Source organism: Phyllostomus hastatus, unplaced genomic scaffold (genome assembly GCF_019186645.2).
Source record: "Phyllostomus hastatus isolate PE091 unplaced genomic scaffold, TTU_PhHast_1.1 phas_contig_148, whole genome shotgun sequence".
Taxonomy (NCBI): domain Eukaryota; kingdom Metazoa; phylum Chordata; class Mammalia; order Chiroptera; family Phyllostomidae; genus Phyllostomus; species Phyllostomus hastatus.
In genome coordinates, this window is record NW_025333607.1 from 10,891,427 (window position 1) to 11,987,207 (window position 1,095,781).

The following is a 1,095,781-nucleotide window of genomic DNA, read 5'->3' on the forward strand; positions in this document are numbered from 1 at the left end:
CCGCAGGAACCCTCCTTCCCGCACCCGGACTGTTCTCTAGCTGCAAAGGGAGGAATCTCCAAGGTCCTCAGTAAAACACCCGAAACGTCTAAAGAAGGGTAAATTGGGAGTGCTTGCGTCTTCTTAACACTGACGGGAGCACGAGTAGGTCCTGAGGGCGTCTGAACCCCAACCAGGTCAGCTCAGCACACCTTCACCAGGCATACCCCTCTGCGGGGAAGAGGCGGTGAGTGGTAACTCATGTTTATGGAGCCCTTTCCACTCCGCGAGGTGCCTTCATGCTCATTACTGGCTTTGATCTTCAGCTCCGCCCCGCTGAGGTCAGTCTTAGCTCACAGCCTTGGACGAGGACCAGTCGGAACGTGAGAGGGAAGGGGAGAAGGGGCTGGAAAAAAAACAGGAAGGGCGATTTGGTGGCTGCCTCATTCGTGCTTCACTGCGCAAACATTTACTGGTTACCACGCCGGGGCAGGCGCACTAGAGGCCGGGCGACGACAGTCGTCCAAACCCTTGTGGGGCTTTGAGTCTAGCAAACACGTCACCGATGCGCGCCCCTGCAAGACGCGGCTGGCCCAGTCCAAGCGCATGCCAGCCCAGCCAACGGGAGGCCTCCCAGTCTGGACATATGCCCTCCTGCACGCCTCCCTGTCATCACTGTCACAGTCACGACCACTCGCCCTTACGTGGTCACTGCCTGTTGTGTTGTCATTCTCCCCCTGTTGGCCTGAGAACTCCCCAAGGACAGCATCTTATCCTCCACCCAGCCCAGCAGAGCGCTGGGCCCCCAGTCTTAATGCACGTTCACCTACTGATGACCTACTATGAGCCAGGCAAGGTGTCAGGAGCTGAGGCTACAGAAAGGAAAGAAATTCAGGCCCTCTGTGCCAGAGATCTGGAGGTTTCTGGAGAGAAAGATACATGAAGAAGCAATTATTGTGACATGGCATGTTTCCCCCAAAATGAACAGGCAGCGGTGCAGCACAAAGGAAGACCAGGAAGGAGGAGCAGGGAGTCTCCGGGAGCACTGGGGGGTGGGGGGAGGGACGGGACTGCCGGGAGCTTGGCCAGGCCGGAGGGGAGGAGGCCGGCAGCAGGGACGCGAGGCTGGATGCTCTGTTCAACAGCTCGGGCTGGCAAGCACGGGGCACGTGGTCGGCAAGGGCACTCGGCACTGGTGGCGGGACTGCACTGCTTTTGCCCTTGGATCTCCTGGTAGAAAATTGCAGAATCCCAGAATGCCCGTGTTGGAAGCCAGCTCCGAGGTGATTTACTGAGTCCAGTTGTCCGTGGATGCGGAGGGGATTTCTTCAAGGTCACAAAGCTTAGGGTCCGGATAGGACACAAGAAGTCACCTGTCCTGTTCTCCACATCACACACCCCCGGCAACGCCTGCACTTGCATCTTCTCAGGCAGAGCTTTCCATAATCTCCTGTGTTTCTAAGATGCTAATCTCTCCAACTCAGGATCTTTGCCTCCCTTACAGAAAAATCTCAGGGACCTTCTAGCATGCCCGCAACTTACTCTCAAATAGTTCAGGGGGAGAAAAAAAGTTTTTGTCCTGTATTTGGAATGTTTCTGGAATTTTGAGACTGTTTTAAAAAAATCCTAGTAGGAGTAAGGTTCATGTATTAATCTGCTAGGGAGGCAGTAACACAGCCCTGCAGCAGACTGGCGGCTTGAAAAGCAGAAATGTATTTCCTCACCGTCCGGGAAGCTGGAAGTCCAGGTTCAGGGTGTCGCAGGGCTGGCTTCCTCTGAGGCCTGTCTCTTTGGCCTGCGGACGGCTGCCTTCTCGATGCCTCTTCAAACGGTCTTTCCTCTCTGCACACATGTCCCTGGTGTTTCTTTCAGTGTCTAAATTTCCTCTTTTTATAAGTGTACCAGTCAGATTGCATTAGGGTCCACCCTGACGGCCTCATTGTAACTGAGCTACCTCTATAAAGTATTATTTCCAAATACAGCCACATTCCAAGGTACTGGAGTGAATTTGGGAGGGAGGACACAATTCAGCCCATACCGTTCATTTCTTCATTCTCCCATCTCCTCTCTGCTGCCAGGCCACACCGTCTGCCTTCCGGAGATCAGCAACAGGGAGTGTCTAGGGGGCCCACCCCTTGTCTTGAGCACCAGGGGTCGGGTCCTGCCGACTGATCACACACCACTGCTCCGCATGCTCAAATGAGTCTTCACTGTTAGACAGTAAGTTCTTGACTGCGCCCAGCAGTGCCCGCTTCCTCCAGCACGCAGCACAGGGCCTTGCAGAGAACAGATACACGTAGTTTCAATGGGTGAATGGGTTCGACGGCCACATAGCAGAGAACCTGAAGTCTCTAGAGAAGGCCAGCACAGCAAAGAAGTGGGTACTACTCAGTCCTTCAGAGGAGTCAGAAATGTGCACGCTACACAGAGGAAGCACAAACACACAAAGGGAGCCCAGGGCACTGTTTGCACGTGGCCTTGCAGTGAACATGGCCCCGCATCTCGTGAGCATCCAGCCACCGTCCAGTATTCGGTGCATGAAAAACTACCCGAGTCCTGGGCTGGCGCAGGTCGGCGGCGCGCGGAGGTCGGGGAAAATCTGGCACGAAATCGGCGCGACAGCCATCCGGGGCGCAAGAACGCAGCGGTGATCCCTGAGTACGCAAGCTGCGGCTGCCGGACCCAGTGGGGCAGCAATTGTGGACCAGGGCGGAGCTCGCAGCCCAGGGTCCCAGAGAAGGGTCTGAGCCCAGGAGAACGGAACTACTGCCATTGTTCCCTCCGGTCTCCGCTCCCGCCCCCGCCCCCACATATAACGTCACAATCTAGCGACTGGGGTGCCCAGCCCCGGTGAACACCTAAGGCTCCGCCCCCCACCGTAACAAGAGCGACCAGACTGGGAAAAAAAAAAAAGGAGAGGCAGGGAAAGACATAAGATACGTTTCCAACAGAACAGATCAGTCCCCCAGGACTCATCCTTTTGAGCGACTAAGAAATAGCCAATCTATCAGATGCACAGTTCAAAACACTGGTGATCAGAAAGCTCACGGAATTGGTTGATTTTGGGTGCAATTTAGATGAAAGGATGCAGGTTACCATAAAAGAGATGCAGGAAGATACGCGGAGGAGAGCCAATAGTGAAAGGAAGGAATCTGAGTCTCAAAACAATACAGTGGACCAGAAGGAAGATAGAATCAACCAAGCAGGAAAGAATGGAGAAATAAGAATTCAAAAAATCAAGGAAAAGCTTAAGAGCATCCAGGACACCTTTAAACGTTCCAACATCCGAATTATAGGGGTACCAGAATGGGAAGGGGAAAAGCAACAAATTGAGCATGTATTTGAACAAATAATAAAGGAGAACTTCCCCACTCTGGCAAAGGGAACAGTCTTTCAAGAAATTCAAGAAGCTCAGAGAGCCCCAAAGAAGTTGGACCCAAGAAGAAACACACCAAGGCACATCATAATTACATTAGCCAAGGTAAAAACGAAGGAGAGAATCCTAGAAGCAGCAAGAGATAAGGGGACAGTAACCTACAAAGGAGTTCCCATCAGACTGTCAGCTGATTTCTCCAAAGAGACCTTACAGGCAAGAAGGGGCTGGAAAGAAATATTCCAAGTCATGAAAGACAAGGACCTACATCCCAGATTGCTCTATCCAGCAAAGCTCTCATTTAGAATGGAAGGGCAGATAAAGTGCTTTTCAGATAAGGTCAAGTTAAAGGAGTTCATCATCACCAAGCCCTTATTTTATGAAATGCTAAAGGGACTTATGTAAGAAAAGAAGATAAAGAAAAGACATGTATAATAAAAGGACAGCAAACTCATGATTATTAACAACCACACCTAAAGCAAAACCAAAAGAAACTAAGTAAACAACTAGAACAGGAACAGAACCACAGAAATGGAGGGCACATGGAGGGCTAGCAGCAGGGGAGTGGGAGGAGGGGAGGGGGGAAAAGGTATAGAGAATAAGTAGCATAGAATGTAGGTTGAAAATAGATAGGGGGAGGGCAAGAATAGTACGGGCAATGTAGAAGCTAAAGAACTCATAAGTATGACACATGGACATGAACTAAAGGGGGGGGAATGTGGGTGGGAGAGGGTGTACAGGGTGGAGGGGAGAGAAGGGGGGAAATGGGACAACTGTAATAGCATAATCAATAAAATATATTAAAAAAACAAAACAAAAAAAAACTACCCGAGTCCCCGGGGGATGTTTGTGGACAGGACACGGTCAGTTTTCCCACCCGATTCTCGTTCCTGCTTCGCATTCAGGACTGGGAATGCACATCCGGCCACGTGAACATCGCTGTCAGTGTCTGTTTCTAGAGCAGATCCTCAGAAGGCGGGCCGCCGCCGACCTGCCTTGCCAGCCAGCACCTCACCAACTCAGCACACTGCTCTGCGCAGGCGCGGAAATGCAAACCCTCAAATCTCTCGGGAAGCAAAGCGTTCTAGGGGGGAGGCTCGTTGCTGCACAGGCTGCGCTCACTAATCACCCGGCCAGACCTCCTCAGACTCTTATCACACGAGGGGCCCTGGTCTCTCACAGCTGAGAAGTAAAATGCCTACAGGAGAAATGAGACAATCCGAGCGGCTGATTCTTTGGGGGAAAAAACAAAGAAAGAAAAAGTAATTCCAATTCACTCATGGCGGGTCATGTCTTAACTCGGCGACAGGGAAACCCCATCCGGGCAGAAATGACCCCGTGTTCATTACTCCGCAGTCCAGGGGTGTCTGTGGCGGTGCGAGCGCTCGTTTTCACGAAAGAAGAACAGAGCATGTGTCTCAGTAACACAATCCTCTTGGTCCTGCTGAAATGCGACATTAGTAACTGTATTTGAGTGCAGTGTAACCCGGGGGCGGGGTGGGGGGAGGGTGCCCAGGCCCCCTGCTGCGCTGTTAAAGACCGTTATTAATGTAGACCCCTTCAAGGGCTGTAATTTGGGACTCGATTTGCCATAAAATTGTCCTGAGTGTCACCTTAGTCATCAGAGATCATGTGACCCATGATATACACTGAGCTAAAAGATGGCACCTCTTAGAAATTAACGTCAAATTGTCCCCAATAGTACAGAGGACCTGGTCACTGCATCTGAAATGAATTTCTTTGTGCCCCTGAGACAATGGGGGTTAAACAGGATGCGGGCACCCCACCCAGCCGCCTCCAGCTAGGCCTGCGGGGTCCCAGAGCAAAGCCTACCCCACCCCCACCCGCCGCCCCCGCCCCGGACTTAATGTCCTGGGTCTCTCTGCTCACCGGTCAACCCAGCACAACCTCACGGGCTGATTTTAAGGGCGCTTTTCTTTTTAACCCCGAATGTGCCCCAGCAAAGAGTTTTCACTGTGATCCCAGATAGGAAAGGCGGTTTAGATGTCAAGTCTGCTCAAACAGAAGGCAGTCGGGGGCTAATCGTTAGGAGAACACACACCAAGGCCACCAGGAGACAGCACCTCACACCGGCCAGACGGCCGTCACCACAAAGTCAACAAGGAACACGTGCAGGCGAGGATGAGGAGGAAGGGACCCTGGGGCACTGCTGGTGGGCACGGCCCCGGTGCGGCCTCCGTGCAAACCAGTACGGAGGGAGGCTCCTCGGAAAACTAAGAGTAGAACCACCACACGACCATTCCGGGCTCTTCTCGCCTCCGAATGAACCTGGGGGGAAGCAGGCTGCTGCTGCGGTTGGTCTGACTGACCCCAGGGCCAAACTGTCGCCACACTATGTGAAGAAGGAGGACCCTATCTGAGCCCAGGGGAGCCTCTGGGGTGCATCTTAGCAGTTCTTCGTCCAGTTTTAACGGAAGACTGAAGTGACCCAAAAAGGCAGGGACACTAGGGACTCGCACAGTTCAAGATGGAAACTGGCCTCATTCCGCCAGGTGAAGAACCTTCACGGGGCACGGTGCTGGCTAGAGGCCAGAGGACCACAGACCAGCTGCAGGAGAATGAATTTTTACATAGCAACTCGACTCACAATTTGTTGGGAATCAAGAACCGCGGGGAAGGTCGGCCGTGCTTAACCTCACAACCGGACCCTCGTTCACCATGGAGCAGAGTTCTTACAGAAGGTTCTGAAAATGTGATCCAACAGAACACAGGGCGACAAATTAAAACAAAGTAAAAAAAACGGCAAACCAAGATATTAAATTTTGCACAGCGAAAATTTCCCCATTATATAAAAAAACTAAAGATCAAGAAAAAAATCTAAAAAACCTGACAGAAAAATACACAAATGACATGTAAAGATAATTCAGAAAAGATAAACAAAAACACTTCTAATATTTGAAGACATCCAACTTCACTAATAAGAAAGAACAATGCAAATTTGAACTACATTGAGATACTGTGCCTCATCATTGATTAGCTTAGCAAAAAACTCAGAAGCCGACAACCCAGTCCGCTGGCACGTGGCGGAGAGGCCTCGCCACACGTTGTGCCTCCCGGTGCGCCTGGCGACACCGATGAATTATGTGGGCTTCCACCCTCTGACTCAGCAGGTCCGCTGCCGGGGAACGACCCCAAAGGTGCATCTCCAGCAACGCCAAACACACACCCCAGAAAACCCATGCACAGTGCCATTATCTGTAACAGCAAAATGTATGTTGATATTTGCATAGCGGCACACATCGACAACGGGGCAAGCTCCACAGCTGAGAACAAAAAGAAACAAACAGACCTAACGGGACATTACATGGATGACATGGAGTCACAGAGAAGAGAATCACACAGGTGACTTTTGTACCGAGGCTGTATTCAGCCTCGGTAGCCTAACAGCAGAGGGCGCTGGGAAAAAGTCTCAGGCTTTACTGGGTAGTAAGCAGGCTTGCCCTCGGCAGTGGGCGTGGCAGTGACTCCAGAACGATATGCGTGTCTGGGGGACGCGCCACCGAGGAAGCAGGAGGACGAACAGTGTGGACGCTGCGTTCTCACTGGTGGTGTTCGTGTGAACTCGTGATTTCAAAAAGGCCTGGAAAGCAGTGACGGCCCAGTGGCAACCCGCAGACATGCCCAGTGCAGGGCCCCTTGACGATGGCTGTTCCGGGTGCGAGGTGCCCCAGCGGGAACCGTGTTTCCAAAACAACAAGAATGCACACAGGGCCACCGTGAACAAAGCAAGGAGCTGATGGAGGAGGCATGGACCGGGCGATTGGGGGCAGGGACAAGGGGAGGGGGGCTGGTCCAGCCACAGTGGAAGCCCCGGCCAGGCATCAGCAGAGGGTAAGATTCCGCAGTTCGGACCACCAGCGCCGGTCTGAAGACTGAACTTGGAGCAGCGCAGCGATGGGGCGCCGCTGCAAGTTTCTGAGCGGGGAGCTCTAGGAGGCGCAATGGTGGATTGGGCATTCTGGGGACTGACCGGCAGCTGGGGGGAAGGAGAGGAAGACGGGGCAGCAGGCGGGATCAGTGAGAGGTCTTCCCAGTGGCTGAGGAATGAGGAGCGGGGGGCCTGCAACGGGCCTGGGCCTGGAGAAGGAGTGGAAACACGGCTGGCATCTTGAAAGCACCTTGGAGGATGGACAGCCAGAGCGCGTTCCTCTGACCGCGGAGAAAGGGAGAGCCCGTGGCTGCGTCTCTGGGCTGCAGAGCGGCAGGGCGGGGCGAGCGCCCCAGGAAGGGCCGGGCACTGGTCTCACGCACCAACGTGGGCAGCTGACGCCTCCAGATCTCACGAAGGTGAGGGGGCATCTCCCTTTGGGGTGCCGTTGCTGGTCCATCTCAACCACCTTGAGCCTCAGGCAAAAGGAGGGCTCCGTGGTTTTCCTGGAGCTTCCACCCGTGATCGAGAGCCATAAGATGGTGCGACGTCCCACACTCCGTGCCTGGAACCTTCTCCCTGTGGAACCCCAGGGGGCCGGCTCCGAGTGAGGGTGACGTCACTTCCTGATGGGGCAGGAAAGGTTTTCAGGGCCTGACTCAGGAGTGGGCTCCCAGGGGAGGAGCGTCTCCTTCAGTTGCCTGGCAGCGAAGCTTGGGGGCGGGGCCTCTGGGTGGGGCCGCCTGGCTGGCTCCACGCCGCCCTCTCTGCCTGGCTGGGGGAGCCCGTGCCGTGGGGAGCAGGCCCCCCCCCCCGCCCCCCGCAGCCTTCCTCCCCAGCCCTGTTAGCACGCGTGTGGCATAGCCATAAATTATGCCCGGCGTGTTCATTTTCAGCTTAAATGTGTTCTCATCCCAGAGGAGCCACTAATGGCGTCAGGTTGCTGATGTGAACAGAGCCCGCGCTACAGTGACTCTGGATTAATGAAACGGCAGCCACAGAGGCTGGGGCGGCAATAAATCCTCAGCCACTGGTGACAGGCATCTGAAATGAGGCCCTCCGCCCACTTCCCTCCGAAAGGATTCTGCCGTGAAGGCGCTCAGTAAATGTTTACCATTGCTTCGGTGTTTGCTTTCCGTGAAAAGTAGATGCAGGCAAGTCCCCTTTCTGGTAGCGGGCCGGTCCTCAGAAAACGGGAAGCTGGCTGAGAGGGATTAAGAGCCTATCATGCTTTCTCTGGGAGGCGTGAAGGCAAATCCCTTAATCCAGGCTCATCGGTGACTGATAAATTTCATTCAGAAAATTGGCAAACGCAGGGTTCTCTCGGTGGACTCTGCTCCTTTGGCATGTGAGACGGCCCCCGCCTTCTGTTATGGCTTTTCCTAATGAATTTTAAATGAGGAACCCAGAACTCATACAACTCAACACCAGGAAGACAAACAACCCAATTAAAAAATGGGCAACAGACCTGAACAGACACTTCTCCAAGGAGGACATACAGAGGGCCCAGAGACACAGGACAGGATGCTCAGCATCACTGGCCATCAGAGAGATGCAGGTTAAAACCACAGTGAGATACCACTTCACACTGGTCAGAATGGCCATCATTAACAAATCAACAAACAACAGGTGCTGGAAAGGGTGTGGGAAAAAGGGGACCCTAGTGCACTGGTGGGGGGAATGCAGACGGGTGCAGCCACTGTTGCAAAACAGCATGGGGTTTCCTCAAAAAATTAAAAATGGAACTGCCTTTTGACCCAACGATTCCACTGCATGGAAAATACCCTAAGAATCTTGAAAGACAAATTCAAAAGAACTTATGCACCTTATGTCCACAGCAGCATTATTTACAATAGCCAAGATCTGGAAGCAGCCTAAGTGCCCAGCAGTACATGAGTGGACTAAAAACGGTGGTACATTTACACAATGGAATGCCGTGCAGCAGAAGGAAAGGGTTCTTACCTTTTGCAACACAATGGCTGGAACTGGAGACTATTATGCTGAGTGAAATAAGCTAGTCTGCGAAAGAAAAATACCGTATGATCTCACTTAGAAGAAGAATCTAATGAACAAAATAAACTACCAATCAAAATAGAGCCAGAAGCAAGGAAACATGGAACAGACCGACAGCGGCCAGGGGGGAGGCGGGAGGGAGATAGCGGTGGAAAGAAGGGGCAGGGGTCAAAGAACATGTGTGAATGGTCCGCAGACATGGGCAACAGGGTGGGGCTTGACTGCGGGAGCGGGAGGTGGGCCGGGTGGAGGACAGAGGGGGAAATATTGGAACGACTGTTAATAAACAATAAAAGGTAATAAACAACAACAAAAAGTACCATCAGGTTACATAAAGGAGGAAAGAAAATAAATGAGAAACCTAAACAACTCCCACCAGTGTTTCCGAAAGGCAGCAAGTCTTATTTCGCTGGAAGGACCCCAGGGAGTCCGCGGGTGGGCTACAGGGAGCCCAGGAATCCCTGCTCCTGAAAGCATTGGTCACATGCAGACATTTTTCTAGAAAAAAGGTCTAAGGATCTCATCAAGTTCACTAAATGTTCCGGACACCACATTGGCGTAAGGGCCGCTGTGGTAAACTGCTCAGGTGGCCACAGTTTCTCCCCCCGGCACACCACGGCCTTGCGGCGGGACCTGGCAAAGGCACGGCTGGGTAGAGCCTGGGCCACTCCAGGACTCTCCAGCCCCAAGCGTGGATGTGCCGAATCAGGAACAAAACCCACTCGAGATACTGTGGTGTCTTTGTTACGCATTCAAAGCTACCTGGCACAGACGCTACGCCAGACAGTGTGCGTTGTGAGGACCAGGGGCAGGGCTTATCCAGTCTTCGATTCCCCTTTTCCAAAAAACGCAGTAACCATTCAACGTGTATTTGTAGAATTGGGTAGAACTGGCCTCTCAAAAAAGGCTGAGATTAAGGCACATGGTCAAGGTCACTTGGAAAGTCAGGAGGGGTCCCAGAGCCCCTGGCTCCAGGCCTCAGCTTCCTTACTGATACAACCCACCTTGTCGCAGTGCTGTGGTTATTAGAGACACTGTGAGTCTTAATGACGAGCTCGATACCCAATAGACGGCAGCTCACGCAGAAGCGGCAAGGTCAGGGAAAGGCCGCAGAACTCATCAGCTGCAGGAGACGGCTCACGTCTCAGCGCTGGAAGTCACCAGCAGGTGCTCAGCCAGCAGACTGCAGTTCCCACTGCTCAGTGTTCTCAGCTGCAGACCGAGGCTGGCTCCTTCTGGTCGACCAGACGTCCATGTGCCTTTCTGCCAGTGCAGGCTGCCAGTGCAGCCACATGGCCGGAGGACTGGCCACACCCCCTGTGAGGGCGGGGAGCGACCCAGAGTAGCCGCTCCGGATTCTGCCATCAGCCCTGTGCTCCTTTCCTTCCATGAAAAGTCAGGTGTGGATGGCGGGAGGCTCTCTACGAATCTTTCTGCTGCAGGAAGCCAACTGAGCAGGAGGGACCAAACTGCTCGTGCGATCACTGAGCCAGAGAAGAATTTACCTTTTTTTCCTGCTGGAGGAGAATAAAAGGTTTTCTGTATTTGTCTACAGAAGACAGGTGGAAAAGCAGGCCACAGAGTTAAGGAACAGCAGAGAGGGAAGAGGAAAGAGGGCCAGCCCGATCTGAACCAGAACGCTAGGACCTGCTCCGCGCTATGCAGATCACGTGACCTGTGCGAACCACAGACCTAGGGAACTAGAGGAAAAAAATCAAGGAAAAAAAAAAGGCATGACATACACAAAGGCTTATAAAATGCTAAGGATAAGGGAGTTACAAAATAGCCATGAGACATTTGAAAAAAACATTCACAGCTAAAATGACTTCTTTCCAGGATGCAGGACGAAACCTCCTGTGCGGGAGACGTATCTGGACGGGAATAGTGAACACAGACACCGTTTAACACAAACAGGGAAGGCGACGTCTGAAGATCCGGCTTCTTGCCCACACGGACAGAGCCTGGAGGGAAACAAACGTGGAAACATTGGTTTTTATGCCATTATTCCTGCATGTGTCCAAGGAGAATGTTCATACTCACTCCGTCATGATTGTAATATGATTTTCTATCTTTAATGTTTGAGATTTTAAGCGTTACAATTACCAATGAGTAAGCAGAGAAAATGATTGCCAGATGGCATTTTCAACCAAATGTTTAATATTTATTATCATCGTGCTTCTCTACAACTGATGGTTCTCGTGGTTTGCAGACCAAATGTCTGCCTTGTGCACCCGAACCCAGAGTTGCCCGTCCAGCGGGGGAGGGCCCCACGGCAGACAACGCACAGGGCCTGTGGCCGCAGTGAGGCGTTCGATCAGGGTACGGGCCATCCTCCCCCGGCCAGGCTCCCTTAGGAGGCTCTGATGTTGGCGTCACATTCTTCTAAGAGCAGAATCAGGTCTTCAATCAGCTTGTGCTCTCTGCCGTGTGTCACTCTCATAATATCAAATGCCTAGGGGGAAAGAAAGAGGACAGATGAGGTCCCAGAGCAGGAGGGCCCCTGCCCACTCCTCTTCTTCTCCCCGAGAGTGCAGGCCCAGCGTGGGAGTGGCTTTGTGGCTCTCCAAGCCGGAATACGCAGGGAGCGGGGCGACTGCTCTGCTGTGGGGTTTGGAAAGCAGACTCACTCACGAGCCACGCTGGGGCTGGCTATCCAAGAACGACCTTCAGGGATTTGTCAGCGCCCAGGTTTGGAGGGCGGCTACAGAGGTTTGAGAAGTAACATTAAGGATGAAATACCATGCTCCTACCACCTTAAAATAAATTGTCGTTTCTGCATGCTGCATGGGACTCTCATCTACATGCACTGTGGTGATGATGTACACACAGTTTCTTGTATTCTTTTTGTGACCTATGATGCGTAGCACTGGTATCTTAACAACCCCTTCCGTGACTCTCCGAGTTCGGTCTATCACTAAATCTCCTACCAATCCTGCAAGACCTTCCTGAAATCTGTGTGGGCTTGTAACCGCTTCGGTAGTAGAGTACAGTGGAAGCGATGCAAAGGAGTTCCAAGGCAAGGTCACAAAGGCCACGCAGCCTCCGCCTGGAACCACGAGCCACTGTGCCGTGAGGAAGCCCGCGCCGCAGGGACAGGCCGTGCGCAGGCGTCTGGTGCCTGTCCCCGCCGGGCCCTTCTGCCAAGGCCGCCTTGCCTGAAGCAGCCCCAGATGGTTCCCGCCAGCGGTCAGGAGACAGCCAGGCCCCAGTCTGCCCAACTGCAATCCTCAGGTCCCAACCCAAATCACCTGTGAGCGTCAGTGGTGCTGGCCGCACTCCGAGAAGCTTTGGGGTGGTTTGTTACAAAGCAATAAAGGACCAGAACACCCTCAAAGCTGTTTCTGCAGCAAGTAAACCACAGACAGACAGCACTGTCCTGTGCTGACCCAAAGGGGGGCTAAGGGACAGGGATGGGACCCCAGATTCATGGTGCTCCATGCAAACGTGCCTTCGGGAGACACATAAAGGGCTCACCCCGGTGGCTACTGGGCCCCCGAGAAGCACCTGGCCCACAGTACCACGGCCGCAGCCTTGGCTGTATGGCGGCACTGACCGGGCAGTGGCCGAAGAGACACCAAGGCTCAGACCTGACTCACGATCCTGGGGTGGAACCCGGGTTCCGGGGATTCCAACGTGCCCTCAGGGCTGAGCACAACAGATCAAGTAGGCTCTCGACACGTAACAGCAACTGTTTATCATTCAGTGTTAATTTGCAGCCAGCACAATTACCATCGTCATGGCCGTCACGCCTAATTCCAGCATGTTCACAGACCATCCTTCACTCAGCCACTCCTGGGAATTAGATGACTTCCAACTTTTCCTATGATGTGACTGATGTAGGCCTTCCAGTGCGTGACTCTTTGCCTGTGCTCCTATCTGCTGAAGATGCGTTCCTAGAGGTAGAATTCTGGGGGTGCACATTTTCAGAGCCACAGAGACTTCCACGCTGGGGGCCCCTGGCAGTCAGGAGCCAGAGCCCCCTCTGTGCTACAGAGGAGAAACCTGCAGCTCCTTGGCCTCTGAAAGTGTTCCATTTAGGTTGGGATCAAGGCCGTCAGAGGGGATCTAGATTTAGCTCTGACCAGTGGGGGGAGGGAGGGAGGGAGGGAGAGAGAGAGAGAGAGAGGGAACAAGCGAGAAGAGCAGAGAGAAGAGAGAAAGAGAGGACAGCACCTCAGGTGTCCTGGTCCCCCAGCCGGGAAAAGAGCTCTCCCTGCTCATGGAATTGGCCTGTAATCCTTTCAGGATGATCTGGCCCATCAGTCCCCCACCCCCTCCTACACCCCAGCTGGGAAACCCAGAGGTAGCTGGGACTGAGATTCTGGGTGGTGGGCTATCTGTGAGTCCCTTGGGTGTGCCTGCCCTGTGGGTATACAGTATCTGTGGCCACCCGGTGGGGTGTCTGGAAATGGAGAGGAGGAGTCTGGAGCAGCCCCACTTTGCAGGCAGCCCAGCTCTGTGAGGTCCCTCTGGGCTGAAGACCCATGACTGTTTGGGGAGCAAACGTCTTATGCATCATTCTTCCCCCACTCTCACCCCTGAGGCACTGCCCAGGGTCCTCCCTTGGCCTGGACAGCTAAGGTCTGAGGCAGAGACCTGCATGAGGGCAGGACTGTAAAGAGAGATCAGAGAGCTCTAGCCCATGTGGCTAATTTGGTTGGAGTAGCATCCATAAACTGTAAGGTCATGGGTTCAATTCCCAGTCAGGGCACATGCTTAGGTTGCAGGTTGGGTCCTTGGTCAGGGCGTGTGCAAGAGGCAACCAATCGATGTTTCCCTCTCACACTGGTGTTTCTCTCCCTCTCTCTCCCTCCATTCCCCTCTCTCCCTCCATTCCCCTCTCTCTACCATCCATAAGTATGTCCTCAGGTGAGGATAAAAAAAGAGATCAGAGAAATTCTTCATGGGAAATTCTCTACTTAAAAGCTGTCTTACATGTTCTCCTCCCTTCTGCTCAACAGAGGCCAGAGGGGCTTGTGATGTGGCAGAGACAGATGAACAGGCCACAGGCACTGCCCGAAATGCTCTCTGCAGAAAGCCTTAACCGTCCCCCCCGCCCCACTCACAGGCCTCCGGAGAAAGGCCAGGCCCTCCCTGCGGGGCGTCCCGACCCCGAAAGGAAGGAAGGCCTGGCCTTGTTTCTCAGGAGAACTCCAGACTAGCTGCTCTCCACACTCCTGGTTCTGCTTCCGCAAGTTCCTTACCTGGAGGATGCTCTGTGCTTCTCAGTGGCTTGACCCAAAGGCTAAGTGACAGTTGTCTTCATGTCACTGGGACAAGATGAGGCTGATCTGCACGTCTCCAATATTATCTTCCTCCAAATCACATGTTTCCCTCCCTCCCAGGACGAGAGCCTGCGTGTTAGCAGGAGGCGTCCAGCTCTGCAGCCATTTGGAACTGCAGAGCCACCAGCAGCAGGGGGACACTGCCTGGCCCTCCCAGGCCTCACTTCCCACCTCCGAGCCCACTGCCCTATGGGAGGGCCATGATGACCCTCTGGCCCAGCGTCCTCAAGTTCGCCCTGAGAGGCCGACCCAGTGTTCGCCCATGACTGCAGGGCGCAGCCTCCACCTTCAAACAGTCCTCAGTGACAAGGTGAGAGGGGCTGGAGGGTCTGCTAGGTGGGACTTCTGAGACACACTGAGGGACCACGGGCCCTCCCAGTGAAGGTGCTGCTGCAGGTGTCCTTTCCGCTATTAGCTGGTGGCAAGTGCGGCACTGGAAGCAAAGATGGGGCAGGAGACGGCCCCTGGATGTGCACGCGCAGGACGTGAGACACTGAGACTGGAAACGGGCAGGAAATGAGTAGGGCTGGGGCGGAGGACTGAAAAAAAACACACCTTTATCATTCTTCTGGAAGGTAAGACTAAACACAGATAGGATTAGCAAATAAACACCGTCATTTTCCCGAGTGATGGGCGGGATAGGAGAGAAAAGGAGAGGAAGACGAGAAGAAAGGAGGAGGGTTTAGTAATGCGAACAACTTGTCAGTGACTGTCTTCTGGGTCTGCCAAGGACACGTTATGCTGAGTACACAGAAAGTTGCAACTCAGACCTACTGATGGAGGACATCTGTCCCTGGCCTGGACGCCACCCAGGCCTGGACGCCAGTGGGACAGCCGTTCACAGCGCTGTAAGAAGGGAGCTCCATGTGGTCGTGGGCCCAGGCTGGCTTTCCATGAAGGGAAAATGAGGAGGGCTTAACTCCCCCCCAAAAGAAAGAGGCTTACAGTAAATCTGTCTCCCTTCTCGCAGACCCTCCCCGCTGCTCCTGTGTGCACGTCAGAGCGGATAATTTTGGTTTAATTTCCTGCAGCAGTATATAAAACAGATTAAGGAAATATAAAACCGGAGCCGGCTTGTGCTGGGAAAAGCTTATCTCTTTCCATTAAATTTTATTTTTGTAATGGTGGCATTTAAAAAGCGCCTGCACGTAATCGTCCACAGAGGACCCACCGGGAGCCTCCGAGGGGGCGGCCGCTCCCGGGCGCTGACGCTAAATGTCACACGAGGAATGGCAGCGCAGACTGTCTGCCACGCGACAGGCACGGTTCACTCAGGAATAGATGGCGTCCCAGACCGATTGCAATCTCATCACACGTCCTTTTTTTTTTAAGTAATTTTAGAACTGTGGTTGTATATTAAATAAAATGAACTAAATCAAATTATGATTTAAAGTCACAAACAATGTAGCTTTCTTATTAATTTTTAATACAAACATATTAAGCTTATTGAGGATCTCATGTGCTCTCTACCATGAGCCTGAGGGGATCCCGTGAATGACTTCCTCAAGCACAATTTAAATACCAACATAAAATCAGAGGGAAAAACGCAAGCCAGTTGCCTTCTCCCGCCCGTCTCAGGATGAGAGTGGGGTGGAGCAGCAGTGGGGGATGCACAGGGCACCCAGAAAAGGAAATGTGACCAGCCAGACCCCCAAGGCAGTGAGTGGCCCCAGGGCCAGTGTGTCCCCCGGGAAGGCAGAACGGCCTTGTCACTGGACCTTGTCCGAGCAGCTACCATGCGGGAGATTTGGCCTCACCGGGAAGAGCTCTGGGACAGCCAGGAGACAGTCACCACAGGACTGTGTGTGACAAAGGGAGAGGGAGGTGCTGGGGTGTCCAGAGGCAGGAGGGGGGGACCGGAGCAGCCCAGGGGACCTCAGAAGGGGTCACAGACCTGGGGAGCTCAGGTCTGCGCCTCCTCCCAGTGGGCGTGGCTATCCCAGCAAAAGAGCAGACAGCCAGGTTGCTGTTTAACTCCTCAGTGGGTCCCATGGATATTTATTGAGCGCCTGAGGGGCCCTGGAGAAGTCACGTCTCCTCCCCAAGACTCAGTTTCCTCAACTGAATCATGAGGGACTGGCCCTGGTAAACTCTGGGGGCCAATCAAATCCCAGACCCAGAGCTGGGAGGTGTCCACTTGAATTAGTTTCCAACACACTGCGTTACTGATGTCTAGTTGAATGTGACTGTGCTCATAAAATTTGCTTTCTATGACTTGAATTCTTTTACATTTATTGAGACTTGTTTTATGACCCAGAATATGATGTATCTTGGTCTTGCTCTCCAGGTACTTTAAAAAAAAAATGCATGTGCTGCTCTCGTTGGATGGAGTGTTTCATAAACGCCAGTCAGGGCCTGGTGGTGGGTGGTGGTGGAAAGTTCTTCCACGTTCCTGCCGATTTCTGTTCTAGTTGTTCTGTCTGCTGCTGACAGAGGGGTGTTGATGGCCCAGCTATAGTCGTATCTACCAGTTCACTGTCTAATTCCCCTTCCAGTTCTGTATTTTCCCCCTACAGTTTGCAACTGTTTGGGGGATACACATTTAAGAGTGCTGTGTATCCTCGGTACAGACTGACCCTTTTTTCATTACACAGTGTCCCTCTCTGTCCGTAGTAAAATTTTCTTTGTTCCGAAGTCTATGTTATCTGATATTAATAAAGCCACTCCAGCTTTCTTTTGATTACATTTTATAACCCTCTCCAGGGATTAAATGTCACTGATTTCAGAGATAGGGAGGAAGGGGGATTGAGAGAGACAAAACATCGATGTGAAAGAGAAACAGATCAGCTGTCTCCTATTTGCCTTCAACTGGGTACTGAACCTGCGACCCCGGCGAGTGCCCTGACCAGGAATCGAACCTGTTACCCGCCCCTTTGCAGAACAAATGTCCAACCAACTGAGCCACACCAGTCAGGGCTCCACCACGTACATGTAAAACCACTTCAGAGAGTGTTATAGTTTTTGCTTCATCTAACAATCTAGAAAACTCAAGAGAAGTCTGTTTTACTCACCCATATTTTTGTATACCATGTTCTTCCTTCCTAATGTTCCAAGATTCCCTCTTTTTTTTTAAGAAAGTATTTTATTTTATTTTTTAAGATTTTATTTATTTGTTTTTAGAGAGGGGAAGGGAGGGAGAAAGAGAGAGAGAGAGAGAAACATCAATGTGTGGTTGCCTCTCACGTGGCCCCCACTGGGGACGTGGCCTGCAACACAGGCATGTGCCCTGACTGGGAATCGAACCTGCGATGCTTTGGTTCGCAGCCCGTGCTCAATCCACTGAGCTAAGCCAGCCAGGGCTCAAGATTCCTTCTTTAATTATTTCAGTTCTGTTTAGAGAATTCTTTTAGCCCTCCTTTTACAGTAGGTTGACTGGTTGCAAGTTCTCTCAGTGTTCCTTCATCAATGTCTTGACTTTCCCTTCATTCCTGAAGGGTATTTTTGCTGAATGTAGGTTTTCGGGTTAACAGTTCCTTTCATTTTTTTTTTCATTTTTATTTTAACTGTTGTTCAAGTATCTTTCTTTCATTTTTTAAGTTGTGTCACTTTTGTCTGGTCTCCATGGTTTCTGATAGAAAACCACTGTAATTTAAATTGTTTTCCCCCTACAAGCAAGATATTATATTTCTCTTGATGCTTTTAAGACATTTTCCCTGTCTTTACCATTCATAAGTTTGACTATGATGTGTTTCAGTGCAGATTCTTTGGATTTTTCTTGTTTGGGACTCATCCAACTTCTTCAATCTGCAGTTTGTCTTTTGTGAGAGTTTGAGAGTTTTGTACCAGTATTCCTTTTATAAAAATGTTTTATTGAGACCTGGCTGGCATAGCTCAGTGGATTGAGCACAGGCTGCAAACCAAAGTGTCGCAGGTTCAATTCCCAGTCAGGGCACATGCCTGGGTTGTAGGCCACGGCCCCCAGCAACCGCACATTGATGTTTCTCTCTCTCTCTCTCTTTCTCCCTCCCTTCCCTCTCTAAAAATAAATAAAATCTTTAAAAAATATTTTATTGTAGTAAAATATACACTATCCATAACCAGAACTTTTGCATCATCCCAAACTGAAACTGTGTACTCACTAAACAATAGTGCCTCTGACCCCTCTCCCTCCAGCCCTGATAGCCACTATGCTACTTTCTGTCTGTATGTTCTTTACCATGTACATCACGCGTAATTGGAATCTTTCAAAATTTGTCCTTTTGTGTCTGGCTTATTTCACTTAGCACATGTTCACCCATGTTGTAGCATGTTATCAGGATTTCTTTCCTTTTTAAGGCTGAATAAACATTATTCAGCCTTAATAAATATAAATACACACAGACGCAAACCATATTTTGTTGACCCATTCATTCATATGTGGACATTTGAGCTGTCTCCACCTTTTGTTAATTGTGAATAGGGCCTTGTCAAAAATGATCCCACCGTATGTGAGAGGTTTATTTCTGGGCTCTCCATTCTACTTCATTACTCTCTACGGCTGTCTTTATGTTACCACCACACTGCTTTGATTGCTGGAGATCTGTAGTAAATTTTGAGATCAAGAAGCCAGAGTCTTTCAAAATTTTTCTTCTTTTTTGAGATTTGTTTTGGCTGTGGGGATCCCTTGAGGTTCCACATAAATTTTATTATGGGTTTTTCTGTTTCTGAAAAAAAAAATCATTGGGATTTTCATAGAGATTGCACACGAGCTGTCGATTGCTGCGGGTGGGGCTGACGTCTTGACACCGTGAAGTCTTCCAAACATGAACACGGATGTTATTCTCTTTATTTCTGTCTCCTTTAATTTTTTTCAGCATTTTATAGTTGTTGGTCTACAGTTCTTTCATTTCCTTGGTGAAGTCAATTTTATGTATTTTATTCTGTTAGACACTATTGTAAATTGAAACAGTTCCCTTAATTTCCTTCCTGATTGTTCACTGTCAGCAGATAGAAATGCAACGGACTTTTCACACATTGATTTTATATCCTACTACTTTGCAGGATTTGTTTATTAGTTTTAATTGTGTGTGTGTGTGTGCGTGTGTGTGTGTGTGTGTGTGTGTGTGTGTGTGAGAGTGAGATCTTTAGGTGTTTCTACAGAGAAAATTATACCATCTGGGAACAGAGGTCATTCCACTTCTTCCTTTCCAATTCGGATGCCTCCATTGTAATTCCTCCGAATTCTTTTTCTACCCCATCCTGTTTCTCTTCTTCTGGGACTCCAGTGTTACCTCTTCTGTTATTGGTCCTAAAACTCTGTTCAGTTTTGTCCTTCTGTAGTCATTTTCTGTTTTGTCATTAGGCAGTTTCCATTCCTCTATCTTCAAGTTCATGAGGCATTCTTCTGTTTTCTCTATTCTGTTTTTAAGCTCCTGTTTGTTTATTTTGGTAATTATATTTACCAATTGTTAAATTTCTATTTGTTTCTTCTGTCTTCTATTTCTTTGCTGAGGCTTTTTTCCTTTGTTTTGAGGGTGTTTGTACTTGCTCATTAAAACATTTTTATGATGGCTGCTTTAGAATCTTATCAGATAATTCCAATGTCTCTGTTAATTGGTATATATTGGTGCTTTTCTTTCCCTTTAAAATTGAGCTCTTCCTGGTTCATAATTGAGTGACTTTCACGAACATTCTCAGTGAGTACTCCATTGAGATTCTGAATTTTATTCAGACCTTCAGTTTTAGTTGGCTCCCTCTGCTGTTGCTCCAGCAGGAGAACGGGGGGTGGTACCGTGTTTCTGCCAGGTGAAAGGTGTCTGTCTGGGTTCCCCGCCTGGCTCCTAGTCACTGCTGGGCTTACACTTACTGTTGGTAAATTCCTGCTTGTTTCTTTTACTGTCACTTAGTCACTTTCATTTTACTGATCTCTCTCTTACGTATATTCTCTTTCTCTCTTTTGTTTTTAGTTCAGAGACATTCCCTTGAAATGAATATTCTCTAATCTGGGGGTCAGTAGGGAACATCCGTAAGTGTCAGAGCCAGGGACTTCGGAACAATGCTCCGAAGGCATTGTTCGGGACTTCGGAACAATGCTCTGAAGGCGTTAGTGACAATACGACACCTCACTTCTGCCTGCCCTTCCGCCTGACCCCTAAGGTGATGCTGCACATCGAGGGGAGGGCTCTGGAACCTGGGGGCTGTGGGCACTTAAGGGTCCAGGGAGGGGCCTCAGGTGGTCCTCGAGCCCCCTTCCCTACCACCAAATACACATTTTTCTCTGGTGAGTCAGTGGTTTTCATCCGAATCCTAAACAACAACATGACCAAAGAGGTTAGGAGCCACTGTAGCAGATTAAGAAATGGGAACGGCAAAACTGCTGCTCTAAACCAGCCTCTCGAGGGGCCGGAATTCGGGGTGCAGGCTGGAGTCCACAGAGACCGGCGGGGCTACACTCTGAGACTGCCCTGAGGGTGTGGGGTTAGCTACTAACTGTGCCAAAAGGTGGAGTGTGGTGTCCCAAACCGTGGCCTGTGCTCCTGTTTGGGCCCAGGAAAAACAAAAAAGATCCTCAACACGTAAAATGCTTCCACAACACGCAAAGAAGACGAAACAGCCATGACAGTGCGCTCTAAGAAACTCACGAATGGTCATCAGAGGGCAAGAAGCCGGACTTTTTCCAACCAACGTCAGCTGACAAAACCACGAGCCTGGTGCGGAGCGAGGGCGGCGCAGCGGGCAGGGCTCACAGAGCAGCAACGGGCTCCCTAATGGGCAGCCCTGCCGCGGACACTCGCCCTCGGGGGCCAAGGAGTCAAATGAGCGCCTAGCAAAATTCCCTGAGAACAGACGGAAAGAAAGGAAAGTGGATTGGAGAGGGAGGAAGCGGCAGGAAGGCACTGGGAAGGGACCCCGGGGCAGTCCTGGGGCAGCGGTCGCAAGGGTGTCAGCCGAGCGCAGCGGAGGGGGAGCCCCAGACCGAGTCAGAGCCGGGCTGAGTGGACTCCCCTCCGGGGGGAGGCTGGGGCCCAACTGAATGGGTGACCAGTGTCTGATCCTGGAGCTTCTCTGATCTCCGTTCCAGACTCGGCCTTTGAAGCCCTCATTCAGCTGTTTCATCCCATTATTTCCAGAGTTTCTGAGACAAGAAAGAACATCTCGGGTTGCCAGTCTAAAGAGAACATTCGTTTCAAAAGGCATGGAATGCATCTTCCCTTCCTCCTCTCCGGTCACCGGAGCGCCAAGAAACCGCGGGCAGGGAGGCTTCCCCCAGAGGCAAACCGGGCGCTTCCAGACCCACAGGCCCCATGAGCTCGTGAGGAGGCGGGCGTGCTTGGGCCGCACCTCTGCCAGCCGGTGGTCAGCAAAGGTCCTGAGGAGATCCGGCCCATTAACTACGTACGGCGGGAAAAGTCTCGGCCAAGGCGGGGCTTTCAGAGTCCTCTATGCATTAAAGTCCATTCACTCAAGGATAGCTTTGCTAGAACCCGCCGCATCCGGGGCGGGTCTGTGTCCGGTGGCCCCAGGAGAAACCCAATGTACGCAAGCGAGGGTCCCTCGAGGGTTCCCACTCACCTTGGAGTGGTTGCATAGCCTAATCGCTCGGAAGGGGGGCCGCAGCAGAACCCCAACCCACACCCAGTGCTCAAGGAACCAGGCGGGTGGGAGTGATTGTGACAAGGGTCCCTGTGAGACAGTAACCCTGTAGAGTCCCCAGACGGTTGGGACTTGGGAAAATACACACCCACAGCCTCACATACTGCTTAAAACAGCCCTGTGGAGTAGGGACTCTTCCCATTTTTAAAGTAAGAAAACGACACCCAAAGGGATTAAAAGACGCCTCAGCTCACGAAACCAGTAGATCTGAGCGCTCTTCCCATCACGCAGCACTGCCGGAGACAGGCACTTGCACTCGGGTCGATCCCCAGGGCCAAGCAAGGGAGACTTCTCCAGAGCCGAACAGAAGTCCGGGGCCGGGCCATGCCTTAACCCCGGTCCTCACGGCAGACTTCCTGATGATGCCGCTCCAAGACCTCCCGTCTGGCAGCTACCAGGGCCCACGTCTGGGCGTATCTGTGGTACCAGGGGGAGGAGATGCTACGACGACGACCACGAGATGCTTCTGGAGGAGGCGAGGCAGCCCCACAAGAAGGACGGAAGAAGTGAGCGGGAGTGGAGTGTACGCGAAGGGCTGGTGCCGGCGAGCACTGCCCGCCCGCCCACGATCTCCCGTAAGGAGAGTCTAGCTGTTTGTCTGGGCCCTGCAGGTGCGCCTCTGCCGCTGTGGGTGTTGGGTGCCCCCTTCAAGAGCTGCATACAGCGGCTGCACTAACGCCTCACATGGGGAACCCAAGAAGTTCAGATCTCCTCCGATCCCTCCTCTGCGTTGGCATCAGGAGCTCAGGAGGCCAGAAGGGCCTTCTGCACACGGAGGCTCACCAGGGCCCCGTCCATTTAACTGGGCCAGCCTGGAGGGAGAGAACAGAGCTGGGACTCCAGCCTGGATCTAGTGGCGTGGGCGCAGGCCTGTCTCCCCCACTAACTGTACGGCCAGCACGGGGTCTTACTCAGAAGCATTTAAATCCATACATGTGGAGTCAAGTGGGACCAGCCAGGCCCGGCTCTGCCCCAGTCTGACGGCAGATGAGCTCTTCCGCGTCTCCAGGCCTCAGCCCCTTCAATTTCCAGATGGGATGGAAATGCCCGGCCCTCGGACCTCAGCGGCTGAACTCTGTCCTGGGTGCCGGGTCAGATCACGTGTGGGCAAGCGCTAATATACCGTATCTTTCGGACTATAAGACCGCCCCTCCAATTTGGGAAGAATAATGGTTGTTAATGCTGCTGGGGAGTTCTGTTTACATTTACTTTGGTGAAATATGTTATTTATGTTATTAAACATTTTAACACATTTTTTGCTTCAATTTCCCCCCCATTTTCCTCCTCTAATACCTAGGTGCATCTTATGATCCAAAAATACCAGTACTTTCCAGGCCCGCAGGAACAGGAGGGGTGAGTGTGGGCCGCGACGGGCATGTTTATATCACAGACACCAGCAAACATCACAAATCAGCTGTTTTCAGAGCCGGTTATTAAATGTTTACGGGCACACATATGCACACGAGTGTGCACGTGCATGCAGACACACGTACGTGGAGTTGCTAAACACCACAAGGAAGGGGCCCGGCCACAGTCGGGGAGGGGTATCCCGGGCAGGACGACGCAAGGGCGGCCCACTCACCAGTCTCAGGTTCTTCATCGCCTGGGGGAACATGCCTTGGTGCAACTGTAACTTGCCGACCTTCATCACCTGCACACCTCTGACCGGGTGGCTTCCGGGGAAGAAGATCCTGGAAGAAATCGAATGGCAGATGGCGTCAGTGGCTCCGTCCTTCGCAGCCAGCCTTTCGCCGGGAGACCGAGGGGGTCGGAGGTCACACGGGCTGTGCCCGCGAATGAGCTCTGGAGAGGAAGTCTGCGATCCTGAGCGGGCAGGCTCAGGGCCCGTCTCCTGCTCCCAGCATGCCTTTGCATTCGGGAAAACCGACTGTAGGGAACGCCCCTCTAACGCACACCAGAGGGGGAGACACCAGTCTGGACTCTGCATTTACACTGGGGAGGCGGGCACGACCGGGGGCTAATCTCATCCTCCGGGCTCTCCCTGAAGCTCCAGCACCCAGGGCAGCCGCGGACAGAGGGGCCTCTCTGCACACACCTGAGGAGTAAGGGCACGGGAGCTTTCACGGGCCCCTTCCAGACCCGTGCCCACCCCCCTTCCAACAGAAAGCCCTCGAATAGCAGCTGTGGAGCTACCCACCGTCCACCTTCCCCACGGGCCCTCCGGTGTTCATTTTATCACCCCACTGGGCTACAGTTTCTGTGTTTGCCACGATGACCTGCATGTGGGAGGGTGGCAAGACACATGTGAGCTCTTTCCCAGGTGACAGGATCGAGGAGGGTGCTGCAGTGGACCGAAGAATGACCGTGTGGGGCTGTGGTTCAGACCCGACGTTACTGCAGTTTGATTCAACGAGGATTCGCTGTGTCAGACTCGACAGAAGTGTGCAGTGCGGCCTCCTGTGTCCCACGTCCGCTGTTCGCAGCGAGTACTGGTGGGCCCCTGCTCTGTACGCAAAACCGTTCACAGAGCTGGGGACACACCACAGTGTGTGGGGGTGTGTTTTCCTTCAGGCCCCATAATTCCATTAGACGCAAGGCAAACACACATACTATGGTTTAAAAATGCTACAAAGCAGAGCACTGACTTGGTGCCCACCAGAGGCCTCCCTTGGTGCAGGGGGATGCTGGGTCCGGTGCACGGAACCGAACCGAGAGAATGACACCGGCGTTATGAAGGGAGAGAGGTGAGGGACGGTTGGTTGGACCAGCGAGCGCCTCCTGCAGGAGGGACACAGGCCTTGGGCTGGCGCCCGAGGGTCGGGGACAGCCTGGCTGAGTGGGGAGAGGGCCGGGCCTCCCAACTGCCTGCACAAGCAGGGGCGCGCTCCACAGGGGACTGCACGTGCCTGCCCGTGGACAGAGCAACAACACCCCGGAGTCACGGCCCAGGGAGGGCCCACACACTCCTCGCACAGGTTTTCCTGCACGAACTCTCGGGCCCGCGCTGCCCAACAGAGACGAGGCCGAGGAGACACGGCGTTCTCTGGCGAGTGCGCACGTGTCTGCAAACCGTTTCCTCTCCCTGCGCCTCGACCCTCCCCCTGTGAAACGTGATACAGAAACGTTTCGTCCGTGCTCCTTTAAGAGGTGGAAAGCAGAATGTGAGAAGGAGATATTTCAATCAATGGAGCCTGGGCCATTCTTCTTTTAAAGAACTGGGAAGGGACGGGGTAACAAAGGAGACACCTGGATCCTGGAATTCTCCCTCCCGCTGCGTCTGCCGGGAGATCAGTCAGTCCAGCCCGGCCCTCCCAGACGGACAGCGTTACCCACTTGCGTGGAAAAGATCTGGAGATCCCCAGACAAAAGGCCTAAGTGCAGGACGCCGTTGTTGGGAGGTAATTGCCCCCGACATTTCCTTGAAAAGCACACCTGGGTTTGGGATTTGATTGTATTGCTATAAATGTGGCATAATTAAACGTAAAGGCCAAAAGTAACTTTACGCTGATAATCACCCCACTGAGTGGAGGTCCGCCCTGTCGGCCAGCAGCCGGTTCTGGGACGGCAGAGCGGGGCGCATAACTGTGCGGTGACAGTCCCGCTGCAGCTGCTTCAAGGCAGGAAAAACTGAAGAGACCGTTGCTCAGGAGAGGATGAGGAGGGAGGGCCTGTGGGCAGCTCTCCACGGGATCTGTGCAGAGCGGTCTCTGAGCCCCGGCGGGGTGCGGACTGTGTGTCTGTCTGGGTTGGGTCTGGCGCGTCCCGGCTGACGTGTGGGGTAAGCACTGCGATCCCTTGCTGGAACAGCAGCCCGAGGACAACTGGAGAAGCTCACCCTGCTGGGGGAAGGTCCCCACCTAGGGTGGGGCGCTCATCACCTTGACCGTGTGAGACAGTGACGAAGAGGCAGGAGGGACTTCCAGTCGTCCTCAATCACACGACTATACAACATCAAGGCCAGCCAAGAGCCTGAACCAGGCGAGGCGTCGAGGGTGTGTGAGGATGGTGAGGATGGCGAGGACTAGCACAGGGGGCGGGATGAGAAAGGTGAGGGGACGGCGTACCTCCGGGATGACAGGTTCTGTGCCCACTGCTGGAAGGGACTCGGAGCAGTCAGGGTGAGCCCCTGCCCCTCGTGAGCAGACGGTCTCGCTGCAGACACGAGGCAAGTTAAAGCGAGACACGGAGAGGCGTGATCCAGAGAGCTGCCGGACGTGGCGCCCACGGCAGGTGCCCCAGGAGCAGGGAGGGGCGCCGTGAGAGGCGCGGTTTCGTAGAGTGGCAGAGCTGGCTCAGCCTGGAAGGGGCAAGGGCTGCCTGGACACGTGAGCGGAGCATGGGAAGGGACCGGAGGCTGAACACAAAGCGCGCTGGCCAGGTGGGCAGAGGAGGGGAGCGGAGAGGAGATGAGTTTGAGGCCCAGTGGCACAGAGACAGGAATGTGAAGCTAGGGAGCTTGAACTTCGGCTCGTAGGCAGCTGGGCAGCACTGAAGGGCACCGGGAGTGTTTCATCAGCACAGAAAACAAAGAAGATTGGAAAGAGACCCTGCGGCAGGATGGTGGTAACAGGAACAGAAAGCAAGGGTCTGATGCTGATTCAGTGGCGCCTGGAGGCCGGCTGGGGTGGAGCAGAGTCAGGGCCGACTCCGAGGCAGAAGCTGAACCGCTGCCACAGAGAGCACAGGTGACCCAGGTAACACCCAGCTCAGCGGACGAGGCGCTCTCCCTGTGGGGGTGTGGCATCATCGTCCCCTCACAGGCTCAGAGCCCAAGACCGCATGCTCCCCGGTGCTGGGCCCCGTGGGAAGCTGGCCTTCGGTGTCGCTGTGAACCAGCACACGGAAGGGATGTGTTTACTAAACCAGCAGAGAACGGCGGCACACGCACTCAGACCCAGGAGCACCGAGCTCTCGCTGCCCTCCTTTGCAAGGAGGCAGAGTCAGGGAACTGGAATGTCTCCAGTCCAAAGGGTGCAGAGAAGGAATCACTGGATGGCAGGACACAGGCTGTTGGCCTCCCTGAGGTGTCCTACATGACGCAATTACCGATCACACTGCTTCATTACAGAGAGCAGGTTGGGCCTTCACTGGGTAGGAAAACCATGTATTGTTTGGGACAGGGCTGTCAAACTCATTCTCACCGGGGACCACATCAGCCTCACGGTTGCCTTCGAAGGGCTGAAATAATTTTTGGACTGTGGAAATGTAACTCCCCCTTAACTGCTAAGGGGCTGAAATTACATTTGGCCCTTTGAAGGCAACCACGGGGCTGACGTGGCCCCCGGTGAAAAGGAGTGTGACAGCCCTGGTTTAGGACTTTTTTTTTTGAACCGATATTAAAAAAATTCTAAATTTAAAAGCAGGACTTAAGTTGCCTATAGAAACTGTGTATCAGAGTAAGCAAACAGCTCTAGTTTATGAATATTAACCGACAAATGTGAGATGGTGACTGAATTAGAAGAATAATTTTGCAACTGCTGAAAAAATAATTGATCCAGGAACAAAGCATCACTGGATAAAACCAGCAGACGCAAGAATGCTGCACAAGTTTACAATAGAGGGATTAGGTTGTTACCATCTGAACCCAACGATCCGTCCCGGCACCGCTGAGGTGGGACAGCCAGGCAGTACCTGACACCGGATATGCCGCAACAGGGATCATTTGGCGCTACCTAGGAAGCATGTTTGGGACAAAGGAAGAGGAGGGAAGGGTGGGAGGGAGGGAAGGATGGGAGAGAGAGGAGGGGGAGGGACAAACGGAATTTAATGAAGCCCATAAAGTTAAATTCCACTTCCTAGGAATAACAAATGGTAGAGAAACAAATAAAAGCAGCCGGCTAAATCTGAGATACGGGAGGTTCAGCAGGACCTTGACCCTGGATCTTCGAAAGGTCAACGGTGTGAAAAGGAAACGACAGCAATGGAAGAGGCTCTCTAGATTAAAAAGAGACTTGAGAGATACAACAACTAAATGTATAGACCTTGCTCATCTTCATTCAAGCAAAACAAATATAAACGATACTTCTGAAATAATCTAGGAAATCTGAACGTGAAGTTGCGTTGCGACTACCCAAGAAAGTGCCCACAATTTTTCTGAGGTACAAACTGAAGTGTGCGTGGATAAAATAATGTAATGCTCGGATTTGACTTAAACTTATTCAGCAGAATTTCTCCTGCCAGTAATGGTGAGTTAGCTTGTTTCAGACCAAACAAGAAAAGTTAGGTGAAAAACAAAATTTTTTTTCTGCTTGAGGGTGTCAAAGGCCCACTGAGGCAAGGGGACTCGAAGAGGCATGATCACAGAAAACGCAGAAACTCAGGAAGGTGACCTCTGCGTCTGTTGCCACTGTCCCCTCTGCTGGTTGGAAAGGCAAGGCGGTGGGCTAAGCGCTGAGCAGGTGTGGGCAGCCTCACAGACACGGGGACGCAGACACTCAGACATGAGGCTCAGGGCCCACCCGGCATGAGAGGGAGCCACAGCAAACACCCCTGGCTTTCATTTGGGACCCCAAAGGGCTACAATCTAGGAAGAGGGGGAAGCCAGAAGCAGACCAGCCGTCACAAAGACGGAGCTGTTCGATCCAGCCCGGACAGATGAAGGGGGTATGTCTCTACCCCGACGACTAAGAGCAAAAAGTAGATTCTCCCTAAAGGAAAATAATATCATCCTGAACCTCATATTATCTCCTCAGGTTCTCTATCCAAGGTCCTGCGCTCCATAAAATTATACGCAGGAACGCAAGAAGACAAGGACTGTCTGAAAACTGAGAGGAAAATACCACGCAACAGACCCGCGGTGCTAAGGTATTAAGGTTCTCAGACAGAGACTTAAAAATGACTGGGATGAGTACGTCTGAGACTTACATAACAAAAAAGAATTTCAGTAGGAAGTTGAAGATTATACTAGAAATAACCAATGAAAATTCTAGAACTGAGAAATAGAAAACTGAAACGAAGCACTAACAGTTTAACATCACGTGTGGCACAGCCAAGGAAAGGCCGGGCGAACTCGAGGGCAGGTCGAGAGAATGATCGATTGTAAGACACGAGGCGGCGAGGAAATGGAAAGCACAGAGGGACACGGGTGTTATGTATGTTAACTGGGATCTCAAATGACACAGGGGCAGACTGGGACGGAAGTCATGTATGAAGCTGTACTGACGGCAGATTTTCAAAGGTGACGGAAGACAGCAAGTAACAGATTCAGAAACGCTGAGAAGTGCACACAAGAATAAGGCCGTTGAACAAAGAAAGGAGGAGTGGGAGCTAGGAGACAAAATCAATGTTGTGAAATCGTGATAATTAGCGAAGCTGGGTGACAGATTTCTGAAGGTTCATTACAGCATTCTCTCCATTTGGGGGGATGTCTGAAATGTTTCATAATTACAAACGTTGGAGACTGGATTTTACACTTGCACCTTCGGAAATCGAGGACGGCGGCAATTAACTGCCACAAGTTTTGGAAGTGTGTGGAGTTGTACTGAGCTCCGAGCCCTGCAGAGAAGCGCAGTGACAGACGCGGTGAGTGGCATCAGAGACTCGTGGGCGCGGCAGCGACAACAACAGCAGATGCCGCGGAAGTGCACGCTCAGCGGCGGGAGGCTGCTTCCGTCTGAAGTCAAGTGCCGACACGTGGTGTGGGCGCCCGAGACGGAGAAGCGCAAGAAGGCAGAGAGGGTCATCCGAGGTTCCTCGGCGTCTGCTTAAGTTACAGCACCTGTGAGAGGGCGGCTTGTTATGCTTTTGTGGTAGGGCGGCTTGATTTGGAATATGATACATTTTTTAGTTGTTCTTAGTTAAAAAAAAAAAAAAGATCCTAATACTGGGAAACAACACCAAAGAAAGGAAAGACAGACCACACTGGCTCAGAACCCACTTCGGAACAGGGTCTGCCTCTTATCGTGACCCTGAAGGATTCTCACCGTCAGTCACCGACGGTAAGGAAAGCCACAGTAAGGAAAGAGACGAACGAACATTTGGAAATGCACAGAAGTACATACAGACACAAACTGGTATTATTACCTTTCCATGGCTAGGAAATGCATGGTAAGCAGTCTCAACGCACTGTTACATCCATACTGAGATAAACAATGGAAAGAAAATTACCTGATCTTTTTTGCAAAGTTAAAAAAAAATACCCTAATGCCATCAACATAGGTCTTTCTAAGACCCACAAGGCCCACGTGTATCTCTTGGATGCTTGCATTTCTTTTTAGATGCAGTGGAGTGTGTACCTGCACAGCGGGGAGCCTGGGGGACTGGGTGGCTGAGAAGATTCTGGATGAGCGGCCTGGAGCTGCTGCCGTAGGAAAGGTTTTTGGTGCAGGCAGGGTGAGGTATCCTGTTTGGAAGCTAAAAGTTACTGTCACTCACACTGGACTTGCAAATTTCATCGCCGCCTTGCCAGACCTGCTGTTGTCCCGCCTGGCCCTCGGGCAGTTTGGGAGCCGCAGGGACCTCGGGGGCTGTCCACTCAGGCAGTCCTGCACGTACTCCAGTGGCTAAGAGCTGGCTGGGGTCTCCCAGCCGTCAGGACAATCCTCCCCTGTGCGCCCACAGCTTCCTTTTCATTGGTGACGGGGCTGCCCCTTGTGTGGCTTTCGCCTGTTTCGTATCTCACGGCACTTTTTTTTTAGGGTGGAACTACTTAATAATATTTTTAAAGATTTAAAAAAGGCCACCCAGCTTGACTGAATTCTACTATGACTACAATTTAGTTATTAAGTCCTTGAGAAAAATTGGCAGTAAGATGTTCATTCCAAAAGTCGCACTTGCCTTACATAAGGTGCACTTATTTATCCCCTTACATTGGCAATAAAAGACACCTTGAAATTCCGGGTATATGCGCTAAAGCTCCTAAATATCTAAATATACACATAGTCACGCCATTCTGGATCATTCCCGAGAAGAAACATTGAATAGAAATGTTAAAATTTGTTTTCATAAACTGTTTTATTTGTTTGAGCTGGTTTGTTCAAATTCATGAAAACTGATTCGTTTCCTGTTCCTCATAATACGAAAGGCTGGATTCTCTCACGGAAGACAATGTAGAATGCTAGATAGAATATTTTAAAAGTAATAAGACTCTGGCAAGAGAGTAAAGAATTGTCAGGCCAAATCTACGTGAAAAGAAGGCCTGAGACGTAGGCAGGATGGTGAGACTTCTGGGACCTGGTAGGCTGGAGCCGCTGGCTTCACCGGCTTTTTGGAGCGTGGGGGGGACGGAGCACACCCAGAGTCTGCCGGACACTGCGATACTGCGGAGCCTAATGGGGACTCCACCCTTCTGGCCAGTTACTGGAGACCGATAACATTCAAAGAGTCACAGCAAGGCCGAGAGTGGAAGCAGGAGCCGGTAGGACAACACCACATTTAATGCGCCCAGGAAAAAAGAATTCCCAGCACAGTCCTCCGCGTCCTCAAACACTTCTTTGAAGAGCCCTGGCTGGTGTGGTTCAGTGGTTGAGCTCCAGCCTGCGAACCAAAGGGTAGCTGGTTCGATTCCCAGTCAGGGCCCATGCCTGGGTTGTAGGCCAGGTCCCCCAAAAGGGGCACAGGAGACACAACCACACATTGATGTTTCTCTCCCTCTCTTTCTCCCTCCCTCCCCCTCTCTAAAATAAATAAATAAGATCTTAAAAAAAAACTTATTTGAAGAGTTGGGCTGGTAACTAACTGGAGGGTCAGGGCTACTTTTCTGGCTGATGAAAATGTTAAAAAATGGACTGTGGTGATGGCTGCATATAGCTTTGAATATACAACCCCCCCAAAACTGTACGCTTTAAATGGGTAAACTGAATGGCATGTGAATTATATCTCAATAACACTGTTTAAGAAACTGAGATTATCAGCACCTCCCAAAAGGAAATAAAAATACTTAAGTATAAATCTAACAAGATATGTACAAGATCTACGTAAGAAAAACTACAAAACTGTGATGAATGAAATCAAGAAGAACAAAATAAGTGGAAAAATGTCCATGTTCATGGATAGGAAGACTCAATATCGTTAAGATGTCGGTTCTTCCCAACTCGATCTACAGGTTCAATGCCAGCCCAGTCAGAACCCCAGCAGGTCAGCTTGTGGCCGTCAGCACACTGATCCTGAAGCATAGACGCTGGGTCAAAAGACCAGAACAGCCAACACAAAGCTGGAGGCCGGCCATTGCCCAAGTCCAGGACTCCCTGTGAGGCCACAGTAATCAAGACATCGTGGTACTTGGTGAAAGAACAGACAAAGAGATGGATGAAACAAAGTGGAGAATTCTGAAAGACCCACATAAACACAGCCAACTGATCACTGACAAAGGGGCAAAGGCAATACACTGCGGCAAAGATAGTTCTTTCAACAAGTGGTGCCGGGACGACTGGACACCCAACAAACGAGAGCACAGACCTAGTAACAGATCTTATACCCTCCAAAAATATGAACTAAAAAGGGGTCACAGACCTAAATGCAAAGTGAAACTATAAAGCACCCAGAAGGTAACAGGAGAAAACCTAGGGGACCTTAGGTATGCTGGTACCGCTTAGATCCAACCTCAAAGATGTGATCCGTGAAAGAAAAAAGCGATAAGCTGGACTTCATTAAAACTAAAAGCTCCTGCCCTGCAAAAGACAATGCTAAGTGAATGAGTAGATATGCCACAGACTAGGAGAAAACATTTGCAGAAGACGCATCTATAAAAGATTGTTATCCTACATATACAAAAAGAACTCTTCAAACTAAACAGTAAGAAAAAATAACCCATTTTTTTTAAATGGGCCAAAAACCTGGACATCTCACCAGAAAAAAATACACAAATGGCAAACAAGCATATGAAAAGATCCTCCCCGTTATATGTCATCAGGGAAACACAAATTTAAAACAACGAGACACCACTACACACCCATCAGAACGGCCAAACTCCAGGACACTGACAACACCAAACGCTGGTGAGGGTGGGGAACAAGGGGAATTCTCATTCACTGCTGGTGGGAACGCAAAATGGTGCAGCCATTTGGAAAACAGTTTGGTGATTTCTTACAGCAACGAACATACTAAACAAACTAAACCATAGGATCCAGGAATCGTGCTCCTTGGTAAGGTCCACACAACAACCTACACACAGAAGGTATTTATAGCAGCTTTCCCCATCACTGCCACAACTTGGAAGCGACCAAGATGTCCCTTTAGCAGGTGAACTGGTAAATAATAAACCGTGGTGCATCCACACAACGGAAAATTATCCAGTGCTAAAAAATAATGACCTATCAAGCCATAAAAAGACAAGGAGGAAATTTAAATTCATATTACTAAGTGAAAGAAGCCAATTTGAACAGGCTACGCTCCAACTCGATGGCATTCTAGAAAAGGCGAAAGCATGGAGACAATAGAAAGATCAGTGGTCGCCAGGGGAGACGGGGCGGGGGAGGGAGGAAAGGCAGAGCACAGTCCTGGGCACTGGAAACACTCCGTACGATACCGTAGTGGGGGATACACGTCACTGTACATTTGTCCAAACCTGCGAATTTTACACCACCAAGGGCCAGCTCCTAATGTGGACTATGGACTTTGGGTTACTACGATGTGCTGGTGTGGCTTCATCAATAGTAACAAATCTGCCGTCTGGTGGGGAGCACTGATAATGGGGGGCCCCGTGCATGAATGGGGGAGCGGATGGGAACTCTCTGCACCTGACACTTAATTTTGCTGTGAACCCAAAACTGCTCTAAGAAAAATCAAGTCTTCAATAAAAAAAAGAAAGAATGAGGATAAAATGAAGACAACTTTATATAAAGAAAAACCAAGGATTTGTCACCAGCAGGTCTGAACAAAAGGAGTTTGTACAGGACGGGCTTCCGGGAGAAGATCGGTGAACCGAGGAGGGGGTGTGCGGGGAAGACAGCGTGGAGAGCAAAGAGAATGCTTCATACGGGAAATCCACGGATACTGGCCAATACAACAATACTGTTAGGTTAAAATAGGGTAAGAAAATACAATCATCATAGCATATATGTCACTAGGGAAGAAGACATAATTCAAATCTATATTTAGGAAGAACATAAGGTGGTTACGTGCATATTTACCTTATCATTCTTTAAACAGTTCATGTGTGATTTATGCACCCCACGGAATGCATGAGGTACTTAGTAGTAAAATAGTCCTAAAAGCTGATCGAATGTTCTGTGTTAATTTCTAGGTACAGAGCCATTGTGTGAAGAACAATTAGGTTAATAGACAATTTAGGGATTTAATGACTTCAAAAGACTGAGTGTTAAATCAACACTGTGATTTACAAAATGTACCTACTTTCCATCACTTGGAAGGAAAAACAATGAGATTTGCAGAAATCAAGAACTAACAAAGAGCTGCAACACCCAGTGTTAAATAGAAGATGGAATGTCTCAACCACTAATGAGCTTCCGAAGGTGTGTGTCTGGACCTACAGTGAAGTGTGTCAGTGTCTACCAACACTGTGAGTGCCGTTGGTGACCTGTATTCCAGAAGGGTGACTGGTACTTTTACTGAAATTAGCCGATACAGATGCTAAGTGCTCAAGAACCCAGCGGCCTCAGAGAAGTCTTGGGCTCCCAGAGCAAGGTGTCGGCAGGTGCCGGAACGTGCAGGTGCAGGGAAGCAGAGATGTTCTCTTCCTCGGTGATTCCCAAAGACGGACACAGCCCGTCGGGGCAGCGCACCTGGCGCTGCTTGGACAGAGCGTCGTGAGGAAGTGAGTCTGAAGCAGGGGCTGGCAAACCACAGCTCCAGGGCCGAACCCACCTCGGCGTGTTTCATACATAGTTCCATGGGCATTCGGGCGCCCCTACTCCTTCACAGAGTGTCTACAGGTGCGCTCACGCCACGCCAGCAGAGTTGAGACATTAGCTGTGTGGCCCCCAAAGCCTGAAATATGTGTTCACTACCTGGCCCTTTACAGAAGAAGCTTGCCGACACCTGGTCTATAGTGAAGGAGTTTCTAGAAGAAAGAGGCTGGAGAAAGAAGCACACAGAACAATCAGTGCATTCTAGAAAACTCTGTACCAGAAATGTGACCGGCTGTTTCACAGAGGAAACTGGGTGCCCAGCATCCAACTGAACAGCGGAAGGCTGTTGCCACCAGCTGTGTTTCCATTTCCGACACCATTTGTGAAAAATATTTATCAGTCTTCCATTTTCTCTGTGCAAAATCACAGAAAACTGAGAAGTGCCAAGTTACGTTGTCTTAAAAAACCCTGTCACAGAGTAACTCAGTCTCATGAGCTCTTCCTCGAAGACATCACTGATGTTCTACCAAGGTGACCAAGTAACAGAGTTTGCTCGCAGGACAAAAGGGCTGGCGAACAGAACTGTGTTCCTTACGGCGCTATCCGCACAGTGACTTATTCTGTTTCCGTTACTTTTCAAGCTATCACGTCATGTCACAGGACAGAATGGTCCCCTTACCATGCGCTGGGTGTTGCAGTATTTTTACACTTGGAAGTGTATTTTTAACACTTCTACAAATTACAGCTGTGCTTGCTACAAAGGGCTCATTTATGCTGCTGGGGAACAGTCTCTCTCTGAAGGTGAGCGTGGCCTTTGTTTACGTGAGTCCTTCTGGCAGATGCCTGAGGTCCCGTGGGGCCGACTCTTCTGCAATCAGTTCATCAAGCCCGGCCCTAGGGCTGGGCCAGCTCGCAGCGAAGTTCTGAAGGAAGGACCATTTGCCTTCACTCTCCTCTCACCTGTCCTACTCCCCAGACACTTCTGTCTCACCCTGGCTGAAGAACTCGCCGATGGTTTCCCAGCGGCGCCTCACAAACACTGCCTCCCCGGTGCCGGCCCCCGAAGGACCCTGTTTCATCCAATCAAAATGCCTGACCACGTCGAGGTTTAAGAGAAAGCAATCTTGTGAGATTACGTGATCGCTGTGAGTGACTGATTAATTCCATAAAGGGGTTTGCATTTTGAAGGGGAAGTTCTCGTTCATTCAAAAGAATTTCTAATGGATAGAATTCAAAACAACGTAACTAAGGGATGAATTTTCACGAGTGGCCAGGAGAACCTGGCACGAGCACCCCCCAGGTTCTCAGAAGACAAGGGGGCCGCGCTTCGGTGTGCGGAAGCCGCCAACCAAGCTGGTACAGTCACGAGAGAGATGTGCTTGCCGGTCACGCCCCGAGCCTTGCTCTGAAACGTCCGCTCTAGTGCTCAGGCCTGGGACGCAAAGGCCCGATGCCTGGAGGGGCTGGAAACCACCCGACCTGATTCCACCAGAGCGTACAGCAAGGGGGCAGGGTGTCCCGGGCACCCTTTAGGTGCTGCTTCTACTTCCTAAGCAGTTGGTGTTTGAAAAGATTTAATACCGTGAGCTCTGCTGTCTGAGTTCCTATCCTCGTACCAACCTTCTACACAACCGAGATGGCCAGATGACATCTTTGGTACACGCCTGTTAGAGCAGAGGCGTGGAAGTTCTGTGCTTGCCATTATGAAGACAGACTGTTCAGAGCAGAGGGGATCACAGGTCGCCTCCTTCAACCTGTTCAGTTTGCAGACGACACGTGTTGTAGCCTGGAAAAGTTGCTCTAGGTCCACCGACTTGCTCTACATCACGTGGCGTGATCCTGTGCCACCTTTTGGGAGCGGAATGCCTGTTGAAATCCAGCTCCTTCTAGAGATGTTGTCACAGGCGGCTCCCTGATGAGCAAATGCCCCCGTCACGCCGACTTGTGAGTGGAGAGCTGCTGCTGCACGGAGGGGCGAGGGCCTTTCCAGCCAAACGGGCGGGGCGGCAGCGCCCTGGAGCCCGGCACAAGCGTGCACAGAAGTGGGGCTGTTAGTGGTGTGCAACACTGCGAGACGTGGGCGGACAAGAATGCCGATGAAAAATAACGTTGGCGCCAATGAAAAAGCTGCGATCCATATTTGATTATTGAATTCGAAGGAGAGAGAACAGGGACCGGGGTCATATAAGCAAGGAATGAACCAAGATCCTTTACGGTGGCCATAGAATAGGACTTTAATTTACATGAGAGTAGAACTGCATGGCCTGTGTTCTGGAAATGTCCTTCAACCTGTGGACTGGCACTCGCCAAGTGAGGCCTAAAGAGAATCTCCTGAGCTCTGCATTTTACCTGTTTCCACCACTTTCCAAACCCACTACTCAGCATGGACAGCTGACTCTCTCAGCTGCTCTCAAAACACTGCTGGCCCAGGGACTGTCAATGGGTTAACGGATCTCCCTGCCCAGGGGTCCAATCTTTCTGGCTGGGAAGCAAAGTTCCCTATATATTGTAACCAAAGAACAATCCCCATCTTTGATGTGATGTTCACCCTTGGGGGAGACACATGAGGAGAATGCACTTACCAACTAATTTTTTCATTCATCCATTCATCCATCTATCCGCCCACCCATGTACACATTCAACATTTACTGAGCTCCTATGATGTGCCAGGCACTATAGAGATAACGTGAGGGAAAAAGCAGACAGTGGTTGCTGTCATCAGGAAGCTTACGTCACTGTGGAAGGGCCAGACACCAGAAAGTATTAACAAGTTTGGGGCGTACTGGGTAGGCTTCTATAGGGGTTCATGGGGGCCTACAGCAGGGGGACCAACTCTAAACCGCAGCATCAGGTCAGGAAAACTGTCCCAGAAGAGGAGACATTTTAGTTGGGGTGGAGACATGAGTCAAAATTAGACTGATGAAGAACAACCTGGGCAGAGGGAACAGTAGGTGCGAAGGACAGAGGGCACGGAACAACACGAAGTATCCAAGGAATGGATACAAAGACCAGAGAGCCCTGAGCACGGAATGAGGGTTCCACAGGTGACACTGATTTGCAGCGAGGAAGGAAAGGCACACTGCCCGGCCCTCCAGATCAGCCCAACCATCCCTGGAGACAAGCGGGGTGACACAAGACTGATCCACACACATGTCAGGTGCAAGCCGGGAGAGCCACCAGGGTCAGAGTCAGGGTGGCAAACCTCTTGAAGGGCAAGGCCCAGGACTTGGGCAAGGTCACACCTTCCACACCCATTTCCACACCACGGCAGCACCTGATGCGTGCAAGTGCTTTCAAAAAGGGGGCCAGAGCTGCAAGCACATAATTAGAGACAGCCACTTCAGGCAGATTGGCAGCCAAATGTCTGAAGCAGGAACTGTCACAGACAAGCCACGATGAAAGACGAGGGTGCCCGTGACTTGAATCGTTCGCACTGACAAGGCTTATTTTGGGACAGACAGCTGAACATCTTTATGGATCGATCCAAATTTAAAACTCAGCGACAGGGCTGAATTCAAATCCAAGACTCCGATGGCTCTCTGCTCCATCTAACCATCGGACCCATTCACTTCCTCTAAGATACACTGATTTTTCCCCCTTCACTCCCTCTATATTCCTGGGTAAACTATATATTTCTGTTGAAAAAGTATCACATCCAGAAGCCAGGGAAAAGAAAAGTGGATGATACAAATAAACCCTTCCTGTTATGATGGACGTGACCTTGGTCTCTGTCATGAGCAATGACGCCTGGGAGCTGGGGTGAAAGAAGGAGCTGATGGACTGGACTCTGAGCCACGACAAAGCAGTGTCCCTGTCATGCAGGCCATTCCCCACCTGCATCTAAGGGCTCATCGTCTCCTCACACCGGCCACTTGCTTCGGCATCCACGCGGGATGTCTTCATTGAACCGCTTAGAGCATTTCTCGGGGAATGAACTCAGCTGGGAACACGAGAGCCCGTGACGTTACCTAGGCAAAGAGGTCTGCGAGCGCAGCAGGAGGCTCTCCAAATCCCTCTCAGGCACCAACGTGCTACTTGCAACACTTATTAATGCAACGGACCAGTTTAGCTGCTAGCTCCACGGCACCGCGAATAGCACATGGAAACGGCAGGAGTCCCCAACTCGGGGCATCGCAGCACTGCGTGTCTGTCGGTACCCGAGGTTTATGCGCCGACTGTCTGGGTTTTTCGTGAGCGGGGCTGTGGAGCAGGGCTCTGCCAGACGGATTATCACGTTCTACAGTTAATGAGTTTATCTTTTAGGAAAGAAATAGAAAAGGGGAGCGGGAGGGAAACAGAATGCACGCATGGCTCACGCCAGCATCAGTGGGCTTTTGCCCTGTAGAAATGCAATTCATGAAGCAGAGACTCAGGTCTGTTTTGGCCTCCAGCCAGACTGCTCCTGGCACCCAGAGGTCACAGCAGCCTGAAAGCCACGGACGAAGTGACACTGAGCAGCTTCTGCAGGACAGCCAGCAGCCTCCCCCTTCCCTCGGTCGCCACCCCCCTCCTGGCCCTGCTCTTCGCCTCATTTCTCTCAAGACGTAGACAGACGATGGAATTATCTGGAATTTGGCATTATGTCCAATCAGCAAAGATTCTGTCATGCCAACATTTTATTAAAAAGTAAGACCTTTTGTTGGGACTAATTGGGATGGTGAAATGTCTTATTTAATGGAAATTTGAAATTCTGGATCCTTTTAGTAAAACAGAGATTTATTTTAGGCCTGTGCAATAACACTGAGTAATAGCTTACAGAACACTGACAAACAGAGGTTCTGCCAGGACCTACCATAACAAACAGTGGAGTTATCTGTGATTAATAATGTTTATTTGGGATAGCATGCTGTAAAGGCACCCTGAACAGGCCAGTCTTTCCCCTCTAATTTCCTACATATTCAACATTTGCTTAGGAAACATTTTTTCCCCTTCTGTGGACGCTGGAAATGTAAATATCAGCCCAAGCCCTCTCTAAGCCACCGTAAATTCAGATCCAGCGCGGCCAGATGAGTGGGATTTGCGAAGCACAGAATTCTTGCGTGTGAATTCAGAAGGGAGGGCAGAGCAGTCATCACGCTTCATCCCCGGCCACAGTCTCGCGTGCGTGGGGCGCTCCCGGCCCCACGGAGGGCACCGCTCCCTTCTCGCGGTTTCCCACAGGAGGTGAGCATCTGGGGAAGGGAGGAGTTGCAGTGGCTGCTCCTCGCTCTCTCTCTCTCACCCTCTGCCTGGAAGGCTTCGCTCTCCCGCCCCATCTGTCACAAATGAAAGCCCACGATCCAGGGCGCAAAGTCCCTAACAAGTACCGGTGACTTGGGAAGGACAGGAGGACGCAGCCGCTGTGCCCAAGGGCTCAGACGAGGGAGGGACATGCTTCTTGGTGGTATGAACGAAAGGCTTTCAACACAATCACCACAGGGAACTTTCTAGTTAAAGGACTGAACCGCAGGAGAGAGAAAATGGGGGGATTCGGCCCGTGCTTTCCTTCAAATGGCTGTTAGTAAAGGAAAGGGCCAACTCCAGAGATTTCAGGTTCGCTGCCAATGCCCCCTACTGGCAGGTTTTCAAAACCGTGCCCACGCTTGCTCCCCCATTGCTTCTGGGTTCCAAAAGACAGCTGGGCCGGGAGGTCATCAAGCCTCATTTCAAGCCTCACCCTATGTGTTCTAGGGGTTCCGTTTTCAAAAGCTGTGAGGCTTTTGCTGACAGGATGCTCAGTATCTGAGATTAGTAGGGTGGAGGGGGGCAGAAACCGGCTGAAGATCAGGCACAAATGTCCACTGGCTCCCCATGTGAATGAGTCACAGTCCAGAAACCAGAAACACTCCTCCTTTCTAAAAAATACACAACTCTCGCCTGTTATGGGCTATTCTAAATTCCAGGAACCTCCAAAGGATCTTCCCATCATGCGGTCACAGGTGAGCAGGGCAGCCCCCGCTCCCCTATCCCTGCCCACCACCCAGCAGGCCAGTTGCATCCGGCTTGAGCCCTTGTCACGCTTGGTGACATTCATCGTGGGGGTGGACCACGCAGGGCCCTGCTATCCCAGCACGGCGGCCGCAGGGCTGACAGGGGCAGCACCCACCGGCCCTGGAGGAAGTTCTCAGTGCCGTCTGCTCGTGACCCAGCCGGGGTCCCTGCAGCCTCTCCAGCCTGGGGAGGTACCTGGCACCTCAGGCCTCAGAGCAGGGACTCTCGCCAACTGTGCCAGCAGTTGGCATCTGTCACCTCCCAGACACCTCAGGGTGACATCTGCACTTCATGAAAAACACCTCAAGAGACCTCCCAGGCAGCAGGTGGCGCTAGGCACGTGCCCACCTCACCATGTGGGGCCTCTGGTCCCATCCCCCCTTCCCTTTTCCCTGGCCCCGAGGTACACTGGCCCCTGCACAGGCTCTAGAACACCCCGCCCTGCCTGCCGCCTCCTGCCCCCTGCGCCTGCGGGCGAGCTCTGCCCGAGGCCGGCCCGGCCCCATGGCTGATGCGCATCACCTCCTCAGAGCAGCACGCGGCTCCCTTCCCGAACCCCCGCCCTCTCCACCCCAGACCGCGCGAGTCCTTTCATCTGAAGCTCTCCTAACGGTGCGTCTTTCCTGCGTGGCTCTTGAGTCACAGTGCGTGACTGTGTGCTGTGTTCGTACAGTTATATCATTAAGGTGCGCCATGCACCGTGCGGTGTGGTGGACCTGGAGACAGGATTCCCATATGTTTAAAAAAAAAAAAAAACAATATTGTGTCCAACAGTGGTCAGCACACGGGAGACACTGATGAGTACTGAACCATCTGAGAAGTCAGCGAGGGGTAGTAAGAATGCAGACCCCACAGAGCACACCGCCCCGTCATGCAGACGTGACAAAGGAAACAAGCACGGAGCTTCAGTGGAGGACACGGGCTGAGAAAATGAAATCTACGGACAAGAGCTGATGAAAACTGCGTTCTTAGAGACTGTATCTGTACAAGAGCGTAAGGCCGGGACTCTCTTGTAATTAGTGGCCAGGGTCCTAAATAAGCAATGGGCAACCCCGCACCACGGATGGGAAAATGAGAGACACCGGGGCAGGGGACCGGGACCTGGCCGAAGGATCCGGGATGGCTGGTGACAGAGCCCCCTTTCTTGGACACGGTGGCTGGCGCTCAGCACTAGCTGCCCGGTGGGGCGGAACCAGGCACTGATACAGCTGGTACGGCAGGACATTCTGTGGGGGATGAATTTCACGTGGCTCTCAGTATAGGACCTGGGGCTTAGCAGTCCTCTCATCACATAAAATCCTGAGGCAGAGAAGCCCTCTTCCTACCATTGGGGAGGGGGGCCAGGGTTCACTGGGTCCCACTTGGCTTTTAAGCTCTGGTGCACAAACCAAAGAAATGGTCCCACTTCGAGAATTCAATCTTCAGGAAGTTTATTTTTGCCTGGGTGCACTACATATTTTACCAAGACCAATTACAAATGTTTAAATTAGCTTAACTTTTAAAAATGTGTTTGATGCTTTTATACGTAAAAGCATTTTTCAGAAACAATAATAATGTCAGTAAACAAAGTATCGGGTTTGACGAGTAGTTGGAAACTGTTCCCAGAGGAAGTCTCCCGGCTGCCTGCGGGCACTGCTCGCCGGCCGTCCCGGCCTGGGCTTACTCAGCACTGCCAGCCAGGGACTGGATGACGGCATTCAGGACATGTTTATCGAACCTCCAGCTGCCACGAAGCTCAGACGAAGGGATAACAGCTCTACGATCTTGGCCACGCTCAACGATCCACTAGACTCTGTGTCTCCTCATCTATAAGATGGGGACAATGTCCCCGTCTTACAGGGTTATTGTAAGGTGAAGAAGGAAGGAGCTAAAAGTACGGAAAGGGAGCCCAGTCAAGTTAGACATCCTCTTTCATACGGAGTGATGGAATCAGGATTTAAAAAGGCTGAAGTTGGAAAAATGGAGCTGAAACAAACAATTATTACACTGAAGCAAAAAGGAAATCCAATATTTAGTAAAAAAAAAAAGGAAGGAAGGAAAAAACTACAAGACTCTAGAAAAAGAATCTACACAAAAACAATGACACATGAAGGAAACAAATTAGTGGCAAACGCAAGAACAAAACAAAACAAAAAAACACTTGGAATAATGTCACCAAATCATGGTCTTGCAAAATATAATGTCATTTGCAGAATCCTGATTAAGGCTCTGCCATACCGGTCAATCAATCGATCCTATCGGGTAAAGGAACGTTGCATGTTTTGTAACTTCAGTGTGATGATTCCTGGTAAACTGACTTCGGGAAGGTATAAATATCACTGCACATGTCCTCTGCTGTGTCGTATCTTAAAATTATTTGATGTATTGAAAATAACTGGATTTACTCTCAGGACGGAAGCGTGGACGGTGCTCCTGAGACAGGGTTCTGGGCGTGTTCACTGGCCACCAGCCCGGGAGGGTCCGCTGCCACCAGCAGCCGGCAGCGGGCGCTCGCCCCTGGGGTCAGGGACCTGAATGCGAACCTCCCTTCCCCCTCAAATCACAAGGTCATTCCTCGTCTTCTTTTATTGCAAAGTATGAAAACAGCTACTTGATATTAAAATCAAAACGAATTTTATTTACTTAATTTGTTGAAAACTGATTAGTTGTTGTTTTTAAGGGTCCTTCCTTCCTTCCTTCCTTCCCTTCTTTTTCTTTTGTGACTTCTTATGCCTCCCCAGAGCTGAAGGCTGCCAGCCTACAGGTGGGATTCAATCACGCTGCAGCGCCCCCGGGTCAGCGGCCTCAGGGAAGCCTGAGGTCCGGGGCCTGGCTCTGGGCTCTGCGGATCTGACTCCTACAGTGTTCCGAGACTCCCTCTTGGGTCTATCTGTGACCTAACATTCCGGGATTTCTTTGAAAACAATGAAAGCCCAGCTACAAAGGGGACAGGGAAGGAACCCGACCCCTGGCTGCGGAAGGCGAGCTCTGCCCTCTGGAGCGATGGGACGAGAGGTGAAGACGGGCCCAGGGAATGGCAGCCCTGAGCCCTGTCCCTGTCATGACTCCGGACAAAGGTCGGAGTTCAGGGCAAACTCGGCAATCTCGCCCATCTTGCCCGTAATGGGAGGGGCTGCAGCTGGATCATCTGTAAGGTCATCTCTGGCTCAGCAACTCTATCATCTGCTGACTTCCTTGGAACACAGGGAGACTGGCCTCCCGGGGATGTGTGGACCCTCTGGCTCCCCACCCCTCCTGATAGTGGCAGAAATGAGTTACAAAGCACTAAGGACCCCGACCGGTGTGACTCAGTTGGTTGGGTCTCCAGTCTGACTCCCAGCCAGGACACGTGCCTGGGCTGCAGATGAAGTTCCTGGTCAGGGCACGTGTGGGAGGCAGCTGAGGGATGTTTCTCGCTCGCATTGATGTTTTTTCCCCTCTTCCTCCCTCCCTTCCTCTCTCTAAAAATAAAATAAAAAAAAAAAACCATGAATGATCAAGACTCACAGGGCTGGCAGGGCAGCTCTACAGCTTATAAAAATGTCTCTTCTCTGTCCTCATTATTTGACTCAGAGAACCTAATTTAATGGTGAAATTCCGGAACGGCATGCCAGAACCTCCAACTGTGACATGAAAGATGGTCATTTTGGGCACGGGCTCAGTTACGAATGACTTGCCATATGCTCGAGCACTCTGTCATTCGCCTCCAGCTGTTTATGCAGCATGCAGAGGCCCGGAAGGCGTGCCAGTAATAAAGGAGAGGCCAGGCGCAAACCGTTGACAGCGAAACACTACCCACTTATGCAAGGTTTGCAGGACGCAACAGCGGGGGCTGCTGCAGATCCGGTTCCATTCCAAACCTGAGGCTGAGGCTGCCCATGTAAAGTTGCCAGTTTCAAAGATCAAAAATGGTTGACTATCCTTCGTGTCCTACGGTGAAGTCTACACAGAGATCCCTGATGGCCGGGGGACGTGGGGACCTACAGGTCTTCCTCCGAGTGCGGTGACAAGATGAAGAAGAGAGATGGCAATCCAAACCCAAAGCCTGCACATGTGGAGGCTCAATGGTTCTTATGTCACCCATGGACAGTTACGGAGGAGCTTCTGGAAGTGCTAGAACTTGGTGAGGATTCTTGGGGAACAGGAGGAGTCCCTTTTTTTTGAGTTAACAAAGATTGATGGAAAGATGACAAACTCACATAAACTCATCGTAGAGTTGTACAAGTTTCTAAAAATTTGATGTGCCTGATGTGGAACCGACACAAGAGGCAGGTGAAGAGATGGAGGTAGACAATGTCCTGTTGTGTCCTTTGGGCCCTGGATCCAGCTATGCCTGCAGCCAGAGCCAGAACTCCTGGACTCCACAGTTTCATGAGCCAGTATAGTTCTTCCTATTAAAACACATACACACACGATGACAATTTTGATATACATAAAAGCTTATGATGCTAGACCAAACTGTCTTGAAACGTTAATTGAATCATGAGAGGCAGGACCCATTTCATACTAAAAACTCAAAACCGCTTACACTTCTGGTCTGATTCACAGATCCATTGGGGGTTGAGGTGCCGGTAGCTAGGGAGATGAACTGTTCATCTAAGATTCTGGGGAAAAGGAAAAGGAATGTGTTTCCTGCCCGAAGAGGAGAATGAAAGAGTCGCTCTGTCCAGTCCGTTCCTGTCCAGTGCAGAGCTGAAGGGAGGCTATTTCAGGATCCAACCTCCAGGACACGAGACAGAGGCGAGCTCACTGTGCCCCGCCACAGGCCAGGAGCTGCAGGGTCGGTGAACTATGTAAAATCGCACAAGCCAAGAGCTAAGACGGAATTAAAATGATCCAAGTGTTATTGGGCTGCAATTATCAGACTAGTCCCATATTATTTTAATAACGAAAACATGAGACTAGTGCTCAATGTTTCAAATCTGTCTCGTCTGCTTTCCGAGCTGGAGCTGGTCGAACCTGTGCTGAGGTGCGAAGCATAAAGGAATGGCCACCTGCTCGTCTGGGTCCTAAGTTCCCCCGGCTTTGTCCTGCTCTTATAATTTATCTGATTTGGGCGAATAAAGACCGATTTTAATGTACTGTCAACAGCTGTGACGTGGGCAAAGGAGACGTCGAGACCACAGTCTATCAGCCACCATCGGGAAGTCGATGTTCAGTGTTCGCCCCACGTGTGGCTCCCAACGACCGAAGGAACACCGTGTGCCGTGCCCAGTTTGGAGTCGTGATGCATCGAGCCGCTATCCCGTGAGTTAGGATGAGAGTCAGTAGCTGCCGGCTTGCCTGACAGACAGGCCTTCAGAACCCAGGCTCGGGCACAGCGCTTGAAGAAGCCCCCGCTAGGACCTGAACGTAATTTATGCTCCCGTGTCCCTCACTCCCGCTTCTCTGTACGCAGCCAGGACCTGACACGGAAGCACAGAGAAACCGGAACGGTTCTCTTCGTTCCCACCCCGTCCTCTGGCTAGTTCTGGACATTCCTTCCACCCCTGTAGCCATCTGGGAGACACCCGAGTGCCTACGAGGCACCCTGGAACAGGTCAGCTTCTGGGAAGATGGTGCAAGTGGTTCAATTTCCTTGCAATTCATAGAAAAGATTAAAAAAAAAAGGGGAATGCGAAGAGGAAGAATTCTACTCTGGAGCGGTGTTAGGAAGTATTCTAAAGTTATTCCAAGAGGGGACATAAAATTAAAATCTACCAAAAAAAGAGGCTCTACCCCAACGATCAATAATACGAACATCAGCAGCTAATGTGGGTGAGTGCTTCTTTTGTGCCATGCGTCCTGCTAAGACTTATCTCCTTTGATCCTTATTACAACCCTACGAGGCAAGTCCTGTTAATCAACCCACTTTAGAGACGGGAAAACCGAAGCTCAGGGAAGTCAACAATCTCATGTCTAAAACCGGAGACCTCAGAGCAACAGAGCTGCGGCAGAGACCTGTTCGACTCCCACACCCGAACTCTCCCTCGCTGTGCTGTATTGCGCTCACACAGTCCTGAGCTCACACCCTGCCAGTTCAGGACGTGTGGTATTTCTCTGGATGAATTTTCAAAATGGGTTATAAAAGAAAAGGTAAAAAACGAAGGCAAAAGTTAGCAATGGATCTGACTGATAGCAGGGCCTCTGCTACCCTCCAAGAGTGAGGTGTGGTCAGGCCGCTGCAGCCAGAGTCACGTCCCCTCCCACCGGGTACCCGAGGGCCTCCTGGCGCAGGCGCAGGGCTGCTGGAAGTGGGATGCTCTCACCTCTGCTTCTGGCCAGGGTCATTCAGAGCACAGAGACTCAGGAGCTGACCAGCTATCTGGGGCCACTGGCCTCAGATCAAAAGTCAAGAAACGGCTTACTTGCACAGCCCTGAAATGCAAAGACATTTTACCAAGAAAGAAAGAAAGGTAGGAGAGAAAGAGAGAGAGGGAAAACATTTGGCAAAGGCTAGGAAGGGTCGACCAATTAGGCCTCCCGATTTCCAGCCAAATGCTGATGCCTTGTTCACTGGTGACAACTCAGGAATGCACCCTAACTTGCACAAGGGCACTCGAGGGCAGCGAGCCGGCGGCAGCAGAGATATAATTACGGGCCCACATTAGAGCAACTACAGCCGACTCAGAAATGGCCTCTTGCTCGTGGACTGGTGGTTATTTTCCGGTCTCTAAGAAACCAAATAAAATTAGAATGCACCATTAATAACAAAATAATACTTCACAATCCCCTCTTCCCTCTCCGGGGCCCATCAGTAACCGCATCTGATCAAAGCTGAATTATTAAATGTCTATAGATTAATTCTGTAACTCTCAGGGGCCTGGGATTTGTAATTTGCCTGCAAAAAAAAAACAGACACGATCTACACCGTGAAAAATTTAATTGCACTTTAATTACCAGTTAGGCTGAATAGCATGAGATATGGGTGCCTTCAATTTTTAATAGTCATTATGAGTCCAAGAGAATTTTGAAGGGAAATAATTGAATCTCTTGGGAGTCTTCTTGTCCTCCACCAATGCCAAAATCAAATTGAGAACGGAGCAAAATGTAGAGGGTGATTCAAATTCTTCCAGACCATAACCGGGGCCGGCCCCCCAGCCATAACCCACTGGCCGTCCCCGGCAGCCGCGCGGCACGTTTTCCTGACACGCTGACACACACACAGGGTTCCTGCAGTGGAGTTCTGCTCCATTAAACAGACAAAGGCTCTTGGCTGGGGTGTTGCTTTCCTTCTTAGAATCAGATCCAAAGATGCCATGCTTGTTCCTTTGTTTCTCAGAGCTGGGCACCGATGTAGACGTGCCTCCCTCCCCACCCCCAAACACACATGCACACCCACTCACATGTGCCCAGACACACAGACACACCCCGCCCCACCTGTTTCCAGGATGTTTCAGAAACATCGCTGCAGAGGGAACAGGGAACGAGGTAGCGCAGTCACGCAAGGGGTCAGCGAGGGTGGAAACCAGGAGGTTTCTCTTGGTGAGAATTGGAAAGGATTTGGTAAACTTAGCCCTCAAACCCCTTCACCCCTTCTCGGGGGAGAACCCACCGAGGTAGGAAACAGCATCCTGACAGGGCTGGGGCAGAAGGGGGTGGGGAGGGAGGCGGGGCCAGCACTTCCCTCCCTTCCTTCAAGTGCATGTTGGCCTCCTAAGCTTCCTGAGGTTCCTGAGGGGTTTTGGGGGGTGGGGTGAGATAGGGAGGATCCACCAAGCCTTAGCCTCTCCTTGAGAACACTGCCCCACCCCAGTATGGAACTTTTTATATAGAAAGCAGTCAGCCTGTGCTTTTACAAAGTCAGGCTTGACTCAAAACGAGACTTCTCATGGCGTGTGCAAACCGCGGAGAGCTCTGTGCTGGCCCTGGCAGTGGCTGCTCGCTGCCACCAGACCCGCCCCAGGGTGGCCCCTGGGTCTGAGCGATTGCTTCGTAGCTGCGTCATGTGATTTCCTCCGTCAGGCAAACAGGAGAAGGGCGAAGCCCTGTGCAGAAGTGTCTGCCGCTTCTCTCCTCTCTTTCCTTCCTCCAACCCTCCATGTCAAGCCTGCACCCACCCAGCGCCGCTCTGGGCCCCTGGGAGATTTGCACCTGTGTCTCTCAGGGACCCGATGGCTGGGTTGGGCAGCTCCCGTCCCAGCCACATGGGACCCAACCCATGGAGGAAGCAGCATGGGCCCTGTCCCCCTGAGCCCATGGGTGCAGAGCTCTTCTACTCTGGGCACCAGTCCTCAGAGGTGCCCCCTCTTGGGGTGCCCGCTGTTGACTTCCTTGGGGTGGCAGCTAGTCCCACAGACACAAAATACTCAGGCTACGCAGAAAGAGGGGGACCCAGTAGGACGCCACCCTCTGGATTACTGGGTGGAGACCACACGCTGGTGGAGGTTAGGAAGCGGGACACAGCAGATGTCCAGGCTCAGGCAGACCCGACCGTCGGGCAGCAGCGACGCTGAGAAGAGGGCCCAGGCCAGCCCAGCCAGAGGCTGTTCCAGGGCCACACAGCTCAGGGGCGACCTCTCCAGGGAGGGACCTGGGGACGGCGAGCCCGAGCTCCTCCATGCCCCCGATGACTTACGAGCCCTCACCACAGATGCACTGAGCGCTCTTCACAGATTCTCTCTCTCTGCCACCTTCACAAAGCCCCAAGATAAAGAACTTCTCCAGGGAGAACTCTGGAGGCCAGATTGGGGACTCAAGGGCACGAACCTAGGGGAGCACCCTTCTCAGGCCTGCCCACCTCACCAGCAGAAGCTGATTTCGCCCAGTTCACCAGCTCTCCCCGATGCCCGGGCCGGAGGCAGCTTCGCCTCCCTGAGTCGTGGCCCCTATGGGTTTCTGCCGGCGCCAGCGCCCCCTCCCTTGCTGGCTACCAAGCAGCGGCCTCTTCCTCTACAGGCTGGGAGAGGCTGCCCGGGCTTGTACTCAGAGAACACGGCACTGACCGCTGAGAACCCCCTCTGGAGTTGCAAAGGGCCCTGTACAGATAGGACTGGGACAGACAAGACTGGTCTCGGAGTGGTCAGGAAGCCCAAGTCCACAGGGCTCCCTCCCTGGTATTCGCCAAAGCTCTCTCCTCCTCAGCCACCCCTTCTAGGCCGGTGGGCCGATTCCAGAGCTGGTGGATCCCCGCCAGGCTGTGCTACGGGTGGCCAGCCGTCTCTAGGAGCACTGAGGGATGCACGTGGGTGGACCTTAGCTGCAGTGCAGGATGGAGGGGGCTGGGAGAGGGACCACTGTCACCGCTCACCTACCTGGCCTATATAAACCCTGGGACCGGTATGGCAAGGCTGCTGCCTGAATGACTGAACTGAACCGGGCACTGCAAAAACGACCAGTCTCCAAAGAATTCCTCAGTGGATAACTGAACTAGAAGGGCAGGGTGCTGCTGTGAAAGCCATGTGACCCGGGAGACTGAGAAAAGGCAGGTGCCATATTGAGGCAGCATTAAAAACAACAAGAAAAACAAAAACCTGGGGAAGGTATTTTAGCAGAGATCAAGGCTGTCACGTATCCGGGCCAAAGGCCAGCGCTCATTGCCCTTCCGGGATTATTTCTCCCCTCCCTCAGGCCCACTGGTGCGCCTTCCAGTTCGACAGGGCCTCCCGTCCCCGGAGAGAGAAGCGGCCCCTCTCAGAATCCGGAAGAGTGAGGGCCGCGCGTCAGCTGTCACATTCAGACACATCACCGATGCTCACTCCTAGGGCCCGTCCAGGTTCCTGGTGGGATGCAAATGAACACCGTGCGGCAGGTAAACAGGGCGCCGAAGTGCAAACACAGCTCTTATTTATAGATCAAACACCTGCCATCAATTTAAACAGTAGTTATCCAACTTGAAAGTTGAGCAAGAGACTGAATGCCCCCTTGAAGCAAGTAATTTTGAAGCAGAAGTTCATGCAGACAGATGTGTTTAAAGCCTACTTTAGAATGCTGTAATTATCATCAAAAAGACAGATTCCATTAAGTATCGGTTATGCTGTGAGTATCTGTCCTCTCAGACAGATTCGCAACGTTGAAAGTCTTGGGTTTCTTAACACTATACTTTCAACATCGTTTCCTTAAAGGACCGGGGCTTAGGATCTTCAGAATTTGGAAAACCAACTGAGCAGAGGTTTTTAAGAGAGTTAATGATGCAATCTGGCTGTTGTGTCATTTTTGCCTTTTCCACCATCACTCTGTTCGCAGCCCCTCTCCCTACAATGTACGTAACAAACACTGTTTGGAGAGAGCTGTCTTCCTGAGCAGTGAAGAGCGAACCCACTCCAATTACAGCGACTAATACCTTCCCTTCTCGAGTGTGAAGGGCCAGGCGACCCACGGGACAGGTGCTCTCTGGGCACGGCTGCACCGATGCCTCTGATGAGCTCTCATCTTCGCTTTCAAGGTGATGAACAGTGAGAGGTTGAGTGCTCCACCTGAGGTCACCCAGCCAGTAAATGGAAGGATCTGGAACACGGCTCCAAAGCCCTTGTTCTCTCCACTACATTTTATTGGGGTAGAAAATGCCCCTTCCTTGCATAGGTTGTTTCGAAACCGATTTTCCGTTTACAGGGACATGGAGTGTCATTCTGGAAGAAGGTGGTAACTATTTCTGGTGGCTGGAGATGGGCGTGGCCTCTGGGACAGGAGTCAGCCCTGTGGCTGCAGGCCACCTCGGTCAAACGCACGTGTGGTTAAGTCACGTGACCTCAGTGGCTTTCTTCTCCTCCAGAAAATTCTAAGAACGGGTTAGAGGGCTTCTGCAAGTTCCTTTTAATTCCAAACGCCTCCACATCCCTGAGTCTGCGGCTGCTTCCCCCGCGGCCATGATGAGGGCAGGCTTGTGCTCCGGAAGGCCAGTGCCGTCTCGGGTCCCCAGAAATGCCGACCCTCCGGGTCTGTGACGCCCACCCGCTCCACCAGCGCCTCGTGGCTGTGTGATGAGTGGGTGACGCAGAGCGAACACAGACCTGCCGAGCTTCCACGGCCCCCTATGACCTACCTACCGCTGTCGACAAAAACGGGGGTCCTGTGGAAAGTGACCTCACAGTGAGGGGGTTCTGATCATGGATTCCTAACTGGGCAGGTCCTGGTGGGTAGTCCCACCCCTTCCTGAGTGAAAGGCTCATCTTCGATGTTAGCAAGCCCGTCGTCCTTTCTTTCTGCGCATCTAGGTTCACACACCCTGGACATGCCTTTTCCAGACCCTTCCTACAGCGTGACATAATCTTCACTACCCCGGACCCCACCGCGCTTTCTCCCACCTGCACGTAATCTTCCGGGCCCCCTCCCTCAGTTCCGAACGCATAAAAGAAGCTGCAGACTGTCACTCCCTGGAAGCGTTTTATCTCAATCTGTTGAGATCTCACTTCCAGGCATATCCTCTATTTGGCTCAAATAAATTGTTACAGAAATTCTCTACCGGTTTGGAGGTTCCCATGGCGACAGCACCTACATCCCCGTTCAGCCCTGGGGGAGGGCAGTGTGCGGTCTAGGAGAAGCTGCCTGGGGTCAGGTCTGCGGAGCCCTGCTCACTCCCACTCGTCTGACGTGAATGAGAAACGCCCCGCGGGCGGGCGGGCGGAGGGGAAGAGGAGGAGATGCTCGCCCACAGGGGCGGGGGAGGGGGGAGCACTGTAACCACTCGGAAACTTCATTTCTTTAAAGTGACCTTTTTCACTCTCTTCTTAGACTCAAAATGGCCTCATCCAGCACCAGCCTCGCCTGCCTCCTTCTCCCCTGCAGACCGCTCCCTGCATCATGAGGCCCTCGGGACAATGAGGTTCTGATCCGCACCCAAGGATCTTAAGAACAAGGCCTCAGGTCTGTGGACCCCAGAGACAGAGGCTCGGTCGCACTAGAGAGGACACCCAGGCCTCAGTTTTGCTTCAGCTCCAGGCCCAGGAAAGCAGACGAGGCGGGGCTGAGGCTGAGATCAGAACCGGGCACACTGATCAGCTACCCAGACCAGTCAGCAGAGACCGTGACCCTGACCACGACCCTAACTCCCTCAGTCACCGGATCAGTGACCTTCCCCGTGTAACCCGTCCTGTGGCCGCCCGCAGGGGACCCGGGCCTTGAGCATTAGCTCACCGGTGACTCTGGGCCTGGACCACGTCCTGAAGGTAGACCCTTCCTTCCTTTGCCCCAAGCTCCTTTTCCTGTCCTCTTGGCCTTTGGTGCGTGCAGGCAAAGGGACCCCTGCGGCCTGGGGACAGCATCACCTCACTTACCAGGATACAATTAGCACCTTTCTCTTTTTTGGTAAAACCACCACGAGTGACTCTCATTCAGTAGGCCAGCCAGAGTTTGATTGGAGCCCGGAATGGAGACATGAGGGGGAAGAGGAAGGTGCGGAGGGTGATGGTCGTAAGACTGCCTTTTTCCTTTGACGAGGGTCCCCCCAACCCGCACACACCCTGAGAGGCACACCCGCCCCTCCAGGCGGAAGCCCGGCAGCCAGCCTCCGGAGGTAAAGAGGCTGAATGAGGGGGCGGCCGGGGCAGAAGAACCACACCTTGTGGAGAGCAAGGCAGGAAGCGATGGCCTAGTCTAGGGGTCGTCGGGAAGAAGTACCCAGACAGTAATGATCAGAAAAGAGACAAGAGACCAAGATCCAAGCCCAAGGCTAATAAATCAGAGGCCGGGTGGGCGACGGCCCTGCCTATTGAAGAGTTTACTGTGGCATCTAGAAGCTCCGAAGGACCCCGGATAAGGCCAGGAAGCTGGGGGAAGGCTCTGCAAACCCCCCAGAAGTGGGGCCAGTGGAGACGCTGTCCTCCGCTCAAGGCAAAATCCGGAGCTGCCATCTGATTAAGCACCTAGATTGCTCTTTTACCTGGGTTACTTTTTGGAGCCTTATCTGGGCGTAGATGAATCACCGGTGGGAAGTGAGCTAAAATATTAATGACTGTCGTCGTTTTTAGGCAACGGGGCTGTTTGTGGGTTTTCACATTGCTTCACTTGCACATTTTTTTAAAAGCTGTGTAACTACACTCCTTTTATAGTCAGAAAAAAGGGAAAACAAACAGAAGGCTAATTGCTGTCCTCACCCATTGTAGGCGCCACAAAAAAGGGACCTAGGCCAGGGTCAGCGCACTCACTGACGCTGAAACTTGACTGCGGAACAAAGGACTCAGCGCAGTTTGAACCGCCGCTCCGAGGGGGAGAACTGGCGTTTCTGGTACCCTCCTGTGCGGGCTGAAACAGTGTGATAACACCGTTTACAGCTCTGGCCCATTAGCCAAGCCATTGCCTCCATAGAAATGTTGGAAAATGAAAGTGAGACAAATTTGGGGGCAACAGCAAGTGCAAGGATCCAGTTCAGCTTTTTAAAAGAAGATTCCTGTTTCCTTGATCCTCTTGTTCAGTGGGGGGTAAAAAGAACTGTTACAGCTCTTGTTACTAGTTTTAAAGCCGCGTCCTTCTAGAACTGCGTGCCGGCGGCCCAGGGACCAGGAGGGGGCGCTGCAGGGTGTTGTCCGGGCCGTGCCTGGTCTCCTGCGGCTGCGGCTTCGCTGAGGACCCGCCCTTCCAAGGGGCCTGAGGCCCCTAGGATTGTGCCGAGCATGCCGGGAGCTCCCGTGAGGAAGACTTGGAACCGGTCACCTGGCGGAATGTTGGCATTCCCGGCAGGTGTGTTTCCTCAGCGTGCAGGGCTGCGCGACAGAGCCTGAGCTGCGGATTCCACCCCACACACTGTCCACTGAGGCCCGAGACCTCAGGAAAGGGCCCCGGTCAGTGCTGAGATGAACGAGGGGCAAGCTGAGCTCACAGGAGTCAGCAGCGGAAGGAGACCAGAGCGGGACCTCGGTCTCAGTCCCTCCTGCGTTTCCAGGTACAGTCCCCAAGGAGAATGACTTTAAGGCCAGCCAGACAACTGCTGTATCGAACAGTGGGCTCTTCAGTCTAAGAAACAGAAGACGCTCTTACATCTGTGACCCCCACCGCACCCCCAGGGCCCCTCCGAGCTGCACAGGGACGCACCCTCTGTGCGCGGCTAAGCGTTGCCATCGACTCGCCAGGTGTCCGAGCTCGGGTGTGGGATGTGCTCCAGCCCCCACTCTCACGGTAGAAACAGACTCAAAACTCAGCACCAGAAATCCAGGAGCCCGGCGCGGCGTCTTACCCACAACCTCAAGCAGCCAACATCCCGACCAGAAAAAAAGCAAGAACACACATAGAACGCTACTGTCAACAGATGGGACCTCCTGGAGGCCGAGCCGGAGAGCAGCCAATGGACTCTGCAGGAAGCACCCACTCCCCGCCTCCGGGGCACGTGCTACTGTCTTCCGCTCCTACCCCACGCACCTGACCTCCAGGGCCCCCCAGGCCCGGCAGTGCACTCCGATTCTTCTCCAAGTGCAGCTCAGGGGCAACTTGCCTCACAAGACTCGGGGAGCGAATCACACACAGACGCCAGACCAGCCAAGGAGGTCTCAGGGGTGGGACCGAGGGCGTCTGCGTGTCACCCCAGGAGATCCCGGTGCATAGTAAAGGCTGAGCGAGCATCAGCGCCCAAGGACATGCCCAGGTCCCGCTGTCAACCTGATGGCTGGTGGCATGAGCTACTCTGTCCCTGCAGCACCTCCTCTGTGCAGTGGCTGTCTTGCCTGATGGCAGTAGAATGCCCGTCACAGATTAGCCTGGTGACAAAAGGTCATTCCTCTAGCACGGTACAGGCTTGTGGCCTGGGAGCCACAGGGTATACCAGGGGTGTCAAACTCATTGGCACCAGGGGCCACATCAGCCTCACGGTTGCCTTCAAAGGGCTGAATGCAATTTTACAAATGCTACTACTCCTTAACAGTTAAGCGAGAGCTCAGCACTGCCGTCAGGTAGAAACAAGGTGCCAGGCGGGATAAAACAAGGTGGAGGGCCGGAGTCGGCCCTCGGGCCTTGTGTCTGCCCCTGTGCTCTATGCCCTCTGGATAACTCTCCACTTCCCCTCCCCCAGCTCTTGACGACTAGCACTCGACCTTCTGCTTCCGCCAGCTGGACTACTTCGGATGCCTCATTTAAGTGGAACCATGCAGCTTTCGCCTGTTTGTGGCTGTCTTATTTCACTTAGCATACTGTTCTCAAGGTTCATCCAAAGCACAGCATGTGCCAGGATTTCCTTCCTTTTCAAGGCTGAGTAATATTCCAGTGCGTGCTACTTGACTTTTAAAAATGCCCTATTTCATCGAGTTGCTTCCCTAAAACCTCCTCTTTAACTTCTGCTTCACTCGCAAAACAGCTTCAAGAACAGGACAAGCACCGCCGCCACCTGTTGAGCCCTCAGCCTGTGCCAATCGACCCTCTCACCGTGTCCTCATGGTGACCCTGAAGGTCATTACTGTGATCTGCAGATGAGAAAACTAAGGCCCATGAAGGTTAAATAGCACAGTCAAGGTCATGCAGCTTCAAAACGTGGCGATCTGGACCTCTGATCCCCTCCCGGGCCCCTCCGACGCTAAGCCCGCTGCCCGCCGTTAACCTGTACCTCCTCCAGGGAGCCACAGAACAGAGGGAGACAGGGAGGATGGGCACATGAGGCCACGCCTGAGCACACACTGCCCGTTAGCTGCAGAGGTGGGGGCGGGGGGGCTGAACTCACGATTCCCAGCCCGGGGCTCTCGGCCCTGCTCGCCTGCCTTCCGTCTCACCAGGCCACTCCCAGTCTGGGCCCCCTGTGCGTGTGACTTCTCATTCAGTCCAACTCCACGCGTCCCCCAAGGGCCAGATCCAGACTCACTGCTTCCCGATCAGTTAGATGCTCCCTCTGACACTCCCGGTACTTCATTCTTTGCTTTGCACGGCTGAATCCAGGTGGATACACACTCTCACAGGCAGGTGATACAGGACCCTGCAAGGAGGGCTGCCCTTCCCACCACAACACCTGCCCGCGTCCTGGGGACGTGGCCAGCACTTGGTAACGCTTTTTGACCGGACACAATGCAGAACTCTGCAATCGAAGAGCTGGACGGGCCCTGAGGAAGCACACACCCGAACACTCTCATTGTCCGGATGAGACCCTGGGGCCCCGGGGTGTGCAGTGACCCGTCTGGTTGCAGAGCTCACTGGAGAAGGTCAGGCTGGGAGCCCGCCGTCCCGTCTCCTGGCTGGGCCTCTCCCGCTGCAGGGGGTGCTGGGCCCCATCTGGCCAGGAGGCTTTAGGACTGCCGGAGGCAGGCAGACATGGGACCGACCGGTCAAACCCTGCATTCAGTCGTTTTAAGGGGATAGCAAAGTACCACTTTTTTATTTCTACAGGGGGAAAAAAAAAGATGAAAAGGCATACCGAACAGAGAGAAATGAATAAAGAGCAGTGCCGATCCCAGCTGCCGTCCAGATATTAAAGAGCAGAAGGACAAGCTGGTCCCGGGTCCCCCCTCCTCCGCCCCTCCCACCCCGACATCGCCCGCTCTCCAGGAAGGCCGGTGGTGGGGGCACAATTCTCTTTGGGGTACAGTGTGGAAATTGAGAGAGGAGCATTAACATTCATGACCTGGAGATTCTTTCATAAATTAACTTTATTAAAGGATCGCTGGTTCTTAAGTACCTTGAAAATGAAATCGCACCTTCCGGAAAAAATATATTCACCTGACTTGCTGGTTTGCTGCACTGTCACCGCCACCTACTTGTCTCCTTGCACTACAGAGAAAGGAAACCACACATCTCTGTAGCATTTTACAGTTTATAACGTACTTTATTTAACACATTATTTTTTAAAAAATCCTGGGAGATTATATAATGGAGTTATCATTCACTCAATGCAATGTTTATTGAGGCCCTACTGTGTGCTGGGCACTATTCTAGGCCCTGGGGACGCCAGATTAAACTCAGCAGAAGTTGTTCCTGCTCTCCTGAGTTTACGTTCCAATTAGCTCCCCTTTCATGACGGGACAACGGAGCCTTTCCTTAGGGGTTAAGTGATTTGCCCAAGGCTGCCTGGTTAGTGAGCAAGAGGGCTGGGACCCAGACCAGGGCGTAAGATGCCAGCTCCAGCGCCTTCTGCTCCAGCACAGTCCTGGTGAGCCGGTGCTCACTTTCTCTGGAGTCGAGAGCTTCTGTCCTCTCTGACGCCCGTCCCTTAGCTGCGGGGTACACAGCTGCGCGGAGCGGTTGGCCCCTGAGCAACTCAGAGTGTCCAGAAAAGGACTCTGTGTTTTTCTCCCCTCAGCGATGATGGATAAGAACTGGATACCCACAGGAAGGAGGGCTGGACCCCTACCTCATTCCATACATAAAAATTAACTCAAGATGGACTAATGACCTAAATGTAAGAGCAAAAACTATAAAACTCACAGAAGAAAAGAGAGGCATAAGTCTTCATGGCTCTGTACTAGGCAGTGGTTTCTTAGAAGACATACACAGCACAAGCAACAAAACACGTACATAAATTGGACACCTTTCAAATTAGAAATTGTTGTGCTGCAAAAAAAAAAAAAAGAGAAAAGATAACCCGTAGGATGAGAGAAATACTAATCATATCTGTGGTAAGAGACCTGTCTCTAGATTATATAAAGAACTATGACAACGCAATGATTTAAAGAAAAATAACTCCATTAAAATATGGGCAAAGGATCCGAACAGACATTTCTCTAGAGGAGAAATCCAAACAGCAATAAGGCAAATCGAACCCTCAGGGAGACCCCACCACACGCTCACGGGGACGACCAGAACCAGGCAACACGAGGAGGTGCGGACATGGAGAAATCGGAACTCTCCTCCCATCGCTGGAGGAAATGCAACATGACGTGCCCACATTGGAAAACAGTCTGGCGGTTCCCCAACGCGTTAGACACGGAGTTCCCACATGACCTAGCAACGCCATTCCTAGGTATACACTTGAGAGAAACTGAAACACGTTTGTACACGAGTGCACACACATGCTCACAGCAGTATCATTCTTAGACAAACAGTGGAAAGAGTTCCCATGTCCATCAACTGATGAGTGGATGAATAAGGTTCAGTATATCCTTAAAATGGCATATTGTTTGTCAATGAAAAGAAATGTAGTGCTAAGCCATGCTACAACCTGGTGAGCCTTGAAAGTGTGCTAAGTGAAGGAAGCCGGTCAAAAAGGCCACACATTGTACGTTCCATGTACAGAACAGGCAAAGCGAGAAAGACGGGAAGCAGATTACTAGTTGCCCAGGGATGGGGCTGAGGCTGGTGGGGTGTGACTGGTAAGGGGTAAGGGGATTCTTTCAGGGTGATGAAAATGTTCTAAAATGTATTGCATTCAAAGGTGGTTGCATAAGTCTCCAAATATACTGAAAGCTATTGAGCTGTACGCTTTAGATGGGTAAACTGCATAGTGTGTGAATTACATCTCAGGAAAACTGTTAGAAAAAAAAAGGAGGCGATGACGCATACCCTCCTGTGAAGAGGAGGAAGGCACACTGACATATCTGTGTGTGCAAGGGAGCGGGCACTTGCCCTGGGCACCAGCCTGCCTTTCGCCCCCTGTAAAACCTTAGCGAGTGCTCCCCCGGGGAACCTGCTGGTGCAGACGGTTGGTGACAGAGCACCATCAGCAAGTCCTGCCCCGACTGCCACAGACAGTGGGAAGATCACAGATGACCGCCACTCCTGGCAACGTCCCGCCCCCGGTCAGGCTCCCAGCTCACAGTAGTGGCCCCGCCACGTGCGGGTTCCTTCGTCCTGCATCCTGAGTTTGAAGGGGGTGACGCCTGCCTTCGAACCGGAAGAGACAGAGAGGTCTTTCTTCCTCCTCTCCCCCGCCCTCTCAACGTCTGCAAGCAGTTTCAGAATTGGCATGTAGAGTCAAGATGTCGGTTCTCGGTGGGTGGCCTCTCGGCGCGCCCCCTGCCGCACTGCCCACTCCCGTCACAGGCCTGGGCCTGGCTTCTCTCACCACGGAAAACAGGATCCACCACCCCCTCCGAAACCCACGCTCTTCCCGACCGAACTTGAGCTAATCCCATGTAAACAGCACTTGAGCTTCAGAAGTCTGGGTCCCCACGTGTGTGTGCACGACACACTTTTCAATATTGTAGCCGGGGCCGCCCCCGGTCACTGTGTTCCTGCAGTGACAGTCCCCTGCCTGACTGAGCTGACGAATGACTGTCCTTCACAACGGAGCGGCCCCAAGGACCGCAGATGACGAAGCAGCTCAAGGGGCGCGCTGGGACCATGGCAGACACACAGCAGGAAACCCGGAGCTTTCCTCCCCTTCGCCGGGGCGAAAAGGCGCACTTGGGCGAGACATCCATCTTGCAAGTGGCCTGGGTCCTCTCAGACCCTCCATTCGGGGCTCTTCTGGGGCAGAGCAGGAGCCCGGGTAACCTTCCCTCTCGTGGGTCATTCCACCACGGCAGGGGTTGACTCTGCCCTGGCAGACGTCCCCCAGAGGGGCCATTACCGTTAAACTCGAAGCCTCCATCCACGGGAACATGCCTGTGCGTGACGCCCCGGGCGCTCTACTGCATCCCTCACGCAACGGTTGCCAACGTTTGGACAGAGTATTTTTCATTTGGATCAAGTTTTTTTTCAATGTTTTCTTGTTCTCCAGTGATGGAAGGTCAAGTCTGGGGCAAGGGACTGTATTAATAAAGCCCTTGTGAGGGGGATGGCTGAAGTGACACTTTAATCCATCACTGACCAGAAAACACTGCCCAGCGAGGCGGGGTGGGCAACCGCCTTCATCACACCGGCCCTCGGCACAAGGGTGCCGGCCCTGGGGACGGCCAGTGTCCACAGCAGCGCACGCGTGTCCGGGAAGGAGTTGGCCCTTGGCTCACCATGAGGGGGTTGAACTGGAAATCTTGCCAGATGTCTTCCCCGAGTGATGAAGGTGAATGGCTTAGAGCTCTGAGGGAGGGAGGGAAGGCTTCTGCCAGCCGCGGACACCACCGCCGTCTCGGGCTGCTTCTCGAGGGGATGGGCAGCTCCGGGCACCCCCTCCCCCGCACAGAGCCACTGGAAAGGAGCTGCACGTGGCACGAGTAGCCCAGTGCCGGCTCAACACCCAGCCGGGAGGCGGGCTGCCCGCTTTAAGGTGCGTGACGTGGACAGCGCTTCCAGGTTCGGGAACCCGCGATACCGTGTGTGTGTGTAGTGCACCCCCCCCAAGACTTAATCCTGGGTGGGCCAAAAAGTCCGTTTAATTTTCCTCCATAAACTGAAAAACACATTTGTCATTTTTGCTAATGACTTCATTGATCTGGATATCTTGAGTGTGTCGGCTCTCTCCCGCTATAGGCAGCTCGTGGGCCGAGGCCAGGGTACTGCCAAACATCTTCAAATGCATCAGACAGCCCCGCAGCAAAGAGTTATTTCGCCAAAATGTCCATAGCGCCAACAAGCTCCACAAACCACTTCTGACACGTTCCATCAGTCACGGCACCTTCTCCATACGCTGCATAAATCTTATTTTGCATTTCAGTCGTGTTTTTACCTTTCTCGAAATAATAACGCATAATACATCAAAATGTTATGTATTTGCTTCCATCTTCAATATTAAAATGGCTGCATGAAATTTCACCAATTTTGATAATTTTTTTAAAAAATGCACCTTGATATGACAAGCTGTCACAATACAATCTAACAAAACTGTTTTGAATGACATTAAAGACAACTAAGTACTAACTACTAGAGCCAACACACGGAAAAAAACGAACGAACTTTTTGGCCGACCCGACAGCTACAACGCTGACGGCCTTCACACTGAGCACTCGTCCAACACCGCACGGACGGGCAGTCAGTGGGGCAGAGGGCTTCCACCCACCCACCCACCCATGTGCGCCCACCAGGGACCCAGGGGTCCAGGGCAGTTAAGTTTGGGAAAACATCCCACATGGCTTTCTTCTGGGATTCTGACATGTCAGCAAGTGCAGGCTCCCCGTTGATGCAGCAACAGTGTTGGGAGGAGATGGGGAGAAACAGCTGATGACAAGCACTCGGTTTGGTTTTTAACTGATGAGAGCCCACGCCCACCTACACGGGCACTGGAGACGGTTTACTTTAGAATCTCAGCCACGGTCTGTGTATCCCCCTCTGCCTTGGAGATCTGTGTCTTCTGCGTTACTTCCTGGCCTCTGGAAGTTATGTTTGCTCTCACAGTTAAAAGTTGCCTTTTATAAACTTTTCGTCAGTTGCCTTTAATAAACCCTGGCACCTTTAGGATAAACAACAAAATTTCCAATCCTGTAAAGGAATATTGGAACTTCATGCGCCTTTTCTCTAATTGAAATAATTCATTTCTTTCACTGAGTAAACATGTCACCGAAGGCATCAGCGCGGCCGAGGCTGTCAGCGGGAGGATTTGGCGAGATGCCTGGAGCTGGAGTGAGGGGCCTCGAGATGGAAGGGCCGTGGTTCTGAGCACGGCCTTGCCCTCCTCCCTGCGGCTTCTGGGGTCCGCTCCCAGAAAGAACTTCAGCGATTTCTCCCACCTGTAGCAACACTGCCCGGGATGGGGCAGGAAATCTGCTTCTACAATCTGCTACGTCGTGACGATCTTTTCTTCTCAGACACACGTTCTACTTGGGGATCATTTGAGATTTATAGAAGGGGGGAGAAGGTCATACGGGGGGTTCCCAGCAACCCCTCTCCAGTTCCCCCCGGTTGTTAAGCTCGTTACCAAGGAATGTTGGTCAAGACTAAGAAACCGGTGCTGGCATACTGCTATTAGGGAAACTCCAGAAACTGGTGCTGGCATATTGCTATTAATGAAACTCCGGACTGTCTTAGGATTTTACCAGCGTTTCCACCAATGTTTTCTTGGTGACCCAGACTCCAGTTCAGGGCCGACAGTGCACTCCGTTTTCACGCCGCCCCTGCCGCCTCTGGTCTCTGGTTTCTCCGTCCTTTCTTGACGGCCTGAAGGAGCAGTGGTCTAGCGGTCTGTAAAACACACTCCCGTCTGGGCTTCCTGCCTGGTGTGCGTGTCTGACTGAACGGGGCTCGTAGGTTTTGTGACGACGTCCGAGGGGACAGGCCGGGCCCGTGATGCTCCTGATGACGCTAACCTGGCTGCTTGGCTAAGGGTGTTGGTTGGTCGTCAGCTTTCTCCACTATGACTGATCATCCTTTCTTCTTTCCTGTTTTTTTTTAGCTAATCTTTTAGAAGCCACGCTAAGGAATGGTGAAAGGAACGAAATGGCACCTCGGTGGGCCGTCTAGTCTAAGACCCCGCCCGAGGGGCCGTGAGATGAACAGGTGTGTACGAAGACTGCCCGAGTCCCTGCCTCTTACGCAGACGGGGACCACCTCGGCATGCCCACAGCCTCTGCCCGGTGCCCGGCAGGTTCATCCAGAACAGGGCGGGGGGGAGGGTGAGGCAAGGGAGGCTCTGGGCGCACTCAGTTTCGGGGTCCTGCCCGCGGGACCCTCAGAGGGAAGGCCTCCTTAAACCGGGTACATTCCACGCCGCGCCCTGGTCTCAGACTTGCTTCTGACACTGATTCTGACACTTTAATTTGAAAAACCCTAAAACCTAAAAGGATGCGCTCTTTATTTTAGAATGCAGGGTACTGCCAAGGCGCTGGGGTGTCCTGCAGAACCTTATCGAACCCACTGTCTCGAGTTAATTCGGTCACAGAGCCCGCTTTCTCAGAAGAGCCCTGTCTGCGCCTAAACTTGTTTACACTGTTTGCGGAAATGAGAGCAGAGGGGAGGAAGGCAGCAGCGTGGGTCCAGCCAATCGGTTCTGGACCTGACTCTGCCTCCAGCCCCAGCTGACCGACCACGGCCAAGTTTCCTCACACAGGGATGCTCTGAGGAGCCTCTGGCAGCCTTGGCCACATTTCAGATGCATCGAAATGGATTTCTCTGACCTCCCACACTCCCCAGGGACGGCTGTGCGTGCACTTCTGTGAGCTGCGAGCGACTGACCCTTGTCACCACACCCGGGAGCATCAACTACCTAGGCAGGCAGCCAAGCACTCGGACACTGACCCCTGCTGGCGTCACAGCAGAACTGCCCACTGGACCACACGGCAGGCGGACAGGCTGCGGCCCCGCCCTGCGCCGCGCCCAGTCCCCGCGGCCCTCTGCCCTCCGGCTGCCAGGACTCAGGCGCAGCCCTAGCCGAATGCACTTCTGCTCTCCGGCACCGGATCGTCGCCGTCCTCTGAAGAGCACCGCACCGGCAGGCTGGCACGCTGCAAATTCAGGAAGTGAGCCGTGGTGGACACCCCGGCGGGCCTCACGTCTCAGTTTCCAGGCTCCTCGCTGCAGCAGTGTTCCGGGTCAGGAGGTCACAGTGACCTGCCGAGTCATCACCACTTCGGCCCAGAAGCAGGAGACCGAAGGGGCACAGCCGAAGGCCGCTCAGACCCAGGCTCCGTCTTGGCCACCGACAGGGCCTTTCCGGACTCAGAACCGGGGCTGCATTTCTTCCTGCTAAGTGACTGCGGCGTGGGGCGGGCCGCCTGCACGGGCGGGCGCAGAGGGGCCACTCACCAAAGGGGCAGCCCGCCCCCTGGGGAGACACTGGGGGAGTCCCACCTCACAGGAACGGGGGCCTGCTCCACCACGTGACAAGGTGGACTCAGGGACCAATGAGGACAGCGATCGGCGCTATTTTAAAAACCTTCATCTTTTATCAAAAGAAGGAGGGCACAGAGCAGGTGGGTCTGGGGCTCCCACCCTGGCCCTGGGGCGAGTTTCTGAATTCTTGGAGCTTCGCTGTCTCATCAGTAAAACGGGGGTAACAGCACCTTTGTTTTAGAATGTGTTTTTCAGTCACAGGTGATGTACAACATTACAGTGGTGTCGGGTGTGGTGACTGGCCACTCACATCCCTTACGGGGTGACGGCCCCGACCAGCTTCGCGCCCATGACGACGGGACTCCCTTTCCCTGCAGACTCTTCCGTGGCTGCCACCGCATGGCGTGGCCTCCATCCTGCACAGTGTGGTGCTCTGACACCGGAGCCTCGAGCGCCACTTGGAGAGGCACGGGCAGCAGTCTCCTGCCTGTCTGACATCATCGGAACAAACAGACATGGCAGTGCCCTGGAGCCAGTCCACCTGAACCACCCAGTGTCACCCAGGACGCTCAGGCGGCTCCTTCTCTCTCAACATTACCAGAGCGGCTGGCCTTCCTCCCTCCTCGCCCTGTTTTCTCTCTGCCCACGCGGCTCGTCAGCATTTCCATTGCTGGCGGGCAGGAACTGAGGGGGCAGCTGAGGCTTGCTTGGCCCTTGTGGTCCAGCCTGAGGGCTTGGGAGGAAAGAGAAGGCAGACCCGGGTGAGGTGCAGACGCAAGCGGGTGGATTGACATGCACGGATTTCAAGGTCTTCGAGGGGCCCTGGATCACTGTCCTGGCTGGGCCTGGTGACCACACTGACCATCAGGGCGGCACCAGTCCAGCTGAAGGCTTCGATTCCTGTTGAGATGCAGGTGTCCACGGGAAAGCCCGCTTGCCAGTCAAGGGACCCCAGTGGGATGCAAAGATCTAAGAGTGGGTTTGGAAGGCTACAGGGAGGTCGGGGCAAGACCTTGGCCCCTGAGGGGTCAGAGAAGCCCCTGCTGGAGGGAGGCAGGTGCGAGAGGAATGGGGCGGAGTGAGCGGGAGGAGACGCCACAGAGCCAGCTTGTGCCACAGACTCGCCCCGCACCAGGCTCAGTGACACTATTCCCAAACCACCCCCCCACCCCAGGGGAAGCAACAGCCTGCCTCCTGTCCCGTTCTCCTCTTCTCGACCACAGGTATGAGTGGGCTCCTGTCAGGCAATTCTAAATACTGCACTGGCCAAGGGACAAGGGTGATGCTATCTGGGTGGGGTATTAACAAAAGCAGGAGATTGAAGAGGTCGAGGTGCGATCAGTCCAGGGGGGCCTGGCCTGAGCTGGGTGGAGGGCAGACTGAGGCGGACTCTGCATCCCCAGTGCGCCCTGACCCCGGTCTGGCCCTGCACTGGCCACGCGCACGCTGCGGCATGCAGGGCCGGCCACAGGGAACAATATTCTTTTCTCGCAGGACATCTCGAGAGAGGAGTCTGTGTTTACAAAGGTTAATTCCAGGCTCGACCAACTGCCACTTAAGGCGCGAACGCTCTGAGTCAGCGGGCTTTACACGTTCCATCTGCCGCAGAGCACCTCGCAGCGGAGTGTGCTTTCAGCCAGCGGACGGCCCTAAACACTCGAGGCTGTTGACGGATGAGGGCTGGCCTCGCCGTGACATACATTCTTCGGTCCGTGCACATGTGCTTATAAGGAAGTGGGGCTCCGCGAGCCTTCGCTCCCTCGCAGCAGCGGTGGGGTGCGGTGGGGTGGGGTGGGGTGGGGGCGTGCTGTGCTCCCGAGGACGGCCCAGCGTGGCCTCAGGGACGGCTCTGCCGCTTCCCTTTGTGTCTCTGCTGTCACCATGTTGATGGAACCTCACAAAGCAGAGCCAGAAGGCAGGCGAGCCCTGAGAGGAGCCCTAGAATTCCACCTTGAAAGGGACGGTTTTGCTTCTGACTGGCCAAGGACCTGGGGCGACCCGCAGGACCCTACTGTCCATCTCCACTCCCCCGAGGGATCAGATTCTGTTAGGAGTAAGTGTGACTTTTCAAAATATTTAATAGCCTGCCGCATAGCATAGTCACAGAGCGATCCGAGGAGATGCCGGACGCGGGAACGGTGCAGCGTCCCGGGAGTGTCTGCACGAGCCACCCTTTCTGGTTCCCGGTGGGGGCAAGTCCTGGGCGAGGAGCCCGGGCGGCTGGCAGCGGGGCGGGGCCAGTGGCGGTCTACCAGCCAGGAGGAGAGCATTCAGTGCAATAAAGAGCAGCTGTCGGCCCCGGGTCTGGGTCATGACCCTCAGGCCTGCTGGGGGTCGGGGCGAAGGGGTGGGCACTGTGGGAGGAAGCACCGGAGAGCAGCCTCTGTTACCTTGGCCTTTGTGATCAGACCATGTTAACACCCAAGAGAGTCTGGACCCCAGATACGGCTACCGCACCGATAACTTCCGAGTAAAGAAGTCCGGCAAGAACAAAACCCCTCCCCGAGCCCAGCTCCACACGCGCGCGCCTGGGGGTGGGCAGGCCCTGGGAGCCTCAGGCCTGAGACACGGGGAGAGGTCCGGGCCACCTCGGGCGAACGTGGCGCAACCCTCCGACCACAGACGGAGACCGTCTCCTCCAGGCACCGCCGGCTCAGACTGCCACTCAAAACACACACGCTTGCGGCGGGGGCAAGGCCAGCACGAAACACGCTTCACCGAGAAGCTGAAAAGCACGGAGGGCGAGTTCATCTCAAGGAGGAAAGCCGGTCGGCAGCACAGCGCAGTGAAACGCGGGCAGGGTTCACCTCTGCGCGGCCGACACTGATTTTCCCACCTGGGAGAGCCACCACATTAGTTGGCCCTTGAAAACGAGATCGACTTCTTTTTTTCTTCCCCCTCAGGTCTCACATTGTAAGACCATAAAACAACGTGAGATTAAAAGTCTCACTCAGAAACAGAAGCAGAAAGGAGGGTTCAGTGGTATTTCTCTTCGTTCAGAGAAAATACTTCCCAAAGGTATTTCATAACTGAAACGTAAATGCCTAGGTGGGGGAGGGGATGTCGCGTGCCTTGCTGGGTTTGGGCTGGACACAGAGGCAGCCCATGAACTTGGTGGGGGACAGAAGCCTCCGGTTTCTGGTCATCCCGAGAGCCACTGTGGGCCCAGCTCCCGAGGACACACAGCTGCAGAACACCCAGGTCCTGCCCTGCTCCCATGGCTGGTGTCCTGGGCGCGGGCCTCCGTCAGAAGCCGGAAGTCACAGCACCCTTTGGGGGGAGGGGAGGACAAGTGGTGGGAGGAATCATTCAGGTGTGACACGTCCCGTCCCTTAGTCGCGTGGTCTTAGGCCGGGCCACCGCTCCCAAGCCACAGGTCCTCTAGCTCTAAATCGAGGCTGACACCGCTGCTGTCCTGCAGTGGGGCGACCTACGTGCAGGCCTTCTGAGGCCTGACATATGGAAACATAACCTGGCAGGCCTTCTTTAAGGGAAGAAAAAGTTGATAGATTCAGACTCGGGAGCAAGGTTCTGGAAGGGTCTTATGCAAGCAGAGGGTCGGACAGGTTAGGCCTCGTCAGCTCCAGAGTAAACCCACTTTCTCGCACCTGCCTACAGCAAATGAGATGAGAGATATGTGCACGCAAGTGCTTTGCAGGTTGTAAGGCATCATATAAGTGCACGATGCGGAATCGCATACACACGTAACACCCACTGTGTGCCCCGAACTTCCCCAGGTGCAGCTGTGAGCGAGAGAGACGTGTTCTCCGCCCGAGAAAACCTGAGCGGGAGGCTCTCCAGTCACCGCCCACAGCGGAAGGCCCCCTGAACCCTGAATAAACAGGAAGCCAAGCTCATCAATGGGACGGGCAGGACAACAGCCCCGCCCAGGGCTCTCCAAGGTCCTCACTCTCAGCCCTGGCCTTCTGGGACTTGAGAGTGCTGTTTGGTCTCCACCTCCCCCTGTGCTCCTTCCCAGCCACTGTCCCCTCACTAACTTCCATCCAAAGTCCCCCAAGGGACAAGGAAGCCTTTGTAACCCCTGATTTTCAAGTACGCATGGAGAATGGTTGCCTAGGGCAAAGGGTGGTGGGGGTAGATGGAAGGATCAGAGGGTGAGAGCTAAGGGAGATGATAAAGGTGCTCTAATATTAATTGCAGTGACAGTTGTACAGGACACATTTGTGAATATACAAAAAGCTACTGAACTGTCAACTTTAAAAGGGTAAATTATGTGGGATGGGAATTGTATCTCAATAAAGTTGTTAGACAATACGGACAACCAGAAAGCATCTAAATGTCAAGAAAAGTTTACAGTAAGAAAAAAAGCCAGAATAAATAAAACAGGAAAAAATGAACCTGAAGAAAATCCTTGAGCATTCCAAAAGTGGAAGAGAGCTTTTAAAAAGACCAATTATCCTTAGAGAGATCTGAGAAGGTGTTGCACCCAAAAAGTACGAATAAGAAGCTAGAAAACCGGCATCATTCAAGAACAAGTTCTTGTAATTAAAAAAAACAAAAATTTGCTGAGATGTAAAAATTCTGTTAAAGGTCTAGAAAAGAAAGTCAAGGCTAACTCTCACAACGTAGAGCAAAAGGCCCGAAACACTGGAAACATCTGAGTACCAGAACTTTCGGAACGAACATCTGACTACCAGAACTTTCAGAACTAGAGAACAGAGAAAATAGAGGAAGTGAAAATAAAAAGGGGAAAATAAAGAAAAGTTTCTCCAGAGATAAAAGCAAACAAGAGCCTTGATAATGAAAGAGTCTGGCACGAACAAAAATCACCCACGTCCAGACCCATCAGCATGAACTTCCGGGATATCAGAGAGGAACCCCGGGCCGAAGAGCTCACAGAAAGACAAAATGGGGGGTCCACAAAGAAACCCAAACCCCACTGGCATCAGACGCAATAGGTCTTAGGAGACAGTATAACAGCTTTTAGAGTCATCGCTGAAAATAATCTTGAATTGAGAACTTTATACCCTAATTCCCAATGAAGAATGAGAGAACTAAATATCCATCGAACACAGAGAGAAATCAACTGCCTGAAGTTGGTGGAGGAAAAAATAAAAATTTCAGTATACTGTTTGAAGTTTCACAGGCACCCATTCAAAGAATTAAATAATCACTATTGTTTTTAATGGAAAGAGAGATGATGGATAGACAAAAAAGGATAAATGAGCTAAAATTTTTTAAGACCTTTTCGTTAGGTGATATGTAAGCAACATTCAGGGGTATAGAAAATAACTACTGGAAGTACTGAAAACAGAAATGTTTTTACCAAGTCGCTGGTACGCAGCAGGTCTGAAAGTGGTAAGGGAGCCTTTTATTTTGAGAATGAGATACAGATTTTCAAATAATTTAAAATGTAATTACTGGAACTTCTGCATACGCAGCACCGAAAAGAGCTCTGCTCTTGACGCCCCAGTAACTGCTCCCAAAGCGAACTAACTCCTTGGTTCATGGCATTTCGTGACTAGGGGAATGTCATCCTATTCTGGTGTCTCCTTTGCAGATTCAAAATGTGCATTCATTTACTGAGAAGTTTGGCAGAAAAAAAACCAGTTTAACGTCATGTGTAAGCAAGTCAATTCACTGAAAGGTCAATTTGATAAATTATTTGCTGATTTTCATAAATGTAGCGCCATTTTTTTTCCTTCAAGACTTATTACGTGTAATGGAAATGTTTCCAAAGCTCTGACAGGAGTGTGCAATGGCAAAAAAATATTAAATGTGCAAAAAGCCAGTGAGCCATAAATTAAGTGGATAATTTTCCACATGTGAGATTGTTTAGGCTTCTTTTGAATGTTTCCGAATGTTCTTTTTAAACTTCATTTAAAACATCAAGCACTTTAAGTTTTCTTTCCACAGCTCCTCCACTGGCCTATCAGCATTAATTTAGGATTTCTAGCAATTACACAGTTAAATTAAATATAAATTCAAAAGCATCTTAAAAATATCAAAATTTAAAATGTCTAATTTAAATTCTAAATGGAGAAGTATACGAAATTAAGGCTAACAAGCTACTTAGGAATTAGTGAAAGAACATTAAAAATGCTTCAATAAAAAATGATATTTCAAAAGCACAGAAGGAAAGTCAAATACAGCGGAAACAATCATGTCACATAGGAAATGTCAAACCTTTAGACAGAAAAACTGCATTTCAGATAACACCCAGTTCTGTTTCACCAGCCTTCCAGAATTTTTAGAATTTTTAAAAACTGTATCTCAGGAAGCATGTCAATATTAGTTAATATTCAGGAAACCATCTTTCAGTGCCAGTGATCCAGGCTGAACATTTCTGAAAAGGCTACGAAACCACATTGGCACAGTTGGCCTAGCTAGTAAATGGGTCTTTCGGAGAATCGGGGCTGGTGAACCGGCCTTTCACGAACTGGCTGCAGTAACTGATCTTCAGCAAACTGACCTGCAGGCATGTCATGGAGCCTTGCTGTTCCCGAGCTCAGTTAGCCAGGACCCTTCTCTCACACCAGGTCGGTGGGACTGCTGTCCCCAGTGAGTGTGCCTGGGGACGCACGACTCACAGGGAGCGGAGCCCGGGGCCTGCACCAAAGATTCTGGGGAGGAGCAGACCTGGGCCACGTCAGCTGGAGAATGGTAACAGGGAAACCAGCGAGAAAAGGTAGTTACCTTCCACCCAAATGTGACATATCGATAAATCTGCAGATCCCATGTTCCATTCCTCCAGCCCTAACAGGGAATAATTCCACATTTTATAGTATCGTATAAAAGTAAAACGTCACATTTTCATAAAAAAGTCACGGGTGAGAATGACGTGTTGGCCGTCTTTCTCTCCCTCCCACGTCGCTGGGTCGGAGATGCAGAGTGCCCCCATCTCACTGCTGTTCCCCCACACACGGCCGGCCCGCGGAGCCCTAGCCAGGGGGCAAAAGCAGCGCTCGGGTGGAGATCGAACCCTCACAAGCCTGAGGGACAGGGAGGAAGCGGGCGCGTGAAGCAGGCCTGGTGGGGGAGTCGGTGGGGCGGGGGGCGGGGACCCTGGCAGACAGGGGGTGGAGGGGGGGTGGGGGGGCGGAGCACCAGCTGGGGCTGGCACAGCCGCTGCCGCCCGGCCCCGCTGCTGCTGCTGCTGCTGCTGCTGCTCTGGGAACACTGTCCGTGTCGCCAGGGCTTGTGCTCGCCCAGGCAAGGCCAGAAATCCAGACTTTCCAAAAATGGGCAAATCTCCCTTCTACAGGTTAGCAACTCTCTGAACTAAAAAACAACAAAAAATGCTACACAACTCATTATAAATACACGTGTTTCAAATACACAGTTGGCCCTTGAACAACCAGGGCTGGACTGTGTGGGCCCACTCACACACAGCACTTTTTCAGTAAATGCGTCCAGTGCTGTGAGTGTGTCTTCTCTTATGATTGTCTCAGCAACATTTTGTTTTCTCCAGCTTACTGTAAGAATGCAGTATATAAAACATATGACATAGAAAATATATGTTAATTGACGTTATCGGCAAGGCTTCCGGTCAACAATAGGCTATCAATAGTTACATTTGGGGGGGATCAAAAGTTGTGTGTGGATTTCCAACTGCGTAGGTCACCCCCGACCTCTGCATTGTTCAAGGGTCAAGTATATGTGAATGCGTGTGTTTATGTGTAACTGAGATCACTTTGTGGTGTGTGTGCGTTATGTGTGTATACACCATAGATTTAAAGCCCAAGACATATGTCACCTTACTCCACTGCCCGCTGAGTTATAGACACCCCCCCAGGAGCCATCAAAGCTGTGCTCACCCTGAGGACCAGGCGGAGGAAGAAAAGGGACACGTCACCCACAATCTGACAGTAACGGGGGCAACAGAGAAGTAGGGTGGGGTGGGTTCGTTTTTGCGCTTTATTTGTGACTGAAATCGAAGAAGTTTTAGAGGTTTGGAAACTCAGAACCTCGGCCAGGAGGGACATTAAACCTCCCTGAGACAATCCTCGCACCCCCCGGGAAGAATTATGTTGATATAAAATCTAATAAACGGTCCCATGCTGTGGAAACACTTCCGAAGATGAGGAACCCCCTGCCCTCCAGAGCTGCACGGTCCCTGACGGGGCACCTGCAAGGACTGTGTCGCCCCTCCCACCCCGAGTCGTTCGTTCTCCTGAGCCCCCCTCCGCCAGCCGCGAGCGGGCGTCCGCTCCCCGCCGGCACTGCAGCACTCCGAGGGTTAGAGAACCTGTCACGGCCGGTCTCCTTTCCCTCCACTGAGTCTGTCCCACCGTCACCAGCCGTTTCTCCTATAACGGGGCTACAAACAAGGCTGCTCCCCTCTGGGCCACTCTCAGCGAGAAGCTCTCTAGGTGTAGCACGGTGTATCCAAGCTGCTGGTGTTGACGCTGCCCTTAGAACAATGCAGCCCAAGGTCACGTCAGCTTTCCTGGCCACTGCACGAGTCCCCCTCCACCCCCCACACATCTTGGTTAGGATTCTTTATGTCGTATGAAGCAAGAAACCCAACTGTAATTGGCTGACAAAGTATGAAATTTATCAGCCCACGTGTCTGTGTAACTCCACAGTACAGGGGGAAACTGGGAGTCAGGCAACGCTCGAACTCGACCAGAATCTCTCTCCATTCCTCTCCTCTGCCTTCTGGGTTTGGTCTCTGTCCTCGCTCTCCGTGGTCTCAAGAGACCTAACAGCCTCAGTCGCAAGCAGTAGGAAAGGGAAGGTCTGCTTTCTTCATGTCTCAAGTAAAAGGCCAAGAATGGCCATCATTGGCTCTGTCTTGTCTGACTTGGGTCAGATGACCAGGAAAACGCAATCCTCTCGCTTCGGTTAGTCACCGACTACCCCGGTGGCCAATCACATACAAGCTGCACGGCCGGGGCGTTTGAGGTTCTAGTGAGAAAGAGAATGGAGGAATTAACACTGATGGAGCTCCCCAAAAGTAATCCACCACAAAATGCTAGAAAAACCCTCCAGCCTATTATTGAATTTTTAATCACACATGCAGACTTTTGCACGGATCCCTATTTAAGTTCATCTTGTTCATATCAACCAAATGTTTCTAATTAAGGAGATAATTTCATAGTTTGATTTAGTCCCCCGAAGTATTAGCTGTTCTTCTCAGCTGTGCCCCCTCCCCTGGAAATGTGACATGCACCACCTCTATGCATTCATCTCCTTAAGTCTGATAAAAATGTTGACTCAGAACTCAAAAAAGGGAGCTCTGAGGCACATCCATCCATTCCGTATCTCCCCAGAGGAGTCTATCAACCCGTTAACAGCCACGGTCAGGAACAGCTGTTTAAAAGGTGTCAATGAACCTCACCAGCCCATGTTTTTCCCTCCACAGGAGAAGTACCAGGAGACACTGTCGAATACCTTGCTGAAACCAAGCACCCTCTTTCTGAGGCCTCACCTCCAAAGTGCACGCCGTCCCCTGGCTGCGTGCCTTGTGCCGGCAGCGGCGAACAGGCAAGGCACACTGGGATGAAGAACCCTGCGGAATGTGCAGCGCACCGCGATCCGGGACCCCGGGTCCTCGCACCACGCCGCCTCTGGCAGGCCCGACCAGCCCAACCAGCCTCGAGGCCCCTCTCCCTCCACCAGATATCCTCCTCAACAGCTAGCTTGTGTTCTGGCGGGAGTGGGTCCTGCTGCCCCTTTGACGCTTCAGAAACCCGCCCTTGCAGAGTTTACTCCTAAGGCCTCGCTCTGGTGGTGCAGAGCCGCTCACACCTTCTCTCCTGTGTCGCGGTCTTTTATTGTCAATCAGCCTGCAGACTCTGCCGGCTTGCCCAGCATCCACCCCCCCCCCCCGCCCCATCCCCCAAGCTCCTGTCCTGTTTCAAACCTGTGTTTCTGGTGGGGCTGCCCAACGCTCTCTCCCCTGGTCCAGGCAGGAGCGGACGTGAGATTCAAAGAAACCTAAGAGAGCCGTCTGAAGTGCACATTCTTGGGGGGGTGTGGTGGGGGGGGCAGCTGGAGGGAACAGACCCCCCTCTTTTGTCACAGAGCCGGAGAACTGTGGACGAGGTGGGGGGGGTGCTGCAGGACGGCATCCTCTCTGCCCCGTGGTGGGGAAGGGGCAGACTGTGCGCGTGGGAGAGGGCGGCCACCGTGTACAGGAATGAGCAGGTCCAGGGAGAGGAGGACAGACTGACAGAGAGAGAGGGAGAGACGGACACCCACCGGGTGACCCGGACAGTGCCCCTGCGTTCTGCCCCACCTGATCTGCCCCAGCCGTGCAGTTACGTGGGCAGCCAACTCCCTGTGTGGTCGGAGCTGGACTTCCGTGGCGTGTAACAAAAGGAACCGAGGTGGATTCACGTGGCCGGAAGGCAGGGCGGTGTGGCTGCAACGAGCACTCAGCCCCCCTGTGTGGCTACCATCCCAGGGGTGCCCGACCCACGGCCCCCAGGCCGCATGCGGCCCAGGACGGCTGTGAATGCGGCCCAACACAAAATCACCTATGACTTAAAACATGATGAGATTTTTTTGTGACTACGTGTTGCCATGTATTTAATACGTGGCCCAGAGATGCCAAAAGGTCAGACACCCCTGACTCTAGACCTTTATAACCAAGTAAAGCTAACACAGGATGTCTTTTTTTTTTATTACAATAAAATATCAGTGAACCCGAGGCTTGAGTTTGAGCCCTCACTCTACCACAGAGGGGGCGAGACGTGAGTCTCGTTCTCAGCGCCGCCCCCCATGGAGACAGGACACGCCAGCTCCCTCCTCGCTGTGGCACTGTGGCCGCGCGGGTGAGAAGGGCGAGTGAGTTGCGGGCCCACCGGAGGCTCTTAGCAAACGACAGCGACTGCTCCCCAGCCTATGGCAGCTGAGAGGCGGCGGAGAGTCCTTCCGGTCCCTTCACCCATTCCTCTGGAGGGACGACGCTCACAAGGAGCCGGCAGGTGCCAGGTACTTTCGCAACCGCTGAACCCGATTTGTCGCACTCTGGGGAGCCACGACGGTGCTGTCTCCCATCACCGGGGAGAGCGGATCCGCTCCTCTTTCACTCAGCAGGGCAGGCGGCGGGATGTACCATGGGTGCCCCTCGCGCAGTAAGAGCGACCCCCATGGCCCACTGGCTCTGCGGGTGGGCACTGCCTCCGCTCCCACCCCCGCTCCCCACCCCCGCTCCCAGGGCCCCTGTCCAAGGGCGGGGCCCCTGCACCTCAGCTTCCTGGCACCCGGCCGGGCCACTTCTCTCAAACACACCCACGTGTTACACACTTTTCCCAGCCAGCGCACGCTCATGAGCTCGGGAGCTTTGGACTACCCAGCCCGAAGGACTTTTTTTTTTTTTTGCACTTTAAAACTGGGGACGATCCTTTTGGGGGCCATTTACGCCCCATCTTTCACTTCCTTCAAGGACCTCTTACTGTTCCTCACGAAAGCTATCCCCACTCTCTGTAAGTGATCACATTTATGAGATTTGGCAAATCAGCGTTATTTGTGCAATGTAATTGAAGGTCCCTTCATCTGCCCTTGGAGAAGTGCCGAAAACTCAGTATAGAATTCACTCAAAATACACAGGTAAATGCACGTTAAGCGTGCCGATCATGTTTTTTTCAAATCATAAAAGGTGTGATTTATAAAATTAAACTTTATAAACAATTAAAATTGGTTCTAATCAGTCCTTTTTGAGCCTTTCAAGGTCACACCCATCATTCCTCAGGTCTGTCTGATTTTCTGTTAGCTCTCTCCAGGGGAAAAATGTGTTTTTTGGGTGTGTGTTTTTTTTTCTATTTTCTCTCCCTCGAGCTGAGAAAAAGCAAAAGAGATAGCAGTTATGCAGCTGCAGGGGCAGCCAAGCAAGAGATTGATTCAACAGGAGGAATGTAATGCGTCCCAGAAGATTCCCCGGGATTTGCTATCCAGCTGCTTAGGGCACAATTTGTTGTAATAAGAAACTGAAGGTTTCCTGTCAGGAATGTCAAAGTGCTCGGAGATGGCTTGTGAAAGTTAACAGAAAAAAAATGAACCACAGCGGGAAATGCTTATATTCTGGAAATGCCTGCACAACATGGGAAGACTAAAGACCATTTCTCAGAGTGTATACATCGCTCGTATACACTGGTGAATGCAGAAGACTAAACGTTTTCCTGTGCAGCTGACCTAGCCCCAGGGGTGGAGTATGGCTTTCATCTCGCTCACAGGGAGGTTGTTTAAAGAAAGTCAGCAAATGCAGGACAGAAAAGATATTTCATTTCCGGAAGCCTGGCCTGGCGTCTCAAGAGCTAAGGTGTAGGGGTCGGGGTTGCAATGAATGGGGTTGGTGCACGGCTGTGGGATTTGGGGGCCAACGGGTACTGACACCCTTGTTCCAGGTAAGGATGGGAAACGGGGGGTGTGCACCGGGCAGGGAGAACTAAAGCAGCCAGAACGACAGACTGCCAAGCCCCAGACAGGAGGGCAAGTGGAATGTGGAGGCAGAGCCTGCCATCAGCACCAGAAACCTCAGCGGGAGGAAAGGGAAGCCCGTCATGGGGCATGGGCGTCTGAGGGCTGGGTAAAGGCTGCAGATGGAGAAAAACCAACCAGGGAGCTATCGGAAGGTGGGGGCGGGCTCCAGGGGCTTTGCCTCTGGTCTAAGCCTTTTCCGGTAGACTAAGCACGGCCACGGGGAGGCCGGCACCTCTCACAGGACGAGGTCCTGGACCGGAAGCTTGCACGGGGAAGCAGGGGCCGGGAGGGCGAGAAGGGGCAGGCTCTAGTGACGGAAACACAGAGAAAAGTAATGTCAGACGGAGAGTTCGCTCACTGGCTTGAAATGAAGGTCTGAGGCCGCCCACAGACCGTGAAGGGGCTCAGTCGTGGATCCTCCCACTCCCAGCAAGAGGCCGAGATGGACAGCATGGCCACGGGCAATGGAGCCGGTCTGGGAGCTCCTCGTGGGACCCTAGGCCTACGTTTGCCCAGGTACTTCCTGCTAGCAAGTAAACAGGGATCTGGAGGGGCCTTTAAAAATGCTGTTCTAAACAGAAACTGCAGGAGGTGGCCACAGCTGGCCGCTGGGTGGCTAGACAGTGCATGGAGGCAGAATGCATTTTTTTCTGGTCAAACAAGCTGGATGGAAGTGATGTGGACAGGGCATTCCTGCAGCGATGTTACCACCAGAGTGAAACAGGGTGCAGCCCAGAGGTGGGTGGGGGGGGCCCCACATAGGGATTTGGAATGGGGTCCAGAACTCAAGGTGTCCAGGAAATATTAGAAAGATATATAGGATGTCCTCACCCCTTCCCCCCACAGGTGTGAGTTGGGGGAAGGCACACATGCAGCAGGAACATGCAGAGCTCTTTTGTACAGCATCAGCTTTGCAGCTAACCTCTGGCATGCTCATTTAACATATCTATAACCTTTAACTGGCTGCATAGATATGTTAAATAGCTGTGCCCATGCTTTGAGCCAGGGAGTTGGAAGTGACTTCCACCCAAGATATAACTGGGAGGCAACTCCCCCCTGGGTACAGCACCTGCATGAGAACTTGGAGATGACTGACTCCACACCATGGGGCCACACCTGCCCAGACTTACTATGGCAGGCCAGTAAACTTGGAATACAGGAATGCTGGCAGGTGTAACTGATTGTAGGAGGAGTCAGAAATGGGGCTGCAGGGGAAGATTGGTGCAGGGATTTAAACCCAGATGCAGCAGCCATTAAGGGGAGAACCACGAGGTCTCGGCAGAGTGGAAACCCTCTCATAGCTTTGCAGAGAACCACACGGCTTGATCTTGGCTGACGACACAGCTGATGGTGTTGGGAGCCTGAATCTACTTCTTTCCCTGAGATACGGTACCCCAAATTAGGGCAGAGGGAGAAGGAAGCACTGTGTGCATCTGTGGGTATCCTAAAGCACTTTGATATTTTAATGAAGACATTAGGTCACTACTTTAAGTCTGTATAGCTTTAAATAAACATTTCCTTTCCTTTTCACAAATCTCTGGCATTGAGAGACGTCTTTCCTCTGGCGGTAGGCACAGCAAACCTAGTGGGGGGGGGGTCCTTTTGGTAACAGTATATTGTACCTCTCCTTGTGTTCTATAAGTTTTTGGCAACCCAGATGGGACAATAATTGCCCCCGCTCCCAGCCTGTTCTGGAACAGTTCTTGGCATCCAACATGGGGCCAATAATTGTCCGTGGCAGACCGACCCCCTCAGGTGCGAGAGAGTGAGACTTTGGAGTTTTCCCAGTCTCTGAGAATTTCTCTGCACTCCTCCTGAGGGCATCGGCTGCCTAATCATGCCCAGGTGAAGGAAAGGTGAAAAGGAAATGAAATGGGGAACAGAGCAGAGAAATGAAATGGTTTGGTTGAAAACTTGTTTCTGAACACCGTTTGGGAATAATGGAGCTGTGGATAATGGTTGGTTAGTGTGCTGCTCCCAGGTGGCCCCTGTTTGCTCACTTACAATTTCGGTGAGCCCAGGTGGCACTAAGGGAACCTGTCTCAGGTGTGGGGAGGAAGCAAACCCCTAGGCTCTGTAGGCCGAGCCTGCATGTATGTTGGGGATTGGACAGCAAACCATGTGGGTGCACCGCCATTTGGGGTAAAATGGAGGATAAGCCACAAGAGTGCCCCACCTTGGAGGGTGGGTCCTGCATGGGTGTCACCATCTTGGATGATGGGTCACCTGAGAGTCCCACCATCTTGGAACTGGGCAGGGTGGTGGGCCAAGGGTTCTCTTCAGATTACGGGCTGTGTGTGGCTGCTGTTGTGTGGGCAATGCACCAGTCAGCTTCTCTGTGCAACTGGTTCTGATGGGGATGGCTCTGGTTCTGAAGGTCATGAACTAGGGCCCAAGGGTGAGCATCTGATATATAGGGTGTTCGCAAGGTCTAAGCTTCAGAAAGCTGCAGGATGTCCCTGCGAATCTAGGGACTTTCAGTGGAAGGTACCTGTAGTGGTAGGGACCTTTGGCTGCCAGATACTGAGTTTAAGTACCAGATACTGAGTTTAAGTAATGAGTTTTAAGTATAGTCCTTCCTAATGTGGGAAAGGAACAGGGATTAAAAGTGAATGGTTAAATCTGGAATGAGTAAAAATATGTATAAAGGATGTGGAAGTTTTAAATCTGGAAGAAAGGAAACCTCAATTACTTGTTTTCTGGTTTCGTGGGAAAGGAGCAAGTTTCTCCCATTGGTTTGTTTCTGATCAGAAACCCTCTGTACTGTAAGACCTAGGAAAGGTCACCTGTAACCAGTTTGGGAGAATGCCTTTGCCACTCAGGACCCAGGAAGGGTCACTCAGGGGTGATGAATGCTTCAGTCTGAGGCAAAAGAGCAGGTCTCTGCCAAGAGACCGGATCTAAAAGGAGCAACTCTCTGCCATTGGTTTTGTTTCTGATCAGAAATTCTCTGTATCTAAAGACCTGGTTAAGGTCACCTGTAACAGGTTGGGGAGAATGTGTTTGCCACTCAGGACTCAGGAAGGGTCATTTAGAGGTGATGAGTATCTGAAGACCTAGTTAAGGTCACCTGAAGACCTAATTAAGGTTGCCTGTAACCAGTTGGGAAGAATGCCTTTGCCATTCGACACCCAGGAAGGGTCACTCAGGGCTGATGAGTGCTTTAGTCTGAGGCAAAGGAGCAGGTCTCTGCCATGAGACCAGATCTGAAAAGAGTATATCTCTGCAAGGCACCAGTGGACACACTGATGCAAGAGAATGCCTCTCTGGAACTCGGTGTTTTGGATTTTGCTCTGTATCTGCTCTGAAAAGGAAATTGAAGATTCCAGAAAAGGTTGAAACTTCATACTCTGTAGGAAAGTGAACAAGGAAAAAAGACTCTCCTTCATGCTTTGTATTTTTCTCCCTACCTGATCCCTCCAGAATTTGGCATTCTGAAGGAGTGAGTGATGACATAACGTTTCCTTGGATAAATCCAGTAAGACCAGTCATTAATAGTTGTTTTGTTAACTGAGATTTTGGCTGGAATGTCACGCCTGAAGGAGGCATGTCTGGGTTCTGGTCATCACCAGAAAGCCCTGAGGAACTGGGATTGACTTGCAAAGCTATCGTAAAGCCCATGAGAAAAGCCTGGTACTCTGGTTGGCTGTACAGTTCATGGCAGTCTTTCCAGGGAAGGAACAAAAGATGCTTTCCTGAAAGATGGCTAAAAAGGAACCTGTAGTCACAATGAAAGCCTCAAGGATTTGAGTGAAACAACTGGTACAGGCGAAGCCAGATGGCAGATGTGTGGCTCTGCTTCTGTGCCCCGAGGGGTAGACTAAGAAGTCAATCTGAAGGTTCACTATGTGAGTTTCAGCAAAGCGGACTTAAAGATTGTAAGTGATCCATGTTGCTCTTGGTGTGTTTATGCAAATGAACAGTCAAAATTAAAAGCAGGACCCAAAGTAGTCCCTTTAATAATAGTGAGGGTGATCTTAAGGAGACAAATTGTGGTTCAAGGAAAATCACAATGCTCAGTATTGGACATCAGAATGGCACAGCTGTCTTGAAAGTTTGTTTTCCTTTGAAAGTTGAAACTGAGTCTGTAATATCACCAAAGATGTACAATTTACAGGTGCAAAAGACCTGTCAAATTGCCATTGTTAAATGTCATTGTAGGAAGGACCTTGCAACTGAATGTCTTCCCAAAAGACAGTCTCACAGGCACAGACTGGTTCGGGGATTGTTGTGTGAATTAACCTGTGAGTTCTTCTGTTTTCATAGGATGTATGCCTATGACTTCATTACCTGAGTGACTGGTTGTAATATAGGCCTCACTTAAGGAGCCCATCTTCATCATCACCCCCTGAGACTCAACGGTTTGGCTGAACTAAGTGGTTGGGTTGGTGAAGGGTTCGGGCGGTCTGTGGGCTTCATTTTAGAACTGATTTTCCCTTTTCTGTCTTGATGGCTTGGACAGAAAGGGCCCAGATATCTGAAAGGAGGGAAGTCCTAATGTATTCCCCTCAGCCTGAGTGAAGTATAGTGGGCCACAGGAGTTTTGGATAGGTGTAGCATGCCTTGTACACCTTCCTCCAGAGAAGCCATTCTTAAGTCTCTATCTTTGCCATTTAGTGGTTACGATTTAATTGTGCCTTCCAACTCTTTCCAAATCTGTCACCTCCAGAATATGACCAGGATGCCAACGGTCCAGTAATGCCAGCCTTTGGACACCAAGCCTGTGACTTCCTGGTGACAGCCAACTGACCGGGATTCTGTAAGGTCCTTCCCCTTACAGGAAGGACTCTGTCCGTGCTGCATGCCCCCTTTCAGGGTACCCCTGACCCAAGGGTAGGTAGGACAACGTCCATGTCCAGCCAGAAGTAGTTACAAAAAGATGAAACCTTTGTCTGTTGTCCTTTATATGATTATAAAGTGGTTGTATATCTGAAAGGAGGGATTGTAACAGGGTGCAGCCAAGAGGGGGGCCCCACATAGGGATTTGGAATGGGGTCCAGAACTCAAGGTGTCCAGGAAATATTAGAAAGATATATAGGATGTCCTCACCCCTTCCCCCAACAGGTGTGCGTTGGGGGAAGGCACACATGCAGCAGGAACATGCAGAGCTGTTTTGCATAGCAACAGCTTTGCAGCTAACCTCTGGCATGCTCATTTAACATATCTATAGCCTTTAACTGGCTGCATAGATATGTTAAATAGCTGTGCCCATGCTTTGAGCCAGGGAGTTGGAAGTGACTTCCACCCAAGACATAACTGGGAGGCAACTCCCCCTGGGTACAGCACCTGGGTGAGAGCTTGGAGATGACTGACTCCACACCATGGGGCCACACCTGCCCAGACTTACTATGGCAGGCCAGTAAACTTAGAATACAGAAATGCTGGCAGGTGTAGCTGATTGTGGGAGGAGTCGGAAATGGGGCTGCAGAGGAAGATTGGTGCAGGGATTTAAACCCAGATGCAGCAGCCATTAAGGGGAGAACCACGAGGTCTCGGCAGAGTGGAAACCCTCTCACAGCTTTGCAGAGGAGAACCACACGGCTTGATCTTGGCTGACGACACAGCTGATGGTGTTGGGAGCCTGAAACTACTACTTTTCCTGAGATGCGGTACCCCAGACTGGGCAAAGGGGGAAGGAAGGACTGTGTGTGTCTGTGGGTGTTTTAAGGGACTTGGGATTTTAATGAAGACATTAGGTCACTACTTTAAGTCTGTATAGCTTTAAATAAACACTTCCTTTCCTTTTCACAAATCTCTGGCATTGAGAGACATGTTTCCTCTGGTGGCGGACAAGTGAACCCAGTGGGGGGGTCCTTTTGGTAACAGTATATTGTACCCCCCCTTGTGTTCTGTAACAACAGGACAGTATCATTTAGGGGGGAGGGTGACCGGGTCCCGTGAAATGTGCCATGGGGATACCTCGGGGCTTAGGGCCCCGGAGCTGGCGTGCTAGCCCTGAGAGCAAAAAATTCCAAGCCAGACAGTTGGCTTCCACTCCAAGTTCATCAAAAGCGAGTGCAGGGGAATGATCCCTGGGCCTGGGATTCTCTAGGTGTGAAGCACCAGGACGCAGCTGGGCTGGGCAGGGCCACTGTCACGGGCTACACTGTGTCCCTCTAAAATCCATGTGATACAGCCTTGACCCTCGATACCCAGAACATGACTGTAGTTAGGGATGGCCTTTAAGGAAGCAATTAAGTTAAATGAAGTCCTCAGGATGGGCCCTGATGAGTATGACTGGTGTCCTTATGAGGAGGAGAAACGTGGACACACAGAGCTGCGTGTGCATGAAGGAGTCGCCGTGTGAGGGCCCAGAAGGGTGGCAGCGGCCGTGCGCAGGCCAAGCTGGGAGGTCTCGGAAGAAACCCAAGGTGCTGGCTCCTGGGCCACGGGTTCCCAGCCCCCAGCACTGCGAGGAAACCGGTTACAGTCTGAGTGTGGCACGGTCCGAGTGTGGGCACGGTCCGAGTGTGGCTCACTGGGCGGTTTAGCCTCAGGGGCGCTGTGGGGAGGAAGAACTCCAGGAGGCCAGGGACAGCGACTCCTCTGCGTGAGGTGTGAAGGCAGCAGCAGGAGAAGTGAAACCTTGAAATCGGTCAGTGAACCTCAGGGGCTATCAGTACCTGACCCAGTGAAGGGCCACCTGCTCCAGCACCACTAAGGCCTGTTCGTCACCGGCCAGGGCTGTGGTGGCCCAAGGGTTCCTCCAGGGGTTCCGAATGCCTGGTTTTCTGCAGAGACCCAGAGGTCACGCTGAGCCACCATCGGGACCTGCCCAACAGCAGCGCTGGGGCTCCATTTTTGTCCTCCCTGTTTTGTTCACCAACATTTATTTACCACTGTCCACACAGGGGGCCCAATAAACACTCCTGTTGGAAAAGTAAGTGCCTGAACTAGAAGCTTGAGATGGTCCCGTGCCCAGGACCCTGTGCCTGCAGGAGGCCACGCAGAGAGCCGCCCGCCCAGTGTGGAGGACACGGGGGCCAGCGCTGTGCGGGTGGTATCCGGGCCCACCTCCCACGAGCCGGAGCCTCCGAAAGGGCTGCCGTCTGCTTCTCGGACACGGACGAGACCGAGGTTCGCGCAGCCATCTGATTCCCTAAAGCCCCATTTCCCGTCACAGGCTGTCCTCGGTGTCTCTGCCAGAGCCAAGGCCCCACGTCTGGGTCGTTCTCATGCAGCCCCGGGGGGGTGGGGGCTGCAACCGCCCAGCACAGCCGGCCAGCGACCCCGTCTCCACCCAAACGCACGGGTGGCATCTCGAGGAAGGGTATGCGGGACAGAGGGAAGAGGAGCGGACCCCTGGGGGTAGGGATTTCCATCTCTGTGTTTCCCCCCAGAAAGTGCAGTCAGAGAAACGGCTCGTGAAAATCCCGTAAAGCACACCGGGGGAGGCAGATGGCCAGCAAGGCAAGTGAGCTGAGCACGGGAGGTCCCCTCCTGGGTAGAAAAGCCCGGATGTCTTCCCCGGGTCCGACTCTTGGAGCCTGGCTGCGGCAAGTTCTGCACCGGGGACACGAGCCAGGGAGCCTGACTTCCAGGACAGAGCATCCCTGACAGGTGTGCCGACATGAACTGGCACGTGTGTGACCCGGAGCAGGGAGGGGACAGAGAAGACAGGCCCGGGGCGGGGGGGGGGGTGCTGGGTGGGTGCGGCGCCCATCACTCCCCCGACGCCACCCCCCCCCGCCCCCGCCCCCGCCCCCATGGTGATGCGCACCTGCGGGCTCTGCGGGCCCCCGCCCCGGACCGTCACGTTGACAGATGACAGACCGCACAGCAGAGTGACTGTGCGTCTTCAGGAGAAAAGCCGGCTTGGACACAGTCGTGGGAAAGTACTGCGGTGATGAAACCTTACATTTTATCAACTCATCTGCCAGAGCTCCTGAGGGAAGAGCTTAAAAATTACTGGAAGAATGAAAACTGACGTGGCGTCTGTGTCATCACCGGCCGCCTCGGAGCTGCAAGCACCTGACTGGTAAACATGTCAGGTGCACAAGCCGCCCGCCGTGTGTCCCTTCGCCTCTTGCACCATTTTTTTCCCGACAACAAAGCACAGGAAACGGAGCCGAAACCTCCCTCTTTCCAGCTTCCCCCCCTCAAGGGGGTTTCACAGCCCTCTCCCTCTCCATCATCGCCGCGTCGGCAGCCGGGCTGGTTCAGTCCCCTTCACCGACCTCATTCTTCCTCCTCGTCCCCAGGAGACTCGAGGAGACGCCGTCCCCCGTTACAAACCTATGGCCTGTGGATCACGCAGTCAATACCGGGAAATCTCCCTCCACAGGGCGGGCTGCGGTCAAGGAAAAGGAGGAGGCCCTTACTATTCTGAAATGAATTTACATTGGACATCGTAAACATCAGGTCATCCAGTCTCAATTCTCTGGGCAAAACAGGGACATCTCGGTGGATGGGCCACACAATTTGGGGACAGTTATTTGCATTTAAAATGAACATAACTTCTGATGCGGGCAAGTCAGCATTCAGAAACTTATCGTATGGTTTTACCCTACACAGTCAGCCCATCAGCACACAAACACAGGTGTGTGCCTGTGAGTCGTAACACTGTTTGACATTGTAAACACACATGGTAACAACAGAGCCTGGTCCACACACTGGGGTATGTTCATGAGACCAGAAACTGCGCCTCTCTCACACAGAATAAGGTAGGTATTCAGGAGTGGATTTGGACAGATGTCCACACCTCGTTGTCAGATGAAAAATGCAATCGGTGCACAGGAGACACAAAGGGATCCTATTTTTTCTCTCTGATCATGAAGGACAGGTCTTAGCCTCTCCTTCTCTCTGTCCTCTTCCCACCCACCACCTCCCTGGGCATACGGAACAGATGGAGACTGGAACTGAGTGTCTCCGCAGGGCAGGCAGGAAGAGGGGAGGCGAGAGAGAAGTACAGAGAGGAGCAAACAGGGGAAGGGCCCACGAGAAGAGTGTGGAGCAGACGGAGGAGAGAGCGAGGGAAAAGCGGTCTTCGGGGGGGTGAGGACGGCTGGGGACGCGGAGAGTGGGGAAGAAGGGAGGCCTCCCAGGGTCGGGGACGCGTGCTGTGAGCGGAGTGTGCGTACACACACGGACGTTCTCGGGGAGGAGACTTTCCTCGGTTATCCGCGGGGAATGGGACAAGTTTTACCTTTGTGTTCTTTGCAAAAATGTCCCATTTTAGAAGTATATACTAGTCTTATAACAATAATTAAGTTAATAGACAGGTATGGATACAATGAAAGTCCCCCTTCAAAGCTCTAAAAAGCCTCTGTGTTTCTGTTTTCACTCTCTGGTCCCTGAAGAAAATCAAGTTTAATTTGTATCTGACATAACTTACAGCAATTTTAAAGCTATGTTCAGTTGGACGCACGTCTCTTCTCCTTTTTCAAATGCGGAGCGCGCACCCGCAAGGTGAGGGTGGTCGCCCAGCCCCGGCACAGCCCGGAACACCTCCCCCCGAGGAAGATGCTCCCCTGGGTCAAACGACCACCCGGCCAACTGACTTCTGGAACCCAATTCAGCTTACGGTTGAGATTTGGCTGAATTAGATTTTTAAACAAAATTTATACAATACCTTGAAATTACTTTCCTTCTGCCTGATGTTTACGCGGCGAAGGGACAGAGACCACGCATGTGTAACCACGGATGTACACCCAGATGCTCTCAGAAGAAACCCCGTGAGCCAGAGTGACAAATCCTGTCGTGCGTGCGTGAGTTATTTGCAACGCGCCTTAGGAAACACCAAGAACTTAATGTTGTATTGTCTGCTCGTCCTAAGGAGAACTTGAGTAAAAGCATTAAATAATTGAGGAGAAAGAAAGGAGCTGAAGGCAACACGGGGATCTGGGCAAAAATGGAACACGGACACTCTGTCCTCGAAGGCCAGGAGGGACAGAACCACCACGCGACTCCTGACCTCCATCTGGCTGTTGACAACAGTGGACTAACCCTGCAAAACTGTTAGGGCGGGTAGCAGTCCGGTCAGCCCTCGATGACTCACGCCTAACTAGCTGCCCACGTCCTTGGTTAAAGGACACTGCTCCTCCTCTCTCTACACTCCGTCGGTTCTGGATTAAAGTGGTTTCCTTTCCTCCACTGCACCTTTGCAAGCAAACAACTCAGGTGCCACCTGTTTGAAGCGGATTGATGCAGACCGGGTTTCCTGAAACAGAGAACACCGCAGAGCACCTTCCCAACAAGCTCCGGGGGTGAGAAACAAGGGAGGCTTGGAGACCTGTCAGCAAGTGTCAGAAGAGGGGGTTCAGACACAGAGAGTGTGACCTGCCAACTACGGGGTTTGACTCGAGGTTGTCAGTAAAGCATCCATTTAATTAAGGGATAAGTGAGTTCTTCAAAGAAGCCTTCCTTGCTAGGTGTGGGGGAAAGAGGATTCGAAAGTATGTGCAGACGCAGCGCCCTCGAAGGTGTGCGGCCCTCCCTGTGAAGCGGTGGGCCAGCATGAAACTTCTGCACTCAGAGGCAGCCCGGGCGTTAGAGGGAGGGGAGGATGGGGCAGGCAGGGTTGGTGCTGCTGGCTGCTGGGGCACCCAGAGACGGGAGCATCTTCTCAGTCTGCATCTCCTGGCTGGAATTCATCCCCCACCCGGCAGGCAGCCCACAGTCTGGCTTCCTGGGACCAAGCCCCGGAGTTCAGAGAGGGAACACCAACCGTCCCCCACCTGCCTCTCGTTGCAACACAAAGGCTTGGGGCATGAAGCCTTATCTCTTTGCATTCAGTTCATATTTTCTGCAAAGCCACAACATTCACCATGTGGAACACACTTCAGGATCATGGGAAAGTCTGCAGTCTTGGCCCTCGAGGCCATCTCTTACAAATTTGATGGAAGCTGACTCACAGTCTAGATTCCAAAGCTGTTCAACCACAAGGCAGCGGAAGAAGCCACCTACAGAAGTTCTGCAAACACCCTCAGGGCTGCCCGGGGCCACGGCTGGGCTGCCAACCCCCTGCCATACCCCTGGTGGGCCGGGTCTCCGGCAGCACGCTCCGGGGCCCTGTCCTGGCTTCCTGACCACTCTGCCTGGACTAGATAACATCCCAGACTCCACACGCGTTTCTGTCCTTATCGTGTTCATCTTGGTCACCTCTCCTGTTAGTCGTCTTCTGAGGCTATTCCTCAAGCGGGGACAGGCAGGAGGCTGAGCTCTGCATCCTCTCCCCACCCTCAAACTCACGCCCCTGCCTGCTGCCCCACGCTGCACAGACCTAGGCCTGGGTTCTCCCACTGCCGAGCCCCTTGCAGCTGCCATCCTGCTTGCATGGTCTTCAGAGCTACCCAGAAGGGGTCCCCAGCTCTCTGGGGACCTCCCCCCAACTCCCTGGATCCCAGATACTTTGGGGTACCTTCTGAGCAGTGAATGACCTCGTTCTGTGCTGGAGATGGTTATTACGTGTGTTTCTGCACCCCCTCCCTTGGACTGATCTGCCTCGACTTCCAAACCCGTTCTTGCTTACTGCACACCAGGGTCCCACACCCACCAGCACCAGACTCTCAGCACCAGGCCCCTGCACTTCCAGAGCAGCTCTGAGTCCACAGAACAGCCAGGGACAAAACGCCCGCTGGTCTGAAGGACTGAGGCCAGACGAGAGACAGGGAATAGCCAACAGTTCCTCCATCTGACTCAATGCTGCATTGCATTGTGTCTCCCTGCTCTCTGCTTGGGTCTAAGGCGGCCACGAGGTGAAAGTATTCGAGTGAAGACACCCGGGAACTCGCAAAGCCCTGACAAGTGGAGGACACCATCATTACTGTGTACCAGACCGAGGACCCCACACCGGGCCGCCTCCCTCCCCTCGATCCGCTGAGGCTGATGACACAGCCTCCCCGAGTGGGGTCTGCACGTGCGTGCCTCTCCGGCACCCCCAGGGCACTATGCTCGCCTCTGCCACCGTGAACAGTGCACCCCAGTGTGAGTACCACCCCCACATCCAGACGGCATCTCACCGTTTCTGCTGACCCACAGAAGCAACTGGACCAATGATGGACAAATGCATAAACGAAGGCACGAAGGAGTGACCAGAACCAGGTTTGGTTTTGCGAACTGAGGAGCCGACGGGACACGCACTAGAAAGGCGCATAATCGGAACGACTTCACGACGTCCGTCCTTGGCCCCGAGTCAAGGCACGGCGGCCCCCGCTGAGCCCTCCCCCGTGGACGCACCTGTACGGCTCCATGGTCCGGAGGCCGTAGAGCAGCGCCTCCTCCAGCAGCCCCAGGTGGATGCAGGCGTCCATGGCGCAGTCCAGCACCTTCAGCTGGTAGATGTTGATGTCGGGGAGCCGTTCGGCGTTGCGGCTCAGGACCGCCTGGCACAGGGCCAGAACCTGCTCCCACTCTGTTGTTAGCCTTCGTTAAGGGTTCACGGTCCTCGCCGAGAAATACACACACGTGAGCGGAGATTCTCCGGGAGGCGGACACGCTCCCAGGCAGAGCAGGGAAGGCGGACGCACGGTGCCGTGCAGACGCACTGCCCGGAAACACACCCGAGACCACCACGCGAACGTGGCGCCCCGGGGAGGGGAACTCTGTCTGCGCCCATGGAGCAGCCTCCAGCCGAGCTGCAGCTCCGTGGGGCCAGGTTTCCAAAGAACCATTCCTTCTCCACGTTCCTAGATGCATTATTCTCTCTAAACCTCAGCATGAGCGGGGGGCAACGAGGCCTCAAAAAGGGTGGAGAGGAAACCCCGTACCCAGTCCTGAACAACGCTGACTTTCTGGTTAGCCAGAACTTAACTCTCATGACCCTTGCGGTGAGGTGACCTCACTTTCTAGGAAGGCTGTAACTTGTCCTCTTACAGACACAGGCAGGGGACTGAGGACATGGTGTATGGATGGGGCCTGCCTTGAACCCCCCGAGACGAATTAACCCGCAAGCAGAGTCGAATTGAGACTGCCGGCATCCGAGGACTAGTGTGGTTTCTTTCCTGCACGTTGTCAGGGGAGCGGGAGGCCAAGGAGGATGCTGGGAGGGGGCCGGCCGTCCTCCCGCCCCTCTCCCACCTTCAATCTCTGTTGCTGCAAAGTCGTCTGCATTCAGGTGCTGGAATTCCTCTAAGGTGAAAGGTTCGCCGATTCCAGACGTCGCAGAAATGGCAGAGCCTTGGACTGTAGGTAAAGCTGGATTTAAACCCAAGCTGGTTTCCCCATTTGCCCAATTTGAGGTTCCGAGCAAGCCCTCTTGAGCACTCCGAGGTAGGCCAGAAATGAAAATGCCTAATGTCACAGCAAAGAGCACATAAACTGTGTGTAAAATTAAAAATACCCTTTATGTGTTCCACTGTGAGCCGGGCAAGGCTCGGGAGCCGGAACACAGTGGGAAGAGAGTGTGACGCACAGGATACACGCCACACCGAAATGAGGGCCCCTCCCCGTCCCTGACGCGCCTCTCAGTGTGACGGGGCCTAAGGACAAAGGTTCGGCCGGCTGAGTTTGATCAAATTTCATCCATCCACCCACGCCCCTCCCCACGTCCACGCAATCCAGTCCCTTCACTGTCCAGTGCTCTCTGTCCCCCAGCCCCCGTCCCAGGGCCTCTCCATCCGGCCCTAACACAACCTTGAACAGAGGGCGCTCTGACGCTCCTCCGTCTGGCTCCAGCAAAGTCTACCCCCCCAGAACCCCGACTCTTGGGGCGCTGCTTGCCAAAGCATCAGCAAACACTTCCAATATACTGATCGGGCCACGTGCGTGGGCGGGACTGATGTCTCCGCTAACCCCCAGAGGAAATCTATTTTCCTCTCCATGGCGGGGGGGGGGGGGGTTGGGGGGGGGCTCCTGGAGACGTGACGCCTGACATGTGTCAGGCATGCTTCCTCAGCCCCCGCTGCACACGGCTGCAGGCCGTTGTGTCCCGTTTCTCGTGCACCACGCTGATTTTACGGTGACTCGTGACTGGGGGACGTTGACCCTGGCCTCAGGAAAGGTGCACGTACTGAAGAAAAGTGAACTGGTGACTTTCTTCTGTGCTCATCTGCCACGTACGTTTCAAGTTTCAAGTGCGCTGAACAAACCTCCCAGAGGCTGGGGGGAGCGGTGTCGGAGGCGACGTACCCACTTTGTGACAGATCGCTGGGCTGACCTCCGTGGCTTTTCATTCCAGTTTCATGCCAGCAGCGCACACCTGACGCACTGTCGGGGGAGGCGACCGCCTCTCGCACAGGGCCAGCCGCGTCTGTGGCGAGGCTCTGCCTCCCACTGGAAGTCGTGTTGTTTGACCCCCGTCCGTACTCACCCGTCCACTCGTCCGAGCTCCAGCTCACGGGAAAGGGGTCCGAGGCTGATGAGCCTCGGGAGCAGGAGCCAGAGGAGCCGCGCTGCATCCCCCGACAGAAACACATCTGCCTCACCCCCCGGCAAGCTGGAAGGGGCCGCGCGCCAGCTTCCCCGCGCAGCGCTGGCACCCATCTCCTGGCAGACGGGGCCGGCCTTCCCTGCAAAACGCCCCAGTGAGCCAAAAAACAGACTGATTTTAACTAAGAGGCTTTTCCCCCAAGCCAGTGCCGGCGTGTGTTTGCTCAAAAATTCAGTCGCTGGCATTGGCTCGGTGTTTACTTTGACTCATTCCGCTGGGCGGGGAGGGGAGCGCGGACCTCCCCGCAGGGTGGGCGAGCCCGCCCCGGAGAGAACGGACAGAGGAGCAGCGGACAGGACAGACACCGTTTCTCCTGAAAACCTGTCAACGACCAGAAGAGGATCCGGGGCAAAGAGAGAGGGGGCCAGAGTGAATTCACTTGGGAATTAATTAGCACCTTGGGACAAAGCCTGTCAGACCACAGGGCTTTCACACACCTAATCACCTCATGCCATGGCCTCAACACCCTCCCACAGTCCCCTTTCGCCTACAAAGTCAAGTGCATGGCACGGAAGGCCTGGCCATTCCCCGCCTCTCAGACTGAATGACTGGCACTTTCTCGACAACGTGCTTCTGCACATTACGTCATGTCGTCTGCACGGGTAACGTCCTCAGGCTCACCTCCCTCACCGAGCCGCCCGGTGAGCTCTGGGCAGTCCTCCCAGCCACAGCTCGGGGGCTGCCTCCTCCGTGAGACGCTCTTTACCCTCCCCCAGCCGACCACCGTTGCCTCTGATGGCCCTCGAGTGCGTGCAGGCAGACCTCGCCGAGATCGAGGGTCTGGTTCCGGACCACCGCAACCGGGGGAGTCGTGCTCTTTGCTGGCGGGAGGTCTTGCCTTCAGTTTGTGAAACCCGCAACATCAGTGACGCGTAATTGAGTGAAGTGCCGTAAAGTGAGCTGTGCCTGCACTTGACCGGAATATGTATTCATTTACGTGCTTCCTAACTGGCCAGGCCCCTGGCTCAGAGTCGGCGCTCAGCGAAGCCTTGTCCGGTCGAGAGTCAACGTTGCTGGGCCACCCATGGGCCCCAATTCCGCCGCCGGGACCCCGCAGGACACGTCTATGCATTCCTCTGCCGTGGGACAGCTCGTTGGGCCCAAGGACGCTCTCTTGCTCCCAGGTTTGGCCCTTGTCCAAATAGCCGCAATCCTGTCGCTAGACAGGATGTCAAATTCCATCTGGATTCTGGTCCCGCTCCTCTGGACTTATTTCAGTTTTTGTCTATTCCTCTTAGTGTGTCTTACCCAAAACTGAGTAAAAGATTCCAGACATGGAAACACTATTACCTTCCTCATTCTCTGCCCTCTATTTCTAGTAATGTAGCCCAAGACCACAGAGGTCTTTTGGCGGGGGCGGGGGGTGTTACATTATACTCTGAAATTTGACTAGAATTTGCTGTTTACTGAAACCCTAAAATTCTTTCCTCTGTTCTGCAGCTAATCTTTGTGTATATTTATACAGTTGAGCTTTTTCACCCCCAAAGAAGATTTTCTACACACTCTTGTGGAATTTCTTGTGGAATTTTGGACTCAGGAGTATTTCAAGCCTGCAGGGAGCTTCTGAGCTCTCGATTCCGCCGTCCGCCGTCCGGAGGGTCCCGCCGTCCTCCCCACTGAAACGCATCTGGGGATCTGAGCAGCCTGTGCTCTGGGTCCTCATTCGGGTGCGGGATCCACGGTGGAAGGGGACTGGGGTGGGGACAAAGCGCTCAGAGTGACAGTCACCCAGTCAGCATCGGTTTCTCAGGGCCGCCATTCAACCATGTAGTGAGACGTCTGGTCGTGCCAGCCTCTGGCAGAAACGTCTTGCCTTGTTTTCTTCCTTTTCAAAACTCCTTCTGCAAACGACAAACTTCCCCCAAGGAAGCTGCGATTCCACAGACTCACGTGCAGGCACCCACGCGGCACCCTGGCGGTCTCAGCTTCCTATTGCATGCCTTTAGTAAAACCAATGCCAGCCACACACACCCCCGAAACGCCCCAAAACTTCACCGGGCTACAGATTTCAGGAATTACTTATTCGTCTGACTCTCTCTCCTCTCCTCTACGGCTCTTTGAAGAACCTTGTCGACAGACTGGAAACCTCGCCTGCAGATCTCCGTGCCCGGGGTGCCACTTACCCAAGGCATCCGAGTGACCTTCTGTGACCTCTGCCGTCAGCCTTGGTCTCTTTCTTCTTACCTTGTGGTTCCCCTTTGTCACATTGTTGCTCAGCAAACTTCTCCACGGGAAGTGAGCCCCGTCTCAGCCTCTGCCTACAGAAATCCCGTCCCCGATTTGGGAATCTCCTGTGCAACCTGACCTCCATCCTGAGTGATCTGTGCTTACACGGAGCTCTGACCCGCTCGCTCATGGTCCTTACTGCTCATGCTGAGAAATCTGTAGCGCCCAGCAGCTCCCGTTGCCATTGTAGTCGTGGATGGTGTAATATGAAGCTGCTGGATCTGAGGGCCAATGACACTGAAATGTACGGATTCTAAGCTATTCCTTCCTAGAGATGTGGGTTACGGGAGAAAGGGAGCCCAGAAATCTGTTACCTTTCACATAGAAAAAGACTACGACTCACTGACCTCCTATTACTGGACCAAGGACCAGAATGGAGCCCCCTGGAGAGACCAGACCCTGGCCTTGGCCTCGCTGACACCGGGCTTCCACCAATGAGGAAGCAGTCCCGACAGTCCAACCCAGTCCATGGGTGGAAAGGATACTCCAATGTGCCTTCAGCTCTTCGATTTTTTTCAAGGATTCTTGAACTTCCTTCCACACTTGCTCATCTCCAGTTAGCATATCAGCATCCTGCCCAGGTGAGATCAAAAGAACAGAAAAGAAGACAAATTACTCAACTAAAAAAAGGGCTTAGGAGCTAAACAGACACTTCCCCAAAGAAAACAGACAAACAGCCAGCAAGCCTACGAAAAGATTCTCGCGTGATCAGCCACTAGGGAACAGCACATCAAAACCACAATGCGCATCAGTTGGCACCCACCCCTAGGACGGCCGTAATCAAAGAGGCAGATGACAACAAGTGTTGACCAGGGCATGGACACACTGGAACTCTCTCACACTACTGAAGGGAATGAAAACGGCGCCACCGCTTTGGAGAACAGGCTGGCAGTTTCTCCGAAGATTAAGCACAGACCTACCGTATCCTTTAACAATTCCGCCCCTTAGACGTACGCCCAAGAGAAATGAAATACATGTTCACGCACTAACTTGTGCATGAATGTCCATGGCAGCACTGTTGAGAATGGCAAAAAAGGGGGTACTTCCCAAACGTCCACCAGCTGACGAGTGGGTAAAACGTGACGTAACCATACAGTGACACAGCAGCTGGCAGTAAGAGGAAGTGAAGTACTGACGCACGGCTAAACCTTGGAAACACGCTGCTGTGAAAGACGCCGGTCCCACAGACCGACGTATTATCGATTCCACGTACATAAAACGCTCACCGTAGGCAAAGCCCCAGAGACCGAAAGCAGAGTGGTAGGCGGCTAAGGCTGGTGGGGAGAGGCTGGAGAGAAGTGGGGAGTAACCGCTAATGAGTACGGGGTTTCCCTTTGGGGTGAGGGAACGTTCCAGAATCGACTGTGACCGTGGTTCCACGACTCTGTGATTGCACTCTGAGCTATGAAATTGTACACTGCAATGCTGGAGTCGTATGGTGTGTGAACTGTATCTCAGTCAAGCTGACTCAGAGATATAAACGTATCTCCATCGCTGTGTCCACAAGGCGGGAAGCGGGGAAGAGAAGAGTCATTTGTTAGGGGAGACCTTCAGATAACACTTTACTCAATAAGGAGTCATCCATCAAAATGAGGCTCGGAAAAGGGAGACAATTACACCCATGTATGTGAACCAGTTCTGACTTCTACAAAAAACTAAAAACAAATCGATAAATAAAAACTCAATTTAAAAGGCAGTACCATTTATTAAAGGCCTGTCGGCCCGTCTAGCAAGCAGGCCCCCCATTTCCCCCGCATGTCTACACTTCGAGAGTCTCGGCGCCGTGCGGACTGGTGCAGGCTGTCTGCGTCTCCCTGGAGAGTCCTGCGCGCCAACAGGGGAGATTTACAGAACGACCCCTGTGAGAACCACATCCCTCAAGTAGGAAAAAACATGGGGACCACGCAGAAGCACAGAAGAAATGAGGATCCCAAGGACAGTGAGAGGCCGTGGGCATGCGTATAAGAAAACATGTATGCTCTTTCCACTATCTTCGTGTTTAATTTGAATTCGTTTTTCTCCTAGCCTTGCTTGAAGGTGAGACTCGTGTCTGTGAGATAGTAAGTTCAAATATCTTTAACCCCCCCCCACCCCGTTTGACAACACTCCTAGCTCCAGCACCTGGAAAGGGCAGTGAATTCCTCCAGCGTGGAACTCACACGGGGGTCTTGAATCCTTCCACCACGCAGGGTGAGGCCGTGGGTCCAGCCAGAGCAGCTGACTTCCAGTTATACCCACAACTACATCCCCACCAGAATCTGATTAGCAGTTCTTTGGGTTGAGCCAAAGACTCTATTTACTTATCAAAAGAGCAGGCAAGCTGGGAAACTGCTCCCAATCGTTCAGAAACAATAGCTCTTGAAAGCACTTTGTTTTAGAGCTAGACAAAGCTGCCTTCACTAAGTGCTATCAGCTCCTCGGAGGGTTCTGTCATGGCGACAGTCACCCTCTCAGGTCCCTCACCCCCATCTCCTGACCCTCCCCGTTTCACCCTGGGTCTTCTCCTGCGGCTGTCCCTACGGGTGTCTCTCTCCCCTCCCCACACCAGGTAAGAGGAGAACATCGTGTGGGGTGTGTGTAAAGAAAACTAACATGTTATACACATATGTATTCCTATATAAACAGGACATATGTACCTAAACAGAAACTACTTAGGGAAGCATAATCTAAACCTACTTTTTTAGTTTACAAATGTAAGAGTAAACTAGTGTGTTCTTTCTCAGAGTCCCTGAGGTATGAAATCAGAACAATATGTCTTTATTGCATTATTTCTTATCCAAACAAATCAAAGACACTTGCTATCCTTCAAGACAAAGATATTTAGGAAAAAAGTCCCCTTCTGAACTTCGGCTTGGCTATGTAAAAGGAGCTTAAGTGGCTAAGTCCTGGAATTTGTTCTCAGTAGGTGAAAAACACTAGTTTTGTACATACATAGTTTTCAAAAATAGAATGTACTGTCGCTGAATGTCCTACAGGTGGTGGAAATAGTTCAAGCTACACGCAGAAGGACCCCTGAGAACGCTCCCGCTGCCGGGCGGTGACGAGGAGAGGGAAGAACACGTGTCCTGGCACCAGCAGCACCGGGACTTGACCAACTGTCTGTCCCCAGGCGAGCCTGCCTCTCCCAGGGCCTCGGCTTCTGGGGGACACTGACGCTCTGTCACCTGACCGTGCCAGAGGGCGGTGGCGCAGAGGCGGTGTGGCCACCCTGATGCGCAGCTCCAGAGAAGTCCTCAGAGAGCCTGTCTTCACCTCCAACAGGAAGACTGTGCAGATCACTCTCGAGAAGACCCGTGCCGGCCGTTCTCAGGGCCCCGGGCACCAGTGAGTCTCCCGAGTGCCTCCCCCTCTCTCCCAGGCTCTCAAGCTCTGCCACTACCACCGCTCCCATCAGCAGGGCCTGGCACGAACTGTCCACTGGTTACGTCAGCTCCCTCACTAGCCGGTTCCTTGTTGGGCACCCACATCCCCTCCTCTCACAGCCCCCGCCCCAACCTGGCCCGCCCCCGGCTCTCTCCTGCGGTCACTACGCCGACCCTTCCAACTGGAACCCTTCCCCTCCGATTCCACCAGGATCTGGACTGCGGTCTCCTGCCCCTTCCCAGGGGCACCACTTGTGTTCACTTCGTTGGCTTCCTGCCCACTTGTCCCTTCAGGACCCAGCCTCAAATGTCCTCTATTGGGAAATCTTTTCTGGTTCTGCGCCCTGCATCAGCCTAGCCCTCCCGAGCCACCACAGCCACCCTGCCCACCCGTCTTGTAGCACCAAGGGTCATTAATGACCACTTGGCCAGCATCTCCCGGCCAGCGTCCCAACGCCCTGAGGGACGATGGCCTAATCACATCACTGTTCCCAGGGCCAGCAGGGTAGGCTGTGCGGCAAACACTCGTGACAGAGAGAATGAATGGAGAGAGAGGAGTGCTCTTCCACGGTCCCCGGGAGCAGTACTACAAGAATAAAATACCTTAGTTCCACAAGGAGGAGAAGTTCGACCACAGAAACAGAGGGTTGTTCTTCTCACACTACACTTGTATCTGGATTTGTTCCTCCCACTACCACACCGTGGATGTGTTGGAAGAGGATGCACTCCCACTGTCGCTGTCAGGATGGCGAGCGCCCAGACACTGGTGTGGAGCCTGCGACCTCCCCCCCAGGGATAAGAAATCCCGCGCTGGCTTGGGACCCGCGCCGACAGCAGCAGGTTTGGGAGCCGGCTCTGCTGGCCCTCCTGGCTGCGACCTCCAACATCCCCCCGAGCCTCCTGGTGCTCACCTGGCCCACATGTCCCTGCCCCCATCCACCCCCGGATGAATCAGTGAGCCGTCCACACGCCTGCACACACAGGTGATAAATCAATACTCCAGCATCATTCCCTTGACTGTAAAAAATAGGTACCAGATGATATGAGATAATCTCCGCACGACATAAAAGGGTACCACTCAACACAATTACATTCAATTGGCCAGAAATGCTTCCTTTGGGTCTCGGGGTAGGAAGCATCCCTGCCAGGTGGCAGTGGTTACTGGGAACTGGAAATCTGAGTTTCTTCAACAGGGGAAGGTTGGAATCCAGCAAGACGGGCTGAGCACATCTTGGGGAAGGGACCGCCGGCCCCGCCGGGTTCAAACATCAGAGGCAGCCATCCGGACCCAAGCTGCATCTGGAACACTCCAACAGATGTGTTCGCTCGGCTCACGAGTGTTTGATGTTGAAACCCTTGCACTGGGCTAATGTCAGGTGGTTCGCATTAGGGGGAAAAGGAGAACGGCGATCCGCTCTGCAGAACTTCCTGTTATCGAATCCTCACGCAGACTCTAATCAGGTTGGACTGGAGAGAGGTGCGTCTAGGACGGGAGATAAAATTACGGAACACTCAAACTTTTCCAGTAGTTTAATAATTCTAGTGTTTTAAAAAGACGGGTTTTTTTTTTTGTTTTGTTTTCAAAGCAGAATGAGGCCCAAATACAGTGTGTGCACTTAGAAGAGAGACTGGAGATTTCTGAAATTCAAAATCATGAGGGAAACCAAGTTTAAGTGTAGTGCCTTTGACGGAGGTGCTCTGGTTCATGGATAATATGCTGGGACTAATAGATTAAAATACAACAGCACTCGAAATCTTTAGATTCACAGGAAACATCTCTGCTGGAACCAATTTCCACCTCCTCTGGCAAAAACAACTGAAAGCAGCTCAGATTTAACTTGAGCGGAAAAGAGACTCTTTCGCACAGTGGAAAAATGGTTAAAAATAGAGCGCGCACTGCTGTATCCACCACGAGCCAGTCCGTGGGCATTACAGACTAGGGAAACCAGGGAAAAGAAGGAAAGTTCTCAACTTCAAGCAGCTCAACTTGTAGAATGTTCTAATTAGCAGAATGTTCTAATTAGTAGTTAGAACTAATTCGTGTCCACTGAACTACTGGACACAATAATTAGAACACAGAGAAAGAGTTATAAAGTGTGAATTTGAATTCTTGCTTCCTAGCTGTGTGGCCTTGGCAAGAAATGAAAGCCCCCCTGAAGCTAAGTGTCTTCAGTGATAATGGTTCTGAGTAGCTATGCCTTCTAACCCTTTCGTTTGTACCTTCTAGAAGCACTCAGGTCATAAACGGCATGGTGGCCTGAGTATTCAACCTCTCCCCTGCAGAACAGGGGCCACCAGGGCCTGGACTGGAGTCTTTGGTGGAAGAGAAAGAGAGGGAGAGACTCTCGCCCTACTGGAGGGGAGCGCAGAGGACAGTGTGATCGAGAACAAGCCCCACCCTGCCCCCATCTGGCTCCTCCTCCCCTTGGTCCTCATATGAACTCCTCTCCATCCACTAAGAAGCAGGCCAAATGGCTCAGTGGCCACAGGCACAGTCCCCCTTGTGCACTTGCCAATGGGACCCATGATGACTGTAGCGATGACTGTAACTGTGATGCAGACGAGGAGGACGGCACCCAGGTGCTGTCGCCAGTCCCCAGGTGACCTTTGTCAGGGAAGTTCACCTGCTCTACTTCACAACGCGGCATGGTCTCAGTGCCCACGAGTGATGTGCACAGCAGGATGCAGCAGGGCACTAAACCCTATGTCCTCTCAAGAAGCTCCAGCGTCCTCCCCTTCATCTGCTCTCTCAAAGTGGCTGACCCCAGAAGAGATGCCCCCTTCTCAGGGCGGCAAGCCTTCTCCAGCCAGCCGGTCACGTCAACGCCTTGAGTCCAGCTGGGGAGCATTGGGGCAACTCGGAGCACAACGCCCGTCCAAACAAATGCTGACGTTGAAGAGAAGGACAGATGAAACAGCCCGTGCCTCTAGCAGGGCCATTCTGTTTAATCACCATTGAATTTGGTTCTCTCTCCATAGCTGCCAGCACTTGCCAATGCCCACAAGCTGTACTTCCCAGGCAAAAGCAGGACTCTACAGCAACGACAAATTTCCACAAGGCCACATACTGGAACCAACTGCAGGTTCAAGGTTAAATCCCAGGCACACAGACTTGCCCAAATGAGGGGGAATGGCCTCTTCACTGCTTCTAGGAAAGGGACAACAGCCTCGAGCGTGTGAACTTGGGACACCTAGAACTACGAAAGGCCTCTTCCAGCTACAACGTCAACTCCTCCCCTCCCTCTGTGCCGGGCATTCCTAGTCCAGTGACCGGCTTCCCAGAGAAATAAGCTTGTTCACTTACATCAAATCAGGTCATTCACACACCTGGGGCCGTTGAGAAACTACCCGTGTCGGGGTGCACGCCAAGACTCTGCCTTTAGTGCAACATTTTGGGGAACACCAGCAGGACTGGCTGACAGACAAAAGGCAGCTAAACATGACATGACATTTAAGGAGGAGACACTTCCTCGCACCCTGCGCCCATACTATGAAGATGTGTTCCCCAGGGTCCGAGATGGGGGTTGTATGTATGGAGCTGAAGGCTGCTGACTCCACTTGTGAAAGAGCACTGGAGTCCGTTCTGTTCACACTGTACACGGACTAGGGCTGGGGTGGCCGGACACGGTAACCCCACCTCCTCGCAGAGTCCTGACAATCTCACTGTGGAAACACCACAAGGTGGGAGGTTTGAGACTAGGAAAATGCGAAGATTCCTCAAGAAGAACTTCTCCTGGCAACCATCATTAAGATAAATCAATCCCCCCTGCCAATTTCAGGGCGGCTTTTGACCCTCGGCTCCCTCCGACCCACATACCCCCCGCATCTCGCATTTCCTTCTTTGGGAGCTGCTGCTGCTGCTTTCCGTCTCCTCTGCAAACAGAGCGGAAGATGCTCTCCCGGGCACAACAGGTCACTTTGTGACTAAGGGGCGACGCTCGCTGTGTTTGCGAAGGTTTGCATAAATAACGTAGGTGTGGTTTCTCCGGAGACATGTACAAAACAGGGAGAACAGCAGCACGATCGAGGCCCCGTGCTCCTGGCGCGTAGGAGTGTGTGAAGGCAGCACCATGAAGGTGGAAGTCGGGGGGAGGGTGGGGGGCTGGAGCCCCAGTCCCGCTCTGCCAGCAGCCAGCTGTGACACCCGCAAGCTAACCGTGCCTCCGGGCCCAGCTTCCCCAGGTGAGAACTTAAGATCGCCATGGAGACAGAACTAATCGTTCCGCACCAACAGTCACCTGCGTACACGGTGTCTGTTGCATACAAAGAGGAGCCTGAAATTCTGACGGGAGAGACTTTGAGATGTGTGGTGGTGCAACTACCTGCAAACACCTCCATCCCGTTTTAAGCCGAGTTTTCTCAAGTACGAAACACGCCAGTCCGAGCACAGAGAGCACGCAGAGGATGGCGCCCAACCCGGCACGGCACCCTGCCAACCCAAGGGCTCGACAGCGGCTACTTAGTTCACGCATTCCCTCCAACGTGTGCATGGGTCATGAGTACATCGGGCAACGTTCCACACTCGGGGAACGTGATGGGCACCTGTTTATCTGCTGAAGCATGCGCATCTGCTAATTTAATCCGTGGTCGCAGGCCAGCGGGACGGTTTCATTGGAGTCCACAGACACTCTCCGATCACGAATCCTGGGACCATGTCTAGACATGCTTCCCCAAGGGCAATCATTAGGGAAACCAGGGGAGTTACTTAGGTGACTCCAGAATCTGTCCCCTCCCCTGCCTCTCAGGGCCGACCATCACCAAGTCACCAGTCCAACCGAATGCCTTGTAAAGCAGCCCTGACGTGCTTGGGCCTCATGCCAAACAAGCAGCAAGTTCAAAAGCATGTGTCCTGGTCTGAGGAGAAGAATGATTTTTAATAGTTCAGTCATATTTTCAAAAAGACAGGGCCCGGAATTGCAGTGGAGAGACGCCAGGGTTCTTCCAGTTATTCTAAAGCACGTCTGTAGTCTGTGATTAACCCACACGGAGCTCTGTTCCTGGAAGCTGGGGGGAGGGGTGGCGGGGGGGGGGCACGTCATTGCAGAGTGCAATCAGTCACAGGCTGAGGGCCAGGCTGGGAGGCCTCTCCTTCCATGGCCTGGGCCCTGGGAGGGGGTTGGGGCAGGAGGAAAGTGTCCAAATGGTTCGGCTCTTGCTGCCCCACCCCACACCCACGAGGGACCCTGCACAGGAGCAGCAGGACTGTGATGCTGTCCCAGAAACTCTGCCCCCGTGGAAGTGAGTGCTGGCTGGTCACCCACACGCCGAGCTTCCCTGGGCGCCCCACGGACAGAGAGCACAAGTCTGCGTTTCACATTCCAGTAAACGCCGGCCTGGCCCGCAGCCAGGGGACCTCTTTATAGTATCAGATAAAAGGCCTGGCCATGTGCGACGCCCCGCACCCCCCTCATTGCTGTGTAACCATCTCATAAACCAAGTATGCATTACTGTTCGCAGGGCCTTCCAAGCAAAGGTCTGGCGGGGCCTCGTAAACTTGACCAGATGATCGGAGGGGTCCCCGCTTTGCAGGAGGGGGAGGCAAGGGAGGGGCAGGAGACTTCACAGACAGCATGCGGGGCATCACGGGAGAGCTGGGAACGTCCGCCCAGGTGCCCAGGTACAGACTCCGGTGCTCCCACTCCAAGCGCCGGCTCTCGAGCCGCCTGGGCCGCTCGTGGGCATCTCGCACCAGGACCTGGCACGGGGGCCGCACCAGACCCCGGCGAGTCCCAGATCTGCCCCAGACAGCGCGGGTGCCAACCCACCTTGTGTGCGGGTGTCTGGCGAGGTGCTTAGCGAATTTTGGGTGTCACAGACGGCATTCAGGGTGTACACAACGGCACGTTTCTCTCTCTCTGCGTACTTCTGGCCCCAGGAAGTGCCTGACGCCAGCCAGGGAGGGCGTACCGCATCATCACCCTCTCACCCGGGTCTGTTTTCTGCGTCGCGTTCAGTGGTGAAGAGCACACCGCCCCAGAGGTTTTCCTCCACCCTTGCTGTACTGTCTGACTTTCTCCATCACTCAAAAGCAAGATGCCAGTATTAGTAAAGGTTCATCATCAATTAAAATAGGCAAGGATTTTTTTTTTCTGGAAGTAAGCAAATATGAAAGTCTGTCTTACTCTGTACAGCAGTACACAGGACTTCAGAGAGTTTACCTGACATAAGAAAAAACCTGTTTCTATCACCAATGGGAGCTGACCTAGTCGGGACAGGCCAATGTTTTCAGTATCTCACACAGGCTTTCATTCACTCTAGGAGCGCACAGAGAGCTGACCTCCTCTCCCACCTACCAATAACGCACCCCAGACACGCCCACACTGCTCCCCCCACCCACACCCCACACACCACACCAGGAAAGTGCTTCTAGGGATACCACAGTGTCCAACTCCCCTCCAAACTCAGACCCCCTGTTCCTCCAGCTCGGTTTCTCCTCTCTGCGGGCAGGGTCTCTCACAGTGAGTGTGTAAATACACAGTCACCTGGAGAGTGTTCAAAAATACAGAGGCCAGGCCCCGCCGAGGACAGCGACGGCAGAATGAGTCTCTCGGAGGCGAGCAGGTACCTGTGCTTTCATAAGCACCACAGGTTACTCCGAGGCACAGTCAGGACCACAGACCTGCAGCCCCGTCTCTGCTGACTCAGTCTCCACTTCTAATCCCTGGGATCATACTATCACTTTCTGTGCCAGCACCATTGAGACGTGCTGCAAGTTCTTAGTAGTTCAGGCTTTTCTCTCTTGTCTGCTTAGTCTGCAGGGGCATCTCCCATGTCCTCTGCTTTCAATTTATGATAGACACAAAAAGGGAGCATGTCCAACAGTCTCCAAGCATGCACAAGAGCTAGTGGGCACTGGAGCCCCCAAGACGGAGATGAGACACGGCCCCAGCCTTGAGGGGCATGGAGCCCAGGGGTTGGCCGAACTACACAAACCTGCTGAGACAGAGGGAGAAGCCCTGTGCCTGCAGCAGTGCAGACGCAGGCCCTGTGCCCCCCTGGGGTTCAGGAAAGGGCCGCGGAAAAGGTGAGGCCGGAGCTCGGAGGCCATGGAAGGCTCAGCGGGAGCAGAGAAGCAGGAGGCCCAGCACAAGGAAACGGAGGGGCACAGGCAGCACAGGGCACGGGAGGAGACCCCTGGTTCAGGGTGGTGACTGTGGGGGGAGGCACCCCACAGTCCTCTACGGCCGCCTGTGCCTGCAGTCACTTGCTGCTTGGAGGCTGGGTTTCTGTCTCCTATTTAGAGGCCCTTTTTGTCAGATGTGGGGGTGTCTAATCTGGGGACCCACTTCAGCACATGCCCACAGACGGAAAACCAAAGGCTGGATGGAACAGCCAATGGAGGCAAAGGGGAGGAAAAAGGCTTCGATATGAGGCCAGAACCCAGATAAAGGGGTGGATTTGATCCTGTGTGAGCGATATGGGGAGGACATGGAGGGATTCTGAGTATAACCATGTATCGTTCAAATATCTACGTGGAAAATACACAGACGGGTGGAGGGACCGAAGGCAGGAAGTCCAGGAAGAAGAGAAGACACGAACCTGAATGAGGCAATCCCTTAGGGGCAGAGGCAGAGAGGAAGGGGCCCATTTAAGGGAGGTCAAGAAAGGGATGACTTGGGAGTGAGGGGCCGGTGGAGGAGGACACTGTCGAGCGTCTGACGTCAGTGACTCGGCACATACAGAGTTTAACACGGTGCTAGACAAACAACGTTATTCATTAACTCACTCATTCATGCAACACAAATCTGTTACCTGCTGCAATAATTACATAAGTACCATATTGGGCACCGGAGACACAACAGAAAACAAGACTGATACGGTCATTCCTAGTTCCTTAACAAGTAAGCCAGCAGGCAAACACAATAATAGGCAATGATGGCTGGTGCGGTCACGGAGATAAAGAGGGAAGAGAAAGGACAAGGAGAGGGTGCCTGACTCTCACAGGGCAGTCAAGGATGTCCCTCGGGGGAGGTGAGCTGGAGGCTGACTGCTGATAAAGAGCCGGTCAGCATGAACCTATGGGGAGACTAGCTCAGGCAGAGGGGAGCCCAGAGCGAAGGTCTCCAGACAGGAGAGACCCTGGCATGTTCCAGCCAGGAGACTGAACTGAGGCTGGAGGGGTGAGCAGGAGCCACGCTGCACAGTGGCTGTGGGCCTTGTTCGTGGACCCGGCTCTCCCTTTCCGAGCGAGTGGGCAGGTGCTCAGAGGTCCCCTCTGTGTGAACCCAGACCCCAGAGCAGCGGGGCAGAAACGGCAGACCACCGAGAATGCTCCTGCAGCCATCCAGGCAGGAGAGCATGGCGCTGCAGAAACACTCACAGAATTTACCGTTTTACTGGAGGAAAGAAAGAAGCGACAGCAGTCTGGTGTCAGCCATGGAGTCTTGACCTAACCTCCTTCTGTCTGGCAGGCTGGCTGGCCAACACCGGTGTGGCTTACTGACCTAGCCTCTCCCGCCCCAAACAGGTGCTCCAAACCTGCCCAGGTGTCCAGCAACAAGAATCCCTGTACATCTTATGTGTTCTCAACTCTTGGCCATCAAACCTTCCTCTCAGCTGAAACAGAGCCCACCCACACCTTGAATTACTACAATAAGCTAAAAAGAAATGTGTAATTTTTGGTGATAGTTTCATGGGTGTGTTCTTATCTGAGTTGTACACATTAAATACACATAGGTTTTTGTATGTCAAACATGCCTATCAATCATACCATAGGTAGACGAGGGGGAAATGTAGAGATGAAAAAAGAGAACAAGGTTTGGTAAATACACAATGAGATTTCTGAGTCAACAAGTTAGTGACTTAAATAAATAAATGCACGAGAGTCCCCTTAGGTCCCAGCTTGTTTTGTTACACATCTGGTTGGCATGAGAATGAGGAAGTTAATGACTTTTCTATGACACGTATGTGTTTTGTGAGACTCCACGCTGCACAAGTTAATAATGCTTTACCTTCTGCTGACACACAACATTTACACTAATAAAAATCTAAATGGTACATCTCCTAGTGAGGCAGCAGAGTGAGGAGCTAGGACAATTCCTTGGCAAGTAGAATGGGGAAACTGAGACAGGTGGCTGATTCAAACTAGCGCATCTGGTACCCTGACTCACCTGGCCCCTTCTCCCTTGCACAGACATTCATTCCCTTAATTTAAGCATTAAGCCCTCGGGACAGTGAGGTTCTGACCCACATCGATCAATCTCAGGAACAAAGTCCTGACCACAGAGACAGTATTGGTGAAACTAGAGATAATGTCTAGACTTCAGTGGTGCTTCAGATCCAGGTCCAGCAAAACAGCAAAACCAGACAAAGTGACCACGGCTGGCATCAGGACCAGATGCAATGACCAATGACCCTTTACCTGAGTGCCGACCAATTAGTGGAGACCGAGGCCCTGACCCTACACACTCATGTTGATGAGTCAGCATATTAAAGGGCACACCTGGAAAGCTGATGAATATTCTGTTGAGATCCTCCCTGAACCTCCCCTAAAATCCCTGCCTTTAGAAAATGGATAAAAACCCTTAAGGCAAAGGACCCAGTGTGCACACTCTCTCTCTCTAGAGCATGCCTACACCTTCTTCCTTTGCATTCTTTCTTCTAAGAGTCTCCATGAGGCTTACAACCAGGGGAGCAGCAGGCAGCAGCAGCTCCTCCCAGGCTAACCCCTCACACTGTCTCCCAGGGACCTTCTTCTGCCTCTGTAACCTATTTCCCGAGTCTGCACAGCCCAGCTGGCTCACTTCTGCCTCTGGGCAGAAGGCCTTTCTACCTACAAGGCCAAGGCAGCTCTCTGAGCAGCCCAGGGGAACCCTCTCTCCGAGTGCACTTTCACTTCGCATGCTAAATAAACTTCCTCTTGTGCTGCAGTAGTTGGCCGTGAATTCTTTCTTTGCCAAACTCAACAACCAGGAGTCAATATCGCCAGTAACAATAACAAAGCACACTTCATTGAAAAGCTCCACAACAGGAACGGTCCTCTTCCAGGATAAAAACTACTGAGATGAGCTGACGGCGGCATGAGCAGCTCAGTCAATGAAGGAGCAAACCGATTTTCGAGAGAACATACTGCACGGGAAGGGGGGGCTGCGTGTCTCCCACTGCTAACACGGCAGCACTGTGGTTGCTGGGGAGAGGGACTTCTATCCAGTCATCGCCTGTCACTGACAGTATTAGCGATCTTACACTTGAAGCTGTCTGTTCAATCCTTATGGCCTGAAATGACAAACGCAAAAAGGGTATAAACAATCCCTTGAAGCTCTGCTGTTTATATTTATTAATTTTATATTAATAAATATAAAATTTTATATTTAATTTTATATTAATAAATCTAAAATTAAATTTAATATTATTAAATATTATATATTAATAATATAATTAATAATATTTAATAATATATCATTAATATAATATATTAATATTGTTATTTATTATTAATAATGTCAAATTTATATTAATAAATATAAAATTAAATTGTATTTAATTTTAATATAAATATTAAAAACACTTCTGCTCTTTACTTGCTCACTAGACACTAAACCAAGAACATTATGGAAATCATTTATTTTTCCCAAACTACAGAGTGGTACTCAGTTACCTCGGAAAAACCCAGATAGCATGTAAATAAAGCAGGGTCTCGGCACTAAGGTTGAGGGGCACACTAAATAAACTTGATGGGAGTGCCCTGTTCAAGCCTTGAAACCACCCACAGAAGAGTCTGAAACCCAGGACATCCTGTAATAACTTTGCTATTTTCCACTTATTTGGGGGTGAAGAACTAAACAGTCTACCACCTTTCTTGCATTTTTAAACTCTTCCTTCCGAGGCCCCTTGCCATTTGGTTGTTTAAAAAAAGTAATACAAAACCAAAACAAACAGAAATATTGGAACTACAGTCCCGAAGTAAACTATTTCCTAGATAATAATGTGTTCCTTTTTGGGGTGCTGAGCTGAAGGACCTGGGGGGAGAGAAGTCTTACCTCTTTCTGACCATTCGACACGCCCCGGCCCCACCGCCCCAACGCTGCCTCCCTCACGGCGGGGGGCGGCACCAGAAGCGTGACACGCCCTGCAGACAGCCCAGCGCTGCAAGAGCTGCAGCACAGACCTGGTGGGCTTGGCCCTCTTCTCACTTCTGCCTATTTCTGGTTTGCTCTTCAGGGAGCTTCCATCAACAGGGGCTTTTCTAGGCCTCGGCGTACACAGCGGATATTCAGCAAACGTCTCTCACGGGAATCAACAAATAAAGGTAAAAATGGCTCCAACCCAGAGTGGGTGATTTTTTTTTAAATATAATTTTATAGGATAAAAGGTTTTTGTTTTCTTTTGTGGCAAACTGTGTGGATTTCTTGTAATCCCAAAGTATCTAACTTAATCCAAGAATCGACCCAGAGCTGGAGGACAGAGCACAAGGACGCTTCCTGGGAATGCAGAGCTCAGACAGACGGGAAAGGCTTTGTTCGCCGAAGACCCCCACCGAGGAAACGCCACCAAGCCTTTACAAGAAAAAGCCCCGAAGGCCAGTGCCTCCAGTCCACACGCCTGCGGCTGAAGTCCAGGCACCCTGGGTCAGTGAGGATAACAAGGGCGGCCGGCCACCCTGCCTGGAGGCAGCACCCCGTCCCCTTCCGGTCTAAGGTCCCCGCTCCCCTCGCTTTCCCTGCTTCTGAGTCTCATTATTCCGCGTGCTTCTCCGAGTACAGGAGAGGTGCTCCTCGCCCCTTTTGAAGTCACGGGGCCGCTGGACATTCTGAACTACAGCTTCCGAACAGACGCTCAGGGCGAACACTGCTCTGCGTCTTTGCTGAGCCGAAAGGCAATGAATGATATTAAATTAAGGAGGTTAGTATTCATGAATTTTCACAATTATTTTAATTGGCCGCATTCATAACAGGAAGCAGTTATAAAAAGTAGAGATTCATTGATACGATGCCAAACTCAGGTAATTTTTCTCATCTTCTGAGGCTGTGTGTGTTACTCCCACGGAGGAACTCCCCCGTGTTGAATGCCGCCTAATTGTTTAGAAATAATTAACATGTTCTTATTTCAGCTGTAGAAAACATAATTTATTAATTGGCTGCTACTTTATGTGTTCCATTTTAAGATGCACGATAAATAAAGAAATTAGCATGAGAAGATTGACTAAATTCTGAAACTAGCAAGACGATTCTAAATTGAGGGTAAGTAAATTCATCGCATGGAGGGGTTTAATGACAAATGCAGAGACAACTCTTTATGGGCCTTCAGCTGCAGCTTTTAAATTTTAATTTTATAGGCAGGAAAGCATTATCGATGCTTTAATAATTCCAGGATTCCAATCCACACACCAAAACCAGAGACAGAGGAAGCCCACTCCACTCACTACTTTCTAGAGTTCTCGGGGTGTGAGAACGACGTGGCAGTAAAGTGGGAAGAAAAGAAGGCGGAAGCGTTGCTGACGCCTGCGAAGGAAGCAGCACCGGCTTCTAATTACCGAGCAGCGTGGTTAGTTCAGAGAACGTTCACACCCTCGCCTCGGCAAGGGACACTCGGTGCAAACGGTAAACATTCTAATCTTTAACTGAAGCACCCAGAAACCTTCGGTAAGCAGATGAGTATTTGAAACGAACCATATGCCGTATCCCCAGGTACTAATTGGCCCCGATTGCGGCTCCTTCAAAGTGGAGGCGGGGAAAAGGCTGCCATCACAGACACGCACGGGCAGCTCTCAAGGTGCAATGAGGACCGTGCGAATGCCCCAGCTCGTTCTGGAATTTTCGATTCTCCTTCTTTGTGGGATAGGTTCTGACTTTACGTTCTGCGCATGCCACTTGATCTCTCTGGCTGGTGCTGGTCAAAGGCTGACCCTCACCTTTTCAGGGGCTACCCGCCCTCCGTGATAAAAACCCAAACTCTTTGCCTGGCAGGCCTCACCCCCTCCCCGGTCACCAGCCTGGCCAGCCTCTGTCCTCCGGGAACGCAGAACTATTTCCAGCACACACAGTGCCCAGTACCCTGTAGCCTCCAAAGCTCAGGGACCTTTCACAGGGTGTGGCCCCAGCCTGAGCTGCTTCTTCTGAACCTATCCCACTGAAAACTCCAACGCAGATGGCCTTTACAGCTCAGGTCAGATGCCACCTCCTCCGTGAGGTCTTCCCTAACTGACTAGGGAGACACTTTTCCTCCTCTGCTCCCACGGCATTTCCAACAGGCTTCCACGAGGATAACCGTCACACTGAACTGGACTGTGTCTCTGGTGTCCGCGTCCACACTCACATCTAAGTAAGCCATTTGCTCGAAGGGGCAACCTCTTCCTCTTAGGATTCCCATAGTTGAACTATTGAAGCCTCAACTCACGGAATACTTGAGGAAGGGAGGGAGGGACAAGAAAGGAAGAAGGAAGGAGATGTTCCAGCAGGACTGCTGAAGGACTGCAGGTCCATGGGAACCAGGGATGAGTAACACGCAAAAAGGAAAGTGAGGTCCCCGTCAGTGCTGGGCGCCGGTGGGAGCCAGCTCTCTGGGGTCAGAGGGACCGCTTGGATCGCAGTGCTCGCTGGGGGCAACGCGGGGCTCCGGGGGCCACAGCAGCTCCTACACTGACCTCGTCTCACCCCTGGGTGGAAACAGATGTTAGCCCAGGGTCTTGAATAAACATTGTAATTAAATTATCCAATAGTAAAACCAGTCTAAAGTAGATATACGTTTTCTGGTTTTATTTCTGTAGTTCTCTTATCCAAAGGAATTGAGAGATTGGATACTCTATTAAGCCCTTGAATATAAGGAATAAACAAATAAAAGTGATCTTTAAGGACAAACAGTCAAAGAGGGAACTTCTAGAACAAGTTTCTCTTCTGCCTTGACCTCTTCTCTTTGCCTCCACACCCAGGTGCCTCGTCTAAAGATCACTGCCCGGAATTTGCACACCTGGATTTTCAGGTCCCGACACTCCAATGCGAGCGAGTGGACAAGCCGTTCGTCTTCTCTGTGAAGTGAAGGATAGACCCAGATGCCTGATGTTCCTTCGGCCTATTCAAACCCCACGGGCCCCTCCCAACCTACACTGAGCCCCTGTGACACCTGTTTATGGATCTAAGACAGAAGTTTGCCCTCGTGGGTCCACATCAACACCACCAGGGAGAGCCCCACCTGACCATCCTTTCCGCAGGTTTTGGGGAAAGCGTGGAGAAATGCAGGTGATCACCCGCCGTATTTTCCTTGTGCCCAGAAGCTACTGTTCAGAGCAGAGGACTAGCAACGCGGAACCACACTGGGGGGAGTACCCTCCCCCACCCAGCCACAGAGCTGCATTATGTACCCTCTTGGCCCCCACCAACAGCCCCGTCCCCCAGCTTCACCCCTGCCAGGAGGCAACGCCACTCACTGCAGGGGGCCGACTACAGCTGGACCCCCAACCGGTGGCATGAAATCCACTGTTTGGCTCGCATCTTCCCGTATTCCAACAGTGAGGTGCTAGAGGGGGTTTGTGGGGCACCCCAAGTTTTGTGAAGTCCTGCATGTCCTATTTTAAGGCTTTGGGGCAAGTACTGGAGAACGAAAGTGTCAGTTTTCGAGTTCACTGTTGACCCCAGCAAACAGATAAGGGGGAATGTATTTTGCAACTAAAATAAATGACAGTTATTTCTGAATGGCACCATATGCCCTTAATTTCTAGACAGAGTCAGATAATTAAAGGATTGGAACATCCCGTCTTCCCACCCCTGACTTCTGGGACATCCTCCCTGTTGTCACCGCAGGGCCGGCCGCAGGCCTTGGGCGAGCCCTCCACTGCACCCTCCCACTGTGGGGGGCGTGGGTCTCCACCCAGCGCGGAGCCCCAAAGCGGCCGTGACCACTGCAGAGGCCTGTGTTCAGACTCAGGGCTGAGGGAGTGCGGGTGGCCCTCCCTGCGCCATGCGGGGCAAGGAGTAAATGGTTAGGGAAGCCTTGTCGGGCCTCTGTCCCAGGCTGTTTCCTTCCTTCCATTTCACAGGGAGCCAAAGGTTCCAAGTGCGGTCCCGCTCACCGAGTGTGAACAGTTCCCGTATGTGGCAAACCCTGAAAGAGGCAGCACCTCATTCGGGAGGGAACCTGAGAAAGACTCCAGGACGGCGCCTCCTCTGGCTGGCTGGGGACCTCGGGGGATACGGGACAGACGACCCGGCACACACTGGGCAGGGCGCCCCTGGGCAGTGCCACACGCGCTGCCTTTACTGTCTTACCAGCCTGAGGCCCTTCCCCACCACACCCCACCCCACACCCCCCCACATCCCCATGTAGAGCCCGCCCCCACACACACCCCCCAGTGTGAGCAGTGTCGGGCACTGCAGGAGTGGACAGCACAGCATGAACAGAGACGATGGGCTGTCACGTACCCCCACGGTCTGGACAAAGGCCAGCCCACGTCTCAGGAGGCCGGGCTGGGGAGGGAGCGTGCCAAGGAGAAAGTGAGAGTGGAACGCTCCGACCACCCTGACACAGGGACCACCGAGCACAGAGACGGCGTGAGGACAGACACGGGGAGGGCAGCGGCAATCACAGAAAGGTGGAGCAGGGGGACTTAAAAGCTGTCGAGATTACGTGAGCGACTCAGGGACCCCGGTCAGCAGACGACGGGAACCGAGGCTGCTGTAACCCCTGGAGCCCTCCACGCAGGTCATTTCCACAGGTCACTCAGTAACAGCAGCGGCTCACTGAGTGTCTGCCACCTCCCAAGGTATCCCACACTGTCTAACTGACCCTCAAAGCAGTGCTGCCAGGTATAGGTGATTCTCATCGCACGAAAGAGAAAGCTCAGACTAAGCAGGGAAGCGTGCCGATGTGAAGTGGCTGGCAGCAGCAGGACCAGGACTATCGGACCCCACGCTGTGCTCTCTCCCCCACCCGTATCAGTGCCTGTCACCCACCACTGGGAGTCGATCTCTCTGGCCAGAGGCGCCGGTGTTACCAAGGATGCTCCGGGACAAGAACCCAACTCCCATATGCAGCTCTGCGCTCTTCCGACAACAGCCCACGGCCCTCGGTAAGACGCTGACTGAACGAATGGTCCCAGGAGAACGGGGACACTTACATGCCAACAATGAACCTCGCACCATATGCAAAAATCTCAAAATAGATCAATGATCTCAATGTAAAACCCAAAACTCTAAAACTTCGGATAGAAAACGGAGAACAAAAGTCTTTATTCTCTTGGATTTGGCAACGATTTCTTAGACATGGTATCAAAACCCTGACCCATCCAACCCAGCAACCCTCCTCCTCCCAGGTTCTTACCCAAATGAAATGAGAGTGTACATTCACACCAAAACCTGTGTGTAGGCGCCTACAGTGGCTTTCCTGACAACCACCCAAAACTGGGAAAGAACGTGAAAATCCTTCAGTTGGTGAGTGGATAAACAAACTGGGGGTAGAAACGTAATGGGATATTGCTTGGCGACACGAAAGAACCAAACCCTGAGATCATACATTTATAAGCGTCCGTAACAAGGGCACGGCCGAACATCTAATGCACTATGCCGAGCGAAGGACGACATATCACACGGCTCTTTGGAGCAACTTGCAGGACGTCCTGGAAAAGCTAAAAAAGCTCTAGTGACAGAAGGCAGATCGGGCTGGCAGGGGCTGGAAGTGGGGGCAGGACTTGACTACAAAGCAGCAGGAGGGAATTTGGGGGCTGATGGGACTGTTCTATGTCTTGGTGGTGGCACTGGTGGTGGACTGCATGCATTTGTCAAAACTTGTAGAACTGTACACTAACTAAAAATGGTAAACTTTGCTGAATGCAAACTCTACTCCAACATTTAAGTGATGAGGTAGGGAAAGCGTATCCGTTGTTTGTAAGATTATAGAGAGACAGCGCAGTGGAGTAGTTCAGATGCTGAAAGCCCCAGTGACCGCATCTGCCCCATGGGGATGCGAGCCACCAGCGCCCTCACAGGGTCGTGGACGTGAAGTGAGACGAGGTGTGTGCGTCCCTCGGCAGAGCACCCAGCACAGTCAGTGGCCCCGGAGCTCCAGCAGGTGCTGTGGCTTCTCATCCCCCTTGAGGGAGAGCCCCTCTGTCTATGACCCTTTCTGAGCGCTGTGCGCCACGCGCTGAGCTCGGTACTGCGCCCGGCACACGGCAGACAACCGAGCCCGACTCCGAGTCCCTGCGTCCCAGGACCTGCCGTACCGATGCTGCTCCCTGAGCCAGAGCCGCCTGTAGACCAAAAGCCAGAAGAAACAATTCGGGGGCAAGAACGGGAAAGGCTGTGAGATGGAATTCGTGTCACCACACCTTGCGGAGAGACCCTCCTCTTACCCCTGGGGTGGACTTTGGGACAAAGCAGAGCCACCGGGAGAGGAGTGGGGCGCAGGGCCACCTGCTCCCCGGGGAGAAGGCCGTGCGAGGGCTGGGACAGGGTGAGCAGCAGATGCCAGCTCGAACACAATAGCTGCATTGTTCACTTCCCGGCCGACTTTGTGGCCCATGGTGCCATGCCCAGAAGCCTATCCCAGCACTTAATGGTAACACTGCGGACGGGATTATGTGGTTATGAAGTCAGGAAATTCCTCTCCTCACTTCAACACTCATGACAGCCAGCGCTGCCTTCTCTCCAGGGAAACCATCCTCCTGGTTGTTTGGAGAAGCAAGACACAGGTAACACGCAGCCATGTTCGCTTTCGACTGCCTGAAAACTCATCTCACACACACGCGTGCATGCACACACATGCATGGACACGCACACACACACACTTTTTCCATCCCCTGCCAAATCTCCCTAATCTTCCTGAAGATAAGGTGATTCGGTTATGATGAAACCTCCAGAAACAGGAAACGCATTCTGCAAGATCATTCCAACCTGACATGTAGAACAGTTCAGAGCTGGCTGGGCTCACCATCCCACTGCGAGGCATCTCTGCTTACAATTAATTTAACGAAACAGAGGAAGGAGGCAGGGAAAAAATCTTGGTTTACTAATGACCTTTACGGAATTGCTCGTATTGAGTCAAATAGACTCAAGTTACCATAAAAACTTTTTCCTGGGCAGAGAATGCTCATGCCTTTGACTGCAGCTTTAACTCAAATGTTCTTTTATTTCTTCTTCAGACAATCATTATTTTTTCCTTCAGCTGAGTCCTGCCTCCTGCGCCCCCAGTGCACGGCCGAGCAGGACCAGCCTGACCGGAGGCGCAGCACGTGCAGGGGCTGAGGCGGTTCTCACACGGCGCTGGCCCCAGTCCCTTCTCTGCCGGGCGTGGGGCTGCCTCCAGGCTCCCTGGCTCACAGGTGCTGTGGAGGGTCTCAGGAGGGATCCAAGAAAGGGAATTCCGTGTTACAAAAGAGGATCTCGGAAAAGCAACTGAAATAATTACAAAGACAATAACTGACTGCTTTGTTTCAGCAGCAGCAGAGAGAACGAAGTGGACTCAGAACTGGAGCACCAGGGACTGAGAAGCTGGTTAGGGCTTCCCCCCTCCCCCACCCCTGCACCGCCACTCATGAAACCGTGCTCTCAGTGACTCCACACAACTGTCTCCTTAGAAGGCCCTGTGATAACAGAAGATGCACGTCCCTGCGCCAGCGACAGGCAGGTCCTGGGAAGAAGGGGCACGCGTGCCTGCAAGTGCTGGGAGGATGAGATCACTGTCTGTGCTCACATTTTCCTTGGCCTCCAAAGGCCTGCATTCTTACCTGTGCGCTCGGCAAGCACACTGCAGACTTCCAGTCAGGACGCTGCCAGTTCAGACGTTGAGGTGCTCCCCTCCACTCCAAACCCGGAGCAATGGTAAGTAAAAGATTAAAGGAGAAACCAAAAATAGCTTTACGAGGTCAAAAACCAGGATAAACATCTCCCTGGACCAAAAATAGAACAGAAATGCAGAGTGGAACGAGGGCCTCAGGTCTGGAAGCAGGCACAAAACTCGGCTTCAGCAACTGGAAGGGAATAAAAATGCTCCACACGAGAGAGGTGAGTAGAGTCGGCTTTACAACTTAAAGCTGGAGGAAGGTGAGGCTCCCTCTTATTCTTTAAAAAGCTAAAGATAAAGGGCTCATGGCCTGTTCCCTTGGGCTAAAGGTTACTAGGGAGCTGGGGTCCTGGAAAGGCTAGAAGACAGAGCCGGGGCCAAGACACCCGTTGCCTACGTCACGGGCTCTGAAACAGCCTCCACATCACCGCAATGCAACAGCTCCAGAGGCCGTTTCGGAACTGGGGGCTGAGGGGCCTGGTGGAGCACACTGAGGGGGAAAGAAACAAAACCAAAATGTGCTAAAAAAAATGAGCCTGCTCTTCCAAAGTCTAAAACATGTAAGCGAAACGCAATGCGAAGGAAGATAACCAAAAAAATCGACTATCGGAACATGACCTTGATCCGGTCACACAAACGGACGGACCGAGACTTAAAACGAGCGAAGTTAGGATGCTGGAAAAATGCACACACCACCGAGAGGCATGCGTTCGCAGTGAAGACGATGCTATGAACCAGAAATGGGCAGAAATAAAACATAAGCTCAGAGACGTGGGGGAAAAGCGAACTGGAAATCCAGGAAATAAAAAAATACTCACGAAACTGACGCCATAGCAAAAGTCTTCCCTAGGGCACGATTTCAGGGGGTCGGTTTGTGGGAAACACGGAATAAACGTGGAGCCGGACGGGGGAGCGGGACGCGGGCAGAAGCAGAAGGGACGTGTGCTCATTAGTTTTCCACTGGGTTCCAGACCTTCGACTTTTCAAACTGTAGACATGGACCTCCTTCACAAAAATTATAGTAAAAAATGTAAAGACTGCGGGAAATAACATGAGTGACAGATAACAAAGGACAGGCAGTCCTCACTTTCTTCTGTGTAGTCTAGGTTTTATTCTTTTTTTTTAATTTAGTTTTATTTTAATCTCTCCCATTTCCACCCCCCCTAGTTTTTGTCCATGTGTCCTTTATCCTTGTTCCTGTAAACCCTTCCCCTTTTCCCCTGAAATTCCCTCCCCCCTCCACTCTGGTCACTTACAACAAAGCAAACCATCAGAGTGATAAGAATCTTGATTACATATTTTTACCCTTTTAATTACTTCTTTCGTAAAGTTATAATTTGAAAATATGTCAAGCAGCCATATTGAAGGATTATAAAAGTTATAAAAATCAGCTACGTGAACTGCTGCGGAGCTGACAGGAATGCTGGCCGGGCTGTCTCGGCGGGTCCCGGGTGAGGGCCTGGGCCTCGGCGCAGGACCAGCTGCGCTCTGCCGGCCAACCACACACACAGACTTTGACGTGAGTCCTGCAGCTTGGGCTGCTGGGAAATTTAGAGCATATGTTTTCTTCCCTTCTTGTACATAAAGGCACGTGGCATGCATTCTGGGTACTAACCTGCTTTCATCGTATTTCTTGGCACTCTCATTTCACAAATCATTATAAAATGTATTGCTGTTGTATTATGTGGGTGTGGCAAAAGTAGGTTTACAGTGAGTATGCGAAAGGTTTTTCTTTTTTTATTTAACTACTGCATTACTGATTTGTAGTATTTGTCTTATTATTATTGTTGTCATTACTTTGTACCCTCACTTACAATTTAACTTTTAGGTAATGTCTTTTTCCCATATGGACGGCTGCAAACCTCCTTCTGACCACCCCGTGCATACGTGAGAATGCATGCGCAGGTGTGGCCATAGCCGCCCCAGTATCTTTTGGGTGGGGAAAAGGGTATAATTAGGTAAAACACACTGAAAAATAAGAGACAAGTGAAGAGGAGAAAAGAAAAACAACAAAAGAGAACAGAAACAAAGGTACTGAACAGTTAGATCATGGGTGATCACTTCGCAAGACACTGACTGCCAAGGAAAGAGCGTGAAGTTCATCCTGGAGACTGAAGATAATGCCAAACACTTTCAAACTTCTGCCGCAGAAACAGTGTACTTAAGAAAACACTAAAAAACAGTGTGCAAGATGTGGGAAACGGCAGAAACTGAAGGCCAGGCGACCGACTAGGGGCTATTTCCACCTGGGAGTGCGGCGACAGAGCTGTGAGTGCACCGGTGGACACTATCTTACAAGAAGGATCCAATGTAACAGGCTTTAGAAAAGAAAAAATGCCACGGCAAGTAAACATGCCTTTTCTTTTTTAAAAAACAGCAAAATGTGGGACACCTGAGGCAGCGTGCTAGGTCCTGCCCACAACTTACAGAAACAGTCGATTCCGTGTGGTCTGTTCTGCTTCCACTGCCTTGGATTCTGACCTGGGCAGGCCACGGCAGGCAGCCGAATCATTCCAAAACCTCCTTAGAAGAAAAATTTTATTTCTTCCCCAAATTAAGCTGCTGCTGATTACAAATGACAACTAATTCCACACATGCAAATGATGCCCACTAGTAAAAGTGAAACGTGACCCCGTGCCCAGGGACTGGCCACATGGGCACATAATCAATAGTGTGTGACGTAGGAGCCTATTAAGGTGGAGCTTCTAGGTTCCAAGAAAAGCAAAAAAAATAAGCCTGAGAACTCAAAATGCAGGAACTGAAGTAAATTTATTTTTGACTGAACTAAGTTGGAATATATGATCTTTTTGGGAATGCACTAAGCTGAATTTACTTATTTTTTTTCCAAAGCAAATCAATAGCGTAGAGATATCAGAAGGGATAGTTATATCGCTAAACAGAATAAAACTGTCATATAAATAGAGCCCTGAGAACATAACTGATGAACTCATTGAAACCAGGTTTACATTCTCATCAAAATGCACAAGCTGCTCACTTCTTCCAGGATCCATTTCAGAGAAGCATGAGATCACCGCGCTGGAGGGGACCTTAAGGCCGCCCCGCCCGAGTCTCCCGCACCACGTACCGCATTTGTCTCTCTCCGACTCACTTCACTTAGCATAATGCCCTTGAGGTCCACCCACGTCGTGGCAAACGGCAGGCTGCCCTTGTTTTTTATGGCTGAACGTATTACATATACACACACACGCGCGCGCGCGCACACTATACACAGTGAGTCAACAGGGCTGCAAACACCCCCCCCCCCACACACACACACCCCTGTTAGCTCTCTTCCTCTGTGGCGTCCTAACAGAACGTCAAACAGACTGTGAGCTCAAAGGGGAAAGAGATGGTCTCGGGGGACTTGGAGATGCTGCAGACCGGCCGACCGAAAGCCACTCACCACCTTGTCCTGCCCTGTCTTCCTCTCGCACAACGGGCGAGAGGAACACGCACTCTCCTCCCCTCTCTCACAGCTAGGAGTCACCGTGGGAGCCGGTGCTGAACAGTGAGATGCAGGTGGAAATCCCTCGGGGGGCTTCCCTTTGCCCCCTGCTGGAATACAAAGGTGTGACACACGTTGAATGCCCACATTCCCTCCAGACGCTAAGCTCCATGGATCCTCCCCTGAGATCAAACCTCTCATTGCTTGGTCGGTGATGAAAGTTCTAGTAAATAAAATAAATGCAGCACTATGCATTGTTTCATTTACTTCTGCTACCTACTACGCGCCGAGGGTCATGTACTTTTGGATCAATGACATAAAAGCGGAGTTCTCAGAAAGACCACCGGAAAGTTACTTTCAAGCTGGTTCCCCACAACTCACCTTGTCCCGGGTCTGGCATCGGCCACAGCCGCAGTCAAAGCAGTACTGAGCCCTCAGATGCTTCCGGCGCTCCTCGCTGGTCATCAGCAGGTCCAGGTAGCAGATGGTGAGCTGTGGAGGCCAGAGAGAAAAGGGGCCGCAGGGCTGTTGTGGTCACTGTCTTTAACAAGTACTTATTATTGCTAATTATTCAAGTAAAACCTACTTTTATCACACACCCAAAAGTGACAATGAGAAGATACTACTCATAGTGTCTCCAGCTGAAGAATCACACGTAAAATTTTTCTTGCAATACTTTCCAACCCGTTGCATGGTGAGCACATGTATTTATTTTAAACAACTGGGCTCATGAATTCAAGACACTTTACACCTTACTTTTTTTATTCACTGGACACTGAAGTGTCAAAAGCTGTTATACGCTCAGTATTACTTAGGTGTCATTGAATTCCTTCATCACTGGTAATCAGAGATGCCAACATGATCTCAGTGACCCGATGGGCGGCAGGTGACATGGCCAGGCTGCTCCTACATGCTAATCAGTTCTAGAGCCGCCTCGTGGGGTTCACGGTCAACCAGATCTGGTCTCTTTGCAATTAGCAGACTGTTGTCTTACTTGTGACCAGATGGAAAAACAAAGTGGAAAAATTCCCAAATAGGGAGAATTTAACGTCAGGATGCAATTACTGATGGAAGCTCTTCAATGACTTCCTTGGACCCTTTCAAGTACAGTAACCACGGTATCTGGCTTGGATGGTGAGAGGTCATAGGTGAGAAGGTGCACTTCAGGGACATCTCAGGGTCCCTCGAGCCCCAAGAGCCCACTCCAAGGTACCGGTCTTCAGCTGACATCATGGTGATCCCACATTTCTCATGTGACTAGGTCCCCTAGGTGCTGAAAGTCTGATTCAAAAACACACAAAATCGAACTCCTGATTTCCCCCCAGCCTGCTGCATCTCAGTTGGAGCCTGCCAGTCTCAGGGGACAGCAATTCATCTTCATCCTCCATCCAATCCACCAGGGAATTCTGGGGGCTCAACCTAAAAATACTTCCGGGACCAACCACTCCTGCCCTTTCCAACGCTACCGGCCTGGGCGGAGCCGCCACCACCGGCTCGCTGCCCGTGAAACGCAAGTCTCACCGCGGGTCTCCCTGCTTCTCCCCGGGTCCCTGCACCCCATCTTCCGAGGGCTGCTCTGAAAACCGAAGTTGGGGCACATCTTTCCTCTGCTCAAGCGCTCCAACGGCTCCCCCTCTGCTTCGAGGCCAATCCCCTCAATGAAACCCCAAAGCTCAACAGTGCTTCCCGGCCAACTGCAGGTCCGTGACGTCACGAGTCTACCGTGGCATGAGTAAAGAAATGCCAAGTGAACATTTACAAACTCTGTCCAGCAATTGGGTAGGAGAAACTTTCTGTGCTTCTCATAATAAAACATGAGGCTTTTATGTTCTGTGTTTTTTAAAATTTCATTTTTTCAGTAATTCATTTTCATCAAACTTTACAAGAACATTAGACTGCAACGAATTGAGGGGGAACCTGTCCTTCCTAACAGGTAGTGAGGGGAGCAGAAGCCTCTCAAAGTCCAGCTTGTTCCAGCTCTGAGCCCCTCTCCCCTCCCCGCTCCAGCCCCCTGGCCTCCGCCTGTCCTCACGCGCCACCCCGAGGCCCGTGTGCCAGCCGGGCCTATGCCCACCGCCCCACCTTCTACCATGGGGGTCTCCCTCGTCTCTGAGTTTCAGCCACCTCTCCCTTTCTCACTGCGGTCTAACCTGACCACCCCATTTAAAATAACCGCCCAGTTCCCGCCCCACCCCGGGCCTCCTAACTCCCTCACCCTGCCCTAGTTTTCCCTGTTCTGCAACGTACATCAGCTCGTGACATATGGCATAAATTAATTCCTTATGTGCTTTTACATGGGGAACGTAATTATGGGGCCTACGTGGCGGGGGGAGATGGGGGTACTGCAGGCGAGCAGGAGGGTGGGATTAGCCACTGCGGGAGACGACAGCAACTCCCCAGGGCAACAAACTCCACGTGTGGTTCTTCCCAGGTGGGGGGAAGGCACCTCAGGGCCACGACGCACGATGGTGCGCGTCTGAGCGCGTGGCCTGGCAGGACGGCCATCCTCTCGGACAGTGAACACAGCTTCGGAGGGCCTCCCACGGCAGCCGGCGGGGAAGCAGACGTGGCCTGGCCGGCCAGAGCTGTCAGGTCCTCCACGGCCTCATCTGGCTGGCTGGCTCTCCCTAGCTTCTCGCGCATTCAGCACCTATAACAGGCTGCTCCACACGCAGAAGCAAGGGTTCCTGCCCTTCGGAAATGCAGACGGGGCGTTGCTGAGCCTCTGCGAGGGGCCAGGCGCCCACCTGGACAGGCAAGGCAGCACAGGACAGGGCAGGCCAGCAACGGGCTTGGACACACCCGGGGTTAGCGCCCACATCTCTGACTCGAGCCTGCTACTCTTCTTACAGTGACACAGCTGCTGCCCGTGCTTCTGGGGGCTGGGGTGGCGGGGGGAGGCATGGGGGGCCGCTTCTTCAGGAGCCGCCCCAGCGCTGTGGCACCTAAAACACTCGAGCCCATGCTAAGCAGCGTCTGTGACAACTGGGCTCCCTCCACCCAGACCACGACCGCTTGCTAATTCCCTAAATCTTTTTCTCTTGCTTCGTGCTCTGAGGCCAGGGCTGCCTCCAGGGTGCGAAGGCCTGTCAGGCAAGCGCCTCCTATTCACAGAGAACACTGTGTCCCAAATTCCAAACAACCCACTTCTGAGCCCACTTTCAAAAACAGCCCCTTAATAAGTTTGGGGCGGTATCCACACCTTTCCTCTTTCGTCAGGGTCTCCCGTCCTCGGTTCCTTCCATGCAGCGAGATGGAAAGGGAGCCGATCCGTCCTCCCTCCTGGGCTAACTCTAGGACACTACTTCTCAGTCCAGCCCAGCGGCCCTTCGGCGGCGGCCCCTGCTGCCAGATCCAATCAACTGGCAGCAGTTGTTGGGCGATGACAATGTGCCCGGTGTGAGGACAACTAATCTGAGACACGCCACACCAGAGAAACACGCTCGACTCACCCAACACTGCATCACAAGGGCCAAAACTCACGCACGACTGTGCCGGGCAGCGGGTGGGCAGCAGGAGCCCAGGTATTCGTTTGAGCCCAATGGACAGACTCTCATGGCCTCCCTCGCCATCTGGGGCTGCTTGGGGCCAGCACCAGGACTGTGGGGCAGGCAGCTAAGTGCCCCCCCACCCCCACCGCCTGCAGTCTCCCTTTATCTTCTAGGTGGCTTTGGGAGAGATCATCTTAAAGCCCAAATCCGACCACGTCCTCCTCCACAGGCAGATTTCTGGGGGTTTCTTGCTGCCTGTGGGACAAGGGCCCCCAAGGGCCTCCCAGCTCATGTTCTGCCTGCCTTACTGGGTCCAGCACTTCTCCACGCACCCTGCAGTCTGTACCAGTGAGCTACGCTGCTGCGTTTCCGAAACAACGCCGCAATGCCAGGGTGCACCACACTGCAGGCTTGACTCAAATACACCAAATTTACTTCCTCAGCCAACTTAACTAAAGGAAATATTTGCACAACAAGAAGGAAGTACGCCTCTTAATCAATCTCCTAATGCCTTTTCTCATGGTTCTCCTTTTCCCCTACCTCTGCCCCAAGGGAGCAGTTAGAAACGTGCAGGATGGGTTTTAGGTGTTGGGGGTGGCTACGGCACGGACTGAGCGGGGGACCCCAATCCAATGGGGCAACAGACCCACACCATCAACAGGTGCTCCACCGGAAGGAAGGCCGACACTGCCCCCAACGAGAGGCGCTGCTGGTGTCTCTGGTACACTCTGTGGAACAGAGAGTCAAGTCATCAAGGGGTGCCTGATGACTCCTGGGGACAAGGCGCAGTGCTCAGTATGAAAGGACACACAGAAGTGAGACACCCACTACCTGTCCCCATGAAGCTTGTGGCTGAACAGAGATGTCATGGAAAGGGCCAGAATGAGTGCCAAGAAATAGTAACAACCCCCAGACGTCAGAGGGAAAGGGCTCTCTTTAACTCGGGCAACTGGGAAAAGCTTTTTGGAAGAGACGTGTCTGAGAGGGCTTGAAGGGAACCCTCAGGCAGAGACGGCGGGCACCAGGCGCGGAGACGGCGTCATGCACCGAGACACACGGTGGTATGGGAAACATCCCCTGAACCAGCTGGTCTACGAAGGGCTCGGGGGGAGCCCTCTCTTTGTCGAGAAGGTGCTTTGACAAGAACCGCGGGGGGAAACAGTGGCGGCTGCAGAGCGTGGCGCCGGGCAGAACCAGTTTGTGTCAGGCGAGAGGAAGGGTTCGCCAGGCGCTCCAGAGGGGGAAAGAGAAGGGCGTGAAGAAGTGAAACAAGCACCAGAAGACAAGGCGAGTTTGCAACTAAATGAAAAACCGACTGGGGAGGGTGGCTGGCAGCCACGCCTAGAAAACTAGGCGTCAGAAAATTTCTTTGCTGTTTCTGAAAATTCCAATCATGTCTAGTAAGTTTTCTGTTTGCTTATCAAGTAACCTGTGCTTTTATAGCATTTCCCGAAACAACGCCATCATCCTCATCACATCGTAATCACGATCACCCACAGCAGCACCACCTCTCAGCTCCGAAACCAACGTGCCGGAAGTGGGTAGCAGTCCCCTTTCTTACCTGCCCCGAACCGCTTCACGTATGGCCCAGAACAAAAACCTCAGTTCCCCAGACTGTTGACAGATAGCCCACGTACCCAGTCCCAAAGGCGGAAATTCAGTAAGCAGCTGTATAAGCGACAGCTTATCCCGTTGAAAATCGGTTTGGAGGCAGTCTTATCACAGCCAAACCCTTGTCTACATAAAATATGGCACCTCTGAGTTTAGGCTTTATTGGCTGAGTGCCGCCTAAATGCAATAAAATCTTATGATACTGTTTCCCTTGCAATAAATATCCACTTCAGTACATTGGAAGGCAGAAGGAAACTGGGTTCTATGAAGCATAAGCATACATAACCCAGAATTCGGGGTAGTGACCGTGCAAACCCTGTGCAGGTTCAGGTGGGCAGCCCATCTGCAGACCTTGGACTTCTGAGAAAGTTGCTCATCAAAGAGGCTGGCCTGACAGTCCGCAGAACTGCAAGGGTCAAGGCCAATGCACCGCAGGGGGTTGTGTCCCGTCCCACCTCTGCTTGAACAAGTGCACAGATACGCTGGTAAATTTATGAGGGCCCGATGACACCCAAAAGCTTGTTTGCTTTCTTAATGAAAGGGTAAAAACGGGTCGCCATCAAAATGTGCTCAGTGGCCTCAGGCGTTAGTAAGCCACTGACTCTCGTCCCAGGGGAGGATGACAACCAGCTGCAGAAATGTGAGAGGTCACTGAACTGTCATGTGTGCAAAACACACACGCTGTCCCACACACACACGAATATAGTAGGGACTGTCAGCATCCAGGAAGATGGTGCTTTTAAAAAAAAGTTGGCCTATCTGTAATCTAGAAGTAACAATGGGTTTAGTTGGTTGCAGGGTTGAGGTCACATGGTTTCTGCCTGGAAGGAGGACAATGAGAAGCTGTCCCTCAGCTTTTCACTGGTTTCAGGGACGGGTCACACTGAGAGGGTCTCTGATGGGAAAGGAGGGGGACCGTGGGTTCCTTACCTCCTCTCTGGCCTCGATGTCTCGGATGGCGCGCAGTAAGAGGTGGGGCCCGTTGAACACAACCGAACAGTTGGGGTCACAGCTGTGATTGAGCAAAGACATACTGGAGGGAATAAAAAGAAAAAAAAATAAAGAGGGAGACCGTCACGGCTCAGCACAGAGTCAAACATCTCAGTTTCATGAATACAACAGGGGAGAGACACTTCGGCCTGGGGGCAGGGGACAGGTAAGGCTCACAGTGCACCGGAGACCGAGTCCTCGGGGCGTCCACAGACGCGTCACAAGCCCGCCTCACAGGATCTGAAACACTCCCCAAACTGGAGGCTAACTGGGGAGGTCTGTGAATAAAAACATGTTTGATTCCTTCTTAGGGGTGCGGTGGGGAGGAGGTAGTTGTGCCATTAGACACCAGGAACTAAGACAGCCCGGTAAGACAACAGGAAAGAAACCGACCTGAGAAGAGAGAATCTGTGGGAGGTCATGGGACGCAGCGGTCATCACTGCAGGCAACACATCCCTGGCCTTGCCCACGGGGCCCCTCATTTGTCCGGCACCTCTGGAGGGGCGCCCGCCTCTGCTGGGACACCCACAGCTATGATGAAGAACCACTAGGAGAACTTGCTCTTAAACGTAAAGCCAAGGCTGTCTGCTGACCAGATCCTGGTGCCTTCCAGGTCGTGGCCCAGTGATCGCATCACCTCCAGGGGCATTTGTCACCATCTGGGAGAGGGGGTGGATTTAAGCTGCCTCCATATTTGACAATGATTAGAGCAGCTGGAAGTGAGCATTTACTGTGTGGAAGGCACTTCTTAGCAGCTGGGCATGTGTATCAAATGTAATCATCATGACAATCTTATGAGGACCATTTACTGATGAAGAAACTGGTAACATGGAAGTTAAATGATGTGCCCACAGACACACAACCAGTACTGGTGACTGAACTTGAACCGGGTGGTCTGAAGTGCTGGAACATTCCACGTTACTGCCTTTTGAGGACCAGCAATGATGGGCCTGTGGTTTAGGGCATTTCTGAGGCATAAGAGAAGAGGAGGAATTCTCAGACTCACAGTTGATTATAAAAAGACTGTATTTGTATTTGGCCCCTAACGACGTGAAAACAAAATGCGGCTGGGAGTGACTGGAGAGCCTGCGGAAGGACAGTCCAGTAGCTCGGTGGCAAAGGTCACTGCAGCCACAGGCGGTGTTCTGGCCTCCCGCAGCAACAGGGCTCGAGGGTGCTAAGTCACAAGACAAAACGGACCGCAGTGTCGCGGCCCGGTGGGTCTGGTGGGATGACCGAGCGCTTCGGCCTGGGAGGTTGGGGTAAGATCAGGGCCGAGGGGAGAGCAGCGACCAAGTCTCATCGTGGCAGTGTCTTAGCACCCACAAGCCCCAACTTCTCACCCAAAGTTCCCGAGAACAAGAATCTAGGTCTGAAGTCTGCCTCTGCGTGAGTACCCCAGCACGGCGATTTTCAACTTTTTTACTGCATGACACACGTGAGCTAATTGCGAAAATTCTGCAGCACACCAGAAAATATATTTTTTGCTGATCTGACTGAAAAAATAGGTATAATTTTGATTGTTTATACCAGATGGCTATTGTTGTGTTGGCTGTTGTCATTTTTTTATACGACAGTCTAAGGGAGAAGAGGTCAGAGCCCCGAGAGTCAGGTATGGCGTGTTTTAAACATAATCTTGAGGCGCACCAGTTGAAAATCACTGCCCTAGCAGACAACGTGGGGCAATACAGTTGTTTCCTTGTCGTTTATAATCAGCTTCCAAGACTGGCTCTTGAACTAGCTGCTGCAACAGACTTTCTCACCACCTCCAAAAGGCTGGAGGGCTGGGTGGGAATGAAAGTTGTTTCTTCCAGTAAACGAAACACCATCCACATACCTAGGATACAGGCCAACACCAACTCCCTGCATCTCCGCATCACAGATGGTGAAAGCATTGCAGAGTACCTGTAAAAAAGAAAAAACAAAAACAAAGAGGGATGATCAGGATTACCAGAGTCACCTGAGACACTTCGCTGGCAAGAGAACAACATTTTCAAAACAAATTTTAGGGGCGTATTAGTAGCAGCTTTGGAAGAGATAAGATCAAGCCAAACCTGGATGCTCTTTCACTCACAGAAGAACATGCCCAGGACGCACTTTCTGTGTGAACGCGGGTGGTTAAGTACAGCGATACCAACACCCTGTAAAAAGCATCAGCCTTACATAGCACCGGGCCTCCGTATTTCGGTCTGTTCCTCTGACATCAAGTTACGTGGCTACACAACATGTTGAAAATTCAGAACCCAGATCATCTATTGTTTGAGAAGGGGACCCTTCCATGCCAGCTTTTCTTGCTGGAGCTGCCTGCGGTTTCCAAATGCTGCTGTGTATGGGACAGGGAACAAACAGCAGCCTGTCTTTAAGTCCCGGAAAGGGGGAAGTGCACCCCGAGTCTGCACTCAAGTGATGAGAGACCACAGCGAGCACTGGAAGTCACCCAGTCCAGCCGAGGCAGTTACGAGGCCCAGGGAACCCCTCACTGAGCATGTGGCGAGGTCCTCTGCCCTGGAGGGCAGGGGGAGGGCGGCAAAAGAAATACAAGATGCTAGCTCTCACTGCGCTTAAGGAACTTAAAACCCATGGAAGGCCACACAGACTCACGGAAACAGCACTGGACTTGGAACAAGAAAATGCAGGTCCTGGCCACATGTCCATGCCTCAGGCCAGTGTTGGGGACAGAGCAGTGAAACAAACAAAAAAAAAACACCCTGCCTTAATGGAGTTTAAGTTCTAGTGGGGGAGACAGATAAAACTCAGTGACAGAAACATGTCACATGCGGATCAATGCTAAGGAAGAAACAGGTAAAGGGACAGAGGACAGTGCTCAGGAAAGCTCTTAGGAGAAGGTGACATTTCAGCAGAGACCTGAAAGGGACATGTGCTTGTCTGGGTGACAGAAGTCCATGGCAGGAGGAGGAGCAAGGGCAAAGGCCCTGGGGGGGGGGGGGGATGTTCTTGGGGCAGGAGTGACAGCAGGAAGGTGAGCGCGGCCCAAGCAGAGGAGGTAAGAAGAGGGGCAGGAGAGGAGACCAGAGAGGCCGCTGGGTCACACGGGAGCTTAGGGCCACGTTTGGATTTTATGCTGAAAAGCAGAAAGCCCCGGGTTGGTTCTGAGCCAAGGGGAGAATGGATCTGACTTCCATTGTGAAAGGATCACTCTGGCCATGGTGCAGAGAATGGACTACAGGGAGACAAGGGTGGCGGCAGAGGGAATGGTTAGGGGGCCAGGGTAACAGTCCAGCAAGAGATGATGGTGGCTTGGATCCTGGTGGCAGTCCAAGTGGGGTGAAGTGGGTGGTAGCCAACAGACTTGCCGATGGGCTGCTTAAGGGGAATGGAAAGAGTCAAGGTTCAAGTTTAAGGCCTGAGCAAGAAGACTGCAGTTGCCATTTACAGAAGAGCTTTGTGCAATTCTCAGAGAAAGAGAAGCAACAGCACCCTGGTCTGTGGCTGCGGAGGGAAAATCCCAGGTCCGTGTCACAAGGCAGGACAGCGACGCCGCAGGAGGCTGGGCCACTTCTGAGCACTGCTGCCAGTTCGACGGATCCAGAGCGGAGTTCAGGCCACACAACCGGACAAGACACAGGACGGCGGGTCTCGGGTCAAAACCTGGAGCTGATGTCCTACACCAAGGCTGGACAGGGTCCTTGGCCACCACTCCTGGTGCCCACGGCACAGACAGCAACCCCGAGCCAGAAAACACACCGCTGGCACCCTGTGTCTTCCTGGCCTTTGCCAAAGGAGGTTCTTTATTAAGCCTGGGTACACATTTTTAAAAAGAAATGGCCAAAAAGAACAGGTTGGTTGCAGGGAGTTAGGAGGAGGTCCTACAGTTTTGTTTCCAAGTTACATGAAATTTGAAATGGCCCATTAGACATCCAGGCCAAGCCCGAGAAAGGGCAACTGGACTCCGGGGGGCAGAGAGGGCTGGAGACAGAAGCCCAGGACAAAACAGAGCAAAGCGCATTGGAGGAGACTGGGAGAGGCCACTGCAGACCTGAGGTGAGCCCATGGTGTACATGGGTGCGACTTGTTGTAAAGTCCCTGTAAGGAGGAAAGCAGCAACAACGAACTTCCCTAAATCAGGTTTATGTGAAAGAACTTAAAGTATAAAAAGGCCCGGAGTCCTCCAAGACTTCCCCCGCTCCAGAGAGCTCTCCTGTGAAATCTAGTGCAACCCATCAGGAGTTGGCACTGTTCCCCCGAAGTCTGATAAAACTGCAGCTTCAAACCGGGACCTAAATTGGTGCACACACACATATTTTAGACACACGCCAGTTAAACTGCTTTCAGGGGTTCTGTTTCACATTAAGTTGAAACAGTGCACTGCCCACATGTATTTGTGTGTTAAATGGATGGTAAAAATGCAGAACAAAAAAATCCTGTGTTTTCTTTTTGTAACTTTAAACTTTTAAAATGGGTATGAGTGGGGGGGCATATAAATTTTAATACATATTTTCAAAGTATAATCAGGAATTTACCTGAAGCAATCCACCAATGAAAAACCAGGTCCAAGAGATCTCAATTGCTAACTTTCAAGTCAAATGAAAATTGAAAAAAAAATTTTTTGAAGTGTGAAGCAAATTAAAGGTTTTTACCAAATGAGCTTATTCTGAAGGAAGTTTTAAAAAGGAAGCGCTGACCAGGGAAATGTCCACGTGGCTTTCTCTTCCTCCGGGAAACTCCACCCAGCCCCCAGACTTCGCTGCCTTTTACCTCTCTGTGGCAGCATTTATTATCGCCCGGGATCCTTGTTGCCCGTTTACGCGACACCGCACACAGCCAGACTGTGCAACACTCAGGAGGCGAAGACTGTTTCGGTTAGCACGGTATTTCCGTGTCCACCACAGTCGGGCGCAGGGACAGGACTAATAAACGTCTATTTCTTACAGATGGATGGTTGCGTGGGTGTGGTCCTCGGTGAGCCCTGAGGGTCATTCTCCAGAACAGGATCAGAGAAGATGCTAGAAACGAAACCCAGGTGCTGTGTAGGTGTGGAAGAGGGGAGGTGGGGCGGTGTGGCGGTGCCAGGGAGAGCAGTGAGTAGAAGTTGATCTTCCATCTCTCCGCTCCTCAGGCATCTGGTCTCTGTGAGTCCCTGCTCGTGCCTGTCCCTCCTTTCTCTCTGTTCCAGTCCAGCTTTTGTTTCACCCGCTCTCCCACCAGTCCAGTGGGCGGGATGACAATGTTACCCATCAGAAGAGCAAAAAGACTAGTTTGGTTCTCTGTTTAAAATCCCCAGAGTCTCACACATGGGGCACAAGAGAAATATCTGCAAATGAATGAGTGAATTGATATGGCCCCTTCCTGTCATTCCTCTTGCATCGTCTCCTTTTATTCCTCCCCTTCTCACCTGCTTTTTCTTTTCCTATCTTCATTATTATCAACTTGTCACCCCTCTGCTCTCCTTCCGCCCCTCTCCACAATAGAAGCGGGATGTTTTAAAGTTCTAGTTCACGAACCCCTCATTTGTTACGATTCTGAGAGGAGTGATGTGCTAGTGCTTCTGAGCCAGTGAATCAAAATTTGACTTTTTGCCTACTCCCACTTTCACTAAAAGTATTGGTTCCACTCAGCATTGCCTGAATTCAGAAAACTACCGCAGGAAATACTTGTGACATACAGAGCTGATGGCGATGGTGGATATGAGGTAGCTCTTTTTTTATTAAATGAAGGAACAGGATATAATAGTCTATAGATGCTGAAATGAATACGTGAAAAGAGTTGCTCTTTATACCAAAAAATAAAAGAATGTAAATACAACCCAGAAAAAAAAGCTTAAATATTTTTCATACTACTGTCTCTGTATAAACAATTTCTTAGGAAACTGCACAAACTGAACAGTTAGTGAGTGAATACATCACACAGAGATGGACGGAAAAGCTTATTAATGGCACTACAGCATCCTCCTTGCCCATGGTTTTGCTTTTCATGGTTTCAGTCACCTGTGGCCAACTACAACCCAAAACCATCCAATGGAGAATCCCAGAACTAAACAACCCACATGCTAAATCTTGCACCCCCCTCCCCTCCCGCTGCATCCAGCCCAGGACATGAACCCTCTCTTCACCCAGTGTCTCCGTCCTGCATGCACCGCCCACCCGCCTACCCACTGGCCACCGGGTAGCTGTCTCTGCTGTCATGTGGACTGTTTGGGCTTCTCGGTGCTCGAGTTTGGTCGCCCTTATTTCACTTCCTAACAGCCCCAAAGCACAAATGTGGTGAGGATGGCCATTCGGACACGCCACAGACAAGTCATGAAGTGCTCCTTCTAAGGGAAGAGGTGAAAGTTCTCAACTGAACAAGGATGGGGGGAAATTGCATGCTGTAGTTACTAAGACCCACAGTTAAGACCGATTCCTCTATCCATTACATTGTGAAAGGATAAGCAAACCCACGCAAGTTGTGCAGCTGCACCTCAGACTGCAAGAGTTGTGACCACGGTGTGTGGTAAGCTCTTTGCTAAGATGGAAAAGGCATTAAACGTTGTCATCGTTATGTTTGTATCAGGAAAACAGGGTGTAATAGGCTTTGGTACTGTCCGTGGTTTCGGGCATCCACTGGGGGTCTTGGAACCTACCCCCGCAGATAATGGGGGACTGCTGTATTTCAGTAAAAAAGCAATGCTTTCTAAATACTAACCTTGAGTATTACTTTTTAAATATTTCCCATGATATGATATTAAAAAGTTATGTCGACTCTTCATAATTTTTATTATGAGATGGCCAAAAACCTTTATATAACACTATAAAACTTCCCAGATGATAAAAATTTGGTGAGCTAGTACAAGGAGTCACTGAACTGCTATATTTTGTGAAAACAACTAAAGTGAAATTTAAAGTATTCTATGAACCAAGTTCTTAGGAACTGTTAGGGATTTGGTTCAGGTTCTAGGTCCAGAACCTGATACTTGGGTTCCGAGGTTAAATATTCTCCTGTAGTAATTAACACAATACACAAAGGGAATCCCTCAGAGAGTTACTTTATATTCGTGTTTAAATTTCACATTTTTTCCTCAAACTTTCTAAACTGGAAGTCTTTTATTGTAGCAGTAGATATATTGAGCCACAAGGGAAAAATCACCTCCATACTTTACCTTTTAATGGGCAAGTTGAACAGCCAAAAGAAATACAACCCGTTCAGAACAGAAGTCTACCCAATCACAGAAGAAGCCATCCACTTCCCGGCCCCTCCCCTAGTCGCTGATTTTTACAAAGTGGTCGGTCTGTGTGCAAAGAGCTTTTGCTGGCCTCTAGCCTACTTCAAAGGATGCTTTTTATTTCATATATATATGTATATGTATGTGTGTGTGTGTGTATATACATATATGTATATATATATTTGCCTATGCACACACACAAATAAAAGGGAACTCAAGTTTCTGAACATAAATACAGCGTTTCTTCAAGGACCATCTGCAACTCCTTTCTAATTTCTCTGTTTAAAGCACCAGTAGAATGTTCAGGAAACAGAACTCTGGACATTCAGGGCTCGTTAATTAGAGACACAAAAGGTAAATTTCCAAAGGGCACTCACTGCATCTAGTTCAAGCTCTGTGGACAGAAGGAAAGAAGGAGGAAGACTTGGTCAGGCATGGAAACCCAAAGGAGAGGTTTTCATACAAAATAATTGCCCCTCCCCATTTATTCCTAGAACTGATAATCCCCTATCCATCCACCTTTCGTGACTCAGATCAGCCCCCGCCCCCCCGACACCCGTTCCTCCTCTGCTCACTCACCCGCCGTCTTCCCTGGCCCCGAAGACCGAGGCTTTGCACTCTCCAACCTGGACAACCACAGAGGGAGGCCAGCTCAGGAGGGAAAAGGTGGCGTTTCCCAAATGACAAAATCACAAATCCCAGGATGCTCACAAGTGTTTCTAGAGAGCTCACAACAGTAAGGATCTGTTTCCACTTCAGTGTTTTAAAAAACCAATAAATGAAATGATTCCCACAATGTATTTTCCCTTGTCAGGAGGTATCTGGAGAGCCTGGGTGTCGTGTCAGCGAGCGGGCTTGCAGGACGAGGTGGCAAGTGACTGAGGTCCCATGGCGGCCTTGCTCAGGTGGCATTATCTGGACTTTTCCAGGGTAACTCAGTCAGAGGCTACCTCATTTGCAAACCAGTGGTTAACAATAGCAAGCAAGGATGTTGGAGGAGGAACATAAAAATGAGAACTCAATGAATTTGACTCAAGATGCTCCATACAATAACTTTTACCTGCCTGAAATTCTTACATAGCACCTCAAAACATTTCTAGTATTTAGAAAATGTTAACAAGAGAATATATGACTATATAATCTTATTTTTAGCAGATGGCATGACAATTATTAATGTCTCCACGGTGTTATTTGAAATGTACCTGCACCTAGCCAGCTAAAACCTTCTCTCTTAGCTCGTCACTTAGAAGCAGAACAAAAAATCACAACATCTAATTAGCCTGCTTCTCCCAGAGTAAATTATAAGAATGGTAAACATCACATCATGAAAGCCAGTTGCTCTCTGAGGTCCAGGCCAAAAATATTCATTTGAAAATGATGCTTTTTTTTTTTTTTGGTACAAAACTAATTCAAAGCAAACTAAACTAACTTGTTAAATGGGAAAATTAAAAATCTCTCTTTATAAACTATGAATATTATTTAAGATTTTGCAATGTATTTTACAATACAAACTAAGTAAGAAAAAAGTAATCTTACAGGAGAACAGCTCTTTATCCATCCCACTTAACAATATACGTGGAAGTGCGTTCTCTGGACCTGGCACACCAGGTACCGTCTCCAGAACGGCAACGGTGTTGGTCATGTTTCAACCGTGGCCACAAACAGTGCATGCTAGACACACAAAGTGCTCGACAATGACCTGCTGAAGCTAAAATCAATGATCAAGGCCAATATCACCAGTGAGGGAATAGCAATCACAAAATTGTGGTTCTTTTTTACATCTTTCCCAAGGTCAAACGACCAGATGTTGTTAGCAAATGAGGACTCACAGAATGAAGCCTTTTTAGACCACATGCCTGCTTTCTAAAACCTACCCACATTCTCATTTTTCCAAGGGCTTTCTTTACTCATAGCTGAACTTATTGTATATTAAACAATCACCCTTGAGAACAGAGAGCAAAACAGGAAGGACAGTGACAAATCCGCCCATTGTTCTTTCCCTGAGGATGTCACCTGGCATCTCACCTCCTTGTACGCTGACGAACAAGCCCTTACTACAGGTGTCTGTCGAACACGCACAAAGTGTGAAGCTCTGCACCGTGGTTTCCATTGTTGAGTTTTCCTCCCACACCCCATCCCGAGGCTCAGAATGACTGTGATATTCCTCAATAATTCATTACAGGATATTGTTGCAGGTTTCCCTGGAGCTGCCAGAAGCCTTTAATTTCATCTCATTACACTCCTCCCCACAAAGCTTATTATCACAATGAACTTAACTTTCGCCCACAGGTCACACTTAAAGATTCTTCTGTTTGGCCTGAATCTCTGAGAATGTTCTCTTCGTGATAATGGAGTTTCATTATTCTCTTCCCATGAAACTGGAGCCGACCCACCCCCGGGCAGCGCCAGGACGCTCTGCTGCAGTCTCCCTCAGCTCCAGCACTCGGTCCCTAACTGCAGTTTGCGGGCGGTGGGCATCCCCTGACCCAGGCTGACGTGGACACGGCGGGCTCCAGTCCTCTGGGTTTTTCCATCCGGTTAATGCAGAAAAGAATACCACGGAAAAACATTCCACATGAAAGACAAAACTGAACACTAACCAACTGCTTGATGTAATCCCCACACGAAAGAGAAATTCAAGTGTGAGCTGAGGTTGCCCTCGCTACACAGAAATTCAGGTGACTGGTCCTTCCGGGAGAAATTTTGGCAGGAGAGCGTTTGTCATCCTGATCACACGTGACATCCCGGGGAGTGAAATCCCAGAAGCCTAGATTCCACATCCTAGTAGGTCAGGCGTGCACGCCTCCCCCACACGCTGCCTGGGCCGGCACGAGTGTGTTCCGGGGACTCGCACTGGGGCTGTCCCTAGCGGGCAGTGGCAGGAGATGAGGGAGTCCTCTTGGGTCAGTCCTTCCGTGGTTGCTCCTGCCTGCCCCACCCCTGGGCACTGCCCGAGGACCCACGCAGGCAGCAGCCAAAGGAGGAAGAACACCGGCCAAAGTAGAGGGAATGACAACTCTCACTATACAGCCCAGAGGCTGCAAGAAATGAGGCTCTGGGGTTGGGTAGTCCCTCTTGTGATCTGTCAGCGTGCATTCCTTCCTTTTCGGAGACAGGGCAGGAAGCGAGAGAGAAAAGGGATCACCACCTCAAGGCTCCATCCCCACCCCACCCAGCCCTCTCTAGGACACTCACAATCAGCCCTTCCCCGCTTGCTCAGCCGCTCTCACATACGGCAGACAGCCAGGTATGCAAAGCAGACTGCTGGGACGTCCGTGCAAGGACACAGGTGAGTCATCTGTCCTCTCTTCTGGCACCATTTAAATTCATCATCACGGGGACTGTATCAATGGTTGCTATTCCCAGCCCCTGTCCTGACCAGAATCCTGAGTTGGAGACTACATAGAACTCCAGCACACTACAGAGGTTCGTGAGGGAGGCCCCTCGGCCTGCTCAGAGTTCATCATATGTGAACAGAGGAGGACATCTGTAACAACAGATTAAACACATCCTTTATTTTGGAATCTGCCCTGCTGACAGTACACTCTGACCAGCTCTTCCTGGGACTCCTGAATAAGGAAGCAATGCAGAGGCATGGTCTTTAAAGAGACAGCCAAGCGCTGGCCTGTAGGGAGAGGCTGGTGGCTGAGAGTGGACCTGGTCCCAACCGAGTCTTCCAGTCTCTTCTCCAGCGCCTGCCCTCTCGTGCTGCCCTCTGAGGTGTCCACTGTCCACAGCTCCCTGTCTCTGCAGGGTGGGCCAGTCCTCTGCCGAGACTGCCCCTCCCTTTTCATCTACTGAGCTCCCACTCGTCTCCCACGGGGGCCCTTGGACTTGCCCCGCGGGGGGGCGGGAGACTCTCCGGCTGGTGGCACTGTAGTGCCTGTCCACACACCCGCTCCCACATCCGGGTACTCCTTCCTGTCTGAGTTCCGAGAGGGCAAAAACTCTCCTCTTTTCCCCCCATGGCTCCGACTGGTCTGACACACTGAGTGCGCTCGGAAAATGCTTGCAGAACGAGTGACTGTGGACTGAGTGTATTTAATATCGGTGACTTTGTTAGCCTTGGGACTTCTACATAGAACTGTTAATTAACAAAGGCAATTGTCGTTATGAAGCAATCATGAATAAATAAATAAAAGTTCTCTTGATGATCTTCTCTCTCTCCCTCCGTTCTCTCTCCCCCCTCTCCGTTCCTTCCTGCAACACACACACACTCACTCAGAACCCTGCCGACCAGGGTGTGGAGCCAGACAAGGGTCACGGGGAGAACCCCACCCTCGGCAACCCGGAGACCAGCACGCACTCGAGCTGTCCGGGTGGCCAGCAGGGGGTCGTTAGCTCGGCGGGGGTGGGTCAGGGAAGGCCCCTGAAGAGACCCCACTTCCCGCCAAAGGAGGAACCTGGAACCTGGAATCCCAAGTTTAGCTCAAACTTATTCTGTATGTGAAGTGTGAGAAGATACTGACTTAATTATAGATTCCAACAATGTTCCTCCTTAGACTGAAGGAAACTGGCATCGGCTTAATACCTGGACAGACCACACTGACTGTCACAGTTGACGGTGGTGACCTCTGACAACAGCGGACACTGCAGACTGAGCACTGGGAATTTAAAGGAGCTGGGACACAGGGTCGCACCACAGCACGTGGAACAAAACACCCACTGCGTTCCTTCCTCGGTTTAAAGAGACTTACGAACCTCGGACATGCGTCCCGTTCTCTTCCATGTCGTTGGGCGTGGAGAAGAGGAAGACTGCACAGCAGTATTCGAGACTAAAGGGCCACGGTTTAATTTTTCTCCAAAGAACCAGAAAGGAGATACGAGAAGGGTCAAATGCAAGTGATGGTGACCCTGAAGAGGGGCCGCCCGAGAAGTGGTGGCCTCCAGACGCTGTGAGTGATGCAGACACCGGCCCGCGGTGTCCACGTCATTCTGGAGGAAATGAGACATTCACACGGACTACCACGTCTGGTGGAGGAAAAGGGACAGCATGGCTTTTCTCTCAAGGGGAGCAAAAGCCTTGGCCCTTGCCGTGACCAGCGTTTATTGGGTTTCTCAGCACATGACATGGGCGTGGGTCCTGTGCATCTCTGAGTGGGAGCTGGGCCCATGCCACGCAGAACGGTCTCCTACGTGGGAGCCCACCTGCCCAGGCCACCTGGAAAAGGCCACACCGTGAAACTCGCTGTCTTCTACAAAGCACAGCCCTCACGAAACTCAAATGTACCTCCTGAGAGGAACACCTGACATGTCTATGGGCGACATTTTGAAGCACTTTTCACTCTTTTACCTTCCGGTCCTCCACCCCCCACAAGGGAGCCACGAGTACAGTGTTGTTACTTTAAGGACGAGGAAGGGAAGGCCAGGAGACATCAACACATGATCCTAAGGCGACATGTCCACCTGCTCTCCCACGTCACCACAACTCGGCTTGTCACAATGGCCTTCTCGGTAGACAACTCGGTTCTCAAGGACCGAGACATAGGACAGACTGGGCAAGGGGGTTCAGGTGAAAGGCAAGGTCAGAAACACCGCGACACGCTCCAGGGCCTTCGGAAACAGAGACCCAGCCATTCGTTTATGGAGGGCCTATTATATACAAGGCGCAGGGCTAAACACTAGGAAGGAAGGAGGAAAAACTGACCTTTTTATTTTGCCTAGCGACCTAAATGAGATAGAGTATAAAAGATGTCATGTTTCCCTCTAATTCTGATAAATGTTAGCCTCCTTTGGCCCAAGATGATTTTTCCTTTGGGCTGTATTTCTCTGTAAGTCACTCTGTCAAGACCCGGGTTGCGATAATGCAGGGCGGCACCCCAATCCGTCAGATCAGCTTGGAAACTCCCGAGTCTGCCGCGCTGCCACGGCTCTGGGAGGTGCACTGGCCCCCGAACCCTCTGAACAGTCGCTCGGAGGATGGCGGGGGGTTGCGGAGGACCAGCTAGGAGGTGTGAACGCCTTTGAACTTCCCACTCACTCCTCGTCCAGCCGCAGTCAGCCGCCATTCCCAAACTGGGGCCGCCCCAGTGTGGGCTGGAAGGTTCCATCGGCTACAGAAGAGCCAGTGGCTAAAGGGAGAGGGAGAGAATGAAGTCGTGACACCTTGTCGTGGGACTGTCGCAGCCCTTGTGGGGACTCGTACACGGAACCATCAAAGACAGAACTGGAAAGAACCCTCCCACCCCAGCCCCCCAAAATAAAGTGATGGTTTCCCTGGTTCTGTGGATGCCTTCTGCGTTCCCACTGGGTCACATCTGAAAACATCAGGGGACCAGCATTTTTATGTGAGGCGAAATGGGCTCAGTTATGGATGTGCCTCCATTTCTACACTGTACGCCAATTAGTTGTGATTAGGAAGACCCCCAGAAACAAAGGACCAGAACTGACCGGAAAGCTGTAAACCGTCCAAATTGTGAATATTTAATGATACTACATGCGGCCTTGGAATGGCTGCTGGCACACAGGGAGCTTAATCAACAGCCGTAAAATCACTATTACGACCACAGTTCATCCAGTGTCGGGCACACTCGGGAAGCAGGAGATGCACCGTCATGTCACGTACCAACGGGAGCACCATGAGCAAACTACATCAGGACATCGGTTGCACGACAGCTCCCAACGTCAGAGACGTAAAACTGTGGACAAACACGCACCTGGAAGTCAATGCAATACAGTATCGCTATGGTTACCTGCAGGCTCCTGGAAGAACGTCTGTCGTGAGCTACGTGCCATGTGTCTGAGTTCAAAATGTTGTGTCGCCAGGGCCACATTAGGCCCCGAGCTTCAGACCACCCACCTCCCCCTGCCCCCCGTCTCTTAGAACCTCTTCTGCTAAACAGATTGGGCCGCTCCCCCAGACTCTGGGCATTCGCTACCACCCGAAGGTCTTTGTTTCCACCAGGCTCTGCAGCCGCTGTCAGAAGAACAGACCGTCGTAAGTCACTCGAAACCCCAACTGCAGCCCTGGCTGGATGAGAGGTGTGCTGCCTGTGCCAAGCCCACGGCCTTGCCAAGTTCGGCTATCCTCTGGAGGTGACTTAATGCGCAGAAATGTTCCCAACATCTTCTTTCAATAGTGAGTTAAGCAGTGTAATTTCCCTTGGAATGGAATTTAAATTACTTTAAAACCCAAGCTCACATGGTTTTTTTCCCCACCTACCACATGGCCCAGTGAAAGCACTGGTGAGGAGAGTGTGGGGAGAAAGGCTGCGAGTACAATTCAAACTCATTTACTGTCAGCGTGACGCGCCTCAGAGGGCTATGTCTCATCGAGAGCATGGGCTACAGACCACCGAACACAGAAGGGAGCTAGAGGGAGAGATTAGAGACACGTGCAGAAACTATGCAGGCACTGGAGAAAAGCAGTCACGCTGTTTCTGCATTGCACTCCAAAGACGGGGCGATCTTCTGAACCCCAGCCGGAGCTCAGTGGCCAAGAGCCCACTGTGTTCCTCGTTTATGCAAATTCCTGGTAGGGCATTATCCACACAATGGTCATCTGATAGGGACGCACACGAGCTATTTTTCTCAGCTGTAGACAAGTCCTAACAGTGACAAGTCAGAGTCTGCTGCGCGTGGTCTGGCCATTCCAACCCACTGCTTCCTGGCACTGCCCTTCCTGACGGCCACTCTCACTAACGTCTCCCCGAAAAAGGAACACCCGAACCCTTCCTGATTTGTGCGAGTCCACAGCCACCCCACTGCTCACTACCACACACAGTCAAGCTTTGCTTCTCGTGGGTTACACACTTGTTATTTCGAGTAAAAAAATGAAATTCCAAATGATTCTCTTTGCCTCCAGCCTGATTTTGCTCATCCTCTGTCCTCATTTCCTACAACATCTAAATGCAAAACAGAACATACTCGCTACAGGAATCAGACTTTGATAATTACAGCAAGCATAACCGAATTTGCATATGTGAGGTTTCCAATTTTAAGTTCAGGGACAATAAAAAGCACAACAGTCCAAATAAGAATTCATCTGCTGTTTCTGAAAACAAAAGTGTACATTATCAATGGAATGTTGGTTTCACAGACAATAACACAGAAACGCCCCTAAATAAAGATGACTATTGTAAAGCCTACTTGAAAGGGAAGAGCAAACCAAAGCATTGTCAATAAAAGATCTCCCTACAACACTGACACATGGGTAACTTTGGGAAACGGAGCAGGAATCAAAGAGAAAAAACGAGGCATAAAAAGCCAAGGTTACGGGAACAATGAGTTGACAACAAAAATGTTACAAAGCCCCACGAGGAACAGAAGTTTGAGAATCACTGACTGTCACTAGGTATGTGGATTGCTGTGAAGGACAAGAAAAGAGGGACAAGAGCAGGAAAACATGCAATGGCTTTGCATGGCTGCCCGATGACGGTTCCGGCCAGCGCATCACAAAGGCGACCTTCAGAGGCAGAGGGCGGGACGGGGTGAGTGGGGAGAGCGCTGGCTCCTGGGCCCCACGGTCCCCGTTGCTCTAAGCAGTCTAACTGGGGAAGGTTGCACTGCCAGCTCTCCAGGTGCTCCCGTTGATGGCCAGTGAAAGGCACCCCTCTTCCACCCACTGCAAGCTGACACGCCACGCTTCACCGCATGGTGCAGACAGACCCAGGCTCTGCTGAGCTCAAGGCAGGTAGGAGCGGGCCACGCGCTGCAGCGGAGAGATGTGACAGCGCCTTCCAGGACAATGAGCCTGAACTTCCCAGATGCCCTCGACTGCGTGCAGGGTGTCGTGCCCCAACAAAAGCCTCAGGATGCATCCAGCCACCTGCACTTACTCAGGCCAGGGTCAGAGTGAAGACTAAGCAGCTTCAGCTTTAGGAACACGCGGGGTTGCTCCCACACAGGCGGTCATCAGCCGTAGCAGGTAGCAATTAGAGGTTAAGCAGGAGGCCGTAGGAATCTAAAACAAAGGAGCTCGGTAGGCATGGAATCACGAGATCCCCGAACATCCCAGAAAGTGATCGAACAAACACCCGTGGGTAAGGTGGTGTGGCTTCCTCACAGAGGAATTCAAGATAACTACACATCTTCCATCATAACAAACTATTACCAATATATCAGGGGGAAAAAAGCAAACTGAGATTCTGTCTTTTTTCTTCCATAATTAAGTTTACCTCGTTAGGAAACCTGCCTGCACATTGGCACACTGGACTCCAACACACAGAAATCTTTAAATTAACTAAAAATATTTTTCAGGATATTACTCTGAAGAGAGAAGGTAAGGAAAGCAAATCTCAAGAGGAAAAAAAAACCCCACAAGCTTACAATTTGGGTTCAAGTTTTCTAACATGGACAGAAACAGGAACGCCCTGCTTACACTTCCCGAAGCCATTCGCCGATTAGTCCGGCCTGCTCCCCCAGCGCTGCGCCTCACGAACTCGGCCTGCGAGTCCGACACCCAGGAAGGAGCAAACCTTTAGTGACGCGTCCTTACTGAAGCATAACAGAACTTCAGAGAGGTCTTCAACACTGATTTTTGTCGAAACGATAAACGGATTTTCTGTTCAACTTTTCGGAACATGATAATCCTCTTTACCCTGAATAACTAAAAATAAAATAGCTAATAGATGTAATATTTTAAGGAAAAAGAAACCGACATGTAGTAATCAGGTACTTTTACATGTTAGCTCACTGATGCAATCAAGTCGCAGATAAGTGGTCCATGTCCTGATAAATGAACACTTGAATTAGAAAAAGTATGTTTCTCCTTAGTCTTTATATAGTATGCCCTGGTATAAATGTTTGTAGAGGTCAAAGTGTTTGTAGGGTGTTTGTAGTGTTTGTAGTGTTTGTACTCCTTCCCAGAGAAGTGTTTTAGAGATGCTAGCTAACATGCAGTTGGTAACTCCTGTGCTGAGTTGCTTACTGCATGGTAATAATCAATCAAAGATGCTTGTCAAGATGAGACCGATGCAGGAGTCCACGTAGAACCCAGGCAAAAAGGGAAGCTACATAAAGGGGCAGATCATCCCCAATTCCATCACCCATCAGGCCCCATCTCTGTGTCACCCCTGACATTCACCCCTTTCTCTCCGTTTCCACCGCTGCTCCCTGAGCCCTTCATGATCTGCCCCGCCCCCGCCGCCCTCCCCATCTCTCTCCAACCCGGTCTTCAAACTGCCATCAGACAGAGAGAAATATGAGGTCCACCCAGTGGCTGCTAAAGACAAAATTCTTCCACCTGACAGTAAAGAGTGTCTACCCTCGGCCCCGAACGGGTGGCTCAGTTGGTTGCAGCGCCACCCCTGCCCCCAGAAGTGGCAGGTCCCATCTTTGGTCAGAGCACACACCTAGTGGGGGGCATTCGGGAGGCCACCCATCGATGTCTCTCTCTCTCTCAAATCAATGAACTATCCTCAGCGAGGGCTTTTTAAAAAGAGAATGTCTACCCTCACCCTGCCCTTCCGCGGCACCACACACCCCCGTACACGTCACTTCCCCCGCCTCCCCGCCGCTCCTCAGGCACGCCCTCGGCTCGTGGGGTCTCCGCTCTCTGCTCACAGCGCTCCCTCTTAAAAAGACACTCCGATCGCTACCCACGTTCCTTACAGTTGTATTCACCCTTCCATATCCAGCCATAATGACGCCCCTTTCAAGAAGCTCTTCTATTCATCTTGCTTCTATAAACTCTCATAGTGCTTCATTCATACCTAATATACCCACATTCTACTTGGAATTGAGGCTAATTATATAAAAATCAATCTCTGCCACGAGACTGGAACAACTGAACATCACTGACTCACATGTCCTGAGCACTTCTGACATTTATATGCTTACAGGTCATTTGTTTTTCAAAAATCCACAAAGCCCCTGAGGTCATGATCCATATCTTGCTTTTAAAATGTTTAAGAAATTAACTATACATTTATAATATAAATATAATACTTAATGTATATTGTACATGATAATATTCATAGTGTGTGTCAAGGCTCCATTTACCTACCATCCACCAAATAAACAGAAATCACGTGCCCCTTTGAGTACCAGTCAAACAATACAATACACACTGTGCTCCCTCCCCTCCCATCCGCTCTCCATCTTGCTGGGGTGACTACTATCTTCATTTTGTGTTTCTTATTCCCTCGTTCTTATGATAGTCTTATCCCAGATGCATGTATTCCTAAACAACATATTGTTTAGTTCTGAATGCCTCTGGTTTCTTACAAATGGAATCAAACTATATTTACTATTGCAAATCGTTCGTGTTTATTTTTGTTCTTCCTTTCTGGCTTGACAATATGTCCCTAAGATGCACATGTGCTGAGGCTCGTCGCTGCAGTTCACTCGTTTTTCACTACCCGAGAGAACCTCCTGCAAACGAGCTCCGGGAGGCAGGCGGGAGGAGAGCGTGCACAGTGACCTTGTTTGTAAATAAACGGAAGAAACTGCGAATGACCCGAAACGTTCATTACCAGCTGGCTACTGATCAAACCATGGTATTTTCTGTGTTTGTACCTACTACTGTATCTGACACGTAGTAGGCCCACCATACATATTTTTTTGGATAAATGGACTTCAGGAAAAAAGTGTAGGTGATTCATCACTGCCCCCCCCACCCCCCAGCCCAGCATGTGCACAGATGCTCGGCCAATATCTGGGACATTTACTCACAAAGCCACGCGAGCCCCTAAGGCTGGCAGCGGACCGACACTCAGGTGAACTGGCAACTCAGATCGTCTGAGTCGAGACAAGTGAGGGAACCAACCACGACTGTGATGCGGGGGTATCTCCCACCAGCTAGGCCGGCAGAGCGCTATCTCTGACGGCATCAATTCTACCTCCTTCCTTCTGAGTGCCTGTAAACCACTTCAGTTCACAAGAATCCACCCTCTCTCTGCCTGTACCCCTCTCCCTCCCCCTCCTCTCCTCCTCCACCTTCCGTGTTACCCCCACTCTTCTCGATGTGAGTCTGCCCGGGACACCTGGGAAGGCTCCCCGGTCAGTGGTAGGAAGTGACAGTTTGATCCCCTTCTCTGCCTACCCATCTCCACCCTGGCCAGTGACGCCGGCATTCTGCAGAGCAGCGCGTGTATCCCACTGTGTCCGCGCTTTGAACCCTGCACACCCATCTTCAGGCAGCAGAGCCACCCTGCTCACCGCCTTTTTAACACACGGGATGTCAGCTCCTCAGCAGAACCAAGTCCCCGGGACGCGGATCAGCCTCCCGGCGTGCTATCAGTCGATTTCCCATCTTCCAGAAATAGAAACGAGTCCGCAAGATAACGCTGTGGGTGAGGATGTGGGGGAAGACGAATCGCACCAAGCCAGATGAGTGCGTGTTTATCTGCAGGGCCGGCCAATTACTTTCAAAACAATTTGTATAGAAAATAATCAAAAGGAATTAAAGTCGAAGGTAAAGAAAAGGCCGTCATGATTCACAAGTCTTTCCACGAAATGGAGTATTACTCACAGAAGCTCATCTCACTTGGACTTGACATCATCATTTTACCGCAGTCGTAATTTAGACCAAACTACTTAGCGCGTGCACAGCCCTCCATGGAAGGGAGGGAGGGAGGGAGGGAGGGAGGGAGGGGTGAATTATTGTGACACATTAGACATAACAGATACACAAATAAGGCCTACATATCACCCTTCCCTTCATTTCCATTTCCGCAATTACATCCTCCTCTTCCTTTCCATGGCTCCAGTGGACTCCTCTTTCTCTTCTACCTTCTTCTTCTCCTCGCCTCTCTCCGAAAAGACCCTTGGAAGGGATCCAGGAGTGGCCAGTCCTCTCTAACTCCACTTGCCTCTGGACATACCTTTTCTGGTCTAATTTGAGCTACGGTTTCACCACAAATAATTCAACCCTTTGACACTCTGTGTCTTTCCTGGGCTGCCCTACTCCTTCCATGTGCTTTAGCTCACATGCACTGGGCAGGCGCTCCAGACATATTGCTGCTACATTTGCGCAGGCTCAAAAATCCCTCTTCAAACAAAATATCTGTCATATCGACACTATCTCCCCCACATAGTTCAGTCAAATCCGATAGCTCCCCTGGTCTTTTTGTCTTTCTCTGCCAGGGACCGTCAGCATCTAACTCTCTCAGCGTGCTAAACGCAGGATATCTGGAAAACTCGTAACTTACCTTCCTAATTACTTTTTCTCTCAAGCATAGGAGGTAATGAGGAAAATCTTTACTTTGGCCTTAATTCACTCCAAAGTGTAGCCTTGTGTGGTTAGGTACAAATGATAGGCTCCTTGCAAGAAAAAGTCAGGAGAATGTTAGAGTTCGTGGCAGCCAAGGCAGGGACTTAGGACGTAATCATCACAGAGACTTTAGGAAAAGAAGGGAAACCAACATTTTTAATAGCTACAGTGAGCCAGGAGCTATCCGTAGTGCTTTCAGATGTTCTTCGACCTCTGCCAAAGCTGGAAGAAGTTACCGTCACTCTCATTTACAGACGAGGAGACTGGGACTCAGGGAAGCCTAATAGTGGTGTCGTATCCTCAGACTCCGAAGCAGGACAAGCTACATCAGAAGGCGCCTTAGGTAGGATGAAAGCCGTAAACTACTCCTTGGACAACTCAGCCACACACGACGCAGACAGCTCCTCGAGGAAGGCCCTGGAGCCTGCTTGCACATTCTTCCCCGCCCTGCGCTCCTAACACTTGCCCTAACCTCCCTCTCTCCAGACGCCCAGAGCATCGCACTGTCCTCCAAAGCTGTGCTGGCGAATGAATCTGCTTCTTTCTATGGGCTCTTCCCTTTGTCTGAAAAGCCCCTTTCCCTCGCTTCATCGATCCAGCTCCTCGTCCGAAATTCAGCTCCTTCAGGTAGCTCTCCTTCAGGAACTTTGTCCTCACCTTGCAGTCTACTTTAGATTCTTCTCCTCCAGAGCAAAACACACACCCTCTGCAGTACTTGTCCTGCTGGACCATAACTGCTCATTTGCCCATATTTTGCCATGTACAATGAGCACTTTTTTGCCTAAATTTTTAAGGGAAAAATAAGGATGCACATTATACATGAGTACAATGATTACATGCCATGGGTATAATAATCCCATGTATGATGTGTACAAAAACGTGGTGTGTGTTATATATGGCAAAGATGGTATTTGTTGGTCCCCCTACTAAGCTATGAAGTCACTCCCGGAAGGGAGGACCCATGTGTTAGTTCATCTTGTATCTCTAGCGTACAGGACATCATCACCAGTGGCAAAAACCGGGACAAATGGACGGAAATCCCAGGGGAGTGTACCCGGGATCCCCAGGACAGAAAGTCCTTAAAATCTGAAGCCGTCTCTCTCACAAACCAGTGTTCAGGCAGAAGCTAGGTAACGACCCAGCGGGAGTGGCGAAGAACCCCTCACACAAAGTGAGGGGTGATGCCAGACGAGCCCCCACGTGCACTCCAGCCCCGATCTCCCAGCGCCCCAGACTGCTCCCGGTCACGGCTTTCCGATGAAGATGGGCCGGCCTCGCCAAAGCTAGTACGACTCAGTAAGAAGAACACAGGTCAAGCAGTCGGGAAACCTGGGTCCGGGTGCCGACTCCAGCGTGTGACTAGGGAGAGAAGTCGCATCATGTTTCCCCATTTGTAAAATGAACGGGGAAGAGAGTCGGCCTCTGCGATGCCTCACCGCTCCGAGGCTAGGAAAGGCTTCCTGTCTGTCTTCCCGTCGTCTTCTAGGTTCTCATCCAGCACCCCGGCACCCAAAGTCCCCTGCTTGTTATCCATCTTGTACCAACACTTTCTGCTCTGTCCGATGGCTCCTTTCTCTGAACAGTCATAAGTGCGGAAAAAAGACTGAGTAAAATCTACGTATCTGAGTGCACTGGACGGGATTAACTTTTGAGAAAAAATGAAAACAAACGAATTCAGGTAAAAGCTGAGTCCGAAGGGGAATCGGTACTGACTTAAACAAAGTTCAGCCAGCAGCACCACAGTAGACACACGGACCTGACACTGGCGTGTCTGCCCACGCTTGACGGCAGAGGCAGGGATGTGCAGTCACTCGTGATTTGATTGAGAAAGACACATGCATCCTCCTTGTTGCAAGGTCGATGTCCACAGGGAAGGGCCCATTAAGTAATGACTGTGACTCACGGGCGTTGGTATTCTCGGTGCTCGGCAATGAGATCAGTAACGTGGGTAAAGTGGCAAAAATCTTTTGCAAATGGTCCTGGCGTGAAAGCCAACGAACAGTTCCAGTGAAAGATGTACATCAGTCAGTCTAGAGCCTCGTCAGAAATCAGCTTTGTAAACGACTTTGATCTTGAATTTATGGAATCATTACAAATCTGGATGACTTCACTTCTGCAAATACACTTTACATTTCTCGGGGACAGAAAAAGGAGTAATTACACGTTGTACAGCATTTTTAGATCTGGAAATTTCTAACTGCCTTGGGACATATTCCGCACAAAGCCAAAGACCCCCATGTGTGGTATTCAACCCTTTAAAATGGCAACATAAAAAAAAAAATCTAACTCTCTCCCCCAAATCAACTCACAATTAGTTGAAATTCTATGACACTGAAAATCACTGAGGAATGGCAGAGTCAGATAAGGTTTAAGTGCGGGCATCTGAAAAGAACGGAAGATAATTACAAAATAGGCTGTCTCTCAAACCTCCCCCAGGCACGACAATGAGGCTGCTTCTCTCGTCGCCCCTCTCAGCAGAGCTGTGCCTGCTCATCCTGATGTAAACTGAGTCCACCCTTACCCAGGAGCACAATTTTCAACCAAACGATTTCCTAAAGTTTTCCACTTTCTCCACATTCACTGGCTAAGAGAAGATATCTGGGTTATCACCTTTTTTTTTTTAAGGGAAATGAGTCTTTAGACAGCGCATTTTATCTTGTCAGCATTTTGGATCTAAATTTCCTTCTCACCCTTTCACTAAAGTATCGGCTTGCATAAGACGCAAAATAAGACACACAGCTGCAAGCAGTCAAGTCTCTAATTAGCTCCCAAGCCGGACCCTCAAACGCAGGAATTCTCCTACTCCCCTACCTGGTATTTCTGGAAGAGTTTATGTCAGCAATGGAAAATTTCAGCGCTCCCATGAAATTCCAATTTTTCCCCCTCCAGCTCAGAACAGTGTCCGGACGTTAAGACACGTGGCCTATGGCAGTGGTTTACATGGTGCCCGCAGAACTCTGGAACCAAGGAGAGTGAGGAAGTACCATTCGGAGAGGTCCCATGTCCTAAACCCACTGTGCAACACTTTTTATGGGACTGTAAGCTCCACGAAAGCGAGGGCGCCCGTCACATCCACCGATATAACCCCGTGTGCAAAGCAGGGCCTAGGGCATGGTGAGGTGGTTCAGAAAAGCTTTCCGTACGACCCAAGGAAAGAAACGGTGAGTGGTGTGTTTACTAGAGCTGGGTATTGTTCCAGCTGCCCTTTCCGGCAGTCCTCTGTGCGAGGAACAACGGTTATCCTCACGTTACAGACGATGCCACCGGGCAGCCTGGCTTCTGAGTCTCACTCCGAAACACCACACCCCGCTACGCAGCCTCCCACCCCACCCACAGGGGCCAGCGGCTTTTCGTCATCTGCTTTACAGATGAGCTTGCCCAGCACTGGGCTCAAGAAAGGGTTGGTGGTAGAAAAAGAACATGTTTGAAAACCACCGGCTCCATGGTGAGACCCAGCTAACGAATCTCACTTCCTGCCCTGGGTTGACCCCAGGCCCTTGGCACTCCAGGCAAGTGGCCGGATCTCTCCCTGCGTCAGGCTCTTCGCCTCGCTTCGCCAGTCATCTTGCGAGACGACTGGACGTGACGCGATCAGAGAACCCCGATGCTGTCAGAGACCATCTTGCTGACGCTGACTTCAGAACTGCGGAAGGAGGGGAAGGGCTGGGTGATGGCTGCACTCCTCAAGTTCAGCGCCCCTGTGATGATGGGCAGGCCTTGCGCAGGGCTGTGCACGTGGTTATTTTATTCCAGAGCATCCCTGTCCACTGCACAAGCCATATGGTGTTCAGCTCAGTTGCCAGACAGCCTGGCCAAGCTCCTATCAACATGTCAAGCAGACGAGGTGGAGGGGAAGGAGAAGCAGAACCTGCACGTCGGCCGGGCTGCCGAACGGTGAAGGGGAAACAGGGACACGGAATCACGGGCCAAGGCTCAGCCTCACCAGCTGCAAAATTAATCATCTCCGTGTCTCACTGTTTCCAGAAACATCCATAGCAGGGAAAATCACAGTAGCCCTTAATACATGATAATGTCTCTCACGGGCTTACTGCTGATATTATATTTAAAATATGCTCCAGTTTCCAATCTTGTCAGAAATCGGGATTTTACCTGAACAATGAAAGAGTCAAGGGAGTTTATCAGGTAAGACCCGAGGTCCTTCCTTCGTAAGTTCTCACGGACCTAGAAGCCCCTGGCTGCCACGCGGATTCTGCTGCTAGCATTGTGTTTGGAAACATGACAATGCCCGGAGCCCTGTTTCACAAACAGGGTTAGACCCCCAGTTTCCAGTCCAGCGTGGAAGAAGTTCAGGAGCTGGCACTCTATCCTACCAACAAGTAAAAAGCGGAGCCAGCTGGAAAACCAACAATGCTCAGGACCTTTGGAGAGGTGGGGTCTCGGGGCCGACTGCTGCCCCCTGCTGGGGAGGGGTCCACAGACCTCCTGCTCACAGCAGCAGAAACTCCTGCAGGGACCCACTGGGGACGGGGCAGACTAGGTGTGGATGAGGCTGAGAGTTAACGTCTCCAGGGGACCTGGTCGTACGTAGGAGACCCCACACTTCCGTGAGCTTTACCTCCAAGAGCCGTCCCTGGCCCTCACAGTAAGCACTGGAGAAAAGTCCTCTCAGGCTTCCCGGCGAAGGGAGGGCAAACAGGGACCAAGTCCAGAAACACCACAAAACCTACAAGGCCCAGGCCCAGGAGACCCTGGTTCACCAGAGCCTACACTGCTGGGGTTCTACCAGAGCCCAATGTCCTGGGGAGGGAAACACCCAACAGCAGCCCACGATAGCCACCTTGTCCCCAGGAGCAGAGGAGAAAACGGGGAAGCACTGGGGAGGCCCGCAGCCCAGGGCATGTGCTCGCCAGCAGATGGAGGCCCGACGCCGGGCTGCGGGATGCCCTCTAGCCCCGCAGACCACAGACTGAGTCCCGCAGGCCAAGCACGGTGTCACTGAGGCCTGCGGACAACGGCTCCTTTCATCCCCCGCCTCGCGTCCGCCTTCCACAGATAGCTGCCAGCCATACCGAGAGGCAAAAGACGCAGTTCGAACAGCCCGGACCCACTTCAGAGCCAGAGTCGGATACGGCAGCGATGTCGGAATGCTCGGGCAAGGAATTTAAAAATGCCGATGAACGCACTAAGGGCTGCAGTGGAAAAAGACAGACAACACGCGAGAACAGATGTACAGGGTCCGGCAGAAGTAAGGCCTGCTTGAGTGTGGCTGCTGGGGTAACGACATGGGTGTAGTAATTTATAGTTTCAGTTTGAACATTTCACCTGAAATGCCCTATGGTGTGCTTGAGTGTGATATCCTTATGTTACAGAATGACATACTTCCGATTTTGTAATAAAGATTCTGTAAAAGGGGGGCGTTATTTGTGCCAGACCCTGTGTAAGCAGAGAGATAAAAATCCTAAGAAAGAATCAAACAGAAATGCTAGGGGTATTTTTTAAAAATGTAACAGAAATGAAGAATGTCTTTGATGCATTCTGAGGCTCATTAGCAGACTGGGCACAGATGCAGGAAAAAAGTATCTCTGACCCCGAGGGATATGACAACTGAAACAAAATGGAAAAGCAAAGAGGAAAAAGACTGGGGGAAAAAAAAACCAGGACAGAATATCCAGGAACTGTGGGACAACTATAAAAGGTACCTGTAATTGGAAAACCAGAGGGGGAAGAGAGAAAGAAACAGAAGCAATATTTGAAGTAACAACGACCGAGTATTTCCCCCAAATTAATCTCAGACACCAAACTACAGCTCCGGAAAACTCAGGGAACACTAAGCAGGACCAATGCAAAAATAAATAAATAAATAAATACCCACAAAAAACTCCGACCTATACCTAGACATATCAGATTTAAATTTCAGAAAATCAAAGATAAATGACAAATCTTGAACAGAGCCAGGGAAATGAGGGGAACCTCTCTTACCTTAAAGCAAAGGTAAGTATTACATCCAATTTCTCATAAACCGTGCAAGCAGGGAGAGAGCATAGTAAAACACTTCAACACTGAGAGGAAAAAAAAATTTACCAATCTAGAATTTTATAGCCTGTAAAATTGCCCTTCAAAAATGAAAGACAGCCCTGGCTGGTGTGGCTCAGTGGACTGAGCCTGGGCCTGTGAACCAAAGGGTCACTGGTTCGATTCCCAGTCAGGACACATGCCTGGGTTATGGGCCAGGTCCCTGGTAAGAAGTTGCAAAAGGCAACTACACACAGATGTTTCTCTCCCACTCTTTCTCCTTCCCTTCTCCTCTAACAAGAAATAAAATCTTTTTAAAAAATGAAAGAGAAACAAAGATTTTCTCAAACAAAAAATGAGGGAACTTGTTGCCAGGAGACCTATTAAATGAAGTTGTTTAGAGAAAAGGAAAATGATAAGGTCAGAAACTTGGATCAACATGAAGAAAGAAAGAGCATCAGAGAAGGAACAAGTAAAGGTGAAAAGAAAACTTTAATTTGTCTTACCTTATTTCCTCTAACAGACAAAAGTAGCAACAAAGTATTCAATGATGCATGCTCAGATATAAGTGAAATTAAGGAGCAATTATACAGGATGGATGGAGAAATCAGGAATATTTTGTTACTGTCAAGTACACTATTAATGAAGTGGTACAGAATTATTTGAAAGTGGACTTGAATTAGTTATAAATGTGTACTGGAACATTTGGTGTGCCCACCAAAACAAGAGTTAAAAAAGAAGTATCATTAATATGCTGAGAAAACAGGATCACATAAAATGCATCTTTGCGTATGTAACTGCCCAAACCCGGGCGTGACCAAGATGTCCCTCAGCAGGCGAACGGCCAAATAAGCTGTGGTCCCTGCAGACAATGAAGCACTACTCGGTGCTGAAAGGAAATGAGCTGGTATCGAGCCACGAACAGACACAGAGGAAGCTTGAACACGTACTCTTTACTAAGTGAAGAAGCCGATGGGCAAAGGCTACCCACTGCATGATTCCAACAGGATGACGTTCCAGAAAAGGCAAAATGACGGGGTCCGCAAAAGCACCAGTGGTTGCGAGGGGTTAGCAGGGAGGGAAGGATGAACAGGCAGGGCAGAGAGGAGGTTCAGGGGCAGTGAGGCTGCTCCGTCTGGGGAAAGTCACTAACTAGCACAAGGGCATTGCCCCTGAAAATCTGCCGCACTGGGAACTTGTTCCAGTCGGAGAAGCAAGGAAGGCAGGCCCGCGACCACGTCTGCCGTCTCTACCTGGTGTGCTGCGCACTGGGCCGTGAGGAACCATGCATCTGTACCGCAGACCTAGTTCACCCGCAGGGCTCCCGCGGGCCTGCCTGGGGTGGGACACAGATTTCCTGGGGCCCTCAGATCGGGAGCAGGCACGACCCAAAAATTTCCTCTTAATTAAAGCAACAGAGATCAAAGACCTAAACCGAGGGGTAATGGCAGAGCATTAAATTCAAAGTAAATGCATCATTCCTTGAATAATTCCATTTGTGACTAATTTTCCCAAATAGCCACAGAAGAAACCAGGTTTCGGCGGAATGGCTGGTATAAAGCAACAGGCAGGAGTGGCATGAATTATACGTTTGCATATTTCCACTGCTTGCTCACCACTTCTAGGGGATATTTAAGTTTTGAGCACTGACTTTGTAGCCTCAGGGTCTTCCTTAACCTCCCCAAACCTCGCATCCTTGCCCAGGACGGTGCAGCCTTTACTCACAGCTCTGAGGGATACCTGTGACAAAGCCAATGGATCCCAAATCAGACAAATGGAAGTCCAGATTTCTCTCGCTCCCAGAGAGCGTACACGATGACGTCACTGGTCCCTCAGTGTACCTCAACACTACTTCAATCCCCACGCTGCCGTCAGGACGACCTCAGAGCACAGCTCCGAGCACTTTGGTGCTCCCTTCAGCAACCGCCCCCGGGGGGCTCACCAGCTCCTGGCCCGGGCTTTCAGTCTGGTCCAGATAAAACCCCCCTCACCTGCCGCACCCCTCAGGCCTGCTCAGATCGAGGGACGCTTTGCTCCCTGACTGAGCTGCCAGGGTCTCACCTGTGGGGCTCTGCCCAGGCTGTGCCTCCACCCGACAGGCCTTGGTCGGACAGTGGGGCGGCACTCACCCTGCACGGCCCAAACTCCTTCTCAGAGGAGGAGTGATTAGAACGTTTCAACAATTGGCACCGCACTGAAAAAGGACACCATCCAAAGTAGGGAGGTGAAGAAGTTCAAAGCCCGATAAACTCTGTTTCCGAGATAAAGCCCTGGGAGTCCAGAGCAGAGGGCGGGGGCTTTGACGTGGGGGTGGGGGCACATCCTGGCTGTGCCCTCTTTCAGTCTTGTGACCTTGTCCGAGTCAACATGAGTTTGCTCCTCCGGAACACCGACACAAGGATACCTGGGTCACAGCGTAGATGGCAGGCACAAAACACACATTGAGTGACCTATACTCAATGAATTCTACACTCCGTTAGTGATTCGGTGCTGCCCGTGTCCTTCCTGCGTTACCAGTGTTGGCCCCTCAGCTCTGTCTCTCTCTCTTGCTACTCACGACTGGAGGTGGGAGATGCCCCACAGACCGACCGGCGAGGAAACGCCCCCTCTGCCTGCCCCTGAGCACGAGAAGCCGACGGTATTCCGCATCGTAAAACTGTGACTTCCTGACTTCAGGACTGGTACTGTGTCCCGTGAAAGCGACCTCTAAAATGTGTATGATCCCAATTCTTTTCTCAGTTAATAATGTGTTACCCTGATAAAACTACTGAAACTGATCTATTTTCTCAAAAAGTTGAGTACTTGGGAATTCTCTTTGTGAAGTCAGCAGAGGAGGAAAAATAAAAATCACTCTGCTAGATTACTTAAACTAAGAAATTGATGAATTTCTTAGATGAATGAAAATTAACATAGGGTCACTAGGAGACTTAATCACAATAATTAATCAATGACTACCCGATGGATGAAACATCACGAAACAGGATCGTCATTGACAATTACGATGACCACAGCCACTTCTTCCAGCCACGGCGATGGAGGTGACTTCTGCCAGGGCACACATCACTAAACACACTTTCCAGGCTGGGCCAGGCTCCCTCTGCTGGGGGGGCGGGGGGAAGCCGCTGCGCCAGAGCCTCCCCCCACTCCGTCTGAGTCAGCGGGGCCTCCCCGCCGGGGTCTTCGCCGGACCCCACCCTCCGTGCTGAGGGTGCCATCCCGTCGTCAATCAGTCAGCACGCACCCCGAAACACACGTGTTCATTTACTGAGCAGCACGCAGGCCTGCAGAGGGCAAAGGCTCTGAGGAAATGCAGCCTGGCTGAGAAGGGAAAAGAGCCAGGACTGTGGGTTGCTCTGCTGGAGAGAAGTGCTGGCGTCGAGTGCACACAGACGGCCCCGAGTCAACACCTGCAGCACCGCCCTGTGTGGTCTGAAAATGCGGGCTGCATTGCGTCACACCGCTAGGTCTCCTCTCCTTGGGAACGCTGTTAGCAATCACGGGAGACTTTAGGACCTCTCCAAGTGTGTGTAAAAATCAAGTGTCTCTAAAAAAGCATCATTTGGTTGACATTTATCATAACACAACATATAAAAATGCCAGGGTTCCATCTGAATACCGAGCCACACCCAAACCGTCTGTCGCACGATCTCAGTTTGTACCATCCGGGAACGGCGCACACACTCCAGGTGGACCAGGCTGCGTCCTCCTTCCTGAGCGGGAACCTCGCGCCACGTTGTGGGGGGCCCCTGTTGTATGATCACGACTACGGCTAACAATGCTCTGCAGCAGGTTTAAGGAACCTCGCTCTACAGCTGGGATATCGCAAGCTTAGGAAGATTCAGAAATTTAGCCAGGGAGCACAGCTGGTCAGTGGTTAAAAGGGACTCGAGCTCCACAGGCCCAGCTGCAGGAAAGTCTGGTGGGAGCACTGGGTCATCTTCGTAAGGGTAGCCACCTGCAACCTGTGATTGCCCCCCGATCCTCAATCCCCAATCCCCTCCCCCGTGACTGCTGACCTTGCCACGCCTCCAGGCACCATGGGCCCCTCGCCCTGTCTGTGCCAAGTGAGCGGGGGCACAGGTCTGAATGTGTCCTGACCCAGCATGCCCTTGACTGTTTTAATCAGACACCTGATACCAGACCATGTTCTTGTCCTCACCCCGTCTCCTGAGAGTAGAGGTCGGGGAACTCAGGCTGATTTGTCAGGATTACGCTGTACTGTCATTCCAACACTAAGGCATGAAAACGCTTCAGCCGGTTAGGTAAGTCTGGTGGTTAGAGACAAGCTTCTGACGCCACAAGCACGTTACCGCACATGAAGATCCACTACGGCCCCCGAAGGGTCCAGGAACATTCCCTGTGAAGATGGGGGCAGAGACGCATCCAGAAGCCGGAAACACTGAGCATGGCCAGCTGTCCCCGGCAACAAGAGAGAGGATGGGACAGACCATCCCTGGGAACGCTCAGGAGGTACTAACTCTGTAGACGCCCTGGTTTCAGAGTTCTCTTCTCCAGAACTGGGAAGGAATAAATCTGTTTTCAGCCACCCATTTGGGGGTACTGTGTGACGGCCACCCTAGGAAACTAACACAGTGTCCAAATTCAGGGTTCTAAACCACCCTCGCAGGCCGAACGACACATCTGGGACCGGGTCCAGGCCCTGGCAGCGGACCTGCCTCCGAGGCAGTGTGTACTGCGCAGGGCACGGTCACGTTTTTGTCTCAAAGCAAAAATGCTGTTACAAAACTATTCTTAATTTTTGATAAAAAAAAATCAACTTCCCAGATGTCACACATCAGCACACATCCTCATAAAGAGCAGAATTATGTACCAGAGCCTGGCGGTCAGAAGACATGTTCTGCAGCAAGACTCTCTGGGCTTGCTCGCCCTGCACTCATCAGCTGTAGGGCTCGAGTGCTCACACTGCACCCACCAGCTGCGGGGTTTGCGTGCTTACCCTGCACTCGTCAGCTGCGGGGTTTGCATGCTCACCCTGCACTCGTTAGCTGTGGGGTTCGAGTGCTCACCCTGCACCCGTCAGCTGTGGGGCTCGAGTGCTCGCCCTGCACCCGTCAGCTGTGGGGTGTGGGCTCTCTGGGCCTCAGTCTGCACAACTGAAATGGGATGGGAATGTATCTTGGCCTCTCAGGTGCGTACACACGGCACGCTGGGAAGCCTCCTGCATTACACAGAGGAAGAAGGGCTCGGCCATGCAGGCAACAAGGTCTCTGTCACAGACTGCGTCCTTTGACTGCATGTGACTGTGTGTCATTTTCCGTTTGCTCTACTGTGAACCGAACCCCTGCAGGCCAGGGCCTGGGCCGTGGTCATTCTCACCTTATCGCAGGTTTGAGATGGGCAGTTCACACACAGCTGGGGGAGGTGGGCAGGAATTTACTTCATGTATCTGGCTCCTGTGACTGAGCCCTGGGGACAAAACCCTGAGGACAAAACCCAAGTCCCACGTCACCCACAGTGTCCGGCATGAGCTAAAAGGTCACACAGGGTAAATGGAAGTCTCTCTGCTGTGGGGACTTTACCGCTTGGCTGATCCACTCGACCGAGCTGGACGGGCAGCAGGAGTGAACCGCGCCTCACCGGGGTTCAGGGTTTGGGCCTGAGTCTGCCTGCTTCCTTTCTGCTTAGCACCCACACACGGCATGTGGAACCAATCAGGGCCACACTTCCTCGCTGAGGGCTCTGGGAAAACCTGTTGGACCCAAGGCAGAGAAAACAGTTCCAAGAACAGGACAAACGCAGCAGCCCACAATTGTACACTAACCAGTGAACGCTGAGAAAGGCACTCACTATTTACAGCTACCTGGCGAGGGCTGGACAGACGCCTTGCAGGCTGGAGAACAGGGTCCTAGTCCAGACCGTGGGGTAGGGACGCTGCCCCCACAGGACCTCTGGCATTATCGACTCATCAGCCACCTGTTTTGTAAATAAAGTTTTATTGATCCTCAGCCCTGCCCATTCAATTGCATATGGTCTACGGCTGCTTTTGTGCTCAAGGGCAGAGTAGGGTAGTTACAACAAAGCCCGGAAAGCCCAGAAAGCCTGAAACGCTTCCCATCTGGTCCTGTACAGGAAAGTCAGCCAACCCCTAACTGGAACCAGCCCGCTGTGATCACACTAAAATTTAAGCTCTAAGTGGACAAAAGTCCTGTCTAGTCGGCTCAGACCTCGCTCTCTGATACTTAGGGTACCTGGTGGATAGCAAGTGTTCCAGAAACCTGAGTCCAGAATGACTAGTAGCCAAATAAATGTTGAGACCCTGTGACGGGCGGTACCGACAGCCCACATGACAGCCCTGGTGGGGTGGCCACTGGGACAGGCCGCTGTCCAGAAGCTCTGCCCCCTCTGAGAGGCCAATCCATGAAGACCTTTCTGCTGCCATGAGACATCCCTTAGTTAACTGATGGCCCAGGGGCCCTCTGGATAAACAACCGGGACATAATTGCTGCAAGAACTCAGTAATGCTGGGCTGTCAGGGCTGATTAGACCTAACCAAGAAGAACCTTCCAAAATCCCTTTTCAATACATGTACATCTCCACTAGAAAGGTTTTAAGGGAACAAATACGCGCAGTGATGTTGCCACTGAAGGGTTCCCTTGCACAGCTGAACCCAGAGCAGCCGCCAGGAGCCAAATGTCCATAAACACAAAAGCTCACGGTACTAAGCGAAAAAAGATGTTCAGATTGCAAAGAAAAGCCAGTCCGCGCTGCCACGACTAAAGCAAAGAAACAGAAAAGCCAGACGTTTCTGAGGAAGATCCTTCAGCGTTGATATTAAAAGCATGTGCAAAGTCTGGCTCCAATACAGTTGTTTATGGTTAGACTGAAAGTAAGAAAGGGCCCTTTAACTTGGAAAATGATCACATAGGACTTGGTGCATGAAGAAAGAATTCGACATTCGTTCTCCTTCTGTTTTTTCTTTTTGGTCAGAGGATGATTGCTTCCACGCATGTCTTATGGGGTGGGTTTGGCAGAAGCCCCTCGGGCACTCGCTCCAGCCTGGCTTTGGGCACAGCCGCGGCCACTGCGACCCTGAGCCCCGCGGGGTCGTGACTCCCCCACACAACCCAGGCACATGGCTCCTTACCATCTGGGGGGACACACCAAAATGCCACCTTTAAAGGCAGTGGTGGTTTTAACTACAGTCATGATAAGATCACATTTAGATTTAAATAAAAGTCGCATTTACTGTCTCAGGTTCTGATCAAATACAAAACAATCAACATGTCCGTCTGAAGGCTGATCTGACATAACAAGGAAAGGATGACTTGTAAGTTACATACAGTACCAAAAACCCCTCATTATAACAAGTTTTAAAAAAGTAATTCCCTCCTCATGCCACTTAATTCATATTTCATTCCTATCCCCAGAAAGAAAGAAAGAAAGAAAGAAAGAAAGAAAGAAAGAAAGAAAGAAAGAAAGAAAGAAAGAAAAAAAGAAAGAAAGAAAGAAAGAAGGAAGGAAGGAAGGAAAGATCCAGGTACTGCAGAAGAATGCGCATGGCACGTAAAAACTGCTTCCACATATCAAGAACATTTATTGCAAAGGATGAGCACAAACCCAGACGAGGACGGACCCACTGGGTTGCCTCTGAGGAGAGCTACAGAATTCGCAGGGAGGCTTTTCCTATCGCTTTTGTGGCCACACCGTGAGAGAGGGAGTCAAGCACTTCCCCGAAGCATCCTGACAGCGCTGGGGCCCTGCAGGATGGCCGCTGCCCCAGCATGACCTCGCCCCCCCACCTTGAGCGGAGAGCCCCGGACACTGAAGGCCTAACACACACGTGGTGGGCCCCCGTCCCCTGCCTCATCTCACTCTGCCACAGCCTGCAGGAGCGAGTTCCGCCGTAAGTTTTTGACTCTTCCACCCTGGGGGGACTGAGTGCCTCTACTACACTGTACATGCATTGTCATCGAAAGGAAAGAAAATTCATGGCTAGTTACAGCAGATTCACTCTTTTTCTGTAGGAACCAGACAAGCCCAAATGCTGCTCCTCCCTCACGGTGCCTCACCACAGTGTCGCCATCAAGTGAAGTGACAACCCCCTTCACGACCAGCTAAGAAACGCAGCTGAGGAGATCGAAAGTTCAGCAGAAGTGGGCCCCTGGGACCCCTGAGCAGATGCCTGCGGCAGATTTTTGAATTGTTTAATGTTTATTCTTGAACTACGCGTGCTGCTTTTCCCGTGCTCGCTCCAAACCTTCTGTGGGGGCGTGTTGGTAAAATAGCATCCGTACATCTCTCAGACTGGTGTGGCGAGCCCTTGCTCTCGTTTTCCTTTGTTCTGGTTCCGAATGATCTCAGCAACCTCCCCAAGGTACCCGGCGGCGAAGACAACGACGCAAGAGCCCACTGAGAACACAAACCGAAAGCCAAAGCATCTGATGACTGAGGAGGGGACAGTTCGGGGTCAAAGCAATCAGAAACCAGTAACGTCGGAGAACAGCTTGCTCCTGGTGAGAAGGAGTTGGGAGAGAAAGAGACTGCAATGAGAGAGAGAACGAAGGGGCATTTCTGTTAAAACCAATCAAATTCTAGCTCCACTAGAAGGCAACACTTCCACAACTGAACTGTGTATCACGTTTGCATGGACTCAGCTGCTCCTGCTCCTCGCCCGGGATCTGTCAGGAGGCGCCCGGCTTCCTGCTTCTAAACGACAAGTGATGCAATCAGGAGCAACTGTCGTCAACTGCAGGGCCGTCCGCCATGACACTATGTGCACCTGACCCCTGCAGAAGTGCCCTCCCCCGCCCTGCCCTGTGCCAGGTGCCTGCGCCCACCTGCACTCCCTGCGGAACTGGAGCTCCCCAACTGCAGTGGGCGTGGGGGTCACATGGAGGGCCTGTGAAAACCCAGCCTGCTGGGCCCCAAACCGGAGTTTCGGATTCCACAGATTGGAGGTGAGGGCTAGTGACTTCCTTTTCTAACAAATTCCCGGTGGCGTTTCTACTGCAGGGCCCAGACCACTGTTCTAGGACATTCTACGTTGACTTCCCCTCTTATTCCAGATTTTTCTGCCTCTCCCTCCATATGGCTTCCTTCCCTACGCCTACAAGCACATTCAAATTTCCCCTAAAAACACAAACAAAAACCCCTCTGAGAACAGGCGTAGTGTATTTCTCTCTCCTCCCTTACACATCCAAACTCCTACGACGACGTTCTCCATACACGATTTCCTTCCTTCCCACTTGCTCCTCGCTGCTCTCAACCTGACACCCGCCCACTCGGGCCCGCAGAACCACCCCCCGCTGGCCCTGCACGAACTGGGGCCTCTAGGCCAGTGGACACACGCGTCCGTCTTCACCTCCCCGCTGTGTCCAGCACCGCTCACCCGCCCCAGCAGGCCGCTGTGTCCCTCCTCCCTCGGGCTCCGCCACATCGCTCTGTCCCGGCCTCCGACCAGCTCTCTCGCTGTCCTTCTCTGGTCTTCTCCTCCTATTACCCGCTTACCACCGCCCCGGCAGCATTGGTAGCCCTTGGGGCCCTGCTCTTGGCCCGCCTCTCTACACATTTTGCCTGAAAATTCTCACCTATCCCTACATTTCAACTAGCACCTCCATCCCGATGACTCCCAAATCTAGAGCTCTCTCTCAGGCTTCAAATATTAAATAGTCACCAACTAGGTAATTATTCCTCTTTGTCCAACAGGCACCTCGAAGACATCAACGCCTAAAAGTGACCCGCGACCTTGCATCTCATACCCGTCCCCTCTCCTTCATTTCCTAACAAAATGACTCCCCCCGGTTCCCCGGGCGTGCAAACCAGCCCTTGAGTCCTTCTGTCTCCCAAGGCCCAGTGCCCCCAAGCCCAATGGACCCCCCGGGCCTATCTCACACCTGCCCCTTTGTTCCCTTCTCCGTGGCCGAGGTCCCAACTTAAGTCAACAGCATCTTACCTGGACCAACGGGACGTCCACCATTCAGGTCTCCTCCCCTCAAGCTCCCCCTCTTGTCGCCACACGGCAGGTAGACAGCCATCTCTCAGGCACACCTGATAACCCTCTCTGCAAAACTACTCAACGGCTCTCATCACCACTGACAGAGACACTCGGCTCGCCGTCAGCCCTTTCCACACCTGACTCTGTCCTACCTGTCAAACTTCCTTTCTCGTTGCTCCCTCTTACTCAAAGCTCTAGCAATAGTGAACCACTGGATTACATCTTTAACACGGCATGTTCCCTCAGCGTCTGAAAACCTTCGTGTATTCCATGCCCCCTGCCCAGAAGGCTAGCCCGGAAGCCCCCACACCTGCAGCCTCTTCTTTCTAACCAACCCCCTCCCCCCCCACGCCTCTGCATTTAGCGCCCTTTCCTGCTTCCACCCCCCGTGGAACCGGCCTCCTCTACAGCAGTTATCTGTCCTTGAGCGCATCACGGTGCTAGCCCGCGAGGTTCTCAGGAATCAGTCTCTGAATCTCTAACCCTGAGAGTAACACCTGGCTCAAAGTGTGAGCCCCACTATGAATAATTTTTAAATAACGTGTCAGTAACCCTAAAAGCAAGGGGGCACACTCCGCTGGCAGGGCTACCTGCCATGGTGACCCTTAGGCAGCCAACATTATATATTTATTTCACCTCAATTTGAACATGTCAAATCTCTTGTTTACTTCTTCAAGGAACGAGTGAGGAGACACTGAACTTGCGTTGGGGGATGGCAAGGAGTCTTTTAAAGATGCTTTGAAGAAACTTTGGCATTACAATAGTTTTTCCCCCTCCAGTGATTAGGAGAATGAGGGGGTCTAAGGCAAGCTGGTACTTGGCAATTTTCCATTTTCTGGGAGTACCCGAGTTTGTTTTCTGCCATTTTAATCAAAGATAAACACCTCGAAATACATTTCTGCTGTGTGAACTGGTACTGTTATTCCGGAAGCCGGGCCACGTTTTACAGACCACTGCCACGGCCCCTTGGTGAGCCCAGCCACTCCTACACCGTCGTGACGCCACACACAAGGTTACATGAAATGTCAGGGCCAGTAGTAAACACCTCTGCTAGCAGACTGAAATGGCTACAGTCTGGGCATGTTCACAGTCTTCGGTGAAAGCTTGCAGCCCCTGAGCAGCCCACCCTGTACACCGTCAAAGGCAAACAGAAACCCTGCATTTCCCCACCACATCTTCAGTGTGAAGGCGACCCACCCACACCCGACAGCAAGGCTGGCAGCAAAGCGGCTCCGTCACAAAGGACGCGCTGAGTGCCTGCAGCAGGCCCTGCACTGCCTCCCTCCATCGGGCTTGATTCCAATGGTCTCGCCTCACTTTGCAGAGAACTGGTTCCGCTGGACACAGCAGACACACAGGTACTTGGGGACCTTCACATGAAGCAGACAGACCGAGCGAACACATCTGCACCTCCTTTCCAAGGAGCCCGAGCTCGGGGCCGCCTCGGAAGACGCTGACGGATCCGTGCCAGAGAGAAACGGAGCGTCGCAGCCGTGGAATCCACCCACTGCTCCGATGAACCCAGCCTCCAAACACAGGTGAGGCCTGCGGCCAAGTGGAAGGAGGTCCAAAACCACCTCGGAGAATCCAGATGTTCCCGCACGCCCCCGCCGACACATTTCCCAAGAGAAGAGAACTTTCGACACGACGGGGAGATTCCAGGATGTTTAACACCCGGAGAATGTCGGCAGGCAGGGAGACTTCGCCCTCGGGCCCCTGGAGGCCACCGTCCCACCATCTGCTCATGTGGCCAGGCTCCTCGAGTTTTGTGCTAACAAACACCCTCCTGCCCCCCTAGGGGAGCACATTTTCAGAGAAAAGTTAGAACACACCAAAAATCAGGGAAAAAAGACAGGGACCTAGAGAACACATTATTAAAAACAGCTGAAGGAACCAGGGGAGCTTAGCAATTACTAATAACGAGTAACAGCCTCGGAATCCCTGCTGCGAGCCCGCACCGCACTACGGATGCCACCTGTGTTTCCTTAACTTACTCCTCACCGCAGTTTTTTCAGACGTTGGTCGTATTATCATTCCCCCTTTATAAATAAGGGCACTAAGCCTTAGACTCATTAAGAACCTTGACCAAGGTACATACTCAGGGTCCGGCAGAAGGCAGGCTTGAATGTGGTTGGTAGGGTAACAATACGGGCGCAGTGATGTATAGATTTAACTTGAACGTTTCTCCTAAAGTGTCCTATAGTGTGCTTGCGTGTGACAGTGTTATGTGACAGAATTACATGCGTAGGATTTTGTAGTAAAAACGGGCGTTATTTGTGCCGGACCCTGTATTTACATGATCACTAACAACGCAGAGGGGATAAGCACCGCCCAAGAGCCTAGCACAGAAAACCAGCAAGGGAGACGCCACCAGAGTCCTACGCAGGGGAGGCCTGGGAACACGTGAGCGAGAAGAGACTGGTCACGGTCCAGCGCAGGGGCTCTCAGACCCTCTGTGCCGGGGAATCGCCTCTGGAACGTGCACGGTGATACAACGCAAAAGGAGCTCAATCTCCCCCCCGCCCCGCCCCCCACCCTGCTCGGTCATTTTCCGGGCGCACAGCCTCGGTGCAGCCACTTTGTCTCTGAGTCTCTGTTTCCTCCAGTGGAACTGGCAAAGGGTTACTCACCTCAAAAACGCTTCAGAGTCGGAGACAATGAAGTCGAGTCCGAGCACCGTGGCCGGCGTGAGGCAGGCAGGTGGGTGCGCAGTGATGAGGATGCGCCCACGCTCCCCACTGGAAACCACGCCCCAGGCTTCGGCCAGCGCGTGGGATGGGCCGCCATGGCAGCATCCTGCCCCCGGTTTCCACCGTCACCCCCCCCCCCCCGGGACTGGCCCCGCGCATGAGGCATCGCCTTCAGGCCCCAAGGCAGTAATGGGCCTGACGGGTGGAGTCCAAACGACCCTCACCTGGCCCCTGCCACAGGGATAGGCAATAAGGGGAACCCAGGCCAACGGGTGCGCGGTGCTCCTCCGGCCACGGAGGCGGACGGGACAGGGAGGCCGGGTGAGTGTCTGGGACTGAGACAACCAGGATGAGCCCTAAGACTTCTGTCGGAGCCTTGGACTTAGAGACGCGGAAGGAAAACATCACCTTAGCCTCCTGGGTGTCCTGTCTTGTGCCTCGAAAACATCACAAGGAAACACACCGTCCATCAGGCACAGCTGATTTCCAATTACGAGTGGTCCCCCCGCCCCCACCCCAGAGGCTTATGGGTCAATTTAGAACTGCATGTTTAAAAATTGTTAAAATGGAAAATATTATGTTATGTATATTTTACCACAATAAAAAAACAGACGTGAAATTCAGTAGCTGATAGCCCATCCAGAGACTCACTCAAAATGAAAAATCCCACGTATTTAATCACTTTGGATACTTAGAAAGTTGAGTGCTATGTCGGGGAAAGGAATCCGAAAGGACTCGCCTGTTCTGGTTGTCTGTTTCTGTCTTCTCCGGGCTGCTCTTCTCGTTACAAAACATAAAAAATACCAGAACTGTTTCTTCACACTTTTATCTCCCGAGTCACGTGGGCAGCAATTCCGAGGTGGCCAGGCCATCCAGTCCTCACCCCGGAAACACCTGCCCACGCGACTGAGGGTGGCGGCACCCAGGCTGCCAGGACTGCTCCAGGACGGCTGTTATCTGCCCCCCCATCCCCCCCCCCCCAGGTCTCCTGTCCATCTCAGAGACGGGCCCAATCAAGTGCAAGCAGCGGAGTCAGCTGAGAGGGAGCCGGGGCGCTGGGGCACAGGTGCACACGGGTGAACGGGCGGGCCCTGGCCGGTGGACCCAGCTGACTAGAGGGGGTTGGGGGGGGGGGGGTTACACACGGCCAGGGCCAGTTCTCTCCCTGGCCTGGTCCTCTGGAACTGCCGCTTTTCTCCTGGTCCTCGTGGAGCCAGGGGCTCGTGCCCAGGGCTCTGGCTCCTTCCTCACCACCGCGATCACATGCGCATCTGGAGCGGGAGTCGCACTTCCACGCGGCGTTTCTGGCCTCGTTTCAGAAACCAGGACAGCCCCAGGCGGAAAACGAGGCATCAGGCCCTTAGTTAGACACACGTGCTGTTGAGTTCACCAACCACTTCCCTTCACCCAAAAGCGGATCACACTTGGCAACTTGGCAACACGGAGTGAGATAGAGAAAGAAAAGATGCAGGATTTTTTTTAAAGAAAGAAAAAGATACTGTAAAAAGGACAAGGGTAAACCTACCCTTCTTGAAAAAAAATTAACTTCTTTTAAAATACAAATAAATACAGCAGTCACCGTATTTCCCTGGCTGTCTCTAATGCTCAGTGACTCGACAAGCCGTCGGCCTGTTCATGCAACACGTCAGAGATGGCGTCATGAAGCCCAGGCCGGACCTGAGAACCCCACTGCGAAGGGGCGAAGACATAAGGTCCAGACCCCTAATCTACCCTGAAGTCAGGCATTGTCTGTGTGACCCTCTCACACGACACATCTCCAACCTCAGCCTGTGTATGCACCTGGAAAAATGGAGAGAACGGCGACAGTCCCAGGGCTGTGGTGAGAATTTAGTGCTTTGTGCCAGTACGTGTGTCAGTATGCACAGGTTACAGCAGTATAAACGGTGGGGCTGGCTGAGACTCTGAGACGTGAACTGCTATTCTTCTCTTCGCATTTCCTGGTTTTCCCCCCCGTCGGGCAGACTCTGCTCAGTGCCTCGGGGGTTCCGGAGGAGCAGGGGCCTGGGCCCCGAATCTTCGTGGCCTTGCTACCTGGAGGTACAACTTCCCAGAGGTTCCCTGGAGGTACCACTTCTGCATGTGGTCTGCAGAGCCACATGCAACTTCACAGGAAGCCCCCAGGTCCTGAGTGTGGCAAGGAAACACGGGGGAGCCGCCAGACCTGCGGAGAGGGCTGGCCGAGACCCCGAGGCCCAAACAGCGTGGCCCCGAGGCTGACCTCAGAGCCTCGAGAGGAAGGTCAAGTTTCTGCCACGCCGGTGGAAAGAGGAGCCAGCGCCAGAAACTGGGCGGCTTTACAGAATACATTTTAGTGTTATTTCTTGCACGCTATAGTTTTTGGACTGAGATTTGTGCCTATTACAATATCTGACTTTCCAACACCTAATATCTTTCTGGCAGCTAACAATGCTTCATGCCGCGAATGTTTAGTAAACTTTCTTGCTTGACTTTACGAATACATCCACGTAAGCCATCTTTTCAGGCCTTAAAGAACACACGCATTGTGCTGCTCTGACAAAAAGCACTGGCAGGTCTCCTTCCAGAGTGGTTTCCTCCACGCCACGGGACGTGGGGAGGATGCTTGGTGAAAACCCGTCAGCTGATCAATGACAGCGCCTTCAGAGCAGCTCCCAACTTCCCCAGACCCTGGCGACCACCGGGCCGCCCCTGCCAGCCAGTTGGCTGGGGTTGGGGTGCAGTGCGTGCTGATGAATGAACTGTTTCCTCCGCACAATGCTGAAAGGCTGGCAGAGAACAGAACTTCACGATATGGGCATCACTTTCAACACTGATCTAACCATTGGAGAATAGAACGGATAGTTCCAGGGCCCTGGCTGCCTCGCGCTAGGTGCATAGTAGGGCTTCAATAAACACCTGAGAAATGTGGTCACCGACCCAAGTACGAGTACAAAGAAGGGGGAGTTTCAACCAATAAGCCCAGGATTCAAGAGCCCAACCCACTCAAGGACAGCACGCAGACCTAGGGCTGGCAGGCCTTCCCGTGTCCCCATCCAAACCGAGGACACCTCCAGAGACACCGAAAGCTCAAAGCCTGCGGGAGGGGGGCAGAGAGGAGAGGAAGGAGCAGTTCCTGGGCCCCAGGTTTGCACTTCGGCCCACTCCTTCCCATTGTTTAGTGAGATGCCCCTGACTTTGGAGGAGGGCGTCTGCCCCAGGCTCTGACGCCCTGGCATGACCGACGCCCCTGCGACGTTCTGCTTACGAATCGGCACCGAGACCACGTCAGCGTCTGCCTCTGGGGGCGGGGTGCATGGAATGTGTCTCCACAGGCGTGACACCGTCAACAATGGCTCTCTGGACTCAGTTCAGCACACGGACTCGAATCCAAGAAATGACACACTGCCTCCACCTGATAAGACGCTCAGCGAACTGATTTAGCAATGCCGAATATGGAGAAGCAAAAGGAGCAGAGAGGGGAAGAAAGGCTGATTGTTCGAAGACATCTCAGAGCGACTGAGTCACCTGCGTGTTAATGGCAACTGGGAATGTCCCTTGGGGAGGGGCCCCTGGGGGACCAGCTCGTTGCAAAATCAGGAGCGTCAGCATCTCTGTCTCGAATGGAATTTATTGAGCTTCCAAGCCTGGGCACACCTGGTGCCGTGAGACACAGAGGACCCCTCCCCTCTGCAAGGATCTTTGGATAGACCATAACGACCAACATGTCTAGTTAGCCACGCACGCCCCTCTCACGTGCTCTCGCTTACTCTGGGCTGGGATCGGCAGGGACCGGGATCACTCTCCCTGAGAAAACAGCGCTGCCTGGCGCGGGCATGCTGTGCGGTGAAGGATGCCGTCCAGGTCGCTCGGCCACGCAAGTGGCGCCCCTGGAACATGGGCTGCACGAGGGCTGCGACGCACGGTCTGGGTTCCCAGCCCTGCCCCGACCTCAGAGCACCCGGCAGCACCAGGGAAACGAGACCGACTCCAGGCAGCTGGGAGCATGTGAGGACAGAGGAGGAAGTGCAAGGTCAGGGGTGGGGTGGAGGCCTGGCAAGTTGGGGAGTGATCAGAACTGCTGGGCGCCGCACCAGCCCCTGTCGGGTGCATCTGCAGGCCCTCGGCTGTGCCGGAGGGAGAACAGCTCTCTCTGGCAGGCGCTCCGACTGGAGGTCATGTGTAGGCAACTTGGCGGCAGTGCCCAGACGCACCAGCCTCTCTCTGATCCCGGCTGAGAGGTCTGACAATGACACAGTGTGCAGACAAGGAAATGCAGAGTGTGGCGTTCCTCCAGGGAAAGCGCTGCGCTGGACCCGGGCCAGCGCTGCCGGCACCTGTGAGAAGTGGATTCCAAGCCGTGCCGTCACGGGCCGGCTGCTCCGAGGCCCGGCTCACGGCGTTTCACCGGCAGGGCAGCGAAGGTGAGGAGCTTCGTCCGCGCTCACGGCCCACGCCGCTGGCGTCCCACCCGTCTCCTAGTTGCCTCTCTGGAGGGCACGGAGACCATTAATTTTCGGTAAAAAATACAGTGAAACTTCATTTTCTGAGCTCTCAGGGTTTTGAAACCTGAGAGCAACTATCTAGACAGGATTCTTGTTGAATAAACAATTCTAAGTCAGGAATCTGAGTACAAACTCACATCCGAAATAGCTTGATGTCTCATTACAAGTTTGTTTCATGTCACTGAATAGCTGTATTTCCAGCATGACACTCTGTGGCAACCACGACGACACACCACTTCATATCCGTCAGGACGGCTATTAGCAAAAAAGTGGAAGACGGCAATCATAGGAGAGAGAACGTGGGGAACCCGGAACCCTGACACACGGCTGGGGAGAACGCGGCGTCCCTGCTGCAGAACACCGCACGGCGGGTCCTCAAAGAGCTGAGCACGGAACTACCCCGCGAACCAACGACCCCACTTCTAGGTAAACACCTAAAGGGATTAAAGTCAGGACCGAGAACACATGCTTACACAGATGGGTACTCGGCACAAACAGATACGTGTACCGGCGTCCACAGTGGCACTATTCACAGTAGCCAAGCGGCGGCAACAACCGGAATGGCCAGGGAAACATGACCAGGAAAACAGACTGTGATGTCTACGTACGACGGCCTGTGACTCAGCCATAAAAGGGAACGGGGCTCTGACACATGTGCGACACGGAAGAACCTGGAGGACACAGCGCTGAAGAAACCAGACACAAAAGATCACTCGTATGGTTCCACCTCCGTGACAGAGGCACGTGCAGTAGTTGCGTTCACAGAGACGGAGGGGCATCATCAGAGGCCGCCAGGGGCCGGAGGAGAGGGGCACAGGGCACCAGGGCGCAGCGGGGTGGTTCTGTTGGGCGCAGCGGAACGTTTCGGAAATAAATAGTGGGGACGGTTGCACGACATTTAGGAATGTAATTAATGCCACTGAACTGTACATTTAAAAACGGCTGCCATGGTGAAGTTCATGTTACATGGACCGTTTGCTGCGGTGAGGACAAATAAACCTACCACCAAACGTGAAGCCAAACAAAACAACTGGGGGAAACAATATGAAAAATGTAAAAGTAACAACAGCAAGCTGGCTCCAGAGGTCTGAAAGCAGAGACGGCGGCAGTGGCACACTCTGCTGTCGTCAAGACTTCCAGAGGTCGAGAAGCGCAGGACGAGGACCATGTTCACGGTGGCGAATTACTGCCTGCGTGCACCCGGCACTCACTTCACACCAGGAGCTGTGCTCAGTGCTGTACACGCGTTAACTCACATGCTCTTCGCAATGACCCTGTGATGCTGGTTCTAGTACTACCCCCCCTTTTCTCAGTTAATGATTCTGAGACACCCGGGGGTCAAATAACTTGCCCAAGGTCACACGGCTCATGAGTGGCAGAGCTGGGTTTAAACTCAGGAAGTCTGCACCCAGAATCCGTACTTTTAACAACTAAGCCACTTGCCACTATGAAAGGCACATGGGTGAGTTTTAGAAGAAGGAGCTTAGGGGCGGGGTGTATAAATAACTACGGGAAGAGACGTGATGGCTAATGAAACCGACACCTTCCTCTCCTTTCAAAATCAGCAACTGATGGACACACAGCAGAGGACCCCACTGGTCTCTGAGGGTCATCCAAGCCCCTTGCAGGAAGACCAGGAACAAGGAAGCAGAGGGAGCGCCGGACTTGAGGTCACAAAACTGGGTTTCGAGCCCCGGCTCTCTTGCATACTTTCCCTGCTGATTCACGTAGCAAGGGTTTACCCACAATCTGCTAGGCAGGCACCAGGCAGTGTGGCTGGTTCACCTAACTGTTTTGAATCCTGCTATAAAATGGAAGTAACCATTCCTACCTTACCAGGCTGTTACGAAAGTTAGTAAGATTAGCTATGACTCCTATTTACACTCCATCAGGGACTGAAGATGTTTTCTCTTGCTTAATTCCTCAGAACAAAGATCCTTGATAAGGATCAGCCCCTGAATCTCGGTAGGTGCTGGTTTTGTAATGGAGGCCTTGTGCCCGCCAGGCTGCAGACAGACACACACACACACACAAACAGCCACCTTGTTCCTCCTGCCCCTCCCTGGTTCCAACCCTCGGGCCAGCCAGCTGGGACACAAGGGGGAACACTGATAAGTGTCAGTTCTTTTCTATTCTTCCCAGAAGAGGTGGGGACGAGAGAGGAGGAAGAAGAGGAGGAGGAACAAGGATGTGAAGCTAGAGGTGAGATAGCACTTCTCTCCCCTCCCTGCCTGTGGGGCAGGAGGGGCCCTGGTCTGTGGGGGTTCCCATTCCTTCTAGAATGTCCCGGAGTGTCAACCACACTCAGAAACTAAGGATGACAGGGAACTTCTCAGGACCCTCAAAACCCACCAGGCTGGGGTCCAAAGGAGCCCTCACTGTTTCTCCTCCAGGGCCACCGCCAGACACACACTCAAATCACAGCCCTTCAGGCTGCAGCGTGGCCACACAGTGGTTAAGGAGTTTCACTTCTAGAGCATTCGCTCATCAAGATAACAAAGCCTTATTATCTCACACTGATCAGCACTCACACTATCGCTGGGTGTGTCTGGTCCAGGCAACCGTGAGATGCTGAAGGCAGAGAACCCGTCAGATGTGGCAACATCAGTGACCATTAGCTAATTGCCTCCTTGGCTTCCACAGTGTTGGAAAACAAAAAGATTACATTCCTTTGAAAAAACATTTACACATGCTGAAAGTCTGGAAAACTTACGCACAGACTAATGTATCTCACCTGAGTAGGATTTTACTTAACTTCTGAAGTCTTGTGGTGGCAAGGCGAAGCCCGCCCATAACTAGCACACAGGGTCTGGCGGGAGGAAGGCCTGCGTGCGTGTGGTCGGTAGGGTAGTACTATGGCTGCAGTAACTTACAGTTTTAATTCGAACACTTTCACCTAAAATGTCCTACGGTGTGCTTGAGGGTGATATTGTCTATGTTACAGAATTACATGCTTCTCATTTTGTAAAGAGAGAGTTTGTAGTACAAAAGGGGGCGTTATTTGTGCCGGACCGGGGGCTGACACCACTGCACTGCGTCGGGTGAAGTGGGTCCCTGTCCCGCACCTTTGACGGGGGCGGGGGGGGGGGGGAGAGGGTACTGTGGCGGGTGGAAGCACATGAGTCTCCTGAGCTCGCCAGACGGAATCGTCTTTAAGATCACACTTGGCCAGTTCGAAACATCGCCTTCCAACCTGCTCACCTGACCTCGCCGTCAAGTGCCCGTGTGACTGAATGACATCCCGTGAAGTGTTCGTTCTGACTGGCGAGGGAGTTTTATCTCAACAGACGGCGAACCTCACCAAAGAGAAAAACACGACGGGCGAGCCCAGACACGTCTGCCCGCCTGCGAGGTTGATTCCCACGAGCACCTCCGCCTCCTGCCGGCCCCCTTCAGCCTCACGGGGACAGAGTTCTGAAAGTTCGCACTTGCTCTAGGTACGAGGACAGGCCCGTGTCGGGCTTCATCCTAGAAACGACAGGGAATGAGGGGTGCTGCACGGTCTGAAGTTGGGGAGCTTTCACACCAGCCACCCGAGAGACAGGCCTGAGGTTTGAGACACGGTTTGAAGACGGAAACAATGTGCGATAATCCCACACAGCCATGACGAATGCTTTATGGGAAAGGCTGAGAATATTTTAAATGTTTTTCATGATCTCCGTTTGAACTACAAATGACAGTCGGACACAAGTCACGTCTCTGAACCGCTAATCTTCAAACCTGCAGGCCCCACAACACATAGCACTCGCAGACGCTTCCTCTCTGCGTCCACAGCCCTCCGTCCCGGGAGCTGGCAGCCTCCCAGGGCAGAGCGCTCACCCGCGGGGAGCAGGCTGGGTCCTGGGCCTCTCGGTTGCCCGCCCCACCCCCAACCCGAGGGATCCGGACAAAGGCTCTGGCAGTTCCCTTCCAGCTCTGGCTCTGGATGATGTCCAAGAAGGTCGAGGTCCTTGGTCCGCTTCCACCCTCCACACCCGAGTCCCTGTGTTTCCGGCTGCATTTGCCAGAACCAAACTCATCCCTGTTGAGGAAGCGCCCAGTTGACCCTGGAGAGGAGCAGCACCCAATTGACCCTGGAGAGGAGCAGCACCCAATTGACCCTGGAGAGGAGCAGCACCCAATTGACCCTGGAGAGGAGCAGCACCCAATTGACCCTGGAGAGGAGCAGCACCCAATTGACCCTGGAGAGGAGCAGCACCCAATTGACCCTGGAGAGGAGCAGCACCCAACTGACCCTGGAGAGGAGCAGCAAGGTGAGCCGCCGCGGAGAGCGCGCCGGGAGCGAGGGAAGACTCCGGTCTAACAGGCAGCATGGCCCCCTCCTTGCAAAGCGGCCCCCTAGTTGGTCCCATCGCACGGCTCAATCAGAAACATCTGTTTACCGCTGCGCAATGTAAGCGTGTTGTACGCCCACTGAAGAGAAGCGGTGTGTAAAGAGGGAAGGAGAGAAGAGTGGAGTCACAGGTAGGGAGGGCTGGCGGGCAGGCCTCAGGAAAACCTGTGCTGGATGGAAGAACACAGGGAAAGACGGTAAAGGGGCAAAGGAACACCAAGCGAGGATATGTGGACACAGAGAACTGGTACCAGAACCAGAAATGTGAAAAAATTTTGTAACTCTCTGGGGCTCTCATACACACTTCACGAGGACCTGGGGTATATCCCCACAGTTCTCTGCTTCTCCAACCCAGGTGGGGCATCAGGCATATCCGTGCTACCACAGCGCCATCTAGTGGAGTGGTGGGACCTGCCGTGGCCTATCCAGTATTGCCCAGGGCTAAATCCATATTGAAAATATGCCAGACAATAAATACAGGTGACAGAACATACTGCTAAGAAATACATACAATGTAAATTCACACAGCCTTATTTCCTACAGGTTACCCCCTCTCAGAGCAAGCGGAGCACAGCTTCAAATTCCACATTCCGGAAGACCTACTCCCCTGCCACTTTTTAAATCTCCCCAGCTATCAACAAAATTTCTAGTCTAAAAAGTTGCCCTTTAAAGGATGTACCTTTCCTAGCAATATAAAACTAACGCTTCTATTTTTCTGATGATATTTTAAGCATCTCTTAACATCAGATAGAAAGATGTCGTGAAACATGTGTTTGTTACAGCATATAACATAAATATCACACGTACAGTCATTGAATGCTGATGCACATTTTTGCTGCTGTTCTTTCTCCACAGTTTCCCCATGACACTCCTTCAGGAACAGATATGATGGTGTGAATCTCAGTGACTTCCTGGGAAACTGGTCACCCTGGGGTGTCAGGGCCCAGACTGGGGGGACCCAGCAGTAGGACAGTGTGTCCTGTGGCCTTGGGTGCCAGTTCTGGGAGGCAACACAGGGTGCGGCCAAAGCACAGGCTTTGGTTCACATCTCCGATGACATTGAGGTACTACCTACCACCTACTGGGTGACCTTGAACTTACTGAATCTCTCTAGCCTGCCTCATTCCTGCCTGTAAAACGGGACTGCTCATGTTAACGACCCAGGCTTGCTGGGTGGTTTCGATGAGAGCGAGCAGTAGGCAGAACGGCCAGCATGGGGCTAACATCTAGCAAGTGCGAGTGTGTGGCGGTTCCTTGCTGCTGCCCTTCTCCCGAGACCCCGCGGAGGAAGAGCGATTCCCATTTCCAGCTGAGCCTCCATAACCCGGCTCCTCCTCTCTGATTTACTCTATAAAGATGCAAAGATGAGAAAGAAGAAAAGCCTCCCAAGGCTGCGATACCCCCACCCCAGTTTCCAGCTGAAAGTCCACCCGCTAATGAGCCCTGGGGTGAGGGGGCGCTCGGCCGGGCACGGTACCTGGGAGAGTTCACGAGACACTTGACTTTAATTCATCTGCACCATAATCCCGCGGGTTAAGGGGCCATAAAAGCTGTTCTGGTTTTTCTTATACTTCAAAGGAAGCAATTGAATGGCCATGAATTATAGCCCCTGATTACACTGTAACTATGAGACACAACTGTTCAGTAGGATTTCCAGCCTGGCTCCTCCACCAAAGGAACTTCAAGGGAAGAATTTAAACAAAGTAACCTTTCCAGGCTTTCATCCAGCTTCCTCGCGCAGGAGGCTCCATCCTCACGGGCCCAAGAACACACGTGCACGCAAAGGGTTGCGTGGGGCCGGGGCCTGGACCAGGGTGTGGACCACAGAGTTGAGTAGGGTGGGGGAAACCCATCAAATGAGGACCTCTAAGTACACACTATTCTCTGGGGAGACCTATGGGATGACCGATGTTACCAGGAATTTTTAAAAAATAATTAAAACATTTAAATGGAGGAGAGACACACACATTAAGTATGTGAGAAAAGAAAAGCTTCACAAATGTGGGCTCTTCCTGTCTTGTTGCCATTTCTAAATTAACCCAAGGGGGCAGGCCTAGTGAATCCCCATTGCTCTAGGACTTCGCCGTCCAAGCAGCCGTCTTTCTCACAGCGGCAACACCAATGCGCACTGCTGGGAAGCAGTCCCATCTGGTGGAGAGGACAGTACACTTGGACTTGGGATTAAACCGGTTTCTCAACCCGCGAGCTGCTGACCTCGAGCAGCTTCCCTGCACTTCGGTTTGCTCCCCTGCACCGGGGGCGGCCGCCCTTCCTTGTGAGGGGCGGTGTGACACTGAAATGAGAAGCGGTGGGGACAAGGGGCCCCAGTCCTCCTCGCGCGGGATGCAGCGGGGCCTGGGCAGCAGGTCCAGTGTGCTGCAAGGAGTCCGTCTGGCCGTGGTTTAAGGACCAGAGAGGCCCCTTTAAAACATCACAAAGGTATATACTGACGACAGAATTCTTCCACAGAGAATCCCATTAAAACGTCAAAGACGGGAAGAGGCGGTGCCTAGTCCCTCGAACATCCAGTCAGTGTCGTCCTTGAACCTGGGGTCTCTGGTAGAAGCCGCGCACAAGGAGGCAGCCTTGGTCAGGGGCCAGAGGCACGTGTCTGGGCACTTAAAGATGTTTCTCTTCGGTCCACCTGCATGCGCAGCGGGCCTCCCTGCTATATGTGGCGATTGAGACCGGACTGTCCCCGAGCTCTGCGTTAGGGTTCGTATCCTCGAAAAACGACTAAATATTTAGAGGGTGAGGGAAAAAGAGAAGAGTGGATGTTGAATGTACATCTGGGAGCCAATTCTACTAAAATGTTTTAAGACTGGTTTAAAAATATAAAACTTGTGCTTTTGACGTTTGCATAGAAAGCACAAACACGCTGTGATTGCCAGAAGTCTGACTATATACGCAATGGCCCCAAGGTAATGTTTAAAGTTGCTGGAGTAAAAATATACCTTGCAGGGAAAGCAAGCCTTGCCATTCTCCTTCTGACTGACGGGGTGAGGTTGGGGTGGGGGCAGTGGAGAAAGGGGGGCGGGGCGAGGTTGGGGTGGGGGCAGTGGAGAAAGTGGGGAGGAGCTCTCATTAAGGTTCGAAAAAGGGGAATTAAACTTGGTAGCAGTAAATACCCGAATAAATAAGTACAGCCCCTAAGGAACTGAAGCTCCTTAATACACCAGATTCATGTGTCTAGCAATTTAGGTTTACAGGGGGCGATGTGGAAGGGTGAGGGGAAGAAAAGGAGGTAAGAATGAAACATTCCAATTGTGGGTATTTATCCGAAAAAAAAACTGAAATCAGAATCTGGGAGAGATACCAGCACACCCCCGTTCTCTGTGGCATCGTTCACAGCAGCCAAGACGCGGGAACAGTCCAGACGTCCGCCGAAGGAGGAAGGCATTAAAAACATGGTGCGCACACACCATGGAATGTTCCTCGGCTTTAAAAAAGCAGCAGATCCTGCAAAGCGCAACAACGTGGGTGGGCCGTGGGGACATCGTGCTAAGTGAAATCAGCAGGCCCAGAGGACACACACTGCACGACTCCACCTCCATGAAGTATCTGGACTGGTCAAAGCCATAAAAGCAAAGAACAGAAGGTGGGTGCCAGGGGCTGGGGGAAACGGCGCCTGCTAAGCAATAGACACAAAACTCTGGTTTCGGAAGAGGAGTAAGTTCGAGAGCTCTGCTGCGGAGCCATGTGCCCGCACATGACTATCCCGCACTGCGACGCGAAAATCTGCTGAAGGGCGGATCTCGTGGCAAATGTTCTTCCCGCAGTAACTGGTTTTGTTTTTGTTCTTAAAGAGAAGAATGGAAGAAAAGGCACAGGGGTAAGACCAGAAATCCAGTGCAGCAGCCTCTGTATTCAGAGATGAGAAGCAGGATTAAATTCATCAGAAAAGAACCAAACTGAAATTTTGAAAAACAACACAGTAATCAGTCAATGAACAAACAAGTTATTCCCCATGTACAAGGGGGTCCTCTTATACAAAAAAAAAAAAAAAAAGCATAAGCCACGGTCTCCCCCACGACGTGTAACAACGTGGTGACGGGGTCATGGCATCGTGGTCGGAGGAGACACAGGAAGTGCCGCCCGAGGTCGCAGGTCCCAGTGGCACTGCGGCTGTGACAGTGATGGAGCCCCGCCACTGCTCTCAGCCTCACCTCGTGCATGACCAGGCCGAGCGAGGAAGGTTGCAGTGCTCTGAGCTCCCGCCCGCCCGGGGCTGGTAATGCAAACCACAGGCTCTGCCTGGCAGCCCGTCTGCGTGAGTCTCACAGAAAGAGTGGAAGTCGTCCCTCACCCCCACACGCCGGGCCTCACCCCCACACGCCGGGCCGGGGGCTGGGGAAGCATCAGTCGCCTCTCGCTGGCCTGCTGTCTGAGGCCTCTCACTGCATCCTCCGCTCTCCATAAATAAGAAATGAGGGTGGGCCTCGGTGGGCGCCCGCGCTCCGTTGAGCGGAGGGCCGGCTTGGCCTGCGTTTCTGGGAAGGAGGCCGCCCTCTGGCCTCCCCGTCCCTCGGCCCATTAACATTTCGGTGCTTGGGAGTCTTCTGGGATCCTGAAGGGTGAAGGGGCTCTGTGAATGCCGCCACGATTTCTCAGATTTTGAGAAGGAAACACCAGCAGCGCTGGCAGCAACGGGGCTCTGGGAGTCGCCGCACCTCTGCAGCGTTCCGGTCCTTTCTGCAGCACCAGGCACACACGGGGAGGGAGCTGTTTAATGAGGAGCTGCACCCGGGAACAAAGCAGCAGTGTTCGCGCACACAGCAAGGGGCTGCCAACTTTCTAGGGTTCTTGTCTGGTGAATGCCAAAGTCATTTGTTTGGAAAGTAGGTGCCTCTCCTTTGCCCTCAGCATCCCGTTCAGAAACGAAACCGCAGGACTGGTTCTGTTGAGGCCTGCAGAGTGTGGGTAAGTCCCCGGAGACGCCTCCGCGCCTTTCCCAGCTCAGATGGTAGAGCACAGGGAGGACGAGGTTAGACTCTGGAGTCAGGGAGACCCAAGTTCAAGGACCGGCCAAGCCACTTGCTGGCAGAGTCATTTAGCCCCAGTTTCTTCTCCTCGCTGAAAACTGAGGGTTGCTGTGACGGGCCTGCTGCCTATATGTCGACACCCAGTAAATGCTCCCTGTGTAAAACAACGGCAAACTAGTAAGAACCTCGGGCTGTGTGTGGCTTGTGCTCAGAGCCCTGTAACAAGGCATCTGACATGACACTCACGATGCCGCAGACCAGACAGGCCGCGTGACCAGTGCTCCAGGGACCCCTGTGACGAGGGCGATTCCCACACACCAGAAGTCGAGGGTTCCCGTGGGCACAGAACCACCCACAGCCAGAGGACTTCATTAAGCTGCTCGGAAGTGACCTTTCCATTTCTTGGAAGATTCTGAGATCCTAACTTTAAAGCACTCACATCCAAACTTGGAGTTGTCACGCTTTTTGAAGTCCTGTAAGTATTTATGAGTACGTATTTCTACTTGGGACCTTGATAACTCTGTGCGTAACACGTACGTGTGTACCCACGTACATACATGAAAGGGTGACAAAGCAGAAGACAACACGGGTGTGTATAACAACATGGAGGAGAACATGTTGGGTCAGGAGTCTCTACCTCTCTGGCCAGGCCTTGGCATTTTCATTATTTAAAAAAGGAAAGAAACATTAAAAATACCTTCAGGATACTGTCATCACCCCAAGAAGAATAACTAGAACGACATGAAACAAGCTGTTGAGAGGTGATACTGCCTCGTGTAAGGGGTGTATGTTATCAAGTGTGTTACAAAGCTCCCTGGGTAGAATCCCCAGTAAAAATAAGAGCCTGAAATAACCATGAGAAGAATCGTACAACTGACAGCGGAAGCGGTATTTGTGGGTGTTATAAGGTTCTTCTCTCCTCTTCTGGACTCCTGACGGGCAAGACGATACAGAATCGTGTCTTCCGTTTGGAGCAACAACTCGGGTGTGGCAAAAACGCATAAAATAGATCGAAACTGGACTTTTCAAAAGCTGACCTCTCCTCTGTTCTTTCCCAGCACCAGTTTCATGTGTAACAACTCACCTACAAATCACTTAACTGTCCAATAACAATGGGTAACTTCCAGTCCCTAACTCACTGATACGTCACGGAACCAAAACTAACTCTCCCCAGGAACAACCTCTTGTAAATGGAGATGTCACTACTGTGTTGCTGAGGCTCTGACGCAAAGGTTGAGAATGACAAACTGGAGAATCTGTCTTTTACCAATCGGTGGCATCCCCGGGTTCTGCAGACGGGCAGGCTGGATGAAGGCAGTACTGTCCCAGTTCGTGACCTACTCTGGGCCCCGCCCCCCTCACCAGTTTACTGCGGGACCTCACACCAGTGATGAAGCTCCTCCCTGCACAGACAGGAGGACCTGAAACTCCAGCGCTGGGCTCAGCTTTTCTCCCTGGAAGGAAATGCCCCCAAAAGCAAGCGACCACATCCACAGAGCCCAGTGATGTCAGGGAGAGCCGCCTGGACATGGTTCCATAAACTCCCTCTCTGTTTCCTCCATTTCCTATTATTTTGATTTGCCTAGAAATGAGTTCTTGCCCTGGCCCGTGTGGCTCAGAGGGTTGCAGCATTGTCCCATAACCAAAAGGCTGCAGGTTCGATTCCTGGTCTGGGCACAGCTGGGAGGCAACCCATCACTGCTTCTCTCTCACACTGATGTTCCTCTCTCTCCCTTCCCCTCTCTCTAGAAGCAATGAAAAAAAAATGTCCTCGGGTAAGGATTAAAAAATAGTAATTCTTGCAGGAGAAATCTGAGTTCTCTGACAATCGGGTAACTGATTTATCTTTGCTGACGCACAGCATGGACAGTGATGATGAAGAAATCCAACCAGGAGAGAGAAAAGGAGGCAAAGGAGAGGTAATGTCCCCATCTTCAAATATCCATCACAAACTTTTCCGAGATTAAAGAACAATCTTACCCATGCTAAGGTCTGGAGATCTAAGATAACTGCTCCAAAGCCCAGGCGTTAGAAGGCATCGCATGTTAACTACGACGTGTTCTTTATGGAGACAAACTTGGTGTCGTCTGTTTCAGCGTTACACACTGGAGATCAAAAACTGAAGGTGAAGAGGGTTAAGGAAGATGGTGCTTCCCCGAGGAAAGCTGTTTTGTCTTAGCTTACAGGTGAGTCTCCTGGGAAAACTCTGGACACTTTCTGTCATGGAAAGAGCACGTAACTTTCCCCAGAATCACGAGACTCGGAGAGGACTGGAGAGGAGCCGCGTCACCTCCTGTGAGCCGGGGGAAGATAGTCTAGCAAGGCCTTTGGGCTAGAAACCTGCATTTTAAGTAGGAGTATACACTTAGACAGGCAATGGTGTATCAGCAAGATAAATTCCAAGTAAGTACACATAATTCGAGGTCCGGGAAGCTTCAAAACCTTCTGATCTCATCCGGCCTGAACTCCCAACTTTCTAGCTGGGGAAATCGAGGCCCCAAGATCGCCTGCACTTGCCCGAGGTTGAGAGCCGGCCCCCAGACGTCCTCTGCCCGCTCCTTCACACAGTGTCACTTCCCGCTGTGTCCACGCTGCCCTTCGCTGCTCTGCCTCCGCTCTGGCCTTCCTGAACTTACACGCCGATATGAGCACCACTGGTCGGTGTCCATCCTCGAAAAGACAACTTACAGTCTTACTGGCAGTGGTTTAGCAGGGTCAGAAAGCCGGCACCAGGGGTTTGGCCCAGGAGTCAGGGAAATTCAGGAAAGAGATGGAGGGAAGGGGACAGAAGCCCCCCAGGCCACTGGCTGCGCTCGGGGAGAAAAGCCCGACGTGCCACGGCCCCCGGGCAAGCCCCTGCGAACTTAGAATGCTGGGACATGGCCTAAAGACGCAGCCTCAAAGACTGGAACCCAACAGTGCTGTGCCCTCCAGCTGACCTTGTGCAGCGTTCTGACATAGCTCTCTGTTTCTAGACATGGAGTTCTTCGACGATGAAGGCCACGGAGTTACACACGGCGACTCACACAGGGGGCACTGGTCTCTGCCGTCGAGGTGGTCTGGTCTCTCACAAGGCTCACCAAAACCTCCCTGATCACATACCAGCTGCTGGAAATCCCTCCTCCTGCCAAGTTCACGTTTGCTCACCTACGTAAACTCAGCACCAGCTCCCTCTGCCCCCACGGCTCTCCTTCGCTCCCGGCAGAAGGACCGAACACCCAGTAACAGGGCTGCTCAGCCTGACACCCAGAGGGGCCCACGTGTGGACGGCAGTAGGAGCCACTGCTCCTGGCCACCACCAAGTGTGAGCGAACTGCTGGCTGACGACAGAACGCGACAGGGACAGCAGCGCGTCTCAGACACTTTCCTACCTACGCACCCAGCACGAACGGCTGTAAGGAAGAGGAATTCCTCTGGCTACGCCAAGAAACGCGGGTAGACACTTTACAACCAAGGAAGGAGCCGATGCCCAAGGTGCTGGAGCTTCCCGGGGAGGGGAAGCGGGAAGAACTCTCGGGGTACACCTCCTCCTGGCATACGCGCCTGCCTGCGTTCGTGCGACAGAACTCGAAGCTGACTGCCACGTCTCCACGTTCCCCGGCAGGAAACCTTTGCAGTCTGTCATTCCACCTTCCAGGACGCATGAGCAGTTTTGGTGATCACCTCTAGCAAAGACAGGTGCCTGCGTCCCCGTGTGGCGAATGCAGACACGAGGAGGGAAGTGAATCTGTGTAAAGGCAGTCTCACCAACAACCAACGCTGCTCCTCACACAACCGCCCACGCACAGGCGCTCACTCCTTCAGGGGGCAGCACAGCAAGGGAAACGCAGATGGCAAAGAGGCTCCGTCACAGGCGCTCTGATCTTTGATGACTACACTATACACAAGGAGGGGCATATCTGCCCCCCCACCCCAGCACATGTGGGAGAAAAGGGCACCAGCACAGGGCTCATTTGGGGCGCACTCTGGGTCAGTGACTGGGAAATCTTGGACCTGAGAAGTCCGTCATGTTTTCTAATCCACACGGAGACAAGACCCTCCACCGTCCACTTTTCTGCAAGCACCATCTTCGCTCTTCCGCACCAACAGAGCGTGTTTAATATCTGGAAGAAACGGAGAGCCTCAGGAATTACATTTCCACAAGGAAAACACTGGATTCAGGGCTGTTTCACACGTGCCAAGAAGACAGATTACATTTCACGGGCGTTTTTTGTGTGTGCTTGAAATCCAAGAAAATTGCCATGTCAAGAATCTTTCATTCAATGCCCAACGCTCAATGTTTTATTCACGTACATAATTTTATTATGTAGCAGCAGATACCGTAAGGCTTCTAAACTATAATATAACAGTTATTGGTTTGGTAGTAAATTTATTTAATTTTGAATTTGTGGAATTTTTTTTTAAACGAGGACAATTTAACAATGAAATCTTACCGAGGCAGCAAGGCTGGGATCACAATGACTAATGGCCAAGTCACACACCAAGAGGGCCTCGCGAGGCAGGAGATGGTATGGCGTGTTTAGCTGCAGAAGTACCGAAAAATATGTGGTGTGACGGTGCACGGGAGAGTGTGAGGGCACCGCGCTGGAAGTCACAGGTTGTGCTACAAAGAAACGATGCGTGTCCCTGGACTGTCTCTGGGGTAGCACATCGGAGGTCCACGCGCTGGCTCTCTACAAACCGAGAGATGGAAACTCTACCCAAGAGGCCTTCTGGTGTACAATCTGTTTATAATATCTTATTAATATTGTGTCATGATAAAAAAGAAATGCACAAAAAATCAAAATATATTACCTAGAATGCAGAGACACTGGAGAAACTGGCTTTCGTTAGCAACTTGACAGGAAAGGGAAGGTAAGCGTCCGAGGCCTCGGACCGGGGAGCGCAGTCCCTGCAGCTTCCTGGTGATCGGGAAGCACCGCGTGCGTGCTCTCTGCGGGCAGTGGGGTTTCGTGAAACGGCATGAACTTGAAACCAAGAGACGTGGGCTTCATCCTGATGCCACCACTTACTGGCTGGTGAACCTGGTCACATTACTAACCTCCTGGAACCCCACTTTCGTAGTGTGTTCAATGCACATGTAACAGACCCTTTGTAAGGCTGCTGTGAAGATCTGAAGAGGACTATTTGTTTACAGTGGGTGTTTACTAAAAGCTGGTTTCAGGCCCCATGGCCTTCCGAAGGTATTGTCTACTCTCCAAAGATCCCATGAGTTCCCTGTGGGCGTAGCACTGACGAACGAGTGTTCCAGCTTCCAACACCGGGCCAGCATTCTGCAACAGGGCCTCCGGGAGCCCAAGCAACCAGCCATCCCTCTAACCGGAGAGTGGGTGTCCTAGGCTCCTCATGGCCAGGCTGGCCCTGTCTGTCTATTCGCAGACACAGATGAGAAACTGAAAAGCACTAACACAGGGTTCACACAGTGCAGGGGAAAGGGCGCCTACTGCCAAAGTCACAGAATAAAACCACACAGGTGGAGGGTGTTCTGACACAGGAAATGGGAGACATCCTGTCCTGGGAGAGACGCAAGCAGGTGGAGCCTCCGCAGAAGAAAGGCGGGGACCAGCTGAGACGAGGCTGGAGGGAGGGAGCTCCGAGAGCTGGCTAAGGCCAAAGGAAAACAAACACAAGGACACTGGAATTACCTTCGTGGACATAAACTATATCCTGAAAAGAAATCACAGGAGAACACCTCAGCCAGTGAGTGGCCATTCAGGGCCATCCCGCCTTGAAGGGCACGTCCAGTCTTTTCATATTTTTGTAAACAGTTGAAAACCCACTCTACGCACCATTTTTAATACGACTTCTCCACTTAACAATACAAGTATGTTTCCAACTTTTTTCTCTGTTTATACGATAGAATACCAGGTATTAGTCAGGATATGAACATTTTAAAGGCTTTTGAGCTATATCTTGAACTTGCTATCCAAAGGGTGTATTGGCAACGTATAAGGCTACCAGCACTTCCATCACTGTTTATTCATTTTTATTTTCAAAGAATCTCAAACCTAAAGAAGAATTGCCAGAGTTGCAAGAACTGTACAATTTATCTTTTTCTGAACCATTCAAGGGTGAGGTGCCCCAGATCCTCTCCAGATTGTATATTTCCTGTACGCCATGACACTGCCCACCTACAACAGGACTATGAAAATTAGGAAATTAAGACGGACACATCATGGCCGTCTCATCCTCAGGGTCTATGTGAGGTTTGCCAATCTCTTCATAATGACTTTCACAGCCAACGCATCCAGTCCAAAGCTTGTATTTCCTTACCGTTCATGACGGTGACACTTTTGAAGATCAGAGGCTAACGGTTATTTTGTGTAACGTCCCACAGTTTGGGCTTGCTGGCTGTTTCCTCGTAATTAGATCCGGGTTACGCATCTTTGGCAGAAACACTGCAGTAATGAGGCTGTGTTCTCATTACATCCTATCAGGTGGTGCAGAACTCCGATCAGTCTTATTACGATCAGTCGATGGGCATGAACTGTGGTCACTCGGCAAAGGTGGCGCGCCAGCCTCCTCCACTGTGAAATGACTCGTTTTCCCTTTGCCATTAATGAGTCCTTGGAGGTGCAGGGAGTTACTTTGAGACTAGGCAAATCCTCCACTCCTCAGGAAATTTAGACTTTACATGGTGACTTACTCAGATCAGTATGGACTCATGAATTTCTATTTTACTCAATGAGTTACAAGTTGGCTCCTACATCTTTTTGCTAAAACCCATCATTCTTGGAGCACTTCATTTATTTATGGAACAACAGACATATCTACCAGGTTCATCTAGGGCTGGCCCAGCCCTAGAATTGGCCATTTCTCCAAGAAGCACTTCTAAGAGAAGAGAGCATTTCGAAACCAAGATGTAGCACTAGGTTTGCACGAGGTGTCCCTGCTCCCAGACTCTCTCAGAGGACAGAGCCAGGAAATGCATGTACGCATAACCCATGTGCCCAAATCCCGACGTCTGCATTGACACATCTCCCTCTGGGAACGTCATGAGTCCGCACCAGCACCTCCAATGGACAGAGTTGGTTCTAGCCTCCTCCCTGGCCCAGACGAGCCATGTCTCTGCTGCTCGCCCCCGACCCACTCCAGGACGAACTGAGGGCTCTCCTCCCTTGCCCTGAGCTCTGACCCCCACTCTGGGCCACTGAGGCACCCCCTCTCTCCCAGAACCCCTTCCCAACCAAGGCACCTCATGGCCCGGCCTTGTCTAATGACTTCTGGACGGAACTGTGGAAAAGCAGTAAGAACAAGAGGCATCATCGATTTTATATATGAGTTTGAACATTTCAAGTTTGCCGTTATACTTCTGTGCAAAAATTGTGTTTCGTGTGCTTTGCCTATTTATCTACAGGTATCTTTGTCGATTTCTTATTGGTTAGTTAACAATCTTTATATGATTATGGCATTGATACTGTGGCTTAAGTGCTGCAAATAATTTCCCAATGCCTTTTTTTGGCTCTGAATTTCTTGTATTTTTTAATAGAAACTTTCATTTTCTTGCTTTAAAGCCGTGAACCCCTCACTGATTCCCTGCCACCGCCAAGCCTTGCTCTTTCCAGGCTGCAAGCATTTCTCTGGCGTCCCTACTCCGTGCGCTTGACGGGGTAGGCTCGCCGCAGCAGACATCTGGAGATGTCCAGAGCCGTTCTGACTGCTATGACTGGCACCCAGTAGGTAGACGCCTACTGGCTGCTGACTATCCTACAATGCACAGGACAGTCCCCACAACAAAAGGAGTTTGTCAACAATACCAAGGTGACAAACCCAGCTCTATACTCTCTCTCTGCTTTATAGTTAGTCTTTTGATTCCTTCCAAAGTAGATATTGGAGTAGAAAGACTAAAAAGAAAGTACATTTAATGTAGATGATGGCTTTTTCCAAATGCTAGGTGTGATTTACAAATATTGCTCATAGAATCTTCCACAATCCAAGGAAGGAAGGGAGGGAGGGAGGGAGGGAGGGGCCTTTTTTATTTTCACAAAAGATTCTCTTAACTGATGTCTTGACATAAAGACACCCATTTCATCAAGCCTTGCATCTGTGTTTATTATGCTGTCAAGAATCCACATCGAGATTATCTGGGTACATTTGCTGTATCTAAATGCCAATGGAAAAAAGGCAATGAATAGTTTAATTTTTGAAGTTCTATAATGTCAGGACCAAGGGACTGAATAAAATCTATATATATACTAGTAATAGACCAAGGTACTGATTTAAATATACATACTAGTACTAATAATTTTAGTATATATATTAGTACTAAAATACTAATAAATATGTATTTAAAAATAAAGAACAGTATTAAAATAAAATATGTGCCTTCTTGGAATTCAGATCTTTGAAACAAGATATTTATATAGCAGCACCATATGAATAAATAGAACCAGAGTCAATTATACCTCAGTGAAGTTGGAGGGAAAATAAATTTAAAAAGATATATTAGAAAGAAAAAAGGTTTAAAAACACTTTTCACACACACAGCATGCATCTTCTTGCTTATAGAATCGTTACTGGCCTGCCAGAATGGTTTACTATCATTTTCACAAATACTCAGTACTCAGAACCAGGGGATTTCGCGAGCTCCTCGGCCCAATCAGAGCCACGTCTCCGTCCCAGGCCCACCTGAACACAATCCCGCACCGCTGACAGCTGCGACGTGCACCGCCCGCCACCGTGCGCAGGAATACAGCGGAGCCCCGAATCCAGTGAGACGTATCTGCAGGCTAGCAGCCCCAAAAAGGTCTCTGCCGGCTCCCTTTTCTTCAGCATAATGCCCTCGAAAAAGCACCATCGGTAAAAAATAGTCTCAGCATCTGTGATTTTCAGTGAGAAACTGCTAAACTCGTCAGGGAGGCTTCTTGCGGTCTTGATTCCCTGAGGGGTTTTGGGAATGTGCACGAGGAAGAGACCTGTTCTTGGGCTACTTGGGTGTCAAAAGCCCACACACTCTGTAAATTCTGCTTTCCTTCAGGCACTAACCCTAGCTTCGTGTTCAAGTTTCTGACCACTCTCTTTTAAATGCTCTTGTACAAGAAAGCAGGCTGACAAAGTAATAATTATTAAATGGTAGCAACATTTATAGAATAAGAACAATCATGACAGCAGCTAACATTTACTGAGCTGAGGCCTTATTGATGCTAGGTATTATTCTAAATGTTTTATGTGAGTTTACTCTATTCCATGACAACCTACAAAGTAGATACTGCTATGACAACTATAATTTTATTATACTCTATTATAATTTATTATAAATATTATAATAATTACCAATGTAATCGGTCCCGTTTCACAGACAAGTAAACTGAGGCCCAGGGTTTTGAATAACTTTATCTAGGTCAAAACCTGTATGAAATAAAAAAGCCTGATTATAAAACCCATGGTCCTAACCATTTTTCTGCCTCCTTATTCCCACCCTCCTCAAAGCATAGTTTCTTTTTCAGGTTCTTTAAGTTGTGTGCTAAAAGAAATGTGACTTTTTAATGGGGGTGGGAGGACTTTCTACAACTTTTATATTTGATTGAATCAAATGTCAACAGTCATTTCAGTATGAAACCCAGGATCCCTTTTCACAAGGCCTAACTCATGAGCACGGACCGGACTCACGTTAATCGTTGTCAGTACAAGTCTTTACAGGTCTGTCTAGGTCCACAGCAAATTCGATTGCAAGAAGAAAAGCTGGAGAGAACATCATTTGCTTTGTGAAGATGATGGGCAACTATCCTCAATGCCAATGGCAGAAACGTGTGACTATCACAAGGTGGTCACCAAATTATCTGAGAAAAAGAAAAACGGAGGCTCTCCATCACCTCCTCTCGTCACCTCGACCGAAGATCAGGAAGACCTTCCTGCTGTCCTCACTGCCTCCAGCAGAAGGAGCTTCCAAAGGAGGCCAAAGGAGCTCCCAAGCCTCATGACATGGGGGCAGAATTCCACCGTCTTTCTCTGATGAGCAGTGCCAACTTCATCTTCTCCGGTGCGGATGGCATATTCTGGTGCCTGGTCCACCCGCACTGCCCCACAGGGCAGTCTGGGGTCAGGGATGGGAGAGCGTGAGACCGTTCACACTCGGGACCGAAGCCCACGGGTATGGGTTCCTAACGCCGCAAAGACACCCACCTGCCTGGCCAACTAGCCCCCGGCCCAGCCTAAGGAACTGCCGTGTAGGTACAAGGGAAGAAAGAGGCAGAGGAGATGCTTCCTGGGAGACAGGAAATTCACTCATCAATCATTACATTATCGATCAGCCTCCACACACTCTGATGCTGCAATTAATCACTCTATTGATGAAAAGCTGTCTCAGCTCCACAATTCTGTTGCTTTCTCAGCAGCACAGGTGAAAGTTTCACAGGGCGCTTTTTTTTGTTGGCGTATTTTTTATTCACTTAGCAACTCTAAACCCATTCAAATGGAAAATGTAAAAATGAAACGCCACCTTTTAGCGTGACAACAGCGCCTCGGTCTGTAAGTGCCAGGTTACTTGCAGAATCTATTTGTGGCCTCTCGGAGGTCTGACTGCGGGAGGGCACCCAAAACTGTTACCTAATTAGGGTTCCCTCTCCTAGGCCCTGAATGACCCTGAGAGTCGAAAGCACGGACTCCGGCACCAAGTGAGCGCAAGCGCTGCTGAACACAGCCCAAGACTGGCAGTCTTCCGTTAAATAAGCGGAAGCCTCATACAATGACAAAAGAAAAGGTGCAGGAGTTAAGGAAAAAATGATGTCATAGACGCAGACAACAGAAGGAAAGCGGGCGGGGGAGGTAGGAGAGGGCGAAGGAGGGTCAATGGTGGTGGAAGGGGACGTGACTGGGGTGGTGAACATGCAGTGTACAGATGACTTATTATAGCACTGCACACCTGAAACCTAGATAATCTCGCTAGCTTATGTCACCCCAATAAGTTTAATAAAAAATAAAAAAATTTAAATGAGGAAAGCAATGGAAAGTCATTGTCGTCATCGAGATGGTACGCTGCCGTGCCCAGGGCATCAGCCCCTCTTGCGGACAGGCCGTACCCTCTTCAAATGAGTCAAGGCAAACCAAAATTGTTCTTAATAAATAGGTTGGCTCTCAACTATTAAAAGGTGCATATCGAAGTGAGTTATTCTCATAAGCAGCTGTGCGCAAAGATGTCATTATAGAAATATCTGTTACAGTGAAAAAGGAGAAGCCAGTGTGCGTTAGTCGGGAGTCGGTTACACAGATGGCAGGGCACCCGAGGGTTCTGGTGCCGCGTGGCCTTGGTGTAAGTCCCGGGTCTGCTACACACCACTATGTGACCTTGGGCAAGTTGCTTAACCTCTCTGACCCTCGGTTTCCTCATAAGTAGTAAAGGTTCAGTACGATGCCTGACACAAAAAGCTTCTTCAAAGTTCCATTGCTGCCGCATTGAAGATCAAAAATACTATACAAACCACCCACAGATTATGTGTCATTTACTACATTATCACTGACAAAGCCTTAAGAAATCTTATTAAGCATCTCATTTATATTTTTCAAACCCCTTTTTTGCAGTAGAATCCTTATATCAAACAATACATGTTACAGAAATCCCAAAATACAGAATCCCCGAGTAAAAGTGACCTGATGTGACGCAGCAAGCCGTGTGCCTGTGTTCTGGGGGGGACATGCGAGAGCATGCCTGCGTCTGTGAGGCGGGGTGGGGCCGCCCCCCAGAACGGTGCTGGGGAATCACTGGCTCAGTGTGAGCTTCTCGTTCCCAGACAAAACTAAACGGGGGGTCAGCCGCCAGGCGCGGAACTTCTCATACATCACGTGTGGGGTTTGGACGGGCTATTTTTCCCATATGCTTCTAGCAATATTTTATGAGTCTATTATTCGGGTCTCCATATAAGGTCACATATATATGGGGTCACCTGAACAAAGAAAGGACAACTGATATAATATCACTATATAATAGATCATACTAGCAATCCAGGTAGCAAATTATCCATCTGCCAAGTAGAGAGAGAGCTTAATCAGACCAACTTCGAGAAGCTTACTTATTATGCATTTATTACATATTAAATACTGAGATCAGAAACTGAGTGAAATGTTAACTGGAAAAATTCGTTACTCTCATAGAAAAATAATAACGACCTCTGGAAATAGACATGATTTCAGGTTAAAAAGATGTTAAGTTATGGAAAAAGCTGATTTCAAAAGCTCTACTGCTAGGAGCATAAAATTAGGTCATTTTCATTCAAGCTTTATCACAGTCTGCAGGGACGACACCAAAATCAGCCACAATATCAGAAACAATATTTAGGCTGCAAAAAGCAGCGATGACCACCCGCCTCTGTTTAAAATCCCTGAAACAGGAGGGGTAGTCCCCGTAATGGCGTGCATTACACAGCCTGTGAAGTCATGGGGAACAGGCCCTTTCACTCTGGCAGCGATGTGCAATTTGGTGGCTGCAATTTTCTCAAACTGCTTATAAAAGCTTCTCCTTTTTGTTGGGAGGGAAAAAAATGCAAAAAGCCAATGGCTCCATATTAGACATCCAAGTAGCATCACTCCCCTTATCAGGACGTGAAGTATCGATAATTAACCGTCGGTCCGGCACGCTGAAGGAGCACTCGGCTCCCAAAGGACAGGTGCCTGTCAAGGTGTCACCCAGAAGTAACCCTTCAGATTACAGGAGGAGGCTGCTCTTCCCGCAGTGCATCTAATGATCATCAACACCCTCAGAGTTGCAGGACCTTGTGCGGTCTTATCACCCAACCCCTGGGACTGGCTCACCATCTGCACCACCCCCCAACCTTGCCCACAAACTCAGCCATAACTGATACGATCTGACTTTCTCAGGATCGCCAGTCACCAGCTGCCTGCCCCAGCGCCGAAGGCCGTCCAAACTGAAAGACAAATGACAACCAGACGGAAGAGGGAAGGACCGCTATGTCCCTCCAAGTCCTGGCTGTCCCCAGGATTCACTGGGCAAGCGGTTCCAGCCCTTCGATCTCTCAGCAAAAATGGGATCACAAAACTCACTGCCTTTGCATGAAAATGCCAGGAGCCTTAATTTGATCGTGTCTATAGTGGGCTCCAGTGCCCTCTGTACAATGTTTGATTTTTGCTCTTTGAGATAAAACCACATACAGTAGTAGATGGCCATGAAATCAGTGCATTTTTAGTGACCCCCCCAGGCCGTGAAAACAGCAACCTCTGTTTCCCACCCCCAACACCGTTACGGGGAGGGCTGCACACTGCATTAGCATCCTTGACCGGGGAAGGCATGAATTTGGGGCGGCAGACGGAACTGAGCTCAAGCACAGCTCTGTTCCTTACTAGATATATAATCTTGGGCAAGTCCACTAACTACTCGGAGCTTCGACGTCCTCACCTAATAAATAATAATAATAATAATAATAATAATAATAATACTTTAGATCGCTGCAAGCTGCACGCCAAATGTGCAGCCGCCACACAGCCCAACAACAGCACTCCTAGAGATGAAAATGTACACTCCCACAAAAACCAGTACACGGGTGTTCACAGCAACTTCATATGTAATGGCCCCAAACTGGAAACCACCCAGATGCCTGTCAATGGGTGAAGAATGGTACTTGGCAGTAAGCAAGGAAAAACCCATTGGTACACACAGCAACCACCTGGATGAATACCCAGAGAATCACGCAAAGTCTTTGCATTGCAAACAGTCAATGCAAAAGGTGACATACTGTATGTCTCTGTTTATACAATGCCCGTGGAATGACAGGAATGGAATACAGATGAGCAGCTGTACGGGCTCAGGAGGCGGTGGCGTGGGAAGGGAGTGGGTGTGGCTGCGAGCGGGCAACCTGAGGGCTTCCTGGGGTGGGAAAGCTCGGATTCTCGCCTGGGTCAGTGTCAATGGTCGGGTCATGACACTGTGCTATACGGGGCGGGCAAACGCAGGCTTGCAGGTGAAATACGAATGAAAAACCCATTGATTAATGAGTAATTACACAAGACTGGACTCTGTGTTTTGCACACTCACAACCCTAAACCTACTTTACCCGCCGCTGTCTCCCACCGCTGTGAGCTGTCACACTGGAGGGAAGTGGGTAACGGGTGCAGATGGGGACTTCGGTATCGTTTGTTCCAACTGCACGTGAACCTACAGGCATCTCAAACTAAAGTGTTTAGAGAAATTCAAAATAATAACATTTCAGAAGATCACTACAAGGATTAAATAATTTACGGAACTGAGCAATAATTAAATAATTATCAAATATTATGTAGAAGACCACCTGGCACAGCCAGTCCTTGGCAGTGACAGAGGCTCACTGAATGTTCTCTCCTCTGAGAAGCTGTGCGTACACAGAATGTGTGCCAGTGGATTTGCGTCTGTGGATCGAGCGAAAATGCAACTCCATAGAAAGGGTCTGAGGACGATACAATCACTGCTTGGCTACTTTACATTTTTTCCATAAATCTGAATTTTGGGGGAAATTAGGAATATTTCATGTTAAACAGCATCATAAGTCCAAACCGTGCAATTCAGACACCACGACACTTCTTCATCAAAACTGTGAATAGCGGGGCAGGGGGTAGAGTGAACTGTGATTCAGTTAGCCAATAGCCATAGTTAAAAGAGAAAAATCACAGCCAAAAAATGAATCACTATGTTCTGTTCCAGACGCTGAAGAAAGAAAATGGAAAGGATATACCCCGATGTCGGGGACCCAGGAGTTCACACTTAGTTGAGAAAGAAAACAACCTCGTATATTAAGAGTCAGAGAACAAATAAGTGAGAGCAGATTACCAGTGCAACAGACCTGAGAAAAGGAACAGGCGAGCATGCGCTGGGGATCCGGGCATGTGGCAGGGAGAGGGTGGGGCACATCGAAGCAGATGCTGACTCCACACACTCCCACAGGCCCGTTGGCACGTGACCTTGACCTGGAGGACTGCAGCACTCCTCAGTGCGGAGCTGATGCTGCAGAGAACCTCTTACCTTTCCCAGAAGTCTCTGTCCCCTGCTGCCTGGTTCTGGCTGCACCAATTAGCTTGTATGACGCTCCTGGTTATGATACCAGCAAGGGAAGAGAAAATACACGTGCACACGCACATACAAGCACACGCATGCGCAAAGGATGAAGCCTCATAGTGTTCTGGCCTCGAAAATAAAACTAGGTGAGCACTACCACCCCCTTCCTCCCGGTCCTGTCTCAGGGTGTATAATTACCAGGTGGCTCTGTTTAAACTCTATAATCATAAATTAGGGTCCACACGCCGTCCAAATTGTTTTCATGCAAGAATTAAGAGGGTCCATGTATCTTTATTTCCCTGGTCAGGACCTGGCAGCTGGCCACGTTAAACCCCGACTTCACAGCCACGGGCCTGAGGAACAGGTGCCCCCAGAATGGCATTTACATGCATCTTGTTACAAGCCTTCCGGCTCGGACAGGTCCCTGTGAGCTGCGTCCCTTGAGCCGAAGTAAATGAAAGGAGGGGAGCCACGGCCCCACAGCTACGTTCCAGGATGACCCCTGAGCCGCTCACGGAGTCAGCCTCCTGACGGACTCCCACGCAGGACAGCGCTGCCGCTTCCAGAGGTGAGCTATTGGCAGACAGACGTGTTTGATTCCCGGTAACTGGAGCCTCTTGTCACAAGGCAGCAGCGTTTCCACCTCTCCGTGGATGCTTATGCGCTGCCCATGGTATCTGGCAGGTGTAAGACACGCCTCTGATTGCCTGTGTTCCCAATCTGCTCTCACTGCCCATGTTCACACCGCAAAGCAATTACAGGGGGAAATCAGTTTGTAACATGCGCTCATCCATATGCAGTTCTTCCTACTGCAGGCAACTGTTGCCCAGAAAAATGAAAGGAAACAGATTTGAGAAATCCAGACTTGTTCGTATGTTTTTCTCCTCTGATTATGCAATTATTTACCTGTTGATAATCCAGAACTGGCTCCATTATCAAAATAAATATTCAAAAGACACGGCTCCAAGCAGCTGAAGTGTGCCTCTATCTCCAGTGAACAGGAGAGAGGATGCAGGCCTAGGGAGTTTCTGCATTATCAGGCCGACAGACGGGGCAGGCTGCAGAGCTGAAAACCCAACTATAGAGACGTTTTAAACAGAAGGTGGTGTTGATTTCAGTATGTTACGGAGAACAAAGGTCTAAGAGGCAGTCCCTGGGACCCATGCTAACGGACCAAGGTTGGTCCCAGAAGTCTCTGTCCCCTGCTGCCTGGTTCTGGCTGCACAAATTAGCTTGTATGACATTCCTGGTTATGATACCAGCAAGGGAAGAGAAAATATACGTGCGGGCTGAAGGGCAGACAGAGCTTCCTCACTGAAGGCTCCGCCCATCGTCCTCTCGGAGCTTGTTAGGGAAATTCTCAGAAGTCACCACTCAGGGGCGAGAATTCTGAGATTCTCCTAACTGAACGTTCAGATGAAGGCTATCTGTTTGTGACCACAACTAACCGGGCGGTCATAAACAGACAGGATTAAAACTCCTCGGCACTTCCAGCCCACCCACAGGAACTAGGGTTTGGAATGGCTTGGGCACGATGCTTTGCTTCTCTCAGAGGGAACTGCCCTCTGAACATGGCCTTCTGATAGGAATTTGCCAAATTAATTCAAAAAGCAGCCCGCGGAGATAAAAACAATCTGTTTAGCCACCCTGGGAAAAACGAACCCCCAACCCCACCCTCCACAGGGTGCCGAGGTTCTCAGCTGGAATGGTCTGAAAGCAGCGCTTACCAACTCTGCTGCCCAGACCCTCCCCAGGCCCAGCAGGCCGGGGGGTGGGGGGGCAATCAAGGAAGAGGCGCCCCACTCGGGGGCTCCTCAACCCCCTCTCCTCCGCAAATATCTACACACTCGTATCAAAATGGTTTGGTGGGCTCCTGCATCTTTTCTCACTTGGAAAAAGGGTCTTGCGCTAAAATATTGTGACAACTTCTCGACTAGCTGATTCCTAAATGTCCACAGAGCGCTAACATTTTGTGGTCTGATTCTAGCACATCTTGATATTTGCTGCTGAGAATTTTGTCTGAAAATCATGTTAGATACTGCACAAATGGCAATTAGCTGGAAGGCAGACGGTTGTGCTTTTCCCATCTCTGCCATGTAATTGCCAGGAACGGCCTTATGATCAAGACACACCTTTCATCCCGAGGATGAAAAGATTCAGTGTTCCTCACCCTCTCCCCCGGTGTGAATTTCAAAATAGAAACAACACTAGACATCCAGAGACGAAATGTGGTATGTGCCCAAATTATCATGTTTCTAGGGTTTCTAATTGTAAATTTCTGGTTAACTTGTGCAGAGCTGAATTTCTTATGTGAAAGGAATGTGCGGTGTGAGCATACTTCCATGCTGCCAGGGGCCCGGGCGTGAACAGAAGAAGCCAAAAATCTGCCAGGTGGGTAATTCAGCAGTAATTATACTCTATACGAAAGCAACCTTAAAGGCAGAGAGAGCAAGACATGCGTAGCTAGAGCAACCAAGCGCACTGAATATATCAGAAAAACCGTAATTTCTGGTTCTGGAAGACAATTAGAGGTGTCATAATATCTTTTTCAATTGATGCATATGGAGTTAAAAACCTAGCTCAATTTAGATGCTTTAAATTTTTGTTAGAAGAAGAAAGGTATTGGCCGAAGTCATACACTTTAATGAGTATTTGTATTCGTAGATAAAACCGCCAGTAAGAACAGGTACCACATCTTAAGCCCTTGTGAGGTATGTTGTAGCCTGCCTCTAACACCCTCCCCCACCAAGTTCAGTGTAGTTGGTGTTCACAGCTGAGGACACTGAGGATCGAGAAGACGAAGGGAGGTGTCCCAGATCATATGACTGACACGAAGTTGTACAGGGGTGACCCCAGGCACACCTGATTCCAATGCCCATGTTCCTCCACCCACAATAAGCTTCTGGGAGAGATTACCCATACGTTCCGGAATGCACAGCTAAAAGACAACAGGCAGCCAGCTGCTCCCCCCCAACTCTATCCTTCTGCAGATCGCCCTGTGAACTTCTGATATTCTTCAGTGTTGAGTAATAGTCACTGGTGTTGCTCTGGATGCACAACATCCGGTACATATTGTGAAAGTAGAGAAAAATTAAGATTAGAAGAAAATCAGTATGGTCAGAAAATACTGGGGCATTCATGAGCTGTTTATAGAAAAATAATCATAATTCAAGAGGCATATTTTCAAATCGTCTCTAAATTCCTGAATGCGGTTGAGCAACAGGGAGAAGCAACAGCAGCTTCAAGTAGTTCACGCTGCAAACAGCAGAACATTCAAGGGCAACTGTTTGCTTTTTATGGGTATTTTTATCACTTCGTCTTAAAGGACTCAACCGGATTAATGACTCAATTCCTAAGCAGGCGCCTGGTATGCCCTCTTAAGCTCCAAGGTTTCTGTCCTGTCCCCCAAGAGAAATCAGAGCTGTACCCTTCACTCATTCGGGTTGCTGCTTCCGTTGCCTGGAGCCCTCTTCCTCCCATTTCCAGCAAGTTCCTTCCCCTCTCAACCTTCAAGACTAAGCCCAAGGCTCACTACTTGAAAGCCTGCTGGAGCTCCACTCCAGTACGGATGCCCTGTTCTGCCCCCTGTCTGGAACCCTCATTAACCTCTCCCAGGGCCTTGGCCACACACGCCCCCGTTATCTCTTCTGTTGGACCGAGCTCTTTCGGGTGACTCCAGGGCTCTGTAAGGTGCCAGCTCTTACACAACAGACGCCTAATAAGTGTGTCCTGAGGGGTAAAGAAGAGATCGAATGGCCTGGATAGCCTAAAACAATTTCCAGAACACAGTGGAAATTTTTTTCTCACTCCCTTTTCAGCCATCCTCACTACTTCTTTATCCTCGCTCTTACCTACATGCAGATAAATACATGCCAACACATATGCATAAGTAGAGAGACATGCAGACCAACAAACACATCATCATCACCATCATCACCATCCACACACATCATCATCAGCATCATCATCATTGTCATCCTTTCTGTCTTTTCCATGGACTAACACTGCCTCACCCATACCGCTAATACCAAAAATACAACAGACAAAGAAGAATCAAGATATCTAAGAATATATGATAATACACACAAAATTACATGATCAACCAAAGTCCCACCATGCATTGCTGCATTCAATTAAACAAATATCCATTGGGCACCTATTGCTACGCAAAGCACTAAGAGCAAATCAATGAAGATACTCACATATTATGAACACAAAATGCTTGAACAATATCACATCCAGAAAAGCCAGATGAACTAGTGCACATAATTAAAACATATCTTGGGGTAAGACTAACAAAACAAGATGATTATTTTAACATGGGGGATGGCCTGAAACCCAGGGACCAACTCCACGGGCCATGGTGTGGCTCACAGCCTTCGGGCAGACAACAGGACCAGAAGTAAACACACATGTTCGTCTGCAGGGCGTAGGTCTGTGGTGAAAAGTCGGTGCTGACTCGGAGTGGAATACCAGATGATAATCTGATAAACACTGTTTACCTTCAAAATGTGGTGAAATGGCATTTATAACAAACATGCTTAAAAGTGATGAATAATGTATCACATGCGCAGTTAGGAATAACATAAAATAATTGTTGGAGGGGGTAGTTTTTCCCAAAGCCGTTACAGTGTGTTTTCCCCTTTCTCAGAAACGCTGGGATTCGGGCTCTGCCAGGCAGACGTCCTGGGCACAGCAGACTGAATGATGATTCTTGCCAGCGGCTTCCAGGGTCTCCAGTAAAGGGAAACCTGTCGGAACGCTCAACTTAGGAATACTCGTGGCTACCACCAGTTGCTGGGCTGTCCCCAGGCAGCTCCTGGAGACACAGGGCGGACTCTCTTCCTGAGGCTCACCCCACCAGATCTCAACGACGTCTTCTTGCGGCCTCTTCCGTCTCAGACTTGTATTTAAAAAATAAAAACAAATCACTGCGCAAAATGATATGCACTCTAACTTTCTTCTAATCCAAGAGTTTTGTAAGTAATTAAACACAGATCTAACCTGAACTGATTCACAGTGTAGTTTTCTACAATAGGGGGAAGTTCATTGTGCAAGGATACATTTAACAAAACATATAAGACCTATATAAAGAAATATAAATAAGGAATACAACTTCATATTAGCCTGAGAGCAAGCACTGAATGTATTAATACAACCAATGGGCAGCGTTATGCAAACTGCGTGGAGATTAGGTCCATGAACTACAAGCCAATGCTCTTGTCCCCTCCGAATAAAAGATTAGAGGTTCACTGTAGGCCCTCACTACACCCACTGCTATTTCTAGAATTTTTATGCCTTTCTCCAATTACAAGGATCATCAAAAAGCCCTGGTTCCATGCCGGTCTCCAGCCAGTTAAGGTAGACCTAGTCCAACACAAAAAAATTTCATAGACGTAACCTTAGCCAATTTGAATTCAAAGAGCCTCAATGTACAATATAATTGCTAAGTGAAGGCTTCCAGATAAACTTAAGAGGAGGGTGGTGTACGCAGCCCTCCTAAGCAAACAGTGAGGGTCTCAAGGCCAGGCCAGACTGGACATCTAGAACCACCAGAGGTGCTCTAGCTGGAGGAGCAGTCTTCCTGGTGAGGTGGGAAGCAAAAGCACATACGTGAAGAAGTGGTTTTGAGGGTCACGTCCAATGTACACACTGATGTCCTCAAAAGCAAAAGGAATTCCTAGGCCAGAGATGAGGAAGGAGACCAGAAATTGACAGGTATGGAGAAAAGAAGTGGGGTGTTTGTACGAGCAGTTCAGAACGCAAACTGGGAAAGGATGCTGAGAGGCTGCCAGAGGGTTTCTGCTCTATCGCGCTAGTTGCATGGAACATCCGTGTGATCACGCGGGCCCACAAATGTATGCTCCTGAGCTGGGGGAGAGGGCAGAGGTATGGGATTCACGGCTTAAAGACATCAGACGAGGTGAATGTTCCAACTGAATATTAACTGTCAAATTATACTTTAATTTGTGCCTTACTGAATAACAATTCGGTATTGCTAGGGACCAACCACAGTTAAACTAACAAATTATCCAGATAGGGAAAAGCTATGAATGATATTAGGATCACATGATTAGAGCTGGAAGGACGAGCAAATTCAAGGCCACAGATACACCTGGATTTAGAATACAGTTTATATTCTAAAAGTATATAATTGTGAAGACATCCCAAGTACAATTCTTTGGAAAGATGAGAATTTCTTAAACACCCCTTAATATTAATTTTCTTTAAATAAGACAGACTAGGGAGTCACACAGAAACTGGTCATCACATACATCTAAGACAACTGAGAATACAAATACTCCCAAATCTTTATGTAAAAATTATGTCACTAAGGCAAACATGAGTCGCTTTCCTTTTTCAAATCAGCTTCTAGCTTAAATACTTCTCCTTGACTCTGGAAAAAATTAGCAGTTAAGTTGAAAACCATAAAACTAATTTCTTCTCCAGTACAAAAAGCACGGCAAGAAGAATGTAATTTCATCTCCCTTCGACCTAGATGGTGCCAGTTACTTCAGACGTTTTATTTCCCACATGCGCCAGGATGTTCAAATGATACACAGGCTTCCGGAAAGACTATGCATTATTCCCAAGTGGCACGCCCTCCGAAATGACACACTTTACTTGCTGATCACTCTGAAAACTATATGCGCACAAAAAAAAAAGTGAGCGGAATTGGGAGCAACAACTTTTCAAAAATAAATGAGCAACTAAATCAGATCGGCAGATTGGACATTTTTTTTCATCAGGGACAGCCGGCATGATCACACAAATTAAAGAGACCCAGATGAGTCTCCAAAATCTAACTCATCATCTTTTTTTTTTTAATAAGAAGCCCAGCTCTAATGAAGTCCATAATGATCTGGATAAAATATACTTAATTAGATTATAAACTGCAACATAAAACAGCTGCACCATGTCTTTCAATATTTTCCTCTCTGAAGATCAGAGGATTGAAGAGGGGTTATAAAACAGCCCGTTCGTCTTTCTTGTCTTTTAAAAGGAGGAAGAAAAAACCATTAGGAACAACTGAAGTTCCAGAAAACTTTTATCAAGTGAAACCCAAGTCTGCTGTATTCTGGGACCTCACATGCCAGCTATGATCATGGTGACAGGCGGCCCACAGACACAAATCAACGGGATGGCGCACAATGAGACAGCTTTGGGGAATTCTTAGGACTTCCTGTGTGATACCGACAGCACGAGACTGGTTTCCTGCTTGATGGTATCTAGATGAGATCAACAGGAGAGAAGAAAACCCAAGTCAATTAAAGTGCATTTCGGAAAGAATCCTGACGTGACCTCCTAATGACAGCCCAGTCCACTGTGAGTCGGAGAGGGTGGGCCAAAGATCTCTGTCCATCCACGGAAATATCTATCCACTCACAGAGTTTATACATTTTCAGCTGCAGGAGACAGGAGGCAGGCAACAGTCGCGCAACAATTGCTAAAACTTCTTTAAATAAATGTCTGCGCCTCCCAAAGGAACGTCTTGACCAGCAGCAACTAAGAGCACAGTCCCCGGGGTCAGCAGACCCCAGTCTAACACTCGTGGCTCTGTGACTCTGGGCGGGTGACTTGCCCGTCAGTTGCCCTCACCCACCGAACACGGGCAGAGCAGTGCAGGCCGCACAGGGCGCCTACGGGGGCTCGGTGTAAAGCACTGTATACTTTGCCTGGCCCGCAGTGGGTGTTCATTGCATTAAATCACAATCGGAAGAGGAAAGCACATTCGAGAGAAATTAAAGAAGACCACTGAATCAATGAAGGGATATGGCATGTTCGTAGATTGGAAAATCCACGATTAAGATGTCAAATCTCCCCCAAATGATCTATATTTAATATCATCATCATTAAAATAGCAGCAGGCTCTTTAAAAAAATCTAACAAACTGATTCAAAAATGTGTATGCAAAGGTAAACCACCTAGAATAGCCAAACCAATTTTTAAAGAAGAAAGAAACACAAAAGTTAGAGGGCATCCACTACCTGATTTCAAGACTAACTGAAAAGCTATACTAATCAAGATAGTGTGGCCTGGCAGAAAAGACAGAACAGAGAACGTAGAAACAGAGTCATACCAGTGTGATCGATTGCTTTTCAACAAAGACAACAAGGTAATTCAGGGGGCAAAGGAAAATGTCTTCAACAAATGATGTTACAACGACTGGCTATCTGTATGGAAAATGGACAACTTTTATCTTACACCACATGCAAAAAGTGATGAAAATGGATTATAAATCTAAATTAAAAGCTGAATTACAAAACTTCTAGAAGAAAATCTTTGGAACTTCCCATATGCAAAGATTTCTTAAATCACACACACACACACACACACACACACACAAATGAAACATAAAAAATTGATGAATATAATTTCATGCAAACTAGAAAAACTCTGCTCTTTAAAAGGTACCTAAACAGAAAAGCAAATCACAGAGACAAAATGCAATGTATATCTGACAAAGGACTTATACCTATGCTTCACAAAGAACTCTTACAATTCAATAATATGAAGACAAATATATAAAATATGTAAAAGATACGAGCAAATACTTAAAAGAAAATATACAAATGGCAAATAAAAACCCTCATGAAAGATCAACATCGTTAGTTAGTCAAGAGAAATACAAACTAAACTACAGCGAGATACCTTGCTAATGCACTACTGTTTTTCAAACAGAATTTTCGCATTAAACCTGCATTACGGAAACAATGAACGATAAAAGCACACCTCGATCAGGAACCTAAAGTGGCACATTATCTTGTGAAGGAATAATCAATTAATTTCTGTTTGGCAGAACTGGATCTCTTCCCTGCCTTTCTCTTTCTAGGGAAATATAAATTTTATCTCTTCTCAAATAGTTGGAAGGTTCCTTTTGAAAAGCCAGTGTGAGGAGGCTCGAGAAAGACTTTTTTATAGCCAAGAATAACAGCTGTTTGTCTGAAAGGGTCATGTAAAAACATTTGCTGTTCTATACAACTTCAACTGTAGCAGCTCACAAAAGCAAAACCATTTTTATTGAGGGACACAATAAAACACTGTTGGACATTTTCAAAAATCGTATGGTATAGAAAAGAACTTTAAGCGCAGTAAAAATAACACGTAGATAATGTTATTACCATTAACAAAGGTACCCATGTGGCCGCTCAAGCCCACAGCTCGAATGGACTCCAAGTCCACCAGTGGCAAAAGCAAAGACAATAGAACAGACCCTTTGAGTATGATGTCCCGTCCACGTCAGGTGGCACGGGGCTGCTAGGTGTCCAAACTGGCAGCGCTGGGGAAAATAAGACAGTCACTCTTGGGGGAAAAGAGACTAAATGGTAATAGGAAAAAAATACAATAATTAAAAAAAAACATGTTCAAAAAAATAAAATAATTGTAAATATTCTGCCACAATAAAAGTAAATCTGTTGTTAAAACTACACGACTCACTGGAGGTGTTTCCTATGGCTCCCCCGGCATGAGGGTCTTTTCGCTCCTGTTTTGTTAGCAGCGGTGTTGAGCTGACCTTTGCCATTGCCTAGTTTTGAGAACCCAAACTAGAAGCAGTATCTTTCAGAAGTTATAAAAAGCAATTTTATACTTGAAGCCAAGGGATAAATGGATTTAAGAAAAAAAAATGTTTCCTTCCTTTTAAGAGGACTTAAATTTTTATAACAAGCTTCAAGAAAGAGGCAAATAAGACACTTATTGTGTGGCATAATATTTCATTTTCTATAACTCAATTAGGAGAACTAATGAAGAAGAAATGTGTCCCCTGCTTGCAAAACCCAGCTTAAACTGATAAGACCCTAATTACCGGCAGTATTTGTTAAGCAAAACCCATTTATGCTGAACTGGAAGGCATTTAAAAGCATCAATAGGAAAGTTAAAATAAAAAAGGCAGTACAGAATATTTAAGCTATAATTTCAAATTTGGCAGTGTTAACAGAGCTATTTCAGAGATCGCTAAATATATTGCTTTTAAAAACAAAAGGTTTTTTAAACACCGTATATCTGACATGATCTGCCAAATATAAATGTCTCATGTGAACAGCTGATTTGAGTTCTTTACATTTTCTTTGTGGAGGGAAAAAAGGTCACAACACTAGAATGTAAGAGTCTGAATGAGGACAGTGAGCTGATTTTTTCATCTCTTTGATAAGCCGGCTGACACGGCTGCCATTTCTTCAGGATCTCAGCCCCCGCAAGCCGAAGCCCCTCCCGGCCGTCCAGCGCGGTGACCGGCCCCCTGCAAGGGGAACGGGAGCTGCTCGCCGGGACCGGGGGTCGGGAAAGGCTCCGGGTCCATCGCCACGCGTTTCACACCGCTGGCCCAGGGGTGACGTTCATTTTCCACAATCGGGGGAAAAACCATCTGAAGAGTATTTCCCTGAGACAGTCAAGAGGGTGGTCACTGATGTAGGGGTCCTTTTAGTTCGTCCATTGGGGGTGAGCTGACCTCTCTTCAAGAAAAAAATATCAAAATACCCCTCAGGAGGAGCTTGAAAGCACTGTGCTGAATTTAAGGCGTCTCCCCAAGGTGCCCACCACCACCGGACTCCCAGCCCAGTGGACAGACTCTGGAGTCTTGGTTTTAAATACAATATTGTTACATCGGAAAAGGGAAAAAGACTGCCCAGGTCGTGATGAACTTGACAGGTGGCATGTCCGTTTTGAATTAAGCACAATTTCCCTACTTTCATATACTAGTCCTCTTGCCCATGAACTAACACAGGAACACTTAGGGTATTACTTTTCTCAATGACGAAAATATGGAAATACTAAAAATTTTCATTTGTGAATGCTATTTTATTTTTCAAAGGCAAATGGCTTATGTCCCCAGTGGAATGACCTCTTTGAACACTGACCTGTGTTCCTAAGCATCACTAAGGCCTGGAAAAGGTTTAACCAGTTCCAAATATTCTATAAGGTTTTTAACAAGTATTTGTCGAATAAACTAATAGAGTATATTGAAAAAATTGGATTTTCCTGTTAATTTGGAAATAGGTAACATATAGTCAATAACTAAGTGCTTATTCAAGATAGTTCTAATAAAGCAATACAAGAACTAAGCTGCAAGTCGCACAGCGTAACTTGCCTCTGCCCCAGACCTGCTTCCTCTTCGTCTCTGCGTGGGGGGGACCACTGCGTCCACAGACGCCTGTGTCAGGAGGAGGCCCAGGCCACCCCGGTTCTGATGACTCACAGAAAGGATTCACTGCACTCAGCATTCGGTCATACTCAAGGCTGTCTGTGGTTAATGACGGTGAAATGACACCCAGCAAAACCGGCACAGGGAAAGACGCACGGGGGAGTTGGGGGAAGCCAGCCAAGGTCAAGTTATCCACAATCCTCTCCCAGTGGAGTCAGGCAGGGCTGCAGAATTCCTCCTGCATGGAGTTACGATACCCTGTGTGAAATGCCACTGACCAGGGGAGCTCCCAGAGACCTGGTGCCCAGGGTTGTCCCTGCGGGCTGGTCACACCGCAGCCAGTGCCCGACTGCAGCCTCCGAGGGGACAGCAGGTGCAGAGCACAAACCCCAGTGTTCGCACCAACAGCGAGGACGCAGTGAGCCACTCCTGCCGGGGCAGGGAAAACCCTCCTAACTTCCCGGAGGTCAGGCGAGGCCCGACCCGGTCAGCAGGCCCTTCCAGGGACCGGTCAGGCCTGCACCGTGACCCGGACAAGAACCACCACGCCCTCCCTGCCCGTCATCTATCCAAGACCAAACCTGTCACTCTGTTCCTTGTAACTCTTGCTCTGTCCCCTCCTCCCCACACCACCACTGCCTTTGTCCGGGCCTCTGTCATCTGCTACTCAAATCCCTACAGTGAGTGACACCTGTCTGGCCTCCGGCCTCACTCCACTGGCTCTCCAGGGGCCCTTCCCTTGACTAAAGCCTTAATGTCTCCAGCCCGTCACTCGGTCTCCTGAGCCCAACATCTGACAGACTCTCACCCAGTGCCCATGTCACCTCTCTGTCGCTTCTCCTGCACAGCCCCCAGTCCAGTCACAGGGGGCTGTCACACACGGCTCTCCTACAGCCTCACACTGCCCTTCTTCACCACGCTGCACGGCGTCCTTGCCCTCTGCAGCACTGTCTACGCTGGCCGCTGGCTGGAACTGAGGAGCCCACATCCTTCAGGACGCAGCTGAGGCAGTGACACCTGCAGAAACCCTCGGATGTGCTCCTTCCCCCTCTGCACCAAGTGCCAAGACTCCTGCGCCAGGCCCCTCCGTACATCCACGGCCCCTGCACCCCCACTGCTCCGCCTGTGTCACGGATTTCACCCCACACACGAACTGCGGACTCCTTTCAGGCCTGGTCCGCGCATCCCCTGTGCGCGCCTGGTACCCGACAAACCGTGCAAGTTCAGTAAATACCTGTCGGCTGGATGACTGAATGTCACAATTAAAGCAGGGGTTTCCGGAGGTCAGACCCCTCCCCTGGCCCCCAGGAGAGGCCTGAACTTAGTTCTGTCACAGACACTGGGTGTGTCACATCATTCACGTCACCCGCTTGGCCTTGGCTTTGACCGAAAGCTAACAGAGAAGGGGGTCTGCGTCTCGTGACGGCGCAGGTCCTCTCGCCAGGAATTTATGGACTGATCCCATTCCTGATTTCCGCGTGTTTTCCTTAACCTCTCGTCCTGATTATTTCCTTTACATTTTTTTCACCTTGTTTTGCTTTAACTTAAATTCTTTCTGGAACAAGGAAGAAGGAACAAATATGCAGATGCAGAAATAAGGAGACACTGCACCATTTTTCTCCAGAGAAGGTCAACGCTCAGTGTTCCTCGCCGACCAGTCCTGGCTGAGTCCGAAGTGCCACAAAGCACAGTTCACAGAGGAGACAGTCTCTGTCCAGTTCTCCAGCTCAACTTCGCGCAGTCCCGTCAGTCTAACGAAAAGCACACGTGTGCGTGTGTGTCCTGCCCCACAGAGCAGAGGGCCGAAGTTCAGAGAGCAGGGCCCAGATGCCTGCCGTGCTTTACCCAGCAATGTGCTGGGAAATGCGGTATGTGAGATGAGTTGGGTCCCCACAATCAAAATGTAAGTTTACTTGAGACCTTGCTCAGTACTTACAGGAATGCTATGTCAAATCAGTGATGTAATCTGGAGGTGAAGGGGTACTCAGCCCCAAATTTATCTACTTGGTGACCCCATATTTGTACACTGAGGCTATTCCAGTGTGCTGCTAGAAAACCCTTCTCAGAGTCTCCTATGTGTACAAACACACAACCCTCTTCCTTTGTTTCATCGCCGTTACGTAACTCCAGTTCAGAACCAGCCAGAACCATCAGATCAACAATCAAATACTGAGACGCTGTTGCCACCTCATCCACACCAGAAATTATCAGCACCTCAAACGTTAGAACCTTCTCCTAAGCCCTGTTCATTCCCCGCCCCCCACTTTTGACCAACATTCCTGGACAACACCCTAAGTAAAACATGCTATGTGTCAAGAGGGACGCCCTGTAATTAAAGTACGGTTCCCACACTCAAGGAACTTAGCGCCTAATTAACAAACAACCTCACTCTCTTCCTCTTCCATTTGGTCATTATTACAAAAATACCTATACTGGCAGCCTTTTCTTTCTTCTTCAGTCCAAGCTTTATTTTATTTTTTCCTCCTTTATATCTGTGTTTGTTTTATAAACTCCTGTAAAGGAGATGATTTTCACTGATTTGCTTTATAAGATTCCTAACAAATAAGCTCAAAGAAAAGGGAACATAAGGGAGAAGCATGCAGAGATGTAAAAAATGCTAAAGAAGATTTAAAGCTCATCGTGACGTAAATATCTGAATTTAACAGTAAAGATTACTAATTTGAATTTCTAGGTGGAAACTGAATTAATTAAAGGTGTGAATGTTTAAAGCAATTCAATTTAATTTATCTCAACAAAGACAGTGAGGCAAACTGGGCTAATAATCAATGGTTGCTTAGTAAAAACCCTGGGAGACTTAATTTTAATGAAGTGGTAGATGTGTAATTCACTTCTCAACAATTCGAATAGAAACAAGACATTTTAGAAAGTGTCTGCAAACTTCTTTCCCGTAGGTTAAGTAAGAATCAGTCACGCAATATTTTTTAGATTACTGGTTTTTTTTCCAAATCGTTTTTTACAAACAGTGGAAAGGTAACATTTTAGCCAATTTAAGCCCAAAACTATCACAACCTCTAGGTAAGTAGGATCAGATTGAAACTATGTAGTGAATGATTCAGACAAGGAGCCACAGCTCAGAGGGAAAAGGAGACAGCCTTGCGTAAGCTGCTCTGTAACACTGGAGGTGATCTGTAACTTTACAAGGAAATGTTTTCTAGAACACCTAATGGGTCAGTGTTTTAAAACCCTTGTTAATTGTTTAAAGTTTTCCTGACGCTGTTATCTGCCACACTGCAGGTATTTAACCTCCTCACAGGTATTATGCAAATTAATTAGCTCCCACAGGGTGGGCGGGGCAGGCTTTATCATCCTCCAGCACTGCCACGTGGCTTCCCGGGTCAGAGACAAATCAATCTTTTAGTTTAATTGCATGTTGGTTTATGGGCTGCTGTCTCCCCGCTGGGAAAAACGTTAAAATATTTAAGGTTCACTATCTAGTGTGATAGCGGTTTTATAATTAAAGTCTGGGGTGAGAGGGCAGAATGGCAGGATTTTGTGCTTTTCTTTAGTAGGAATAATCCTTCTTTGAATTAGTGAACTTTGGCAGGGGGGTGGTGGGAAGGAATATAAAGTAAAAGTTCTGGTGAGCTTTTGACATCACTACAGCAGCCATCAGGAGACAGCACAGGCCAACCAAGTCAAAGGTGGGAGAATGGGGGACTATGTGTGTACGCCACACAACCACGATGTTGTCAGTGCTCAAACACAGTAAGCTCCTATGTAGCAACCGTTTTGCCTAACTCCCTGTTTGTCTACATACCAGCCAGCCAGTGGGGGAGAAGAGTTTCGTTCTTAATTAGCACACTGTTTTGAACTGGCACTATCTTGACTGGCAAGTAAGCCAAGCATTCCCTCACCCCGTCCCTCCCTCATTCTCCTTCCCTGGCTCCTGGACAACAAGAGAAAAATCGAGTGGGTGTGGGGGCTCCGGAGAACATCTGGGCTTTATCACCTGGCATGTCAGGGTTTGAAATGCTTCTGCAGATTCTAACTCTTAAACATTGTTCTGCAGACTTGTGCCTCCTGGTACAACTAGTAGCTACTCCCGCGCTCACTGCTGACGCCCTCCCCGGGCCCACAGCCTCGCGGCTGTCGGAAGAAATCAGAGTCCAACAGCATAATGAAGGATAAATGATAAATTGCCCCTGGACGTGAATCTAAGCAAAAGACATTATTTTCATTAAATACATAATTTTACAAATCACTTGATTTAAACCTATTCTCTTATCTCGTTTGGGTGGAAAGCACATTCACAGAACAGCCCAGAGGAGAAGCTGGAGATTTTAGATCCACGATGCGGTGTGTGTGCCGTGCCCAAGAGAGACCTCGCCTGGTCAGCACCGCGTGTGCAGGAAAAGCACAGCTGGTTACAAAGGCCACACTGTCCGGTGCCGGCTGAGCTGCTGCTGCTGCTGGGAAAGGAGCTTATGGTCCTTAGCAAGACCTCCTGGGGCGGGGTGGGGGGCAAGGGACTGCGTGGAGGGTCTGCAGGAATGAATCTGTGGTTTGCAACTGGCCAGTCAATTTTCAGCCTAAGTGAATTCAGTATGGGTGACTGTTTAGCAAACCAATTAAGGACAGTTAAATCTTTCTTGGTGAATGAAAGGATTTTCATCTGGAGGTGTGGGTGGAGGACAGAGCCTCCTGGAAACTGGGATCACAAACAAGTCCTCAGTCTTCCAGATGACTTTGTTTCTGTGTTTTGCATTTTAAACCCAGACTATTAAGCCTGGACACTGGAAATTCAACTGCATGTCAGCAAAAAGAACCACCAAGCAATAAAAAGCTGCCATGTGATCTTGCCTTTATTAAAGGGATGCGATTTGCCCCCTTCAAATCTGTTTTGTAACTCCTTTTGCAAACAAAGAAATCTATTCTGATGGCACAACTGAAAAAGAAAAACTCAAGAGTGAAAATACAACAACACTAAACAGGTGCTGACCAGTGAACGCCCAGGAGGAGGACATGACTGGAAAGGAGGCTTGGAGGGAGGTGGACAAGCAGACATAAGAGACACGTCCCGGCCTGCCAGCTACGTGCTCCCTGAGTGCCCTCCGGCCAATCGAATCCCAGACCACAGTTTCCTCATCTCTACCAGGACTGCAACAATGAACATAAGTATACTGCCAACAGTAAGGAACTACACAAGCATTTGTCACTGTTATACTAATAAAAACACAACAATAAATACCACACTTAGTAACAAGTCAAGGAAATTCTCATACGGAATCGCTGTAAATGGCTCCTGGCAGGGGACAGCATAAAGCCACGCATTTGCAAAGCCGCCCAGCCGGCACGCCACACAGGGCTCCCACTGGGAAGGGCTGAGGCCTTGCAGGAGTGGGTGCTCCCGCCATCTCTGACTAAGAAGTGAATGGAAAGGTGATCTCCCTGTCGGAAATAAACCCACCCAAACCAAAGTGGGAAGCAGAGGAATCACTGACTAGGGTACATTTGAACAAAAGCAAGGTAGTTCCCATCTGAAAATAAAACGGCGGTCATCAACGGCACAGAACCCCACTTGGGTTGTCATCTCCATTGACTGGACACTGTCATCGACACCCAGAGATGACAATTAACTGGCCCAAAGTCACACAGCAAGTCAGTCTGGCTCTGGAGCCTGTATTCCTAACGCTGACATTGTAGCTGCTTCATCTTGTTCTGCCACAAAGAGAAAAGTTTTGAAACAGAAACATCTAAATGAAGATGTTTTCATTTGTAATAAAAGACAATAAACTAAGGATTTGCTAGGGCTGTGAAAATTCTCTTCTGTTTAAGGAAGTCTTCATGACAAATACCTTCAACTCAACATTAAAATCTACCCCCTTCCACATAAAACAAAAGAATATCTTCACGGTAATTATGCTCCTAAAATTAGATAAAACCCCTGACAGCAGGTGTGTCTGCAGACATTAATCTGCTCACCTACCAGGATAGTTTGTTTTTGCAAACAAACCACGCAAACCCTTTAAGAAGAAAAATGTTGCCAGAAATTACATATAAGACAAGTCCCTGAATGCATGTATTATTTTCATAAGTATTTTAATGACAATAAGCCAAACAAACACAATCTCAAATCAAGAAACAAAGCCAACATAAAAGCAAAAGATGGCATTTTTAATCCCAGAAGACAACACCTCGTGCTTTCATCGCGCTGCTTTCCAACTCATCTCTGTCCAAGGCCGAGTGTATGCAGCCTCGTTGCTTCCTGCGAGCCAGCATCAGCACCCTCTGCAGACCGGGGCCTGACTCGGACGCAGCAGCACTCTCTCACCACGCCAGCCGCTCGGAAGGCTGAGTTCCACTGGGCGGGAACGGATCTAATCCTCACCATGGTGCTGCCGCAGACATGGTGAGTCCTCGCTGTGTGAGGCCTCCATCCTGGAGAGAAGGCGACCACAACATCCGCCCCCCTCTCCTCCCATGAAGTATGACCACTGGTGTGGCCCCCCTTCTCAGGCCTCAATCTGTGCTCGGAGGGAGGACCCACGCTTTGAGAGGGGCTCGCCCTGTGCTTCCTGCTCCACACCCAAGGCGGAGAGGCAGTCGGGACTCAGAGAGGCATACAAACAACCAGAGGGGAACAGAACACTAGCAAGGTGCGAACTGGCGATTCCTAAGTCCAGGCACAGAGTGTATCTCTCTCTCTGGTCTTCCTCCTTCCTCCCCTTCTAGCCCGAGGGCTGGACTGATGACGTTCACTCACCTCTTTGCTTGAGGTGAGAAAAGATGCTGAAGTGAGTTTAATTCTTAGAAGAAAGAGAAAGCAGTATTTAGTATTATTGGGTCCAATTATACTTTCGTGGTGTTTAACCAGAAATACATCTGGGCATTTCCATCTCCTTTAGTAACAGCAAGAGAGACTATTAATGTATCCACTTTGAAATAATGGGCTTTAAGTTCTCAAATACACCCTTTATCCGTTCCCGTTTTATCTTTTGAAATGGCATCCAAAATGACAAAAAGCTTCAGGCTACCAGAGCACCAGAGGAGACAGTCCCCACAGTCCCCTTCCCAAAGTACCCAGGGATCGGCTCCGAGAGGGACCGCTCCTCACCAAGAGGTAACCTCCTCACCCAGGGGTCCGTCAGACGCTGATCAGACAGGAAGAGAACCAAGGGAAGCAGTGGGGGAAAGGGTAAGGCCACGAGAGTGTTTAAATTTATAAAGGCAGGCTCCTAACTAGTGACAAATCTGATTGTGGAATTATTTTAATGGCATATACCTTTTACTGCCTTCCAATGAATATTTGAAGCAGAACAAGCTACTATATGAAATAATGAAAAATAAATACAAATTTATGTGTAATTGGTACATTTTAAACTAGTGTTTAAAAGCTATTTATCTCTTAGTTAGGAAAAATGTTCTCTTAAATCATTAATGGCAGACATAAATTTTAATTCTATTCTTGGCCTAATTATCACAAATGTCAAGTAAGTAGGCTCCCAAACGACAGGGCTTTGCCGCTTAAATTAAGAACATTAGTTGAAAGGTTTCCTAGGAGATTGCCACGGGGTAAATGAACTGTACCTGCAGAAACGACTGGAGCGCAGAATACCCAGTGTGGTGGACCCGCGTGCAATAAACATGGAAGGACATCCAAGGCACGTTAGTGAGGAAACATGAAGATGGTCTGGGCATACACTCAACGCGAGGCCGCAAAAACGAGAAACGGCCATGACGACGCAGCCTGACGTCACTGGTCTGACGACAGGGCCAGGAGCCCAGACCTGCCAGCCACCTCTCAGAGCTGGAGAATCAGCGAGCAGCCCGGCCCTGGAGCCTCTGGAAGGGCACGGCGCTGCCAGGGACACCTTGACTTTGGCCTCCCGAGGCTAACTGTGGGCTGTGACTTCCAGAGCTGGAAGATAAAAAATTCTCGCCACGTAGCCCTGGCTAGTGTAGTGGCTCAGTGGGGTGGGCATCGTTGCACAAAGTAAAAGGTCTCTGGTCCAATTCCTGCGCAGGGCACAGGCCTGGGCTGCAGGTTCGGTCCCCGGTCTGGGTGCCTGCGAGAGGCCACTAATTGGTGTTTCTCTCCCCCTCTCTCTAAAAACAAACAAATAAATAAAATCCTTTTTAAAACTCATCCTCTGTGTGCCACTGAGTTTGCAGTCATCTGGTACAGCAACGACAGAAAACTAAAACTCAAATGTGCCGAGAAGGGGAGAAGCTCGTCAGCCCGTGACTCAAGATGCACCAGAAACATCCCACAGGAACGCAGCAAAGGAAGGACCCCCTGGCGTGGAAGACGACCGAGCGAGCTGGTGGCCAGCAGACCTGCGCGCGGGAAGCAGTGAAGGGGGGTCTTCGGGCCGGAGAACACCGACGCCAGTGGGAGACTGGGGACTTCCTGAGACAGCGGAGGCCACTGGGGTTGGTCACGGTGTGGGTGACATAAAAGACTTTTTTCTCCGTGGCATTTCCTCAAAGTACAGGAGTATTTAAAGAAAAAAGTAAAACCCCGCACACTGAGACTTTTTCAGTATGTGAACGTAATACACGTGATAGATACATAAAGACGAAGCGGGCATTTACACTTTACATGAGATGGTGAAACATTAACTCCCAGGGGACTGTAAAAATGTAAGTATGTGTACTGTGCTCCCTAACACACACACACACACACACACACACAATACAAAGAGGTATAGCCAGGGAGCCAAAAGATAATATCCGATAATTTTTTTCCAATTAACCCAAAGAAGGCAAGAAAGGAGAAACATGGAACAGAGCACCAGACAGGACACACAGAAAACAAACAGTAAAATGATGGACCTGAAAATTGAAAGAGCCGCAGCACAGAGAGCAGCATTTCCCGAAGTCAGTTGCTATGGACTCAGCGCTGTGTCTCCACGAAATTCACAAGCCGAAGCCCAGCCCACAGCGCGATGCTGTTTGTGAGTGAGGCGTCGGGGAGGTGACTAGGTCGTGAGGGCGGAGGCTTCGTGAGGGGCATCGGTGACTTTGTAGGAAGAGACCCCCGAGGAGATCGGGGTGGTACGGCCACAGAGGAGAGGGAAGGGGGGTAAGGGGACAGCGAAGGGTGACGGGGGCCAAAGATAATATGGCCACAGAAGGAGGCCTGACTTTGGGCGGTGGGCACACAGTGCAGAATACTGATCATGTATCACAGAACCGCACACTTGACACCTATATATTCTTATTAACCAAGCCACCCCCGACAAATTTAAGTAAAAAATAAAAATAGAGAAAGAAGAAACACCAAAGAAATTATCTCTTTTTCTGCCATGTGAGGAGGACCCAGGAAGTGGGCCCTCAGCAGACACTGAGTTTATTAGCACCTAGGTTTGGGACCTCTCAGCCTCCAGAGCTACGAAAGATAGTAAGTATTTGTTGCTTCAGCCTCCCAGTCCAGGGTCATTCATTACAGTAGCCCCAGTGGACTGAGGCGTAAGCCTTGTTTGAAACCCATGATCTGCAACTGCATGAGTTTCAGAAACACTGGGATACAGTTAGACAAGTGTTTACAGCAGACCTTCTCGTCCTGCGATAACCAAAGGCACACTGGGTCTCTCCGGAGGTTGAACTGTACGGCACCTCCCCACCGCTGCACCTTGACGCCATGGCTCAGCCTTAGTTCCTCATGGAAAACACTTCTGGAAGTGCTGTTACAGCGTCTCAGCCAGCAATTACCTTGTCTCTTCCTTGCCAATAGGCTCATTTGCATGAGAAATAGTATGAGATACTGCTGGCAGATTTCAACAGTACACAAACACAGAAGTCAATTACACTGCTTTAGTTTTCTGCCCTTCCTTCAATTAAAGAAGAATGAAAGCACTGGGGGAAACAAAGACACCAAAAGACAACATAAATAAATAAGTAAATAAATAAATAAATAAAGCCGGTCCCTTTACAGCGTGGTCTTCTGCTGCACCCACAAACCCCAGCGGGGAGAGAAAACACGGCAGCAGAGAGAAGAACAGCAGCGCTGGGACTTCGTCTCCCACCCACGAATCTAATTTGATGGAATTCTCTGGGATTTGAAAGGTAAGAATGTTCTACTGAGCTGCATGGCTGACTAATGCATAAACTAATGATTTAAGAACACTAACGGTGCTGGCCAAACTATTAAAAAGTCAGTCAAAGCTGTGCCAGTCACCAGCCCTTTCTGGCTCGTGTGTCTGAACTGCGCCCACCAGCCAGCCTCCCGTGATTTTTGCCACAGTCAAGGCGGGGAAATTATTCAACTGTCTTCCCTTTGGTTGAGGTAAAAAACAAAAATGACAAAAATGCTTTGCTGCATAATAACTGTATTTATTGCAACATAGTACTCACTGAAAGACCATTATTTGGTAGGTATAGATGAATATCAAGATGAATAAAATAGCTCTTAACCTTTAAGACTAAATATGTGTAAGCTATTTCGAAAATAGATTCAAAGCAGGTTAACTGCTGGAGGGAAGCAGAAAGGAAGAAACATTTTTTCCCAGCTGGGGAGTCAGGAGGAGCTGGTCTTTGGAGGCAAGAGGTGAGCAGGGAACCAAATCAGAAATAGGAGACAGGGAAGAGCCGCACATTAGGGGGAATGGTGTATGGCCCAGCCCGGCGCGGCGGGAACCCGTAGGTAACGCAGGTGGGAGCTGCGACAGGGATTCTGACTACGCGCTTTTGGGCCCTGAGGCCAAGCTAACGAGCTCGGACCCTACCTGACAGGCAGTGAGGTTCGCTGAAGATTTTTTAAACTCGGATGAACACGCTTCATCATCTGCCAACGATATTGTTTGTGAATCTATTACATGCCCAAAACTGTGCTAACAAGTAGGAATACAAAACTGAGCCCCACAAAGTACCCCCTCACGGAGACTCTGGTCTAGTGTGGGAGTTACACATGTAGAGATAAACAGTTTCCCAAGCAGCGGTGTGGAGGGAAGATGGCATGGTGGCTCTGTCTCGCGAACATGCAAAACTGGACCGGCTTGCCAAATTCAGCCCCTCCGGTATACACGTGACACCCACACGAAGGAATAAACAAGTCAAAATAAAAAAGGGAGAAAGGAGAGACTGGAGGAATCAATTTTCGCTGTAATCAGGATGCCCATCGTCTAGTATAAGGTCATAAAACACCACAGAAGAACACCACTAGCCTGAGGGAAGAAAGAGGCAGTTTTTTTGCAGAAAAAATGAATGCAGAACTTCCTTTGTATATGCTCTAGCATCCCCTTCCTGTTCTGGTGATATTCTCATTTTTAAAAAAATAATGATTTTTCAAATGAAAAAAAAAACTATTATCTTCCTTAAATCTTCAAAATTAGCTAAAATAAAATGCACTACAGACCACGTTCAATAAAAGTACATCTCGGCCAGCCTGTTTTAGAGTGTCTGCCATGAAACGAGCCGAAGATACCCACACGAACACACACATTCATGTCTTTAAGCTTTGAGATGCTGGAAGCTTTCTTACTGTAAAATATCGGAACAGCATTTATCTGAGTCAGTCAAACATTTCGCCCCCAAAACTACTGCTTACTGAATGACTGTCATCCCATTTTTGTTCTTCAAAGACGTGAGGTTAAAACGAATGGAGTCCCTCGGTGACTCAGGGATCACGCAGGACCCAGACGCCCTTGACCTCCAGGGTTCCCCCAGCAGTCAGGGCCCACGTCTCAGAGCAGCAGCAAGGAAATGAACTCTGCCCTAGCTGGGCCCTGCTGCCCTGCCTGCGCCCATGATGCTCTCTTGCCTCTACGAATGTTCAGTTCACTCGAGCCTTGAGAGAAGGGGAAATCCATCCGTATTTCAAGGTCACAGGCAAGCCCCACTGAATCAGCCCTTCACTCACTGATTGCACAAATACACTGTACGTCAGACCTAGGTTAGTTCCTAGAGTTATAAAAAATTCACGACACAGTTCTTGGCCTTGAAGAGGTAACAAAATACCAGAGAGGGCAGATGAGTAAAGAGGCAATTTGAATACCACGGGGTAGGTACCCTAACTGTAGGGAGAGAGAACTAGGACCCTGGAGAGGCACGGGAGGTGAAGGTGTAGAGATAAGGTACCCAGACTGGAGTGTCCCGAGAGCTTTGTAGAAAAGATACAGCCCTGAGAGCAGGGGGTGGAGTGAAGGGAGGTGACTCAGACCTGAAGGGTGAGTTACAGGAATTATAGCACCACCTCCTTATCCACGGTTTTGCTTTTCACAGTTTCAGTTCTTTGTGGTCAACCATGGTTCAAAAATATTAAATAAAAATTCCAGAAATAAATAATTCATAAGCTTCTCAGGATTTTATTTACTTATTTATTTTTAGAGAGAGAGGAAGGGAGGGAGAGAGGGAAACACTGACGTGTGAGAGAGAAATCCAGGTGTGAGAGATACATCAATCAGTTGCCTCTCACTCGTCCCCAACCAGGAAACTGGCCCAGAACCCAGGCCTGTGCCCTGACAGGGAATCAAGCCAGTGACCTCTTGGCCAGCACTCAATCCACTGAGCCACACCAGCCAGTGCAGGACTCCTGGATTTTTGAAGGCTTCCCTTCACATAAAAAAAGCTCCAAACCAATAACACAGCTGGACTGACTTACCTTCCAGATACATCAAAACTATTAGCCCCTTCCCTCACTGAATCTCGGGTCCTATTCCTTGATCTGGAAACACACACACAACATGTACAAAGGTCACAATTTGGTATCTACTTAAACATTATATAGCTCAATAAAAACAAAACCAAACTAAACAAAAACCTTTGTTAGGAAAATTTATGAGGAACTTGGAAATAAGTCAGAAGGCTAACTCTATGTCCTTTCACTATTGGGCTGGATTACTGTCCAACCCAAGGATTATTTAACAGTTTAGGGTAATGTTTACCTTACTATTTATCAGGGTCCAGACTGTTAAATTGCTTGTCAACTTGTGGATTTCTATTCCTACAGATGCATGACTTTTCTGTGGTAGAAGGATAACCCTAAAGATTACAGGTTTTTTTGGTCCTAGAATATGCCACCCAATTGACTCATCTCACAAATTCAGTCTCGTACCACGTAAGTTAAGTGTCCATATATACTTCATCTCTGGGGTCTGGGGGAGTCGGCTTTCCCGTCCTGTGGGTTTCGACACTGATTAGGCAAATGCATGTATCACGTGCTCGCTTTGCATTTGTGTGAGAATCACATAGTCATATATATATATATATATATATATATATATATATATATATATATAGTTTGATATCTTGAAGTTTTGATGTGTTTTCCCCTTAGATGCCTACAGAATACAGGAAAGGTAAATTGTTATTGTTTTATTAGTTGCAAGAAAAGAATGTTAATCAACTGCATTATTCATTCTTCAGCTGGCTGGTTATTGATCCCACAGTGCTACTGTTGAATTATTTACCTTAAAAATCGAGCAAATAATTACAGATTATCAGTGGCTTTCTGTATTCTTTAGAGCACACTATTTTACCCCTAAAGATGCACATTCATATTGGATGATGAGAGTACCCAGGATAATACATAAAAGAGGATTCAAATTGTTGCTAAATGCTGCATCCACCTGTGCTTTACTTTTACTGCAGCTTTAAACGTGTACCTAGTAAAGAATACTGCATTTCTCTCTTTAAAAGAACACTGGATTTTATCTTCCAGCACAGGCATTGTTGTACTATGCATAGTAACTTTTAAGCACTTCAATGCAGAATTATTATAGGTAACTTATATTGAGTTCCAATGCACATCCCAATGGCATTGGTTAATACTTCAAGTACCCTAATGAGGAACTGTTCCAGAAATGGTTAGCCATTACCTGACATTTTCTAATCCTTGCCACAAAGCTGGAAACAGCTGCAAAAAGGCTTCAAATATTTTTGTCTCTGGTCAATCTGAAAAGGCTTGTTAATTTGCATTGTGGATGACAGAAACGATTTTTCCCTGGTGAGACAATGGTTGTTTAAGACATGGGATTTTAAAAGTGTGGTGGCATCTCTGCTTCGCATGAGCAGGGTCTGAGGATCCAGCACACCCCAACTTCCCCAGTACGGCCCCATTTTACGGCACTTATCCCGGCATAATTATGAATAGCTCCCCCTCTTGTTCTCAGAAGGATTCTTGTTTGAATAGTAAACTACGTGGATACACTACAGGAGCATACTGTTCCGAAAGGCCCGCTGTATTTAAGTATGACGGAACTCTTACGGATTTTTGTCGACCAGCTGCAACTAGGTTACAGATGAATTCTGAAGCTAGAATACCGCTCGCCTGCGTCAAGGGAATGGCTGCTTACGGGGTGCTTGTGAGAGCGCCTAACAAGGCAGGGGGCAGGGCCTTCAGAAAGCTTCCAGAACAGGTCATGTGACAGTTCTGGTGCCTTCTTGATGACAAACGTTCGTATTTGCCCACGGTCCAGTCTGAGACGCGCTTCCGTGACAACCCACTGCCCGGCACTGCACGTGCGGGCGGCCAGACCTGCACTTCTCACTCACCCCCAACTGCTGGAGGCCACAGACTTCCAACACTCGGTAACAAGTTTGCGCAGGCCAGTCTGCGACATGAAGGTCGGCGCTCGGCTCAGAACATCGGCAAGGCCTGCAAACAAAGCTGAGTGGCAGAGGGAATGACCGTGTGTTTACAGCGAAGTGCAGTAAGGAAGGCAGCGAGACACCTCCGTCAGAGTAGATGGGGTGGATGGAGCATTCCACACTCCTCACAGAGACACGACTCTGTGAGGAGGGCGAACAAAACGAATGAAACACCTTGAAAACTCCAGCTCTGGGGATCAGAGCCGCGGCCGGGCTGGACACCTTCAGCTGGACAACCAGAGGCGCAGGAGGAGCCTGAGTGAGGCGCAGCGGAACTGCCAGGATGTCCAGGAAAGCTCGCCGAAGGAAACGCAGTTCCTTTGCCCACAAGGGCGCTGCGAGGCTTCCCGCCCTTGCTCCCGCGGCCAGAGAACGTGCCAAGGGCAGGGCCAGGAGCGCTCCGGCTCCCGCCCTTTTTGCTTTGTTGGTGTTGCCCGCGGGCACGAGGCCGGAGGCACGGATGCGCTTTCCAGGGAGAGGCGATTCGGGACTTTCACGTCTTTGAAGCACTACGAGGAAAACCCAAAATTCCTCAGTTTTCATCAACTTCTAATCATATTTTGTCACGACAGGCACTTGAATCTGTGTTTTTTTTTAATCTGTGTGTTGACACAAGGTCAATGTTATATAAATAAGCACGAATGTGTGTATATAGAATCAGTATGAATATTGCAGAATCCAAAAAGAGGAATAATATCAATGTGGCTTACTTCAAACAATGAAAGTCATCACAGATGTGGCCTCAGAGGCATTATCATTGATTTTCTTTCAAGCAGATTTCAACCTATGGGAACAACTAAATACAACAGAACATTCCTTCTGATGCACCAATCTCTAGAGCTGAGCTTTGGAGGACTCTATGAGTGGCCCGGGCAACACTGACAAGTTCTGACAGGCAAGGACAAGCTTTTCCCGGTCAGGACCCCACGCAGAGCCTGCCAGAGCTGCGTGCCAGCTGCCGCCAGAAGCTGGTAGCGGCAGCCGGGGGCTGGGGGCGCTGGGCACACCCAGACAAGACTAATGGATCCCATGGGGCTGAAACTAAAGGCTAATAGTGTTAGGGCATGGATAAGATCCTCGAGGGCACAATATTTCCTATACATCCTCATATTTGAAAAGAAAAATTGAACATTTGTCAGCTCTCTCATAGGAATACCTGTTCACCATAAAATGCACAACTTAGCCTAATACAAGTCATAGAAAATACCTCATGTGTCTTCACAATATGTAGAGGGAGAGAGAGACCAAGAAAAAGTGTTGGAAGAAGGAAAAATTTATTGAGCATGTACTGTTATTAAGTGTCTTTAAAATGTCTTCTTTCATTTAATCTTATTTTAAATTAGCTAGTTTTTAAAGATTGTATTTATTTTTAGTGAGAAGGGAAGGGAGGGAGAAAGAGGGGGAAACATCAATGTGTGGTTGCCTCTCACGCGTGCCCCACGGGGGACCTGGCCCACAACCCAGGCATGTGCCCTGACTGGGAATTGAACCAGCAACCCTTTGGTTCGCAGGCCAGTGCTCAATCTACTGAGCCACACTAGCAAGGGCAAAATTAGCTAGTTTTGTAACTTCTTTCTCAGACAAATAACATTATCTCCAGCTTCCAAAGAAGGAATCATTAGCTAATATTTCTTATATTTTTTTAACAGCTAGTCTTTCTAGATTACACTCAATATCAACTTTTAACCATTTTTGCCAACTAACTTGATCATGTAAGCTCTTGAAAAGCTCTCATGATAAAAATGTTTTTAACAAAGAAATAAGTATTCTGCAAACTTGCCAGAATGACATGGTAACGGATGAGAATGGAGAGGTCCTCAATAGCAGTGCCCTCCTGGGATAACCAAAGAGAAAAAATGTCTTAGGACACCTGCCGTCGGTCCCTCTGCCTCACACCAGACTGCTGATTGAAATCAGGGGGAATCACATGACCGAGAAGCTCCCACCACCCCATGGACACTGCTCGCAACTGGCCCTGTATGTTGTCTTTCCATTGCAGCGTCCGCATTCTCCGATGGCTGTCTCGGGTCTTCCCAACTCTCCTCCCATCCAGATCCCCCATTTACCCTGGTGTTCCCGTGCCTCAGAGCGAACTCAGCTTTGGGCCCGACGTGCCCTCGTCCTCAAACCTACAAGCCCATGTGCCTATTTCCAAATCCTTCCACCCTTGTTATAAGAGGAAAAGCACCACTGGCTACTTTTTATTACTGGTCTAGTATCTTTCCTCCAACACTAGCCTGTAAGCTCCATGAAGTCAGGAACACTAGCTGTCTTCATCACCTTCCCACCCCTGGTTTCCAGCCCACTTGGCACATATCAGTTAGCCAGTGAGCATTTGTTGAATAAGTAAATGAAGATTTCCTGCTTTCTCCTTGGACTTCAATTGTTGCTTTCCTGCTCTTGAAAATAATGGGGAAAATAATCTCAGGAATAGTGATTTTTATAAAAGCTGTAGGTAAGGAAGGTTAGCTTGCTCACTCTTTTCCGTGGCAACCGTAATACACGCCAGCATAGGAACTCTACCCACAAATATGACATGACTGAATTTGCTTGTCAATCTTGATTTTAACTCTTAACACATTTAAAAAAAAAACACCTCCTTTTGGCAAAGGGTTCCAGCATCGCCACACTTACAAGGTAAGAGAAAGCACCAGTGACAAGGCCCGCCCTAGATTCCACATGAAGATCTAAATGTGGGCCCGTTCTCCAAATGCCCATCAAAACCGCCTCCCAACTCTGACTAGACCTAACAGAAAGTAAATGTTTAAATTTAAACTTAGAAAAGAAAGTATCATTTTGAAGCTATTTGGTACTCTGACTTTCTAACTAAGCTTTCGTTGAACCAAAAAATTAAATGAATAAATTTAGAACCACCACTGGTTCAGAACGACAAATGCTGGGCCCTTGTCGCTCGGCAGGCCCCTCTGGCACGTGAGTTGACAACTTCTGAAACTTCAGTTCAGACCATCCCTACCCTAAGGGTGGGCGTGCATTTTTCAGCAGGAAATCCACATCTAATGAGGTCCAGAACAGCCACAGAAAAGGAGCCCGTGTGAAGGCGTGCAAAGAAAGACACACACGTGTGCACTCACGCTCTGCAGGAGTTCTCAATCTCTTGCTCCTTCCAGCCGAAGAGCTGAGCGCACAGACAGCGGTCCCACGAAGCAGTCGAACTAGGACCCTGTTTGCCCCAAGGGAAGTCAGAGGAGGCTGGTAACAGCCCATACTGTCTTCAGTACAACATCCCAGGGTGCTTTGAAAAACCAGCTTTGTTTAGGCCACAATACGCGTCCTGCATTGCATCCCGTTTGAGTAATTTCAGAAAAGCTCATAATTCCTATGGGAAGGAGTCACATGTTTACTGATTTTACGAAATGTATTTGTGTGTGCACACACACATGTGCGCTATATCCAGAAGGGTTTTGGCCACGCTGCTAGTTTCGGAGGCTCTGAATCCTTTCACTGTTGTGTGAGGAGTTACTTGGCCTTATTTGAAATTCCAGTGCATGAAGATTACTTTTCCCATAGCTAGAATATTAGGCATCAGAAGTCAGTGCATTCTCCATGTCTATAAATAGTACTTTATGAGACCATATCTCCTAATATCTAATATTTCCATTATAAATTTAAGGTGCAGAAAATTATTATTTTAGAAAGATGTGTATCCAACTCATCCATATTTCTAGCCAGAATCAAATGGCCCCAGATCACTGAAGCTGTGCCTTCAAGACCTCCAGAAAGGAACATTTCCAATCTTCATAAAACCTTCAGCTGCATTTGTTCAAGTTATCACCTTCCAAAAACACTATCATTTCACCTGGCCATGGTTTCCACCTTATGTACCATTCATACACCCAGGAAAACAGGGGTCTGACTCTCTGACCAAAGCCTCTGGGAGAGACCGCCCTCATCGGTTAGTGGTCTGGGGAACAGAGGAGAAGAACAGACACCACGACAGGCCTTCACCACCTGCTCCCTGCCAGTGCCAGCCGAGCGTGCGTGCGCACACACACATACACACACACACCCTGCTGCCCGTCCTCCAACTGCTCAGCGTCCCCAGTGTTGTCATCTCTGGGATGAGCACCCTTTTATGGGGAGAGGGTGTCTATACAGGGGAGACTGGAGGAATTGTGGGTAGGGAGGAAATGTCCATCCAATTCCCAATGGCTGAGACTTGAAAAATCAAGTCAGTTTTTCCCCTACTTTTTTCTGCCCTTGGACCTGTAGCGGTTGACTTCAGAGAGTCCATTTTGCAATCTACTATCACTGGATAAATTATCTTCCCATCAAAGAAAAGGTGAGATTTCCTCAAACCCAGACCTAAACTGCAGGTTTATGAAACATTAAAGTAGAAAAATTCCACAAAGTAGAAAAATTCATATCCATCTTTGGGAGATGGGTATGAATGGCAAAACTGACCGACACGCAAGCTTGTGCGTGAGCATTCAATGTTTTTTTAAAAGGGAGGAAAACCAGCTCTAAAACATTGTTACTAGAACCACATTGGAGAGCCCTGCTCCCCTGGCGCCGCGGCTGCAGCAGCGTGAGGTCAGTCACTGAGCGGGCCCTGGGGAAGCAGCGAGAGTGGCGCATGCGCTCTCTGAACAAAACCCGACCTCAGCCGAGAGCCGGAACCAGTGCTGGGCTCGCGCTGGGGAATGTGCTCCACATTGGCCGCGGCTGTCCTCCCCCGTGGTCAGGGAGAATATGCACTGATTTGTGCTCTGCCATTTCCATTGCACGCTGACAGGCAGCTTCTAAAACGCACACTTGAGTGGTTTACACCAAGTTCTGTGTGTGACCGTGGCTTCACTGGAAATCCTGACAGTTCCGGGAAAAGCGTGCGCACACTGAGTTAAATACAGGGCCAGCAGCCACGAGTGATTAGCGCGGTGCTAACTCGGCCTCAGGAGTATTAATTTGGTGCTTTAAATGTTACTTTCATCTTTCATCTCAAAGGATATTTATATAAACTTTAACCTGCATGATACCTGTACCCTTTCTATCAGGCATGGAAGACAAAGCAGGAAAGAAAAGGGTTGTCTTAAACAAGTTATCACCATTCATCAACCCGCAAAGTTGGCCATAATCACAGAAGCAGAGAAATCTAAGTACTTTCTCTAATGATTTGATTTTTAAAAACTTTTAAAGCACACGTCGCTTTCACTTACCTGTGGGATAGAAAATTCTGCCCTGATTATGCATGTCATTCAATTCAAGTCTTACTTCAAGCATAAATTTAGACTACAGGCCATGCCTGTGGCATCACACTAAGCATAAAATGTGATTAATTGAAATGTATAACTGTGAGGTTAAGCTTACTTTTCCGGGGTTCAGGTCATTTCCAATGTTTATGTTTCCTGCCCAAAAGAAAATGCTGAAATAGCTTCAAAATTCCTGCATGGAACACTGCAAAGTTAAACGGCTGTTTAAATTCACCTAAGACCAATCAGCTCAGAGGAAAACGAAACTGGAGAACCAGGAATAAACATATTTCCACTCCCTGAAAAATAATCCTGTACACTAAGAATCTGAAGTTTCTAACACAAGAAAACAGCATCATTGAGCAGTCATTTTCCAGTTTATTTTTCAAATACCAACAAGAACTGTATTAGCACAAAGATAAAGTTCTAAAATGGAATCGAAGGACTCTGGCATTACTTGGGGACAGTAAAAATGGAAACAAACCCCATGTGTCGGCATGTCCCTGGGGACGGGACAAAACACCAAGACCACTGCACCGTTAGGAAGGGAGGTTCCAACACGACGGTTCGCCCAGGGGAGCAGCTGCACTCCCGCTGCAGAGCCATCCCTGGTCACTCTCATAGGGCGATGGCATGGGAGACACCAACGGGATTATTCGGTGGTTTTCATATGCGTGTTAATTCTGGCCACAGGAAAAATACTGTCTGTTGCCCTTCTCCACCATGGGCTTGCTGGTGGCTAGCACGAACATGACCCATAGTCTGTCCTCAACGGGAAGACAACAAAAGCAAAAGCACGGGTGTGAGAACGTCCAGAGGGAGGCAGGACCCCGTCGCCACTCAGTATCTCTCACTCTTCCTTAGGCATTAGCTATTTGACAGTTCTTTCAGCAAATGTGTTGAACCTACGCCGGATACTCTGCCAGGTACCAGACAGATAGCGATGGTGAAGACACAGAGGCATACGATGTGGTCCAGGGTCAGACGGGATGAGGGGAGCCCCAGGTCCTCTGAGAACAGCCCCTGGGACCACGCATCCTGCCTGGAGGATCGGAGAGGGCTGCACGGAGCCTGGATGCTGGACTGACGCCGCCTGCGCCGGCAGGAGTTCACCAGCAGGAGACGCGGGGGGAGGGGGAAGGCAGCCCCGGACACCAAAGCCACCAGTCTCATGGATCGAGCCAATGACGAAGCCCCGATGGCCCAGCTCTGAAGGAGACATGACCTGAAACAACCACTTCGATCCCATTACCCATGATCCCTTTCATACGTCTAGACCATCACGAACACTCCTTTTCAGTAAGCTATTACTACGAAGATACCTTCCACCAGACCATAACTGTAGCAGCGTTTCCCTAAGCTTAGTGGAAATTATATAAAATATTTTCCCTATGAATATGGAAAGCCAATTCTGTGAGGATTAAGTGAGTAAAACTTATGGATATCCAACACCACCTCCCCTACAGTTGAGAGTAAGCAGAAGCATCTTTTGTTTAATAAACACACAAAAAAAAATTGTTAAGGAGGAATGTAGAATGCTTGCCGCCGAGCATCTATACACATGCACACATGCTTATGCCTCTTAGTTCACGTGTCTGGAGCTCGCTTGCTTCGGTCAGCAAACCCACAGCGAGCAGGAGAGACAATGAGCAACACTGACCCTTTCACCGCCCTTCTCAGGGATCCGCAGACGCTCTACACAGACGGTCCCTCACTGCCCCTTGTCCAGGCCGTTTTTCTGGCAAACGGCAGCAGTGAAGACACAAAGAGACAAAATCCGCAATGCCTCAGCACTTAAAACATTACACCAGAGGGAAAAATGATGACCTGAGGTTGAAATCCATTAAAAGCAATAACCTTTGCTCCACATAAGAAACCTGGAAACTCTCTCTACTGAATTTAGGGGAACATTCTTTAGAGACTTTGATTAATACTTTAATGAACACTCTGGAGCAGGACCACAGAGACCCAGCTAGAACGCCCTGCAGTGCTGAGCCTCAGTCTCCCAATGAGTTAGAAAGAGGGGACTGGCTTAAGAAAACAATGCACATAAAAAAGATAGGAGAACCTATCTTTTGTTGAACAAAAGGTTTCATGGCTCTTGCCATTGTTTATCATCTTAATTGTACTTCCGATTGTATGGCAACAAGTGACATTTATGAGGAGACACTTGCAGTAAGCGCCGAATGATCTGCCATCTTACCAAAGGCAAGAAAACACTGCTCTCAGCTGGAGCGTGGACACTGTTGGGCCAAGTCCTCGATTTGTGTGGGTTTGGTCCATGTTCTCACACACGACCCAGGAATCTGAGGGATTTCAAAACTGCTAGCCAGAGACATACAATTTACAGTTGCCCCAAGGGCCAGTTAAATGTTCTTCCGTGACAAAGGATGCATTTCTTGAGTTCTTAAATATTTGGGAAGTAAATAAAGTATGTGAAAAAGATAGTATTTCAAATAAACAAACGTCACTTCAGATTTCCTTATGTTTTCTCCCCAGGAACAGGACTAATTCACTTCAGTCCCTTCCCTTTAAATTTACTGTTTTCCTAATTTGTGTCAAGCACTGAGCAGAAGTAGGGTCTGGGGGGGCTATAAACCACGTTGGGTCCTCACACTGGGTGAGCCCAACCCTCCCGCTGGAGGGACAGCAAAGGCAGGGGGCGCAAGGCAAGCAGCAGGCTGCCCGGACGGTTCTAAGCCACCTCCCCTGGGCCCCCAGCGGTCCTCCCCTGCCCAGACCATGGTTCGCTCCATGTCATAGAAGCTCCTACTGATTCTCCGGGTTGCCGACGTGCAGGTGCAAACTACATGAGCCTGGCCAGTTAACGGGAAAAGCAACAGGTGAACAGGCATGCCCCCCAAACCCTCGTTCCTTTGTTCCCACCTTTAAGTCTAGCTCCGTACCTCCACCCCAACCACCCCAGTTCCCAACCGTCACCTCCCACTGGGAGGGCTCTGCAAGTCTTACTAGGACGTGTCCCTCCCACCTCCTACCCAAATCAGACTTGAGCTCACACCTGCTGACCTCCACGCCAATATGATATGGGGCAGAGTGTGTGGTGTCCGAGATCTAGGTCACCTTGTCAGGTGCCTACGTTGACTGTGGTTTCCTGGGTGGTTTCCTTCAAGAACTGAAGCCTAAGCCTAAGTTAGGTGGTTTTCTTCAAGGATTGACTTTTTTCTAAGCATCCATCTGGACTGAAATTAGGTGGAGTCGGACATATAGTTTCCATTACTATACGTTACGGCAGGTCACAGCGCTCCAGGGCTCACGGAGACTGCCCCGCCTCCACCTGGCTGGCAGCCCTGCAGTAACCATGGTGGCACCGAGTGTATGCTTATCAAAGCGGCGGATAAACTGTTTTTCAAACTTGTTGATTGGAAAAAGAATCCATATGAACCATCCATTGCTTTGTCAAGGGTCTTGAAAAAGTGTTGACCATGTCTTAAATTGTGCATTGAGGTCCACACAAGTACTCAAGACTTCAACAAGGAGTTCTTACATATCCCATATCCTTGGACCTAATCTTGCCTCAAAATAATATTCAGTTTGATACTTGCTTTGACACAATTGTTCTGTCCCATGCCTGGCTGTGGGAGGTGTATGTGGGGGGGACAACAGCTTTCTCTAAGTTGTTAGTAAAGGGACAGCAAGATTCGACCAAGTGCTCGCCCCTTCTGCTTCTCTGCAGCAACAGCCGGATTCCCGAGCAACAAATGACTACGGCCGTCTGTTCTGAAGGAACGGAACCACGCCTTCAAGAGCCGAGAGGGCAGTTACCGAAACTGGGCACTAAGCCCATCATCAACATCCAGAACCATAAAGGTTTAAACTCAAAACGGTGTCAAGAACATCTAAAACTGATCCCAGGTCGGCCTCAGGAGGGCTAAGAAAAACCGCTGTCCATTATATGCTGATCGGCTGACAACTGGAGGAAAAAAGATAAATCCCAGCAATGATGATACTCATACTAATTTCATCTGCGGCAACGTTCAGGAAGGTGATTAGATGATCCTGATGGGTGATTTAAAGTGAAAGGGAAAAACACCCTTAGCATAATTTAATAAGATCTTCAGGCTGAAGCATATTCACGAATTTCATGAAAGACCTTCTCATGGCCTTTTAATAGCTCTTTCCAATTCCAATTAACTTGTTCAATGCCAAGTCTCATTACCTCATCAGAAATCTGAAGCCAGCCCTTCCTGATTGAATCATTAAATAACTGTTAACAGCACAGTGCTTCGCGAGTATTTCTGGACAGTCCAGCATAGATAAGCAGCCGGCAACTCTCCATGCCAGCAGAAAAGAAAAACTGGAGCAGGTGATTAAAAATAATAGTAAGTTCTATTCATCTGTGGGATGCATTAGGTCACGTGTACCTAACACATCACCCTTCCTAATGGTTGGACGGGGGTTAATATTTAGATTAGCAGAACCTCAGTAGACAGTGCAGAAATGTTGATTGGGAGATTTCATTTAACACGGAAAAGCCAGACTGCTACTGAAAAAACCCAGGAAGCACATGTCAGCTGTGAGCTTCCTCTGCCACCAGTGTGACCAGTCAGGTGACCCCCTTCAGAAGTGACTGAGATGTCTGTGGCCTTTGCGCAGCCTGCACCACGAGAACACGCACCGCCTAGCTGTCCCTGCTATCAACACCCACTGTCTTCACAGACCCCCGCCCCGCAACCTCCGCTTCCCCACGCCCCGGAACGTTGGCTGCCCTGAGGACGGGACATGCCCAGCTCAGGAGACCTGCAGCATCCCTAGGGGTCTGGTTCACAGTTCAAGGGTGCCCCCACCCTCCCATGACAAAGGAAGAGGACTCCCACCCTCTGGGTTACGCACAGGGGAGCCATGCCACTTCCTGTCCTTGGGTGTTATTGCTGGAATGTGCGTGCATCCTCGGGCAGTGACTTTCTCAGAAAGTGAATGGGAACTCCTCGGGGGAAAACCCCCAACACGCCCAGGACCTCCTTTGCTTACAATGTTATGCGGACTCCTGTGGGCATTTCTAGATTCCATGAACCTTTTTTTTTCATGCAGGTATTATCCTGTAGAGAAACAAGCTTTGAGGACAGAAAACAAAATAAAACAAGATAAAAAAACTGCCATCTAACTTACACTATGTCATTACGCTGAAGCAAAGAAATTAAAAAGTGCCAGTCCCTTCCAGGAACCAGATAAATGAAGCTTATGGCGTGTGAAGTTCCGTCGGCTATTTCCTGAGATGCGAGGGATGGTTGTAATTTTAGAATTATACCTCTAATGACAGGTAGCCAAATAAAATATTCAACGGTGAGACAAAAATAACTGCACTGCCAGTACAACTCTATCTTCCAGTTAAACTCTAAAGCCAGCCGCCAGGAACAAACGCAGCAGCACCCCACTCCCAGTGAAGACGGGCATCGGCCTTGGAAAACTCGGAGAGGCTGCCACGCTGTCAGTCAGTCCCCGCCCCCCCACCCCACCCCCCCAGCCCGCACAGCACCGGCACTGACCGTGCTCCCTACATCTCCGCCGACGCCCCTCCGCTGGGCCTTCCACGGCAAGGACTTCCCTGACCCAACACTCCTCACAGTACTTTTACCTTCCCCTAAATCATCGCAGTACCTCCCGTCTCGGTTTATAACTGTGTTTTTCACTTAAAAAACAAGGACTTGTGTGCAATTTTTAAAGATTATTTAATTGTACGTCTAAAATGGCATTTTCTGTGTAAATTATGTTACCATCTTGTTCCTGTTCTCAAATTACTTCATGTTTACATTTTTAAAAAGTTCCTTCAACTAAACATTTCAAGGAAAGATGAAGTTCCCCTTTCTCTCCTTTGGTATCTTCACACTCGGCCTCCCAGGGAAGCAAAGATAAACACCAACCGGCCAGTCTCACTGAACTGACTTCCTTGGTCTTTTGAGGTCGGTTCCCTAACTCGAGCCCCTACTTCCCGTCTTCTGGGGTTGTCCGTGCATTGTAACCGCGGGAGGAAACAGGGCGGAACTGTGTGAAACTGCCCCAGCTCGGCCTGCGCCAACCCCTCCACCACCAGTCTAAGCTGTCCAGTCCACGTGCTGACGGCTCCCCACCGTCCCCTCCGTCCCCTCCGGCATCAGCTCCCCCCAGTCCTCTGCCCATGAACACCTAACTACCTGCCTGCTAAACATTCCCCAGGGCCTTGGTGGCGTCTGAGGCTGGGGTCCCCGCCCTGTCCCCCGCGTGGCTGCCCCAGGCTCTGAGGCATAGCAGTGCCCCCGTGGGGAAGCCGCTCCAGCCCAAACCTGCGTCATCTCACACGCCTTCCCTCCCGTACCTTCTGACCCGACTCCAGCTCTACGCCCTGTCCACTTTCCTCCTGATTATCTCCAGTACTGACTTAGTCTACCCTGACAGTGCTCACCCAGGTCAGCGCCCTGTCGTTTCTCTGCGGGAACACTGCGGGGTCTCCCTGCCAGGGCAGAACTCCCACCTGCCCCCATGCAGCTCGGTGCCCGGCAAAATCTACCCAAACCTACGTTTGCTGGGTTCACCCCGCGACTTAAATCTTCCCAAGGTCCTTCCTCACCCAGCCAGGAAGTCTCACAAGTAACACCGGGCCTTCTGGAATCTGGCCCCAGCTTGCTTTTCCCTCTAACCTCCGCACTCCCCCCTTCTTGGAAGGTCTCTCTTATTTCTTCTTATTTAACAGGAACTCATCCCTTAAAACTACTCTCAGAACTCCTCTCCCCAATGCCTGTCCTGGCCTCACAGTCTTCTTCGAGAGCTGAGCCACCGCCCCCCTGAGCCCACCCACCCAGAGCCATCGCTGTGTCCAGTCCCCGGACCCAGCCTGCGGGCTGCTGACTGCGGGCGGGGCCTCTGCCCCCTGCTCACGGCCCAGTGCTTCTCCCCGTGGTCAAGCCTTCGATAAACACTGAAGAATGAGTGAATGTGCGGAGTTCGACGGTGAGAGCTGAAGACACACGTGATCAAATAAGGCAAAGGCCCCAGCTGCTACAGCAAACGAAAATAAAGGCCCCCACGCATTTCCTGGGCAAGTTTACGTTTTCTGTGGTCCTCACGTTCCATTTTTACACGGAATGTGTTTCTCGCATTCCTGAAATAACTTCAATTATTTTGAAAATACCAAGGCCACTGAAATTGGTCCTTCTCTTCTCTGTCCTCTTTGATGTAAAAATGACTGGTGTCTTCACCCAGGGGACAGCGTGCCCCTCTGGGATTCGGTCTGCCCACGCGAACGCGCTCCTGCCCTCCGGAAGCCGCTCGCACGCTCTCGCTCTCTCTCTGTCTCGCTCTCTCTCTGTCTCTCTCTCTCTCTGTCTCTGCCTCTCTCTCTGTCTCGATCTCTGTCTCTCTCTCTCTCTCTCTCTCTCTCTCTCTCTCTCTGTCTCTCTCTCTCTGTCTCTCTCTCTCTCTCTCTCTCTCTGAGGCTCACTCACGCCTTCCCCCCCCTCAGCAACAGGCAACGCTCCTCAGGGTTCCTGCCGCCTCCAAACTGCCCGAGCCAGGTCTTCGTCATCTCTGGTGGAAACTATTTTAACAATCTCTCTCCTTCTACACTTTCTTCTTAATAATCCACTCTCGATACTACCTGAGCGCTAGCCACAAATCTGACCATGCCTTAAAATCCTCTCCTGTGACAAGAAGTGGTTCGGCCTTCTTAGCCCGAGATTCAAAGCCCCATCCGACCTTCCTGACCTCGCCCTCCTCGGTGCGTTCCAGAACTACCCCAGTCAGTGCTGACGACGGATCGCCTGTGGTCAAGCCGGGGTCTGCTGCCAGCTCCAGTTTTGCCCACGCTCTTCCTTTGACGCTGTCCGCTTGTCAGCTTGAAAAATCCCTCCTCATCCTTCAAGGAGAACCGGACCAAGTACGTGTCTCCTCTACGAAGCCGTTCAACCTGCCCAATTACTAATCATGATTATTTTCAAGCTTTCCACAACATTTGGTTTATATACCTGGTCTGGCACACACACAAAAAAAATCTCCTCTGTAAAATAGGAACTCCTTGAAAAAAGTCTATAAATTATACATCTTTGAATGTTCACTGTGAAAGATACAGCCTAAGGCAAAATGAGTGCTCAAAAAAAAAAATGTTTGCTGGACTAAGCTGTCTTCACACGTGACAAACTCTCAAAGGCAGAAAGCACACCTCGTCCATGGCTGCAGTTTCTGAAGCACAAAGCACAGCTCCAAGATCAAGACACATCCGTGGAGTGAAAGAACGACCCACCGTGGGGGCAAATGTGCAGGAAAGGCAAATGGACTAACGGGAAAAGTTGTGAGAACACACGTATTTCCACAGTGACGTGACCGCCTTCTCTATGCGTTACTTCTGGCACACGAAGACTAACGCGGGCCACTCAGAGTGTGCCGCGGACCAGGAACTCCGTGGGGGCCCCGGGGAGACAAGAGCTGAAACAAGGAAGAGAACTTGGAAACCTGACAAGGGTCAGACATCCCAGAGCACCAGCAAGGGGCTCGTCTCTCTGGAAGAGACCACCGGCCGGCTGGGGTCTTGGGACAAGCGGCAGGTGCGGCCAGCGCTTCAGGCTGGTTGTGGAGCAACAGGATCACGTATCAGCCCGTGACGACTTGGAAATGAAAAGGGAAAACAACTGTCTCTCACCAGAGACGGTCTGGAAAACACTAGTAAAGAGAATAATAAAACTTCCACATACACAACCAGTTTCTCCACACGTACCTGCCCTAGGTGCTTGCGGTGTCCTTCCCCAGGACCTAAAGCATCACAGACCCAGCTGAAGCCACCTGTGTCCTCCCACGCTCCCTGTGACCCCCTTCCCTCCGCAGAGACGGCCTCCAGCGCGACCACGGACATAGGCCATTAAGTCCTGCTGGGCAGGGAGGAAGGGTCCTGCTGAGGTTGCGGGCAAGGCTTCCTTTCACCAAAGACATGAATAGTTAACCGTGATAAATCTGATGCTATTTTGAAGTCTCTCGTCTATTTAATATTATGTGAAAACCTGCATTGTGTCCCATGTCTGTGACCTTTCAGCCATGATGGACAGACCTGAGTTCCAAGTAAAGGGACATCTGCTACCTCCACCGTTAGAAGAAAAAAAAGCCCTTCTTAAAGGTTCTCAAGCCCACCACTTGAACACAAAAACTGAAGAGCACGTTGTAAGGGCGTACAGAGGAGAAGATTTCCAACAACGCCCACTAACCACCAGGCTTCCCAAGAACACTGGGCTGAGGGGACGTAACCAGTAACTAGAGAAGAGGCGCATTCCAACGCCAGAGGCCACCGGGAGGAGCCGCCCGAGAGAGAAGGCATGCCTGCAGTGGCAGCGGAAGGCAGGCGGGTGGGCACCCCGCAGCTAGCAGAACGGGCAGCACCATGCCAGTGCCTCCTGGAACCCGGAGCTCCGACTGCTGCACGGCTGCCAGCTCATTTCCAAAGCGCCCACTGCTCATCAAACTTGTCTGGCTGCCTCCCTATCGAAACCTGACCAAACTTTAATTTCAGCCTCATGAGCCCTGCCGCTGCAAATTAACTGAATAAAATTTACAAGCGTTAGGCCATGAGATACAGCACTTTCGGAGTCTTTCCCCCGTTCGGTCGGCTAAGCCGCCTGGCGCGGCGGTTCTGCCTGACGTGAGCGCGGAGCCCCTGGAAACCTCCCTAATCCACCTCTCTGGGCCTTGCGCCTGCTCCTGGAACCATGCGAACGCATATCCGAAAACCGCTAAACCGCAGGTGGGTCTGGGCACTCAGCAATGCTCCTGATACTTCTTGCCATTCGTTTTGTTTGGGCATCCTCTGCAGCAGGAGAATCCTCCTCAAAAGGCCAGAGCGACAGCGGATAAAATCCCTGAGGTTATTAGCATGCAACAATGTATCTCATTTAAGACTGGTATGGTCTAAAGCCAAAGCCAGGAATGAAATCTGTTGAAGGTGAAATCACTTATGCTTTGGTTTAATACAGATAATCCCCGAACTGTGTTCTGAACTCACCCATTTCACAGTGAGAGAGCAAACATGACCGAGATTTGGGAACCGCGAGGGAAGCAGACCTGACTGCTCCCGTGCCTGCCAGCGGAACCGAGCGCGCCAGCTCACCAGAGGCTGTGTGGGCCTCCATCACACTGACAGAGAGAAGACAAAAGACTATTAATTTCTCAATATGAGAAGTCCTAAGGCACAGAGGTGACATAATTCATTTATGATTTCCATGGTTACCAGGAAGAGCTGAAACGCCCCCTCTGTGGCTGGTTTTCATAGCAGAATTATCACCCCTCCCACTGAGGTCAAGTCCGTGGGCTCCCGTGTTCGTCAGTTCTATCAGCATGCGGGTGCCTGCGGCCTGGCGGGAGCTGCGGGGGCAGAGGCTCGACTCGGAAGACCTGGCTTTGAAACCACCTCTGATGCCGAATGCTAAGGGGGCCCCGTGGGGTTCTCAGCCTCCCTGGAACACTGTTCTCCACGGCCAGGTTCGGAGAGCGACCGCGCCCCAGCAGAAAGTAAGCAAGCGCTGGGCACAGAACAGCCTCTCAGTCACAAAGCCTCTGAAAAGCAAATACTGTATCTATCTTTCCCTTGTTTAGAAAATGAACCAAAACAGAGCCAACATATTCCACTGCCTCTTGCTCTTTAAACATATGGCCTTACACCCAAACCAAGCAAGTTCACGAAGAGTCTTCATCATGATTTAATCTCAGAAAAGGCCAGCGTATCGGGTGTTTGATGGCCACCACAGTGGCCTTCCCCGCTGTGTCCCTGCCTCCCCACAAGCGAGAGATGCACAGAGTAAGACCTTACAATAAACGCTCATCTCTTCCCTCCGTAATTCTGGACAGGACAGTGGGAAAATTAGCTAATTCAAACCAAGTCCGTTAAATAAATAAAATCCCAACACTTGTCTCTTTAGACAAAAAGCAGATGGAAACAACACAGAAGACTGTTAATGCCTTGGCAAACTGATCGTTCTCACAAACGCCATCTACTAGAGCCCGCCAGACCTCCAGCTGTGGCCGCGCCACAGGGGGGCCCACTATGGCAGTTGGCGGTGTATTTAACTCAAGGCCAGGAACCTAAGAGTATTTTTTTTAATCTCCCAAATAAATAAATCTAGGAAGGAATTACTGTTTACATCACAGAGCCATAGGTTCAAAGAGCCACAGTTAAAGAACAAAAAGAAAATGTATGTGTGTACATCCACCTCCCTGTGTAACCTCTAAACAATGAAAACTCTTTGAAGTTGTCACCAGGGACACAGTCAAATCCAAGCTCGGGCAGTTTCTGGAAAATGGAAGTCCAGAGAAGCTGGTGATGCAGTGGAGATTAGAACGGACTTTCAGAACTAGCTAGTTTTGCTTCTGATAAGAGACAAAAATCTTCTTGGGCAAAGGAATAAGAGAGAAAATCCTTATACACGGGCCCATCCCAGGATTCGCTAAGCACCTGCTATAAACCAAACCCTGTGCCAGGTGCCAGAAAAACAACAACAGAGGAAACTAGCCCTTGACCTCAAGCAGCGCTCGAGTCCAGGGGAGTGACTGACGATCACAATTCAGCCAGAGTGGGACGCGGGCTAGCTGCGAACCCAGGAGTCCCAGGAAATAACCCTAGTTACAGCCTCAAAAGAGGGATCATGCCCTCCCATAATTAAAGCCGTCTAAAGTCGACCCTCTTGTAAAACCCTTGCTTTACTGAGTTCCAGACCTACCTCTAAAGTGTCGTCCCAATGGATTCTGCCATCATGGTCACAGCCCGCGTTTTAACCCTGACCCTAACCCTACACCTTCGATTAAAAATGCTGCCCACTCTGCTCCCCCATTTCCAGGGTCCACCCCCTCCCTTCATTAGTTACCACTTAGCTACTCAAACATCTTTGACACACAAGGATCTGATTTCACTCCCTTTGTCAAAGACCTGCACTAGTTCCTGCTGGGTACACGGTGAAGCGAACTACCCACCCAGCACAGCTCAGCGCAGCCAGCAAAGCTAATGCTAGTTGCATCCCCCCACCCCACCCCCACCAAGCTGTGCCACTGAGCTCAGTGCTAGTGGCCGCCCCGGGCTCTCTCCAGCATCCGCTGCTTTGCAGATGCCCTTTCGCCCTCCCTTAGAAGGCCCTTTGCTCTGCGCCTTGCCAGGGCAGTCCTTTCTGGTTCTTCCCCTGCACTGTCTTCTGGGCAGCCTCCTCCGGCTCCCGGCAGATTTACAGCTGGGCCCTGTGCCGCTGGAACATTCTGCAGGTCATAAAAACTGTATTCAGTCCTTTGGTGTAATTTTACTTGTCATTTCTCTTCCTAGAAAAGGACCATTTCTTAATCATCGGCCAGAACCCAGCACAGGGCATGACACAAAAGAATGTAATTGATAAAAATGCGATGAATGAACTGGGAGAATTACTAATCCATCCTAAATATGAGCATAATAAGGGAAATTATTGCCTACGAGGCTGGTACTGTACCACACTACAAAGATAAAATTACTCTGAGCCTGGAGAAGAAATACTGTTGCAGTCCTAGACGCAGCTTGTGTGGAGGGGTATTTATAAATGGATTCCTTACCACTCAGCTGCACCGCCCGCCCCAGCTGGCCCCACAGGGGGCTGCCTGCAGTTGCAATTCATTCGAGGTTGGGAGTCAGCTCAAGGGAGCAGAAGATTAGTATCTGACAAACTTACTTTTAACCTTAAGTCAGGTTTTATTAGGCAAAAAATAAATTCAATATGTCCTAAGAATCAGAGTGTTTTTGTTTTTTTAATCTCTCTCTACAGCTGAAACCTCTGTATGGTCAAGAGATCCTTAATGGCCTGTGTGCTTCCAGGAAAGCATTAACCGGCAGGCTCCACCGACAGCCTCAGAGTCCAGCACCTCAGAAAAGGAACGGAGGCCTCCAGGTTCTCACTTACCACCACACAGCTGATTCTGGATCTCCCGGTCTCCAAGTTTGTTCATTTGTCTAAACTAAACTCCTCCAGAGGCTGCCAGAGCATGCCAGGTGGCTGCTCTGGTGGGAAGCAGGGGCCCAGCCTCACTGAGGACCCCACTTGCTGTCTGGAGGCCTAGCCTTTAGGAAGAAGCAAGGGCTCAGGCGTAAGCACTCTGCTTGCAGGCTCCCTGGGCGCCCAGCCCCTCACGTCAGGAGGGTAGAATGCTTAGCGTGAAGAGGAGGAGCTGGCTGCCAGTGGAGCTCAAGCTGCAGCCACAAGAGGCCACATCCAGGCTACTTTTCATTCAGCGATGTTCACCGCTCCAGGGCAGATGAACGCTTGGAAGTGGCGGCACACCCCGGCAAACTAGCGCATAGAAACTGCCAATCATGTGCCAGTGAGGGAGGGTCCTGGGGCTACAAACGATCAAGTCAATTTCTGTCCTGGCTTGGTCTCTGGCTAGATGTGTGGCCTTGGGCACACCAGCAAACCATCTGGGGACTCAACCTCTTCGTCTGTAAGCTAAGGGCCCCCTCAGATAATCTCTTGGGTCCCTTCCAGTACTAAACTACCATTATTCCATGTTAAGGTTGTGAATTGTGAAAATTAAAATGCTAGCACTTCAGATACTTTTCAAATACAGACTTCAGAACCCTTCATTAGGATGTTTCCATTTTCATTTCCCATGAAATAAGTCGCTAAAGCCTCTCACAAGGGGAAACAAACATAAAATGCAACGTAAATGACATGAAGCCTTAACGAAGACCCCACTGCCCACAGAGTCTGGGCAGAGCATGGTTGTTGTGTCAGTGCCCAGGGCTTTCATACCTCCCCCACAGCTCTAGAAGTCTCACCCTCAAAAGCAGACAGGTCACATCCTTACGTCTGTCTCAGTGGAGAGAATCCAGGCAGAGCACCAGGATGCTCCGTAAGGGAGCCCACAGTGCCCAGTTCTCTCGCTCCAAGGTCCACAAAGTTCAGTCCCTCCTGTGCTGACTGAGGATCAAGTGCTGTTGAAGGCAACCCACGTGAGCCCAAGTGGCTGAAGAAAGCCACACGGACACGCAAGGGTGCTTGCTTCCCCTGCCACACAGCCGGGAAATGCCCGAGGGGACGGAACTCAGCACAGCCTGAAGAACCGTTTGCTTTGCCTGAGCCCTCTTCTTCTGGATATCTTTGCTCAAAGGAAGTCTGGTCGAGGTGCGCAGCTGTCACCCCCGTCTGCAGGCTCCTCTGCATTGAGAGGACTGACTGCACTCACGTCGTAATGTCTCCACAGAGCTCGTGACTAAGCTGTACCACATTTACTTCCGGGCTCCTCTCGACAAGGGCGAGTGCCCAGTGTCCACCGGAAGAGTGGACATCTCTCTGCACCCCGGCGAGCCTGTGCAATGTCACAGTCACTGTCTGCTGGGACCAATGACCAATGACAGTTCTCCTTCCCGAGTCACCATGGGTTGTGGCAGCATAGTTAGCAACAGGCCTGCTCAGTCTCTGGTTAACCCATGAACCTGCTTAGGGCAGACCTCCGAGAGCTGTTAATGGTCAATTAACTTACACAAAGCTCACAGAAATTAGTTCTGGAGAAGTACTACTCGCATCACAGTAGGCTTAACCTTGCAAAGGACTCTGCTGTTTTACCCTGGGTTGAGTGGGCTGTGTTCTCTCCATACGTTTACAACTGCTAACTGCCTAGTCATTCTGGGACTGAGGCTGCACTGTATCAGCATCACACTTACGACTTAATTCCTCAAAAGATAAGATAAATCACCAGGCAGAAAGAGGAGTCAACCCCTATTTTCTTGTTGTTGCCAATATTTGAGCTATTTCCCCTAGGATTTCTACTGAATGGTGTAAAAAAAAGAAAAATGTTCAATATTTGTCCAATTTGGAAAAAAATGTAAAGTGGCCAAATGTTCTAACAAATTTATGTTAAATGTTTGGTTCTATTATGATTATGTTTGGATTACTCTGATTTCCCCAAACCAATTCTTTACCAGAGTCTCCTAAATTAGTTTAGTAGTTAGGTTTCTTTAAGGGAAGGAAATGACAATGCACACTGATTGTTACCAAAAATGGGGTCAGATCGAGAGGGGTAGTTTTTCTCCCTTCACATGCTGCGTAAGACAAGACAACTGAAAAAAATTCTCCTTGTGAATTACGTGTGCTTCAAACTCTCATGCTTTGGGAAGTAATATTTTGTTTCTTTTGGCATCAAAAGACAAAACAAAGAAAATTAAAAGATGGATATACTAATGTGCTTTTGCAAATATACCCACAAAAGAAACTATTTCATTTAATGCTATCTTGGAGAATAGCAAGGCTTTGGTAATACATTTTTACAGAAATAATTCTGCTTCTTAAAGCACAGGGAAAAGCACTAATGAAGACCAAACTTTTTCACAGCCTTATCGTAGAAAAAAATTGAATGAAAAAGAAACAATCCTATTTTTCATTAGAACTGTTGCTAAAGGAACTACCTATCTTACAATTTGAGGCTGAGAATTGCTTTCCACATGTTAAACACAATAAAACCCACCATCAATCTGAAAAATGATATAAACAAACAGCAAATTCTATTTAGGTGGCTACAAACTAGATAAATTCATAAATAGTGTCTCTTGGGAGATAAAGTCGGTCTCGGTAAAAAGGAATGCTTGAAGTATTTTTCTTTCACTCTTTGAGGGTTTGTTGATAGATGATAAAATACGTAACTTCGTTTCACCGAGAGATGCAAAATGCACAGAGGCACCAGACGGTGTTGTTCTGCTTGCATTAAGATGGTACAGGAGTGGAGGAGAGCGTCTCTGGCTCCTAGACGTCTTCAGACAGAAGCCACAGCGTGTTACGTGTAATCGTGGTTTCCCGCTGCACGGACAGTGAGTGCCCTGAGGACAAGGGGCCGCTGCTTCTCCCTCAGCCTGTGCCCTCGGCATCCTCGGGGTCACGAGTGGCACACACAGAGACCTGAAGCGCAGCAACTTACGACCTCAGACCAGAACCTTTTTAAAAGGAGGGCGTGGGGACAGACCTGTCGGCTTAGAAGCGCACACCTCATCCGGCTCTTTTTCGGACTGCGCGCCCTGTGTAGAGTCCCCACCAGCAGGCACGGACGGAGCCACCCCTTCCCTCTCTCCCTGCACACCTATGAGGACCCACAAAGGAGAAGTCCGCCAGGCAGCACAGTGATGGCTTTTCTTGGGGACACTGGGCAGTTTTTCATAGTGGGACCTACAACTTAAACTCACACTGCTAATGGCAGAACTCCGATGACAAAAGGGGGGAAGCCACTCAGGTCACAAAGGCTCTGACAGGGGTGGCTCATGAATGCAGAAAGAGACACTTTAGCTCCAGCCAAGATGGAGTAATAGGGATCAGATTTAGCCTTACACTTACAGCAACCAAAAACCTGGACAAAACATATGAAAAAATGCTTTTCGTGCCACCAAACATCAGAAAACAAAGCCCGGTGGTCACTGGGATATGGAAAAAGAACAAGAAGACTGCCCCAGTTGAATGAGGTAGAAGGGTTTCCAGAGCACGCACCAGGAGCGGAAAGACAGGTGAAGCCTGGTGGCTTCCATGAAGTTGAGAGAACTGGGGGACCAAGAGGGCAGAGTACGTGGTTAGAAGCCCAGAGAGCAAAGAATGCACAGAGAGGGGACTCTCAAAATCTGCCACTGGCCACCCTTACGCACTCAACAGAGGACCTCATCAGCGCATGCTCCTGAGGGCAGGACCCACTGAAGGGTCTGAAGTCACAGTACCGGATGCTCAGACAAGGACAGAACAGTCCCTGTTCCCATCGGCCAGAGCAGAAGACCTCACAGGGCTTTGAATGGAGGACTCAGAGAGTCTCGCTGCAGTACTTTACGCGAGACTAAGTACCGCTCTGGTCCCACCTAGCAAATCTGAAAAGCAAGACTCCCCCAAATCAAACTGTTTCTAAGGAACTTAACTATGTTTCAGAAAAAAAAAAGCTCAAGAATAATTTTAGGGAACCAGAAAATATCCAGAACCCCAAAATGATAAAATAACACTGTCTAGTATTCAACCCAGCATCACTGGGCATAAACAGAAGTGGAAAAATATAGTCCCTGAGAGAAAATTCAGTCAGTTGGAACTGACCCAGAACTGACGCAGTTGCTGGAATGAATGAACAAGAAAGTTAAGAGTTGTTATCATTGCATTCCCCACGTTCAACAAGTCAAAGACATGAAAGATATAAAAAAGAGCCAAACCAAACTTGCAGAGATGAAAACCACAAAGCTGAGATGGAAAGTGCTATGGATGGGATTCGTGGCAGATAAGATGGTGCAGAAGAAAGATCAGTGAACTTGAAGGCACAGCCATGGAAAATACCGGAAAGAAAACAGGCAGGAAAAAATAATTTTATATAAAGGGGAAAGAGTATCAGCATCAGAGTATCAACTTCGAGAAGGAAGACACACCTGAGGAGAAGGAGCAGTATGGTTTGGGCACATCTTCACGGGACAGCTGTCCCATAATGTGCCCAGGAAGGAGGCTGCGGTCCTAGACGACAGCGGAGGTCACTGTTTCTGGATGAAGCCACACCTGTGACTGCTGCACAATTAGCAGGTACCAGATAGCACCTACCGCACGGGAGAGGGTGAAAAGGCCTGTAAAGGCAGGCGGACCGGACGAGCCTCTGTGGGCTGTGAGTGAGAGCAGTACACCGTGATCCTTCGTGGAAAGCACCTTCAGACTGCCGCACACCCATGCACACACCCACACACATAACCCCACCCCCAAACGCTTTCCGCTAAACCCGAGGCCACGCCGTGTACATCCTTCCATGAGAGTGCAGCTAACGCTTACCGTCTCACTTTGTAAATCACACTGAGGCCCTTTATTTCGCTGCTTCTCTTATGAAGCGGGGCTATAACAAAGAAGTCAAGAGGTTAAATTTGACTCGATATAAAACAGCACACGTAACGGGTTCGGACCAGGACTGCCGCTTCATCGCCGGTTCCCTTGCTGAGGAAGGTGTCGTATAACTTGACGACGCTTCTCTCCACTTGTAAACCAGTGAAAGGAAGCGCTAGCTGCCTGCTATGCACCGAACACTGTCCTCTGTCTTAAACGCGGAGCCCAGAAAAGCACCACACTGGCTTCCAGAGAGAAGCCCCTGGCTGTGCTGCTTCACTGTCCTTAATCACAGAGAGAGAACCAGAGACCACTGATGAGACGCAGAACAGATGTCACGTACAGCAGACGAGACGAGTCGGCCGGGCCGATCTAGGCCAGCCTCTGCAGCCAGGTGACACTGCTTTGGTTAGTGAGGTAACGCATTCTCAGAGGTCAAGGGCAGAGAACCGACCAGCCTGCTAGGACGCCATTCCTTTCAATGAACAGTGAGGGGAAAAAATTAAACGGGCAATATTTTAAAAATCAAACAACAAAACTCAGACCACTAACCGACTCTAAAACCAAAATTCGGTCAAAAGGCCTTAATAGCCCTTTGTTTCAATGAGAGAGGAAATGATTTTCCTTAGAAACTCGAACTCCGATGGGTAAACATACTGAAATAAACAGCGCACGCCCGCTGCAGCATCTGGTTTTCCGTAAACACTGGCCTCACCGAAAGCTGCACCGCATTAAGTAACCCACTCCACATTTGCTGCTCAGATCTTAGGAGGACAACGCAACCCACAAGTATTACAATTCAGCATCTTGGCAACATCTGGAAAACTAAGCTAAAACTGACAAGTAGAAATCCAAATCACGTTATTTTAATTTTTTCTAGTGATTCTTCAGTTTAAATACATAAAAGATACTGTTTTCAATTTTCATTTCCTTTTAATATATTTAGATTGTACAACCGCTTCCATCAGAAGGAAACAAGCCAGGATGTTGGCTTTCCAACCGGCTTCTCTGCTGCCCCCTTCTGCTTAAAAAGGGCATAGGAAGCAGGTTCCTTTGATGTCAAAAATAATCTCAAAACCAGGTTCGGAATGCAAAATCCAGATTGGCATTGAGACTTCATTGTCTCGTTTTTTAAAAGCAGTTTTGCACGTGGCCACAGAAACCTTTTCATGCACATCCTGCAACCCGATCCAGGTGTCAGGCTGTGCAAACCCAGTGATGACCAGGGAAGTCTCCGCTTACTCTGCTGAGCAGGGAGCAACTCAGAAATCCATTGTGTCGTGCATGCAGCCACAGGTCATTCACGTTTATAGTAAAAACATTGCTGCTTTAAAAACCGGGCTCCTTTGCTCTAAGCCTCTGCAAGCCAATAGTGATAATGTGATGATCACAGATGTATTCATCTAGCTCACTGCCCTCCCAGTGTAGCATAGACACGATAAATCCCTAGAGCAGAATCACAGTAGCTGTGACCCTGATAATGAACTTTTGCAGAACAGGGAGTACAAGAACAGTATAATATCAGTAACCAAGTACATAAGCCCAAAGCACTACAAAATTCTGCAAACAATCACTGGCAATATACAATAGGGGAAAATTTTAAGGGAACGAAGCAGCTGAGCTGAACTCTGCCTTCTAGTTTATTTTTCCAAAAGGCAAACATTAGACAAAAAGAAAAAGAAAAAAGACACTGTCAGTGAGTGGCACCTTGAAGGCCAAAGAGCAAAACTTATCTTAAAAGCAGATGATGGGCTTCCCCCCCCGCCCCAAGTAGAGGGTCCTCCAAAAAATTAAGTCACAGGAGCTCCATTCAACTCCATCCTGCATCTCCAACGCGCTGGAGGCTCGAGACACCCAGGAAGCCTGCATTAAATCCCATCGGGGAGTTATTCAGGCAGGGATCATGTGCTATCAGGTGGTATCACGTGGGATCATGTGGGATATGGCCCACCTTCACCCCATGACCAAGCCAGGCTAGCTGCGCCTATCACTTACACCTACTGAAGACGGTCAGGGATGGGAAACACTAAACAAAGAAACAAAATGCAGCCGGCTTCTGTTAATTTCATGCTGGTTTCAAACCCACCCTCTCCCACCCCCTGCAGATTCTCCATCCTCTCTGCCAGGGAAATCTTGTAAATCCAAATCTAATGACATTTCTCCAGGTGACAGAGAACACCTGTCCTCCTGTTTTTTCCTCGGGAAGACACCTTTACTTTTTAAAAAGTGTATGATAAACAGAAGTCTTGTGTGAAACTTCCGGGGAGCCTACATACAGGCCTGAGGTCTGCGTCCTCTTTGGCTTTTCTACTTTTCTCCCTTCGTCCTCAACTCGGAAATGAGGGCTGACGCTCCGACAGCCACGGTGAACCATGCGGTTCCTTAATGATAAAAGCCAGGCTCAGCGCAGCAAGCAGACAAAGTGAGCAAAACCTCCGCGGTGTTCACAGCTGCTAGTCCAGCCCTGGAACACTTACCCCCAGGCTTCCTTTACGTGGAAGTGTAAGCTCCTGGGTGTGCGCCTGTGTGGCTGGCGCTCTGTTTCTCGCTGCTGAACCTGGGTTCTACGTGATGCACTCACCCCGGGCCGACTCTGCATCACCCATCGGATGCCTCAAACCCTGCTTGCCTTTCCGGTCTCGCCTCCTGTCACACACTGTGCCCCTTCTCCTGAGAACGCTATTTCCCACCATGGCCCACAATTGCATAGATCAGGGCCCTCTGTCTGAAACCAGACCTCGACCCTCCCACTACCGGCTCTCTGAACTCCTAGTCCCTTGTCCCAAACTCAAGGGCATTCCGTGTGGTCTTCGCAGGCCCTCTCTTCCCCAAGTGGGGGTCTTCTCTCCCTCTCCCCCCACTAGCAATCCCGTTCACGGCTCTACTTACTGGATTCCAACCATCTGTCTTGTGCAAATCCCTGCTCTTGAGAGCCCGTCTCTATTTCCTTAGCATTTGTCTTAGTGCCTGGCTCATGTCCTGAACTGAAGGGCCAATATTCTGATTTATAAATGATGGGTCACAGGCCAGCAGCCTGAATGCGGCTTGTCCCGTGAAATCACCCCCTTCAACCCAACCTCCCCGTCCCTCGCGCCTCCACAACACCGTGCACCCCACAGACCGGTGCGCAGAGGCTGGCTGCTTCCTCCACACTCGCCTCTCCTGCCGGCCTGGGGTCCAGAAGGGCGGATGGCCTTGGATTCTGAAACCCCTCCCACTGTGCCAAGGACAACTGCTTTCCTCATTATCGCTCAGGTTAAGTGTAATCTTTCAGAAATGAAACAGCACAAAATTCATTTAAGTACCCCTGTCAAAATAAATAGAGGTTGACCTTAATACCATGCACTTTTTGGTCTCAGTATTCAATTTTCAGTTTATTCCAAGACAAATAACACTGTTGACTATTTTTTCTTTCACGTCTTAAAATTAATAGCAGCTAATACCAGACTCTCTTGATGCAGGACAGAGACTTGCCCCATAGGACAGCAACGACAGGATGACTGTGGCAGGAAGTGAGGGACTGTGTTCTGCTCCGGAAACGGCCCTAAAACGAGTGATCAGTGATGTCATTCCGGGACAGAGAACACGGTGTCAGCGATGGTATCCGGGGCCAGCACCCATGACAGGAGCGCCACGACACACAACAAAGGGACCGACCGCCAGATTCCTAATGAAACAAAACACTACGCGCTCATTAAGAGTTTCCGTGCTGAGAATAATGCCCCAGTTAATACAAGACCCAATGTCCTCTCTTACAGTAAAGTATCCTCCTTACAATGCACCACGGTGCTATTTCCGATTTCCAGTGAAAAATCCCCTTTTATTCTCTCAATTTTTAAAAATAAACCTGCTTTGTAGAATGCTTGGGGAGGAAAGACAAACACCGCAGAAAGAAAGAAAGGAAAAGAGTTTTCAGTGTTTTATGGAGTCAGGTAGACACAGTATCAAGACTGTTAATGAATACGTGTTCGTCACAGCCGCACGGGTCCCCACGCCTAGGAAAGGGTATTCTTATGTGACGGTACCAGGGACTTCACCCCTTGCTGCCAAATGATAATTGGCTAAGGCTCCAAACTCCTCTCCCATATTTCAAAAACAGTTCACTAAATATTAATCCTATTACATGTTAATGAAACATCCCCAGTTGCCAAGTAATTTTCAAAAATGCACCAACTCACTAAAGAAAAAAATCATGTACTTGACTAAAACACCATGTTTCCTTTAACTGTCAGCTGAACTTTCTGCTGAACTCCAGGGGGTTACTCTCACAACCTCACAGCGCGGCTGGGGCTGGGGCAGTGCGCGTGGTGGCGAGGCCACACTCCGCCGACGTCCCGACCAAGGGAGTCAGACACACACGCCCCCATGCTATGCAGGGCCATTTTCACATCTGCACCGAAAACCAGTGTGGAGTACAGCGATTATTCACTTCAGGCGGACCCTGAGGTTCCCAAAGGAAGTCTCATTTTAAATCTACAGATCATGGAATTTATTCACAAGAAGTTTCTATGAAGGGAAAACTCGCTTTGAGTTTTTTGACTTTCACTCTGATTTCCGAGGAACATCATCTCTCTGACACTCGGGGACGTACAACGAGAGGGAAAGTTAAGGGGGACACAAGGACTGTCCTTTACAATGAATTCCCCGCCTGTTCGCTCACCCAAGACTGGGCAACGCCAGGCGGCGATGGCGTTCCAAGCCACAGCAGTCTGCAGTTTAGGAGGAGCGGGACACCGGTCAGATGGCAGCTGGAGCTGACTGTTCAAAGCAACCCAGAACTAAAGAGGACTCCCGGACGCAGGCGCCCGAGGGCCGAGACAGAGGAGGGGCCACCAGAGGGGACAGCCGAAGTCGTTCTGTGCTGCAAAACGACCCACTTCCTAATGGCGGCAGTGCTGGGTTTGCATCTCTGTACTTCTGTTCCCAATCAAACTGAAGCTACAGAACTTATCTGAGAAAAATAAAATACATGGGGCCTGTTTTTTTAAAAATTGAAGCTATTAAAAATTGCATTACATGCTTTTATTGTTTGTAAATAGGTAGTATACTAAGTCCAAAAGGCTTATTTAAGCCATCACATAGAAATGCATGCTCTCCAATTTTCCCAGTTGTTTTTCTGAAAAATGTTCTATGTCAGGAAAGTATCAAAGCAGCTACCAAAGCAGCAGCAGCCCCGTCAGCAAAGGTGAGGACACACTCTCCACGCTGCAGACGGCTCTTCTTCCCGCCAATGCTGCCCACGGGCCGCCCCTGCCGTTCCTGTCACTGTCCCCGTCCCCATCCCTGTCCCCGTCACTCTGTTCATCTGCAGGCAGGTTCCGTTCTCTTTCGTTTTAATTCTTTCCATTTAAGATCCCCTTCAGAATGAAATTTTTATTTGTCTGTGTATACACTTCACTGCTGAGGCTTAATACCATATTTTGTGTATAACGAACAGTCAATAAATGATTTGTTGAATTAATGGTGAAGGACCCTACCACTCTCATTGTGCACGCAGTTTTAATCAGTGAAACAGGATCTCTTCCTGAGGTCCCTCAGCCTGCATTCTGGCCTCGGGACTGGGACTCCCCAGGAACTCACCCGGAGCAAGTCACCTCCCCCCGTCCCAGGTTTCTCTCTCCCCATCTGCTAGATGTGACGGTGGTCAAGGAGACTTAAAATATACTATTTCCAGCTTAAATCTGTAATTCTGTAAGGCTTTTATTTCTTTGCTTTCCTTTTTTTTTTCTTTAAACATTTTTTGAATATTCATTTCTTCTGAGTTTTTTTTAAAAGCTGTACCAACTGAAGCAGTGTTTTGATGTACTTGAAGGCGCTTAACGGAATGGCACAAAATTCAGACAGGCTGCGCACAAGTACGGAGGTGAAGTTGGAGCAGACCCAGGTTCCCAACATGTATCGATCACCCATTAAATGCAGTGCACTGTGCTAGCCAACAGACGTGCACAAACGTGCCTAAGAACACCCCCAGGGCTCTCGGTCTAAGTGGGGAAACGGGTGAGTAAAAGGCTAACTCTCACATACGGCAGATGAAGTACGTGCTAGAGGGCGACAAAAATAGCTTGGAAAGAGAAGACGAGATGTGGTGTCTCCGGTGGAAGACATCTCAGGGGCGCACACAGGGGCCTAGACGGGCCTCAGCTCAGACCCCCCCGAGACCCTGCGATGGGACGCGGTCTTCTGCTTAAACCAGAATCTGACCGCCCTGCCCTCGATGGATTTCTGATGCGTCGCCAGTTACAGAATTTTATTCCAGTTGGTGAAGATGTTAGTGATGGCACATTTAAAACATGAATAATTTTCTTTAGTACACCATATACTGAGGTAGAATCCACATCCAATTCCTCTCAATCAAAAAAAGTCTGTATAATAAACATAATTTAAATCACTAGAATACAATGTTCACCATTCTACTCTTATCTTGAGGATACAGGGTCTGGCAGAAGTAACACCTGCTTGAGTGTGGTTGGTAGGGCAATAATATGGGTGTAATAATTTATATTTGTAATTTGAACATTTCACCTAAAACGTCCAATGGTGTGCTTGAGGGTGATAGCATTAGGTTACAGAATGACATGCTTCTGATTTTGTAGTAAAAGGTTTTATAGTAAAATAGGGCATTATTTGCACTGGACCCTCTAGATACTGGCTCTTCATAGCAAGCTAAAGACAAGGTCCCAGTGTACCTATGGGGTGAGTGTGGTAACCACACTAGTCTGATGTGTTTCTATGACAAAGAAAAGAGAGCATCCTAGAATCAAGTCTTTCAGCTGTCTCTTGCTTCCAGTACATAGACCAAAGAAAGGAGTGTACAACCAAACTAAACAAATTTTAAAAAACGAACACTAAGGAAGCAATTGCTGAGTACACAACAATTCTAAAAGTACGGCTCAAGACAATTGATGGACGAGTTAGAGGGAAAGAAACGCCCTGATGGAGTGGTGTTATAGCATAAAAGATGCCTTGGTTAAGCTAAGAGGAATGAAAGAAAGGAAACAGCAACATCGGCGATGGTCTGATCAGAAGTGGTGACCAGGATCCTGAAGGACAGACAAATGTCAGCACACAGCCATGAAACTTAGGTGACAGCAGAAAGGAACACAGCACATCGAGCAACAAATCCCTGACAACAAGCACAACACAGTCCTGTCATCGGAAAGGAGGTAAAAAGGAGTGACAACTACCTGGCCATTCGACCCCCTGTGCACGCAACCTGAGAAGAGTGTAAGATGCAGGGGAAAAGGGGACTGGAGAATTCGGAGAATTAGAAGACACCTGAAAACAGTTCAGTCTCCACAGAAGCCACCAGCCAGCCACGTGGAGAGTGCTGCGAGCAGATCCATCCCTGAGCTGAGGGGCGCGCAGATGTGGCGCGGTGCAGCGGCGCGGTGCGGTGCCAGCTGAGTCCTGGAGTGGTCGAGCACTGCAGCTTGGGAGCCCGTGTGGGCACAGGCAGTGCAGAGGGGACCTTGGCCACACGCTCTCAGGGGCAATGGGACTACCCCCCGGGAGCCCTCAGGGGTGTTGTTAATGACCACAGTGGCACTTGGTAGGCTGGAACCAGGCTTGCTAGACAGGACAGTGTCAGGTAAGAAAATTGTTCCGCGTCCTTCAAGTCTTTCCAATGTTCCCCCGCGCTTTCTTGTAGATGAAAACTTCCTGTTTACAATGATCTAAATCTAGAGCCCAATTCCACTTTACTTCTAGATCCGAAGTATTTCTTGCACATCTTAACATATACTGAATTTCAAAGTTTGCAACTTCCTTGAATACAAATTGAGGAAGAATTATATTAGTTTAGTTTGGAATTGTCCCAAGAGTGGTTCACCATTTGGGAAAATTATGTCACCAACTGTGTTTGAATACCAAAACGACGCACCTGCATCGACCTACATTTGTAGATGGTAGATTTGTGGTGATTCTGTGTGTGTTTGTGTATATTTAGCCTTATATCATGACTTCAAAGATAAAGAGGAAGTTTTGCCAATGTTCAGCTGAATGTTGTTTTACTTTTCTTTAATCCAGACTTACTCACTACAAACAGGTCCAAACGTGTGATTACTTCAGTACATCTCCTGGAATAGTCAAAAGTAAGTGCTCACATAATAAAATGCATTAAGTATTGCCTTTATTTTTATTTAGACTACAATTGTAGCACTGTTTTAATTTAAAATTTTATGTGTAAGTGGTTACACTATATATAAAATTTATTTCAGAAATAAAGGGGGACACTGAAAAACATGTTATAAAGAGGGGGCACCGAATCCTATAGGACTGGCAGCTACTACTTCACCTACCTCAGAGCCAAACTACAGACTGGATTTTGATATCACTACAGAGAAAGGCAAAAGCACCACAAATTGATGCTGTCATTGAAAAAAAATACCACCACCTGAACATGACTGAGAAAGGGAAATGTCTGCTCAATAAAAACATAAATGCATCATGCAGTCGCCCAACCAATCAGTGAGAAGGAGGAAGCATAAAACCCTAAGTCAAACACCAGGTTCTGAGCGCCAGCGCTTACATGTATCACCATATATTTTCCAGGGTTCGAGGGAAACATACAAAAATCAAGTAAGAGAGCAAAAGTGTATGTATGTGCACACGTGTGTGCAAGAACACATGGACACACAGAATTTTAATTCAATGTCATTTACAATTTCTCAAAAATGAAATACTGTTACAAATCTAACAAAACATGCATAGTACTTATACAATGAAAACTACAAACTTCTGCCCAAATTGACATACAGGTTTAAAGTAATTATGACCAAATTCTCAGGAAGAATTTCATAGAAATACTCAAGATTACTCTGATATTTACTTGGAAAGGCAAAGGGCTCACAATAACTAAAATAATTATGGAAAAGAATAAAGGGAGAAGGACCATTCTCCCTGGTTTCGAGACATTCACAGCGCTCTAGCCTATGTAATATTGGTAGACAGTAGATCAATGAAACAGACGAGACAGGGGCCAGAAATAATAATACAATCTTTGGAACGGGACTAGGCAAAGAGCTCTTAGACTCAAAACCAAAAGCACCATCCGGGAAAAGAAAATACTGATAAACTGGACTTCACCGAAATTAAAAACTTTTGCTCTGCAAAGAACTTGTTAAGAGGCTAAAAAGACAAATTATGGACTAGGAGAAACTATTTGCAAACCACATACCTGATAAAGGACTAGAATCTAGAAAATATAAAGAACTCTCAAGCCCTGGCTGGTATAGCTCAGTGGATTGAGCGTGGACCTGTGAACCAAAGTGCCACCTGTTCGATCCCCAGCCAGGGCACATGCCTGGGTTGCAGGCCAGGTCCCCAGTATGGGATGCACGAGAGGCAACATCAACACACATTGATGTCTCTCTCTCTTTCTCCTTTCTTCCCTCTCTCTCCATTTGATATTTTTGGACCATGGGTAACTGAAGCCCTGGAAACAAAAATGCACATAAGGAGGTGGGGCAGAGAAGGGGGCTCCTGTAATTTACTAAACGGCGAAGCTGGGAAGAGCTTGCTTTAAAAGCCAAAGAGCAAAATTAAATATCTTCAAATGCCCTGACTGTTATTAAGCTTGCTACCTAATGATGGTATCTTACTGTCCTTTCAGTAGTTTTAATTTTGTTTTACTTAGTTGAGAATTTATATGAAAAGAAGCACCTTTTACAATGGGTTGCATCATCTAAAACCATGATTCTTGATTCATCATCATTAACAACCACTAATGGGGATGGGAGTGTGCTATATTGTAAGCAGCAGGAGAGAACATTCTCTTAAACAAATTATAACTTTCTCTTTCATGAATACACTTTCTTTAAAAAGTAACAAAGAGTGCACAAAAAAATTTAACTGCTATGAAAACCATGCTTGAAAATATTTCACTAGTTTGATAACAGCCACAGCTGTTATTATTTTTACAATTAAAATTATACCTTAAGTTCAGTTTTCATTTCAAACTCTATAACCAAACCATTCCCATCCAAAGGCTAAAAAAAAATACTTCAAAAGGAACATACTATTTCTATGATAAACTACTGAAAAAATGCATGCTGTCTGAACCAGAAGAACCCCCTTCCATACGGAGGCAGCCTGGGGAATCATGAAAACTCTCAGATAAAATGACATTTTCATCTTCCTTTACAATCCCCATCTCCTGCCTCGTTTGATAAACGTGTCAGCTCACTTTGTCACTTGTTGTATTACATTAAGAAAAATGTTTTTATTTTCTCGCTTTCCTTCTAGAAGTGGCATATGACTGACATTACAAGAGGAATAGCCTTTATTTGAAAATACTTCCTTTTTCTTTTAGAAATAAGCACTTCCAAAGTATATTCCAGCCTAAGCTTCTTTAAGACATTATTTGAATTGTGCTTTCATATAAAGTATTTAATAAACATATATGTACTTAGCTCAGCTAGCTCATTTATATAATTCATATTATAATCTAGACAATTTATAAGTTTTATGAACAAAATTTAAATTATATATCTATAATGTAATTCCTGTAAGATAAACTAACACATATCATTTATAAAATCAGGTACCCACAGGTGCTTAGGCTCCGTGAACCCACTGAAATTACGTGCAAATTTTGCATATGTACGTATATGTGCCTAGCTATTAACAGCTTCTCAACAGAAACTGTGGACCAAAAAAGTTAAGAATCACTAGTTTATTCCCACAGGGCCATTATGTTATTCATCTACACACGGCATCTCAGAACAGGAGGCGCCCTCTTACTTGTAGAGGGTTTAAGTAACCACCACGTAGCTTTCTGTCTCTACACTCACACGCAGTTGAACTGGGTTCCCCAAACTAACTTTCTCCCCCACTCCCTTTTCGTGGCTCGTCTTTAATTTCCATTCAGGCCCTACCTAAAAGCTACTGCGGAAGGATGTCCATTTGCACATTATGCCAACCTGAAAATACGTCCCTTAGAAAATGTTCGAAGTCGAACTGCAAAGAAAATTGGGCCCATATGCTGGAAGGGCTGCTATTTGATCCTTGATTAGGTGGAAGTGGGTATTAAGAGCTGGAAATGCAAAAGAGGTGTTCAAGCCAAAGTAAATCAGTATTTCAGTGTAAGAACATTACTATTATTTAAAACTAACATTCTCATACAAATTCACACAGTGACAATTTCTTCCACCCTGATGCACTGGAACACTGCCCTCGTGCATCATGCAGCGGGACACGCCCAGTTCGCACTCTGAAACAGGCCTGTGCCCCCGCGCCTCTGTCTGCTGCTTCAAGGGGGTCCTTTGCGCCGTTCACCCTTGTGCACCCAGAGCGGACAACTGCCTGTTAACTCATGGCGATTCAAATGGCTTTTGATTAATTAACATTGCGTGACCTGATTAAATCCTATATTGTGAACTTTTGGAAGCTATCCCAATGTGGACAGTTTCAGTGTGCTCTACAACCATGGAGGGTCGTAATTAAAATAAGCCATCATAGGGACATTCAAATTCTTCCACAGACCTTTCACTTCCAGTAACATTTCTTGAGTCATTTCATGACAAGTCCATGCTGATAAACATATTGTAAAGTAACTGGGCAAAGAGCTTAAACTTTCTTAAAACACAGAGGCTATAAGTGACTCCAATGCCAATCACCCTAAAGCTTCTTAATTAAAGTGAAACTGGCAATTGTTACAAAATACACACACACACTGAGAAAGAGAGAGAGAAATTATTTTTGAAATCATTTTCATGTTCAAGCCAAAATAAAATTTTAAATAAAAGAGAAGCATATAAGGTCATACAAGTAGTAGGAACTGCTAGGAGTCATCTACTTCAAACTCCAATCTGGCCATTTATCAAAGTAAGTTTTGTACATTTTTAAAAGGCTTCTAGGATTATGTGATGCATTATTGAACATAAAGCTTCCCCAAATCATGTTCTGTCCACGACGCGAACAGGGAAGAGGACTAGATGAGAGGAGAGAAAGGGTTCTCATGTCCAGCAGTGCTGCCGACAACAGCACGTGAGACGCGGCGGATCGGAGCCACTGGTACCGGCTTGTCCTCCACCCGTGTCCTGAAGTCCTCGGAAACGTGTGAGGAGTTTCACATGTCCCCAGATCGCCACCTCAACACAGTTCCAACCGTGTGGAGGTAACAACCATGTACATAGAGTCTAAAGCTCAGGCCAAACAGATGAATATGTAGACCGCCCTCGATCTGTAGTTACTCCCCCACAGCAGCATGAAAACTAGCTCCCCGCGTGAGAAGCAGCTCACTGCGCGGTTTGATGTCCACTGTTGACTCCAGAAGCGTAGGTCTCTCGTGCTTGGATCTGGAAGTTGAGGGGCAGGCGCCGCAGATGCCTCATGGAGGGGTCCAGAGACTGTCGGGGCGAATGACTCTGCTGCCGTCTCCATTTCTGCTCTAGTAAATTATTCTTGGACTATTTATTGAGCACTTGAGGAAATACTGGCAAAGAAAAGTTGCCCGGAAGAGGTGGGAGGCAAGCAGGCGTTGCAGGAAGAAGACGGGATGAAAAAGAGCACAGGTGTGCACACTGGGCGGAGCGAACGCACCGTCCCAGGGGCGACTTTAAGATACGGCACACAGTTCACTGAACGAATGAGTGAGCGGATCGACGGCTGAACACACGAACCCACAGAAGAACCATTGAGCAAAGAAAATAATGAAGCACAGGAATGAAGGAGCCTGTCAAGGAATGAGGCTGACGAAAGGCAGGCTGGGGCTCGGATGCAGGTGGTCCTGCATGCCCAGCTGTGAGTCTGACCGCATCCTAAAGAACAGACAGGGAAAGGCAGCCCGGACAGGTGTCCGTGTCCGGAGTGCCCAACTGTGGGCACGGATGTGCCTAAAGGCAAGGACAGTTCACGGAAAGAGTCTGTCACTATTCGGTAAGTGACTGAGGAAGATTAAGCAGGAGGCAGCAGGTAAAATAAAGCAGAAGCCTTGCAACGGGTCTTCCAAGCTAAGCTACTGTCTTTGACTACACAACACACACAGACGTATGTACATGATAACCAAATTTGGAATTAACAATCTTTTACAAAATTGAGATAGAATTCAGATCCCACAAAATCCATGATTTTAAGGTGTATAGTTCAGTGTTTTTTAGTATGTTCACAAAGTTGTGTGACCATCACCACTACTGAATTCCCGAACACTCTCATCACCCCCCCAAAGAGACCCTGTACCTGCTGCGAGCAGTCGCTCCTCATTCTCCCGCCCTCCCGCCCATGAAATTAACACGCTTTCGTCTTAATATGTATTTCTGAGCTTTTATGTCTTCCCAAAGGGCCTATGTGGAAATTTGCACACAGCAGAGAAGATAAAGAATTATTTACTACAGAAACACTGCCCAACTCAGGGAGTACCAAAGAAGACAACTTTTCCACCTACCTGATGTACCACATTTCCTTTTATTTGGTAAGCAGCAATGCTCAAGGTTCGTTAAGTTTCTAAAGTATCACTTGGTTTCCCAATTGCAAAAGTTTAAGTGTTTTTCTCCTTTTGAATACCATAACGACCTAAATACAGTGGCCAGATCAAAGGGCAGTCAAAGTAGACGGGGCACAACTAATCGCCCGCTTCAGCGACCACAGCCTTAGATCAGGACTGATTTTTCCTCCAAGCCACAGAGTGAAACCACAGTTCTGTCCGAGACATTTCTCTGCAAGTCCTGAGACATGGAAACAGTGGATTGTAAGTTTAGCTGATTTTTTTTCCATTTAGAGGTCAACTAAGAATGTATCTCCATTAAATTTTGTATGTAATTTTGCTTCGGGGTTCCGTGGTTGTTACTTGGTATCTGGCAGCGCATTTTACAATTAGTAAATCTCCAAATGTATTATTATTACAGATTATTATTATCCTGAATCTTAGGGGAAAAAAACCTCATGTGGTTTTGTAACTTTAGCTCACCCACCCTCACACACATATATACATTCCTTTTCTCTCTGTAGTCTTGCAGAAATGCAAAGTACCTTTACTTAAAAAGACGTTCCTCATATTAATGAGGTAAGCTAAATGAAAATGACCTGTGAGTTGTACTCATTTCCCCCATTCTGGGACGATGGCCCGGGAGACTGGCGTTACAAGCAGGACAGAGGCTGCACACAGTCCCCGCTGGTGCCACCCCCGTCCCCCAAGCACTGCCCTGCGAGGACCCGCACACTGTCTCACACATCTGCAAACTGCTCAGAGAAGATGTTAACACCAGAGCCGTTGTGTTCCCGGTATGCGGCTTCTGGGATTACAAAAACAAAGCCCAAACTAAAATTCATAAAAAATGTGTTTTGCACAGTTCGCTTTGTCCTATCAATTATTTTTTAATCTATTTTCATTTTTAAAAGTTTAAATATTTTGCCCTGGCTGGCGTAGCTCAGTGGATTGAGCTCGGGCTGCAAACCAAAGTGTCGCAGGTTCGATTCCCAGTCAGGGCACATGCCTGGGTTGCAGGCCATGACTCCCACCAACCGCACACTGATGTTTCTCTCTCGCTCTCTTTCTCCCTCCTTTCCCTCTCTAAAAATAAATAAATAAAATCTTTAAAAAAAGAAGTTTAAATATTTCCTCGAGTGCCTGGATTTCTGTGAACTGCTCTCTGCAGACATGTGAAGAGCCCTCCCTGAGGTTCGGCACCACCGAGTTTGCGGGGCACAATCTAATTAATCCCTCTCGTGCCCCCTCTGCCCAGCCCAGGACCCACAGGGCTGCAGGGCGACTGAGACGGCCGGGCCCAGGGGAGGCGGCCCTCCCTGGCCACCAGGCCCCACGCCTGAGCCGTCCGGTGGAAGGTTTCATCTTCTCCCTGCACAATGCCTGAACCCCCTGAGGGGATCTGCCATCAATAATTCATGAGCAGCCCAGAGAACAGCTCTAATCAATAAGGAGTAATGTCAAAACTCACAGCGGGTTCAAGAGGACTGATTGGGAGTTACATGAATATCTGATTAAACTTTCTGGGAAAATTTAATGTTTCATAGACCACAGGCCTAAAATTAACCTTTTCACCTTATGTTTATAAAGGACCTTCCCCAAGGGAACAGAACATATCTGAAGACCACTTTTAATGAACGCAGGTGGCTGGCGTGAGTATTTCAGTCCGTAGGAGGCGGGCTCCAGATCACACGGAAAAACGGGATGTGCACCCCACGCTTGCCTAAACCACTCATAGTTAGATTATTTTCATGCCCGTAATGAGTATGGTCAAGGCTGCATCATAGGGGCTGTAGGGCATGCTCTTCTTTTCCACCGCCAGTTCCCCACAAATCAGAAAGGGACCCTGCCGCCCTCTGCACCAGAGCTCTCCTTTCCCAGAAATTCCCCTGGTCCGTCAACAGCAAAACAACCAAACCGCATTCCAGAGGCATCAGAGCGGTTGCATTTGAAACATACCTGTTACACAAAAATAATACATTCTGGTTTTGTGATTCCCAATCTATGCCTTACATTCAAAATTCTTGTCATGCACCAAGGTTGCATACAAAACCTGAAATGATTAACAGCGGTGGGTTACAGCAGACCTTACAGATAGTCTCATTTCCCCAGTTTTGTTTTGTCCACGATGATGTTCAAAAGGATCCCAAATGTTCAGCCCGCCCTGAGGAGTGAGGCAGCCGGGGGTCAAGTGAAGAGTAGCTGACGCAGGCTTTTCAGTACGATGAGGCCCCACCCACCATCATCCCCCAGTGCAGGCTGGCTCCTGCTCCTCAAGCCCCACAGTTCTCTCATTGTTTACGGGTTGATCAGGAGACAGGTAAGACGTAAGAATGGGTAGATCATTCATTCTTTAATTACACAAGAGTGACATCTAAAGCCAAGATCTCTTTCAAAGAGGATGAATGAAGAAGACACACACGTACAAAATAGGAAGGGACACCAGCAATGGAAAGTGCGATACGAGTATCGAATTCACCCTGAAACGCTTGATGAAACAGGCAGAAGGGTGGGCTCTGGGGATCGGGAGCCTTGACCTCAAATCCCAGCTGCTCTGTTTTCAATTTGTAGCATCTTGGGCAAGAAACTTTGCACAAAGCCTGGGGTGCCGTGCCTGGAAAATTGTTAGTGGTACGCATCTCGTACAACTGTTCTGTGAGACCAAGGCGGAACATAACCCATGAAACAGACTGAACACGGTTTCCAGCAGACGGTCTGAGCTCGACCAGCGCTGGCCGCTACCGTCAGTGGCCGCACCACGGGCAGCTCCTGCAACCGGGAGACGGCAGATGGAGACGTGGCGACAGAACGCCTCACGCATCCAGCATCTTCGCCGAACAAACTGCTCCACAGCGGATTATTTTCCTGTTAACTAACACTCATGTCTTAAAGCACCATTTTTTTTTTAATTCCAATTGCTTGAAAGAAAAATGCGTCTTAAAGGCACACCCTAGTGCCTGGACTAAACAGGGCGTGGAGTACCTTGCCCGGCAACCCAGGGTCACCTTGAACATCTACAGTCACTGTCTTCTGTAACCTGTGACACGGCAGAGGGACTGCTGGGGCCACCCAGCAGGAAGGCGTGGGGTGGCCCATCCACACAACAGCCAGGCCTATAGCCAGTAGCTCTTTGGGCCAGACAGAATCCCAGAGAGGCACAAGGGAAACTGCATCTCCCAGGTCACTCGTGGCTAACACACGAGGGAACAACGACTGGACCCCTGAAGTGCCTGGCCCAGGAACCCGGGGTTCTGTCAAGTCCCCCATCCTGTCTGCGGTCACTGGGGTCCCCCGCGGTGCGGGAAACTCTGCAAGGGAGCTCCCGGGACTCTAATGCCATCTGACAGAAGGTTCGACGAGGTCACAGGCCACAACTATAAAAACGCCCCACCTTAACAGGCAGGCCAATCATCATTTCTCCAGTTCCCTTTCCTTTGTGCTGGCACTGAAAGGGATTTGAAGTCGTAAGCATGCCTTGACGGGGGAGCATCCTGGAAGCCTGCTGGACGTCACAGGGAAGCCGACCAGGTGGGACACTCTGTCATCACTGGCTGTCACTCTACGGCCCAGTTCCCTGTAACAGTCGCAGCAGCTCGCAACAGAAAGAGCATGTGCGTTTACTGAGCATGCGCTGGGAGCTGTGGAAAGCCCCCCACAATCGCGGCCCCCCTGATGTACTCGGGTAAAAACACTCAAAGTTTTCATGTACGTTCAGTAAATATGTCACCTGGACTCAATCCTGGTTGCTGAATTCTACCTGCAGTGCAGCGCAGTATGGATGGAAGAAGTAAGGGCTTATTTTTGGAATAAAGTTAAGGTTCTTGTAAAGAAAACAAAATATGCTTTATGTCCAAGCTTTCTCTTTTTCAGAGTTTTCCTTCCTCCTCTGTTATTTAAGAATCTATCTTTGGTGGGGGGGCGGGGGGGGGGGGGAGTGGAGCTTACAAGGTGGTAGTCGTGAATGTCCCGCCCACAAACCTAAGAACAGCCTGTCCTTCTCCACCCTTCCTTCAGCACCAGAGGGAGGCTCCCTCTCCTGGCACCAAGACCGAATCTACCCCGTCTCCGGTCCATGCCGGCCTGCCCGGTTCCAGTGAGCCATCCCAGACACCCGCGCTCAGCAGTGAGTCCTTGTAACACAATAATGCATTATAATATACCTCTTTATAATAAACTTTCAAAGAAAAAAAGTCAAAGCAGCCCTATGTGAATCATCACAAATGTCAAATTGGTAAAGTCCAAAATCTCGAGATTTTGCTCATTTACGATCAGGACCCCATGAGAACTTCCCTCGGCCACGACAGTTCTCCAAGGTGTCCTGGATCCCCACCCCCCACCCCAACACCGAGTAGGCCAACAGCATTTACCTACGTGTCTAGAGGAGTGTCCAACCATAACCCCATAGAAGGGCACTAGACTGAGATATTGAAATGTGGACTGAATGCAGAAAAGGTAACTTTGCCAAAGTGGTTTTTGGGGGTTGGGGTTTGTTTGTTTTTGCACTTCCAGTCAGGCATTTTCTTCCTCACAGAGCAGGAGCACGGTTAACAAACTGCATCTAGAAGCTCCTGAAAGATTTATATCTTTAGCTGGAAGAAAAACTGGAGGTTTTCTTTTCCATTCCCTGACTGTATTTGGAAGCCACTCGGGACAGCCCAGCAAGGCTCCCCTGGCCTGGATCCCCCGGAGCTGCCGAGGGCTGGTGGACACACCCAGCCAGTGCGACTGAGGATTTGAAAGGATGCCGAACCGCATCCCTGCCATTGTTCCAGGTGAGCCCAAGGGCTGTGATGCTTTCCCTTGGAGGCAGCAGCATCCTGCAGTGGAACCAGCCTTGAAATCGTATCCTGGCCCCTGCTCAGTCCAATTTATTCTCTGGGCATCATTAAAGAAATCATGGGTTTCCCGTACATGAAGCTCATTTTTAGGTTTACAATAGGGTCAGTTTGATGAAGCCATTGTTATTCAACTCCAGTTTTTAATAAAACTCAATCCCACCATAACATCCAAAATACTACAGCTAAAATTGATTAATTACACCCTACAAGAAAGTAATAACAGACTTCCTACTTCAAACATATAATGGGAAGCTGCTGTTTTATTCTTCCAATTATATAAGAATGGACAGAGTAATATACCCGCCCTATCAACAAATTTCAACAATCTGCTTTTATCTTTTTTCTTTCTTTTCTCCAGTCAGAGTCCTTGTTAATGACAGGAACATGCTGTAATTTATCAGCTCACGCTGACTGGCAACCGACCCATTTCTTTTTAATTGGAACCATTTCCGAGAACTACCCAGGAAGACAGGCTTTGCATAACCAACAACCTTCAGAGACAAGCCCTTGGAGAACTCCGAGAGAGACGGAGAGCATTCGGACATTGTCACTAGGTTGTTTCCCCTTCGCTGAAGACTGGGGACGCGGAACCTCCCCTGCCGCGTGCATCCGTGGCTCGTTCTGAGAGCAAGAAGCAGGTGCCCCGGGTTGCCCAACGTTGCCACAAAGCCACCTTGGCCACCAGCTCCCATACGCATCACGAAACAGTGCATAGGGGTTCTACAGGTGAGTGCCAGAAAAGTATCACCAACCCCTCAAATCTGCTTAAGGACGGAGCAACCGCTTCTTAAACACGATGCGAAATGTGGTCACAGCCAAGTATTGTTTCCATGGCCTTCAGGTAAAAAAATATGTACTTAATCTGCCTGAAGAGAGTCTGGGGTTGGTCTTCAGAACACAACTATCGCTGTGGAAACTGGAGTGAGGAACGTGCGGGTGTGCAATGTGCATGGGTGTGCGGTGTGTGTGCGGTGTGTGTGCACGTGCCGTGTGTGCAGGTGTGCAGTGTGTGCAGGTGCGCAGTGTGTGCGGATGTGTGGTGTGAGCAGGTGTGCAGTGTGTACATGTGCAGTGTGTGCAAATGTCCGGTGTGTGTGGGTGTGCAGTGTGAACGGGTGTGCGGTGTGGGCAGGTGTCCGGTGTGTGTGGGTGTGCAGTGTGAACGGATGTGCGGTGTGGGCAGGTGTGCGGTATGCATGGGTGTGCAGGTGTGCAGTGTGTGCAGTGTGTGCAGTGTGTGCGGATGTGTGGTGTGAGCGGGTGTGCAGTGTGTACATGTGCAGTGTGTGCAGATGTCCGGTGTGTGTGGGTGTGCAGTGTGAATGGATGTGCGGTGTGGGCAGGTGTGCAGTATGCATGGGTGTGCAGGTGTGCGGTGTGTGCATGTGCAGTGTGTGCAAGTGTGCATGGTGTGTGCAGTGTGTGCGGTGTACACGGTGTGCGCAGTGTGCACGGTGTGTGCAGGTGTGCGGTGTGTGCGGGTATGCAGTGTGCATGCTGTGTGCAGGCGTGCGGTGTGCGCATGTGCAGTGTGTGGGGTATACATGGTGTGCGCCGTGTGCTCGGTGTGTGCAGGTATGCGGTGTGTGCATGTGCGGTATGTGCGGTGTGTGCGGTGTGCAGTGTGCATGTGTGTGCAGGCATGCGGTGTGTGCATGTGCAGTGTGTGCGGTGCACACAGTGTGCGCAGTGTGCTCGGTGTGTGCAGGTGTGCGGTGTGTGTGGGTGTGCAGTGTGCGCGGACGTGCGGCACCTCGCAGCCACAGGAGTCACACAAGGAAGCAAAGCCCACGGCACTGGAAAGTTACAGAATAATTTCAGGTAGGTTCACTCCTTTCAGAAAAGTTCGGGCTCCTTGGAAGTAAATGTTTAAAACAGAAACGGCAATAAGATAAGGATTTGAAGTGGGATTCCATTCTCAAGGCACCACACGCTCACCCACGCACAACTTCTCAGGGACTGGACCACGCCGAAGCGCAGTCACGCCAGGCAGCGGGTTCGTTTTGTTTTCGAGGATGCCGGTATTACGGGGGCTTCACGGAGACGCATCCAACACCAGCTGCCTGGGCTCTCCAGGCACGGTCCTAGTTCATCAGCTGCGCGCAGTGGGGAGAACGCGGGCTTGGGAATCGGATCTGAGTTTCAGTCTGAGCTCTGGCTGCCCCTGTAGCTGCAACGTGACTTCGATCGAGTTCTCTGAGCGTCAGGTTCTTATTTGTAACTCACGAGGCCGTCATGAAAATTAGTTGTGAAGTATGTCCCGTAGCTACTCAACAAACAGCAACTTTTATGCTCACAATTATCATACATTAATTTTCACTAAGAACACTCACCGAGAGGTTGGGATCAGTGTGATGGCTTTACACAAGTGCTTAGCCAACTGGAAGGCAGTGTAGCTGCACCGTAGTAAAGACAATTTTTAAACGGCAGTGCCTGCTCTTCATTGCTTTTCATTCTCAAAGCAGCTCTGTTACCACCAAAAGGTCCCTGCCTTCCAGGACCCCACGGCTAAAAAGCACAGGCTCTGAAGTCAGATGACTGCTAACCTCTAGCTCAGCCACTAAATAGATTCGCAACCTCCGGTAACTCGTTTATACTCCTTAAAGCCTGACTCTCTCGACTGGAAAAGGCGAGGATTGGTAACAGCACTCCCTTCAAAGACACAGCGAGGGCTGAGTGGAACAATACAAGCAGGCTTCTCTGCACGGTGCCTGGGACAGAGTAAGACCTCAGTACGTGGTAACGGTTACTATCTCATGACCGACAATACAAGAGCCTATCTGCTACGCTCGAGAAACTGAGGCTCAGGAAGATGAATGGGTCCTGCTGTGGTTAAAGGGGAGAGGCAGTGAGAATTTCACCCCAGGTCTGCCCGACTTCAAAGCTCCCATTCATCTCTTGTGTTATCAAACTACACTTAAACCAGGCTGTACCCTTCTTTATTAAAAATAGCTACTGCGTATTTACAATGCACTGATCACAGGGCTCCTTGCTGAAGACATCATATGAACAAGAGAGAGGGCACCCAGCCTCAGGGAGCTTACATGTCTGGGAGAAAGAGACAGGACACAGGACATTACAAGAAAGGTGTCATGGGATCTGACCGGGAAAACATGCAGAGAAAGGAAGCACCATGCAGGGGGCCCAGGGAAGTGAATGAACTTGGAGCTTTTTAGAACACAGAAATGCAGGTAATGACACTGCCTACATTATCTCCCCCTTGACATTTTCTTGAACTCAGAATCTCCAGACACATCCGGCAGCTCAGGACTTTCAGGCACCCGGGACTCAGGCTGCAGGAGTCTGAATGCACCGAAAAGGAGGACAGTGTTGCTGCGCTGAAGTCGGTGGAGCACGGCTCTGCAGCGGAACGGCACTGGGGGAAGAGCGAGCCCCCGTCCCAACAAACCTCTGTCTTCCCCCGCAAGTGCCAACCATTCCCATCAAGGGGCAAAGCTGCCTCTCCTGCCACTAGGAAGAGACTTTAAACGCAAACGGCTTTCTGAGGACGGCCAGCACGAGGGCGTGAAACACAGTGAGGCACGAACAACTGAAGGAGAGCTTTCCGGTCCTGACCTAGTGAAAGCAGACGGGGCTGCCCACCTACCCACTGAAGCCAGCGGACAGAGGGCCCACCGACGGCTCGCATGGTTTCTGCAGTGAGGCTCACGCTGTTTTCTTGTTAAACTGCACACCAGGGTGACGGGGCTCGGCAGAGCCCAACCTGTTCAAGAACGATCAGAGTCCCCCTCGCTGACTCCTCAGTGGCGGAAGTCCTGGTCTCTGCGACATCCCATTTGCTTCCACCTGAACCCCTACATTCGCTGACCAGGCTGCGGCTGGGGCTGCACCTGGTGCATTTTCACTGGGAACACACTCTGCACGTCAGACCCTGAGGACAGGGACAGGATCCTGCTCTCTTAATCTCCAGGCCGAAGAAAGGGCCGCCTTCGAGAACAGCAGCCGCTCAGTGATTTATTGCTGGAGAAAGGCCGCGCGCCTCAGAGGACGCGTGTCAGAGCCGCAGGTGCCGCCAGGGGAGCAGCTCTCCTCCGCTGAGCCGGGAGACAGAAGCTGGAAAACAGCGTCCTGAGGAATACGCCTTCATTACATGGTGAAAGCAGTGAGGACCGGGATGTGCTCTGTGGGTGTAATTCCACACTCTGCCTCAGAGGCCAAGACTGCAGGGCCGAGGAGCAGTGGAGGGAAGAAGAAAAGATGGAGAAAATCAGGCAGGTGCAGCCCTGCCCCAGGCACAGGACACAGGCTACCTCCCAGAATCCCTCACTCCCACAACCTCCAGGGACCAGCCCTTCACTTGTGTCACAGGTGAAGTGGTAACACATATGTCACAGCTGAGCCTTAGAGATGAAGCTACAACACGGTTCCTGCGCTGCCTAACCAGCCAAGGGCACTGAAAAACTTGGCCACTGGAGGTGTTGTTCAGGACACAGGACAAGCAACTCACCACATGAAATTACATTCTAGACTTAATGAAGGAACTTTTAGAATTCCATTTGCTAATCCTCTCAACTCAGGAGCTCGAGGTTATCTGGAAGTTGAGAACATACTTTCCCATGTAAATAAGTTCTACATCAAGGTTATGACCCAAGGTGAACTCACAAAGGCCCATTTCTTTGATTCTTTCAATAAACATTAAACGCCCGTGAGGCTCTATGCCAAGAGCTGGTGACACCAAGTCAAATGAGGCCCAATCTGTACCCACAGGCCCCTGGAGTCTGGTGGAGAAAACAGAATCGATGTTCACGAGGGAGTGTTCCAGGTGTTTTCTGGACCATCCTTGGGACGTTCTGGGGAAGCAGAGCCAAGGGGCACCAGAGTCGGACTGAGAAAGGGAGAGCCACAGAGAGCCGCCCCGTCGGAGCTCACGTCTGAGTGGAACGTGGGGTGCAGCAGGAACCAGCGGCACAAAAAGGGGGAAGAGGCAGAACCAACCAGACTCGCAGGCTCACTGGGTGGTGAAAGTGGGGGACACAGAGGAGCCTGCAATGAGTCAAGTGTCTGGGCTGGGTGACAGATTCTCAGAGAAAGGACTCACGGGTGACGTGGGGACAGAGATGAAAGAAACTCTTCCCAGGCAGACCGTGCCAAGTTGAGACCTGCGCCCTGCATCTGTTTGGAATGGCAGGGGACTTTCATTCCTTCTGACAGCAAGCCTGAGGGGTCACGTGGAGTGGACGGAGGACAGGTGCTGTCCCGGGCACCACGGCGGTTAACGGTACACTGGCGTCACCTCAGTGCCCTCCCACCCCCACCCCATGGAGTCCCTGTCTCCACATCTGGCCCCTGTTTGCCGCCTGTGCCTCAGCCCCGTCAGCAGGGCAAGCCTCGGGAAGCTCCAGCTAGCCTCAGTTGACAGATGAGGAAACTGAGGCAGAGAGGTAGCGAGGAACTCGCCCAAGAGCGGACAACAGGTGAATGGTCCTCCTGCCCCAGGGCCCATGCCCTTCACCACCCTGTGCTGCCTGGTTTGAGAAAGAGCAGCAGCTCCTTGCCTTCTGGGCTCGTGCTTGGCAGAGGCGGGCTCTCGGTCATGGAGGTGTCCAGGAAACCGTGGCTAAGAGGCAGCCTCCTCAGGCTGTGCCTTTCCACCTTGCGCTTTGTTATACGGAAAAGGTCTACTCCGGGGTCCCGGGACTCCTCTGGGGCCCATCCTCAAGGGGTGGGGTCTCCCCCTGCCACAAGGATACGCCTTGTCTTCTTGTCACAGGTCTTGCTTCCCCTTCCACTCTGCTCCAATCTGTCGTGGCGGTGAGTCTGCACGAGGCTGGCATCACCACATCGCTCCCGGGGAGCCTGCTTTGAGAATCTGCATCCGGGCGTATATTACGGGGCTTCTGAAGTCTCAAGTGCCACGTGCCTCTGGTGACCATGGTGAGGATCTGGACCCGTGGTTCAGATGGAAGACGAAATTTATGAAGAAACGCGTTGCCAGGAAGATCCCGATAGTTTGCAGATTTCAGGACACAGAGATGCTTTAATTATCTTAGTTAATGAGCTTACTCGCCACCAGTTACACACAGCAGGCTGAACGGACAGCTGCAGGTGCGAGCCGAGAGGTAAACAGGCGTCTAAATGAGCAGAGAGCCCGGGAGCAGCGGCCGGGGAGGCGCGGGTCTCAGGCTGGATGATTAAAGCCTGTGCGGGCCCGCAGTTGTGGGCCCGGCTGCTTTCTAAAGTGAAGACATCTCAGCCTGAACGCTGGCACTTTAAAGGTAAAAATAGAGTCATTATTCCCCCGGCTTTCTTCTCCATCACTGGTGAAAAATGAAAGAGCTCCTTTGGTTTGTGAGTGATGCGTCGACACTAAAATTTCACTCTACCCATCCTTTGAAACGCTCAGCAGGGAAGAAGAGTGTCTTGATGTGCAAAACTGCACATTTCGGCAGGAAGCCGTGGAGACCTCGGTGCAAGAGCATTTTCTACCGGGGCAGACACGCAGCCACGTTTGAAAGTTTACCACACATTTCAAATTCCACTTGGAGCACATACTTTAGGAGAAACAAATATACAATGGTTAAAAGAGGGAATTGGCTTTAGTTTTGTTTTTTAGAAATACCCAGTAAAGTTAAAGTGCAGATTTTTATTTTTTCCTTTTAAATACAAACTATTTGTTAAAAAAAAATATGAAAGGCTAGGAGACACTTAGAATTCCCAGCACAAAAGTACTCAACTTACTGATCTGAGTGCATAAATATAATCAGTCTGATACCACTGATTTCACTTTAATTAATGTTTCCTCTCCACAATAAACTATTGATGAAATCAGAAAAGTTGTCCTTGAACCCAAACAACACATCTGATCTTCACTTAGGCAGTATTCACTGAGCATCTCCCTGCTTTGCATCAGACACAATTCTCTGTGCGGGCAGAACCGTGAACAGAATACAGCAGGCCCTCGTTCTGGGGGAGCCTCCTCCCACCGCCAGTGAGCGGCGCAGCGCCGTTGGGTAAATGAACACCCGCGGTGATTCAGGTCCCGTCCACGATGTGATGACAACAGTGACGCCGCAGGAAGGTGGAAGGAAGAGCTGCGTGAGGGGGGACGACCAGGGAAGGGCTCCTTGTGGACGTCATTTTCAGCTCAGTCCCAAGGAGTGAGAAGCAGGCAGCCAAACAAAAAAATTTGTTTTTTACTTGAAGTGGTGGAGTGAGAACATACAGAACAGTCAGCACTGAATGCAGCTGCTTGCACCAGAACGGCTTACCCAGAGAGGGGCCTTTGTCTCACAGGGCTCCTCCACGCCACGGGGGCCCAAGCTTCTCAGAGCTTCCCGGCGCCACCCCTGGTGGGTGGCTTTCTTCCTTGTGCTCCTCACCCAGAGCTCTGTTCTGTGGCCGCTCAGGAAACGAGAATTGCGGGGAAGAAGATGGAGACTGGTGAAGGGCAGGAGGCTCAGCCAGCCCGTCAGTCCCTTTGTACCCGATCACACCACGTCAGCCCCTTCCCGGAAGCCCTGGCCACAACCTGAACTTACACCTGCTGGGAACACTGTCCCACAGCTACTGCAAGGCAGCTTGGAGAGCTGCAGGCTGTTAACTGGCACGGGCCTTCTGTAGCCCCCCAAACTCTTGTCCGCAAGTAGGAAGTGTGAGTGGGTGCTGGCCTGTGACCAGCAGTGGCCGCTGAAGCACTCGAGACGGGGCAATGGAAGCGCAATGTCCCTGATGTGACGACAGGCGGGGCTCGTAACCCAGGAGCGTGGGGAGCCCCGAGAGCCCCGCCTGGGGAGACAGTCAGTGAAATGAGAGCCCCGGGCACAGAGGACGCCCGGGTCCCAGATCTGCTGCACTGGAGACGTGCTTCGTGCATGCGCGTAATAACCACACTTAAATCCCCCACGACCCCACGAGATGGGTGTCACCTTTTCTATTTCACAAGGAAGGAAGCAAACTCTGAGATGAAGTGACTCACCCAAATTCGCAATTAGGAAGGAGAAGAGGCCCAATGATGACCTGGGTTGATCACAGACCCACACCCACAAGCCCCGCCCTCTCCTGCTGTCTGCATTCCTCCGCTTTCACTGTAGGCCTCTGATTACCGAACTGACAGAATCCATTCTTCCAAATCCATTCTGGTTATTACCTACTGTCCTGTTCACTCACGTTTATGGAGAGGTATTTCTTATTTTTCTAATATTTTCATTTGTTTGGAATTCTACATACAGAAATCTCCATGGGATTCTTTACCTAATATGTCTGGGAAGAAAAAAAAGTCTTAAAATTGAAACTGATGCCTCTGCTTCTGCCATTGACGTTTGGGGGTGGGCAGCTCCTGTGAGTGGGGAAATCAATCTCTCTACCTCTCCCTTTCACTCTGAGGTAAGTGGGCAGGGAGAGCAGAAAAGGCTGAAATTTCAAAGCTCCTGCCAGTGGGTCTTCGGTGCTGTGAGACATTAATGAGCTTCTGGATTTGCAAGGTGGGCCCAGAGCCTAAGGATGTTTGAGAGTTAAATTGCTCTGCATAATGAAGTAAAGGTGATTGAGTTTCCAGAGGAATCGGAGAATGAGGAGGTCCAGGAAAATGGAGAAAGCAGGCAGCTACGAAGGCAGTGGCTGTCTAACTTCACAATCCATCTGCCCGACGTCGGGACGTCCCAAGTTCCCACACGGGGGCAAGCAGGGGCAGCGGCGAGGGAGGGTGCTGGAGGTGACTTGTGCGCAGGCACTGGGGAAATGCTGGCACCCAGGACAAGGCATTCCTTAGGAATCAGGGCAGAATGAAAGGAGAGGGTGAGTCTAAATCCCCGGGGCGGAGCTCCCTGGGTAGTCTCCAGGTCGGAGACAGGGGGCAGGCGGGGCTGTCTGCTGCTCTGGCCCTGAAATGCACTGCCAGGCATGCTGAGACCAGGACAAGACGTCGGATGAGCCCAGTGTTCCCGCAGCTCCTTTAGGGGAACCTCACACCCTCCACTCACTTCTCAGCGACAACCCCCCTCCCCAGCCCCTCAAAGCAGAGTCACCTGCACATGCAAAGGCAGGTGGCAGGGCACACCTGGTGAAGTTCAACTGCATGCTGCCAAGCATGACAGATGTTTCACTGTGGTTTAAAAGGTCTGTTTTCCCCAAGAGGCCTCTTCTCCTTTGTGGTCCAGTGGTTTTCAGTGTAAACTTCAAATTCACTGAATGGTGTATGAAAGGGCTTCTGAGTGGCCCCTGCCTGCACGCCAGTCTCACCGCCAGCCGCTCCCAACAGGCTCCCGGAGCACCGATAACTCAGAACCACTGTGCTTCCTCTCAGTGCCATACTGGTTAGATTCTCTCCTACCTTCGCACATGCTGTTCCCTCCATTTCACTCTCCTCTCTTCCACGCTGCACCTGCTTCCATACAGCGGTCTTCTAGGAGGACTTCAAGGAGCAATTCAGGCGTTTCCACCTCCAGAAGGCCTCCTCCAGCCTCCACATCTGACTCGGACGGCCTCCTTTATGTTGCCCTATTAGTAGAAGCAGCAACACCTCCAAGCTGGCTAAATGAAGGAGGACTCTTACCTTCCTTCACTGACTCCAAGAGAACGTTCCAGAACTAGGTCAAGCTAGGACTCATAAGCACATGGGGCATTGAGAGGGTTCGGGTAAAAGAGCCGGCAACAGCCTGGGTTGAAGCCACAGAGAGATGTATTCCTGCCGATTGTAGCCAACAGATGTGAACACCACTGCTGACGCACCTCACCCTCTCTAAACCAGTAAGACGGGCGTGGGTGCTGTTGGGTCATTTTAAACTCTCATCTCCTGTTTATGAGAATGTGGAATTTTGTTTGTGTCGCCTGTGACCCCAAATTTACAGAATGCCGAGGAGGTCAGACGCTGTTAAAACATAACGAGCACTTCCTGACAGCTGGTGGCAGCAAAAATCTGAATCTTGAGGTCAGACGTCTCTGTTCCGATGCCTAGCTGAGATGCGCCCCCAACTCTCAAGCACAACACACTGTGAGGGTTATTCCAGATGGCCAGAGAGTACTGGTGTGTCAGGATTCCCATAAAAGGATATAAACTATACCAAGCACCTACCTAACGAGCAACTCAGTAACTATTTAAGTGTATAATTACAACTTGTACTGAAGATCATGTTACTAGGTATTTGCTTTTTGCAAGAAAAATGATTTTCAGGTTAAATGCAGCTTACTTAAAACATACCCTAAGTGGTTAGGGGCCAAGTTCATAATCCATTTGGCTCTGTGCCTCAATTACCCTTATCGTATTGCGGCAACCTATTGCATAGTTAATCACCTTCTTCCGTGTTGCCAACCTGACACATTAAAGATTCATAGTCCCAGACACATTAATTATTTTTTGCCTTTCTTTCATTTGGAAAGATCCTGGGGGCATTCATGGTGGAAGATACAACGGGTGCCATGTTCCTAATATTATAAACTATCTTGGCTTTTATGCTCAGGGACTGGCTGTAGCTTGGAAACTCAAAACCACAACTACATGTGACTATAAAATGACAATGAAAATAGAACTTCGTACTATACTAGCAGGTTGCCTGACATTTTCCAGCTTGCCCTGGTTTTATAAAAAGAAATGACCTTAAAACTAAAGCATATCAAGTGTTAAGGCTGCCGCTCACTGAAATATAACGATATGTTTGTCTTTATAATGCTGCTACGCAATCATGAAACAGAAAGATTTTACTGCTCTTTAACCAATTTATATTTGCATTTTAGAGGCTCATGCGCCTTCCCCATAAGGCCGTTGCAATCCTTGTTTACCTGGATCCCTTTCAACTTGGAAATGAAGGCGGTCAGGTCTCAGCCCACCAGACAGAGAGAAAGATCGGATTTTGCAAGAGGCATAGGATCTGGCTGATTTTTTTCCCAGCCTGTGTTTAATTAAAGGGCTCTCAGTAAAAACACAAATTCAGATTAGCTGTCTCTGCTCAGTGTTTATTAATTTAGACACGCTTTAAAATGGAACATGTAAGCATCTTGACAAATGAATGTAGCTGCTGCCACTTTATAAAAGGCTCAAATGCAACTTTAAAAAAACAGACAATGAGATGGAAAGAAAATGCTGATGATTCCTGGATGCCGCCAGGCCCCTGGTGCACGGCTGAGTGTGCTGCCTGCAGGGTGGGAAACGGCTCAGGGAAGTCACCTTCAGACACACCTCAGGACCTCGGGGCCGAGCGGCACCCCAGAACGCCCTGGGAAAATCAGAACCCCCCGGAATGAAAGACCGGGTATTCAGAGACCTAAAGAAGAGGTCCTCCTCACAAAAGGAATACTTAGGCACGGACTGGACTTTAGTTGCTGCGTCTCCCCTTCCAGGGCCACCGGATCGGAGTCCATTCATGTCACCCACGTGAAAGGTGCACCAAGCACTGGGCCGGTTCCCCCAGCGGGTCCCCTGGAAAAGGGCTCGAGGGAAAGTGGTGTAAAAATAAGGCAGCTCTCGTGACGGGAGGGAGTGCTGGAGATCTGACCTTTCCAGGTTCCATCAAGCCCAGACTCAATGGACAGAATTCTTTAAGGTGGAGGAAGAGAGGGGAGGGAGGAAGGAAGGGAAGAAGGAAGGAGGGTTTCTTAGAAAAGATTCTACTTCACATGGGCAGGCGCAGCACGGGACTGGGTGCACACTGAGCTCAGAGCCGCCGGTTCTCAGACGTCCGAGAGGAGCGCACGTGGAGGCGGGAGGAGTGAGTGAGGAAGCCGGGCTCCGAGGGGAGCTGGTCTCAGGACTGGGTCTCCCCGCGGGGCCCGCTCCCTCACTTGTTCACACTGAGCGAGTGCCCACCATGCCATGCCCCCCGCACGCTGTCTTCGCAGTGAAAGACTGACGATCTCTCTGCTCACCTGACGTTTATAGACTCATAATGGGTGACTAATAATAAGAATATTAATAATAACGGTTAAAGATCTTTGGGGGAGTGATCCAGTGCTAGCTCTATCCACCAGTCCATCCGCTCACTCCACAAAGACAATGCCTGCTGGGCACCAGCTCCCATGGTAGCTGCGTGAAGACACAGAGGTCATTAAAACACAGGCTGAATGTGGGGGTCGGCCACAAGGAGCTTGCCAGTGAACCTCAGGAATCAACGGGGTCACCCAGAGAGACGGCGTGGAGAGCAAAGGGAGAGGTGAAGGACCCACAAAGACGGCGGGTGGCGATCACCCGCAGCACACACGCAGTCCCACAAACAGCACCGATGCCGCACTGGATCTAGACACATGGAGACCTCTGGTGACTTCAGCTAGGGCGGTTTCCCCGGAGCTATGGCCCTGAGCACCAGGTGACACTGGGCAGGTGCGCCAGTGAGAAGCAAGGACCTGAAGACAGGAATGCAGAGAGTACTGCGGTTCTGACTGTGAAGGAAGAAATGTATTCAAACAGAAATAGAGGAGTTTTTACACTTTTCCCTTCCTCTCTTCCTAAGATAGAAGAGACCTTACCGCATTCAAAGGCAGAAAAAACAAAACAATGAAGACGAGATTTTTAAAAAGAACGGGATCTAGGAAGCACAAGGAGACCTGCTGTCCACAGGGTTGAGGGACAGAAGGAGGGAAAATGCTGATGCGGGTGCAGGTGGGGGTGGGGCGGGGAGGAGAAGTGGAGGGTCAAAACTTGAAGAATCTCCTATGTAATGGCCTCAGGCCAGGAAAAGTCTCAGCCAAGCCTCAGTGTGCATGGAAAAGGCCCCCTGAGACTGAGAAACAGGTATTTTAGTTCAGACTAGTTGACAGTTGGTCACAATGAATGGGGGAGGGTTGGGAGGGGAGAGGGGTGGGTCATGTTTGATTATTAAATTTACTTAACAGAGGGATATATAAAATGTGTCCAACTAGACAGCCAAGAAACACTTGGGTGACACGATGACGCACACATTTTTAAGTAAACACTTTCATTTATCCCTCTAAGTTGGAGGGGAAACCCGGAACTGCACGTATTACTGAATCCACAGGGACCTGAGAAGCAACTGTACCTCCACCCAGGCACCGAATTAAAGAGGGAAGGGATTCTCGGCCATGGGCTCATCCTCTGTAACCCACACCCGTCCCTGATGTCCGGCAAGCTGCTTCACCTCGCTCTCTCCCCAGGTCTTCTCTTCGTTTCCTAAAGGGAAAAAAAACTTTCCCTCCGACTCCCTGGGTGCTGAATGCAGGGCACGTCTAAAGCTGCTGGCCAACTGAGAAAAGCACCTGAGAACGCCAAGGGCCCGGCTGAAGGGGAAGAACCTTCTAGGCGCAGGCTGTGCAGGGCCACACACTGGCACGTTCCGCTCACGTCCATGAAGGAAAAAGCACAGGTTTGCAGAGGTTCCTCCCAAGCACTTTGCCCACTGGATCGCTTGTTCCACACGCAGGACTGAGACCCGTTCTGAGCAGAGAAAGACAACACGGCGCAGCCTGGACTCGCCTGCAGGTCTGGCAACCCCCTTCTCACAACTCGCTGTGCGGGCAGGCATGCTGCCCCCTTGCTCACCCGACACGGAGCCCCGCGTTCACAGGGTGTCTGCTCCGTCAGCACAGAGCCTTCACGCTCTGTCCGCGCCTCTGGGGTTCCTGGAGATGGCAGGAGCCCGGGCACCACGCCGGTCACCGCGCACGTGCATGATGGGAACCCACCAGAACGCCTGTGGACAACGGCGCCTGCAGAGCTGGCTGGGAATATGCTGTGCTGTCCCCGAGGCAGTAACCGTAGGCTAGGTGACATGGGATCTCTTATTTTACTTGATTTTTTATTGAGGTGACACTAACAACAGAAAATTAGCCATTTGAAAACAAACAATTCAGTAGCATTTCGTGCATCCACAATGTCGTACCAGCCGCCACCTCTGTCTCGTTCGAAAACATTTCCATTGTCACCCCAGGAGGAGCCCTGTAGCCGTGAGGCAGTGGCTGTCCATCCTCCCTCCCCACAGCCCTGGGCCACCACCGACCTGAGTTCCGTCTCCATGGATGTATCTACTTGAGTATCTCACATAAGTGGAATCACACAACTCCTAACAGTTTTTGTGTCTGGCTGCTTTCATTTAGCATAATGTTTCGGAGATTCATCCATGGGGTGGCATGTATACATCCCTCATTCCTTTTTATGGCTGAATAATATTCTGTTCTGTGGATGCAACTATTAGTTTACCCACTCATCCAACAGTGATCTTCTGGGCTGTTCTGCCTTCCGGCTGTTGTGCTCAGGGCTGCTACGAACACGTGTGCACATGTACTTGTGAAGCACGGCTTTCAGTTCCGTGGGGTATACACATAGGAGTGACGTTACTGAGTCATATGGTAATTCTATGCTTAATTTTTTTTTTTGAGAAATGTTTCCCACAGTGGCTGCACCATTTTACGTTCTCACCAGCAATGCAAAAGGGTCCTAATTTCTCCGCATCCTCACCAACACTAGTTATCCCTTTTTTTTTTTTTATTGCAGCCATCCTGGCGAACGTTAGGCGCACCTCCCGGTGGTTTTCGTCTTCATTTCCCTGATGATCAATGATGTCAAGCGTCTTCTCATGTGTGTGTCCGTCATTTGTACATATTCTCTGGAGAAATGTCGCTCGAGCCCTCTGCCCGTTTTTTAATTGAGCTGTTTGTCTTCTTGTCATTTTTAAGGAAGGCGCTCCAACACTCCTCTCTCACCACGCCGTCTCAAGGAGACAAGATGTGAAGCAAGACAGTAACAGCACAGTGGTTAACAGGTCATGCTCTGAGACCAGAGAGCCTGCTTGCGTTACTTGCTGTGTGACCCTGACAAAGTCACAGGTATCTCTCCAACCCACCATATCCTTGCCTGTAAGATGGATGTATTAATAGTAAACTCCATGGATGTGTGGTAGTGCTAAATAATTTAATCCACATAACATGACTGCAATAGTGTCGGACACAAAGTAAGAGGGAGACAATGTTTCACAAACCAATAGAGTTTGCATAGAAAGCACCCCCATGCAGTTGTATAAGGGTCCCCACAGGGACGGGGAAAATGCATGAACCCTCGCTGGATTCCACTACGCGAGGGGAAGAGGAACTTCGGGGAAGAAGGCACTCCATGCTGAGGCTAAGATGGCCTCAAAATGATGAGTATCGTGCTTTACCTGTTTCTACCATCACAGGAAAAGCAATCTCAGCCTGTGGCAGGAAGGCAGAGGCCCTGCCGCCAATAAAGACACCAAGCAGGGACCACACCTTCCGCCCCATCACAGACTCCTGGGGATGAAAAAGACGGAGACCATTTTCAGGCCGCTGTATTTGATAAGCGGGATTTCTTTTCAATGTCCACCTATAACTGTGAATGAGGACAATAAACCAGAGCATGTGGTCTCTTTTCTGTACACAGAAACACTTCATTGCGTTCAAAAGATTAATGTCAGGCCATTCACCTGCTCAGGCCCACAGGTCACGTGCTTCAGCCAGCAAGTCTGCGCCGCTCCCATGGGGCTTTGCACAGTCTTCAGAGGGGAGCGTTCCGTACACGTGACATCAACCCAACGGCAGCATGCAAAAGCCTCAGCACTCCGCCTCCGCCCTCTGCTTCAGAAAGGCTCTTCCGGGGCAGGTTCAGTGTCACCCACTACGTACCCTGGGCCAATTCAATTCTCCATCTGTGATACACAGTTTCATACCCGTGATTTCCCGTCACTTTGCACTGCTTTAATAAGGAATGAAGTCCTCCCTCACTCCGGCTCCTTAGGGAGCCGGGTTTTCTAAAAGCTTGTGCGTCCTTCCCCACGTTCCCTCCATCCAGCACATCTGAACCCCTGACATAGTAATGAACTTGGGTAGCAACCCACGAGCCCCTAGAAGGACGGACACCGAGGAACTGGAGTCACGGGTACGGCTGTATTTATTCTCACTGCTGGAACGAATGGATGGGGTGGAAGAGGTGGTCAGAAATTACCACACCTAAAGGAGGAATGACCAAGTTAATTTACCAAGCAGACAGAAGGAAAATTAGGGAAAAGTCCGAACAGAGAAAAAAAACACCTTTCTTTCTCTGAAAAACTTCCAGTGATATTATACATGAAAGGGGCAAGCTTAAATAGGCAAACTCACTATGAAAAAAATCATGTTCCTGGAAAAGCAAATACATAAAAGTAAGTCCTGGATTTGTCATCAAAACGCTCCTGTGCGCCCCAGATCACAGGGAAAGAGGGGCACTTAAGGGAAAGAGTATCGTCACACACAGCACCAGGAGTCCCAGCTTTGATTCCAGCTCTGAAGATATGACAGGAAACTTCAGGTCTAACATGTACCTATTTTAGCTCATTTTCCACAGCTTCCGGAAATGACTCTGATTTTCAAGCCTAGTGACAACCCAAATTTGGTGCAACCTGATTCTCAGCCTGCGCGTCCTTCTGCTTCCTGACCGTTATAGAAAATATGGAAATCACAGAATTGTACAAAGGGGAAGTGAAAAGGGAATTTGACAATCTACAACTTGAAAAGAAATATTTTTTGGTGCATTTCCTGATCATCAGAGTCAAGAACTAATGTATTCTGCATTATCCTAAAATTAAGCATTTAACATACTGAGGATTTCTTCCTTCTCAGAAATATATGTGCAATTAAAAGTATCAGAATGAGGTTATACATGTATCATTCAACAAACATTGCACAATGGTTATTTCCCCACATCATTAAATATGCTTAATGATTCCACATAACTTTCTACTTTTACTTACAGTTTATTTAAACACTTTCACATTGCTGAACTTTTTTTCTTTTTTTAACTATTAAAAAAGTACACTTAACTAGTTTCACCAAACAAGGATCATTAGGAATTAATCATTTTAGACTTGATAAATATTTCTAAATTTGCTGTCCCCAAAATGTAAACCAATTTACACAACAAAAGTGGTAATATGGGAGTAATAAATCCCTTAATAAATCCTTGCTAACATTTGAGCATTAACACTTCTTGTTAATTTCTGCCAAATGGCATCTCACAATTTACCTTGTTTTGACTATTAGTAAGGTTAATTTTTTCATGCACGTATAGGCTAACTCATTTCTTTTGGGGATTCTCCGTGTATTATGTGGTATCTTATCTGTTTATTCATTGTTCCCAATGAACACTATGAAATTATCTAGAGAAATGCCCCAAAAACATTTAGTTTGGAGAGACTAGCATCTTATAGTGCTTAGTCTATCATCTAGGAACACAGTATAACTCCCCAGTTTATCTTCTGTCTTAAGATTTGTACATTCCTTTGCACTTACCTTCATGGTACTTGTGGCCTCTAACTACTTTATTGCAAGACTTCTCAGCGTTTTTCATATGCCAAATGCATGGCATTTTTCAAATCAGCCTTTAATTTTTTTTTACCAGAAAATTTTCTCAGGCACAGGAATTGCTACTTGAAAATTATGAGTTTCTGAGAACAATTTTGCTTGCTTTGTGTGGGTTTTATGGTCCTCTATTCTCATTTTCTGAGAAGTTTTGCTTTCACCTTGGCCCCGTGGTTAACAGTTCCTTAGGTCCTCAGCAACGTGCGGGGCTGAGCCAACACTGTGTACATCCACCCAAGAGTCAGTCTTGACAAATGTTTCAGGGGTGACTGAGATATAAGTGCCTTTCCTTTAGGAAAGGCACAGCATTTATCCCATTTAATGCTGTTTTATCTTAAATCCTGTTTATTGGACATTACCACTGTAACCCCTGTGTTTGAGCTTTAATTCACCTTTGCCCATCATTCTACTTTAGTCACAATCTTTGAATCAGTTCCGTTTTTGGTGGGGGGAGGGTGCTGTCACCTACCAATGGCTTCCACCTGAGAGCGCTTGTTTATTGACAGTGGAGCTGCTCTCAGGGCTGAAAGAGCACATGGAACCGAAGAGCCGCGGTGACCATTCAGTTGTTAGTGATAACACACCTGCCTTTCTCCGTCCTGCGTTCCTCTCTCGAGACCCTGACAGCCTGAAACAAGGTTTTCTCGGATGGCCATTCTACAGGTAGCTGCTACTTCTAAAATTAGAAACGTATACAATATTACAGTACTAAAGCTATGAAAAGAATATTTTATATAATGTGGGAGTGGGGGTTGTATGAACATCAATTTTCAAATCTCATCAAGTTAACCCGAAATCTATATATTTTATTGCTTGTAAATTATAATTCATTTTTTTAAAAAAAGAGTACTAGAGGGGAAAAACGTAAGTATGGCTCAAGAAGTGACTTTCCCTACATCTCAAGTAGAAGGTATATGATGATACAGACAGAAGCATTAATTTTATTGATCAAATTATATTTAGTACCAAATGCTACATGATCGTAATTTGTGACATGGCAACTATCCATTTACTGCACCAAAAATTGACGTTAGGTTTCAAGATGATTGTTTACAGAAGTTATGATAATAAACTTAGTATGTTCCTACTGATATAGGAGGTAAAACAAAAAGTATCCCTGAGAGAAGGGTAACCAGTAAATAATTGCTTTGGTTTTTGAGATTTAGAGTAATTATGCACATATTAAAAGCAAACAAAAAGGTCGTGCTTTTACATATAAGTAATCTCTATACTACAGAGATACCCTGAACGTTAAAATGCTTTCTCTATCTGGGGGTTAAAACACTTAAAATAGTCATCTACTACTCGTGGTGAACCACGAGTCATACCTTCCATCAGGGATCTGGAAATACTTTATAAACCATCCAGGAAGACAGGGGCATTCCAGGGGTAGCGCTCTCACGATCAGTGGAGAGGAAGGACCTGTTAGTCCCTTATCACCCTGCGGAACAGCGTCTGTTGGAGATCCTCCTGGACACAGAGGGCAATGGACTGGCGTGTGTGGTTGCCAAGTGGGACCTAATTACCAACTTTTCACCAAGGACTCTAAAAACACTGCACACATAACGCAGAAATGAGCCATGAATTCCGATTGTGTTATACTTTATAAAGCACAGAGTGAAACGCTTTTTCAAAATGTGTCATTTATTCAAAGGAGCTTCCTATCTCAAACACGTTCTCCAGGAGAAGCAGCGTGCATTGCCCCAAGTGACTACATTGTCCACTGTCCCGTCAGATACTTATTCAAAAGCAGCACGTATGGGGAAACCAGTCTGGAGCGCAGGCTAAGCTCACAGAAACTCTCAAAGGAGGTCATTTTTTATTCCATCCCACCATCCCCTTTCCTTTTCATCGCCTCCTCTGGATCCCAACGCAAGCTCCCTCACTAGTAACCACATCATTATTCTCACTATTTAATGACACAAAGCACGAAGTTGCAAGATTAGAGGTCAGTAAACAGTACCGGCCTCCCTCGGCGGCACTGCTAGGCACCAGGGCATAAAAGCTACTTTCTCCCATCGCTGTCCAGATCCAAAAAGGAGACCAAATTTGGGGGCCACGTTGGTTCTTCAAGGCAGAAAAACATTTTTTAAGGCACCACTGAAAATTGGACTGATACCGTGACTAAAAAGTAGTATTTGGTTTCTTAGAACAGAAATGGCACACATGTTTAGAATGGGAGTGACACTTTCACTGGCCTCTCATCAACAATGCTGGTCAGCGCTGGCTCCTCCCCTCAGGCGCTGAGGTTAGCCACTTGAGCTCAAAGAACACAAGCATAACGAACACACAGAGTGTGTAAATCCCCCAAACTTAACCAACGTGGGTGGAAATATATTTCTATTTAAATGTAAAATAAAGGGATGAAAAATTTTGAATTTCCGTTCAGGCTTGCCATTTAAATAGTATAGGAACCATCGTTATGTCTGTTTGGCATGAGGGTCCAAATGTCTACGTGTACAGTCCTGACTTGGTCAAATCTTTTCATTCCACCAGAACCAGCCGTGTACGGTGCTAGGAAGGGAGCTGTAAACCCTCACGCACTCTGCTACCGCGCTGCTCTCGTCCACGGAAAAGGGCAGGGGCGCCGTAAGGCTGCCTTCCGGGTTCAGAGCAGCTTTGCAGCTTCACTGCTCTCTCACATTAGATCTTCCTTTTATTGCTGTTCAAGCACAGCTGTCTCCATTTGCCCGCCACCACTCCCCCTCTGCCCCTCCCACCCCCACCTCGCATTAGATCTTCTCGCTCACGAGACTCACACTGAAGTTTGTAAATGGAAAAGAACAAGAATAAAAATCATCACTGCTCATTATTATCAAAGGCAGAGTCGTACCCAGAGTTGCCACATCATGGTCTAAATAAATCCTAGACTTAGTAGGAGTCTACCAACTGAGTAAAAACCATTCATAATCCCAGCTGCCAACGGCAGACGGAAACACTCTTCCCAACCCTTGTTAACGCCCGCACACTCCTGCCCCAAGGAGGACGCAGGCGGCTCCCTACCGAGTTTTATTGGCTCTATATGCCAAGGAACACGAAGGTAGTTGTGCTCACTCTGTACGGAGCTCAAAAGCACCACGTAACGTCAGGATTGCAGAGGATGGACACATCTGTGGCAGCGGGGCACTGGCCGGGCGAGGAGCGAGCACAGACTTCTTGAAAGGCGGGACCTGAAAAGGCTGCGAGCCACTTTCCACAGAAAGCATAGTCTGCAAAATGTCGTGTGGTCACGCTGGTGTCCAGAGCTTCTTGAGATGTGGAAGGAAATTTTTAAAAACAAACACATGGGGCCACGAGGAGAAAGTGGGTGATGGTAAATGTGTCGAAAAGGGTCTGAGGACTTCGCTAACACCAGGCAACCAGGAATCACCCTCGCTGGCGACACCAGCCTCAGCCCGGTCTCCGAACACGCGGACGGTCCCTGCGCCCGGCCTCGGGGAGAGGGTGCCCTCTTGCTTCTGGCTTTCAAAAGGGCGCTGCCGCCCCTTATTGGGGGTTATAAAAACGGCAGCGGTTTCCATTTGAATGTTAATCACTGTTATGACACGCAAGATAATTTAACTTGCTTCAGTAATTTATTCTGGCTTGTAATTAGATGTAGTAATTGGAAAATCTTCCAGAGTGTGACAACAGTTCGGGAGGTGCGATGGCAGCGGGCGGGGGCGTCCCCCCTGGAGCTCACCCAGGAACCTGCGGCCGGCTAGTCCGCGGCCAGCCTCCCGGAGAAACCGCGCCGGGGGTCAGAGGCGGTCCTGCGGGAACCACGCGTGTGGCCCCCACGACCTTTAAGAGCCGGATGATTCGAAAGGAAGGCAAAGCCCCGGCCGGTGGTTGGAGCTGCCCTGACAAGAATATTAAAGACTAAACTCGGATGAATCCTAGAATGAAGTCACACAGTGCCATTTTAAGCCCCCTGGTCGGGGAGGAACTCACGTCCAGCTCACAGATGCCACAGAGGAGCTCAGGACAAAAGTATCACGGGGTGCAATGGGCTCTATCTGTGTTACCTGATTTATGGAAGCATTGTGGTGCTTGCCACATCACATGGACTCAATAAATATTCACTAAAATAAGCAAACGATTGATGGCACAGACAAACAAATGGGTGTGTGCAGGGCCTGGAAATAAGCACAGCCAGTAAGCGCGCAATATACAGAACATACCCAGTACAGCGGTAAGGACATGACGGCTCCCCCAGTCCCTCTGCATTGCGCCCAAAGCCTTGGTACGCTTCTTCGCCTAAAACTGCCTTTGAACACATGCTATGAAGGTTATTTCAAACATGCACGTAAGTACAGAGAATACCTCCATGCACCTACCTTCCAGTCCCAGTAATGACTGCCGGTCTTTTTTCACCTACACCCTGCATTACTGACCAGCCTGCATTATTCTGAAACAAATCCCACATCATATCATTTCATCTGCCAGTGTTTACAGGGCTCAATGTTATAATTCCTTAAATGTATTCACCAAAATGCCTTAATGTCATCGAATATTCAGGGAGTAAATCTTTCCCCTAACTGTTTAACAATTTGTAAGAGTTCGTGTAAATTGGTATGCAAAAAAACGCCCAGACATTAGGATTAGATGACAGATCTCTTAAATCCTTCTAATCTATAGACTTCCCTCTCCATCTCTTTTTTCTTTGTTTTTGTTTTTTTGTGTGTGTTTTTTTTTTACTGAAACAAACTCATTTTCCCCGGAGAGGTGCCCAGTCAATAACAGATTTTTAAAACTGAATTTCCATAATGTTTCACTCGCACTGTTCCCCTGGACTCTGGACCTCCAGTTAAGTGGACATCAAAAAAAGAGGTCAGATCAGTTACAGCTTGACATTTGGCAAGAACACTTCCCAGGCTGCGTGCTTGCTTCATAGTGGGGACACCGGACCTCGGGGTGTCTCCGTGTGGGACCGGCAGCCAGGGAGGCTCACCGCGTGGGCCCAGTAACTCAGTGTGGGTGGCAACATAATGAATTCTGACTTTCTACATCTCTCCTCCGTGGGCAGCTGGATCATTCCTCTGAAGAGAGAGTCTCTCATCAGCTATTTGGCTACACTGAGATACAATTTATAAAGAAAAGCAAGCTAAATACTTGCTTCTTCCCCTTTGTTTACCAGTATCCAAAATAATGAGCTGATTCCCTAATATCATCTGAAAGTGTGACCAATAAGGGTTTCACTTCTAACTCTGAAATTTCCTGGAGGGGAACCTTGCCCGCATCTGTGTCAGAAGCCGAGCACTGTCCACTGTCTGTGTGTGACTGGGGTGGCGTGAGTCAAGATGTAACGTACTTCAGAACCAATCCCTCCTTCTGCCTAGGGTTCCCTCAGAGAGCACTCTCTTTTCTTAATTTGAATATCCCCAAATAAGAAAGGTTTAATAAACCAAACACTCTGTGACTCTCTTTACGCAGACCACACGGCTAACACCTTCCTCTCAAAGTCATGCTCCTGGCCCGCTGACTGCAGAACCCGAAGGGCAGAAGAGTGGGGCAGCGGCCTCCGTAACCATGTCCGGCACCAGGGGCCTCCATCGGCCCACCCCTAAGTGACACACACAGAGCGTGAGACGCAAGGAGCCGAGGAGGGATGTGCCAGGCTTTGAGAGCCGCCAAATCCCATGCAGGGAGCCCATTCTACTGAAGTATGTACATCACGCGGGCTCTGCTTCTTCCTAGAGATAAAATGATCACTTAAGCTATGAAAATTACTATCATCCATCTCTCCACACGCATTGCCGCCCTTGAGAAGTGGTAAGAACTGCGGGCCAGCGTGGTATGCAAACAAATGCTCTTGTGAACAGAGGGGAACTCGTTCCTACAGGCTTGATTCCATTGAGAGAGACAGCTATGCAAAGCAGTGCTCTGTCTCACCCGCAGCGTACCCTAAAAAACGGTGATAGAATGCAATGGGAGAAGGGGTTCCTCCTGTACCCCACCCCCCACACCTTCAATCAGTACCCTAGTCTCCACTTCAGGGGGAAGGAGAGGTGTCCTTGAAATGATATGCAGCTATGACATAAAAAAAACCTGTCTATTTACAAAATTAGGAAAACGTGCTTTAGACGATCAACTGGCGTATTCGCCACCCCCTAAAGCCAAGACTGCTCCATTGCAGCAATACAACTGGCATCCTATTTGCCACATACAAGACTCAGAAAGTCAGTGAAAATGTATGAATTGTCTCATTTCGTGAATGGCACTTTGGGCAACCTCTACACACCAAGGAAATCTCAGAATTTCTGTACCCTATGGGTACAGGTATCTTCTTAACTTGTATAATTTTACTCATAAGAAACGGAATTCAAGTACTGGATTATGCGATAGGCACACAGACTAAGGTAGTCTGCTTTGGGATCCCCATGAATCCAAGGGGATGGACGGCCCTGTCTCTGAGACACATTACTGCTTCTGCTACTTGTGGGCACCACACACCAGTAACCTATAAATAATGCACCCTCCAGATGCCCACGCATAACTGAAAGCAGAGAAGTCCGATGGAGAGCCCTGGGAAACTGTATTCTAACACCAGCAGACTGATTTCCCCAATAAACTGCTTAACCACCTTGGCATCTTCATATCTTCACTTTACAGAGATAATTATCTTTACTTATCTGTCAGGGGCATTTTTGAAGAACAGAAAGAATCCTTTGAAATCTTCAGAGAAAGAGCATAATGTTAGCCTAATTATAAAGAACAGAGAAGGGGAGATGTGAATAAACTATGTCAAATCCTGCCCAATTAATCCAATTTTAAAAAGAGAGCGGGCAATCAACTTCTAATACTGGGGAACATCCATTATCGGTCCACTGTCTCTCTTTCCAGTGTCAAAAAGGGAGAGGGTAATCAACTTCTCTCTGAGAGTGGGGAACACCCATTACCGGTGCCACAAACACTGTCTTTCCTACTAATTCCTCACTGAAATTAAAACTTCCTCACCTCTCCTTGGCATCTCCTTTGTCCCCTCTCCTCCCCCGACACAGCCTCCCCCACACACGCCCGCCTCTCCCGGCTCCTCGGCCACTGCACCTGCCCTCCGGCAGCCCCGCCCCCTCTGTAATCACAACCTCCCACCCACAGTCACCCACAGGACTGAGCTGAAGGGGACCTCAGAACTCTCCGGATCAAGCGCTTGCAGAGTAAAAACAGAAAGCTGAGGCCTGAGGTGACGAGGTAACGAGCTCAAGGTCGCGAAGCCAATTACAGGATGTGCACAGCACAGCCGGGCCCCCACCCAGGCACCTGACTCCCCGCATGGTGCTTGTTCCATGCACCACACTGCCTTCTACCCCAGCCCATTCGCCTCTCTGACCCAAGACACGGATGGGAGGGGCCAGTCGATACACCATTTTCTTCACCACTGACCTGTCTCATCCAGAGAGTGGGATTCTAGAGGCTGGTTCCACGATGCCCCACCCCCATCCCCGCAGTCACCCTCACCAGCATTCAGCATCGATGCAGAAAGGTGTTCCACGGGTCAAGCTTGGGCTTCCTAATGTAAGAAACAGCTCTTGACTCTTAATTGTGACTAAAGCACCACCACCAGGTCTCCCAGCTCCGAGCGGTTGAAAAGGCACCATGCAACCCCTAAATGAAAGACTGGTGCAGAGAGAGCACGGTGCTTTTATAAAAGCACGTGGCTAAATCTGTCCACAGCCTTACCTTCATTTAGCAGGGTAAATAATCTTGGCCCCTTGGACCCCACCAATTGTATTTCTGGCTTTTGTGTCAGGTCGCTTCAAATTGTCCACATTGCTTTTCGAAGGCTGGAGTCTAGAAATGAGGACAGGTAGATGACGCACCTAATATAAGAGAAATGCCATCAACCAAAGTATTAGAAACTCTGTTTACTTCCATGGCAACCCGTGAAACCTCTGTGCAGAAGAAGCAATATTCGACACAACGATATTTTTCAGATGGACTAACTCGTACGTAAACTTGAGGACTAACCAGACACTAAGGAGAAAACATCCAATGAATCTTAAAAACAGTTCCCAGCATAAACCCAAGTTCTGTCCACTGGACATCATTTATTTCGGCAGCTCTAACCATGCAGATGAACGAGAGGAGGTCGGCCTAAGAGACAAAAGCCAGAAATGTCCAAGCCAAATCCCTTAAACATTGACAGAGTTAAGTTGGAAGGATTATGGAAAACATAAATGGGACTTCCATTTCCTACAGGGTAAAGAAAGAAAATTAAATAAAAATCCTGACTGAGCTAGGGCAGTGTGCTCAGAAAAAAACAGGACTGGAGTGTGTGCTCCAGATATACGTGAAGTCTTGAAAATAAGGAGGCTGCTAAATGGGAAGCATCGGGTGGTGGAGCACCGGCTCAAAAGATTATGAAAATTGAGCTTTCCAAAGTGAATCTGAAAAGGAAACAGGTAAAAAGAGGTCAGCTCGTCTCAGGCGAGGGGGAAGCTTCTATTATTTGGCTGGCTGTTCTAAATTAATATCCTGGAACATTAGCGGGTTAAAGAGCCCTATAAAAATGACAGAGAGAGAAGCAAATGGGGCAGAAACGGTAGTGTTTACACCTCGGTAATAGAAAGGTATTACGAGCAGGATTTACACGGTGCTAACATGACATATACATCAAAGTCAAAAGGCTGGCTCTTACGAAGGACGGGAAAAGGCATCAGGCGTGGGAGCAGAGCCCGAGGGCTGGAAGTAACTCCATCTATGCATATACTAGATTACTCTAAACCGAGTAAGCCACCCCAAGATCCATGGAAAATCATGTTTTATTATTCCCTAGCGGGCACTGTGGCAAATCACTAAAGGCACTTAGGTGGAAAAGCCAAGAGTGAGAAGAAGACACAACACTCGTCCTTTCCACACACCGTTCCTCATGCTGAAAGACTCGGAAGCTATTCCTTGACCCAAAGGGGTCGGCCCCAGCCTTTAAATTCAAAGTCAGAGAGGAGCAAGTGCAGTGCCCCTTTCTCCCTCTTGGGAAACACTTGGGAGATAGCATTTCTAAAAACTAAAACAGAAGAGCAGTAATGGGTCAGTATTAACCACCGTCTTCCGAGTCAGCACACACACTGGCAGCACTGGCATGAAGGCTGACGTCCTCAACAGCGACCCGGCCTCCTCTGGGGACAGCCCTCCCTGTCATCCCCCAATCCGAAACTTAGATGTAGGGCTTCTGCTTCTCCCAGTACCACACCTTGCTGTGGACTGAATGTTTGTGCCCCGCGCCCACATGCGCGTGTCGAAGCCCTTTAGAGCAGGTGTCTCTGAGGAAGTAACTAAGTGAGGTCCTGCGCCCCGATCTGATACAGCTGGCGTCCCTGCGAGAGGAGCCTTCAGAGAGCGTGCTCTCTCTCAGGAGGGAGCGGGAAGGAGAGGCCACCTGAGGACACAGCACAAAGGCAGCCCCGGGGGAGTCGAAAAGAAAGTTCTTGCCAGAACTCCAATGGGCTGGAACCTTGATCTTGTACTTACAAGCCCCAGAACTCTTAAACAACAGAAAGAGATAAATTTCCGTTGTTTAAGCCACTCAGGCTGGGGTGTTCTGTTATGCCAGCCTGAGCTAAGGAAACCTCCTGTGTCCACGTTTGACAGCAACTTCCCCAACAGCAGGAGCGAGGGTTTTGTTTCTTCCGTGCCCCAGGACAATGCTCTCTGAAGCTGGTTGCCCCAGAAATGCATTATGAACACAATAACGGTTTAAAAAATCCACCAACCACAACACCCACAATTTTCTACCAACAATGACAGTGTTATAAGCATGGCATCACTTTTACAGGCTAACGAATTTTTCTCCTTATTAAAAAGGAGACTGTGGAATGTTCACCATTTCTTCACTCACTAGTAAAAATTGTCAATAGCAATTCAAGTACTGTAACTCCTTTTGGAGAACTAGAAACACAAGTAAAATATCTCCTGCAATGCTAATTCATATACGCAAGTGTGCTAAAAATACTACAAAGAATCTCTGTTGTGATTTTTATATAAATAAGAGACCCGATTCTATGCCAATTCACTGAGATATTAACAAACTTTGGACAGTGCACTTTGGGCTTAAAGGATATTAAATCATGAAGTCACAGAACTGCAAAATCATAGAAGCATGAAAAATAGGAATGAAAAAATTTTAAAGACACAGGGGAGGCAAAGGAAGTGATTTTAAATGGATTGTTTTGGGAGACTGCCCCCCCTACAAACAGGATGCCTCAATCACTTAGGGTGGCTGCCATATTCCAAATGCTGCCAGTATCACAAGAGCAAAATAGGTAAAGAGCCCAAGACACACCCCGCAGGTTTTGGTGTATGCAGCACGGGGGGCACTCTGTGGTATTAAGGCAAAATGAAACGCCATCACATGCTGCTTTTAGAGACCAAACAGCCAGGATAAAAACTCCCAGGCACAACAAAGGCAAGATTGTGTGTATCTCTGAGAACAGTATATAATTCTTTCCTTCTTTCCTTCTCTTTACAAGCACTTTTTTTTAAACAGAACTGACGGGTGACAAAGAAGGGAAACTATGGCACCAAGTTTAAAGTCGGGATCTGTTTTTTTGTGGAGCCTAATTTATTTCAAGACATGTACATTAAGTGTAACTCCCGTATGATTAATGGTCTCAAAGGAGAGGTAATATAAACTAGTCCTTAAGTGCTTAGCTCTGGAGTCCAAAAGACCTGAATTCCAGCGCCAGTCACACGTACTGTGAGGCCTTGGCCAAGTTAACTAAGCTCTCTGAACTGGTTTCCTAGAAGTGATACCTCATTAGGTTGATGTGAGGATCACATAAAATCACATTAAATAAAATAGTGCATATAAAGCATGACGGAGAACCTTGCAAAATTTTAAATGCTTAATGTAAACTTTTAAAAGAGTAGGAAGAGTCCCTGGCTGGCGTAGCTCAGTGGATTGAGCGCGGGCTGGGAACTAAAGTGTCCCAGGTTCGATTCCCAGCCAGGGTACATTCCTGGGTTGCAGGCCATAACCCCCAGCAACCGCACATTGATGTCTGTCTGTCTGTCTCCCTCCCTCCCTCCCTCCCCTTTCTAAAAATAAATAAATAAAATCTTTAAAAAAAAAAAGAGTACGAAGAAAGGAGTTGCTGAAGCACAGAATTAGTTTCTAGTGTGAAACACAGATTTAAATTAATATTCAACAAGGCTAAGTAAAACATACCAAAGCTTTCTCTGTCCTCCAAGAAAAAAAAAAAGGATGATAAAAAATAATAAGTAATAATAGAAGGCAGTCAAGGTCTTAAAGTTCAACTCGTTCTCCATCCATCACTTGTCTCTAACTACCTTCTGGAAGGGTTACGGTATTTCAGGGGTCCAAGGCTAAAACAGAACAAGAGGAGGAAGGCGGGAGCTGAGACGATCTCAGAGAAGTGTGGTAACGCCTTCCCCAGAGTGTCAGCAAAGATAACCGTGCACTATTCAGAAGGGAAGCTCTGAACACGGGCGACCCTCGGTTTGAGATGTCATTCTACCCACACCCCACACCCTGAATTCCCCGACGAGCTGAGAGAAGCTGCAAGGAAGGGGGAGAAAGCACACTTCATAATTCATTCTGGATAACTCTGTTTTTGCACACCAGAGGTTAAGTGGCTTGGTACCAACTAGAGAAAGACGATCCATCCAGCAGCTCTCCATGGAGGCTGCAGCAGATAACGGCCTTGAAACTGGTGCAGGCCCGTTTGCTATGGTCTGGTGTTGCGGTTTCCAGATTCCTCGTCCTGGATCATTCACGGTCCCTCCTCCTTGGCTGGACCCACAAATGACTGTTCTGCCTAAAACCATCACCACAAGTTAAAGTTTAAAAATGCCAGGACACTGGGCTGGTGGGTAAAAAACAAAAACCATCATCTTTCCTCATGACTAACCTTGAGTGGCCTTAACAAATTTTTTAAGCTTTTTGGTTTCCACAGAAAGATGTTGCATTTTTAGAACATCCTGAGGCACTGAAAACTAGGGATATCTTTAAAAGGGAATAAAATTTTAAACACATTTATGAAATGTAAATAATGGGAGAATGTGGCTCTGAGAAGAATGAGACAAAAATATCAATCCTACAAAATCGAGAGAACCTGGGGGGAGGAGAAGTCTTGCCCTGAGCAGAAAACCTGCGAGGCCTTCGTGGGTCCCAGTCTCTGTTCAGCCACTAACTCGTTCTGTGCCACTAGGAAAATCATGAATCCTTCCAGCCTCAGCCTCCTCACCTATAAAAACAATAAAAAATCTTAAAGTGTGAAATAGAAAGATGCTTCTCTGGATAAACTAAGACGGTTGCATTTGTTTGAAGGCTGTAAGAACTTTCACTTGCACAAAACTGAGTGTGTATAATAAGGATGTGTGTTTTACGCCCAGATTCACATTCCACCCATTTCTTCAGTAACTGTTACTATAAAAGAAAATCAGAAAGTATAGCACCTCTCAATGTTAACACGTACTATTATTTAGTCAGAACTTCAAAAGGACTGGGAAAAATCACATGAATAACCATTACATATTCTTTAAAGGAGGAAATGCTAGGCTATACTGATTTAAATGCAGTTATTGATAAGTTTAGAGATGGATCTGAGATTTCCCCTCCCTTGAGGAAAGGAGGACCATGAATCTTACGGAGATGGACGTCTGCTTGGCAAGAGTCAGGCACCCACTGCCTATACAAAGGCGGATGTGACGTCGAAACGAAAGGCCGTGGCAACAAGGGATGCACTTGGACTGACAATGAATGGAAGCTTCTCGCATTAACAACTATGGGAAGGAAGTCTCTAGGAGTTCTAATACACAAAACTACATTAGGAAGAAAACGTGCTAAGGAAACTGAGAGGTGGTATTATTTCTTTATTCGACATTCTAGAAGCCCGATAAAATGTGCCAAACAAAAACATTTCTTATCAGAAATAGTCTTTGCTTATATCTATCTTCATATCCCATTTACCACCTCCAGTTAAGAGAGCCCACCAGCGCAGCAGCTGACAAATGGAAGGTAACTGGAGAGGCGCGTTGCTAACAACACAGAAATGTCTGAAGGAAATGAAACAGACGCGTGAGGAAGAAGAAATGTGAAGAGTAAATTAACACCGAAAATACAATAAGATCACACAGGCACAGGGATAACTAGTGAAAAGATTTGCCCGGAAGATAAATTACCCACTATTTGGAGCTTTAAATTGGACTACTCTAATTTACATACCTTCAGAACACGTTTATTTGTGAAATATTTTTTAGTGTGCTGTTAGGTAAAAATCTAGGCCATTTGACATTCTGGACGAGGCACCCAAACAGGAGCAAAGGGCAGCCTGAGCCGTGGCCTGGTGGTCTGACCCGCGGCACAGAGAGGCAGCAAAGCCCCCGCCCCATGCACCTCGCCCCCCACCACCCAGTTTTTCTTTCCACATTTCTCCCCAGGCTTCTTTCCAGAGTCACGGCCAACCGCTAATCACAACCAACAAAAACCCCAGGTCTACACACTTCCTTGAGAATGACATCTCAAACCGAGGGTCGCCCGTGTTCAGAGCTTCCCTTCTGAATAGTGCACAGTTATCTTTGCTGACACTCTGGGGAAGGCGTTACCACACTTCTCTGAGATCGTCTCAGCTCCCGCCTTCCTCCTCCTGTTCTGTTTTAGCCTTGGACCCCTGAAATACCGTAACCCTTCCAGAAGGTAGTTAGAGACAAGTGATGGATGGAGAACGAGTTGAACTTTAAGACCTTGACTGCCTTCTATTATTACTTATTATTTTTTATCATCCTTTTTTTTTTCAGGGACACATCCCTGTCCCTCTCCCCAGCTTTCCAAGAGCTTCCAGAGGGAGGCAGCCAGCAGCACCGCGGCGGACCTGCCGCCAGGTCACAAGCAGCTCTTCCAAACTCGGGACGGCGACCATGGCACTGCCTCTCAGCTCTCCGGCTACTTCCATTTCCTCCTCCCTTAATTCTAGGCCTCCTTCTCTTTCCTCCATGCCTCTGTGTCCCCTTTCAAACCTGCCCTTCTATCCAAGGAGGGAAATATTTACCAAAATGGGAGAGGCAACAAAGCACCCAAAATCAAGTTCCCCAAATTCTGGAGAACGAGACAGATACAAATGTATCACCTGTGTCCCCCTCAGTTGGGGACACACAGGATAACGAGAGATGCACAGTTTCCACGGACTTCCTAGAGCTGTAGTTTCCTGACCCCACCTGGGATGTGAGAGAGACACGTGCAGCCAACCGTGCTGCAGCGGGAAAGTCAGAAGCTTCGCTCTCCTCCAGGTTGTTACTGGAAGGAAGCATTATGTGGGTCTACACACTTCCTTAGGGGAAAAAAATAAACCCTCTTCGGAGCGTCTGCTATGCCACAGGGTTTTGTGCATTACCCCACGAATGGGTGTGAGAAGCGCAGACAGCTAGAGCTGTGCCATTTACATTGTGAGTTTAGTAAGTCAAGAATTTAGTACTTCGGTTGCATTCACCCCATCTCAAGTGCTCGGGCGGTGCCATGTGGCCACCGAGTACCACAGAGACGCAGAGCGTCTCCATCATCCCAGAAAACTCTGCACCCCCGTAGCCCCGTGAAGACAAACACCAGAACCCCGCGGCCTTGTGTGTGCGCTCTCCTGCAGCTCCCTACCCTCACCACCGCAGTTTTCTACGCTACACGCAGCCTGCGGAGGAGCTCGAGTCTTTCTCCTCTAACTACCTCCTAACTACCCATGTCCTGACTATCCGCCAAAGGTTTGGATTTTTAAAAAAGACACAAAATTGTTGCACATAGGGAATCATGCTGCAGAAAGTTTCCTGGGAGTTCATTGGCCCTTATGATGTGTGACTCCCGGGGCAGCGGCAGAAGGAGCTTTGATGTTACTGAGCTTTTGCTTCAGCCCAGGAGACGGAAAGGATGTTTGCAACTATGAAGGAAGTACGAGTTCATAACTTAAAGGATTTAAAAATATTTGAATGGACTGTAAAAAACATTTTTAATGAGTGTAATATCATTATCAAACCCAAACACGCTCTACTTGAAATAGCGTTCAATGTCAGTTAGGTTTCCTCTAACGGCCCAAAGCAGTACTGCAGCGGTGGCCCACCTGGGGCTCTGGGACGGCAGGTAAATTCTCACAAATGCTCAAGCCCATCTGGACTGTGTTACAGCGGCCTGCAAGGTGATGCATCATTCTGTCAGTTGCATGGGGACATTCACATCCTACCCTCCAAAACCCCAAATAGCCCAGGGACTCCTAGACCATATCACATACAGCTCGAGAGAAAATACACAGAGAGAGAAAAGCAAAAACTAAAAATTATAATAGCTCACCTGTCTTCTAAATTTTACCTTCTGTGGTTCAGACTTTCCCTACACAGACAAAGAACACCCCTCACTAGGTGATTGTTCTACAGGTCACTGGAACGCACCATCCGGGCCTGGACCATTTCAGGTCAGGAAGAAGCACTGACTTCTTCCTCACAGCAGGCCGGGGAGCTCTAGAAAAACTCGCATTTTGCTGGGTTTTTAACCAGAGGACTCAGAGCCTTTGCTGGTATCAGCTCTCAGCTGCCTGTGATAATCGGCTATTTTTCACCCTGAAAGAATGAGGAAAGTTTTCTCAGAGTAATTTACTATCCTACGGAGGACAACACTGTCTTAAAAGCTAGAGAAAATAAATGTTATTGTCACTTCTGTATTTTTAAAAAAGCTTCCCTGAAATATCAGTGATACTCGAAAGGTATTTACTTCGTATTATTTATAAGCCAAGCGCTCTCGCACCGTCGCAGCTCCTGCAGCCGGGCAGGGGGTATGCTCCTCCCTGAGGCACCTGACATGACCCCCTGGCTGTTTCCGGCTCTGCTGTCCAGACCGATCGATGCTGGTGCAGGGCTTGCTGCTAAATATTCTCAAAATCCCTCCCGGCCACCGGCACCAAAGCCTGCCTTTCATTTTTTACTGTGTAACAAAGACAATGAATGTCCAGCTTCCAAGGTCCATTGCTGCCCTGTTTGCATGTGTAATTCTAACTCAAATTAAATGAACGGACAGTCCACTTAAAAGCAAAGCTCAAATGCATGCAGTCTTCAGCCACCATCCAGGGAACCATGGCTTTGTGCCGTGATATTTCAGGATGATCTCTAATGATTTAGAGTATCCTGAGAAATCACCAAGGCAATGCACGGAGACAGCCAGGCAATTCTAAGGCAAGGGTGCAAGTTCTTACACAGTGTGTGTTCTTTCCCAATTTTATTTTTTGGCACATTTCTACTCCAAAGCTAAGTTGTCCTAAAACTCAAAGTTTAAGAATTTATAAAATCCCCAATACTCAGTCGTCTTACCTACCATTTTCGGTTTGTTTTTGAACATTAATTTGTGTGTTTGACACTGTCGCTGTAGTGAATTGAAGGGTGTGGACCGGGATCAAACTGCCGGATGCGAATCTGGCTCACCTGTCCACACTGATTTTTACCGGCCGTGTGCTTGCCCTGCACACAGAATACAGCTACCGTGGGCCCAACGTGTGTTCCGTTCTTTTCAGCACGATCGCTGCTTTTCCAGTGAGAGAAAATAAGACAAATAAGGCCCCATCAGCGATGACTTATCACGGGGTGGCCATGTGGAGCCACGACCAGGCCAGTGCCTCACTCTGAACGACGCCGGGAATAAGCCTTCGGCAACCCGGTCCCCACTCACAGTCGAGGCCAGTCCTCTCCCAAGAACAGATGTGACCGGCAATGTGATTAATGCCTCCCAGCGAAGCGCGGGGCTGATTTTCGGGGCTGTCAGCAGATTCGCGTGATGGAAACACTCCCTGTTCGCTTCCCATGTGCAGAGGGGGCTAGTGAAGCCCTGTCTCCTCCCCACAAGCAAAGCTTGTACGAAAACGGAGCAAAATGAATCTGATGAAAATATCCGAAGATGCTTTTAATAAGAACATAGCCAAGGTACGACAGTGTTATTTGTTTCTTTTTAAAAAAGCTTTCATGTAAGGCTTATAAGATTTACAACTTCTTCCCTACCAACGAATGCTTCTCAAATGAATATTCATGCACGCTTGCTGAGGTTTCTTACCATCTCACAGAGTCATTAAAGGCTTGTCACCTCCATCCCACAATGCCTGTGGCACTTCTAAATTATTAGATCTCAGTCTATGGCTTTGGATGCTGCAATAGCAACATAAAACAGAGGCATAAAATACCATTATAAATAATCAAAAGTCACAATTTCCAGCCAAAGCTCAAAATCTTCTAGTGTCACCTACTTTTTAATATAAAACTAGTAAGACTTTTTTTTCTTGACCAGACTAAATGAATAAAAAGATGACATTAAGTGAAATAAATGAAAAGCCTGAGAGTAATAAGTAACTAATGGGCAGAAGGGGTCTCTTTTTATTTTAAAACTTCTTAATTAACTTTGTTAGTGTTTGATTGCCTGCGACTATACCTGGTACCGAGTTTATTTTGTGATCAGGCCCCAGGCTGAGCCCCACACGAGCTACTGAGGTGGGGCCGCCCACCCGCCGTGAAGCCCCTGACCCAAGAGCCCAGAGAGGCAGTAACCCTCCTCTGTCTCTTCCCTGAATGCACTCTGGCACCGGGCACCAGGTGGGCAAAGAGGAAGGTCACCAGTAAACAAATGCACAGGTCTGCTGTGACATTATCCCCGATCGGGTGCACGCATCAGAGGACTTTGGGTCCAAGCAACACGAACGACCCTGCTCATTTCCGTCTTTTTGTTTTCAGTGTGTGTCTAAGGGATCTGCCACGTCCTTCCCTTGGGTCACGATTCTACACATTTGCAGTATCGTGTCACTGAGCTCAGGACCCAGAAGAACACATCTGATTGGCTGGCCTGGGTTGTACGTTCACCAGGGAATCTTGATGGACAGTGATACTAAGCCTTCAGCCAAAGGTGGAGTCCAAAGGTTATGGAAGCAAACAAGGGAGGTATGGACCCTGGGCAGGCGTGAACACAGACGGCCACTACGACGGGGAAGGGCAGGGCAGGGGACAGCCAGCTACCCTCCCGGATCTGTGGCGGGCACCTTGCTGTTCACACGTCTGATTCGCTTCTCCACGCAACCTTGGGAGGTGGGTGTGGTCAGTCCCACCTCGCTGGGGTTGAAATTGGAGCTCGCAGAGTTTGCATTTCTTTGCTGCAGTCACATGGAATGAAATTAAGGCCTTTCTACTCTCTTCCACTTCCCAACAGAAATAGAAGTTTCTTATCAAAGTGTCAAGATGTGAAACACCACACTCACTTCGAGTTTCAGAAATGCAACTCTTTCTTGAAAACAACTATCCCTGACGATAAGGCTTCCTGGCCTCACCTTATCCAAGCTGTTGTCACATGATGAATGCAGAGTCATACTCCTCTAGTCATTCAACAAAAACCTGTTATTTGCTTATTTATAAACCTGCAGTTTCCATGGCTAATGACAGAATGTGGCAATACCAGGGAAACAGATACAATTCTTAGAAAAAAGTTAATGAATCTGCTCTTCTCTGCAAGCTCAGAACGCCCTTCCAACTGATTCCACCAGGCATTGGACATGGTTCTGGCAACACAGGATACCAGGTGACACTATAAACACATAAACAAAAGCCACCAATCCCTGGAGGCAAACAGTCAGCCCATTAACAGCAGGTCGGAAGCAGGGGCGTTTTTCTCACCAGTGCGAGCCCAGCATTTTTCCACTACACGGAACACGTGCGTTCATCTCTGGGTCAGCTGAAGCACACACATGCAATTCGGTGTATTACTTGGGTCACTATACCTGTAACCTAAGCAGATGGCACACGCGTTTGACGTGGAATAGTTAATGAGACCACGAGGAACGCGGCAGTGCCAGCTGCTACAGCCTGCTGACCTCGGTGAAGGAGGAGATTCAGCAAAATGGTGATGGCAGTGTTCAGACGAAACCCAGAAACGGAGCCTGTTTATGGGAGAATCGGCCGCTCTCACCTGGCCACGCTGCAAACTGAGAAAGGTCGGCCTAAGCATGGTGATCTGGCTCCTACACTCACCCCCAGGCGCTCTGGGTGTATTAAGAACTATTTTTAAATGATTTACACTGATAGATACATAGGCAAGGTTCTGGGAATACGCACTTCAAAGTAGTGATGATTGTTATTTCTAGACAGTGAGCTTACGGTGGTTTTTATTTTCAATTTCTTACCAGGTTTCCTACAAAGTACCTTTATGATTTAAAGTGTTTTGAGTAAAACAAAAAAGTATACATCTATGCCTTTTTATTTAGTATCTGAGCTCCTAAACACTGCCATATAAATCCATTTTTCCTTAAAAACGGAAAACTCTACCCTTTCACGTGTAGACAGTCTCTCATTCTCCATACCTGCCCTGCCTTGCCGGCCTGGGAAGGCCTCTCACAGCCTGGTGCTCAGCCCCTCCAGCCCAGCCCAGCCCTGGGCCTCCGGCCGTTGCCGACCCCAGGCTGGCCCCCACCCTGCCTGGCAGAACGAGTGGGCTCCTTCCTTCTCCTCGCAGGCTTTTCCAAGGATTCCTCCTCTCCTCTGACCGGGGCCTCTCTCCAACCAGACTCTCAAGAAGTGAAGCATTAAACTCTCGCACAGTCGCAGAAATGCGAGTGCTCCTCGAAAGCAACAGCTAGTAACAAGAACTTCTTGCCCTCACAGACTTAACACAACACAGTCTAAAACCCCCTCCATTCAATAAATGCATGATCCTTGCCTTTACATGTATATATATGAGCCTGTATATAAACCTAACGTCTCCATGGCCAGTGACAAATACGCTGACACCCCCCCCCATCCAACTGCTCCTCACCCTCTTTGCACAGAAAACAAAGGGGGGCCACTAAGGACTCCCCGGTTTTCCTCTGCATTCCCAGAGAGAACCCTCTGAGCCGGGGGCTGATTCCCTCTCACTGAAAATGCCGTGACATTCAATTCACTGAACATCCAATGAGCTTTGAGGCAGATGCACACAAAGCACTGGAGACTTCTCTGGACGACAGCCAGAGGTCCTGCCCGCTCACAGCCGACGCCCATGCTGCCTCGTTGGCCCTCTCCTCACCCGGCCTGCGGACACCCCTGCATTCATCCGCTCAGGCCACCGTAACCAAGCACCGCAGATGGAAGGAGTTCAACAAAACGTGGTTCCTGCCAGCTCCGGGGGCCGGGGTCTGAGACCAAGCTGCTGGCAGGCTTGGTCTCCCCGAGGCCTCCCTGCTGGGCTGGTAGAGGGTGTCTTCCTGCTGGGCCCACCCCCCCCCCACCCCCCCCCCCCCCCCCCCCCACCCCCCCCACCCCCCCCCCCCCCCCCGCCTGGCTGCCCCTCTCTGTGCACCCTGCCTAGTGCCTCTCCCTCTTTTATCAGGGCACCAGTCATTTTGGCGGAGGGCTTTACCTTAAGGGCCTCGCTTTAAACCAGTCACCCCCTTGAAGACCTCCTCTCCATGTAAGTGTACGCTGGGAGGTAACTGGGGGTGCAGACCCCAACACATAAACTGTGGAGGAGCATAATTTGGCCCATCACACACCCCCCCTCGCACCCCTGTGCTCACTCAGTCCTGGCTCCTCGCCTTCAGTACATTACATTCTCACACCCTTCTCATACGTCAACCCCAACGAGCCCGCCACCCCTCACCCCTAGCTTCCCCCATTCCACCTGGATGCCTCCCTGAACTGCCGAGATGTGAGAAGACCCTGACTCGGAGGCTCCCATCCAAACTGGAGGGCAGATGACAGGGGGAGGCGGGGGAGCCAGAGGGCACCAGTCCCATCTCAAGGTGGCGACCACAGCCCACTGCCAGCTGCCTCCAGCCGTGTATGAACACTGTTCTGACTTCCGAGAGAACCTGGAAAATGTAGTAAAGTAAAATCTCTTGAGTTTTATAGGCCCACAACAAAAACAAACAGAAAACTCTAGGTGGGCCAAATAAACTAGGTCTATAATCTTCTTTTTCTCTTCCCTGATTTTTTCTACTTCTTTCCCTGCCATCTCTCACTCTCCCCACTTCCTGCCACTCATTCAATTTCTGACGTCAGGCTTCCTAGCGCAGACTCCTGTCCCCACACTGCACAGAAACAGCTCGTCCTGAGGTCCCCATGGCTTGCTGTCATCCTCTCATCTCACATACGAGCTCCCTGAAGACAAACAGTGTGTCTTTTATCTCCATGTTTCAAATGCTTAGCACCGTGTCCAGCATGGAGAGTGGACTCAATAAATGACTGCAGAATAAACGATGGGCTTATCTCTTTAGAGCAACCCAAATGCACCAAAGGAACTGTAAATCAGACAGTCGCACCTTGAATAATTTTGTAAAGGCTACCACTTGTTCAATTTACCTGTCTGCCGCACTGTTTAAGCAAGATCCCTATCACGTCATATATATGCTCCTACACTGACCAAGAATTCAAACCCCCACTATGCTTCCAAATGGGAAAACTTAGCTCCTTAAAAGGAAAATTCTGACATAATTCTATCTAATTTATTCAAAAGGTCATTTATCCACATGCTTAACATTCTGGAACACAGTCGAGCACTGAGTTAAAAATTTCTCTGAGTGTCAGAGGGAATGGGCAATGTTCATTAATTTGACTCCTAAGCAAACCCTGCAGGCCTCCATTCAGAATTTACTGGCTTTTAATTTCCAAAAACAATTGCAGTTGGAGGGGACATACATCTGGCCAGAACTGGCTGGCCAAAATTTACCAGTCACATACAAGAAGTCAACTGAGCTGGCATCACACGGAAAGTTCCAGCGGAACAAAAAGCCACACAAAACCAGCAGAGGAAAATTCGAGCGCAGAACTGTAGGCTTGAAAGATTGCGAGTGTTGTTTTTCTCTGGCTACAAATGCAAAACAAGCAAAATCAATAACCAATTTTATTTCTAGATTTTTATCACCACAGTGCACAGAGGGGATTGGGGCCCCCACCTGAGCAGAACCCCAAACTCAGCATCTCCTCAGACAAGCGGATTTGTCATTCGGACCAACGTATAACTATTCAGAAAGCGGCAGAGAGAGCACTTTCCATTTCACGCTTTAATAAAACTCACAGAAGGTTGGGGAAAGTTTAAACCTTAGCTGCTTTAGAAAAAGCGTATCATATTTTAATACAGTTTTAGAAAGTCTATCATTCAGCTGATTTAACAACTATAAAAAGCCAAATTCATAGTGATATAATCCCCATTAATTTTTCAATTCAACTCGCAGGAGCAGTGATTTGCCAAAAGCGCCGGCAGACACAGAAGCTTTCTAAAGCAACCAGGCTGCATTCCCTAAACATTCCGTCACCGGTCATCAGCGGGGAAAGCCCTTCCAGGCCCCAGCACCTAAAATGAGCAAAAGGAGGTAAAGGGCAGGCACAAGTCATGGACACTGGACATAAAAGTTAGATGTGAAATATCTGCCATCCCCAGGCTATATGAATACAGGTTTGCCTAAAACATCACAAAAATTTGAATTCCTGGGTATAAGCCATTCACTTATTTCTCTTCTGTTTTACATTATTCTTCACCACCATTGGATTCTCATTTCTTGTTTAAGAAAGCTTTTCACTTTAGAAATGTTTGTGGGGTGTTGAGAGACACTTGTGAACTACATCTGCCCTCCAGTCTCAAGTTCCTGCAGGAATCCCACTGGAAGATGAAGACAAGGACTGGGCACCCACGGGCCAGGGACGTAACACACTTGGGGGTTCTTGTTTTGCACCAACTGGTCAAGTTCAAGAAGACATGCAAACCACCTCTGATGATACGGAAGTAAATCTGCATTCCCCAATTTTTAAAAATGAAGAGTGGCAGAAAAATACGTCTCAGTCTGGAGGAATGAGACCCTCAGAGGAAAAGTTGGTGAAAATGACGAGAAGCCAGGTGGATGAAAACACTCTTGGCTTAACATACCAGGGAGATAAGGAAATGGTGAGGAGACAAAAGGCAAGTCACATATCTCTTTAAAATGCGGAAGACTGTGCTCAAAGTGGCCCTGGTGGAAAAAGGGACGCGAAGTAGAAAGCACAGCAGGAGCCCGTGGAAACTGCACACTTGGGGGTCAGATGCATGTTCCTCTGGAGGTCCGCGGGGGACATCACCTGAAAATGATTTGCTGTGACCATTTTCAAAAGACTTGTGCTTTGCAGTCTCAATGACATATTTTAAAAGGTGGCTTGCAAAAGAACAAGAAACAAGGAAGAATACAATATGAAAAGTTAACAGGTTGAGATGTAAAGGAAGATGGCTAAGATTTTTAAATAAACGGAAATTTAAAATGCATAGCCAAGTCAATAAAGAGCAAAATCAACGACAGAGAAAAGCCGTTCTGAGGAGTGGAAGACGAGTCTGAGAAACACCCCGAGACACGAGGGCAGCAGGCAGAACATCGCGGGACGGGCCTGGAAGAAAGCCAAAGCTGACCCACCCCCGTTTCGTTTTGTTTTTTATGTCTTGTGAGGTAAAAATGTTTTTTTACAGACGAACATTTATAATTAATTAATGATAGGGAACTTCCGATCCTAATTAGGCAAAAAGTTACCTCTCCCAAAGAGTGTTCTAATATTCTCATGAATAGATCTATGTTTCCAAGCAGAAAATACAAATCTCTACTCAGTAATAAATAATATTATTACATTTTCAGTTGCATTAATAAAAAGTTTGTAGAAATTTGTAATCTTCACTGTTATATGAGTAGCTACATGATGTCCTCAATTTTGCCTCTTGGTCACAAAGCATAAAATATCTACTGTCTGGCTCTTTACAGAGAGTTCCCCGACCTCTGCTTTCGAGGAGGGAGAGCGACCTTCTAGGAAAATATAGTGGCTGTGAGGTCCGGGGGAGAGACCCAGCCAGTGAACGATGGGTGTTTCCAAAGAGGAATCGAAGCAAAAAGAAGTAATGAACAAAAATACAATTCAAGAGCATTTTTTGATCTAAAGAACTATCTAAATCTGACATCAAAGGGGATTTCAAAATTCTAAGCAAAAGTAATTCCAATGGACTCACACCTGAATAAACTTTAGCTGAATTTAATTTGGGGGTTTGGGAAAAAATCTCTGACGGCATATAGGCAGGGTTGGGGTGGGGAGGGGAGCACAGGAGGGCAGGTTGCCTATGGAGAAAGAAAAATCCAGCTGGCCTGTAAAACAGTGAGTGACAGCAATACAAAGAAGTATCACATTTCTCTTTAAGAACAAAGGTTGTAACTCAAGAATTTCACATAGAACTAAATTGATATTTGATGTCCAAAAGTCATAGAGACACTCAGACATGCAAAGGTTCGGAAAATTTACCACCCACTGCAAAGTTTCTAAAGTGTGTGTGTTCCAGGCCAACAGAGGCGATGAGGTAGGAGTGTAATGTTTCAGAGCGTGGACTACGGAAAGAGAGTCATGAATTGATCTGGAGCGCCAGCTCGGGAAGACCTGTGACCACGGACGAATTATTTCAGCTCTGGGTGCCTCCATTTCCTCATCTGTAAAGTGGGGGTGCTGATGGACTCTACCTTGGAACAGCATGGAGAAAATCGAACATGCGTCAGCACATCGAAAGGACTGTGAGCAGCGCAGTGCCTGCAGCACTTAGTAGGTTCTCAGTGAACACGGGCTGCTGCTGGGGCTGTGATTAGACCGCTGACTGCCGGATGAACAGACAGTGAGGACCGAGGGAAAACTGGGGCAGCTGTAATAGAACAACAGTAAAAAAGGAAGCCGAGAACCAGGAAGACTGGGAATCTGAAGCAGCGTTGTACCCAGAGGACCATCAAAAACACGGTAAAGTAAAAGGCAATTCTGAAAGGAAAAAATACTTAATAACAAACTAAAATCCACTCACGATCCACAGTTTTAGATGACTAAATTTTAGAAACTGGGGGCAGAGAGGTCAAAGTATATTGTTTTTTTTAATATAAATCTCATACATAAATGTAGTTCTTAGATTTCATAATTAAATTTAACTTCCAATCATAGGAGAACATGAAAGCAAACAAAAAAATTCATGCTGCTGTAGTTAGCAAGGAAACACTGAATACAGAAAACATAAACACCGGGCAAATGCTAAAATAAATGTGAATTATTTTAACTCGCAACTGGAACAAAGAACTTAAAACAGGAAAATTAAAAATTAAAGGGAAGGCCAAGGTATGCAAACAAAATCAGAACAAAAGCAGGTTTTTAACCTTGTTCTACATCTCCTCCTATTTCTAAAGTACATTTTATAATCACAGAGAGAAAATCACAACATTTTAAAAATGACTGAGTGTCCAGTACCAGAATATAGCTCTTAATCTTGTTTCTATTTTTCACTGTGTCACAAATGACACACGACGTTACATGACATCAGTTTCTGGTGTGCGCACGATGACTCAATGTTTCTTCTAAATGTTGTGAAATGGTCACCACAGTAAGTCTAGTCAACAGCTGTCACCATACACAGTCACAAATTTTTCTCTAGTGACAAGGACATTTAAGGTGTGCTGTCTTAGCGCCTTTCCATCACGCAGCGCAGTGTCATTACCTGCATGACCGGGCCGCACGCCACGCCCCGTGGCTCCTGTACTTGGGAACTGGGAACCTATGCTGCTTGACCCCTTTGCCCGTCTCCGCCAACCCCCTACCTGTTCTCTGCATCTCTGTAGCTGCCATCTTTCATATCAGCTCCATTTCAATCCTGATTTCTGTTTTGAGTGCTATTAATTATGCTTGTACGTTTAGGGAAACTTTGAGGCCTTTTTTAAAAACTACACAAGCAGAGTATTACAAACAGAAGATGGAACTTGAATAACTTAGGGAACAAGAAACATGTCATTGTCAAGTTCTCTGAGAGGAGTGATCCATAACCGCACCGCACCTACTTGTGAAGTCAGCACCACTGTCTCTGTTCAGTCTAGCTAACCCTGTGCACACACCCCCACCCGCCACACTGGTCTCACCAGAGTGCCACCACCGGACTCCACGGCGGCTGCCCACCACAGCTCACTGGGTCCTTTGTCCTCCAGGGCACCGAAAAGAAACATACACCCAGCTATTTGGGAGCTGTCGTGGTTTATTAGAAAAATTATTGCTTCCCCATAAATCTGTGACTTCTAAAGTCTTAGGAGACTTGAAGCATTCTTAAAGGTAATACTGCCTACATCTTTGTGCAACGGCTTTTTATCTAGATGAATATCTCCCGAGCAAGAAAATATAAAGAAAAATCAATTCAGTACACAAAAATCCTGGCGACAAGGAATTTTAACAAGCATCTAGTCTACAAAGTGAGATTATGTGTTTTTGCGCTGTGTCTGTATGACATAAAACAATGCTAGAACGACAGTTATCATGACCCCGTAGGCTCACGGAAAGCACAGCTGTCTCCCTGGGTTCACTTTTTGTTTCTGCAACCGAACGGCTTCAAGAGCCTTTGGAACACCAGCCACTTAACGGAACCGAGTTAGAGGGCCCCGGGCACTGGGAACTAGGCAGAGGCCACTCACGGACTATTTGACGTAGCCGAGCGTGTTACCAGGAAGCTCATATGACTGTAAAATGTCCATAGAAACTATTAAGCTAAAATGAACCTAAACCTGTGGATGGCTCCCTTTTCACTAACCCTTCACTGATAACAGAGTTAAATATTCCGAACGGTTCATTGCCAAGGGATTATGCGCACTTCCCCGGGACTCGGCCATTTATGTCTTTTACCCTGTAACTCCTCAAAACCTCGCTGCCTGTCAAATTCTAAACACTGAATTCCCAGATGCAAATACACAGGCCCTATTAGCGCTAATGGAAGTGATAGATTTGCACCGAGGCAAGCGCGCGTGTCTAGAAACCTGCTCCCTGCCACTGACAGGCGACCACGTGGCATTTTCTCTTGTGGACAAAATAGAAAGGCATTGCTATTTATGTGGAACCATTCAGGTGTTACAGGTACTTCTGTAACACCCAAGAATGCATTAGCCAAAACCAACTAAAGCCGTTTTCTGACTCATCATCATTCAAGCTGAATTAGTAATACTAAACAGTATGTGGGACGAGGGGAAGCACAGTGCAAGGCAACATTAAAACCCCTTTCCACTCCAGCATAATTCACTTTGATCTTTACTACTTGATTCAGTGAAAGGTCAAACCATATACGATGGGTTAGATTCAGAAAATATATTATTTCGCTGCTGAGTATGGTTGGAAATGAGGGCAACTAATTTAAAAATGGAAGCAATTTGGAAAATATAAATGCAATGAAAAATGTCTCCATTATAAAGTATATAAATTAAGTTCTGCTATTGATTACTGCCAACGTGTTAAACCTCCCCACTAGTACCAGCAGCGCCGTTAGTGAGAGTTAATTTTCTCCCTATTGTGCTGTACGCATTCAATGAACATCATTCCGGTGAGGGACCAGGAACAAGGGCAGAAATGTTAGTGATGATAAATTACAGACCTTAATAACTTCTGAACAGTTAGTCATCTATAAGTCATTTGGCTTGATAAACGAGTCGTTAACGAACCATACAAACTAATAAGGGCCGTGTGCCGGTCTCTACTCCTGCAAGGCATGAGGGTGAGATCCCAAACATGGTCCAACTCAGACCAAAACTGGGATTTGAAGCATCTGTAGCTGGAAAAAGAAAAAGAATTTTCTTATTAAAAAACTATAAAAGTACTAATTACTCATGAACGTATGCGAACAATTTAGAAGCACACCAGGTTTTATTCAAGAATTGATCAGATTCACAACTGATAGAGCACTGAAAGGTTATCATCAGCTCAGGGGGACAAAGAGGGGCCAGTGGGCTCAGGTATTTGCTCGTTCATTTGTCTTCTGCTTTCAGTGGAAGGCGGTCTAAAAGTTCGGTCTTTGCGGGGGGGGGGGGGGGGGGTGTACTGCAGGTTACCTGGGTCAGGCTTGTGCACTTCGTGTATGTACGTACTCCCATGGCTGGCGCTCGGGTGAGGCGCAAGCAGCAATGGGGGGCTGCCCCTGGACGTCCTCCTCAGGGATATTCGCAGAGCAAGCTCTCGAAGGAACCCGAACGAGCCTGACCCTACTGCATGAAAAGCAGCTCCAATGTGGGAGTCTCGGGAATCAAGCTGGAGGAGGCACAGACCGAACAAATGAAGCCACAGCCAGCAGTTTCTCCGTTACCAAACTAAAAATTGGCAAAATGAGGGAAATGTCATCAACCCGCCCGCTCCAGTGCTTCTCCGAGGGGTCCTCCTACCCCAGTATCAGACCCACCCAGGCAGCTTGTTTAAAATGCACTGTGGTGAGGGGATCACCAGGCATGGGGCTGAGAAATCTTTTAGCCAGCTGTCCAGGAGATTCTCAAGCGCCCAAAAGCTTGAGAGCCACAGCCTTGGGAGGAGCCTCTGGGGCCACCTTCGCATGGCGGCAGCACCGGTACCTCTGAATTCTCACCGACACACTGACACTGCATGAGTCAGCAGTGCCAGAGACACCAGACTCTTAGAAGCAGCACGGCCTTGAGTATTGGCTAAGCAGCCGTGTGAACGTGCGCCTGAATGAATGGATAAATGCATGAATGGGAAAGTAACAGTATCTCTGAAATAAAAAAGGAATTCTGATGCCTTCGGGGTCCTTTAGAGTTGGCTCTACAAACCCTTCCGTACCTCTCTAAAAGTGCTCCAAATTTTTCAGGGTATATATTTGACAGTGTGGTCTTAACGTCCCGAAGAATGCTCTCAGAAAACTGTGAGGAAAGCAGGCATGCGGGGCTCTGATTCCGACTTCCCGGAAGCATCACAGAGCGGCACTGCTTCCCACCCTGGAGTGTGCTGGCTGACGCCACCACTGTCCCTGGCACAGCTGCTGGGAAAGCCGTTGCTTAGCAACAGCAATCGATGCTGCGTTTCCTCTTCACCGTTTTCCTGAAGATTGAGACACTGCTCCAATGTATTATTTGCAAATACCTTCTGTTTCACTGATCTAACGTGTTTGTTATTTTTCTATTGTTTTTTCATGAAAAAAAACAATCATGCACCAAATCAGCATAAGAATCCAAGAAAGAAGAGTGAGAGAAGGTCATTATAACAGGGTGTTTGGGACCTGTTTGATGGGAAAAAATTCTTTGACAGCTCATTGACTTTATTTGCTATACCCTTTCATTCTGCCATGTTAGAATTGATTTCTGCTACCTCATGGGAGATGAAGACCATTCGCATGAATTATCATTCTAAATGCAAATCCACAAGCTACTGCCATGAAACACGGAAAGCAAGTGATCTTCAGAAGCTGGTTTAATACACACCTCACATCTCTGTGAAGGCTCATGTCTCAGCTACATTCTTACTGACCACTGGCAGCCACGTTCGCCAGTATCTCCCCCCGATAGGATAAGGCAGGCTTCTTCCAGATGGCCAGTGCGTCCCATCTCGATTACTTAGAGCTCCTGATATAATTCACAAGCTAAAACACATACACAAGAATAACGTTTGGGAGGAGGGGGATAAAAATTCTGAACACACCAGTACATCCTACCAGTGAATGAAATCTTCATATGAAAGTAAGAATGGGAGCTGGGAACTTTCGTGTGCCACTTTCCAATAAAAAGAGTTGGCACTTGCTTAAAGTATATGCACAGGTATGTTAGTAAGGGGTGGAATCCATCTGGGTGGGGTATTATGTGATCATTATTTCCCATGTTTATTGAGCATCTACTATGTACAAAGCTCCCTAGGCTGCATAAAGATGAGTAAACCGTGATCCCTATACAGTCTGGTGGCAGAAACAGTCACAGCGATAAGTAATATGGAAGAATATAGACACCACCTCAGGTGTCTGTTCAGTTGCAACCAATGTCACGGTTAACATGGGTTATATCTGCGACACTGACTGGGTGAGTCAGGGCCCAGAGCCTTTGTCTCCCGTGACAGCTCTCAGTGCTGGTCAGCACGCAGCGGTGAGACAGAAGACCATCACGCACCGCGTGCCTTTCAGGAGAACATTGGCAGGAAGCAACAAAGCCATTAAAAATGTGCACATTTAAATGTCTGATACGGTAATTTACAGTGAAGGACCTATTTGAAGGAAATAATCAAAGAGGACAACAAAATATATTTATTTCCACTAAATTAAAATAGTGAACACTTAAATACCCAAAGTAGAAAAAATAAATAAATGGCAAACGATATAGCTATATGATGAGTACTATTTAGGTCTATTTAAAGAATATTTTATGAAAAGAAATAGCTCTTACAGTGTCAAAAAGAAAAACAATGAAACAAAATAACCAATACAAATGCAGAAAAAACATAGTAAACATCAAAATATTAATATTAGGGGTGATATTTATTTTCTTTACTTTTTCTGTGCCTAGCTAGTGTTTTTATATTGACTATTACATAGTTTATGATCAGAAAAATGTCCTAATAAATAAAACATATCAGAACCTTATTTAAACCACTGTTAAAAGATTTTTAAATTTCAGCACGGAATTTCAGCCCTTACTGGCCTCCTCAGCACTGACAAACTGAGTGATAGTTAAGTTCCGAAAGTATTTTTAGATCAACACTTTTGCATTTCCATAAATATCTGATAAACTGAGTCAGTATCTTCACAGAGGACAGTTATAATAAGAGCATATAATTTAGTCTGAAGAACAGTACTGCTTATTGAACAACTCGACAAATGTGCACCACGCACAGGGTGCACAGGCGTGGACAGGACGCTCTCGGTATGTCAGGGACAGGTCACCACCACGGGCGCTCCTTGGTGACCTTCCAGAAGACACAGGGCCTGCAGGCGTGGCATCTGTCTTGCATGAGAGCACACTACCTGTGTGCAGAGTGTTTCCTGGACCACCTGGGCAGGCGGCCGCGCCATCCACCGCTGCTCCCTCCCTCCCACTGGAGAGACTGAGGGTCCACGGCGAAGAGAAATAAACAGAATTAAGAGATCCTTGTCAATGGAAGTCAGTATTTCTTTCACTCTTCCTCTAAATTTCATATTACATATATGCACACACACAAGATTTCATATATTCTTTTTCCTCAGTGACCATGGGTGCTGACAAAATCAGTTTTCTAAGCCCCAAAACTGAGGGGCAGACTTCCAATGCTTACACCAGCAGAGAACATATTAACATCTCCCCATCAAAGGATGAAACCGGCGTTTGAGCAGGAAAATAACTTGGCCAGCGTGTCCCAGCTAATCATCAAGAAGATAAAATCAAACCTCGGCCCGTTTACCTCCAAAGTGCGTGCTCCTTCCGTTCCCCACGTGTGACATTTGCGGGAATGGGCAGGAGGAAGGTGTCCACATCAAAGCAACAACATGGGCAGAACTGGGAGGCAGAACAGGGCGGGACCTTCGCAGGCCCCCCACTCCCAGCCTGCAAGACTAAGGGCAGGGAAACCCTCAGCTTGCTGGCCTGTATCGGACCTGCCCAGTCCACACATGTCCAGGCCAGTTCAAAGTCCACATCAGTCCTACCCTGTGGGTCCTTCCCCCTGACCTTGATAATCTTTCCATAATTCCTGGGACTATGGAAACATCTGTAATGGCCATTGGCTTTTACTAAACCCCAGTCTTAAATCTACCTACAAATAAAGGACTCCTATCCAGCTGCTTCCTCTTAATATAGTTCCCCTTCCCTCGGGAAGTGCCCTTAGGTAGTGTACCCTGGGTGTCCTATCTTCTCCAGTCCCACCGTCCAGAGCTCTGCAGGACTGGCCCCCACACCCTGCCTTGTTCGGGAGCTCTCCTAAAACAAGCCACGCCCACCCCACCTTCTAATACTACCAGGCAAAAGATGAAATTAATTGGTTATGATTTAATCTTCTAGGTACTGAGTTAAATACATATTTTCCTTCTCCCCACCTTCCAGAATCAGCCAGACTTTTTTTTTAAAAGTGAGAGTATTGACCTAAATGGAGTGTAGTTGTCGTAATTCCAGGTTGTGAATGACGACGCGGAAAAGAGACAATGGAGGAACCTTGAAATCCAGAGATTGGGTTTCACGTGCTAGGTCTCTCATGGACAGGGAGGTGATATATGTTTTAAAAGATTTCTTTGGTAAAAGCATGCAATGCGGACCAAGAAGGAAAAAGACAAGCATCATGTGTCACAGCAATCCAACTCTGGAGTGTCCATTCTGTGCTAGAAAGATACACCAAACACAGCACGAAATCTCAAAGGAAAACAGGCAGAAGGCTCACTTAACTGTACCTAAGGTAAAATAAAAGGAAAAAAATAAGTTTTGAAACCATGTTAAAGTTTATAATATCAGCTTATTTATTATAGGATAAATAAAATGTATTAAGGAGTTGTTCAAGATAAAAACCAAGAAGTCAAATAATTAGCGCACTGAAGTGAGTAAATAAACACACAACAAATATGCCCCCAGTGAGCAGAGCTAAGATAAAAACTGTTCTAGGCCATTCGGCTGCCATGCAAAGAGACCGGTCCATTCTAGCCAACGTTTTCCATAATGGTCACTGAAAATATTTCTAAAGACTTCCAAAGACAGCTGCTGGGATATTTACCTCTAAAAGTCAAGAAACAGAACATTCTAATCACTAAGGAGTTAAATTAAAAAACAAAGAGGGATGGAGAAAAGTCATTTTGCAGCTAAACTAACTGAACTCCCCAAATCACTTGCCCATGCTTATGTCAGCAGGACGATAAAAGCGTATGTGCACATTCCATGACCCAAGTCATTTTCCCACTACCTAGCAAGTTAAAATTCATGCATATGCCTTATTTTCTTTCTCTGTTTTCCAGACGTTTACCTCGGTAATGAATGCTTCCGCTGAGCTTTCTAGTTTTTACTCATTCAAATTAAAATGCAACGATTCACCAGCTATTACGACAACAGCCATCCGCGTGCTGAAGAGACGCACGCTGAAGAGAGACTCGTGATTATGATCTGCACGATTATGGGCCGGAGAGAGCATGCCCAAACAGTGTTTGCAAAAGCAGCTTCATTTCGGACGGCGGTCAGGACAGTAATAAGACAATCTCTTCGCTAAACACATCTTTGTTTGCATGGTCTATGTACACTGTCATGGGGCAGGTACAGGAAAATATAAAATATAAATATTTAAAACCCCACGGAGCTGCTGTGAAGTCAGTGGCAAAGAAAAATAGGAACACGAGGCTTCATATGTATAGCTAAAAACATAAATAACTATGAAATCATCAAAAAAAGTACATCCATATTTCTTACTTGATATTTATTAGTATTCAACAGCAATGTATATTCGTAATCCTGAGCCATCTTAAAAGTATGTCAAGCAACACTAAGTTCATCCGGTCTTAAGGAAAGTTACCAGCAGCAACATTAGGCTAGCTTTGAATTTAAGAAGAAACCCCGGCCCTTCCGTCTTCTCCCCACAAAGTAACTTGGACCCCTCTTCGTCTTGATCTTTCTCTGGCCTATGTTCATGCAGCTGGGCTGACCAACAGCAGGGCACAACGGGGGTTGGCAGAATTCAGCCGGCCAAAGTCAAGTCCAAAAACAAACTGGCACTGTTCTATAAAACCAAATGTCTTTTTCTTTCTTTCTTTTTTTTTTTAAATAAGGGATGCCCAAGGGTAGAATCCTGGGTGAGGTCAGTCCACTTCCTTGGCAAACTCACAATGTATAACCATCTAGACGAAAGTCAATGAGCTAAGCACCTTTGTGCTTTGTGCTCGAGAGATACAATTCTTTAAAAGGGACACAGAAGTGTATTTTCAATTAAATTATAGTAAGTCTTCACTTAATGTTATTGGCAGGTCCTGTGACTTTAAATGAAACGATGTGTAATGAAACAAATTTTAGCACAGGCTGATATAAACAAGAGTTAAGTTGCAATGGCATCTCATCAACATTATACCACCATTCAAGGATCTGCTGTCTAGTCCTTTAACCTCACACCCATGTCAACAGCAACTCACAAGGGAAGTGAATGGGGAGTGAAAAACAGAGCACTGCTGGCTGCTAGGAAGACCAAAGTCAAGAGCAAAATGAATGTCAAGAACAAAGTCAAGATGAATGCATCTTCAGTCCAGACCTCAAAGAATTCCAAAAGAACACAAGCTTACGGTTTAAAAAAATCATAAATAAAACAAAGAGACAAAGACTAGTGAGCCAGACCCAAAAGAAAGATCCTATAACCAAATCAAACTCACAGAGGTCTCAAAATACAACTTGTCAGAATTTAAAGTAAATGTCTAATATGCTTAAAGAAACAAGAAGATTGGAAATATAAGGAAAAATAAAGAAAAAAATTGAATGCCTTCACCAAAAAACGCTTCTAGAACTGCAAAATGCAATTATACTAAAAAATTCAACAACGATCCCTAAATCCCACAGTGTCACGTGTCAGTGAAGGTTTTAGACAAGAACTCCGATGCGCAAACAGTTCGGCGTAATACACAGCTCCGTGGAAAACTATTTCACATTATCTAGTGAAGCTGAGATCAGCACAGTCATAGCCCAACAATTCCATTACAGTTATAAACCCGAGAAAACCCCTGCACGTGTTCAATGGTAGGTGATCCCATGCATGTTCCCAGCAATGGAGTGTGTAACAGTTAAAAACAGAAAGCAAATAAACTATGATGTATTCACACAAGAGAAAACTATACAGCAGAGAAACTGAATGAGATACACCACTATGGATAAATCTTAGAATACCAGGTCCAAAAGAAAGCAGAAGAAAAAAAAATAAGCATAATCGGACTTCATTTAAATAAAGTTAAAAATATATAAAACTAATCTTACCTTTTGCAATGGCATGAATGGACCTGAAGAGTATTGTGTTAAGTGAAATAAAGCAAACAAAGAAAGACAAATACTATATGATTTCACTTTTATGTGGAATCCTATGAACAAAATAAATAAACAAACAAAACAGAAATAGACTCATAGATACAGAAAACAGACTGAAGGCTGTTAGAGGGGAGGGAGGTTGAGGGGGAAGGGGGAAGGAGGTGAAGGGATTAAGAAAAAAACCCTCAGAGACACAGACAACAGTATGGCGATTCCCAGAGGGAAAGGGGTGGGGGGTACACGAGGGTGAAGGGGGGACAAGTGGTGACATAGGGAGACCTGACCTGGGGCGGTGAACACACAATACAATACACAGATGATGTGTTATAGGACTGTACCCCTGAAACCTATGGAATTGTATGCACCAATGTCATCCCAATAAATTCAGTAAAAATTTTGCAAAATTATATATATATATATGGACATATACACACACATAAAATCAAATACTGACTGCAATACATATGTGGCAATATTCTCTTTCTTGGGCTGTTTGACAGCTATACAAGTTTTTGTTTTACTGTTGTACATGCTTACACTTATGTTATAAACATGTTTCCTATGTGTTCAATAATAAAAATTATTTAGCAAAACAAAAAAACAATAATGTGCATGGACATCCTAGCCAAAAGCATAAAGGTTACGAGTATGTAATTTCTGCGGGCAAGAAGCATGCCTTAAGGATAAACAAAACTAGCAGCACTCAGATGATCGTAGCAAAACACCCACGTGCGCAGGAGTCGACGGCGGTAAGAAAACGCCCAGTCTCCAAGCGGGCCCTTTCCACCGAGCGCCCATGGCCTTCCTTGCATGCTGTGGAGCTGTCAGGCCCAACTGCAATACAGGCTGGGTGGGCTTCAGCGAATTAATTAGTGATTTTCTCCCCTCCCACGTTTCTGTTCATTCGATTCCAACTCTAATGATAGTTGTAAGTGCAATTTTTGGCATTTCTTACTAAACGCAGTCTTAACTTCCTATGATAAAAATGTTAAGTTTCTCCAGGCGGGTATGACCTCTTTCCACGCCTGATGACGAGGACACGACATGGTCTGCATCGCACTGTCTCATCGTGACTCACGTTCCAGCTGAATCCGCTGTCTGGACTGTGATAGGCTGGCTACCAGCTGAACAGATGGACAGTTTTTCTTCAGTGGGAATATTTGCCAACAATCGGAAGGGTGTAAAACTCATTCTCAAAGAAACCCAAACATAACCAGGAGGAGTCTAACAAATAATTAAAATATCCACTGTTGCAGATACAAGTCTTCACAGAATCACGCCATATATTCAGAAATCTTGGTATAAGACAAGTTACTTTTAAAAAAGCATGTTGGTAACGGTAAATTAATGCTACTGATAATCATAACAGAGCTTGGAATTTGTGTAGGTATTACATTCATGTTCATCGGATTCCCATAATTCTACTAGATATCGATACTGAGGCAGCACTATGCTGGCTTTGCGACAGACAGAGACTAAAGCACAGGGCGACACCCAACTTACCACGGAAAACGGGCTGATCCCAGAAATCGGACCTGGGAGTTGAGTCCCAAGGTGCCTCCTCGGCTGCAAAGCTTTGAGCAAATAACTGATTTCTCAGCGCCCACCCTCTCATTTGTAAACAAGCACAATAATGACACCTAATTCCAGACGTTCCTCTGAGAAGCACATAAAATTTTTATAAGTTTCTAACAAGAGTACCTGTCATAGAGTAAGTCCTTGATAAATAAATCCTTCCTTAATTAATGAAGTCTCAGTTGACAAACAGAAAGTCAAAATGTTCATGTTTACTCTCTTCCAAGGGAGTCAGAGATGACAGAGGTTTAGGGCAAGAGGAAAGATTATACCTGACACGTGACTACAAACTGGAGACTGCCAGGAACGCGAAACATTATACAGTCACGCTTCAGTGGCTTCTCAAAGACATCCTAAAGGAACCCACAGATCCTAATGAGTGGGTAATCAAGGAGTTTAGAAGGAACAGAACCACCCTATAATAAGACCTCTGATTCATTTGGTACTAACTCAATATGCTCTAATGTTGTTCTTTGACATCCAGTAGATCTTTTCTACACAAAGAGTATTCTCCATGTCACATACCGATAGCCCTGGACATTCATTCACAAATTCCCTATTTCTGATACTGGTGGTTTAGAGATTCCTCCCTGGAATTTCAAGCACACACCTCTCTGCCCAACCCCTCTGGTTCCTGACAGGGGAAGGGGGCAGGGCCCCTGCAGGAAAGTCTCCTGCAGCCGGGGAGGAGGAGCAAAGTGGGCACCGGGAAGCCAAGGGGCTGCAGACACCTGTCTGCCCACGATGCGCTCATCAGGCAAAGAAGACAGATTTGTTTAAATTTCCGGAAAAATCTTAGAAACTACACTAACATTATTTAGAGACCAAGAAGAACAATTTAGTGACCTGAAATAATTTCCACAAATAAAGCTCCATATTCTTTTTAGATCCCATGAATAATGACTATTATTCTAAATCTTCAATTAGTTATTCATTTAAAAGTTAAATTCAGCTTATGAATAAATGATGTTAGAACATCCCCTACTAAATTATCTTTGCTTATATACAAAAATTCTACACTATCTTTTTTCTGAGAAACCTACATTTGTTTTTCTTCTTCTTAGCCTATCATCCCACTAAAAGTCTTTGATTATAATTGCTCCTTATCCAACTCACAGAGATGTGCAAAGTTAAATAACACACACTTCAAGCATTCTGAGCTTTTCAAAATGGCATGTTGTTGCAAATTTTTCAACATCTAGGACCACCTAAAAACAAACTTATACATATCTTCAGGCCAAAAAATCTGGGCCCTGTAGGTTTCTCCAGTTATTCAAACAGCTGAATGCCAAAAATGAGGCATTAATTTCATAGCCATTGTCCAAACATATTTAAAATTTTTATTATACTATAATTTAAACACGAATTTGCGGAATGCCTTAGGAATTTTTAACTTGATCATTCATCAAGACCTTAAGAACCAAGGCTTCTCCCACACGGTCTCATCCAGATGCCTGGGCATGCTTTAGAGAATGTTTTACCTTTTTCCAACTGTTCCCGACGATCAATTCATTAATTCTCCCTCTGCTTATGACTTATACATATCAATCCCCTTTCTTTAACAAGTAGGGAGCCAAGGTTGAAAGAAAAAGAATGGTTCATTTCCCTCTAATTCACAAACACACACACCCCAGGAAGACTTAAAGTGCTTTGTATGAACACATTCAATACAATAGGCTAACATCAATTTTTTAAAGCTATATAAAGAAATCATAACCTAAGGAAAATAAGGAAGAATACAGGGAACCAGAAGGTAGGCTGGCATACAAAACAGGAAAGGCAGGTCGCAAGTTCGGAGAAATCCAACGACAGATTCAAGATACCACATAGAAGTTCATGGCAGATCTGGGAATAGCTTCAGTGTTTATAACTCTCAGGTCACAATCACGTCTCCAGGCAAAGGAACATGCAGAATATATCCTCACTACTGTACTGTCTGGCTTATTTTTATCATTAAAGAATAGTATTGTGATCCTTGTGCCGCTCCTGAGTAAGAAGACATTCCTCCACAACAGCACTATCCTGTGTATAAACTCTCTGAGGTGACAGAAATAGCAGTCACTAGCCACACGTGGCTACTGGACACTTGAAATATGGTTAGTGCGGTTAGAAAAAACTAGTTTTTAATTAGGTTTTATTTTAATTAATTTAAGTTGAAGTAGTTCTAATGCACAGGTGTATGTATATAAATTTCCCGTGATACTATCTTTCTGAGCTACTCAGCTCTCTAACTCAGACAGAACTATTTTTAATAAGGTATATTTTCACCTGAACACTTTAATTAAGCTCCTCACTAATACGCTTTATTCGAGACCATTTCTCAGATTATGGATTCAATATTCTCCTGCCCAGCGAGTCCCCTTGGCCGTCACCAGGCACACTGTTGCACTCACATTCCGGTTTCCATTCGTTCCTGAAAGCAGGCTCACTCTCTGAAACTGTCAATCACTCTTACCGGACTCTCTCTCCAGCTGGCACTCCACTTTCAGAAAGGTACATTTCACTCCCGTTTCCTGATTTTCTGACATGGCTTGTGGACACATGCAGAGAGTAATCAAGATGCTGTCCAGGACATAGCTTCTGAAGTCACTGGGCAGCTGACATAACATCAGCAATACATGGATTTAATTAAGTAGGTAAAAGTATATCCCTACAACAGAGAACTGTGTAACATACAAAATGCAGCTGTGATATTTTCACAGTGCTCAGACAAGCGTCAACAAAATTCTAAACTCCACATTAAAAACTGGTTTTTGGTAGTTACAAGATGTGCGCACACACACACTCACACTGATATACAGCACTGCTTTAAGAAAGTGCTGCTTTAAATTGCAAGGGGAAAATACATCAAAATTAGAGAATATGACATTTTGTAATATCCGAGAGATAATATCCCTTACATTTCAAAACCACCTCAGTTGTCTGGTGTGCCAGTTGTGCATCAGACACCGCACAAAAGCATGGCATGAATGACAATTACTGTTTGGGATACGGATCCGGACAAATCACACACAAAAGCCAATACCGGTCAACTTCCCATAGCAAATCAATTTTTCAGAATGAAGGGTACCCTCAATGTTTATTTTGTGTTCAGGATGGAAAATCAAATGACAGGGGAACGGTGACATTCAAATCCGTATGCCCTAGTTTAAGTTTCTCCTTGGGAGAAATGAGCAGATTTTAATAAATTTAACCTAATTTTGCTATGGCAACAGTTATATCACTTGAGATTATACATATATCCTAGGAGAAACACAGTATTTACTCTCTTCTTCTAGCACTTTGATCGTCTCATAGTTTGACTTAAAGCCATAGTTTATGCCAATGAGAATATACATAGATACATATATATCAAAGTGCATCTATATCTATCAATATAGATCTATATACATGCACATACAGAGAGAGACGGAGGGAAATTTAGGAATGACTGGAACATTTACATTTATAATACACCTAACACACCCCTTTTCCTTTGGGAGCTCTTTTGTGACTGGAAGCTTACTCGGTGGTTAAGGGGTTAATGAACGAAATGGATCACTGGACTGAAAATAAAAATCACTATTAAAAAAATGCTGCGCCGAGAGAATTAGGCACTACATAATACTGTAACCACTGAGAATTCTCAACAGTAAAATAAAGCCTTGTAGTCCCTGCATTTTCATTAGTTTTCCAGGAGCACTGCATGCAGCGTGAATTACAATGAGGCGCGAGCAATGGCTGCGCCCTCACCGAGCAGGCGCCACGCCGAGGGAAAGCACCCCTGAACTCACACTGGGACTCCCCGGCCTACTGCACCACTGTGTGTTTTACATTCTAATGCCTTAAAATAGCTCATTGTAACGGCATATTACATTTAACGTTGCAAGCTAATAAATGCCAGTGAACCATGCTGCATCGTAAATGTTAATCTAAAAATACGAAATTGCATAAATCAGTTAAAATTTCTGCAAGAAACCTTTGTAACTACACAATTTGGAGTTAGATTGTTTAAATTATGTGTCTATTTAAACACATGCAAGAGCAACACAGAGAACGACTAAAACCCATGCAGGTTAATGCCTATGAGACGATCTCGGGTCAAAAAGAGAACACAGACAGGCGGGCGGGGCGGGGCGGGGCGGGGCGGGCGGGGCGCTGCGGAGACGTACAGAGCACGGCAAGGTCAGACAGAACGTGGAATCTGATCTCGCAACACGGACGTGTTTCCCTTTGCATGAGGTTCCTATTCTCTTAGTTCTAAAAATAGTGGGTCTTTTGAACTACTACCTTGGAAAAAATAAGAAGTCGAACATCTCATTAACAAATGGGCTCTCAGGTGTGAGGCTGAGGCAGCAAGTACACCATCGTGGAAGAAAAAACAAGGGCCAACAGTGCTCTTTATCCATTGTACTCGGAAAGTGCTGTAAGTCCTTCGTAGCTTCTAATCAACCTGCATTTAATCCTCCCCAGTTCACTAAAATTGAAGAATTAGTGTCAGTTTCTACTGGCGTGTGAATACACATCATCTTCAAGATAGTGAGACCATTCCTATATGTTATTAAAAAGTGTTACTCACTGAGCAGGGTGCAGAATTAAAACACACAGTCCTGCTCTCCAGTTCCTCACAAGCTGGTGAGGGACACCTAACCACACGTGCTACATCGATGAGACAAACGCAGTGCGGACCTCAGGCTTGGGGACGCTCACGCCTCCAGTGAGCCATCGCCAGCCCAGGGACCACGTGGGGCTCGCGGCAATGCCACTTGCTCTCCGAGCTTCCCCCGCCAGGGGCTCCATATCCCTCACACTGTCCTGGAACCTCCCCTTGAATCTCCCTTCGAGAGCAGATCCCTAACCTCTGGCCAGGGAAAGGCCGAGGGAAGAGTGCTGGGAGTCACTGCGAGGGGCTCACAAATGCTTACGAGCTCCAGGCTCGGTCTGCAGCCGCGCTGTCCGACGCGGGTGCCCGAGCCACGGCGTGGCTCGTCCTGCACACTTGCAGTGTGCCTCGTACAACCAAGGAACTGAGTCGCGTGTTTCATTTAACGGGGTTAAAATTAAACAGCCACATGTGGCTAGTGGCTGCAATACTAGAAGCAAGATGAAAGGCATTTTCACCCTCGCAGAAAGTTTTACTGGACAGCCCTGCTCTATAAGCTAAACTAGAGGTTTATGATACTTGGACAGACACATTCCTGAAAAATCTAATGGTAGGTGAAATCTGCACTGTGAGGGGCTATAGGGCAGAACACTTAAAGCCTATATAATATTGTAACCAGAGCCTAACTAAAAACCTAACCAAAAACACTAGCACCATTAAAATAAGACATTCACTTCCTAATAAAGAAATACTGCGGTGAGTACACAACAGAACTTTTAAAGGAAAGGTAAAGGCAGCTTGTGAGAAGGTAGTTTTTAAGAAAGGCATTTAAGTAATGGAGCTGCACCAACATGGGGCAAAACCGTGAGCGAACCAGGCGAAGAACCGCAGGCAAAGGGGCCTCAGGGTCACCGCTGCGTCCTCCACACTGGCTGGGCTGTGACCCCAGCCAGGTTACTGGGCTCTGGTTCAGCTGCCACTACTTGGTGACAAATACCACTAAGATGTCAAGGAAAATCGCTCATAAACCAAAGAGACTATCCCATTCATTCGTTTTCATCCCCTTATTTATCAAGCGTATGTGAATTAATTTTTGTGAAACATGGGTAGTAACAGAAAAGACTGCATTTGTCACACAAGTTCTTTCTCTGGCGCCCTTGCACTACCCGGAGTACGCTGGCCACGGCGTGTCACGTCGCGCTGTGCAAACCGTGCTCACTGTCCGGGGCTTTGCCCAGCGGGCCCCTCCTGTATGGAAGCCTTTCCTATTCATCTGCACCCACAGGATGTCACAGGCACAGACCCTTTTTCCCCTGAAGATGCTTTTACTCACACTTTACGTAACATTTAACACACTCCTCTATTCGCCATTACTTATCGCTGGTGTTCTGCTGCGACTACTCTCAGGGGTGGCTTAGGAGGGCTGACAGGAATTTGGAGAAGGCTACAATTTCCCGAGCCTTGGTCACACACACACGCCCACTGCCTGGAGTTCGGTCCTGACTCTGCCTGCCACTCGCTTCCTGGCTGACCTGGCGCTGGGCACGTCTTCCCCTTCGCGGGGCCTCCGACAGCCTCATGCCTCGCGCTCTCTTCAGCCCTCACGCTCTCGTCAACGCGTGTGATCCCTGCAAAGACGACAGAGAGTTCTGCAAGCTGCTGCTCGGTCCACCAAGCCTCACCAGCCAGGGCTCTGATGGGCACCATCCTAGTTGTAACTAATGCATATCTCTATTTCTTGATTTTTGTTATAGTATTATTTCACACTATCAGGGTTTATTTATAAGCCATTAAATTCCTTTTCATAGTTAGGTCTCAGTCCTCTGCGCTTTCTCAATAGTTGGTTTTAGGAGACAAAAAAAAAAAAAAACGGTCTACAGGATTTACGTTACAATTAAACAAATACTATTAACCACAGAACTGAGGATTGTGGGTAGACCCCCCAAAGTGGAGATGTGATGCAGTCCTGTATCATTAAGCATCTCCTATTTGAGAAAAATGTCCCAAGCACCAAAGTCAAAAGGATTCCATTTTTTACCTTCTGTGTTGCTTTCCTTTACTTCACCTGCAACTCTCACATCTCCATGTTTCTCTTTCTTGGATTCCTTTCTCATTTCATTGAAGTAATGTCCCAAATATTTCTTTTTCATATAGGAAGCGTGGATAATAAATAGGTTATATAAATGCATATTTGAATATATTTTCATTGTTGCCTTCTCACTTAGCAAATACTTCTGGTTACATGAGATTTTTTGATTCAAAGTTATTTTCTCTCCAAACTCTGAAAGTACTGCTCCATTATCTACCAAAATCCAGTGCAGCTTATGAAAAATGCGAGTTTTAGTCTAGTTCTTATCCCTTTTGTAGCTTATTTTTTCTCTTTGAAAGTATGTAGGTATATATGTATTTTTAATACATGAAGTTCTGAGAATAGAAAAAGCTGAGTATAAGATTTTTCTTTTTTATCTGACTCAACACATAAAGGGTCTTTTCAATCGGAGCTTTTTCAGCTTTGTGAAGAATTCTTCTGTGATTTCATTGATTATTTCCTCCCCTCTGCTTTGACATTACCTGCTTCTGGAAATCCTAAAGATGTTGATATTCCTAGATATCCATCTTTTGTTTCCCAAATTGTCCATCACTTAATCTTTTTTCCCCCATACACGTTCTGGGGGCTTCCCTGAACTTTACTATCAGGGTCAGTCTTTGGCCATATTTATTGGCTTAGTTGGTCCATATACTATTTTTTTAAAAATCATACTGCAATTCTTGGAAAAATACATAACGATTTCAATATTCTTTTCATTTCTACTTGGAAAGCCAGTGAAGAAAGAATTCTTGGTTCATAAAAACTGAACACAGCAAATTAAGAGTTATGTCCAAAAAAAACAACATTTTAGAGATTTCTTAATGTTTTTTTTCTCCCTATTTGGAGGTAAAAGATGATTTTTTTTAATGTAAAGCCAACCAAATCCAAATCTAATGTGAAATACAACTTAAATATAGCCTATCCTCAATAAAACTTCATTCTCCGTAACACATGTTTTCTGGGCAGTCAGATCTAAAACCTGCGTCCAGACAACCACAGACGCAACCAGCCACTGTGACAAATTCTGCCTTGCCTTGTGCTTTAGGAGAGGGGTAATTAAGAGGAAAAAATAAAAATAAATATACATAAAAAGAGTCCCCGCTAATTTAATTTCCATGTTTAAAAATATCTTATTTCAGTGGCATCTCTCATTACACGTAAGAAACACTAGTTCGAATTACTTGCCTCCTTTTCTTTACTGGACTGTGCAGCACACTACAGAAGGAGGGAGCTACAGCGCACGCACCAGCCGTCATCACGCTTCTCCCGCTCCACGAGATTCCAAGGGCCCTTCATGCAAATTCATTGCACTTTCCACTTCCTCAAGTGACCTCCCTGTGCAGTGCATCTTGGGACTGCCTATGCACGTATTAGAATTTTTAATTCTGGGGTGTTGACTCACTTCATTGGAGAGAATGAAGCTTCTCCTTATGAATGTGAAAAAGTCCTGACTTTCTGGATCATTTCCGGCCCCTCTGCCCATTTTGGTTCATGTTACCTTGTAAATAGGATTTAATTCATGCAAAACAGAAGGCCGAAAGCACCAGTGGTCTACACAATAATCATGTATTTTCACATTTTTAAATGGCTTATTATTAATGGCAAATATCTTTAAAGCCAACCCGATCTGATGTGGAAAGGCGCTACGCTGGTCAGTAATGACGGACATAAAACACACACCATAAGAGCAGATCTTCTGCCTATACGGTCACAATTCTTTTTGCTTCATATTTTCAGTCCTATAAAAAGAGATAGGAAGCACTTCTCGTACTGCTTTTACTGGATTTTTCCATAGTGTTTTCTATTGACTGCTATAAGTCTTCTTTTATCGTCTAGTGACAATAGTTTTCAGTAGAGAAAAAAAAATATTTCAGTTCTAATACAAAGTGGGTTTACACGAACTCCATCTAAAGCTTATTCATGACATATTCTGGACACACACAGAAGTGATATCTCACTGATCTTCAATATGCTGAGGTCTGAAGTTTCTGTAATTTTACTGTCAGGCCGGGCAACGCATTCATCTCTGTGTGGCAGGCTGCCTTTCAGGCATCGTTAATGTTTTAGATTTTCATAAATTCTGCTCTGACCAAACAGATGAAGGAAGAGAACTCTCTAAAGTTCCTGGTGGAATTAAGCAGCAACTAGCTTTTATTTTTCCTTGCCTTTCATCTCCAAACAAAGCAAAGTATAAAGAATAAAAACTGAGAACAAAAATACTTCAGAACATGCTGGAATATATAGTTTCTACCATAATGAGAAAGGAGTAGACACTCAACACACTCAGGATAATCTCCCGCCCTTGACCACCAAAGGGAGAGAGAAGTGAAATAGAAAATTTACAAATAAAAACGAAGGTTAAAATACCCCATCAAAATAATGGAGACTCTTATCTAAGAAATTAAATCCTTAGACTTAAAGTCGGAAAATGCTCAAAAAATGCTGTGATGGAGAATTAGCTTTAAGACACTTGAGTATCACTCTTGGCTAAAGACATCTGCCCCTGAATTAACATTTATCCCACAGCAACGAACCACTGAGGACCTGCTTTCTCAGGATTGCAGAGGTGATATTTCTCACACTCAAGCTTTGCTATGAACACTCCAAACCACACGAAAAGCTACAGCTACATCTTTTTCAATTCTGCAAATGCAAGTTTAATAAGAATGCAACTATAGATAACACAGAAGGCCAAGGTCTCGGTCAACTGCTAACTCAGCCATGTTTTCCAGGACATTCATTTGTTTTCAGTGATGATAAGAATAAAATTATCTTTTAAATTTGCTCGTTTATTTGTTTTTTATTTGCTTACTTAATCATATTTATGCTCCAGTTTTTCCCCATGCAGGGTTTCAGAAGCTTACATATGTAAAATCTCATATGATACATTCGAAATACCCAGGACAAGGAAAAAAGGAATTTAAATAGGAAACCAAAACCACAAGAACTCCCAAAGGTCAAAGACGTGACATCTTAACTCATCGAGTCTGTCACAGTTCTGATGAACAGAGGTGGTAACTGTAACCAGTGATCCCACTTCCTGCCCAGCTACTAGGAAACTCATGGCTAAGGTCCACATTCAATTATTAAGACTTTCCTTAGTCAAAAAAAATGTTTAACCAAACTTTCCCTTTCCCCTTTCCTACCTGGCTTTTGTCTTTGTCCTTGTGGCAATACCCTTGACTTTATCAGACCTGCGGTTTCACTGGACATTGGAAAGGAGGAGCCTGACCCCGGCGCTCCCCTGCCCTAACGCCAAGGTTGCCCCCCATGGTGAGCTGCTGTGTGGACCTCCGTTCGTGCAGCAGCCTCATGGCTGACACTCAGTGCCCTACAGGGGTGGAGACGTGTGAAAAGGGGCCCAGGTGCCCACACCTCACCCCTAACCCCTTCCAGGGCCCTCTCTCTTGATAGCTCCCTCTTCCTGAAACAAGTAATGCAAATGCCATAAAACTGGCATCACTCTTTTTACTGTTTGACTTCTCACAAACATCACAGTCTTCAAGTCCTCTGAGTATTTTCTTGCAGCCAGCAGATGAGCAGTTCATGTATTAGACCTGGAGAATTCTAGGGCACAACCAAAGCAATCAATAAATAGTCATTGTCAGAATAATTCAATTCTCAGTTCAACCCACCATTAATTGCCATGTCTTCAGAGCGATGCGCAGCTGAGGTCTGACGGGGTGGGGTGGGGTGGGGTGGGGTGGAGCGGAGAGAAGACAGACGCGAGTGCACAAGGCTGAGCACATGAGGGAGAACACCGAGCGCTAGATTAGAGACAAGGAACATGTGAGGGAACGCAGGAGACCACTGTGATTCTGGCTCCACGTCGTGGAGGAGGGAGACTCGAAGCCGCAGTGAGGAGATTCCCACGGGTAGAAAGGACAAAGGCTAAAGGAACATCATCAACACGAGGGGCAGACTGAACAGCCCTGCCACATGGAGCGGTCACGTCCTAAGATAACTGCCTTGGTTTAACCAACTCCCCTTTCCTGGAAATGTGCACCCAGGCTTATTTCTCAGCTCTGTGGCCCTGCTGGTTGATTGATGCCCACCCCAAACACCCAAAGAGGTTCCTGTTCTCAGGCACAAAGATTTGAAACAAAGACACTTGGAGACAGGAAATCAGTGGAGTCGTCACACCTAAGGTAGAGTTCCAGGGAATGAGCGGGTCTACAAGTTCTTCAAGGAAGTCCTTTGATCTTATAATATAATAAGCTCAGACACCAGCCAACCCATTCCCCTTTTACTTAAGCTAGCCAGGGGTGGTTTCTATCGCTTTCAACACAAAGTCTCTTAGTTAACTGGGGATGTGTTTGTGGCTGCACAGGAAGGAGAGTGAAGTCACGTGGTAGGAACTGCTTGAGGCCTTGAACGTGGGCTCAAGGTGTGCCGTTACACCCACGGGGCCGCACTGCCCTCTGATTTTATGAGCAAAGTCTCAATGTAAGAGGGATTCATGAACACAGGGCACTCGGTTTCACTAAATCTAGAGTATCAATCTTGATAAAAACAAAACAAAACAAAACAAGCAAACAAAAAACCCCTTGTATCTCTTTCTAACTGAAATTCAAGGGTGCCAGACTAGAGCAGTGCAATTCTGGAATGAGCCCCATCGCACTGCACTGTGGGAAGATATGTTCGAACTTCCCTTTCCCGTTCGTTCCCCTTTCCATTCCCTTCCCTTTTCCTGAACTTTTTTCTCCCCTTCCCTTCATGGACTGAAACACCTTCTAAGCTTCAGTAAGGCTTCTGATTTAAAGGGACACTGTGTTGCATCCTCTTATATCATAAAAAAATTGCTTCCTTAATTTATATTCCAAGACAAGGATTTTTGTAAATGAGAACTTTCTCTGGTCTGACACACACACGGAAATTTATACACACCAAGGTCCTATCTAATGAAGTCATTACTGGGACCATTCAGTAAAAAGAGAGAAATAATGGCCATCTCTCCCTCTGATTATGTTTGCTTATCACAAAATCTATAATTTGCAACAAAGGTTTACTCCAGGGAAGTCTGCAGCCATGAAGCATGGCTGACCCAGGTCACACAGGAACCAACTACTGATACGGCATGTGAAAAAGAGCAAGCAATTCAAGAGATGATAAAGCCCGAGAGGTCACCAAAAGAATGAAATTGGGGACTGGGAGGTGACAGCAGAGTTACTATGCTTCTCTGACCCGTTTACCCAAATGAGGAGAGAGTCAAAGGTCCAGCTTCATCCCCGACAAGATAACTCGGTGATGAGCTTCTGAGAAAATGTAAGGGACCAGACTGAACTGCAGAACAATCTTTTTCACTATGCAGGTAACAAATGGATAAATAATTAGAGAACGGGAGGGTTTCTGTTCACTAACCTAAGGGAATCAGGGCTTGGCCTTCTGAAGATCACGCCGGCACCTGTGCCCAGTAGGGACTACAAATGCACTGGCACAGAGCACTCTGATTCTGGCTGGAGCGTTAATGCTGGCGAGATATTCTGACTTGAGAGAGAAACGTGGTATGAAATCAAAGTAACTTATTTCCCAATAGCTTAAAAATGTTCCATATAAAAAAAGACAACAAATCAGGGTGTGGTAAATACCTGAGATGGAGTCTGGGTAGGGACAAAATTGGGTCAACAGGTATTTTTGATTCTTTCCGATACAATTACCTTCTGGATGTTAGCACCCAGGGCGATCAGGGTGAAACCAGGCTCAGAGTAGCATATCCAAAATGAACATGCCAAGAACCAGGCAGCCACCAGCAAAGGAGGAGATGAGGCCAAGACCAAAACCAAGACTCCAATTAGCCAGGACATGTGAACTTGAAGGAGCCCCACTGGTTTAGTCCAAGAAGCTGATTCCCTAATAACCCTGGCACTTAGTCCAAAAAAGGTATGCTTCCAGCTGACATGCCCTGACCTACAATTATGATCAGCTACCTTTTTACACAAAACATTTATCATTACAAAGATACTCAAATATACAGTTGACCCTTGAACAATGTGGGGGTGAGGGGTCGCCAACTCCCATGCAGTTGAAAATCCATGCATAACTTGAGTTGGTCCTGTATAAACACAGATTTCCAACCCTGGATCGAAAATACTGTGTTTGGTACAGAGCTGGTTGAATCAGCTGATGTGAAACGTGGGGATACAGAGGGTTGACAATAAGTTTATTGAAAAAAACTCTCGTATAAGTGGATCCACACAGTTGAACCTCATATTGTTCAAAGATCAACAAACAGTACCTATCATGTGTAATGTATAAATAAAGGACAATAGAGAGTTTTAAGTACATTTTCTAGAATTTCTTGTTTAATAGTATTCTTTATACTGAATAAAGTTTATTAATATAAACTGTAGCCATGGAAATGTGCTTATTACATTAAACTGGACATTGCCCTACTTTTCAAATGAGATTCTACCTGGAGTATAAATACATATTTTTCTCCTGGAGAGTCCAATTAAGTCTAGTTGAGTAGCCAGGCTTCCTATCACAGTGGAAAGGGCATCAATCCCAAGTAATGAGGTTTCCAAAGTGGAGTCATTATCAGCAGTGGAGAAGTCCAACAGACACTAAGTATTATTCCAGAGCAAGTGGAACTGACGAAGGGTGAATTGCTCCTTTAAGTGATGTGTATGCATTTGTTATAACCAGAGAAGCTAGAAGGTTCCTATTCATAAAGGAATTGCATCAAATACAACAAAAGTACCACCTACTAGGTACTCTATGACATGCATTAATAGTGCATCGATGATTTTATTTAATCCCAGCAGCCTGATGAAGTTGCTATTTTTAGCATCTTCATGTTACAGGTGTGGAAACCAAGGCACAGAGCAGATGGTCAAACGACACAGCATTTCTGCTAAAATGCAAACTGAGTATGTCTGATTCCAACATTTATACTGTTGAACGCGATTACATTATCTCAAACAGGAGTGAAGACATTTAAATTCCGGTTCTTCAGATCATTAAAATGTCTGTGAGGAGGAAATAACACTCAGCATATTGGTCAGTTACAGACGGTAAAATACTCATTCGGTGGATCCGTAGACCAAATGCCGTCTTGTAAGCAATGTCCTTCCTCGGGCCGGAAGGTTCCGGAGCTTTGAGCTCGCCGGCCCGGATCTGAATTCCGGACGCTACCCCACTGTGTCGGCTGGGCTCTACAGCTTTGCACGGAGCCCGCAAGGAAGCGCACGAAGAAACGAGCTGCCCCGTTCAACAAATGGCCAGGCACTGGCTTCAAGCAGGTGATGGCGCTTCAAGGGGCGTGTGCGGCTTGGGAGGGAATATTTCAGGCCCCAGAACCCCAACTTCATGTATTAAAAACTCAAGTTTCATTTTGGGATTAAACATGGGACCCTATGTTTAACAAAATGCTTCTTAAAATCAATAAAAACTACCGTAACACTCTCTTTTATCTTCTATCTCAGAGTCATCTATTTTCTTCACCAAAACTAATTCTCCTAGAGGGTCACGGTGTGTGCTTGGAGGCAGTACTGGAGTCTGATGACTATCGCCAGGACTGGGTCGCTGCCGTGGGCAGCAGCCACCTCACAACTGCAGGGCGTCTGCGTGAGTGACGGAAACACGCCCTCTCCTGCTCTGACTGTCCCTCAGCCCCAAAACGGCGGCCGCCAACTGGCAGAAACCCCGAGTTGCAGGGAGAGGGGCATTCAGCTGACATAAAGGCTTGGGTCTCAGTTGAAATAGTTAGTGGGGATCCAGGGTGCCTCTTTTGAGAACAGGTTTGGAAGTAAAAGATTAAGATACTGAGTCACTGATGAGGTGTTTGGGGGTGAAGGTTTCACAGAACTGAGAAACGACCACCAGCAAGTGAGGCTGGGGCCAGGAAGACAGAAGCAGATAGTTTAACGATTCTACCCAGCCTTTCTCTGCCCACGCCGTCAAATCATGCCTTCTGACCCATGTAATACACACGGGAAGAGCCTGCTCACAAAACAGATGCTGGGCTCCAGACACAGTGATTTTTTGGATTGGAAAAAAAAATTCACAAGATTTAAAATCCTCTTGTCTCATCCAAAAATTGATATTCTTTCCAAACGCAGAGACAACGTTTCATTGGAAAGCAACTTTTCCCAAATCAGTACCCACAAACTACTTTATCTTGGTCTGGAAACTTAACTTCATTTCTTCCACTCGTTCATAAAGACTGCCTCTTCTGCCTGGTTTTCCTGATACACTTTCGCCTGAGTCACGTGCTCCGCCAGCAGTCATTCCTCAGTAAACAAACACATCTTTCCCCAAACCCGAGCTGCTCCTGAGCTTCCCTGCGCTTCCGTCCTCGCCCGTTCAGTCCGCGCTGACAGCCGGGACTGCAGACACCTACCACTTCCTCTGGGCAGGACGCGTCTCCAACTGGGCCTCTCGTCTCCAATGAGGCCTCTCGTTCCTCGTCTGAAGGACGAGGAAACCATCCCCCTGATTCACAGTGTTGTTCTGAGGACAAACTGAGATCATGAACCAGAAGTGCAATGAAAACACAGAATGATAATAGCAATACTGTCATTTGATATTCCACACAAAATGTGGAAAAGACATAAAATTAACATGAATTTTTTTCCAGGTTTTAACTCATGAAAAAGTGCCCAGCATGGACCCCTATAGTTACTATTTATTTTTAATTTCCTAAATGCACTGGAAAGACTTCATCTGAGAAAACAGGTTCCATAAAAATCTGCATTTAAAGTTACATTTGGAAATCACGGTGCAGCGTGATAAAGCAGTTTCACCTAAAGCCACAACAAAACACAGCTGCTTTTTCACCTCTAAAAACATTACATGTGTGCGAGCATTTTATGTATTCCACAAGTGATTCTTCTTATCAGCTCATAAGACAAGGTCACATTAAGTCCTGTGTCCTCACCTTTCACTGCAATATCAGCTTTGGCAACTGTTTCTTAGATACGATGCTCTATGTGCTCTCAGGTTATTTCCCCCTTAGATAAGTGATCTCATCCTTTTTTATATTAAGCTTTGTCTCTTTTCTGCTGAGAGCCATTCCCCAAGGAGTCCAGTCTGCGCTGTGCTAGCCTGCTTCACATTGAGTCACCTTGGTGCGATATGGGTATGGAGTGTGTTGATACGTCGAAGAGCTTGCAGGGTAGATTCAAATGCAATCCTTTCCTTCCTCCTCTCTTGCTTCATCATCCCACCACCTCTGCTTCCCCCTTTCTCTTTCTGTCTTAATACATACCTGCAAAATTATCTCAAAAATCTTCCTTTGAAATCTAAAATTTAAAAACAGACTTCTCAGTAGTCCTATGTCCCTTCCTCCTCCTCTCCGTTCTAACACTGTCTCCACCACACATGTGGCTGCACTCTCATCTACTCTCAGCCTGTGTCAACTGTGACTCCTTGGAGAGCTCATACTCACACCTTCAACTGTCTCCTGACACATGTGACTGTCGTGGTGTAGCTACTTAAAGAACAGCGACCAAGCTCAGAACACTGTTTTCAGCAACTGCGAAACTACAACACACAACACAGGCAGTTTTTCACATAAGCTCAGTGTAAAGACAGATAACATTCACACTTCATAAGACAGTATTTTATTTTGAGAAAGAAATCTCCATGTATCTCCATACATTTACTGAAAACTAGTAAGACATCATTACATTTATAAAGCACCTTGAATAATCCAAAAGGAGCTCAATGACAACTTCAGAAACAGTCAATGCACTTGTAACACTGCCAGAATGGCAGCAAAGCATCCTGAGGCTACTGACTCGGAAATTCAATTACAATGAAGGTCCACCTCTTACAGCTACATTCATGCATTTAGGATTCTACCAAACAAAATAGGAAAACGTTGGAAATACACTTTTAAAGAGGACTATGAAACCTCGGACTGTAAATACAATTCCCCTAATGACACCAAAAGCAAAAGCAGCAAAAGCAAAAATGAGCAGGTGGGACTTCATCAGAGTGAAAAGCTTCAGCACAGCACAGATGAGATGAAAACGCAACCTATGAAATGAGACAAGAGATGTGCGAATCACGTATCTTTTAAGGAGCTAATATCCGAAATATATAAAGAATTCATACAGCTCCAAGCGAGAAAAGCAAATGGGCAGAGGTTCTGAGTAGACATTCTGCCAGCGAAGACACACGGATGGCCATCAGGTACATGAACAGGTACTCGACATCACTAGTCATCGGGGAAATACAAATCAAAACCTCAAGGAGACACCGGCTCACGCCTGTTAAACGTGGCCATCGCCATGAAGACAAGCACTGCATGCTGGAGCAGATTCAGAGAAAAGGGACCCTGGGGCACTGCTGGTGGGGAGGCAAACTGGTGTGGCCACTGAAACCAGTATGGAGTTTCCTAAAAATTAATCATGAATCTACCATACAACCCAGCATTTCCACCTCTAGGTGTTTATCTGACAACGAAAGCACTAATTTGAAAAATACGTGCACCCTCGTGTGCGTCGCAGCATGGTGCACAGTAGCCGAGATGCGGCAGCAGTCCACGTGCCCGCTGACAGGCCAGTGCGTAACAGAAGTGTGGCAGAGACGTTCACTGATTTGCCCAGTTAGAGGGACCGCAATTTCAGCTTTGGTCTTCCCTCCCACTAGTGAACATTCCTTCAGTGCTTTCTGCATGCACCAGACCCTACGCTCAAATACAATGGAATGTTCTTCAGCCATAAAATAGGAAGAAAACCATGCCATCTGCAACAATATGGATGGACTTTATGGCATTATGCTAAGTGAAGTTAAGTCAGAGACAGAAAAATAAATACTGTACGATCTCACTCATATCTTTAAAAAAATTAAAACCGAGCCCACAGATAAAAAATCAAATTGGTGGTTGCCAGAGGTGAGGCGTGAGAAGAGGACAAAATGGGGGGAGAGAATCAAAGGTACAAAACCCCAGTTACAATGTAAGTCAAGGGGATGTAACATACAGCATGGTAACTATAGTCAGTAATACCGTGTTGCATATTTGAACGTTGCTAAGAGAGTAAATCTTAAAGGATCTCTCACAAGAAAAAAAATGTGTAACTGTGTAGAGTGATGAACGTTACCTAGACTTATGGTGATCATTTTGCAATATATAGAAATACCAAGTCAGTATGTTGTACACTTGAAATTGATAGTTATATGTCAATTACACCTCAATTTTTTAAAGCCCCCATTGTTAAATGATACGTAATAGCTTTGAGAGATCAAAAACTAAAATGAAAACCTGAAAGCCAGCTACCTTAAGCTCTTCTAAAACTCAAATACACCCTACATATAGGTTTGGAAATTCATTTCAGATGTGATTTCCTAATACAAAGAAACTCAAGAGGTAGAACCAACAGAAACCTATGTGGGAGATAGTGGGTAGTCTGCTTGAGCTGGAGGTGGGATTTGGGTTTGGGGGTGGGGTGGCAGTGCTTCACAGGGGAACAACTTCTTCTGATGATGGGAAGTGACAGAGTGGCCTTCAAACGGCGGTGTCCTCCGTGGGAAACTTGCAGGTAAGCTGTAGAGATAAGGTACAGTCCACAGAATGCTCTGTGACTGGGGCTCACCTCAAGAGAAAGAGCACCCAAGCCGCATCCCTGCAGGGCGCCTCCGACAGTGGGCTCTTTGGGTGGATTCTGAACGGTCCGCCCCGTTTCTGTCTCTCTGCACCACTGTAGGTCTGATCACACATACAATGCATAATGAGAACATAAAATAACATGTATGTAGTGTTTGCAAAGGGCCAGGCACAATTCCAGGTATACTGTATTGGACAAGAGCTTTGTTATACCCATTTTTCAGATCAGGAAACTCAAACAGAGATCAGTGACTCAGCCCCACAGCTAGTGCTGTGATCAAATCGTACATACAACTGCGTCAACTCGAAAATGAAATAAATGTTTTCCCTGTCACAGACTTTGTTTTAGGTTCATTCCCATTACCGAAAGCAGCTTTCTGCAGCAGATTCAACTATCATGAGATTTTACCACACGCACTTACCTAACTTATCACTGGGCACAAAGCACCTGGTTTGGACAACACCTGCCTTGGTTACTGTAAAGAATGTAGTGTATGAGATATAGGTATTTTTTCATAAATATTTCCTTCACAGGAGAAACAAAGACACAGTTTCCAAGAATCTGTGGATTTCAGTTATAGATTGTGTCTGAACTAGGCATATTCATGCAGAATATAAATCATATTTAGGTATGCACTAGCAGAACAAAGCCTATTAATCTATAGTAAATAAACACACACCATTCTATTACTCCATATAGAAGTCATCAAGCTGACAATAATTTTTTCATTAAACACTGAATCACTGTGACCTGCCAGCAGCATGAAATAAATTAATATTTAATATTTAATACTGTGTGATGGCAATATGAAACCTAATGTGTATTTTAAATTTTATGTTATGTGACATTTCAATTTTAACTCAAAAGTATTTCTAAAAGAGTTGATAATGTGTGCCTGAAAAGTAGTAATTTAAATTTAATAAATGTTTCTAGCTTTTTAATGCCACCTTACAGTCACAGCATTGCACCCTTTAATGATGATTCAAATCCAATTTCGGGAAATGTGGAGGTTTGGGCACTGAAGACAATGATAAACCTTCAAACAAAGGCATTCAAAAATATGGAAATGTCATTATTAAGACCTATGGGATTTAGATGATTTTATACAAAATGATCAGTATAGAGCTCAGATTTTTAAAAATGGCTAACTCTGAAGACAGCCGAAGCACAAAACACACTATTAAAATATGAATTAACTTTAAAAGGTGAAACACAGCTTTGCAGCTAAGATACTTCACACCAGCAACCTTTCACAAAAACAGCAACAGGGACTAAAACGAACCAGTTCCCTGGGGTCAGGGAGGAGGAACTGACCATTCTGTCTTCCTGCTGAGAGAGGAAACAGCTCTTTGGAATGAGTGGCATTCACTCTGTAGAGATGGGCAAAACAGCAGCCCGTGTCAAAGATACACCACGTCCCTCTGGTGTCGCTCGGCTTTATTTCTCAAGATTAGTCCATTTCCAATTAGGAGAGGGAAAGGCAATAAATGTGTTAATAACAACCACATTGTGTGCTGACATTTCAGTGCCTATACATTCCCCTCTGTGCCCAAAGTTCTCCCCAGCAAGATCACGCTGATGCTTTTGTTCACTTCTCATGACCTCACCACTATAGAGGGGCATCTAATGTAAAAACATTTGATGGTATTGAGCAATAATTTTGTGAAGATTTCCTTCTCAAAGGAAGAGAATTAACTACGAGGGCAGGAGCAGGGGAGTGTGGGGGTATGTTTGCATACGTGCGTTTTCTTCTTAGACTTAAAAGCCCTTCGGATTATCAGTGAGGCTCAGACAGAATTTTAAAGCAAACACAAAGATATGACAACTCCAGTCCAACCTCCCGGTGCATGAGAAGTCCCTGCTCCAACCCTTGAGAACAGGGATGATGTGTTATTTACTCTTCACTACGTGACTAACAATTATTAACCATCTAGGATGTGCCAGGCACGATCCTGGGCTTATTCGCATATTTTAGCTCAGTTAACCTTGACAACCATCCCTCTGATGTGCATTTTATTCCCTGTATCTCAGATGAAGAAACACACTCAGAGACATTAACTAATATGCCCAGTGCAGAGACACCACAATTTCAACGCTGGCCTGCCTTCCAGTCGGTAAATGCTTCTGGCATGTGGGCGGCGTGCAGCAGGCCCCAGCCCAGCATGGTCTCTGCCTGAGGCACCCCTGGTCTTCACTGCCCCGCACAGCCAGGCCCCGGGAACAGCACAGGGCCCAGGCCACTCCAGGCTCTCAGCGGAGGTTCACTGGATTATCTGGTTATTCTTTCCTACAAAATAAACATCTAAACAGATATTTCGCTCCAGGTTTATATTATCTGAGAGCATCTTGAAATTCAACACTAAACATATATTTGAAAACTAATTTTTAAAAGGGAAATTAGTTCACTGATTATGAGCACCCAGAAGGCCCAGGTCAAGGGACGAATACCTGCATGTCAAACTAACACGACTGTAGATTAGAAGTGTGATATAACACGCACATTCCTTCAGCCCAGTGTGCAAACAAACCATCACACACACTGTTTCAACAGCCTGTGATATGATCCCCAATTCAATTGCAATCATCTCACGGGCATGGCCTTCTAATGCATTTTCGTGGACTCAAGGCATAACGCATAGTGTTGGCCAGAAAAGCAACACAAGGAGCCCATGCAACGTAAAGACTAATGCACGGACTGCTCTGCAGTCAGATACCAGTGAGTCTGGCTGCTCCCTCTGCCACTGAAGGCGACCTTCCCTTCTCTGCCCCTCAGTCACTGTGTTGTAAACACAGAGGACTATCATAATCACACCCACAGCCTACACTGCAGAGATTATTGTGAGCACTAAAGGGCATGGCACATAAGATAGCACATGCTGAGGTCTTTAAAACTTAGCACACAACCACAGCTCATTAAATGTTAGCTTCCTGCTGGAGTAGGAATTAGGGAGGCTGGGAAACTGGACGCTGACCACCTTCCTTCTAGTCTCTGGCCTTTACTCCCTCTCAATACCCAGAAAAAAAGCTTTTCCTGAATCAGCAGATCTTCGTAACATAGGATTCCAGAAAAATCACCTGATATATTTTTCTTAACTTAAAAGCATCCTGCTTACAACATGCACTTTTTCATATTATTATTCAAAAAACTGCTTATAATACTGATTTCCTTCTGTATGATTCATACATCCTCAACAAATTATGCCTTTTCATTCTAAAAAGAAAATACCAAGTCTTTCCAAAGGCATGATCAAAGCCAAAGAATATTGACAAATCTCTACATTTAAAAAAGCATGTCTCAGAAAAAGAAATTAACCACTTCTTCGCATCTTAAATAAAAATGTATAAGATTGTAACTGCTTTACATAATTGCATTTCATCCTTATTAGGTGGTACACAATTAATCTTTTATCTCCAAATCACTGTAAGCCAAGTTCATTATTTAGATGTAAGAGGCCTACACAATCGACAGACCTATCAAGCTTTCAATTTCTGACTCAGCCAAAAGACCACATTACCCCAGATAACATTAAAAAAGTTTTGTTATAAATTTATAGCCTATATGTAGGTATGAGAAAACTCAGGTTTAGAATACAGGCTTCTGATGGAAGCCAAAGAAATGGGGGGGGGGGGGGGGGATTCCTTTTAGTAGTAAAACCAACTGTATCTTAACCAACAGCTCTTGTTTTATTCTGTCACTTGGGTATTTATCTCCTTTTTCTCAATTGTTCTGGATCCAATAATTCCATACCGTCACCCTCCTGAGGGTCTATTTCAAGGATCACTTTGAATAAGCAGCAGGAGGCTGGAGCAAAGCACAAGCTACAGCTAAAAACCAATACTGTAACCCATAGAACACTGTCCAAGGGGATACTCCTTGAAGACCAGCAACTGTCCTGAGGTAGTACAGAAAGAAAAAGCAGCAATTACAAAAGAAATCGAACCCCAACCCCCACCCCGCCATCCCCTTCCACACTGCACAGTTCTTTACTGGCAATGGCTCAGACCAAGGCCCCTGGTCAGCACAGAGTATTTACACAGCTTTCTCGTTTTAGAATGAACTCGTGTTTCATGACTATGAACCAGCAGAAAGAAACAAGACACAGACTCCAGAGAGCCTGCAGGCACTGTCCTCCCAGAACACGCCATTCCCAGACGACAGCTCTCGGGATGTTTGCATGTCAACGAGTCTCAGCAGAATCATGAAGCAGCAATGGAAAGCCAGCACGTCGGCGGGAGGAACAGACGTGTCAGGAACACGGTGGCATGGAGCGACCACCACGCCGCAATAAATGAGCTCCCTGCCCAGCTTGTGCAGGATTCCGTGAGAGTAAGTGAGGATCACCCCCACATCCTTACACTGACAACCTTCCAGTTAATAAAAAAAATGAAATTTTACCCCCAGGTACCGGGTTTGAGAATTTTCTGTTCTTCACTAGCTAATCTTTTCACAAATGTTTTCAACACTTAAGGTCCACATATTTGCTATTTATTAAAAAAAAAAGACAGATGCAACTGGCTCACCTCATAGAATTTTCAACTTATTCCTCAAGACACCACTAACTCCTTCAGTTCTGTGTGCTGACAATCTGAGTTCCTAAGGGAATCACACCAATTCCCAGGAGTAATCATTTCATGTCCATTTTCTTATTATAAAAATAATGTTGGCATTTCCTACGCAGAGAATGACGAGCGTCAGTTTATCTCTACAGCCAGCTAGCAGAAAAATGGTCTTAAATTAAAGTATGATGTTATAAAATGTGTCAAGTAACTAAGATCAGAGAAACACACATCATATAGCTCGGGCTTCTTCTAGCCCACGCCAGTGCGACTCAGTCAGTGAGGAAAGTAAGTTTGGCGACAGTCATCTGCGGTCAGGTCAGAGGTCATAGGACAGCTGGTCTACACCACCCACTGGCCACAGTTTATCTCCTGTCACTGATAGTCATCATCCATTGAAAATGGTTAAAGATTTCCATCTGGATTTCTGGCAATTCTCTGCTATAGCTTGCAGCAGCAACAAAAAAAAAAAAAAAAAAAAAAAAAAGCTTATACTTGGGCTATACTATATTCCAGTTTCTATTCTCACTCCATTTCAAGGAGAAGCAAAAAAAAAATAAAATACTGTGCTTGCAACGTAATCTGGTGTTCAACTGACCCCTGCTGGCCTCATCTTTTCTGTCTCTGCATTTATGAGATGCTGCAGCAGCTAGCCGCACCTGATAGCTTAGCTGGGCCTGCGTTCAACCGGCCTGCCACAGCCAAAGCACGACCCAGGAGAAAGACGGTTACGCCCACTGCTGCACACGGAGGAATGCCCTCCATCCTCGAGCTTCAACTGTTACATTTGCAAAGACCCAGCTGTTAAAATCACGCTACTACTCCACAGACGCATTTCCTGGAGCCTATGGTTTTATTCTAAAAACCAATGTATTCAGCAAACACTTGCACATTTCTGAGAGACCAGAGAGAAGCACAGACACTTAGGATTACAGCCCCCGCCCTCCAGGGCCTGCAGGCAGTGACCAGTCAAAGGCGAGGCACCCTGGAGAACCCAACTCCCCACGTGATTGGACACCACCAACGAAGGCGAGAGGGAAGCAGGGCTGCCTCTGAGTTGGCCGCACATCCTGCCTCACGGGCCTCAGTTCACTGGAGAGTCTTCTCAGGATGACCCGGGGGCAGGGGGCAGTGGAAGGGGGGTAAATGGCAATGGAAAAAGTACAATAAAAACAATTTGATCTCCTCCTTCTTCGTGAACCCACTGTTCTTCGTGAACAGTGACAGCTGCCGTGCATCGGTGACCGTGTCATGTGTCAGGGACTAGGTGCCTTCCAGACACCATCAGGTTCACGCTGCTTGATGACTCTGAGGAAGGCATTTTCATGCTCGCTTCTTGAGTGAGGAAAGCCCTGTCCTAACACCGAGAGTACTGCACTACAGCGTTTTTCTTTTAAGAAAACTCTCTAGGAGAGTGAGCACCTTAAGCACAGGGATAATGTCACTGCCACCTCCGCATCCCGACAGCCTAGCACGTCCCCAATACCCGGCACACGGCAGGGACTCAAGAAGTGTCTGCAGAATATATCAATGGATATATTATGGAACAAACACAGCTTTGAAATTCACGCTACCTGCACGGCCTGTGCTTGAGCACGGAGGGAGTACGGGAGGAAAAAGGGAAGCAAAGTTTGATTCCTGAACGCAGACACCTGTATTTAACTACGAGCAAGGGTGTACACAATGGCCAGACGTGAGTGAACAGAATGCTGTGGAAATGCAGTTCGACACCAGTGCACTGAAAACCAAGCAGAAAAGGACCCCCACGTCGGAGGACAATGACACACACAGGGCTGGACTGTACTGGAACCAGAAACCTATTAATAAGAGGGAGGGAAGGAGGGAGTGGGGAAGAGAGAGAGAGAGAGAGGGAGGAAAGGAGGGAGGATCATGAAAACAAACATCATGTAGAGCCCCGTAATTTCTGTACGTTCCCCAAAAGCTCATGTATTTTTCTTTTCCTGACTTCCCCTTATTTTTTAATAATCTCTCTTTTTGCCACTCCAGACAGATGAAGATAAATGAAGTACAGTAGTTAAACTTCTTTGTTTGGATACAAATGATCTTTTGTATCAACATTATCGTTATGTAAGCACTTTTAATATTGCTTCTAGCAGATGAGGCTTCTGCTTCCAACATATGGTATGGAAAAAAATGAGAAAACTGTATTCGTGACTAAAATAACTCAACAGTCAACAAAAACTGCCTAGCAGAGATTATAAATGAAGCTTGTTTGTTGTGGCTGTGAATTACTCAGATAAAACTGGCACTCGGTCTCCCTCCCATGCAGGAGTGAGTAAGCCCAGACTGTCACAACTGTCCATCCGCTCTCTGTTGTCCCTGTGCCACACTACTGCCGCACATCCAGCCTTTAGGGGGACGGAAACTTAACCTCCTTTCCCCGCACCCTCCCTGACGCAGCGGGAGCATGAGCCAGGAGAAACGGGGTTCTTTTGCTCAGCAGCGGTCACCTGGAAAACCTACAGCTCGCTAAGGAAGACGCGGCCCCCACAGAAAACTAAGCAGCGGTCAAGCTTCTTGGGTCCACATGCAGGCTGCCTGGGTTCACACTGAAGTCCCAGAGTTGTAATCTTGGGCAAGAAACCCACGTTCCCAAATCAAATACGCTGAGACCGCCGCAGTTAGGAAACTGAGCTGTCACGGGCCAAGAGCTCTGTATGGCTGGCTACCTGGAGCCTCTGTGTCCCGTCCCCAGGGGCTGCCGCCATCACTGCCATCCCTACGTGACTTCGTCCCAATGTCTCAGCAAAAACTCAGAACCTTACTCGAGCTAACCTGGGTTTTGAATGTGTTAAGTGAGTCCATCTTGCCTTCTGTCCTCCCCCACCCCCTGCCCCTTTCTGCCAGCACTCGGCACGGCAGGAAAGCTTCCTCTGCTCACACGTAAATGAAGCTCCCACTTGCACGTACCGGTGCACTTGTGCACGCCTTATTTTGGGCACCACAGGCCTCAAATGAACCAATATGGCCAAAATTCAAACAGTCTGCTCCACTGATCCCTCAATGACACGTTCTTCTGTGAGACCAGAGAAGAACGTAATTGCCGTACCTGCCATCAGAAGCACAGGGTCGTTGGTGCAAGAATCTCCAGCACTCACAGAAATCCACCAGGATCCGTTTGCCATACCGTTAGAATTCACATCTCCCACCCTTCCCACTACACAGGCATAAACAAAGACCACGGCACATTCCAGGTTTCAGACCGCATGGCAGCTGTGACCTGCACACGACCTTGAGACATGCCATTCATAGCAGTCCGGCTTGCAGTAAGAGATTGAGAAATTAGAAAAGGAGGTATTTCCATCAGATAATGTTAAGTGTTCACACGTAATGCATCAATATCCAAGTAAAACAGCAAACCCAAAAGCAGAAAAACTACACATTGTAAGTTGCTCTGGAAAAGAGACAACTATTTCTTAGAAATGAAATCTTGCTGGAGAGGGGCCCTCCTGTCACCTGCAGCCTCACCCGCCCCCTCGGAACACTATCAGGGGTGTTATCTGACACACAGGGCCGTCAGGTGCTGCGTATTCAGCTGCTAGACTGAGACTTCCCAGCAGACAGGTGCTGGCTGCAGCATCTCCGCACCCCGCATCTGGTACTGTGCCGCAGACGCAGAACAAAGGATGCAGCCCCCGAGGAGCCCGTCCCCTTCCCCCTTTGACTGCCTGCAGCACCTCCACAGTCCCCTCCCGAGGGTCACCTGGTCTGCACGGTGCACTCCCCCAGTGTCGTGAAACCAGCAGAACGTCCACCCTCTGAGGCTCCTGACTGTACAGCAACGCCCCCACCGCACAAAAAGCTTAACAACGAAACCTCTCCTTCTGCACTTGCCGGCACTTTTTTCTTACTCCGACAATCACAAAGCCTCTCATAAGCGAGTATTTAACCCAGGCTTGGAAAGTCCAAGTTTACTTAAAATTTGCCATCCAAATTATTTTCCCAAGCTTTTGCTCAGTTGTAAACTTTTGGGTATGACCAAAAAAAAAACAACAAAAGTACTGTACTCGTATTCTGAGAAAATTTGTGCTTTTCTACTAACTCTGCAATGATTTGGGGGAAAATCTTTATTTTTGAAATTGGTATGCAGTAATAATTTAGCAAAGTAACCGAATACGAGAGGCACTGTTTCTGTGGGCCTGGCACGAACCAGACTCCCGGTACTTGTTGCCGAAAGAATACATCCGTTGCCTCTCCAATGTTTGATCAGCAGACTTCTCGAATTCTAAATTCAAATGGGAAAATTTTCTCCCACTGACTTTTCATATAAAAGTAGAGTTGAGTATCTTTAGAAAATATTTGGCTCCCAAACACAACATAATCAAAGTCACATTTTAAAAACTAACAACCAATTTAGATAAAACTTCCTAAATACTAATTGATAAAAAATATTAATAAAGACAATCCCCAAACATCTGATATTAAAAATACAAAGCTGCCCTGAAGTTAGAATATATTTTTTCATATAAATGGTGTCTTGAATGATTAAGTCAGATGAGCTAAAGAAATTCAATTTACAGCTTCATTACAAGTTTAATTTTTTTTATCTGGTAACTCAGGAGGCCAGGAGAACTTACCTCCTGGTTCAAACAGGGCTGAGGCAAAACAGAATTGGTTTAAGTTTCAATCCCTGCATTTGCTAAGTGACCTTAAGCAAATTGAACCAAACCTCAGTTATCATGCCTCTCAGATGGAGATATGAACAGTAATTTGTGGGAATGTTACTCCTGAAATATATCAATTAGCTTTGCTTTTTTGTGTTTCCTTCCACCCATCCCTGCCTATATTCTGCCAGAGGCACCCGTTTGCCTAAGGGCTATTTAAGTCTGTTGAAACAGGGACTACAAAGAAAGAGGCTCGATGTTCAATTACTGCACCAGAAACCATTATTTTAAGTCAAGAGCAAGACAACATTCTTGAGAGCCAAGTCTTGTGGAGAGAAAATGTGTTTGCTAAATCCCTTAAACGTCCGCTTTAACCATCAGGGATGTGGAAGGCAGAGAACCTCAGCCCTGGTGGCGGCCTGCTTCCCACAGCAAAGCTGCAAGTTAGAATCACCTGGGAGTCTGTGGGACGGTCGAAGGCCTGGCCCCGCCCCAGACGTTCTGATTGGTCTGGGGGAGGTGCTAGTCATTTTCTACAGCGCCATCAGGTCATTCTAATGTGTAGTCTGGATTTCCATCAAAACTCTAAGAGAAACTTCCCACTTGGTTCAAACCTCTAATGAGCACTGAACAGGGAGCAAAACCAACAGTGGCCCCCTGCCCCCCCTACAGCCATGTACAAAATGTGCAGGGGACCCTGAACTTGGCTGTAACCCAGAGGGGCGGGGCACAGGCAGGGACCGGTGGGTGGAAGTGGAAGACTGAGGCCAAGGTGGAGGGATCACAGGAACAAAGGCCAGGGCCAGTCCAGGAACAAGACTGATAGAGCACCTGGGGCAGCAACCAGACAGACCAGGGGACAGCCCTGAGCCCACTGCCACAGGGAGCCAATGACAGTGCAAAGGCTTGAACACTTACTGGAAAGAAGCTGAGCCACCCCAGGAAACCGAACGAGAAGAAACAGGCACATAAACTGGCAAGTTCCCACCCAGGTCTCACCTTCCCCTCTCCCCACCTGGGTGGACGTGGAGGCTAGTAAGGAATGGTTACGTTGTGGAATAGGAAGAAACCACGGCTATTCAAATTATCCAAAACAGGAAGATAGGAAAAGGTGAGAGAGCCACATGTCGTCCTTCCAACAGGCTGGCCCAAGGTCCATTTCATCCTCTAGAAGAACGTCCCAGCATCTGACCTTGCTCTTCCCTGTTCCAGCCGAGTGCGGGCCCTGGACCCATGGCCAGCTCGTAGCTCCTGTCCCACAGGAAGGGTGGCCCCGAGAGTGGTGGGTCTGCTGCCTGCAGAGCATCACCAGTTTTGTGCCCGCCCAGCAATCTTAATCTCACTTTTTTTATTACCTACACACTCTAGTAACCAGAATTAACCCTTACTGGTTCCCTCACTGATACACTAATAAATCTTTGACACAGTTCTTTCCGTATTGCTCAAGAGTCACATTCTAACTTTTGAAAATTAGACTTTGATACTATATTTTCTTTGCAGATCTAATAAATCTGCCACCCACTGACACCAATCAAAACTGGGTATTTACAAGATAATTCACGTAAAGCGCTTAGCAAAGTGCATATACGCAGTATACACAGTGCATACACAGTGCATTTGTATACAAAGTGCACATAAATTCTCAGTATACATGCTATTTATTATTCATAGCTGCTAATGGCTAGAGGGGGTTTTACCAGGCCCTTGGCCGTGGCCATGGACACACCAACAGAGGTCCACAGCAGCCATCAAGGGCAACCAAGGTGAGTAGTTACAGGGGAGGCTCCTCAGGTGGGAGCCATTTGCAAACACTAGGAATAGGGGAGTCATTCTGTTCAAAATAATTCCCAAACTATCAGTGCAGATGGCGAGAATCACTTGTACATTTATCACAATTAGGGTGTGGGCCTGTGGGGAGAAAACAATCATAAGTCAGCAAAATCAAGTACAAGAAGCCCTCCCCTTGGGGACCAAAAGCATGCCCCCCCAGACTTTAAAGCAGGGCTGTCCAACCCACAGCCCAGGATGACTATGAATGTGGCCCAACACAAGATCGTAAATGTACTTAAAACATTAGTTTTATTACGAAGCTCTTTACTAAGTTTTATTACATAGATATATACATTTTCTATATTAGTGATCACAGGCTTCGAACCTGCTTAATGATTTTAAAAGATTATCAAAAGAGAGGCGCTGCATAATTAGGGTTATTATGTGAGGACATTTTTGCTTGTCTGTGGTGGCGGGTATCATGAAAATTACGCACAGACCTTTTTTTCCCTCATCAGTTTTCATCAGTGTTTGTGTATTTAACGCTGGGCCCAAGACAACCCTTCTTCTTCCAGTGCGGCCCGGAGACGCCAAAAGGCTGGGCATCCCTGCTTTAAAGGGATGTTTGGATGATGCTCAAAACTTATGTGACTGATATGGCTATGGGGGGAAAAAGTGATACTAACATGTGCACAGAGAGAAAGCTAGTCCAGGAAGGGGGCAAAGCTATCAAGAAAGAGAATATATGGTTAACTTCTTAAATTATAAACTCTGTAGGTGTGATTTCTCCACAGGAAGTTCTTCACAGATGAAGTGCACGTGTAAAAACAAGAGCTTGCCTAACCTTAAAATTGGGCTCATAGGAAACTCCGGGGCTTGACTTTGACTTAGAGGGTGAGAGTCTCGGACACATCAACACACTGTCAAGGCCACAGCCGTGAAGGAGATCCTTCACCTCACTCCTTTCCTTTCCAGTGTCTCGAGTTTAGGTTCCCTAATATCAACAAGCAATACCACGACTGACAGGCAAGGCGGAAGGAATAAAATAACACATGAGCCTCAGAAAATGAAGAGAGAAAAAAACCCTCTATATTCTTTTTTCTCACTTGATTTCTTTTTTCCTTTCCCAACCAAGCGGGGGAATCTAACTTCATTCTGCAGCAAACACATGTAATTAGACATGCAATCTTCGTAATTTACCACACTGATGTCTCCATTATCAACTACTCGGTCACCAAACACAAAGCAGGAGAAAATAAGGTAATAATGACTAAACAAATTTCAGAGCACGTTTCTCAGGCAATTTAAAGCAGGCAATGTTCTACGCATTGTAATAATATATAACTTCCCCTGTTTACTCACTAAGACCGTTCCTTATACCTTGTGAAGGCACAACGAAACCAGCTTTTACTCTAAGTACAACAGGAAGTATGTAGGTTAAAAAAGCTAAGAAAGAAAAAGATTCAAAAATATTGGCATTTCTGTATCCTACAGAATACGGTCAAGATGAGCATCAGCTACAAATTCTGTGTACAACTCGCTAACAAATTAGGGAAATGTTTTCCTTTGGTTTCTTCTCTGACTACTTGTAAAATAATATTCACACACAAATTTGCAATTCAAATTCAGTGTCTTATGAGTACATTGTGCAGACCACGCTCTGAGAAGGGAGAGAGCGAGCTAGAAGTTGCATGGAAAGTGTAATTTGCTGCTGGCTTTTAGCCAGAAACACTAGACCAAATGTTTAGAGACCATGAGGCACCTAAGCAAGACCGGCACATCTGGACTTTTCAATTCTTGATGTTGCTGCTTTATGTGAACCTCCAAATAAGGGGCCAAGTAAATTTGAAATGCACACATTAAAAAAAAAATTTTTTTAACATGGGACAGAAAAGGAAGCAATTTGAAGGCCCTTTGAGAAAATTTGTCACCGTGGTGACAAGAAGTCCCAGTGATTTAAACAACACTAATAACCATATGTCTGGACCTATGTTCAGCTGTAATTTACACATTAAGTATAGGCTTTTATTTTCATACTTGAGAAAACATGCCAAGTATTCAGTATTTATTACCATAGTTAACATGCAGAATGAGAAACCTAATTACAATAGAAAAAAGAAAATACTGGTCTTGGGAAAAATGAATTTGATGCTCATACAGGTAGGCAGTGAAGGAGTCATTTCTTCCTCCCACAACCAACCCAAGACGCTGTATCTTAAACTTACTGTAACTGTCTCACACGAAAACAGGTATGGTCACCGCATGGGCAAATACACTGTGAACAAAAACCAGCTCCAACTCACTCATCACTCTGGCACAGCGTAGCATCACGCTTTGTTGATAGAAGCCCCAGTAAACCACGTGACTCAGTAAAAGACACAAACGATGATAAGTACTTTGTTTCCTTAAACAAAGTACTGTGAGCAGGTACTGCCAGCTAGTCCTTGAGAGCACCCGGGGTGAAAAGGTCATGCTGCCGTAGAAGCCTTGGCAACAGAAAGCAGCGTGAGGTGCTGAGCAAACGGCAGAAAGAGATCAGGCAGGGAGTTCCAGGGATGTTGAAAAACAATAGGGACAAAGTCAACAGATAACCATTTTCAAGAAAATGCATTTAGCTGATATTAAGTGTTACTGTTGAAAACTGAGGCACTGTCACAGCCAGTCGGCAGATGATGCTGCAGATGACACAGAGGAAGGCAAAGAACGACAAACCGAACCGACACCTCGGTGGGCAGACGCCTGGCTCCCTCGCCGTGTCTGGGCCGTGAAAGCGCCGCAGACAAACCAGATCACGCGCGGTGCTGTGCCCTGCCTGGTGGTGCTGACCAGCCGACTTGCAGGTCTGCATCAAGGAGGGACTGTGAGTCCCGGAACTCGATCTTCTCACTCCTGAAAGGAAAGTGTGGCCCATGACCTGATGGGCCACCTCATCAGGAGGCCCTGCCCTGGAAGGTCACTTCTGAGCTGGGTTGGTTGCGCAATTTGTGCGACGAATCACTCACTTCTTCTGCTGCATCTATATGGACCTACGTACCTTCCCCAGAACTCTTGGCGCTTTCAGAAATCTGATTTTATGTCAGTGTGGTCAATGTATACTTTTTATTAAACGGATTTATTTTAAGCCAGTATCAGTAGGTGAGTTTAAGATTAGGGCACTGTGACCACGAAGCAGAATGATGCGCACACTAGCATACACACACCCGCTGCCATTTTTGCGGACGTGGGACAGTTTGAGGCCCTCCTAGCAGGAAGTTCTGTAGCCTAATAGAACTGTGGCTAATATTACAGGACCATGGTCATGACATCTGAAAAAATGAGCAACAGTTAATAATCTTTATACAGAGATTATAACCAAATACAAGTGGCTAGCATAAAGGGCACTTCGTAACTTGCGGTCAAAGACCCTAAGACGAACGAAGAATGCTCTGTCTTGATGTTTGCACCTGGCACCACGCCTATGACACCTGAGGTGTCCGTGTCGGGCTGTATTTGCCCAGAACTTCAGAGTGACATGTCTCTTGCTTTTTTTTAAGTACCAATAAAGGGTCAAAGAATGGAATAGTCTCTCGGCCTGAATAACAAAGTTATCTTGATGATTAAGTAAATGTTTAATAAAATATTGTATACACTTGCAGGAGGAATTCATGAACCTTCCAAAGGGCCTGACACCCAACGCGTCAACGAACCATCAGCTGCAGAGACCGTCTTACTGAACGTTTTGCACGCCCAAGAGCCTGGCATTCCGTCTTCACTCAGTGAGGTCTGATGAAGGAGTCATCACAAAGAAAATTACGGAAACAACTAGAACCTATCCTGCTGCAGAATTAGTCATTTCTCATTCCTGGACGAGTCCAGATTCAGCCTAACTACGAATGGCAGTCTACCAAGGGCAGACTACCACTTCCTGGAAGTATTCCATTCAGTATTCAGTTATTGATCAAATATCCAGGGCCTACTATGTGCCAGTCACCATGGAAGACACAAGAATTAGTGGGGAAACACTGGCCAGAGAAACAGAGAACTCTGGTCCCGAGTCCATCTAGACATTTAATAGTCGTGTGACCTGAACAAACCTATTAAATGCTCTCTGCTTACAAATGTCTTTATTTAAAAATAAATACATTTTCCAGGGTTCCTTGGGGGTTAGATAAGATCATATATAATCCTAACACAGGGTGAGGCAAAAACAGGTTCACAGTTGCTCTTATGGAAAATAAACAACAATTAATAAATAACAATACAAGGATAAGCTGTGTTTCATGTACTCACAACTATAAACCTCATTTTCCCCCACCCTGTAAATGCATACATGTTAGTTATTCCTGTAATCCACTATGAATAAAACCAGTAATAAATATTTTATGTATTATTTTATGATAACAAACCATGAGATGAATAAGACAGGAACTGAACCCCGACTTACAATTTTTAGAGCCAGCCCCAGGGACCCTCAGCAAAGACTCCTGTGCAGTTGGCAGGCAGCAAAGACAAGTCTGCAGATCTCTTTGCTTAGTGTCACAAACGTCACTGGCACTTAGCCGCAGAAGACCCCACACCAAAGACAGGGACTACTGCTGAGAGAGTAGGGGTCCTCTGTGCATAGCAGCTGCGGGGCTGCCGAGCCAACCGACGGCTCACACTGTTTTCTTACGAAGAGTACAGGTTTTCGCGCTGGACACAGGGTGATGTCAACCGTAAGAGGTGGCGGCATCCGGGTTTCACAGTCAGGGAAACATTCCCAATGTCATAAGTTTTGCTTGAACAAGAAGATTCAAAATATTAAAACTGTAGCGTTGCCATGGTAACACAGTCTATTTGCAATCACAATGCTGGTGGCATTGTGATCTATTTCTCTCAAAGAAAAGTAAACTAGATGTAGCCAAGGAATTTAATAAAAGAATCTGCTTGACTGAAAGCCGAGATATGACCGGGTGTAGACAACGTGGCAGGATTCAAATACACAGCAGAAGACCCTCCGGTTACGATACCAGTTCCGCCAACAAAATTAAAAGGTTCTGACCTTGACACCAGTGCCAGGTAGTCATGTGATCTGGAAAACTCAATTCCCGGAGCAAGAAAAATAAATTGCTAAACAACTGAGATGACAGCCACGGAACATGAAAGCCAGAATTCATCAGAAGGAGAACAAAGTCAATCCCCAGAGGAAGTATGAATTATAAAGACGGAATTTCTCACAGCAAGCTCAAAGGTTTCATTATAGTGTTCTGCTTTCTGTGTGTGTGTGTGTGTGTGTGCATGCACGCGCGTGTGCAGGGAAAGAGGATGGACTCTAGGACATCCTTGGGTGATTTAACCTTCTTGTTTTATCTAGAAAATGTCAGGAGGACACAGTCAAAATAAACTGGTGCTAAACAAAAAAGGAAGGGTGTTACTGTCACTGGTTAGAGGGTTCTGAAGTCTGCCCGCGCAGGCTGCCCACGCGGACGGGAACCAGCTCCACACACCCGGCGAGGCCCCGCCGTGGCTGCGGAAACCCCGCAGACTCTCTCTCCCGTGACATGACGCTTTCCTAGTACTTGGTTCTCAACGGTAACATCTGCCTCACCAGTGTGGCTGGAAACAAAGCATTTCTCTTTGTAATGGTTTTACAGAGCAGCATACGTATGCTCCATGCCCTCAAGGACAACCAGAATAAAACCTGTGTTCCCTCTGCTTCAACAATAAATAAATTGTAAGAAAATATCAGCGTCCATGAGAGAAGAAATGCTTTTCCTCATTGGCCAATTCTTTCCTTAACATATGGTGTCAGAGCAGGTGTATATATAAATAACTTTATTTCAATAATATGTGTCTATATGATATATCAAATATATAGCCATGTTAATATATTATTCTATATTTTAAAAATATATGTATTCATGTATAAAATTAACTGATTTTCAGAAATACATTCCTGAAAAGGATGTGTTAATCAAATTTTCTATATAACAAGTCAAGCTTTCCTCCTACTTTTCAATATAAAATTATGAAACTGTTCCCCACCCCCTGAAAAGAATTGGCTAAAGACACTTTTTGAAATCATAGTTAAGATTACAGCAAATCTCATAAAATCATATACTGTAAATTCAAATGACATAAAACCCCTTCTTACGCAGAAGAAACAATAGCAGCGTTTGTTTTTAAAGTCAAGAACCAGAAACTACTGTCTCATACTGGGAAGCAGCAACCCATTTTTTTCTGATTTTTTTACCCTAGCAGTATAAATAAATTTCTCCACAAAAATGCTTTCTCATGCATCAAATGTCAAAAATGTATTTATTTTTCTGAGGCATAAATACCAGAGACCCACTCCATCAATCAGAGTATGCTATAAACATATCTGGAATTAGTAATGCTTTTTAATTAAATGAAAAGATTTTCCTCCCAAGACTTCCATTTCAGTCCTCGATAACGTATCTCTATTCTTCCTTGTGTCTTCGGCAATGACCTCCATAGGTTAAAGGCAGACGGCTTCACTTTTTTGGTTCTTGTTCACAGAATATCTTGAATTGAACTGCTAGTATTATTTATGAAATACAACTGTAGGCGAGTTTTTTGGTCTGATGAATACTGCATCATCTTTCATTTTTAAGAGATGCTCGATGTGGAAAGGGATGGGGCAGGCCGGTTGCTCTCTTCACCCCCTTCTGGAAAGACAATGAACGACATCGGCTTTTTCCCTTGTCTGTCTAAACCTGCAGGTTCAGAGACAATTTTGTCAACCGCCAGAGAGATAAGGATCTCCTAGAAGAGGGAAGATTCATAAAAGGCCAGAACATGCTACAGAGATAAAAATAATTAGCAGCTAGTGCTAACAAGCACTACAAAGGTAGTAAATTGAAAAGGGAAAAAAAAAACCCTAAACACGGACTACTGATCCTTTTTTTTTCTATAGCCGAAAAGCAGAGTAAACCTTAGACTCAACTAATGCCTAATGAGTTGATTTAAATTCAAAGTACTAGGATGTTTAAAAAAAAAAGCGTTTTACAGTACAGAAGGCTCTCTTGTGTTTGCAATACAATTTCAGATAAACAGGAGTTGCCGCAAATTTGTTCCAAGTATTTCTTCATGGTTTTGCTCTAAAAGTAAAAGATACACCTCCACCAGGCAACGACTTTCCAGACCTAATGGCTTCAGGAATCAGGCCGCACAGACGGCTGTCATCACGTAGTGACGACGACTAGACCATCGCGGGTACACAGGGACGTGGCGGTCCCTGTCTACCACGCCGACTACGTAGAAAAGAAAGAAACGTCTCTACCTTTAAAAGATGGGGAAAATATTTAGGTGCTTGAATTGCCACGGCCTCAAAAATTCCACAGAGGAAAAGAGCCGACGTCTTAAGGTTTTAACAAGGAGAAATTTCAAGACTGAAAACCCAACAGAAACCAATAACCAAAGAAAATTAAAATTACGAAGACATATTCCTTACAGGAGTTACGAGATTGACAAGGATTTTAAAAAACAGTATCATCTAACGTTAACGAGGCTGTGAGAAAACATCGCGCTCGTGTGGTGGTGGTGGAGTATAACTTAATACACAGGGTGGGGCGAAAGGAGGTTCACGGTCATGAGTAAGCAAAACAGGGAGCTCGTCCTGTTACTACTTTCCGCATGAACAACTGCACGCCGACTTTCGCTCCGCCCCGTATATTACAGCACAATGGCCACATGTACAGAAATGCAGAATCTGCCTCAGCAATTTCATTTCTATTAATTTCTCCTATGCAAGGTGTATACTGGGGATTTTTTAATGTCTGTGCCTTCTAGGTGTGCAGACCATGAGCTCTGAAGTCAAAGACACCTGGGTTAGGGACCCAAATCTGCCACTGACGAGCTCTGTGACTTTGGGCAGGTTCCGTCACCCTTCCAAGCCCCAGTCTATCTCCTACAACACAGGGATGATAATGGTACTTACGCCATAAAAATCTTGCATATAAAAGATAACATATGCAAAGCACAGTGTCTAGCATATGGCCAATATTCATTTTTGGCTGTGATCCTTCCTAAAGCATACCAAGTTGTTTTTTTCATTAGGGATTACAAAGACCTCAGGAAATCAAAGCCTGAATTTCATTGCAAACAAATACAAACAAAAGATATTAACTTCAGATTGGGTAAGAGAAGTGGAGTTCATTTTCTTTTTATAATAATGCTACCCATCCTCAAGACACTGTGAGCCCCCCAAAGACATAAATCCTCCCTGATTAGCAATACCATTTGCTACAGGTATCAAAACAATACCAATTCCAAAACGTACATGGAAAACTTAACGAAGAACAAAACCCAGAGCTGCCTATTAAACATAAAAGAGAACTCGAAAAGCCTTATGAACAAATAAACTACAAAGAGATAGTGAAAAGCACATGCATTTCCACCATTCAACAGATTGCAATCAACAAACATTATTAAGCAATTCATTGCCCTCAAGAATATCCAATTTTACTCCAGGAGCCAAGATAAACCAAGTAATAGTGATACAGGATTTTCCAAGTTCCACAGAAGCCTGACAAAGCGATAGCATTCTTCCTGTTTTTCAGGTGTGAGTGCAACAAACAAGACAGTCACACACCGAGATTCATTCATCTAGCAAGTCTGAAATAAGGAAACCATGTCTGAATAAGCTGAATGCGTGAACCTTGTGCTATCTATCAAGAGCCTATTTTATGGAAAATATTATGTTATGTGCTATACAGGAACACAGTAATATTTCTGACACCTCCCAAGCTTAGCCATCCAGTTGGGGAGCTAATCATACATACTGTATCAGGAACTCCCCAACTGATTTTTATCTTCGTATTCCCATCCCCTTGCACAATGCCTGCAACAGCGCTGGCACTGAATGAATGTCTGGCAAATAAGTGAATAAACAAACGAATGACTATAATAGAAAGCAGAATATTGGATGCCCATCTGATAATCCGTATTAAAGAAGTTTAGCAGAGGAAGATAGCACTTCCAATAGGGTAAGCACAGAAGAGGAAGATGTATACTATTTTTGTCATCCAGTATGCATTCTCCATATTCCTCCAGCAACCATCTCTTCCCCATTATCTGTCTCCCTGCTCTCGGAGCTAATGCCAAGGGTGGACATGTGACCCAGGCTTAGCAAATAGAAATGCTGCAGGCCCCTGGCTATGGCAAATGGTTCAAACCTGCATTCCTGACCCAGGCCGTGCTAATTAGATACAATCACAGCTAACCTTGAGAACTTTGCTTGAGCAACCAAAAAGACAGCTCTTTTTCATGCTCGATTTGCAGCTGTGAGGATGAAAACTCAGAGATTCTGACCACAGTCTTGTATCTTGACCCCACATGAGGAGAGCCTGTCTGAGAATGGACACATCTCTAAGAAAGGGAGTCCAGCAAGGGGGGAAGATCGGAACCTAATGGCATCGTGTGTCCTGCCAGAGTTAGCCATGCTGAAAAAGACACATTTTTCAATTCATAGCCAACAGATCCCCCCCACACACTTTTTTTTTTTGCTTCATTCAGTATCAGACTAGATTTTTTGTTATGTGAACCTCTTCAGTGTTTTCATGCAAGAATGATCTAGAATTCATCACTAAAGAATGTGGAAGGTTTTCAATAGGGTGGGGATTCCAGGTGGAAAGAATTGCATAATAAGGTGGAGTAAAGAAACAGAAGACTACTTCTGTTATAATGATAAAAAAAATGTCTACAGGTCAAATGTAAGCTTAGATCGAATCTGAGAGACTAGGCTGGGGTGAGCTGAGTGGGCTGGGAACAGCAACGGGGGGCGCTGCTCACACCTCCCTAAAAGGAGGAGCTGCTGCTGCCCAGCGAAAGCAAATTGCTGCCATGTGGGCACTAATGCAGGGAAGCCACATCTCCCAATTTGTTCAGCAAAAGGATTAAACAGACTTTAAAAGTGTTGGAAAGAATTAACATCAAAAAGATGAATTGATAGCAATGTACAGGCCAAATAAACAAGTCTGTGGACAGCATCCAGCACATGGTTGGTTTGTGACTCAGAGGTTTACTCAAATGACCAAGAAAGTAAACTCAAACCCATATAAAAAAATTGGACCCAAGTAAAGAACGCCACCTTTGCCAATGTGGGTGGACGTCGTCCAATCTGCTGAGGGCGTGAGTAGAACAAAAAGGCAGAGGAGGGGCCGCGTGCTCTCCCTGCCTGAGATGAGACACCCACCTTCTCCTGCCCGTGGACGTCTGGTTCTTGGGTCTTCAGCTCAAAGCAGAACTTCACCACTGGATGCCTCATTCTCGGGCTTTTGTGCTTGGACTTTCGTCGTCAGCTCCCCGGTTTCTCAGGCCTCAGACTAAGGCTGAATCACGCCACTCACTCACCTGGTCCTCCAGCTTACAGAAAGCAGACTGTGGGGACTCTCAGCCCCCATAATTGCAGAATCAATTCTTATAATAAACCTCTTCATATATATACACGTGTTTAGGGAGAACCCGGTGATAGAGGGAACTAGGGCAGATAATGTATAAAAATACTATTTATAATACATGCATTGAGAGTGATTTTAAAGTGATTTTATAGAAGGAAACAAACTATTGTGTTCATATCCTACAGACTGGAACCCAGCTGGAAATAACAAGTTCAGGATCTGCAATGACAGTCTACTAAACTTACAAATAAAATATTACATCACAAATCCTTTATCCTTTAAAGCGTATTAAACCAACAAATAGTTGGCATGGAACAAAGCATAATAATTTTCCTGGTAAATGAAATCCCCTATCACACACACACAGTATCAAATGATGGTTTCTAATATATTTCAGATGACACCAGTAACTAAGAAAACAAACCATAATATAAAACACATTTTAATGAATTCCTATAGGGAGTATACAAAAGAAACACTATAGTAAAAATCTGTACAAAGCAGGCAGCAAACTACAATGAATTTGAAAAAAATTTCTACAGAGGTAACCGTAATACATGTAGAAATATATTTCAGTATTAAAAAAAAAACTAGTTCAAAGCATACAGAAAAATAATGAATCTGAAAAAACTTCACTTTACTGCATGTAACGTGCCATAAAAAGCACATATTTCTCTGAATATTAGTATTGACAACACCTGAAAATACGATAAAAACAGACTTCAATGAATGAACACATACACAAAAAAAAAAAAATAGTGAGAGGAAAGTACCATAAAGATTATTTTATCTTCACCCTCAAAACCCAGTCAGTCGCTGCTCGAAGGCTGCAAACCCCGGCCCAGCAAGCACCGTGGGGGTCGGGACTGCTCCCTCCATCCGTCCCCAGCACTCAGTCACCTCGGCCGGTCATCACCATCTTGAAAACACAGGTTTTCCCCATGACCCAGAAGCAGACAATTCCTATGAAAACTTGAATAAGCCAAAATGACACAAATGACAAAAAAGCAATTTCCATTAATTTATTTGGAAAGGTTTGGAGAGTTCTCAGACCCAAAACTCGACACACACGCAAGGTCTTTCACTCATTCACCACAACTGAAACACTTAAGTGCATCTAGTTACACACAAAGTGTAACAACCTTAGGAGCTCTCTTAGGCTCACGGGATACCTCAGGCCGCAGCTTGCTGATGGAGCACAAAGTAAGTAGAGAAAAAGCACAGAAGCTCAGACACAGTTCAAAGTCGTGGCAGCCTGTGCTGAGACGCTGGGTGAGGTTCCCTGGCGAGGAGCTTGGGGGGACCACTCTCGCTGCTAGGGGTGTGCGCTGCAGGTATTAGGGCTCACTGCAAAACAAACGCTGAAAACTATTTTTTGCCTTTTGCCATTTTTTCCATAAAAGCAAAAATCCTCTTTGGATTTCTTCCACTACAGGAAAACAGGTACTAATGTTGGTCTTTCGAAAAAGCAAAGTGGTGTAATGCAAACTTTCAGAAAGTGGGGGATACCGGCCGGCACTAGGGTAGAGTGTGGTCGCTGTAGAAATCTGTGACATTAAACTCAAATTTTATTGTCCCAATGCTTCTGCTGCTTTTGAGCCATCGGCTACAAATTAATATCCTTATATCTGAAATAATAGATGAATAGGCTTGTGATACATCTCTGCAGGTTGAGGCTTTTGTTTTTAAAAAACTACCAAAGAAATAGGACACTTTCATCTTAGTTGAAAATGTTTACTTTCCTGGCCTCCCCCTCTCAGAGCAGCCTCGCTGCAGCTCGCCCCAGAACCACCAGCACCCATCTGCTGGGGCCTGAACCCCTGCAATGGGCACAGCAGACAGGGGATACATTTTGATACAATTCCTTGGGGTAGGGAAGGTTTGTCACTTTACAGAAATATCCATGGTCTAACACAACTCCCTTTTTCCTAGGCTGCCTCAAGCTCATGTGAGAAGGTATCTTAAATCTCTCCCAATAATTGCTGAATCCAAAAGGGCCTTTCAGAGCTCACATTTTGCGAAGCACAAATTTCATTTAGTGAAAAAATACTAAAAGAGTCTGTTTCACATTTTATTCTAATCTTGTAAGATACAAAGTTGCCTCAAGAAAAATGTTAAACTCAAGCAACAAATTAATAGAATTATATAAAAATTCATTTCAGCACAAGTCTCAGGATAAGAGCCTCCCGTTATCTCAAATACAAAACAAATTGTACTTTTAACATAAAACATTAAGGGCTATGGTGATTTCATAGCTTTATCACATTAGAAAAAATTTTAATGGTCAACTCAGACTGCTTCCATTTTATAATATGCTGATAAGTCTACTTTTTCATAAATATGCTAAGAAATGAATATTAAGGAGATGATAAAAGAAATATGTCTATTTGAAGAAGATAATTTAAAACAACAGATAAGCTTCCATGGTCATATTTAGAAGGAAAATTCTAAATGAAGTTTGACTTCTTATTAATTACTCTAGAATTTTTAATTAGAAAATCTAATCTGAGGAATGTACTGTACAGTCTCTTTCTTTAAAAAATATACAAAGTCAGCATGTCCTATGACATTTCCCCCAACTTGACAGTCAACTTACATGTTTTTGACTTTCCCATGATGTGAAATTGATACACATTCATCAACAGAAAACACACTGTGGGTTTTGAGTTTTGATCTTTCCCTGGGCCCGTGAAATGCAGTACGACCCTCCCTCCGATGCTGGACAGCAGCAGCACGATGCTTCAGCCCACCTGCAGGCTGGCAGAAGTGTTCTGGGCACACTTAAGGTAGCTGAGGCCGAGCTATGATGTTCGGCAGGCCAGGTGCATGGCACGCCTTCTCAAGTTCCAGTGTGTTCCATTTCCGATGGGTTTATCAGGATGTAACCCATCCTAAGGCGAGGAACATCCTCACTATCTTGTCTCAGTGAATGAGGATGACACTCAACAGCCCAGCTTCTACAAACCACTCCTGATAGCCAATGGCAGCATTCAGCCAGGACAAACCGAATTACTCAAGTTCTCACTCCCTTCAGGCCTGGAAAGAGCCAGACTGGAAAGGGGAGCCGGGTACCGCACGGACCTGGGGAACCCACTCAGGGGTACCACACAATTTACTCTGCATCTGCCTGCACTGCAGATCAAAATCGAAGGTTTATACAAATTTCTGTGCCATTATTTCATCTTTAACATTTTTTTTAAAACGGTAAGCTGAGACATAAAATGTTACTGTTTTAATAATGCTCATGAATAAAACTATATTCTCTACACATGAATATAAGCATTTATGGCCACTCAAGCAGCTCTCTATTCAAAACAGCACAATCTGGTTTCCGTCTCCTACACATCGCCTGCTGGGAAGTGGATACTTGAACTGCGCGATGGAGCCACTACCGGGTAGGGCTTCACATGGGATAATCACCCGAGTTAGTGCCTTAATACTGAAGCGACCACACGACATACAGGAGCACAAACCTTCACTTCCAATTTTCTAAGGTCTAAAGTACTCCCAATATTAAGCATGCACACCAGTTCTCAAGGTTAACACTAAAATTATGCTTCACAAAGGACAGCGGAGACCATTTCGGCCGTCCTCTTCTTCACCCGACGGCTTCATCGCAGGACACAACACGGTCACCAACTTCGCCAAATCCAAAATCACCGTGGCTTTGTAGGCCCTCGTGAAATACTTCAAACTGTACTGGCTGATTTTCGGACCCATGGACTAACATACCAAATCAGATAGCAGTCATTTAATTTTGAGTCCATATATGGTGGACTCAAAGAAAGGAAATTTTTTTCCTAAGAAAGGAAAAGGGTAACTCAGCTTTTCATTAGGAGCAATACATTCTGAGAAGCAACTATTATTCTGGTAAAAATACCAAAAGCCTAATAACTCAGCTTCTATTCTAAAGCAGAAAAACCAAAGTCTTCAAATTTTCATGCCACATGAAAAATAAAAATGGCACCAGGGACGTCCTGACTGCTAAAACTCAGCGCTACATGTATCCCCTCGGGCATCTCCGCGCTCTTCTGTGTTGGGCATCTCCTGTGTGAGTCTCTCTTCTCTCGTGGATCCCAAACCACTGAGACCACAGCTCCTACTTTTTCTCTACCTGTCTTTTTATAGACCCTTCTTGGTTTATTCAGAAAAACAGAAAACAAAAGGCAAAACAAAGAAACCACACTTCCCACTGGAAAACCTGCTTGTGAGTGAGGGGGGCCCATCAAAGCGAGGAGGCGCAGGTGGAGGCCCATATGAAGGCAAGTGGGACTCGCTGGACCAGCCTCGGGCACAAGTCTCAAGGAAAATCTCTTTTTTTCCACTGTAGTCCTTTTCATTGAGTGTATTGGGGTGACACTGGTTAATAGAATTATATAGGTCTCAGGTGCACAATTCTATAATACATCGTCTGGATATTGCATTGCGTGTTCACCACCCGACTGAATCAACTGCTCCAACCCAGAAATGGTCACAGTCATTGAATGTAAACCAGGAGCAAAAAAAGGTTTGCATTGCTTCCTCCTTTGGCATCCATCCAGAGTCACAACAATCTAATTCTTAGTTCTAGGGTCCCTAATGGCCTATTTGGAACAGTGGCTCCTAAATTCTAGAAGTTAACACTGACTTTTCTACCTAGCATGCCTTTCATAAAGACCCACATCTAGCCCTGACTGGCGTAGCTCAGTGGATTGAGCGTGGGCTGCGAACCAAAGCATCACAGATTCGATTCCCAGTCAGGGCACATGCCTGGGTTGCAGGCCATGGCCCCCAGCAACCACACATTGATGTTTCTCTCTCTCTCTCTCTCCCCCCCTCCCTTCCCTCTCTAAAAATAAAATTTAAAAAAAATAAATAAACCCACATCCAATGATGTCCCCACACAAAACCTCCATCACGAGACTGCTTCTCATAGTATCATAGTCTGCTGTAGAATAGTCTGAGCACCTACACTGTAACAATTTTGGCATGCACAATTAAAAAAAAAGAAAGAGCAAGACATGATGCTGCTTTCAAGGAACCTTCAATATCATTATATATTTGTATTTCTATACATATCTTTGTCTCCTACCAGATGGGACAGAAAATATCCTTTTTCTACATAGTGCTGTGGACAGTCAACACAAATTTGTTGAGCTCAAACTCAGCAAGCTGTTTCTTTCTGATCTAAAATATCCAAGAGTCCCACCGCTTTGTTTAGACCCTGCTTCCCCACTCCTCCACTGGGCTCCAGAAAGGAAGGGAGCTTAGGGAGCGCAACTCAACCCAACAGCCCCTTCTTTACTGTCAACACGTGAGACTAAATACCAGAGCGACGTGCAGCATCGGGGCTGGGGAAGAACGCCCTCCTGGCCAGCCACAACAGCAATGCCCAGAAAACCTGCCCCCAAACTGGCAAATTCAAAATAACGATAGCACAGGACACTTAAAAGGAGGAATGGTTCACATTTAAAATTTATGACAGCACAAAAGCACTCTGCAATTTTATGTTCAATGTACTGAACAGAAAGCAGCTGTTAGGCAAAGAACGATTAAATGACTTCAATGCAAGAGAATTAATCACATTTTCTTATACTTGGGATTCTGCTCTCGCTTGAAAATAAAAATGGGAAGAACTGGGTCAACATGCTAAAAAGCAACATGAAAACAAGCACCCAAATTAGTGTTGATCTAGAAAAATGTAAATTACTTATTTGCCTAAGATTCAAAAGCTTAATTACACCAAAAGGTCTATTAAGGCATTCATTATCTATTAACATAATCAATAAAGCATCCAAGTTGTTTCTAAAATCAGTATTTGTAAATTGTTCAAAAATATTTAATGTTAACAAGTATATTGGCCTACACTCTTCATCTGGGCTTCCCAGTTCACTGCATAAGCTCAAACTCTACTGAAACACTGCACTCACCGAAACACGCGGCCACGTTATGACATGAACGGAAGGTCAAAGTATAAAATACGTGTGGACTCAAACCCAAGCACAGGCACTCGGGTCACCACACTACCCGGGCAGATCAGCTCCTCACAAAAGGAGATAAAATAGTGTGCAGCTCCAAGATGTCAGATGCATCAGCACCGACCTGTGCAGCATCCTGGAGACAAAGGGCAGGGTGACCGCCACCTGCCTCTCCTCCACTCACCCAGCGGAAATGGGTGGCGTTCTGCTTTGCTTCTCATGCTCTGTGGCTACTGAGGTCAACCTCAGAATCTGTTGGAGTTACTGGGCTTTCAGACTCTACTCAGAAACGCCCGTGCTGGACCGCAGAAGGGGTATCTCACGTGGGAATGGCCCCCGGAATAGGAATTAGGCTTTGGGAAAGAGAACGCCATTTGCTGAGTGGCTTCACGGGCAAGGGGCTGTAAGACGCCAACCCCCAGGCCCGCCCCATTCTGGGGGTGTAACTGTGAAGGGCCCCAGGAATTTGGTGACGGTTATTGAGGAAATGATTAGCTCTGAAAATGAGAGGGTGTGTGCAGATGAATTCATCACAAGTGTATTCTGCTTAAGGGGAAAACAGGCACAGTACATGGGAGTCCAGGTTTTTAAAACAGAGCAATGAGCTTGCCAAATACAGTAAATCTTCCCCCAGAAAGAGATTCAGGGTAGGACCCTGCCAATCTCCAGATTTTCCTAGTTCACATAACCTGATGTATTATTTACAGAAATTAAATTCACAAGCAAGACTGTTAAGGAGAAGTATTCCACATGATATACCTGTAATAAACATCCCTATGTTTATTATTGTGCTATAATTAGCAGTAATTAGTAACTGGGCAGCTTTTTCAGATGCACTTGTTCAAAACCCAGGAATCCCTTGATTCTTCACAAAGGGCCGGAACGATCAGCGGCAAAGCCACCCAAACAGAGGGAATGGCACAGACGGACGGGAGGAAAGCTTTCCGGCTGGCCGGCTGCGGGATGCTGCTGTCGGCAGCTCGATTCGGGCGGACACAAGCTCTCGGCTGTTCCCTCTGGTGATGACCTGGCCAGCTCGTGACAGCAGTACCTGGCTAGAGGGACAAAATAATAGAAGTGCCCAATCTCTTTTTATTTAATCTGCATTGAGTTCATACTTCCACTCTCCCATTCCTGCCATAGTGGGACATGTCCAAGAGAACTGAGTCAGGCTTCTAACAGGGGGCATGTGAAGTGAATCTTGAAGAGTAAAACATGAATCTGCCAGGGAGGACAGGGAGGATGGAAGGAACTGTGTATGTCAAGTTCAGGATCAGGAAAGGAACTGACCTGTCGGGAAATGAAAACGGTGAGGTTTTGGAATTCTTTGAATCCTACTCAACTAACGCTGAGAACTATGAGTAAATATGTGAATGGTCACTCATAAAACACCGTATTTTATAACAGAAAACTTGATGCTGTTTTCAAAAGAACTTTCAAATGCCCACATTATCAAGTCTAAACATTCTTTGTCATGTAGAAAATACTCTTCTACTCCACTACTCTGTAAGATAATAATTTTTAATTATAGAACATAATTCCATATTTCCACAAAGTGCAAAAGACTCTGCAAGCTTCTCTTTGTTGACTTGGAGGAGATAAGGAGTGACAAAGATCACCCAAACCTTACTGATATGAAAAAAAATTTTCAGCACACACGAAAAAATCACATCATTGCCCTAAGGAAAGGCTAGAAGCCTGCCTGGAAACTGCTGGCAAACAACATGAAAATCTTCCAGGAACAGATTTCCAAAGTCTGATCACATCCTTGTAATTGTCTGATTATCAAACCCAGCAATGTAGATAAAGCAGAAGCCTGCTCAGTGACTGCTGATGATTACCATTTGAAGTTAAACTTCCACTGCCAAATCAGAACAACATACACGGACACACACTACCTTAGGGGGAGGCAGAGGCACACCGTGATTTCCACCTCTCCGCTGACACACACGCTCGTGTGCGTGCACGCGCGTGCGCACACACACAGCAGCAGCAGCCCTAACCAGGCCTTGCTAACTCGTCGCTCTCCTTCTGTGTTCTCAAATACACTGGCAGCTTTACAAATTGGCTAAAAAATAATTCTTTCCCCTGTCAAAATAATTCCCTATCCAGTGAAGGTACCTGGCCTGCCTCCATTCATTACTACTGTCACAGCAACGCTGTTTCGGATATCACCAGGATTCGGTAGTTTAAACAGACACAGTGACAATGCAGTAATGCGAAGGAATAAAAACATAATAGAAGTGACAGTGCAACAATGTAAGCGGGTAAAAGAGATACGATGATTGAATCCCTGCAACTTTGCACCCCTGAAGTTACAGTCTATCCAAGCTATCGCCCCGCTCCAGGAGGGGTGCATGGGGTGAGGCTTGCTGGGTCCTCAAATGTCATATTTTCAAACCTTGATTTTAAACTATTGGCAGTAGGAATCAAGACATCTTTATGCAGGGGGTTCAAATGATCACATCTGCTTTTTAAAATATACGTACATATAGTGGCAGTATCAACGAATGAGGTAAGGTCCAGGGAAAGAGTGAGGGGCAGAGAGATAAGGCAGGATAAAAAGGGCCTGAATTAGGCCAGTAGCAAAAAGAATATATAAAGAAAAGAAGAGAGTTAAGCAACATCTGAAAAGCAGCACGAGCAGGGCAGAGAAGGGGAGTGAGAGGGAAGAACCAGAGGTGCCAGCGACAACTGTTAACAGTGAGCAGAAAATAGGGGACTGGAGACGAAGAGAAAGCAAGGCTGACGACGAAGCGTAGAGTATTCTCGGCAAACAGGCAGGCAAGTCAAGCCATCGCAGTGGAATACTGTCATGCCACAGGTTAAAACAACAAAAGAACCGGCAAATATAATTTTTCAATAAAACGGTAAGAAAGGCAAAGGAGAATCGGGGGCCGGTCACACCACAGAAGACAATTAAGAGATTTTTCTAAAGGTTGAACAGCATCGCACTTTAAGCTCCGTGTACCTGAGGTTTCACAGGTACTGTCCTATGGAAACCTGGACGCACGGAAAACAAGAACACCCACAGACACGTGCTATCACAGATTTCGCAGGCACCAAAACAACACACCGACTTCTGCTATAAACCTGAAACACTGAGAGCCTCTGCAAGGCTGTGAAGGACAAAACCCATCTCAGGGTATCAACCAGCAGGTCACAAGGGACGCCCCCGAGACCGCACTGGCTGTTATTTCAACAAAAGGCTGCCACCCGTGGGCGCTGGAAGGGTGGAAAAGTAAGTGCTATAAATGGGTATTCTTAATCCTGGTCCTACTTCCGTAACAGCTCTGCATTAACTTTGCCTCGATAAATCTTTCACATAAGCATCCAAACTCAAACCAAATATTAACTAAAACATGAAATAGGGCCCACAAGTGCCAAGTCCGGTCACGCAAAGTTCCAATACTTTGCTGCTACCTGACAAATATTTGTTCAAAAATAATATTCCTACATTATTTCCCTATATCATTAATATCAGGTATAAAATTTAAGATCAAATAAATACCTATATAAGAAAAAGAGATTCCAATGAGGTCAAAGACCTTTTTTTTTCTATACTGCATATATATTCTATTGCATTATAAAATGTCTTAATCTGCAAATGCAATATTTATAGACTCATGGGGGGGAAAAAACCACATCCAATAATAGCTGGAAAACAAGACAGACCCAGATTGACGGCTCTTGAATAATTAATGTTTTAATATTCAGTACTTGAAGGTTGTAGAATCCAGACTTCAAAGAGCAGTTGGTTCCATGCAAATTCCATCCCAATCACCTCCATGTTCACACAGAATGAGCTGCAGCACCGGTTTCGAATCGTTTGCTGTGAACCCCTCCTCTCACCCACCCTGCCAGCGCTTCAGACACGAGCAGATGAGGCAGAGGGGTGTGTGAGGACCTGATACGGCTCCTGCATGAGGGGTAACAGGTATCCCGATTAAGTAAGGCGACACTCGGCCTACAGCAATCCGTGAGCATCAGTGATAGAAATCTTATCAAACATTCTCACTTCTCACACTGTGAGGTTTTCTCCTAAGGCTTATAATTGTTCATAATTGGAGCTCCAGCACAGAGCTGACACAACACAGAAGGCAATACGGTGGGCTGGGGGACATCTCGGCAATCAGCAGAGCCACGTTGAAGCTCTGGCTCCTTTATTGAAATCCTGAGATCTTAAGCATTTCCTCACCTGCAAAAGGAAATTCCAACAATAATTCAAAGGCCTATTGTAGGAGATAATGTTATATTTGTTATCTTGTGAGTAAAAATTATAATAAAATTGGGGTAGTGTGCACGAGGAAACTTGTGAGAAGCCCTTCAAGTACCCCTTGATGTACTGATGTAAGACAAAGGCCAGTGTCTGACACCCACGGGCTTCCTGCCTGAGGACGGGACAAAAAGAAATGGGAAATGGAAGACAAATCCTCACACTGCCCAGTACACAATGCAGTGGTACACAGCTCTGCTTATGACTGAGTGCCTATTTGAAGGGAGGGTGTGCAGCTGGTTTGAAAGCCACAGTCATTTAAACTCAGCCACAGAGAATCTCTCAGATTGAAACTCCTCATTATAGAGACAAATCTAATCTAGTTTCAAATGCTGATAAAAGTAATCCTAGGGTGTAGTTTATTCTTAATTTTCTGGCTTTATACTGTTAACCTTCAATATAAGAAATAGAGGAGGGTGTGGGTAATGAGGAGGTATTGATCCAAGGGTACATAGCTTCCAGCTATAAGATGAGTAAGTTCTGGAAATCTGTTGGGCAATATGGTCATTAGAGCTAATGATACTGTATTATATATACTTAAAAGTTGCTAAGTGAGTAGATCTTAAATGTTCTCACCACACAGAAAATAAAGAAATGGCAATTATGTGATGTGGTGAAGGTATTAACTAACACAGAATCCTTTTACAATATGTGAGTATATCAAATCAACACACTGTATACCTTAAACTTACATATTATATGTCAATGACATCTCAATAAAGCTGGAAAAGTAAATAAGGAATAGATATTGAGTTGTTTGTAATGTTAAGTTCCGTTTGCTTGTCACATTTTCACTTCAACTTAGAAGCCAGTTCTTGAACAGCTGGGCATCAACTAACAGGAAGAGCATCAGAATGAGCTCAAAAGACCTAAATTTTGCACTTTTTCTTGTCACCAGATGACTACAAAACCTTCTCTGAGCCACAACTGATGCACTGTGGGACGAGGAGGAGTAGGAGGCTATGGAACTGAATAGTTTCTGTGATCTTTCAGCCCTAAAACTGCACGCTTCTACTATGCTTCAGGAAGGAACTGGATAACGTGACTCGTCACAAAGTTTTCCATCTCAGTAGGACCGCAGGAAATGGGGACATAGAACTAACGAGAGAGAATACTCCCAGTTGCCAGTGCCTACTGACTGTACAATGGGGAAAGGTCAATCCTGGTTAGGTGATTTCACCAAAGATTTGAGCTGCAACTTTAAGATTCAGCAGGACCTGGATGAAAGATCCAGGGGGAAGACACACCACAGATTTCCATGGTGTATCTACCATGAATCCACAAACTCAAAGTGCATTTACATATCATTTAGCCCCACCTCATATGCATGGAGATCACCCCTCTTGACATGTGAGCCTATCCCTGAATGAAACTCTTCCCGGCACATCCCTGAACCACTCTAATGGTAAAGTTCTTCCAAAGACTGAGCCCTGATCCACTGGCTTAAAGTGACAGGGCTTTCTCCCCTTCCTTCATCAAGCTTTATAAATGGCACTCATCAAAATCGTCCCTTTACACATGTGACACTGGGTACTGAAAATAAACATTTTAATGAAAACTGAGGCTTACAGATGGGAGGAGGCTATTTTCTCTCCAATCAGGACACACTTTATTTTAATCTGGCCTACAGAATCCATCTCCAAATTCATTCACCTGCTTACCTTTATAACATACCAAATCACCTTATTTTCCACATCAGATGACAATGTCTAATTTCTGTCATCAAAAACAATCATTGTTTCTGCCTGTTACAAAATTTAACAGAGAGATTTCACAATTTTTACTACCATTACTATTATACCTCTATTTTATTTGTTTCCTCAGAGGTCCTTCTCATTCAAACAGAAATAGTCAAACCATAGTGTCAAGTTCCCCCCATAATCTAAGAAAGAGATCTGAAGAATCAAACAAAAACTTTCGGAACCTAAGTGACGCAGCCAAAATAATTCTACTAGAAAACTGTATCATTACATTTCATTTCAAGGGAAAACAACATACAACACCCATAATTAAGAAAAACAAAAAACCAGGAATGATAGTGTATGTAAGACATTAATAAAATACGCATTTTCTTCTGTTTGACTATTTTATTTCTTCCTAACCCCAAGTGCAATTCTCTATGTCCACTACTGTGTTACTGAGTTAAAACATTTCTAAGCTGCTGAACTGAATGTTCTCGGAGTGGACAAGGCAGCTCGGGAAACAGTCACTGTCTACCCAGTGCGCCCACGAATGCGACCGGCAACACGGAACTGCGGAACTAATGGTCTGTTAGACGGTGGTGGACAGACTATTTCCCATCCTATTTTTTTAATTAGAGAAATGTCTGATAGCATAATCTGTTTCCTACTGAGCACAAAAAAAATAAAAATAAAAAAGCTTTTGGCTTAGAAATTGTAACTTACGGGTGGGCAAACGCTGGCCCATAGGCCAACTCCGATCCACCAGCCGTTTCTGCACAGCCTGTGAGCCCAGAATGTGTTCTTACGTTTGCAAACAGTTGGGAGAAAAATAAAAAGGATGATAGGTGAGCAAAAGTGAAAATTATAGCAAAGTCAGTGTTCAGTGTCTACAGACAAAGTTTTCCTGGAACACAGCCACACCTGCCCACTTACGTATCGTCCACGGAAGCCGGCGGCTCTCAGGGCAGAGGTGAGGAGCGGCCACAGGCACCGTAAGCGGCCGTCTCGCTGTGCAATACAAACCAGCACGATGCGGTAATCATTCACATTGCCTCTTGGCCTACAAAGCCTAAAATAGTGACTATGTGGGCTTTTACAGAAAAGGTTTGCTAACTCTGGAATAATTAATGTCATGATCCACCATTTCCCAAAGCACTGAGGATAAAGTCAGCCTCTGAGATTCTGAGCTGCCAACTTACTAAACTTCTTCAATTTTACTACGATAAAGACTTCTTTCTACGCACTCTTGTATACTTACAGCAACATACTGATTTCTGAATGTGTTGAATAAAGTGTACTCCACAAAACTGAACAGGCAGTTTTCATGGAATTCAAATAAATAAAATATAATTCCTGGCTCTAAGAAAGTTGCGTTCTAGTAGGGAGACAGATACTCTAGTTGAGGTTTTTGTCACTAAAGGGAAGGCAGAAGCAACGAAAGTAACCGCCACCACTTCACAATGACACACTGTCATTTAAAAACATCACCTCTAGCTGAATTAATGGCAAGGGATACACTCAAACAGGTAAGGCTACAAGGCTTGACAAACATGTTTATCCATCAATGGTTTTAATCAAAGCATTAGCCTTATATAAGCAATTAACCTTGACCAACACAGGTATAAATAAAAATGCTGATTAAGAATTGACTAATTATCCTTCTGACTTCAGAAGTTAGCTGGCATCTGGTCTCTAACTATGATAAATACACACCAACTCATCACAGGTTACTGACACAGAAAATGAAGAGAAACATTAGCTGAATGGCTAGAAATGAAGAACACGGTAAATACCATCATTAAAACACATGACTTGTTTTGTTCAGAAAGCCCAAGTGTCCTACAAATGTCACTGAACTTAGAAGAACATTTCTGAGAATAATTGTCTCTGGAATCTACTCGGAGAGTCAATCTATTGTAATAAAGAAAAAACATATAAATCATAAATGCATCAGCATTTCGTAATTAGAATGCCAGGATCTGCGTGCAGTGAAGCATCTCAGCTGTCTGCCCGCTTTACTTAAAACCGGAAAAGAGGTACAATCCCAGGAACTAAGTCTTCCAGCAGCTGTTCTAAGCAGACAAGAGAGATGCTCACCCAGCAGCTACCCCCAAATATACAGACACGCGCACCCCAGTGATTGGAGGTTAGCTATCCTGGTGTGTGCGCTCGCTTTTTGTACTAAATATTTAATAGCATATTTTTCCTTAATGGAACCCAGACACATCTGATCAGTCACTGGGATCATTTAGTAATGCAGTCAAAGTTATCGCACTGCCATTTCACATCAAGTTTGTAATTAGATAATTCATCACTTTATTAATTCAAAAGACTGCTTTCTTTACTACTTTGTAGCCTGCTACAGGGCGAAACCCAACTAAGCTGATCAACAAAAAGCTCTAAAATTTGGTCCTATATGAACTCGAAACCCTCAAGGGGCAAATACACACACACACCCCTGACCTTTCCAAACAACAAAGGTAATATTTGTCCCACAAATTAGCCTACCAGCAACTCTGGAGTAATAAAATGCCAGTATATCCAGAATGAGAGGGCCAACCAAGCTGAAATCTGAACATTAAAAACTTAATATATCACCAACAACTTGTTATTGTTTCTTACTGAGGTACACCGTTCCTCAGCAAATAGAAAGGACAAAACACTGTTATTTAGTCATTTTCCCTCTGTGCTGATAAATTTACACTACTAAAATCATGAGGTTATGGCAGAGAATCACAGAGATTATCTATTAACACTCTATGTATCTAATGGCACCTATCAGCCAAATGCAAGTATCTACTCTTGAATATAATCATTATTCTTTTGTGTCATTTCTAACATAGCTCAATGAAAAACACTGTTTCCATTTCTTTTCATATTATGAATTGGCAAGATTCTTGTTTTAACACATTCCCTATTGTTACGCTAATAAAAAAGAATTCTCCAATAAAAGTAGTTTACTAAGAATTAAACTGAATGTAAAATTTAAGTATCATAGTACAAAAAAACACCTTCTAAAGTCCTCACTTCCAGAGCTATACAATCACACCGTTCATCACAAAACCAGCTGCCACTGATAGCATTAAAAACTAGAGTCTGGAAAGGCAAGCTCTGGAGGTCACAGACGTGCCCCAAAGAATAAAAATAACATGCTACCAGGAGAATTATTATTTTGTTTGAAAGGGAAAGGGAGGGAACATCTCCTCAAACAGATGTGGAATTTCTAATCAAAAAATTCTCTGGCAGTTGTACAGTTTTATGAAGTTAAAAAGTACTTTGCCGAGCTCTGGAAACGCTAACAATGACATATTTTGCGGCCAGGAAGGTCACTTTTATTCTTGCTGCTTCCAATTTACTGTCTGTTTTTGAAACGTTTTATGCAACTAGTTCATTTTCTGCTTTCTTTTCCAGATCATATCACATTTCTCGTCTACCAAATGCATTTTTAGAAAAGGAAGTTACAAGTCTGGAAAAAATAATTAAGTACATTTTTCTAAAACCTATATTCTGTGCATAGAAAATAAGCTCACCACCAGGGCTATTGTCATGAAGTTTAGGTTATTAATAACCATCACCAGTTATCAACGTACATTCTGAAGGATGCAATGGAGAAATACAATACATTCCTATACATGTTACATACATGACAACTGAATGACTTTTAGATTTAATGCCATCTTCTTAAGATGCATGTGTGAGAATATTTCATTCATTAGAGAGAGCTTGTTTTTACATTTCCTTCATGGTATCCCAAGGAACTACTCGGAAATCATGGAGTTGTTATGAATGCAGCAAAGAGTACATGACTTCTGTCCACAATGGCTACAGGCTGAAACCAAGCCAGTTACTACAGGAAAGGTACTCTTTCCTGTTTGCAAATTTCTTCTTCTTTTTTTTAAAGCCTTTTCTTTTTTTTTTTTTTATTTTTTAGAGAGGGAAGGAAGGGAGCGGGGAGAGAGAGAGAGAAACATCATTGTGCGGTTGCTGGGGGTCATGGCCTGTAACCCAGGCATGTGCCCTGACTGGGAATCGAACCTGCAACACTTTGGTTTGCAGCCCGTGCTCAATCCACTGAGCTACACCAGCCAGGGTGGCAAATTTCTTCTTAAACAAGATAAGTAATTCCCAGCACCTCAAGAGACACCCGCCCTGGGCACAACGGCAACCACCTGAGACTCAGGTTTACAATCAGCTGCAGGCTGCCTTCGCTACGACAGCACGGAGCGATGTGAAACTCCGAAGTCTCACGGTCACTCGTGAGCACAGCTGGGAGCGGCGGGCAGCAGTACCAGTGGGAGACACTCTGAGTGCTTTTATCTGTACAGTTTGGTGTTATTTTTATTATTCCCATTCACAGACGAGGAGATTGTGGTTGGGAGAATCCCACTGACTTGTCTGAGAACATGACTTACCCATCATGCTATTCGGTGTCCCATTTAAATCTGTCCTCCGTCATTTTCTCAGATTTTAAGTTTACCTTTATTATTATTCATATATGCATTTCCTGTATTTGTAGGAAATGTTTAGAACTCAATCAGTAAACTGAACCACTGCAACTGTCACGCCAAGATAAACGCAGTTTGAAATCGACTGGGAAATGGTGTGTGAAGACAGAAGCGGGGAAATAAAAACTGTGGGATGGTAAGGGACAGGGGCTCCCAGAGACACGTATCTTCTCTTCCCTCATCAATGCAACCGAGACACGGCGGAGGTGAACTTGCCTGCTTTTTCACACGAACACGTCAATAACCGTGTGTCTCCTGGGCTCCACTGACAAGTCCTGCAATGCACCCCCTGCCCAGCGGGCACCTGCATTAGTGTCAGTAGCATCACTTTCCTCACACCTCTACTTCCATTCAGCACACATCCCCAGGTAACGCACAATCTAAAACACACGCGCGTGCACAAAACTGCCGTGCAAACGAAGCTTCAAGCAAATCACTTCCGGCTGCCCCTCCCACCCGATCATCGCTCTGCAGTGACCCCTCTAGAAATCCTGGAGGTACTACTATCACCGTCACAAACCTTCTGTTACCAAAATGCAAAACAGCATTTTAAATATCAGTGAACGTCCTTGGGTCAGTAGTAAGAACACTGATAAAACATTAAAAGTAATACCCGTTCCAATATAAGTAATGCATTCTGTCATTCTTTATGCATTAAGGTAGGAGAGTGACATCAGACATGACTTTCAAGGATTGACAACAAAATGAAGAGTTCAGGGTTGATTTACGGCATGAGCAAAGATACCAAACGTCACACTTACTTTTGCAAAGGCTTCAAAAACATCAAAGGCGGGTGGCAGCTGAGAAACGTCCTGTATTTCTTCTCTCATGAAATCTTGAAACGTCATCACAAGTTGCCTGATGCCCTCTTTCTTGTCTTCGGTCAGTTTGCTAGTGTCTTTGTGAAAGAGAAAATGAACAGCACAGTCGCACAGTGAACTTTCAATGGGCGACCTTCAGGTGTGCAAAGGTAACTGTTAACGCAGGTATTCCTGCCTGGATTCCATTCCGACAACACGTATCTTTTCAGTTTTTGACAATTACAAATGACGATGCACACATTAGCAATTAAATTCTGCAAAAGTTTATCTACAAGATCAAAAACCTATCAAAACAAAATAAATACACGTGCAGATGAGAAACATTTAAACCACCAGTAAAGAGATGTATTACCAGAATTTCCACATCATCCTGTGCACGTATTCTAACCATGACAAATGCTGATCAAGTCCGTGACTGTAAGCAGACGTTGCCATGAGACAACTCACAACCAGGTCCCGACTGAGAAGCAGCAGCATCTCACAGGAAAAACAAACAAACAAACAAACAAACCCTGAAAGTGAGACCTAAAGAGTTAAGCTGAAGTTCAGGTGGGTAGCATTTGTCATTAGAAAGTGTATCAACAAGAAGACATGGATCAAGGAAATCTCAGCTTCCAGATTATCTCCTGGTTGAATGAACAAGATACGGTGTTGCTTCAACCGACACTGAAGAAGAAAGCTCACCTTTTTTACTTTTTTTAAATATAACTTATTGATTATACTATGACAGTTGTCCCTCTTTTTCCCCTCTGCCCCCCTCCACCAGGTACCCCCATTCTCTAATGCAATTCCCCACTCAGTTCATGTGCATGGGTTGTACCTATACATTCTTGGGCTTCTCCATTTCCTATACTGTTCTTTACCTCCCCCTGTCTACTTTGTACCTACCAGTTTGTGCTTCTTAATCCCTGTACCTTTTCCCCCATTCTCCCCCTCCTCCCTCCCAACAGATAAGCCTCGAAATGATCTCATGTCTGTGATTCTGTTCCTGAAACAACAGTGGAGGGGAGGAAGCCAAGAATCAAATCAATGATTTGGAACACAAGAAAGAAAAAAGCATTCAATCAGAACAGCAAGAAGAAAAAAAGAATTCAAAAAAAAATGAGGATAGACTAAGGAACCTCCAGGACAACTTTAAAGGTAACTGCATCCAAATCATGGGGGTGCCAGAAGGAGAAGAGGGAGAGCAAGAAACTGAAACTTACCTAAAGAAATACTAAAAGAAAACTTCCCTAATCTGGTGAAGGAAATAGACAAGTCCTGGAAGCACAGAGTCCCAAAGAAAGATGGACAGACAACCACACCAAGACACATCATAATTAAACTGCCAAAGATTAAAAATAAGGAGAGACTCTTACAAGCAGCAAGAAAAGAGCAGAGAGTTACCTACAAAGGAGTCAAAGGAGTTCCCATAAAACTGTCTGCTGATTTCTCAAAGGGAACTTTACAGGCTAGAAGGGACTGGCAAGAAGTATTCAAAGTGATGAAAAGCAAGGATCTACATCCTAGATGATTCTATCCAGCAAAGCTATCATTTAGAATGGAAGGGCAGATAAAGCACTTCCCAAGTAAGGTAAAAATCAGGAAGTTCATCATCAACAAGCATTATATGAAATACTAAAGGGAATCCTATAAGAAAAGGAAGATCAAAAGATCACCTTTTTTGAAAAACTCAGTTTAATTTATACCACAAAAAGGTGGTAAGGCTGAGAGTGCACAATTCAATTAATACTGTTTGAGAGCATTTGACTTAAGGCAGCGTGTGCGCCACTGCAGCTGAAAGGGCGAATGTTAATAGTGAAACTCACCGCAAGAGATGTTAATTACCAAGCAGTAACATGTCATGAACAAAGTAACTAATTAGCTCTCTATTAGAACTTGAAAAGACATATCAGTTGAACTGCACAGCATAACTCTGTTGTTTATGTCAGGTCTATACACTTTCGTTAAATTACTTGTTCCGCAGAACAAATAACCCCATGACTTCTTTTTTCTTCTTTTTGAAATTGTGGTAAAATACACAAAACATAAAATTGACCATCGCAACCATTTTTAAGGGTGCTGTTCAGCAGTGTCACATACACACACACTGTGATGCAAACATCACCGCCGTCGCATCTCCGTGACACTTTCCGTCTTGTAAAACTGCAACTCAGTAACCACTAAACAGCAACTTCCCAGTCACCCCTCCCCTCCGCCCCTGCTAACCACCATTTCACTTCCTGGCTCTATGATTTCGGCCACTCTGAGTACTTCATGGAAGTGGAATCATACAGTATGTGTCTTTTTGTGATTAGCTTACTACTTCACCAAGCACAATGTCGTCAAGGCTCACCCATGTTGCAGCATAGCTCAGAATCACCTTCCTTTTTAAGGGTGAATAATATTCCACTGTGTATACATAACACCTTTTGCTAATCCATTCATCCACCGATGGACAGCTGGGCTGCTTCTGCGTTTCAGTTATCATGAATACCACTGCTATAAGTATGAATGAATATTTGCTTTCAATTCTTGTGAGTGTATAGCCAGAATCCAGGGTCATACTGCGATTCTGTTTTTGATTTTTTGAGGCATTTCCAATACTATTGGCCGCTGCAGCCACATCATTCTACGTTCCCAGCAACAGTGCTCAAGGGTTCCAATTTCCCCACCTCCTCCAACACTTGCTGTTCTTTCTCTCTCTTTTTTTTTTTTTGACAGTTGCCATCCTAATGGGTGTGAGATGGTTATCTCACTGTTGTTTTGATTTGCATCTCTCTAACGATGCGTGAGTCTCAAATAATAATTTACTGTCACTGGCACTCAGGATCCGACAACTGTAAGTCCACATGAGATTTGCATCGGCCCAGCAATGTAAACTGTGCAGCCAGTGCAGTCTATGAGCTCTGGCTACGTTGGGTGCAAGTCATGCACAGCCTGCTAGTGAAGAGGAGCTGTGCCAATATGAAGGAAATAGAAACCCTACGTGTACTTAACACTCAGATTGGGGAAGCTCTTTACTATTCCCACATGGCGGGGCCACTGCCAGGAGGTTCGGGAGAAGAACAGCACTCCAGGCTGCCCGGGGCCTCAGTCACCTGTGCTGCGCCTCTCCCCATCACCTAAGGGACCAGGGACCCGGAATGGTCCCAGCAGCACCACAACCCCATATCCCTCTTCCAGCACCAGAAAGAAACCAAGAGCGGGAAGAAGAGAGCAAGGGAGGGAAAAACAGGGAAAAAATAATTGTGCCATCTGGACTAGTGGTAACACTCCCCTCGCCACCCAACCTGGCACTTTACAAACCCCTATACAGCCGGAGCTACCTTGGAATACGTTAAATAAGCTAATGTTAGATTTTCCTCACATAATAAAATATCCGATTATTTGATGTAATGTATATAATTAACACTTACGAAGCTATTGCCATTTCTACTGTTTAAATTTTGGTGATGCAGAATTCTTAAAAAGGACTTTTTTGTTTTATAAAATCAAGCTTTAAGTGATGATGATAAATAAAGTCAAATGTGTATGTTTAAAAAAAACATTTTCCTCACATAACAGAGAGACTGAAAAAACAAAGCAATTCACCAGCTCAGCAAAGCAATGACAGGAATTTTTGGTTAGACGCTGGTAGGCAATCACTTACTTGATTCCAGATCATAAAACGAGTAAAGTTTCTCCGATTCAGAGGGGGTTTCTTCCATCTGTGAAGTAAAGGGAAAAACACCAAAAACCATTTCAAGTTTTCCAATATTTAAAGGAATATGTTTGAGTATCTTTAGACATTGAAATGAAAGTCTATTTAAAAAACACAAAATTCAATACAGTACAATCCTTCTCCTCATCACTTTCTGAGTTGGACTAAGCAGTAATCACTTTAAAAGTTGTGACAATCACCGCTTTAATTTCCAAATGCAAAGTTCTTTTACAGGTTTTCATGCTTTTGTATTTTTCCCCAGCTCTACCCACAAAACTTGTGTTGTTGTTAGGATTTTTATTTAAAATTACCATAAAGGGCAAAGATGATGAATAAAAATATAGTAATTTATTACAAACTGTACGACCTGGGGCAGGTTACTTAAACTTGGGTCCAGAGGAGTCGATTTCCTAACTTGAAACAAAGGAATAATGACAGCACCTGACCCCCGGGCTGTCGCGGAGATAACACGAGGCACGTCAGGTAAAGCCCCTGCCCCAGGGCCAGGAAACAGGAAGTGCTCAACAGAAAGTAACTGTCAACCCAATCGCTTTGTATCAGATTCTGCTCCCGTAGGTCTGGGGTGGGGACTGAGGGCTAGGACCCTGGGTGACTCAGAAGCAACCCATTTCTGCTCCAGCCGTGGTTCTCTATCTTTGCACTATTAATAAAGTAGGAAAATGCCCACATCCTAATATAATAGTCATTGTACTTTTCATGTCCAGTGGTTAAGGTAGTGCTGAAAGACAAAGTTGCTCTGAATTTATTAACGCTGTGAAATACATGTGTATTTTCTAGTGTAACACAAGGCACACATTTGAAAATAGTAGTGAGTATGTGTGCTGTATATTCAGTCCAAGGACAATGCCCAATGCAGTTCTTTTTTTTTTAATTAAGATTACATATAACACTATTACTTTTGGGATATAATCATACTTTTACATTCTTAAAAACCCCTATACAATGTAATAGCTAAAAAAAAAAGTCAATTAAAAAAAAAAGGACAGGAGAGAGCTGGACCCTGCAATTACTTGAGAAAGAGATATGCACGTTCAAGCCTCACCCCGAAATACGGGAGGGGTCGCCAGAGGGGATTTCACGGAATCCACCAGCTGTTTTCTCAGAGCAAGGAAAGAACTATAGGGACAATTCACTGCATCTTGACTGTAAGTAAAAAAGTAAGTACTCTTCCATGTAAGAATAATTATCATGAAATTGAAATCTCAGTTGAAGGGGCAGCAAAAACCCCATAAATACATGCCCTGTGCACTAGTGCACAGTACAAAAGTAATCGAGGCAACGTAGCAGACGTCACGAACATCTCGTGCGACGAGCAGAGGACTCTGTGCCTCCGGGCCCAGGAGATGACACGCAGGGCCTGCAGGGAGGGGCCGTGCACACCATCGCGGCCACTGAGGCCGGGACTGACTGGGACGCAGCACGTGTCACCTTGCCCACTCCCTGGAGTGATCTGCCTTCTGCCTGGGCACAGGTTTAAACTCAGCCTCAGATAAGAACAGTACATGCGACTTCCAGTGCTTTGGTTACATTAACACCCAAGAATGTTTCACAAGCTCCATACTCACAAGTTTGACGACGACTCTGCCAAGAAGTCGGACAGAATCCGGAGGATATCTGGGCTTGCAGCTTTTAAGGCATTTGCATTCCCGCTTGTGGTCCGGCCACGCTTTTTTCTGTTAAGACAAGGGCGGGGAGGGTATACAAGGCGTAACACTTTAACTTTCATTTACACTGGTTTTGAACATGGAGAGTTACCAACATTAACTTAATTGCAACAGCCTAAATATAACTACAAAATCGGACAATGAAAGCAACGTTTTAGAACCCTTAAGGATCCAGGGTCAGCCTCCCCCGTGTATGCAGTGTTACCAGCACGGGCACCAAGAGCCTCCGCTTCTCTTCTGCCCTTTCATTTGCCCCCTGGTTACTGCCTGGCTGGTGGAGTCTAAAGAAAGAATCATTAGGACTGACTAAATAATTTATAAGGCAGTCTGTTAGCTGATGAGCTAGAATTCAAAAATAGACAGTGATTTTGAATACAAAAAGAGAACGCACTCCAAATTAGAAAATAAAACACATCGTTCAAAAAATGAAGGCAGGGCGGAGCGCCTTCTGAATGTCTCTGCTGCCGCAGCGGGCAGAGGCCCATCAGGAGGGTTACTGTAACTCAAAATACAAAACCTTTCCGTTTTTGAAGAGCATGCAGAAAAGGGGTTATTAGCTCAAGTGCCCAAATGTCCAGTTTGCCCAGGACTGTCTTATTTATGTTGTCCTGGCCTAATTACTAACAGTGTCCCCAGAAAAGGGTAGCTTGGATGATAAATTATATGTCACTGAGCCCAGGATCCCAGCCATGTGCTGCTGTGGCTGAGGGACCAGCGAGCCAGCTCACCGGCCTTGTGACACTAGCAGTAAGGGGGCTGGAGGGAAGGACGAGCACACTCTGAGTCGTGCATCAGAAATGCCACGCTTTTCCCCCACACGGGTCACTCCCTTATGAAAATAAAACCCAGAGTATCTCACGTGTGTCCCTGGTGAGTGGGAGACAGGGAGACCACATGCCCAGTCTGTTCTAGCCCACCACCGGAAGGCCCGGTACTCACAACACTTCGTATTTAAGAAATTGTAAGGCTGCTTCCCAACTTCTGGGCCTGTAAACGCCCCTCCCCCGCCCCCGGGAGGAACTCTCTCTTCCACTTACGCACACACGTGCAGCACAACAAAAATGCTGAGAGAGCTGCAGCTACTTTGACACTGTGACTCAGATTCAAGTTCAAGCCAGCATTTTGCTCAGAAAGCCTACCCACATCGAGTTGTTGGGTGGAGGTGTGGTTGTCTGCTGCTACTTCCTTAACTACCCAAATCCCGGAGACACCGTTTACTAGGGACACGTCACCTCATTTCTCCACTCTATTCGTTTACCCACTTCATTCCCTCACATCCACCACAGCAATGTTCTTACTGTGATGCCTATAATCTTTGCTTTTTCCTTTTTTAGTATTTATACTTCTCACTTCTAAACACAACTGAGCTGGCAAAGATGTGTATAAAATATGGTTGTAAAATTAGAAACAGAAAATCTGAAAATTAAGAGAAAAGTCCGGACAGCATTTACTTAATGTTCTACAGTGTGTCAGGCACGTGACTAAGCAATTAAAAAAGAATATTTCATTTGATTTTCACAATAATCCAAACGGTAGATCCCAATAGTAACGATGAAGGAAGCAAAGCTCAACAGCTGGGATCTAACCACACTAAGCTATGTAAATAGAAAAGGGGAGAGTAACAGTTCTTAGTATGCTAAACATGAGCGCGCAATAATTACCGTGTTGTGTGCTACATTTATTTGAGTTGCCTTAGAGGCAAAGCAAAAAAAAAAAAAAGGCATAATGGCTTATATAAATCTCATCTGACTGAAAAAGAAAAACACATAGCTTTACCAAGTATTAAATCACAGGAGGAATTTATTCTGAGAACGCAATCAACATACTGGACAATGTCTTCAACAACTCTAATGGCCTTTCATATAGCTCCTTCTAATGTCAGTATTCACTAAAAGGCATAACATTAAAATATAACTCAGTAGGAAAAAAATGTTTCTATTGTTCAGGGGACTAGTCTTGGAATAGCAATTAGCAATTACCAACATGTGCAAGCTCCCAAAAAAATGTGGTTCCTTTGTCAAGTAAGTTTGAAAAATACAACACAGTGAAGACTCTGCTTAGCGATTCAGAATAGCATGTTTAAGCTCCCTGGAAGTGCTGAAAAAGCTCTGCATTAAAGAAATGCGTGTGTGTTAATGAACACACAGACCCCCAGAACTGTACTGGCCGTCCTTCGGGAAGTGAGGCTGGCATGCTCCGACCCAGGCACAGCCACACACTCTCCTTCCTTCGTCTGGCCTTTGAACGGCTGCAAGTTAAGCAGACAAATTCACCGTCATTCGCACTGAGAGGAAACCCGAGTATTGATATTTTTTTATTTGTTTTTTGAAGGGAGAACCATAACTTCAGGGGCAAAGTTCTCACAGCCCGAGAGGTGCCCTAGTGGACTGGCTGGGTGGGCAGGCAGGAACCACACAGGGCCAACGGCTCTCCCAGAGAGCCCCTCTGGCTCTGCTCAAAGCCGGCCTGCGTTCCCCGCTGAAAAAGGGCCGCACCTAGTGAAACAAGGCTGAGATATAAAGCAGGTCTTAATCAATACCTATCTCAACGACAGCAGATCGGTCATGACTCCTTCATTAAAACTCCCGTTTGGAGCAGCTCAGTTTACCAGAGCGAATTGATGAACCCCGAGGCAATGAACCAATTGATCTGCTGGACAATATTATGTAAACACCCAAATTGTTAGAATTCTTATCATAAACAATTTATGACTTTAACATAATTAACATTGAGCTTTCATTTCTCAACAGTAATTGGAAACTAGACAATATGTTTCTCAAGGCTATCCCTAGGTCACTGCATAAAAACGTCAGACCACATATTTATCTTCCCATTTGCTTCAGCAAGAAAGATATTCATTCTTTTCATCTGAAAGCCAAGTCAGATCTATATAAATATTGCGAGAAATCACAGCACTGGAAACTGGTCCGTACTACAGTGTCAGCTTTACAGCCCACTTCATTTCTCATTACGATATTAAAATCCACATCTTTACAACATTAATTGTGAGGACTTACTGTTCAGCTTCAGCCATCACTTCTAATTAGGCCTACTGATAGAAGCATACCAAGAAAGGCGTACAATGACGTATTTTAAGTTACTGCATTTGACTGTGAAGCGAAACCCCACAACCACACAAAAACATGAGGCATTGTCTTCACTCTGCAAACTTTAACCTCGGCCCAGACCCTATACCAGAACATGAAATCTCCCGGCAACTCAAACGACCTTCCTGATTTACATTTTCCTCTTTTCTTCCCTTACTGCAAATCCAGGAAGTAATTAAGATTTGGTTCACAATACTATTGTAATGTTTACTGTTCTCACAGATGAAAATTAACAATCATGTACAATAAGTACAAATTAGCATGAGAGACAAAGGAAATGGAAATATTGTGCTAAGAAACAAAGGCAATAGGATACAAGAGTTTTGGCTAAAAAAAAGGAAATAAAGACATCTCTGACTCAATTCCATGTGTAACTCAAAAACAACATCAAAATCTACATACAGAATTTTCGTATGTGTTACAGCACTTACATTGACTCAGAACCAGTGGCTGATAACATGCACTGTCCCAAGGGCTCTCTGAAAAATGTACAGGGTGCTTTGATAGCAGTGCCTGGGAAGCAGAGATGCCAGACATCCTCTGCAGGACAATGCCCTACAATGACAATTGTTCCAAACCCAACATGACTTTCCTTTTTCTTCTAATATTTTATTTATTTATTTTTAGAGAGAGGGGAAGGAAAGGAGAGAAAGAAACATCAATGTCTGGTTGCCTCTCATGCGCCCCCTACTGGGGACCTGGACTGCAACCCAGGGTGCCTTGACTGGGAATCCAACTGGCAACCATTTACTTCACTGGCCCACGCTCAATCCACTGAGCTACACCAGCCAGGGCCCAACATGACTTTTCAATGCCCACTCAGACATTCTATAAAGGTGACAAGCTTCTAAACCTCCTTTCATGTGTATAAATGAAAAGCTTGTTTTTACATATTCTTTTTTTTTTATCATTTTTTTAAGATTTTATTTATTTATTTTTAGAGAGAGAAGGGAGGGAGATAGAGATAGGGAGAGAAACATCAATGTGCGGTTGCTGGGGTCATGGCCTGCAACCCAGGCATGTGCCCTGAGTGGGAATCGAACCTGCGACACTTTGGTTCGCAGCCCGCGCTCAATCCACTGAGCTACGCCAGCCAGGGCTCTATTTTTACATATTCTTAATAGCTCTGAATTTTCTAGGTAAATCAAGGGAAGACTGTTTGAAGCACTTTAGCTAAAGTTTTTATCCAATATTTCAAAAAAACATATATCATGAAAGGCAACACCATTTACAGTGTCTGTGTTACTAATAAAACACATTTTCTGATCTGCGCTTCACGGATGGACATGACTTCTTAACTGTTTTCTAGGCTAGTCGTGCCTGAGCACTCACCTTCTAAAATACATATTATTTAGTTACAGGTTGTAGTTTCCCTTCTCCTTTATGTTCCAGTCATGGCATTATATTGATGCTTAATTCTGAAAATACATAAGTAGTAGATTGTATTATCTACGAAAATTTCATTTCAAGACAGTAGAGAGTACAACAAAAATTAGTCACGGAAGGGTGAAGTTGGGTCTGAGGGAGCTGAAGATCCCAGGGCTAGAATAAAGCTCCACAGTTAACACACACCATACCCATACATAAAAACATTTTTTAAATGCACAGCCTGGGACCCACCCCAGGTATTCTGACAGCACCAGGGAGACAGGATTAGGAGTCTGGGGGATTCCACCTGTAGCTAAGGTTGAAAACCAGTGTGTCAGGCTAAATGAAAAAGGAGGTCATTATATATGCTAAACAGACAAGACAACAAACCACTGTTCTGTACTTATCATTAAACTACTACCCTGTGGGATGAATATTTTATAACACTGAGGTGAGGAAAGTGTTTCTAAGCAGGACACAAAATCCAGAAATCATAAAGGAAAAGAGGTACGCATTAAACTACATAAAAATAAATCACTTTTGCACATCAGGAGAAAACCTGATACCACAAACAAGGTTGAAAGATAGAGTACAAACCAGAGAAACAAAATCTAAAACATGAAAACAATGTTAAATGCCTCCAAAATACAAGGAGAGCTTACAAAATCATTAAGAAAAGAAAGAATATTTCAGTCTTAAGAAGAGAAAAATGTAAAGGACATAAATAGGAAGTTCGTGCCTAAAAAAGAAAATCAATAAACAGAAAATACAAACCACACTAATGATCAAAGAAAAACGAACAGAAACTAGGTCATTAGTTCAGCAATGCTGAATGAAACTCACAGTGTTCAGAAGTGTCCCAGAGTACAGGGAAGTGGGGACGACAGCCTCATCACTAGAACTGTGTCTCCTCATTTCTGATGAGTTTTTGGTAACGAATATCAAAAATTTTAATGTGTGTATTGTTGACACAGAAGTAACATTTATAATGCAATTAATCCTAACAAATTTGAATGATATGCAGAAGTTTGAGAATGCTCAAGGTAATTTTGTTTAACATGCTAAAAAATTGGTAATATTGTTTCCAACTTTTCCTAAAAGAGAAAGCTATTTTTGCCTTTCCCTTTTTACTTTCCCAATACTGTTTGAATTACTACAAATATTATGTATTACATTTATGAATATAAGCAAATATAATTACCCAACGTCTAGTAACTGTGATTTGGGGAGAAGCATTTTTATATGGAAGAGACAGCAAAGTTACTGCTTAAGAAACACCACTTTTTAATGTTTATTCTGGAAAATCTGTAACTCAAAGAATAGTTAATTATATCAACATTTAAATGTTTAAAAACCACTGCAGTGAATTCTTTTGCTAATGTCAATGAAATCTTCTGTGCTGCAAAGGCTCATTCAGTAAACTCTTTGATCAGAGCTCTATTTGTCTGGTTTCCTTAAATAAGTGCACTACTAATTACACGTGTCCCGCATGCGGCAGGTATTCAACAGATATAATTCATTCTAAAACTAGTACCATCTAGGAGATCTAATTTGCTATATATTTTTCATTGATTATTTGAAATTAAGGCCATCCAAAAAGAAAAAAGGACCGTGAAGCCCCCGACAATTATTTTTTCATCAGTCGTGTTGTGTGTCGTGATCGTGATTGCTTGACTGCAACAGAAGCAGAAGATAAACTCTAACTTCTTACTTCTTCATTCTAATTCACAAGAACCTTTGCCCTATTAACATAACATTTCCCTCCTACCTTGGAAACAGAATTGCTACAGCTCAATAAGCCGTTTACATGTGTTAAACACTGGGTTTAGGCTGTTAAACACTGGGTTTGGGCTGGAGTAAATACTCATTTCTGAGTGGCCTATTCTTCTGTGGGATGAAATTCCCACCTACTGTGGGATGAACACATACTGAGCCTGGGTTGGGTAAAACACACTGAACTCATGAGCTGGGCTCAGCAAACGTTTACTCAGTAAGAGGAATGATCTCCGCAGTCTCTAAGGCAGCCTCCCAATGATAAAATCTAGAATTCTGTAACACCGATCCCTAACAAATACCTAAATTATGTCAAAGTAGGTTGGAAACCTGCCCACATTAGGGTTACAGAAAACTGAACATTTGAAACAGTATTTTCCTCAGACCTTAGGTCACTAAGGATGGAGAAGTTGGCTTAAAATACCTTTAAAAAATTGTTCTAAGCCAGCTTATTCAACAACTCCTTTTGTAATTAATAATGACCAATTATTAATAATTAATAGATGATTTTTTACCACATATACAAGACTCACTCCAATCACCTACAGAGGTTTCCTATGGGCAAACCTTAAAGAGGGTGGAGTTGCCACGCAATTTATGGGGGGAAGAAAGGCCCAAGAGTCTTCCATTCCCTCACAGACTACTTAGCGGCAAATAAACAGTATCTCCTTTAAGCCTCAGATGTAATCCAATACTGGGTTACGGGCTGACAGAAGGAGCTCTGAAAAGCTAGAGTCTGGGAAAGGGGACTGGAAAGCCAGGCAGGTTGTCCAACCAGCTGCAGTGGACTGGCAGGTGTTCATGAAAATCTTGCATAAAATCTCCCTGCAGCACACTGGAGACCGAGTGATGGGCATTAGACTCATCACTTCAGGAGCTTACGGGATGCTTTATCCAATGTAGAACCAGAGCACCTTCCCACTAGCCTTACCCAAATCAGACAGGCTGGACCAGATATAAAGATGCAGTGAGGCAGGAGAATGGTCATAAGGCATGAAGTGGACAGAAGAAAAGAAACAAGAATAAATTATTACTTCTTTCTAAGTAAAATGGGAATTACAGTCTCCTGGTTCATTGAGAAGCCATATAATAAACCAGAACGTTAGCACCCCAAAGTCAGTCAGTCAGTCATCGCCTAGAGTATGGTACAGGTCAAGTCCATTCTGCCACTTGTTTATTCTTCAAGTCTGACCAGAACATAACTACACAGTGTACACTCACTCATGTCATTCTACGGCAACAGAGCTGATGGAAAATCTTATGGCCCACAAAGTCTAAAACATTTATTTCCCAGCCCTCTACAGAAAGTTTCCCATCCACTCCAAGCTAGTGAGAGATCATGGCAAGTGGGAACGACCTCACTGGTATGTTCTAGCTGGAAGGGCAAAATGAATCCTTCATGTCTATGCACTTCAATCTTCTCTGAAAGAACCTCCCAGGCCAGATTAGCTTCATGTCCATGCCGGGTTCTAGCTGAACACGGAAGGTGAGGCACATGCATTCTGTCTCCTCAACACGAGTAATGATCAAGTTTTTAACTCCTGAAGTGAACTAGAAGGGCCATCAACAGATGAGAGTCTTAACCTTACTTCTGTAGGTCAGAAAGCGGGGACAAAAGGACCGACCGCCGATGCAGGGCGGAAGAGGCCACCTCGAAGGGCAGCTGCCTTCCAAGTGTGGGGCTCGGGAGACAGGAGGGCTCGAGAAGGAGACTCGAGAGTCACTAATGCACAGACACCCCTGGGAGTAGGTGGGATCACTCCCCAGGCAAGTGGGAGAAGAAAACCTCAGATCCCCAGATTTTTAGAAATCCAAGACATAAACATGGTCAAATAATTTTAACCTTTATCCGGTATTCCCGTTTTGTTTACAATAAGATGGGAAGACGACTTCTCCTTGGAACATTCTACATGTCCCATCCGTCTGGAGCCTGGCGCACAGCTATTTACAAAACAAACAGAATGCTTGGCTTTATTCATTACCATCACTTTGGGTGTGATAGTCTAGAAAACAAATTACCAAATCACCCTGTTAAGGGCTTACTAGTGTGAAATTCATCAAAAGTGAATCTAATCATTCTACAGCTAAGCATAAAATATGAACTCAAAAATACGATTCACATTTTTAAAGAGGCCTATAATTATCAGCATAAAAGAGTCTCTCTCTACTAATATAGTACTTTTTAGAAGTATATAAACTGCAATTTGATACAGTACCCAGCTGCTTATTTTGCTCACCAATTAATTTAATTAGATATGTGCATATTATCCATCACATTAAATCCAGCCAAGGTGAAATAATAATTTGTGAATTTAGCAAAAATTGATTTACATGCTACCAATATTGCAAATTTTAAGAATGCTTTTTTGTCAAGGAAACTTAACCTGCTCCTTCCCTTCGATCTCCTAATCATCAGTGATGTCCAGATCATGCTGATATAGAAATAAGACTGGTTCCCACATGTAACCCCTCTACATATCACGTGGTACCACATTCTAAGGGACACGCAGAGGAATGCAAAGCCACTGATGAGAAAGTGTTCTGGCCATCAGAAATGGTGCTACACATAGAAGTAGGTCCCTGCCTGTGTGTACTACCTTGTAGCACAGACTGACGGTCTGGACATCACTCACGAAACAAGCACACAGAGATTTCCTCTGGAACACAAAAGTAGGAGTGGCGGAGAGAAGCTGAGGGACTTCTACTTTTTACTCTGTATTATTTTATGTCGTGGGGATCATATAATGAAAATGTAGCCTTGTACTGCGTATGTTCAGAAATAAAATGTGAAAATCGACAGTACTGATACCATCCTCGTGGGCACAAGGGACCTTGCACTGTAACACCTCAGGAGCCCCTCAGGAACAACTCACCAGTGCAAGTGCACACACAGCAAGTGCTAAGCATGTGAACCGAAGTTCCGTGCCGCTGGGGCAAACACATCCCAGATTTCATGCTACAAACCCACATCCTCCATATCAATTTCCAGTCCCAGTGCTTTTGCCCCCTGTTCATTATTGCTCATAGTTCAGTCTGTCGGGTCAACTTTGGGCTGCCTGGTGGGTATCCACAATAATTACAATACTCAGCGCTGTCCCTGAAGGCTGCACTAAATAGAGGAGTTTAAATGCATATGTTCTAGCCAATCTTGGACTCCCATCCGCCTCTGCACACCCCTACGCCCGCACACACACGTAAGTATATGCACTAGCTCGCACGGCGTTGTATCTTTCATCGTCCTAGCCTACTTCCCATTACCTCCTACCACCTATCTGACGGTGACTCTATTGCTGATGCTACCACAAACAGCGAATATCCATGGTAAAACTACGTGGTCTGCAATGAATCACTATGACGTGTGAGCCCTCCACACTCCCTCTACCCATTCTAATCAGATAATGGGGTTTTTCCCCTCCATTGTACTGCAAAAGGAGAAAGTAACATGGGGAAAAACACTCATAAAAATAGGGGAAAATAAATGTGAACATTTAGGTCTTGAGAGTAGGAAAGAAGGTCATCCAATAGATTTGTGACAGGTAACAGTAATTCATCGATGGCATATGTAGTCTTCTTACCTTGAAGTCCCCTGAAACTTGTAGCTGTTTCAAATGAATAAAAGACCTACCACATCACCATAAAACAGTCTTTCTAGAATGTATTTTGTACAAAAATCATGGGTTTAATTTTCATTTTTTCTTTTTGTTGTTACTATTGCTAATGATCTTACCTAAATCTGGTATCTGTCTAACTGTGGCAGAATTTTTGGTTCACAAAATGAGGTAAAAATAACGTGATTATTCTTCACATTCCCTATTTTTATTAGGAAAGTGTCCTCACTAACCTTTTATTTTCATATTTTCTGTTTAATGTTTCCTGGGGATAGAGTTAGCCTTATTATGAGTAAAATAAAACAAAAAGCCAGAAACTAAAGACTACCAAAGAAAAAGGAAAATGACAGCTAACTAGAATGTTAGAGCAGGAATACAATTCAGGATTAGAAGAGAAATCCGAAGTCTAAGTTCTAACCGCCAACTCCCCCCCAACTCCCGCGCCTACGGGCTCTAGGCCATTCGGTCAGTTCCTTGCTACCTGCACCTCCGTTTCCTTCTCAGTGATGTGAGCACGAGAATAGCGCCTAACCCTCCCAGAAGTCCTGTGAGAGTCAAGAGAATTAAACAGTGCCTGGTACACAGTAGTGTCTAATAAATATTCGTGCATATTAGTAGTACGTATTAGAAAACCGAGGCCCAGAAAGTTGAAGTGTTTTCTCCAGGATAATTTAACTTGCTAATGGCAGAATCGTCATTAAAATTTGGGTCCTCTGCCTTTTTTGTATGTTTTGGCTTCTTTTCCATTCACGTCACTCTATCTGCAGCCTGGAGAAATTATTTTCAAGTGAGAAAGCAGGAAGTCCCTTAGACAAGCAAGGCCTAGATTTTAAAGAAGGAAAAGAAGCAGCTTGAGGGGGGAGGCAAGTGCAGACATGGAAAACACCTCCCCCCACCCAAAGTAAGAAACAAGAAGGAATGGGTGAAGGATAGGGTGCAAGTGACACAGACATAAAACTTCCAATTAGACTTTTTATTATGACACAATTCATTAGAGCATAATTACATTTATTAGATGGTTAATCAGAAGGTTAGAAGTAAAGGTCATGTTGAATGTTAATTACACATCCTTTAGAGGCTTTCGAACATGTTAACGGCGGCGCTCACCCAGACTGCCAGTTGCTGCAAATTAGCTTAGACTCTTGAAAGGCAACTTGGTGTCATCTTTAAAAATTCAAAATGCATCTATCCTTGTACTAATCAATACAGCTGAGAAGAAATTATCCTATAATTAACGTGCAGAAGTGTGCAAAAATGTGCACAAAGGGATGTCCAGTGCATTAACAGCGATACAGAACACTGGAAAAATCATAAGTGTTCATTAATGGGAAAACTCGGTTTGTGGCATGTTCATAATGTGGAATGCTACAAAAAGTTCCCCTAGAAAGAGTATTAAATGAAAGACAAAATCGAGGTACACGAGAATTTGTGCCAGAATAACCTTCATCTGTTATTTAAATAAAGGATTTACATGCATATGATGATGTGTACACAAGAAAGCAGAAAACACCGCAAAGACGTAGGAGAAACTTCACAGTAGCTACCTCTGCAGAACAGGCCTGAGGTCAGGGGAACAAGAGGAAGGAAAAAGCAGAATTTTACTTCTCTTTCATGATATATGCATCATATATAGGATTTTACATGTAAGTTATATTTTACCATATGCATATGTTATTTTAAGACGGAAAGAAGTGAGTTGAAGTGAGGCGCGGACTGCGAGGAAACAGACACAGGTGAACAGGCAGGACGGAGCGCGGACGGACCGACAGCGGGAGAACGTGGAGGCGGCACTGACGGCCGGGGGTCTCACCTGGCACTTGGCGCTGCAGTATCTGGCCACTTGGCATTGAGAGCATCGCATCAGCTTCTCCTTCCTGTGGAAACACAAACTCCACGTTAGGAACCGAGAGCCGCGTCTGGGTGGAGGAGGAGGCACAGACCCCACACACTGACACCAACGGTTTCTGCTCACTCCGTCTGCGCGGTCCCTCAAGATTTTTGCACCGATCAACGTTTCACCTTCACTGTGAGATGCGGACATCATAATGTGCCTTTTTTGAATTGTGATTAAAATGTAGATAACACAAAATTTACCACTTTAACCATCCTTAAGTGCACACTTCAGTGCGTTAAAAAGATAATTCAAGGGACAAAATGGAGCTGTTCAAGCTAAGCCTCACATCGAATGGAGACTTAACTTAATTACTGCTTTTCTCTCCGGGATAATAGCATGTGGGTAAGGTTTCCTGCAGAGCAAACATTTGGGCAGCAGTGAAAGCGGAGAGAAAAGTATCAGAAACGGAGCCACCAGACAGTTCCTGAAAACATTCTTCCTCTAGAAAAAAAAAATCAGCATATTGATGCCAATGGAAAGACAAATACACATTTTCTTTTTTAAAAAAGGCATCAGAACTGTAATCCTAAAAAAAAAAAGTTCAAGAGCTAGGTGACTCATTTTAAGGTACTGTCATCACTTTAAGAAAATGATCATTCATTTCTTCATCCAACCATTACTTACTAAGCCAGACACCATGACAGGCAGTGGGGAATGAGCACAGAATAAGATAGAAACAGCCCTGGCCTTCACGATGCTTAGACTAGCAGGGAAACAATCTAATAAGAAACTAAAACATAATAAGTACTTTTTACAAATGATCCTTGTAACTACACCAGCAACCAACTACATTGCAACATTTCATTTCATTTCAAGTATGTGAGGGGTTCAGACAGCTCTAAGAAACAGTAACATGGTTGGCATCGGTCACTAACTGTGCTATTTTATGACTTCAATAGTTTGATACTCCATGGTTTCCTCGCCACTCCCCAAAAAATCAATTCTTGCCCCTTTCAGGCTACTGTAGTTGAAATAAAAAAACTTAAGATAGTTTAAGGAAAAAACTGCCCAGGAAAAACAGTATCAGCCACGTGTCCAAAAACTCAATGCATGTTATTTAATTACCCTAGACACAAAAAAAGGACTGAATTATATGGTATCCAAGCATGTATTCCTTTGAAAACAACATTCACATAGAAAGAAATTATTTTTTCTTCCACTGTCTTTGTTCAGAAACACTTTAAATTCATAAACCTCACAAAATCTGAGACTGATAAATCAAAAGGAACTGGGGAATAAATATAATGTTAACTTTTTGAAAAATGTTTGGGGCAGCTGAACATCATCACAGTGTGTTAAAACGCATTTTTCCTTAGATTAATTTAATGGTCATTTTCAAAGGAAAGCTTGCTTGGAATGCTAAAAGAAATACTTTGAAGTAACCAAAGAGAGTAATTAAAATGGAAAAACATGGAGAAACATTAAACTCTAAAAAGATATTTGATAGTCATATAAAGTTTTAAAACATCCCAGTAACAATGTTTTTAAAGCCAAGTAACTCAAATGCTACTTTAAGATTACTCTTATAACATATTCTAGCCTAGTAGGAGAAGAACTCTCTAACCAGTACATTCTACCTCCATCGTTTCTTTTTCCAACAGAATGGAAAAAAGAAAACAAAACTGTGATATTTTATGGTAATCATAGAAACATTAATTCAATCTATATGGGGTTAACAGACCAAAATACAAAATACGATAAAACATCAAAATACAGATCAGGCTTATCTATCTTAATGAATAAATTCAAGATTAAATTTGCTGATTACATATCTTCCCAATGTATTAACTGCCAAAATAAAACGTGAAGCAATCTGTTCAAAACCAGTTAAACTGAGTCTTGATCTGCTACAATGATTAACAAAGCCGTCTTAAAGATGATCCCACATCGGAGCACGTGACACCTCTGTGATTTCAGGGCACAAATCCCTCTATCCATCAAGCTAAATGGAAGGGTTAGAGAGGTTAATAGAGACAGAGTATCTGTAATAGACTTCTGCATTTCATTCCCTACTCAATATACTCCAATGGCCATTGAGCTACTTATAATGTTCTTATGAATCAATGCTGCCTTCGCTCTCAAGACAGAGGCGAGAAACCCCTGTGTGAGGCAGCAGAGCTTACCTTTGCAAATCCCTGCCGAGCTGATCTGGTGACTGAGTCTACGTGAGTCTTCATGAACAATTAAAGTGCAGACACAACTTTAATTAGAGACTCAAATGGCACCGCTAAGCACCTAAATAAAACATGAACAAGTGCAACAGCCACCTGCACAGAGCAATGCCGACTTCCAGCCTCCGTTTACCGGGAGATTCAGCTGCACAATCATTTAGGCTTTATGAGCTCTGGGCTAGCAGTAGCGGTCAATAATTCACAACCATGAAAATAAGCTTTGAATTATGCACTTACATTCTATTACGGATTGCACTTGTATCCGTCAAAAACGTTACAGACTGAAGAAACCAAGTTCTCTCGTTTGCTAGGCTGCCACCCCATTCTATCCTCATTCTCATTAAAGGGAAAAAAAAGCCTCATATTGCAAATTGCTGATAAATCGGGGTCAACTCATTCTATCTGTGGCTGATTAAGGGCTGCTCCTGGGACCGCAAGGCTTTGTTGTTCATCCCTGGCAGAAGGGGAGCTGCTAGAAGAGCAGGGACCCCAGGCACAGATGCGTCACAGCCCAAGTCCGAATGCAGGGTCAGAGGGTCCCTGTCGGACAGCAACATGCAGGGGCCGTGGACACGAAGCTCCTTCTGTTCGCTTCCCCTCACTCGTCTGCCTTGAATTCAAGTCTCCCTGGTGCTACGTTTACTCTGTCCTTCAAGTGGCAGAGCCTGCATGTTCTCTCCTCTGCTTCTACTGTTTCCCTCCTTACAGACACGTACCTTTGACTGTCCGTCACTCCCTTGTACAGAGGGTGTAAAGGACGTAGGTCAGGAAAACTCAGGTCGAACATCTGGCTCCATCTCTTACCAGCTGCACCATCTTGACAAAGTCACTGTTCCCCTCTCTGTGTCCATTTCTTCACTTATCAAACAGAGATAAGGAAAGCTCCCATGTGACTGTCAGGAGAATTAAACTCGATGACCCGTGGGACAGTTCCAGGTATCCAGAAAACACTACAGTGGACGTCAGTGCCCTTCCCTCCCCTCTATTTTAAGTGTACCCTCTATTCCCGATCCCTCTTTCTCCTGGTCCCGCCTTCCGAGATGTGAATGACCTCTGCCCTGTCCTTGCCATCTTCAAATACTAATGCAGCCGGAAGTAGAGTCGACTGAGAGAACACTGAACTAGGAGACAGCCCAGAAGTCCACTGACAGGAGAGTGACTGCATAAGGTGTGTAGGTTCCATACAACGGAAATACACGAACCACAGCCACATGCGGTAGCACAGATGCATCTTGAAAATGTAAAACGTTGAGTATAAAAAATCCCATCAGACTATGTTCAGCAATAATACCATTTTACAAAGCTCAAAAGGAAGAAGAAATAAATTAAGTGTAAGCATGCACCCACAAAGCACTGAAACGTCTCACATACCCTGATTCAAGGTCGAAAGTTTCACATAAATTCATTCGTGTTTGGATACACACCGAACTGGAACGTATATGGCTACCTACATGGACACAGCAAACACAAACAACCGACTTCCGTCCTAAGGCTGTTGATCTTTCAAAGCTGCACAAAGCCAGCCGCACACGCTAGCCCTCACTGACATATCCTGAATCCAAATCACGACGGTGGCTGTGGACGGGAATGCTGCTCTCGGATGCCAACCTGCTCCACACACCGTGGCGGCCACAGCTGGCGAGGGCAGTGGCACTCGGTTCCTGCGTGTTGAGCCTCCGCTCAAGATCCCATCTGTGCTGACTTCAGGCTGAAGGGAATAAATCTCCTCCAGCCTGGAAATTGAAACATATGCCGCCATAATTAAAGGTGTCTTGAGCCAGTGCAGCCGGCCCCGGAGTGCCGAAGCCGGTGACCTCTGAGCACACCAGAGGACTTCACGAGGGGCGCCCGCGCGCTAAACAAAGATGCTTCTGAAGACATGGCGCTGAGGCCTCCACATCCGGTATGTATCATTTCTACACCTTACCAGGAGGCTCTGGCTCCTGTTCAAATGTGGAGGGGCGGCTCTGAAAACCCAGGAGGCGGAAAGGGCAGGTAAAACCGCAGCGTTCAGGTGCCCCTGCACGCACGTCCTCTCTGCATCCCTGCCCTTCCCTGGACCTGTGCCCGCCGACACCAGCCACATGTCTCCATTCCTGTTTCAACTAACTAAAATTCAGTCCCGCTTTAAAATCTACTTCCTCAGCCACACTAGCCACAGTTCAAGTGCTCAAGAGCAACAAAGGTTTTAGTGCCTGGTTACCATGTTGGTCACAGCAAATAGGGAGAATTTCCATCACTACAGAAAGTACTTTTGGACAAACCTGATCTGGACACCAACCCGCTGTTAAAGTAAAACCCAAACCCACACCAGGTTGCTGAACAGAAGAATCCTGGAGCCAACCAGAAACGTCCAGGATTAGTCACCCAGCACAAGGGATCTGAAATTACTCCCAGGCTTGGGCTGTCGAGGCTCCGCTCCAGTGGAAGCGGGGTCTTCACCTGCCCGTGTCCTTGTTCAGTGCCGCCCGGTGACTAACGAGGGGACTCAGGACGTCGGTGAGGTGAGCCTCACTCGCTGCACTGCGACAATCCGAGTAAATTCCTCTACCTGTCCCGTGGTTCCACGTGTAAACACAGGGATAGCACTAGAAACAACTCCCCAGGTTTGTTTAAAAGTTAAATAATAAATACTTGTAAAGCTATTAGTACCATGTTTGGCACATATTAAGAACTCTGTAATTATTAGCTATTAACTATTATTATCCCTGCCAAAGGCGAGGTAAAGGAAAGAATGACGAATTTTAGCCATTAAAATCTATTTAGAACGCTGGTAAACATTTGCTACAAGAGAAAATCAAAGCACATAATCTTTTTCACTTTCTGCACTGTATATTCATAATATAATAATTTCCTGCCTCACCTTTAGAGAGCCTGTTCACTATTCCCCCAGGCTCTCTTGCACAGCATGTGCACAGAGGGGTGTGTCAAAAGTCCTCCCACCAAGCCACGCGGTAGGCAACTCGAAGTGCCGGTCCCGCTTCAGATGAGGACACCAAGGCCCGAGTGGCCAAGAAGCTGACGTCAGTGGCCGTGACTGGGTCGGGATGCAGGCAGCGTGGGTCTCATGGCTCTTACAATGTTACCTCTGTAGGCTGACATCTCTTCCAAAGCGAACAAAACATTCCCAAGCTATCTGTTGGGTAACAGTGTTAGCAACAAGTTACCCAAGCAACGTGTGACCTTAGCAGTAACCGCTGTGCTGGCACACGTGGATGGGGAGCACGCTCGGCTTCTCAGAGGAGCTGGCGCCGCCCTGGGAAGTGGGGCAGGGGGCTGTGAGGGCGGTGGGTTTCACAGGGACCGGGGTGTGGCACCAGCATCCTCTCTGAAGGGGACAAGGGTGTTTACACAACGCCGCAGGGCTTTCCAGTGCCCAACCAGCTCTTCAGTTCTTCATGCATTCAGGACTAGTACAAATTCCATTTTACACGCAAGCAAAAGTGGTCCTTGTATTCTTTAAGTATACTGAACATATGCTGAATTCGCTAGGGTTGCAACTATGAGGTAAATCGGAGGAAACTGAACTATTTTTGTCCACCAGGAGTTGTTTTGTCATTTTGGGTGATGATTTAATCCAATACTGTTTGAATCACCAGCACAACCCTCTTCTGTCAGCTTCCACTAGAGCTGCACACATACAGCAGTTCTTCCCCACGAACTCCAGTAGTGTTTAACCATTTACATTTGGTAACATACGCTCTTTTACAATAGCTTTCCATTTTTCCTTCTTTATATTATCATTAGGGCATTTTCCTGATCTACTGAAATTGTGTGCCTAAGTGGTTATATCAGCTGAGAGTTTTTCCTTCAGGAGAGAGAGAGAGAGAGAGAGAGAGAGAGAGAGAGAGAGAGAGGGAGTGTGTGTGTGTGTGTGTGTGTGTGTGTTTCAACACAATGTTTATAAAAAGGAGGCGCCATGCCTCACCAGGCTGATGTTCTGTGGAGATAACTGGTGGTCCTCGGAACGACCTCCTGGGATGTCACCTTGCTGTTCTCTCGTCAACATTTTGCTCCACAGGAGACGCGGAGCTGCGGGTCCCCGGACACCAGCTCTCCCACTGCCCAAGACGGATAAATGGAAGGAAAAAGGTAAGAGTTCTCCACAGAGTTCTGGACCCTTCCTATCCTACACCCTATCCTGAATCAAATCTTTGAGGATGAAAAGAAGCCACCATCCCTCCCCATTCTATTTTCACTGCCCCACCCCCCCACTGAGTCACCTCCCTTTGTCAGCACCTCCCCAAGAGGAGACAGAGAAGGACCAGGATCTTGGGCGGATCACCATCAGACCTTCTCAAACCTCTCCGCACCTTGACCCGCCCAGTAAGTAGGAGTGACTTGCACAACCCCTTGGGCAGCTCCTACAGCACTCACGCTCTCAGCCTGAACATAGTCTCCATATGTTGCTGGTGTTTCCCTCCCTCAGCAAATCAAAGACAGAACACAGAGTCCGTCTCATCTCCCGACCTGGGTGGCCTGTCCGTACGTTTCTTACCCTCAGAGCTTCTAATGGGAACAAAACTGCATTGTCTGTTCTTTTACTTTCTAAGTACTCCTTGGATAGAAAGCTTGAAAGCTCTTCAATACTTACACTCTTTTCAATGTCTGCTATTTATTTCCTGTAATCCAGCCAAAAAACAGGCAAGCATTAAAAAATAATAATAACAGATTCCAATAAAACTAAACAAAACATATTGAATGACATCTACTTAAAGTGTTATAAAAGAGTATTAGTTGATTTTTTTCAGGGAATTTTTAATCTTCAGCGTTAACTAAGAAACAGAAAGAAAGGAAAAAGAATAATTATGCTGGCAGCTTTTAAATTTTGCTGTGTGCACATCTTCCCAACTACCTGATAAGGAAGGTCACCCACAATTTAGAGTTGACGAAATCAATACAGAGAGGTGAGAGAGTCTGTTCAAGGTCGTGCTGAAAGCCACCTCCACACCCCAGTGCTAGGATAACAAACCCTATCTGTCAAATTCCATTGTACCACATTGCCTCTCAACAATATATTATTGTAATTATCATACCAGCGATAACAACATACCAAAAACTGTGCTAAGTATCTCATCTAATCTTCATAATAATACTATGAGATAGGTAACAGAGCCAACACCATTTTACAAACAAGAAAAGAAGCCTGGGTGCCCCAAGTCACAGAGTAAACAGCGCAGCTGACGCGCAAGCCCAGCCGGCCCGACTCCAGGACCTGCGCTCTTCATCACGAGGCTGCGTGCTCTGCTGGGGCCACCACTCACCAGCGAACAGCTCGTCGTCATCAGCAAAGATTACTGATGGAATTACAACAGTCCAATTCCCAACAGAACGGTTTATTTATTTTAACAGTGGCTATTTTCACGAAGATGCACTAGCAAGTCAGAGGGAGATATTTTTTAGTCCCCAACCTATTAAAACTCATAAAAAAACATAACCATTAACTTTAAGAATTAAATATCCTCCTTTGATGTGCTAATGTAAGTACTGAACATTAAGCGATTAAAGAATAATTTCCTGTAATTGCTATTTACGGGTGGGAAGGCAGAAGGGATATTTAATGGTGTAACAAAAAACTGTCTCCCTGTACCTGCCCAGGTGGAAACCCGTTTTTCTCCTTGGACTCCAGGCCCCTCTACCTGAAGAATCCGCAGAGAGAAGAGGCTGCCTAACGCAAAACAGTCTTCGGAGAGAGGACAGCAGGGCTGAGTCACCACACACTGTTATGTACAAACGACGTCGGCAGGGAGATAGGTGAAGGATCTCCTTATAGGTTAGAGGAAAGCAAAGTTCTAAATAAATTAATTGTAATGACATTTAAAGATTATTCTTGGAAAATATGTAAGGGAAAACTAAAAGAAAAATTATCTGGTAAGTTCACAAAGCCTTGAAGCAGCAAGATTGATATCCCAGCTCAGCCAGGTGGACTCAGGGAAGAATCCAGCCAAGAACAGACCCGTTCTGTTCTCCACACAGGTTAAGGGTGGGCGTCAGTTTGCCAGGAGACCCAAAATGTGCAGCACCCTGTAAGCAGTTCTCATCGCCATCGGTCTGAAGGTTTTTAAGACATATGTACACAAAATACATACATATATATTCTCACATATATTCACAGATCACACAAATATATGAATGAAAATATACGCATATACCTGGATCAGGTAAACCATACCCGAACCCTGGATCCAGGTTTCTGACACCACAATGGGCAAATCCTGATGAGTGGCACAGATTTGTTACAAAATGCTGTCTTAATTGACGTCTGACCACTTAGGTTTAGTTGTATTTCATAATATATGAATGAGGATAATATCCAAAAGAGGATAATATAACTAATAAACCTTGGAACTGTTAACACAGATAAGCTCTTAGTAATTGTTGACCAAAAATTCCCGTAACAGTTTTAAGAATTTTATTTGTTTTTAGAGAGAGTAAAAGGGGGGGAGAAAAAAGGGAGAGAAACATCAATATGTGGTTGCCTCTTGCACGCCCCCCACTGGGGACCTGGCCTGCAACCCAGGGATGTGCCCAGACTGGGAATCGAACTGGTGACCCTTTGGTTTGCAGGCTGGCACTCAATCCACTGAGTCACACCAGCCATCCAGGGCCTGTGACAGTTTTTAAGTGATCTTTTCTTCTCTAAACTCAGATAGTACTTGTTGTCTCCAGGCCTAGGATTCCACATAGAAAGAGAGAGTATAGTGTTGTGGGCCCTCCCCTTCCCTTCTAATATAACAGCAACATTAATAGATAACATGTATTGAGTACTTCAGCTGTTCCAGATCATTGCAGATGCTTTCCATACACCACCCATTATTTTCAGTCCTTGCAACAACCCCATTATTAACCCCATTTGCTGACAAGAAAATGGACCTAGAGTTTAGGTAAAGAGTCTCCAGTCAAATCTGGAACCCTGGTTCCTAGCAACAACAAAAGAAGTCTGTGCTCACATTTTTTTTCCTATTTGGGTTTAGTTTAAGATTTAGAGAAAAAAAGGGTCCCCCTACTTAAAATAAAAATATTGAACACCACTACCCTTTGCTAGCACTTTTATGGTGATCCTGATCCATAGTTTAATTCTATTAATACGTGGTTGTTTAACTTCCTGCATGTTTGTGATATACGTACTTGTGTTCTGATCTGCGTCCATTCAGGTGTGACTCCCCACAGGTAAGCTCACTTAGGCTGGAAGGTCCTTATATTTCTTTGTATCTCCTACATGGCACCCGGTGCGGTGCCTTCACATATACATTTTTCAGCAAGCCAGCTTGGCTTAACTGGTTAAAGAAACCCATTTTTTTTTTGTCCTAGGAAAAACATTTTTGTATAAAACATGCTATCAATAATAACAATAATACTGATAATAACGAATAATCTTGAGAACTTTGTATGAGCAGCAGCTCTGCCACACCCCATCCCAAATTTCTTATCCGTACAGTGACACCTCATGGACTTGTAAGCTGTAACACTAGGAGAACATGGGTTCCCTGCAGAGTGGCTCGTGTGTTCTAATTATCCTTTTTTCGACTTAGCATTCAAACCTACATTCTTACTTGATTAATATTCACCACCACTACTTGCACGCGCAGAGCACATGGAAAATGAGACCTACGTGCCAGGATAACTTGCAAGAAATTACTATTCATCAGCATGAATCAACAAGCCCACGATTATAACAGTATCCCCTGGGAATATTTTTTTTAAGCTTCTACTAAGGTCATATAAAAGAAAAAGGAGGAAAATAATGTATTTTTGCATTGAAAACCATACAAATGTTTCAAGAGAAAATTAGTATGACTATCCAAGATCAAAAACTAATAAAGTTCTGATATTTATTACAACTTGCATGAACCTTGAAAACTTTAGGCCAAGTGAAGTAAGCCAGACACGGAAGGACAATATGGTATGATTCCACTTATATGAAATATCTAGAACAGGCAAATTCAGGGAGACAGAAAGTAGATTCGAGGTCACCAGGGGCTGAGAGGAGGAGGAGGGAATGAGAATTTACTGCTTAACGGTTAGAGAGCTTGTGTCTGGGAGAGACAACCCAAGGAACACCACCACCGGTGGAAGGCGCGGAAGAGGAGCTCACTAGAAGACGCAGCGGCAACCACGTGAAGTGGACGGAAAACCAGGGCACAGGAAAACGGTGCTGAAGAAAGACAGGAAGGCCCGAAATACTGCACAGCAAGATGGAAGAAGAACCCAAACTTGTCGCCTGGGACTGAGGTTGCTGACGACAGGCTGACAGCAGTGTGAGTGGAGCGACAGGAACGGGACGGGGGTGGGGGGTGGGGGTTGGGGAGTGCGTTCAGGGAAGTCAGAGAAGACCGCCCTCGAGCTAAGCCCAAGTGTCCCCGATGGACAGGGCCAGTCGTCAGGTGGAAGGAAGGGAAGCACCTGCAGTGCTGGGCCAGGTCCCACTCCCAGATGCTTATCATAAACTATTGTTTATTACTTAAAAATTGTAAAATTTACACACAGACCCTATATCGTAGGGTAACTTTTACTGTATATTTTCTGCCACAGTAGTTTATTTGCATTATAGCAATTGACATTTATAATTAAATATTTGTTTGTTTACTTAATTATTATATGTCACACTTCAGGACAAACTGCTTGTTCTGTAAATTTTTCTTTAATTTTTACTGTACTTTTTTCATTACCATTTAGTCTCCCCCAAAATTTTGAAATTTAACAAATGTAACTCATTTGTAACTTTGATCAAACTAGTCTTTTATTTTAATTGTAATGCTAACTTCTGGAGGAAAATAAGTCAATCGAACAATCTGGAAAACACACTGCCAGGCAGACGCTGGCGAAAAGGTTATGTCAGTGAGGTTGTGCCTTTTGTATGACCGCTTCCTAAAAGAAGCCAATTTATGTATATGTGCTACATAAACCACTTTCCAATTCCGCTACAGTCTGTGCCAGACGACTCTAGGCAACTAAACCAAAAAATTCAACTTCGTTTTTACTCAGTTCCTCTTTTCTTAAAAAGGACTTACTATTTTATAATAGGAGCTACTAAAATTTTCAAAATTCCTGTACTTACTGGAATTGAGAAAATCAGTCAGTACCTTAAAACCCACATTTCTGGCTGTACATACAAAAGTTATGTCAAACTCAGATTGGACTAAAGTGTTAAAATACTACTACCTCTTCTAACACTTTCTGCAAGGAAACTGTAAGAACCATTTATGATCAACTGCGTGTACATAAGAGAAGTAGCAGTTAGGACGCCCTACAAAACACAGGCACAATTTCTAATTATATCCATTCATTCTCTTTAATTCCTCAAGCGTGATTACATATTTAACTTGGCTATCTTTAAAAAATTAAGTTACTTTCACCACACATCAATTAGAAAGTTAATCATTCTCCTTGTTGTCGCAAAAAGATTTTAAAGGAAGCGGGGAGGTGATAGTGTTTGGTGATTTTTAAGAAGTTAATTGGAAGGCCTCAAGTAAGAGAGATCATCCAGAAAATAAAGTTTATCAAAAACTCAAAATATGTAATCTGCGTAAAGTCAAGAAACAGCCGGAGATTCTCTTTAAGGAGTTTATTCATGCTCACTGGAGAAGAAAGATTTCCCTTCATCATGTCTGGGTGAGCTTCCAAAATGCCATGAGACTTCACTATCTGATAAAAATGACTACTTGAGAATTTTTCTTAGATTATTTCTAAGAGACAAAAGGCAAACAAATTCATAACCTATAACTAACAAAGTTCAAAATTAGCCCAAATATGTTACAAATTAAACTGTAAATATGCAAGTTCCACATAATAGAATCCATGAGATTACCAATCAGCAAGGAACTCACGAACTACAACTGTAACGTGCGTTTCCCTACCTCCTAGATGCGTGAATAATAAAGCAATTTATTTCTATGAATGAGCACTCCATCTTCAAATGTAAACTCATTATGGTTTCATATGGGCAAATGTGTCACCACTGGCATTCAGTATTCGAAGTGACTTTCAAAACATACACACTGCCTCATTTCCACTGTCTTACTGGCCTTCCCACCTGTCGCTTTACACACATTTTATGCCATTCTTCCGCTCCCTTCAAAGGCCAGTTTAGGTTTCCCACGCACTTCTCTCAAGACAACTCAGCCCACACAATAAAATAGTATTGTGCCTCCACTGCATTTCACAACCTCGTTAAGATCCAATGAAATAAGGCGCATAAAAGTGGACTCTGCACAGTCTGCCAATGGGAGACATTTAATAAACCCTTGGAATCTGAATTCAGCACAACCCCTCTGACACCAAAACATTAAGAAGTGGAAGTTTCACATTTAAACTCCAATTAGACCAATGTCACGACGATAGCATAAGGGCAAAGGAGCCACATCCAGAACGAAGGGTGGGAAGAAGCAGAAGAAGGGGCCCTCCCTGGGCAGCTGCAGGGGAGACACAGAGGGATGGAGAGGATCCCCAGGCCTCTCGTCCTTCGGCTCCCCACATGGCGTGTCCATTCCGAGGACGGAGAGAGAGAAGGGCGCTCGCTTGGCCTTGGCTGCCTCGCTGCCGGCCGACTCCTTCCTACATCATGTTCCCACTCTCAAGTCAGCCTTCGAATTTATGACGATCCTGCTGTACGCCTCCACAGTCTCCGTCACAAAACGTTCGAGAGCCTTTTCTTTATGTAACTTTTCATTGTTCGAGTTACCATAATTACCCCCCGATACCTACTTACTCACGTGATAAGAACCAAACCAAGCATCAAGATAAACTGATGCTTCATATTTGCCCCCAAACACGGCTCTTTACCTGGGGTCCAATGGATGAACTTGGGTGAAATCTAACTACCTGAAATTATTGCAAAATGTGCACATATACCTTCGTCTATGAAGAGAGTCCACAGATTTCATAAGTTATTTTCTTATTCCATGGGTAGACTGGGGAATAAATAAAACGAAACAGCAGAATTTTAGGTGAAGGTATTCTATTTGTATTCCACAGTTTCTTTGATGAGAGGAGTATGTTAAGCCAAGAGGTATTCCGAATGACTGTAATACTAGACAAAGCACACCCGGGACAAGAATTACTGATTGCTGCTCTTCTCTAAGTTAGGAAAGCCACCAGGAATTATGCAGAATTCCAAATGGCTCCAATGGGGCTGAGGTGCAGGAAGAGTAATAGTGCAGAGATTCTAAATAACAGAAGAATTCCAGGCAGAAGGTACAAGGAAAGTGGAGAAAACATGCTAAATAAAACCACATTGATTCAAATGTCCCCCAGGACACTGAACTTCCACTACAGTTTTTTCTGTTTTCCAAATAAGTGCAAGTTCATCAAGGGGAGACACGAGCCTTAACAGTCTTTGCACCATGGGTCCCTGCTCAGCACCTGTTAGAGTTGTTACTCAACATTTCATGAATCGATAATGCAAGTAATAGTAGGAAGTGGGTGCCAAGTTTTTAAATTTTTTAAGCCTGAAGCTTTTAGTAATATCTACATGTTCAAATTTCCTTCATACCCACTTGAGAGATTAAATATAAATGCCCTAAAATATTAGAGAAAATATATTTATGAAACCTTATCCCTTGTTTTAATAAAACTATATAACAATAGTAGAGGGCTGAAAAAGAACCTAATCTCCCTAAAGTGAACTAAAATTCCCAGATCTAAATCTCCAGCAATTGGGGGTAGGAGCTCTGTTTTTATAAACCAAGTCAGGAGTTAGCCAACACTGTGTATGTGGTGGTGTGTTTTTTTTTTAAAGACTACTATTTTTTCCCTTTAACTTTTTATTTTTAAATAATTTTAAACCTACAGAAAAGTTGCCGTAATAGTACAGAGAATTCCCACCCACTCTTCGCCCAGCTTCCCCTAATGTCGTAACATCTTACTTAACCGTACCATGATTATCAGAACTGAGAAACATCGATGCAGTGCTATCAACTGAACTGCAGCCTTGACTCAGATTTCATCCAGATGAGTTTTTCCACAAATGCCTTTGCTCTGTCCAGGATTCTACAGCAGACCGAGGCGCCCTGCCTCCTTTGTCTCCTCCAGTCTGTGACAATCCCTGAGCTTCCCTTGTCTCGGACACTTGGCATTTTTGAAGGGTCCTGGTAAAGCAGTCGGGGCCTGCCTGCTGTTTTCTCGTGAAGAGACCAAGCTGATGCATGTTGTCAAGAACACCCCAAAGGTGATGTGCTCTTCTCTTGGTGAAGGTGGGACCTGCCAGTTCATTCGCTATGAAGTTACTCTCTTTCCCTAGTAACTTCCAAGAGATACTCTGAGATTCTGCAAATATCTTGTTTCTTCTCAGACTTCCATCAACTAATTTTAGCATCCACCACTGGATCTTGCCGACAGTAATTACTACAGGTGTTCTGTGAGTTTCCATTTCACTCATTCCTCCTACACTTATAATTCAGAGTCTTCTAGTGTGCTACCTCCCCATTTATTTATTCCTTTAATTATCTACTTGTATCAGTATGGGCACACAGATTTTCATTTCACTCTATGAGTTATTACCCAGAACTAATCAGGACATTTTGTTGCTCAAACTGTCCTCACTCTGGCCCCCAGGAGCCCTTTCAGGTCGGCTCTTGTGACTCTCAACACGCCCCAATTCTCTAAGAACTGTCTTACTTCTGAATGGGCTTGGGTGGAATTGTGGCGGCGGGCGGGGGTAGAACTTCCTCAGTTCTGGTGCCACAAGATGGTCCAGCCTCATCTTGTATTTTCTCTACCCCAGTCCTAGACTCGCCCACTTCTGCAAGGAACGCTGGTTTCTTTTACTGGAAAATGGTATTTAGAAACGAGATACAGGGACCAGGACACAGAGGTACACTCGTTCACACTGGTGTACCTCTCTCTTTCCAGACCCCCGCAGCAGCTAGAGACAGGAAATACAAGTATGTGCACTGACCCACACACACATACACCTATATTTATTTCTGTGCCTATTTACATATGTCGCTAAATACTCAGAAGGAATTTGTACTGACATTTCCAGTTGTCATGCAGCCCGATAAGGCTCAGTCTACCCTTGTCATCCTTCCCTGCGGGAACTTCCCCTGTAACTCCTCCGACAGTCGGGAACCTGGCTCTTGCTGTCTGTTGCACCTATCTTTGCAACCCTGGTAAACATGCAGTTTCAGAAGAATCCATACCTTCATGAAAAATACATATTTGGTAACTAGAGTACAGTACTTGTATGCACTCTTTTTTGTCCTTAGCCTTACCGCATGCAGTCAAAATTCTATTTGCTAACATTAATTAGGCTAGTTCTATGCATCCCCACTCCCTTCAATGATGTTACTTATTTGTAATACAGTTAGGTTCGTAGTAAATTTGTATTCCCCTCACATCCTGGTTGTTGGAGACGTTTTCATTTACACAGAGTAAAGTTCCCTCTTTGAGGTACACAGTGCTGTGGTTTCATAAATGCAGATTCACGCACGCACAGCCAAGGTCATGACACAGAACAGCTTCATTGCCCCCCACATTCCCTTAGGTTGACCCCTGGAATCAACCCCTTCCCCACCCCCAACCCTGGTGACCCCTGATCTGTGTTCATTCCCTATAGCTTTGCTTCCTCCAATTTAACTTCTTGGTGGTTTACAGCACTCCAACCGTGTCTGTGTGAGAGCTGTTGACGCTGCCCCGCAGCTGCTAGATGCTCTTTCCTCTGTCTTCCCCCTACTCTTTTCTCTCTTGTTCGGCTTTTCTCCCTTTTTGGTAATTTCTACTGACCAATTCTCAAGTTCACTGATTCTTTCTTGCGTCAGAATTACAGCTCAGCCCACTAAAGGCGGTCTTCATCTCTACTACTTTTTCTCGCTCCTAATATACTATTTAACTCTTTTCTGTAGTCTCCCCCCTTCTGCTAAAACTACCCTTCTAAGTCATCATGCTGTCAATAACCTTTTTCATTAGAGCTTTTCATACAGTAATCATAGTTATTTTAAATTTTCTGTCAGATAGTTCCAGTATCTGCGTCATATCTGAATCTGATCTATTGACTGCTTTGTCTCTGGGCAGTATGTTGGGGTTTTTGTTGCCTTTTCAAATGCCTCCCATTTTCTCTGAAAGCTGAACATCTGGTGGAGGACAGCGGGACTGGGGTAATAGTTTTTACGCCCAGAAGCGAGCACACCTCTTCCTCTGCCGTGCCTTTAGGGCGGCGGTTACCTAGTCGGAAGCGAAGTGACTGACAGTCCTCAGGGAGAGGGTTACCCTCCGTGCACCCATCTTCAGACTCCTCCGCTGGGAGCTTGTGTTGAGAGGGGAGCCTGGCTCGCCGAGGTCTCTCCTCACTGTCTGCTGTCGGCTCAGCTCCGGGTCTTCCCTTCGGGCTGCGCCTCACAGAGGGTCTGTCGGCAGGGTCTGGCCCCTCTACTGGCACTATCCCACTGTCCCCTGATGTTTACCCCTCTGGGGACAGGAGGCAAGAACTGGGAGTTTCTGTTGGTCTGATTAGGCATCCACCTTAGACAGCCACTGTGACCCTGGGTCTCAGGGACATGGCCGTCTCAATGTCCCCTCCTTACCCAGCTGTGGGTCTGGGCCCAACATGCCCCCAAAGAATACATTTGACTCCATTCCCTACCCCCAGGTGTGATGGGTTTTCGCCACTGCCCTACAGGCCACAGGGATCTGTCCGCCCCTCCCCCTGCTTCCGGTCAGTAGGGGAAGACAGAAGACATGAAGAAAGGTCCTGGCAGAAGTTCTTGCTCCACCGGTAGCAGCTGCTCTTCTTCTCCAGCCCTGAACCAAAGGGTGCTCTCTCAGGAATGTCACCTGTTCTTTTGGGGGGAACACTTCGAAGGCTTTGTAGAGACAACGCCCACAGGTAGTTATTAAACGCTCCTTACATGTGCAGCCTCCGAGGACTTTGTATTCTCCTGCTAGCCACGTTCAGCACCCATCCATTTCTTCAACTGTTCCAGCTACGTCTCACCGGCGCTCAGCCTGTCCACCCCAGGTGAGCAGGCGCCCATGTCTCTCTCTGCAGACACCTGTTCCTCCTCAGTCCTCAAGCCAGCGGGGTGCCCTGTGACCCAAGCTCTCTGCTGGGTTCAAAACAAGAGTCAGAAACTTGTAGCTTTTCAGCTTTCGTTTGCTGGTTTAGTCCTGTTGTAGGGGTAGAGGCAAGGTTCTCTTTGCACCACAATATTGTGTTTCTTAATGCCTGGACGTGTTTGCTAAAAGATAAGACTATGAAACAAATTTAGAGCTTATTAAAAAAAAGTCAACTTAAAAGCAACATTCCAAAGTAAAATACTCTAATTTTTAGTCTTAAAACCTAATTAGAGTTTTTGCTGTTCATTGATGTGATTTTTTCCAGCTGTTGTGATATCAAGAAAAGTCTCATTATTTCCTAACAAGAAAATGAATTCGAAACTAAACTGCAATAATGCACTTAGACATAAACTACACTGAGAACTCAGACTAATAAAAACACATAACAGCTGATAATGATTTCTTAAAAGTATTTAGTTTACATTTGACAGAATGCTTTGAGAACACCAATTACGTGTTCATAGCTCCCATAATTCTGTTTTACAAAATATTTCCTCAAATCTCTTGGTCGATTACCACAGGGTTAAAAGCTGTCTTAAAATCAAAGATCAAACAGAGAGGGAAAAAAAGATCCTGTAATTCGCTATAGCAGTTCATTGATCTTTCCCATCTGCTATGTGAAAAGGAGCCGTGTATTAAATTTGAAAAGAGAAAATCTTTTTAACTAAAACTGACAGTAAACTGATTCTGGCACATATCCAGATGAAATTTTTCTATATGAAAGCCAACTCCCTTTTGCCAAAATATAAACATGTCAACAATAGAAAAATAAAATCATGGCAGTAAAGTCCTTTTATTTATATCTTTCTTCCTGTAAATATATCACATGATCAGATTTCTATTATAAAACCACACAGTAAATGAATTTTTAACCATCAAGAGAACTTTATAAGCACAAGCTTATGGGTGAATGATGAGAGACAGCTGGAGAGAGGCAGTGAAAAACGCAGTGAACTCAGACGCAGAGACGTGACTTGCCCGGCACAGACCAACAGTTCACGAGCTTCCCTGGCCTTGCGTTTCTGTAAAAACCTAGAGGCCTTGTCTATCTTCATCTTGGAAAAAATCAAGGAAGTCGGAGAAGATGAACGATATGGCACATTTTCTTAGAACAGAAAAAGCCCTTTTTGTCTCCTGAAATGCTCACAGGCCTGCCTACAATTACGGCCTTCAGTGCCCATCCAAGCATTGTAGGATGGGATCTGATTCTGTCCTTGGGGTCCTCACCTTCTCTTGCCTCGCACAGGTGAACTGTACACCCAAAATGCGTGAATTTTATGATATTTAAACGATACAGATCACAGGTAATGAGGTATTACTGGTCTCGGTTATAAATACAGGGTGGGGCAGAAGTAACTTTACAGTTGTTCATATGGAAAATAATACAATAATAAACTCTGTGCTTCATGTACTCATAACTGTAAACCTACTTTTGTCCCTCCCTATCTATAAATGTTTGTACTAACTCTTTCTTGGTGACTTCTAGTCCAATCTGGAAGAAGCTAGTCTACAATAACCAGCAAAGGCCTCTGCTGCAGACTGTTAACAATACCCAGTTATAAAATAACCTACTAACTTCTTCAGTAAGTAGAATCTCAAAATTGCGTATTTGTTTAAATTAAGTATTTAAATAAATTGCTGAAATTAAAAATATTTATGAGATTATTTTCCTGCTAACTTTCATAGTTTTGGATTTAAATATGTAGGTATGACCTGAAAAGTCTAAAAACCAGCCCATGTCTATGCTTAGGTTTTTATGTTCATCAAAGCCTCAAATTTCACTTGACAACTAGAAAAAACACTAACATTTCACTGTCCCTTTTGGGGAGAGTTTAATCACTCCAATTTGTTATAATCATTTGTTAAATATTCATTGTAGTCCTAACCCTGAAGATGATTCTGTAGCTTTTTCTTCCTCAATGTACGTGAAATAGAAATTTGGGAGATTCACTATTAGAATGATTGGTAACCTCAGTGCTTCCCAAATACAAGTTTTCTGGTGAACAGTAGGTATTAAATATTCAAGAGAGTTTCTCCCCAGTGTTGACAAATAGTGCTGTTGTTGTTTCCTATAGCCCTGTCTAATAAAGGATGATTCAAAGACTAGAAGGCTACATTTTGTGCACTTAAACTACAATTTTTACTTTTAAAAATACCACTTCGGGAGAGTCCTGGCCAGGTAGCTCTGTCGGTTAGAAGTCATCCCAATACACCAAGGTTGCAGGTTCGATCTCCAGTCAGACACATACAAGAATCAACCGATAAATAAGTGGGACAACAAACTGACACCCCCCTCCCTTGTCCATAATTTTTTCTAAAAAATCTTTGTTTCACAAATTGAAGATAGTATTACCACAGAGAATTGAAGATGCAACCTCAATTCCATTTTACTTCACAATTCAATTTTTATTTCATAAATTGAAGACGAATGTTCTTGTGATGTGGTGTCCAAAAATGCACGCACTGTTTAGAAGGGAAGACACATGCGTGAATAAATGAGAAGCTCTGTAATACTTTCGACACAAAAGGAAGAAGGCACAGGGGGCGCTAATGACGTTACGGTGTTCAGTCTGTAAAAACTCATCAACCTATAACTTTTATGTGCTTTTATATATGCGAAACATATGCCTTTATATGTTTTTGTATATATTAAATATATAAACATAATTTCTTATACATTTTAAAAGTTCAGTTTAAAAGTTTTTTAAGAATCGATAGGTTTATAAACAAATTCCCTGTATGAGTGTTTGAGGGTTTTTTAATTTCACTTTTCAGTTAAAGTTCGAATTCAATATTATTTTCGATCAGCTTCAGGTATAAGCCACAGTGGTTACACAATCATCTACTTTACAGAGTGGTTCCCCCAACACTTCAGGCATCCACCTGGCACCATACATAGTTATCACAGTAGTGTTCACTACATTCCTTGGCCTTCACTTTACATCCCTATTTTGTAACCACCAATTAGTGATTCTAATCCCTTCACCTTTTTAACCCAGTTCCCCAACCTCCCTCCCCTCTGGCATCCAACAGTCTGTTCTCTGTATCTATGACTCTGTTTCTATTTTGCTTGCTTCTTTTGTTTTTTAGATCCCACAAGTGAAATCATTTGGTATTTTTCATTTCAAATGTGTGGCTTATTTCAAATCACGTAATACCCTCTCGGTCCACCATGCTGTCATAAATGGTAAGATCTCACTCTTTTTTATGGTCAACTAATATTCTATTGTACAATGCACCACAGCTTTTTTATCTACTCTTCTACTGATGGGCGCTTGCATTCCCTCCCGACCCTGGCTACTGTAAACAACACTGCAGTGAACATACGGGTGCATATGCTCAAATTAGTGTTTTGGGTTTCTTCAGATACATGCCCAGAAGCAGAATCCCTGGGTCAAAAAGCAGTTCCATTTTTAATTTTTTAAGGAACCTCTGCACTGCTTTCCACCGTGGCTGCACCGATCTTCACATACAGTGCACTGGGGCTCCCTTTTCTCTACCTCCTTGCCAGCACTTGTTGGTATTATGAAGAGTATATTGTTGCTGCCGATTTGTTTTTTGGATGGGTTTATTTTCTAATTCTACATTATTATTTCAGATTTTAAAAAAAACTTTACTGGTCCTATGGTTTTATTTGGCAAATCATCTCCACAAATGACACGTGGCAGTCTTGACATACTTCACATAGGTCTCACACACTCATACACACACACAATGTGTAAGACCCTCATGATGGGCAATGCCGAACAGAACTCTCTGCCACCATGGAAATGTTCTGTGTCTGCGCTGGCCAAGACAGGAGCCGCTAGCTGTTTCTGGCCAGTGAACGTGTACAATGTAGGTGTGTGATTCAAGTACTGACTTTTTTTATTTTGGTTCATTTACACTGAAATCACCAGAAGTAGTGAGTAGCTATTGGACTGGACGGTGCAGCTCCAGCGAACTCCTGGCACTTTCTGCTTCGTAGACCTCCAGCTGGGCTTCGGCTTTGTCTGTCATGGGACCTTCGGGAACCCCTGACTCACGGCGACTCCTGCAGCCACCAGAAGCAGCGAGGGCCACTGGAAGCTTCTACCCCGTATTTGAAATCCATCCTCTGTTTCATTAGTATCAAAAGACTAAAATAAATAAGTCTATAAATTTAAGACTAAAATAAATAAAACCCCCTAGAGAGACCACTAAAAAAGAACAGCTCCCACTAATTACATGCAGGCGGGCTGTGGTATATACACAGAAAACAAAAGACCTCTTTCACATGGGAAATTAATTGACAGTTAAGGCCTGAATATGTTAAGTAAGGCCGTAAATCACGACATCTAATAAGATCATTCTGCAGTGAAATTCTCAGAATGGTAAGGTTTTCCCATGGAATGACAGCTAAGAAACATTTGTCTGAATCAGTATGTGCCAAACTATGTTTTAAGGCATAATAGCGTAAGTGTAAGAAGTTAGATGAGCTGCCAAAAGAGGGCTTCGTGGTTAAGCTGGGAGATGCTAGGCGAACGAGAAACAAAATAGCTTGTCTTGGGAAGATTTTTACACATCTTTTAATAATAAGGTAATGTTCACTGTGAAATCTCCAAGAGGGAGATTATGGAAGGTTTATGAAACCTATCTGACCAATAACCATAGAAAGTGAAGGTCTAATCAGTATTTCTCCAGTCTGCCTGGTTATAAGAATCAAATCATCTGTGGTGTTTGTCAGATACATGTATTTCCAGGCCTGGAGGTCCTGGGTCAACAGGCCTGGGGCAAGAAATCTTTCTACCGGCAGATCTAACGGTCCAAAACAAGGTTAGGAAACACCAGCCCAGTCCATGCAGAGGATCCAGAAAAATCTGAAACAATGTATACACATACACACTGATCTTTACACATTTGTGCAACAGAAGTGCGGGGGGGACAGAAAATAACAAGTGTTGACAAGGACGGGGAGGATCAGAACCCTTATACACTGTTCACGGGCGTGTCAAATGGGACAGACACTTTGGAACACAGCATGGCAGTTCCTCAGGCACTTAAATGTGGAGCTACCACGGGATCCAGAAATCACAGCTCCGGCTATGTTAATGAAATAATTTAAAGCCGGGTGTTGTCCAGGTATTTGTACATCCATGTTCACAGCTATATTGTACACAATAGCCAAAGGGCGGATGCAACTCAAGTGTCCATCTACAGATGAATGAATGGGCAAAACACATGTTGTGCACGCACTGCAATATTATTGGTTAAAAAGGAAGGAAATTATGACACATGCTCCAACAGGGATGAACCTTGAGGACATCACACTAAGGGAAAAAAGACAGTCACCAAAAGAGAAAGTCCTATGATTCCATTTACACGCCGTAGGGAGAGCAGTCAAACCCATAGAGACAAAGACAGAAGAGGGTGCTGGAGTCACCGTTAACAGATACAAAGTTTTAGATCTGTAGGGTGAAAACGATTCTGGAAGTGGATGGTGGGGGTGGCTGCACAACAATGTGAATGTACTGACCGAGACTCCACCACACACTTAAAAACGGCTGATAAATCAGAGGTTGTGTGTGTTTCACCGTAATTTAAAAAAGAGAAAAAGACATCATTGGAACTGGCTGGCTACACAGGTGGGATTGGTGCTCTAGGCAGCCTAGAGCCTCCCATGGCCGGGCCATCGTCACTGCCACTACACCCGGCCGATGAGGAGTGACAGCCAGGCAGTCACTCCTATGGTCCGGACATTAAGTCACAGGTCTCGCAAATCCCAGGTGTAAGAAGATTTTGTCTTGTCTACTTCTGCTAACTTGGAACTGATGATAACCCAAAGAAAAAGTTCAGTCCACCCAAATGATCTAACCACAAAGAAAGTGTTTACTGATACACAGAACATGCGTAACCTATGTAAGAAATCAAATTTCTTTAGTACCTCCATCATATTTTCTATGCTTCTAGTCTCAGAGTCCACAAATACCACTTCTGAATTATATTATGGAAATAAAAAGGAAAGGTTGACTCTTTCCTTGAATTTAATCTCTCCATAGACTTACGTTATTCCAGCAACAACCCAGAGTTTGCCACTGTCATTACTGAGTCCAGCGTGCATTTTACTGAAGACCCACTAACAAATGCTGGAAATGAAGTGGCTGTGATATATATTCTAAACTTTAATATCTTTACATGAAAACAATGATTACTACTTTCTGCTCTTTGTGTTAAACTTAGACAGAAATTTTATCACCATAGACTCAATGAGGGTCTTATCCTCTTTTAACCCACATATAATAACATAAGAAATAAAAATTTGGACTTCCGGCAAGATGGAGGAATAGGCAGACGCACCGTACCTCCTCGCACAACCAAGATTAGAACAACAATAATTTACAGATAGAATAACACCCAGAACTGATAGAGGATTTATCTGAATGGAAGTCGGACAGCCAAGAAGTTGAAGTAGACCCATATATCCAGACTGGTAGGAGAAGATGAACTGAGCGGGCACGGGGCTGGTGCGGGTCGGCGGCGCACGGAGGTCGGGGAAAATTTGGCGCGAATTTGGCGCAAAATCGGCGCAACAGCCATCTGGGGCGCAAGAACGCAGCAGTGATCCCTGAGTACGCAAGCTGCGGCTGGGGGAACCAGTGAGGCAGTGATTGTGGACCAGGGCAGAGCTTGCAGCCCAGGGTCCCAGAGAAGGGTCTGAGCCCAGGAGAACGGAACTACCGCCATTGTTCCCTCCCGTCCCCGCTCCCGCCCCCGCCCCCACATATAACATCACAATCTAGCGACTGGGGTGCCCAGCCCCGGTGAACACCTAAGGCTCCGCCCCGCAACCTAACAAGAGCGACCAGACCGGAGGAAAAAAAAAAGGAGACAGGGAAAGACATGTTTCCAACAGAACAGGTCAGTCCCCCAGGACTCATTATTTTGAGTGACCAAGAAATAGCCAGTCTATCAGATGCGCAGTTCAAAACACTGGTGATCAGAAAGCTCACAGAATTGGTTGATTTTGGGCGCAATTTAGATGAAATGATGCAGTTTACCATAAAAGAGATGCAGGAAGACACACGGAGGAGAGCCAATAGTGAAAGGAAGGAATCTGAGTCTCAAAACAATACAGTGGACCAAAAGGAAGATAGAATCAACCAAGCAGGAAAGCATGATGAAGTAAGAATTCAAAAAATCGAGGAAAAGCTTAAGAGCATCCAGGACACCTTTAAACATTCCAACATCCGAATTATAGGGGTACCAGAAGGGGAAGGGAAAAAGCAACAAATTGAGCACGTATTTGAACAAATAATAAAGGAGAACTTCCCCATTCTGGCAAAGGGAACAGTCTTCCAAGAAATCCAAGAAGCTCAGAGAGCCCCAAAGAAGATGGACCCAAGAAGAAACACGCCAAGGCACATCATAATTACATTAGCCAAGGTAAAAATGAAGGAGAGAATCCTAGAAGCAGCAAGAGATAAGGGGACAGTAACCTACAAAGGAATTCCCATCAGACTGTCAGCTGATTTCTCAAAAGAGACCTTGCAGGCAAGAAGGGGCTGGAAAGAAATATTCCAAGTCATGAAAGACAAGGACCTACATCCCAGATTGCTCTATCCAGCAAAGCTCTCATTTAGAATGGAAGGGCAGATAAAGTGCTTTTCAGATAAGGTCAAGTGAAAGGAGTTCATCATCACCAAGCCCTTATTTTATGAAATGCTAAAGGGACTTATCTAAGAAAAGAAGATAAAGAAAAGACATGTATAGTAAAAGGACAGCAAACTCACAATTATTAACAACCACACCTTGCCCTGGCTGGCGTAGCTCAGTGGATTGAGCGCGGGCTGCGAACCAAAGTGTCGCAGGTTCACTTCCCAGCCAGGGTACATGCCTGGGTTGCAGGCCATGACCCCACAGCAACCGCACATTGATGTTTCTCTCTCTCTCTCTCTTTCTCCCTCCCTTCCCTCTCTAAAAAATGGATGAATAAAATCTTTAAAAAAAAAAAAAAACAACCACACCTAAAGCAAAACCAAAAGAAACTAAGTAAACAACTAGAACAGGAACAGAACCACAGAAATGGAGGGCACATGGAGGGTTAGCAGCAGGGGAGTGGGAGGAGGAGAGAGGGGGAAAAGGTACAGAGAATAAGTAGCATAGAATGTAGGTTGAAAATAGATAGGGGGAGGGCAAGAATAGTACGGGAAATGTAGAAGCTAAAGAACTCATAAGTATGACACATGGACATGAACTAAAGGGGGGAAACGTGGGTGGGAGAGGGGGTACAGGGTGGAGGGGAGAGAAGGGGGAAATGGGACAACTGTAATAGCATAATCAATAAAATATATTAAAAAAAAAGAAAAGAACACATATTGTTGGGCCAAATACACACTTAGCAATGCTGCTTCTCACTTAATAGCATTCAGTATAAAGTAACTGTTGTTATCAGCATCACCATTTTCACAATTTTAAACTTTTTAGCTTTTTAATTGTTAGTTTGCTTAGCTATCACTCCATCAGACATATGTATATATAATGTCTCTTTGATGGGTATTCATAAAACAGTTCTTAGAAAATTTATAGTCTGATATGCATATAATATAAACATACAAAATATAATATATGCATAAAATCAAGAGATAACATCTTTAGTTTTATTTTAAAAATTAAAGTCATCAGCATTATTAGATTATTGCAAAATACTATATTTTATCATTGTCAATTGACTGCTTAATGTTAAGCTTAATATCTGTAACTAATATATTTTTAGTATTAAAAATACACAATTAGCCCTGGCTGATGTGGCTCCATAGATTGAGCTCTGGCCTGCAAACCAAAAGATCACAGATTCAGTTCCCAGTCAGGGCACATGCCTGGGTTGTGGCCCAAGTTTCCCAGTTGGGGGTATGCAAGAGGCAACCAATAGATGTATCTCATGCACGTTGCTGTTTCTCTCCCTCTCTTTCTCTCTCCCTCCCCCTTCTCTAAAAAGTAAATAAAATCTTTAAAAAAAAAGAAAGAAAAATTTGATTGGCAGATCACTTAATATTATCTTAGACAAGTAAAAACCTAACTTAAAAAATGTTCAAAAAGTCAAAATAGATTTGGGAGAAACTGATGATGATCAGCCATCCTCTGATTCTCTATTTCTCCCACCAATTTGCTCAGTGCTTCAAACACAATGAGAGCCATGTAGCCTGCTATGCGAACAGATCCTATCCCCCCAAAACCGGGGTGGAGGGTCCTCACTGCACCCTCTGACTGAAAACACATTAAACATTATTTCTCCAGGCAGCTATGACAGTTTTCAACAGCATTCTTTAAGAAAAAGAAAAAACATCCCGAATTCGCTTATTAGTTCTAACAGTGTGTAGTGGGGTCTTCAGGATCTTCTGCATGTAAGCAAATGGGACAAGGTTGCTTCCTCCCCTGGGGGTCTCATGCCTCTTCCTTCTCTCCTGGCCTGACCTGCCATCCTGTGCTGAAGGGCAGAGGTGAGAGTGGCCGTCTTCCTGTTCCTCATCTTGGAGGAAAAGCTTGCAACCTCTCACCCCGGAGCTCAGCATACACCCATCAGCAAATGTCACGCATCACATTAATAGAATGAAAGAAAAGATCATGTGATCATCTCAACAGATGCAGAAAATGCACTGACAAGATTCCACATTCACTCGTGACAAAAACCCTCAACAAACTGGGCAAAGAAGAAATGTTTCTCAACACAAAAAAGGCCATATATGGCCAGTCCTTGACCTCCTTCAGCCTCGGTGTCCTCACCTGTGAAATGGGGCTGAGTGTGAGGATGTCGTGGTGGTGGCGGTGGTGGGGATGATGACATGGAAACGATGTTGTCAGTGACTGCGCTTCACTGAACCGCTACGGGGATCGCAAGTGAAACAGCGCGAGGCACCGAGCACAAAACCCAGCATGGAGTCAGCACCCAGCGGGTGCTCGCGGCCAGCAGTTCAGGCCGTGAATACGAGCAACAAGTCCGTTCCGACAAAATGGAGACATTACCTTCAATTACAGGCCTGTCCCATATTGCTAAAATCACCTTCCGTGAATCTCACCCCAATGAGCAACCAGTTCAGGGAGAACATAAGAATTTTTCTCCTCCTTACTACTGGCCTAAGGGATAAACAGCACCAGTAAGACTCTGCTGGTTTTTGAAGCCACTTTTAAATCTTTATCTGAATTTCAAATTGTGTTTACGGGGCCCAGAGTCTAACAGCGCCTGGCAGGATTGCCAGCCTACAAAACGAGCTGAAGACAGCTCAGTCAGAAAACCCCTACAGGTGTTAAGACGTAGTCTTTTGCAAACCAAGAGATTAGAAACTTAATTTGTGCAAGTGTGAAGGGAACTTCCAGACTGGCAGGGCTTAGTGCAGATAAGAACTTAATTTGCCTGAATGACCCAGACTTCATTCCACGAACATTTTCACTTCTGAAAGGGGCCTGGAGCTTTGCCTTCGAGTGGACATCCAAAAGAAAGAAAGGAAGTCCTAGAAATGAAGGGATTAACTTAATGACGCATAAAAAAGGCATTACTATACACATGGAGATTGAACAACATAGGAACACATAACCAATGAATCGCCCCACAGACCAAGTTCATTCAAGGTCAGAAGCAGTTAATTCCATTTCATACTTCCTTTATTTTTTTAAAGATTTTTTATTTATTATTTTTAGAGAGGGAAGGGAGGGAGATAGAGAGAGAGAAACATCAATGTGTGGTTGCTGGGGATCATGGCCTGCAACCCAGGCATGTGCCCTGGCTGGGAATTGAACCTGCGACGCTTTGGTTCACAGCCTGCGCTCAATCCACTGAGCTACGCCAGCCAGGGCTCATACTTTCTAAAACTTTACTGGAACTGGTTTGGTTTTTTATCTTCACCTCCCCATACACTAAGGTAAATCAGAAGACCCAGGATATAATTATACCAATTGCCTTTAAAAACAAAGACCAGAATGGGAAGGGTTTACAGGAACAAACTTAGACACATGGACAAAAATTGGGGGGGGGGTAATGGGAGGGAAGTGGGGAGGGAGGGGTGGGTGGGCTGGAATGGGAGTAAAAGGCAGAAAACTGTACTTGAACAATGATTAAAATAAAATTAAAAACAAAAAAAAGACCGAACCGTGGCATACTGAAGAGGGCAGGTACTACGTAGCCTCCCACTGCCTTTGTACGGCAGAGCCCAAAACCACGGCCTGGTTCACCACCGGACAAACGATGAAGCAGCCTGCCACCACATGTCGCACACAGCAGGGACACAGAGCACGAGGCATCCCAACTCTACTACACCCAAAAGATGATGAACAGCTCACGTGTCCAAAACTCTGGGAACAATTCTATTTATGTAGTAACAAAAGGCGTGACAGTTTATTATATACAAATAACATAAGCTTTCAAAGAACATCAAAAATAGAAAGGCTATACTATCCAATAAACTCTTTGATCTGGGAGAGAAGATGTACTAATCTTTAGTAAATGGAACTTCCACATTCGAGATGTTATCTAAGAGGCGCTGCTTCTCCAAGCCCAAGCGAGCCAGCTCTTAGAGCCTGTAACAGGATCGCTGGCTACGAGAGGTTCCACTGCTGAAAATCCAATTAAAACTTATCTCTGGTTTAGATTGGCACCGTGTGGGGATAAATGTTATGAATGTCTGTAAGTTGAGGCATCTGATGACACTGAATTATTAAAAGGAACTTTCTATTTCTGCAGTAACACAGTCATTTAGAAATGGCATCTGAGCTGACTATCACATCACAACTCAGAGTAAGTTCTACACTTTAAGGCAGCTATACAGCCTTCAAAAAGCAATTCTAAATCCTATAAATGAAAATTAAAGTGCTACATGCATTATTACCATTATAACATTTCCTTTGGAAACTAGATTTAATTGCAAGGTAATATGTGATGTTTTGCCTTTCTCTGAGAAATTGTTCCCATTAACCTTCTTAATGCCAAGTAACAAAATGAGTATGGGGAAAAAAAGAATATCTGTTAAAATCAATACCGTAACACAAATACTGACTGCATCAAAAGAGAAAAATTGATTATTGTCTATTAAAAAATCCAGGGGAAATTTTCAGTCTTATGGCAAGAGGATAATACTAGAAATATCTGATATTTGAAAACAACTAACCCTCCATAGTTTCTCCCGTAATGAGAGAGAGAGAGAGAGAGAGAGAGACACTGACCGACCCCTAGGCCACATACCTGCACTTGTTTCCCTTGTCTTTGAAGATTGATGCTCTCAATACAAGGACGACTCTTTCCGATATTTCTGTCGGCCTCACGGCCCACAGAATACCCCCCGAAGGAGAGCCGGAAGGACACGCACACATCATCAATCACGGCGGGCAAGTCGGCTTCATGCTCAGGCAGTTCCTCGTTCCCGTCCTCCCCAGTGCGGGGCAGGCTCCTGTCCTCTGGGCAGTCCCCTGCCACATAACCGTCGCTCGGAGTATTGAGCTCCACTCTTTCACATCCAGCTTTTTAGGAGGACCGTTTTCCTCCCCCTTTTTTCAAACAGAAAACTTGAGGGGAAAAATACAATGGTCATGAGTACACCTTCCTTCCCACCTAGATTCAACATTTGTTAACAATTTGCCGTGGCTGCTTCATCTCCACATAGGCATAAGTGTGTGTGTGCTTTTGCTCATTCCTTCGAAAGGTGCGGAAACCATAACCATCCCCAAAACCCTCAGCATGCGATTCCTGAGAACAACATGTCTGACATGGTCAAACTATTATCCCATCCAAGAAAACAAATAACAATTATGTAACACTATCTGACACGTGGTCCGTGTTCAAATATCTCCCGTTGGTGAAAGAATGCTGTAACGTCTCCCTTCAACCTGGATCAAGTCTAAATTCATCATCATAATTGGTAATTATGTCTCCTTGGTTACCTCTAGGCTAGAGAATGGTTCTCTCTCTCTCTCTCTCTCACACACACACACAGCTTTTTACAACAACGATCTTTGGAAAAGTCTCAGGAAATTGTCTTATAAAATGTCGTGCACTTTGAACTTAAGCGACTGTTCGCCCCCTGGTATGCTTCACCTCCCTTCTCTATCCCCCGTGTCTCCTAAAACCCTGAGGTTTGGCACAGGCTTGACTGGATTCAAGCTAAACATTTTTGCAAGAATGCTTCAAAATGGTGAGTGTTCTATCATCTCATTGCACACATAAGCTAATTACTAAAATTCTGTAGCACACCAAAAAATGTATTTTTTATCATTCTGATGGAAATAGGTATAATTTTGATTCATTCACACTGGGCGGGTTTTCTTGTGTTGGCTGTTGTCACTTTTTTACTTGAAATCTAAGGAAAAAGAGGTCAGTGCCCCCAACAAGAGAGTCGGGTATTGCATGTTCTACATTCTTGCAGGACCCCTGGTGAAAATTGCTGGTCTATACTTACTAGAAGGCGTTCTTCTGTAAGGCAGAGTTTCGCTTTCTGTTTTCTTCTCTCCTCCCCCTCCCCTGTCCCAGGGCCCTTTTTGAGTACCCTTGTGGACTAATGGGTGTTTACTCATTCAAAATGTTACAATCAATTAGAGTTATTATTCTTAATACTCAAATTGCCCCAAATTTAACAATTAGGAGCTTCTTTAAGCTGCTGTTTTTTAAACCTGGGTTTTAATACAATGTAATTAAAGTCCTCTCCTTTGTAAAAGGTTATTTCTCTGCTGAAGAAAATCACACACTTACTCATTCAATTAATTCAAAAACGTGTGCTAAGCACTGACCATGTGCCGGGTGCTTTTCCAGGTGCTGGGGATGTGCAGACGAGCAGCAGAGCCCCTGCTGTCGTGGGGCTGACGTTCTGCTTCACGGAGACACATGCAGGGCAGAGGAACGATTATGCACTAAGTCAGATGGTGACAAATGCTCAGAAGAAACACAGAGCAGTGTGGAGGGCACAGAAGGACAGAGAGCTGGCGTCTGAGACAGGGCGGGGGGAGCCCTCTGATGTGACGGCACTGGGCAGAGGCCCACGCAGACCAGGGAAGCAGTCTGTAGCATCTGGGAGATGAGAGACCCAGGCAACGGGGCGAAGGCGAGGGCCCTGCTGGGCGTGTTCAGGAAACAGCAGCGGGGACGTGTCTGCGGTGCAGGGAGGCGGAGGCAGTCCGTCGGAAGAGGGAGCATCGGAGAGGAGCAGATCCTAACATCCTCCGACGCGCAGTGTGGACACATGGCTTTCATGTTGTAGTTTTACTGCAACGTAACAATTTCTCCAGCAGGGCCTCAGCATGGGGGGGATGGTGGCCCTCAAGAAGATGTGAATGTATCCTCGCCCAGGGAACTTGCAAATGTGTCCTTATTCAGAAAAGGATATGTAGTTAAGTTCAGGACCTCAGAGGAGGCCATCCTGGATGATCTGGGTGGGCCCTCGATCTAGTGACAGCTGTCCTCATATGAGGCGGAAGAGAAGACTCAGGGAGACAAAGATACTACGTGAAAACGGAAACTGAGACTGGAGCTACGTAAACACGAGCCAAGGAGCACCCCAGCCGGCCATTGCTGAACACTAGCAAAAGGGAGACATTAATAACTGAATCAGAAAATTCAATTAATATTATGAAATAAAACTAATGAATAGATTCAAAGCAATCCAAATCAAAATCCCAGCAGGCATTTTAAATAGCAATCGACCAAACTCATTATAAAGTTGATACTGAAAAGCAAAGGACCTAAAATCACCAAAGCAGCTTTTACAAGGACCAGAGCTGGGGGCTCACATCGCCTGGCGTCAAGACTTGCCGTGACGCCAGAGTCACCGCGCTGGCACGGCACTGCTGTGACAGCAGACACACACGTGAGTGGGACAGAGGAGTGTCCAGAAATAAGCTCACACGCACCGTCCACTGGTTTTCTACAAAGGTGCCACACTGGATCGAGCAGTAGGTCCCCAAAACCCACGTCTACCCCGCACCTCAGAATGTGACCCCTTGTAGAGACGGGGTCTTTGCAGGTGTCCTTGGTTCAGAGGAGGTCCTGCCAACCAGCTTAGGGGCCCCCCAAGTCCAGTGACGGGTGTCATGAGGAGAGAGCACAGAAAGGACACACGGGAAGACAGCCATGTGATGACAGAGGCAGCGCCTGGAGTCACACAACTACATGGCAAGAATGACAAGGACTGACTGGGGCCACCAGCAGAAAATGCCCAGGGAGAGTCCTCCAGCACAGCCTTGGCCCCGCAACAGAAAGTCCCGCCCACACCTCAATTTCAGACTTCTGGCCTCCAGAACTGGGAGAGAGGCAATTTCTCTTTTAAGCCACCAAAGCTGTTAAGGAGCCCCAGGAAACTAACACAGTTTTGTCGTCATCGGTTGGCTGGTTGGTTTTTACTGAGATAAAATCCACCTAACATGAAGTTCACCTGATCATGGGTTCCACAGCCAGACCGGCCTGGACCCCACCCAGGGGCCTACCCCATCCTGCGCCTGCCAGAGCGAGCTGCCGACCTGGGCTCACAAGCTGCCAACCTGGATTCGCTTTCTGGCCCACAAAGTGGGGACAGAGTCCACGCGGCGGCCTTGGGGTCATCAGGGCTCCCTGGTGAAAGCCGTGCTTCTCCAGTGGGGCCTGCAGCAGAGCCGCCTGCAGGGCTGCTGGGTCCCGCTCCCAGAGGTTCTGAGATTCGGTGGGTCTGGGGGGCCCTGGCAATCTGTACGGCCGACATGATGCCAAAGCTGCGGCTCCCGAGACCACGCTTTGAGGGCCAGTGCACGGAGCTGGGGTGTGAGGGTGGGAGGGGGGCCTACTTTGGAACCAGAGAAAGCTGGGTTTCAAAATCTGACTCCTGCGAACGTGAACAGCGGCTTCCTCACTGAACAGCAGTCTCAGCACTGACGCGCAGAACCTGTGGCTATAGGTGTGGAAGTTACCGTTCAAGTTACGTTATGAGGAGGGCACAGCCAAGCCCTCCGTCTCAGAAAAGCGAGCCTGGGCATCCCAGCATGCCTGCACTGTTCGGACCACAAGGGACAGAAACCAACACCAGTTCATGAGAAATCTACCGGACAAAACCGAAGTACATCCAGGACTCACAAGGACTAAATCCAAACAGACAGATACTCACTCCTGAACCCAGGTGACTACCTCAGCAAAGGCTTGGGGTGACCATCTCCAGTTCTCTCTCACCTGGCTTTCTCTGCTGACTCAGCCTGCGCACGGCCCTTGGAATCAGGCAGCCCGAGACGGCCCGGTCTGTCCGGATGGGGATGCGGGTCACACGGGTGTATGCACTTGTCAAAACTCATCTAACGGTGCCCTTCAGACACGTGCCATCCACTGGACAGACCGGGACTCCCTCGTGTCTGTCCCCCCACTGAACTGCGACACATCAAAGACGGAGAGGGAGCCGAAGTCGACCCTGAGTCCCCAGCGCGAGCACGATGCCTGGCATGCAGCCAAATCTCCATAAATGTTTCATTAATAAACCAAGGAAGACAAAGTTAAGAATTGGAGAAATTTTACTTAAGGTTCATTCTGAAAAATGTGTCACAAGTTTTCATTTGAATTAGTGATTATATTCCAGTGAATTAATATAAACAGATTTAAATTTTACTGATTATAAAGAGAATATTTATAAGCAAGTAATTAGTGTCTTAATTACAGTGCAAACTGATTTGGATACATGACTCTACCGCCACCTAGTGGACAGAAATGCATACTACCATGTTTGGAAACTGCTGCAGAAGACAAAGACTCTCCAAACGATGGGCCAGGAGCACACACATCCACACACACTCAGCAGGCACCTGCTTGGTTCCAGAAACTGCGCCGGGTTCCATGAGGACAGGCACCGCTCCCGTCTGCTTTGAGCACTGCTGTACCCCAGAGTGACAGAGCACTTCGCTGGCTTTCAACAAAAATGGGTGAACTGATGGTCTGGACTCCGGGATGCAAAGGAGCCAGAGATGTGACCTTCAGGAAAGACAATCAGCCTCCCAAACGAACAGGATTTTACCCAGGCGATGAAATACTATTCGGCACTTAAAAATGAGCCATCAGGCCATGCAAAGACATGGAGAAACCTTAAATGCCCATTACTAAAGGAGAGAGGCCCATCTGAAAAGGCCGCACGCAGCACCAGATGATTCCAGCTGTAAAGCGTTCTGGGAAAGGCACCACGATGAAGACAGCCAGCAGCTCGGGGGGCGCCAGGGGCTGCAGGAGGAAAAGACGACCAGGCAGAGCACAGAGTTGTTGGGGCAGTGGAACTAGTCCGGGTGATGCTGTGTTGGTGGACTTGCGTCATTGCACGTTCGTCAAAATCTGCAGCAGGGCGTGACCCACAGATACGGACAGTGATACGGGGTTGACGGAGGGGGGACAGCGTGGGGCTGGGTGGAGGGGGGAACCAGTGGAGGAGGAGCAGGAACAACTGTAATAGCATAAACTATTTTTAAAAAATTTTAAATATAGCATGCACATTAAAAAAAAAAAAAAAAAAGCCTGCCCTGACTGGTGTGGCTCAGTGGGTTGAGAGTCATCCCACAAACCTAAAGGTCGCCGGTTCAACTCCCAGTCCAGGGCACAGGTCTGGGCTGCGGGCCGGGTCCCTATCTGGGGGTGCGCAGGAGGCAACAGACCACTGGGTCTCTCACACACCAATGTTTCTCTCCCTCTTTTTCTCCCTTCCCCTCTCTCTAAAAATAAATAAAGTACTCTTTGAAGCCCACAGCATGTACAATACAAAGTTAATGACCACGGCTGAATCCGCATGTAAACCAGACACGCTGAGTGACAGCGAGGTGCCCCTGTCGGTCTGCACATTGGACCCGACGCACCGCTCTGGTGGGGGATGCTGGCCGTGGGGGGTAGGGGGGGCGGCCATTCCCGTGCATGGCGCGCACGTGAACTTTGCTCTTTCCGGCTCAATTTTGCTATGAATCTAAAACTGGTCTTACCAAAAAAGTCTATCTTTTTAAAGTCAGAATTTTTTTACTCTGACTTTATTCAAAGAAGCAAACACACATCTAATGAGTGATAGAAGTATGACACTGTTTATTTTGTACAGTACTGTTTTTAAACACCTAAGTAAATGCTCACTAAATGTCATTTCCTCACTTCCCTGGCACAACCCCAGCCCAGGCTGCTCACATTACACGGCTCTAAACAAGCCACTGTGTTACCTATGAAATTAAGACAGCTAGATTAGACCTCTTACTGGCCTTCCTAATGTAACATTCTTTTCATTTCAAAAGAAGAAGCAACACAATTGAAACTTTTCTAGGGTATAGAGAAAGAAGAGTAATGAGTAATAGAAGTGTGACGCTGTCAGATACTTAGAGCATCACGCTGACACCGAAAACCGATACAGAATGCATTAAAGATTACTGTCATGTCTCTGATGAATACCGACGCAAAAACCTCACAAGTAATACAAGAAGGACTCAGATGTGCTCTAAAGGAAAGATTGGCCGTGAGCACAAGCTGTCATTCCAATGATGCGAGGACAGTTCAACAGTAGGAAATTTACTCATACTAATATAAGCCAGTCAAAAAATAAAAATTAATGATCATCTGAGTATATGTCAAAAACGCCTGTGACAAAATTGCTGATCTTTAATTCCTGATCTTTAATCCTCAGCAAAATAGTGACAGATGACTATTTACTTAGTGTAACTGAAAAATACAAAAATTTGTATCAGGCTGCAACTTTCTAATGCTTTGTTGGAACCATTATTAAAACATTAAAACAATGAAACAGTAGGAGCATCTCAGAAACATGTCTGTTGAAGTCTCGAAGGCATACGGAAAGCGCACTATTATTTTTTAACATCGATATGAAAGTACTAGCCAATGAGAGCAAAGAGAAGTTGAGTATCGAACATTTTCACGGTGCTTGCCATGAGTCAGACGTGGTTCTGAGGACTGCATAAACACGGAATCACAGAATTCATATAATCTCCCTAACAACCCTGCGAGGGCTGCCGTGAGCCCCCTTTAAAGACGGGGAGCTGGGGGCACAGGGAACATAACCTGCCCAGATCCACACAGCTAACCAGTCAGTGGGGCCAGGAGGAAGCCCAGGCAGCAGTGGCTCCGGAGCCTACCCCTTCACCTCTGCGCTGCATGACAGTGCCCGGGGAAAGAAGGCAGAGGCCCCCCCAGACACAGATGGCAGCACTGCGGCTGGAAAGCGCAAGGTGGGGGAGCTGAAAGGCTGCTGGACGTGAGAATGCAGTGGAATCATTGATTACAAAATAACACATGAAAAATCAATTAAAAATCAATAACATCTCTACATGTTAACAATAAACGCTTAGAAATATATATATATATATATATATATTTTTTTTTAATCCTCACTGGAGGACATGTTTTTTTAATTGATTTTAGAAAGAAACATCAGTGTGAGAGAGAAGCATCCGTCAGTTGCCCTGCCCCTGCCCCACCCCCACCCCGCCCCTGCAGGCACTGTGACCCATGGAACCCGGTAGCCTAGGTACATGCCCCCACTGGGAATAGAATCCACAACCCTTTGGTCTACAGGACGACTCTCCAATCAACTGACCCACCTGGCCAGGCCAGAAAATGTTTTGTTTCGTTTTTTTTTAACAAAGATGCCATTTACACTCGTGACCAAAAGAGCTAACTGGAAATAAAAAGAAATGGTCCTATCTGAATAAAAATCTGCAACTCAGTTTATCGGTGAAAATAACACAGTTCCTATTCAAATAAAAATGTACAGCTCTGTGAATATGAAGTCCAACTTTATAGGAAGTGAAGGATTCAAAGGGCTCCGCAAGCCGCCTAAGTCGAGCTGCCAGAGCAGGAAGCAGACCACCTCCAGAAAGGCCCACCCTCCCCCACCCACCTGGATCAGGTCAGCAAGTGAGCTTTGCCCAGTAATCTATGCCCCAACGCTGGACAAGTTTAATCCCCGTTGTTACCAGGCCAAGAGCATGGTCAGGGTACAGAGTAGCTTCTCGGCAAAGTATTAGTAAACCGCAGCTGGGCTCACAAAACAGTCCGCACCTTTACTACCTAAGCCAGCGCCAACTCTGAAGCATGCCGGCAAGGAGGGAATCTGGTAGAACAAGTGGATCTTCTCATTGACGCGGATTCTGGTTAAAGACCTCGACGCAGGTAGAGCAGCCAATGCCAGACGAAGACGGCTGCAGCAGGCCGGCCCGCTCACGTTAGGTCTCGAGGGAGTGGCCACAAACTCGAAGGGGGTCTGGGGGCTTCGGCGAGAAATAAAGGACAAAGGCTTATCCGTGGGCCTCCAGGTTTGCAAGCCGGGAACACAGCAAGGGCCAGATGCAGAGCGTTCCGAAGAAGAAATGCTAGGAGTTCTTACAGTAAAAAGGACATTCTTGAAAAGAATCAGTCCCGAATTCTTAGCCTCTGGCCTGGTCCAAGGCAGTGACCGCCTACACGACTGCCCGGCGGTCTGGGTGACCAGGGTCAGGGGGGTCCAGGTCTGTGCACGTCCTGCCACTTGTCCTCCGGTGCGTAATCAGAGTTATCAGGAGGCTGCGAGTACGCCCAGGCATTAACACAGATCCCCAAAGTTCAAAAGTTTAAGTTCCCAGGCTAGTTCCAACAAGAAGAGAATTTTCTTCAGACCTCAACCTACTTCACTGTAGTAACTTAACAGCTTGACTACAGTGACTCTATTTTTATTTCTTCGTGCTATTTCCCATGAGGAAATTGTTCACACTGCCAAAAGAGAAACTGTGAATGAGTACACAGAGATAGGCTTCCTGAAAAGTAAGGATCATTCAACTATGAAATGAGTTAAGGAGGAAAACCGGGATTCTCTCTAGGAAATATTTTTGTAGGACAGATAGCCATCCATAAAAAACTGTTGTGCATCAAGACAGGGGAAATGCTTTCACTGTGAAGATTAGCGCCATAACTACTCAGCCAGGCAAGCAACCAACCAACAATGTATAAAGCTCCTACTATGTGCACGGCTCTGCAACAGTTATAACAGAACGTAAGCTGTGGTTCCATCCAGAGAAACATTCACTATGTGGCTGGGGAGATAAATGCATGAAGAAAAGACGAGCAATACATAAAATAAGGCAAGTTAATAACAGAAGAACTTCTCTCTCTACTTTCCCATGTATGTTTTAGGAGTAAGAATACAAGAAGCAGTCAACCAGAATGGAATTTTATTTCCTCCAACTTTTAGGTACCGAAAGGATTTGAAGCTTTTTAAATATACACAGGTGAATAATCTATAGCAACAGTAATAACTTATCAGAGATTACTGAAAACAAAGGAACACCTAAAGAAAACTCGGTCATCTTTATACTCCTATTTCATTAAAGCGTATTTACCAGTCAGTTTAACTAACCACTACTATACACAGGCCACGGTGCTAATCTCCTAATGAATGGGCCAGAATGAAACTGATGAAAACAATAAGAGAACTATACACACAGCGACAGGACTGGAAGCGAGTTCCGGGACAGCTCTTCGACAGCAAGAGAACCGGGGACTGAGACTCAGCGTCTGCAACTTCAACTGATCACGTTCAGCTGTGTAGTCTCACCTCCGCTTATATCGCTACAATAAAAGCCACAGATGGAATTATGTCAATGTCCTCCCATCCCTAAGATAACTCACTTTGTAACACCACAAACCTACAACTGAGGACATGCGGGTGACAGTCGACATTAATTCAATGCGACGAATGTTTTCTCAGTTACAATACTACGCTCAGTAACAGAAATGGGAAGTGGAACAATGGGAAGTGGACGCGGTTTGCTCTGGCTGCTGTTTTTAGTTACAGATAAAGTCCAAGACCTTGAGTTCACATTACGGAATTCTTCTCTTAGTTCAAGGGCTGGGCGGGGTGTGGGGGGCGGGCAGGGGGGGAGGTGTGCCTTTAAAAAGTAAGGTTCCTTAAAACAGCCCTGTTTTTCCAATCATTAACTGCCTAACCAAGAAGCTAGAGAGCTGGAAAACTGCTCAGTTCACTTGTAAGAAGTGAATGGAATATGAACTGGAAGTAAAAATTAAATATCATGAAGAAATTTTATTAATACAAGATCTATTGCACGAAGCAAAATATAACCCAGCTAATATCTCACTGTGCTATTACCAAGTCTAAAGAGGTTTCCAAGTGAGAAATGTGCTCTGTTAAATGCTTTTGGGACCCTGGCCTCCAAGTCCTATAGAAAGGCAGGTACGGCCATGAGGTGAAAATGCTAGGAAGCAAGAGAACGCCTTCTTTACAATTTGCAGCTAGGTTATTACCCATGATAAATTGATAACCATTCATTAACTTGGAGAGCAATAGACAACTGGCAGGCTATTTCATGCCTCAAAGAATTTATGGCAACAATGACAGGTGACTTTGAATTCAGAAAATAAAATAGATTCTTGGAAATTGTTACTTTCATGCATTCTTCTTTTAAATAAACTTGGAGGCAGATATAGGTATTTGCTGCTGATAAGAATTAAAGTTCATGATTTTCTACATCAATAATAAAAGGATTAAAGTGTATCAGTTTCATTGGTCTGTCAATCAACAATATACAGTACATGTGAATCAGGCATTTAAAGTATATCCTGATGTATAATCCACTCTAGGTCATAAGCAGGAAAGATTATGCAGAACATACATCAAAACCTAAATTTAAAGGGGTACGATTAAGATTTAGGGGTTATGTGGGCAGGTTCTCCTTAGCTGGCACCTCCCTGCACCCACCATAATGTGGGTGCCTCCTAATGAGGGTTTTTGTTCGATTCAATTTTCTTCTAATCCTCCGTGTTCCCAAACTGATCTGCACCTCAGGCGTCCGCCATCACCTACGCTCCACTCTCTCTAGGAAAACTTCTCTCCGGGACGAGTGATGGTCAACCCTGGCTGCACACAGGCATCCCATCAGGTGCTCTGAAAACAAGCCGATGAGTCCCAGGTTAATTACAACACATCAGAATCTCTCTGAGCAGCACCGGGCATGGCTTTGCTGTCGTTCAGCTCCCCTAATGAGCAGTCGAGGTCCACACCTACTGCTCCGGTACACCTGTCCCTCCGGCCCTCTCCTGATCGTCGGCACCTCCCCCTTCTCTCCGGCCTAAGGTCCTCGCCGCCCAGCACTGAGTGAAGCATCTCCTCCTCCTCTTCCGTAGCTGACCCCGGGAGCACTAGGCAGTCCCTCCTGCTCGCTTCTACACGAGTCTGTCCCTGCCTCCGTGACAGCATCTGCCACCATTTACTGTTACTGATGGTGTGTGTGTCTATCTCCACCACAAGGGCAGGGGATTTCTCCACTTTAGTACCCAAGGCACCCACAGAGACTAACAAACTCCTACAGTCGGGTCTCAGAAGTAACTACCAGACTGGAAAGCCGGAGACAAGGCTAAGGGACGACCCATCAGGCAGACACAGGAAGGGGGACGCAGCTCATCCACCTCCGCCTGTACACTGACTGACCCAGACTGGTTACATCGGACCCGGCGCTGGAGTGAACAGTCCTGAAACGTCTACCTCCCCAGAGGACTGATCTGTCAAATTTAACTTTTTTCACCCTCACCGGTACTATGGCTTTTAGGCAGAGCCTTCATCATCTTTTGCCTAGACTTTTAAAAGAGCACCGTAATTAAGGTCCCCACTGCCCATGCCTCGCCATTCCAGGCAAGGACAGACCACCGAGTTACCTGTAAGAGAATGCATCTCTTCCCCACATCCTTGCGTTGGAAGTTCGCATGCAGCTCTTAGGGACTGAAGTCTACATTCTCTCCAGGGCCCATCGGGCCTCCTGGCCAGGCACCCCCCAGCCCCTGCCGCTGCTCTCCCCCCATGACCAACACCACACGCACACCCAGCCGCTCCCCATCAGCTCACAGCCTGGGTCCCATACACACGAGCGGCCCTCACAGTAAAAATGCCCACTCCATTACCCACCGTTATCCAAACTTCACAGATCCTGTAAGAACCAGCTCCAGTGCTGCCTCCTGTCCCATGACGCGATGATGACCACACCCTCATGTACTGATTCTTTCCGAAAGTCTTTCTGGAGGCCCTACTCTGTGACAGGCATTAGCATAAACATTCCTGCAGTGCTTCACTCAAACTTGAGTTCTCACAGTTAAAAAGCATTTAAAAGAATTTATCTTCTCCATCTGTCTGCATTTCCTGAAATAAGAGCCACTATTCTGGTCCAGCTCCCTTGTTCTGCTGACTTGGGTCCAGAACGGACCCAGGGTGCCAGGCAATGCCTAGCACAGCCTCCCCAGAGGACGCTGGGTCAGGCTGCAAGGACTGTTGTTGGAACAGCAGCCGGACTCACACGGAGAACACCGTGACCCAAACTGGGGAGGGGTCACAGCCAGTCTTCATCCCAGAAGAGACGGCCTGAGCCAACGGTAACAAACAAGGCAGGCAGAGACGACTCTGAGGTGTGCAAACACGGAAGACTGATTCTGAACTAACATGATGAACAAAGACTTTGGTATATTTTTCGGAATCACAGCCATAACCTGCAAGGGACGAGACGATTCTAAATACATTACATCCATCTTCCTATCAGTCCTACAGCCTAACCTCGCATTAAGAATGCACGCGGCGAAAGTAAGCTGAACTAACATTTTTGCAAACAATGACTAAACATACACGCACGTGCACGATGTGTATTCATACGAGCCAGAAGGTGAAACAAAGCCATTAGAAACAGTAAATTCTAGACCAGGATCTCAGAAAAGATCTAATCTAAAAGCAGTGAGTTGAAATACACCTAGCATACAGTACATATGAAAAGACTAATTTATTCTACCACATCCAAGTCACAAGCAATACTAAAGCGTGGACTGAAATTTGGACGTAAATTACCTGTCATGTGGACTGCATCAGAGGAAACCATTCTGTGGGAGGTGGGGGGCCGGGCGGGGGGAGGCTGAGCAGCCAGGCCCAGAGAAGCAGAGATGAAAACACAGGATTACACGCCTGGGCTCTTGAAGGCTTTCCAGGCCCTGGTTCCAACCCCTTCCCGGGTTGCAAGATGCATCCCTGCCTTCATTTCTGGGAGACATTCTGAATCCTTCTAAAATACACTTCTTAGTTTAAGCTGCCTCTAGCTGGTCTGTGTTATCCAAAAATCAAAAATCTTCTACCAAACACAAATACCAGAAGGACTTGGCCTCTGCTGCCTGGCTTACACCCAAGAACCTCATTGCCAAAACATCTACTCCTTTGATACCTATTTCATTTCATGCTCCTCTTCCCAACCACCGACTCATTCCACACCATCCAGGGGCACCCCCTTCATGCCAGGCGCTGCCGGCCCTGCCAACAGAAGGGTGATGAAATCACCGTCTCTGTACTCAAGTTCCAGACCTAGTGCAGCACCTCTTCCTGAACGTGAATCTTGATCAATTTGTAAAATCAGTGTAGTCAGTCCCAAAAAATACATTTTGAAATTTGAGATATAAAAGAACAAAAATAGCCCTGGCTGGTGTGGCTCAGTGGATCAAGTGCCAGCCTGAGTAGCAAGGAGTCGCTGGTTCAATTCCCAGTCAGGGCACATGCCTGGGTTGTGGGCCAGGTTCCCCAGCTGGGGGCGTGCAAGAGGCAGCCAACTGATGTAGCTCTCACACATTCATCTTTCTCTCTCTCTCTCTCTCTTTCTCCCTCCCTTCCCCACCCCCGTCTAAGAAGTAAATAAGTAAAATCTTTTTTTAAAAGAAAAATAGAGTACAAGAGGTAATGGTTAAAAACTGTTTTCTCTAACTTTTGTTCCAGTTACATGGGTGTGTACTTGATAGCAATACAGCATGTATTTCTCACTGTGAGTCATGAACAGAGTTTGGAAAATATCAGTGGGTCCCTATTTCACCATCTCAACGAATGCCAAGGAGAATGGTCAAAAAACTTGTGCCTTAGAGACTCCATCAGTGCTTCAGTTAATTTTCTAAAACTAGTAATTTTAATTGGCATATCCTCTGTTTGTGTTGATTTCCCAAGCTCTTTAAAACAGTGACTGGTTTGCATCAAGCAGATTAAACATTCCTTCTTGTTTAGTTTTAATTAGCTAAGTAAATCCTTTTCTCTTTGTCTTAACAGTACGAAGAAAGTTCAAATCAACGCGTCAGAATTTTTGTAAACTCTTAATTAGCTAAGTATAAATGTAATACGCTCCTGCCATACATACAATGAAACACTGACCAGGCAAAGCCCGATCGCCCCCAGGGGAACCGTCAGGGCACCAGAGTGACAAGTGGGCTGGAGTAAAGAAGGCCACAAGACCCACAAGAGCCGAGTTCAAGGAAGTCAAAGGCGGATCAAGACTCTAAACTGTTCAAGATAACTTCTGAAAAACGGTGACTTAAGAGAATGCAAGAATAACACATCAAGTAAGCCTACAGCTTTTTCCAGTATTTCTTATATTTTCCAAGTGTCTTGCGTCTAAGAATCTGATTTCATCTCAAGGAAAATGAATTCAAACATATTTATGTTCCAATGTAAAGACTGCCGATCTCCAACAGAGAGGGGAAGCTGTGACATTCTGGTTAGTCAGCAGGAACACTCCCTGAATGCCAAGGACATGCCGCTCCAGGTATGACACAGAACACCATACATACTGTGACTTGTCATGAAATACTGATGTGTTAAAATCCATCGTAAAAACTCAGGGCAGTTTTAGCAGCAGAAAGTGATCTTATCACAGGCATGTTTCTATAGAAATACTTACCACACAGCCCTGGCTGGTGTGGCTCAGTGGACTGAGTGCCAGCCTGCCAACCACAGGGTCCCTGGTTCAGTTCCCAGTCAGGGCACATGCCTGGGTTGCGGGCCAGGTCCCCAGTGGGAGGGTGCACGAGAAGCAACCACACATTAATGTTTCTCTCCCTCTCTTCTCCCTTCCTCTCCCTCTAAAAATAAATAAATATTTTTTAAAAAAGAAAAAAACCACCATACAAAAGCATGGCAGTCAATTTTCATGTTTTTTCAAAAGCATGCATTAGCTACTTACTCATCCATTTTATTAGGAAAAACACCTAACTCAAGGTTAAGAACTACATATGTGAAAGGGCTAAAAACGAAGAAACATACTTATAAACTACCTTCTCCTGACGCAGAGTGAACACTGCCAGTACTCGGTTTTCAGAGCGGCACCTGGTTCCAGCTCACGGAACCCTCGCGCTCACACAGTCATTCTCATTCGGTCCAAATTAACTGCGCTCGCCCCAATTCCAGGGGCCTAGAGATGAAAGTACTCACAGTTTAGGAAAGGAACATAAACCCAACTGTAACTTAATTTGGGAAGGACGACAGAGGCGCGGCCTAGTACCGTGCGGTAAGGTGGGGACAGCAAGGGAGGCTGCCCTGAGAGAGGCCGCTCTGGAAGAGAGGGTGGGCGGGGCCAGGTGAGAGAGCATGCGCATGGACACACGGGGAGCCTGGCGCTCTGAGCTCAGCCGTGGGGGGCGGCATGGGCCCGCTGAGTTTCAAGGAGCACCCTATAAAATGCGCAGCTTGCATTCTTCAAACATATTAACATCATAAAATGATTAATGTCACAAAAGACGAAAGAAGCCTGAGAAACGATTCCAGGTTAAAGAACACTGAAGGGTAAGGGCAACTCTATGTAACGTGTGACCCAGCACTAGATCTTGGACTGAAAGAAAAAAAATGCAACAAATGGCATTATTGGCATAATTGACAAAACTAGAAATGTGGACTATACGTATGAGAACTGTGTGAAGGTTCAATTCCTTGGATTTTGGCAAGTGTACAGTGGTTATACAAGAGAATATCTTTGTTCTTAGAAAACACATACTCAAGTATTAAGAAAGGGACATATATAGACAGTCTACTCTCCAATGGCTTTGAAAAAAATAAGGTGTGTGTGTAATAAAGAAAAAATTAATATGATAAAACTAATATGGCAAAATGTTAAAATTTGCTAAATTTGGGTAAATGGCGTATAACATTTCTGTACTATTCCTTCAACTTTCCATAATTCATTCCAATATAAAGTATTTTAAGTGGTTTGACCAATTTTGAAACATATTTAAAAATAAGAATGCATTTACACTTCATGTTTCATTTCAACAATAATTAGCAAGCTAACAAAACATACTTTCCAATGGAAAAGATCTGAAAAAAGATCAACATAATACAAATTGTAGGTAAATATTTTATGAGAGGATTAAAGCATCAGCTCACACGGCAATTACGCACTGCTACTCGGCTTATTTTTCCACTGGATTTCATTTCGGGCTTGTCAGGGATCCCCTGAGTAAAATTAGAACACTTTATCTCTCATCTATAAATAGGTTATTCCATTTCGGTAGAAAGAAGTTCTATAAAAACGCAGGAAGACTGCTCCTAAAACCAACCGGGTTAAGAGCTGCAACAGGCATGAAATCTGGCTCGTCTCATTGGGCTTTAAGAGCTAATTAGTGGGAAGCACAGTTCAAATCTAGACAGTGGGGGGCACTCGGGCCCATCTTGGGAAAAAAAACCTGAAGAAGGCACTAGTCTTCTTACGAAGGATTCTATAACAAGTGTGAAAGCCTTCAACTAATACTTGATCTTAGCGTTTCAATGATTCCTGATGTTCTCCAAAGTAACAGCAACATGGGAAAACTACAAACCAAAGGTGAACCAGCGAGAGCCTCAGAAAAACACACACACTTCTACAAACCCACTCACCGAGCCAGAGCCCGCACGGGAAGTGCCAGATGTAATGACAACAGCCAGAGGCTTCCTTTGCCCTCGAGAGAAAGAACCCGGGAAAGTGACGGGCAGCCCTTCCTTCACCCTGGCACGTTGCTATTCCTCCACGATGGACTGACGCACATTTTATTTTGTTTTCCAATTTCTAATCAAAGTAATAGATAGCCTATGGTTAAAAAGTCCAAGACTACCAAGTGGCTCCCCCAAAGACAATCATATGTAATCGTTTCGTGTTGGTGGTCTTCTGGCAGTCACTCTCACTTTTCCAAGCAGACTTTTCCCACCAGTTCTTCATGCCTGACCTTAAAGTACCTAGGAGCCATGACCCGTTAGGACACGATGCTTTAGTGAACTTACACTTCCCGTGAACACCCCTCTTCCTCTTATGCTTGTCACAATTTTAGCTCTTCTGTGGGTTACTTTTAAGACGTACCTGCGACTTCATTTTTTGTTCTACCAACTACAAACTATCTCGACTCTTCCTCCTTCTGAAGGTAAGGCTGTCAGGACCTGTACCCGTTCTTCCACATCTCCTCCCAGCTTGTCGGCTCTACTTTCTAGTTCCCATTGTCGAGACTTAGGATTCACATTCCATTGTCCCACCGTCAGTAAATAAGCCTTCCACGCGCTGTCAGCAGCAGTGGCTCTTAAGCTGCAGTGCGCGGCAGAATCATCGCCTGAGAACTTGTTGGAACACAGACTGATGGACCTCACCCAGTGAGCTGCTGCTGATCCAGTAGGTCTGGGGTGTGGCCGGAGACTTTGCATTTCTAACAAGTTCCCAAGATGCCTTAGTGCATGGAGTTCTGTTGGACCATTTCTTCTCGTAAAATACACACACACTCCCCTCATCCAAGCAAAGGTACGTGCACCCATACACACAAGCATGCATGTCTATGGATATATTCATGTGTGTATACATATGCACATGTTCTACACATGGCTACATGCATGCGTGGGGGGTGTGCAGGTGCATCTGCTTGGATGAAGTTGTCTACAGTGAAAACAGAAATGTGTAAATTCAAGTTACATTTGAAGAAATAGCAGACAGGACTTGATGTTCACTTGAATGGAGAGAGTGAGACAGTTCCCTTTAAGATTTTCCCTGTTTTCAACAGCTTGGTTAAGGGTGCATATGAGACTGTCTGGTCCATCTGGTCTTCTCTGATTAATCTTTTTCCTTCCCTCACTTAGTAGGTATCTTAATTTTTTAGTTAATCTTTTCACCCGGCTTAGGTTCTGGCAATAAGGGAAACCAGTAAACAAAGTCTAAATCATTTTTTATCTTGGAGATAAGAAGTAATTTAGCAGTTCGGATTCAGAATATATTTAGAGTGAGTCTGATTTATTATGGTATTATTTACTACATCTTTTTTTTTTAACTGGAAAAAGTACTTTGGCTCCTTATTACTTTTGCTTATGGGAATTCTGTTCATCTCAAAGAAGAAATCTTTCATGACTGGCTCTATAAATTACTGCTCTAGGCTTATTTCAGAACTATTTTTCTGAAAACACTGTTTTACAAGTATGGTTGCTTCTAGCTAGGATATTACTGACTTCCTAATAGTCCTTGTAGGGCTTGAAAATGACTTTTTACGTAGTGAAATCTTCCCCCCTCACAGCAGACAGACGCTGTGCACTGACAATCCAAAAGCCATTTGTGACTTACATGATTGGTGACTTTGGGAAGCTGGACACGTGGCTCGGAGCCTTCGGAGTCCTTCTTGGGGCAGCCCCTCCATGTCTAAATTTCAGAGGGGCAGGTTCTGCCCCCAGGGAAGGGCCTCCGGTTGTCCAGCTGGCGGGAGACTAAGTTTGCTTTTGTTGCCTAGCCCTGTGGAAGCCGACTGCTGTCACACATGAAAGCCATGTTTTCCAAATGCTCTATCAGTAAGAAAGCTAAAATTGTGATCTTTGAAGCAAAAAAGAACAAATCTGTATAGCCACTCAAACTCACCAAAACTTAGGCCTACCAAAAGTTCCCAAAGACTTATTTTTAACTTGTTTTTTTTTTTAACCTAATCCAGTTGGGCCTAAATTTTATATTTACAAAAACCATGTAATTATACCAACATTTTTAGTAACAAGATTCTAAACCCCTCTGCTCTGCTGGCCAAGAAGCACTAAGAAGAGGTTGACATTTAAGTAAGGACCCAGCAAACTAAGCAACAAGGCATTTATATCCTAAAGTCAAGTACTAAACCAAGGTGGTGTTTTCAAGCTATGTGAAGAGTTTCAAACTACAATGAAGTTAAAGACCCACCTAAAATACACTTTATTTGTGCAATGTCTTCTTTTTTTCTACTCTCAGCACAAAAACCAATCTCTCCTTATTCCCATGCAAATATAAGGAAGAAAAACAACCTTTTTTTTCTTGGGAGTAGAGTAGGGGAAGCAGACAAGCTTTTCAACTTGGCATTTGACTGAAAATTACATGTAAAAACAGACACATCATTAAGTCTCAAAACTCTCTGACTATTCAATTCTCAAATATGCTGCAAAAAGCTACAAAAGACAGCTTGTCTCTGGATTACTCCAGCTCAGCAACTTTTTAAAGGAGGGATTACATAAAGAAATTGTTCCAACTAGTCATACTTCTGTATTAAAGGCAACATGAATTGAAACAGATTTGTTTGTCTGAATCTAGACCAATGTTAAAACATGGTTAATTGCTAAATACTTAAACTTCATTTCTCTTTCCCACAGTAAATGTTTCTAAAAATGACCTTGTGCAGTCTCTCTTGACTTTTCAGAGTTCTATTTGTTTACACGTTCTATTTGTTTTTTATGTGATATTTGAATGAATACAATCCAGGAATTTATTAGATTTTGAAATTAAAACTTACTCTTCTTGACCAAATTAACTATATAAAGTTTTCTCCAGGAGGCACCATACTTATTAAAAACCCCACATTCTAAAATCATCTCTCAACGTGAATATATTCTAATGTTATTTCTGAAACCCAGAGAAACGACCTGACGACAAAGAAGGGGACTACTGTTCACGGCACACCTCCCGGAAAGGAGGCGCGGGCGTGGCACTGAGGCAGCCCTGGGCCGGCCTTCTGGGCTGGCCTTCCCCCTCGTGCCTGCGCAACCAATGGGCAGGTTTATCTAGACTTACTATGTCATAACTCTTCATTTTGCATGTAGTGAATGCTCCATTACATTATTATTATTATTATTATTATTATTATTATTATTATTATTATTATTATAAAACCCTTTTTAATAAATGAGAAAATTAACGTCATGACATTTATGCAACTGCTGAAGGTGGCACAGTAACTGAAAAGCTGGGACAAGTCCAGCTCTACCTGCCTCTCAGGCCCAGGACTTCTCTGACCCATACAGCCCCGCATTTCCAACATGCCCTTACAAACACAGTAACTTTGGGTACCATGAGAAACGAGCACTGATCCAAATTCAGGGGTAGGGACATCAGAGCTGTCTACTTCTCAGTAGGGGACATGTCCAGTAAGATCCTGAAAAACTGCTGCTCAGGGACAAAGAGAAGGAAGCATTGCTGCCCTGGCTGGCATGGCTCAGTGGATGGAGCACCAGCCTGCGAACCACAGGGTCGCCAGTTTGATGCCCAGTCAGGGCACATGCCTGGGTTATGAACCGGGTCCCCTGTAGAAGATGCACAAGAGGCAACCACACACTGATGTTTCTCTCCCTCTTTCTCCCTTCCTTCCCTCTGTCTAGAAATTAGTAAATAAAATCCTTAAAAGCAAGCAAGCAAGCAAGCTTTGCCCCACAAGCAAGGGTGGACCAGGGAACCTCTAAGATTCCCAGAGTCTTTGGTTATAAGAGACTCCCAAAGGAATAAACAAGTTAACCAACTTTCAGGATTTTTTCTGACTTAGTCCCCAGGTCCCTAAGCTACCAGGCTGATCTCAGTGCCCCTCTCTTGAACCCAAACAGAACCCAGTTGCACCCTTAGACAGGATTTACTGTTCACAGCAACGAACTGATTTTCTATTGCACCCAGATGATGTTTTTTTTTTTTTATGTCCCTCTTTAAGTCACCAAAGTTAAGGTAAGCAAAGGATTTCCCCCTTGATGATATATGTACACCTCAGCGGATGGGCTTTCATGTTACACTAAGAATTAAACTGTTGATAAGCTGTTGAAACCTGGCCTTCTCCTCAAGCATTCACACTAATTCAAGCAAAACAGTAAAGAGCGTCCCCTAATGAGTCACACGGAAATGGCAGGAGCCACCACGAAGACCCCCGGAGCGGCAGCGCATCACGAGTTATCATCCGCAGCCTGAAAATTAGGTTTTGAGACTAACATCAAAATACTCCCCTGAACCCCCAAAGGTGCCCTGTTCTTCCCCTTCAGTACACAGTGACCAAAGTGCTGCTGTGTGCGAACGCAAGGACCTTTCTCTGAGAGGAAACGGAAGAACTTCCTGGGAAGAACAGTCACTGAGTTACCTCCACTGCTGGCCTAAGGGCGTAGGGGGCCACTTGCGGGAGCGGGGGCTGTGTAGCTGTGTAATTACGCTCTCGCCTACAACTGCGACTCTCACATCAGCTTTCTCACGAGAGCGTGGGTGGACTAGGAGGGCACAACATAGGGAAAAAACAGCAATGAACACCCTCAGCAAACACAGTAATTGGTACCCCTCTCCCTCTCTCTCCCCCCCTTTTATCTACTCTGCTATTTGGGGTCTTTCTGATAAAAAAAAAGAAAATCTCAATGCAGTCCGAGTAGATTTATGATTAACTCCAAGAGAATGTTTCATATTTTAGTAAGTCTGCCATTGTTTTCTCACAAGTTTAACAGACGCCAGTCACAAAAATTTTTAAAGATACTGAACAAAAATATACATAACTTCTACTAAATCTTGAAATTATTGTATTAACTACACATTACCAAAGAGAGTTTTACATATTAAATCTTGTCTCAACTTTTTTTTAATCTAAAAGACATGTTATTTTATTATCGACTTTGCTGTGTCACGGAATGTAAAGTTGCTGTTAGCATCTGACAGGTTTCCGAGAAGAATGAAAAGTTAATTATTAGCCCTGGCTGTTGTGGCTCAGTGGATTGAGTACTGGCCTGTGAACCAAAGGGTCGCTGGTTCGATTCCAAGTCAGGGCACATGCCTGGGTTACAGGCCGGGTCCCTGGTAGGGGGCGCTTGAGAGGCAACCACACATTGATGTTTCTCTCCCTCTCTTTCTCTCAACCTTCCCCTCTCTAAAAATAAATAAATAAAATCTTAAAAAAAAAAAAGAAAAAAGTTAATTATTAGTGAAGATCATGGGCTCTGAGTTCAGGCAGAATCAGCTACACAGCTTCAGCAGTCAAAACCCACCTAAATTGCAGTTCCTTTCTCTACACCATGGGAGTGACGACAAGGCCTCCAGAGGCCTCCGGAAGTTCTGCAAGATCATGAGATGGCGCACTTTCAGCCTGTGGCACTGTCCCTGACACAGAACCAGGGTTCCGTAAGCGTAAACGATCACCTTTCTCTACACTGACTCCTGTTACTGTTACTGCTGAGCTATCAAAAACAAGCAATATCCCAGGCACTGCCCTGGATGCTTTACCATGTTTTCCCATTTACTCCTTTCAGCAATCCTGGAAGGTGGGTGTATTGTTATTAGTATTATTAGTAGTATTAACCATGTTTTATCAGCAAGTAAACTAGGTTCGGCTAGTAATCTTCCAGTTTCACGCCACTAGTCAATGGCACAACCACAACCTGACATTGAAGCTCCTCAGTGAATGGACTGTTCCCATGAACAGGCTCAGGTTTTCCCCACAGGGGTGACAGCGGATTCGTCACCCAAGAGACCTAACAGGTGTTATTCATCCAACTACACTAACTTCGGAATATTTTAGCCGGAAAGAGAAAAACCCAAAACCCAACTCCAACTATTGACTTACTAATTTATCTTTCATTTCTAAGACTTTATTTCAGGGATGAGGGTGATTATGACAATACATCACATTTATACAATGCTTTGGTGTGAACTACTAATTTGATCTTCACTACAATCCCACAGATAGAGGCAGGAGTTACCGCCTCTATTTCGTAGATGAGGAGAATGAAAGGCCACAAATCTGGGAAGAAGGACTTACACCTGCCTCTTCTCGTCCAAGCACCGAGCTAATTTCCACTATACCATGCAGACAAGCAGGCGAGTAAGCAGTACTAATAAACACTGGTCTTTAAAAAGTACTATCTACACACACACACACACACACACACACACACACAGGAATCCACACATCATACTCATTCTCACCCACGACCAAAGCCTTAGGGACAAAGCAATGTCGCAGTTCTCCAAAATATGACATCTGAGGAAAGGCAAACAGATTTAGAGGAACTTAACACTGTTTAGAGGAAGGGCTACAGGACCTGAAAGGAAGGCAGAGGACCAACCAGTCTCCAAGATAACAAAAATAAATAAAATTATTTCCCTGTACTAAAAGAAGAAGTGGCCCAAACCCATACTGAGGGACTTAATGTACGTAAGGAAGGAAGCTGAGGACCGGAATACAGTGGTGGCGCTACAAGACCCAGTCCCCGCAGCCAGAGCTTCCGGGAGGGCCCGGAAAACTGCTTGATAAACATTGGTTCAAATAAGTAAGTAAAATACGACATCGGGAGTCAGATGAAGGCTGCAGGCTACAGGTGCACGGAGGAGAGCACCGCTCTAAACAACAAGGGATAACCAAACGTCTGTTCACTGACGGGAAGAAAAAGGGAATGAAACAGAATGGGCCCCTAAACACAAGACGTACACTTACACGCGGCACCAGCCTGCCGTGGAAAACCCGGCTCAGCGTCCAGGGCGCCCCACCTGCTCGTCCTGCACCACCCACTGCGCACGCACAGCGGCGGTGACGGTGGGGACCGGCTGCCCTCCCCGCGAGTCGTCTCCCGCCAGCGTGAATCCCGCTCACTGAGGGCCGGGCTCCCAGTTATAATCGAATCAATGTATCTGATCTGTGACTAATAGTTAATGATTAAACACAGTTCATTACACGAATAATTTCATTCAGAATGAGCCTGGACATTTTAAGGCGTACTTCTATGACCATTTCCCAGCTTGAGCTGTATGTCTTGACTGGAACCAACAGGAGAAGATCTTATTACTTATTTCTGATTAAAAAAAGGTCAAATTCAGGAAATTCGGTTAAAAAGCAAAATTAAGACAAAAGAAAGCAAAGTTAACTAAGAAAAAGTACGAGCTCGGGAAAATAATGAAGACTTTAATCAGGCTGTTACTGAGAACTGCTACAAATAGTCACATTTGAGTAATTCAGGTAATATTTATTTGGCCCTCGTGAAAGTTGAGAATCGTTTATCACTCTGGAAGTGGGTGACCTCAGACTAAAGTACTATAAACTCAGAGTGGACATGGGTAAGGTAGTTCCTTTTTACAAAGTGCGTAAGAAACAAAGGAAGACACAATACTTAGCAGGCCACTGAGAGGCTGAAAAATAATGCTGGCTGGGTCCCAGCGCCAAAGATTCCCATTCGACAGACCTGGAGTGTAGATATCAGGGTTTTAAAACCTCCCAGGAGGTTCCAATGTACAGCCGAAGTTGGGAATTACTATCTACGAGAATGCCCAACAGACCCGAGAAACTACTAGCGTAAAAGGCTAAAAAAACCCAAAACCTGGCTAGAAGACGGAACAGGATTCCCAGACACAGTGAGAGCAACGGAAGTAACCAAGGAGTCGCCACATTAACGAGGGATAGGCAGAGCCCAGGCGGGACAGTTAGATGGGTTTGGGTGCCTGGGAAACATGGCCAGCTGGTAAAGACGTATTCGGCATAAAAACCTTCAAGTAGGAGATCTCCCGTCCCCTGAGGCAGGCTCCATAACAACTACACCTACCACAACAAGCAGATATGATTGTGTACAGCCTGTTGTGTGCAAATATAGAGGTGGATTCCGCCAAGCCACTTTTCCTACCCGGTGTTCCCACACTGCCATCTAGTGGGTCAGGATGGCAAGGAGCTGATTTGAACTGGAAGTGAATTCTAGGTGGCTCTGAAGTCATTTGGTTGCAAGGCAGCTAAGGGTTTGATCCTTAGGTTTTCCTCTGTTTATTTAGAGTGATGGGCTCAAGATGCAGGGCTTCTTCTGGGGCTGATTCAACTGTTCTGAAATCGGTCGTGGTGATACATAATGTTTTGAGTTTATTCAACGCCACTGAACACTAAGAAATGGATAAAATGGTAAGTTTTGTTATTTTCTGTCATTTTAAAAGGGGGAATGGTGTGGTACAGCCCATGCCACTGAACAACGGGAATACGTTCTGAGTCAGGCGTCATCATCAGGTTCTTCTGTCCTGCAAACGCCACAGAGAGGAGCACACTCACGCGCACCCACGGCCCAGCCCGCCGCACCCCTGGGCCGCGTGGGCCGCACAGTGCTCCTGCGCCACAAGCCTGTGCCGCCTGTGGCTGCGCGAAAGGGCAGGGGAGTGGATCCGCACACGAGAAAACGATGCCCTCGGGGGACACGGCAGACAGGAGCCGCACGAGGCTGCTGCCCGTGCAACACAGCGCCCTGTTTCAGCGCCAACTTCTTTTCCAAGTAAAAAGGGCACTAAAACAGCAACAGAAAGTACAGTACAGCAAACACGCAGGCCAGTGGCGTGGTTGTGCGTTACCGCTGCCAAATGCCACGTGCTGTACGTAAGTGTGCGTGCTACGGTTTGATAGAACTGGTCCCGTGGCAGGACGGGTCACACCATCACCACAAACACCCGAGCAATGCACTGTGTTAGGACCCCTGTGACGTCACCAGGCCACAGGGATCTTTATTGTTAGTATTATTATTTCCATTATTAAAGCTCCATTGTTATCTTATGGGACTGCATTGAGTGTGCAGTCCACCACGGACCAGAGCGTCAGTCACGACTGCGCATGTGTGAACTGTATCTCAATAAAACTGCTACGACAACAAAGGAGGCAGTGGCAGCAAATACAGATACGACCTGAAGAACTGTAGCAAGTTTTAACCGGATGTCATAAATCATTCTATCTCTTCCTTTCAAGTCCTCTTCACTTCAAAAGAGGCAGAATTGAGACTCAGAGAATTAAATGATTTACCGTGTTCACCTAGCCAGTGAAACCTAGGCCAGAAAAGGGAACTACTGAACTTGTTAAAACGCCTTCTCTTGCCTCCCACTCCGGAGAAGTGACCCTGGCTCAGCGTGGTCCTCGGCGGCACCAACTTCCGCTGCACGACTGGTTCCCTGGAGATCTCGGCCACACCAGTGACTCCAACCAGCAGCGTCCCAGCACGGTCCCAATACATGGAGCTCGAGACCCTGCCTTCACCATTCACCCGCTCCCTGCCCGACCACCCAGTCAACCAACGCTGCTCTCAGGACCTTGTTTTATCTCCCAGGCCTCCCAGTGCAGGCTCTCTCATCACTTTACAACCAGAGGAAACCGACTGTTCTCCCACCTGGAGCCCTCCTCTCCGGTCTTCCCACTTCTCTCCCCAGTCACAAGACCCACCCCAATCAGCATTTGTGCATTAACCTTCTATAATGTTGTGCATTTCACAGTGCTACTCAAAAATCCTTACCGTCTCCCCAACACCCACTAAACACAGTTCGAACTCTTTGGCCCGACCAGCAGGGCCTCCCGAATTCCAGACCCTATCCCAACCTTGTCCCTGCAGCCTTCCTCATAAACAACACTCCGACGCGGTCAGGATGGGATCCCCCAGAGTCTGTGAGCACCTTCCCTGTTAGTTCCTCCCCACAGTCACGGTCTGTACCACGTACGCCTACGACTACGCATCTGTCTTTGTCTCGTTTTTCTTTCCCAAAGGTTCTCAGCTCCAGACGTGCATCGGCATTGCCTGTGGAGCTTTAAAAGGGTCGTTAGGGATGAGGCCCAGACATCTGGACATCCTCAAAGTTCTACGGCAAACTGGTGGAAAGAGTAAAAACCAATGACTCATAGTTTGCAAGAAAGTCTTTTATAAAATGTTTTAAGTTTTCCGCATTTAAACTGGGCACCTATTATCAGTCAAAAAATAAAAAAACAAACTGCCCGGAGAAACTGTTACCCACACCCCCAAGCAATCACTTGTGCAAACAATCTTTCTAATCAACACCTAGTTCCCAGCAAGAGGTAAACACAAGAGCCGAAAAAGTGCTAACAGCAATCAAATGTTAATATATTCATCCAATTCACTTGTGAGAAATACCACCATTCAAATTAAAAATGCCACCTAACACATGTTTGTCTCACATGTGACGACCACTGAAATGCGAACGGAGCACACTCCTGTCCAGTCCCGAGCCCAGTGTGCAGGGGCAGCCTGAGGGGGCCCAGCTGTGCCCGTCTCGCCTTCGCCCTCGCACAGGAGAGAGGCAGACGGGGGCATGCAGACACAACAGGAAAGTAGCAGTTGTCGGCCCAGACTGCCCACTGTAGTAATGAGAGAGCTTTCCAAGTCGTCATGTGCAAGCCGCACTCTAAACCCACCGAGTCGGAAGTTCTGGGGTGGAACCCCTGAGGATTTTTTTAAAGCTCTCCAGGGGCTCCCAAGGTGCAGCCCCTGTTGGGAACCAACGAATCAGAAGAGAAAACCTCTCCCAAGGTCTGCTCGGAAGCAGAAGCGGAGACAATGGAAAACAAAAGTCCCAGGAAGAAGGTAAACTGCTTTCTCTAGTTAATCCGTGAGTGGCTTTTACAGACGAAGGGTGTGTGCCTCTACGTCACAACGTCTTCCTCCGTTTCGTGGCTTCGCCGTACGCAGCTCTGACGTGCTGATGGCTCCCACCTCCTCTGAGGTTTCATCCGTCCATGTATCGACCCATCTTCTTCCTCTTGTGTGGTTTCTCTTTTATTTTTGCCTAAAAGGCTAACGACAACAGAGGACGTTCTGACATGATTCTCGACCAAAGTAATGAATTAAAAGTAAGTATTAACATAGAATTTTAAATGTCTTAGATGGTTAAAATTAAACATGAATAGGTCATGTGTAAACCAGTACCCTGGCAACAAGTTAGCTTTAAAAAGGAAACTTTCCTGGCTGTACTACATGTAAACAAGTAAAACAATGGCCTTACTTGTCAATTTTTATTTAAAAATCAAATGTCTAAGGTGTTTATCACATGGGTTCTGTGTGCCTTTTCAGGAACTGCTCGGGAATGTAACTGTTTCTGGAAAGCAACCCTTTGAGCGCTGTGATTAGAATGAGATATAGAAATAAGATGATTCCATGGAGTCACAGTGATTATCTTCACCCTACCATGTAATTATTACAGCAAAGACTGGGGGATTAAATCGTTTGCACAAAATCTTTCACAGTAATAAACCCCGTGGTGGGTAGTGTAAGAGGCTCCGTTTTTCCCCTAGCTCATTGCAAATGCAGGTGCGACCAACCAGCTTCAGACGTGAGTGCTGAGTCCTAATGCGAATGACGTGGTCGTTATTAATAAGGCACTGACAGCAATCTGACCCGTGCTCTTTCATGATGGTGAGCTTCATGGGGATACTTGTGACACAATTTGACTTGTTTTCACTTTTGATAGACTTGAAAGTAAAAGTTATGGCAAATGTCAGAGGTTGGGAACGCTTTGGAAAGGGGATTCACACAGATATTCTAGGTTTTGATGGCTGAAAACCTAGTCACCGTTCTGAAAAATGTCCGCATGCTCTTCACCAAATTGACCACCAGAGGGAGCACCTTGCCCAATTAAGACCATGGGAAACTCCCACAAGGAAGTGAGAAATCATGTAAAACTTGATCTGCAAAAGTTTTCAATGTAGGGTGTACAGAATGAAGTGTAAAATCAAATCATGGACTCCCCAAAAGATCTCAAAGGCAATATTTATAAAATAGCTGGGCTGCTGAGAGCTTTAAGTTTAAAACTACTTTCAGAAATTAGTTTCATGTAAATACAAATTCTGCACATACCCTGACATCATCTACAGAAAGTTTTATGCTCTGACTCCATAAGCCTGCATTGCTAGAAGCCCCCAGCTGATAAGGATGCTGCTGATTCACAGACCACACCTGGAGGGGCAAGAACTAAATGACCATGTCAACTGAATTTCCCAACTTACGTGTTCAACCGGTACATAAAACTAGCAAACCGGTGAGAAGAAGCACCCCAAATAAAGGACGCAGACATGAGGGCACCTACCCATGACACTGGGAACCTCGAACTCCTAAATTCTGACGACTGGCCTGTACCAGTGAAAGCACTCTGCAGGGGCGGGGCGGTCCCCCACTGCCTGAGGACCCCGCCACGGCTCCCACCCGTTACACGTGCCTCACCAGGGACCGCTGACCCTCCGCAGCCCTCGCCACCTCTCAGTGTTCCCAGATCTGCGACCAGACTCAAGGCCTGGCAGGCCCCAAAGAGTACACCCCCGAGGAGGTGCACTACGCACCACGAGAAGTACACGATTTGGCCCCTTTCTAGCCACAAGAACTTGGGGAGCACACCTGGGAAAGGACACGGAAAGAGCTGGAGTGCTGGACAAAGCTGCATTTGTGGGTGAAAGTGCACCGAGCAGACCGTGGCTCCAACAGCTTGGCTCCAGGAGCTGGGAACAGCTGTAACACAGCCTGGCTGGCTGACTGAAAACCGGACCTAACGGGGACCAGCACTAAATGACGCTGAAAGGTCAGAACTTCTTCGCTGTGCTGAGAAAGAAGACATTTGATGGACCAGTGAGAACAGAACACGGAGTGAATTTCCTAAGACTACTTAAGCCACCCCTTCACCGGGCCCCTGGGAGGATCCAGAAAACATCCCTTCACCAAGCCACGAGAAACGCACTCCTGTGAGGAGCCCGGGCCCCCCTGAAGCATTCTCTGGCAGCCACGCGCCAAGGACCAGAAACAGAAGTCCTGACTCCTGCCATCTCGCTGGGATCCTGAGTTCAGTGGGGGATGGCGGGACCCCAGGGCAGCAGGGAGCAGCGCAGGGAGCACCTGATCACCACAGTCAAGGTGGGAGTGGACGCCGTGGTGGCAGCCGGGACGGTAGCCGGAAAAGCCTGAGCTGCAGAGACCTCCGACGCTGGCTAGCGAATCGAATCGCAGTGTGGCTGGCAATGAAACAGAGGAGCAATCCCCTGAAGTCTCACTTGGGTAGTATCAGGGGGAAAGCTCTAGATCCAGTGAACAGGAGTGTGACTTCAGTCACCAACAGAATAGAGATTGTGGCCCCCACAGCAATTCTCGGGTTTGGGCCACTTCATAGACTTAACCTGAGGTCAAGTCCCCCTGAGGAAAGCTCTACCACAGAGCCAGATATGGGCACTCTAAATCTCCCTCCTGGGCTTTCCAAAAAGAGGTCTTTTCTTTTTTCTTTTTTCTTTTTTTTTTACAAAACTGTCTGGGCACTGGGGAAGAAGACATAACCAAACTTTGGGGGGATTACTGGACATTGGCCCTGAACTAAGGTTAATAATTCTTGAAGACCCAAATCACACGTGTTCCGACTCTCAGAAACAGCTTATGGAATTCGGGAGATAACGGGTTTGGGCTGAGATTCCGTAGGGCCACCGCACAGTGCAGACTGGGCCCCCAAGTCCACCCGGAGGTTCCTTTCTCCAGGTCCAGAGTGCACAGTTGGAACGGACACCCTCAGCAGCTGTCAGAATCCCCTGCCCCGTCCCCTCACCCACAGAGCAATGGCTATGGCTACAGAAAAGCCAGAGTCACAGCCACGAGGATGGCCTTTGCCGGAGGGTTAGATGAGGTGTGCACCGCTGACAAGGGACCAACTGTGGTAGCTTCTGCAGTGTGTCAACACAGCAAGCTGGACCCTCATTTCCCAGTCTCCTCACTGTGTGACTCCAGGTTAAGGTAGCCACAAAAGCTGTGGGTGAGATTTGCAAGGCAGAAGTGAAGCAACTATCACCGTAAACGGAAGCTTCGGGGGGTGGGGAGGCGGAGGCTGGGGACTGCCGCAGCCTGGGGACACTGTCACCACTGCCTGCAGCGGTGCCCCCGCTCCGCCACCGCTCCCACGGCATCTCTTCCTGAACCTCCTCCCAAGTCACGAACAGTTCTGTAGCAAAGGGCGTGAGCAATTTCTTCTTCAAGTCATCAGTGTCATCAAAAGGGAAGGCGGGGACAGACGCAGGTTCCAAGGTGTCCTTGTCAGTTCCGAGAGGATGCCACCTCGGTCTTGCTTCCCCCAGCTGACCCCCAGCTCGTCTTCCTGGCAGCCCTCAGCAGAGAGTGCCCGCAGGCCAAACGCACACCCAGAGTCGACAGCACCTCGGCCAAGGCCCACGAGTGTGCAAGGTCCAATCTCTACAACCCTTGCCCGTGGTGGCTCCACAGGTATGTTTCCCTGATCGACCCCTGACTGATTCAAGACCACGGATGAAAGTTTCACAACACTGAAACACAGATTTATTTTAATGATGATCTTTACCTAAGCCAACAACACCTGAAATACAAGGAAATGTATATCAACTTTGTTCTACAGCCCCTCTTAGGTAAATTTATGGTGGAAGATTAGTTAAGTCTAGAGGGAAAACATCCTACAACTCTTCACAGATGAAAATGCCTTCTGCAGAATTCAACACCTATTATTAACTGAAAACTCTCGAGACCATAGAAATGGAGGGACACTTCCTTAGAGTGATAAAATATGTGCACCTCAGTCCTAAAATAGCATCTTGATAAGGAAAACCTAGAGGCCATAAAGTGCAAGGTTATTTATTAAAGCGTGATTCAAAATTGTGAAACACTGGATATCACCTAAGTGCCCAAGCATCAGAAACTATGGTACACATAAAAACACGGCACTACGAGGCTATAAGAAATCAGAAAGACCTCTATAAACTGATATGTAGTGATTTCTGGTTGGTATTGTAAGTGAAAAATTCAAGTCCAAAAAAGTAAATACAGTATGCTGCCTTTTGCACATCGAGGGAATATAAAAATACACATGTGTACGTGTTTGCTTATCTTCACAAGAGGAAAAAAGCTCGAAGATACACCGGGAAAAAATGAACCTGGTCACCTGCAGGGAGTGGGGACGGGGAACGGCAGGGGAACGGCACGGGCACGGGAGAGGCTGCCGACACGCTCTCTTTTTCAGTTTCGAGTTGTGGAAGCATGTTCCAAATACAAAAACTAAACCAGAAAGGGCGGAGGAGAAAAATCTAAAACCGAAAGCAAAGGGAAACACATGAACTCGGCTGTCTCTCTAACGAACACCACAGACTCGCTGGAGGGGAACGAAAGACAACACGAGAAATGGGCACAGCGCCAACCTACCTGCTCCGTCTCTGGGGAGCAGAGAGACGGGGGAAACTGCGGACAAGTCCGTACTGTTTGAACTGGGGTTTTTCTTTGTGATCCTGTGGGCAAAGCAAGGCTGAAGCAACTCCAGAGAACACAGAGGGCTGAACAAATGAGCCCATGCATTGGTGCTGGTGAGGGCCAGGGCTCTCCCGGAGGCAGAAATGATGACAGGTGATTACGGAATCGGGGAAGGCAAGAAAGAACCCGGAGGAGACAAACCTGCACTGAGAGTATTAGTGAGAACTCCTGACTTGCAAAATGCGGGTATGTCCCCGCATACGTATGCACGTTTGCATGTACCTGCACGCTCTCGAACTTTGTTAAAGGGTCAGAGGGCAAAGCATCCTAGTAGCAATGAGCATACAAGTGCTCACTGTATGCTCAGACCTCGGGATCTAACGTCACCCCTCACTGAGGGAAACCAGGAATCTGCGAAGAAGGAAGAAGAGCCCTGGCTGGCGTAGCTCAGTGGATTGAGCGCGGGCTGGGAACCAAAGTGTCCCAGGTTCGATTCCCAGCCAGGGCACATTCCTGGGTTGCAGGCCATAACCCTCAGCAACTGCACATTGATGTTTCTCTCTCTCTCTCTCTCTCTCTCTCTCTCTCTCTCTCCCCCTCCCCCTCCCTTCCCTCCCTAAAAATAAATAAATAAAATCTTTAAAAAAAAAAAGAAGAAGAAGAAGAAAGAAGAAACACTGACTCCTCACGCCGGCTGGTGTGGCTCAGCAGACCGGGCACCAGCCTGCGAGCCCACAGGGTCCCCAGTCCGAAGCTGACGTGTGCAGCCTCCCCAGTCCTCGCATGTGCTCCCGAAGCACTGAGGGGCTCGGGGACGGGGTGCGTGGCGCTGACACACACTCAAGAAGGTGAGGGCTTGGGGAGCACAGGGAGGCACGTGCGCATGAGAGAGCAAATGGGGCGAAATGTTAGTAGTTTAACCTGAGTAAAGTGTGCACATTTTCTGTGCCGGTCTCACTCTTGTAACTTTTCTGTAAATTTGAACATATTTTCATATAAAAGTTTCAAAATTTTTAAAAACTGTGGTAGGAAGAAGTTAGATTATTTTTCCAATCCAGGTAGCCAGAGAAATACATAACTACAGTTGACCTTGACAAAGGGGGGGTTAGGTGTACCAGCCCCCCCACACACACGCCCCAAAACTTCACTACTAATAGGCTTACTGATAATATGAACACCTACCTGATTAACACATACTTTGTATGTTATATGCATTACATCCTATACTCTCACAAAAAGTAAGCTAGGGAAAATAAAATGCTATTAAGAAAACCGTAAGGAAGACAAAATACATTTACAGTACTATACATATTTATTTAAGAATCGGCATATAAGTGGACCCACACAGTTCCACCTGTATTGTTTAAGGGGCAACTGTATTTCAAACACCAAAATGATGGTAAGCCTAAGGATAAATGTTCAAAATGATCTTAAAATAACTCCGGGTTCTAATTTCCTACCATTGTCTGCACACACAGAACGAAAACTAAACTCCAATCCGTCATCCATAATAGAGATGTGCACTTAGGAATCATCTAAACAGCTGGCTACAGATGTGTAGCCCCTAATTCCTTTTCGGCATGCCCGGTCCTGTTTCGGAATGCTGGAATGTCCGTCGGTGAGTGCTCACTGAGCACTCACAGAGGGCTGGGTCGTTTCTCTCAACCCTTTTACGTCTTCGCTGCTCGTGTCTGGTCAGCAGCCCAGCAGCCGTAGCATCGCCTGGGAGCCTGTTAGAAACACACAACATCACGCCCAGCCAAACCTTACTAAGTCAGAACTTGCACTTGAACGAGATCTTCAGGTGATGTACATGCACATTCAAGTTCAAGAAGAGCTGCTCTAAGTGACTCAACTCAACAGAGGTTTCCCTCTGGCTCCCACCCAGTCCGATGCATGTAAGGGTGAGTCTCCAGAGCAGCTGCCCCCCATGCCAAGACTCCTATGTCTTGCTTCTCCATCTCAACTCTCGGCCTCCACAGTCACCGAGGCGCGGTGAGAGAGAGTAGGGAAGATGGCACAGGTTATTTGGTGGCAGGTGCAGAAACGGCTTGGATAACTTCACAACCTCCAGCCCACACTCCACTGGCCAAAACTGGGTCACAGGGCCCCCATCCAACTGCCAGGAGGCCGAGATGTAGTCCTCCCAACAGGGAGGAAAATGAGTGAGGTTACTAAGGAACACTCTGATATCTCAGAAATACCCAGACTAGAGCCAAGACAGAGCAGGAAAATTATGAGGCCCAACAACAAGAGTTCTAGCTCTCTCTGTTCAAATTCTACAGCCTATGGCCAGCCAGTGGACTGGCTTATCTTCTACCAATAGGTTCGCTCTTGGTCTAATCAGATGTCAGGTCAAAGAAAGGCAGGCATAACCTAGCAAACATTTCAAAGCTACCCTCATCCTCAGCAGCACACACCCCTTTATAAATTCCAAATGAAACAAAGTCTAAGAAAGACTTTCGCAAAGTTTATTAAAATCTGTAATTACAAAAAAAAATGATACAAGCTTAGTTGAGGAGAAATTCAAAATATATGAAGTACAAAGGGACATCTTCCCCCCTCCAGTCCCCATCCTCCAGAAATAATCACATCAGAATGCAGGGGTGTGCTCCAGACCTTCCTATACACACAAGCACATCAGTAAATGCACAAGATCTCATTTAAAACACATGCATTGCTCTACGACTTCATTCACCCAGCAGTGAGTGTGGGCATCCATTCACACCTGCACGAACAGCTCCACTACAGTCGTAACAGCCAGACGGCATCCTACAATATGGCTGCACCGTAATGTAACAAGTCTTGCCTTTCAATGGACATTGAAATTCTCCCTTTTTTTTTAATTACCAAAAAGCTATGCTAGGTCTCCCTGGGCATCCACTGTTATTTGTATTCCCATCAGAATCCCAAAAGTAGAATCCAGGAAACACAGCGCCCGGTTTTGACAGGGACCAGCAAACTGCGCTCCAACGGAACGGCACCGATCCACACCCTACAGAAGTGCATGAATGCTCTGCGGTCCACATTGGTGCCCGCAAGGAGCACAACACACGCTTTTCTAGGGCTGTTCTTCGTGAGAATTAAGTGAAGCAGTACACAAGCAGAGGCACTTAAAACCATGCCTGGCATTACTCAGTAAATGACAGTCGCTATTAGCTATGGGATAGTAACATTCAGTCGTCACTTGTCGTGGTAACAAGTAAATGAGAAGAGGCTCTTTTACTTTCCCTTGACATTCAAGGTTAATCACCACGCCTGCAACGACGGTGTCTGTTAAGAGCAGTCCAACCACAGGCATTAGCCCTTCCTTTGCTTCACTTCTCTCCGTGGGAAGGTCAGAGACAGCCCTGGGAGGAAAACCCCAGCTTTCTAGTAGATTTTCAGGTCTCACAGACGGTAGTAACAGGTAGAGAAGATAAATCCAAGTGCAAGAGAAAAATGAGCATTCCAATAAGAACCAATGATCCCTCTATTACAAAAGAGTCTAAAATTAAAATCAGACACCAGTGGGCTGGCGGGTCCCAAAGGTGTACCTGCATTTGGGGAATCAGGCCGCCTTACCGCTGGCGGCACACCAGGTGCTCTGCACCAGCAGACACCACACGGCCATGGTGAGGGGGCATCTGTGCTGCTGAGTCCCAGGCACCAGCCTCCATCCCTGTCCCCACAGTGGCTCCATTCTTGAGCCCCCTGAGCAAGCACCAGGTTTCTGAGGAACAGCTCACTGCTACCCACACAAAGCAGGTCGTCCTCTCTGATTAAGAACATCCTCTCCTGAGGCATTCACCAGATGTTTCCAGGCTCAGGTCTCTGCCATCCAGCCCTTCCCCACAGTGCTTTGCAGAAGAAAAGGAAGAAGCAGAAGAAACAGGGATTGTAACTCCCACTCAAAGATAAAAATGGAAGTCATATTTTCATGGGCTCCATATCCATAGAGCCCTTTCCCAATCCACCGCCTCATCCATCCTTCCTCTTTATTGTACTCCAACAGCAAACCTGAAGAATGCTCTTCATCTACTATTTGAACAGAGGTAAGTGCCTCGCTGTCCCCACGTGGCTCTTTCTACTTAGCCCTTAAACCCTGGGTTAGGCAGTCACGTGAGAATTCTCCCTTGGTTGAAACAATTCATTCCAACACCTAACATTCTTGGTAACTTCACTTACTCAGAAAAGTCATCCAACACCTAAACCCCTCCGTTTCCAGATCATTTCAACCGTCTTTCTTATTCCCGTCTCAGCTGCTCTCCATCGTCCCCTGGACCTTGTAGTACCAGCACATGCACTGCTTCTACGGCAAATGTGCCAACGCCTCCCACTCTCCATCACCCCATCACTTCTTCGATGACAGCATCAGGTCCTCTAAGCCACTGACTCTAGCACATTTATGGACCATCACCTTCCTCGTAACCTCAGTCCCAGCTCAGAAATCATGGTCCATGATTACACGCTCCCTAGCTGACAATTTCAACTTCCTTCTCGCCTTCTCTATCCGTGGTGCTAACCTGGAAACCCCAATTCTCACAGTCAAGCAGCTGCCCCTGGGAGAGAACAAAGCACGAGTGTGCTACCCGCTGCCACTGTACATGAATGAACACAACTCTTCTCAGGAAGTCTCCAGGCTCAGGCGTCCGCCACACAGCCCTTCAGTGGACCCTCAGGGCTTCCCGGCAATCCTACCACACTGCGCTGGGCAACTCCTCTTCCCTCCTAGAACACTTCAAACCTTCTCTTCCCTGAGCCTGACTCACTCAGCAACCACTTCCCAAATGTCCCCAACCCTTTCAGTCACTGCTGTTGCCTCCTCTGGCACCCCCCCTTCTTACCCCAGTAGGTATTCCCTCCTGCCTCCGCCCAGGTTCGGCCCTTGGCCAAGATGGACTATAACACCTCACCAGAGTTTTTCCCCCCTCCATTGCCTGCTGATATTTACCCATACGCTGTAAATCAAAGGAGGCTGCTGTATTTTCTGTAACTGATCTCACCTGTCTTTGTGAACATGGTGCTGTTTTTCTATGATTAATCTAGTCTTCATCATGAACACTCACCCTAGTAAACAGCCAGAAACTTAAAATTTTCCAAATAATATATCAGTCTCTTCCAGGTAATATTCAGACATGCAAGTTTCACTCTTTACCAGAACTGGCGTAAATAGTTGCTTCCAGGTAAATTTTTCTCCATACAGGGCTTATGGGTCGTTCTTAAGGTGGGAGGAGGACCCTGGATCTTGGTGTCTCCGTAGGTCCACACTAGTCTCTGCTGCAAGGGGATTAGGTCCCCCGCTGGACTGCTGTCATCCCACCTCTTGGGATGTCACGGTGGCTCCCATCTCTGGTATCCATGACCCTGACCTTCAGTCCAGGGTCACACAATCGTGATGCCTGCTGCCGATTCCCCAGACCTCGAGCTCCTCTGCACCCCTCACCGTGGCATGAAAGCATTTCAGAATGCCCTGCTACCAGGGATTCACCCACCCACGCACTTCCTTCTTCCACGGCCGTGCTCCAACCCCCCGCATAGGCACAGCACTCACCGACACAGCCATCTCCTCTCGAGATTCCAAATAAGGAGCAGCACTGAAGGCCCTCTACTTCTGCTGTCACCTCAAACCATTAAACACGCTCACCTCGACCCCAGAACTCTGGCCAGACAGACCAGGTCAGAACATGTATTCCCACAGTCTGTTTCCCCTACCCCTGTTCCCCCTTTTCCCCACAGCCCACCAGAGCTGGAAAAGACAGACTCTCCACTTCCCGTTCACTCACCTTGGTGCCTCCTGGGAGGCACCAAGCCTCGATTCGGCCTTAATGATGGAAGAAATAGCCTCTTCATCCTACAGAAGAAACTGTCATTAGAGCTTTCAGAGGAAGCTCTTGATATGGAAACTGCAGGCAATTTGGAAGTTTAGAAAACCAAAAACAATCATACGGTGACTTAAAAATTCCCCCAAATATTACCACTTCGCGACATCGACAGTTAGAGCCTCCTGTGTGCCTGGCGAGTCCGGTGTCCCTGCCTGCCTCCCCGAGTGGGGCTGTGAGAACATCCCTGAGTGGGGAGTCAGGGAGTCGGGGCCTGACAGTGGAAGTTTATGCACCACATTTGCCAAAACCAGCAGGTAACACAAACAACCCCTCTGTCAATGTTCTGAGCTCCTTCAAACTAAAAATGTGTGCAACGGCAGAAAAAGGATAATATAAATTATTTCGGGTAATGACTTAATTATCATTTAATCTTTCTCCAATTTACATAATTCATTTTCTTTTCCAACCACATGAAAAACAAGAACCAATCTTTAATGACGGGGGGAAAAAGGCAAGAAAAGCCATGAAGCAGGTTCAAGTTTCTCTTTAATAAAAATAAGCATGCAAGACCCACAGACACAGACAACAGCATGGTGATTCCCAGAGGGAAAGGGTTGAGGGGAGGCAGGAGGTATAGGAGGGATAAATGGTGATGGAAGGAGACCTGACTTATGGTGGTGAACACACAATACAAGATCATGTATTATACATCTGTACACCTGAAACCCATACAATTCTATTAACCAATGTCACCCCAATAAATCCAATTAAAAATAAATAAATAAATAAATAAATAAATGCGTGAACTAAAGCACAAATCAAAACACTCCAAGGCCAAAGGAAATCAAGTAGATTCTGACAGCAATAAATCATTTGGAGGCTAATGAAATAATTATAATACATATCTGTTCTTTATATTATTTATCTGGTTCTCCCTCCCCCCCCACCATGGAACTGTTGTAAATTGTTACAAACTAATATTGTCATTACATTTCTTGACTCAAAAGGAATGCAGCAAAAGGGCAGTGACAGCTAGAGGACAGTTCAGCTGGACGTTCATAACACAAACTAAGAGTGTACCACGTGCCAGGCATTGGGGCTACAAAAACTTCCAGATGCAATCTCTGCTCTCAAGAAGTTCAACACTGATGATGGCTAAAGAAGCCAATTTTACTTACAAGGTGACAAGGAACAAGAGCTACTGTACCCCATAATGATAGACTTTGAAAAACGGCAGAAAACTGCATGAGACAACGCACTAAGTTTGATTTCTCCAACGCTATTTTAGGGCTGCAAGGATTCCCCTAGACACTTCAGAAAAACCCAACCATTGAAGACAAACTGTTCAATAGAATACTGACAGCCATGGAACAAGTGAATTATAGCTTACTGATCCAAAAGAAGTGCAAGTATATTTTTTGTATAAAGTACTAATAAGCAAATGTTTGTTAGTATAAAAAATCCATTTACTTGCTTTAGTTTGTTTTGTTTGGATGCTTGGCATTTATTTATATCCCCTTTCCTATATGTCTGATGGTCTTTCCACCAGGTGAGTATCAATGGGAAGTAGAGCCTGTCTTTTCTTAAAAGCCAGAAAGGCCAAATACTCACCTTCTCAACTTCCCTGGCAGCCAGGGTGCAGGCAGTGACCCTAAGCTCGACCAATGCAAGGCACCCCTTAAGGACCCTGAATCAGAAGCTGATAGCACAAAGAAGCCAAGCAGAGAAAGCAGTGACTAGTGTCCCAGGCCGCCACTGCAGAGGCAGTGGCAGCAGGAGCACCAGTGTCATAGTGTCGGTGACACACGCTGCAGAACCCAGCATTTCCAGACAGCATCGAAAATGACATACTCTCGGGTCCCATCCTCAAGTATTTCCAAAGCACCGTTCTGACTATGGAACTTCCCTGGGTTCCTGCCCATTTTCAGAGCCGTGCTTCCTCCAGACTTGACTTTAAAGCAATGCTGAGAACTCTTCTGTATTCTTCCATGAGTGCTTTTTTTTTTCCTTTGCTTAACTCATTATGGTTCTTGCTAATAAGAAAAATGAGCGATAAACAGCAGTGATGAAAAAATATAGTAAATCAAGAAAGATCCCACCCACAAACAGCTGGATGTGTGCAGTTTTGGAAAATGGATAATTCCATGTCCTAAGATTTGAGTCCAGCTCTGAGAATTCATTGAGCAATTTGTCATCAAGTCTTCATTCCAAAATTTTTCTATTCTAACTGCTAAATACAGCTAAATATTCCAACTGGCAGTCTGAATTTATCTGTAAGATGACCCACATCTTCTCCATCGATTAATACCAGAGGAAACAGCCAGTTCTCTGCCTTGGACTACCTTCAAACTGCAGACACAGCCCCAAAGGATTTACGAGGATGAAGAGCACAGCTTTGTCTAATTTTGAACAATAATCAAAGGCCTAAAACTGCCAATGTCTGGACTTTAGGAAAAAGTCAAGTCTTGAAAGGAATGAATGGCTTTCAACCACACAGTTTACAAAAATTTCAAAGCACTTTCTCAATAGATTTTTGTTGTTGTTGCTGTTATGGTTACTTCAGGAAATAACAGATACAATTACTATTTGGTAACTTTAAAATACAAAAATTAAGTAAATTCCTCAATTATGAATTCAATAAGGGCATAGTAAGATTAATGGTCCAGCTACTGATTTGAGCTTTGCACTTACTCCTCACATCCACTCACCCAAATCCCAGGCTAATGGGTCTGGAAGAGCACTGATGGGAAAAAAAAAAAAAATCATCCAGCCCATCTCAAACGGAGCTCTTCTCCTAAGCATGTAATAGAAGCTCAGTAATACTTGTTGCTTGAACATAATTCCTATGACTGTGCATATATATTACATATTTCCATAAATCGCTCTCACATAACATTTTTCAGTGGCTCAGGACTTCCAGGCTTATAAAACACTTTCACATGAATTCTCACTTCTAGGTTAGCCACAGCCTTTAAATGCAAAGCACACCCCGGAACTCAGCAACCTAGGCTCCCACAGCACAGTGTTTGTTGCCTATTTCAGCACTTCGCATACATTGAAATTAACTCTGTCTCGCGCTTATTTACTCCTTAACGAGTCTTAAGAACGTCCCGTTCAAAACACAGAAAGTGTCCCCTGAACACCAATATTCCTCCGCCTCCTGCAAGCCAGGTCCTCCCAGCAGAGCATCAGCTGGGAGCCTGATTCACACCATCCCCCGCCAATTATGATTTCCACGGCCTCACTAATTAAGCACGCCGCACAAGAGACGGACTTTTGTTCCCCAGAGCGTGTTTACCCGCCCCCCCCCCCAAACGCTTCCCCTGAAGTCTGTCTCATCGGCTCCCCCCCTACAATTCCTACAGCAGCCCAAGGGGTGTGGGTGTTATCAGCCCCAGCCCCGCCCTGCAGGGACGGTGCCTGGAACGACCCCAACACCCCCGCCCCCGCCTAGCAGCCGCGACGGGTCCCCAGGACCCGCACGAGAGGAGTGCGGGGGGCTGGACTCCTCGGCAGAACCGACGAGCTGCGGTGCAGCCACGGCCAGGTGGAGTCGCGGGGCGGGCTGTACCGCGGACAGTACTGATGGGATTCCGGTGGGCGAGGGCGCCCCGCACGTACCCGAGAAGGCAGCGGTCGCAGACGACTCCACGACTCCCCTTGCACACCGTGTACGCCAGGGGATCTGAGCGAAAGAGCAGCTCTCCCGGGCGCAGCGGCGCCAGTGCGCGGAGCCCGTTTCCCCTGTCGGTGGTGCTGAACTTTTCCACCTTCAGTGGCTCCATCCTTCCGCAGCTCCGCACCTCAGACCGCAGCCGCGTCCCGCGGCTGAATCCTCGCGGGCTGCCGGGAGCCGTGCGCCTGCGCGCTGCGCGCACACGTAGGCCGAGGGGCGGGGCCGAGGGGCCTCTGAGCAAGCGCAGACGGCGTCCCCGAAGTGAGCGGGGCGCCCGCGCTCCCGTCCGACTCGCTGGGACGCTGGAGTCCCAGGCAACTCCGCAAGGAGAGGCGCTAGTTTTTCCCCTCCAGTATTTTCTTAAGACAATTTTATTGCAGAATAAAAGTTGAGGAAACAACGTAATGAACGCCTTTATACCTTTCACCTGGATCAAACAATTCTTGGTATTTTGCCATTTCTGCGCATTTTCTCTCCGTATGTCTGCAGGTGTGTATGCATAATGTGTCTTGTTTGAATCGCTTGAAAATAAGTTGTGTTCTTGAATCATTGCAAAGTCAGTTGCAGACGTAACATTTCACAACTAATACTTTTACATCATATTTCTTTTTTGAAAAGCAATAATCTTTTATTCAAAAATTACTGGGCACTCGCTGTATGTCAAACTCTGCGCGAGGCACTGATAATAGGGTGAAAAAGAGGAAACAATTCCTGATCTCAGGGAATTTATAGTGGAAGGGGTGTTGGAGGGGGCGGGGAGAGGCTGCTAAGGGGGCAAAAGAATAAAAACACACAAAACAATGTCAGCGGGATGTATCGTGCGTACCTCAGAAGTTTGTTCCTGTATATTGCCCGGTACTTTTCCGTAATTTGCTTTTTCATTCACTTGTTGATGACGTTTGTTGTGCAGAATATTTCCTAATTAAATACCGTAACATGCGTTTCCTCAACGTAAGAACAATATCCTAAAAACGGCCAAATCACCATCACACCTAAAAAGTGATTCTATACTAACAAGCAAAAACCATATTCACTTTAAGATTGGCTTTTGTAACGTTTTTTAAAAACCACGATTCATAGCCCTGGCTGGCGTAGCTCAGTGGATTGAGCGCGGGCTGCAAACCAAAGCGTCGCAGGTTCGATTCCCAGTCAGGGTACATTCCTGGGTTGCAGGCCATGACTCCCAGCAACCACACACTAATATTTCTCTCTCTCTCTTTCTCCCTCCCTTTCCTCTCTAAAAATAAATAAATAAAATCTTAAAAAAAAAAAAAAACCACGATTCAGCCAAAGGACCATTTTCTTTCTCATGACATTGACTTTTTTTTTTTTTTGTACTTGAACTCTGAAGAGTCCAAGCTAGGAGTCTTGTAAAATATTCTCCATTCGGTATTTGTCTGGCTGCTCTCTCATGGTGTCACTTAACTTGTTCCTCTCTTCCCAGTATTTCCTGTAAACTGCAGGCTAGATCTGGACATTCGAGTCCAGAGGCTTGATTTGATCCAACTGTTCGGCAAAAACATTTTACAACTTACACTGTTCACCTATGATCACATCACATCAATCTTAAATATGCGTAATATCTCACTATTAATAAAACTAAGTTGATTAGTTGGTTAAAGTAGTGGCGGCTAGAAGTCTTTGCTACAAAAGTACACTGTACCTTTGCAACAAAAGTACACTGTACCTTTGCAATTAGTAAGCACTCTCTGGGGGATACTCTGGTGCTGTATGAATACCCTGATTCCCACAACCTGTATTACATAACAGTACAACATAATGCAATACTCTTAACATCCTATAATGAGAATGGCATATTCAGTAAACAGAGGCTTTAGGTTCTTAGTAAAAGAGACTGATTTAATTATTGTGAAATGGGCAGTCCTGCTTTCCAGAATTCTAAAATGATGAATTACAAGTATCAGGTTCCAGATTCCTTATACAGAGACTGCTCAGAAACTGTAAAGATAACTATTTTTCAAGGTGGCCTGGGAGGGACCACATTACCATTTAGATTTATTGTGCAAACAGAAGCTCAGAATCCCTAGGCTCTTTGTCCTATCCTGCACTCAACCAATTGAGAGGTAGGGGTTCTTTTGTATGAAAACAGCAGATGGAATGTATTTTAAAGAGAACTGGAGGATGTTATCAGAATTCAAGACATACAGAGTTGACAGGTTTCTATACCGTAAACAATATGGGAATCCCGGGTAGGATCCTGAAACTGACCTCCTTTTTCCAAGATTTGATGTTTTCAATGAAAACAATTGGCTAATTGGCCAATTACTAATTGGCTTTACAGTTAGCTTTCACCAAGAGTCTAAATTGAATTCCTAAAGTACACGAAAATCAATGCTTTCTCACCCTATTCGTTCCATTACTTTCATATCCTTGCTTTTAATGAGCAAATTAAAACCGAGCACATAGAATGTTGTGCCCAATTCCCCATAAATTCTAATTGAAGGTTTAACATACTATTTTATTAGCAAGAGGTAAATTAAGTAGTTGCTATAAATGTTTAATGCAGAATTACCCAGCAGTTTTAGCAATAAACCAAATGAAATTTAATCAAGAATCACTGGATTATTTTAAAAGTCTATCATATGTCTCATCGGGTTAACTAGAATTGCTATTTCGACCCTTAGAATGGTGCAAAAAGTATACTGACAAAGTATGGAACAACAAAAAACTTGCACTTTTTTATTAATCCAAAGGTGCAGGCTTGTGGGTTGGAGGTCCCTAACCAGTCATCACTTTGGGAGTGAATTGATCATTTCTATTCGTTAGATTCAGAAGAGTCCTGTAGTGATGTAGGAATGGGAAGCTATTGATGCATGCCTTTAAGATAGTATTTGTATTAACACTCTTGGTTGAAAGTGATAAAATTCCATCCCAAACTAGTTTTTAACAAAAACGGAAATTGGCTTAGGGCATTTGCTTCAGGCATTCAGGCTTTGGATGTGTATTTGACTTAGGGTGTGGTTAGAGCCAGGAGCTGAAATGTTATCAGAATGATGTCTCCCTGTTTCCTTGTGTTAGCTCTGCTTTCTCTATGCTGATTTCGCTCTCCAGATTTTCCTTATATGGGTGGGGGGCAAGAGAAACTTTCCTCCCTTTAGGAAATGCACTCTTCATAATATATTGTCAGATGAGTATAGACTATCACACGTAGGCCCACATAGTCAAAGCCTTTTCATTTTGCACATGCAAAACCAAGGCCCAGATAAATAACCCGCTAAATACCATTCTGCAATTTAGTGATGAACAAATGGTGGCATTACACAATCACAGAACTTTTTTCTACCCTAATATACAGTGTGCCTGTTCTGATGCCAATCACCTTCTGAACTCAGACTGCTTCTCAGACATTCTGGAGGAAGTTACACATACTCCAAAGACAAAGACCTAAAGAACCTTAAATGCCACCAAGAGGGTCTCCTGTTGTTGGTAATTCCGGCTCTTCATTCTCCTGGCCATCTTTAGTCACCAGGAACTTACCTAGAGCTGACTGTGTGGGCAACTATTTCACTCTTGCAGCGTGAAAACTTTCCTTCAGATACCTGGCCATGTTCCCAATATTCCATTTGAACATTCTGCTAAGCTCCTCAGGTTTTAGGGGGATTCAAAAAGACCAGACAGGCATGTTATCCTCAGCCACTGGCTAAACTAAAAGGCCCCTTGGCAACCTACCTGTGGAAGTGCTTACCCCTGAACTACTTGGCACTGGATCTGGATGGACCTTGTCGTCACCAGGCATTACTCCACCTTTGGCACCTCAGTACCACTGTAAATGACTCCCCACTGGCTCTCTAACACTGGCTTCAGTATTTCAACCCCTTTCTTCCTGTTACGCTCACATCCCGTCTCCTGTATGAGTTTGGGTCTGCAGGGAAGCAGGTGCCAAGACGGGATGAGACGTGTGAAAGGTTCTTAGAGAAGGACGCAGAAGGCACGGCATTGTGATTGCAGGTCTCACACTGTGGAAAGAGAAAGATTGGACAGGACGTCCAGGGCCATGGTGAAACTCCAAGAAAGGTTTAGTCACACCAACAGGGAGTCCTTGAGCCAGAATTGCCCGTAGGAGTTTGTTGTGTCTGTCACAAGAGGAGCTTGCCTTCCCCTCCCAAACCCCGCCCGCCCCAACACACAGCTAGTAACTGTTCGGCGTGGAACTCGAAATCATGTCCACTTCGAGATGAACACCTTTTCTTAGATGCCACAGTTAGGGGCCTGCCCTCCGTATCTCCATACTTAATCGTGGCCTGGGAACCACCTGCAGGACGTGCGGCCTCGGCACAAACACAGTGGTGGACTCTGGGAAGAAGCTGGAGAGGTCAGTCAGTTGCACTCCCCCCCCCCACCCCCACAGGAGATCCAGCCACACCCCACTGCCTTCAGGCAGCATCCCTCCCACCTGAAAGATGTTTAGTGTCAAACTCACATCTGGCTCTGTAAGTAATGGAAACCACTCCGTGCACAGACCTGAAGGCTCATCTCCTTAATACACAACTTTTATTCATCTAATCGTCCATGTTCTCCATTGCTCCCGTCCTAAAATGACTCAATAGTATAAAATGCTACCACTATAAACTTGGTCCCTATCCTTAGCTAGACTCTATGTATTTAGTGACGCTCCTGAACTCCATTTCTCCCTTAATTCCCAAAGCAGTTAACCAATCTGTCCTTAAGTCCCCTCTTCCATTTTGTCTGAAGTGACACTGCCTGATACTCTGAGCATATACCACTTGTAAGGCATTGATTCATATTTATAGCAGAATCCATACTCAACTCCTTTTATCTAGGCTAAGAGCAAATGTGCTGCTCTGTCTTTTGAAGCCCATTCCCTTTACAAAAAGCCATCAGTTAATCCCTGTGAACTATATTTAAAATGTTTCTCAGCTGACATTCTTATAAACTTAGTAACAGAAATTTAGGCTTAAAGCACAGAACTAGGAAAGAAACAGGGAGAGAAGACAGACCAAACGACACTATGAAGATTAGATAAGGTTATGTAACGGTGGGATAGGAATTGTAAGAGGATTTTCCAGCCAGACTGATTTGTAAACCAATGACAGTAGGAGGGAAGTCAGAAGGTTATTAATGTGCCTTAGATATTATGAAGTGCTGTAACAGCAGACAAATCTAATCCAGGAGATCGGGTATTCTCAGCTAAAATCAGTAGCTTCTTCAGTGATCTAATGAAAATGCTCTTAATTTCATTTAGGTTCAGGTAAAGGTCTAACTGCAGATAAACTTTCTTAATAGAACAAAAATGCAAGAGACTTTTGAATAACAGACTGAATTATTCACAATGTATATTGACTGTACATGACAATTTAAAGTGAGTAAGTTAGGGTCAACTTTATGTTTCATTAGGGACAAAAAAAAAATCACAAAATCTTATTTAAAATATTTTAATTTCTAAAAATGTTTAAACCATAATAAAATTTAATTTATTTCATTGCACAGTATTCGTTAATACTTTCAACAAACTGAAAAGTAAAACCAACCACTTAAATCAGTTGTATTTACTGTCTAAGCTTAAAACCATACAAACTCTTTGCGACCCCCCCCCCAGAGGATGCAAAAATCAACAGTGAAAGTAGAATATTTAAATTAATACCATGTAAGTGTTCGGGTAAAAGGACTTTTAAAACTAAATTTCATCTGGTAACTCCATACAACTACTGGCATGTTGACAATAGAATTTAAAACGAAACAAATCTGAGCTGATCAAATCCACGGTGAAGGGAAGCTCTTACTTTATTCTGCTGTGAATAAAATAGCAGCCACTGTTTTTTTACCCAATGTCCTAATGGTATCGACCTCAGAAGAAACGATCGGCCTGGTTTGTGCAAAACAAGAACAGCCACCTTCTCCTGAAAGGACGTGAGCCTCCGTCACAGCTTCCAAGTACAACGAGCGGCTGCGGCCGCTGTCTCAGCAGCCCCGTTCCTGCTCCCTATACGACGACATCTTCCATGAAGTCATCGTACAGCCACTTGCAGGAATAATCTTTGGAACGTTCTATGGTTTCGAAGAGGCGTTTAAAGTCTGCAGGATACATATCTGTTATTTTTGTTGTTCCTTTTTGTCTTATTTTCTTCAGTATATCCTCTGCATCCACTGGACTCAGTGAACTGCAAACAAAAATTCAAAGTAAATTTCTTAAATTCTTTTCCATAACAACTGTCAGTCAACAGGGATAAAGGCAGCTTGTGAGCTCAATGTAAAATGCCTAACATATATAAATAATCTTATTTAGTTTAAGAGCTTGCATATCACATCTATCTTTATGTTCATTCCTCAAGTTTCACAGCTTACCTACAGTGAAAAGAGCAGATGTAGGTGGTAAGAGTTCCAATCAATTCCTACACAAAACCCCAGTTTAACATTGCCCTTTGAAAAAACTCTCATCTACCTCTTTCATCCTTTAATTCCCTTTACAAAAATAGTCTTTGGCTCCATTTAAGTTCATGTTAAAAGTTCAGTAAGTTCAAACAGCAGAAACTGCTGCATTGCACTTTTCAAAGAGAAAACAATCTTTCACTTACTGGTGATTATAAAGCAAAAAACTGCCCTACGCATTAGCCTAAGTGAGCTTCTGACAATAACAAGCAAACAACTGCAAAAAAATATTTTGGTAGAAAATACTTCCAATACTTTCTGATTCTGAATGGAATTCTCATCACAGAAACATGCTTTCAATTCAGAGATCTCAAAGGGAATTTTTTATATTTTGTACCACAGCTTACCAAATTTATTCCTTAATTCCCTATAGTGTTGATAGTTTCACTCAAAACAACCACTATCACAAGGGGACAAGATGGACAATAGTAGATTATTTTTACTGGTCTATTGCCACATTTAACATTTATTTTTACATAAATTTTGCTGAACCAACAGCTCATTCATGTATCTATCTGACAATGATCAAATTAATTTAAATGATTATTGTAACATTTTGTTCATCCTCTGACAATACTTTGAATGACTATGGGCTGCTGATCACAAGGTGTGCAACTCACAAAACTGTACACGTCTGCCCCATAAAAAACTATACTTATGTAGATACAAAGTAGCTATAATTTTTATGGAGCTTTATATGAACAAAAGCTTTGGTCCAGGGCAGGAAACTAAGGGGGTACAATGACACATCCCTACTTTGGTTAGGAAATAGAACCAATAGGGACACTGACAAGGTAGATGGTGGATATGCCCCCGATAATGCTAACTTTCTCCACCCCAGCCGGTGACAAGCAGCTAGTTCTTCATGAAGGTTATTAGGTATTCTCAGCTAAATCCGACAAAGATAAGAACAAATTATAGCCTTCCTTTTTTTTTTTTTTTCAGACATAAGGGCGGAAAATTAAGCTTAGGAGATCATGTGGAAAACACAATTATACTTTTCTGAAAATGTGCACCAGGCAAAAGAAAGTATTGGATTGGCCAAAAAATCCATTACGTTTTTCCCGTATGATGGCTCTAGTGGTGCTCAGTTGTCTTTAATGTCTTTTGAAACAATTCTGTTAGCTTGTATCATGACAGCTGTCATGTCAGCGTACATTAAAAAAGAACTTACCAAAATTGCATTTTTGTGCAGATATTTTAATACTGAAGATGGAAAACGACACACAACTTTTTCAGTATATTATGCCTTACTATTCCGAGAAAGGTAAAAATGCAAGTGAAACATGAGGAGAGATCTGTGCAGTGTGTGGAGAAGGTGCTGTGACTGACGGCACGTGTCGAAAGTGGTTGGTGAAGTTCCTTGGTGCTGTTGACATTCTGGCCACATAACTCTTTGTTGTCGGGCTGTCTTAGGCCTTGGAAGATGTTTAGCAGCACCCCTGGCCTCTACCCACTAGAAGCCACTCGTGGCTTCTCAAAATATCCAAGTCAATAAAGTTGTTGGTGAAAATGAAAAATGTGTCATTTATTTTATGGAAAAAACCATACGTACTTTTTGGCCAACTCACTATTTTGAAGAAATAGATGAGTGGAAACATGGTACTTCTCTGTTAAGCAAGAATATACAAGATACAAAAAATGGACCTCTAACATGAAAGTGTAATTCCCATATTAAATTGCTGCTTTTACATTCGCTTTCATTCTTCCTACTTACTGTAACTGGTGTATCAGCTTGGCATTGCGCTTCAGAAAACACTGCTTTAACATGTGAAAAAATACATCATAGTTCACAGGTGTTAAATTTTGTGTGAATAAATTTCTACGAGGAGTGAATTGAACAAAACACAGGTTTTGTTGTGTTTGTTGTTCCAGTGGTTCCTGGAAAGGAAGGAAAATAAATTGTGTTAGTCATAAAGTGTTGCCAGAGTGAGACACTGTTTACTGACTCACTCAAGTTACCTGTGGGAAAGGCAGTCACCACAGACCCTGCGTGTCCCTGTGGGTTCTCATCAGCCGTGCCAAGAACGCACAGCCCTAACAGCTCTCCACCTGGGCCGTTTCTCAGGGTGGTCTGCAGTGAGTCACCTTGAGGGATGACAGCTCTCTCTCCAAGGACAAAAATTAGGCTTGCTTAATGTTTGCTATAAAAGGGGTAGGTTCCCCAGCTCCGCGTTGTTCCTCAGCTGTGACGCAAACCCGCTGAATGCACACCACCCAAATGCACCACACCACACTACTCTGTGGGCCGCGGAGGCAAATCGAGCCCTGTGTCTGGTCCAGGAGTCTGGGTCTCTGGCCACCATCCACAGAGTCACAGCTGATTACCTTGTAAACAGGGTAAAATCAAATCCCAATCATGACACTAACATGAGGTGAGTCTCTTCTGTATTTGAAGCACATCACCACATCCTAAGAATAAAAAAATACTATGCACACATAATTTTTAATAGGATATTTTTTTAAATAAATATGGGTTTAGCAAGCTATAGTCCATGGCCTGCCTCTTTTTGCAGTCTGGGGCTAAGAACATTTTCCACATTTGTAAAGGATTGTTGTTTTTTTTCCCTAAAACAAAAAAGCAAACACCAAAGAACACGTGACAGGGATAGTTATGGGGCCTGGAAGCACAAAACATTTACCAACTGGCCCTTTACAGAAAAAGTCTGCTACCTGCTCCAATACACAATATTACAATATACACTATTACACGGATTAAAATGAAAACTGTGTATGATTTCATGTAAACTTAAGGCATTTTTCCCCTAAAATTATTCCTCAGAAAAGAGGGAGCCTTATGTTTCTTTAGGAAATTTCACACATTAGGTGTGACCACTTATATTCTTCCTTTTATATATATTTAAATATAAATATTTAATGCTTAAAATATACATTACTTACATATATTTAAATATAAGTCCTATTTGTGGAAAACATAAAGCCCCATCCCAAAAATTATAATCAATCCTAGCTCCTAGTTTTGGATGTCTACAGTTTAAGGAATTGGTAAAAACAACAGCAATTAAATTTAAAAATATTTAGTAATTACTAATTTAGCAACACGGATAATACAATTCCAAGTATTATAGGTTGTTATTGACAAGTTTTTGAAGATACTTTAAAAAGCAACCTGGTTAATAACGTTAAAGGTATACATTTACCTGATAAAGAGGGAAGAAAAACTTTCCTAATATTCAATGAGCATTTGTTTGTAATTTGGGGAAAAAGGTTCCAATGACAGCGTAAACACATGGATTCCGAAGTGGGACATCTCAAATCGGGGTGGAAACAACGATGATGTGCTCTAAAAAACTGTCCAATGTCTCAAAGTGCTTCCGCAGCAATTACTAACACACTGACACCAAAGGTGCATGTGAAATACATGATAACATTCTCGTGAAATACGAGATTTGGTTATTTCATCTGTACCCCTAAAAGTTTATATATTTAAGTTGGCCAAAAACTTTTTTAGCTTTTGTTTTTGTCATTAAGAAAAATAAGAAAATGTCTTCTACCCAGAGTTGCTCATTTGGGGGACTTTTCGATAAACTCCAATGGCATCCAGACAGAACGTGTACCTCCCACTGGACTGTGCTGCCGAAGAGCAGAAGAGAACCAAGGTCACAACGGTCACGACGGGGACCGATCACTCCAAGGTTGGACCATCTCTACACGCGCAATCTCCTTTGTCTCGCTCAGGGGCGACAGTGAGCAAACCAAGAGGCAGGCAAACGGGAGCCTCAGGCGGAGTCGGTGTGCTGGGATCGGGGCATCACTGGCCCTGAATCCTAACGGGGACTTCTTCGGGGAGTTCAAAGATGGTTTTTGGAACTTCAGCTACTTTATTACAATTCCACTACAAATACCCTAATATAAATTACATGGAGAATTGCTTTATAACATCATCTCATAAAAAAAAAAAAAAAACATAAAAAGAAAGCCCAACATCCTGGGTAAGAAACAGGCATGCCTATGTACCTATTGGCAAATTCAACCATTCTGAGGAGCAATGTTACAAATCCCTGGTTAATTAGTAACAAATAAAATTCTGTTTTTAGTTTGCCAAATCAGATGAATAGTGAAACGATTATGTTTTCCAAATCTGGGGTGTGTCTTCAGTTCAAGAGAGAGAAAAATGGAAGTCAGATTCTGTCTGGTCTACTACTCTGTTCATCCATCCTCGGTATAAACAGCTGGAAAATACAATTCTCTTCCAAAATAACTGGAATTTATTACAAGCAGTAAGTTATCTTTAAAGCACATTTCCAGATATTGTGAAGTTAAAAAATTCAAATACACATGGAATATCAGATGACCTTAAAGGAAAGAAAGCATGCTGCACTCAGAGGGAAGGGCGCGAGGCACTACTCACACTCGCCCTGCACTCCGGCTTCCCCAGCTGTCCGCCCTGGGCGTGCTTGTCGAACGACGACCACGGCTCCTAGAGGTGAGACAGAGACGTTTCTTTCAGTTCTCCTCAGCCCAAGGGCCCCAGATCACTGCTGCTTTAAAAATGTCTGCCCAAACAACAGCATGAACCCCAGCCACCAATCTAACTGGTTTAAAGAAAAACAACATATAACAGTCAAATCATTTATCTCTTTTCTTTGGATAAAGAAAAGGAAAATCAAAGGTCTGCCCCAATAATGGTAACTCTGTTACTCAGATGAAAGAAAGTTACCCTTAATATGCTTGCATAAATACTGTCTCCAGTTACAAGTTTAAATAACCAACATTTCAAGAGCAGAGTCACAATCAGTATAGGGGTTATCAGATCAATACTAAGGATATTTTTGTCCTAACCTAGTGGAAAAGCCTATTATTCAAACTCATTTGAATATGTTGGGACATGTAAGGAGATACAAAAATAAAGATACTGTGTCAATTTTTTAAAAGATCATTATTTTTTGTATCTAACATACATACAATTTTACATGTGAAGCAATTTTTATTATAAAAATATATACACAATTAAATTCCAAGTAAGAGTGAGTTAAACCAGCATGTGACACAGACATAAGGACTAAAACTTACAGTACTGGACATAGGTTTGAAAGGGTCTTGTCAAAATGACTATTACCAACCACAGTGGCAAATGAAGTGGAATAAAAAATGCAACTGTTGCTCATCCATAAAACTGCTGGCAGTTCCCGAATGCCGCCAAGAGAGGGAAGGCGAAGCCACAGCAGCGTGCAGCAGGCACCACAGTTCCCACTGTCCCACACTCGGGTCTGCTGAATAGCACTGGGTACAGCGGGGACCTTATCCCATTGCAAAGCCGCAGGAGAGGAAACCTGAAAGACCCTGGGAGCTGAGTTCCACAACTGACCCTCCAGTTAGAGGTATGTAATGGACAAATGTTTAAAATTTGGGGTGCACAAAGACCTCTCCTTTCGGGAGATGAATAAATGGCAAGACTCAGCAAAGGGCCTCCGAAAACAAACACTGCAGAACAAGAGAAGAAAACCATCCTGAGAGCCAGTCCCCAGCAGGCCTGGACAGAGAAACCAGTGGAAAGCCACAAGGACAGCAGAGGCTACAACGAAAAACTCACAGAATGAAAGGAGATCCGTGGAGGCAGTGCACATGCCTGGGCTGCAGGCCAGGTCCCCAGTGAGGGCACCAAAGAGGCAACCAATCAACATCTCTCACACCAATGTTTCTCTCCCTCTTTCTCCCTCCCTTCCCCTCAAATAAAAAAATAAAATCTTTGAAATATATATATATATGAACACATATCACATAAAAACAACTCAATATTCTATCTACTAAAATGAAAGAATATGCAAATTATGGTATGGAAGAAATAGCATTTACCATTTTTTTTTTCTTACACTGTATCCCTCTGCTATTGAATATGGTTAGCCACTAATCACCACAGCTGTTGAACACTTGAAATGAGTCTAGTCTGAACTGAGACGTTGTAAACTACACTCTGGATTTCCAAAGCCTGGTATACACACAAAAATCAAAATTACATAATAACTAATTCTAAAATACAGGTTATACATTAAAAGGACAATATTTTGAATTGAGGTTAAATAAAATATTAAAATTAATTTCACCTGCTTCTTTTTCAAATTTTTATAACGTGGCTGCTAAAAAAGGTAAAATTGCATCAGTGGCTTGTATATTATTTCTATTGGACAACTCTGATTTTCCTAAGGACGTAAACTAAAAAAACAAGGAGGGGAATGATCTATAATAAAGTATTAGACAGCCATTAAAAACTTAAAATGTTCAGCGACAAGGGGAAAAAACATAACTAAGCATTAGCTATTAAATGAAAAAATGAGATAAAAATAACAGAATCTTCACTACATAGAGAAACATAATCATAGGGAGAATAAAAGACGAAACAGTGTGCCACAGACATCAGTAGTGGCCTCTGGATGGCAGAAATGTAGGGGGTTTTTAAAAATTCTTTTATAGCTTACATTTTTACAACGAACATATGCTATTTTTATATTCAGAGAAAAACAAATATTTGTGACAAAAACGGGCACAGAGTTACCTGGCCCTACTATGTACGCCACGGTTGGGAAAAATCAGCAACTTAATGTTGAACTTCTCTCCATTCACTGGGCACTGACATGGAGCCTCCCTGACAACAATGAAGTCCCTGCTGAAGTGCACAAGGGCTCCACTCACCGTATGCAGCAGCTTGACCTCACAAGCCACTTGCCACAGCGCACTTAAGGCTTGGTACAGGTTTCGGTTCTGAGGATTCGCCATGATCTTCTAATAAGAGTAAAAGAGAAAGTACTTGTTATACAAAACTACCATCAATCAAAACCAAAGGTGGTCTTAATGGTAATATCTAATATTCTCTAGAAATTAGGAAAAATTAAAATTAAATGCAAAATCTTAGCTGTTACCATTTCAAAAAAGAGAAAGGCCTTTTAAACTTTCATATGGAGCTATATCATGTACACTTAAAATAGAAAGTATTCTAGATTGATCTCCTTTAACCATATCTCACCCACCAGGGCAAAACCTCATTAAAGAAAAAATTAAACAAAAATGTGTCATTTCTGTGAAGAGGAACATCGAGTATTAGAAACATGTACCCAGTGGTCTGTCCAGTTCTAAGTCAGAACTGTCTAGGCTGACACTTGAAAGGTAAGAGGTCGCCCCAGCGAATGAGAAGACACCTCGGAGAGAGGAAATGACAGGCAAGAGCATCCGTGGTGGAAAAAGAAAAAACCATTATAACATCTTCCCAGCAGTGAGACGAACCCTGACAAAGCGTCTGCTCTCTCTCCTCCTCTCATTCTTTCCTTATGTGCTGTGTGCACAGCTCCACGGTTTGAAGCCCCTGCTCTCCCTCCGCAGACACTGACTGCTCACATACTACCTGGGTTTTGGCGAATAAGGCATCCCTTCATTTCCTGCCCCACTGTCCTATCCCATAGCTCTGTTACAGACAAATAAGCATCTCCTGTTACATTGCATTAAGAGACTGATGACAGGAGGCGTTCTGGGCAGAAAAGAAACATCACCCTCAAAGCAATATCCAGGTCTTCAGGAAGACCTTCCATGTCAGCGAATTAAAAGTAGAGTCTAAAATTCTAAAGATTGCACACAGAAACTGTTAGGATAAAGGAATTCAGCAAAGTTGCAGGCTACAAAATTAACACACAAAAATCAATTGTATTTTTATACACTAACAGTGAACAATCTGAAAAGGAAATTAGGAAAACAATTCCACTTACACGAAAAGCTACGAAACATTGCTGTAAGAAATTAAACAAATAAATACAAAGACACCCTGGGTTCATGATGGAAAGATTTAATATTGTTAAGATGTCAGCATGACCCAAGTGATCAACAAATTGAATGCAACCCCTATCAAAACCCAAAGTTGTTGTTTTTTTTGTTTTTCAGAAATTAAAAATTCATCTTAAAATTTACATGGAATCTTGATCTTCTGGCCAAGATGGAGGCATAGGTAGCCACACTGTGCCTCCTCGAACAACCAAGATAGAGACAACAACAATTTAGAAACAGAATAACAACCAAAACTGACATAAAATTGAACTGTATGGAAGTCAGACAACCAAGAAGTTAAAATAGACCCGTTCACCCAGACCGGTAGGAGGGGCAGAGTTGGGCAGCTGGGCGCAGAGAGCATTGGGACCGGGCGCGTGAGGCTTCCTGGGTGCACAAGACCGCAGCGGGTGGACCCTGAGCGCACCAGCGGCAGCTGGCAGACCCCAGCCACAGGGTGGCAAACGGCAGACCCAGCCAGGCAGCAGTTGTGAAGCAAGGCACTGCGCGTAACCCAAGATCCCGGCGCTGGGAAAGAGAGCCTTGGGGCACTGATTGAGGACACCTGTGGGGATTGAGGAGCAGGGAGGGACTCCCAGCCTCTCAGGAGGGGTCCTTGGAGGGTCTCACAGCGTGCACAAGCCCACCCACACGGGAACTGGCACCAGAGGCGTCCAGTTTGCTCGGGGGAAGCAGCAGAAGGGACTGAGGTCCCACGGAGAGCAGAGCAAGCACCACTGTTCCCTCTAGGACCCCGCCCCCACATACAATGTCATATCCCAGCAACTGGGGTGCCCTGCCCTGGTGAACACCTAAGGCTCCACCCCTCATACGTAACAGGCACAACCAGACCAAAGGAAGAAAAAAAAAAAAAAGATGGCTCAAACAGAGTTGAAAGCCCCAGAGCCAATTTTTTAAGCAACCAAGAGATAGCCGACCTAACCGATGCACAGTTCAAAGCACTGGTGATCAGGATGCTCACAGAATTGGTTGATTCTGGTCGCAAATTAGATGAACAAATGAAGGCTACAGTAAGTGAAATGAAGAAAAATGCACAGGAAACCAATAGTGATGGAATGAAAGCTGGCTCTCACATCAATGGAGTAGACCAGAAGGAAGAAAAACAACCAGAAGAGAATGAAGAAATAAGAATTCAAAAAAATGAGGAGGGGTTCAGGAACCTCCAGGACATCTTTAAACGTTCCAACATCCGAATTATAGGGGTAACAGAAGGGAAAGAGGAAGAGCAACAAGTGGAAAACTTATTTGAACAAATAATAAAGGAGCACTTCCCCATTCTGACAAAGGAAATAGACTTCCAGGAAGTCCAGGAAGCTCAGAGACTCCCAAAGAAATTGGACCCAAGAAGGAAGACACCAGGGCATATCATAATTACATTAGCCAAGGTAAAAATGAAGAAAAGATACAGTAAGAAGCAGCAAGAGACAAGGATACAGTAACCTACAAAGAGTTCTCATTAGACTGTCAGCTGATTTCTCAAAAGAGACCTTACAGGCAAGAAGGGGCTGGAAAGAAGTATTAAAAGTGATGAAAAGCAAGGACCTACATACCAGATTGCTCTATCCAGCAAAGCTTTCATTTAGCATGGAAGGAGAGATAAAGTGCTTTTCAGATAAGGTCAAGCTAAAGGAGTTCATCATCACCAAGCCCTGATTTATGGAATGTTAAAGGGACTTATCTAAGAAAAAGAAGATAAAAACATGTATAGTAAAACGACAGCAAACTCACAATTATTAACAACCACACTTAAAACAAAAAGAAACTTAGCAAGCAACTAGAACAGGAACAGAACCACAGAAATGGAGATCACATGGAGGGTTAGCAACAGGGGAGTGGGAGGAGGAGAGAGGGGTAAAAGGTACAGAGAATAAGTAGCATAGATGGTAGGTAGAAAATAGACGGGGGAAGGCGAGAATAGTATGGGAAATGTAGAAGCTAAAGAACTTATGACACATGGACATGAACTAAAGGGGGGGATGTGGGTGGGAGAGGGTGTGCAGGGTGGAGGGGAATGAAGGGGGGAAATGAGACAACTGTAATAGCATAATCAATAAAATACATTTTAAAAAATATACATGGAATCTTGAGAGACACCAAATAGCCTAAACAATCTTTAAAAAGAACAAAATCGGAGGACTCAAAATCCTGATTTCAAAACTTACTACAAAGTTACAGTAATCACTGGGGGAAAGGGGAATAAAGGGGACTAAAAGGTAACATAAAATAATAAATAGATAAAGATAAAATTTAAAAAAGAAAGTTACAGTAGTCAAAATAGTATGGCATGGGCATGTAGACAATACAAAGAACAATGGAATAAAACAGTGTTCAAAAATAGACTCCCATGCACATACATCGCCAAGTGATTTTTCAACAAGGCTGCCAATGGGAAAGGACAGTCTTTCGACGAAAGTACTGGGAAAACTCCATATATTTCCACATGCAAAGGAGTGAGGCTGGGCCCTCACCTAACATCACATAAAGAAGTAATTCAGAGTGGATCAAAGACCTGAACATAAGAGCTAAAACCATAAAACTCTTAAAAGGAAACACGGGGGGAAAGCTTCGTGACATTGAATTTGGCAATGATTTCTGAGATGACACAAGGCACAGGCAACAACAACAGAAGGACAAATTGCACATCACCAAAATTAAAAACTTTAGGACTCAAAAGATACCATAGCAATGTAAAAAGGCAACCCATAAAAGGGAAGAAAATATTCACAAATCACATACCTGGGAAGGGATTAATACTGAGATTATAAAACTCCTATAACTCAACAACAACAAATAGACAACAGGATTAATTCCTCTGAAGAAGATACACAAATGATCTATAACTACATAAAAAATGCTCATCAGCAGTAATCATTTAGGAAAACAGAAATTCAAGACCACAATGAAATACCACTTTAAATCATTAGGAAGGGAATTATTTGGAAAAAGAAAAAAAAAACCCACAGATATAAGCATTGCAGAAAATGTGGAGAAATTGGAACGCTTGTGCATTGCTGGTGGGAATATAAAACAGGACAGCCACTATGAAAACAGCATGGTGGTTCCTCAAAAGATCAAAATAGAATTAGGGTACGATCCAGCAACTTCACTTCTGAATGCACACGAAAAGGATGGAATGCAGAGACTCAGAGATATCTGCATGCCGATGTTCATAGCGGCAGCATTCATAGTAACCAAAAAGTGGGAGCAACCCAAGAGTCTACAGAGAGAAAATAGATAAACAAAAGGTGGTGTGTACACATTGTACAATGGAATAAAATTCAGCCTTAAAAAGGAATAAAATTCCGATACATGCTACAACTTGAATGAACCCTAAAGACATTATGCTAAGTGAAATAAGCCAGACACAAAGTGAAATACTGTGTAGTTCTACTTGTATGAAGTACCTAGAAGAGTCAAACTCATACAGAATGTAGAAGAGTAGTGGGAGCTCGGGGGTGGGGAAGGTGTGGCGTTAGTGCTCTGTGGGTACAGAGTTCCAGCAGAGAATGGTGAACACATGCTGAGAAGACGTGGATGGTGGTGACAATTGTACCACAATGTAAATATACTTAATGCCACTGAACTGTATACTTAAAAAGAGTTACAATGGTAAATTTTATGTCATGATTCCAAATTGAAATCATGAAGATTAGAGAAAAACCACAGAACTCTTCCAAGACAAAAATACTAGTCAAGTCGTTCTAGATAACCCACCTGGCAGTCCGTTTCATTCATAAAAAAGTTTAGTTCTACTCGTCCATATCTATATAGAGAAGTACAGGAATATATATCATGTAAAAACTTCCAAATCAGCTTCTTCTCATTTTTGGCTGGGAAGATTCCAACTACTTTTAAAGGAATACCTGTTAATACAAGCAAAAATATTTGAGTAAATGCTTTACACTTTCTCCTGGGATCATATTTTATTGAGCCAAACTAGGTGAACAGACTATATTAATTTTATTTCAATTAAACCTAAGCCTCAACATGTTTCCTTGACAGAAAACTTGGCCTTAGCACAACTGCTCGGATTACTGGTGCCCAGGTGTGAGGGGAAAGCAAGTTTCAACTTCGGAGCATCTGCCCATAAACTGTACAACATAAACTGCACGCAAATCTCATCAACAAACCATTGGCGCACTGCTCGAGAAAGCTGGCAAGTTAGAAGGAATGTGCCTTAGTGAAGGACAAAAGTTACCTTTCGCCCAAGGAAGTGTTTCTATCCCCAAGTCCCGCAGAAGCACCCGGGAATCCACAGTGGGTTTCACTACCCCAAAACTTCGAGGGTCCAGTTTGAAGAAGTCGCAGTGGACCACGTGCAGTTTTCCTCCCAGCTTTTCTCCTAGGGACTAAAGAGAAGCAGAAATGACATGTGAAGAAGTTTCAGTGTTATGAAAAGTGTTTATAACAATTCAAAGACCTACTTCAAAAAAGAATTCTTACCATAAATATGACCACCTCAATAAAGATTAGTAAAGAAAACATGACTAAATATATCCTAAAAATTTAAGTTAATACAAATCAATTAATGCCTCAAAAACAATAAAAGTACAACTATTTTAATAAGAAAAAGCCCAAAAAACAAACAAAACACCTTGAACAAATCTTCCTTATCCTTTTACTTCCTTTACTTTATCCTCAATGGCATCACCAGCTGTTTGAAAAGCTCCTTCCCATGAATCCCTAATTCCCTGGTAGTGGCTGCCTGGGGCACTGGGCGAACTTTCTGAGAACACATCGGGGCTCGGAGAGCGGTGATCCATCTACCAGTCGTGGAAAGATGTTTCATGGTCGACAAAAACAGAAAAATATTAAAGTGAAAGGCAGCTGATTCGAGAGAGTATTCCTTTTTTTCTTGAAGAGTTTAGTTAGTCCTTCAGGTAAGAACTTAGCTCACTGTGTGGGTCACTGTCCATTTTCCACCTAATTCTTCATGTGCTTTTTCTAAAGACAGACAAGTCTAGAAGAAAAGCTCCCTGCCCACTGGAAGAGGTCCAGTTCACCTCCACCTTTGTACCGCCCTGATCTGCTCACCTTGGGGTAGTACTGGAGAACTCAGGAGTGAGAGCAAGCATTAGCTGCAGACTTCCATAAACTTAACGTGAAGTTACAAGGAATCAGTGAAAAGAGGGCAATATGCTTTGATGTGCGTATCTAGGTTCTCATGCACAGAAACTTCTACTGGCATTTATCAAGGTCTGAACAAAACTGTGACTTAAAAGTTATAAATTAAAAACCTAATTTTTCTTAAGCATGTAAATTCAAACTGTAAATATTATTTAATTTCTGAATTGACTACATTTCAATGATCACTTTCACGAGGACCCTGGAAAAAGACCAGTGGAAGGAGCACACTGCGGGTGGAAATCACGCATGTTTGGTCTTGTTCATGCTGAGATGCCCAATGCTGTGACCCGAGGGGAGGCGCCAGGTGCAAGGCTGTACCTCCGCGGGGAGGTCCAGCTGAAGACACAAATCTGTGAGGACGTGGCTTACCGCAGCCAGGACTGCAGATGAGATGTCTAAGGGACAAGTACACAGAACTATGCCTGAGGACGGAGTAACTGCAGAGTCTCGTGACAAGAAGCTGAGACTACACCGAAAACAAAGGAGAAAACCAGAAGAGTGGGGTGTTAGGAAAGCTAAGGAAAAAGAGCATTCATATAATGCATACCTTAAAAACTGACTAACCTCTTACAAACTATTCTATGTGTACAGCAATAAAATAACCTCACAAATTACTCAAGAATTATATTTTAATTTTTCTCACTGAGGAAAGCTAATGTATTTTGGTTTGATGGGGATGAAAAAAGAACGTATACTTTGTGACTTTACACATTTTTGGTGTAGCACCTGTCATTTACTATTCAATAATTCAAACACAGTAACAGCCAGAACTCCAGAATAAATTCATATATTAGTGAAATCACATTTTGGAACTCAACTTGATTGCATTTGGGATTCAAAATCAGGAAGTGAAAAGGTCAGGAAAGATAAGTAACTGTTGATTTCTATGGGTCATTATGTTAGGCACTGGAGTTCATCGAATTTAAGCATCAAGATCCTTAACAGGTGGGAACTGACACAGCTGTTTTACATATGGGAAAACCAAGGCTCAGACAGTTTAATTACTTGCCCCAGGGTCTTAAAGGTGGGAAGCCCTGGGGCTGAGGCTCAGCAAGGTTTGAAAAGACTGTGCTGCTGTAACCGCGCTGAACTAACAGGTAGTTCATCACAGAAGCTGCTGTCTCTTCAACTGAACGTTCACAGCTAAGTGCTGGCACAATAGTAGTTTTCACAACTCAAGTGGGATAGATTATGATTATTAGGGAACACAATCTGTAGCATGTGTATCTCTACAGCAGAGAGAGAGGGAAACAAACTGTGCCCACTCGAAACACTATTCACATGGAGTCCCGAGAATTTTATCAGGGCAATGGGGAGGGAGGAAGTTTAAAGTTAGATAAAAACCCAGAGTCAAGCATCATCCTTCAGAGTCCTTTCGGGTTTCAGGAGCACACTAGAGAGCGGTGGGGAGGCTACAAGCATCGTCTGCTAAGAAAACCACCATAACACTCCATGCAAAGGTTTTATTTCAACGGTTTTTTCTTTTATTCTGGCAAATACATGAATTCACACAAAGCTTTACTGCAATGGCTTTCCACCTCACCTTAACAACGGTTAGTAAGTGAAAGGAAGTACTCGCGGCTGAGTTCAAGTTACTGCTGGACAGAGAGAGAACTCAGGAGGTAGAAGAAAATAAAAACCTTAACTGAGGCAAAAACTTGTAGGCCTTTTTTTAAAAGATCAAGATAAAAGCTATCTTATTTTTAATCTCCAAGTTGAAATTATAGATAGCTCTGTGTATGAAATCACGTTTCATGATCTTGAATCTTTGAACGATTTTGTTTTCTCATGTTTCTGAAATTTCAACAGATTTTTAATCAATTAAATAACCTGGCTAAAACCCTGAATTCTTTTCAAAGCAGTCCGTTATAGAATAATAACTATCTAATGCACATAGTTTTATTAATAAACAAGCAGATGGATTTGGTGGACATTATCATAACTTTTTGTTATTATCCTGCACTTTTACAATGTACATGACTTCAGAAAGTTGTCGTAGAAAAATGTTAGTTTCCTAAACTGAATGTAGAGATTCATAAAAGAGGAAGAGAAAGAAAAAAAGAGACCGAAATTGATGCAAGGACTTTCCACTTTACTGTTATGTGATCTTGTCTGCTACAAAGCAGAATTCACTGAAAAGTCCATTTGAATAATGCCCGCACTCCATGCAACTGTATCTGACCAACCAAACCTTCCTTGCCCCTGTACCACTAAATCCAGAGTTTACACAGTCCCATTAATTTGATCTTAGCACTCCAATTAGATTCTAAGCTTGCAGAAGGCAGGGGCACAGTACAGCACAGCCTACTAAAACCAGGAAATGAGCCCAGAAATACCAGTTATACCCTTTGTTCAAAGTCACTCAACTAGTCTCTAGCAGAGCTACAAGCAGAAAACAAGTCTCAGAACACCAATCTTTTAGTTATTCAACAATCACTGATAGAACGTTCTAGTCACTGGGGATGACAAGATATTTCAGACATGGCCACTAAAAGTGATTCGAGAAAAATAAATTGTGTGCTTAAATTTACTTCCCTAAGCCACTGCCATGGGAACTGATGGACCAGTACATTATTTTTAGAAACTAAAAATAAACTTCTGGAGCCCTGGCCAGGTAGCTCTGTTGGTTGATCGTCATTCTGATTCGCCAAGGCCAAAGGTCCACTTCCCCGTCAGGGCACACACAAAAATCAACCAATGAATGCAGAAGTAACTGGACCAACAAATCGATGTTTCTCTCTCTCTCCAATCAATCAATCATTATTTTTAAAATATACCTCCAAATGTGGAATAAAAGTTTTGTCACTTTCAAGGGCAATCACTCTGGCACCTCCTTGAATTAATGCTTCAGTCAGGATTCCAGGACCTAGTATAGTAACAGAACAAAAAAGTTATTTACAAAAGAAACAATTTCTTTCAATGTCAAAAAAGTCATTTTACATGGATTTTCTAATTTTAATTTTTTTAAAAATTTCTAAATCCTCGCCCTAAGACATTTTTTCCATTGCTTTTAGAAAGGGAAAGAGAGAAATATCGATGTGAGAGAGAAACAGCAATTGGTGGCCTCCAGTACAAGTTCCAACTGGGGACAGAACCGCAACCAAGGTTATGTGCCCTGGCCCAGGCTCGAACTGGCAACCTGTAGCTTTACAGGATGACGCTCGAACCCACTGAGCCACACCAGCCAGGGCTGTAATTTTAATTTCTCCTAATATCCCCAAAGTAGATATTACACTCCTTACTTGCATATATGGAACTGGGGGTTATAGTCAGTCACTGGACTCCAACTTCACAACCGGTTCAGGGGTGCTGCTTGGCTTTGAATCCATTCTATCAAACACTAGAAAACCTGTGCTCTAGGTTCACGTCTCAAGAAAAAAAAAAATGTTGCCTCCAGCCTACCATTTAATCATGGACTATCCTAAACAGAACTGACTCCTCATGATAGGATGGTATTTCAAAAAGTTTTTGTTTGTTTGTTTGTTTTTGCGGCCCTGGCTGGTGTGGCTCAGTGGATTGGGTGCCTGCCTTTGAAGCAAAGGGTCACCAGGTTCGGTTCCCAGTCTGGTCACATGCCTGGGTTGCGGGCCAAGTCCCTAATAGGGGGCGCTTGAGAAGCAACCGCACATTGATGTTTTTCTCTCTTTCTCTCTCTCTCCCGCCCCCTTCACCTCTCTCTAGAGATAAATAAGTAAAATTTTTTGAAAAAGTTATTTTTTATAAGTCTGGTGTTCTCAGCATCCGCTAATGGTCTAAAGGAGATTCACGGAAAGGTAAAACAAAAGTTCTTTTTTCCAGGAGTGGATTGCAACGATCTTGGGGAGACGACGGAAAAGAAGAGCTTGCTCTATCAAAGTACTGTGTGAAGTGCAAACTGCTACAGAAATATTCTGTAGTATCCTGATAGAGACTACAAAACCATACAGGCTGCCCAAAGGAAGGCGCCATGTCTCATACAGCTACCTACGCATGGTCAACAGAAGTTTGCAAAGGTGATGAAAACCCGACAAAAGGCAATCCACGACGGACTCACCAGGATTGCATTCCAGGATGAGCTTGCACGGGTCGTCTTCTTTCAGCAGGAACTGCACCACGGTCTCAGCCAGTCTTGGACTGGTCAGGTAACGCTTAGACTCCACGCCGCACTTGGACGGCCGCGAGGGCAATTCCCTGAAATCCTGACCCCGCAACAGCTGCGGCTGGATGTCAGACAAACCACGGCGGTTCCTCGCCGGGACGTCCTTCCACCTCGCCGCTCCCGACCTCCAAAGGCAAAGGCGACCAGCACCGGAAGAAGCTGACAGCGTCAGCCGCTGAGGAAGCCCGGCCACTGGGACCCACATCCTTACCCTCTAAGGTCTGTCTGTCCCAAAGTCATGCAAAACGTCAATGAAAAGTCGGCGAGCGCCCAAGAGAAATCACCACGTGCAACATCTCTGCACCACCTGATTAGGTGAGGGCGGGAGAGGGGGAGGGGAGGCAAACGCTGCAAACTACGCATGCGAACAACCCCTCCCACTTGTTTTACCCTGACTTCCGTTTCCTGCCGGGTGCTGACGCTAGAGGACTGTGAGTGGACCGAGGAGGAGACGGACCATCCAGGCTGTGTACTCTATGGTTATCCGCCCCCTGCGCTTCCTCTCTAGCCGCTCGCGCTCTGTGCTCCGCGGTCGCCGGCCGCCCAGCCGGGAGGGGTGCGCAGAGGGAGGCGGGGCGAGAAAGCAGAGGTGTCTCCTCTACCCGAGCGGCGGGAGACCTGAGCAAGATCTGTGACAGCTCGTCGGCCGCCATGTCAGCGAGTAGGGCTGCAGACAGCCCCGGAGCCCAGCGGTAGCCCTCCTTTCGTCTGCAGTTCCCAGGTGAGGAGAGGGAGAGCGGGATGCAGGGAACCGACCAGCTTACGGCTGGGTGCAAAGCCTCTTGGAGCCCCTCGCTCCTCCCCTTGCGCCTTCCTCCAACTGCGCCTCCTCTGCCCTCTGTGTGAGGTGTAGCCCCGTTTCCCCACCTCCGCCCCCTCTCCGCTCCCTTGTTTTCTTCTCCCGCCTGTGTGGTCGGTTCCTGCGCATCGCGCCAATTTCTGCCTCCCTAGGGGACGAGCGCCAGAAGTCGTTCCTCCCCAGACTCCCCCAGGAGGCTGCAGCACCCCCTACCCGCCCCGTACCTCTGTTCCTTCCATCCTGCAGCCCGCAGCCCGGCTGGCACCCCACCCTGGAGCACGGTTTCTGGTTTCCTGCTTACCTGTTCCCCCTCCCAGCACTCTGGTTGTCAAGAACCACCTGGTGTCTTCCCTCCCTTCCCCCCTCTGGGTCAATATTTCCTCAATTTTTAATTTGCGTGTTGAAAAGATTTAAAGTTAAGATTGGAAAAACATGCTATTTAAAAGCTTTAAATTCCTTTCCAAGCTTAAAAAGATGATGACCTTAGGATGCCTATTTTGTTCCTTGTGTAAACTTAGTCAAACATATTGCACTGTGGAATGCAATTTAAAAGACCAGTTCCAAACACTAAAAATAGGATGCTCTAATGGAAAATTTGGCAGTCTTTTTTACCCACTGGGTAATGTTAGAGGACTCGGTTCTTTGCAAGTGATTTCAGTGTTTAAGGATTATACTTAGAGCTTTACCCATTACCCTCTGCACCAAGGAAGGAAATGCAGCCAAGCTACTCCCTATTTGAAAATATGTGCAATCCTTTCTGCTTACTGTATTGGGAGTCTAATTGAGCTTGGCATTTAAATACACCAGGAAAAGGTATTTAAGGAATGTATCATCTAGCAAACAGAAGCCTGAAGATTATACTCAGCTAATAAATATCAAATGGATAAATAATTGACAGTCAACTATGGCCTTTTTTTGGACTATAAATTTGTTAGGACACCACAGAAAGTATCTAACCAACTGTTGTGGAAGCCCTGGGGACTCACTGATCTTAATTTCCTTAAATTTTTTTTATGGACAGTATCCCCACTGACAATTTTGTGGTAGTAACTTTTCCTTCCTCTGAATACCATCCTTTACTGAACTGTCTTCTCTCTCCCCTTAAAAGATATTTCATAGATTCAGAAACACATTGATTCCCACCTCCACCCCCCCAGAGCCCTGGAGGCCTAAATATTTTTAAATAAAGCAGAATGATGTCTTCTAGTAGAGGAAAATCTGATTCACTCATAGGACCGTATTCTTGAATTTCTCACTTCAGAAAATACTTACTTTAAAATATGCTTTTTTTCTTCATTTAACAGTAATCATGCCTTGTATAAACCTCATTGGCTACAATACTGCCACAGCAGAAAGCTTAAAATAATGCTTTTTTAATTTCATAATATTTGTGGACCAAAGGTAGCCTACTCAGCCCTAGAGAAGCTGATGTAGTTATTTTGGTTTTGGAAATGAGAATTAAGTTATGATCATTATTTCCATGTTTACAGTGCTAATAACTTGTTTGTGATTGAAGGTGTTGTAATAATAGAGAATCTTAAGCATTTTGTTTCTGTGGCCTCAGGTCCTGGAAATGAAAAAAATGTCCTTTTTACTTTAAAGATGAACCTTATAATTAGCTTTTAGACTTGCTCTGTTAGAAGAACTTGGTTTGTGTATTAACATCTTAGCTTTCTTAAGAGGTGTGGTTTTTTACATCCTGTGCTATTTTTGCTTTTTTGAGGTAATCTTTCTTTCTAATGGTGTCAGGGCTAAGTGATCCTGCTGATTATTTTTATACTCTTCTTAAGTTATTTTTATTACTATCGCAACATAATTGGCAGAGAAGGGGAAATCCTGCTTTTTCTTCTGACTTTTAAATGACATTTGTATATAATTGGGAAATGCCAAATGGTAGTAGTTGTTTGCTGTCATGATAGAAAGCCACACAAGCAATTTAAAGTTTTCTAATCAAATTAACAGGAAAAAAAAAAAGTGGAATTAATCTTTACTAGTATATTTTATTTAAATTTATATCTTTTTATTTTGTAATCCACTTTAAAAGTTAATAATGCGGTAATTTTACATTATTTCATACGAAATCTGTGAAATCTGCGGTGTGTTTTAACTTACAGTGTATCTGAATGCAGACTAGCCACATTTCCAGTGCTCAGTAGCTGAATGTCACCAATGGCTAGGACCCCATTGGACAGCACATTTCTCTAGGATTCCTGTGTGATTCTTTAGATGTCTTGCCTGAGAGTCAGATAAATTCTGTAGGGAAAATTTAAAAATCCTTTTCCTCAAGTGCTGCCGTATTCAATCTGAAAATGTCCACACAGAAAGAAGGTTCTAAGAAGTCTCTTCCTCTTGGTGTTGACTCTGTTAACAAAGGAGGGTAAATAGGTGTCCAACGCCCGTCTAGTGAGGGTCATAAGATGACAGCGTGCTCAGTCATTTCCTGAGGTGTCGTTGTTACATTCATTTGCATGTGTATGTCAACAATGATATCGAGGCCTGTGGCTACTGTATCCTTCAGTATTAAGGAGAAGTTAAGGACCTACAGAAAGGTTGAACTTTATGGTAAACAGGTGAAGTACCTGCTATTGTTAACTTTTCTGAATCAAGTTCAGGTATGGCTGAGAGTTTTGTAAATGTGCTTCTGTACACGATGGTGTTCCTTGTGAAAGAAAAGATAAACTCTTGAGCAAAATTTAAAAAAGAAGAGGCTACAGCTTTTGGCTGCATTACTGTGTGCCTCAGTAGTAGTGAAAGAGTTACATGTGTACGGTGGTTTAAGAGAAATTTAAAAGGAAATACGGCTGTTTTTATGGAAAGCTACTGACATATTGACAGGATGGGAGCTTTAAGTTGCTTTTTCAGCAGAGATGGTGATTTGCATGGAAACTTCCCCTTTTCAGAGCTGTTAGAACTGAAGGACACCCCTGTTGGAAGGTAACCCAGCCGCTAATGGACCTCAGTGGGGATCGGTAGGGACTAATTGCAGTTCACATTTTTACCTCTGTACTCTAATAAACTTCCCTAAGTATTACTTTAGCTGCACTATTTTACATCTGTATTTAATCTCAAATTTCATATGAAGGCCTAATTAGTATTCAGTGTAATTTAATAGAAAAAACTTTCCCCCTCCCCTACCTTGGTGGTATAAAGACATCTTAAACGACCTCAGTAAACAGACTTCCTCTGTAAAATCAAGCCATCACAGGCGTGGCGCAGGGCTGGCCGTGTGTGGGGTGTTAAGGGTCCCAGACAGAATTGGGGAAGTGGGCAGTCACTGAACGTTGGTCCTTCCACTAGAGATATGTGCGTGTTCCGTTGGCTCATACAGTGTTTTCATTTGTTTTTAAATCTAAATGGCTCTCTGTTGACAGCATTGTAGTTGGATAAGAAAGAGAATAAATTGTTTTGTTTCTATAAGTTAGTCTTAGCAATTTTTTTAGTTATTTGAGGAAGAATAAATGATAGTCTAGCAATTTTCAGTTTTTTAAAAGATTCTATTTTTTTAAGATTTTTAAAAATATATTTTTTAAGATTTTATTTCTTTATTTCTAGAGAGGGAAGGGAGGGAGAAAGAGAGAGAAAGAGAAACATCAATGTGCAGTTGCTGGGGGCCCTGGCCTGCAACCCAGGCATGTGCCCTGACTGGGAATCAAACCTGCAATGCTTTGGTTTGCAGCCCGCGCTCAATCCACTGAACTATGCCAGCCAGGGCTATTTATTTATTTTTAGAGAGACAGGAAAGGTAGGAGAGGGAGAGAAACATCAGTGTATGGTTTCCTCTCACACGCCTCTTCCTGGGGACCTGGTCTGCAACCCGGCACGTGCCCAACTGGGAATCGAACCTGGGACCCTTTGATTCGCAGGCTGACATTCAATCCACTCAGCCACACCAGCAAGGGCCATTTTTTAATTTTTTTTAAAGTTCCAATACGATTTAAGTGGCCTCTACATGAGTAATATTTTTATTGAGAAATTAAACACTCAGTACGCCTGTGTCTTCATACTGTTATGGAGCGTGTGCTCCGCTCTGGAGCCCTTAGGGTTCCCATGAATACAGGCTTTTCTGTATTTAGGAGTCATTTTCTTGAGGGAAATCATATTTCCTTTAACCAGGGAATACTTTTGTTTTTCATGCATTTGAAATAATTCATATATAGTATTCTTTAAAGAAAAACATCACTAGTCAATTATACCTGCATGAATAATAAAAAAAATCATGTCTGAAAAAGAAGCATCATTTAAAAATTCTGATTCTTAAAACAACTTGAGATTTCTTACATTGTTTTGTCACAGTTTTGAGATTCTGCTCTTTAACATATTTGGAGGTGGAAATTTATCGCCATTACACCAGTCCTCCCTGCCATCCCTTAGGACTTCCTGTTTTGCATCATCATCAGCCGAGTAGAAAGAAAATTGTGTGTGTGTCTATGAAAATACTGACAAATTATGATTTTTCCCTTTTAACATCCCTTTTAGAAAGAATTCTGAAGCAGTGAGTGACAAATTTAGTCACCTTTGTTGACATTTGGGCATTTGACACTTTAATTAATAGTACCTAGGAGATTTTAGGAATTGACAATATTTTGTCATATGTATTAAATTCTTTGTGAGAATATTTCACCTGTTTTTCCTAGAAAAGTAATACCAGATTAAATAAAATTTTTTTTTCTATGTGAGCGACATTTTGCGGACCCAGTGAATCAGGCGGCTGTGGTTTTATAATTTGAGTGAAGGTAAAAACAGTTTAAAATTATGTTTATATTATAGATTTTTAAATAACTTATTTTAAAATACTTGGGCTTTGTTGTAAGGTAAAGAACACTATTCCTGCATATGTGTGAGGATACCACTTATGTTTGTGAAAATGTATTTAATTTACTGGAGCCTAGCAGAGCTATGTGTACCTTATGAAGCACCAAAGATTACCTTAGATTTTTTTTTTCATTTGTGGAGAATGAAAACTTTTTATTTAAATCAGGTCTTAAAAGGATTCATACCAAGCAAACGACATAATTTCTTCCCTCGAGATCAACTTGGTTGAAAAGAGGAATGAAGTTTGTAGAAACTATGCTAATTAGAAAATTATGAAATTTAGTTTCCTGGAAAAGACTTTATGTATATGCACTTGTGATTTCTTAATCCAAATTCAGTCATTGGGCTTTATTTTCTTCAACAATTTACAAATAATCACTAGGATCCTTTTGCTCCAACAGTTTTTACAATTTGGTTGTGGAGATTTTTGCCACGCCAATTAGAGTTCTGTCTCTAGCATTGGGTAGCTACTGTAAACAGCCAAAATTAGAAGCAATGGTGTGTCACTTCCTTATCTTAATCATATTGTGAATGTTTTGTAATAGAAGAAAAGATAGTTTGTCTTGTAAGTCTTATACTTGAACTTTAGTTTTAAAATTGATCTTTTAGGTCCTGTATCCACCAAAGCTCATATTGTCACCAGCCAGAGAAACATCTATCCCAAATTCACCTAAAATTAAAAAAAAAAAAAAATTTAAGTATTTTATTCAGGGGGTAGTTCTTATTCTATCAGCTGGCCTCTTGGGTGATTTTAAATGTGTGGATTTTAATGCCTACAGGCTTTTTGTCCTTTCTCAGTTGTATATCAGGGGAAACCTAGGGACTCCATAGTCAACCCAACAGGACTTTGATCTTGTGTATATGGCCTTCCCTGAAAACTTCAAAGATCATACCTATGTATGCAAAAAACGGATGAACGAAAGTTTTGCTCTGGGAACACTTAACTAGGCTGAGCAAACAGGTATTGTAAGAACATTAGTCTTGGGTTGGCCAAAAACCCCATTACTTTTTGTCTGTAAGATGTCTCTAGTAGTGCTTAGTTGTCTTTAACTTCATTCAAAACGGTTTTGTCTGATTGTGTTGTGACAGCTGTCATATCTTCGTGCATTTTTAAAAAAACATATCAAAATTGGTGGATTTTTGCATAGCTATTTTAATATTGAAGATGGAAGAAAATACACAATATTTTTGGTGTATTATGCTTTATTATTTCAAGCAAGGTGAAAACTCAGCTGAAATGCCAAAAAATAAAAAGATTCGAGCGATGTATGAAGAAGGCGCTGTGACTGATTGAACGTGTCAGAAGTGGTTTGCGAACTTTCGTGCTGGAAGTTTCTGGCTGGACGATGCTCCATGGGTTGAGTAGACCAGTTGAAGTTGATAGTGATCAAATAGAGACATTAATTGAAAATAATTGATGTTATACTATGTGGGAGATATATTCACAATATCCAAATCAATAAAATTATTGGTGAAAATGAACAAAGGGTGTCTTTTATTTTATGGAAAAAAACTAAACAAACTTTTTGGCCAACCCAATAACTACAGCTTGCATGGACTTGTATAATAGTTTGTGTAAAACCATGCATTTTGTACCATCTTTGCTGGAGTTTCCATTTGCTCTAGCTCCTCACATGATGTGAAGGGATATCCAGAATACCCTGTAGCTTATTCTGCATTCTCCTAACCTTTTTTTGCTTTTTCTTCTTCCGTCATCCGTGAAAAGCTAAAAAATCAGAACAGGACATGGTTTATTATAAACTTGAAGGACGTGTAGTAGTACAAATCATATGCCTTCCCTCTTTCCTTCCTTGTCTGTTACAAAAGTAATAATGCTCCAAAGGGGGGGAAAAGGTGAATAAATTTTACCTTGAGGAAAACACGATTATTCCAGAATTACTGTTTTTTGTACAAGAAAAACTGAGCAAAACCTTGATTTAGCAGTCGGAACCTGTTCAATCCCTCTCGTCCTACTTAGGACGCCCGATGGATTGGCCAGGAAGAGACTCTGAGTTCAAGGAAACCTTGAATGCACGGGTGCTGGTCTGCACTCGACTGTATTTAATAGGGTCTTCTTTTCTCACGTGGGTTTTCTTCGGGAATCTCTGCCACTGAAGTAAAACACCTTTGTGGAAGGATCGTGTTCTACCAGCAGTCTTCCAAGCATGAGAAGTTCTCGTCCTCTGGGATAACTTTCCTTTTTCTGTAGGTTTATCTTTTTCTTAGAATTTCCAAGCAACCATTAAACTACCGTCTCTGGAATATTTTTCTTTTCCCCAAACCTCATCAAAATACATCTCTAGAATGACTAAGTACAAAAAGGGCGTATTTATTTTTACACCTATGTCTCTTCCTGTTTTTCTGTTAACTTCCTGTGCTAGAGACACGAATCTGTCTCTGTATGTCACCTGTCAGGATAAGGATTGATGACATAAACATTTAGATGGTTTATTGTAGGAATGGAAAACAGTAGCTACCCTATTTGACAAGAATAAAGAATATGATTTTTTGGGAGTCATCAGACTTTTTTAACTGGGTGCCCAAAAATGAGCTGTAAGGGATCTGCAAGCCCCCTGAAATAACGTTTATAACTTAGTAGTAGTATCTGTGTATTTTTCTGAGGAGGGAATTCCTAGCTTTCACCCGATTTTCCAAAAACCCTCCCTTCCCCAAGAAAAGATAGAAACCGCAGAATGAATTTAGTTATAAATCTCTAACTCTTGTTGGCAGCTATGGTTTTGTAAAGACCCTTTAATATAGGCTTCATTTTAGTAGGTTTTTTTAACTTCAAGATAACTTAGTAGATTATTTGATAAGAAAGGCCATAGTGATTCTTTTTAAAACAAATCTTCCTTAAATATCTTACCCTATATTTTTCATACATTTAGCAATTACACTCTATATTTCTTTAATACCTTATAGGATATTTTGGTGTGTTTTTTTTTAATCATTTGTTTGCCCTCTGTACATATTATAGGTAGATAATTCTCACGGTTGAATTTTTCCTGGAGAACCAAAGAGTTGCTCCCGTGATCATAAAGGAGACCTGTGCTTTGTAAGGATGCCAGCGGGAGGGGTGAGTCCGTGGGTAGGTTGATGACAGAGACTCGCTCCCTGATGAAGTGGAGGAGGGTGAGAAAGTAGGTCCTGGCAGAAAGACTGCCCTGAACAGCAGATAGAGACGTTCTTCTCCTGAGATAAGAAGGGGGAGAGACTGGTTTCTAACCAACCTCAGATAACCTCTGTTCACCCGTGGCGCAGGTGAAGCAGCTGAGCTAGAGATGGGAAAGAGACTGGCGGCCAGGGATGAAGAGCCAGTGTAGCTTTGGAGGCTGTGGTCCCGGGAGCTCTGCGAGGAAGGATGCTTGGCCAGCACCGAGGGTCCACCTGAGATTGGTGGGTACCGCTCTTCATAGAGTTACCAGTCTGCGCAGTTGCGACTTTCATCAGCAGCAGACAGCAGTTGGGGTGTAAAGTGGCTAGGTTGATCAGTTCTGTGGTTTTACAGGTGGACGCAGTAGACATGTGAGAGGGCTAAGGGAGTGGCTAGAGATGATACATAGGTTCGGAGCTAGATAGGGAAGAAAGCAATGCCAGGAGGAGGCTGACTGATGGGGGGAAACGCAGGTGGTGTTACAAGCCAGGGCCGGTTATTAATTCTCAGCAGAAGAAAGCATTTCTATGAACCCCCAAACCTCAGAGTTCATAGACTTATGGGTACAAGTTCTCAGGGAATTCTCCTCTTCAAGAAGGTCAAGGCAGAGACAAAAACTTCTATCCCTTTGCGCTGGGCGATTCCCCCTCGTCTCAAATCCTTTCTTTTGGGGTACAGAGATCTGCAAGTCCTGATTATGTGTGGAGCTCTGAGTTCCAGCACCCCATTCAGGCCCCTTGACTCAGTCTCAAGGCCCCCCATTTTCTGTCCCAATGTGGCAGTTAAAATCCAAGCCCACTGGCTGGCTAACTGCCCGCCGGCCTCTTCTCCTAAAATAACTGTGGATGATATATAATATTTATTGAACATTTCACGAATGCCGAAAACTGTGCTAACACTTGACATATCCTGTTTCATTCTCTTAGAAACCCTACCGTTTTCCCCCACCTTCCTGATGAGGAAACGGAGATAAGTGACTTGCTTAAGATTACATAGGAGTAAGTAGCAGCCCTGCGGTTGGCACCCAGGTCCACGCGAACGTGGAGTGTGCACCGTTGGGTCCCATGCACGGCCACTCCTGACACCTTCTTGCTGGTGCCTAGGTTAGTGCCCACGGCACGGTCACTCGAGGACTGTCTGTGAAACGAACACGCTCTCCTCCAGTGTTCAGGTTTGTTGGGGGAAACCCCGAGAACAAGTGTCTGGTAGATTTCTGAGAGCAGAGCTGATACGGGGTGGCAGTTCCTATCATGTTTCATACTTGAATTACAGCAGCAGAGTGTCCGTCTTCCTATCTGCGGAATCACAAACTTCCTAGTGAAGACAAGAGGCAGGGGGTGACGTGTTCGGCAACTGTCGCCTCTGTCGCCTCCTCGAGGAGAGTTTGTAAGCCAGACACACACACAAGATCCTCCTGGGCAGCAAGGCGCAGGGAGTAAATACTTCAGCGAAAAGGCCAAGAGGAAGAATAAAAGCCGACAGGGATCAGCAAAGCCACTGGGTGGTAAATGCACATTTTCTGGTAATATCAATTCACTCCAAAAGTTGGGGGAGGAAGGTAGATATTATTCTTACGATAAAACAGATGTCACAGAGCACGGTAAGAAAAAGAAAAAGAAAATCCCAAGAAATGTTTAGTTTCAAATAGATGACTTAATAGCATGCTTAAGTTTGTTGTTAAGGGCAACCGTAATAGAGTATGAGAAAAACAAATACACAGTGTTTATTCTGTGCCATGCATATATTAACTCTTTTATCCTCACGACAATCCCATTAGGTAGTTATTATTAGCACCGCCATTTACTGGATAAGCAAAAATGAGACGTTGATTGATAGGTTAAGCAACTCATCCAAGGTCGAACAGCTGTCCAATTGGGCCCCAGACCGAGGCCACCCGGCCCCAGAGCCTACACTGTCTCTGATGACCACACACACGGTGGAATTGGGGCTCGGTGATGAAGAGTTTGGACAAGTGAGGGAAAGGAGGGAAGGAAATTGCAAGGCTCTTTCTTATTTGGCCTGAGAAGAAGTCCCATCAAAGTTTGGGGCAATGGCTAATACAGAATCTACACTTAAAATATATCAAAGACTTACGTTTTTAAATGAAATAAGCACTGTAGTTTTCAAAATATCTAGCGGACACTCTCTTGCACCTGCTTACTGATTGCTGCTGTGGTCTTTTTCAGAAGTCATTTCACACCCCCATTTTACTTGCCAGGGGCCCGAAGCAAAAGCACGTGGGTTACTTCCTTTGCAGCCCTGACCACAGTGGAGCCCTGGGCATGCCATGGTGCTTAATACGTGTTCGTTCAATTAAACTTCAGTCTCCTTCTCACCACCTTTCACCTAAGGAAGCAGATTGGGAAAAAATGGTCCCATGACTTCAGAGGATGTTTAAAATGTACTCACCAAAAACCCATACGTGTTATCTGGTAGGAGACAGAAATAGAGGGGGAATTCTAACGCAAGGAGTATTTTTGTCTTGGAAAAGATCAAATGTAACAAGTCAGCAGAATCCCGAAAGCAGAAGCGTGAATTAGTGAAGCGGACCCCGAGACTGGTGAGAAGGTTCAGAAAGAGCTGGAATGAGGGGGTGCGGGTAGGAGAGGACCGAGGCTGCGAGCAGGTGGCGTGGGGTGCGGGGTAGGAAACGATGCAGGAGAGACTTTAAAATACATTATTAATGTTGAAGAGTATAAGGAAAACTTTGTGACTGATTTATCTAAAAGACAGTATTCTAAAAATTAGAGAATCTCTTTTAAAGGTGGCCAGAAAAAACAAGAAGTTAGAGAAATGCAAAGATTTGGGGGGTAGTGTTTTAAGGGGGCTTCAAGTTTATGGAGAAATTGCAAAATTTGTGTAAAGAACTCTCCTATATCCCGTACAGAGATTCACTGAGCTTCTACAGCTGATCTCTTTGCTCTATCACGTGTTCTACCACTCTCTCTGTGTGTGAATATTTGTGGGTGTGTGTATTTGTGTGTGTGTGTTACACAATTCCATGCACATGGACTTCTTCCAAACCATTCTAGCATCCATTGCAGATGAGTCTTTTACGTTTAAATATATCAGAAGATAACTTTCCTAAGAAGAAGGACATTCTCTTAACCACAGTGCCGTTATGAAAATCAGGAAATTTTAATGTTGATATAATAGTTATCTATTTTGTAAATTATATTCAAATTTTCAGTACTATTTTGATGTAATGGTAGAATTGTAAAATACTAAAAAGCCTATGGTGGGGGGTGGCGGGAAGCACATAAAATGCAAAAGGGCCTAGAGGCAGAACTAGGTGAGGGCTACATAAAAAGCAGCAATACTAGAAGACCGGCCTGGTGGGACTTTCCAGGGAAAACCCTCGTAAAATAGCATGTCACCTCTTATCAACTTCCTCCGTTTTTAAGAGCTGTTTTTCTCTTGCAGTCCCAAGAAGACATTGCATTTTACAGCTTCCCATTTCTCACAAGCTTTCACAAAATGATACTATCGAATGTGGCCTTCAGTCTGGTCAATGATAAACTGTTCCTTGTGACTTTGAAGAAAAGTTACTCAGCTCTTGGGCGATCCCCTTTAACAGCAGCCGCTTTGTTCTTTTCCTCCGTGTGTCCGAGCCCGTTGCGGAGGGAGGAGGGAGAAATATTTGCCAGGTGAAATGGATGAGACACCTGCTCGTATCATAAGGAAAAGTATTTTTCAGTGTGTACTGTTTCTCGTCATTTTAATGGCATCCAGTATAATTAATATCTTTGGAATTTGTAGAGGGTTTTTTTGGGTTAAAATTTAAAAGAGAATCGTAAACTTTGTACTGATCAGTTCTCATCACTTTAATGGTATCCAGTATAATTTAATACCTTTTGAATTTGTAGAGGTGTTTTATGGTGGAAGCTTGAAAGATGATTGTAAACCTTTGTTCTGTACGTATCAGTCAGGTATGGGATTCTTAGAAGTACTCCTTATTTTTAGTCAGATGGAACTTTCAGATACATATGCTAAGAATTATCAAATGTACTGGCTTCACACAGAGAATAACAACCTTTACAAAAACCACAGTGTTACATTAAGCACAGCTTTGCTGTGGCCTGTCTTCTATCCACCATCTCCCACGGTGGTCTCTACTGCCATCGACGACTGGGGGAAGGAGGGACCCGTCTCTGGGGGTGACGGACAGGCAGGGCCGAAGCTGTGACTCGGAAGAAGGCACCGAGGAAAGAGAATGATTGATTCCTCCTCTGTGTCCTCCCTCCGAGACTGTGGGGTCAGAGTCCCAGAGGTGTCCTGGGTCCTCTACTGTCCCCGCCTTTCACATGGAGACGGTAGTCTAGACTGTCCATCTGTCCTGCCTCCAGCGTCTTCACGTTCATATTCCTGCCGCGGTCACCCTACATCGGGGCCTCATCTGCCTCTCGTCTCCTCTCTGACCCATCGTGTGTGTCACCACCAGGTTCGTCTCTGCCAGACAGGGTCCTGATAACCCGGCCCCTCACTCGGAGGCCATCCGTGGCCTCTCGGTCCCACCCCCAGTCCAGACCAGTGCCGCTCAGACTGTGCCCTTTGGGCCGGTGACGTCCGCCTGTGCGCTGCCTGTCTGCAGTGAAGTCGTTACAGAAACTGAAAGTGTTCGGAAACTTCTGTGACGTTTCCACAGAGTGCATTTTATTTGGATTCAGTCATTTTAAACATCAGGTGTGTGACTCCTCCTTGTTTCTAGTAAAAGGTTCGCGGCCTCCTGGGAGGAGAGAAGTTGGTCTCCCACAGCAGGCGGTATGAGAGTCGCTGGTTTGAGTTCCCCGCTCGTCGTGACACCTGCCGCACCTCAATCGATCCACGTCTCGGCTCACTGCTTTCCAACAACACTTCCTTCCCAAAGTCCAGCCGCTGGCTGTTCCTGACACACCCCCTGTGCTTGCTCACCTTTTCTGTTGCCCACGTTTGTTTCTTCTCTTGAAAGTGCAAGGAGAGTGGAAGGACCATCATAGCACCCGAGGGCTGGGTTGCGCGGTGTTCCTCCATCCCGTCCTCCCTCTGCCAGGTGAGCCCTCGCAGCGGGTGGCGTGGGCCCGAGGTGAGGGCGGACAGGGCCGCTCAACGGAGCGAAGGCGCCGGGAGCTGCCACTCGCTGGCCTTATGGGAGCCGTGCAGGGACGAGCCCACCTGGCTGGTGCAGCTGGCCGCTGGCTCGCATGATGAGCAGCTGTGCATCTCAGCTGTGCTTCCCGGGAAAGGGCGTGCAGGTCGAGAATGGGTGTCACCTGTGGGCGGCTGACTTAGTAACTCATGGATATGCATGTGAATATTTGGTGTCTCCCACATGGTGTCACACATACTTGGTGGCCTTGCTGTGGTTGGCACATGTAGGCCCTAGGTTTTTATCTCTCACATGTCAAGCTGTTCGATTCTATTCTTCGTTTCATCTCCCTTCCTTCTTTGTTTCTGTAATACTATTTTCTGTAATAGAATCAAATATTCTTAAATATTCACACATCACACCCTCCCTGCAAAGTAAAAGTCATTTTCTTTTGAATTCTCAAAGAACTTGCCTGTTATTTATCACATTTTTATCTATAGCAAAAGTTTCGGGGGGAAGAAGGAAGGTTAGGACGGGGTTTGTAGCCATTTCTAGGAGAGTATGAACTCTTAAGGGCAGGTTGTGTCTCGTCTCTTTCCCTGTACCTAGTAAGTATATCCTAATCATAGTAGACAATTGTGACTAATTACATTAACCTCTGGCTAGCTCAGCACTCTACTTCTGAGGTCAGAGTTCAGTCTCCATGTGGAGATTTATTTGCTTTGTTTCCTGTCCTCATACGAACCCTTTAATGTTGGCCAAACGTGTGCTTTTGGTTACAGAGAGCACTGGGTGAAAAACAAAGAATTAGCACCTGTATTGTGCAAATAGTTCAGAGCTGGTATTCTCCCGGGTGCAGGGCGGGAGCATCATGTTGCCATTCAAAGGACAACCTTGTATTGTTGCTTTTCAAGATAAGGAAGGTGGACAGTGAACCGTGGCCGAAGAAATTGTGTGAGTTTGCCTGTAGCTATACTTTTTAAAGTAGGTAACAAGTGTCGCAGCTCCCATAACAATGAACGAGAAAGTGATACTTGTTTTAGACTTGAAACCGTGAAAGACAACAGAGAACTTGGAAGCTAATAATGAGAATCATCAACTGTTAAAGTTAGGAGGAATCGTAGAGGGAATTCAGATCCTAGGAAATGAAATAATAACAGAACTCAAGTTTTCTGATTTAAAATGTGGTGCTATCACTTTTTTAAAAAATAAAATTCTGGCATGCATTTCAGTACAATTACAACATAGATCAGGGGTTTAAGAATTCATTTTTCTTAAGTGAAATAAACCAGAGGCAAGGATTTTACAGAGGGCACTCAGCAGGAGTAAGAAGAATGGCAGAGATGTGCAGAATAAAGAACAGGAGTTCAGATGGAAATTGGTAGTGAAATAGACTGAAGAAATCTCTCTGTCCATTCCAGTGAGAAAATTCCAGCATTTCTATTGATGCTTAGTCCTCATGTAGAAGGTTAGGGTAAAAGAATTGCCTTTGACCCTTGCTGGTGTGGCTCAGTGGATTGAGCATGGGCCTGCGAACCAGAGGATCACCGGTTCGATTCCCAGTCAGGGCACATGTCTGGGTTGAGGGCCAGGTCCCCAGTTGGGGACACATGAGAGGCAGGTAGACGTTGATGTTTCTCTCCCTCTCTTTCTCTCTCCCTCCCGCTCTCTCGAGAAATAAACAGATATCTTAAAAAAAAAAAAAAAAAAAAAGGAGTCTCCTTTGGGGAGGCAGGGGGTTGCACCGTGAGAATATTTGAAGACAGTGTATATGACCAGAATGGAGACGATGGATTTATAGTGGAACAAATTTCAGCAGGCCCTCAACGGGAGCCCTAGGATAATCCACTGGCTGTTTGACACCTTCTGGACGCTTCCCAATCCCCTGCTCCCAATAACCCCCGCTCACCTTCAGCAGATACCCTCCTCCCTGTTTCCTAGAGACAGACAGATTATGAAATAAAAATGTCTCCAGCCTAACTCCAAGCACGCCCCTTTCCCGGTGTAAGGCTTGTCCCTCAGCTGTGTCCTGGGCGCCACCCCACCTCCTCAGCCTTTGCACCCTCGTTTGTTTAGTGCTGTCTCTCCTGTTATCCTTAACTCCTCCCCCTCAGCTGCCCTTTTCCTTTCCTGTTGGCATCACATCCTCTCAGTCATCCAGAAAAAGGGGAAGAAACCTCTCCTTACAAAGAGGTTCAAAGAGCATCACCAGTGACCTTTCTCATAATGTAAACCTGACCACGTCGTTCTGATTAAAGATCTTTCAGAGGATCTGCACGGGTACATTTAATCATCCCCACTAATGATTCATGGTTGGGAGCAATAGTTTTATTATAGCCGCCAGCCAACATTTTTGTCTTGCTGTCTCTCCCTACAAAGTACAGCACAGTAGGTGTTCATTTGTTAGAAGTTAAATGCAGCGGAATTTTTTCTGTTAATTTGAGGATAATTCCCTGCCATCCATTGCCATCACTGAGTTCAATGTTAATTCTTTCTTTAGTCTTAGCAACTACGAATAAACCATGGGGACTCAAGGGTAGCACTTATTTATTAAACATTGTGATAAATAAACAAACAAGATGTAAACAGCTGGGCCTTCTGGTAACGGATCAGCTCTTAAGTCACCCAGGACGGTTGCCGGTGGCACACACGTGTACATTCGTGTGCTTGCGGAAGTGACAGTATTGGATTATTGTCTTACAAACGCATTAATTTAGTTAGAGCTTAGACGTTCAGGGATATAAGTTCTCATTCAGGCTAGTATTTATTCTAAAACTACCGCAGAGAAAACAGTCATAAATCAGTGCGAGATAAGAGACATTGTAGATGGAGATTTGTTTGAGATAGTGAAGTGTGCCTAGCCAGGCCCTGTGCATATCGGTGATTGGATTTAAAAGTAGAAAATAGAGTTTAGGAAAGTTACTCTTCTTGTTTTTCCCCTTAGCAACTCATTTAAGTGAAGCTTTCTTCAATTGGTTAAAGAGTCACTGGACCCTGTTTTGAATGAATTCAGGAATTATCTTACACTCATTTCAGCCTGGCGGGGGTGGCTCAGTTAGTTGGAGTGTCTTCTCATAGACCAAAAGGTCACAGGTTTGATTCCCAGTCAGGTTACATAACCAGATTGCAGGTTTGAGCCCCACTTGGGGTGTGTACAAAAGACAAGCAGTGGGTGTTTCTCTCGCTCTCTCTCGCCCTCCCTGCCTCTCCCTCTCCTAGCCTCGTAAAAGTCATATCTAGTAATTAGATAAAAGAGCAAAATAAACTACTTGCTTTTGACACTGTATTATCAATGTAGTTCTCTTCTGAAACTTTCCTATTCATTTAAGTCCTTGAACTTTTTTAATAGTAGTTAATTTAAAGTTCTCCAATATACGGATCTCCTGTGAGTCTATTTCTGTCAACTACTCCCACCCCACCCCCCAGCTTTTTGTGAGAGCTTAATCTCTTAAATGCCTGGTTATTTTTTATTATAGATCAGTCATTATGGATGAAAACGTGTGTAGATAATTTTAGCCATTATTGGATTCCTTCTTTCAGAGAGAATTTAGGTTGCCAGCAGGCCATCAAGTTAACGTGGCTTTGCCTGAATTCATCCAGAGCTGAAGGTGATTGATTGTCCTGGGCTTCCGGGCCCTGTGGGGGCTGGTCTCCCCCAGGCGCATCTTTTCTCCTGGGGAGGAGCCCTTTCAGGTGCCACCTGAAAGCCTCAGGCTCCCCGCTTCTTGGCGAGCCCTGAACCCCAGTTTTTCTGCCAGCTCCGTGAGGCTGCTGAGAACTCTGCTCAGCTTGTCTGGCCTCTCCACTGAAACTCTGCCAGCTTCCCTCATCGTTGTCATCAGGAAGACTTGTCTAAAAGGAGCCCGTCTGTTCTTGCCAGAGGCAGGATTCTTTCGTCCTTTCTTCCTGTTTATCTCTACATGTTTAAAAGTGAGTGTATGCCTATATATCAGTACAGTATGTACTGATGCCCATAATTTATGAACAAACATACATACGGTGGTATGGAATCAATCACTTTGCTCATCCAGGGCCCTCTGTCAGAGTTGGAGACTCGCACTTCATTTCCCCTTCAGCTGTGCTGTTTGTTCTGTAAACACCTGTGATCTGCCCAGTAGAAATCATTCTTTGTGTACAAGAGGACGTGTCCAGTATTTGTTGATTTCTAACAGGGGTGTTATATAGATTAATGTGTAAACCTAAAAAAAAATGAGTTTGTCATGTTTCAGGAGTACAGCAAAGAAATAATCTTATTGGTGGGTTTTATTGTATTTTTTCTCAACCTATTTTTTAAACTCTATATATCTGAAAAACATTTCAAGGTCCTAGAATTCGTGTTGCTTCCTCCTTTTAAAGCTAGCAGTTTGGTGTGCATAAAATGTACATGTGGGAATGGTTGATTTCTTTTTAATTTTTATAAAAATTATAGTGGTTAAGGATTATAGTGGTTAAGGATACAGGCTCTGGAGTCAGGCTCTTTGAATCTGCATTCTGACTTTGCCATGTACTAGCTGTGTGACCTTGGCCTATTTACTTAATCTTTCTGTTCCTTCCCTGTAATATGGATATAATTATAGAACTACTTGGTATGCCCTGTGTGGAGATTAAATTTTATATATATAAATATTTGGTAAGTGTTCAATAGCTGTTGATAATAATTAGCTGTTTATTCAGATAATACTAACTATTTTGTCAGGCCTCTTAAGGGAAGGTTCTAAGAAAATATTTTGTCACTATATTAGCAAAAGTTCTCAAAATACATTATTAACAAAATATATAGTTTTGTGTGTATATTTAATGATTAAAGTGTAGACTGCTTACCGAAGTGTTCAAAGTTTAAAAATCAGTTAAGACAGTTTTCATGAAGATGTATATGTAGCAGTAAACATGATTTTTGTTTTAAAAAGGTTGGTTATGGTGTGAACCAAAATGTGTTTGCAAGTTCTTAGATCCTGTTGTTGTGGCTTCAAAGTGTGGTTGCAATATGTTTTATAACAAAGAGGCACTGAAAACCAAATAAGCACAGTTTATGTGTGAACCTAGGGAAACAACTCCTTCCTCTACACCTTTGTGTATGTGGCATTCCCCCCCCCCCGCCCCCGTGAAACTAAAGAAAATGCTCGCGCTGCCCACTGATCATGTCACGTGCTAGGAGTTGCCCACCCTTTACCTTCAGGTGATGAAGAGGTCCCATCCTAGGAACATTTTAAAACATGAATTCCATCACCCCGAAGTAGGCAAATTTTCCAATTCATGATTAAGTGAAAGAAAAAAGTTAGAAATTGTTTCTTAAAATGCTTTACTGCATGTCCGAAGATGTCCTTGAGCGCCTGCCGTTGCGCAGAGGTGCATCTGTCCTGCACCTGTGAGCACGCCCAGTGCGGTAGGTCTGTGCGTGAGAGACGGAGGGGAGGGGCGATGACTGCCTCTGCAGGGCTTGGACGCACCTGCGTGGGGCTGGGACCCGTCATGTCCACGTGTGTCATTGAGTGTTGAACTCAGGGCTCCTTGGATGAGTAAACGGTCTCTGACTGAGCCCCACCTCGAAAGGGAGGACTGGGGAAAATGACACAAGTTGGGCTTCTTTGCACTGGCTTTATCTGCCCTCAGGTTGTTTGGGGCTCGTGAGTCACGCAGTTTCAGTTGTTTGTTTTTGGGTTTTTTTCCATATTTTCACAGTGTCTTCTCTGCATACAGAAAAGTTCATGTTGGTCATTTTCTCCCGTAGACCATTGCCTTCCAATGGGAGTATCACTGATCATTTATTTTTGTTTTCCCTTTTATGTTCTTGTAGTGTTGTTATGTATTTTTCACATTTCTAGCCTTCTCATCTTATGGCAGAACTTTTCTGTGATGTCTTTCTTTCTACATTAAGAACAAATTCCTTGTTATGAAATGTTTTATTCTTATTGAAGAAATATCAAAACAATCAGGCTTGCTTTTGTACTGTACTGTCACAGATACTGAAGTATGAGGAAGAATGGAGTAAGGCAGTCTTACTAATTATAATTGCCGTTTGGTGTTTTATGTAGTGCCAGGAACCTTTTGAATATGAAGAAGTACCAAAAAAACGGGATGGAGTGGTCCTGGGGTTTCCATCCTGAAAGTGGGATGTAAATAAGTATTTACAGGCTAAATATAAAAGCATTTAGTATTCATTTCCTTTACTAAGTATTTACTCTCTTTGATTGTAGCAATATTGCTCTCTATAGCCAGGAAGTGCCTACAGCATAACTCACATTAGCAAGAAAGAATCTCGAACGGAGTGATTCACCGCATGCCACGGCTTGGGGGGATGGGGCGCTGTCACGGCAGTGTGGGGGGCAGCATGCATCTCACAGTGCCTGTGGGTCACTGTGGGCCTCATAGGGAATTTTGTGTTTTAGTGACCGTGTTAAATCACTTTTTAAAATGTGGAATTAATGTTAATGATAATTCTCTGCAGCAGAAAGAAAAGGAGCTCCTACCCTTTGCAGCAGCATGGATGCAACTGGAGAGTACTATGCTAAGCGAAATAAGCCAGGCAGTGAAAGACAAATACCATATGATCGCACCTTTAACAGGAACCTAAACAACAAAACAAAGAAACAAGCAAAATATAACGATAACCAAAGACACTGAAATAAAGAACAGACTGACAGAGTTCAGAGGGGAGAGGAGAGGGAATTTCAGGGGAAAAGGGGAAGGGTTTACAGGAACCAGTATAAAGGACACATGGACAAAAACTAGGGGCAGGTGGAAATGGGAGGGAGGAGGAGAGGGCTGGGCGGGTGGGCTGAGATGGGAGTAAAAGATAGAAAATTGTACTGCAACAACAATTTAAATAAAATTAAAAAAATAAAAAAAGGTGTATTTAAATAGACAAAAATACCATTTCAATATGCAATCAATATTTAAATGTATTAATAAGCTCTTTTACATTCTTGGTATTCATAGTAAATCTCTGAAATTTCTGTGAAAAATTTCTGAACCTGACTGTGAGCAGCCACATTTGAATTTAGGGTTAATAGAACACCTAATTGATCTGGTAATGGTCTTCCTCTAAATTTCGGTTTGACTGGAAATTTTCCAATTTAAACTTGGGTTTGCATCTAAAGAACCTTGGGTTCCTTCAAAAGCAAAAATATAGCATTTAGGCCTAATTTGTGTGAAACATGGCACATACAATCTCCTTAAACAAAGCAATTGTTTAAAGCATTTAAACAAAGTAAGTGAGTAGTACTCTGTATTTAACTATTTTTATATTTCTTAATTTTAGTAACTCCTGATGTTTATAATCTCATCAGATTCGTTAGGATGTATAAAAAATGAAGTCAAGTCAACCTCGGATCAAGCCCAGAAATCGACAGTTTTTGTTACTCTGATAACTCTGTTATCTGTTTAACTAAAGCTTTTGAAGTTTTGTGGTTTTTCGAGTTTTGTATCAGCCTCTCTTCAACATGTTTGCCTGGCATTCTTCAGCCGTATGAGCCAACATGTCAAACAGCTTTTACACAGTGGACATATTTGGAATGCTGTTCTGCCAGAGAGGGCGGACACTTGGGCCGCGCTCACTGTCATGCTTTTAAAAGGCAAAATATGCCCGAGTCAGTGCTGCGCAGTGACTGCAGGGCTGCTGGGTTTTGTGCGAACTGGTTGTAGGCATGGGGGCTCTCGCAGAAAGGCACACAGTTCAGATGCAGCCAGTACCCTTGAGGGTGATTTCAACTGCACTTCTGACTCCAGCTCCTGTACTATGTTAGCATGTTTTCAAATACTGCATATCAGCGGGGTCCCTTTCTGCTGGAGATTCTGCCTTGCCCAAGATTCTTATGGTGAGATACAGGTGTCCCAGAACATCACCCTTTTGATGGTTTGTCATATTTTTCATACTATTTTAAAATTTTTTTTAATGCTGATAAAAAATGTTGGTGTAGCACTGAGGGAAAGGAAAAGAGGAGAAAGAAGAGATAAAAATAGTAACTATAAGTGTTTCCAAAGCAATAGGACTATGCTGATTAGAAATCCCATTAAGGAAGTTATCCCATTGCTTAAATTAAAATATTCCTATCGAAACATGTTAGGAATGCAACAAATATTGTATACTAGGGTCCTTTACCTCTCGGAGTAGGAGTGGGGGGGGGCTCGAACCCACGGGCCTGCCTTTCTCCCTTTCAGAGAGGAAAAATAGAACATGGGTTCCCTTGCTCATTCATGTATTGGTAAGTGCCAGGCCCAAGGTTAGACATTGTGAAGAATAAAAATTACCTGGGGCCGGGTTGTGGGTATTCAGATGGCTCACATCCAGTCGGCCACATATGCGAAAACACACGACATAGGGAAGGACTCTGAGTGGGGGCCAGACGGCCGTGGAGGGGTGTTATCCTGGGTCTTCAGGAACGGAGAAGTCAGGGTAAGCAAATTGGAGCGGTTTTTGAGCCACAGCTCAGAGATTTGGTAGATGTCTTCTAAGAACAATTATAAGACACTTGGAAAGACCCTAAGAGTCAGTATTAAAAAGTCGTTTACAGAGTTACCTTTTGAGAATTAAACTGTGTCATTACAAAATGATCGGCAAGATGTCTTGCAGCCCAAAGGAAGGAACACCTGCTTTACTGGTCATAGCTACTTAACTTAAGTAGTAATTAGTGTTGTTGTTTTTAATAATTCTCAACAGAAGATAGGCTATATAGGAAATGGTGTATCCTGTGGATCCCGTACTTGCCAGGGAAAGAGAGAACTTGCAGGAACTTGAACTTCTTGGTCATTGGAGATGTGTCTGTCCTCTGCGGTACAGTAGAGATTCTTCATTGGCGTATATACCTCAGCGGGAGGGAAATAATGCCCTTTCATTTACTCTCTCCCCCCTGTCCGTAGAGCACAATGTCCATAAGTCTCGGGACCAAAACTCATTCAAGTTCTGTCTCCAAACTTGCTAGCTCTGTGACTCTTGCCAAGATATGATGCTTGGTCTCCTCATGAGTGGAATGGGACTAAAGTTACCTCTCTGCCAAGGAATCGGGAGCATTGAATGAAAGTATTGGTCTGAAGGGTTTTACCCAGCACATGACACAGCAAAGCTGCGAATGTGACCCGTAATTTTATCCCCACGCAGGGGCCTTGATCACTCATTTCCAGCTCTCTGAATCATGTGAAATGGGGTGCGCAGAACAGACGCCTCAACATTCCAGAAAGTAACTCCGATATCTCCATCATCATACTTCGCAGCATTCTCAAGTGGTGCTGATTATCATCAAGAACTAATCGTTCCTGGGTGTGAGGGCGATCTGGGTGTGACCCTGTCACCCCATTGATTGCCATGGTGGCTTTGGCTGATGTGGCTGGCTGGGCGTGGTCCCCTTCCTCCCACACCCATACACATGCCTCCCTCCCTCCCAAAGCCGCGCACTCCGTCGGAGAGGATAACCTTTTCAAATACAGCAGAGGACCGGCCTTCGGTCAAGGGTATACCAGTAGCTGCGCTCCCCTGCTGGAACCTCCAAACGAGCTCTCAAAAACTGACCATCCCTGGGAGGTTTGGGAACCTGCTGTTTCAGAACCTGCAGGGAGGCTACGGACCTGCCTGAGTAAACCCAGCAGTGTTTCATGCCAACCCGGAGGTTATTTCAGAAGTGACAGTGGCTAACTTTCATTGAGCGTTGACCGTGGGCCAAGCACCGCGCGAAGTGCTTTACTTGCCCTGTTGGCTAAGCCTCCAACATGACTCTTCAGGGTAGGTATTCAAATTCTCCATGTTTACAAACCAGAAAAGTAAAACTTGGAGGTGCTAGGTGACTTCCTGAGGTCGCACGCAGCTGTCCCACAGCAGAGGCAGAGTGTGAGCCTGGGCCACCTCCGCCCGCCCTCAGCCCCTGTGCTGCCCCGGACTCAGAGCGGGGAGGCCTGGTTTCAGGTCCAGTTCCACTTCTTTCCGGGAGCGTGATCCTAAACGAGTGGCTTTTGCCTCTTCGGGCCTCAGAGCCTCCATCTAAAACACAGAATGAGCAATTCCCATGTAGACCCGTTTGGGGGATTAGAAATAAGGCGCCAAAGTACCTGGCGCGGTTGCTAATGCATGAAAGTGACTCCGGTGACGTGATTGTTACAGTTTGGGCCTCTCTAGACTGCTTTCCACTTCTCAGTGTCCCCCTCGGCATGTGACCTTGGTGTCTCTTTGGGGTAAAAGGAAACCTTTATATGTTTCAGCTGCAAATACATGCAGACTATGCCTTGATTATTTAAATTAGAAAGTTAACTGCAGCTGTTACCTGTTTTAAGGAACTGATGTTTGTTCTATATAGCAATGTAAATGTCGTCTTACTATTTTTATTGTGACAAAATATATGTAACAGAGAAAGAAAAGGAAAAAAGTTAACAGAATAAATATATATAACATAAAATATGCCATTTTTTAACAGTTACTAAGTATGCAGTTCAGTGGCATTAATTACATTCACACTGTCCTGCGGCCATCACCACTGTTTCCAGGTCTTTTTTGTCGCCCTAAGGCAAAACTCTGCCACCGTTAAGCAGTGACTCCCTCTGGCCCCTGCCCTCAGCTCCTGGTAACTCCTACCCCATCTTCTGTCTCCAGGAATTTGCCTGCTATAGGTCTTCAAGTGTGTGAAATCACACAGCATTTTTCCTTCTGTGTTTTGGCCTGTTTAACTTAGCATGACGTTTTCAGAGTTCATCCATGTCGTGGCATTTGTCAGAACTTTATTCCTTCTTGCGGCTGAATAATGTTTCATTGCATGAATATGTCGCATTTTATTTTCCTGTTCGTTAGTGGGCTTTTGAGTTGTCTCCACTATTTTCGCCACATACGCTTTAAAAGTATTTGAGTTTGAAATTGCTCTTGATAATGATGTTGAAGACCTCATTAAAACTGTTTTTAAATTAAAAATTATACGCTATTTAGAATTTCTTTTCAGTCTACACTAAGTTCTTCCAGCCAAGTTAAATCATTGTACTTTTTATATTACATAGTTATCGGTAGAGATATGTAGGATATATTTTAAGGAAGGTGATACCAGCCAGATTTAGTAGATATTTTTATGTTTGACCAGCAGTACTTTTATGTCTCTGAATCAAAGTATTCCAGTTGCAAAATATGTTGGAAGCATATGATACAATCATTGTGGAGTTGATGATATATTTTATACTTCCTTTTCATATTTTTAAAGAATTGTATTTTATTCTGGCTGGCTTAGCTCAGTGGATTGAGTGCGGGCTGCGAAACAAAGCATCGCAGGTTCGATTCCCAGTCAGGGCACATGCCTGGGTTGCAAGCCATGGCACCCAGCAACCGCACATTGATGTTTCTCTCTGTCTCTCTTTCTCCCTTTCTTCCCTCTCTAAAATAAATAAATAAATAAAATCTTTTTTTATTGTATTTTACATATCTAAAGAGTAAGCATTTCTGTTTGTTAATTAGAAGAATTTTAAAAGTTCTATTATTTAGGTTTTTCAAGAATTACTAGGATATATTTGATTCAAACCCAAAATACTGCTTGGCAAGCATAAAAATAAATCTAAATCTGACTGACATCATTTCCCTTAAAATGTAATGTGCTTTTTTAACAGAGGGGATAAAATACGACTGATAAAGGACTTGTAATCTATTTTGTAGATCTTTAAAATGTTAGCAGGATCCTTGAAACAGATTTAGAGTTTTTCAAGTTTCAACTAGATAGCCTAAAAGTAATCATGGCCCTCTTTTTTTTAATTGTAGAAAAGGAATTTGCTAAGAATTCTAAGGTACTTATCCAAGGCTTATTTTCAGGAAGTAAAAGATGTAATGAGAATATAGTATAAACATATGCTACCTGAATTTTTTACCCATATGCCCTTTAAATATATATATTTAAATGCTTCCATTTCCAAATATTTCTGGTGTTTGGCCAGATAAGCATGTAAACGGCCAAGTTTCCCTTGTCTGGTTAAGTAAGGGTCCAGATCTGACATGAGTGGTTTGGTTTTAGATTGAAATTACCTCCTTTACCCAGTAATCTCTTTCATTGAGGCTGTGGTCCCAACGTTTTGCCCACGAGACTCACCTAGAAAACTTAAAAATGCATAGCATAGTCTCTGGGCGTGATCCACCAGGATTCAGACTTAATAGATGATGTATAGAATTTGACACGCTCCACAGGTAAGAAACCTGCAGCCAGGGTTGAGAACCATTGGGTTCAAATGAGGACTGGGCAAAGGGAGATGGGGTGGGCTTGCAAGGTCGGGGAGAGGCAGCGGGCGTGAGCTCCTGTGCTTACCGCCCAACATCCCAAGAGAAGAGGGAAGTGAGAGCTCCCCGAGCATCCAGAATTCAGGAAGTGACGTCGCCTTTCTCTCTCTGTCGTTGTAGACATGGAAGGACTTCAATGAAACGTAAACGATTCAACAGAAGATGCCCCAATGGATGACTGCGAGACGCCTGCATATAATCTTCAGGTAGAACCACAAGATGGCTGTCGTCCTGGGGACAGTGTGGAAAGTGCGGTGACACGCTTGCCTTCTGCATCAGACGAGAATGAAAACCAGCTTGGCAGGGACGGGCACGAGTGTCTGACCGGCAGTGACAGCACGATGGGCAGACCCGAAGTGACTGAGCAGGACAGTCTCAACAATAACGACAGCTGCACCCCAAGCTGTGAGGTGGCTGCGAGGGAGAGCTCGGAGAACACTCCCCGGGAGGGCCCCAGCGACGGGCAGGACTGGCTGGAGAAGGACAAGAAAATACCTGGAAGGAGAAGTTCAAGAAGCAAAGGAGGCACTGCTAAGAAGATAATACCCCCAGGTATTTTGTCTTAATTACTATTTATGCTGTTGCTTAAAAATAAGTGTTCCTCCCATCCCATACTGTGGATCCTGTCCTGCATCTTGCTTTTCTTCTCTTATTCCGGAGCTTACGACAGCCCAGCTGTGCGATACGCCGTGCACGCGGCATGTCTCCGTAGCGTTCCACTGTGTGGGTGTACCATCATCTATTGACACTCTTTGTACCTGTCATCACTGTGACTTTGATCTTTAACCTGGGAGTTTATGGTGCTGGCACAGTCTTACTCAGCCTCTTTATAGAATCTCTGCGTCGCACCCAATAGGTGAACAATGGACATTAACATGTAAGGTTGAATAAGATGTCAAGCTTTCATTATGCGTAATCACTTTGGTTACAAAGTAATTCAGAGTATTTTTTTATTGGGTATGTGGTTTGGCCGTTAGAGTTTTGGTCCACGGACAGTTTCGCCTGAATGGGAGGTCAGCCTTGGGGAAAGGCAGCCTCTGGCCATTTTTGATCAGAAACACGGGACAGAGCGTTCGGCGCGTCCTACCCCGGGCCTCCTTAGTACAGCACCGCCTCCCCCAGACATCAGCTCCAGCGACTGAAGCACTGTCTCCACTCCCCTTCTCCTCGCTTCTGCTGTTTTGGCTGATTAAAGATTCAGTCGGTCCGTCCGTATCTTGATTTTATTTGTATTTTTTATTTGGAGTAAAAATGCAACTTTGTAGTTTATACAAATCAATCCTTGTTTATTCTAGAAAGCAACTTGATAACTTTTTAATGTAACTCCTAATTTGACTTTTTAGTAATTAATCCCTTTGTCTTTGATTTTCCTTAGGCTTAAAAGCAAATTAAAATGATCTTGGCAAGAGATATGAAAGCATTTTTCTGAAAGATCTAAATTAGCACACGATATATACAATACTGTTTGTATATAAGTTGATTTATTCTTTGTGGCTCAAGGGTCGGTCGTGCCTCTCTGACCTGATCACGTGATGTTTTTAAGAACTGAGACCTGGTTCCATATGCATAGGGTCAGCGACAGCGTCCAGACTACATACAGCTCCTTGTATTCCTCCCTTCCGTGACCTTATTCCGGTTTCCCAAGGGGTGACTGTGGGGTTTAGAGTGGGTCATCCTTGCTGCCGGTGAGCAGGTATATGTAGAATGACCCTCCCCTGGTGCATTTCATTGATATGATTTCTAAAACTTAGGTATAGTCTTTACACTGATTATTTTTAAACTTATGTATCTTATGTAAAATGAGTTTCAGGGTGTAAGAAACTGAATTAAGAGTTGTTGTGAAACCTAAGTTTAAATCTTACTTCTGGTTCTAGGCCACTTGGTGGAGACCTGATTATTCTGTACTTCAGTTTCCTCACCTGTGTAATGATGGTGTCTACCCACATGTATCTGTACATGCAGTGTCCTCACCTGTGTAATGATGGTGTCCACCCACATGTGTCTGTACATGCAGTGTCCTCACCTGTGTAATGATGGTGTCCACCCGCATGTGTCTGTACATGCAGTGTCCTCACCTGTGTAATGATGGTGTCCACCCGCATGTGTCTGTACATGCAGTGTCCTCACCTGTGTAATGATGGTGTCCACCCGCATGTGTCTGTACATGCAGTGTCCTCACCTGTGTAATGATGGTGTCCACCTGCATGTGTCTATGAAATGCCCTTCTGAGCAGTGATTTTTTAGATTTCCGAATAGAAATGGCATCATCTACAGTCAAAGTTGGGGGATTCACCTCTAGCATATCTGTAGAGTTGTTTGCGTGTAAGGGGTACATTTTTATTTGCACTTGAAGTTTTGTTAAATTAAAAGACGTCGGAGTGGGCAGAAGAATTTTTAACTGAAGGAAAGGATGTTTTTGAGGCTGGAATTATCCCCCTGTGACCTGAAAGGGGCCTAGAATGGGAAGCCTTGGGACTGCCTGCAAGCTTCCCTCGGTTTACCCTGAGAGGCCCTGGAGCCTGTCCCCTGTCGGTGCACACCGGTCACCAGCTCTGAGTGAGTGCGTGTGTCTCCCTGCGCCCCCTCTGGCTGGCCTGCCCCCTCCGTCTCCACTGCAGGGTGGGGGGCGGGGTTGATGCCGCATCACGATCTTCAGCTGGAGTCCTGCGAAAGCCCCTAAAGGTGTCTCGCACCTTGTTCCTCCACAGCCCGTTCTGTGCACCCAAACCAGCAAAGCGGACAGTCTGTGCTCGACACGGGCGCATTGGCTCTCCTCCTTCCCGTGAGGTTTTTTAAAAGTATCTTGTTCAAGTACAATTGTCTGCATCTGCCCCCCACCACTCCCCCCACACCCCAGCCTTCCCCACCTCCCTCCCCTGATGCCACCCCCCGCCCTGGTCTTATCCATGTGTCCTTCATAACATTGTTCCTGAAAACCCTTCTCCCCTTTCCCCCCATTTTCCCCTCCCACCTCCCCTCTGACCGTGAGGTTTTAGGATCCTAAGTAAGTACAGTTTCAAAATTTTGCAGATGAGCTTTTTTTTAATAACAGAACAGTTTCTAAAATATGAAATGACACATAAAACAGGACATTCAATCCCAAGCCAGAAATGTTTGTGGCAGGTAAGTGCTCTCTCGATACGTTTTTAGAAACCTATATTAAGGTAAATTTATTCACGCTTATGCTCCCTTACCTAGTTTATAATTTATAGTACTTTTTTTCAGCATCCCAAAGCTATCATTGTAAAAAAAAAAAAAAGAAAGAAAGAAAAAATAGAACAGCAGTAGTATTTATTAGGAGACATGTCACTATTTATAAGACAACATTTCTATAAACCTGCTAAAACCTTGAACTTGGCCTCACATAAGTCCAGTTGTCATTACATTATAAGCTTTATTTCCTTAAGAAAATTGAACCCCCTTCATGTAATGCAGGGCTACATACAGGCTGCATCACATCAAGTTTTCACTGGCATCGTTTTAGGTAAGATTCCAAAAATTGATGAAAATTAGCCTATCAATTCTAATAGTTTTATTGAGGTATAATTCACATGCCGTAGAATTCACCCACTTCAGTGTACAGTTCAGCCACTTTTAGCCAAGAGCTGTGCGACCGTCACCCCGGTCCTCGTGTGGGCGCTTTGCTCGCTGCACACAAAAGCCCGCGCCCGCCCACAGCCCCCTCCATCCCCGCAGCCGTCCAGCTCCGGCCACCGAGGATCCACTTCCTTCCTCCTTGGACTTGCCCGCTCTGCACATTTCACGTACACGGAACCTCACGACGCACGGTCGTTAGGGACTGGCTTCTTTCACGTAGCGTGATTCTTTCAAGATCCGCCCATGTTGTAGCGTGTATCGGTACTTTATCCCTTCCGTGGTCAAATACTCCACTGCAAGCACGTATCACGCTTCGTGCTGGGTATTTGGGCTAGTTCTCCTTTTTGGCTGTTATGAATAATGCTCCTAGAACATGTGTGTACAAGTTTTTGTGGGGACATGTGTTTCCCTTTGAAGGGGTTATGCATGCACAGGAGTAGAATTACTGGATCATAAAGTAACTCACTTTTTGAAGCACCTGTCAAACTGTTTTCAGAAGTGGCTACCCCATTTTACATTCCCACCAGCAATATGTGAAGGTTGTAATTTCTCCACATTTCTCCAATCTTTGGTAATAGCTGACTCTTCCGGTGTTAGCCACAGTTTCTTTTTAATTTAGATGTAATTTGCATGCCATAAAATTCACCGTTATAAAGTGTACAATGTAGTGGTTTTAGTATATTCACAAAGTTGCACAACCATCTAATTCTAGAATAGTTCATCCCCCCAAAACAGAAGCCCCAAACCCATTAGCATTCACTCCCCACTCCCCCCCCACCCCATCCCCTGGCAACAGCTGGGGCATAAATGTTACAGGGTCATGAGATACAAGTTCGGATTAAGTGCCTGATGGTCGGCAGGCAGCGCACTTCAGTTACTCACTCGGTCACCATGGCATCTAAACATTTGACAGAACCGTTCAGCCAGTGGCAGGAAGCCAAAGACAGGCAGCAGGCAGAAACTGAAAAAGGAAGACCCTTCCAGGCGGACTTGGCTGCTATTCAGTGCCCAGACTGGTTCCGCTGGAGTCCTTGGCAGTGTGGCCGCTGGGAGGCGACCAAGAGGGTCTGCAGGCTGGAGGGGAACAAACCTTGGAAATGGATTCGTATCCTGCAGTCAGGCTTGGGCGGTGAGAAGAACTGAGACTTTGGTTTTGAATAGTGGCCCTACCTGTTCCTACCTTAGTGACCCTGGAAAAGTAGTGACTCATTTCCTGGAGCCTCTTTCCTCTCTGCGGGAGTGCAGAGCCTCCCTGTCTGGCAGCATTGTCCTTAAAATGAGCAACTGTAAAGTGCCCGACAGAAAATTGATGGTTGTCACCTGTGTGTGTGTCACCGGATTATTAAGTGGCACAGCGAGGAGCAGCATTCAGCAAAATTAAGACATTTGTTTCACGTGACTACATCCACCATACCTCTTTGTCAGTATCTTTCTTCTGGGATCTTTGTCATACGCGCATTTTAGATTTCCCTATCCCTGCCCTTCTCTCCCCCGAAGTATCTTCCTGAAAACACATCTTCAGTGCCTGCTAGTCATGCCCGCTGGTGTGTTAACTGATATCTGAAGTAATAACTGGCAACGCTGTGGGTCTGAATCCTCGAGGCAGATTCGCATTTTACGTAGCTGGCTTCTACCGTAGAACCTTCATAGGCAGCTTTAAATATGTGCCTCTCTATTGGTTAGAGATATGAAATATTTGCATGTTCAGGCTTATAAGAAGATCATATCATTTACATACAGTCACATAAAATTTGACAATGTTATTGTTCGTGGAGAACCAAGGAATATTTACATGATAGCTGATGAACTCAGTGTGCTTGGAATGAACTGGGAAATATGGTAACAATTTAGCCATTTTGATACTAGCAAAGCTGTTAGTGTACCCCTAGTGGGAAAACAATTATTAATTGCATTGGAAACTTTGATACCCCAGTTGCCTGTAGACCTGGGTAAGAAGTTTAAAAATTAGCAGAATTAATTGCATGCTTAGGGAAATCCCTTGCATATTTTTAATATGTAATAAAACATGTTAAAGTATAAAATGTCCGATCACACCCCTAAGAGGATCCAAAACATCGGTGCTGGTTGGCATAGACAAAATGTAAATCCCAGCGATGCTGATATGTACGAATCGTGCCTTCAATGTGAATTAGACACAGCCAGGAGCGCACTCTACAGAGTGGTGGAACTTGAGGGAACAGCTCCAAATGCTGTGATTAAAAAAAAAAAGTGTCATTGCCCACAGGATTACCTGCTTTTAAGCCTAAGAACCCACGGACAGAGTGTCCAGCGTAGGAACTACATAAACCGTGTGTTAACACTTGTTTCTGACCCATCTCCCGGAATTATAGCCAAGACGCGCATCAGCGCGAACGAGGAAGATGGTGCGAGGAACTCGGGCGTGCGGTGGCTCAACGATGCATCACGTGAAATCATGGACGTGAAGGCATTTTGTTCTGTTTTCTTATTGCAGCAAAGTCCATGCATAAATTTGCCAGTTTAGGGGTACAGTTCAGTGATACTAACTACACACTGTGTAACCACCACCACTATCTATTTCCAAAACTTGTATCACCCCAAACGGCGACTCTGTAAGAATTAAGCAACAAACTCTCCATCTTCCTTCCCTGGGCCCCTGGAAACCTGTGTTGTCCTGTGTCTGTTTGAATTTGCCTGTTCTAGATACTTCGTGTGAGTGCAGTCGTAGGATGTTTGTCCTGTTGTGACCGGCTTTTTCACCCAGGATGTCTTCAGGGCCCATCCATGTCGCAGCATGCGTTCCGCTGTGTGTGCATGATGAAGGGTTGACCGGTCTGGCCAGAGCTGTGGGTTTGTTTGGAAGGCGGTAAAGCAGGGCCCTGGACACAGCCGTGGCGAACACACACGAATTGCTGAGGAAGGGCCTTTCTGAGGCCGACCAGCTGAAGGCCTGTGCAGAGTCCGGCAGTCTGTCAATCCGAATGTGAGGACTGGAACTGATACTGAGGTTTTTAGTGGAGGTGGAAGTTATAATGAGTAATAGCTAACTTTTTTATAATCTCATGCATCATTTGAGGAGCTGTGGGCCGAGCATGTATTTACTAGTGATTTTTTTTTTGGAAGTTTGTATTACTTAACTTCTTCTTATTAGGAAAAATATTTCTGTGGCCCTTAGCTCTGGCACGTCTGCTCTTCTGGGATCCAGAAGTAGTTCTAAAGTTAACAGACCAGAGTTTACGGAGGAAAAGTTGACCTCAGTAGCCAGCAATGTCATAGGATAAACCCATTTGTCTTCCTGTTGAGTTCTGTTTCATCTGGGGCAAAGCTCAGGCTTCAGATTATAACTAATCCGTTCTTTCCTTTGGGGGAGTCAAGTCTTTGGTCAGGTCTTAACCTGCCTACTTCTCATTTAGATCTCATTTTGTTAATACTTTTAATTATAATCCTGCAAAAGTTGGTTTGTGTGTGTGCCAACAGAAGCAATCAGATGTCAGCACAGTCCTCACTGTGGCTTCTGGGGGCTTTGTCATATAATTAGTTTTATTTGTGACTTTTATTGATAACAGACACACTTTTTTAAGATGTGCCACCGCGGTGGGACTTGATCCTAACGTGAGCATTGTATTTACTTCTTTAAGGACTGGCTTCAGGAGATGCCACGCCTCTCACGCAAGAAAACGTGCTGCGTGCAGTCACACGCGCTCTCAGTGATGCAGAGTCCGCGGAAGGACACGCCGCCGACCCGCCGGCAGCCGCGAAGCTGGCGCTGCGACCCCTGTTCTCACTCCTGCGCGGTGAAGCGGAGCAGCTGGACTCGGAGCAGCTGGACTCGCGCGCACTCCCGCTCTGCCTGCATCAGGTGCCGCGTTAGACCCTTCCCTTCCTGCCTCCCTGGAACTCCGGGCCCAGAGGTAGCGCTGACCTACCTGCAGTCCAGGCCTGTGCCATGGCTTCTACCCCGCAGGTCAGGGCAGGTCAGGTCGTTAGTGAGCCCTGGAGCAGGTGGCCTTGGGGACCGGGGTGCTGGGAAACTTGAGTTACTGGCTAGAGGCCACCCTTGGACAGTGGATCTGTACCTCAAACAGTCGCTAACTTCTTTTATGTAGCAAATGAGCTCAGGTGGAAGAGGGTGTGGGGGCATGAATAGTAATGGAAAAAGTATGATTGAAATATTGTAAAAATAATAACAAAAAATAAAAGTATGGGAGCCATGTGTCCTGTGCCTACAGTCAGATTTCTCATGACCTGGGAAATGCAGTTTAAAGGTTCTCTTGGTTTGCTATTAAAGACTTGCAGAGTTTCAGGGTCTTGATTTCTTCCAAACTCGACTTTTCATCCAGATGTTAATTTAATGTATTGTTTTTTATTTATTTTTAACAGATGGCTGAGTCCTATTTCCAGGAGGAGGACTGTATCCTTTTCTTAATTCTGGGAAGACATTCACAGAACGCTTAGAAAACTGGCCATCTTTAAAAACTGAGATTTACATACAATAAAATGTATAGATCTGTCATTTTCAGTGGGTAATCAACTCAGAAAGTGAGATGTAGGGTATCTCTGTCGCTCTAGAAAATTCTCTAGAACTAACCAAGTTTGGCCTCCAATAAACGAGCCCTGACTTTACCAGAATCTAAATATTTGTGTGTTTCCGGAGTGGGGGAGGACATTGCTGAAAACTTTAATTTAAAACTCGATTGCGTTGTCTTCCTTCTGAGCTGAGCAGAGGCACGAGTCAGCTCACATTCTCGCAGCAGAGCACTGCACAGGGTGCGTCTCGCAGCCGTCCTACGTCTGCCTGCAGAGGGGAGATTGCCTTTGTCACTCCTGATAGACAGAATCAAGGTCAGGGGTGGCCATATGGTAGGTCTCGTGTAGGAAAGATCCTTCCCTCCGTTTTTCAGTTTCCCTCTTTAAGTGTGACTCTTGTTTTTGAGGGATGGCTCAATATATATACTCTCTAGAAAGAATGTATCATAAACATCTGTTTTTCCCCAGTTGGGTGACTTTTTTTCCCCCACCTAACCTTGTTGACTTCCACCACAGCTTGGAGCAGATGGAGAGATAGGTAGTTATCACCCTGAACTCCGTCGAGCAAGCCAGTGACATCTTCAGTCTATTACTGAGTATGTAGAAAGCCCAGATCTGGTGGAAATGATGCTGGAATGCCTGCCTTTTTTTTTTTTTTCCAGCTGAAGAAGAGTCTGATGTAGCACAGTGCTGACCAACATCATTGCCTCTGGGAGCTTCTTAGAAATGAAAATTCGTGGGCCTTGGAATCAGAATTTCTGGAGATCAAACCCACGAATCTGTACTTTAGCAAATTTGTCAGATAATTTTTATGTTCAGTCAAGGGACAAATATTGGTATACTTTAAGCCATGGGCAGAGGACAATGGAATTCATTGTCCCTGCCTCTTCCTGGCCTATTTTGTGATCCCTGGCGTATCTTTTAAGTCTACAAATGAGAGAGAGAACTGAACCTCTGAGTGATCTTGCAAAGGACAGAAAACTAAACGGCGAGTTTTTCTCTTCCTTCTTTCTGGGTCAACATTTAGAACATGGCCCAAAGGAAGGTAGACAGTTGGGCGATTTTTCATGACCTCATCTGATGCTAAATATGTAATGCAGATGGAGGTGGCAGAAGTTTATAAGAATCTCTACAAAAAGGTGGAATCATGTAATTATGAAAATTATTGTGGCAAGTTCATTAATGTTTTACAAAAGGTCCATGTCATATTTGTCTCTGTCCTTGTTGGGTATGTGACCCTTTGGTTTTGTGGCAGAAAAGCATTCAGTGAGAAATCAGTAAAGGATCAAGGTGTGCTGAAATCAGAAACAGGCTGGCAAGAGGGTGACAGTTGCTCGACAGAAAGTAATTTAAGGAAACAGATTGCAGGATTCCACATGGGTCCCATTTCCACTTAAATTACATTTAATTGACTGCCAGACATACATTAGCAAGCAGGCATTCCTGGAGCATCAAAGTTTTCTTTGACTTTCTACTGTTGGCTTATAGAATGGAACCCAAGTAGCTATTGCATAAGATGCTACATTAAAATGTACCCACTTCAAAACCGAGAAACTGTAAGATTTGTTTAAAGTTAAAAATATTTCAAGTCCTCTCATTTTTCAGAATGCTTCAGATTTCTCAATTTATATAGGATGTTATTCTTCAAGTATGGGACTTAAGCAAATAGTCTGGATGTCTATTTTCCTCAAGCTTTCCATTCAGATGAAAAAGCGATGAAATTCATACAGCTCGAACGTCTGTATCATGAGCAGTTGCTGGCAAATCTCTCTGCCATTCAAGAACAATGGGGTGAGTGTAGACTAACACAGACTTTGGAATTATGTATCAGTTACCTAACAAATTGCTGTCTAAAAAGTTACCATATTTGACTGGAATTTGTAAGTCAGGAAATAACTGTTTCTGTTGTCAAGTTAATGTTGCAAAGAAAGGAGCATTTTTGACATAAGTCTGTTGTGAGAAAAAATCTCTCTTTGTTATTTTGTTGTTCATATCCATGCCAAGAAGAGAACTCTTGCAACTTTTTGCATTTCTTCTGATCCCTTTGCCGGCCTGTCCCGGTTAGCTTAGTCTCTGAGGCAATTGGTGTTTACTTAACGTTGAAAAGTTATTACTTAGCTATTTCTAATTGCATTAACTTTTGGGTTGTTTGAAAATATAACTTTGCCTGCTTATCTTTATCAGCAGCGCTGGTTAACTGTATTTTCCCTCCGAAATACGGTTTGTAACAGTGACTAACAAACATTTTACATTTAGAAACAAAATGGAGAACTGCACAACCACATACACTCACGTCTGCAAGGAATTCAGACAAGGGATTTAACGGCGACGATTTTGAACGGCTTACTCAACTCTGCACAACACATCAGGAGTGAGTATTTCGGAATTCGGTTAGCGGGAGCGTGGGTTAGAATATGGAAGAGCCAGTGGAGCACTGAGTATTTGAAATGCAGGATTCGCTTCTTCATTTGTTTTGTTAATGTTTTCAACTGGAGAGAATAAACCAGATGAAATGAAATGATTAGGTTCCTTTCCCAGCTCTTATCTGTCTCTCACACTGACCTCAGGAAAAGGTCAGCTTTTCACAAGTTCAAAGTAACTTTCAATTAGAGAATTTTAAATATAACCTCTAATCTTGATCTCTGTTTGGTTAAGAGATTAGGCAACGCAGGTGAAAAAAATTGTGTGTTAGGACTTTTTAGTATAGTTATTTGCCAATGTGTATATATTATATAGTAAAAAAAAAAAAACACCTTTTAAAGAGAAGTCTAGTAATAGAAATCAAATACAGCAGGACATTTAACCAAAATACTGCAGAAGGAAAATTACATTTACCAGATAATTTAAACGGCTTGATTTGTATCAAAGAGTTGGAGCTTTAAAACTAAATCATAGCAGTAATAAGGCACTTAAATATGTTTTTAAGTCGTATGTCCAGACTCAGAACTTGGAAGGCAAGGGGCGCGACAACAATAAAACCAGGGCCTCAGCACAGAGGCTGCAAGTCTGTCCCGTTGATGCCGGCACGGACACAGCTGTCTGTGCAGCTTCCACTCCGACCGAGACGCAGAGCAGCAGCCCAGCCCCTGGGGAAGCCCCCTCAGGCCCGTGCAAGGCAGTGCCCAAGCCCCAGAGTCTCCCCGTCTGAGCTCTGTGGCAGTGGTGTGGCCATTCTCTGATTTCATACACACGTAATCACACAGACGGCAGACTTTTGTAATTAGCTTCTCGTGCCCATTGTTGTATGTGTGTGTTACATGGTGTCCCACGTGATGGCAATTTATTCTCTTTTATTCCTGAGTGCATTCATGATATTACTGGAGCAATGAATTTATTCCTAACAGACATTTGGATTGTTTCTGGTTCTGGAATATTATGAATAAGATGGCTATGGACATTTTTGTTCATGCCTTTTGGTGGATACATAGATTCTGTTAAATCAGGTATTCCCTAAACTATAATATTTAAAAATAGCTTTTTTATCTGATTCCATGGATAATGCCAATAAAATTATCTTCTACTGTATTTCAGATTATAATGACAAACTAAAATTTTAAAACTACATGTGTGTTAAATACCCTTTATGTACATAATTAGCAAAAGAATAAGTTGTATTTTTGGGTCTCCGCATGTGTGGTTTATTCGGGAGTTTTCAGTAGGAATTAGCTTTCCGAGGAGACAGACACACGAGGTGACTGCCCTTTGAACTGTGGGAAGCAGCGGTAATGTTTCAGTCGTGGAGATGTTCTGTGCTAATATTAGAATCCTGAGAAGCTGTCACTTTTTTACAGCCCTTTCGGTGGCATTTGTTTGGAAGCATATCACTGCTGTAGTTTTTTTTTTTTTTTAATTCTTTTCTCTCTCTTTTTTTCCTACAGTCCTCTTTCATCCAAACATAAGGTAAGGGATCGTTTCTCTGAAAGTATCTCCAGGAAAAATGTTAAGTGTCAGGTGTCTATAGTATGAACTCTTTTAGAAACTAGACCTCTCTCGAATTATTTAATTTTTAGATAGCAGCCGCAGAAAAGTCCCTGGGAAGGAAATGCATCACGCAGTTAATCGCATGTGAAGACCCAGAGGAGCACGGGGCCGCAGCCAGAGAGCCGGGTATGTTTTGAGGCTGGAGAGGACCGTAAGACGTACCTGCCTCTTACAGTGTTTTACCAGTGTCACGTCTGAATCGCTGCCACGTCTGAAATGCTGCATTTACTGCGTTTCTTGTACATTCCTTTTCCAGACACATAGCAAAGTGAGCTGTCTTAAAAGTATGGTGTAACTCTATGCTTAGATATCTAGTAGTAGAAAGTATTAAATCTAAACTCTCAGAAGAGCGTAAAGTTGTTTCCATGTTTTCGGCAGGGGTTGCGTGCGCCTAACACAGCATGACAAGGCTGTGAAAAGTGCTCTGGGTTAGAAGTGGTTTCAGCGTATTTACACAGTGTTTTCTGTTTAAAAACCAGCATTTATCGTATAGACTTGACCAGAAATTTATTCTGCGTATTTAACTATTTAAAGGCTCTGTATCTTGATAATTTATCCCTAGCATTTGAGTCTCCTCCCTTCTACGTTGGCTAACGGTGACGTATACATTTCTAAAGCATTTATGGTATATCTTGTACCACTTTGTGTCTTGTGTCAAAACTTAAAGATTCTTAGAAACTGTTTTTTACATGAGTGTGTCCATTACAAACACGTGAGAAAATAAAGATAAATTATTGCATGTTAGGGCATTTATTTCTCCTGATGTATGATCTTGCTACTGATTTGTGTCCCCGGGATCTCTGTTCCCGAGCCCTGGTATCAGACGAAGCAGCATCAGGCGTTTTACCTGAGTTGCCTGAGAGATACGATGGTGATGATGATGCCTGCCATTTAATTCTCCTTTTTCTTTTTATGAAGTCCTTCCCCCCCCCCCCCCACTCCCTAAATGTTGCTTCATCTCCTTTATTTCTATGTGGCAGATTTAGGATTTCACTTTAGGTCAGTCCTGCTGTGTCCCGTTCCTCCCAGCTCCTGTGTTCCAGGCCTTTTTACACTGGAAACCAGAGTAAAAGGAGCTTCCCAGAAATCTGAAAAAGAGAGGAAAGATCACAGCATGGCCACCTGGTGTGGGCGTGGCTGTGCCTCCGTGTCGTGTGCAGTGGGGAGAGTGCTGCCACGGGCTGACTAATTAAACTTGACACTCAGTCCTGTGGCTTGCCCAGCCCCAGCTTGGCGCTGGCGGGAGCTTGGCCTCTGCCGTGAAAGGAGTTTCAGACGGGAAAACTGAGACGCCGGGAGTCGGTCCCTGGCTTGATCCTTTGTTTCCCAGCTAGGACCTGGGTCTTCTGATTTCTGATTAAAATACAGCATGCTTCTCACTAATAACCGTCTTACGGGGAGAGGGTAGACTAAATCCTGGGGCAAGAAGTCTTGCCGAGTCTGATAAAACAGTATCTTTTAAAGAAAAATGTCAAATCTCCCCAGAATCAGTCTCCTCAATTTGGTTATTCTGAATAGATACATAGAAACGTAAGGATGTGAGAAGAATATGAAAATATGACTTTAAATGATTTGAGTCAAACACATTGTTCCTGTTTTGCTTTACATTTCCCCATTTCTAATAATGTAAGACATGTAGTATAATCTGGATTTTCCTTTCCCTCGTCTGTCTCTCTACATTCCCCGATCCCAAGCCTCTTACGTAATCTGTGACATGTTGTCTTGCGTGTGGTGGTTGAAGCCTGCTTCCGGAGCCAGACTTACCTGGTTTGAACTCAGCCTCCACCCCTGAAAGCTGTGTGACCTTAGGCAAGTCACCTGACTTCTCTGAGCCTCCACTCCCACAGCACCAAAATTAACTGTACTTAATTCTTGGCTTCTTGAGAGGACTGTGTTAATAATTTCCTGTTAAGAGTTTAGAACAGTACCAGGCCCAGAGTGAGGGCTCGGTGTACTCTCACTGCCCTCCTCCCCCCTCCTCCTCCTCCTCCTCCTCCTCATGTTACCACCGCCTTCCGATACCAGCACTCGGTGCATGTTCCCGGCCTGCGAATCTCCCACTGGGAAAGTCTACCAAGTAGTTCACATGGTATCTCATATCTCGTCTGTCCCTGTTACCTGCCAGCATCAGCCAAGCTGGATCATTTGAAGAAACTCAAGGAAGCTAAGTGACTTCTGCAGGAGCAGAACTAATTAGAACTCAAAGCCAAGCCCTGCTTTTCTGAACCCGAAGCCCATGCCTTCTTATTCATTCGTATCTTTATGTGTGTTTAAGGAGTGTGTTATGTGCAAAAGCAATGTGTTACATACATGATGAGAAATGATAACAAACTGAAGGCCCATGACCCTAACACCCAAGCAAGGACTGAATGATTGTCAGTTCTCTGGTAACGACATTCACGTCCCCTGCTTTCACCCCACCCCTGATGGAACCATCACCCTGAGTTTTACATTTACCATTTGTTCCCATTTTTCATAGGCTTTCTTGGCATACAATTTCCATGCAGTAAAATGTACCCATTTTAACTGTGTCATTTGAAGGGTTTTTACAAACGTCTACATTTGTAAAGAGCTAAGTAACAGAAATCCATGGTAATATTAACTAGCAGGAGCACTAACAAGAATAAGTTCTATGTCCTAATACATACCTGTAGAAAATCGTAAAAATAGTTTGAATTCATGAAAATACATGGACACACAGCGAATCATACATTGACCCCCACTTTTTCCTGCAACGCCATTAAAACATCAGCAAGGGCTTTTTAAAAGGCCAAACCCCACAGGGACAGAACTGGCAAGGACGTAGCAGCCGATGTGACGCTCAGAAAAACGTGGACGCTGGAGCGCGGATGGCTGGGCGACGCCTGGCTCCACGCGCCAGGGAGAGCTGGGAGCTGTGTGTCCGCAGGGAACGTGCTGGTCCCTGCCTGCAGAGGCCTGGACCTGGAGGCACAGAGGACACCACTAAGGTCAAGGGCGGGGGCCCCAAGGGAAGCAGGAGGCGGGGCCAAAAGGCTGCGCCGGATGCACTGAGACCTTTCTGTTCCCCCGCACCAGGCAGGGGGCGGAAGGTTTATTTTGTAGAGAACATGAAGTAGAGGCCTTGTGGACGCAGGGACCAAACTCGAGGAAAGGCGTATTACAGAGAAAGTGAGCGTTGAATGGAAATCTCTGGACCGAGTGGCGGGACCGTTAGCCTATTCTCTGCAGTTAGCATTCAGAGCTGTGGCAGCTGTATCTCTTCTTCCCTCTCTGGGAAACTAGCCCCTCGGCCGGGACATGGACACCTCCAGCCCCTCTCTGCTGCACAGCGAGAGTGAGTCCGGGAGAGGGCTTGCCTCTCTAACCGCAGAGCTGTTTGTTGCCTCCTGTAAGACAGCCTCAGACAGAAAACACGGGGACCCGGTCAGACAGACACACCAAGAGGAACTCCAGGGAAACGGAATGCAGAGAACAGATGAAAACTTCTTAAAAATTAATGGTCTTCCCAAAGATCAGAGAAAATATTGTATGTGTGAAAACAAGAATAAGATGCTGACTTCTAGGAAAGGAACATTGGGTGAACTAGAGAAATGTTCATAGAAATTTAAAAGTGTGCTGGCCAACATGAAAATTAAATGAGAAGAACTGAAGGGGGAAATCGAGGCAGGGTCCCAAAAAGCTGGTCCAAAGACAGAGAGGTGAAGAGTGTGACAGAAAAGGCAGGTGATCGGTCCATTGGTCCCAAAGTCCTGAGGGGCACCCTAAAGGGAGAGAACAGAAAAGGGGAGGGGACAATTTACAAAAAAAAAAAAAAAATACAAGAATACTTCCTAGCATTGAAGGTCGTGAGTTTCCAGACTGAAAGACCCACCAAGTACCCAACACAAAGCATGAGACGCTTGAAGAAGTTTTAGGACACTGGATACAAAGAAAATAATCCAAATCTTCCGGGAAGAAAACGTAGGTTACCAGGGGGTGGTATTCAGAATGGTTAATAAACGTGACATTCCTCCCGGAAGCTAGTCACAGTGCAGGAGCACCTTCCAGATTGTTAGAGAACATGTGATTCCTGGCCCAGAAAACCCTACTAAAGTTTTCAGGGGTCAAGGCACAAGGACTTTTCAGTGTGAAGGATCCTAAAAAGTTGACGTGCCGTGTCCCTTTCCTTAGGAAATGTTCCACCAAGAGGAAGAGCTGGGATCCAGAAAGCAAGGTCTCCCAGGTAGAGCCAAGGGGGTTCCTGGGATGACCCGGAAGGGAAATGACCTGGGGACCAGTCCTAGAGGGTGTCCACAGTTCAGCTTAAAGCTGCTTGATTATCTATCGGCGTATGTGCCTTCATTGTCCATCTGTCAGGGTTCAGACATACTTAAGTGGAGACTGTTTTAAATGAAGCAATGAATCAGGGAAAATAAATGTAAATGGGAAAGAAAAATGTCTCAGCATCCAACGTGGGCCCGTGTGAGTCACATTGAGGAAGCCACAGTAAGGTAAACATTTCAACGATAAATTGCCCCAAACCACGTTGACTTGTAACAGGAAGCTAGAGGCAGGGAACGAATACATCTTTTCAGTGGTTTACAATATTGCTGGGTCACACCCGTCACTTATATGTCGTTTCTCTTCCCTCCTATACAGTGTTGTTTTGAATCTTAAAACCACTTGTTTTTCCCTTGTCTTCAGAAAGTGAAACTCGCCCTGGCATGGACCCAAGTGCAGAAAGCCAGCCCGAAGGAGGGGCCCCGGAGAGCAGTCCCTGCGGCAGTCACAGGGCCAGGCCGGCAGCTCCCCTGGGCCTTCCCGTAACTGCAGGGAGGGACCACACAGCGGAGCAGCCACTCGGCTGCGCGGAGGGGGCCACCGGGCAGCTCCACGCCCAGTCCCAGGAGACAGCTGGGGGCCGCTGCAGGCCACACTCCTCAAAGAACGCCTGTGAGGGTGACAGAAGCGTGCCGCCGCCGCCGGCTCAGACAGACACCTGCCAAGACGTGGCCGAAACAGAGGGCCCTGCGGAAGACCCTCAGGTGGTCCTTCCCGGAGAGTCGGGGACAGAGCCATTGATCTCTCCGGGCTCTGACCACACTCCTCCTGCATTGTGTCCTGAGGGTAAACATTCACAGACTCAAAGAAAGGAGCTCCATCTGCCACTCCGAGAGGCTGCTTGTGAGGCGTGGCCCTCAGACCGGCCCCAGCACAATGAACTGAACGAGCCGCAGCCACCCGATCGCAGGGGCAGGGATGGAAAATCACCGCAGGGGCCGGCCAGCTCGGAGGGCTCTGACTGTGTGCCTTGTGGGAATGCCGGCGGGTCTGACTTAAGTGCGGGGCCTCCAGAGGCGTGTATGGCCCCAGAGGGGCCGGGAGAGCAGGGCGACCAAGTCAGTAAAGAAACAGAGGACTACCTAAACAGCCTTTTAGAAGGATGCTTAAAAGATGCTGACGATTCCCTTCCGTACGAAGAGGAGGATTCTGACCCCCTGCAAGACCTCTCCCCTGAGGAAGCGTCCTACAGTCTGCAGGAGCCCCTGCCCACCGACGAGGGCTGCCTTTCTCTCGATGATCTTGCAAAAAGGATAGAGATCGCAGAGGTAAAGTTGCCGTTTGCTGCGTAAATACTCTGAGAGGTAGAAGGAAGCGTGAAAAGCCAAATGTGCTCAAGATTGCCTAGTTTCTGTCAATTTTCCCTGGTCTCAAACACCGAGGGAAAAATTTAATTGATGTAAGCTTTTAATCCTTAGGGGGTTTTATTTATTTTGGTCTTGATGTTTGTGCTGCAGGAAGGTAAATCACTTGCCTCCAGAGAGAAGCATTATGCAAATCTTTTTGTCCTTGTGTCTTTTATTTGGCACTCGTAGGAGTCGTGATCAGGATTAGTCACTTTCTCACAGAGAAATCTCCTTCTTCTCATACAACTAGGAGATCAGATAGAAGGTATATTCTCTGCTTCGTCCTCTTAGTAATGTATTTTTAATTCTTTGGGACAGTGTAAGAGAATGAAGGGAACACTTTAAAATACAGTAAGACCAGGAAATACCAGGTGGATTTTGAAGCCCTAACAGTGGATGCTGTGAGTGTTCTTCCTTACAATATTAATTTATAAGCTCTGGATTTGAGCAAACAGCACTTAACTACTTGGCTGAGACAAATATTTTAAATCAAAGTTTTAAAGTTTCTCTACAAAGTAGTGAGGCTAATCAAAACCAAAAAAAATAAAAATGAAAAGGAGGAGAGGATCGAGACAGCCGCCACGCTCCTTCGTTGGAGAATACAGTTGTTTGAAGTTTGGGGGCGGGGCGGGGGGGAGGAAAGGCCCTCTGGGAAGGTTCTCCCCGGCGCACCCAGTGCCCAGGACACGGTGGGGATCCAGTGACGTTCCCGGGCTCTGGGAGCTCCCTGCCGCCCCGTCCACCCCTTCTACCTGCTCTGTGTCTGGAACAGTTTCCCTGCTTCCATACTTGTGTGAATACAGGATCCAGAACGCAATTTCTTAATAACTGAGTGTTCTCCTGGGCAGCATTGTTCACACCCGCGGGAACTGCTGAGACTCACGAGCCCGCCCTCCTCCTCCACGCGGAGCTGTCCCCGTGGGTCCTCCGGTTTCTCCCCAATCCTCACTCCTCCCGCCAGCGACCCTGCCCCTCACAGGTGCCCTTGAGGCTTGTCACTCTTTCTGCCACCGGGTTGATGGCAGAACACGATGGTACGTCCTTTCTTGGCCGGTTTTCCCCTTTTCCTTGTTTCTTCGCTTCCATCTCTTGCCACTTCTGCACTACTGAGCCCCGGTGTCCGGTGGGACTCGGCTTCGACAGCCACCACCACCCCGTGGGAGCATTGGTTGTGTTTTTTAGACAGGGAGATTCACCCCCAAAAATGAAATAATGTACGCGCCATCTCCCAGAGAACTGGAGATGTCTACACTAATGGGATTCACGTTAATGGAAAGGGTCTAGGTTTGGGCAGCTTTTTTGAATACAGGAATCATTTTGCTAAGTGAAATGACAGCTTCGTCTCAGAAACGTTGTTGTTCTTGTGTAGGAAAGAGGAGGACACGGTCATCGAAAGTATAATCTCCACCTCTCTGCTGCTTTAAAAAAGCATCAGAAACATGTATGCTCTCTTCATGAAAGCTGTTAGAAGTAGATCCCGTGTGCAGTGGCAGTGAGTTTAAGAGATTCACTCGTTTATTCTCCCACTCGGTGGTCTTACCTCACTTCCCTGTGGATGCCGCCCCTTTAGACAAGGAGGCTGCACCAGGGAGGCCTACGGTCTAACGGACGTCTCACCCCAGGTCCCACCTGTCCAGGCCTCCTCACCTGTCCTCTAAGCTTGAGCTTCCCGGTCGGTCATGGGGAAAAGATGGCATTTCATCGCCATGCCCACGATATCTCTGAATGTCAGCACCAAACCCCCTAACCGAGGAAGCTGGCCGTGCTGCTAACTCACGGACTCGCCTGGTGCTGGGGCCTGGGAGGGTTGCCTTGTCTTCCTTTTTGAGCCATCCGTTGTCCTTAGCACCGAAACCGCGGGAAGAAATACCCTGTACAACTTCAGGGTGCATGGTGACCCAGTCCCGCACTGCTAATTAATTAAGGTCCGTTCAGCTGATGATACATTGTTACATGGGGGAGGGGTGAAGGAGTTTTGTTTTCTCAATAAATGGCCCTCAAATACTGGGTACGCTTTACTAAAATAGATCGGTTACCTTGGAAAGGGATCCTATTCACAGCTTTGGGAGCAGACTTGGACGACCTGATAAGCCTCATGAAAAGAAACCATTTTCTTCGTTGACATAACATGTGTGATCTATTTGCAGAGAGGTCATCTGTTCAGAAAACTCTATTAAGTGCTTCGCATTCAAGTAATTTTAATTTTTAGAAGTAATTCGAGACCAAAAAGCTGAGGAAGTAGCCGCTTTGCTACCGTTTGGCTCTCTGGCAAGCTCGTCGTCTGAAAAGGGGCAAAATACGTCCCCCCCTGCAGTCTAAACCGATGGCATTTATGCAGATATCTCAAGTCTGCCTTTTGTCACAGGAGAGGACACGACCTAGAACTCCCCGGGGCGGAGAAAGAGGACAGCCTGGGGCTACCCCTGGTTTTGTCTTCAGAGCAGCTTTCCGACCGGAGTGACTCCTGGGGCGCCCATCCGTCTCTGTCTCTGGCCAGGGCACTGGGGTCAGGGGAGCCAAGTCACACTAAGAGTCACACCGTGGGGTACCCGCTAAGACGGGAGGCCGGACCTGAGCAGCAGTGCTGTGTGAGGTCACGACCATAGCCATTCCGTGGGTCTCAGCCTGCGGCGGGTCTCAGAAACACGCAGATGAGACCGCCACGCCCAAGGTCTGGGTCTCACACGCACTCCGGCCGCATAAACTTCTACTGTAAACTCTATTTGCTGTGTCTGTGTCTCCCCGGGGGTCCTTTTGGCTCCGGGATGAAGGCCACACTCCGTGGCTTAGCGTTCCGGACTCGGTGCCCTGGCCCACTCGGCCTCTCCAGCGTCCCCCCTGCTGTGTCCTGTTCTCCGCCTGCACTCCCGTCAGACTGGCCTCCTCCAGCCTCCCAGACACACCTCGCAGGCCGCCGTCCCCTCGGTGTCGCTCTGACCTTCCTGTGCAGACCCTCACTTCCTCCCGGCCCTCAGGGTCTGGCTCGTGCCTTCTTAGCCTGTCGAGTGCCAAGCCAGGCACTGGTCCATGGTCAATGCCCAGTAAATGCTGCCGTCACTGATCACCGAGGTCTGTAACGTTTACTCCTTCCCCCCCCCCGCTCCTCGGAGCTGCACTCGAGGGCGTGGCTTCAGTGTCATTCTCCCGAAGCCCTGTCTCGCTGTCCTCTCCCCTCGTCATTGTCCAGGACACACACGCACACAGGGTCTTCTGCACTGAACCCCAGCTCCTTAGGGGTGGGGGTCCTTTGGAATAATATCCTTTTTGTACTCTCAGCAAAGCCAATGCAGACTTTACAGGCTATTGAAAGTAGCCCCCACCTCTACACAGTAAAACTTTTTTTCTTTTTCTTTTTTTTTTTCATTTTAATCATTACTCAAGTACAGTTTTCTGCCTTTTACTCCCACACAGTAAGACTTTTTTAAAAAAAATTTTCTTATGCTGAGTTCACTTTGAAAAGGAAGTAACCTTCAAGGGAAGAAGCTGTGTTATTCAAATAGATATAGGTAGGGGCTGTCCATATGTAACCTGCCTATCTGGGTAGTCATTTACTCGTTGGCGTATTTATTAAGCACCTGCTGTATCCGAGGGCTCGAGGGAACACAGATCGAGTTCTTGTTCTCATGAGGCTCGTGCTGTACAGGGAGAGACACAAAATAACAAGTTCACACAGAGTGAACAGTACAGTTCTAGCTTTGGGTAAGGGCCATGAGAAGCCTCGGCAGGAAGAGGGGATGTAGAGAGACTGACCAGTGGCTGGGGGCGGGGGGGGCGGGGTGCGGTCTGTCTTTTGTAGGCAGTGGGAGGACAGCATGGTGGTGGCAGGTTTAGGGGGAAGAGGTGAGCAGAGCTACTGCCTGAAGGGCCAGGTGGGGTCGGAGTGAGAAACGGAAATGAAATGCCAATGGTGGAAAGCCAGGATTTGGAGCCGGAGAGCGAGGTGGCCTGCGTTGTCTCCCAGCTGCTCCAGGGAGAGCAGACTGCGGGGAGGTGGGGGCCGCAGGAGGGACGCCCGGCGGGCTGCTGCAGCTATTCAGGTGAAAAATAACGCAGGACAGGGCTCAGGTAGTAGCAGCGGAGTGTGTGTGGGGAAGGTGTGTTTTTGAAGGAGGGGCGTGCAGGACGTGCTAATGGATCAGGGCTGGGGTTTGGTGGTGAAGACCAGTTTTGAGGGGGAGAGAAGAGTTCTGCTTTGGAATCTGCCTGTGTAAACAGTTGACTGGGGGCGAAAAAGTGGGATGGCATCTTGACACTGTGACCACTTCTTGTCCTGTTTCGTATGTATTCTATCATCCCTTTTTAAACGAGCAAAAGCAAATTACAGAAACACGAGGTAGTGCCTCATCTAGAAACTCAGATACATTATAAAACTCCCATGTTTCTTTTAAGCAAACCTTTCTCTTTTTACGTCTTTTAAAAATTCGGCGTTAACCTGCTTCATCGCCATCGCCATCCGCTCCTCCCTCTTTCGAGCTCCGCACCTGCAGCTGTAAGACGCAGCGCGATGGCCAGAAACACGTTCTTTCTGGAGGGTGGCATTCCTCCATGAGCTCCCGCTGCGACCTGGTGTCATGGCTTATTGTAGTAGTAACTGTGATATCAGTCCACTTTCTGGTTAATTGTGTGACACGAAAGGTCTTTCATCTCACCGTCATCTCCCCCCATCTCTGTATTGACGGATTTAGCCATTAGTTCAAGTATCTTTTGGTTGTTGAGTGACGTGCAAGGTACGGAGTTGTTACTGGAGGTATACGCTACTCTGAAAAGATAAAAGACACCTATTAGACTTGCTATAACAGAGGACACTAAACAAAGTGTTTTATTAGACTCATTCGGGTGACATTGGTTGGTAGGATTGTGTTGGTTTCAAGTGTACGGGGTTCCAGTGTGTCACCTGCAAGTTGGTTGCATTGTGTACTCATCGCCCATTATGCAACCTCCTTGTGTCACCACACATTTGACCCTTTTACCCTCTTCTACCTCCCCCACCTGCCTGGCCCTCGGGTAGTTGTCATACTGTTCTTTGTGTCTGGGAGTTTTGTGTGTGTTTGTTTCGTTTGTTCATTGGTTGCTTCCATTGTGTATCCCGCATAGGAGTCAAACCATCTGATTCTTGTCCTTCTCTGACACAGACGCAGGGTTGCCGTTTGTGACGACATGCATGGATCTCGAAAGGACGCATCGTGCTGAGCAAACTAAGTCAGACAGAATAAGCAAAACTTCAACAGTCGTAGAAACTAAGATCTTCACGTTAAGAAAATGGCAATAGGTTTAATCCTGAGTGTGTATTCAAACTCCGCCAGTAGCTGGTGCTACAAGGTTAAGAATGTTAGTTACACTTTCTCAGCCTGGCATCTTCATCTGGAAAGTGGGGCTGATGATGAGAGTCGTGAAGATTAAACGTGACATGTCATGTAAATGTCTTTACATAGAGCATGCAGATTAACTACATTGTAGGTCTCCCTACAGAGCCCGTGCCGACTGTCACTTGTCCCTTCGGTGAAGAGCAAAGGTGGTAAATCTGACACGTGCCTCCACAGGGGGCTGGTGGCACTTACTCTGTTTCCGATCATGCTGGTCTGCCTTGTCAATGTTCATTCTCAAGCCAGTTGGAGACCAAACGTGTTTGTGTTCAGAATTTACCAGCCCTTGAGGTTCTGGATTGAGTAAAGCCTAGGTCATTAAAAGAAATTATTTGGTATCTTTTTTTTTTTTTTTAATTTTGTGAGGAGCTAGTTCTACCATCAGGGACCTCTGAATGTTGGTTCAGTTTGTCACAGTAGGATTTACTGTGTGCATAGGATTCACTGTGCGCATAGGGTTGCAAAATAATTTTGTCTTTACAAGCAGTTCATTCTTCAAATGCCATTTAAGATGAGCATTGGCGTTTGAGGGGAAGTACGGAATACTGTTTATTTGCAAATACAGGGGACTAGGCCAGATGGATGTTCGGTTGTTGCTGCTGAATTTTGCACTTTTTCATCGAGTGCCAGCAGCAACAATTACGTTAATTACAGCCTGAACATTCTTGTAGTTCGTAATGGAAGGGCTTGGTATATTTTGTTTGGGTAGCAAAGAAATTCAGCCATTCAAGTGGAAAGCCAAATTTAGTTCATAAAGCTTTATTTTCTGAGGTTTAAGCTCTCTTAACCTTGTAATAGCGGTATTTTAAGGAGTTTGGAGGAGACGCGTTTCCGTGTGCCCTGAGTCATCTCCCCACCCTCCCTGGAAACACTCGGCAGTCTTTTGAGTGAGACCCCAGGCTAGTACTGCGAACTCGTTACTGCGGCTTCCTTCCCTTCTCCTGTAGAACTGAGGAAAACTCTACCACAGTCATTTCTTAAACTCATCTTGATGCCCGACTGCCTTGGTGAGGTGAGTAGGAATTTCTGTCCTTGAGGGAGGTTCTGAGGCGTCTGCCCAAAACTCCTGCCAAAACAGAAAGGCCACACCCACCCGTCTCCCAAGAAGTCTCCCCCTTGGCCAGCGTCTCCGGCACCGGAGCTTGGCGGCACCGTCCGGCTCTGCACCTGTCGACTGCGGGGCCAGAGGGCGGTTAGAAAAGAGGCGGCAAGAGCTAGAGAAGGTACCCGAGCAAGTCTGGAAAGGAATGCTGGGAAAGGGCCCACTGTCCCGCAGACAGGGAGGCAGGCCCCAAGGGAACAACGGGCTTCTGGTTTCCGTGGGAGAGAAAAGGGAAAAGAAAACGTAGCGTGCGGTTAGATTTTTAGCCAAGAATAGAGGGTTCGTGGGGGAGAGTGTCCAAATGTTAGCCCATCCCATCCAACTGTCATTTCTCGTATTCTGCTTCTTCCCTCTTTGAAAAAGCTGCCCAAGGTCATGGCCACCCACCATAGTGAAGAAGACGGGGCCCCTTGGAAAGGCTCGTGTCCCTTGGCCGCCGCGCACGAGTTCAGGGCCAAACCCCCCAGACGAGGCCGAGCCGGGGCTGAGGTGGGGGCCTGGCAGCCGCTGCGCCGGGACCAGCTGGTCCGTCGCGGAAGCACGTTCCGTGCCTTTGCAGATGATTTCCCGAGTTCTCCCCAGTCTTCCAACACTCATGTAGCCATGGTCGCGGTGTCTCTCGATTGACGACTTGGGTCTGTGACTCGAGTGTACAGAGTCAGAAGTTCACATCACAAAGATGCGCGGTTAACGGTGACGCCACCCCAGGGCTGTTGGTTCTAAGGAGTGAGAGCAACTTGGAGACGCCTGTGGCGCGCAAGTTCACTGCCGGGGCACGTGCAGCTGTCGTGTCACGGAGCAGACCGTGCATGAGAGCCTCATTCCCTTACAGTTACTAGAGAGAAAAGCATCATCTATAGGAGTCATGTATGGGTTGAATTAACTTTGATTTTCCATCTCCTGCTCTTAAGAACGTTGTTAGGGCTTCTTCCCCTTTCCGTTCGAGCAGGACGCTTGTAGAATCACTTTTCTTTGTTGTGTGAAGGGGCCCTTGAATGTTGTTGCTCTAAAGCAAGACTGGAAAGGCTGTTCCTCTGCTTGTCTGTACTTACCATTTTAATGTCACCAGAGCCGTTTTCTCAGAAGAAGGACATCAGCTGAAACTGTGTAGGAATTATGTAATTCCTATAAAAAGAATAAATTGCTAACATTGATTTTTGGGTGTTTTTTTTTTTGAGATAATGGTTTCTATAGACCCATGTTCTGGAAGGCCCTGTGAATGACCATATTAAGTACTTTCTTGGCCCTGAAAGCCTTGGGTTATAAAAAGAACTAATAGAATCTGTAATATTTATGCACTGCGCATTATCAGAGGAGGCTGGCTGGAACTGGAGGTCACATTAGGTATTTTGTGCCGTTGGTCAGCCAAGTGACATTACCAGCCGTCCCTAGCTTCCAGTGGCCTGACACCCAAGTCCCTGACACCTGCAGTGTGAGGCCCACAATGCCCACCTGTGTCATCACCTGTGGCCGGGCAGGCAGCTCGCAAGTCAGCTCCTGGGAACCAGCCCGCCGCCGAAGCTTGTGGGAACCAGCCCGCTGCGGAGGCGGACCTGCAAGGCCTCCTGCTCCCCGGCCTGGTTCCACCCAGGGTCCTCTTCTCATTCTCCCTACGCCCTGGAGTCTTTTCCCTCCTAAATGGCAAGGGTTTTCGTTTCTGTCTTTGTTTGTAATGAGGGGTGGGGCAGAGGCAGGAGAGAGGTGTCCCAAGTGAAAACCGGAAGGAAACAGGAAGGGGTTGAAGTGTAGGGCTGGGGAGATACTAGACAGACAGTGGTAAATGTTTTAGACCCTCTGGTCTGTTGAAACTGCTCTGTTCTGCCACTGTAGCCCCAAAGCAGCTACAGACAATGTGGAAATGAACGGGTTTGGCTTTGTTCCAATTACATGTTATTAAATTTACACAGGCAGCAGGTCTTTGGCTCACAGACCCAGAGTTTGCCAACCTGTGTGTTCATACTACCAAGTCCTATGTCTCCAGTAAACTGGCTCTGATCTTTCTAGAAGGGAAGTCCTTAAAACGTCCTGAGCAACCGAGCGTTCTTCAGTAAATGTAGCGTTTCTCAGAGGAACTGAGGACAACACCGATTTCGGTGTTAAAAGTTGGTATCAGCCCTGGCTGGTGTGGCTCAGTGGATTGAGTGCTGGCCTGCAAACCAAAAGGTCACCGGTTCAATCCCCAGTCAGGGCACACACCTGGGTAGCGGGCCAGGTCCCCAGATGGGGGCACACGAGAGGCAACCAATCTATGTTTCTCTCCCTGTCTTTCTTCCTCCCTTTCCCTCTCTCTGGAAAAAAATAATATTTTTTAAAGTTGATATCAAATATCTTTTAAGTCTCACATGTTTATTTCTTTAAAGTTGCCGATGAATGACAAAAGCAGTGGTGGATTATGGGCCTCTGTTATAAAGCCAAGCCCAGCGCTAATAATTAAGCAAAGCGGGGTTGCAAGTGATCATTTCACAGATTATTTCACAGGGAAACGGAGCGGAGCAGCAAAGCGAGGCAGTTATAGGGGGCCTGACTCGGGGCCACCGCCCTCTGTCACACTGCCTGGCCCTGGAGTCCTCCGGGGCTTCAGGAAAGCAGTTTTAGGCCTGCACTGGACGTGAAAGTTGTTCCGTTAGGTTTTGATGGCTGTGATTTTTAGGAGGAATTAAATCAACCCAGAACAGAAATTCAAATACCCATTGAATTGCATTCGCCCTGTTACCAGTACATGTAAAAATGCCACTGATACTCCGCACCGTCATTTTCACACACGCTCCTTCCCAACCCCTGGCAGGTGGCTCCTGCTGAGGGACTGGTCTCTATCTTAAAGAAGAGGAACAGTCCCGCGGGAGACCAGCCTGCCCAGATGCAGCAGAAACCATCCAAGCGGCGAGTGAGGTTCCAGGAAATAGACGACCACCTCGACCAAGGTGAGTGCGCGCGCGCGGCTCGGCTCTGGGGCTGACGCAGGCTCCGCCCCTGGCGTTCGCGGGAGCACGCATTGATGTGCGGTGAGAGGTGGCAGACTTTGTAGAAGAACATGTGGACCAGGTTTTTTTCATCTTCTGTACAGAAGCGCATAATTGAACTACCACCAGTTCTTAAATAATTCCGGAGCATTTTGTTCGCTCAAGTAAGTGAGCACGTTGCAAAATTCAGCTCACAGCCTCCCTATCCCGCAGGCAGTCCTCGATGTGAAGAATGGATTTCGATCTCCTTGTTTAGTGTTCGGTTTTGTTTTGGGTTTATTTTTTGCTGGGGTTTTTTTGTGTTTTTTTTTGTTTTGTTTTGTTTTTTGTTTTGTTTTTTTGGTGGGTTGTTTTTAAAAGATTTTATTTATTTTTAGAGAGAGAAGGAAGGGAGATAGAGAGAAACATCAATGTGCGGTTGCTGGGGGTCGTGGCCTGAAACCCAGGCATGTACCCTGACTGGGAATCTATTTTTTTTTAAAGGAAAGCTTAGGTATGAAGGCCAAAGATTGTTAACGGATTAAAGAGAGTTTTCTGGGTTCTTTTTACTTTTTTTTTTATTTATTTATTTTTATAGAGGGAAGGGAGGGAGAAAGAGAGAGAGAGAGAAACATTAATGTGCGGTTGCTGGTGGCCGTGGCCTGCAACCCAGGCATGTGCCCTGACTGGGAATCGAACCTGCAACACTTTGGTTCGCAGCCCGCACTCAGTCCTCTGAGCTACGCCAGCCAGGGCTTGTTTTTGTTTTGTGGGGTTTTTTTTAATGAGTCTGCTATCTTTGTCTTCCTTCCAGCAACAGTTAACACTCCTATTTTGTATGTGTGGGAAATATTTATGGATTACAGGTGTATTCTCTCCGGGGAGTGCCTGGCTCTACCGAAGGAAGTGCCTCTTCAGAGCAGCCGTCTCACTCGGCGGCTGCTGTTTGCCCCTCCCCCTGGGCCTGGGCTGAGGGCGGTTGCTAGGTTCCCCTTGGGGCCGGGGCGTAAATGGGGAGGGGTGAGAACAGAGCCAGAAACCCATGAGGGTGCTCCTTGTGTTTGTAGAACAGCAGTGGAAGCATGCAGAGGTGCTTTCTCAGTACGACGCGGAGCAACGGAGGTTTCTGAGTGTTTACAACGGCAAAGCTGGTAGGAGCCTTGGGGACAACCTGCTCCCACCCCCACGTTCCCGCCGCCCCTTGCTCGTAACTCACGTTCCCCCCCAGAGGAAACACTTGCTGCTTTGCTTGCACTGGTGGGCCCCGAATCCTCGCTCCCCAGGGGGAACCCCGGGTTCAGAGCTGACAGGCTTGTTTCCTGCAGGAGCCAGCTTGGCGTGAACTGAGACACTTCCCCTGGCTCACTAGCCACGTGGTCCCCGCGGCCTCCGCCGTGGCCAGTGCGGCTCCCCACCCTGTTTCAGCTCCCGTGGATGAGACAGAACGGGCGCTTTTGCATAGCGTCATTCAGATTTTTCGTGTAAACATGTGACTGTGAAGGAAAATACAGAACGATACGTAGGTTGTTAACATAGATAAGGCCAAAAGGAGGAAAAGATGGTGAAAATACTGAACTGACAGAAAACACAACTGATATGATCATATTTATTCATTTGTGTGAAAAGGTATTTGCATATAGACCTATAAAGTATTAAATCTGTGTAACTTAAAATCTGTTACACTAGACATTTGTAGATCACAGAAGAATACGATAAGGGAATCCTGTTTACGTAAAAGTCCTGAGCCGTCTGTGTTTGATCCGGGAGGACGCACAGCAGACTTGCATGTTTGCCCCCGGAGAGGGGGGCGTGTGACGGGGTAGGAGAAAAGAGGGGAGCCCCTCAGAGTAGACTAGGTGTTTGAATTGTCACAGGAACAGTGTATTCACATGTTTCTGTAAAGTCTTCCAACAGTAACATATGCCAAGGGTGGAAAACGCAGACAGGAATGAAATACAGAAGTGGAAGTTCTTCAGTGCTCCCTTGAGGGTTCCCCCAAGTACTGACTAAAGTTTCTTATTCTTTTGAGATGAATTCTGTGTATACACGCCAACACATGTGTCTTTCTTAACACAAGTGGGTTCATTATGTAGTATTGTGTCACTTTTCAATTTCTTGATCTCAGGCAACTTCCTATGAGAGAATATGTGAATTGACTTCACTCTGTGAAACAGTTGCATAGTGTTTCACTGTGTGAAGGTTCTGTAACAATTTAACTGTTCCATTGTCACTGAACTAAGGAAGTTACTCTCAGGCTTTGTTACAACAGACTCTGCTGCAGTGAACCTGCTCGTGAAGCTGCCGCAGTGCGTCGTGCGAGTTTGTACACTGACCCCTGGCGGCGGGTTTGCTGGGCCGTGGGGCGAGGTCCCCCACTGCATCCGGGGAACGCTCTCTTTCGCCCTCAAGGGTGTTCCAGTCTAATCTAAACACTTCACAGATGCTGCTGAACTGCCTTCCAGGAAGGCTCGGCTCGCCCTCGTTGTGCTGATCGTGAAACTTCTCAGTCTTCTCCAAGTATATTGTAATTGTTCCCTCCTGGAATCATTAGGGCTTCCTATATTTCCTCGATGTAGAAAACTGATGGGGACGTTTTTGTTAAAAACGAGCCTGCCAGAGTTATTAGACAAAATAAAAGGAAATCCCTCTACCTGCTTGAACTTCACTTTTCCACTAAATAATAAGAATGAAACTGAGTATTACCAAGATGCAAAAATAATCCCAGCCAAAGTCATTTTTTTTATTGCTTAATATCAAATCGACTTTGCTTTAAGGTGGTCCCATGAAGTGACCTCCAAAGATACCGTAACAGCGAGGCTTTAACTTGTATTCTAAAATGATGTTATCAAAGGAGTATTATTGCCTTCCTTCGTTTTCTGCGGAAGTGACCGCATCCGTCGTACGAATGAGCTGGGTTTAAATGCAGCGTCGATGAGCTCCATGAGCGAGTCTTTGTGGTAACTGCTAAGTAGGTCCTCCTGGAGTCATCAGGTGCGCTGGCTTTCTGTCCGTGTCACCTGTCCCCAGGGGACCGCTGGTGAGACGCGCAGTCACCCTCATCGGTGAGCAGGCGGTGGGTGCCCGGCCTCCCCCCGTGTCGTGTCGGCTTAACCTCCCTCTGTTCTCACGTCCGCAGATGAGGTTGGAGGGGGCTCCTGCATTCTGCTGATCCTGCTGTGCATAGCCACGGTGTTCCTCAGCGTCGGCGGCACCGCGCTGTACTGCGCCTTCGGCGACATGGAGTCGCCCGTGTGCACGGACTTCGCGGACAACGTGGACTTCTACTACACGAAGCTCCTGCAGGGAATGGCAGGGCTGAAACACTGGGTCTACCTCTCCTAGCAGCGTTCAAGCGGGACCGGCGCGCTGGCAGTGAGAGTCACGGAGCGGAACTTTCTCAACAGCTTTTATTTCAGGAGTTGTGTGATGTGCGTGTCCTGCCCCCCCACGCCCCGGTGAGGAACCGTGGACATCGGAAACGGCATCTTACAGTGGCCTGTGCGGAGGGACTCTCAGAATCCCCCACGCGGTGCAGCGGAGGTCCGGCTGAGCGCTGCGGACGGGCGGAGGAGTGATCCTCGGAGAGCCGTCCCTCTCCTCCTCCTCCCCCCCGCCCCCCCCTCCTCCTCCTCCTCCTCGCCGCTTGCTCGAGTGATGAGCTGCGCCCAGCACACCCCGGCAGGGCGGTGTTGGAACCTCACCGTCTTTAGCTTGCTTTTCAAGCTGACGGTCAGAGGACACTCTTGGTTTACATCGGTCCGAACACATGGCTTCCAGCCGTCACGCAATAAGTTTGTGTATGATCCAAAGGAGTCACCTATGGTTTCGATGTCTTTTTTTAGTTAACCTCGGGAGCGATGTAATTTAGGCTTGGTGCATTACTTCCAGATTCCGTTCTCCATTTGTGGAATAGCCGTGCGCGTGTGTGTGTGTGTGTGTGTGCATGCGTGTGCGTTTCAGACACTCACGAGCAAATACCCAACACGACAGAACAAAAATTATCTTCATTCTTTCAACGTGACTGCAGACGTGCAGGCACAAATCCTTAAAGATGGTTTAACTGTGGAACAAATGAGGTGTAGAAATCCTGGCCGTGAAATGAGAAACTGACAGAGCTATGACAGCGAACTTGGTGGACTAGCCAGAAAGGAATCACTGTAGGGAAAACTAAAGAGCTCCCTCTGCGTCTCCGGCAACCATTTCTTCCACGGACTCGGTGCTTCCTGGACTATAATGGTTGCTGGACTCAATTCAGAGCGAACACTTATTGAGCACCTGTTGTGTTCTCAGAAGCTAAGAACTAAAATACAAAGATAATTAGTAAGAGTTAGTTCCTGCTCTGGATGTTTAATTATGGCCTTATGCTAAAAAAAAAAAATACTTTTGGCAAATGAAATGAGATCGCCATATGTAGTTCAGTATTGACAGGTCCTGCGGTCGGGTGTTTGAATGCGCATTCGTATCCTGGGCCTGACTGAGACCTCTGCTGGGGTCTCGGTGAAAATCCAGTCATGTCTTCAGCAAGCAAATGTCTGATGAAATGTTGTTAGAATCTGTCAGTTCGGTGGCATCTCCTTTTCTACGGTCTAGCAGCTAGGAAGCCGTGGCTTGGCTTTTCTGTGTCATCCGCAGCATTTTAAAATGAAACAAAACACATGAATTATAGTTTTCTAGCACATGATCAGTATCTCATGTTTTTCTGTCAGAATCATTTGAAAAAAAAAAGGGAGAAATTACTTTCTAGTTGTTACTGGCTGGTACAGTACCTCCCATTGTGTTTGTGCTTATTTATTTAGATTACATGAGTTTTAAAGGGCTTTCTCTCTCTCTGTGTTGAAGGTGTGTTGCCGAGCATGCATTTGGTTACCCCCGTGTAGATATTTAATTACTGTGTACTTTGCATTTTGATTCTCTATCAATTCAGGTCCCCATGTGTTTAGGCTTGTTTATTTTTAAACTGCTGTTATATTTTCACTTATCATACTATTTGATTTGTCTCATGTCACCGTAAACTAATATTTTCCAGGACTATAGATCAAAGATATTTATTTAGGAGTGTACAAGATGCTGAAATTTAGATTCCTTATACTTAAGGCTGATTTTATTAGAAGATTATTTTAATGTTCTATTATAAATTTTAAGGATTTGTACTCAAAGTGTATGTAAAATATGTAAATGCCGACGGTACTGTCTTCCGTGGTTCTGTAGAAGACATTTCGCCACGTCTGCCGGGAGGGTGTCACGGACAAACCTCTCTGTCTCACCCTCTGATTTCCAGTCATGGGAATTCGGTGAGCCTGATTCCCGCCACTTGTACGTCAAGGTAAATCAAAACTCCCCTCCTGTTCACCCCCTTTTAGGTCACTGTCAAAGTCCCCAGTACACTGTAGTGTCCTGTTTGCCCAGAGGCCACCAGAGCCAGCACTTCTGACACCGAGGGTTTCCCTGGACACTGAGCTGGAGGGATGGAGGGACTGCCTTGGGCCTCGGGGCCGAGCTGAGTCTCAGAAGAACCTCGAGTGACCTCACCACTTCCCAGGGAGGGCGAGGTGAGTGTGGGAGCACGTGGAAGTCTTGACTTACCCTAGGCATGAAGACCCCAGCTCGAAAAACAAGGTCGCCATCTCGAGAACGTAAGAGTCACTTGCTGCGTGAATTGGAGCGATTCCATCTGGCGATGGAAGAACGGTTATCTCGCACATTAAAAGCCCACCCAGCTTCACTAGGATGTGATTTTTCCTGCCCTGTGGAAGTTCTGACAACTGTTTGTAACCAGTCTTCCCTAAGAACTGTATTTGAGGCTAACAGGTCAAGCGTGCAGTTGACGGTCAACACCAGCAAAGTGTCTCAGAGAGTTTGTTTGAGTCCTTGGGTGCTGAGAAGAAGTGCTTTAAAGTGAGAGGCAGATACGTTCAGAAGTTGGCCTGGCCCCACAAGCAGACAGCCGTCTGCTTTGGGAAGCCAAGTACGTCCCTAGCAAAGGCTCCCCTGCTTCTGGGACACCTCCCCTGTCTGCCTGACGTAATAACTGGAATTTGCTCTAAAAATTCATCCCTTCAGATTTAAAAATCAGAACCCCCTGGGAGGTTTACTTTGTTAGGCAGTGAATTTGTGTATTATGCTGAGAGGACCCGAAATCTGAAGATAGGCCTTATCTTGGAAGGACAGACTTGGATTGGGTCTCACAGGAGGCTGGGGGTGGGTGTGGCCAGTAACGCTCTGGGAACATCCCCTGGGAATAAAATATCTCCCTGGGAATAAAATATCCCCCTGGGAATAAAATAGATTTAGACCTTTACCTCACACAACACCTAAAAATTAACTTGAAAAAATGAAGCTAATGTAAAGCTGAAATTTCTAAGAGAAAACAGGAGAAAATGTTTGCAACCTACGGGTAAGCAAAGATAACTTATAATACAAAATACACGAACCATAAAGGAAAAGAAATTGATAAACTGGACTTTAGAAACTTGTGTTCTTTGAAAAACAGGTTAGGAAAACCAGTGAGTAAGCTGAAGATTAGAAAAATTATTCATATGATATGCTTAACAAATAAATGTATGTATATATGTGTATATACATGCATACATATATGTGATTCTCCTTGACTTGTGATGGGTTTACATTGCAGGAAACCCACCATATGTTGAAAACATCGTAAGTTGAAAATGCATTTGATACTACTTGGGAGTATCATAGGGTACATAGCTAGCCCCAAAATGGATCAAATCCAAAGTCTAAACTACAGTTTCTCCTGAATGTGTATCACTTCCGCACTATCATGCAGTCAAAAAAATTAGAAGTCGAACTATCGTACGTCAGGGACCATCTCCATGGTCCCAAAGAATTATACCAAAGAATTATAAGAAAGCTACCAAAGTTAATACATGAATTCAGCAAATTTGTAGGGTACAAGATCAACACACAAAAATCAGTTGTTTCTGAACAGCAACTAACATTCTGGAAAGGAAATTAGGAAGGCAGTTTCATTTGCAATAGTACCCAAAAGAATAAAATACCCAGGAATAAATTTCACAAAGGAGAAGACGTGTACCCTGAAAACTGCAAAACATTGCTGAAAGAAATTAGAGATATCTGAGGAAATGGAAAACCATCCTGTGTTCATGGGTAGGGAGACAATACAGGGGGTGGCAAAAGTAGGTTTACAGTTGTGAGTATGCAAAACAGTTTATTCTTATATTATTATTTATTAATTGTTGCATTATTTCTCCATATAAACAACTGCAAACCTACTGTTGTCCTACCTTTGACTGTTAAAGTGTCAGTCCTCCCCAAAGAGATCTGTTCAAGCAGCCCCTATCAAAATTTCAATAGCCCTTTTTTTTTGCAGAAATGGAAAAACTGGTTATTAAATTTATATAGCATTGCAAGGGGACCTAAGTAGCCAAAGGAGTCTTGAGAAAAGAGAGACAGAATTGGGGGACTCACATTTCTCAATATCAGAACTTAACTACAAATCTACAGTAGTCAAAACCATGATACTAGCGTAAAGACAGATAGACCAATGGAATAGAATTACGAGTCCACAATGAAGCCCATACGTGGTTGGCTATCCGGTCTTTGATGTGGGTGTCAGGTATATTCCATGGGGAAAGAATACTCTGTTAAAGAAAGAGTTCGTGGACAACTGGATTTCCCGGTGCAAAAGAATGAAATTGAACCCCTGCCTCACACCTTACACTAAAGTTAATGCAAAATGGGTGGGTTGAAGACCTAAGTATTCACTAAATCCATAAAGCTCTTAGAAGAAAACATAAGAGTAAGTCTTCATGACTATGAACTTGGCAATGAATTCTTAGATAGGACACCAGAAACACAAGCAGCAAAAGAGCTTACAGATACATTGGACTTTATCAAAATTTTAAAAAATTTATGGATCAAAGGAAACTATCAAGAAAATAAAAAGACAACTCACAGAATGGGAGAAAATATTTTCAAATTAAACATCTGATAAGGGATTAGTATCCAGAATATACAAAGATCTAGAACTCAACAAAAAGATCCCAATGCAAAAAAATGTGCCAACGACTTAGGTATACATTTCTCCAAAGAAGATGCCCAAAGTTTTGAAAATCAGTATGATGGTGTTAGTTACACAACATTGTGAATGTACTTAATACCACTAAATTGTATACTTAACAATGGTTGCCCTGACTGGTGTGGCTCAGTTGGTCGAACATCCCACAAAGCGAAAGGTTGCTGGTTCGATTCCTGGTCAGGGCACATGCCTGGGCTGGGGGTTCGGTCCCCGAACAGCATGCGTATGAAAGGCAACAAATACACGTTTCTTTCTCACATCGATGTTTCTCTCCCTCTCTTCCTCCCTTCTCTCTCTAAAAACAAGTAAGTAAAATCTTTTTTTAATGGTTAAAATGGTAACTTTTATGTCACACATATTTTATCACATAAGTGTGCACGTAGGCAAAACCACCGACACTACCAAGTGCTGGTGAAGATGTGGAGCAACGAAACTCATGCACACCCAGTGAGAGTGTGAGATGGTGCAAGCGCTCTGGAGAACAGCTTGGCAGTTTCCTAGAAATTTAAATTCGCATCTACTGCATGACCCAGAAACTCCACACCTAGCTTTATCCATAATAGTAAAAAAAAAAAAAAAAAAAGGAAACACCCGACTCCCCTCATTATTTGAATAAATGTTTATTCAATAAAAAAGAACAAACTGTGGATACACAAGTGACATGAATTAATCATTCTGTGTAAGAGAAACCAGAAACAAAAGGGTACATATTGTATGTTTCCATTTTTTATAAAATGTTAGAAAAGACCAACTCATTCATGGTGACTGAAACAGGCCAGTGATCCCCTGAGGGGCAAAGGTCGGCGGGAGGACGGTCACGGGCACCTTTTGGGGTGGACAGAAATGGACCTCGATTGCCGTTGTCATGTCATGGGAAATACATTTTCAAAATGCGTTGAGCTGTGCACTTTATTTAGACGCAGTTGTGTACAGAAATTATACCTCAATAAAATTGTTATTTTAAAAAAGAGTACGTTCAGCTTGTAGCTTCATGATATCTCAAGGGATTAAGAGGGGGAAGGGAATCCCTAATGTGTATCCCACTCCTTTATTCTTGTTCACTGTTGTTACTTAATTTGTTAGAAAAAAGTGCTGGCCTCCAAGCCCCTCACTTATACGTGGCAACTACTCAGCCAGCTACCGGACTGAGTGTTGCAATAAGGTAACTTGGTTCAAAATGCCTCGATTTCAGTCCTGATTTTGTTCACAGCTTTCTCAACCCTCCAGATCCTTCTGAAATGTTGAGACAGTGATTTAAATCTGTGCTTTTTTTTTTTTTTTTCACTCAATGCAGCCATCCAAATTCCAAACCCAATCTAATTATAGGTACTCTATAAGGACAACCCGATCTCCTTCTGGCCGGAATGCATTGGCCAAAAGTGAGGTTTTGTGATGTTTATTGCTTTTGTGATTGCCTCGGACCAAGGGTCAGGGAGGAGAGATGCACTTGGGGAGCTGAGCAGACTCACATCACTCACTGGAGTGACTCACTCACTGGAGTGACGGCAGCCCATAAATGGCTGGTTCTTGTTTTCCAAGCACCAGGTTGGGGGTTGGTAAGATCTGAACAAACCAAGCAAAGAAGAAGAAAAACAAAAATCCTTGCCTAAGCTGGTCTGGAGAGGAATTTGGCCTACAAGCGACTATAAATATAGTCAGTTTGCTTACCACCCCCCCCTTTTCATTTTTTTCTTGATTGGGAAAACAAAATCACTGGGATGGGAGGAGTGGTGTGGCCGGCCCTGGAGGGGAGACTGCGGAGGTAGGACAGTTGGGCAGCTCAGCGGAGCCAGTCACGGAGGAGAGGCAGTCCCTGCCATGGGCGAGGTCACGTGAGCCAGCAGCTCAGCCCCATCTTGACACTTCCGTTTTCTCGTCTACGTAATTTCTTAGACACCTTGAAACTTTAAAATCTGCTGGTTCTTTGATTACCCAAAAGCATTCTACTTCCATCGCTGAGAAAAGACAACTCAGGTGCCCGTATTTGGTGAGTCGACCAGTAATAAATAGTTGGATTAGGTCGGATGGGAGCTCTCTGAAGCTGCTGGTGAAGGTAAGAGGTAGGATACACTCCCCCACCCACGGGGCCCAAAGCCCCTGCTTGCGGAAGGGACTGGACCGCCACCCGTGGTTCCTCATACAGGGGACGCAGGCGAGGGCCTGTCCCTGCAGGTCAGGAGCCACACGACAGACCTTGTGCAAACATGGTCTGGCTGTTTAACTGCGTCCTGTTAGACTCACTGGGAAGTCAGCGTAGACCCTGTCTAGGTGGCTCTGCTGTGTCAGAAGCGAAGCTGGGATCCGAGGAGTTTCGGCGACCCTCTGAAGGTCAAGATCAGCAGAGATGGTGAAAGGGTTTCCACTTCCAAGCAAGAAGCTGACCATAGTTACAGGCTACTTCTGCTGGGTTTGCTGTCCTGCCCTCTTACTGCTCCTCTGTTACCTGCCACTGTGTCACCTGCATCGCTGCTACTCTGGGTCCTACGTACGGAAAAGACAGCAGAAGCCACTCATATCCGCAAAACACAGACACGGGGCAGTCGGTGTGTAGCATCTTGTGCTTCTGCCAGGGGCCCTGGGCGGCCCCAGGAGGGAGGCAGAGGGCTTCCCTGATGGACCCTGGACACACCCTTGATGCCTAAGAACCAAATAAAATACAGCATGCCTGGTTATTGTGTGAGACATACACTAAAAAACAGTACTTGATGTTTACCTGAAGTCCACATTGAACTGGGTATCCTATATTTTTCCTGCTAAATCTGGCGGTCTTGGGCACGGATTGCTGAGGGCCAGTGGAGCTGGGCTGGGGGATGAGAAAAGCAGCAGGGATTAGACACACAAGGAGCTCTGGGGAGCAGTGCGGCTCCCCTTTCTGCAGTTCCTAAGCAGCTGCCCTGTCCTGGGTTTGTAAACCCAAGATTTACCTTCAAGACTGCCGACACATCTGCAAAGAGGAAGGATGTGGCCAGAACTTGTTGACATTTGTGGTACTTAAAACTGTGTGTCTCTGGCATTTAAAAATGCTTTTACTGCCCTGGCTGGTGTGGCTCAGGGGATTGAGCACTGGCCTGCAAACCAAAGGGTCACAGGTTCAAATCCCAGTCAGAGCACATGCCTGGGTTGCAGGCCAGGTCCCCAGTAGGGGGCACACAAGAGGCAACCACACATCGATGTTTCTCTCCTTCTCTTTCTCCCTCCCTTCCCCTCTCTAAAAATAAATAAAATCTTTTTTTAAAAAAATGTCTTTACTCTTTCACAAAAATAAGAATGTAATCCAAGCTTAGAATGCAATGAAAAACCTTGATTTAACGCTTCCCCTGTGCGCTGTGTGTCCTAGTGTCCAGCACACTCCAGATCCACATTCGCAAAATTGAGTTGGACTCCCGGTTTTCAGAGAGCACCAGCTAACAACATGATTGTGAGACAGGGCCTGCCGTACCCACTTTGTTTAGCTCGTGGGTCACCTAGCTTTATTCCAGCCTTGTTCCAGACGGAAGGGTGCTGGCCATGCCTCGCTGAAACTAAATTATTCACGTCCTCCTCTGTGATGAAAGATGGCTTTCTAGTTTTGTGTGTGTTCCTAGGCTCAGCTTTCGATTGCCACCGCTCTTCCCCTGCAACTGATGGCCTCTCTGCGTTTTTCTTCCCAAACCACGAGACCAGCCGCTCGTGATGAGGGCACCCATCTTCTCAGTCTGACTACCCCTTCAGGACAGCAACCCCCATATCCTCCTGTTGAAAGCGATGACTCGTAAGCACAAGTGCATTAGGATCGGCTGTGGCCCGCGTCCATCTGGTCTCTTCCTTCCTGCTCAGAGTGATGAATTGGCAAAAGGGCAGAAGAGGAAGGTCAGGGTGAGGCCGGCCCTGCGGAGCGACAGCCGGGCTGCGCAGATGCCAGGCACCTGGTGCAGACGGAGCGCCGTGGGTCCTGGGCAGTGCCCTCTCCTGCGCTCCCTGGCCACTGGACATTCCCATGTGGGAAACAGAAAAGGCCACGTCTGTCTGCAAAGCATCCTGGATTTGTCAGGGAAAAGCAAGTAAGAATTGAGAAGAAAGCGATAAAAGACCATAGAATTGTAGAAGTCATGCACATTGATGAGAGTGTGCGTGTCATTCTTTTTTTCCTCCCCCATCTAGCTAGTGGCTCCTCAGTCTAGTGAGGCATCAGTGCTTCAGAGATCAATGATTTAATAACAAAAAAATGTCAACAGAAAACATTGCAATGGTAAACAACAACAAAAAATCATGAAACACAAGTCAGAGAGAGACTCCTGACATCATCTTTGAGCTTTTAGTCCTTCCCCGCCAATGTAAGCTCATAAATACCCCTCCAACACCGTATTTTTTTTTTTTTACACCCAACCTCACTGGGCTACTTGGGTTTCTTTCTCCGGTGACTGAAAAAAGCTCAAATAAAACATCTTCTAGACTTCGCCCGGACCGATACTCAGAGCATTATTAGGTTCTGTGCAGCCAGAGAAGAGACTCGGGGACATTTCCAAACTAGGCAAAACTTGGAGACCCGGTCGTCCAGATTGAAGACAGTTTCTATTTTTAAAAGGCTCTCACATCAGAGTTAAGTTCAGGTTCCGTTCTGAAAGCTGGGAGTGTCTGCTGGTTTCCATGACTACCCTCTGCAGCTAGGATGATGCCAAAACAGAAGCCAGAGGATTTGGTGACTTTACCTTTATTGTGTGGTCAGATTACAGCTGATTAAAAGAAAGTGCTTAGTCCCCACCACTGCTGTCTCTGGCGTCTTCAGTTTTCCCCTGTGAGGTGGGTGGATGAACCAGAGGCCAAGGGAGGGCTCCCACGCTGAGCTCGGGTCCACCCTCCAGGTGTGTCCTCCTGACGGGTGAGAGGCCTGTGAGTGACACACGATGGGTCATAGGGATTCCCGGGCACAGTTGCTCCAAGTAGCTTTGTGGTTGTCTCATAAATGAGCTCTGGGGCAGCCTCAGTTTTTTTTTTCCTCCGAAGAAGAGATTCCAAAGACCAGCATGTGGGTCACAGGCTGGGGGGCTCAGGGTTGGGGAAGAGGACACACATGTATCTGTCCCTCAGGGTGCCAAGTTCAGCTCCCAAATCTTTGGCAGACCCTCTGCCATCTCCTGGCTTTCCTGTCTGCTCCCCTGGGAAGGAGAGCTCCTGGGAAGGCTGTGCCGGATGATCACACCATCGCACGAGGCGCTGGGCACCTGGATGAGCACCTGCACTGTCCCCCTTCTCACATCTTGCCTGAAACAGGCCTGCCAGATGCTTGGCTGGAAAATCCCCAGGCATCTACTCTGGCTGGTGTGGTTCAGTGGGTTGAGCGCGGGCCTGCAAACCAAAGCGTCACCAGTTCAATTCCCAGTTGGGGCACATGCCTGGGTTGCAGGCCTAGTTCCCAGGTGGGGGCATGCTAAAGGCAACCAATTGATATTTCTCTCGCACATTGAAGTCTCTCCCTTTTCCCCTCTGTCTACACATAAATAGCATTTAAAAAATTGTTTAAAAACTTATGACTGGACAGAGTGTCACCAAGGCCAGGGATAAGGTTTTGTACCTCCTTGTTCACTACGGGTCCTGCTTCATCCTCCATTCAGTGTATATATTTTTTAACTGAAGGAAGAAAGGCAACTTTTATTGAGCACCTATTATGTGCCAGGCACTCTGGGAGGTGCTTGCATGCATGTCTGATTACTTGGGAGGCAGGATGGTGGAAGCCATGGGCAAGAGTTCTAGTATCAGAAAGACCTGGACTTAAATACCATTCTTCCCACTTACTAGCTGTGTGACACTCAGCTTGTTACTTACCCTCTCTGAACCTGTTTCCTTATCTGAAGAATAGGAATTATAATAAATCACCTCCTAAAACTGTTATGAGGATTAAATTAGGTAATACTGGGGAGACATTCAAGAAAGGGTAGCTGTTAGTGTTGTTGTTATTGTTAGTAGTAGTAGCCACAGAATCGCTCTGTGATCCCCGGAGCATCTTCTAAGATAGAACATTGTTGTAGAGAAAGTCCAGGTTCTGAAAGGAGTAGTTCCAGAGTTCATGAGCACAGAGTGAACACAGTGGCTCTCAAATACTTGCTGGATCAATGAAAGTGGCAACATCTGAGTATCCCTGCTTGGTGCGTGGCCTGGAAATTTGTTTATTCTGTGCTTGGTGCTGGGCACAGTGCTAGACAACATGACCTCGAACGTATGAAGCTGTTGCAGAGACAAGACCAACAAATAGAACATTTGCGAGCAATACCAAACAGGATATATTGTTAAGCTGTGTATCTGGCAGAAGTGCTGGGTGAGTTAAGAGGGAAAAGCAACAGTAATGGAGCATCTGCTATGTCCTAGGCCCAGGGATTAAAACATGTTACCTGAGTTGTCATTAACCCTATGAGGCAGATGTTGTATCCTCATATTAGCGATAAAGACACTCTGACCCACTGAGATCCACTGACTTCCAAGGACACACGATTAGTAAGTGGCTGGGCCAGAACTTGAATGCAGGCCGCCTGGCCCCCAAACCGGGCAGAACACCTCCTCCCAGACGAAAGCAGACACCGTCGCTGTCTTCTAGAAAACTGGAAGACGTTCGGTGACTTGGCCAAGGCCACTGGAGGAGCCGCGGGACTTACACGCGCGTCTGTCCATCGGCCGAGCTCAGCGTTCCCCTCCCGCCTTGCAGCCGGCCCTGGCTCCGTTGGCGTCCCACAGGAGTGCGGCCCGAGCAGCTCAGGCCGCCCTGCCGCTGCCGCCGGCCCCACTCTCGGCCTACGCTCAGCGGCCCCGCCCCCGCAAGCTCTGCTTTCCCGCCTGCACGTTCAACCTGCTTCCTCCTCAACACCTTCCCCACGAAATCCCTCCTCGTCCTTCCCAACCCAGCCCCACTCGTGGGCCTGGTCGCTACTGAGAGAGCATCTGTAAGTGGCCGGGTGATACTGTTAATTAATTATTACCAGTTTCCATGTATTGGTTCCCGGTGGCACTTAGCACACGTTTGTTTGAAGAGATGGAAAAATCGATGAATAAACCTGGACGCTAAGGAGGAGCCTGGTGAGGATGTGCCGGGCGCTTCAATGGCCAGGGTGGCCTCTCAGCAGCGCCACCTGGTGGGTCTCCAGGGGAACCTCATCAGGCAGGGCTCAGGGGTGCTTGGTCCTGGAGCGACTGGGGAGGGAGGGGAGCAGTGCAGACGCCTCCCTGGGGGAGCAGGGCCTGCTGCTCGGCAAACCTCTCCTAGGGTCTTGTCTATCTTTCCTGTGCACCTTATGGGGGTGGCCAACCTCACCCCGGCCCCCCTGTGGAAAATCAAACGGAAACCACACCAAGAGGAAATGTTGCAGCCCCTAGAGAAATAGAGGAGATCTCTGGACGAGGCTGAGACAGAAGCCTCCACGGTTCTCGCCCAGGATGAGCGAAGGCGGGCGCAGAGCCTGCACAGTGGAGGTCCCCACACCCAGGAGCCCGCCCACCGGGCCCTGCTCCACACCCTTCAGGGATGGGAGAGGAGGAGGAGGAGGAGGCCCTGGAGAGGACTGGAGGGCTCAGGGACAGGCTCCCACGGCCGCCCTGAGCAGGGAGGCCGACAGCAATGAGCCACCTTCTGCCCAAGAGCAGCAAGAAGCCCTGCGGGGAAGTCACTCTCCACCCACCCCCAAAGACCGCCCCTTTGGGAGTCTTCCCTTAGGTCACTGTTCTAGTTATTCTCCAACTCGAGGGTTTCTGTCTGTTCTTTGTTCTAATGGTTTCTATTTCTTCGTTCAACGTCTCGTTTTGTTCGTGTTTTGTTTTCCTAATTTTGTTCAGCTGTCTGTGTGTTCTTTTTTTTTTAAGATTTTATTTATTTATTTTTAGAGAGGAAAGGGAGGGAGATAGAGAAAGAGATAGAGAGAGAAACCTCAATGTGCAGTTGCTGGGGGCCATGGCCTGCAACCCAGGCATGTGCCCTGACTGGGAATCGAACCTGCGATGCTTTGGTTCACAGCCCGCGCTCAATCCACTGAGCTACGCCAGCCAGGGCTGTCTGTGTGTTCTTGTAGTCTGCTGGCTTTGTCAGGCAGTTCACTGGTTGCCTTGTCTGCCGGGTCAGTTATGGAGCTTGGTCCATTTCCTTGGGTGCGGCCTTGCTTCCCCGGTTCTTCATGAACTTGGATCGTTGTGTGTGTGGCTGTGCACTTGAGGACATGATCCCCCCTTCTCGGTTTCACAGGTTTGTTTCAGCAGGGAAAGACATTCGCTAGTCAGCTGGGTTTTGTGTTTGGGATGGGTCGGCTGGTAGCATCCACAGGCAGGCGGTGGGCTTGCTATAGGGGTCCCTGGCTGGGCAAGGCCACTGCCCGTGCTCTGAGGCCAGAGGTGCCACTGGGTGGGCACCCCGGCTGGGTGGGGCTGCTGGCTGGGCTCTGGGGTGACAGGGAGCCACTGCCTGCCCGGGCTCTGTAATCACCCGTGGTCAGGCGAGGTTGCAGGCTGTGTTCCCAGGCTTGGCCCTGGTGGGACCCCCCGCAGGGCAGAGCTGTGAGCCGAGCCCCGCAGTCGGAGGGGTGGGGTCTCAGACTGTGCTCCCAGGTTGGGTGATGCGGCCGGCTGCACTGCATTCAAATTGGATGGGGCCACAGTCCGGGCTTGCCAGTCAGGGAGGCCATTGGCTCCACTGCTGGGCAAGATTGTCATCTGGATTTTATGGACTTTATGGACCTGTACCCACAGTTGGGAGGGGCTGGAGAATCGGCTCAGCGGTGACACAGGGTCACTGTCTGGGCTCCCTGCTCAGGTGGGGCCAGAGGCTGTGCAGACAGTGGGAGGGGCTGCTGGCTTGGCCTCCTGCCCGGGTGGACTGGGTGGACTGGGTGGACTGGGGGATGTGCTCCGTGGCTGCGGGGTGTCTGCAGCCGTGCTTCCAGAGGGGCGAGACTGGGGGCTCTGCTGAGCAGTTAGAGGGAGCTGTGAGTCTGCTCCCCTGTCTGGATGCGGCTGTAGAACAGGCTCCAGGGCTAGTGCAGCCTCTTGGCAAAGGACCCAAATCAGGCAGAACTTCCAGCGGAGCTCCCTGCCCAGAGGGGCCACTGGCTCAGCTCCGCAGACAGGCCGATAAGCTGGCTGGATATCTACTCCAGTACTTTCGATCCAACGCCGTAAGCCCCGCCTTCCTTCTCCAGTGGCCTGATCCTCTGTGATCCCCATGAATAAGACCTGAATGAGCCTCAGTGCTGTCCCGTGTCACAACACTGGGACAGCTGGATGTCCCCTGTGGGTTCTGTCTTTCCTCCAGAGAATCCACAGGCCCAGAGGGGCCCTCTCGGTGCTGTGCTGCGCTGCGCTGTGCTGGCCTGAGGAGGGCGATGTGGTCCAGGTGTAGCTGCCTCTCCTCCTCCTCTCCTGGGGTTCTTCTTCTCAGCCTCTGTGGCCCAGGGGCTGCCTCGGCCTCACTCTGGGTTCTGTGGTTCTCGCAATGGAGTCTGGGAAAATGGGACAGCTGCTAGGTGTCTCGTGGGGAGAGGGCTGAAGTGGGGAACAACCCAGGTCCCCGTCCTACGGCCATCACTCCTCCTCAAGTTTACTCTTATCCTTACTTAGCTCACATACGCACATGGATGCTTTCCGTCCAAGGTGGATGTTTGGGTCTCAAGACAAAGTGTTTGATGGTGGCTTACCGGGATCTTGTCAATTCACATCAGTTTCTCTGCTTTGACTCTGGAGTAGGGCTGGACAGACAGACAACTCGCAGGACACAGGTCTGGTAGAAGGTGTCCCCCACGGAGAACGGCACTTACTCATTATTTTTAAGCCCATACACTCCAGGCAGAGTGATCATCAAGGACACATTCAAGGGCTAAATGATGATGCAAATATTTCTCTGCTGTTCCCTGTAGGTAGCCTTCTACCCTGTGCTCAGACCACAGTGCGGGGGGCAGGGGAGGGTACCTTGAAGCCCCTCTTCCTTCCTTCTCTCTCCTCTCTACCCTTCCAGCTCCACCTCCCACAGCTGCCTGCATTCCAGACACTCTCTGATCCTGGGTACTTGATGGGTTAGAGGGACATTGAGAATCCTCCCTGTTTATGCCCAAGCCGTGACCTTTATTGTAAGAATAAGATATAATAGGCATGCCCTCTCCCAGGGAGAACTGGCCCTTCTCCCTGGGAGATTAGCGCTTTTACTATTTAACTCTTCCTTCGGGGAGAGCTGGCCCTTCTCCCAGAGAGATCTGATGGTTAACTAAGCCACACAAAGCCCTCGGTGCATAGCCAGTTTTGTCTAAAACATATTTAAGCATAGCCCCCAAAGTGAGACTTTGGAATCTCCCCCAAAGGGAGGACGCCTCACTCGGAACTTTCCCAGGCGGACCCCGAATGCTGTCTCTGCTGGGATTCCCCAGGGTCTGTGTCCGGGTGTTGGTGAACTCCCGTCTGGTGAGGCATGCTCTTGATTCTTGTTTCTGCTTTGCTCTCGCTTAATAAAGTGCTTAGTTATTCACATTTGACTTGGGGTTCTTACTGTCTGTGGATCTGAACCTCCGAGTTAAATGACCAGGATGTCATACGTGCCCCTGAACGGCACGGTACTTCAGAGAGGAGACGAGCACCAAGAAGACAAACAAACCTCTTCTGCATTACTATCGATTGCTCAATGTTGCTAAGTGTTTTCACAGGGCAGGCCACCCTGGCTCCTGCCGCAGACACATGTGACATGACAAATGCACACGCCCAGGAGAAGCGTCTGTAACAAAAATGGCAACGGTGGCTTCAGTGTCTACATTGTATTCCTACCTCCCATAAGCGTCCTTTACTTAAACAAGGGGAATTCAGCTAGCGAGATTCTTACACTTGATACATGTTTCTGCTGGTCTGAAGATGCCGATATTTCTGCTTGTGAGGATGCTCTCAGGAAGAGGGTGGAACTCTGATTCGGTTTGTCATCTGAGTGACTCCCATAAGATTCAAACACAGCTTAGGCCAAGGCTGTGGTGTGCAGAGACACTATCTGGCTATTTATAGCCAGAGCAGTGGGAGGCCCTGTTATGGGAATGCCCAGGGTGCTTTCATCCTGGGAGCACAACTGTCAATCAAAACCTGCAGCTCTGGGGCAAGAGGAAGGAAGAGCACCATCTAGCGGCCGACAACGGGCTGTTTCCGAGGAAACCTCTGGGTAATGCGGTGAAGGCCCACTTCTCACAGAAGGCGACAGCCAGAAAGAGACTGGAGGCCTTGGAAATAAAACTCAGTGTTAAAGGACAGTGCGTGGGGCTTAGACATGTGTGAACAGAGGTCAGAGTATCCACACCACAAGGCTGTTTGGTAATGAAACGAGACATTTCCTCTTTATAGGAAGAGTTTTGCGTTCATAAAACAACAGTGGCAACCGAATCACTGTCGTTAATTTAACAATCCCAGCCCTTATACATGGGACACGTGTGCCCATGTGTCTATCACTTTGTTGGGTGAGTTGTATCATCTTTATTGTGATTATAGAACATGCATTGTTAAAATGTTCCAGTTTACAGTAATGGTGGATTGTTTTACTAGAATTTAGAGAACACCTTGGGGAAAACAAGGTTATTTGGATTCAGAGACAATGTAAACTATAGAAAAAATTAATGAAAACTATTTTGCAAATAAAGTTTACATTTGTGTATGGGCATGAATGAGAGAGAGAGAGAGCAAAGACAAAGGTCTAAAAGTCAGCAAAACTCGCCATTTCCTGGAATGTTCGCCAGTGTCAGATAAACGTTTGAGAGTCGGAAAGTATGTCCTGTGGGGCCACGGCAAGCCCGGGTCTGGGTGAGACCAAACCCGGATTCCTCATGGGTGTGCTCATGTTCTTGGAAGGCAGAGATGAGGAACATCTTCAAGCAACCAAAACACAGTCTCCCTGATGATTCTGAGTCACCACCCGCCCCCGCCGTGTGGATGGGGGACTCACAGGTGCAGGAAACAGATGGCAAACCAGGAAGAGTGTGTCTGACAGCTAGATGGGGGTGCGCAGTTAGCCAGAGTCAACATGGCTACATATGTATTATTAGATGTGACATGTGACTCTCCTTCCTCCTTCTGAGAATATTTTAATTTTCATGACAAATTTATTCAGATTAGAAGAAATAACCCCTACAGAAGGGGTGCAAAGATGTTTTCTTTTTAAAAATTTTAAAAAGATTTTATTTATTTATTTTTAGAGAGGGAAGGGAGGGAGAAGGAGAGAGAGAGAGAAACATCAATGTGCGGTTGCTGGGGGCCATGGCCTGCAACCCAGGCCTGTGCCCTGATGGGGAATCGAACCTGAGATGCTTTGGTTCACAGCCCACGCTCAATCCACTGAGCTACGCCAGCCAGGGTTAGATGTTTTAACTTTTGATACCAATAGGTATTCTGGATTATTTTTAAGTCATCACAGACATTGTATTATTTTATCTGTAAAAACAAAACAAAACAAAATACCCTCACTATGTTTCTCTAAAACAAAAGAATTTTAAAAATTTAAGCACAATACCATTCTCACAGCAAAGAAAAATAATGTTAACACTGCAACAGCACCAAATATTTAGTGTTCAAATTCCCCCAATTACCTTGTCATTTTTTTCAAATGTCACATTTTCTAATAAATTTTAAATATATCTGTTTATCTCAATAAATATTGATGGACTCATTGAATACTTGTATGGCAAAAAAAAAAAGAATCTTAGGTCAGAAGTCTGGCGTGGCATGCTTGAGTACTGTCTGCTGCCGACATTGTTATTAACTAAACTTTACACTTTATTTGGGTTTTAGCACTTTTTCTGATGTCCTTTTTCTGTGCATGGCTACTACATTACATTTAGTCCTGCTAGGCCCCTCCAGTCTGTGACAGTTTCTCAGATTGTCCTTGCTTCCGATGACCTTGGCAGTCTGAGCTTGGTCAGGCGTTTTGCAGACTATTCCCCGTGGACGGAGGCTATGAGTTCTGGGGAGGAAGACTACAGAGATTGTATCATTCTTATCACATCATATCAAGGTTATGCGCAATCAACACCGCTTATCAAAGACGAGGTTCACCTTGATCATTCCGCTGATGCAGTGTTTGCCAGGTTTCTGGACTGTGGGTTTACCCCCTCCCCCTGTTATCTTATTCTGCTCTTCGAAAGCACGTCACTAGGCAGAGCCTGTGCTCAAAGGCCAGCTGAACTCCTGGCAGAGGCTCTGTACTGGGAGATTTGTCTCTTTTCTCCATTTATTTCCCTATTCAGCATTCAATCATTTATTTATACTCATGTGTTTGACTATATGAATAACACTTGTCAAGAAAGTTTATTTCTTTTGTATTTTGAGGACTTCCTGAACCACTATTCATTTTACTTCGCAGTTCAAATGGCAGGACAGCTCTGGGAGTTATTTCCCCACGGGAGCCCTAACCTTTAACAGCCGTGTCGCCTACCACGGCTCGGGGATCCAGAGGGGTCGGGCACCAAGGGGTGGGGGGGGGCGGTGGTGAGGGGCTGGCGGCAGCCGCCGCTGCAGAGCTGGGCCCCGGGCAGGGCGGAGAGGACCCGTGGAGGACCCGAAACCCACACTTGTCCAACGCGCTTCGAGAACAAAAAGATGCCCTGGGCGTGGGCCGCCCCCCCCCCGGTCATCAGAAGGTTTTCGAAAATTTTTCTTTGTGCAACCGCCTCCGGTAACAACCGCCTCCTCGGGCCTCCGGGAGGGATGTCAGAGGTGAGCCGGGCCACCAACGGCGAGGAGGGTGGGCGGCCGTGAGCTCCGGCCCAGCCCGGAGGCGGGCCGAGAGCCGGGGCCAAAGCCCTAGGCTGTCCTGGAGACTTCCGCGCAGCTGCGGTAGGGAGCGGGGTGGGCGTGGGCGTGGCCCGGGCTCGGCGGCGCGCGCGGGGCGTCGGGAGCGCGGCGCGCAGGCGGCGGAAGGGGCGGTTGCAGCGCCCGGTAAAGGGGACGCAGCCCGCCCGGGGCCTCGGCTGGCTGTGGGCTCATCATGGCGACCAAGCGGAGGCCTTTCCACCTGGTGGTGTTCGGCGCCTCTGGCTTCACCGGCCAGTTCGTGACCGAGGAGGTGGCCCGGGAGCAGGTGGACGCGCAGGAGGGCTCCCGCCTGCCCTGGGCCGTGGCGGGCCGTTCCCGGGAGAAGCTGCAGCAAGTGCTGGAGAGGGCTGCCCTGAAGCTGGGTAAAGGGGGCGCGGCGGCGGGGCGGGCGCGGCGGGCGCCGACGCTGCCCGGGGCCCCTTCCCCCCGGTTGGGGGCGCCCGTCGCCCGGAAGGAGCGTCTCCCCGCTGGGAGCGGCGCTGGGGCTCCCGGAGCCGTGCTGGAGGACCGGCGGGGGACAGCGTTGCTTCGGATAGTGCCCTGGCTTTGTTCTACTCCCCACGTTCAAAAATAAAATTTCTTTCCCCCTTTTAAATTCCTCCCTTAGTTTGGGGAGCCGCACTGGCGAGATAGTCGACAACTTTAGTTTTTGTTTGTTTGTTTTGTTTGTTTGTTTTGTTGTTCCGTCTCACTCTAGAGCACGGGTATCTGGTGCAACTGGAGGTTTCTCGATATTTGGTCGCATGGAAAAGTACACCGTTGGTTTCTTAAGGTTGTACTCTCCCTTCGTCTCGTGTTTTGGAGGGAGGAGAGAAAGCTTAACAGTTGTACTGGGGACTTGGTTGTGGCTTTAAAATTTTTTTTTTTCTCGTTAAATCCTCCAGCAAGCTTACTGTTCATTTGCCCACCTCCCACCCCTCGCCGCAAAGTTTGTATTTCTGGTTTGGGCGTTTGCGTGTTCTTTCAGCCTCCATTCCACGGGCCTGTATTGAGTGGTCGTCTCTAGGCCTGGGCTTGTTCCCAGGGCCGGGGTGCAGATGTGGGGGAGAGAGACAGACACACAGGACCCTGCCCTCCTGGTGGCGGAGACATCTGACTTAGGGCTCAGTGGCCTTTAAATTGACTTTTTCCACCCTTGTGCGCCCTGAGGCAAGCAGATAGCTCCTGTGGGAGTTCTGGGGCTACTAGATTCTTCTGTTCTGTTTTCATCTCATTTCTCCATCATTCCACACAGAGCTCTGTTTCTGGTGGGGACCTAGCGTCTGTTTTGTTGGTAGTTTTGTGCACAAGATACTTCCCGCGGGCTGCACTCTCCTCTGACTCTCGGTGCTGCTACTACCGATGTAGGGTCTTGACCAAAGGGCTTTTTGGTCTTTCTTTACTTTTCCAAAAGAAATAACTCCACTATTAAAATATATACTTCCGTTTCTTTTTCCTGTTCAGTAAGACTGTACAGGCATAACCGAGTTACCTGCCTTTTGTACGGTGGTATGCCTAGATCAGGTTCTTCTGGGGAGTACACCTTGACCTATCAAAACCTGCATTATTTACTTGATTCAGTGAATTCCAGTTATTTCCATTTCGTGAGCCTTAGTGTTCTTACCTAGACTCTTCACCTGAGTCCTCTTCTCATTATATTGATATTAAGAACTCCCTTCCCCACATAATTTTATCAGCATGTAATTGCTTAGTAGCTGTTGACAAACTCTTTATAATACAATTTTTGGCAGAGAGGAAATCAAGACAATCGTCTATTCTGAGTCTAAATGATTGTAAAGTTGTCATTTAGACATTACTTCTGTGAGATTTTTTTAAGGTTAATAATGTTTTTAGTCACCCTTAGCATTAGTTCCATTTTCCTCATAACCTTTTCCTTTTTTTTAATTACCTGATTAAAGAGAGTTTTCTCTTGGGTTTGAGAGGGAAGGTTGGCCTTGGGGATTTTGCTGTCACAGGTTCCTGTAAATGGGAGATCTGGAGGACCTCGTGCTGCATCGGGATGCGCCTCAACTGATTTCCTTCTTATTTCAGGAAGACCGACGCTGCCATCTGAAGTTGAAATCATAATTTGTGATATCTCTAATCCAGCCTCACTTGATGAAATGGCCAAACAGGCAACAGTTGTCCTCAATTGCGTAGGACCAGTAAGTAGTCAGCCCTTTGTATGGGAACAAACAGTCTTGCATCTCCAGCAGAATCTCGTATTTTATGTTCCAGAGGAACGCGGAGCAGGGGTCGCCTGAGGGCGAGAGTAGCAGATGCTCTAACACCACACTCAGCAGCGGTGCCAGCTCCTGCGGTTTGTTGCTGCAATTCCCTGCTATAGTTGCCAAGCTTTTTTTTTTTCCATTCCTTTACTGAATGCCCCTTATTTAAAAAAAAAGTTTTGAGCATATATCCCTCATATACTTTTTATTTATTTGTAAATTAATTTTCTGTGTTACTGTGCAAATGTGTTTGTTAAAAATATGTACAAAAATAGAGATTAAAAAAGGACTTGTTCACGTATTCAGCATTTATTGAATATTTGCTATGCAGGAGCAGGCAAAACAGGTTTACGATAATTAATACATTAATAGGAGAATGAACTGTTTTGTGCACTCTCAGCTATAAACTACTTTTGCCTACCCCTATATGTGAACTGCATTAGTGGAGGTACCTGGGACATAATGGTGAACAAGATAGAATCTCTTGTGGAGCTTACAGCCCTGAGGTGGAGACAAAAAAATAAGGTGATAGTAGCAGGTAGTGATAAGGGCTTTGAAGAAAAAGAAAGCGAAATAAGGAGATGGACACATCAGTCTCTGTTCGATGCATGGTCAGGGAAGGTCTCTGTGAGGAGCTGACGTTTGCCTGGGGTCTTTCTGAGAGGACTCAGGTGAAGAGTCTAGGTAAGAACACTAAGGCTCACGAAATGGAAATAACTGGAATTCACTGAATCAAGTAAATAATGCAGGTTTTGATAGGTCAAGGTGTACTCCCCAGAAGAACCTGATCTAGGCATACCACCGTACAAAAGGCAGGTAACTCGGTTATGCCTGTACAGTCTTACTGAACAGGAAAAAGAAACAGAAGTATATATTTTAATAGTGGAGTTATTTCTTTTGGAAAAGTAAAGAAAGACCAAACCCCAGGGGTTTGAGGGGACCTGAGAATGGAGGGAGTAAACCACGTGAGTTTTGAGGAGGAAGGTGGCCCAGGGAGCAGCAGGTGCAAAGGTCCCGAGGTGAGCGCGTGCGTGGCAAGACTGAAGAATGTGAGAGAGGCCAGTGTGGCTGGGCCGTGAGCAGGGCAGAGAGGTGGGCGGTGAGACTGGAGAGTGCCCAGGGGCCATAGGCTGGGACAGGTTGGAGTTTGGATTGTCTTCTGCACGGGATAGCCATCGGACGGCTGGAAGTGAAGGGTTGATTTCCGAGAGGAAACACAGATGGCAGAGGGGTAGCAGATGTGTGAGCAGTGGGTGAGTTCAGAGTATGTTCTGGAAGGGCAGCCGCCAGCCGTTGCTCTGGCACCTGCTGGACAGGAAAGAGATGTTTCTGGCCTGTGTAACACTGGGTGTGGGCGACCTTTCCCGGTCCGAGGAAGCCGTCATAATGGGCAGAACGTTTGAACACGAAGTGTCTGAAAAATTGTTGGTAATTTAAAACGTGAAAGCAGGAAGGTTTTTTGATTGTTACCAAGTGAAAATGTGTTTAAATTATTGTTTATTTAGATTTATCTCATCCCTAACTAGCTTAGATTCTGCGGTCCCTTGCTCGAATTACTCTAAACTAGACACTCTTGGCCAGCTCCTTCGCCCTCTGCTCCCCAGGACTCGGGGTGGGGCGGGGGGACCCAGCCCTGGTCATTCCAGCCCTCCGCTTGCTCCTTCCCGGAACACGAGGAGCCTGGTGTGGCCGGAGAAGAGTGCGTCCCCACGCAGACAGGCCCCGCTTTAAGTGTGTGGCTGTGCACCTCCTTGGGGCTGCTCCGTCCCTCGGGGCTGCTGTCCTCGCTCCCACTCGGGAGTAGCAGCTTTGCAACTTCCCTTTCCTCGCCCTTGTAGCGTCTTCTCTCTTCTTTCTTTCTGTCACACATGGTGGTTTTTGTTTTGTTTCAAATTTTTTTATTGGAGTTATCGGGGTGACACTGGCTAATAAAACTATGTGAGTTTCTAGTGTATATCTCTGTTCTGCGTCGTCTGTCCCCTGTGCTGCGTGCTCGCCGCCCCAAGTCAAGGCTCCTTCCGTCCCCCTTCATCCTCCCTCCACCCTCTTCTGCCCCGCCCCTTCCCCCCAGGCCCCACCGCACTGTCGTCTGTGTACGAGTTTTGTTTTTTCATGGTTATCATGCTTTTGCTTCCTTTTTGTTTTTTTGTTATTTTATTGTATTTGTCCCCATTACCATTTATCCCCCTAATCCCGTCCTCCCCCAGCTCCCCCGGCGGTCTCCACACTGTTGTCTGTGTCCCTGCGATTATTGTTATTATGTTTTTTTACTCTGAACACAGAAACTGTCAGAACAGATAAAACTCAGTGTTTCTAGCATGGCAACCAGGGTCCTTCTTCCTACGTTATGTGCCAAGTGTTGTTTTCAGACTCATCACCTAACGACTGCCCTCTCAGCTGCCCTGTGCGTCGGGCTTGCTGAGCAGCCCCCTTTCTCACCCCTTCGCATGTGCTTTGTCCTTTGTCTTCTTCATGATTTTCTAGCAAATCCTTACTCTCCTTCAGAATTGAGCTCAAATGGATCACTTGTATAAAACTCCCCGTTTTGTCCTCAGAGGTAAGGACACGTTTCTCTTGTAACCCACTCCTGGGAGAGTTGGTATGTTACAGTCACCTGATTTTCTCAATCGATCTTTAGGCTGCTTTATTAATATTTGATTTCTTAGTAACCAAGACAGTACTTTCAAAACTGAATGGTATTTCATTCATTTAAGCTTGCTGAGTAAGAATAACTGTCTTCTTTATCCCCCCAGTATCGATTTTATGGAGAACCTGTAATAAAAGCATGTATTGAAAATGGAGCTAGCTATGTTGACATCTGCGGAGAACCTCAGGTATGTAAAATGGGAAAGAAAACAGAAAACACCACAGTTTTCCGTTAAAGTGGAAAACGTCGAGTGCAGTGTTGCGGACATTTTGGAGGGGGGCGTCTGCTCCCTGCGGGAGCGGCCCATCGGCAGCTTCCAGGGGAACACAAGGGTAAGGCGTTGGCTTCGGTGTTCTGGAATGTTCTTCCGCATGATCTCATGTGTTGCAAGTCCTTTGTATGTAGGGTATGCTGACTTTTTTATGCCACTGCATGCTGTAAACCGAATTAATTAAAATAGTGTGCTATGAGTAACTCTCAATCTTATTTTTGTAACTTTCATTATAAATTCCCTTTTTAAAATCAGACATCTATACCACATTACAGAAAAATAAACATAAAATCTCTTCAACCTAGAAAAGTCTGTATGTTCACCTTCATTGAATGCTTGCCACATGCCTTACAGTGTGCTGACTGAACACTTTATGTAACTTGTCAGACATTCCTGTAAAGTAGGCATCATCTTCTCCCTCTTTACGATGAGGAAACCGAAGCTCGGAAACATTAAGAGACTTGTTCAAAGTCACGCCAACTAGTACGTAAGAAAAGTGGGGCTTGAATGGAGGTTCGCCCGACTGAGGGAGTGACGTGTCAAGGGCCCTGAGCTGTGCTGCCTCCTTTAAAACTGTAACCTCAGATGTCCCCGCGGTCGACCTCTCTCGTCTGTGCACCAGTACGGTACCCACTTAGAGCTCATCGGTTGATAACGTGTATCGGAAAATGCTAGGGAAGTATAAATTACCAAAATTTATTCACGAAGGGTTAGGAAACATGTAAGTCATAATACAAATTCAGATAATCCCGTTAAAATAGGCAACAGGGTGAGGAGACAAGCCTGTGCAGGAGGACTCCAGATGATCTGGCAGCTGCTCTGCCCTCGGGGACTGGGAGCATGCCGCCCCCCCCCCAGCCCCACTCCTGAGCGTGCGCCTCAGAGTCATTCCCTTCTGAAGAGCGCAGTACGGAAAGGAGGGGGAGAGGAGAATAACTCCAGAGTGGAGGGACCTGAAACACAGCTCCTTGGCCAGGTGTTCAAGGTCACCGCAGGGATAGACCATGTAGCACAGTGTCGATGTGGTGCTGTGAAGTGGCCCTCAGTGTCCCTGCGGTCTTCCTTTTAAACACCTGTGACCCCGGTGTCGTCACAAGAACAGCACGTGATGAACTCCAGTAGAGGGGCATTCTGCAAGGTACCTGACCGATAGTCCTCAGAACGGTCAAGGCCACCCAAACCAGGAGAGTCTGAGAGACTGTCACCGTCAGAAGGCGTTTAAGGAGTCGTGACAGTAAATGTAGCGTGATCTCCTGGGCGGAGTCCTGGAACAGAAAAAGGACATTAGGTAAAAGCTGAGGAAATCTGAAGAAAGTAGGAGCTAACAACGTTAATGATCATGTGTGTCAGTTCTGTTAATTTTAACAATACATGCATAGATACAGGTCTGTAATGACGTCTGGATAATGTGATTTAGGGGAACTTTTTTTGCTTTCTTTGTACTTTTCTGTGTTAATAGCTGTTTTTGTGAGGAGTAGTACTTTTGCCTGTACGAGGCATTCCGAGAAAGTACAACGATGGGGCCACTGAGTCAGACCAGCACCTGGCACACGCGGCAGATGCTGGCTCAGTGAGCACAAACCCCTGGGCGGTGCCCGTGCCGCCCGCCACAGAGCCGCGCTGGTCGGCACTCCCACGGCGGAGTGGCTCTGTCTCTAACTGCGTCGTGCTGGGCAGGGTGCTCCTGCGTCGCTCTGATCAGATCTTCTGTCCTGAATTCTTGCAGTTTCTGGAACTAATGCATTGGAAGTACCATGAGAAGGCCGCCGAAAAAGGGGTTTATATCATTGGAAGCAGTGGCTTTGACTCCATTCCGGCAGATCTGGGAGTGATATATACAAGCAATAAAATTAATGGTAATTATCGACCAGTTAGCGGTAATTATTGATCTTAACACTAGAAAGTCTTCGTATTTGCGTATTTGCAGTTGTGTTGAACTGAAATCTGGTCGGGAAAAAAAACAACTTTAAATGGGTAATGTTAAAACATGTTTTGTTTTTGATATAGCTGTGCTTGTCATAAAATGCTAAATAAAATTATAATAAATAATGGCAATTTTAAAAGAATAATGTATCAAGGCCAAGGTGTATTGGGAATTTACATGATCATCACATCAGACTACCAGAGGTGAACACTATATGCCCATCTCAATAAGAGATTTGAAAATGCATGTCATTTATTGATTTCAAAGTTTTAGAAATTAAAGAATAGAATACTTTCTTATAACAAATGTCAGAGAGTAATAGCCAACCTCATACTTAACGGTGCAATGCTGGAACCATTGCCAGTGAGATGAAAACCACCGACTGAGCATCTTTAAAACAGTCTTTCCGTCCATACCCCTGGTATGTCTGTCTCTGTTTATTTAAACAAGTCTTCTAAGTCTGCAGAGTTTAGATGTTTTCTTCATGATGGTCCTGCATATTTCACATTGAGGTTGTTCCTAGACATTTAGAAGTTTTTGTTACTTTGACTTGGTCATTTTTTAAAAAACAGATTGACTAATTTATCTGTTTTTAGAGCGAGGGGAAGGGAGGGAGGTAGAGGAGCAGAGGAACACTGGTGTGAGAGGGAAAGGTCAGCCGGTCCCCTCGCGCACGCACGCCCCCAGCCTGGGACCTGGCCCGCAGCCCAGGCCGGTGCCCCGACCGGGAATGGGTTTGTGGGCCGATGCCCAGCCCACTGAGCCACGCCAGTCAGGGCTCTTTTTTTTATCTTTTTAAGGGAGAAATAATACTTTAAGGTTTGTTTAGAACCTCTTTTCAGATACTAAAGCCTAGGAGTCAGCAGTGAGTGTCACAGTTCCCCTCGCTGACTCTGGATGCAGGTGGCCCACATCTGACCGCATGCTGCCGTAGGGGGCCCTCTTCTCTCCGTGGTGCGGGTCCGGCCACGGGGCCAGTCCTCGGGCCGCGCCCTCCTGTCAGCCCTTCAAGTCGTCTCCTGGGAGAGCTGCTGGGGCGACCTGTCTCCAGTTTGTGTTGGTGGTCGGACGAGTGGCGCTGATGTGACTGTGGTCCCTCCTGGGGTGGCATCGCTGCTGATGACTTGGTGTGTCATCACCTTGCTCAGTGTCCACTTCGCCGAGCACCCGTGTTTTCCTTTCCTCTTGGAATTAGACACTGTCTCTTACGAGACTGATACATTTCATTTTATCAGGGTTTTGAGAATTAGCCATCCCGTTATGTATTTCTTTTGTCTTACTGCTCTAGAGAATTTCAGAGATTAATGAAAAACTTAATCACTATACCTATATACTAGTCCTCATGGTTAATATAATTGATTTCTCACCTTTTCTGGTTTTGGTTTTCTGTTTTTACTTATATTTTTATACTTATATTTTTATTTTACACCCATATTTTTATTCCATTTCAACAGCCTTATTTTAAGTATTTAAAAGCCATCACAAGGGCCATTTTTGATAGGTTTTCTGTACATTCATTGCGTATAACTATGAATAAGTATTCTTCAAAGTTGTCATATTGGAAAACCAAGTAATTCCCATAGATGTAACTTTGATAACGGGGTTCTGCTGGCTTTCAAGAATGAGAAAGCAAAATGACTGCCTTCCTGGAAGAGATTCTTTAGTGTTAGCTTGAACACTAGGAAATACTTTGTCAGTTTCAGCTGTTAGAGCTGATGCTAAACCGCTCTTCCTGATAATTTACCTGGCCTCAGCTGCTTTTTAAAACTGTTTCCGAAAACACAGTAAAACTTATCAGCATCGACTCTGTTCAGCGGTGGGCTTAGTAAAAACAGTCCCTAATGGATGGGAACAGCTCACTGTTACTTGTCCTGGCTCAGCAGATGTTGTTCGATTTTACTTGGACCATTTTCCTACTCTTGTAGGTACGTTGGCTGCGGTGGAGTGTTTCGTGACCATACACTCAGGACCCGAGGTTAGTTTTTCTATTTGTCAAGTGTTTTCTAAGTTAATATTGAAAACATTTTGGAAATGATTATATGGCTCTTAAAAAAAAAGACTTATTTGTAATTTTTAGTGTATGAAAGCCACTGTGTTTAATTTAAAAAAATAAGGATACCAGATTGCTGGGAGTTGCTTTGACTTAAGAGTAAAATCTGCTTTTAAAACAACCGAACAGTTCGTCACATTGGACTGAATCACTGCGGCCCTAACTGAAGCTTGGTCACGGCTGCGCGACAGACGTCGGCCGGGACAGCCACCACCTCGGGGCAGGGTTGGCGCCTTTCTGTCACGTGCCTGGCCCGCAGCTCAGTGCTCTCCCGGCCCTGCAGGAGATGCGTGATGTAAATGCAGTCTTACTGAGTTGACAGTCTATTTGGGAACAGATTTTTCTTCTTGTGATGAGAACTTTTAAGATTTTTTCTCCCAGCAACTTTTATATATGGATTGCCTTGGGTTGCCTCTCGAGTGCCCTCTGCTGGGGCCCTGGCCTGCAGCCCAGGCATGTTCCTTGACTGGGAATTGAACCGGTGACCCTTTGGTTCACAGGCCAGCACTCAGCCCACTGGGCCACACCAGCCAGGGCATCCCTGAAAGCCTTCTACATCACCTGAATGGTTTCCGTGGGGGAATGTTCAAGCTTCATACACAATTTGATGCAGCTTCGTTGCTCTCCTCACTTAGTTTGAATGTGACGGCCACACAGCACATGCTCACTCATCAGCGTCTACTGCCCCCACTGATTAGTGCAGTGAAGTCGTCATTGTTCACACGTGTGCATTCCAGTCCACTCTCCTTGGCTGCCAGGTCACATCGATGTTGTGCAGACCATTCTCGTTATATTAGCAGTGGCTGGGCTTTTTCCACACGGACTGTGTGTGATCAGCTAGTTGACTGAAAACGAAGAGCAGTGCGGTGGGTCCTGAAAGGAGCACAGGTACTGGTAGGAGGGAAGAAGAAGGGGCGCTCGTTGGTGCAGATACTGAATGGGACCAGGCCGACGGGTGTTCTTGCTGCCCAGTTGGTCACGGAAATTCATCTCAAGATCATGAAATAAGGGATGATGCCTTGCAGAAATTCGGGTAAAATGCTCTTTGTGCCAGTGGTGTCCTGCTTGGTTTTGTGTCTCAGCGTCTCTCAAGACCTGCCTCTCTCACTGCTGAACTGCTTTGCTAGGGGCTGTGCATCCACGACGGCACCTGGAAGTCCGTGGTCTACAGCTTCGGGGACTACAGGACCTTGGTGAAGCTGCGGAGAGAGACCGGTCTGAAACCCATCCCAATCGTCGGTCCGAAATTAAAAAGAAGGTATATTGATTCAAAACCTGTTCCTCAGTATATCTGCTCTAAGTGTTTTGTGTTGATCTGACTTAATAAGGTATGCTAGTAAGAAGAGCCTGGAGACTGTTTTGTAGTAAGTCCAGAATTGTTTTCAAAGATAAATAAATTATAATTATTATGTTACCCTAAACCGAAGTACTTTCATATATAATAATACATTTGTACCCTTGGAAAAATGTTTTTTTTTTTACTTCTCACTATCAATATGAGAATTAAACATTAATTTTGTGCAATAAAACCATCCACTTAAAGTGTGACAATCTTATGTAGGTCAGTCAATACGTTAATAGCATTTATATGTAAGATCTCTAACCTCAGAGTTTAGCTGTTGAAATGAGTGTTCTTTTTGTCATCGGCCAGTGAAATCGATGGGCTAACACACAGTTAAGTATTAAGGGCCCACGGTGTGCAGAATGCTGCTGCTCTGTGCGCTTGTCACTCGTCTGGGTGTCGGTGTCGAGAACAAGGGACAAATACTGAAATACTAATTAAGAGCTGATCTGCCATCCTCACTGTCATTGCTGCCTCAGGCAAAGCTAAAATTCTCACCCACAAATCTCCCTGGGAGGACTGTGGTCACTGTAGACGCACGACGTGCAGCGTGGGTCCCTCTTGCAGGTGGCCGGTGTCTTACTGCAGAGAACTTGGCAGCTACTCCGTTCCTTTAATGGGATCAGACGCGTCTGTCGTGAAGCGAACTCAGCGCTACTTGCATGAGAATCTGGAGCAGTCACCTGTAAGTGTGTGTGATTTGTTTTTTAAAGAAGAGTGTTCTGTGTTTGTTATACTCCCCCTACAGTTTGATGAGGATTTTTGTGTTTATAAAGAAAAAAAAAGCTAAACGACACGCGTTTCAGTTTCTGGAAGCATTCAGAATCGGTGGTGTACAGCCGCCGCCCCCGTCATTCACGTCTGGCACGCCGAGTGCCTTTGTAGTGTGAGACAACAGCGCCAGTTCAGTACAGGAAACCCCGGGTCACGAGTGCCAGCGGTCCCTGGTCAGAGTTGCAGCTGCTAGAATACTCCTCCTGTTCTTGAGGGAATACTCGGTGGCTCCCTCTGCTGAGACTTGAAGAGGAAACCATCTCAAGTTGAAAGATGAGAATGCTGTCTTATAAAAGAGGTTGTGAGTGTAGTCTACATCCTATAATGTGTAATTGTGAAATTCAGGTATATCATTCATTTTTTTTATAAAGATTTTATTTATTTGTTTTTAGAGAGAGGGGAAGGGAAGAAGAAAGAGGGAAAAAAACACCAATGTATGGTGGCCTCTCACACCCCCTACTGGGGACCTGGCCTCCACCCCAGGCATGTGCCCCGACTGGGAATCAAACCGGCGACCCTTTGGTTCACAGGCCGGCACTCAATCCACTGAGGCACACCAGCCAGGGCTATTACTGAACTTTTTATTTATGGATTATGTGGACTTATGTGTTCAAGTGAGAAAGCTAAATACTGTTTGCAACAATGTCTTTTAAAAGCAGGCTCCCAGTGTCTGGTTTCTGAACAGGTTTTCAGAACGTAACCTATTTGTGCAGTGGAGACTGCTTTTGCTCAGTGTTTGTGACTGTAGGGGAAGCCGCAAGCAGCTGGCGCCCTGGCACGGGGTGGCCTGAGAAAGCGGGCAGCACGCTGACCTCCGTCCCCCCCCCCCCAGGTGCAGTTTGCCATGTACTTGACGGTCGGGGGCATCACCTCTGCCATGAAGCTGATGTTCGCGGGACTGTTCTTTTTGTTCTTTGTGAGGTTTGGCATTGGAAGGCAACTTCTCATAAAAGTAAGTAATATTTTTATGAAATTAGACCTAAAAGTATTTTCCATGAGTTTAAAAAAAATATCACTGAGGGTTTTTTTTTCCCCCCCTCTAGTTCCCATGGCTCTTCTCCTTCGGTTATTTTTCAAAACAAGGTCCAACACAAAAACAGGTAACTCATTCTTTTGTATCCAGGTCTCTAAAGTAGTGTTTTTCTTTATTTGGCTTTTACTTTTCCTCAGTGCAATGACAACAACAGCTAAGACTTCAGGGAGCACTTGCTGTGTATCAGACACTCTCTTACATTTAAACTACATTCCTTAATTTTTTCAAACACCTCTAGAAGTGGGTATTGTCTCCATTTTACAGATGAGGAAACTGAGGCACTGGCACCTCGAGGTTAGAAACCTTGCCCAAAGTCCTATAGCGAATGAACAGCCCAGTTGGGGTGAGAACTCAGCCATCTGGCTCCACAAATTGTATTCTGTATTTCACTGAGATTTCGGTTATTTTTACTCTTTCATTTTCCTCTTTCATTGCCTCCTTTTCCCCTCCTCTTGTCCCCTCTCCTCAGGCTTCCCTTCCCCTCTGCATGTCCTGGATCCCCTGGGTAGATAAATGAAAGTATCATTCGTTGGTTGTGCTCGACACCATCATGCCTTGATTTTGGACCATTTGGTTTTCAGACCCCAAGTTGGGCCTTGGGCTGGTTTGCCTTCATCTCCTCCACGCCGGGCACTGCTGAGAGGATGGCAGCACCCCACATTCACGCTCCCCCTCGCTGGGGCTTTTAACATCGCGTGCAGACCCTTTTACTCCTCGGTAGTCATCTCCCCATCTCCCCCCAGGGGCTGTTTTCAAATCTGCGCCCCCCCCCCCCCCCCGTCTCTCCTCTGCAGTAGTCTCGAGTCCCACTCCACTCGTGGAACTGGGGTCCTCTGTGGTGTGCCCCTCGGGTTCCTGTTCTTGACCGTCACCATCGCTCCCCCCACCTCCCTCCCGCGCTCGCGGAGAGGTGTGGTCTCCTGTAGTCCGCCACCTGCGCTGGGAAACGCATGCCCTCCCAGTGCTGCAGGCACAGTGTCAAGTGCTCCACGGCCGCCTCGGTGAGGGCGCTCCCCCCTCGTTGTCGTTTCGGAATGAGAGAGGGTGGGCTTTGCCTGGGTCCCGTGGCCGGAGGCCGGTGGCTCCTAGAGGCCAACTGGCCTGGGTCTTCGGACCCCTGCTCCTTTGGAGTAGATCCCCCCGCCCCCCCCCCCCCCCGACCGCGGGGCAGGCCATGCCTTTCCTCTCCTGTGCCTGCTCCTGCTGTCTCCCCAGGGCCGCTCTCCTCGTCCCGCACGAGGCCAGTGTCCCTCCCCACCTGAGAGAGGCCTCCATCCTGCGTTGTTCCAGGACTGAACTCTGTTACCTTATTTCCAAACTTAGCAGTTGTGGTAGATGCTCGGATGAGTCTTCTAAAATTGAATTTTCAAATTCAGTGTTTGCATCTCTAAACAGAATTCTGTATCTGTGCCTCAAGCCTGAATTGTCATTACTTGCTGGCTGTTTCTGTCTCGTCACCTCAAACACACAACGAAAACCAGATGACCTTATTCCGTCACCTGGAGATAAAAACTGCCAGCAGCTCTTGCCCTGAAATGGCCTGTCTTAGTGGCACTGTCCTTCTTTAAGTTACAACATAAAACTCGTCTCTAGCTCCCCCCCCGCCCCCCGTTTTCCTCACCACCTGCCCTCCTGTGGCATCGCCCCAGGCATCAGCACTGTGTCTTCAGCCCCGGCCGGGCAGCTCAGTTGGGTAGAGCGTCATCAGTTCGCCGAAGTGGCAGGTTCGATCCCCGGTCAGGGCACGTACAAGAATCAATCAGTGAATGCGTGAACAAGTGGAAAAACAAATCGATATCTCTCTCTCAAACCAATTAAAAAAAAAAGACTTGCCTCTTCAAAGGATTAACTTTTGCTCCCTGCTTACAGGATAACAGGGTATTCTGGTAGCTAGAAAATTGATGTTTTTATCGGTTGAAAATGTCTCCTGTGAAGCAGAATAGTAGGTTCAGTTGTGTTCAGGAGGAAATGACATGTTTCTTAAATAAACTCCTTGCTTCCTTTCCCTCAGATGGATGCCACCTCGTTCACGATGACGTTCTTCGGTCAAGGATACAGCCAAGGCTCCAGTCCTGAGACGAGCAAACCCAACGTCAGAATCTGTACTCAGGTGAAAGGACCAGGTATCTCACAGATGACCCAGGTCGCTGGGGAACTGTACCTCGTCTCAGACTGTGAGGGGGCGTGCTGTTCTTTTCAGAGCGTTACTGTTTTAGAGATGCTTGTGCACAGTTGGTATAAGTGTGACCGATAAAGGATTCTGCCAGAAAAAGGGTTGAATTTATTGGTGCGTTCCTCCCTGGGTTTTTCTTTTTTGGTATGATTATTCGGTGGTTCCTAATGCGGGTTTCAGTGTTAAAAAGACAAAGGGCCGTTGGTGTTTATCCACTCGGTCCCAGGTTCCGTTGGAGTCTGCGATCACCCTGACCTCGTTTCTCGAATGGGTGTGCACTTGTGCATTTTTCTGCAGAGGGTGCAAGCTTTCGATGGGTGGTTAGAAGGCACTGCCATCCAGAAAGGTTCTAGAACTTTTGCTGTAAATTGTAAAGGACTACGCAGACAGTACCACTCGTGAGTTAGAACACTAGTTCAGTTACCACCATCCCCGATAGGTCTCCAGGGATTTGCTCTGCAGTTTTAATCAAGCGAGATGGCAAAGGTGTCCTTACAGCTCGTCTTTTTTTTTTTTTTCAAATTTCCATCTGGGTTATTAAGATAAATTGACTGTTTTTATTATTTGACACACTAAAGTCCTACTTTAAAGTTACTTCGTCTTGAAATTAGACTTCTTTTAAAGTTACTCAGCATTTTTCTTTAAGAAATTGAGTCTTTTTGCAAGTGAAGTGTAGTGTATTAATGGAGAAACTGGGTGCAGTAAGAGCTGCCTGGGCGCACTCCTGGCTCGGCCACCGGCTAACGGTGCGAGTTTGGACTGGGCCCTTAACCTGCCTGTGCCTCGGTCTCCTCATCTGCAGAACAGGGGTTGAAGTAGTGCTAGCCTCATGGAATTGCTAGGAGAATTAAATGAGGCTAGAAAATTTAAAGCACTTAATATAGTTCCTAACAGTTCATACGTACTATATAAATGTTATTTTGGGTATTAGACAAGCAGTATTTATGGCGATAACCCTGCATACCTAGAGTTCGACGTAACACCTGCTGTCTTGTGTTGGGTATGGCGGGGTGCACCCTTGACAAACACTTTCTTTTCCTTGGTCCCCTGTTCTCCACAGAGGCTGGCTACGTGGCGACCCCCATAGCCATGGTCCAGGCAGCCATGACTCTCCTGAATGACGCCTCTGACCTTCCCAGGGCGTAAGTCTCCTTTCTTCTGATTTGAAGGTCTCTTCTTCCTCTGTTACGTTTTAGTGTGTTTCGATGTGATTTTTCAGGCATTGGGTCTGCACATAAGCATTTACAGCTTCTTTGATATTGGGACAGAAGTAAACTGAACTTATGAGAAGGACCATTTCGTATGGGCCTCTGGGAACAGAGTTAATGACGGGAGACAGAGCAGTGTGAGCTGTGCACTCTGATCTGGGGGCCCCGGGCCCTGGCCCTGGCATGGACTGGTTCACGGCAGCCTGGCTGGACGATCACGGAGGGGACAGTTGTACTGGAGCCGTTAGCGGTTTCCTGCAAGTAGCCACCTTCATAGGTGGACAGGGGCCCTTAGGCTTAGAAATAAGTACACTTGGGTATGGCCTGAAACAGTATTAAGTAGTAAACATAAAAATTGTATAAAGTGAAACCTAGTTAAACTTTTTCAACTACTTGTATACCCTTCGAAAATACTCAGCCTTTATGTTTAGCTGTTATATTGAAGGAAACTTTCCTCACTCAGGCCTGTGCTCACTCCCCCGGTCAGAGGGCTGTCTGTACGAACAGCAGCCGCTGCTCCTGTTGGCAGCCGTGGTGTGCCCGAGCACGGGGCGCTGCGGCTGCAGTCGCACAGGTCGCTGTCCCCCTGAGTAGTGGCCACCTGCTCATTGGGCAGATTTTAGGGCTGGGTCTGTAGTGGTTGGGTAGACAGTGCTCCAGCTCGGCGCTGCGCTGAGGGCAGGGCTGGAGTTGGGCCTCTGCACTGTCTGTCGTCTTGTTGCCTTGCAGGGGCGGGGTCTTCACCCCTGGAGCGGCCTTCTCCAGGACAAAGCTGATTGACAGGCTCCACCGGCGCGGCATTGAATTCAGCGTCATTAGCAGCTCCGAAGTCTGAACCTTTGAAGAGTTAACCAGTCATCACATGCATGAATTAACAACTTTTTATCTGATACTTGAAATTCTTCTATAAGCCTGTCTGTGGAAGAGATCATCGAATCTAAAATATGTACACATTAAAAGCAGGAAATTATACTAGCTTACCCTAAATTTCAAATCTTAGCTGTCTTTGTGATTTTATTGCTCGTGAGAGGGAATATTTGACTGGCCTTTACGTCGAAGAGTCACGGCCAGTTTTCTAAGTAAGTAGGCAGGTCCGAGGGTGGGGTGGAGCCTCTGCCCGCCCAGCTGCTGCATCCTGGACGGGGCCCAGGCTGCCTTCCCCGCCTTGCCGTCGTCCGGGTCTCCTGCTCACCAGGGCGCCCTGCTCTCCAGCGAGCTGCTCTGCGTGCGTGCTGCGTGAGGGCCTTTGTGAGATGAAGCTGCCCTTTCCGCCGCTTTCGCTTAGTTCTTCACCCATCTACACCGGTTGCTTTTTGGACCTAACCTGAGCTGAATAATAAAGGATTGCCAGTTGAGTGGGTTTCGCGTTTGACTTGCCTGGTGTTCGAGTGGTGGCAGAGGTGTGCTTCCTGCGCGCCGCCGATGGAGCCTGTCGCTCGTCTCCCCTGGTCCGGGGCCTGCGATTGGTTTTAAGGATGCAGCCGGTAGGTTTCTGTGGACTTCCACCGCCTCACACAAACTTTCACTGACTGAATTTTTGCACTTGAACTGTGTTTTCCAGTGAAGGCCTAAAACAAGGCACAGCAACAGGGCTTTTCCTTCTGAGATAAGCAGGTAATAAACACATACGTCGTGTCTGTGCCTTGCTCTGCGCCTTGCAGTTACGTAAGGAGGACACACACGACCTTCGTGGGGTTTCTGCTCTGGGATGAGAAGCGTGACGTGGGCAGGCACACTGCTTGTGGCGGGAGCCCCTCCGGTGCCACCTGCAGAGAAGAAAGAGGGTCTCTCCCTTGAAGAGGGAGGTTCTTGGTGGTAGTACTATTGATCCTAACTTGGCTCCCTCTGCCCCGGAATCTGGTCTCAGCTGTGTCCTAATCTGGGGGACCGTCGAAAAGTTTTTATCACCCCCAAAATTGGGAGGACGTGCGGATGCACCAGATCTCATGACCAGCTGCAGAATCAGAAGCAGTTCGCACTCAGGCCTGGAGGGGGTGCTGTGGGATCTGGGGTTTCGGTCTGCGTTTGGGGGCCGCTGAGTGCGGCTGCAGGTGTGCAAGCAAACGCTCTTTCTAGTTTTGCGCTGTGTGCTGTTCTGCTCGGTGTTGACACCAGAATGCGTGGCAGCTGGTGTGACTGTCTTCCAGCTTGAGATACCAGTGTGTGTCATTCTAATACTTTTATTTTTTTTTTAATTTTTATTTACTGATCCTGGGAGAGATCATCCATTTGTTGTTTTACTTATTTATGCGTTCACTGGTTGATTCTTGTCTGTGCCCGGAGTGAGGATGGAACCCTCAGCCTTAGTGTATTTGGCTGACGCTCTAACCAGCCTAGCTGCCCGGCCAGGGTTTAATTTTATTTTTAAACCCCCCACCCCCAAGGCTTCACCCACTCTCATTTGCAGAAAGGCAAGTAATACGCTCTCTGCAAATTGTTCAGGAACCATGAGGCTCGGTCCAGGAGGCGGTGGCCTCGCCGCTCCTCTGCCTCCCGCGGAGGCTGTGTGGGATTCGGGAGTGCTCCGCTCACCCCTGGCCCCGCTGTCCCCACGCTGTCCCCACGGCACTCCACACCTGGGCGCTAAGATTTTAGGTTGCCTTTCGGTTCCTGTGCGCATGCTCAGGACCTGAGCCGCAGGCGACACCCCAGCCTTTCCCGTAAGCCCCTGGTATTAAACAGAACTCACCAGCCCAGACCTCCCCGCCTTCCCAGGGAGCCTCCTTTTTGGGGCCCTCGATAACTTCTCTGGCCAGTAGGGGCTCAGCGTCATCCTACTTGATTTCCCTGACTTTCTGCCTCAGAGAGCGCGGATGGGGACTGTCACCTCCAATTTCTCCTTCCAGGCTTCTTAGGCAGATCAAGTCTGACCGACCCCTGGGACAGTCCTGCCTGTTCAGGGGGCAGGCCATGTGGTTACAGTGGCAGTCCCTAGAGTCAGCCCCTGCTGTCTCACCGTGGCCTGGACACACCTCCTTGATTTAACCCTTGAAGCCTCAAAATGGAAGCAATCATAGTGCCAAACGTAGGGTTATGGCAAGAGTTAAATGAGCTGTTCGACGGCGAGCACCTAGATGGGTGCCTCGGCACGGAACAAGCACTCCCTCAGTCTTGGGAGACTTCCTCGCGGTCTGCCCCCAGACCGCCGAGTGCCCCCCAGGAAGGGTCAGTTCTTCCCGGGACCGAGACTGCTTTGAGACTGACATCCCCCTGGCGGGGCTCACCGACACTCTCGGTCTCTGCCACCCCAGAGCCCTGCCCCGAACCCGTCCCCCAGCTCAGACACTGACGCTGCTCAGTGAGCCGAGCGTGCTCCGGGTGCACCCATGATGAGGACGGTGAGGGAGGGGAACACGGAACACTTCCCGGGCAGTGACACGAAACGGGGGCAGGAGAGCACCATGGGCTCCGTGTCTGAGAGCAAGAAATGCACCAGGGGGGGTTTTATTTGAAGTTTCAGACTGCTCACCATGAACAATGAACAACAAATGCTTATTTGCTTTTGCGTCCCAGGAACTACTATTCCGGGGACTCTGTGTCACTGTATTAACTGTTCCCGTCCCCGTGTAACAGAAGGGAAGAGGCTCAGAGAGGCCCACCTGCCTGAAACCACACAGGTACAAGTGACGGGTTTCACCAGGTGTGGCCGTCCGACCCAGAGCTCAGAATGCGAACCCTTCCCTTGGGATGGCTCCCACTTCCCCTGCTCCCTGGGCATGGATTCGTGTCACGTGGTTTCGAATCCAAACGAAGAGTTTTGCTTAAAAATGGTGGAAGAAGTAAGTGGAGGAATTAATTAGTGATTAAGTCCTGAATAAGCTGGGAACTGGGTTGGATACGTGGAGTCCCCGGCTCGGCTCTGACAGCCGAGTTCAGTGAGCTGCTCCGCCGCCCAAGTCACCTCCACGCCACGAAGCTCGTCGTTCCCGGCTGGCGTACCCTCGTCATTCACTCTGCAGCGGACGCTCTCTCCTCTTCTTCACAATGAGCGCTACATCCCTTTTCAGCGTCCGCAGGCTGGACTCAAGGAGATCCCCAGAGTCCCACAACATCTGCGCCTGTCGGTGGACAAACGGTCGGAGCATCTGATCGTCCTCCTAAAAAAAAAAAAAAATAGACAGGAGGAGCCAAGTGATAGTAGTCGATTTACATCTTTAGAGGAGAAATACTGTGTGTATGTGAGTGGGTGCCAAGTAAGTCCTTCCTCTGGGCTAGAAAGCTGCATTTGAAAGTCGCCAGCGGAGACAGTAAGCCCCCTGGGGCGCGTCTGGCTTCAGGAAGGCCGCCTGAACTGCCCTTTGGTTACCACCGATAGGGAAACTTGGTGAGATGATCAGGCGTTTCAGATTGGAATGGTGCACAGGTGGGCGAAAGGAGGCTTATGGTTTTGAGTATGCAAGACAGCTTACTCGCGTATTATTTATTCATTATTGTGTCATTTTCCATGTGAACACTTGTAAACCTGCTGTGGCCCACCCTCCTGTTCTTTGGACCACAGGGAGTGGAGAGCCTCCCATTGGTTCACCCATTAGAGGGCGCGTCCTGCTTGGGCCTCACTTGGAAGGTGGTGCTGGGGGCGGTCAGCGCACCTGTGTGAGGGTTTCCGCGGAGTTTTCCCGCTGGTCCCTCCTCACCCGACCCGCACAACAGAAAGTGATCTGAGTGACCGTCAGCTCAGTTCTCTCAAAAATGGTATACAACTCACACCATTCTAAAGATGTCAGAAAGAAACTAATGCATCACATCCACGGGCTGCCCTGGTGAGGAGGTTCAAAGCAGGGCCATTTGGGGGCTTTTCAGGGCCCAGGTTCCAGGGCCCCACCCCCGGAGGTTCTGACTCAGGAGGTCAGGGGTGGGGCTCTGGAACGTGCAAGAGCCCAGATGCTGCTGAGGCCGCCCGTGGGGGACCACACTCGGAGAGCCCCTGCTTCTGGGCGTTAGGGCTGCCCTCGGCAGAAACCAGCTCACTCTGGGAGGAGCCGAGGGCAGACCTCGAGGGCGAGGGCGGAGGCGTCCTCAGCTCGCCTTAGGTAATGGCGGGCAGGGTTTTGAGTGGCCACACCAACTTACATTCCTTCCAAGCAGCAGGTGAGAGTTTCTGTCGCTGCTTCATTTCTTCCCCCAAACTTGGTATTCTCTCTTTTTAATTTTTGCTATTATGGTGGGTATATAATAGTATCTCATTGTAGTTTCAATGAGCATTTCCCAAGCTATTCATGAGGTCAATTAAGCACTCTTTCATACAGTTAGTGGCCTTTTTTGATTTTCCCTTTTGTGAAGTTCTTGTTCAAATCCTTTGAGTTTTTTTTTTTGAGGTGGGTTATCTTTTTCTTTTCTGGTTTGTAGTTGTTTATTTTGGATATCCATTCATTATATGTTAAGTGTGTTACAAAGAACCGTTCCTATCCCTTTTGACTTCATTTTGGTATCTGGGCCAAACGTTACAATTTTAACGTAGATGAGACTTTTCCCTTAAAGCTGGGTGTTTTTCGTGTTGTGGCTAAGAAACCCTTTTGCACTGTGAGTTCATGAAGAGTCTCCTGAATTAACCTCTGAAGAGCAGGGAGGACTCTCCCTTTCACAGTTAGGTCTTTAATTCTCACCAAAATGGATTTCTGAGAACAGTTGTGGTAAGATCACAGTTTTATTTTCCCTTAATTCTTCTGGCACTGTTTACTGAAAAACCCTCCTTGCCACTCGTCAGCGAGCGGCCCCGCCTCGGTCTTACGCTGCGTCAAGTCTCCGGTCCTGCGTGACTCGGCTCCTGGGCCTCCCGGGCCTCGCCCTCGGCGATCTCGTCTCTAACCGGGCCGCACCTCGCCGCCGTCCACAACAGGGAGCCTAGGAGTCGGGTGGGGCAGGTCTTTCTGCCTCGTGTCTGGGTCTCCGTCTCGCCTGGGCTTGTCTTTGCTTTTGCACTTCCATCCAAATCGCTGTCGGCTTCCCTTGCATGTGACCGGCACTCCATCAGGTCTCAGACGGGAGACTCGACGGGTCTAGAATAGCATGTTTCTCTGTCTATTTGGATCGTTAACATCTCTCGAACACGTTTTTAAGTTTTCTGCACGGAAGTACATAGTGTTATAGGAGTACCTAGGCTGAAGTAGAGCAGATCCTCAAATAATGTCGATTCCTTTTCTGTTACTTCACTGTGATGTCAGTGAGATGCTGTAGGAACTTAAGTCTTGGTTCCGGTATGTGCTGTTTGAAGTCACAGAACTTACAGAATTCAGAGAGGATTTTAGTGTACTTCCTATATTCGATGCAATTATAAGTGGTATCTTTTGTGAAAATGTTTTCTGCTTGGTGCTGTTCTGTCCTAACGCAGTTAATTTTTTAAGTATTGATTTTCGTGTCCAGAAACTTCGGAATTCTATTTCTCTATAAATTCTTTGGATTCTGTGCTCATGTAAATGTGTCTTTGGGAAGAAAAACCAGCAGCTGGTGTGGTGGCAGAGTGGACACGGTGCAGCCGCCCTGGCCGGGCTCGGAGGTGTGTCGCTGCACCCCTCTGGGCCGTAGACCCGTCGACTGTAAGACAGGGCCAACACTAGTCCCTGCCTCATGGGCTGGTTGTGAGAGTTGGGTCAGTGACTGGAAGCACTGGGCATCATACGAATGTGTGCTGCTGTTGCTATTGCCTGTTTTCCCCTCCCGTCTTTGTGCCCGGACCCTCTTGCCTTGCTGCACCAGCTAGGACCTAAGGGACAACGTCCGTCCACGTAGGGGAAGGTGGCCGGCCTCCCCCCCCCCGACTGCTTCCCACGGGAAAGGCAGAGCCTCCAGTGACTCACCATTAGGCCTTAGGCTTGCAAAGCGTTTGTTTAAGATTGCCTTTATCAGATCAAGGAGTGTTCGTTTCACTCCTGGCTGGTTCGCGTTTCTATCATGCAGGGCGCTGAAGTTTATCATGTGCGTTTTCGCCGACAGCACCTAAAGGTGAGGGACCGTGCTGCTGCCGGGGCTTGGTCACTTACAGGAGGCTCCTGTCGCCTCAGTCGGAGGAGCTGGCCTGTCGCCGCGTTCACGCGCTGGTAGAACGCCTTCAGAGCTGCAGCAAAGGCTCTGTCACAGCTGGCCTGCCAGTCGCGCTCTCGGTCCCCCTCCGGCCACAGCGCTGCGTCCCCGGCCACCGTCAGGGCGGTGGAAGGCTCACGTGCTGAGGGGGAGGGAAAGGCAGCGTTAACTTGATCGTGTGTGTGTGTGTGTGTGTGTGTGTGTGTGTGCCCGGGAGGCGTCCTCCCATGGCAGCGGTCATTAGGCACCAGTCCGGACCACCTTTCTTCTGAAACAAGTGCGGACTAACCGACTCACACGCTCAGTCCCTGGGAAGACGCAGGGACGCCGAAGTGCAGGAGTCAGACAGAAGCCAGACAGCCCGGTCCCGCGCGGCCTCTCACCTGGTGGACCGGGACCCGCTCTCTCCAGGGATCCTCGGAGGGACGCGTTCTCCTCTCGGAGGGCCCTGTTGACGGCCCTCAGCAGCTCCGCCTCCCGCTGCAGCTGGAGCAGCTTCAGAGACAGTTCCGGTGTCTGGTCTGACGGCGTCTACAAAAGACAGGTCACCTCAGCCTCCTGGGTCAGCCCCGCTGAGGGTTATCTGCACGCCCTTGGAGCCTGGCGGTTCTTGCCACCACAGGACAGCTAGGTGGGTGGGTAGGGGCACCGGGCAGGATGTAAGCTCCTCGGGGTGCACGGAGCAAACCCAGCTCACATTTGTTAGGGGGAAGGAGCGCTGAGGATCCCAAGCAGCTGTCACCTGAGGTTCTCCTGTCTGTGCCATCCATTTTAACATCACATAAACGCACACACCTGGCCTGCAGTCATCACAGCGGCAGTGTCCTTGGTGTCCACCATGATGTGGCCTTCACCTGTGACCATGAGGTCCTGCCGGGAGCAGCTCAGCTCAGCACAGCCCTCTGTAGTGTGGGGGAGACACCGTCAAGGAGAGTGCCTCGAACGTCCAGCCCAGAGTGGTGTGAGGAGATGTCACACCATGTCGACACCTGGGGACTAGAACCCCGGGACCCAGGGGAGGAGGGCTCTTGGCCACCCCGGTGCAGCCCCGACCACCCCCTGCTCCACCTCCCCGCAGCCTGGGATGCACCGACGTGTATCTGATTCAAGGATGCCTGTGCAGAAGAGGAAGTAAAGTGGGTACCTTGAAGACCCCATAAGTCGACAATGAGAGCATTTGTCTGTAAATAATCCAGAAACTCCTGAGATGCATTTAGGGCTGTGAACTGGACAGACTCTTCGATCTGGGGGTTCACAGTCTTCCATATAGGCTTGGTATATAAAGTGTGTGGGAGGTCATAAATTCTGTACCTGAGAAGAGAACACGAGACCAGAAGGGACACGTGTGTGAAGGAGAGGACCAGAGGGGCCCAGCGTGTGCAGCCGGCACTGGTCAGGGGGTAAAAGACGGCCCGAGTGTGTCTCACGGCTGCCACCTCCAGTGCTCGGCCATTCACACGAATGTCATCGCGACCCGGACAACCACCCACGTCTAACAGGACAGAACAAGGATTCTGATAAATACTTCCTGCTCAGGTAATCCAGGATTGAAATTCGTTTTCCACGGGAGGTGGTGGTTTGGTTTTCTTCAGAATTCCCCTTTCTTTATCGCTTTATCTTTTGACAATATCCTTCAGACTAATTAGTGTAAGCAGACCTGGTGCTGCTGACAGATTGTGACACAGTCCTTTTGTTTCCAAGCAAAAAAAACAAAACCACCCTTCCGCTTAGACAATACACTTTTCCTGGGCAGCCCTTCTGATCACTGGGATCTCTGACTCGGCCACTTCAGTCACTTGGCTGGGTCAGCGCATGGCAATCCCACTCCCGCACCCTGGAGGGAGGAGTGGCTTTTCTCTGTTCAACGGACGGGGGAAAGGGTCATTTTGGGGTTGAGCGAGCAGGGAAACCTAAGAAAATTTCATGATAAACTCATTTTTTAAGAAGGTGAGGAGAGACCCCCTCCCCCAGGGCCCACGGCGTGGGCGGGCGGTGCGCGGCAGGCCCGCGGGGCAGGCTGGTACCCCATCTGAACGCCCCGCTCCGCGTCCTCCTTCAGCCACTGGGCGCCGAGGCACCGCACGATGTGGATCTGGAAGTCCATCCTCCTGCCCAGCAGCTCCACGGGGTCAATGACCACGTCCTCCTCGCCACACGCTCTGGGAGCAGAAGAGGTGAACACTGATCACAGCTTAGCCTGGACCCAAGCAAGGTAGGGCCGTGATGTCGAAGGGAATTACATAGGCCCCTGAAGAGACGGCCAAGTTCACTGAAGCAAGGATAGGTGAATGTACCAGCTGCAGAATTCCTTCACTCAAGAGACACTTAGCAAGGGCCCCCTCGGTGATGGCACTTCAAGGTAAGACAGGGATCTTCTCAAGGAGGAGGCGGGGATATGGAAAAGCTTATGCAATACGCACCCAGACATGGGCGAAGATCGAGGAAGGTTCCCAGTGGGACAGAGGGGCTGCCGCCCAGGCAAGGCCAGCGGTCCGCCCAGACGCAGACTCTCAAGCTGCCGTGTTCTCGCTGATGCCTCAGCGTCAACCCCAGGCCTACAGGCTAGAAGCCAGTCTGGACAGCTTCCCCATGGGGGGCATGTCCCTCGCCCATCAAGCTCACAGCATCTGACACTATAACCCAGAAGGCCACCTCCTTGCTGTGCGACAGCGTCGAGGCCTGGGGTAGTCGAGGGACCGGAAAGGTGCTCGGGGTCCCAGTACAGACAACGAGCCGACCACCAGCTGGGTCTCTGAGTCCCAGGGCCCCGTGAGTCTCTTGCTCCCTCCCTGCGCCTGTTGTCTCTTCACAAAGACAGACAGATCGCATTGGGTGGATGAGGACCCTGGACCCGGACCAGAGCCCCCTGCCGGACACTACGAACCTTCAATAAAAACTGCCTAAAGTGCCTGTGGCCTAAAGAGAGAAAACAGATGAGACACCCTGAGAGGAGGGCAAAGATCACGGAGTACAGAGTTCAAGCAAAGCCTGTGGCCACAGAAAGGGTCGATTACAGCCCAGAATGAGGCCAGACGAGGGAACAAAGACGGCTCAGTCCCTGCCTTGAGAAAAGGAACAAAGAAATGACCCGAGCCTGTGCCAAGGACGGAAAGGGGTGAGCTTTCTGCCTCTGGCTCTCGCCAGCAGGCCTGTGTGTGGGGAGCCTCTGGCACGGGAAGGAGCCTCCTGCATATGTGGTGGGTGCCATGCCTCGCAGGCACCCCACTTGGCTCCTGAACTCGGGGGGCGTGACGGGGAGCCAGCCCAGGCCTTTGGTTCCCATCCGAAGTTCCTCCTCCTCCTCCTGCCTCTTTGCAGGGGGCCTTCCTCGTCCCCAAGGTCCCCCAGGACAGTGCTGAGCCGCATGAATGCTGTGAGGCATGGACTTGAAATGTGCCAGGGCGGCTGGTTTGGTTGCCATGGCAAACAGCAGATCGGATGAGGTCAAGTCATAAATGAATGAGCTCATTCATTCGTCTCCTGGCTGACCTCTTTGGGGTACCAAGGTGACCACCCCCTCCAGGAGCCCTCAGGCTGGCTTGAGCTTTCTCCGAGAGGCAGGCCCAGGACTAGGCGAGGGGGAGAAGGAGACACCCACCGTCCTGCCGGGGAGCAGGGCCTCACGCGGACGTGCAGCACGGCCTCCTCCAGCCCGTCGCAGTTCAGGAGTGCCGCCTGCTCCTCCAGCTCCATGCAGTAGGCCAGCGGCTGGAGCCAGACGTGCGCTGAGCCCAGGTGGACAGCCTCCACTGGGTCCCAGAAGGGGTCGTCTTCCTGTGCCACGCGGCTGTCTTCCCCATCTAGGAAGCGCTGGTAGAGTTCCTCCATTAGGAACTTCCTGTTGATAAACTTAGCTTTTGACCAGACCCACACCTGGAAACACAGAGGTAGGCCACCAGTACTTGATGTCACCTGCCGCTCTATCCATTCGCTTCTGTGATTCCGTCATGCTTCCCAGCACGCTCTCCCCGGTGGGCTGGGTTCGGGGCACCCAAGACCACAGAGCACTCGCCCGAACTCAGCTTTGGGGAGGTCCTTCAGGAGCACCACGCACACTCCTGACCTATTATTACACCAGCACTGCTGGCATCCTGGAGCCCCGGGAATGACCTGGAGGAGACAACGGAGCGAGAACTCTCCCGGGAGAAGTGAAGGTTCGGTGCTTGCGGGACACAGAGTAATGGCCCTCACACAAGTCCGTATCAGCTTCCATGGCCAAGGGGACTTAAGCTCACTTATTCACTGACCTTCCAATAGGGAAGTTAGCCTGCGTTGTCCAGGTAGGCCCAGGGTGATCCTGTGGGCCTTACGTGTGGAAGGGGGAGGCAGAGGAGAGGGTCAGAGGAAGGGCCATGTGGCAGACGCAGGGGCAGAGAGCTGGAGGGAGAGGCCCCGAGCCAAGGCGTGCTGTTGGCTTCTAGAAGCTTGAAACACGAAGAGGCAGATTCTCCCTCAGGCCTCCAGAGAGGAGCCCAGCCCAGCCAACGCCTCCCTGTTAACCCAGTGAGGCCCGGGCTGGAGCCCGAGCCTGCAGAACTGTGTGTGCCCGCACCCCGTGAGCAGAGGCTCCAGGACGAAGGCCTGCACTGCCTGTCCCCGCCCCGGGCGAGGGGCGGGGCTTCTGCGTCCACAATGGCTCCTGAGCGGGGACAAAGGCGTAAGCCCCCGGGTAAGGGATTACAGTTGGATTTTCAGGATGTTTCTTGACCATAAATGTTGCATCAGAAGTGGCTACCAGGTAAAACTTGCAGTTCCTTCTCCGAGCGACTTGAAAAACAACAAAAAAGTGGCAGAGAAGTTACCCTTTCAAGCGCTGTGTGTCTTTCTGAAAGGGACCCCCTCGGACTTCATCCTCCTGTCTGCCTCGGGCGAGTGCAGAATGCAGAACACAGCGCTGCTCCCCCAGAGGCCACATCGCGGCCGGACGAGACCCTGGCCGGGCACAGAGCACGGCCGGGGCTCTGGGGGCAGCGGGCTCTTAAAGGCCAGAACCCTGAGATGACGGGTCCAGGTACTGAGATTAGTTCGCTGCCTCCTGACTTGTGGCATCAGACCTCAGCCCTGTGACAGGTGACACCGATGTTGTCCCTGGCAGGCGTGCCAGGCTCTGCAGGGCGGGCGGGGACACTGGTGCCCGAGGCCGGGCACACAGACTCCTCGGCTGGAGGTGGGAGCCAGCAGCCGCTGGCCAGGGACTGCGGAGAAGGGACTTCACGCTGGCTGCGCCCACTCCCAGGCTGGAGCACCCTCCACAGCCCTCACGTGGCCCTGGCTCGCTCCTGAGCTTGCGTCATGTGAGACCAACAGTCACACCAAACTGCCTGGGGACAAGGCTCTCTCCTCCTGGGAGCTGTACTGGCAGGCACCCTGGCCCCGTGATCTGAGGGTGACCGTGCACAGGACCCTCTGCCAGCAGCACCCCTGGGTGCACCTGGGGCGCTGCACCTGGCTTGCCTTCTACACACACACACACACACACACACACACACACAATGTCCCTAGAAACTACCAGAAGCAACTACCCACCTTTCAGAGGACTCCTGCGGAAGGGGGGGCTTCATCTGAGGGAAGGTCACGGGTACTTTTAAAAGGCCAAAACGGACAACCTTGACGATGAAGTGTCGGGAGCTGGGCCTTTGGGGGGTGATTAGGTCACGGAGGCGGGGCCCTCACGGACGGGATTAGTGCCCTGGTGCAAGAGACCCCAGGGAGCTCTCCGGGCCCTTCCACCCCATGAGGACACGGCGAGAGGACAACCATTGGTGAGCCAAGAAGAGGGTTCTCAGCAGACACCGGGTCAGCCTCCAAAGTCTTTCTTCTTGGACTTCTCGGCCTCCAGACCTGGGAGAAGTGTTTGTCGTTTGGGCCGCTCAGTCGCTGGCGGTTTGCCTGGGAAGCCGGAACGGACTAAAACACGTCCGCCCCTTCCTCCGTCCTGGGAGGCGCCCTCGGTGCTGACCAGCGGGAGGGAGGAGAGAGGGACAGTCTCAGAAGTTTGGGCTCGGTGGTGGCCCTTCCTCAGGATGCTCTGGGGGTGCCCACAGCCAGGGGGCCCCAGCTCCTGGCCGACGCAAGCGCAGACCCCCCCGAACGGGACGGTGAGTACCCGTGTATTCGCTATATAACACGGGCATGCACATTTATAGTCCCTGTAGATATAGCCACATCTCACAGCTTCAAAAAGGTTTTAAAAGGGGATCTCGCTCCAACTTGGCAACTTTAGGGCAATAAGCAGAAAAGCCAAACCCAGGGAAGCAAACCATCCAATGACGGAGAAGTCCCTGGCCACAGCCAGCCCTCCAGGGGCACGCTGGCCGCAAGCCTAGCTGCGGAGGAGGGTCATGTGGCTCTGGGAGGGAGCAGCCCGCCCCAAGGTCACCTGGGAACTCGGGGCACCTCCTCTGAAGGTGGGCTACGGAGTGAGCACGCAGCTAGTGCGTGCTCCAAAATCATCACGCACAGAAGGGCCACGGGGAGACAGGCCCCCTCTTTTCCGCCAGGCCGAGAGAGAGGAGGGCGGGTCTGGAGTCCCCGAGACGGCGTGGGGCTGGGCCAGCTGGCACGGGCGTGACACGGCCTTTTCCGGGTGCTCGCTGCAAGTGCGGATCTCCCACCGCTTCGGATGGCGGGTCTCTCCCACGTGACACACGTGTGCACAGGCACATGAACGTGGACACTGTCACCGGTCGGAGGAACCTTCAGGCTCACTCCTGGTACTAAAGCCTTGAGTCATGTTAAAAATAAGCCCAGTGCTCCACGCTGGTGGTGAGGGGAGCTACCGGGACTGGGTGCTGTGTGGGGGCGGGGCCCAGGAGGGGAGAGGCGGAGAGGGTTCTCCTCTCCCAGGAACCTGTCCCCCAGAACCCCGCCCCTTCGCCGGGTCTCCATAGGCCACCGCTGGGAAAGCTGACGCGGTCCCCAGAAAGCCCTTGGGGAGGCCCACGCCCACCCCCCGACGGCAGCCTCACCTGGTGAGTCCTCTGGTTGGTCACCTTCACCATGACCTCTTTCTGTAGGTCGTAGCCCCTGGAGTCCGACGATGCCAAGTTCTTCACTTTCAACTCCATTCTAAGTCCCTGGTAAGAGAAGCGCTTCTTAACTGAACCACCCTGCACTGACCAGGCCGCAGCACCTCTGCCGTCTGCTCTGCATTCTCTCCACACTCAGGCTTTCCGAAAGAAGACGGTCTAACTCTTGCGTCTTGGAATTCCCACCAAGATCTACAACAAAGCGCTAGAATGCCTCAGCAGTATCCTGGGGCTGACGCTGCAGGCCTTCCCAGAGTGGCTCCATCCCTGATGGGTTTCCTGCGGGCTGGCTGGGGTCCCGTGTCACGGGGGAGCCACCCCAGCCCAGGTCTTCTCTGCGGCATAGGGGCCATCGGGACGCCAGGGCGGAGGCTCCGCTGAGGACAGCCTGGGGTGGGGTGGTCATGGCGAGCCCGTGTGAGTCTGGTGTCCCGCTGGCCGCAGTGGCCGTGCTCCATCAGCCGTGGAACACAGGACGCTCGGGGCTGGGACAGGGGAGGCCTGGGTGTTGGCCTAGAGCCTGCCCCTCGCTCACTGTGGGGTCCTGGCCACAGTCCCTCGCCTCCCCAGGCCTCCGAGTCCTCGTCTGTCCCATGAGGCCGGTTCGGGGAATCGGGAGTGACGGGGGTTGAACCTGTGCTCCGAGGTCCTCCCCTGAGCTGACACCACTCCCTCTCCTGGCTCTGACCTTCTTCAGCTCCTCGCTCATCTGATTCACTTCTGAGACCAGCGGCATCAGTCCGACGTAGTCCTGGAACGCAGCCAGCACGCTGGGGTCCGCATGCCCGTCGCCCCCGCTCCCGGCGCCTGGGGACCAAGCGGAGCGGATGTCAGAGCCCGTCTCTTGTTCTGGGATACTTTTTGGCCATGAGGCAACTGAGAGGCTCGCTGGCCTATTCATCCATTCATTTCATCGTTCATCAAATATCTGCATTTTTTAATTACAAGCATGTGATTACAAAAAAACAACTCCAGTGTGGGAACAGACACCGCCTGGCTCTCACCCAGGCAGTCGCTCATCCCCCACCCACGCCTGGGGGCGGCATGGCGACAGGCGGCCCTCTCCCTGCCCCACTATTCTTGGCTGCAGGGCCCGTGACCCAGGGTGGCCCCAGAGGGTCTGGGGAGGCGGGGTGCAGGAGGTTGGCTAGAAGGGTGGTCTGCGGATTTACCCTGAAGCGGCCTGTTCCTACTTCTATTCCACGTGGGGAGGCGTGGAGGGGCGAGCGTGGAGATCGTGGGAGAAGCAATCCTCTGCCAGACCCAGCCTGGCGCTGCCTTTGTCAGCAGCTCTCAGCTCCTTAGGGTCTCCCTGCCCGAGGCTTCCTGCCTCGCGCCCTTGACCCTGAGGTCTGACTCCCCAGCACCGCCCACCGGCTGACTGGTTGAGGACCTCGCTAGGTGCTGGGCGCCTCTGGCCCAGGGTCTGGGGCCCGTTCAGCCTCCTCACCCCGGGTGGGAGGCAGGTTGGCAGCGTGGCCTGCGAGGACACAAACGAACAGGCAGAGCACCCAGGCTTGGTACCGCTCCGTCTGACGTTGTTGTCTTTGGTCGGGAGCTTCCGTAGAAAACAAGCGAGAAGACCCATTTCAAATCAGTTCATTTCGTTAAAATTCTCAGGGGAGGAAAAACTCCATAGGGGAAAGAGGGGCACTGGTTCGCACCAGGGTGGGTGCGTCCCGCCGCACTCCACCCACGGGCAAGTTCAAGTTTGGTCCTGGCTGCTGTGCGGAAGGGAGCACCCTGCTGGCGCAGCCCGGGAAGGAGGGGTGTGGACGGGCGGGCTCCGCCGGAGCCTCCAGCAGAGCCGTGGGCAGAGCGGGCAGAGCTCCTGAACGCTCGTGTGTGTGTGTGTGTGTGTGTGTGTGGAATCCCAGCTAATTGGTGGGGTTGGGGGAGGGGAGGAGAAGGGGGCACATCTGACTCGAAAACCGAGGGGTGTAATTTCTCATAGGCCGGGGCCTGGATGTGGTCCGTCGCCGTCTCTCCGGCCCGGGCCACAGCCTCTGCAGGCCTGGAGGCCCCGCGAGGCGCGTGAGGCCTTCCTGGCCCAGATGCAGCAGGAATGGTGCCGTGAGCGAGTCACATGACAACCACAGAAGAAAGGTTTCACACCCAGAGAGAGATGCCAAGAAAAATCATCCAAAACAGGCAAGTCAGGCAAAAGAATGACCGTGCCTTAAACGGCACAGCAGGGCCGGGTGTCCGGAGCCTCCAGCTGCCCCAGGGAGCGTAGCACCGCGGGGCTGGTGCTCACCGTTGACCAGGGCCTGGACTCTGAGCGCTACTTGGGTGTCACTCTACAGGAGACTGGCGAGCGAAAACGACCTTTGTCCAGGGGAACGTTACTGCCCCGAAGACAGCTGATCGGCTTTGTCCCCTTCAGCGGTCCCATCTCAGCGTTCTCCCTCCAGGGCTGTTCGCCCTCCTCCTCTCTACTCCTCTGAACCACCTTTACCCGGCGCCCCCAACCCCTCCATCGTGAGAGAAACAATTGAATGGATTAAGTCTTGACACGTGCTCACTCTACGTTTGTATGGAAATCATATCTAACTTCCGAAACACTGTACTCTGGCACAAAAGATTACGTGAAGAAAAGCAGGGGACAAGGCAGGGAAAGCCGCTACTTTCCGGCCAGGAAAATGCCGGCGTCGGGGCCCAGGGCCGCTCACCCAGCCGGTGCACACTCACTCCCTCCGCGGCTGCTCTCTCCAGCTGGAAGAAGTCGTAATCGAACCGGCTCACGTCCTCGCCGCCTCGCTCTGAGGGGGGCCCCACGTAGAGGTAGGCGCTGTTGGACCCGAAAATAACGCGGTCCTGGGGGGGAGAGGGACGGCTCAAGGGGAGGATGCTGACCTCGCGCGGCCCCCGCTCCGGAGGCCAGAGGGGTGAGGTCGGCCAGCTCCGGGAGGGCCCCCAGCTGTGGGAAGAGCCTCATCAATGAGGAAAGAAGGGGTGGCTCCTGCTTCCAGTTATTTCTTCCTTTATTCCACAGGGAGCACTCCCTCTCCGCCGGACACAGGCACCCAACAGACCCAGCCTCTCCCCTCCGGGACCTTGGAGACCAATGACACAATGGTCTATGCGGGAGGCTTGAAGGAGAAGGACGCTGCTTCTGCAGAGCGTGCAAGGGGGCCTGATTCACACTGAGGCCTAGAGAACTCTTCCGAGGTGTGCCCTTTAAGGTGGGACTTCTGGGGTGGAAGCTTGGGAAGACTGCCGCAGAACAGGGCCCGGGGGGGTTGAGCAGCCAAACGTGACGGGGGAGGGCGGTGAGGCCACGGGAGGCGGGGAGAAGGGGGCAGCTCACCCAGGTGTCATAAAAGGGCCGAGACCGAGGATTTCCAGAAGGAAGGCCTTTGGCTGCAGGTGGAGAAGGGGTGGGAAAGGGGCTGGGCCGTGGGGAAGCTGGAGGAGCCCTGTGGGGCCGGGGACTCGGCCAGGTGGCCGGGGGTGTGGAGGAGGCGGAAAGAGCCGATGTTTGCAAGTTGCCGTGCAGCCTCTCTCAAGGACAGGCTTTAAAAAAATCTAAAATGAGCCCTGGCTGGCGTAGCTCAGTGGATTGAGCGCAGGCTGTGAACCAAAGTGTCGCAGGTTCGATTCCCAGTCAGGGCACATGCCTGGTTGCAGGCCACAGCTCCCAGCAACCGCACACTGATGTTTCTCTCTCTCTCTCTCTTCCTCTCTCCCTTCCCTCTCTAAAAATAAATAAATAAAATCTTAAAAAAAAAAATCTAAAATGTTAGGTACTGTTGGAGTTGGGTGGGGTCTTGCTGATCATTTAATCTAGTTCACCCCCCTTCTGTCTCATGGGTGAGACCCAGCGGAGCGAAGGGCTCCCCAGGAACACGCAGCGAGTGAACATCAGGTCTCCCAACGGCAGAGCTGGGACCACGGCAGCACCGTGCTGAGGCGGCAGCCCCTCGCCCTGCCCAGCCCCCACCCTCATGCTCTCTCTCTGGTTCGACTCAGGGAGTCCTGCAGCCAGGCAGGGAAGCTTACCAAATGCTGCAGCTTCGTCTTGGCCGTGATGGGCACCCCGTTAACGACGACCTTGCATTTGCTGTGCGGAGTGACTGTCACTTTACCGTCCAGATTTGTGAAGGAAGCGTGTTTATCCGAAATTCTAGAAAGACAAGTTTGTCTAGCTGACGAAAAGAATGATGGTTTTAGTTAACAGTTTAGGGGGTTTCTTCTCCTTTGCACACGTAAGAAAGAGCCCCCAGCTGCTGGAGGTGGCCGGGGGCATCTGTGGGGCTCCCGTGGGTGGGGATGGAGGACTAGGTACAGAGGGACCCTGCACACGGAGCTGGGACGCTGCCAAGCTGTTCTGGTATCAGTGGGGCTGGTTCTAGCTGCGTGCTGACGGGTGCAAGGCGCTGGGGGCCAGGCACAGGGGTCATGGCTGCGGTCCTCAGGATCTCCCAGGCTGGAGGGCCTGGGTGGAAGGGAAATGCAAACAGGTGTTTCAGAAGAGGTGCTGGGGCAGGTGGCTGACAGTGGGGGCCTGGGGCTTAGGTATGTAGGGGGTGTTGGTCAGTAAGGCCTCTCTCTGGAAGAGCCGATCAAGCCTATTGGCTAGAAATGTGGGGGCAGCCCAGGACACAGTGGTCCCAGAAGGAGGAGAGGGGGCTCCAGAGCAGAGGCTCCCCCAGAAGAGAGGACACAGAGGTGAGAGGCAGCTCTGAGCTTAAGAAACCAGCCACAGAGCTCCATAGAGGACCCTGAGGGCGACCTTGGGGAGAGGTCACCTGCAAGTCACAGGTCCGGGCTGCAAGCGCAGGGATCCGAGGGTGCTTTTGCTTTTGGCAGTAAACCTGTCCTTTTAACTCTCTTCATTTCCTGGCTGGATCTACTATTGTCTTGCTGTGAAGACACAGAGTCTAGCAACTGACTTTCCCTTTTGTCCCAAGATCAGAGTCCAGGAAACAAGATGCAGCAGGAGGGATTTCAGTGAGGGAGCGAGAAAGCCTCCCTGATGCTTGCTTCTGCAAACACTGGACGGGGTGGGCGAGGCAGGGCTGGGGCGTGCTCGTCCTCCGTGGTCCGGCAGGCTTTGCGGCCCGGCCCGCGGGACACCAGGTGGATTTCAAGAATGCCTCGGGTCTGAGTGGTCACAACTCGCTAAGGCTGGACGGAGGTGGTTTGTGGAAACTCACCCCAGACCTTGAAGAGTAATGGCATTTGAAGCCGCTCGACCAGCGTCACACGAACCTGCGAAGAGTTAGTACAACTTACGTTCAGATTTGGTTCAGGACGTGACCTCCAGGTACCATGTCTGATGTATGGACGGGCAGTGCCATTTCCTCTCCAATAGGATCACGAGAAGGGATTTCCCCACTGGGATTTTTGATCGGAATGGTCCTTGGACATCGCCTTACCTTTGGGATTATTGTACTCTCTGCCTTTTGTGTGTGTGTGGGGGGGATTCCTAACTTTTTAGAAGTTCCACCTTCTTCCCAGGAATTCTGGAGGAAGAAGCTGTTGAGCCCGGGCCTTAGGAGACACACGGAAGCAGGGCCGCAGGGCAGGCCCTGGTCTGCGAGGCGCTGTCTCTGCCCAAGTGCTGAAAGCACTGCCCGGACCACCTGGGGGCTGGCCCCTCCCCCCCCCCTCCCGTCTCTCCTGAGTCCCCTGCTGTCTTGAGTGCTCACAGGGCAGGGAAAGCTAGATGTTATTATAATTCTGTTGCCATTTCCAATGGCTGAACGGATAAAATGTGGTACATACATACGATGAAATATTATTCAGCCTTAAAAAGGAAGGAAATTCTGGCACCTGCTATATAACCTCATTGGACGTGGAGGATGTTCTGCTAAGTGAAGTAAGCCAGACACAAAAGGACAAGCACTGTAATGCTCCACCTGCAGGAGGCACCAGAGCAGTCAGATTCCCAGAGACAGAGAGAAGGGTGGTGGCCGCCGGGGCTGGGGCGGAGAAACAGGAGTTAGTGTTCAGTGGGCACCGAGTTTTGGTTCGGGGAGATGAGGAAGTTCTGGAGAGGGCTGGGGGTGACGGCTGCACAACCGTGTGAGTGTGCTCAATGCTGAACCACATCCCTAAAAATGGTGAACGCGATGAGTCTGATGTTACGTGTGTTTTACCAAAATGAAAAAGGAAAGACGCATGCTCCTGGGACCAGGGCACGGGAGCGGGACAGGGGGTCCGGGTGAGTACCGGCCTGAATGAAGTACTTGAGGACCCCGGTGAGCTGCGGGTCCTCGTTGACGTTGAGGAGGTGCGGGAGTGTCTTCAGCATCTGCCGCTCCTGGAGGAGAAGTGCAGAGGGTTCCCGTCACCGGGCGGGGCCAGCACGCTCCAGAGAGCAACGTATCCTTCCCGCCTACTCCTCACCGAAGCCATCTGTCTGTGCATCCCGTCAAGCCCACTGGCGAAGCAGGAGGAGGGGAGGGAAGCCGAGTGGGGCTGTGGGCTTCCCGGATCACAGGGGTGAGACCCTCAGCAGGTGGCGGGCAGGGGCCTGAGCCCTCTGGACAGGGCTGTTCCAAAGCACAGCCCGTTCCTGACTCGCGTCCCCTTCCCAGCTGCCCTCGCGCTGTCCCCTCCACTTTGACTTGACCACCATTTCTTTCAGGCTCCAGGTGTCCCCAGGTGTCCTCCCTCTGGTACCCACCTTGGGTACTCCTTCCCCGGGTCAGCGCTTAACCTGCCACCCACACCTCTTCCGCCTAGTCCTGCTGGCCAGCTCAGACAAGCAGACGTTGCTGGCCGTGTGGCAGTGGCCCTGCCCCCTCCCGGAGACCCCGGCGAACGTCATCCTTTAGCACAGCATCGAATGCCTGGTGCTGTGTGTGGGGAGGACGGACAGACAGAACTGGGATAAAATATCCGGGCACAAGGACGGCTGCTACATCTTGGAGTTCTGATAAAGAGTAAAGACGGTAAAAATCCTTCCCATTTCACATCCACACAGAACACAGAATCCTGTGTTCTTGCCTCTGGCGACTCCTGAGCCCTGCAGCTAGGAGTCGAAAACCCAGCTACCCCTTACGTGTGGACTCACTTGGACTCACATTTTAATAGCGCACCTGGCTGCTGTGAGACCCCATGTTATGCCCACCCCCTAGAATCCCTGGACCCTAACCTCACCTGGCCTCCTGATGCCATACGGATCCCTTCCCCCCTCCGCTGCCACCACCAGAGGCTCACATCTGATCTGGGCTTTGGGAGCTTTTCAGGAGCCAGACCTGCCCCCTCCCACCGCTCCCGAAGTGTTCCCAGTGCGGCCCATGACTTCGGGATTTGTTCAGAGCCTGTGTCTTTGGGGAGTGAGGTCATGGTGAAGGTGGGGTGTTGGCATGAGGCCAAGAGGTCCTGGCCCTGACCTAGGTATGGAATTCACATCGCAGCCCACTTATGCTCTGCGAGTGCCAGGAGAGGCAGCGTGGTTCAGGGGCACACCATACAGTCCCAGAAGACAACTCCGTTTCCTCAGATTCTCCCCAAACTCTGCCAACAACCTTGAACTCTATCCCCAGCCTCACTAGTCTGTCCGCAGCAGGGCTTCTCCGCTTCCTTCCCTTTCATGCCGGGCCGCCCCTCCCCTAACTCCCCCCGAGAATATCTGTTAGTCCCATGTCACATTGCACAGGTCGCCCATTCGCTGCAAATCCCCCTACAGCCGCGCAGACAGCCACGGGGTGCGCATCTGGCCGCGGCCTCCGCAGGTGCAGGCGGCGAAGCTCACCTGGGCGAGGGCCACGTGGTGCTGCCGCCATTCCTCCCGCGCCTGCGCCAGCTGGTGCGCCCAGGGCAGCTGCGGCGAGCCGGGCCGGGACCCAGGTTCCGCCGGCGGAGACGCTGGCTGCGCTGCGGGGAGGGAGGGGCTTAGCAGCTGGTTGGGGAAGGCGAGGCTGCAGCAAGTCTCGTTCTCGGGCGGAACGCGAGATTCTTGGCGGGAGTCGCGGCCGAGCTGCACGGACGCGGGAGGAAGGCACCGCTGGGTAAGTTCTGCAAGGTGCCATCACCTTCTCGTGCAGAGGAAGCTAGAGCTGGGAGGTCCTGGTAGGAGGAGGCGTGAAGCTCCGTGTTCTGCTTTCATCCCTGTCGGCCCTGTGGTCACGGGAATCTCTCCGGGGCCCGGGATTCGGGCATTGATCCTACGTTTTTCGATCGGTCTGTGTCGGTGCTTATGAACAACGAAGTAGACGCTGTGCTTAGGTCAAGCACATGGAGGTTTCGAGGGTACAGAGGTCTGTGACCAAGCGCAGCCGTGCCTGGGCCGGGCTGGGCACTGACTCGAATTTAGTAGGAGCTTCGTTGGGGCCGAAGTCTTAGTGAGTCGGGGGCCCGCGGGTGTGAGCCAGGGCGGGCGGCAGGGGTGGCGACCCGACCCCGAGAGCTGGATGTGGAAGCCGCGTGGGGTGTGGAGACAGGGGCGCTCCCGCTTGTGCAGGACCGCGTTGGGTCGGTTGGTCCATGGCGCTGCCGCTACCAGAGAGTCCCCGCGGAGTGAGGGAGCCCCGCTGGAGCAGCGGGCTCGGTCCCAAGGGCAGGGTGGTGGCTGTGGGCCTGAGCACTGGACACGGGAGGTGTTGGACTCATGGAAACACTGGTGTAATGCTGAACGCTCCTACCGCCTTTACTTTGCGTTGTATTTTGCCTTTTCTAAGTCATTATTGGGCATAAGGTTACATGTACCTCGGTGCTTCCAAACTGAGAAAGCCGCGGCCTTAACTTGCAGTGGAGGTTCGCGCTGATTGCACAGTGGGGTCACCTGGGGCACCTGAAGACCGACTGTGGACCAGTCACCAGGTGGCTCTAATGCGCAGCCGGGGGAGGGCCCTGCTGCTAATTCTTATTGAGCTTCAAACATCACCTGGCACATCAGTAACATGAGGCCGTGGACAGAACAATCATCACATGACCTCGGTCCACCTGTGCTGAGGGCAAAGCCGTCCTAGTAGAAACGATGGACTCAAAAATGGGAATGAGCCTTGGCTGGTGTAGCTCAGTGGACTGAGCATGCGCTGCGAACCAAGGGGTCGAGGGTGCGATTCCCAGCCAGGGCACATGCCTGGGTTGTGGGCCAGGTCCCCCGTGGGGGTATGGGAAAGTCAACCACATATTGATGCTTCTCTTTCTCCCTTCCCCTCTCTAAAAATAAATAAAATCTAAAAAAAAAGAGTAACCATAGGTTTTAAAAAATGGCAATGAAATAGGCTGAAGTGACCACTTTAAAGGGCAGGAACACAATTGCTTACAACTGCGTGTGAATCTACATTTATCTCAAAATGAAAAGGTGGGTTTTTTTTTTCCAAAGTGAAGGCCAAAATGCCCTGGACAAGACCCCCAGGGCGCCCGCTGGCTGCTGGCTGGGACTCAGCATTGACCCCTGACCCAGTTTACCTGCCATGCTGGAGTTGCCACCTCCGGGCAGCAGTTTGCTGTTCCCCGCCCTCGACTCCGGCGTCAGGGCCGCGGTGTTGACCACAGCTTTGTTCCGGACCTTTTTAGCCCTTTCGGGTGCAAACGGGAACATGCTCTCAGGCCCGGGCCCCAGTGTACTGCGCATGCTCAGACCTCAAAGGGTCCAGGGGGAGCCTTTCACCCCCGGTGACTCCGGACTCCACGCTATGTGGCGGGCAACGACAGGGAGACTGAGAGCTAACCGCTGCGGGATTGGCATCCACGCTTCCTCCCCTGGATGTGAGCCCAGAGTTCCTCCCCCACTCAGACCCAGAGTGACAGAATGACAGGCCCCGGGGGGAGGGGGGCGCCCTGAGACCCCAACTCTATTTCCTCTCGTTTCCTTTCCTCTCACTCGAATCATTTCCTTCTGCCTTCGCCTGGACCCCTTCCCAAAATGCCATCCCCCCTCCCGCAGGTTACCAGAAGACTTTGCCTGGCTTAGAATGTAGAATCATATGGATAATGAATATTCATAAATGTACCTTTCAGCATATCTTAATGTCGATAAAGTTTCCTCATAGCAGATGTCAGCTGGACTTATGGCTGCTATCTGTAAACAAAAATTCCCTTTTAGGTTTTGTTTTTATTATTATTGATCTTATATAGCAATGTACAAAGAACATCTTGTAATTTACAGTATTGTTCAAACTTTACAACTCAGAAAACTGAGGCTTAGGGAAAAGCAGTGCGCCCAGGGTGGCCCACATGATGCCTGGCGGAGCTGGGACTTGAACCAGCCCAAGTAACTCGCACTGCTGTGCTGCGGGCCCCTCACCCCACCGCCCTGGGGACCTAGTCCCCGGCAGCTTCACTCGGGGTTTAAACGACAGTCGAACTGTCATGAAACCCCTTAGCATTGCAGTGACCAGTAAACGTTGCCCGTGACTGGGTAGCCACATGTAAGGGTTTCAAGTCTGGCTGTTGACTTTGGGTTCATTGCTCTAGAGTTCAAACGAGAACACCCTGTCTGCTGAACTGGAGGTGAGCGGGGCCCCTGCGGGTGGACAGGAGGGAGGTGACTGGCCATGTGGTGACGTGGCTTCGGCGGCCTGGAGGCCCCGAGCCAGAGCACCTCCAGCCGGGTGAATGCTCCCTGGTTCCGCTCTGCAGCCTTAGAAGCTCGTGCGTTAACCCACCTCGTTTAACCACCGAGCAATACAGATGCTGCTCGACGTGCCATGGGGGTACAGCCCGATAAGCCCATTGTAAGTGGGAGACGCATCTAACGCACCCGCCTACCGAACATCACGGCGTAGCCCTGCCTGGCTCCCACATGCTCACGACATTTCTGTGAGCCTAGAGTTCGGCAGGTCTCTTGAGTTTCATCCCAAGAGTCACTGCCTTCCCCCTCCTCCTCCTCCTCCTCTCTCCAGAAGCAGGAGACACAGGCAGGCATTTTGTAAACATGATGGGGCGCGAAAACACAACATGCAGAAACACGCCAGCCACACAGTGCCGCCGGCTGTGCACCCTCGTGACCACGCGGCTGGCAGGGCAGGACGCCTGGGCCCACTGCCCAGCCTCACCCGAGAGGGTGCTGCGAGCTCGTCCCCCGCCCGCGGGAAGATCAAAATCTATAACTCGAAGTGTGGTTTCTACGGGCTGTGTCGTCGAAACGTGATAAGCTGAGCAACTGGAAGCCACAGACTGTCTGTATTTCCAAGCAGATACTGCTATCTCAGAATGAAAAGGGGGCTTTTAGGAGAAGTAGGCTGCAATGGTCTGGAGCCCTAGAGATTCCAGAGCCGGGACGTTGGCTTGGCCACTGCTCTTTTTCTTTCGCCTCCTGAGATGCCCCGTGACCTCCTGCCCGCCGTGGGTGTTGGTGGCTCGGTGTCACGCCTCAGTCAGGGCCTCCCCTTGCAGGTCTGGAAGCCACCCCTCTGCACGTGACTGCGCACACCTGCTCAGGAATGAGCCCACCATTCGGAAGGCACCTGATGGGCCACCTTTTACTCCAGGTTCTTGGGCGGTGCCCCATGGAGACCCACGGGGGCTGACAACCCGAAACACTTTAAAATGAAGCGTGCTAACGTCGTTAGGCAAGATTACATGACAGAGCAGAGATATGTTTTCCCGCGCATTTCGGAGAGAGAGGCCTGGTAACAGGTGCCGGCGGGAACCGACTGACCAGGAAGCAGCCGGGGGCCAGCACAAGGCTGGGGGCAGAGTTTGCCCCGTGGTGGTTCTCCCTGCACCCGCATTTCAACGCACCCTGCCTGGTCCCCGCCTGGCCATCCTCCACTGATAAGGCTCTGCGGTCTTTGCCGGGAGGACACGCTTTAGCCGCTCTCCAGGGGGCACGTCTGCCGTGTGTGTCTCAAGGCCAGTTACCTTCCCGCCTTGCGGTGAAATGACCGCTGACTTAGAATAACATGACACTGTTATTTTATAAATCGGTTCGTTTTTCCCTGGTAATAAAGTCGTGTGTGTTCCTTGTAGGGAACCTGAACACTGCACAAAAGAATAAAAAATCGGGACGTGCCATTCGAAAGGTTCTTGGAACACCGCAGTGGAGAGAGCGTGGGAGTCGGGAGGTGGGTGTGAGCGGGTGCCGTGTATAAGTGCAGAGTGCAGGCTGGCAGTGGGGGGCAGGGGGCAGCCTTAACCACGACCACAGCAGCGGGGACCATCTAGAAGGGCGCGGCGAGTCATTCACCAGGGTGGTCCGGCTGTTCCCACCCAGCGCCGACTGGAGCAGCTTGGTGAGCACCGAGTCTCTGTAGGGAACGTGCAGGACTCTCCTCCCCACGGCCGCGTCCGCCAGGGCACTGCAAGGAACAGGAGACGCGAAAAAACAACACGTTCAGCACGTGCCTCCAGGAGAACTCCGCCTCCCTGGGGGTGAGTCAGAGAGGGGTCTCACGTCCCCCCTGGGCCCTGGAGGTCTGAGACGTGACTCCAAATAACAGCCAACCATTGAGACACCTTCTGAGAAGACGCTGAAGCTGGGTAACCAGGACGCCTGGCTTCCTCTCCTGGTGAACCCTGCAGAAACAGGAGCCCAGAGGGAAGCCCAGGTCCGAGGGGCTGACCCCTGACACCTGGTGAGCATGCGGGCTACTCTGAGTCTGTGTACAGAGAAGGGTTACGCCCTGGTGCAGAGGGTGGCAGGCTAGCAGTGAGTGGAGAGCTGTGGGGTGACGCCCTTGACTGCCTTCCTCACACAGCCTTGAGGACAGCCCGTGAACTTGGGACCCCCTGTGACTCCTGCACCAGAGTATGATGCCTGGGAAGCAAAGGTCCCAGGCCCCGCCCCGCTCCCGGGGACCACAGAGAAAGCAGCGTTGGCATTGAAGACAGTGGGGAGGAGGGGGAGGCAATGCCTGTGTGAGAAGTAGCTCAGAGAAAAGAAATGGAGAAAACTGATCTAGCAGATTTGGGGAAGGAACACCACTGGGAGTTTGCCATCAGCAGAATATCACCGCGGAAAATCTAAAGCACGTACTTCAACCAGGGGGAATTCGATCTTAGAGAGCAGTTCGGGGATTTAAGAAGTGAATAATTTAAAAAAAAAGGTGTGGTTAATGTAAATGAACACTATAAAATGGCAATGTCCTTTGGGGTTAGAGGAGAAGAGAATTCAATTACATATCAGCAATTACGTATGTAGGGTGAGGGTCTGTGTATTATCCAGAAAGGGGATAAAGTGTCTACTACATTTAGACTTTTGATCAACGAGCTAAGAAACAGCCAAGCGTGTCGAGGTTTGGTGTGTGACGGAACACAGCAGGTCACTGCGGGTGGAGGGACCAGTCACTCTAAGGGAAGAATGATGAAAAGAATTCTGCCTTACGCACTGAAGTCAGCTCCAGGTGCGTGGGAACTCAAGTGTCACAGAGGTAGATACCTTTCTGATTCTAATTTTCTTAAATAAAACAAAATCGTAGAACTTAAGCCAATATCCTCATCTGTTAGGCAAACTAATCCTTGGTGACAAAGGTCAGTTTTCTGGGTGGGAGTAAAAGCCAGGAGCGGTGTGAACCAAAGTGTTGCAGGTTCAATTCCCAGTCAGGGCACATGCCTGGGTTGCAGGCCACAGCCCCCAGCAACTGCACATTGATGTTTCTCTCTCTCTCTTTCTCCCTCCTTTCCCTCTCTAAAAATAAATAAATATTTTTTAAAAAAGCCAGGAGCGGGGTTGTAAATCCCCTTTACCCCCTTTCTTTCACTTGACTTTTATTTACAAAAATTCCTTTTTAAATGTATTCTTTGCTCTATAACTATGTAAAATATGTACCTGGTTCCCAAGTGAAATCTACGAAGCAAGATGTATTCAGAGAAGTCAAAATTGTATCCTTGTCTTCCCCACCTCCCTCACAGGTAAAAGTTTTATTTTCTCTAGTTTTTATTCTGTCTTCCCATTGTTTTTATCTATTTTTAAATTTTATTTTTAAAGTATACTTTATAGTCAGCATTCTTTTTTATTAGTTTCAAGGGTACATACAGCCTAGTGGTCAGATTGCAAAGTGATCCACTCGGTATTTTAAGTGCCCACCTGGCGCCACACACGGTTGTTACGTATTATTGGCTGTGTTCCCTGCGCTGTACTTACATCCCCGGGACTGTTTTCCGGCTGCCAGTCTGCACTTCATTCCGCCACCTGTTTCACCCAGCCCCCCACGTCCCTCCCTCTGGCGACCGCCGGTCTGTACCCAAGAGTGTGTTTCAATTCTGTTCATTTACATTGTCCTGTAGACTCCTCATGTAAGTGAAATCATGTGGTGTTTGTCTTTCTCTGTCTGCCATTTCACTGAGGATAATACCCTCTAGGTCCATCCATGCTGTCACAAATGATATGATTTCATTCTTTTTTTTTATAGCTGAGTAATATTTCATTGTGTAAAGGTGCCACAGCTTTTTTGTCTACTTGTCTCTGATGGGCACTTGGGCTGCTTCCATAGCTTGGGTATTGTCAGTAGCGCTGCACTGAACATAAGGGTGCCTATGTTCTTTCAAACTAGTGGTTTGAATTTCTTCAGATAAATTCCCAGAAGTGGAACTGCTGGGTCATAAGGCGGTTCCATTTTTGATTTTTTGAGAAACCTCCACACTGTTGTCCATAGTGGCTGCACCAGTCTGCATTCCCACCAGTAGTGTGCGAGGGTTCTCTTTTGCCCACATCCTCGCCATCATTTGTTGTTTGCTGATTTAAGAAATATTCTGTATCTTGCCCTGGCTGCTGTGGCTCAGTGAATTGAGTGCTGGCCCTCAAACCAAAGGGTCGCTGGTTTGATTCCCCAGTCAGGGCACATGCCTGGGTTGTGGGCCAGGTCCCCTGTGGGGCGCGCGTGAGAGGCAGCCACACACTGATGTTTCTCTTTCCCTCCCTCCCTTCCCCTCTCTCTAAAAATAAATAAAATCTTTTTTTAAAAAAGAAACATTCTGTATCTTAATATGGGTGATAATTACATAGATATACATGTGTAGATTCATTAAAATGAACATTTAAAGTTTGTGTACTTTGTGTAATTTATACCTTAACTTAAAAAAGCAAGACCCAGAAGATAATATTTTATCCTTTTAACAAAGTTCAAACACGAGTGCTCCTAAATAATATTCACATGTGATGAGATAAGGAAGGATGAAAAGAGGGGGGAGAGAGAGAGAACATAAAATTCGGGATGGCGGTTACCTCCAAGGAAAGCACAGGGAAGGAAGGCCAGCTGTCCATTGCGTTGGGTGGTGTTTTTTTTTTTTTTTTTTAAATATTTTATTTATTTATTTTTAGAGAGGGAAGGGAGGGCGATAGAGAGAGAGAGAGAGAGAAACATCGATGTGCGGTTGCTGGGGTTTATGGCCTGCAACCCAGGAATGTACCCTGGCTGGGAATCGAACCTGGGACACTTTGGTTCCCAGCCCGCGCTCAATCCACTGAGCTACGCCAGCCAGGGCGGGTGGTGGTTTTATTAGTGTTCATTTTATGAAAAAGCAATTAACTAGTTTAAAGTGAAATACGCAGGAGGACCAGCCAGTGATGACCGTGAGTCATGAACCAAGACGTATGGTTAGTGTGGTTTTTGATACCTGAGCTCATTTTTACGGCACCACAAGTGAATGAACACCTACCCGCCGATGACTTACCTGATGACGTTTCCTAAGTTGGTTAGACTCAGGTTAACGCGGGACCCTTCCCTCAGTCTGTCTCCCTCGGATCCCGAGGATTTCTGTCTTTCACTTCCCGCCAAGTCCACCAGGTGAATGCTGGACTGTTTGCTGAGGCCCCTGTCCGGGAAGACCTGCGGAGAGCAGCACACGGCACGCCTCAGAGGGCCGGCGGGCGGCCCGTGGGGCCGACCGAGTTTACACCTCGCAGTAGTGTGTCTCATTCCGGTTCCCACACACAAAGGATAAAGCACCGTTTACAAGTCACAGGGCTGTCCTCCTAACAGTGACATTTTACAGTAACACATCACCAGGCCCAAGGCTCTCGGTCGCCCCTTCCCAATTCTGCAAAGCTATTTCCGGGCAATGTATTAGATTTCCAATGACTGCTGTAGTGTTTCTGTGGTTAGCAAATATTTTACATGTAAAACACTGTGAAATCTGCCAAAGCAGTAACTGTTCGGTACGGAGTGGTCGTGTAGTGGAGAGAGCATGGATTTTAGAACACTGCGGAGTCCCCTGCTGGTTACGTGGCAGGGAGCACAGGACGATGTTTCGGAGCCGTAACCTGCTCAGCTGTGAAACGGGTGGGTAGCCATTGGTGGGACATTCGGGGAGTGAGCGGTCATCGGTAGTGTGGCTGTCCCTGCACCCGGCGTTGTTATTGCTGACACCGGTGCACGGTGTCCCTGCACAGTGTGCAGGGATGCTAGGTGCCTGCAGGTCTCTGGGCTCATGTTTCCCAGCTGCTTTCTTCTTTTCTAAAATACCGAGGTAAAAAAAACAGGGCAAACCACTTACAAAGTTCATGAATTCTCCTAACGTGGGGAAGCCAAGGGAATAGTACTTAAAAGTTCACAAAGCTCTTTAGCACGCCGTGTTTTATTTAAGCCTTCCCTCACTCCTGTGCGGAGGGCTCTCCGTCTCATTTCACGGTGCAGGAAACTGAGACTCGGGGGCTGGGAATGAAGTCACACACGGACGGCGCTTCCCCACCGTCCCTGGTCAGAGCAGGACACCTTCATTCGCTGTTGTGCTGGTGCTGGTGCTGTGGCTGAGGGATGCGGTACAATCACAGCTCCTTGCAGCATTCACCCAGGCTTGGGGAGCAGCCGTTCCCCGATAGGAGGGGTGGGGTTTGTTCGCGGACCCTTCTCAGGTACCCAAATCTGAGGATGCTGAAGTCCCTTATGTAAATAGCATGGCATTCGCATATAGCGTGCACACATCTCCCGTATCCTTTAAATCAGCCACGGGTTACTCAGGTAGTGCCCGGCACAGTGTGGATGCCGTGGAAACACTGTTATGCTGTACTGTTGAAGAACAACACCAAGGAGAAAAGCCTGCAGTTCAGTGCAGACACAACCGCGGCAGCCCTGACCACCGAGTGCACGTCAGCAACCGCGTCACCCACTTTCCCAGATGCCGTGGGTGCACAGTTGGTTGAATCCACAGCTGTGGGCCCTGCGGATACGGGGGGCTGTCTGGAACCATTTCTGAATCACTCTGGCGACCTGGTGGAGATCGCGCTCGCATCCACACCAGGGAGGATCTCACTTATCACAGACTCTGGTTAGTCCACAGTGGCACGGATTCCCTGCTTCCCGAGACTTTATCCGTGGTCCTTCCAGCACCACGCTACCTGGTGGGCCCCTGGGCTCAGGGACCTGAGAGCTGGTCTGAGTTCGTCAGGGAGTCAGGCTGGGCACGGATGTGCAGGGAGGCAGGGAAATCCTAAGCACCCTGCTTCCTCCTGCTTTCTTGTGACTTACCACCTCCTGATTGGAAGTAGCCCCCTTAACCTATCACTCAAACTCAGAAGGACTCGACCGTGTTCACCAGCTCACTGTGCCGCTGGGACCCACTGCCTGGGACGCCCTTGGCGAGAGGTGGGGACAGCAGTGCCCACTGGGCCTCACCTGCTTGAACTGAAGGGTGATGACCATGTGGGACCTGCTGCTGCTGGCGTTGAGGTGGGTGGAAGCCGTGGTCCTCATTTTCGTTCCTTGTTGCATCAGCCTTTCGATCTGCGCGTAGCTCTCACACGGCACTGACTTCAGACCATCCACGTAGAAGCCCAGCTCCGAATCTTCCCTCACCCTCAGCCCTCCGGGCTGCTTGGCTCCAGACAGCAAATCCCTCACCTGTGGGGGGAGAAGGATCACAGCATGTCCCCTCCAGGAAGGCCGGGATTGCTGCTTACCTGTAGAGCTCTGCGGGAACGTATTAGGTGCTCAGCAAATATTTACTGGATGAATAAATGCATGTTACATTTCCATAGGTACCAGACGACCTCGTAATTTAAGAAAAAATAGGGAAATGCAAACAAGGAAATAGGGGAACCTGTTGTAATTACTGAAATCAGAAGCGTAATTTTTTTGTTTTTAGAAATTTGGCTTTATTACTTTCAAGTACTGAGAGCACTTCAATGCCTGTTAAACGAGCCAAGTCCGTTCACTTTCACATCATTTGTGGCAGCTTTTGTGCCTTGAGGGAAGAGCTGAGTAGTTGCACGGGAGACCGTATGGCCCTCAAAGCCTAAAATATAGGGTTGGCCAAAAAGTCCATATGGTTTTTCCTGTAGAATGAAAGACATAGTTTTCATTCTCACCAGTAACATTTATTGATTTGGATATTTTGAGCATGTTACCTCCCACAGGGTATAATGTTGACCGTTCTCAGTTACTCTCGATTTGACCGCTGTCCACTTCAACCGGCCGCCCGGCCGTGGAGCACCGTCCAGCGAGAAATCCCCAGCACAAAACCACCTTTGACACATTTGATCAGTCACAGCACCTTCTCTACACTCTGCACAAATCTTTTTTTGCATTTCAGTTGCATTTTTACCTTTTTTGAAATAATAAAGCATAATATGCTGAAAATGTTGGGTGTTTTCTTCCATCTTCAATATTGAGATAGGTACATAAGAATTCACCAATTTCGACAACTTTTTTTTATGCATGCTGATATGACAGCTGTCACAATACAGTCTAACAAATTGGTTTCAAATGGAGTTAAACATAACTAAGTGCTAGTAGACCCATCGTACAGGAAAAACGAGATAGGTAAACTTTTTGGCCAACCCAGTATAAGCATCTGGCCCTTGGAAGGTCACGTTTGCCAGCCCTGTACCACACGTCACACTGACAGGTCAGCCGCCTCGGGTTGCCCGAGGGCTGACATCTGAGCTGGATCTTGAACTTTGATGGTCCCCATGACAGCAGGGGGAGGGCAGGAACAGGGAAGTGACAGGCTCTGAGAAGGAGGAACGGTGCCGTGTGGCTGAAGCACAGAGGGTGTGGAGATAGGAGGACGTGAATTGAGGTTGCAGAGGAAGAGGGGGGGCCAGGCAGAGCCAGACTGGGGAGTTCAGGCTCTGTCTGTGCGGCGGGTGAGGGGCGCCCCGGTGCTGATGAAGCCGCGGAGTTTCTCAGGTGTGTGTGTGTCGGAAAGCAGAATCACCGTTACCTGTTCGTTGTAAATTTCCAGCATACTGAACGTCACCTGCAGGGGAAAGAGCCTGAGGTAAATGAACATTCTCTTGAAACTGTCATCTTTGAAAAAGAGAAGTAATATGGGAACAGTATAAATGTCCAACAAAGGGAACAGCTAACATGAAATGTGGTAAAACTCCATTTCACACGTAACACAAGGTTCTCCAATAATTTTAGTGATATGGAGGAAACTCTTAATACACATTTTTAAAAAATGCAAAAGTGCGTGTGTGTGTTTCAGCCTCAGTCTCAGTCGGGAACAGAAAAAGGTGGTTCTTTAGGGCTCACCCTCCCACCTGAGCACACGGAAAGAAAACTGGTCTTTTCCCTGCCGTGGTTTTGCAACAGTGCTGGCCAAGCTCACACAGTCTTGAACAAGAGGTTGGAGGGATCGCAATGGCTCTGATCTAGAGAAAAGGCCCTAAAGTTCTTTTTTTTTAATTTTAATTTTATTTTTCAATTACAGTTTCCATTTAGTAGTATTTTGCTTTAGTTTTGGGTGCATAGCACAGTGGTTAGAAAGTTACGTGCTTTACAAAGTGATCCCTCAGTATTGCCAGTCCCCACCCGGCACTGTACACATTATTACAACATTATCGACCTATTCCCTGTGCTGTGCTTTCCAGCCCTGTTACTGGTCCGTAACTACCAACTTGTGCTTCTTAATCCCTTCACCTTTTCCCCCCAGTCCTCCAGCCCCCTCCCCTCTGCCAGCTGCTGGTCCACTCTCTGTATCTGTGAGTGTGTTTCTATTTTGTTTGTTTTGTTCATTAGATTCCACGCATAAGTGAAGTCATGTGGTACTTGTCTTTCTCTGACTGACTCTTTGCACTGAGCATAATACCCTCTAGGTCCATCCACGCTGTTGCAAATGGTGAGATTTCACTCTTTTTTATTGCTGACGAGCATTCCATTCTGCATGTGCACCCCTGCTCTTTTATCTCAGTCATTGAAGGGCACTTGGGCTGCTCCCATATCTTGGCTCTCGTAAATAATGCTGCAGTGAGCACTGGGTGCATATAATCTTTTGAATTAGCATTTTGGGGCCTTCGTCAGCTATATCCCCAGAAGTGCAATTACTAGATCATAGGCAGTTTCATTTTTAATTTTTTGAGGTATCTCCATACTGTTTTCCACAGTGGCTGCACCAACCTGCAGTCCCACCAGCAGTGCACCAGGATTCCCTCTCTCCACGCCCTCGCCAGCACTTGTTTGTTGATTTATTGATGACAGTCATCCTGACAGGTGTGAGGTGACAGCTCATTGTGGATTTAATCTGTGTTTCTCTGATGATTAGTGACACTGAGCATCTTTTTATATGTCTTCTGGCCGTCTGTATGTCCTCTTTGAAGAAGTATCTATTCAGGTCCTCTGCCCGTTTTTTAGTTGGATTGTTATTTTGGTGTGGAGTTGTATGAGTTCTTTAGAAATTTTGGATGTTAACCCCTATTGGATGTACCATTGAAGAATATCTTCCCCCATTCAGTGGGTTGTCTTTTTTCATTTTGTTGATGGTTTCCTTTGCTGTGCAAAACTTTTAATTTGTTGTAGTCCTATTTTTTTCTGTCTCCTTTGCCTGAGGAGATACATCAGAAGAAATATCACAAAGAGAAATGTCTGAGGTTTTACTGCCTGTGTTTTCTTCTAGAAGTTTTATAGTTTTGAGTCCAGGATCTAAGTCTTTAGTCCATTTTGAGTTTGTTCTTGTATATGGTGTAAAAAAGTGGTCTCATTTCATTTTTCTGCACATATTGCTCCAATTTTCCCAACAATATTTATTGAATACATTGTCTTTACCCCTCTGTATGTTCTTGCCTCCTTTGTCGTATATTAACCGACCACATAGGTGTGGGTTTATTTCTGGTCTCTCTATTCTGTTCCATTTATCTGTGTGTCTGTTCTTATGTTACTAGCATGCTGTTTTGATTACTATAGCCTTGTAGTATAGTTTGATATCAGCTAGCGTGATACCTCCAATTTTGTTCTTCTTTCTCAAGATTGCTGTGGCTATTTGGGGTCTTTTATGGTTCCATGCAAATTAATGGATTATTTGTTGTAATTCTGTGAAAAACACCATTGGTATTATGACGGGAATTGTGTTGAATGTGTAAATTGCTTTGGGTGGTATGGGCTTTTCAATGATGTTAATTCTTCGTATCCATGAGCATGGCATATGCTTCCAGTTATTTATATCCTTTTCAGTTTCTTATAACTTTCCAAGTACAAATCGTTTATCTCCTTGGTTAAATTTATTGCTAGGGGTTTTTATTTCTTTTTATTTTTTTTATGCAATTGTGAGATTGTTTTCTTAGTTTCCCCTTCTAATAATTCATTATTGGCATATACAAATGCAACTGATTTCTGGATATTTATTTTGTACCCTGCTACTTTACTGAATTCACTTATCAGTTCTACTGGGTTTTTGGTGGAATCTCTAGGGTTCCCTCTATATAGTATCATGCCATCTGCAGATAGTGATTGTTGTACCTCCTCCTGTCCAATTTGTATGCCTTTTAGTTCTTCTTCTTGTTTGATTGCTGTGGTAAGGACTCCAGTGCTGTGTTGAATAAGTAGCGAAGGCGGACATCCCTGTCTTGTTTCCAGTGTTAATGGAAACACTTTTAGTTGTTGCCCATTGAGTGTGATGTTGGCTGTGGGTTCATGAATATGTTGCTGTGGGACACTCACGTGTAAGGTCTGGTGTGGACACAGGCTTTTCTTTCTCTTGGACATGGGAGTTTTTAACCTATACATGCATTACTTTGAAAAAAATTTAAAAATCAGAAATATACTGAAATGTTAATAGTATCTGGGTGATAAGATTATGGGTAATTTCTGTTCTCTAACTTGGACACATTATTTTTAAAATCAGGGAAGAATTCGGATAAAAAGTCAATACGTCACTGACTTTTCATATCACAAATTTCATCTCTTTTGCCACTTAGAGGAAGCAGAAATGTGGACTACGGTTACAGAGACTCGCTGACATTTAACTAGCACACTTTAAAGCTAATCACATTGATGGTTACTCTTCGTCGTGAAAATGTCACCAGTCTTCAAATGACCCTAAAATTCAGTCTTGGGCCTCTGTGCTAGGACAAGAAAGAAGCTTTGATGGGACCATTAAGAAACAAAGTAACATTCTTTATCTAGAAATAAAAGTCAGTACATCATGATGGGAACACGCCCACAACCTTATAGAAGAGGGGAGTCTTGGAACTCATCGAGTTGAGTTAGTATTAAAGATGTCCACCTCTCTGATGCTCAACATGCCTGTCATAAATATTTCCTTGGGCTTGTCTCCATAGAATCAGACAATTCAACATTTTATTGGCTGCAATTTGGTTTTGTAACTACACAGTAAGGATTTGGGTATGAAAAGTTACCATTATCCTAACTTAGAGATGCCACCAACTTCCTTTTAAGGTAGGGGGTTTCCAAAATGGGGGAAAATGCCTTACAGAGAGTCTCTTGGAATAACACGTACCTGGTATTCTTGATTTCTCTCCCGGTTCTCGATTGCTTGAAAGAGCTCTTCACACACACTGGGAATGAGGCCCTTGTTGGCGCCAAACCCGATCATGGAGTAGCTCTTCCCGGAGCCCGTCTGGCCGTAGGCCAGGAGGGTGGTGTTGTAGCCCTGCCAGGCGCTGTCCAGGACGCCCCGGCCCAGGTCGCGGAAAACTTCTCTCTGAGGAGAGAAGGTCGCAGGCATCAGGTTCAGTGCCGGCTGTTCACAGGACCCTGAAAACCTCCCACATATTCTGATTTTGATGAATTCTACCCTAATTAGCACCACACAAGCTACTTAAGATATGCCTCGAGTTGCTGCCTTAGAGCCCGTAGAAGAGAGCCAGACACCTAAAAGGGTTTTTGTCCATTTGGAAAACACTGATCACGGGGCATCACCATGGGTCTCCAGTTATTATTATTACCCATAAGGAATTTGGGGATTTTGTAGCCTCTCCAGAGCATGGGTTGGTTCTTCCAAATTCAGCAAGCCCACAGAGATTTCAAGGCATCGAGGGACAGAGGCTGGTCAAAGAGTTTTCCACTTTCTGTTCTTCAAACAGTGGCATCCCAGGGTTTCTACACTGACTCCTCTGCCCTGCACTCGGCTCTTTGTTCACGAGACCTGCTGGTTCTAAAGTGGTTCTCTAGCACCCCCCTCCCACCCTCCTAACACAGGTGCCGTTCTCTAAGGGGCAGGGACACCTGCCTGTGCCCACAGCAAAGACAGGATGTGGCTTGACTCTGTTATTACCTGGACTGTGGCTATAGCCCGTAAGAATTCTCTTATTTGAGGCTGTTTCAAAGAGTACAGTATTCTTTACTTTCTAATAGCAACAAAATGATAAGCATTACTTGCTCCATTTGTGACAATATATACCTTTGTGTAATTTATACAATTTCTATTTCTGGGGAAGAAGCAAATACCAACCCAGTGTGATGCCTGTAAGGACAGTACGCAGCAATCACCACGTTTGTTACACTACTCATTGCACGTGCGGTGGGGACGAAAATGATCACACCACTTAATTGCTCTTTCTGGTTTTTCATATGTGGGTATTGATTTTGTACTCTGCAACTTGACTGTGCTGATTATTTCTGATAGTTCTTGGTGGAGTCTTTAGGGTTTCCTCTCTATAAAATTCGGTCACCCACAAATAGTTACAGCTTTACTTCTTCCTTTCCCATTTGGATGCCTTTTATCCATTTTTCTGGCCTGACTGCTCTGGCTGGGACTTCAATGACCACGCTGAGTAAGAGTGGGCATCCTTGTCTTGCTCCTGATCTTAGAGGAAACACTTTCGGTTTGCACCACTGACCATGAGCTAGCCTAGCGTCCAGCCAAGGGTATGTGTGTCCTTTATTGCACTGAGGTACTTGCCTAGACCATCTTGTTGAGAGTTTTTATCATAAATGGATGCTGATCCTTGTCAAAAGCTATTCTGCATGTCACATGCTAATAGTTTTACTTTTTCCTTTTTCATCTGCACACCACTTATTTCCTATTAATTGCCTTACTGCCCTGGTTAGAACCCACAGTACACGTTGTATAGAAACAATGAGATTGGACCTCCTTGCCTTATCCCCAGTCTTGGGAGAAACAGTCAGTATCCCATCATCAAATGGGATGTTACCTGTGCAATTCAGGGGAGTTAGTTCTGTTTCTAAAAAGCACCGTTCTATTTCAAGTTTGCTGGGAGTTTTAATCACGATGGGTGTTGCGTTTGTCCTGCTCCAGGAAGTGACCATTCATGTCTTTGTTGGAGATCATACCACGTCCCCTGTTGCTGGTGCACAATAACTTATCACCTCCCCAAAGCTTCTTTCCAAACCGTGACTGTCCCACTGATTTTGGTCACCAAGCGGTCCTCTTCTTCAGTGGCCTGGACTCACAGGCTCTGTCACAGTCTCCACTGCCTCCACCATCACAGCGATCCCAGCCGCCACTCCATATCCTGGTGTGGCCCGTCACGACGACTGTCCCGTGCCCCTCACGGGGCCGGTCTGAAGGGTAACACTCTCCACTCTCGTCTCCGAGGCTGTCGTCGCCTCTTGTAGGTGGGTAGTCATCAGAGCTGCCTGGGCGGGGGGCATGCCGGGCCCTCCGGACCGCATCTGGTTTGGCAGAATCCCAATTTCTGCCGTGGCCAAAAGAACGATCCTCGCTGTCCTTCATCATCCTGTGCTCGATCAGCGACGCCCACTGGAGTCCTGTTGCCTGGAGACTCTTCACTGAGGCTCAGGGCACGGAGCAGCAAATCCGAGGCCTCAGACGCAGCCTGACCCCAACCTGTCAGCCTCCGCATGGCGGGACTCACGTGGTGAATGCACCGCACGCAGTAATTCCTTCGTGCAGACTTCTGGCACGTCAGGGGCAGGCGCCCCCGAACCGCAGTGTAGGGTTTGGGAAGACGGGCCCTGCCCACGTCCATGCTGCTCGTGGAGCAGGGGACAGGATGGGATGGCCGACTGGAGGTGCCCTGTACACGTCATTGTCACTGTGCCAAGTGGGTGAAACATCTCCTTCCCCACCGCCTGTTTCGTCGGCCCCCCGGCCCGGTTTGGGGGCCCAGGAGCATCCTCAGCCAGTCCCTCCCCCTCAGCCAGCAGGTCTGGTGGGGAGCTGGGGTCCCCCTTCTCAGCCTTGTTTCTGCTTCTCACAGGCCTGGCTGTCCTGTGTGAAACCACTTGCATTTTGGTCGGTATTTTTATTCTTATTCAGTTCAAAATATTTACTGATTTCCCTTGTGGTTAATTCCCCAGCCTAAGGATAATTTAAAGGTCTGTTCTTTTCCAAATATCTGTGGATTTCCCTAGTATCTTTCATTTCTTTCTAGTTTAATTCCAATGTGGTCAGAAAACCTACTTTATATGATTTCAGTTGTTACATGTATTGAGACGAGCTTCGTGACCTGGAATATAGTCTGTCATAAAGGTCATGTTCACTCGGAAGGCACGTGCAGTGCTGTGCTTGGGCGGGGCAGCAGGTGTTTTATAATGTGCTTGCCAGTTAGGCGGCCTGCGGTCGTTCTGGTGTTCCGCAGGACTACTGGTATTTTTATTGTTGTGATTTGTTCCGTCCAGTACCCAGACAGGAGCGATGAAGTCGTCAGCACAGCTGTAAACTGGTTTATTTCTCCTTCCGTTTCTGTCAGTTTCCAACTCGTGTATTTGGAAGTTCTGTGATTGGGTACATAACCTATATGGGATGGTATGTCTTCTTAATGAGTTGATTACCATTATAAATATTCCTTGTTCTGAAGTCTACTTTGTGTGGAAATACAGCCTCTGTGACTTTCTTAGTGTCTACGTGATAGGTGTCTACTTAGTTATATTTAAATTGGTTTCTGTACACAGATATAATTGGATCCTGTTTTTCCTGTCAAGTCTGATCATCTCTGCCTTCTAATTGCCATGTTTGTTTGATATAATAGTTGATATGGCCAGCATTAAAGCTACTCTCTTGTTATTTGTATTTTTATTACATCTCTCCCCCCATTCCTCTTTTCCTGCCACGGTTTGGACTGTGTCATAATTCTGTCTCCCCACAATTGACTCATTGGTTATGCTTCTGTTTGATTTTTTTTTAATTGACTGGGGGGCGGGGGGGGTGGTCCTCAGACTGCATTCCAGGGTCCGTGAGATCTTTTGGGGGTGTTTGTGGAGTCAGAACTCTTTGAGAGAGGGCTTTTTTAGGAGCGGTCTCATAACGGCCGTCATCTCTGGGCTACCTTTTAAAAGACAGGCAGGCAGGCAGGAACAGAGACGAAAACGCTGGGGGGGAATGAGCAGAGCCTCGAGGCCTGTGGGACAGCGCCACACGTCCGTGTGACTGCAGGTACAGAGGGACCCGGCAGACATGATGGATGAAATGTCCCGGATTTAATGGAAACTCTAAAGCCACCTATCCAAGCAGCTTAATGAGCTCTGTCCAGACTGAAGGGACCACGTCTCCTTCACGCACCCCGCCCCCCCCGCCCGCTTTGTGCCTCGTCCGCACTCTGATCACTGAACTCCAACACTGGAATGCCTGTATTCGCCCGTCTCCCCAGGTGACGCTGGGAGCAAGTTACGGCGCATGGTGCGATAAACACTTGATGAAACGGAAGTTCTCACTAGTTTTGCTTTCTTCTCTGATCTCATCCATACACTGGGACACCAGCTGACTGAGCACCTAAAAATGACTTGGGCAGCAGCTGCACTTTCTGGGCCTCTTGTTTAGCATGAGAAGGGAATATACTGAAAAGCAGACTCTCAAATGAAAGCATGTATTGCAGCATGCTTGCATGAAAAATAACCGTCCTGTTATACTGTTAACACTTCATTTAAATGCACACACACACACACACACCCGCCCCCCCCCCCCGAAGTTGTGTTTTAAAGCAGGTTACCTGGCCTGCAAATTCACTACTAGGATCGGCGGAAGTAAACACACCGTCGCTTCCCACGTGGAATCCACTGTGAGACCAGTACGCCAGGTCAAAGGTGAACGTCTTTGTGTGCCCCGGGTTCCTGGGGTCGTGTATGGTGGTCGTGGTCCCGGAATGCATGGAGACCACGCATTTGCTCCCGGCATCCTTCTCTCTCTACAGTCAGATTACAAAGTCAGAGTCAATCATCGTACCTTTCTTTGGCATCCACGTTGTTTTGCAAACCTTTATGCCTCGTAAGAAACTCAGCCAGGGACTTACCATTCATTCATTTTGTTCTCTAATGATGTTATTCTAGGAGCGGTTAGGACCGGCGGTTGCTCTTGTATTCCCTCCGTTTTTGGAAGGCTTGAACCTAGTCACTGTCCTTTCGAGACAGCTCAGCTACCCCTCAGCTGTGCCAACAGCAGTCACTAGGGCTGTGCAACACCCACTTCCAGCATCACAACGTAAGGGGCTCCCACTGTCCCACGTCCCAGTGACAATCAAAGAAAACACGCCTATCTAAAATCTCTTGAGATCGTCCTAACAGCCGGTGAAAACCCGTGTCCAACATCTATCAAAGTTCAGTAAAAGCAGTCCGTGGTGTTTGAAGCCCTTCCTCTTCCCCCTCTCCCCTGCCAGCCAAGGACACGGGCTCCCTCACTCCCCAGATCCTAATCGGAGGGCTTCCTCCTGGGAGGGCCAGGATAACGGCCTCTTCCATCCGGCCCTCGCCTACCTGTGGCTGTGGCCAAGTCCCGGGAGAGAGTGCGGGGAGGCAGGGGGGTCCTCACCCACCCGGGTCCCAAACACGGAACAGAGGCTCTGCTTTGGCTGCAGCACCCGGAGAACACTCGGGGGGGGGGGGGCGGGTACTGACTACCCTCGCTCCCGAGACCCACGGAGAGGGTCTCAGGCTGCTGCTGTCCCGTACCCCCAACCGCTGGGCGCCTGGAGCGGGGGTGTCCCTCAGAGGGCAACTGGCCCTTGTCCCCACCCATGAGCCCAGCACCCTGGTTTCAAGGTCTTGCCTGAGGGAAGAGCACCTAAATCTCGCCCCAAAGGAAGTGACTTCCTTTGCCCCTTTAAAGTAATGTGATCGATCCCGAGGTATCCCCAAGAACCGAGAAGGCTGTGATGAAAGTGGGAGGAGATTCAAGGTACAGGTTCGGTTATCAGCCTTCAAGTTTGCAGGGGCACAGGGACAGTGACCCGGGGTCGGAAAAAATGTCAAGCACGGATCTTGAAACGCATCTTTCCCATAAGGAACCACAATTTGATTGAACTAATTTGGAGAGCAATTTGGGTCCCCAGCACATTGTTGAAAACAGAGCCTTCAGCCAGCCACCACGACAGCCCTCTGTGACCAGGAGTGGACAGCAGCTCTACCCAAACTGCTCTCGCCCCAGGGGGCCTGGGGCATATCAGAGCCATGCCTCCGGAGTAACAAAGGTGGGGGGGTGGGTAGGGGACAGACGTCACTCAAACAATCCAGTCACTAAACAAAAACACAAGCAAATAACGATAAGCAGAAGGGTGGGAGGACCAGTACCCAGATTTGCTCGAGTTTCATAAGAAGTTGCAAGGCATGCAAAGAAACAGGAAGGTAAGACCCGCACACTGGGAGGAAAGGCAACAGAAGCTGTAGGAGCCACCGGATGCCGGGTTTACCAGGAAAGGACTTGAAAGTAACTGTTGCAGACACATTCACAGAACTGAAGGAGACCATGAGTAAAGAAGTAAATGATTATAAAGGGGTACTATGAACAACTGAGTACAGATGATTCAGAGGAAATGGACAAATCCCTGGAATGACAAATGACTAAAACTGGTCTAAGAAACATACAATCTGAATATGACTGTAGCAGGAAGCGAAGAGACTCCAGTAGTAACAGTAATTAAAACACACAACTTCTCATAAAGAAAAGCCAAGATGGCTTGACTGCTGAACTCTACCAAACATTTAAAGAAAGCAATTCTTTATAAACACTTCAAAAAAAAAAAAAAAAAAAAAAAAGAACACTGCCTAACTCATGTTCACGAAGCCAGTATTAACTCTGATACCAAATCCAGGTGACAGACAACGTCACAAGAAAACAGAGCCGCGGACCCGCATCTCCTCTGAATGCGGATGCAGGGACACTCAGCACATTCAGCGGAACCCAGCGGCGTGTACAAAGACTCACACGCCACGACCACGCGGGAGTTCTCCCGGGGGCGCAGTACGGCTGGGTCAGTCACGGTCCTTCCCCGCTGTACTGGACGGCGCTCCGACCCCCTGGGGCCCAGAGAGGCTGCCCCTGATGAAGGCTGAGGAATTCCTAGAGAGAGAAAACTTGCCGTCCATGCAAACCCACCCAAGTCCACGTGCTGAACACCTCCTTCGCCCCCTCTTGTAACACACCAAGCCAGTACTGCCTGTGCCCTGCACCATCACCCCAGGGCCAGGTATCTGACCACCAGGGGCCACCCCCATAGCCCAGAGCCCCCTGAAACGACTCAAACTATCCAATCCTAACGGTCAAAAGTGCCTAGCGTGCCTGCCCATTCCTTCCTGCAGGGCCCAACATCAGCCCGCGGGCCAGGCACCTCTGCTCCTCCTCGTACCCCCGACCGACCCTGACGCTCCCCCCACGTGGCTCTGCGTGGCAGGCTGCGTTCTGCTGGGAACTGTGAGGTACTCGCCCCTTTGTCGCCTTACTGCGCCCGACTAAAACGGAACTTGGGGATCCTCAGAATGACTTCATGTGGTTAATCCATCACGTCAAGACTGAAAACCAAAAGCCACCGCTCAACAGGTACAGAAGCCACATGTGACGAAACCCCACACCTTTTCATGATAAAAAGCCAACAAATGAGGACTAGAATGAAACGTTACCTGATAAAGGAAGTCTAGAGAAAAACCCATAACTAACATCATACGTAACGGCCAACACTGAATGTTACCACCTAGGATCAGGGAGACGATGAAGATTTCTACTCCTGACACTTCCATTCAGTACTGTCCTGGGGGCTCCAGCTAGGGCAGCTGGGCAGGAAAAAGACTGTCATCCAGATGGAAAAGCATGAAGTAAAATGACCTCTGCTTGCAGATGGCACTGTCTTGAATAAGGAAAGTGCTAGGAGATCCCCTAAATACTGTTAGAACTAATAAATGACTTCAGTAAAGTTGCAGGATACAAGCTTGATATACAAAAATCAATTTTAATTCAAGAAGTGAATAATTAGAAACCCAAATTCAGAAAACAATTCCATTTCTAATAGCATCAAAAAGAACAAAACATTCGGGAACAGAGCGGACACAGGGAGTACCAGATCAAAGGTTGCTCGGGGCCGCGCGAAGGAGGGTGCTAGTCAAGGGCACAATTTCTTTCCTGGGTGCTAAAAACGTTCCACAACTTACTGCGGTTACGTATACCCACAGACGTAGTAATCGTCATGAATTGTACACTCTAAATGAGGGACTTGTATAAATGTGAATCGTATCTCAACCGTTGAAGAGATTATGGTGAAAAAATAACCCTTAGCAGCTAGTACTGAGTCGTTGTTAGGCACCGTGCTGACTTATACATTATTTTATCTTTGTAACAAGCATCCTGTGAGGTACTGGTACCTCCATTTTACACGTAAGGAAACCAAGGCTCAGAAAGCTTAAAACCTCGCTTAAGGCTCCCCAGGGGTGAGTGAAAAAGTCAGGTTCTGAACTCGTGTTCATCTGACTCCAAAGGCTCCTGAGAATGTAGTGCATCTTGTGACAGAGAGTCTCATGAAGTCGGTCCTCTGGTCCCGCAGTGGGGGGAGGCTGTGTGTGAAGTTAGAAAGCAGGCAGAGTCCAGGTCTTAGGGGGCCGCGCAGGTGTGACCGGAAGCATCTACCCTCACATCCTCTCTCGAGTCCATCCTCTTTCCTCACGGCCACTTGCTAGTCTGGTCTAAGCTCATGGACGATGTGGGCCGTGGACCTGGACCAAATGCAGTCTTTCTGGAGCGGGGAACCTGAAGGCTGTGTGAATGTGTAACTGTCTGCTTCCACACCCACTGATGTAAAACTTGCAGCGAGTTCCTCGAGAGGTAATTAGTGGTGAGAGAGGATGGCCACTCTCAGTGTGCTGATCACAGGAGGTAAAATGGTTTCCATGCCTTTGGGGGCAGGGGGTGCAAAACATTTAATTCGCTGACCACAAATTCTTGGACATCCATAAAATTACCTAATTCTACATCTGCCTGGCTGCTGAAACATTTTCTGCAGTATGAATGAATGTTAAGGGACAGAACCGAGACAGACGTGCACAGTGGTACAAATACTGCTGGGGAGAGAGTGAGTGCAGGTGTCCAAGTGGGAAGCAGACTTCACGTAAGGTCACCATTACCTTGCACCCCCATTCAGGGGCCAGTGGGGCCCACTACTGTCAGATAAGCTGAGCAGTGTTTTTTCTAGCCCCCTCTTACCCACACTTTTCAAAATCTGATCTTTCTCTGGGCGCCAAGATGATCTACCTTCCCACTACGTTACAGACGGCTACAAATGAGTTACTCCTGTGGGACACACTGCTACAAATGAATGACCTAAAACTAAGCCAGTGGAGAACAAGGGATTTGCCTCTGAACCCTCAGTTTCTAGTGCAGCGTTTCACCCACAGCAGGCAGGCCGAAGTCTGCCAGGTGGGTCGCCCGTTCAGCATTTTGTCAAAACCTGACTGCTGTGTTGGTGATCAGAGGTAAAGGACCCCGACAAGGTCCCAGAAGGAGTCCGATCCACATTTTATCCTAAATGTTGTGGCAGTAATTTAATATCCAGTGTTTTTGTAAACAGTTATATAAATACATTTATACATAAACGCATTTAAAACCATTCATTCAAAATTGGCTCTTTTTTGCTTACAGTTTACTATCGGGGGAAAGAAGTACATTTGTTAAAAACAGATACTGCGTGCCTACATTCGTCAGACTGCATTGGCTTTAAAAATTATTGACTTGACAGTACATTTCTCTTGTCAACTTTTTTATTGTGCTACTTGCACCAAGAGTGAAGTTGTTTACTGAATTATTTAGATCTTTAAATTTCTCATTTAACAAGTTCATTTAAATAAGTTTAATACTCCATAAATGACAAGCAGTTTAAATACAAGTTCGAGAACTAAAAACGTCAACGTGAAGGTCACAGTCCGAGCCTCACAAGGCGAGGGCGCAGCCCCACTGACCTGGCTGAAGGGCCGCACTCGCACCGCCACGCGCACACGGTCGGCCCCCGGCGCAGGCGCCGCCGTCATTTCCCCGGTGTGTGTCGGTAGAAAAATAACGTAGAAAACACCCTGCTTCTGCTTCACACTAGAACACTGAACGTTCAGCCAGCAAAAGCAGTCTGTTTCCAGATGATCAATTATTGATGGTCCATCCATTACACACTATCAATTACCTGTTATAAATTATTTGACAACACTCATTTATTGATGAATTGTATGGCCTACACCAAGCATCACCACGTAATCACACAGTCGTCCTGCCGAGAACCGTGGTTTCTTTCCTTCCCTTTTCCACGTGTGCGCCCACACACTCAATAGTCTGCGCCTGAGGTCCTACGAGAATTTATCAGTTTTAAAACCCGAATATTAAGGGATTTCTGTGATTCAGTAGCAAGCTCCTGCAGAGCAATAATAAAATTTCTTCCCACTTCTCATTCTAATATTAGGCCCACACAAGGTACAAGGTACATCCATGAAAGAGGGTTTGTTTTTTCTAAAAACATTCTCCTTCCTTCTCACACCCTTGTGAGAAGTTGCCAGTGCGCAGTGAACCGGTCAGTCTAACCTGGGTAATTCGTCTCTGAGTAATCCAGAGACTTCACAGAAAGGTGCCTTTAAGCTTGCTGAACAAGAAATGCCAACATTACATTTAACCAATGCATTACTTCGAAAATTACTCATTTGAGGTAGAATACACAAAATTCGTTAAAACGACAAAAAAGTGGCAAAATTACATGTCCATAATTCAGTTTGAACATAGCAACCACTGACCCCCCAAAACATTTTATGATTAGAAATCTTAATCATAGAAGCAAAGTGCATAAATTATAAAATAGCAACTTAAAAAAAAATGAACAGTTCAATTGTCCTCATTTTAAGATTGGCCTACTACTTGGTAGAGAAAGACAACAAGAGCACTGTCTACTATTATATAAAATTATTACTGAAACAGAAATCCCCCTCAAAAATCTAACCGACACGAACTACTGTGAAGTATATACTTTATTTAACATTCTAATAATAAGCCATATTTACATATTATATAAATGTATGAAGTCTTAATATAAAAAGGGGAAAATGCCTCTCTAAAAGAATCTTACTCCATATGGAGTCATTTTACTTATGGAAGACTTCCTGTTTACAAAAATTTACAATTTATATAAATTACTGTCTTCCAAATTAGAGGATTTTTAATAATCCACAATTCTGTGAGTTTACAAATAGGTGTACATTAAAATTTGAAAAAATTACAGCATTTTTCTGCGCACGATCTGTTTTGGGAAGGAGGATGGTTTCTTCCTGTTTCTTCCGAGAGTTTTTCCTGTTCCGTCCACAGTTTTCCTTGGCTTGCTCTTCACTCTGTCAACTGGGGTCGCCAAGGGAGAAATCAGCTTAATTTCTACTGGAGGAGGTGACCAAGAACTTTCTTTTTCTGTGATTCTGTGGGAAAAAAAAAAAGGTAATTCAAGAAAGAATAAACCCATTGTAATATAAAATATAACTGGCTCCCCAACATATAGAAAGGAACTTCAGGGGAGACCCTTCCCTGTGCTTTCATTTTATGCAAGAGAACTGAAGTGAAGCTTTAAGTCACACGAGCCAGTGAGAGGCAGAGTTGAAGTCCCACACGACAGACATTCCCCTTTCTACTCCGGACGTTCACGACCAGTCGCCGAAGAACGCCCTTGGGTGTTCCGCACGCACTAACAAACGCTGCTGGGACCCAGGGCTTGGCCGGCTGTCAGCAGCCGGTCCAGGGACCGGGGGCCCAGCGGGCCCAGGAACGTGCGAGAAAAAGCCGTTCTCCGCAGCAGCGGAGGCCAATCACCCTGTGTGTGTGTGCTCACAACGCAGGCTGCGGGCACAAGGAGGTTTACACACGTGAGCACGTGAAACCCAGTTTATTCTCGTGTTACTCGTTACTGTGTATTTCCCATACGAACAACTGTAGACCTCCTTGTGCCCTGCCCTGCATGAAGTAATTTTCCACATACATATAAAGCCAATTTATGTGTAAACAGTGTTACTATAGTCAAATATCTCATTAAATTCATTTTTAAAGATAAAATGGACTACTTTATTTTTATGAAATTCAGTGATGCCTAAGCATAGCATAAATAAAATACCATGTAACAAAGATATCTGAAATGGAGTAATTTCCCCATGGATAAAGTTTTACTAGTACTATTAGTGAAATAATCACAGAATTTCTAAGTTTACAATTACTTTCTACTAATAAAGACAGATAGTCGTCTGTCTTTACTAAAGAAAAGGTGAAACATCTCACCCTCGTCCCCACCCAGGTCAAAGCAAAGAGTCACTGGGTGTCAAACCGCTCCTTCGTTAAAGAGGACCAACGGGCTTTCGCGCTACGAAGGAACCCGGCTCCCACGCTGAAACCTAATGGTTACGAGGAGCCAGTGCTTATAAATGCCCCTAAGGATAACACTTTTCTAGTGAGCTGAGTTTCTTTTAAATAACCCTTGTCAAATCTAATTTTAAGAAGTGAAACACAGAAATGACAGCATTTCTCATTTTCACAAGAAAAAGCCATACTTGCTTGCTTGTTTTGTTTTCTCAGTCCTGATTCTTGTCACTTGTTGCTGTCCCACAGCACCGTCTTCCTAAGAGTTAAAAAATTTTTCAAAAAGGTAAATCTTAAGTAATTAAACATTTTAAATTTGACGTTCTATTCTGAGTCGGCGAGCATAGCCAAACAGTGCTAATGAATTCAAACCCAAGAAATCCCAAATGGACTCGAATTTTCTGAGCAGAAAACTTAGCCACAGAGACTCCCTTGACCCCTCACCCTCACAGTCCTCGGTTCCCTCCTGCTCCTGCCGCCTGTCCCCAAACCCAAGCTCGCATCGTCTCCTGAGAGCCGGGCCGCCGGACACTGTGTTTTCCTCACTGGAGGTCATTTTTCATAGGAGCAACTTGAAGTGCGCACGGGGCTATTGGCTGGAGCGCCAAGGGCCTCCCCGGCCCCGCACTGCCGTGCTCCTGTGCCTCCGCACCTCGGCTTTCTCGGCCAAGAACGCGCATCTCCCTTCCTTTCTGTCTACAGGGATTATCGGGCATAAATGATTACCATGCTATAAAATTGTTTTTGGCCACTTCAGTTAAACTGATCTCCCAAAAAGACATGTAATTTGCCTGAATTATTTTTGTGTCTCTGCCATTGTGTGATAGCTGGCCAATGGCAGATAATTAAACTGCTTATGAGTTCACACTGGTAATTGTAAGGGTCTCATACTCGATCCCCGATCTACGCCTGCTTCAGGTGTTATGTGCGCTGAGGTGATGGATCGACTGTAAAACTCTCTTCAAGCATGGTCCGTGGATGGCATTCCTGGGGTCCAGGGACCCACATTTTAAATAAACACAGCCCAATAATTCTGATGAGACACTAAAGTTCAAAAACCTTTCCCCTAAATGAAATTTAAACAGCAGCTGCCAGTAATTCACCATCTGTAACACACCACAAATCTGTCGTAAGCCAGGGTCTCAGAAGTGCAGACGAGGCAATTTCAGGCTATTAATGTGAATGTCTGCTCTTTTCTAAAAAAGTTTCTTTAGGAACCCTGCTTTAAAACAAAAGCAGCATGTTTAAACGAGCCACAAATAAAACCACGCGTTCCTCACCAGTTCACGCACGAGTCTGGGTGTGTGAGACGTGTTCTTCCGCCTGCTCCTCAGAGCAGGAGGGGAGAAGACAAACGGAGAGGATAAATCCGAAACTAAGTCCTTCAGCTGCTCAGGAGCTTCTATTTTTTTAGCTAAAAAAAGGTAGGAAAAAAAAAAAACCTGTGAATCACTTCATATAAACATATACATTAAAAAAAAAAGCTTAAAACAAATGATGTGCATTAGGAAGATGGAAACATCTCCAAACACAGAAAACGCCAGCACCCTAACATGGTACCCTTGAGAGAAATGACAGGAAGAACCCCAACCTCATTTGGGTAATTAAATGTTCAGGATAGTTAATGCTGCAACTGATTAATGCCATAATATAAAAACAGAGCTTTTTAAAAGCAGATACACAACAGTATCTATCATGTACCAGTTTCAATGTTTCCTGCTCCCCAAACACTCAGGAGGAAAAGCATCCTTCTCACGGACATCCTGAGCGAGTCTGCTCCATGAACGCCCGCAGTTCCAGAGACAGGCTCTGGAAGTGATTTTTTTTACAAAGAAGAAACCCAAACTCTTCCTTCCAGCTCATTCTGAGTTAACTGTTCTAGCCGGGGGAACAACAGAAAAGTACGTATCATAAAAGGAAAAGGCAAGCTGATAGGAAGCTATTCAATAAATAAAAATGGATTAAGAATTGGTTTAGAACACACATTAAAAACATCTGTCATCTAGACTTGATCTCAGATTTTTTGCTTTGTTTTGTTTCTACCATCGAGGGTAACGGCATTAGCAATGTAATTCTGGAAGCGGCCCGGTGCAGTCGAACCAGTCTGCCAGGGACAAAGTCCCAGCTTCTGGACTTGCTAGCGGTGGGACCAGAGGCGAGTTATGGGACCTCTCTGTGACTCAGTTTCTATATAAAGGGATCGATGATAACATTATGAAGTTGTTGTGCAGGCTAAAGGACTAAGAACAATGTGTGGCACATGGTAAGTGCTTTATGGATGTTTGCCTTTGTTAGTGGTATTTGAAGAATATCATGAACAAATCTTTGAAATAAAAATTAGCAAATTACAATTCAATGTTACTTCACTTACTGAAACAATAAGATGAGTTTTAGGAGATGTCAAATTCTGCTTTTAAAGCAAACAATTCTTAACAAAAGAATAGGCATGAGGTTAGGAATAAAAGTTCTCTGCTCCCAGCTGATAAATGGCAGAAATGACTGGGTTTTCTGCTGGTAACCAGAGAAGTTTATCAACAGCTTCTTTGGCTTTTCAAAGACCGATTCATATTCTCCACCTACGGTTTAGCCAAAGGATGCGCAAAATACACGTGTAAAAATGTTCAGCACCTTCCATAAGCTTCTATTAGCCAGACCAGACTCATGTGTCCATTTCCTCACCCAGCTTTGTAAGCAAACCTAGTATTGTGCTGGTAAACACCTTTCGGGGGTGTGTGTGTGAGGGGGCGGAGCGGGGCGGGCGGTAGACAGCTCTGATTTATAGTATTTGCTGATTTCTGTGGTGTAAGTGTTCCCACCATGGCTGGCTCAGAAAGTTCCTGAACATTTTTACAACTGGCTCTCAGCAGCCAGCAGGTGGCGGCTCCAGGACACCACCCCCAGTCTCACTGCACTTTCATCTCCTCCACATGTAGTAAAGAAACAACAGTACCTATACTCAACTGGGTTTTAGTGAGAATCGAGACCATAAATGCAGACCCTAGTACAGCCTCAAGCATATGAACAGACTCTCCTTGAATATCTGCTGATGAGTAATGGAAACCAGAAAAAAATCTGCTGAAACATCAAGCTCTACATTCTTTAGGCTATAAAACACATCTGAATAAAATTCTAAGAAACCTGTTTCTCTGACAGGTTTTGATTAGAGAGGACAGCCTCCAGCTTTCTACTGGAATCTAAATTAATTTCTGATCCAATGCTTCCGCATCCACTATTCTCTGCCCCTCCCTAAAGGAGCTTTAAAAAATACAATTTAGACAGGCAAAGGGGAGAGAAATGTTCTTGAGAGTGTAAAAACTACAATTTCAGGGCAAAAGAAGAAAGGAAAACTAACTGTACCCTATGGTGTTAGCTGCTTCATTAAGAATACTCACAAGAACCCTGCAGGATAGGCATTAGTACCTTCGTTGTAAAGATGAGAAAACAAGAATCGGAAAGGTTAAGTAACTTTCTACCCAGCTAGTAAGTGGCAGAAATGAGAGATCCCAGCCCCAAATTTCTCATTTGAAATTTCATCATCTTGTACTAGAAGGTGCCTATTTATAATACTAGAAAATCTGCAACGCAAGTACTTAACACAAGGATGTTTAAGCAGTCTGCGGTACGTTAATGAGATGAAATGCCACATGTGGGCACTATCAACGTGGACTAAAAAAACACACAAAAAACCAAAAACCACGCACACTCAGGGTTTTGAGAATAAGAGTATCAGAAAATGCTCATGAAATAAAGGCAGGGGGAGTATCTACTTCTAAATTCTAATTTTCTATGGTAGGCATGTATTAACAGAAAAGTTATAGTAGATGGTGACTATGTAAAGATGATAAAAGATCAGCGTTATTGGTATGTTTGCTATACTACACGGAAATAACTTGCTATTTTTGTGTTTACTATACTTCTCTAAGTCAGGAGGAAAGTATAAAAGAATTCTGTTAATAACATTCTTTTGCCACTCATTGCTTTTTTTTTTCCATTTTAATTTCAACATAGCAGGCTTAGTAGTTAAAATCTCACATTTTGTCATTTCATTCTCAGTGCAAAGTAAAGGCATGACCATTTTCATAACAGCGTGAAGAAACTGTATTGCATACACTACCACCAAAATCAAAGATTCAGTAAAAAAATTAGGGGGACCTCCTACAACTGCACATCATTTTAGGGGAAATAATTCTATGGTGAAGGGTCCTTTCCCGGGCTCAGGCTATACAAATATAACAAATGAATGCATAAATGCATTTTTTTCAAACAGTGTCATTTCTCAAAAATTCAAATATTTAAAGTTTTTGCATAATGAGTGACGATAAAAAAATATCAGTTGGCAAATTTTTAAATGGCTTCTTTCTCTTGGCCTTCCTCAAGTCAGAAGGAAACTAAATAGGATGTTCACTAGTGCATTTAAAAATACACGCAACTGTTTTAAAGTTTCGGTAAATAAAACTGCGAAGTCACCTACTTTAGAGTCCTGAGCTATCCTAATGGGATCTAGTGAGCTATGCCACGGTCTGGACCTTTTCTTCATTATCATCTCTCTCAACCTTTCTCCTTAATTGCTTCCCTCACTGGTATCTTACAGGACTTTAAAAGATTATACTCAACCAGAAAATTCCTGAATCTCAAAGTAAACTTTAAAATTTAAGATCTGTAAATTTTACCATGAAAAGATCAAAATTGCTTTGCTTTGGAAAAGGAAGAAACGCCTTGTAACTACAAATCATCTTTAGAAGAAATAATCAATTAGAGCCTAATCAAATCATGTTTAAAACAATTTTGAAGCTGAAGACTAAATAAAATGAAAATTGTGTTTTGAATAGGAAACAAAAGTACCTCTCTCTTTCCTTGGGACTTTTGACACAGGAGGAGAAAATACAGACTCATTTTCTGGTTCAGAAAAGTCCGGCGGGAAGATGGTCTTGCTAGACCTAGTTCTTGTGCTGTAGGAAAATGGAGTCAGAGCAGTGTTGGCAAGTAATTTTTCTTCTCGGTCATTTGGTTCTTTGTGAGTCGTATCGTCCTCTACGTGTTTTTCTGATATTGAGCGTAATGAACGTTTTTGGCTTTGACTTTCAATCCTTTTTGTACTCTTTTTTTTAGAGCTCATCACTGTAACAAGTTCCTCATTTGGCACTAAAACTGATTTTTCTAAAGTTGGTTTTCCGACATCAGTATTTTCACTTTTAGCTGGGGTGTTTCTTGTAGATCTCTTTTGGATGCTGAGAGCTTTCCTGTTCTTAGGACTTCTCTCTTCCTTAACTGCCTCAGATCCTACATCTTGTGATGGATTAATTTTTCTCGGTCTACCACGTTTCCTGGGTGTAGCAGGCGTATCAAATTCTGCTTGTAGGGTCAACTGGGATGGATCAAGTGTAGAGTCTTCTCTAACATCTGATGTGTTAATGTCTCTCTTTTTAACCCTTTTACTACGATGAATAGGCAGCTGCTGTTCATTGAACTTTCTATCTTGTTCCCGTCCTTTATCTTCAGAGGTTTCTAAATTAGTACGTCTCAGTCTTTTGGTACTTTTGCTAGGACTTGCTACTTTCCTCACTTTTAGGTCATTTATAATTTCAATACTTTCCTGATTTTCTACGGATTTTTGCCTTCTTTTAGGAGTCTTTTTGGTAACAGATGAAAGCTTAACCTCTTTTCTAAAAGAAGTTTCTGTGGTTGCTGATTCCAACATTTGAGATGATCTTAATCTCCTTAATTCCCTGCCTGGAGTAACCTGTAATTCTTGTTCCGCAGAATTAATACTTTCTAATGCATCTTGATTAATTTCTTTCTTTCTCCTTCCTCTTTTAGGAGTAACAGAATTTTGAGGTATTTGCTGGTTCTGAGATATTTCTTCAACATGAGAAAAGGCACTTTCAGAAGCCTTGGAAATGTCTTTTGTTTTCCTAGTTTTCTTCATAACCGAAAACCCCAGCATCTCGGGAGTAGCGACATCTGTTGATTCTTCCTGCTGCACTGATTTGACATCCTCGCTTTGGACGCGCTGTCTTCTTGTTCGAGTTCTGGACGCAATCACGTCGTTAGCCTGGTTAACATCTATGGTCACTGTACTTGTTTCCTGAACAGTCTTAAACGTAGATTTGCCTAACTTAGTGGAACCCATTACCTTTTGGCTTATTAAAGGTATGTTTTCATGAATGGACTGTTCCATTGCATCTGAAGTAGTTTCTTTACTTCTTGTGTCTTTAATTACATCTAGTAAATTTTCTGCAATTACTACTTTAATTGGTTCAGGCACATATGGTAATGTTTCTACCTTTTGGGACTCTTGATCACTAGTTACGATAGATGGCAAATTTGCAACATGTCCGCAGTTATTTTCCCCAGTGTAAACATGTTTTGACTCAGTAACTGTGTTAGCTGCTTTAGCTAACACATTCGATGCTGCAGAATCACCTGTCTCAACTTCTTCTTCACCTTCCAATATCAAGGTAAAGTTGCTCTGAGCCACAAAAAGTTCCCCATCTACTTCAGCAATGTCTCCACACTCAGCAGAGTCCTTATTATCAGGTAAGTCATGAAACTGTTGCTCTATGGTCTCAAAATTATATTGAAGCTTAAGAGTTCCCGAGGGATACTCATTAAATGAAAGATTCCTAGCCTCTTGTCCTGAATCTTGAACTTCAAGCTTTTTGTTTTCCATCACCTAAAATGAATTAAAGATAAGAGACTGGTTAAAGGATTTTAATATATGTATTTTAACTTATAATGTTTTTTAAATGACCATCTCACCCTTGGTGCATGAATTTTAAACATAAACTACATTTGACAAGGCATATACTTATGGGTTTACTTAACAAAATATCCACTTAAGCAATGAGACTTTCTCAGTTAAAATAACTAGACAGAAAAAGATTTTGAGATTCTGTATGGAATTAAAGTAGATATCCACATTTCCCTGACTATAAAAAGACAATCTTAATTAACAAAACCTTGGAAATACTATGATGCTAACAGTTGTGAAAAGAATTAAGGACTTACTCTATTCTCACCCAAGAAAAAAAAATTAACTGGAGAAAAAGAAATAACCCCCAAACTGTGTTTTAATGATAATCCCCAAACTACCTAACTATCCACACTTTTCTAAACAGCATGATCCCCATAAGGTTGAAGAAGAATTCACCTACATAAGCTCCCTTGGGCTAGACTCAATCCTCTTCCCTTTGCTGGGGCTGCATAAACCATGAAATTCCTAAGGCTTTCAAGTTCAGTACCTCTCCTGCAAGGGTTTGGTGGAAGAAGGAATGGTCCTTGCATTTACCTTTTGGTAAGGGAAGGGGAGAAAAAGGAGGAGGTAGAAAGTAACAGAGAGATCTCCTGACCAAGAAGGTAGAACATCACCACCCACCTAGACAATGACATTTTCCCACGACCCAAACATTCAATGAGATGAAAGACTGGAAACACACACAGAAATAAGGATTACCATTTACACCACGCCCACAAGCTTTTAAGCTTTCCAGCTAAAGGAACAGGGACTGTATCCATCTATTTCACAGTGAGAACAGTCATAAAAATGAGTATGGACAACCACAATATTTTTATGAGTTAAGAAACCTTCCCAATACCAATCAACTAAATTTCTATAAATAATTAAGAGTTGTTTTTTCCTCATCTTAAATTCACTTATCACATAAAAAGTTGCCTGTTGATAATAGAGAATTGGTGGAATTTTTAGAAACCACAGGTCAGATTAAGTACCAAGGGAAAAAAAAATCCTTCCTGGAGTGTAGTTCAACCCTAGCCAGGTGAACATCATCATCCCACAAGAATTCATGGGGAAAAAATTGTTTCACCATACTCAATTATTTTCAAATACATGCTTTGAATAGTTTCACTGTCACACTTGTCTCTGGAGTAGCCGTTTTCTTGTGACTGAAAGAACTTTCATTTGAACCAAATACTAAGCAAAATTGTTATAATTGTGACTTAATTTAACATAGCCTTTTGGTCTTGGTTAAGTAAGGAAAACAATTTCTTACTTAAAGGCTGTGCTCCTTTATATTCCACAAACTACTTACATAGTTTTTTAAACACAAATTTTTAAAGGAGGTTTTTATATAGTAATCAAACATACATTAGGCTCAAACTGTGGTTTAAAACCTAACTAAATTAAAACAAAGACAAAGAGTTAAAAAATTAATTTTTTTTACATGAACTTCTTGAGTATCAGGAGAATCGTCAGAAATTGGAGGCTTTTCTTCTGGTAAGTCAACACTTTCTTTTAGCACATCAACTTCTATTTCGTGATCTTCTTTTACATTCACTGCTATTTCCTGTTCAAGCCTATGTTCAGAGATAATAGGACTTTCAGAGCTAATGAGCCCAGAGCTTCCACTATCACCAAGGACATCGGCCACAGCTGAAAGAAAAATAGGAGTTAATCTTCCATGTGTTAAGTTGAAAAAGTGACATACACACACTATCTGGGAAGCGAACAGAAGGGAAAAGGCTACAATGCACTTGTGAGAATATTTCCTTGAAAAACATTTCTTTTCCCCTTTGATATGGGAAAAGCTCCGGGGGATTTTCACATTAATCCTGTTTCTTCAGTATCCAGTTTAAACAATACATGAGCTTTCCACAAAGATCAAACATATCAGATAAAATTTACATTTGAAGACAGTAACATTGTTTTTCTCAACTGGAATATAATTTTCACACTTATTGTGAAACATCGGTATGACAGTTTTGAGGGGCTCAGGTATCTGTCCCTTGCTGCAAGAATCTGGAAGTGCTCATCGGGCTAGAGGACCAGCTGCCCCTCTCTGGTCACTGCAGAGCCAACCACACAAGGGCCGTGCGAGCGGGGCTTTGACCTGGCTGTGGAAAAGGATCGTAGATCTCTCTTTTGGCAGAAAGCACCCACATGGCCACAAATGTACCTTACCACTAGAAAAAAAAAAACCCAACTTAGGGCTCATTAAAAAATAAATTCCCCCTTATCTTTTACCTTCCTCTTTGCCAAAATTTTATGTCATTAGCACCTGCAGGCCCTATTTGGATGTAGAGTTCATGAATGACACAAAGCTCTAACTAAATTAAAAATCCTCTAGTGTTTAATAAAAGTCAATAAAAAGATTTAAAGTAAAAAGACCCACTAGGGAAAGGCATTTTTACACATTTAATTGATAATGGGGCTAATAGACAAAGACTGCTTATAAAAACAAAAACATTTTTCACCTGTCAGTTTGGCAAAGAGGAATGGGAAAATATGCACTTTACCTTCCAATTATCAGTGTATGAAAGCAGAAACAACTTTTACTAATAGGAAAAACAATAAAATATTAAAAATCTGTGCCTACTCGCTGCCGTGGCCAGTCCATATTCAGGAATCTACCCAACAGAAATACTGATGAGTGTACACACACACTATTCACTGCAGAAATGAAACAGCAGAACAAAAATAGTGATCAGCCCAAATGTCCAACAGTAATTAGCTGAGCATTAATTAGCTGAGCATACCAGAGGACATCCCTATTATGGAATAGTATTAAAACAATGAAGAAGGACAGGACTAATCTAACTAATAGCAAGGAAAAATGCCTTAAACTTATACACAGTTAAGTGCAGAGCTGGGTTATGAACCCAAGCAGTCTGCTTCAAGCCCCTGTACTCTTTAGCTACCATACTGACCTACTCTTTCAACATATGGGGGAATATAAGCACAGAAAAAAATAATTCAGGAAAAAGGTACCTTAAATGGTTAACAGTGGATTCTTGAAATGGGTAACCAGGTTACAGGGATTTTTATTTTACATATTGGACTTTTTCTCCTGCTTATTTTTCAATAAACATATATTACATCCATAATTGGAGGGGAGGTGTGAGGTCTATTCAAGCCTGTCCTAAACCCTACTTGAAATGCAGTGAGCAGAAGGGTATATAACAGAGCACGTGCTCTAGGGTGAGGGCACCAACATCGGTATCATAGCATTATGTCCGCAAGTAAAATGCGTGGACAGGTTCTGGGCCTAGGCATTCAAGATGTCTTTCCCCGCCAAATCCAACTGTGAGCTCAGTGAGGAAAATGGATCCTCCTGATCTCTGTACAGCCAGGGGCTAAGAGGAGGCATTGGGGGGGGAGGGGAGAGAAAGGGTAGGTGTTAACTTCCTTGAAGTAAATTCAGTCATTTGTGTTTATTTTCTAATAACGAAGTCAATCTTGGTCTTATATTACCACAAACACAGAATAAAAAGGAAGTTGCCCTGTGAGATACGAATCCCAGAAGATCAAGAAGCAGTTACGCAGTCTGGCTGGGGACTGGTGATTTACTTTGCTCTTCTCTGACGTTCTGAAGGAAAATATGTCCACAAAAACCATTCTAAGATCTGCACTGTTAGACTCATGGAGTGCCTTACAAGTAACCCACTGTTTTGATAGCTGACACACCTCCAGACACCATACACACCAGAGAAAAAAATCTTGAGAATACATTCCTTTGTTCTAAGAGTAGAATTCTTTAGAATTACTTCATTTTAGTGTTTGAATAAAGTAAAAATCATACAAACATTTACTGTTACCTGTTTGAATTGTAGAGGTGCAGGTTTCAACTGTTACTTCATCTGAAACTGGTACCTTGGGCTTCTGCGTAAGGATTTTCCTGTAGAAACAGAAACACATACTTTACAGTGTGAGAAGATCCCATCTGCTCTAACATGCTTTATACCTTACTCCTAGGGCTCCTACCTGTCATACTGCTGAAAAAGAACAAAGGTTCAGGGAAATTAATATGATTCAAGTTCATTTTGAACTTCACTATAAAAGTTACAAGTGAATTTAGAAACAAGTAATGCTTTATTTGTTTTTCCTATTTTCTAGTATTTTACTTTTTGGCAATAATGGCAAGGCCTTAAACTACAAGTAAAACGATTTTAAAATGTTTTATTTATTTTTAGAGAGGGGGAAAGAGAGAAAGAGGAAGAGAAACATCAATGTGTGGTTGCCTCTCACCCGCCCCCTACTGGTGACCTGGCCCACAACCCAGGCGTGGTCCAGACTGGGCATCACACTGGTGACCCTCTGGTTCACAGGTTGGCACTCAGTCCACGGAGCCACACCAGCCAGGACTCTTATGCCAATTTTAAAACTGTGACCACAATTTCTAAATAAGTCCATCGAATATGGGGTATTTCCTATATACTCAGTAGAAGCAGGTTCGGTATTTTAAAGCTAATTGTAAAGAGTATGATAAATAACTCAGAATGGGAGACCAATGACACCTGTATTAATGTGCTTTATGAAATTAAGTTCTGGAAATATGTTGACAGTGATCCTTCCTATTCTTAGCTAGCCTTTCCCCAAAACCCAACTAAAGCATGCTAATTTTTAAAAATGGGAAAAATACAATTGTAAAGCAAATTCAAGAAAAAGCATGTACATGGCCTATATACATGTTTATAGACATCTGAAAGATTATCTCAGATATCTGAAAGATCTCAACCACAATGTTTATAGTAAGAGTACGAACTAAACTAGTTTATATTACACACACACACACACACACACACACACACACAAAAAACTAGCTTGCCCAGATGGAGGATATTCACCGAGATTACTCTGATGACCACCAAGTTTCCTGTCATGTGACTGCTCTTTGCCTTGTGATTGTTACAATTATCCATCAAACTCAACCCAAGAAATGTGAGCCTTAATTAGATTTTAAAAACATGAGAATTAATAAAACAGTCTGGACAATCTCTTCATGTTGTTTTTTCCCACCTTTTCCATGAAGGCCTAGAAAGATTCCAGCTAATCAGGGTTTCTCTTCTCAGAAAAACGTTTGATTAAGTGCAGTCTAGGAGAGGTGACAATTATGATACTGATTTCTGTGAGTGGTTTATGGAGGCACTCTCAGGACTTACTAAGTAATAAACCATTTACAATGTGTTAAATTATGTTTTATGTGTGTTAAATTTATTACATTTTCACTATTTAAAAAATTTTTTTCTAATTGATTTTTAGAGAGAAAGGAAGAGAAAGAGGGAAAGAGATGGATTTGTTGTTCCTTTTATTCATGCATTCAGTGGTCGATTCTTGTATGCACCCTGACCGACCGGGGATTGAACCTGCAACCTTGGGGTATTGGGACAATGTTCTAACCAACTGAACTCCTTGGCCAGGGCTCCTTACTACTTCTTAGTAAATGAAAATTACAACTTTTTTGGTATCCTCTACAGTGGTGTCACTGTATGACAGTGCTGATGTGCAATGCCTCCAGTGTTGCGATGAAGCAAGGAGCTTGTGTCACAAGGTGAATCAATTATGTCACTGATTAGTTCGACTAACTTGCAACAAAGGAAAAAAGTGCTGTGCTGACTTATATTTTAACACCAGCTGCTCCTCCTGCTGTGGACCACAGCTGTTTGGAACCTGGCACCCATCTGTTAGACCACACTTCAGCAGCACCACCCCGCTGCATCATCGGGCACACCTTCTCCATGTGCAAGTGCTAAGTGAAATTAACTGGGAGCATTGACAGCTCACGTAGTCATTAAAACACAATTAAAACTTGTATCAGTCAAGGAAAGAACGGTCTCTGGGCCATCTCCCCTGTGCCCCACCTGGGTGCTACAGGCAACTTGCACCTGATCACGCTGCAGCCACTGGAGATGGAAGGGCATGAAGGAATGCACGACTGGGTGGGAAAATTTGGCCCAACAAAAACAGGGCCACCAGACGACGTGAGTCCTACTTCAATCCATCACCATCTCGTTTCAGGAAATGTTTAGTATCGTTCTAAGATTTCACAACACTGTAAGTACTAAATAACATACAGTTGTATGAATGAACTTCTTAACAGAAAACATGCACAAATATGGACATGTCAGAGATCTAAGTAAGAGCCACTTACGCACAGACTATTTTCCTACTGGTTCAGTTTCATTAAGCATCATTAATATTTGAAATTTTCTCTAAAAACGTACCGTTCATGGGTTGACGGTAAAGAAAGAGGAGCTTCCACCCCCTGAATAGGGCTTAAGTGATTTAATCCTGAAAGCGCCGCCTCCTCTGCAACCAAAAGACCCTTTGTCTCCGCATCTTCAGGGGGGCCTGTAAATCATACAATTCAGAATATTCACAATTATTTACATTACACGTTTAGCAATTACTCATGGTCTTGGACTACTTTTTAACAAGTTGTTGGGTCTGCTCTTTTGTATGTTTACGTTCACTCCCTTGACATTACACTGACAACAAACAGTTCCTTCTAATTATCCAAGTCTAGTCCAAGGGCCCCATCCCCTTAAACTACCACTTCTTAACAGGCACCACTGCAAGTGTTTCACACGTACCAATTCACTTAACCTACAGCATTCAAATCGGCAGTAGGTGTATGTTTTTTCCCCATTTTAAAGATAATAAAAAACAAGTATATAGTTACAGTGTTTATCCCAGATCACAAACCTGGGTGAGTAGCTGAGCTAATAAAGATTCAAATCTAGCCTGTTTCACTCTAGTTTATGCTACATAACTCCCCCAGAAAAACAATAAAACTTTCTAGTTGAGATTGCGTTATCATTTTAGCAGTATCAATTAAGATACTCCCATGAAATTCCTCACGTGCTATTTACCATTTCAGTATTTTAGTGGAATGTAGCATAGGAGAATGATATAAACTTCCAAACATTTGCTGCTTTTGAAAAGTCCTAAATTCTGAGAGCAGTTAAGAAAAGCTTATGTTTATTAAAGACATCACAGCCCAAACTTCACTGGACTAACATCTTAAGAAACCTTAGTTCAGCTCAGGCAGAAAATATTTCACAAAAGAAGCCACTATGACCCAGATTTTCATAAAAGCACTTGGTTTTACAGATTTAAAGTCAGGCATTACCTTTAAATAAGTTTGTTAAAACTATGCAAGGGTAAGAAACTAAAAAAAAGTTTTCCAGTCCACCAAAGCTCCTCTTCCTCCTTCCTTCCCGGTGTCCCCTGATCCCTTCTGTGTCCCCCATCACATCACTGTCAAGCTACGTTCAAGGTGCCTGTTTGTCTACACAGTCCACTGGGCCCTACCTCACAGGTGAGCAGGTGCCATGTCTGCTTCACTCAGCTCAGCAACAGGTGGCACAGACACAAGAAAGCCCACCTGCTGTTGCACATACATTAGGGGCTTAACATTTTTTGAGACAAACATGTAAGACAATAAATGCATGGGCCGCTGTACATTCGTTTTGACTGTCCAGTGATGATTTTGAAGGGAGGGATGAAGAGTAAAATGAACTTCTTGGTTTTAGAGCAGCATTTTAGATAAGCTGGTTATGTTAAAAACTGAAATAGCAACCTTGTCTAAAGTTAAGATTATTTCTCATAGCTGTAAGAAGGCTTTTAAGTCAGACTGACAGCTGACATTTCTTCCTTAAACATACTGTTCTTCTCTAGCTGGTGTAGCTCAGTGGATTGAGTGCGGGACACGAACCAAAGCATCGCAGGTTCGATTCCCAGTCAGGGCACATGCCTGGGCTGCAAACCACGGCCCCCCAGCAACCGCACATTGATGTTTCTCTCTCTCTCTCTCGCCCCCTTCCCTCTCTTAAAAAAAAAAAAATCTTAAACACACACACATACACAAACCCCCATACTGTTCTTTTCCAAATTTCATTTCCAAATAAAAAAAGAACACATATAAGTCTTCTCCCCTCCTATTTACTTGTGAGTGGGAAGAATAGCATGTGTGTATTAGATCATGTAATTACTTAACCTAGACACTTTTCTTATGGTGAAAAAATTCTGTTAAAATGAGGGACATCGATGGCCATTTTGAATATTTGGAAATGAGTTCTTACCCATTTGTTCCTCTAGGTCTAGAGGAGTTACTTCTGATTCAAACACATCTTTATCACCATCCCTCTCAGTTTTTTCAGTTAAGTTAGTAATTAATTCAGTGGAAGAGCTCGCTGGCTTAGAGGCCATGAAAATATATTCAAATTCTCCTGGAGATGGTGCATCTTGATACTCCAGTGATTCGGTTGAAACATTGCTATTTTCTTTGCTCACATCCAGTGTTTCCAAACTCTGTGAAGGTGTATTCTGTGACCTCACATCCATTTCTCGATGGTCCATTTCAGGGCTAATCAGGGAGAAAGATGTCTTATCTTTGTTCTTCAGCCATTCAGTTTCTCCTGGTATTCCAGATTTATAAAAAGGCATGGTAACAAATCCTTTTGTTTTGCTGTCATCTGCAGTCTGTTAAATAAAAGGTTTCAAAAAAATTTTTTACTAGTAAAAATCACAATCAAGTCTAAGCTATCCATCCCAACCATACCCACCCTTTCCAAATCCAATATTTCTCCAAATTCTCAAATTTCATGTATTCTAAATCTGTTCTCTTCAGATACATGATTAAAATTTAGTAACTGTTAATGTTTCCCTAATTCATAAATCAGTATTTCCAAGACTTTCATAGGCAAGATGGGTTCCTATTAACCCACAGTGGGGATCTAAAGATAGACCCTCCGAAATAGACAACCAATTAGGCACTTAATAAAAAGGCAAAAAACAATACGAATTAAAATACAAGAAAACATGGACTAAAAATTAGGTCTTCATTCTAGTCCCATTTCTGCCACCAAAGAGCTACTTGTAGGCAATTTATTTGGTGCTTCTGAGCCCTTTTTTCTTCACTTGTAAATAATGGGTTTAGCTTACTCAATATCCTAGTTACTTTCTGATTTCATGACTATCTACAAAATTGCATATAAAAACCCATAGTCCTACAGTGATAGTGATACTATTTTAATTGATTTAACTTTTTACTTATAGGAACTAATATATTCTTAAGTGTTTTAGTTCCAAATATCAAACTTACTCTAGCAATCCATTTTGTGGTCATGCCTTCTTCCATGAATGAAATTCTGGTTTCTTTAAGTCGTAAAGGAGGAGTGAGAGACCTTCCAGGTGACTGAGAGGGAGATGCTAGAGGTGTTGACCGAAGACCAGACCTTAGGATGGACTGAGGAGTGAACTCGGCAAATCCAGAGGAAGTAACGGACATGGCCAAAGTTTTAGCTTTCTGTGACAAAGAGTAAATAGAAACCCACAATTAGTGTTTATAAAAGGTGCCCATATAAGGACAGAGTCAACTGAGACACACCGGTGACTAGATTCTCATCTCCAATAAACTCATCAGTGACAAGTTTTATTACGGATTACCAGAAAGAAAATACAAAATTTTATTTAGAACATTCTATATTTAAGACTACAAAACATAAAAGTCCATTTATAATTATTTTAAAGGCTTTGGTCATTACCAGTTTAAAGTCAACTTAAAAAAAAAGTGCACAGATAAATTATTTAACTACTGGTTAGAGAACTTTCATTAGGTTAAAGAGATGATATGGAATCTAGTTTATAGCAATCTGATCTAAATTAATGAGACTGACTTTAAGAATGTTTTAGAATACAACAGTACCTGGATTACTTATAAAAAGCCTCTGAAGATTTATTATAGTGAATAAAAATAATTAGGATAGAAACCAGGTAGTAAAACCCCTTTACTTCTCTAAAGGACTAGTAAATAAATTATCCCATTAGATTACTGAATCTGTTAAAATATTATATTTCCCCCCCTCAGATTATTTTGGCAGCAGGTACAAAATTATCCTGATTTAATTTCATTCAAACCTAGCAGTAGACAATATAAAATTATTGTTTTTCTCTTTTTAAAAGATTTTATTCAGTTATTTTTAGAGAGCAGGGAAGGGAGACAGAAGGAGAGAAGCACTAATATGTGAGAGACACAACAATAGGTTGCCTCTCCCATGCTCCCAACTGGGGATCTGGCCTGCAACCCAGGCATGTGCCTTGACTGAGAATTCAAATGGCAAACTTTCAGTTCATAGGCCAGCACTCAACCCACTGAGCCATACCAGCCATGGCTCGTTTGTTTTTTCTTGATGGGGGGGGGGGGGGGGAAGGGTTAGAAATCCTGTACTCGTTATTAAGTGTCAGGAAGTTAACAGTCTTAGCAACCTTCTTTTCAACTTATTTTAATAACTATTTTAGGATGAGCATTTACTGAAGTATCTTTTATTCAACCTGAAGAATAAGAAAATTCCCTGGCTCACTACAAATGCTAGATATCAAGAAACAATTTTTAAAACAATGAAAATAGATTCTGGCTTTGGATCTAGAAGAATGGACAAGGAGCTAGGGGATAACATATGTAAAAACATTCTGACAATACGAAGGTAAAATAATCACTGTTAACTTGTCATCCTAAGTTTACTTTTGTGGTTTCTCAGAGAGTAATTTATCAGAAGGTGGGGAGTGGAGGCAATTTAAAGACAAGTGTCTGTTAGTGGGAAAGACCAACAGTTTATACTTGCATCAAAGGAGTCAAGAGAATTAAAATAAATAAGCCTGAGAACTAAAAAGCATTTGCTAGAACAACAGCAGAATGCTATCAGAAGTAGAATTTAAAAAAATAAAAAAGCAAACCCAAGAATGTGAAAGCATTTTTTCAAAGGATACAGGCCAATTTCGAATGACCACACAGAGCCATGCATTACTTTCAGAACAATACATTTGTGAACTTAGAGTATAATGCCAGTTAAACACAAAGGATAAATTTTGTAAAGTCTGTTTAGTAACACTCACCTTAACTATAGCAGGAGTTTCAAGTAAATGTAACTCTGAGGCCCTGGAGGTATTTTGATATGATCCTTTTAATTGTGAACTGGATGTCAGGTCCAAAGAAAATCTTGTGGGGGTCTGCTGAATAAACCCCAAACACTGAGAAAGCTGCGGAACAGGATGAACAACCAAATCCAGGAGTCTGTAATCAGAATACACATAGTAAAAAAGTTAACCAGAATTTTTCTGTTCCTAAGTTATACTAATGAAACAAAAGAATTTTGTATTCCATTTAATTACTCAGGCTTCTACAATCACTGATAAATATGATAACCACATGAATATAAATATAAATTCAGTCAAGTACATTAATTAAATGCATGTTCAAAAACATAAGAAAATCAGCCCTGCTGTGGCTCAGTAGATTGAGTGCCGGCCTGCAAACCAAAGAGTTGCTGGTTCGATTCCCAGTCAGGGCCACATGCCTGAGTTGAGGGCCAGGTCCCTAGTAGGGGCCATGTGAGAGGTAGCCAAACATTGCCGTTTCTCTCCCTCTCTTCCCCTCTCTCTAAAAATAAATAAATCTTAAAAAAGTTGTAGCAAAAATGGGAAACGGGGAGTTCTAGCCCTCCTCCCTCCCTTTTTACCCATGTTTGATGAGCCCCTACTATATTTCAGGCATTTATTTTCAAATGAAGATGAACTGCTAATGATTTAAAATACTAAAGAAAATAGAACAACACTTCCCCAGCAATCCATTTGCTACAATTCACTCTCACCTACACATAAAATTCCTTTCACTTACATGTGATGGACACAATAAATACTGGTTTATTCTACCTTTACAGTTCTCATCACAGTAAAGACTAGACTGACCACCAACAAAAAAAGGTCAATTTTTCAAATTAATGGTGACAAAAATGGAATCTGAACTGTTTTCTCTAATGACCTGGTCCCAGTTCACATCAAATGATAAAACTGATCTCATTGATGACTTGTATTAAGCAGGCATAGTCCCAAAGAGCTTAAAAACTCAAATTATAAATAAATAATTGAAACTTGAAAGTAAAATTTTCAGGTTACAATTTTTGGTGAATCATATAGGTCACTCCTTTCCCAATTCCCTAATAAATAGTCTACAGTTTTATTATCCCAAAATGCCTATCTTGCTCCACTGAGAATGGCACATTTTGGTGCCTAGAAATAAAGATTCCCAGTTACCCTATCTTCCCTGTCCTTCTATCCTTCATGTTTGGGTGAGATTTTCACAATTAGAGCGGGTAGAACAGCAAAGGTAACAGATGCTTTAAAACCCAACCTATTACCCATTGGGGACTTATTTATAAGAAGCATTTTCTTAATACGGGGTGGTCTTGTTCTTCCACACTAAGCACAGCTCTGAGGTCTCCATTAAACAAGAATATCCAGTCGGGCTGTTCAACATTTCTTTCTCTATGTCTCTTCTAATTCCTATCCTCTCCCTCATTTGGATTCAATCTTATATTCGTATTTACTCAGATTTACATTGAGCTATTTCAAACATAAATGTTAGCACAACTGGAGGCATTTAACAAAATAACACTTATGTTTTAGGTGAGTATTTATGAATGATTGCTTCTCAAAATCAGGGCCTGTGCACAAGGACCAACTGAGTAAAAGCCATATTCTTACACTACCAAGACTTAGTATGTTAAGAGTTATATTTAAAAAACTATCAACTTTTGGCCAAGATGGAGGCGTAGGTAGACAAACTGTGCCTCCTCGCACAACCAAAATAAGTACAACAATTTAGAAACAATAACAACCAGAACTGACAGAACACTGAACTGTAGAGAAGTCCAACAACCAAGGAGTTAAAATAGACACATTCATCCAGACCGGCAGGAGGGGTGGTCGGGCCTCCCGGCGGAGAGGGGTCGTGGCAAACAAAGCAGTGGGACCCGGCGCGCTAGAGGGCAGCGGGCGGACCCAGTGAGGAGCCAGCGAGGCAGCAATTGTGAATCAAGGCACAGCGCACAAGGTGGCTGCTGACCAGGTGGTCCCACATTCACGCACAGATAAACCAGGCGAACTGGGAGGCGAGACAGACCGCACAACCCAGGGTTGCAGCGCGGGGCAATAAGGCCTCAAACCACTGATTGAAAACACTTGTGGAGGCTGACGTGCGGGGAGAGACTCCCAGCCTCACAGGAGAGTTTGTTGGAGAGACCCACAGGGTCCTGGAACGTCCACAAGCCCACCCACACGGCAATCAGCACCAGACGGGCCCAGTCTGCTTGGGGGAAGCAGCGGAAGGGACTGAAATCTGACAGAGAGTGGAGCAAGCGCCATTGTTCCCTCTTGGACCCCACCCCCACATACAGCGTCACAACCCTGCGACTGGGCTGCCCCGCCCTGGTGAACACCTAAGGCTCCACCCCTCATATGTAACAGGTGAGACAAGACCAAAAAAAAAAAAAAGGCTCAAACAGAAGAACAGATCAAAGCTCCACAGCAAATACAACTAAGCGACAAAGAGACAGCCAACCTATCAGATGCACAGTTCAAGGCACTGGCGATCAGGATGCTCACAGAATTGGTTGAATTTGGTCACAAATTAGATGAAAAAATGAAGGCCACGCTAAGTGAAATGAAGGAAAATGCACAGGGAATCAGTAGTGATGGGAAGAAAACTGGGATTCAAATCAATTGGGTGGACCAGAAGGAAGAAAGAAACATCCAACCAGAAAAGAATGAAACAACAAGAATTCAAAAAATGAGGAGAGGCTTAGGAACCTCCAGGACATCTTTAAATGTTCTAACATCCGAATTATAGGGGTACCAGAAGGGAAAGAGGAAGAGCAACAAGTGGAAAACTTATTTGAACAAATAATAAAGGAGAACTTCCCCATTCTGGCAAAGGAAATAGACTTCCGGGAAGTCCAGGAAGCTCAGAGAGTCCCCAAGAAGTTGGACCCAAGGAGGAACACACCAAGGCACATCATAATTACATTAGCCAAGGTAAAAATGAAAGAGAGAATCCTAGAAGCAGCAAGAGATAAGGGGACAGTAACCTACAAAGCAGTTCCCATCAGACTGTCAGCTGATTTCTCAAAAGAGACCTTACAGGCAAGAAGGGGCTGGAAAGAAGTACTCCAAGTCATGAAAGGCAAGGACCTACATCCAAGATTGCTCTACTCAGCAAAGCTTTCATTTAGAATGGAAGGGCAGATAAAGTGCTTCTCAGATAAGGTCAAGTTAAAGGAGTTCATCATCACCAAGCCCTTTTTGTATGAAATGTTAAAGGGACATTTAGTCCCTAAATGTTTAGGGACTTATCTAAGAAAAAGAAGATAAAAAAACATGTATAGTAAAATGACAGCAAACTCACAATTATTAACAACCACACCTAAAACAAAAACAAAAACTAAGCAAACAACTAGAACAGGAACAGAACCACAGAAATGGAGATCACATGGAGGATTAGCAACAGGGCAGTGCAAGGAAAGAAGGGGAAAAGGTACAGAGAATAAGTAGCATAGATGGTAGGTAGAAAATAGACAGGGAGAAGGCAAGAATAATATGGGAAATACAGAGGCTAAAGAACTTATGACACATGGACATGAACTAAAGGGGGAGAATGTGGGTGGGAGGGGGTGTGCAAGGTTGAGGGGAGTGAAGGGGGAAAAGAATGGGACAACTGTACTAGCATAATCAATAAAATATATTAAAAAGTAAAAATTATCAAGGAAAAATATTTTTTATTATATTTTCTAAAGAAAATGTTATTTATTGCATTAGGTCTTAGGATTTCCTCAACAACTTTTTGACCATAATCCAAGTAAGTAATGCATTTTAGATCACATACAGAATTAATCAACACTTAGCTTACTATATGCAGTGTCCACTGATTTCATCCTACTCTATTTCATTAAAAGGTATGTAAACTTAATGGGTTTTGACCAGCATACTTTGTACTAATGCCAACCAAAATTAGGTATTATAAAAACAGCCTTCATTTATGGATCAATCAACATGACTGTATTAAAGAAAGCAGGTTAATGATTCATTTTGCTTGTAATTTTAAGAAAAGTTTGCTTCTTTCTAATTTTAGGACTGTATAAATGTAACTGCTCATTAACTGTTACAGAGTTGAAAATACATTCGGCCCTTTGAAGGCAAATGTAATTTTGAGCCTTTTGAGGCAGATGTGGCCCCTGTTGAAAACGAGTTTGACAGCCCTGCTCTAAGCAGTCTGAAATCGTTAAGCAAAAATTCTAAGTAGTCTACCAGCTGATGTAAAATTTACTAAAATTAGTATATTACTGCCCAAATTATTTTAAAAAGCAAGCACACTGAGGAAATTAAAATATGTAAAATTTTAAAAGTAATTAAAAATTAGTGTAATTATTGCCAAATATTGTGTCTTTAAAAATAATTGAACAAATTCTTACCTAGAAACTTTTTGTGATGCTTTTAAAATCGGTGTTCCAACAAATGCCCCAGGCAGGTTGGAATCTGGGAGAGAACACACTACAGGAGATGGTCCTTCTATTTTAGGGCTACAAAGAAAATAAAAATGTAACTTTTAATTAGGTATCACAGGAGTATTAAATTAAAACTAACATTAAGGAAGTAAGATCAGATGGAGGAGAAAGGCTTTTGTTTTTTTACTCCGAGCAGTTCTGATTATTTACAAATACCAATAAAAATATTTGCTTTTTCCAACAAAAATACTTGCTTATAAAGACGAAAAACATTCTTCTTGCATGAAAGTAGCCAGCATAAAGAGTTTTTCCTTTTTACATACACTAATAAACTCTAAGGTTGGTATGTTTATGAATGCTGCTGATATCTAGGAAAGATTAACAAGTAACATGATCATAAAAAGCGTAAGATAAACACACCTGTTGTAGGCTAAGATGCTATTTTTAGGTTCATCACTTTTCCAAACCTCTCCAACTTTAGATAACACATTATGGATGAAAGTAGATCTTGTTAACACATTCCCTATTACAGCTTGCTTTGGAACAGCTGATAATGGTTTGGGCCGAGAAACTGTAAAATGAAGAATGTTAAGATTTAATGTCATCTCTAACACCAGGATTTTACTAATAGTAAATTAATATCTAAGTAATTGGAAAACAGATCAAAAGATAAGAGTTCGGTTAAAACTGTATTTGGTTTAACAATTATCTATGTATAAATTTAACAATTTGGGCTTTTAGGAAACTGAAAAATTATTCTACATGTTCTCTAAATGTTGGACAGGAGTCTCAAAAGAAATAAAAAGTTCTTTCATTCTTTACTACATTACTAAATAAACTGTAAAAGCTTCCAAGAAAGCCTTACATTTTGGGGGTAGAATGGCCAATAGAAAAAAAAAAAAGCACCACTGTGATGATTCAAAGCAAAAATGAGCTGAAATATAAGACAGTGATGGTGGCAGAAGGTAAATCATTCATTATCTTCTAATTTAACACTTAGGCATTTTTCAGTGAAACCTTACCTTTTCGAATAATTGACAGTGCTGATACACGGTAAGGCTTAGCTTGCTCAATGGCTAATTTTCGATGGATTCTAGGAAGAACTTTCCCATATTGGTCTAATATAGAATTTCGAGCCACTGATCTCTCCCGCAGGTGAGGGTCACGATCATTCTATTGAAGATATCATAACTGGTAAAAATTTAATCTTCAAACACGTTAGGTGATATGTTTATAAACTTACTGTTTAAAATATAATTACAAATATCCAAGAATAATTCCCTCCTCCCTACTTATGCATTCTTCTAAACCAAGGACCTCATACACATGATTACTTTACCGAACCTTATCCATCAATACATTCCAAGTCTTTCCTCTCCAGCCTTGATTCTTGACTCATAAAAACATCAACTGTCACTTATTAAGCTTCTACATGTGTCAGTAATATGTACGTGTTACTTCACACCACTCACCTTTGTACATCCTCACAGAGAGATATTATCATCTTACATATGAGGAGCCCAAGACAGAGAGAGATGTCCCAAGTACACAGCAAACTAAGATCAACCTGACCCCTGAAACACACGCTCTCTACGCTGGATACTTTCTACCGCCGTCCTCCACCTCACCCTCTCGTCGTCCCTGGGGGAAGTAGGTAGTCTGGCAAGATGGTAGACAGATACTTAATTCTTTTACATATGCCATTTCTGTTTAAATAAGCGATAAAACCCTGTTCCTAATTTTGCTATAGAAGGTTAAGAAGAGGACTGATTCTCTAAGCTCAGATTTATAGAAAGCCTGGTGGCTGGTTCCAAAACTGCAAGCTCTTGTGTAACCAGGTTGCTGGTTTTCCTTATTCCCTTGTCTCCCGTAATAAAACAAGTTAACTATACCGTAACATTACTCTTCAGAGTTTGGTTCAGTTTCAAGGCAGGGATGTAATTGGCACGTTGTAAATGGTGAACTAAAAGGAATTCATGATTCTGAACACTGGTGCTGGACTGCAAAAATCTCACCAGACACTCCTAGGAAGAACATAATAGATTTGTAAGCTACTAACATATCCAGAAATTCTGACAAGTTTTTATTGGTAAGTTGTTACCTGCTCAGTGTCTGTAAACGGTAACTTCAGTAAGTCCTCCATTAAGCCAATCTCTTGACAGACTTTATACATGTGCTTTAGTAACTCCTCCACATTCAATCCATTAGAATGGTGTCGCAGTAAACTCCAGGCCTCGATCATGCACCTGCAATCAGTATTTATCAAAGTTCAGTTCACAAAAGCTATTTAAAATGTTCACAACAATTAATCCATCTGAAGATTCTCAAAGACACTTTGCACATGTAATTTAAGGGCACTTTTATAGAACACTAATCACCGCATAATCAAGTTTGCTAATGTCAACAAGGCATAATAAAGACTTAATTTTATGCTGTTCTGTATCATTTAAGTGTAATAAAAAAAAACAGTAAGTACAGAAAAGGTCAAGATAGAAAACTAATGTGATGTGAATAAAATGGAAAGATTAAATGGTATGACAGAGAGAGCCAGGCTCTTAAAAAAGTGATAGCATGAGGAAGAAAAGTAGAAAAGAAAATGAACAAAGATGGCAACAACCATATTGTTTATGAGGAGGAGAAGAGTTTAAGCTTAGTAACAGAAGATTTTAGCTATCTATAGCAAATGTGGCTGCAGAACTGGGTCAGATTAGACAGTACGAGGTACCATGTGTGGTCACTGAGATAGATATCCTTCTCTGGGCAACAGAAGTCATTGAATGAAGCAAAATTTCTCACTGTATATTGTTAAGTTAAAAAAAAAATCTAAAACAGTATAGTGATTATAATTTTTAGAAATTTAATAAACAAAGCCCATAAATGTTTACGTATTTATTCGATGACATTTATCCTGGTACTTAGAATTTTTGAGGGACTGGTAACTTTCAAGGCAGAAGTAGACAGAATAAAAAAGTAGCAAATAGCAATATAAAGGAAATAATTTTCTTAAAAAAAATCATTCCTAACTCTAAGTCAGTAGGTAATTTTGACTACAGTGGGCATCTCAATGAACAAAGCTTTAGCTGTAGTTTTTATTGTGATAACAAACACTAAAATAAAGACTGGTAAATACACAACATATGTAAGAAACAGAGTATATAAACCAAGTTATAGCAATTAGTATTCATAATGAAATAAATGTTAGGAAAATGAGTGGTCCTTTGTTTTTATTTCTGAATGTAGTGTATAGGACACAATGTTGCTAGATTTCTGGAGACTGGATAATTGAAGCTTTACTGTACTTGAGAGAAATAAGGTTTAGAAACTACATGATGTATGTTTGCTATGGTAAAGGAAGAGGAAATGAGAATCTAGCAAATCAGAGAAGTGTGCTGCAGATGAATCAAAGGACAATGGAATCAAAATGAAGAAAACACAGCAGCCTTATAAGCTGTTGTGGCTTAGTGGATTGCAGGCCAGGTCCCTGGTTTGGGGGCAAGTGAGAGGCAGATGCTTGAGGTGCCTCTCCCTCTCTTTCTCCTTCCCTTCTCCTCTCTAAGAAATAAATAAAATAAAATCTTTAAAGGTGTTTTTTCTAAGGTTCCAACATCTGCACTTTGATGTAAGCATTAGTAACAAACTAGTAACTCTTTAAAGTCACTAAAGAAGCTTACATAGAACTGAAAAAAAATTTACATGCTACTGGCCAACCCAGTATTAAAACTCTTGATCCATTTATTAAACATTTGTCACTTCTACCTTCTTACATTCATCCTAGACATTTTTTTAAAGCTAGCCAAACACTTTTAAAAATTTGATCTTGAGAGAGAGATAAAGAGAGAAGAAATAACACTTTTTTGTTCCACTTATTTATGCATTCATTGGTTATTTCTTGTATGTGCCCTGACCAGGGATTGAACCCTCAACCTTGGTGTACTGGGATGACACTCGAACCAACTCTGCTTCCCAGCCAAGGCCGAGCCAATCCCTTTTGTTCACCCAAATTCTTTACTCAAATACTGCCTACTCCATTACTTTTAAGGACATCTTAAGTTTCTACATGTTTAGCCAACTTACTATTAAACTATAGAACTTTTCTCCTGATTCAACCCTTTCCCCTCAGAAATACATTCTATTTAACCAAAGAACAAAAACTTAACTTTCATAGTACTGACACTAACTTGCTGATCATTTACAAATCACAACTTGGGGTGAGTAAAATGACCAATTTCTAACAATATAAAAATAACCAACGAAAAAGACTGAAAACAAAACACTATTATTTGTATATAAAGTTACAATTTGGGAAGAAATATCAAATCTAAGCAAGTTCCCCAATTAATTTAGGTAACAAGAAAATGCAATAACCAGACCACTACATTTTCAGTCATGCCATTTAACTTGTCACCATTAATATAATGACAAGTACAATGGTTACAGCAATATTGCTATACTATAAATGGTGGCAAATATATCACGCTGATTATAATGTAATACAGCAAACACAAAACATATCGCTACTACTCATTTCATCGATTCTATTGTATTAACAGACACAATCAAGAGTTTGGTGGTACTTTCAAAGTAAGTACTCACCTATTAAGAAGCAAAACATCGATGTGAAGGATAATATCAGTATCACTGGACACTGTTGGCTTCATTGTCTGAATATATCTGAGGGCTTGTCTGTGCTCGCCCTGACTCATGAAGGCTTGAATGATCTTTGAATGCTGCCATGACACAGGTTTTGCAGTAGCTGGATGAAACAGAAGATCCAAACCGTTCTGCAAAACAAACATGAAAATCGGTACATACAAATATGAAGTTCTGCATTTAGACGAAGTAGCATATCTTTAAAAAGAGAGGCACTACTAAAGCCACAAAAATCAAGATAAAACCAGTGGAAATATAAACTGAAAAGATCTATTTTAATCTAGGGTGTACTTTAAAGAGAAGCCTTATCAAAAGCCTCATACTTTGAGACCTCCTTAGGCTATTATATAAATCTTTCCATCACCAACTTCTTAATTCAAAGCCAAATCCTGACTTTTGTGGTTCCCTCAACACATTAAACATTTTTCTAACATAATCACCATATTGGCACTATGATTAACTGATTGTTTACTTGTTTCCTTCTTTAGGCGGTGAGAAACCTGGGGTTCTTAACTGTTTTATCTTTGTGCTCTTACTGCTTATGGTAGTGAAGGTATTAGTTAAACTGACTCCTTATATTACCTCTAGAAGTAGATTGCATCCTATCGTTAATATTAAATTTAATTGTTATATATTTTTCTTAATTTACTTATTTTTTAATCCTCACCTAAGAATTTAAAGAGAGGAAAGGTAAACGAGGAAGATGGAGGGAGGGAGACATCCACTGGCTGTCTCCCATATGACTGGGGATCGAACCCACAACCCCTTCGTGTACGGCACGATGCTCTAGACAACTGAGCCACCTGGCCAGGGCTAATCATTATGTATTTTTATAGTTTACAAAAGCTTTCATTCTGTGTGAACTAACAGACTTACCTCATAGTCATTATGATCTATCAGCCAAAACCCTTGAATAAGTTTAACCTGGTCCCAAGAAATGGCAAAGGCAGTTGGAAATGATTCAATGGCAGTATCTGTTTTGTTTGGGAAGGAATATATAATATCAAGTAGCAAATAAATGGTCTTTAAAAAAAGATCATTAAGGACAATAAACAAAAAGAAAAACTCCTATGTACATATTTGTAATAGGTAGCAACAGAATATAGCAGGAAAGATTCTTTAAAGACTGCAGTGTTCAGAAAGCTTTTATGGATATCCAGCTAAGGGAAGTATAGTTTTATTAAATGTGGGTACAGCTAAACTTGCAACCAACTTCATTCTCAAATTTTTAAGTACCAATAGGAGTTGTATTTAGTTCATTAAAAAGGAGATTAAATTACAAAGGAATTAAAGCATACCTTCTTTATGAAATTAGTAGCTTAGGAAATTTAAGAATCAAAAGCTATAGGCAAAATTCCAGTTATCTAGCAAAACCTGGCAGCTTAAGGAAGAATATCAATATCTTATAAATCATAAACTTATTTGTAATTTATAAACACATTTTTAGACTAATAACTGACATTAGTACAAAATCTTTATTGCAAAGACCACAGGGCTCAACACAATGTCTAAGGTAATGTTAAGCTAACTTAAATATATTAGTATTCAGTATATAAGTTAACCTATTTGAGAACGACTGCTTGGCCAGTAATGTTTTAGAACAGCTCTTAACTTAGGTAGTGTCTCAGACACATTTAAGAATCTGAAGAAAGCCACAGACGCATCCCTACAAAAATAAACATAAAATTTTGTGTAGTTTCAGGTTAATCATAGACCATTTGAACCCAACCTACAGATCTTGGGTTTAGAACCCTTCCTTTAAAAAAACCCCCCAAATTTTATGATTTTAGTAATACATGAATTATTTGACTACAAATTTTAAAGGATACAATAGAATGTTTGCTTGCTTCAGTAACATTGTCTAATAGGTATATGTCAAGTAGTGCCTATAAAAAAGATAAAAAATTCAGTGCACTTTATATACTCATTCATTCAAGCTCTTTGCTCTTCCCAAGCCTGCGCCACGTGTGAACACACAACTAAGCATGTCTCCCTCCCCACAGCCCTGCAGGCCCTGTAAGAGGCATCACGTCACCGCAAACCTACATGTAGACTAGGAGGAGGGTATTTTCCCGTTCCGCCTTCATCCCGTTTCCACAGCTTCTCAACTCCATCTCCTAACTGAGAAACCATTCCGTCGATCATCAAATAATCAGGGTTCCACTTCCCTCTGCAATAAGGGCAACATTACGGATTACTTAATTAGCGTGGTCATTATTACTATCATCAAAACAATAGCATTAAACTCAAAATGATCCCAACTATCAAAGGGAGAAGAGTTGAGGGGGAAATAAGGGGGGAAAAAAAAAGAGTCGTCCAAGTGCTGAAATGTAACTGTTAATGGAAAAAATGTAAAATAACTAATTGGTGATATATTTTATGCTTTTTTTTTTGATATCAGCTTCCAGTCTTTTTCTGAGTAAGAATTCTCAGAAAAAAATACATGCTTAAGTTATAGACTTTCTAATAATGAATCATGGTAAATAGTCTTACTTAGGAAATAATAGCTCTTTACTCAAGTTCTAAATCAAAAGTGTGACCATTAGGTCAACTCAAACATTACAAATAAAATAGTAATGTTGGTAACACTTCCTGATACTTTGCTGAGAATTCCACCCATTTAATCATCTTACAACGTGATGAATTCTGCTCTACCTCCGAAGGCTTGACTTCTTACAGAAGAAATTTCTAAAATGTTGCTTGAAAGTTCTGGATGTACTATACCTTGATAAAAGCTCACACTTCTGTCGACGACTGGTGTAGTAGTTCTGAATTACAGGGTAGTTGTAGTATAACCTTGACAACTGCACAGCATCATCTAGATTTTTTTTTAAGAGTTGGAAAAAGAGCTAGTAATATTTCCAAAATTCCCAATAATACTTAGGTTACACACATTGATATTTTACTATAATTTTATATTGTTTAACTTGTAGGCTTCCTAAATTTAAGTAAGACTACCCATCCCTTCATTAATATATACATAAATGAGAAAACCTAGTCTCTCATAAACATCTGTAACGACAAGGATGCTAAGAGAATTAGGAAAGAATAGGACTGACAGCAATTATGAACAGTGGGAGAAGCATGTGCAAATGAAATCTAATGCAAATCCTGGAAATGCAGGAAGTTAGAGGCTTTGAAGTGTGTCTATTCTAAACAAATATAATTTAAAAAGTCAAAATTCTCTAGTTCTTGATATTGGCATTAATCATCGGATAAAAGGAGTTATTTAAATGACAGCAAATCATATTAGGTAATAGCCACATTAAAAATCCCTTAAGAGAAAAAGGTTGACAAACTAGATTATAAAATGCATAGTTCTATGGAACTAAACACAGCTGGTGGTATCATTGAACCAACTCTCAGAAGCTATATTTTGTCAAATACGCTTTCCTTCAAAATGTCATTCAATCCAATAAACATGTATGGAAACCTGTGTATCAGGCATGGGGTGAGGTACTGAAGACACAAAGGAGGAATGTAAGAAAAGAAGTTAAGAATAGAAGAAAACATAAGTGAGGAGGCGGAAGCAAGAAAACCCAAAACACTGAAACACAGCAACAAAATTATAAAGGCTTAAGAAGCTTTCTTTGAACATCAATAAAAGAAGAAAAAAAAGCTTTCAGTTAATATTTATAGATTAAGTAAGTATTTTACCTAAGCCCTCTGGTAAAAGACCAGAATGAGAGAACCAAAGAACCATTTGTGCATACTGACAGATGAGCTGGGACACCATACACTTATTGGTTAAGTTCATACGACCTGTAAAAGAGTTAAATATCAGTTAACTTTCAACCCCAAATGAAATATCAAGATACTCAAAAGTTTTCGAAGAACTAATTAATTCCTTGATGATTTTTAACAATATTTATATATTTTTTAACAAACGTAGCTGGAACAAAAATTTTCCAAAATGCTAAAATAACTCATTGACTAAAGTAGATGTTTTAGGTAAATGTGTTTCCATCTTAGCTACACTTATTTCCACTTAGTTAATTTCAGAAGTCAAATTTATACATTAATGCTAACTATATAGTATCATTAATACAGGTTGTTCATACCAGGCCTTTAAATAAAATTAACTGTTTTTGTTTAAATGGCGAAACAGAGAAAAAAATTACAATGACCTCTGAATAAAAACTTATTTTAAAAATAATTCAAAAATTTTAAATTTTACTATAAATATACTACCTTAACAGTCATTAAGTTTAATTCCCAAATCTCCCATGGTTATTTAAGTATGGGCTCATGCTACGTTTAATATTCTGTAGCTTTTCATAAAAACAAAAACAAACAAACAAAAAAAAAAAAAACAAAAAAATCCCAGCATTTGAGAAGTAACAGCCTTCTGTACAACGATCCATCTAAGACAGGAAATTATTCTTTCTCCGAAGCCAAGAAGTAAAATTTAATAAAACATTCGTTTATGTAAGACAAACAGCACACCTCTTTCGGTGATCTCTTGGGCCTCTGTTATAAAACAGCTTAAGACTGTATTAAGATTGCTAAGGAGCAGATGGCACTGTTGAACAGACTGGATCGTCTGTGGATCGATGAAACGGCACGATCCATCAAACAACGGGATACCTTTCAAGGATAAAATACATAATTAGTTTCAACACAGTAAATCTGAATTAAGCTCACAACTGCACACTTCCTCAAATTTACACTGACAACAGAATTGTTCTGTGTATTATGAGATTAACAAAAAGAGGCTAGACATGGCAAACACCCTCAAGGAAACTAGAAGGGACAGATACAAATTATTATTTGTTAAATGTAGCGTGAAGTAAGCAGTATGTCAGCACAAAGAGAAGTGGTACAGATTCAACTTCAAAGTCACTAAAAATCAGTTATATTAAGTGCTTCTCCTTCAAATAAATCTTTTATACTGTTACTTTTATATACCCTGTTGTTTTGTAATTAGTATTTTATAAGAACTTTTGTCCACCTCCAGTCTCCAAAAGTGAGACATTAAAATGAAGACTCATATACAGACTTATTATAATAAAACTGTAGGATGCTATAATTCACTATAGACTCAGTTGTCCTTTCAAATTCAAGGCTGAATTTACAAATCCTTTGCGAGGGTATTTTAGTTGCTATTGGTTACATCTTTTGAAGATTTAATTGCATTAATATTTATATGTAATTGCAATAATATGTAACTGAAAACAAATATCTTAATTCTAAAGCCTTCCTTCCTTGAATCAAATTATTTGATTTATGCCCTGGCTGGGTACCTCAGTTGGTTAGAGTATCATCCCAATAAGCCAGGGTTGCAGGTTCAACCCCTGGTTAGGGCACATAAAGAACCAACCAATGAATACCTAAAGAAGTGGAACAACAAAAAGATATTTTTCTCTCTAAAAACAGTTCTTTTTAAAAAATCCTATTAAGAATACAATTTTTAAAATCCATTTGTATAAGGGGGCTAAAGGGTAATGGAAAAAATACAAGAAAGATAAAAAATACTTCTAAATAAATTTTACTCTCATGTACAGGGCAATCATATATTGCCCTTTAATATTAGTTTTGCACAAATTGGGCATAATGCATTTTTAATGTTCACAAGACACCTCACAACTCACAGTGTACAACAGACTAGTGAACAAGACTACCAAGAAGGAAGATGACTTGGCACAACTGATGACGACATCTTTTAGAAAACAGAGGGGAGCTTTACCCTACTATTCAGCTTCTTTATACACACATTTTAAATAAAAAACGAGTGAGAAGAGGAGCTTCTGAGGTTAGTGGCATATTCTTCTTACTCAATCATAAGCATGTTTTGTAAATTAAACTAAGACCAACAGACATCCAAGGTATAATTCTGAAACTTGCTACTGTGGACATAACATGGTGCTAGTTTAACAATCTGTTGCAAAATCTTCATCAACAAATAATTTTGTCACTCTAATATTAAAAGAAAGTTTTCTTCTGGGCCTTCCTTACACAGTTTATAACTTTAAAATGATTAAAATGATTATTATTATGTACTTAAAAATATATCACTATTAGTTTCTTAATATAACACTCACATAGTCTGTCAAATTCCTCTTTTGTGAGAATCACTTTATTCCATGTCCATTCAAGAACAAAGCGCAAATTAGCAGCAGAATTTGGTTGTTCTTATTTGCAAATATAAAAAGGAAAAAAAAAAAGATTACCAATTACAAACAAACAAACAAACAAACAGACAAAAAAGTAACTTTCAGCAGAGAAACCTGACAGAAAATCACCCTAACCATGTGAGCAAGGAAAAATAATCATTAATGGAGACACACCGGTATCACATATCTCTTCCAGTACAGTACATCCTTTTGTGTGAGAAGTCTAAAATCTGAAGCTAATCAACAGAAAAAATCAACACACACAAGGTGAAAGGCAGTCTACAAAATAACAAGGTTATATTCTTTTTAAAAAAATGTCAGTCTTTTGATAGACACAGGCTTAGGATTTACACCAACCTGAGAAACTAAAAAGACATGACAACGAAATACAATATATATTCTGGACTAAACTCTGGATTGCCCCTGTCCAGAAATGCTGTAAAGGACATCACTGGGATCATCAGTGAGATTCCAGTAAGTTCTGTAGATTATCTAATCTACATGTTAGCAATGTTCATTTTCATGATTTTTACAGTTACAACACGGGTTTTCTAAGTGAATGTCCTTGTTATTAGAAAGAAAGTATACTGAGAAGAAGTGTGATGTCTTCAACATATTCTCAAATGATTCGGAATGAAAATAACGCGTGTGTGTTTGTAAGGAAGGAGAGTAAAACACACAGCTTGGATAAATCCCCAGAGAATTTTGCCGAGTGAAAAAGAGCCAGTCCCAAAAGTTTACATACTGTATGATTCCATTTGTGAACATATTTTAAATGACAAAATTACAGAAAAAGGGAGTAGTTGTCACCAGGGGTTAGGGACAGGGCTGCTCAAGGGCGCCCGGGGGGACGCTGCCTTGATGCTGCGGCCGAGGCCTGCCAGCCTGCACCGCTGGGCGGCAGGAGAGAGGACACGGGAGTTCTCTGCTGTCCCCTAACGGTGCACCTGAATGTGCATGTGCAGACAGCTCCAAAGTGAGGTTTACCTAACCACCCCTCACAGACAGTGAGCTGATAATTTTAAAAATACAAAAGAAATTTTTCATTAAATATCATCTTACCCTCTGTTATCCACCTTCTGATATATCCAGTCAAAAGTCCCAGGGAACTCGTGTGGACTGCTGCTGACAGTATAGCTTTTAATTGTTCTTCCTGCACCAGAAGAAGTTCAAAGATAAGAAAGAACTACTCAGAGGTAGCATGTTTTATGCAGCTCAGAATACAAAATTCTAAAGGCTTAAAAAGCATTATGACTTAGTAGGACAACTATATCAAAAAGACAATAATGAGCATTGGTGATGATGTGGACAAAACGGAGTCCTGACAAACTGCTGGTTGGAATATAAAATGGTAAATCCCAATTTGGAAAATAGTCTGATAGTTCCTCAAAATCAAAAGCACCACATAAACCAGCAATTCCACACCTAGGTACAAACACATAAGAGAAGTGAATCGGGTGACTGCTAATAGGTATGGGGTTCTGGGGAAAGTGATGAAAATGTTCTAAAATTTAATGGGCCAAGAGCTTGACAACTCAATAAACATACCAAAAGCCACTGAAGTGTACACCTTAAGTAGATGAATTGTATGAATTCTATCTCAACAAAGCTGTTACTTAAAAAAACCAATTGTGTAAAGAATAGTATAAGTCAACACGGGCCAAAAAAACAGAAGGCATCATGAGATAAAACGGCTCAACAGATTTCTGAAAAGCAGTAATGAGCAGAAAGAATGTGGCTTATTTAGCAGTGTGAAGGAAACATGTTTTAAAGACCCCACAGAGGGGAACAAAAAATGAGAATAGAGTCAATGTGGCTCTAAGAATATTAGGCTAAATTCCGAGACAAATCGGGAACGGGGGAAAGTGGAGAGAAAAGACGGTCAAACATGGGACTGAAAACAGACAACAGGTTAAAAGTAGTGCATGAACACAGTCCTTTCTGTTACCCTGGGTGAGAACTGAGGCCACCAGCCTAACAGGGGCCTTTGGAAAAACAGAATGGCCCCAGAAAATATCTGGGGTTTCCCTACTGAAAGGGTGCACACCTCATCTATCATCCTGACGAATGCCTCTGGATGAACTCTACCCACACAAGAGAGAGTTTATAATCAATCAGCTACTGACTCACTTTACGTATCAACAGCCAACTAAGGACCACCAAGCATTAAGGATAGCCGTTAGCATCAGAAGGACTAAAATAATAAAAAGTGACTCCGGAAAAAATAGAGATAAGACAGAGAACTAAGTAAAACTTAAACAAGCATAGAATGTTATTTCATCCATTAAAAAAAAAAACAGATGACTATGAATAATGATCAAAGAATAAGAGCTCATAGAAATTTAAAATTAGATTCAAATTTTAAAAATAGGAAAAAAAGGGAAGATGATAATAATAATAAAAAAAAAACTCCCAGAAAAAAGAACCAGAGGCAAAAGAGACAAAGAGCTAGAAAGGTAAAGGTAACAGAAGATCAACTCAGGAGAGTAAACATTTGCCTCATGGAGTTTCACAAAGAACAAAAAAAAGTTAAGATAAAGTTAAGGTAGTGCGAGTGATAGCCTAGGAAAGGGTTTTGTTTTGTTTTTTAAGGCCATTTGAAAACACAAGAAAACACCAAAGTTAAAATCTCCCGATAGTTTTTATTTCCATGAAATTAAGTATTAGGGAGGAAGGAAGGAAGAAGGAAAAAAGAAAGGAAAAGAGAGAGAGATATCAACAAAGAAATTAAGCATTAAATATTAGCTGTAGGTGGTAAACAATGAGCACCGATATTTACATTGAATACGATATTTAAAAGGTTTTCCCCACTAATTTATTATGTTACTTTTCTGTAATTATTTAAATAACTTAACTCTTTCTGCCCAAGCAGTGTTTAAATTAACAAAACATTTTCTCTTTCTCCACGGAAAAGTGACTTGGGGTCACTTTCTTCTAGCATGTTTTACTAGCAAATACTGAGTTAAAATAAATGTGAATTATGAGCCATCACCAGGCATCTCCTGATTGGTAAAATGTACTGGGTCTGGAAAAACTGTGAGTAGACTAAATACCACTAGCAAGTTAAAATTTTGGCTTCCATGATTGCATCTGAGTCCTAAGATATACCTATCTTGTTTTGCAGGAAATTGGAATCTCCACTAATAGGCTTCCATAAGACACTTGTTTCTCTAGAGCAGTGGTTCTCGAAATACTGTGTCAGAATCACATCAAAAGCTTTATTAAAATAGATTGCTGAGCTCTACTCCTGAAGTTTCTGATTCAGTAGCTCCAGGGCGGGAATCGAGAATGTGCACTCTAACAAGTTCCCAGTGAGGCTGATGTCAGGGACAACACTCCATTGCTAGAGACCGTGACATTCACCTAAGTCGACATGGTTGCTACTCGTGCTTTTGTTCTCTTGCACCTACACTGTTCTCTCTGGGGGCTGGAAAATGGCCCTTATACTGTTGTAATGACTGCTACTTATGGCATGCCTGATGCAGGCACAATCTGTTTCCTTTCCTATGTCCTCTGTAGAGCTAAGTGAACCTGGTGCCAAGTTATGGCCGACTGGATCCTGGGAGTGTGAATTTTAAGTCAAATTCAAGACCTTAGGTACTGATCATGTAGAGTGGGCATTATACTTAACCTACTTTTGCAGAAATTAATAGATTTTTATCCTAATAGACAATAACAGGACACACAAAAACAAAGAGTTAAAAAATCACCTCACCTGACTTAAACTGGAAGGCTGAATATCAATTAGTCTTGGTGAGAGAAGGCCAGCCACAAGACATCGATTATAGCCATCAGAAATGACTTCATTGATAAATGGTCCTGATTTCTTTAAAAAAGTCAAAGTCTGTAACAGATCAGTAGGGTATCAATACTCAACCAAGTTAACAAATTTAAGAATACTTAATAAACTCACTGTCCTACTTTATACTTAACATTTTGAATAAAACTAAAAACACCGAAATGGAAATTGTGGAAGACTACATTTCCATAACTTCTTTCAAGAAAAACAGTTTATAGGTTGTTTAAGCTAAATCAATGCTGCCTAATTATAAATAATACCATTAAGGATATTTTATGTAGCTTGTACTTTTATGAAAGGTAATCCTGTTACCTTCTCTAAAGCTGACAGATAGATTTGGTGACAAATCTCAGTGAACACACACACACAATCCCCGTGGCATAATATAAAAGAGATCTGATATGATGTATAAATACGGCATTCATCCACATCTAGCTGATTATTAATTAAAAGGTCTGTCACTTGATGTTTTCCTGGGAAAGCATTTTTCAACGTATCATCGACACCCACTGTGCCTGGGACTGTACCACTGTGCAAGGGACCTTCTTTGTACGGTTTTGTTAGTGAGCTTTTGAGGGGAGGAGGATTTAGAGGGAGGATAAAAAGGGATGTGGTGTGGCAATGACCTACTTTGCTCTTTTCCTTGGGGTTCAAGCAGCTAACATCCAGAGAGAGCTGCTGGAGACATCCCAGTAACTCTCACTGACCTAGTTGAAGCTCCCATAAAGCCAGACCCATGACGTGACTTGAGTTCAGTAAGAAATACTGTCCGAGTTGTTGTTACCTACCTCCTTCTGAAAGCCAGTACAAGTTATGTGAATAACTCCGGAGTTTAACAAACAAGTGGCATCTAAAACAAAGATTTTTAAAAACCCACTTTAATATTATATTTGAGATGGCAATGATACAACAGAATTTATCTTAATAGACTGCTAGCCAAAGTACAAATGACCACATACAATAAATTTTAAAATAATTTTTCCATTTTTAACAAGATATTAAACCTAATCACAAATGCACTAACTGTGAAATACTTTATCTTTTCTAGCAAATTCAAAACAGTGATGATTTCTTTATAAAACATGTATTAGATTTCTCATGTATGTTATCCAATTAATTTCCTAAGTTATCCATATTAGCTGACAATGAGATATGAATACTATACACACACACACATATATTTCACATAAATACATACATACTTATATGCTATTTTTCTCAAAAGGTTAGGATAATACACACCAAAATTATAGGAACTGGGGTTAAAAAATTGCTCTGGAGGCGAATATGAAGGAGAGACTCCTCGGCTTAAGCTTCTCTCGTGTACCAATATATCCAAGATGCAATGTGGAGAAGTACTACTCACAACAGAGTCCAAGGACCACAATGCAAAGTAAGAGCAATTATGTAGATATTCTCCGGATCTAAAAGAAAATTTTACAAAATTACTAAGTCACTGAACTGCTACAGGTACAAATACCAAAAAGAGAAAGAGAATCATACCTTAATGAATCTGGCATTTGTGCATGATACCAACGATTTATGTCAAAAATCCCCAAATATATAGAAGGCTTTCCTTGTCCATATATATTCACTTGCCAAGTAAAGACTGATACACTTGTCTCAGGAGACAGTGCTAAAAGAAAAAGCTAGTATTAAAAGACAAATAATCTCAAAGTAAAAACCCCAAATAATATTTATAATGAGACTCGCACATAAATTCTTATTTAATTTGTCAAAACACATTTTTGTCATGTGCTTTGTAAACAGAAATTCATTCACTTGTATCTTGACTTTTTTATATTTCAAAAACACCTTATCAAAAACTACTCATCTGAAAAGTTCTATTCTGACTCATTTCAGTTAATACCTTGTCAGGTTTGAGGTTCAGAGGTAGAAAGTAGAGAATGATGTGAATGAATACTCTCCCAAAGTGGTACACAGCTAGCACCAGAACATCGACACCTAAAATGAGTGCCTGTAGAACTCAGAGCTTAATTCTTTAGAGGAATTCTGGCTGAGGACTGAGCTAGCTATATGGTCAAGGGGTAATAAAAAAGACAAGTACCTGGGTGGTGACTATGGAATGAGAAGACGGGCACATTTGACAGACATCAAAAGAAGGAAAAAGGAAAGTAAAAACGTGAGACACAAATAATGGGAAATACAGAAAAGAAGACGTGAGTGGGCAGTAAGAGTCTGATGAGTTCTGGTTCTGACACGGTTGGCTGGAAGTGAGAACTGGACCGCTACAGAGATGTGGGGCCGAGGACAGAAACAGCTCCTGGGTGAATGAGCTGCCCATGAAAATGAATCCCAACCAGAACACAAAAGCACAGTTCTAGTGAGCATTCCCAGAACGGAACGAACCTCCCACATCAGCATGTTTAACCCCGACACCCACCCTTAGCAAAAGGTGTAGCTTAATCATTCCACTCGCAGACAGAGACGTGCAGTCTGTCAAGGTCAAGGTCAAGTTTGTCAAGGTCACAACTAGTGACAGATCTGGGGTTTGAATCCATGTAAGTTTCTAAAATCTATGCAATTTTTACTATGCCAGAATGTTTACCAGGAAGATGGAATCAGACTAAAGAAAACAGAGAAGCCCTGACTGCAGTGGCTCAGTAGGCTGGGGGTCATTTGGCAAATTGGAAGGTCATTGAGAATTGATTCCTGGTCAAGGCACATGCCTGGGTTGTGGGCCAGGTCCCTGGTTGGGGGTGTGCAAGAGGCAACTGATCAATATTCCTCTCGCACACTGATGTTTCTCTCCCTTACTTCCTCCCTCCCTCCCCTCTCTCTAAAAAGAAAGAAATAAAATCTTTTAAAAAATAGATTAAAAAAATTAGAGACAACCAAGGCATGTTTGTTATGTCTCAAAAAAAGAAACATTATTCATGGACTATTCAGAAATTATTCACAGTAGTCAAAACTAGACACCATTTTTGTTTTGTGTCAGATTAAAATACAAGAATCCCTCATTTCCTTCCAGTGTTCAATTCATGAGTTCTATACAGCCATGTGGAGAACAAATCCCCAGTATCTCATGTATGCTACTCATGTTTCTTCTTAACTTCTTGGTTGTCAGACTTCCATACAGTTCAATTTCCTGGCAGTTCTGCTTTTTTTTTTGTTTTTAAATTAGCTGTTTCCTTCTTTTGGTTATGTGAGGAGGTGAAGTATACCTACCTACGCCTCCATCTTGGCTGGAACTCCAAAGATTTTATTTATTTGAGAGAGGGGAAGGGAGGAAAACATCAATCGGCTGTCTCTCGCACACCCCCAACTGGGGACCTGGCCCACAACCCAGGTATGTGGCCTGACTGGGAATCACACCAGCTACCATTTTGATCTCCAGGCCAGCCTTCAACCCCCTGAACCATACCCACCAGGGCTAAATCAAGATAAATCTTAAATCAAGCATTCACATGACATATAAGAGCACTTTTAACTAATCTTACCTTCACTCATCCCTTCCTCTCTATCACCATGAGATCGAAATTTCTCAATACTCTGGCATCCCAACAGTCTGGTGTTACTGGTCTGTCCCCTCAAAGGAAGCATGCCACCTGTGAGGTCCAGTGTGTACCTTTCTTCACAGTACTCTAACCCCTGAAAAAAATGTACAAACATCTTTACCCTTGTGAAATTCTAAGCAAAAAGTCATTCTAAAATTATCCTCTAAATTTAAAGATTTTTTTACACAATACAAAGAAAACAAATTAAACCCTAAAGAGAACATATCATTTATAGGGGCTCTAAAATTTTATATAGCATAAACCACTTATGAAATAAAAGGCTAGCTTTAGTCTCTCAAAAATACCAATCAATCTTCTACAGCTGTCACCGAACACAGGCAACTTCATGCACTTCTGGGTGGCACGTGAACTGGACTAGCCACTGGAATCAGATATACACACACTTGAGGCCAGCAAACCCACTCCTGTGTTTTCACTGAAATTCTCGCTCTGGAATAGCTAGTAGTTTGGGGGGGTTTTTTGCTCATCAATCCCTTTAAGAATCTGATAAAAGATATGAAACTTCCCCCCCAAAGTGCATAATCATAAAAACACCACACATAATTCAGGGACTCATAGATTCCTGTTCCTAAACCCTCAAGCACTGGGTGAAGAGAGCCTGTTCTAGAGGATGAAATGAGAGGGCTGACCAAATGCGGCCACTAGCAGCACCCCACTATCTCAAGAATTCGGCCAGAAAAACAGTCATGTGAAAGGCTAGATGCATTCATCCTTTTACAATTAACTGTCAGTGACAAAACTGTTCACAAAGTTACCTCATGGTTTACTGCTTCATATATTAGAGCAACAAAGTGGGGCTATTTCTCCTGGGTACCATTTAGGCCATAAGCTTCAGTTTTGTCCAATTCACTCACTTGATAAGCAAATGATACCTGGAGTGCTAATAGTGCTACCTTTGTAAAACAGCTGGTCTCCGAATCCCTAACCTAATACGTTTTCCATTATATTATGAATACTTTACTAACTTGAATATAAGAATAACTTTTTAACATCTTAAAACAAAGACTTAAAACAGGTGAACAATGACTAAAATGGTAATATGAAGCTGTATTACCGTTACCATTTACCTCATATAAGATTTGTCCTGATGCCAAACACTTTCTATCACCAAAGGCCAGCTGAAGCAGATGAAAACTCAGCACATCCCCTTCACTGAAGGAAAAAAAGATTAGCCTTTGCTGTAGTATTTCTCCTAAGAAATACTACCGTATTAATTATATTAAGCATCCCTTACTGTCTAGATCAACTTAGTTTGCATACAATATTGAGAGCATGTGATAGAACTGAGGTCATATGAAGAATTCAGTTTTATTTGGTTGTTCTCATAAAACACTGTCCTTTGAAATAAATACTGACTTTCAATTTTTCAATTCTAATTAAGTTAAGCTGATGGAGTTTGTATGCTTTAGGTGACACCTTATATAGCAGAGACTACATAACTGCTTGCCCCGTATTCCTTCTCCCCTTCTTCAATAGGTATGCTTTAGTTAGGCATACAGCCGCCTAAAATATAGTACATCACCCAGCTGCCTTTGCAGCTAGGTATAGCAGGCTCAAGTTCTGGCCAATAGCATGTAAACAGAATTATCCAATGGCAACTACAGAAAACCTTCCTTAAGGTGTCTACCTGTGGGCCAAAGGTAAGGAACCGTGCTTTAAGTCATATGTAGAAACACATACCAACATATATAAGCGATCATCAGATTCTGAGAGAGGTGCATGACCTACTAATTTAAGGGCCCTAATCGTACACTAAAAGTCCACAAAAATACCATTCCCCCCCCAAAAATCTCATCAATAATACTGATGAATGGAACAACCATTATTTAGGAATAAATCATCTAAATTACAAAGTAAATTAAACCTGTCTTAGTAGAAGAATATTTAGGGTACTAGAAAGTGGTTTAAAAATCATTAGAGAATTATTCCCATTTGTTAATTATTCAATGTGTTTTGGATAATGAAAAAAATAAGAGGAGTCACTTAAAAACAAAACAAAACACTCTTCTGCCTGTATTTTAAACTATGATTCCTTTGAGCTTAGAATGAAAGGACTAAGGGAAATGCATATAATTCACAAGGATTTTAGAAAAAAAATCAGAAGCAGATAGTTCTGTGGTTGTAAGAACAGAGTGAACATGACTTATAATTTTAAGAGGAAACCTCTCTAAACTTTAGTGTGGGAATTTAGAAGAAGTGAAAAAAAAATCCACACAAAGAATACATTTTTGAAACTATCATCAAAAGAAATAGTATTCAAAGTAAGTGGAATACAAACAGTTGCTGGAAGGTGCCCCTCACCCCCTGCCACACAGAGCCCTCACAAGGCCCAGTTCCCAATGCTGCTGGTCCGCGTCACACCCAGACGAACAGAAACATGGGTCTGGCCCAAATGATAGGTACCTGCCTCTCTTATTTTCAGCTTTTCTCCAGGATTGACAAATTTCAAAAATGGCAAGTCATTTCCTCATTCATTCACTTACTACAGTGTAAGGTAAGACAAAACCTCAGAAGCGGAGACATCTAACACAGAAACCAATATTGTCCCCAATTCAAGTACATAAATCTAAGAATGGAACTCGGGAAGAGAAAGTACTGGAAGCAGTGGGTGGTCAAGATCATGGCATTTACACCACAAATCTTAATTTCACCGATCATCAAAGAACTAAATAGCTAGGAGAAATAAAAGAAAATCAATACTTACACTGATCTAGCACTGGAAAAAGCTTAGCCGTAAGAAATTAAATTAAAAAGAAAGATTCATCTCTAGTTGTAGTTAGACAAAACTAGAGTTTATGACAGAGAAAAATATACCAAATGAATCCTAAAATATACTGCAAAAGGCAGGTAGAAGGACTAGAAAACAGAGTAGTGATAAATAATGAAAGAGGTATATAAAATAAACAGAAAAAAAGAAATGAGACTGTAAAAGAGAAAAAAAGTTCTTACGAGAGAACACACAGCACCATAAAAACTGCCCAAGGTAGCAAGGGTGCCTGCTCATCTGAATGGGCTCCCTCTTGGACACAACACTGAAACAAGTCAAGCAAACCCCATTTCTTCTCACTGATGTCTGTGCATTACTCAAACACACAGAAATAATCATTGAACTTTTCACATCATTTCAACTACCATTCACTAATTCACAGAATTATGTTGCTTTCACTAAAAAGAGACAACATAGCACAAAGTACAAAATTTCCAAAAGTAATTAACCACTGCTCCATTTTGACAAGTATTTTTTAAAACCACCGGTATCACACTTACCTATCTTGAGTAGACTGAACAGCCCACAAGTAACAGCAGTTACGAGGATCATTCTCAGGTTCTTGAAAAGTAACAGCATATATGGGAACCCTTCCACCTTCCAATTGTGTGTAGTATCTAGAAAAGGCACAAAAATTAGTACACTTCACGCTTTTCAATTATAGCCATGTGAAAAAAAGAAGGTGTTACAATGTAAGATTTTGCACCAGAGTTACTACTGTTTATGAGACCACCTTATCTTTAAAAATACACAGGGTACAGGACAAGACAGTGGGCAGGGCATCCACCCCCCAGGCAGAGCTGGAAGGACTAAAATTACGACACGCGTTCACATACGCCCGCGTGAACTAGCCCTTCCAGCACATGCCAGGGTACGCCACTACGCACCCCTGCACACTGGGAAGTACCCCAGAAAGGGTGAAACACCGCTCCAGCACTCCCTTTTAGCTGTGTGGGTCTAAGAGTCAGTCTCATTACTACAACAAAATGAGTTAGAATCTGAAGAGTTCCCACAAACACCTTCAAAAGCATAATTAGCCAAGAACTGATACTGCTACAGAACACACTGCAGAAGCCAGATTCCCCAGGGACTCTCTCAGGAGCAAGTCAAAGACAGAGCTGGTACAAAGGTATCAGCAGAGAGAGCTGGGATGAACTTCCCACAGGGAGCCACTACAGGATGGATACACAGCATCGGCACTTCACCGGTACAGTACAGGAGAATCCGACTCTGAGGAAGTGCAAAGACAGTCTGGGTTTACCTAAGGGGCTTGTAACACTCTCATATTATCAAAGAACCCAAAGGTAAGAAATGAGCCTATTTGAGATAAGGGAATATTCTTATTTTCCACCTTTCTTTTCTTTACTTCAAATTTGGCAAGTAGGTACCAATTTGTTGGCAAGACTAAGGACTAGCAGCAGAAAGTTCCAAGGGTGACTATTTTGTTGACTCATCTGCAAGATAAATTACTGCAAGATGGCAGTCTAATACACCTTGAAAAAATGAATATTAAATTGACAACTTAAAATACAAATGGGCATTTACTTAACTATTAGTAGAGATTAAATTAAAAACCTATTAATGCCTATTTGCTACCTCCCTCAATAATGGGTTAGTTCCTCAGCGATTTTAACACCATAAATATTAATAAAAAGTATCAGTATAATTGTATTTGGGGTAAGTTTTTCACAGCATAAAAATTTTTAAGCAGTATTTTATAACTGATTTTTTAAAAAGCCTTTGTCTTTCTGTCAACTGCGAACTACCACTTTATATGTATTTACACATATGGTCGTGAAGAAAAGGACTTCTGAAAGAAGTCACACTATACAAATATGCAGAGTTCATCTTTAGAGTCATGCTTCACTGGCAAACTGAACACCACCACAACTGACATACCTTTGAAATATACACTAAAAGAATCAATCTAAAGTCATTCCTTTATTATATCAAGTCATAATTTAATACAATGAAAATTATTCACTCATTCAATCATTAATCTATCCTACCTTGTTCTCCTTAAGCTAATTTTTAAATATTTATAGAGTACACGTTACATTCAGAAAGAAACGACCAAAAATCTAATCACAGAAGAAGGGTATGCTTACTCTCTCTTCATGGTTTTCATATTCCAGAGTGCCAGGTAGCCATCGGAAAAGCCGACGGCCAGCTGGTTTGTCCTGCTCAGGTAGCTGAGCGTCGACACGGCCGTTCCCGACGGGCTTCCTAGCTGGAAGCACAGATGGCGCCCTCCTTTTATCGCGCTTTCTCTGATGTGTGGCACTTCAGCTGGGATGCCAGCTATAACTTCAAGGTCTTAAAAAAAAAAAAGCGAGATAAACTATAAACAACGTAAAAGAAGATGAGTCACCCATTATTCAAGTGGCAACTGAAGACCACTGGGGTAAATCAAAATAAGATTAGTGATAAAATATGATGAACTATAAAATAGCCACTGTTATCTACTGAAATGCCATTAATTTTCAAAATACATTTAATTATGTAATTTTAACCCAAATATATCTCTTGGAGAAATGTCTAGTTTCAGGGATGGGGTAGAGAATATGTAAGGTCAGCCTGGTACACGTTAGTGTCAGAAATCTAGAAAACTATTAAAGTCTAAGAGGAATTTGTCAGACTACATGAAAGAGAACATTTTACGCATCAAAAAACAATAAATGACCTGAAACTAACACAAAATAATGCAGAATGTAAACTGTAATTGAAAAATAATTTTTAAATAATGAAATAAATGAATGAAACACATTAAGTAGGTAAAACCTCAGGAGTTTCCGCTCCTCTCACCTACAAAAGAACTTCCTGAATCACTGGAAATAAGTAGGTACCAGCTTCTTACTCTGAAAATTAGTACTTTAATGAAAGGCAAGCATCTATCTGCATTTTCTGTAAAAACTGTATTTCAGGTTAAACAAACAGCCCTAGTTCATGAGAAAATTCTTCTTTAGATTAACAGAAGTTTAAAACCATCACCTAATGAAAGAGGTGATTTAGGCAACAACCTCAATAAATAAAACAATTAATTTAGAACAAGGCTTTTCAACCTTCACTCTAAGGACGTGTTGGACCAGACAGTTCTTCACGGGGTCCGGGGCAGGGAGGCTGCCGTGTGCACGTAGGATGTGAAGCAGCATCCCCAGCTTTCACCTTCTAGATGTCAGTAGCACCATCTCCCTCCGGTAGTTACAAAGGTTGACGGGAAATTTTAAATAGGAAGAGGAAGGATCACTGTCCCCATCTGAACCCAATGATCACTAAATGTGAAACGAGACACCATGTGTCTCCTGATGTGATACAATATGACAATTCAGAAATACCCAGTACTTCTGAAGTATCCTTACCAAATGTTAAGAATGAATCTAATCAGATACAAAATGTAAATGACACAAAGAAGACAAAGATAATTCCAAAATGTGGGGCATTATTCCAGATGACTTCTTCAGCAAGTCAGTGTTGCTAAAAATAAAGAGGATAGAGAGAAGATTGCTCTGCCTTCAAGGAAATAGGAGATGTCAAGTGTAATGTGTGGACCTTGTCTGGATCCTGGTTCAAACTACCTAAACGCAAAAAGATGCTTTAGAGATGATCACAGAAATCTGATTGTTAGATTGTACCAGAGATTTCAACCTTTTTCATCTCATGGCACACATAAGCTAATTAAAATTCTGTGGCACACCAAAATATATATTTTTTCCTGATCTGACAAAGAAATAGGTATAATTCTGATTCTTTCACTCCAAACAGCTCCTGTCCTGTTGGCTATTGTCACTGTTTTAACATCTGAGGGAGAAGAGGCCACTGTCCCTGACTAAACAATCAGGTGTTGTATGTTTTAAAATTCTAATGGCATACCAGTTAAAAATCACTGGACTATACCAAGGAATTAGTATCAATGTTGTTAGGAGTGGTAATGACATCATGATTATATAGTAAAGTAATCTATTTGCTTTAAATTAATGCTGAAGGAAAGGGGAATAAAAGAAACATACACAAACAGAAATTTTTAAAACTCACTTGAATTTAGGTGATGGGTATGTGTGTTGTGAATTCTTACATTCTTTTATCTACTTGATGATATCAGCAATCTTTAAGAAAACTAACTATTCAGGCCTGTATGTCACTGTAACTGTTGTGCAAGAGTCGATTCCCTCAATGCTATCATGAAGGGGTTCAGAAATCATTATCCCATTGTTCTTGAACAGCTACCCTCCTGATCCCTTCTGTTTCTGATCATTTTTTCGGAGAACAGCAAGTGATTAAATTTTGCCAAAATAAACAGTTCATACAGTGAGATACTGTAAACTTATTTAAGAAAACAAGGTAGCCTCTACATGTACCTATGTGGCAGGATGCGTAAGAAATACCGTTAGGTTTGGAAACATTGCAGAACTGTCTTTACAGTGTGGAAGGAACTTCATTCTCTTTGTTATGTGTGTTTCAATAAAGTCTAAATAATTGTAATCATAAATTATTTTTTATACAAAAAAATCTGCATCGAACTCTAAAACTCAATTTTTTGTGTGCTATAAAAATTCAATACCTTCTTAATTTTCATAATTGAGATAATGGTTCTGTGTCTCTGATCACGATACAGAGTTTAATTATAAAATTACCCTTGTGCTACTTCAACTGATTGTTGACTTCTGAAACAGAAGATGTTTTAACTATTTTTATCTAAAAAGTTTTAATTATGAATATAAGCATTTTAATTAACCTTACACCTGTGATGATATCATACACAAAACACACTCGGGAACAAAACTTTAAGACTATTTAATTCCTTAACAATTTTCTATAAAAGTACAGTTAAACCATTTCTAATAGATTACAAATTCATTTTTAGTTATTTTCGTTAATCAATTCTTTTCATTTAAACTTTACCCAGGATTTTATTAACCAGGTCTTCATACACATAAAAATTTTAAAGTATTTTTTTTATTATTATAAATTTTTTTTCTTAAGTGCATATATGACCATTACTTTTGCAAAGTCAAATTTTTCAGGTTTTATTTTGCAGATCTAAATTTAATTCAAATGACTACTTCAGTCAAGTTCTGGTCAAACTTTTACAGCTTGCAGTTTTAATCAGCTTTATTATATATACTAACAGTTTTTATTACTTATGCTTATTATAAATTGAGAAAAAATATTGATGATTTATCTTTTCCATAGCTGATCTGTAAACGAACAGATCTTCAATAGTACAGGATCGCTTTAAAAATCAAAAAGGTCCTCCAGCCCTGGCTGCTGTGGCTCATGGACTGAGCGCTGACTTGCAAACCAAAGGGTCACCTGTTGGATTCCCAGTCAGGGCGCATGCCTGGGTTGTGGGCCAGGTCCCTGTGGGGGCGCATAGGAGGCAACTACACATTGGTGTTTCTCTCCTTCTCTTTCTCCTTCCTTTCCCCTCTCTAAAAGAAAAATAAATAAATAAAATCTATTTTAAAAACAACAACTCTAAACATAAAAAAAGTTTCTTGAAGGTCTAACAGTTCTTTTCTGAAATAAACATTTTTAAAAAGCTTTACAGTTCCTCCTCCATAAACCAGTCAAGAGCCCATAAACAAAAAAACAAAAACTGAAAGCATTTGAGTAAATTTGCTAATATAAGGATTAGTATTAAATAGGAAAAATGGCCTCTTTTCACTTTAAAAAAAATTTGATTAGCATTAGTTTGGTGTGTTACTTTGTGAAGGAAAACTTTCAGTCACTGTTATTTCCTAGTAAATTACTCCATTTGTCTTGTCTTACTACAGGAGCATAAACAGAATGCCAAAGCACTAGGCTGCAGCCTACATGGATGGATAATAAAATCTTTTTTTTTTTTTAAGTTTTTTGTTTATTTTAGAGAGAGGTGAAGGTAGGGAGAAAGAGGAAGAAAGAAACATTGATGTGCAGAGAAACATCGATTGGTTGCCTCTCACAGGCCCGCAACCAGGGACCTGGCCCATAACCCAGGCACGTGCCCTGACTGGGAAGCGAACAAGCAACCTCTCCCATTGAGCCACACCAGTCAGAGTTGATAATGAAATCTTGATAAGGTTCAAGATTTTATACCTTTAGCTCTTCTTTTGGCATTTACTTAGTAATGGATATTATGCAAATATATATCAGAAAACAAATAAATCGATATCCCTATCTCTTTCAATACCTACATTGATATATGAATACTTCATCAATAAAATAGACTTAAGATGTAAAAAGTATCCAGTGCCCAAAACATTAAAACAAAGGTCCAAACAAAAGAAACAAAGGTACCTAAAGCAATTTCTATATAAAAATTTTTGCCTTTTTAAAAATCAACCCCTCGTATCAGAATACTCAGGTGGTTGATTTCTGGTTTCAAGCAAAGACTAATCACCTGATGCCTCTACTTCATTCTGACTGCACGACAAGTCATCGAGACACAGGTCAATAAGAAGGATCTGTCCGACATTAGTCACCACAGCTGCCACACCAAAAAGCCATCGCAAACTCGGGTGCAAATGCTGCGTGCTTGCGCTGGCTCCTCCGTGATTAATTATAGGTTCAACAGCTGTTACCTAGAAAGTAGAACAAATGATGATGTTAAAGCAGATTATTAGATATAACAGACATTTTCAAGCATTTTCTAATGTAAAATCGTTAGCATCCATTTGATACTTATGAATCTGAATAACATAATGAACTTTTCCAATATAAAAAGAATTATATTGTTACTTCAGTGTATTAAAAATCATGCAGTTGAAATAATTGATGTTTATTGAGAATTTAATATAAGCCAGGAATTGTGCTAATTGGTTTATTTAATATTCATCATAACCCTTTGATATTGGACTATAATTGCATCTGTTTAAAGATGCAACACCCAGAGGCTTAGGAAAATTATCTGAGTTATTCAAGTCACACATTCATTAAATGTAAAATTCAAACCTAGATTTTTCTCACTTTAAAGCTCTTAGCTGCTCTTAAAAGCTCTTAATCTAGGATTATACAGCCTCTTCTCTTAAGGGAGAGTAAAAATAAATCATTTCAGAGAAATGGACTGTTTACTCTTAAAAAAAGTCTTGTTTATGGCCTTAAAGCCATTAGAGGTATACTGTTCTTTAAAAGGGCTACATTATAATGGACTTCACACAAAGCATTAAGAATGATTAAATTACTGACATTTAACAAGGACTGCAATGAAAGAAAATCATACTGTAGCTGCATTATGGAGTTACATTTCCCCTTCATCTCATGAGTGTCTATACCTAATAGTCCATATTTTATACTTAGTTTTCCTTCTGTTTCCTATTAATTCACAAATATTAATTAGGTATGTTATGTGATAATTTTTTGGTGTTTCTACTATAATACTGATAAATGTCCTACAAAGAGTAAATTTGTTATCAATGTTACATACATTAATATAAAATTAGAGTTTATTTCAGGCTGTAATTTTTTTACTATAAACAAGAGCCTGGCTCTACATTTCATTAGTAAATAAAACATTCCATACTGTTTCTAATTCTGAAAGATGTAATTTCATGGATTGTATTCCTTTTCTAAATTATGATAATAATGTCTCTAAATACTAAAGCATATTTTCTTTGATTTCCTCACTGAAGGGTAAGGAAATCTGTCACAGCTTACATTCCACATACGAATACTATATAAACTAAACGACAATCCTATCCTATTTTATTTTAAAATAAGACAGTTAAAAGCACACAAATTTAAGAGGCGATATTGTGCCCTACTCCCAAAAGTCAGTTAGTTGAACTTCCTTGAATGTTACCTATCACTATTCTTCATATCTTTCCCTTCTCCTACATTCTCTTTCCCAAGTGACACCAGCCACCCACCCAAATGAACTACGAAAACTTAGGTAAGTTCCTTCTCTATCACTCTAATCCAAATAATCAAGTCCTGTCTGTGTTATCTCCTGAGTATACACTGAAGCTGTCCCACCCTCTGTTTCTACTGTCATTTCTTTGGTTCAGTTCATCATCATTTACCTGAGCTACCCCAATACAAGGAGCTTTTTACAGTTGAGTTCTGCTTTCAATTTAAAATGATTTCACCATAGACTTTAGGAGGAAGCCCCTAACTGCAAACAAAGCTATTCACAATCTCAATCTTCAGCATTTCTGGCTCCTACTTCTTACTTCCCTCTCCCCGAGCAATTCTAAATAAGCCTAGTTTTCCAAATGCTGCATACACTGTGACTTTTTACATTCTGGTCCTTTTGCCTGAAATGTCCAGTCTTTTTGAGTAGAAATTATTCAGGAGTTCTCCATGTTCTAAATGGAAGAATCTGTGAAAATACTTATATTTATGCTGTTATCTTATTGTCGGTTTTCTCCTACTGGACCACAAGCTTTCTGACAGCAGGAACCAAGTTCAATTCATCTACTTATCTTCAAAATCTAGCACATAGCTTTTTATAGTGAGCACTCAATATATGTATTACTAGATTAATTCTGTCTTAGAATCACCACTGGTAAGTACATATGAGATACTCAGCTATAAATTACTTCAGATTTCCACATTAGCCCACAGTCTTCCTCACTGTAAAAATATATTTTATCATTAACCTCCCTCTTAACTTTAAAAACTCTATGACTGTATACATTATATATACATACATATTTCTTAAAAAAATTTACAATGTTTATTGATTTTAGAGAGAGGGAGAGAAACATCCATTGGTTGCCTCCCATACACACCATGACTGGGAACTGAACTCGCAACCTCAGTATGCACCTCGATCAGAAATTGAACCCCCAACTTTTGGTGTACAGGATGATGCTCCAGCCAACTGGAGCCACAGTGGCAAGGGCCATACATACACTTTTATGCATATCTCAAGTACATACTTTTCTCACACCAAGTACAGAAAGAATTCTACTCCTCCATGACTGTATATGGGGGTGTGAGCGTGCATTTTGAGTGTACGCATGTTCTCCCCATGTACGGAAGAGCAGCTGCAAACCTGCCGAAGACAAATCAAATTCAAAGTACTTGTACAATTACTACTGGGGAAGATGCCTGGCATATGGAGGACATACAGATACTAGAACTAATAAATAGTAATTAATTATAAGTGAAACCACCACTTAAATATATCACTCAAATCTTAACAACAAAGACATGCTTTCCATATCGCTCCAAGGCTATACAGTTGCCCCTTAAACAACATGGGTTTGAACTCCACATATGGGTCCACTTCTCTTCTTTAGGATTTTTCCCTCTAGCTTACTTATTTCATTGTAAGAATACAGTCTATAATACATGTAACATACCAAGTATGTGTTAACTGTATCAGTAAGACTTTTAGTCAACAATAGGCTATTAAGTTTTGGGGAAGTCAAAAGTTATAAGCAGATTTTCAGCTGTGCCGGGGCGGGGGGTGTGTGAGGTGGGTAGAGGAATCAGGGCCTCTAACCCCTGCATTGTTCAAGGGTCAGCTGTAGTCACACACAAAAAATGCCCACAGTAATAAATATTTTATAAGTATTTTTATAAACTTTTTTATTTTGAATTTTTAAATGAAAAATAACACTTCCATAAAAGTGAACCAATTAGAAGTGCATATACAGCTCAATGAATGTTCACAAAGTGGAACTGCCTGTGCAACCAGTAGGGGTTCAGTTTTGAAAACAATGTCCACACATCTTAAACAGTACCTACCCTTCCAGGAAGAACAACTGCTTTAACCACTCTTGATATACCGAGGTCATACAGACAAAGGACACTTCCTTCCGCATCTTCCAATCCAATTAACAATCCGGTTCTCTTCTGCCAAGAGAACTCTTTCACAGCTAGGATTATCGGTGGCTCATCATTCACACCACTGAACCTATAGGCAGACAGCCGCTCTCCCGTCAGAGAATTTACTACCTCGAGTTGTGGACCACAACTCAAGTAAGCAAGTCCATTTTTCCCTAGAAGAAAAGCAAGCAAATATGTTGCTTATTTTAATATTGTATGTACACAACACAATTATAGGCTTTTGCATGTATAATAGTTCATTATACAAAACTTTATATGATATCTCCAAATTGAAATCTAAACACTTATAAAAGAATGGTCCTCAATTTAGTCAAATAAACTGAACTACTATCACAATAATTAACCATTCAGTAAAGGAACCATTATTTCATTTACTCTTAATACATACCTTAATACAGAGATAAGGCAAGTAAACATTCATAAGTGGGATCCCAAGTCTGTCTAATTCCAAAGCTCAAATTTTAACTACATTATACCTTAAGAGTTAAAATACATGTCATAAAATGTTAACACATGACTTTAATCCAGAAGAGTTCAAATTCCAACTGAGACATAACTAACATAATAGGAAATATTACAAGCCCTTCTTGGCCCCTTACTTGTCATGTTTGGATTTTAATCTGCATGCAATGTAAAGTAACTACAGAGTATTAAGCAGGACACTGACAATCTGATTTACGTTTTTAAATGTTCCTCCAGCTGCTAAGTAGAGAATGAACCACAAGGGGGAAGCACAGAAAAGTAAGGAGATGATACTTATGCTTGATTGGTTGCCATTAAGAAGGAAAAATTGACGGACTGAAGGTTCATGTTAAGAGGCAGAACGAAAAGGATCTGCTTGCTGATGAATACGATATGGCTCCCTGAGTGAAACAGGAGAATCAGGAACAGACTCCGAATTTTCCCTTGGGCTGCTAGATGGATAGCGGTAATTTTCACTACTAAATTTGCAATGTCTCTCATGCATCTAGGTAAACAGATAGCTGGATATACTAGATTATGGCAGAGGGGAGGCTATAGGGCCTAGTGAAATAGTATGGCACAGTGGTGACACAGAAGACATGGGGTCAAAGCTCATTTTTGCCACTTGCACAACTAAGATCAAGTTGCTTCACCTATTTGATTCTGAACTGCATAGAACAGTGACTTTGTCGTAGAAAAGTCTAATACTTCACCTTAATAAAAAGTCATCACAGTGCCTAGCATATATTCAATACTGTTCCTACTTTTAATATTCAAGAGAATAGCACTGTAAATAGCTAAGTGCCCAATAAATATGCTTTGCTTGTCTGCCTGCTAGGAAGGATGGTTGTGATATTCACTTTCAGAAAAGTCTGCTGCAATATCTTTCACTAAAATGAAATCCGTAATTTAATGCCTTCTTTGGTACGGTTTCTGCTGTATTATATAATCCAAAACATATACTGAGATCTTGTTCAGATTAATGGAATTACAGAAAGATTTTCTAAATATTTTGTCTTATGCAAGCCCTAAAAATCAGAAATTATCTACTCATAAGACTGTTTAGGTTCTACCTCAAACTCAGCAATAAAAGGTACTAATTATAAAGAAAAACCAGCTGTATGTTATTTCTACTTTCCAAATGTAGACAGTACTAAAAGATATAAAATATACGATACTTTTAACAAGAAAATAAACTATACCCCCCAGAGAGCGACTAACGTGTTCTCGAGTGTGTATGCTATTACACCTGTAGTCGTAGATGTTAATATATTTACGTAAGATCACTCTAAATAGATTCTGCTTCTCGTTCACCGTAAAGAAATCTCAATAGTCAAATCAAATCAATCAATCAGTACATTTTCAGCAACATTATTTACCTGCAGCAAACTTCCCACGAAGTACAGACTCTAATGTTATTTCATCTTCTCCCAGGGCTTCAATGGTCACTTCTGGGAACTGCAGAAGATCACTAGTCACTTGTGCTGCTAAGTCTTGCATACTTCCACTGGAATTTTTTTAAAAGATATTATTATGATATATCTCTACTATCTCTAGCCAGAATAAAAAGAAAAAAACACACAAAAACTTAAAAAACTAAAACTAAAATCTGATTATGAAATACATATTATGTGCTTCTGGGTTTGAGGTATTCTCTCCTAAAAAAATTATTTCCCAAACAGCCCAGGAGAGTAAAGATTCATTAAACCAGTTGTTCTAAGGATATACATGATTACCTAGAATTAATCTTATTGCATGACTCACTCTGAAAGAACATGTCACACACCAAAAATATTAATATATATTTGAGAAAAATTACTACTAAGGTAGAAGGGGAGAAGTCCATGAAAAAATGTCCAAACCCACAGTAACCTCAGGTACTGAGTTTAATACATGTCTTTAAATAGATAGAAAAATTTTTAATTATCCTTCATTTCCAATATATAGAAGACTAGATTCCTTGAATGACTCCCATTGTAAACAAGCAAAAAAGATGGTTAAAATATCAAAGTATTTTTTTTCAATGGTTAATGAGTTAGCAAAGCCAAAAGTGAAGAGACAGCAGGAAGACAAGCAAGCTGGCTTGAGCCTTGAGGATGAGCTACCAAATCCAATCCAGGTGACCCTGATCTTGTTTTCAGCACTCTGAAGTCCACAAAGACAAAGGAAGAAGACAAAGCTTATGGCTAACAGAGCCAATGCAAATAAGAGGAGGTTCCCCACCCCACCACACTACATTAAACTCCATAAGGCTCCATCGTCAGCATAAATGTGAGAGAGAGCACCCATAGTGCAGGACAGAAGAATAAAGCCACCTAATTTGACCTTGGCTGTAAGTCTCTACTCAGAAAAATAAAACTCTCCCCTTCACACACATTAGTGGCCAGAATTCAAGCTATGTTATCTGAAAATATTCAGATGAAGATCCAATGAAAATGAACCTACAGTCAAAATAACAAAATAGACTTAGGATATCATGATCAACAGCTAGTTAAATTATAAATTAGTCTGTCAAAGACTTCAGATACTGAAATAATCAGAAAATGGTATGTTTAATATGCCTAAAGATTAAGCTTGTGAGGAAGAACCTTTAAAAATTAAAATAAAAATGGTCAAGTGGATTTGAAAAAAAAAAACAACTTCTAGAGTAAGAAATGAAATAAGTAAAGTTTAACTCAATGGGAGAAACTCAAAGGAGTGATGAGAATGTTGCAGCTACATGCAACAATATGAACAAACACCAGAATATAACATTAAACAACAAAAGCAGAAAATACATTTAGAATGATTATAATTTATTAAGCTACAAAGACCATAAATCTAAACAAAACATTGCCTAACAAAAAGAACATATGTAGCAAAACTACAAATGAAACAAGATAATAATGAACACAAAATCCACAGTAGTTACTTCTGAAAGGAGAAAAAACAGATTAGAATAGAAAGGAATATACATGAGACTCCAAGGTAATGGTCAAGTTCTTTTTCCAAAACTCGGTGGTGAGTACATAGGTATTCACTGCATCGTGGTTCTTTATAACTTAAAAATATTCCTTTGTGCCCACTCAACAATTAATAGACCATAGAGGGAGACGACCTACCATGTTTATTCAGAATCCCCTCGCCTGCCACCAGTGTAACACTAATAGCAAAGAACAGGCTAAAAAACAGTTTGATATTCGCTAGTTAACGGACAAACAGATGAATGAAACAGATAATCTAGACACAGAACCACCAACATTCAGTAGATAATAAAAAGCCTGTTTAGATATTTCAAATCAGAAAGGAAGTATGGACTATCCAATTAACATTACTGGTACAATTTGCTTTTCATTTCCAGCAAGGAAATCACATATTGGTGGAGGGAGAAGTTACACACATTACCCACACGCCCCCCCCCTTTAATACCTAGAAAATGTGTGCGCACATGTGTGAGTATGTGCACATCATGAAGCAATACAGAAGTGAGTTAAAAAAATCCAGATATTTCTAATACCCTGCAGTTTGGAAAGAAGTAAGCTGAAGGGGTGAAGATAATTTTAGGTCTAGAAGCCTTTAATACAGACACTGCCGACATCAGCAGAGGGCCATTTATTAATCTGGGACACTGTGCTGCTTTCTTGGGAGAAAGGCATTAAAAGTCCAAAGGTATCTTTCTAGCAGGAGAGTGATCCCAGGTACAGGTCACTTCTCCAGGTAAGAGGTTTCCCAGCAGGGACTAGGCTCAACTATAACACTCAACCCAAGTCACTCTCATAGAAGAAAATCAATACCATCAAACTGAAGTCTGTGGTAGAACAAAAGTATAACAAGCCATTCAAAAGACCTTCTTAAAAACCAAACAACATTTTTTAAAAATTGTACTCATTTATTTTTAGAGAAAGGGGAAAGGAGGGAGAAAAAGAAACACTGATGTGAGAAATACTGACTGGCTGCATCTCCATGTGAACTCACAACCCGGTCACGTGCCCTGACCAGCAGTCAAACCGGGGACCTTTCGCTTTACGGAGCGACACCCAACCAACTGAGCCACACTGGTCAGGGCCAAATGAACACCATTTTTAAAAAATGAAATAACTGCTGTATTAAAACAATTCCTGTGCCTTAAATTTTGTTCTATTTTTCCCACAAAATTAATTTTCTAAAAAATAGCATTTAGTTTATTCCATTTCATAAAATTAGTCTCTGTGTGAATTCTTCTCTGTGTATCTGCATACACAGATGTCTGAAATAATTACAAAAAGTCAGTACTGTTTACTTTGCGATCCAAATTTGGGATGACCCGTTTCTTTATATTTTTTTGGTACGACCTGGATTTTAAAAACATTTTTCGTTTTTATAAAATGACAAATAATTTTTAAAAATAGAACTAAAACTAAAACGAATAAAACTTTGAAAATACAGAAGATAGCCATTTTGAGAAAGAACAACAGTCTGAGGAATCACACTACCTGATATCACTTACGCCAAAACTCTGAGGACTTAGCTAAAACAATGATTCTCCAAGAAACTTTCCCTGATCCCCAAACCCTCCCCTACCCCCCACATCTACGTTAAGTTATAATCCTCTCTGTTCCTAGTGCACCTGGCACTTCCCCATCACGCTTGGCACTCACCACACCGCAAATGCCTCTCTGTGTCCCCAGCCCCACTGCAAGCTCTCAGGAGACAAGCGTGCACCTCGCTCATCACCTGACCCCAGCAGTTCCCACACTGTGGGGAGGGCACAAAATACTGGTTAAATCCATGAATAAATGATTTCCTTCTCTCCCCCTTACCATGCAAGATGTGTTTACCAGAAACTGCCCACTTCACAAAACAAAAAAGAAACACTGCCCTCCTATCATTTCTATTCCCAAAGACTCAGCCTTTGTTAAATGGCAGATCTCCACCTAGACGGTCTATGGTCCTTCGACCTCTAGCTTGTTCTTCCTTGCCATTCTTATTCTCTACTCAAAGCTTTAACTGGCAAGTACTTAAACCCTGCCACAAAAAATGTATGTGAAAATAATTTAAAGTTAACAAAAAGATCAATTATAATTTTTGGTTTAGTGTATAAATGCTATTTTATAAATTAAAATGTGACCAACTGCCTCGAAAAACTTAGATTCATCACTATTAACTAAAAAAAAACTTTAAAAATTATGTCTCAGAATGCTCGGTCATTAAGAATGAAAATCTTTTGCCCTGGCCACTGTGGCTCAGTTGGTTGGAGAGTCATCTAATATAACATAAAGTTGGGAGTTTGATTCCCGGTCAGGGCATATACCTAGGTTGGAAGTTCAATCCTGGTTTGGGGTGTGGATGGGAGAAAATCAATCAATGTTTCTCTCTCATATTGATTTTTTCCTCTCTATCTCTCTACCCCCCCCTTCCTGCCTCTCTAAAATCAATAAACATATTTTTTTAAGTAGAAGTCGTTTTATTATACAAAACAGATCCAAAATAGTACTATAATTGAGTTATAATTACTGTACTATATAGTCAATGGAAAATAATGACTATTAGCCTGAAATACACAACCTCATAAAGGGTCCTAGCAGTCCTTAGTTGCTAAAAGGACTGTATTTACACAAATTGATCACGTCCTTCTTTCTTAGTATCTTAGCATAGAAGAAATTTTTAAACAAATTTAGGCAGGAAAAGCCACCATCACTGGTATTATGTTGTTTCCTCCTATATCCTTGATAGAAACCAGTGTGTGTGTGGCAGGGGGGAGGAATGGGGATGATGGTTTCAGGGTGATTCAAGCTCATTACATTCAAGCTTACTTACTTTCTGGTGTGCAGCCAAGTTCCTAACAGACCTGGACCAGCACCAGTCCACGGCCTGGAGGGTGGGGACCCTTGGGTTAGAGCATCACCCCCATACACTGAAGTTGCCAGTTCAGTCCTGCCAGGGCTCATGTAAGAATCAACCAATGAATGCATCCATAAGTGCAACAACAAATAGATGTTTCTTTCTCCCTCTTCCAAATCAATTTTTTTAAAAAGTTATTCAGAAAATGGTCTTGCAAGCAAAGCAGTGGGAAAATACAACCCTCAATAAGTGGGGAAAAAACAACCAACAGAAACAGTCCTAAAAATGACACATAGCTTAGAATTAGTAGATGAGGATAACTAAAAATAAGTTATTCTAGCCTTTATGTCCAAGAGAGAGGAAAGCATGGGCATGTTAGTAAGATTTGGAAGATATAAATAACACTAAATCAAATCTCTAGAGATGATAAATTCACTGAATGAGATTGACAGATTAGACATAGGAAGTTGTAGTACATATAAACATCCACAGTGAAAACTATCTAAAACGAAGCACAGAGAGAAAAAAGGCTAGGACCAGGAGGAAGAAGGCAGAGCTGTAGCAGAACATCGAGTGCCCTAATATTTGTAACACAAATCTCCAAAAGGAGAAGACTGAAACAGTTGAAAAACAAATGGCCAAATTTTTTCCTAATTCGATGACAACTATAATCCCACAAATCCAAAAAGGTCAGTGAACCTCAAAGCACAAGAAACATGAAAAAACCACCAAAATTTTTCAAAATCAAAGGACAAAGAGATCTGAAATGTAGCACCCCACACAAAGTAACAAATATGACAATGGCAAGAGGCTTTTCATTGAAAACAATGCAAGCCATCAAATGACAGTGAAACATCACATTTTAAGTTCCAAAAGAAAAAAGCTTTTGTGACATACAACCTCTAAAAAGTGACTTACGAAGTTTCAACTTCTCAAGGTCTAGACAGGCACAGCAAGAACAATGTGCTGGCTGCCACTGGAAACACTGAGTATTTTCTTGACAGTGCACATGGATTATATCACTCCTCTCCTCAAAACTCTTCAACAACTCCCCACTGCACATTAAAAGTAACACCTTCAGCCTGAGGCAATCAAGGCTCTCTATAATTTGGAAGTTGCAGATTATCTTTACAGCATTGCTTCCCAAACCACTTATTTCATCAGTATGCTATAGCCTACCACTTTTATTCTTTTATTTATGCTGTTTCTGCTTCCACCTCTATCGGACAAAGCCCATCAGTCACACATGAGATTCCCAGTGTGGTCTGGATACAGCATCCTTTCCTATTTGATCTCATCTCTAAGATCACTACTTTTCCTCTTTGTGTTAGTAATCCTAAATGTAGTTTTTAAAATTCATTACCTGTGTTTGCCTGTCTTCTCCATTATACTATGAATTTCTAAAAGGCAAAAATCATCTCTTATGCCTGTGAATTCCAGAGGGTCACAACGACTTGCAACTAACAGGTTATAAACATGTGGTAAATTAGGACAGTAAAATACTAGCAGGGACAGGAATAGACACATTAAACAATCATTTCAATTAAAGAAAAAACCCTCAATATTCTTAAAACCCAGCAAGAAAACAACCTCATATAAAAACTGGCCAGGGACCTTAGACAGACATCTCAATAAAGAAGATATACAGATAGCAAACAAGCACAGGAAAAGATGCTCCACATATAGTATGTCTTGGGGGAAACACAAGTTAAAACAACATCAAGCCCTGGCCAGGTAGCTCAGTTGGCTGGAGTGTCATCCCTACACCAAAAGGCTGCAGGTTCCATCCCCAGGCAGCGCACAACGGGAGGCAACCTACTGATGCTTCTCTCTCCTCTCTAAAATCAGTGAGCATATCCTTGGGCGAGGATTAAAACAAACAGAAGAAAAAAACAAAACACCACCAGATCAAGAAGTCACAGTAGCTTCTGTCCCGTCTGGAGTGGCAGCAAGCAGCCTCAGGCCTTTGGCAACGAGACAAGCAGACCTGCAGGTTGAAGCGTAAAAGTAATGAATGGAGCTCTGAAAGGAATTAAAGGTGGTGGCTGTGGACTTTGAGAAAAGTAATACGAAAACCACCCTCTTAAGATGTTGAGTGTAAGGATCTTCATGATGAAATTTCTATAAATGGGACAGGCAAAACCTTGTTTCTGAGGATGAAACAGACCCTCCAGAAGACACTAACCAGCGGTAACACTGTATCAGCTGCCCTGGACCCAAAGTGGGATTTTTCTCTTACGGCTACAGTATAAGACACAGAACTGAACTGCTTTGCCTGAAGCAAGTGAAACGATTCCTCTCCTGTCATATGTGATTGCCGGTGGTGCTAGACAGTATCAGTGCGGCCTACTGCTAATTGCTAATGTCTATAAAGCAATTCCCCCAAGAAAGATTCATTTCAGAGCTCTTTGGACTTCATCTCCAAAAGCAGCCCAATGATTCAAGTGACAGGGAGTTTATCCCAGCAAATCTTGGGCAGTTAGTGAAATCTGGATATAACTAACAACATTCAGAACATCACAGCTTAGGTGATCTGAGCATTGCCTGTGTATTGGCAGAAGTGCAGTGACTGTAAATCGAAGGTAATTCACATGTGATGCTCTTCTGCAGGAAACATACTCAGCCTAGAAAAACATTTTCTCGGAGTGGAATTCTATTTAGCCAAATACAGAACACTGACAATACCAAACGCTGTGAAGGTGTGAGCAACAAGAACTCTCATTCACTGTTGGTGGGAATACAAAATGGTGCCTGCACTTTGGAAGACAGTTTGACAGTTTCTTACAAAACAAAAGATAATCGTACCATATGACCCAACAACTGCAATCCAAAGGAGCTGAAAACATGTCTATACAAAAACCTGCACATGGGTATTTGTAACAGCTTTATAATGATCAAAACCTGGAAACAACCAACATGCCCCTCAGTAAGTAAATGGACAAACAGCGGTACAATCCATACGGCTATTCAGTGCTTATGAAAAAAAGCTGTCAAGCCACGAAAAGACATGGAGGATGTTTAAATGCTTATCTCTAAGTGAAAGAAGCACATCAGAAAAGGTTACACACTGCATGATTCCAATTATATGACATTCTGAAAAAGGCAAAACTGGAAACAGCAAAAAGATGAATGGTTGCTAGGGGTCAGCAGAGAGGGGGAGATGAACAGGCAGAACACAAGATTCATGGGCAGTGAAACTACTTTGACACTAATGGCGGATACATGCCGTTATACATTGTCCAAACCCACAGAATGTACACCACCAGGAGTAAACCACGGACGATGACACATCAATGAGGGTTCAGCATCCATTCTGATTGGGTGGGGGAAGCTATGCATGACTACAGGCAGGGAATGGACTATACTGGAAACCTCTGTACCTTCCACTCAATTTTGCTGTGAACCCAAAACTGCTCTAAAAACTCAATGTTGGGCCTAACTCATTTTTAAGTATACTACATTGTTTCAGTTTTAAGCAAAGCAAAATTACTAGGAAAGATTAATACAGAATACACATCCTCAAATGTGGCTAAATTCCACTACAGAATATAAAACTAGTTGTTCATCTAGTTGTTCAATAATTACACTGCAACTTATACTGAGCAAACATTTCTACAAAATATTTTATGTGCATATTTACTTTTTCTTTTTGACTCAAAAAGACAGTTATGATTTAAATGTAAACAGTGGACCCAGAAACTTAGAACTTTTTAGCAAGTGATTTTCCAACTTAATTCAAGCATTTATTAACCGCCAAGTACTTTTAAAACGTTGTACTGGAAAAGGAATGTAGGGGCAGAAAGATCACCTACTTCCTGAATTAAAGGAGTTCCATTCTGAAAAGGAGATACATACCCATTAGAATATCAGAGCAAATAAATGCCACAATGGAGGTATTCAATACAGATGTTGTGAGATCCCAGGAAAGACGTGGGATACAGAGGAATGAAAGAGTGCACAGAAAAGATGGTATTTACACTAAAAAGGATTTGAATTTGAGATCTTGAAAAAGGCAGAGGTGGCACTCCAGGCTGAAAGCCATCGGCAAAGGAACATCAAAGTGCACCTTTAAGGAAACGGGCCCAGGATCACCATTCTGGAGTAGCTGAAGTGCCGTGTGCGACCTGCTCAGGCCGAAGAGAAGAAGAACCTCATTGTGTTACGGAGACAACGGTAGGTAACAGTCCCAGTGAGGGCTTCTCGAAAAAGGTTCACGGTTAGGGAAGAAACAAGGTCTGGCTTCCTCTCAAATCCAGAGGTGTCTGTCACAAAATCGCCGTGTACAAATCTTTAGAAAAATAACTACTGCTGTTCTGCACATTGTGACACTTGGGTACTAGGTTACGGTAAGATCAAGGATCGAAGACGACAGTACAGAAAAGAACGCAGTCTTCTTCCAGCGCTTAACACGGAGCATCTCTCCAGCACTCGTGGGAGCTGGGCTTGCTATCCCTGGCTAACCACCCCAGAAAAAGGAGACCTATCCCCATTTCTTCTCTCCCCACAGGCCCACTCGGTGAACGTTCATGACAGAGGCTATTCAAGTCTCCTGGCTCCTGACGATGACTTGAGAATAAAACGAAGTTTAGAGTTTCCAAGAGACTTATATTTTACCCTAAAGGACCCAGGTTCTTCCAAATATTTCTCCAACTGTCTATTCAAAAGAGAAGAACAACATCTATTACAAATAAACTTCCCCCACAAAAGTCAACCATTAATAAAAGTTTCTATCCTCGAGCTTCCAGGTGGATGTTGGGCACTTTAATACCCACTCGAGGGTGTACGGTTATTTTAACTCTCCGGGCCCTTAACAAGAGCCAGTTAATACCCACTTCAAGACGTCCGGCGGTTTTAAATCTCCGTCCCCTGACCCAGTCACCGCACCTTTTAAATCACGAGTCAAACTTTTTCCCCGCCCTGGACTCACCCGAGCCAAGCCCAGCAGCATGTGGAGTACAGACCGTCGTACAGCCAACTCAAAACGCCTTCGGGAACCCCCAGGGGAGGAGATCCCGTCCAGGTCGAACGGCTAGACCGTGAGGACCTGGCTGCCATCGCGGAGTAAACCCCGCAGCGCGTCTCCGCCGCCATGTGCCCGAACCGCAGCTTACATAAGCCGTGCTTCGAGCGTGCAGCAACCGCCAACGCTCGCGCTCGCCCCCTCGGGCCCGGTCCGCGGCCGCCCGTTGGGCGGGTAAAAGCCCGGCCTAGGCCGGGCACGAGGCGGGCCCCGCGGGCAAGGCGCGGCGAGACCCAACCGGGCGCCGCACGGGGCCCAGGCCGCCCAGACCCGCCTTCCGCCGCAGGAGCCCAACACCCTCCTCCCCTTCCCCCTACCCACCTGAGAAAGGCGGGTGACCGAGCCGCCGGGGCCGCCGAGTCCAGTGGGGCGCGAGGCGTGAGCTCCTCCCGCGCGGGGCCGTCACAGCATCTCCCGGGAGACACGATCGCCACTGGCAGGAGGCGCGCGCCTCCGCCGCGCGGAAGCCGCTGCTCTTCTCGCGGGCCTCCGCCGACGTCCTCCCTGACCGACCACCTTACAGCCCGAGAGTGCCTGCGCCAGCTGCAGGCCGGCTGACCGCTCGGCGACTAAAACGCAGACGCTGCCCGCGCCGCGGTTCCGGGTCCTCCCCCACGCGACTCTGCCTCCTCCGCCTGGACAGCGCCGGCCCTCCTTTGCGCAGTACCCAGGGCAGACGGAGCGAGTCCCACACGCCCCGGAGGGGAGGGAAGAAGCAGTGCGGAGAGGGAGGGGAGACCGCAAGGAGATCGCGGCGCGGAGACCTGAGTTCTCGCGATTGTTCCGACTTCGGGGGTGGGGGCGTGCTGCGCCGCGGGAATTTTTAAACGCCGCGTGGAAGGTGGGGGAAGAAAAGAGAGGAAAGGGAAGTAAGGTCGGGAAAGGCAGTCCTTACAAAAAATAGAATCTGCCCGCCTCCAAGGAGCTGAGGGGAAGAAAGACTACGATTCCCACAATGCCTTGGGCATTGAATGGCTGGGGCTACTAGACTCAAGGGTCCAGAGCAGAGTCGGGAATGGTAGTCTTAGACTAAGGTCGTGCTGGGCGGGCCCCTCCTGCCTCTGGGTCCCGCCGTGAGACGTCTGTGGCGGGAGAGTCGCTACATTATCGTCCAGCCGCGTTTGCTGGCTGACAAGTGATAATTTTTTGCCCTCCTGGCAACCCCATTTGCCCTCGGTGTTATTCTTTCTCTGTGCTCCTACTTCTGGTGCTAAAGACGAGCACCAGGCTAATGCGGGAATATCCGAGTGTGCTTTCAAATCAGGGTTACTTACCTTTTTGGTCACCCTTGAATTTTACTATAGAGCTTTTTTGTTGTTGTTTTGCTGTCAGTATCTTTGAAGCTTCATACGCGTTTCAGACAAACAGATGTGGTATGTATAGGTAATAGTAAATATTGAATACCAAATAAAAGGATTATAACGCGAGGTAGAGACTTCAAGCAGGCCGATTTTTTTTTTTTTTTTTTTTTTTTAAGGAATAAAGCAGCAATTTTCAACAGATGTGCTATGGCAGACACACTGGTTTGGTGCAAGAATTTTTTTTTTTAAGATTATTTATTTTTAGAGAGAGAGGAAGGGAAGGAGAAAGAGGAAGAGAGACATCAGTGTGCGGTTGCCTCTTGCACACCCCCTACTGGTGTTATGGCCCACAACCCAAGCATGTGCCCTGACTGGGAATTGAACTGGTGACATTTGGGTTCGCAGGCTGGAGCCATACCAGCCAGGGCAGGCTGATTTTTTTTTAATCAAAAAAAGTTTATATATATATTTTAAAAAGCTTACCCTTTCCTGTTAACCCTCTCATGTATTTTGAGATATGCTGTCTTTTACAAATGCAATTTTTTTTCTATAATTGTTTTTTAACTGGCAGAAACCTCTAAGTGTAACATACTTGTTTGCAAAAGGTACTGACTGGACAAAGTTGGTGCAGAGAAGGAGGTAAAAGAGGTTTTTGGTTGTTTATCTTTATTTTAAATGGGCCTTTTTAAATAGAAACCACCTCTGTCAAATGTGTTGATTTATGTCTTTGCCTTGCTCCCCATTCTGCACTTTCTTTGGCATCATTTTATGCTCAATTCGTGAGTCCTGTACTTCTTGGTAGTCCAAAGACATGAGTTTCCAAACCAGGTAAGTCGCTAGTGAGCTGTGTGAGATAAGGAAAACTAAGTGACCTCTCCGCACTGATGTTATCAGATGGGTAGAGCAAGAGGAAGCAGATTAGACAATCTACTGAATCATTAGATAGACATTTGTTAATTTGGCTGTAAGAGCCCTACCAATTGTAAAATCCAAAAATCTGTCTCATCACACTTAATATCCAGATTAATCGACTTTGTAACTGATCTTCCAGGTTTTCATCATCCCCTTCCATTATTACAAACAGAATGGTTTCTGTTTGATTATCTATAATCTGGATGAGCCCCGCCTTTCCTACTTACCTACATAGTTCCTGAAAATCACTTCTTCATTCTTCTCCAAACATATTTTTGTGTTTTTGTGTGTCTTCCAGCCTCTTCTCCCCTTATCGAAATCTTAATATCCCCCAGGATGCAGCTCAAGCCTCCTTTCTCTCCCAAGTCTTCCTTTCACCTTCAGCCCACATTAATCACTAAGAACTTGCACTGAAAATATGCTGCCTATTATTTTATGTCTGTTTCTTTTTTTGCTTCTGACTCCATCCACCCACCACCTCCACCTCCCAGCTACACCGAGAGCACAGACTGTATCTTAAACGTTTTAAAATGCTTCCCTCGTAACTGCTAGTTTTTTCATTTGAATTGCTGTGTAAACTGAATTTCCATTTTGAAACTCTCCTTCAACCCTCCCCTTTTCACTGATTTAACTAAGCATACGCCCAATTATTTAAGTTGTTTTCAAGAGACGTTAATAATGGTAAGTGAAAAAAATATTTGATCATCAAACAAGTTTGGGGGAAAGCTGATTAAATAAAATCAAACATTTCTTTTATGTACTGCTTCACTGCCTTGAACATGCTTGGCATTCCAAAAGTTACTTGGCCATGGTATGAATCCATTTAGGCTTGTGGAAGATCTTGCCGTAATAGTGTTCCACACAATGAACGTTGGTCAACACAGCTTCTGAGCTTCCCTTTTCCAGAGGAAACATTGTGTAGTAAAAAGAATATGGTCTTTTGGAGCCAGACAAACTTCGGTTTTCATTCTTTTCACTACTCTAGCAGCACAACTGTAATCGAATTTCTTCACTCTGTAGCATGTTTTCTCATCGAAAAAGAAATGATGCTATTTGTTTCCTTTGCAGAGCTGTTGCAAAGATTAAAGGGAAGTATATACCCAGCTCAGAACTTCATTTTCCTTTCTACCTATGTGGTCATTCATTATTTTGGTAAAAGGCCTAGAAAGTGACAATGTGGGCTAGTGTGGACCCTCTTGCTTCCATCTGGAATGTTTACTCACTCAAGAGGCAATAGTTCAATACCAATCCAGCATCCTGATAGTGAGGAATAGCCAACTGATTTCAGAAAATTTAGAACCTCACTGTAGTGTTCTGAATTAGATCTCATTTGTTTTACAAAGCAACAGTGGGCGGAGGGGGGAGTACTTGATATTTTAATAACAAAAACAAAATGGAATTTATCTATCTCAAAGAGAGGCAATACCTCTGTCCTGACAGTTCCATTTTCATCATTTTTGTAGGGACTATTGGTTATAATAAGCAGTGCCCCAACCATACTTTCTCCAATGGAAAATACGCTTGGTGAGTGAAGAGTCGTATCTTTCTTGTTCCCCACTGCATTTCCAGGGACTGCATAGTGGCTGGTATATAAATAAGGGCAAAAATAATTGTTTAGTGAATGAGTATATATTTATTGATTTTACCATTCAAAGCAAAATCTACATTATTAGATTAAAAGGGACTCTAGAGATACTCTAGGCCAAAGACTTTGCTTTATAGATGAAGAAACTGATTGTTAAATGATTTGCCACAAATATTTGGGGATGGATTTTATTTGTTTTGATTTTTTAAAAAGACATTTAATCAAATTTAGAGGGTTTTTTATTTTTTTAATATATTTTATTGATTATGCTATTACAGTTGTCCCATTTCCCCCCCTTCACTCCTCTCCACCCTGTACTCCCTCTCCCACCCATACCCCCCACTTTAGTCATGTCCATGTGTCATACTTATAATTTCTTTAGCTTCTACATTTCCCATACTATTCTTACCCTCCCCCTATCTATTTTCAACCTACATTCTATGCTACTTATTCTCTGTACCTTTTCCCCATCTCTCCTCCTCCCACTCCCCTGTTGCTAACCCTCCATGTGATCTCCATTTCTGTGGTTCTGTTCCTGTTCTAGTTGTTGGCTTACTTTCTTTTGGTTTTGCTTTAGGTGTGGTTGTTAATAATTGTGAGTTTATAATTGTGAGTTGCTGTCCTTTTACTATACATGTTTTTTCTCTATCTTCTTTTCTTAGATAAGTCACTTTAACATTTCATAAAATAAGGGCTTGGTGATGATGAACTCCTTTAACTTGACCTTATCTGAGAAGCACTTTATCTGCCCTTCCATTCTAAATGAGAGCTTTGCTAGATAGAGCAATCTGGGATGTAGGTCCTTGTCTTTCATGACTTGGAATATTTCTTTCCAGCCTCTTCTTGCCTGTATGGTCTCTTTTGAGAAATTAGCGGAGAGTCTGATGGGAACTCCTTTGTAGGTTACTGACCCCTTATCTCTTGCTGCTTCTAAGATTCTCTCCTTCATTTTTACCTTGGCTAATGTAATTATGATGTGCCTTGGTATGTTTCTTCTTGGGTCCAACTTCTTTGGGGCCCTCTGAGCTTCCTTGATTTCTTGGAAGCCTATTTCCTTTGCCAGAGTGGGGAAGTTCTCCTTTATTATTTGTTCAAATACGTGCTCAATCTGTTGCTTTTCCCCTTCCTCTTCTGGTACCCCTATAATTCGGATGTTGGAAAGTTTAAAGATGTCCTGGAGGTTCCTAAGCTTCTCCTCATTTTTTTGAATTCTTATTTCTTCATTCTTTCTTGCTTGATTGTTTTTTTCTTCCTTCTGGTCCACTCTATTGTTTTGAGTCCCAGTTTCCTTCCCTTCACTTTTGTTTCTCCATGCATCTTCCTTCATCTCTTTCTTTCTTTCTTTCCTCTGCATTTTTTCATGTAATTTACGCCCAAAATCAACCAATTCTGTGAGCTTCCTGATCACCAGTGTTTTGAACTGTGCATCTGATAGATTGGCTATTTCTTGGTCGCTTAAAAGGATGAGTCCTGGGGGACTGATCTGTTCTTCTGTTAGGCACATGTCTCTCTCTCTCTCTCCTTTTTTAAATTTTTAAAAAAATTTTTTCCGGGTCTGCTCGCTCTTGTTATGGTGAGGGGCGGAGCCTTGGGTGTTCCCCTGGGCTGGGCACCCCAGTTGCTAGATTGTGACATTGTATGTGGGAGCGAGCATGGGTGCGGGGACGGGAGGGAACAATGACGGTAGCTTCGTTCTCCTGGGATCTCAGTCCCTGCTCTGGGATCCTGGGCCATGAGCTCTGCCCTGGTCCACAATGCTGCCTCACTGGGTCCGCCAGCCGTGGCCTGCGTACTCTGGGTCCACCGCTGCGTCCCGGAAGGCCTACGCACTCCCGGTTGCCCCACGCGCCCAGTTCTCCCCGATCTCCGCGCTGCGCGACCCGTGCCCGCTCCTCCTCTCAGCCCCCCTACCAGTCTGGATGAACGGGTCTACTTCAACTTCTTGGCTGTCCGACTTCTGTTCAAATAAATTCTCGATCAGTTCTGAGTGTTATTCTGGCTCTAAATTGTTGTTGTTCTAATCTTGGCTGTGCGTGGAGGTACGGTGCATCCACCTATGCCTCCATCTTGCCGGAAGTCCCAAATTTAGAGTTTTTAAAGAAAAGTAATATAAATATTTTTCTGTCATTCAAATATAGTCTTTATGCACTTGAAAATTATTTTTTTATGAATGATACCCCCAAAAGCCACAGATTTCCTTTCTTTCTCTGAACACTGGTAATGTTTTGTCATAAACATGGTACCACAATTAATCTGTTCTTAAAAATTATTTCCCTTTCTACCTCTTTCTTTCCTTCCTTCCTTCCTTCCTTCCCTCCCTCCCTCCCTTTCTTTCTTTCTTCCTTTCTTTCTTTCTTTCCTTCCCTCCCTCCCTCCCTTCCTTTCTTTCTTCCTTTCTTCCTTTCTTCCCTTCCTTCCTTCCCTCCCTCCCTCCCTCCTTCCTTCTTTCTTTCTTTCTTCCTTTCTTCCTTTCTTTCTTTCCTTTCTTTCCTTTCCTTCCTTTCCTTCCTTCCTCTCCTTTGCTCCCTCCCTCCCTCTTTCTTTCTTTCTTTCTTTCTTTCCTCTCTCTCTCTCTTTCTCTCTTTCTTTCTTCCTCTTCCAAAGTTACTTTTAAAAATCTGTATATTTTGTCCTGACAGGTGTAGCTCAGTTGGTTGACTTTTGCAAGGTCCTGCAAAGCAGAAAGTCTCCCCATGCCCCCGTTGGATTTCTGGTCAGGCTACATGCCTGGGTTGCCAGTCAGGTCCCCATTGGGGCCAAGTGCAAGAGACAATTGATCAATGTTTCTCTCTGTCTCTTTTTCCTTCCCTTCTCTCTCTCTTTAAAAAAGAAGTATATTTTAACTAAAATTATCACAGTTATGGGCCTGGCTGGTGTGGCTCACTGGATTGAGCGCTGGCCTGCGAATCAAAGGGTCACCAGTTCGATTCCTAGTCAGGGCGCATGCCTAGGTTGCGGGCCAGGTCCCCAGTGGGGAGCACGCAGGAGGAAACCAATTGATGTCTCTCTCCCTCTCTAAAAGTAAATAAAATCTTGAAAAAAAAACCCAAACTATCACAGTTATGATTTCACTGTTGCTTAACCCCAAAGAAAACCGTTAATACGAGGGACCTTGAAATTCTGTTAGAGATGGCTATAAGCTATGTACTCATATATCATTACATTTTTTAATTTCGAACCTTTAGTTTCTCAAGACTCATGCTTGCCTTGGAGCCTTGTCAAGCTAGATTCCGGAGGGCACAAGTAATAGTTGTATGCTTCTGTTGGTGACTGGTGGTGCAAGGATACTGCTCACGAGTCACAAATCTCTCACTTGCCTGAAGTCCCTGGCTCCAAGGACACTGGGCAGGAAGAGTTGGCACTGCAGAGTTGGAAAGTGTTAGAAATGAAAACAGCTGGGTCTGGTATTCCCATGAGGGGACAGGTCACTCATTATGACAGATGTCTTGTGTCTCGTTTATCAGATGGATTCTCAGCCTTATTTTTCCTTGCGAATGTATTTTAACCCTACGGAACCCTCACAACCTGTAATCACTGTGACGTTTGCGTGGCGCTTTGTTTTCAAAGCATTTTCAGTTATTAGTCAAAACAGTCTCTCTACATGGTTGAAATGATGAACTGGGGGGATTTTTTTCCTTTGCATCTTCTGAGCTTAACCTTTACTTTGGTCTCTGGTATGGTTTTTTAATAAACTTCAGGTGGATTTGTTGGATTTGATTAGAAAAAAGCATATGTAATGTGGTGTCAATTTTTCACCAAGAAATATCTGAAAATTGGAATAAGATGTTAGCTAGGATGTCCTAAGTGAAATGTCCAGAATAAAATTCAGCATGCTCTAGAGCATTCTTGTCCTGAAAATAAGTTTAAATGTAGAAGATCTTTAGGGTTTAGAAGTGAATTATTTGTGAGTAGACCACATAATTCCTGTTTAGTGAAGAAAATAATACAAACCTTGAATGTAACCAAAATTATATCCTTAAGATTCTAATAATTCTCAGGTAATCCTTTCGAGTTTAGTTTTATTTTCAGTTCACTTATCTGTTTATTCATCAAATATTATTGAATTGGTTTTAATGAGCTACTCACTACTCAAGGCATTGGAGATCCAAAGCTTGATAAGGCCAATATCTACATCCCCCAGCAATGCAACCAGGACATAATAATTAAATTAAAATTACTTTTTGTTTGGAATTTTAAAATAAAACGTCTTTAATATTAAAGAGAGCAACAACTCTTTCTTAAGTATCTTATTGCTGATTATAATAACAGTCAGCATCCTAGTTGGTCATGGGAATATTCCAGTTTCACGTCCTGGTCAAGACATTTATTTGCTACAATTGGTTGGGTCACAGACTCATTTCTCACCAGCTGGACAAAAGACACTTTTAAACAAGGTCCGTCACTTTTATATTTGGAGTGGTTTTGAATGAGAGCTCTGTGATCTCTCAGATGTCTGTGTTCTTATGATTCTGCATTCTCTTATTTTGAAGGGTCTAATTTTAAACTTAGGTAACGACCCTTTATCACCTTTGGAACAGATTATGAACATGAAAGTTTAATACACCCTGCAAATTTCAGATTTTAAATATAATACAATGCTTTGGTTAAAAGGGTGAATAACAAAACCCACCCTGGCTATATGTGTTCCTACAACACTTGTTTTGTGTAGTAGGGAAGTTTTTTTATTTTTATTTTTTATTTTGAGAGTTTATTAAGAGAGTTTATTTTGAGACATTTATTAAGGCTGGGGCCAGTGAAACAAGGGAGAGCCTAGGGTAGAACAAACAACAGGAGAGAGTCCAGACCCGGGTGCTTGGCTCACTGGGAAGTCAGAGAAACGGGGCCTTGGAGGCAGGCTCAGGGGGTGGGCCCGGCAGGAGCTACCACTGCCCACTGCTCCCTGGGTTCCTAGTCTGATGGGGGCCCTGGAGTTTAGGGGATACACGCCCGAGAGAGAAGAAAGTCGTGGGCATGCCCCTGAGAGGGAGAGTACCCAGTAGGGAAGCTTTTACACTCTCTGGGCAATCGGCACAGTAATCAATTATGCAGTCTATTAATCTGATCCCAGACAAAGATACCCGCCTCATCAATGGAGCAGCTTTTGGAAAACAGACACTTGATAAATCTTTAGTAAACAAGGCTGGGGAGATATCTCCTACGCAGGTAAACAGTAGGAACCTTAACCTTCAAAAGGAGGGTGGGATGGGGAACACCAGAACTGTAGTGTAAGAATTGTCGTTTGCATTACAAGGTGCAACAATTAGAAAGGTGAAGAATCTTTCAGTTTGAAGCTCATGAAGATTTCAAAGAGTAACGTGCAATCCCACTGATACCGTAAGACTTGGAATTGTGTTGCAGAAGCACTACAGAGTGAAGTGACGTGTGAGACACAATTTGGCAGACCCGCGTATAACTCCAGCTGACTTGAAAACCATTTGTTAACAGAGAAGAAATCTCAAGAAGCCCCTCAATGACAGTTGCAGGCAGAGTCCTTAAGAACCAAGTGCTTTGGTTAATGTTATTTAATTAGAATCATTTCTTTCCTTTGCTGTTTTCGCTGGCACACGTCAAACCTGCCTATCGTCAAACTCCTGGAGGAGAGGGGGTCTGAAACGGTAGATCCCCACTCCATGTCAGCCTTCTGCTTCCTCCCAGACCGTCACCACAGGCCAGGAACATCGGCCTCGGTGAGCCACAACCCCATTCTAGACCAGGCTCGACCCACGAAGTAGAGTCACCCCACCCCCCACCTCCAGCATGTGGTTTAAAGCAACATCCTCCGGAGAATTTCCCAGAAGCAGTGTGTCAAAACAAACACACTGAATTCGGAGGGAGAAGATGTTAATGTGAGTCCTGGTCTCTAGGTTACGCTTTGCTGGCCGGGCATCCATGGACAAGGACCTAAAACTCTCCAGGCCTCAGTTTCCCCATTTGTTGTGACAGTGATGTGTGAAAACATGGAGTCAACTTCAAACTCCTACCAGAGATTTGCTATTGCCGATGCTTCCTGGGACATCAGATGGTTTATTTAAGCTGTGTAAATGAGAACAATATGCAATAGTATGGAACGTATTGCTCCAGTGTTTTGGATGGCTTGTTCCTCATAAATAATGGGTTATATTTCATCACTGCATTAAAAGTTTTCTTTTAAGTTGCTGGCCATTGATTTTTAACGTTAACCCACCTAATATATAATTTCACGTATAAATCATAGATGATCGCAGTCAGAGGGCCCTTAGAAATGACCTCATGCAGTTTGTTTCAATGAGCTCTTTGCTCAAAGTCATATTTTGCTTTGGCAAACCTAGACAGACAGCCCCCAGGGTTCCTCAGTCCCTGTCTCTCGTGTTCTTCAACTAGAAAGAAAATAAATTACCCCTTATGACACATCTGCAAACAAAATAAACAGAATCTATTCTCCTGCTCACTTTAAAACATCAGCGTGGATAATTAGACAGGAAACAGAACACAGTCGAGATATAAAAGAGAAACAAAATATTTCCAGCTTAATGAATGAGAAAAAAATGTTTTACACCATAATCACTGCTATTATCTGATGTGCTGGCAGCAAGTTAACAGAAGGGGCACTCCAGACAAAGGCAGTTAATGTACGATGTTGCTGTTCGCATAGTGGAGAAGCCTACTGCCTGGAAACAGGAAAGGGTTCAAGGATCCATTACAGTGTCTATTACATTGCACTCTGATTACTTTTTATGTTATCTTCCTGACAACGTTGTGAGCTCTGTTAAGGGAGAAACGATGTCTTTGTCATCTTTTCCCTACAGTACTCAGCAAGGTACCTAGCATCTAGTAAGTTTCCCCTTTTTTAATTTTTTAAGGGATGTATGAATGAATACACATTTTCTCCTATTCATGGACTAAGGGGAACAAGAAAAAAAATACAGAGGTGTCTGTCAGTAACCAACATGGGGAACTCACCTCTGATTGTCAATGAGAAATAGATTCTGTGAGAAGAGATGTATTGTAATTTACAACTCACGGTGATGCAGCTGGGGTGAACCTTGGAGGCAGAAGCTCAGCGGGACTCTTTTCAAAGCAGCGCCCGGTTCTAACTCCTCGGCTGTGGTCCGTGCCAAGGTGCCTCACGTTTAGCGACGGACTGGTTTCAATTAGGGAAGTCTTCCTGTCTACCACCATTCAGATTTTTAGTGCCTTGAGAAGCTTTAGATGACAAAAACATGACAAATTTAAAGTTTTGCAATAGTTCCACCAATACGGTGTTTTTAGATTTCTTTGCAGCTCATCGTCTTTGTCCTAAATGAGTGAGCAATGAAAATACTAAAGCCTTCTGCCCTGATGCCAGCCAGGGGCCATCGTCCTCATGTCACTGCATTGCAGCCTCCTGACTCCCCAGACCCCCACTCCCCAGCCAGGGCTTTCCCACTGACCGCCCTGATTGCTCCCCGATCTTTTCTGGGCCCACCTGTCATTTATCATAGCATCTCCCATCTATAACCGTGTGATTTTCCCTCTGTCTCCCTCCAAAATGGCTTTCCTCTCATTTTCTTCCAAAGTTTGTTCTTTATTTTTCTTACTTCTTTCAAATTATATGGTTCCTATTATTTTCTCAATTCTTAGGCCATCTGATCCCTTCTTCACGTTCAGCCTTCTAAAGAGTTGTCTTACCCTCTAGGACTTTTACTTACTTTCTGGTATTTATATAGCCAAGTATTTTGCCTACTTTGTGAGTGTGTGTGTGTGATTTTGTTATTATATTTCTTCTTTTTTATTGAATTTATTGGGGTGACATTGGTTAATAAAATTATATAGGTTTCAGGTGTACTGCACTGTAACACATCATTTCTATATTGTTTTGTGTGTTTACTACTACCAATCAAGTCTCCTTCCATCACCATTGATCCCTCCTTTACCCTCTTCTACCTCCTCCACCACCCCAGTGTTTTGTTTTATTTTATTTTATTTTTAAGATTTTATTTATTCATTTCTAGAGAGAGGGGAAGGGAGGGAGAGAGAGAGGGAGACAAACATCAATGTGTGGTTGCGTCTCATGCACCCCCTGCTGAGGACCTGGCCTGCAACCCAGGCATGTGCCCTGACTGGGAATTGAACCAGAGACCCTGTGGTTCACAGGCCAGCACTGAATCCACTGAGCCACACCAGCAGAATGCAGTGCTTGATTTTAATTAAATTGTTTAAGTCGTTATTTAGAGAGGGGGAGGGAGAGACAGACAGACAGAGACATCAGTTTGTTGCTCCATTTATTTATGCATTCACTGATTGATTCTTGTATGTGCCCTGACTTGGGATCGAACCCACAACCTTGGTGTATCGGGTTGATACCCTAACTAACTGGGCTACCCCACCAGGGCTCACCCTGCTTTTTCTCCATAGCACCAGCTGACATATTCTATCTTTGTTTGATTACTGTCTAGCTTCCCAAGTACTGCCTTCACCCCTAGAATGGAAGCTTCATGAAAACTAGGACCACAGGTAAAATTACATACAGTTTCTTTTGTGTCTTCCTGTATTTTGTACAGGTGATAACAAAAAATCCTCTTTCGTGTCTCCCCGTGTATTACAAGTCATTTTTGTCTTTTAAATCACACAGAGGGTATTAAAAACAACAAGCTTTCTCTGAAGTTCTGTTTGTTGTTTGAGTCTCTGGCATATACGAGATACTCAATGAATGTGTTGAATGAATGATTGAATGTGCTGTTATGTTTCTTTTATTCTCGATGTTTAATTAACCTTTTTCCTTCCACAGAATTTAGTAAATTTTTTTTTGTAAATTATCATTTTTCTCAGCCATGCTGAAGAAAGTCTAGGAAAAGGATTTGACCAGGCCTGGGTCACACTTTAGAAAGGGGATGTCCCCACCAGCATTCTCCAAGGGTTCCCAATAGCTGGATTCTATCACAGTCCTAGAATCTTGGCTCGGTACTGGGTTTGCCTCCTGCACCACATGTTTCCTCATCATATGCACAAACCCAGGCCTCCTTTGGACAGAGGCAGGAGAGGACACTGGCTGGCAGACTCCGGGATTTTCAAGTGGATTAAGGTGACAGTGCCAGCTGCAGTTTTACTGATGTGTTCTAGAAGGTCATCAAAATTGTAATTGTAGATGCGGATTGTTTATTTGAAGAAAACCTACAGGATATCCTTGGTAATAAAAACAAAGAAGCCTAAAAGTCAGGGTAAGTGTAGCGCGTGAGACTCTACTAAGACCCTAAGAAGTCCCCAGAGGACAGCCCTTCAGTGTTATCGTAAGTCCTGCCATCCTCCGTTCTGCCATCCTCAGAACAACTGTTCCTGAATACAGGGACACTCTCGTATGAGTGAACAAGTGACTTCAATGCGTCCTCAGCTGGCCAGCCCCCCTTGCCAATCAGACTGCCCCTAAAGTAACAGAAGGAGCTTGTCTTCATTCCCCTGAGAGCCCACAGCGCTAAGACCTTCCAACTGGGAGAATAAAACCCCCAAGTGTTGGCTGCACTCCCCGACCACATTGCCCAGCCGCTTAAAGCCAAGGACGGGGACACGCAAAGCCTGTCAGCTGTTCCAGGGGAAAGGCTCCAAAATGACCTAAGTTTTAGCTTTTGCTAAGTTCGACCCACACTGTTGGAGAAGACGCACTACGTTTCAGTGGCGTGCCTTCGATCTCCAGGCTGACAATCACCGTGACACGAAGGTGACCTTACTGCTTCGGCTCTCACAGGACCGTCAAGGTAGTGAAGGCCAGAAAGTCCAGAGGAGGAATCACGATTAGGATACCGTGACGTTCCCCTTGTCTTATCTAACATGCAGGATTTTGAAACTGGGCTTCCGCATATGGAAACCACGTGTGTCTGGTGCCTCAAGTTTCATGCAAATGCCTCCGAAGTGATCATGGATGAGATCATCTGTGAAGCTGTGGGATCTGGACTAGGCGACCTGCGGTCCCTTCCAGCTCCACCCCTGCGGGTCTCCCCACGTCTGGACTCTAATATTCTCGGTTCTTGCTTATGAGGTACAAAGAGCGTGAATAACAGAGGGAGTCAAAAGGAGAAAATATACAGAAACACCTTGTTTCTACTGAGCTTCACAGATTTTGCGTTGTTTACAAATTGCAGGCAAGAGTCTCTACCAGCAAAATGATTACGCCTTTCTTTATGGCGGTCGTCTGGAACTGAGCCCGAAGTATTTTCCAGGTGTGCCTGTGCTGCGTGACAAAAGGCACACACGTCATTTTCTTTAGTTAGAAGCCAAAGGTGCTCTTTATACAGCGATTTGATATACTCGACCCTCCCAAGTTGTCACTGTGCTTGGTGCTGCTAACCTCCTCATCTGAGTTTGCTACTTAACACAGAACAGAAGTGATGTAGTTTTAATCCAAACCCATTTTATGGTGTATAGAGGAGTTCTTTGTTTCCAAGATTTGCTTTGGTCCTTTAACCTGAAATGATAAGTCCCTGTATTTACACAGCACCATTAACTTCCAAAGCCCATCCTTTTTCTATTCTGTCTAGAACACTAGTGTGTCTTCTGCAATGGTGTCCAGCACACAGTAGGGGTCCCATAAGTGGTGTATCGGTGGAGGTGAATGAATGTAATGCTCCCCACCATTCCACGGGGGGACGAGGGTTTTGTCGCTGAGCCTGTGCGCGGCAGACTTGGGCACTGAGGCGCAGGAGCCGGGAACTAGCCAGAGTCCCCCCGCTGCCAAGTGTTGTTAACCTTGTTCAGGGCGGGGGGGGGGGGGGCGGAATAAAGGTTATGAAAGACCATCGTGGATCCACTGGAGACATTTTAATATAAAATGAGTTTTAGATAATATTACAAAATTATCATTTTTCTTAGATGATAATGGTGTTAATTAGGATAATGTCTTTATTCTTAGGAGATGCACATTGCACTAGCAATATTTAGAGGCAGTATTATGATATCCGAAAATAACTCTCCATTGGTTCCGTAAGGAAAGAAGATAAAGCAAGTGTTGCAAAATGTTAATGTTTACTGAATCTATGTGGAAAGTGATTGGGTGACCTTTGAACTACTCTTTCAAATTTTCCATGAAAAGTTGGGGAGAAAAGGCGGTGGAAGAAGTCACAGGGGAAAATAGTGTATGTGTACTCTATGAAAAAGTTAATCCTTATTAACTGCAGTCAGTCTGGGCGGCAGGACTATATTGCACTATTTTTCTCTTTTTCTAAAATTTCCACATCAGCAGATGCTATGTTTATAATAAAACATATTAAAAGGTAAATCGCGAGGCGAATCTCCAGCACCTTCCTGGAAGCACGGTGCAGCAGACGGTACCCTCCCAAGATGGCCGCACCTGCACATTGGTCCCATCCTTCTGCTGGTCTCACACTGAGACCCACACTTCTCCCACGGAGCGCCGACACCTGCGTTTCCGCCCTCTTGGGATGCTTGGCCTTAGAACTCCGCCCCCACGGTAAGAGGACATTCAGCCCCCGTGGGGGGCTCTAGTGAGGACATTCTGGCTGAGAGCCCCAGCCAGCCCCCAGCCAGGAGCAAGCATCCACTGCGCTCATGGTATGTGAGTTGGAGGTCCTTAGGGGACTCCAGCCCCAGCCTCTGAGGCTTCCGGCTGATGCCCTGGACGTTGTGGATCAGACTCCAGCTGTCCATTCGGGGCCTGGTCTGACTCTTAACCACGGAAACTGTGAGCAGTGACACATGGTATAATGTATGACTATTGTGCTTCAAGCCACCATGTTTTAGTGTAATTTGTTATGCAGCCATAGTAACATGCAGGAACAGTGGAGTCCTGAGATGGAAAGCATGTTTGTTATTGATTTAGAAAACTGAGTGTCAGTCATAGGGGAGAAGACTCGAAATGCCTTATAAATTATCATTACTCTCCCCTGCCATCGGCTAATCAGATATAGACTCTTCACAATGAAGCATTTAAATGTTGAAAACGAATGTCTGGTTACTGCCGAGAAGCCTACAACGGGCACTTTAGAACTTGGAATACTGAGGTTGCCCTTTGTGCTGACAATGTGTCACGGCTCTGTGCCAGTAACACAGGAAGGCAGAGGCAAGATGTGCTCAGTTCTCCCCTCTCAGGGACAACTCTGAAGACAGGCAGCAGTAGGTTATTTTCCTGGGCAGTCAGAACATGCCAGTGTTTCTGATTCATTAGCTCTATGGCAACTGTATCGGTTTTCATAGCTACGGTTCGGTATTTTGGTAGGTGGTTGTCCCCATGAAGTAAACAATTTCACCTGAAGTCAATGCCTGTTACTATACCAGGTTACACATTTCACAAATGTGCTCTTTCTCAACCGGCCAGCCTGCACCGGAGAGCCCAGCTTTGCACGGTCTGTCTTTCCTCCAGAAATCTTTGCTTCAGGAAGTGGCATGAAGAATTTGTAATTGTTTTCTTTTCCTGTGAGACTTCACACGTTTTGCCCTGTCATTATTGAAGGAAACGTCATCATATTGTAATACTTCCTCTCTTCCGTTCGGACAAAGAGATTGTAAACATATCGGTAAAAAGGGAACCATAGTTTTATCTGAAACACTAACGTGCAGTATTTAGAGAGTGAAGAACATCGCCACCCTGAACATTCTCAGTGATCCAGAGGCGTGCTGCTGTATCCACGCAGGGCGCTCTGGATGCCTTTTCATACAATGAAAGATGACTGGTCTAGAGTTTTTGCCGTGGCCCACTGCTTTCTGCAGTGTTATTTGTCATGAGTGAAAAGATAAGTGGGTGCCGTGTGGTAGCCTAGAATATCACCTGTGTTTCGTACCCGTGTGTAGGCCCCAGAGAACAATTCATTCCCCTTCGGAGTGGTAAGGCAAGACAAGTTCTCTTCTGCATTTCTGCCCACTAATTCAGGTCTGTTCTCAAATAGCTCAAGAAAGCTCTCTCTCTTCCTAAGAACGGTACAAGCAATTGCAAAAGAAAAAAGACCTGTGAAGATCTTTCGAGCTCAAGTGTTTTTATTTCATTTATGATTTTCTACATGTTCGCCTTGCAGGGGAGCCTCCTGGCCTGCTTCATTATTGAAACTCCTAGTTGGGTCAGTTGGTGACCAAGAAAATCACCTACTTCAAAACCATAGGACAAGACTCAAGAGTATGTACTTAACTCACAATTGCCATCTTTAGCAGTCTCATTAAAGAAGAAATTACATACGTGTCATTCTTCTAATAAGGCATAACACTTCATTAGAAGTTTTATGCGTGTTAAAAGCTACCTCCAGCTGCAATAGCCCGTAATCTGTTTATTCCTTTCATGTGGCAATCTTGTATTGCTACCTGTTGTTTTATGTGCATGGAGGTACCTGATAAAAGCTTTTTTAAATAAATGAATGCCAATATTCTACCTTCCTCTAGTGAACTCCTTTAAATCCCAATCCCCATTGTTGTTGTGCAATTAAAACAACAAATGGCCACTGTGCATACCTATGTTGCTGTGTGTTTTACCATCCACGTGGCTAATCAACTCCCCGGCCACAGCAGACACCATACAGGGGACGCTCTCCCACACTCCCCCACTCGGCCTGCTCCATAGTTGGGTGGCTTTGAACAACAGCTTTCCTATTGGGTTCCACTGACCCTGGAAGCTGGTGGGTACTTCAGTGCATGACAGGCTGCCCAGCAGCACCTCTGGGGTGCCCTCTGGAGGTCAAGGGTAGGTATAACCTCCTGGAAGACAGGAAATAAAGGTTAAGGAATGAATGAGCCCAACTAGCCAAAGACCCAGGATCTGACACTCAAGTGGAAGTGGGTAATTATGACTCTTCCCCCAGTGTATACACAGCATCACTCACTCAGAAACCTGGAGCAAGTAGTTCAAGATTTCAGGGGTCATCAGTCCAGTGGCTTAACTTTAAAGGTGTCTATTACCTTTCCCTGCTCTCTGCTCCCTTCACCTCCAGGGCCATTAGCCTCCCCTCCCCCACCAGTGAGAGTGACCCACCGTGGGCACCATCCACCCAGGACTGAATAATGCCACCGAGATGGAGATGCCACTGTGGTCAAAGCATCCCACCAAGTGGCACGGACACCCTCGCCCTGTTTTACTGCCACAATAAAGAATTCACTTCTATACTCACCAAGCCAACCCAGTTGTTCCCTTCTTCCACGTAAGAGGTCCACAGGCCCATCTGATTTATTCCCCAAATATTTATTCAGCCTTCACCGTATGCCAGGCACCATACTAGGCATTGGTTGAGTTTGCAGGCTTGGGTTGGGGTGGGGCGGGGAGAAGCATTAATGAACTGATGCAGGTATATGCAGTTAAACTGTGATGTTTGCCATGAGGGAAAAAGCATGAGCAATTTCAGAGTAGAGAGCAGAAGGGCCTGTGACCTGCAGGCCAGGGAAGGTTCCCCTGAAGAAGTGACGTTGGAGTGGCCCTTTGCAGGGCGCGTGGGCGGAAAGAGATCGATGGCCTTGATCAGGAAGACTGGGCCTCGTGGACGGACGCGAGAAGCAAAGTCCGGAAGGCATGAAGGAGCCCCTCTCATCCGGGGCATGGAAAGAAGTTCTGTGTGCGGATGAAAGGAAGTGAGGAGGAGAGGGCATCAGAGGAAGTGGTAGGGAGCTTGGTCCCAACCCTACCATCTTTGGATGGAGGGAAAGAAAAAAATATGTCGAGAGGAGGCTAGGAGAGAGGGCGGGTTGGATCAGGAGAGAAGGAAGAGGGAATGGAGAGAAGTGGGTGGATCTAAGGAGTATTTTGGACTTGGGGTTGGGAGAACTTGATAATGGATTGCAGGTGGAGAGCATGCCAGAATTCTGGCTTTCACGCTTCTCTCTCTTGCACTTATAACAAACTATCCATTTCTTTCATATTCTATCCTAAGCTATAACCTCGTCACGGTCCGGGACGTTGTCTTATGCCTCCCAAGTGCTGGTGCACCCGAAGCACCTGGAGGTTGAATAAGCTTCCCTCCTCCACGACTGGCAGTTCTGCAGTTCTTACCTTTCCCAGGAGGTGGCAGCACGTGAAAACCAACCGGTCACTTTCTCCGTGACCTGAACTTTGTTTCCTGCAGCCTGTGATTTTGTCTCCCTTTGGGAGTTTTTCCCACATTCTAAATTCCCAGAAAAGAGCTCTTTCTCCAGCCATTCTGAGCTGACTTAACCAGGCAACTTTTCATGTGGGGGCCAAGGCCTGCATTTACTCGGTCATCCTGTGGCTAGGGCCTCTCGTTATTTTCAGCTGCGGTGGTTGTGCGCCGCGTCCCCCGCCTTTGGGAGCGCTCGGGCAGAGCGGCTGGGGCCAAGCCGGACGTTCCTTCTCTCTTGCTGTCCCACCAGCCTGGGGGCAGCGAAGACCCAGGTCGTCCAGGCGAGCCCTGCCCCGCTCTGCCTGGCCTGCCGGGGGAGATGGGAAGAGCCCAAGGGACTGTCTCCCCCGGAGTCGGAAGGCGGGTTGGATGTAGGGGAGTGGGGCTGGAAGGGGCCGGGCCGGAGAGGGGAAGACCAGTTCTGGAAGGCTGGTGGGGACAGGTTCGAATGACTGAGCACTGCGCGGAGGGCTTGACTCTGTAGGGTGAATCACAGGACTCCCCACGCCCTTTAGCGCTCTCGTCTGCCAGACGCTCACCACCGACCCTTTCAGTCTCTCCTCTCTTCTTCCCCACCCTTCCTGTTTCTGCTCCCCACCGCCTCTGACTTCTCGGTCTTGGAGAGCCGGAAGGAAGAGCTGGTGGTTCCCAGTTTCGGGAACTCCAGTCTGTGCTGACCTCACCAGTCTCCCTCCAGCCCTGATTTCCCGAAGTGTTCCAAATTCAGCCCATAGCTTTATTAATATTATTTCACTGTATATTATATACCTGATTATTACTAATACTACTTTTATCTTAATGCTTTAATCAGTTCAGCCAGGTGTGATGAGGATCTTTGAGGTGAAGGGCCCATCCATTACGTAATTCAAACCTACGTACTCTGGGAGGATAACACATTTATCTCTTATCAGTTGTTTGCTCCTGAATTTGGAATGCTGGTGCTCCTGCACCCACCGTAACTGGTCTTCTGTGATAGTTCTATACTCGAGTGAGCACCCCAGCCGGAACAGCCTGATGACCCTCCTCTGAGTCTGTTGGCAAATGTGCCCCAGCCTGTTTTCTGGCCACTTGTATGTACTATGTGCTCTGGCCACCTTGAGCAATCTGCACCTCTCTGAGGCATCGCTTTGTACCCCACACCTCCATCTTTGCATGGTGCCTCCCTTGCTTAAGACCTGTGTTCCCCTGGCCGAATCTTAGCCATTAATTAGGACTCGTCATCTCCTCTAGGAAGCCTTCCTTGACCACCCAGACAGGCACTTTGTCTGTGCCAAGCTCTGTGCTAGACACTGGGGATGCAAAGATAAATAAATTACAGCCCAGAGCCCAGAAATGCCCACAGTCTAGAGGGGAGGGCAGAGTGGTGGCGGTGAGCACAGGGCGGGTACTCTGGGAGCATTAGCAGGAGCACCCGGCCCAGCTGAGGAGGGACCCAGACAAGGTGACACTTCCACAGAGTGAGGCAGGGGAGAGACCTGGAGAGGGGGCGTGTCAAGAGTTCCTGGTGAGAGGAATCATAATTATTGTGTAACACAATTGGGCAACCACTAGTCATACATTATAAGCCTCAATGACAAAGCCAGGAACTGATAAGAGATAAGGCATGAATCAGAAGACCTTATAAGCAGATCATAAAGGGCCAGGTTGTAGAAGTCACTCTAAGGACTTTGGACTTTATCCGGAAGCTCTCTGAAGGATTTTGAACAGGGGAAGGAGCTAGAATTATCAGCTGGAACTGACAAGGAAGGCGTGCAGGTCTCCAGCTGTGGCACTTGGGGGGACAGTTTCAGGGGGATCAGGCCTGGGGGAAGAGACTCATTTGGGACAAGGTGAGTTCAGGGTTCCCTGGGATATTCAGTTGAAGATGTCCAGTAGGCAGTTGGCTGTGCAAGACCAGAGCTGATAAAAGCCATTTGGATCTCACACCCATGAAGATGGCTAATATAAAAAATAAACAACAGAAAATAACAAGTGTTGGAGAGGATGTGGGTAGAATTGGGACCCTTGGTGGGAATGTAAAATGGTATAGCTACTATGGAAAATGGTATGCAGTACCTCAAAAAATGAAAAATAGAACTGTAATGCAATCCAGCCATCCCACTTCTGGGTGTATATCCCAAAGAATTAAAAGCAAGTTCTTGAAGAGATGATTTACACACTCACGTTCATAGTGGTATTATTCACAACAGCCAAGAGGTAGAAGCAACCCAAGCTTGTGATGGATGAATGGATAAACAAAATGCAGTGTATATGATATACTCGTATACAGTGAAATATACTTCAGCCTTAAAAAGGAAGCAAGTTCTGATACATGCTACATCATAGACGAACCTTTAGGACATTATGCAAAGTGAAATGAGTCCGTAACAAAACAACAAACACTGTATGATTCCTCTTATGTGCAGCAGCTAGAGGAGTCCAACTCACAGAGACAGAAAGTAGAATGGTGGTTGCCGGGGGCTGGGGGAGCAAGGAATGGGGAGTTACTGATGCACAAGTGCAGAGTTTCAGTTCTGCGAGGTGAAAACGAGTCCTGGAGACGGTGCTGGCTGCACAACGGTGTGAATGCAAGTGCTGCTAGACTGCACGCTTCAAACTGGTTCTGACACTTTGTAAAGTATAGGGTTGTCTAGCCACCATGCTGTCCACCTGGACCCAATGCCAAATAATATTGATTGTACGCTGCAAGTAAAAAAAAAAAAAAAAAAGAAAAGTCTCCTTTTAAAAAAATGGTTGTGATAAAGAAAGAGCCCAAAAGTGGTTATGATGGAACATTGATGTGTATTTCACCACAATTTTACAAAAAGCCACTTGAGCCACAGACAGCGATTTGAGAATCTGTGGACAATATAGAGAGATGGCGACTGAAGCTGTGAGCCCACCCAGAGGGAGAACAGAGGGGGAGAGCATCATTTCAGGATTGGCAGAGAGAAAGGAAGATGCATAGGGGCCTGAGAGGTGGCAGCCGGAAACACAGGAGGGGCCGGAGGAAGGAGAGGGATGTAGCAGAGGTGGAGGGAGCGGAGAAGGTCTCCAGGTCCAAAGCTGCAGAGCCACCACGAACGAGAAGGACTGAAAGGAATCCTGTATTGAGCAACAACGAGAGCATCTGTGACCCAGGTGAAGGTAGCTTCCAGGGAGAAGCGGGAGTAGAACCCAGGTTCCAGGGGTGGGATGCGGGGTGTGTGGGCTGAGGAGGTGAGAGAGGTGCAGTGTCCCGGAAGCTCAGCTACAGAGGCAGGGGGCCAGACGGTGGTCTGGAGACACACTGTGGCTGTCCTAAGTTGATGGCAAGATCATTGGGTTTGCACCTTGCTCCGATTTCATGCTCATGCAGTATCCCTTTGTGCACATCTGGATTTCACCGCCACGGGGACATCTGGCCCACCGGCCAGAGTCACCCTGACTTAAGCAGTTGGCGCTCTAGTTGCTATGCCCTCCTCTCAAGAATTTGGTCAGCTGAAGGGCACGTGCTGGACTCCTGATCAGCTCTGAGCAGAGCAAGTATTTGCAAGGGTGCAGCTCAGGAGGCTGCATTGCTTGGAGGTCCCCCCAGTCCACGCTGCATCTCCCCTCTAGGTCTTTCTAACATTGTCCTCTTGCCTGAAAGGCTGTCCCTCTGACACTTGCAACTTGGTTTTTGTCCCACACATGCTCCATTGAGACTCAGTTTGGGTTTCCCTCCAGACACCCTTCCCAGGCCCTTCCCCTCGGGCTTCCTGTAGGGGAAATGGAGTCAGTCGGGCTCCCTCCCTGGGCTGATAAGCAGCATTCACATAACCTTGAGAACGGGCCCGAGTGCGCAGAATCACACTTTGTTATATAATATCTGGGCACTCTGCCGGCTTTGTGTGCGTTTGGTATATAAGGGAGCTGGGGTTCAACAGGTGGCTTGCAGCGCGCATGGATAGCCCCGCCCAGGAATAAAGGCCTGAGAGGCATTCCCACCACCTCCGAGAATTTTCTTGCAGCTGCCTGAATCTCGTGTGAATCTGCCTAGCCTTCAACAGCGGTAGCACACCCGCCCCCCCCGCACGTCCTTCACGGGGATCCCGTGTTTGCCACCTGCATGGTGGTGATGTGCTCGTTCCTCCCGCAGAGCTGCAAACAAGCGTAGAACTTCTGGTTTTCGCATATAGCAGGTGCTGAGTAAGTGTTTGTGGAGTTAATGAATAAACAGCAGAGAAAGTTTAGGTTGAAGTTGCCTAGTGAGTAACAGGACAGAAAACCCACTCTTAGAAAGTAGCATGTATTGGATATTGGCACCCCAGGTGCGAGGGGGAGGCAGGAAGATGCGGACCTCACCCTTCAACAGCGGGCACGAGGGACCTCTTCCGTCACACCCCTCGTGTCTGAAAGAGGAATGGGAGTTATATTTGGCCTCTGTGCTCTCAAAATTATTTGTTCATACTTGAAGCGGGCACATCGTGCACAATAAATCTTTGTTGAGTAGATGAATGAGCCTTTATGACGGAACTTATGATACGATTCTCTAGTTTTTACGTGTGACTTTCTCCTCTAGATTGTGAGCTCCTACAAGCCAGGGCCTGCGTCTCACTCATGTTTGTTGACAGAATCTAATGCAGAGCTTTGCACACAGTAGGTGTGCAAAATGTCTATTGGCTGAAAGAATGAATTTCTACATAGTTAAGATATGAGCAAGGCTCACCCACCCACCCACCCCCATATTCCATTTTTCCTGCCCCGTATTATTTTTATCCTAGGAAACCAGGTGAGAATTCCATTTCTTGGGATTGGTTTTTAATGAGCCTGAATGCTTCTGCAGGCTTCCTCGGCACTCGGCTCTGGCAGCTGCCAGCAGGTTTCCAGGTTTCCATTGCATTGACAGAGGTTCTGACGACCTGGGAAGACACACAAGCAGTGTGCGCGTGTAGTGGGTGGGAGCTGGTGCACCTGGTCCTCGTTAAGCCTGTGATGGCACGTAGCATTTCTCCGTGGGCGGGATCACGCTGTGCACCTGGAGGCGGGGGTGCGGGAGGGAAGGCTGAGGCTGCCCAGTGGGGCTGCATGCTTAACTTTCATCCAGTACTCCACCGAGTGTACTCAGTTTACCAGTAGGCACCTACTGGATGTCAAGTCTGGATTTCCGCTCCTCTGGTCCTCTGTGCAGTCAAAAGGAAGTTCCCTGCCCCCACCTCCATCTTTACCTTGCCTATCGGGGAAATGGGTTTGTCTGAGCAAGAATTACACTGGAAGGTGGGGCTAGGAGGGGAGGGTATTTTAACCTTTTTTCCCCCCATTTTATTGGTGGAATGAGCTTATCAGAGAACAGAGGGCAGATCTCCAGTGCCACAGGTCATTTCATTTTGGAGGTTCCAAAGGTCGCCACAGGGGCTGCCAGGGAGGCTGCAGAAGTGGCTGGCTCAGAGCACAGATGATAAGTCCCTCCTGCCTCCTCCCTGGCCAGCTCAGCACCGCATGACTTTGTCCTCTCGGGCGACCGGCCCTGCAGCCTTGACATTTCCATCCTTTGTCCACCCTGGAGCAAGCGCCAGTGACCCATGATCCTTGCTCCAGCACCCGTTCTTACGCCTCCTGGCTTTCATGGGCGACGATGAACAGAGTCCAAGGTCACCCGGGGAGGGGAGGGCCCTTGGTGATGGTTCTCTCTTCTGGGGCCTTTGGCTCCAATTTCATAAACAGAGATGGGAAAGCCTTCTGTTTTAATGATCTACAGCCTGATTTCTCTCCTGCTCTCTTCAGGGGCAGGGTTGTCCAAAAAAGCATGTTGTGTTTATTCCCAAGGAAAAGAGCTGGCTTCCTCTGCCGCGAGTTTTCTGCCCTTTATTATTGGTAGATTCCAAGTCTCCAGCCTCCAGCAAGGCAAATGCACACGTTATTATTAGGAGCTATGTGCAAACCTCATAGTCACATTGTTTGCCGATCAAAGAATGAGGATATTATTTGCTAAAATTTTTTTTCCAGAAATACTGTACTTAGCTTGTTTCTCCTCTTCTAACTGCTCCCCTCTGTTCTCCCACCCTCTCCCAGCTCATTGCTCTATGCGGTTATTTCACGGCATTAAAAACAAAACAAAACAAAACCAACTGCCTTTAATTTGACACAATGTTAGCAGTCATTAATTCTATGTGGTGGGAATATAGGTTTTAGTGAAAGTATTATGTAGACTTTTCTGTAACTTCTGTCATTACCAGAAGAAAGGAACCCCCTGAGGTAAACAGCTTTCTGTGCTCTCTCCCGCAGTGATGGAGGTGGTTCTGCTGCTATCTCAGTTCCTGAGCTGTTCACTGGCTGCGCTGTTTCCTCTGAGCACAGCGAGGCCGCGCTGTTCCAGGCCGGTGTGTCTCCCACCTAGCAACCGCCGCTTGCCAACCATTCTTGCTGGACCTGGAAGTGAACCACTGATTGGAAAGATTAAAAAACAAAATAGGGAGATAGAGTGTCCCCAGGGACCGCTCTACTTAACTCTGCTGTGGATGACCAGCTTTGCTCCAGTTCCCAGGGAGAGTAACCAGGCTCAGGAGGTGGACAGACCTGTCAGAGCTGCTTTAGGTGGCCTGGACCAAGGTGACATTGCTGGGCACTTGAGGGAGCTGAGTGTGGGACCATGAAAGTGTTGATTCCAGAGCTCCAGGTCTGAGTTCGACTTGTTCACACCCTCCTTTGCCATCTGTTAACCAACACACTGCATCCCTAAGTGGTTCTTCAATGTCTTCATGCAGTGTAGTGGTTCTCAAGCTTACGTGTGTATCAGAATCCCCTGAGAATTTGCTAAAACACAGACCCACGCCCAGAGTCTCTGATTCAGTAGGACTGGCGAAGGGCCCGAGAATTTGCATTCTAACAAGTCCCTAGGTGATGCTGATGCTACTGAGTTAGTTCTTCCAAGTCCTGTCCAACTTCTCTGTTGACAGCACTCAGAGAACTATTCATTTAGGTCTTATCTGCGTGCTGGCTGAAGTAAGGGTCAGGACAGGAGGAGATGCACAGTTCTGTGCTTCCAGATGTGGTTCCAACTTAGCAGCACACCATCTGTGCTCCTCTGTGCTCCCAGAGTCGGGAAGGGGGGCAGTTTGGGAAGGGATGCCTCCGTCTGGGTCTCAACCCAGAAGGTATCTTCTCTGGTCTTAGGGAGACCCTTGCCCACTTCCTTGATAGAAGTGAACTTGCAGTATGCATTTCTAGGTTGTTTACAAATAATGTTTCCCAAAATGTCACAATGTGACTGGTGTTGAAAGCCCCGTTTCAGGGGATCTTAAATCTCCCTATCCATCGTGCTTGCTGTTCCCATGGCATTGTTGTCCCCCACAGGCTGGTTGGGTATCTGGTTGTCATCGGTCTATGCCAGCCACCCAGCCGCACAGAGGACCCTCTCTGGAGGTTCTGCAGCAAACCATGATGCACTGTGGACCAGCTAGCTGTGTCCCTGGAATTCTTGGAGTTCTGGCTGCCTTCCTATGTGGTTTGAGTTGAGTTATTGGTGACACTAATGGAACTGCTCAGGAAGTGGAAAAATCCCTGATATGTGTGTCCCGTGCGTTTGGAGAAAGCAGAGAGCACGGAGGGTGGGGAGGGGCAGTCCTTGTTTTCATTGCTCAGTAAATTTCCCAAAACAATCTTCGCTTCCAGCATTTAACAAGGGGAGGAAAATCCCCAAGTAAATTTTAATAATCTAAGATCTTGACCAGTGGGAGCAGAGGTCAAAGGGTTGGTAATATGTTATTGTTTTCTTACACAGCAAACAACCTAATTTTTTTCTATGGGATTTTAATTTTAGAACAGTGGGTAGTCTCTGCTTAGGGTTCGGGCTTATTTACTTATTTACTTTTCAGCCTCTTCCCTGTAAGATAATAATTCACTACACATGTGCTGTAATCTACAAATCCTTCTGTCACTAAATTCTTGTTTATAGGAAAGTTAGAACATCTATCTTAAGTAATAGTTCTCTCTTAACTCACACACTCTTAGGGTATTTCAGAACTCTTTCTGTCCTCCCTGATGCTGATACCATCTTTTTTCGGATAGTCCCATTAGAGACTTCATTACTTTCTCCCAGGGATCTTAGATCCGGAGCCATATTTTATGAACTACGGGACCACCTGGTGACTTATCTGGAGAGACGGAGAGATACATTATAACTATTTGACAGGGAAAAAAAAGTTAAGAGTATTCAGTGGTCGCTGGACTAGGTTACACTTGTGTTTTAATGCACCTTGCCATTAGATGGTAGTATAGTGATAGACATAACAATTTGGGGGCAAAGGCGCATTTTCTTCACCGACTCAAATAAGCTCCAAGAGGTTTAAGTTGGGGTAGTAGAACCACCAGGTTCTTGTCAGCCCCTACAGGGCAGTTTTGGGCCTGGGACCTGTATCGTGAGACTCCATGGAAAGTCAGCCTGGGGGTCAATGCTGTAAACAGAACTCACTTTCAGTGGCAGGAAGCCCTGTTACTTCTAGATCTGGAATCATTATTGTCAGCAAAAGGTGGCTGACCCCAATCCTATGCCGATAGGAGTCCCTAATCTGGGGTGCAGTAAAAGGAGAGACTTTATTCAGGTGAACAGTTTGCAAACCGAGAAAACACGACCTATGGAGAAAACAAAGTATGAATTTTTGAGGTAGAGATGAAGCTGGCTCAGAGAGAGAAGAGTGCATGCCCCCTATTTCTGATTGGTTCATCTCTATGCAAATGAAACTGCAAGTCCTCACAGTTTGATTGGCCCAAATAGCATTGTCTTCATTAATCAGAATGGAGCCTGTGTGATTGGTCAGTTAAAATGCAAATGAGTACAGAGCTCTGCAGTTCTGATTGGATGTGGAAAATTTCATTCCTACTTGTTGAATTTCCATCCTGGAGGCTCTCTTATAAGGTTGACTCAGTAGGCAGGAGCACAGTGCCGGAGGCTCGGCAGTCCTGTCTGCAGCTGGTTCCTGAAACACAGTGTGCATGAGAAATCCCATGTAAACAACAGCTCCCAGATTCCGGCTATGCATATGGGGCCAGTTAACCACAAAGAGTCCTTTTTGACAGGTATATTCCTTACTGGGGTCATTGAAGCCTAAGTATGTTTGGATGGCGTTAGAAGTGTTTTTCTGAGACTCCTTAGCACAGCTTCTGGCTTGACTAGATCCACTTACCTAAATTTGGATGTTGAATTGTATATAATTTATCACTACTCTCTAATAGAGTGGCTGTTTACCCAACATTCACAGAAAACTCATGTCTTTAAATGAGCATTTCATTTCCCCTTCCTCGCGTCTCTACTCTCCTAAGTTGATATTTAAAAAACAAGCAAGGTTAGTGTTTGACAACTTTTCTCCCACATAACTTGTCACCCGGGAAAGAAGGGAATGGCTCTTCTCAGGTTCTGTTCCTCCTCGGTTTCAAGAGTCCACTACCCTTTGACCCTGATGCCCTTCTGTCTTCTGTGATGAGTCATGCGGTGTCATTATCAGGGATTCTGTGCCCCAAGAGGACAAAAGAAAATCAGGTCAAGGGGACTTGGAAATTTAAACATTTTTAAGAATGGCAAATTTGGATTAATTTCTAACGTAATTGAAAGACTCCCTAATAGTATTAGAAAGTTAATGGGGCTATATATGGCTGATAGAAAAAAGAAAAGAATCCAATTAGACCTAGTTTCAGGAAAGGTAATGAGTGCACGAAGAAAACAAACCTGCAGAAATAAAGAAAACAGAGTGGAATTGATTTGTAAAAGTTTTTCCACCTTAGGAACCAAGGTGATAGATTCTCAGAGGGGCCTCATGGGCCACAGATTTGCTGAAGCAATTCCCCTATGTGGAGCTGCGCGTCCTCACGCCCAGCACGTTGAAGCTCCTTTAGGAACCTGGCATTCACTGGGTCATTCCCACAGGCTGTTCAGTTACAGACTTGCCTCTGGTCTGATCTGTCCAGAGAGCACTATAACCGTCACAGGAACCGGCCCTTCACACCCCGAACCTTGTCCTCAGAGTCCGGCCCGTCCTCACCCTGGGTGTCACGCCAGATGAGCAAAGACCTAGACTGCACACCCACTAGGGGCAGATGACAGAGACCTTCTTGCATTTGCTGGCTCCTGCAAGGCTTCCCCCATCTCTGGTGGCTCCTGAAGCCCCCTCTGTTTCCTCTTTGTGGGGTGGCCTTCACGGTCCTCGGTTCTGCTGCCTTCAAAGGCCAGAATGTTGAGCGCAGCTACGGGGCCTCGGGGGCACATGGTTTATGGGGCCACATCGCGAGTTCCTGGCTCCTGGCACCCGTGAGAGCTGAGACTCCTCTAGGCCTGCAATTGGGGAAGCCCTGCGTGGGCGGGGTGGGGGTGCACTCTAGCCATCCCAGCTGTGTTCCCGCTCCTCTTCCCCCGTCTGTTGGTAAGTTACTTTTCCTAGAAAACAGGTGTTTCCTCAGTCCCTGAGAACTGGCTCTGTTGTCCTTCCCTTCGGCACATCTTGGCTGGCCACTCCCAGGGATGTTCCTACGTGAAGTGAAGGCTCCAGTTGGAGAAAACCTATAACAGTAAGCTTTACTGCATTTACGATTGCACGTGGTGGTAGGTATGCTGGTAAATGTTTAATAACCAGTATGGGTGGGGAGGGCGAGAAGGCTCCAGGTTGTAGCATTGGTTCATTTCCATGGTGTAAATACTCTCACCATGGCTGACTTCAAGCAGCCTATGTGACATCATGGAACATGAGTGTTGGGAGAAGATGTGTACAGCTTTCCCAAGCAGACGTGAGCTGGTCTTGTCCCGACCCCACCGGTACTTCTATGCGGAGGGGAGCAGACATTATTATTCTCATCTGATAGATGAGAACTTTTATGTGCCCCACGCAGGTGGTGAGTTTGATAGTACAGCAGGTCTGGTCTCTGAATAACTCATTTGGTTCAACAGTAGATTTGTTCAATGTCCATTCTCTGCAATGTTGATGTGATACCTTAGGAACTTAACCCTTTTTTATTTTTAAAGGTTTTATTTACTTATTTTTAGAGAAAGGGAAGGGAGGGAGGAAGAGAGAGCAAAACTTTGATCAGTTGCCTCTCGTTATACACTCTGATCGGGGATTGAACCTGAAACCCAGGCATGTTCCCTGACCGGGAATCGAACCGGTTACCTTTTGTTTTGCGGGACGATGCCCAGCCAACGGAGCCACATCAATCAGGGCAGGAACTTAACTCTTGGTTATATCAATTAGTCTAGGGTAAAATTGTTTTCCTTTTATGCTATTTTGTTTAAAGTCGTAGAACCTATCAATATTAAGGGAGGACTCACTGTATATTCATTTGAGGTATGTGTGTTGTAACACTGGCCATAAGCAGAATTTCAAAGGAAATGTTTGAAAATTGTTTTTCACAGCGCTTAAAAGCCCTCCCCCATGAGGGGCTATAGAAGGATCAAGAAAATGGAGAGAGGGGAATTTGCGAGGAAAATTACGATTGGACTGCCCTCCCTAAGAAGGGTAGGCCCGGGAGGGGGGTGTTCTCATTGGCATCAAGTCTTGCAAGAGGGGAACCTACATTTAAGGAATGCCTGAGAAGACTACAGCAGCCTTGGCAATGGGAATAGGTGGAGAAAGAGAAGATAGGGCTTCATTTAGGAAAGAGCTGCCCTCCCACGGAGAGCTGGGACCAGCCGATGTGGGCCTTGTGCCAGAGAGGACAAGGATACCAGAGCAGGCCGGGAGACATCCTGAACTGGATCCACGGGTGGGCCCGAGATGGCGTGGAGATGAGGGGATCATAGAGGAGAACCTGAGTGTGGGGAGCAGCCAAGGAGGATGGCATCGGGTTGCCTAAATAAAACTAAAACAAAGAAAAATGACAGACTGGGACAGAGAGTCCTTGTAACCGTCTGCCAGGTCCTCAGAGAGCCTGAGAAGAATGGCACTGTCTTCTGCTCCTACCTACGGCCTGTTGCGGGCGCTGCTGTGCCGCTCTACCTTGGAATGAATATGACAACGTTAGTGTTCTGCATGCTTGGTCCAGATACCTAATTTCTGAAATGAGGCTGTGTTTTGTGATCTACATGTCTGTCCATAGAATGACCTAATACCTCGGAATGAGCAGAACAATTCTGGAGTCTACGAGGTTTCATCGACTGTCCAGAGAAGAGTTTTCTTTGTGGGATAAATTTTGAAGGCATAGTGGGCAACAAAAATGAAGTGGCTTTTGGATAAGGTCTCATGAGTGGGGCTGGTTCCATGTATGGATCTGGGGGTTCACAGCGAGCCTCTGGGACCAGTGTGATCTGTAGGGTTCTCTGGGGCAGGGTTACTCTGAGGACTCGGGAGTTGTGCTTAAGACTGAATGTAAAAATGCATCTCTTAATAGGATGATGCACTTGCAGACAGAGTTATTGCCTGAGTCAAAATTCCATGGGACAGTTTCCATTCCCATTCGTAGCCCGTGAAAAATCTTCCCAGCCCTTCCATGACTCACAAAGGGGGGGGGGTTGCACCCTCACTCCCACCCCGGTCTCCTTGAGAAGCCAGCATTAGAGAATTTACCACACTAACCCAAGCTCATCGTGTGATATTTCGGAGGGTTAGAATGAGATATAGCTGTGCTGGCAGGCGGAGACTGATTTCAGTTTGGAAACTATGACCCCAGAGACGCATGTCCGGCTCTTTAGGGAACGAGTCTTGATAAAAGATGTTGGTGGAAAGCTGAATTAGCATGCTACATCCCACACATTCTGCCAGGTTCGCAGCTGCGGAAATCTTCCATTCTGTGTCTGGTCTGCAGCACCGTCCGTGAGCCAGAATGTTTGCCACTCTCCAGGCAGCGGGCTGTTTGCCCAGTGCGTGTGTGTGTGTGCGTGCATGTGTGCGCTCTGCGTATGTGTGCTTGTGTGGCTGTTCAGTGAACTGCCACCACTGTGACCACCACAGGCTGCAGCTGGTGTTGATGGCGCAGAAACGCTGAGTCACTGGCTGTGCAGTGGCCCTTACCTCACGTTCCATTGTCCTTTCTTCCTTTTTTGGCTTTTAAGGCCTCTTTCATTGTCTTTTGTTTTGTTTTGTTTTTGCATTTGGGCCTCTCCCTGTGAGGAAACAGGGGTGTAAAAGCCTAGAGGCGTGGGGGCTTCTGAACAAAGCCATCCACAGGGACAGAGGTCCTGCTGGCTGCTGAGAACACTCAGCACCCCAGACTCCTGTTGGGGAGGGGCCCGGAGTGCAGGGGAGGAGGCCAGGGTGCTGCAGGGTGAGCTCTGGCTCGTTTTTCTGCAGCTCTCCCTGCCGTGCTGGCTGGAACTGGAGCACATGAGTTTAACAATCCCTTCATAACATACCCAATCCAGTGCTCCTCATGCCCCGTTTTAGCACGAGTGTAACAGGTGGTGCTAATTGGTGCTAATTATCTGTGTGACATGAATTCTCAGCGAGTGCCCTACAAAGTTTTTTAAATGACTATTTTGACCCAACGAGCTGGTCACTTTATTTTTAAAAAATCGGTTATAAATATACCTATTTACCATGGAAAAATTGGGAACAAAACCAGAGAAGTATAAAGAAAAAATAAAAATTACCTGTAATCCATCACCCAGGAATAATCACTATTAACATTTTGATGGAAAATTTTCGGATGTGTTTCTATATATCAACTGATATGCACATACATTTTACATCATGGAGCCCATATTGTACATTTTATTTAAACATTCTGTGAATATATACTCTTATGTCATTACCCTTTTTTGCTGTGTGTAATGTGCACCCACATTTTTGTGCACATTATACACAGGATTATTAGACCCCCATTATTATACCCATGGTATGCAGCCATTACACCCATGTATAATGCACATCCTTATTTTTCCCTCAAAAATTTGTGCAAGAGTGTGCACTCTACATGGCAAAAACGGGTAAATCATAATCTAGACGTTGCTGCAAATTAGTACAGTGTGAGCGAAGAGCTATGACTATGTCTGTATTTTATTCATGGTCACTTCCTATTTCTAGGGTCCTTGTCTTGCCAAGACAGCCTCACCCACAGGCCCCATCCCCGCCTCCCCTTCTGCAAGGTCTCGAAAGCCTTTTCTCGGGCAGTCATTCCCCCCCACCCCCTCTTCTTCTTTTACCTTCTGAGAACCCTGAACATGCATTTATCGGGGTCAGGGGCTCTTCAGCCTGAGGGCACACCATAATCACCTGGAAGGCTCAAAAGGGGGTGCTGGGCCCTACCCGCACCCAGGGTTTTGGATTCGATAGGGGTGGGGGTAACTTCCCCGGTGACAGGCCCTGTGTTCGGTTTGCTACGGAGACCACAGAGACGAGGGAATGGATGATCAAGCAGTTCGAGGACTCCGGGCTCCCTCCCAGCAGTCCGTGGCTCCTTGGCCTTTTTTTTTTTAGGGTGCTTATCTCGTGTCCAAAGCCTTGCTTTTAGCCTCTCCTTGTGGTATCACCACAGAGGACAGAAACATTTTCTTGATGAAAGGTTGGAATCAAAGTGTTTGAAGAGGCCCCCAGGACCCCGGCGAGTGGAAGCTAGAGTAATTTGTCCTCCACTGTCACCGCATCACAGTCTCCGAAAGAGCTGGCTCGAAAGGATATGCCCAGATGTCCAGACTATTTGTTCAAGGAAATGACACATTATCCTCTTCCCAACATCTGGTAATTCCTGAAAGAGCCTGGCCCTGATAATACTGTTGGCTTTCTAGAAGCATGTGCCTTCTTTCCCGAGGGAGGTGGGGGTGAACCGAAGAGGACAGAGTCTATTTTTGGGGACGCCTTGGGGAGGGGGAGAAGGGTCACCAGCAAGCTGTTCTGCTCTGGGAGCCGGGAACTCAGCTTCCTTCCTGTGCCGCCTGGAGCAACAGTTTCTTTCTTAAGTTTCCAAAATTCTACGGAGAGCTGACAAGATTTTAAAATGCCATCTCGGGCCGGAATGGCCTGGCACCAGGGCAGATGGGCTGACGGCATGGGGAGAGGAGGTTGGCAGAGCCTGGGCTGTTGAATTAGTAGCAGAGGAGAGGAGAGCTATGTCAGCTGAGTGGCTGTGACAGTGTGCAGTGGTGGATCAGAGGGATTCCGTAGCGTCTGGCTGCTCCTTGGCTGGGAAATGCATGCATTTCCCCGCCCCCCCCCAAGCCCTACAGCATCCTCTGGGAGCAAAATGCAGAAAGGATAAGAAAGGAGTGAGTGGGGTGCCTCGCTCTCCCAGGATAACTGATGTCACCCAGGTGAGAAGCAGCAAAGCATTGAGCTGAATCCGAGGCCCGAGGGGTGGTGTCTCCGGACTGACCCCTACTCAGCCCCCAGACCTGCCATCTGTCTGAGAGAAGCAGTCTTGTTCTTGTTACATTAGCACAGGCCTGGGGAGGGGGTGGCGCAGGGTGGGGAGGGCACCTCCTTCTCCGGACCGCAGGGCATTTGTTGTGCCAGGCCCTCGCTTTGTTCCAGCCGGGGCACTCTGGTGAAAGCATCCTGGGAATTCGGCCTGCAAACAGAAAGGGCATTTCCTTGTGTGGGTTTCCTGTTTAGGTCTGCGTAGAAACCCGAAGGCTTGCTTGGCCTCATAAATCCTCCAGACATTACTGATGTAGATGCTCTGGCCGGGTGCCATGGGAAAGCTGCACAAAAATAGGCGGGCGGGGAGCACATTCACACTCAGGATTCTGGGTGGGTTTCAGGCTTCGTGGCTTGGGGTGTGTAAATAGAGGGGGTTGGGTCGGAGGAGGTGATCACTGAGGTCCCTGCCAGCCTCTCAGATTCCGTTTCCCTCTGAAGGGTCCTCTGGAATGCATGCTGTCCAGCTCAGTAATGGGGGGTCAGGGAGGGGGCTGCTGAGCAACCCAGCCAACCGTTGCAGGACAAAAGTTTGAGGCAAAAAAACAGGAAGTTGCCCTAGATTATCTTTCAGGCTCCTTCATAGAAAGAAGGTACTGTTGAAATCTGGTAATTCCCAGACTTTCCTGAAGACTTATTGTATTCCAAAAGGGACAGACACGGGCCCAGGAGTGCTGCAGGAGTCTCTCGGCTGCCTTTGGGCCTAAAGCAAGTGCACAGAGCCAGCCCCGAGGGGGTGGGGAAGGTGTGTGTTAGGAGACATCACCCACGTCAGGATTCTTTTTCACTCCCCGTTCCCCTCAACGTCTGCGTGTGTCAAACGGACATTCAGACTAGTTAGTTGGTTTAATGTGAGGAGCCAGGTTTTCATACTGGTTCGGCGGCAGGTTGCCCCTGGGGTCTGACCAGACGTCAGGTCTGCTGGGGAGACGATGGGGTAGGAACAGGGTGTCCAGGGCCAACCCTGCCTTGTTCCACTGAGGACATTCTCATCGCCTTAGACTGTGCTTCCTGCGTTCTCCCGTATTCTCGTCTGTCCTTTGTCGGCATTATTTTTTTTTTAAATTGTCACATAGAACTGTCCCTTTTAGGGGGGGAAGCACTAAAGTGATATTGAGTAACATGAAGTTAAGCTCCTTAGTCTGGCAGTGCAGTGTTCTAGTAGATTAATTGGATTTTCTACTTGAATGTGGATAAAACTGTTTACGCGGCAACATTGCTCAGGACAAGATCGCTCCCTTGGAATCTAGCTTTGCTGGATTCCCAGTTCTCTCAGGTATGAATCGTGACGTTTGTCTATAACCCTCACTCCCTTGAAAATGTTCTTGTGGGTAAATTAATCGGCAAAGGAAAAATTACTTCCAAGGCTCTGTTCTGTTCTTTTTGAAATTTCACTTTTATATACTTGAAATATATCCTCTTTTTTTCCTCCCACTGATCCTGAACTGATTCTGTAAAAATGAAGTGTGAAGGTAAAGCAATATGACATGCTAAGCTTTCTGGGTCAGTGCCCCTTCGAACGCACATTTTGGGGAATGCGTATTCGAAGGGGAGTTTGCGCAGTCAGGTGTGGTAGGAAAACACTGCCCTCTTTGAGGGCTGCAGCGCACTCTTAGGTGTTAAAAACTCTGAAAATCTACGTGCAGTGAATACAAATGTTCAACTTGAACTCAGCACTTCCCAAACTTATCTGGCCAAGGAAATCACTTTTTATATTATGTCTGTAGCAGCTGTTAATAAATGGAGGAGTAAGCATTTTGAGAAATGCTCCTTTCAGCCAAAAAGGAAAAAAGTTTGACCATCCTACATTCAGCAACTGGGGATACATTTTTCTTCATATGTTTATGGACAATACATCTGTATCTACCTAGTATAACAAGAATATTTCTGCTTTTGGCAGAATTTGAATAAGCGGTGGATTAGGATGATCATAATTATGAAAACATTTTCACAGAAGAATGTTAGACACACCAGAGTTTCAGTGGTGGCTGTTGGTGACTGGTAGAATGAGAGGTAATATCTTTTCTTCTCTTGATTTTTGTTTTCCTTCCTACCGTTCACAATGAGCGTGAATTGTCTCTACATTTGGGATGAAAACAAAAATAAACTTTATTTAAACAAGGAATTAATATGCAAGGTTCTTTTCGTATGTTCCTAAGTTTGGGGAATGCTGAGTTAAACACGTCCACCTCCCTGCAGAAAAGACATCAGGTGTATCCTCCCAGTTTTAGCCGTCCATCCGGTTTGCGTGGGGTTCTATGGCACTTGTCTTCTAACGACCTCGGTGGCCTTGGAGTGTAGATAGCTCCTTCAGATCCAAGAGAAAGTAAAGCAATTCACACACGGCGGGAGGCTCAGCCTGAGGGAAGTTAAATGGCCCAATCAAACCTGCCTAGTTTTTCCTGGATCACGTGTCCAAAAAGGAAATGTTGGCATACCAGTCAGAATTCTTGGTTGCAACCAGAGAAAATCTCTTCTCATCGACCTGAGTGGAAGATGAATTTGTTGGAAGCTCACAGAATCAGCGGGAAGACTAGATAACCAGGCAATGGAGATGAATGAAAATCAAGGGGGGCAAGGCACAGCCAATATCTTGCCACAGGGATGGTCAGCTGAGGATGCCGCCAGTGGTGCTATTGTTGCTGGACCCTTGTTGTAAGGCTGCTGGGCTCTGCCACCCTGGGCTCTGCCAGGTTGCTGGACACTCAGATCCACCATGGGTGTGCAAAGGACTTCTGCCTCGCCGGGGTCCTCAAGTCCCAGATGGGACCACTGTTAGACGGAGCCCAGATGAAGTTGCTGGAGCAATGACTGGAACTCTCTACCCTCTCTGGCTTCTCAAGTAGGGAGTGGAGTCCTGCCTTCCTTCTCCTTGGGGGTTCCCCCCAAATGGGAATGATGTCTAAGGCCTGCATAGGCAGAACAGCAAATACACACAGCACGTCCGTACTGTGTCAGGGCGCCGCTGGGATCCCAGAGAGGGAGGGGCAGACGAGAACTCAACCTCCTGCAGCTACAAAGTGTGGTTTTCTTTCAACCTGGAGAATAAATGACCTCTCCTAATGAAAACCACACTAAATAATAAAAAAAAGAATTACCATTCTTTTTAATGATTATTAAAAATCTTTAAAATTATTATTAATCAATAGTATTTATTATTAATAATAAACCAATTATTATAAATTATTATTAATCAAAATCTTTTACTTATTATTATAAGAGGAACCAGGGGGCAAGTGTAGAATTCCCGTCTGATTGTGAGGCTGGAGTTTGTGGCTTACTCTGTAGGGCACTGACCGAGAGACAAGCAGGAATAACAAAGCATTAGAAGGACCTTTTAAAAAAGATCTTACAGTTTAGGGAAGCTTATTAGACAGGCGGGTATTATTAGAGAAAGGCCCTGTAAGTGCAGGGAATGGGAAAGGAGTGGAAAGCATAAACACAAGTCTTTTATTGACTTCCTTATTCGGGAACATAGCTTTCTGCTCGCAAATGTCCAAGTGCTGGGGTCGGGTCCAGAGACCAGAAGATGAGGTCCGAGGACAGAGGTGGGGCTGTGGCAGCTGCCAACAGGTCCTGCGGCGGCAGGCATGTTCCCCAACTGGACTGTGTAGGGGAAAACCGGGAGGGTCGGCCATTCAACATGTGCCGTCCTGGGACTGGAACTACAACCAGTAATTTAAAAATGATAAAACCCCCCTGCTTTGGAACTAGTACAGATAAGCTCACCTCAGAGTAAGTGAGGTAGAATTTGAGAACCTCAGGAAGTTGACTTTATGTAATTATAATTTTTATTGGAATTGTTTTACAGTGAGTTGCTCCTCTTTTGCTTCTAAATGGTCAGGACACTCCAGCAGCCTCCAGTGTTAACTGGGAACTTCTGAGGGTTGTCAGTATGTTCACAGGGAAGGAGTTTCTGAACGCAGATCATTAGACTCTTCATTTGAACGAGGCCCAGGAATACACCTCATAAATGAAAACAAGAAAGCCAACCAAGTTCGTTCACTTCTTTGGGTAGAATGCGTTCTTGCACATTTGATGATTTCAATATTCCTGGGAATGCATGCAGGGAGAAGACCAGATCTCTGGCTATGTGAGACAGTGCTGCACCTTAGATAGTATAGCTACATGCAGGTAGTCACCGGGGACTACCTGCAACTCACTGTAAAACAATTCCAATAAAAATTATAATTACATAAAGTCAACTTCCTGAGGTTCTCAAATTCTACCTCACTTACTCTAAGGTGAGCTTATCTGTACTAGTTCCAAAGCGAGGGACTGAATTCCCACCTAGAACTGAATTTCACTGATATATATATATATATATATATATATATATATACACACACACATCATATATATATGATCTACTGGTCAGTATGCAAGAACACACTGAGGATATGATTAAGAACTCAAGGGTTCTCTTGGCACTGGAGGTCCATCCACTCCTAGGAATGTCGAGATAGCCACATGGGGCTCATTCTGCAACCCCAGTATTTTCCCAAGGAAATCATTTTTGCAAGGAAAGAGTTACAAAAGGGTAGAATGAAGGATTAGGGTGGAGACAGTGTGGGATGATGGAGGGGATGTTCTCCTTTTCACTGTAGAGGCTCTTGGAAAGAGAAGTAGGTGGAGTAGATTGGAGTTTCTAGTGTCCAGTGTGGGGACAGTGTCATTTCACCTTTGGATGTGTCCTTGTGTGAGTGGATGATGAACAGTGAGCGTAAGATCTCAAGGAAGAGCTTGATATGGCAAAACGGCTGGAGACCAGGGAGGCTGGAGGCAGAGACAGGGCTCACGGTTTGTCTAACCCTTCAGACCTCTGGTCTGGGCCCGGGAAATAAGTTTAGACACAGAAGCGAACCTCTTGCTTCTCTGTTGTGTTAAAAAATGGTGTCTATAATCAGATGCCTTACATTGAATCCTAGCGTTGCACCTTTTGCTAGCTCTGTGACTTTGGAGAAATTACCTAAGCTTTCCGTGCCTCAGTTTCATCACTTGTAAAAGGTAGAGAAGAATATGACCTGTCTCCAGGACGTTCACGAGTATTAAATACATAATTTCACGTAAAGTGTTTAGAACAGCGAGTGGCACATGAAATTGTAATCAGGTGATTGCGTGATAAGCACTAGGCTTCCATGTTGTATTGCTGGTCAGCGTGCGTCAGGATGAGGGTCACCTTCTTAGTCTACAGAGCTTGCGTGGACATCCAGATCCACTTCCACTTCGATTAAGCCAAGAAAATGCCACAGCCGCTTACTCTAATGTCACTGAAGTTCATCAGTGTCTCTGTGACGGAAGTAATGAACCTACATGTATAAATATTAACAGATTGCTAGTGTTAACGTTTTATTAGTAGTAAGTGCTTTGTTTCGTGAAAGCCTTTCCTGGGCAGCACAGCAACGTGGTTGATGTTCCAGGTCTTCATACTGAGGTCCTTGAAAATGGCGTTCTCAAGGGGGGGGGGGTACCATGGTTTCTTGAGGCCCTAAAGATCTTGGGAGAACTTGAGAATTTTAAAATTCATGTTTTCATAAAAGACAACTTTAGTTCCTTAATTCAGTTGTTTCTCACACTGGGACCTGTGAGGATTTTTTTTTTCCTCTCTGAGGTGTTAAGAATGTTAATGACATCTGAAGCAGGTCAGTATAGCAGAAAGGACGCAGGCTTTGAAATCAGACAGGTCTGTGTTCAAATTCTGTCTCCATTTACTTGCCGGGAGACCTCCCACAAGCTGTGTGGCATCACACATTTTCCTCATCTGTAAAATGGTGACAATAACTCAGATGTGATTAAAGACAGGATCTTGAGGTAGGAGCTTATCCTGGATTCCCCGGGTGGGCCCTCCATGCAGTCGTGAATTCCTCAGAAGAGCGATGTTTGACCACAGGCAGAAGAGGCGAAGGCGTAGTGACCAAGGGAAGCAGAGACTGTAGCAACAGTGCCACAGGCCAGTGAATGCCAGCAGCGGCCAGCAGCTGGAAGAAGCAAGGAATGGACTCTCCCCTGGAGACGGCAGGAGGGAACGTGGCTCTGCCAACACCTTGATTTCAGACTTCCGGTCTCCAGAACTGTGAGCGAACAGATCTCCATTGTCGTGAGCCGCCAGGCTCGGGGTAAGTTGTTACAGCAGCCCTGGGAAACCGACACCCATGGTTGGCTTGACTCCATAAGGGCAGAGTAACAGGGAGATGGGATGGGAGTGGATCGCGCTCAATGGCAGAAACATAAGCAAACACGTCCATTCTCTTGTCTAGTCCTTGGCTGCAAGGCCAACAGACATGCAGAAGAGAGCGTTCTGTTCCATAACGTTTTGCACACTGCAGGTTGAGACAACGCGGATAAATACAAAGCCTAACGCTCCGTGCCCTTGTCACTGTAAACCCTGTGCGTTCCCACACCTTCCTGAGCGTAGCCCTTGCGCGCGGTCTCTCCTGCAGTCTCTTTCCTTCTCTGGCTACTCGGTTAGGGGCCCTCCTAAACTCGCATGGCCCCTGGTGCTGTCCTTCGCTCTGGCTCTCCTCGCCTCGCAGCGCGTACAGCTCACTCACTTGGCAGGTACGTTGCGAGTCCTCCGGCGTGTCAGGCCCTGTGCTGGCCTTGTCCCCATGTCTGTCTGCTCGCTGGACAGCTGCTTCTCTCAGGGACAGCGTTTTAACTCTGCGTCTCCTCACACAGTGCCCAGCACACTAAAGACCATGTTTATGACTCTGCTTGTAGCCCACTATGGTTATAAACTATGGCTTTCGTTTTCGGAATCATGCTTTTAAACAAATGTAAGTGGTAGGTGGGGGAAGGTCACCTGGTAGGGTCCTGCTCGGTGTAGGCCAGGGCATTGTTGTGCAGGTACAGACAGGCCTGACATGCATAGACTTTCTAGAAGCATGGAAACCCTCCATTTGGGCTTTCACATTTTGGGAGCCCCTCAGTAGAACTGGGTATAGTTTCCCTCCTCCCGGCTCGCCCCTTGCCACAGCCCTGACCCTGCTAGAGAAGGAATCCCTTGGCTGATACAGAAATAGGAGGAGTGCTTTGTGAGCCTCGGGGGTGGTCCGGACGGCCGGGCCAGCTGGAGGAGAGAACCTAAGATGAATTTTGGTCATACGGGAATTTTTAAAAGTAGCGGATGCCTTACCTTTCCAACTTAGGCTCTTCTGCTAATTTATTGTAATGTCATCATGTCCCTAAAACATCACACATGAGAGCCAAATTGCAGTCAGCAGTGTCTTAGGCAGCAACCACACATGTAAAATACAGACGATGACAGCACTGTTGTTGCTTCGGTGCAATAGCACTCTTTTGCGTAAACCTTACCTTTCTAGGCATTCAAAGCACACGATAGTCACTATAGGGTCATTTTCCCTGACACTTCCGTCTCATAGGTAGGAGCATGTGTCATTATTTCCATCTAGCATATATGTAGACAACATTTCTGGGAACCTTTTGCCCAAAGCCCTGTTGGCAATGAGGGTAACTAAGAAGAAAGTGACTGGAGTTGTAATTTAAAAAACAGAACTTCCTGTTGAGGCAACCTCAGGTCACAACACTGGGATATTTCTAATTTCAGGCATTCTTGGAGCACTGGGGCACGCAAGGTCATTTCCCTTCGTTTATAGGTATATAGGAGGGGACAGGGTGGCAGACACCTTGAGTAAATCAGCTCAACCGCTGGTGCTTTTAAGGGTTCAGCACCTACAGGGAGCTTCAGATATGTGTTCTTACAATGATGGCAGTGGCGTCAGCAAACATAGCCCCGTAACGGAGGGCCAAAATCTGGGCTCCAAAGGTGGTCCCGTGGCAGTGTTTTGCTCTTGGAGATAATCCTATCGCAGTGATGAAAACAGAGTTGTAACACAGAGCTGGCGTGCTGGCTCTCACACTAACTTGCTGAATGATTTTTGAGCAAAGCTCTTAGCATCTCTGAGCCTCTCTCCTGTTTTTGTCTGCAGATTGGGCAGAATATTTACTTTGATCCATAGCTATGAGGCTCAAAGGAGATCACATACGTAAATTGCTGTATAAACAGTAAAATGCTATAGAAAAGCAAGGGATTATGAAGGTTGGGTCTCTAACACTGTAGCCCCTAACACAGGTTATATTTTCTTCCTATGGGATCTATTTGCAATGGGTTGTCAGTGCAAGGAGCATGCCTTTAAATCTATAAAATATTATCTCTCTGAAAAATCAAGAGAAAAGAAAATGAGGAGAGGAAACACGGCCCGGGGCAATACGTAAATGAAATTTAAAGAATGTGTCGTGTATGAGCTCTAGTCTACGTGGTGGAATTCAAGTATATATACGCTGTAGGGGGCAGGAAGCTTGGAAAATAAAGCTTTCCTACGCCTTCTGGAATGCAGACCCTTTGTTCAAGATCCACGAGGTAAAGAAATTCCATAGGAAGTATTTGTTTAATTAATTGTAGCCAGAACTTAGCTGTGGGTAGGCCAGATTCCATCATGCAATGTTATTGCTTCTCCAACCAAGATACGTGCATACTTTAACCCAACTGCAAAACCCACAAGATTTGAACTCCTAACCTTTAAAACACAAGGCAGAGACTTTGGCCACCAGGCATCCCAGTCCTTGTTTACCAGGACTGGGAGTTCTCATCACACAGAGCCCCATTTATTCCATGACCCCAGCAGAACAACACTGACAAGCCCAAAGGAATATCCATTTTAAATAGTGTCTGTGGCACCGACAGGATTCTGGGGCTCTGAATCAGCCCCTGACCTCATGGCAAAATATACAGGCCCGCAGAGTTAAATGAGAATCAGATTGGAATGTACAAGCTTCTAGTTTTCTGTGATGACACATTGTGGGAAGGAAGGGAGTTTTTTTGGATATACGTTCTAAAACCAGTGCACTTGCAGTGGTTGGTTTTGGGAAACAAAACTGTCCAAAGTAGACTCAGGGCCCCCTGTCCCCTCCGGGCACCAGAACTCTGGGCCACAGAAGCCATTTGTCCAATCATTCTTTTTCATTAAAATCACCAATCATTCTTTTTACTCGGCACGTGTTAGCCCCTTCTCAAAGCAGTTAGAAAGTGGACTTGAGTACCCCGTTCTTCCTCTGAAGTTATTTAGTGATACTATAAGAGTTTTAATTTTCTAAAGTATAATCTTAGACTTTGGCCCTCACTACAGGTTGAAAGAATTTTGTAAGGAAAGAGAGAAAAAGAAAGAAATGTGTCTGTTCCTCATATCTGACTATGAAAAATCCACATACTATAACCTGAAAAGGAAAAATAAACATAGTCCTTGAACCTCTGTGGCAAAAAGGAATGAAGTGTTCTTTAAAAAAATATATAAAAAAAAAAACTGAACTGTATTCTCTGCAGGTTTAAAGGCGACCCTTTGCCAAAATCTGCTTTCTGGAAACTTTCCTCTAGACCTGGCTCCCACCAACGGGGTTGGCTGCCGGAGAAAGGTTTGGAAGACTGTGGTTTGGAATGTGTGAATGTTAAAATCAGACATTGTTCCCTTTTCTTTATAACAACAAGTCTTCTGGTTTTGGCTCCACGCACGCTGGGTTCTCCAGTCCCGCCTCGTTTCTGTCCTTGCTGCCAGTCAGGACTGTGGGGTGGGTCCTGATGTCATCAGTTCGTTTTCTTCCTGACCGCCCCTTCCCCCTTCCTCCCAATGCCACGAGAAGCCAGTAGGCACTGTTTCCTGCTGAAATGAAGAAACGACTGCGTGCGTATGAAAGGACTTATGAATGAATGGCCACACAGCACGCTGGGAGAAGATTCTGGATTGGAACTGGGGATTTCCATGTCCTCCCCATGCCCGTAAACCTGGTCTGCTAAGCTAAGTTTCTCTAAGACATCGAAGCTCACAGGTGATGCTGAGCCACGGGCATAAGGGGAGACTTCAGCCTGGGAGTCAGCACGCTGCAGCGTGACTAGGTGTGGAATACTTGGAGAAAATAATTATCGCCTGCTAGGGCAGAGTTATTACAACTTCAGATTGTTTCTTACCACGGATTATTTTAGTATATAACGTGTTGTGATTCAGATAGAACAAAGGTAATATTCAACCTAATCCCATCTTTGAAAAGTTTTGCCAAACAAACGACACATATAAAATATATTATAGGGACTATGTTTTCTGTCATATGTCACCTACTTAAGAACAAGACACAGGAAAACCTGGCTCCATGGTTACTGTAGCCTGGGAATGAGGTTTTCAGGAAGCACTACTATACAGAAGTCATTGGCCCTATTATGCCTGTGCCTTGTTCTTCAGTATGTGACGTAGGATATGCAAATGGCACATCCCAGTATTCTCCCCGCAGAGACGCAGGTAGTCTGTGCAACGCACCACATTACACAGCGGCTGCCGCAAATGAAACAGCGGTTCCCAGGAAAAGGACACGTGCGGAAGTCATTTTTATTGGATTTTGGAGGTAAGCACATCTCCTTATGTGTCGGTGGTATGTAGAACCACTCAGGAGGATGCTGGGGATGTGCACCGCTAGAACCAGAGAACACGCTGAAGAATCTACTTACAGGGGCCGTGGGCCACTGAGAGGCTGAGAATCCTCTGAGGTTAGGACAAAAAGGCAGAGGAGGGCATGGCACTTAGACCTCAGCTGCCGCAGTCTTTTCGAGAGATGAGGGGGCCTTGGAGATGGGGCGACTTGGACAGACCTGAGAAGTATCTCGAAGGTGGAATCAGTAGTATTTGGTGATGGGTGGGCTCTTATGAGTGAGTGGAGGGGGTTGGCTTGCAAAGATGACTCCTCCGTTGGTGACTTGAGAAATAAACAGATGTTAGTTTCATTTACTTAGATAAGGAGGATGGGGGGTGGAGGATCAAGAGTTCAGTTTTTGGACAAGTTAACTTTGAGTTGCCTCTGAGATAGCCGAGTAGGCCGTTGGACATACAAGCCCGGAGCTCAGCAAAGAGGTCTGCTGTGGAGATAAAAATATTGGAGTGAACAGCGTTTTGTGGTATTTAAAGCCACGGGGCTTGATGTGATCACCCGGGGGGAAATGTAGAGAGAAAAGAGCGGCGAGCTCCAGAAGGAGCGCTGGAAATGTCTAATGATGGAGGCGGGGGAGAGGAGGCAGAGCTGGCGGAGAGACTTGCATTGGCCTGAGCGGAGGAGAGAGGAGAGGACAGCATGGCTGACCTGGAGCCCGAAGGGGGAGCGTTTCAATAATGGTGCGAGCAACTGTGCTGAGTGCCGCTGAGAAGCCAAGTTGAGGTCTGGAAAGTATCTATTGGATTTGGCATTATCTTAGCAGTGTGCTGAAGCTGACTCTTAACCACCCCCCAAAAAACCTATTGTGGGCCTCTCCTCCCAGTTCTGTGCTTAGTGATTGACACGTTAATAGTGTGAAACCAGGCACAGTGGGAATATTTACACCATGGAAGTTGGCAAACACTACAAATCGGTTTTTCTTTTCTTTGGAGAGCTGGTTGTTAGACATATACCAGCATGTCACTGGCAAAGTGACTCCATTTGTAATGAAATGAAGGGGAAACCGCCTTCTTTGTTCTCTCTGGTCCCATCAGAAAGTCTTTGGAGCACCCCCTTTCAAGAAAATGAATTCTCTTCAAAGAAACCAGCGGAGTGTCTGACCTTCCTTTGAAGTGGGCTGCTACCTTTGCCGCAGGACTCTCTAAAGTCTTCGTCTTTTAGTCACGAACCTTTGCCAATTTAATGCAGACCAACAGGAAAAATATTCAGTGTGGTCATATGAATAATTTCTTCCAACTCTGAGATGCTATAATTCTGAGTTGGCTGCAAGAAATTCCAGGAAGCATAAGCAGTAAACCACATTTCATTTACTTCTGGGTTTATTTACTTGGTTAAAAAAAAAAATCATTAGGAGATTCCAGAATTCAGGGACTAAGGGATGACATTTCCTTCACTTTGCCTTTTCAATTTAAAAACAAATGCTGGCTAGTTTATGAAAATGTAGATAAGAAAGTGAACTGGGAAGTAGAATGTTTGACATTTTCAACCTTATGACCACAGAGTCAGATCATTTGGTAATCAAGCTAATTATTAGATAATTGGGTGTTAAGATAAAGTCATTGAAAGAATTATGACATTACCTTGACATTATTTGCTCTTCTAATGCTTTCGACATTATTGTAGTTGAGACATGTATTCACCGACTACATCCTGCTCTTGTCTAACTAAGTGAGCTACAGATTGAACTGAGTGCATTTCGGCCTTAAATTTACTAAAGAAGTTGGCATGCAAACCTAGTTCAGATAGCTCTGAAAGTTTGCTCTTTGACACATCTCTACTCCAGACACACAGCAATAATAAATGAAATTTATCAAGCTTCAAAACTAAATAAACACTTCTGTGGCCCAGAATTGGGACAGAAATACGAAGCTGTGAGCTAAGCAGAAGCCGCAGGCGTACTGGGCTCTAGGTCTGGAACCAGGCGACGTTAGCCAGAGTCTGGCTCCTCCAGGGTAAATGAAAATGAAGGAGTTTCATGCCGAGATGGGAGACTTGAAGCCAGGCTCACTGCTTGAAGCCAGAGTCAGAGGCAGGCTCCTCCTCCTCCAGAAAGGAGCCTGAAATATAAGCTATTCCTGCCTGGGACTGCATCTTTCAGCAAACTGTGGACATAGGGGAGGACACAGAGGCCAACTTGGGACTAGGAAAGCGGCAGCCCATTGTCCGAGTTGGAGTCTGCATCTGCGTTGTCCTCAGTATCCCTGTGGGCTGGGTCGCTGAAGCTCTCAGGGGTCCAGGGAGCCAAGTGCAGAATGAAAGCAGTCACAAAACCACTAAACCGGGAGGGGCAGGAAGAAGGCAGAGAGACACAGAGACAGAGGGAACGAAAGCCTAGTCTCAACATGAGCTCCTCAACCAAAATCCAAGGCTGGAAAGACGGCCAACAAAACAAGCAAACAAAACAAACAAAAAAAAGAACATAACTTCAATCCTGTTGAAACAAACTTTATAGAATCATCTTAGAAAAGGTCCACTATGTTTAGAATGCTCAAGGAGATAAAGGAAGGAATAACTTCCATCAAAAGAAAGAATAAAAGACACGGGAAAAAGAATGAAAACATTAATAAAATCAGAATGTGTGGCTCCTGAAAAGAATAAATAGGAATCTTGGAAATGCAAAATTGAGTCATTAAAATAAAAACCCAGCAGTTGAGATACACTCTAGAGCGAAGGTAGTTAAAGAGAAAATTAATGAATTGAAGAATACTAAGAATTTTGCCCAGGAAACAGGACAGAGGGACAAGGGATAAAAAATAAAAAGGTGAGGGAGCAGTTACAAGCCAGAGAGGATCTGTGGACAGACTTCCACATACATCTACAAGGAGTTCCAGCAGACGAAAATAAAAGGAATGGTAGAGAAGCAATTTAGAAGCGGAAATAGCTAAGAATTTTCCACAGTTACAGAAAGATCTAAGATTAAAGGGTCACACAGAGCTCCAAGCAGGATAAACATAAATTCACACATCCTAGAATTCGTCTATAATATCAGAGATAAATAGAAAACTTGAACGTTATTAGAGAGAAGCCATCACCATCACAGGAGTGAGGCTTGGACTGAAAGCTGACTCCTCACGGGCAGAAACTCATGCCAAAAGACAGTGAAATAACGTCTTTATGGTGCTGAGGGAAAATAGTTGAGACTGAAATCTTATACCTCTTTAAAGTATTATTCAACAGTGATGGCCAGTTAGACATTTTCAAAAACACAATGATTAGGGCTCTCATGAAAGTAACTAGCCAGGTATGCATTTCAGCAAAAGCAAAAGGAAATAGAGGTTGAAAACAGTAATACAGATATTGATAAAGTAGATTAGTAAATTTAATATATTTTTTAGAAAACCCACTATTTTTGCATCTATTGAAAGGATGAACTCTAGACAAAACTCTAGACAAAAGTGAAACAGCTCCAGGGGGTAAGGATGGGAAGCGATGAGGATTATTCGACAGGAAGTTAATGTATGCTAAAATCGGTGTCATGTCTGGAAAAAGGATAGAAATACTGAATAACTTCAGCTGTTCTTAGAAAATGGAATTCTTAAGTATTATGTTAAAAATGTAAGGATTACTACAATAAATAAAATACTATGTTAAAGACAGGAGCAGGGTGCAAAAGGGAATATAGAAACTATTTTTGATACAAGAGAAGGCAGGAAAAGTAAAAAGAAAAAGGAAAGCATTGTAAACATAAAATAAAGAGTTAAAAATAAGTTCAAATATTATCATTAACCTCAGAAGCCATAAATATTTTTAAATTGATTTAAAAAATTATCAGAATGAATAAAAACCAAAATCAATTATATACTACATACAAGAGACATATCTAAAAGAAAGCCATGTGGAAAAATAAAAAAGAGGTAGAAAATGATTCCCAGTAAAAATATTAACAAAAAGAAAGCTGGTACAGAAATCTTAACAGATGCAATAGAATTTTAAAAACAAAAAATTTAATAAAGAGGGAAACTATAAACATAACATATGCTACATTTAATAGTCATAAACCTATAGGCACCTCAGCATACATAAAGAAAAATCTGACCATCTTATAGAGAAACTTACCACTGTCATGGTAAAGGATTTTAACACACTTTGATAGCTCAAGCAGAATTTTTTAAAAATTAGAAACTACCGAAAACATTTGAATGCAAAATTTGAAACTTTGATCTAATACATATACTGAATACAGATAATACTCTGAACCAAGTAAAGAATGTATACAGTATGTTCATTTTAAGCATCTATGGAAATTTTACAAGTAAAATTTATTACATACTGTTTTCAAAAGTAGTGTCAACAATTTTTTAAAATCTATCATACAGACCATAATTCAATAAAATGAGAAACAAACATTAAAATATAAATTTCTACATATTTTGATACTTAAAAATTCACAACCAAATAACCTGATTAAAAATGAAATCAGCCCTGGCTGGTGTGGCTCAGTGGATGGAGAGCAGGCCTGCAAACCAAATGGTTACAGGTTTGGTTCCCTGTCAGGGAGAATGCCTGGGTTGTGGGCCAGGTCCCCAGTTGGGGGGTGTGCGAGAGGCAACCACACACTGAGGTTTCTCTCCCTCTCTTTCTCCTTCCCTTCTCCTCGGTCTGGAAATAAATAAATAAGAACTTTCTAAAAAAATGAAATCACAGTGAAAATCACAAAAAGGAATCAAGCAGTAGCTAGAGATAAAAGTATAGCTTTAAATATATTTTTGAAGAAAACAAGATCGAATGTAAGCAAGTTGAACATTGAAACTAGGAAAAAAAAAACCAATAGAGTGATAAAGAGTGGAGAAGCTTGGTCCATTAGCTTTCTAGGACTGCCGTAACAAAGTACAATACCACAGACAGGGGGACTTAAACCAACAGAAGTTCATTGTCTCACAGACTCAGAGACCAGAAGTCTGGAATTGAGGTGTGGGCAGGGCCAAGCTCCCTGGAAGGCGCTGCAGAAGGAACCATTCCAGCCTCTCTCCCAGCCTCTGGTAGCCTCAGGCATTCCTTGCCTTGCGGGTGCATCACTCTAACGCTGTCTTCACCTGGCATTCCCCCTGTGCGTCCTAATTTCCCTCCTCTTATAAGCGCACTAGTCGTGTGGATTAGGTATCCCCTCCCACTCCAGTATGACTCCATGGCAACTTAACTAATTTTTGGGTTGGCCAAAACGTTCGTTTAGTTTTTCTCTGTACGATGGCGCTAGCAGTGCTTAGTTGTCTTCAATGTCATTCAAAACTGTTTTGTTAGGTTGTGTTGTGACAGTTGTCATATCAGCAATGCATTTAAAAAAACTTATCAAAATTGATGAATTTTTATGTAGCTGTTTTAATATTCAAGATGGGAGAAAATATGCAACATTTTCAGTGTATTATGCTTTACTATTTCAAGAAAGGTAAAAACAAAACTGAAACACAAGAAAAGGTTTGTGTAGCGTGGGGAGAAGGTGCTGTGATTGATCAAATGTGTCAAAAGTGGTTTGCAGAGTTTACTGGTGCTAATGACATTTTGGCCAAATAATTCTTTGCTGTGGGGGCTGTGTTATGCGTTGGAAGATGTTTAGCAGCACCCCTGGCCTCTACCCACAAGAAGCCAATAGTGGGAGATAGCCGACATACTCAAAATATCCAACTCAATAAAGTTATTGGTGAAAATGAAAAATATGTCTTTTAGTTTATGGAAAAAACGAAACAAACTTTTTGGTCAGCCCAATACATCTGCAATGATGCTGTTTCCAAATAAAGTCACATACATCCCAGGTACCGGGGGTTAGTGCTTCAACATCTTTTTTGTGGAAAGGGGGACACAGTTAGACCCATAAAAGAAAGCATTAGTAAAGATAAGAGCAGAAAGGGCCAAAATAGAAGCCAAAATCTTGCCCTGGCCATGTAGCTCAGTTGGTTAAGAGTGATGTCCCAGTACGCCAAGGCTGCCTGTGGTGGTTTGATCTCCAGTCAGGCCCGTACAAGAATCAATCAATGACTGCAGAAATAAGTGGAACAGCGAGTTGAAGTTTCTTCTCTCTCTCTCCCCCTTTCCTTCCTCTCTCTCTAAAGTCAATAATTAAAAAAAAACCTCAAGAAACTAAAATTTTAATAGAGTAAGTAAATACAACCAAAAATTACTTCTTAGAAAAACAATCTAGTATGAATACACGTTCTTTCACCAGACTGTTCAAGTTACAAAAAGGCACGTTGCTTCGGAGTCTTAGTTACTGATTTCATTTGCAATAAGACTAGGTTTGTTACGTGGGCTCCCCAGTTAAAAAGCAAAGAAACAAAAAAGCACACAGAAACAATATTTGGAATCATAAAGAGGACACAACCACAATACAGGGCAGATTTACAAAATCACACGCCATTGCATCTGAAAGAGCACTATGAGTGACTTTAGACCAGCCGATTTGGAAATTTAGATAATGTGGATAATTTTCTTTAAATATGGATTAGCAATTTAATGCAAGGCTTGAAGACCCCGTTTGACATGTGAATTCTTATAGCAGCCTTTCACTTTGAATTGGTCCTGCCCAGATGTTGAACTCTATCTTCTCGAGTTCGTGGTTTAGACAGAGAAAGTAAAGCAGAAGGAAGAACGAACGTGCGATGGAATCATGGGCTTTTCAAACAAAAGCTAGTCACTCACTCAGTTTTGGTACCTAACGATTAACCTTAGCTGGCTAGTTTCATGTCCTAGTGACAGTCACCTGCGTCTCACGAGATATCTGTGGCCCTAGATCAACACAGAAAAAGTGACAGCACCCTGGAGTTAAGGGCTCTTGCACAATTACAGGCATGGATATCAGCCATATATTTATTGTATGGTTTTGTTCACATTTGTTTTTTAATGCAAATTCTAGAAATCTCGGGGAGAGTAGCACTTCAGTCTATTTTCAAAACCTGGATGGCTAAGTGATCACATAGTATCTCTATTTATAACAGTTATGCCTCTTCCTTTGGCTTATATTGACCCTATTTTTCAGGTTTTAGATGAAGATTAAGGGGCTGAGAAATGTGCCCTTAGCCAGTAGGGAACTATGGAGTGAGAAAGACAGTTTCTAGGAACTCCTCATTTTAACCATTAAATAAATATTTTCATGTATTTGTATACACAGAGCATATATTTTTACCTACTCTAATCTTTCCGTGTGGATATAAATATATATGTACAAGAAAACGATCATGGAACTACTGACAGATGCTTTGGTACAGCTGCAAAACAGAAATATTTCTCAGTGTATATTCATATTCATGCAGAGATAGCGATCTATAAACCTGCTGAGCTGGTATTCCACTTACGCACTATTTTCTCTCTGCTTCTTAACAAGAGACTCTACATTCCACATATGATCTGTATTTTATTTTAACTACTATGTTCTTGGCTTCGCTCTTTTCTTGTCAGCTTTACCCTTTAACAGCCTGTTCAGTAGTGATTTCTCAGCTTAAGATGCTGACTTGATTTTCTTTGCTGTCAGAAATGTCTTGTACTTTTATTTATTGTTTCCCGAAGTGTGGCTCTCATTCATATTTCAATGTCGTTACATTGTAAGGATTATGCTCATATTCTCCAGTTATACTTAAAAAAACATATTTAAATACAAATATAATTGCTTCCATTCATTCTGCTTTGCTTCTCATATTTGATCTAAACTATCAAGACATTACCGAATGAAACCATACTAGACCCTGGTTAGCCAAAGCAATCCTGAAAAAGAACGAAGCTAGGGGCATCATGCTTCCTGATTTCAAACTATACTACAAAGCTGTAGTAATCAAAACAGTATGGTATTTACATAAAAACATTACATAGTTAATGGAACAGAATAGAAATCCCAGAAACAAATCCTCATATATACAGTCAACTAATATTTGGCAAGGGAGCCAAGGATACTCAATGGGGAAAGAATAGTCTCTTCAATGAACTGTGTGAGAAAACTGAATAACCACACGTAAAAGAATGAAATTGAACCCCTATCTAACACCACTGACAACAGTTAACTCAAAATGAACTAAAGACTTAAACATAAGGCCTGACGCCAAAAAACTTTTGAAGAAAGCATAGGAAAAAAGCTCCTTAACATTGGTCTTAGCAATGATTTTTTTTAATATACCAAAACTACAAGCAACAAAAGCAAAAAATAAGTGGTACTACATCAAACTGAAAAGCTTCTGTGCAGCAAAAGAAACAAAACTACAAAATCAAAAAGTAACCTATGTAATGGGAGAAAATATTTGCAAGTAATATATCTGATGAAGGGTGAATATCCAAAATTTATAAAGAACTCATGCATTTCAATAGCAAAAAAAAAATCCTATTAATAATGGGCAGAGGAACTGAACAGATGTTTTCCCATAGAAGATACACAGATGGCCAACAGGTACATGAAAAATTGTTTGACATCACTAATCATCAGGGAGATGCAAATCAAAACCACAATGAGATACCGCCTCACACCTGTCAGAATGGCTAGCCTCAGAAATACAAGACATAACTAGTGTTGGCAAGAATGTGGAGAAAAGAGGGCCCTTGTGCACTGCTGGTGGGAAGGAAAATTGGTGCAGCTGCTATGGACAACAGCGTGGAGGCTTCTCAAAAAGTTAAAAACGGAACCCCCATATGATCCAGCACTTTCTACTTCTGGGTACATATCCAAAGGAAATGAAAACAGGATCTCAAAGAGACATCTGCAGCCCCGTGATCTTTGCAGCATTTTTACCACAGCCAGGACATGGAAACAACCTAAGTGTCTGTCAACGATGAATGGATAAAGATGATGCTATGTTCAATTATGTATGTTTCAGCCATGAGAAAGAAGGAAGTCACAGAAGCGGAGGATAGAATGGTGGTTGCCAGGGGCTGGGGAGTTGGGAAACGGGGACATGGTGGTCAAAGGGCACAAACTTCCAGTTATAAGATGAATAAGTTCTGGGGATCTGATGTCCAGCATGGTGATTATAGTTAATAATACCGTATTATATCCTTGAAAGTTGCTAAGAGAGTAGATTTTAAGAGTTCTCGCCACAAAAAAAACATGGTAATTATGTGGTGGGATGGAGGTGTTGGCTGCAGTCGTGGTGATAACCATTTTGCAGTATGTAAGTGCATCGAATCAACACATTGTATATACCTCTTAAACCTACACACTGGCCCATAAAGCTGGGGGCGGGGTAGACATTATTAAAATCTAGCTTTTGTTTTTGTGATGGTGGATTTCCTTTTAGAAAACAAAATTTGGGGGACTGTCTTAAAAGTATGTAATGTCCAGGAACAAGTTGTAACCTAGTGGTATTGTGGTTTTACTTGAGTATTAATTAGACTATTCAGTCTCCTGCACAAGCACCGTTCTATCACTGCATTTTGCTTGCATTGGTCACTCCATCTGGAAACTGATTTCTCCTTTGCTCCTCTTACTCAACTGATAAAGGGACTGAGGCCTGGAAACTGACTCACCCAAGGTCACATGGTTAATGCTAGCATAACTGAGCCTACAGATTATCTCTGGGTCCTTGGTTTCCAGGGACTTTTCCACCACAGCCCCATTGTCGTTGCGAGGCTCAGCTCAAATAATGCCTTCTTCCAGAAGCATTCCTAAAATCTTCAGATAGAAATAACCTGTCCCTTATTTGCACTTCTGTTGTATAATACATACTTTAATTGTACCCCTGTTCATCATGCATACCACTTTATTTTGTATTCTGCTTACCTGTGTACACATTTTTCCGTCTCTAGGTATTAAGCTCCCTGAGGACTGGGATCTGCTTTATTCACTTTTGTGTCTCTCTTGTTACCTAGCCTTGTATTAGGAGGTGCTCAGTGTACATTTGTTGAATTAATTAACCCCCTTTTGAATTTTGGACACTTTGTGTGATATGGACTCTGGCCCTTGGAGTCCATGTGTTGCGGCTGCGATGAACAAATACACGCGGACTACAGAAGTCCCGTGGAGAAAAAGGGACAGCATGGCCGCTCTCTAAGTGAGAGAGAGGGCCCCACCCCTGCCTGGACAGGCCTTTGTTGCTTTTCTGGGCACATTACATCAGGATGGTCCTCATTGACTATGCACTGGTTCACTGTAGGGGATTCCCTTTTACAGATAACAAAGGAAAGAATGTTTCTAATTACTTCAAAGAGAAGGATGTTACAGATGAAGGGGAAAAGTGGTTGAACCAGTTACACTCCACACTTGGGAGGTTTAGCAGATTTTAGGAAGCCATTTTAAAGATACACAGTAAACATTTGCTGCCTCAATCCAGGTCGAGGGAGTTTTAGCAAAAGCAAGCCTCATAGCAGCCTAGGTACAATGCAGGCCTGATTCCCCACGGGAAAACCTATCCGTGGGTGTGGGTCCTATGTGCCGACCTCACTCTCCACTGGCCTTTCAGAGTAGGGGCTGGGCTACATTTCCCAAATCATGTGGATAGGTTCCCTATACTTGTGGCCACAGAAAGATTACAGAAACCAGCTGGCTTTGGAGTTCTTTCATGCTTGGCTTTCCTGCCTCTTTACACTTCCATGGTTTTATATCTGCCCAAGAAAACTTTCTGTTACTATGGAAATGTTTCATAGCTGCCCTGACCCATATGGTCCCCTAGCCACATATGGCCATTGAGCATTTAAATGTGGCAAGATGGAAGAGCTAAAATTTTCATTTTATTTAAATTTAATTAATTTGTATAGCCACATGTAAGTAGTGGCTACTACATTAAACAGTGCAGTTCTAGATTATTTTGTTATCCCATTTTAATTAATCTACTTGTCTTGTCCCCTTGAACTCAGTTATACAACTGCCTGCTTAGGGAGAACTGGCATTGTTGTCTTTCAGGCTCTAAGCTTCAGCTTCCGTGCTTGACCTTCCTCCTTCCCCACCTCCTTCCCCAGGGAAAAGATGAAACTCAGAGTTGTCCAACCTGTGGCCCTTGGGCTGCATGTGGCTTAGGATGACTATGAATGCGGGCCAACACAAAATTGTAAATTTACTTAAAACATTGTATGATTTTTTTGTGATTACATGTCACAATGTATTTTTTTAAAGATTTTATTTATTTATTTTTAGAGAGGGAATGGAGGGAGAAACAGAGAGAGAGAGAGAGAGAGAGAGAGAGAGAAACATCAATGTGCAGCTGCTGGGGGTCATGGCCTGCAACCCAGGCATGTAGCCTGACTGGGAATCGAACCTGTGACACTTTGGTTCACAGCCAGTGCTCAATCCACTGAGCTACACCAGCCAGGGCCTACATATCACAATGTATTTTAACATGTGGCCCAAGACAACTCTTCTTTCAGGGTGGCCCAGAGACACCAAAAGGTTGGGCACCCTGTGAGCTTTTCCTCAGCTCTCCAGTCTTCTCTGACCTCCCTCGCCTCGGGTTCTGACTGTGAAGTATGCTCTAACACTTAGATGGGATGGGATGGCACAGTGTCTGCTGCTGTTTCGAATCTTAGTATTTCCTAAACAGATTATAAAATATGTGAGTGCAAGGGCCATTCATTCTATATCTTCTGACACCTATTATGGTGCCAATTATACTGTACTGTTCCATAAGTATCAATCAATTGATTGACTGAAGGTACAGAAAAGGGATCTAGGATGAGACAGAGGGGAGGGGCCATGCTGATATGTTAAGATTTTCCTAGTACCCTAAAAGCTAAAGGACTTTTAGAAATCATGTCTCTTATTTCCCATGATTGTTTTGCAAATGCCCTTTCTTATTACTTACTAGTCATCTAAGGAATTCAGTTCAAAACCTTCTGAGTACCTCTGTGGCAAAAACTATGGCATCCATTTGGAATGTATTTCTTCCTGACAGGGCCTTCTATCAAAGGAACTTTCTAATGGCCTTTATGAGCTTCACTGTCAGGAATTTCCTAGGAGACGGAGAGGTTGCTGGATGCCCAAAACAGCATGTTTGGTGGAAGCAGGGTCAGAATTTGGCTGTAGGTTTGTTCCAAACCGCTCCTGGGAGGCAGGGTCTTGAACCTGTATAATGCTGTCCTTCTCTGGTGGATAAGGAAGTCAAGACAAAGGCCTTGGTGTTGTGTCCAAGTCTATGAAAGAACTTTGGTTCACCTTTCCTCCTTCCGTAAGCACCCAAATTACACTCCAGCACAACTGGGTTCTTGCAGGAATCCAGCTTGTGGCAAAATTCCTGCTGACCACACCCTGTGTGAGACCGCAGCGAGTCTTTAAGGGGCTCTGGCAAGAAGGCTTAGTAAATTAATGATAGTTGCAAAGTTGAAAGGCCCAACCCTGGAATTCTCTCTCCTGCAGAGCCATACCGCCTGCCTGCCTGCCTGCCTCGGCTCCAACCACTAGCCGACGGTGCCCAAATTATGAAAAGAAAATAAGGAGCCAGAGGGAGTAGTCCTTGTGGAACAAGAATTTCAGCTGGCAATAGTTAATCACATCTTTTCCAGCTATTTTGACGTGTGTTATATAAGGGACCCAATTGCAAGACAAAACAAAAACTAAAATGCTTCTGACTCCTGAAGTGCTAACACAGAGTAAATTAGATCTGACTTTTCCTTTTAACTTCTTATTTACATAGGATGGATTTGTTTAAGCAATATTTTTTTATTTCCACCAAACCACAAGTCTAGTACATTATTCTCCTCACTATGTATTGTTCATTTTTATTTCTGCTAATTTCCATACGTTTAAAATATGTTTTCAATTTGCAGAAAATACTTATGAATCATATGCACACATGCATATATTACAATAAATCACTTTTATGGGGCCAATCAAATCTGGCATTCTTTTGTACCTCACAGTGGGGTTCAGATTTTCAAGGCCTTAGCCCAATTTTGAGCTGTAACTTGATGCTCACAACATAGGTGGGTCAAGGGTAAAGGCTCCGTTTACAGGTCTTTGACCAGGTACATCTAGGTTTAGTGTGAGCAATATGAAAAAAACAACTTCTGTTCCATCCCCGTTTATATCAGGACTAATAAAAAAAAATGCACTCGGTCATCTGTAACCACACTGCCCAGTGCAGAGACAACAAAGGGGGCATTGATGTGGCGGTGGTTGGTGGTGTGGCTGTGATATAAAAATACCATCAAACTGCCGGTGAGTCTCCTATTATACTTCCAAGTCTGACTTCTCTTCTGAACTCCAGCGTCCTACATATCGTTTTTACTTGAGTGTCTTCTCAAACTTAATTCTTTTTTAATAAGTAATTTTTTAAGACTTTATTTTTTTTAAGATTTTATTTATTTATTTTTAGAGAGGAAAGGGAGGGAGAAAGAGAGAGAGAGAAACATCAATGTGCAGTTGCTGGGGGTCACGACCTGCAACCCAGGCATGTACCCTGACTGGGAATCGAACCTGCGACACTTTGGTTTGCAGCCTGTGCTCAATCCACTGAGCTAACTAGACAGGACCCAAACTTAAATCTTGACTCCAGACCCCTGAAACTTATTCTTACCCCAGTCATTCTCATTTCTATTAACATCATCATCATTCCCCTGCTTGCTTATTCTGTGAGTTTTGACAAATATATACATACAGGCAGTCTTGTAAACACAGGCACAATCAAGATATAGAATAGTTTTGCCCTGGCTGGAGTAGCGCAGTGGATTGAGCATGGGCCTGCGAACCAAAGGGTCACTAGTTCGATTCCCAGCCCAGACACATGCCTGGGTTGCAGGCTGGGTCCCCAGTTGAGGGCGTGCGAGAGGCAACCACACATTGAGGTTTCTTTCCCTCTCTTTCTCCTTCCCTTCCCCTCTCTTTAAAAATAAAAAAATAAAAAATAAAATCTTTTTTTTTTAAAGATATAGAATAGTTCCATTACCCAGCAACATACCCTTATCCTACTTTGTAGTCAATCCTTCCTCCTACCTGCAGGCCCTGGCAATCACTGATCTATTTATTTTCTGTCCCTATAGTTTGGCCTTTCCAGCATGTTTTATAAACACACTCGAATAGTTTGCAGTCTTTCTGGTCCCTTCACCTCTCATGGTACATTTGAGATTCATTCACGTTGCAGTGTGTCTCAATAGTTCATTTCTTTTTATTAATCTGTAGTATCCCACAGTCTGGATGTACCACAGTTTGTATATCCATTCACCCACAGAAGGACACTTAGGTTGTTTCTGGTCATCTTTGGGTGCTTTTAGGTGATTATGCTGCTATAAACATTCATGTACGTACTTTTGAGTGAATACGAATTTTCATTTTGCTTTAGGTGAATACTCAGGGGTGGCATTGCTAAGTTGTGTGGTAAGTATGTGTTTAACTTTATAAGAATCTATCAAACTCTTTCCAGGGTGGTTGTACTATTTTACACTCTCACCAGTGGTTCATGAAAGATCAGTTTCTCCCTAATCTCACCAGCATCTCTGTTGATATTTTAAATTTCAGCTGGTGTAGTACATGTGTAATGGTATCTATTGTGGTTTTACTTTGCATTTCCCTAATGGCTAAAGATGTTAACCATCTTGATCTACCATCCACATACCCTCTTTAGTGAAGAGCTCAAGTCTTTTGCTAGTTTTGAAGTGGATTATTTTCTAACTGTTGAATTTGGAAAGGTTTTTTTAACTGGATGTCAGTCTTTCGTTGGATATGTCATTTGCAAATTTTTCTCCCAGTCTATGCCTTGCCTTTTTTAAATATATAAACTATTTTTCAGAGCAGTTTTAGGTTCATTGCAAAATTGAGCAGAAGATACAGAGATTTCCCATGTTTTCCCAGCACCAACACACGCATAGGCTCCCCCATTACCAACATCCCCCACCAGAGTGGAATATTTGCTACAGTTGATGAGCCTTCACCGACACATCACAATCGCCCAAAGTCCATAGTTTACCTTGGGGGTCACTCTTGGTCTTGTATATTCTATGGGTTTGGCTACATGTGTAATGACATCCTCGTCTTGTTCCTGATCTTAATGGAAAAGCTTTGAGCTTCTCACTATTAAGTATTTTTTATCTGTAGGTTTTTTTGAAGATTTTTTTTTAATCAAGATGAGGAAGTTCCCCTCTATTCCTAGTTTACTGAGAGTTTTTATATGAATGTTATATTTTGTCAAATGCTTTCTCTGTATCTATTGATATGATTATGTGATGTTTCCTCTTTAGCCTGTTGATGTGATGGATTGCACAATTGATTTTCAAATGTTGAACCAGCCTTGCATACCTAGGCTAAATCTCACTTGCTCATGGTGTCAATTTTTTTTATATGTTATTAAATTTAATTTGCTGATATTTTAGTAAGGACTTTTATATCTCTGTTCATGAGAGATATTGGTTTGTAGTTTTCTTGTAATGTTTTTAATCTGGTTTTATTATCAGGGAAATGCTGACATCACAGAATGAGTTAGTGGGTACTCCCTCTTTCTCTTTCTTCTGAAAGAGACTGTGGAGAATTGGTATAATTTTTTCCTTAAGTGTTTAGTAGAATTCACCAGTGAACCAATCTGGGCCTGGTGCTTTCTATTTTTGGAAAGTTATTAATTATGGACTCAAGTTCTTTAAAAAATACAGATCTGTTTGGGTTGTTTATTTCTTCTTGTGTGAGTCTTGGCAGATTGTCCACTTCATCCACATTATGAAATGTGTGGAGATAGAGCTGTTCATAGTATTCCTTTATTGTTCTTTTGATGTCCGTGAGATTTGTTTACTTTGGATTTAATTTGCTCTTCTTTTTCTGGTTTCCTAAGGTGGAAGCTTCGTTGTGATTTTCGATCTTTCTTCTTTTCTAATATATACATTTACTGCTATAAAATTTCCTCTAAACACTGCTTTCTATTGGAATATCCTCAAATTGACATTCTTTCTTCTGCTATATACAGTCTTTTAATAAGCTTATCAAAAGGCATTCTTCGTGTTATAGTGTGGTTGGTTTTTAAAATCTCTAACATTTCTTTTTGGTTCTTTCTTAGAGTTTCTCTCTGCTTACTTTGCCCATCTATTCTTGGACACCGTCTACTTTATCATTAGATCCCTTAGTTTATTAATCATATTTGCTATAATTTTTAATCTGACAATTCCAACATCCCTCCCACATCTGATTTGGTTCTGATGTGTGCTGTGTCTCTTCAAACTTTGTTTTTTGCCTTTTAGTGTGCCTCATAATTTTTACTTGGTAGCTGGTCATAATGTACTGGTGAAAGGGAACACTGTAAATATGCCCTTAGTAACGTGGAGGTAAGGTGTGGGGCGGGGAGAAGCATCCTACGGTCCTGTGATTAGGTCTTAGGCTTTCAGTGAGTTTACTCCTCTTGACTGTGAACTTCATTTCACAAGGGCTTGTCAGTTCCCCTCCCTCCCCCGTTAGGTGAGACGAGATGGCTGGAAGGGGCCAGAGTTGGGTATTTCCCTCCCTCAAGCTCAGTTAGGCTTTTGTGATAGTCCAGCAGATCAGGCTCTAGTTGTGTAGTTTCTCCCAAGGATCCTCGTCAGACCTGGTGAAGAAGAACAGGGTGGGAACTCTCCCTCTAGGGAGCATGGCCTTGCTTTTCCCTTCCCCACCACTCCCCCCAGGTGCGTTACCTCTGCCTTTCTCTTTCCTAAGCTCCGAGAGCCCTTCTATTACCCATGTAACTTTCTTAATAAACTTTCTCTTATAATTAAAAAAAAAAAGGACAGAGTACTCTGTGTTATTTCAAAATGGCTCCTTTCCCCCTCCCCCTGCTAGAAGCATAAGGAGATTTTTCTCTGATATTCACTGTGAGCACCTGGTTGAGCTCCTGGAGGCAAAACTCACAAAAATGTGGGGCCTCCCTATGATTTGGTCTCCCTGGAATTTTTATCTCTGACTTGTTCACGTTGGGCCTCTAGGAATTTGGCAATTCCAGTTCAGGTTGCTCCACCCGGCACTGGTTCCCAGGGAGGCTTTTGCTCCTGGGCTTCTGCGCCAGTGTGTTGTGATTCTCTGTACTCACCTGTCTGCCTCTCCAGCCTTGTGGGCAGCAGTTGTGCCGTGACCTCACTTTTCCCATGGATCTAAGAAGAGTGTTTGATTTTTTTTCAATGTGTTCAGCTTTCTACTTACTGTTGGGATGGAGGGGTGCCTTTCATGTTCCTCCCATTCGAAACTGTCTTTTAATCCTCTAAACAGTGTTTTTCAAAGAGCAGGCATTCTTCATTCTTATCAAGTCCAGTTTTTTTGATATTTTCTCTGATGTATCAAACTTTTGCATATTATATCTAAGAAATCTTTTCCTAACTCAAGGTCACAAAGCTATTTATTTATCTGTTTTCTTCTAGCAGAGTGATCTTTTTAACATGTAGATCAGATTGTATCACTCTCTTGCTTAAAGCTTCCCAAGGGTTTTCCCTCACAGTTAGACGAAGTCTAAACTCCTGTTCCTGGTCTACAAGGCCCTGCAAGACCTCACCTTCTGCTGCTTCTTTGATCTCAACCCCTGCCCCTTTCTCCCTGTTCACTCTTGTCCAGCCATATTTGCTTCCTTGCTGTCCCACACTCCCTCCTTGGAGGCCTTGTACTTGCTGTCACCTCTGCCTGGATCACTCCCTTCTGAGGTCTTGACTCACTTTCAACCCTTAGGACTCTGCTCCTTGGGGAGGCTTGATTGTACTTGTGGTCCTGTTATTTCTCTCCATTTTCTTTCCTTTAAAAATTGTTTTAAATTGATTTGAGAGAGAGAGACACACATCGATTTGTTGTTCAACTTGTTTATGCATTCATTGGTTGATTTTTATGTGTGCCTTTGTCTGGGGGTCAAACCCATAACTTTGGCATATTGGGATGATGCTCTAATCAACTGAGCTACCTGGCCAGGGCCTCTGTATCTTCTTCTTAACATTTATCACTATCTGGAATTATTTTATGTATTTATTTGATCACTTGTGTTTTTTTTTTCTCTTTTCTTTTTTTTTTCTTATCTGCACCTTCAAATGTAAGTTCTTTGAGAGCAAGGGTTTTTTTGTTTTGTTTTGTTTTGTTTATGACTGTGTTCCCCGAGTCAAAAACAGCATCTGACACAGAGCAGATGCTCAATAAATCCGTGTTGAAAAACTGAATGACACATTACTGAAAACTGCCTCTGACCCACTGGGAAACTGGTAATAGGAATCTCAGGATAAGGGAGAGAGTAAGACGGGGACAGGGTGGGGCTTGTTTTGAAGCAAAGGAAGAATGGAAAGTTTCAGTGGGACTGTTTGGAGAGAAGGAAGCCTGCTGAGCAAGGATGTAACCAGTTCCAAAGAACCGTGACCCGAGCATGACTGGTCACCTACAAAGATCCAGAAATAGGTCTGCAGCGGTGGAGCCCGTTGCCGTCTGCCAGGGCCAGGGCCAGGGCCCTCTCAGGGCCTCGAGCTTGGTGTCGCTTGGGGGCCCTGCTGAGCTTCAGGTTTTATTACTACCTCCCGTTTAATTATTGACAGGACCAACATCCTTCGATCCATAATTACAATGGAAAGTTTAAAAATACTCTGGCATAAGAATAGGCGTATACCTCAAGAGAAGAATAGGTGTATAACTCATAGAGAAGATTAAGAGTTCATCACCAAACTCTTACATTTATGATCAGTTCATTTTGCAAGAGTACCAAGACAACCCAACGAGGAAAGAATTGTCTTCTTGAAACCTGGAGAAAAAAAAAAAAAAACAGCATCCGTGCTGCCTGTCACGTACCAAACCCGATAAGCAGAGACAGAGATAGAATCTTTACGGGCATTTTATTCAGACGGCCGGCGATCTGAGAAGATGGCGGGTTTGTACCCTAATGGACTGTCTTAAATTCCATTTTACATGTAATAAGAACAAAGTGTCAGGGGGTTTGGAATTCAGGGAAAAGTTAACTGGATTGAACAACTGCAGTCTTCTCCCCCTGGGCGGAGGTCATTAGCTGTGTCCTGGGCGGAGGCCATCTCCCCCGGAGCACAAAGGCTCAGATTCCATCTGGAATTGTTTGCAGTCCTCCCCAGGCACAAAGGTGGGACTGCTCCTGGTCTCCTGGAGTCAGGGTGGCTCATACCTTCAGTTCCTGGAACAAGAGCTTTTGCACCCATTGATTACTAAGCCTATTAGCTGTTACTTAAACTAAAATTTTCTAACTCTTGAGTCTCTGATCACTTTCAACAAAAGCTACTGGGACAACTGGGTATTCACACACAAAAGGATAAAGTTGGACCCTATCTCAAACCATTCACAAAAAATTAACTTAAAATGGATCATAGAATTAAATGTAAGATCTCAGTATATTCTTTTAAAAGAAAATACAGTGGTAGATCTTTATGACCTTGGATTTTTTGATATGATACTAAAGCACAGTGAGAAAAGAAAAAATATATATATATATAAATCAGACTTCATCAAAATTAAAAACCCTTGTGCTTCAAAGAACACCATCAATAAAGTGAAAAGAAAGCCCAAGGAGTGGGAGAATTTTTTTGTAAATTATATAGCTGATAAGAAACATATCCAGAATACATAAAGAACTCTTATGCCGCAGCAGTAAAAAGACAAATAATGCAGTTTGAAAGTAGCCAAAGGATTTGAATAGACAGTTGTCCCAACAAGATAGACAAAAGCCAGCAAGCTTGGCAAAAGATGCTAAAAATGATTAGTCATTAGGGAAGTGCAAATCACAACCGCAGTGAGTGATCACCTCACACCCACCGAGATGGCTGTAACCAGAACACAGGACAACAAGAGTTAGGATACGAAGGAATTAGAACCAGTACATGTTGCTGGTGGGAATGCAAGAAGATAGTGCAAACCGTTGGAAAACACTTTGGCCGTCCCTTAAAAGGTTAAACACAGACTTCCCACATGACCCAGCAATTCTACCCCTGGGTATGTACCCAAGAGAAATTAAAACACAGGTCTGCACGAAAACTTGCATGTGAGTGAGGTAGCATTTTTCACAATAACCAAAGTATGAAAACAACTCCAATGGTCATCAACTGATGAATGAATAAACAAATGTGGTTTATATACAATGGGATATTACTCAGCCATTAAGGGATGAAATATTGACACACGAATGGACGAGTCTTGAAAATATTATGCTAGGTGAATAAAGACCATCACAAAAGACCATACGTCATTCATGTAGATGAACAGTCTAGGATGGGCAAATTTATGTACGGAGTAGACTAGTGGCCGCTCAGGGCTGGTGGAGGTTAAAAGTGGGGGGGCATTGGAGTTGGGGAGGTGATAGCTAAAGTGTGTGAGATCTATTTCTAAAGTGACCAAAAATGTCTAAAATTAGATGGTGGTGAAGGTTGCGCAACCCCATGAGCTTACGAAAAGCCATTGAATTGCATACTTTACATGGGCGAGTTGTATGGTATGTGAATTATAATTCAGTAAAGCTGTTAAAAATGTTTTTCATAAGAAATACCTGGTTTCGGTATCACATTTCCCCACCATTTACTTCTGTGTGCTGTGTGCTGCAGTTGCCAAGACAGATCAAATCTAATGCTGCCCTCGAGCATCTGAACTCACTGTGAAGAATCCCAGCACAGAACCGGAGAAGTCCAAGCTCAAAGCACTGTCGGAAGGCAGCCCAGGTGACTGTGCCCAGGGTTTGGAGAAGGCTTTTCAGAGGAGGCGATGTTTGATCTGAGATGTGATGGACCAGTACAAGTTTTCCAGACAAGGAAAGAGGAATGGGGGACCGGGGGGGCGGGGGGTGTTCCAGGCTCAGAGAACAGTGTATGCAAAGGCGTAAAATCACAGGAGAGCCCGGAGTGTTTGGGGAATAGCAAATTCATCTGGCAGGAGGGTGTGCAGACTGGGAGTGGTGAGAGGTTAGTCAGAATGATACACGAAGCTAGGCTGTAGGAAGCTCGTATGCCATTATAAGAAACCCCAGCTTCACCTTACAGGCCAAGGGGCGCCAAGCAAAAGAGACAATCAGCTTCTGAAGAGGAAGGCACGGGAACTCTTCAGACAGTGCAGGATGGAGCTGAGCGAGCAGAGGCCGGGCCAGGGAGACTGGTTTGGAGGCCCTTGCCGCTGAGATAAGGAGGAATGGTGGCGTGGTTGGGTTTAAGAACTGCTTCTGAACTAGATAACAGAACAGGTGGAATGTGGTTATTTGGATGAAGGAGAGGGAGGAGTCTGAGGCCTGAGACGACCCTGGAGTTTGAACCCTGGAGGCAGAGTGGCTGGAGACACAAGTCTCTGTGACAGCGATGTCTGTAGGAGGGAGAGATGGTTTGGCCGGAGGATACTAGATATTTGATTTTGAACACGCTACGCTTCAGGTGCCAGCAGGATGTCCAGGTGGTTGGAGATTTGTGTCTGCAGCTCAAGAGAGCTATCTGGGCCTCAGACAGATTTGGGCGTCTTAAGCCTGTGGAAACTGAAGTCTTGAAGTAGATGAATCATCTGGGGAAAACACAGGGGTGGGCAAAAGTAGGTTTACAGGTGCACTGTGACATTTTTTGAGTTCGTAAAGCTATTGTAATAACCGTAACCTGTACGTCTTTCTTCCATACAAACGACTATAAACTTACTGTTGCAACCCCATGTAATATTGAGTCCAAGCAAGAAGAGCCGGTGAAAGACAAAGGGGGAACCATCTGAGACAGGAGGGAAGGGTGATCAAGCAGGGTTTGGAGCCGTCCCTAAGGAGAGAAAGGAGGGAGAAAGCAAGAGTCAGGAAGTTGAAAACACGTGTAAGCATGGGCACTGAATGGACCAGGATGGGGGGCGGGGAGCAGGAGGGCACAGGCCGGCCGCAGGGGGGCTGAGCCACTGTTGCTGGGGGGTGGGAAGGGTGGAGCAGAGCGGGGAGGTCAGAGTGCGCTTGCTGTCTCTGCACCCTTGCCCAGTGCTGGTCTTTTTAAAGCCACATTTTGAGATTTTTGTTATAAGAATCTTCAATGATGAATAAGCAGCCATCTTTTTAAAAAAGTGTTCAAGAATGTGGTAGAAAAAAATGTCTTTGAAAGTTTACAGAACCCCTCCTACTTAAAAAAATGTTCATGTAACATAAGAACTATAACATGGACATTGAAATAGGTTAAAGTACCCTTTTTGTTGTTAACACGCATCTGGTTGTTTCTGTACTCCTTTTCCTGCTGTCCTCTTCTTCCTGCAAGTCCCTCCGCACGTGGGGGACTGGCTTTTATTACCTTTAATTAGGCACAGCCTGCAAAAGCAGATGCTGCCCATGGAGGTATTTTGCCTTATGCAGCCACGCATATGGGCTAAACGGCACCAGATGACATGTGGCATCTCTGCTCCATGCGCTTCCTGAAGATCAACGTGACCAACGTGCTTATGGAAAAGCCTCATTTCCAGGAGACTAATCAATTACAGGATGAATATAGCATCATTTGGGGATGCAGCAAAAGAAGTGGCTTTTTGTGGCTCAGCTTAGACTTAAACACAAATTTGCTATGTGACCTTGACCAAGCCATTGTGACTTTCTAGCCTCAATCTCATTAGGTAGCAAATCCAGTGGTTGGATAAGAATCAGTGTTTCTGGAACTTTCCCGATGACAAGCACCTCCCTGGGTTCTTAGGAAATACGTAAATTCCAGGCCCCAACTCAGACCCCCTGGGTCAGAGTCTCTGGGGGAGGAGCCCAGGAAGCTGTATGTTCAACAATTGTTTTCCGAAGTTCCTCCCAGCTCTGTGATTCCATCTTTCTGTGACGCTGGCTTGTATGCATCAGGGCAGAAGCCTGAGTGACCTGGAGGGTCCCCTTCAGCCCCACCCGAGTGTCACTGCTGAGGGGTCTGTTGGAGGTGGGGGATAGAAATATGGATAAGGGTGTCCTGGATATGCCAGCCCTGTATCTGCATGTAGGGCACCTCCGTCTAGGGACAAGGCAGTGGCTCCTCCGTTTCCATCTCCACTTCCTCTGCTAACCTCAGGCGTGCCCCCTTTGGGGAAGCGGGCACTGCGGCGGCCTACAGGGAGAGACTTCCACAGCGAAGAGGAATGCATTCTGAAGGACGGTCCGTGCTTCAAAAACACAGTGATGTCATTCAGTATTCCCCTTCCAAAGGAAGAGGCTGTTCTGCTGGCGTTTCAGTTCGTTGAGAATGCTGTCCCTCATTAGGGTCCCCCAAAGGTTCCGTTCAGAATAGTCTTCAAGGACCCACTTGAGGACCATGAAGCCATTAAAACAGGCGGCCTTTCCACTCTGTCCGAGCTCTCCATTAGGGTGGACAAGCACGTGGAAGGGCAGACAACAGCTGCACCAGATTGGGAGAAACCTAAATAGAGACCCTGCCCAGCAAATTAACATAATTTGAAATGTCGACCTTCTGAGCGGGGATTAGTTCCTAGTTCTTATGTTCTGGGGTAAGAGGGCTGGAGCCAGGCCAGGAGTACAGGACTCACTGCGCTTTGTCAACAGAGGTTGGATTATTTCCTCCCCATCCATTCCTGCTGTCTCCGAATTTGGATTCAAATTTAAATGTATTCCTAAGCACTTATTACATTTCTCCTTTTTTTTCTAGGTGTTACACACCAGGGATACAAAAAAAATAAGACACTTCCCTGACTTTGGGGGGCTTAGGAATGACAAAAATTGGGGAAATGCAAGAACTTTTCACTAAGAAAATATTAGGGACCTTTCTTACGAATCTAAAAGAACCAAAACTCCAAAATAAGCGTGTAAATGTTTATGTCACTATTTAAAATCAACTTGGCCTCCAAGCTTTACCCAGAATTAGTTAAAAGCCTCAGCCAGCTGATTCCATGGGAATTGCCATAATTGTCTTATTGTAAATTAATTGGATTTTTTTTTTGTGGGTCAGATGAGTTGATCTCATTTTGACTCTGAAGCTGTTTTCTCCCTTTTTCTATTTGTAGAAAAGGCAGCGGGCCTAAGCAGATCAGCCTGGCTTGTGTACATATGGCTAGCTGATGTTCCTACTAAAGGTTGTTTGGTTACGAAAGGTTCTGGATGCAATTCTGTCAGTGGAGTCAAATGCAAACCCTCCCCGTGTCTGTGTTCCGCTTTTCTGACTTCGGAGGTCATCTTTTAGCACAGCTGCGTCTCCTGCGTGCTGTCTCCTCTGAAGATCCACCATGAGAACCGTTAATGAGCCAGGGGCAGCAAAAGCGGACCTGAAATCCTCAGAACAGTCCCCGAGGACGTAACAACTGCCACAAACCGACATCTTCATACCATCTAATTGTGTTCATGGCAAGAAGCTGCCTACTGAAGATTGGCTGTGTTTGGCCGAGGACATAATATAAATTTTTTCCATATGTTGGCTGAACCTTTATGGGCCTATAATTTGATTTTCTGAAATGTAATTTGCTTTCACTTGCTGCCTTAATTCTAGATTTGCCTCACAGCAAGCAATAAGTTGGGTCTTACCCTAGCCTTGTCCAAAATCTTTCTCTAACCCCTCCAGGCTGGGTAAGATACTTCTCAAAGCTCCCAAAATACCCTTTGTATTTCACTAGCACTGCCCGTTCCTCTCCATAATTATCTTTATTCACCTGACTCCACTACGAGAGTGTGAGCTTCTTGAGGATAGCAATATTATGTTGTTTACCTCTTCCTTGCTTAGTGCATGGCAGTTGTTTAACAAACACTTTTTAAATAAGTGATTAAGTACATGCATGAATACATATATGTATATATGAATGAAGAATGAATCATGCAAGGACACAAACACCATCAAGCACAGTGGACTTTGGTGCTTCTGTTGTGCTCCTAAACCCCCTCTAGGAGCAAGCAGTTATTAGCTGTGGGTGTTAGAAGTGATTTAGATCCCATATGGCATGTGGTGTTCAGTTTGAAAAAGATATACCAGCTAAGCTGGTTATGAAGCGAGGTTCTGGATTCCGTGTCATGAATCCTACTTTGGGGAGCTGAGTCCTGGAGAAGGTCGATTCAAGGCAGGATATGTTAGGGCACAGAGTCAGACAGAGGGGGTTCAGGCAGAACAGTGGGCCTTGGACCCAGTGGGGTTGAGACCTGGGGTTGAGAGAGTGGCATGGAGGCCTCAGGAAGCAGTTCAGGGGTTAATGGGGAGGGGAGGACATCTGGGAGTTGGGGAGCCTCCTGGAGCAGAGACTCTTGGTTCCCAGGCATCTGTTGGGTCATCGGAAAAGAAGTAAGTGATTAGGGGTTAGGACCGCTGGAACTAGTCCAGACGCACTTGCGCTGGTGCCTGTGGGGACTATCACAGCTGCAACCAGGCCATGCAGAGGTGCTGCCCCCCTGCAGCCCTTATAGACAGGAGGAGGACAGGTGCCTGCCATCACCTGCCACCCTGAACACAGCAATTTCAACCCACTGAACTTAATGAAAAAGGAATTTCTCAACCTGAAATCGAGAGTCCTCAGGCAATTATTAGGGATTTAATTCCTTGCTCTACTTACTTTCTAATGCTGAAGTTTGGCAGACTTTTTCCTTTTGCCACAGGATGAGGAATACTTGTGTTAAGAGAAGAACCTACACACACACAGGGTCTCTGACAACCAGTCTAGCTGCTTACCCTCGAAACAATGATTCTGACACTAGAAAGAACCTCAACATGCAAAGAGCAAGTATTTGACCCTGAACAAACTCTGCGTATGTTATGGTCAAGTCCAAACCAGAGAAGGAAGAATGAGGTCTATGTCTTGAAAAGGACCTCCACTGAGTGAAAATAATTCTGCAGGGAGTCCTAGGAAAGTGGCGGGGATTTTATCCAAAAGGTAAATTATTAGAACAAGTTAAAGCAGACTAGAAGAATCATCCAGCCTCTAAGGGGCCTGCCTGTGCATGGCGAAAGTATAATTTAACACAGACCAGTGTGTGCTTTCTTGTTACGGAGGATCTAGTTGTCTCTGCTTGAAGATTGTCTGCATTTTCATTTTACATAACTAATTGAGCTCTTCCCTGCTGCTGAGTGGGCTTGTGGAAGGGGGTCGGATTTTATCCGGGGTGGCTGCTGGTCCTCCCAATCGCTTGTTCTTTGAGCCTGGTGACCTCAGACCTTGAATCATTCCTGCCACTTTTGCTAATAAATAGCCGACCCTCTGCATGTCTCCGGGCCTCGGCCGTCCAGCCTATTCTCTGCTCCACTTACTGCTCAGAAACCACACTGGGTGTGCTGCGGAGTGCCTGGGCTCTGACGCAGAGAAAACCGTCTTATTTCCTTACATTTTTAATGCCAAGGCCTGGGCTGGTGAAAGAGGATTATGCCAGACCAATGTTATTTCCTCCTGTGCTGGAGGGGCAGGCTATTTGGTGCTGAGGGGTGGGGGGTGGGGGGGGGTGGAGGGGGGGGTGGGGTCGGCTGCCTGTGAGGATGTGAGCAAAGCGGTTGATTCTGTGTCACGTGATCATTTAAGCCAGAAACTCAGATACTGGTACTTCCGTTAGCCCATTAAAAACTCCTCAACAGTGATGATCAGTGATTCCTTACCAACTCCAGGACACCCTCAGGGATTAGTTCTTTGTCAGTGATCTAGATGAAGATGTTGAAGTGTCCATTAAAGGTGCAGAGGGCCCCCATTTTCTGGGAGGGGATGCTATCAACTTGAATATTAGGAATAGAGGGCAATGTGACTTGGAAAAATCAGAAATTTTGCCTATTAATAACAAAATTGGCTTTCAGTCTCAGCAGAGGCAAACGCATGTTGAAATCTTTAGGAGTCAGAAGTACAGACGAAAGAGTCACAAATGCAGGAGGCAGCGCTCCCACGTCAGAGTGGACCACAGAGGGAACGAGTTAGCGATGTCGTCGTATCATTAAAACAATTTATTGTGACACAAGGATTGATGAAAGGGGGCCATACAAAGACAAGCCATCATCCCTCCATGCTGTGTTGCATTATGAGCACGTGGAGTTCATTCCTTAGCGGTCCCACTTTTAAAGAGCAAATACTCTGGAGGAGTACAAAAGTGGTGATGACAGCAATGACACATGGAGGAAAGAGGAAAGTAACAGCTCATGTTTGAGATGCTGCTCCCGCGCTGCTTTCTGTGTCCGTTGCATGGGATGGCTCCGTGGGATCATCAGAGTTATCTTGGGGTCTCCTTGGCAGGGCCACACGTTACAACTTCAGAACTCACTTTCACTGAACAATGAGAAACTAGGTAAGCTGATGGGCTAAAATTAGCCGCTAATTATTTGTGAAGCACTCCTCTCTCTGGTCCTCCTCCTGCTCGCCCTACTTTTTCCTCGTCCCTCGCTGTGGAGACCATTTATCTTTTGAAACAACTGCGGAATCACAGCAGCACTCCCTTGGCCTGAAACTCAGGCTTCTTTTCTAGTGATTCTAGCCTATTACGGCTCTTCACTAAAATGCTGGACTATAAATAAGGTAGGTCGCAAAGCCGAGGTTTTCAGCCAATATTCCTGATGGTTCAGTACTCCCAGAATCCCTATTTGAAGTCAGTGGGGCAGCTGAGCTGGGCTGGGCGAGGGCTGCCTCTTCGGGCTTCCCTCCACCACACCATCGATGACGCTTTCTTATTGTGCTGTATGTACACCAGGGATTCCCGGACTTCAGTGTGCATTCAAGTCACCAAAGGAATCCTGCTAAAATCCAGATTCTGGCTTAGTAGGTTTAGGGTAGGGCCTGAGAGCGTGTTTCTGGAATGCTCCTGGGAGAAGTCAATGCTACCAGTTCTGTGGAAAGTGCTATCAACTCTGACAGCTGGGAAAAGGTCTTTGATCTTGCTTAAAACTTTTTTTTTATTGATTGATTTGAGAAAGAGAAAGGGAGAGAGGTTGATTTGTTGCTCCACTTATTTATGCGTTCATTGGTTGATTCTTCTTTGTGCCCTGACCAGGAATTGAACCCACAACCTTGGCATATCAGGAGGAAGCTCTAACCAAGTGAGCTACCTGGCCAGGCCTCTTGAGCTTAAAAAAACAAAACAAAACAAAACAACTTTCTACTGAAGCATGGCATACATTTAGAAATGTGAACAAATCATCACAGTTTGACATATTTCCAAAAAGTGAGCACGCTTGTGTAATCAGCCCCCCAGATCAAAAGTTAGACACTGCCAGGCACCCCAGGAGCCCCCCTGTGCCCCTCCAGGAACTCCCTTTTCCTAAAAGGAGCTGGACCCCTTTCACTTGAGCTGGTACCCACAATAGTCCAAAGGACACACTTGTACGTGTCCGTCTACCCACGTGTGCGTGTTTCTCTAGGTGGGTAACCAGCCCCTTTCTGATTCTAACGCTGGACCGGTCCACAGGAGCACGAGTGCTCTGCGTCTGTATTGGGACAATGCACTTTGCTCTTCAACTCAAAGGCTGATGAATGATTGATTCGTGCTGCTAATAATAGCCTTAAGTTGCTTTGCATTGTTTTCTTGTTGAGCTAAATGCCCCCTGCCAAAAAAAAACCAACGAAAAAAACCTTGGATCAGTGCCCCTCCCATGCCTGAAGTGTGTTTGTTCTTTACATAAAAATCTAAATTTAGAAACGGTGACCCTATTATTTGTTGAAGAGAAACAAGCCTGGAGTCTTGGAGAAATCTCCAGTGTACTAGTTTGTAACATGGGGAGTATTTTCTTTCTTTATTTTTTTGTATAAAGTTTTTTTTTGCTTTTTAAAATTTATGGCTTTTTAAAATATGTATATATAATCTTTATTAATTCTTTTTCCATTACCATTTAGTCCCCAGAGACCCCCTTCCCCGCCGGGAGTATTTTCTGAAAATGGGATGCACAAACCCTAGTCTGCATTCTCAGAGGACATATTCCTCCTACTAATTAGGGATAACAATGGGGCAAGGATGAGGATTCGTAAATCAAGATAAAGTCTAAGTAATTCTTTTTTTTTTTTAATATTTTATTTTTTTAATTTATTTTTAGAGAGGGAAGGGAGGGAGATAGAGAGAGAGAGAGAGAAATATCAATGTGCGGTTGCTGGGGGTTATGGCCTGCAACCCAGGAATGTACCCTGGCTGGGAATCGAACCTGGGACACTTTGGATCCCAGACCGCGCTCAATCCACTGAGCTACACCAGCCAGGGAAGTCTAAGTAATTCTGATGGCAGAACTTTTCTGGGGATTTTCCGATTGGGAAGCTGATCAGTGGTTAGGTCTCCCTAATCTGCAAAGCAGCACCCACAGTCGTAGGATTGCACAGCCGGAGAGAGCAACTTGTTCAGTTCGAACATGATGTCTGCTCCGACAGTTCTACTGAGAAAAGGTTTACAGTGAACTCAGTGTCCCAGAATCTAATTTCACCACGATCTGTAACTGTAGGTTACAGAGTCTGTTATCCTCTGATTCTTTGTGGTAATAATTGCTTTTTAAAAATAGAAATTTAATGTGTCTATGGTTGATTTTTATATATGGTATTGTTTATTACGTTGCCAGGCTGCTTTTGAGGGATTCGTTGTTTGGTATGATGGCTGGTGTGTGTTTATCAGTCTCTAGTTGTGATTGAACGAGGGATGGGTAATAGGTTCCTTTTTAATTCAGGCAGTTTCCTTGGAGAGATGACCCGATCTAAACTCTCTCAGTAATTTTTTTTTTAAGATACTAGCAAGCTTCTTTTTTTTACACATAGTTTTTTTTTAAGATTTTATTTATTTATTTTTAGAGAGGGAAGGGAGGGAGAATGAGAGAGAGAGAGAGAGAGAGAGAGAGAGAGAGAGAGAGAGAGAGAAACATCAATGTGTGGTTGCTGGGGGCCATGGCCTGCAACCCAGGCATGTGCCCTGACTGGGAATCAAACCTGTGACACTTTGGTTCGCAGCCCATGCTCAATCCACTGAGCTACGCCAGCCAGGGCTTTCTCAATAATTTCTAAAAAGTCTGCAGCCTTGGCAGAACCATCGAAAACGTTGATGTCCAAGTGCCCCTAAATTAAGATCTTAGCTGGCGGATATTTAAAAGTACGTAATATCCAGAAGACCAGCCGTTGGTTCCAGACATCTGAGGGACTGGCGTGTGGATTGGTAACATGATACATGGGCACATTAAGGGCATATGATTCAGTGTTGTCAGGAAGCTGGATTAGGGTCATGAAAATAGTTTCTTTGTGTGTGTGTGATCACTTTGAGAAGGTGCTTCTGTTACTAAATGCACCCAGAGTTCATTTACTAATTTTACAAGCTCCCCCAGGTGCATATCACATGTCAGACGCCCTGGCAGGCACCAAGGACACAGAAATGACCACGAGTGGTGCCTGTCCGGGTGTGACCCACAGTCCACCCGGGAGGCAGACTTGTCAGCAAGCCTTGGCAATTGGGGTGAGAACCGTCTATGACATTGTATCCTATTTGTATTAACGGCAATTAACCCAGAACCTAGCAAAGTAATTACTCAAGGGAAGAAGGCATATCCTCTAATCCACGAATGTTCTTAGAAGATGCAATGGTGACCGGAAAGGAATATCTATCAGTGCAGCCTGGGGTGGGGTGGAAAGGCCAGAATCAGGAGAGTCTCCATAGAGGAGAAATATATACTGCTGGTGCGGGACGCTGATGAATAATGCCGCCACCCACCTCCTGAGGATGTTCATGTCCTCGTGTCCAGAGCATGTGGACTATGTAAGTGCCAGAAGGGACTTTGCAGGTGGGAGTAAGTTAAAGATCCTGAGGTGGGGAGAACATCCATGGGATCCTCACGAGAGGCGGCAGGAAGGTCAGAATCAGAAGGAGAGGAGAGAGAAGCAGAGGTTGGCGGGATGCGAAGTGAGCAGGGGGCCCGGGCCTAGGGATGCGGGCCGCCTGCTGAGGACGGACACGGCAAGGGGACGGGTCCTGCCCTGGAGCCTGCAGAAGGAAGTGGCCCCACGGACACCTTGACTGTAGCCTAATGAGGCTGATTTGAGATGTCCGACCTCTGCAACTGCAAGATAACCTGTTTGTATTGTGTCAAGCCACTGAGTGTGCGGTAATGCCTACAGCAGCAAGAGGAAGGGCCTGCGCTGGTTCACGGGCACTGTCTGCAACGTGGAATTCCCGGTGATGGGATACATGTGGGGAGCCCTCAGCAGGCTGGCAGGACATTCAGGTTCCTGGGTATTCTTTCTTTTGGGGATCTCTGTCCTGCTTCAGTCTCCCGCTCCCTTGGCTGTTGCTTAGGCTCAATATTACTCATAACTGCAAGCTCTCTAGAACTTCCACTTTCAAGAATCTCACTCTGACCACCACTTCCTATTTTCCCAGCACTCTCTCTAGGACCTGAATTCCAGTAATCCTCCTACCCCACTGGACCCTCCAATCCACTGAACCCACCACCTGTCCACTGTCCTTCAGACCCCCATGACCTTGCTTCCCTCCTAACTCAATTTGAACTTCTTGGACCATGATTATAAACACGCCCCTGACCACACTCTGGGCTCCCTGGCCTCCGGCTCTCTTCGACATACCTGCTCGCCAAAATTCTGGCCCTATTTATGTCCAGTTTTCTGCCTACTTGCTGCCTGCACTTGGACGGCTGAATGTGACTGAAGAAAAACACACAACTGTGCTGCTGATCCTCTTTAAACTCACAAGCACTGACCTCAGTAACCCCAGAGCTGCTGGGCTTTCTGCTCCATGTCCTGAGTCCACTCCTGCGCTCACACCTTTCCCTCTCTCCCCAACATACACTCCTCCGTGGCTCCCACTTTGCTTCTGGTTTCACGGGGAACCCTCACATGCTTCTCCTACCACTCTCTCCCCAACCCCCCCCCCCAACCTTCCTGCATTTCTACCCACACACCCTTTCACTCTCCTTTGGTGATTCTGGGTGAACTCTCTGTGTTCCTGCCTCAAGCCAGCTTCTCCACCTAATGTTCTAGTTCTCATGCTGTCTCCCCTGCTCAAGAACACTGCTCCTGACGTTGTTTTTCTCATCTCCAAGGTCATTACTTCTCCCCTGGGTTTTTGACTCGTTCCCACGTTATAGCAATGCTCCTTAAAAACACCATCTATTTTTGCTGTCTCTACCTTGGTCACAAATTTATTATAATATGTAACCAGGGGAAGTAAGTTCAATAACATGAGAAACAGCCGAGAAAACAGTCATCATGGGGCAATGGCACAGAGGAGCTGGATGAATGGTGCTACTGGATAATAAGCCTGTGATTGGGTTAAGCTTTGCAGATGGGGAAAGACTCTGTTTGGATCGTTTCCAGAGGAGAATCGGAGTGGCGATAAATGAAATGGACGGTTTGGGCAAAGAGCATACTACGCAGCCATGTTCTGGGAGCAGAGGCGTAGCAGAGACCTCCTGTATCGTGGCTGACACTCTCTGGGCCCACCTTTTCGTTCTAGCCGTTGACGTGACATGGGGCTCTGGGGGTGGCCGCCTGGCCCCCTGCCAGCCAGCGCTTCCCTAGCAATGCGCAGGGGCGAGTGGGCGGCAGAACCCCGCCTCTGCTATATGGCATTTCTCTCGCTTTCCGCCCTGTAGCAGGTCTGTAGGAAGCCATCCAGCCATTCTGACGCGTGGCTGTGCACACCTGGCAGCGAGGCTCATTTCCTGGGGCCCTTGACCCAGGGGAGACACCCTTCACATGGCCCCTTAGAGAGTTCCCCGCAGGGTGGAGCCCAGTGGCCAGTTTAACAACACACCTTTGTCTGGTTTCTCTCCTTCCCTGTTTACCCTTCCTGGCCTCCTTCCTGCTCCTTGGGGATCACTTCCCCCAATAAATTACCTGCATGCAAACCCTTATCTTAGGTTCCACTTGTTATGGAAACCCAGGCCAGGACATTTCGAACCAGAAGTGCCTCAGAGAGCAAAACGGTGGAGTCTTGATCTTTCACCAGTCAGGGACCCCTGCCTGGTGTTTAGCGAGGTGATAGGAACCGCTGGCTCGCAGCAGCATTCTAATCATGAAGAGCTGACTAGTGATGGGGTGGGCTGAGATGCAGGTAAACCCTGGGACAATGTCTATGCCACAGTAATGGCGGCTGAATGGTATGGGAACAGCGTTTATCATACGGATGTGGAGTTGGCTGGGTCTTGTTAACAGCATGAGAAGTCATGAAAAAGAAAGTAATAGACTCAGGTGAATCAAATATCCACTGAAGACATGCTGTGCAGGTCCGAAAGCCTCCATGGCGGCGTTTTAAAAGGCTGTAGCTCCTGGACCCCAGGGCCAGGATTTAGTTGTAAGGCTGCAGAGCTACAAGAGCCTTGACCAGTCACTTGTGCCAAAGTTAGAGCCCTGACAGGAATGAGGGGGACCCTGGGACACGGAGAGGAGACATGGGGGTGGGTGAGCTAGGGGATCTTGAGCCCCCAGACTCCCCACACGTCCCAGGTGGCAGAAGAAACTCAGTACCCCATGCTGGAGGAGAGAAGCCTCTTGTCTCCTGGAGACCCTTCCAAGATCTCACTTGAGGCAGCTGCCTCAGAGATGAGTAATCTTTTCCAGATCTGCTCCTGCTTCCCCTCATTGCTTTGAGATCGGGCTGATGTGTGCTGGCAGGAAATGGGGAGGCTTATCTAGGGGTAAACCTTGAGGGAGTGGGGCTAGGGAGGGCAGGATCTAAGGCTGCCTGGGTGAGAATTCATTGATATGAGAGCGTTCTATACATGAGAGTTCCGTGCCCCGGCCGGGACATCCAGGTCAGCCCTCGTAGGTGCTGGGCTCGCTCCATCAACACCGAACGTGATGCTCACCTGCAGTAAATGAGGTAGAGGTGCCGGAACCACCTCGCAGAGCATTGAGGAGGAGGTTAAGAGGCTGCAGGAGATGATGATATAAGAATGGATTTATTATGTGATACAGAGAGCCCATTCCTGACCTTAAAGTCCAAGAAACAGTCCCTCCAGTGAAGCAACAGCATGTGCAAAGGGGTGGGCCACCAGCGTCATCGAGAAGCCCAATGACGGTTGTCCCCATGGAGCAGAGGTAGCCTGGGAGATGGTGCCATGGCACTGGGTGCTCCAGTCTCAGTGGGGAGGGGGCTGAGAGAGCCCTGGACAAGCCCAGGTGGTAGTACTGCTTCACAGGCAACAGCAAGGTGGATGCATCAGAAACGGGCAGCCAGGTGGGAGTCTCAAGTGGGATGCCTTCTTTTCCAAAGTTTTGTGACAATGGCAAATACGTAGACCACAGTGATGCTAGGGAGGCAAGGCAGCTAAAGTGACACAGATACTAGTTTCCTTGCATAACCAGCCAGACCCGAGAGTGTGGTGAGTGCAAGGCTAACGTCAACTGCAGGAGTGAAGAGTAGAGACCCCACCTAGTTTCCATATCTGAGCCGTTCCCACCCCCAGAGGACACTGACTGAAGGATAAGCAAGGTCCAGTTGAGAAAGAACTCCCCGGTGCCACTATAGGAGTGCACGGTTATTACTTTCCCATTCCTTTTTCTAAAGGGACCTGTGGTCGGGCACTGGAATAAGTAGACGGAGGGAAAAGGAATGGCCTGGGGCTTTTGAGGGCTGCTGGATATAGGGGACTCAGAACAACTCCCACAGCCCCCCAGTTATAGTAAAAACTTGTGGTACTCAGGTGGTAATCGGATTCCTGTCCAAGTCCGTCTTGCTGTGGATCCAGTGAGTCTGCAGACCCATCTGTGGTTATTGTCTCAGTCCCCAAGTGCATGATGGGGATGGATATACTTAACTGCAAGCAGAATCCTTACATAGGACACCTGACCCATGGAGTAAGAGTTATTATGGTAGAAAGACCCCAGTGAGGTCCTTAAAACTTCCCTCCTCCAGCCAAGATGGTAAATCAGAAGCAAGAGCGTATCTCCAGCAGAAACTTGGAGACAGGCAATGGGATGCAGGGGTAGCAACCTCCTTCACATTCCCATCAATTCACCTGTGTGGTCCTTGTGAAAACCGGAAGGATCAGGGCAGGTGGTGGCTGGGGCTACCCGGGTGTGGCTGTTGAACCAGGTGCTGCATCTTTACTGGAGTATGTTAGCATAGTCCCCGGTACTTGGAGAGCAACTGTTGATGTGGTGAATGTGACCTTTCTATTGCCACCAGTAAAGAAAATATCAAACCTGTTTGCTTTTACAGGGCAGCAGGATACATGATCACTGCATTGCCACAAGGCTGTGCTAACTCTTTCTCTTTCTATGACACAGGGGCCTTGACCATTTCCACCCTCTGTGAAAGCAGAACATCAGGCCGGTCTGTCGAATGAGTGACATCATGCTCACTCTGATTCCAAGAGCCAGAATGGATGTGAGCTTTGGATGCGCTGGTGTGAAGGGATGGGAGGGAGGTAGACACCACAAGGCTTCATGGATGAAAGTAGACACCATTGCAAGCTCTGATAATTTACAGCGCTCTTCCACAGAGGTCGGGACCCAAGGTTCTGAGAGAGTGGTCTGTAATACCCTTTGGGTGTTCCCTGAGGGGCCTCCTGGTTTTCAGGTGGGCCCACATCGCTGCTGCAACGGGGGAAGAGGAGTGAGAGGCAACAGAAAGGTCTTAGCAGGAGAGATTTATTGGTGTGATTTTGTGCCTCATTTTCTAGGAGGAAACCATCGTCTTGTTGGCATTGTCAGGAAACCCGAATTTCATGGGTTCCTTCGAAGTAGACAAGTAGCCACTCCTGATGTTGAGAGGCACAAGAGAAAAACAAAAGGATGCATTGAACAGTAATGGGAGTGTAATCAGGTGTGAACACAGACGTGAAGGGATGGAGGAGGATGCTGGAGTCGGCATGGGGGGGCAGGGGGCACCCAGGGAAGCAGCGGTGCTTCAAGCGGGGGAGGGAGGGGAAGCGAAGCGGCAGCACAGAGGTAAGCAGAGCAGGCGGACCAAGAGCCAGTGAGTGTGGGTGAGAGGAAAGGCACGGATGGGGAAGAGGGAGCGGCACAGTCCCGACAAGCTGGAATGAAAGAACAGGGGAGAGGAAACGAACACGGGCCTGTCTGGAAAGACAGATGCGTGAGTCTACAGGAAGAACAACAAAGCCGAGTGACACAAAAGACTGCTCTCATTAAAAAAATGATCAGTGCCTTGCGTTTAGGAGATACAATCACAGAATTCTCCTAAACACTGTTGTCTGCAGCAACTTTCATCACTTTTTTAAAGAAAAATCATGCTTATTCATTTTAGACATTTTGTAAAACAGATTAGTAAAAAAAAAAAAAAGAAATCACGCCCATAATTCTACCACTCAGAGATTAATACCATGAATGTTTTGAGGTTTACTGTCCAGGGATTTGGTGAGCATGTATTCTATTTTAATAAAAATAGGATCAAGCTGTGTAAGGCAATTTCTTTTAAAAATGCATCATTTTCATCTGTGAGAACACTAGTGCTTTCCTTAAGTCACATTCAATTTCTGAAAGGACCGCCACGAACGACAGAAAATCTCTTCTGGGATTATTTTTTATTTGAAGCGTTGGCATCCTAGTTTCTTCTTCTGGAGTGTGCTGCCTCACTGTACGGAGCCAGGGCCAGCCCAGGCTCAGCCTGGCTTTCCTTCCCCTTACAGAACTCCACAGCCTCCCTCATGTGACATTACTGGTAGCTTGCTACAGCTGACCCACATATTTAATTTATTTTTATGGAGCCTTTTTCTGGAACAATACAAAAAAAATCTTCTGGGATCTCTTCCACAAGAAAAGGAAGGACTCTCAGTCTTGGAGAACAGAAGGGCGCTGGGGCCCCAATATCACAGTGGCGAGGCTGCAGGCGCGTCTGGGGCTTCCAGCCTGTGCCCTCAACCCTGGCTCTCTTTAAGCCTAGAGAGAGTCGCTGAATTCGTTTATGAGGCCAGCTAATAAAGGGGTGTATGTGGTGGCTCAAGGTCATCTTGCCTTCTCGTGAACCATGAGATCTGGGGCAAGGCACTTACATTGTCCGAGCCTCGGTTTTCTCTCCACAGTTAATGGGAATAGTACCTATGCCAGGAAAGAGTGGCAAGGCTGAATAAGACTAAATGGGTGAAGAACAGGCATTTCTGTAACACACGCAGAAACGACTCATCCCGCACACTGGCTCACCCAAAAGGAAGGGGGTGTGTGGAGAGACAGGGTTGGGGTAGGTTGTTCAAAATCTGTGCAACTTTGCAACCAAAGCCCTGCCAGTGACAGTAATAACACCCATCCCAATAAAACACTATCACAACTAAGCTTCTCCTCTGAAAGGAAATATGAAGTCAATTATGAGACTTGCCTTTAAGAAAAGGCGATGGCTGCTCGATGGAAGAGGGAGCGGGTACGGGTGGGTGCTGCCCAGTGATGGAGATGAGGGCACAGCGCACCAAGATCCAGAAAAACGTCCCAGTGAGCACGTCCAAGGAGGAGAAAGGGGCTGAGTGGGCACCATGTTAAGCACTGGATTACTTCGCGACTTCCTGTGGTTTCCTAAAGCTTATTAAATGGTGTGCATTGAGCTGTAAAATATTAAGTGTGCATTGAGCTGTAAAACACTGACAGGCTGGGGGAAAATCACAGGAATCAAAGCGATCTTGATTATACTGCTATCCCCCTCGTTACCATCTGTGTATGAACTAATTTGTATTACATCATTCATAGATACTGGAGCAAAACAGACCAAACCTAATATGGTGGCTGGCTCATGGTAAACCCTCCTTAAATGACTGGGAAGTCACCTTCATCACTGTTACCGTACTTATCATTAACATAATCATCATGTATGCCAATCCTCACCGCTCAGAACTTCAGAATAGAGAAGAAAGTTAATAAACAGAACCAGCATGCATGGGATCACAAGGAAACCCCGTCCTAAAGCAAGATGCTGACCCCAGCCAGAGGCTTGAGAATGTTCCTGCTAAAACAAGACCTGGCTCCAGGACGTTGTTGGTGGTTTGAGATCCGGCTGACTGTAACACGTGAGAGTAGACCAGGTGGCTTTGGGGATATCCATGTGGAGCTCTGAAATTTGTCATTTCCACTCATGGCAAAATGGTACTGGGGGGCTTATCTGGGCTTCAAATGATGAGGCTCTTCTGATTTTATTTTCACCGATTATCTACTGCAGTGGAATTGTAGTAAGGGTAAACCAAGTTTAATGTCTGCTCTAGAAAGCTTCAGGTTTAATCCTCATGGTGAAAGGTCACGGAAAAATTGGGAGCTCCTGTTTCACCCGGAACTGAAACGTAAGGGCCACCAGTGTTCCTTTGCTTTTGCAACAGGCTCCTGTGCCACTTCATTATTAGACAGAAACGTGTGGGCAGAAGCAATAATGATTTGAATGGAGTAGCAATACTTCATATAGAATCTTCTTCAAATAGTAGTAAGAGCCTCAGTCTCGGAATCCACTTAGTACCACATCAGCTCGACTGCACTTTGGCCGACATAAACCTTTATCCCGGGCTGTCCTAGAGGGGCACGATGGCCCGGCTGGTGGCAGGTTGAAAAGACAAAACTTAGAATGGCACTTGTCTTTATACAACTGTCCATAAACGGTGTTAACTGACGGGTGTCCAACCTGTGGCCCAGGGGCCACATGGGGCCCAGGAAGGCTGTGAATGTGGCCCAGCACAAAATCGTAAATTTACTTAAAACATTATGAGATCTTTCTGTGATTATGTGTTGCAATGTACTTAATGTGTGGCCCAAGACAGTTCTTCCAATGTGGCCCAGAGACATCAAAAGGTTGGACATCCCTGGACTGTAACACAGCAGTGTTATGAATTTTGACATTCAAGAACCAGGAAATTCCAGAGTCAAGGTCCTTATGTTGATTCAGCTATATCGAACATTTAACATGCTTATTATATACCCTAAAAATATAAACCATAAAGTGTTACGATATTGTAAAGCATTCAAGAGAAAGGGGGAAGAACCAACTTACAGCTGAGAAGATCAAATGAACATCGCTATGAAAATCTTTGGAATTCCTTATGCTTTGATCATTTGTGTTCCTAAAGCATGCTCTTTGTGACCATATATTTTTTTCTGGGTTAAGGTAGAAGGTTTTCCAAAAGAAACGGTGATCATTTCGCTAAAGTCCAGTCCCTAAATTACAGTTTTTTGGATCAGGAAGCCTTAAGTCAAAGTTCTTCCAAAAACCCATAAAATGTTCTATTTTGTGCTTCTTCTTAAATACATTTAAAAAAAATTTTTATGACTTTAGATTGGCTTGATTTTTCCCTTCCTCCATTGGGAGTACATTCCCGCCAAGTTGGAAGTGTCTAACAATCATTTTTTGAATGACATAAATGCAAAAAAATCCCAACTGTCTGTCTGCAATAGGAAAAATGATATTTCTTTCACCATTGTTTTACTGCAGGCTTATGAAGCTATTTTTATAAAACTATGTTTTTTTTTTTCATGTGGGGGAAAAGTTCAGTGGAAATGTATTGACTTAAAACCCAAAGTAAATTTTTTCTAGGAAGGTCTTCAGTAACTGAGTGGCATAGTATTGTCTTAAATACTACGTTTGATATAATAACTTAAACACCATACCTTTCTTTTGGTTTTAATTCTCACTTGAACGATGTGGTCAAGGTGACTGGTCTTTCTAAACTTTTTTTTCCTTCTCAAAGTAAAATTGACTATAGGTTTGTGAAGTAACTTATTTGTTGGCCGAGCAAGATTTCCCAACACCTTTCTCTGGTTAACATTCCCCACCCTAGGTGTTCTTTCCTGGGGTTTCTTGATTCCCAGGCTAGGGAGGGACAGGAGGGGAGCTGGCCATCTTCTCCACCACGAGCAGAAACCTGTCTTCAGGAGAAGAGGATCAAATCCAGCAGAGACGGAAATGAGTAACCTAGGGCTGAGGGTGGAGGGTGGAGCAAGGGTGAGTGCTCATGAAGGTACGAAGGACCATGAGATATTCCTTGTCTTCTTTCCAGTTCCAGGAGCCCAGGTTCCCAAGTTCTAGATCAATCCCTTTGATTTTATTAATCCTGAGCCTCATGCACTAGGATGTTCCTTTTTATGCTCAAGCTAAATATATAGTTAGATTTCTGACACTTGCAACCCAAAGGGTCATAATAATGTCCTTGTTGAATCTATTATATGGGGGTTGGTATAGGGCAATGGGTCTCAAACTTGAGCCTGCCTCAGAATCACCTAGAGGGCTGCAGCACCCCATTCTCAGAATTTCTGATTCGTTCAATCCGGAGGCCTGGGAATGTGCATTTCTAAAAGTTCCCAGGAGGTGCTAATGCCGTAGGTCCAGGGTCCACACTTTTAGAAACACCGGCAGAAAGGGTTAACACAGACCTGTTCCCAGCTAGAGCTCCTGTGTAAGGAACAGCTTGCCTCACTAAGCCACGAAAATATGCAAGGAGCAGCTGGGTGAAGATTTTCAGAAGAGAGTTTGCATTGTGTGGAAAGCTATATTAAACCTCTAGATCCCTTCTAGTAATCTTTTATGATTCTTTTACAATTCTTCTAGGTGGGAGCAACAGAACAGGGGAACACTCCATCTGTTTCTTCCAAGTCATGGAGAAGCAGAGGAAAACTGTACGTGTTATGGCCACAAATTCAGACCTGCTCAGCAAAGAAAACACCATAGTGCGTTTCCGTGTTGACTCAGAAATATCCATTGCCATTGTTTATGAAGTTCTGTAGTAAATCAGTAAACACTAATTTAGCTCCTCCTCAAGGCTGCTAATAAAGCATTTTATTACGTCCTTACTCCCTAAACCCAATGTAACAACTCTACAAATTATATACATATATAGCCATAGTCAGATGTTATTTTATAATGCACTAAACATTTTAACTTGAAGAGCAAGCAATTTCACCAGTTCTAGGATTTCAAGTCTGACGCTACTGCCAATAGCTAAAGCTGGTGGTCAGCCTGCTAGAAATACATTGTGTGGGAAAAAAAATCCTTTATTTTCTCCTTTAATTTTTGAAAAAGAACCAATTATATTGAAGAAATATGATAGTGAAAACATTATAGCTTTACTGGGTATCATTGTACTTTCATTGGTGTGGCAACTACCTCCCAGGATTATTTCTTTATTTCCAGAACAGAGCATTGTCTATTTTTGAACCAGACACCCACGCTCATGTGCAGCTGGTAAATCCAGGACAGACACACCAATTCTTGCAATGCCTATCATGTACGGTTGCTGTATGTTCAATATCACCTCTGAATAACCAATTTTTAGAAACCATTCTCAAAGGCACAAACCTCAGCAGTAATTCTTTGATAAAGAAATGAAACAATATGTTTTTTAGTTGTCGAGACTGAAAATTTAGCTATGCTTTATTAGTCTTAAGATATTTTTTTAAGAAGAAACTGGCAATCAATAAATATCAATATTGCATGCTTTGGGAATTATACAAATAAACATATACTATATGGATCTGGCACTTGCTAGACCTGTCGCTTTGAGGGGATCTTAAGATTCCCCAAAACTCCCAAAAGCTCGGTCTTCTCATCTGTAAAATGCAGAGATTAGACTGGGTGTTCTCTGTATCCCTGTCAAAGAAAACATTCGAGCGTCTTATGGTTGTGGGATAGCAGAATGACTCATTCACAGTTTTCTTTAAACATATCTCGGTCTATTGAAGTTGCTAGAATTCAGGAGTTGAATCATCCCATGCCTTCGTTTAGGAAAGAGGGACACTGACAAAATGATCAGTATATGACTAAACTCTACAGGGGAAGGTTATTTCATAAAAGGAGAAGACTAGGAACTCCAGGACTAGGGAATCGTCTGTATGTCAGAATTGTGGGCATGTGGAAGTACGATCCAATGAGGAGAGGACTGATACCGCCCTTTACTCGGGATCTCCCCTCCCCCAGAGCAGTGCAACGCTGTGATTGCTCGGCGGATTTCCCAGTATGCTCTGCGGTAGCTACATGATTAAGTCTTTTACATTCAGGTAAATGGAAATCAAAGGGGAAAGTAATTTTTCCAGGTTTAAATCAGATTTAAAAGCTTGAAATTTAGGGCGTAGATTTATAATCATGTGAAGATACTGTAGAATTAAAGTGTAGAGAGAGACAGAGAGCAGGTTCACAGCTCCGGTGGGAGGGAGTTAGGGGGTGGAGGGACTGAGCAAAAAGAACGAACTCATGGACACGGACATCAGTGTAGTGATTTCTGGTGAGAACAGGGTGGTAGCGGCAGAAGAGGGTATGGGGGGATAAATGGGAATGGAAAAAAAACAATAAAAATAAACTATTTTAAAAATAAAGTGTACAGTGGGAATATCAGCCATTTCCTTTTCTATAAATGTGAGAACTACATAACTTTAAAGATAATAATTGCTGGGGAACATCTATATAATCACGGTTTACAAAAGAAACCCTCCAAAGTGCTATGCCAGCTCACTTCCAACTGCCGCTGAAATCGAAAACCAAACCCAGAATCACGAATGAAACTTGGTATGGTTCAGTATAAATCAGCGCAGCTTGTGTGAGCACAGTTTCAACGAGGGATGGATTGTGTGTCAGCAGATACAAGATATTGAAGATTTTGTGCAAAGGACCGTCTCCATATACTCAGTCAGAATTTCCTGGGTTGAAAGGGATTAACCAAACTCAATAAAAGAAAAGCCAAAGAAAACATACACTTTATCTGTGGAGAAAGTAGAAAATGCTTAAATTTCCCCTGATGATAGCATAAGGCTGCAGGACAAGCAGGTCCTTGCGAGGATCAGCTCTCACATATTCACTTCGTAATATAAAACACACAGTCTCCCACTCTGCTGAGCCTGCTGGCATAGTTCACTGCAGACAAAAGAAATACATCCTTTGGCAACTTTCGGCTCACCATCCGGAGAGTCTGCTGTTTGATATTTTAATAAAACAGTGAAGCTTGATATTGTATTTCTCCTGAGCCGAAGTATCCCAAGAATGCACGGAGGGAAAATAAATAAGAATATGATTGCAGTGGAGAAATTGAAACAAATGTGAAGACAGAAGAACATCAAAGTAGTGGAAAAAAGCAGAGTCGTTTCACATACTAAACATTTTAAGTGACTGGGAATTAATGATAGGTTGGCATTAATTTGGGAGATCATACATCCATAAATCTATAATCAAGAGTCTTCTATATCTTAAAATAGATGATTAAAATGTGCTTGGATGTAATATGTTGTCATGTTTAGAAACAGATTAATGCAATCATTATGGCTATAACAACTGTTTCAATAAACTGTAGAGTTTGAGCAAGACAGACAAGGCCAGAGGAAAGGGAAACAGACTGGACAGGTGGGAAGAGTTTCAGCAGACTGTGCCTGTTGCACATTGGATGGTCAGGAAAATGGAACTTGGAACAGGGCTCTGTAGGCTTTTATCCACGCTTGGTAGCACTTAAATCTATTATCTTTAAGTCTTCCCAAAAAATGTAGTTGTATTGGTATTAAGTTTTCTTGTATTCTGTATTTTTTCTTACAAGCAAAAGTTTAGAAAAGTAATATAGATAGGAAAAGTGAGCCAATGGGCTGCATGGGCTCAGGAAACAAGTTACAGGGGCAAAAGAAGGGCCCTTGGAGCTTACAGGGGAGAGAGAGAGAGAGCGCACATGAGCTGGGGAAAGAAGGGGGTGGGGGAAGGCATGGGGAACTGCCCCTCCTAGGGTTATGTAATTCCTGGAGATAGCTAATACCTTGCCTGCCAGCATACCTTTGATATGCAAGCCACACTTCCCAGGCCTCTACAGTCCTCAGTCCACCTTGTCCTTGCTGCACACCTTATTTAGGGCTTTAGTGATGCTGTGACTGCGATCTTCCAGTGGACTGTTTTGGATTGCCCAGCAACCTTGCCAGTGCCTTTGAAAAATGAGAAATTAGTTCTCCCTCCCCACATTAGCCCCTGGTGCAGTGCCATGCCTTTCTCCACCCAGTGGATGGACACGCGATCAAACCAGGTCAGCCAGACATTGTTTTCCTGAGTTGTGGTTCTTGCATCGTTTTACACAAGGATCGGAAATGTTGGAGCCGATTTATCCTGTTGCTGGCACTTTTGGAAGAAATGGCCATTAGTTCTTGCTGCCTAGATCCTATAGCAGTCCTGGTGGTTCTGCTTTTCCTTTGATTTTTGTGAGTTACCTCTTAAGCTTCCAGCAAACTCATTAAGTTAGAGTTGGTTTCTGTAGCTTGCAACCATAATAAGCTCATGAATACAGTGTTAGAGACAATTTATACAAACTTGACTGTTCAAGGAAATTCACAGGGACTCCTAGAAGTTCAGGATGTGTTAAGAGAGTTTGTGCATGAAAGCAATTTTAAAAATTGCTCACTGGTATATACAGCATGGGCTTCCAGTCTTCTCACTGGTCTTCTCCTTCACCCCACCCTTCACTATACACCAAAGGCCAGGTTTTGGCACAGACATACAGGTTTAAGGACAATTGGTCAGGCACTATATATTTCAGTGGATGGGAATGGTGTGCTGAGCTGGAATGTTTGCCATACACGGATGGGCTGGTTCTTCTTTGGACCCTTCCCTCTAGAAAGCTAGAGAGTGAGATAAAGCCCGAATCTCCCTCCTCAGAGTAGAGGCTCACCCAGGGCTCTCTCATCTCTCACCCAAGGGTGAGGCAGCTGGCACTGATGAGCACCCACTCACTTCTTTTTCTCACCACCATCTCTTTTGCTGTCTGTCCCTTTGGGTCTTCCGCCTCATGTCTGGTGGATGTGACCTGCCCATGCAGAGGAATGAAAACACCTGAGACTCAGGTATAGGCTTCCAGTGCAAAACCACGAAAAAACTTAAAAAAAACAAAGCCAACTGGTCATGTAATGAGAATGTAATGGAAGTGATGGATTTGGAAACAGAAGCATCGACTTCGAAGTCATGGTCATGGCTATGTATCTTACCACTCTTGGTGCTAGACCCCAGGTAAATTCCTTATGCTTTTGACTTTTGCTTTCATAATTAGCAAAATAGGCACAACAGCCCTGGTCCATCTGAGACTTGCTCTAAGCTAATCACATACCCCTCAAAACAGATTAAATATATATATACAGAGTACTATCACCTGAGGAGAATACATTTTTTAAGAATAGCTTAGTGAATATATCACCTAAGGCAGGAATGTCCCCAAATAAAAGTATCATTGAAGAAATAATTAGGTAAGAACGCGAATGATCAAACTGAATCCATGGTAAAATATTAGCTACCGTAAAAAATTTAATCTTCTGTTTACACAGAAGCCTGAAGAGAAATACGAGTTATGAAAATGTGCAATAGAATAGGCGTCAGAGGGGGCCACTAACAGGGTACCCAGCATCGCTGACAGCTAAGAGTCAAGTTTCTAGACAGACTTGCTTAGCCACCCATTAGATGCTAACTTTTTTTCTGAAATAAAATGAATAAATTATTTGTCCATGCCAAATTTCAAGATATGTATTTCATGATATATCTGTACTTCATATACATAAATATTTATACTTTGGTATTTTAAAAATGTTTAAGTATGAAAAACAAAATAAAATTTACCTTCTTAACCAATTTTTAATTTATTTTTTGTTTTCTTCACCATTTATCCTCTATATCCTATATCCTCTTCCACCTCCACCCCCGCACCTCTTTAACCATTTTGAAGTATATGGTTCAGTAGTATTAAGTATATTCACAGTACGTTCTGCTGAGCCCTGACTGGTGCGGCTCAACTGGTCGGGCGTCGTCCTGCAAAGTGAAAGGTCACCTGTTGGATTCCCGGGCAGGGCACTAGCGAGAGGCAACTGATCGGTGTTTTTCTCCCTACCCCCCTCTTTAAGAATAAATAAATAAAATCCTTAAATAATACATTCTGGTGATTTTTAAAGAATTCATGACAGATAAGACTTGACAACAGTGAGAGTATCAGGAAAATATTTTAAAGCCTCTGGGTGAATGCACGGGAGCTGAAGACCTTCAACGGCTGTGTCAAAAATGTGGCCACATTGTGACTCTTATTTTGTAGGAGGACTGTCCCTGGGAATGTTTATGCAGAGGCTGCATGACTCCTGAATTGGGTAAGATAATGATTTTTCCAGTTCAGAAATTTCACTGCTTGCTGCTTTGAATCCTGTTCATGCGTCCCGTAATTACTTACTCAGCCCCGAGCCTGTGCCAGCACGCTGTCAGGGAGCAGAGCACCAGGCTGCATGGGGGCGGTCCGGTGGGACCGCGGGCCCTCCGATGATCTCGCTGTGGTTCCGTTTTAGGGCCCAGCTTTGTTCCGACAGACAGCACTGTTATTAAGCTGGCAAGGTTTCTCTTCGTTTTGTCACCGTGGACTTTGGTATCAGACAGGCTGGGTCCCAGTTCCAGCTCTGTCACTTACTTTCTACACCTGTTTCCTCATCTGGGATAGTAACGCGGCCTCACTCACAGGGGTATTGTGAGGATCAAACAGTAACGTGAGAAAAATTTTCAGGACAGACCCCCCACTAAACGTTTCCTTTGATTTTTCCGTTCTCACCGCCCTTACGGAGCGTCCCGTACGCAGACTTTTTCTTCATCCTTCTACCTGTCACGAAGTAGCAGAAAAAATCACGTACCTGTCATTCACCTCCCTTAGGCCCGGCTCTTCCAGGTAAGGTAGTTCAAATCTACAGAGATGTGTTAACAAGTCTAACTTCATGTTAGACTTGAAGTTACTTGTCTCAAGTTATGCCCTTCACAGGAGCTTGCTTTCTTGAAAGGTTACTTTTCCCCCACTGAGACTGGCATAGCCATGAACTACTTTTAAATGTCTTTGTATTTGTTATTATGAGAAGTTAAGGGAAGTGCAGACAGTGGGAAGGTACGCGAGAAAAAAGGGGACAGAGAGACGGGACAAGGCTGGAAAGGAAGAAGGATGGGAAAGAGGGCGGGAAGGTAGTGGAAAAGGAGGAAGACGTTGATAAACAGAAATGGTTACGGAAAGGAACATTAACAAAGCTTGGAGTGAACGTAAAGTAGAAACAGAGGAAGAGAGAGAGAGAGAAAGGCTGGTGAGAGAATTGTTTGTACTCTCCAAGTTCACGGAGACTGGAAGGACCTAGCACATTGTCAGGAGTACGGTCGGCACTCGGTACACACGCTGAATGAGGGAGAGTGTGGGAAGAGACAGCCAGTAGCCTCAGTCTACCACCACCTGATTGTTCTTTGGGCTGAGGATGGTATACCTTGGCCAAAGCTTCTAATGACTTTCCTTTTAAAAGGCTGAGTTGACCTGGCTGGCATAGCTCAGTGGATTGAGCGCGGTCTGTGAGCCAAAGTGTTCCAGGTTCGATTCCCAGTCAGGGCACATGCCTGGGTTGCAGGCCATGGCCCCCAGCGGCCGCACACTGATGTTTCTCTCTCTCTCTCTCTCCCTACCCTCTCTAAAAATAAATAAATAAAATCTTTAAAAAAAAAGGCTGACTTGATTTTAACCCATGATTCATAGCACCACGACTGTTTATCACTTAACCTTCGGAAGTCCCCTCTGGATAGGATCACCACAGCAGCCAATTAAGGGGGAAATCAATGTCTGCATTTTAGTTCCAGGACCCAAAGGAATAAGCATCTGTGCACGAGTGGTCAGGTCCATCCAAGCTTTAGATGATTGTATCCAGCCTGTGATAGATGGTCCCCAACTTGACCTGAAGCGAAAGCAGTGGTCAGACAGTTGAAGGTGTTAGGCATCAGGGTCGGGTGGTGAGGGAGAGAGTTTCATGCAAGTGGCATCCATCCATGGCTGTTCGAGTCGGAACCAGATGCCCACCATGATGAGTCTCAGACTCCACTCCTGTCGGCTCCGAGCAGGCAAGCCTCACCTTACACGAGCTCCGACAACTCTGCCCGTTGGGCGGCAAGGCCTTGCAATAAGCCCTTGCTTCTACACCTCGGGTCTAATGGGCCCAAAGCACCGTTTAGCTTCCAAACACCTCTGAGAGCTTCTACCCAAAACCTATTCTATCTGGTCTCCTCGTACGTCAGGCTTTGCAACTTGGTTTTGGGTTTCTGTTCCAATTCCCTGCTGGAACCAGGGTTCTTGGTTTCATGAGACCTGGAATCTCTCATGGGTTTCTGCCCATGTACCCTCTTCCCACATCTTTCAGTAACAATGCCACGCTAACCTAGAAGGACCATGATCATCTCTGACCCTGGCAGCCACCCGACATCCGTCACTGCCTCCTCCCAGAAGGGGCTCCACCCAACCGTGTCCTCGTGGGATTGGCCACTTGAGTATTAACCACCCACATAGGAGTTCAGTTAGCCGTGCTTGGACTTGTTTGTCTGTATCTTTGTCCCTTCACGGAGGGGTCTGATTCTTCTCTCCTGGCTTGCTTTTCCCACAGCACCGATATTGGCCTTTTTTGTTTCTCCCTATTGGGAAAAATCCCCTCCGTCTGCTCTGTTCTGTGAGTAACCCAAAGCTTACAGAAAGGTACATTCTAACTCAACTTCTCAGGGAACTTTCTCTGCTGTATCACCTCCTATGACCAACCTCCCTCTTCCAATTACAAGGACATTAACAATGTCGTATTACCTTTGCTTACAATTTATATCTTTGGGGATTAGTACAATGAAGGCTGAATAACATCCACTTACACTTTTTACTCTGTTCCTGACACAGACTCAGAGCTTGGAAAATGACTAGTGTTTAAGGAAAGAATGAATGAGTGAAAACAGCTTACCGCGGCTTAAAAATTGGGGATGGTTGCTAGTCCTTGTGAATGATCAGTTGAACTTTTGCGAGACGGTTAATTCCATATGCAGCATGAAGTATTAATAAGAACAAAGTGGTCGCTTTATCGCCGCCTAGATAATTTATTTTTAAGTAGAGAAAGTATTTTTCCACAGTCATATGTGTTACCTTGCGCTGTGGTTACTCATTAAATATTTTATGCTCTTCTGATAAGGTAGCGTGAGCAAGAGGCTGTGGACGCGTCTCAGAAAACTCAGCTCCATCACTGTGAAAATTACCCGCGAATACTCAATGGTTCGTATAGGATAACATATTATCATAATGAGACACAAAGTTTCAAAAAAAAACCCCAGGAAAATCTAATGTTACGTTAAAGAAAAAATACTTAGTTTCTCTCTTCTAACATCATTCTTTAATATTATTCTCTGGCTTTCTACCCTGACCGTGCCATGCTCGTATCTGAAGAAGTGGTTGGAAGGAGTCCCAAGTTTGAGTGCTTCCAGTTTTTATATCGTTCCTTATCTTCTGCATGAATTTTTGCTTGTATTTTATAGTGTTGGGGCCTTTCTTGTTTAAGAAAAGCCCCTCTCCATAGCTCAGACTTCATTTTCTTGAATTTTCATTTCCCTTGTTCTCATAAATGCCTGGGGTGCTCCAGATACCATCCTACGTGTGGATTAGTGTCTTGATACTTTTATTATTATGATTATTGTTTTATTTTTTATGGTAAGGAACATTGCTGACAGTGTCTTGTTTCATTTCGCCTGTAAATGCTGATGCTGCCATTCTCTGGGTCACAGAGGGGTCACAGAGAGGTCACAGTCTGTTCTAAAACATAATCGCTGGCTCCACCATATGATTGTGGGTTTAATTAGTTCCCCATACTGGTGCGGAAGCACTGAATCTTATTGCTGAATGGATCCTGGAGAGTGCATCTGTTCTGGTTCCCTTACCTGCCGGCAGGTGAAGTCTGGAAACTATTTGGGAGAGATGGCTGTTGGAACTGAAATGGTCGTTGTTAAGATCTTTAAAGATGACAACTTCACCGTATCTCTTTGTGTCTGATTTTTGGGTTTACTATCCTGGTAAGTAAGAGTTTCTCTTTCTGTCGACATGAAATAAACTCCATTCTAATAAAGCTGTTCTCTCTGTTTTTTTTTTCCTTTGTATGGAAAACAATTGACCAAAACTCCTGTGGCAGAATGTCTCCCATGATTCAGGGTCATAATGAAGTCATTTTCATTCTCCCTTCTTTTGGTTAGAAAAGAGGGTTAGTCTAATTATGAATCAGTTCACGGATATTAGTTTTTCTTAGTTTGCTATGAGGCTGGTTAGCAAAGCATTTCAGCACGCATGCTTTAGAACGAATCCCACCTGGGCTGACATCCTGACCTTACCACATATGAGCTTTATAACCTTGGCATAGTTACTTGACCTCTCTAGTCCTTAGTTGTTCTACGTGAAAATGTTACCAACGGAATGTTTGTATCCCCACAAAATTCATACAGTGAAATCTTAACCCCCAGTGTGATGGTATCAGGAGGCGGGGCCTTTGGGAAGTGATTATGTTGTGAGGGTGGAGCCCTCGAGAACGGGATTTGTGCCCTTGTAGGAAGAGACCCGAGAGAGCTGCCTTCCTCCGCCTCTGCTTTCTGCCATGGGGGGCTGCCAGGAGAAGAAAGGCCGTCTGCAGCCCAGGGAGGGTACCCTGTCCAGGAACCCCATCAGTCAGCACCTTGATCTAGACCTACTCTCTTCCACAACTGTGGGAAATAAATGTTTGTTGTTTAAGCCACCAAGTCTATGGTAATTTGCTACAGCAGCTGCGTTGACAAAGATAGGAAATAATAATAGTTTCTGCCTTATATGGTTGTTAAGAGGATTCAATGTGTCCTCTTAGTCCTTAGTTTGGTGCTTGACATAGAAGGTGCCCAGCTAATGTTACAATGTTAGCTTTTTTTTTTTTTTTTGCTACTTGATGGCCATTGAGCAACAAAGGACAGTGCTATCACATCCCATTTAATTGAACTTAATGATTTATCTAAAGTTTTTTCCCCCCTAATATTTTGCAGACAAACCATCCACCTTTCTTGGAGAAAAATGTCTCTGTTACTTTATGCTTTAGGAATTTGTGGGGTTGCATTGTTAGATGGTAGGATTCTAGAGACTATTTTCTTGGGGACACTTGATGTAACTGTCATCCATGAACTCCTGGAGAAGTGGCAGCATTACTATCTTCTTAGGAGAAAATGCCATATAAGCCAGCTGAACAAGGGGCCTCTTTCCTTAGGAAAAAGCCTCTTGTTTCCCTCCTGCTTGGGAAAAGGCAGTGCCTGCTCCTAGCTCTCTAGGTTATTTACAGAATAGAGACAAATTCCGGGAGCAAGTAGAGCCTCATCTCTTTTTGCTAAGTGTTGGGCAAACACTATAGCATTTCACATCTACTTTCATGGAGCTTACAGTTTAGTGGAGAGACTCAGGCAATAAACAAACATTCAGGGAAACCACAATGAAACCCCATAATGCCACGGAGATCCGTGTCATGAAAAAGCAGGAGAGATGGGGAGAGAATGGCAGGATGGAGGGCCGCCGTTTGTAATAGCTTGTCCAGGAAATGCCTCTCTGATGAAGTGGTGTTTGAGCAGAGGCTTGAATGAAGTGGGGGGATGTGCTCTGTGGGTATAGGATGGAGGAATGTTCCAGGCAGAAGGAATGGCAAATTGCAAGGACTCGGAGGCAGGAGCATGGAGTGTTTGAGAAAGAGCGTAGGGCAGAGTGTGGATGGAACACAATTAGTTGGAGAACGGGGAGTGGTAGAAGATGAAATCAGAGAGACAGGCAGAGGCCAGTTCATGGTGGGCCTTGGAGGCTATGGTGAGATTTTGGTTCTTGTTCCAATGGGAAGCAATGGAGGGTTCTGAGCTGCGGTGTGAAGGCAGCAGTGAGGTGGGAAGACGTGGTCACGTCTGTTTGGACTGGTTAGAACCCACGCCATTCCAGTTATTACATATTTTGAATTTACTCCTGTTTTAAGATAGAGTGGGCAGTGTTCGCTAACAGGCTGGTCATGCCAGGTTAGAGAAAGCGAAGAGGATGGGTTAAAGCCAAGGAGTGGGGTAAGGGAAGGTGCTGTTTACGGCGATGGAGAACTCTGCAGAAGGTTCATGGATTCTTTTGCTTTTGGAGGGTCAGGTTAAAGACTTCTATTTTGAACATACTGCCTTTAGACAAGTGTCAGGTAGGCAGTTAGAAAGGTAAGTCTGGAGTTTAGGGGAAAGGTCCAGATCAAAAACATAAATTTGGAAATTATCAACACTTATTTATTATTCTGGCTGCTACTTCTGCATCATAACAAATTGCCTCAAAATCTAGCAGCTTAATGCAATCATTTTATTAGGTTCATGGATGCTGCGCACCAGAAATGTGGGAAAGGTATCGTGATGAGAGCTTGTGTCTGCCCCACGTGCCTGGGGCCTCAGCTGGGAAGACTTGGGAGCCTTGGCTGGGGCAACTTGACAGCTGGGGGCTGGAATCGTGGGGAGGCATCTTCAATCACACGTCTGGCAGTCGATGCTGCCCGGAGAAGCCGAGTGTCTAAATGTGGCTCCTTTGTATGACTCGGGCTCCCTCCTGCCATGGCAGCCTTAAGACCACTGAACTTGTTTTTTTTTTTTTTTTTTTTGTAACAGTTGAACTTCTTACATGGCAGGGCAGGGTTCTAGTGACAGTTTTCCAGGGGACAAGGAGAAGCTGCATGGCCTTTTATGGGCCAGCCTGGGAAGTTAAACTGTCATTTTTGCTACATTTTATCTGTTACCAGGGAGACAGAAAGATTGGCTTCCATTCCAGGGAAGGGAATCCAGCCTGTCAATGAGAAGAGTGTTGAAGAATTTGTGACATGTTTTTCTTTTTTTTAATTTTAATTTTAATTTTATTTTTTAAAAGATTTTATTTATTTATTTTTAGAGAGGGAAGGGAGCGAGAAAGAGAGGGAGAGAGAAACATCAATGTGCGGCCGCTGGGGGCCATGGCCTGCAACCCAGGCATGTGCCCTGACTGGGAATCGAACCTGCGATGCTTTCGTTCACAGCCCGCGCTCAATCCACTAAGCTATGCCAGCCAGGGCATGACATGTTTTTCAAATCATCACATACAGCATCTGAATCACCAAGACTAATTGAAATCACCTAAGGAATGCATGTATTTAGAAAAGAGAAAAGATGCCAAGACTGAGTCCTGGGGTACTCCGATTTTTGGAGATCTGGAAGACAAGCAGGACCTAGCCAAGAAGCCTTGAGAACAAGTGGCCAGTGAGGCAGTAGTAAATCGGGAGAGCGCAGAAGCCAAGAAAAGTGTTTCAATTAAGAGGGTGATCAGTGCTATCAAATGCTGCTGAGAGGTCAAATGAGACGTGGACTGAGGAGAGCCAGTTGGCTTTGACCATGTGAAAATCACTGGTAACCTTGGCCGGAGAGATTTCCAGAGTGTGTGGTAACTGGATTCTTCACCTCTCCCTTCTTTGGCTGCCAGCCCCTGGGTCCTGGCTACGACACCGCCAGCCCCACCTCAGGACAGAGAGAAACCCCTGGGCTTCCCTGGCTTGGTTTCTGCCACCACACGTGGCCATGGAGTCTTTTGTCAAATGTTTCAATGCTGATGGCATTTATAAAGATAATACCACATTTTTATTGTTCAGACGTACTAACTATCTGTAGGAGAGGACAATGTCTCAATTATAATATTTGCCCCTGAACATGTTTTTGAAAATTCCACATGTACTAGAGCTTTAATGAGAGATTTGAATGAGAGGTTGAAAGATAGGACAAGACCCAGTGATAGGCAAGTGACAAATATGAGTCTGTGAACCTAAGTCTGTTTCTCCAAGTAAATGTGCCCTAGACAAATAGGGTTTGTTTGGATGGTTTCTTTAACCTTTCTGAGAGGTTAAAAAAAAAGAGCAAAATAAACATGAAGAGGGAGGAGTGAAAACCTCTCCTATATCAAAATCATACCACTTGAAAATCCACTGAATGTTTGTTCAGAGATAAAACATTTGTCGTAATGATTCTTTCATTCCTTGGGTAAAACTGCAACTGGGTTGATGTACGCATGATGATCCTCGCTCGGACTGTTTGCCTTGGCAGCGACCCCTCACCCACTGCCTGCTGAGCTCCCAATCTTGGGGGCAATGCATGCAGGTTCTCTCGTAAGCTCTGTGTTAGCAGCAAATGGTGGCGGAGTCAAGGTAAGGGGCTTCTCCTCCCCTCCCCCTCCTGGGGCAGCCTCCCCAGCAGCCCTTGCACCTCCTCTATGGCTGCAGCTCCCACCAGCCTGGGTCAGGGGCTGGGGGTACCAGCTGTTGCTGCTTGTTTTTTTTAACTCAGCTCTTCTATCATTTTCCAGAATTAAGGTTCCTCTGGTTTAAACACACAGGTGATTTCTGTTTTTCATGTATGGGTTTTCCTCTACTGCCGTGATGTCCATTTCTAATGCCCAAATATGTGAGTTAGCAACTACATCTCCCTGCTTCCTGGTTACAACAGGAGGGAGAGGGTGGGTTTACAGAATTTCATAGACTTTCAGACCTCATTTGTGTGGTGGTTAAAACCTTTGGCTCTGGCTTGAGAGTAGCTTAATGTTGTCACTTGCTAGTTACCATCCCCAAGCTCTCTAAGCCGTCTCCTCATCTGTGATATGGAGATAATTGCTCTGCTTCATACATTCGTGATGATTGAATCGAATATTGTGTTCAAAGTACTGAGGACAGTATGTACACGCTGCAAGTGTTCTGTGAAGAAAGCAGTTATTCATTACAAAGTCTCCTTTTTCCATAAGTGAGTCTTTGCAGTTCTCGTTACTCATGCCAGAAGCCAGACTCGAAGTGAGGACAATCATCTGCTGGCATTTCACCTCAGAGGGCACGAAACCAAGTCCTTCACTTGTAACAGGGGGGTGTGCCAGCGGGCTGCAAGGGGAGGTGGTAAAATACCCTCATGTGACTGTACATGAAGCCCTGCCACGGCATCCACCTTGCTTTTGGCCCTATTTTCCATCATTGGACCTATAGTTGTTCTGGGGTAAGATGCAGGAAGGTAAGAGTGGGCCTGGTTGGTATAAATCTTAATTGACGGATCGACCGTCCTGCTGTCAGGCTAGAAGGGTAGGATTAGGCTAACCGAGCTTGCACTGGGGACTGGCATTAAGGACTCCTGTTTGCCCTGATTCTTTTCACTTCCCTATCTTTATGTCCTCTTTCTTTTCTGAAAGGTCAGAATAATTCCCAGCACCTTCATAAAACTTTCTCTGTTTTAAAGAAATTGTGTTTGCAGTGGTATACATCTACTCTCCAGGTCCCCAAGCAGAATTTCATAAAAAAGACCTCCTCCAGGCTCTTTTCCCAAGGAACACCCCGCCAGGCAGCACTGGGGAGCTATTGGGCTGTGCCTTTCTTTGGCTTACGACCGGTTTCATTAACAGGCATGTTCACACTTCCACCAGAACATTCAAAATAACACCCGCACAATGTGTTTAGTGTCTAGTTAATTATTAAGTCTCTGAGCTTGAATTATTCAAGCAAAATTGATTGGGTTCAACCTTCTTCCTTCTCTTTGTGTGTGTGTGTTTTTTTTTAAATAAAGATAAGTTTTCCCCTCTACTCTCTAAACAATGTGGTAAAGGTTATTATGCAAACATCAATACTCTGGACTGTGGGTGGTACCAAGTGCTAACAGAATAGGTAGAGAAAGGACTGGCAGCTTGATTCTTTTATTAAGAAATATATCTGTATCTCATTTACTGTTAATTAGCATTTATGGGGACCTAACACGTTTTGGGTTTTCTTGTTTAAAGTCTTTTTTTATAGTTACTTCCAAGTTGGATAACTAGGTATCTTGGAGCCAGTTCTGCGCTATAAAAGCAGAAGAAATTGCTTCTTTTTTTCTTGCTACCCTGACGCGTGGTCTAATGAAAGTGTGAAATTGTCTTGGCTTCACTGTTAAAAACCATGTTATGGAAGAATATTTGTTGAGAAGAGGTTCATATGTTGCTAAGTGAAAACAAGAGGCTATAAAATTGTCTTATGTATCATTTAATTAAAATTGCATTAAAAAGCCTTGAACAAGGAATGCCAAACTACTGATGTTTATCTGTTAGGAGTAAACTTTTCTTTTTGCTTTCCTATTACTTTTATAATTAGACAACACACATATAGAGACGTCACATCTAGAAAGGATTGATCTTTTGTCTGAGTCTCAGTATCAATCATGTGTCAGGAGCACGTTGGACATAATGCTGTCCTTATTTAAGCCAGGCGAGTGTCGACATGGCAAGTGGAGATTTTGCAGAAAAAAAAATTGCAATATTTTGTGAATCATAGCAACTTGAATAATTTGTGAGCTTTAATTTTTAGACTTCATTCCTAGACCTTCATTGCTAGTTCTTCCTCAACTTTCATATTAAGATGTGAACAGATGCACTTCTGGGCATCAACATAGAAAACTGCGTGATGGGTGTTGGAAAGGACTAGGAAATAATTGTAGTTTGGAGAAAGGTGATAAGGGAGATGACCGTTTTGAGGAAAAGACAGAAATGCAGTGACCCGGTTTAGTAACACATTTAAATATAGGACCTTCCACAAGAAATTTATTGAGAGAGCTCTTCTAAGACCAAGACTGGAAAACCCTGGAAGGCCTAAAATGCATCAGGGTTGGATGATTTTGCCGTTGCTGCCCGGTTGCTGCCCGGTGCCATGGGGTTGAGGGGAGGGTGTACGCCAGCGCAAACAGGGGGTGCAGGTTTGCTCGTGGTGTTGAACTGTCCTGACTCCCATCAGCTGATTCGCCTGTAGGTGGTAACCTTGGCTGGGGATAAACAGGCAGCAGCTGGAATAGTTCCGGAGAAAACCCGGTGCTCCACGTAGGGAAACTTTTGGGAATAGAGATGGGGAATTCTGTCACACACTCACGACTTGGATGGTAGCGCGTACCAGTCCGTCGTATTTGTCCTGCGAAATGACACAAGCGGCGGTGTAACTGGACACCCAGGAAATAACTCCGGAGTGCCCGAGAACTGAATTCGGGGGTGTGGGTGGGGAGCAGGTAAGGGCGGCGAGAGGCACGGTCTTCTACGGTTCTGCCGGGAGTGCAGAGCCGTCGGCCTCGGGGCCCCCTTAACCAACGTGCGTCGCAGGTGGTGTCTCCGAGGGCGAGGGAGAAGCCCCGCACCGCGGTCCGCACGAGACGCCTCGCGAACCGGGGAGCGCGGCGAGGCGGTGGCGCAGTTCCCAGCCCGCTCCCGGGCCGCCGCCGCCGCCGCCGGGGCCTCCCCAGTCCTCCCGAATCCCTGCATTCCACGCCGCCGCAGCCGCAGCCTCGCCGGCCCAGGCGGCCCCCACCCTCCCCCCAGGGTGGCGCCCGCGCCCGCGCCCGCGCCCGCGCCCCTCCCAGGGCCTGGGCTGCGCTCCGCTCGGCCGCAGAGCGACCCGGCCGGGCCGGCGGGCGGGGGCGGGGCGGCGCGGGCGGCGGGCGTGCGCGCGCCGGCGGGGGGCGCGGCCGCCATATTGGATCCGGGCGCCGCGCGCGGCGGGGACGGGAGCCTCGCGGAGCCCAGGGCGCGGGCGCGAGAGCACCGGGAAGGCGGGGGAGGGGTGGGAGGGAAAGGAAGGGAGTGGCTGCGAGCCGGGCTGCGGCAGCCTCTGCTCGCCTCGCCCGCGGCGGCAGACCCTCCTCCGGCGCCTCGGCCGCCTCCCTCCGCGCCGCGGAAAGATGCCCTTCACCCGGGGGTGTGAACGAGAGGGAGAAGTCGCTGCCGGAGCCGCCCGCGCCGCCGCCGCCGCCGCCGCCGCCCGTGTCCTTTGAATCCCGAGAAGCACCCCCGCTCCAGGGCGTCGGGAGCCTCGGCGGGCGGCCGCGGTGCGGGTGTGGGGAAGACCGGGCTGCGTGCCCGGCGCGGCCCAGGCCGGCCGACCGGCGACCACCGACATGGGGCGGGCTCGGGCGGCCAAGTAGCCGCTGCTCCCGGAGCCCGGCGCCCAGCGCCGCCCGCAGCCCGCGTTTCCAGCCCCGGCCGCGCCGCCAGCCAGGCCCCTGGGAGAAGCCGGGAGAGAAATGAAGAGTTGTCCTCCGAAGCCGTTGGAAATGGGACTGACTGCAAAGCCTTAAAAAGCGGGAGCTCGGGAGGAAAGAGGAAAAGGCTCCTCCGGGCAAGACTTGGCGTGCACCGGGCCGAGGGGGCTGCTTCAGGGACTCGCCCCCTCCCTTCCCGCTGGAGAAATCGCCGCTGATGCATCATCCAAGCGGTGGTTGGGAGGATTTGCAGCCGAATTTTTGGTTTTCCCTCCCCCTTACATACATTCTGGCCTTTTCCTGCCTTTTCTGTTTTCCTTCTTCCTGGGAAGTGAATTGCTGATGCAGATCGGACTTAATTCATTAATGATGCAACCGGATTCGTTTCAGGATTATGTTGCACGAGTTGAATTTTGAATGAAGGAGAAGAGTTCCCCCCGCCCCCCCTTAAAGAAGTGTTGACTCTTTGGTTCGTTGTACTTTTAATTATTATCTTATTTAAACATACGATTTAATTGTATTCTTTAAAATGTATCAAATATATATTTTATGGTAACTGTCCCTCAGAATATATGTATATGTGCGAAATTGAAGACGCTTCAGTTAAGTGAGGGTACCGGTGTGTTGGATGTTTAATTCAGCACCGGCATTGCGTGACAGTTGTTTGAATAACAAGTGGTTTGTTTTTAAAACCACACCTTTTAAACTTTAGGTTCAAAGAATCAGAGTAGGAGTCATTAATAATAATTTAAAGGAAAACCAGCAGAAATCGAAGCCAACATGTCTGGAGAAGTGCGTTTGAGGCAGTTGGAGCAGTTTATTTTGGATGGGCCGGCTCAGACCAATGGGCAGTGCTTCAGCGTGGAAACGTTACTGGATATACTCATCTGCCTTTATGATGAATGCAATAACTCTCCGCTGAGAAGAGAGAAGAACATTCTTGAATACCTAGAATGGGGTAAGTTTGGATTTAAAAAGAACTCCTCAGCTCGACATTATGGTTTAATTGTTAAAGCGAGTTACCATGAGTAAACTCGGGGTACATAAACGTAGGTATAATCTACAGTGTATAATATATAATATAGTATATATACTATCTTACCATAATAGGTAGTGTGTGGTGTATACATATTTAAATATATACACAATAAAAGAATAGATACGAATTATTCAAGATTTCCCCCCCTAGTTTTTGCTAAATATTTTCCCAAGAGCATGACCAGGCTACTCAAAGGCACTGTTTAATGTGGAATTTATGAGAAAGAACTGAATGTTTTTAGGTCAGCAGTAAGAGCTTATGAATAATTCTGTGATAGGCAAAAATGGATGAATGCTGGTGGTATAACAGATATTCAATGGAAAGGTATTTATCAGTGGAAACATTCGTTCCCAGACTCTGGAGATCACTCTGGAAATGGGAGGAGATATTAACATATCTTACGTCAACAGGAACTTGAAGATAGTTATCGGTGGGTTTTATTTCATCTCCATGTAGTCCAAGCAGAGGAACTAGTGAACATGGACTTGCCATAAATTGTCATGTTCGTGAGATAACATGACATAAAGATTTAAAAATTTTGTGATAGTAGTTGGGAAAGAATGCTTGGGAGCAGCTCCTGCTTGAAAGCTTGATTTACTCTACATTTAACGAAGATCTGAAATGGTTCGAGTTTTGTCTTCATTCTCCTAAATATAGAAGTGATTTGGAAGACCGACTCTAGTGCAGTGGATCAGTGATGAGAGCAGACGCTCCCATGTGACCTTCAAGCTCCAGGGCTTGGCTTGAAGTTCTGTGTCCGACGTTACAAGTCCATTTAAACATCCAGCTGTTTTCTGTTGGGAGAGTACACATCCTCACCCACACCTGTGTGGGTACAGTGGCTTTTGAAGGATATTAGCCAAAGTACTGTGTTTTGTATCTTTGAATACTAACACTTTTAGTTTGTTAAAGAGTTCTGATACAAAAATGTCTTGGTTCTCAAGTAAGCTTTATTTTACTGCAGTAAAAGTCAATGGGTGATTATTTTGTATTTTTTAATTGAAAATTTATTAAAAATTAGCTTGTCAGGTAAATCACTTAAGATTGCTTGCATTTATATATATAAATGTATATATATATACACAGTGTGCATATATATAAAAATATGAATAGTGTGGTTTTTTGAAACAGGCTACCATACTACTAACTGGGAACCTAAGAATCCTAAACCATCTTTCAAGTCAAGTGATTTCTTTCTCAAGAATGAGACAATTTTTTACTTTGGTACTGGTATTGTTATGTCTTTTATTTTTATTCGTGGAGTAAATTTTTTTTCTATAAAGTTACGTAGTTTAACATCTCATGTTTTATAAATTTAGAAAAAATTTTGTGGTTTTTGGAGCTTTAAAGAAAAGTTTCTGGTACTTTTAGAGTTTCCGTTCTTGCATAGTGGTTCGAGAAGTCTGTTCTGATTTTGATTGTCATTTAGTACCTGTTCCTTGCTTCATTATGACAAGAGAAAACCGTATGCTCAATTACCTTTTGGTATTAAGAGTTTACATAGTAGTTTTATGCTGTGAGATATTTTGCTGTATAGTATTACCAGAATAATTTATGTATATTTTCCACTGAATATGTCTCCTTGGGTTTTGTTTCATGTATACATATAGGAAAACCCCTTATCTATACATATTTAATTTAAGCCAAATAAGCCAAAAGTCATATAAATATTTGGCCAAATGCACTTTATTTTTTATTAGTATACTTGAAATAATTTCAGATCAGGGACTTTTCACAATTTAAAACAAATTAAGTTTCAGTAGTATGCTTCACATTTTATCTTTTTAAAAGTCTGATAAGACATAACAAAATGTACTCTTTTAAGAAAACTATTGTGTTTCTTAGTGGTAGAGAACAAGAGACTAGCATTTTAAAGGGATTATTGTGCACACTTCGGGGGTCAGCAGTGTATTAAGTCTCAGGCATGTTTAAGTTGGGAGTATGAGATTTTGAAAGTGGGAGTTCTTAACTACAGAAGTTTGGGTAAGGAGGAAGAAGAGAAGTGTAAGAATGGGAGAAGCTGTCGAGATGTGCCGTGAGCCGTGGTACTTCCACTATCTAAGTTATTTGAGAATTTAGGTTATTGAAGAATGCTGGTCTCTTCAATTCATTTAAGTATTGCAGTAGATCAGCTGCTCTTCATTTATGGATTCGTTACTACATTTTGGGGAAATATCCTATTTTTTTCTTGCCGCCTAACATTAAATAAAATTGATTAGATTAAGGAAGTTTCCAGATAAATTGAGGGCCATTCATTAAGTTTTGAACCATCATTATTATTTTTGGTCTGAAATGGAAATTTACAGGGATTAAATTTGATAACTTAGATTTGCCGTAATGTGGTACAGTTCTTAGTTTGAGTTTTGAAAAACCCGATATTTGCAACAGGAGAGCAGTAGTAGTCAAGTACTCTGTGCTGTATGCTGTATATTTCTGTTTGGTCTTTATGTTAATGCAGGTGTCATCTAGATATTCCTTATTTTTATGCTGATGATAGGCTTCTTTTAAAAAAGGAGTCAGCCAAGATTCTGTCTGCCTTGTTTCATTTCCATCAATTTCACTTTATTTCTAATTTATGGTCCATTTCACTTTTACATTGTTACAGTTAGCGTTCATTACAGTGTCATGATAATAAGAAAACTGACGATTCAAGTGCGGTATATGCATTTGGTAGCGTTCCTTGCTCTTGATGCTGATGGCTGGAGGGGGAAAAGAAGTTGAGCTCTGGAGAGGAAGAGGAGATTAAGCCCGTGAGCAGCAGAATTCAGGGACCAGGCTTCCTCATGGCCATAGGTCACTTTTAAATTTAATAGTATGTTTTCCAGTTACAGCCAGTAAGAACAGAAGAACTGTGTTCTGTCTCCTTTGTTTTTAAGTTGTCAAAATGATTGTGGTTTGTATGTTTGTTCATAAAATTAGAGTTTTGATGTCAGTAGTATAACCCTAGAATGTTACAGTAGAGTTGTAGAAGTAAAAATAACTTTTACATTATCAACTCTTTTGCTAGTAAGAACCAAATGAGTACATTATTCATTGACTTGGCTGCCCTCTACTTTGAAATGGGAAATTGGAATTTTAAGGAACTCTTTACCAATTTACTTAAAACATAGATGTTAAGGTAGTATTACTGAATACGAAAGAAGCATTCTGGTTATCTGTGTGTGTATAACTGGTTTTGATGCTTCCTGAATCTTGGACTTTGTAACATTTCATTTACATTAACCCTAAATAATAATAGTTTTATAGCTTATTCAGTGTATACATGCACACTAGTCTAAACAATGAATAAACTTGTTATAGAGTACATCAGCAGGTGCTATGATTTAAACTTTTCCTTTCATTAGCACAGTTTTAAAGATTATTCACATTTTTTTCTTGTTTGCGTTGATTAAGTGAGATGATGTGTTGGCGTGATCAGAAGGCTCTAAGTCTTTTCTAGGGAACTTTGGTCTCCACGTCTGCTGTTCCTTGTTATTAGCTTTTCCTGAGTAGAACTTTAAAATCATGCCAAATTGTCAACATGTTCATTTAATACAGGTGATTAAGATTATTTTTATTGTCTTGGCCGGTGTGGCTCATTTGGTTGGAGTGTTGTCCCTCTAAACTGAAGGGTCACGGGTTTGATTCCCAGTCAGGGCACGTGATTGGGTTGCAGGTTTGGTTCCCATTGGGGTGGGTTGCGTATGAGGTGACCGATCACTGTTTCTCTCTAACATTGATGCATCTCTCTCTCTCTTTCTCCCTCCCTCCTCCTCTCTCTAAGATCAATGAGCATATCTTCTGGTGAGGATAAAAAGTTTTTTGTAAAGATTTTTATTTAAATTCCCAATTAGGATCTTTATAAATAACATCAGAAATTTAGGTTGGGAACTTTATACTGTATTTCCTTTATACTAGCCACCTAATATTCTCTTTTAAGACAAATAGTGAATAAGTACAGTGATTTGATTTAACACAATGTTATTTTTAAGTATCTGTTGCTCTGTGAGTGAAAACAAGGAGGTCAGGGTTAACACCGAGAATTTTAGCAGTGTGTTTATTTTATGTGTAAATGTAAGGCATACTTGAGCATAGCAGTCTAAAAACAAATAGCATAATACATTGCAAACTTTATGAAATAGCCCATAGTTCCTAGAATTTGATTAATATCACATAGTAATCCCAGGTTATTTTATGGTAAAATAACTGACTTTGGTGCAAATTAATATTTTATTGTACTATTCTATAGCAGTCAAAGCATTTCTTCTAAAACCTTTTCTCTCTGGTGCACTATTGACAGTACATTGTGCAACATATGTAGCTCATTGATTTTCATCTTTTTGGTTTTGATTAGTTTGAAAGTCCCATCAGCATTTAAAAAATAGAGTAAAATACAGGACTTCTGGCAAGATGGAGGAATAGGTGGACGCACCGTACCTCCTCGCACAACCAAGATTAGAACAACAACAATTTACAGCTAGAATAACACTCAGAACTGATAGAGGATTTATCTGAATGGAAGTCAGACAGCCAAGAAGTTGAAGTAGACCCGTACATCCAGACTGGTAGGAGACGACGAGCCGGGCATGGGTCGGCGGCACGCGGAGGTCGGGGAAAACTTGGCGCAAAATCGGCGCGAAAGCCATCCGGCGTGCAAGAACGCAGTGTACGCAAGTGGCAGCTGGCGGACCCAGTGAGGCGGCGATTGTGGACCAGGGCAGAGCTCGCAGCCCAGGGTCCCAGAGAAGGGACTGAGGTCCCAGGAGAATGGAACTACCGCCATTGTTTCCCCCTGCCCCCACGTATAACGTCACTATCTCGCGACTGGGGTGCTCAGCCCCTGTGAACACCTAAGGCTCCGTCCCTCACAGTAACAAGAGCGACCAGACCACAAAAAAAAAAAAAAAGCAATGGCTCAAATAGAAGAACAAATCAGTGCCCCAGAACTCATCCTTTTGAGCGACCAAGAAATAGCTAACCTATCAGATGCACAGTTCAAAACACTGGTGATCAGAAAGCTCACAGAATTGGTTGATTTTGGGCGCAAATTAGATGAAAAGATGCAGGTTACCATAAAAGAGATGCAGGAAGATACATGGAGGAGAGCCAATGGTGAAGGGAAGGAAACTGGGTCTCAAAGCAATACAGTGGACCAGAAGGTAGATAGAATCAACCAAGTAGGAAAGCATGATGAAATAAGAATTCAAAAAGATGAGGAGAAGCTTAAGAGCATCCAGGACATCTTTAAACATTCCAACATCCGAATTATAGGGGTACCAGAAGGGGAAGGGGAAAAGCAACAAATTGAGCACGTATTTGAACAAATAATAAAGGAGAACTTCCCCACTCTGGCAAAGGAAATAGACTTCCGGGAAGTCCAGGAAGCTCAGAGAGCCCCAAAGAAGTTGGACCCAAGAAGAAACACACCAAGGCACATCATAATTACATTAGCCAAGGTAAAAACGAAGGAGAAAATCGTAGAAGCAGCAAGAGATAAGGGGACAGTAACCTACAAAGGAGTTCCCATCAGACTGTCAGCTGATTTCTCAAAAGAGACCTTACAAGCAAGAAGGGGCTGGAAAGAAATATTCCAAGTCATGAAAGACAAGGACCTACATCCCAGATTGCTCTATCCAGCGAAGCTCTCATTTAGAATGGAAGGGCAGATAAAGTGCTTCTCAGATAAGGTCAAGTTAAAGGAGTTCATCATCACCAAGCCCTTATTTTATGAAACGCTAAAGGGACTTATCTAAGAAAAGAAGATAGAGAAAAAACATGTATAGTAAAAGGTTAGCAAACTCACAATTATTAACAACCACACCTAAAGCAAAACCAAAAGAAACTAAGCCAACAACTAGAACAGGAACAGAACCACAGAAATGGAGGGCACATGGAGGGCTAGCAGCAGGGGGGTGGGAGGAGGAGAGAGGGGGAAAAGGTATAGAGAATAAGTAGCATAGAATGTAGGTTGAAAATAGATAGGGGGAGGGTAAGAATAGTATGGGAAATGTAGAAGCTAAAGAACTCATAAGTATGACACATGGACATGAACTAAAGGAGGGGGGGAATGTGGGTGGGAGAGGGAGTACAGGGTGGAGGGGAGAGAAGGGGGAAATGGGACAACTGTAAAAGCATAATAAATAAAATATATTAAAAAAATAGAGTAAAATAGAAAATGTCAAGTACATCATGCGCAGAAAAAGTATTGTTACAACTTGTGTTTTCTTGTAGTTCTTACTGTAGATTGGGATAAAAAATGTTTGAAACTCTTTAGCATACGTGAAGCTAAAATATGTTGGCTGTTTAACAGCGAAAAGATTATGGACATAGGTCGTTTTCTCAAAAAGCACAGACTGATGGGTTTCGTGAAGAGGAGGAGGTTAGGCAGGGACAAGATACTTGCAGAGAGAGGAAGAGTAAACACACACTGTTTTCCTGGGTTGCTACTTCGGTCTGATCTGTGAACAATTGGGTGTTTTTAATGTAGAAGAACTTAATGGACAGAGGAATTCATTTCACTCCTTTGTATTTGATGGTTCATTTCCTTTTCTGACTAGGGGCTCTTGGTGGCTGACTTCCACTGATTGTCAGAGTTGTGTAAGCTTGAATGTGAAAAATAACCCTGTGACCCATAGACATTGGTAGTAGTTTTATGGTTATGTATGCCTCCTAGTTACTTCTCATGAACTAGAGTAGACATGAGATGTAATGTTCGCTGGTTCCATAGATTTTCTCATCCCTTGTTATTCATGAAACTGCCATTGAGGGTGACGGAGACTTTGGTAGCCAAGACCAAGAATTGCTCAGCTATTTTACCGTATCTGAATGAGTCATGCAGTTCTTTCCACAGAGATTTTTGTTTCTGAGTGACCCCACTACTAGTATAGGTTATCCCAGACGGATGAATGGCTGACTTTTGTTGTCACTGTTTTTCAGATCTAGGGGATTTCCTTTTCTTCCCCACTGATACTGATCAGAGCCCTAGAGTTGCTCTTCCCAGTGAGGTGTTCCACTTTTCCTTTCTACAGTGTCCACTTCTTTTTCCAATTAGTAGGTGGGGAATGGCTAGCCCTCTGTTGTCTAACACCCCTTCCTCACCCCGCATTCTGGTGTTGCTTCATCCGCTGCGGGAGAGGGAGCACCACTCCGTCCTCTGCTGCGGGAGAGGGAGCACCACTTTGGCTTTCAGGGTAACAGGCAGAGGTTTCAAGGCAGAAGTCCTGGTTTCCCACTTCGTAGTCTCCCTATTTGCCCCTTAATTCTCCCTGGTATGAATGGTTTTTCTTCTGTTTTGGAATCAGGGCTGTTTCACTCTAGGTCCCTCTTTAGTTTCAAAATTGTTCTGGAAATCCATGGGATATTAATAGGTGCTTTGGGGAGGAGGGTAGAAGAGAAGGTTTACGTGGCTAAACAACCTTGGGAGACTATTTTAAACAACACTGAACATGAAAAAATACTGCAGGTTTTCTTAGAATTATAAAGTTTATATGATTATAGAAACATTTTTTCTTTGCAGAGTATCTGGAACATGGCTGGCAGTCAGTGTCCCATGGGATGCCCTTTGAGAAATGCCCTTTCAGTATGCCATGGTGTTCTTTGTATCAGAATTCCAAGGGTGAATTTTGAGGGAGACTGGGATACTGTGTGGTCTGGAGAGAGAATCCAGATCTGAATAAGTTATATTTTACTTAGTGGTTGTGGGCTTTTAACTGTCTCCTGTGCGATAGTCACGTGAACTAAAAAAATAAGCTTAATCATGGTAGAGTAGTAGCACAAGAGTGATACTAGTGAAAATGGCATTTAGGAGAAGCACCCTATAAAGTAGAGCAAAATTAGATATAATAATGAACCAGTGCTATTAACCTATAAAATCCTTGGAGTTACTGAGAAGTCGGTTTATGACCCTTTCTTGCTCTAATTAAACTTTTTAAGTATAGGCATTGGCTATAGGTACAGAGACTCTCACTTTATAGCTTTTGTTACTATAATTGTAACATGTTGCAAGACTATTGTCTATTTGAAACAATTTTATTCATTACCTTGTGATAGTTAAGAGGAGAGCCTCATGGGCTTACGCAATTTTAGAAACCATTGTAGTGTTCAGTATTATTTTGGTTAAGGTTACAACTTTTAGCTAGACGGTTGTTTTCAGACTCCCCCCCCACCCAGTGTGAGAACTTTACTGTTATTTTGTAACATTGTATCTGTGATGCTGTGGGTTTCAGGTGTCAGCGCCTATTAAATGTTGCTCAGGAACCAGAAAATGCAATCCTTTTATGAAAGAGAAAAGCCATGTATAATCGGTGCTGTTTCAGCACTTTGTGAGCAGTTAGAACTTTGTGACGACTATAAACTTCTATTCTGGTTATTGGAGTGGCAGATGATGATAATAGAGGTAATTCAACTTGATTGTTCAAAGACAAAAAGCTTATAGGGGGATACATGTCTTTTTCTCTTCTGAGATACATTTATTGTTCTCTGTAATTCTTCCCTAGTACCCCCCCCATTTCTCTTACTCCCAATCTAACTGTGCTCAAAAGTGCCACTTATGTGGATGAAAACATCTTTTAAAAATACATGTGAATTAGTTCAGTCCTGCGTAGTCATTTAACTCTCGGTTTTATTTCAAATTGCTTCGTCATCACTGTAGGCTTAATCAATGAAAAAAAGAAAAGCCTTCCATTCAGCTTTATTCATAGTGATAAGACTTAAATTTACACAGAGTTTCAGTGGTGAAGATCCGTAAGTGGAACACCTCAACCTGATCTATTTCCGTTCTGAGTCAGTACACTGGTAAAGAGTGGGGGCTTTGGATTCCGACGGACTCGGATTATTAGCTGGATGATTTAAGCAAGTTATTTAACCTCTTTTATCGTCTGTGAAAAATGGACATAATAGTAGTAGCTTATTTTGCCAAAAGTTTGGAAGTTGGTTTAGGATTATTCCTTCTCTGGTGATTTATAGTTTTATTTTGTCAGTTTTTCCCCCAATCTGTTTTTTAAGTTTTTTTGTGAAGCCTATGGTAAAAGAACTACAATGCTATTTTTTGGTAAAGTTTAGTTGGAATGTGTAATGCAAAGATGTAAATAACTTTATTTCACTTAAAATAATGAAAAATTAGTGATGTGTCGCCAACTTCGGACTCTGTGGACTAAAGGTTACGCAGTATCCATACATGCCTGTTGTGTGGTCTTACAGTCAGTGTGAAGAAAATACTCATTGCACACTGGTGCTTTCTAAACTGTATATTTTGAGAGGTAAAGGTGAATATTCTGAGAGTTAAGAGTTCAGTGGATAGGAAAGACTGAGAAAAACAGCTCATTGCTTCCCTCTGGATGTTATTGTACAGAGCACATTACCATAGTAAAAGTTTTTTAAAGTTTTGCAGTATAGGAACCTCTTTAACTTTGTTTCACCTAGAATTTGCCTAAGTCATTTGACCTTTTGTAAGAGGAACAGCTGGTTTGCAAAGCTGTTCCTGCTAACCTAGCGATGTTGTTTTCAGTAGAGTTCAGTCGTTTTCAGACCCAGTTACCTCTCTCACAGAGTTGTGCAGAATTGGAGAGAGAGAGACGGTCCTGGCTGTGAAGTGGAGCACAGCGATCTGGACTTTACGAGGGTTTTGCAGGAGCAGTGCAGCTCTTCCGACAGCCAGAATCCCGTCCTCGAGTATCTGGCTGACTGGGAGGGGATGCCCCAGGTTGACTCAGATATTGCTAAAACCCATCAAGCTTTACTTAGAAGTGCTCTGTCCTAAGCTTAAAAAAAAAAATACTTGTTTGAAAAGATTAAGAAAAGCCCACAGTGGCCAAAGCCCCATTTTGAAATTGTATTGCTTGCTAACTATGGCCTTTCCCAGGCCAAAAATCATAACTAAGAAACATTTAAAAACAAACTGAAAGCTCAGGTATGTGGTGGAGCTGAAATATTGATAATGATTACCATAAAGTTTTTCCCTCTTCCTTACGTATAAAGATTTTCCTAGAGTTTATGGTTTAAACCACAATAATATTAGCAAGTGTGGTGTTTCTGTTGCTGCCTTTTTGCTGCATGCCTTACCCATTTCTGACTGATGCGTGCTAAGCCGGCAGTTTTTTCCAGGAGTCATGGCTGTGTTGTGTTGTTTGAGGTTGTGATTAAGTGGTCATATAAAACATATGTAAATATATATAATATATAAGTATTATAGTATATATTATATTTTATATATTCTTTTGCCTGTGTTCCTGTGGGAATCCCAGTTAAGTATAGCAGCTCTTGGTTATCCCGATTTTACTCGACCTCTGTTTGCACGTGGCTCAGTTGATTTGTCTGGATTAAAGGTACCTAAATGGATTCCATCATTCCTGGATCTTACTGGCCTTACCCCCCACCCCCCGCAGTTACTGCTGAGTAATCTGTAGCCTCATTTTTACATGTGCCCGTCGACTGAAAATATTGTGAATCCTACCCGTCCAGGGCCTTTGTTTAGTAGAAGACTTTTACTAAACATGATGCTCGGTTCATGTCAACATCCTGCTTAATATCTTACTGGTAGCTTTCAGAATGACTTCGAAACTCCTCAGGGTGGCGTATGAGTTTTTAATGATACAGTCCTTGTCTGTGTCCCTAATCTTTTTCTTTACTTTTAGAAAATCTAAAATTTACAGAAAACTTGCAAGTGCGATATGTTTTCCCTTCTGAACCACTTGAGAATGAGTTGCCTCCTTGATGCCCTGTCGTTTCTAAATATGTGTGTGTATTTTCTACATTCCTTTGATAATCATATGCAACTATAAAAATCAAGAAATTCATACTACTGATACATGGCTATAATCAAAGCCTTAGTCCTAATTCCAGTTTGTTAGTCGTCCTGATAATATACTTATAGCACAGGATTCAGATTAGAATCACATGTTGCATTTGGATGTCATGCCTTAGTGTCATTCATTCTGGACCAGGTCTTCTGATTTTTCTCAACTTTCATGACTTGGACACTTTTGAAGATGGCAGGCTTGTTATTTTGCAGCGTTTGTAGTAACCGTAACCCTTTTCCAGGTGGGAGGAGGGAGAGAAGTGGCCTCTCTAACCCTCTCAAGAGGAACAAGATGTTTCCTTACGAGGAAACACTCAGAACAGCTCCTCTCCAGTCTCAGTGCCCACAGTTAGGAGTCACGTCTGCTCCTGAGCCAGTCATTGCACTGGTGGGACTATGGGATACAGGAGCCCTGTAAGGGAAGTGCAGATGACAATGGCAGGGCTCGGTGTGAGATACGGGAGTGGACTCTGGGTAAGCCGCACACGGCCTCACTGCACTTGGCATTGTGGTTTCCAGTTTACTCATAGCACTTCCCTTTAGGAATTGCCAGTGCTTCAGTAAAGTTTTATGGGGCTTTCATCTTTTCCCTGACCACCCTTAAGGAATGCCTTCCCTACTATGTGGTTTTGATTTAAGGATTCTGAGCCAGCATTATTGTGTGGAAGACAGAAAGGATGCATGATAGATAGCTCTAATTCCATTTTAATTTAAAATTGCAAATGACCATTGCAAAGGTACTTTTCCCAACCATGCCATCTTTTGTTGGCTTGCCCCTCTCTTAATGCCTGTAAGCTTTGTTTATGGTGTTCATGTTTGACAACCAATTGACTTATCTTGGATTATTAATGATCTTTTCATACATGTCATACCAAGGATCATGTCTTATTGTATCTCTAACGCAAATTCCAATGTGTCTTTATTGCTAGTGATACCTGCAGAGGTGTGGGCCAGGAGGTCTGTTTAAAGTCAATTTAATAAATACTTAATGTGCACAATAAATATCATGTGTAATGGAGTGTGGGAACAGTAAAGACAAACAACTGTGGTTTCTGCCCTCAAGGGATTCAGCGGAGTTTGGGACGTGCATGAAAAGGGGCACAGGGGGAAGATCACTGTTGATAAAGGAGAGCGGGGCGTGGACAAGGATCAGTCCTGGAGGAGGCGTGTGAGCCGTCCCGAGGGCCGTGATGTTTCATGAGTTAGAGATGGGAGGGGGCATTTTAGATGGAAGGAAATAGTGGAAGGCAGGGATGGAGGCAGCGAAGCTCAAAGGCATGTTGGCGGAGCAGAGTGAGGGGGGGATGGGAAGTGGGGTTGGAATGGAGAGTTGGGGCGTTTCAGCTGGCTTATTACATCATTTGAATTGGGCTCTGTAGGCACTGGGAAGCCACTGAATATGTATTTGTTTTTAAAGCAAGGAGACTTGGGAATTGCTTTCTATCAAAGCACCAAAGCTTTAAGGCTTGCAGTCTTTTGCTATGATAGAATGTTTTGTTAGTATCCACATTAATTCATTTTAGCAGATGTTTATTCCATACCTTTTCTGCGGTAGGTACCAGTTCCCGGAGATACAGCGATGAACAAGGCAGGCGGGGCATCTGCTGTCATGGTGCTTACCTCATAGCTTGGGAGAGTCAGGAAATAAACATGTAAATAAATAGGATTATTTTGGGTATTGGTAACAGTCGTAAAGAAAATAAGCATATGACATAATAGTGTTTTGGGTGGTAATTTAGATTGGTCGGTTATAGGATGAAGTCTGTGGTTTTGGCCTGAGGAACCAGGTGAATAACAACGTATAATATTTATTATTTACTGCATGTCAGGCACTGTCTGAGCAGTTTTCATGGCTTATCTTATTTAATCATCACCCAAGAAGGTAGCATTATCCCCATTTCACAGATGAGGAGACTGAGGCACAGTTCTGCATTCCCATAGCTAGTAAGCGGTGGTACCAAGGCCCAAATCATTTGATTTGAGAGCACACAGTCTTAGCTGCAGTCACTCAGTTGTACTGCCACCGCTGAGATAGAATTATGTGATGGGCGGACTGTGGGGGTGGGGGGTGAGAATGAAGAAATCTGCTTTGGTATGTGAAGTTTGGGTAGTAGGCAGTTCATATGCAACCCTGAACGTACATTAGTTTTTAGTAAGGTTAGGACTAGAGATACAAATTTCAGATTCATCAGCTTATAGGTAGGTATAACCACGGGACCAGATGAGACTTCTTAAAGAAAATGTGTCATTAGGAAAGAGACAAGGGCCAAGAGTTGACTCTTGAGGCATCCAAAATTTACAGCTTGAACAGTGGAGGAGGAGCCGGAATGGAGAGTGGCCGGTGAGGGAGAAGGAAACCCGGAGAAGATTGATTGTCAGGAGGCAAAATGAGTTTCAGAAGAAAGGAATATCGCATCTGGTGAATGGGTCTAAAATGCAGGCAAGAGCCAAGTGGAGTCGAAGGAGGAGCAAATGGAAGCAAAGTGCAGCCACGGAGGTGGCTCTTCAGACAGGTTTCTGTGTAGTGTGGAGCAAGGGGGGTTGGTAGCAGGTGTTGGAGGGGGGCCTGGGTTAGGGAGGTTTCCAAGCGTGGGGGGAAATGATGGTTGATGAAAATGATACAACAGGAGAGAGAAATCTGGGGAACATAAACACAGGGGTTGGGCTTTGATCGGAGCCTGGTGCTTGCTTTCTGTTGTTTTGTTTGTTTCTGTAGTAGACAGGTGGAGGACAAGGTTAGAGTTACAGGTGAGTTGGTAGGTTTTGCGGTGGGAAGATAAAGCAGTCATTTCTGATTGCTTCTATTATTTCAGTAGTTTTTAAGACAGTAATCTGATGAGAGTGTTGGGAGGTGTTGGGATTACTGGAAAATTAAAAAAAAATTAAAGATTTTATTTATCTTTAGAGAGAGGGGAAGGGAAGGAGAAAGAGAGGGAGAGAGTTGGTCTCTCATATGTGCCCTGTCTGGGGACAGGACCTGCATTGCAACCCAGGCACATGCCCTGACCGGGAATCAAACTGGCCACCTTTTGCTTTGCGGGACGATGTCCAACCAACTGAGGAGATGTGTGTGTCAGGGTTCCTGAGACCACCCCCAGTTTAGGTGTTTCACTAGGAGGCTGAGGGGCTAGGGCTCTGAACCTACTATTAAAATAATAATTTTCAGAAAATTACTGTTATTATCCTAAGCAAATCAGTGTTGTATTTCCTCGTTTGCTCTGTGTCAGCAGAACTCTTTTCTGCCTGATGGCTGTGGTGCTACCCAGAACTGGTGGGTTCCCTCTCTCTCCCTTTTTTACTAAGGGCGTGTCCAGGCTGGAGTTACTTAAGTTTGGGTCTCCTGAGTGTCTGCACAGTGCTCCATCCCACTCCTCCGCCCCCCCCCCCCCAAGTTGGGATACTTGCAGAAGCTCTAACTCTGGGTGGAGGGTGGAGGGTGCTTAGAGACAGGATTGCTGCCTGGTGCTCAGGGCAGGGCCCCGAGGTCTCGCTTGCCCTCGCTCAGTGCAGGCATTGGGCGTCTGCCACAGGGGACGCCCCAGCCAGAGGTGGACAAGCCTGTGAGCTCTGGCCTGCTTCTGGGAGTCCTGGGAGAGCTGCTTTTGAGGGCCTCGTGCCTACTGGACCTCGGGATCCAGGACAGGAGCCCTCATCCAGCATCACAAGGCCTGGGACGAGCCTGGTGGCCCTTGGCTGGCTGACTTTGGCCCAAGGTTAGGGAACTTGGTCTGGTGATACCCTTGAGAGCTGTATTCCGAGAAGCCCTGGAGTTCCCCAGGCATGTCTGGGCTGGGAAGTCAGGACTAAAAGGTAGGCTGAGGGGCCAGGCCTCAGAAGCTATGACCTCCACCAGGTTCTGGGTTAAAACCAGAGTAGCCAATCAGGAAAGAGAGTTCTAATGATTAAAAGGACTTCTGAAAAGCTAAAGAAAGAAAAATTTAACTGCAGCATTAAAGGGGTTCTGATAGGGCACCAGACTGACCGCCATAGTTTAGTTTGGCCTGGGTACTCACGGGGCTCCAACTGTCCACACCCCTACATGCTGTGTTGGTTTGGGGTACGGCAACTGGAATTTGGGAGATGTGGCGAGGGGGCCGTCGGCAGGCCTGGCCCTGTGTCGGACCGTGGAACAGGCACTAACTAGACAGCTCCTGATGAAGCTTGGCCACCAGTAGCAGCAGGTCTGTTGCAGGTCTGTTTCAGGGGACCACAGAGGCAGTTCTGGCCTGGAGAGACGGTTCTGACACCCTGAATCGGTTCTGACACCCTGAATCGCTGTGCTGAGATCAGCTGCCGGCCAGCTTACCTTGGAGTGAGAGGAAGTGGGGGAGGGCCGAGAAAACAAGCAAAGGAGCCCCGGCCTGGGCAGCCCTCCTCCCTCGGTGCAGATGGTCCCTGTCGGAAACAGCTGCCAGGGTGGAGTCCCTTCTTGGTGTCATCATCCACTTGCACCCGAGAGTCGGCTAATGAGAATCAGATTAAAAATTTGTGTTCCAACATAAATGGTCAGTTTCACTTTGCAAAAGTCTGTTAAATCTCAGGATCATGCTCATCCAGCGTAGTAGTCTTCAAGTGGAGTTCTCTGTACTGTGCATGAGGACTTCCCAAGGTGTGTGGGTACATGCGCTTTTGTGGGAATCGAGTTCCCGATTCTCAGCTTCGCTAAGGGCTCCTCTCTGAAATCCGGCCGTCAGAGGACACTCTGAAGCCTGCCGACTTTCTCTCCCACTCCCATTTCCCAGTTGCCCGCCGCCCGCCGCCCGCCTCCCGCTTTATGAAATAGAGGCATCCTTCTTACGGGTCTCACAGCTTGCTGTGGTGGTGCATTGCTTCTGGTTGTGAGACTCTCCTGGGCACCCCACAAAAGGGGCTGTTTGGGAACACGTATCTCCCAGGGGAGGGCCCAGAGAAAAGGCTCCTGTAAAATGCACTAAGGCAGGCGTTGCACCAGCTTACAGACGAGGGGTAAAGCTCTGTCATCCATCTTTCTGAAAACTCTGAAGCAAAAACGGTTGATACTGGGCTATGTAAGAACACATTCATTTGAATTAAAAATTAAAGTCAGACTTTTTCTAACAGAAAATAAGTCATATTTTTGCTGATTGGTTTGACAGCGAGGACTGGCTTTACCATTAGATTATATGGTGGACATTTCCCATAAATTTTCATAAATTCCAGGTTTTAATGGAATTCTATTTAAAGCACATACGCAATATGAAATATGTTGGAAATTACATCATTTACAACCATTAAACCTATAATTAAATATTTGAGGTATAATTTAAAAATGTTCAGGGGAGTATGTTGTTTTTCCAAAACCTTTGTAGAGACGTCTGTGAACAAAAATACTTCATGACCACTGCCAGAGTGTTGTATTTAGCAAAAAGCTGGGTTATAGGCTCATTGGAGGGGACCCAGCTTTGAACTTGTCCCTGGCAATATTGGCTTTAGAAGTTACTTTAAAAACCACTTAGGTTTTATCCAGTGTATCTGTTCCTAGTTTTTTAAGAGGTTTTAAGTTTTTTGTTACTTTACTATAAGTGAGTGTAGAATTTTATCTTTTTTTGCATTCGTTGAGGTAATCATATGATTTTTCATCTTTATTCCATTAATGAGATTGACATTGAAGTTTGAGTATTGAATGCATCATGCGTTCCTGGATTAAACCCAACTTAGTTGTGATATAATAGATATTATGGACTTGATTTACTAGTGCTTTGATTATAAACTTTTGCATTGTGTACGCAAGAAAGATTAGCCAGTAGTTACATGGTCTGTGGAAGATTTTAGTATCAGGAATATGCTGGCCTCATAAAACAGTTTGGAAAGTATTCCCTCAGGTGATGCTGGTACCATTTCTACCTTAGATATTTGAAAATTTGGAAGAATTCAATGACAAATTTATCTCGTCCTGGAGGTTTCTTTCTGGAAAGATTTTTCATTAGGGATTCAGTTTCTTATTAAATGTAGAATTAGTTAAGGTTTCTATTACTCTTTGTTTCATTTGACAAGTTGAGTTTTTATAGGGAATTGCTTACTTAATTTTAAAATTTATTGGCATAAATTTGTTCAAATTAATAATTTTCTATTTACTCTTTTGTTGTGCACATTTTTATTTCTAATGTAGCTTATTTATGTCTTATCTTTCTTGATCTTTCTAGAGATGTGGCAGTCTTGTCGAAGAACCAATGTTTTGTAATGTTGATTTTTTTCTTCTATTTTTATACTACTGTTCTGTTTTAAATGCTTTCTAATTTCCTGTTTCTATTTTATTTTCAATACTGGGTTGGTCAGAGGTATGTGTTAATATCCAGTGTTTCTGTTGTGGTGGTTGTGTCCGTGTCCACCAGACCTGGCTTGTTGTTAGATTGTTCAGATTTTCATCTGCTTCACCTATCAGTTACACAAAATGTGTACTGAAGTTACCTATTTTGATGGGCTATTTGCCATTTTTTCCGTACAATGGCGTCAATTTTGCCTGTTGTACACTTTGAGGCTAGATTAAGTGGGTGCAGTGTCGAGTTGGTGTATTTCCCTGATGAATCCCTCTTTTTATGTACTGACTGCCATCTTCTAGTGAGGATTTTCGCCTTAGGGCTCCCCCCTTTTCTCTCATTAATATAAAAAATGCAGCTTTATTTTAGTTATTTGTCTAGTTTATCTTTTTTATTCTTTTATTTTCATTCCTTCTGTATTTGTGTTTGGGGTTTTTTTTTTTGAAAAGTATGTAACTGAATTTTTCTCCCTCAGTGTGAAATCTTTGTATTTTCACTGCAGTGTGCAGGCCATTTATATTTATTGTAAACAGATTTATTTGGATTTACTCCCACCATATTTATCTTTTTTAACTTTTAAAATATTTGTTTTTCCATATGTTTCCACTATCTTTAGGATTAATTCAGTATATTTTTCTGAATCATTTTCTCCTCTACTTGTTTGGATGACATACACTCTATTTCTTTTCCTTTGGAGGTTAGCTAATTGAAACTTCCACATGTTAGTTATCAAGGTGTAAAGTCTTTTCTTCTTCTCCCAAGGATCCTCTTTTGTGATCCCTAGTCTCTATTTAATTGGGAGGTTAAGCTTGAATCAGATACTGTCTTCTAGATCATAGCTATTGTAAGGTATGGGGAAGGGAGAGAATTTTAGTAGTTATTTGGCCATTGGGTTCCTCTTTTTTACTCCTTACACCCCCTTCTGCACCATATATTAATGACTTTTATAAGAAATACACAGTGCTAGAAACCCAAGTATGTCTAATTCCACAGACATTCTGTGACCCTTCTGTCACAGAGTCATGGTGGGGGGATCCCTCCCTGCTCTTCCTCCTCCCCTTCGCTCCCTCTTCCCTGGTCATTGTCTTCTTCCCCATTCTCCTTCTGCCCCCTCCCTTTCCTGCATGTGTGCATATTTGAAGCCTGTTAAGGCAAGTTCCTCCACGCAAACAGTCTTCTCTCTGTGGCTGTGCAGTTCCAAAAGCTTTGGGTCATTTATGCTTTTTTTCTCGTTCTCCATGATGCTCACCTCCTTGAGAATTCATAGGAAACTTGGAAAAGTGCTGTCAGTGTTCCACTGTTAGAGTGAACTGTGCCCCAATAGTTAATGGAGGTTCAGGACCACGGACAGATGTACGCGTGCCACCTGTCTGTCTCACAGCCACACGTTTCTGCAGGCTAAGATGTTATTCTGAAGTCTCCACTGTTCATCCTTTTTTCCATTTTAGGTTGAACTCCTCCCCATTTTTATCAGTCATCTTATAACCAGTTCTTGACTGTTTTTGAAGTTTTCATCTCATCTTCTTCTAAAGTACTTACCTTAGCAGTAGCTTTGAGTTATAGGTTTGTCTCCATAAAGAAACTAAGAATTAGATAGGTTAAGAAACTTATCCTGCAGTACACAGCAATTCGAGTGTAATCAGGTTTGGAACTCAGGTTTTTCTGACGGTGAAGACAGAACTCTTAACTTCTTGATATACTTGATTTAAAGCTTTTTAAATGTGTTTTATTTTATTTATTTTTAGAAAGGAAAGAGGGGAGAGAGGGAGAGGAACATCAATGTGTAGTTGCCTCTTGTGCGCCCTCTACTAGGGACCTGGCCTACAACCCAGGCACGGACCCTGACTGGGAATCAAACCAGTGACCCTTTGGTTAGCAGGCTGGCCCTCAATCCACAGAGCCACACCAGTTAGGGCTTTAAATGTGTTTCAAATTGATTTATATTTAAAAATTATCTACACACTGCCCCATTTCTATTATGGTGTTCTTTTTTCTTACTACATTGCAAGAGCTCTTTGAATTTTAGGGATAGCAACCCTTTGGCTATTATAGTTTACAAATATTTTCCCTGTTTGTAGTTTATTTTTATTTTAAACTTTAATACAGTATTTAAAAAATAAAACTTTGAAATTTTGTTAAATCCTTCTGTCTTTTCCTTTTGGGGTTTTGCTTTTGGCATCCTGATTAGAAAAGTTCTTCCTTATCCCTTGAACATAAAAATATTCTATTCTGTTATTCTTATGGTATATGTAGATTGTTTTTTAGATAATCTACCTATAGTTGAACTGATACTTTTAAAGCACATGTAAATGGCTTGTAAGGCAAGATCCTTTCTATTTCTTTTTAAATGTTTTCTTGGCTCTTCTCCTACATTTATTTCTTACAGATGACTTTAGAATCATTTTGTTAAATTTTTTTTTCTTTCCAAAAGTCTAATTGAGCAGAAGTGCTTTAAAAAAAGTATAAGTGGCCAACTTTTTTCACTTTTATCATATTTTAAGAATATAGAATAGTTTATAACTACCATTTTATAGTGGTATTCTCACCAGCTGCTGAATGGAAATAAATTTGAATAGTATCTGTATTTGTTTTCTATTTCTTTGAGTTTTATTTCTCATAGAACTTATGTAAAAATTCCTGTGAATACGTTACCACTAGTGGTGATGACAAGGTACTTGAAAGAAGGTATGAGATGAGATCAAATCTGTTTTCCATTTCTAGCATGGAGGCTGGTACTGAATAGGTACTCAATAAAGAATTAAATGTAGAGTTAAATGATTAATAAAGACTTTATTTTGGAGAATTTATGGGTCTCAACATTATAGGATTGATCAAATCAGGGATGCTAATATATTCATTAATATATAAGAGACAAGATAGATGAACTAGAATGCTAGTTCAGCAATTTACACTGAAATATCTATCAAGCATTGGAGTCATTTCTGTCAGCCCCACTGATGCTTTTTCCCCCTGCAGTAAAAGTTTTATCAGAAGTTTGGAACTGAAGAATGCAGTCGGAGTAAGGATAGTTCCTCTCTAACTGATTGAAGTTCTGGTGTCCATGATAGGAAGGGCATGGCGAGTGGATTGATGCCTTGTTCACTGGCCAGCACCCCCGTCCGTTGTGCATGAGAGACTGCCACTGCCCAGGCTTCTCTCTCACAGACATTCTCAGTGTCTTCCTTCCAGACACTCTCTTCCTTTGGCTGTTCGATGATTTTAGCATCGGATCTTGCCCTGAATAGGAGCGGTTATTTTAAACTGTACAGGTTGTATATGGACACGTTAATTTAAACCATTCAAACAATATAGAAGTATATTTAACATTTTCTGAGCCTTTGCATATGCTAGGTATCAAGTATTTTCTTATCTAATTGTAAAACAGCCCATTGAAGGACTCGAACAGATACTTGTACACCAAAGTTCATAGCAGCACTAAAAAGTGGAAATAACCCAAGTGTTCATTTACTGGTGAATGGATGAAAAGACTGCAATATATATAGTAACTTTGAGGTCATATAGCTAATATGTGACAAACCTTAGCCTTGAACCTAGGTCTTTCTGCCCTCAGACTACATATTTTCAACCAACTATTTCTCTGCTTTCAGTAATAAAAGTGGAAGTCCCTCCTTTTCAAATCCGATTTCAATCTCTTTCACAGAAGTTGGCCTGTGTCCTTGTAGGCCTTTTTCCTGTGCATTCACTGAAGTATTCATATCCATGTACAAATGTGTACCACTTTTCCTCCATTTTTTTTTTACACAAATGCAATGATTTCCTTTCTTCCTCTCCCTCTCTCTCTCTCTCCCCCCCCCCCCTTTCCCTTCTTCCCCTTTCTCCCCTTCTTCCCCTTCCTCCCCCCACCCCGTTCCCAGAAGTTTTGCAATACTGGGTCAATGCATGGAGTGAACTGAGCAAGCTCCTATTCCATCTCCCAGCTCCAAAAATCCTTATAATATAATGTCCTTGGATAGAGGACATATCAGATATTAAACTGGTAAGAACAGGTACTAGATCTTAGCCAGAATGCTGAAAAGTGATCAAGTGGCATTAATTAATCCACAATGTTGTATAACCACCACCATTTCTAAAACTTTTCTTATCACTCCAAAGAGGTATTCTGTACCATTAAGCAATAACTCCTTATTGCCTCTCTCCCCCTTTTTTCCAGCCCCAGGTAACCTGTAATCTAGTTTGTATTTGTGTGAATTTGTGTAGCTTTACAGTGGTGAGTATGCACAGAGTTAATACAGAGTTAATAAAGTCATTGTAATCATTATGACCGGCATGCCTTTTTCCAGATGAACAACTATAAACCTACTTTTGTTTACCCCTGTATTTCATATAAACAGAATTATACATTGTTTATTTATGCCTGGCTTATGTCATTTAGCATAATGTTTTCAAAATTCTTCCATTAGGAGCATGCATCAAACTTTCTAAGGCTGAATCTTATGTCATTATGTGTATATACCATGTGCTGTTTATTGATGATGGACATTTGGGTTATTTCCACTCTTTGGCTATTGTGTATAATGCTGTTATGAATACTAGTGTACAAGGATCTGTTTGAATTTCTCCTTTTCAGTTCCTCTGGGTATATATCTAGGAATGAAATTGCTGGGTTTTAAGGTGAATCTATGTTTAGCTTTTGGAGGAACTGCCAAACTGTTTTCCAAAGCAGCTACACCGTTTTACATTCCCACCAGCAGTGTATGATGGTTTCAGTTTCTCTGCATCCTTGTTAACATTTACTGTTTTCTGTTTATTTTATTTACTTTTTGGTAGATATCATGAGGATATAAAGTGATATCTTATTGTGGTTTTGGTTTGCATTTCTCTAATTTTTGGTGATGTTTAGCATCTTTTCATGTGCTTCTTAGCCATTTTTTTAATCTTTGGAGAAATGTTTGCCCATATGTGTGAAAGCTCATTTCGGGGTTTCTGTTTTGTTCTATTAGTCTGTATGTGTATGCTTACGCCAGTGCCATGCCGTTTGGAATTACTGTAGCTTTGTAGTAGCTTTTGAAATGAGAAAGTGTGAGGCCTTCAACTTTGTTTCTTTTTTTTTCCCCCTCAAAATTGTTTCGGCTATTCAGGGTCCATTGGGAGTCCATATGAATTTTAGAATGGGGTTTCCTATTTATGTAAAAGATACCACTGGGATTTTTATAGGGATTGCACTGAGTTTACAGATCAGACAGGGGTTGCATTGAGTCTGGAGAGTGCTTCTCCAGAAGCACTGTCATCTTGACAACGTGAAGTCTTTAACTACAGATATGGGGTGTCTTTCCATTTATTTAGGTCTTTCATTCTTAGCAATATTTGTAGTTTTCAGTGTATAATTTTTTATCTCTTTAGTTAAATTTATTTCTGCTTTATTCTTTTGATATTTCAAGTGGATTTTAAAAAACCCAGGTAGTTCATATCGAGTGTATGAAATTACAACAGCATTTTTTGAAAAGCAGATTTATTGAGATATAATGTGTACATCATATAATTCACCCATTTAATGTCTAGCTTAATGTTTTTAGTATACTCACGAGTTGTGCCTCCATCACTTCAACTTAATTTCAGAACAGTTTTATTACCTCCTGAGGAAACCCCACGCCCATCGGCAGTCCCTGCACATTGCCCCTTCCCCCGGCCCTAGTGACAGCTTCATCTCCGCAGCTTTGCCTATTTCATGTAAGTTGGTGGAATCATGTAGGAAAGCAAAAATAAGTGCAACTGATTTTTGTTTGTTGATTTTATATCCTGCAACTTTACTGAATTCATTTACTAGCTCTAACAATATTTTTTTTGTATATTCCTTAGAGTTTTCTACATGTAAGATCATGTCATCTGCAAACATAATTTTCCTTCTTTCTTTTCAATTTGGATGCCTTTTATTTTTCTTTCTTACCTGCTGGCTGTGGCTAGACCTTCCAGTGCTGTTTTGAATAGAAATGGTGAAAGTGGGCATCATCGTCTTGTTGCTAATCAGGGTCAAAGTTTTCAGTCTTTCCCCACTGAATATTCTGTTAGCTGTGGGATTTTCATCTGTGGTCTTTATTCTGTTTAGGAATACTAGGTTGCTGATTTTTTTTTTTAATCATTAAAGTGTGTTAAAAAGGTGGGTGTTTAATTTTGTCAGGTGCTTTTTCCGCACCAATTGAGATAATTGTGAGTGTTTTAGTGTGTTGTCAGACTTGTGTTTCAGTCTTTTCTGATAGGTTTTCAGCTGCCCTTTCTTTTTGCTCTCTCTCCCTCTATCTCATTTCAGTATGTGAGGTCAGTTCTTGATTTAATGCCTTGGCTTTAAGATTTTAAACATTATTAGGTGGTGTGAACTGGAGCATCCTTAATACAGACTTCCACTCAGCTGTGCCCAGATAGATTATTTCTGAGAATGTAAGTGATCTTCTCTTACTCAGTTAAAATCTTAGTATAACTGATAAACAGATGAGAGAAAGTCAAGGAACTTTTTAAAAAAAAAAGATTTTACTTACTTTTAGAGAAAGGGGAAGGAAGGGGGAGAGGGAGAGAAACTCATTGTGAGAGAGAAACAGATTGATTGCCCCTTGTACATGTCCAACCACAGACTGAACCCACAGCCCAGTCAAGTGCCCTGACCAGGATCAAACAGGAGACCCTTCCCTTTGCAGGATGATGCCCAGCCAACTGAGCCACACCTGTCAGGGCTCAAGGAACACTTTTTTCACATGTTTTCTGTAAGTACAGTAGTTTCCCTTATCCACAGTATCACTTTCTGTGGTTTGGCTTTCTGTAATTTCAATTACCTGTGGTCAGCTGTAGCCTGAAAATATTAAGTGGAAAGTTTCAGGAGTAAACAGTTTGTAAGTTTTGAATTGTGCACTGTTCTGATAGTGTGATGAAATCTTGCCCCATCCACCTGGGATGTGAATCATTTCTTTGTCCAGTGCACTCATGCTCTGTGCACAACATATACCACTGGTCTCTGAGGCGCCGAGCAGCTGTCTCGGCTCTCAGATGGACCGTAGAGGTTACAGTGCTGGTGTTCAAGTCACCCTCATTTTGTTTACCAGCGGCCCCACAGGGCAAGGGGGATGGTGCCGGCAATTCAGATATGCCACAGAGAAGTCATAAAGTGCTTCCTTTAAGGGGAAAGGGGAAAGTTCACGACTTAATAAGGCATTTTATCATCTCACATTATCACAGGAAGGGTGAGTACAGTACAGTCATATACAGGGTCTGGCACAAATACCGCCCCTTTTTTACGACATAAAATCTTTTATTACAAAATCATAAACATGTAATTCTCAACAATAATATCACACGCACTCATACCATGTGACTTGTTAGGTGAAACCTTCCGATTGCCGTCCATCTCGTGTGAGACATTACCGCACGCTACCAACCACACTCAGTGGCATTACTTCTGCTGGACCTGTATTTTGAGAGACCACATTTACATAACTTTCATTGCAGTACACTGTTACAATTGTTTTTTTTTAAGTGTCTGCATTCTTTCTTTTCTTTTTTTAATTTTATTTTAATCATTGCTCAAGTACAGTTTTCTCCCTTTTACTCCCATTCCAGCCCACCCACCCAACCCTCCCCACTTCCCCCCCATTACCACCCTCCCCCTAGTTTTTGTCCATGTGTCCTTTAAATTTGTTCCTGTAAACCCTTCCCATTCTCCCCTGAAATTCCCTCTTCTCTCCCCTCTGGTCACTGTCAGCCTGTCCTCTATTTCAGTGTCTTTGACTATATTTTGCTTGTTTGTTTGTTTTATTGTTTAGGTTCCTGATAAAGGTGAGATCATATGGTATTTGTCTTTCACTGCCTGGCTTGTTTTGCTTAGCATAATGCTTTCCAGCTCCATCCAAGCTGTTGCAAAGGGTAGGAGCTCCTTCTTTCTTTCTGCTGCATAGAATTCCACTGTGTAAATGTACCACAGTTTTTGGATCCATTCATTTACTGATGGGCATCTAGGTTGCTTCCAGCACTTGGCTATTGTAAATTGTGCTGCTATGAACATCGGGGTCCAAAGGTTCTTTTGTATTGGTGTTTACACTGTTATAATTGTTGTGCTTTATCATTAGTTGTTATTACTCTTTTACTGTGCTGATTTGTACATTAAACTTCGTCACAGGATGTACAGTAGAGGGAAAACAGAGCATGTAGAGGGTTTGGTGCCGTCCACGGTTCCCGTGTCTGCAGGGGCCTTCGGACCCCTGTGGGTGAGGAGCTGGTGCATGCGAGTCAGCACCTGTGTCCTCAGAGTGACGGCGTCCTCCGCGATGTCTTTGTAGAACTCTTGTCAGCGTAGCCCATTTAACCCTGATGCAGTAAGACATAATGTACATTTAATGTTGAAATTTCCCCACTTGTCCCAGTAATATCCTTTACAGCACTGTTTATTTTCTCTGTTTGGATACGAGGTCTGGTCTGTTATTACACATTGTATTTAGTCGTCATGTCTCTTTAGTCTCTTAATCTGGGCTAGTTTTTCAGACTTTCTTTGTCTTTTAATGTCCTTGTCATGTCTTGAAGTTTGTCACTCCACAGGTCAGTTGTTTTGTGAGTTGTTCCTCAGTTTAAGCTTGTCTGGTTATTTCTTTGTGGTTAGATTCAGGCTTTCTGCTTTTGGCAGGCATGTGGTCATAAAGTGATACTCTGTTTATTCTCAGTGCCTCGTGCCAAGAGGCACACAGTGTCATTTTGTTCAGTGTTGTGATGTTGTGTTGATCATGTTAACCATCACTCCCAATAACCTAGTTTCCTTTTTGTGAAAACTGGTAAACAGCAGTATCTGGCTTCGCATTGCTGCTGAGATACTCGGGTGATGTGCTTTAGTATATTGTGTGTGTGTGTGTGTGTGTGTGTGTGTGTGTGATCGCGGGTTTACGTTGATACTGTCTAGGCATTCAAACTTCACACCAGAGAACTCTTTCCTCCCTGTTTATATCTTTTCATATTGGAAATCCAGGCTCTCAACAAAAGCTATATAGTATCCATTTGTTTAATTAACTACAATACACTCAAAATGCAGAATAGTTTCAGAATTGCTACTTAATATTCCAAACAGCAAATCTAAGTAGAATTCAGGTTTCTTAGTATTCTTTTGTTAGACCTGAGGACATATATTCAAAGTACTTCCTTCAGAAGTTATTTAGATTAGGTTGGGTTTTTTTTTTAAATAACTCTGTTTGTGGTTGTACTATTCATTTGAAAGTCAAAATTATACCAGAAAAAGTATACTGAGATAAGTGTCACCATTACTTGTTATCTGCCTGAAAGTAAGGACATATGTAAAAATATTTTTACCCTGGCTGGCGTAGCTCAGTGGATTGAGTGCGGGCTGCGAACCAAAGTGTCGCAGGTTCGATTCCCAGTCAGGGCACATGCCTGGGTTGCAGGCCACAGCCCCCAGGAACCACACATTGGTGTTTCTCTCTCTCTCTCTTCCCTCTCTAAAAATAAATAAAATCTTAAAATATATATATTTTTAAATTGTAGATACTTTATATATTATTTTGCACTTCTTAATATGTCTCAGGAATCATTCCATATTAGTCAGTTTATACAGAACTTTCTTATTCTTTTCTCTCTTTTTAAAAGCAATAGCTACATAGTATTCCATTATGTGTTTTGTGTCATAATTGATTCAAATATATTTCTCCATGTTTTGGCATTTAGATTGTTTTTTTAATAATTTGCTGTTATAAATAACAGTGCATGTATTTTATATTGTTGGAAGAAGTGTTACTTCAAGGTAAATTCCTAAGGGTGAGATAGCTGAATCGAAGTGAAAATGCTGTGTAGTTTCGTTAGATACTGCCGAATTCCCGTTGGAGAGCTATTGCCACTTTGCGTCCTACCCGGCAGTGGAGGAGAGCCTCCCCAGCCTCAGCAGGGGAGTGTACTAGAAAGCAGTTGAATTTTGTAGTTATTATAGATGAGAAGTGGTATTTCAGAGTAATTTTAATTTATTTTTTTAAATTACATTTTATTGATCATGCTATTACAGTTGCCCCAGTTTTCACCCCTTGGCCTCTCCACCGAGTACCCCCCAACTCCCTCAGGCAGTCCCCACACCATTGTTCATGTCCATGGGTCATGCGTGTAGGCTCTTTGGCTACTCCATTTCCTGTACTGTACTTTACATCCCCGTGACTATTCTGTAACTATTTGTTCTTCTTAATCGCCTCAGCTCTTCACTCTAATTTATTAGTAGTATGGTTTCAGTGCTGAAGTCTTTAAAAGTTCTTCTGTTTTCTACAGAAACAGAAAATCTAAGCCTATGGTATAAAAAGAGACAAGAATTTTATGTGGAATTGTTTTACTCAATTGCTGCATTACTAACAAAAATTATTCTTGGTGAATTAGAGATCTTCGTAAGATGACCTTGAGTTTGGGAAATTGAAATATTTTTCAAGTAAACTCATTTATCCTTTTAAACTGTTGGCCCACATGTAAGTTTCTTATGTCGTTATTTTATAATTTATTGGAAGTTATACATGATTCCTCATTATTGATTTTTCTCTGGACCTTGCCCACAAAAACATCTTAAATTTTCACATAAATTGATAAAAATATTTGTTACAGACTCACCTGATTTTTAACCTCATGGCTGGGGAAACAGAAGCGGGAGAGAGAGAGACAGACAGACAGACATGGAAAGCTAGATCTAGAGATGTTATTTAGCTTCCTTAGACCAGACAGGGCAGAACTCACAGAGTCAGCCTTGGGGTTGCAGCACTGACACTGCTTCACTATGGGGGAAGACGGAAGCTGTATTTGTCAGCACAGAGTAACCTTTGTAAGGCACCTACCGTATTTTTCGGACTATGAGTTGTACTCCCCCCACCCCCCACATTTGGGAGGAATAATGGTTGTTAATGCTGCTGTTGAGTTCTGTTTACATTTACATTGGTGGAATATTATGTTATTTATGCTATTAAATATTTTGCCACATTTTTTGCTTCAAAATTTTTTCCTGTTTTCCTCCTCTTAAACCTAGGTGCGTGTTATGGTCTGAAAAATACGGTGTTTGGCTTGGAGATGAAGTATTTATTGCCTTTTAAAAAGTTGTACGGTTGTGTACTTTTACATTTTCTTTACACATTCCAACATTATTGTGGCCTTCCCCCTGCCTCTTACTGTTTTTTCCCTAAAATCCAAATGTGATGAGTTTTGTTCTGGTAAAAGAAATAGGGTGACTTAGTAATTATAAAAAATACAAGGTAGATAAATTCACGTTCACAGAAAGAAAGCATTTTATACATTAGAGGTATAAAATAGATTTTTAAATATTTATTTTAACAGACTTATTTGACAGTAACTCTTTTTATTTTCCCATTTTCCCAAAGTTGCCTCCTGAAGTTGGTATTTGCTTAGAGCAGTTCAGGGGGATGGTTGGAAATATTTTAAATATATTTCTGAAGAAGCAGGGCCAGCCGACTACTTGTTGGCAGTCAGGTCTCCAAAACTGATACTTGTTGTTTAACAGTGGAGTGTGACAGGGGTGCATCGTTGTGGAAGGGTGTGAAAGACTTAAAGTAAATCTTTTTCAGCTTAGGAAAAAAGTGTGTGAGATTTTCGTAGTTTTTTTCTTTCTTGAGATTCCACAACTTTCTTGAATATGTAAGTTTGTCTTTTACGAAATCTGGATACTTTTCAGTCTCTGTTTCTTGAAGTATGTTCTGCCTCATTGCCCCAGTCTCTCTGTCCTCCCCTTCTGAGATTCTGACTATCCTACGATGCTGTCTCCAAGGTGCCCAAGACAGCCCATTCTTAAGGCCTTTTTATTTGAATTGTTTATTTGTATGGATATATTCTCAAGTTCATAGGATCTTTCCTTGTCATTTTCTTTTTCTTTTTCATTTTCATTTTTCTCTGAAGCACATCCAGTTCTAGAATTCCTTTTTATTCTTTAAAAAATATATAGGTAGGTGATTGACTCACTTCCTTTGCTGAGACTCCTGTTTATTCATTCATTGGGAACCTTGAGCGTATCTGTAATAGTTTAAGATCTTTGCCTGCTCATTTCCGCTAATTTCAATATCTCGGTAATCTTTGGGTGGATAATGAGTAACTAATCCTAGGAATCAAACCCATTTTGTGGGTGTCTTGAAGATAAGGGAGGCAAAGATCAGTTAGGTTGATAGGGGCACTTAATGAGATCGCTTCAGTTACACCTGTTGGCCTGTTTCAGGTCCTTTCTCAGGGGTGGACAGCTCTGGGTTGATAGTGATGTCAGATTAGATGAGTCGCAATCGGAAGAGTGAGAGGCCGCCCACAGGTCCGCCCTGATATAGCAAGTAGACCAGTGGGATAGTGAGAAGCTCCTGGCCGTGCTTCTTGAAAGTGTGTGCGTAGAAAATGGTTTTGAACTAAATAATTATCAGTAAGACGATAATTTTTCTTGAGGGATCAAGTTGCTTGTATCATGTAGTAGATTGAAGGACCTATAATCATTAAGAATCATAGGAATAAATAACCAGTCATTTATTCTTCTCAGGAACATGTCTTCAAAGAACTTTCGTTTTTTGGGGGGTTTTTTTGGGTGAATAATACTAATAATAATGGTTTCTCTTATTTCTAAAGTTGTTCACAGTTCATTTTGTTCTTGATCAATTGTTTTCATCTAACTTGATCACTGAAATTTAAGTTATATTGTCAGGTTTAGTTAAGAACATCCATACTATCTCATATTTGAAAGAATGCTAAGTTGTGAAAAGATTCTGGCCAAATAACTAAAATTTTGAGGTAACCATTTTTATTAAAGTGAATATAGATTCATTCACATGAAACAAATTTTAAAATTTGCATTAAAATGTTTTTTCTTGTGAATTTATAAATATAAAAGAGTGCATAAAACTTTACAGTTCAGAGGACAATACAATTAACATCCCTGTACCATTTACTCCGGCTTAGAAGCTAACGGCATCTTGGAAACCCCTGTGTGTCTGTCTCTTTTCTCTCAGGAATAAGTCACCACCACGAAACTTGCTTGCTTTTCTTTACAGTGTTACCATCTTTATAAATATTCCTATAGAATATGTTGTTTATTTTTTGCTTGTTTTTAAACTTTATGTAAAATGAAATCACACTGTGTATTTCTGTGACTTCTTTTCCAAGTATTTTTCTTTTTTGAGATTTTTCCATGTTGATGGAATGACTGAACCACAGTTTACTCATCTTCATTAAATGGAGATTTATTCCCAGGCTTTCATGATTATGGATCATGTTGAATAATACATGTCTTCTGGTTGCCATATGCAAGAGTTTCTCTAGATGCTGTTATGTATCTATGATGGAATGAGTCTCCGGGTTGCAGTGTATGTACACGTTCAAGTGAAATAGGTGGATGGCAGACTCAGTACAGTGGTTGCATTAATTTACATTCTCAGTGGCAGTTATTCTTGCCAACACCTGGTATTATTGACTTTAAAATTTTTGCTAATTAGAAGGGTGCGAAATTGTATGTCATTGTGGTTTTTGGTGCATTTCTGCGATTGCTGGAGAGTTTGGACATCTTCTGCTGTGTGTATCGGCCGTTTGTGTGGTCTCCTCTGTGAATGCCTGTCTTGCGAGTGCAAGTAACCACCACTGTGTTTTGTGTGGTGTGGACTCCTGCTGCATGCGAGTGTGAACGAATTGTTGATTCATTGGTAGGGATTGCTGAAGCGCTCTCTGGTGCCATGAAATTTGCTTTTACTTCTCGGACTTTTGTATTAAAATATGTATCTAGCAGTGAGAGTTAGAATACACAGAATGTTTAACATGAGAATAAATTGGTCTCATTTGTTATTTTGCATTATTTCATGTTATTTGGTGTTTAAAGATATTTTCTTCCCTAAAATGTAATTCATATATAAGACATGAAGGAGATATGTTGTACTATGGAAATTAAATCCATTCTCAATATAGTTTGATGAAATTATCAAATACTGTGACTTTATTCTTAATCATAACTCGAATTCTTATTGTTTAAGAAGTACCATTATTTATGTTGATTGGCATCACACTTCATTAAGAAAGTAATTGGTGTTGCTTTTTGTTTCAGCTAAACCATTTACTTCTAAAGTGAAACAGATGCGGTTACATAGAGAAGACTTTGAAATATTAAAGGTGATTGGCCGAGGAGCTTTTGGAGAGGTAAGAGACAAAGAATTAATAGGAGGTCTGCTAATTGTTTTGGAAGCTATTTTATATAGTCTGAAAAAATTTAACTGAAATATTTACTTCCTGATGTAATTGATACGATTGATCAGCAGATATATTAAAACTCCGAATGAAATACTTCTACATGGAATCTCTTCCCCCAAGGTACTTCTGTTCGTTACGTGTCACTGAGAGTTTGACTTTGTGTCTGCGCGCGCGCTTCTGTTTCGCGGGTCTGTCCGTCCCTCCTTGTGCCAGCATGGCACTGCCGGAAATCCTTCCCCTCTGAGTCTTGGATCTGGGGGTATGTGCACTCCAGCCTCTCCCCTCTCTTCCTCAGTCATAGGCCCTTCATGTTTCCGTGTAATTTTAGAAACAGTGTTTCTGTTTCTGCTTGCTCTTACAAACCCACACTCATACACCCACACGTCTGTTGGAATTTTGACTAGGATCGCACCGAAACTAGAATAATTTTGTAGGTAATCAACATCTTAACAATGTGGAGTCAGCCAATTTATGGACATGGTATATTCCTCCATTTATTTAGGGCTTTATAAATTTATCTCACTGATGTTTGATAGTTTTCGTTTAGTGGAGAGGACTTCTGTGTCTTCCAGCAGATTTAGTCCCTGTATGCACTGTTCTTCGTTATTTTAATTAGAATAGCAGAAATAATTAAAATGACATATTTTTTCTTTTGCTCAAAATACAGTGTGGTTTTAAATTTGATATATGATTTTTTTTTATCTTTAGAAGTTTATTGCTCAATTTCTAACTATTTGGAGGGTTTTCTACTTATGTTTGTTCCTGAGTTATAATTCCAGAACAGCCAGAGAACATAAATTGTGTGATTTCAGTCCTTTGAAACTTGCTGTGCAGTATTCTATAAATATCATTTAGGTCAGGTTCATTAATCTTGTTTAAATCTTCTACATTCTTACCTTTTGTTTTCCCTGCTTGATCTGTCATTTTCTGGGAAAGGATTTATTTATTTTTTATTTTAAGTTTTCACTGATAACAAGTACAGAGTTATTATATCTTTCTCTTTTATCATAGTGGAATGATCCTTGTTATCTCTAAATACGGTTTTTCAGTGAAATTTTTCTTAATCTGATGTAGTAGAATGATTTTAGCTCTTGTTGTGTTAGTATCTGCATCCTTTCGGTTTCAGCTTTCTGTGACCTTACACGGTATGTTGACTGTTGTTAGAATGTGGTTAGTGTGACTCTTTTTTAGGTTATGGAAGTCTTCCTTCTATTCCTGTTCTGTTGAGAGCTTTTATTGTGCATACGAGGTAACTTTATCGAAAGCTTTTTTAGCTCTATTTTGATGATATAATTCAATGTCTGTATTAATGTGAGAATCACTAATTTTTAGTGTGAGAATCGCACTAACTTTGAAGTATACCAATATTGCATCATTACACAAGTCTCACTGTTCGTGACACATCCTTTAAGTATATAGCTGGGCTTGAGCCGTATATAGCTGGGCTTGATCTGTCATTTTGTTATGATTGTTTTGTTTATGTGTATGAGCAGGACTGGCCTTTAATTGGCTTGTCTTCTAATTTCTTCATACTTGTGACTGATACGCTGAGCTTATAGGGCAACTTGGGAAGTGTTTCTGCTTTCTTAATTTTCTGTAAGAATTTGTGTAAGGTTGGTATTATTTCTTTCTTTAAATGCCTGGAAGATTTCACTAGTGAAGCTATCTACACTAAGAGCACAATTTTTTTATTTGTTTACATCTTTTGAGTTAAATTTTATATATGTTGAAATACACTAGTTGTGTATGTACACTTCAGTGAGTTTTGAGAAGTGAATTCACCTTTATCAAGATAGAGAATATTTACACCATCCTAGGAAATTTCCTTCCCTGGCAGTTCCATGTAATTTCCATCGAGTGGACACTGTCAGAAACATTTCGTATGAATGGAATTATACTGTACACTCTTTTGTGTCCAGCTCTTTTCACTCAGATCAATGTGTATAAGATTCACCCTTGTGAGTGAACGTGTTAGTGCTTTTTATTGCTGAGCAGTGTATTATTTCATTAATATATAACAACTTATTCATTCTGTTGATGAATATTTGGGTTATTTCTGCTTTTTTGGCTGTTAGAAATAACACTGATGTGAATATTCTTGTAAGCATTTTTATGGAAATTGTCTCCATTTTCCTTGGGTAAATACCTAGGGATGGAGCTGCTGTGCTAAATGGAAGGTCATGTTTAAATTTAAAAGGAACTGGCAGACCTCCAGTGGGTCTGTACCATTCTACTTCCTACCAGTGCCACATTCTCACCAATATTTTTTGTTGTAATTTTAGCTATTCTAGCAGGTGTGTGATAGAATCTCATAGTCTTAAATTGCATTGTTATTTAAATTTATATATATAGCAACATAATGATTCACCATTCTTATATATTCCTTTGTGAAGTGTATGTTCAGATATTTTGCTCATTTTTAAAAATTGGGTTATTTTTTATTATTGAGTTGTAAGAGGTTTCTATATTTATAAATGTCTTTTGTCAGATATGTTTTGTTCATATTTTCTCACAATCTATGTGGCAGCCTGTTAATTTTCTTGAAAATATCTTAACCAGAAGTCTTCAATTTTCATGGTATAATTTTATGAAATATTTTTCTCTTATGTTTATTATTTGCTTCCCCACCCCCCACCCCCTGAAATCCTTATTTATATTCAGGCCACAGAGGTATCTGTCTATTTATTTTTATTTTCTAAAAGATTTTATTTATTTATTTTTATAGAGATAAGTAGGGAGGGTGAAAGAGAGGGAAAGAAACATCAATGTGAGAGAGAAACAGCAATGGGTTGCCTCTCAAACACGCACTGACCAGGGATTAAACCTGCAACCCAGGCATGTGCGTGACCAGGAACTGAACTGCTGACCTTTAGCTTTTCCAGGAAGACACCCAACTAGCTGAGCCATACGGGTCAGGGCTCACCTACTTTTTTTTTTTAAAGCTTTATAGTTTTAGCTCTTATGTTCAGGTTGGTGATCCATTGCAAATTCATTTATGATGTGAGATGGGGATTAAGGTTCATTTTTAAAAATAATGTGGATATCCATGGTTTCAGCAGCATTTATTGAAAAAGCTATTTTCCCTTATTAAATTATGTGAGCATCTTTGTAAAAAAAAATCAATTGACTCTGAGAGTGTTGATGTATTTCAGAGTGGAGAGTAAGTAATGAAGTGTGAGGACAAGTCCTCCTGTGTTCTTTTTCACATTGTTTTAGCTATTCTAGGACTTGTGCATTATTGTATAAGTTTGAGAATTAGTGCATCAGTTTCTATAAAAGCCTGTTAGTATTGAAATTGAATTGGCATTACATTTATCAGTCAGTTTAGGGAGGTCTGTCAGCTTAATAATGTTGAATGTACTTGTTAGTCCATGATATTTGTCTTTGTTTTTTAAGGTCTGTTTTAACTTTTCTTAAGACTGTCTTGTTGTTTTAGTGTACAGGTCTTGTTCACATTTTGTTAAATTTATTTTTAAGTGTTTTGTTTTTTATGCTATGGTAAATGATACTTAAAACAATTTTATATTCATACCGTATGCTGCTAATATGTAGATACAGCACTGTTTACTTTATGTCCTAAATTTATTATAAGTAGTTTTATGTTGTTTTGAGTGCTACTTTGTTTTTCTAAGTAAACAATCATATTGTATATTGTTTGAGAACAGGGACAGTTTAGTTTCCTTTCACTGTTAAGACTTTATACCTTTTATTTCTTTATCTCATTGCATTAGTTTGGACCTCTAATACAGTGTTGAATAGGTGTCATAAGGGTAGACATCCTTACCTTTTTCTTGAATTTTGGAAGAAAGGATTTAATGTTTCACTATTAAGTATATTATTGATTGAATAAATTTCTTCTGTTACTTCTTTGCTGAGAACTTAAAACAATTAGTTATTAACAGGTACTGAATTTTTGTTACATGTTTTTTTCTGCATCTCTTGAAATAATCATACTTTTACTCTTTTATTCTGTTAATATGGTGGGTGACCTTGATTGAACTTTTTTAGTAGTCTTTCTTTCCCTCCCCTCTCCCCTTTTTCTCCCCTCCCCCCTCCCTTCCCTCCCTAGTGAGCATTTAATGAACTTCTCTCCATGTGGCTTCAAGCTACCAGGACACAAGCCCCCACCAGCACCTTTAATTTTCCCCCTCAGCTCTTCTGCTGAAGACTTTGACCTTCACAATGACAGGCTGCTTTAGGAGCATTCTCTCCCTAGAACTTTGTGGTGGCCACATTAGTGATGGGAGCGGCTCCTGTCTTGTTTTTGTTAGTATTTACCCATGTCTGCTCACCGGCCAAGGTCCACATTTTATCAAAGTTGACAGTGGGGCAGAAGCTCTGGTTCCTCTTTGAGTGGTGATACCTCACACCCCCTTTCCCAAAGTAACCTGGGGGATATTTGTTGACATTGGTCCAAGGAAGTTGATGATGCGAGCCACCAGCATTCCTGGGCCTTCTGGGGGCTTCTCGTGCACGGCCATGGTCATGGCCACGGTCCATGTCACACAGAAGTGTCTGGTCTTCCTCAGTCTGGGTGGCATATCTATCGATGGCTGAGATGCAAGAGCAGTAGATTTTATTTTTTAAAGCAGTTTCAGGCTCATAGCAAAAATGATCAGAAAGTCCAGAGTTCCCATGTCCTTCCTGCCCTCGCATGTGGCCATTAAACAGGTGTGTAGTGGGATTTCATGGGTGTTTTAAGTTGCAGCTTTCTAATGGTTGGTGACACTGAGAATCTTTTCAGATGCTATTTGCCATCTGTTAGTCTTCATTGATGAAGGTGTCTGTTAAGATATTTGATTCTTTTTTAAAGAGGTTTGTTTTTCAATTGAGTTTTAAGAGTTCTTTATTTTGGATAACAGTCCTTTATCAGATGTACCTTTCATGTAATTGGTAAGTTAGGATTGATTAAAATTCTAGCTTATCAGACAGGGTACTGTGATTCTTCAATACTTTTGAGGTTTATTAAAGTTTGTTTTGTGGTTATAAAATGGCCTATCTATATATACACTTCATGTGCATTTGAGAATAATTTTTATTCTACCTTTGTTGCTTGCAGTCTTTGAGAGAGAGGGCTATTAAAGTTTTCAGATATAATTGTATGGCCCTCCTATAGTTTTGTCCAGTACATACACTAATTATTAGACTGACTCTGAAGTTTATTTGTGAAAATGATTAAGAATCATCAGAAACATTCCTAAAAACTGGAATAACGACAGAGCCACCGTGTTGTAAAACATGTTACAGAGCCTCAACAGGTAGCATGTGGAGAAGTTCAGAAATGGCCTCAGACACGTTTAGGAATTTAATGTTTGCTAAAGGCAGCACCTCCGGTTTGTGCAAAAGAGACAGAATTTTAATAAATGGTCTTGTGACAGCTGGAAAGCAAATTGGAAAAGTCTTTGTGGATCCTAAAATTCATACCATGTATCAGGTCAAACTACAGATGAATCAAGTGTTCAGGTGGGAAAAGTAGGACACACACAGCACACGCACCCAGCCGGAGGTTGAATAACGGCGGCGGATCCGCGTGGTGGAGCGCCGCTCAGCCGGAGGGGAGAGAGAGCTCGATGTTCGTCCGCGGAGAGCTCCGGGACGTGTTGTAGACTGAGCAACACAGCATGCAGGGTACCATATACAGAATGCTGTCCTTTGTTAAAAGGAGGCAGAAATATCGTGATTCATAATTGTATTTTCATAAAGTGACGTCTTACAGGGACAGGCGGGAATGGGGACGTGTAGACAGGACCGGAGTGGGAGTGACACTTCTCAGCGGAAACACATTTTTTGTTTTGATTTCTAAAGCATGTAATGTATTATCTATTTTAAAATCATTCACTAATATGTTTAGGTTGAGATCATTTCACCTGAAAGTTCTGTGAATCACTTAAGGAAGAAGTGATTGTAAATTTAAAGTTCCCCAGGTAATAGAAAAGAGGGACCACTGGCCCGCTCGTTTTACGTGGCTGAAACCTGGTAGCGTGTTGAGTGAAGGAGGCCACGTAGGAAAGGAAGCACATGACGCGGCTCTGCAGCAGAAGCCAGGGTGTGGGTCGCCTGGCCATCTGTAGTGGGAATGCAGGCGTTGTGGTCGAGTAGGGGCCCCGTGGGGGGGCTGGGCGGCCGACGTGCTGTTTCTGAACACGGATTTTAATTACATGTTCACTTTACCCGTGTATTTAACTCCTCATTGGTTTTATTTTTTATGTTACAATCAGTTATACATGTTTTAAAATCATTTTTAAAAGGAGCTATAATAATCGTGGAATTTATGTTCATCTAACAAATTGGCTTTAAAGTATTAAAGGAACACCCGAATAGAATACACAGGGGATACAAGAGCTTTCCCAGTTTAAGATCGCACTTTCGACTCTCCCTTTTCAGAAACTGGCAAGTCAAGCAGATAAAATCAAGACTTACAAGTGTTTATTTTGTGGAAGGTGGAACTTTTTTAATGGCACAGTTATCCCATACTGTGTTAAAACGATCGGTAAAGCAGTGATTTTTAAAAAGAGTAAAAACTGGTTTCTCCCAAACCAGTTTTACCAAGGGACAGAGGTCACTCAGATCTTTATCTAGTAGGGACCTCCTAGTTTTGTTTTAAACTGTTGGGATTTATACTCTGCAGCTAGCACAGCAATTCTAGACAGCATTAGAATTGTTTATTCACACGGTCAGTTCAGGTTCATTGCAAATAAATCTTCTTTAAAAAAAATGCTGCTGCAGAAAAAGGCGGTGAAGGTGTGCGACCCTGGAAGGGCCGGCGGATTAGGGGCCCGGCACAAAGTGGCTCTTTTCATGGGCAGGACTGTCTGTTATCTCTCCTCTTCTTCCAAATGCAGAAAACGATTGCTTGGTGTAAGAGACACTGAATATATGTGAGAATTTAAATCCTTACTAGGAATCCCTATTTTCATTCCTTTGGAAAACCTGGTGAAACCCTGCAGGGTCTCGCTCAGTTTCGCTCTCAGGAGATCGGGCGGGTTTGGAGGCTGGTTGCAGCCGACTCCGACTCCGGGCAGTAGGGGCTCTGGAGAGCTGGTCCAGGTGGAAGTCCCTATTAGGAGATTTAAAGGGCTCTGCCTATGAGCGGTGAGGATCAGTTCTCTGAGGAGCTGAGATGTAGCCCGGGTTTGGGGTTGTTTTCTGTGTGAGAGAGCTCTGTTTAACCCAGAAAAAAAATTGACTGAAATAGTAGACCCAGGTTTGGCCTAGTCTAGTCCTTCGAGCCCTGGAGCACACTAGCCGTTGTCTAAACTGTTAAATCTTATCTGAACTAAAAAAAAATACAAGGAATTTTCATCCCCATCCCATATTTAAAAAAAAAAAGTATGCTGGACTGACTAGATAGGTTATCGTGGGGCTAAAACTTTTTTCCAGAACTGATCAGGACGGGAGATTCCTACCACCGCCTCTCTGATTCCACAGTAGCCCTCTTCTCAGAGCGTTTGAAGAAGCAACTGCTACCCCTCTCAGTTCTCTAGTTGACAGCCAGCTAGTAGTGGGTGGCGTGTCCCACTCTCCTGTCCAGGATGAAGAGGGTATGGCCTCCCTTTCTCTTGTCGGTGACATGTTGGACCTCAGGCTTGGCCTGGATAGGAAGTGGGCGAACACAGGGAGGTCTCCCTTGACAGGGCCATTCTCGTGAATATCAGTTGTGACCATCACGCTGGAAGGGGCACAGTCGACACTATACTTACAGTGCTTGTTGTTTTTGTAGGAAGGTAAATAGCCAGGCTCACAGTCCTTGCTGTACTTGGAGGGTCTCTGTACGTCCATCACCTGCTGGCTGAGAACCTTCGAAGTGGGGCTCACATGGGCGGGGTGGGGGTGTACAGGGAGGGGCCGGACTAGGTTCTGCAGCTTACCTGGGAGTTACAGAGGCCACTGGAGACCAACCAGGCCTTTCTTGGTCCAGAAACTCCAGGCCCCAGAGGGAAAGCCTCCGGACAGCCATCTCTGTGTTACACGGGAGATGAGCAGGTTTCGGCAGGCGTCTCCACAGGAGCATTCCCACGGTGTGAATGGAGACCTGACCAGAAACGGTTTCCATGGCTCCAGACACCCAGTAAGAAATGTAGGAACTCTGTCGATGATGTCTTTTTAATGTTCTCACAGTTTGGTTGCTTTTCCCAGATACCAAAGTTTTTTAGGCAGATCCCTTTTCTTAGCCAACTGAACTCTGAGGGAGCTTGGTTCTATCCAGGAAAGCCTCACACAGCCCATTCAGCTCATGGGCTCGTCACGGAGGCTGAACAGTTTATCCACAGGGATGTGAAACAGGGTCTGCCCGGGGTAATAGGAAGGCAGCGCCACCAGACAGAGGGGGCCTGCTAGGGCCCAGCACACCTGGAGACCTGGATCGTGGGTTTACTGAAGCTGTGGGTCCTTCAGCCCACAGTGGCCGTGTCCAGTCCTGATGCCTGGTTCCTGGAACCCACTGCACCATTGTTGCACTGACACAATGTACAACATACAACATATTTTGATGACCTGATTATACTGCATCTAATAGATGAGTGCAGTGTTCCCTGCAACCAGCAGGGAACACACACACTATCCCTAGCCTGTGCAGATCATTCTTAAAATTTGTCTTGTTCTAGGCCACAAAGGGCACCTGAATATCTTCCCAGGAAATCATTGCTATGCAGACCATGTCATCTGACCTTAATAAAATATAATTGGAATTTAACATCAGTAAGCAAAGAAAATGACCTTAAAACATAGATGATAAGGGAAATTATAATTGGATAGGAATGGAAATGCTGCATTTCAAAATTTGTGAGATAAAGAGAGCTTTTCAGGAAACAAATTGACCAGGAAACAAGAAACTTCAGTAACTGCTACAGGCCGAACTGTGTCTTCCTTCCAACCCCCTCAAAAAAAAAAAATTCATGTTGAAGTCCTAACCTCCAGCACCCCAGAATGTGACCCTGTGTGAAAATAGGGTCTTCACAGAGGGAACTGACTTAGAAGGAGGTCATCAGGGTGGGCCCTAGGCTGATCTGACTGATGTTCTTAGAAGAAGGGGCGATCCGTACGCGGGCCTGGGCAGAGGGGAGTGGGTGAGGACCCGGGAGAAGCCGGCCGTCTCCAGCTGAGGAGAGAGGCTGGGAGGCGAAGGCGAGGATCGAATTTTTGATTTATTACACTCGTGCTTAGCACATTGTTTGTAAATGGAATAAATTTCCTAATCCAAGATTAGAAACAGAAAAATGAAGTTCTTTCTTTCTCTCATGCTTTTCTGTTTTCACTAATGAAAATCGGTTATTAATCACTGTAATCCAAGCACGTCCCACACCCTCGCTGCGGGTCACAGTCTAACCAGCGAAAGGGAGAGGGGCACACACAGCGCTGTGATGGGTAACTTCGAGGCATTTCTTTCCAATTTTAGTTCTAGTCATAGGTAATAAAATTGGCATAGGTTTATAAGCCTTACTATCTAACCAGCTTTTTAGATAAAATGTTTTGTCTCTTTTCCAAGTGTTGAAATATTTCTTTGTAAACCTGGTTTCTAATGGCCTCATAAAAGCTCATTATGCGGATGCTTCTGTAATTTATCTAACAGTAATGTGAAGCTGGAATGTGCACTTGGAATATAAGGGTTCACCCCCCCCCCCCCCACCCTTCACAGCAGTTCTGCAGCACCTGCAGCAGTATCTGGTACATAGTAGGTGCTCAACACATAGATGTAGGATAAGGGGATGAAATACTTAGGTGGTTCTATTTTTCTATATTATAAATAACATATAAGTAATGCTCTACAAAGCATTTTTGTACGTACCGCTCTCGCCATGTTTCCAGTGACTTTCTGAGTCATTTCTCCCGGAGTAAGTTTCTGGAGGACGGCCTTGGTGGCTGAAAGGGGATGGGCGGTCACATGATCCTGGTTCGTTTTGTTTTCTGTGTGAAGTGATGTTAGAAAATTTTGTACATTTTATATGATAATTATATTCTACAAGAACCAAAGGTTTTTTTGTGTGTTTTCTTTTTTTCTTTTCAGTGCATTTCTTTTTATTCAGGGAGCATTCAGTGGTCTTGTGACTGGAATAGAGGATGTTGCGGTTGGTGAAAGGTGAGGACTGGAAGGGCACCTGGTAAAGCAGTTGAGTGGCTTGGTACACTCAGCGCGAAGGAACTCGGCACCGGGAGGGGGCCCTCGCAGATGTCAGTGAGCGCAGTAGCGATACAGTGAGGCTTTGAAGGAAGGCATTACTGGAGCTGGTGTAGAGGAAGGGTTGGACCTAAAGAGACCCCAGGCAGGGAGATCTGGATTTCCCACTCTCAGCCCTCCCCTCCCCCCATCTAATCACTCATCAACTTTTATATCCTAAATGCCCTAGGTGTCTCTTTAATTTCTTCCTCTTTCTTCCCGAGCTAGGTCCTCAGTGTCTTATAGCTCAGTTGCTACTACAGCCTTCTCACTTCCTCCCTGCCCCGGAACCACTCTCCAGAGACCTGGTCTGGCGAAAGCCAACCCTAAAGAGTGGTTCCCTGTTAATCTCCATTTTAAGGTTCTGGTTGATTAACATGTGGGCTCCTCCATTATTTGGATCCTTCAGCTTCATTTCTTGCCACTCCCTGCTGGGAAGAAAACCTTTCCTAGGAAAGAACTACCTTCTCTCCCCGAACATCTTTACCCCTCCCCGCCACATGGCTATTTCTTGCTTCTGTGCTTTGCTCATGCTGTTCCCACTTCCCAAAATAGCACCTCTCCCCAGCCCTATGCACTCGGTCCTCCTCTCGTGGGTTCATGCAGGTGTCAGTCACCTAGGAAGCAGTAACATGCATGTTCACATGTTACACACCTCCCTCCTCCGCTCCTGCCGTTTGGGTCGGGGGTCTCTCTTTTTTTGCTTTCTATAGGACCTTGTTTTCACTGTTCCTTTTCATGTTGTACTGTAATTATCTGTTGACCTGTGTTTCCCACATTGGACTGAGATTTTTGAGAGACAAGGACTCTTCTTACTCATCTTTGTATTCTCAGTAGTTAGCACAGCACCAGCCATATAGGGAGGTGGTAACAAGTGAGCCCGGTACTGTTTTCCAGGTGAATAGTGAGGCTTGAACTAGGCCAGCGGCCATGGGAAAGGAGGGTGTGTGGGAGAGACAGCGTGGGAGGAAGTCGCTTTGGGTGTCAGTGATGAGTTGAAGGTAGAAGTTCTATGATTGAGGTGCAGCTTGAGTAAATGAGTTTCATCTACAGGTTTTTCACTTGTTAAATTTGGGATTTTGCTGAACGTTCTAGAGGTGACTAGTAGGCATCTAGAAATATGGGCCTAGATATTAGGAGATAAGGACTTAAGGGTCATCAGCACATACGTTATTAGTTGCGGCATCGGGAATAGATAATGCAAGTGAGGAAGAAGGTACGAAAAGGTGGAGTACGGATCCTTGGCGAACGACATCTAACAGGTTACAGAAAAAAGAAAAAGGTGTACATTGATTGTCAGCAATGTCCAGTAATGAAGGGAGGTTGAAGCAGATGTGAGTGGAGAACAGTATGTTTTATTTGAAAATTAGAAGGTTATTATTAATCTTTGAGAGAATAATTTCAGCCCCGTAGAGGGAAATGCAAGTAGATTGAAGCGGCTGGTTGAAAGAGGCTGAGAAGCAAATACCTGGTGAGCAAGTGGGGAAAGGACGCGTGTGCCGTATGAAACTGAGCTTTGCGGAGGGACGCTGCCTCACGGGCGAGGGGTGCCGTCTCAGTGCTGTTGGGGGAAGGCAGGGTGGCGGTCAAGTTTTTGTTTCGGTTTTGGGATGGGAAGTGAGTGGTCTAAGAAAAGCTTTCAGTTGATCTTCAGGAGCCAGAAGAACAGGCACTTGGTCCAGAAACAGATCTTGAATGGCACGAGGGCAAGAAGAAAAAGAGGGGAGGGTGTGGGATGAAGATCTCAGAGGCTAGCGTTAGCCTTGAAAAGTGGTTGGGGCACTTCCTCCTCGGGTTCTGAAGAAAAAGAGGTAAGGGTGAGTAGGAATGCAGAAACATTTAAAGGTGTGGTATGAGGGAATGTGAAGGGTCTGTTTTTTATGAGGTAGGCGACCAGGTCACTCATTGTAGGTGAGAGGTGGCGAGGAGAGGGGTGGGGTAGGTGGTGGTGGCAGTATTTTAGAAGATTGGTAAAGGACAGAGAATTAATGGTGGGACCACAGGTAGATTTTAGGGCTCAGTTGAGATTGAGCTATGAAAAAGAAGAAGGAAGAAATGATAAAAAATGCGTAAAGAATCCTATTTTTTTCCCTTATATAAAGGTGACTAGAAAAAGAAGAGGCCCTGGAGAATTACTTGTAGTTACTCATTAGGACTGTGAGGCCGAGAGCTGGGGCAACAATATTTGTGCATCGCACAGCTGGGAAGAACTGAAGACTGGGGTGCAGGACTGGGGCGTGGGTTGCAGGGCCCAGCAGCCTGGCCATCGGTTGACTAGGAATAAGTAGTAAGTCCTCCTTGGCCACAGGCCAGTGTAATTAGACCTGTCCATGCAACTCGGTGTCTACAGCATGACTGATAATATTTGAGATTCAGTATGAGAAGGCATCTTTTTTTTTCCTTTCTTTTTTCGTATAGTCTTGCTCTATATGTATATTGATTTAAGTATGTAAAATTAACGTAACAAACAGAGTGCTGATAATTTACTCCGTTATTTTAAGACAGAGTGAATTTTGCATAGAAAAGTAGTATTGGCTGGATTACTAGCTCTTGCTGCTTAGTTCTTCATTCCTGATTAAAATATTTCTGGTGGCCTTACACACCCTATGGTATTTATTAACATACAGATTTCTAAATGTAAAGACAACCCTAAAGAGATAATCATTTCCTCCAAGGCATGTCGTTTTCTACCAGGAATTTGTAAACAGGTATGCAGACCCAGTGGGTAGGCTCGCCTCTGGGACAGGTATCTGATAGGAGCGTTTCTATAAATTATGCTTTTTCTTCAAAAATTAAAACTATGGAAATAAAGCATAATTATGTTACTTCTATAAGACATGCATAATTCATGGGAAACAATAAAGGAGCAAGATACAATTGCAAATCAACAGCTCTGCGAATTAAGAACCTTCTCTCTACGACTCAATTGTTGTCAGTTACTGCTTAACTTAACGCTGGGTTTTCCTTTTTGCTTTCAGGAAAACCTTTAACTTACGCCCTGGGTGTTGCCTGTCCACAGTTTCCTGGTGGCTCACCGCTTCTGCCTGCGCCAGCCTTGCTCCGGCAGCTTCAAGGCTTCTGGGCTTCAGAGCTTGTTGTGAAAGCTTGCTGCTTTGGCCTGCTACCCCTGCTTCAGGTGTCAAAAGCTTTTAATTAGCTTGCTTCCTCTGATTATTATAACTAGGGCCCGTGTGTCTGCATAACCCAGTTCTAGGGTCCGAAGGAGAATTATTTTTAGCCATTCATTCTTCCTTAAAATTCTTGTGCCTTGGCTCTCCTGGGACCAAGGGAGAGTGAAAGTTTGAAGTCCATGCTGCATGGTCCACCTTCAATAGCCTCTGCACACACAGGGCGAGTCTTCAGCCCGTGGGGCACGCCGGCATGGGCATGCTATATTTTCATAGCCAGTGTCTGTTCTGACCAGCTGATGCCCATGCTCTACCAGTTCTTAAGTATTGTGACTAGCGCTGTTCTCTATATAAATTGTGTCTCCATAGAGAGGCTGCCTGTAGCTGTTTAGTAAGTTCTTTGCAGTGTTTTTAGTTTGCTTGTTACAGGGACTTCATGTTTTCCATTGAGTACAATGTTTTGAACACAAACTGATCACTAACAGAGCAGTGTATAAAAAATAATAATTTCCATACATATTACCAGTGATCACCATTAACATGGCAGTAGCTATCAAGATTGTAGGCATGATGCATGGGAAGCTGTCTTTTGGACCTAGAGAACCACTCAGTACTTACCGTGGGGGGGACACCAGGTCCGTAATCAGCCAGTGAGGACTGGAGAGCCCGCTTCAGAGTGGTGTTAGGGCACAGTAAGGTGACAGGCAAGGTGCTTAGCCCAGTGCCAGGGGCAGGGTGAACTCTCTGTAAACAAGAGTTGTTTATTATTTTGTTATCATTAATAATAAATGAAGGTAGAAATGACTATTAAAAGTTGTGTGCACTGTTCAGACAATGTGAGCTGGGACAATCTGCTACACACTCAATGAATGTTAACATACACACTTGTGTCTCCTTTTTCATAATACCTTGTTTTCATTTGAATTTCAGTGTTGATGCCATGACCGCATGTATATCTACCCGCATGGGTTACAAATCATCCACCGTTTATTCAACAAATACTTGTTGAATACCTGTTGATTGACAGATAGATTGTAAATCATTCACCATTAATTCAGCAAATATTTATTGAGTACCTATTGATTCTCAAGCACTGGGTATATATTAGAGAACAAACGAGAATAAATTATTCCTGTCCTTGTAGAGCTTATATTGTAGCGAGCGAGGCCAGCACTAAACAAAATACATCAATAGGATAAATGCATAGCTTGCTAAGTAATAGGAAGGAGATATGGGGGAAGGGAAGCAAAGAAGTGGGGCAGAAAGTGTGAAAGGGCAGAACGGCATTCCAGTGAGGGAGAGAGCAGACCGTGTGGCTTAAGTGGGGGAAGGCTGTTCGAGACCTAGGGAGTGACGCTACGTGCAAAGGCCCTGAGTTGGGATGGACCAGATGAACGATCCGTGTGGAGCAGAACAAGCTAGAAGGAGAGTGGTATGGGGTCTGGGAGGTTGGTGAGCCAGAATATGTGGGCCTTGCAAGTTACAGCAAGGGTTGTGACTGGTCTCGGAGAGAGGTTGGAAACGGAGAAGTTTTCGGAGCAGAGGAGTGTCTTGACCTGAGCTGTGTTTATCCAGGATCGCTGTGGCTGCCATGCTGGACTGTGGGGAGTTAGGGCGGAAGCGGAGAGGCTAGGTAGGACAATCCAGGTAAAATAGAATGGTAGCTCGGCATGGGTGGACCAGAGGAGGGACAGTGAATTCTGGATGTGTGAAATGTGGACTAGATTTGCAGAACTCCTTGGCACCTATTTCTTGGGTATTGAAATTCTAGTTAATATAATGTAACCAATCCTAAATGATGTATTATAGGTATGTGATGACACTTAAATTTTAACAACACATTCCTTTACATGTCATCTACTGATTTTCTGTAGTGTTTGCAATTTTTCTAACATCATAGTGTTTTTAATATGAAGTCTTAAAGACATCTTTGTTCTAAAAAAATATCTTTGCTATGTGTTAAATTTATAACCTTGCAGTCCATACTAAATGTACTTTTCATTTTGGTGAAATTAAGTAGTAAGAAAGGACATTTTCACACACTACCCTCTTACATCTCAGTTCGGAGTGGTTCTTGAAATCCAGAACCTGAAATCAGACTTCTTGGGAAATTCTTTTTTTAAGTTTTCTTCTCCTGAAATGAATATGCAAATGATCTGTGGGTTTGAAGGAGAAAAGAAAGATCAGTTTTTAATTTGTCAATTCATCAGCTTCATTTCTTTTTTGTCTCATCTTGTCATCAATTTGAAAATTCAAGAATATTTTCTGAACCTTTTTATTTCATCCTTTTTATTTCATCGCACCCCACCTTTTTCCAGAAGAGTTTTTAGGCAACTCGTGAAACTGTGAGAAGGTGGCTTTGAGAATTTTTCTCACCCACCGCGGCCTGGCATCTCCGGTTCCCACGCAGACGCGTAGAGTGGGTCTCACTTGGTCCCTATCGGCCGCACTGCGGCACTTCGGCACTTCAAGAGCGAGTGCTGGACTCGTGACCAAGATGAGCCGGTGCTCCACACTGTCCAGTCCCACGTTCCATGCTTCAGATTTCGCACGTTCCATGCAGAAAATACAGAAATTCGAATAGAAATCATATTACCTTAGAAATACTCAGTTTTGTAAAATTTTGTTGACTTTCTCAATATGCACACGGCAGAGAAATTTATAGGCATGTATTTTATATGTCTATATAAAAACAATCTACTGTGCAAACTTCACTAAACTTCTTTTAAACAGATATTGTGAACTTTTCCCTATTAAGTAGTTAGTATTCTTCAACAGTATTTTCAAGAATATGAATAATTTATGATAATTTTGTGATATATTTAAGCAATTTCATCTTCCACAATATTTAAGTTGTTTCCATTATTTTAGTATTGGAAGCTGCACTGTGGTGAATATAGTGGCGTAATTATTTGTATTTATTTTCAGTTGAGGATATTTGTGGCTGTATTTCTATGGATTTGGATGTGTCATGGGTATACAATTATGGAAAGTTAGAAGTCGAAGAGATCCCAGTTTCTTCTTTCGTAGGTAAGAAGTTGAAGGAACTGGGATGTTTAGCTAGCTTCTGCCACCTGTTAGTGGTGGCGTGAACGACAGTTAAGAGATTGGGCGGACTGTGCTCAGTTCAAGTCCTGACTTCAATAGTAGTAGCTAACGCTCATTGAACACTCCCCAAGTGCCAGGCCCTGTTGTAAGCAGTTTATACTGGTATTAATTATTTTAATCTTTACCACAACTGTGTAAGGAAAGTTCTATTATTAACCCTGCAATAGTGTTAATAAAATTGAAGTTTTGAAATGTTTAGTTACTTGCCCAGAGTCACGTAGCCCGTATCAGAGCCAGGAGATAACCCCAGCAGCCTGACGCAGTCCACGCCGTCACCCTGCCCTGAGCAGCCCCGGCGAACGCTGCTAGCTCAGCGTCTGGGTGTCTGTTTAATGTTAGTTTGTTTCTGCTGCACGGCGCTGTAATCCAGGGGTGGTTTTGGTTCCAATAGTTTTTGGAGTTTAGAAAGATAATTAATTTAGTGCATATACTCTATTTTATGTAACAGTCCTACTGGGGTTTGGAGCAGCATCTCATAAGCATGTTTGTTTTTATAATAAGTGAGATTAAAAATCAGAAAAATAGCCTGAAGGGAGTGCAGGCTGCCGAATGGGTTGTGGGAGCCTCTGACTTCTAGCATTGCAGGCAGGGGTTGTGGGCCTGCACAAAACTACAGGGAGAAGAGTGGCTGGCATGTAGAACACACATGTCTGGGGATACTGCTGCTTCTGGGAGTACTAGTTTTCAGACACGTACATACTCATCTGCAGGAGGAACTGGTGAGTCACGCAGTGCTAGGTGTACTTTTCTCGCAGTGTGACGTCAGCACTCCCTAAGTCAGAGTGGGGCGGGCTTGCCTGATAGCCTTCCTGGTCTCTCCCTGCCCTAGAGGAGGAGGCACGTCTCGCCTAGGGCTCCCATCCCCGTCTGTTTGCACTCCCAGTTGTGCAGCATGCAGTCTGAGTCCCGAGAAGCTGAACTCGGATTTTCAGCCTTTCAGAGATCTACGTGAAATAACGTTTCACGTTGTCCTTGCCCTTGATTACAGCCCCTTTCTTTACTTTTCCATCATTGTGGAGGGATAATTGACATGTAACATCGTGTAATATTAAGATGTACAAAATGATGGTTGGGTACATGTAGATTCTGCGAAATGGTCCCCACAATAAAGTTAACAGCTCCACCCCGTCACATAATTACCTCTGTGTGTGTGGTCAGAACACTTAACGGTCTTCTCTCTCGGCAGCTTCGAAGCCTGTCGCGTACAGCACTGTTAACTGGGGCCCCCAGGCTGCACTATACATTAGACTCCCCGGGCCGACTCATCTCATAACCGGAGGTCTGTGCCCTTGACCAGCATCCCTCACGTCCCCCAACGCCCAGCCCTGGCATCCACCATCCCAGGGTCTGCTTCTATGAGTCCAGTCTCTTCAGATTGCACTTGTCAGTGAGGTCATTCAGTATTTGTATTCCTGGGTATGGCTCATTCGAATTGGTGTCATGGTCTCCAGCTTCATCCACGTTGTCACAAAAGCAAGATCCCCTGCCTTGTTATGGATTAGTAATATTAAATAAATAAATAACATTTTCTTGGTCCATTGATCCATCGATGGACATGTAAGTTGTTTCTGTGTTGTATAGCCCCCTTTAAAAAGCAGGAACCCTCTAGGAACATAACTAAACCCCTCATTTCTGCAGCTTGAGCAGATATGACTGAAGACTAAAGTTACTGTATTTCAAATTGAGATATTTTCTCTTTCTTCCCCCCATTTTAATCAATGAAAAGCTATAATCACAGTATTACAGCCATTTAAGACAATTACTAAGGGATGTTTCAGTGTATATCATAATAGACACTGATTTTAATTATATGGTCATATTTTATTGTCATTTGATCCACATATAAACTTATTAAATGCCCTTGATATGTTCATTTGCTATTAAGATTTTTTAAAATTTGGCACTTGAGCTTAAACCTGTTCTTCATCCTTGGAAATGTCCGTTTGCACTGTTGGAAGGTGTACAGTGTATATAGTCTGTTCTCCCCTTCTGCATGTTAAGGTTGCAAGTGTTGTCTGCGCCTCCAGCCTCCAGTAACTGCAGATACCGTTGTCTCTCCTGCTGCGTTAGTTCGCTCTCTGCCCTTCGGCGGTGAGCTGGACAGGCCCTCTGAGGTTACCTGGTCAAACTGAAGCAGAGGAGTGGAAACAAATGTAATCTGTTTGTTGAGGGTGAAAATACGGGCTTATTGATTTATATTTGATAGGTTTTTGATTCATAACTAAAATACAAAATAGAGAAATAGCTGTTCCATTTTTTTGTTGTTGTTTGAAAGGAATTTGTAAAACTAGTAGTTTGTAGAGCTGTTAGCCTTAATGGACCTTTAGGGTTTGGGGCTGTGTAGGTGTGTGTGTGTGTGTGTGTGTGAGAGCTGGGGGTGTGGCATAGTGTGTAAGACTATGTGGAGTGAAAATTAATATCATTTTCAGTTTGTTTCATTTTGCTTGATCTTACAAAACAGATTTGTGTTGAAATTTGGCATTCAGTATTTAATAAGCTCTAGTAATTTTGTCTTGTACATTTTGGTCAATTTCTTAGTGATAGTACATGTCAAGTTTAAATTCCAGGGCAGAAAACTTGAAAAGGAGGATGTGATATATAATTACCAACATACAGTATTCACAAATACAGTTATTTGTTTGGCACTTGTTCATTAATGTAACTTTTTCAGTTGACAATGTTATTTGATTTAGGATGTTAGAATTTGAACTGCATGGAAATCATTGATAATTTTGGTATTTGTTTTTTTACAGAGAGGAAAAAGGAAAATGGATGACTGGAAAATGTATTATTTGTTGTATCTTAAAAGTTGTATTTCCTTTTCTAGGTTGCTGTGGTAAAACTGAAAAATGCAGACAAAGTATTTGCCATGAAAATATTGAATAAATGGGAAATGCTGAAAAGAGCGGAGGTAAGATTCTAATTACTGGAATGTTTAATATTTTAGGAATATTTTTAGAGAAACTATAATATTATAGAAAACCAATGGATTCTTAGATATCATTTAATATTTTATCTATGATGACATGTTCTAAGGCCTGAGACAAATTTTAGTAATTCACAATTGTGATATGGTTATGATAAAAGTTATAATTCATAGGTTGTAATTTGATATTGTCTGAAAACCAAATGGTAACCCTTGTAATGTGGGGCTTACCCCTTTATGTTAAAAGGATGTGTGGAAAATAGTTTTTTTTATATGGAGAAATTTAGTAACGATTGATTGTGAATTTGTTATAACTCATTTATACCATTCTGTATTTATCTATATTCTGCTCCAAGGAAAAGTCAGCAGGAGCTTTGAATATGCCCTCTGAGAATTCTGTTCATTGCTGGTCATGCAGTTAAATTTGTTTTGTTTTACATTATTAAACATGGTAGTAAAATCTGCTCTTGTAACAGTCGTTAGCATGTTTATGTTGGTGCCAGATTCGGGGGAAGATTGGTTGGCGTGGCACTAAAACCACCTCAGATGGCGTGGCGTGGTCAGAGCTGGCGTCACACACGGATCTGGGGTGGGGCTCTGTGCCCAGTCAGGCGCTTGGGTCTCCGGGGAGCAGCACTCACTGGTACGTTCATTTCAGCACTCGAACCTGTGGAAGGGTTGTGCTGTTGCCTGCACTGAGAGTTAGCCCTGGAGGTCAGCAAAATCTGTGAGAGGATGGTGAGCAGTTCACCCTTAGAAATCCTTCTGTACCTGCCAGTGCTTGTAGCAGCCTAAAGAAGAACAGACATACAGGGAGAAGCAAAAAAACTTTCCCGTGGGATGGATACAGTGGTAGTGAACACCAGTACTCCACTATTTCCTTGTTTGGGGAAATTTGAAAAATACCACAAATACAAAGAAGAAACTAGTCACTTGACTCCCATCACCTAGAATTAATCAGTAACATTTTTGGCAGGTTTTTGCTTCCAGTTTTTTTGTCCAATGGGTCTACTGAAAAAAACTGCACAAGTGAAATACAGATCCATTCTTTATAAAATGAATTAATAGCATATAGCAGATAAAGCCAAAGTACTCTTTGAGCACACCCCACCCAAGTCCAGCTCCTCTCTGACTCCCACAGGAAATGACTGTGTAACAGTATCTGTTTAAACAGTATCTGGAAGTGTTCATGGCACTCTCTGGTCTGCGTGCCAGTGCCCACTGTGTTCAGTAACTTCAGTCTTCACTTTTGGGTTTCCCTAGGACTGAATTGCCTTACTGGCACTGCTTGATTTTCCAGGTAGTCAGCATTGAGATTGATTTTAATGTGCAGTATGCTTACTGGGGAGTTCTTTTGGAATTGGCATCTATGGGAGGGAGAAGATATGCCAGGGAGAAGTCAGCCTGTTCCCATAGCCTCTGTTGGCAGAACAGGGAGCCACGGAGCAGCAGTGGTCCTTCGGGGTTGTCCTGCATTGGCCCAAATAACTGACTTTTATTACGCACCTGCCTCAGTCGGTCGCTGGATACAGGCTACCTCCAGAAGGACACGGCTTGCACGATTAGGTTCTCTGCAGCTGAGGCGAGCCTGAAGGAGCTCAGCATGTTATCAGCTGCTGGAGCCACAAGTCTTATTAAGAACTAGTGAATAAGTATGTTGTGATAGTTTCACAGAAATCATAATTGTAGTTAATTTAGTATTGCAGAATTAGTTAGAACTCTTAAAAATTGAGTTAAGTTTGTCCTTTTTATGAAGTTGGATGTGCTGGGGAAGAGTTGTGAAAAGGAAAGGTAACTGGGTTAGCTTTCATCACTGATTGGAAAAACTGGCAAAAGTGAAGGTAAAACAAGAGACAGTTGACGATTAAATATTGTTTTGTTGAACTAAAAAACCATATATTCTATTTCTGGGGCCCACTGGAATGGAAACTCTCCTCCCCATCCCTTCCAGTAAGTACAGCCAAAGGTGCTGCACACTGAACGTAAAAGAAGCATGCGGAAACGCTGCAGGGCTGAGAGAAGGTGGTGGACCAGCTAGGGACCTCGGGGCCTGCGGAGCGACCCTCTTCTCTGAAGTCAGTAGTGCATCAAGCTGGTCATGCCACCGCAGGAGTGCATGCAGCGCCATACAGAAATGAAAGGGACCACGGGAGGGCGCTAGTCAGGGAAGCTCCTGGTGGCTGCCCTGGAGTCCTCCAGTTTATGATTTTAAAATAGTGTTTACTCTAAGGGGTTTGCATGTCGTGCTGGCTCTAGAGTTTATCTGCCCCTTCAGTTAAACTCCTCAGTAGAGGAACCCCTGGCTTCGGAGGGCAGATAGACAGCGAACTTTGGTAGCTATTGCCAAATCGTCTTCTAAAAACACTGGACCGGTGTATCTTTGTACTCAACAGTGTGTAAATGTGTTTGTTGGCTCGCTCATTTGCCAATTGTGGATGTTAGCAAGTGATTTCTCTTTTTTGAATTATATGAAAAAAAAATTCTTGTTGAAAAATAAGTTCAAAAATGACACATCTCATGTTTGATTTAGTCACCAAATATATAGTGGAGATTCAAAAGTAAATTGATGTCTTAGTGTATAAGAGGTGATATTGAAATTTTTGCATTTTGCACTTTAAAATTCTACTTACCTGTTTTCTTTTAATGGAAAAATTTGGCATTTCCTCCTCAAATATTAGATTAGAGAGAATAGTTCAGTTATTATTTGAAAGAGTTTTCTGTGATGATATTTTACAGGTGAGAGAAGTCTTTATGACTAATAAGCGAGAAGCCGTAGTGCATGTAATCAGGGGTGGCCTTTCTTGTTTTAACACACGATTTCCAAGTGTTCAGGAAATTCTGGCGTGCTGGGTGGGAGTGCCTAAGAGTGTTGGTCTGGCGGGTGTGTGCCGATGGGTCTGGGGGGAGAATCCTGTGACAATTTTGCAGATTGTTTTTCTCTATATCCAGTCCAGAAGTTAACTTCTGTTTTCATCGTGGGTATTCCTATTGCTGTTTCTCTTTAACCAGTGTAGCCCGTTAAGGATAAAATTTAAACAATATATAACTGAATATTAAAAATAAAATACTTCAAAGCAGTTAAAACCATGACTGCTGCACGCAAAATATTTGGTTAAATAGAAACTGCGTGATGATAGAATCTGAAGAAGTTAACGTGATCTCCAGTAACCCCTCCTACATGTTTACCGCATCCTTAGAGTCTTGAATATCCTGTTTTGAAAGGGGGATATTTAAAAAAATTGAGTTTTTGAGACATCCCAATAAGAAAAAGATAGTTATCAGAGAAAATGGGCAAAAGGGAATGAACAGTTTAACGAGAAAACTCAGATGGTCAATAAGCATATACAGTTATTTATTTGCACCTGTAATTAGGCATAAGTTAATTAAAAGAACAATGAGTTCTTTTAGACCTTGGCGTGTGGGAAATGTGTCATACAGAGATATTACACTTACATTGTCACATAAAAGTCTGATAATGCCAACTACAGTTGAGGATGTGGGGAGAAGGGTGAATATCATATACTAGGGTACGAGTAGTGTCAGTAGTTCAGTAGTTGGTACAGCACTTAGAGAAGAAAATTGGCTGAGTATGGTACAGTTGATACTGCTTCTGTCTAGCATTTCTACTTTTAAGTGTATACTGTGGAGAACTCTTGTACATTTGTTCAAATATATTACTGCAACATGTAATAGCACAAAATTGGAAATAAGTGTTTTCATGATTAGGATGTTTGCATAAATTACGGTGTATTCAAACAATGGAGTACCATAGCAATTAAAAGGAAAACAAGTCATGATTGAGTAAAAATTAATCAAGTTGTAAAAGGATAGATAAAAATATATCATTTATGGAAATTTTCAAAATACAAAACAATTGTGTTATTTTTAGTCACAGACATGTGACCAAAGCATATGATGGAAGGAATAATACTAACTTCAGATTACTTATTATATCAGGGGAGGGAAGGAGGAGAATGTTATTGAGGTAGGAAGGCCACAACTTGCATCTTATTTTCTTAAAAAGAAGATCAGAAGTGAGTGTGGCAAATTGTTGATACGTATGTTATCTCAGTGGTAGGTTGGATCATGCTTATTGAATGATGCTGTGTATTTCCTGATTTTTTTTTGAACTCTTCACAGTATTTTAAGTGTACTATTCCAGTTGTCTAATTCTGAGTGTGCCTTAAAACTTGTCTTGTTGAAACTCCTGTAATATTGGATATACCATTTTTCCAGAACAGAAAGTGTAATAAACATACTAAGCAATCGTTTGCATAATATATTTCCTAGTTTTACGCAGTGTCATCTCTCTAAAATTTTTTTCCTCTTTTCAGACAGCCTGTTTTCGTGAAGAAAGGGACGTCTTAGTGAATGGAGACAATAAATGGATTACAACTTTGCATTATGCTTTCCAGGATGACAATAACTTAGTAAGAATTGTTTCTTCCCATTTTTATTGAGAAATAATTGATATGTATCACTGACTAATTTTAAGGCCTACGGCACGATGGTGTGATTTACATGTGTGGTGAAATGATTACCATAGTGGGTTTGGCTAAGACCGTCTTCTCATGTGGATGCACTAAAAAGAAAAGAAGAAGAGGGAAAAAGGGAAAAAAATTCTCCATGTGTTGAGAACTCTTCGGACTTACTCTCTGAACACCTTCCCTGTGCGTCCTAGAGCGGTGATCGCCGCAGCGGTCGCGCTGCGCACTGCGTCCTTAGTGCTTACTCATCTCAGGACTCGCAGTCTGTGCCTGCCGACCTCCTTCCTTCACTTCCCCGCCAGCCCCTCACCTCTGGTGGCAGGTCGGATCTCTTCCTGAGTTTCGGGTCTGAAAGGACTGGGGCCGTTTGAATGAGAGTGAGGCTAGGGTGATTAGAGTGTGGCACGAAGGGGAAAGAGACATGAAATGAGGCTTCCAGAGTGTGTGGGTCATGCTGAGGGATTCAAAGTGGGTTTTAAGGAGAGTGTGATAAAGTTTTATATTTTCCATAGAACATCCCGGCCACAGTGCGGAGGATGGGTTTCAGGAGCAAGACTAGAGAAGGAAACAGTTTGGAGATTTGGGCAGCGTTCAGGTGACAGATGATGAGGGCTTAGATAGAGGTGATAATACCCTAGTAGGGGTGAAGAAGGAGGGGATGGTTTCAGATACTGTTTAGGAAACAAAATAATTAGAACTCTGTGTTTGAGTGGAAGTCAGTGGGGGAGCGGAGTTGGGATGGTTCCCAGTTCTCACTTGTGGCGTTTAGTGGTTAGCACTCGATGAATTGAGGTGGAGAATGTAAGAGGAAGAGAAAATTTAGAGTAGGGGTAAGAGTATTCATTTAATTTGGTATGTGTTAGGCTTGAATTATCACGTGACGTAATTAATGGGTTAGATACATGCCTGGCGTGCTGAGGGTGCATAGCACTGCGGCTCTGGGGGTGCTCACACATCAGGTCTCGGCAAACTGTGGCCCACAGCTCAAACCTGGCTCTACCTGTGTCTGTGCAGCCTGCAGGTAAAGAATTGTTTTTTATATTTTTTAAATAGTTGAAAAAAAGAGAACATTTTGTGAATGTGAATATTATATAAAACTCAAACTTCAGTGGCCATAAAGTTTTATGGGAACACAGCCATGCCCATTGATTTATGCACTTCGTCCATGGCTGCCTTTGCGGTCCAGGGGTGCAGCGACAGAGGGGAACACACGGTGTGCGTTGCTGTCACTGCTTTGCACTGCTGCTCAGCAGATTACAAATTACAGTGACAGTTATAACTCGATTGGCACTGCAAGTGCTACGTATATTGCCGTACTGTGACATTTTACTGTTTTTGTTAATAGTGCATATGCATTATGGCAGGTTAAAGAGAGGAAGGAGGATGCAATTATACTACACCTGTACGAATAGGGTACAGTAACTGCCTGCATTGCCACACAAGCACTCATCACAGCATTCCTGACTCACAGGAAAGCAGCAGTCAGCAAAGTTAGAAAGTGTAGAACAGAGTATCTTATCACGGCAGAACTCCTTCCTAAAAACATAAAAAGAAATGAGGCTGTGACTCTAGGAAGTTCCTTCAGTGGCTCATGTGTGAGGCCAGCAAGGAAAGCCACTCACCAATGCTGAGATGATTAAATCATGTTTGATTGCAGTGGCCAGAGAAATGTGGCCACAGAAAATTAACTTGTCCTAAACTATTAGCCTTTTGGCGAGAACAGTTGCTCCAAGAGTTGAGGGAATTGGGAGCCACATCAGCGGCTGATTATAAAATCAAGGAAGTGATTCTGAGTGGTTTTCTTTGACCCGAGCTGAAAGATGTTACTGATTCTGCTCAATTCTTGTTATTTGACGAGTCAGTGCTGAGTTTGAAGTAACTGAAGAATCAGCCTGTGTGAGTAGTTTGTGTGGTATAGTTACAGTCAATAGTATTTTCAAACAAGTTCAGAAAACATTAATTTGGCACAAACTGAATTGAAACATGCGAAGATGTATTATTACACCTGAGCGTGAGGAAAATAGGTGTGAAGCAGAAAGAGACTAGTTGGACGTATATGTAAATCACTAACTATGAGGTGCTTACAGCCTATGGATGGTCATGGTCTTACCAAAAGGTAGGTAGTCCGCAGCAAATACTTGAACCTCTCGTGTGTTATTGAATCAGTAGTATCAGCACTGAACTTCATCCAGTCTCGTGGAGGCATGTGTTACCACTTCATGAATTTCTGTCAAATCAAAGCTGACATCCTAGGCAATACAGCTGTTCAGTGGTTTTGTAGAGGTAACATATTACTGCAATATAGTGAACAAAGGGCCAAGATTGAAATATTTTAGAACAAAAAAAAACCCCATCCTAAACATTATTGTGAAATAGTGAATTACTGTGGAAATTAGCTTCTCCTGTAGACTTGATGTGTTTTTTAAAATTAACCTAAATTACAAGGCAAAGCAGCACTTACATGCAAAACTTAGGCTATGGTGAGTTCATCCCAACACCTAACGCTGTTTGAGTTAACACGTAATGTCAAGATGCTTTACCTACTTCCCTTGTTGTCAGAAGTGGAAAGAATTGAGATCTCCATTCCCACACTGATTTGCAGCAGACAGATGTTTTGAGCTCAAACTATAGTTCTAGCATTAATTTTGGGACTGGGTACAAGAGAAAAGGAAATGTCCATAGTTCAAAATCCATTTAACTGGGCATTTGAGAACTCCCGCCCAACCTTCAGTTGGAAGTGATTGATCTGCAGTGTCATGACATGCTTAACGCAGATATCAGGAGAAAAGTCTGATAGCATTGTGTAAGTGCCTTCCCCAGGAGCGGCATGTCCAGTTAAAATTACATGCTCCCTAACTGTTCTTAGTATACGTTGGTGCCTGTCTTTGTGAATAGACGTTTTCACAGATGAAACACATGAAATCTCATGACAGTGACAGCTCCGCATTTGCAGAGAAATATTTACAAAGACTTTGGTGATGGGAAACACCAGCTTTGAGCCCCAGTTGAGCAAACTGTTTTCCGGCCTTCTTCCCCACAGAAGAGTCACATTTTTCTCATTAGTAGACTGGTATTATACCCCAAAATTATACTCAGCTATTATTATTATTATATTTTGAACGTTGCCAATAAAAGTATGTAGGAATTTGTTTTCTCTTTTATTATGTAAGTACCTACATAATGCCCTTGATCTTGCCTGTTGGCCTGCCAAGCGCTGAGTCAGGAAGCTGCTTTGGCGGGAATGGAGGCCACTGTCCAGAGAGGAAAGCCCCTTTGATGTGGGAGCCTTTCATCTCTTTATCTGCTTGGTCTGCTTGGTGCCCCAGAAGTCCTGACGGACGCCTAGTGAGTGTTTATGGAAGGAATGCGCTATATTTCTGACTTTCTGTGTATGGCTATTAGATTCCAGTTTTAGTAGCAGACTTTTTGTTTTTAATGTGAAAAGTTGGTGTTTGCTGCTCTGCTCCAAGGACTTCCTTCTGAAGTAAGAAATGTGGGTTTCTTCTCCACCCTCCACTGTCATTTCTAGCCACATGTTTACGTTAATACAGTTTTATTACATTGAATTACTTTGCTCTGATCTTCATGATAGAGTTTGTTAAGCATTAGGCCTAGTAAATATAGTAAGTAAACAAACCATAGACTGGTGTTTGAAATACGTTGTTTCTCTAACTTTTAAAGATTTAAAATATGAAATTAGTTTTTTTATTTTAATGAGATTGCCCATGTTTATAACTTGAATGTATGGTAATAAGAATGTGGATTTTGTCAAGACTCTTCAAGATAACAAACTATGACATTGTCTGTACTCTTGCCAACCTAGAAGTAATCTCGATGAACATTTGGTGTATATTTCTCCTTTTTTTGCCATAGACATACCGTGAAGGAAAACTATTGTTTTTATGTACATTACACACAGTAGTACTACTTCCCTTCTGACATTAAACATGTGGGTTTTCCATGCAGAAAGCAATTCTGTGACCAGCAGGGTGTCCCGCAGTTTAACTCAATTCTGGAACTACCTGGAGAGAACATCAGGTCCCACAGGTGAAGGGTCTGGTCTCACCAGACTGCCCTCTGGCCCCCAGGCACAGGTCCAGGTTGTTACCTGTGCTTCTGACCTGCAGGCTGGGGATCGGAGAAGCCTTCTGAGGGTTCAGAGAATTAGTGAGCACCGCTCACAGAACTCAGGGGAAAGACAAGTGCAGGGCGCGGCTGCGGGAAGGGCGCACGGAGCCCCCGCAGCCTCCCTGAGAGGCCCCGCTCCCGCCGCCCCTCTGCTTGCAGGCTCACCGGGGGCTCTTCGAACCCCGACCTTCATCACACGGGCAGGTTTGATTAAATCCTGGGCCAGTGGAGATGGAAGAGATCCCAGCCCCTCTCTTCGGTGGGTCGGACAGAAAGTTTCACCTCTGTAATCTTGGCTGGTTCCCCTGGTAGCCAGCTCCCACCCTTGCGTTACGCAGGACTTTTCCAAAAGTTGCCTCAGAACACCAACTCTGGTGTGATTGAAAGGGGCTTGTTATCAGTAACAAAAGACACACCTTTATCTTGTCAGCTAGGAAATTCTAAGGGTTCTCAGGAGGTCTGGGCTCTGCCAGTATATTTTTTCTTATTATAAATTACAACATCAGACACGCACATAATAGTCCATATCTGAAATCATTTGCTTCTGTTGACGTGTACCTTAGAAAAGTCCATTCTGATACTGGTGCACTATCAGAAATGGGAAGAGAAACTTACGGTTAGAGAGAGTTTCTGTATTCTATATTACAGTGGTTTTCAAGTACTTATCCAAGTGCTGGTTACACTAAAGTTGTCAGTGGTGCCAGATGAAATAGGGAAAATGTAGTGATGATGAAAATCAACTTATTCAACAGAAAGGACTGTCTTATATTCTGAGTTTTAAAATCCACTTCGGAGGATTAAAATGTTCATTCTATGAAATGTTGGTAAAACAGTGGTCTGCTGTTGTAGGTGGTGATGAAGAGGCTCCTTTGCAAAATACAACAACAAAACAACAGTAATGCTAGGTTGTTTCCTGCCCCGTTTTTAGAAATTTATTCTATTCTTTATGAAATGTACAAGTTTTGTAATGACTGCTATTGGTAATCTTATGTATCTTCTGTTAATTAATATTAATGATATTTTACCCAGTGCTGTTTGACCTTGGGTTACGTTAAATATACTATTTTTTACTCTTTCTTATTTATTGAGTACATTTTATTGTTTCATTCCCAGTATCTGGTTATGGATTATTATGTTGGTGGGGATTTGCTAACTCTGCTCAGCAAATTTGAAGACAGATTGCCTGAAGATATGGCTCGATTTTACCTGGCGGAGATGGTGATAGCAATCGACTCAGTTCATCAGCTGCACTATGTACACAGGTGAGTGAGGTGTTCTTTTGTTGCCTCGTGTGACAGCCAGAAGCAGACGGCTACTTCTATCAGGTTTATTAATTATGGTCTTGGCTACACTAATCATCAACCAAAATACTTATTCTGAGATGGCTTTCATTGTTCTGCTTCGTTGTTGTTACCGACATTTGTCAGCATTAAAGAAGTGATGTTCCTGTGCATACACGCATGTGTAATATCTGTTTTTGCTGCCAGTCTGCATTTCTACAGGACACTTCTAAGAAGACACTCTGTGTAAATGTACATATAATTCTCTTCTCAAAAAAGTGTGTACTGGCCAGTTTCCTCATAGGTGAGTCACATGTTGCTACCGGCCAGGATTCCAGGCTGCAACTCACAGGTTTGTTTCCTAACCAAGACCCATCCATATTAGGTATGTTTCTCAAGAAAATACTTAAAAAAAAAAACTGTACATATGTCAAAATAGATGTTTGTGTAGGAAAGTGATCATTTTGACGTCTGTGGAAAAAATTATTTCTTTGTAAACTCTGACAAACATGATTCACTACATTTAAAAATTGCCTGCAGTGTGTGTTTTACTGTATGCAGTTTACGGTGGACTAAAAAGGTGGGCTTGTTTACAAAGTAATTTTTATACAGGATTGTTCTTATACCTGTTGCCACACAAAAAAAAAAAATGTTTGTAAACAGCCTGTATTGGGTGGATGAAAAGTCAGTTTCGCGTTTCAAGAGGAAAGAGAGCAGAACCCCCCGCCCCCCTCCCCCGGAGTTACTGGAGGGCTGGTTGCTCGCATGAATGAATGAATAACCTTCGGGTTGTGTGAAATGTGGGAGAGGGCGGGGGCTCGCTGAGGAGAAGCAGGCGAGGGGGTGCTGCCCGGTCAGAGGGGACGGGAACCGTTCTCTCAGCCAGTGGCTTGTGAACTCGAGCGTGCAGCGGAATCACGCGGAGGGCTTGAAAAACCCCGTTCGCTGGGCCCACCCCAGAGTGTCTGGTTCAGCAGGTTGGATGGGGCTCGGGAATGGGCATTCCTGACACCTCCCTGGGGGACGCTGCCGCTGGTCTCCTGACCACACTTTGAGGACTTCTGCTCGAAGGCGGCAGTGAGTGTTTCTTTGTGAGTTGTGTGTGACAAGAGTGATTTCTGGGAGGAACAGGAGTGCAGGAAGAAGAGACGGTTCTGTTCCAGTGCTTGTTTCTTTAAGACGTGTGACCGTAGCCCGGAGTATTCCGAACCGAGGAAGTGTACAGGGACCTTCGGGGTCCAGAGTTTGGGTGGTGGCAGGGGCGGGGGTCTCAGCACACTGCCTGCACGACCACCCATTAGCCTCCAGCCCTTCCCAGAGGTCGGGATGACGACACATTTAGTTTCTGGTCCCTTTCGGAAGTAAAACTGACACCACATGTCCCATGTAAGTTACCTCCTTCGTAAGTCACGGAGTTAGACTGCTGGTGGCCAGGGCCCCCAAACAAGACTCTCCTGTTAGGTGTGGTAGTCCAGGAACCCAGGGGTCACCTCCCAGTAGCTGGGGCAGAGGCAGACCCCCTCTTCGGGTAGCTTAGTTCCTCACGGTCCAGGCACCCAGCGGCCTTCGTCAGGGCTCTCGCACGGCGGTCGTCCGCCTGTCTGGACAGTCCACAGCCGATACAGCATTATGTGACCGCCCGGCGGTGACAGTGTGAGGGGCCTGTCGCTTGGAGGAGGCAGTTTGAAGTACTCGTTTCAAGAGTTGTGTTAACCTTCTGGAATATGAAATTGGATTTATCGGAGAAAAGTGAATGAGTAGACGTGTTTGAACCAGGTTGATTGCAGTGAAATCAGGAGTGCCTAGATAACATGACAGCACGTAAATGCATTTTAAAGTGATTTCATACTGATGTGGTCGTGTACCATACCATTGAGAATTATTTGAAGAAACTTCAGAAGAATCTGGTTTTGTTATGTACACATTTTCTATTCCAGGCATAATATTTATAATAATCACACTCTGATATTGATAGACTTGTGAAGTAAGTAATAAAGTAAAAATGACCCACAAAATATTGCCCTTTCAATATGGTCATTGTTTGGAGTGCTTTTTTATTCTTAATGTTATAAATATATCATTATGGAGATTAATTTTGACTGAAGGTTTTAAAATAATACTATTCCTTTTAAGTCAAATGTAATTTGCTTTTGCTTGGAGACATAGAAAATTACTGATTTTAGAAACCTGAATAATAACTAGTGTGATTTATATTCACGTTAGGAAGAAACTTGAATAAGGTTTTTACATTGATAATGTAGAGATTTTACCTCTTCTAAACATTTCTCTTTCTCTGTTTTCATTGATTGTGAAGGTTAAATTAAGGTTTTGCCTGAATTTCCCATCCTCTCCCTTTATTGATGGTACTTGGTATCTGGTTGGGTGGCTGTCTCTTCATTTGCAAGATGGCACTGACTCAGAGTGGGTCTGAATGCCAGCTGGTATTTTGCCTCTTGTATCAGAAAATGGAGTTTTGCCGGCCTTTCGTTCTGTTTACCCCTTGCCATGTGAGATGTGTTTCCCCGAAGTGGCACAGAGGCAGGCTGTGTGACGCGGGGTGCTTTAGGCACTTGCGCCTGCGGGGGAGCTGGCAGAAGCGGGATCAGGCGGAGGAGCAGGCAGGTTACGCTGCAGGCCAACCTCAGCCAGCCCCACTCGGAGCCCTGGAGAGCTTGTGGCCCATCGGGGCTGTTGCCCATTTAGTCCAAGTGGCCGAGTCTTTATTTTTCTGTACTGGGCAGTGGGTGGGGGCTGCCCAAGGAAGACAGGACCTTTGGTGAAGAGGCTGTCTGCAGTTTTGAATAAGCTGACCGTTGGGGGCTGCCTGCCGAGGTCGGGGGCAGAGCCCTCAATTGAAGCAGAAGGCAGCACACTTATGTGTCCACCATAGACCCCCAAATACAGTGACTGAAGCAAAACAACAGAACTGCCCACGAGTGTGCAGCTGTGCAGGACTAGGCGGGGACTGCTGTTTCGCCTGAGGGTGACAAGAATCATCCGAAGCTGGAAGGTTGGCTCTCGAGACGGCTCAGTCACGGGGTCGGAGGAGGGTAGAGGAGGGATCAGCAGAGATGGAAGGAGACTTGACCTGGGGCGGTGAGCACACAGTACAGTGTGCAGGTGATGTGCTGTGGAACTCTGCACGTGAAACCTGCGTAATGTTATTAACCAGTGTCACCCTGATACATTTAATGAAAAGGGAAAAAGATGGCTCACATAGTGTGGCTCATCAGCTTGGAGTTGAGCCAGGGCTGTAGGCTGGGGGCCTTTGTTCTTCTCCCCTGGCCTCTCCAGGGCTGCTTGAGTTTCTTAACAAGCAGTTGACCAGCTTCCAAGTGCAAGTGTATGTCAGTATGGAAGTGTAACCATCTTTCTGCCTAGTTTACACTTGGGACGTCTGTGCATCTTGTGCTCCAGTGAGAACGTTCTCATGAAGCCGTGAGGACCATTCTTTACTCAAGGTGGCTGTTGGTCAGCAGATGCACCCACACCTCCCCGGCATTCGTGGGGACTTGCATCCGCGACCTCCGTTTCACTTTGCCCGCGTGTCAGAAACCTGGAGTGCAAGGAGAACCAGGGCTCGCTCTGCACACGGTTGCCCCCCCGCCCCCCCCCCAGTTCAAGTCGTACTTTGTGTCCTTTCTCCCAGACGTTTTTCATTTGGCCTTTGTGACATTAGATTTGGATGAAAACGGTAGATAATCTGGAAGGAAAAGGGCAATTGCAAAAGGTCAAGCTGCAGCCTTTGGATGAAAAAGAAGGAAGGGACATGTTTTCCTTGTTTGAAGTGACAAACTGTATGGACTTACATAAATTTTAGGCCTCCCTTGTGCCCAGTAATTTAGGTCGCATTTAGCATCAGCTGGATGGACTAGTCATTTCCTCCTTCCTGTGAGTCCCTCAAGTGTTACCTCGGATCCGTGTCATACTTCGTTCCCCAAACAAAGCAAAGCATAACTGTGTCACACCCGGCAGATGACGGGGCGCTGATTCATGTCCTCCTGAGGTCTTACTCAGACGAGCAGGGGTGTTTGCATCTGCTCGTAGAGGGACACTTTGGGGACAGAGACTTCTTTTTCAGCCAGGGAGTAGACTGGCTGAGTTGCGGAGTGAGTCAGCAGGCAACAGGCTATGTATATGAAAGGTATCATCGTATTTCCTGTTGCAGAAGCAGAGGCCAATTAGTGTTATCATTATAACATTATTGAGTTTGTCTGTGATCTCGATAACCATTAATTAACTGTTTTGACTGAAAATATTGTTGACTGCAGATGATCCTAGTGGCTTAGTCAAAATATTTTCATATTCTTGGATTAAATGACTCAGATGTTATACAACTGTATTTTTGGTTTTTAATTAATTTTAATCAAACAATACTGTATGTGAGTAAAATAAAACTCAGCCAGCATAAAAAGATTACATTGGAAAATAGTCCCCTCTCCAGACCTCTTACGCCTGCCTCCCAGTGGCAGACACATTTAACTCCTTTAAGCTCTTTCTTTGTTATTTTACCCCATCTCTCTAATATCTCGATATCTCATGCCAGTATTGTCTCAGTATTAATTTTAGACATATAATATTTTCATTTTGGAATTGGTTATTTTTCATCAAGAAGAGTAGTTGAATGTAGTAAACACGTTTTCAGTGAAACGGGACTAGGGAGATGCTTCCTTAACGGGACGTGTGTGTGTGAGAAGTCAGCCTCAGCCTCGCGCCTCAGCAGTCAGCGTCGTGTTCGCCGGGTGATACTGCTAAAGTCAGGACACGACAGAGATGTCCACTGTCACCAATGCTGTTTACACTGTACCGAAGCTGCTGGCCAAGCAACTGGGCAAAAGAGAAAACCTGGAAGTGTAAAAAGAGTAAAATCATCACATTTGTAAGTGTTATACATAGAAAATCAAAGAGAACTAACCTATAAACTACAAATGGCAAGAAAGTTCAAAAAGGATGTCCATGGCGTTTGTGGTCTAATTCATGGAGTACGTATTTATTGCATGTTCTGTGGGTCAGGCTCTTTTCCAGGTGCTGAGAATCTAGTAGTGAACAAAATGGCAAAAATTTCTGTTTTTGTGAAGTAGTTTCTAATTCTAGCAACAATCAGTAATTATAAAAAGATATAGAAGATGTTCTGTAATATCTTACAAATATGGAATACTTAGATATATTCATTAAGAAATACATAGCATTAATGTAACTATACAGTGAGGAAGACTCCCTATAAGATATTAAAATATGTCTTTAATAATAAAAAATATATTTCTACTGTGTAAAAAGGTAGGCTAATTGAACAGAATTGAAAGTCTTGTTATAGACCTAGATACTTATCTGCATTAACATGTGGTGAGGGTCGCATCTCAGATCAGAGGTGAAATGGTGTGTGGGAAAAATGAAATTAGATCATACCCGTCATGGTATCCCAGGAAGAATTCCAAATGGATCAAACACCAAAGTGTAAAAAAAAATTAAACTTACAGTGGAATGACACATTGGAGAATTCCTTTGCAGTTTCAGTGAGGATAAATGAAGCATTTCTAATGAAGTCAAAATCTAGAAAAGCGTGGAAGAAAATTTCGATAAATTCAGTACACAAAAGAGTGCACGAGAGGAAAAGTCTGAAGAAACTCAGAGGAGAAATGTGCACTGGGGAGAAAAGATCGGCAACTCCTGCAGTAGGCAGAGGGGCAGTCTTCCCAATGCGCAGAGTGATCCTGACACTGGGAGAAAGAGCACAGCTGGGGGGAACGGGGTGGGGGGGTGTTTCACAAAGACAAAAGATACTATGTATGTGAAAAGGTGGGCTCTCTGAGGACACAGAAAATGCAAATAATAACGTCAGTATTGCTTTTCCTGTGTGAGGTTGACAGAAAGTACAAGTATGTGACAGTAGTCTTACTGGAGCCTGAAGCTACAAGGGGACTGAGCGCTCGCACCTGAGGCTCAGGGGAATGTGAATCAATCAGTTCAGCTGCGACAAAAGGCCATGTCATACCTCTGTCGAGACTTCAAATGCATGTGTTCCACACCTAGAATTCTAACCTAAGACATCATCACATATGTGAAAATGACATGCACCGAGTTGTTCCCGTCAATCTTATTTATAAAAGGAAAAGATTGGGGAAAATTCAAATGTTCATCAACAGCTGATTAGTTAAATTATGTCACAATCATAAAATAGAATACTGAGAAGAATGGCGAGGCTTTTTCTGTTTTGATATGACTCCAAGATTTATTGTAAGTGAAGAAAGAGATGAGGAGATCGATGTGCACATCATAACATTTGTATGAGAATTAATATACTTGTATTTGCTTGCGTACACATGAAGGAAACTCTGAAAGGATAAGGCAGAAACTAATCAATCGCTACTTCAGGCAGTGCAGAGGCTGGATGAATGGGAAACAGGTATGAGAGGGAAATATTTCGGACACATGCTTTTTTATATTTTTTACTTTCAACAAAATGTTTTACCAATCCAAAAGAACTAAATAAATGGAATTAAATAAAAACAAAACTAGAAAGTAGTACATATATTTTGAAACTTTGAATTGCATTCTTTGTAAGCATGGCAAAGAGAAAAATCACAATGGAAATTACAAAATATTTGAAACAGAAAGTTAAAGTCCTACATAACAGAATTTGAGGATTTATAGTCACTTTCTTCTCTGTAATTCAGGTTTACGTTGCTGTTCTTTTCTTGAATCCTGAGTTAGAAAAGGCTTAACTCATTTAAAAAATTTTTTTTACATATTTCTGTTTAAGATTAGAGAGTTTCAACATTAGAAAATTTATTTAATATACCTGATACTTTTAGCAATTTGAGAGGTTCTACTGAAAGTCTAAAGCAGAGATTATTCTTAATGGTGAAACGTTGGGAACATTTCTGTTACAAGTGGAAGCAAAGTGAGAACGATTCTTTAAAGAAAATCTTGATCACATTGGCAACAAAGCTGTAAAGCACCTAAGACTGCAGATAATACAGCATGTGGAAGCTCTCTGTGGAAAAGGTCAATGTTCTTGAAGGACATAAAAGAAGATCCATAAGTATAATGTATACAGGGATGGGAAGAGTCATCTTATAGAGATCTCAGTTCTTGTCACATTAGTCTACAAAAATCATTGTGATTCCCCTCAGAACCCCAGTGCGTGTCATGAAACACACTGGGCTAACCCTAACACCTGTCGGAAGAGCCATGGCCATTTACACACATGGTCTTCTGGCCCGGAGGAGACGCCAGCTCTCACAGTGGAGCCAGCGCTCTTGGTCCAGGTGCAAGCACAGAGAGAGAGGGTGACCGTCCTCCTCTGGTTGTGGGGGGCAGTTCCAGTTTATGCCTGCTGTCCTGGGAATTATTAATGGGCTCTCTTTCATTCTGAAAACCGCTCAGTAGAATTGCACAGGAAGTCCTGAGACAAACCCACTTCATTGATGACGCGTGTGGTATTGTAAGTCAGGGAGAAAGGATGCCATTCATTAAATGGCATCAGCACAGAAGGGAGTATCATTGGCCTTTATCTCACACTATACACAAAATTAATCCCACGTACATTGAAGACTGGAAGTGAAAAGGAAAATTTTAAAACTTAGAAAATAAAATACAGGACACTGTCCTTATGGCTGCTGGAAGCAGAACGCAAGGGAGGTTTCTGAAGACAGAGAGCACAAGTTGTGAGAGCAGAGCGGGGGCTGACAGGCGCGTGAGGGGTGGGGGACAGGGTGGTGGAAGGGGACGGACTTGGAGTTGTGAGATGAATGAGTGCGAGGAGCTGATGTACAACAGGGAGTCTGTAGTTGGCAGTGTGTCTTGTGTCACTGAAATTCGCTAAGAGGGAAGAACTTGTGTTCTCAAAAAAACAGAAAAATATGTGAGTTGACGGAGTATTAATTCTTTCATTGTGTATACGTAAATTAAATCATGTACACTTTAAATATATCAGTTAGTCAATAAAGCTGAAAAAAGTGGGAAAAGGATAACAAAATATAAATTATAAGACTACATAACCAATGAAGACTACATTAGTATTAAATAGTTTTTTATGAATGAGAAAGACAGTATAAACAATGAGAAAAACAAGTCCAAGTGCAAGACGAGATTTGTAACAAACAGAATTCTGGGTTAACCAAAATCAAAAAACGTACAATACATACAGATTGTGAAAAAAATGGGAAGATATTAACTGTCTTTTTACAGAACAGGAATCTGAGATGAACACTAATAATATAAAGAAGATTCTCAGGCTCACTAGTGATCCTGCCAGCGAGGTGGGAACGCACATCTCCCTGTGGGGGCGGGAGAAACGTTCACTTGTGGGCACCGGGAGACACTTGACAAATGCTCATCTCGGCATTCTGTATAGGTGCAACATAACAATCTAAACTTGTTTGGAAGCAATCTAAATTCCATGAGCCAGGAAACTGAGAAATAAATTTGATGTATGAAAGTATTCCATATAGAAATTAAAATGAATGAACTAGAGTAAATGTATCAACATGGATAAATTTTAGACATAATATTAGAGTAAAATCAAGTTGCAAAACACTTCACGTGGTTTGGTATCAGTTATAAAGTTTAAGGACATTCAGAAAAATACGTAGTCTTGTGGTTGCATCTATACATGCTAATAATAAAATATATGCATGGAGAGTGGTCTGGGTTTGGCCCCATGGGTCATAATTTGCCAACCCATGAGGTATGACACACAGAAATTACTGCAGTAATTAAGGGAGTACTATTATTATCCCCATATTACAGGTGGGAAAATTGAGGTTTAGAGACCTTAAGTGGCATCATTCAGGTTAAAGTAAAATAACCTTTCCATACTCTTATTAACCACATGTTGATAGACTTTTTTTTTAACATATGAAGTGCTTATAGAGGATTTTTTTTCTTCTTCTAAAAGTAGAATGAAGTGTGAGGGCCTAATCTCACAGTTTTTCACAACTGTAGTCTTTAGAGTATGTTTAGAAATTCTGCATTGCTGAGTCTTCTTTACAAGATGATTTTATGTATGATTTTTCTCAAGGTTTGCAACACGTTTCATTGTTCCAGTGGAGAAACACATACAAAAACTGGTATGGTTTAGTGTGTATTAGTTAGATTTGGATATCTTACAAGACATTGACTTAACATCAATAGATAGCTTTATATAACACAGAACATTACTAAGCTTTATATAACACAGAACATTATTAAGCAGTTGTTTTCCAAAATCAGCTTTATAAAGCAGTGTCTTTGTTTTGTCATGACTTGCAGTAATTGAGGATTTATGTATCTACATTGACAGAGTCTAGGAAGTATATTTTTCCCTGTTCAATTTCATGGGCTAGATACAGATTAGTGTGCTTTGTAGGTATCAAGTAGCTGGCTCTTCTCTGTGTGCAGAAAGCAGGGACTACCAGGACTGTGGTAGGTGTTGGAGTGTGTGCAGATTCAAAGGTGGGATGGTAAGGTTATTTATTTGACTTTTTATCCAAGAGGAGATTGAAATGACCTGCATTTTAGAAAGTTTTAATATGAACCGGAGTCAGGATTTAAATCAATAAGGTTGTCAAATAGAGATTCCTATAGTATTAATTTTAAAGGAAGTTAAGATTTTTAGGTAGAGGTTATCTTACCAAGTATCTGATTATGTCTGTCCTTTTAAACTAAAAATGGAATGTATTTTTTTCAGAGACATCAAACCTGACAATATATTGATGGATATGAATGGACATATTCGGTTAGCAGATTTTGGATCTTGTCTGAAACTGATGGAAGATGGAACCGTAAGTAAAGATAAATTTTAAATTATTTTACCAACAGCCTTTTTCTTTTGGCTACTTCTTTATCTGTCTAGAAACCATTTATTTATATTATCCATCCATCCATCAATCATTTTGTGCTTCACCTTCTTCCACAAAGGCATTTAGGTACACTTATTTTAACACGTCTTGTCTACAAGTCATGCCATTTCAACTGCTCATGTTAAAGATCTGAGAGTGGTACAGTATGCCTTTTATGAGACCTTTCTTCATTGTTTGGCTGAACTGTTTGTTGTACTTGAGATATTTTTTTCATTTCCAGATGGATAAAGAAAATAAATCTACATAGAAAAAGAAAATGTGACTTCTTTGCTTTCATTTTTTGTTTTTTATATATTTTACCCTAGTTGTCTGATTTTCCTGAGGGACTGTGTTCATAAAATGAATGCTTTTTATCAGGAAGTCATCTACGTTGATTTAGTTTCATGTTACCATTTGCTTTAGTTGTTCTAACTCTAGGCCTCTCGGTTGTTTCCTTTCGCTTACTTAAAAGTTTATATGCCCCATTTTTATTCTCTAGTTTGTTTTGGTTTTTGTTTTTACTTCAGTTTCTTGGCTGTATAGCAGAAGTCCAAATACATGTCATTTTAATTGGCAGAAATGTTTTTAGAGATTAGTAAAATACATTCTAAAGACAACAAAAATGTCATGTTATCCTGGACTAGTAATTTGACTTTGGAAAATTTATCCTAAGGAGGTAACTTTTTAAAAGATCATATGACTTCTGTCTCTGGCCATGATGCAGGGAGTAATTGTTACCAAATTGTCCTCTTACTGTACACAGCAATGAAAGGGACACAGTATTTGAGATGACTGTTTCAGGCAGTGGACAGCAGGCAGCACAAGACTGTTATTTCTGAGAGACTTTGTGATGTATGCCAAACAAGGTCCCAGAATTGGGACAGTGGGCTGTTTCTGATGCGGAGAGCTAGAGTTAGAGCGGAGCAGAGTAGTTCTGCAGAGCTCAGGAGGAGGAGGTCCGAGTTGAGTTGCTGAGGCACCTGGAACTTGCGGGGCTTGATGTGGGAGGGGAGGGAGTGGTGTAACCCTGTTTAGTAGCCTAATTCCAAGTCTTAAGATCCATAGAGTTTGAAAGTGGTTCTCCAGTAAAGGGACTTGAATCATAGACTTACTGTGAATCTGTGCTTGAAGAGTATAGCCATAATCCAACCCATGTGCAAGGAGATAAGTAATTTTATTTATTTGCTTGAGCAAGAATTAATATTCCAGAGGAAGATAACAGAATTCATACTTTCTACAAAGTCTTACTGACAATGACGAGCATTTAATCAGAGATCACTAGACCAAACAAAAATGGAGGATAGAGTATGGATTGTGATAGAGTTAAAAAACAAAAGTTGTCAGTAGAAACTGAGGTAGCACAGATGTTGGAGTTAGCAGACAGACTTAATGAAACTATCATAAATATGCTTTAAAAATCAAAGGAAAATACAGTCTTAAAGATTACACAGATAAGGAATTTCAGCAGAAAAATCAAATGGACCTTTTAGAACTTGAATAGTACACTGATAGAAATAAAGAATTCACAAGAGGAGGTTAGCTGAATTAGAGATGAGAGAAGAAAGAGCCGGTGAATTCAGAGACAGGTCAATAAAGATTATCCGTTCTGAAGAATGGAGAAGATTGAGGCAAAATAAAACCAGGCTCAGGGACCCCTGTGCCTGGAACCCTGGGAAAAATGACTCAGTGTGGCCGAGAGGAAGGCATCGCTCAGCCCCGTGAGCGATTGGGAGTGAGGTGGGAGCAGAGGACATGTGCACAGTTGGTGGCTCACACTCGCCGAGTGTGATGAAGAACACACATCCAAGGATTTGGCATATTCCAAGCTTGTAAAAGGAAGCACACCTAGGCACATCACAATTAAATTGCTGAAAATTAAATATTAAAAAAAAATTGAAAGCAGCCAGAAGAAAAAACACATTACATACCCCAGAAAAATGGTTAAGAATGACCAGTGACCTCTCATCCGAAGTCATGGAATGATATCTTTAAAGTGCTGAAGAAAAATCTGTAAACCAAGACTTCTGTATCAAGCAAAAATACTCGTCAAAAGTTAAGGTTCATTAAAGACACTTGGTGATAAACGAAAGATGAGGGATTAACCTCCAGAAGGCTTGGATGCTAGAAAATGTCTTTCAGGCCAAAGGAAATGATGCCCTTTGGGGTCTTAGATCTGTAGGGTAAAGAATATTACATAGGGTAAGTGGATGAAGAAAAAAAGACTGTATTACCTTTCTTCTTAAATTTACATAAAAAGCAACTGCTAAAAGCAAAAATAACAACATTGTAATGGTTCATGACATGGAGAAGTAAAAGATAAGACAGCAGCCCCACAAACAGTGCCCGATGGGTACGTGGAATTGCCCTGCTGCCAGATGACCCCTCTTGTGTGGGACGTGGATCGGGCCAGAGGAGGGAGGTACATGCTCTTTATTGGGTTAGCGGATTTTCTATTTCTGATTCCTGAGGGCCTGTTGTTAGGGTTGTTACTGTTGTAATCAAATGATTTCCCTGCATCTACTGGTAAGTGACAGATTGTCCAAGTTAAATCACTCCTGCTTTGGATCAGCATAACTTTATCTTGGCGTGTTGATATATGTGAACACATTGCTAGATTGACTCTGCTAAAATTTTATATTAGATTGTTATCTGAGATTAATCATATTTGATACTGCAGTATAATCTTCTTCTAAAATTGTTCCTCAGTGATTTTTATTTTTAGGTTATTTTCGCTTTCTAAAATGTGCAGGGGAGCCGTATCTCCTCCCTGTCCCTACTTTTGGCTCTAGAACAGTTTATATAACAACAGAGGTTTCTGTTTCTTACATTATTGGCACAACTCACTTTTAAGTCACCTTTCCTTGGTGAGGTTTTGTTTTCTCTTGTTTTATTTTGTTTGTTTTCCAGGTAGATTTATACTGTTCATTCAGATTTTTTAATGTTAGATTTAAGTAATGTTAGATTTGTTCTTGGGTACATTGTGGACTTTTTTGCATGTGTTGGGGGGAGCTATTATAAATTAACTTTTTAAAATTTGCAGTTTGATAGCCTGTTGCTGTTTTTAATGGTTATAGGTCTCTTAGGTTTTCTGTTTCTTCCTGAGTCAGTTTGGGGAAGCCGTATTTTCTTCTGTGAACATTGCCTGTTGTCGATGAGTTGTCAGTTTTGTTGGTCAGAAGTTGTTCAGGTTATGCTCCTAGTTTAAAATCTGTCACATGTATAGTTTTGTCCTCTTTTCACTCCTAATGTTGTTTGTGCTTTTCTTTTCCTTCATAATTTTGATACAGGGCATTTTACTATTTTTGAGTTCTAAGTAGTTTCCAAATTTAGTTAGAACCCTGCTGTGGACCATTAATTATTTAGCTGCATGACTTTTAATTTCCAAAATATTGTATTTGCTTATTTGGTTATTTCTAGTTTTATTTTAATGGGGAATGGGTCTATTTGAGACCAGTGTTCTGGCATTTATCAAGATTTGCTCTTTAATTTTGTAACAGCCTAGTTTTTATAAGTATTACATATTTGTTGAAAAGAATACATTTTTCTAACTTTTGGGTGCAGGTTTCTGTATATGTCTATAAGATTAAAGTTGTTAACTTGTTCAAATTTTTAATATTCTTATGAGTTTTATTTTTTCTGATGTATATTTTATTTTAAAATCCTTACTATAATATTAAATTATTAATTTTACCTATAATCATCAATATTTTTATAACTCTTGTAGCTGTGTTACATATTATTCAGAATTGCTATTCTGGGGTGTGTTTTTATATGATTAACAATTTTTTAAAACCTTAATAATGATTAGCCCTTAGAATCTCTTTGACAGATATTAATATAGCTTCCTTAACCTGACTTCGTTTAACATCTGCTGGTATATCGTTTCTGTCCCTTTTCTTTTAACATTTCAGTGTCCTCATGTTTGGGTGCATCCTTTACTGCTGACAGTTGTAAAATACGTTCACTTTGGTTTTATGGGTCATGCAGTGGGACAGTGCTGCCTTTTAATAGGTTTATTTAGTCCACTTATGAACTTCATGTTGTTGATGTGTTCGGACATATTCTAGTATTCTGTCTTGTGCTGTTTGTTGCAGGTTTTGCTTGACGTTTATATGCTTGTTTTTCTTTTTTCCTTCTTTTCTGCCTTCTGTTGGCTTGGTCAAGTTTAGTTTTACTTTTTTTGTTGTTGTTACTCCTTTGGAAATGATGCATTCTATGTCAAATATTTCAATGTTTATCTTAATTTTTTTCACATTTATAGTTTACCTGAAATCTAGAGTTGATCAGTTTTTCTACCATATTCCTAATCAAAACAAGAATCTTAGTGTATTTTACACCATACACAAAAATTCACTCACAATGGATCAAAGATCTAAATGTAAGAGCTGAAACTATAAAACTCTTGAAAGAAAACACAGGGGGAAGCTTTTGACGTTGGATTTGGCCATGACACCACACAACAGGTGGCAAAAGAAACAGTAAGTGAACTGGGCAGCATCACCATGAAAACTTCTGTGCATCCAGGTCACAGTCCTCTTAGGGAGAAGGTGACCTGCGGGGTGGGAAAAAATAGCTGCACATCATATGTCTGGTAAGAGTGTTATATCCAGAATATGTAAATAATTCCTCAGCTCAATAATAAATAAATCAAAGTGAGCCAAGGATTTGAATAGATGTTTCTCCTAAGAAGGTATACAGATGACCAACAAGCACATGAAAAGATGTTCAGCATCACTGATCATCACGGAAATGCAAATCAAAACCACCATGAGATCCTACCTCACACCCATTAGGATGGCCACTCTAAAGAAGAAGAAAAAGGAACAAGTGTTGAGAAAGATGTAGACAAATTGGCACCCTTGTTCACTGTTGATGGGAATGTAAAATTCTGTAGCCTCTTTGGAAGCATTACAGCACTTCTTAAAAAAATTAAAAATAGAATGACCACATGATCCAAGAATTTCACATCTGAGTGTGTACACCACAAAACTGAAAGCAAGGACTTGGAAGGATGTTTGGACACCCGTGTTCAGTAGCAGCATGATTTACGGTAGCCAGGGGACATAAGCAAGTCAGGTGCCCATTAACAGATAAATGGGTAAATAAAATGTATGTGCATACATTGGGTATTACTCAGCCTTAAAAGGAAGGAAATTCTTAGATGCTACATCATGGATAAACCTTAAAAACATTATGCTGAGGGGAATAAACCAGACATAAAAGGACAAATACTGTATGATTTCCTTATATGAGCTCCCTGGAGAGGTCACATTCAGTGAAAGTGCAGTGGTGGCTGCCAGGGCCCCGGAGGAGGGGATAAGGGAGTTGTTGTTTAGTGGCGACAGTCTCAGTTCTGCAAGATGAAGAGAGGTCCAGAGATGGATGTGGTGAGAGTCACACAACAGTGTAAATAAATGTACTTGACGTCCCTGAACTTGACACTGAGACTTGGTTATGGTGGTAAAATTTGTTATGAGTATTTTACCACCATTAAAAATAATTAAGTAAATGAGATAAATATTTAAAAAAAAAGAAACTTAGACCACTTTAACCCTAATGCTCCCTTAGTAATATGTTGCTGTATCTAGTGTTTTGGTTTCACCTTCCTTTCCAGTGTTCAGCTAGTTCCTCCTCCTCTGCCACCTCCTTTTCCTTCTGTCCCTCCTCCTCTTCCTACTGCTCATCATCCTCTTCCCTCTCTTCTTTGTCGTTACTGATGTCTTTGTTTACAGTTGCATGTAGTATGGATTACATTTCTTACTTTATGAACTGTGTTCTTTAGTGCTTCTGTTGACCTGAAGGGACTACGTGCAGTAGTTCACTCAGTCCTTGTGGGCGAATGTCTTTACTTAGCCCTCCTACCTGTATCGTAATTAGGCAGGTAGGGAATATAACTTTGGTAATTATTTTGTCTGGTTACTTTGAAGAAATAATTCCATTTTCTTCTGACTGCTGTTGGCATTAATAATTGCGCTGTCAGTCTCATGGCTTTCTTGCTTGGTAATCTCTTTAACATTCTTAATCTCTTTGCTTTTGGTACTCTGTAGTTTTTAACTACAATGTGCATAGAAGTGTATCTGGTTTTATTGATCTTTTCATATTTTTTATGTATTACGTGTTTTATTTCAGTGACTAGGTTTTTTTTTTAAACTTCTGGGACTTCTATTTGATTTGATTTTTTCATCTCTTTGTTCTTATGCCTTTAATTTTTTTAAATGTCTAATAAATGTAAACATTTCATGAATTGGAACTGTTCATTGTTCGGAGTCTAATTGCACTGTTTGTTTGGACTTCTGGCTTTTGCTCATGATGGAATGTTTCCTCGTGTAGTTGATACTAGGGGACTGTGCGCTCACCTTTGATGGGCTGCATGTGTGGGAGTTCCATGTGGCCAGGTGTGAGCATGTGTGCCCAGAGCAGCTTTGAACTTGATGCCAGGCTTTCTGGGGCACCTAACCGGGGCCAATATTTTTGCCAGTTTCTTGGCTTGAGAACTTCTGGGCCACAGAAGTTCTGTGAATTAAAACCCCAGATGGTGGGACTGCGTGACCTAAAGTTAGGGATTTGTGGAGGAGGGAGTTTTCTTTACATGTCAGCTGCAGATTAGGGTGGACAAAGTGTCTGATCTTTCTCTGCTGAGTAGCAGCGCCTGGAAATCCAGCTTTTTATTTACAGAATACCGTCTAGGGTAACTGTTAGGGTAAACGTTATATGGGGCAACCTCTCACTTCAAACCTCACATGAGCTCAGGGCCTTTCCTTCTCCTCATGTTAAAATCCAAGAACCTAGAAGATGAAAAGTAGCAATTCCCTAACCCCACTCCCACTGCGATGCTCACCGCCCCTGGGTCTCAGTCATCTCCTCATCCCTGGCCCCGAAGAGTTGTTATTTTTTAGAAAGTTTATACTTTTATAAAAAATGATTGTTTTATTTTTATCTAGTATTTTTAACAGTTTGGAAGGGATGAGTTTTCAAGTTACTTAATCTAAGTATTGCCAGAAAGGAAGTCTGTTCTAATGATTATTAAGAATGGTAATTTAGTTTGGAAAATTCAGAATATTAACCATTATTCTACCCTGAGAATGTCCATTTTATGATGTGTTCTTTTAAAACCATGTAAAGAACCAGTTTTCTTTTGCTTTAGAGTGTATTACAGAATTTGTTCCCAGGAACTGTTTTAGCTGTCATTTCCTAATTTATAGCTAAGTTGCCATAATTGTATGCCCCAATTTTTGTCTGTTGGTCCTTTATTTTTTAAAGGATATATTTTTCCTTTTTAATAATTTTTTAAATTCATAGTTTGCAGGACATTGTTATCATTTATTTCCTTAGGCTTCCATTAAGGTATTTAAAAATAATCTCCAGGTGGCTCAGAAGTATTAGCCACATTTTTTCAGAGTTTCACCCCCATAACTAATTGTAAATTTTCACAGTTCCACTTTTTTGTGTGTAAGATGATCAGTAACAGTGTTGTAACAATACCTGATGGAAGAAAGGCAGATAGATACAGGTATATATTAATCAGTTGTGAATTATTTTCAATGCAAAAAATAGCAGCTTAGAAAAAAGAATGTTCAAAACTTAATACTCAATTTTATGGTTGTGGTGTTTAAATCATATTGCTACCCTAAATGTGTCATGAAGTAACAGCTATAATGAAGGTCCTATTATGTTATGAAACCTGGAGAACTATTAGTGTGGAAGTTATGTAAAATTTAATTTATAAGCCCTGGCTGGCATAGCTCAGTGGATTGAGCGAACCAAAGCGTTGCAGGTTCGATTCCCAGCTAGGGTACATGCCTGGGTTGCAGGCCATAACCCCCAGCAACCGCACATTGATGTTTCTCTCTCTCTCTCTCTATCTCCCTCCCTTCCCACTCTAAAAATAAATAAATAAAATCTTTTTTAAAAATAAATAAAATTTAATTTATATGTTCAAGGAGGCTAAATTCAGATAATGACAAAGTTGTTATGCGATACTGTTTATTGTATAAGTAAATGTAAATACTTTTAACTTAAAATTATTTGCTTCTAGTATTCTCAGTAGATTACTAAAAACATGAACTTCTTCAGGTCCAGTCCTCAGTGGCGGTTGGAACTCCAGATTATATCTCTCCGGAAATCCTCCAAGCCATGGAAGACGGAAAAGGCAGATACGGCCCCGAATGTGACTGGTGGTCTCTGGGGGTCTGTATGTATGAAATGCTGTATGGAGAGACACCGTTTTATGCAGAATCTCTGGTGGAGACGTACGGGAAAATCATGAATCACAAAGTTAGTGTGCTTCTCTGTTTTTCACAATGGTGGGGTAAATAATACGTGTAATAACTTTAACGTGATTTTAAAAAGAACATATTTTTTTGAAAATGGTGAATAATCTAATTTCTACCCTAATAGGGGACATGACAGACCTGAATAATCAAAAGTCGATCATTATACATAAAATTGCTAGTTTTAACCTTCTATATTTTATTAGAGAAGGTATTAAGTAGGAAATGAAATGGCTTCTACTAGAATAACAAAGAGCATAGGCAGGTGGTTTTCAGTCATCACTGCTACACTATAACCATGACCAAGTGCATTTAAAAATCCTCAGGCTCAGCAGTAACAAATGAAATGCAAATTAAAATAAGAATGAGATACTTTTCCCCTGTCAAATTGATAAAGATGAAAAGAATAGTAGTACTCCATGCTGTAAATAATCCAGTGCAATGGATATTATTGATAAGAATATAAATTGATGTAACCTTCCCATCAAAAAGTTTCTAAGTATGCATCTAGAGTCTTTAAAAAATGGTTGGAGCTTTTGATTGAGCAACTTTGGCTGTAGGAATCTACCCTAAGGAAATCTTCAGTAGAACAAAGACGTATGTACCAGAATACCTCTTCCAGCATTATGATCACCAAGTACTGAGAACCATGCAGATGCACAACAGGAATGAATTAATAAAACTTTAATCCACTCAGTACAAAGTGAGGTGGAAATAGATGGTTTATAATAAAAAAAAGGCCGGGTTTGATTGCTTGGTCTCAGAAAGTTATGAGCACTTGGAAGAATCTGGAATGTGACTAGGAGTATCCCATAAAGGGACAATCTGTTCTTTTTAATTCCAGTGACAATTATGATTATTTGTTTCATACGTACATCAGTCAGTTTTATGGAACTGATGCTCTTCTCCCTGGTTGCAAAGATGATCCACTAAATGGTGATGAAGAGTCGAAAGACGGTAACTAGTTACAAGGTCGTAGAAAGTGTGTAAAGCATTTCAGAGAAGAATCGTTGAACTACAGCGTGATTGTTCCGAGCACAGACTCTGGAGTCAGACAGCTGCCGTTGAAGTCCCGGCCCCACCCTTCGCCCACTGGTGTGTGGTCTCGAGCGAATCGCTGAGCTCTGTGCCCTGTCTCTTCGTCTGCAGAAGTTAGGGTGACAGTCATACCTCCCCCCGGTGACTGCTCTGAGGACCGAGTAAAACCCTTCTAACAGTGTCAAGTTCACATTACGTTCTTGAAAAATGTTTATTTTTACCACTTAGCCATTAGTATGTTGCTTATAGGAACCATCTGTGCTCTAGAAATATTCAGGCAAATGCTGTTTTAATGAATATTCTTGATTTTGACAGCAGTTTAAGATATTTTAGCATTTATTATCTTTACAGTGCATGTATGACTAAGTCAAATACGAAATTGGAAGTTTTTAAGGAAGACATTCTTTACTCATTCCTGTATTTCCTTCAGTATCAGTATTTTGTATCAGTATAAACTTACTACATATTTTTAAAATAAAATGTATTTTCAAGAAAATAAATGTTAAGCAACCCACTTAGAAAGTTAAATACTGACTTATATTCTGTTTCTTTTCTTCTGTCTAGGAAAGGTTTCAGTTCCCACCTCAGGTGACAGATGTATCGGAACATGCCAAGGACCTTATTCGAAGGCTCATCTGCAGCAGAGAGCATCGGCTTGGCCAGAACGGAATAGAAGACTTTAAGAAACACCCCTTCTTCAGTGGGATCGACTGGGATAATATTCGAAACTGTGAAGCACCCTATATTCCAGAAGTTAGTAGCCCAACAGATACATCGAATTTTGACGTAGACGACGATTGTTTAAAGAACACTGTGAGTATGACGCCGTGAAGACGTTCTGTCCCTGCTCGTTTTCATGCGGTTCTGAAGGAATATCAGGGGCCAGCTCATCAGTGATCAGACAGTGATGGCTTCTGGTGTCTGTTTCCTCACTCATTCAGGAAATCGACAGAGTGTGCTGAGGTGAACATAGTTATTCATGGCTAGGAGCAAAATTAAAAATCAGAGGTTTACTTCTGAGATGAGTTATGCCGTTAGAGTTCCTAAAAAGTGGATTCATGATGGCAGAGTGATGAGGCTGGCAGATCTGTCCTGAAAACCTCCATGAACCTGGACAGAATGGTCACAAACAACATTTCAAGGCTTGACCAGTCGACCCAAGTCAAACAAATTGAGAAACACCTACTCATGGAAAACCACTGAACTTTGGTTAAAAGCAGCTCCCTACCCCCTTCCGTCTGCCCGGGTGGGGCAGCAGAGCTGCCGGCCTGGAGCTGCCTGTGAGCCCAGCGGCCCTGCTGCCGAGGGGCTGGCCGGCCGGGGTTGGAGAGCTAACAACCCAGGCCTAGTGGCGTCACCGCTGAAAACCACAGGCCTGGGCGACTGAGTGGGCAGCGAGAAGCTGCCGCGTAACTAGCCTGAAGTCGCAGCCTGCTTGGGGCAGGTGGCAGGCCAGCCGGTCGGCCAAACACTCGGCCGTTTTCAGCTTGTGGCCGGTGTCGTTTGTCAGCCTTTGCCCTAAACCATTAGGTTACATGAAAGTAGAATTTGGAAAAATAAGGACATAAAATTTTTACGGTTTTTGCCTTTTTAGCCTTCTTAGTTTGAATTTTCGTTTTAATTCAGTTATTCTGCACTGAGAATTTTTATATTAATTTTAAATCACTTTTCACTATTTGGTAAGTAGATAAAAGAAAGGCAAGTACCATATGATTTCACTTATGTGTGGAATCTAATGAGCAGAACAAACTAACAAAATGGAAGCAGACTCATAGATACAGAGAACAGACTGACAGCTGTCAGAGCGGAGGGAACTGTGGGGCTGGGTGGAAAAAGGGAAGGGAAAAAGCACACAGTGTGCTGATGATCCCGTGTTATGGAACTGCACACCTGAAGTCCGTAAATTCAGTAAAAATTAAAAAAAGAACCTTGCCCTGGCTGGCGTAGCTCAGTGGATTAAGCTCAGGCTGTGAACTAAAGTGTTGCAGGTTCGATTCCCAGTCAGGGCACATGCCTGGGTTGCAGGCCACGGCCCCCAGCAACCGCACATTGATCTCTCTCTCTCTCTCTCTCTCTCTCTCCCTTCCCTCTCTAAAAATAAACAAACAAAATCTTAAAAAAATAAAAAATAAATAAATAAAGAACCTTTTATACTTTCCTCTCTGAACCTCGCAAAAAAGAATTAAATAGACTTTACTCATCAGTTTTTTATTATAGGGTTATATTTACTGTTAACAGAAATTGTGAGTCATTCCAAATTAAATACACAGTGCAGTCAATTCTCATTATTTGTGGGAGTTATGTTTAATAACACTGCCGTGAACACTGTTATTGGTGAATATTGAACCATTGCCCCAGGGGAAATAGGTGTAGGTTCCTCTGAGCCTGTGGTCTACGCATTTTTATCAACCAATCAATACATAACGTTTTTCTATGTGTATTCCCATTTAAAGACAGCTTATTTAATAGATACTGCTGATCAGCCTGCGCCGAGCTCACGGCCAGCAGCGCTGTCGGTCATGCGGAACAAGCGTACCGCCACTTTCTGTTTTGTAAGATGCATCACAGCCTTCTTACGTAGGGACAGAAGATGGCACTTGGGCACCATGCTTGGAGGCCACTTAAACAGAAAATCACCCATAGAAAGCACGGAAATGTGAAACACGTGGTACACTTAGGCCCGAAGAGCACGCTTGTTTACGGTGTGAGAGCCGACCTAAGAAGGCAGGTGTCCCCTGGTCCAAGTCCAGCTGGGAGCGCGGGTGTGGGGCAGCCCGGGCTTTTCCTTGCCCCGCACACGGCTACTGAAGTGCTGTGAACACTGATTTGGGGTTACAAATAAATTTCAGTGGCCCGGCAAAGGTGCAGACATGGACTGCGTGAAAAAGGGCTGTGCGCTATCAGTCAGACTTTATCTTTCCTTTCATTTTATTCGAATTTTACGATAGCAGTGTTCATGGTCTAAATGTATCACTAACCATCTGTGCCAAACTTACCAGTGTTTCCAAATTGAACGTTTGCATATTTCCCGTTGACAGTCCATGTTTGTAGCCCCGCCTACAGGCCACAGGTATCTATCTCTCACCAGGTGTGTTTACGTCCTGTAGGAAACGATGCCGCCACCAACACACACTGCGTTTTCTGGCCACCACCTGCCGTTCGTGGGTTTTACCTATACTAGTAGCTGGTAAGTTTCAGATGTTAACATAATTTGCACAAGTTAAAGAAAATTAAAATGAATTGTGGTTTAAAATATATATAATGTGTAAGAGAACTTTGTAAATCAAAAATAAAAATAGTGTGAAGCTACTGCTGGGCTGTTAGACGTTTCAAAACGAATAGAACAAAAAGAATCATAACTCATTTTGGGGGAGAAAGGCTAGGACAGATAGCTCCAAGTCTAACAGCAATGGGGCAGGAAATAGGAGAACTCCCTTGCTGTTGAGCAAATACTCTCTAGGCGTCAAGAGACAGAACTTGCAACTCATTAATCTTCACCTTCTTTTCACCAGCCCTTGTTCCACTCATCTCTTCTCTTTCCCCCTCACCCCGTTTCGATTTCCTTGACAGCGACTGTGATAACTCCTTGTGAGTGTCCCTCAATTCCTTGACTGTCCCATTTTGTCACACTGGCTTTGCTAAGTTGACATTCATTATCACAATGCACTGTTCTGCCTGTACCTGTGCAGTTCAGCGTCTAGAAAAAAGTATGTAGCCGTTTTTACTGGTCTCACTTTCCAGTCACGATTACCAACCTCAGGTTCCTTTTCATACACCCTGTCGTGTGTGTGTGTACACGCTTCCACTGTCCTGGAGAGCTGTCCCATCCTGTACACTTTCCCCTGGATGCGGTCGTCCTCACTCTCTCTGACCTCTCTCCCTCTCTCACCAAGAGGGTGAAGCAAACCGCAGAAAATTCCACAGCTCCCATCACCACGTTTGCGTCCTGCACACCCCTGGCCCACACGCTCTTCCTGTCACGCGTGAACTGTGGACTAGGCCCATCTGCCCCGGCCTCCCTCCCCGCCCTCCCTCTTGCTACTCACTGCTACCTCATCAGTTTTTCCCTTTCTGTGTCGTTTGCACGATCAGATCATTCACGTCAGCCCACAGACACGCAGTGTTTTCTCCCGTCTTACAGCAAAGTGTAAAATCTCTCCTAACCCCACTTTCTTTACCTGCTACCAGCCATTTCTCTGCTCCACATTACAGCAAAATTACTTCCCACCGTTGCCTCTATTTTGTCTTTTTTTCTCATTGTTTTTTCCTTACACGGCTCCAGTCAAGTCTGTGCTCCCACCCTCCATGCAGACGGCTTTCATCACTCTCACCACCGGCCTCCATGTTGCTAAATGTAATGATCATTTCTTAGTCTGTCTGGTTTGCCTGGTCTCGTCTAATTTGTCCTGGCTGTTTGCCATCAAAACACGCGCTTCTCTCGGCTTCCGTGCACTCCCGATTTCTCCTTACCCTCTGGCCACTCCTCAGTCCCGTCCGCTGCCTCCTGATCTCCCTTGTCCCACGGCTCCGTCTTTGGGTCTTTTCCACGTACACTCTCGGGTGCTCTCACGGATACTTACTCACACCTCCTCGTGTGCATCTCCCGTCCAGACCTCCTCCTGTTCTCCTTCAAGTCTCTCTTCCCCACCTGCTTCAGATGTTCACGGCTTTGGTTCTTATTTCCTCTGCACCTGGCTGAGTGATCCTGTTCAAAGTTAAGTCAGATAATGGCATTCCCCTGCTCAGGACCAACCCCCACCACCCCCACCTCTGGTGACTTTGTGCCTTAACTCCAAACCAGAGTTCTTACAAGGCCCTGTATGGCTGGCTCACTTCACTTGCCTTCCTGGTTCCGTCCACTGCTGCTCTTCCCCTTGCTCACTCCGTGCCAGCCACACAGGCCTCCCTTCTGGCCCGTGAGTGTGCCAGGCGTACTCTTATTTCCAGGTTCTGCACTTCTGTTCCATCTGCCTGGAGTGCTGCTCCCCAGTGTTCCCAGAGTCCCCTCTCTCTCTGGGCTCTATTCACAGTTACTTTCTGAGTGATGACTTTCCTGGCCACTTTATCTGCATTTTTATTTCCTCCCTCTCAATACTTTATTTCCTCCTTTCCTGCTTTTTTTTTTTTAGCATTTAATATTATCTAATGTACTGAATATTTTACTTATCTTGGTTATTTTTGTCTCCTCTCCATCGCTGGAAAATAAACTCTACATTGGGCACATTTTGTTCTGCTCACTGCTGCGTGTCCAGTACCTCAAATATTTTTATTTAAACTGTGTTACATTGAAGAAAGCATTTTACATTTGAATTCTGAATTTCAGGAAAGAGGACCATGGTGGTGCTTTTGACCACCAGTTTACTGAGGTGGTTACGTCTTGTTTTAAACTGCCAACAACCCCTCAGCAAACTTCGTTTTATAATTTTTGGTTATTAATATAAATACAGGGTAATTTGGACTATTGAAGTTTTTATTGTTAAAAATGCTTCTAAAAAGTCATTTATGCTGAGCTTGCAAAAAAGAAAAGTTCTTCTGTCATTCTAGATTGCTACCATAACTAGGTATTCAAATCCATGTTTTAAATGAACAGTTTCAAAAGATTATCTTTTTTCTTTGAACTTTGTGTTTCGGTGTAAACCCACATGTTTTTCCTTCCTCCAGCGTTCTTTCTGACCGGAGCTGTTTGAGAGTCACCGCAGGCCCCGCCTCCCTGGATCTCGATGCCAGCGTCCAGAGGACTCTGGATAACAACTTAGCCACGGAAGCTTATGAAAGAAGAATTAAACGCCTTGAACAGGAAAAGCTTGAACTTAGTAGGAAGCTTCAAGGTGAATATATTATAAAGATAATATGTTTCCTTTTTGAATTGGACTCAGTGTCAGGGGCTGTTTATTATAAATGGTTGCTTTATCTTGAAAAGAAATTTTTTAATGAAGTAGGGAAAAATCAGGTTGTGGAAATTTATGCAGAATACAGTGTAATATTTATGTAAATTCACAAAATCAATAAGGAAACAAAATGGCATTTGTTTCCCACAGGTATTTGTGTGTACATGTGTAAACACACACACACACACACACACACACACACACACGGATCAAAGTAGGTTAAATGACCAGCCATCAGTACCTAAAAGATAAATCATTAGTATGGATACAAAATAAAAAGAAGATAAATAATATAAATAATAATACGAGGAAAAACTCTGTTTTGTGTGCTCACAGCTGTAACCCTACTTGTGCCCACCCCTGTAGAGAGAGATGTGTGGGAGTCATTACCTCGGAGAGAGGAAATGGGACTGCCGGGGGAAGGGAGCCCTTCTCATCCTGGACTTTTCCCCCTGTGGCTCCTCAGCCCTGAAAGCTGCAGCTCTTCGCCCCCTCCCCGCCCTGTGCCGCAGAACCCAGCAGGCTCTCCCAGTGCTCGTCCCTTGACCCAGCGGCACTGGACCACTCGCCCACCTCCCTCTCCTAAGGAGCTCTTTCTTCTTTCGGCTCCGGGGGCTCTTTAATCTCCTGGTTTTCTTTTTCCTCATCGACTGGTTATTCTTAGTTCCATTTGCTGATTTCCCCTTAACTCGGATGTTAAGTCCATTTGTTCTGAAATATGGTTCAATTCCAGTGTTTCCTTGTTTGTTTTCTGCCTGGATGATTTATCCGTTGTTGGTACTGGGGTACTGAAGTCTCCTACTGTTACTCCATTTGGTCCATTTCTCCCTTCACATCTGTTAGTATTTGCTTAATGTATTTGGTGCTTACGTGTTTGGAAGCATATACTTCGCAGCTGTTACATTTTCTGGATGCAGTGACCCCTTTATCATTATGTAGGGACCTTTTTGTCCCCCCACTGTTTTTGCCTTGAAGTCCGTGTGACCTGATACAAGTGTGCCCACTTCGCTTTGGTTTCTGCTTGCTTGGAATGTTGTCTTCGGTCCCTGCACTTGGAGCCTGGATGTGTCTTGAGCGTTGAAACGAGTCTCCTTCAGGCAGCGTCTAGTTGGGCCCTGTTTTCTAATCCAGCAGCCACTCTCTCTCTGCTTTTCGATTGGTGAACTCAGTCCATTTACGTTCAGGGTGATTATTGATATGCAAGGACTTACTGCTTATTTTTTCCATTCTGGTTATTTTTAATCTCCATTTTTTTCTTTTTCCTTCTGTTTCTGTTTTTATTTAAATAATTATTACTGATTTTAGAGAAGGAAGGAAGGAAGGAGGGAGGAGAGAGAAACAGACTGATAGACATTGATTTGTTGATCCGTTTATTAATGTACTCATTAGTCAATTCTTGTATGTGTCCTGGCTGGGGATCGAACCTGCGACCTTGGCATACCAGGAGGATGCTATAACTTTCTGTTTCTGTTTACCTCTGTAAGTTGATGGTTCTCCCTGGTGATGTGCTCATGTCCCCCTCCCTCCTTTTGTTTTATGTCTGTACTCCAGATTTTCGCTTTGTTGTTACCGTGAGGGTTACATAAAATGTCTCATGGATAAAAGTCTGTTTTTTCTGCTCATAGTCCTTTATCTTCATTCACCTATAAAAGTTCTTTCACCTCCCCTCTTATATTTCTGATGTCACAAATTCTCTCTCCAGTGTGAATTTGTTACCAAATTATAGTAGCTATAGTTATTTTCAATGCTTTTTTCCTTTAACATTTATTCTATACTAAGAGTTAAACACTATTCTAAAATAGAGCTACTGTTTTTTCTAATTCTGGCTATCATCTTAATCAGAGTTTTGTGTACTTTCATCTTTCCATTTTAGGTTGAAGAGCTCATTTCAACATTTCTTGTAGGGCAGGTTCCTCAGCTTCGTTCGCCTGGGAAAGCCTTGCTTCTTAATAGCAGAGGGGGAAGTTGCTAGCTAGAGTGTTCTTGGCTGGCCATTTTTATCTTTCAATACTTTGAGTGTGTGATTCCCCTCTCTCCTGGACTGCAGACATTCTGCTGAGAAATCTGCTTATATCCTAATGAGGGTTCCTTTGTAGGTTTTTTTTCCCCCGGCTTTCCTTAAAATTAGTTCTTTATAATGGACTTTCGATCACTTAGACTGTGTGTGATTTCAATGGACTTGAAATCACTTGACTGTGTGTTGAAGGTCTTTTTGCGTTGAGGTAATAAAGTGTTCTGTCAGCTTCTTGGACTTGGATGTCTGGTTCTCCCCCCAGGTTTGAGAAGTTCTCAGCTGTTATTTCTTTAAATGTTCTGCCTCCTTCTCCCTCTCTTGTCCCTCTGATATACCCGTTATTTATCTGTCTGACTCTAAGGGAGTCAGACAAGTCTTGTTGGCTTTCTTCACTTTTTACAAAATTAATGCTCTCTCCTCTTCACCTGAATCATTTGTAACACCTCTTACACAGACTGCTGTTCTGTCTTCCGTGTGGTCTGCTCTGTCTCCAGTGCTCTGCATCTCAGGCACGCTTCATCTCGTCTGCTGAGTTCTTCGGCTCCAGAATTTTTGCTTGGTTCTTTTATAATTTCAGCCTCCTTGGGAAATTATTTATTTTGTTCATCAATCTTATTCCTGAATTCACTGAATTGCCTCTCTAAGTTTCCTTTTACTCTGTTGAATGTCTTCATAACATCTATTTTGAATCCTCTGTCAGATCGCAGTATTCCGTGTCCGTGAGTTTGGTTGCCGGAGAATTGTCATTTCCTTTTGTACTGCAGTACTATGATCTTTCAGCGTTGTGTGAAACGTGCCTCTGCCATCACGTTTGAAGCTGCAAATATCTTCCTCATTTAGGGAAGGCTTGGTTTCCTTTGATTCTCCTAACAGTTGAACAGCTTTGCAACCAGAAGCGTTTCTTTTGCTTTCCAGAAGGTGGCAATGCAGCACAAGGTTTTGGTTACTCTTCAGGGAGCTGACTTGAAACAGGCTCAAATGCTGGTGGCGGTTAGCTGGAGGTGTGTGCTTAGCACCTGGGGCCCTGGGTGTGCTCCCGACCTGGTAGGGGGATCCTCAGGTTGGGGAGTCCCAGAGGTCTGTGGGCAGACAGCATGTAATTCAGCTCTATTTGTCTGTCCTCTTCCCTTTCCTCTCCCTCCCCAGTTACCGAGGCCTCGCCTCAGAAAGCCAGGTGCTGCTAAAGAGCATATGGTTCCCCCAGCTGCAGTGCTCTGGGCCAGGCAGGCTTGGACTCACCACCCCCCCCCCAGAAAGGGCTCTGCTGGCACCCCTCTGCCGCAACTCCCACGGCTCTGGAGCCTCCCCCTGGGTCAGGTCTACCCACTGTGGGTCCACAGTGGGATGGACCTCTCGGGTGCACTGGACTGCTGGTCAGAAGCACTTTTGTCCAGTTATGGCTGTCCAGTTCAGTGTGAATCTCAGGGAGTCGAAAGAGGAATGACCCATGTCACCGTGACGCTGATGTCACTCTGCTTTGATTTTTAAATGGTGTTATACCTACAGCAAAGTGTGCATAAATGTTCATGTATGTGCCCAGTCACGTAACCTTCCCCCCAGTCAATGTGTAGAGCACTCCTACCTTAGCATAAAGTTCCTCCATGCCCGTGGCCCCTCTGTTTTCCACCACTCTCCAGTAAACACTGTCTTAATACTCTTGTTAGTTAATGTTACCTGTTCTCGAACTTCATATAAATTGTATCATACAGTGTGGTCTCATTTGTATCTGGCTTCTTGCACTCAACACGTTGTGTTTTTCAGATTCATCTGTTACGGATTCATTAATAGTTTGTTCTATTTTTATATTGCTGTTTAGTATTACATTGTACGTTAATACTAAAATTGTGTTTATCTAATGTCTTAGTGTGTTCTGGTTTGTGTAACTAAATCCAACATATTGGGTGGTTTAAAAACCACAGAAGTTTATTTCTCACAGTCCTGGAAGCTGAAGTCCAAGATCAGCCTGCCCCCATGGTCACGTGCGGGTTCATAGCCAGTGCCTCCTCGCTGCGTCCTCACCTGGTGGAAGGGGCTGGGGTCTTCAAGGGCTTTCTTTTGTGAGGCCCTGATTTCATGCATGAGGACTCCACTCTGAAACTTAAGCACCTACCAAAGGCCCCGTCTTCTAATAGCATCATCTTTGAGCAGTTAGAATTTCGACGTATTAATTTGGAGGCAGGGCACAAACATTTAGAACATTCCATCTGATTTGTTGCTGTTGAGCATTTGGGTTATTTCCAGATATTGACTGTTATGAGCCTAAATTCTGAGAAAGTTCTCTCTCTCTCTGTCAGTCATATGTACTTACTTCTCTTGGATGTCCACCTAGGAGTAGCATTTCTGGGTCAAGGGGTAGTGTGTTTTCAATTTTTAGCAATTCTGGTGTCTGTATACTAGAGTATGCTATGATTTTTTTTTTAAGATTTTATTTATTTTTTAGAGAGGGAAGGGAGGGAGAGAGAGAGAGAGAGAGACAGAAACATCAATGTGTGGTTGCTGAGGGTTATGGCCTGCAACCCAGGCATGTACCCTGGCTGAGAATCGAACCTGCAACACTTTGGTTTGCAGCCCCCACTCAATCCACTGAGCTACGCCAGCCAGGGTGTTTGCTATGATTTTAATTTGTGTTTCTCTAGTAAGTAATGAGTTTGAGTGTCTTTTCATGTATTTACTATACATTTGGATAGTCTTGTGAAGTCCCTATTCAATGTTCTTCCCCATTTTTTCTGTTAGGTCTTTATCTGTGTGTGTGCTATTTTTTTTTTAATTCTTATTATTTATTTATTTTTAAACGATTTTATTTATCTCTGTTTTTTTGAAAAATAACTTTTACCACTTCACAATGTAAAAACCTTACAACAGTCCTTTGTGTGATCATTGTCATACATTTTAGCTCTGTGTTGTAAACCTCTCAATGCATTTATGTTCTTGTTACTTTAAATATTTATTACTCATTAATTTTGTAAAAATATCTTTTTATTTACCTAAATGTTTACCCTTTTAGTGCTCTTTATTTCTCCCTAGTGATTTGTTCCCATCTGGAATCGTTTCTCTTTAATCTGAAAAACTTCCTTTAGTATTTCTTTAGATGTGTGACAAAAACCTCAGAGTTTGTCTTGAGATGCCGTGGCCTTCAGTCTTGAAGGACATTTTGCTGCATTGGACGTCTGGCCTTTCCCCCTTTCGTTGCTGTCAGATGCCACCCCACTGCTTTCCCGCCTCTGCTGTGTCCGAAAGAAGAGCTGTCCGCCTGGGTCTCTTGCACGTGTGCTGGTTTCCCTCTCCCCGCTCTCAGCGTCTTCTCCTCCTTCCGTTTTAAGCAGTTGGACTGTAATGTGCCAGTGTGCAGTTTACTTTGTACCGGTGTGCAATCCCGTGTGGGGTGCACCGAGCTTCTGGAACCTTGATTGGTATCTTTTATCAATTTCGGAAAATCCTGAACTGTAATCTCTGGGGACGTACATATGTGTCTTTTTGCCTCGTTCACTCCTCCCCTTCCGGGACTCCAGTGGCGTCTGTATGTTAGACCGTGGCCCACACTTCCTATCCCATTCCTCCCACCCTTAGTTTCTTTGTGGTTACTTGGAACATTTCCTGTGGACTGGCCTTCGGGTTCATTGCTCCTATCCTCTGCTGAGTCTTGATTTCAGATATTGTCTCTCTTAGTTCGGTAATGTCTGCTTGATTCTTTCTTACCGTTTGCATTTCTCTGTGGAAATTTTTCATCTTTGTGTTTTTCTCTCTTTTTTAAAGTCCTTGTGTGAGAATTCCAACCGCGCAATTATTTGTGGGTCTGTCTGTATTTTCTGTTTTTTTCCGCCTGATTATTGATCACACTTTCATGCTTTTCAAATGTCTCACAATTTTTCCTGAGTGACGAATGTTGTGGATGAAAGTAACGTATAGACGTTTGTGTTATTTTCACTCAGAAAGGGATTTCCCTTTCTTTGTTTCGGGCTATGGGTAGTGGAGTTCTTAACCAACATGGGTTTATCGTCTCACTGAAATCGGAAGTAGGCGGTTTCAGTGCTGAGATGGAGTCGGCATCTCTGGGATCGCATTGGCGTCCCCTCATGATCCCTCAGTGCTGCCAAAGTTCTAGACGTCCTGTCTTCGCGCATCCACAGACCCCAGAAGAGAAGTTTCCCTTTCTCTGTCATCTCTTACTTAGTGGGAGATTAAAGTCTTTCTGTGAAGCCCCCTACTTGACTTCTTCTAAGGTATAACCAGGTCACACACCTAATTCTTAACTAGTACTGGTGATGTAGAATGGGATTACCATCCACCGTTTTGGCTGGGCCCACTTACCTGTGCGCACTGAAGCCTGACACCTGATCTGGTTGACAAGCAGAGAGAGAGGCCTCGCTGCTGGGCGAACACCTGACCGAGTCTGCCACCGGGGATCTGTGTGCCTGGGCGGACTCGGTGTTGGGTGGATTGTCTGTTCTGACGCTAGAGTCACTGGGGATGACGGAGTTGTGATGGGAAGGGGGCAGTGCACAGTGTGTAAACCTGTTGTTCCAAGAACGAGCAGGGCAGTGGGTCACTATATACACAGGGAGTGGGCATCGCAGCAGGCCTGGGACGTACAGGGAGGACAGCGGTGACAAAGACGAGCAAGGACACCCCTCCCCCGTCCTGCAGAGTGTGGGGTGTCGGGGGAAAAGCAGCTCCTGCTCATGTCCACTGGGTCTTCTTATGTCTCCTCATTCTTTCCTCCCAACCTAGATGTCTTTAGAATAGACAAAGGGTGTTCCTTTATAAACAATAAATACAAAAAGCACCAATTTTTAGCAAACCCAGAGATGAAGAAACATGTAAGAACTACTTATTGGGCATAAAATATCATGATTGGTTGCACAATATGGTGTATTTTACACCTTTAATTCCAATTAACAAATATTTATTAACCACTGTGCATGACGATGATGATGGTATTCTCTGTATGGGTGGTGAAGATGAATTAGAAAAATCTATCCTCTGAAGGTCACAGTCCTTTGGAGCTCAGTCGGTTATATATGGAATATATTTAAGTAATTACATAAATTAAGTAACAAATTACATAACGCAGTATATAAATAAGTACAATCATGCACCATATAATGACGTTTCAGTCAACAGTGGACCCCATACACCATATACCATGGTGATCCTGTAAGCTTATAACGGAATTAAAAGATTCCTGTGGCTTAGTGACACCGTAGATGTCATAAAGTCATAGAGCAACCGTTCGTCATTTGTTTGTGGTGATGCTGGTGCAAACAGGTCTGTGCCGCCCGCCACGTAGAAACATAGCACACACGTGTCAGAAGGTTTGCTGAGCGCACTCCACGACGTCTGCGCTTCTTACCGCCCGGCGTGGCCGTGTGGTGCGTGACTGGCGCAGAGCAGGTAGTGGTATTTATGCGAACAAAACACTGGGGCGAGGTGGAGACTTACTGTTTGGGAACTCTCCATAAGATAGCAGAATAACAATTTTAGGACAAGTGTGGTTTCATTTCTGACATAAATGGTTTTAAAGTGTTTTTTTTTTCAATATCTTTTGATAATATCTGGAGATAAGCCTCAAGGAAGTTAACGTTTCTTTAATACCTAGATCTTCTAGCATCTTCTAACTAGAACCCCAAGGTAAAAATCTCTAGTTTAACCAAACTGGTGAGCCAAAGTCATCTGTACATCGGCCTCAACTTCCATAGATAAAAATCGGAAGGCCAGCCCTTCTGCATATTGTGTGTTAACACCCCCAAACCTTCCACATACACCGTCTCCGTGTTTCATATGTGGTCTGACAGTGCTTTGGGGTCATCGCGTGATGGTGCTTTCCTGCCCCCGCTGTGTGTTGTCATGTTGAGGACAGATGCAGGGGAGTTTTTTTATTTAAAGTTAATGTGTTTACAAGCTTTTTTCCCAGTGGGTAGATGTTTTGATTAGTAGAATTATATAAGGATTTCTCTAGAAAGAAATACATATGCTGTCAGTTTTAAAAATTTAGAGCATGGCCCGACTCCTGATTCTCTCTTGCACTGACTTGTTTAAGAGTCAACGCAGACCGTCCAAGCCCTGCAGCACTCCACTGTCGACGGCCCCCTGGCGGCGAGCAAAGATTTGGAGATAAAAAGCTTGAAGGAAGAAATTGAAAAACTAAGGAAACAAGTAAGAGGTAAATTTCTGTTTCACTATTAACTCAATTTAGTAGATTTTTAAAAATCTTTTATTTGCACACAAAATGCTTGTTATTTGTCATGTGTTGCGTGGTTCGGGCTGTGGGCCAGGGAGGGGAAGCGAAGTAAGACGGGCGTCTGCTCTGCAGGAGCTCGCGTGTTGGTCTGGGGAGAAGATGCACGAGTGGTTTTTGCAGAACACGTGTGCAGGCTGTAAGGACAATAAACGTAGGTACACAGGTGAAGCACCTAGCCCAGATTTTAGTTCACAAAGGTGAGTCTTCCAGAAGACCTGTTAGTTTGGGATGCTTCATTGGAGTTTGTCTGGCAAAGTATGCATTTGAGTGGGGGAAAGAGTGTTAGGAGTGAGGAGGGAAAGACAAAAGAATTCCATGTGTACAGGCATGAAGGCATGTGAAACTTTCTTTGTAAGTTTATTTTTCAGTGTATTGCTGAGATAGATTGAAAGTAATTTTGACAGCTCTTGATATACCTAGTGTATCCATTCATTAATGTATTACATTCATTCAACAAATATTTATTGAGTACCTACTGTGTGTACCAGGTGTTGTTTTAAGCTCTTGGAATGCTAGAAGGCATGAGTGCTTAAAGACAGTGCAGAATAAGGGGAATGGGTCACAAGTGCAAGCTGAGGAGTTTTTGAATTTTAAGTGGGGTGGTCCAGATGTAAGCCTCATTGAGCAAGTGACCCTCGGGCACAAACCTGAAGAAGGGAAGGGGCCTGGCCATGCAGCTGAATTGGGAACTTACGTTCCAAGCCGAAGGACCAGCCAGTGCAAAAGCCATACGGTTAGAATGGGCCTCTTGAGTCCAAATGAGGCCCAGACGACAGCGTGGCTGGGGTGGAAGGAATGAGCGTGCAGGGAGGATGGAAGGAGATGAGCTGGACAAGCACAGGGGTGGAGAGGGCTTTTCCTGACTAGTAGGGTTTTACTGTTTTAAGGACTTTGGATTTTCTTCTGAGTGAAATAGGAAACTTTTTCAGGGTTTGGAGTCATGTCTGTCCCCTCCCACCCCCTCCGCTAAGGTATGTAAGTAGAGGAGAAATCTAGTGAGTGGATAGAGGCACCGGGAGATGCTGTGCCCCTCAGGGTCAGAAGTACAGTTTCGCCCCCGAAGAGCTGCACAGTATCATAGGAATGAGAGCATGACGGAAGAGCTGCGACCGTGTGCTCTCGTGGGTCAGAGAGACCCTCAGACCGTTCTCCCGGTCGCCCCCGACTCCAGTCTCAGCCCCTTTGTGGTTTACCAAACGCAGCTCCGCAGACGACTCCAGAGATCTAAAATAAACTATGCTGTCCGTAGCAGCATTTAGACTTTCAAAACCCCTGAGATGGATAAACTTTTAAATGATTAAATCTGTGACTGTGACTTTAGGGCACTAAGTATTAGTAAATTACTGAATTTAAGAAATCTAGAACCAGTTGGTATGGGACACCCTGACACACGTCAGTGACTCTGACTATTGGACCGACGTATCATAAACACTGCCTCGTTTATGGACAACATTAAACTCAACAGTGCACAATGATGTATGCATTTGCTCGCATGCTTTAATTTGCGAACAAGTCACCCAGGAATCGTGTTCAAATACAGAGTCTGGTTCAGTAGGTTTGGAGTGGGTCCCGAGATCCTGCGTCTCTAACAAGCTGCCAGGGGGTGCTGATGCAGCCCGGCTGGGGTGACACTCAGAGCAACAAGGCTGTAAAGAACAGGAAACGCCCTGCACAGAATTGTCAGTGAATGTGTTTCGATTTTTCTATTTTCAGTGGCTTCAGTTCTTTAAATATTGCCAGGAATATTTTACTTCAATCTATTATTAAATATTATTTAAATATAGACTAAAATTAATACTTTTACTTTATTTTGTAATCTCCTTTAACTAATAATGCTAAACATTATTTAATATCATTGCTTTCTGGAGAGTTTGATGCAAGAATTTGTGGGCTCAAAGAAAACGGGAAAGAAAAAGTGTTTCTGTGCCGAGTCTTAGCTCTGATACTCAGTCAGCCGAGTGACCCTCAGTGCGGTATTCCGCTCCCTTGAGTCCCAGTTTTTATCTGAAAAACAGAGGAACTGACTTCGATGGAAGGTGTTCAGGCACTTACTTTTAGAAACCAGAGTGTACTCTTCAGTCGTCACGAGTGAAACCAGGTCGGGTGATCCGGAGCCACGACATCGGAAGCAAAACCACCGTACAGTGACTTGACGACCATCAGCACACAGGTGCCAGCCAGCAGGGCAGGAGAAGCTGCCTGCGTTGTGCGTGCGGCTGGTTTTCTTCTTCGTTACTTTTACTACGCTCTTCATTGGTTCTGGAGGTACTGTTTTTAGAAGTACGGCCTTTTTATTCTCATAGCTGTTTAAGGCGCTTGGTACAAGTTCACATTGGCATTAGCTCCTCACCATCTCTTGCACAAATAGTAAACAAAACATTGTCGTCTCTTTTAGAGTCGAGTCACTTGGAACAGCAACTTGAAGAAGCTAACTCAGTGAGGCGAGAGCTAGATGAGGCTTTTAGACAAATCAAGGCTTATGAAAAACAAATCAAAACGTTGCAGCAAGAACGGGAAGAATTAAATAAGGTAAAAAAATACAGATAGATTGTTAAAGACTTTTCTGAATTCTTAATTTTGTTTAATTTGTGTATTGAAAGTATTCATATATAATAATACTAATGTAGTGTGTATTTTATCTGTAAAAAGTTGGTTAAAATTTAAGAATTATTTGGTGTATGTCATTTGATTAATAGCTAGTAATGAAAAAACATTCTTGAGGCTTTAAAGGTCAGAATCTTTTGGGGGTTTTTTTGGAAAGTTAATAATCAAAGAACTGATTAAAAATGAAAATTATTGAAAAAGAAATGTTATGAAGAAATAGGAGAATAGTAAAATCAGTTTAGTCTCTGTGTACGAATTAAAGATACAGGCACATTTTCATTGTGACTTGCTGATATCAGCATTCTTAAGATTATATTAGAAGATTTCTTTAATGCTTTAGTGATTTTTTTTAAATGTCGGTTCATCTTTTAAAGCATAGGTGAACAAACTAAAATGATTTCCATAGGAACTCTGTGCAGCACTTAACCAGCATCATACACATCAACAGAACGTGTAACAGCTGGGACACCAACACAGCCCAATAGGGAAAATAAAATTCAAGCACTAGAGAAAATACTTAGCTTAAACTACACTTTGTGTGTATCTCGCCTTTCACTGACCGATATTTTAAAATGTTGGAATTAGTACTAACCAATGCAAAAAAGAAATGAGTGGCTTACGGTGTAGTATAAATTGTATTCAGTGATGTCGTGTATGATACATTGATAGTACAGAGAGAAATCCTTCTGCGGGAAATTTATAAGTCTTGCTTTCAGTAAAGAAATGGAGGTAATTAAAAATAAAACAAACTTTTGCTGATGTGGCTAATAACAAAACACTAATGGAGAAATCTATAAAGGTTACATTGAATTAGGTTAGTTAATTGAATTTTTACTTTTTTCTTGATATAGTTTCAAGCAGTGTTGTGTATAGAGTCATTTAAATTCATGGCCAATTTAATATTTGGAATTTATAGTAGATGTTGTATTTGTTTTAATAATATTGTAGTAATGTTAGTGGTTACTGTTACGTATTTAAAGGTAGGACTACTCAGCTAAGCTTAGTTAACATAACGAGATGAGAGTCTGATATCTAGATGTATAATAACTGGTTATTTAGTTATAGTGTATTTACTAATATACTATTTATGTTAATATACAGGGTCCTGCAGAAGTAAGGCTTACTTGAGTGTGGTTGGTAGGGTGTGTGAATGTCTCACATGAGATGGACAGCAATTCGAACAGTTCACCTAAAATCATATGGTGTGCTTGAGTGTGATGTTGTTTATTATGTTACAGAACTACATGCTTATGATTTTGTAATTAAAAAAAGGTTATTTATGCTGGACCCTGTATAATAATTATATACCACATAATTGTATAATGTATAATTTATAATTATATAATGTATAACAAGATATTATATTAATACATAGGTTAATAATACTATATTTTGAGAGGAGAATAATGCTGAAAAGAAATAGATTATATACATAGAGTTTTAAATGATTTGGTTAATATCTTACAGGCAGCAGATACTCTTTAAAGATTTTTTTCACACTGGCTGGTGTTGCTCAGTGGATTGGGTGCTGGACTGGGAACCGAAAGGTGTCGGTCGGATCCCCAGTCAGGGCCGTGCCCAGGTGGTGGGCCAGGTCCCGGTTGGAGGTGTGTGAGGGGCAGCTGGGTCACATCACTGCCTCTCTCCCCCTCCTCCTCCCGGCCTTCCCCTCTCTCTAAACATAAATAAATAAATAAAATCTTTTAAAAAATCCCAAGGACATTTTTTAAGAATATTTTTTCCTTTGATGCACATGAAAGAATAAATGTAACATTATGTAAGTTTTGTAGTCAAATTTATAAATATCTTTATGGTTCATGCATTTTTTGGCTTGTGGAAGAAATCTGAGTTAAAAAACAATTCTCTTAAAATTTTATCTCGAAGTTTTTAAGTTTGGTGTCTCATATTTAAATGTTAATGCACCAGAAATTATTTTTGTGTGTCATGAGAGCTAAGCACTGATTTCACTTGCCCCGTGTGGCTCACCAGGCCCTCCTTTCCCCGGGATGTGCGGTGGCGCCTCTGCCGTGCATTGAATTTCCCCTGTGCATCCGCCAGTCTCTGTCTCAGTTCTCTGTTCCTGGACGACCGTGATGGCATTTGTGTTAAAATTACATTAAGTCTAGGGAGCAGTTTCGGGAGAATTGACATCATTGTAGTATTGCGTCTTTAACTTCTTACTGCCCATACTTATTAATATTATACTAAATGTACACACAGACTTCAAGAGCAGAGCAGATTGTTATGATTTACAGTTGTCCCCCTTATCCACGGGGTATATGTTCCTAGACCCCCAGTGGGTGCCTGAAACCGTGGGTAGTGCTGCCCCCTGTACATATCAAGTAAAATAAGGGAACTTGGACGTGAGCACTACAATGCCCTCACAGAGGGCCGAGAGGGCCACGGAGTGACTCACCAGCGTGCAGTGTCTTCAGCGTGGACACACCGGACAGAGGGGTGACTCTCGTCCCAGGCAGGGCAGAGCACGATGGCGTGCGATTTCATCACACTATTCAGAAGGGCAAGCAATTTAAAACTTTTGAATTGTTTCTTTCTGGAATTTTCTATTTAATGTCTTTGGACCTGGGTTGACTCAGGGTAATTGAATTCGCCAAAAGTGAATCCATGGATAAGGGGTTGGGGGAGACTGCTATACATCCAGCCAAAAATAGCTACATGGTTCCCTGGGCGCCAGTCTTGCTCTGGGGCAAAACAGTGATTGCTGGGTGGTTAGAAGCCGACACATACGCATGCAAAGTCTGTACTGTAGCTTAGGAGCCCCGGGCAAGTGAACCGGTATGTGTGTACATAGAGAAGAGAAGCACAAGCTTCCCGCTTCCCCCCACCTGCATCCACCCTTCTGAGACTTCCCTCGGAAACCTCAGGAGAAGGACCCAGGACACCTGGGAATATTTGAAATACATCATTCCGGTGGAAAGGCATGCCCAGAGCTGCCAGCTGTATAAAGAGGATATCTCCCTGGTTCAGGCTCTTAACTCTCTCTCTGCTCCGTCTTGAAATGGGAACACATACGTCCAGGAGTTAAATCTCTTTGGATTTTCTCACTAGGTTACACATAAATTACTTTAAAAGTCTTTCCCAGGTCTCAAGTTTCAGTAATATTTACCTAGAAAGACCTAACTGTATAAAAACATAAAAATATTTTCTCTGCACTTCACAGTCTTTTCATCTACAAGCATACTGTATCTCTCCATATCTTTAAAGTCCTTTAAGATGTTTTTCTGTAAAATTGTATACCTGTCCTATTTGCTTTTCCTTAAATTTATTATCCTATTTTTTCATATTTTAGATGGTATCTTTAAAAATTGTACTTTTCCTGATTTTGTTCTAGCAATGTTGCTAAACTCGCACTAATTGTAATAACATATTCGAGACTCTTTCAAGTTTTCTGCAAATAATGACTGTTTCGTTTCTCCCTTTTTTATCTCTGTGACTTCTCCCTCCTTCCCTGTCTCACTGCACTGGCGCAGACCTCTAGCACTGTGTGGATCAGCGGTGGTGACAGCAGACATTCCTGTCTCTCTCCCGATTTCAGAGCAAACGTCTTTCATGTTTCGCCACTAATGTTTTCTGTATGTTTTTGGTAAATCTTACCAGGTTAAGGAAGTTATCTTCTGTTTCTTTTGTGCTAGTCATTTTGATCAATAATGGGTACTGAATTTATTAAATGTGCTTTTTATGCACACTGTTGTAACAAGTTACTAGGACTAATTAATACTCATCGATGGAATTATATGATTCCTTAATAAATTGGTGTAGTGAATTACATTTATAGACTTTTTTAACATTAAACTACTTCTGCATTTCTGGGTTAACTATGAATTTTTCATCTCCTTCTAAATAACATGATAGTACAGGTGACACATAGCATCAGTTCTAATAGCATTATTTTAAGTGCTTTACATATATTAGATCATTTAATCTGTGTAAGTGTCCTGAGATTTAGGTGATGGTGTTATTATTCTCACTTTGCAAATGATGAGACTGAGCACAGAGAGTTAAGTGCATTTGTTCAAGGTCATAATAGAGCTAGAATGTGATGGCACTGGGATTTCAACACAAGGAGTCTAGTTCCAGAGGTCATGCTTCTCACTTCACATGTCGCTGAACTGATTTGCTAAAGTCTTTTTTTTTTTTTAGGGTTTTTAAAATTTGTTTTCATCAGTAAGATTAGCCTGTAATTTGATTTCCCTTACCTTTCTGGTCTTTTCTTGATAATCAAGGTTCTACTGGTCTCATAGAATGAGTTAGGTAGCATTGCCTCTTTTTCTGTTATTCAGAAAAGTTTGTGTAAGAGTAACAGTTTGTACCTTGAAACATTAGAGGAATCAACTGTAAAACCACCTGCGCTTGGAGGTTCTCTCCTGCTAGGGGCTGGGAGAGCTTTATTGATTTAGCAGTTTCAGTTGTTACAGGACTATTCAGGCACTTTATTTCTTCTTGAAATACCATTGATAAATTATAAATTTGCAGGCATTTGTTCATTTCCAAAGTTAACAAATTCATTGGTATAAAGGTTTTCCATGTGTTCTTTTATTATCTTTTTTGGTGTCTCCTAGATTTGTAGTTATAACCTCTTTCCTAAGCACTTCCTTGTGCATTTATTCTTGCTCTGTTTGATCTCATCAGATGTTTGCTGTTTTATTATTTTTCAAAAAACCAGCGTTTGGTTTTGTTGATTCTCATTATTCTCACATATCTTTTTCATTCATTTATGCTCTTTATCTTCTCATATTTGGAGGTAAGGGTTAATGTGTTGCTCTAACTTTTTATATAAAAATTCATTGCAAGTCAAGCATTTTTTTTAGTTTCAATATAAGTATTTCAGGCTTATACATTTTCTGCTAAAATTTCCCTCCTACTGCAAGTTTTACAATGCACTAAACATTTTTAGTTTTTAAAAATAATTTGGTATTTTTATGATCTTTCTTTTTGACCGAATTATTACAGAATTTTGTCTCTGTATTTTTTATTTCTCTTTAAATGGTAATGTTATTAAAAGAACTTGATCTGTATAAGATCTGTTCTTTGAAATCTACATGATTGCTTTATGGCCTATGCTGTTCCATTTTTAAATGTTCAATACACACTTGAGAAGACTGTGTTCCCAGTATTGGGAGCAAGCTTCTATATATGGAACTTGTTAACTGAGCTTTTCAAGTGTTATTTTTTATACGCACAGATACACATTAAGTATCGCAAAATCTTTACTTTGACCATTACATCTTGTATTCCTGTGTTCTTTATTCATTTGTAGAAACCAAGGTATCAGAATGTTAAATCAGCTGTTCCTTTGCAGTTAGCATGAGGAATTGAGACTATGAACAGAACACCATGCTCACAATAACTGTTCGAAAGTACTTTATTTCTTTTCATTTTATCCTAAGGTGAATAATTTTGGCTCCTCTTGACTTCATGATAGCAACTTTGACGGGCAAATTTGGTCCCTGGGTTGCAGAATTGGTAACTTATATTCTTTTTACGAAACTGTAGGAACTAGTCCAGGCTAGTGAGCGATTAAAAAACCAGTCCAAAGAGCTGAAAGACGCACACTGCCAGAGGAAGCTGGCCATGCAGGAGTTCATGGAGATCAATGAGCGGCTCACAGAATTGCACACCCAAAAACAGAAACTTGCTCGCCATGTCCGAGATAAGGAAGAAGAGGTGGACCTGGTGATGCAAAAGGTTGAAAGCTTAAGGCAAGAACTGCGCAGAACAGAAAGAGCCAAAAAAGAGGTTAGTAGTCAGGCGAAGTCTCCAGTGTCCGTTGTAGTGATGAAGCTGCTTTTTCAGACCAGTGAAATGCTGCGTGTTTCATTATTTCACTTTTGAAAAGGATTTTTTTTTTTTTAGTTTGGTAATATTGTTTAATGTGAATCTCAACATTCGTGTTATCTTCCTATTACAAGGTAAATGCCCATGGGGAACCCGTATAATTGGAAAGCAATTATAACGATAAATCTGCTTTTTTCACTTTATTTTAAAGCTGGAAGTTCATACAGAAGCTATAGCTGCCGAAGCGTCTAAAGACAGGAAATTGCGTGAACAGAGCGAACACTATTCTAAGCAACTGGAAAATGAGTTGGAGGGACTAAAGGTATCGTTTGATTTCATCTTTATGATCCGAATTAACTTTCTCTTCTTTAGGCTTAAATGGAGTGTTAGTTACGTGCTCTCTTGGTGTAGAGTAAAAATTAGCTACCTTCCCAACCTAGTGTTCTTAATTCTCATTTTTACCAGTAGAAGGCTGATACTGACTTTTCATTCTTGGTGGAAGGAAAGGAGGATGGTGTTTAGTGGGAAGAAAAAAACCTATGAGGAAGGAGTTCAAACATTTATGCAGGACTGCATACCTGGACAGGATCTACTGGTCGTATGCCTGGGGGGCATGGTTAGCTATGCAGCCCTCTGTCTTGTAAATGATCTGGGGGCAGCTCAGAGGTGGCTCTGTAGATACTTGGGTTAGGTGAGGTAGATCGCCGTGGGCATGGACTAACACATCTCAACAGAAGCGCTTAGCAGGGGAAATCTGTGCCCGCTCTAGAGAGCTGGACCACCTGGTTTCAGCCCCTAGCCTTGTCAGTTACTGGCCGTGTGATGCTGCACACAACATTGAACCTCATTGGGCCTTAACTTCCTCATCCGTAAAACCCTCCCTTACTTGTTGTGTGTAAGGAGTACCTACATATGTGTGTAAGTTGACTTACCATAATTGCTCTGTAATTATTACTATAATGATGTGTACTTCAAAGAGAGAGAATTGGGATTAAATGGACATCATATTTCTACAACACTGAATTATAACCTGAATGTGATATATACCTTTTCTCGACTCAAACCTTTGCCTATCCTATTTCTTCTGCCTTGTCTGTCAGCCCCACCTCCACCTGCTCCTTGTACAACCACGCCTAGTCCAGAGTCTCGTTCATCCAGCAGATGCGAGAATCAAGTTGAGTGTCATCTCAGGAAGTCTAAGTATTCCTTATTCTGGGCTGATACAGGATTCTGTTAATAACTTTAGCATGGCTCTTGCCCTGGCTGAATGGCTCGGTTGGCTGGTTGCAGCTTCGATTCCCAGCCAGGGCATCTACCTAAGTTGTGGGTTTGATCCCCGGGCAGAGCACGTACAGGAGACAACCAATGGATGTTTCACTCTCGTATTACTGATGTTTCTCTCTCTCTCTCTAAAGTCAATAAACATATCCTCTGGTGAGGATTAAACAAATGTACACTATATATTGAAAAAAAATCCACTATAAGTGGAGCTGTGCAATTCAGACCTGTGTGTTTGAGGGTTGGCTGTAGCTGCAAAAACTCGCAAACCAGTAACCTAACATTTAGCTCTTGGAACTAGAAAGAGAGGATGAAAGGAAACTCAAAACTAGCAGAAGGAAGGAACTAAAGATTACAGCAGAGTTTTAAAAATGAGAATAGAAAAATAATAATTAATGAAACCAAGTTGATTCCTTGAAAGAGCAACAAAATTGACAAACCTTTAGCTAGACTTACAGATAGAAGGACTAAACAAATAACATCAGGAATGAAAGTAGATACATCACTACCTGTCATCAGAAAGCAAAAGGATTTTAAGGTAATACTATGAATAGCTCTATGCCAGAAAAGTAAATACCCTAGATGGAACAGACAGATTCTGGAAGCACACAGGTTACCTACACTGACTCAAGACAACGTAGAAAATTTCAGCAGACCTGTAACAAGTGAAGAGATTAAATCCGTGATAGGAAAACTCCTGACAAAGGGAAGTCCAGCACCAAACGGCTTCATTGGTGACGTAAACCAAATATTTAAAGAAGAATGAACTCCGATTAGACTCTTCCAGATAAAACAGGAGTAGGGAGTGATTTCTAATTCATTCTGTAAGGCCACCCCCACTCTGATACCAAAGCCATATTAAAAACATAACACACACACACAAAGAAAATGATATACTAGTATTCCTAGATATAGATGCATAAATTCTCAGCAGAATACCAGTAAGCCAAATCCAAAACTTTATTAAAAGGATTACACACCATGAGAAAATGAGGGTGGCTCAATGTAAGGAAATAAATCAGTGTAGTGAATCACGTTAATAAACCTAAAGAAAAAATATCACCTGAATTGATGTGTATATGTCATTTCAGAAAAACCAACATCTTTTCATGATAGAAGCTCTCAGAAAACTAGGAATAGAAGTGAATGTACTCGATACGATAAAAGGCTTTTGTGAAAAACTCACAGCTAACATCATACTCATTGGTGAATGACTAAAAGTTTCTCCCAAAGATTAGGAATAAGATAAGGTTGCTCACTTTTACCACTGCTATTTAACATTATACCATAGATTCTCACCAGAGGCACTGGACAAGAAAAAAAATTGAGAGACATTAAAACTTGAAAGGGAGTAGTAAAACTATCTCTATTCACAAGTCACATTATTTTAAATATTTAAAAATCCCAGAGAATACTACTACTAGCTTCGAGTCTAGCCTCTAAGAAGCTTGGAAGTCTCCACTGTGTCCTAACAACAGGTAAGAACCTGAACGAATTGAGAAATCAACAACTCTTCTTAGATCTGTAAGAGAAATGATGTCACAGAAGAAACCGCTGCCCCCACATTGGAGAGACTGCAATGCAAACACAGAGAATCACAACTTAGCAGAGCAGAGGCCTTGGTGGCAGTCAGTGCCAGCGGAGGGGGACCTGAGCTGGAACGCTGGAACGGACAAAGAGCTGGAGGCACCCGTGTGAGTAAGACCAGGAGTGAAAGGCCAGGGGAGCCCAGGCATCAGGGACCCCCCTCCCCCGCCCCGCCCCAGTCTCTGCGTTTTCTCTCCCGGAGCTCTCTGAGGTTCGCACAGTGGGTGTCCGTGTGCTGACAGTAGGGGACCACTTCTACAGCACTCCGTTTTTCTTCACAAGGTCTGTCCTCGGGAAAGACTCTTCAACCAGAACCTAGCTGGTGGGGCTCTATCAGCACAGAACTGCCTTGAAGGAAGGGAAGTAACCTAATCACAGCCCACTCAAGCCGTCCTGTTCAAACTAACAAGAATGGAGGAGAAAAACTGGAGAAGTCCTCTGCAGTTCCTGGTCCAGAGGCACAGGCTCAATAAATCTGATCTCAGGACAGTCTACTACCACGTTACTAAAAGCCTGTTATAATGAAATACGCACAAAATGTACACGGGGGGAATTACACAACTCTGATGAAAGAAATCAAAGGAGAACTAAATAAGCGGAAAGAGATTCCACATTCACGGATAAGAGGCTCAGTGTCCTCTGATGTTAGTTCTTCCCATCTGTGGGTTTGACGCGTCCCAGGCAGAGTCCCAGCAGGTTCTTGTGTGGACGTCAGCGAACAGCCTCAAGTTTACTCAGAGGCGAACTCCCCCGAGTAGCCAGCACTGCCTTGAAGGAAGAGAACGTGGCCGGAAGACTGACGCTCCCTGACTTGAGGACTTAACGCTGAAGCTGCAGCAGTCAGGACCTCGCGGTCTGGGCAGAAACACGCACAGATAAAGCTCGATAAATCACCTTGGACGAAGGGGCACAGGCAGCGCCGTGTGGCAAAGGGTGTCTGTTCCACAAATGCTGCTAGAAAAATTCGGCATCCGCCTGAAACAAAAAAATCTAGACACATGCCTTGCACCCTTCTCAAAAATCAACTCAGAATGGATCCATGATACATGTAAAATCAAGATTATAGAACTCCCACAAGATAGTATAGGGAGAAAACCTTGCTAACCTTCAGTATGACGGTGACCTTTTCACATAGCATCGAAGGCACACGAAATCAAACAATTGGTGTGTTAGACTTCATTGGAATTTAGAATTTCTGTTCTGTGAAGGACGCTGCCAAGAGAATGGAAAGATGAGACATAGACTGTGAGAATACAGATGAAAAGACTGTCCCCCAAAATAGACGGAGGACTCTCAAAACTCGGCAGTAAGAAAACAAGCAAGAGCAACAGGGCTGCCAGATGGCCGCACAGTGATCGGCTGTGTTCCTGTATGCCGGCAGCGAGCAGTCCCCAGAGGGCGTTCGGGAAGCACTTCCCATTAATGATAGCAGCGAGAAGAGTAAGGTGCCTCAGGGCAACTGTGATCAAGAAGGTTCGAGACTGGTGTACTGAAAGTTACAAATTGCTGGGAAAAACAAAAGGAGACCTGAATGAGTATCATATCATGAGTGAGTTATTTCATGTATCATAATGTTTTCCAGATTCATCCATTCTGGAGCATGATCAGATATGCAGCTTCATCCCTTTCTGTGGTTGAAAGATAATCCATTGTGCGTACAAACCACATCTTGTTTCTCCATCTGTTGGTGGGCGCTTGGGTTGTTTCTGCCTGTTGGCTGCTGTAATACTGCGTCGGTGAACTCTGGTGTACAAGTAGCTGTTGGAGTCCCTGCTTACAGTTCTTTTGGAAATGGACCTAGAGTGAAATCGTGGTCATGTGGCGATCTATGTGTAGTCTTAAAGAACCACCAAGCTGTTTTCTTGCCCTTGCAAACACTTAAGTTCTTTTTTCTTTCCTTCTTTTTTCATTCTTTTAAGTTTTAGCCACCCTGGTGAATATAGAGTGGTATCTTGTGGTTTTAACTTCATTTCCCTAATGTTGCACATCTTTTTATGTGCCTATTGGCTGTTAATATATCTTCTTTGGAGAAATGTCTGTTCCAGTTTTTTGCCCATTTTTTTGATTGGGTCATAGGAGTTCTGTATACATTCTGGATATCAGACCCTTATCAGGTATTTGACTTGCAAGTAATTTCTTCCGTTATTTAGATTGTCTTTTCACTTTCTTAAAAATGTCCTTCGATGCAGTGCACTCAAGCTTTTTTGTGATGGGGCCCAGTGCATCCGAGTCAGGGTGTCGGCAGGGCCTCGGCATATAGAAGTGCCTCCTGCGTCCCTGCCTGGTCTTTGCTTCGAGTTCTCCCTGGGTGCATGACCTTGGGTTGTTTTAGGGCCCACTCTACTGACCTCATTTTTGGTTGATTAACTCTGTAAAGACTCTGTTTCTTTTTTTCCAGCCTTGTTGAGGTACAGTTGACAAATGAAAACTCGCTCTATTTAAGATGTAAAACATGATGTTTGGATATACGTATACATTATGGTTATTTACACCTCAGTCAAATTTCTTAATTTTCTTAGCAAATTTCAAGTACACAATACAGTTTTGTTAACTGTAGTCACCCTACTTTACCTTAGATCCTCAGAGCGGATGCATAGATGGGATTTCACACCCCCGCACCAGCGTTTGCCCATTCTCTCCCCGCCCCCTCACCCCCCGCTTCCCTAAGCATCAACCATTCTACTTTTTGCTTCCAGGAATTTGACTGTCTTAGATCCACATGCAAGTCATATAATGCAGTATTTTTATATAATGACCCTATGTTTAAATGTGATCATATTCTGAGGTACATACTGGTGGTTAATGCTTCTGCATGAATTTTGGAGGGAAAGTTCAACCTTTAACACATACTTTTCACTTATTATTACGTAATTGTCACAAACATAATCTTAATGATTACAAAAGAATATCCATTTATCTAGTTCTCTACTATTCAATATTTATTTATACTTTTACAATATTGTAATTACCATGGATACCATCATACAGTGCTTTTTCAGTATTGTTTTCTTAGAACAAATACCTAGAAATGAAGTAGTCAGATTGTTGTAAGTCCTTGATATATGCCACAAATATTTTAAAGTATGAGAGGTATTTCCTGCTTTATTAGTAGTTTATTAAGCATATTTTCTCTGTGAATTATCTCTTTAAATCATTTACCCATTTAATTGATAGTCCTAATTTTTAAATAAATTCATATAAACTCTTTGTATAGTAATAATTGTACTTATATTTTCTGCAACTATTTTATCACTTTCATTTGGCCTTTAACTTTGACCTTGTTTCTTTTTCAAATTATAGAAGATTTGTTTTTATTTCCTCAGTGGTTTTTTCTGTGACTTCAGTTGGTTTTTCCTTCTTTTTCAGAGTTTGCTAAGTATGTAATTCTGCTTTTTCCTGGATGTTTTTATTTTGTTTAAAAGTATTTAACTCCAGTTCCTTTGGAGTTTGTGTTGCTAAATGGTATGATGTGAGAATCATTTTGTTCTTCTATTGCTGGTGGTTCAGATGTTATTAGTCGCTGCCTTCCTTAGTGACTGAAGTTGTCTCATATATTGAATTAAATTATTTTGGGATAGAGATATATTACACTCATACTCTATTAAAGATTTGTAGTATGTTGCCCTGGCTGGTGTGACTCAGTGGATTGAGCACTGGCCTGTGGACTGAAAGGTCGCCAGTTCGATTCCCAGTCAGCGCACATGCCTGGGTTGAGGGCCAGGTCCCCAGTTGGGTGCATGAGAGAGACAACCAATAGCTGTTTCTCTTACACATCATGTTTCTTTCTCCCTCCCTTCCTGTCTTTCTAAAAATAAATAAAATCTTTTTAAAAACCCAAGATTTATAGTAGGTTTTAATATCTGAAAAGAATATTGTCCTCTCCCTCTCTTAATTCTTTTTCCTTTGCAGAATTTTTTGGTATTTTTGCCAGTTTGTTTTTGCCTATGTACTAGGAACATTTGTCTCCATCTTCCACCCCTGCACCACTTCCCACATTTTAAAAAATGCTTTACTAGATTTAAAAGGAAGATCATTTGAGAAATACTGAATATATGTCTTTTAACCTTCCCTTTAAAGAACTTGATATTTTCCCTGTATTGTTTCAAGTCTTCTTCTATTTTTTATAAAGACTTGTAGTTTTTTATACAATTCAGAAAAATTACTTACTGTTGTTATTCCTTGTATGTGTTTCTTAATTTCTAGTTATTTTTGTTTGATTGTTTTTCTGTTAACAGTGAGACTTCTTACTATTTTCTTACTGCTTATTCTACGGTCTGGACGTACTAATGGTTAGTGTTTATCTAATGTGGTTGTTTTACACCATCAACTCGAACATTCTCAGTGAATTAATTTGCATTTTCTGGGTGAACAACTATATTATATGATAATGATTTTATCGCTTTTTAAAGATGCTCATTTCTTACAACTAATATTTCACATGTTACTTGCTCAGATAATCTAAAAGCTAACATTAAATAGGGGAGATGATGGAAGACATCCTTTCCATTGTTCTTGTTCCTGAGTGTGTTGTGTGTACGTCTGGTGTTCTACCAGCGCCGTGTTGTCTGGTAACTTGACAGTGGACAGTGTTTAAGTTAGCAGAACCGCTGTGCTTCCATTTTGCTTTGATTCCTTGTGGGACTGGGAGCAGCGTTTGGAGTGGGTGTTGGATTTTGTTGTGGACTCTTAGGCAGGGGTACCTACTGAGATTGTCGTGTGGTTTTGTTTTAATTTAACTTGTGGAAATAAAGCATTTTTTGCACACTAACTCGTACATTTGCTAATATTGAATTACTTTAAATACCTACAGTAAAACCTATTTTGCCGAATATTGTTCTTTTGAACATAAGGTTTCATTTTGTCAGCATTTAATTTGGCTTTTTACATCCTTATCAATTAGTGACAAATCTATAACATTTTTAGGGTAATTTTTCTTTGGAATTTTTACTACATGCTGTTACTCTCCCAACAGCCAAACTACACTAACCAGAACAACAAACTAAAATTGTTCTTCAGGTGAAGAACATTTTTTAGTTAGGAAAATGAAAGAATAGTCAAGTGGTCCCCCTTCCCTGCAGGGGATTGGTTCCAGGACACCCAGCGGATGCCTGAGACTGGATGGTAGTGAACCCTATACGTACTGTATTTTTCTATACATTTATACCTGTGATAAAGTTTAATTTGTAAATTGGGCCCAGTAAGAGATTAACAGCAGTAACTGGTACTAAAAGAACAATTACAACACTGCACTGCACTGAAAGTTACGTGGACGTGGCCCCTCTCGGTGAGCACTGGGCTGCACGTGCCTTTCTCCTTCTCGCGATATGCGAGCTGGCACAGGGCCACGTGATGAGATGAAGGGAAGTGACTGAGTACCTCGATGTGGTGTGAGGCTGCTGTAAGGGTTACTTGAATGCGAGCACTGCGATACTTTGACCGCCGATCTGGTAACCGAGCCGGCGAAGTGACTAGGGACGGACAGTGCGTACAGCGTGCGAACGCTGGCTGAAGGGGTGATTCGAGTCCCAGTGGGACAGAGCAGGCTCAGGGTTTCATGCTGCTACTCAGAAATGCATGCGATTGAAAACTTCTGCACTGTTTGTTTCTGGGATTTTTCACTTAATATTGTAGGACTGCGGCTGGCCGCCACTACGAGTAACTGAAACCGTGGAGAGTGAAACCACGGATAAAGGGAGACTAGTGTGTAGATAAGTGGCCACGGCTGCAGATGTCACTTCAGGCGTTATTTTCATGCAGCTGCATGAGAGCCAGAATCTGACTTGATGTGGCTCTTCTCAGCTTTGGCAGGTCTTTGCACGCCAGGCTGCCTCCGAGGCTGCCAGACAGTCTGTGCTGTGCATCCGGCAGGCGCTTCCTGAGTAGTCGGTGGGCAGTGGTGGGATGGTGCAGTGGATACGCCAGGCACGTTTCTGAGGCCCACAATGATACTGTTGGGGTGTTTTTTTTTTTATTATTATATACCTCGGATGTGAAGGAGCTAGCATGGTGGGGTTTTTTTACTTTAAATCAACTATTGTTACCAGTGGTTCAGCCCTAATACCACCTTCAAAAAAGGACACATCTGCCAGAGCTTGGTTTCTTGTTGTCATTTATCATAAACCCATAGATTCTTGGGGTTTTAAAGTTTTATTATCAGTTACTTGGGAAAGTGGATCACAAAGCTCAGGAAATCTTGCAACCACAGTCTCTGTGCTTCTGTTTATCCTTTAGCCACGACCTGGAAGAAGCTTCAGACTCCAGGTTTTCCTTTTCCCCTTGTTACTGAGAGTGTATTTTAACCTAATTTCTAAAAAGATGGCTTTCAACCAAATTTCTTCTCCTTAATGCCTGCCCTACATGCAAGGAGACCTATTATTTTTTTCTAGAGTGAGTATGAAGGTGTTAGATTAGACCTTTGTCATTTTAAGTACCAGCAGAAAATACAGATATATAATCCTGGTGTGAAGAAGACTGTAACATATACAATAATAAAGGAATATACACTGAGGAAAAAAATTGTGGCATGTGGCAGACAAAGATTAATATCCTGAATAAAGAATTATGTTTATGTGATAATATACAAAAATAATGTTCAGCTATATGAACAGGTCCTTATATTACAGAAAGAAGTTACTTGTTGTTTTATTATTCTTATAGGTGAACTAATCTTTTGTTCTCTTACAGCAAAAACAAATTAGTTACTCACCAGGAGTATACAGCATAGAACATCAGCAAGAGATAACTAAACTAAAGACAGATTTGGAAAAGAAAAGTATCTTTTATGAAGAAGAATTATCTAAAAGAGAAGGAATACATGCAAATGAAATTAAAAACCTGAAGAAAGAACTACATGATTCAGAAGGCCAGCAACTTGCTTTGAACAAAGAAATTATGATTTTGAAAGACAAATTGGAAAAAAACAGGAGAGAGAGGTAAGAATCAAGTTACTTAAATATTTAGAAGTTAAATATTTATCGAATGCCTAGTATGTGCCAGGGCCTGGGGACACACAGGCAGTAAACACGTTGCAGTCCTCAAGACGGCCAGAGTCAAGGCGGCGAGCAGAACATGACAGTGCAGCAGAGCAGATGGGGAGGGAAGCGGGCTGTGTGGAGGGGCGCCGGAGCAGAGGCACAAAAGACGACTTCGGTGCTTCTGGGGTTTTTGGACAAAATGATTTGTGAGTTAAGGCCAGAGAAGTATATGGCTGTGGAACAGTGTCCAGGCGGAAGCAGCAGAACGTGCTGGGATCCAGCGGGTCAGGGGAGGGCGGCACCTTCAGGAAACAAAAGCTATTCATTGTAGCGAAAACATACAAAGAAGGATGAGAATGGTGAGGAATGAGGCTGGAAGGGAAGACAGAAGCACGCTGATGAAGGACTTTAAGGAACTTGGACTTTAGTCAAAGGCCATGGCAGGAAAAGGGCACGATTGTATTTACATGTTTAGAAGATCTCTCTGGCACCCAGGTGGAGAATGGGTTGGCAGGGGCAGAGAGAGACCGGAGTCCAGCTGTGCGAGACCAGGCGGCGGGACTGCAGGCAGTGGGGTGAGGGCGGAGGGAAGTGTGCAGGTTCCCAGGGTCCCCTGAGAATCCAGAACTGAGAGGACGTAACAGCCAGATGTGAGAAACGAGGAACAGGAGGAACTGCCAGTGATGCCCAGGTTTCTGAATCTTAGAGCGAATGTATGTTATTATCATGCTCAACCTATATTAGAACCTGAGTTTATTCAGCTTGGCGCATAGACTCAACAAGAGTGTTTTAGAACCTACCACGTGTAAGTCACTGGGAACAGACAAAAGCATCTCTGTGCTTATAGAGCTTTCCTTTGGTTGTGGTGAAAGACCACAAACAGTAAGTAACATAGCAAACATATTAGGTAATGATAAATGTCGAGAACAAAAAATAAGGCAGAGGGTGTGAGCTATGAAGTGTTAAGGGGAAGGATTTAGTTTTATCCGTAGGATGGCCAGGGAAAATTGTACTGAGAAGGTGACTTCTCAGTGGGGACTGAAGACGGTGGGAGAGGTACCACTAGAGACGTGTGGGAGGGACATTCCACGTGGAGAACAAGTCTGTTAATAAAAATATGACAGGAAGGCAAAGTTACGGAGATAGTGAAAAGGTCAGTGGTTGCCAGAGGCTGGGGGAGGGCAGGATGAACCCGCAGAGCACAGAGGATTTTTAGGGCAGTGAAACTACTGTGTTCGGTGCTATAATAGTGGATCCATGTCAATATACGTTTGCCTGGGCCCTAAGAATGTGCGACACCAATAGCGACCCCTGTGGTGAACTGTGGAATTTGATGATGACGGACAGTGCTGGTGTAGGCTCATTGTCACACAGGTACCACTCTGCTGAGGGATCTTGGTAGTGGGGGTCAGTGCTTGTGTGGGGGCGGGGGATATCTGTGACATTTTTGTACCTTCCTCCCAATGTTGCTGTGAACCTGACTGCTCTAAACATAAAGTTTATTTAAAAGTAATATAATAAGGAGGTCCATGTGGCTGAAGTAGAGTTAAGGGGAAAGAATGGCCGGAGCTGAGCATGACGAGCAGCGGGGGCCAGGCTTTGGGAGTCACGTTCAGTTGGCTTCCAGTTATTTATTCTGAGTAAAACCATTGAAGAGAGGCGCGACAGGGTGTTGGGCAGAAAATTGACAAATACTGACTTGTATTCCAACAGAACGGCTTCTGACTACTGTGGTAAGGATGGTCTGAATTAGATAAGAGAAAAAGCATGAAACCATTTAGAAAGCTATTGCAATAATCTGGGCAAAAGATGGCGACTCGGGCCTAGGGTGGTGGCAGAACTGGTGGTAAGAAATGTTTGAATTCCAGTCTCCTTTAAAGGGCAAGATAATGGTATTTGCTGATGGAATGGATATGGGGAGAGAAAAAAAAAAAAGAGGAGGAATCAAGAATGATACCACGGTTTTTGGCCTCAGCTGTTAGGAGAACACAGAGAGGAAGATGATGGGAGAAGCAAGTTTGGGTTTGGGAGTATTATCAGGAGCTCTTTTTGAACAACTTGTGTTTGAGAAGCTTATTAGACATGCAGGTGGGGATGTCAGGTGGGCCATGGTGTAGGGCAGCCTGGATTTCAGGGCTAGAAATAACGTTCTGGGAGTGTTTACCACTCTGTGCTGCCTAGACTGGTGGGACAGTATGCGGTCACTTAGTGAGCGAGTGTGGATGGGAGAGAGACTCCGGGCCTGGGCCCTGGGCCCTCCAGTCTCGGGAGCTGGGGCATGAGGGAGGAGGAACAGCAGAGAGAGAGAGCGAGCAGGAGGAAGGGCGGGCGGGTTGGGTGTCCTGGAAGCCACGTGATGAAAACACGTCAAACCTGCCTTCATGTCAAACGAGATCATGTCTTTACCCAATTAAATGAGGCCCAAGTGATGGCAATGGAGTTTAACAGTGAAGGTCACTGGTGACTTCGGTGCAAACAATTTCAGGGGAACAGGCGGGGCGAAACCCCACCGTGCAGTCCGAAGACTTGAAGGAGGGTGACTGGAGACAGAGTGTAGATCACGCTGTTACTACTTGGAGTCTTACAAAAAGCAAGCAGTGCAGTGAGGTAGTGGCTGGAGGAGAAAATTACCTCAAAAGAAGTTACCTTGCTTTTTGTTTTTGTTTTTAGGTGGGAGAAGTAACACCAGGCTTGTAATCTGATAGAGAATTACTCGGTAGATGACTCGGGAGAGAGAGGAGCAAAGTGCCAGAGCAGGGTACTCGCGCAGGGAGACAGGCGCAGGGGCTTGGCCCCGGTTCCGCCTGTAGTCCGAGAAGGGAAAGCAGAGTGTGCGGGCGCGTCTTCTGTGCTGAGCTCTCTTAGTTGGGTGTGCTGAACTTGACGGGCCCGGGGGACATCTTTGTGCAGATGGCACATCAGCAGTTGGAAGCCCAGACAAGCTTCAGGTGTCGATTCAGAGCTTGTCCGCATAATAGACAGTCATTGAACTCAGTAGTGTAGTAGCAGAGGCAGCTCAGGGAAAACGTGAGCACCTGAGACCACACACCGAGGAGCATTAGCACCTGTCAGGAGAGTGTGGCGTCACCGCAGCCAAGAGAAGAGGACACTTGGGGAGGAGGAGTGGACGGTGCTGGCAGAGGCAGCCAGCAGGTTGGATGTAGTAACAGGACAGTGGTGAGCATTGCGAGAGTGGTGGTGTTGAGGAGGTGGCAGCAGAGGCCAGATTTTGGTGTGGTGAGGGGCGCTTAGGTACACAGACAGACCTTTCAGGGTTTCAGGATGGTTGCCAGTGAGTGAGAAGATGAGAAAAGTGGACAATGAAATGTGACATAGGGTTTTTGGGAGAGTCTGCTTGTTTTAATATGGAAGAGACTCAAGTTTTGTTTCATGCAAATAGGAAAAAACAGTGGTTCTATGTGGAAATTTTACTTAATTGATTTGAATACATATTTTCTGAAGGAAGTCTCTTTTGTAACTTTTCATGTTTTGTTGTTGTTTTGAGTTGCTACTGAAAAGAAAGATTCTTAGACACAACTAAATTTACGTTGTGACGATAGATAATAAGGAAAGTGGCACGTTTGCTGGGACGCAGGATGGCTTGTTTTCCTGGAGTTGATTATTTAAATTATAAGTAATTTATTGGTGCAAGGGATTTTTAAGATGACTTTTTTAAAACCAAAATTATGTTTTGTTGAGCCATATAAAATTAGCCACAACTGATCCACGTTGAATTTCACTTGCTGCCAGCTAGCGTCCTCCCTCCGACTGCTGCAGATGCAAGCGAGTCTCCTCCCCTGCATCTTTGTACCTCATCACTCAAAACTGACTCCCCCCTCCTTTTTGTAAAAGTCTGTGAGAACTGTGTCTGCCTCTGAGCGTAGACATTTCAGCCCCCAGAACTATCATTTTACTTAAGTTTTATAATATTAACTTGTGTATATATGTATGGGTATGTAGGTAGGTACTTAGGTGAGCGAAGGAAGGGCCGAGTGTGCTGAAGGGCTGCTGGAAACGTGATCGTGAACTTCCTGAGCTCAGAGGAGCTGAGGCGAGGACTCGTGCTGTGTCTCGTAAACACGCTTTCCCGGCCTCCTCACCTCCCTGCACTTTCTCATGCACGTGTAACCAGATAGGGGACCACAGCCCAGAGGCCCACAGAGCGCAGGTGCCTCCCCCAGATTTTCAAATGGAAAACAAAGCAGATGTTGTTAAGAGGACAAGTGTATTGATTATTTAAAAGAAAATGATTGTTAACTTTAAGGGAAAGGATTGGGGTTTGTATCAGTCAAGACCTAAATGGCTTTTCAGGATAAAGCATGTGGTGCAAATCTGGGACACCGTAATTTTACCTTTAATTTCCGTCCTTTTTTTTTTCCTTTTATGTTTCAAATTGTGTTAGCCAAAGTGAAAGAGAAGAATTTGAAAATGAGTTCAAACAGCAGTATGAACGAGAAAAGGTGTTACTAACTGAAGAAAATAAAAAACTGACCAGTGAACTTGATAAGGTGAGCCATTCATTCTCATTTATACGCACTGAGCACGTGCTGGCTGTCCAGCCCTGTGTAGAAACTGGGGCTGTAATGTTGTGTTTGGTGCACGTGTTTCGTTTAATGTTGCTCTTTCCATGCAAGGGTCGCTTGTCGGGACAGGCGCTTTCTCCTTATGCCAGTCTGTGCAGGAGTCTCTGGAGAGAAGATTTCGCTTATCTTATTCTTTGTCCCATTTATTTGTTTGAGCCTCTATTCTGTACTTCACTTTCCATCTCTTCTCTCTGTTACGCTTTACCTCGCACAGCTAAGTTAAGGCTGGCCCTTGGCAAGAGCAGGAACGGTTAGGCCAAACTAGAGAAGTTTTGACAATGGTACTGACACATTCATGATGGAGAATTGATAATAGCTAGACATAGTATAGTTGGTCTGTGAGAATCCAAAGAAACCAGCACTGCCTAAACTCTGTAGCTGGAATAAAGAGCAGAACCATAGATTAAGTTCATAAGTAGCCAGATTGATGAACAAAATTTCAAATGCTTGAAGGAATTTTTCTATTTAGTCTATCAGATTTCTTGAATGGTTATCATTCTGCATTTCTTAAGCCAGCTCTTAACAGTTGTAAAAATCCTAATATTAACCAGAAGTTTTAATAATTTTATTTACACTTAAATAGGGTTTGGGTAATTGTGTTTTATAATAATTTCTAGGATTTTCCTCCAGTTAAAAGTATTATGTTCAATTATTAATAATTCCAATAACAGATTGAAAGACCATGGTTAAATAATCATAAAAAAGAGTCTCTTCATTCTATCTGTTTTCCATTGTGTCCTGTATACCTTCCCATTTCTTTTAGTACTTTGCTCAGGGTTAGTTTTCTAAGCACTTAAAATTGACTGCTTGTTTGGTTGCAAACTACTTGAGAAAGAGTTCTGCTAGTTCATCTTGTCGAGTTTTATAGAGCCCATGTACACAGGCGCTGGCAAATGGCCAAAGTAGTGCCGGTGGATTTTTCCGGCTGTAAGTCATGTAAGAGTCGTGTGTGTCCTGTGACTCTCAGCTCCGGCCGCTGAAACCAACAGTATTTGAACTTTATACAAATAGGTCACGTCATTGTTATTTCCTGTGTTTGACTAATGACTACAGAATTAATCATTATTATATAAAAGGCATAATTTTAAGATTCTGTTAAGAGTTACCTTGAGGTAAGAAAAATAATTAAACTCTAGAAGTCGAATTCATGTGGAATTTTTAAGCAAATTACCGAGCAGAAGTGTTGCAGGAATTAGGGAAGACACTGCATCTGCAAAAAATATTCTCACACCAGCTGGTAGACTTCTGGCTATGGTAACATGAAGAAATTGGTCAATCTTCTCAAGAAAAAAAAAGTTTGAAAGTGGACACTTGTCCAAAACAACCATTTCACAGCTCTTGGAATTAACCAGAGAAAGACAACTACAAAACATCGCTGAGCTACGTTAAGGCTTACCCGTGGAGACCCACGCCATGCTAATGGGCTGGGCTCATCTCCGCCCCATTCCTCTCTGTGGGATCTTGGTCAGGCAAGCCGTGGCTCTCTGCCTGTCTCCCCAACACCTCCCCACAGTTGCATATAGGAAGTATTCCTATAGTAATAAGAAAAAAATGTTAATAGGAACCTATAAATAAGAGACTTGAAAAATGCAACACCCGAATTAAGCTATGTTTACTCTTGGTGTAATGATTCAACTTAACAAAGTTTTCTGATATTTTGAGATAACTGGAAATTTGAACAGTTACTACCTATGTGAAGATATCAGGAACTTGTTAAATGTGTTAAGTGTGATCGTATTATAGTTATATTTAAAGAGAGCCCATTTTCTAGAGATGTCTATACATAGAAATTTATATAGATAACATAATACCATGTCTGGTATTGCTTTAGAATAATACAGGAGGATGAGCAAGAAGACAGGAGTACGAAGAATTAACACGGGCATTGTGGTGATAATTGTTGAGGGTGGGTAGTGGGCTCGTCCATTCTTACATATGCTTAAAATTCTTTATAATTTTTTTAAAGAGGTGACATAGAGATGTTTTCAGACAAAATATGAGAGATATTGTTACCAGTAGAACTGGGGAGTTTTTCCAGCAAATGGAGAATATTCACAAATGGAACTGATCCAGTGTGGGAGTAAGGAAGAAACAGCAAAGGCGGAAGGAGAATTTAGGGAGTACTTGATGTTTCCAAATCAGTGACCAGAAGGAACAGGGTGAACTTAAGATGTAACAAGAGGCATCTGCGCACCTGAGCTGCTGTTTCTAAAAATCACGTGTGCCTCGAAACTGCCTTTCAGCTCACCACCCTGTACGAGAACTTAGGCGTGCGCAACCAGCAGCTGGAAGAAGAGGTGAAAGACCTGGCAGACAAGAAAGAGTCCGTGGCACATTGGGAAGCCCAGATCACAGAAATAATTCAGTGGTGAGTTCTCGTTTAAGTGCGTTTTTGTGGGTGACTTTGCACACACGCTCAAGTTGGTATGAATTCCAGGAGGCGACTAACAAGTTACCTTCTTTTTTGCTGTGAAAAAGTTACTGTAAAGGCAGTTTTATTACTGATACGTTATTTATTACTGATCTTCATTCTACTGTGTTTTCCATTATGTTCCGTAACTCCCGGCAGACACCCCGTGAGCTTTTACACAGCAGCACTGAAACCTGGTATTTCTTTCTAAGGAACGAAGAAACTGCTTTTCTCTCCTAAGACTATTTAGTAGTCCTTAAAGAACAGGAGAAAGTCATTCACTAGCTATAGATGTTTCTTTCTGAGATCCAAATTTCTGTGTTCGTGATTGTTTTAGGAACCAGAAGTCGAGGAGAACCACTGGTACAAGGGAGATGTGCTGCTGTCGCTTCCTTTCGTGATTGTGACACATGGGTTCACACAGGGCTTTCTAACGCCCTACGTGGTCACAGTGTAGTTTTATCGACTGTTCCGTGAATTACGCTCTTTGGATTTAATGTGGAATAATTACTTCAGTAACCTTCCTATTAATTTATTCATTAAAATGATTCTGATATTTGTAAAAATTGGTATATTTTTATAATACATGAAGAAAGTGGGATCCAATGGGGACTTTGTTTTCTAACGAAAACATTTTAACTTTTTATATTTACTTTCTAAGTTTTTTACTTTTTGGCAAATCATGGCTGTTTATTTGAAAAAAATTGTTTCTTCATATATTTATAGACTGATCCTTTAGAGGAAATTTTAGTTTCTTGTGCTCTTATTTTGGTTCTTTACACACTTTTTTTCCATTTTCCTTATAATAGCCCTCTTCTTAAAATAAAAAACAAATAAACACTGTCTTTTTAAGAAATCTTAACCAAATGACTCAAGTATCTTGATCTTGGCTTAAATGTAGAGCTGTTATATTAACTCATCTTGGGCTTAATAATGTGACTACTCAATGACGAAATAGCTACATTTCCACTGTGGAAATGTTATGTTCTAATCAGTACAGTTAAACAGTTCGTTAATGTTTAATTTCCACATGTCATCATATCTACATTTCTGAAGCAAAATCATTTTTACTTTAGCCAAGTTTATATAAAAATTAGGACTATTTATATGTAACTCCCTTATTAAGTAATCAAATTTATAGTTAAGGAATTGCTGAAAATGACTTCATAGAAGACAAGCCCGGTCTGAGCAGAGCCAGAGCTCCCAGACCACTGGCCCTTTCCAGTGGCCGGCCTGTGGGCCCAGGTGGGGTGGCAGGGGTCCTGGCCAAGGGAGCAGCTTGAAATGTGGGCTCTCTGGAAAGGGTCGGAGACAGGACGAAAATGAAAGTTTTTATGTGATTCCAGAAAATACTCATTTTACATTTTTCGTACTCAAGAGAAATATGCAGAAATCAGGAATATAAGGAAGTCACTTTGCTTAAAAGCTGTTATTTAGAAATGGTCTTGTATTAGATAAATTATTAAATGTTTAATAGGCTAAAAGAAAAATAGGCACTCCCTGTTTTCAGAGTTCTCACCTACTTGAAAATTATCTCTCTGAGATATTCTGTCCAAGCTTAAAGGTCAAGAGTCTCCGGCTATTTACATTTTTTTAGTGTGGTATATTAAAAATAAAGTAGTGCCAAAAGAAAGCTTTGGAAACTTATAACATGCAGTAACCCCCACTTATCTGCAATTTTGCTTCCCATGTTTCACTTACCCGTGGTCAACTGCAGTCTGAAACTTAATGGGAAATTACAGAAGTGAACAATTCCTAAGCTGTAAACGGGGCGCTGCTCTGCACCAAGCGATGACACCTTCACATGCGCTGCTCTGCTCCACCCGTCTGGGACAGGAATCATCCCTCGACTGCTCAGGAGCCTGAGCCTAAAGATGCTTAAGCCAGGCCCAAGATTTGCATTCGTATCCTGTGTGCATCACAGATACATAGGAACTTTCCTGAGATACGCTTTCCTCATAGCTGTTTAATGGCCTGAATTTTACCTTTGAAAACAACCAGCCTGCACAAAGCAAATACTCTTCCACAAAGTATATTAGAATACACTTCTGCGCATTGCAGATTTCAGCTTTCTTCTGTGTGGCATTACAGCTTTCCGCATACAGATGATTCTCATTGGTGAGAACAGGATCTTCAGTAGGTTTTCCCATGCTGGCGCTCCCTGCTCCTGGTCTTCCCCTTGTTTTGGAAGAGATCTAACAAAAAGCAAACTTTCTCTTGTGAAATTCTAGTGTGTGGAATTTGTTTTACTGAGTATGATTTGAAGACATTTCTGTCTAAAATCATAATGGTTGCACCAGCAAGATGGTCTTAAGACAGTAAATAGAAACTGAGTTTCAATAAACTTTTCTCTTGATTACTTACCATTTTAGAAAACAGAAAGCTTTATTACAGTATAACTTAGAGTTTTGCAGAATATGCTATTTTAAACTAAACTTTCTAAATATAGCTTACTTAAGTTTTAAGAAGGGTGTGCTATGTATTTATAACATAAACTGGCAGAATCTAACTAATGAGAAATCTTAATACTCTTTGGAAATCATGAGGGGGGAGTTTAATGTTAGATAAGAGGGTATTCTGTGGTTCGTGGGTGAAGTTTTACTAATTTATCAGATATAACTCATTTGGACTTTTTTAAACATGGCCAGCTTTAATTTGTACATAACTAAACAATTCAATGAACCTCTTCTAGTTCTTGAGAGAGAGTAGTATTGGGTTGGCCAAAAAGACCATTTAGAGTTTTTTTGTGAAATAAAAGACACATTTTTCATTTTTGCCATTGACTTTATCGATTTGGGTATTTTGAGTACATCAGCTCTCTCCTGCTATTGGCTTCTAGTGGGTAGAGGCCAGGGGTGCTGCTAAACATCTTCTAGTGCTTACGACAGCCCCATAGCAAAGAATTATTTGGCCAAAATGTCAATAGTACCAAGTGCAGACCACTTTTGACTCATTTGATCAGTCACAGCACCTTCTCCATATACTGCACAAATCTTTGTGTTTCAGTTGCATTTTTACCTTTCTTGAAATAATAAAGCTTAATACACTGAAAATGTTGTGTATTGTCTTCCATCTTCAATATTAAAATGACTGCACAACAATTCACCAATTTTAAGTTTTTAAATGCACACTGAGATGACAGCCGTCACAGTACAGTCTAACGAAATTGTTTTGAATGAAGTTAAAGACAACTAGGTACTACCAGAGCCATCATATGGAAAAAACTAAACGATCTTTTTGGCCAACCCAATTCTATGGTAGAACTTTTAGAAGAAGGTATTTGAGAACATCTTTAAATTTCTCTCACTTTTAGCTTATTTCTTTATGATGCTTTAAAATAATGTGTATCTCACTGAAATTTTTCTTTTTGTTTTACTTTTGTACCTTATCTCTGCCCTTACGTATGTGTATTTTAGGGTCAGTGATGAAAAGGATGCACGAGGGTATCTTCAGGCCTTGGCTTCTAAAATGACTGAAGAGTTGGAAGCGTTAAGGAACTCCAGCTTGGGCACACGAGCCACGGTAAGCTGCCATTCTGCACAGAGACTTGTCGTAACGGGGGTGGGGGAGGCACAGAAATGCTACAGCCAGTCTGAGTGCCTACATCTGTTTGTCCAGGCTTTAGCCTTGCGTAAAGTTTCACATGAGAAATCAGTTCAAGTGTTTTCCAGGTTATGGAATTATAACACATAGCTGCTTAGCTGTAATTTGTATGGCTAGCTATTATTGGTAGTAACTATAAGAAATAAACTAATTTATATGTGGGTCTACAGTGATTTCTGAATTTAATGAAAAATATATTTTTACAAGCAGTGTTTTTATTCTGTTTTGTTATCAGAGAAAGATAATGCTTTTAAGTAGTTTCCCATTTCACTTGGATTACTAAATTTAACATAAAAATAGACTTGAGCTAAAAAGTCATATTATTTTGTAGGACATGCCCTGGAAAATGCGTCGTTTTGCGAAGCTGGACATGTCCGCTCGACTGGAGTTGCAGTCAGCCCTGGACGCAGAAATAAGGGCCAAGCAGGCCATCCAGGAGGAGCTGAACAAAGTGAAGGCGTCCAACATCATAACGGAATGGTGAGGCCGGCTCCCACGGTCCCTCCCGCGGGGCCATGCCTGCCGTGGGTCCCACGGGTTCACAGAGAAGTTACATGTTCAGTTTCCTGTCGCATTTTTCTTAAAAGCGGTGACCAGAGAAAATTATGAAGAGTTGAAAATGACCAGATGCTTTCAAACCTTTCATGCAGTGAAGGGGTTGTAACCGAGCCTCGTTGCCCTTGGCGTGTCCGTAAAGTGGAATTAATAGTACTAATTAGTATTCTGTTGTTCACCTTTCCCTGAATTTGTAAGATTTAGTTGACTCTCAGAGTCTATTCCATTAAAACCTCACTTCACTCATTTTCAAGAATATATATTAGTGAGAAAATGCAACATGTAGTCAAAAGCAAAATACAGTCATCTGAAAATTCTGACCTATACCATAAATCTTGTAGAAATGAAAATTCTGTTATGGTAAATTTCATAATGGTATAATATATTTTTGTTGTTTATGTTCTTTTATGTGTAAAATATATAAATAAAATATACATCATAATCTCTGGGAAAGTTAGCTAATGAATACGTTCCCTAAATTCTTAATACAACAGTAGAGCAAATTACAACCTGAATAAATGAGAAAATGCAAATCGTAATTGGATTAGATATAAACTTGGTTCAAGAACAAGTTAGTGTAGGTGACATAGAGGAAAAATAAGAAGTTCGTGCTGCAAATAAAAACTAAAAAATTATCTTAGTGGTCAGAATACCCGAAGTGCCAGAGGTGTTCAGTCATAAAAAGAAATATAGTCCCATAAATTCAATTTTGAATAGTGTGAAGCCTTAGTCTTTAAACTGTAGTCTTTAATGTTTAATCAAATCAGAGGCTGGATACATGGCAGCCCAGTTGAATTATAAATTTTTGTTATAAATAATCTAGACAGAAATTAAGTACACTTTACTTAAATGTGCTCGTGTGGTATGAAAATGGGGAAAAAAACCCAACTTCTTTTGGAGAATGTGAATTGGATCCCAGCATAAAGAATGTCGTTCTGTGTCGTAATTTAGAACAACTCTGATTTTCTCCTTATGCCCAAGACGTGTGACTCTGTTCATAATCAGGGACGTGAGTCAAGCTGAAAATCAGAAACACATATGCTCTACTTTCGTGTTTCTCTATGAAAGAAATTAACAATTCTAAAGTCAATTTTTGATTCTGTGACATTTTTTAATTTAATAATTTAGCTCAGGGCCAGCAACTTTTGCTATCAAAGTCCAGCTAGTGAATATTTTTGGACCATGTCATCTCTGTCTACTCGACTCTGTTGTCACGCCAAACAGAGTGCACAGCCCAGCGAGCCTGGCTGTGTTCCAGTGGGCTTCACTGACCCAAGCGTAGACCACAGGCCCTGGCGGGGTAGCGCAGTCGGGTAGAGCAGCGTCCCAATCGGCCAAGGGTGTGGGTTCCATCCCCGATCGGGGCACAGACGAGGGTCAGCCAATGAATGCATAAATAAGTGAAACAACAAATTGATGTCTCTCACTATCTCCCTTTCTCTCTCTTTCTAAAACCAATCAGTAAAAAAAAAAAAACTCTAAAGAAAAAGTGCATGATAGCCTAGATTTGCTCTTCCTTATAGTTTGTCTTTCCCTAATTTAGCATGACTGACATTTGAGCCAAGTAAGTCCATCCAAATAATGATGGCTCACCAACCAGCAGCAAAAATAACAACATTTTTCCTTTTCTTCCCCTTGTTTAAGTAAACTAAAAGATTCGGAGAAGAAGAACCTGGAACTACTCTCAGAAATCGAACAACTGATAAAGGACACAGAGGAGCTTAGATCTGAAAAGGGTATGGGAATGTTTTTGCATCGATCAGAACTTAATATTCTGTTGTGAATGCATGTTATTACACAAGAAGAAGCTTATTGTGGAGGTGGAAGAATTGTTTGACTCAGCAGTTCTGGCATCCATTTATGTCATGTGTGGGTGTGAGACACACACACACACACACACACACACACACACACATTTGGTAGATGGGCATTTGAGTCCTTTTGTTTTTACTTAAGATATGTTGTTTAAAGATTTGATTATAACAGAAGAACTCCTTTGCCATACCTTTAACTCTTTTTTCAGTGCCATGGACTATTTCATGAGTAAAATTTCTATGATCTGAAAAAAATTTTTTTTCCAGTGTAAATATACTTTATACTTACTATTCTCTATACTTTTTTCAGTACAAATATACTTTATACTTAACTATTCTCACATGATGTAGGGGATTCACTTCCAGGGCTGTTAAGGAAACAATGAATGAAGTAGCTAAAGCTTAATCTAATCCAGTATTATAAGAGCAATTCAAAGATAAAGAATTATTTTGGCATTTCAGTGTCTTCCAAGTTTGATTCTTAAATTGCTTGTCCTGTGAATTACCCAGGATCTGTTCCCATTTTCCTGAAAACATTACTTAAGCATTTTTTTCCCGTTAATGTGAAGAGCAACTCAGGAATGCTTGGTAGCTTTATTACATGAACTTAAACTTTCTTCCCATAGCGTGAGCATTAATAAGGTAAAAATTTAATAAAAAGAAATTCAGAATGTTTTGTGAATGAAGGGATCTGTCGTACGCAGTTATGAGAAGGCCGCTTTCCCAACAAAGTCAGTAGCCCTGCCTGAACACTCCCCCAGTTAGTGGGCCTTGCGCTACGCTGGCCTGCTTCCCTGCGTTACCCACCCCGACCCCGCGACATGCACTGGCGCAGAGCCGGTTAGGTCTCAGCATCTGCTGCGAAAGTGCGGAAGAAAGAAGGTAATCACATAAAGGAATTAACGTGGAAGAGCCATTATAGGCAGTAGATGTGCAGTAGATATTTGTTGACTGAAGGGCCTGGGGGATAAGAAAAGAAGGAGCCCTGAGAAAGTGCATTGGGAACGCAGATTAGGAACACAAGGCATCGAGAAGTGCGAGTCAGGCAGGGCTTCATACAGCAAGAGTGGAAGGGAGCTGAGTTACTTAGTGCGTGAAGGAGAAAGAATAGGAGACGAGAAGGACTAGCGGCCCTGAGACAGTTTATGTGGAAGGAGACAGTGCAGAGTGTGACTTACAGTACCCAGCTGACATTGGCTGTAGCATTTTAGAATAGACCTGAACTTGTGAAAGAAAAATGAATCACATTGTTCTCTTTTGAAAAGATGTTAACCCATAACTTTTGGTTTTGATTTTGAACTTGTAGAATATAACATGTTGCTATATGTGGTAACATAATATACTACTTTAATATAATGCGATATTTACACAATGAGGACAAGGTTCTTCTTTTTCTGCTCTATTTATTATTATATTCCCAGTATCTAGACGGACTGCATGTAATAGGTTCTCAATAAATAGAGCCTGTTTAAATCTGTTGACTGAATGAATTCCTGAACATGCTGCCTTATCTGGCAACTGTGGTATATGATTAGAGAGTAATATGAAAGGCATGAAAACTAGTTGTTAGTTCTTGAGGATATGAAAACCCAAAATGTGTACTTGGTTATTTCTGCTTTTTCCTTTCTAGTATTTATCATTATACGTATATTTTAGGAATTATTTTGGAAATTATGCATTTAAAGTAAATACCGTAGCCAAGAGATATGCATGCATTCTGTCAATAAAACAATACCTGAACTCAGATATTAAAATCTGAGGCCTTAACAAAAGTTTTTTTTCATAACTAAATACATTTGTTTTATAATTGCATTATTTTCTTTAAAAAGATTATGTTAAGCATACTATGTGCTTGATAAGAGTATTTCAGTATGTTTTTTGGTATAAACTATCTTAGAAAAATCAGATGTATTCAGGGCTCTATGTTAAAATTCTCTCAGGACTACCAAAAGATTTCATGTGTTTATTTATAAGGTACTATATGGGAAAAGAAAGAAATTTAAGAACTCAAGTCAAGAAAGAAGTGTTTCGTGGAGAATGATATAATTTAACTATTAAATGATATTCTGAGAAACATTAGTATAATTTGTTTTTTTAAATATGTAGTGCTGATACTGACCAGCTTTAAAATATGTTAGTTTGCAAACAGCTTTTAATGGGTTTAGGCAGGAAAGGTTGTCCATGAAAATCCGTTTCACTTGTTCTAGTTTTAAGAAAAGTTGCTGCTGTCTTCTAGGTATAGAGCACCAAGACTCACAGCATTCTTTCTTGGCATTTTTGAATACGCCTACCGATGCTCTGGATCAATTTGAAGTAAGTATTAAGCTTTTCAAATATCCATTGAGGTCAATTTAAAAATCACCTTGTGATTTAAAATTCACTTGTAATAAAACTGTTTTATTGCATCCCACCTAAGAGGACCTAGACTCTTACATATTTAAAAACATAGTAGAAAAGGGGTATGTTCTGCTTTCTTATGTAAACTACAGTCACTTTTTATTTAAGAAAACATGTAAGAAAGGTCAGCAAGCGTGAGTGGTAAGACTTAAAAGCAGTTTTGCCTCTCCCCCGAGAAAACTGTGCGTGCTGAATAAATCCTGACTTTTGAAATAATTCGATGCTTCTTTTTTCCTCCAAAGCACAGAGTCGCAGTAGAAAGCCATTGGCAGTGTCAGAAGTTCACAGTAGGGCAATGCTCGTTCTAGTTCCAGACGAGTTCAGGTTTTTAGCAGTGTATCCCAGGAATGCTTTTTAAAAAAGGTGTTATATGGAATGTATTAGGCAGTTTCCATTTCAATGATATAACGATTATATGACCTTTTTTATCATTCCCTAATACTTAAATTCTTCACTTAAAAAAAGCACTTTATGATATAAAGTGTACTTTTGCCTCAGAAAATTTAAGTTAGTGATTATATCTTTAGTCAACAAGTACTTGTCGATCTCTGTGCAAGTCGCCATTGTAGTGCTGGAGATACTGCAGTGACCAGGTAGGCGCAGCCCCGCCCTCAGAGGGGGACAGTCAGCGGCAGAGACCGTCTCTTTCTGCTAGTCATTGCCTTCGAAGATGCTAACATTGAATTGGGTGATTGAGCTGCCATGCGCTCCATTTTATTACATTCTGGACACAGTGTATGAACTGTATTTCATTCCTTTGGGAATGGGAATAAGAATCACTCCTTAAAAAGTAATTAATGAATTTCTGAGTTTCTTGAGAAACAATGACAGTGACTGCTTTTTCATTTATTTGTTTGAATTAATGTCATTTGCCTTTTAATTGTTTTGCAAAATTTTTGATTTATTATTTGTTCTTACTGAATTGCTTCATCCATATTTTCTATTTTTTTATTGCTGTATTCGTTAAATAGGATTCCTTTTCTTCTTCCTCATCTTCACTGATTGATTTTTTGGATGACGTAAGTCTTTGATTTTCAAACCAATGCATCCTTCAGTAAAAGAGATCAGTGAATTGATATGAAGAATTTGCCTAATGCAGACAGTTTTAGAAATATCATACTTGATGATTTATTTGTGAGCCATAATTTGCTTATTTTTTATCTTAAATGTAATAAGAGTTTATCATTATGAAACATAATGGAGTAAACATGTATTTTGAAAAATTCTTTGGCCATCAAAGCATTTGTATGTTTGCATTCTTCACAGCAGTTCTGAAAACTGGAATGCTCATTTCATTATGGTCACAGTGTAGGTGTATATGTATAAAAGTAACTGCCCACTTTTGTTTGTCATGGTGGTTTCTATTTCACATTCCCCATCTGTTTTCAACACTTTAATTTCTCTGTTAATGAAAAGTAAGCCTCTCGTGGTATAAAGAGGAAATATGACAAGTTTTCTTGCAGTAGATTTTATAGTAACACAGTAATTGAGCACGAATCAATTTTTAATGCTGACAGAATTTCTCTTCTAATGTGGAAAAGTAACTTCAGTTCAATTTGTACTATATGCACCGTAAATTGACTACACGATCATTTTCTGCTAAATGCTATACATTTAATAAATTTGAAGTTCCCGATGTATGTCATTCATTCTCTTTGCAGAAACACTTGACATAGACAGTCTCTCCTGCATAAAATGGCATAATAATCATTGTCATAAAGCATTTTATTTGCATGTTAAACATTCAGTCTTTCCAGAAATTGGGAAATCAAATTGGTTCATATTCAAATATTGTACATAGAACAGTTTTTTTTAACCAGGGGAGATTCTTTAAATGTTTTATTTTTGCATTTTGTTCAATATAATTATTATATTCAGCAGAATATTTAGCATGATTTTCCACTAAAGGAAACTCTTTGATCTAGGCTTTTAAAAATTATTTTTAAAGTGCTATTTGATATCTTTGAAATATTTATACCAAAGTGTGCACCTTTGCCCTTTAAATGGAAACTATTTACTATTCTTAAGACAAGTAATTGTTCCAGTTAAGTGTGATAAAAAGAGAGCCCTTTTGATGTGCAACAGGATTGCTTGTTACAATCTGGTATCTGTTTTACTATCCGAAAATACCCACTATGGTGTTCCCGTGTAGCTGTCATTCACCTTTAAAAGAATAGGAAGTTCGAATAAATCATTTCAGTTCTTCCCACTAGAAAATCATTTTCATTTTTCCTTCTGACAAACTCCTCTACATCTCCTCTGCCCCACAGCAGTCTCTGAGGGTAAAACAGCAGCAGTGCGCACTTGGGAAATGGGGCAGCTCTTCTCAGCAGAAGGGCCTGCAGGAGGGCATGCAGACCTCAGCGGCCCCCGCCCTGTCTCCACTCTCAGCGCTGCCTTGCACCCCCACCCTCCCACCTGGACATAGTCACTGCTCCCCCCCCTCTCCCAGGAGCACCCTTTCCTGTCCTTCACCTGCAGCAGAACTTGTTCAGTGTGCGGCTAGGTGTTGACATGCTACAAAGGCCCTGTATTCCTAAGGAAAAAGTTGAGTTCACGGTGGCTGCTGAGTCTTGGTTGTTCAGGTTCCAGCTCTTCAAAGGCGTAGTTTTCCGTCATTTGCTCCCTAAGCTCTCTTCTCCCAGCTTATTTGTTAACAAGCGCGTAAATAGACTTGACTTCTGCCTTTGCTACTTTTTCTAGGTATGTGGTTTGGAGTGAATTACTTGACCTTTCTTTGCGCAGGGGAGAAATAGGGATAACAGTAGTACTCACCTCATGTGGTTGGTTGAGAACTTGCTTAAATGCACGTGATGTTCTCAGTAATACTGGTTACACTTCTCACTCTTCATAGGTCTCTTCCCCCTCCCTCCCTTCCTGCGGTCACTGTAGCTCCCTTCCTTGCCCATCAGGCCGGTTTCCCGTCAGAGCTTCCCACACTCCTCAGCACACTGCCCTCTGCTCCGCGCCCCTTGCTCAGCGTTGCTGGGTCACAGCACCCTGGGAAAGTGGGTTTCACCCGTCAGGGCAACGGCCAGCGAGCAGTGGGCTTCCAGTTAAAAAAAACATCTTGTATTCCTAATTTGTATTTTATGGCATAAAGCTCTTGTCTCTCTTCATAGTTTTATAACTACGACCGCCCTTTCCAGGACGATGGCGTTCAGTCTCTGGCACACTTGGGTTCAGCATCCAGGGTATTCAGTACAACAGTCTGCTCTGAGGATCCCTTTCTCTTAGGCATTTGAATTCTTAAGGAACAAAGCAAACCTTGATTGTTCTTTGTGCCCAAACTACTTAGGCTTCTGTGCTTGATGTGACGCTTGCAGCGCGTGCCTGTCCTCCAGAGGAAGTAGACTCTCACTGGTTACTGACCCGCAGGGCACATCCCCTTGGGTCACGCTTTTCTGTGTTCTGTCTCATGGACGTTGGAGACCTAACATGTTAATCACAGCTGAATCTTGCAGGTGTAGGAGGGGGCGAGGCTAGCATTAAGCAAAATTGCAGCAGTCCAGGTACTTCTGGTGCCCACACTTCTCTGACCTTCATCTGCTCCCGGTGGCCTCGCGCCCTCTGCCCGCCCTACGATTCTTCCTGGCTCCACGGCCCTCCTCCAGGCCAGCTGCTGCCCCCCTGGCCTCCCACTCCGGTCTGCTGAAGCCGTGATCCCTTTACTCGACCCAGCTCCCGTGTTTCCTCAGTGTGTTTTGCGTGTTAATTCCAAATTCAAATGATCCCTGGGATTTAGGGCAACATGGGAAGATGTTTGGAGCAAGATGTCTTTTTTTTTTTTTAAGTTACACCAAACAGTATAACTTTATAAAAGGGATGTTCAGACGTCTCTTTTCCGTGCGCAAGAGTAGCCTTGAGGAAACAGGAGTTCTGACCTTTGACACCCGCCCCTTCCTCCCCTCTGGTGTAGGCAGAGCAGGCGGAGTCCTCAGCGGCCTGTTTCTGCATGTCAGGGGGACCTAGGCCTGTGGGCTTCTGTGCATGCAGGAATCACAGGCCTTTGAAGGAGCCTTAGAAATTTAGTCCCACAGTTTCAACCACTGCTTGTCCCAACACTCCCCCGTTAGTGAGAGACTTCCTCAGGCTTTGGGGGAGTAGAGAACTAGTGGCGAAGGGTTTGTACATGACATTCTTCGTAGAGCACATCAAGGGGGCTGTAGTTCATTTTGAAAGGTAGGCAGTCCCTTGGGGAAGGCACTCCCGCAGGAGGTGTTAAGGCAGCAGTAAAATAGGCACTGGGGTCCCTTCTGCTTCGGAAACTCCTCTCTGCTCTGCCCTCGTCTTTGCTGTCAGTCCCCCGTGCCTGGGCCCAGACTGCCCCCCCACCACCACCTCGTACTCAGTTCTGCAGTCTGTTCGCTCAGGCCAGGGCTACCAAAGTGGACGTTGGCTGTTTCACAGACAAACGAGAACGTGTCAGCTTGCTCTTTGAAGGTCCTCTTCCTCTGTGTTCTGAGAAGAGAGTAAATGAAGGAAGTGAGGCTCTGAGGGTGAAGGCTGAGGGTGAAGGAGCAGAGACAGCACTCGCGGTCCAACCGTCTGGTCCCCGGCCTTGTTTTCTGTCCTTGAATTCTGTCGGATAAGCTGAGTTCTGCTCTTGGCTCTGGCCTCATACAAAATCTCACTACGATGTTCCAAGTGTTTCCTTTCAGTCTTGGCTCCTAGCTTCATTCATTCCTCTCTTGCTTTTAACATTGTTTCCTCCTGTGGCATCTTTCACACTCTGAACCAGTCACGGAAGTGCAGGCCTGGCAGCAGGCCTGGCAGCGTAGTGCCAGCTGTCTCTGGGGAGAGCTAGTCACATGTGAGAACCAGCGGAAGATTAAGTTTAAAATGTGCATTGTAAAGATGTTTTAACCCTAGGACCAAACATGGCCTAGATTCTTCTGAGAAATTATGTCATTCCTGAATTTCCTCCTTCAATTCTTGTTTTTTAAAACTGTCATCCACATATTAAACATAACCCGACTTGGAATTCTCTTATTTCAAAAATTGTCATTTGCAATCCTTTTGTAATTTAGGCAATATTGTATATTACTTTACACATTATCATACACATTTTTATTGCTTATCATATATTGGAATATATTTAGGCAATCTAGAGGAAAAGAGTCATGACTACAGCATTTTTTGCCTTGTCAGTATTTTAGTAAATATGATTCTAGAATTCATTAACTGAACCTTAAAACCTATTAGCCAAATTATATGTCCATAAGATAAATGATTTCTTTTGGTTTCTTCTTGTTTGTTTCCTTCCATATTCAGCCTTGAAGTTCTGGTGGCACTTTACAGACCCAGATATAAAATAGTTTTAAGTGTCATGTAGTTGCGTGCTAAGACAATGGATTGGTTTCCAGTGTTTGCTGTGGGACCACTTTCATGTTTATAGAAAACCGTGGTGGATGGGAGTGTCTCTGAAAGTGTATGTGTGTTTCTCTTATTGCACCCTCAGGAAAAACTATAACTTGCCCTTTTCTATTGAAAACACAGAAATACTTGTCTGGTTTCTAGGAAGGCACTTCAGAAAGAACATCATCACATGGTGGTTTAGCACCATTGTTAGTTTTATACGTTGCCAGCTTAGCAAATGTGTTGTCTTTCATATGCAAAGATAATTTTGAGAGACTTCTGACTCATCAGTCTGGTGGTAATGCAGTTACTTGGAGCTATTCATGCTCTTTTTCACGGAGGGTGAGACAGGTACTTCCTGTTAATAATTGAGGGAATAAAACTGGCTTTAAATCTGAGACTTAAGGTGGACTGGACCAGTAAACAAAAAACCTTGTTTAGAGGCTGCAGGCCTTCTGGTTCCGGTTTGCTGCTAACACTTGGGAACACAGTGTTCAAGTCACCTTCCACTCCGGTTTCTTGTAGAAAGAAACAGCAGTTCATCCACCTGCCAGAGTTATGGTACAATTAAAACTGATACTCTTGAGTGATGTTTCTTACCCTCGTAGTTTTCTCCAAAATCTTTTGTAACTCCTGTCGACTCAGTTTATAAATTCCTTCCTCTGGGTCCCCGTGAAAGTCTTGCATGTCCCACCTCCAGGTTTCCGTGCAGACTTTGTACACATCTCTGCTGTAGCATTTATTGCACTGTTGATGGCTGGGTGTCTTCCACCAGTCTGCGAGCTGCCGTGCCTCTTTATCCTCAAGTACGTGACACATTGTAAGCCCTCAGAACGTTAGTTTGGAGTGAATGTGGGACATTGTCTGAGTAGATACAGCTCATATTTGTGAAGCTCTACTGCTGAGCATCACAGTTTCAAAAACTTGAAAAATATTTTGATGTAATTACCTGCTTATCATTATTGTTAATTTTGCCTAATTACTTAAGTCTCTAATGCCAGAAAGGTGAAGGTCTCTCTTTTTTCTAAGCCTGATAATATCTAGTCAGGATGGACAGTATTGTTGAAGTAACTTTTTGTTTTAATACATTATTAATAATTCTGAGGGCCTTATTTAGCTTTTATTTGAATAAGTCATCTTTGAAAAAAGTAAGAATTTGGTCGGTAAAATGTCTGAGGCAAGACCGGTGAAATATTTCATTAAATGCTTACCATTGTAAATCAGAATTACTGAGATCCTTTTTGTTCTAACATTTCAAGTGCCACTGCCAACCTTTCTAGAAAAGAAATTGTCCATCACTTGATGAAGTGTTACTTCATGGGTCACTGTTTGTACAATACAAGGTCCAATGAAAACTTTGTGTCACTGTTACACCTAGTCTGAGCAAAGCTCTCTTTACTACCCTGTCCTCCAGTTTTTCCTGAGAAACATGTCCTTTCAACCTGTTAAGAAACGTGTCTCTGTGTGCGTGTTTGTGTACTTTGCCTGTGAGCGCCGTGGTGCGCCCTGGGAGTCACGTGTGTCGGCGTTTGTAACCTGCAGTCTTCTCCTTTCTTTGTTGAAGCGCTCTCCGTCCTGCACTCCAGCTAGCAAAGGCAGACGTGTAAGAGACTCGCGCACCGCGTGTCCCCGTCCTGACACCCCCCGCCCTCTCTCTTGTCCTCTTTGCCTGTGGTCGCAGAACATGCTGGCGTGTTTGTGACGTGCTGTTACATTGATCGCATGCTTCGTGCTGCTGCTCCTGCTGGTGCTGTTTGCTTTTCTGTGGGTTTTTTTTTCTTTCTTGTTTTTGTTTTTTGGCTTTGGCCGCAAAGCTTTAGGAATGTTCATATAAAGTTCTGTTAACCAAGCTACTAAAATTATAAGATATCTTTTATTTTGATTGTGGGAAAAAGTGATCCTAAAGTATGCTTTCTAAATTGATTTTATACAAAGTAAATGCGTTCCCAAATAAGAATCTGATGTAAGCAAATATGTAGAAATTTCCTAGAGATTTTCATTATATAGAAAGAATGAAATTCATATCATGCAGATTTCAAAAATTATTTGGGACAGGTTACAGATCTATAATTTTATGTAAATCAGTTCTGGAGAAATCTTCAATATTTTTATGTGGTTCAAAGGAAACCCCTATGTTACATTTCTAGATCTGGAGAACTAATGTCAATAAATACTTACGTTCTAAGATATACCCGAGATGTAAAGAATGGTCGTCACATTCTTTATACATGCACTGACAACAGACTACGGATATCTCCCTGTGCTGAGGCTAGCCCCGTATTTCTCAGTCTGAAAGGGGCCAGCCGCCTGCAAGATTCGCAGATGCCCAGAGTGGGGGACATGTTTGTGGGAAGGTCACAGATTTTTCCAAGCCGTCCTATACCCCAACACCGATATACATGTGCGCTCACTCCTCAGTCGGGAGGCAGTGGGCTAGCTGCCAGTGTGGGCCCTGGTTTTCATGTGCCTTGTGAAACAGTAACTCTGAAAGGGAAAGTCTGTGACTTACACACATTTTTTCCTTTTACTTGTCGGCTACTTGATCGTTGGTATTGATTAACACCTTAAATCCAGAATGCTTGGATTTGGAAAATTCTAGATCAGGGATTTGGTCGGGTGGCCCACTGCATCCTGTGCTCTTTATCTCTCTGGTGCGGTGGAGAGTCGGTGGTGAAATGAACACGGTGAGCTCTGATGCAGCAGGTGTTTTCAGACGGCTGTGCAGCAGCGAGTGAGCGGCGCAGATGCTGCGCGTCCGTGTCTGGAGCCAGTGCTGTGGCCAGCCCTGCTGACAGCTCCTTCATCAGTGGCGTTTATGGAAAGACTGGCTGGTTCAGCTGACTTCTTGACTGTTTTCACATTTGGGTGTTTGAATTTATCAGATTAATCTGGGTATATGTGAATTATATCCTGTCTAGGACGGAAGACCGAAATGTTGTGTGCTCAGTTGTATTAAGTTCAAATCAGCCTGTGACTTACCTAAACTTTAACTATTTGTTTTTGAATAAGGCTATAATTCAGAGGTTTGTTTTTCTGGTTAAATGTATTATAGATTAGTTACATCTGCTTGCTTTTTCAGACTTTTAGAGGCCTTGGCCACCCAAAAAATTTCTGTAGATTTTGAAATAAAAAGATTTTGAGGAAAGTAGCCACTATAAGGTCCCTGCTACTTAGTCTTTATTTTTATTCTGTAGGATAATAATAAGCCACACTTAACCAGAACCTATGCACTTAAAATTACACATTTTTTAAAAAATGCAGGTGTGACAGGCTTGGTAATTTGCTCTCCAGGCCCTCTTAGTTTTTCCTGAGCTGAGTGTCTGAGGAATGAAAAGTCGGCCGCTGGGCAGTGGAACGTGTGTGAGGGAGGCGTTTGCAGACTTCCCGCTCACTCGGTAGTTGATGGAGACATCTCAGTGGAGGAGTGAGGGGCAGCGTAGTCCCCAGGGACATCGATGTGTTGTACAGTGTAGGACACACACGTGTAGTTTCCATTTCTAACAGCAGCTTTGCATCTAATAGTAGCATGCAGTTGTCCATTATATACCATGTTTTTTTTAATTTTTTTGTATTTTAATCATTGTTCAAGTACAGTTCTCTCCCTTTTAGTCCCATTCCAGCCCACCCACCCAACCCTCCCCACTTCCTTCCCATTACCACCCTCCCCCTAGTTTTTGTCCATGTGTCCTTTAAGTTTGTTTCTGTATATACCATGTTTTTACACAAGCAAATATGTAATACTTTTATACTTTAAAATTCTTTAAGTGACTAAATATACAAGGTATATACTATATTTTTATTTTCAATATGTTATAAAACCTCATTTATAATTTGAATATTTATGTTCTTTATAAGTGGTGGTATTTAAATATGGTATAAGGAAGATTTGTTATTAATATCATTAATGTATGAATACAAATGGTTATGGAACAGTCCATTGTTTTCATTAGTAGAAGTACAGTGTCTCATTTTTAATTATTTCTCTAGAGTTTGAAGCAGAGATTATAAATAGCCAACATGTGGCTTAACTTTCTTCTGCATTTTCTTAGAACATTTTTGTAAATTCTCCAGAGTACATATTCAATCAATACATTGAAAATAGCTTGAGAAGTTTTCCTAAAGAGAAACAAATTACAATATTGGTAACTAGTAAGATTATACTTAACCTCTCATAACCTTTAGTAATTTATTATTTGTTTTAAAAAAGATAAAATATTATATTTACTGTCATCCAAATGATATAGTTAATATTTCTATAATACTGTTTTATATCGTAAGCTTAATTAACAGAAGTAATTATATTGCTAAAAGTTTGGGGTCAAAAAGTATTTCTGAATACAAACAAATAGGTTACCTGCCACTTTGTTTCCAAAATACTTCTAGCAGAAGGATAAAGAAAATTAATAAAAACTGGATTTTTTCTTAACTTAGAGTTTTATATTTACCGGTATAAAACAGCATGTTAGATTTAAGCTATGTTTAAATCTACATCAGTTCCATATCAGTCTTGGTATCTTTTACTTTAAAACCAGACTTCTTAGGAGAATGTTTTGATCTTTGTGTTTGTCTAAATCTGTAATTATTTTTGGAGTAGAAAAGACCCACTGATACATAGGCAAGATGAGTAATTTTAGTTGTTATTATTTATAAGAAGACCTACTGCATAGTTTGAGGAGTTCTTGTTTGGTGAGTCATCTGAAAATCAGATCTAGTTTGGGTGAGGTGGACTACTTGAAAGTTTTACTGCACTACTCTAAAAATAGGTATTGTGGGTTATTCGCGAGAGAAGTTCTGATAGATTCAGAAAGTATTACGGACTTTTTACATGACAGTGTTATGCATTGTGGACAGCATTGCTGATACTGTTTTTCTGCTTTTTTTCAAACAGTAGAACAGTAAGTAAAAATACACTGGAGTATAATAGATGTTTCTAATGCCAGTTTGTCAGGATAACTACTTAAGGTATGTTTAATTAGAAAAAAGAATGTTAACCAAAAAGAAAAAATCACATTTATATATTTATTTTTCTCAGTAGAATATAGTTTAGAAATATTGAGTGAATTGCTTATACTATTCTGTTAAGGTTTATTTTTAAGATTTTTCTTTGGGGAATATCAAAATATATTACTATATTATGTTAATGTTTGTGTATTTGCTAATTAATTAATATTAATATTACCTATTGCTTTTTAGTATTACCCCCTTTTTATCATCCTTTCTATAATTATAAACCCAATTATTAAATTAAGACAGCTCTGCATTTGATACATATCATATTTATTAGCTTTTCCTGCATTATTAATTCAAGTCATTACATTTAGTGCTTACATTAATTGCTTACATTATTTTTTATAACAGAATTTTTAACTTCCGTGGTTTAAATATATTAATGATTATACTTGTTTTAAAGGTGAAAATAATGTGCAATTAATTGCTTTGCTAACATTTTGAATCATTGCCAGTTAATTATTAAAATTAATTTGAGGCTATCTGTAAAACTTGGCATATAGTCATTGAGTACTGTGAAAGTTTTCTAAAATTAATTGCTTTTTAGTGGCTATAATAAACCATTAATTAGAAATACACTGGTAAACATTTAATTAAAAATAAAATTAGTAACATCTTCATAATCTCAGTTCTGTTGGTGATAATATGTTAACACTTTGATAAAGAAAATATGTAAGTGGTATTGTTTTTTTTACTGTTAAACCTCTTTTGAGATATTATTTATAATGATAGTTATCCAGAAAGGAAACAAAATATAACTTATTAAACTGATTAGCTGTTAGCTTCTAGGAGAATCTTTTAAAAATAGATTTCTTTTCAAGTTTGATATTCAAAACTTTTTTTCACATGTTTATTCATCTTTACCAAACTTGTTTCTTGTCTTTATAGAAACAAGCTGTTGGAAATAAAGTGGTAGTTTTTCCACTTCACTGATATATTCATTTTTTTAAATCAGAGTATCATTGTAAATGGCATAGTTTAACTTTTTAATATGCTCAATTAATGCCATCTCAAAATCTCATTCCAGTGTATTTATTTATTTTAATTTTTTTTTTAATTTACAATACTAACTTGATTTTACTTATTGCCTGGAATTTGTTTTTACTTTAAGAGCATACAGCTCCAAAAAGCTGGTATGGTAATTTTCTTTGTTCTACTTCAGCGATTTTCAGCCTTTTTCATCTCAGGACACACACAAACGAATTACGAAACTCTATGGCACACCAAAAAGTATAATTTCTGCCAATCTGAAAAAAAAGATGTAGTTTTGATTTTCACACCAGAGGGCTGGTGTTGTGTTGTCTGTTGTCGTTTTTTTATTTGACACCCTAAGGGAGGAGAGGTCAGTGCCCCGACTGGTCTTAGGTGTTGCACGTTTTAAAGATTCTCGAGGTGCACCTGTTGAAAATAGCAGTTCTGTTGTGTTACAGTGTGAAGTTGGGTTTTTTTTTTTTAATTTAAGTGTTTTTCGCTTTTGAATAACCAGTTTTTACCTCATTCAGCTAAGAAATTTCATTTTAAAATCTGTTCTCATTTTTAATTGTTTTCTTTTCATTGATGAGTAAAAACTTGCTAGGAGAAAAATACTCATAAATGACAACATTTCTTTAGAGGGTTCAAGAGATATGTGTTAAAAGCCTCAAGAGTTCTGTGAGTCCCTAATTGGTGTAATTACAGAATAAGCTGTGATATAGTATATTTTTTCCTTTGCCTAATATCATACTATTAATAATGTCACACTTTAATAAGGTCGTGAAACGTGCTGATTTTAACCACTAACTATGGGGCGGGGGGTCCGATCGTGGGGTTGGTGGTTTTTCACGTGCACCCCCCATGAGAGCGAGCACCAACCTGCTGTCTCAGGACAGCGTGCTGATTCCGGCACAGGAATGCCTGTAAAACCACACGCTCGCCTGCTGTCGCCGTGTGCTCAGGTGGCTCACAGAGCAGGCCTGCTTTCAAGTGTCCACCCTGACAACGGGATGCGGCAGGCTCCGGGGGCTCCCGTTTTTGGAGAGTTTTTAAAGGGGTGGGGTCCCATTCAGTCCTGTTCACAGCACTGTCCCTCGCATGAGACCGCCGGGTTTCCACGCCTTCGGTCAAGCTGTGGGCTAAAGGCTTTTGAGTGGCAGGTCAGAAACTTATATTTTCTTAAGAAAATTTTTTTGCACATAGAAAATCTACTTGCATACTTCTTTAAAACTTGATGGAGATAGTTGAAATCTGTTTTAAGTTATTAGTGTAAAATGTATCAATACTTTGATTATGAATTCTATTTTAATGGAACCTCCTTCCCCATGAACTCTTATTCAGCTTACAATTTATAATAATCTAAGGAGGAGATTTTTAGAAAGTAGAAGACATTTTTGCCTTATTCTCAAATCAGGATCATATTTCAGATTAATAATTTAAACTGATTGCCTTCTCTGTGACTGCCCCTGAGGAAAGTTGTGAACCAGGTAAAATTTGTCTTGAGTCCCATTTTCTCAGCTTTATTCTCCTGTTTCTGGTCAGAGTTCATTGTCGGGGGAGGAGGTGGTGTAGCTCGTCCTCCACGGTCACTGAGCTGCTGTGCGCACCTCCGCTGTGGACGTGCTGCTGGTCCAGCGGAAAGAGCGCTGCACCAGGAGTCTCGGTGGGACCCAGGCCTGGCTGTCCCTCGTCGTGAGCCTTACCAGTCTCATGAAATGAGCCACATGGCACTCAAGGAGCTGGCACACAGCTGGCATGCTCAGTTCAGCAGGCCCAGTGGTTGAAACACTGAAATCCTTTCCTAGCTGTCGGCATATGGCTGCTGCTCCATGTCCCATTAACACAACAGGAGCATTTTGCTAATTATCATCTTAACCTCGGTTTTCATTAAAGCTAGTGGTTATGCTTTTGTGGAATGACACATCCCTCGTGCAGAGAGTCAAACTGAAGTTTGTTATCCTCCTTCCTGGGGAAATGTCACAATCGTGCCTTCCAGAAATCCACTAAGAGCTGGACGTTGTCGAAAGGGATTTCCTGGGGTTTTGTTTCTCCCGACGTATTTTCCCAGACCCATCCTGTTGAGAACGCACATGCACGGAACCCGAACGCCAGGCTTTACGTCCACGCCAGGCCCCCATCTCCTTCCACAGCTAGTGGAGCTGAACCAGTGAAGGTGCCTCGCTGGAGCAGCATCACCCCCGCTTTCCACTCAAGCCAGGGAGGGGGCCGCAAGCACAAGTGCAGTCCGTCCGACTCTCCTTTTCGTCTTGTACATCGTGCGATAAGTCACAGTGTGCTGGGATCATTGCGTGGGACTGACAGCGTCGATGGGAACACAAAGCTAACGAACGTAGAAAATTGTCCCCCAAACTCAGCTGGAAATGTATTTAACCACGCAGGTGGTCTTATTTTAAGTAGAGAGCAACGTAGACCAGAGTTACGTGAGTGTGGGGTCACCAGACACCATAGGCGCACAGCAGTGTCAGGGACCGTTGCCATGTCTTTTTCTAATAACTCATAAGGCGTGATGTGACTGTCACTCACAAAGAGAGCTTAAAGTGAAAGTGGCCTCTGCTGGCAGCTGAACAGTTTATTCTAAGTGCTCAGTAACAGGCGTTCAGAGAAATCATGCCTTAAATAGTGCAAACGGTGTGCTTGCGTCTTGTGTCAGCTGGTGGGGCTCAGCAGCCAGTTGGTCGGGTTCCTCAAGATGGTTTTCTCAGCAAGTCAGAAGGCTGTGTTGTACCCCAGGGAGTGCCCTCCGCGCCAGGCACAGTTCTGGGTCCTCACTCGGCATTGCTTCCCAGTCTGTCTCCAGAGCTGTGTCTAGCGTTTCGGCAGAAAGCTCTCCTTGGTGTGAGTTGCACTCGGATTCTGATGTGGGGTTTCTCCAGCCCTGTGATAGACCACCTCACACTGGTTGATGACATTTTCTGCTGCTTTTGATGGTTTATTGTTTTAATATTTTAACTTTATTTTAATGGCTTGAACTTTTATTTTAACGTTCAAGTACTTCCATCACACAGAGTATAGTAGCACCCACGCAGCCACCATCCACAGATGTAACGGATGTGAACACTTTGTCTTGTTTTTTTCAAAGTTATATTCAAAAAAAGAAAATAGTTCAGGCAGTTCAGGTGAAACACCCTTCCCCATACCATTCCCCATCTCTTCTCCCAGACATATCCGAACAGCCTGACATTGAATTGCATCCTCTCTTCCTTGGTTTTACATGTTTATTTCATTTGTATCCATAAATAATAGATGTTGTGTATATGAAATTTTACACAAAAGTTCTTTTTATTTTTTGAAATTTTTTCATTTAGCCTGCTTTTGAGGTTTACTCATACAGATACACATCCATTTAGTGCATTCATTGTAACTGCTGTGTAATATTTTATTGTAGGATTATACCAAAACTATTTATCCATTCTCCTGTTGTTGGATGTATAGGTGGTTTCCAATTTTTTGTGACTGCAACTGATGCTGAAGTGAACATCCTAATAGCTATCTGCTTTTGCAAATGTGCAGTTTGTTCAGCGTATGTACCTGGAAGTGGAATGGCTGGGCTGTGTGCTGTCTGCATTTTCAACTTGAACTAGGTCTTGCCGAGTTACTTTCCACACTGGTCGCACCAGTTTTCACTCCCACCAGCAGTGTGTGAGTTCCCCATTTTTCCCACATCCTTGCCAACCCTCGTGCTGTCAGAGACTCGCTTTGGCCAATTGGATGGGTACGGAGTGGCATTTTTGTTTTCATTTGCAATTTCTGATTTCAAGTGTTACTGAGCCTGTTTTTATATGTTTGTTGGCTGTTGGCAATTTGCCTGTTCATGCTTTTGTCCATTGTTCTACTGAATTATTTTTCCTGTTGCTCTCCAAGTATTCTTTATACATTCTGGATATTAATCTTTAGCTGGCTATATGCACTGCAGATATTTTCTTCTAGTCTGTGGCTTATTTTTAAGTGTCATTTGTGGTATCTTTTTGTCTTGCAAGTTTCTACAATATTTTAAAGTACCCATGTTTATCAATTATTTTTCTTTATGTCTCCTGCTTTCTAAAACATTTCTTCCTCTCACAGCAATTAATGAAGATTTTTCTGTGTTTTCTTCTGAAAGTTAAAAAATTTCATATTTCTGACTTCAATCAAACTGAAAGTTACCGTTACGTTACTATGAAAAATGAGGTTCTCATCTATTCTTCTCATATGAATAAGCAATTCTCCTGTATTTCCCCCATTGACTTATAAAGCTACCTCTGCTTTATATAAGTGGGTGGTCTGGGGTCCTCTGTTCTCTCCCACTGTTCTTTTGCCTGTTCTGCACCTCACCAACATCACATTGTCTTAATCACTGTAGCCCTAGAACAACTCCCGATGCCTACGATCGGCCTCACCAGCCCCCACCCACTTTCCTCTTCTTCCTTTTCTGTTTGACCCTTTAGTTTTACATACGATATTCAGGATCAGCTTGTCACATGCCACATGGGGCTTTTGATTGGATTTGAATTTATGGATTTATCTGAGGGGAGTTGACATCTTCGCGATATTAGGTCTTTCCAGATAGAACATGGTATGCTATTAACAAGGAATATTTAGATATTCTTTTATTTCCTTTAAGAAGGTCTTATTATTTCCTTCAAGGATATATTCCATATTGTTTGTTAGGTTTTTGTTCCTAGGTACCTTCAGGCTTTTGTTGCTGTGGCGATGGGATCTTTTCTGAAACGCATTTGTGTAAACTAGGCATTGTGGGTCTTCCTGAGCTTTGCCGTCTTCTGTCCAGCACCCTCGCTTCACTCCTTTCAATGCTCAAAACTTCCCTTGAACTTGTCATGTAAATTCTAGTGACAGTTTTGTTTCTTATGAATTGTTTTCTCTCTTAACTTTCACAAAGGTTTTCAATGTTCTTCTTTTTCATATGTATTTCTTTAATGTTAAATTATAAGTTGAATTCAAAACTTTTCCAAGCTATTTACATCTAAATTAGAATGAAATTAAGCAGAAAACTGTGAGAAACTCAGTTGAATTCCACTTTAAAGTTATAATATATAAAAAATTTTCTTATTTTGGAGGTTATACTTTAACAAAAACAAACAGAGTCCATTTATTTTTTCCTCTTAACATTTTAGAATATTCCATACCTTTATACAAAGGTAGCTTTTTCCTCTTGTTTGCTTGCTTTTAGCATCCTAATAGGAAGTCATTCTTCAAGTCTTTTTTTTACCCTTTGCTAATCAAAATATCTCTTTTTTCCCCACAGTAACATCCAGTAAAATCAGTTTTCTTTTATTCAAAGAACTATTACATTATTTCCCCATTTTTACTATTCCCCATTTTTATGGGGAATTATTCTTACAATAATTCCCCATAAAAATAAACATATGCTTGTAGCTAAATTTGTGTGTAAATTCTGGATCCCAATAATAATGATCTAGCTTTTTTCTTTGGAAATTAATCACAGATTCCCACGAGTTGACCGATCTATCATTCTCCGCAGAGGCACACGCAAACATCCCCAGGGTTGTGTTCTGTGTGTGTGATGTACGTTCTGTATTTGGAAGTCAAGGGGTTAAGAGAATCTTCTAAATATTTTGATTATACATCTTGCTAAAAAACTCTTGCAGATGCTTTTTAGAATTAATGTGGCATTTTCAGATGAACTTGAAAATTAATATCCTCATCATTATGTAGGCTACATGCTGTATGACATTTTTATGTTCTGTGGATTCTCTCCAGATTTTTAATTTTTATACTTCCAGACTGAAATAATTTTTAATAATTGAATAGTTTGCTTGTATTTGCTTGTATTTGTTTTTTTTTTGGCTTTATTTACCTTGATTGATTTCTAGAATGTTTGAAACGGTTTGAGTTTTTCATAATACTTATTTCTTTCTTGCCCCCGGATCCAGACCGCAGACAGCACTCCACTCCCAGCGCACACACCCACCCTAAAGAAAAAGGCCTGCCCCGGCTCAGCCGGCGCCCCGCCCAAGGTACTCGCTCAGCCCGGTCACGGTCACAGGGCGCGGTGTGTTCCGCCGCAAAACTCAGGATGAACTTCTTCTGCCTCCTGTATTTCCTGTAATATTGCTTACTGCTGGTTTCCTTAAAATCACAAACCTGAAGCTTGGAAAGGAAATAAATTCTGTATGAAAGGCAGTATTCACTACAGAGAAAGGTGGGGAGAGTGGCCAGAGTTTGTTTTGTTTTGTTTTTCTTCCGTCTTCTTAAATTTAGTGTTTTGAAGTCTGTTCCAGTAAGGAGTAGTGCTTTGGGGATGTATTACATTAGGGTAGTAAGTTGAGGCCGCTTGTAGAAGAATCTAAGATTGAGGCTAATAAACCACCAAAAAAGGGAGAAATATTTAGTGAAAAATTGAGGCGAATTTTCTTTTTTTCCTTCTATTCAATGTGACTATGACTGAAATGTTGTATATGGTACAACATGAACATTTGGTTGCTTATGTCAAGCTCCTACAAAGAAATTCTAGAAATTGGAAAACTGAAGTGACCTTCCTATCCAGAACACAAACCTTGAATAAAGCACAATCCGGGGGCGGGGGGGGGGGGGGGGTTGGGGGGGAGGCTGATGGCTCTGAGAAACCAGTAAAATGCACGAAAGTGTAACCAGTTACAAAAGACAGCAGCACACTGGGTAACTTGTGTTAGGTAGAGCAAAGTCTGAGGTTAGCGAGAATGTGAGTTTAAAATAAGCCTAACAAATGCCCACAAAGGGATACGAACGGGAACTATATTGGTAACATGAGGCAGGAGAACTTACGAAGAAAAATAATTTATGAGTGCTTGGTGTGAAAATATGACACGTGAAATAAAGAACTCAGTAGAAGGCTTTCAGAGCAGAATGAGCAAGCTGGGTCCAGCAGGGAAACGGGTTAAGGAGACAGGAAGTATGAAGGCTAAACTCTGTGGCAGAGATAGCGTCAATATCTACATGGTAGCTCTGGGTGCAGAAACCTGTTAAATTTCTTTGTTTCTGTAGGTATAAATATGTAAGGTTTCACTTAACTCTGCTAAAGAATAGTTCGAAGACATGATAAAAAAATTCTAAAAAGTTTTAAGCCCAAAAGTGCTGGTTTATTTTGTAACTTTTCAAGTGTCAATTCAAGAGCAATTGATTACTTCTTATGTTAGTATAATCCAGCTCAATATTGCCTAATAAAAATATTGAAAGAGCACAGATCATAGAAATACGTGGTGAGGAAAGGAAAACAATTCATTACTCCCATGAGCAGCATTATGGTAGCTGGTGCGGGGCCCAGACACTCACCGCTGAAAGCCCTTCCAATATTGATCAGTGTTTGTGTCCGTGTGCTCTGCAGCGCAAGACGCACCAGTTCTTCGTCAAGTCGTTCACTGCCCCCACCAAGTGTCACCAGTGCACCTCGCTGATGGTGGGCTTGATCCGGCAGGGCTGTTCCTGTGAAGGTAAGAACCAAATGGTAAGGAAGCGCGGCTTCGGAGCCCTGACGTTACACCCTAAGTTACAGTCACGGAACTTCATGAGGCAGATACATGGTTGTTCTACTCAGCCATTTGCTTGTCTTCGGATAACAGGAATGGAGACAATAAAACAAGCACCTTGCTAACTCGGGTGAATATTGAAGAAACTAGACAAATAGTCCCCAGAAACTTTTTTCAAGGGAGATGTATTTAATATGTTTTATGTATATATTTAAATGTGTTTTATTCAGATGATCCTGTGGTTTAGAAAAAGCAAAGAGATGAAAGTCACCGTTGAACCTATTCGTTTGATTTTAACCTTGGTTAATTTATCAGGGAAATCGTTACTGGAAAGTAGGCATTGCAGTGCCTGTTACTGTGCCTCGAGAGATACTTACTCTCAGCATTTACAGAGGAGGCTTGTCCCTGCCATTCTGTCGAAGGCTGCCCGGTGCCTCCCAGCACTGGGGCTGGGTGTGGCTTATGGGGGGTGAGTGGGCAAGGAGCCTGCCCTCCTGGGGCGCACATTCTGAGAGATGAGAGACCAGAAGTTGTCTGAACAGAAAACAAAGTCATATATTTGTACACCACTTTACTTTTCCTATGACTTTGGAAAAGAAAATGATTTACATTATAACAGGATATAGTATTTGCATATATTTTAGAAATGTGTTTTTTTAATCACATGAGACTTGCAATTATAACAATGCCTCATATATAATTTACCACTATATCCTATTAAAAAGATAAGAAAATAGTCGCTGATCGAGTTCTGATATTACAGTAGTTTCCATTTCTCGCTGTTAGGGGTGGAAGGGACCTTGAAGGTAAGGTGGTCAGTCTGCAGTAGACAGATGTCTTCCCTTTGTAGAGCACGCTTGTGGTTAGCATGAAGTTCAGTGCTTTGAATAACAGGGAAATTAATAGTGTCCAAGGCAACACATTCTATGTGGGTTAGTTCTCCCAGCCAAAGCGGCAACCTCAGTTGTATTATTGTAACTAGTTTGTTAGATGCCTGGGTTTCAAGCCAAAGAAAGTGGTCAGATTGGAAAGTGGAGACTTGAGAGTTTTGGGTGAGTGAAGTGGTGAATATGGGTGACATTATCCAGGAGGTACAGGTAGAAACAGGTGAAGATAAAGTGATCTTAGAAGGAATGGCCTGTATCATTGACCAGAAAGGTGTTTCTGAAGCCAAAAAAGGAGAGAATTTGTATAGTTTTTAAGCCTTGCCTCATTTAGCCAGTGTAGTTGACCCTCAAACAACACAGGCGTCAGAGGCACCAGCCAACCGCGTGCACAGTCGAAAATTCGAGTGTAACTTAACTACTAAGGGCCTGCTGTTGGCCTGCAGCCTCACCAATAACGTAAACAGTCGATTAACACACACTTTGTATGTTATGTGTATTACATGCTATATTTTTACAGTTAAACTAAGCTAGAGAAAAGAAAGTGTTATCAAGAAAATCATATGGACAAGAAACTACATTTACAGTATTTATTGAAAAATGTCTCCATGTGAGTGCACCCGATCAGTTCAAACCCATTTTGTTCAAGGGTCAGGTGTGCTCATAAATGCCATTTTAAATGCTGACCAGAAAGATTCCTGGGCAGCTACTTGGCTTTAGGTTCCTTATCGTATTTTATGCATCAGAGTCACTTGCGATTCCATTGCAGGGCTGTTTGAGATCTCCCCCACTCTCTGCCCTTCCAGAGAGAGTCTCATGCCATGAGGCTCAGTCTGTCTGCTCTTCCTACTTCATAGGAAGCGGCGGGGACCCGTAGACTCTGCCCGTGTGTCTGTCAGTGTGATGATAACGTGCTTACAGCCTCTGAAGATTCCTGTCACTTTCATTTCTTCCTGGGTGTTTGAAATCACCGTGTTTTTTCAGACTCTAAGACGCTCCCTCCCACCCTTGCATTTGGGAGGAATAATGGTTATTAATGCTGCTGTTGAGTTCTGTTTACATTTACATTGGTGAAATATTATGTGATTTATATTATTAAATATTTCACTTTTTTGCTTCAAAAAATTTTTTTCCTATTTTTCTCTAAAACCTAGGTGCGTCTTATGGTCCAAAAATACAGTAGATCTGTTATCGGATAATTATTTGGTTGATTCCACTGACCTTTAGAGATGAGGTTTTTGCTCACTGAAACAAATTACAACTTGTCAGACTGAAGTTTGGATAGTTTTCGGCAGTCAATACTAGCCCATCTGGCCTCCCTGTTGGTTCTGCAACATTCCTGTGTGATGTACAGTGCACTTTTCCATGTGTACGTGCTCCCACGGTGGTATTCTTTCAGTTTCTCTCGTTTTCTGCCCAGATGCTCTCCAGGATCCCCCTTAGAGTAGCAGTTGTCTCATAGATGTTCTCGGTCTGTAAGCCCTCCCCACAGGCTTGTTTCAAATACCTGAACCTTTCATTCTTACCCAGCCACGTCTCAGTGAAATTTGTGGGTTCAGTTTTACTTTGTCATTTTGCCTGAGAGTCTCAAGTTCATCATGTGAGTGTCACAAGCACCCGACACTGTCGTCAGTAGTTAGGTAGGCAGGCTCTGGGCCCGACGGCCTACACTCGAACTGCAGCAGTGTCCCATGCAAGTCCTGTGCCCAGGGCAAGTCACGTGTGGGTGGGGGCGCTGCACCTGTCTTAGGTTGCTGGAGAAAAACCGAAAGCACTCAGTAAAGTTGACTCATTATTATTGCCTTAGTAATAATTTAAGTATATGCAATAATATCAGTGACTCCCAAAGTTTACTCTTAATTTATACCATTTGAATCCTTGAACAGTTCTGTTTCTGAAAAGAGGAATGGGTAAAGTTTGCCAAGTACTGCAGGGTGCCAGATAATGTAATGCCCATTAGGAAGCCTTGCAAGAGAAGTTTCAGAGCATATACCGCGTTGCAGTAGGTGAAGAGGTAGTGGAAACTCCAGAAAGAGCTCTTTGAGGAATTCAGAATTTAAATCAGCCATTTTATTCACAAGATTAGATTTTTTTCTTTCTGTTTGCTTCTTATTTTCATTACTAATGTTAACACAGAGCATTAATATTGTAGTAATTAAAAATATTTACCATTTCTCATTGAAATTCTTTTTGCTGAGCAAATGAATCGGCTCTCCAAATGACAAAATAGTTTTTTAAAATAAAACCAGAGAGAAGCATTCATTGCCTTGCATGTAATGGATGATCAGTGGACTTTCTTTTTGTAACATGAATTTGTATTGAACATCATTTCTTTCTTGTCCCTCCAAAAGTGTGTGGATTCTCGTGTCATATCACCTGTGTCAACAAAGCTCCCACCGTGTGTCCGGTGCCCCCTGAACAGACCAAAGGTCCCCTGGGCATAGACCCTCAGAAAGGAATAGGAACAGCATACGAAGGTCATGTCAGGGTAAGTGGCGCTGGGTTTAGATTAATCTCCTAAGGCCCATTAATGAATTAAAATACAGTCCATTCACCGTACAAACACAGTCGTTGACAGATTAGGTGAATAAAATGTATCTAATAATTTTATTTCTTCCAAAGTAATGATTTGAAAACAAAAGCCTAGTCTTCGCTTGGAAATTAATTCCAGAATGTGTCAAAATGTTCTGTGATGTGTTGTTACCTTGCACTGGACAAATGCGGAAGTCTCGGTGAAGAGCCGTCAGCACTGGGTCGTGCCGGGGGGCGGGCGCGGGGGTGTGCTCTGGAAGTGAGATACTGCCACAGCGTGATCTGACTTGTGAGCTTGAGTGATGCTTAAAGTGGAAGCCGCATTTCATTTCACTACCAAATTTGACTTTTATTCTACTTAGAAAGAAATCCATGAATGTTATTTTAGTGAACTTCCAGTGAAAGTTAAAAGGGTACCACTTAAAATTTTTCATCATTCGAAAAAGCTGTTCGATGATGGGAGAGTGCATTCTCACATGCCTCTCACACGTTGTTGACGGTGTGTGTGTTCCACCTGCCACTTCTCCAGCCAGAGCGGCAGGCCCCTGGCACACTGCCTGCAGGCTCTCCCCGTGTGGGCGCCTGTGTGATCGGAGGGGCTTGGCTGGCTTCTTAGTGTGCGTCGTTCTGTCCGTGTGTGTGTGTGCGCCTCAGATCCCAAAGCCCGCCGGGGTGAAGAAGGGGTGGCAGAGAGCGCTGGCCGTGGTTTGCGACTTCAAGCTCTTTCTGTACGACGTTGCTGAGGGAAAAGCGTCTCAGCCCAGTGTGGTCGTCAGTCAGGTGATTGACATGAGGTGAGCTTCCCAAGGTGAAACTGTTTGTATCTCTGCAATGTGGGAATAAAAAGTGCATGATTCGTCTTCTAATTATACTGCCGTGATTTTATTTAAATCTAGCTTCATGGTAATTTTCTGATTTACCAGTATTGCTATAGCAACATAGTTAAAAACAGGAAATAAGGTGTAGTTACAGGGAAGGTTGATGTGGGGGCAGGGGCCCTGGGGTCAGAGAAAGGAAACTAATGTTTGAATCCAAAGGGCCAGTTGAAAGGCTGCTGGGGTATTATTGGAGGTCCAACGTGTGGTATCAATATCATCACCTACGGGCTTAGAGTGTAATTTCTGCATGAGGAGAGGAAGTAAAAATCTCCAGGTCAGACAGGCCCTTGGAATATGCAGCGTCGGCAGACACTGCAGTGACGTGCCCCGAGCGTTTCTGGCCCCGCTTTGCAGGCTCTCCCCTGCCCCTTGCAGCTAGCTCTCCTTGACCTCCTCTCGCCACTCCTGCCACAACCACCGGATTAGGGAGTGAAATACGGTGGAGCAGATCTGTTGTAGGTGTTGAGGGGACAGTAGAATGAATGACACGCGAGCTGTGCTGAGGGCACCTGGGGCGCGTCATGGGAGGCAGGAGGGCAGGGTCTGCTGGAGGCTCGGGGGCCACCAGCATTCACACCCCAGTGCGCTCGCGCAGCGCTGGCCTCAGGGCTCCGGCGAGCCAGGAGTTGTTTCCAGCTCTTGTGCGAGGGGCCAGTGTGAAGTCGCTGACGCACCACTGTGGGCACCACCAGTTACAATGAGGGAGAAACCGGATTTCTAAAAGAATGAGGTTCCGACGCGTTGTGCTGTCCGTTAGAGGACCGCTTCCTCTGCGTCGTCTGGCGAGGCGCCCGGGACCTCACACACCCGCGCGCTGACTCTCAGCATCTCGCTTTCCCTGCAGGGATGAAGAGTTCTCTGTGAGCTCAGTCCTGGCTTCTGACGTCATTCACGCAAGTCGGAAAGATATCCCCTGTATATTTAGAGTAAGTATGTGCGCTGTGGTTTGATCACTGGGTGGTTTGTCTTTAGTATATGTTTTGCCTCTCCGTTACAGACCACAGACTCATCAGGAGCAGGGCCAGAGCCTTCATTCATTCCTTCGTGTGTTCCGTGTCGCCCGGGACTCACATGCGCAGACAGTGCTAGGGAAACATTTAGCTCTGGAAAGCCTGTGGAAAGCATTAGTAGGTGGCCTCTAACTTGGGTTTCCTCTTGGACAGTATTTTTGAGTCACAAATGAATTTTCAAATACATACTGCCACATGAAAAATAGATTGTGAGGTTTCTCAAATTTTATGAAAATGGACGTTTTTTCTTCTAAATCTGATTTTAAAAATTAACATGTTTTTTAGTTTTAGTGCTTTGCAGTAACCACTCCAAAACTTAGTGGCCTAAAATAAGTGATTGATTTTTCCTCCGTCCCTGTGGGCCAGCTGTGCAACGCCATCGGGGTCAACCGCAGTCCCGCCTGGGTCTGCGTTCAGCTCACTGGGGGCTGGAACATCCAGAACAGCCCGCCCTCACCCCTGGGGTCTTGTGCTGGCTATGTGCGGGGCGGGCGCAGCTCCCTCTGCGAACTCCGTCCGTCCGTGTGGTCTCTAGTTGTGCACGGACTGGCTGCGCTCTCCACGGCTGGCCTCCAAGAGAGCAGAAGGAGCCTCCAGGCCTTCTAAAGCCTAGACACCGCCCCCCAGAAAAAAAGGCATTATAACCCTTTCTCGGGCTGCTAGTCAAAGCAGACCGCGAGGTCAGCCTGGATCTAAGGGGAGGGGAAGAGAAGACTGGAATTCCATAGGAGGAAGAGTTGGTAGCCTCCTTTGGAGACCGTGCACAGAGCGGCCTTGGACTGGTGCATGAAGACAGAGAGGCAGAAAGACAGGAGCGCTGTCCCGACCTTGGGCCTGTATGCTTAGTGTTCGTCTGTGAGTCGCGGGTCCCAGAGAGGTCGGACAGAGACCATACTTTGTCTCGGTTCCTAAGCCAACAGCTGTGCTCTCTCCAGCCCCCAGCGGAGCCTTCCGAGGCCCACCTATTGTAACTGATAAACGTGCTGGAATTTCATTGTCCTGCTGCTTAAATTACTTTGCTAAAGGGTTCACTTACATAAAATTTAAGTCTGTTCCATTATAAATGCTGTTTGCATAACGGAAGCTTCATTTAAAGAGTAATTAAAGTGGTTCTGATCTTCTCTGAGATGACATGGGTTACTGATGTGAAATAACAGGGTGTTTCTGAGCACTTCGGATCTCTTAAATAAAACGTGTTGAAAATCAGTGTGGTGCAGTGCTTACGAGCATGGACGTGGGACCCCGCTCTTGCGGTGTACCCCTGGGGAGAAGAACTTCTGCAGCACAGTTCTTGCATGTGTAAGATCAGGATGTAGTAACAATACCTGTCTTTCTGAAGACGTTAATAGGGTGAGTGAGTTAATACTTGTGAAGTCTGTGATCAGTGCCCAGGGCCCAGTGATTACCCAGAAATGTCAGTTGCTGTTTTATGAGTGAGTGTGATACATTTTTAGTGATAGTACTCTGGCACTTGATAGCAAAGAAAATAAAAATGATACTGACATTTAGAATGGTATCTGCTGCCTCTGCTTTGCCATGAATTCTAATGCTAAAAGTTAGATATTTTTCTGATCAGGAATAGCTAACCTCTGCTCAAGGCACCGCTTAGTGAATGCTCATTTTGCAGACTAGTGCTCAGCAGACTAACCTAAGCATGAAACCGGATAGCAGGGTGTCTGTTCTCTAATGTGAGTTTGATTCACGTTTTCTAGGTCACCACTTCCCAGCTCTCCGCGCCTAATAACAAGTGTTCGGTCCTGATGCTGGCGGACAGCGAGAACGAGAAGAGCAAGTGGGTGGGGGTGCTGAGCGAGCTGCACAAGATCCTGAAGAAAAACAAATTCAGAGATCGCTCGGTCTACGTTCCCAAGGAGGCCTATGACAGCACCCTGCCCCTCATCAAAACCACCCAGGCCGCTGCGATCATAGGTGGGGGTCCATGACATTGCGCCTGACGGGTGACTCACCTGCCTTGTCAGCAGGCTGGCCTTCCCCTGGGGGTCCCCAGCGCCCAGCCTGGTGGGCGTCACATCGCAGCTGTTCAGTGCGTAGTGAGGTAGTGAGGGAGTCGGGCCGTGTGCAGCTTTGTCTCTCAGCACCCAAGACTAAGCACACTTTCCAAATGGGTTTTCTTCTGAAGAAGCAACAGGACTGGAGTTTCGCTCTTAGCACATCTGTTCTCTGCTTGTGTGACTGAGAACAAGTTGTGTGATTTCTCCAAGTGCGAGTGTCCGTGTAAAATGCGGGTGCTGATCACCTCACAAAGGTTGTGGGGACGTTTAAAGAAAGTATGCGTAACAGTTGGGCCCCTACAGAAGCGCCCTCAGAAGACGGCCGCTTTTGTGTTGGGGTTTGAATTTTCACTATATTTTTATGTGCGGGTTTAACTCTTTCATTCCTGTCTAGTAAGTAATGGAAAGGTCGATGAGTTGAGCTCAAATGCCTTTCACAAATTTGCCTCCCAAACCAAGAAGTGGGACCTCACTCAGGACACTCTCAAATGAGGTTTTAATTTTTTCACCTTTTAGTGCATAAACATTTCCTTTTTATGTTCTTAAAAGACACGAAAGAAAATTTAATAGTAAAAAATGCTATTGCTATTTTTATTTATTTGATGTTTTTTATGAAATAGAGCTATCATTTTTATGTAGTTTTTATTGAATAAAATGTTTCGTGTTTATCTACGTCTCACATAGATCACGAAAGGATAGCTCTGGGCAACGAAGAAGGTTTGTTTGTCGTGCACGTCACCAAAGACGGTAAGAGCAACAGTCGTCCTGAGTTCCGTAACTTCCACGTATGTGCTGTCTTTCTTGTGCAACTTAACGGTTCTCTGTCTGAACTCAGGTTGCATTTCTAAGGAAGGACATGAAAGAAAATACAACTTCATTTTTCCATTGTTCTAAAAGTACTAGAAGCAACAGTCATTAAGATATGTTTATTATTGGGGCTTTTCCCCCCTAGTTTATTACAAATAAAGGTTTTTTTTTTTCCTCAAGAGAAATTAAATACTGGGTGAAATAAAAAGAAATCAATTTAATTTAGCATTCTTGAATACAGCGTTTTAAGTTTTATATCAAATTAGGTCATGGGGAAAATGCATTTAAACTTAATTACTTTATTACCCACACAAATACTTTTAGTGAAATATGAGTTACTCATCTTTTAAAAAATACGAATCCCACGATAAAAGTTTCCTAGAACTTAGTACCAGTAAGAAGGTTGTTTGTTTGTTTGTTTGTTTGTTTAAGATCTGGCATGTCTTATCACATAGCAGCTGTTGGCTGGGGCTGGCAGAGATCTCAGTGCTAAATTTAACAGTTTACTATGGGGGTGTCAAATCATCTTGTAATGGGTGTAATTGTGTTCCTCTTTCTCCTTGTGAGTTCTGAGCTCTTATTCTTCTGTGTGTAGATCTGTATTATAAGTTGACTTGTATTCTTTTGCATATAATTGGGATACGGTGAATTAATAAATAAGCAGAACATCTTGGATCTGATTTATGATGATTTCTTTGCGTAGAAATTATTAGAGTTGGCGACAATAAGAAGGTGCATCAGATTGAGCTCATTCCACACGACCAGCTTGTTGCCGTGATCTCAGGACGGAACCGTCACGTACGACTCTTCCCTGTGTCAGCCTTGGACGGACGAGAGACGGAGTTCTACAAGCTGGCGGAGACGAAAGGGTGTCAGACCATCACTTCTGGGAAGGTGCGCCATGGAGCCGTCACGTGCCTGTGCGTGGCCATGAAACGGCAGGTCCTCTGCTATGAACTGTTCCAGAGCAAGACCCGGCACAGGAAGTTCAAGGAGATCCAAGTCCCGTACAATGTGCAGTGGATGGCGGTCTTCAGCGAGCACCTCTGTGTGGGCTTCCAGTCGGGGTTTCTGCGGTACCCCCTGAACGGAGAGGGGGGCCCGCACAGCATGCTCCACTCGAACGATCACACACTGTCCTTCATTGCGCACCAGCCCATGGACGCCATCTGCGCGGTCGAGATCTCCAGTAAAGAGTACCTGCTGTGTTTTAGCAGCATCGGGGTGTACACGGACTGCCAGGGCCGCAGGTCCAGGCAGCAGGAGCTGATGTGGCCGGCGAGCCCTTCCTCTTGTTGTAAGAGTCCCTTTTCTTTCGGCTGTCTTACCTTTCTGTCTCTGCATTGTTCCTTCTGCTTCATCTCCTAGATGTAGGCATGGTTAATAAAAGGTTAACCTTAAGTCATTCTTAAGGTTTTTCCTGAGTATTACTGGTAATTATGTTGTTTATGTAAAGTAACCGTGTGTAGTTAAGCCTGGGCCAACAGTGTCAACATTAATATGCAAATAATCGTTCTATGGAATATTTCACTTAGGTAGATTTTTTAACCCATGTTATTGTACTTTGAAATAACCCTAAGTAGTTATCTTTATGGTCCTCAAAAATACAGTGTGCTTATTAATAGCAGGTAAGACTTCTTCTAGAGATGTAATAACTAAGTGAATTAGTTAATCGGGTATGTAAAGGTATAGTGTAACATCTGTAGGAACTGTTACTCAGTTTTACATTTTTATCTATAGGTAGACATTTAAAACAGCCCATTACACTCTTTCGAGAAACATTAAGACATTAATAAGTTTTGGAATACTCACTGTGTGCCATGCCACTGCCTGAGATATAACAAGTAGGAGGAGTATCCAACCCAGCAAGCATGCTTTGTGTATAGTGGAAGGCCCCTGAGCGTGTTTGAGCGCTGAGGGGAAGGAGCCCTCGGGTGAGTGTCGGCACTGGAGCGAGCGCCCCAGGAAGGCCCGAGAGGAGGGGGTGTGGAACTGGGGGAGAGAGAGCGCAGGAGGAGTGGAACCTCTTCCCCTGTGACAGGAGAGGGGGGGATGCGGTCAGCCTGGCTTAAAGCTTCAGTAGAAGAAAGTTCCCGACAGCTGTATACACCTGTTACAGAAAAAGTAGAAAATCTAGATAAAAAGAAGAAAAGAAAAATACCTCTAACCCTGTGAACCCAGACTTAATTATACTTAATGTTTTATTTCTTCTGAAATATATACTCTTATGTGTGGCGTCATGTTTAGAATGAATGCTGTTTTGTAACCTAGTCAGATAATTTTCAAAGTTTGACTTGTAGTATGGAGTAAGAATTGAAATATCTGACTTTTATGAATAGATTAGCCAAAAGTTTAATTCATGACCTGTAGCGTAGATAAATCATCTAATCTCTCTTTGCTTCTGTCATGGTTTATTTATTCTTTCGGCAAGTATGTATTGAGTATCTACCCTATTTACGTAACTCTGCTGGCTGCTTTATCATGCACTCATAACTGGGACTAGAAAGTACTCTTACCTAAAAATTTCTCTACTTCATAGGTTTGTTTCACTGTCAATTGCTTAAATACTTTAGGAATCCAATACTTTACAATGTAATGAAATTCCTCTATAGACCTAGTATTGGGCAAGGGGATACTATACCCTTGGTGTCAACAGAATCCTTCTGTATTATAATGGCTATAAAATATCTTTATATTCTGTTTACCTCAGAAAGGTTTTGATATAGTTATGTGATAACAGTAGGATGTGGGTGAGATTCCACTCTGTAATTGTGTAACAGATCTTTCCAAAGTTTTCGGTTTAATAGTCCCTCCTCCTTCTCCCAGGTTACAACGCACCCTATCTCTCAGTGTACAGTGAAAATGCGGTTGACATCTTCGATGTGAATTCCATGGAATGGATTCAGACTCTCCCACTCAAAAAGGTAATTTGACATTAGCATATGGGCTTGGCTGTTGAATGAGTCCAGGTACAGCACTAGTATGATTATGACTGGCTATTTTTCACTAATTCAGCAACTTCCAGCATATGTAATTGGTAGTCCAGGATTTAGCTAAGGGTGGAAAAAAATGAAACCAAGCTGCTTAATTTTATAAGTAGCTCAACTCCATACTATTTGTATTCCATTTAGTTTCACTGTATAAATTATGATTATTTCAATGAACAACTAGAATATATCCTACAACCTAAAGGTAATGTCAGCATTACCTTTGGCTATAGTTTAAGGAGCTTTGAGAGTGTATATTATTCTTAATTATAACTGTTTTTCACATAATGGTATGCAATTTAAAAATCCTTTGAGGACAGATTTACAGGCTAGAAAAGTGATTAAAATTAGAATCAAAACTGTGTTTAAGCATCTCATAATTAAAAAATAAAGTTTTCACATATTCCTAGTAAAACACAATATTTTCCTTTAACATTTCCCTGTGATAACATAAACAGAAATTTTTACAAGTAGTATAGAACAGTTATTTTGAAAAAGTGAAGAGGAATAGTTTTGTATAGATAATGTAACACGTGTCATTAGTTAGAGGGCGGGATTTTGGAAGAATAAATAGAAGAAAGTAGCCAAGACTGTATTTCAAAGTCTTCCTCAATTTAAACTACATCAGCAGTGAGTAAAGCTCTTGTAAATACTGCCACATTATATAAAGCTACTAAACACAGTCCTCTACTGTGTAAATTTTGGCTGATTACAATTAGTTTTTCCTTTCAATTTTATTATGTAAAGTTTACACTATACATGAAAGAATATATGGCCTTTAAGAAGCTTAATAAAAAGCTGTTCACTTGTAAACACAACTTAAGGGCCAGAACATTACCACTGACTGTCCCTGCCTCTTCCTGTGTAGTTTTCTCTGTCCCATACTCCTGTCTCCCTCCAGGGAGCTCACTGTCCGGAATGCTGTTTATCATTTCCTTGCTCTCCTTAAATACTACTAAGCACCATAATGTTCAGGTTTGCTTGCATTCGAGGTCACCTCTCTTACTTCATGCATTTGCTGTGTTTCTAAGACTCACCCACTAGCTGTGTGTTCCAGCCACCATGTTGTTACGTGTGGTTCTTTCCTCTCACTGTATGACATACTGTATTGAGCGAACAGACCGCAACTCGCCCGTTCTCTGATTAGCGGCTTTCTGCTGTCATGAGCAGTGTTGCCTGTGTCTTCTGCTGCGTGCGTGCAGGGGTTTCTCTAAGTCCCAGGCCCGGGAATGGAATTGACGGGACACAGGGAGTTCAAATGTTCGGCTTTACAAGCTGGTGTCACATTATTTTCCCCAGTCATTGTCCCAGTTGCCACTCCACCAGCAGCACGTAAGAGTTTTTGCTGACCCACGTCCTTCCTCACGCTTGCCATTGTCAGAATCCAGTTTCATAGCTCTCATAAATGAGTAGAAGGTGGTAACTCATTGAAGTATTAGTTTGCATGTCCCCAATTAACTGTGTTGTTTATAACCTTTTGTATGCTTATTCTTTATTCATGTTTTCTCTTTTGTGAAATATCTAGTCATACTTTTTGCTCATTTTCTGTTTGATTAGTCATCTTTTTCTTACAGGTTTATTGAAATTCTTTATATATTGTAGATACAGGGTTAGTAATGGCTATGATGAATTTGTTCCCTGTTTATGACCTACCTAACAATTTTTATGGTGTTTTGATGAACACTTATTTTTATAAAATAATAATAAAATTTCTTTGCTGAGATTTTGTTAGAAATTTTATTACAGTTAAACATATCATTCTTATCCTTTAAATTTCTTTTTACTGTTGTTTAGGACCTCTTTTCTAACTCAAGATCATAAAGATACAACCTGTATTTTCTTTGGAATGTTTCGCCTGTTACATTTATGTCTTTAGTGCATTCGGATTGATTTTTTGTCACCGTGTGAAGTAGGGATTGGGCTTCCTTTCCTCCGTGTAGATAACCATTTGCTCCATCCCATTTCTCGGCGTCCCTCCCAGGGGTCACACCGTTTGCCTCTGTCCTGTGTGCACTCAGTGCAAACGACATCCATGAAGTGACTGAAGTGTTGGTGTCTGCATGCAGTCATTTGGTCCCTAATAGCTTTAAGAAGTCACATTTAAGGTTTAAATGTAGCTCTTTTTTTTGTTGTTGTTCAGAACAGTCTTCGTTTAAAATGTCATTATGATTTTGTTCGAATTAGATAATTTTATACCTTTCCAGTCAGAATTAATGTTAATTTTTTGTTGATTTTCTGAAAAGGCTATATTTTAAAGAGGAAGGACAAACTAAAGGTATTTATAAATGGGCCAGAAGTTTTAAATATTTAATTTTTGAAAGTTTTGTTGCAATACTAATTTTAGTTTCTATTATTTTAGGCTCGACCTTTAAACAGTGAAGGATCATTAAATCTTTTAGGCTTGGAGACAATTAGATTAATATATTTCAAAAACAAGATGGCAGGTAAGCAAATTCACACTAAGAAGAGAGGTTCAGCGGGACTGTTCTCTCTAGGCTGACTGCCTGAACACAGCAGGGGGCAGACCCCAGTGTTAAACCTGGCCGTGTCTCACTCCAGCCTGTGACCTTAGTCACTGCCACCCTCTCTCAGTAGGTTAGGGTTCACTGCTGGACTAAAAGCCCTCTGTTCACACTCGTGTAGCTGCATAAGCAGAGTGTTGGTTTCTGGCCTACCATGTTATTTTTCTGGGGAATACCCAGGTAAGTAAGGAAAGGAAGACTGAATGTACTTTCCGTACTCGTACTACTGTGGAACCTACCCAAGACTTGTAGTGCTAAAATAAGAAAATTCGTCCAGAGTCCCTGTGTGGGACTGTCGGGAAACATCTTCTGCCGGTCGATGCGTGAGCCTCGGGCCTAGAGCCTTGGAGGGGCTGATGACAGCACCGGCGGCAGGGGCAGGGACAGGGGAGCTGCTGGGGCGCGCAGAGGCTGGAGGAGGGGTGAGAACCCTGGGCAGTACAGAGTGGGGAAAGAGGGCAGTGCCTGAGGGGGTCAGGTGAGTCTCAGCCAGGGGACGGTCCTCAGGGAGCTAAGTAAGTCAGGGGCTTGCTGGTCAGAGTACGTGTGAACAGGTAAAATCTCACTTATTATTATTATTATAATGATATTATTGTAGTGCTCTCTTCTATACAGTAAAGTAAATCTCGTGTCTTAGAAACACATTTCTGGGTAACAGGTATTCATCAACTTACAAGGTGTTGAGGTAGACCTGTTTAACGAAGATGTACTCATGGTACCTAAAATGATTTAAATTGATTTAAATGCAAAAAAAAACAGCATTAAGAAAACACATAAAAATGTTTAGACCAGTCCTCTCTGGGTAGTGGAATTAACATCTTCCTTAAGTTTTTCTCTTTCCCTGTATTCTTCCAATACATTTGTATATTGTACTATCAAAAAAAGACCATCACAAGTTTGTTTAGTGGTAATACACACACATCCTGGCTGGCTTCAGGTTTCCTGCCCAGGTGCATGCCCTGATGCGTCCTCGTGGCTCCGGAGGTCTCTAGGCGCACCCACTGGTGGTGGGGCGGGGGTGGGGTGATGTCCCCGTAGGCCTTGGGGAGGGCAGTCAGGTTTCAGAGGGATTCCCACTGGGACGCAGACTCACGGTGAATGAAGCTAACTTCTGAGGTCCTGCACCCAGTTTTGTGTGTGTTTCTTAGAGGAACCCCAAACATTTGTCTGAGGGGGAGCCTACCCTGTCCTCGCCATGCGTGGCCGTGATGATATTAATGCCCCTTACCCAGAGTGTCCGCAGAGTGAGACCTGTTCCGCCTGGGCTTTCTCCTGGGTTCTGGGCTCTGGGCTCTCGCTCTCAGCGAGTAGAGGTGGACTTAGAGCGGGAAGGCCTGCCAGACTTTCCGTGGAGTTGTCTTGTCCTTTGGAAGGGGAAGGAAATCCTGTTGCCCAAAGACCCTTTGTCTTTTGGTCTTGCTTCCTCCTTCATCTCGCAGGGGGTTGGGTGCCCCTGCAGCCGCTGGCTGTGCAGACTCTCCCATGGCCGCGCTCCCTCGCCACAACCTGCTTCATCCTCACAATTCTGAGGTTAAAATTGTGTTTCACATTCTCACCCACTTTAAGAATGAGGTTCCTTTTTCATGTCCGTTGCTGGGAAAGCAGTCTGATTAAGATGAGGGGAAAGTTGCTTTAGTAATCTTGCTTTGTTCTGCCTCACCCACCCATTTGGCTTCTTCCCACTTTTTTCTCACTTAAGCTTTTTGGGTATTAAAACCGTGTAAAGATGGGCTTTTCCCTTTTTCCCAATCTTACTTAGAGAACGGCGTCTATCATGTCATGTGCTGTCACTGTCTACAGCCTGTTCACACCCCCCGCATGTGCGGGGGCCCAGGGCTGACAGCTCTGTTTGCTTCTGTGGTTGGAACTGAAGTGGGGGAGGTGGGCACTGGCCTGCTGGTGTCTGTGATCAAGTTTCATCTGCCCTGAGATCAGACGAGTAGAAATAGTGACAGTTTCCTGCCTCTAGTGAAGGTGACTGGTGGGAACATGGCTTCTAGTCCTGACTGTACACCTCACAGATGGCAAAGAAAATGATCTTGCAAAGAAAACACTTTAATATGTAAAAATAATGGTGATTGTTTTCATTTACATGAATAATTTACCCTTCATGCCTGATTACTGTGCAGGTTAGCAATAGCTCTTTACCGCCCCGAGCTGTGGAAACCAGTCCCCAGGAGAAAGAGAGGGTGCATTGTTGGGGGTGGGGCGGTCAGACTGACAGGACACCAGGCAACTGCACTTGTCTTTCTTCTAGTAAAACGGTGCAATTTTATGCTTATAATTACAAGTATACTTTGTAAGCTATGTTTATCTTCATCTGTTTGTTTATATATATGTTCTGAAAATTATTGCTTACTTACCATGATCAACACACAACTTTTAAAAATCAGAATTGCATGCAGTATACTCACACAATTGGTTAATATTTGGACTGTCTTAGAGATGAATGGGTAGAGAGCATTTTATCACTTTAAAAAACATCGTTGTTCTCTGTGTTTTGTTTTTTTTTAACAGAAGGGGATGAACTGGTAGTTCCTGAAACCACAGATAATAGTCGGAAACAAATGGTTAGAAATATTAACAACAAGCGGCGTTACTCCTTCAGAGTCCCGGAGGAGGAAAGGATGCAACAGAGGAGGTAGAGACTCCGCGTCTCTGAGTCTTCCGCACGTGCCTGTGGCGTGGGGAAGGCTGTCTGATGGTGATACTGCATTTGATTGAAAGTTTGATCTCTGAAAATCTGTCCTTCACCTGTGGTGTTAAAAGCTGCAATGATGAATGTACACCTCAGGGCGATTTTAATTAACACTCTCCAAGATGTGTGAACTAGATTCAAGTACCATATTTTGATTCATTTCTCTATGTATATGGAGTAATGACACTTTTTAGAATGCGAACTTTGTTAAATATAAACATAGAACCTACCTGTGCATAATAGTAAACCTGTTTATATTTAAGGACTTCATATTAACTGTTCTCTTTATGACAAACAGAAAGAGGCTTATGGGATTTTCAGTTACATATAAAAACATTTCTAATTGTTATCAATTATTGTAAGACAGACATAAATGTTCAGAATTATCTGTAAAATAGACCAGAGCTTCTTTGATGTCTCTGTGCTAAAAGAATTGTCTCACCCTGGCTGGCATAGCTCAGTGGATTGAGCGCGGGCTGCGAACCAAAGCATCACAGGTTCAATTCCCAGTCAGGGCACATGCCTGGGTTGCGGGCCAGGTCCCCAGTGGGGGCCACATGAGAAGCAACCACACATTGATGTTTCTCTCTCTCTCTCTTTTCTCCCTCCCTTCTCCTTTCTAAAAATAAATAAAATCTTTAAAAAAAATAAAAGAATCATCTCCATTTTCCCACTAAAAATTGTAAGATCTTTTATTTAAAGTATAAAACAAATCTTCTAAGTAAATTTTAATTGAGTATATTCTACTATTTTAATTCTATCTGTATTAACATGATTTCACATTTATTTTTATGAAAAATAAAGTATCCTTAATTTGTTTCTAGAATTATTTAGCTTGATCATCGAGAGTGTCTAAACACGTGTTTTCTGTTACAGAGAGATGCTCCGAGATCCTGAAATGAGAAATAAACTAATTTCTAACCCAACCAATTTTAACCACATAGCACACATGGGCCCCGGGGACGGAATCCAGATCCTGAAAGACCTGCCCATGGTGAGAGGCGTGGCGGGGGCGTGGCAATGAATTGGGATTAGAGTGAAGGGGTGTGTGTGCATACACCCGCGCACACATACTGTATATGCTTAGACATATATAAGGCTTACTTAAAAGAATGTGTTAGGATAACGAGGAAATGTTTATCTCAATATATCACAATGTGTACAAAATGCATGATGACATACCTGATGAGAAAAACAAAATTTGCACATTTATCAAAAACCAAACACAGCACGTTATCATTTAGTTGCATCCCCTATAAATTTGTCCCATACCTGGATCTACTATTGCTGGTAAAATAAACTGCCAGATTCGAAGAGGATTTGTACCAAGATTCAGAACTCGGCTACCAACTCACTGAAACTTCAGTGAGGTTTAGCAACTGAGTACGTACGCAGAGTTGGCCCGCCCTACTCCCAGAGAACCAGATTGGCGCGGCTGTTAATGGTCACACCTGTCGGCTGATTGTGGTCAAATCTTTTTCCTTTGCCTGGTGGTCAGTCTTACATTCAAAAGGCAACATGTTGCTTTTTTAAAATAACATAAAGATTGGATTCTTGAACCTATTATGTTGAGATTAAGAATATTAGTGTGCTCTGTTTATACTTAACATTTCAGTATCAGAGTGTTCTCGACATACTGTTGAAACTTTAGCATCACCCTATTGATCAGTGGTGATAACGTAGATTTTGCACAGAATTTTAAGCATAATTTGTATACTATAGCAATTTGGGGGATCTGTGAGTTTTGACCCACAGCTCTTCCTGTTAGGCAGAAAAAGTGATAGGTAATACAGTTTGATGTGCAGTCAAGTTTTTTAAAATAAAAAAAAAGTAAACCTTTAAAGGTAGTTTTGCATGTATTTCTTGGGAGAAACAAACAAAAAAAAATAATGTGCATTCATTCAGGCCCAGGTTCCTCATTTTAGATACCCCAGTTAACCAGTTGGCCCTGCTCGTGAATGAATGAATGAATGAGTTATTCTTACTGTTGTCGTTTTCATCATCACTGAGACGTTACATGGCTGCAGTAATGCTCCTTCCTCAGGGAGTTCAAATCATTTGTAATAGTTATTCATCCTTCTGAAACAGGGATTTTTATTAGCTGTGCTGGATAAATGTAAAGAAATTATACAAAAAGAGTATAGTTAATCTTCATATAGTAATTAAAACTAAAAATTTTAAGGCTGAGCATAAATATTAGGCTAAAAATATTGGGCATAAATAAAGGCTGAGTCTAAATATTAAACTGTTATATTTAAAAGCTATACTACCCTGACCGTATATTCTCAGAATTCAGTATATTCTTTCTAGTGAAATGGGATTACCTGTATTAATGAACTATTTACAAAAATGGAGCTGGATTAAATTAATGTAACAGCCTATATAAGAAGAGTTTTCAAATACCAAAGTTATGTATTGTCATCCAAGTAAAGAGCACACACCCAGACATTTCTCTGTTTTACTTGTTCAAATCTGTCACTTCCCTATGAAATACAAGCTTAGAGAGTTTATTGGATGTCTTTGAAAGCTTGGTTCTGTTTTTCTGCCAAAATGATTCTGAACTAGGGTTGTTTGCCTCGTGAATATGGAAGAGGTAGTAAGAGTCTTTTTTAATCTCCTGTATCAGATGTGAGCCTTTCATGTGTATCTCAGTGAGACAAGGGAATATAAACAGTTAAAATAGCACATATGTCTTAGAAGTACGTGCTGTATTCCTTTTCTTGAATCCTTTTTGCCAATTACCTTTTTTTCTTAAGTGGATACTGGTAATAAATGACAAATTTGTCTCCAGTTGAATGCAGTAAGAATGTTTTACCTCTAGAAGATTTAACATGTAACATCTTTCTTACCCATTCCTAAAGTTGACAGTAAATATTTTTAGCTCAGTGACCTCATAGAGCTTTAAGAAGTAATTTTTGTCTCTTAAAATCAAAGTACATTTACATCATTAGTTTTTTTTCTTTTGGGGAATAATCTTAGAAACTACTGATTTCACTCACATTTCTAAATTTAAAACAATATCCTTTATAGGAACCTTTTTTTTAAGCCTACATATTTTACCAGATTTTTTTTTTTAAACAGAGCAAGCTTATGTCAACTCATGAGAACAGAAATTCAGCGTTCTGTCCTGCAAGTCACCCAGCCTCTGCCTTGAACTAAAGAATCGGGCGGTATTTTCTGGAAACAGTTGTTGTTTAAGCAACTGAGTCTCCAACCTCCCATTAGAGAGGGCAGCTGGGAACTGACAGCTCCCAAATAAATATTCAGGAGTTGTTTTATCTGAAAAACTACAGTCCTTGACTCCACAAGTTTTTTTTCTGTAGGTCTAGCTTTACATTATTTTTCAAATGCACCTGAACATTTAAGGGAAGATGTTTCCCATGTTGAAAAACAAACATTCTTTTGGGTGTCTACATGGAAACAAACTTGGGCTGCTTCGAGGTAAACCAACAACTAATATATTCCACAGCTACCATTTTTATTATAGGAAAACAAGACCAGGAAAAGCAAACTCGTATCACAGATCTGTAGAGACCAGGAAATGGCCTTGGGTTTCTAAGGAAACAGTCATAACACTTCCAGGGAGAGGCTGGTTGTTGGTTCACTTGTTCTTTTATAATTTCTTGCTTTTTCTGTCCTTAACGTTTTTGGTAGATTTTTGCCATGTTTTGATTCTGTCACATAAGAAAATGCTGAAGTAAAATCAGAGTCTCCTTATGACTCTGAAAGTATAGTTTGTACTCTCTTGACAACAGTAATAGACGAGAATCATTTTATAGGGTGAATGATTCCCCTTTTTGCAAATTAGCTATTTAAGTACCTGGTTCAAGAGGATTACAAAATTTAACTCCCTAAGGCCTAAAAGTATTTCATTAAGGATTCGTTTCTGATGTGATGTGCTTACTTCATTTTTCCTTCCATGGCATGTTGTCTGAAGTGTCACCTGTAACCAGTGAATCCATTTCATTACCTTGTCACCTTTTTCTCCTTCCGGTTGTTTTGATAGCCAGGCTTCCCGTATCCGTCCCCTCACCGTCACCCCGGTCTGATCTCCTCTCCGGTCAACTTTGAGCACATCTATCACATGACTGTTAATTCTGCTGAAAAATTTCTCTCTCCTGACTCCATAAACCCTGAACACCCCCCGTGTCTGCGCTCTGTCCCCGGCACGCCCAGCCTCACGACTCTGAGGGTACGAACCGCTGCATCAGGCGTCCACCTGTACTAACCCACGTGGCCGTCCTCTGCCTGCTGCCTCAGTAACCCCGCCGAGGGGGCGCACTCTCTGAGCCGTTCCCTCCGGTTGGCTTCCCTCTTGCCGGACTTCTGTTCTTCCTCCTCCTCTTCCTCCTCCTCTTCTTTCCTCAAGTCCTGTTGTCTTCTTTTGAAGAAAAAGATGAGGACTGGCGAGGATATGAGTTTTCTTTTTGAAACTATATTGAAGGTTTTTCTGTGTTTGTTAGAATACTTCCCACCGTGGTATTTTCCGTCACAGAGACTGTGATGAGAAACAGCCCCAAGGGGGTCTTCATTCTGTCCAAACAAAAAGGGACCCCAGCATTTCTGAATTTTTCATAACTCATTCAGAGAAGTGTTTTCTATTTATTGAAATTAAAGTCTGTAGTGTTTGCTATTCACAGGCCTTCTAGCTACAATAAATCCCTCTGAAAAAGCTTTAAAATCTCCAAAATAAAAAATATAATACAACAGTATTAATGAATAACAGTAAAAAATAACAGTAAAAGAAGGTAGTCTTACAGATCTTTAAGTTGCTGGTGTGCCTTTAATTCCAACCAGGATCCAACATAAGAGAACTAAATTGAAGAGAAAAATCACTGCCTGCGCCACATTCTGAAGGCCCATCCAACAGGGCATCTGCCAGCAGCCCGTCCCCACAGCCTCAGGTCTTTGTAACCAGCGGCTTTGCGGGGGCCGGTGCCCATTACCACTGAGTACCCATGTTTCCACCGAGAGATATATGTTTGTACTTCTAACTCCAAGGGAGCGTTTTCTCAAGTAAAGTTACAGATAAAATGTTTGGATCGGATCACGCAAACCCATTCTTCATAGTGCCCTCTGGTGTCAAGAAATGGTGGCATCAGCTTTTTATTTGTATATGTAGTAAATTTTCCAGTAAAACTAGCTGTGAGATAAGTTTCTTTTCATACTTTTGTTTATATTTTAAAATTATCCTAAATTATGTTTTAAATGTCATTGACCTAAAACTATAATGTATCTTATTTAACAAAATAATTACGACAAAATAAGCCTTAGTTTGGAAGCAGATTATAGGTAGCAGATCCTAGAACAATGTTGTATAAATCTGTCAAGAATTTTTCATGTAAAAAAGGTGGTGGAAATGTTGCTTAACTTCATCATTTGTAAGTAGAAATACTGCTGGTGGGGCAAATTTTACCCTGATCTTAACCATATTTGTACATGAAAAGGACCTGCTGGTTAGGTTTCATATCACTTTATAGTGAAGTTGAACAATAGTTGAATGAATGATAAACTGTTGGGATTTTAAAAAATAAAACACATATTTTGCATACTATTCTTTTATTACTTAAACGTTCAGTGTCCCTAAAGAGCTGATGTATTTTTCACAGGCTTAGTTTTTCGTCCTTTTGCTTCGGGGCAGGTTTGTTTTGTAGAAAAGGACAGCACCAGGGTATCTAAGGCTAGTAGTGAGAGTGGGAATGGTGCAAGGGCTGGAGCCGCTAGTCCCCGCCTCCCGCACTTTCCTTTGCTGCCTCGTGTGCATGTCGCTGGCGTGTTGCAGGGATGCTCCGGGATGCATGAATGTTGAAATATTAGCACTGTTCCCATTCACAACTTTTTATTTTTTAGAGAAAAAAAGTAAAGCATTTGCTTTTAACAAATAACACTAGGAATTACATGGACTTTGCAAATTTGATACATGAACCAAAACCACTGTGGTTGAATTTGGGGCCAGCCAGCCAGCCCTCCAGCCCTCTTTCAGTGTGTGTGATTCTGCAAAATATGTGATTTAGAGTTTTTCAAGTGGCGTTAGTGCATGTGTCACGGGGCTGGCTTTGGCCCTGTGTTACTTGTTTTGCCATAATCTCCTCCAGCTGTCACCCCTGACAGCCCTTCAGGTCTCAGAACATCAGGGTTGCTGAGGAGACCTCGGGCTTATGTTCCCAGCTGTGTTTAGGTGGCTTGTCCCACACGCCACCTCTCTGGGGGTGTGGCTTTCCGATCACCCTGTGGCCCATTTTCCTACCTTAGACACCTTGGAAAGATCATTCGATAATTAGATGGAAAACTTCTCAACCAGTATTCCAAAGCTAAATCACTTCACATAGACTGTGATTGCTGTAAAAGTTGTGTATGTTTCGACTCTGTTCTGTTCGTGTGAGGCAGTAAGGATGCCTGGTGACTGGGGCTGGGAACATGTGAAGGCACGTCTGTCATGCCAGTGAAATATTTGCTTGAAGGAATGTATTCTTAATTGATTCTCCTTCAAATGGGATTATAAAGCTGTTGAATTATCCTAAGCAAAGAAGAATCTCATACGTAGCTAAAGCTTTGTTTCACTCATCTGCAAATGTCCGTGTAATTCTACCGTTCACTGTCACTTCTAACCAAGTAACTGTTACTGTTCTCCCAACAAAACAATTTCTTGTTTGTGGGTAAGTGTTTCAGCGAACATAAGGATCAGCACTTCCCGTTTGGGCCGAGGGCTCCTTCTCATTAGGGCTTCCGTACCTTTGTGGGCAGAAGGGGTTGTGTTATCTGTTCCTTGTTTTGTGCCGCTCTGGTCAGGATCATTTTGTTCTTGAAATTACAGTGAAAAAAGACATGTCTGCAGAACATCAGCTTCTGTCTGGTTGAAGAATTTTCTTTCTCTCTTGTTTGTAGAACCCTCGGCCTCAGGAAAGTCGGACAGTATTCAGTGGCTCAGTCAGTATTCCATCGATCACCAAGTCCCGCCCTGAACCCGGTCGCTCCATGAGTGCCAGCAGTGGCCTGTCGGCAAGTAAGTGGCCCCGACTGCAGGAAGGCAGGTCCCACCCTGTGCTGCCCCTGCGCATCTGTGCGGTACCAGAGGACCCCAGTATCGCAGCCGCTGCTGGCTGTGCCCAGTAAGCACAGTGCAGGTGTGAAGCTCGTGGTCAAGGAGCCCTTGTAGAGCCCAGGCCACCTCGGAGGCAGACCAGTCACCCTGCAGAGCGTGCTGATGGAGATCCGCAGGGAATAAACAGGGTGCAGCAACAGAGCCAACCAGGGGCAGCTGTGGGTGTGAACCCCTCCCGAGAACTGGGAGAATCGCGTCCCCTTCCAGGGGTACAGTCACGTTTCAGTCCTGTCTGACGGACAGAAGGCTGGGGACGGGGGTCCTGGTGGTGGTTGGGAGTGACAGAAACTGAAATGCATGCAGTAGGTAGGTAGGTCAAATAGGGGCTTGGAGAACAAGGTGAGACTTCTTTTTAATGCAGCAGAAAGCCTTTGAAGAATTTTAAGTAGGGAAGGACCTATACGCACTTCGCTCGAGGCTGCCAGACGGAGAGTGGGCTGACGCTGTGGGTCCGGAGGGCTGGCTGGCAGAGCAGTGGTCAGGTGCGCTGCAGGGGGCCTGGGCCCATGGAGGAGGAGGAGAGGAAATGGTCTCCAGATAAACTTCCGGGGGCAGAAACACTGAGGCTCGCAGGTGAACTAGCTGTGGGACGGCAGGTGAGGGGAGGAGGTAAAGGGATAAGGTTTCCTGCGGCTGGCTGAGGGACCGCGGCTGGCTGAGGGACCGCGTCCCGGACCTGCACAAAGGCCCCAAAGCCAAAAAACATCAGCCTGTCTGAGTAACTGAGGGAGGGCTGGGGGCGGGTTCAAGGATCTACCCTTTTGCCACAAAAGCAAGATAAGATGGGTCATTCACTCAGTAACCACTTTTAAGGACCTATTAGGTACCAACTCTCCCGCCAGGGTGCGGAGGGCAGCGCCACCCCCGACGAGCACCTGCTTTCAGGCGCTCTCCGTGTGCGTTGTTGTCGGCCTCTGCTTCCCTGTCTGAACGGCGGCGTCTCCTCCAGGCCTCAGCACAGAAGCCCGAGATAACGTCAGGGGGGAGGAAAGGCGCTCCGTGACGTGCTCCCGTCCAGCTGCGGCGGAGCCGCTTGTCCTCGGGAGGAAGGGGAGGGAGGGTGCGCCGCAGGCGCTGTTCCTCTGAAGGGAAGGGCACGGGCCGCCGGAAGCCGCCCACCTCAGACTGAGGGGAAGGTGCAGCTGGACTACTTGGCCTAGTTAAAAGTTAGTTTCATGTCGCTGAGGTCACTGAGGTCTTTGGTAATTACTGCGTGACACGCAGCGATCGTCACGTGGTCACTGTAGCTTCCAACTTGGGGGCCACAGTCCTGGGCCCGGGACTGCTCTCACCACTTGCTCCGAAGCAGCGCCGCAGCACCGAGGTCGGAGGGTGTAACTGGAGGTGGCGACACCTGCGCAGCCCCGGGTCCCAACGCGTGTCATCGTAACTTGAACGGAACCTCTCCCTGCCCCGCGACCGGTCTGTGAGAGGATCGGGTCGCACCACGTGCAGGCTCACATTTAAAAGCCAGTCGGTCGACAGCCGTAGGTGTTGCCCGTGTCCTTGGACCGTGTCCCAGCCGAAGCCGCCTCAGGACGCGGCCTTTCCTCCCACGCTGGTGGTTGGTCACGGAACACTGACGTCAGCGCCCGCGCATGCGCAGCTGCCGGGGGCGCGCCGAGGACGGCCCTTCGCTGGGTGGGTTCCCCTCCGGTCGCGGAGACTCGAGTGTTTGGGTGGCCACCGGGTACGTAAGCTTTACCAGTCGTCTTTTGACATTTTTATTGAATTCTTAATGTAAAAAACCCACAAAATTGGGATTTGTTAAACCAGCGAAAAGCTAAAATAGTCACAGTTTGTATCTGATCATAGTCTTTTATGACCAGTGGTCTTAATATTGAAGCTCAGCAAGACTAACACATTTTTTAAGAAAAATTTTTAAAGCAATAGGGAATGCCAAGAGCTTTGTATCTCGGTATTTTGCCCTGCAGGATGAAATTGCCCAGGTTCCTTTTTTTCATTTGTGAGCATTCTCTAGAAGCGAAGTGAGGCTGTGCGTCCAGTGGCGTGGCCTTTTTCTCGGGGAGGTGTTCTGTGCCCCCCCCCCGTCCCTGGCTCGTCGTTGAGCTCCTGCCGGGCGCCAGGCCCTGTGCGGGCCCTGGCGGGGCAAGACCGCCCCTGAGTCCCTGCGTCCGTGTGTCCGTGCGTGAGGAGGCAGCGGGCCCCTGGGTCTGGCATCACAGGACCCGCGCCGGGCAGCGGGAAGGACTCTCGAGGGCTGATTCCGTGGGACTTGTCCAGCAAGCAGGGCGGTCCGGGCCCGGCCAGCAGGTGCTGTCCACTCCCCGGGTGTCCCGACGGCGGCCCCGGAGCAGGACCAGCCGTTGGGGAGGGGAGGGCCGGGCCCAGGGTGCGCCTGGGAGCCGGGAATGCGCATCGGGACTCCCTGCCCATCCGTCCCTGAAGGACTCCCAGCCCCGCGGGAGGGGGCGGGGATCCGGGGCAGTGGGAGGGTTGGCTCTCCACGCCCCCCACCTTGGGCGTCTGTCGAGTTCCACCTCCCCGTGTGCCGCAGGGTCGTCCGCACAGAACGGCAGCGCGCTGAAGAGAGAGTTCTCCGGAGGAAGCTACAGCGCGAAGCGGCAGCCGCTGCCGTCCCCGTCCGAGGGCTCGCTGTCTTCGGGAGGCATGGACCAAGGGAGTGACACTCCGGCCAGAGACTACGACGGGGAGGTGAGTGGGGCGTGGGGGCGCTGCCTGGGCCGGGGCGCCCCTGTAGCCCGGGGACCCGCGTGTTCGCCGTCAGCCGCGGTGGCAAAGCCCATCGCTCAGGTCGCAGACTCTGGTGTCCCGGAGGCGCTCAGACTCCTCGTGGCCTTGCGTGAACGTGACCTGCGTCCCCAAAGGCCCGTGCGTGTTGGTTGTGCTCTGTGCCTCTTAGCTCGGGAAGGGGGCCTGCCTGTCCCGACAGGAGAAAAGTCACACGAGGTCATGGGGGGGGGGCAGTGGTCACCCGAGACCCTCCTGCCCCCTTGCCCGTCGCTGATGTCTTCCTCTGGGCCTCACAGGACTCCGACTCTCCGAGGCATTCCACAGCTTCCAACAGCTCCAACCTGAGCAGCCCGCCCAGCCCGGCGTCCCCGCGGAAGACCAAGAGCCTCTCTCTGGAGAGCACGGACCGCGGGACCTGGGACCCGTGACCCGCCTCGACCCCAGATGGACCAGAGCCACTTCTCACTCTCAGCCGCCCGCCCCGCGCTCCCTTCCGTCTGTCCCTCCGCCTCTGCCTGACAGCCCCGTGGTGGCAGCGGTGGGGGGCAGGACTCAGGAGTGTGACGGTGGCTCCCAGACCTGCCCCTCTGCTTCACAGCAACAACCATAAAGGCAGACGTTCATGGAACAGCTTAGATTAACACTGATTTCATTTCATACCCTTAGAGTTGCTTTCCATAATATTTTACCCGCGCCCCCCAACGGTAGCTTCAGTAGACCGATGACACAAAGTTGTAAGCACTACGGTAGGATTAGACAGACTCTGTTTTCTCTGCCCCTCTCAGTGTAGTCCCCAGATGGCACTCGGGTTCTCGGGTGTTCCCGGAGCTCCCGTCCGCACCCACAGTGCACGTCGCCCCGGTCGTTGCCAGTCAGCCCTTATTAATGAAAACAATGCCTATTTTACTACGATGCAGAGTTTAAAGAACTACACAAATGTAGAGGTTAAATACTGAATGTACATAGTGAAAAGAAGCATCTTGTATTCAGTGAAAGATGGATGCATATATAAGAGAGCATTTAATTTAAAGAAGTGTGTTGTTTCTTGTCTGTTTTCCAGCTAAGTAATTTAAACAGCAGAAAGGCCTGGAGCTGACCTTGCGGAGGGAGAGGGAGAGGAATCAGGGTTCCCTTTGGTGCCGCATCCTCGCGCTGGGGCAGGGCCCAGTCCCCTGGGAGCTGTAGGAAACCGTGCAGACTTCAGTGTTGTGGGGTTGGTGTACGCCTGGGCGCCAGACTTTTTGACATTTGAGGCCTCTGCAGCAGCAGCCTCAGGAGGCAGATTTCCTTCTATCCAAGACCTTTCTTTTTCTAGTAGAATTGAGCCACGCTTCTGTTTGATACAGTGGTACCTTCTGCAGATGAATGTAGAAATTCAGTTTTGTTACCTTCTGATCCCTTCCATCCGACACAAGGAACTCAGTGGCTTCTGAAGGGCCATGAGAGGGTCTTAGAAGTGCTTTTCTTTCTGGGCTAATCCCATCCCCCCTAGTGGCAGTGAGGTGTCTGTCCCCGAGCTGAGCCGGTGTCTCAGGGAGGAGTCTGTTTTGAGTGTGGTGCCAGCTTCCTCAGATAAGCCTGGGAAAGGGGTTTAATTACCAAATAATAGAAAACCTCAAATGCAAGGACTTGAACAGCCTTAACCAAATATTCTTTCCCATACGCAGTGGGTAATGCACGTGTTCACAGGGCACGGCAGGAGGTCTGCCCAGCGTGGGCGGGCAAGTGCTGCCTTGACCGGATAAGCTTTTCCCCTCATTTGCTACATTGTGTTGTTAGTTACATTTCCGTTTGAATTCCTGCTGTTTTAATTACTGCAAGGAAATGAGATGCAGAACCAGAACTTTTTTCCTGTCATTTCACCAGTTAAGCACATGATAGAGAAAGAGATAGAAATAAACATATCTCATGGAAGTAAAGAGAATTCTCTCCTCTTTTTCTTTTTATCTAAATTTGAGAACTAGAAACAGGATTTTTTTCCCCCTCTCTTTGAACTTCAGCTAAAGCGGAAGAGTTTGCCTGCAGCGGCAGGGTCGGAACACTGCAGTCACCGGAGTCTGCGCAGCCCTGAGCAGCCGTGCCTGCCTGCCAGGCCACTGCGAGCCCCAGGGGGCCGAGCCTGCTTCCAGGTCCAAGCTGCTCTGTGCAGAAGGTCATCGAGGTTCAGTGACAGGAGAAAAGATCCTGTTTGGGGATTATATCGCAAAAGGTTACAGTAGAGAAGTTAAAAATAATGTTAAGCTTTGACATTTAGACGTTCTGAGCTAGGGACTCACTCCGATGTGACAGTTTTACTTTGGTTGGGCCTGACTTACTGTGCAGTTCTAACCTCCCAGATCTTTTTGCTTTTGGAAAAGAAGCGTCACGGAAGACTGTTTTGTACCTCCGGTATCCAGGGCTGGACCTTGAGTTGGGTTATTGCCATATGACTCTGGTAGCTCCTTAAACTTGGCATTTCCCAGGAGAGGAGGGAAGCAACCAGCCGGCCAGTGGCTGAGTGTCTGGCCGGCTGCCTCCTCCCCTCCTGACCCTCCTTTTCCTCTCTATTCCTTGGTCCTCACATACCCCCCACCTGCTTCTCTTCCCTGGGACTCTGTACTAAGTCATTAGTTTATCTCTCCGACAACTAAGTGAGTGTTTGTTGCCTGTAGGTGCTTACTTTTTAAAGGATGCTTTTAGGATCAAAATATAATCCTACTGAAGCCTGGACTCCACTAGTGAGTCGTACCCTTCAGCCTCCCAACAGGGCAGATGAGAGCAAGCTCGTTCCGGCTGCCGGGATCACAGGCCATCACTTCTTGGTAACCCTGTGGAGTGCGGCCTAGCACGTTCGCTTTCCGCAGCAATCGTACGTGGTACCGGCCCCACACCCGGCTAGATTCTAACAGCAGGACTCCGGAAGAAACACAGACTGGGTTCTAGTTTGGCAGGCTCCCAAGATAATGATCCCCCTACCAGTCTCATCCCCAACACCAAGTGGGCGCCTTCAGAAGCTTCTAAGGAGAATGATTTGAAAAGACAGGGATGAGTGCCCGGGAAACGGCGATCACTCGGAGGGATCAGTAGCCAGGGTCACGGGAAGGTTTCCGTGCCGTCTGAGGTCACCCTTGTGTTTGTGGGGGACACTTTAAAACGTACACGGCAGCAGGAACTCCGTTCTCTTCTCAGTAGAAAGGAACAATAAGCGAAGGGACATTTCTGACATAGCCCGAAGTGTTGGTATTTGGTGCTACTTACGTCCAGCCAGTTTGTTGTCGACCCTCGAATTCTAATTTAATCTTGTCATGTGCTTTGGGTGTATGAAATTATGTATATACATACATATTTCTTTTTACCAAAAACAAGCCTTCCTTCTTATCAAATGACTATTAACGTGTATTTCACTTCCTTAATCATGTGTGGACACACACACAGCACACGCCCTGCTAGCTTAGTGACTTGTTTTCCCGGGAGCACAGTGTTCAGGCCATGCGATACACAGCTGAAAGGTCTCTCGAGCTTTCCAATCAGTTCTTGTACCCAAGCTTCAGGGAGGACTCTGAAATTCATATTATGTTTACAGCAACAACCTGCCATTCCCTGGCTGGCTCTCAACCTTTCCCTGCTTTCCGCATTGTTAGAATCAGTCATTTTGTTTCTTAGCAGCCACACCTACTTCTGTGAAAGCCCAGGTGGCATTTATGTGGACTCAGGTACCTTCGAGAAGAGCCAGCGCAGGGCTGGGCGGACATCCCCTCCCCCCACGTACAGCAGGGCCCTTTGCCTGCCTCTGGCTGTGGTCGCGCCCTGTGGTCTCGGCTGCACGGGGCCTTGGGATGCTCACTGTCCACTTTCTGGACTGAGTGGCACTCTCAGCATTGGTCACACTTCGCCACTCCCCAGATCCGCTGGGCACAGCAGGGAAGTAACGGGCACTTCCCGCCCCACCTCCCCGGGCCCGGCCCCTCATGACGTTTCCTGGAGTCCATCTCTAAAACCTCTCTCCTTGTTATGTCTTCAGTTGTCACTCAAGCCCAGCGTTCTCTGCAGAGTCCCTTGCTTCGCCAGAGCTCCCTCTCCCAGCCCAGCACTGGCCAGCAGGCCCGGCCTCTCGCCCTCCCCAGGGGCAGCCCTGGCACACAGAACCTTGTCCTTTTCGGGGGGCGGGGTAGGGGGAGGTTGACAGAACCAAATCAACCCTGAAATCTCATGAAAACAAAATGACCTGCCTCTTTATTTGATAGTGTAATATCATTTGTTTCATAAGTTCTTTAGGGTTTTTTCTCATTGTAATATTATTGTACAGTTTTGCATGGCCTAGGTGTAATCATTTTTTTTTTGTTTAGAGTATAATGCTGACAAATGATGTGCGTATGGAAGGGGAAAAGATATTGCTTTGGCCTTTTATCACTTCCTCATTTCATTTTGTTTGATTTTCTGCCCTCGGTGTCTTAGGGAAGTTTATAAGAGATTCTCTGCTACCAAACAGTGGTGTGGATTCTTTTGCACAGAAATATTTAAGGTGGGATAGTCAAAAATGTAACAGAAGACTCCTCGCCAATATTTTATGTCGGTATCACTTAATATTAACCAGACTTTGATGTATTGCAATAAAACAGGGAACTGTTAGAATTGAGTATTTTGTCTTTTTTCCCCGATTAAAAAATCTGAGGAATGGAGAAAAGGTGACCGACTCGTCTTGCAGGGTTCTGCTCCCTGCGGGCCCCGCCCTGCGTCCAGGCGTCCTCCATACACTGCGGAAGGACATGGGGTTAGTTTAATCCGGGACTCTCAGTTCCTCCCACAGCTCAGGTAAGAGTTGTGTGCTGTTCTCCTCTGGTCAGAACTCCTACTGCCTGTATCAGTGGGCGTGGCCAGACTGCTTCCGTATTTTGGCTATTACTAATAATGCTGCAATGGACATGGAGTGTATATATATCTTTTCAGATTAGGGTTTTGGATTTCTTTGAATAAATACCCACCCTATTTTTAATGTTTTGAGCGGTCTTCATACTGTTTTCCATCATGGCTGCACCAGTTTACAATACCACCAGCAGTCTGAGGCTCCCCCCTCTGCACATCCTCACCAACACTTCTTTCTTGTTGATTTATTGATGATAGCTATTTTGACAGGTGTAAGGTGATACCTCATTGTGGTTGGATTTTGCATTTCTCCAATGATTAGTGACAGCATCTTTTCATGTGTCTGTTGGCAATTTGTATGTCGGTTTTGGAGAAGTGTCTAGTCAGGTTTTTCTTTTTTAAGATTTTATTTATTTATTTTTAGAGAGGGAAGGGAGGGAAAAAGAGAGAAACATCAATGTGCAGTTGCTGGGGGCTGTGGCTCGCAACCCAGGCATGTGCCCTAACTGGGAATCGAACCTGCGACACTGGTTTGCAGCCCATGCTCAATCCACTGAGCTACGCCAGCCAGGGTGTATTCAGGTTTTTTAATTGGACTGTTTGTGTTTTGGTGTGAAGTTGTACGAGTTCCTTACATATTTTGGTTATGAACCCCTTATCAGATGTATAATTGGTGAATACCTTCTCCCATTCAGTAGGTTATCTTTTTTTGTTAACGGTTTTCTTTGCTGTACAGAAACTTTTTAGTTTGATATAGTCCCATTTGTTGTTTTTCTTCTGTTTCCCTTGCCAAAGGAGACATATCCAAAAAGATACTGCTGAGAGTGATGTCAGAGTTTACTGCCCACGCTTCCTTCTAGGAGTTTTATGGTTTCGGGTCTAAGTCTTTAATCCATCTTCAGTTTATTTTTGTATATGGTATAAATAAGTGGTCCAATTTAAATTTTTTTTGCATGTATCCTATTTTCCCCACACCACTTACTGGAACTATAAGCTTTTCCCCATATGGTATATCCTTTTCTCCTTTTTTTGTATATTGACTGTATAAGCAAGGATTTATTTCTAGGCTCTCTATTCCAATGATCTGTATATCTGTTTTTATGCCAGTGCCATACTGTTTGAGTAATGTAGCTTTATGGTATACTTTGATATCAAGGCATGTGGTACTCCCACTGTTTTTATCTCAAAATTTCTTTGGCTATTCAGGGTCTTTTGTGGTTCCATATAAATTATAAATTTTAAGATTAGCTGTTCTGAGAATGCCAATGGTATTTTGATAGGGGTTGCATTGAATCTGCAGATTGTTTTAGGTAATTTAAGGACATTTTAATGATGTTACGTCTTCCAATCCATGAGCACAGTATATGCTTCCATATATTTGTATCTTCCACTTTTTTCTTCAGTGTCTTATAGTTTTGAGAGTACACATCTTTCACTTCTTTGGTTAAATTTCTTCATAGATATGTTATGCTTTTTGATGTAATTATAAATGGGATTATCCTAATTTCTCTTTCTGATCATTAATTGCAACCAATTTCTGAATATTAGTTTTATATCCAGAATTTAATTTTCAGTTCTAATAGGTTTTTAGTGAAATCTTTAGGGATTTCTTTTCTGTGTCTATACACATCAAGGATATTAGCCTGTAATTTTGTTGTTTTTATTTTTGTAATGTGCGTGTCTGGTTTTGGTATAAGGGTAATGCTGGCTCTGTGGGACAAGTCTGGAAGAATTCCTTCCTCTTCGGTTTTTTAAAAAATAACTTAAAAAGCGTAAGTATTAATTCTTCTTTGATTGTTTGGTAGAATTCACCTGTGAAGCCATCTGGTTCTGGACTTTCATTTATTGGGAGTTTTATTACTGCTTCAACTTCACTTCGAGCAATCGGTCTGTTTAGATTTTGTAGTTTTCCTAGTTCAGTCTTAGCAGGTCATAAATTTATCTATTTCTTCTAGATTGTTACATTTGTTGGCATATAATTGTTCCACAGTAGTATTTAATGGCCCTTTGTACTTATGTGGTGGTGTAATTTTTCTTTCATTTATGATTTTATTTGGGCTTTTCTCCTTGAGTTTGGCTAAAGGTTTATCAATTGTATTTATCTTTCAAAGAACTAGCTGTTTTATTTTTTTCTATTGTTTTTAGTTCCTGTTTTATTTCTGCTCTGGTAACTATTTACATTGGGTTTCATTGGTTCTTTTTCTAGTTCTTTTTGGTGTCAAATTTTGAAAAGTTGCATTTGTTTCAAGGTAGTTTTTTTTATTTCGTGTTTGATTTCTTCTTTGATCCTCATTGGTTGTTCAGGAGCATGTTGTTTAGTTTCACACACTTGCAGTTTTTTTCCAGTTTTCTTCATGTAACTAATTTCTAGTTTCATGCCGCTATGCTTGGAAAAGATGCTTGATGTGACTTCAGTCTTCTTGAGTTTATTGGAACTTGTTTTGTGGCCTAGTATGTGATCCATTCTGGCGAATGTTCCATGTGCAAAAAAAAATGTGTATTCTGCAGTTTCCGGATGAAACATTCTGACAGGGCCTCTGCAGGTGGTGCTGAGCACCAGGCTTTCCCCCGACGAGCGGCAGCTGTCAGGGAGACCACCCAGACCTCGCCATCCTGCCCCAGAGCCCGGCGTGTCTGTTACTCATCAGTACAAAATTTCAGAGAGATTTTCCTTGAAGAACCCTTAAAACCTATTTAAGAACCTATTTTGGACCAGTGCAGTCTCTCCAAGTTATTTTCGCCAGTGACCTTTCAGGGTGTTCACAGTCTGTCTGAAGGGCCTCTACCAAATGTCCAGAATGCCCCCCTTGCCTGGGAACTCAGGCGCACAGGAAAAGCCACTTTTCAGGACGTACTGCTCAGCTGATCTCTTAAAGTGGTGTCACTGCAGCTCAGGCCAGTGCCGACCCACTGGGGGTTGTGGCCAGCGTTGAGGAGGTACAGCCCCCCCCCCCCCCCCCGCGACGAGCTGGGGCTCTTCCGTGTGCGCGGGGCAGGGCCTCGGAGGTGCGTGGCGGAGTAGTAGCCAGGGTGGTGGCGCACGCTGTCCCTTCGCCCTCCGTTCTCCTCCCCGCACCGCTCTTTCTGGTAAGGAGTGAACGCTAAGCCTTCCGCGTTCACGCACCAAAAGCCTCACACTGGGAACATGTACAAATTTTGCGGGAGTCCCTGGAGACAGGATGGAGTGTGACACGGACCTTGGGCTCCTCACCGTCAGCTCAGAGCCCTTGACGAATGAAAGGATTAATGCCACAATGGTAGGATGTTTTGTTTTTATTGAAACGAGTAAATCAGACAATTACAAGAATTTTACAAAAATTAACAGAGCCTGTGCGGGCCCCTCGTGGCTTCCCAGGTGACATCTGCACATCCATGTCCCACACTGTACGTGTTCCAGCACCTGTAGCAGGTGCTGGAGGACAAGCGCTGGCAGGTCCCCCCGCCCCGCTGTTCCTGGCCCTGCCCACGGGGGCAGCGGTTCTAGGGAAGCGCAGCGACCAGCCAGAGTGCAGGCGTGAGCCTCACCAGGTTAGGAGGACTGGTCGGCACGCTCAGACCTGACTCCCCCCAGCTGCAGGTCACCAGCTGGAGGGGAAAAAGAGCAGGAAACACAAATCTCATTCTAGAAACATATGCACACACAAACCTTGTATACTCGTTCAGTTGCATCCAAAAAGGCTTCTCTGGGTGGTTTTTTGGTGGCAAGGATTTGGAGGGAGTAGTCTCTGTCTTCTGATTAACATTCACATTAGGTAAAACCCGTTACTAAAAAGGAAAAGGGAGTAAAACTGCCTGTTTATCTTCATCTAGAGTGTTTGAGAGGGTGAATAAAACAACTGTTAGGTTCTGGCAGAGGAGCCGGGGTTCATTTTCATTCTGGCACATCTCATCCCGTAGCCTCTTAGCAATAAAAACCGTGATAAGCGCTGGCAGCGGGGCTCCAAGCAGCATCCCCTCCCCATCGGAGCCGGCCACCCGCTCTCCTTGGGCAAAGGAGTTTCAACGGAGCGTCGCCACCACCGGCCTCCTGCCGGCTTCAGCGGCACAGGGGCCGAGAGTCTGCACTGAGCAGCTACTGCTCGGCCCGCCTCTTGCAGTAGTTGCTGTAGGCCTCCTCGAACATGGCCTTACAGGCGAACTTGGCCTTCAGCTTGGAGCAGATGAGGAAGGAGCCCCCCATCTTCCTGTGCAGTGAGTAGGTCTCCTCGGGGGGCGGGATGAGCCGGTGCTTGAGCATGACGGGGATCAGGTTGTGGATCTTCTCGGTGGTGCTCTGGGTGCCGAAGTCGAAGGGCTCCTCGGAGGCGAAGGCCTCCCCCAGGATGAGGATGGCGTCCAGGTGGGCATCTTCCATGGCCTGGAGGGGGGGAGGAAGGCGGAGCGGGTCGGCCAGGTCAGTGAGGGTTTTGTGTTCAGCTGGACTGAATAATGGTTAACTGGAGCAAACACTCAAACCACCAGGGGCCAGGAAAGCGGCGTCAGGGTGTGCGCTGGGCTCCACGTGAGACCCAAGGGACCGTGCGCCCAGCCTGGAGGCTCTGAGACTCAATACAAAACCGAGTCTCAAGTGCTGGGGTGACGGACGCAGGACCACCTGCGTCTCCTCCCCAGCGTCAAGGAAAGGGCTGCTTCTGGGAGACAGGGACACTGCCCGCCGCCCTGCCGAGCCCTGAAGACTGTGTGACTGACGCAGATCTCCAATGGTGAGAGTAGGAAAAACGGGCTTCGCCACAAATCCCTTCTGTACCCAACTTGACGGCCCCTGAGCCCTGCCACCCTGAGAACCTCAAACACTGGGCAGGCCCAGCTTCCAGACGCCACAGTGGCCCCGGGCTCTCCAGACCCCTTGAGGGGGCTGCCACCTCTGATTTCACCCATTTGTAAGCTGAGCTTCTGCTTCGGGTTTCAGAGGAAGAAGGAGCCCACTGCCCACCACCTCCCACCCACACACACAGGGAAGACAGCCCACCCAGCGGACGGCCCCCTCAGGCCAGGCCCCTGGGGACTGCGCCTAGAGCGTCCAGGGAGCTCACCTTGACCTCGTAGCCAGTGAGGAACTTCATCTCGATGGATTTCTTCAGCACAGCCTCCCTGTTCCTGTCCGCAGCAGCCTTGATGATCTGGTCGGGGGCACCGTGGGCAGAACAGAGGAGCTGCTCAGGGCCAGGTGGGCACTCCTGGCCCTCTTCCCCCCAAATGCTGCTGGCCCCATATCCAACGCCTGGCCTGGAGGCCCCAGCCAGGGCTCTGAGCCTGACAGGGCTGTGGCCTCACTGAACACAGGTGGGGACACAGGACAGAAGCCTGATCAGCCCCTCCCCGCCCCCCCCCCCCACTCCCCGCACACCCTGCCCCAGCCTCAGGGCGGCGCGGGCCCAGGCCAGACCCTGCCCTACCTCGATATAGACGTCAGTGAAGGACCTGTCGAATTCCCGAGTCGCTCCGAAGTCCAGAAGAGCCACCTGGGAAGGGGTGACGCCAGGCAGAGGTTTGCGGGTGGCAGCGGAGCCCCCAGGTCCGGAGCCCCCACTCCCGCGGAGCTCTCAGGCCCTGCGCCTGCCCGTCCCGGGGCTCACCTTGTGCTGCTGGGGGTCGTAGAAGAAGTTGGACCAGTTGGGGTCCGTCTGCATGAAGTGGAACTCAAACAGCTCCCGCAGGCACAGCACCAGGATGTTGTAGCAGATCTGGGGCGGGCGGGGTGGCCTGGTGATGGAGAGTCTGGGGCTGGGGGCCCGACTCCCGTCTCCCCCCATCTCCCACCAGCCCCACTTGCCGCCCAGAGGATACTGGGTTCCGAGGGCACCACCCGGGGCGGGGGGGGGCACAGACAGTGAGCCCCCCGTCCCCTTCAGCCACACACAGAGCGACTGGAGGCTCCGAGGCGAGGGGCAGACACACCTCGTTGCGGATCTCCTGGCTCAGGTCCTCCGCCTGGTCCAGGGGGAAACCAGTCACCAGCTCCGTGGTGAGCACGTGAGGGCTGCAGAGCTCGTCCACGATCTCGGGCACGTAGAAGAAGGGGTGGTCCTTCAGGAGCTCCCTGGCAAGGGTGGGAGGTCACACCTGGGGCCCGGCTCCTCCCCACACCCACCCTGGGGGTGACACACGGGGTGACAAGGGACTGAGCCCACCCACTGGGTGGGTAGGATGTGGCCGCGGCCCCAGGCTCTGACCACAGCCACGTGCCCCTCAGAACCCTCCTCCCCGCCCCCACGGACGACCTAAAGACTGTCCCTCTGTCTCCCACTGTGGGGGGGCCACGGGCAAGGGGCCCGCGGCCCAGCGGCCCAGCCGCCCAGCCCCAAAGCCCCACCGGGGTCTGCACCTGAACTTCCTGGCACAGGCGGCCTCCCGCTCATAGTCGCACTCGAGTGCCAGCTCCCGCCTCAGCACGTCGATCAGGTGCTCCGGGAACAGGCCTGCACCGGGGAGGGGGGGGTGGGTCTTAGGGTAGGCTGAGGGCTCCCAGGGAGGGCCCCTCGGTGCCCAGAGCCCGCCCCAAATGCCTGCCATTGACCGAGAGGCAGCCCCAGACCTTCCGGAAGCATGTTGCTCATGTTCAGCACGGCCATGAGGTTGTTGACGTCGCTGTTGATGCTCTGGGCCACACCGGGGTACTGTGGGGGAGCAGAGGGGTGTCCCAGGTGCAGGCGGGCCCCCACTCCCCCCCCCCAGCTGAGAGCTGCTCAGGAGTGTCCCACCAGGACCCACGCCTTGGGTGAGTCACAGCTGTCCCCCTCTGCCCCCCCCGCCCCCCGCTCAGAGCCCCAGCCTTCCAGCTCGGGCCCCAAGGAGACACTCGCTGTGCCCTGTCCTCACCCCACCCAGGCAGAGCTTGCCGGGAGGCTGTCCGCTCCCACAGCCGCTCAGCAAACACCTTCTCAGTACCCAGAGCCGCCGCCCGGTGCCGCGGCCAGGAATGACGGTGCGGGTGCCCACACTACAGGGCCCGGCTCTGCCCTCGCAGCCCCTGTGGGGACAGGTGCACGCGCCGGGTGCCCACCTGGATCTTCATGGCCACCTCACGCCCGCCCTTCATTCGGGCCAGGTGCACCTGCCCGATGGACGCGGCTGCGAAGGGCCGCTCCTCGAAGTACTCCAGCTTGTCCCGCCAGTTGGGGCCCAGGTCGTTGTTGAGCGTTTTCTGGAGGGAGAGGCCAGGGCGGGGCTGTGAGCGCAGCCCAGCCGCGTGGGGCCCCCGGAGGAGCACCCACAGCCCCCCTCCCACACAGGGGGAGGGAGTGACGGGAGGACCCGGACGCCTCCGAGCGCGGCCTGCCTCACCGTCATCTGTTTCAGCGGCATGAAGTCCGCGCTCTGCCTCACGCGCTCGAAGATCTTGGCCAGGTGGGGGTTGATGAAAGCGTCATCTGCAAGGACCGGAGGAGTCAGAGCAGGGGGCCGGCCCCTGAGAAGGAAGGGGCACAGGCCAGGCGCCGGGCGGCCACCGAGCCCGCCCGGCCGCAGCGCGGTCTCCTGGGAGGGGTGCTCTGCCCACCCCACCCCCCCCACTGGAAGCCCACGTTCGGAGACGGCAAGACACAGGCCCAACGCCACGCCGTAGGCCCAGCCTCAGATTCCTCCTCGCGTCCTGGCAGCATCTGCCCACCTGGCACACGGGTGGGGGAAAGCTCCAGAGGGACACGGGTCTGGGTGTGCTCACACCCGGAGCCAGCCGCACCCAGCCCTCCCCCCCCACCCCCAGGCACTGGGTGGACCTGTGCAGTGCAGGCCCGCATTCAGACTCATCCAGCGACCTGAGAAGGTGGGTTTCTTAGAAGTAGCAGGCCTGGCTTTTTACAATTATGAAAGGACAAATTTAGGAAATACAGCAAAATGTTAAAAATACCCATGTCTGACCCCCTGCCGACAACTGTTTTTCTTCCTGACCCTTTCTCTTTTTCTGTGACAGAGGCCACACCACCTGGAGGCCGCTGCAGCCCACCCTCCGCAGGGCAGCCTCCCCCAGCACTCCCGGCCGCCGGGCCGCTCTCTGACATGGGCGCTGCGGCCGGGGGCCTCCTGTGCCCCCGAAGTCCCTGCACGCAGCCCGCGGGCCGCTGCCAAGGCTCCGTCAGCTCCTGTGAGCAGGCGGGGACCCCGTAGTGCTGCAGGCGCACAGTGGAGCCCGACAACGCCTTTCACGCCACAGCTGTCCCCACACACGTGCGGTGATGCTGGCGCAAACAGACCAGTCGCGTGCAAGTACAGCAGATCACACGCGATCAGAAACAGCTGGTGCTGGTTTAGGTGTTTGCTTGTCGTCTTATCGCTACTTGAGAGGGAACTCTTCACACTTACTGTTTCAAGTTTGCCCTGAAACAGTATGCTGGCCCTGGCTGGGTAGCTCAGTTGGTTAGAGCATCATCCAAATACACCAAGGTTGCAGGTACGATCCTGGTCAGGACAGGGACCAACAAATCAGAGTTTCTCTCTCAAGTCACTAAATAAAACTTGAACAATAAGGGGAACAGCGTGCCGGCAGCAGCCTCACACTCTGGTGCTGTCACCTCCTGCTGGCACCCTTTCCCCGCACTGACCTACCCTCGTGTCGCTCTGTGCAGGGACGTGCCCCACAGGCCTGTGGCCCAGGTACGCGGCGGGCTGTGCCGTCTGCGTGTGCGTGAGTGCGCTCGGTGACGTCCTAACAGTGCGTTTTTCAGAACACGCCCCATCATGAGAGGGCATAGACCCGCGCCGGTGGCCGCTGTGAATCCCGCACTGGAGCCCCCTGCCCGGGGCCTGGGCCGCACCCCAGGGGGTTCCCTTCAGAGAAGTCGCAGGCGTGGAACTCCCGGAGTCGGGGCGTGTGCGTCTCGAGACCTCAGGCGTGGACTGCTGCAGAGTCTGCACACCCGCAGGCCACGCGAGGGCCCCGGCCCACCGTGTGTGTCAGCGCCTGTCTGACACCTGGCCAGTTCAGCGAGTCCTTCTAACTGCTCGTGAGGGGACCTCACGTTCCAACGCTCCCACTCGGGAACTCCTGTGGGGGTGGGAGGGCACCCCTGGGAGCCCCGAGGCTCCCCCAATCTCCGCTCAGCTCTCGGGGCCCCAGAGCCAGCCTCCTGTTCCGCCACCTCCCCCGGCCCTCCCTCCTTGGCGCCACGTGCCCCTCGTCCCCAGCATCACACTGCAGCAGGCCTGTGGGCCCCTTCCCGCCCCCTCCCCAGCCCACACAGGGCAGGTGGGGGAGCGAGACAGCCGCCAGACTCGCCGACTTTGGGGGTGCTGGGATGACCTCTACATCAAAACACCCAGAAAGAGGAAAGATGACCGTGGGCTGTGGTTTAAGACACGCCCTGAACTTCCCGGCTGGGCACCAGCCAGGGCTCCAGCAAGAGGGGCAGTGGGCAGAAGGAACCCCGCCCGGGCCCCCCCGGAGCCTGCACACCGGCCGGGCCCCACTCACCCTGGATGCTCAGCATCTGGCCCAGCTTGAGTGCCGCCCCGCGCACCTTGCACAGCGTGCTCACGATGCGCTCCGCGTTGGCCTCCGACAGGAAGGGGCTGGAGTCCAGCACACCCTTCTTACCCCCTGCGGGCAGAAGCCAGGTCATCGAGGCACCCACCCCCGCTTCTCGGTGCCTGCTGACCTCACCCGAGTGGCGAGAGGAAAAGGCCGGCAGGGCTCGAGAATGGCCCCCAGGGAGGCGGCACAGGTGCATGGCCCAAGGACCCTGTAGCCGCCAGTGAGGACAGGCAGTCCCTCTCCCGCTGGGTCCCACTGGGCAGGGGCGAGGGCAGGCGTGGCCCGTGGGCAGGGCCACTCCAGGAGGGCTGGGCCAACAAGAGTCCCCCGACCACACCTTCAGCTGTCACCAGCTTGGGCATGGCCCATTCTGAGAATAACCAGGGGAGCCACCGGAGCCCAGGGGTAGGTATGCCCACCCACTCGGGAGAGACTCTTCTAGGACAGAGGGGGCCAGGCTGGTCAGCGCCCTCCAGGCCCTGAGCCCCAGAGCCCGCTCCCAAAGCTGGAGCAGAGCTTGGGGGCCATCCCACCCTGGCCTGAGCCCCAGGTCCTATGGCTCCTGGGCCCCTGGACCCCCAGCTAGGGCCACTGCTTCCCTGACAAAGGGTACCAGCTGTAACCCGGGAACCACTTCAAGCCTCTCCCCGGCTTGGACGTGGTGACACAGAGGACAGCCAGCTTGGGGGCGGGGGGGCAGCGGGCAGGAAGGGCTCAGGCCTAGGGAAGGCTGGCCTCATTTCCAAAGTGTTCCCTCACCGACACTAAAAATACCCTTGCTAAGTCTCCTCTGTCCTCCGGCCCCTTCCAAGCACACACAAGGTGCCCTGTGCTCCCCAATCTCTGGGGCCCATGGGGACAGGTCAGCGCCTTCTCTCCCAGAGGCCCCTCGATCCCACAAGAGGGTCTCGTGGTGGAGAGGGGCCATGCACGTGACGGGCAGGCCCCCAGAGGAACCCAGCCCTGAGCTAACAGCCAGACCTACATGGGCAGGACAGTGGGGTGTCACTGGCGGGGGGTCCCCATGGAAGGGAGAGGAAGTGTCAGATACTGGAATGAGCTGACATCTCCTGAGGGGACCAAGTGCTCTAACCTGACTCCTGGCCGACCACGGGAGACAAGGGGGAGGTGCCGTGGCCTCTGCCTCAGAGGTGGAGGCCCCGTGGGGGCTCTCCCAGCGGCACCGACACCCCTGACTGCACGTGGAGCCCCGGGCACCCGACCGGCCAGGCCGACAGGCCCCAGCAGCCCCGGAGAGCAGGCGCAGCAGAGGCGGGGCCGAAACCGGAGCTCTGCTGGGGGAGTGCAGGTGCGCCAGCCCCCAGAGGACCCGGGAAGGCAGGGTGGGCCAGGGTGGGCCGGGACTGGAGCGCAGCAGCCTCCAGGCCGCGGGCGATCCCAGGAATGCCGTTTACCCAGAACTCGAGGTGAATGTGCCCCTAGAGGCGGGACACGAAGCGACCCCAGGAGGCCAACGCTGCAGCCCCAGGGACCACCCTGCCACCTTGGCCGAGGGCCCAGCTCACCGGAGGCTTCCTCAGGGCGGAGGGTCTTCTTGGCAACTTCGGCCAGGGCTCCAAAGCCCAGGCCCACGGCCAGACCTGCGAGGAGGAAGTGCGGGGCTCTAGGCACTCGCTCGGGAGCCAGGCCGCTGCCTGCTGGCCCTCACCCACAAGCCCCCGACACACCCACCCCAGCTCCCTGGGGACCCCTGAGGCCACTCCAAACATTTTGAAAGGGGAGACGAAAAGGGTAGGGGAAGCACATCTGTAACAAGAAATGTGTGGTTTTGGCGGAAAAGCTCCGCCCGCCCCCGCCCCCGCCCCCATCACCTTTGCTCAGGCACAGGCTCATGGGACACTCAAGGGCACCTGGGACAACGTGCAACCAGGAAACACACAGGGGGACTCGGCGCAGGGGGAGAGGACCCAGAACGGGACGCGTCCTCAGGACACGGTCCCCCACTGCGGGGGTCTGGGAAGAGTCTCCAGTTCTCTAGGGTTCTCTGGGTGCCTGCAGCTGGAGAAAGGCCTCACAAAGCACGGCGACACAAAGCAGTGGTCACCGGAGCGAGTCGGAACTCTTTGTAAAAGCAGAAGGTCGGGTGTCCCCAGGCGCAGCCAGAGGGGCCCCGGGGAGCTCAGGCCACAGCCCTCCCTCGGGCCCTGGCAGCGGTCTCAAGACGGGTTCGGCCCCGCGCCCCCTTCTGCCGTCTTCCAGACCCAAGCTTGTTAATGCCACGTTGACCCAGAGGAGGGCGGTGGATGACCCCGACTGCCCAGGAGAGGCCCGAGGAGCCCAGCAGCTGCCCACGAGGGCCACGCTGAGCGCCCGGGGGCCTGGCGTAGAGGCTCTTTCCTCTACCTTCCGCACAGCCCTAGCTGGATGCGGAGGTACGTGTGGGGGAGCGGGGGACACACACGGGCACAGAGAGAAGGAAGGACGTGCAGCCGAGCACCCTGACCTCCGCAGAAGGAGCAGCCAAGACCCCGGGAAGACACTGAAGACGCCCTGAGACCAGCAGGTCTGGGGGCGGGGGAGCGGCAGCCCCCACTCCCGGAGGGGGCGGACCCACACCAGGTGCTCCGACTGACAGGCAAGGAAACCTGCACACACCTCCCCAGATTCCTCCAATGACTACGCATCACTTCTGTGAAGAACAGAAGGCCCTGCCCGCTAAGTCACCGAGGGGACTGGACGGCTGAGCGGACGCCGAGTGCTCCCGGCCGGTGCCGGTGCCGACACGGCGCCGCTGCAGAAGCCTCTGCCGTCCTCAGGCCTCCCGTTCGAAAGGGCGAGACCGGCGCTGTCCAACGGAGTTCGGTGCCAGCCCGTGCACGGTCCGGCTCACGTAACGCCCCCTTCACTACAAAACCTTTTGGTACACAATCACAGGCGTGTAATTCGGTCACATAACAGTATCAGACTCAAGCACACCACAGGACACTGTAGGTGAAATGTTTAAATTAAAACTATAAATTATGACACCCATGTTATTACCCCCTACCAGCCATACTCAAGCAGGTGTTACTTCTGCCGGGCCCTGTTTATAATTTTAAATTATCTAGTAGCCACATTTTAAAAAAGCAAAAAACATGTGAAATTCTGGTCATATATTTTATTTAACCCAGTATCTCCAGAATATTGCTTCCACGAGCACTCAATATAGATATTAGTAGAGATATTTTACTTTGTTTTGTGCTAAGTCCTCACAGTCCAGTGCATGTGCCCCTGAGCACGCCCCGGCTGGGACCAGCCTCACCTCCAGGGACCAGCCTCACCTCCAGGGTCCAGCACCCCGTGTGGCTGGTGGCCGCTGCAGGGCACAGCACAGGGGCCCAGAAGGCCAAGCTCCGGCAGTCACAGGGAGAAGCCGTTGTCATCTGGAAATGGCCCTCAGGGTGACCCCAGGGCTCACCAAGGACACCTGTGGGTGCTGGGATGTAGCTGCAAGGACCTGTTCCCCCTGGAGGTCACTGGGCAGAGCGGGGAACCTCGCCTCCAGTTAAACGCTGACCTCCCTGCCCAGCCCTGCCCCACCCAGCACACTATCTGACTTAGTGAAATAAAGGATAATATTAACCTTCAAGCTCTAGCAAGTTTCACCAGTGTCTCCCTGCATCTAGATTTTTCTCTGCCTAGATCAAGTCCAAAGACAAACCTACAAAAAGAGGCAGATGACATCAGGGGTTATCCAGCCTTGGGAACAGACACCACAGCGGGGGGGAGGGGGGGGGACACGGAGCCCCTCCTTCTGCAGGCAGAGGCACCCCACGGCTCTTCCTGTGTCCCCACCACCCCCAGAGGCCTTGTCAAACTGCTCTCTGGCCAGCTCTGGGCTGCAGGTCAGGGTCAAAGGCCTCCAAGGCCAAGGGCCCGTCATGAAATCCTTAAACAAAAAAACAGTCTACAAAGGAGGCCTCAGGCTCCTCCTGCGGCCCTGCAAGAGCCCTCCAGACCAGCCCAGGGCCAGGCCCAGCCAGCCCCGCAGCCCTGACTGACCCTGGCCTCAGAGTTCCTACTCTAGTGAACAGAGAAAACCAGCTCTCCTGCCATCCCTGACTCAGCCAAGTTTAAAGCAATTCTCGGCACGTTGTTGGGAGGAAAGGCAGGGCCCAGATGGACGCTGCTTCTCTCAGAACCGGGTGGCACCGAGAGGCGAACACTGGATTCACCACCAGGTCCCGGTGAGGACACCCAGGGGCCCACACGTACTCGCTCCCTGTCACCTGCGGCCCATCAGCCCCACCCCCCCCCCGCCCCCGCAGCCCTGGGAACAGCACGCCTCCCCACGTTCTGACCCGTCCTCAGGCCGGCCTGGCCACACAGCCTGCTGGGAGCCCTGCAGGAACACCCGCTGTGGAACCTGCTCTGCGGCCCCCAGAGGGCGGCCTGGCCTCCATCCCGGCCTGTGAGGAGGTGCCAGGGCCTTCCGAGAACGTTCCCGACGTTTCCCATTTCCTTCACAAACAGGTTTACAGTCAAGAAATTGGGGGGGGGAGAGGGGCGGGAGCAGGGCCCCCTCCAGGGAGGAGCCCACTGGGGTGGTCTGGGAGCCTGGGCCCCCAGCCCCGCCCCTGCCCCCCGAAGTCCCTCTGGAGGTCATCGGAGCCGAATGCGGCCGTCCCTGAGCAGCCACGGGCTTTTACCCAGGCGGGCCCCAGGGACTCAGGAGAAGATAAAACACCTTCCCACACACACAGCACCGCAAGTAAGGAGGCTCGGGAACGTTCCTGCGGACCCCCAGGCCTGTTGGCCCACGAGGCTCAGGGAGGTTCTGCGCGACAGCAGGGGCAGAGGAGCAGCTGCGAGTGCCCGGCCACCAGGGCGCCCGCACAGCCTCGAAGCCGGGTTCCGTGGGCACTGCTCCCGGTCCTGGGCGGGCGGACAGCAGGGCCCACAGAGACAGCAGGCGGTGGGCGAGGGCGCTGCCTCCGCTTCCGGACAACCCCGGACCCCAGTAACTCGGGCCGCTTTCTCTGCCGTCACTTGCACCCTCCAGGCTGCCCCCTGGGAGGGGAGGGACCCCGGGGAGGGGGCTGCAGCCCGCCGCTCAGGGGGAAGGGGACCGGGAAGGAGGAAGCTCCCTGGAGTGTGTTCTCGAAGGCTCTCTGGAGCTGGCCCTCCGTGCCGAGAACTGGGCCCCGGGGGGAGGAGGACACCTCACACGGCTCCCGTGTCGGCTGCAGGGGACAGGGGACCCATCTCAGGCAGCAGGCTCGCTCGGACTGCCGTTTGGGGTGGAGGCCTCCTGGGCTCTGGCCCCAGTGCCGGCACACGCGAGCATCTGGCCCCGGGCCACGGAGGTGGCTGTGGCTCAGCTTCCTCACCGGGAACCGGAGACAATAACAACGACCCTCGCCCCCCTCCCTCGGAGCTTCTGAGAGGGGGAAATAGAGAGCCTCCTTCTGGGCTGGCTCCTGGAACAGCAGGCGCCCTGCCCCCACACCCCTGCCACAGGCGTGACACTGGTGGCACCACGGCCTCGGTGGAGGTCAACCGCCCTGCCGGCCAGTGGTTCTGGGGGGGACACGAAAGCACGGGGGTGGGCGCATAATGACCCCAGAGAAAGCCTCATTGCTCACGTGCCAACAGTCCCCCCAGGGGTGTCCGTCTTCAGACAACGAGGCACCAAGAGCAGGCGGCTCTGCATCGCAACCTACGCAGCCCCTGCCTGACACAGAGCACTCCTGTGCTGCTGTGTCTCAAGAAAACCAGCGGAGTCTCGTGAACTAGTTTTTAAAGTGAAGCATGTTTCTGGAAGTGAGGGTCCCTAACCTCTTACCTTTCAAAAATAGTAAGATTTCCACGAGTCCAGTCCCTCTACTCTTCATTCCTGACCCATTGTTCTTGCCAGCCTCCGAACTAAGCATCATCCTTCGAAACCCTTCCTAAACAGAACCTGAACACCCTCCTCTCTTCCTCTTCTCCGCTCGCCGCCCCGCTCTGCCGTCTCACTGCCCCTCTACCCTCAGTGCTCTCCTCCCCGCTGCCTGGGGGACCCGGACTGGGCACTCCTGGGCCAAGGTCCTCGCCGCCACCACAGCGCACGTGCAACTGCCCTCGGAGAACTTTCTGCAGGGCTGCTTTCTTGGTCAGTCTCGTTCCTGTCATCGTCCCCTCTCCCTCGCCTCACAGGTGCAGAGGAGGTGAGACCAAGGCACGGAGAAAAGGGTGGAAGACACAGCAAGGAGCAGAGGAGACACACGGAACAGAGGGAAGGGTCTGAGTGTGTGACCGGAGTCCCAGCAGGCGAGGAGACAGAACAGGCCGGAGGCTCCATTTGAAGGAATGACCAGCCCGAGCCCGCTGGTCTGCAGCTCAGGAACACCTCGCGCTCACGAGGGGCGGACAAGGCAAAGGACACAGCAGGCGGACCCCCAGCCGTGAACGGCCACGCCCGCTCCGCACCGGCACCGCCGAGACCCGAGCAGACCTCTGTCTGACACAGCCCTGCACACGGCCACTGGCCCAGGGCTCGCACGCGGATCGCGTTCACTGACTGTGCTGCCTGCAGAGCCCGCTGGGGACCCCGAGCGTCAGAGAAACGCACTCCCCGGCACTCTGTCTGAAAGTCTGCACCACCACAGAGGACACGGTGCTTTCCCCGGGGATATTTTGGTCAGCGAACACGCCGCAGACGTGATAACGCGGTGTTGTAAAGGCAGGTACCGCTGCTGCAAACCTTCGCCATGCAACGACCCTTCAGCTCCGACAGCAGCTCGGCTGTGCTGGGCACCATGGCTATTCGAGCCCCCAAAGAAAAGGACAAACAAAGCCCACAAGGGTAAAGCATCTTAAAACGGACTTTCAACGACAGCAGCAGCTCAGGGCCGCAGCACCTCGGTGTCACTGCTGATGCCCCACCAGCCTGTGGGGGTCCAGCAAATGGGTCCCCAAACGTCTGGTCCCAGGGCCAAAACCCGTTCTGTCTGGGAGCCAAACAGGCCCCAGAGAGGGACTCTGTCTCACTCCCCGGCCTCCTTCCTGCAGAGGCCTCCACGGGGCTGAGTGGCGGCACCGCGGAGGCAGGGGGAAGAGCTGATGCTGCAGACACTGCGCCCCACCCCGACCCATCCCCCACCCCCTGCCATGTGGCCCGAGAAACAAGCTGCAGCCCTTCGTGCAGCATCAGCCACACTGACCCCCAGGCGTGGGCTGGGGCAGAGTGGAGCCCAGGAGCTGGGCCACCCATGGTGGGAAACACCCAGGACCCATTGCCAGACTCCCCAGGACACCCGTGGGCCCCACCCTCTTCCACCTCCAGCCCCGCTCGACCAGGACAGGCATGCCGAGGCAGGGCAGCGACCCCAGGGCGCGCAGCCAGCCACCTTACCTCCGAAGTTGGCCAGCCGCCCGATCCGTGTAACTGGCACCTTCCGCTCCCGAGCCCGCTCACTGAGCTGGAGGGCGAAGGGAAAGAGGCCTCGGGGAAGTCAGCTAGCGGGACGGGAGCAGCCGTCCAGGCCCTCCCTCCACCCCCCACCAAAGGCAGCGGCCCGCCCAGTGGCAGCACACTCCAGCAAGAAGAGGCCTCCCCGTCCCCAAAGCCTCTGACCACAGGATCCCTGGAGGTGCTGACACCAGCACCGCTGTGAGAACCACCCTCGGGCCGCTCTGGGGGGCTCCCAGACGCACCATCTGCTTGTGGGGCTTGCCCTCAGGGCGAGCCTTGGCCTGCCGGGCCTTCTCGATGTCCTCGGCCGTTAGGCCCCCCACAGGGGACTGGTCCTGGTGGAAGAGCCGCCGCTGAAGGCCAGTGGCAGAGAAGGGGGCTCCGGTGTCCACGAAGAGCCTCCCATTCACCCTGCCCAGAGGAGAGGCAGCCTGGCCCGGGAGCCCCGCTGTCCTAAAGGGCCCGCTGTCCACGTAGGTAGAGGCCGGGCCCGCGCTGCCGGCGTGACCGGGAGGCGGAGACGATGGCTGGTCTTGGAAGGAGGCTGCAGAGAAATCCGCGGGGGCTCCCTCGGCCCCCGGCCCTGAGAAGTGCAACTCTGACTCCGGGTCGTCAAAGCCCTCGGCAGCGTGAGGCTCTTCATGCCTCTGGCCCTGCAGGGAACAGGCGCGGGGACAATGAGAGGAGCAGGGGCCAGCCAGTGGCCCCCGCGGCCGCCCCCCCCGCCCTCGCAGAAGACAGCACGCCCCTGCTGTCCTGCCCTCTGGCCCCCCAGAGGGCAGCATCCATCACTCCCGAGGCCTGTGGTCAGTTCTGGAGGTGAGCAGCACCCTCCCAGCCCCGGGGCCAGCAGGCCCAGGTTCCAGCCCTGCCTCTGCCAGGGCCCTGCTGTGTGGCCCCACCACAGCCTCTGAGAACCTGCGGGGCGCCCAGCCGGGACCGGGCGAGGGACTACCGCTCCCGGCAAGTTCTTCACCTGCTGACCAGGGCCAAGGACAGGCCCCCGGGGCCGTGGGGAGGGTAAACCAGGGCAAAGGACAGGAGACTTTGGAGAAGCCAAGGCACAACCCCGGACGAGCGAGGGCAAGGGCAGCGTGCGGCGGGGCCGCCCCACCACTCCAGGCCAGCGCCTCACCGGACACACGACTGCACCGGGCAGCCGCCGCACGCCCTTAAGAGGCTCTCTCCGGATGGCGTGCGGCCGTCAGGGCCGGTCTGGCTGCCCCTGGGAGTCGGGGGTACAGGTTTTCCTGATAACGGGTGTCGAAGCCTGACCTTCATGCCCAGGTTCTCTCTACTTTTGAGCCCTGAGTGACCTTGAGTGAGTTCCCGACCCTCTCTGGCACCCCTCCTGGACCAGCCGCCTTACCTGCACCATTCCCAAGACCATGCCGATCTGCTCTGCCGCGGTGGACTGCAGGGCCCTGGCCGCCATGAGGAGCTCCCCGCCGAGGCCCAGGTGCTGCAGGTGGGTTTCCACGGTCGCCTGGGTCAGCTTGGCGAGGCCTCTGACCAGCATGATGGCGTCCCCCAACATGGCAGCCATCCCTCAGGGCTGGAAGAGAGCAGGCCGAGTCAGGGCGGGGGTCATATCTCACACGGGGTCCCACGCACATCCTTCGGCTTCACCCCGGACTCTGGGCAGAAGGCGACTGCTTGGGTTCCACTGACTGGTATACCACCCTTCTGATCCAGGCTGACGAGGAAAAGAGAGAGGGGAAGCGCCCAGGGCTCAAGGTCAGCCCGGGGCGCTCACCTGCACTGCGGGACACTGAATGCAAGGATCCAAGGGGCCCCGGCTGCGCCCCGACATGTTCTCACCTGGTCTCACGGCCACCCGACGAAACCCCCGGTGGCACAGACAGGTACAGTGATCTGCCCACAGTCTCCCCACCACGAAGCGGCAGAACCGGGACTTGAATCGGAAATGCTGCCTGAGTCCAGCGTTCTTTCCTCTGGGCCACACCCTAGGCTGGAGCCCACACACTCGTTCCCGAAACAGCTCCCTGCAGGCCCGGGGCCCTGTCCCCAGCCCATCAGGGCTGCCCGTCCCTGCCCAGCAGCCCTCACTCTGCCCAGACACCAGGAGACCCACAGGCAGAGCCCCCCCGCCCCCCCCCCCCGCCCCCGCCGACCAAGCTCAACTGTTCACCAGTGTTTCCAAACTGCAGTCCAGCATCAAAGACAACAGGGTGTGAACAGAAAAGGAGGCATCCGAGGCTCCACGGGGAGCGTGCCTGACGAAACTTGTTTCCCTGTGTGTGAGCACACTTGCGCTTCTCCCTCTTTTTTCTCTACCGGGTCACAGTCTAAAAAAATGTGTCCCTTAATGTAGGTCAGGGTCGAAGAGGCTGGAAAGCCAGTGTTCCCAGTGGCGCCTCGCAGGGTGGGGAGTGTGTTGTCGATCACCCAAGTATTTCTCAACACCCGCTAGGGGCTGTGTGCTGGGAGGCAGAGGGTAAGGTCCTGCTAACAAACTGGGGCTGAAGAAAACCACAAGAAGGAGAGGAACAGCAGGGCACCCCACGGAAGATGCACTCTGGGTGGCGCAGGGGAGAGCCGGAGTCTGCTAAGCGCCTCAGAGGTGAGATGGGAACCAGGGTGAGATGGGAACCAGAGTGCGGGGTGGGTGGGGGGGAGGCACTGCGGGGCGGGGGGGGCGGGGCGCCTGAGTGAGCCAGCACGTGGAGGCGGAGCAGGGCCAGGGGCACTGGACAGCAGGGTGTGGGCCCACGGGAGGGAGAGGGCGGTCCCCCTCGTGGATCCCCTCTTCTCGTCACACTCGTGAACAGAAGAACACACTGGAAGCTCGGGTGAGGGCGCCGAGTAGGACCGCAGCCGGAACCCCAGCGAGCTCTGAGGCGGCAGGCAGGCTCACTCCCACCGTCTGTCCTTCGCAGCAGGGGGCGCCCGGTCAGCCCAGGAGTCCCTGACGGAGCCTGCCCGCTCCCACCAGCAAACCCTGCTTTCGTCAGACCGGCAGATGCTGCCAGTAAACAGCCTCCCGTCCGTCCGTGAGCAGACAGATTCACATGCACATTTCAGAACCACAGCTCCTGTGACTGGAAGTATTTACCTAATGAGCTGGGGCCGTACCCAAACCTCCCACACGCTGCTCTGCTCAGTACAAAGTGCCTCCTTCACACTCTGATCAATAACAGGTGTGGTTTTGTTTTGTTTTGTTTTGTTTTACAAAGGAGTATCTACCCGAAAAAAGTGGGGGCAGAGAAGGGGAACAACTACCTGCCAAAAGGGAATACCTTTTCAGAACTTTTCTCATCTCCTACTTGTCAGAGACTGGGTCTCACAAACCCTACTTCTCATGCCCAGACCCCAGCGTGGCCCGGAACCCAGCTCCCCGGAACCGGGGTGCAGACCCCGTCTGGGAACGCACGAGAGCCAGGCGCCCGGCTGCCCTTTCACTGTGACCTGAAACGACACTGAGAGCTCCCCAAACACAGGTAGCACCCAAATTAAAGATCTCATCCTCACGCGATTGCATCTACAAGCATGGGAGCCCTCGCTTCACCCCGCCTCCTCCTGCTGGCCCTTGAACGGGCTCCCGGGCCGGCCTGGGAGTGATGCAGGCACAGAGGGTTCAGGCCCTGCCCACCTGGCCGCGTGCGTCCCAGAGGCCTCGGTGCCCACCTGCTCCCCCAGAGGAGGGAAAACCCGGAGCACGGGGTGGGCACAAACGGTGGCAGTGGAGGACAAGCAATCGTATCTGGGAGTGCCCGCAAGGCGCCAGCACCTCCCGGGACTCTGGGCCAGCCCATGCAGGTCTGGGACGAGCCTGCCCTTGGCCCCGGGGTGCTCCCGGCTGGGGCGGCATGCACGCACACCTACAGTGGGCACGGACGCCAGCGAGACGGCCAGAGGCCAACCCGGGGCTCTCATGCCAGGACCAGGAGGTGGCTGGCCGGCGGAAATGACCGTCCTAAGCGCCTGGACCCAGGGTCCCAGCCCCGCCGCCTCTGCTGACCCTAAGCGTGCAATGCGCCTCTTCGCGCCCCTTCGCCCCTCTCAGTGGGGGAGAGCACCTTCGCTGGCTCGCCAGGCCGTCTCCTGCCCTAACACGCTGGGTGCTGTGTAAAGGAAGTAAATAAACAACATGTTGTCTGGAGAGAGGACAGACCGGAGCACACGCAGCTCGCCGCTCCCCGGGGACGGAGCCTGGGAAAGTCGCACAAGCGCGTCCCCGGGCAGGGGAGTCCTCAAGCTCTGAGAGGAAGTTTTCTGTTGACCCTTCACTCCCTGACCGCCCCCCCCAGATCCTGTCCCACTCACACTGGGGAAAAGATTCACACAGTGCTGCTGCTGCTGCTGCTGCTTGGCCAAACACGGTAGCTTGCGGCAGCAAGAAAACAAGTTGGGTTCTCTTCACAGAACAAACAGAAGAGGCCGTCCTGAAGGCATCCAGCAAAGGCAGGTGTCATGCGCTTTTCCCCTTAGGACCCACATGGGCAACTTACTTTGTGGGGAGGGTTCCCGTATACGCCCCAGATCCCCCCTTCACAGCCAGAGCTCACCATGTCACGTGTCTCTCCCCACAGGTGACAGCCAGCCAGACACATGTGTGAATTTACTAAGCTGTTGTTCAACCCCCTTCGTGGCCATGAAGTGTGGCGTGGCATCCAAGCAAAGCTGTGGCATTGGCACCGCTAAAGCCCGCTGACCTCCTCTGGCCTCTCCCCTCCCTGAGCTGCCCCCACAGCCCCGGGGCGGGGGGGGGCAGAGCCCATACGCCAGCTGCAGAGGAAGGCCTTGATCTTGAGGAGTGAGTGAAGCGCCCTGAGCAGCTTTCTCCCCAGCAGGCTTCTCCCAGCCGATGGTGGCACGCATGTCACCATGACATCCAATGGGCATGGGCATGGAGCTCAGCCTGTGCAGAAATTACCTCGCCAGTCCCACCCACCCTCCCTGGGCCCCCCACCCTGAGCAGTGAGAGCACCATGCACTTCTTTCCAACCCTCCCCGTCACTCCCCTAGTCCACCTGCAGTGTCCTCACCTGGGCAGCGGCAACCGCCCCTAAGCAGTCTCTCGGCCCCAGCCCTGCCCACCCCTGTGCTCTGCCCATGCTACCACTACGGCAACCACTTCAAAAGGAAAATCCTACCAAGCCACTCCCAGGTTCCTTGACGTCTCTGAGATTCCTAAGAGGCTGAAAGAACCTCCATGACCTAGCCCACCCCCGGCTCCCCAGCCTTATTTGCCACATTCGATCCGCTGACTGTGCCCAGCCAGGCCAGCCCAGTCCTCCTGCCTGCGGGCCTCTGCACGGGAACACCCTGGCTTTCCTCTTCACCGAGTCTCCACTAATATCACCTCCTCGGGGAAGCCCTCCCCAACGCGCCCAGTCCCTGAGCCCTATCCACGTCCCCCTAAGGCACCCCGTTCTCACCCCATCCCAGCAGTGGCCGTGCTCCAGATCCGCTGTGTTACTGTCTCTCTCCCCCACCGGGCCGTTAGCCAGAGAAGGGCGAGGATACCGGCCCTCCACACTCTGTACCTCCTCCAGCACCTAGGACTGTGCTCCACACGGAGCAAGCAGGTCACACGCCTCGTAAATGAAAGCAATTCAGCTGGCCTCTCCGAGGCGCGAGAAAGCCTGCTGTTTCTAGGGCGGGCTCTACCCGCCTGCAGCTTTTAATCTGTACACAGAATCAAAGGCCTCGCGGGGGCCTCGGAGGAGCCAGGTCAGGGGCAGGGCTCTCACGCTGCAGTGGCCATGAGAATCACCCAGGGGACTTGGTCAAGCACAGATTCTGGGCCCCGCCCCCCGTTTCTGATCCCATAGGCCTGGGATGGGGCCTGAGAACCTGCACTGCTGACAAGCCCCAGGTGCTGTGGTCGCCGACAGCCCTGGAAGGCACCCTGAGAACGCCGTTCTGCCAGCAGAGGGGACGAGAGCGTGGGCACCCACACCCAAGGGCAGGCGGGACATCCACACAGAATCCCTTCACTGGACGTCTCTTCCTGCTGCCCCTCCCCAGAAGTCCGGCCTGGCCCTTAAGTAGAAACCTTCCAACTGCCCCTTCCTTCCCCATTTCCCGTCAAGAAACTGAAAACAGACATGAAAAATGAACGAGCCTGAAGGCAATGACCCGCAGAGCCGGCCACCACGGGGCCCCGGAGCATCCTTCAGAAGGACTGCCCAGTGGTCTTCAGGGGGCCTTGGGTAGGGGCCCCCAAGCGGCCTTCTGCCCCCACCCCCAAGTCAAGAGCAATCTCTCTGGGGGGGCATAAACATTCCCAATTTCCAGCCTGCACAGGCCCTGAGAAGTCCCTTTGCATGCCTGAAGTTCTTCTTTGCCCTCAGAAAAGAGGAAGCACCAGCTGACATTCCCCCCAAGGACTGGAGAATGCACGTGTCACGGAAAAGACGTAGGCATCTGAACCAATCCATAAATCTCCACAGACGTGCTCTTCGCCTCGGCCTCCAAAAATCCCACACCGGGGGCCATCACTCAAACACCGCAGGCGACTCCCGGCTTCTGTCCAGTGAGGTCTGGCCTCCAGGTCTCTGTCAGCACGTTCAGAAATATCCTGACACGCTATCAGTTTTCAAAGGCAACAGGGGACACGAAGAAGAACCCAGGGGCAGAGAGAGAAGACCTGCCCCCACGGTTCCCCTCCGCCAGCCCCAGCCCCAGCCCAGGCCTAGTGAGTGCAGCCTGCACGGCCGGAGCCGGCCCACCAGAGGCACTCAGTCCCCATGGCCCCGGGAGTCACCGCCTGCAGGAAGTCCTCCCTCCCCTCTGCCCCCCAGGCCGTCCTGCCTGCCAGTTATCCAAGAGTCCCGACAAAATCTGTCAACTGCATTTCCTTTTAAAAAGTACGTGTGATAATTTAGCGACGAGAATGTAAATCCCGACACTAAGATGATGTAAATAGTGGCATATACCCCCAGGGTCAGATGCTATGTGGCCATTTAAAATGACACCGTGAAAATGTTTGCTGACAAATAGGAAGGTGTACTGTACACTGCCATGTGAAAAAAAAGCAGACCACACAACAGTGTCATCCTTCCTTTTGGGGCAGGCGGGGAGGGGAGGGGCGAGGCAGAGGGGCGGTGGATAAAGAGAGTGTGCCCAGGAGTCAGTGGTTTTCTCCGGCTGGTGGTCTTGACACAACCTTTTTACTTTCTTCATTTTCTTTATTTCTATTTCCTAAAATTTTCTACAAAGAGTATGCACTACTTACTAATAGAAAATATCTAAAATAATCTCGAATATTTGTTGTTAAAATAAAAAAAAAACACAAGCGAACACACACGTGTGTAATTTTAAGAAACTGCTCTACACCCCAAGTATCTGCGCCAGAAGGGACGGGCGGAGGGTTAGAGGGCAGACCAGAGTGCTGTAAATGATGCCTCTCCACGCCCCTGTCTGCCCCCCGCACCCCAGCAGGAGACAACTGTCCCCAGCAGGCCACTAGGCCATGGAACACGGCCGCCTCACTCTGGGGGAAGGCTCAACTGCTCTTCTCAGACAGCGGTGAGAAAACCACCCAGCACAGGCAGGCAGCCGGCCCAGGTCTGGTGCTGGCCCCTGTGTCGAAAGACAAATAGTTAATGGGTAATCTGCCCCCGCCAAAAAAAAAAATAAGGGTCCTTGTTTAGAAAGAATAATGTAGTAAGTACAGTGACCGCACTCTCCTGCACCGGAAGTTAGGACACGCACTGTGACGGGTGCCCCTCCAGGTCGGAGTCAGGAACCACGACCACCCGTCGGTCCAGCCCTGCCGCCTGCTTTTGTGAGTCAGCATTTACTGGGACACAACCCTGCTCATTCGTTTATGTCTTGTCTGCATTTCATTTACTCATATGTGCATTGTCTATGGTGGTTTGGGTTTTTATTTTTATTTTTTTAACAGCTGAGTTGAATAACTGCAAAAGAGACCTAAAAAATCCACACAGCCTAAAATATTTACTATCTGGCCCTTTGTGGAAGAAAGTTTGTTGACCCTATCAGACAAAAATATAACCAGAACTGCCCCCAGGAAATCTGGAAAGGAAAGGTCCCTAGAGTTGTATCAGAACAGCCCAGCAAGGCTGAGACCCCCAGCACCACTCTGCCCTGGTCCCCAGATGGGCCCACCTCACCAGACACAGAGCTACCCACCCCCGAGGGGAGCTACCTACACCCAGAGGCTCCCCGATCGGAGCCCGACAGGGAGAGGGGCTCTGTGGTGTCCACCTTTATACTCGATCTCCCAGCTCGGGGCAGCCCCTAAATGCTGTTCATGAAGGGGTCAGATCTGGGGGCCGCAGGGGGCGCCGACTTCCTCTACATCTCCACTTCCTCCTGCCGTTTCTAGAGGCTCACGGCCACTCCCTTGCCTCACTCTGAGCTGACAGAGGCCACTGTCGTCAGTCCACACATCCACCCACCACCTAAGTCCTTCGTGCCTGCACTTTCCCTGTGTCACTAGCAAGAGTCTCCCTGCCGCTGCAGCACCAGGTGTGTGCGGCTCCCCACAGCTCAGGTGTGGCTCAGAGGGAGAGGCACAGGCAGACAGGGATGCCCCTTGCTGCCTCCGCCGTTCAGTCCCACGCAGGGCTCCTGCCGCGGGGCGCGGAGGCCTCCGGGCGAGCCGCGCAGGCTCACCTGTCTGCCCTGCTCCATGCGCGGACCCCACACGGGTCTGAAACAAAGCCCGTGGAGGGCCCAGTGGAGTCCTGCCTCATTAGGAAAGGAGTTAGTTTCTGGGACTCAAGATGTCTCCTAGGTTCACGACTTCGCGTTCCCTTAAAGGCTGCTTTAAATCACCACGGAGATTTTTCTGGGAACTGTTTAAAAATCACGCCGTTCTGTGCTAACGCATACAAGAAAGAGCCTCTCGGGTGGCAGACACTCTGACACTCTCCCCACAGTGAATTGAACCAGTCCCCCAAATGCTTTTATTTTGTGAGAAGTGGACCAGCCCGGGGTTGGCAATAACCATAGCAGCTGTTATTTATTCTGAGTTTATTGTATTCCAGGCTCTGCGTGCAGTGTTCCACCTGAATGATCTCAATTATTTTTATAAGGTAGGCACTATTATTCTACCCGTTTTACAGATAAGGGAACTAAGGAACAGAGAGGTTAATTAACTCATCCAAAGCCACACAGCTTATAAGAAGCAGGGATAGGACTTAAGTCTATTATGGTTGAAGAGCCAAGTACCTATGCAACAGATAAAACAATCAGAAGAGTGTGTTCTGATGTACTAGACTGCAAGCCTCTCTTCTCCACCCCTTGAGAGATTAAGATATTCTTAGGATTCCCTGGTGTATTGCCCTGCGCTGGGCAAAGGGCATGGGGGAGGGGGCGGGGCGCTGACAAGGAGAGACAGACAAGCAGCCGCCACAGCAGTGCCAGCCTCCAGCGAAGACCCAAGAGGCGCCGATGCCATGAGTGAGCTGCACGGGCCCAGGGCTCCACAGGCAGGTGGGCAGCACGGAGGACCCCAAGTAGCCTTTCCTCCTCTGGTGAGCAAAATGTAGCAGGGCTTTTGAAGCTAACCTGCCAAGCAGGGGGTCCTGACAGAAGTTTCACTAACTAAAACTCACCAAAGAGGGGTAAAACACACACACACACACACACACACACACCAAAGTTTTCTGCTGGAAACATGAAAAAATACGTGGCTCAAGAAGTGGTACTGACGAAACAGATGCGCTGGAGCTGGTTCCCCACGTTCACATCCTGACTCCGCTGCTGACCTAGGTCAGGTGATTTGATCTCATCCTTATGCCCCAGTGTGTTCATCTGGTTACAAAAGTAGTGGGTTTAGAGTCCATGTGACAGCACTACAAGTGCCTGGCACGTAGTCGGTGCTCAAAACCGTACGAGATTATTATTTCGACCACAAAGACCCTGAATGGGGCTCAGACTCGGTGAGAATGGAGGGAGCACGAACGAGACCCACCTGCACAGTCCCCTCACTCGCTCGCACCCCGGCACGCAGGCCAGGCGGGGCGTCACGTCCGACTCAGGCAGGGCGCCAGCGCGGCTGATCTGGGCTGTGGAGGGGGGCACTGTTTGGGAGAGGCAGGCCGGTGTGCCGGTGGGCAGCCTGCTGCTCGAAACGCCTAGAAACGAGCAACGAGCAGAACAGAAATGCCACTGGTATTCCTTCCCGGGGTTGATGCCACTCGGAGGAGAAAGCAGCACGGAAGGCTTTCTTCAGTGGGGTGGGGGGTTCCCCTCGGACCGCCACAAGCCCTCTGTCCCCAAGCCACAGCACACGGTGCCCCTAGATCAATCTTCCCCAAAGCCACTGTCATCATGCTAAGCCCTCGCTCAAATCACTAGGGCCCCGCACCTCCTGTCCAGCCTCTGCTGACACCCGTGGGTGCTGCTCCAAGCACCCCGGCCAGCAGGCCTGCCCCTGCACACCCAAATTCCACCCGGCAGCCGTGCAGAGAGGACAGCCCCGCCTGCGTGAGGCCGGGGCAGGGCCTGGGAATCAGCTCTGCCCGCACCAGCCGCCAGCCGCCAGCCTGCTCCTGAACCACCCTGTGACCTGTTTCCTCCCCTGGAGATTATGGCATAAATTCGTATTCTGTCCCCTCTAAGTAAGAAGTGGAAGTCCTTGGAAATGTGTGAACACGCCACATACACTCAAGGACGATATCTCTAGTCAGGCCCCGACTTGACTCTCAGTTCTCAGGAAGGCAAGCCTTCCCATCAGCTGATCTAAATCTCCCGGCGCTGGCCAGCTCCCGCCCTGCGCGCATCGTTGGCACGTGCACCTCGTGTGCCTTCAGCCGAACTATTAGCTCCTAGTGGGAGGGTCACGCCTCAGGCACCCGCCTCTTCCCTCCCCCTCCTCCCCACACAGACCGACCCCGATCACGTAAATGACAGGTGTGATCTGCGCTGTCACACAGGAAGGTGAAGAAGGACCCACCCCACGGTGGGGAGCCCTGGAGCTGGAGCTGAGGGATTTCTACTAAAGCGAAATGAGAAATTTAAAGGGTTGTGTTTACATGGGGCCAAACTACTGTGGCCGGCCGGGGTGGGCTGAATAATGGCCACCCAGAGATGTCCACGCCCCAATCCCTGGAACCTGTGACTATGTTCCCTTGGTGGCAAACGGGACTTCGCAGATAGGAGTAAGTTAAAGATCTTGAGAGGCGGGGGTTGTTCGTGGGTGCTTATGAGAGGGGGCGGGAAGGTCAGAATCAGAAGACTCGGGAGAAGCTGAGGTTGGAGGGACGCAATTGTGAGGATGGAGCCACAGCCAAGGGACGCGGGCCGCTCCCAGAGGACGGACACAGCAAGGGGCTGGAGCCTGCAGAAAGACCTGGCCCCGCGGACACCGTGATTGTAGCCCCAGGAGACCCACTTCAGACCTCTGACCTCCAGAATTGTAAAGTAATGACTTTGTGCTTTAAGCCACTAGGCTCATGGTCATTTGTTATAGCAGCAACTGGAAACTAATACGGTAGCTATTTTTTTAAAGGCAAACCACTGGGCTGGGAAGAAGGCTGGTACTCGAAGCGTTTCCAGATCGTCTTTCTAAAATAACTTGGTTTGGTCACCACCGCCGCCACCGCCGCTCAAACAGCACTGAGTGCCAACCGAGTGCCAGGCGCTGTGCTCAAAACGTTCTATTCTCGTTCTCGATGACAGAGTCCTGCTGGCCTTGGGCACAGATATGCCCCATTCTTCTATCAGCCTCTGTTCCAGGCCGAGTTCACCTTTCAGGGCATTGCTGAGCACTTACGACAGGCCAGGCACTGGGCACAGGCCGTACCACACAGTCCAGGTAGGTGTCCCCACCCTGAAAAGGCTGTCTTCTGAGTTTTGACACTCTTAATTTTTCAAAGCACGCTCATTTCAGATTTAATGGTTGAATGAAACAGCACCGGTACCAAGAGCAGTTGCTGTTGTTATTCCCGCTGCGTGCCTGTCACGTCCTGTAACTCCTAACCCTGAAACGATCCTGTGAGGTATTACTGTTCCCCCTTTTTATGTATCGTTTTTAAATACATTCGATTATGCTATTACAGTTGTCCCATCCCCCCTCTTTATTCCCCTCCACCCTGCACACCCCCTCCCACCTGCATTCCCCCCCTTTAGTTCATGTCCATGGGTCGTACACATAGTTCTTTGGCGTCTACATTTCCTATACTATTCTTAACCTCCCCCTATCTATTTTCTACCCACCATCCATGCTACTTATTCTCTGTACCTTCTCCCCCTCTCCCCCCCTCCCACTCCCCCTGATAACCCTCCATGTGATCTCCATTTCTGTGATTCTGTTCCTGTTCTAGCTGTTTGTTTAGTTTGTTTTAGTGTGTTCATTTTTTCGGTTCGGTTGTTAATGGCTGTGAGTTTGTTGTCATCTTACTGTTCCCTTATTTTTTATTTTCTTTTTCTTAAATACGTCCCTTTAACATTGCACATAAGGGCTGGATGATAATAAACTCTTTTAACTTGACCTTATCTGGAAAGCACTTTATCTGCCCTTCCATTCTAAATGAAAGCTCTGCTGGATAGAGTCATCTTGGATGTAGGTCCTTGTCTTTCATGACTTGGAATACTTCTTTCCAGCCACTCTATGCCTGTAAGGTTTCTTTTGAGATATCAGCTGACAGTCTGATGGGAACTCCTTTATGAGTACCTGTCTCCTTTTCTCTTGCTGCTTTTAAGATTCTCACCTTATCTTTAATCTTGGCTAATGCAATTGTGATGTGCCTTGGTGTGTTGCTCCTTGGGTCCAACAACTTTGGGACTCTCGGAGCTTCTGGACTCCCTGGAAGTCTATTTCCTTTGCCAGAGTGGGGGAGTTCTCCTTCATTATTTGTTCAAACAAGTTGTCAATTTCTTGCTCTTCCTCTTCTCCTCCTGGCACCCCTATGGCTCAGATGTTGGAATGTTTAAAGTTGTCCCAGAGGTTCCTAAGCCTCTCCTCATTTTTTTTAAATTCTTGTTTCTTCATTCTGTTCTGATTTAATATTTCTTTCTTCCTTCTGGTCCACACCATTATTTGAGTCCCAGTTTCCTTCCCATCACTGTTGATCCCTGTACATTTTCCTTTATTTCACTTAGCATAGCCTTCACTTTTTCATCTAATTTGTAACCAAATTCAACCAATTCTGTGAGCATCCTGATTACTAGTGTTCTGAACTGTGCATCTGGTAGGTTGGCTATCTCTTGGTCACTTATTTGTTGTTCTTTTACGGAGTTTGAACTGTTCTTTCATTTGGGCCATTTGTGTGTGTGTGTGCCTCAGCGTGCCTGTTATGTATGGGAGGTGGAGTCTTAGGTGTTCACCCTGGTGGGGCAACCCAGGAGGCTGCGCTGTGACGCTATATGTGGGAAAGGGTCTGAGAGGGAACAGTGCCACTTGCTCTGCTCTCCGTCGGACTTCAGTCACTTCCCCCGCTTCCCACAAGCTAAGTGGGCCCTTCTGGTGCTGATTCCCAGGTGGGTGAGTCTGTGTATGTTCTAGGACCCTGTGGGTCTTTCCAAGGGACTCTCCTGCGAGGCTAGGAGTCTCTCCTGCTGCCACTGCAACCCCCCGCAGGTGTTTTCAGTCAGAGGTTTGAGGCTTTATTTCCCCCCAAACACCCCCCGCACTGGGACTGGGGTTGTATTGGCTGTCTCGCTCACTCCCCAGCTGTTCCTCCCATTTTATCTGCACAAGAATGTGGGACTGCCTGCTCCGCCAGCCACCGTCTTGCTGAGTTCTCTCTGCCCAGCTGCCCCTCTCCACCCCTCCTACGGGTCTGGGAGAGTATTTCTCCTTTGACTCCTTGGTTGTCGGACTTCCATACAGTTCGACTTTCTGGTAGTTCTGGTTGTTTTCTGTTTTTAAATTTGCTGTTGTCCTTCTTTTGGTTGTGCAAGGAGGCACAGTGTGTCTCCCTGCACCTCCATTTTGTCCGTGAGTTCTACTGTCCCCATTGTCTGAAGAGATAAAACTCAGCCAGGTGAGGAAATCTCAAAGCCCTCGGGCGCCGGCCTATGCCTGCCTGTCTGCTGCCAGGCCCAAGTCCTTTCCTCTTCCTGCCTAGGAAGCTAAGAGATAAGGAACATGCCCCCAGGTCAACAACATTTTTTAAATCAATACCCAGTCTCCTTGACACACAGCAAGGTCCATGCCCTGAAAAGGGCGCATGCCTGTTGCCAACAATTATGAGTCATAAAAGCCCTGGGGCTGGCCGGGCTCTCAAAGGCCACCTGTCCTAACTCCGCTTTCTGGAAAGCTCCTTAGCTACCAGAGCTCCTAGGGGTGGGGGAACTCTCCTACCCCGTTGTGTTCCCCATGGGGTCTGGCACTGTGCCTCATCCACACCGGGTGTTTAGTACCCGTGTGCGTACAGGGTGCTCCTTAGCTTACCGAGCTCTCTCATCTAGAATCCAGAACCAGAGACACAACCCAGGGTACGGAGCATCAGGGAAATGCGGTTTCCGTCTACGACCACCGTGAGACGCCCCGCCCCTCCGGGGGTCCTGCCCCTCCATGCACAGTCACACACAGCGGCTGCGGCACCCCTGTTTTAACGGGCGGGAGCAGGAGACAGAGAAGTGGAGGAGGAGTGACTTTCATGGGAGCAGGGCCAGGTCAGTTACGAGCCTGCTCACACACTCAGGCACCAGGAGCGGGGGCGCCCACACAGGATGAGGCACTTCTACTGCTTCCGCTGCGCCTCTCCGCTTGCTTCTGAGAGCACTGGGAGGGAAGGGGGGAAAGGCGGCAGGCCTGGCCCACCAACAGGGCGCTCCACGCAGGCCTGAGCAGGAAACACAGCGGGCCTGACCCATGGTAAAACGAAAGCCCAAGGAAGCCCTTTGCTTCCCCAAATGTTGGCTATAAACGTGTTCCAGAGCAAGAGCCACACACTTTTGTTTTTCAATCTTAGAAAGATATATTTTGCTCCAGCACCTGTCAAACAGTAACCACCTGCGGTCACAGGGCGGTCTATTCTTGCTTTCACCCTCCTCCGAGCCGGGATCGGCGCCAGAGGGAAAACACGCCAGGCAGAGAACAAACACCGGGCCTGACCCAGGCTCTGGACTTGAACTTAAAAACTGTGTGTGTGTGTGTGTGTGTGAACAGTCCCCAGGACCCCTTGTACATCCCTGCAGCTGGCAGGAATGTTGCCACCAGGCCCTCTAGTTCCCAGACAGCGTGGGTTGTATGATGAGGGCTGGCGGGATGCACAGCAAGGCCTGGGCTCCCGGCCTGCACTGGGCAGCAGCCACATGTGCCCGCGGGCGCACCAGCTCCCCTGGGGCCTGCATGTCCTCACTTCCTCGGGTGCGCAGTGAGGGGACTGGCCTGGAGGACCCCCGTTCCCGGACGTTAGCACACTGCCCTTGACCCCTTGAGCGCAGAAGGTTGACAAGGAGAGCACAGCACTGGGCGGCTCTGAAAACTGGGGTTTAATGGGGGTCTAGAAAGAATAATGCTGGAAAGAATTCACGTACTGACCCTTTAGACATCCTATAAAACAGCAAGTGCGGGGGGCAGAGCCTGCTTCTCTGAGGCAGAGAAGTGGAAGCCACACAGCGCGGCTCGGAGGGAACATGCCTCTGGGGAAATCCCGGGGGACGGTGCGGAGGCAGTGATGGAGGATGGGGCTGGCCCCTTCTCAGCCAACCAGGACATGCCTCCCTCCTTCCCTCCACACTCACACGAGCACACACACACACACACACTCACTCACTCGCTCACCTGCTGGGAGCAGTCACCTCCTCGGAGGCTGGCAGAGCAGGGCCTCTGGGACACCTAAGGCAGGACACCTAAGGCAGGACACCAGCCCGGCTTTCTCTTCGAGCACCGCCCCCAGCCCGCCCTGCCCCGCTCACACCCATCAGAGGGCCTCACACTCTAGGGGTGACCTCTCTGTTTCCCTCCAAAGCAGAGGCAGAGGCAGTCAGAGGTGAGCACCCGCAGACCCTGGGCCCACATCCCACACCACCCCCAGCCTCTCCTCCGCTCCCCTCTCTGCTCCCCACACTGACCACACCCTCCTCCTCTCTCCTCCACTAGGACCCTGCCCCTCACCTGTTTTTTTCCTTTTTCTCAGTTTCTCCTTCCACAGCATCGTCCCCTACAAGCCCACAAACTTCCTCTTAGTTTTCCCACACCAAATACAGGGTCCAGCACAAATAACACCCCTCTTTTATTACAAACTCTTTTCTCACCAAATCATAAGCATGGAATTCTGTCACAGAACAATATCACACTCGAGAACACCATAGGACATTCTAGGTGAAATGTTCAAGATAAAACTATAAACTTATACACCCATATATATTATCACCCCACCAACCACATCCAGGCAGGCCTTACTCCTGCCGGACCCTGTATAAAAAACTCCCGTCGACCCCCGCTTTTCCTTCCTTAGGCCTCATCCAAGCCAACGCCTCCAGGGACAGAGTGTACTTCCCACCCTTCCTTCTGCTCCAGCACATGCTGCCTGGCCCCACCTGCAGCTCTCCTCTCTGTGACATTCACAACAGCCACCTGGTGGCTCAACACACCTGAGGCCACCCCAACACCACCTTCCCCGGCATTTCCTGCCGGCCCCACGCACTCCCCTAGAAGCTTCTGCTTGGTTCTCATGACTTACTCTCGCCCCTCATCTCAGCATCCTTCCCCAGCTCCTCCTCTCCCACCTGCTGCACGGCAGAGTCCCGAGTCCAGAGGCCTGGTCCTGACCCCCATCCTCCCGGCTTATCTACACCGTCCCCGGGCTGCTTCGGCCTCTCCAGGGGCGGACAGCTTCCCCAAGTCCCCGCGGCCCCGTCCCCAGGCCAGGCAGGCCGTCTCAACCACTGAACCGATTCTGGAACAGACGCAGTTTGTGCACCCACCACGTCACCCCTCGAAGTCCCACTGGCACCCCCGGGAAGGGGCCCTGGAGAATGTGGGAGGCGAGGGAATGTTCTATACCTGGACTGTGGTGATGGGTACGTGACCACATGCATGTGCCAAACGACACACAGCTTCACACTAGAAAGGGTGAGTTTACTGTAGGCAATTGTATCTTAATCAAAAAGCATGGAAAAAAGTTCCACAGCCACCTCAGCCCCTACCTGTCTAAAACTAACATCACCACTTTTCCCCAGACCAGCTCCTCCTCCTGCACCTCTTTTCAGTAGTGACACCAACCCACACACCCCCCCCAAAAAGCTCCTCCCCACAACTAGAAATCTCAGCTGGGTGGCCAGCCAGTCACAGTCTAGAAACTCTACCTGCACAGATTTATATTCTCTTGAATCTGTGCCTTGCATCCCACCTCTTAACTCACCACCTGGGACTCAGGCCACCCTGACTTCCCACAAAGCACCTCACTGGGCTCCCTCCCTGCCCACCCTGACCTGCCTTCAACGCCTGCACACTCGTGCCGGCCACAGTGCTCTCCCCACAGCAGGGCCCAGCTGGCAGGCCAGGCCTCTGCCCCTGCTTGGGCCTCAGCCCCGGAGCCTTTCTCTCCCATGGAAACCTCACTCACCCGTCAGGCTCCTAGGCCTCCCAGTACAGCAAGTTGCTTCCCCAGCCCTGTTCCGCCAGAACCAGCACCACTCCACTGGGTTCCCGCAGCTGAGAACCTGAAGGACCCTGTGCAGTCGGCCCTACGACCTCGCCGTCTCCCGGGCCGACAGTGCACTGCCCGGGGCAGGAAGCCACCTCCCTCTCTGTCCCAGAGCCCTCCAGGCTGCAGATGCACTGGTGAGTGAGTAGTGGGTGCTCAGGAAACACTCTGTGGCCTGAACTAAACTGTAGGCTGAACATTACCAGGAACGATACTGTGCCAAGCCCTCCCATCCCCTGACCCCACGGAGCTAAATGCCTCAGAAGCGCAACGGGCAGCAATGCTGCTCAGAATGACCTAAACTGCTGAGGGCCGATCACACAGGCTGCTTCACCCCAATCTGCTCCCGAGCCCGGCCCCCCACTGCTCCCCTTGCACGCCCTACCCTCCAGCCATGCTGCCTGGACCAATGCTAATCAGAGTGACCCTTGGAATGGACTGTCCTGTCATCCGTAATAACGGGAATAAGCATTTACAGACTTTTATAGCAATTTACCCTATAGCAATTTACCCTTCCCATGAAGTTCTTCCTGTGTCTTCAAAAGCACTGGTCTGTAACGAGTTGGGAAAAGAGTAAAACCTGCCCCTTTTCCACAGAGAATCGGGGAAGCACTGTCCCCTCACTCCCACCCCCTCAACTCCTGCCTCTTCCTGTTGACATTCCTCTCCTCCTCAGGAGCCCTGCTCCGTGCCTTCGCCTCCGAGAAGCCTTCACAGTCCCCATCAACTAGAAGGGGTCTGACCCGAAGCCCCGGTCCCAACCACACGGAGGGCAGTGGGGTGGTTTCTGCACACCCCTTCCAAACGGGAACTGCCTGCAGCCAGGGGCCCAAGCCCTGCTCATTCACACACACTGATGCCACGTCCAGGCAGGTGTGTGTTCATGGAGGAGTACATCACCAGATCCACAATCTCAGAGTCAGCTTCTCCTCAGGGGCAGGGTGTGGGCAGCACCAACCCTTCAGGCACAAAGGGATTTTCCAGGTTTGGGCGGCTCCCCGACTCCCTCAGCCTACCCAACTCCCTCAGCCTACATGGGGACAGGAGGGCGTGAAACTGAGCAAGTCAACGCCTCTTGAGACAAGAACTCGGTCACTATTTAGCCACAACAGATTCCACACTGGCCATTCCCCTGAAATGGCCATTAGAGGGGAAACACCACATGCACACCCAAAAAAATCAATCACACCCAAGTGTAACAAGGAGATTTTCAGGGTCATGTTCCACTGTCAATATTCTGTGGGGCGATGACCTCAAAACGAAGGGTGAAAAGGGCTCAGGAGCCTGCAACCACACCACAAACGATGTGCTTGTGAACAGACCGATGGACATCCTCTCAGGTGTGCAGAGCGCAGAGAGACGCCCCCTCTCGGATCCCACCTAGACGTGCCCCACTCAGCGCCAGCAGGCCCTACCCCTCCCACAGACGGAGCAGGGCCACGCACTCCCCACTCCCACTGGCTCTCCTTTCCTGGCTGCTGTTTAGCAGGAATGCTGGAACTATTTCGAGATGCCACTGTCCGATCAAGACAACTCTTCATCTAAATATTCCTGTCTAATTTTGCACACGGCTCTTGTTTCAACTGAGCAAGATAATGACGCAGCGTCCATGGCTCTTGGTGGAAAATTATCCTGCCAAGTTTTTGGAGTTTCCGAATAATAGACTTCTCTAAACTTCTTTCTGAGGAAAGAGGACCTCCCTGTCCAGATTCTTTTCTACAGGCAATAAAGGCACCCAAAAGACCCATAACTAACCCAGGAATGTTGTGGAAAAATCCGGACACGCCCACCACAAGATTGACAACAAGAAAGGGCAACTCGTGGTAGGCATTTGGAATGCTTTGCCCTGCCCTGCATAGTAATCACTGTTTTTCATTTTTTCTACACCCCATCCGTTTAGGACTTAGAAGTTTGGGGCATAAGTTCTGGGTCATACTGAAGACAAAATCTGGACTCAGAATTAAAGCATCTTTCTCTGCATGAAGAAAAAAAATGGCTCACTGTCTTTCACACTGATGCTTCGATCAGCTGTACAAGAACTACACCAATTATGCATGTGTCCATGCTGCAGCAGTGCACTCTGGGGTAGCCTCTGCCGTGCAGGGGCACACGGTGCATGTAAACAGACCTACATGCATGTTTGAAATGTAGCCAGACACTCCCTCCCTGCAGATGCAGGCCTGACCCCCTCCCATATCACAAGACACAAGGGGTGTCTCCCCCCAAAGTGAGGATGAGTAAAACACCACCTTGGAAAAGCCACCTGCGGATAACTGAGTTGGCCTTTCTGCCAGCGTGCAGACAGCTTAAACTTGTTTGCTCAATATTTTAAAAACTGCCGCGTGGTTATTTCATATGCATATCCCCACAGTCTTGCAAAATCCCCAAAGATAGAAACCACCAGCTTTCCGCTTCTTTTGCACTCCGGGCCCCACCAGCCACTGCCGCGCATGCAGCAGGCACAGCAAAAACCCATGGGTTCTACCTTCCTCTTCTCTTCTACTCCCCCAGCTGTGGAGGGGTGGGGGTTCTCCTTTACAGCCCAACCTACATGGTTTAGAGCAGGAGGACACAACACTACCCTGTCCCCTGTTACTCACAGTAAGTCTCAGGGGGCCTCTGGAACGCCTGGGAATACTCCGTTTTAGAGTTTTACCTCAGTGGTTCTCCACCCAGAACAATGTTTGTCCTGCAGGAGACAGGTTTGGTGGTCATGACTGGTGAGATAGGGACCACTGGTATCTAACAGACACAGGCCAGGGATGCTGCTACATGTCATCTAACACACAGGTCAGCCTCCCCACAACAAAGGATTACCGGGTCCAAAATGTCAGTAGTTTGGAGGATGAGAAAACCCTGTCTTAGGTGACATACAGGGAAGTGCTCATAGCACTCGGTTCGCTTTTCCTGAGTTGGCTGAGGCCATGGCAAGAATTATAACAATGCTGCACCGTCTGCATGATTTGTAAGGCTGAACAAAACACCCAAAGTCATGGCCAGAGTCTTAAAGATGATGCTCCCCTGAACCACCAGCACCCCTTTGTCTCTCCTCAGGAGCAGGGCCTGCCTCCCACGATGACCCACCCATCCACAATGACAACTGGCAGGCTGGCATCCATGCACACTCAAATCGTTTGGCAGCACAGTAGGCCTGGCATGCCCGGCTCTTTCTTCAGTCTTGGCCGGAGTGAGCAGTGAGGGTAGACAAGTTCCCAACCGGCTGCACATGAGTCTCTCGCCCTTCAGGAGGCTGTCATCTCTTACCCAAATGGACACTCCGAGCATCCAGCCCTGCCCCTGCAGTATCGTCCCCCCACCCCCCAGGCCCATGCAAGAACTAGCCTGGGAGCGGGCGGGGAGGCCAGAGCAAGGCACGAGGTTAGGCAGTTAAGCCCAAACCTCTCACAAGACCCCAATGTTTCGAGAATCAGGAGGAAGGGCCCCTCTTCCCAAAGTTGCCCAAAACCCCCACCTGTGAAACCCAACAGTTGGCTGAGGTTAAGAGAATCCAAGTTCTGACACAAACCGGCAGTCAGAGCTGCAGAAACAGTGCAAAGAGGTCTGGGAATGAAGCGAAATATTATCGTGAGAAAGCGAGGCAGGAAGCTGTCTTGGCGACTAAGAGACGCGGCGTCTGACAGCCGGTCGCAGAGGTAGCTCGGCGCCTTCCAAGAACTCAAGGCTCTGGCCGGGACCCTCGTCGGCTCCCGGCGCCAGGCCCGGAGGGTTGAGGAGGTCACGGGGGTAAGCGACATCTGCAGGCCCCCCACCCCACATCCTGAGATGACGGCCAGTTAAAGTCGCGAAGGGGAAGCCGCGCTGTCATTTGAAGGCGCAGGAACGGCCCAGGTGGGTCACAGCTCAGCTCTGCCCGCAGGCAGACGGGTGCGTGAGCATGCGGTGGGCGGCAGCCTTACCCCGGGGCAGGAAGCTGGGCCTCGGTCACCTTCGCGCCGCCTCCGCGATTGCCCCACAGCCAGCGACTGACACGCGCTCGGGATCTGTTTACCAACTCGCCCGCGCCCGGAGACCTAGCGCCGGGTGCCCCGGCTGCCCCGCCCCGCGGGCTGCTCCCATTGGCTGTGCCACCATCGCTGGGCGAACGCCGCGCGCAGCGGAGGAGCGTGCTCGATCCGTGCTCTCCCCGCGGCCAATCGGAACCGAGGGCGGAGAGAGAGCAGCCAATGGGAGGCTTTTCCAGCGCGCAGGGCCTTTCCCTTCTTCCCTCCTCTGCCCTTTCCCCTAGTTAAGATAGCTCTGGCTTAAGGCCCGGCGGTGGGCTCGGTGGGCACGCACGCTTGAGGCCCAAGAACTGGCCCTTTCTCGGCCCTATCTTGGCGGCGAAGCCACGGATGGGGTTGCAATGGCCAGTGTTTTGCCATCACCTCCTTGCGGTGCTCGCCCGGCCTCAGAGCAGGCCTGCAAGGGAGGCGGTGGAAGGAAAGGACGGAATTGCGGTGGGCGGGCGAAGCTGGTACGGTGCCCGCCAGGAGGTGTCACCAGGGCCCCTCCCAGTTTCACCACAGGGCGCTGGCTGAAGGGGAAAGCGCTTAATCGTTCTGGCCCCACCTACTTGTCCTTTTCCCCCTGGCTAACCGTGTTGGCTTTGTGCGGGCGCCATCCCCAAAACCGGAAACCTGTGATCCCGAGGCGTGCCGCGGGTGCCTTCAAATCGGGGTTCCGGGGAGGTGGTTCACAAAGCGTGCAGGTCCCGGCTGGGCTCAGACCACCCGAGTCGTTTGTCCATGCCCGCTAAGTCTCTTCGCTGAGACAGGCCGGCACCTGGAAAGAGTGGAACCGCGCACGGACCACCCAGTCCCGCGCGGGCTCCTTGAGGTCATCCCTGAAGGGGAGAAGCCCACTGAGACGCAGAACCACCTTGAAGGAACTGCCTCCCTCCACCAGTTTTTGTCCCAAATCATTGCTCTCTTTAACCAGAGAATTCGGACCCAAGCCAAGGTGTGCCTGATAATTTCCCCTCTGGTGATTCCCAAAGGCTGGTCTGCAGCTCAATCCAAGGTTGTTATTGGAGCGTGCGGGGAGGGGGGGGCGGGGACCGCGAACAATTTGGTGAGTTTTTCATAAAGCCGTTCAAGCCAAAAGATTGTCCTTGCTCCTGAGACAATTTTTTGGAATTAACAGTTAACTTTTTGGAAACTCACTTATTTTAATATTCGAGAAATTAAAAGCTGTTTTAGGTTGATGCCTGCAGTGGGGGGAGGTGGGAGTTCATTATACAGGCATACCTCCCAGAGGTTGTGGTTGGCTTCCAGACCACTGAAATGAAACAAATGTCAAAGTAAAGCGAGCCGTGAATTTTTTCGTTTCTTAGTGCATGTAAAAGTTATGCTTATACTATACTGTAGTCTGTGTGCAATAGCATTTTGTCTAAAAATACAATGTACATGCCTTAATTAAACAGTACTTTATTTCTAAAAATGCCAACCATCAGCAGAGATCAAAGCAATTCAGTCACATCTTCAGGTTCCTCCACTTCTAGTTCTAGTTCTCTCGCCGTTTCCCCCACATCCGCAGGTACCTCCTCCACTGGAGTCCTGAATCCGTCTGAGTCCTTCATATGTGTTGGAACCAACTGCCAAATTCCTGTTAACATTGGTATGTTGACCTCTTGCCATGAATCATGAATGTTTTTTTAAAGGCTTATAATTTTAAAAAATATTTTTATTTATTTATTTATTTTTAGAGAAAGGGGGAAGGGAAGGAGAAAGAGAGAAACATCAATGGGTGGTTGCCTCTGGCGCACACCATACCGGGGACCTGGCCTGCAACCCAGACATGTGCTGTTGATACAGGGTGCAGCCAAGAGGGGGGACCCAAATAGGGATTTGGAATGGGGTCCAGAACTCAAGGTGTCCAGGAAATATTAGAAAGATATATAGGATGTCCTCACCCCTTCCCCCAACAGGTGTGAGTTGGGGGAAGGGACACGCGGAGCAGGAACATGCAGTGCTGTTTTGTACAGCATCAGCTTTGCAGCTAACCTCTGGTATGGTCATTTAACATATCTATAGCCTTTAACTGGTTGCATAGATATGTTAAAAAGCTGGGGCCATGCTTTGAGCCAGGGGGATGGAAGTGACTTCCACCCAAGATGTAACTGGGGGGCAGCTCCCCCCAGTTACAGCACCTGCCTAAAAGCTTGGAGAAGATTGGCTCCACACCATGGGTCCATACCTGCCCAGACCCCCTATGGCAGCCCAGTAAAGCTGGAAGGATATGGAAGTGCTGGCAGGTGTAACTGATTGTAGGAGGAGTTGGAAACTTGGCACGGGGATTTAAACCCAGATGCTGCAGCCATGCAAGGAGAGAACCACACAGTTTTGCCAGAGTGGGGACCCCCACAGCTTCGATGGGGAAAACCATACAGCTTTGGCAAGAGTGAGGACCCCACAGCTTTGGGGTATACTCCTTGGCCATGTGGCTTAAGGAGCAGGACAAACTTTGCCTGGAAGAAAAGGGGTGAAAGGACTCTTGCTGGTGGGCCATGAGAAGGTGCCACATGACTCTGGATTAACTGGAGATCCTGACGATGCCACAGCTGATGGTGCCGGGAGCCTGAATCACAGACTTCTACTTTTCCTGAGATAAGGTACCCCAGATTAGGGCAGAGGGAGAAGGAAGCACTATGTGCGTCTGTGGGTATCCTAAAGGACTTTGATATTTTAATGAAGACATTAGGTCACTACTTTAAGTCTGTATAGCTTTAAATAAACATTTCCTTTCCTTTTCACAAATCTCTGGCATTGAGAGAGGTCTTTCCTCTGACAGCGGACAAGCAAATCTAGTGGGGGGTCCTTTACGTAATAGTGTATCACACCCCCCTGGTCCTGTTCTGGAACAGTTCTTGGTGACCCTGGGTGGGCTAATAATTGTCCGGGGCAGACCGACCCCCTCAGGTGCGAGAGAGTGAGGCTTCGGAGTTTTCCCAGTCTCTGAGAATTTCTCAGCACTCCTCCTGAGGGCATCGGCCACCTAATCACGCCCAGAAAGGTGAAAAGGAAAGGAAATGGGGAACAGAGCAGAGAAATGAAATGGTTTGGCTGAAAACTTGTTTCTGAACACCGTTTTGCAATAATGGAGCTGTGGATAATGGTTGGTTAGCGTGCTGCTCCCAGGTGGCCCCTGTCTGCTCACGTACCATTTCGGTGAGCCCAGGTGGCACTAAGGGAACCTGTCCTCAGGTGTGGGGAGGAAGCAAACCCCTAGGCTCTGTAGGCCGAGCCTGCATGTATGCTGGGGATCGGACAGCAAACCATGTGGGTGCACCACCATTTTGGGTAAAATGGAGGATAAGCAACATGAATGCCCCACCGCGGAGGGTGGGTTGTGCATGGGTGTCGCCATCTTGGATGACCCGGTGTGCATGGGCGCTGCCATCTTGGACGACTCAGTGTTCATGGGCGCTGCCATCTTGGAACTGGGCAAGGTGGTGGCTAAGGGTTCTCTTCAGATTACGTGCTGTGTGTGGGCACTGCACCAGTCTGGTTCTCTGTGCAACTGATTCTGATGGGGATGGCTCTGGTTCTGAAGGTCATGAACTGAGGTCCAAGGGTGACCATCTGATTTATAGGGTGTTTGCAAGGTCTGAGCTTCAGAAAGCTGTAGGATGTCCCTGCGAATCTAGGGACTTTTAGTGGAAGGTACCTGTAGTGCTGGGGACCTTTGGCTGCCAGATACTGAGTTTTAGTACTGAGTTTAAGTATAGTCCTTCCCGGTGTGGGAAATGAACAGGGATTAAAAGTGAATGATGGTTAAATCTGGAATGGGTAAAAAAAAAATATGTATAAAGGAAACCTCAACTACTTGTTTTCTGGTTTTGTGAGAAAGGAGCAGGTTTCTCCCATTGGTTCTGTTTCTGATCAGAAACCTTCTGTATTTGAAGACCTGTTTAAGGTAACCTGTAAGACCTAATTAAGATCACCTGTAACTGATTGGGGAGCATGCCTTTGCTGCTCGGGACCCAGGAAGGGTCATTTGGGGCTGATGAGTATCTAAAGACCTAGTTAAGATCACCTGAAGACCTGGTTAAGGTCGCCTGTAACTGGTTGGGAAGAATGCCTTTGCCACTCAGAAACCAGGGTCACTCAGGGCTGATGAGTGCTTCAGTCTGAGGCAGAGGAGCAGGTCTCGGCCAAGAGACCGGGCCTGAAAGAGCGTATCTCTGCGAAGGCTCCAGTGGACGCACTGGTGCAAGAGAATGCCTCTACCTGTGTACTATTCTATTTTGTTCTGTTTCTGTTCTGAAAAGGAAACTGAGGGTTCCAGGGAAGGTTGAAACTTCACACTCTGTAGAAAAGTGAACAAGGAAAAGTGTAAGATATGTAAATGAAGAAGGTGTATGAAAGAATACAGAGGGTTTGTAAATGTTGCAGAAGGTCTGTGGAAAACTGTAAAGATAAATGAGAAAGTGTATTGAACCAGTGACCCTTTGGTTCTCAGTCCAGCGCTTAATCCACTGAGCTGCACCAGCCAGGGCATGAATGTTCTTAATGGCATCTAGAATGGTGAATCCTTTCCAGAAGGTTTTCAGTTTGTTTGACACAGGGTTGCCCCAAACCTCCAGTTTTTTAGAACAACAAAGTATCTGCAAAGCCCATGAAACAACTATGCCTGTACTGCTTTAAGTATGTGGGTTTCCCGTGACGCCTCCACAAACCACTGCATGGGAAGTTCTGGACTAGGCAATCACTGGAGGCCCCTTCCCCTGAAAGATTTTCTTTTATTTTTCTTTTTTAAATATTTATTATTTTTAGATCGAGGGGAAAGGGAGGGAGAAAGAGGAGAGAAACATTCATGTGTGGTTGCCTCTCATGCGCCCCCTACTGGGGACCTGGCCTGCAACCCAGGCATGTGTCCCGACTGGGAATTGAACCTATCACCCTTTGGTTTACAGGCCAGTGCTCAACCAATGAGCCACACCAGCCAGGGCTAAAGATTATCTTATTTTTAAAAACTTTTGAAGATTTTTAAGTGATTTTCATCTTTCTTTAGGTAATATTGATAAGTTCACATGATTTTTTAAACAAGGTTTTTGAAAAGTCTAAGAAGTTATTTTACAAAGATTTGCAGTGAAGAGTCTGTCCCTACTTCACCTCTCTCCTGCCCACTTCCCAGACCCAGTGCCCCACACCCTCCCACACAAATGTGACCACTGTTAGTAATTTTATCACCTCCTTTCAAAGTTTCTTTGTACATATATAGGCAAATACAAACACTCGTATTTTATAGAAATGGTTATCCCGTACACTTTGTTCTGTTTTTTTTTTTTATGTAACAACATAGCTTGGAGCTCCTTTCCAAATTTGCACATAGAGAGTCCTCGTTCTTTTTTTCAGTATTACATCATGTGGACAAACCATCATTTATTTAACCAGTCTTCTACTGATGGTCACAAGGACTCATTCAATTCTTTTGCTATTTCAAACAGTGCCACGGTGAATAATCCTGTTTTCTTTCAGAACGTGATTAATTTGGGGCCTGTGCGAGGCTGGGTTGGTGCCCAGAGAGAACAGTGTAGTGCAAAGCCCACACGTGTCCTCGCCATGCTCAGAGGGCTGACGCGCATGACTCACCGGCTCCAAGATCTGTCACACGCCCCAGACTCCCAGTGGGGAGACCGGGTCATTTCTAGAGCACCAGGGGTGCACCATCGAAGGCCACAATTTGAGGAGGTCGCCAGAATCAGGAAAACCCAGCCCATTTCTGCTAAGACAGTGACTTCAAGGAATTCCCTAGCCTGTTCAACTAAGACAAGAAAGACTAATCACTGTAATTAGCTAACGGCACAATTACAAGTGATTAAGCACATTATAGAAGAGGCTCAGCTCCTACCACTGGAAACATCCCTGCTCGGCCCACTAACAGTGGGTTTCTCTGCTCTCAGTAGCATGTGCGTGCAGCCTGGGTCCACCTTCTCGGCGGGGTGGTGGTGTCACTTTCACGTTAATTTCCTGTCAACATGCTGCAGCACATAGAAATCAGCCAGGTGCTCCAAATCGTTGGCTTGGTTTTTTCATTTTTCAATTGAGATATAATTTATATGCAGTAAAATGCATAGATCTTAAGCATATAGTCCAGTTCATAAGTTCTTAAAAGTAAATAGTTCATGTAACCAACCCATTAAAATATAGAACAATTTTTTCCCTCCAAAAAGTTCTTCATGCCCCTCTTTCCAATCACCTCCCCCCACACCTTGCCTCAGGCAACTATTCTGATTCTAAATTGATTTTATCAAGGAAAAATACCTGATTACAGGACACAGGTCGTGATGCTGCACTCTCTAAGTTGAAAATTAGCATATAATTCATGCTCTCATCCTAAAATTATCAGGTGTGTGGGGGAAGTCATCCCAGTTACTGAATATGTATTCTACTTTGTTCTCCTACAGATACTTACTGTATACTTTTTTAAAACTTTATTCACTTAAGTTTACAAGTAGTCACCACTTTTGGGGACCCAGGTCTAGAAACAAAAGCGAGAAACGCACTGGGAGCTGAGAACCCGGACCTAAGCCTGTCTGCGCATCCGTCTAGGGCATCACTCCCTCCCGAGGCATCCAGAAACAGGGGTCGGGGAACGAAGCTGGGAAGGGGGCTTGAGAAAGCACAGGAGCTGCAAGGAGAATTTTACATAGTAAGGATGGACCAAAGGCACACTCAGGACTGCATGTTGCCAGTGCCCAAGGAAGTTCAAAGTCAGTGTGAACTTCTGGTACGAGTACAGGAGGGCCCGGCTCCCTCGGGGGAAACGAGCAATTTCCGGACGCGGTTGAGAGGCACGTCTGGACGGGTGCGTGGGGAATGTGGCGGTGCAGTGAGCGCCGTGGGTTCGCACGCATGCGCATAGGCCTGCAGGGCACACACACAGGACCCGAATCTAGGGAGGGCGGGCAGAACACACACATCTTCGGTTTCTGGGGTGGCTGTAACATGTATTTTACAAAATGACACGCTTGAAAGCTTTTGATAACAATCACCAAGACCTGAGACCGGTGTCTTTTGATAATTTCTCATGGATTTCTGTATTAAAAATAATTTTGCAATTTTAACCCGAATTCTTTAAGAATATCTCACTCTAGCAACTGTAATAATCGTAATATTTTTCCTTTTAAGAAATTAATATAAGACTAGCCTTAGGTGGATAAAGTTGGTTGTACACCTCAAATTTATATTATTAATCAATTTTATCCCAATAAATTTGATTAAAAAAATAAAGGGGTCACACAGTTTGTGACCCCTGTAATAGTATTTAAAGTAATAAAGTCAACTTTTACCTTAATGTAAACTTTGCTTTTTCAACATGTCCCTTAGAAGGTGAAATGGGGTTCTAATAAGTAGAAGGTGACATTGACTTTTTCTTGACCAGTTCTATGGCTCCGCCCTCTTCCCAACTTTGTTTCCGGATTTTCCAACCCGCTTGTTGCTCACCAGCTTTCTTGGCCAGCACGCCTGAGTCTCTTCTCCAGGGACCCAGCTCCGTGGGAGCTGGGACCACATCTTGTGCCTGTGCCTCTTTCATAATCCACGCCCTGCCCATGCCGTGGGGAGTCCCAGAACTTCTCAAGAGCTGGTGCGCAGCACGTGGACGCTTCTACGGCAGCTGCTCGGCCCCAGCCCCCCCCCCCACCCCCACCCGCACTGAGCCGGGACGTGGCCTCCGAGTCCTGCCAGTCCAAGGACGCTGAGCCTGGCTCTGCGTCAGGCCCCAGGTCTATTTACGACTTTTTATCTCAGGGTTTGCGCCCTGACACTTCGCACTCAGGAACCCTCCCCCCCCCCGCACCGATCCCCACACACACGTCCTTATCTGGAAAGAGAACAGTGGATCAAATAAACTTTTTTTTTCTTTTTTATGGCCCCCACGTCTCCTCTCCTTTGGTTGATTCTCCGTGGTTTGGGTCGTCCATCCTTAGATGAGAAAAAGAAAACCTGACATCCAGATACAGTATCTGTATGATCACGGGTGAGCTTATTGCTTCTCACATGTTTCCCCTTAGTAGGGAAAATCTGTCTCCCCTGGGGACAGGAACCTCTTCCTTATTCCCGCCACACAGGCCCCTGAGCTCAGCTCATGGGCAGAAGTAGTCATTGATCAATCCCAAGGCCCGGGGGCAGGAGGGGGAGCCGGAGCCCGCGGTGCCAGAAACGGGTGAGAAGCCGCTCTGCCTCTAGCTCAGCAACATATCTGCTCCCGGGAAAGGGCGAGAAAAAGGGACTCGGAGCCAGAGACGCGGAAGCCGGCGGAGCTGCACCAGTACACCAGATCCTGTGGGCACGTTGCGTGACCCCTCCGGGCCTCTGTGCTCTCAGGTGCCAAACACCTGACCTACCTACTTAATTCTCAATTTAATTTTATGACTCTTGCTATCATTATTTTTAGCAATGGCTTTATTTATTGTCTAGTGCAGATGTCAGCTGAAGCTTCCCTAATAAGACTGGTTCCAAACACCCATCACACATCCTGTGAAGTCTGATGTCCCCCCCAAATGTCAGCCCGTTCCCGGGAGGCCAGGGCGGAAGGCTTCCATTCCCACAGTCACCTCCGGCCTGGAGCCCTTGCGACGGCTGAGTCCTGTCCGTCGGTGGCCTGCCTCGTCATGTGTGTGCTGTCCCGGTCCGGAGCTGGGCCACCTCTTTCGGGGGAGTGGAGGGGACCCACACCACAACCTTAACTGAAATGTCGGATGCCTGTGTTCTCAAAAGTTTTCAGCCGTCCCATCCTATGAGGGCTTTTATCGGCGGATTCCCCACATGGAATAAGTAGCCTGGCTTGTTTTTCTCCTCGCCTCCCCTTCCCAGCTCTTCTCCTTAACCCTTCCCTTTGGGATCGTCTCTGGGATTCCAAACTCCTCTCACTCTATTCTGCAGTCGTTGATCAGCTCAGCCAGCTCAGTCCATCAAGGTGCAGGGTCAGGATTTTCCACTCAGCAAGGTCTCTCACCTTCCTCGTGAATCAGGCAGTTGTACCTGCAATTCCCTTTCTCCTTCTGTTAAGATTGTGATACAGTCTTTGCTAAATCCTTGCCAAATGACGTTTCCATGTCTGAGGAGGCAGAAAAAATGAAAAGAAGCCCCATTTTGGGTCTCGTCCCGCACAACCAGGGGAATCTGGTTTCCGGTCACAGGGAGAGAAAACTGTCACTGGGAGACGGGGACAGCTGGAGGGGTCTGCTAGATGGCCAAGTGTGTGCCGAGACTTGGGAAGGGGAATCTCAAGCTATCTGGAGGAAAGTTAGGTGTGATTGATCTTGTGATTCAAGAATAAAGAAAGGAGTGGCAGCTGGAGCAGGACCAAATAGAGTGATAAATTCTGAACAGTCCCAAAGAGGGAAGAGAGAAAAGTCAGTCCATGATCCTCTGCAACCGTAGGTGTGTGCACTGTGGGAACGGCAGCAGGGTGCTCCTCTCCAGGAGGGCTGGCAGAAGCATCTTCCCCACGTGACCTCCACGCTGACCTCCTGCCCACGCTCCCGGGCTGGAGTTCGAGCACACCGCCACACCCACCTGCAGGGGAACCTGGGAAATGCGGTCTCCGTGTGCTCAGAAGGCAGGGTGGAGCGTGCATTTAGCCCCGTGGCCTCACACTCCTTCAATTCTCCTTATTAAGGAGAATAATGGGGTCGGAGAGCTGAGGAACAGTGTCAGGAAGAGGACTGCAGCTCCCTGTCAGAAGGAGGTGGTGATGCAGCACCTTGCTGTCCCGGAAGGGCTGTCCTCTGACAGGGAGAGCTACACCTAAGGGTGCGGAGGGTGCTCAGGACAGTTAACTTCATCTTTGAGGAACTTCCCTGGACAGCAGTGCTGCCAGAAGAGGCTGACAGTGTCCTGATTTCCAGAACTTACCATGGCCCTGTCCCCTGTTCCGGTGCATCTAGGTTAACACACCTTTGAAATAGGCATAATCACCCTGAAAAGAACACGTCATCTTATTAACTATCCTGTAATTCAATCTCCGCCTTGCTTTCTCCCACTTTCATGTAATCTTCCTTAAACTCCCTCCTTAATTCCAAGTGCACTAAAGAAGCTGCAGAGTTGTCATTCTCCAGAGCACTTGAGATCTTGCTTCCCAGCAAACATCGTCAAATAAACTTACGAAGAGAGTCTGGACGTCTCTCACGTCAGTAAGCACAGTACAAAGTACAGGGTACACTTTCCTCGCAGACAGTGGACGCAGGAACAAACACTTCTCAATTAAAGCTGAGATTCTGGAAAACGGGCTTCCCGGCCCAGCTCTGCACGACATCGGGGTGATGTGCATTCACAGAACACAGCAACCGCCGCCACATGGTCGGCCTCTGGACTGGATCGCAACCCCAGCCCTCATCTGGTTCCTCGGCTCATTGCGGGGGAACACTCTGGGCCCGAGCTTCTCTCCGGGAGAACCTGGGTTTGTCATCTTTGCTTCTCCAGCACCACTGGCCAGAGACCCGACAGGAACCCGATGTCCCAGGTTGAACTGGGAAAAACCCTGGGCTCCAGGTTCCATGGTGGCTCCTGGAGGCATCTGCTGCCCCCTGGTGGCCATAGAGCTAACAGAAGGAGAACGTCAAGGCAAATGGAGTCCTTGGAGAGAGGCCAACGTGGCTGAAGGACTTTGAACTGAAAGCCACCAGGTGACAGCAGCAGCCTTCCTGGGGGACAGCAGTCCTCCACATGTTTGGTCTCAGGTCCCCTCTACACTCATAGGCTTTTTGTCAGGTGGGTTAATTACATCCTTCTTAGAAATGACAACTGAGAAAGTTTTTAAAATATTGATGTACTGATTCCTTTAAAAATAATAAACATCTCATGTTAACACATACATATATTTATGAAAATACCTACATTTTGCAAACCAAAAAAATGGCTTTAATAAAAGGGTGGTATTTGTGTACATTATTGTAATTCTTTTTAATAGTCTAATAGAAGACAGCTGGATTCTCATATCTTCTGCATTCAGCCCCTTGTGAAACTGTGTCATGCAGCTTCTGGAAAATTCCAGTGTACTCATGAGAGAAGGAAAATTAAAAAGGCAAAGAGCCCTGGCCGGGTAGTTCAGTTGGTTAGAGCGTCGTCCCGATACACCAAGGTTGCAGGCTTGATCCCCGGTCAGGGCACATACAGGAATCAACCAGTGAGTGTATACATAAGTGGGACAGCAAATCAGAGTTTCTTTCTCTCTCTCCTCTCCCTTTTATTTCTCTCTCTCTCTCTCCAAACTCAATATAAATAAATAAAGCAAAGAATATCTTAGTGTTACTATGAACTAGTTTTGATGTTGTGGGCTCCCAGGGCCCCCCTCTAAAAACTAACCCCGACTCAGGGTCCTCCTCCATCTGCTCCAGAGAGCAGGGCAGAGGGAGCAGCGAGGGGGGTTGCCTGGCGAGGGAAGAACTGCTGAGTCCCGCCCTCCCTTTCACCCCAAGTCCTGGGCATTCAGGCCGAGCGGCACCCCCGGTGGCCTTTGCTCCAAGAGGAGACTTCCGCAAAAACAGATGGGAAAGCCTTCAAATTTTTTCCTTTTGCGTTTGAAACGGTTAGACTGATGTGAGACAGAAAAATTAAGACTATTGGCTGAGTCAGTGTTTTCCTACCAGGGACAAGGTTTTTAAATTCCCTCCAGGCTGAGGAAGAGAGCAGAGTCCAAGGAGGGGGCCAGCAGAATGAGGCTGTGGTGTGGAATATGCACAATGCATGTAACTGACTACAGAATAGCACCGCTCCAGAATAGGCATCGTAAGGGGCCCAGATATCCACAAATAAAAGGCAAATAAAAAGCGGGCAAAGGCCCTGGCTGGCATAGCTCAGTGGATTGAGTGCAGGCTGCGAACCAAAGCATCGCAGGTTCGATTCCCAGTCAGGGCACATGCCTGGGTTGCAGGCCATGTCCCCAGTGGGGGCCATGTGAGAGGCAACCACACATTGATGTTTCTCTTTCTTTCTCCCTCCCTTCCCCTCTCTAAAAAATAAATAAATAAAATCTTTTTTAAAAAGTGGGCAAAGGATATGAACAAATAACCAACAAGGAAATCTGTGCAGCCGAAATGTACAAAAAGATGCTTAACCTCATTGCAAACTAAAACCTAAAGGAGGTAACATCCATCCAATCAGCAGAAGTGGAACATCTGATGATACCGAGTGTTGGCAGAGTTAGATAGAGCACAGGGGGGCCCTCAGGCTGCTGCTGGGAGGAAGAAGGGACCCAAGTGCTTGGGGAGCCAGTGGGAGGGTCCAGTCAATGAGGGGACTGCTGATATCCAAGTTCACAACAGGATGTGATGGGGGGACAATGCAAGAGTTAAACATTTTTATTTTAGCTTTAGTTAGAGTTAATAGGCTTAGTGATTCGTGCAGTTAGAACTCCGTAGTTCCAGGAACTGGAATGCAGGACCAAGGGGACCTGCCCTGACTCCGGGAAGCCCACAAACAATTCACCCTCTGTGCCAGGGATCAGGAGGGTATCTAAGGATCAGGATGGAAATGCGGTCTCCGTGTGCTCAGAAGGCAGGGTGGAGCGTGCATTTTGCCCCGTGGCCTCACACTCCTTCAATTCTCCTTATTAAGGAGGACAATGGGGTCGGAGAGCTGAGGAACAGTGTCACGAGAGGACTGCAGCTCCCCGTCAGAAGGAGGTAGTGATGCAGCGCCTTGCTGTCCCAGAAGGGCTGTCCTCTGACAGGGAGAGCTACACCTAAGGGTGCACAGGGTGCTCAGAACAGTTAACTTCATCTCTGAGGAACTCCCCTGGACAGCAGTGCTGCCAGAAGAGGCAGACAGTGCCCTGATCTCACCGTGCCCCAGGGCGGGAACGTCCAGTGAGCAGGCTGCGGATGCAAGGGTGCTGGGAAAAGCGCCGGACTGCGACTTTTATCTGATTGACCTTTCCCCCTGAATTGCAAACCTTTTTCTACCCTTTTCTTCTCCTTGTATAAAAGGTGGGCCTGAGATGAGGTGTCATGGCGGTTTTTAGGGTACATGACCCTTAGGTTGCCGGCACCTGAATAAAGTGCCCACGCAGATTCAATCTTTGTCTCTGCTTCTTGGTTCTGGCAGTGACAGCACGGATGCCAACTCTTCTGGTTTCCGATGCTCCAGGCAGTCCAGGTATAACACAGACATCCTGCAAAGCCCTGGGTGCTCCCTTCACAGCGTGACAGGATAAACTGGACTTTGGTACAGTAGAACGCTAAACAACAGTTAAAATAACCGACCCAGTGTCACATTCACATACTTGAACATCTTAAGAATGTAATATTAATTTTTTAAAATTGTCAAATATGTACAGTAAGACATCATTTCCTCCGAGTTTTAAAACCATGCCGACATGCAAAACGAATCTAAACGTGGACGGGAAGGACACAGGTTGACCTCGAGACCGTGCACAGGGTTAAATAGGGCTGGGGCGGGGTGCAAACAGGCCTGCTGTATTTGTAAAACCTAATCTGGAAAAAAATGTTGAGACTAGTCGGTTGGTTACGTGGTGGCATGCAAGTGTTTGCACACCAGTTATTTTCAGCATGTCTGAATTATCTCTCCCTTTTTTTTTCCAATCCTTTTTCCTGTCCTCCACTTGTGTGCTGGGCTCCCCTGCCTCCCAGCCACTCGGGGACCAAGCTTCCACCGGTGGAGTCTCTCCGAGGATCTTGGTTCTCTCTAATAAGAAAGGTGAAATGCCGGCTGGCTCTGACTCTCAGAATTCTAGCCTGTATTTCCCCCAGGGCCTTCAGGAGAATAGCTCCTGCTACAGACACGCTAATTGTTAGAAGAATTCTGCTTGATGCTTGAGCTTTGTCAAAGATTCATTCGCAGAAGCCTCAAGACAGAATCCGATCAGGAGGAGTCAACGAAGAGATTGGAGGTGTCCCCCTCGGATCCCCCTCGGCGCCTAGGTATCACCCACCCCTTGTCTCCTCCTCCTGTTCCTTGGCCTAGAAGATGCTTGAATTCTGGGCTCTCGTAAGGTGAGTTTGTGAAAATTATAACACCCCCCCCCCAATCTTTTGGAGCTGGCACCTTCTCAGTCAATAAAGCTTTTCTTCAAACCCCGACGTTTTGAATATTGATTTTTTTTTTGAGTCTGGTACAGGAACCTTGACCCAGTAACACAATGGCTTTTACCCTTTGGGTCGTCACGTTTACTTATTTTTTTCCCCAGTCTTAAAACATTTTACTCCATATCATGGCACCTTTCAGTTCTCCCTTCCTGATGGTCAGTCAGCTCAGGTAAGGGACTCCACCTCCTGCTTTACCTCGAGCGTGGCCTCCACCCCAGCACCCCGGTCAGGCCCTTGAACAGAACTCTTCCAGCCCAACACACCCAAACACCTGTCAGATCTCACCCTTGGGAGCCCCACTCCGATAAACGCTGCCACGTCGAAGGAGCTGCTCCCAGTTTCTTCCCTTTTAACCTCTTGGGAGTTTTCACCACCCGGGACCAGCCCTCACCTTCTTAAAACTCCCCCTGCCCTGAGCTGTCGCCGCTGGGATGCGGCCACGCTGGGTGTCTGGCTGAGAGTGGGTCGCAGCCAGTTTCAGCCGCCGGACTTCCCCCCCAGCGCTCCGAAACGCCGCCACTAGGCCAACCCGCCTCTCCTGCCGCCTCTGCTCTTCTACACGCAGCCCAGGGGGGAGGAGTCTCCTGTCACACATCGGAACACATGATTCTCTCGTCCCCCTCGTGATACACAGGCAGCTCCGCGGCCCGCGCGCTGTTTCTGGGACGAGGAGGCAGCCACCGCGTGAAGTGCGCACGCAGCATCTGGATGTCTTCAGCAGGCTGACAGCCGGCTCCCGGGGGCCCGGGGGCCTGCTCTGGGCTGCGGCAAGCAGCTCAAGTTCATCCCCAGGGGTGCTCCTTGCGATGCAGGGATGCTGCAGAGAAAAGGAAAAACCGACCTGGCCACGCCCCACCCCAGCGCCCAGGGAAGCGGCCACGGATGGAGGAGGGCGGGTTTCTGAACACAGGCTGTTACCTGCCCCCACCCCCCGCCACTTGCCGGTGAGCCGAGGGCACTGGCTCCACGTTCTGGCCACCGCCTCGCAGGGCTCCCGGCAACGTGCGCAGCTGGAGCCAGCACGAGGCATGTGCTTAGCACGCGCGCGCGGCTGCCGCTCGCCAAGCTACCAGCTACCAGGCCTCGCGGATCTCTGCGCGCCGTTGCTTAGGGAACCTTCGGGTCGAAGAACCGACTGCAGGTGTGGAGGGGGCGGTGGAGCCGCGCTCCTGCGCAACTGGGCGAGCTGGTTTCTGTGCCCAGGACCCTTGTCCCCAGAGAGGCCGTGAGACGCAGCGCCGAGGCCCACCCTGACGGACAGTCAGACCGAATTCGCCACGCCACCAGGATTCGTCTCTTTATTAATACTAATATCGCGCCATTTCCCCGAGGAACTGCTGTAACAGGATCAGGGCTGGATTTCTAAAGGCAGTAAAATAACAATGACATCCTAGACAAAGCACCGGGGACAGTCCTTGCAGAGAAAACGCGCTTTCCTTCTCGGGCCAGAGCGCCCAGGCGTTCCGCGCTGCCCTGGGCGTGCAATTGCGGTCCCGGTGTCCGCGCGCCCCTTCCTTCATCTTGACCTTGGGAACGTCGGGCTCCAGGCGCGCCCAGGGGGCCTTCTCCGCGCTCCTCCCCCTGCGCCGCGTTCCCCTTCCTTCATTCGCCGGATCCTCCATTCGCCGGATCCTCCATTCGCCCGGATCGACTCCCCGCTTCCCGCCAGCGCGGCGACTGCTGCTCCCGGAGGGGCGAGCCGCGCCTGGCGGCGAAACAGCTAGAGCACCAAGAGGCTGGTTCTCCTTCACAAAGTGAACCCGGTACTTTTTTATTCTCATTGATTTTTTTTTTTTTTCCTAAGGAGAGAGAAGTCTTAAATGGCACTAGAGTGTAAAACTACACGGCTGCGTCCAGCTACAGTCGGCCGCCGCATCCGGCCGCAGAGCCACGCGCCCTCAGATGTAGAGCTGGCGGGAGGCCAGGGCGTCCATGAAGGGGCGCACCAGGTTGTCCGTGGAGAAGTAGAAGATGAGCCCGAACGTGATGGAGATGGGGAGGGCGGGCAGCGCTTTCTTGAACACGGCGAGCAGCAGGAGGGTCAGACACAGACCCTGCGGGACGGAGGGGGAGGGGGAGGGGGTGGTCACCGGTAGCGGGGGGAGGGGAGCAGCTAGTGCTGGCCCCATCCCTGGGCTCAGGGGCGTGTCAAGGACTTGTAGGACCACAGCCCCAGACACCCATGACCCTCGGTGGTCCTCTCAGCACCTCTGTGAGGAGTCCAGGGCAGAAGCTCTCACTCCCATCCTAACTCCCTGCCCACGCACGGGCGAACCAGAAAGCTGGCCTCTTGACCCTAGATGCTGCCGCCTCCACCAGACTAACTTCCCTGTCTGTCTACCGTGGTGACACGTATGACCTGACGGCAGCATGCCTACCCCCAGAGGGACATGTATGTACAGGAGATTTGGAGGGTCTCAGGAGCGGACACCAAGGGAACCAAAGATGCCGCGTGACTCCTCCCCTCGGAAGCAGGTGCAGGGGGTCCGATCCTGTCCCCACACCTGTAGACACAACAGTGGTCCAGGGTGGGGGCAGGGAACCAGAGTGCCCGCTCTCTCCCTGGAGAGAGCAGGGTTTCGGCTGAGGCCGGCCAAGGTGGAGGAGCCTGGGTCCACCACCTTCCTCGACAGACACGACGTCTCGGAAGAACCGAGCCTCGTCGGCCTTCATGAGCCACGTGCTGCCCGGGGTTCGCGGGGACAGAGCCCCGAGTGTGAGCCGCTCAGAGCCCTGCCACTGAGGGGCAGACACTGTAGTTCATGCCTCCCCCCTCATTGTGCGACTCGGGCTGCGTTACGTGACTATGGGGACCTCCAGATTTCACTGACGGGCTCAAAGTACTCGGCTCCCCCTCCTGAGCCCCAGGAGGCCCCGGGGATCAGAACCCCAAGGAGTCTGGGTGGTGCACAGAGGGAGCACACCCGGCCCTGGAGATGCAAGCCTGACTTCCAGCTGCAGCTCGTCCCTCCCCAGCGCGGGGCCCGCAGCCCACTGCCTCGTCCGAGAATCTCAGGGGTCGCGACTCGGGCACACCGAGCTGGCCGAGCCCTTGCTTGCCTTGCTGCTCACCCTTGCTGCCCCGGTGAGCACACCCAGTAACGTCACGGCCCCTCTTCTCGTCGACACCCAGCACGTCCTGTGCGCCTCAGTCTCCTGGAAAGCCCGCCCAGCCCCCATCTCTTCGGCCCCTCCCCGGAAACGCAGCATCTGAAAATCCCCCCAGGGCCACAGGCCCGCACGGAGACCCCAGGGCCCCCATGGCCCACTTACAATGAGGATGGCCACGAAGCAAGCCAGGGTGGTGTTCCAGTCCCCGCTGCCCGTGGCCGCCGCCTTGCCCACCAGCACGCTGTAGAAGATGAAGTCTCCGAGGCCGAGCTTCACACCCCCTGTGTGGGGAAGACAGGGGAATCCGTCATCGCAGAAGCCCCAGGGGAGTGGCAGGGGAGGCAGACAGCAGCCAAACAGCCAGGGGCCCAGGGACAGAGCCCAGGGGCGTGCTCAGGGGGCCAACCAGGGTAGCTCTGCCAACCAGCCTGCCCCCCTGTGCCTGGGGACAAGGAACGGCTGCCCTGGGAAAGGGGCAGCCAGAGGGACAAGGGGAGACCTGCGGGCTGAGTGGTCACTGCGCAGGCACACAGCGGGCACTCCGTGAATGCTGTTAAGTGACAGGCTCCGGTTTGCGTGCGCAAGTCCCCGTGGCCTGCCCCCCCCCCGACGCCACCCTTGCAGGTCTCTCCCTGGCTTCTGTGAGGCCATCTCTGACGACAGAGGAACATCTCCCTGACCCCCCCGCTCCAGACCTCAGGGAGCCCCACCTCCGCCCCCCGCCCCCAGGGCCACGCAGACTATCTGGACACGGGCACCTTACTTTCCTCCTCTTCCTCCAGCTCCTCCCCTGGGTAGCCAGGCAGGGGGTGCTCGAAGACTTCAGGGTATGAGGGCTCCCCAAAATTGTCGTAGGAGTCTTCTTCTGGGAGTCCAGTAACAGCAGGTGGCCCGCATCACCATGGGGGAGGAAGAGGACGAGGGAGAGAGACAGACGGCCAGTCAGCGGCCTCTCTGGGGCTCGGGGCGGCCCTGCCCTCGCCCACCAGCCCCGACACAAAGAGCAAGACTCTCCAGGGCACGGAAGAGAAGGGATGCTGCGGCAGAGGGCCGAAGTGCCCCCTCCCTGAACCCCCAAGGTGCCAGGGGGTTGGTTTTCCCTCCTGCCCGCCCAGACCCCGTGTCTCCCGGGGAGGCCAGACCAGACTGAGCTGGGCACACGAGAGGGGCTGCCCCCGGGGACGAGAAGCTCCCCTTCCCCAACACTCACCCATCTCTGGGTCGTAGGGGAGCTGAAGGGCTCCCTGGGAGGAGGGGTCCAGCTTGGCCATGCCCACTGGCCACACCATGGCAGCTGGAGAAGGAGACAGGGGTCAGGCCTCAGGTGGGGCGAACTGTGGCTGCCCCTGGGCCTGCGGGGCAGGTGGGCCCCTCGGTGTCCCCAGGAGCCTGCACGGGACCCTCAGTTCCGTGGTGCTCGGTGTGTCCCCCTGTTAGGAGGCCACTGGGTGGGTGGGGGGCGGTGTCCAGGCCCATGGGCCGGGTGTGGGCAGACAACTCTTTTCCTATCTGCGCTGCCTCTTCACAAAAACAAAGGTAATCATGTCAGTGAGTAGTTTGGTGAACTAATTGTGGTTTTGTTTCATTGTGGTTAAAAACAAACAAACATGTAACATAAAATGTATCATCTTAACCATTCTTAAGCCAGTTCAGTTTAATAGTGCTAAGTGTATTCACACTGTTGTGAAACAGGGCTCCAGACCTTTTTCATTTTGCAACACTGAAACTTTGTGTCCAGTGAATAAGCCCCACTGTCCCCTCTGCCCGTCTTACTTTCTGTCTCTGTGAATTTACCCTAGGTAGCTCCTGTAAGTGGAATCTACAGTGTTTATCTTTTTGTGGCTGGCCCAATTCACTCAGCATAATGTCCTCAAGGCTCATCCATGTAGCACATGCCAGGATTTCTTTCTTTTTTTAAGACTGAACAATATTCCATGCACGGTGTGCACATACACATTTTGTTGATCCATTCACCCACCGACAGACACGTGGGCTGCTTCCAGCTCTTCGCTGTTGTAACGAATGCTGCTACAAAGGTGGTTGTACAGAAAACACGTTCAAGACCCCACTTCAGTTCTCTCGGGTACCTGCCCAGAAGTGGGACTGCTGGGTTACGGGTCCTAACACGGTTTTCTCGCTCCGGCCCAGAGACCTCCCCCGACTTGCGTCCCAGCTCTCCAGCCGAACGCCCAGTGAGCATCTCACATTTGACATGCCCCAAATGCTCCCAACAGCTGCCAGTCCCATCCTCTGTGTTGTTGCTCCCAAAACACTGACATCATCCTTGACGCTCTCCCACCGTGTGCCAACCGTCAGCTCGTCGTGCCAGTGCCGCCTCCAAAACGCCCCCAGAAGGCAACCACGTCCTATTGCCTCCACGGCTGCCCCTGAGCCGAAGCCCAGCCCCTCTCTCCTGGGCTGTTTGTTACTCAGCCTCCAAACCTGGCTCCGGCTCCCACCCTTGACGCCCCCACACTTTGTTCCCCACTCAGCCACCTGCGCGAGCCCGTGGAAATGTCAGGCCAGCCCAGCCCAGCCCAGCCTTCCACGGCTGTCACATCTCACTCGGGAGTAAAGCCGCGTCCTCAGCACAGCCTGCAGGGCCTGCGCCGATCTGGGGCTGCCCCTCCCCCTGCCGACCCCGGGGCACGCCCTGGGCACACCAGGCCCACGCCCACCGCAGGGCCTTCGCACTTGTTGCGGTTCCTTCTGCCTGGAATTCTGTCCCCAGATTTTCCTACGGCAGGAAGATGACACAGGGCTTCCTGGACCACCTTATGCAGAACACCAGCCCCCACTACCCCGAAGTCCCTTACGCTGCGTTCTTTCTACGGAGCAGTTGCCTCCTGATTTATGCATTTGTCTGTGTAGTCACCGCCTTCCCTCCTAGAATGTGAGCGCCACCAGAGTGCACAGACGGTGAACGGGGGTCCGGGCACCGACTCCATCTTTCCACGCGCGGCCCCTTGGAGCATGCCCGGAATGTGCCTTCACACCCGAATCTGCACGTGTTGGAGAGTACCCGGAGCCGTATAGCTGTTCCACAGACTGCTCCTCCAGGGCACCCTGCAGACAGCTGAGCCCCGGAGATTCACGCTCTCTGCTCAGGCGCCACCAGCAACGGACAGGAGGGCGTGACCAGCACAGCGCTGGGAGCTCCGGGAGGCCCGGCCAGCGTGGGCCTCGCCTCCAGCGGCAACCCCAGTGCCCCGCACAGTGCCCGCCACAGAGCGGGGATCGGACACCTGACACACGTGTGTGGAGTGCACGCACAAACCCGAACCCCCCCACGCTGGCCGGAGCCCAGGGGCATTCCGCGTGCCTTCCCTTCAGAGACGTCCCTGCAACCAGCCACGCGGCTGCGAGGGAAGCCCAGTGAAAGGCAGGCGAGCCCCGCCCCCCCACACCCCTCCCTCGAAGAGCCCCTCTCTGAGGCGCCTCCAGCCGTGGAGGGCTGAGCGGGTGGCCACGGGCTCTGGGGACGCGGTCGGCACCCACCACATGCCTGCCACCGGAGGCTGGGCGGGCGAAGCTCCGGCGCCCTCTTGCTCTAACTTTCCAAGCCCCGTCCTGTGTGACAGCAGGGAGTGCGTGCTGCCGCCTCCTCCCTTCGCTCAGGGAAAGGACAGCCATCTCCTAGTCAATGCTGAGAGCCACGGCGGCCAGCAACCTGCCCCTGGCTCCCGCCTCGGTGCCTCTGACCCCACGTCGGAGGGGGTGCGGGGGCCACTCACACGAGTATATCAGGGCGGGGAATATGGGTTCGTTTCTCTCCTGCGCGGTCTCCACCAGCATCCTCAGCGGCCCTTTGGGGCACAGCACGGCCACGAGATCTGGGGAGAAGCAAGGTGAAACAGACACTTATTTCCGAACAACCCCCAAAGAGGGGAGCCGGCCCTCGTGACACCGGCGTGGACGGGGCCGCTGTGTCCCGGAGACCCGAGTGTGAGGCTCTCGGGGTGGGCCCTGCCGCCCCGTCGCCCAGCCCCCGGGTCTCCAGCCCCGTCTCTGGAGTCTGCCCTGGTGGGGGAGGCAGAGCGGGAGGATGAACTTGAGGCCCCACTACGCTGGGCACTCGCATGGCAGGAGCAGCAACAGCACTGGTGAGGGCAGCTGCCTTGACACTAATGAGAGAGCGGCCGGCTCTTTGGATGCTGCTTGCTCGTAGGCACCGTGCAGGTGTCTGTGCCCGAGACGGACAGCGTGCCGAGCACCGACGGTGGGCATGCTCGGCCGACATCTGCTGTCACTGACAACCACACCAGCGGGCACGAGGCTGCAGGACCACGCAGGCCGTACGAAAGCGAGCCTCTCCAGAGGAGGACCAGCCGGGCTCCGCGGGGAGGGGAGGGGACCTTTCCAGCACCTGCCGCACGTGAGCAGCAGCAGCAGCAGCAGCGAGGACTCGCCCCAGACGCCGACCCCCACTGCCCACCGCCAGCCCTCGCGCCGCCCGCGCCCGCTCACCGTACACAGAGATGGCGCCCAGGATGACCCACGCGGACCACTCCGGGAGGTACTTGATGAACACTAGGGCCATGAGCGCGCTGATGGCGATGAGGTAGGCCTGCTGCAGCACCAGGGGGCCCTTCCAGTGGATGCACACCATGCCCACCGCCCCGAAGTTCCAGACGGTCAGCAGCAGCGTGGGGTGGTCCATGGCCACGTTGTAGGTCTTGAGCACTTCCCTGTGGGAGCCCGGGGGGTGGGGGGACCCCACTCAGTGGGGAAGTGGGGCCCGCCGCAATTCAGCAGCCCCCGCTCCTCGACTGGTAAGTCCCAATGGGGTGTTTCTGGCTCCTGGTTCCATGGACCACTGTCCCTTCCCCATTGCCATGAGCCCTCAACGAGCCACTTGGAACCATTTCCTGAGCAAGGCGGGGAGTGAACTGGCGTCTCATTCCCGGGCTGGTTCACGTACACGTGCTCTGGCACAGCCCGGGGGAATCTGGGCCCCTGGAAAAAGTGTGTTCTCCTGTCCCTCCTGTCTCTTTGGGCCCCTGGGTTGGGTTGATACCCCAAACCAAGGGCAACAGAGACCACTTTTGCCATGCACCAGGGAGAACCCAGGCCAAGCCCCAAGCCCAGAATGTAAACTTTGAGGGGCCCTACCCTCCTCGGGGTCACAGAGCGCCTTCCCCACGCTGGCCCTGCTTATCCGCGTTAACTTAGGGAGCAGAGAGGGACATGTGGCCCGCCATGGAGCCCGCTCCCCCGAGTCCGAAGGCAGCCCGTGGGACGTGGGCCGGGCTCCTGGAGCAGAGACACCTGGGGGTGTGGGGCCCAAGGGGCGCCCTTCCCCGCCCAGGGCCCTCACAGTCACTCGTGCCGCCCGGGGAGGACCCCCCAAGGCCCCCGCCGCCCGCCAGCCGCCACTCACCCGAGGTAGATGTAGGTGAAGAGGAACAGCAGCATCAGCGAGGACACGATGAGCCAGCCGTGGATGAACTGGGCGGGGAGATGGGCAGAGTGACCACACCGCAGGCCCACGTGTCTCGGGCCTCAGGTGCTGGGCACCGAGGCCCACGCCTGGAAACCGTTCCGTGTCGGGGCCCTTGAGCCTGTGCTGGGGGGCACTAGCAGCCATTTCCCAGATCCGAGGGGGCAGGGGAGTTCAAGGTCTCTGAAGGTCACCCAGCAAGGGCATGAAGGAGACAGACCTCCTTTAAGTCTGAACACCCAGACCAGAGCACGCACTCAGACAGGGTGCGCCGGGTGTCCCCGACATGCCCGACACTCCTGCGCCCCGGAGGAAAAGCCAGCAGCGTCTCTGCCCAGGTGTGCTGCTTCCCAGTGTGAGGGCAGTGGGGGGACAAACACACACACACACACACACGTTCCGGCAGGCGTGACAAGGGCCACGAAGAAAACTCGTGGTCAGGATGAAACAATGGGAGACTCAGGGGGTTTAGCAAGAGGGGTCAGTGCAGGCTCTTGAGGGAGACTCTTCTGAACAGTTGACACGGGGAGTCCCCTCCCCACTGAGCGCCAGCACGCTCCTCTCCTAGCCGGACGCGGGAGGGCCAAAGACCAGGGTAAGGCTGCTCCTGAGCCAGTCCCTTGGCCAGCCGTCAGTGGCGCAGTGGTGACGCTCCTGCCAGTCCCCTTACTCTGGGGACAGACCCAGCATGGGCCACGAGAGATCTCGGGGAGGACCTGGTCTACCGGGACTGACATGGGTGGCCTTCGTCGGGCTGCGTGTGGCTGCCTTTGGGAGGTGCTGACGCCCTTTTGTCCCAGCCAGCCCGGCCCGCCCAAGGTGACTGTCAGCGCCTGAGTGTCGTGGGACCTGCCAGTACCCTTACTGCACAGTCCCTGGGATTGGTCACGGAAGTGCTGGCTTCCCATACCCGCCCCCCAACCCCACCCCCATGCCTGGCTTTTGTTTGCGCCGTAGCCTCTGCTCCAGACAAGCCGCCCTCCCCTCTGCTCCCCACCACCTACCCCACCCCAACTTAAAACGCTGGGATCGTTTACACAGGTAATTATTCACTGACAGGCCTCAGCTCCCGGGCACTTCCCGACAGCCTCTCCCATGGCTCAGTCCCACTTCCACCCCCCGCCGGGAAGGGGCTCCGGACTGGGCCCCCCATCTCCCGCTACCTGCTCCACAGGCGGTGGCGGCCTGAACACAAAGTGCTGTGCGTGCCCGTGTGCGATCGGTTTTACGTCAGGTTGTGCCTGCTTTAACTTCCTTTTAGTCACCGGGGCTTCAGAGCCCTCCGTGGGGGAAGAGCCTGAAACTCACATCTAGAAGCTTACAGTATCTCTGGGGACAATGCCCACAACTGGGGTCAGGAGGACTCCACTCCCTGCGCCACCTCCTGCGGCCACTCCACAGCCAAAGGGGGCCACGCGGCCTGTCTGTGCTGGAAGACCCTAGCACCGCATCTGTGCCTCCCCGGCCCAAAGGGAAATGGGAAACTAAAAATAAACCTGGGGGGGGGAGGGGGAAGTGTGGGGTCAAGGGAGCCTGAAATAGAACGTCTCACTTCTTCAGAAGGGGAAGCAAGATAACATTCACTTTGAATATGAGAAGTGACACTCGGCACATGGCGGGGAGGAACTCGATTCGGTGGGATTATGGGTAAGCTTAAAAGCAAAGAGCCTTGGGTAATCCATGGCTGGGGCAGGAGTGGGTGTGAGAGTACCAAAACTCGGAGTCTGTTTTGTAGGAAAAAAAGGACTCTGATTTTTTTTTTTTTTTTTAAGCTAACGGTTGCTGCACAGGGCCCGCCCGGTGGGCGGCTGGGCGGCGCGCGGGCCGGCGCTCACCTTGTAGCAGCGGTACTTGTAGAGCACGACCAGGAAGATGGTCATGACCACGATGACGCTGATCATGATGAGGGTGTTGAGCACGGAGTTGAGGAGGCGCTGGCCCACCGAGGGCGTGTTCTCCGTGAACGGCGTGTAGATGCTGAGGGCAAAGGTGGGGGGCCTTGGTGTTCCTTCTCTGCCCCCCCCGGGTGTCCCCATCCGGACGGAGCCTCGGGCCGCTGGTGCAGGCGCCCTGGGAACACCTGCCCGACTGGGGTGCTGTCCGCCCTCCCCACCAGCTGCCCGGCCTTCCAGCCCATCTCCTGGCCCCGACCTCTCAGCCCGACGACCGGACCCAAAGTAACGGTGGAAAAGGGCTCAGATGACCGCATCAAGGCCCTGCGTCCCCAGGCCACTGGGACCTGGCCCGGAGGCGCCTACCCACTGCTCTGTTCTGATCCGGGGACAGCTAGTGGTTTCCACACCCCCTCACTGTCAGCTCCATCCAGCCTAGGGTGTGCCCCTGCTTCTACCCCACCCAGCACAGTCAGCTCAGGAAAGCAGGTCCCTGCGCCTCCCTGGCCCACCTGGCCCACCAGAAATGAGCAGCCTGCCAAGTCCCCAAGCTCTCTGAGTGCTTTTCACCTCTGCTGTCTGAGTCCCCAGCAGAGGATAAGCTTCCTGACAGCGGGGGCTTCTCTCTCTGCTCCTTTCTTTCAAAAACAAAACTTTACAAAAACTGCCTAAATTAGAAAAAAACTGGGAGGAAGGTACTCGGCAGTGATTGACACAGGGAGGTGGGGTGAGGGAGGGGAAGCGTCTCATTTTTCCGGCAGCTGCTCCTGCCCGCGTTCTCTTTACTAAAATCAACACCATCTCCCTCACGAGGCTGGATGTGAGCTGAGGAACCTGGTCCAGACACAAGGGTTTACGTTCACGGGAGCAGAGGCGCAGAGAGGAGGAGCCTCGTTCAAGGTCATGCAGGGACAGGCAGCATTGCTGTGGGAGGCCCAGCACTGGGGGCACCGCGCTCAGTGCCGCTAGGTGAGAGCTTGCCTTCTGCAGTAAACCCAGCGTGCCACAGCGGGGCGCTGCGCTAGGCCTTTACGTGTATCAACTGCCTTAATGCTCCTGGTAACATTCTTATCAAACCTCTCCTTCCCGCCACCAGCACGGAGCTGCAGGGGCAGCCGAGCCTGACCCAGCCCCGCCCCCACCCTGCCCGGGGGGGGGGGGGGGGGCCCTACTCACAGCTGTCCGTTCTTCTCCGTGTAGAAGCGCACGGACTTGATGGTGGCCACCACCACGATCATGCACAGGGTCACCGGCACGAAGAGCATGATCACGTGCTTCGCCCCGTATTTGAGGGTCAGCTCCTCCTCCAGGCCCGGCAGCCGCCCGGGGACCCCGCTGCAGACGTAGCGGTCAGGGTCCTCCTCGTGGTCCTCCTCGCTGTCCTGGTTTCGCTGTGGGAAACCACACTGTGTGGGCCATCAAATGCCCCCGAGGTGGCCGACGGACGCAGGGCATGGGTGTTTTGGAAGAGGAAACGAGCAGTTTGAACGTTTGAAATGCCAGGGCATTTGAAAAACGTACGAACACAACCAGAGAAAACTCAGACTTGGTGCTAACCACCCCAGATGCAGGGAGGCCACAGCAACCATCGGGGAGGGTGGTCCGCAAGCCCCTGGCTTAATGGCTCATGGGTTTGGGGCACATCTAAGAGCTAGCTGTCCCCTACCTCAGTGCGGGGGCTCAGGGTGCCCCTCAGTTCTGTTCACGTGGCCATACTGACTTGGAGGGGACAGGCCGGGCGACAGGGGGAAGCTGGAGAGTAAACGTTTCTGGCTGACAAATCGCAAACTAGATTGATCAGTACCCACAGGGCCTTTCTTTGATTATAAGTAAGACACTGGGAGTTTGCAGAAAAAGACATCACTTCGAACTTCTGCCCCACCAAAATCAAGCCTGCGCAATTTGCACTCTGAACCAGGGAGGCCAACCCCGCAGCAAGCGCCTGGGGGGACCTGGCCTACGGGGAGCTGGGAGAGAGAGCAGCGAGCAGCAAAGGGGGGCAGCAGGGAGGCCTGCCAGACGCTGGCGTCAATGAACCCGTAAAGGTTTCCGCCTTGGAATTGTGGCAATTTAGGGTCATTAGCCGTCGTGGCCATTACAGTCACAGCCAAAGACAAAGCCAAATGAAATGGAAATCAAAAATGATTATTGCTTCTGTATTGGTGCTCTGCAGAGATTTCTATCTGGATACTCCGCGGAGAAGGAAAAGAAACAAGCCGTTAATGAACAGGAACTGAAACAGCTAAAATGCACAAACACTCCTGGGGATACAAGATGAAGAAACTGCCAAGAAAAGGCCAAGGAGGGGCTGGGCGGTGGCCTTGAGCTGGTGAGGTCCCGCTCTGAGAGCACAGAGCGTCCCAGGAGACAGGAACTCCAAGTTCAGCACGGGGGACTCGGGCTGGCGGGAAGAGAAAGTTCCACGTGGCAAGGTTTTTTAATACTGTCCTGGGTAAAACGAAGAATGAGATGCAGGCGAATTCAGACATGGCTCTGCCCTGATAAGAAGGGAGGCGGCTTGGGTAGATGACTCCCCCAAGTACACCCGCCACTTCAGAATGTTATTGTCAGCCCTCTGGGCTGCAGAGACAAGACCACAGTGTGGCCCACCCCTCCTGTGTGAACTGAATGAATGGATGCCCCTCCAAAATTTCTGTGTTGAAACTTAACGCCCACTGTGATGGTGTCACGAGGGGGGACCTTTGGGAGGTGAGTGGGTCACGAGAGCAGAGCCACTCTGAACAGGGGCAGAGCTCTTACAAAAGGGACTGCAGAGCCTGCTCAGCCCTCCCGCCACGTGAGGACACAGAGAAGACAGCCGCCTGTGGACTGGGGAAGGGGCCTCTCGCTGGACACCAGATCTGCTGGCACCTTGCCTGATCTTGGGCTTCCGGTGTCCAGACAGTGCGAATTAAATTTCTGTGTAATTTCCAAGCCACCCAGGCGTTGGTAGTTTTGTTACAGCAGCCAGAATCCCCAGCTCGAAAGTCTAAGGTGAACGGTCATCTCTCGATCGCCACGTCTACCACCTGCCAGAAAGGGTCCCCTCCGGCAGTGTTCCTCCTGCCACCCTTGGGCGTGTGTTACCTGACCCCACATCCACACCGACTCTCACGTGCCTGCACTAGGAAGGTGAATCTACGGGGCAGGGACCCAGTCCACTGCAGTTGAACTTGAACAGGCTGGGAATGTGCAGTCTACTACAGAGCCCTCGCAGAGTGGACGTGAGCTCTGCCATGGCAACCGCCCACCTTTCCGGCCATTCTCACTTTTACTTTCCCCTCCCCCCGCACCCGGGAATGCCTGGTTTCCACCCGTTAGGCACAGGAGCCCCAGAGGCCTGTTTGGAGGCCTCAGCCCGCTGGCGGGAACCTACCCACGGGGCAGCATTCTCTCCGTCCTCGGGGCCCTGCCTGGCCTCCTGCTGGCAGGAGCGCGGCGTGGGGCTCTCGGCCGACATCAGGGACGTCCGCTCGTTGCATGCTTCCTCCTCGCTGTCGGAGGCCATGAACGTGAGCATGGCCCCGCCTCCGCAGGTACCTGGGAAAACAGACACAGGCGACCTCGTCCGTCTCCCTGGGCGGCACAGGTGGTGCAGGGCAGAGCGGGTGGCTGGCTAGAGGCAGCTTTCAGACCTGGACACAGGTCCTACCCTGCAGCCACCCACCGGGACACCGCGGAATGGCTGCTGTAGAGCAACAGTCCCCAGCAGCCACCACTGAGGCTGCGACGGCCTCAAGAGGGACTGGCCTGAGGAGATCCAGGCCCTAGGAGGCCAAAGGCCCGACTAGAGAAGTCGGGGCCTCTCCACACTGTCAGCACCCTCACCCATCAGCCAGCACACACCCGCTGAGCACCCGCAGTGTGCCAATGCTGCGCCGGGCTCCGGGGATGTGGAGACGAGTAAGAGACACTTTTACCCATAAAAACACACAGAAACCACCCACTGTGACAAATTTGACGACCCAGGTGTCCACCGAGCGGAGCGGCACAGAAGCACGAAGAAGGGACCAGACCTGAGGGCAGGAGTGTCTCCTAGAGGAGGCAGTGTTGCTGATGCGGGCAGATTGTTCCAGGTGCGAGGGAAGGGCATGACGGAAGTCACGGTCAGGGCCTGGCACTGCTGAGAGGGGCAGGGAGGTGTGAAGGGTCTCCTGTGCCATGTTAAGGAGGTGTATGGCGCACCACCACCCCCCTCCCCTGCCCAGGACTGTGTGACAGGCGGATCAGATCTGTGTTCAGAAACGTCTGCCTGGCCGAGGACTGAAAAGGGAGTGAAGAAGGGAAAAGGACTCCCCGAAGGCGTGGGCAGGATGGACGCACAGGACGCAGAAGGCGCCAGGAGGTGGACAGACAGGACCGGAGTCCGGGACAAGGCCAGGCACAGAGTCAGGCGGACAGTCCGGCAGGCGGGAGGAGGCTGTCTCGCGGGGAGGCCGTGGATTTGGAACCCGGGTGTCTACGGGTTAAAAGGGAGAAGCGTCTGGGTGGCAGCTGCGTGCCTGGGTGCAGGGCGCAGGGAGGCAGGTGAGAGGCGTGCGCCTACAAGTGGCAGCCGGCGCCCCTTAGCCGCGGGAGCAGTGAGACCGCGTGGGGCGCGTGTGCGCATGCGCGCGCGTGCGGTGGGCAAGCGCGGCCGAGTGGACTCGGAAAGTTCACAGCTCGAGTTCCTTCCTCGAATGGAGATCGGGGAGAAGTTTCAAGTCCTTCTCTGTGAGCCTCGGTCTTGCAAGATAAAAATCTAAATGCCTGCTGGAACCCGACAGTTCCCTGGTCACTCACTCTGGCCTGGGGGAGTTCATTCTTACTGAGGGTGGGTGGTACCCAGAACTAGGAGGTGCCTGAACTGTCTCCACATCAGCATCCCTGGATCACGACGTTCCAGCCGCAGCAGAGCCTGGGACGGGCGTGGAACCCCAGGTGGCTCTCCTAATGCTGTTTTCCAGCCTGTCCGTTTGGCTTGGGGTGTGGATTAATAATGGCATTACAACCTCCCTCCTTCCGATCAGCCCTGGCCTCGGGGTGCCTGTGATTTACCCTCGCGGTGCCTGGGGTGGGGGGTCAGATCGGGAGTGCCTGCCTCTGGAGAGTGGTGGGTTCACCATTACCCTCGGACCTGGGTGGTCAGGTCCCGACCTCACTAGGCTGCTTAACCCACACGCAGATCCCAGGGCTCCGTCCGACCCAAGGGCCAGGGGTCTGCATTTCCAGACAGGCCCTGGGTGATTTTTCAGGCTGCTGTCAGACCTTCCCTGGAGCCGCCCCTGCCAGGGAACCAGACGCTCCAGCCTGGGCCCCCAGCTCAGCACTGCAAGTGTCCGGTTATAGTCCACCTCCCTGGGCCCTGGGCCGGGGGCCTCGCCCACCCACCTCGGCACCCCCCACTTCTCCATACCACTTGCCCACTAAATCGGGGTGGGGGGGCAACAGAGGGGGCAGTCCTTTCTCCTAAATACCCCGTGTCTGGTCAGAGAGCAGGCGGGCAGAGGAGCAGAGCTTTGCAGACTGAGAACGCTGCAGCAGAAATGCGAGCTCAGCCTGGAAAGGTCCCCCCAAGAAATGCCCCCCATGGAGGAGGGTGTGGGGACAATGGGGCTCAGACACCCCTGGTACGAACTGGACCGGCCTTCGGAAAGCAGTAAAAACTTTTCAAAAGCTTTAAAACAGTCGTACCTTTTGATCCTGAAATGCTACTTATTGGAATTGGGCCTAAGAAAGCAATATAAGATTTGCATAAAAACATGTTTGTTGCCTTTATTTATCATTGTAATGAAAGTGAAAAGGACTGAACTGCCTCTGTCCTCTGATATAGCCATCTGAGGGGGGTTATTATATGACCACTAAAAACACCTTATTTAAAAAAAAATATATATGTGGGGGCGGGTGTGTATAAAGGCCTGGTAAAAAATATTACAAAACTTCAAAGGACGTTTGAAGGTTTGGACAGTGAGATTGTGGGTGATTTTTTATTTAATATATTTCTGTACTTCTAAAGCTTCTATAATAAACATGGATTGCATTCGTATGGGTTTCTTTAAAGCTATTATTTTTTTTAAAGGGGCACCATGAGTATGGACACTTAGACAGGTTTTCTTCTGCCTCTTCTGCAGCCCCTCCCACTGGACGGTGGGGGAGCGGGAGCAGGGTGAGCAGATGGGCTAGGGAAGCCGCCTGCCGTCTCCTCCAGGCCGTCTCCTCCAGCCCCTCTCGTTACCTGGCTCCTGGAGAACAGAGCCGCTGGGACGTACTCCTTTGCTTCTCAGTGGGAACAGAAGCCTAATGGTGTCTGAGGGGAAAACTGCCACCCAAATCTGTGCAGATAAACAACCTGCTTGATGTTTGTCCACCTCGGAGCAGCGGTGACATCAGCTCCCGAGGGAGGCTGACTCACAGGCTGGTGGGGGTGGGGCTGGGTGACTCTCCTATCACTGATGTCAAATCCTGTCACCCACGTAGTAACCAGCACCCCATTCATTCTCTGAGGGGGCTGCAGGAAGAGGCAGAGGGGTTGATGGGGACAGAGGGGGTCCAGGGAACCCTTCCCGGAACAAGGCACAGGGGCTGACAGCTGCCTTGGGTTAGGATGCAAAGGCAAACGTCCCAAGTGGCCGCTGCGCACTCCCATCAGCCAGCTGAATGGAACCAAAGTGCTGAAGTAGCCAAACCGAGGGACACTGACCCAGAGAATTTCCCGGCATGCTCACATCATTTCCTGCAATTATTATAGAAACCTGGTAACCCAGTTTTTTCAACCTCTTTCCCATTTCAGGGAAATGCAAATGTTTTGACCTTAAAATGCAAGGCTAATGGACCTCAGTAGGAGACAGATTTCTTAAATGCCACAGTAAACACTGGTGCCTTATGAAAAAAGATGGAAATTGTAGCTCCAAAAGCAACTCGGCAGCTACTGCAACTTACAACAAACACTTGGGGCTGCAGAGAGAGGTCTGGTCCTGAACGCTTGGTTGTTTTTTGTTTGTTTGTTTGTTTGCAGACCTAGTTGCAAGTTCCCTCCAGTGCAGAGAGGGTGGTGTTAGTTTTAAACAGGCCACTTTCTGTGGTCACACCTCACAGCGCCTATGACTCATGGGAAATTCAGCCTTCCTTTCTACTAGGAAAGGGTTTGCTGAGGTGAGGACATTCCCTTCGAATTTTCTTTAGAGATTCCCACAGCTTCCCTCCCTGTCTGTGTCCCCAGCCCCAGGCTTCTGACGATGCGTTTGGCCCTGGAGGACCTTCATCCACCTGTCCATCTAGTTCAGCCCACACCAAGATGGACGTCACGTGCTGGATGGTTCTCCCCAGCACGGGGGAGGAGGCTTCAGCCACGTGCTCTCTGGCTGCATGGCCTCAGACAATTTATGTAGCTTCACGTGGCCCATTCCTTCTTCTGGAAAAAGCGAAACAGGCATACCTTGCGAGAACACTGTGCAAACTTGAGATCGTGTATCAAGTGCCTGGCACACGGCAGGTGTTTAATAAGCAAATGGCAGTTCTAAGGAAGATGAAAGAGGGACAGGGACACAGGGAAGGGGGACAATGGAAGCCTGTTGATGCCCCTCTTGGGAGGGGCCCCCGGCACTCTGGCAACGGGAACACTTTCTCAAACTAAAGAGCATGTCCCCAGGACGAGTGTCAGAATTGGCAAGGGCGTTAAAGGCCATCTAGCTGATGCCCTATTTTATAGTTAAAGAAACCGAAGATCGGAGGGACACAAGGAAGTCCCAAGATCAAGAGCCACAGTTACTTCCCGCCTGCTGAAGCCCTGGGAGAGCCGTGCACTGGACCGCCCAGGACCACGGTCACGCAGGCGGCCCACGCAGCCCGCCTTTGTGGGGCACACACCTCTTCCATGGGCAGGCGTGTGTGTTTTCCTTAATACACAGCTTCCCCGAAACACAGACGAGAGGTCAGTGAATTATAAACACTCACCAGATCACCCATCGCCTCAGAGTCTCTCTCCGCCACCCCCACAAGTCCAGCCTCTGCTGCCCCTCTGCTGTTAGTGCTCCACGTGGGGGCGGAGAGGGTGGTGGCTCCAACCCGGGCGCGGCACAGGGACAGGGAGTGCCCACATATGGGCAGGGGCAGGGCACTGCTACCCTCAGCCAAATCAAAAGGGTTACGATAACATCATAATCATAGACTCACACCTGTTACGGCACTAGTGCAATAAGTAATGGTCTACACGCCAATCAGAACCGGTTTTCCAAGAATTCCCAACAAAGGGAAAATTCTGAGGGCGTAACATGACACAGGAAAAACAGGACACAGAACTTCCTCTCCAGCTTCCTACCTCTAGCATTTTGACAGATAACGACATATGGATGGGCCTACAGCGTGGTAAGGAAACGCCTGATGATAGCAGTTATCACTGGGCTGAGGGCTACTGGGCTTTTAAAAAAATATTGCCTGAATTTTCCCAGGATGAACACACATTACTTTTTTCCCCCCTGCATGTAGCATTAAGTTTATCCATTTGTTGTTTTTTTTTTAGAACACATCTTACTTTTATTTTTAAAAAGCCAGCAAGTTGCTGGTGAAGGGACAGCAGAAAGGTTAGCACCCTTTCGATTTTTTCTTCCCATGCTCCAGAAGACTGTTTTGGCAAAGATGACTGAGCAACCCATTCTCCCAGGCAATGGATAGGCCGGTCGGAATTGATCTCTTTCCTCAGAATTTCACAAGGTCCACTGCCAGGCCTGGAGGCCAGCACTGATTACACATCAGACCAGCCAGCTCAAGATGAGAAGAACCTCCAGGCCCTGGCCAGTGGCAGCCTGGAGGCCCTGCCAGCCTCAGAGCCCTGACATTCCTCCCCACAGCCCCGCCCCCAACGGCTGAAGTCCGGGAACAGGTGGGAATTCTTGCAAACACTGGTTGTCTTGCCAGTCCCCAACTACACAGTCTTCGAGTCAAAGCAATAGCTGAACACCAGCCAAAGATGTCTTCAGGGGAAACATGCATGGGACCTACACACATTGCTTTGGTTTATTTTTTTTAAAGTATATGTATATATATATGTATGTGTGTGTACATACACTTAATTTTTAATATATCTCTGCTTTGCCAGGTAGTCAGACACCACACAGACATTCCCTGACAGCAGTGCAGGGACACAGGTGGGGGTGGATGTAGGAAACCTCTTGCACAAAAGCTCTAAGTGTTAAGAAGACACAGCCAGCTGGGAGCGAATCCTGGTGCTCAGTCACCAAAGCCATGTAACAGGAAAAGTTGCTTAACTCCCTGAACTTCAGCTTCCCCTTCTTCTGTAGGAGGGTAGAAATCATAGCTAGTGTAGTGTGATTGAAGCTCTGAAGATAACTGTGATAACTACTATACTAAATGGTTTTATTGTAGACGACAAACTCCTAAAGTGAGGTATGCTACATCATCCTCCTCGTCATCAATAACTTAGAAGCCAAGGTCAGTGGTGTGTTTGCGCAATGGTACTGAGAAGAGCCGAGGGCATGGTGACAGGCACAACAACCTGCACTGGCCTCTAGGCACATCCAAGTGGCAGCCTCTGCCCAGGCTCCAACCTGTCCTCCACTTTCTCAAACAGATGCAAACAGGGCATTCGTCTGACACACCAAATAGAACTATACACCCGGTGCCCAGGTACTTCGACACCAAACAATATAGAATTCTCCCTGAAACCACCTCCATCCCACTCTGTAGCAACATTCCTCCAAGCCCCCCACTTCCAGCGCCTGCCCTAAATGCCCCCTCACGCACGCAACGCATGAACCCAGAAAGCCCGCCTGCCTGATGCATGGCTGAGGCTGCAGCTCTGAGCTGGAGCCGGACTCCCCAGCCCCTTCACCATCTGGGCTCTAAAAACACAGCTACTGGCAGGTTTGCCCACGGCCGCACAACCACATTCACACAGAAGGGAACCTGAGGCTCACACACCTGCAGCAGCTTATCCAAAGCCTTTAATTTCTGCCAAAGGTCTTGGCTGAAGGCCTCGGAAGCTCAGGTGTCTACAGAATGAACTATGAAGACATCAGGGGTACCCATACCGGAAGCCAGGGCCTATCCTGATCAAGTTACTCTCAACACAAGCTTGGCAGCCCAGGATGTCGATTTTGAGTTAAGTTGGCTCTGCAATTTTTTCTGGTGCGATGCCTCTCAGGTTCTCTCCCTGTAAATGGGGATGCAGCTGGTCCACCAAGCAACAATTCCTATCTTGAAAAGGGAATGCATGTTAAGTCAGTAGACAGGAGCATTCATCCAACTGCCAAGGTCCAAGGACTGAGCAGCAGAAGGAGAGGCAGCCTGGCTCCGCTTTATCCTACCTGGGCGACCTTGCACAAAGTCACTTGAGCCTTGTGGGCTGAGTTTCTTCATTGATAAAATTTGGGCTGGGAACTTGCTACTATTTAGATTCCTTCAAAAGCTTGATTCTGGGAGTCTCCCCACAGTTGTAATGCCTAATAAAACAGTCAAACGCCGCTGGTCACCAAGTCTCCCCGCTCCAGGTCCTGACCTGCGGTTTAGTTCCTCATACTCGCGGGAAGACCCCCGTCTCCCCTCTTGTCTCCCCTCCTGCCCTAGCAAAGCAGTGCCCAGGGCCAGTGCCACAGGGAGTCAGGGAGGTCCCAATCAGGAGGAAAGGACAAAAGTCACGGTCCACACGCCTTCGAGCCTCACGTGCTCTGCTCCTTTGAATGCCCTGGCCCTTTAACAGTTCACACCGCGCCCACCCCAGCGGGGAGTCGAAGGCGGGGATGACCCCGCCCGGCAGAAGGCCCAAAGCCTCGGGGCCACTCTCCGCACTACCTCCGCGACCCAGTTCCAGGCCGGCTCCGGTATTGCCCGTCCAGGCACCTCCCCTCTCCCGCCCCCACGCCAGCCGCAGAGGCCGGGTCTGCGGCGCGCGCAGGGGCCGCGGTGCGCGCAGGGTCTGTAGCCCCGGAACTGGGGAAGGGACCGCGAGAGGCCCCGGCAAGGGGCGCGCGAAGGGCAGGGCCTGGCCCGCGGGTCGCGATCTACCCGAGGCCTCTGTCCTACGAGCTACCGGACCCTGCCCGCTCGCCACGGGCCCTGGCTGCCCACCGGCTCACCTGTTTCTCCGCGACTCTCGATGGGTGTTTACGCGGCTGGCCCCGCGCCCGGCCAAACCCAGCGACAGCTTAGACCCCGCCCCGGCCCCGCCCCGGCCCCGGCCCCGCCCAGGGCCGGCCCAGGCCCCGCCCCGAACCCGGCCCCGCCCCTGTCCCCGCCCCATCGGCTGCTCGGCGTTCCCGCCTCTGGGCCTGGCCCAGCCTAGAGCGGTTCTGCGCGGGGGGCCCCGACCCGCAGGCTGCGCGCGGCGCTGGTCAGGTTAAACCTGGCACGGGAGTGGGCACTGACCTTACAAAGAGGGGAGGCCGGGCCTCTGTTCTAACGGGGCCAGGCGGCACCGTGGGGCAGCAGTGGGTTTTAGGTGCCTGGGTCCTACCTTTCCTGGATTCCAGAACGGGAGGGATAGGGAATGGACCTTCATTTATTGGGTCTCCATTATAGGCGATTTCCATTTTATTTGTCTTATTTCAGTTGTGGGAACAACTCTGTGAGGGCGGGCACCAGGGATTCCTTTTTCACACACGGGGAAATGGAGGTCCCCAAAGACGAAGCTGCTCCCCAAGGGAGCACGGGCCGGGAGCGGCAGGAGGGAGTGCGGGACTGAGTACGACCTGAGGCCGCAGCCCTCCCCGTGTCAGGGCACGCACCGGGCTGTGGCCGAGGGATCTCTGATGAATTCCTTCCCTTCGCGGTTCTCCTTTGAAGTCAGCACTCTCAGCTGCTTTTCACATGCTGGTTTGTGACGGATGAGTAAGCGCCTTCCTGACCCTGACCTCAGCTTGGGAAGGGATGGCCTCTGCTTCAGGTTTCCGTGTCCAGGGACTGGTGTTTTCTCTGAACACGCTTTAGAAACCAAACGCTGCCGGCTAGACAGTGGGGGGTGGGGGTGGGGGGTAGTGGGAACCACATGAGCTTAAGAACCTGGGTTTGAAATGCATTTTTTCCACTTATTTGGCGCATGACCCAGGCCAATGACTTAACCTCGCTGGGCCTCCCTTTCTTCGTATGTGAAGAGGATTGTGGAGAGGATTCAAACAGAACTAAGGGTAAAAGTGACAGGAACACAGGTGATGCTCAACAAATGTTCATTGTCGTCCTTCTTCAACCTCTCTCTTCTGTTTGTGGCTTTGATTTGCTTGACGTTGGAATGACAGATGGAGTGACTACTCACAAACATTCTGCACCTCTCACTTCTGTTGGGTCACACTCTTCTGTCCTGCTGAGCACAGGAGTGGCCCTGTGACTTTGACTGAGGTTGACAGAGACGCTGCATGGCTGCATGGAAGTTCCGGACAGAAGCTCTGAGGTCCGGAGCAGGTTTCATCTGGTCTTTTTCTGGCAGGAGATCAGCTGGGTTACAGGGAGAGGCTGCTCCAGGAAGCTGGGTTCACAGCTCACAGGAGAAGGACGTGTCCCATGAGCGACAAAGAAACCTTCCTTGTTTTTAGCCACTGAGACCCAGAGCCACTTGTCACTGTAGCGTGCCTAGCCCAGCTTGATCTGATGGATACATCTGCCATTCAGCATCTTACAATTTCATGCAATATTTTTTTAGACTTCTCTAAAAAGGTTTATTTACTGCATTTATGTTTTTAGTGGTGGGTTCCTTATTAAAAACTATTTTTTTCTTGTAAAACTTGTATGCTATGTAGAAAAATATGGAAAAGTAAATAGAGGAAAAGAAAAATCAGCCATGAACACCTTCATTCTTGTCTGATGTCTTTTCCTGGTATTTCTTTTGATAATTTTCTTAGATGAGAATCCATTAGAAATTTTTGAAATTGGAAGCCCCCAAGGATGTCCATACCCTATTCCCTTGAACCTGTGACTATATTACTTTAAATGTCAAAAGGGGATTTGAATGGATCTTTTGCCTATGCATGGCTTTGTGACATCATGTACAGATCATTTAGAAAAACATTGGTTCATTGACTTACTCAGATCACCCAAAGGTTGACACATTTCATTATACAATATAAAGAACACAATAGCATTTGTTAAAATCACCACCAATCTCAGTTGAAAAAATCTTTAACTACCGGGAAGCTTTGAAACTCTCCATGGCAGATACAAATAGTCTAGTATTCTCCTTTGCACTTGAAAGCTCAAATTTTAGCAACAAATACCATTGGTTGCTTCCCTTGAAGTGGCAGAGTCACTTTGTTTATTTTCGGGAACTGTCTGCCAGATACCTCTGAATAACTTGAGGTTGTCTGTCTGTGTTTCAAGTACAAATGGCGTTCTATGGAAAAATCAGCTAGTGCAGCATGCACCCAAGTGTGATCACGTAAGTGCTTTTCCTGGCGACAACCAAGACACTTAAGTTTGTAGCAAAAATGCTTGATGCCTCCTTCCCTTGTCGTCACCCAGAACATGAAACAGAGTGCACACGCAAGAGCAGACATTAAATGGAGTTGATCGTTTCTACCGCTGTATTAAGTACATTCTCAGCTGAAACTGGCATGTGGAAAAAGTCACTAATTCGTGGCTGTGAAGAATACAGTGGCTCCCAGCTCTGTCTGGTGATAACAAAGTCTTAGTGTTCCTGTGAAGACCGTGTGCCCGCACGCACCCTCGGGGGCTGCAGTCGCACTTCGAGAACATCTGAGCCTTTGTGCCTCAGGGTACCTCCACCTCCCTTCCGTTGTTCTACGCCACAGATATGCACAGACTTAGCGTGTTGCTGTTTGTTTCTTGACACCATTTCAAGGATGTCCATGTCACCTTGTCATGTTTCCAACAAGACTTATGAAACAACACGTACTGCATGGGCTCTGCAGCACATGTTTTTTCTTTTAACTATGCCAGCTTCCTCTTTCTATGTTCTTTGGTTCTGTCTGCCACTCCAGACATGTTGGTTGATGAAGGAAAGTGGTAGCTCTCAAGCGGTTATCCCCACTGAATGAGGAATTGTGTAGGGGACCACGGAGGGGGGAGGTATAAGCATGTGAAAGTATTTAAATAAGGAGGCTATTAGCCTGAGTTGGCTCTAATGCAAGCAAACCAAAACTAAGCCGGAGTCACTGCCTTTGAATCTGAGAAAATGAAACTTAAGGACAACCAGTCAGAGACAGCCAACTTGGTTTTGCCGAGTAAGTCAAACGCTTCAGCTGTGGCTGATCAGATGATTTCCTTGCTTTGCTTCTGCGTGTTCTCTATCAAACCCCTTCCCTAGCTCCTCTCCAGGGGAGCTCTCCGACCTTACATTTGGTGCTACCCAATTTGAAGCAACGTATGCTCAAGTCAGCTCTTGAAAGAAATGTTAACATGCCTCAGTTTACCTTTTGACATGCATCTAGGACAATGTGTTCATTTCACTACACTGTGTTTTCCTCCGCAACTACATCAGAAGGTAATGTGGGGTTATGGTACGCTAATCAACACTTATTTTCACTGGCCTCTCAAGGTTTGTTTCTATGGTGGAAGTAGTACATATTCATTAAAGAAAAATTTTGAATTCTAAGTAGGGAAAAGAAGACAGTGACTAATAGTCCTCCCTCCCAAAGATGACCAATCATAACATTTTGGTGCGTTTCTATCCCATGATTTCTTAAAATACACTGTGTGAACCATTTGGCAGCCTACTCCCCCCTACCGCCTCTTAACACCGCGTTATATTCATGTACTATTATGCAGTCTTTATAAACAGTATTTGAAACAGTAGGATGATATTCCAGTGGATGGATATACCGCATTATATTTAACCATTCACTTACTATTGTACTTTTTAGATTGGTAAGGCATCGGTTTCCTTTTCTGTATTGAGAATGATGTCATTCAGCGAAATCCACAGAAATGAAACTACTGGGTGCTTCTGAGGCACATCACCCAAGTCCTTTCCGAAAGCCTTGCGTTCAGGTCTACTTCCCCACAGCAAGGCGTGAGAATGGCCCTTCCTGCCCCCCCCGGCCATGCTCAGCTACTACCAATGTTATAACACCGCCCATCGGAAGGATTTTTAAAAAACCCAACTCTGCATTGTTATAATTTACACCGGTTACTAAGAAGTATGATTCTTTTTCTATGTTTGCTTACCACTTATATTTTCTTTGTGACCTGCCTGTGGCATCCTTAGCCTGTGTTTCGGTTTCTGGATGCCTTTCTCAATACTGTATGTGAATTTTTCGTAACAGAGATAGTGGCCCCGTTTCAATATTAATACTTGCTGCAAATATTTGCAGAGCTAACAAGGAGCATCCGATGTAATCATACTGACACGGAGCAGAGGTCTTGCCTGGATCGAAGTTTGTGAACGTGAGTAATCAAGAGGCACGTTCAAGGCAGGGCAGGTCTGGGCCTCCAGAGCGGCTCCCGGGTGTGACCTTCGTGCCCTGACAGACGCCCTGTGGCTCAAAGTACAGGTGCCCCCCCGGTTCCCGTTGGGCCTCCCCACTAGTCACTTTCACAGAAGACCCTCATCAGTAGTACCTGCTTTCACGGACCATGAGAAATCCCAGGAGGATTTTTTCTTTAGCAACAACAACAAAAAAATCAGTTAATTTACTAATGTAGGTCTTTCATAAAAGTGGGAAGCAAGCCCTGGCTGGTGTAGCTCAGTGGATTGAGCGCGGGCTGCGAACCAAAGTGTCGCAGGTTCGATTCCCAGTCAGGGTACGTGCCTGGGTTGCAGGCCATGACCCCCAGCAACCGCACATTGATGTTTCTCTCTCTCTCTCCCTTCCTTCCCTCTCTAAAAATAAATAAATAAAATCTTAAAAAAAGTGGGAAGCAAAACATGAACTTTTGGAAAGGAGAGACACCCGTAACATACGAGGTCTCCAGTGAGGGGGCATCTCCCCTGGTGGGGGCTGAGGAAGCATCTGGGTTGTGAAAAATCTCCATTTTATACCGCAGGCCGCTGCCCAACTAATGCGACCTTCTCCAGTTATAAATCTATGGAGTCGGGGTTTGTTTACCTTAAGCAACTCTAAACCAGAGACATCAGACTAAAAGAATGTCATTAATGAGCACTCTGCTCCTAGCCAGTACCCCGTCCTCAGCGTATTTACAAAGATATTAGACCAGGTCACTGGCCTTCTTTCTTTCCCTGGGAGTGTCCCCTTGGTGATCGGAAAACTGACCACTGGGTTACACCGACCAGCCGTTTCACTTCTTTCCTCCGCATTTTCCGAGGCAGCTGTTCGCATTTTAGTTTTCTTTTCCTTTTCTTTTCTTCTTTCCTTCCTTTCCTTCCTCCCTTCCTTCCTCCCTCCCTCCTTCCCTCCCTTCCTCCCTCCCTCCGTTCCTTCCTTCCTTCCTTTCTCCCTTCCTTCCGTCCTTTCTCCCTTCCTTCCTTCCTTCATCCTTCCTTCCTTCCTTCCTGCTTCCCTTTCTTCCTCCCTCCCTCCCTCCCTTCCTTCCTCCCTCCCTCCTTCCCTCCCTCCCTTCCTTCCTTCCTTCCTTTCTCCCTTCCTTCCTTCCTTCATCCTTCCTTCCTTCCTTCCTGCTTCCCTTTCTTCCTCCCTCCCTCCCTTCCTTCCCTCCCTTCCTCCCTCCCTCCTTCCCTCCCTTCCTCCCTCCCTCCATTCCTTCCTTCCTTCCTTTCTCCCTTCCTTCCTTTCTCCCTTCCTTCCTTCCTTCCTTCCTGCTTCCCTTTCTTCCTCCCTCCCTCCCTCCCTCCCTCCCTCCCTCCCTTCCTTCCTTCCTTCGCCTTCCTAATGAGTGTGAGGTGGTGTGCACTTTTGCTTTGTAAGCTTTTATGAAAAGTCTGGTGTCTCGTAGTCACAGTCTGATTTCTTTCAAATCCTAAGTAGGTGCTTTACCGTTCATCTGTATGTTTTCTTTCTCAAAATGTGCTTTCTGTCTGTGCTTGAAGTGTCACTGCATTGGCATCTTCAGATGGGAGCACATCGTAGCCAGCAGAGACATCTGTCCCCACAGAGAGTGGTTCAGCCAGATTTCCAGGTCCAGAAGGGTGCCTTCCTCTGTCACCACTCCTGGACGTGTGTCCCAAAGCTGTAGGCACCCCCCAGGAGAGTGGCCTTCCCAGACAGATCTCTCAGTTTGCCAGCCTGAGGTGTTTGGATATATTTACAGGTTATATTATATTACATGTGTGGGTCCAGTGGTGGTAGTCTAAATCTCCCGGAGACACAATGCAAAGATTCTAAAATCAGGTGATAATGGAAATACTCGCTATGCACTATAGTAATGCATTCCAAAATCACGTGGAAGTTCGTAAATGCAAGCAGCACAATTTTTCCTCTTTCTACCCACAGTCAGGGATCCAAAGGAGGTGGGGCCTCCTGGGCCTCCCTCAAGGCTTTGGGTCCTGCCTCCCTGTGCACTTGGCACCAGCCTGGGCAGCGGGGCCCTTGGCGAAGTCTGCAAAGCAGCTTCTCTCCACTAGGGGGCAGAAGGCCCCTTCGTTCAGATCGTTCGTTGAAAATCCAGGAGGCTTCTTGCTCTTTTCTGGTTGGACAGGTCTCTGGGCTCTGTTTTTTCCTCCCCCTCCCCCTCCCCTCCCCCTCTCCCCTCCCCCCCTCCCTTTCCCCCTGTCTGACTTGGGTATTCAGGCCCAGAGACCCCACTGAGTCAGGGACCTTGCCATGACCCCTCATGTGTGGGGAGGGGGGAGTAGGGGGGTAATACTTTTGGCCTCCCCACATTTTGAGTTCTCAGAACTGAAGTAAAACTTTAAAATAAAAGAAAAATTGCAAGGTCCAAAGGAAAACATTCCTTCCTCTACAGTACTTCCTAAAAAGTTGGACAGTGTGTGGGAGGCTCAGGAAGCCATCCTTGCTGCTCCCCCACTTGACTCTGTGACCTCCTGGTAGCGTTTGCACCATGTCAGCTTAAGAGTCACCAGTGAGAAGAGCAGGCACCCCAACCCCGAGGTTCCAGGGTGCGGCCCAAGAATCTGCCTTTTTGGTCAAACCTCGTTGGATACTCAGGCAGATGGCGATCCTCCAACCACAGCTTGAGAAAGTTTTCACTGGACTTACCAGTAGGTCCTCTGGTTCCGCTCTCTTAATCTTAGAGTTCTCATGCAACTTTCATGTTCCATGGGGGAAAGATCCGCACACTTATGGATCCATAAAACTGTAGATTAAAGATTCATAGAAGTTTGTGGGATTTCCATAGATTTTATTATTTCAGTCAGAGACCAATGTTTCTGCATGACCTCCGGTGCTCCCTGAGCAGGCATGGCCTGAGGTTCTGGAATGTGGTGTCTCCCAGCAGCCCTCACCTCAACCCGAACCCCTGCTTCCCGTTCCGGACCCTCAGCCTCCTGCTACTGAAGCTTCCGGATGGACCTGGGCCTGGCAACCTTCGAAACCACTCCCATTAAAGTCACGGGGCCCCCGAAGAAGTCTTGCCTCCTGGGATAGAAGCCCCCAAGTGAGAGTCTGGGTGGGCCTCTCCCTCCTGCACACCAGGGCTTCTGTCGACTCCAACTCCACACTCAGCACACACACACACACACGCTGTGCAGCTCTGATGAGTGCTGTCCTTTTCCACACACAGCCCAACAGCCAGAGGGTAACAAATTTGTAGGCTTTGTATGGAGCCTCCTGCTCTGAGGGTGCTTGGTTAAAGTTAATGTCAAGAAGTTTAAGAATCAGCTATTACCCTCTCGTGTCTGGGAGAGCCAGGGTTAGGACATGCTGTGCAAAAGCCCACTGTGAGAGGATGATGCACAAGTGACAAGTCACTGGGAGGGGGACTCCTGGCCCCTCTCAATCTGACGCAAGGGGCGCCTTTGAGAGAAACACAGCAGCACAAACTGCTGTGTCTCCAGGACACATGAGAATGAACACACACACACACACATGTGACCCAGTTCCCTGATTCCTGATACTTCCAGGCTTCCAGCTTCCAGCATTTTCTTGCTCCATTCTCACACTAATTCCTGAGCCTCTGGTTAGCAGCAGCCTCTGGCTATCCGCCTTCAGTCTGGAATTGAGATCGCAGATTAAGTCTGTCACCAGTTTGTAATTACCGGGTACTGAGCCCCCACATGACTCCAGTATCAGAGGCAGCTGCTTCTGGGCTAGTCCTCTGAGAGGCCGTCCCGCTCGCCCCCGATCGAGCATAACTCACAGGCACAAACGACAGCCATCAAAGACAGCTGTTTGGCAGCACAGAGAGGTCCAGAGTTTCAGGGAAGGGGGCTGATGAGTTGGCCCCGCCCTAAAGAGGGCGGGGCACCATCGTCCGGGCTCCAGACCTTGCATGGGGGGAAACCGTCTCGTCCAGGGCTCAGTGATGCTGCGGCTCAAGGAGGCTCACAGGAGACTGATGTCTGAAGCCATCACTTACAACGAGAAATAGATCGGATACTTCTGTACCAGCCCAATCAACGCAAGAGGCAGGGGCGGGGAATAGAGCGCCTTTCCTGGCTGGCCGCGGCTGAGAGCACGTGCAGTGGGAAGTGGGAGTCCAGTGTGAACGACGGGGGTCCTGCCTGCGTTCAGTAAGAGCGGATACTCAGGTGGACCGCCCTCCGCAGCTCTACCAGTTGCTGGTGGCCAGAGGCTGTTCTGTTTGGCCAGCGTTTCTGCCATATCGCTGAAATGTTGTGAACATCACTCTTGACAATGGGTGCACATAAACCTCCTAGAAGAGTCAGAATTTTGAGTAGCTGACAGGGCCGTCTCTTCCCTCCGCTGACTCTAAGCTCCTCATTAGACTGCAAGAGGTTCTACTCGTTGGTTGATTATCAGCAATTAGCGCACAGTAGGAGCTCAATGGCACGTGATAGGTGCTCATCATGTTGAGTTCAGTCAACCAGTGGGGCCTGGATGGGCTCTGCCCCCTCTGGCCCTGTGCTTCCCCTTCCTGGGCGTCCAGGGCTGACCACTCTGTCAACTGTGACATTCTTTCTGTGCACGCACCAGGCCGTCCTGGGACGCACACTGTCTTTCAAGCCACCTTGCTGATTCAACAACCAATCTTTTACCGAGCGAGGAATGCAGGCAATGTCTGCTTTTCCAGCCAGGCAGAACTGTTCGGTAAGAGCAGGAAGCAGAGGCGAAGTGCACATGAGTTCCCAATTACAGCTGCAGAGCCTCACGGCAGCCACAGGCAGCTGGTCCTCTTTAAGCCTCGCGTGGCCACGGGGAGGGACCACGGTCCAGATAATGGATGGGGCAAGTTCCGACTGGTTTTCAGGTGGGCTGCGGAAGGGCCCGCCGGGAGAAGTGAGGGATGACTGCCCTTGTTTCCTCAAACACAGATAAGGACGCTACTAGAAGCCTCTTTTAGAGTCAGTTCCCCCCCCCCCCGCCCCCGGGGGCAGCCAGCCCCCAGTTGCAGTCTGGGGAGAAGCCCCTGAAGGGTTCCTGACCTGTCTGGAGCTGAGAGCTCTCCTGGAGGAGGCAGCCAGGGGGGGGTGGGGGGTGGGGGGGGTGGGGGGTGGGGGGTGGGGGGTGGGGGGGGTGGGGGGTGGGGGGCAGGGGACAGGAGACGGGGGGGGGGGGGGAGTTGGTGCTGACCTTTGACACACATCCCGCTTCCCGGAGCTCGTGCTCAGCCTGGAACTTTGTCAGGGACGTAACAGATGTGCCTTCTTCCTCGGGTCAGTGTCAGATGATGTCAGCCTTTCCCTCCGGACGCGATCAGGATCTGTCCTTGCTCTCTCTGAGTCACTAGACAGTTGCCCCAGCGGCGTGGACACCCGCGGAGGTACGGTGTGAGCGCCTCCGTGAGTCACATCTGACACTGTGCCTTCACGCCTGAGGTTGCTCTGGAAACCCTGAACCAAGAATGTGGACCAGAGTATTAAATGTTATACGCAGGCTCTTGAGGATTAAGGAGCATAAAGGAAGGGCGATGAAGTGTTCATGGACATTCGGAAAGGCATAGGAATTTTAGCTGCTACGAAATCAAATCCACGCCTCCAAATGACTCCCCCGCCTCTGGGGACAGCTGTGTGTGTCTTCTTGGGTTTTATAAGGGACAAACATGGGAGAGTGGCATTCAGTATAGCTTCGTTTGAGGACTACTAATCCCAGGAAGCTTTTTTCCTCCCAAAAGATCGAGGAGATGTTTCCTGACGGCCATTGCCTGAAATCGACTCTGAGACATTTTTATCTCTTTGGCTTAAGGCTAACACATTTTAATCCCTAGTCCTTGGAAAGTCCTTGGAATGATAAAACCTAAGACCTTGCCAACAATCAATAATTTAATAATCATCCATGTAAATATTTGATCAGATCCTTTCCAACGTCCCTAAAGCAGAACAGTTTCCTAAGAAATGCATTGTAACAGTTACATTAATTGGGGGAAGCGAGAGTATGAGGATCTTCACTGAGCTTTTTCCACATGGGGAAAAGCTTCTGGGTAAACGGAGTCCTTCCTGGGGAAGGCTGGAAAGATGTCTTGGGCACTTTGTCCTTTTCTTAATGGTGTGTGTACTTTATTCTTTACACTAGGAAGTTCGGCCCTAGAAAGGGTTTGTCCTGGGCCTGACCCTGCCAGTTAAAAGTTCAAGTAGAATTCTGATCATAACTCAGATTACTACCCGGTGCGTTACAAAAACCAGTGGTCCATGTTAATTGCCCTTTGCTGATACGGCTGCAGTAAATTAAAATCATTGCGGATGTGGGGGCCCTGAGCTTTATCTGAACAATAACTTCTATGTAATGCTTGTTTTCCCGAGTGAACGTTCATTTCAGGCAGAGTCTTGAAAGATCTCCAGCTCCAGTTCCAACCAGCCACGTGGTGTTCGTAGCGAACAGGGACGGGAGGAAGGGCTCCCTGCGTGGTGTCCCCTTGTCCCCGCAGCCACCTGGCCCACCCAGGGGGTGTGCTCTCTGTCCCATCACATTCCTGAAGCAAGTGTCTTGCCATTCTCACGGGCATTCCTGGCCGGCCTCTGTACCCCTCCAGAAAGCCTAAATGTTATTCCCTCTCCTGCTTTCCCCAAACCATCTCTCTCCCCAAAGCCGAGCCTCAGAGCCCAGCAGTTCCGGGTGCGGCCTCCGTGTGTCCAGGTGAGACAGGACTCACATAATGCACCCATCTCCCCAGGTCACCCCAGATCCCCCAGGACAACCCTTCTTGACACTCAGAACCCAAATGAGCAAAACATTTGCTCGGATCGGCTGCTCTGCGGATCCTGACTTCTGGCGTCAAAACAGCCCGGAGCGATCTGTAACGGTCACCCCTTAGATTTCCCCAACGCTGGCACCAGTTTAATTCCAAGACGGTCTAACATGGAGTGACCTGCACAGTCCGTTGTTGCTGCTTGGAGGTGGCCCCAGCCCTTCCTGCACCCCAGGAAGCAGGATGTGCTCTTGCTCTCCAATAATCTATGCAATACCAAGAATCACCCACTCAACATTCTGCAAATGATAGCGAAGGTTCTTAAGTACAATCACAGCAGGGGGAACGTGGTAACCTTCACGTGTATCCTGCTTTGGAACTAACAAAACATCCCCTTTAGCCCTTTGCTTCCTTTCCCACCCCGAAGGAATTTGCTATTGTTTGTAAATACAGTATGCCCCCAATACCAGCTTTATTTAACCATATTTCAAATTTTGCCTTTCTGGTTGTCCTAACTAGGTTGGCTTTGATTTCTTTTGAACCAATTCTACCGAGGTATAATTTACATATCATAAAATGTATTTGTTTTAAGCGTGGAATTCAATGAGTTTTGACAAAGGCAGGAACCTACTGAACTACTGACATGCTCAAAATACAGAATATTGTCCGTGACCCCAAAAGGTTTCCTACTGTGAACCCCACCCCCCACCCCTAGCTCTAGGCAACCACTGACCTGCTTTCTGTCACTACAGCTTAGTTTGGAAGGGCTTTGATTTTAATGAGAATGCACTGTACTCAGGTCTGCGTACACAGTTCTGTGTAGAGGTCTGTGTGTTTCTGCTTGAGGCCTTGCAAAAGGCCCACATGAAACAATTTTAACAAACACGCAATCCGTGTGTTATCTGAGCCACACACGTTCGACCCCTTTGTTGACTTCATTCCTTACGTCAGTGTGGTAAATTGCTTTCAAATTTTGAGCCAATAATTCCTCCCCTCCCTGTGGCCACACACCACTCTTCCCACAAGGGGCGGGGGTCTCTCTCCCCTCCCCTTGAAATGAGAGTGTCTTTGTGACTCGATTTGACCAAAAGAAAGTGGAGGAAGAGATACTCCGGCAGTCCCAGGGCCAGAATGCCCAGCAGAGCCCAAGCAGCCCACAGAACCATGAAAAATCCCGAGTCTCTATGGTTTAAGCTAAGTTCTGGGGTGGTCTGTTACACAGCAAATGCCACCAGGTACACTGATGGCCGGTGATGTCCTCATAAAAACACGAAGCAACATCAGCGGAGGGAAAGGATGCCCTGGGGTCACAACGCTGCAAAGCACAGTGGGCACCTTTGTGGACTCCCAGGGGCTGTGCATCAAACTTGCTCCGACCAGAGGAACCGGAACCCAGGGTTCAGGCGCAGACCTACGGGGGCCTTCTCTGGGGCTCTCAGGAATTCTATGTGGGGGTCAGATTGAGGAAAAAAGGGGCCACAGGCCCTCTGTATTCCCCTTCTCCCCCATGGCTTTCAAAGGGAGAGTCTTACAGGATGGGAGGAGTCATAGCTGAAGAATGTGAATCTCTATGGAGATCTATGACACTTGATGAGGTTAAGAGCTTCTCAGAGCCAAGTCTCCTCAGGAAGACCCAGATAAGAAACGATGCAGGAATTTTCACGATCAAGTCCTGGCATGGTCTGTTGCATGCGGTAGTCACTCAAGAATGCATTTGTTGAATCAGTGTATGCCGAGTTACCTGAGTTGTATCCTATGCTCTACAAGCCCATCAGAATCGGGGAATCTAAGGCGGGTACTGAGGCATAGACAATCCACTCAGACAGTTCCTGGGGCATCGTGCACACACTCTAGACCAGAGAGAGCCAGAGGAAGTTGAATCTGGAGACGAACTATTTAGCCTATTGTAGACTTGGCCTTCACCTACCATTGAACCACAGAGTGGGGTGAGCTGGGGACATCAACACAAGCTGATCACTTGCCCTTTCTTCTCTGGGAGACCCAATCATCTCCAACCAAATCTCCGGGTCATGGAAAAAAAGATCTCCTCCAGCAGTAACTCATTTGAATTGGGGAGGACGCCTAATGGGATGTATGCAAATCATTGTTCTCAATGTTTGAATAACCAGGTGGTGAAAACAAGGGGCCCGGTGCTTCCTGATAAATACAGGTGGCAAGCAGCCAGCAGAGGCTGTTTCGAGTTGGACGTGGTGAGCAACAATAGCAAAACCACTTCACCTGAAGTCCCCGCTAGCTGGGGAGCCCCCGAGAAGGACAGGGGGCAAAAGGAATTTGCTATAGTTGGGCCAGAAGGACGCCTCCCCTTCCAGCTTAACTTTTCAGTTTTGCAATAGACCCAGCACACCTTTGGGGTCTGTGTGCTCCCGCGGCGTGCACGGAGGTGGGTTTCCCTAGTGCCACCTCTCACAAAGCCGAGGAGGAGGACGTGGCCGCCCCCGGAGTGTGCCTGCGGTAAAGGCCATGGGTGAGTGGCAGTGACAAGGAAAGCCACGAGGCAGGCCAGCAGTACACGTGGGAGCAGTACGAGGAGGCGTCCAAGAGTCCGGGTTCTCACTAGCTGAATCAATCTGGGTCTTTTTTAATAAATCAAAAGGACTGACCCTCTGCTTACGCAAAGTCTCAGCTGCACGCCGGCGTTTTGAACGTCGCACAAACGGAAAGCCGGGCGACTGCTGGTACCAGCTCCGTCTGTAGCTGGGAGGCGGCCACACCCGCTGGCATCTGACTGAGTAGGAAAAAGGCCCCAGGGTGTCCTGCGCCGAGGACACCAGGTGACTGCACAGAGTCCACGCCAGCCAGGAGACACCAGCAGCAGGTGCAGGGCCAAGGGGAAGTGCGCAAGCTTGGACGGGTTTCCTGCCTGGACGGAGTGTCCGGCTGAGTCACTCTTCCCCGCGCCCCGGGGACTGGTGACAAACATTCTGCTGTCTTGCCAGCCTTTCTTTTCCTTTTCCTTGACGCTCTCGCCTTCTCCAGAACAGCAAACTAACAGTAACGAGAATCCAGAACACTCCCTTGAATGGCCTTTCCCTTAGATACCTAATGACCTAAGAAAGAGAGTCATGTGGCAAACAAACACCCCTGAAAACAAGAACCAGCTCCTCAGCCAAACCAAGCTACTGTCAAGGAATTTTAGACGAAGGAGTAGGATATAATCTAGGGTCAAGGGCAAGTACAGAGCACACTCTACTCTTAGTAGCTTTATAGGCTGAAAAATGATACTCTTAATGTGATAACCTCAGAACACAGATCCTCAGACATATTAACAATAATATTTTATTATTAATATCGAATTCATTTGCTATTCCACATTCTTTTTGAAATGAAACAAGGCAGTAATAATACTATATTTTAATGGGTTTCTTTTTTTTATTTACAAGTACTTTCATTTATTTATTTGGTCTTACAACAGCTATTTGAACTGCTATTCTTTTTTTTAAAGATTTTATTTATTTATTTTTAGAGAGGGAAGGGAGGGAGAGAGAGAGAGAAACATCAGTGTGCGGTTGCTGGAGGCCATGGCCTACAACCCAGGCATGTGCCCCAGCTGGAAATCGAACCTGCGACACTTTGGTTCGCAGCCCTCACTCAATCCACTGAGCTACGCCAGCCAGGGCTGGAACTGCTATTCTTAAATGGGTCAGGCACAGCCTGACTTCCCGGGTTTGTCTGAGTCTGTAGCTCAGTGCTAGGGCGACAGTCAACATCAAGGCCGTGGCAGGGTGGGTGTATGGGGCCTGGTTTATCAGGGTCCTGGAGACTTTCCTGTCTTTTGCCAACCCTGTTGGCAGCTAACATTCTGAATGCGTGTTAGAGACAGTGTTTTCATCTCCAACACTCGGGAATGCAGTCTCATTGGCCAGGGATGCTCCTCAGGCCATTATGAGGGTGAAGTTTACCTCCGGACAAGTCACAGGCTCCAGAAACCCGTTTACATGAGCTCCAGTAAAAAGAGGACACTCCTGTCAGGATACACCGGTGTGTCCAGGAACCCGAGGGCAAGCAGGACACGCACTCTCATGAGGGACTGGGACCAGCACACACGCATGTCCCAGGTGGATGTCACCTTTCTGAGTCCACAAGCCAGAAAGTATGGGACTCTCTCACCACGGGAACATGGGTGGGAGTCTGACCCTCTCGGTGCACCAGTGGGACCCAGTGGAGTCCCCGCCCGAGAGAGGACAGGGAGACAGACTCGATGGCCGGAAAAAATACCCTATTATACAGAGGTGGGCAAAAGTAGGTTCACAGTTGCAATACAAACAAACAATGTGGCGGCTAATAAATAATAATACAAGAGCAGACTGTTTCGCATAGTCACAACTGTAGACCTACTTTCGCCCACCCTGCATGTAGAAACTGGACGTGTAAGGAAGCCTGGCGAACGAGAAAGACTAGCCAACAAACGGTGCCGATACCGTCGAGAAGTTCGCTTTCTTTACACCCCCACATAAATTCCAGAGCACTTAAAGGGTATGCTTTTTTTTAAAAGCACACCACACAAGCTAAAATAAAATGCCACTTAATGTTAATCCAGGTTCTAGCGAAAAGTAGGGAGGCCCTTCCAAGGCCAGAAACCACGGGGGGGAACGTCGTAGAGAAACCCCGACCAGCTCAATGTTTATCGAGTGCGGATTCGTGTTCAACTCTACTTCTAGGCACTTTGTCCGCCTCCCCTGATGCATCCTCCAACCTCACGAAGGTGGTACCGGTCTCACTTTTAAAGACGTGAAAGAGTTAAGACGAGCTTGCCCAGGATCACACAGCAGGTGGTAGAGCCCAGCTTTACACCTGGAACCGTCTTCCCACGGCGGATGCCCAAACCCTCTAGGTCGTGAGGTCTCCTCCACACACGTTTAAATCGGGTCAAAGGGGCAAAGCCCATCCGCTCGCGCATTCACTCAGCACGTGTTTATTGAATTCCCGCTACGGCATGGACGCTGCTCTCAGCCCTGGGCACAGAGGGCTGCCTCTGGCAGGCCAGGCTCTCGAACCCGTGGACCTTACGTCCTAGACTGTAGAATCTAGACAGGGAACACATGAAGAAGAAGCACGTGAATGAAGACACAAGCAGATTTCTGAGTAGGACAACGCCGTCGAGAAGAAAACGTACGGCTACGTGATGGGTAGGGACTGCGGGGAGGGCGCCTTGCACAGACGGCGCGGGTGGGGAGGGCGGGACGAGGGAGCCTGGCTGGCGGGTGAGATACGTGACGTCGGGGAACAAGAGGAATCCAGGAGGACTCTGAGGTTCGGGGCTGGGGCGATCGTAACGCCGTTTACTGAGATGGGGAAGACCAGAGGCGTAAAGCAGGTTTGGGGGGGAAGTATAGGGTCCCATGCTGACATGTTAAAATCGAATGACCCAACAGACATCCAAATGGAGATGTGGCCCTACAACGTCTCACACCTGCCTAGCAAATATCACAAAGCCTCAGCATCGGATATATCGACGAGAAAACCACTCTGAAGCTCTACATGTGTGGGCAGAGGGCGGGGAAGGCCGACTGAGAAAGGAGAGAATGTGGTCGGTAAACGTAATGTAATCAGGACATGTAATCAGGAAAATATTCGGTCTCACTAGCAATCCAAGACACGCAGCTGGAAGCATCCACGAGGCAGTGTATTTTTAACCACTGAGTTAGAAAGGTATTTTAAAAATAATGGCACCCGGTGGGGCCGGCGCGGAGCCGGTGCTCGTCAGACACCCGTGGTGGCATTGTCGAGCGGGACACGTATTTTGGAAAGGAATTTGGCAGGAGTCGTAAGAATCCTTGTATGTGTGGGGACCCAGTGTTTTCACGTGGGGGGTTGATCGCGTCTTTCAGAAAACACACTGTGAGTGCACATGGTGTCTGTGCCACTGGGTCTTGAACGGCGGCGATTTGAAAAGCAAACACAAAGCACCCAACAGGAGGGAAGTTGTTACAGAAATTAGGATACACCTACTCCATCCGAGTGTGTGCCGCCATCCCCTGCGATGGCAGATCTGTGGCATCGAAGGACATGGTAGGGAAAGCTCCTTTTGGTGGCAAGCGGACCCCAAAAGAGACAGAGGTGGCTGGGAGGCCATACCTGCTTTGAGCCTCCCGCAGGGCCCAGGCCTGGCTGAAGCGACCCTTCAGGCCTGGTCCCCACCACCTGGGCTCCTGGGAGGGTGGGGCCTCAGTGGCTCCAGGGACTAGCGGGAGTCTCTTAGATGCCAGAAGGGAGGGAGGGAGGAACCCCCATCCTGACAGGTCTGTGCCCATTTCTGCCTTAGGTCATGGCATTTCTGAAGCAACTCCTGTGGCTGCGGTGGCCTTTTTCTAAGATGGAGAGAGAGCCGAATTACTCAGCACCACTTGGGGAGGGACCCGCCCCCTGGGTTTGCCTCCATAGGTCCTGCATTTCTCTTACCATCCTCCACTCTGCGTGGGCTTTGTCTTAAAGACACCTGAACTCACAAGCGAGGCGGTTCAAGGTCGTCCCTTGTTCAGCCACTCAGCAAGCTATTCAAATGCATGGGGTTCCGCAGAATGTCACACGGCCACACAATCCAGCCTCTGCCACCGGTTACTAGGCAATTTCCGTGGGGACTGCTAAAGCCGGCTTGGAATGCGCTCTCCAGCCTTTAGTGGTCAGCTGGAATCAGCAGTCTTCTCAGGGGGACATTCTGTAGGAGTCAAGTGACCTGCCAGTTTTTCCATTCCCGGGAGGAGGCCCCTGCCTCCTGGGGAGCCTTTGTTGGGAGCCCAGCCTCCTGACCCCTCCGAGCAGCTGTGGCCAAGGGCAGTTCAAAAAGGAGCCAGGAAAGTAGAAACTGACCGGAGAATGTGGCCACGGGGAACGGGGATGGGAGGAGGGTCAGGAGCACTCCCCCTGCACCGCGGAAAATCAGGAATCTGGAGTCACCCCACACTCCTTCCCATGACTCTGCTGGAGAAACCACGATGTCCAAGTCAAACAGCCCTCGGGAGCCTCCCTGGACCCCCAGCGGGGCCTGGGTTGTGTTACGGAACGGCAGCGCCCCTGCCAGGCCACCAGCAAGCAGGCGGAGCTGCCACGGGAGGTCAGAGCGAGCAGCACGTGGACGAGTTCCAGGCGGCAGCAACTGTAGCAGGGCCCCCAGAATGCTCCTGCCAACCCCCGCTCACCAGCTCCAACCCACTTCCTGGGAGAGGCTGGGCTCACCTGCCCTGAAGTTTGGGCTCCCAGGAAGGCGATGTCTTCCCAGACCTCCTGGTGACCACCTACCAGCACCCTCAAGCAGGCCATGACGCTGAAACCTGCAGCTCGTCTCAAAACACACAGGAGGTCTCGAGTCACCTCGGAAGAATCTCTCGGGTATGAATTTGGAATACTGGCCGTACGTAGTGCCCTCTTTGGCCCCTACCTCGTTCGAACGCCCAGCACGGGGCAGGCCGCAGAAACCTCTTCCGAGGGGCCCATCGTAACTTGTCACCCTGCTGCCCCCACAACCCTGCTCCACGGACCCGGCCACGCCCATAACTCAGATCGGTGGCTCTAGCCCTGCCGACAGTGGATGGAACCGAGGGGTCCCCGTGAGTATGGGCCAGGGAACCACAGCAGGAGATCCGGCGCCAGGGCCTGATTAGATTCCTGCCGTGATTCCCTCCGAGCCGGGAACTGAGGGCTTTGGCAGCGAGCGCAGGAGGCTGGCGGAGGGAGCGGTCTGCGGGCGCAGGGGGTCGGCGGAGGGAGCGGTCTGCGGGGAGGACAGAGCGTCTCTGCAGGAATGTGAAGGCAGCGCCTGGCCCCCTGCCAACGCGTGGGCAGCGGCAGGGAGAAGACATTTTCTTTGAAGCCCGTCGGAGTGACGAGTGTTCTAAAACTTCGTGACAGGCTTTGTCCCAAAGCTCCCGACAAGGGGAATCCCCACCAGAGGCTCCGTCCCCAGACACGTGAGGCCCGGGCTCATATGTGTGTGCGCGCAGGTGCCAGGGGCAGTCCCAGCGGGCGGGTCTGTCTGGTTTCCTCGGACGCCAGAAGGAAGAAGCTTCCAACTGTCTCGCCTGTTCCCTCGCAGGCGCCGACAGCCCCTGAGCCTTCTCCAGGGTCGAAGCCCCGCAGCCATCCTGATGCCCTTGCTGAAAGCCAGGGCAGTCAGCAGGTCCCCTGCCTCGGGCGTCTTGAGCCCGTGTGATCCGTTCAGCTTGGGTGGGCCGGTTTCCCCCACGTTTGTCTGCACTCCGTGCTGCAACCACAGCACTGGAGAAGAAAGGCTGGTTATCAGCAACACGGACTCCCGGGTCGCACCCCACACTCGCTGCATCAGAACCCCCACATGTAGAGCCCCACATCTGCATCTTTAAAGCTCCCCAGGGGATTCTGATGCACGGCCCCAGGGGGAACCCCTGGACACAGGCCCCGGGATCCCAGGGAGAGGCCTAGTGGCAGCCACTCAACTTTCAGCAGTGGCAGCACCCAGGTGCTCTCCTCTCCAAACAAGGCGACTCCCCAGAGAGGACCCTTTCGTGCAGCCACGAGGGTATGATTCCCTCTGGGGCACACTGGATCCCAGGCAGGAGAAAGGAAGCTGACAGCATGACATTTATTTGGCACAGAAGCTGGACTCTGGACACCCCCCACTCTCCCCACCCCTGTGAAGATGTACACGTATATAAACGTTCCCACAAAGCTCTTTAATCACGGAGAAGGAGGACTGAAGAGTCAGCACTTAGACAGACTTTCCATTTCAGCTGAGTAATGTCTTGTTGCTGGGTACAGACTCCCTGGTCAGAGCACCACCGCCCACCCCTCCCGGCCTCCCTGAGGCCCGTAGCAGCAGATCGTCAACACACACGAATCCTCCAAGCGTCCCCTGAAAGGGAGAACTTCTACTCCCTAGCCCTCGAAGGACCCAGCAAAGAGACAAGCCTGGAGAAACCCTAATAGACAGCCACGGGCGGAGCCAGAAGAGCTCTGTCCGCCACTGACTCTGCCGTCAGGCCCGACCACAGCACCTGACGTAGAGCGAATGGTGCTCTCTCAGTAGCTGCTAAGAGAATCAGACTTTGAACATCTTATTGCTTCTACGGACCCAGCTTTATTGCCTTCTTCCATCTGGTTAGCTTTGGTGACCCTCCTGACCCTCGGAATGAAGGGGTGTCCTGTAGGACAGGAGTAACACCTGCTTCTAGAGCTTTGCAGAGGAGCTTTGCCCCTCATGAGGGCTCCACCCTCTTGAGACCTGGCCATTTCCCAAAGGCCCTGTCGCATTGGGGGTTCGATACGTGAATTTTAGGGGGATACAAGCGCTCAGATGAGAGCAGCTCCTCCCTGGGGTCCCTAAACCAGTTCCCCCTCGGGAAGCCACTTCCCACGTGCACACGGCTGACCTTTCTAAAATCACAGATCTGGCCATGTGACCCTGTTCCCCAAACCCTATATGGACTCCCTCACCAGTTACAAAACGAAGCTGTGATTAGCATGGTCCCCGTCAGGTGAGAACGCAACCTTCCAGCCGAGGAGGAGGAGGGTCAGGACAGTGTAGTTTCTGGTTGCCGGGACTGAAATTCCCTCAGTCTGGGTGGCCTGAAAATGTAGCTAAAAAAATAGTGGTTCACCTGAGCTCCAAGGAAGAATCAAGTTCAGCTTCCTCAGCGCACACCGACCCAGAAACCCAAACGTGTAGTAGCAGCTCCCTCCCGATGGCTGGGTGTCGGACGTGACACTCACAGCGCACACTGTGAGACACTGAAGCATTGCCCCACCCCACCCCTGCCTTCGGGGTGGGCGGCCGCAGCTTCAGCCTGGTCCTCCCCTTTGGTCCTTCTCTGATAACAAGGCATCATCAGCTCAGGCCCTCTGCTCTCTTGGTCCAATAGGGATCCCACAGACTCCAGGATGAAGCATCTCAATTGGAAGCCTTCTTGTGCTACTCCCTCCATATGTGTTCTCCCCGCCCCCACGTCACTGCTGGTGTGTGTATCAACAACGACGGAACTTCAAGTGTGTTGTCACCCAACTGAGTGGATCAAGAGGCGGCTCAGGGAAGAAATGTCCGCCTCACCATCTCATGTACCGCCCGATGCAATGGGCGGTACGTGAAAGATCCCCTGGTCTGCCACTGCAGATGCTCCACTCCGCTCCCTCCTGAGCAACCTCAGGGGCTGGTGATTCACTCCCCTCCTGCGCCTCCCAGCCCCTTGCAGCGGGGCATCCAGAGGTCACCGCTGTCCCCTGTCCAGTCTGATCTGGATGTGGAAGTCAGCCTGAGAGGTGTAAAGTAAACTGTTTTCTAATGACAGATGGCCTGGGGTGGAAACTAAAAAAGCAAGAAAAGAAAAATGACACTAGTTTTTTTCCAACGTCTTTTTTCTTTTGGGAAAATGTCATACATAAAACAGAAGGAAGCAAGGTTGGGCCATGAAACATGTCTTCCGGGAATGCTCCCGCAGTGGCTCTGTTGAGTGGTCACGTCCTGGTCTGTCTGAACTGGATACTTACACAGTCAAGGATGAGAAAGGGAACACAGCCCAGGCCCCTGGAGGCCCCTGCAGCTTCTGTAGGGATGTGCTGCGTGGGACTCGGCTGCCCCAGACAGAGCAGGTAGCCGGCAGCTGCTACTCCAGAGCATGTCTTCCTTCTCGGCTAACAGACATGAGTAGCTTTGCTTTTCTTGTCCTGCTTCTAACGTCAAAGGCAACCAGCTGGATTTTATAGTAACCAGCCCTCGGTGGGTGTACTGACCGGGCCAGCTCTGTCCCACCCACAGCCACTGTCCAGGATCCGTCAGTCTTCGGGCCTGGCCAGACTTGCCGAAGGTAAGAACCAGCCGAGGAGCCACCCACTGAGACAGAAAGGTGTGGGTGTTTCAGAGCCTTCTGGGCCAGCTCTGCAGCATGAGACGTTCCGTCCCTTGACTCACTCCAGGTGCCATGTTGTAGCACCCTCTCCTTAGCCTCCCCTGGGCCCCGCCACCCGCTGCTCCATCACTTGCTCTGCGCCCTGGGGCCTGGGGGCAGGAGGGACTCTGTTATTCAGTGCCATCCTGGAGGCGGGGGCCACAGGGGTCGGTGCCCGCACACCTCACCCTGCAATCAGAGGGTAGGACTCCTCCCATCCCCCATTCTGTGTGGCTTTTTCCACCTTGCTTTGCCCTCCCAGGTTGCCACTAATTTTAATTTTAACCAAGACTAGTTCAATCAGCACAGTATTCCACGGCATTCCTGTTCTTGCCGGCCCTCTGGAAAAAGCAGAAATGAGTGCAGTTGAGGACTGGTTCAGAATGTGGGCTCCGACTTGCGGGTCTCCATGAGGCCCCCCTGTCCCTTGAGGAGCAGGGCCCTGAGGGCGTTATTGAGGCAACCTGTGACCACTGAGAGAAATAGCAGAGAAGCCAAAGAATAGAGCTTACCAACAATGACAACCTTGAGAATCAAAAATACTCAAAGACCCCACCTTGCCTAAGTACCTCCTTTTTTCACTTCCGTCCATCATGGATAGAGATCGTTTAAAAACGATTTCTTCACTTCCCTGTCTTCTTAGAAGAGTAGGTTGAAGTTAATTCAACCTACTCTTTGTGTCTCAGTTGCGAGCTTTGCTGCTGGAAATATTCTGTGATCCGTTGGCATGAACCATTCTGCCATTCAGAGCCTTTCACCGTGGCCGAAGTTGGTCCTCGTCTACTGTTGGAAGTTTTGTATCTACTTTTCTGATGAGAAAGAAAATATATTCGTACAGGAAGAGGAAAAACTCCTCTCTTCCAATGTTTAGTTGAAAGTGGATATAGAACAAGAGAGGAAGTCTGATACAGCTGTTCGTAAATCAGGGGTCAGCGTGACCCAGCGAGAATCAAAGAGCCTCTCGCGTGCGTGACGTTCAGGATTTCTCAGCAGAAATTTTGTGACATTTAAGCTGCCTTGGGCCCTTTTCTCACTTACTGAATCACTCGGCAAATGGCCATTGAGCACCTACGAAGGGGCAGGCCTCCCAGGGCACTGTGGTTACAGCCGTGAACGGCAGAGCAAGCTCGTTGACCTCCTACACCTAGGGTGCTTACTGGCGGCTGGCTGTGGTCTGAAAGCTGAAATTGCTGAGTAACTGACTAAGTTCCAGGTAGACAACGGGACTGTTTGTGCCTTTTGTACGGGGTTCAGGCACACGTATTTAGTGCAGAAACGTGTTAGGACATACACGTCCTCCTCACGCGCTGTGCTCCCAAGTCCCTCCAAGTCCACCCCAAGTTTTCTCCTGCCTGAGGTGCCAAAGACACAGCTGGGGGTGGAGGAGCTGACAGAAATTGACATTGACAGAAAATAGAATCCTGACTTTCATTGCCATCTGTGGACAAGCGTTGGGCAGATAATTATGAGTCAGATTTCAAAAAGAAAATGTCATAGTTCCCAGACTTGTTCTCTTTCCTTCCCTCCTTTTATTCATTTAACACAATTTACTGAGTACCTATTCTATGCCCTGGGGATATGAAGTTAAAGAAGACTTACCTCTTATCCTTAAGGACCCGACAGTGGGGTGGTTGGTGTTGTCCCCCAGGATGATGAGATGCACTGTTGCACAGGGAGAGCTGGACACAGAGAAGGAGGAATGGGAAGGACGGAGGGAGGAGACCAAGCATCAAGGAAGGCTTCCTGGAGGCAGAAGCAGTGAAACTTAACTTTGAAAGATGAGTGATACCATAAATAATTCTAGAACGGTGAGTGAGAATAGATCTGCCCCTCACCTGTGACATCTAACCACTGAGTCAGGTCCCCTAGGTTGGAAGTCCCACCTAGGAGAGGTGGGCAAGAATGGAGCCAGTTGGGGGTATAGAGGGCAGAAAGGGTAGTTAGAACCCTTAAAAAAACCCAATATTCACATTCTTCCTCACTGGCCACCTCCAGGGCCTATTTGTAAGACTATTCTGAACTGGGCCAGAGACATGGGGCTTGTCTGTTTGTGACCTCGATGCCCCTGCAAGCTGTTGCCCCCTGGTGGGTAACCAGGGGCACTTTCGTTTACTGAGCACCTATTATGCACCCTCTACACGTTGGGCTCCCTCCTATGCTGCGGGATCCACGTAGAAGCAAACCAACTCTCAGCTCTGAGACCTGACAGCTTACTATATGCAATTTGGATGATCTCAAGTAAAAGAAAGTCCTGCAAACATGCCCTCACTTACAGGAAGCCATTTAAGGTTTCTTAAAAAAAAACAACAACAAAATGATTGATTACCCCTTTTTCTTCTTAAGCAAAAATTTCTTCCCAAGAACTGAAATAAGTGTTTCTGCTCACTTGCTAAAGTATGCAGTGTCTCAATGAATTGTTTTCTTCCTGTGTTGCTTTTGTTAAGACAAATGAGAAGAGCACCCCTTTCCTTTCTCCTAATGACGCGGCAGAGAACACTTGCAGCTCGACACCCCCCTTCCCCGCTTCCTCTCCCCACCCTTTCCCAAACCCGCTTGGCATCTCTCCACTTTCCACCGCCAGGTTCAAAGGGAGCCTGTGTGATGGGAACACTAGGTCGTGGCTGGAACGCGCCACTATCCTGTTTGCTGTAGCCTTCCAGGTCTTGCTCTTTTTCAGCAGTCATACCTGGGCATGGCGGGAAGGGATCGAGAAGATCTGAATTTTAGTCCCAGCTCTGGCACTTACCACTCGTGTGACCTTGGTGGGGAGGAGGGGGTCACTTAACTCCTCTGACCCTGTTTCCTCCTCTGTAAAGTTGAGCTGAACCACCAAGGCCAGCTGTTGACTTTTTCAGATTGGAAGGCAGAGTGACAGATGCCATTCCCCCTGGGAGGGGGAGGGCCATGGCGACAATATCCTGGAAGGAAAGAAGCACAGCGCACAGTTCAGCATCAGGACAATCAGACCACTGCCGGAATCCCTTAGCAAGCCGCCTGCCCAGGGCTGGTGCCCCTGGGGCTCGGTCAACAGGTCTTCCCTTCTCATCCACCTTCCCCAGTGAGGTCCAAGGTCAGGGACAACCGGGAAGACTTTACCACGTGTGTTCTGGGAGTCCCGGTTCCTTTTCGAATATCCTCTGCAAATAGCCTCCTATAATGTCAAATATGGCCAAGCAGCCCAGCATTTCAGACTCCATCCAAGGATTCTCAGAAAACCTCCCATGCGGGAAGGAGCACCTGTGGGGACAGGTGAGCCTTGTCCCCACATCAGGTTTTGTTTCCAACATCCTGTCTGTGTAGCCGTGAGGTTTCCAGGGGGGCAGGGCGGGAGAAGGAGCTGGGGCCCACACAGCCCAGCTCACGGGCAGAAAGCCAGCTCTGCCCAGGGTGCTAACGCCTGGCTCCTGCGGCCTGCTGAAAAGACCCTTCGGGCTCTGCAGTCAGGCCAGCGTTCAGGGCCTTGGCAGAAACAGCTACCCTTCACCGATCACCTGCTGAGCCCATGGGCCACTGGGAGGCCGTGTTCCAAATATGGTATTAACTGATTTTCATAACAATCTCGCTTCGTTTCACTTTTTCAGATTGAGCGGATGGGGGCCGAGGCTGTTGACACCACACCGGGAAGGGCTATTTTACCTAAAAACACACTAGAAAACAAGAAGCATGGGGACTGTGTGGGTGTCAGGGCAATGGGACCACAAGGCAAATGGGGACGCGGTGGAGGATCCCACGGCCGCAGGCCGGCCTGTGCTGGGTCCCAGCCCCCTGATGCGCCCAAGGCGTGACTCAGGTTGCTTGGGCCTCTGCGGCACCCGCAGCGGTTCCTCTCGCCCCTGCCCTCTTCCTCTCTCTTCACCTACCTTCTCTGTCTGCCTTGAGGCTCCTGCTACCCACAGGTTTCCTCGCTGCCCTATTCCTGACCCACGCTCAGCCCTGGGAGTCCCCTCGAGGGTCTCCTCCCCCCGCTCTCCAGCACAGTGGGTGCGGTTCTCCTGCACGGCCGCCCGCACAGCTCCTGCTGGCTCCCCAGCTCAATCAGTGGCCGGGACGCGCCCGTGCCAGACCGGGTCCCCCAAGCTCAAGTAACCTCAGGAGCCGCTGGTCTCGGTGCAGCCGCTCCGCACCACGGCCTGTCCAGGCGTCGATCCTTTTCTAGATGAGGAAATGGCTCCTGGGGAGCTTCAGTATTAGCAGCGAGGGGCAGCGCAGGGATCAGACTCGGCTCTGCTCTCTCCAAAGCCCGTCACACAGCTCTGCTTCCTGTTGCTGCTCACCCACGCAGGACAGGAGGGGAGAGGGGCTTTTCCTGGCTTCTACCTGTGTGACCCGAGAGCCCTGCACCGAAGGACCCCTTGGCCCCAAAGCATTCCCCTCACCTCCTAGCAGCTGGCCAAGGCCCGCAAGTCCCCCTGCTACAGTCCCTCATATATCAGACAGTGAGTGTTCCGGTCTCTGGGCCAGCCATTGGCATAACAGCCAGGTCAGTCTTGTGTGAGCGCAAGGTAAGGCCCCCAGCAAACGGTACCGAGGCTGAGAGCTAAGGAAATGAAGGCCCAGCAACAGGAAAGGAGGCCCCGTGCAGCTGCAGGTGGGAGAGGGCGATGGGTACTAGGGACATGGGAAGCATCCACTTCAACCTTCCACCTGGGGACCGCCCATCTGCTAGCTGATCAGATTTCTGGTCCTCAAACTGGAACATGTGGTCACCCATACCTGGTCTAGGCAGTGAGACAAAAGATTCAAAATCAGTACTGCCCTGGAAAATCCAACACCTCTTGCGGTGTTCAGGTGGGGGTGTGTGGTTGGGTCAAACTTCATTTGGGAGCTTCAGTCAACCACAGGTGGCTGGGGCCCAGGAAGGAGGCGGCTCTTGCAAAGAGATAAGGACCCGCCCCGTGAGAGAAGCTCTCCCCCGAGCAGACAGCCCCAACTGCTGCTCAGTTCCTGTGGTAAACTCATGAAGATCAAGGGACGAGGGACCTGTCACCTCCTCCTTCTCCTCCACCCCGTGTCTTCATCCTGTGTCCCCTCAGCCACTGGTTTGTCCCCTCTTCCCAGCTTGCTGTGCCCATGAAGTGCCCAGATTTTGCTCCCATTTTGCAGATGGGGAAATGGAGGCCTTGGGGAAGTAAGGGCACTCTCCAAGATCACAGAGCAAATCGGCAAGTGGAAAACGGGTTAGCTCAAGTTTCTATTGTTTAGGTCTCCGTCTGCCGGCCCCTCTGTCCCCAGGTTGGTATTGTGCCACGTGTTCGGCAGAGTCGGGCAGCGGGGGGGAAACCTACAACATCAGCTCGTCGGCACAGTTTCTTCAGGACCCTGACATGTCTTAGGGGTGGATAAGATGGCAAGGGCCTCAACCTGGGGACTCGTTCTTAGGCCTCCGCTCCAGGGGCCTCACTTGCAGCCATTTTTTGAATTCACCGAGAAGCCATTCCCACAAGTCTCCTCCTCCCGCCGCTGTGTTCTAGGGCTTCCCCAAGGCCCTGAAGAGCTTGGGGGAGGGCTGTCCTACTTACTGATGGGAAGGAGAGAATGCCCTTGGACTTAAGCTTTTCACTTGCAGCCTGGTGGCCACATTTTCCTAGTGAGGTGTGTGGGTGTTTGGGGCTAGGTTAGTCTTTTGCACTATAACCCTTTACCAAGCTCAAGTTCTCAGAGTCCCCTTCCAGGTTAGTACCTTGACTTGTTCAAACAGTTGACTCGGCCGTCAGCATATCACTGACATGAGTTCTGAGGTTTCTTCAAAATTATGTGCTTTAAATTTATATTTTTCTGGGTTTTCAAGATGCTGCTGGCTCCTTCTGGGTCTCTTCTGTGAACAACTCTGGTCCTTTGGGAAAAAAGCACCAAAGTGCAGGCAGGAATGCAAAGAGGCTTCTCTGCCGGCCCAGTCTATGCAATCGGCAATTGCAGCCCCAGGAGCTCTGAGGAGAAGGATTCTCAGGCCCTGCCCAAGCTCGGTGGGAAAAAAGTGATGTGGTTGATTAGTCATGTCTGCCCTGGGGAAAAAGTGGGATGGGGAATAGAAGCTCTTATTGCTACCCTGAACATAAGAGGCTAGGCCTTCAAGGAGCTGAAGGATTTCTTTGGGAAAGAACTTAACCCCTTTAACTATCACCCCCACTCAATTCCCCAGAAGCAACGACCACTACTCTCAGAAACGGGAAGTCTATCGTTTTAGACCATTTTAAATAGTTTTATATACCCACCTAACCAACCTATGTCCACATGGACATTTCTGACTCTTTTCATCCCTTTGTTTTCAAGAACGAATAGTAGTTCCCTATGTCTGATCAGCTCAAACACGGCCCTTTCTTTGCCGGCCACTTCTCCTAAGCCATTTCAGTAGAAGCCCTTAGGATCCTCCCAACTTTTCCATTGTCTCCCCTCACGTTCCTCGACATCTCCCCCGCCCCCCCATTGTGCTGCCTCTCTTTTCTTTCAGAATAAGTCTTACACTTTTCTTTCTTTCAGAAGGAATCCTACACTTTCTTCCTTCCCTCTCTCCAAGCCCACTCCATAGGATTTTCTTCTCACGCCAAACTCCCCTAATACTGATACATTAAAACCTGGCCGACTTGACTACCCCCTTGTAAGTTGAACATTTCTATTGTATTAAACAATGTAGAGGATTTAGGCTGAGAATGACGGAGAGGAAAAGCCGGGTCTTCTTATCATCATCATTCTCTATAACACAGAGCCGGGCTGAAAATAGGACTCCAGCAATTGCTTGCTGAGTAAATAAAGTCATTCTGTAGGGTTTTTTATTCCTGTGTCCAGTGTCGGAGACAGATAACTGTCCCCTTTTTCTTTACTAGAGGGGAGTCATAACTTGGGGTCCTGACTGGTGTGGCTCAGTGGGTTGGGAGCCGTCCTGTGGATGGGAAGGTTGTCAGTTCAATTCCAGGTCACGGTACTTTCCTGAGTTGCGGGTCAGTGCCAGTTGGGGGCATGCCAGAGGCAACCCATCCACGTTTCTCTTGCCCATCAGTGTTTCTCTCCCTCACTTCCTCTCTCTCTAAAAATAAATAAAATATTTTTAAAAATCATCCTAAGAAGATGTCCATAGTCTTAACTAGGCTGCCAAAGGGGTTCATGGCACCAAAAAAAAAAGTTTGAAAATTCCTGTCCCTCTGATGTTTAGCTGGGCATGTTGCTGCCTGGAATAGAAATCACACTTTCCAGCTTGTTCTGACAAATATAGTGTTAGAAAAATGGTGTTTGCAACTTCCTCACAGAGTCCTTTAAAGGAGGGACTATATTTCTCTTTCTCTCTTCCTTCTTCCTGCTTCCTGGATTGCAGACATAATGGCTGGAGCTCTGGCAGCTACCTTGGGCCTTGGGAATGGAAGCCACAGATCACCGTAAATAAGACTGAAGACCCGGTTCCCTGATAGAGCGGAGGGCTGCACCCACCCCAGACTGACTCCCTCCAGAATTCTTAAGTTGTGAGAATGAAATAAACTTCTGGTTAACTTGAGCTCCTGTTGTTCCGGGCGTCTGCTCCTTGCCACCAGGCCTGTATCAGACTGATGCGGGAAGCCTCGCTGAAGATAAATTGAAAATGGTGTTGTTTATCTACAGAGTTTCCAGAAATCGTCTCTCATTCGAGAGAAAGAATCATTTCAAACCTAGACGGTGACTCTTTTCGTGCCTAACCTTATATCTAGTATTTAAACAAAAGTGAATTGTGTGGGAACATATTTTATTCAGAGTTTCCGTTTTTCAGAGTATCAGCTAATAAACTCGGTAACTTTTGAAACTCATTTTTCAGCCACTTTTGCAGCCTAGTTTGATCTCCCCTAACGAGCATTTATGAGTAGCCTGACTCGGCGCTCGGCATCTCTTAATTAACGGCAGTGACTCATTTAAGAGAGCGTGTGGAGAATTTTTAAAAAAATGGTAAAGATTTTTCTGGCATGTCCACTATATTATTGATAGATTCAGAATGCGTGTATGATATCACAGCCATCAATAACACACTTGTGTTTAGGATGCCGTGGTTGCCGCAAGGTGGAGAATAGTTGTGTCTGTCCTCAAAAAAGATGATGATGATATAATTGGGGCAGTATACATGAAAATAGAAGTAGCACACAACACACGCCATAAACAGGATGCCATCGGCAAGTGATAAGGTGCTTCAGAAGGGGGAGTAACCATGGTCACGGGAAGAAGGACAGGGTTGTGATACAAGGAAGGGAGAATGGCCACGAAGAGCACAAAAATGAAGGAAACGGGTGAGCCGGTTGGCTGGGGCAGAAGCCTGGCTTTAAGTGATATCCCTATAAGGCCCTTCCTGACTCCTCCAAGAAGACTCCATCCAGCTTCCCACACAGCCGTGTTCCCTCACAGCTTCGGGAACGCTGCTGATATCACAGGAAGGCGGCGGTCCCTCTGAACACTCAGGGCTGAGCTCTTCTCGTTCTTATAAGCCGCACATGTACACGGGCTTCTCAAGTTCCAACGAACGGATGTAATTTCGTGTAAGTGTGCATACTACATCTTTACATGAACCACCCCTACCTAAGGTTTTCTTTACAATTACACACGCGAGTCATGTTTATTGTAGAAAAACACACAGCTCAACATCAAAAAGAAAATTAAAATTCCACCCCTAATCACAACCCCCAAAGATAAGACCTAGATACTATTACCATTTCTGTGTACACCCTCACACAGTCACATATAGGGTTCACTTTTTTGAGTCTGGCTTGGAAACTCGGATCTGAGTTCTCTGCAATGGCCATCCCAATATTTGCAGAATGTGGTGAACATATATATGCACGTTTCAGTGTCTCTATGAAGCGGCCATGCATGCGGGCCCAGAAGTGGGGGTGGGCAGCCAGCTGGGGAAGTCAGCCGAGTTCTGACACTGCTGGCCTCTGTTGCATCGAAGAATGCTGATCCCGAGAGCAGTGAGTGTGTTACGGGCGTCTGAAGGGCTGTGAGTGGAGGCCATGGGAGAGACTTCCTCGGAGAGGCTAAAGAATAACTCCTCCCAGTGTCCACAGGCAGCCACGGCTGAGGTTCCTGTTGCGAAATGCCAGCATTGAATTAGCTCTCGTAATTGAAAACAATTACAGTCACGCACCACCTAACCACATTTCGGTCAACAGCAGAATGCACTCTCAGTGGCAGTCCCGTAAGATTATAATGGAGCCAAAAACTTTCTATTGCCATCACAGCTGTTGGAGTGGCCTTGTACAACGTATCACTCACGTGTGTGTGCGTGCGTGTGTGTGGTGATGTGGGTGCACACAGACCTACTGTGCTGCCAGCCGTATGAAGCACAACACATCGAACTAGGTACCGCACACAGTACTGGATGATGATAACGAATGGCCAGGTTACCAGTTTACACTCCGACCAGCCTGTAGTTTGTGCCATTCCTTTAGAGTCTACTCTTTCTCCTCACATAGTTTTAAGGAGCCAGCTGTAAGCAGTGTTCTGTGTCCTGCCAGCGGCTTCATACCCCTTACGGTTACCACACCTCCTGATGGCATCATTTTCTCGTGTGCCCGATTTCACCTCCTGTTGTTTTACATATCTAGTGGAGCCCGAGCGCGCAGTGTTTACGCAGACAGGTGTTCCCATTCGCTCACCTCTTGCTCACTGACTCACCGAGAGCAGCTTCGCGTCCTGCCAGCTCCATGTACGGTAATGCCCCGTGCTGGCGCACCATCGTCTACCTCTTACACTGTGCTCATTGTACCTTTTCTATGTCTAGATGCACAAAAGCTTACCATTGTGTTACAATTGCCTGAAGCACTTAGCACAGTAATGCGCCGCGTGGGCTTGTACCCTGGGAGCGGTAGAACAGGCTGCACCACAGAGCCCAGGGGCGTGGTGAGCTCAGTTCGCGCAGCGCCTCAGCAACCAGATCACCTGACTACGCATTTCTCAGATCACGTCCCCTTTGTAAAGCAGTGCATGACTTGCATTGAGGTGAAAGTCACAGGACATAAAATTAGCCATTTTAAAGTACACGACCCAGGTGCATTTAGAAACTCACAATGCTGTGTGACCACCCCCTCTGTTGAGTTCTGAAATACTCCCGTGACTTCAAAGTAAAACCTCAAATCCATCAAGCAGCTTGTCCCCAAGTCCCCTCCCCTCCCCAGCCCCTGGCAACCACCAATATTTCTTACGTCTCTATGGATTTATCTCTTTTGAATATTTTATGTAAATGGATTCAAACACTATGTGACCTTTCGTGTCTGGCTTTTTTCACTTAGCATAATGTTTTCCAGATTTATCCACATTGTGGCGTGTGTTAGTACTTCCTTTTGATGGCAGAAAAATATTCCATCTACATATATAACGCCATTTGTTTATCCACTCATGTGCTGATGGACCTTTGGGCTGGCCCCTTTACTTTTAGCAAGGTCCCTGTAAAAGGAAATATCTGCAGATCTGGACATTTTCAGACAGGGTCTCATAGAATAGGCTGCAAAGGTTCACCTGGGGTCACCATGCACGTCAGCCTATATCGCCTATGGTTTGGGAGTGTCTGGTGCCCTTGAGTGCCCCTGAAGCTGCGAGTGGTGAGACTCAAAACAGTCATTATCATTAACTACACACTTGCAACCCAACTGGACAACAATCATATGAGACCATCAGGACAGAAAAGCTTCTCCCCACTTTACAGATGAGGAACCTGAATTCCAGAGCCTCGAAGTCAGACCACCTGGCTGGGAAGTGTTGGGTCAGGACACACGCCAGGCCATCTGACCACATCCAGCCCCAGCTTCCTGTGAACCCTTACCGTGAACAACGCCCACAGTGGCAGGCAGAGGCCTGGGCAGGAGGGAGATCTGAGTGTCAGGAATAAGTCTGGTGGTGAATACACGGAAGGGAACAAGGGCAAGTCTGTAGGAGCCGGAATGAGACTGGTACCCAAGGACGGAGGATGCTCTTCTTCACCCAAACACTCCATTCCCATTGTTCTCCCCACTGCCCTCACACGCAAGCATGTGGCCAGGAACTCACATCTCACCCCTGTGGACCCTGCCTCCTGAAGACCTTGGAAGGCAGTATCCCAGACATGGTGGGCTGAGGGTGGGCAGAGAATGTTTGGAATGGGAGGCAGGCAGCATGCCGCCTTCTTACACACACAGGTACTTAGGCAATGTTTGCGGAATGAATGGATGAATTAATTAATTAATTAACGAATTAATTAATTAACTAATGAATATGATTCAAAGCACTTTTGAATCCTTTGCAACTTTTTCTGCTAGACTGATCCCTTTCTTTGCACTGAAAACGAAAGCAAAAATCTCTGGCAAACAGTGGCCGTCAGCAGAGCCTGCACCTCTCGCCCTCTTGTACGAGAGCAAGGGCTACAGAGCTTTCTTACGTGCCCATGTTCGGATGGAGGCTAGACTGCTGTAGCAAAATCCCCAGGATGTCAGGGGCTTCGAGAACCAGGGTGTTTAAACCTCTCTCCTGGACAGTTCCAGGCGAGCATTGCAGGCTGGTGGGCATCTTTGCTCTGCCTGGGCACTCAGAGGCCCAGCCTCCTTCTAAGGCACCCCTCTGTGACAGCATTGTCATCTGCCTCCCAAGGCTGGGCTGCTGCAAGAAAGAGAGACAAAGCATGGAGGGGGAATACTTATTCTCTTCATGCCCAGCCAGGGTTACGCATGTCACTTCTGCTCAAAGCCTATTGGCGGGAACTTCATTATAGGAGCGTGCCAGCTGCAAGGGAGGCAGGGAAATGTAGCCTGGCTCTGCGCCCTGGAAGGAGAGGAGAAGAGATTCTACATCTCCGCCGCCTTCTGTGTGCTTGCGGGTTGTGTCCAGAAGGCAGCAGAGAGGGCTCACCCCCACGCCCAGCAGAAGGCCCCTGTTCCAGGCTGGAGCTTCTTGCCGGCCTCTGCACTTCTGCATGTGAGGGACTCAACTTCGAAGGATGCAGACGGCCTTGGCCTCGAGGAGAAGGACCCCGCAGTCTGGAAAGGTGCAGGGAGAGAGGGGAAAGCTGGAGGGTGGTGAAACCAAACCTGAACGGGGCACGACAAATGCTCATGAGCCCACACAGGTCGTATCCTCTGGCACTTACAAAGAAGGACATTTTATACAAGACGCTCAGCTTCACACTGTGGGCAGTAAATGCGCGGAGTTTCTAGAAAAGTTTCTGACAATACAGGGATTCGTGTAACTTTTAACTTAACTTCGGGGCGGATACCAATGCCTCCCCAAATGCACACACACACACACACACACATACTCAGACACTCACAACTCACATGCACTCTCACACTCACACACATACGTACCACCACACACCCCCACCATCTAACACATCCTTTGGGGGTGGGCCCTGTTAACAAATAAAGGCGGAGGCTGCCCCCGCCTACCTCTAGGTGCCTGTGAAGGACCTTGAATTAAGTCCTGAGCACACAAGGGCAAGGTGTCCTGAGGAGATCTGGTCTTCACCAAGTGGCGTCCTGCAATGAACAGCCACCTGCAATAAAGTATGTGGCTAAGCCAGAACCAGGGGTCTCGTGGATCTCTCTCAGCCTTAGGCACTTGTAACAATAATATCGGACAGCTTTTAGGGAAGGAAAAACGGGTAAGTGGGGCATGAAACCCATCGACGGCCATCTTCATACTTTGAAGGCTCTTGGGCCTTGAGCCATCCCCTGCCTCCGGAAGAGACACGGCCTGAGCAGGGTCCCCCCTCCACTGTGACAGGGGCTGCGGCGACTGTGAGGACAAAGGGCCGATTCAGGCTTCGTGTTCCCACCGGCAAGGCTCCGCGATTTCCCGTCCGGTTGTGCAGAAGCTCAGCTGCTCAGACAGTGGAAACTTTGATTCCGTTCCTGCAGCTTCCTGTTCAGCTCGTCCCTGAGAAGGTGCTATGGATCATCTCCACAGCGTCAAGACGTGAAATAAATTTTCGTGCGAGCAAAAGGCCAAAAACACCCCGGGCTGGGGGTTGGAGGGGAGGGAGAGGAGAGGGAGAGGGGCGGGAAATGAAAAGTTGGTGGCTGATATATTGCAGACCAAAGAAACATCAGCTGCTCTTTACCAGCCCTAAGAATAAAAACTCCCTGAAAGGCTGCACTCTTCTTCCCTATTATGGAAATGCGGTTGGGGCTGCAGGAAGGGCTGCTCCCAGTAAACGGAGGTGGGCAGCTGCTTTCTCGCTCTTTCCCTTTGGGAGTCATACGGGCTCTGGTTATGGCCCTGGGAGCCCTCCCGACCACGTGCCACACTTTGTTTACACGTACTAACCCTTATGGGGTTTTTGGCTGGTTTTAGGGCCCAGCCCCTTATTTGGCTTCGGAAAAGGACATTGTCCTGCCGGTTCACAGCTCTGCTGTTGTGCTGGCACGAGGAGGCGGATGGAAACAAGGGGGCGACGTAAAGCGATGATGCGGGGCCAGCACGTGCGTTGTTTACCTCTGTCCTCGTGTTACTAGGCACAGTCACTTCTGTGAACACGGTTGACTCTTTCTTCGGTGGGAAGGGGCCTTTGGAGCCTCAGAGTCGTCCTGTTTGGTGTGGCTCATGCACAGAGAGGCCCAGGGGTGGGGTGGGTGACAGTGGGAGACTGGTGTGGTCAACTCCTGGCTCCTCACCTGTTGGCTGTGCGTGCCCCGGGACAATCACTGAACCTCTCTGAGCGTCAGTGTCATCGCTGGCAAATTCAGACTGAGAACACTGCAGAAGGTGGGCGGCCAACGGAACATGGCAGTATGGAGAGGGGTCGCCAGGGAGAGGCTGGCTGGGCAGCCAGCAGGAGGCCTCCTGGGGTCCGAGTTAGCTTAGCAAGTTCACTGGAGGTCAGGTCAAGTGTGCAGGCTTAGGAATCTAACGTCACTCACCATGAGGGTGCCCATTTTCTCAGGGGCCGGTTAGCACTAACCTGGCTGCAGGTTCCAACCTGAGTGCCCTGTTGTTGGTTCAGAGTGAGAAATACGGTCACTAGGAGTCGTCACTGGGGAAGGTGCAATAATTGCACTGTAATTAGTCAGGTAGCAGGTGCAGAGGACGACATTTGAGAGGGTCATTATCAGCCCCATCTGACCCAAAAGTCCCCTGGCCTGAAGCTGCCAGTCCCCTGGCAGTTTGTTATCTCCTGGAAAAGAATGAATGCATACTATAGCCCACGTGCAGACACGCACATATTTTTTTAAAGCTCAACAGGAGGCCCTAACAAGACGATGGAGGTCCCACAGAGGAAGGAAAAAGGAACATATGTATAAGGAAATAATATGGGTTTCTATTTGTAAAACTTTGAGGACGAGACACTGGCATTTGCACTTAGAATCCCCACAGATGTAACTGGGCGATGCAGACGCGTGGATCAGGAGACTCAAATATCACAAGTAACTTCGCCATAAGAGGCGTGGTTTTCTGCAATGGAGACTGACTCTCAGTAACATTCTGAATAAAGCGAAGCCCAGTCTCCCTGGAAAACCCGGTCTATCCTAACACTGTGAGAAAGAACTTGGGTTTGCACATAAAACGCAATTAGGTCCAAGGCCTGATGAATTATAATCAGGTGCGTCAGCTGCCCTGGGTCCCCCCACACACACCTTTGTGTAGTCGTTTCCAAGGACCGCTGTAACAAATTACCACCAACATAGCGGCTTAAAACAACACAAACTTATTCTCTCGAAGTTCTAGGAGTCGGAAGTCCAAACCCAGTTTCTGTGCTAAGTCAAGGTGTTACCAAGGCTGGTTCCCTCTGGCGAATCCATTTCCTTACCTTTTTCTGCCTCTAGAAGCCACTAGTTTTTCAAAGCCTATCACTCCCGTCTCTGCTTTGTCACAGCATAGATTCTGGCTTCTGCTGTGTCCCTCTGATAAGGAGCGTTGTGATTACATCAGACCCAACCAGATCACCCAGGACCATCTCTCCATCTCTAGATGCTTAACTCAGTCACACTTGCAAAGTCCCGCTCGCTGTACAGTAACATTCACATCTTCCTAGAATTAAGACGTGGACATATTTGGGGGCTAATATTCTGATTTTGATGCCAGCTCTTGCTGCAGTGTGCAAGTCCGTGAAGACTTTGACCTTCAATAAAGAGCCGCTGGTCTCAAGGACACCCCAAGCATCTTGGCTCTCTATCCTGGGCTTCTCCCACGGTGGATATCCCCAGAGCGCTGGCGCAGGCACAGCTGGGAGGTGGAGGTGAATGTGGCCTCTGGGGTGCTCATGGCCAACAAGAAATGATGGACAGTTGCCACTGCCTCTCATTCTTCAGGTGGGACTGAGTCCCAGTTATGCTGTGTTTTTCTCCTTCCTTGTGTCACTCTCTACATTAGTCAGGGTTCTCCAGAGAAACAGAACCAATGGGAGGGAGGGAGGGAGGGAGGGAGGGATAGATAATCCATTATAAGGAATTGGCTCATATGATAATAGAGGCTGAGAAGTCCCAAGATCCACAGTCAATGACCTAGAGGCTCAGGAGAGCCAATGGCATAGAACCAGACAAGTCTCAAGGTCTGACAAGTTGGAGAGCTGGTGGCATAAGTTTCCATTTGAATCCAAGATCAACAGCAGCAAAAGAGCAATGTCCCAGCTCAAAGACAGCCAGGCAGAGACTGAGTTAGACACACCCAAGTCAGCCTTTTATTCTACTCAGGTCTTCAGCGGATGGGAGGAGGCCCGCCCGCACTGAGAAGGGCCGTGGGCTCTTTCCTCGGTCTGCCTTGCAGACGCTGGCCTCATCCGGAGCACTCTCATGAACACACCCGCAATCATGTGCGACTGAAATCTGGGCACTCCATGGTGCAGTCGAGTTGTGTATAAAGTTCACCATCACATTCTTTCTGCTTCCCGAACTCTCTTCCTAAATAAGCCACACATGCGTCTATACTTCAAGCTCTGCCATGGGGACAGCCCAAACTAAAACTACAGGACTTGCACCAACATTGATGTTGAATGAGACACACACATGTCTTAAGGACTGTAGATGGTTCTCTGCCATGTGGCATAGTCCACACGTTACAGAATGCCTAACATCCCCAGCACCTGCGAACTCAATGCCGGTAACATCCCCAATCACTATGACAACAAAAAGAGCCCTCTACATTTCCAGAATGCCCCAAAGGGCAGCACTACCTGGCAGGACTTATCCCCCCAGGTTAAAAACCATGTGTTTAGAGAACGTGAGCTTCAGGCATGGCTTGATCAAGGCTCCCAGATTAATTTTCCACTATTATTTTCAGCTCTGCTTTCCTCAGCGTGTCAGCTTGATCCTCAGCCTGCCCTTCCTCCTGGAGGCCAGTTGGCTGCAGCTGCCTTAGGAGCACACACCCACATACTCCAGAGGCCAGAAGACATGAGGGCAGTCTGCCTGCACGTTTCCAGCGAGATTCCTGAGATTCTCCCTCACTGGGTCAGCCGGGGTCAAGCATCTGCGGCTGTTGATGGTTTACATGGAATATGGAATATTTGGAGGGGGGGGGCAATCGTGGTCCAGTCTGGAGGGGGAGCTAGGGGTGGTCGGTCCCCCTGAAGCCCATCGGTTGTGTGTGGGCAATGCCTGGATACAAATTTGAGGGTTGTTCAGAGGGGGAGGGGTGCTGGGTGGGGAACCAAATAATGTGCACAGCAGAGAAGGGGGCACCTTCGGGTTGTGTGGCGCGACACTTGGGCGGGGCGCAGGAGAGGTGGAGAGCTGATCTACGGGAGTGAGCAGATAACAGACCATTTAATCAGTTCTCCAGGTTCCCCAGTTGTGTTTATGAAGAGAGTCTCAGTGAAGAGAGGAGGGAGGGGGTAGGAGAACTGGGTGGAAAAATTGAAGGGATTAAGCAAAACAAACCAGCAAAAAACTCAGTATGGTGCCTCCCTGAGGGAAAGGGGGCGGGGGGTAGCAGAGGGTGACGGGAGGGGAAGTGGGATGGAAGGAGCCTTGACTTGGGGTGATGAACGCACCGCACAATATGCAGATGATGTACAGTGGACTCGTACCCCTGAGACCTATATCATTCTATTAACTAATGCCACCCCAATCCGTTCAATAAAATAAATAAAAACAACTAAATACAACAAAATAGAAAGAAGTCCCAGCAACATGTCCACCTCCCACATCACTCCCCCATCCACAGGGGATGCTCGGACTGACCGGCTTCCGAGACCGGCCTGCTGACCACCTGCCTTGTGCCCTCAGGTCCCCACTTCCTCTCCTGTAGCGCTCTTTCCATGCAGTCCTGGTTTAGCCCAAAAATTCCTGCCCCCTGAGCTGGTGTCAGTGCCTGAGACCACTGCCCTTCTAACCCTAGTGCCTTGACTTGCAGCACCCTCGTCCCCGCCCGGGGCCAAGGCTAGCTCACTGGGACATCTGCTCCCCTAAGAGAAGCCACAAGAGTCACTTCCCAGCCTTCCCATGGCCCCTATGGCTGCACTGAGGGCCGGGGAGGGGGGCTGCTCTCATTTTCCAGGAGAGAAGCCAGGCAAGCTGCCGGGTCCTGAGTGGGAGTGGACGTGGGTGCTCCTGCTGGCATTTCCTTGTTGGTATTCCCCAAGGGTAAAGTAGAACCAAAACCTAGAGAAGCTATTAGATGAGACTCATTTGTTTTGTTTTTTTTTTCATGTATCCGTGTGTTGCATTGTCCTTAACCAACGCCATATGTCAAGAGCAATTATTTTCTTGGTTCAAAAGGAGGCTTCCCAGCACTTGTGAATGAGCAGCTCTGGCTTCCTCTTACTCCACCCAGGGACTTACCTGGTTCATAAAAGAGCCACATTAATCTTTAATGACTCCTTGCTTAGCTACCCTGGGAAGCGCTCCAAGTTCGGTGACATTCTTTTGATGGAGGAGGGTGGAAGGATGAGTCAAACGCTTCTCCCACGGTAACACCCGCAAGGCCCACCCGATCCTCAGCTCCTGGCGGAGAGGACATCAGTGAATGTCACAGCAATTCCGTGTGCTGGGCTCGGGCGTCCTCACTCCTTAAATATGGAAATGGGGACTTTTTCCACGTAACTGTGGAAGAGGGACTTTCCAAAGATCACAGGACCAGCAAGGGCAGCCTTGGATGCTAAACCCTGAAGGGCGGAAACTGTTTTCATAAAAAGGGGAACAAGGGAAATGCGATGGAGTGGCCGAGCTGCTCCTCCTGGAAAAGAGTTCAGGATTGCCTGGCGATCCCGGCCTCGAATCTGGGCCAAAGAGTCAGCGCAAGTCAGAAAAAAAACGCTGTGGGTTTTGGGGTTTTTTAAACATATTGATGGCGTGACCGGAGAACGGCTTGCTTTCCTTGTCCAGAACAATAAACAAACTTCTTGTGAGAAGAGGGTTGCAAAAATTTAACACAAACACATCCTCTGAAAAAGCTCACATACAGTATTTCACTCCCCGACTGGAACTTCAGCACTTGGAGAGTGGGCTTGTGATGAAAGTGTGCGTGGAGGACCTTCTGAATACAGGGTTTGGTGTGGACGCTTCTCGGCAGGGTCAGGTTCCTCTGCTGCTGGTGACCGTGGAATACCACCCTTAGGACTCTGTTCTGCCTGGGCCATGGCCAACCACGTGCACCAGAAATGAGTACGCCCAATACCACACGGGATGAAGGTGTCACCAGGACCTGGTGCTCCACGCTGGCTCAGCGAGGTCTGTAACCCTACACGCCCGTCCTGTTCACTGACACCATTCAGGCCCCAGAGCAATGCTTCTCCACAGTTCTTGCCTTATATTTTCAAAACAAGAAATGACAACATCGAATGTCATGAAGTCAGTGAGCTGTGTCACTGTGAGCATTGGAGACAGGCACTATTTGGGGAGTGTGGAAAGATGTGAGCAGTGGGAGAATTTAGAAAACAGACAAATTAATGAACGTGTACGCCCTCTCCTCAGCGTGAATGCCGTGGGTTCTTGAAAATGCGTTTTCTCCCTTGTCTTTGGATTCCCACTCGTGGTTGGCAAGACTTCGCTGGTGCAGTATTTGCCACAGTTGCACGTGCCAGCCATGGAATGGTTTGCAATATTCAGCATCGCATTAAACATTTTCATTGGCCAATCAGTACACAACTTTGTTTTATGTGTGTTTCTGTCTAAAGCTGCCTTATTTAACATGCACTGTTGATGCTTTCATGTGGAACTCATGGCCAACAGCTAACCTCGTCCTGAGCTAAGTTTCTCTCACAAACACATTTCCTTCTTCTTCTTGCAGTTAGGAACGCTCGGCAGCAATGCAGCCCTGGGCGGGGGGGCGTATGTTAAACAGCAGGCTTAGCCCCCAAAAGGCACACATGTTTGGAAATTGTGGTACTAAATAGACCGCAGAAAGGACACCTGCTTACAAAATGAAACCGGGAACAAGAGGGCAGAGTGTCACCTTGTTCCGCCTCAGCTGGGACCACGTGCCTCAGGTGACTGTGTGTGTCCCCAAATGACCAGACAAATACTGCAAGCATTGATTTGGGGGCTACAATGGAATTTTAGCAAGTAGGTGAATTCGTAAATGCAGAATTCATGAACAGAGAGGTCAGCGGTATGCCATCTAAATGTAACTTGTATGATGTCAGATGCTAACTTTTTGTAGCATATTGACCCGTTGGGTACAGAATGCTGAAATGCAAGCAGTTTTATTTTTACAGAAAGACGTTGTAAGATTTCATTAAATTTTCCAGAGTAAATACACAATTTTGTTTTTAAAGAATTTTGATTAAAACGTTTGTAGTCATTCATTAAAATCTGTAATTTGGACTTTAATTTTAATAGGTAAATTTAAGGGCTTTAAGAAAAATAATTTTTAAAAACATAATTTTAAATCTTTTACATTTTTCTTTATACTTTTGTGAAAATATATTAAAATTTGGGGTAAAATTAAGATTGAATTGCCTTTACTATTTACTTTCTAGATCATTACTGTTGCATGAACATCTTTATTACAATAATATTATTTATAATGTAGCTAAAGTGAAGATAGGAGAAATTAATTATATGGTGTAAACACTATAATAATATGTGAATTACACATGTCTTTATTTTCTTGCTCACCTACATATTGTCGGCCTGTTGGCCAAACACCAGACATGTTCCACCATGATGAAATTGAGACATTGTCGGGATCTTGTTGACTAACAGTCCTATAAAAATCACAGCTTTACACCTATTTTAAAAGGTTGTCGTTAGAAAGATGAACTTGACAAGGTAGGAGGATGGAACACATTTTACGGCACAGTTTATTGGTCTGACTTACTGCTTCTTAACATCTAGACGTTCGTGGTTCCGAGCTCTGTCTGCGCTCTTGTTCTGGGACGCACACGCAACTAGGGTGGACCCGTTCTTATGGAGGCGGAGGGTATTAGGGGGGGTTTGGAGTCTGCATCGGAGAGGAGCAGCAGCCCAGGCTAATATGCTGATATTCCGACCAGGTCTCTGGAGCCCCAAATCTCAGAACAAGAGACAACACCAGCCTCGAATCCAGCTAGAAACTCCCCTACAATAATGCCGCGCGTGGTCCCAAGGTTGGGGGAGGCCACCCTGGCAGGCGGGGTGGGGGTGGGGTGGGTGCGGCGAGGGTCAGAAAACGCGTGGCGGCCGTGATGCCGTGGTGGGGAAAGGATCCTCGGGTGGCTGGGGGTGGGGCATAAGGTCATGTGTTCTGCTGATCAGAACGTGAAATCGAAGCACGTCGCCACCCCGCTCCGGAGGAAACGCAGTGGCCCCCGCCAACAGGACTGCATCCGGTCTCGGTGACATGCTCTCCCACCCTGAGCAAGGGGGCTTCCAGGTGACAGAATGTGTGTGTCGTGGGGCTGCCACCTCTAATCAGCCCCGACTCCAGGCTCCTCCAGAGCGTGTTCAAAAACTGAAACACGGAGCCCGCCTGCCACAGGTTCGCAATATTGCCTTGAAGCCCTGAAGCTGGGGCTGGGATCGTCCCAGGAGAGGTCTGGCATATGGGAAACCTCAGGGGACGCAGAATGTGACCGATGTTCCACTTCCAGTACTCGCCGGCTGCGCGACCTCTGATCATTTCTTGAACCTCTCCGGGCCTCCGTTTCCTCACCTTGAAAACCACAGCATCGTCTCGGGTGGTTTCTAAGGCCCCTCTTGCCTGCAAGGCCACGAGCTATCTGCCAGAAGGATTCCTCCTGTGTGTCTTGGACTATATTCAGCATCAGGATTACTTATTCCAAAAGGCAGCTGTTGTTTTGTTTGCTGGCTTCAGGGGGACCCAGATAGTTCATGATATCATGGGGGAGCGGGAGGCAGCCAGGGCTCTCTGCCTCAGGGCCAGCGTCACCGGCACTGGCCCAGCCTCTTTGGTCAAGGTCACACCACCTACCCACGTTAGGGGCTCAGAGGCATCACCTTCAGGGAAGTACCCACAAGGCAATAGCACCAAGTCCTTTCGACTGTGATAGACACCCCTCGGGCTCTCTAATGGGGTTCAGTCTGTCACTTCTTTAAACCATGACTTATTTTTATTAACTTATTCAAGAAATGTTTTGATGGGGAATAATAATACCTTCCTCACGGTATGGCCATGAAGAGTGTACACGTTCCCCTAGAACTCTGGACAGTGTCTACCACATAATAAACTCCAATAAACATTAGCTATTGAGGCTTGCTCCCTTAGGGTAATTTTTAAAAAGATTTTATTTATTTATTTTTAGAGAGGGAAAGGAGGAAGAAAGAGAGAAAGCAAAACATCAATGTGCGGTTGCTGGGGGCCATGGCCTGCAACCCAGGCATGTGCCCTGACTGGGAATCAAACCTGAGATGCTTTGGTTCACAGCCCAAGCTCAATCCACTGAGCTACACCAGCCAGGGCTCCCTTAGGGTAATTGATTTTTTCTGTTAAGATGCTTGAAGAGTTTTTCTTTATCACCCAAGTTCACGAATTTAATTAGAATATATTTTGGTATTTAACATGCTGCATCCCATCCCGTTTTCTTGGAGTAGTTTGTTCTTGTTTAGTTGTACATTCAGCCTTTCCTTTCATGCAAATTAACTTGATTATACATTTAAATACACCTTCTATCTTATGTGTTGGGCTCTTAAGGACCACCAGTTACATTTAATCATGATTTTCTCTCTTCTATATCGATTTCTTTCTCTTTCTCACTTATGTTTGCTGTGATTCTCTTAAGCTTTTCCTCCACATCACTATTCAAATTTCAACAGCATCTATTCAGTGTCTTCTTATTTACAATTTATATTTTTTCTTTATATTTTTAAAGTATATTTTATTGATTATGCTATTACAATTGTACCATTTCCTCCCTTTATTCCCCTCCACCCTGCACCCCCTGTCCCACCCGCATTCACGTCCCCTTAGTTCATGTCCATGGGTCGTACACATAAGTTCTTTGGCTTCTATATTTCCTATATTATTCTTACCTCCCCCCGTCTATTTTCTGTCTACCACTTATGCCGCTTATTCCCTGTACCTTTTCCCTCATTTCCCCTCCCTGCCCCACTGATAACCCTCCATGTGATCTCCATTTCTGTGAGTCCGTTCCTGTTTAAGTTGTTTGCTTAGTTTGTTTTTGTTTTTGTTTTAGGTTCAGTTGTTGATAGTTGTTTGTTGTCATTTTACTATTCACATTTTTTATCAACTTCTTTTTCTTAGATAAATCCCTTTAACATTTCTTATAATAAGGACTTGGTGATAATGAACTCCTTTAACTTGATCTTACCTGGGAAGCGCTTTATCTGCCCTTCCATTCTAAATGATAGCTTTGCTGGATAGAGTAATCTTGGAGTTCTTGACTTTCATGACTTTGAATATTTCTTTCCAGCCCCTTTTTGCCTACAAGATTTCTTTAGAGAAATCAGCTGATTGTCTTATGGGAACTCCTTTGTAGGTAACTGTCTCCTTTTTTCTTGCTGCTTTTAGGATTCTCACTTTATCTTTAATCTTGGATAATGTAACTATGATGTGCCTTGGTGTGTCCTTCCTTGGGTCCAACTTCTTTGGGACTCTCTGAGCTTCCTGGACTTCTTGGAAGTCTATTTCCTTTGCCAGACTGAGGAAATTTTCCTTTATTATTTTTTCAAATAAGTTTTCAATTTCTCACTCTTCCTCTTCTCCTTCTGGCACCCCTATGATTCAGATGTTGGAATGTTTAAAGTTGTCCCGGAGGTCCTTAAGCCTCTCCTCATTTTTTTGAATTCTTGTTTCTTCATTCTGTTCTGGTTGAATGTTTCTTTCTTCCTTCTGCTCCAAACCATTGATTTGAGTCCCAGTTTCCTTCCCTTTACTATTGGTTCTCTGTACACTTTCCTTTATTTCACTTTTCACAGCCTTCACTTTTTCCTCTATTTTGTGACCATATTCAACCAATTCTGTGAGCATCCTGGTTACCAGTGTTTTGAACTGTGCATCTGATAGGTTGGCTATCTCTTCATTGCTTAGTTGTATTTTTTCTGGAGCTTTCATCTGTGCTTTCATCTGGGCCATATGTCTTTGTCTGGGCGCGCCTGTTACATATAAGGGGTGGAGCCTTAGGTGTCCACCAGGGTGGGGCAGCTCATGTCACTGCACCGTGGTGCTATATGTGGGGGAGGGGTCCAAGAGGGAACAGAGCCCCTTGTTCGACTCTCAGCCAGCTTTCAGTCACTTCCTCTGCTACCCACAAACAAATGGGGCCCTTCTGGTGCTGATTCCCAGGTGGGTGGCTTGTACACATTCTAGGACCCTGTGGATTTCTCCAACAAACCCTCCTGTGAGGCTGGAAGTTTCTCCCACTGCCTCAACCCCTATAGGTTTTTTCAATCAGAGGCTTGAGGCTTTATTTCCCTGCGCTGGAGCCCTGAGTTGTGCGGTCTATCTCGTTTTCCAGTTGATCCTCCCTGTTTATCTTCACACAAATGTGGGACCCCTGGCCTGCCAGCCGTCACCTCGCCTGGTCTGCCAGCTGCCATCTTGCCACACATCCTCTACCCTGGCTGCCTGTCTCCGCCCCTCCTACCGGTGTCCATGTTCCTTCTTTAACTCCTTGGTTGTGGGACTTCCATACAGTTTCATTTTCTGGCAGTTCTTGTTGTTTTTTGTTTTTAAATTTGTTGTTGTCCTTCGTTTGGTTGTGCCAGGAGGCACAGTGCCTCTGCCTACGCCTCCATCTTGGCCAGAAGTTACAATTTATATTTTAATTCTGTGATAATGCTGCCCTCCGTTTGTTTTCTTAAATCCGAAGTCTCCCTTTTCCCCTCATTTCTGTTGTCTTACCGTCCCTTCTGTGAGTTTGTGTTTCACTGGATTCGTGAAGAAATTGTGAGGAATTTCCTTCTTTTGCTTGAGTCCTGGTCTCTTCTCCTTTGGGCAGCGGGTCATTTGCGTACTGTATTTCTCTTCTTTGTCGTATGTTTTCATTGCTCACGACTTTTCTTCTCACTTTGCTAATGCTTAGGGAACTTCATCCGCTGGTTTGATGTGTTCTGATAGAGTGTGGGTGACTTCGGGACTCTCTTCCTCTTGTGCTTGAGATCACTTTGCCTTTCTCTCTCGGTTTCGTTGTGAGGGTTGCAGGAACTGGGTGGGCAGGGGCAGGGAAGCTCAGGGGGCCGTGTGCAGGAGGGTTAAACGTCTGGGCTCTACTCTCTCTGCTGTGATTTCAGAGATGCATCGGGATCTATTTATTCCTCAAGGTTGGGTAGTAGACACCCTTCCCTGGGATAGAACCTTAAACTTGCTGGGTTGCCCACATGCAGTGTGTTGCTCCGAAGCCCTCACTGTGGTCAGAATCATCCCCACTGTTCCCTACCCTCTTCTCACCCATTTCTCCCACAGCGACGTCTACCACTCCTCAGCCAGTGGAGGAAACGAATACAGACACTTGCATGCTAGGTTTCTCTCAGCTTTGTGGTTATTCATGAGTATTCACAGGACTTTGAAGTTTCTCCACGGCAGCTTCCAGAGAAGCAGGAACCCCCTAGGCTTCTCTGCTTTTCCCCAGAAACTTGCCTCTTTACTTGGTTAACCGTTCTTGAAGTTGATTGTAGTAGCTGTGCCTCTTTCCTTATTTGATTGCTGTTGGTGAATTTCTTTTGGTTATTTTTACTTCTTTATTCTTTTGGCTGTTTCTGAGGCACTGGCAGAACAAAACTCTATGAGAACGTTTCAGTCTGCCGTCTCAGTCCAGAAGTCCTTCACGTGTTTTCTTTTACCTGGTTACGCTATTACAATGTGAATTCCATAAGGACAGGGAGCTTGTTCGGTTTGTCCCTGTGTCCCCAGATCCTGAGACAGTGCTTGGCCTATAGTTGGTGCTCAATAAATAAGGAGGACGGGTGGGTGGACAGATGGATGGATGGAGCACGAAAATCACTTAGGAGGCTGTCACCACAGTTTCACGCAGGGATGACGTGAGCCTGAGCCGTGGAAGCAGAAATGGAAAAGAAGGGGCGGATATGAGACTTGCCGAAAGTTGGAAGAGAACTCAAGTGGGACGAGGGGCCATGAATAAGAAGCAGAGTCTATCTCTTAAGGTAAATGAAAGAAAGACTCTAGGGTTTCTGGCTTGAGTGAATGGGTGGTGTCATTAGGTTCTTAAGTGAGAGGGGAAACACCGAAGAAGCAGACGGTGCTGGGTTCAGTTTGCACTCCCTGGGGTCGATACCACTGAGCTGCCTTCGACACAGGGCTGGTGCTCAGGGGAGAGCGGGACTGGACAGAGTCTGGGGAGTCACCGAAAAGGCGGAGGCTGAGGCGATGGAGTCGATAAGAGAGTGGGGCAGAGGAGTGAGCCACACTGATCTGCATTTAAGATGGGGGAGGGGTCAGAGCCAAACAAAAAAATTCCATTAAGCTCCAAGCCCCAGAAAAGAAATAATTATGCAGACATACGTCACATCTGTGCCCACTTTGACTTCCTCCAAGGTCTGCCTTCTTCCCTATTCTGCCCTACCCGTCCTTCACTCCCCCATCAAACATTTCCAGAATCCTCAAAGAAAATGCAGATTTACATCATTTCAAAAAATGTGAAACCACTGCCTTTAGCAGCAGGAATGGCTTGCTTCTTTTTGCATTCACTAAAGTGCCCAGTATGAGTCATCTGAGGTTTGAAAATTCAGCAGGAACTAGGCATTTTAATACCCAAATCGGTGGGGCGCAGGGGGTGGGCGGCGACAAGCACCGGGCAGGAAACGCTGAGTGTTAGACAGAAGAGGGAAGATCCCAGAAGGTTTACCTTCAGCAACGACTCAGAGTCTGGAAACTGATGTCGGTACAAGCTGTGACTGTGAAATGGAGCCAACTCTCCTCTTGCTTGGAACCCAGACCCAGGGCTGGGGACATATGCCCTGATCTCCCAGCCCTCTCCCTCCCCTGCCCACTGCCCCTCTTATCCTGTAGCCTTGGACTTGATTCAAGGCCGGAGGCGGGGGGATGATTTCATCCCAAACCTGTGACTCTGATCTCTGTGAGCTACGCCTGAGGGCCCACGGACCCACGTGATCCCCGGTGTCGTCACAGGAATTGAACACTGGGAATCCAGATTGAAGTGGAGTCGCCTCGGACCTCACGGGGCCTCAGTTGCTGAAATTGCCATATGCAGCTCTGAGCCAGACAGTCTGGCCCCATCGGGCAGGTAGGAGGTTCTGTCATGAATTTTCACCTGGCTAACTCCAGCCAACTAGCTGAGATTTCAGAGTAAGCTTTATTGCCAATGGTCATGAACACCACAATTATAATCACTAATTACTGCTAAATGGATGCTACTTTTTCCTATAGCTAATAATTATTATTTACTATGTACTTACAATGTGCTGGCCGCTAGACCAAGTAACTTACACACTTGACCCCACTCCCCATAACGACCCCGAAGTACACGTTATCACTTTTGTTTTATTACTGAGGGGACGTGGTCACTCATTTCCTCCTTCAGTCAGTGGCTGGGATGCGGTGCCCATGACACGGATCCTGCGGATGGCCCGCCCAGATCCCTTCCCCGGGCCAGGGGCTCTGCTCCAATGGCTGCAACTAATGGCAATGGCTAATGGCCACAGCTGCCCCTCTTCTCCCAGGAACTGCCGTGGCCAAATGGTACCCGGGCTATGGGACCTGCAGCCCATAGCCAATGACTCAGTGACACAGAGAAGTACCAAAGGTGGCTGTCTTCTTGTCTCAAGATGGGACCAGCTCTGTGTAGTTCTTGCTCCAGAGCTCCCCGGGGAAGAAACCAGTCTCCACTCAGGACTATATCCTTCCCCAACCCGTCCTCCCCCTGTCCTCGCCCCCTTTATCTTTTGAGCGCTTCATACATGAATGACGTGCACTGAACTCCTGTCTCAGGCTCCGTTTCTAGTGACAACGCGGCAGGGGAAGGAGCAAAGGCTTCCATTTCAGACGGACCTGCGTTCAAGTACGTGGGTGTGCCGGCGGGTCTTGAGCAAGTCAATTAACCCCTCTGGGTCCCGTTGTCCTCAACGGTTTTTGAAATATTACTAATGTAATCTTCATTTCTTCCTTATTTTCGATAAACTCCCACATTAGTCTGTGTGTTGGGAACATAGAGACAAAAAGGCGTAGTTTTGGCCTCAGAGGTACAGTATTTTTCTTTTTTCAGATTTTGTTTTTTATTTTTAGAGATGGGGGGAAGGAGGGAGAAACAGAGAGAGAAAGAAACACCGATGTGAGAGAGAAACATTAATCAGTCGTCTCTCCTACACTCCCCAGCAGGGGCCAGAACCTGCAACCTAGGTCTGTGACCTGACTGGGGATCGAACCTGTGACTTTTCACTTTCGGAGGATGACGCCCAACCAGCTGAGCCACACTGGTCAGGGCGAGGTAGAGTGTTTTTCAAACAGAAGAATTAAAATCTCTCATCAGAGGTTGGTGGAACCAGCTTTATTGGATCTGGCCAGGATTTTGAAAAAAATAAAACAGAGAGGAATGAAAAGAAGTTATCAGGGTACATCATACTTAAATAGGGTAGGTTCCATGATGCTTCATTGGAATTTATTATTTTACCTATGTAACATATCTATTTCTCTATAGTTAGCTGATAGTAGGCCTGGGGATGCACTGGATAATGATATAAAACGTATTTCTTGCTGGCCATTGATTTAAAAAAGTTTGAAAGCTACTTACCTATGAGAATAAGAGACAGTAGAAGGGCCATTTTATTTCAAAATGTATCTCATTGGTATAGTTCCATAAGACTTTTAATAATAAGGGGTTTACACATAATTTTATGTGTGTACACATCTAAGGAACTCTATAATAAACAGAATTTGTCAGTCCTGAGGGGTGCTTGAGAACATTTTTCCCTTTAAGGCAGGATAATAAATTGGTGAATCATGTGTTCCAGTCATAAAATTACTCTCTCAAATGTTTTTTTTAAACACTTTATTGAGGTATAACTATCGCACAGAAAGCTGTTCAGATTTAATGTATACAACTCAAATTTAGAGTTAAGTATTCTTAAATACTGTGGTATTTTTTTTCTTCAGAACATTATTCAGCAAATTAAGACACTGGGTAAAATATAGATATGTATAGAGTCTGGCTTGTTAAGTGTGTATATATGTATATACACTTATGCATATATATACAGAGAAAAAAGAATGCAAGGCTGTTTGACAAAAGTCAGTGCTACTCTGAGAGGGGGCAGTCTTAGTGACTGTGACCTTCTCCTTCCACTGAGTGCCCCTGAGGTGGCACTCAGGAGACCAGACCGAGGAAGAAGGTCCCAGCCGATCCTTAGCTCTGTCTTCTGGGCTCTGCCTTAGTGGGAAGCCCATGCCCCAGTCTGAGAAGAGCTCCTTCCCCACCCCTGCCCCCATGGACCCCAGCCTCCTGTCTATTAAAAACAGACACGGGAGCCCTCATTTAATTGGGGTCTGGAAGCCCTGGAGAGGAAGCTCCCCTGCATGGCCACCCAGGCCCCAAACAGGAGGACATCACACAGCAAGGCAGGCGTTCTCCTTGTCCAGCAAAATGCTTCCACCTTGGTGCATGCTGACCTGAACCTCTTTAGCCGGTTCGGGCTCCTGGTTACAGCCCAGCCAATGAGAAACGGCCAGACTCAGCCAGTGAGAAGCCACCACCACCCTGAATTCTTCAAAACAGCCCCTCTCAGCTTCGGGAAAAGCAAAGCCCTCGCCTCTGTTCTTCAGACCGGCCTGTGGTTACCTGTAGCTCGCTTGTCCTGAGTTGCAAGTCCTCTGCTGTTTTTGAATACACCCATTTTGCTGGTAAAATAACTGGCTCATTTCATTTTAACGTCAGCACCTCCTAAACCATGTGTTTTCGTTGAGCACAGAACTAGGCACATAATAAATGCTTTTCAAGCAATCCAAGGCCTCCTCTTCTGCTGGCTGTGGCCTGCAGATAAGAGTAGGTGGAGGACGTTTTAAATAAGTAAGAAGAGAGGTGAACGGGAGGCAAGTCTGCTGTCAGAGGCCGTGGACGCTGGAGCCTGGGACGGGCAACAGGGGCTCATCTGTCACTTTGTTACGTAAGAGTGTTCAGAGAAAGGGCCCTGACAGCACTTCTCCGGTCCCTAAGGCCACCGCGTTGGACCTACGGATGTCATCCACATTGAACAAGGCTACCCAACGCCCCACGCCCGGCGCTGTGTCCGGCCGTTCCAAACCATTGGGGGAATGCTGGAGCTGCAGGGGACGCAGGAGTGGGGAGAACCTGCCTGTGCTATGGCCCTGGCAGAGCTTCTGGAGGGGAGGACGGGGCCCTAGAGCCCAGCTCCTAGAAGGCAGTCAGCAAGCATTTGTCAGGCAGTTACGAAATGAATGGAGTGTCCACGCCACAGAGACGCCAGGGCCTCCTACGTCTACCACTGAGGTGGCCTTGACGTTGGGTGTGGAGAAGCCTGGAGTGCAGGATCCCTCACGGCCAGGGCTTGCTTTGTGTGTGACCTGGAACAAGCCTTAGTCCCCGCCTGGGTGTGCACTGTTGGCCTAAGTTAGGATGTGGCCTTAATCACTGGTTGTCGGGTGTCGTAGGGCCTGCGCTATGTTTTTTTTTTTTTTAATGTGTGCCAGCCCATGTAAATCCCTCAAGAGTCCTGGAGTGTCCCTATTTTGCAGATTAAGAAACTGATGCTGAGATGGGCCACCTAACTCCCCAGTATACACAGCTGTAAATGGCAGAGCTGGGACTTAAACTGAATCCATTACAGGCTTTGAAACTGAAGGACCCTATGGCTGATTAGAATAAAATGATGATCAAGGAAAGTACAGGTGTTTGACATCTCTTAGGGCCATGGCAATAACTTCCTTATCGACCTCCTTGAGGAGGCTTTGCTTTAATGGCTGGATTGGTCAATGTAAGGTCTTTGGTTTCATGATCCATGGAGAATACCCCACCTTATTTTTCCCCGATTATTCAGAGATAGTTTACGATGTCTCCCGCTGCAGAGACAGACTCTAAAATGGTCCCAAAGTGTTCCTGCCCCTGTGTAATCTCCTCCCCGCAAATGTGGGTGGGACCTGGGGCTTGCTTCTAGGCCTAGATGATGCAGTCACTTCTGTGATGCGTTATATAAGGAGGCAACTTCTGTCTAGCGAGCACACTCTCTTTACTGCCTTCTTAGCTCGAGTGCCTTCATGAAGCTCATGGTCATGCGAAGGAGCTCCCCACGGCAAAGAACAGAGGGCAGCCTCTGGCCAAAGCCAGCAGAATGTGAGCTTTCAGAATGGAGGCAGGTTCTTCCTCAGCCAGCCCTCAGATGAAAGCCTAGCCCTGGATGACACCTTCAGTGTGTCCCCAAGCAGAGGGCTCAGCTAAGCCAACGTGCATCTCATATAAACTCTGAGATCACGAAGACGTGCTCTTTTCATAAAGCCACTGACATTCTGGTGTTCATACAGCAATGGAGACTTAACCCAGTCCCCTGGCGGCATGCTCCAGGAAGGCAGGGATGGTATTCTATTCATCTCTGAGGTCCTAGGGCAGGAGGAAATTTTGTGGTTCCCCCTGAGCTGGTCTCTGTCTCTGCCACCAACGCATTCTCTGCATTCCCTCAGAGAGATTATTCTAAAATGCTCATTTAATTGTGCCACTCTCTGCTTCAAACTCCTCCTCAGTGACACCCTATCATTTTGAATAAAAATCCAAACTATTTAGCAATCAAGGAACTTCATCGCTCGTCCCCTGATTGCTACTCCAGGCTCAGCCTCCTCCCCTGCTCAGCCCCTCCCGCTGAATGCTCCAAGCAAACCCGCTGACCTTTCTTCCGCCCCCTCCTCTAGGGGCCAGAGCACCTGCCCACGCTGTGTCCCTGCCTGGACTAGTCTTCTCTGCCCAGAGAGTTCCTAGTTAACCTTTACAACCCAGCTCAAGTGTCACCGTCTCCTGAAGTCTTCCCACCTCCTCCCCTAGCCCATGGGCAGCCGCCACCATGCCCTCCACTGTGGGAAATGCTATTGTACCAAGAACCCCACTGAGTTGTAGTTTTTTCAACCATGGCTCCCCTTTTAATTTGTGAGTTTTCTGAAGAATTTCGTAGGCTTCTCCTGTCCTTTTTTATATTGCTGTTCAAGTCCTTCTCTTTCCACGCTCCTTGCCCAGAAAAACCAAGGAATGGTTTAATGAGTAAATGATTGGCATTCATAACAACACCCAAAGCTGAAACCAGGTGCCCATGGGCCGAACAAGAGCTCAACTGGCTGCGTCGGTGGGCACAGCTCTGTAGACACCCGACGTGCTGCTGAAGTGTGGTTTGCAAACACTGGAGATAAAATCTCGTGTTGCTAACACTGTTCCTTCATTGTGAGGGACGGGAGAAAAGGAGGCCTAAGAAACTTCCTCTTTCTGCTGGAGATAGCCGTCTATTTTGTGTTAAAGTATTACATGGTGACCTTTACTGAGACTTTGCACTTAAAGACCCAGTATGTAAACATTACACTTCCTTTCTGTCCCTAAAATATTAAACGAGGAGACAGGATTGACTCAATGGCCCTCTCTGGCTCTCTTGGACTTGCTGATGGAGACACTCAAACCCAAGGCCGACTACATCAAAAACTAAAAAAAAAAAAAAAAAAGTCTTGTAAATGTCATGTAATTTACATGCCCCTGATGTTCTCTCTCACTACTTTTTTTGTCCGTGGGGGAGCACAGATGTCACACGAGCCCAGTTATTCAGAGAAGGGGACATGGAAGGGGTGTAGATGCTGAGGCTGTGAAGTTTAAGCTCTATAGCCAGAGCAGTCTTTTGTCGCCAACATGCCCCGTGAGCAGGAGATCCTAGAGAAAAGGTGTACGTGCTACAAAACCAAAGAGCCAGTATCTTAAACTGATGGCTCGTTTTAAACAGAACACAGCCTTGACCCCACATTTCCACATGAGCATTTAAGTTGGCCAAGTTCACACTGAGCTAGGAAAAGCCGGATCGCATTCTTTTAATCCATCTCTTATCAGCTCATGGCTGTTTCCAGATAATGAAAAGTATAGTGTACGTAAGAACCACAGGCCCAGGTCACAGCTGAGCCATGGCTTTTGGGCCTCTGCTCTTGAGTCAGATGGGCCACAGAGCCAATGCAACTATGCAGGATCAGCCGTCTGAATGGTTGACAAGTCTACTTGAAACGAAATTGGGGAGGGGTGTATATGGGGACTAAAAGGCAGTGTTTAACAAAAATACAATAAAGATGAAATAAAATACAACAAAAAAAAGAAACTAGACCATCGTTTCAGTACCCACATGTACGTGGGGTCCTGTGTACCTGTAAGTGTCTCATGCTTTGCTGCAGGAATATTTCCAATCGGCTTGCTTTCCCTCCCTGGCTCCTCTCCCAAAACACCCTTTGGGTTTAGGAGAGAGGGAAAATTCTGCTTGTTGCTTTTGCCGAGCTGGAGTCACTGATCATTCAACAAACACTATCAAGTCCCCTCTCTACCGCAGACACTGCACGTGCCAGTGGGGGTAAGGCATTATTTATTCTCTGACTCGATGAGAAAGAAGCAAAAGGAAGCAGATTACCACAGAGTGTGTTTGGAAAGACGTTTGATAAGTGGATGTATAAATTCACATCTGTTATAATGCAGGAAGCCCCGAGACTGCGGGGTGTGACCAGGAGGACGGCCAACTGGGACTGGGGAGGTAGGTGTCAAAATGAACATTTTCTTCTTCATATCAACCTAGAATCATAATATTTGCTATTTGTATTTTGCTCTTCCAGATTCTGCCACTTCTTAGCAGCGGCAAAGGGCAGCAAGACTGTGCGTGTGTTTCAAGTAAATAAGGCTATCTTTTTTAAAAGAGTGTTTTTGAAAGATGAAGGAATTAATCATGAATAAATATTTATGTGCAGGGCAAGGTGTTGGTGGCTGGGGGAGGACGGGGCTGTTCGCAGAAATGCCATAGCTGCTCGCATCATCTCGGGGCAGTCGGAGAACCTGCCAGCCTCCTGAGAATGGGTTCTGGGGAGCCACCAGCAGGCCAGGTGCCCAGGTGCTGCGGCCCCTTTGGTCCAGACACTTTGGTCCGCCCCCGCCCCCCTACTCACTCAGACATCATTTGCTCACTCCTGGGTTCTTGTTCTTAGCTCACACACACGCTTCGTGAACCCCAGGTTGACTATGTGGACTTTCCACTCAGTTCTTGTCATAAAAATTCCAAATGGAGTCCCATAAGAAGAGTCCAATGGACCTCCTCATGTATTCATGCCAGGTCCCTAGCCAGCCTGCAGATTAGCTGTCTGCGGGGAGCCCGGCCCACCTTGGTCCAATGAACTGTGGGCCCAGAGTGGTCCTGTGACTCCCAGCATTGCTAACAGGGAACAGGGCAGAGAGATTCACTTGGAAGGGCAAGTGGGCTGCGAACAGGCATCTCTTGTGTCATTTTATAACTGGGCGTGGGCCATCTCCATGTCCTTGGACTACGGAGTTTCTGAAGACAGAGCAAAGACAAAATGCTCAGTAGGACTCCAGACTTCTCCACCATTTCTGGTGCCGTCACTGTCACCGTCACTATCACCGTTACCGTTACCAGAAGATCAGAACAACAAGGGGATAAGGGGTCTCTGGGTGCTTTGAAGCTCATTTAAAGACAACTATTTATTGAGAACCTACTCTGTGTAAGGCAGATTCTTTGATCCACTAACTCTTGAATCTTTTTTGGCATGAGATGCTAGCGGGGTGGGAGCCTCCTTTTAAAAATATGTATACTTTTTTGGAGTGCTTAACTGTGCATTAACTAGCAGATCTTCATAAGAACACTGTGGAAGTGGTGCCATTCTACAGAGCTCGGAGAATTTCAGTTGCCTTTCATTTCTTTTTCTCGTTTAATTGCCCTGACGAGGATGTCCAGTACAACGCTGAATGGGTGTGGCTACAGCAGATACTCTTCCTTTGTTCCTGATCGTAGTGGACCAGCATTCATCCCCTCACCACTAAAGATGATGTTAGCTGTAAGTTTCCTGATAGATAGATGTCCTTTATCAAGTGGAGGAAGTTCCCTGTTATGCTTAGTTTCATAGCTATGATTCTTAAAATTCCATTTTAAAAGTGGGAAGATTAGAACCCTGAAAAATTAGGCAAACTGTTCCTACGATTTTAGATAACTAGTTTAGAATACGGAGAAATAGTGATAAGAATAGATTCTAAACCCAGACTGCCCAGTCTCAAATCCCAGCCTTGCCACTTACCTGCTGTAGAATTTGGGGCAAATTATTCACTGTTTTGTGCTTGAATTTCCCCATCTGTAAAATGGGGATAATAATAGTATCTACCTTATTAGGTTGTTATGAGGATTAAAATGTGTAAATATTTATGATATGCTTAGCACAGTGCCTGGCTAATAACAAATGCTACATATTTTTTCCTTATGTTCGCTTAAAATTCATGAAAGACAACTAGATTCTGCTTCAGGATGCAGGCCAACCATGCTGGCCTCCAGATACAGGTTCTGCTCCATCTTTCCCCCAATGCCCGCCATGGTTGGGGGCAAAGTTAGAACGTTAGGCTGGTAGAATTATCCCCTAGCCCAACCAAGACAGGAATCCCTTCTCTCTGCGGCACCTGACCAGCCCTTGGCTGCCTTGTGAGCAAGGATTCCTCCGGCCGATTGTACATTCAGGAAGCCTGAATTTCCTAATTCCGGGGAAGACCCGTGATGTCTGTTAGGTGACAGTGAGATTCCCCAGGGCTGAGAAGCTGAGCTCCTGTGTTCACTGCCTGCACTGCTGGGTCCTCCAGCTGCTTCCACCAGACACTTGATGTGGCATTTGCAGCTCCTGGAATAGTCAGAAATAAACTCCACAGACTGGGCTTCCTGGGGTGTGGCATCTCTCCTTCCTTGCCTCTAGGGAACTGAATCAGGGGCAAGGATAGTGCTGGCTTTTCTGCCTTAACAACTACCCAGATCCTGAGTCAACACCTGAATATACCCTGGGCCCTTTTTATTGAGCCCATTGCGGGAGGGAGAGGAATTAGGTTCAGTCCTTTCATGGCATGTTTTTAAAAAAATTAGAAGTACTGGACATGTCTGATTCCCAGGAATTCTTGACTAGGAAACCCCCTGGTTTCAGAGTGAACATGAGTCGTCCCCCCCACCCCCCACTGAGCAGCGGGATACTTTGCTCGCTTTAAAGACTGTTACATAAGTAAGAGATGGGTTCACTACCAGCAGTCAAAATTTTCATTGAAATTCTAGCTCATGGGAATGTGAGGACTGGTTCAGGATTTAGATGTTTAAATCCCCTGAACTTGGCAACTCTGCTTTCACTGTTCACTAAATGCTGTAGTTTTGGAGTTAGAGAATTATGCAAAACACACTTGCAGCACCCGTTGAAAT

The 1,095,781-nt window shown here is 46.5% G+C and overlaps 9 protein-coding genes and 1 non-coding gene across 23 annotated transcripts; 3 read left to right on the plus strand and 7 right to left on the minus strand.

Annotated features, from left to right (window-relative positions):
* Positions 1 to 11,388: 11,388 nt before the first annotated feature.
* Positions 11,389 to 457,629, minus strand: SMYD3 (SET and MYND domain containing 3). Of its 4 annotated transcripts, none has more exons than XM_045861300.1 (12): positions 457,407 to 457,629; positions 386,733 to 386,796; positions 374,968 to 375,075; positions 373,331 to 373,388; positions 369,640 to 369,776; positions 126,600 to 126,667; positions 124,702 to 124,804; positions 119,051 to 119,161; positions 93,637 to 93,724; positions 88,735 to 88,909; positions 23,694 to 23,802; positions 11,389 to 11,706 (listed from the first exon to the last, which is right to left on the minus strand). In XM_045861300.1, the coding sequence occupies exons 1-12, from the start codon at positions 457,568 to 457,570 to the stop codon at positions 11,605 to 11,607; spliced, it is 1,287 nt and encodes a 428-aa protein (XP_045717256.1). In that variant the 5' UTR covers positions 457,571 to 457,629; the 3' UTR covers positions 11,389 to 11,604. The 4 variants fall into 4 exon arrangements, with proteins under 4 accessions (XP_045717256.1, XP_045717262.1, XP_045717278.1 ...); XM_045861306.1 differs by lacking the exon at positions 457,407 to 457,629 and adding an exon at positions 425,427 to 425,478; XM_045861322.1 differs by lacking the exons at positions 369,640 to 369,776; positions 373,331 to 373,388; positions 374,968 to 375,075; positions 386,733 to 386,796; positions 457,407 to 457,629 and adding an exon at positions 365,097 to 365,114.
* A 5,230-nt stretch (positions 457,630 to 462,859) lies between these two features.
* Positions 462,860 to 481,275, minus strand: TFB2M (transcription factor B2, mitochondrial). Its single transcript, XM_045817929.1, has 8 exons — positions 480,821 to 481,275; positions 479,565 to 479,653; positions 475,859 to 476,009; positions 475,375 to 475,523; positions 470,521 to 470,610; positions 468,242 to 468,310; positions 465,587 to 465,750; positions 462,860 to 463,601 (listed from the first exon to the last, which is right to left on the minus strand). The coding sequence occupies exons 1-8, from the start codon at positions 481,128 to 481,130 to the stop codon at positions 463,424 to 463,426; spliced, it is 1,200 nt and encodes a 399-aa protein (XP_045673885.1). The 5' UTR covers positions 481,131 to 481,275; the 3' UTR covers positions 462,860 to 463,423.
* Positions 481,276 to 481,449: 174 nt separating this feature from the next.
* Positions 481,450 to 543,143, plus strand: CNST (consortin, connexin sorting protein). 2 transcript variants are annotated; one of them, XM_045817908.1, is made up of 12 exons: positions 481,450 to 481,646; positions 507,099 to 507,530; positions 514,193 to 514,413; positions 514,935 to 514,965; positions 516,786 to 516,872; positions 517,338 to 517,452; positions 518,960 to 518,981; positions 519,092 to 519,188; positions 523,728 to 524,632; positions 533,961 to 534,096; positions 535,182 to 535,265; positions 537,251 to 543,143. In XM_045817908.1, the coding sequence occupies exons 2-12, from the start codon at positions 507,149 to 507,151 to the stop codon at positions 537,454 to 537,456; spliced, it is 2,286 nt and encodes a 761-aa protein (XP_045673864.1). In that variant the 5' UTR covers positions 481,450 to 481,646; positions 507,099 to 507,148; the 3' UTR covers positions 537,457 to 543,143. The 2 variants fall into 2 exon arrangements, with proteins under 2 accessions (XP_045673864.1, XP_045673874.1); XM_045817918.1 differs by lacking the exon at positions 535,182 to 535,265.
* Positions 543,144 to 555,999: 12,856 nt separating this feature from the next.
* On the plus strand, positions 556,000 to 572,933 carry SCCPDH (saccharopine dehydrogenase (putative)). The gene is made up of 12 exons (XM_045861119.1): positions 556,000 to 556,311; positions 557,981 to 558,093; positions 560,910 to 560,990; positions 562,801 to 562,930; positions 564,924 to 564,973; positions 566,176 to 566,306; positions 566,958 to 567,075; positions 567,997 to 568,116; positions 568,208 to 568,264; positions 570,209 to 570,320; positions 571,431 to 571,512; positions 572,308 to 572,933. The coding sequence occupies exons 1-12, from the start codon at positions 556,122 to 556,124 to the stop codon at positions 572,411 to 572,413; spliced, it is 1,290 nt and encodes a 429-aa protein (XP_045717075.1). The 5' UTR covers positions 556,000 to 556,121; the 3' UTR covers positions 572,414 to 572,933.
* Positions 572,934 to 575,522: 2,589 nt separating this feature from the next.
* LOC123831983 (kinesin-like protein KIF28P) lies at positions 575,523 to 617,974 on the minus strand. The gene is made up of 23 exons (XM_045859373.1): positions 617,777 to 617,974; positions 612,556 to 612,750; positions 608,142 to 608,345; positions 604,629 to 604,664; positions 603,080 to 603,304; positions 601,140 to 601,294; positions 597,715 to 597,826; positions 595,538 to 595,605; positions 594,993 to 595,102; positions 593,332 to 593,453; positions 591,801 to 591,891; positions 590,783 to 590,837; positions 589,626 to 589,749; positions 588,296 to 588,440; positions 586,312 to 586,430; positions 585,564 to 585,671; positions 582,194 to 582,468; positions 580,620 to 580,754; positions 579,740 to 579,906; positions 579,391 to 579,497; positions 578,979 to 579,126; positions 578,556 to 578,737; positions 575,523 to 575,675 (listed from the first exon to the last, which is right to left on the minus strand). Exons 1-23 carry the CDS (start codon positions 617,972 to 617,974, stop codon positions 575,523 to 575,525), a joined length of 3,234 nt encoding a protein of 1,077 aa, XP_045715329.1.
* On the minus strand, positions 615,761 to 684,902 carry AHCTF1 (AT-hook containing transcription factor 1). Of its 2 annotated transcripts, none has more exons than XM_045861099.1 (36): positions 684,499 to 684,902; positions 674,738 to 674,865; positions 672,795 to 673,048; positions 669,502 to 669,682; positions 665,231 to 665,438; positions 663,623 to 663,739; positions 661,423 to 661,507; positions 660,278 to 660,428; positions 658,320 to 658,452; positions 658,059 to 658,240; positions 657,605 to 657,666; positions 656,733 to 656,861; positions 654,080 to 654,170; positions 652,946 to 653,035; positions 651,351 to 651,491; positions 650,562 to 650,666; positions 649,629 to 649,722; positions 648,951 to 649,074; positions 648,734 to 648,790; positions 647,781 to 647,927; positions 646,848 to 647,035; positions 644,356 to 644,500; positions 644,147 to 644,278; positions 643,277 to 643,427; positions 642,675 to 642,825; positions 642,222 to 642,329; positions 637,813 to 637,990; positions 636,023 to 636,226; positions 635,001 to 635,400; positions 633,141 to 633,267; positions 630,735 to 630,814; positions 628,364 to 628,572; positions 625,026 to 626,856; positions 621,464 to 621,597; positions 620,375 to 620,442; positions 615,761 to 619,258 (listed from the first exon to the last, which is right to left on the minus strand). In XM_045861099.1, exons 2-36 carry the CDS (start codon positions 674,856 to 674,858, stop codon positions 619,066 to 619,068), a joined length of 6,771 nt encoding a protein of 2,256 aa, XP_045717055.1. In that variant the 5' UTR covers positions 674,859 to 674,865; positions 684,499 to 684,902; the 3' UTR covers positions 615,761 to 619,065. The 2 variants fall into 2 exon arrangements, with proteins under 2 accessions (XP_045717055.1, XP_045717064.1); XM_045861108.1 differs by having other exon boundaries at positions 619,067 to 619,258; positions 620,379 to 620,442.
* Positions 684,903 to 786,323: 101,421 nt separating this feature from the next.
* CDC42BPA (CDC42 binding protein kinase alpha) lies at positions 786,324 to 964,036 on the plus strand. Of its 8 annotated transcripts, XM_045817245.1 has the most exons (39): positions 786,324 to 786,577; positions 786,821 to 787,066; positions 818,235 to 818,326; positions 837,594 to 837,677; positions 842,027 to 842,122; positions 847,421 to 847,569; positions 857,258 to 857,351; positions 865,482 to 865,682; positions 867,281 to 867,529; positions 869,824 to 869,903; positions 872,378 to 872,544; positions 880,656 to 880,778; positions 883,252 to 883,385; positions 888,975 to 889,217; positions 889,468 to 889,578; positions 898,806 to 899,053; positions 903,498 to 903,603; positions 905,922 to 906,046; positions 909,505 to 909,610; positions 910,023 to 910,171; positions 911,891 to 911,982; positions 914,297 to 914,373; positions 915,429 to 915,476; positions 931,707 to 931,790; positions 933,137 to 933,242; positions 936,514 to 936,650; positions 937,349 to 937,488; positions 938,417 to 938,498; positions 940,295 to 940,511; positions 941,279 to 941,341; positions 942,105 to 942,698; positions 944,228 to 944,325; positions 946,748 to 946,832; positions 949,428 to 949,551; positions 950,485 to 950,602; positions 953,615 to 953,800; positions 956,494 to 956,611; positions 959,229 to 959,386; positions 959,722 to 964,036. In XM_045817245.1, the coding sequence occupies exons 2-39, from the start codon at positions 786,889 to 786,891 to the stop codon at positions 959,851 to 959,853; spliced, it is 5,394 nt and encodes a 1,797-aa protein (XP_045673201.1). In that variant the 5' UTR covers positions 786,324 to 786,577; positions 786,821 to 786,888; the 3' UTR covers positions 959,854 to 964,036. The 8 variants fall into 8 exon arrangements, with proteins under 8 accessions (XP_045673201.1, XP_045673210.1, XP_045673225.1 ...); XM_045817254.1 differs by lacking the exon at positions 915,429 to 915,476 and adding an exon at positions 921,380 to 921,418 and having other exon boundaries at positions 786,324 to 787,066; XM_045817269.1 differs by lacking the exon at positions 953,615 to 953,800 and having other exon boundaries at positions 786,324 to 787,066.
* LOC123805818 lies at positions 808,052 to 808,237 on the minus strand. The gene has a single exon (XR_006783385.1). It is a non-coding gene; the product is annotated as a U2 spliceosomal RNA (small nuclear RNA).
* A 3,489-nt stretch (positions 964,037 to 967,525) lies between the features above and the next one.
* Positions 967,526 to 1,002,746, minus strand: COQ8A (coenzyme Q8A). Its single transcript, XM_045860191.1, has 15 exons — positions 1,002,593 to 1,002,746; positions 982,502 to 982,687; positions 981,375 to 981,785; positions 981,073 to 981,139; positions 975,263 to 975,337; positions 973,677 to 973,802; positions 971,552 to 971,637; positions 971,271 to 971,411; positions 970,803 to 970,884; positions 970,593 to 970,686; positions 970,166 to 970,307; positions 969,844 to 969,951; positions 969,664 to 969,729; positions 969,301 to 969,387; positions 967,526 to 968,624 (listed from the first exon to the last, which is right to left on the minus strand). Exons 2-15 carry the CDS (start codon positions 982,676 to 982,678, stop codon positions 968,340 to 968,342), a joined length of 1,947 nt encoding a protein of 648 aa, XP_045716147.1. The 5' UTR covers positions 982,679 to 982,687; positions 1,002,593 to 1,002,746; the 3' UTR covers positions 967,526 to 968,339.
* A 15,265-nt stretch (positions 1,002,747 to 1,018,011) lies between these two features.
* PSEN2 (presenilin 2) lies at positions 1,018,012 to 1,038,324 on the minus strand. Of its 2 annotated transcripts, none has more exons than XM_045817670.1 (11): positions 1,038,240 to 1,038,324; positions 1,030,547 to 1,030,710; positions 1,028,347 to 1,028,561; positions 1,027,114 to 1,027,255; positions 1,025,219 to 1,025,286; positions 1,024,306 to 1,024,526; positions 1,023,573 to 1,023,671; positions 1,021,049 to 1,021,132; positions 1,020,602 to 1,020,700; positions 1,020,001 to 1,020,119; positions 1,018,012 to 1,018,781 (listed from the first exon to the last, which is right to left on the minus strand). In XM_045817670.1, the coding sequence occupies exons 2-11, from the start codon at positions 1,030,688 to 1,030,690 to the stop codon at positions 1,018,626 to 1,018,628; spliced, it is 1,347 nt and encodes a 448-aa protein (XP_045673626.1). In that variant the 5' UTR covers positions 1,030,691 to 1,030,710; positions 1,038,240 to 1,038,324; the 3' UTR covers positions 1,018,012 to 1,018,625. The 2 variants fall into 2 exon arrangements, with proteins under 2 accessions (XP_045673626.1, XP_045673618.1); XM_045817662.1 differs by having other exon boundaries at positions 1,020,602 to 1,020,703.
* Positions 1,038,325 to 1,095,781: the final 57,457 nt, after the last annotated feature.

Coding starts and splice junctions, on each gene's coding strand:
- LOC123831983 (XM_045859373.1), bottom strand. CDS start 617,974: ATGGATGGACCATCAATAATTGATCATCTGGAAACAGACTGCTTTTGC. Junction 597,827..601,139: donor AACTTAGGAAACGTCATCAG/GTAAGTCATCGG, acceptor TGTTCCTTGCAG/TGCCCTGGCGGACGCGGCCG. Junction 586,431..588,295: donor AGTGAGTGTGCACCGGCTGG/GTGAGCGGCCCT, acceptor CTTGGTCCCCAG/GCGCCGGGAGCGGGGGCGAC.
- PSEN2 (XM_045817662.1), bottom strand. CDS start 1,030,690: ATGCTCACGTTCATGGCCTCCGACAGCGAGGAGGAAGCATGCAACGAG. Junction 1,028,562..1,030,546: donor GAGAGAATGCTGCCCCGTGG/GTAGGTTCCCGC, acceptor GGTTTCCCACAG/CGAAACCAGGACAGCGAGGA. Junction 1,025,287..1,027,113: donor ACAAGTACCGCTGCTACAAG/GTGAGCGCCGGC, acceptor CTCCCCGCCCAG/TTCATCCACGGCTGGCTCAT.
- TFB2M (XM_045817929.1), bottom strand. CDS start 481,130: ATGTGGGTCCCAGTGGCCGGGCTTCCTCAGCGGCTGACGCTGTCAGCT. Junction 468,311..470,520: donor AGGTCAAGCTGCTGCATACG/GTGAGTGGAGCC, acceptor TCTCACCTCTAG/GAGCCGTGGTCGTCGTTCGA. Junction 465,751..468,241: donor AGCCGGAGTGCAGGGCGAGT/GTGAGTAGTGCC, acceptor CTTCCTTTCCAG/GAACCACTGGAACAACAAAC.
- CDC42BPA (XM_045817245.1), top strand. CDS start 786,889: ATGTCTGGAGAAGTGCGTTTGAGGCAGTTGGAGCAGTTTATTTTGGAT. Junction 880,779..883,251: donor ACTAAGGAAACAAGTAAGAG/GTAAATTTCTGT, acceptor CGTCTCTTTTAG/AGTCGAGTCACTTGGAACAG. Junction 942,699..944,227: donor GGCGAGCCCTTCCTCTTGTT/GTAAGAGTCCCT, acceptor TCCTTCTCCCAG/GTTACAACGCACCCTATCTC.
- CNST (XM_045817908.1), top strand. CDS start 507,149: ATGGATGACTGCGAGACGCCTGCATATAATCTTCAGGTAGAACCACAA. Junction 514,966..516,785: donor CTATTTCCAGGAGGAGGACT/GTATCCTTTTCT, acceptor CTTTCCATTCAG/ATGAAAAAGCGATGAAATTC. Junction 534,097..535,181: donor AGACGACCACCTCGACCAAG/GTGAGTGCGCGC, acceptor TTGTGTTTGTAG/AACAGCAGTGGAAGCATGCA.
- SCCPDH (XM_045861119.1), top strand. CDS start 556,122: ATGGCGACCAAGCGGAGGCCTTTCCACCTGGTGGTGTTCGGCGCCTCT. Junction 568,117..568,207: donor GAAGGCAACTTCTCATAAAA/GTAAGTAATATT, acceptor CCCCCCCTCTAG/TTCCCATGGCTCTTCTCCTT. Junction 568,265..570,208: donor AAGGTCCAACACAAAAACAG/GTAACTCATTCT, acceptor CCTTTCCCTCAG/ATGGATGCCACCTCGTTCAC.
- SMYD3 (XM_045861300.1), bottom strand. CDS start 457,570: ATGGAGCCACTGAAGGTGGAAAAGTTCAGCACCACCGACAGGGGAAAC. Junction 88,910..93,636: donor AGAGCTGAAGGCACATTGGA/GTATCCTTTCCA, acceptor GGCTAACAACAG/AGTGGGAGCAGGTTCTGGCC. Junction 23,803..88,734: donor CGGACCATGGAGCCGTACAG/GTGCGTCCACGG, acceptor GATTTCTTCCAG/GATCTTCTTCCCCGGAAGCC.
- AHCTF1 (XM_045861099.1), bottom strand. CDS start 674,858: ATGCAAGACTTAGCAGCACAAGTGACTAGTGATCTTCTGCAGTTCCCA. Junction 665,439..669,501: donor GAATGAAGTAGAGGCATCAG/GTGATTAGTCTT, acceptor TTTTTTTTTAAG/ACCTTGAAGTTATAGCTGGC. Junction 636,227..637,812: donor AAACTCCTGCTATAGTTAAG/GTGAGTGTTACT, acceptor TCTTTGTCACAG/AAAGCTAAAACTTTGGCCAT.
- COQ8A (XM_045860191.1), bottom strand. CDS start 982,678: ATGGCTGCCATGTTGGGGGACGCCATCATGCTGGTCAGAGGCCTCGCC. Junction 975,338..981,072: donor GCGGCTGGCCAACTTCGGAG/GTAAGGTGGCTG, acceptor TCCTCCTCGCAG/GTCTGGCCGTGGGCCTGGGC. Junction 971,638..973,676: donor CCAGATGCTGAGCATCCAGG/GTGAGTGGGGCC, acceptor CGGTCCTTGCAG/ATGACGCTTTCATCAACCCC.